This window comes from Alligator mississippiensis, chromosome 1, assembly GCF_030867095.1.
Source record: "Alligator mississippiensis isolate rAllMis1 chromosome 1, rAllMis1, whole genome shotgun sequence".
In the NCBI taxonomy this organism is placed as follows: Eukaryota; Metazoa; Chordata; order Crocodylia; family Alligatoridae; genus Alligator; species Alligator mississippiensis.
In genome coordinates, this window is record NC_081824.1 from 71,627,448 (window position 1) to 72,709,880 (window position 1,082,433).

At 43.6% G+C, this 1,082,433-nt stretch overlaps 7 protein-coding genes and 1 long non-coding RNA gene across 16 annotated transcripts; 3 read left to right on the top strand and 5 right to left on the bottom strand.

Moving 5' to 3' along the window:
• Positions 1-19,643: 19,643 nt before the first annotated feature.
• Positions 19,644-29,663, bottom strand: LOC132251609 (uncharacterized). The gene is made up of 2 exons (XR_009463612.1): positions 24,984-29,663; positions 19,644-23,550 (listed from the first exon to the last, which is right to left on the bottom strand). It is a non-coding gene; the product is annotated as an uncharacterized LOC132251609 (long non-coding RNA).
• A 61,306-nt stretch (positions 29,664-90,969) lies between these two features.
• UBE3D (ubiquitin protein ligase E3D) lies at positions 90,970-270,128 on the bottom strand. 3 transcript variants are annotated; one of them, XM_014600577.3, is made up of 10 exons: positions 270,026-270,127; positions 267,606-267,802; positions 264,504-264,594; positions 259,105-259,333; positions 241,007-241,076; positions 233,505-233,574; positions 231,738-231,846; positions 220,311-220,480; positions 163,590-163,728; positions 90,970-93,606 (listed from the first exon to the last, which is right to left on the bottom strand). In XM_014600577.3, the coding sequence occupies exons 1-10, from the start codon at positions 270,085-270,087 to the stop codon at positions 93,586-93,588; spliced, it is 1,158 nt and encodes a 385-aa protein (XP_014456063.2). In that variant the 5' UTR covers positions 270,088-270,127; the 3' UTR covers positions 90,970-93,585. The 3 variants fall into 3 exon arrangements, with proteins under 3 accessions (XP_014456063.2, XP_059587582.1, XP_019352371.1); XM_059731599.1 differs by lacking the exon at positions 90,970-93,606 and adding an exon at positions 154,198-157,284; XM_019496826.2 differs by lacking the exons at positions 90,970-93,606; positions 163,590-163,728 and adding an exon at positions 179,226-179,914 and having other exon boundaries at positions 270,026-270,128.
• A 5,309-nt stretch (positions 270,129-275,437) lies between these two features.
• Positions 275,438-383,129, top strand: DOP1A (DOP1 leucine zipper like protein A). 6 transcript variants are annotated; one of them, XM_019496821.2, is made up of 39 exons: positions 275,438-275,516; positions 294,118-294,309; positions 296,547-296,728; positions 302,481-302,651; positions 304,577-304,766; positions 305,971-306,069; positions 307,634-307,733; positions 310,457-310,566; positions 313,492-313,600; positions 315,623-315,743; positions 316,644-316,763; positions 318,846-318,960; positions 319,729-319,758; positions 320,161-320,394; positions 324,914-325,538; positions 328,913-329,187; positions 330,007-330,159; positions 332,840-332,940; positions 334,888-335,147; positions 337,420-339,415; positions 339,521-339,632; positions 343,241-343,423; positions 346,399-346,524; positions 347,889-348,023; positions 349,126-349,181; positions 351,734-351,838; positions 352,742-352,808; positions 354,251-354,395; positions 354,665-354,744; positions 356,334-356,443; positions 361,263-361,412; positions 361,828-361,889; positions 363,613-363,765; positions 365,060-365,196; positions 370,389-370,444; positions 371,286-371,450; positions 377,187-377,316; positions 380,770-380,829; positions 382,532-383,129. In XM_019496821.2, exons 2-39 carry the CDS (start codon positions 294,172-294,174, stop codon positions 382,835-382,837), a joined length of 7,467 nt encoding a protein of 2,488 aa, XP_019352366.1. In that variant the 5' UTR covers positions 275,438-275,516; positions 294,118-294,171; the 3' UTR covers positions 382,838-383,129. The 6 variants fall into 6 exon arrangements, with proteins under 6 accessions (XP_019352366.1, XP_059587562.1, XP_019352369.1 ...); XM_059731579.1 differs by having other exon boundaries at positions 349,129-349,181; XM_019496822.2 differs by lacking the exon at positions 275,438-275,516 and adding an exon at positions 275,545-276,208.
• Positions 383,130-387,237: 4,108 nt separating this feature from the next.
• PGM3 (phosphoglucomutase 3) lies at positions 387,238-398,722 on the bottom strand. The gene is made up of 13 exons (XM_059731597.1): positions 398,619-398,722; positions 397,330-397,535; positions 396,468-396,652; positions 395,908-395,975; positions 395,478-395,611; positions 395,073-395,268; positions 393,057-393,214; positions 391,910-391,997; positions 390,753-390,847; positions 390,350-390,466; positions 389,264-389,386; positions 388,446-388,619; positions 387,238-387,708 (listed from the first exon to the last, which is right to left on the bottom strand). The coding sequence occupies exons 2-13, from the start codon at positions 397,531-397,533 to the stop codon at positions 387,619-387,621; spliced, it is 1,632 nt and encodes a 543-aa protein (XP_059587580.1). The 5' UTR covers positions 397,534-397,535; positions 398,619-398,722; the 3' UTR covers positions 387,238-387,618.
• A 3,892-nt stretch (positions 398,723-402,614) lies between these two features.
• RWDD2A (RWD domain containing 2A) lies at positions 402,615-418,258 on the top strand. Its single transcript, XM_059731607.1, has 4 exons — positions 402,615-403,048; positions 407,325-409,186; positions 410,996-411,222; positions 417,285-418,258. The coding sequence occupies exons 3-4, from the start codon at positions 411,022-411,024 to the stop codon at positions 417,897-417,899; spliced, it is 816 nt and encodes a 271-aa protein (XP_059587590.1). The 5' UTR covers positions 402,615-403,048; positions 407,325-409,186; positions 410,996-411,021; the 3' UTR covers positions 417,900-418,258.
• A 3,416-nt stretch (positions 418,259-421,674) lies between these two features.
• On the bottom strand, positions 421,675-730,713 carry ME1 (malic enzyme 1). The gene is made up of 14 exons (XM_006258408.4): positions 730,589-730,713; positions 672,000-672,133; positions 661,942-662,091; positions 608,555-608,630; positions 604,293-604,454; positions 544,663-544,766; positions 480,889-480,998; positions 468,136-468,233; positions 465,913-466,026; positions 445,887-445,992; positions 442,788-442,930; positions 439,473-439,646; positions 424,858-424,956; positions 421,675-422,031 (listed from the first exon to the last, which is right to left on the bottom strand). The coding sequence occupies exons 1-14, from the start codon at positions 730,682-730,684 to the stop codon at positions 421,873-421,875; spliced, it is 1,725 nt and encodes a 574-aa protein (XP_006258470.2). The 5' UTR covers positions 730,685-730,713; the 3' UTR covers positions 421,675-421,872.
• A 47,181-nt stretch (positions 730,714-777,894) lies between these two features.
• On the top strand, positions 777,895-789,451 carry PRSS35 (serine protease 35). 2 transcript variants are annotated; one of them, XM_006258407.3, is made up of 2 exons: positions 777,895-777,996; positions 783,481-789,451. In XM_006258407.3, the coding sequence occupies exon 2, from the start codon at positions 783,491-783,493 to the stop codon at positions 784,739-784,741; it is 1,251 nt and encodes a 416-aa protein (XP_006258469.1). In that variant the 5' UTR covers positions 777,895-777,996; positions 783,481-783,490; the 3' UTR covers positions 784,742-789,451. The 2 variants fall into 2 exon arrangements, with proteins under 2 accessions (XP_006258469.1, XP_059587608.1); XM_059731625.1 differs by lacking the exon at positions 777,895-777,996 and adding an exon at positions 778,079-778,787.
• Positions 789,452-808,782: 19,331 nt separating this feature from the next.
• On the bottom strand, positions 808,783-951,484 carry SNAP91 (synaptosome associated protein 91). Its single transcript, XM_019496851.2, has 30 exons — positions 951,346-951,484; positions 950,435-950,594; positions 913,154-913,296; positions 911,863-911,938; positions 903,505-903,607; positions 898,856-898,949; positions 896,140-896,251; positions 891,941-892,047; positions 888,447-888,488; positions 881,006-881,076; positions 879,611-879,616; positions 874,221-874,248; positions 872,723-872,832; positions 871,497-871,597; positions 866,728-866,742; positions 866,415-866,582; positions 856,589-856,696; positions 855,654-855,902; positions 855,357-855,434; positions 855,151-855,222; positions 853,309-853,392; positions 852,253-852,336; positions 847,337-847,480; positions 845,561-845,710; positions 844,004-844,034; positions 837,261-837,372; positions 826,916-826,999; positions 825,462-825,566; positions 811,812-811,914; positions 808,783-810,231 (listed from the first exon to the last, which is right to left on the bottom strand). The coding sequence occupies exons 2-29, from the start codon at positions 950,562-950,564 to the stop codon at positions 811,822-811,824; spliced, it is 2,700 nt and encodes an 899-aa protein (XP_019352396.1). The 5' UTR covers positions 950,565-950,594; positions 951,346-951,484; the 3' UTR covers positions 808,783-810,231; positions 811,812-811,821.
• Between the last annotated feature and the right edge of the window lie 130,949 nt (positions 951,485-1,082,433).

The following is a 1,082,433-nucleotide window of genomic DNA, read 5'->3' on the forward strand; positions in this document are numbered from 1 at the left end:
ATCCCAGCTGCCAACTGGTGCCTCTCCCCTGCAGGCAGCTACAGATCCTATGTAGCCAGGAGAAAGAACATGTTTGTGAGAGTTTGCAACATTTCTCAGATAAGATGCTCTGTACCAGAGGGCTGTGTGCTGCCTAGCCTCAGATCAGGGGTTGTGCATGCACAGACACCCAGGAACCATGGTAAGTTGGTCAGGCAGGTCCTAGCCCCGGTGGCTTCTGGCAGAGCCCCCCATCTGCTCTTGCTTGGCAGGGGCCAGTGGGTTGCTGGGTGCTGGCTGCAAGCAGCCTGCCTCTTCTGCCCTGTTCCAAGGCTAGGACAGACCTGGATCCTAGCAGCATCTCCAAGTGTGGCTGCAGAGCCACTCCCCCTGCTTCTCCTCCTGCAGGGCAGCCTGTCTCCTATGCTGTCTCGAAGCCCACGGCACCTGGGCATGGCAACAAGGGGCTTCCAGCCAACTGGGATGCAGAGCTGCTGGTGCCCTCACAATCCCCTCAGGGTGCTTCTCCAAGAAGGTGAACTGAGGCTAGACCACCCCCACACTGGCTCTGCACTGCAAATATTCCCCTGCTGTGAGTATCCCAGGCACCAGGAGGAATTATTTGTGTGGACCAAGAAGTGCCTGACCCACTGCACCCTGCTGCTTCTGATAGCCATGGTGCCCCAGGTGCACCTACAAACCTGGCATGGGACCCTGATGTGGAGGGCAATCCCACTCTGCCCTGCAACCTCCACCTTTACCTGGAGGGGTAGCTGTGCTACATGTCACTGCTCCCTGCACCTGAAGAGAACATTGCCAATAGAATTGACACATTCCTTGGCATATAAGAGACTCATGCTTACCTTGCTGTGGGGGCACCAGTTGCTCAATAAAGTTTTGCACTATCTCCTGCATTGATCATAGAATTAAAATATGCATCATAATATTTATGGACAAAGTGTGGCATAAAAGTTGTACAAGCATCCCTAATTATGGACTTTCCTAACTTCTGAGTATTTGACTTTCCAAATTAAATAACTTAATTTTAATGTACCTTTTATAAAGGAAAAAGATTGAGACAACCTACCATATTTTCTGGCACAACTACCATATTTTCTTTACCATTTCCCATAACTGGCTGCAGGAAATAGGAGTGTGTATTATATGCAAGGAAATATGGGAAAAGCAGTGTGTGTGCCTTACTCAGAAAAAGTAAAAATGAAATATACATGTGATCTATAGGGTACAGAACAACAAGCAGTCTCGGCTCCTGAGCTCCTGCAACTTGGCTCCGCTACATGGAAGAATCTTCTTTTATTTTATTCTTCCCTTCAAAAGCAAAGTATGTATCTTATTCCAGGATGTGAGAATATGGCTAAGTACAGACAGTCAAAAAGCCCGAGGTAGAATCGATTCAATATAAGCAGCTTCCTCTAAGCTTTATAGGTTGAACTGATAAGCAACTGAACTGACATTCAGTTTTCAATTGGGAAAGGCAGAGGCAGGCCTGCGCTGACCCAGGCCAGTAGGCAGGAGGCACTATAGCATGTCTCCCAGCCTGCTGGCCATTGCCAGCCCAGCCTGCTGGCCATTGCCAGGCAAGTGTCTGCTGTCCCTCCACAGCAGACACCTCTGCTGTCCCTCCACAGGGGGTTAAGCCCCCTGTCTGGATACTGGCCCATCTTGGGAGAGCCTGCCCCTCAGGAGGTTTCCCCCAGCCTGGGTTCCCCAAACCAGGCAGCCCTGGGAAATTCTTCTGGGAAACCCCAGGGAAATTCTTCTGCTCCCCTGCGCTAGTTTTGCCATAGACTCACAGCAGCTGAGGCAAAACCTGGCTGCAGAGGAGCAAGAGAATTTCCCTCCACTTCCTAAGGCTGCCTGAGACTCGCAGGGGCTATGGCAAGCAGCTCTGGGGTTTGGGAGAAGAATTCCCCTCAGCTTCCTATAGCTGGCCCAGACTGGGGGCCCCTGGGATGGGATGGAATGGGATGCAGAGAAGCCCCCATGCTGGACTGCATGGGCAGGCACCCATCCAGGAGGATTTCTACTCCCTCCTTCCTGTGGCAGCCACTGAAGGAACAAGCATCTGTGAAGGGGGAACAGGGAGGGCTGCCGAGGGTGGAAGAGCCCCACCACAGGGGTTTTTCTCCCCCCCACCTCACATGCTGTGCAGACCCTGGCTAGTCAGTCTGGGGTCTGTTCCTTTGCCCTCTACACCCCACCCCAGTGCCTATGGGCTGACAGGCACAGACAGAAAGAACTTCTGTTCTGTTACACGTTTAAACCAGTTTCCAATTATTTAAACCGGTTTGTGTGTAACTTCTGTCCCTCGTGTATATGGCTACTATCTGCACTTGAAATTAACTCTCCTCCATGTGCATCATCATCAGATTTGACCCCTGAATCTAGAGAACACATAACCTCTTCAAACTAGGGGACTAATATGAGCTAGCAGGAAGACTTATTACAAAAAGAAAATGGACGCACATCCAGGAATTTTACTATGAAAGAACTCAGCCTGGTTTTCTTTTTCTCGCCCTATTGGCAACTGCCAATAATGGTGCCTCTGTGGGATGGGATGAAAATTTGGGGAAATGGTTGAAGGATGAAATCAGGAAGGCCAAAGTGCAACTAGAGTTGCCGCTAGCAAAGGATGTGAAGGGTAACAAGAAGGGTTTCTACAAGTATGTCAGCAACAAGAAGAGGATCAGGGAAAGTGTGGGTCCTTTACTAAATGGGGGAGGCAACCTAATGACAGAGGATGCAGAAAATGCTGAAGTACTTGATGCCTTATTCACCTCAGTCTTCACAGGTGAGGTCAGGCCCTAGACTACTGCATCTGGCAGCGCATGTTGGGGAGGAGGGGAGCAGCCAACATTGGCAAAAAACAGGTTAGGGACTATTTAGAAAAAAGAACAGGTATGGGACTGTTTTAAAAAGCTAGACAAGTAAAAGTCCATGGGGCTGGACAGGATCTGCCCAAAGGTGCTGAAGGAGTTAGCTGATGTCACTACAGAGCCACTGGCCATCATTTTTGAAAATTCATGGTGATAGGGAAGGTCCTGGATGACTGGAAAAGGGCAAATATAGTGCCCATCTTTAAGAAAGAGAAGAATGAGGATCCAGGAACTACAGAGTGATCGGCCTCACCTCAGTCCCTGAAAAAATCATGGAGCAGGTCTTCAAGGAATCCATCTCAAAGCCCTTGGAGCAGATGAAGGTGATTAAGAACAGGCAGCATGGATTCGTCAAGGGCAAGTAATTCCCGACACACCTTATTGCCTTCTAGCATGAGTTGACTGGCTCTGTGGATGAGAAGAGACCAGTGGATGTGGTGTACCTTGACTTTAGCAAGGCTTTTGATAGTTTTCCATAGCATTCTTGCAAGCAAGTGAAGGAAGTATGAGTTGGATGAATGGACTGTAAGGTGGATAGAAAACTGATTGGATTGTCAGGCTCAGAGGGTAGTAATCAATGTTTCTCTATCTAGTTGGTAGCTGGTCTCAAGTGGTGTGCCTTGGGGTCAGAGCTGAGGCCAGTTTTGTTCAATATCTTCATCAGTGACCTGGAAGATGAGATGGAGTGCACCTTCAGCAGGTCTGCAGATGACACCAAGCTGGGGGGAGTAGTAGATACACAGGAGGATAGGGATAGGATTCAGAGTGACCTAGACAAATTGGATGATTAAACCTAAAGAAAGCTCATGAGGTTTCATTAAGAAGTGCAATGCCCTGCACTTCGGTTGGAAAAATCCCATTCACTGCTACAGCCTGGGGACTGTTAGGCTAGGCAGCAGCTGTGCAGAAAAGACCAGTGGACAATAAGCTGAATATAAGCCAACGTGTGCCCTTGTTGCCAAGAAGGCTGATGGCATCCTGGGCTGCATTGGTAGAAGTGTTGCCAGCGGATCAATAGAAGTGATTATTCCCCTCTATTCAGCACTGCTGAGGCCACATCTGGAGTAGTGTCCAGTTTTGGGCCTCCCACTACAGAAAGCATGTAGACAAATTGGAGAGAGACCAGCAGAGGGAAAGAAATAATTAGGGAGCTGGGGTACATGACTTCTGAAATGAGGCTAAGGGAACTGGTTTTATTTAGTCTGGCGAAGAGAAGACTGAGAGGGAATTTAAAAGCAGCCTTCAGCTACCTGAAGGGGGGTTCCAAAGAGGATGCAGCCAAACTGTTCTTACTGGTGACAGATAACAGAACAAGGAGCAACAGTGAAGTAGCAGCAAGGGAAGTTTAAGTTAGATATTAGGATAAATTTTCTCACTAGGAGGGTAGTAAAACACTGGAACAAGTTACCTAGAGAGGTTGTGGAATTTCCATCCCTGGAGGTTTTTAAGACCCAGCTAGACAGAGCCTTTGAGCACAGGCTGGGACTAGCTGACCTCTTGAGGTCCCTTCCAACCCTAATTTTCCATGTTTCTATGATGGTGTTTATACCTGTTAGATGTTCTGGAAGTTCCTAGTTGTTCCTACTGCAAGGGCTGTTGCTACTGCAGCACTGACCTACTGCCTGAATTTTCCAGAGGTATATAAGCAAAAGAAGGGGAATAGTGATATTCAGTAATTTATCTTAGCTAAACCTACATGGTAGGAGATGGGAAAAGGCATTTCTATAGAACAAGGACTGAATTTCCTCTTGAATTTCAAACTGCTGCTGAAAACAATGAAGTTGTTAGAATTTCTCAAAAAAACAGTGTGAGAATATTTTATACTGGAAAGTATTATTTATCATAATATAGGGGTTGTTACCAGCTCCCCCAGTATAATGCAAGTATAACCAATTGTTATTTCATTTAGGAATGGAAATGTCTAAAGGGTTCATTCAAGAAAATTTTCTAGGTAGGTAATGCAGGAAAGCCATGCTGAATAGAAAGCAGACTATCAGTGGAAACTGGGGAGCAGGATTTTTATATTGACCTAAACAGCTTCAGTGAGGTTTTTTTCTTTCCATTCCTAACCAACACATGACTCTCCCCTGCCTCCCCAAAATTCAGTGCAAGTGCAAGTCTTGAAAAAGTACAGAGAGAACCAAAAAAAGAGCATTAAAAGATTAAAAGAAATGAGTTATGAGAACAAGTTAGAAAGCTTTATTAGTAACTAGAGACTTAATAGAAGTGAATACAATCATAAATAACACAGATAACAGGAAAGGCTCCTTTTAATGGCAGTACAGAAGATTGGACAAGAAGAACATAAATAGAAGTTAAAGAAAAATAAATTCAGAGAAAGCATTAAAAAAATCACTTTTCATCTCAGATAGCAGTAAGCAGGTTGAATGACCTACTGATCAGAGTTGTGAGGTGACAAATGGGATTATTCAGGAAGGAACAAGAAGCTAGTCTGCTTCAAGTGCTATACACAAGCTGCAGGGACTAAAATACATCTTACTGGGTGCATCTACATGAGATGCTTAACTGCACAGTAGCTTAGTTTACTGTGCAGTAAGTATGCATGTTTACATGTGCTCATACTTACTGCACAGTAAAAACCCCTAATCATGAGTAAGATATCAAATTTACACGTAAATAGTAATGCACATACAGGCAGAACCTGGGAGCAAGTTTGCTCCAGGGCCAGCCCTGCCACTAGGGGGACGACCTAAGGCTAGCCCCAGGGCTCCAGGTTGGGAGCCTCTCCTACCCCAGGGCAGGGCTGCCTCTATGGCAGCACCTGCCCCAGGCCTTTAAAAGCCTACATGCATTTTGACCCCTGGGACACACATGACAGTGCCCCTATGTTTCCCTGGACAGGCCGCAGGCCAGCTGTGCCCGCCGGCCTGCCTGCACCCCGGCACCACTGCCTAGCACTGCAATGCTGTGCACCTGCCAGGCCCACATTGTCCAGGTCTGCAGGGTGCTCCAGGCTGCTGCAGGCTCCAACCAGGCCTACAGCCCCCAGGCCCAGCTGCAGGCAGCTTCTGGCTGCTGGAGTCAGTTTCACCTGCCTGCAGCCCATCCTCAGCAACCTACCCTGAGCTTGCAGGTGCTGTGGGGCATTACCTCAGCTGCACATCTGTCAGTCTCATGCTATGACCCTGCACTAGGTGCTACAGGCAGCTACCCAGGCCCAGCAGCACAGGGACAGCAGAGGCCCAGAGAGCCAGTGCGGGATCCACAATGTTAACATCCTCACCAGTGCCCATGTCTGCACCTGTGCCTACCACCTGGGGCCCCAACTAGTCACAGAAGGAGACTGGTGACCTCATGGCACTGTGGGGTAAGGCAGAAGTGCAGCACCAATTCAGCATTTATAAAGGGCTGTCAGGCTGGATATGGGAACATGGGCACAACTGATTGGTGTGGCAGTGTTATATAAAGGTCAAGACCTTGCAGGCACAGTGTGCAGCCATCACCAACCACAATCATTCATTGGAGAGTGCCTGTAAGTTCATACCCTTTATATGGCAACTGACAGACATCCTAGTACCTCAGGAACCAGGTTGCAGCCATGCTGTCTACAGCAACAGAGGTTGTTTGCCTGAGCTCCCACCCCAGGCTGGCACCTGTGGTGGCACATCACTGGTAGAGGGCCCCTTGGGTGTGCAGCAGGCCACCCCACCAAATTCCCCAGCTGCACCATCAACCGACAACTCAGTGAGCCTGGGCCAGCACCTGTCACGCCAGCTCTACAGTCCCAGCCCCACCACAAGGTGTGGCCGGACATGACACCATCATCCCCCAGAAGCCCTCTGGCGGTGCCCTGACTCAGCACCTGTCCACCATGCCCTGCCATCTGAGGACACCACCCAGTGCCATCTGAGGACACCACCTGGAGCCGCATGTCATCACTGACAGCTGGGACTGAGCAGAATCACCAGCCACACCAGCCCCAGCCATGTAGTAAGGCCCACACTGGGGGGAGGGCCCTCCCAGCCCCTGCCCCCAACCCTCACCCCTGCCCCAGCCTCTGCCCCACCCCCACCCAGCCTGCCCACACTTCCCTGGCCCTGTATTCCTCCCCGCCTCCCCAGCATGCAGGGAGGTGGTAGACAGTGCAAAACTTTATTGAGCAGCCTGTGCCCCCAACAACTAAGTGGGTACAGGCCTCTCACATGCTGAGAAATGTGTTGATGCCAGCGACAATGTCCTCCTCAGATGCAGGGGGCTGGGATGTGTAATGCAGCCACAGGTAGCCCTCCAGGTAGCAGCAGCAAAGGTTGTAGGGCAGTCTGGGCTTGCCCCCCGTGCTGCCAAAGCTCAGAGTCCTGTGCCAGGTGTGCAGATGCACCCGGGGCACCATGGCCATCAGCTACAGCAGGGCATAGTGGATCAGGCACTTCTTGGTTTGCACAAATAGCTTCTCATGCACCAGCCACAAAATGCACAGCAGAGGAATGCTTGGAGTTCAGCAGCAGCATGGAACGGAGGCTGGCCCCAGGGTGCCTCCTTGGAGTAGCCCTCTGTGGGGAGGGTGGGGGCACCAGCAGCACCTCATCCCAGTTATCTGGGAGCCCCACATCCCCAGAGGCCAGGCATTGTGGGCTGGGGTGCAAGAGGATTGAGGGGGTAGGGGGGCAGTCAGCACAGTTTAGACCCATGGTAGCAAGTACTGCCAGCAGTCTGGCAGGTCCTGCCCTGGGACTAGGGTGGTGGAGGCAGGCTGCTTGTGGCCAGCCAGCCCCAGGGGAACAAGTGGGAATGTGGGGCTCGGTCAGCAGCTGCCTGGGCCCAGGCCTGCCCACCCAACTTACCATGGTCCCTGGGCACCTGTGCACAGCCGATCCCCAATCTGAAGCTGGTCAGTGTATGGCCCCTAGTACAGAGCATCTTATCACTATGTCACAAACTCTCACAAACAAATTCTTGCTCATGGCTCTACAGGGTCTGCAGCTGCACATGGGAGAGAGGCTGCACTTAGCAGCTGGAATGCAGCCTCAGGGTCACCACCACCCACAGCCAGGGCCCTGTGGATGCACTGGCTCCACCAAAGGAGGACCCTGGACAGGATCCTCCTCCTAGACTAGCTTGTGATAGCATCAGAGGACCAGCTGGAGGGCATATGGGCCTGGTGGGCAAAGGAAGTCACCCACAAGGGTGCTCAGAGTGCACAAGGATGTGCAGGACCAGACAGATAGGGAGTTCTGGGCACAGTTCCTGAACCTGGAGTGTGAGCGGGTGGAGGCACTGCAGGAGCAAAATGCCATCCTGGACCAAGCAGTGCAGGCCATGGACAATGATTGCCAGGTACTGGACACTGTTCTGGCCCTGTAGGTTGCCTTTGTGCCACCCACTGCCTGGTCCCTGACCCTAGCCCCATCTGCCCCCTGGAAGCCACCTGCCACCCAGCAGCAGGCCCCCTCCTGGGCCTGGGAAAAGGTTCTCTGCTGCATCCAACAGCCAGAAGCACCTAACCTGACCCCCACCCCAGGTCCAGCACCACCCAGGCCCCCCACCCTGGGTCTAGGCCTGGCACGGAGCCAGAGCTACCTGCAGTGGGTCCAGGACTGCACACCAGCTCTGCTGATCATGGACACCACCTACTGGAGGGGGAGCCACCTGCCCTGGGAGAGCACCAGCCATCATCGCCCCTGGGTGAGGCCCCCATCTCCTGCACTTGCTACAACATGTGCACCCACAGGGGAACAGTCAGAAGCCTGGGTGCTGGCTGCCTGTCCCTGAGCCCTGCCCCTTGGTACCCACAGCCCCCCACCCTGGGACAGCCCACAAAGGACTTTGTACATAGTTTTCACGGGGAAGATGAGTTTTTATTGTTGTTGGGAGGGGTGGTGGTGAAGGGGCTTTGTTGAGGTGGGAGGGGGAGAAAGAGGCTCTGTTTGTTGGGGAGGAAAGTGGGATGGAGGGCTTTGCTTGTTGGAGAGGGATTGGGGAAGGAGGCTTTGGTTGATGTGAGGGAATAACTTGTTCTTGTGAGACATGTCTGCAGTGAGCATGCTGCTGGGGTTGGGCAGGGTGGGGTGGGGGGTCCATGGGTGGAGATGCAGGTGGGATAGAGTGGAGAGTGCTGGAGGGGGTGGTCAGTCCTGCCTCCTGTAACAGGTGCCATGGTCCCTGCTGGTGGGTGCACAGCTCTCCAGGGGCCTCAGCAGCATGGAGCCACTGCCGCTACTGCCACCACAGGTGGTGCTCCCACTGCCAGGCATCCTCTGGACACTGTGCCTCTACCACCCAGGCCACACAGAAGAGCTCCCTGCAGGACTCACAGATGTTATTCAGCGCACAGGCTGTGATGATGACCCGGGGGAAGTTGTCCTCAGCGAACTTGACGCAGGCAGTGAGGGTGCACCAGCAGCCCTTCAAACAGCCAAATGCACACTTCACCAAGGTGCACATCTGGCCCAGGCAGCAGTTAGAGTGGGCATGGCGGGTGTCCAGGTGGCTGGTGTAGGGCCACATGAGCCAGGGCAGGAGCAGGTAGGTGGAGTCCCCAGTGAGAGGGGTGGGACAGACACAGTACCCAGCTGCAGGTTCAGTACCATCAACACAAAGAGCCCACTCTCCACGGGTGTGTCCAGACGAGCCCGCATGTACCTCTTGCAGCATCTCAAACCCCTTTGAGATGCTGCAAGAGGCATGTGTGGGAATGGGAAAAGGTTCCCCCCACTGCAAGTTTGCAGTGCAGGGACAAAATTAGACCCCTGGATGTCCAGGGGTCAAAAAAAATGGAGCAAAAAAAAAGCAGGGCAGGGCATGGTCCCAGACCTGAGGCAACCAGAGACTGGGTCCTCCACTGAGATGTTCTGGTTGCCAGAGCATTGCTGTGGTTTGTCCTCACCCTGGTGCTAAGCACGCTGCCTGCCCATGCTGCCTTACTCCAGTGCCAGTAAGTAAGGGATTGGGAGGGCTGGAGGGGGGGAGGGAGAGGACCATGGGGGGGACCCCTGCTGGCTCTGCCCACTCCCCCAGCCCTTCCCCACCTGGTCCCCTCCCCCGCCTGCCCCCCCAAGCACTCCCAATCCCTTCCCTGCCTGGCCCGATCCCCTGCCTGCCCCCCAAGTCCCCGTGATCCCTTCCCTACCCAGCCCCAGCCCCCGCCTGCCTCCCAAGCCTCCCTGATCCCTGCCTTGCCCAGCCCCATCCCCCCAGTCCCCTGAGGCCCCCAATCCCTGCCCCCCTACTCCAGCACCCCCACAATTATAAAACAAAAACAAACAAAAAAACCTTGGGGGGTGGGGCTGGGTGGGGCAGCCAACAGGGGGGGCTGCAGAAGCTGGCAGGGGATGGGGCCAGGTGTGGCAGCAACTGGGGGGATGGCGTGGGGCACATGGGCCCTGCAGGGGGGTAGCCTACAGGGGAGTAGCCCCTGCAGGGGCAATTTGACCCCTGTTGAGGGGGCTGTAGCCCCTGTGGGGGGCAGCAAAACATATAGGTATTTAGAATTCATTTTATTATGATGATAGAGACACTGCTAGACATCCAAATTGCGTTAGCACTGTAGATATATCAATAAAGCATGCCCAACTGATTGCTGTCTCCCTGTCTCTCACTCTCCTTATAAATATAGTGGTCTTTTGTTTTAATCGTCGAGGAACATGGACTTAGGGGTATTTTATATAGTGACTTTGGGATATTTTTATCAGGGATTTCTCAGTTTTTCAATAGGGAACAGCAAAATTCCTGCTAGGGAGGCAAGTGGCAAGACCCTGCCTGCTCAGAGCTGGCATCTTGGACCCAGCTGAAGGTGGCTGACCTCCTGGCCAGTTGGGGCCAGGAGGACATGCTTTGACAGTTCAAAGCAGGCCACCACACTGGGAACATCTTCCAGGTGATAGCTGCCCAGATGGCTGGGCAGGAGCACACCTGGCAGTAGTGCCACACAAAGGCCAACCCTGCAGCCACAGCCCACTGGCCCAGAGGGGAAGCCTCTACTGGCTGTGCAGTCTGCATCCAGGTCTGGCAGGTGCACAGAAGGTTACAGCCAGGCAGCAGCCCCCACTGCCAGACTGCTGCAGTGGGTAAAGGGTTCAGAGACCTCTCAGGGCTGCTTCAGCAGTCCAACTGGCACAAGGGGTAGTGTCCCCAGGTACCAATTGGCTGGGTTATTTTGCCCCAAGTGGCACAATTTGCTCCATAACAAAATGCATTTCCGAGCATGTGCGCTAAGGCAAAAAGCCCTGACTCAAATTTGCACCACTTCTATTTGAGATGCTGCAAGCGAACGTGGTTGCATGTGTGGACGTGCCCCAGCAGGCCAGAATTCTTGAAGATGCCGGCATTGTGGGTGCTGCCTGCCCAGCCAGCACTCACATGCATGAAGGCCCCGTGGTCATCCACCACAGCCTGGAGCACCACAGAGTGAAAGCCCCTCCATCTGTAATAGGGGTGGTCTCCATGGGGTGGTCAGGTGACAGGGATGTGGGTCCTGTCCAAGGTCCCAAAGCACTGAAGGAATACCAGGGCATGGAACCCAGCCAGGGGGTTGTGCATGCAGAGCACAGTGTCCCCCAGCATGTCCTGAAGGGCACCGCACATCTCCAAAATGGTCTCACCGGTGGTGGCCTTGCCCACACCAAACAGGTGGCCAACTTACCACAGGCTGGTGGGCATGGCCAGCCTGAGCAGGGCAAGGGCCAGCTGGATGTCCATCACAAGAGGCAGCCAAATGCCAATGTCCTGCTACTCTAGGTGTGGCTGGAACTGCTCCAAGAGATCCCAGAAGGTGGGATGGGTCATGTGGAAGGCCTCCAGCCACTGTTCATCATCCCAGGTGTGGCTGGATGAAGTGCCGCCACCAGTTCTGGCTGGACTGGCAGCCCCAGAGGCAGTAGGGCTGTAGGCCCAGCAGGGCAATGGCAGCCCCAGTGGTGGCATCCTGGAGCCTGTCGTCAGTGTCCCTGGCAGGGTCTGGCCAGGCAGACAGAGACAAGGTGGCAGGTGCGTGGCGGCAGCCTGGCAGGTGGTTGTTGCATGTCGGGGAGCTGGGAGGGGTAAGATGGCCGTGGGCCAGGCAGCAGTTAGTGCAACAGACCAGCAAGGCCAGTGCGGCAGCCAGCAGGAGTGTAGTGTGCTGGTCGTCGTTGCCAGGGGGCAGGGGCTGGAGCATCTATAACATGGGGAGGCATAGGTGTCAACGAGAGTGCTATCATGTGCTGCTCCTGCACTGGGCATGCTACTCCTGGCCAGGGAAGTGCCTGGCCAGAAAGCAACAAGTGGGGCTGCCTTTCAAAGAGGGCTGGTGGCAGCTGCAACCAGAGCCTGGAGGTCTCCCCAGCAGTGACCGTGGCCCATTGCAGGGTCCTGGGAAGTGAGCACAGATTGGCAGTAAATCTGCTTCCACTTCCCTGCCTGTGTAGACGCTTGCCTGGTACCATTTACTTGGGAGTAATTCACTCATGTGTAAAACTGGTGCCATAGCAAATGCAGGTCTAGATGTGCCCTCTGTGTGTGTTGCCGCATGTTCTTCTTTTATTACTGCCTTAAAAATGCTTCCACTTTAAACAAAAATCTATTCACACATAATTTAAGATTCCAGGCTACACTTAATATTTCAACAAGAATGGAAGATCATTTATTACATCAAGTGATAAGTTTCTGTGAGAAATGTAACTCTACAAGTAGCCCTTGGGATCTGGATAAAAATGTCTAGACCTATGGAATTTTGACATTTGAGTTCGAAAGAAAATGAGTGCTATTAAAAACATGAATAAACAACAGCAAATATAATTATGCTAAATAAGCAGGAACCATAGCCTAATGCAAACATTAAGAAATAACATATTTTCTTTGCTATATACCGTTTATGCATCAGATAGAGGTCCTCCATGCATGTGACAAAACTTTGTGACCATTTGGATTTGGCCAAGTGCTCTTTCCACAAGATATCTGGGTAGTTAAAGTCTCCCATGACAACCATGGACCGGGAGCTTGTGGCCTTGGCCAATTCCCTGGCAAACTCCTGGTCAAGCTCTTGATCCTGGGCAGGAGGTCTGTAATAGACTCCCACCATTGTGTCCCCTGTGCTGTGTTCCCCATGGATTTTCACCCAGAGGGTCTCCAGTCATCCACCCTGGGCGCCAATGTCTGCTTGCAGGGTCGCATAGCTTTCCTTCACGTAGAGAGCTACACCCTCACCCTCTTTTGTCCACATGATCTCTCCTGTATAAGGTATAGCTGTCTATACCTGTGGCCCAGTCATGGGTGGAGTCCCATCTAGTTCCTCCTATTTGTTCCCCAAGCTCCTGGCATTGTGTTCAGCAGGAGGACAAGATCACAATGCATTTTTCAAAAAGAGGCTTTGGTAACATGTAGACAGTAACCAAAGATTTAGTGTTTGACTTGGTTTAAAGTGAAGATATGATTTGGGTGATTGCAGAAGAGAACTAATGACAGAACTGAGGTGAATTAACATCTCTGGTATTAAAATTGAGCATAAAATACAATGAAAGAGTTATGACCCAAAGTTTGACAAAGACTGGACTCTCGTGTTTCTCTATGCTGCAGCAGCAGCTGTTTGCTGGAAGGAATGAAGTAATGGAAAATAGAAATGGAAAGCAACAGCCACACCATCAAGGAACAGCTGCTTCCAATCCTTAACTCTGCTTATGAGAGGATGAAGGACAGCTGCAGATGTCTCAGAACTGAAGCAAGACACAAATAAAGTCATGAGTATATTCTCTCCTGGCACAAACTCCCAAATGTACCAACTTCAAATAACTTCTGCAAAATGGGTTGAATAATGTGGATAATAATACTGTTCTTTGCTTGTTGTCTATGATACAATAACTTTGCTCTTCCTCAACACAGACAGCAGGACAAGTGGAAATGGGTTTAAACACAAGCAAAGCCAATCTGGGTCAAATCTCATGAAAAACTTCCTAACAATAGGACTATGGAATAAGCTGCCTAAAGCAATGGGATCTTCTTTTGTGGAGACTTTCAAAGGCTGGTAGGTTAAGAACATGGACCCTGCATCTCTGCAGAGTTTAGATTAGATGATTTCCTGTGGTCCTTTCAATCCTAAAATTTGATTACATGATTCTATGGCATAAGGAGATTATTTTTGCTATTACTGTCTTAGGTTCATGGAATGTGCCAGTGAATGGCTTCCAATGAATGGCCAAGCAACACCTGCTTGTTTACCTAGGAGCTGTGTCTCTATTCCTGGGCTTCGCCAGAAGGCACCAAGAAACAAGCCCTTCCCTCTTTTTCCTGCTCTGCATGTGCTCCAACATGGCAATTAGGCAGAGAGTCTGAGAGCAGTGCCAGGAAGCAAACTCAGGCTCCCTCTAAGCCAGAGGTAAGCATTTCTTTGGGCCTGAGGGACACTTAAGGAGTTTTGAGCTGTCATGGGCCAGGTCAACACCCCACTCAACCCTCCCCAACAGCTCACCAAAATTCCCTAAGTGGCTGTACTCCATACTGGGCCAGACAGCTGGGATGGGGCTGCAGGCAAGCAGGGAGCGGTATCCTGGAGCAGGACAGGCAGGCAGGGCCAGGGCTGGGATCACAATCATGGAGCTGGGGCCGGGCAAAGCTGTCCTGGCCCTGGCCCTGGCCCCGGCTCTGCTCCCCCACTCCACTCCTGGACACTACTCCCTACTTGCCCACAGCCCCATCCTATCAGCCTGGCCATGCACTCTGCCCACATGGGTCCTGCCCCTGATGGTGGCAGTAGGGCCAAATTGGGCACCTGCAGCAGCCAGAAGGAGCTGCTGCCACAGGAACCGCCAGAAAGCAAGTCTAGCCACTGTGCTTCCCCAGCCCGGCCGCTGCAAGCCTGGGGGCAGTGGGACCGATTGCGTGCACCGCAGCCCAGGTGGGGTCAAGGGACCCACCATGGGATGAACAAAATCCGTTGGCAGGCTGGGTCATATTTTGCCCACCCCTCCTCTAAGCTGTCTATTCTAATTGCTAGCCTTCAGCATCCACAGAATAGGAAGGAGTAGATTGGCTTTGTTTCTTTGTTGGAATCTGTGGGCTCAGCAGGGAAGTAGTACAAATATGATGAAATAACTTTCCAGGTAATTCTCACCATCCAAAGGAGCACAATTTTTTGGATAAATGGGATGGTTCATTCAGTTTCTAGACTTTTTATTATTAAACAATCCAGACATCACTTGTGCTATGCACTGCAGAAAAACAGAATTTGCAATGACATTACACAGCATTTCTACAGTTTAGAGAGACACTGTGAAAATAAAACTGTGGGTTAGTAAATGAGGACCTTTTTTTTTTATTTAAAGGAACTACCCTTTGTAACAGTTTTCCACTATTACGAACATGTCGTATTTCCAAGCCTGATGTTTAGAATCTTTTTTAAAATGAGGTTTTAGATTAGCAGCATATAGAGGATGAACCAATTCAATGATGTCATATTTTACCACCAGAAAATGTTGCAGCAGCACCAGATGGCCAGAAGACAAAACCTTTGATAGGTTTGTTTTTTTAGATCAGTTTTGTTCAAAGCTACCTTATGCACCAGCTCTTAGGAATAAAACAGTGCATGAAGAGGCTGATCTCATAAAAAACAAGCTGTTTTAGTTATAGCATACTAAAAAAAGATACACTTCTTTCATGAAAGTCACAAAATGTCACATTTTCACTGCCCTGCAACTCCAAAGAGAACTTGCTCAGTTTGCTTGGAACTGCCCAAACACTTTCACTTTTCATGGGGAATTTTCTGGCTAGAGGAAAACATTTGTATATCTCTGATAACCTGGGTTTTCAACAGTTGCTTATCCAACAAATATTCACCAGATCTTATTTCAGCTGCTTTCACCTTATTGGAGCTCTGCAGAAACTTTAGGTTAAACAGATCATCATTTCTACCAGTTTTACCAGTGGATCTTTCCAGTTAAACTTAAGAACATCTCATGATGCAAGCGAGGAAACCTTAGCCACCATCTTTTGCCACCAGGACATGCAGCAATCTCTGAGGTTAAAATATGTCAGTTGTTTGATCGTATACAGCAACCCTGCAGAGCCTTTTATGACAGGAAGTTAATAATTATTTCACTGTTAATGGTATTTGATAGACAGAATGCAATTACCCAGATGGAAATTGGATTGAGTCAGTAGGGTTAACTGTGGAAACTTAATTAAACTGTATAAACAGTTCAAGGGGTTGGGTATTTTTTTGCAAAGGTGTGAACTGGGATTATTTTTTTCTAATGTATTTGCCACTCTAATTATTTGGGTATGAGATAAATAGTTAGGAAGCTTTGGCTGTGTCTACGTGTGTAGTTACACGCACTTGAACTTAATGCACCTTTGTTTATGTAACACTAATGCACATTCAGGAACATTAAATTTAGGCTGTCAAAGGTAAGTCGCATTAGCACACTTCTGGCCACGCTAATGCGCATTAATTCAATGTGTGTCCATTGACTCACGCCACGTTAATGTGGATTAAATATCTACATGTGGGCTAATGTGACTTAACTATGCAAGCTTAAATTTGGTACTTGCTTTAAGCAGGTATCAAATTTAGGTGGGTTTAGCCTAAATTTGCTATTTTTAGGGTGAATTAAGGGCACACATGTGTGGACTTAAAAAATGTACCTTAAAATGGTGATTTTAGGCAAATCTGGCTTAAAAGAGCCACATGTAGATAAGCCCACTGAGGTCTTAATGATGAACCATGACTCTAAAATAAAGACAGCCTGAGCTCTAATTCTCTTTGCTGAAGTCTATTTTCCATTTTTTTTAAATGCAAAAATGATTATAAGCCATCAAGCTAAAAGAGAATCATAGCAGTTAAACTTGCCTTGGTATGATCAAGACCTTGGGAATTTAACTGGATACCTCCAAAGCTGAAAAAATAAAGGAAGGTGTGTGGTAGTTTTAGGCCTATTCACATGCCTTTCTAATTGCAGATCTCAAAGTGATGCCTTTCTAAACACATTTCTGTCCATGCCCTTGATTTAAATTATGTAGATAACAGATGGCTGTGCAGTGAAGCTATTTTCTTTATCCCTTGATTTACTATCAGAAGTATCTTTATTTACAGTACTTTGATCTATATGTCAAAGTAAATTTAGGCTATGTAGCTTTTAAAAAGATAGGTCTTCTATATTTTCTTGAAGCAGCCAGGATCTTATCTAGAAAAGTGTTTGCTGCCATATTTAAAAAGTTCTTAAGACCAATTTACTTGTAAGTAACTTAGATATTCGATTGTTTAGCTCTCAAAGACAAGTAAGCTTGACCTTTTCCCATTATTCCTATATACTGTTTGAATACATGTAGAAATATGGGCACTATGTTTCTCTCCATTGAGCAAGCTGGAAGAGCATAGTAATTCCAGGGGAACAGCATTACATGGACAATACATAAAAGGAGAGCAATGCAATGTTACATGCTATCACACTATATTTGCCTGCCACCAGTTCACCATGCTAAGTCTAACAATAAACAAGAAAGAAAGAGTGAAGAGAACCAAACTGCAAAGATGGGAAGGATTTGAACAGAACAACTCTATGGGTAGAAACAGTTGTCACCAAATGAAGTGGATCACTTGTGCCAGGATATGTCCTCGCAATGCTGATCTGCCTGAGTGGGTGAAATGCAGGTCATCTATTGCCCTGCATGTTGATGCTGAAGGACAGTGGGTGATGTGTGTTTCCAGGGCTAGAGAGACTCAGTTCTGTGTACCCTGGGGATTCTGATGAAGAATTGGGCCCCTCAAGGCCAGGAGCACCTGCCTGGTTTTCTCTGCTTATTGAGATGCATCCCCTGTAGGTGTGGACACCTCAACTTTCCCTTGTAAGTGAGGAAAGATGGGCAGGCACTGCCAGGGCATGGGGACCCTGATCCTCTCTAGGAATTTCCAGGGTGGCCAGGTTCAGGCCCCTCAAGCCCCTAGACCACTTGCCCAGGGTGGCTGAAGAGTATAGGCACCTTTGGGCTGCCCACACTCTCCTGCCAAAAAATAAACAGATGTCTGCACCTAACTAGCAGCATAAATTGATACCACCTTCATCATGGCCCCTTTTATGGCAGCACAAAAGTGGCAAAAGGCAACATCTGTTTCCACCCTATGTTCCATATTCCTGCTGCAATTCAGTATGCGTCCTGCCAAAGAACTCCATGGAGCTCTGATGCTGAGAAGAGCACATCAGAATAAACACTTGGATAGATCAAATTTTACATCCAAGACTGAAGTTCCATTGAATCTGAAGCACTTCGTGAAAGCCTGTCAGTTTTATCAATATTTGTTTTCCGAATGTCATAATGTTTTGTTTCAACATTTTTAGTGTGAAACACTTCAGTGTTTTCTTCAAGTTGAAATGACTTTTTGTTTAGATTATTTAAAATTGATACATGTGTGCATTATATGTAAATAGAGCCAGAACAAAATGTTTTGGACCATCCAAAACATTTTTTTCTGGAATTCTTTTTTGTAGAGAATATAAATATTTTTTTAATTTTGTTCCACCTGGAATGAAGCCACATTTTATGAAAATCTTTGTAAAATGGAATTTCCATCCTCTGAATCTTTAGTATTGACTTATCTCCTTGCTAATAACAAGCACTTTGGCCTTATTCTTTTATTCAGTCCCAGACAAATTCTAATGTCAGTCTTCTGCCTCTGTCACCTTGATTGCCAATTTTTCTAACAGTCTTTTTATTGTTTTGTCGAAAGCTTTTTGAATGTCCAATTCAATTATATTGAATTTTCCCTTGTTTAATCCATTGTTATACTTGCACATTAAAATTCAATTTGGACAGGAAATGTCCCCTTAAAGGAATCATGCAATATGGCCATATAATTTTATGTCCGTCTATATGTCTTTACACTAGCCAATTATTGTTTCAACCAATTTTCCTGATTTACTGGGATATCATGTATGAGTAATTCCCAAGAATCCTATCACTATTCACCTTTTTTTAAAGATTACCAGAACATTTGCTACCAGTTTCCAGGGCAGTAGCTGACCTTACTGATATACTGCATACTTTCATCATTTGTTCAGAACCTTTATTTTTAATTCTCTCCTGAAGTCTCTCACGAATGCCATCTGGAGACTGGTGATTTTCACTGTCAGATTCAGGAGTGTGATGGGAACCTTTTCTCCTGACACTTTTGTCTCCAAGACTGTCTTCATTTCTCCCCTCTCCCCACCCCCAGGCTTAGTTGGCTAACATTGTATCTCCTGTAACCTAGTTGCATTACCCTCCTCACCCCCATCCTTCTATTGTTAGTCCCTCACTCGGGCAATCTGTTTTTCCCTACCAGCTTTGTCATCTTTTTTGGATTCACAATCCTAAACATCTCCTAATAAAAGTCAATCTTCATGGCACAGGGCTGGCCTAGGTCTCTCTCCTGGATCCTTTGTGGTGAAGATGAATGCAAAGAAATCATTTAGCTTCCCAGCAATATCCCCCTTCATTGTTCCATTTGCTCCTAGAGGCTAAGTGCAGATAGTCAAAAAGCACAAGGCTGAATCCATTCAATCTTCACAGGTTAATCTAAGCTGTATAGATCGAACTGATAAGCAAGCGAACAGATATTCACTTTTGATTCCAGAAATGCAGCCATATGCCTGCGGTGGCCCAGGCCAGAAGCTGGGGGGACACTAGAGCAGGCCTCCTTGCTGGGCTGGAGCAGACAGCTTGGACCAAGGCTAGCCCGCTCACCTTGCAATGTGGGGTTTGTGGAGGAAGTGCAAAGCATCCGGTGATGCTGGGGGACTGTGAGTTAACTTGAATCTGGAGTGGATCTGGAACAGAAGTTCAGTAAACTCATTCAACCCATATCAGTTAAAACTGATACTGCATCCATATAGGTTTATTTTAAATTGGTTTCAGCCATTCTGAAAGCAGTTTATGTGCATAGAATTCTTCATTCATGGAATATGCTATTAACATACAATAAAATAAATGAATTTACCATATGCCACATTACTCAAGAGAAAAAGTACAGGACACTTAACTGTATGCTGTATTTCCATATATTGGGTGTTCAAATCATGCTCATGTTAACACTTTCTTGGAATAGCCCTTCTGGATACTTTATTCTAATTGAAGTTCCTATTGAAAGTTTCGATTCATAAATGGAAACTTATATCCTTTTAGAAGTGCAATGTATATGTGAAGGAGTGAGAGAAAGTAAACAAAAGCCCTGAGGTGCCTTACATGCTGGGCAGGTGAGATCAGGAGAAGAAAAGCAGCTGGCAGCAACAGACAGGGAAAGTGAAAGCAAGCAACACTTATTGCGTGGAAGGCCGGCAGGGCCGCAGCTGGAGACCAGAAGGGAAGAGAAGCAATCACGACACTTCCAGAGCAGCATCTCACTCCGGATTGGAAGAGGGAGGCTACTCAGAGGTATTTCCGGCCCCAGAGACAGGCAGAGTGGGGTTGATTCCCTGTGAACCACAGAGAGAGGAGTGGCTGAGCACCTGGCAGGCAAGTGTTGCGAAACCTGCCAGAGAAACACTGTGGGTATGACCCTGAGAAGGAGGCAGGCAGAGGCCTGCACACACAAGGCTTCTGATAATCACTGGAGCAGAGTGACAGCTGAGGATCTGGGGGAGAGGCCACAAGAATTGCTCGTTTCAGGTTAGAGCCTCACTGCACGTGGGAGAGATCCCACTGGGGCTGTGAATGCTCATGAGAATCATAGAATCATAGAAGTAGGGTCAGAACGGACCTTGTAGATCTTCAGGTCTGACCCCCTGCCTGTTCAGCAAGAAAACTGGGCTCAAATGACCCCAGCCAGGTAGGCATCAAGCCTCTTCTTAAAGACCCCCCAGGGTAGGAGCCAGCACCACTTCCCTTGGAAGTTGGTTCCAGATCCTAGCCGCCCTAACTGGAAGTAGTTCTTACGGATGTCTAATCTGAACCTACTCTCCAACACTTGTGGCCGTTATTCCTTGTTATCCTGGGGGGCGCTAGGGGAAACAAGGTCTCCCCCAAACCCATCTGGTCCCCCCTAGTGAGTTTATAGACGATCACCAGGTCCCCCCTCAGCCTTCTCTGGTGAAGGCTGAACAGGTTCAGGTCCCGTAGCCTCTCATTGTAGGGTCTGCCCTGCTGTCCCAAGATCATGTGGGTGGCCCTCCTCTGGACCCTCTCAATGTTGTCCACATCCCTCTTGAAGTGGGGTGCCCAGAACTGGACACAGTACTCCAGCTGTGGCCTGACCAGTGTCATGTAGAAAGGGGAGGATCACCTCCTTGGACCTACTTGAGATGCACCTGTGGATACATGATAAGGTCCCGTTAGCCCTGCCGACTGTGACCTCGCATTGTCGGCCCATGTTCATCTTGGAGTCAAGGATGACTCCAAGATCCCTTTCTGCCTCCGTGCTCTCAAGAAGGGTTTCCCATCTTATAAGCGTGCTGCCGGTTACTACTGCCTAAGTGCAGCATCCTGTACTTGTCAGTATTGAAACGCATCGTGTTTTTGTTAGCCCACCCCTGCAACCTATCCAGGTCTTTCTGCAGTCTTTCCCTCCCTGCTAACGTGCCCACCTCACCCCAAATTTTGGTATCATCAGCAAATTTAAACAGGTTGCTTTTCACCCCATCGTCCAAATCGCTGATAAAGAAATTGAACAGTGCAGGCCCAAGGAGCGAGCCCTGGGGGACTCTGCTGCCCACTTCCCCCCAGGTCGAATATGACCCGTCCACCACCACCCTCTGAGTACGACCCTTCAGCCAATTCACAATCCATCTGACTGTGTAGGCATTGATGCCACAGTCACCTAGTTTTTTAATGAGGATGGGGTGGTCAACAGTGTCAAAGGCCTTGCTGAAGTTCAGAAAGACTACATCCATGGCGACACCTGCATCCAATGCTTTTGTGACCTGATCATAAAAGGCAATCAGGTTGGTCTGACATGACCTGCCCCTAATGAAACCGTGCTGGTTGCCCTTGAGCATCATCCCTGATGCCGGCCCACCACAGAGGAATCCGGGGCAGGCTTGTGCAGAGCAGTGACTGGATTAACTGATTTTTTTGTTATGATTTGGACATGACAGCCTGACCCCAGGTGAAAGGGACATGGACTGAGTCTGATAAAGAGACTAAGAACAGTCAGGTTTTGCTTTCTTTTTTTTTGGATATTTGAGTGCAGGCCAAGGCCAGCCCTGGAAGGATGTGTGCCTAACTAAAACCAACCGTCACCCTGGTGGCTGAGGGTGGAAGAATAGACCAGTGGGCAGTTTTAAGATCTGGCTGCAGAGAACTACAAGTGTTATCTGGAGAGGCTAGGGTAGGGTAAAGGGGAGTTTTGGAGCCCCACAGAAAAAAACAGGGATTGAGATCAGGTAGGATCACCTTGGGCACTGCCTCCTAGAAACATAATATCATCAAAGTCATGGCAGGCGAGAAACATAAGACCAGCTTCCTGGCAGAGCAGGTGGTTCGAAGCTTAGGTCCACCCTGTCACCGCTTGTAGGAAAACGAGCTCAGGGCAGTGTCAGCAAACACTATAACACCTACAGTTGTCACAGTATAAAACAGCCCAAAAGTAAGGGGGAGGACATTATTAGCAGTAGAAAACAGTGGAAGGAATGGGTTCAGGTTTCCTGATACACTGTGCCAGGTTAGCAATGTATACAAGGGCAAGACAGACATATGAAAGATAATGCTGGGCAGGTGCACATTAGCATTTTCTCTAGTGCTCTGCATGAAAAGCAATTGAATACTTAACAATTTATACTATCCCACTGAGAGAGATAGCTTATTACTCCCTTAGCACTGACTTTGAAAAAAAACAGTCTCTTTTATCCCTTTAATCCTATTGGCTGCCAGTTGACACTTAAGGCATCTTTACACATGCTCCAGAGTGGGGGTGGGGGGAGTGAAATTTAATTAGAGAACCACTCTAAATAAAGTGCCTGAAGCATCTCATGTACTCAACGTCCCACACTTCAAAATGGTGGCAGGGGCTCTTTACCTAAAGCTCATTTGACAAGCTTTAGTTAAAGCACCCCTGCCACCATTTTGAAACACAGGGATGCTGAATACATGCGACATCGAGGCTGCTGCTTAATTAATTGAGTCTGCTTGTTCGTATACTAATTAGCACACATCAGAGCAGGCTTTGGGCATATGTATAGGTGCCCTTAATGTCTAGCCTAACTAGGCCCTTCCACCACCTAACCAGATTCACACGCTTTTATTTAGCTTTTCCATTCCTCCTAATTTCTCTAATGCTAGAAAAACTATGAGAACCATAATTCTGCGGTATGTTAAGTGCATCTGTTTCTGATCAAATCCAGCAAATACAGACACCTTTTTTTCCCTCCCCACTCCCATTTACTAAACTTGTTATGATATTCAAACCATTTTGTACTGGTTCTGACTGACATTTGGATGAACATCTTGCTCTTGTATTACCTGAACTGGTCTGACACAAAAAGGTTCACTCATTGTGGGCTGGATCCTGGTTTTCTTATTCAGGAAGAACATCCACTGACCAAAATGGAAGATTTGCTCTAGCACAAGATGAGGGACTGACATGTGCTCTGGATTTTCTTGATTTGCTAGATTTGTCTCAAGCATTCCATATGAAATGGACCTTCCATTTATAGCTATTCTGGCTTCACTCATATAAGTTCATCATTCAAGTAGGTGGCATTGTGGCCACTCCCCTGTTCCACATGCTGCCAGTTTCTTTTCTTGACTCTTTTCTAGTGAAGCCTCTCTCTATGTAGAAAGCCTATAATGAGAAAGATATGGGATCAGAAACTTCATTTTTTTAGCAGATCTTGGTCAGTATGGAGAGCTCAGGGCCTGCTGGAAATGAATTCAGAACAGCCCCATCTATCAGGAAACAGCAAGAGATCAGAGAGAGGAGATATGCATCAAGAAATAAGAACTTGGGAGTGAGGAGGAGAGGGTGTTCCAGCACCCACCATCCTATACCCAAGCTATCCTGGGTTTGATTAGGACCTCTCCCCAGAATGAGCCAAGTAATATAACTTCATACCTGAGGGAGGAATGCATGTGGATTATATTTCAAAATCAGGATCCAGTATCCAAAATAACATTTATATCCTTAAATATCAGCCATGCCTCTTAGTATTCAAGGGCAAGAGACTTGAAAGATACTGCTGGGCAGGCATTTTCTCTAGTGCTCTGTATGAAACGCAATTGAAATGCTATTCTACTGACTGGCTTTGTTTAAAAAGATAAGCAGGGAAGTTCTGTATGCATTTACAGAAATGAATAGATTAAACAATATATGTAATTATTCCTTATTCCCATAAAGGAAAATAAGCCTATTATGCAATTTGGTCTATTTCATTACACAGTGGCTGTTTAAGTTGACATATTTAAATATATAGTTTAATCGATTCATACTATTTTCCTTTTTAAAAGTATATTTGTCACTTTTCAACACGTACATAATTAATATAATTGTATATAATTACATAGAGTAGATATATGTAATAAAATATGGACAATGTGTTTCTATTTCCCTAATGTGTAATTACAGCATAGTATGCTACTATATACATGCTAATTGAAATGATAACCAAATAAAATTTAATTTCCCATTGATTTTTGTCTCAGTTTATACAGCAAACTTTGATCTGCTGTATCTAATGGAGACTTAATTTTGTTTGTATTTTTCTACATTTACATTCAAATCATAGTATCAGCTGGCATCTTGGTATACTTTCCACTATTAACAGTTACCATCTCTTTAAAAGTAACATGACATGTCAAAAAGATTTGAATGAATCTTTCTAACCTTTCATTTATTTTCAGTGCAAGACTTCCAAAGGCCACATGTGATTGTTGTTGATTTATTTCATTTCCCAATACCTTCCATTAACTTTCCAACCAGCACTTTAGGCTCCATTCAGCATGGCTCATGTATAGGTATTATACGGCTTATTGTGTTTTTGGTTGCAGTCCAGAGAAGTACAAAGGTACATGCTTAATGTTGAAGCCACTCTGTATTTAATTTTTTTAAAATGCTTTATTTTAACCTGCCCCAAACCAAGATTTCCTTCAAGATGCTGGAATGTCTTGACTGCTTACGTGCCTTGTTGAATAGTAATATACAGTAGAACTGAGGCCCTGAAAATTAAAAATTTTATTGAGCAAAAAGTTAGATTAAAAAACCAGCTCATCCTCTCTCACCTCAAAATTGTGCAGAATTCAACTACACTCCTCCAGCCAAGACTACTTGGCTTCTCTTGGCATCCTTTTCATGTTTACATCCAGGTGTTTTGATCAGAATTTCATAAAATCATTAGTAGCTCCTTCCCATGGTACAAAGTTGCACATTTCAAATAGTGGAGTCACAATCCTAAAATAAATTACAGCCAAAATTAATGCATGACAAATTTATCTGTATATTATTTTATATCTAATGAACACAGTTTTTCATGCTGCAAAAAAAATTAAGGGATATCCTCAGCCCCAAGGAACTTAAAATCAATTGATTGTTCCCACAGATGAATATGGTCCTAAATGCCCAGACACCTGAGCTATTATATGTTCTGCTTCTTCACTAACTTAGCTCGTTTAGTTTGGGTGTACATAGGAATAGAAGTAGGAAAGGTACTTTGCATCCTAATTAAGCATGTCAAGGGACACATGCAGGTAAAAGCACAATGCACAAGGAGGATGTTGCTATCTGTCATACTGTCCTCCCAGATGTTCTAATGATATCTTTGCTATGAGATGTGAGAGAGAAGAGCACACACAAAGAAACAGTAAAATCTTCTGTGAGACATAATTAACCAGTGAACAGTTGCTAATGGGACATATTTATTGAAAAATTTAAGGCTTGTTTTTATGAGCAAGAGATTCTATTGATGAGCATTTAGTGAATACTAATCCTCCAAGGGATCTATACTGACAAATCACTAATTTGGGATCTTTATTTCTAAATAATAATAATAACAATATAATACTTTTCTTGAAAATGGTGTTCTTAGATTATGATGGACCTTATTAGAGAATACAATATGTTGTTATATGTTAAAAAAATCCTCCTGAGCTCACTTTTGTGACTTAGCATTCACTTCTGAAAGGAATATTGATTATCTGTGCTCTTAAATCCAGTAGGATGCTCTTTTTAAACCCCTAGAACATGTTGAAATGATTTCACCTGACATTTCTTTGTATATTCTATGGTGGCTAACATTGTACCTACTTGTTTTTACAGAAAAAAATGTTTGCATGTTTTTACACCTTTCCCAATAATTTGAATAACTTTAATTTATTACTTCTGTGACAAGGAGTTATGTTGCATTATATAATGAATATAAGCTATAAAAATCTGTGGGGATACTGCGACTAGTTTGCATTACGCGCATTTTAGTTACATACCATATTTACTCGAATACAAGATGAGATTTTTCTCCCCCCAACATCTTATGCAAAGAAAACTCAATAAATATTGTCTATCATTAAATTGCTGTCAAAAGCAGCATGTGCACAGTAATAAGAACCAGCTATGAAGTTGACTAAGAGTCGACAAACACTAAGCATGACCATTAAACAACTGGACCATATTGGGTGAATGTGCCAAAAGAAATTTATCACAGGAACAGGTTAGTGTAGCCCATTTGAATGATATATATAGTAGTCCCCATGGAGCACATCTCTCTTCAGCACCAACTCTTTTTCAAGTCATGGTGAGCCACTATATTGAATACTTTTTTACTTCCTCTTCATTCCTGTCAATGGATCTGAACCAGGTACCCCCGCATCCTGCTATTCTCTCCTGCCACGACTTCAATCTTTAAACAAATTTGGGGGAGGGAAGAGATGTTATTAATGCGGGTACCCATGGGAAGGACCATGCTGGCTCGATGTCTGATTCATGTGCTTTATTATTCTTAATCGGATCTAACCCACTCTCTCTAGGAACACCAGGGAAAAAGGAGCAGTTCGCCAGACCGACCACCGAGGGCTCTCCAGTGTTCCGGGGATCCTTATCATCTGGTTCAGATGGTAAGTATTAGAAGTAGTTTCAGTGATCAGCCACTAATTGCCTCATTAGCAGCTGATTAACGCTGATACCAGGCTTTCCCAGCAGCGTTCTGTGCCAGCATACAGAGCGCAGCTCTTTCCCAGTTCCCCCTTCTTTTTTCTTTCTTACTCACCCTTTCTCTTTCTCCAGGTGAGTGATTGGGGTCCCGTTTCTCCTGGGCAGGGTCAGGCATTTCCTCCCCACGCCCCCTTTCTCCCGGGCAGCCCCACCGCATCTTGACTCGGAGCCGCGGCTTTTCATCACGCTGTCACTCCATTCCCCGGGACTCACCGCAGCAGTTGAATTCTTCAGGAAGATAGCAAACTCGAGGTACGGGTCGATCCACCAGTCCTGTTGTTGTCTGTGTGGTGAGTCCCTGCCTCTGGACCTTCCTTCAAATCCTTTGCCACTGGGCTCCTCGCCTGCTTCTCTCAATATGGAGGTGCCTGAAGGCAACTTCTCTCCAGCTTTCTCCCCTTCTTATTCCTCCTTCCAGAGCCGCATTGGCTCTTGAGGGTGTGGTGTGCCTTTTCCCTGCCATGGCAACTATCCTCAGCTGTCGACCTTTCTTAGTAACAAAGTTGCAGACGTGACTCTGTTACAATTCCCATAACTGCACTGTGCCTTTCATTCCCATTTCCAATTATTTCTTTTTCTGGCAAATGTCATAAAATATGGCCCCAAACAGTTCACTCAGAATCCCTCTGTCATCCCCCTCCCCCTCAGCCCGTCACATGAGATTAGTGTGGCCTAACCCTCCATGATGTGGAGCCAGACTATGTTGTCCTGTACCTCATCTGCATACAAATTTTGTAGGACCCTGGGACTCAAGACAAGAACACCTGGTTCCAGTCATGAGTGTGTGTGTGTGTGTGTGTGTGTGGGAGGGGTGGTAATTAGCACATGGATCTTTTGTTGAGGGGTATCTGGAGTCCACACACCTACTGAGCAATGCTGAGCTATGGGGTCACCATGCCTTGAAATTATCAAACTGCTTTGAGGTGCTGCAAACTGTCACAGAGATACCACTCTTTCACAAAACAAATGCCAGAAAGACCATTTCCTATTCATACAATCTTTTCAATCAAAAGAAGTAAATCCCTGAATGATAATTAAATGAAATACTATCCCCATAAAGACTAAATGTCTTGGAAACAGGATGCTCTGTTGGATGACTCTAAAACATGATCCAAAGAATGTTTACTATTATGAAGAGGCATATAACACCAAAGCCCTAATAATTTCTAATTAGTTTTGAGTGATATTTGTGGATATTTAATGTATCCACCATCAAGGTACTTATGAACCATGTATATAAACTAGGCAAAGTGGCTGTGTTATTACTATAAGGCAGAATAAAAGAATCAGTAAGAATCTATATGAACATTTCTTTGATATGTTATTGAACCAAAAACAAGCTTTAGCGCCTAATCCTACAAAAGACATATACTTAACTCTAAACGTACGAGAAAGCCCTATACACATGCTTAACATTATGTGTGTATCCAAGTCTTTGCAAGGTCAAGGCCTAAGAATTGTATTAGTTATTGGGAACCTGGGTATACACCTTATCCTTAAAGATCTAACGGTCAGTAAATAACTAAAAAGTTCTCCTCACTACTTTAAATCTAAATTAGCATAAGTAAGGAAAGAAAACTGTCTTTTTACCTTGCCAAACATTTCTTTGCTCAGGAAAAGGGCCTGGGAGTGCAAAAAGTGAAGCTACCACTTCACATTGAGAAGAAGTCTGCATTTTTAATGACGTTTTGCTTGGTATTAGCAGGGCTGTTATGAGTAAAATAAACCTGTTATTAATGAACCAAGCTTCATGTGATGTTACCATTCTAGTGCTTCATAAGCATCAGAGGTAGATAATAGACGCTCTCCCCCTGCCAGATCTAAAACAGGAGTTATGTAAAAGTGCTGGTATCTCTCCTGCTGGAGACACCTACAGTAGAAAACACATTAACAAAAGAAGTACTATGATGTCTCTTAAAACAATAGGTTAAGACACATCATTAAATTTCTGAAAAGTAGCATCTTCCTGTCTAGTGACACCATGGTAGAGGCAAACAGTACTCTCTTCATTCGCAATTCTCAACCAGGAGACTGTGATACTCTGGAGTGCTGCAAGATCTTGTAGAGTGTGCTGTGGGTAATATGCAATATTAGAACTGTTATGTTCACAGATACCTACTCATGATTAACTCAGAGATTTCAAATAAGATTCCACAGTGTCAAAAACATTTCTGACCTTTCTGGGTTCTTTGCAACAGAACTGTTCTATCACCAGATTTTTCTCAAATACAACACACACTCTTTTTCCAAAAAAAAGCTGCTGGAAATTGGGGTGCACATGATAATCAAGAAAATATGGTAACAGCAGCTTCTTCAGTGTAAGTTTCTGCCAGGCTAAAGCAACAGTAACTGCATGTGATCCATAGGGAACAGAACAAGGAGCAGACTCAGCTCCCTACCTGCTGCTACTTAGTTACTTACTACAAGGAAAGATCTTTTATATTTCATTCTGCCTTCAAAAAGAAGGGGCATAACTTATTTCACGGTGTGCTATATGTGAGAAAATATGGTACTTTTCATAGTCAAAAAGCAAGTGAAAACCAAGAGCTGCCATTTTCCAGTGGGTGCCTTGAGCCTAACAAGATTGAGAAATACTGCTGTATATCATGGGTTCCCAACTCCTGGGCTGTGGCCTAGTGCCAGGCTGAGAAGGGTTGTCTGCCATTCCACAAGAGGGCTGGCTGCTGGATCGGAAGTGGCCACATACCAGCAAACCACAGACCAGCAAATCACAGACTGGAAGTGACCAGCATACTGCAGACCTGCAGCCAGCCCTTTTTTATACTGAGTATAAAAAGGGTTGGCTACCTACCTGCAGTATGCCAGTCACTGCTGGTCCATGGCTTCCCAGTCTGCAGTCACTTTTAGTCCACGGCTTGCCAGTACGTAGTTTTCCAGTCCTCAGCAAAAATAGGTTGGGAACCCCTGCTCTATATCCTCACACGGTAGTAAAAGACCCCCAAAGCCATGTGCATGGACTTGCGTGGTCTACTTTGAGGTGTCTCCAATAAATTCTTTATTTTTTCATAATTGCTTTGTCTTCTGATAGCTCTAGATATAAACAGCAATGTCACCCATGTGTTGGGGCCTACCACAATGAGCCATCATATCTTGGCTACAGTGCTTGGGAACCACTGCAATAGCAATTATTTAGCAGTTACAATTAATGCCAAATTCCAATGTTTTAGGTAAATCTTACTTCTGCTTTGAGTGGCCTTTTTGCGACTTTTGCCTTGCACTCAGCGGCACATATTTTTGCAGTTTTTCTTTCACAAAGGATATTTTACCTCCCCATCATATGAGTTTCATTTTCTTGAGATCTTATTCACATGCAGAATGATATTAGGTTCCTACAGAGCAGCAGCCTGTCCCCTGAGCACTAAGTTTAATTTGCCTACTTTATACCTGTTCTGAGCGCTAAAATTGAACTTAAGTTGCATATAAGGGCACAGAAGGGAATTGGTGAGTATTTATTCACCAAGGCGCCCCCAGGGGTTACAAGAAACAATGGCCACAAGCTAGCAGAGAGCAGATTTAGATTGGACATTAGGAAGAACTTCTACACAGTTAGAGTGGCCAAGGTCTGGAATGGGCTCCCAAGGGAGGTGGTGCTCTCCCCTACCCTGGGGGTCTTCAAGAGGAGGTTAGATGAGTATCTAGCTGGGGTCATCTAGACCCAGCACTCTTTCCTGCTTATGCAGGGGGTCGGACTTGATGATCTATTGAGGTCCCTTCTGACCCTAACATCTATGAATCTATGAATAAGTCTTATACTAGCTCTTTCTGATCAGGAGTAATTTCACTTTTATTTAATTGTTGATCTAAACAGTGCTAGTAACTATTTCATAATGCTGCTTAGCAATGAACAAAACCTATTTCTCTTGAACTCTGTCAGGGTTGGCTTCTTTGGAGAGTATTGTCTAGCTCCAGGGAGAAGAGTAGATCTATAATACAAAGCTAATATTAGACATTTCTTCAAAACAGTTCAGTAAAACTCAAGGAACCTCTTCACATGGAGTGCTCTCTAGCCCTGCAGTAGCTGCATGCAGAAACAGCCAAGCAATTCCTATATCCTGGAGAAAGCTTCAGATAAGGTGATGTATAAGAACTTAGCAGTGACTCTTTCCCATATTTTTTGCAAATAACAGCTTAGTTTTTAAAAGTTTTGTCCATGAGTTTCATCAACAGAATTGGTCACTATGCTTAAACCTCTCGGCAAGGGCCTATCTAGGTATAATTGAAAATACAATTTGGCAAACTTTCTAGATGCATGACAAAAAAAGGGTCATCTTTGCTCTCAGGACGCATGTTCAGTTTTTAGGACTTTTTGGAAAAGTGGTTTTTGTGCTTGTAAATATCTAGAACAGTGGCTCTCAGCCTTTTAGAGCAGGGGTGGGCAAAATACAGCCCATGGGCCAGATGCGGCGCACCAGGCCATTCTATTTGTCCTGCGGGGCACCTAAAAAATTTAGAAAATTAATATTTGAAGCCTGTCAATGGTGACAGGAGCCAGAGGCAGTAGGACCCAGGGGGACCCTCATCAGGACTGAATAGCCCAGCCCCACCCACCCCCAGCCATTTCACTCTCTTTCTGTTTCTGCCCTGCTCCAGTGCTACATGGCTGCCAGCTGCATCGCTGGACAGGGAGTACAGGGCCGTACCAATACGGGGCGTGTGTGTGTATGTGTATGTGTAAGTGTATGTGCAGGCAGGGATTTTGTGTGTGTGTGTATGCAAGCAGGGACAGTGTGTGTGTGTGTTCATAGGCTGAGTCCCACAAGCACACCCCACCATACACATGCACCCATACACATGCATCCACACCCCTCTTGCACTGCCATACACGCAGACCCCCACACCCCCTCACATGTCCTAGTCACCTCCCCCACAAACCCCATACCCATCCACACCCCACGTATCCACACACACACACACCCACATGCTCCCTCAACCCACATACCCACACACCTACAGCCCCCAACAAACCTATACCCACCCCCCACAATATACAAGATTAAGACTTCATTTTAGCTATTGTGCATTGCCTCTATGTACAAACACATGTAAATTAGGACAAAAAAATTTTTTGAAACCAAATTAATGAATGCTGTAGAAGTTCACTTTTTAGAATATCATTTGTATTTTTCTGGTTCTGAGATGGCAAAACCTCTTACTGAAAGTACTTCCGGGGACAAGGGGAGGGACTTCTGGTGGCAAAGGTCAGGGGTTAGGGGGTGGGCCTTCCAGTCACAAGATGGTGACCGGGGATGGGGCATCTATCAAGGGGTGGGGCTACAAATGCAGCCCATGACAGCTTGCCAAAACTTGGTAAGTGGTCCTCCACCCAAAATAATTGCCCGCCCCTGTTTTAAGGTGCAGGTGTTTCAGGGAAACTGCACCTCAAGATGCTTACAAGCAAAACTCGTGACATGGATGACACTGTGTGTGTTAAGGCAAAACAGGGTGAAAACTGCAGGCCTGCTGGGCCCTGCTGCAGCCATGAAGCCTGCCAGCTGTCAAGGAGATAGGTGCAGGGGCTTCTGGGTTCTGGGGCTCTGCACCTCTAGCTGCTGACAGGCAAAATTCATGACATGGGTGGGTGACACTGTGTGTGAGTTAAGGTGCGCTCTCACTCAACTGACACCAAGGCAGAAAGCGGGGCAATTCAAAAAATCCTGCCTTTTATGCAGTTTTTCCATCCCTCCCCCAGAGCCCTGGGATTGGAAGAGACCTCAGGGAAGGATGACAGTCACTGGCCAGCTACGCAGTCAAGAATTAGAGCACTCCTTCCCCCCCCTGCTTCCTCCTCCCTCTGTTTACTTTAGCTTCTGTTTCCCTGCAGGCAAGCCCAGCTTGAGCTTCAAAACTTGAAACGTTTTGAAAATTTCTAAATGTTTCAACTTGCCTTGTTTCGTTTCGAGGATGTTTCAAAGCTCTCTGTTTTACTTTGATTTTGCTGTTTTGAGCTCGAAACAAGTCGAAACAGCATTGAAACAAAACTGCCAGCGAAATTTCACACAGCCCTAGCTCTTAGCTGTCACTTGGTTTTTGATTACAGAGAAATGATAAAGTCTTCTGTTGCAAAGAACTCAGAAAGACCATAGTAGGTGAGAATGTTCTTGAAACTAAAGATTCCTATTTGAAACCTCTTGAGTTTATCTTTCTGAATCACATGTAGGTGTTTGCACACCTAACATTGTTAATATTGCGCGGCACCTTTAAAAGGTTCTCATGGCACCCCATGACACCCTAGTTAACAATCACTGATCTACAGTCACTGACGGACAATAAACCTGGAACTTGACGATGTTCTACATTTACTGAGACACTTTTCTGAGTAAAATAACACTCCGATAACCTGAAGTATGACTTAGACATGTGTTCTAATTTTTCCCCAAGAGCAAAGATAGTTACAAAACTGTATGTCATCTAGATAGGACCAATGTCCAGATATTACAAGACATTAATTTCAAACACCTTTGGCTTTCAGCATTATCTATACTCATAGGCCACATCCACACATATGTGGATGTTTGGTTCCCAGGAGACAACTAGCAGTGACGCGCCTTGAGCTACAGCTACTTGTCCCTGGGGAATGTCTGTGCCACGAACCCTCTGGTGTGTGGCAAGTTACCCCAAATGGAGTAGGAGAGGTTAGGGCCAGCACTGGGCTGGCCCAGTGGTCCTGAGGGCCTCCCAGGCCTTCAGCAGGGGTGATCCTGCTGAGTGGAGCCTGACTGGCAGCTGGAATGCAGCTCCGGTCAACTAGGCTCTGGTTTTGAGCAATGCATGTTGTCCCCAAGTGCACCGCTCCACTTTTTTTTCATGGGTTTTTTTTACCCCTCTGCACGGCTCCCTTGCAGCGCAGAGAACAGCTGAACATGCAGTATCTGAACATACTGCACAGCCATGCTTGTCTGGATGAAGCCATAAGGTTTTCAGAAACATAAGTCTCTGTTTGCAATTCATTAGTTTTCACTCCTAACTCTGGAACAAGATAATCAGCTAATAAGGCAACTGGTTTAAGAAGCGCAACATCTAAATTAGGTGAATCAAAGTATGATTCTAAGGCAGATAACATTCTAACAAGCGACTGTTGAGTGTGAATAAGCTGAGGAGAGAACAACCTCTCAGTGAGATGGGCTGCTTCAAATGCCGTCTGTGTCAGAGGAGATTGAGCCAAAGATAGAAACTTGCATACCAGCAAAAATCACTTCTAAATGAAAATTACTTCCTGCCATTTCCAAAATAAAGAGATTTAATCTGGGCCCTAAAGTTCAGCAGTGCCTTAAGGTACTGGGAGTCTATTTTCTGCAAACCTCTAGGGTGCCCTACAACAGCTGGTAGCCATCTCCATTTACTATATTCTTATATCCAACACACAGAGGGTAGGAAGAACGATGCCTTAGTGCAACCAGTGCCTCTGAGATGTTGCAATTTACGATATACTGTAAGAAGGGGAAGTGGCAATATCTGCAATGCAGACGGATACCTAACAAAATTAAAGTATTTTTAATGTTGATAAAATGTAGAACCCTAAGCCCCCACCTAAATTTATAATTATGACAGAGATATGTCAGTGTTTGCTCAGTGCATTAGTTTCATTTGCATATTCTTTGTTTCCAGTACAATCTCATTAAACAAATACTGTGGTAACATTTCCAAAGTGTATTCATCACGGTATGAGGAACTACTTTACTCATGACTGCCCTTATACTGTGATCTCTAATCTCAAGAGGCATGTATGCTCATTCCAGTCTCTTATCATGACTTTTACAAAGACTGAAAGACACCATGCTCACACAAGTGATTGCTGTATATTGTAACCCTTTATTTTTCTTAGCACACAAACATAGATTCTAACACATAACAGCAGTGAATTTTATCTGATAAAAAGTCAGCAGCCACAGCACACATGAGATAATGCTTCTGCACATATCAACTTTATTGGGGAATGCCTGCATAATTAGTGGTCCCTGACCCCATGCTTTGAGGAAAGGTAGATACCAGCTCCTACAAGCCAAGGAGAGAACTTTGGGAGCTGCAGTGAAAGTCCTGATTTAGTTTCGAAGTGCACAAATAACCTACAGCTTGTCAGTTCAAGTGCCTCGGTTGATTTTAACTGTCAGGTTTAAACTTGAAATGAAAGGTAGGCTCTAAAATCACAGAAACCTGACGGCAAATTGATTTTATAGGTTTAAACCAGCACCCTTACGTCATTTCTGAGTGCAGTTCAAAGTCAGTGCAGCACAGTTTCGTTATGCTCTGAGAGTCTCCTCTAATAAAGCGGTGACATTCTGGACTATCTAAATTCCAGTAAAGTCTTCAAGTATATTTAATAAAGCACCCTGGCTTAGTCCAATTGGATGGTGATAAAGGCAAGGGGAGCTGCAGTAAGGAAAGCTTGTAGCCTACAACATGTGTGCAGGGAGGCAATATCTTGATATATGGCCCCATAAGATCCCCAAGTTTAGTAACATTAGTATCTCAGATGAAGGGGAGTAACAGTGATGATAAAGATGTTTCATCCCAGCCTAAGCTGGTACATAATTGCCTTTCTACAACTGCATAGTTATTAGAGATAGGATATCTCTGGAGGCTGGCTCAGAAAGGTAGCATTTCATACCCACTTTGCACTGATATTCATGACTATACAATTTGTATGTTCAGTGGGGTAGAGATCAGCATTTTTGAACTGTTGGCATAGCACCAAGCACAGTGGGAATGATTGGATCTCCTATTATAGTACAAATAATAAATAAATAACACTGAGCTATTAAATTATACATTTCATCCATTGATCCCAAAACATTTCACAAAGGACCTATGAATCATAGTCCTCACTTTTCAGATAAGTAAACAAAAGCACAGAAAAGTAAAGAGTCTTGCCAAAGGCCACCCAGTATATCAGTGGCAGAGCTAAATATAAGACACAATTCTCCTGGCCCAATTGTGTATCTGCAATAAATCAGGCTCGCAGTCAGTGCAGTCCAGAATCATATATATGCAACAGCAATACTTTTGAGGCAGAAATTCTGTCATATGGACACAACTCCAACAATACCCATGTCAGATGAGTTTGTCAAATCTGCTAAGATTGCAGCTGTATTTTTGCTGTGAAGAATTCACTTAATTCAGTTTATTTTTCCTGAAGAACCTCTTTCTAGCAGTCATTTTAAAAGTATTGTACCCAAGAGATTGGAAACTTCTTCATTAAAGTTGAATTAGAAAGGTTTCACTGAAGATATTTTATGACCTGACTTTGCAGTGTACACAATATTAAGAGTCTGAGGAAAACACAAAAATGCAGTTGAATCCCAAATAATTATGTTAACTGGTTGTATACAAACATGTTAAATAGCTACCTACATTATTTACACTGCTGCTGTCAAAAGATTCGGTGGCTTCTGTGGACAAAAGACATGGAGGCCAACCAAGGGGCTATAAGCTATTTTAAGGGGATACCTATTGGAGTTGGGCAAAACTCAGGATTTAGGATTTGTGGGAAACTTTAATATTTTAAATTTGACTTTGTTCAGACTTCTATCTGAAACTTTAGGTGAACTGGAAAATGCTCTAGGTACTTCTGATTTGGATATATAATGCTACATGACAATAAGGGATGTGGCAGAGTAGCCTCATTTTGTATTTTCACAACATTATTTCATTAAACTCCAGAAACTTTTTTGCTGCTAGCCAGTGACATCATAAAAGTGACAAAAAGAATGGGAAAACAAGGGTTTCAACTCAGAGGCTCTTCCAATCTCTTTTGTATAGTGTTTGCTGTAGCGCTTCAGCCTCATGTCTCATGAATTGATTTCCAAGAGGTCAAAACTGATTTAATGCCTTCTGTTGACTTTTTACTAAAAGTCAACAGAATCACTGTTAATTAGAACCCTCAGTCATGTGTTTAACTTCAGTAATATAATCAGTCCAATGGAAATCTGTGGAACTTTTTATCGTCTTAAATCTTAGAAAAGATTCTTTGGCTATAAACAGATAACTAGTTTTTGCTGCCATAAACATTTTTATGGATTCACAAAGCCCAAACAGATATCTGTGCCCCTTTTCACACCACAAATGTCCAAAACTGGGTCCCAAAATGGGCAGTAAAAAAGTTATGCTGTTTTTTTTCAAAAGACATTGGTTTACTTTATAGAAGGAAAGCACAGGCAGCCCAAAGCTGTCCACACTCTCCAGCTGCCTCAGGCAGGCACTAACACAGCTTCAGAGGCCTTATGCTGTGCACCAAAGGAATTCACCTGTAGGTTCCCCTGTTTGCAGATGCATGCATCTAGTCAGGGCATGGTAGTGCAATACACATGCCTGGGGGATCCCCTTCTGGGGGAATCCCAGCCTGTGCAAACAGAGGAACTCGGGGATTCCCCATTTGCAGTTATCCTGCAAGATCAGGCCCCAAAGCCCTGGGAGTGGCAGGGACCCAACCTTGTATGACAACAGGCATCGGTGTCACCCAGGGAAGCATGTCAGCTGTGCTTGGACATATCCCAATCCAATGCCATGGGATTGGATCATCTGATAATTTATGTTTTCAGTCCTTTGCAGTTTACTTTATATTATATCTGATGATTCTGTATTGTAACCATTTTGTCTGCTTTCTAAGAAAATAATATTATTTGGCCAATTAAGAACTATAACGTCATTGGTATTCTTTAATGAGAATGAAAGAGAAAAAGTTTTTCTTCCTCATATTTTAAGTGCATATTACAAACTCACTTCAACCTACTGTTCAAACTGAAGTTCCAAAACAATTATAAAGTTCTTCTTCCCTAACAGACTTACAAGTCTAACATCAATGATTTCTATAAAACAACTCTCAGTGGAACAGCTTTATATAATCCCTGGGCTTCCAAGAGATATCTTGCAATTACTCTGAACTGTTTGTAAGAAACTTAGGAAGTTTTAGTGCATCACTGAGCAGTTAACATCTGTGGTTTCCTACTGAGTTCTGAGGTTTAAATCAATTAGTGGTAACTGGGACTGTTTGCAATAGTCTTTCATGCAGAACAAGCATATGTTGGAATTTTAAATTAAGTATTTAATCTCCTGTGGAAAATGACCATACTGCCTTCTGTCTCTCTCTCTTGCTCTCTCTCTCTCTTTTTTGGTGTCTCAGTCATTTTGACTCCATTTCATACTGCTAATCTGATTACTGATTCATTGATGTATCATTCTTGGTAGATTCCATGTCTCTTCTTAAAAAAAACCCAAAACCTGAAATAATCACATTTGAAGAAGGAAGTGATTTCTCTATTTTATTTTTATGTTTGACATTTCTCAACATCTTGCCATTTATGTGCCACTGAAACAACTGAACCTGAATGAATTAATGTAAAACAATCACATTATATATGGACCAGTCTGTAACATTTTGTCATCCATATTAAGGAAATAAATCACCCATATCAAATCACACACAGCATCAGCTTTCCAATCTTTCAATAAAGCAATAATACTACTGAGAACCTGCAGTCTTCAGATGGATTTATTGGTGCTCAGAGTTTCTGAAAATTAGACTCACAATATTTTGTAATGATAAAGCACTTCACAATCAAGTAATGAGGTTCACAGCACACAAGAGAGGTAAGTAGATATTATCTCTCCTTATTTTACAGAATGGAAAGAAGCAGAGAGAGGTTGAGACTTACTCAAGTTCAGATGAGTCTTGAGTACCACTGTGCTGCCACGTATGATAATATAGATGCAATCTTAGCAAGCCAGAGTATATTCAGGAGCTGAAGACCTATTTTCAGTCCCCTTCTGTACCTTTTATATCATGTGCAGTTAGATGGGTAGACAGCGAGCAAGCAAAAACATCTATAAAAACTAAATATGGAAATTTCGTTCCTTTCCTAATAATTCCTAGCATTCTATTTACCTTTTTAATGGCAGACGAGCTCTCAGAGAACTAGCCTCAGTAATTCCTAGATCTCTTTCTTGAGTACTAATAGTTAATGGGGAGTCCACATGCATCACTTCAAATTCGTCAACACTGAACTTTATCCACCATTGTGCTGCCCATTCACTCAAGTTCATGAGATCCTTCTGTAGTTTTTCCACAGTCAGTTTTGTTTTGTTTTTTTACCACGCAAATAATTTGGCATTATCTGCAAACTTGGCCACCTCACTATTCCCCCTCACACACACTTGGGAACCCTACTGCTTAGCCCCTTCCATTGTGAGTGTCAGGGCCATCCCTAGGACAGTGTGAATCAGGGCAACTGCCTCAGACTCTGCACTTTAGCAGCTTCCCCAGAGCTGGGCTGGCTTCACGTCCAGCCGCTCGCCACCCTTCCCCTCTCACCGCCGCTACATCCAGACCCCGCACAGGCTGATTTGCCCCAGGCCCCACACCCTGCTACAATCATCTCTGGTGAGAGTTGATATTTTTTTTCCCCTTCTCTTTATTTCCTGTCCTTCAGTCATTTGCGGATCCCTGAGTCAACCTTGCCTACAATGCCAGGATAGCCTGATTTCTTTAAGAACCTTTGGTGCGAGTTTTTGTGAAAAGCTATGTCAGCTGGTTCACCCTGATCAACATGCTTGCTGATGTCCCCATAAAACTCCAGAATGTAACTGATGGCTAGGAAATGGTATTTAGAGGTTTGCTTTTGGGAACTGACTTATAGGTAATATATATATATGTATTAGAACAATAGTCCAAGGCAGCAGCTAGGGTTAATTGATTTCTAAAAGTCTGGTCACACAGTTCTCGGAGCCTTTAAGGCAGACAGGATGTATAACACAACAAGGCCAATGGATATACACATAGCCTGGGAAATTGTGGGCATGTACCACATTGTTCCATAACATGAGATAAGGTGGCACCAGATCACAAGGCCCCAAAGTTGGGACCCGAGTTCTGGTTTTGGGGAACAGACCAAATTAAGAGGACACTAGCAAAGGCCAAATTAAGATGTGTGCATGTGACAGGCTTGTGAAACAAAGGAATATTCTGATAGAACAGAAAGTGGACAATATGACAACCACAGAAAAACCAATCAGTGATAACCACAGACAAAGAGTCATCAGAAGGGGAAAAGAATACAAAAGCAGAGACTTTAGAGCAACAAAGGAATCCCCATACCTGAGCAGGATCCTTGGAAAGGGGTCCCTGAGAGGGGAATCCAAAGCACCATGAACAGAGGGCATACCACCAATCTGTCTCATCCACCGCACTGGGGGGAGGGGTGAAAGGCTGGTCCTCAGCCTCCAACCTCTAGGCTGCTTACATCTGACATTCAAGAAAGAACCTCAGAGTGAAGCTCGCATCCTAGCCAAACCTGCCTTAACTTTGCTGACACCTCTAGGATTGGTAGATATATAGAATTGTATGTATTATTCTGATCTGCTATCACTGTGTATCAATAAATTTGCCTATTATCAAATGGAAAGGTCGTGGTTGGTATGAGGGTTTTGGGTCCCCCCAGAACAAGGCATCTGGGTCCTAAATCCAGTACCAATAGTAACCAAATACTATAAGTAGCAGCCCTCACTCCAAACACAGGTTCATGTCACCACCCAAAACAAAGGTGTATGTGAGGCACATACAGATGGAAGAGTTTTGGTGGCCATTGTTTTCTATTTGTGAGAAAAGTGGCAAAAGGACCAAATAAACTAATGTTTAGTCTATGCTATGAAACCTCTGATGCATAACTATGGATGCAGCACTGTGATAACCAGGATTATTTGGTATAAACACAGCTCTGCCCACTGAATGAGTCTCGCTACTGCCAGAGTTATACCAACACGCCCAGATAGCAGAAACTCTGCTGGCAAAAGCCACCTTCTACCAATAAAGCTGTATCTGCACCCTAGGTTTTGCTGGCAGAAATATATCAACTAACAGGTTATTTTCACACCCCTAAGAACAGAACTGTGTAGTATAAACAAGGCATGAGAAAGAAGGCAAAAGGGGCATCACCAGACACCTCCTACATATGCAGCAACTCATAGTGGTCAAGCATTTTTCCAACTCCATGATGGGGCTGGAAACACCCTCAAACAACTTATGCCTCATATCATATACCACTCCAAGGACCCCCCTCCCACCAGTCTGTCATACTGTCCCTTCCATAAACTTATCAACCTCCATCTTGAAGCCATTCAGGTTCCTTGCCAGCAATACTTTGTTCAGATAACCATCTCAGAACTTCCCTCTAGGAAGTGGAGAACCTTTTTCGAATTTCCAGTCTAAATTTATTTATCACCAGTTTGTACCAATATTGTTCCTTAACTTAAATAACTCTTCTCTTTCCCTGATATTTACCTCTGAATATATTTATAAAGAATAATCTTATCCTCTCTAAAGTTTCATTTTACTAAGCTAAACAAGCCAAGTTCTTTTAATCTCCTATTAATAGACAGGTTCTCCATTCCTCTACTCATCCTAAAACCCTTCTTTGCACCTGTTCCAGTGTAAATTCATTTTTCAATATTGAAATTAAATGATGTTTTACCAGTACCTTATACTAATACGTCCTTTTCATTACTAAAACATAACCTTCTTAAAATATGTGAGACTTCAATTAGACTTTTTCATGGCTGCATCACACTAATAGATCAGTCATTCTACAGTGGACCAAGACCACAAGGGCTCTTTCTTCCTCTGCTGCTTGCAATCTGTGTTTCCCCATCTTATCATAAAATGTATTCATATTAATGCATACCTGAAGTTTGTAATATTATATATAAAAGCATTTCTATTATTCCAATCCACAGGGTTATTCTTCCTGAATGATTCATAGATTCATAGATGTTAGGGTCAGAAGGGACCTCAATAGATCATCGAGTCCGACCCCCTGCATAAGCAGGAAAGAGTGCTGGGTCTAGATGACCCCAGCTAGATACTCATCTAACCTCCTCTTGAAGACCCCCAGGGTAGGGGAGAGCACCACCTCCCTTGGGAGCCCGTTCCAGACCCTGGCCACTCTAACAGTGAAAAAGTTCCTCCTAATGTCCAATCTAAATCTGCTCTCTGCTAGCTTGTGGCCATTATTTCTTGTAACCCCCGGGGGTGCCTTGGTGAATAAATACTCACCAATTCCCTTCTGTGCCCCCGTGATGAACTTATAGGCAGCCACAAGGTCGCCTCTCAACCTTCTCTTGCGGAGGCTGAAAAGGTCCAGTTTCTCTAGTCTCTCCTCGTAGGGCTTGGTCTGCAGGCCCTTAACCATACGAGTGGCCCTTCTCTGGACCCTCTCCAGGTTATCCGCATCCCTCTTGAATTGCGGCGCCCAGAATTGCACGCAGTACTCCAACTGCGGTCCGACCAGCGCCCAATAGAGGGGAAGTATCACCTCCTTGGACCTATTCGTCATGCATCTGCTGATGCACGATACAGTGCCATTGGCTTTTTTGATGGCTTCGTCACATTGCCGACTCATGTTCATCTTGGAGTCTACTAGGACTCCAAGATCCCTTTCCACTTCCGTGCCACCCAGCAGGTCATTCCCTAGGCTGTAGGTGTGCTGGACATTCTTCCTCCCTAGGTGCAGCACTTTGCATTTCTCCTTGTTGAACTGCATTCTGTTGTTTTCTGCCCACTTGTCCAACCTGTCCAGATCTGCTTGCAGCTGTTCCCTGCCCTCCAGCGTGTCCACATTTCCCCATAGCTTTGTGTCATCTGCAAACTTGGACAGAGTACATTTCACTCCCTCGTCCAAGTCACTGATGAAGACATTAAAGAGTATCGGTCCAAGGACCGAGCCCTGCTGGACCCCACTGCCCACACCCTTCCAGGTCGAAACCGACCCATCCACCAGGACTCTCTGGGTGCGACCCTCCAGCCAATTCGCCACCCACTGGACTGTGTAGTCATCCAAGTCACAGCCTCTTAACTTGTTCACCAGTATGGGGTGGGATACCATATCGAAGGCCTTCCTGAAGTCTAAGTATACGACATCCACTCCTCCTCCTCTGTCCAGGTGTTTCATAACCTGGTCATAAAAAGAAACTAGATTGGTCAGGCACGATCTGCCTGCCACGAACCCGTGCTGATTTCCCCTCAGCATAATTTGTCCTGCCGGGCTCTCACAAATGTGAGCCTTGATAATTTTTTCAAAGACTTTGCCAAGGATGGAGGTGAGACTGACAGGTCTATAGTTGCCCGGGTCCTCCTTCCTCCCCTTTTTGAAAATGGGGACCATGTTGGCCCGTTTCCAGTCCTCCGGGACTTGGCCCATGCGCCACGAGCTTTCAAATATTCCCGCCAGTGCCTTCAGCACCCTGTCACAACTAAATTAAGTAGTGCCCATGTCACAAACAAGTCAAAACAGTTTTTTTCTGCGCTAGGTTAACTAAGGGTTAACAATAATGATAGTAACCGCTTTTTTTTTTTGCTGCGCATGTCAAAAAGAAATTTATAACTGCGACACTAACTAGAAATGAAACTTAGTCTTCTGTGCTGTACATAAATCATTGTAATTGGTCGGAATGACAGGGGAGTGTCCGGGAGTGTCCCTATGATAACACCCTAGCGAAGACCGCTAGATAATTGGCGATTCTAATTAAATTTATGTCGTGGCAAAAAGCAATTGGCTATTACACAAATAAAACCCGTCTTCACTTCCGTGAAGAACGGGAGACCTCCGCACACACACCTGAAAAAAACTCTGAACGTAGGCGTGAGAATAACTGACAAATTGGTCGCTTGTCAGTCTCCCCCGTCTCGACCTTATCAGATGTAAATCAACAACCTGCCGGCCCAACTTTTTTCTCCGTTTATCTGCCCGACCAAAGAACTCTTATGCAGACCAACATATGACCTACGAACCTTAAGCTGTAACTAACCAAGTATCTCTGACCTCCGCTATTCACTACCTTGACGGCGTGAGTAAATTATCTTGCTTTGCAACCGATAAGCGTCCGCCTAATTAATTCCACTCCAAGCGTCACAAGTGCCCACCTGATGGCCTTCTAAGGCCCCGGACCTTTATCTGCCTGGGTGGGAGTCAGGGAGAGCTGCTGGCCGGCTGCCCTGGGTCCCAACATGGCATCACGAACAGGATCAAGGGGAAATGTGATGGAGTGGAAATTAATTAAGAACTGCCCCTGGTGTAGTGGGGGGCGCCGTGTAGATAACGTGGATGAATTATGGGCCCACATCGCTTATCACCAAGCGAGCAGAGCGGAGTCAGGATGCGTCAGCGGCGACTTCTCGCTGAAAGGAGAGGAGGAAGTTGGAAAGGAGTGGGGAAGCTCCGAGTGGGACAAAGAAAAGATGATTAATGTAGTGTCACTCCTACTGCGTGAAAATGCAAACTTAAAAACCCAGTTAGCTACAGTCAGCAAAGCTGCTGTGGAGATGGCAGCGTGCCAAAACCCTCCGTTGCCACCAGAAAATAGCACTGAGAAAAATATGAGCTGCCTGGAGGACCTGAAAAAGAAGGGCGGAGCCACAGAAGAACAGGTGGGACTCCACCCAGCAAGCCCGCCCCCTGAGATGACGTTGCTCCCAACGGCCCCACCTCCGTACCACAGGGAGGGAGCAACAAGCGAGAATCCGATCCTCCCACCAGATACAGTAACAACTACAGCTGCCGCTCACCCTGTAACAATAACCAAGGAAGTAACCAACCCAGAGGGTGCAACCACCACCACCACCCTTGATATCATCGAAGCATGCATGGAGATTTATGGAGAAGAGGACATCATCACCCTTCGCCTTCTCCTCAACCTGCTCGTTACTGAGCCAGCAGAGAATCTTTTAAGTCAAATTCCACGACTGCAAGCCCTTGTAAAGTCAGCAACCACAAACTCAGCCGTGGCCGTAAGCTATCTTACTGCATATCCAGTCAAACATCAAAAGCCATGACATTCCCAATTCAACTCACGAAAGGAATCAAGACTGCCATCCCAGACGACACCGGAGGAAAGAGCCATGTTTGGGTTCCTCCTAAACTACTTCACGCTTACCAAGCAACGGCTACACGTCCTAGGAGATGCAAGACAATGACAACTGGCACATATACTAGGCTACCAACCTCGACCGATACCGCCAACCGGTCTGGGCCCTGGAGGCACCCACGCCTAACAGCGCACTCCGAATAACACCGCAGCCTGCCCCAACAAACAACTACTCGAAGGGGGCATCGATGAACTATTCCAACCACTACGACATTATGCTCGTAGATATACAAAAGACAATTTTATTGTTTTTACTTTTGTTTGTTTGTTTGTCTGTTCATTTATTTTGTCCCCTTACAGGCCCAGCGGTGATGAAGAAGCAATCTGTGACTGCCCGATCGCAAAAATCACCGAGCACCAACCTGCAGCACACCCGGGTCAATGCCACAATGGCCGCCTGCTCATACGTTGCAAGTAGGGTCGTCGCTCTATTCCTGCTGTTACCAACAGGTTCCTCGGCGAACGGAGCTGACTTCGAAACCTCCAACTCGATCGTGAACCTTTTGTCATTTTAGGCCAAAGACATAACTAACGACTCATTTTATGGCTTTTCTTTTCCTGTTAATGATCTTGTACATACTTGTTTTGTTTTGTTTTAAAACCTGTTCGAGACTTTACGCAGTGAAGCCAAGTCATAATGTTTTGAGTGGAAAGCTCTAAATTATTGAGAGAAAACAGCATTGGTAGTCTGAAGGTTTGGGGGATGTCGCAGAAAGGTCAGGTGTGAACAGAAGTATTAATTGAGGGAACGTGAGAAAAGAGATGAGGGAGATGATGATGGAAGGGGGCAAGTAGTCAAGGTTCTAAAGGAACCTATACATTCAAAGAAGAGGAAAAGGAACGATTTGAGAAGAGAGATAACAGTAGAAGAAATGAAGAAAGGCCGCTAATGACAGTACGAAAAATTGGTGTTTTCAGAGCTACGATTTAACTCAAATATAATAAGCCACAATTTTAGAAACCCTCCGTATAGGGGGCATTAATCTGATACCTCACTCTCAGTTACCTTAGAAAATCAAATTAAAGAAAGATTGCATACAATCAAGAATAACAGTTTACTGCGTTTATGTTAATTCAAGTGTCGGCATCTTTGATTATCTTGTGTTTACCATGGATCATAATAGCCATTGTTGTATTTGTGTGTTTTGGTTGTTGAATTTTACAGTATCTCAAAACGAAGTTAACCATGCTTTTTGCTTTTGTATACACCCGCTTGCCAAACACTAACAATGATGAACAAAATGGTCTGTATGTAAACATGATGTGACTTGCTGTGCCATGGGCAAGGGGGCGTGTCACAACCAAATTAAGTAGTGCCCATGTCACAAACAAGTCAAAACAGTTTTTTTCTGCACTAGGTTAACTAAGGGTTAACAATAATGATAGTAACCACTTTTTTTTTTGCTGCGCATGTCAAAAAGAAATTTATAACTGCGACACTAACTAGAAATGAAACTTAGCCTTCTGTGCTGTACATAAATCATTGTAATTGGTCGGAATGACAGGGGAGTGTCCAGGAGTGTCCCTATGATAACACCCTAGCGAAGACCGCTAGATAATTGGCGATTCTAATTAAATTTATGTCGTGGCGAAAAGCAATTGGCTATTACACAAATAAAACCCGTCTTCACTTCCGTGAAGAACGGGAGACCTCCACACACACACCTGAAAAAACCTCTGAATGTATGCATGAGAATAACTGACAAATTGATCGCTTGTCAGTCTCCCCCGTCTTGACCTTATCAGACGTAAATCAACGACCTGCCGGCCCAACTTTTTTCTCCGTTTATCTGCCCGACCAAAGAACTCTTATGCAGACCGACATATGACCTACGAACCTTAAGCTGTAACTAACCAAGTATCTCTGACCTCCGCTATTCACCACCTTGACGGCGTGAGTAAATAATCTTGCTTTGCAACCGATAAGCGTCCGCCTAATTAATTCCACTCCAAGCATCACAAGTACCCACCTGACGGCCTTCTAAGGCCCTGGACCCTTATCTGCCCGGGTGGGAGTCAGGGAGAGCTGCTGGCCGGCTGCCCTGGGTCCCGACACACCCTTGGATGGAGCTCATCCGGGCCTGCCAACTTAAAGGCATCCAGTTCTTCCAAATGACTCTGCACCATTTCAGGGTCTACGCATGGAAGACTGGCGCCTTGCTGCTGCCTCTCTACAACCCCAGTGAGAGACTTGTCGTGCCCCTCACTTAGGAACACCGAGGCAAAGAACTCATTGAGGAGTTCAGCCTTGTCCCCCCTGTCTGTCACCAATTGTTTCTGCCCATTTAGCAGGGGTCCTATTCCTCCCTGGGCCTTCTTTTTACTCCCTATATATCTAAAAAACAATTTCTTGTTGTCTTTTACTTGGGTTGCCATCTCCATGGTAGCTTTGGCCCATCTAACTGCCTCCCTACAAGCACGAGCAGAGGAGGTATATTCATCTTTGGTGATCTCTCCCTGTTTCCACTTTTTATGTGCTCCCCTTTTGTCCCTTAGGCTGCTCTGGATTTCTCTGGTCAGCCAGGGAAGGCTCCTGGCCCCTTTCCCTCTTTTGCCTCGCTCGGGGATCGTCTTGCTTTGTGCCCGAAGGATCATTTCCTTAAGGCACAGCCACCCTTCTTGGGCTTCCATCTCTTCAAATCTCCTACTCTGCAGTGCGTCCTTGACTAATCGCCTGAGTTAATTGAAATCAGCTTTCCTAAAGTCTAGCACTTTCACCCTACTAGTTACCTTACCCACTCACCGTCTTATGGTGAATTCTATTATTAGGTGATCACTGTCCCCCAGATGGCTACCGATCTGGAGGTCCCCTACCATGTCATAAATTGATATTCAATTTATGACATGGTTGAAGATGACTGGATTATCAGATGATAATCCAGTCACCTTCCCTATCAGCAATACCTCTCAAATTCATGCCAACCACATACTTCAAAAATACTACACCTAGTTTTATGAGCAAAGAAACTGTCTCCTTGTCTTTGATTACTTCTGTATGCAGGAAAAAAAAACAGTATTTTGTACATGTTTTCTAAAACCAAGGTTGGCAACCTATTGGCCGCCTTTGTCACCTGGGTTCCCATAAATATCCATTCCCTCCTCCCCCAAAGTGACTGGCTCCACCACTGATGTCCATTCCTTTTGCAGTAAGGTAGAATGCAGATACAGTGGAGTGTCAGGCTCTGTGGTGAAGGGCAGCACTGTGGAGGGATGGGCAGCATGTTACAGCTCCATGCCACTGAACCCAGGTGCTGGATCAGGCCTTTGCAGGCTTGATGAGACCTCTTTGCAGGCCAGATTTAGCCCGCTGATCCCTTTTCTAAATAAAACAGGAATGCATCAAAGCTACCTGACTCCAGATCTCTGAAGAAATTGTTGATGAACTTCCCCATTTTCAAAGTAAAATGTATTACCTGAAAGAAAAATGATATAAAACTTAGTGAAAACAAAGCTAGAAAGATACATTTGACATAAAAACATCTATTACACATTCGAGCTAAAATGAGTAGAAATGTGTGATTTCCATAGTTTCATGTTGTCAGAGAACTGGAAGATAAATACAACCATGACTGGAAAGGCCAGCAACAGTTCAACAGCAAAAATACTTTTAAAAATAAGGGTTGAAGTGAGGCAGGCTTATCTTTTGTTCAGGTCAATAAGCACTTTAGTCTAGTAAGACAGCCATTTCTTCATAACAAATGAGGTGATAGTATCGCATCCTCTCATAATGAACAGCGCTTGGAGTAGGTTTAGTGACTGTTGCCTGCTTGAGAGCCATCAAACTGACAGCTTCAAGGTGAGAGCAATAAGTGAACAGTGAGGAAAAATTGTGAACTTTCTCTTGATTTTCTTTAAAATGTGCATTTCACTCTTTCCAGACTTGGGGGTATTCATTTGCCAAGACAGAGCAGTTACTGGAAAGTCCCAGATCCAGGGGGCTCCTAAAGCAGATAGTACTTGTCAAAAGCACAGGCATTTTCCTCCCACTTTTATCAGAACCAAGGGCACTTTCACAGCTTTCTGGCACCATCATACTTATTAGGGCTGTGTGAAGCTTCGGTCGCTGATTCAATTCGGAAGAGATTCAGCCTGATTCGGCGGCTGAATCTCCAAATCCGAATCAAATCAGGAGACCCATTAATCTCTCCGAATCAAATCGGAAGCCTCTGATTTAATTCAGAGAGATTCAACAAATCAGATATAGCCACAGCTTTATATGTTTTTTCTACATACCTCAAGGTACCAGGAGGCTCGTGAATTGGCTCTGAGGTCAGACCCAGAGAGTAGTGGCCGATGGCAGCAAGTCATTATGGTGCACTAGTGGCATCCCCCAGGGCTCTGTCCTTGGACTGGTTCTCTTCCACATCTTTATCAATGATGTGGACATTGGTGTCAGAAGCGCAATGTCTAAGTTCGCTGATGTCACTAAACTTTGGGGCATAGCGTCCAAACCTGAGGACAGGCTACTGATCTAAGCTGCATTGGATAAGCTTAGTAAGTGGGCGGACACAAACCTGATGATGTTCAATACTGATAAGTGCAAGGTACTCCACCTCAGGGAAAAAAAAAACCTCAGCATACTTATAGGCTCAGCAGTGCTATGCTTGCTAGCACCATGGCTGAAAGAGACGTGGGAGTCATGATTGACCACAAGATGAACATGAGCCACCAATGCGATGTTGCAGCTGGTAAAGCAAACAAAACCCTAGCTTGCATCTATAGATGCTTCTCAAATAAATCTCAGAACGTCATCCTCCCGCTGTACTCAGCCTTGGTGAGGCTGCAGCTGGAGTACTGCATCCAATTCTGGGCTCCGCAATTCAAGAAGGATGTCAAGAAGTTTGAAAGAGTCCAGAGAAAACCCAAGCACATGATCCAAGGGCAATAGAATAGGCCTTATGATGAGAGGCTGAGAGCCATGGGACTCTTCAGTCTGGAAAAGCTCAGGCTCAGGGGAGACCTGGTGGCCACCTGTAAGTGCACAAGAGGTGTTTATCAGGAACTGGGAGAATGTCTGTTCACCAGAGCGCCCCAAGGAAAAACAAGGACCAACAGTCATAAACTCCTACAAGACCATTTTAGGCTGGACATAAGAAAAAATTTCTTTACTGTCCAAGCCCCCAAGACCTGGAATAAACTTCCTCCAAATGTGGTGCAGACACCTACTCCGGACTTATTCAAGAAATGCTTGGAAGCTTATCTTGCTGGGGTCCTTTGACCCTAGCTGACTTCCTGCCCCTGGGGCAGGGGGCTGGACTTGATGATCTTCGAGGCCCCTTTTAGCCCTAGCGTCTATGTAATCTATGAAATCTATGAATGCTGAGATGGTGGGGCAGATGGAGCATCTCACAGGAGTGTGGGGAGGTCCCCAGTGTGCTTGGTGGTGGACCCTAAAGTGGACCAGAAGCACTTCCAATTCACTTCTGGGCCAACTGCGGAGCACACAGGGCCCCCCCCCCCCCCCATCCTCCTATGGGACACTCCATCTGCCCCACAATCTCAGCATTCATGAGCCGCGCCCGTTACCTCAAAGTATGTAAAAAAAAAAACATATAAAGCTGTGTCTATGGCAAAATCACTGATTCTTTGAATCAGAATAGAATCTTCAGATTTGGCCAAATCGAATTGGGACAGTGATCCAAATCGTCAAATCGAATCACTGTGCCCTGAATCAGGATGAATCTGAATCCAAATTGAATATGGCTCGCTTCACACCCCCCCACTACTTAGTCAGTTTGAAATGTGGGCCCCACATGTTTTGTTCCCTTTTTACTATTCCCAAAAAATTTTGGCCCATTATTCATCCCACGCTTCCCTTACAACTGCAGCCACTAAGTACCCAAACTCACTGCCCTTACTAATTGATCCCCTTCTTCTTCTTTCCCTCTTTCTGCTTAGCTTTCCTCTTTACCTACTTTTCTCTGCCTCTAGCAAATTCCTTCCTTTCTATCATTTCTTTTCCTACAAGTCGGACTTGCCATGATAACAAATCTAAACAAAAATAAATTTCTTAACCCCTTAAAAATAAATCCTTTAAATTGAAGTTTTACAATCAAAATATATAAAGGAATAGCTTGCTCATCTACCACCAAAAGAGCTGATATCCAGGGACATCAAGTACCAGCAACAAATCACCCAAAATGCAAATGCTTCCCATCATGTCTCCTCCATGGGTTGGCAGCAGTGGCCTGAGCACTATCAGCATTGTCAGACTCTGTCTCTCCATCCCCAGTGATGGCAGGACACCAGATATCTCAAGATACTTCAGCTTGCATTAGCAGCAGCCAATACATTTTTCCCGGCTCCTCCACCTCATATCTGCTTCACTTCATTATGTTCCCACCCTCATCAGTTGAGCATACCCCTCCCAACATGTCCTTTTTCATCCTCAGGCCTTCCTCTCCATCTCACTACTGTTCCAAGCTCATCTTAGTTTCATATATCTTTCTTCACGTGATTTCCATTCCCTTCAGAAACTCACTAATTAGTTTAATTGTTTTCTTTTTAGGCATGGTATCTATACATCGTGGTCATTTTATGGGATGTCTGTAGCACACAACTCACTGCATGATGTAATACTTTTCACGCTTGTACTTCTGTACGCTTGCCCAGGTTCTTTGTTTTAGCTTGTTTTTTCTTATCTTTTATTAGATTAGAAACTCTTCAAAATAGGAAATGTTTTCCTCTTGACTGTCTATGAGGCATCTAGCATACTTTGAAGTTCTCATAAATAAAAAACTCAAGAGAGGTAGTTTCTTCACCAGGGTAATAAGACTGGCTCCTGAGAAAATTAGATGACAATTAAATGAAAATTAGATGATTAGGTGAGTCCCAGTCTAATCCAGGGAAGGAAAGGGATTTTCATAGCCAGCATAACCAACCCCTGTAGAGTATTCTGGGATGTCTCTAAGACCTAGAAAGGGCTAAAGTACACTTCACTCCAGGAATCTAATAGATGGCTTCTTTGCTTGGTAGCTGGTCTGAAGTACCGTTACTTATTGTGGATCAGGTCTGCTATCCAACACACACTACTCATTTTAAGCCTTGCTTGCACTCTGTAGTATATGCATGAATGGTATTCACATGACTTACCCACAGTAGTGTAATTTAGTTCCCTAAAACCAGATTCTCATTTACACTACAGCTCCTTTACACCTCTCTGGCAGTATACATCAGAATAAATAGTAGGAGGATATAAGTTACAATCAAACCCACTTTAATGACACTGCACCGGCAAAATACAGCAGCCTTAGTAGACATGAATAACAGGTTTACAATCTTCTAATTGTATGTAGATTTTCTGTAGATGTAGTACAAGTGGGAGTTCCTGGCATCTATTTCCTATTTTGCCATGTCATGCTTATGGCTTATTTCCTAAATTCTGTCACAGCCAACAATTATGTATTTCTCACTATAATGTTTCTGGGGGAGGGGGGGGAGTGTAATCTGTAATTATCTGGATTCATCTAAATTTGTATCTTCCTTTCATATCATCCACATCAGCTCTGATTTAATATAGACAAACCATCCTTAAAGATATACATTAATATGTATTTTTCACCATATTAATGTTTACACTACTATGTACCCATTGCTGTTCAAAAGAAAAAAAGGATTCTTTTCTGCTATTCCTTTCTGTTGGACATCAGTAGGTAGATATTAAATAGTTTCAAGTATATTTGAGATACTAAAGGTGACATAGCTGGTAATTACCTTATTTCTCATTAAATATGGTTTAGTACTTCATGAACCCACATTAGGACAGGTATTGCATCTCCTGTTTACTAATCTCTCCTGTATGCAGTTCTTTGAAGTGGTGACTGAGTGCTGATAAGGCTGTCATCATTACTGCTGGCTCGGGAACAGATGATGTTTCCATAGCTCTTAATATGATTTGGAGTCACCTTACCCAAAATAAACATAGTTATATTGCGTGCACTGTCTGTTCTTTCTAAAAATAAAATAAAATATGCAGGATAAATTGATTGATGTCTCACCTGACCTCTCAGTAGGTGCATCTACACGTACAATTAATGTGAAGTAATATCCAGAATTTATTGCTCCCAGGCAGGCCATCTGAACATGTGCCTGGGACTTCAGCATGTTGAGCTGCGTTGGAGTAGCCCCGGCTGGCAAGGGGCTCTGAGAGTCACAGCCCAACATGCTGCGGAGGGACTGGCTGGGGCATGAAGGGGGTCTAGTGCAGAGCTAGTTGGCAGACAGCCCCCACTATGAAGCACCCTCATGCCCCAGCCAGCCAGACCAGTGTCTACATGTGCACTGCTGGCAAGTAAAAAACTTGACAGCAGGATAGTACTTGTATTTATGCAACATTTACTGCAGAGCTAATCAATCTACTCTTCAGTAAACATCTCATGTAAATATGCCCAGTATGAGTAATATGTGGTATATCATTCTTGGGGTATTTGCTATATTGTGGTTTCTCTGTTGGGCTACACGGCAATTCTAGTGAAGATAATCAAGAAGCTAGTAATGAAGCAATACAGCAATATATGGGTTCCTCAGAGTTCCCTGGCCAAAGTCAATTGGCTTTAGGCTAGGTATAGCACAGACTATACTGTCAGAACTGAAGAGGTATCTCCTTCTTGTAAAGGATGAAAACAAAAATTGTGTTAGACCAGCGAATCACCTTGTGTAGTAGCTTATATCCATCATTGGTGAGCATGAGCTGCTTGAAAAGCAAGAGGCAGGAAAATCCTGCAATAAGCAGGTATAGAATAACTCATGAACTCTTAACCCTAAAATTAAAATTTGGTTTTGCCCTGAAGCATCCTTCCCTTTCTTAGATCAGTGCTTCCCAGTGATAGCTTTAGATGCAGCAGCTCCTCTTAAAACCAGTTGCAATGAAGTATTGTTAATTTGACTGCAGATCCCAGCTGATATGGGACCTCAATGAAGACAAAACCAAGGAAGGAGGAAACATTATGGGAACTCAGTTAAGAGAAAAAGGTTTCCCTCTCCAAACTTGAAGGTAGTGAGGAAGTAGAACAGGCAAATGTGGTCAAGGAACAAGGCAAAACAACTGAGGGGAAACTGCCTAACTATACAGGTACCCCAGAGCCCATTCTTACAATTTCTAAAGGTACTTTGGAGATTCCCTTCTGATCCTATGATTATAAAGGCTTGAAACACCATTACAGTAGTTATGCTAATAAGGTGCACAATGCATCCTGGAAGGCACCAACTGTTAATGGATTTGAAGTGTCTGATACATACTTAGCTGTGTCAGCAGAAGTCTTGTGCCATTGGAAGGGCAGATCTTGCTCAGCTGGCAGAATAAATAGGTGGAGCTGACCATGCATAGCTGGGTATGTGTACACACCAAGTTTTGCTGGCAGAACCTGAGCTCTTCTGGCAAATTGATGTTATGAGGACTAAGCCTAAGTTTTTCTTTAATAAAGTTACTTTGGAACAGGCAGGCGTGGAGAATGATTCTGATTTGGCACTGGCAAGTGCAGTCAAAAAATTATTTTTTGTGACAAAAGTCATGTAGTCAATGACTCAGTCTTCTCAACATGTGGAGCTAAGGTGTTTATACCAAATTCGTTCACTAACATTTATTACCACTGTAATATTTTTATTCACTGTGAAACCTGGAGAGAATACATATCAATGCTTAATTCTGGTCTGTAGCTGAATAAAAGTGGTAAGTTGATTAGGTTTTTTTTCCACGTGACACAGCACTACTTAAAAGTAAAGACTGATTTATGTTTTGTTTTATTTTGTTTTTCATCAGCAAACAGTGTCCTTAGTGTACCAGAAACTGGCATTACTAACAAGCAAAGAAAGAAAGATAAATATTCACTTCTAACTACAATAACACCCATTAGTTTTCAGCAACTGTAGCAAGTGCTCATGCTGTCTACCCCTGAGGTTGCCTTCCCTTTTACGTTAATCAATACAGAGCTGAAAATCTACCTCATATATTTACCCTGTGACCTGATGTCCTAATGGGTTCTCATGACAAGTTTCACTAAAATGAACCAAACCACAGGAGGAGCATATAGAAGACAAAATAACCCAAGAAGTGTGTCAAATATCTAGCCAAGGAGATTTTACTAGTGATCCCCATTAAATAAGTGTCAAGCCTGTCAGTGGGCAGTAAGGTGGAGAGCTAAGATGACTGCAATGCAATTGGTGCCCCTGATTTTCTGGCACACTCCCCAATTCTCCATAAAAAACATGAGGCATCATTCACAGGGCACTTTGCATCAAAATAAAAGTAATTTATCTTCCAGAAGGGCATTAAATCAACCAGGTGGAAAAGAAAATTAGTCTGAGAAATGTTTTTATGGATATTTTCAATGTGATCTAGAGCATTTGGATACCCAGTTTCCACTAATATTAGTGAGAATTTAACATTTACCAGTTCCTTTACAAATCTTTCATACAGCTTCAAATGTCTTACATTTATATTTTATTGAGAAGTTAAGATTCATATCTATGCCGCAAAAGTGAGAAAGTTTTGCATTGGTCTATAGCTCTAGAAAGCTGCTTCTAAGACAGGGAAAAAGGAACTTTCACAACTTGATTATATTTAGCAATAAATCATTTTAAATTTACCTGATTATACAGATGCTTTGAAACTGGCATGAACAACTGGCCAAACCTCACATGAAGGGGGGCATCAATCAGTTATGTTGTAAATCCAGATAATCACACCTCCAATAATGATCTTCAGTACACTGATTTTCATATATTTTCATAGATTTCATAGACATTAGGGCTGGAAGAGACCTCGGAAAATCATCGAGTCCAGCCCCTTGCCCCAGGGCCAGTAAGTTAGCTGGGGCCACAGGATCCCAGCAAAATAAATGTCCAATTAACTCTTAAAGGAGTCCAGAGTAGGTGCTTGCACCACCTCTGGCAGCAGTCTGTTCCAGGCCTTGGGGGCTTGGACAGTAAAGAAGTTCTTCCTGATGTCCAGCCTGAAACAGTCTTGGAGGAGTTTGTGACCGTTGGACCTTGTCATCCCATGGGGAACTCTGGTGAACAGGCGCTCCCTCAGATTCTGATATACTTATAGGCAGCTACCAGGTCCCCCCCCCCCCCCCAACAAGCCTCCTTTTTTTCCAGGCTGAAGAGTCCCATAGCTCTCAGCCTCTCATCATAAGGCCTGTTTTCTTGCCCTCTGATCATGCATGTGGCTCTCCTATGGATGATTGTGTTGTATCTGCCCACTTAACTGAAGAGTTCCAGGTCACTCTGGATTGCTTCTATGAAGCATACAAAAAGCTTGAACTGTCAGCCTCACAAAAAACAAAATCCTTTACCAACCCACCCTAAGCCAAACAGTTATTCAGCTCTAAGCCAACCAGTTGCTTCTCCATGTTACAATTAGAGGGCAGTCCTTGGAAAATGCTGAGCATTTCCCTTACCTTGAAAGCAACCTTTCCGAAAACATAAATATAGACAATGATATTCAACATTGGACAAAATCTACCAGTGCTGCCTTTGGACATCTGTGAAATCGTGTTTGCAATGATCATGACATTAGGACCCAAACAAAACTTTTAATCTACCAGGCTGTTGTTATTCCTACTTTGCTGATGGGTATGAACATGTCAGAAACATCTAAAAGTTTTGAAATGTTACCATCAGTGATGGTTTCCAAAAATCCTCCATATCATTGGAAGAATGGAAGAATGAATACCAAGATTCTGACTCAAACAAACCCTATCAGCATTGAAGCCATGTTTATATAACACTAACTTCATTGGACAGAGCATGTCATAAGGATGGCTGGCAACCAGTTCCTGAAACAGATCCTACACTCCCAATTCACTAATGGTCGCTACTCCAGAGGTAGACAAAAGCAGAGATTGAAGGACACTTTGAAGGCAAATCTGAAGAAAAGTGATATTAAGATCAATACTTGGGAGACTCAAGTACCGAATCGCCCCCAATTGTGCCATGATGTTTGACAAGATATCAGTCACTTTGAGCAAACTCACCTCACTATGGAGGCAAATAGACAAGAAAGACAAAGTGAAAGAGCTGTGACTGAACATTACCTAACCCAGGACCCGCTCCTTCCTCTAAGAACTATTTGCCATTTCTGCAGATCTTGGACTGGCCTCCACAGCATCTCTAGACTCATTGATGACTCCTCTGTTTACTGGAAGACTATCATCCTCGTATTGAGGGACTGCTGGCAATAAATATCTCTGCATCCTGATTACCTTCTTTAACGGATGGACAGGGACATGAGTGACTTAATCTAAAACCTTGCAAGTACAATGATAACAGAAGTTCTGAAGCCATTGCTGGTGCACTAGATGTACACTTCCCTCAACCAGGACAAATCAACAGCTACTCATGTGCGAAGATGTGTCCAAAACAAATGGAGTGTAACTACATGTTCACTTTTCAAACTGAAGCTTCATTGTTTTAGATATAAAAGAAACAACAAAGCTCAAATATCCCTTAAGACAATGACAAAGGAACACATTTAGACATTTGTGACAAGTATCTTTTTTAAAGATTTTCAAATGTTCCACTTTTGGTCTCAATAGAACGAGACGCAAACACAATAAAGATGCTATACAAGGTGAATTGCTGGTGCGATACAGGTAGAAAAGTAAATGACCAATTCACTTTGTGCGTGAATCTAAAACAAGGATCACTTGTCTTTTAAGAGGGCTGTGAGCTTGAGATGATTTGCTTCCTTTAAGGGTTTTAACATGTTTCTGGATAGATGATGAGTTAGTGACAGGAAACCTGACAGTTCTATTAGCTGCAGAAACAGGACAGATCTATCAGGAGAGATCTCACTTCTGGATAATGAGCTGGGTTTCAGAATACAACCTAGATTCTTGCAGATAAGCTACAAAGTGACAGGTTAGTGGTAGATGCAGCAACACATTCTAAAGAATGTCTATGCATTTTACAAACCGGCTTGCTATGTACTGTACCAAGAGGAAAGAAAGAGGCACTCTTGAAATCTGAGTTCAGTTCTTAGCTCCGCCATAGATTTCCCATCAACCTGTGCAATCTCTCTGTTCCCTTAATCCCTATATAAAAACAGACAATCTGCACTTTACTGCAGTGTTGTCAGAATAAATCAGTAATTTGTGAGCTGCTTAGAAGTTCTAGTGGTAGAAGTCATTGGCAGATAGATTATTGTGCTGATGTAGACTCATCTATGTATAAAGCACTGTTGGGTTTCTTATGGTTTTAGTCCAGTGGTGCTCAACCTTCCAGCCCCACAGACTGAATAAGTGACACACGGGCCAGATCCCATACAGTGAATTTCATCATTTACCAGCCCAATCCCATCCATCAGATCTGGCTGCATGCCAGCCTGATCCTGCACACTGGATCCGGCTGTGGAATAACCCTGCAGGAGATCTTATAGTTTCATAGTTGGTAGGGTCAGAAGGGACCTGAGCAAATCATCAAGTCCAACCCCCTGCCATGCCAGGAAAAAGTACTGGGGTCAAACGACCCCAGTGAAGTGTTCATCTAACCTCCTCTTAAAGACCCCCAGGGTAGAAGCCAGCACCACTTCACTTGGAAGTTGGTTCCAGATTGTACCAGCCCTGACTGTGAAGTAGCACCTCCTGATGTCTAGTCCGAATCTACCCTCTGCCAGCTTGTGACCATTATTTCTAGTCACTCCTGGTAGTGCTCGGGGGAACAGGGACTCCCCCAATGCCTGCTGGTCCCCTAGTTTGTAACAGGCCACTAGATCCCCCCTCAGCCTTCTCTTGTGGAGGCTGAACAGGTTCAGGTCCCTCAGCCTCTCCTCGTAAGGCCTGCCCTGCTGCCCTCTGATCATGCGAGTGGCCCTCCTCTGAACCCTCTCAGTGCTGTCCACATCCCTCCTGAAGTGTGGCGCCCAGAACTGGACACAGTACTCCAACTGCAGCCTGACCAATGCTGCATAGAGGGGGAGGATCACCTCCTTGGACCTGCTTGAGATGCATCTGTGGATGTATGACAAGGTGTGGTTGGCCTTCCTGACCGCATCCCCACACTGTCAGCCCATGTTCATTTTGGCATCAATAATGACTCCAAGATCCTTTTCTGCCTCTGCTCTGACAAGAAGGGAGTTCCCCAGCCTGGCTACACTGGCCAGATCTAGTTTGTGGACTAGAGGTTTAGCACCACTGTTTTAGTCCACTGTAGTCAACTAGCAGTCTAAAAGATCTATACTCTTTGTATTCTTCCTATTGATGCAGAATTCAGTTTACTGGTAGACATTAAATGCAATAAAAGTCTTTAATAAATTTGTTTCTGGATGTTTTCTTATTATCTACTCTACAATATTTATTTCATGGATGAAGATGATTAGAAAGCCAAACACTTTCCTAGCTCTAGTTACACACAATATGCCTGACATAGCCATTTGGAAATTACTGGTATTTTGTATATTGAACTTGTTGTTGGCATGCTAGTTAGACATGTGCACTGTTTCTGGGGTTGACTAGAAAAAAAAAATCTGCCTGTTGTTCTTTGGCTTTAGCTTCAGTTTATTTTTCAGGAAATTTCAAACGATAAAATTATTTCTTCTACATTTCCCCACCCAAAAAATTTTTTTCCTTTCTTGTTATCCTTACCATTTTCTAAAGGCAAAACTCAAAAAGGAAGAAAAATCAGGGCAAAAGAAGATAAAAAGGAGAGAATGAAGGTAACAGTTAAAAACTAAAATAGTTTGTTTTTCTTTTTTGAAGGGTTCCATAATTTATTGAAAAGCTGAAAATTTCAAAAGAAATTAAAAATTGTCATTACATAAAAGAGCAGCTTCCTCTAGCTGATTCTTTAAAATTGCAGTGCACATCAGAAAGAAGAAAGCTCTAATCAGATGCCTTTTGGTATAGTTAAACAGAAAAGGAGAGAAATGCAGATTCAAATAACAGCTTTAGGGTCCACACTGTTTTGCATATTCCTAATAAACTTATTAAGTGGTGTTAAAAGGCAGTGTTACACTTTATAAGATTTTTAGAATATTTTTTCATGTACACCTTTCATTTGTCTGTATTAAAAGAACAGGAAAAGTGGTGCTATTGAAAAGCATTTTTCAGTTTATATCTTCAGTCTGCAAAAATCACAGAAAGGGTCTCAGTTTATGAGACCCAGATATAATGGGTGAATGGGATGAGCAGTTGGCTACCACCTCAGCTATTCTCTTACTAGATTCATTAATTTAACTTCTTAAAAATACTTTCAGGTCAAGATTATGGGAATTACTGCAACTAAGCTTAAGAGGAAAAAAGTATACATTGCTCAGAGAACAATGTATATGAAAGATGATCCATGGACCACAGAGTAAAAAGAATTTTAGGAACTGTAAGACATTAAGGAGATGTATTGATTTAATTAGCCAGTGTAACATCATTTATCATGCTAAACCGTAAGAGACATTCTCAGAAAAACTAGCGTTTGAAGGTCACAGTCATATGTAACATAGCTACTAAACTGTATAAGTGACCAGCTGCTTAGAATTAGGTCCTTTTTGCATGCAGTAGGAAATAAGTCACTTGTTTTTGTGACTTCCAAGCAGCAGTTTTTGAAAGCTGATTGTCAGAAACTTCTATATAAATAAGAAAGGGCTATACATTGTAATTGGATCAATTCATCTTGTTAACAATCTACAGCTTCTGGATTTCTTCTTGAACAGAATTCAGTGGATGTAAATGTCAGAGGCAAATAACAAAGACTCCTTCAAACCATGGTATCTCTAATAAGGCTGGAATCCTTAATATCACAGAATATTGTGTTGTTTTATAATGGTAGGCTCATTGCATGTCAGTCATTTTTCTCTATTCTTTGGATCTTTTCATTATTCAAAAAAGAATTACATAATGGAAAGGCTCTGAAAAAGAATCCTCCACAGGAAAGAACACCTACATTTTGGGCTAGTTTATGTTCTCAGCCTCACTTGGCTAAAATCTTAAGTAACCTGATGGAAGTGAATAGAATTATTAGTGATAGAAGCTGCTAGAAATGAGAGCATAATTTGGTCCTGATCAGAAGCTGTCTATTAGCAAGGAATTTAGCTATCATCCAGATAAAGGGATGCCCCTTTGACAGTAGGTATATTTTTCTTAGCCGGAGATTTCTTTGATGTTTAATGTGAAATTATATGATTTTTAAAAAAACCTTTAACACAACTTTCATTTTAATATATTTAACATTCTGTTGTACAAAGCGTTTCTGAAACATGCCTTCAAAATGCTTACCTTAGCTCCTGCTCTAAGTAGCATATTGGGCCCCACTATGTATTTCTAAACAAACAAAATGTAATAGGCAGTTCTACAAAAATGACACATGGGGGCCATATTTATGCCCTCTGCTCAACTTGTCTCATTAGTTATCACCTCTGCACACTTTGCCTGGACCTCGAAAGTCAAGCAAGGCATAGATCACTAAGAAGAGATTCTATATCCATTCCCAGTTAACAAGACAACTGATAACATGTAACCTTACTGAAGCTAGGAATATAGATCATACTACATTGTATCATCCAGACTAACCATACATCAACCCCTCTAGGGAATCCACAGAGAGTCAATACTTAGAAAATACTGAGTTAGCCAGAGTGCTTACCATACCATCAATGCCCTCTGGAGGGCGGAGGGAGTACTCCAAGGGAAACCTTTGCAAAACAGTGTAAAATGAGCCACAGGGAACTGGACGCATATTTGTCAAGACAGGACCTTTTTGGAATTGGAGTTGTGCCTCCAGTGGAGAGGTACACTGTGAATACTTGAACCCCTGCTCACTTTGCAGGGGGCAAAGCCTATGCCACTCTGATACAATAATCTAAGAATCTTTTCATAGAGACTCTTAAAATAGATTGTAACAGCACAAAAATTGATCTACAAGCCAAAAGCATTTGTGAGTTTAAGGAGGCGGGATGTTTTGAGGCTGACGCCTACACAAGTGACAATCATAGTGACTTTGCGCAACCAGGGTATTACTTGGCTGTAATGACTTATGTTTATGAACATTTTGGATTCTTCAGCGTTGAGAACGTGATGCTGAAAATTTAAAACAGCTCCCAAGCTTGTTTAGTAAAGCTGTTTCCCTCTACTATATTTAAACTCTCATTGCAATTGCTATACAGGAACTTCAGTTTGAAGGACATTTTCTGCTAAAGAGAAAGGAAGAGTTTTTATGTTGTTTCTACTTTTGTATGGGTAGAACACAAAGTTCTGATGTCTTGATATTATCCTCATACTTTTTCCCCCACAATTGCTCCTTTGAGTTTTTCCATGGTAAGTTTTGGGGGTTTTTTTTTAACATTACTACAGTGTACAGTGACGATTTCTAACACTAAATGCCCAAAGTAATTATACAGTGAAACTGGTGCTGCTTTCTGAGGTTTCAGGGGATTTTTTCAGATATGATACTAATTCTTAATGGTATAGGTGATAGATCTGACTGGCTTATACAAACATAAGATTATCACATAGTGCATTAATAATGCAAAAGAAAAAGTGGGTATGTAGCAGTCAAATAGTGGCACCTGTAGAGCTTCTCTCCTCTCCCCTCTGCCCCTTTTCCCCACTTACTGTCAAGTACAGCTCTGCTCTGGCTCAGGCTGGGTTCCCTCCCAGGCATGAAATGCATGGAAAATCGGTCCCTTGCCCAGGCAATCAGCATTGCCAACACTGTTGCTTGGCCCAGCAAGGGCTGAGCTTCCACATGCTGTGCTCCAGGATGGAACAGTGCCTAAGCAGCATCTGACAGTAAGGGTATGGGGGGGAGAGGCAGAAACTTCAGGGAGCAGGATGGGAAGAGCTAGAGATTATGGGATGTGGGGAGGAGCAGACGCTTCACAGAGCTGGGAATAGGGGGTGCCAGTGGCAAGAGCAACAGGAAGGCTGCAGGAATTCGATTCTATACTTGGAAAAGTATTCGCAAAATTATAAATTTTCCATATACAGAATATAATTATTGCAGGCTCATCTTAAATTCAGGGTCTACTTAGATTTGAGTAAATATGGTACTACTAGCACTCTTACACTGTATATGCCACCTTTCATCTTACCCACAGTGTGCCCCAATAGTTTCATAGTTGTTTTGGTCAGAAGGGACCTGAGCACATCATCAAGTCTGACCCCCTGCCATGGGCAGGAAAGAATGCTGGGGTCAAACGACCCCGGCTAGGTGATTGTCTAGCCTCCTTTTGAAGACCCCAAGGGTAGGAGCGAGCACCACTTCCCTTGGAAATTGGTTCCAGATCCCAGTCACCCTGACTGTGAAGTAGTGCTTCCTGATGTCTAGCCTGAATCTACTCTCAGTCAACTTGTGGCCGTTATTCCTAGTTACTCCTGGTAGTGCTCGGGGGAACAGGGACTCTCCCATTCCCGGCTGGTCCCCCCTGGTAAGTTTGCAGATGGCCACCAGATCTCCTCTCAGCCTTCTCTTGTAGAGGCTGAACAGGTTCAGGTCCTGTAGCCTCTCCTCGTAAGGCCTGCCCTGCTGCCCCCGACCATGCAAGTGGCCCTCCTCTGGACCCTCTCAATGCTGTCCACATACCTCCTGAAGTGCGGTACCCAGAACTGGACGCAGTACTCCAACTGCAGCCTGACCAATGTCCCATAGAGGGGGAGGATCACCTCCTTGGACCTGCTCGTGATGCATCTGTGGATCTATGACAAAGTGCGGTTAGCCTTACTGAACAGCCTAGAATGCTGAACTCCCCAAGTATTTGCTCCCTTGATCCCAGAGTGGTTATTACAAAAGGAACACAAGGCTCTTACCAGTACACCAAGGGGAAAGGAGAGAGGGAGGGGAAGATGCATCAAGGAAGCAGAATGAAGGCTTCCCCAGCTGAATATGATGCCACTTTCTATTAGCTGTCCTCACAGGATACTATGACTTAAAGAGTTGTAGTTATTCTCTATTGATAGCAGCACTGACTATTATTGTGCCTGTTGTGATCAATACTGGCTGATCTTCCCTAGTGGAGCGCTAGACAGAAGGTTATGTCCCTCCAACACCTGAAGAGATTCAATAGAGCCCCTGCACATTCTCCCCTGGTAACCCATTACACAGGGCATGAGAACTACAGCTTTCTGGTAATCTGCGCTTCTTTATTTAAAATAGGATGGTCATATGCTGCACAACACACTTTTAGAGACTTTATAATTTGTTTATTTTCATGAATTGAATGGAAATAAGTTATCTCAAAATATTAATACTAAAACACTAAGCATAAAGTACCGTTGAAGTTTAACAAAAAGCAGAATTTTCCAGACAATTATAAAGATCATGGCTTATTAGCAAATAAACCCAGATAAGTCTGCAGTTGCTATGTGCTGTGGAAACCTACTATTTCCCTAACTCTAACAACAGCAAAACCTGTGGCTGGTCCTATCTAATATCTTGGGACATTATGAAAGATGTGGGAAGACATCAGCTGTTGTTAAGTAATTCAGAAATTAGACCAGTGAAAATTCAAAAATAAATAAATAAATAAATGCCTTACAGGTTTACAACACTTAAAAAACATTTGCACTATGGATTAGAGCTCTGAAGATTTAGCTTTAGTCTAATAGTTTTGGCATACAAGCAATTGTCTCCTCCCATGTGGAGTGCTTCAGCTCTTATTTGTTGTTACATAAATCACAGGCAGTATAAATGTATTACAAGTTAAAGGAAGGAAATAATATTATGTCCTAGCAGACACTTGGAACAGCAGCATTTCAAATACGTGCCAAAATGCCCAGCCATTGTTAGTGGAGGATAAAATGCTTAGAACTTTTTTTAAACAGTGTACGGTGGATTACTGATCTATCTATGACCCCCATCATCATAGGACCTAAACAACTCACCGTCTTTAATATGTTTATCCTCAGAACAGCTCTCTGAGGCAAGGAAGTATTATGGTGACCATTTTATGACAGAGACTGAGGCAGAGAGGGACTTAAGAGATTTGCTCATAGTTACAAAGGGAGGCCTTGGTGGAACAGAAAATCATTTCTCCCAGATCCCAACCACTGAAATCTTTCTCACTCATCATGAGAGACACTAGATGGATAGCTTTGCAAGCTGATATGTTCCTGTCCACCAAAGAGCTATAGCACAGGCCAAAGCAGGGAAGCTTCTTCCCATTTACCCACTAATGAGCAACATCATGTTTATGGAAAAAATGTGTATAGAGATAAAAAGTTGGCTGAAGTCATTGTGCCCATTCTATCCTTGGCCATCTGCTGAGACTGCCAATAAGAATAAACAGACCTTTTTAAAGGGACTACAAGTTCTTCTTCTGATTTAGTTTACCTAAACCACATATTTGTCTAATCTTGCCAAAATGTCCTGATTTGAAGGATTACAATACTGCCCCTTTCCAGCCCAGATTTTAAAAAACGAGAAACAGAGGATACTACATAGCTGATAACATTCCCAAAGACTCTTTGTGACAGATAAATAGCAATGTTAGATTCATGTTGTAACCCTGATGATCTAGGAATTAAGTGAGAGGCAAAAAAATTGGGGGAAGAGGTGATATCTTTTACTGGACACTCTTTGGAATCCAAACCAGTCCAAAGAAGATGGTTAGTCAGTTTTTCCAAAGTTCTCCTGCATACCTGTGTTGCATATATGGAGTTGTTTGTGTTAGCTAGAGGGTTGCAGATGATGCTATGTTTCTTACACAGGCTTAGGAAGAAAATATTGCTGTGTAGTCTGGCTTCATTTTCTTGAAGTTGTAGATTTTCCATTGTAAGCAGCTAATTTCACTTAGATGAACTTTTGAATACAAAGTGTTCTTCAGGTCACCAGGTCTGAACTTCTGCCCAGAGAAAAAAACTGACAAGACACTAATGCATGGAGAATTAGAAAAATTCTTCCTCAGATTTCTCCTGAAAGAATACTTCTATAGCCCAGATACAACTACCTCTGGATACCTGAACAAGAATGCTTTGCATTCAAAAGTTTGTCTAACATCATCCCAACTATACACGTAGTCTAATAAAAGTTCCTTACCTCTCATATAATAGATAAAAAAGGTATTGTGTAAGATACTATGCCATATCATACACACAAAAAACATGGGAGCCAGTACCTCCTGACTGAAATCAACTGGAATCAACTATTATGATAATCATGCCTAGCTTAGAGCTAAAGCCCGACTCTAAGTTGGAGACAGCGGGTGTCTAGTCACCATCTAGTTTCGACTAATAAATGTCAGAGGGTGACAGATTTGCTTTGATACTCAAACTGTTTGTTCACTATCTGGTATGCTCCAGTGCAATAACTGGGGAGTTTTTAAATGAAATAATCTATAGCAAAGGCCTTTAAAAGCAACCAACAGTATTTTCATTGTAATCATGAGAAGAGAAGAGTAGAAGATTGCAAAAGCTTAGATAAGCTTATTTTCAAGTTGCCCTGGGCTAAGGGGATTGATATCTTGGGGAAAGAGATGAAGAAGAGTATGCTGTGATGCAAATTAATATTGAACAAGCATTGCCAAATTAGAGTGCACTGATATTTCCAATATGTAACAAGTCCATCAGGTGGTGGATACAACTGTAGGTGGGTGACCAATGACTTGTACAATGTTGACTACCTTATCCATATTTTATTATTATAAATCAGCTGTTGCTCATTTTTCACAGCGGCATTTTCATCTCCAAGCCTCTGCCAAACAGTTATAACCTCATTAGTGCATTCAGGAATACACATTACAAAGCTGCCTTTCACTGAAGTGAGATAGTAACTAAGAAATGTAATTCTGCAAAACAAAAACAAAAAAAAGGAAAGAGAGAAGTCGTTGGAAGAAACTAGAGCAGATGGCCTTCAATTTCCTAATAAAAACTCCCAGTGTGTGTGTCATGCCTATTATTTTCCTTATGAATTACAGTAGAATTAAATTACCAAAGAATTTTGCAGTGTCTGCAATATTAGTGTATTAGCAGAATAAGGAAAGAAGTGAAGCCTGTACTTCATGAGCAGCAAATAATTTCATTAAGATTACTCCTAGACTATTTTTCTCTTAAATCCTTCAAGAAACCAAAAGCATAACAATACTATTATTCAAATCTGCAACGTTGGCCTCTGCAGTTATATTACACACACACACTCTTCTATATAGTGGCTGGCAAACTGGAAGAAAACAATAAGGAATCATCACAATGAACAAAAAGCCTTTTTACCCAAGCTAGCAAAAAAGCTAAACCATATTTAGTATATTTGTGTTAAAAGCATTTCCCTTTAGCTTTAAAGCAGAGATGACCAACTAGCAAGCACAAGTGCCACGAGGGGTACAGACCTTCTTTGTGTGTGGAACATGGAAGACTGGGGAGGGGACAGGCAGCACAGTGGCAGATGGGACAGGAAGCAGAAAGCAGATCATCAGATCAGGCAGGGAGCACAGGGCAAGAAGTAGAAAGCAGAAAAACAGCTTGGTCAGAGAGCACAGGAGAGGAAGCAGAAAGCAGAGCAGGAGATCAGGTAAGGAAAAAGGATCAGAGTGGCATATGGGGAGCATTTGCAGAGTTAGTTTGCTGCATGCTGTGGGTGACCGAGCTTCGGATCCGGGAAGGGGTCGGCTGGGTTGTAGCCACAAACCCGGCACGTACAGATGGGTACTTGTGACCACTGGAGTAGAATTAGGCACAAACGCGTACTGGTTCAAACAAAGATGGCTTTACTTACACTGCCGAGATGTACAGCGTAGGAAGAAAGTTACAGACTTCAAACTTCTGTTCCAATCAAACCGAGGAGCTCTTATAAGACGAGATATCTTTAAACTGGGTCTGAACTCGAGCATGCAGGACACGGGGGTATGTCGGGGGTCGTCGACGGGGAGTCGTAGCGGGTGATCAGACCACCAGGTTCCACTCCAAGATGAGCACGGAGTTCTCCAACCTGGGCGGAAACGACTCCAACCCTTTATACGGCTAGTGAGCCAATTGCCAGCCGCCACGTAGGAATAATTTGAAACCGGCCAATTAGAGTATGCATATTTGCATAGAATTGGCGGGAACTTTTCCACACCGGGGCTCTCCACCGTGCCGAGAATTCCCCTGTCTCACCGTGCCTTGTGCTAGAAAGTTCCACTGTACCGAGGCACTCAACTAATCTGTTCTGACATGCCCCCTTGCCGACGGTGCAGCTGGAATCTGAAGCACATGCAAGCCGTCTAACTCGTCACTCCTCTCGAGAGGTAACCGGCTATATACAAAGACATACAATGAAAAAAGTTCGTCCTCAATGGATCGAATCAAATAGTAACCAATACAAACACAAACACACATAAGTACCTTGGTCACAAAAAGTTCAATCACGAGGAGTTCAATAGGTGTCATGGCGAAGTCACACGTCAGACGGCTGCGTCTTCTCTTCCTTTCTCTGGGTCCGCCTCTGACACATATCTCGAACCTCGGACAAAAAAACTGCAAAGAAAGAATTCTTTGAACAATTAATTAACTTATATTACACTTTTTATATGGAGTTGCGCGCGTAACGGGACAGCTAATCAAATCCCCTTCGTGGCTTCCCACTCTCTCCCAAGCACACGACACAAGTGCTAGGACATGATTCAGCTCTGGATGATTCTCGCACACCCGCAGATGCACCGTCACGAATGATGATCCACACGCGGACGCTGCGTGATCTTGTCCATGCTCAGTGAGATGAGGACGTTCCAGACTCGTCATCTGGTTCCCCCGGACACTGGAAACCTAGTTCATAGGCCAGTTGCCATTGGCCCTCGTCTCCCAGGATCCGTAGTTGTCGCTTCAAGAGCCTAGAACGTTGCAGAAGGAATCCAAACATGATCCTTTCCTCTGGCGTTCTTTGTGGCGGTTGCCATACTCACTCTGAGTCGCTTGAAGTCCCTGTGTCTGACTTCATGAGTGCCTGTAACTGCGGAAGCTGTCGTAGAAGATTACATGCAGGTTGACCAGCTAGCGGGTTGAGGAGGATTCGAAGGATGGTGGCGTTCCTTCCTCCATAAACCTCAACACAGGCTTCTACGTTATTGAAAGTTACTGGAACAGTCCTGGGGTTTCACAGATGACGGTGAGGCCACGGTCCTCGCTGCTGGGGCGGTGTTAGTCCCAGTGCGTGCGCTCGGGAGTTCCAGGAACCGTATGAGCTTCCTATTATCGCCAGTAGAATCTGTTCTGCGTTGACTCTTGACGGGCGACCGTCGTGCCATACGTGGGATTTATAATCGACCTGACCCACGACAAGCGCTGGAAGAGGAATGGGCCAGTGAACATTGCACGTCACTAGGTCCACATCAGTGGCGTGTCCTCCACTCCACGAGGGTTGTCGGATTAGGAAACTAGCCTCTTCTAAGTCTAGCAGGTCGGATCTGAACTCCACGATCAGACGTCCTAGCCATATAGCCAAGGTCTCATCAGGCTTTATCTTCAACCCTCTACACAATTCCTGTAGTTCAGTCCAAGTATGGGTACGATAGGTGGTGCGGACTGCATCCTGCACATTAATCACTTGGCTGCTTGCTGCTGCAGGACAAGCTGCTGTCAGAGCCGTTGCTGCATCTGGTAGGAGGGGCGGATGTAACCCTCCACTCGATGCCCCCTCCCCGTGGTAAGGAGGCGGGGCTGCCAGGAGCGACGTCATTTTGGTGGGCGGGGTTGGTGGGCGGATTCCCGCTGATTCTCCCGAAGCTCCGCCCTTCTCTTCCGGTTTCTCCGGGCAGCTCGCTCCTTCCTCGGCGCCATCTTGGAGTGGCGTCGACTTGGGGCTTTTCTCTACTGCCACTTCTTTACCCTCCTTCACAGCCGCGAGCAGTCGGGCTTCCAAATCTGCATTCTCCCGCAGCAGAGTTGTTACGGCATGGAACAGCACATTCAACATTTTCCCCTTGTCTCTTGGGCCTGTCTCAGTGCGGCCCCTCAACCCAAACACCAGTGGGGGACTGAACCGGCCGGTCGTCTTTGGTTCTCCACCCTCCCGCGCAAGTCGCATACAGCGGGCAAACTCCTGGCTGAGGGTTGGGCTCACTTCGCTCGACTCGAATCTGGTGAAGGGTATGGTGCTCCCTTCCTCCCGGGGCCTGAACAAGACCCGCTCGCTGCCCATCACACACCCGAACGCTTCGGGGTGCAGATGCACTTCCCATTCCTCCGAGTCTTCTTCTTCCCCTTTCAGCAAAAGATAGCCGCTGACAAACCTTCCACCTATTCTGCCCGCCTGGTGATAGGCGATGTGGGCGCCTAGCTCCACGGCGTTTGACATGTGGCATCTCCCACTATGCCAGGGATAGCTTCTAACTAACTCTAACTCCATCGGGTCTTCCCCAAATCCCGATTCCGATCCCGATCCTGTTAATCCTGATCCTGTTCCTTGGGATCCTGTTCGTGACGCCACGTGGGTGACCGAGCTTGGGATCCGGGAAGGGGTCGGCTAGGTTGTAGCCACAAACCCGGCATGTACAGATGGGTACTTGTGACCACTGGAGTAGAATTTGGCACAAACACGTACTGGTTCAAACAAAGATGGCTTTACTTACACTGCCGAGATGTACAGCGTAGGAAGAAAGTTACAGACTTCAAACTTCTGTTCCAATCAAACCGAGGAGCTCTTATAAGACGAGATATCTTTAAACTGGGTCTGAACTCGAGCATGCAGGACACGGGGGTATGTCGGGGGTCGTCGACGGGGAGTCGTAGCGGGTGATCAGACCACCAGGTTCCACTCCGAGACAAGCACGGAGTTCTCCAACCTGGGCGGAAACGACTCCAACCCTTTATACGGCTAGTGAGCCAATTGCCAGCTGCCACGTAGGAATAATTTGAAACCGGCCAATTAGAGTATGCGCATTTGCATAGAATCGGCGGGAACTTTTCCACGCCGGGGCTCTCCACCGTGCCGAGAATTCCCGTCTCACCGTGCCTTGTGCTAGAAAGTTCCACTGTACCAAGGCACTCAACTAATCAGTTCTGACACATGCCTACCAAAAAAGGTTGGCCCCCACTGCTTTATGGTCCTAAATTACATGATTATACAATATTTCCTAAAATGCTACTAGCATATTAGCAGGTTATTATTTCTTAAATTCCTGTAGAATTGCTGCACATCATTTTGCCCATACCACACTAAAAATGTGCAAAATGTGTTTATATATTAAATACACTCTTAATAAGGCAAAGGTTTCTTCAAGAAGTCTGCTATTCCCTTTATCCTTCATCCCAATCATACTATTACCATTAAGTGACCAGACAATACCTGCTCATGAAGGGGCAGCTGATTGAAAAGACAGTGTTAGACCCCGACTCCATGAGGTGCCCAATGCTTAGGGAGACGCCGATCCAATCGCTCATGGATCCTGCTACTCATTAGCCAGAGCAGACAGGGAGCAAACACTACTTGCACACATTGCTCGCAACAACTTTATTTAGAATGGAGACAGCTTCAGACAAAAGTCCCTCACAGACACACAGCCTGTGAACTAGGGGACCTGCACTGAACAATCATTTTTTTCTACATTTATACACTTTGGTTTATACTCATTAACATTCATTCCACCTTTGTCCCTCTTCCTATTCCACCCATTTCTCCTCCTATCTCAAGCTCTGCCTTTGTTTACTGTTTGCTTCATGAGCATGGAATTGCCTATACATTATACTCATTTACATGTCTTTTTGCTATGAGCACATGTCTAAAACCTTGACTCCTGCTCTTCGGTAAATGGGCGGACTTTGAGCAAAACCTGGGAGCTTCTGGAGGCTTCTTCACCAATCACCATTCACCTTTTCGCATATGTTCATCTCGGATTCTGTTACCAATTACGTGTTGTTTTTCACATTCCAGTCTGTTTTTCTGTCTCAGGTTGTACCATCTTCCACATTCCTGAAATATCACCTCATTCACAGCGCGCAGACTCACACAGATTCACTTGCTGCTTTTTCCTCAGAAAATGGTTGACACAGTTAAGATGGTTACTTAGCATAAGCAAAAGGCTGGCTTAGATATCATTCTGCCTTGTGGTCAGCAGCTCTCCTAGGCCACAGGTCATGCCTTTATTCAGCTGCAAATCCAATGGTCCCCAAGATCTAAATATTGTCACCCTAACAGACAGAACCAAAATGGAGCTTACAAAGTTTCTTCTACTGGGCAAAGGAAAGTGCTCTAAGACACTTGCAACCATTGTGAAATTTTCTTTGGTTGAAGATTTGCCTGGAAGTGGTGGATGGCATCTGTAGTTCAGGAGTACTCCTGGATTTATCACTGAGGCTGAATTTGCACAAAACAGCATCCAACAATAACATTTTATATCATCTTGAATTGATAAGAATTCTCCAACCTCCTCTGCCCCCAGCAGAGAATGACCTGGCAGCAGAAATGCACACTGGCAATATCTTCTGTCTGAGCTACAGCAAAACAATATTCATGGCATGAAACCAATCAGCCTTTAAGAAACTCCAAGTAATGCAAATGCTGCGTCATCAGCCAGAAAAGCTACACAAGCACATTAGACATATTCTCTCTTTTCCACAATGGCTTGTTAAAGTATTTTGAATCAAGCTCATAGTTTTGGTTTTTATCTTCAAAGCACTCAGGGCATGTCTATGCTGCCACAGTGGTGTCCCCCAACTGGGCTGCTCCCATTTGCTCCCTACCCATCTGCTCCTGCATGCATGATTCAAACCTGGAAATATAAAGGGTCATCCCAATATAGCTGCTCTCAAGCATGCTGGAAACTGCTTTCTCCCTGTCACCTTCATCAGTGCATTTCTGAGTGTGGGAGCCCCCACTCCTCCAAAAATTCCTGCCTAGACATATGCATCAAAGATCTGGGTGCTTCTTGTGCATACACCATGACTGAAGGTTCCCACTCACACTAAAGTGTATGGGACATACACTGCGTGAAGGGACATGTGATAAACATAGGGCCACTGCCATGATTTTGGATGGAGGTTGGGCCCACTATATCTAAAGTCCAGAGCACCAGAATGAAGACTGTGGTTGGCAACTCCATAATGGAACTTTATACCATAGATATAGAGCTCACCTGTGCAAGAGAAGGTGCTTTCACAGTGACCACAGACTAAAGGAGGAACTCCCACAGGAACTTAATACCATCACCAACCTGATCACCTTCTGGTCCAACTGTAAGACCCTTTCTGTGGTCTATCTTTTCTCATATAAACAGGGAACAGTTTGGACATTTAAAAAAAATACAACTGCACCAAATCAAAACACTCTACTAGACTGAATGTATGATGCTTTCCCCCGGGGAGAAAAAGAGAAATAAATTGACAGATGTTAGTTGTGTCACCTGTATCAAGGTGCTCAGTAATAAGGAGATCCAAGATCCCATATAGAATTGAATATTTCTGAAAAATGTAAGGAAATGTGTATTGCATTGCATTGCATCATAACTACGCTGCAATATGTGGCTTATCTTCATTTTACAGATGGAGGCAAAGAGATGTAGCATTTATTGTGAAACTAAATGTCACAGGGTTTGACCTGGATCAGAACAACAGAATTAGAAACTGACAAATATGCAGCTTCCAAGAGTTACTAAGCAATCAGGAGCATGGGGTGCTGCATCCCTGCTACCAGGTGGAGTAATTGCTTGAAGACATGGAAAGGGAAGCCCCTGACTATTTCCAGGTCTTTCTCTCTACTAACACTTTCCTGTCCAAAGGGGTGGAGGCTGTACAGTAATGCAAGGTGTCCAGGTTACTATGGGAGAAACTCCAAATCAGAGTTCTGGTCCAGAGAGATGAGCAGCAACTGGTAGGACATCATCCTGGCCACCTGGGACAATGAGCAGTGGTGGATGAACTTTGTGTGTTCTGAGCCTCCTGCATTGAGATCTTCACTGAGCTGGCCCCCAGCCTTGAATTGCAATCCACTAAGATTAGAACACCCCTGACTATACAGAAAGGTATCACTATTTCTGTATGAAAGCTCAGTCTCTTATAGCCTCTAGTTAATCAGCAAGTACACAGCAGAACTGGCATGGCAGGAGGCACGTCAAGTGGGTACTGTCACTGATTCACGTACCTCACCAACTTGTGGGGAGTCATGGCTAGTTTTGTCCATGTAGGACTCCCAAGCTGCATTGGGGCCATTGATGGTACTGACATCACCAACCTGCCCCCTGAACACCATGCCTGGGATTTCATCAACTGTGGGGGGTTTCTCCTCAGTCATGCTGCAGGATGTTGCGAACTACATCTGGGCTAAGGACAGACATTCAAAAACCCTGAATGTGAATTGATTCAATCTTTGCAGGTTAGTCTAACCTGCAAAGCTTGAACCAATTTAGAGATGGACAGACATTCCCTTTTCATTCCAGAAATGCAGGCACATGCTGGGGGGCACTAGAGCAGCCGTCCCTTCCCTTCCACAGTACTGAGCTGAGGGGAGGGAGGGTGGCCAGGCCCTAGCAGGATGCTCTGATTAGCCCAGCAGGGAATTGGTAACAGTTTTTATCACCCCTAGTTCAGTGTTTATCACCCCATTAAGAAAACAACAGAGATACATTACCAGCTACCTATTGATTCTGCCTTTGGCACAACCCAGACTGGAGCCAGCATGTGGTCTGCTAGCTAATACACAGATACCTCTCAGCAAGGCAGAGGGGAGGGGGGAATTCCTGCTTAGCAGGGAGTGGTGAGGGGGAGGGAGGGAACAGCCTGAAAGTCTCTGCCAGAGCTGCAGCCAGGGAGCAGAGAGGAGGGGCCAGCACTGCTGTGGAACAGAGAGCCCCACCCAGCCCAGAGAGCATGCCAGGATGCTGGGGAGTCTGGTTTATCTTAAACAAGCAAGGGGTCTGTGACAGACATTGCATAAACCAGTTTGAGCCAAATCAGTTAAGTCTGATACTACATTCAATCAGGTTTATCTCAAACCAGTTTCAGCCATTTTCAAACTGGTTTATGTGCACTGAACATCTGTTCTGTTATAGGTTTAAACCAGTTTCTTGACACTTAAGCCAGTTTACATGTAATGTCTGTCCCTTGCCCTGATTTTTTATTTACATCAGCGCTGGCTGGTCAGGCATGGTCCATTATCCCAGGATATTCAGGAACCTTGGGCTCCCAGAACTGATGAAGCAGGAAAGAGTTTGCCCATTGACTTCCTATTATCGACATGTAGGCAGTGACTTCGTAGATTTAATAGATTTTAGGGTCAGAAGGGACCTATTAGATCATCGAGTCTGATCCCCTGCCTTGGGCAGGAAAGAGTGCTGGGGTCAGATGACCCTAGTCAGGTGTTTGTTCAATCTTCTCTTAAATACCTTCAAGAAAGGGGACAGTACCATCTCCCTTGGAAGCATATTCCATATATTGGCAAACCTCACTGTAAAGAATTTTTTCCTGATGTCCAGTCTGAATTTGCTCTCCTTCAGTTTGTGGCCATTGTTTCGTTACCCCAGTGGGTGCCTTGGTAAACACTGTATCCCCTATTTCCTGCTCCCCCCACACCCCCGCCATGAGTTTGTAGATGGCCACAACATTACCTCTCAGCCTCCTCTTGTAGAGGCTGAAGAGGTTCAGGTCCCTCAATTGGTCCTTGTAGGGTTTTTTCTGTAAGCCTTTAACCGGACAGGTGGCCCTCCTCTTAACCCTTTCCAGGTTATCTACATCCCCACTGATGATATCCCCACTGCTACTCAGCCTACCTGCTGCAACTCTAGCTGAAGCTCTTCATAGACTACTTGGATGCCTGAAACCTTTTAACAACTGCCTCAGCAGTTGCAGGGGTGTGCACATTTGAGAGCCTTGAGGCACAAAGCAGATCCTAGGGGTTTCCTTTGGACATTACTGACTGCTACACATTCCACTTTGTTTTCTATGTCTACATCCCATATAACATCTGCAAGACCAAGGGGTAGTCTGTTCCTGAGGCCTGAATAGGGGAAGCAGAGCAACAGGTGGGATAGTCCTGTGCCTTGGAAGTCAAACAGGACATCAACTATGACTCAATGTGTAGGATAGATGCCTAGCAGACCACTTCCAGGAACCTGAAGCTAGAAGGTAAGCCAAGAGTGTATATGGTAGGGGAGGCCATGAGGGCAGGCAACTTGTGTGTTCATTTGCTCTTTGCACATATCTCCTATTAAACATTGCCAACCAAAATTCAACTGAGCTGTGGTCAACAGGGATACAAGTGTGGGAAGGAAATGGAGTAGGGCCTACAATATAGAGGAATCATACATGGAATATGATCTTTGGAGGGTGGGGAAGGAGAGGGCTCATAGGCAGACTGTGGGGGGTTTACCTTCTTCTGTAGTGGGGGGTGTGGTCCTTTTCCTTGGATTTCTTGGGCATATTTTAATGACTATTGCAGCAGCAGGATGCTGGTCACCGCAGTCCCCCCACTTTACCTGTGGCAAGTTAGGGTGTTATGTCTTATGTCAGACTTGACTCTATAGTTAGTTATGCTAAGAAGTTAGATAATGGATTTGTATAGGATGCTTTGGATAGGGATGATCCTCCCTTAGGCAGGGGGTTGGACTAGATCAGCCCTGCAACCTCAATTTGGAAGATGTTGGCATGCCAGAGGCAGATGGTGGGGGAGCTATGAGGGGCCCAATATTTGTTGTGGCAGTGCAGCCCCAGCCCCTTCCTCACTGTGCTCCCTAAGGCACATGTGCAGCCTCCGGCAGCAACAAGCTGGCCTGAGGGCTTTGGATCCCAGGACAGTGCTACTCACAGCAGACGGCAGGCAGACTGCAAACAACTGCACCAGGGTCTGGAGCCCCGGCCCAGCTATATGGCAGTGGTTACACATATGCCTCAGGGCACAGAGTGGGGAAGGGGCCAAAGTTGCACTGCTGCACCCCACCATGCGCCTCGATGTGCATGTGCAGCCGCCACTGCCACAGAGCTGGGCTGGGGCTCCAGATTCAGGTGCACCAGCTGCATCCTCCTCGTTGCCTGCCACAGCAGGTTTGGGCTCTGAGCAGCTGCTGCCAGCTGTTGAGCTCAGGCTGCATGCAGCAAGGCTTGCAACCACTCTGCTGTCTGCTGTGAGCAGTTCAGACTCTGTGCTTAGTGGCAACTGCCCAGAGCCTGGGCCACCTGTGGTGTGCTAAGCAAAATGGTCTTATGTGCCATGCTCTGGTATGTGTGCCGGGGGTTGCCAAACCCTGGACTAGATGATCTCTGGAGGTCCCTTCCAGCCTTACATTTCTACAATTCTCTGGTAGGTTCCCTCCTCAAACCAAAGCTTGGCAGCTGCTACGTGCAAGTGCACCTCCCACTGAAGGACCTTTATGCTTCCCCTTATGCTTGTGCAAAGCTCCCTGGGAAGAGTGGGCTCCCTGCTCCTCACATTTTGCTGCTCCATAAATGGGCTGCGTTGCCCACATCTTTCCTATTCCAGCAACAGAAATGGCACTTTTCCTTAACAAGAACAGGCTTTATTGACCAAAATAGGCAGAACAAAAAGGGAATTTCTTGCCAATTCCCAACATGCCGCAGAAGAAGAAAAATAATTGTACATGCTCATGCACGAGTTTGCAGGTATGGTGAATACCTGTCCCTGCAGACCTCAATGCCTCCCATTCACATGTCATCCAAGGATGGTGTGGTGATCCTTGATGTTGAGTGCCTTGGGTTGTAGACCCCTTATCACCTGGTGAGCTTAAATGAGCTCACTTCATCCTGCCTGGAATCGTCTACAGAAGGGCTGGGAAGACCAAGGACCTAGATTTAGGGGCTGCTCCCCCATACCCAACTGCCTGAGTCCTCTGTGCAGGAGGGGCTCTGGGCAGCCTTGTTTGTCTGAGCATTGTGCTTGTGCAGGTGATGGTGGTGCTGGTTTGATGGGTTCACAGGGTGTGGGCATGGTGGGCTCTGAGCCAGTGCTGGGGCCTGCAACTGTGGGTGAGGGTCACCAACTGCTAGCCATTACCTGACTTCCCTGCGGGGGGACGGAGGGCTCCTGCTATTCTGCGGTGGTGCCAACTATCACAGTGAGGTGAGCTGTGCCATGTGCACTTGCCACTGCTTACTATAAAAACTCAGTCTTTCCTAATGCCTCAGTTACATTCAACAGAAATCCATAGCAGGAGCATTCTCACAGAGGGGAGGGGAAGTGAGGGAAGGGGGTGGTCAAGTCCTGGGAACATGGGCTTCAATTGGTGAATGCAGTGGTGAAGTGGGTGGTCAAGTTTGGGCAGTGTCCCATCTGCCTCCTACTGGGCATTATGCCCAGGCCTTATCTGAAGTTCCAGGCATGTGGCCAAGCCAAGGGAGGGGCTTGGTGGCTGGGCTTCATCTATCCCAGGGCTCTCCAACTTCTTAGTAGCTGGGGACACATACCCAAGGGCAGATCCAGAGGGGGTGCAGTGACCGCACACACCCTCTTCCCAACCATGCTGCCAGAGCAGCAGCCAGGGACTTATGTCTCAAAGGTTATCCTCCCCCCACTCCCTTCCCCTCCATGCTCAAAAGCACATCCCTCCTCTCATCCTCCCCTTCTATTTCCTCCTCCCCTCCCTAATGCTGGGATAGCACCTGAGGGGAAGGGGAGCTCCTACCTGCTGCAGATGGGTTGCATAGGGGCGGTACTCAGCTTGGGACTGTGGCTACGATGGCAGCAGGCAAAAACATTCCCTTTCCCTGCCTGCTCCCCCAGAGTGTTGGGGAACACCCCCCTAGCCACTGCCCCTGCAGTGGCCAATGAGTGAACCCCATACAGCTGGAGCAGGAAGGAGCTCCTCTCATCCCCAGGACAGTACTTGGCAGTGGCAGGCAGGGTAGGATGGAGAATGGGAGGGGAAGGGATGGAGAAGGGATATGTTGCCTCTGAGCATAAAGGGGAAGGGAGGAGAAATGCTTACCTTCCTTGGGACTTGAGTATTCAGCTGCTGTTCCTGCAATGCCATCTGCCTGCCTCAGTGTGGGGGAACAGGAGGAGGAGGCTGGGAGCAGGGGAAGCAGCCACCCCTACAGCACCAGTACCTGAAACTGCCCCCCCCCCCATCTTGTAAAACCTTGAAATGCATTTCCCCTGTGGGTGACCCCCCCACCAGACAGGCAGCCTGGCTTCACCCTGTCATGAGCACAGTCTCACCCTGCTCCCTGCTGAGTGTGCTGATGGGCAGCTCCTCCCTCGTTCATGCAACACAGGCAGCCTGGCTCCTCTGCCATACGCACTGTATGGAGAGCTCCCCGCTACCACACACACAGCAGGGGCAGCCCAGGTTCCTCTCCAGCCCCTACCCCCCCCAACCACACCATACCACCCCAAGAAATAGGGAGCAGGAAGTTGAAGCTGGGGAGGGGGAGTGGGAGCTTGGAGCCCACAGGTGCTGCTGCCTCAAAAACACTGATGGGAACAACAGCTGGGAGCTCAAGGACCAGGCCACATGTGGCCTGTGGGCCACCAGTTGGACAGCCCTCTCTATTAGCCCATTAACTCAGTGCCTGAATGAGGTGTGAAGAGGGCAATTACTATAATCACTCCACAATCAAATGGGAATTGAGAAGGATGCACAGTATAACAGTGACATGATCTGTTATAGATGTCCCTCCATAAAACAATCGAGTAGCTTTATTTCCCAGATCAGCTGGACAGATCCTTAACCTATACATCCACAATGAAAGGTGGGGATGGTTAATGGACCTTAGGGAATAAGTTGCTGTGTTAGTGCTGGAACTGTGACACAGCTTAGAAGTCTTCTCTGAGAGGGTCCCACAGCTCCCACTATAGACGTGGGATGGTATGGTCATACTTATCATGGATAGGCAGGGCAGGACATCTGCTAGTCAAGTCTTGCTTGTTGGGTCCTTCAGCTAGTGAAAAGAACAGCTTCACTGGCACCACAGTGGGCAGCAATGGGGAAATCATGCAGATAGGCATTGGCTGGGATTCTGAGGGCATGTTGATGACGGCTTGTGGCATGGTGAGCTGGTGGGACAGCAAGGGCACGGGCTGCACTGAACCCTTGGAAGGGTCACTGTCCACTTCCATATCTGTCTTGTCCATCTCATTATCTGGAGGTGGACAAAAGGGCTCCACTTCCTCACAGTCTATGAGAAGCAGAATCCTCAGCTTTCTCTCTCATACAAGTTATTTCCTGGGTTGGTGTGGGAGTTAGATGTATATGGGCTTTCACCACCACAGTAGCATCCAAATCCTCATCAGTGTGTTGTAAGAGGTGGTTGGTGTCTGCAGTATAGGGGGGCTGGAGTGTTGTCAGCTGTGGAGATGCAGAAGAGCTTCTCATAGTTAGAGCACATGACCGTTTGGGTGCTAGACACACAACTGGTATTTTGGACCTTCTTGAACTGGAATTGCAAACAATTGATCCTGGAGTGGCAGTGCTGCCAGTCCTGCTGTGAATCTCGGTTGTTATTTCTATTGCAATCTGCTCAAAGACCACTTGGTTCTAGTGGCTGGCCCTGAGCACCTGTTGGTTCTCATATTTGCCCAGATGGCATGTGTGGCAAAATGCCATCTCAGTCTCGTCCCAGACTCTGCTATTAGGCTTTTCCCTGCCATTGTTTTATCACCCATCTGTCAATTTGGTTGCCACGCTTACTGCGGACATGAGAAACTGCAGGTAACCAGGCTGTGGTTTTAACCTCTATATTGTTCTAAGCAGTGACTTCATGGCAGAGGGGTAGTGGCTTAAGAGATGTCAATCTTTGAGTTGAAGGGTGATGCTTTTTAAATTGGGTGGTTAGCCTTAAACAACACCTGTCCTTATTGGACCTGGAAGGTGTGGTCAGAAAAGTTTATGTAAGAGCCCCTTCTTCCTGGAAAGAGCCATAGTGGGGAAAATGTGAATAACTGACCAGGCAGAGAGATGGGGATCTCTCTTGAAACTCACTGATACACCATGAACTGCCTGCCTCCAGAGAAAAGCTCAATCAGCCTCTGGATGATACTTGTGAGTAACTTACCTGAACCTTATCTAATAATATAGCTTGCTGTAAGATGATGTGTGTTCAAAGGCTATCTAGCCACACTGTTTGCTCTATGGTTATTTTGTGATACATCTCCATCTTGTACCCCTCCCCAAGCCTTCCCTCTATAACCAATAAAGCCCCCCCACCCCACCATACCAAGCATGGTGGACTGGCTGGGAGAGGGATAGGGGCATGCCTAGGACTCCTTGGTCCAGCTGACTAAGGGAGGCTACTTTCTGTGCTCCAGGTAAAGGAAGCACCCCCAGTTCTTGCAGTAGATCAAGCACACTCTAGGACTACAAGGCCTGTGTACCTCAGGGGCGCAAGGCCGCAGCCAGTTCAGACCCCTGGGTGGTGGTGGCGGTACCCCCAGACGTGTGGGTGTGTTCCAGGAAGAGGGTTGGCCGGATGCGAGGTGCCCCAGGGAGGCATTTGGAGCTTGGTAGGTAGTCGGGCACAGTGAGGTGGGTGGCTCAGCATTGGAGCACCCCCTGCTAGCCTGCCACAACATGTAGGTCCACCACCATCTCAAAGTTCAGTTGTTGGGACACCTGAAGGATGTTCTGGAAATGGTGGGGAGCATGGCCAATGAAAGTTGGGGATGTTTGCCACAGATTGAACACTGGCTTGCATTCACAAACCTGGATGCTGACCTTGAGTGAGTGTCTGAAGAATACAGAATGGCTAGTCAGCAACAACAAAAAAAGAGGTGAGTAAGGCCACCTTTGACCTGTCACCTCTGAACAGTAGAGGTCTGCCTTGAATACAAAAGCACCCCCATCTAAGTATCACGGCAACTGGAGGGAAAGTAGAAATGCTGCATTTTGGACACTTGGAGGACTGCCTAACCCAATTGTTGTGGGACACTGTGGTGTGACAAATGCACAGACATCCTTTGAGATGTTCTGGAATAAACCAATAAATACTACCTTCTTCCTGAGATGCTTTCAGCTGGTTTTGTTGCAGGGGCTGTGCATGTCTCTGCACTTGCATTTTGTTGTGGGATAAAAACATTTGTCCTGTGACAAAAGTGTGACAAATGCAACATCATTCCCTATCCAGGGTACTTAAATAATCTGCCAAAGGTCACACAATAAGTTTTTAAGCAGAATATGAAATAGCATCAAGGGACTAATTCCTCTGTTTATAGAACTACAAGGCTATCAAACTAACACTTCCAGCATCTAAGTCGGGGGAAGCCGTGCTTTCCATTAAACCAAGGGAACTTTGCAGGTGTGTTCTCATATTGTCTTATAAGCACATCCTAAATAACTCCAGGACCAGAAGTTATCTTATCTTAAATAACTTATTTTATTTAAGAAGTACTAAATACAAAGGAAATGATCTGTAATCTTCATTGATGTACAAGTCTTAAATGGGAAAATGGATTTCTGCAGGGGATGGAGGAGTCCTGCTAGGGCAGGACTCTCTTCCTCAGCCTCACTCCCCTTTCCCCTGCTGAGCAACCAACAGCTATTAGTTTAACCCTCTCAGAGCTGGTGCCGAATTAATGCATTTACAGTGTTGTCTGCATAACCCTGAGGCTGTGAAAAGGTTAACCCTGCAGCTGTTGCAGTAGCAACAACGTTCATGGGGGAGTGAGGCTGATGAGAGGAATATACCACAGTTCTGCATGGTCCGAGCCTGTGGCCCCTGCAGAGACAGGTAAGACTGCCGCTCCCTCATCCTTTTTTTCCAAGGGAAAAACTCTTCTTTCTGCCTTCCCAGAACAACATGCATTTTTTTGGAGGGGGTGTGGTATGCAAATAAGGATGGTAAATGGCAGAATAATATAATGCATCAATATAATACCTTCAACTGCTCTGAAGATCCTATTCACCTAAGCATACGCATGCCCCTACCTTAAGCATGGGCTGAAGTGCTTTGCTGAGGTGGGACTTCAGTCCTGGAATGTATGCTTATCATTTCTTGCCTTATAAACTGAATACTGGAAGACTCAGAATTAATCTCTCTCAGAGGATGTTTCAAGAGAATCTCTAAGGCTGCAGGAGAGAGATTACCAGTGGAGGTCATCAAGGATCTTCTGTCAGATCAGTCTTGTTTAATACTTTCATTAATGACCTTGGCACAATAAGTAGGAGCGTACCAATAAAATCAGCTGATATCAAAGCTGTAAGGCAGCTAATGCAGAGAATGATTGGAATATCATAGAGGAAGAATAAGATGATCACCAAGTAATAGGTGTGGAATGGAACTTTATACTACTACAAAATGCAAGGACAAGTGATACTGTATAAGAAAGCCCCTCACATTTTCACATTCCTCAACACACCAGGACAAAAAATGGTGATCAATAGCAGATAATCAAAGGTTCCATCTGCATGAAATAGGAGACTAAAATTTCTTTTAAAACATATAACAAAAGGCACAACAAAACAAACAACTCATTGAGTTCTGATATTTCAAGGATATTTCACTCACTATCACAATAAAGTTATGAAAGAAACAAATAGAGATATATACTATTGACCATTGGCTTGAAATGGAAACCAGCTCTCACTCTTAATAAACATCACTGAGAATAAATATCCCAGTTTAGCAAGACTTTAAGGAACTGTGTGTCTCAAGTTAGGCAAATGGTTAAATATCTTGTTGTACTCAGGCCAAACCCTAGGGAGACAGATAAAGAAGTTATGAAGTATGTCAGAGTAGAACAGTGTTATTTTTCAAATACTTGTAAAATAAATCAGCAATATAGTTTAAAAGAATGCTCTTGTTCTCTTGTTGGCACTGAGAAAATTGTTGTATAGCTCAAGGAATATATGTCTATTCACAAACAAAAAAGAAAAAAAAAATTCAGCAAAGATGTTTCTTCGTAGCACCTGCAGCTATCAAGAAAGCATTTGTAAGAACAGGAAATAAATTCCCTTCAAACAAGTGGTTAATTTATTTTGCCTTTATGCATATTATGGAGCCCTCTTCTGCATCACTCTCACAGGTATACTACAGGGTTGTTTCATACCCTGTTTACCTAGCTAAGTGGAGAACTGTATAAATGCCAGATCTGTCACAGCTGTGTTTGCTGGATTGGAAGAGACATTGTTCTTTGTATGCTGAAGATAAGAGGTTGCAACAGTCAAATTGTGTTTCTACATCACAAGCTCAAAATATGATTTTAATAATTATCATCAGTCAACTGTAATAATAGTCCAAACCTCTTCCTTAGCAGCCATTTAGTTAAGGAAACTTTTAATTTAGTGCACTTTCAGTCTGCTTCATCTATTTCAAAATATTTGTTTGAGCAATTTGATGAAAACCATTTTTCTTCTTCAGCAACAAAGCACAAGCTGTAAATTGTCCCATACTCAGTTTCCTTTCAAAGCTCAGACAAAGAACTGTGCTTGCTCTGCTCTTATTAGGTCCACGTAAATCAAAGCCTAGTAAAGGGCAAGTCTGGTAATCTGAGAAAACAGCCTACACTAACTATACAATTGGATCATTGTGCATGTTATCCTTCAAGTAACCCACAGCGAAAGTGCAACTTCTTACAAAGTTTCCCAACGTTCAGGGAACAGCTATGATGCAGCATGAATGTGTAAACTTAGCAACTCTATTCATCTAGGACTAAAGTATCCAGTGTTGATAGAACATTCATTGGCTTTTGATCTCTTTTTTTCTTTTCTTTAGCAGTCTGCAGGCAGGAACTGTGCTGGACCTTCAAGTCAATAGCACAATGAAGATCAAACACTTAGGACTATGTCCATCTGCTCATTCTTAGATCCAACACCTCTCTCCCTCTTCCCCTTTTTATTCTGCACTGTTGAGGGCAAGTGAGAGGACAGGTAAACAGGATAGGTCCCAGATGATTGGAGAAGGGCAAACATAATTTCCATATTTAAGAAATGGAAAAAGGAAGATCCAGGAAACTACACACCAAATAGCCTCACCTCAGTCCCTGGAAAAATCATGGAGCAGATCATCAAGTAATCCATTTCTAAGCACTTGGAGGAGGCGGTAGTTAGGAACAGTCAGCATGGATTCAAAGGCAAGTCATGTCTGATCAAACTGATTGACTTCTTTGATGAGGTGACTGGCTCTGTGGATGCTAGGAGACCAATGGATGTGGTATACTTTGATTTTAGCAAGACTTTTGATATGGTTTCCAAAAAAGTTCTTGCAGGTAAGGTAAGGAAGTATGGGCTAGCTGAACAAACTGTAAGGTGGATAGAGAACTGGCTGGAGCATCAGGCTCAGAAGGTAGTCATCAATGGCTCAATTTATAGTTGGCAACTGGTATCAAGTGGAGTGTCCCAGGCATAGGTCCTGGGCCCAGTTTTGTTCCATGTCTTCATAAACCAGGGGTGGGCAAAATGTTGCCTGGAGGCCAGATGCAGCCCACCAGGCCATTCTATCCAGCTTGCAGGGCCCCTAAAAATTTTTAGAAAATTAATATTTATCTGACCTTTTCTGCCTGTCATGCAGCCCTCAATGGCTTGCCAAAACTCAGTAAGCGGACCTCTTCCCAAAATAATTGCCTGCCCCTAGCATAAACAACCTGAAATATGGCATAGAGTGCACCCTCAGCAAGTTTGCAGGTGACATCAAGCTGGGGAGTGGTGGAAATGCTGGAGGGTAGGGCTAGGTTTCAGAGTGACCTAGACAAATTGGAGGATTAGGCCAAAAGAAATCTCATGACAGGGACAAGTGCAAAGTCCTGCACTTGGGATGGAATAATCTCATGCATCAGTACAGGATGGGGGCTGACTGGCTGGGCAGCAGCTCTGCAGAAAAGGACCTGGGGGGTTACAGTAGACAGTAAGCTGAATATGAGCCAACAGTGGGCCCTTGTTGCCAAGAAGGCTAACAGCATACTGGGCTGCATCAGTAGGAGTGTTGCCAGCAGGTCAAGGAAAGTGATTATTCCCCTCTATTCAACACTGGTGAGGCCACATCTGGAGAACTGAGTTCAGTTTTGGGGCCCCCATTACAGAAAGGATGTGGGCAAATTGGAGAGTCCAGCAGACGGCAACAAAAATGGTGAGGGGGCTCAGGGACATGACTTATGAGGAAAGACTGAGGGAACTTGGCTTATTTAGCCTAGAGAAGAGGAAACTAAGAGGGGATTTAATAGCAGCCTTTGACTACCTGAAGTGGGGTTCAAAAGAGGATGAAGCTAGACTGTTTTCAGTGGTCACAGATGACAGAACAAGGAGCAATGGTCTCAAGTTGCAGCAAGGGAAGTTTAGGTTACAAGTAAGAATTTTCTCACTAGGAGGGTAGTAAAACACTGGAACAGGTTACACAGAGAGGTGGTGGAATCTCCATCCTTGCAGGTTTTTAAGACCTGACTAGACAAAGCCTTGGCTGGGATGATCTAGTTGGAGATGGTCTTGTTTTGAACAGGGGGTTGGACTAGATGACCTCCCGGAGGTCCCTTCCAACCCTAATTTTCTATGATTCTTTTACACTGAAAATTTGAGGCTTATGTCTGCTCAGTTTAGCAGTGGTAGACCTTCATTTTGTAAACTGTCATATAACTTTTCTGAAGTCAGAATTACAGCAAATTCGCATTAGTAGAGAATCTGCTAAGAATTCCCCCCACCCCCGATGCTTAGTCTTCTATCTGTATGCCATCTCCAAGCATAGTAATGCTAGCATGAGATAACTTTGTCTAGACTCCTGTGTCCTCCAGGATCAGGTTTTAAAGGGAACCATAGTTTCAAATGATGAGTGCAACTTGACATACTTTAATGTACAGATGGTGTATTCAGCAGATTTGGATGCTATTTCTAGCTCTAACAAATAATGTATGCAAGACCCTAGGCAAACCCACTTAGCCCTTCTGTGTCTCAGTTTCCCCAGCTGCACAATGGAGATAAGAGTTATCTAGCTAACAGGACGGTTGTCAGGTTTAATGCCTATAAAATGTTTGTAAGCAGAAATGCAGTTTTACATATGCAAAATAAACTGGTTTTTTACATTTATACTAAAATCCAATCTTAGATGAGCTGACCCTTCACTGTTTGCATCAAGATTTAATCCAGGTAAGGAGTCAAGCAGATACGACTGAATATACAAAGCTGAACATGGCTGATTGTGTGAGCATACATTCTAAATTGATCTCAATTAACTACTGAACACAAGTTAGTGTCAGGGCAGAGAAGCACAACAATGTCATCTATTGTAGCAAATCTTAATGCTAAATATCTTATCCTTGACTGTCAGTAAATGCATATTTCACTGTAATGCAATTTCCTAGTGCAGATAAGGGGCTCCCTGTGTTTCTAGGATTTGTCACAGCTACAAAATCTTTCATGTTTATATAATTGTGATGCAATAATTGCAAGACAGCCTGTGAGAGACGGACAAAAAACACCAGGCAGCAGGGCTACGTGAAACAGCACTGTTCCACTTCGACTTCTGTTTCGACAGAACAGTGTTTCGTTCCGAGTTTTGTTTCATTTCGAAAGCACAGTTCTGTTTCGTTTTGTTGAAATTGTTTTGCTGTTCAATGCTGTTTCGACATTTCGCCCACCCAGCGCCAGGAAGATCAGTGCTGCTGCTGGCCCCAGGTGGCAGCACCAGCCTCCTGTCATCTGTCAGGCAGATAGGGGGTCTGCATCCCCAAGAGGAGTCCGGCATAGCCCCCGCAGCCCTCCTAGGGATGCAGGCGAGCTTCCAATCTGCCTGCCGGATGACGGGAGGCTGGTGCTGCCGGCTGGGGCCAGCGGCAGCACCGATCTTCCCAGCATGGACTGTGCCCAGTGCTGGACCCAGCAGGCAGCACCAGCTTCCTGTGATCCAGCAGGCAGATCGGGGCCTCTCACACCTCCAGGAGGGCTGCGGGGGCTGTGCCGGACTGCTCGCAGAGGTGCAGGCCCCCAATCTGCCTCCTGGATCACAGGAGGCTGGTGCTGCTGCCTGAGGCCAGCAGCAGGTGGGCCTGGGGTAAATCAGCTCATGTGGGGACCCTGCAAAAAATTTTAAATAAACATGCACTCTTTAATCAGATTTGAAAAGCTGCTTTCTATCGTGTAACTAAAGATGTGTCAATAAGGGAACGTTATCACTTAAAAGAAAGATACAAGCTAAGATGTGAATTTAAATAGATATAGTTGTGCTTATCTGGATGGTTAATTTGGTCTGAATGACTTCTTTTTAGCTTAAACTTCTTCCAAAGTGGCAAATTATAAGATAAAACTGTAAGACGCCACTTCCAGTTTGGAATAAGAGCTCCTACAGGAGGGTTAAACTGTTATAACTATATTAGCTTAAGTATCCTAATTAATTAAATCAAACTAACAGGGAAAAACTTTCCCAGACAGATAAGCCCTACAATAGAGTAATAAACCTATGACCTATTAATGATGAAGACAGTATTATTGGCTGCCTTTGTTTATTCAGAGGATATTGCTGGTCTGCTTGACATACATGTTTTATGCACTACACTAATCACCTTTTATAAAGCTGGATGGCACATAAGAATTAAAGCTGACATTTTGAATATCTTCTTGCTACTTTTCAGTACTTGGGAAGTTATTATAGAGCCATTAGGATAGGAGGCACACATCCATCGCACTTCCTGTGAGCTGGGGATTTTTTTAACAGCACTGTCAACTTATTACTTTAGGACAAACACTGCACTGGCATTAACAAAAACACAGAAATTAAGACAGTTTTTGCCAAGAATACAGTCTGAAGGACGGATGCACAAAAAGCAGAAGTAATTATTTTACATGAACATTATACCAACCATTTCTTGTTGGAGAGAAAACGTTTTTGTTAGATGTTTTTCATTTATCCATATGCAAATAGTTTAATGGATGCTATGTAAGCTTGAAGAATAAGCAACATTTCTGTTATGGAGTAGGCTAAATGTAATATTAAAAATGAAGCACAACTTACCAGTAATGAATGATAGTGTGACAATTATTTACAAGTACACACTTCTGGCTTTATGTACTATGATTCATTTGTAGCTCTCAAATTGCTGTATAAAAGAATTTCATACTACCTCATTCAACACTTAGGGAGACATGGAGAAGTGAACTGAATGCCCCAAGATCACCATCAGATCCGTTTTAAAACTAGAAATAGAAACAGGTTGCTTTTATACCACCATGGACACTGTCTCGCAAAGATAGCGCCCATTCCCCCTTTCATAAGGTCTTAACAAGAAAAGATTGCTGTATAGTGACAATTAAAGTAATCAGGATTCAAATACACAAACAAATCGCATAAAAACGCTGAAAGTTTTAAAAGACAAAAAAACCCAGGGAATGTGTCTATAGAAACAGAAGTTATTGGCTGAATAATGCATTGACTGTTGTCATTCCAAATCCTTCTCAGGGAACTTTACTGACTTTTCCCCCTTTCTGCTGCTCACAGGAAAGGAAACCTGTTTTCAGATAAGAACATTTCTGAAGCTTACCAAGTGCTGCAGTGAAGCACAGCAATGACCCCATGTGTGCTATACCCCAAAACAGATATAAATAATCTTAATCATGGGCTCATGCTAATCAACATGTCCAAAATACAAGCTTATAGGTGTGTGCCCAGCACTTCCTTGTCATGCTCCCTAGTCTGGTGGTTATATAAATGTAGTCTACAGGAATGATTCTCAACCAGAGTGCCAGAGCACCCTGGGGTGCCTTGAGGTTCCTTCAAGGGTGCCACACAATGTTAGCACTGTTAGGTGTTCAAATATGATTCACAAGATAAACCCAGAGTTTTCAAATTGCAATTCCTACCGTTAAAACATTATGACCTGTGGTGATCTTTCTGAGTTCTCTGCAACAGAAGAGTTTCTCTATTATTTTTCTGGTGTCAAAATAGAGTGAAAACTAAGAGCTGCCATTTTCTGAGGGATGCCTCAAATCTATCTATTCAGGGGTGCCTCAAGCTGAGATACACTAGTGTAAGGTGTAGCAAGGGAGCTGTCTATAAGTGGGCTAAATTAGGCTGTTTAATCTTTGACAGCTCACAACCCTTATTTTTAAGATCTGGGATCAAAGAGGAGGAAGAGAAGATTTTAAAAGAATCTACATTTGTGAGTCTGTACGTTTGGCTTGGCATTACCTGTGCTTTCTCCTCCTCCCTACATCTCCCCTAGAGTGCTGCAGAGCTGAACATCAAAAGTCCAGTATTCTCTCATCTTCTACATGTTTATCACTCACAGAAAACCAAGTCAGAAGGGGTTAAATTTCTATTAAATGTATCGCTTTCCCAATGCCTCACCCTAAAAAGATTTTTTAAATATTTTATTTCTGATGAATAAAATTAAGGATATGCTTACACTTCGTCATCTCAGAACCAGACCTCCAATCAGAGTTAATATTGTATAATAGGCATAAAAAGTTAATTTATGTGGGAAAAATTGACAAAGCAACAGAATTTGAACAAGCAAAGCATAAATGCTGGCTGAAGTAGAAGATTGTGCAATTCACTCAAAACCACAACAGTCATTGGAAGAGGTTTTGAGGTTGCAATCAAACTGCGTGATTAAAATGCTATGTCTTCCATGACTGGTTTAATCATATTCTGGAAGACAGAGACCACTGTACAACATAGATTCATAGATGTTAGGGTCGGAAGGGACCTCAATAGATCATCGAGTCCGACCCCCTGCATAAGCAGGAAAGAGTGCTGGGTCTAGATGATCCCAGCTAGATACTCATCTAACCTCCTCTTGAAGACCCCCAGGGTAGAGGAGAGCACCACCTCCCTTGGGAGCCCGTTCCAGACCCTGGCCACTCGAACTGTGAAGAAGTTCTTCCTAATGTCCAATCTAAATCTGCTCTCTGCTAGCTTGTGGCCATTATTTCTTGTAACCCCCGGGGGCGCCTTGGTGAATAAATACTCACCAATTCCCTTCTGTGCCCCCGTGATGAACTTATAGGCAGCTACAAGATCGCCTCTCAACCTTCTCTTGCGGAGGCTGAAAAGATCCAGTTTCTCTAGTCTCTCCTCGTAGGGCTTGGTCTGCAGGCCCTTAACCATACGAGCGGCCCTTCTCTGGACCCTCTCCAGGTTATCCGCATCCTTCTTGAAGTGTGGCGCCCAGAATTGCATGCAGTACTCCACCTGCGGTCTGACCAGCGCCCGAAAGAGGGGAAGTATCACCTCCTTGGACCTATTCATCATGCATCTGCTGATGCACGATAAAGTGCCATTGGCTTTTTTGATGGCTTTGTCACACTGCCGGCTCATGTTCATCTTGGAGTCCACTAGGACTCCAAGATCCCTTTCTACCTCTGTGCCACCCAGCAGGTCATTCCCTAGGCTGTAGGTGTGCTGGACATTTTTCCTCCCTATTCAGAGAAAGAATAAAAAGACAAACTGATTTGGAAAATATATTTTATTCATAAGTATTAAAAAATGACTATTGTATAGACAAAATGTCATGGAACTAGACAATCTAGTTGTTTAGTACATACTTGCAAAATTCCCATACTTTTGATCCTATAGGAATACTGTGAGCCAAATAATTATAGTTAAAAAAAAAGAGAGAAAGACCCAGACTGGCTGCTGGGTGCGCTCAACTCCCATTGATGTCCTGTGACTCGCAAGGGATGCCCAGTGCCTTCCAGGATCAGTCCCTGGGTTAAAAGAACTTTACTGATAAATACGTAAAGGAAGCACTGGTTTTTTGTGAAATCTAAGAGATTTCAAGAGAACTACACATAATCAGAATGTGACCTTCCACCCAGTTCAAATGAAAGGACTGCCTCTGGAAAATGAGCAGATTTCTTAATTTAAAGATAGATATTGAAAAAAGGTGGCCCATATAAACAGCTTTTTTTTTTTTTTTTTTTGCACACAAACATCCCTAAGCCCATATGCACACTTTCTCTCCAAGAGTCTTAGGAATTGTCAGACTGAGCCAGACCCATGGTCCAGCTAGTTTATCGTATCTCTGATGGAATTCATGGAGACAGATAAGTGTCTCCTGAGGGAGGACTCCTCTCACACCCAAAGAACAAAGACTGATTTAAACCCAGAAACATGGAGTTTGATAACTCTTCCAAAATGCATGCTAATATTAACTATAACCCTGGGTAGTCTCATCAGCCTTTGTGAGTCTTGCTAAGGTTTTGGCTTGATGAGGGTGATCTTGAGGGTGTAGCATAGCAAAATAGATTGCCTCTGAATGTTACAAAATGCAGGGTTTCAAATATGTATAAAACCGAGGCTGAGGTTTGCAGTAGGAAAGGGAGCTGAAATATGAATTCCCTCATGAAGCTCAAGCTATTTCCTTAGTTTAGACAGAGCAGAGAGCAGCTGCTGAACAAAAGTAATAGTATTACTTGTATAGAGATAAATAGATCATCTCTCTCTGTCCATTGCCCACCCACACATACAAATCCTTTCTGGTACTTTTCTGAGCAGCGGAGGCAAAAGTGATTACTGACAACTGGAGAGGGAGCAGTGCACTCTGCATCTGAAAACAAGAAAAAGTCTTTTTTTTCTGTAGATAGTGTATTTGGAAATATCAGTCCAGTGACAAGTAAATACGTGTCCGCAACACAGAAATCATACCAACTCCAATTAGCATTAAGTGGCACCCTCACTGACAGACTCATAAGAAGCAGAAGAACTGAATGGCATTGAACTACACTCCCACCCAGATATGAAAGATAGTTAGCCAAGCTTTTCCAAAGTCAAGCAGAGGGTAGATCAGGGTGTCACCTTACAGACTAACAGATACAGGGAAGCATGATCTTTCACAGGTGACAGCTTGCTATCATCTGATGAAGTAGGCTGTCACTTGCAAAAGCTTATACCTCTCTGAAGCAGTTAGTCTGTAAGGGCATTTTTGCAACGCTGGGTGCTTTGAAAAGCACCCAGCACTGCGACACATATAGTTGTATAAGTGGCAAAATGCATGTCAGCTCTGAGAAAATGGTGGCAGCATGCTTTTGAACTATAACATCTTGGAGATGCTTTAGTTCAGAAGTGCAGCACCGCCCTTTTCTGCATACTGACGCGCACTTTGCAGCTTATACAACTGCACGGGGCGCAGTGCAGTTCGCCTCAGCTCATGTGTGAAGCAGTTGAGTCTGCTCTGAAGTAGTAGATCACTGGCGTGTAGCTGGAAAAAAAGTCTGTGTATAAATGCCCTAATATGGCAGCTTGCCCAACTTTCTGCCACCCAAACATGTGGTCTCTCCAAAGAAGGGATGAGGTACCTCAGAAGGACAATGTATGCAAGGATGTATTGCCCTGGAGACAGATGAATTCTGTCAAAAGAACTCCTAACAGCCCCTACAAAGCCTACATTAGCATGCATGCTTCTTTTTAAAGTTGCAGGGTTATTTCTTTCAAGTAATCACAAAATCTTTTTGTTGTAAATTTTAATGGAAGCAGTGTCAATCTCATTTAGTTTTACACAGAGTACAGGCACTGAAATACCAGTTTCTCTCTTGAAAAAGAATGTGTGTGATGCAGGCCCAAGGTTGCTGGAAAACATCATTTTGTATTTTCGAATTCTATTTATCTGGTGACCTTTTAGGTTTACCAACCGAAACAAAGTAGAAAAAAGTACTGCATGCATGTCTTAGAATTCACTACATTTAATACTTTATACCTTCTATTGGCTGCCCGTTCTTCATTTTCCATGCAAGACAAATCGGTTTATGAAGCACTGTGCCATAGAGAGGTTGGTACATAATTTCTTCACCCTTGGCAATGAAGGGGTCATCATTACAGAAATACCAGTTTCCTGACATGGGAGGTAAGTCACTCTCAGAACTCCAGGCATGTAGCATATGCCTCCCTGAGTTAGTTATTTCTCTCTGTTACTGGCTTTGTATTTTCATAATCAAATAGCAAGCTAGAAAAAGGATGAAATAAAATGTCTTTCTTTTTATCCTCAATGGCTCTGAAATTATCCTTAAATTTGTGTGTCCCATTTGAAAGTTAACTTGAGAAGAATTTTCAACTAATGTGTCTGGATTCTTCATATCTTTAAAAAGGCAACCTATAAAAGGAAAACAAAAACACACAAACAAAATGTTAGTCTTAACGTTGTAGAAAAGGCACAAAGAACTTTTCTTGACTCCGTTTAAAGAAATATGGACTACAATCTACTTATCACCTAAAGAAGAAAGAAAAAGTATATTAATCCAAAGATGTTTGGTATGTTCACAAAGCAGTGGGTGTTAAATGAGAAAATGATTCTACTTAGTTTATTTTATTTCCTATTTTTAAATGCATCCCTTTCATGTCCCTAAGCTCAATATGCTTGCTGCTGAACTGAATCAGCTGCAGGAGTTTTCAGACTGCAGCAAGGATTAGCAAAATGATCTGTTCTGTATTACTGTAAACGAAAGCCAAATACGTCATTTTTCTCCTTGCATGTTAAATGCTGTTTCTTTCTAAGTGATAAAGTACAGGGCATTCATCTTGTCCACCTTAGGAGGACAGCTGACAGCACTCTGAAACTGGCTTAGATTTAAATCCCTGATACACTACTCATTTTGCCCAAAATACTCACTTGTTTAAAAGATGTTGTCTCTCGTTGCTATGAGCAAAATCCTGATCTCATCAATGTCAGTGGAAAAAAAACAACTCCTTTGCATTTCCAGGGGACTAGGAATCATTCCAAAGACTACACCTTTATAAAGAAAAACCCTGAAAGGGGGTAAACTGCATGGAAAACTCTGCATGGTTCAGGACATGGAAAAAGTCTTTTCTCCCTTCAGTGGGGGGGACAAAAGACAGTACAGAAGGAAAAAGGGATGTGACCTGTTGACCAGAGGTCCCAACCCATCAGCTGTTGGATCACTGGAATATTCTAGCTGTCCCTCCATGACCCATCATGCCGCACATAGCATATGACACTGACCAACTGTATCAACAGAGCAGCTCTCCCTCAATAAACAAACTCATAGCACATAAGCTGTACGTAGGATAAAAAGTAAACAAAACTGATGCCCCATAAAAACAAAGAAGGAAAAAATATCATGAGAGATATACATCTGAAATGAAATCTTCATAATTTTACAAGGAGCAGGCAAGTTTTACCACCTGAAACCTGACACTCTGCTCCTGCCTTTGTTCAAGGTAATTTGCATCATCACAGAGCCCACAGATACCTCACCACATAAGAAATTCCTGCCCAGAAGGGCATTCCATCTTTTTACTCTTCTGTGAAATATGAAACATCATAACCAGAAGGAAATATGACTCTACATCCTGCTTGCCACCAAACAACTTGGAGGTAAACAGATTATTCCAACTTTTCTCTGAGCCTAATCTGCATAAAATGAACTGTTCCAAACAGGAGATCTTACCACACCTTCAACTCTCCTATGATATGTGAACTTTCATTTCTACCTAGGAGAACTTTTACAATCTTTTTTCCTATGCCTGAAGAAGGGTGCCTGTGCCCGAAAGCTTGCAAATACACTTTTTTTTGCAAACATCTAGTTGGTCTAATAAACAATATTATTTCTACCATGAGTTCCAATTCCTTTTGCCTCTAAACCAATATGGCTATAACCTGGATATCTGAGACACATGCTACATTTTCTCCCTGTGATCTTTGCATGTGTAATGGATGCAATACATAAGCAATTAGAAACTGGATATATCTCAATAACACCATGGATTTCTCTAGTGGGTTGTGTATTTGTGAATGCTGTGCTGCTCGTTAGACACTAGACTATATAATATTGAAAGCAGTGCTGTTCAACTTTGATATGGCCAGGGGTTGCATACAGTGCCAGCATGTAGTCCCTGGGGTGCACAATGATGCCAGCATGCTGTGGGGGTAGCCTCCGCCCTTGCTGTGTCAGCAGCGCGCAGCCCTCTGTCCCCATTCAGGCAGCTCTGGAAGTCCATGAAGGCCTCTCTCGTACTATACAAGCTACACAGGTGACATGCAGAGCCTTGCTGTGCACCAGTGAGACTGGCAGCCCCCGGGGTCTTCAGGTCAAAAGCTGGCCCCTCAGTTGAACAGCCTTGATTTAAAGAATGGATTCAGTATGATGTAGCTGTAGGGACTGAACTGCAGATAAACCAGAAATTATACAGTTCTCCATTTTTAATACTGAACTTCCCAATCTCGTGGCCAAGAATATAGTCAAGGGAGAGTTAAATATCTGGAAGAGATGATATAGGTAACTAACTGGCTTCACATACATCTAGGAGGATGTCTCTGAAAACTGGTCGATGAAGGGATTTCATCAATAAAAACACCAGTAATGAATGAGATGTAATCAGGGGCAGATCCAGAGGGGGGTGCAGTGATATGCTGCATCCACCTTCTGGATTGAATCACACCTCAGAAGCCTCTGGGTACATTTTTAAAGCCCCCAAAGCAGGTAAGAATCTAGCTTTTTCCCTCTCCTGCTCAGAAGCAAATCCCCTCCCTTCCCACCCACCTGCTACTACTACTTTCCACACTGTCCACGGGCCAGGGAAGCTTCAAAGCTGTTCCTGCCCACTGCAGCTGGGCTGTACAGGGTGGGCTCACTGGAAACACTGACAACATCAGAGATGATGGACAGGAGGGGTTCCCTCTTTCCGCACCTGCTCCTGGGGGGACAAGGCAAGGTGAGGGAACCCTTCCCCAACCCATCTCCACTGCTGCTGTTGTTACTGTCCCATCTGAGCCCACCTGTCTCATAGCCCAGCTGGAGTGGGCAAGATGCTTTGAAGCTTCCCTCACCCCAGGACAGCAGGGAAAGCAGTAGCAGCAAGTAGGGGAGGGGATGAAGGGGAGGGAAGGGGAAATGCCGCTAAGCACAAAGGGGAAGAGAGGATTCTTACCTGCTTTAGGGACTTTAAAAAGTACCCAGAGGTTCTAGGCACAGTTGGCCTAAACTGGTGGTTGGGGGAGGAGAGAGAAAAGGAGGAGAAAAGAAGAAGTGGCAGTGCAGGGTCCCCTGCAGTGCGGGGAGTTGCTCCCACACCCCACTTTGCCAAATCTTGGATCTGAAGGTGGATACAAATCAACAGTTAAAAAAAAAAATTTTTTTTTTTATCAGATTTTTTTTTACTTACATCAGATTTCTTTGATTTAATGGTATTTTTAAGATGCTTTTTAAAAAAACCTTATATAATTTTAATTTAAGATATGTTAGAGCTCAAAGATACCATCATGGAATAAGACTTATAACTTCTAATTATATACTAGTTGAGACAATATATTCATGCAACCTTTTTAGAAATGTTTTATAAATAGGTCACAACAGGCCATGGACTATATTAGGGGCCCAATCTTATGGGGTCAGCCTAGAAGATCCCATTAAGCATCTCTGTGATGCTTAGTTTTATTTCTCAAACTGTGAATTTGTGTCTTCAGAGATAACATCCTTATTAACAGAAGTATATGAAGATGAGAGATAACAGACCTGATTACCTACCCTTCGGCCTTATTGTCTCTCTACAAGTCTGTGTACACAGAGTCAAGTCCTTACCTCTCTCTAAAAGTGCAAAGTTATAAATATTACCAAAGTTAAATGAATAAAGGATTGTGGGGGGTGGAATAGATCTGGGCAAGGAGGAGGAGGGGCAGTAGAAACAGAAGAAAAACATTTTGAGCAGACTATTGCAGAAGTCTTGAGGGATAAGTTTCTGGGTACAGCCAGTCCATTGATTTGAGATCTAGTGAGGGAATGGTATGGTAGAAGGGAAAACCTATTATGGCAAGAGGCTTGTCAGGCCATTAAAGAGGCTCTGTTTGGGAATATTTTAATGAAGTTATCTGAAACAACAATACACTTTTTGTAGAAAACAATGATTAAATGTAGGCTTCCTGACCAGTCATTTAAATCAAATCCACCCTGCTGGATCTGCTCCTGGATATGATTCTGGACTCCAAATCATTTCAATTGTTCCAAATCCACTTGCATTTCTAAGAAATTTTGGGCAGAGCTGGACAGAGAGTCAAGGTGGCCAGAAAAATGGGCAGCCCAATGAACCAGCTTTCTAGAATGCTAGAAGCTCACCTCCTTTCTTGGTTTGCCTTCAAAGTTTTTCCGAGTTGTGTTGGTACTGCAGAATGGTTTCATACTACAGAATCCCCATTTTCCAAGAGAAATTGCTTTGTTGAAAATTTTCCCACCAACTCTTTAACGGTGTTCCACAAAGCCAGGAAAGTTCTTGCAATGAAGGAAATTACTCCAATAAACTAATGACTCCCACTCTCAAAAGACATAAAATGCCAGAAAAAAGACAATATGTCTGTCACTTTTTCTGCACATGTATCTACCTAATGAATAGAGACAGCCACATAATCAGTAACGATTATAAAGCCTTACCTAGCCAGAAAATGTGCAAGTAGCACAGACAATGGACATAATCTTGGTTCTACTAAAGTCAAAGACAAAACTCTCATTGACTTCAGTAGGGCCAAAATTTCATCCTAAAAAGGCAGCAAATTAAAAAGGAAGAGAAGTAACAACTGTTCCAATAAATCAAGTTCAATGCTTTAGATAATCTTTTCTAATGTAACAGTACAGGATCCTTCAAACACTATCAAGATATTATTACAGTTTATCAAGTCATTTGATTTGACCGTTTGTTCTATAGCATATGCACGAGATATGCTTTAGCACTTCTTTAAAGGGGGTTATTTGCATTAAGTTCCCCCACAGGAAGTTATTCTTATAGTTATGTTTCCCTACCATCTGATAACCATAAAAAGGCTTAACAAAGAACCCTTTGTAAGTTATTTCATTCTCATGTATTACCAAAGTGAATTAAAAAAGTATAAGGAGAATCATTCCAATGTTTGACATACATATTAGAAAAAAACAATCATTATTTACAATATTTAAATACATTAAATAAAATACATGTAAATTAAATCTCCCGTTTATTAAGTTTGAGATTTCCCTTGTTAAATTCAATGGAAAGCCTAAAAAACGCAATGACAAAGCTGGTAAAAACTAATAAAAGACATCCTATGTTTGTTCAGTAATAAGAGAAAGTGGTTCTTCAAATATTTCTGCATAACAATCATTATTTTAAATGTATTCAGTCATTGTAGCAACATCAAGATATCAACATACATATACATATATTCAGCACCTGAGAAAGGCTGAAAAATTAGATAGACTTTTCAGGCTTCCTCAGGTGCTCAATATATGTATATTGGTATCTTGATGTTGCTACAATGACTGAATACATTTAAAATAATGATTGTGAGGGACAGATCTCTAGATAGGTAGAGACAGATAGGCAGATTTTTCAGCCTTCCTCAGGTGCTGAACTAGAGGTCCGTGGGGTTGGGGTCTTTTTTTTTTTTTTTTGTGTGTGTATGTGGCTCATCTGTCATTTTATTTTTTTCTCGAAGATATAGAAAACTTGCTTTTCAAGGATCATTCCTGACTGTTTCAGTAAAGCCTAAAAACATAGCACTTGAATGCTTTTGGCACACTTTGAAAGAGAAATACAGTACAAATAACTTTTCGATCCATAGACTAGGCTTTGGCAATCAGTTCTCTGATCAGGTGTTCCAAGAATTTTTTTCATTTTGCACAGCCTGGTACACTGCATCCTTTTAAAAATATTCAAGAGAGCTTATATAATCAATATAAGGACTTATTTTTGTACTTTAGGTGCCCTCACTTATGACAGAAAATATTACTTTCATCTACTGCCATTTGTTTCAAATGATGTTAATCTTAACCTTTTCCAGTCCTGAATAAAAGTTTCAACTTTCCATCTTGCTAGCTTTCACAATAAAATCAGTTTCTAAGAACTTCACATAATAAATGATTACAAACTCCACATTTTTAAGGATTTTAAAGATATATATAGTGTAATACAGCACTAGATATATGCTGAAGATAAGTTATACAAGCTTATTTTTTAATCATAAATGATAAAAATCAGCAAAAAATGTCACTGCAAATTCTCAGAGCAAGGGAAAATAAGGACATGTAGTTTATTCTCTATGTAGCAAGGATCTTTTTCTTTCATTTGAGGGGTTATGGTAAATTCTGGAAGATCAGAAACTCAACATGAGGTAACTATGCAATGCATTCATATGAAAAACAAGTGCTGTTTTGGGCTGTTTTAAGAAATGCACCATATATAAGGCATATGATGTGTATAATGGTGGCAGTCTGCCAGCTCAAGGCGCCTGGGGGCAGTCTGCAGGATGACAAGGGTTACAGCCCAGCCAGAGGCAATATGAGGAGATTGCAGGCTGCCTAGGCAACGGGGCCAGCTGGGGGAAATAATTAGCTAGAAGGGAGATAAAAGGCTCCCAGGAGGGGGAACCAGAGGAGGGGGATTCCAGAAAGATCAGAGGGGGAGAATTAGGCTCCTTGGGAAAGACAAGCAGATGGCTAGGAGCTGAGAGATGGAAGTTGAGAATCCGAGAACCACTAGCTGAGAGCTGAAGGGAGAGAACCAGTGGGTCAGCAGAGCTGCTGGCTGCTGAACGGCCACAGCTGGGGGAGGGGATGGAGTCCCCTAGCTTCACCTGACTCCCTGCAATACTCCAGCCAGGGTAGCTGCAGAGGCTGCAAGGTGAGGAGGCCCCATTCCTTGCCCACTTCCCTTCAGCTCTACCATTCAGCAGGCAGCAGCTCTGTGCTGGCTTTTCCCAGCTGCTGAATGGTCAGAGCTGGGTGGAGGGAGAAAACGGAGCCCCCTTGCCTTAGAGGCCTGACCCACCTCCCCCCTCTCCCCCCCAGTACTCGAGCCGGGGTAACTGGGGTTGGTTCACAAGGTGAGGGGGTGCCTCCTGCCCCAGCTCTGGGCCTTCAGCAGCTGGGAGTTCCCTTGCTGACAGCCTGGGAGCTGCAGGAGGGGGGGGTCTGGCCTAGCTGGCCTGGGCTAGTGCAGGCTGTCTCCAGGCCCCCCTCCACAGCTGGTGAACATCTGTTGGGTTGCGGGGTAGAGGGGAGCTCTAGCTCATGGCGCTTTACATAATGCACCATGAGTTAGTGGGTCCCTAACATCTGTCTGTGCCCTTTGAGTAACAAGGAAGTGTCCTACTGGGAACTTTAAAAGGTCCCAGAAAAGAAAGCAAGAGATAGGAAGAAGCAAGCTGTGAAGGGAACAGCTTGCTGCAAGGAACCAGGCTGCTGTGCTGGGGCTGGAAGAGAAAGGGGTTTCCCCTCTCAGTGCGGGAGAGGACAGAGGGATTTTGTTTTGTTTATTTACTTAAAGGCTGACCTTTGCTTTAGAAAACTGACTGAGAATCTCATTAGGTTGCAAATTCTCCTTCAAAAGCCAGCAGGCCAAGTGATCCACTTACTTGCACACAGGGATCAGACCATTTAGGGCCTTTTAGGTCAGAACAGCACCTTGTTTTGCATTGGGAGCCAGTGCAGACTCTGGAACATGTGAATAACTAGCAACCCACCCCTGCCAGAAGTCAGGGTGCTGCATGCTGTACCAAATGCAACTTTCAGACAGTCATCAAGGGAAGCCTCACCTAGCAATTACAACCATTTCTTTCTAATGAAGTCTCTTCCACAGTGCTCAACGACTTTGAGCATTTTTATGCTGCAGTACCTCAATTTTCTTATTTTGAGTACTGCAATGAAAAAGTCCAACATTTCTCTCTTTCAGGGGTACGTACAAATACAAGCTCAGAATAACAGTGGTCTGTAATCTGCTTGACAATCCAACAATCTTTTTTCTGAGCATAATTGAGTCATGATGTTCAAAATTGTACTTATGTTCCTTTACTATAGTTCTGAGACATTGGTCTGATCTTACCATGGATCACTCAAGCTGTGCAAAAGGTTTTATATATCAGGAAACTGATTTTTCTAGTGGGCTGGTAAAGCATTCAGAAAAATAATGCAAGACTGAAATTATCTGATCACTTTTGTATGCCTTTGACTTAATTTGTACATGGGTCTAGGGTTCTCACTTGGGGTTAGAAAGGCAAATCATTGGCCCTTTTAATACTGACAAAGTTAAAAAAACTGACAGTTAAAAAAAAATTATGGACACTTGGTACCAACATCTAGTTATGGTACAAAAGGTAGAGCCTATCAATAATTGCTTGCATAGCTTGAAAGAAATGTCTATGGCTTTTAATTCCCTAACAACATTTTGTTTTGTGTAGAATTTTTTATATAAATCTTCCCCAAAGTGTTACACAGAGTTAAATAATTCAAGAGCATTTTCAGTAAGAATCAGAGAAGAGTGTTGTAAAGACATTCCATAGTGAATAAATTAAGCATTCAGTCATAGGGCCAACAAAAACTAAAGTGGGATAGGTGAGGGGAAAAAGCTGTATTTTTAGAAAAGAATTGAAAAGCAAATGGAGACCTGATGAACCAGAGAGATAAAAGAAGGCTGTTCCAGATGGCAGAAGCTGCTGCAGAGAAATCTCTTCTACCCAAAATGGTAATACTGGGTGAACAGACAGAGTGGATGTCTGGCATTACATGAGCAGAGGCAAAGCTTGAGTTCGATGAGTGGTGTGTTTTAAAGAAACAAGATCTGTGAGTTCAAACTACACAGGCAATTTTGCGGAGCTGACAATAGATACAGGAGATGCCAGAGCAGGAGAACAGAAAAGGACAAAGCTGTTCAGTCTTTGAGACAATCAGCTGTAGGAAGTTGAGAGTGAGCCAGAGGCTTATTTCATCAAAACACGGAAGCACTGAAGAGGCTGAAAGTAGAGTTGAATACACCAACACAAGTTTTTAAATTGCTTCTACATTTTACTGACTCCAAAGTGAGAGAAAAGAATACTGAATAAATAGTGAGGTATGAGTGTGCTCTTAAAAAGACAGGACACACAACTTCTAATATGTACACGTCTCATACTACTTAAAATCACAGGTATAAACAACACATACACAGAACCATTATGTGATATCACTAAGCAGATGGAAATGTACCTCTACATTTTTTCCTATTTAATCAAAAGGGATAGAGTGACTTAGAAGTAGTCATGACAATTCAATTTCTAGATATAAAATATGATAGGGCGATTCTGTTATAAATTCCAGGAAGCAATCATGGATTTAACTGCTTTGGTTTTACTTTTCTTACATATCCCAAAGAACCCTTGCCTCTGTGACTAACATACAAAATGTCAAAAGTATCTCTCAAATGTCCAAGTGACATTTTGAAATCTTCCAGTACTTGGAATTGTTAGAACAAATTGGAGAAGTCTACCCTGATCAATTTTTAATGCTACATTTTATTTTAAATTGAAGTAGGAAAAGACACTGACACACTGTTCATGGGTTTCAGAAATCATTTACACAATGAACAAACAATGTCAACATAAAGTGGAAACTTGTACTTTAATTCCAAGTGTGTGAAACTGTCTAAGTCAGGCCTGACATAATCACTCACTGACCAGTCCTTTTTAAGGAAATCTTTGAGGAACGACAGCATATCATCAATACCAAAAAATTCTTAACTATTTGAATATAGCCACCCGTCAAGAAATGAATATTCAAATGTACCTATCTATATGTAAACTGATTTTAACTGGTAGTATAAAAGTGAATTGAAAGAGACTAAGGCCTGCTGTACATCTAGTTTTATACTGAAGTAACTATTTTGGTTAAACGTGCAATTTTACAATTCATAGATTCATAGATGTTAGGGTCGGAAAGGACCTCAATAGATCATCAAGTCCGACCCCCTGCATAAGCAGGAAAGAGTGCTGGGTCTAGATGACCCCAGCTAGATACTCGTCTAACCTCCTCTTGAAGACCCCCAGGGTAGGGGAGAGCACCACCTCCCTTGGGAGCCCGTTCCAGACCTTAGCCACTTGAACTGTGAAGAAGTTCTTCCTAATGTCCAGTCTAAATCTGCTCTCTACTAGCTTGTGGCCATTGTTTCTTGTAACCCCCGGGGGCGCCTTGGTGAATAAATCCTCACCAATTCCCTTCTGTGCCCCCGTGATGAACTTATAGGCAGCCACAAGGTCGTCTCTCAACCTTCTCTTGCGGAGGCTGAAAAGGTCCAGTTTCTCTAGTCTCTCCTCGTAGGGCTTGGTCTGCAGGCCCTTGACCATACGAGTTGCCCTTCTCTGTACCCTCTCCAGGTTATCCGCATCCTTCTTGAAGTGTGGCGCCCAGAATTGCACGCAGTACTCCAACTGCGGTCTGACCAACGCCCTATAGAGGGGAAGTATCACCTCCCTGGACCTATTCGTCATGCATCTGCTGATGCACGATAAAGTGCCGTTGGCTTTTCTGATGGCTTCGTCACACTGCCGGCTCATGTTCATCTTGGAGTCCACTAGGACTCCAAGATCCCACTAGGACTCCAAGATCCCGATGTACATGTACACAATGTACATGTGTAACTGTGTAACCGATGTACATGTACAACATGTACACAATGTACATGTGTAACTGTGCATTCACATGTGTGTAGATAAGGCCTTCAGTCTAGTTGACACATGCACTCAGTTTGCACTAATGTAAGGTTCAGGTGATTCAGGAAGGGAGAGGAGCAGCATTTCTGTACCACATCTAGGCCAGATCTCCACAAACATCTGGCTCTTGATACACTAATGTCACCAACAACTGCAGGTTCCAAGCCCTACCTTTTCAAACAAACTAAGAAAGGAATGAAGGGACTGAATGAAGGGACTGAACACTTATGCATATATACTTGTACAATTAATTCACTAAAGCGCAACCAGAAGCAGAAATCCACCAAGGTGCAGAACACAGTGCATAAATCACCACAAAGTAAGATTTTGAATGCATTGTCTTGAATTGCTAAACCTAGGTGTCTCCTCTGCATTCTGTCTCTCTCCATGGAATGCCAAGACCCATAAAAAAGCAGCTGTCTTAAACAGACTAAGTGCTGTCAGGCAGTTATTCATTTCTATCTATGAAACTGCTGCTTGGGAGTACACAGCCATTTTGAGATTTGAATGCTGAAAGGAGTAGTAGTCAAATGTATCCCTATGCTAACAATGGGATTTACCAAAGGGGGATATTACTTCTTCAGGACAGCCTCATGACAGTGTGCAGACTCACTGGCAGTGCTCTAGTGTTACGCTACCTGCAGGCTGCTCTAAACTGTAGTGATGTTTTAGTCTCATTTTCCACTTTCTAGGGTCAGGGACACCAGTAACTTACATTTTGCCTTACTCTGCCCTTATTTGCCCAGTGCCAGACAGGAGACAAGTAGATGGTGTAAGCATCCTGAAGTCCACTTTGCACACCTGATTAATCACAGCCACAAATTACAACTGTCCAAGGAGAATTATCCAAGGTTGATTCTCAGATTGGGCACATTTCATGGCATCCACTGAACATAATGTCCTGACAAGTCAGGTATGAAGCATGTATGGAGCTGACTGTGAAAAGAGCTTTTTATACAATTAATTTCCTCTTGGCACTTCTGGCCTAAGCAAACCATAGAAGGCTCAGCTGGCATTAAATGGGGTTGACCTTCTGAGGCCATCAGGATTTGGCAAAGCTGAACTCACTGCCGTACTACTAAAAACAAGCAGAATTTCAAACACAATAGTGCTGCCAAAGGCACAATGTACCAAGCAAAACATGAAGACAGTCTTGCAAATTCACTGAAAGGTTGGGGGATAGAAGGACGGAGTGTGGTCAAATGAGTCCTGAGTATTAGATCTGGTAAAAAGGAGTTTTTATGAAACCCAGGATGAATAAAAAGATAAAGTGTTTGAACAATTATTATTATGCCTTAATTTTAAAGGGAGATGGACCCTTTAAGAAACTAAAATATTTCCCTGAAGTGTCTGTAAATCAAACATTATAATGTTGTATTACTGCAGGAAACCATGGACCAGAAAGGAACACAAAAGAATTGGAAACAGAAGTGATGGATTAAATTGTCTTGATGCATTACAATTGGAAGGGAAGAAATCCTAGACAATATGGGGTTGAAAACCAGGGGAATAAGGAACAAGGCTTTAAAGCAGGCGTCAACAACCTACCTAGGGGGCATTGGCAGAGTTCCAGTGGCAGGGGGTTTAAGCAGCACCACACTGCAGCCAGCATGCTGTGGCTGGGGGGCAGTGGAGGCAGGGTCCTAGTGTTAGCCTTTTTTTGGATCTGGAGCTGGGTCATTCCAGACCGCCATCACAAAAAGGTTGCCAACTACTGCTTTAAAGCAACAGCTATCATTTCCTGCCCAAGGGATCAGCAAGGTCTCCACAGTTTTGGAACTCTGAGGTATTCTACCCACATGAACCCCATGGGAGATAAATAAATTGATGCTGACCCCTATCTTACTACACCTTCAGCTCTCCTGTGAAATATGAAATTTCATTTCCACCTAGGAGCAATTTAAAATCTTTGCATTCTCTTATTCCTGATGAAGGGTGATTGTGCCCAAAACCTTGCAAATAAAGATTTTTTTTTTGCAAATATCTACTTGGTCTAATAAAAGATATTACCTCTGCCATAAGTTCTGATTCTTTTGCCTGTAGACCAATATGGCTACAAACCCCTGCTGACCCTATCAGTATTCCTTTACAAGGGTCTCTCTTCCCTGCAAGGTAGGCAGTTTACCAGTGGCACTGGAGACCCATGGAAAGGCCTGGCATCATTGGTTGCTTTGCCCAAATAGCCAACCCTCCCACCCCCCCACACTACTTCTGGGCACATACACGTGTGCAGGCAGCCTATCGAGGAAGCACTCTAACTCAGTGCTTTACACAAAGCAGCATGAGTTAGAGTGCTATTGAACCCAACAGGTGTTCACCCATTGTGTGGGGGGGCTCAAAGTCTGCCTACACTGCCACTGGCAGACAGGCAGGGCTGTCCCAGGAGGCTGCCAGATTACCCCCATCATTAGTCCCACTCCCCATCAGCTGGCAACTGTCAGCAGTGCCTGCGAGGGGGAAGAGATGGCGCCCCCCCCCCCACACTTTGCTGCTGCACATCTGTTCCCCTCCTCTGCAGCTACCCCTGCTGGGGTTTTGAGAGGAGCCACCCCAGGCCTACATGGTGGGGATGAGACTCCTTTCCTCCCTCCACCCCGTGTACAAGTGCCTTGACAGCAGCAGAGGCTTCCTGCCTTGAGCTGGGGGAGAAATGGAGCCCCCCACTTCACAGGCCCAGCTAGGCTCCCCCCTAAACCCCAGTAGGGATAGCTGGGCTGGGTCTATGAAGTAGGGGGGCTCTGTTACCTCTTCCCCACACCAGCTCTAGGTAAAGCAGTCATGAGTCTGCTGTTGTCAGAAGCCTCAGGTGGGGCAGGAACAGAGCCTCCTCCCCGCACCGCCACATGGACTTGGCCTGGCTACCCCTGCTGGAGTCTTGTGGGGAGCCCAACTGGGCCTGCACAACAGTGGGGGGCCTCATTGCCTCCCCCCCACATGAGCAACTTGACAGTGGCAAAGGCTGCTGCACCCACAGCCGAGGTGGGAGAGGAGGGGAAATGGAGCCCCCAGTCTCATGGGCCTGGCCTACTCCTCACCAAGACCCCAGCAGGGGTAGCCAAGCTGGGCCCACTTGGCAGGGGTACTCCATTTTCCCTCTGCCCCAGCTCTGGGTGCGGCAGCTTCTGCCACAGTCAAGACACTCATGCAGGGGGTGGAGCAGGTAGGGGAAGAGTTCCCCACATCACAGGCCCAGTGACCCCTCAGACTCCAGCAGGGGTAGCTTGGGGGGGGGGGTATGTGTGGCAGGAGAGGCTTCCTTTTCCCATGCCTCTCTCCCCCCCTTGATGTGCAGAGAAGAGACTCTGTCTTCTTTCCGTGACAGCCCCAGGGGAGGAGCTGGGCTGGTTCTCGTGTACAAAAGCACCAGTCCAGACTTGCAGAGCCACACAGAATGTAAACGGAATCGCCCCAAATTAACCCTCGCAGGGAACCTATACACAAGTTCCCTAAGGCGCTCTATGTTACAGTGTCCCTGTCTGATGCTTTATCAAATGAGGGTTAAATTTTTGTTCAATAAGCCATTTTAAAAGTGCCCTCCAGCCATGAATGTTTGTTATGTTATGGCTGCAGAGCACTTTCAGGAGCCTCAGTACATGAAAGATATAACTCCTGTAAGTGCCCTCTGTATGAAAGGTGGGGAAGGAAAATGCTTCATCACTAGGCTGACATAAAGGAATTTCCACAAATGCAAACTTGCAGTGTTTTCCAATCTCCTGTGTACGGTAGCATGACCCAGACAGATTACGTATTTCCCATGTTCAAACTGGGCAAAAAAATTAAATGTAAATAAGCAACCATGTTAATGACATTCTTTTAGCTTGAATTGCTTGCAGCACTGTTTGCAATTTAGGCAAGGAATTTTCTTTTAAAATATTATTTTCAATCTGATGGTATCTCTTTCAAATTGCATGAAATAAAACAGCCTACAAACCAGCATGCATTCTTTCCTCCAATTCCTCTTAACAGTACTAACATCTCAAAAGAGCAGTTATACTAGACTGCTCGGACTGACATGTAATAGAGGTAAACATGAGATAGAGAGCAACCTCTAGGTTAGGGACAGAAATTACACATAAACCAATACAAGTAATCAGAAACTGGTTCAAATCTGTAACACAACAGAAGTTCAATGCAGATAAACTGATTTTGAAACTGCAGAAACCAGTTTAAGATAAACCTCGAGAAATATAGTATCAGTTTTAACTGATTTAAGTTAAATCAGTTTACTGAACTTCTGTTCCAGATCCCTTCCAGATTCAAGTTAACTCACAGTCTCCCAGCATCCCAAGATGCTTTGCACCTCCTCTGCAAACCCCCCATCACAGGGTGGGTGGGTGGGCTAGCCTTGGCCCAAGCTGTCTGCTCCAGCCCAGCAGGGAGGCCTGCTCTAGAGCCCCCCAGCTTCTGGCCTGGGCCACCGTAGGCATATGCTTACATTTCCAGAATCAAAAGTGAGTGAGTATCTGTTCACTTGCTTATCAGTTCAATCTATTCATCTTAAATTAAACAGATTGAATCAATTCAGCCTCAGGCTTTTTTGACTGTCTATACTTAGACTTAAAGTACCAGCCTGTGCAGGTTCACTTTAAGGTGCCATTTCGCTAACCTGACCGTAGCATGCCAGCACATGACCAATCTTCTAAGAAAATTTAAAAGGGACCAAAGGGACAGATAAGATAAATCTCTACTGGCTTCTATTCTACATCAAGACAACATTGGGGCAAGAACTCCCTGTGTAGGAAATGCTGCTTTACAAGAAAATAAAATGTTTAAAGGGAAAGAGAAAGGTGACTTTTTAACTCCAAATTTAAACGGATCAAAAACCTCACCATTTTATTTTGCCTCTTTACCAGCCCCCATCATTAGCCTGTTCCCTTTTTCTTTCTACAGCAGCCATTATTCTGGGTAGCATGTGATGAAGAAAAGCACAGAGACAGCAATGTTATTTACCTTTGTTAGACTTAAATACAAACCAAGGATATAGATGGAACTTGGTGCTAATGCTGTATTGTAATTACTGATCTAAATCCAACCAGAGACAAAAAAACAAACTTTAGGATTTTCCTACTCAACAGCAGATGCTGTTTGCTTTACACTGTGGCAATTACTGTTATGAACTTCAAACCTCAACTAATCAAACAAACTTAGCAGCACATATTTTCTACATCAAATGATTTAAACTGCAAGAGGAATACATTTCTGCCAGAGGGCATATACATTCAGGCAGTTTGGAAAGACACATTTAACTATACTCTGACATGTCCCAGCAGTTCCAAGCCAAGTAGTCCACTTGCATTTTTGTGGGACAATTTTAGTTGTCCCAAAAGGTCCATACAAAGATACCAGTCCCCCCTACAAAAAATTATCTCAGGCCTATGTTTCAGAAAGGGAAAAGATGGCAGTTTTGTTCGTAGGTGGCAACTCTGGTCTTCATACAATGGAAAAAGAATGGAAGCTCTGAACAAGGAACAAAAGAAGCAAAAAGAGGAAGGAGTTTGCAAATCCAATTTATGGGTTTACTGTGGGACCCACAAGCCATATAAAAATACTGATAACTATTTACAGAAGGGTTACATTTGGGGAAGGAGGGAGAGAGAGTTTCATAATTTCATAGTTGGTAGGGTCGGAAGGGACCTGAGCAGATCATCAAGTCTGACCCCCTGCCATGGGCAGGAAAGAGTGCTAGGGTCAAACGACGCTGGCAAGGTGTTTATCTAGCCTCCTTTAAAGACCCCCAGGGTAGGAGCAAGCATCACCTCCCTTGGAAGTTGCTTCCAGATCCTAACCGTCCTGGACTGTGAAGTAGCGCTTCCTGATACCTAGCCTGAATCTACTCTCCATCAACTTATGACCATTATTCCTTGTTACTCCCAGTAGCGCTCGGGGGAACAGGGACTCTCCCATTGCTGCTGGTCTCCCTTGGCCAGTTTATAGACAGTCACCAGGTCCCCTCACAGCCTTCTTTTGTGGAGGCTGAACAGGGTTCAGGTCCCGTAGCCTCTCCTCGTAGGATCTGCCCTGCTGACCCCTGATCATGCGAGTGGCCCTCCTCTGGACCCTCTCGATGTTGTCCACATCCCTCCTGAAGTGCGGCGCCCAGAACTGGATGCAGTACTCCAACTGCGGCCTGACCAGGGTCGCATAGAGGGGGAGATGTGATAAGAGTTGGAATCTAATAAGCTTATTCTTTCTTGAAGGCAAACATTTAAAGTATCACCAGCAAAATGAAGTCCAAACTGGTGATTTATGAAACACTAAATATATATTATTGTTTTCTTAAAATCCTAAGGATTAAGAACAAAGTATTCTAGCTAGCTTCTCACTGGTATACTAGAACTGATATTTAATGGCCTAAACACCCCATGTGGAAATCAGTTTAAATCCCAGAACAGGAAACTCAGCTCTCTCTCCCTCTGAGGTAAACTGAATAGGTATAATGATTCTAACATGTAGGGGTTAAAGACCTTGAAAATCAATGTGCTATAAATCCTATACAGGCAGAGATCCCCACTCACCTTTTGTATAAAATGACGATTTATCCAAATGTCCTGGGTACACTCACAAGATCCTCTCCATTCTAGTCTCACACAAGCTCAATAAATTAATGCTGACCTGATCAATACTTATCAACATGGATAACACTGTACTGCAGTTGAACAGCAGCACTGGGAAACCCATGGAAAGGGCTGTGTGTATAAGAGCTACTACTCTCTAAGCTGGATGCAGTTTCTATTCTATAGTACCATATAAAAGGTAGGTTATGAAATATTCTAGGATCCTCTGGATATAAACTGGTATCTACATGAAAGGTGTTCTTACTATATTCTTCCCCTTCATGCCTTAAGAAAGCAAGTCTTCATCTGTATGAAATCTTTCCCAGATCCTGAACACCAGCTGAAATTAGCCAATCATCTGCAAAGCATTCCTCCCATTCCTTTGAGTGATGAACCCCTATGTTCAGCAAGTGCTTAAACTGATCTTTGAGAAAGTGAGGTTAGGATAGAACAAGCCAACACTGACCCACAAAAAAGGTGAAGCACCACTAGAAAGCTAATTTACAAAAAAGGTGTATAAGATTCATACTGACAGTCACATAAAAGGGGCACATTTGCTTCTTACCACACATTCTTTCCCTCTACACTTTCACTCCCTGAGCACATTTCCTCTCCTGCTTCTGAAGCAAATGCTTTGGTGTGGCCCTTGGAAGAAAGGGAAGATAATCTGCAAATACTTTGCTATATACCAGCTCCCCAAATATTACTTCTCAATTTCTGCCACCAAAAATATCTGGGTCACGTTTAAGAGAACAATTGCAGACAGATTTAATTATGTTCATAAATAACATTTATTTATATATATATTTATATATATATTATATTAATAATATATTTTATATATTAATATAATATATTATTTTATATTAATTAATATATTTATATATTAATAATATATTTATATATATATAAATTCCAGCAAAAATGTTTATAAACTTACATCATCTGCCAGCTTCCATCTTTCATTACCTCTCTTTCTCTTTAATGAGCACATTTAGAACTTTCTGCTTTGTCACACGCACCTTCTCAAGCTGTCAATAACAGCTCTAGTAACAGTTAATAATAAAGTGTTATAGGGGGAAAAAAGTCCAAAAAACTACTGTTTGGTTGGTAGTCACCTTGCTGATGGCCTGGTGAAAGAAAATAGAGTTTATTACTACTTTACTTCCCAGAAAATATTTATATATTAAATACAATAGTCTGTTGAAGACTAATGGTTGAATAACACCTGTAAAAGTGATAAATACAGTTCTTAATAGACTCCCTACTACATTAAAATATTTGACTATAACTAGGGTTTATAAAATGGAGCTATTGTAAGCCACCTGTAATATTTATAATACAGCCAAATATTCAAAAGCAGCCACTAGCTAGGTCTCAGTTTCTGAACATTCAACTTGGAGCAAAGACAGGGACACGAGAGAGGAAGCAGGATAAAAAAGAAGCGGGGGGAGAGGGGGAAGATACTGGCTCAGAGAAGTGGAGAAGAACAGGAGAGCAGACACAAATCAAACATAAAAATAACTTCCACAAGTAACAGGGCTGAACATGGTAGAAAAAAAATCACCCTGTCTGTACTGTAAATGTAACATGCCGGAAATAAGCCTATTTAAAATGAAAAGGTGTCTGAAAGACAAGCTGCTACTGACTGTACTTTCAGATGCTTTAGTACTGTATCTGTTCAGTGCTCTCCCATGTGACAGCCTGAAGTTTTGTATCTATCTCATTTTATATTGCCACCCATTGCTGGAGTCTCTGAGCATCTTCCCTGTGAAATCAATAGCAAAAGTGAAGTCCCTGGCAGACTTCAGAACACTTCTCATCTTGTGGTGGATGGAAATCATTTTATGAAAGGTAAATTTCTGTTTTTAAATGTTTGCAATTTATTCACTTCTCTTGTTTTCTTGTTGTTGGTTGGAATTTATTATCTAGAGAAGGAGTCAGCACAAGAAGAGTCAGAGTCATTCTCGGGTTGGAAAAACTCCAAGAAGCTTTTCCATCATTCCCTCTAAAGGACTGCAAACTCTGTATTTGCTCACTCTCCTAAGGCCACGTACTTGCATTATGTTTCTACCAAGAGAACTGCCATTCTCCTGGTAGAAATTAGCAGCATACAAGCATTCATTCAATTTCTCCTGGACAAAATATGCCCCCTCTGGCAAAAAGATCTTTCAAGCTGATAACACTGAGCCTCGGATTTCCTGTGGCTGGCAGCCTGGACAGAGTTGCCAAGTATGGAGTTTAAAGTCTCTAGTGGGGAAAGCCCCTCAGCTTGAACCTGGGGGTGTCTGGGGCCAACAAACAGATGATTATCTGCCCTGACAGCCTAGGGTGAACCAGACCCAGTACCATCCAAGACTGTGGACAACAATTAGCTGACCCTGGTTCCCAGACAGCCCTGGGTCTCAAACAAGACCCAGGACTGTCTGGTCAGGGCCCAGAATCAGCTGAAACACCCAGCTTTGAACCTGTCAGTGCAGGGGGAGTCCCAAATTATTATCCCAGGCTCCCCTTGCACTAGAAAGTAACAACAGCCTGATTGGGATCTGATCCCCGATCCCAAAACGGCACATGACATAGCAGAAGACGCAATTGTTGGAATCAGATCAGATCCCATTGCACCATTAAATGAACATGAGCCACCGGCCTTAATGTCAAACTGAAGACATACACCACTGGGTCAAACTTTAACAATGTACATCTCAGAAGTAAAACAGCATTGCCTATATCACACTGAACAGCTTACTACAGTATCTCCTGCTACAGAACAGCATGGATTTACAGTTTTCTGGTGCCCATCACACTAAGAAGTCTAAAACAATTTACAAATTTAGATCCAAATCTCTAAAGAATTCACTGTCTGAGCGTGAGAGTAATTTTACTCACATGGGCAATTCTAGTGAGTTAATTGAGGCCATTCTTAAACAAGGGGTCAGCATGGGATCCAGCCCATGGACATTCTGGGTGGAAGACTTCAGCAGTCATTTACCATGCTGCCGTGGGTAAAAGCAGTGGCTTTGGGCACTCTCTCCATGCTGCACAGGGAAAAGCAGCTGCAGTAAGTGTTTCCCCATGTTTCCACTGAGGAAAGCAACCGTAGCAGTTGGGTACTAGCACCTGCCTTTGACCCAAACTGGGTCAATCTGACCCACAGCCTTAAAAGGTTGATGACTGCAGTCTTAAAGAAAAGTGGCATGTATGCTAAAGTGTTTGCAGAATCAGCACCTCGGAGCCAAATTCTGCTTTTGATATAAATACATTATGTTTGCTACTATACATTATATAACCCTATTTAACAGGATATAAGGGACATTCAAAGTCGCATGATTGAAGAATCTTCTCAGTTTGCTTTGCAACGAGACTTTACAGTTTTAAGACTTTCCTCTTTGCTGTGCTAATGGAGTCATCACATATCTGAATGGAATAGGCCAGACATCCCACGGGTAACAGACTTTCAACAGATACACTAAAAGGAGGCACCCTTAAACATAATGAAGTAAAAAATTGTATTTAAATGGCTTAAAATGCAAAAATAACATACCAGCATGCAAGACAACATAAATAAAAATCTAATATCTAGAAACCTCATCACTAAACTGCCTAATGATATGTTCGTCATACTACTGGAAAGCTTTTTAATAGAGAATAATAAAACTGATAAAAAAAGCCTGACGAAGGGTTTTTGAACCCGAAAGCTTGCTTAATAACTATTCTCAAAGCATTTGGGTTGGTCTAATAAAAGATATCAAATTCACCCAAGGAACCTTGTCTGCCTATATCCTTAGACCAACACGGCTACAACCTAAACCCCTAAACAATATTCCACACTTTATGCCTCCTCCCAATCTGACACTGAACCACTAATGACTAACTATTGTTTGAGCACTATTATCCAACCATTCCCAATACCAGTATTGGAGTAAATTCATCCTGACCACACTTTTTTTTGCTTACTTGTAAATATGAGAAGACAGTGTCAAAATATGTCCCATCTACTATTCCCCCTAATTTCCAATGCTCATCACTTTGTCTAAAAAAGAAAAGAGGCTAGTTAAGCATAGCTTAGTCTTTGTCTATTCCATCTATTCTTTATCACCACGTTATCCTCTAATGCTTAGGAACTGATTGTTAAATGATAGGTTCTATTTTTTATTTTTTTTTTTACAAGTATCAAAGTTAAATTGACTTGTCTGTAAATCCTTGCTTCTTCCTTTATCTCTCTCCTCCCACCCCCCATTTTTTTTTTTAAAGATGGCATTATATTTGCCCTTTCCCCAACTTCTGGTGGCTCACCCGACTTACATGAACTCGCATACATAATAGGCAATTGCTTTGCATTTGCTTTAGTACTTAAGTGCTCCAAGATGAATTTCATTGGGTCCTGAAGATGTGAAAACATCCATGTTATCCAAGTAATGTCTAACTTGTTATTTCCCTCCTCTGGGTTAACTTTCTTTTCTGTACTGATACTAACTCTGCTCATCACCTGACATTTGAAAGTCTGAAGAAAGGACTGAAGTAGCTTGGACTTCCCATTATTCCTAATATATTTTTAATTTTTTTTGCTGCCTTTTGTCTTTGGTAGCTTTAACTAAGCTTGACCTTCCTGATTTGTCCCTATATGCCCATACTATGTTCTTACACATTGTCGCAGAGCACCAAGGTGCCCTGCTCCTAGAGAGGAAAAACTGCTAGAGAAAAGCTCTGGCAGTGCATAAGGAGCCCAGCTGGTGGTTGCCAGGGCAACGGGAGTCAGCAAACAACCCACACCTGCCAGTGGTCAGCCGGCTGTAAGGGGCAAGGCCTGGCTCTTATAGAGCCCAGAGCAGTTCCCTGCCAGCAGCCAGAGAAAGAGGAGCTCCGGGAGCAATGATATGAGGAGAAGCCTGACTGGAGGTACTGCTAGCCGAGTAAAGGGGAGCAGCTCCAAGATGTCTGAGCAATGTTGTTATAGCCAGGTGGCTTAGGTTTAAGTTGTAGCCAAGAGGCTTGAGTTTGTGTTCTGCTTTGTTGTTACACCGGTGGTTTGGGTGAGGCTATAGGGGTTGGAGGCCTCATAGGGGACCCACAGTAGCGTGGGGATCCCAGCGCCAGTAGGGGCGCAGCTTACAGGGTGCTTAGACCCCAGCCCCAGAGAGGGGCATTTGAGAAGTCCCAGGGAGGGTGTGGCGAGCCCCAGAGAGGGGGCACTATTGGGAAGCCCCAGGGAGGGCATGGCGAGCCCCAGAGAAGGGGACAGCTTACCAGCGAGCCCCAGAGAAGGGGACAGCTTACTGGCGAGCCCCAGAGAAGGGCTGTTAGACTGAGAAGCCAAGTGCAGGCGTGGCGAGCCCCAGAGAGGAGGTGTTATTGAGAAGCCCAGTGCAGATGTGGCGAACCCCAGGAGGGGGCACTACTGAGAAGCCCCAGGGCAGGCGCAGCAAGCCCCAGAAAGGGGGCGTTATTGAGAAGCCCTAGCGTGGGCGTGACAAGCCCCAGAGAGGGGGCAGCACTTAAGAAGGCCCCAGAGAGAGGGCGACGGTATAGAGAAGGCCCTGAGTGGGCACGGAGAGCCCCAGGAGGGGGAGGCATACCCGAGAAGGCCCGAGAGATGGGTGTGTGTGTGTGTAGAGAGAGAGACCGAACAACATCTATTTCAACTGCGAGGCTTGGGGCGTGGTATAAGGGGTGGCTGGAGCCATGCATAGCCCATAACTCGGAAACCAGCAGCGGGAAGGAGAGGAGGCAGCACACGTGTGTCCCGCACGCACGTGTGCCCTTCTTACCAACCAACTGACCGGAGGCGGCGGCAGCAGCAGCAACAACAGAGGAATCAGCAGCGGGGGCAGCAGCAGCTGATCCCCCGAAGGTAAATGGGGTGGAGGGACCCGGCGCAGCTGAGCCGGATCCGGAGGGGAAGCCCCCCAGGTCCCATATAGCTGAGCCGGTAGGGAGCCGCGCTCCCGAGCCGCACGGCGCGAACAGAGCGCGCAAACAGGCGCGCTCTGTAAGAGCACGCCGGCGTTTGCGTGGGCGTTCGCGCCGGAGGGCGGGCCAGGAGGGCCAGGAGTGGGACTCCTGTAGGTGTAGGGCGTAGACACCGCGCAGGTCTACAAACAGCAGCTTGTAGAATGGTGTCTACGAGGAGTGCTGCTAGGGCCTCTGCCCAGGGGGACAAGGCTACCAGGGGCAGGTCTGAGGCCTCCACCCAGACCGAGCCCATGGGGGAGCTGGTGTCCCCCTACCTCCTGGCCTGTGGGGTATCCCCAGCAGGGCCGGGGGGAGCAGAGTTTGGGGGCCCCCACACCTGTCCAGCAGGTGCCCGTCTTAGGGCTCTGGAGGCGCAGGTGAGGGAGCTCCGGGAGGAGGTTAGCAGGCTGAGGGGGATCAGGGAGGCGGAGGATGAAATTGATAGTTATTTCCTTTCCCTGCAGGCCCAGGCACCAAAGGAAGAAGCACCCCGGGGAATACCCTCCACAGCAGAGTGGCAGACGGTCACAGCCAGGACCGGAGCGGCACGCAGCAAACCGGTACCAGCTTCTCCAGTCCGACTGGTGAACAGGTACGAGGCCCTGGCGACCCTGCAGGAGTTGGAAGGAGAGGAGGACACCCTTGGGCAAGAAGAAACACCACGTTCTTCACACTCCAAACAGATCAAGAGATCCACGATGACCCAGAGGAGGAGGCGACGAGTGCTCGTCATAGGAGACTCCATCCTGAGAGGTACGGAAGGACCCATCTGTCGCCAGGACCCCTCGGCACGAGAGGTATGCTGCCTCCCTGGAGCAAAGATTCGGGATGTGATGGAGGTAATCCAGGCCAGGATCAAGCCCACCGATTACTACCCCATGGTCCTAGTCCATGTGGGTACTAATGATGCGGCCAGGAGAACCCCCGATCACTTGATGGCGGACTACTGTGCTCTGGGCAGTGTGCTGAAGGAGTTCGGTGCCCAGGTGGTTTTCTCTTCCATCCTACCAGTGACCGGACACGGAAGACGGCAGGAGAACTGCATCAGAGAGACCAACTGGCGGCTTCGGCAGTGGTGTCTCGAGGCAGGCTTCGGCTTCCTGGACAATGACCCGCACATCACGACAAGGGACATGCTCAGCTGGGATGGGCTTCACCTGTCCCCCAAAGGTAAGCGTGTGTTTTCTTCTAGGTTGGCAGATCTCCTCCGGCGAGCTTTAAACTAGGCTCGTCGGGGGGAGGGGAGTACGAGGGCAGGGGAAGCTGTGGACCACCAAACCATGTGGCACCCACAAGGACAGCCCAGCCTGAAGAAGGAGAACATTGGGAACCTGAAAGCCATGGGCAGGCCAGCACTACAGAATAGGTAAGGAACAAGAAGGTAAGAAACAATGGGCCCCATGAGACTGGGAGCGGGGGGGCAGCAAAGGCACCAGTCGCAGGGCTCAAGTGCCTATATACTAATGCTAGGAGCATGGGGAACAAGCAGGATGAACTAGCGCTCCTGCTTGCACTAAACACCTATGACTTAGTGGGGCTAACAGAGACCTGGTGGGATTCATCCCATGACTGGGCGGTACATATTGAGGGCTATAGATTGTATAGAAAGGACAGGTCGGGGAAGAAAGGAGGGGGGGGTTGCACTTTATGTCAGTGAGCAATACACATCAACCCTCATCAAGACAGAATCCGAGGTTGAGAAAGTAGAAGGATTGTGGGTTAGGCTACATGGGGGGCAAGGAGAAAGGGATTTGGTGGTAGGGGTCTGTTACAGACCCCCACACCAAGGGGAAGAAATAGATGCGGGGCTCCTGAGGCAACTCTCGGAGACCATAAAAGCTAAAGAGGCGGTAGTCATGGGGGACCTAAGCTACCCGGACATCTGCTGGGAGACGCAGACAGCAAGGTCCCATCGCTCACGCAGGTTTCTAACTTGTGTACAGGACCTCCACCTGACACAGGAGCTGCATGGTCCCACTAGGGGGAATGCCATACTGGATCTGGTATTGGCAACGGGAGATGACATGATAGGGGACCTCCAGATCGGTAGCTATCTGGGAGACAGTGATCACCTTATAATAGAATTCAACATAAGACGGCGAGTGGGTAAGGTAAATAGTAGGGTGAAAGTGCTAGACTTTAGGAAAGCTGATCTCATTGCACTCAGGCGATTAGTCAAGGAAGCACTGCAGAGTAGGAGTTTTGATGGGATGGGTGCCCAAGAAGGGTAGCTGTGCCTAAAGGAAACGATCCTTTGGGCACAAAGCAAGACAATCCCCGAGCGAGGCAAAAGAGGGAAAGGGGCCAGGAGGCTTCCATGGCTGACCAGAGAAATCCAGGGCAGCCTAAGGGCCAAAAGGGGAGCACATAAAAAGTGGAAACAGGGTGAGATCACTAAAGATGAATATACCTCCTCTGCTCGTGCTTGTAGGGAGGCAGTTAGGTGGACCAAAGCTACCATGGAGCTGAGGATGGCAACCCAAGTAAAGGACAACAAGAAATTGTTTTTTAGATATATTGGGTGTAAAAGGAAGGCCCAGGGAGGAATAGGACCGCTGCTAAATGGGCAGAAACAATTGGTGACAGACAGGGGGGACAAGGCTGAACTCCTCAACGAGTTCTTTGCCTCAGTGTTCCTAAGCGAGGGGCACGACAAGTCTCTCACTGGGATTGTAGAGAGGCAGCAGCAAGGCACCAGACTTCCATGCGTAGACCCTGAGATGGTGCAGAGTCACTTGGAAGAACTGGATGCCTTTAAGTCGACAGGCCCGGATGGGCTCCATCCGAGGGTGCTGAAGGCACTGGCCGACGTCATTGCAGAGCCACTGGCGGGAATATTCGAATGCTCGTGGCGCACGGGCCAAGTCCCGGAGGACTGGAAAAGGGGCTAATGTGGTCCCCATTTTCAAAAAGGGGAGGAAGGAGGACCCGGGCAACTATAGGCCGGTCAGTCTCACCTCCATCCTTGGTAAAGTATTTGAAAAAATTATCAAGGCTCACATTTGTGAGAGCCCGGCAGGACAAATTATGCTGAGGGGAAACCAGCATGGGTTTGTGGCGGGCAGATCGTGCCTGACCAACCTAGTCTCTTTCTATGACCAGGTTACGAAACGCCTGGACACAGGAGGAGGGGTGGATGTCGTATACTTAGACTTCAGGAAGGCCTTCGATACGGTATCCCACCCCATACTGGTGAACAAGTTAAGAGGCTGTGATGTGGATGACTGCACGGTCCGGTGGGTGGCGAATTGGCTAGAGGGTCGCACCCAAAGAGTCGTGGTAGATGGGTCGGTCTCGACCTGGAAGGGTGTGGGCAGTGGGGTCCCGCAGGGTTCGGTCCTTGGACCGATACTCTTTAATGTCTTCATCAGCGACTTGGACGTGGGAGTGAAATGTACTCTGTCCAAGTTTGTAGATGACACAAAGCTATGGGGAGAAGTGGACACGCCGGAGGGCAGGGAACAGCTGCAGGCAGACCTGGATAGGTTGCACAAGTGGGCAGAAAACAACAGGATGCAGTTCAACAAGGAGAAATGCAAAGTGCTGCACCTAGGGAGGAAAAATGTCCAGCACACCTACAGCCTAGGGAATGACCTGCTGGGTGGCACAGAGGTGGAAAGGGATCTTGGAGTCCTAGTGGACTCCAAGATGAACATGAGCCGGCAGTGTGACGAAGCCATCAGAAAAGCCAATGGCACTTTATCGTGCATCAGCAGATGCATGACAAATAGGTCCAGGGAGGTGATACTTCCCCTCTATAGGGCATTGGTCAGACCGCAGTTGGAGTACTGCGTGCAATTCTGGGCGCCACACTTCAAGAAGGATGCGGATAACCTGGAGAGGGTACAGAGAAGGGCAACTCGTATGGTCAAGGGCCTGCAGACCAAGCCCTATGAGGAGAGACTAGAGAAACTGGACCTTTTCAGCCTCCGCAAGAGAAGGTTGAGAGGCGACCTTGTAGCTGCCTATAAGTTCATCACGGGGGCACAGAAGGGAATTGGTGAGGATTTATTCACCAAGGCGCCCCCGGGGGTTACAAGAAACAATGGCCACAAGCTAGTAGAGAGCAGATTTAGACTGGACATAAGGAAGAACTTCTTCACAGTTCGAGTGGCCAAGGTCTGGAACGGGCTCCCAAGGGAGGTGGTGCTCTCCCCCACCCTGGGGGTCTTCAAGAGGAGGTTAGACGAGTATCTAGCTGGGGTCATCTAGACCCAGCACTCTTTCCTGCTTATGCAGGGGATCGGACTTGATGATCTATTGAGGTCCCTTCCGACCCTAACATCTATGAATCTATGAATAAGGCTAGGGTGCCCCGAAGCAGCTGTTTGCAGGACAAGACCCACAAGGGTTCCGGGAGTCTTTAGGACCAGAGATTACAACGGACCGTGTGCAAGAAGACGTGAGGCAGCCTCCCAACCTTAGGTGAACATCAAAGATGTGGCGGGCGAGAATCAGAGGGTGCCCTTGGGCCGACTTGGCACGGAGGAAGAGGGCCTTAAGGAGATCATGGCCCTCCTACAGGACCCTGCCATGACACGCATCTTTAGTAATATAGCCAAGTTTCTGCTTATTGAAGTTTCTGGTCATTGAAGGTCAAGTAGCTGTTACTGAACTCCTGTTCTTCCTCTGCATCAGGATAGCATGCTTTTGTGCCCTTATTCTTCTCCTTAAGGAACCTTCAGTTCTTCTGGACAACTTGTTACCATGGTCTTGACTCCTGTGAGATTCTTCTAAACAATTCTCTGAGTCTGGTAAAGTGCTTTACTGAAGTTCAATATCTTCATTTTCCAGCTTTCCCTTCTTTCTTCCACTAGAATTATGAACTCTATCATTTCAGAATTACTGTCATCCAAGTTGCCTTTCACATTCAGATGTTCCATCAATTCCTCCCTATTAGTAAGAAGCACTGTAGTGGGGACAAGGGCTTAGGGCCCTCTGCTGGCAGAGGTATTACTGATGGCCCTGATCTCTGTTCCTATCACCCGTGGATTTCCTGCCACACCTTGGTCTTAAGTGGTAGAATGAGGTGTACAGTAGCCTCTGGCCTCTGCAGTAGCAGGGGTTAAGAAGAGTCCTGTTGAATGTCTTTGTGAGGCTCCACCTCCCTTTATACACTGCCCTGAAGAAGTGTGCCTGTGAAGAGATGAAGTTCCTCTTTCAAAGTGGTCTCTCTGGTCCTTCTTCTTCCCCTTTAAGATGCTGAGCCCCACTCCAAGGAAGTGCCCCTTTTTAGAATCACCAGTCCAAACAATATACACAACTTGGACTTGCCTTGTCCACTCTGAGTCTGTTCCACTGGGGGAATAGCCCTGGGACTCCCAGACACTGCTGGTCCCATATTCAGCCCCTCTCCGGGCTCCTAGACCCATGGATCCCAGTCTCAGCCCCTCTCTGGGCTCCTGAGTGCTGTCCAGCTGGCCTAGCCTGGCTACTCATGTGCCTCACTCCTGCGCCTGCAGCTTCTTGCTGTCTACCAGCTGCTGTGTCTCATGTCTGATGAGGGTGAGTGGGTTCTAGCATAGCTCCACTCCTCTGGGCTTCCCCAGTTCTTCCCCATGTGCTACCATCAGTTGCTTCAAAAGGGCTGCACATGGCTCCGTCAGCCAATCCAGGAGCCCCACCTGTCCCCCATGACTGCCTCAGGACTACTGCGTGCTGCATTCTGCAGCTGCTCCTCTTTCCCACCGAACCCAGCCATCTTCTCTGTCTGCAGCCCCAAGTAGACAGCTTGGGAGGGCTTTTCCAGATGTTGCGCTGCCCAGTAAATATCCTGTGCTGGTTATGGGAGAAGAGTGTAACTGCTCTGTAGAGGCATTCCAGCAAGTTCTTAGTGTACGTTTGCTGCAGCTTTTTGGTACAGATGAAGTAAAACCAAGTATGGAGAGACTACTCTACATGCTTGTAGTTTGTGTCTCTCCATACTTGGTTTTACTTCATCTGTACCAAAAAGCTGCAGCAAACGTACAATAAGAACTTGCTGGAATGCCTCTACAGAGCAGTTACACTCGTCTCCCCTGCCCCTGCAGCATGAAACATGGTGATTTGAAGTGACCCATAACCACCAGCTTCATTCATGTCCACCCTCCTCCTCTAGTGGCCTGTAGCAGACATTCACCACAATACCATTTTTTGGTGTTTTCCCCTTTTACCCTAACCCAGAGATTTTTTTCAATAGGTCTATCCATCTCCCACTTCGTTGGGAACCTAGAACAAGTATACACCCCTTTAACATACCAAACAAAACCACCTCCTTTTTACCTGCCCATGTTACATGAAGAAGTGATAGCCGCTCATCTCAATATTCCAGTGATGTGAACTGTCCCACAAAGTCTAGGTTATCCTAATTAGATCAATTTTGTGTCCATATCAGAACTCCTAATTCTTCCTGCCTATTTCCCTATATTTCTTGCACTAGTACATAATGTTTTAGATCACTAGCTGGTTGCTCCTCTAATTTTCCTCTTACGCTGTTTAAAATTAAAACTGATAATACAGTTTTAAAAGAATCTCTGCTACATTAAAATATTTTAACACACTAGTTTCATTGTGAACACTGGTTAGTCACCTGCAGTATTTACAGTGAAGCCAAAAACTCAAAGAAGCCACTGAGTAGGTCTCAGCTTCTGGATATTCAAAACTTTGGGCAAAGGCACAGCAGAGCAGTTGAGTTATTCCCAGGGAAGACAATTATGCTAACTTTTAGGAAGTCGGTACTTATGTGCTAATAATGAAATCTAGTAAAATTCACTTCTGTGCTAATAATATAGTACAGTTAACTCTAATAGGAATGCTTGGTACTACTACTTTTCAATATTATTCTCATGATCTTGCCCCTGTGTGGTAACTTGAGTCATTCTGGTATTTGCAAACTTTAAGCATAATAACTCTCCCTGGCTCAAACCAAAAACAAACCACCAAGAAATAAGAAATGGAAGGTCCTAGATTTTTAAAAATTGTTTCCCCATAATTTCATTTAGAAAGGTGAAAATATTCCATGGGTCAGCATAAAGGAATGGAATGTTTCTTTAAAAAAATCAGGCCAATATGTTAATAATTATTACTATAATAAATCTTTTACAACAATAATCCTAAAAACTGTTTTAAGTGAAATCTACTTAGACTGTGGATTTTGATACAACTGTTGTACAATGGATATATATATATATATATTCCTAAGTATTCCTTCATCATTCGACAAGTGATTTTTAGATCATTTATGTATTTCAGAAGGGAACAATGAGTATTGTCCCAAAGACCTCCCTGTAATTCTCTTTCTATTTATCCATCTTCTTGTTTACTTTTTTATTGCTACTACATCGATCTCAAGAACACCTGCTCCTACCTAAATTCAATCCTAATCTCTTCCCAACAGCTGATGTTCAGGATAGGAATTCAGCAGTCCCAGTATGACATAAAAAATAATACTTATAGCACTTCACACACACTTTAATTAATCCTCACAATCCTACTGGTAAGTATTAACCCAGTTTTAACAGACATAAAAATAAGGAGGGAATTTAAGCTATTTATTCTTTTACAAAAATTCTCAAAGATGACTCATTAAAGAAATTTGCTTAAATTATATATCAGTAAACATTTATATTTGCAGCATCACTTCCTCTTTGAATCTCCCTTCTGCTTTCCTGTTCTGATCTACATCAGCTTCAAATGTTGCATTTCCCTCCACAGGTACATTCATAATTCTGTCTTCCCTCTACCTGCATTTTATCACATACTCTCCCCATCTGGATTCATGGACCATGCAATCTGCAGGAGATGTGATTACAACACTCACATCTCCTCTTCAACTCTCCATAGTTTCTTTCAAGTAGCATTTGTTGTAATGAATGGCCTCCTCAAACTAACCCATAAAAACGTTCTTCAAAAACTATTTTTATTACGACAATCAGGTAAGAAATCAGGCAGCTTGGATGCAACTGGTTTGTATTTATTTATTAATTTAATCTAATGCCCAGATACTTAGAAACCATTGTCCTTTCCCCCTCAACCACCATTTGCTATACTCACCTGTTGCCTCTTGTTTCAAGCTTGGAAACAGACACTCTGTCTATCGCCAAACAATGGCTTCTTTTGGATGTCAGTTAGTAATAATAATCCAGCTCCATCTTCAGACCAATTATACTGCTTATCAGTAGGAATCTGGGTTTTTCATTTGCCATGAAAATGACAATTTTCTCCTTTAAAGGAGAAAAATGCAGGAAACTACAGGTTTCCCCTTGCAGGATGGCAGAGTTCCAGGCTACAAGGGGCTGGGGGAGTGGAACGCAGAGGGTGCCATATGCGTGTGGATGTGGACATACAGCAGCCAGACAGTGTGATGGAGAACAGCTCCCTCAGTTCCCTCCAGGTAAGTCTAAGGGGGCAGGAGAGGGGACCCAGGCAATGCATCAGAGGGCGGGGGAGCACAGGCAACAGGGCAAGGGGGCCCAGGTGATGCAGCAAGGGGGGCAGATGCCCCCTAAGATTTCTATACCCACAGTGGGGTGCAGGGCTGCAGCCGAGCTGAACCAGCTCTGGGCAGAAGCTACCTCCACGGCCCAGGGGGTGTGACTCAGCGAGAGAGGGAGCACCGTACTGCCATGGCCACTAAGGTGAGGCACCCCTTGTCCACCTGGCAGCAGCGGGAGGCACAACTCTACGCTGCCATGCCTCACCTTGGCATCTGTTGCAGCATGGCACTCCTTGCCACACCAGGTCCTGCCCACTTGGCCACACAGACAGCTCTTGATCAGAACTGGTTCAGCCTGGCTTTAGCCCCACACACTGCTGTGGACACAGAATACTAGGGAGGGCACATGCCTACACCTCCCCTTCCCAAAATGTCACTAGCGCCCCTCTTCCTCCCCCTGCATCATCTGTGCCTACACCTCCCTTCCCCATGTACCTGTGTCCCCTGCCCCCCATGCATTGCTTGTGCTCATACCCTCCCTTCCCCACACACTCACACCCTTCCTCTCACTGGGGGGAGCTCTGAATTTTCATGGGGAAAAAAACCCAAAATCAAATGCCAAAATACACAGGTATTTTGAATGTATTTTATTATAATGCTTGAGGCACTGCTAGGCTTTCAAAATGTCTTAAAATTGTAAATATATCAGTAAAACATTGTGTTTAAATGATATCTATCTATCTGTATAGATGTATATAGTGTTGTTTCATTTTAATAGTGGAAAAACATGGATTTGGGATTTTTTAATCAGAGAATTTTGGATTTTTAAAAGGAGAAAACGAGCATCCCTGCTCATCAGCAATAGTCCCTTCCTAAAAATCATCTTCCTCATCCTCTCCTTCCTCTGTTGGCATGACATGTACTTTTGTTAAGCTTTAATTTGAATATAAACTCCTTGGAACTTTATTTTTTTCAGCAAGGGGCCATGTAAAACTTTGCCTATAACAATAATAGCTGACTGCCCAAGGCCACGCAATAAGTCATGGAAAGAGTCAGGATTTCCTGGCACTCAATCCTATGCTCAGACTATGCCTCTCATGTTACAATTTTTAAAGATTTTCAGATAAGCGAATTCCAGATGGGGGACAACCAAAAGAAAAGCAAGAATTCATTCTTTCTTGGGTATCAGATGACTTATGCTGCATGACAACTTAATCTGTACAAGAATTAAAAGCTATTTTTAAACAGTGCAATGTATGGGACAATGACAGAGTTAGAGATGCAGAGAGGCAACAGTTTACTCACCCCTCACTTCTCATTTTTACAAGATAATGAAAGTTCTTTGGATTTTCTTACAGGGAAAACTGATTTAAATCAATCAGTTTATTTTACAATGTGGGATAAGAAGGAGAGGGATATTTTCATTTTTCAGAATGAGGTAATCAGGGATATTTCCATTTTCAAGGGGCAGTGACACTTACCACCCCCATAACTGTACAACAATCAGAAAACTTAACAAACAAGTCAAATCCAGTCAACTGTTTCAGTAACTTACCCAAGTACACTTCAAAAATATCCTGTTACACTAGTCTGTTTAACTTGGAAAGTCAGTTCCCTCAAGACCACCTATAATTAGAGAGGGATGATGCACACTTGGTAGACAAATATAGACCCTGCAGAGGTGATGCATCAGCAGCCTGAAAATAATTAATACTCATCCTAGTAATGCCACCTACACGAAGAGACTTTGGAATAGTTTACAAGGCCCATAATGTCACAAAGGAAAGGGAAAATAATTTTTCATACCCAGAGAAATAGGTCACCAAACACATTCTGAAAAAGAATCCAAGAAAACAAATGGTTTTTGTGACAAGTTGTACTCATTTATCCCAGCAAAGTCAGACTTGCATGTGGGCTTTCGCAGTGTTCCGGTCACCCTGCTTGAAACATGAAATACACTTCAAAACAAAATAAATGCCTAAAGTAATAAAAGTGCTTTTGCAGTTAAAACAGTCTATATACTATTTAGAGACTAAACAGTTCACAGGAACAGATAAAGGAACATGAAGTGACTGTCACCTCTAGGAATATCCAAGTAACTATAGACCGGTTAGTCTCACTCACCTCTATCCTTGGGAAAACCCTTGAAAAAAATTATCAAGGATCAGATTTCTAAGAGTCCAGAGGGTAATATAATGATGAAAGGCAACCAGCACAGGTTCACTGCAGGTAGAGCCTGCCTGACTAACCTTGTTTCTTTCCAAGGCCAGGTCACTAAAACCTTAGATGCAGGTGTCAAAGTAGATGTCATCTACTTGGACTTTAAGAAGGCCTTCGACACAGTTTCCCATCCTATTCTTATAAGCAAATTGAATGGCTGTGCCAGAAATTATTAAAACAATCGTGTGGGTGGCAAATTGACTTAAGGGTCATACCCAGAGAGTGGTGGTGGACGGATATCAGTATCAACCTCGAAAGATGTGGGCAGTGGGGTCCCCCAAGGCTCGGCCCTTGGGCCGGTGCTGTTCAATATCATCATCAGCAACCTGGATGAGGGCATGGACAGCACTCTGTCCAAGTTTGCAGATGACACCAAACTATAGGACAAAGCAAACACACTGAAGGGAAGTAACCAAATCCAGGCAGACCAGGATAGGTTAGAAAAGTGGGCAGAGAACAACAGGATGCAGTTCAACAAGGACAAATGCAAGATGCAGCACCTAGGCCGAGGAAATCACCAGCACACCTATAGGTTGGGGGATGCCCTTCTCAGCAGCACAGTAGCGGAGATCTCAGAGTTGTTGTCAACTCCAAAATGAATATTAGTCATTGTGACGAAAGCAATTAGCAAAGCTAAACATACTTGGTTATGCATTAGTAGGTGCATCACAAACAGGTCTAGGGCGGTGATGCTCCCCCTCTATGCAGCACTGGTCAGGCCACAGCTAGAGTACTGCAACTCCCGCCCCTGCTCTCCCCAAGACAAAACGTAAGGTGTTTGTTGTGGGAGACTCCCTCCTGAGGGGGACGGAGGGGCCAATCTGCCACCCTGACCCCTTAGCCCGGCAAGTCTGCTGCTTCCCGGGGGCCCGCATCCGGGACATTGCAGAGAGGATCCCCAAGCTCCTCAAACTCACAGACCACTATCCCATGCTCCTTATTCATGTGGGCACCAATGACACGGCTCGGAGCACTCCCAGCCAGGTCATGAGGCGCTACAGGGATTTGGGAGCGGGGCTTAAGGGTCTGGGGGCACAGGTGGTGTTCTCGTCGATCCTCCCAGTCTCAAGCTATGGGCTGAGAAGGGACAGGAGGATCTATGTGGTCAACCAAAGACTGCGGCGCTGGTGTCGTCGGGAAGGCTTTGGCTTTCATGACCACAGCCCGCTCTTTGGCGAGAGAGGCAGAGAGCTGCTGGGAAGAGATGGTCTTCACCTCTCTCCCCTAGGGAGGAGGCTCTTCTCAGCCAGACTGGCTGACCTGCTCCACCGGGCTTTAAACTAAGCCCGCTGGGGGACGGGGGGACTACCGCCACTGCTGGCCCGCTGAGCAATCCTTGCAAAGCCAGCGGATCACGGCACTCAAGGGAGCCCACCCCAGCCCTGGTAAAATCTGTGGGCAAGGAAGGAGCCCCCCAGGGGGCACTTGCCTGCCTGTACACAAATGCCAGGAGCTTGGGGAATAAGCAGGAGGAGCTCATCCTCCTGCTCAGTGCAAACAATTACGATGTCATAGGGATCACAGAGACCTGGTGGGACTCCACCCATGACTGGACCACGGGGATAGATGGCTATACCCTGTACAGGAGGGATCGTGTAGAGAAAAGGGGCGGGGGTGTAGCTCTCTATGTTAAGGAAAGCTACGCGTCCCTGCAAGCCGATATTGGCGACCAGGGTGGACGGCTGGAGACCCTCTGGGTTAAAATCCGTGGGGAACACGGCACAGGGGACACAATGGTGGGAGTCTATTACAGACCTCCCACCCAAAGTCCTGAGCTAGACCAAGAGTTTGCCCAGGAACTGGCTGAGGCAGCTTGCTCCAGGACCATGGTTGTCATGGGTGACTTCAATTACCCAGACATCTCGTGGGAGGATCGCTCAGCAAAATCTGAGCGGTCGCAGAACTTCCTCTCGTGCGTGGATGACCTCTACCTGACTCAAGAAGTCTATGGGCCAACGAGAGACAAAGCGCTGCTCGACCTGGTGCCGGCTACTGGGGAGGACCTAGTCGGCGACCTAGTGATCGATGGGAAGCTGGGTGACAGCGACCACGAGCTGATCACCTTCAACATCCGCCAAAAAGCTGGCAAGTCAGTCAGCAACACGGAAGTCCTTGACTTCAGGAAAGCCGACTTTGACAAGCTCAGGAGGCTTGTCAGTGAGGCCCTAAGGGACTGTGACCACAGGGAGAGGGGAGTTCAAGAAGAGTGGTTGCTCCTCAAGGGAGCGATCCTCAATGCACAAACTAAGTCTATTCCATCTCGGAGGAAAGGCAGCAAGAGGGCACAGCAGCCCCCCTGGCTCTCCAGGGACCTAGCAGACCTCCTGAGGCTAAAAAGAAAGGCCTACAAAGGATGGAGGATGGGAGTCACCTCCAAGGAGGATTATTCTGCACTGGTCCGGTCCTGTAGGGAGCAGACCAGGAAAGCCAAGGCTGCAACTGAACTCCAGCTAGCTTTGAGCATCAAGGACAATAAAAAGTCCTTTTTCAGATATGTGGGGAGCCGGAGGAAAAGCAGGGGCAACGTTGGACCCCTGCTGAACCAGATGGGGCAACTGACAACTGACACCCAGCAAAAAGCCAACCTTTTAAATAGGTACTTTGCGTCGGTCTTTCATCAGCCCCATGGGACGCCCGTGTCTGCTACAGGGCCGGGAAGTCCGGGTGAGGGTGATCCTCTGCCCTCCATTAATGCTGACTTTGTGAAGGAACATCTTGAGAAGCTGGATACCTTCAAGTCAGCCAGCCCTGACAATCTTCACCCCAGGATACTCAAGGAGCTGGCGAGCATCATAGCCCAGCCTCTAGCGCAGATCTTTGAAAACTCTTGGCGCTCTGGTGTAGTGCCCGAAGACTGGAAGAAGGCCAACGTGGTGCCTATCTTCAAGAAAGGGAGGAAAGTGGATCCGGCTAACTATAGGCCCATCAGCCTGACTTCTATCCCGGGGAAGATCTTAGAAAAGTTTATTAAGGAGGCCATCCTTAATGGACTGGCTGACGCCAACATCTTAAGGGATAGCCAGCACGGGTTTGTTGTGGGTAGGTCTTGCTTGACCAATCTCTTTTCCTTCTACGACCAGGTGACCTATCACCTGGACAAGGGAGATGAGATTGATGTCATATATCTTGACTTCAAAAAAGCCTTCGATCTGGTGTCCCATGATCGTCTCTTGGAGAAACTGGCCAATTGTCGCCTTGGGTCCTCCACGATCCACTGGCTGGAAAATTGGCTCCGGGGTCAGACCCAGAGGGTAGTAATTGATGGAAGTCACTCATCGTGGTGTCCTGTGACCAGTGGGGTCCCCCAGGGCTCTGTCCTTGGACCCATACTGTTCAACATCTTCATTAATGATGTGGACACTGGAGTCAGAAGCGGACTGGCCAAGTTCGCCGATGACACCAAACTTTGGGGCAAAGCATCCACATCAGAAGACAGGCGGATGATCCAGGCTGACCTGGACAGGCTCAGCAAGTGGGCGGATGAGAATCTGATGGTGTTCAATGCCGATAAATGCAAGGTTCTCCACCTTGGGAAAAAAAACCCACAGCATCCTTATAGGCTCGGCAGTGCTATGTTGGTTAGCACTATGGAAGAAAGAGACTTGGGGGTCATCATTGACCACAAGATGAACATGAGCCTGCAATGCAATGCTGCGGCTAGTAAAGCGACCAAAATGCTGGCTTGCATCCATAGATGCTTCTCAAGCAAATCCCGGGACGTCATTCTCCCCTTGTACTCGGCCTTGGTGAGGCCGCAGCTGGAGTACTGCGTCCAGTTTTGGGCTCCACAATTCAAAAAGGATGTGGAGAAGCTTGAGAGAGTCCAGAGAAGAGCCACGCGCATGATCAGAGGTCAGGGAAGCAGACCCTACGATGACAGGCTGAGAGCCCTGCGGCTCTTTAGCCTGGAAAAGCGCAGGCTCAGGGGTGATCTGATGGCCACCTACAAGTTTATCAGGGGTGACCACCAGTATCTAGGGGAACGTTTGCTCACCAGAGCGCCCCAAGGGATGACGAGGACGAATGGTCACAAACTACTACAAGATCGTTTCAGGCTGGACATAAGGAAGAATTTCTTTACTGTCCGAGCCCCCAAGGTCTGGAACAGCCTGCCGCTGGAGGTTGTTCAAGCGCCTTCATTGAACACCTTCAAGATGAAACTGGATGCTTATCTTGCTGGGATCCTATGACCCAGCTGACGTCCTGCCCTTTGGGCGGGGGGCTGGACTCAATGATCTTCCGAGGTCCCTTCCAGCCCTAATGTCTATGAAATCTATGAAAATCCAATTCTGGGCACTGCAATTCAAGAAGGATGTTGACATCCTTGAGAGGGTCCAGAGGAGGGCCACTCATATGGTTAGAGGCCTGCAGGGAAGGCCTTGAAGGCTGAGGGGGGATCTTGTGGCAGTATACAAATTCATTGGGGGGTGGGAGGGCAGCAGGGAATACGGGACGCTCTGTTTATCAGAGCACCCCTTGAAATAACCAGAAACAATGACCACAAGCTGATGGAGAGTGGGTTTATGTTGGACATCAGAAGGAACTTCATCACGGTTAGGGTTGCCAGAATCTGGAACAGGCTTCCAAGGGAGGTGGCACTCTCCCTTACCTTGGGGGTCTTCAACAAGAGACTAGACAAGCACCTGGCTGGGGTCACATGACCCCAGAACTTTTTCCTGCCACTGGCATGGGGTTGGACTCAATGATCCTTTGAGGTCCCCTCCAACCCTAGCATCTATGAATCTATGAACCGGGAGCTAGATGTCAATATCAGAGCAGTCCTTCTCCCTCTCTTTTCCCTCCCCCTTCTTAGTTTTTGTTTCCCTGCAAGCCCGGCTCCGAAACTCTGAAATTCTCCGAAACATTTCGGAGCCTTCTAATTCATTGTGGAGCCTTCTGTTTCGATTTGGATTCGGTGTTTCGGGCGTCGAAACGGCCCGAAACACCTCCGAAACAAAACAGCTGCCAACATTTCACACAGCCCTAATGTTCAGCAGTTTATTGTTTGTGTTACAGTAGTACCCAGAAGCCTTGCCCTTCATGGGAGCACTTCTAGTCTCAGCCCAATTCTTACTAGATAGATATCCAAATCACAGCAGCTCCCACCCCAGACAGCAGGGTTGTTGGTAGTCTCAGGTGAGACCAAGAATTAAAGGAGCCAGGATGTACTGAGTCACCTCACTGGAAGGGACCCTTCCAGGTGAGAACAGAGGCACAACTGGTGGGTCAAGGAGGTCAATGCCTTGTTTGGTGGAATACATGTTTTTCTGTATTGTAGATAAATGTTTTTAAAAAAATGAATCGGCACATTTGAAAAAATTTCCCCCTGGAACAAGAACTTCTGGAGATCTTATGGACACCAAACCGTGGTGTCAAAGAATTTACATAACTCTACAAATCCTAAGGTGCTCCTCTCCTTAGTTTAATTGTCCAGCTCCCTTTCTAGATCAGGTTCTTTTCCCCTTTTAAACAAGCAGAATTTTGTAACAAAGAAAGAAAATACAGTTCCTCTGGCAAACCACTTTTCTGCTGTTTATGCACCTTGTCTTGCTTTCTCCCCCTCTCCCCAACACAAACTTTGCTTTTTCACTCTAGTATATTCATGAATCTATTTTTCATCTTCCACCTCACTATCCCGTCTCTCATTTCTAAACTATTTGGAATTTCACCTTTTGCTGACTTGAGTTTAATTCTTAAAAGCTCTGAATGAGCACAACAATTTTATGATACAGTTTTGTAACTTCTAACAGAGCAGTGGCTGGTCCCAGAGCAGGGGCAGGGGGTAGCGGCAGACAATCCTGGAGAAGCAGCTGCACACACAGCGGCGGCACAGGGTGGTGGATGGCAGTGGCAACCACCGCGTGCAAGCTTCCCCCTCTGCTGCTCCCAGACCGGCCACCGCTACTCACCACTGTAGTGTATTTTTTAAAAGTGCTGGATTTTTCAGACTTCTGGATTTCTGATATCCATATTTATGAGGTTATACTATAATATGCTCTCCAACAATGGGACTCACAGAATAATGAAAGATGTTAGAATATGGTCTCAGTATTTCTATGGTCCTTGGTGTCTAGATACCAATTATACTTTTTAAAGGGTACATGTCAACTAGCAAATAAATATTTTAAATAATCTATCCATATTAGGTACTAAAATGGTCCTTGTTCCCATAGCAATCTTTAACATATTTATCCATAAAATACCCCTGGAAACTAGAGTGCTATTATATTCCTGGGAAATCGAGGTACAGGAAGCTAAGTGATTTGTCAGGGTTACATTGGCAGACCAGGGACTTGAAACCAAGTATATCAGTTCTATAGTACCTTTCTGTTAGAACCTCCTTCCTCTCTTCCACTTGTTTTATTGCACAACTTGCACTAAAGAGAGGACCAAGTTTGATACTCTAACAACATCATCATCCCAGTTATGGACTGTTTATGGAGTAAATTATTAGTCAGCGTGACTAAGGACATCAGAATCTGGACAAAGGGTAGATTTCTATACTATATAGCTAACAATGTACCTAACAACGTACCTTAAAAAAAAAAAAAAAAAATCACGAAAAGCTTTGAATATTTGGGCAGAAATTAACTGCTCATCTTGAATGTTTGCCAGCTTTTAGTTGGATGCATCCTAAGTTTGCTGTTCGCATCATAAGAAAATGCATGGTATTGTATATACACATGCCAAGAGCCACAAATCTATGGATTGATCCTATGAACACTTATACTCTTGAGCAGTTCCTTGAAGCCAGTGGGATAGCCTGTGTTCATGAAGATTACCTTATGCAGCTAAAAATACATATGACACATCAGATGCAATTTAAAAAAATTTTTAATTAAACTTTTTACTGGTTTTCCATTCCTTAAACCTCAAAAGATATCATTCCAAATGCCACTTGATAATTTTTTTACACTTTGTTTTAATACCATATTTACTTGAATCCAAGACAAGATTCTCTCTCTTATACAACATGGAGAAAAAAAAAACAACTTAAATTTGATAAGTTTAAGTCAGAGCCACTGCCTCCCGTGGGCTGGGTTTGGGGTTAGCTCATGCAGCAGGGTTAGGGTTGTACATTGGGTCAGGGAGTGTGGGGAGGGGGAGCATGAGGTAAGGGATGCACTGGGCAGCAGCAATACCCCTGCCACTTTGCACTCCTCCTCACTCCATGCACCCACCCTTCCCCCATATTCCCCTTTGTGTTGCATGTCTCTTTCCCATGCTCTCTATGGCATTACACTCCCCTTACACAAGGCACCTCTTTTCCTGCACTCCCCCCACACCATCTGCTCCCTCTTCACTCCCCCCATTCTCTGGCATTGCTTGCCCTGGGGAGGGGCCAGGCCAGATGCACTGTACCCTGGAGGGGAAACAGAACCAGAGCAGCTGCACAGGGTAAACTGGGGGGAGATTTGGGGAAGAAGGGGTGGCAGACAGAAGAGGGAGGGAAAGTGGGGGGGGGGGAACCAGAGAGAGGTAAGTGATGGAGGAACAGATGGCAGGGAGGCAGGCACAAGGTGGGGTAGGCATGGAGGGGGGGCAACTGCTGGGGAGGAGAAGCAATGAGTAGGCAGGCACCAGAAAAGGGCTGGGGGAATGGGGAAGGTGGTTGGGGAGCAAAGGGCAGGAGGCAGGACCCCTAGCCCCCAGCTTGTGCTTTCCCTGCCACTTGCCCCCTGCTTCTTTTCTCCACTGCAATGGTAGGGGGGACAACCCTCCAGTAATTAGTCTACATATGGAAAATTATAACAAGTCTATAATTTTCCATGTCTATAACCTAATAACTGGGGGGGGGGGGTCATCTTAAATTCAAAGTCCTAGACTTGGGTAAATACAGTATTTCTCTAGAAATTAACAACCCCCCCCCCTCCAATTTATACACATACATGTTCATTGTGGTTTGTAAAGAAGTTACTATCCCTTGTTTTAATGCACTAGTGCAGTGGTTTTCAACCTGTGGTCCACAGACTCTTGAGGGTCTGCAGACTATGTCTACAGGGTCCGCAAAACATGACTATGATCAATCAAAAGTCTGTGAATACCCACACTTACAATACAAAGGGATCTGCACCTCCATTTGAAATGTTTTAGGGGACTGCAAATGGAAAAAGCTTGAAAAACCACCGCACTAGCTGACCTACCACTTTCCAATAATAATACAAAATTATTTATTTATTTATTTTTAAATGAAGAGCACCCTGAACTCCAGGAGTGAAATTAAATTAGTTAGCAGTTAGGAGCATGAAGTATTAATGAAATGGAACAACAGAATGTCCTTCTTATGAGGAACATTTATTCAGCATTAATTAAATTCGTTTATTCAAAAATCTATAGTTAGTCGAGCATAAAATACTGCATCCTAGCAATAACTGGAGAATGTAAGCAAGCACTGAACTCTGAGCATCCTTTTTCCCTCCCTTGCAGACTGACATTAAATCACTTACCCTGTTTGAAGTGTTCAAAGGAATGATAAAAAAAAACAACTTTCATTAACCAGCTACTGCAGTTCCTAATTCATTTTCCTAAAGAACAGCTATCAGAGACTAGCTCCAAGCATTTGTTCTCAAAGTTCATATCCAGTAGTGTTAATGAGAAACTCTCAAAGAGCCTGAAATAATTATTTCTCCACAATATACCCAGCTGGTTGGTTTGCTCATTTGCAACTCAGCTCTGCACTGCTGAAGTCAATAGGAGTTTTGACATTAACCTCAATAGGATGAAGTTCATGGCTAAAATGTTGGGCCAGCATCACAAAAAACATTTGGCTATGTTCCAACAATGTTTCACATAAAGCAAAGCTACCTTGGCTAGGATTTTTAGACTTAGATGTCTAAAAATAAGCTTGTAAATATGCCGGCTGATTTTCAAAACTACTGGCTATTACTGACCACATTGGCACTTGCACGAAGTCTGAAACAGGGGTAATTTAATTCAGGAGACCAAATATGGATTTGGCCATTTACTATTGAAATTTTTATGCAATAGACCAGATTTGGGAACTCCAGGCAACAGTCCAGTGGCTGCGCTCCATTAGGGATGCGGAGCAGGAGGTGGACTCTTACTTTCAGGCTCTCCACCCGATGACTCACGATGGAGTGGCGGTTGTCTCTGGCCCAAAGGAGTGCAGCACCAGGGGTACCACTCCCCTGAAGCTGCTCAACCACTTTGCACGGGTCATGCATGAGTACAGGGCTCTGGGAGCTTGGTTCTAGGACCTGGGGGCACAGATACTTTTCTCTTCAATCCTCCCTGTCACAGGACATGGGCTCCAGAGGGACATGTACAATGGCAAGGTGAATAGAAGACTCCGGCAATGGTGCCATCACGAGGGGTTTGGCTTCCTTGACCACAGTCCACACTTCAGAGAGAGTGGACTGTTGGGAAGGGATGGCCTTCACCTCACCTGGAAAAAAAAAAAAGCTTTTCTCAGCCAGAATGGCCTACTTTCTTGACAGGGCTTTAAACTGAGACCACTGCAGGATGGGCAGTCTATTAACAGTTTTAGCCCAGGTCACATCAACTGCATTACCAATACTTTGTGCAGCCTAAGGGATCCCACTCTGGTGACAGTCCGAGGAAAGGCCCCTCTTAACCCCTCAAGGGAAGCATTGGGCTTCACATGCCAGACTTAACTGCTATACACAAACGCCAGGAGCTTGGGAAACAAGCATGAGGAACTGGCCCTTCTCTTATGTGACGACTACGACCTCGTTGGAATTACAGAAGATCTGGTGGGACTCCACCTATGATTGGTTGTTGGCCATAGAGGGTTACACTGTGTATAGGAGAGACCGTGTGGGAAAGAGGGGTGGGGGTGTTGCTCTCTCCGTCAAAGATCAGCTCACCTCATTGCAGATTGAGTTTCCAAACCAGGAAGGGTGTCTTGAGACCCTCTGGGTCAAGATACAAGGAAAACATGGGGAGGGTGACTTACTTGTAGGAGTCTACTATAGACCCCCACCAAGAGGAAGACCTAGATCGGGAATTCATTAAGGAACTGGTCGAAGCCTCACGCTCCCAATGCTTGATCGTCATGGGAGACTTCAACTTCCCTGACATCTCTTGGGATGATCGCACGGCCAAATCTGACAGGTTGCGTAGTTTTCTCACGTGCATCGTTGGCCTCTACCTAACCCAGAAGGTCTATGGGCTAACTAGGGGAGAGGCATTGCTGGATCTGGTCCTGGCCAAAGGGGAGGACCTGTTGAGCAATCTGTGGATCGAGGGGAAGCTTGGTGACAGCGACCATGAATTGGTCACCTTCTTAGTTCACCAAAGAGCAGACAAGCCCCTCAGTAAAACAGAAGTCTTTAACTTTGGAAAGGCTGATTTCTGCAAACTGAGAGAACTGGTCAGTCAGGCAATCAGAGGCCATACCCCACCAGAAGAGGGAGTACATGAGGAATGGTCATTGCTCAAAAACATAATCCTTGAGGCACAGGGCAAAGCCATCCCTTCTCGCAAGAAATGCAGTCAACGAGCAAGAAAGCCCCTACGGCTGAATAAGGAACTGTTAGACCTCATTAAGCTCAAAAGACTAGCCTACACCAGCTGGAAAACAGGAAGCATTACCGAAGAGGATTACTCTGCACTCGCCTGCACCTACAAAGAGCAGTTGAGAAAAGCCAAGGCACAAACTGAACTTAGGCTTGCTACAGGGATCAAGGACAACAAAAAGTCCTTTTTTAGATATGTGGGAAGTAGGAAAAAGAACAAGGACAGTAGTGGGCCCCTGAGAGATCCAACGGGGCAACTGACATCAGATGCCCAAGGAAGGGTTAATCTCCTAAATGACTTTTTTGCATCGGTTTTTCACCCTCCCATGAGGATCACACTACCAGGAATGGCACAAACCAATTTGGGAGCAGGTGATGGGCCCAAAATTGATGTGGACCAGGTGAGGGAACACCTCAATAAACTGAACATTCCAAATCCACAGGTCCAGACGGAATGCACCCAAGGGTCTTGAAAGAGCTAACAGGCATCATTGTATCCCCCTTGGCAGGGATAGTTGAAAAAATCGGGGTGCTCGGGCGAGGTCCTGGATGACTGAAAAAGAGCCAACATGGTCCCTATCTACTGGAAAGGGAGGAGGGATGAGCTGGAGAACTATAAACCAATCAGTTTGATGTCTGTCCCTGGAAAAATTCTGGAGAAAATTGTCAAGGGATCCTTTAACGCCAGACTAATGGAAAGCAAGCTTCTCAATGCCAGCCAACATGGCTTTGTGACTGGCAGGTCTTGCCTGACCAAACTCATCTCCTTCTATGACCAGATAACATATGCCCTGGACAAGGGAGATGATGTGGATGTCATTAATCTGGACTTCAAGAAGGCCTTTGAGCTAGTTCCCCATGATGTCCTCATGGTTAAGCTGGGGAACTGTGACCTAGATCATCATATGGTCCGATGGCTAGGCAACTGGCTACGGGGTTGGACCCAAAGAGCACTAGTTGAAGGGAGCAAATCACCGTAGTGTAGTGTTACCAGTGGAGTCCCTCAGGGCTCAGTACTCGGGCCAGTACTCTTTAACATTTTCATCAATGATCTAGATTTGGGAATCAGACCTGAAGTGGCCAAGTTCACAGACTATCAAATTATGGGGGAGGGCCGTCACATCGCAGGACAGGCTGGGGATACAGGCCGACTTGGACACACTCTCAAGGTGGGCCGACCAAAACCAGATGGCCTTTAATAGAGGGAAGTGAAAGGTGCTTCACCTTGGTAGGAAGAACCATCAGGATACTTACAGGCTCGGAAGTGCTATGCTTGCTAGCACCATGACTGAAAGGGACTTGGGGGTCTTGACTGACCACAAGATGAATATGAGTCACCAATGTGATGCAGTGGCCGGCAAAGCTAGCCAAACTCTGGTGTGCATCCACTGATGCATTGAAGCAAAACCAGGGAAGTCATCCTCCCGTTTTACTCGGCCCTGGTGAGACCGCAGCTGGAGTACTGCGTCCAGTATTGGGCCCCTCACTTCAGGAAGGATGTGGAGAAGCTTGAGAGAGCCCAGAGGAGAGCCACTCATATGATCCAAGGCCTGGAGGGAAGGCCGTATGAGGAGAGGCTGAGGGACTTGGGACTCTTCAGTCTGGAGAAGAGAAGGCTCAGGGGGGACTTGGTGGCAGCCTACAACTTCATAAGAGGAGTACATCAGGATGTGGGAGAACATCTGTTCACCAGACCCCCCCAAGAGATAACAAGGTCTAACAGCCATAAACTCCAGGAAGGCCGATTTAGACTGGATATTAGAAAAAAGTTCTTTACAGTGCATGGGTCCAGGGTCTGGAACAAACTCCCCCCAGAGGCGGTTCAAGCACCTACTCCAGATTCCTTCAAAAAAAACAACTCAATTTATTTCTTGCTGGGGTCACTTGATCCCAGTTGAATTCCCACCTATGGTGGAGAGGCTGGACACGATGATCTCTTGAGGTCCCTTCCAGCCCCTAACGTCTATGAAATCTATCAAATATAAGGCACTTTTAAATGCACTGCCTCTTTCTTTGTCACTTACAACTTATTTAACACTATGACCTTTGGAACTGAACATTTTCAGTAAACTGGTCTCAATAAAAAGGGAAGGATTCTGGAAATTTTCTTTAAAAATGCATTCAACCATTACTCAAATAGGTAAAAAAGCTCCATTTTCTGCTGTTTTATTCTGCAATTTAATAAATGCTAAATATCAAAATTATACAACAGTAAACTTGATTTCTACATGCTCCTGTATTAATAATGTCAGCTATCCTTATTGAGTAGTCAGTTGTAAAATAATGAGGTTAGAAATGCTGGAAAAACAATACATTCTCACTAAGCCTCAGCTGCAGAAACATGGGTCAGGATATGTAAACTAAAATATACCATTTAATTCATAGATGTTAGGGTCGAAAGAGACCTCAATAGATCATTGAGTCCAACCCCCTGCGTAGGCAGGAAAGAGTGCTGGGTCTAGATGACCCCAGCTAGATGCATATCCAACCTCCTCTTGAAGACCCCCAGGGTAGGGGAGAGCACCACCTCCCTTGAGCCCACTCCAGACCTTAGCCACTCTAACTGTGAAGTTCTTCCTAATGTCCAATCTAAATCTGCTCTCTGCTAGCTTGTGGCCATTATTTCTTGTAACCCCCAGGGGCGCCTTGGTGAATAAAACTTCACCAATTCCCTTTTGTGCCCCCGTGATGAACTTATAGGCAGCCACAAGGTCGCCTCTCAACCTTCTCTTGTGGAGGCTGAAAAGGTCCAGGTTCTCTAGTTTCTCCTCATAGGGCTTGGTCTGCAAGCCCTTAACCATACGAGTGGCCCTTCTCTGGACCCTCTCCAGGTTATCTGCATCCCTCTTGAAGTGCGGTGCCCAGAATTGCACACAGTACTCCAGCTGCAGTCTGACCAGCGCCCGATAGAGGGGAAGTATCACCTCCTTGGATCTATTCGTCATGCATCCGCTGATGCATGATAAAGTGCCATTAGCTTTTCTGATGGCTTCGTCACACTGCCAACTCATGTCCATCTTGGAGTCCACTAGGACTCCAAGATCCCTTTCCACTTCTGTGCTGCCCAGGTCATTTCCTAGGCAGTAGGTGTGCTGGACATTTTTCCTCCCTAGGTGCAGCACTTTGCATTTCTCCTTGTTGAACTGCATTCTGTTGTTTTCTGCCCACTTGTCCAACTTGTCCAGGTCTGCTTGCAGCTGTTCCCTGCCCTCCGGCATGTCCACTTCTCCCCATATCTTTGTGTCATCCGCAAACTTGGACAGAGTACACTTCACTCCCTCGTCCAAGTCACTGATGAAGACATTAAAGAGTATCGGTCCAAGGACCGAGCCCTGCGGGACCCCACTGCCCACACTCTTCCAGGTCAAAACCAACCCATCCACCACGACTCTCTGGGTGCGACCCTCTAGCCAATTCGCCACCCACCGGACTGTGTAGTCACCCAAGTCACAGCCTCTTAACTTGTTCACCAGTATGGGGTGGGATACCGTATCGAAGGCCTTCCTGAAGTCTGAGTATACAACTTCCACCCCTACTCCTGTGTCCAGGCGTTTCGTAAGCTGGTCATAAAAAAAGACTAGATTAGTCAGGCATGATCTGCCTGCTACGAACCCATGCTGGTTTCCCCTCAGCATAATTTGTCCTGCCAGGCTCTCACAAATGTGAGCCTTGATAATTTTTTCAAAGACTTTGCCAAGGATGGAGGTGAGACTGACTGGCCTATAGTTGCCCAGGTCCTCCTTCCTCCCTTTCTTGAAAATGGGGACCACAATGGCCCTTTTCCAGTCCTCCGGGACTTGGTCCGTGCGCCACGAGCGTTCAAATATTCCTGCCAGTGGCTCTGCAATGATGTCGGCCAGTGCCTTCAGTACCCTCAGATGGAGCTTATCTGGGCCTGCTGACTTAAAGGCATCCAGTTCTTCCAAGTGACTCTGCACCATCTCAGGGTCTACGCATGGGTAGTCTGGCGCCTTGCTGCTGCCTCTCTACAACCCCAGTGAGAGACTTGTCTTGCTCCTCGAGACTTGTCAAAAGGCTCATGAGAGGCCTCTAACCCTTTTCTTCACCCTGCATGAACCCCCTCCAGTTCCATAGTATCCTTTTTGAGATGAGGTGATCAATATTACAACCAGTATTCTACAGGAGGCTGCACTGCTGATCACTTGCACCTAATAAACTCTTTTTAAGGTCTTAAAAAGAGTTTGAGAGGCTCAAAAGGTTGAGGCTTCATTAGCCATTTGGCATGCAATATGGACTGAATTGTATTTACTGCTAAATAACTATATTAAAATATCCAAGGTCAAGTCCTAAAAACTGATTAACCCCACCTAATTCAAACAGGATAGGTATAGCCCATACTTTAAAAAATGGTAAAAACGTACAATACGGTTTGAAGGAGAGAGACAGAAGAGAAGAATCCAGGCTGGTTAAAAACTACTGAGCAGAAATATTTGCAACACAGCAAGTTCTACAGGTAATATTAAGTCATATTATAAGTATCACCTTAAAATAGGAAAAACAGCTACTAATGGAATATATCCCCAGGATACCCATAAGAATTAGACACTTGTGATTAATTTAACTAGTCAGTAGATACTGGTCTATAAAAATACAGCTGAAAATGCATTTATTCTGGGTAGCAGAGAATGCAACTTGAAGTGGGAAGTTTCTTTTTGTGTGTTCAGCAGGTCTCCTACACTAACTTTTTTTTAACAACATTGATTTCACATTGTCACACAGAAGAAAAAAATCCTATTTGTTTTCCCTTCTCAGTTCTTCTGCCTCACTTGAGAAGCAAAACACAAACACAACTAGATGCCACAAGCATTAAAAGCCAGTTTCAAATTATTGAAAGAGGAGAACTGAGTTCCCAGGATGTCTGTTCAAAAGATGTGCTGAGGCTGATTCAGCAGGCATAGATCTCAGAGGACACATCCGAAATCTCTTCTCCACAAGCCCATTAAGTTCACACCAAGAAAGAGAGTAAAATGGTGTATAACAGAAATGAAAATTCAAGTGGACACTCATCATTGCTGAAAACCTGAGAGTGCAACAAGATAACAATAAGTGTGTGTGTGTGGGGAGGGGCAGTAAATAAACTACAGTAAGAGATTTATCTAGCAGTTTTTCCAAGTTTCATAACAAAGAGCATGGATATTAAGCAGAAAAAAGAAACATAAATAAGCTGAAGACTCTTTGGAAAGTTATTTAGGAAAAACCAAGAAATTTGTTGAGTTATTGCACCTTATACAATACTGGACTTCATGAGTGTATGGGAAATTTTTAACAGAGAAACAGGGAAAGACAGTACTAGTGCAGAACACTAACAATCAAAGAGCATTACATTTAACACTAAGTTAAACAGATAAGCAATTAACAATCTATAAAGCAAGACTAGGAACCATAGTGAACCACTATGACCAAATAAATGTGAGATTATCGACTGGAACTCAAAACTGTAGCAGCAGCATCTCCAGCATCCCATGTCATAGATTAAATGCAACAGGTCCTGACACTGTTCTCAGTAGCTAGCCTACAACCCACCTAAAACAACTGTAAGCAGTTGTCATCAGCAGGATTTAACACGGAGGGAAAAAGCCCCTCCTCTTAGAATCGAGAATGGGGGGAAAGGGGGTAGCTGCTGTGCCTTGGGCTCAAGCCACTATGCAGGCTGGTGCCATAGCCACAGCTGCTGCCTGTCCTTTCCCCTGGTCACATATCCCTCCCACATCCCTCTTCTCCCCATCTCTCCCCCACTTCTTTTCTCCTGCCTGCCCCCCTTCCCTCCCAACACTCTTCTTGCTCTACACCAGCAGGTACTGCACATGCTGCAATCTGGGACACTGAGCATGGCCCCATAGCAGCAGTGCAGAGCCCACAGAGCTGCTACAGGGATTGGGCCAGGGCCATGCTCAGTGCCCCAGGCTAGAACAAGGATGGAGCCTGCCAGCATGGAGCAGAGGCTGGGGGGGCCAGGCACAAGCTGCTTGACCTCCCCACATCACCTGCCTCCCCATTGTTTGCCCCGCTGTAGTGCTGGTGGGTGGGTGGGATTGAATTAAACAGGACCTTCTGGTAATTAGATCCTATACATGGAAAAGTATAACAAATTTATAAATTTTACCTGTGTACAATCTAAGTAGTAGGGCAGCATCTTAGATTCAAGTAAATATGATAATATTCGTAGTTGCTTGAGTCAGCAGGGCAGAGCCTTCTTCAAGGGAGTCAGGCTGTTTACAGAAAAAACTTGAAGAGAATTTCCTTTTTGCCGTACTTCTCCAGGCCTTAGTTCTGAATTGCGTTTCTCCAGAAAGAGTTGAACAGCACAACTATTTGAAAAAGCAGGATAAGGAGCCCACCTCCTTGATCTATTTTACAGTTCGCTATCCCTACAAGCATCATAGAGACCTAGAATTGTATCTGATTACAGGCAGTCCTCAACTTATATTTCGAGTTACAACGTTTCACACTTACAACATTTATAAATAGATACTGTTTCAACTTTCTGATGTCAGTTTTGACTTTACAACACTTGATCCGATGCCAGGTCACACCAGTCAACACGTTTGCTGCATTGCCCATCTCCCTGGAGAACATCTGTCCAAACTTCCTTGGACATTTTCTTTAAGAAAGCAGACAAACCTCAGCCAAGACTCCTGAGAAGACTCCATCCAGGAACCCTTCAAGAAGTCCAACCAAGAGCCCTTCAAAAAGTCCAGCAAAGTTACCTCAAAGAAGTCCTTCCAAAGCAATATGATTGCTATTTACAATATAAATACATTAATGTAGCTATATTACTCATCCATAATTGATTGAGTACAAAATTTTGCATTAATTTTTAGTGAAAACAGGGTATTGGACCTTGGTTAAGCAACCAATTCCCCATTTATAATATTGTTTCCTATGGGAAAATTGGTTCCAAGTTAACAATGTTTTGACTTAAGACATGGTTTTCAGGAACCAATTGTGTCATAAGTCTGAGGACTGCCTGTCCATGAAAATATATTGTAATTTTTTACTCTCTGCAAATGTGAGTTAATAAGTTAAAATACAAAAAAAATCAAGGGCTTTTTTTTTGTTTGTTCCCAGAAAACAAAATCAGTAGCCCTTTAAAATGCTAGACTGGTGGTAAACAGAGCCAGAGAATGGAGTGTTACCCAGAGTGCCCTGACAAAATCCCAGATGGGCAAATTCATTGTGCCTACCCAACATTCTCCTTACAACTTCAATTGTCTATAGAGTTCTGAAACTGCTTGCTGCTTCTATAGTTCATGTGCACTATTAAATGGTTGCTAGGTTTCCCCTACAGCTTATTTCCACTGAGATTGAAGTGATCCTTGCAATGTGACTATTAAATTGCACCCGTATCCTCTCCTGCACCTGGGGAGAAACATAGGGAAAAAAACCAAGCATACCAAGTGCTCAGTCAACAGTATTATAAAAAATGAATCACTGAGATACCTCCATGCCTCTCTCTCATCCCAAGTGCAAGCTCCTCTGAATTAAAAAAAAAAAAAGTTATTCTATCCTCTTTTTGGAGACACTGCCCCACTGCATTAGTAATGCTCCATTACTGATCATGTCAGCTCAGTTTAGAGAGGAGGAAATTAGTGCCCAGAAATCTGGTTCTTACTGCAGTCCTTGGGAGTTTTGTCATTGACTTCAGTGAGAACAAGAATGGGCCCACTGGTGAATAAGCTACAGTCTCTTTTCAATTTTTCTTCAAATTTTTCCCCTTCTCTTGATGGATGGTTATTTGATCTCCCTCGCATTTCTTCATAGGCTATCTTTTGAACTTTATTTTTGCTTCTATAGCAAAAGAGATTTTATGCACTGCCCACTTCCTTCATCATCATCTATCAACTGTAGCTCTAAAGCCAATGATTTACATGAGGATGACGTGATTGGAACATAATGCTGTCTTTACTAAAGCTGCAACAGAATGATGGATTCTGACTTCTGAAGATTGTGTTATATGTACCTCATTGGAGGCATTATTTCAAAGTCTTGACAAAGACAGTCACTCATCATCAACTGACACAGAAAGAAAGAAAAGGACTTTTAATAACTCCATCTTTCTTCCACAGCACGCTTTGTCATTGCCAAACTGCTGTTCCATTTTGTACCTACTACATATGATATTATACTCTATGGCTCAATAAGTTGTGCACTCCTCCATTTGGCTCTCTGTAAAAGGTATCGTTACAACATTTTTCTTTTTAAGATGTAGCTCTCTTTAATTCTTCTGGAGTCAAATTGCCCTGTCTGTGAATACAATACTGGAGTTGAGTACCAGTTGCTCTTCACCAAAATTCCAGCCAAGTGCTTCTCAAAATCCTTGTAATCTGACCTAATATTGGACTGGTTATGAACTACAGCCCCAAGCTGATAATGTGGAAAACATGCATTTTTGAAACATCTTTAAATCCAGTCAGAAATACAGTAACAAATTAATAAATTCTAGATCTTCTCTGGATTTCATAGGTAGCATGAAGACTTCCATACAGATCTTTACTTTAAGTCAGGCTTGTCCAACATATGGCCCACGGGCCTCCATCCGGCCTGCCAAGGCATTTTCTGTGGCCCGCGGTGCTGCGATGGGAAATAAAAAGTAAACACGGTTTACTTTCGTTCCCGCCCCTTGTCCCTCCCCCAGGCCCTCAGCAGCTTCCTAATGGCTGCTGAAGGGCTGGGGAAGGGACAAGGTTCCCACACACACTGCGTCAGCTTGACATTGCCGACGCGGTGCGTGTGGGAAGAGGAGTAGCCATGTGCTGCTTGGGACAGGATGAGCCCAGCTGGAGCAGCAAGGGGCTCAGCTGCACTTTCCCCCTACCTGTGCCAGTTAGCCCCGAGCGGCACATGGCTCTGCCACTGCTTCTGCTGGCTCGTGCCGACCCGGGCGAGTCAGTCCCATCTGGAGCAGCATGCGGCTGAAGCCAGATTCTCACGTGCTGCTGGGGACAGGAGGCCGGCCAGGTTGGCACCAGCCAGCAGAAGCGGCGGTGGAGCTGTGTGCCACTCAGGACTGACCAGTGCAGGTAGGGGGAAAATACAGCTGAGCCCCTGCTGCTCCGGCTGGGCTCGTCTCTTCCTGAGCAGTACACGGCTCCGCTGCCACTTCTGCTGGCCGGTGCCAACCTGGCCAGCCTCCTCCCATCCCCAGCAGCATGTGGGAAGCCGGCTTCAGCCACATGCTGCTCCGGATGGGACGGATCCAGCCGGGTCAGCACCAGCCAGGAAAAGCGGCATGCAGCTGAAGCCACCCTTCTGCTGTTCTCATCACATCTCCCGCCGCACTGCCCCTGCTGGGCTCCGGGATCCCCCAGAGGATCGGGGTCCTCCCCGCCAAGGTTTCTCGCAGATCCATGCCCAGTGCGGGGCAGCTGTGGGGCCAGGCCGCGGAAGAGTCTGGCATGATCAGGTGCGGAGCGGAAGCCCGCGGCCCCGGGGATGTGCTGCTCACCGAGAGTCAGTTCAGCGCCAAGAGGCACCCTAACCCCTCAGGCCAAATCCTGCTCCGTTTACAGGCGCAGGGCCCGAGCGCCTCTGCGGGCCCTTGCACGGACTCTAGGCTCCACGTGCACAGCTGTGCTTCCCTTCTGTGCCGGCCCTGGCAGCTCCTCCTTGACTCCTTGAGCCGGAATGCCCAGGCATTTGCGTGGTGTCAGGTGCGGCCCCGAAACTTTAGCTAAAGGAAAACTATGGCTAGCTGTGGTTTTGCTGGGGGGTAGGGCAGCCTCCCCAATAGTCTCTAGCAGTGAGAAAGCTCCTTCAGGGGGCAGAGACTCACCAGACCCCATGGCCTCTCCTTGACGTTGGAGGTGCGTAGCAAAGGGGAGAAGAGTTCCTGGCAGGAAAGGTGGTGGAGTGAAATAGATGTTTCCCTTGAAGGATTTGGTATATGTTGTTGGGTAAAATGAATTAATTGTAGTGGGATGGCTTCCCTCCACTGGGGATGCTCAGACATTGCAGAGTCAGAAATAATGTTAATGTCTTCACTGGGACTCTAAAGCACAGGGCAACTGGACTGATGGACTGTGATATTAATGGCTCTGTGACGCTTGCATATTATCTGAGAACTCCAGCTTACTTGCTGAGATCCAGGAAATGAGTCATTTAGAGGGAGAGTTTTGAACTGGTTAGACCCATTTCATTGTCACTTCCTGCAACTTCATTGGTGTCAAAGCTCACATAACATCACTTCCTGATGTGATACCATTTCCTGTGAGGTCTTTGAATATGGCTCGCCAGCCCACTGGGTGATAAAAAGTTCATGATCCGGCCCCAAATTCAAAGAGGTTGGACATCCCTGATTTAAGTGAACAACCACATACTGTAGGCTTCTGCAACAATGTTTATCCATGATGCACACATCATGAAATATTAAGGTGAAGCCTCCACAATGGAATCATTACTTTACAATGTAAGAATGATTCTATATTCCCTATTGTTAAATTTATCATTGAGTATCCTGTTATATATGGATCTACTGTCAGATACTTTGGAAGTGTTGGCTGGTATAATGTAACATACCCCTCACACAAACCATTCTATTAATTGTAAGCAGTAAGGTGCTAAGACTAGCTTAGAAGAGACAGAAACAGATATCTTGTTTCTACTAGTTAATTTGTCCAACCTGAAGTTTCTTTGCAATAAATGACCAAATTCTGCTACATATTAGAAATGCTGATAATAGTTATGAAAAAACTCTAATATCTAAGGCAGAAATTCTCATACTATTTGTACAGATATCTCTTTGTAGTAAGGCCCCTTTCTTGCAGTCAAAAATGGGAAAATGATTAATTAGACACAATGGCAACACAGTCTGTTGGAGTGACTTCTACTATGGAGTTCAATATTTAAATTAGAATACAATATGGCGACTTAAATGTACCCTTTCCAACTAAGGCCACACATATGCACACTCACACACATTGGTACATCATAATCACTGAAGTTATGGTGAAGAATGAAAGAAAACTAGGAAGTACCTATAACATTGTGGGCACTACCACAGTACAAATGATAAATGAAACACGATCAACAACTATCTTCTCGGCATTGGAGGTGACCTAGTAAAAATGACAACATTCACAATGAAGGTAAAATATGACCAGGAGCAGATCAGGCATTTTCTAGTTCTCTTCAGCTCTGATTTTGTCATGTATCATATAATAAGGACTCTAACCAGACTAAACCAACCTTGTTTTTTTCATAAATAAACCTGTATTGTTTGGTTCTTTAAAGCATGTATGCTTTTTAAATGTATTCTCAGATTTTTCCTAAAGGAAGTATCAGCAAGTGACATATTTACATATACTCTTCCAAACTATTCTTCCTTGTGAGCAAACAAATATTTATTCTTACGGAGAGATGCCATGTTAGTTTTCTTACATGAGGGTCTGGTGAGAACTGTGTGAGCAGCAGACTTAGCACTCTGTTTTGGTCTCAGATTGGATTCAGTTCTTGGGGAAGAGTTGCTCTCTGGGAAGTAAGCATTTGTTCTCGCTGAGATTTCTGAAAGGCAGAACTGTATGTGTGTTTCATTGTGACCAGGCTCCTGTCAAGGGATGGTGTGTTTTTCAGTCCCCACACTACATCTGCAGTGTGTCTGCCAGGAACATTGAATCATGATCTGCCCACATGCCAAATACAGTACAGAAATGTGACAAAGCCCCTCTGGGATCATCTCCCAACAGTTGTTTCATAGTCGAAGTCGCAAGAGAAGGTTGAGAGGCGACCTTGTGGCTGCCTATAAGTTCATCACGGGGGCACAGAAGGGAATTGGTGAGTATTTATTCACCAAGGCACCCCCGGGGGTTACAAGAAATAATGGCCACAAGCTAGCAGAGAGCAGATTTAGATTGGACATTAGGAAGAACTTCTTCACAGTTCGAGTGGCCAGGGTCTGGAACGGGCTCCCACGGGAGGTGGTGCTCTCCCCTACCCTGGGGGTCTTCAAGAGGAGGTTAGATAGGCATCTAGCTAGGGTCATCTAGACCCAGCACTCTTTCCTGCTTATGCAGGGGGGTCGGACTTGATGATCTATTGAGGTCCCTTCCGACCCCAACATCTATTAATCTATGAATCATAGTAGCTAGGGTCAGGAGGGACCTGAACAGATCATCTAGCCTGATGCCCTGCCACAGGCAGGAATGAATGCTGGGTTCACAACACCCCAGACAGGTGATCATCCAACCTCCTCTTGAATTTGCCCAAGGTAGGGGCGAGGACCACTGCCCTGGGAAGTTGGTTCCAGATTTTGGTCACCCTAAGTGTAAAATATTGCCTTCTCATCTCCAACCTAAACCTATTCTCCATCAGCTTATGACCACTGTTCCTCATCACCCCAGGTGGTTCTGGGGAGAAAAGAGCTCTGCCAATTTGCTGTTGATCCCCCCGATGAGCTTGTAGGCAGCCACCAGGTCCCCTCTCAGCCTCCTCTTGCTGAGGCTGAACAAGTTCAGGTCCCTCAGTCTCTCCTCATAGGGCCTGTCCTGCTGCCCTCTCACCAAGCGGATGGCCCTCCTCTGAACCCTCTCCAGGCTGGCCACATCCCTTTTGAAGTGCGGTGCCCAGTACTGGATACAGTACTCCAACTGTGGCCTGACCAAAGTCGCACAGAGGGGGAGTATCACCTCTCTGGACCGGCTTGAGATGCATCTTTGGATGCATGACAAGGTATGGCTGGCCTTGCTGGCTGCGGTCTGGCATTGGCAGCTCATGTTCATCTTGGAGTCGATAATGACTCCAATATCCCGTTCCGCCTCTGTGCTTTCAAGAAGGGAACTCCCCAGCACAGGCTGTGGATTCCTTCTCCCAAGGTGCAGCACCCTGCACTTGTCTGTGTTGAACACCATCCTATTCTCATCTGCCCACTTTTGTAGTCTGTCTAAATCTAGTTGCAGTCTCCCTCTCCCTTCAAGTGTGTCCACCTTGCCCCACATCTTAGTGTCACCAGCAAACTTGGACAGCGTGCTTTCCACCCCCTCATCCAAGTCTCTGATGAAGACGTTAAACAGTGCAGGCCCGAGGACCGAGCCCTGGGGTACCTCACTGCTCACATCTCGCCAGGCTGAGTACAACCCGTCCACCACTACTCTCTGGGTGCGCCCCATCAGCCAATTTTTTACCCATCCAGCTGTGCAGACATCAGTGCCGCAGTCACTTAATTTATTGATGAGGATGGGGCGAGAGACAGTGTCAAAGACCTTAAAGTCTAGAAAGACTATGTCCACAGCGACACCATCACCCAAGGATTTAGTTACTTGGTCATAAAAGGCAATCAGGTTGGTCTGGCTGGACCTGCCTTTGGTGAACCCATGCTGATTGCCCCTGAGCATGATCTCCCCTGCAGGCCCCCCACAGATATGCTCCTTGATGATCCTCTCCAAGAGCTTCCCAAGCACCAAGGTGAGGCTTACAGGGCTATAATTACTTGGGTCCTCCTTCCTTCCCTTCTTAAAAATGGAGACCACATTAGCCAGTTTCCAATCCCCTGGCACCTGGCCAGATGACGACGAATGCTCATACAGCTGGGCCAAAGGCTCCACGATGACCCCTGCCAGCTCCCTCAACACCGTTGGGTGGAGGGCATCTGGACCTGCAGATTTAAAAATGTCTAGCCCTTCCAGAAGATCCCCAACTACATCTGCACTGACTGAAGGCTTGATAGAGCTATCCCCAAGATTGTCCCTACCTCTGGTAGGTGGGATATCCTGGTCCCTGTTCAGGAAAACAGAGGCAAAGAAACTGTTAAAAACATCTATGAATCAGCTTTCTTGTCTGGCGTGGCCACCAGATTACCATTTGTGTCTTGCAGGGACCCTACATTTCCTGGTGCCCTCTTCTTGCTCCCAATGTACTTGAAAAAGGACTTTTTGTTGTCCTTAATCCTGGACGCTAGCCTGAGTTCCATCTCTGCCTTGGCCTTCCTAATACCCCACCTACACTACTGGGCCGAGGAGGAGTACTCCTCCTTGGTGATAGCTCCTCCCTTCCACTGGTTGTATGCCTCCTTTTTAGTCCTCAGGCATTGTTGAATGCCCTTGCTGAGCCAAGGGGGTTTCTGAGCACTCTTACCCCACTTGCTTTTCTCAGGGACTGTTATCCTTTGAGACTGGAGGATCGCCCCCTTAAGGTATGACCATCCCTCGTGAAATCCCATCTTCTCTACCTTCTGGGCCCTTAGTGCCTCCCCCACTAGTCTCCTAAGCTCATTGAAGTTGGCCCTTCTGAAGTCAAGGGCTTTAGCCTTGGTGTGAGCCCTAGACACCCCACGTTGGATAATGAAATCCAGCAGGTGATGATTGCTATTACCCAGGTGGTCAAGGACCTGCAGTCCCCTCACCAGGTCATCCCCCATGGCCAGGACCAGGTCCAGCAAGGCATTACCCCTAGTGGGGCTGTGCACTTTCTGGATAAGGTGAAGGTCCTGTAATACAGCCAGGAACCTATGCGAGCGGTCAGACCTGGCTGTCTGCTCCTCCCAGCAAATGTCTGGGTAAGTTTAGGTCACCCATGACAATAACATCCCTTGACCTAACCGCCTCCATAAGCTGACTGGAGAAGTCCTGGTCTAGCTCTTCCCCCTGGTTGGGTGGTCTGTAGTAGACACCCGCTGTAAGGTCCTTTCGCCATGCCCCCCCTTGTAGTTTGACCCATGGTGTGTCTGCCCGACCCTCCTCTAACCCGAAGCAAATCCGTGATGATGTGAGGTGCTCTTTGACATAGAGTGCAACCCCCCACCTTTCCTCTCTGTCCTGTCTCTTCTATATAGGGTGTACCCCTGAATGCCCACCACCCAGTCATAGGTAGGGTCCCACCAGGTTTCTGTGAACCCTACTAAGTCTGGGTTCTTACTTGCCATCAGGAGGCACAGTTCCTCCTGTTTACATCCCATACTATGAGCATTAGTGTAGAGGCACCTGAGGCCTCCTGAGGGTGCTCATGCCTTCCTCCCACTCCCAGGACAGTTGTGGCCCCCTGCTCCTTGGACGCTGATACTTACCCGTGCTTCCCTTCCTCTCGTCACCCTGAGTGCTGGTGAAACATCCTCTCCACTCGAAGCGGCCCCTTCCCCCGGCGAAGCTAGTTTAAAGCCCGCCGTTGTTGCGACCTCACTCTTTAGTATGCTTAAGAAAGAGCATTGCAAACACCCCCCATGGTGGCCTAACTACTGTATTTCTGTGTTTGGTGTGTGCATGAGCAGGGCATGTTCAGGGATGTCCTTGCCAAGACACACTAGGGAGGTAGTGTAGATATGTCCATTGTAAATTAAACAAATTACACTTAATAGATGTCCTAACTATGAAATTGACTTCTCCTCCATTGGAAAACTGACTTGTAAAACCATAGGCATCTAAGTGGTAGTTGGTAAAAGGATTATATTGTAAATTGTTTCTGGATTTTGGATCCTAGTCTAGGATTATACTATGTCTTGGACCATGGCTCACTGTTATCTTCTAAACCAGAGATTTCAAACACATATGGCCCTGTGGGTCAGATTCAGACCCACCTCAGGGGGGCGGGAGGGCGGGAAAGAAGTGGGGGGAAGGTTGGCAGAGGTAAATAGTGGAAGTGTTAGCACCCAGAACTGCCCGAGTCACTGTGTTGGCTCAGGCAGCTGCATGACATAGCATCACCGTTGCTTGCTCTGCCACTGTCAAAACAAGTCCCCAGTGGGGAGACTCCATAAATTCAAGCCCCTTCAGGGACCCTGAGAGCTTAACGACACAACTCCACAGACTGAATCCAGTCTGTAGGAGAAATGCTAGACACTCCTGTTCTAGGTTAATTACAAAAATGTGTTTCACCTGCAAGTACAGCTACAAATTAAAAATTTAATAGACAGCTTCTCAGAGTTGTTCAACAAAAAGTTATAGTAAACTATCATGCCAAAGTTCTTCGGCAGATTCCTGACTATGATTGATTTAATAAAATCAACTTAATAAAGTATGATGCAGAGGTAGCACTATGAAAAATGAATCTAGAAACCTCTATCATTCTTTAAATAAATATTTCAAGTAGCATAATTTTACCAGGATTGCCTACTCCTGTTGAAGATATTCTCTGACCATTTTACCATTTCTGCCCTATTTATTCCAAAATGTTTGTATGCAATTATATTAGGAAATACCAGCCCTATTTTTCTCCCACTTTTGATAATGCAAATACAGATGTCTTATCTAAGAAGTGCAAGACTCCAGATACTTGCAAGGACAATAAAGCTGGCCTAATGATGTCAAATCATCATTAATAGCAACTAATTAAATTTCAAATAATGTCCACAAGTGTTATTAAACCCTTCCTGCCCCTGCCATTAAAGAATGTATTTGTATGTATAATGTAAGTACTAACAACACCTGGGGAGAAGATTAGAATTTTTGTTTTAGCTCATCTGCTGAAGGAAATAGGATTTTTAAAGGGACTATTAATATGGTTTTAGACAAGATTAAGACTTAACGTTAGACTCTGTAAGAGTGGTGTGTTGGCAAGATTAGCAGAAGCTAACCCATTCATTACAGTGGTGACTTCCAATCCACATTGCCTGAGCTTAAATAATCTTCCCTTAGGGAACTGAGACCAGAAGAGACTGACACTAACATCAGTGTAATTTCTCATTTTAATTTATATTTGAGAAAAAATAAAGTCCATAGGAAACAAAATTAATGCATGCACCTCCGTGAAGCTGTGTTCTGCGTTTTAACACCAGTGTCTTCACCTTCCAATTACTACTGTGTAAGAATTTCAAAAGTAGCTTTAACAATCTAGATTTAGAAATGGAAATGATTAAAATGAGTCTTTTAATCCCTTGGATATTTTTTTTTTTAAATCCCAGCATTTTTCTGTAAGAGAATCCAACAAGATACAGCCAGATGTGTGCAAAATACAAACATGCACACGTATATACATAAATCCCCATTCTATCTTACAGCAAAATCTCATGCCTCTGTAATGAGTTTACCTGATGTGAACTACCAATTTTTAAATTAAAAAAAACCCAAAAAGTTTAATAGTTGTATAGATCTACTCAAATTTCCTTTCTGAGATTGGTACGTGAAGAACATATATTTAAGTCCATTTCTCTCCCTTTCCTTCTTACATTCCTATGTCACTTTCCATCAGTCTCGCTGAACAGCAGTAGCTTCTTTCTCCACCTCTACTGTTTCCCCAAATACTCTAAGGGAGCAGCAGAGTCAGACTGATAAGAATCTGGCTCAGTTTCACTTCTGCTGTTCAAAATACTCAAAGGAACAGAAGGAATGAAATTGATTAGATTTTTATAATTTTAGAAAATCGTTGGTCCCAAAATTACCAAATATCTTTGCCTTCTCACAGAAATTTTGTTTTCAGGAAATGCTTTTTTTTTTTTTTTTTTTTTTTTTTTTTTTTTTTTTTTTTTTTACACATTCTTCAATGCTGAAAAGCCTCTAAGACATTAAGGCACATAACTGAATTCAGCTCCTGCATATCTGTTACAGAACACTAAAGTTTTCTGGGATTCTTTACAATGATTTTGAATTGAAAAATGAACAATTGTGCAAAATAGATAAATGGATCCATTTTGGATCTGATGGATTAAAGAACTCTGATCTTCCCTATGTCACTTTATTGTGTAACAATTATTGTAGCAATTAAAAAGCAATAATAAATACTTCTTTATCATCTGAAAACTCAAAATAGTTGTACTGTTATAGTAATGGATAGATAATTACTAGGGGTGTGCGAAGTGGGCCATAGTCGATTTGGATTCCGCCCAATTTGGGGGACAGTGATGCGATTCACTGATTCAGATCACTGTCCTCATTCAATTTGGCTGAATCTGAAGATTCAATTCCAATTCGGAGAATCAGTGATTCGGCCATAGACACAGCTTTATACATTTTTTCCACATACCTCAAGGTACCAGGTGCAGCTCATGAACACCGAGATGATGGGGTGGATGGAGAGTTCCACAGGAGCACGGGCCCCCCCCCCCCCCACCCCGTGTGCTCAGCAGTGGATCCGGAAGTGGACCAGAACTACTTCTGGTCCACTTCTGGGTCCACCACCAAGCATGCAGGGGACCCCCTCGTGCCTTTCTGGCTCAGCAATCGACTACAGGGGGACCCTGAGACCCAGGAGGCACCAGTCACTGAGTGGGAGGTTGGGGGGGGGGGTCCCCCGTGTGCTCCATGGCAGACCTGGAAGTGGACTGGAAGTGCTTCTGATACACTTCCCAGTCTGCCGCCAAGCATGCTGGGGACCCCCCACCCCCATGCTCTCATGGGATGCTCCATCTGCCCCACCACAGAATCGGGCCAAATCTCCTCCAAATCGAATTAGTGACCGAAGCTTCACACCGCCCTAATAATTACCTTTAAGGCTAGATGGAATAACTGTAATCAGCCAGTCTGATCTGCATGTATTAGCCAGAAATTTACTGCAGGAGTTGCTGAATAATACCCAGCTCATATCATGGGGTTGAGTTTATGCACAGCTCTTTTTAGAAATTCATCTAATCTTAATTTAAAATCTTCAAAAAGTAATGGAGATTTTAGTATATCGTTTGGTAAGTTGTTCTATCACGAAAACATTAGTGACTGAAACTAAAACTGATCATCATGCCCCTTTATATATCTGTGGTGTATCCACACCTTGAATACTGTGCCTAATTCTGGTCTCCACACCTCAAAAAGAATATAGAAAAACTAGAGAAGATACAAAAAAAGGGCAACAATGATGGTTGGCAGTGTGGCAGGGCTTCCATATGAGGGACTAGAGGCTAGGCCTATTCAGTTTAGAAAATAGATGCTCGAGGGGTCATGGTAAGGGTTTACAAAATACTAAGAGGTGAAGAGAGAGTAAATAGGATTTACCAGTATTATTTAATCTCTCTCACAAAGCAAGAACTAGGGATCACAACATGAAACTAGCAGATAGTACGTTTAAAACTAACATCGGGAAGTTTTTTTTCCCCACCACACAGAGTGTAATTCAAGTATAGAACTGATTGCCACTAGACGTGGTGGAAGCTGACAGTTTAGCCAAATGCAAAAATGGAATGGACTAATTCTTGGACGAAAGTAGCTATTGAGCATGGGACTTAGGGATGGATAAAGCCTCCGAATTAGAACTTCCTAGACCTTAAATGCTGGAGACTGCAAGTGAGAGAGAAACAGTGAGAGAAAAATCCTGATAATACCCAGTTCACTCTCCCTTATAGCAGCTGCATTTCTGCTACTGGGAGAGACAGACTACAGGGCAAGATGGACCTATGGTCTGCCCCACTAAATGGCAATTTTTATGTTCTAATGAACCTTTTCCTATATGGAGGCATTATTATAATAAATACTCCTGCAACAAATTCAGCTTCTGTTTTGATAAAAAATTATTAATATGCCTTCAAATTCCCAGTGACATTGGGTTAAAACAAGAAATGAAATTCTAGGATTATTTCAATGTTATATTGAAATTGCTCTACCATCCTTACAACACGATATTCTTTCAATTTCATGCAACTGTAAAAGTAAAACCAAAACTATCATCTAGTTAACACCAAGGACCATAGTCTATGGCCTTAAGAACAGAGGCTTGATAGTGAAGTCAAGTGCCTGGTTTTCCACAATAACACCACCATGAGAAATGTACTTAACAATCCCATATATCATGATAAGAATTCAATATCCAGGACATTTTCTGTTCAGTCTCCCTGAATTCAAAGAAAGACAAGATGAGGTTAGCAAAACATAACAGAGATTACTTGTCACTTTAAAGCATTTCCCTGCATTAACTGTTTTGTGCTGTAAGCACAAAAGTGACAACATGTTTGACCAACCTTTACACTGAAGAGAAACAGCCGAACAGTTCAGTGACAAAGTAGATAATGCCTCATGTAGGTGCTGGCTATGAGTATTTACAAGTTTTACAAATGATATATACATAGTGAAGTCCAAGCAGATCCTAAAACAATGAACTATCAGCTCTTGCAGGAACAGCCAAAAGGATTAGAACTATAACAAGCTAAATAATTTTTTTGTACAAATAAATGAGTCTAACCACTAAGAGCAAAATACAGCTCAGTGCAAACATAGGATAGGCTATGTTTAAACCTTTTGAGTTTCTCACCAAGAGCCAGATGCCCAGTCTTCCCCAAGTTCCCTCTCTCTTGCTCAAGGGAAAACTTCCAACGGTCTCAGCCAGCCCTAAATTCCCTTCATGTGGTGGATCATCCATGGACATGTAAGTGGTAGGAGAGGTGAGGGCTGGAAATCCATGTTCAGCTGCACTCCTAGTTGATTCGGTGGGATATGTTATCTGCCAGTGGCCCCCAAACAGCCACCTAAATTGACTGTGCCCAGCTATGACTTTTCCTGGCATACCTTGATCTGCTAGGAGGAGCTAACAGACCACACCAAAGAACTGCAGTGTGACCATAGAGGAGGGAGGAAGAGAGGACCCACAGAAACTGCCAGAAATCAGCCTTTGTCATTCAAACTGTTGTGTGTACGTCATCAGAAAGCTCTGCTGTGCCCCCAAATCACATACCACCTCAGTGATATAAACCATATGGAACAATTTTAGTGCATCATGCCAGAATGAAAAATGATTTCAAATACTAAGCCATAGCTGCAGCACATCGCTAGAAAGTAAAATGCCATTTATGTCACGCCACAGACAGAGACTACAATGCTGGTCCCAAGGGGCATTTTTACAGTTGCTATTACTAAGTTGATTAGCAACTAAAAATGTTTCTTTCTGTGCTTTGTACATACCAAACATAATCCAATTCATATTTATGCCAATTAATGGATTTAGACAGTCTTAAACCACAGATAATGGGGAAAGTATTGTCCTAAGGATTCACACTGCTTATACACAATACAGTCTCAAATGGCATAGGGACATAAGTATGGACATGAAAGGTTAAACAACTAATTGCTTAACCGGTAAGTGCAGTTATAACTGGTTATCCTTTAGCTGGGGGGGGGGCAGCCTGGCAGAAGAGTGGGGAGGGAAGCTGTGCAGTGCCCCAGCAGGAATCAGAAGGCAGCACAGTGGCCAGGAGGGAAGGAGGGAGAAGTGTGAAGGAGGGGAGAGGGGAGGAGAGAAGGGGACTAGTACCCGTATGTCGCAGGGCACTAAGGTGCCTGCTCCTTTAAGAGCAGAAACTGCCTGGGGAGAGAGCCCAAAAACCCAGATAGAAGCCCACAGGTGCAGGTTACCATAACAACAGGCTAACAAGCAAATTAGCCTGCACCTGCACAGCTGACCAGAAGAGGCAGGGCCCTGGCCCCCGCCCCATATAAACCCTAGGGCTGGGACTACAGAGGTATTTCCCTGCCAGCAACCAAAGGGGAAGGAGCCTCCAGGAAGGAATTGCTTAGAGACTCTGCAGCTGCCTGATATGCTGCACTTAGGGCTAATGGGGCTCCAGGAGCTCATCAGGTACCCTTGCAGAGCACACCCTGAACTTTTGTGTTATGTTATAGCCCAGGGGCTCATGTTTTGGTTGCTGTTTTATAAGACCAGTGGATTGGGCTGAGGTTATTGGGGAAGGAAGAGGCCTCATTGGGGGCCCACTACAGTGTGGGAACCCCAGCGCCAGGGTGGGCACAGTGTTCAGGGGTGAGCGGAGAGCCCAGTGCCAGGGAGCACCGGAGAGAGAGACAGGGTTGCGGAGAGCCCAGTGCCAGGGAGCACCGGAGAGAGAGAGACAGGGTTGCGGAGAGCCCAGTGCCAGGGGACACCGAGAGAGAGAGAAAGGGCTGTGGAGAGCCCAGCGATGACCAGAGGCCAAGGTGAACTAAGGCCTTGGAAGGACAACGTGTGAACGCCATCTGCGAGGCTTGGGCTGTGGTAAAGGGATGGTTTGGAGCCACGCATCTAGGCCATAAGGCTGAGGGTGTCCCAAGAGGCATCCATTTTGGAGTGGGACCCAAAAGGGGTCCAGGAACCCACAGGGTTCAGTGGGGTCCATCAGGACCATGCCCAAAAATACAAACTAGAGGGCAGCCTCCCTAATTTAATACAACGAGACAGGGCAGGAGAGAAAGAGGGTGCCAGTTGGGCAGGATTGGCACGGTCAGGAGCCCTAGGGGTATCACGGCCAACCCTGGGGACCCCATCCCGTGACACCATAGCTTAAGACAGGGGCAGGAAATTATTTCAGCTGGAGGACTGCTTACCAAGTTCGGGCAAGCTGTCAAGGACCACAAGGGTAGCCCTGCCCCTTGACAGGTGGCCTGCCCCTGGTCGCCATCTTGGGACCAGAAGACCCACCCCCCCCTAACCTTTGCCCTTGACCTTTGCCACCAAAAGTCTCTCCCCTTGTCCCTGGGACCTGTGCCAGCAGGGACCCAAAGCAGGGTGGCAGGAGAACAGGGTCTGGGCAGGCAGGGGATCCAGCCCATGGGCTGTATTTTGCCCACCCCGGCCTAAGAGGAAGATAGGGAGCAGCTTAATGACTCGTCAATTAAACGATTTGCTGCTTGTTCACAGGTGCTCCCTCCTTCCCAGCCACAGGGCTTCAAGTCGGCTGGGCTTGCCTCTCCCACCTCTCCCCCCCACTTCGAGACAAAGGGCAATGGGAGTGGCTCCCAGCAGGATTTGTGTCTTAGCTGCTGTGTTGTTGGTTAGTCATTTAACTGATATAATTAGAGGATGTTAAATGAATATTTTTATATGATATTTACACATCCCTAGATGTGAGAAGAATCACCTTTTGCCTACTACCTACCAAAGGCTCAATATGTCAGTTCTTCCTATGCTACATTATGCTTTCCTTGGTCACCAGCTAAGGATTTAGGCAGCACCTAAAGAACATTTTTTTAACTTGGGGGTTGCTGGCTAGACGGTCTTGTGCCCTTCCACTCATGGTTAGACTAATCATTGTATTTGGGATTTGGAAGGAATTTTACCGCAAGATCAGATTGGTCCAAATGGGAGGTGGGGAGAGAAGAGGGTTGCTTTTCCCTGTAACAGGAGGCATGGTCCTGTTCCTTGGATCTTTAACATTTTAACAGTCTTTGCAGCAGCAGGACACTGGTTATCATAGTCTCCCTGCTTTACCTGTGGCAGATTAGGGTGTTATGTCTTGTGTTCAGTCAGTGCTGACTGCATGGTTTTGCTAATGGGCTTGACAATGGATTTGTATAGGATGGTTTAGATAGGGTTGCTTCTGCCTCAGACAGGGGGTTGGATTAGATGACCTCTGGAGGTTCATTCCAGCCCTACTTTTCTGTGATCCTATGAAAAAGTGCATTGCATAGGAACAGTCCTTTTGCTATACAAAACATAGGCTTCTTACCAGAGAAGGCTATCAGTCATAATACCAATACTGTAGACAACAGGTAACCATCCCAGGTTTTCCTGGGCACAATTTCACCACCATTTAATATATCCATTATTAAAATACTTTTCTAGACAACTGAGAACTATATATTAAAGGTGTGCTGCTAAATCCCAGAAGTTGTTCTTCCCTTTACTTCTTTAGAAATATAAAGATAGTAAAACATTAAAAAACAAAATTTTCATCCTGTACTTAACTCAGCATCCTTTGACCCCCCCCCCCCCGCCAAGGAGGTTGCAACTTGAAGCGCTCAGGTTATCAAGAGTTTGCTTTTTTTTTTTTTAATTCCCACCCACCTGACAAAATAAAATGCTACCTCTACTGAAGTTGATTAAAATGTTGGCTTTTTCGTTATGAAATTTCCAGTCTGTTACTAGAGACAGAGACATTTTTCCATGTCAGTTTAAGAACAATAAATGGTATCTTTAGCCTGAAAGGATACCCTTAAAACTATCATTAGAAGAGCTGATTTAATCTGCATTTTCATTAGAGGCACAATTTAAGTTTTGAACAATTTATTAACAGAAAGCATTATCTTCCCATTGCTCAAATCTAGCAAAACAATTGCAAAGCACTTCAGCACAGGGCTCATATTAAGCACAAGTGATGCCAATGAAGCTAAGATGCTCAAGCGCTTTGCTAGATCAGAGCCTTGTCTGGGGTCCCCCCCACTTACCTGAGCTTCTTGTGCCGGGGCTTTTTGTCAGGAACCAAGGGCATAGAAAAATTAATTTTCTACATTTTTTTAGGGGCCCTGCGGGCCAGAGAGAATGGCCTCGCGGGCCGGATCTAGCCTGTGGGCTGTATTTTGCCCACCCCTGCTCTAAATGAACTAGCCCGGGTGCCAGATGGAGCATGATGTTCTGCTTAGACTAAACTTTTAACATAGCATCCAAGGTACTGAGCAGATATACCCCATTAAAATGCATTAAAAATTAAACCAAAATGATCTAAAACTTTGACATCCTATAGGACCTTAAGAAAGAACCTACTCACACAAAGAAAAGTGCTCACATGTAGCAGTTTTCAAGTGTCAGCACTAAGACTTCTGTTTAGGAAAGGAGCTATAGTATTCCCTGACTTTTTGAGGCAAGAAATTTTGTGAACTTACTCTTTCATCTGTCTCTAGTTCAATGAATCACTTGTCTGTTCCTATTTATATCCGGATAAAAATCAAAAGAAATATCCCACTCCAGAATCTCACGCTTTATACGCACAGATAAAAATGCAAGATATACTGCATCAGCATACAGTAAGATAGTTTAATCATACAATTTCTTAAATCACAAGTAAAACTAAGACTATTTCACCACATACTACAGGCAGTAGTATGAGGACTAGCTCCACTATTTTTATAATATGCAATTTTGTAATTTCATTCCACTAACATACAAAATATTCCTCAAATTTTATGATCCAGAGAAGTACAATCCAGTAACAGTTCTAACCTTAGGTATAAAAACATCATTTTGAAATATACAGCAATGGCCATTTCTTACTTCAGTGTTCATAGTATACAGGTTCCTACTTTCCAAGCCTAGAGGATATATGAAATACAGCCTAAACTACTGTATATTTAGTTATTTTTTAACTTTATGGATGCGATTCTCAACTGTTTACCTTCAATGTAGCTCTCAAAATAAATTAAGCTACCTATTTTTCATCAACTGGGTTTCTAATCCAATATTTCTATTATAGGGATTTCTTTTAATTAAAATAATTTACTAATTCTTAAGTTAATCATAGTACACACAATTAGAAATAAAGCACTAAAACAGGTTTGTTTGTTTTCTAACTGTCGCATCAATTATAAATGTAGATACATTACCTGAGCTAAACTAATTAACTGCCTATTTATATAAACTATATGACTGTTGGATTAAGTACAAGGAAAGACTTGAAAACATAAAAAAGGTTAAGTTCATATATTCTATTATCAAGCATTACAGATGACTAGACGGATGACTCTAGAGAGTGTCTAAAATAATTCTTTCAATTCAATGGTTCTATAATAATTGGTTCATTAGAAATTTTAGAAGCACAAACTCCTGGACAGGGAAGGATTTGTAGCATGTTGACAGTAATCTGCAACAGAATATTCTAGGCCACATGAAATGCTTTATTCAGAATGCCATCATTAGGACAGATGGTTTCATTTACATTTTCATTAGGTGGACAATTTAAGTTTTGAAGAATTTATTAATGGAATCATTTATTAATAGAATTTTAGCTTACTCTTACCATTTAAGAGAGCATTTACACCATGGCAGTAAAGGTTTACATTCTAGGCCTTTGTTATCAGTAAAACTTGAAGCAATTATTTTAACTTGATTGGCAAAGCTTTTACATAATATTTTATTTTAATGGAGTTACACATTAACTGTTCCAGCTGCTCAACTTTAAAAAATGGGGACATTTAAGCTTATTATTTAACTTGGAGAGTGAACTTCCTTTTCAAAAAAATCTGTTATAGCTTCCCAACTTTGTCTATATAAAGTAATTGTCAAAAACTGCACAGTAGAGGTAATTCTTCCTTGCTGTACTTAGTAGTTGAGCTAGCAGTGCAGCCCCAACTGAAAAGACCACATGGATGATTCTATGCATCTCCAGGGTGCTCTTTTTCCTAGAAATAATACCTTTATATTGGATAAATGGCATTTCATTACCTGGAAGGAGTTCATGCAGCGAAGTGAAGGTGGCAGAGAAGCATTACTCAAACTCAGTATCAGCAGCAATTCCAAACATGTTTTTGATGGAAATATTAGGGAGTGAACTCCAATATCATTTCCCCATGAATCAGCAAGGCTGGAAAGTAATAAAAAAAAATATTAATTAACCAGCCTAAAATATATATTTCACGCAAGGCTCAAATGAAGCCTTGAAAGTACTAGACTGTTCTTGTGTATATGCCAGTAGTTCCATTTCACATACATTTTCTCTGTAGGAGCCACAGGCCACCGCACTGTATTTTTCTTACAATACTGGTAAGTGCTGAAGGCTTTTTAAGTACTGTGTTATTACCACCAATTTTACAAAAGGGCACATATGAGTTGAGACAACTTTGCCATCTAAGACAACTAACCCATCAGAACAATCCATTTTTACATTTGCAATTCTTAGTTTTAACAGCAAGTCTGAACCAGGCTTCATCTGTCACTAGCAATTTCATACCATATAAAACTTGCATGTAAAGTACTTAATAATGCACTACCTGTGCTTTTTAAGGAATACCTTTATTTTTCTTTCAGTAGTAAAAATGTCTTATCACTGCTGAAAAGCTAGGAGGCCAAGGGCTATGATGTAAATTGATGTTTATGATGCTACCACTGGGATCTTGCTGTCTACACACCAAGCAAAAATCAATCCTCATTTCTTTTAAATAGCTTTGGTTTAAAAATATAAAATGCACTGAATTTCTCAGAGCTAATCACTTTAAGACACAGGGACAACCCTACAAAATAATGTTTTTGTAAACATTTGTGTTCATTTATACCAGTGATTCTCAGTCAGGGTGCTGCAGCACACAGAGATGCCTTCATACCTTTGAAGGGTGGTTTGAGGTATGAAGTGATAAAGGAGGTGCGAGGAGATACGTTTGTCCCTGCCTGGCAAAACTCTGCCCCCACTACCAGCTCCCCCTGCAAGGAGGTAAGTACCGTAATATATACATTAGTTTTTAAAATTGCATGCCACAGTTCACAAAAGTTATGGAATGGTGCCATGAGTTGAATAAACATTGCTTGAATCTAAAAAAGTTGAGAACCATTGACTTATACTAAGTAATAACAAAGATTATTGCAGAGAAATCAACTCGGAATGCTAGCATGGTCAGCTTTCTAATGCTGTTCAAGTCTGGTTCTTCCTTCCTCCACATAAAAGACTGTCAGAGCAGATCAATGATCCATCTCATTCAGTAATCGGTCTCTGACAGCAGACAGTACACGGTGCTCTAGAGCAAGGTGCAGGTCAGTAATTCTCAGGAGTACCCAGTGTGCTTTTACAGGTAGGCACAATATTTGTTCCTCTCCAGATAGCAGTAGCTAAGGATTTTAATTAATATTGTAACTGGAGGGCGGTCAGGGTCGCCGTGCTCTCCCCTGCTGCCTCCTTTACCGTGTCATGTAGCCGACTGGCACCCTCTAATCCTCGCCCGCCACGACTTTGATCTTCTTTATATTATAGGGTGGCTGCCTTTCGTCCTCTGTTCCACGGTTATCCTGTATTCTCTATTTCCATTACGATTGTGAGTGTTCCTGTATACTCGCCTTATGGGCTATACGTAGCTCCAACCACCCCCATACCACACCCCAAGCCTCGCCGATGTAACGGACGTTGTTCTGTCCTTTACTGTCCCCACGCCCTCTCTGGCCCTTGGGCTCTCCGCAGCCCTGTCTGTCTTTCTCTCCATGTCCTCTCTGGCGCTCGGGCTCTCCACAGTCCCGTCTCTCTCTCTCTTTCCGCACCCTCTCTCCGGGGCCTTCTCCATAACGCTGCCCTCTCTCCGGGGTCTTCTCCATAACGCCGCCCCTCTCTCTGGGGCTTGTCAGCAATGCCCCCTTCTCTGGGGCTTCTCAGCAATGCCCCCTTCTCTGGGGCTGGGGTCTGTGCACCCCGACGGCTGCGCCCTCACTGGCACTGGGGCCCCCATACCTCTGTGAGTCCCCTATGAGGCCTCCTCCAACCCCTAATAGCCTCACCCAAACCACCGGTGTAACAAATAGCAAACACAAACACAAGCCTCTTGGCTACAACATAAACAGAAGCCACCCGGCCATAACAACGTTCAATCCTACCAAGGATCCTTTCTCTCTCTCTGCAGTATCAGATGCAGCTCCTCCATCAGGCCTCTCCTTTGTAACATGGCTGAGAGCTCCCTCCTCCTTGGCTGCTGGTAGGGAACTGCCGCCTGGCCTCCTGCCTGGGGTTTATATAGGAGCCAGGCCCTGCCCCTGCTTGTCAGATGGCTAGGCAGGTGCAAATCATTAGCTCCCTCTAGTTGCCTCAGCAACCGGCACCTGAGGAGTCTTCCCGGCTCTCTCAGAAGCAGGCACCTTAGTGCCCTGCTACAAATATTAATATTTTTTGTTAGTTCCTTCAGCTTTCTTGAAGCATATTATCAAAAGCTGATAAATTATTGTTCCAATATCTTCTCTTTCAACAGCTGAATCTTTTACAGTACCCACAAAGAGCACCTGAGGGGGGGAAAACTGAGGCAATCACCCGATATGGAATATCTTTATCCTCTTAATCGTTCCCTTCTCCCAGCTGTCTAGCAGAGTCAATGATCCTGTGGCAGACGTCCTGGTTCTTAGATGGTTAAATAATTTCTTACTGGTTTCTAACACTCTTTACACTCTTCCTTACTTGCTTTCTTTACATATATGTGAAGACTGAGGTGAAAAAGGCATTGAGTACTTCAGCCTTTTCTTTATTGTCTGTCACTAAGCTGCCTCCCCCATTTAGTAAGGGGCCCACACTTTCCCTAATCTTCCTCTTGTTGCTGACATACTTTTAGAAACCCTTATAATTACCATTTGCCTCCCATGCTAGCTACAACTCCAATTGCACTTTGGTCTTCTGATTTTTATCCCAGCATGCCTGAGCAATACTCTTATATGTCTCCCTAGTTGTTTGTCCAAGTTTCCACTTCTTGTAAGCTTCCTTTTTGTGTGATAGCTCACTGAAAAGTTCCCTGCCAAGCCAAGCTGGTCATCTGCTGTACTAGCTAGTCTTCCTGCAGATCAGGATGGTTCATTCCTGTGCCCTCATTAAGGTTTCTGTAAAATACAACCAACTGTCCTGGACGTTTTCCTCCTCAGACTGGCCTCCCAGGGGATCCTGCCCATCAGTTCCCTGAGTGAGTCAAAGTGCTTCTCTGAAGTCCAGGATCCTTGCAGCAGAGATTCAGGTGATGATATAGATCTTACTGGCAAAATGGACCAAAGATACAAAGCCAGGGAGCTAATGTTGATATAGCATACAAGGAGATTAAAATATTCAGGACAGCTGTGTACCTATCTCTGAAGAAAATAAACATTAGATAAGTATTTGAATGTCCTAGATCAGGGCTGCCAACCTGCAGAACGATTGCCTCAAGTGGTATTTGGCAGACTAGGGAGGGGACAGCAGCACAGAAGCAGATAAGGCAGGAAACAGAAAGCAAAGCAGGAGAGCAGACAGGGAACACAGGACAAGAAGCAGAAAACAGGAGACTAGGCAAGGAGCACAGAATAGGAAGCAGAAAGCGAAACAGCAGACTAGGCAAAGAAACAGAATCCAAATGGCACCCAGGGAGGGTGCTGGGCTATTGATGAAACTGTCAGATTTTCAACAAAAATCGTTGGTCAAAATCTTTAGATAAGTACTAACACAACATGCTCCAGATAGCCAGCAAAGCCTATGAGCAATGATTGTGGGATTGACCCTGTGCCATACTGGGTACCCTCAATTCAGTTATGTTATCATAAAACTCAGAAGAAACACTCATCCCCTTGCAGAAGTAAGACTTTAGAAGCCAACACTGTAGAATAAATTCATGATTCACAAATGACTGATTCTAAATGAGAGACTATATCTTTCTTTAATGCTTCTTATCAACACCAGGAAAACATGAGCAATACAACTAGCCATAATGAATAATATCTGCTTGTGACCCTGCCCATCCATATGATACCAAATTTTTTTATAGTTCAAGGCCAGAAAAAGTGGCATCTATTATAACAAGACATTTGAAACATTACTCTGGTCCTTGACTCACTGCGTTCTCTCTCCTTCAGGAAATGTCACATACCCTGGGTATGCTCCCTTCCCCTTAAACCAGGGTCCCCATGTCAGTGGCCACAATCTTGCAACTGAATAAAAACTCTTTGGAATTATTCAACCAAAGTAATAGACCAGAAAGACTGCTTTTGAACTATGACAAAAAAACCCTTTTCTTCCCAGTCCAACCTTCCATCCATCACCATCCTAAACCAAGCAGAAAGCAGGGCAGGGAAAGGTGGCACCTTAGAGACTAACTCATTCAGAACAGCACAGGTTTTTCATATGCTTTGGAAATATTATAGCCTATGTTTGAGCAGAAGATCAAGACTGGAAAATAAAAAACAAGTTATACACAAGGCACTAATGAAAGAAACCACCAAGTCACTGGCTTTGCTTGCCTTTGGTTTTACCTCTGTGAACATGTTGCAATTTTAGACCTGAATGCAGCAGAACATTTCAGTGGGTCTTCTTATGTACTGAAAGTCAAGAATGTTCTTGGGTGCTTGGCTGAACTGAGGCCTTACAGAGAAACCCAAAGTAAAGAGCTGGAAAAAGCTTACCCCTTAATTCTCAGAATTACTCTTTCCATCTACTACAGTGCTTTTAAATGTAAATGCTAGGTAGCTACTGAGTTAAAGGACATATTTGCTAAATTAAATAGATTTAATATGCCAGGAGGCGATGTTGTTTATATTTTTAAAATGCAATTATCCTCATAATGATCTGAAAATTCCAAAATAAATAAATAGATCACTGTAAACTTGTTAGTCACCAAGCTCTTGCCAACATTTAAATAGTATGGAATGCCAATGTGTGTAATACTTGTATAATCTGTAACCAAATTCCTTTGCAAATGTTTCAAGAACAGACACACTACTTGTCTCCTAAACTAAACATTTTCACTCCTGTACCAATAAAGTTCATCCTTTATTTTTCATATCAGGGAAAACTTATCTTATTTTCAAGCATGTGAACTTTCATTATATTCTGGTTCAGAGAAATTAACCTGCCTTTAAAATTCCATGGGTGTTGAAATGCCAAAGCATAACAGTTATGTAACAAGCTTACTTCAAAAGCATGGGGATGAGCGTGATGGAATACAAATACAATACAAGGAAGGTGGGCGGATGAAAACCTGATGGCATTCAATCCGGAGAAATGCAAGGTGCTCCACCTCAGGGGAAAAAAAAACCACATCACACTTATAGGCTCGGTAATGCTACACTCACCAGCACCATAACCAAAAGAGACTTGGGGGTCATGATAGACCACAGGATGAACATGAGCCACCAATACAATACCGCAGCCAGGAAAGCAAACAAAACTCTGGCTTGCTTCTACCGATACATCTCAAGTAAGACCCAGGATGTCATCCTCCCGCTGTACTTGGCCTTGGTGAGGCTGCAGCTGGAGTACTGCATCCAATTCTGGGATCCACAATTCAGAAAGGACATGGAGAAGTTTGAAATAGTCAAGAGGAGAATCACATGCATGATCAGAGGGCAAGAGAATAGGCCTTATGAAGAGAGGCTGCGAGCTACAGCACTCTTCAGCCTGGACAAGCGCAGGCTTAGGGGCAACTTGTTGGCAGCCTATAAGTACATAAGGGGTGTGCATCAGGATCTGGGGAAATGCCTGTTTACCAGAGCACCCCAAGGGATGACAAGGTCCAACAGTCACAAACTCCTGCAACACCGTTTTTGACTGGTCATAAAGAAAAACTGCAAGCACCTGCTCTGGACACTTTTCAGGAACATTTAGATGCTTATCTTGCTGGGATCCTTTGACCCTAGCTGACTTCCTGCCCTTTGGGCAGTGGGCTGGACCCAATGATCGTACGAGGTCCCTTCTAGTTCTAAAGTCTATTAAGCACAATCTATGACTCTATGAAGAAAGAAAAGCAGATGGAGGCTAAAAGAGGAAAATACAGTAATCCTCCGAAAACAATTAAAAACTTGGCAATCTACTTAAATTAAACAGAGATAGAAGAGACAGACAGATTTTAAGGGTACATCTAAAGATACGTTTTGGGGTAGTTTCATAGATTTCATAGACATTAGGGCTGGAAGGGACCTCGGAAGATCATCGAGTCCAGCCCCCCGCCCAAAGGGCAGGAAGTCAGCTGGGGTCATAGGAGCCCAGCAAGATAAGCATCCAGTTTCATCTTGAAGGTGTTCAGTGAAGGTGCTTGAACAACCTCCGGTGGCAGGCTGTTCCAGCCCTTGGGGGCTCGGACAGTAAAGAAATTCTTCCTTATGTCCAGCCTGAAACGATCTTGTAGTAGTTTGTGACCATTCAACCTTGTTATCCCTTGGGGCGCTCTGGTGAACAAACGTTCCCCCAGATACTGGTGGTCACCCCTGATAACCTTATAGGTGGCCATCAGATCACCCCTGAGCCTGCGCTTTTCCAGGCTAAAGAGCCGCAGGGCTCTCAGCCTGTCATCGTAGGGTCTGCTTCCCTGACCTCTGATCATGAGCGTGGCTCTTCTCTGGACTCTCTCAAGCTTCTCCACATCCTTTTTGAATTGTGGAGCCCAAAACTGGATGCAGTACTCCAGCTGCAGCCTCGCTAAGGCCGAGTACAGGGGGAGAAAGACGTCCCGGGATTTGCTTGAGAAGCATCTATGGATGCAAGCCAGCGTTTTGGTCGCTTTACTAGCCGTAGCATCGCATTGCAGGCTCATGTTCATCTTGTGGTCAATGATGACCCCCAAGTCTCTTTCTTCCATAGTGCTAGCCAACATAGCACTGCCGAGCCTATAAGGATGCTGCGGGTTTTTCTTCCCAAGGTGGAGAACCTTGCATTTATCGGCGTTGAACACCATCAGATTCTTGTCCGCCCACTTGCTGAGCCTGTCCAAGTCAGCCTGCATCATCCACCTGTCTTCTGGTGTGGATGCTTTGCCCCAAAGTTTGGTGTCATCTGCGAACTTGGCTAGTCCGCTTCTGACTCCAGTGTCCACATCATTAATGAAGATGTTGAACAGTATGGGTCCAAGGACAGAGCCCTGGGGGACCCCACTGGTCACAGGACACCACGATGAGTGACTTCCATCAATTACTACCCTCTGGGTCCGACCCCGGAGCCAATTTTCCAGCCAGTGGATCGTGGAGGACCCAAGGCGACAATTGGCCAGTTTCTCCAAGAGACGATCATGGGACACCAGATCGAAGGCTTTTCTGAAGTCAAGATATATGACATCAATCTCATCTCCCTTGTCCAGGTGATAGGTCACCTGGTCGTAGAAGGAAATGAGATTGGTCAAGCAAGACCTACCCGCAACAAACCCATGCTGGCTATCCCTTAAGATGTTGGCGTCAGCCAGTCCATTAAGGATGGCCTCCTTAATAAACTTTTCTAAGATCTTCCCCGGGATAGAAGTCAGGCTGATGGGCCTATAGTTAGCCGGATCCACTTTCCTCCCTTTCTTGAAGATAGGCACCACGTTGGCCTTCTTCCAGTCTTCGGGCACTACACCAGAGCGCCAAGAGTTTTCAAAGATCTGCGCTAGAGGCTGGGCTATGATGCTCGCCAGCTCCTTGAGTACCCTGGGGTGAAGATTGTCAGGGCCGGCTGACTTGAAGGTATCCAGCTTCTCAAGATGTTCCTTCACAAAGTCAGCATTAATGGAGGGCAGGGGATCACCCTCACCCGGACTTCCCGGCCCTGTAGCGGGCATGGGCGTCCCATGGGGCTGATGAAAGACTGACGCAAAGTACCTATTTAATAGGATGGCTTTTTCCTGGGTGTTAGTTGCCCCATCTGGTTCAGCAGGGGTCCAACGTTGCCCCTGCTTTTCCTCCGGCTCCCCACATATCTGAAAAAGGACTTTTTATTGTCCTTGATGCTCAAAGCTAGCTGGAGTTCAGTTGCAGCCTTGGCTTTCCTGGTCAGCTCCCTACAGGACTGGACCAGTGCAGAATAATCCTCCTTGGAGGTGACTCCCATCCTCCATCCTTTGTAGGCCTTTCTTTTTAGCCTCAGGAGGTCTGCTAGGTCCCAGGAGAGCCAGGGGGGCTGCTGTGCCCTCTTGCTGCCTTTCCTCCGAGATGGAATAGACTTAGTTTGTGCATTGAGGATCGCTCCCTTGAGGAGCAACCACTCTTCTTGAACTCCCCTCTCCCTGTGGTCACAGTCCCTTAGGGCCTCACTGACAAGCCTCCTGAGCTTGTCAAAGTCGGCTTTCCTCAAGTCAAGGACTTCCGCGTTGCTGACTGACTTGCCAGCTTTTCGGCGGATGGTGAAGGTGATCAGCTCGTGGTCGCTGTCACCCAGCTTCCCATCGATCACTAGGTCGCCGACTAGGTCATCCCCAGTAGCCAGTACCAGGTCGAGCAGCGCTTTGCCTCTCGTTGGCCCATAGACTTCTTGAGTCAGGTAGAGGTCATCCACGCATGAGAGGAAGCTCTGCGACCGCTCAGATTTTGCTGAGCGATCCTCCCATGAGATGTCTGGGTAATTGAAGTCACCCATGACAACCATGGTCCTGGAGCAAGCTGCCTCAGCCAGTTCCTGGGAAAACTCCTGGTCAAGCTCAGGACTTTGGGTGGGAGGTCTGTAATAGACTCTCACCAGTGTGTCCCCTGTGCCGTGTTCCCCACGAATTGTAACCCAGAGGGTCTCCAGCCGTCCACCCTGGTCGCCAATATTGGCTTGCAGGGACGCGTAGCTTTCCTTAACATAGAGAGCTACACCCCCGCCCCTTTTCTCTACACGATCCCTCCTGTACAGGGTATAGCCATCTATCCCCGTGGTCCAGTCATGGGTGGAGTCCCACCAGGTCTCTGTGATCCCTATGACATCGTAATTGTTTGCACTGAGCAGGAGGATGAGTTCCTCCTGCTTATTCCCCAGGCTCCTGGTATTAGTGTACAGGCAGGCAAGTGCCCCCTGGGGGGCTCCTTCCTTGCTCACAGATTTTACCAGGGCTGGGGTGGGCTCCCTTGAGTGCCGTGATCCGCTGGCTTTGCAAGGATTGCTCAGCGGGCCAGCAGTGGTGGTAGTCCCCCCGTCCCCCAACGGGCTTAGTTTAAAGCCCGGTGGAGCAGGTCAGCCAGTCTGGCTGAGAAGAGCCTCCTCCCTAGGGGAGAAGGTGGAGACCATCTCTTCCCAGCAGCTCGCTGCCTCTCTCGCCAAAGAGCGGGCTGTGGTCATGAAAGCCAAAGCCTTCCTGACGACACCAGCACTGCAGTCTTTGGTTGACCACATAGATCCTCCTGTCCCTTCTCAGCCCATAGCCTGAGACTGGGAGGATCGATGAGAACACCACCTGTGCCCCCAGACCCTTTAGCCCCGCTCCCAAATCCCTGTAGCGCCTCATGACCTGGCTGGGAGTGCTCCGAGCCGTGTCATTGGTGCCCACATGAATAAGGAGCATGGGATAGTGTTCTGTGGGTTTGAGGAGCTTGGGGATCCTCTCCGCAATGTCCCGGATGCGGTCCCCTGGGAAGCAGCAGACTTGCTGGGCTAAGGGGTCGGGGTGGCAGATTGGCCCCTCCGTCCCCCTCAGGAGGGAGTCTCCCACAACAAACACCTTAAGTTTTGTCTTGGGGAGAGCAGGGGCAGTAGGTGCAGTTAGGCCCATGTTGCCTGTGGGGGCCAGCAACTCAGCAGGTTCTGCTGGGGCAGCAAGAGGTGCGTACCTGTTGCTCAGCTCTGGCGGGGCAGGGGCCTTGGTGCAGAGGGCCTTAGGGCCCTTGACCACCTTGGTCCATGCCCCTGGCTGGACACAGCAGGAGGTCCCAGAGTCCTCCTTTGGCATGGAGGGAGACTGTGATCTACCCTCTGCCTCCCGGGGGAGAAGGGCCTGGCAGTAGGAGTCTATCTCCTGCTCGCAGTCCCTGATGGCACGCAGTCTCTGGACTGTGGCCTGGAGCTCCTCCAGCTGGCGCACCAGAGACCCCAAAATGGAGCAGACCCCGCACTGTTTCTACCACCTTTCCCTTTCAACCACTGCTACTTCACTGCTGAACAACCTGACCCCACAACTTAAGCTCTGTGCCAAGCTTCCTCTCACACTGCTTGCCAAGTCAGCTGTTGGGGCGTCAAGAAAAATTTCACAATGTAGATATGTATTTATTAAGCCTTGTACAGTTATGCAATATGCACACACTGCAGTTTGACTATACAAGGTACTAAGACAGAAAATCAGTTCAAGTGTGTATGGCTTTTCACTTGCATCTTATATCAAGATGCTATAAATTTTATAAAAAATATAAAAATGGCTTTAACAAACAATTTGCAGAGGTTTTTATCTGCAAATCCCTTATTAATGTTGTTTACAAATTCGGAATAAACCACCTACCTGCATTATCCACCACAAATTCAAATGCACTAAACATCACCACCTGCTACAAATGCCTCAAAGCTCATTACAAATTAAAAAAGGGTAGTGTTGATACCAGGAATGTTTAGCTGGTCCACAAAGGCTAAAATATGCAACTTCCAGTGTAGAAAGTGTTCAGATGAGGGCACAAATATTACAAGGCACAGCTATATTTTCCTTGGTTTCTGAATAAGTATCTGTTCCCTTCCAGTATGCTGAATCTCTGGTAGTTCCATTCCTGGCACTGCAAACAGGCATCATCTGAGAAGCTTTGCCACACAGATTAGAGATGTATTTTCCAACTGAAAGCAGAAGTGTATTCATGGAATAGTATAATTCCCAAGATTTCACCCTCAACACAGGGCACCTAATGCCCTGCTAAAATTATTAAACAGGTACTCCCCTCCTCCCCCGCCCCACAACCATACTCCAAGAGTGTAAAATGAAGCATAATACAGCAGCCAATCCACATACTACTTGCTAACCAACTCCCTATAATTCTGCTCGGTTAGTCAGAGGTTTAACCCATCAATCACATCAATACTCTGACACCTTGTGGGAAAATTTCAAGAACAAGACACTGGCTACTGCCAAGGATGTCTTTGGAACAACAAGGAAAAAACAACCTGACTGGTTCTCAGCATGTGAATGTCTGCTGGTCCCACTCACAAAAAAGAAAAGGCAAGCTCTCTTAACTCTACTTCAACAACCAACTAAGTCTAGAAATCTCAAGTTCAAAGAAGCTAAGGCTGTGATCCAAAAAGCCACCTGAGAATGTGCCCAGAAGTATTGGCAAGACCCATGCAAAAAGATTCAGAACTGCTTTGAACCTTTATGGTACCTATGATGGAATCAAAGAGATACTTGGGTCCAACTTGTAAAAAGACTGCAAACTTGAATGCAAGAGATGGTACCATCCTGATTGGCAAGCAAAAAGAACTTGACTTATGGGCTGAGTATTAACAAAGGATACCATTATCTGCGATACTGCCTTAAGTGCCCATTCCCCAGATTCCAACAATGCAGAAGCAGGACCAAACACCAACTCTTGAAGATGTAGAGAAAACTATCAAAGAGACTGCACCTGGGAAAGCAACATGCACTGATCAGATATCTCTGGAACTCCTAAGGGCAGGGGGAGAAAGCTAACATGTTGCACTTCTCTGTGCTTGCTGGGAAGAAAGCCACATAACCCCAGAATTTGAAAGAGGCAAAGATAATTACTCTATACAAAAATAAAGGGTATGGAGCAGACTGCAGCAGCTACCAAAGGCTATCTCTGCTCAACATGATCAGCAACGTGCTTGCAAGGGTCCTGCTGAAAAGACTCCAAACTCTAGCTGAGATCATCTACTCTGAGAGCCCCTGTAGGTTCAGAACTGGACACTCCACAACTGCCATGTCCTTCACTCTGCCTCTGTTGCAAGAAAAAAGCTGTGAAAAACAGGCACCCATCTATGTAGCAATCACTGACCTACAAAAATCCTTCAACACTTAGCAGGAATGGCATACCCATGACTGTGGTGGGGACGCTGCCACAAACCAAGATCTACCTCTCAACCGAGAGCGAGAGGGATGCAGAGATGGCAGGACATCACCGAAGATCAAAAGGCGAGGCAGGAGAGAGGCCGCTGAAGGAACACAAGCCACGCCAAGACCGGAGGGAAGAGAGCAGAAGCAGCCACAGAAAAGCCGGCATGTTCAGCCGCACCAGCATGGGCACGCTTTATGGCTGTATGGCGACGCCGGTTTTTCAGCCAGCCCTCGGAGGGGGGAATAAAAACCCCTCCAGCCAGCATCTGAGGAGGACCAGAAGCGAGTCCTCCGGAAGGCCTGAAGCAGCTGGTAGTGAATGACAGTCCCAACAGGGGCAAGTGGTAGCAACCCCAGGAGGGGGAATGCCCTGATAAAGCTGGCTTGGCAGAGCCTGAATCCTTACCTTTGACGAGACCATAGATCAAGGATGCAGCTGGTGTAGACTGGGGCAGCGGTGAACCTGGGAGGAGAGTCTGAAGCTATAAGTAGCCATTGGGAGGAGAGTTGCCTGGGAGTAAGGCATCCCAGGGCGAATAGGAAAGCAAACTAGGCTGATGCGAGGCCTGAACCAGGATGGTACGCCGTCCAGACAGGACTGTGACTAGATAAGGGCTAAGGCCACTACCATGGCAGGCAGACTTTGTCTCAGCCTCAGTCAAAGAGAAACATCTTTGCTAGACATAAGGCAGGCGGAGCCCCAAAACGGAAGTCCAGGCAAGAGAGACGAAGGAAGGAACGAAGAGAGGCAGGATTCAAAAATATCCTCCCAGCAATAACCGGTAACAACAAGACATGGCAGGTGAGAATCCCAGAGGACCCTTCAAACCGTCTTACTGGAAGGCAAAATGTCGACTCAAAAGGAGACAGCTGAGTCCAAATGGCCGAAAGCACGAAGCGCTCAAGTGAACGTCACCGGTGGTTACAAAGATCCTGTCAAAAACTGGCTGTCCACAAAAGGTGCTCTCCCTATTCAAGGAGTTCTATGATGGAATGAAGGTAGCCATCGTGCTTAAAAATGAAAATCATCTGAGTTTAACATTTATCCTGGCATGAAACAAGGCTGCATACCAGCTCTGGCAACCTCTTTTCTATCCTTCTCAAATATACTTTTGGAAATGATCAATCTGGCATACTAACCAAATCAGCTTGTTCAACATGAAACAATTCCAGAACAAAAGACATGTCACCCAGCTCTCTATTTGGGATCTGCTCTTCATAGATGATGTTGCATTTGTCTCTAACTCACCTGATGAATTGCAGATCACGATGAACAAGTCCTCTGATGTATACAGCAAGTTTGGCATGGCAATCAGGAAAACATCTGTCACGTTGCAGGGCACCAACATCCCACCCAAAATCTATGTCAATAACAAAGCTCCAGTGTAGATCACTTGTGCTTTCTCAACTCAGCTCTTACCAGCTCACTTAGCCTTGATAGAGATCTTGATGTGAGAATCAGCAACACCTCTGTCACCTTTGACAAGTTTACCTCATGTCTGGAACAAGCTGCTAACCCTGAACACAAAGGTGTTCGTCTGTCAGTCTTGTGTCCTCAGTACCCTCCTTTATGGCTGTGAAAGTTGGGTCACGTCCTCCAAGCAGAAGTGGAGACTGAAAAGCTTCCACCTTCAGTCTCAGAAAAATCCTTGAAGTCACTTGAGACCAACAGATCACCAATGAGATTCTTGAGAGGACCAGTCTACAGTTTATGAAGCCTATCCTGGATGCTCACAGGCTTTGTTGGCTGGGACATGTGGAGCGCATGCCTCAAGATGGCCATAGAGCAAAGCCTTCAGCAGATGAACTCAAGAACTGCTCATGATGAAGAGAAAGGCCAAAGCTCCAATACAGCAACAAGCAAGGTCTCAAAAAATTCAGCATTCCCACTGACAACTGAGAGAACCCTGCCCACAACCGCTCAGTCTGGAGAACCTAGATCAAGGCTGCTGCAGTTACTGCAGAGAACCATCAGAGAGCCCAGGCAGAGGCCCACAGGCAATCCAGGAAGCAGAGTATGCTTCAACCTCCATATGATGAATGGACCTGTATTCACTGTGGGAAGGTTTGCCACTCTCCCACACCACTGTCAAGCACCACTGACCGACTGACTTTGTCACATCTCCTTTCATCTGTCAAGATTTTGGATGGCTATATCAATAATCACAGGAGGAAGGGACTTATCTCCAAGGTCTCTGCTAGCCTGGGAACATGCTCACGATATGATCTCTCAGAAACAGTGAAATAAAATAGGGGCCTCTTTGAAACAATGGAAATGGAACAACAAATCACAACTGCTTGTTACTTTTGTAGCTAAACTGGTTTGGCAACACCAGACTGTCCAGGAAGTCACCATTAATCACTGAACAGTGTTTGGCAAAATTGAGAGTCCTAGAGAAAAAGACTAAAGTTCTAGAAAAAAAGACTAAAGAAAGCAGTTTCCTGAAAATTCTAGGATTATGAAGAACTTTTTCCAGACCAGACCACATCAAAATCCCTGAATCTAATGCAGTGGTTAACCAGACCAGGGAGTACAAGAGAAGTATACCCCTTTCTATTTATGAATACCAAGGCACACTGTAGAAGACAGAATATGTGAGTAGTTTCTATACAACTGGGGAACCCACATGCAAACTCATCAATAAACTCCTTATCTTATACAACACATGCACACACAGAGGACCTTTTCAGTTGTGATGCAGATTTCCATCACTACAGACTAAACAATTAATCCTCACAAAATTGTTTAACCAAGCGGTAGCAGGTAGGAGATGACAAGCATCCAGATAGTACTGGCCATTCATTTGTATGAGATAAGGGTGCTCTCGTATCGGTGTGCTGCCTCTTGTGACTCTGGGCCACACTTCAGAAATAACAAATATAATTTATTCTCATGTTTGGAAACCACAGTCAGTCATCGAAGCTCTGCAAAACAATCCTCTTCCAGCATTGTTTCTTGAACTCAGAAATGGTGCTGCACAGAGCAAAGCTGTTGCAAGAAAAATCTCTCCAAAGGGACCATCTTCATCTCATAGCTTCCCCCCATATCTGTTTTTCATTACCATCTAGGTCCAGATGCAGGCAGGGAAGGGGATACTGGAGCTGGACCTGCTTCACCAAAAACTGCTTTAACAGAACACTTGGCTTACAAGACTGCAGAAGTTCAGGGGCAGCAGGCCACACAGATTTGTGTGGATATATTTCCCCAGCTACCAACCGTGGTAGGAAGAACTACATCCTCCATAATCATCTTAGGTGTTTTGGAAATAGGGCTTGCTATTTAAAATGAGGTCTTTCATAAGATGGAAAGAGAGAGGACTTAGGATTTTGACAGAATAAACCCTACCCCCCTTCCCACCAAGCAATCCAAAATGTTCCAGGTGTGGCAACAGTATAAAAGACTGTGGGTTGTCTATTCACAATAATGAATTTGTATTTCAGGGGAATTCTCTTCCCATCTTTCCCACTCTGTGGAAGCAGTGATACAGTAAAAGCTGGCTGTTCATTTGGGTACATTTCCAATGTTGTTAAATCCTCTGCTTTGAAGCTTCTCACTTGGAATAAAATCTGTTCATGGGTATAAGCATGGAGGGAGGTCAGGAATGTTGTACAGAAGCATATGGGCAAACAAGAGGAAACCCTGAAACAGAACTGAAGAGACCTTCCTTTTCATATTTTATTTCCTTGTATTTATGTTTTAAATTTACAGAATCATTTTTGCCAGGTTCAGGTACAAGAGCAGAACTTACACTGTTTTTATTCAGAAGCTATGGTACTCAGATTCTACAACAGAACAGAAGCACAGAAGCTGAGCTCCTGCATTGGCTAACGCCTGTTGCAACTGTTCATTAATATCTACACCATGCAAAATTACTGGCATAGTTCCAGGGTACAATGTAATTACAGAATGCCCAGCAGTGAAACAACGTGCCTCCTGCTAAAAGGCGAGCTAAATTACTCTCATAAATGTTGTATGGATAGTGCTTGAGAACATGCTGTCTTTCATTTAAAGGCTTTTTTCTGTGTGGGGCTGTTATGCTTTAAAGCTACAACTTTGAATATTGTAGCTCAGTCCCAAGTAGAAAGAATTCCAATAGCTCTGGCTGCAGGTGGTACAAACAAGGAACTGCAGTAGCCACATCTTTGCCAAGGAGGATTGGGTGGAGGCTCTTTACAATGGAAAATAAAACTTTTTACGGCCATCATCAATCTGAGTATCTGGATTAACATAACTCAAGGCCTCATTTTTCTTGGCTACAGTAAGATGGATGCCTTCAGCTCAGGAGGGAATCATGACATTTGCCAGTTCCTTGAAATGTTTTCTGTTTTCATTTAGAATGACTTCATTTTTCCTGGATACACCTTAACCTAAACGAGAACAGATGGTTCATTATTTCTTAAATGCAAGGCAATAATTGTAGATGGTGCTGTCTAGATGAGTGAAAGGGACACAGAGCATCATGTCATTGGTATTCTACTAATGTTACAACCTGTTATGTTACAACTGCTCTTAACAGTTACACAAGAACATCAAATATTCAGTGGACATAGTCTTTCTAGACTTTAAGAAGGCCTTTGATACTCATTAGGCGACTCTCACCCTTCTCATCAATAAATTAGGCGACTCTCACCCTTCTCATCAATAAATTAGGCGACTGTGGCATTGATGCCTCCACAGTTGGATGGGTAAAAAACTTGTTGATGGGGTGCACCCAGAGTGTAGTGGTGGACGAGTCGTACACAACCTAGTGAGATGTGAGCAGTGGGGTCCCCCAGGGCTCAGTCCTCGGGCCTTCACTGTTTAACATCTTCATCTGCAACTTGGACGAGGGGGTTGAAAGCACGTTGTCCAAGTTTGCTGATGACACTAAGATGTGGGGCGAGGTGGACACACTTGAAGGAAGAGAGAAGCTGCAACTAGATTTAGACAGACTACAAAAGTGGGCAGATGAGACTAGGATGGGGTTCAACATAGACAAATGCAGGGTGCTGCACCTTGGGAGAAGGAATCCACAGAATACATACAGGCTGGGGAATTCCCCTCTTGAAAGCACAGAGGCGGAACGGGATCTTGGAGTCATTATTGACTCCAAGATGAACATGAGCCACCAATGCCAGACCGCAGCCAGCAAGACCAGCCATAACTTGTCATGCATCCAAAGGTGCATCTCAAGCTGGTCTAGAGAGGTTATACCCCCGCTCTATGCGACTTTGGTCAGGCCGCAGTTGGAGTACTGCATCCAGTACTGGGCGCCGCACTTCAAAAGGGATGTGGCCAGCCTGGAGAGGGTTCAGAGGAGGGCTATATGCTTGATGCGAGGGCAGCAGAACATGCCCTATGAGGAGAGACTGAGGGACCTGAACCTGTTCAGCCTCAGCAAGAGAAGGCTGAGGGGGGACCTGGTGGCTGCCTACAAACTCATCGGGGGAGATCAACAGCAAATAGGTAGAGCCCTTTTCTCCCCAGCACCACCTGGGGTGACGAGGAACAATGGTAATGAGCTGATGGAGAATAGGTTTAGGTTAGAGATCAGAAGGCAATATTTTACAGTTAGAGTGGCCAGAATCTGGAACCAACTTCCTAGGGAAGTGGTCCTCGCCCCTACCTTGGGCAAATTCAAAAAGAGGTTAGATGATCACCTATCCGGGGTCTTGTGAACCCAGCATTCATTCCTGCCTGTGGCAGGGGGTCAGGCTAGATGATCTGATTAGGTCCCTCCTGGTCCTAGCTACTATGAAACTATGAAATACGATCAGTAACAACACAGTAATACAGACCCCAACATGCGTTAGAGAGGACTATGAGTAGCTGGCTTTGTGCAGTCCCATCACTTCCTGCTAGAACATAGCCACAAATAAGCAGTCTCATGTAACTGATTTTGTCAAAGGAAGCCAAGAAGTACAGTAGTATGAGCTTGGCTGTGTCACTTGAGTCCAACTCAGTGAGGGGCTTTCCAGTCAATAACAATTCTTTATTATGACCAGGCCCCCTTCTTGAGTTAATAATTATCAGTAGTTCAGGCATCAAGCCTGCTTTTCCTCAGGGAGGTGTTGTCAAGTAATTGGCTTTTTTTTAGCACTCCCAGATAAAGTGCTGATAAACAACAGCCCCAGAAGAAAACAAAAGGAAGGTCTTCCACACCTCCTGAGCTGACCTGCCACTCTGCTGTCTTGAACTGAGCTTACCCTCCACACTTTCTTACCAGAGCCCTCTCAGTCAGGTCTTTTACAGGTTGAATCCTTACTCCAAGTCTGTCTAGATTTGGCCCTTTTCTCTTCCTCCCCTCTGCTCCTGCTAACTTCTCTCTTCAGAACAAGTCACAGAAAATCACTTCTTTCCTGCAGCTTGCGTCCCAACTCTGATAACTGAACACCAGCCACCTCATCCTCAGCCAGTCAGTATCAGCTGAGAACGAGAATACAGTTATTCTCTCAAGCTGAATCCAACTCTCATTGAAGTGTCTGCATACCTGTGACAAAAAGGTACCTATAGAGACCAGATCTTGCTAGAGCAGGTTTGCTACCATCTTCTCGACTGCAGCCATTTGAGACTAGAGAGAAGTCAGTGAGCTACCTGGCACTGAGAAACTACATTTTTAAGCAAACATCCAGACCAACATGCTTTCAGCATGGCAGGATGCATGCCCATCTCCCTCACAGAATTCACTTTTTCAGCAATCATCTGAGACAATGGTACTCAAACTTGACTGGATGGTACTGAATGGTACGCAAACCCATGGGCTGGATGAGTAGCACAGGGCCGCTCTGTGGGCTGGATCCCTTGTGGCGTCACCACATAGGGTTCAGTACTGCGCACCCATATCAGCTGTATGCTGCATGCTGCCCAGATCCAGCCCCACCCCACCCTGGCCCTGCAAGCCACCTGGATTCAGCCCCATGCTGCCCCACTTTATGCATGCCTAGATCCAGTTGCACATGCCTGATCCGGCCTATGCAGCTCTCCATGGGTCTAGAAATTCAGCAGCAGGGGAGCAGCTATTAATGCTGCCATCACTCCCCCTACCATCACATTTTCAGCCTTGTGGGGAACCCAGCAGACTGGATGACACAGCTTTGTGGGCTGGATCTGAATGACCAGGGGGTGAGTATCCCTGTTCCGAGGTATTCCTAGCTAGTTTTGATGAGCCAAGAGAGAGATGGGTCTTAGCCTGTGACAGCACTGACAACTGTCAATACTTCTACTGCTTCATCTCCCTCTGATGGACCACCATCACGTCACAGAGACCAGAAGGGAGATGCTTATGTCAGAGAGAGCACATGGTTCAGGGAGTTAGCTACAGCTGCTGAGCTTAGCTGAGGATAGCCCATGGGGTGAAGCTACAGTCATCCAGGACCTGGTGACGTTATGTGGACCTACATCCCCCATGTTCAAGAACAGAAAAAGATGCCAGGAGAAGATAGCAGTACAAGACAAATAATGAAAAAGGACAGTTAAGAATATAACATGCCAGCTGGACTGAGAATTTGAAGTAGGATGATCATATAAGACTGCGGGAACATCATGGGATCTGTCATTGAATTCTGGAGGAATAAGGATTAACATCTTTAAGTAGACCCCTCATACTGTATGAAGGACCAGACAGGACATAAAGCATTACCCAACAGGATGTAGCACTGTTGTAAGTGGAGTAAGGAAGTCACTGTGAAATGGATAAGGAGAGTGCGATGAAGTATAGAAAGTGAAGAGGGTTTATTTCAACCAATGTAGAGACATAACTAAGAGTGGCATATCTGGAATTGCACAGACCTGTCCAATGAAGCATCGAAGAGGAGGCTAGTCATCCAGCAGTAAAAACTTCTAGAAAGTGGCATACAATGATAGCTGAGATGGAAATAGATTTTTCCAACAAAATTTAAGTGATTTATACCTGAAGTATATGGATGAGGACATGAATATTTACACAGCCTCTATACAGCAGAGACAATTCTTATGTAATAAAGGACTTAGTCCGTCTGTCTGTCTGTCCATAATGCTCTTGGAGCACTCTGATCGGCTAGTGAAACAACCAATTAGAGTCCGAAGCACTGCTGTGATGGTGGGGATGAAGCAGGGGGGTGAAGCCAGTACTGCTGGCCTTGCCCCCCACCCCCGGCCCTGGTCCTTGGAGGTGGTGGAGAGCCACCATGACAGCGGGGATGGACTGTGGGGGCAAGGCCAGCAGTGATGGCCTGCCCCCTGCTCCATCCCCACGGTCATGATACTCCGCCGCCTCCAAGGACCAGGGGGGTGGGGGGAAGACACAACAACGACGACTGGGGACAAGGCCAGCAGCACTGGAGGCAGCAGTGGCGCAGGGTGCTGGCAGATGGGGGCAGAGGGGATGGCAGGGCAAGCTTCCTCCCCCACCCCCCTGCCACTTCTGGGAGGTGGCGGCGGCAAGGGGTGGTGGGGCTCCGTCCCCACTTGGCACCCTCCCCTGTCAGTCTTGACAGGCAATTGGCTACTTATACCTATAATGAAAGACATTGTCACGGTGGGGTCCTACAGGAGGGCCGTGATCTCCTCAAGGCTCCCTTCCCGTGCTAAGTTGGCCCAAGGGCACCCTCAGATTCTCGCCCGCCATGTCTTTGATGTTCCAATATATTAGGGAGGCTGCCTTATGTCTTCTTGGACACAGTTTACTGTAACCTCTGGCCCCGTGGACTCCCAGAACCCTCATGGGTCCTGGTCTGCAAGTGGGTGCTTCGGGGCACCCTAGCCTTATGGGCTATGTGTGGCTCCAACCACCCCTTTACCACGCCCCAAGCCTCGCACCTGGAATAACGTTGTTCAGTCTGGGTCTACACCCTCCCTCTGGCGCTCGGGCTCTCCACAGCCCTGGGTCTCCCTGCATCTTCTCTCTGTCACGTGGGTTCTTCGTGACCCTGTCTCTCTCTGCGCCTTCTCTTTGGTGCTTCTCCACAATGCTGCCCCCTTTCCTGGGGCTTCTCAAGTGCTGCCTCCTTCTCCTGGGGCTCTTCACTGCCCCTCTCCTCCGGGGCTCGTCTACAATGCCGCCCCCTTCTCTGGGGCTCATCTACAATGCCGCCCCCTTCTCCGGGGCTCATCTACAATGCCGCCCCCTTCTCCGGGGCTCACCATGCCCACGCTGGGGCTTCTTAGCAACACCCCCCTCTCTGGAGCTCACCACGCCCGCTCTGGGGCTTCTCAGCAATGCCCCCTCTCTGGGGCTTCTCAACTGCCCCTCTCTAGGGCTGGGGTCTGTGCACCCCCAATGCTGCGCCTTTGCTGGCGCTGGGGTCCCCACACCACTGTGAGTCCCCTATGAGGCCTCCTCCAACCCCTAATAGCCTCACCCAAATCACTGGTAACAAACAACAACACAAACGCAAGCCCTTTGGCTATAACTTAAACTGAAGCCGCCCGGCTATAACCACGGTCAAGCCTACCAGAGATTCTTCATCTCGCAGCCGAGTCAGATGCTGCTCCTTCATCAGGCTTCTCTTCTCTTCCACAGCAGAGAACTCCTTCCTCCTGGGCTGCTGGCAGGGAACTGCCTCTGGCCTCTGCTCCTAAGGTTTATAAGGGAACCAGGCCCTGCCCCTTTCAGTCAGCTGACTGCTGGCAGGTGTGGGTCACTTGCTAGCTCCAGTTGCCCTGGTAACCAACAGCTGGGCTCCTTACTCACTGCTAGGGCTCTTTCCCTAGCTGTTTCCCGTTTTTAGGAGCAGGGCACCTAAGTGCTCTGTGACAGACATATTACTGCATCTAAATCTGAGGGCCTACTACTGTAGTGGAAAAACCTGTAATGCACTAATACAGGAGTTGTCAACTAGGGGTACATGTATCCCTGGGGGTACTTTGAAAGATCCAAGGGGGTACACAGGGGCAGGCAGGGACAGAGCATTGCCACTGCTGCCTCAGAAGCAGGGCCAGGGTGGGGCAAGAGTAGAGTCATACAGATGCTGCGCTGTCGCCACCCACCAAACCCGCGCTTCACGTTCAGCCACTTGCCACCCCCCACCTCTCAAGCTCCCACTCCACATCTGGCCACATGCCACCCTCCTGGAGGTACACTTATTAAAAAAGGTTGAAAACCCCTGCACTAATAAGTCAGATTCAGTGTGGTGTAGAATTCAGAATGCAACAGAAGTCATGAGCTACATACATTTTTTTCCATGGGCATGCCTTGAATTTGGCATGTATATTATTACTAAGCAAGATATACCGTTTAGACTTCTTATGAATCATTAAATTAATTTTAATTATCCTTCAAATGAGATATTGAATTTTACAGTGTAAACCACAATTATTAAAGTTCATCACTGAGCACACATATGCGGCACCTCTACCAAACAAGACGGACTGCCTATGAAAAAGCACTGGCATCAAATTCAGGGCCACCTGTTACCGGTTGCAATTTGAGAGTCTGCAAATGATGCAGTGCAAAATCCTGAAACAAGATCTTAAATTGGTGGCAAGGTGACTCATAGAGAAGCTGAACTTCCTTGTTGGTACTGAACTAGGTTAAAAAGTCCTAAATATGGTAGACAGACTGTCCAAAATTCTGTGCAATTCAGATGGCTCATGAAAATTACATTTAAATTTACTTTGGTTAAAGTGACTAAATAAGAGCTACTAATTCTAGGAATAGATCCAACATAAAAATTTAGAGCTGGAGATACTCAGGTATTCAGATTCACATAAAAAAGCTCCAATGAAAATGGGCAAACCAAGGTCAGCAAGCCCAAACTCAGAAAAGAAATTATCCACTTCAAAGTTACAGTACTTTATTTCTACAACATCCAGTTTTCATTAAGTTTTGAACAGAAAGTCTATAAAATTACTCAAAAACTTGAAACTCTCATAGCAACCCCAAACATCCAAGAAATGCAAAGACAAGACATCCTTCAGGTGTGCAGATTCAGTTTCAGTCTTGACTGATTGATTACTCAGCTTCATTGCTTGCAAGCCAACTGTCAGCTTACAGAGTTTCAGTTGCTGAAATCAGTTAAATATTTCAGACTGTTCAGCCAAACCAAAAGATTGCCCATATTCCAAACAGTGAATTAGTCTGGTGGCACCAAAACCAAGTGAGCATGGTTTCAATGGTCTATATCAGGGGTGGGCAATTATTTTGTCTGGTGGGCCACTTAACCAGTTTTGTTGAGCTGTCAAGGGCAGCAAGGGTAGCCTTGCCCCCTACCCCCAGCCCTGGTCCTTGGAAGCGGTGAAGAGCTGCCATGACAGAGGGGATGGAGTATGGGGGTGACGCCAACAGCGAGCAGGGTTACCGCTCCATCCAGGTAACCCTCCACCTGGTCTCCATCTTGAGACCATAAGTCCTGCCCCTAACCTCTGACCTCTGCCACGTGAATTCCCTCCCCTTGCCCCAGAAGTATTCCTGGGGGAGCGGCGGGCATTGCCACCTTGAAATAAAAAAAACCCCAAATATACTAAAAAAATTTAACATCTACTATAACATATTTTAATTTTATTTTAAAATATTTTTGTCCCGATGTATGTGCATTTGCATAGTGTACATAGAGGCTGTATATTTTGTGTGGGGGGTACGGGAGTGTATGTGCAGATGTATGGGGTGTGTGGTTGGGGGGGTTGTGGGTGTGAGGGTATGGTAGCTAGAGTGTGTAGGTGTGTGTGTGGAGAAGGGTGGGAGGTTGCAGGATGCATGTGTAGAGGTGTGGGTCTAGGGTGTGTTGTCGGGGGTGTGTGGGAGTGTGCGAGTGTCTGGGGTTGCGGGGGGTGGGATGTGTAGGTGCTGCGGGGGGTGGAGGATGGGGTTTGTAGAAGGGTATGGGGATGTGTGTGTGGGGTGTATGTGTGTTGGGGGGATCTCCACAGTCCCCAGAGTGTGTGAGACCCTGAAGAGGAACGTGGTAGCAGCAAACGGGGTCAGCCCCGTCCAGCCCCACAACGTGCATTTCCACACTCCTGCCCAACTCTGGCTGCATATTGTGGCAGTGTGTGAGGCCAGCTCCACCTGGCCCTATAGCGCTCCCACCCAAGTCCCTTGCCACATGTGGAAGCAGCGAGTGGGACCAGCCTTCCTGGCCCCATAGCGCATAGCTCCTGCACTCCTACCCAAGTCCCCAGAGCCACATGTGGTGGCAGGGTACAGGGCCAGCCCAACCGGCCCCATAGCATGCAACTCCTGCCTAAGTCTTCAGCTGAAAGTAGTGGCAGCATGCAGGGCCAGCCTGACCCAGCCCCATAGTACTGGCTCCTGTGCTCCTACAGCATGCAGGGCCAGTTTAGCCAGGCCCCACTGCATGTAACTCCCCATGCTCCTGGCCCCCCTCCCCCAATGTAAGGAGTGACCTAGAAACCTCTACTCAAAGACGAAGCAGAAGAGAATGCTATGTGAAGAATGCCCATCTGCAATGATAAGGAGGAGACAGTCCTAGATAAAGGGGGCTTGAAAACAAAAGAAGAAACAGAGTACTGGGTTAAAGGGCTCATTAAAATACTAAAAGTCACACCCCTAGGTGGGGAAGAAGTATGCTAATGAAACACATATGTATGTAAATGAAATACATGGCTAAAACACAGGTATAGAGACATGCTCAGTAAAGAACTTCTTGCGTCACTCACTTATAACCAATCATTAAACAAGCACGCTTGCGAAGGTATTGAAAACTCCTGTATAAAAGATGCTTAGAAATAGTGATCTGGTGTGCTTGTTACGTGAATTATTCCGCTTGCACCTTTTATTGCTAGCAATAAACCTTCTTTGTACTTTCACCCCTGGTATCTTTATTGGCCTTTGCATACCGGGCACGATCCCAGAGTTGAGCTGGGGCACAACACCAATGGGAGTCTCTGACCCTTGGCCCAGTGGGGCCCTTACCTAAATTTCTACTCTGGCAGTGATGGAGGGCTGGAAACAGCCATCGAGTGGCCAAGCAAAAGCCTCTGCCAGAAGGTTCTCGTCTTCAGCACACCCTACCTTGGGGCTTGGGGCAGGTCAAGCCAGGCTGGGGTAGGGGTTGGTTGCTTAGCAAACAGAGCCACACATCCTGTATGGAGGCACTGGCTTCCAGAGGGTCAGCGATCCCATGATAATTCTTTCGATACACAGACAGGTCCCATAGGCCAGATGGAATTGCCTGCCAGGCTGGATCCAGCCCATGGGCTGTATTTTGCCCACCTGCGGTCTATATGGTATGAAAACAGCTGCAGTCCACAATGGTATAATTAGTTTAGGTGGTTTTCATATGGGTTTTCTTGTTATATGGACATAAGAAAGACATTTTGCAGGTATTCAAAGGTCCACCCAAGCCTAACAGCCCACTGGAGCTAGTATGGTTACCATACTCCACTTCTGTAGCCAACAGCTCACAAGGGAGTGATGGTGCTACATCACGTCCAGCCACCATTGACCAGGTATCTATTTAGAGCTGGGTCAACCAGGAGTGGCTTTTGGCTTGAGTCCAGAGCAGGGCTTAAACCCTTAACTCCAAGGTCAGCAAGATTCCTTAACACTGGACACTCTGACATCACACCTCTAAAGAAAGACAAAAATTTAAAATGTTGAAGCTTAGAGTTGCAGCAGAAGGATTTGATTCAGGAAACAAAGGAAAAAAGATTGTTTGGAATGGTTTCTGATTTGTATATATATTTTAAACACATATTTTAAAAAGCAATGAGTATTAGGATTAGATTTCTTTAAAAACTGAGATAAACAAGGTTTTGTTCAAAACACACTGAGTCCTGTACTTATTTATGCAAACTGTACATTTTTTATTGGCGCTAACGCCCCTCACTGTCCCAGTTAAGAACCTGTACACATGCTGCTAAACTACAAGTGGTGAAAACCAATGACGCTGGTACTCTTAAGATCTACCATTTCTTCAAAAATCTTCAAAGCCACGGGTCTATAAATTGGAATGGTTGGCCTAACTCTGCCTCCTTACCCCTTCTTATTGGATCACCACACCTGCTGTTACACAGCCAGACCTAGTGCACATATCCTTTTTGTTGGGGAAAATTTACACCATTGCCATGACCTTTTTCAGCAGGAACACAATATAAAGTCTTTCAGAGCCAGTTACCTGAAAAACGTAATGATTGGGGCTCCTTCAAAGATATGGTGTACTTTATTTGGCAAGGACACAAATAAGGTTTTTGATATTAACTTTAAGAAATTCAGCTTTCCTTGAGCTGCTTATACCCTTAAGGTGTTCCAGCAACTTTGCAGCATCATGTATTTTTCTTCTGCTAAACAGGAATTTCAAGTCTGAGAAACAATTCACTATAGAATGTCCTATACAATAAAACCTGGGCATACTTTGCAGAAGAGGTAATTTCATGAAACTGAGTTTGTAATATCAATTTCCCTGATGCTGAAGGACAATCTACAGAACGGAAGGTATAAACTTGGAAATATTAGCAAAGAAGAGGAATCACACAATCTTCGATAGTAAGGAATATGTTGGAGCCAACACGTATTTTGTACCAGCAGGCTGCAAGGATTCCCATCTCCAGGGGTGGTCATGAAACCCCTGGAGTTCCTTCAACCCTCACTCACTCTGCTCTCTTTGGGCAGCGACCCCTTCATCTCGCTTTCCACGCCTTCTTGTAATGTTTTATATAAAGGAGACTGCTCCAGGGCTTCTTAATCTAATCTGTCATGACAATCAGGTGTCTGTGGTTCTTGTCGTAAGGGACCACATGGCTCCACTCCACCCCAGGCCTGGCTGGTGTTATCATTTGATGTCACCTGCTCTCATTCCAACTAACTGGGCCCTTCCTCTGGGCCCTCAGACCCCCCTGAACCCATTCTCAGCCCCTCTCTGGGCTTGGATCCTCTGGTCCAACATTCTGCCCTTCTGTGGGCTACCGGACCCCTTGGTCCCCCACTCTCCAACTTCTTTCTTTTTCACTGACAGCCTGTTTTCCACCTTGTATCTATCACTGTAATGTCTCCCTTTAGCCTTTTTTTCTCCTGCTCTCCTCCCCCTCGCTTCTGCTTTACCTTTTGTCTTTCTAATTTCTACCTATTTACATTTTCACTGACGTCCTGCCACACTTCCAGCTTCTCTCATTTCCTGGAGTTTCAGAACAGCAGAGACTACCTATGCCTGAAGAAGGGTGACAGAGCCCAAAAGCTTGCTACGAACTTTTTTCCAACTACTCAGTTGGTCTAATAAAAGTTATCACATCTACTCAAAGAACTTTGCCTGCCTATGTCTTTAGACCAACATAGCTACAGACAAAAACCCAACTGGTAGTCTCTTTTTATCATATGGTTCCTGCTGCTGGTGTCTCAAGCCTCCAATCCTGCTCCTAACAAGGAAAGCAGTGTTCATCTTCACCAGTTCCTCCAACCCAGCCCCAAGTGAGGCCTTAACATTCAGGATGCACCATTATTATTGTAATACTTTTACAGTAATTGTTAGTACTTACCTGGACCAAGTACACTTACCAGGGAAATGGGGGGGGGGGGAGACTGGCACACTTTTCTCCTTGATTTCTGCTATGCTCTGCCAAATCCTATTCACTCCTAAATCACACTGCATTGTCTAAGGAGGAACTTTACTTTGCATGCTAAACATAGAACAGTTTTTATCTGTAATAGGGTGTTAGATAAATAATCCCAAATCCCAACGGGCCTCGTTAAGGCAACATCATAACATTTTTACACCAGTTTATGAGCTTGGGAAGGAACAAAAAAGTGTCTACGTAGCAGTTTGAGCTCATGCTGACTAATGTAGCCTAAGGGAAGTGATTGTTGAAATTCATGTGTCTGTCTATTAGAAATGCATTTAAAGGAGCCATTAGGATAAATCATTGCAGAAATTTATTAACTATGGATTACTTTTTTAAAAAAACAGGAACTATTTTTCTAAAAATGTTCCAGTTTTAGAGAGAGAGAAAAACAAAAGCAAAATTCAACCTATCACCCCTTAATAATGGACACTCTGTATAGTGGGCTAGAACCACAAAGGGACAATGGTAATGCTGATTACATTTCCATGACTAAAAGTTAGGTGCACCCTGCAAGAGTACAATTCACAAACCTAAGCTAGGCATTTATACTCCTTATACTTTAAATGGGGATACCTGGGCACATCAATACTGCCTCTTTGCTGCACCCAGGAGTGCTGCTGTGAAGTGTGCCCTTCCCACTGACAAATAAGCATGGCTGAGTCAAAGAGCTTAAGCATGCTTCTGGGGTGTATACTCAACACCCCTGAAGGCTCTCTGTTGCTTCATTTCTGGGATTTGGGAGGGACAGAGCAGGACCATGAGGTAGCAGGTGCTTTGCCAGCAACTCCAGGATATTGCATGCTGTAGGTGCAGCCATGCCCTTAGCCACTTCAGATTGAAATTCACAACACTCACAGGGCAGCATTCGATTCGGATTCAGCCCAATTTGGGGGACAGTGATTCAATTCACTGATTTGGATCGCTGTCCCAATTCAATTCAGCTGAATCTGAAGATTCGATTCTGATTCAGAGAATCAGCGATTTGGTCATAGACACAGCTATATATGTTTTTTCTACATACCTTGAGGTACCAGGCATGGCTTGTGAATGCTGAGATGGTGGGGGGGATGGAGCATCCCAGAGGAGCGCTGCGCGTCCCCCCCAACATGATCAGCGGCACACCCAGAAGTGAACTGGAAGTTTTTTCAGTCCACTTCCAGGTCCACTGCCATTTGCATCGGGGGGGCCCCCCCACATGACCCCTGGCTTAGCAATCAGCCGCAGGAGGACCCCAGGTGCTCCCCAGACCCAGGAGGTACCAGTTGCCAAGCTGGGGGCAGGGGTTTCCTGCGCACTCCATGCCAGACCCAGAAGTGGACTGGAAGTACTTCTGGTCCACTTCTGAGTGTGCAGGAGACCCCCCCCATGCTCCCATGGGATGCTCCACCCACCCCACCATCTCAACGTTCATGAGCCGTGACTGGTACCTTGAGGTATGTAGAAAAAACATATAAAGTTTCTTGTATGGCGGAATTGTCGAATCTCTCTGAATTAATTCAGAGGCTTCCAATTTGATTCAGAGAGATTAATGGGTCTCCTGATTCAATGTGGATTCAGAGATTCAGCTGCTGAATCAAGCCAAATCTCCTCCAAATCGACCAAAGCTTCACACAGCCCTAGAAAACAGCCACTTGAGCCTGAAATAGTGCCTCCGTCCCACACTTAAACAGCAGAAGTACAGGAGTGGGATTTATACCATAAGACCCCCCAGGAAGATTGAAATAGTTAAGTCATCCTTTTGTGTCCTGGTCCATAGCTTATACTTGTCAGGAGTGGTGCTAGTGCCACACACCTTCTACATAATAGAAGTCAGAATATCTGCCCAGGAACAGAGAGCTAAGTTTTAGGCCACCTCCTTATTCTGAAAGGACTGAAACTCTACACTTCTCACCTCCCAGGAGACTGCCCTTATGACCAGGCTACGGGATAAGGGCATCTTCCTCCCCACCTGTTAAAGCTGAGTCACCATGCAGAAAGGAAAACAGGATTCATGGAGCCAGAAATGCACAGGGACCAGTTATTCTGCCCACAACTATTGACAAAGCTACAGAAGCAGTCCATGAAAAAAGGTAACTGAACCTGCTGCTTTTTATGCAATTACCTTCTTTCCTGATATAGTTACTTCTATGCAGTAGGAAATTCATAATGTTCAATAAGTATAGAAAATGGCAAGGAAGTAAGAAATAACACAAATTACAAAATCAGCTGATTCTGAGACTTCACTAACAGAAAAAAAAAATCTATTTGCATTCATCCAATCCAGAGCATTGCCTAGAAAAAGACTGCTTACTAATCTGAACTGATGCCATGTTCTTTCTTTTGTCACTCCAGAATCTAACCGTTTAAGTTTATTTTTATCATCTATTAACAAGAGCATTACAGAACACTAATATTAAAACATCAGGCACGGTTACAAGCTGATTTACCAAGCAATTACATCCTAAAAAAGTCAGCCAAACACACAGAAATAAAGAACACAATGTGAACCCTAGAAAATATCTTAAACAATTTCAGGAAGAATAGTAGTTTAAAACATGAAAACGGCAAACACTACACTTCTAGATACCACTCACAGATGACCTGGTGATGGTAGCAGTTACAGTATAGGGCCAGTTAGAGTGGGAGCACCTTCTACCATCCAGAATCACTGTACAGTCAAGAATAGAAGACCCAAACGACCAGGCAGAACGCAAGGAACTAGAAGCCTGCCTCTCTACCTTGTCTAACCTAATGGTTATGGCCAGAGGCGACCTGAGCAGGGTGCGGGGCCTGGGGACAAATCAGCCCCTGTGGTGCCCTGCCCCCACTCCGATCCTGGACCCAAAGAAGCTGATGCTGGCATCGGCACTAGCAGTGGCGGCAGGGGGGGTAGCAAGTGGCTGGATGCAGAGCCGCCGCTCCATGCCGCTGCTGTTCTGCCCAGCTCCGTGAGGCCCCCCCCCAAAGTGCAGGGCCCAGGACAGTCACCCCCCGCCTCGCCCAGGGACAGCCCTGGTTATGGCAGCCAGCTGGGGAAGAACCAGGGTTTCAAACCCACTCTTAGTGTTATTTCTATTTTCATTTTCAGTAAAACTTGTGCAAGGAATAGAATCTAGGGTTCCTGTCTCTCTAGAAATGCTGTAATCACTAAGCTATAGTCAGATTACTTCTTCTGGCACTGACTCTTGCATTTGTTTCCCCCAGAAGCCCATCTTCAGCAGGAGGGGAGGTAATTCCATTAAATGTTTTCACAATGTAGGAGTTGCAAGTTGTTCATTTGAATTTGCTTTGAAGGGGGTCTAGAACAAGCCTCCCACTTCCTGCATGAATTCTCTAATCACTAGGCTATTAAGTATAAGGTGAGCACCTTGTCCTCCAGCTGTATCTCTGAGTGAAAGTGATCTTGGTCACTGAGCTATGCGTTCAACTCAGTACTCAGGCATTGGGCTCTTTTGGGACTTAGACATTTATCCACCTCCTATCTCGATTGTAATGATGCCCAAATGCCTGGACTAGATTTCTTTGTGTGTACAGAAGCCCAAATGTCTATACATAAGAAACTCTGCAGTCTAAAATGTAGATGCCTAATAAGTTTTGTGGTTGCTGAAGTGGGTTTATTTTGGATTATTTTTGGAACTCAGGCTCCTAAATTCTAAGTCCCATTTAGGCACAGAGTCAACTAATCTTGATTTTGCCCAAAACCCATCTAAATTATTTGAGATTAAAATCAATTTAAAATGGAGTTTAGATCTTTAGAGAAAACACTAGAGAAAAGAAATAACATGAAAAGCAGTAGTAGTATTCTTTTCATATATCCCCAACCAAAATCAGAACCTTGCTGCAGACTGTCAGTACTCAGGCTAGGGACAGACATTACACATAAACCAGTTTAAATGATCAGAAACTGGTCTAAACCTGTAACAGAACAGATATTCAGTGCACATAAACCAGTTTCAAAGTGGCCAAAACCAGTTTGAGATAAACCTGGTTGAATGTAGTATCAGACTTAACTGATTTGGCTCAAACTGGTTTATGCAATGTCTGTCCCAGAACCCTTGCTGCTTTAAGATAAACCAGACAACCCCAGCATCCTAGCATGCTCTCTGGGCTGGGTGGGGTGCTCTGCTCCACAGCAGAGCTGGCCCCTCCCCTCTGCTCTCTAGCCAGAGCAGGAACCAGCCCTAGAGAAGACACTGGCCAGCATGGCCCCATTAAGGCAAAGTGGGCAGGAAGGGAATTAATTCTTCCCTCCTACCCCTCTTCCCTCACCACATCCAGGGTCAGCTTGTCTGCTGGGGAGCAGAGGGGAGGGGGCTGCAGCATGGCCCCTGGAGCTGGCAGAACCCAGCTGCAGGGAAGGGACAGAGGGAGGAATTAACCCTTCTCCCTGCCCCCTTCACTTTAATGGGGCCATGCTGGGTTGGCTGTCCTGTAGGGTTGGGAGGGGGGGCTGTGTTCCATGTTGGGAGGGGACTCTTATCCCTCCTCCTCCCCCAAGAGGGGCAGCAGGAGCACGGAGTTCAGCGGGGAAAGGTGTGGTTGTGTGTAGAGGACCCCCCACACATTCTCCCCATGGTGTGCAGCCCCTGCTGCCTGGCAGCAGCAGCAGGCAGGGATGTCAGGGTGCTCATACCTGATGCAGGTGTGGCTCCGGCCAGCACTGCACAGAGGTGGGAGCAGAGCTTATCTTATCCTCGAAGCTCTGTTCCCCGGTCCTGTATCTCCAGCACTCACAGTGGGGGAAGCCTGACACTGGAGCCTGCCATCTCCCCCACTCCCAGCTGCGCAGTCCCCGCACTCTGCCGGGAGTGGAGGGAGCCTTGCCCCTGCTTCCCTGAAGAGTCCAGTGCAGAGCTTCCCCACTGTGAGTGCAGAGCTGCGGGCTCGCAACATGGAGCCACAGAGATAAAAGCAGCCTGTACAGCGCTGGGAGTGAGGAGCACAGCCCCGTGCAGCCTGCCTGGCTGCCTCTATCTTCCAGGCTCTGTTCTGCGCACCTGCAGCTCCAATCTTGCAGCGGGGAAGCCCTGCGCTGGACTACACCTGGAAGCAGGGGGCGGGGCTCCCTCCACTCCTGACAGAGTGTGGGGACTGCGCAGCTGGGAGCAGGAGAGACTGCTGGCTCCAATGCAGGGCTTCCCCCACTGAGAGCAACTGGAGCTGCAGGAGTGAGGAGCAGAGCCTCAGGGATAAGGCAAGCTCCGCTCCCTCCGTCATGCAGTGCGGATCAGAGCCAAGCCTGCATCAGGCATGAGCACCCTGACGTCTCTGCCTGCTGCTGCTATGAGGCAGTGGGAGCTACACACCATGGGGGGAGTGTGTGGGGGTCCCTACACCCCCCACACCCGCACCCTGCCCAGCTGAGCTCTGCACTCCCACTATCACTCTGGGAGGAGGAAGGGGAAGAGTTCCCCCCAGCATGGAACAGAGCCTCCCCCTGCCCTGGTGGGGAGGAGTGGAGGGAAAGAGTCCCCCTCTGGGGCTAGGCAACATCCCATAGAGCCCCCCCCGCCTCACCCCACAGTGATGGGGGAGAAACAGGGGGAAAAGACCCCCTCTGGTCCAAGGCAGCCTCACAGAGGCTCCCTGCCTACCCTACGGTGGTGACAGAGGAGGAGGAAGAAGAGCCCCAGCACTGAACAGGGCCCCCTTCCTGGCCAACAAGTCCAGTGCCATATTATTGGAGGCACATCATCTATAAACAGTTCAAGCTTCATACAAAAATGGGTAAGTTGCTTGCTCTGTTGGGCAGTTGCTACAGAACCTCACTCCTCTAATGGTTAAAAACCTTTTATATTTCCAGCCTACATTTATCCATTCTTTAATGGGTAAATTTATCTACTTGTTCTTGAACCAACACTGTCCTTTATCTTATGCTGCTCTTTTCTTCCCTTGGTACTCACTTATCCAATATGTTTGTGGATGCTGTAGCATAAGACTTGGTGCTCCTGCTACTTTAAGAGAAGGTGTAAGAAGCAGACCACAGGTGTTGCAGGGGGCAATTAGGAGCCACATCACCAAAGGGGACCCTATTACAGAAGCCAATTATATCCCACCTTGTTCTGCTACATTAAAGCAGCCAAGCAGTTTTTAATTTCCTTTCACAAAACAGGCTCTCTTGCCCCAATCATTCTAACTGCCCTTCTCCCCACATTGCAATTCATCTTTTTTGAACACGAATGATTAGCAGTATTCCAGACAAGATCTCACCAATGGTACCATGTCTTTTATATGGAATCCAACTTGTCTGAATTCAAATCTGAAGCACACGTTTCCCAAGCAAAAGGTATGGCACAGATCTACCACAAAGTCCTGGCTGTCAGTGCATAAAATTTAACTTGTCAAATCATACTGAAGAGATACACCTGTAGGTCAAACTTCCAGAATGTGCATTTCAGTAGGGATAGATAATTGTTTATATTAAATATATCAGCTCTCTTCAATTTCTTCTGATAGACTGTAAATCTCTACTGGTCTCTAACTTGTGCTCATTACACATAAGGATGCTGAGACAATATAGAAATTGATACCCAAATCCTGTAAACAATTCCCCATATGACTTATTTTACTCACATGAGCAATTCTGTAGATTTAACTGCTGGTACTTCGAAAAGAAAGCTATGTGCAGGCTGACTTGCAGAATCATAACCTTGGAGGCAAATTCTATTTTTGAATAACTGCATTATTCTTATTCACACCAATAGGAGCTTCATGCTTTTACACAAAAGCAGAACTAGGATTCTAGTAAATTAATTTATAAACCATATTAAAACTGTTCTCTTTAAGCACAGAGTTAGTGTTTGTTAATATCTTCCCAGTTCTTGGCTATGAAACATTATGTGAGTCATTTAATAATATTAATGATATACAGTCACCTTTGGGTAAAACAGAGCAGCCATACAACAGCTCACAACAATACTACAAAAACAACTTATAATAAGGAGCAAAAAATACCCTCTCCAAATGAAATCAATAGACAGCTAGCAAAATGAAGTTTGGTTTGGATACTGATACCTTACTCTTCACAAAAAAATTAGAGAACCTTAAATTATTCACTATATTTTTAATTGCTATTAAAGGGATGGCATTTCAAATATCACTAGCTACTCACTAAAACAAGCCAAAAATTGGGATTTGTTTCCACAGAAAGTTTCAATTTTAGAGCAAATTTGAAACCCCCAAATGTTCAGCAAAACACTGTGCTGACACCCAGCTTTTAGTTTAGATGCTTCATGCTCCCATCTTTCTTCAAAGGCTGGCTTCCCTTGTCAGGCTACAACATCCCATTCTTCTTCTGAGAAATGAAGAGACCATATATAATGGTAGTTCTAGCCATAGTGCATCATAGGAGATATAAGCCAACTTGGGAAGCTTGGCTCAGAAATTAAAAAAAAAGAATGGTGACACAAGACAACCCAACTACAATTCCCACAAAGCACCGTGGTGGTATATTCTTACTGAAAAACTGCAATTTTGTAGAGTACAATGACATTAACATCTTCTGTAAAAAGCAAATAACTTCTGTTGAAAAAGTTAGTTTAGTCAAAACCCAATTTTTGATCAGTGCTACTACTAGTGCTAAGCTGAAGCCTTGTTTCATATTGACTTGGATCAAAGAACAGGAGCACACACTTCCTGGCTTGCAAATTAAGTTAAATCCTATAGTATTCTGAATTCCTTTAAACTTCACTTCCTGCAGTCACTGCGTTTTCACTTCCATCTTAGGTGACAACTCTTCCTTCTTCAGGAAATGTGTTAACAGTGCAGAGAAGTGTGGCTGCCGACTATAATCAACCTGGCAGGAATATCAAAGTGATTTATATCCTCAATAGGAAACACTGTCCCTGTCTCCATGGGTGTGGAGAGCCCTCTGATATTAAAACTAGTGCAGTTTCCCTGGGAAGGAAAGTAAGGTTTGAGGGAGCATATGCGTGAGCACCATGCAAGGCAAAGAGCTCAACTTAGCAATGCTCTCTGCTTAGCTATACAGAGAGAAAAAGTTTGGAGATTGGCATGTTCAAACAAGTATACTGGCCATCCTATTTTTGGCTACTGTGTTGAAACCAGTTGACAGCAATAGCCTCTGGAGTTGCTCCACAGAAATCTGATGGCCTAGGTGGATTCCCTCCTTTTCCAGAGCATCTCTCCCCATATGCAGCCACAACGACAGAATGATTGTTGTACCTACTAGTGTTGGGCTTTGGCTGTGAACTATAAACTAAACTTGTAGGAAACATTGGTTCACTAACTGAATAGACTCCCTTGGAACAGAAGTGCCCCAGGTCCTGATCTTCTTCATTAAGGTATTCTTTGCCTTTTAGTTCCTAAGGTACAGCATTCCAAATAAGCAAATGACATTGAAATATAGCATTCCTGCAAAATAGCTAATGAAGAAATTGAACCATCTCAGAACAACTTTGGAAATTAGCTTTGATTTGGCTGCTCTCCCCCTCAAAATTTTCCCTTTTGCTGCCTTGATATAAAAATGAAATGTAAAGTAAAATTAGTAACCCAAGTCATTTTGCCAGTAAAAGTTTATTAGTTGTGTTAGTTTATGCATATAAAAGAACGACCAAATGCCAGTCAATTAAGAACCATGCAGTATTTTGGAGTTTGGTAAAGACTGGATATTTCAGTCAGCAACCTGCCTGGCAAAGGTTTACATAAGACATAATAAAATTAAATGCAAGTTTTATATTTTATTCTACACTCCTAGGATTAAACTCGCTGAAACAGACACTGTCATTTCCAAAGCATTATGGGAGTTCTTTATTTACAATTGTTTTATGAAACAAAGAGTCCTTAAAATTCTGTCTGCAAGCACCCACCAAACCTAAACTTATGAGTACAAAGCTAACAAAGCTTGGTTTAGAACAACACACACACAATTATAATATTACCCTCTAAATAGAGACATCATTATTTTGCGTTATGGAGTCACTAGATAAAATACATAAGTGCATAAGTAGTCCTGGGAGCAGGAATCAGAATGCTGGAGTCCATTTTTCCTAATGGAGTTACCTGTTCCTTGGGGTAAAGAACCAGGCTCCATTTTACCCTCACCCATGAATCTTGAATGCCTTTTTTCTAGTAGCCCCTACTTAAATGCAAGAATTAAAGAGTGCCCATCCAACCTAGCTTCTAGGTGGGAGATGTAGGTTTGAATCACCTCTGGCAAAGAAGGGCCTAAAACCAGTTCATGCATTTCCTGGGCAAGTGCTCTAACCATTATGTTATTATAAGAAAAAGTGACCAGCACCTCACCCAACAAACATGTATTAAAAGAAAAGAGCGAGCCACTTGCCTATATATGAAGAATGACTTATACACCTGAGTCTGAAATGTAGGTTTCCAGCTGTGAAACCCAGCTTCATTTTAGGCACCTAGTTTTGGGAGAAGGGAATGCATTTTAGATGTATCCCTGTCTTTTAAATTTCCTATTAGCTGGTTTAAGCATTCCCTTAATCAGCATGATGAATATTGTGAATTCCATTCCTAGCTGCCTAACTCTCTTTGGTTACTGCATAGGGAACCTAATTTTGTGACTTCCACACTCTGAAAGGGGTACCTAACTTTTAGGGATGGAAATGTTTATGCCACACCCAAGTCCCCTGAGAATCTCATCCTTAAGAGGTTAAGAATCAAAGTCAACTTTAAAACCAGATGTGGAATTAGCTCCTAATATTGTGAAATTGTGTAACAAGGAAATAGCTGCTAATATTGCAGCTGCCTCAGACCCTAGACTTTAAATGAGCTAGTAACATAATCACAAAGAAAAAGATACATTTCTTCCACCCCCATATCAGTTCTCCCCCTTCCTTTCATCCAACTTCTACTGATGCTCCGAAAACAGACATAAACAATATTAAACAGTGACAAAAGAAGAGACAAAATGTTTTAGTTAGAAATTCATCACTTCTAAATGATACAGAAAAGTAGATATGAACAACAAGGGAAATGATAAATAAGTCTGAAATGCATAAAGGTAAAATCTTGCTTTGATAAATCTTGATATCAGTTTAATACTCTTTCATATTTTCCTGTCATTTTTTAGTAAAATTAGCATATAATAAGCTAATATTATTCAAAGCAGCACTCACATTATTTTTAGAACAGTAATTAAAACTAACATAGCATTTGATACTTTCAAAGCACAGTACAAATCCTCCCAGTGCCCTCCACAATGAGTAATACCGTATTTACCAGAACCCATGATGAATTTGAATTTAAGACAATCCCCCAATTACTAGATTCTAGACATAAAAAAATTATTAATTAGCTTAATTTTCCATGTCTAGAATCTAGTTATTGGAGGGCCATCCTAAATTCATCCCACCTCCTACCCCACTGCAACAGGGAAAGCAGTGGCAGGGAAAGCAGTAGCATGGGACGTGCCCCAGCACTATGCCCCATGCCCCACCTCTGTGCAAGGTTCTCCACCTTGGGAAGAAAAACCCGCAGCATCCTTATAGGCTCGGCAGTGCTATGTTGGTTAGCACTATGGAAGAAAGAGACTTGGGGGTCATCATTGACCACAAGATGAACATGAGCCTGCAATGCGATGCTGCGGCTAGTAAAGCGACCAAAACGCTGGCTTGCATCCATAGATGCTTCTCAAGCAAATCCCGGGACGTCATTCTCCCCCTGTACTCGGCCTTAGTGAGGCCGCAGCTGGAGTACTGCGTCCAGTTTTGGGCTCCACAATTCAAAAAGGATGTGGAGAAGCTTGAGAGAGTCCAGAGAAGAGCCACGCACATGATCAGAGGTCAGGGAAGCAGACCCTACAATGACAGGCTGAGAGCCCTGGGGCTCTTTAGCCTGGAAAAGCACAGGCTAAGGGGTGATTTGATGGCCACCTACAAGTTTATCTGGGGTGACCACCAGTATCTGGGGGAACGTTTGTTCACCAGAGCGCCCCAAGGGATGACGAGGTCAAATGGTCACAAACTACTACAAGATCGTTTCAGGCTGGACATAAGGAAGAATTTCTTTACTGTCCGAGCCCCCAAGGTCTGGAACAGCCTGCCACCGGAGGTTGTTCAAGCGCCTTCATTGAACACCTTCAAGATGAAACTGGATGCTTATCTTGCTGGGATCCTATGACCCCAGCTGACTTCCTGCCCTTTGGGCGGGGGGCTGGACTCGATGATCTTCCGAGGTTCCTTCCAGCCCTAATGTCTATGAAATCTATGAATATAGGTTACATTTTCAAAAGTGACTCAGTTGCCCAAAAGCTTCACAGACTGCAGTGAGCCACAGGCTCCTCTCTAAGCCATTTGGGACTGAAGGACACTTGGGAAATGGGACTTGGGGTAAAATTTCAAAGGTTAAGTGACTAACCTAAGTCCACACAGCAATACAATAGCATAACTGGGATAACAATGCACAGTTCCTAAATAAAAAGTTGTATTCATTTTTCCTCCCAGGGTTGGGGAAAGACAGTAACCATATATTCTGAACAAAAAACCTGAAAGTTAAAATTCAGGATGTCCAACTGAGATTTTCAGCTTGCATCTCCAACATTTAGTCCCTTTATAGAAAGCTTCACTGGCCAGCATCTGGGTTCATGTAGGTGATGTTTTCCAGTGTTTAGTTTGCCCATCTCAAAACTCATGCAACTGTTTTTATCTGACTCTTCTCTTGCTCAGGCTGGCCCTAGACCAGTGGTTCTCAACTTTTTTTTTAGTTTCAAGACACGTCTTGTTAAATCAAGGCACCCTTCTATAACTCTTGTCAATTGAGTGGTACCCCCTTTCAAAAACTAATTTATTACAGTGCTTACCTTTTTGCAGAAGGGCCAGGCAATGGGGGCAGGGGAACGTCAGGCAAGGCAGCCTGAGTCTGGTTATCTTTCCACAACTGAGCCTGAACCTGCTTTTATTTACTTATCTCCTCTCACTTTCTAAGGCACCCTTCAAAGGATCTCACATTCATTACCCTGGTTGAGAATCACTGCCCTAGACCCTGCTTTCCTCAACAAGCCTCTCCACACCTTTTCTATTAAATGCTCTTAAAGCAACTGGACCAATTCCCAGGGTTAGAGTCAGGCTCCTATTTACTCCCTCTGTTTCATTCCCTTTTCTAGTAGCCACTGCTTAAATGCAAGAGGTCAGCATTCTCTGATCCTCATTTGATCCTTCAAAGGAACGCAACACAAACTACAACAGACAGACACATGCTGCAGCATTGATAGTGATCAAGCAAAAGGAAGAAGGATAGGGGAAAAGGCAGCAAGATGAACTTTACCAATCCATCTGTATTATATCACTCACAAACAATCATCCTTTACACAACATAAAGACTTTTACCAACTACTAAAACCTCCCCTAAGCTATATGTCCACACAACACCACCAATCACATTTGGCAAGTCAGCCAAGAGTAAGTGTCTCGCCCTTCCCTTACTTTATTCAGGCATAGCCACTGAAGCAAAGGAGATGCACTTTCTGTTCCAGGTACACAGGGGACAAAATTAGTGACCTTATAGTTTAAACAGCCCTCAGACTGAATTTAGAACTTTACAAAAAAATGAGTTACCATTTAATGAGGTATAAAAGCCATCCTCCGGGCGAACAACCTTTAACCTTCTGAAACTCATCAGTTACAGTGCTTTCTTTTTTTAAATGGAGGCAGTACTCCATGCACCGTGTTGTCAACATGACATTGTAGTGATGGCACTGGAATTCTGCTGAGTATTCTGATTCTTATACACAAGCTCAATCTTCTAGTTCAGGGGGTGTCAAACTCACCTCAGGCTCCCAGCCAGATCCAGACCTCAGGGCTCCTCCCAGGCTGGATCTATAAAGTCAGCACCAGCCTTTGGCCCCCTGTTTCCAATAGCCATGCCCATGGAGGGCCAGGGATGCCGAATTCTGAGGCAGACAATGTTCCCTGGCCCTGCCTCCCAACTTCCGGTAGGCTGGCTGGCTGGATGGGCTCCGCAAGCCAGATCCCGCACCATGGGCCATATGCTTGAAGTTCCTATTCTAGTTTATTCAGGGTATGAACAACTGTACACTTGAAGTGGCTACAAAAGGGAAGGGGGAGCTGCTGATGCTTGGGAGTGCACAGCAGCTGTTACACTGTAACAGTTTATATGCATGAGCCTGCAGCAATATAAGCATAGCAAAAATGCTCCAATATTCACCTTGATTCAGCCTTCTGAAGCTGTTCCAAGTGTACATTTGCCCATGCCCTCAGCCTTTCCAAAACTAGTAAAACCATATGTACTCACACAATTTTGCTACATTGCTTTTCAAATCTCGTATGGCAGACATGTAATGTTTAAAGAACGCAATTAAAAAAGGGAATACGGCATCAGTACAAGAGCTATAAACAATTCAAAGAGGCTTTAAATACATGCTCAAACTAGAAAAAAAAGTTATCATGACTTTTTTATCACAAAACTTTTTCTATTACACATTTCTCTGTAGAGGGAAATGTGTAATTTTCCTTAATTCTACCTTTTCATTCACAAATCACTTTCTGAAACTGGGTAATGACCAAACCACCATTGCAGCTTTGCTTTAAATTGGCTCAGTATATTTTTTTCCTAGTGCTTCTACCTTGGTAATACTCTCAGCAGTCAGGCTGTTTGCATAGTGTTATTTGCTAACAACCTATTATTCCAAAGGAAAAATCTCTCATCTTCCCACCATACTTTTTTTTGGAGGAGGGGGGGAGGGGGGACAGGAGGGGAAGAAGAATCTTCCTGTTAAGAAAGTGGAGGACACCCACAGAATGGTGTCCTTGACCAATCATCAATAAATGCATAAAAAATGATCAAAGTGAATATACAGAGTCCTTCGCAAATAAGATTCAATGATATTCATGACTATATTTTTCCATGGGCAACAGAAAAAATAGCAGCACATGTTTTCTGTAAAAGTAATTTCAACCAACATGTTATTTGCACTGGAACAGCTCATAAAGACCCCACCTTATATTAGCATTCATTTGTGCTATTCTATAAACATACAGTAAGGTATGTGCTATAAATATATAGTAAGACAGTCTGCACCCAGAAGAATTCACAGTCTAAACTAATAAAACAAATAAGTACGGGCCTAACTAAATCATGGTGGAAGTTCGCAGCATAGCAGCACCTTTAATCTTGCTCTTTTTGCTGCCTGCCTTCCCCCACCCCCACCCTGCTGAGTGGCCAAGAAGCAATTAATGCCATGGTTCTTGCCTCTCAGCCACTCAGGGGCCGGAGGCAGGGGGACCATGGCGAAAAAAGCTAAATTAAAGGTGAACTTTCACAATTTAAGTAAGTCCCTACATATGAGAGGTCAGGAGATGGGTGCTCCTCCCTATGCATTGGTCAGGCTACCCTTACAGTCCCTGGCTTGGACATGAACACTTCGATTAATCTCTTGTGGTACACAATCCAAATATCCACTGCTCTTTACACTTATGGCTGTCACTGGTGCCTTTTTCTCTAGGTGGGGTTGAGATAGAACTCGGACCCATTCTGCCCCACTGAATTCTAATCCAGGACTCTGGACAGCTGTGCAACCAGTCTAATAAGTCACACTTGTGTCTCAGCTCAACATAACCCCTATACCATTTTCTATCTCAGCCCTGAGTCATCTTTGCAGTTTCTGGTCTTTGCTGCTAGGAACTGTTCAGTGTCACTCTCCCAAGCCTGGGGGTTCCTGATTCTTAGGCTGCCCTTTTTAAATGACCTACCTCACCTGGTTCACAGCCTTTCATAAAACGAATGAGGGCAAAGCCAAAACTGAACTGTTCCAAAGCTTCCTATGCACAGCTCCAAGGCTCCCTACATACCTTCATTATGAACTGACACAGCTCATTATATAGAATATACTATTGTTTTGGTCAAGTTTCACTGGCACAGCATTTTGCCAATGCTACTGCAAAAAAGTTCATTCTTAAATCTCATAATATCGTTTCTATACTCATTAGGGCTATATGAACTTCAGTCCCTGATTTGATTTGGTGGAGATTCGGCCTGATTCGGTAGCTGAATCTCTGAATCCAAATAGAATCAGGAGGCCCTTTAATCTCTCTGAATCAAATCAGAACCCCCCAAATTGATTTGGAGAGATTCAGAAAGATTTGGTGATTCAGGCATAGACACAGCTTTAAATGTTTTTTCTATGTACTTCAAGGTACCAGGTGGCTCACAAATGCTGTGATGGTGGGGCAGATGGAGCATCCCACAGGAGCACAGGGGGCATCCCAGTGCACTCGGCAGCAGACCCAGAAGTGGACCAGAAGCACTTCCAGTCCACTTCCAGGTCTGCTGGGTAGCGTGTGTGTAGGGAACTCCCGTGGCCCCCTGGTTCGGCGACTGGTACCTCCGGGGTCTCAAGGGCACCTGGGGTCCCCCTGCGGCCGATCGCTGAGCCAGGAGGCCGCAGGGAGGCCACCAGCATGCTCCCCGCAGAACCCAGAAGTACTTCTGGTCCACTTCTGGGTTCATCTCCTGTGGGACACTCCATTTACATTGTAGCATTCACAAGCTGTGCCTGGTACCTCGAGGTACGTAGAAAAAACATTTAGAGCAGTGTCTATGGCCGAATCGCTGATTCTCTGACATCAGCATTGAATCTTCAGATTTGGATCTGAATCAAATCGAATTGGGGACAGTGATCCAAATCAACTAATCCAATCACTGTCCCCAATTCGGGCCAAATCCAAATCTGAATCGAATACGACTCGTTTCACACACCCCTAAAACTCACTCTGGTACACAATTACCTGCCACTAATGACAGAAAACAAAATTTGGGATTTGGATACTCCCTAGTTCTGTTGTTGGAACAAGCAGATCCTTAAATAAATTAATATTTGAAATACTAAATTCAAACTTACCCTATTAAACAACAAAACAAACTCAGCTGAGCTCTTCAGGACAGTGACTACATCTATGTGTAAGCCGTCCAACTGCCTGACACAATGGGTTATCAAAAGTTCTGTTAGAGATCTCTAAGCCAGTAGATATCAACCAGGGTGCCACAGCAGGCTCTTCCCTTCCAGCTGCTCCTCCCCCTACTCACTTCAGTACAGGCTCTTCCCTGCTGACTACTACTCCTCCTTCCCAACCCTTCTTCAAACAGGTAAACACTGTAATTAATACATTAGTTTTTGAAATGATGTGCTGCTCAATTTCACAAAAGTTATGGTAGGGGGCCTTGAGTCTCAAAAAAGGTTTAGAACCACTGTTCTAGGGACTACCACAATACAAATTAAAAATATTTAGTGGTGACGGGGGGAAGATGCCAATGTGCTTTTTGATATATAGTGGGTAGACAAAGAAAAAGGGAAAGAACATTCTAAAGCAACACAGAAACTATCTTCTTTAGAGGACTTGGGTGATAGCAATAATTTTAACTTCTAAACCTTAATAGGAAAGGTTATGAGTTCACAAATCAACCAGGAACAAACCAAAAACTCAATGCTCCTTTGATCCCTGAGGGCATCCATGCATAAATATTTCTGCTTAGAAAGGATTTCTGCATAAGACAGTTGACTAAAATGGATTAAAAATATAGCAATAAAGTCACTCAAACTACAAGAAGAAACCAGTCTATTTATATTTGGATTATTTTGTGCCAAGGGCTCTTATCCTCTCCCAATTTACAGAATTGGCCCCCAGGATTACAACAACAAAAATAGTAATTGAATTGCCAGAAAAGAAAAATATTTCTAGTTACTGAATAGCAGTTATAATTCAAGAATTCCTCTTTTGAAGATACTAACATCAGCCAATGAGCTTTTATTTTTTATTTGATAGCGGTATTCTCCTTCTTATGACTAACAAATCTAAACTTACTCAACAACCCACTTCCATTATGTATTCTACATTATTATTTATTTTCAGAATCTAGCTTTAATTGCTACCACAACTGCTTGCAGGATTACAGTCCAGATTTGTTCTTTGGCACGTTGAGTGCAACACATCAGGAACAGTTTTAAGCAGACCTGTAGAAAGCAAAAATACTGCTGAGCAAATAAAATATACTGCTGCTCATATCCACTGATGGTGCTGAATTCCTTATTCATTTTCATCTGCTCCTGCAGTAATTTCATTTGAAATCAACATTCAAATTCATTTCATGTAAACATTTTAAAGCAAACCATGAGTTAACCACAAGTGATTACAATGGTTTATAAGTTTATGCTCTGTTCTTAAAACTTAAAAGCTATAGCTGTAACAAAAGCTGTGGGGGAAGGGAGGAGAAGACAAAAATTTGTCCAGTTTCAACAAGATTTGTTGCAACATTTTTAAAAGCAAGTAACAAAAAATGTCGTTAAAAGTACTCTGATCACAACTTATTCAAGAGCTATTTTCTCTCTCTCTTTGTCACTTACTAAATTACTCTGAAGAAAAGAGGTTTATGTGGTACGAGGTTAGAATGGAAGAGGTTCACAGAAGATGCACTGAACTTTCAGTGAGGTATTAACCTGCCAGCTGTAGATAAACAGTACAGATCTCCAGACCAACAACCATAAGTTAAAAGCCAAACTGGTAGTAACTGAAAAAATGGCACCAAGTCTCATACCAACAGACAGGAGAGGATCCAAGAGGGGTGCACTAGTGGAGTCATGCCCCCTCCGGTCTGATTAACAGTCTACCCAAAGTTTAAAATTAACTGTCTGGTAACAGCGTTTCTATTCAGGCAGCACTGAGAGTCACTTAACTTCATGCCTCTACCTGATTTCTTCTAAACTATTCATGCCACAGGTATTAACGACCCTCTCTCCTTGTTAATGATCTTGATGTTCCACTAATCAAGCTATCCTTTCTTTTGCAATTCTGCAGTTTGTTAGCTGTTCCTGATAATGTGGCTCCTATTCCACAGCCCTGCAGACTGATTTAACTCTAAGTAAAAACATTTACACAGGTGAACATCAACTCAGGTGTGGAAATAACTTTCAGTGAATCATTACACTGTCAACATGGTCAAGATGGCTAGATTTTGTTTTATGAATCTGAAAGTTGCAGATTTGATTCCAATGAAAAAGGACTGAAGAAACAACATATTTTGATTATTTCTGCCTAGTTTGTTATAGTTTGTAATACCTAATATATATCAAATTAATGCAAACTCCAATAAAGCTATATTTGTTTTTGCTTTGATCTTAAACCAAATATTTCATAAGATTTTATAGACATTAGGGCTGGAAGGGACCTCGGAAGATCATCAAGTCTAGCCCCCTGCCCCAGAGGCAGGAAGTCAGCAAAGGTCAAAGGATCCCAGCAAGATAAGCATCCAAAGGTTTCTTAAGAGAGTCCAGAGTAGGTCTCTGGACTCTTTCAAGCTCCTCCACATCCTTCTTGAATTGTGGAGCTCAGAACTGGATGCAGTACTCCAGCTGCAGCCTCACCAAAGTTGAGTACAGCGGGAGGATGACATCCTGAGATTTGCTTGAGAAGCACCTATGGATACAAGCCAGAGTTTAGCTCACTTTACCAGCTGCAACATCGCATTGGTGGCTCATGTTCATCTTGTGGTCCCCAAGTCCCTTTTGGCCATGGTGCTAGTGAGCGTAGCACTGCCAAGCCTATAAGCATGATGTGAGGATTTTTTCCCTGAGGTGGAGTACCTTGCATTTTTCCGTATTGAATGTCATCAGGTTTTTATCTGCCCATTTTCTGAGCCTGTCAGTCTGGATCACCAGCCTATCCTCAGGTGTGCACACTTTACCTCAAAATTTGGTGTTATCAGTGAACTAGGCCAGTCTGTTTCTGACACCAACGTCCACATTGTTAATAAAGATGTTAAAAAGTATAGGTCCAAGGATGGAGCCTTGGGGGAGGCCACTGGTCACGGAGCACCATGATGATTTGCTTCCATCAATTACCACTCTGTGGGTCCGACCTCGGAGCCAATTCCCCAGCCATCGAACTGTGATGTAGCCAAAGCTACAGTTGGTCAATTTTTCCATGAGGAGATCATGAGACACCAGATCAAAGGCTTTTTTAAAGTCCACATACATGATGTCAATCTCTTCTCCCTTGTCCAGGTGATATGTCACCTGGTCATAGGAGGAGATGAAATTGGTCAGGCAAGACTTACCCACAACAAACCCGCGCTGGTTGTCCCTCAGGATGTTGCCATCAGGCAGCTTGTCAAGAATGGTCTCTTTGATAATTTTTTCCAAAATCTTCCCAGGGACTGAGGTCAAGCTGATTGGACTGTAGTTCCCCGGATCTATTTTCCTCCCTTTCTTGAAGATAGGCACTACATTGGCCTGTAGTTCCCCAGATCTATTTTCCTCCCTTTCTTGAAGATAGGCACTACATTGGCCTGCAGTTCCCCAGATCTATTTTCCTCCCTTTCTTGAAGATAGGCACTACATTGACCTTCTTCCAATCTTCAGATTGGAATCTGGATCTTCAGATACTGGAGCGCCACAAGTTCTTGAATATCTTTGCCAGTGGCTGGACTATGATGCCAACCAGCACCTTAAGTACTCTGGGGTGCAATCTGCCAGGACCAGCTGACTTGAAGGTGTCCAGTCTCTCAAGATGTTCCTTTACAAGGTCTACACCAATGGTGGGTATAAATTCACCCTCACCCTGGCCATCCCACATCATGTTAGACAGGGAGCTCCCACTGGGCTGGTGAAAAACTGATACAGACTACCCATTAAGCAGACTGGCTTTTTCCTGGATGTCAGTTGTCCCATTTGGGTCCAATGTTGGCTTTGCTTTTCTTCCAACTCTCCACATATCTGGAAAAGGACTTTTTATTGTCCTTGATACATGTAGCCAGTTGGGAGTTTGGTTTGTAGCCAAAAGGCTGCAGCCTTGGCTTTCCTGGTTTACTCCGTACAGGTACGGACCAGTGCAGAATACTCCTCCCTAGTGGCGATTCCCATCTTTCATCCTTTATAAGCCTCTCTTTTTAGACGTAGGAGGTCCATGAGTTCCCTGCTGAGCCAAGGGGGCTGCTGTGCCATTTTGCTACCTTTCCTCTGAGATGGGATGGACATCCTTTCTGCTTTCACGATGACTCCCTTAAGGAGCAACCACTCATCTTGGACTCCCCTCCCTGTCGAGTCATGACCCCTTAGGTCCTCAACAACAAGCCTCCTGAGCTTATCAAAGTCAGAGTTCCTAAAGTTTAGGACTTCTGCATTGCTGACTGATTTACCAGCTTTGCAATGGATAGTAAAATTGATCCGCTCATGGTCACCGTCTCCCAGCTTTCTTTTGATTCTTAGGTCACTGACTAAACCATCCCCTTTGGCCAGTACCAGGTCCAGCAGTGCTTTACCTCTTGTTGGTTCATAGACTTCTTAAGTCAGGCAGAGCTCATCCACGCATGTGAGGAAGCTTGGTGACCATTCGGATTTGGCCAAGTGCTCTTCTCAGATGTCCAGGTAGTTGAAGTCTCCCATGACAACCATGCACTGAGAGTGTGCAGCCTCAGCCAGTTCCCTGGCGAATTCCTGGTCAAGCTCTTGTTCCTGATTAGGAGGTCTTTAGTAGACCCCTGCCATTGTGTCCCCTGTGCCATGTTCCCCACATATTTTAACCCAGAAGGTCTCCAGTTGTCCTCCATGCGTGCCAATGTCAGCTTGCAGGGATGTGTAGCTTTTCTTGACATAAACAGCTACACCTCCACCCCTTTTCCTCCCACACAATCTCTTCTGTACAGGGTATAGCCATCTATACCTGTGGACCAGTCATAGATGGAGTCCCACCAGGTCTCCATTACCCCTATGAGATAATAGTCATTCTTGTTTAGCAGGAAGACCACTTCCTCCTGTTTGTTCGCAAGGCTCCTGGCATTGGTGTACAGACACACAAGTGTCCCATTTGAAGCCCTAGGCTTTCTTGTACTCCCAGGAGTACACCATTCCAGAGCTGGGGTAGGAGTGGATTCCCTTGAGCGCCCTAATAATACAGCCCTAGGCCAGTACCATATTAGTATAGCTTCTAGCTCAGGGGTGGACAAAATGTGGCCTGGGGGCCAGATGAGGCCTGCCAGTTATTAATCAACTGACCTGCAATTAACTGTTCTGTAAAATACTTGGGACACCAAGTGTACGTAAGGGGCTGCAGCAGGGGCAGGCAATTATTTTGGGTCGAGGGCCACTTCTTGAGTTTTGGCAAGACATCAAGGGTCTCGAGGGTAGCCCCGCCCCTTGACAGGTGGCCTGCCTCCTGGTCACCATCTTCGGACCAGAATTCCTACCCCCTAACCAGAAGTCCCCCCACTTACCACCAGAAGTACTGCTTTCAGCAAGGATTTTTGCCAACTTGGAACAAGAAAAACAATAACTTATAATCTAAAAATCAAACATGTACTACAACATTCATTAATTTCATTTAAAAAAATATTTTTTGTCCTGATTTAAATCCATTTATGTAGCGTACATAGAAGTGATAATATAATAGCTTAAAATGAAGTTTTACTCTTGTATATTGTGGGAGGGTGTGGGTGGGGGGTTTCTGGGGAGTAGATAGGCATGGGGGTGTGTGGATGTGGGTGGAGGAGCATGTGTATGGCTGGGGGGGTGGGCATGGGGTTTGTGGGGGGCTGCGAGTGTGGGGGGGAAAGAGTGGCTGCGGAGGGTTGTGGCATGCATGGAGGGGGAGGGTTTGCCTGCAGCCTGCCCCCGCCACAGCGGGCAGAGCCCCCACCAGCACTCCTCCAAGCCTGGGCTCTGCACTCTTGCTGTTCCTGGCCCCGGACACTCATGTAGGCCCCGTGCTCCCGCCCACTGCCACTTCCCCCTCTGTTTACCAATGCTGCCCTTCTTCTGCCACTTCCTCCCCTCCCCACCACCACTCTGGCACCATGTCCCATCTGCACGGCTGAGATTGCAGGACGCAGCAGAAACTGGACTGGCCTGGCCGGCACTGCACAAAGCCAGCCAAGAATCACGGGGACCAGGCCAGCTCCTGCTGAGTCCTGCAGCCTAGCACTGCAGCCAGAAACATGTGGTGCCAGAGAGGTGGCAGCTGTGGGTAGGAAAGCAGGGAAATGGCTGAAGCAGGCTGCAGGGGAGTGGCAGTGAGCAGGCGTGCAGAGTGAGCAACAGCTAGTCAGGAGCACAGGGCCTGTACTGGTGCACCAGGGCCAGCGCTGGCAGGGGCTCCATGGAGCCGGGCTGGACTGCACCAGCAGGGAGAGGGAGGAGCCAGCTGGGCTCCATGGAGCCCCTGCCAGCCTGCCCCTGCTGGTACTGGCCCCAGTGCACTGACACAGGCCCTGCACTTCCACCCAATTATTGCTGCATGCAGCACCTGCTCACTACCCATCCCCCTGCCTTCCGCAGCCATTTCCCCGCTTCCTCCTCACTCACCTGCTTGCCACTCTGGCACCACATGGTTCCTGGCTACAGCGCCAGGACCACAGGAGCTGGCCCAGCCCGGATCCGAGGATTCGGATGATCGCCCAGAGTCTTCCCCTACCTCCCTCCTTCTTATCTGAATTTCCCTCTCCGGCGCAGTGCAGCAGGAACAGCACCAGGGTCCCAGGCCAGAAGCCCCTGCTAGGCAGAGGCTTCTGGCTAGGGGTGGGGCCAGGCCAGCCTTGCTGCTGTGGCTGCTTAGTCCTGCCACCAGCTCCTGGGTCCTGCTGCCGCTGGCTCCTGTCATCCTTGACAGGCAGCCAGGGGCAGATAAATATTAATTTTCTAAATTTTTTAGGGGCCCCACATGCCAGATAGAATAGGATTTGGCCCAAGGGCATTTTTTGCCCACCCCTGGGCTGCAGTGTAGAAGCACAATTCTTTTCTGCATCATGCAAGAGGCCTCTTGCCACACTGAGATGCTGGGTATGAGAATGAAACAAGAAATATTTGATACTGTCTGATTTGTGGAGGACTTCTGACCACAGCCATGATTTTCTTTGCTTTTGCTTTTTTATTTTTTTAATATTTTGACTGTAGTGGTTAGCACAAAAGATGACATTAAGTACAAGGAATATGAAATCCTTAGACTAGGTTAAGAGCCAAACAATAAGGGTATAGCAATACACAGCAAGAAGTTTAATAAGAGGCATTATTAGGAAATTAATTAGATCTATGCAAGTTTTGTTTTTCCTGTTTGTTTTCAGAAGGATGATTAATCACAGTCAGATGATAAGATCTCTTCTGATTTCAAACACATGGTAACAGGACAAAAATGATGACTTTTCATAGATGCTAGGGTCAGAAGGGACCTCAACAGTTCATCGAGTCCAACCCCCTGCCTAAGCAGGAAAGAGTGCTGGGGTCAGATGACCCCAGCCAGATGCCTATCCAGCCTTCTCTTAAAGAACCCCAAGGTAGGGAAGAGCACCACCTCCCTTGGAAGCCCATTCCAAATTTTGGCCACCCTTACCGTGAAGAAGTTTTTCCTGATATCTAGCCTAAATCTCCTCTTTGTCAGTTTGTGACCATTGTTCCTTGTTACCCCAAGAGGCGCCCTGGTGAACAGAGCATCTCCAATCCCTTGCTCCGCCCCCATATGAATTTGTAGGCGGCCACCAGATCACCTCTCAGCCTTCTCTTGCAGAGGCTGAAAAGGTCTAGGTCCCTCAGTCTCTCCTCATAGGGCTTGTCCTGTAAGCCCCTAACCATACAAGTGGCCCTCCTCTGGGCCCTCTTGAGTCTATCAACATCCTTCTTGAAGTACAGTGCCCAAAACTGGACACAGTACTCCAACTGTGGTCTAACCAATGCTGCATAGACCACAGTTGGAGTACCACCTCCTTGGATCTATTTGTCATGCATCTACTGATGCATGATAAAGTGTGGTTAGCTATGCTGATGATTTAGTCAGACTGACGACTCATGTTCATCTTGGAGTCCACTGTGACTCCGAGATCCCTTTCCGCTTCTGTGCTGCTGAGAGGTGTGCCAGAGATTTTTGCGCCCTAGGTGCAGCACTCTGCACTTGTCTTTTTTTTACTGCATCCTATCGTGTACTGCCCACTTTTCAAACCTGTCCAGGTCTGCCTGCAATCGTTCCCTACGCTCTGGAGTGTGCACTTCACCCCACAATTTAGTAACATCAGCAAACTTGGACAGAGTACACTTCACACCCACATCCTAAGTCACTGATGAAGATATTGAAGAGTACAGGTCCAAGGACGAAACCCTGCAGGACCCCACTACCCACATTCTTCCAGTTCGATACCAACCCGTCTACTATCACTCTCTGGGTGTGACCTCTAAGCCAATTTGCCACCCACCAGACCATGTAAACACCTATGTCTCAGCCTCTTTATTTATTTATGAGAATGGGATGAGATACTGTATCGAAGGCCTTGCTAAAATCCAAGAAAAAGACATCCACCTCTACTCCTGCATCTAAGCATTTTATGACCCTGTCATAAAACAAAACCAGATTGGTCAGGTGTGATCTACCTGCTACAAATCCATGCTGGTTTCCCTGCTGCATTATTTTTTCTGCTGGGCTCCCACAAATATGATCCTTCATAATCTTTTCAAAGACCTTTCCAAAGATGGAGGTGAGACTGACTGGCCTATAATTACTCGGATCCTCCTTCCTCCCTTTCTTGAAAATAGGGACCCCACTGATCCTTTTCTAGTCCTCCGGAACCTGACCCAAGCGCCACAAGTACTCAAACAGCCATGCTAGTGGTTCTGCTATGACACCGGCCAATTCCTTCAGTACCCCATGGTAAAAAAATAAGAGCAAAACAACATTCTTAGCTATGGAGCAGCTAAAAAAAATACTAAGATACTGTCAGATATTTAACCCCTAAATGGACTGGCATGTTTAAAGCTATTTACATCCCATCCATTACAAAAAACTACCAATACAAACATTCAAGCAGGCAAGATAAATAAGCACTGTAACTATGTCCCTCCTGCCCTTGATGTTAAGCCATGAACCAGAGCAAAATGGGTTTTAGCTGTTTCTGCCAGCTGAATACCAACATCACAACTGTACCTCTTGGGCAGCCAATGGCACAGTCCCCAAGGCAAATGAAAATTACATTTTTAGAAACAAAGTATCTATAGAAAGTCCAGTATAGGAGAAGAGAGACCTGCATCATTCCTTAATAAAGACCTGGGAAGAAGCCTTTGACAAAAGACTATTCCTTTCTCGTTTCTGACGTTTCTCTTTACCTTCACTTCACCAAAATGATGCGTTACTGATTTTGTAAACAACTCATAAAATAGGATTGGGATGGCAACATCAATGACTAAGTAAATATGGCTGTTATCTGTAAATTATGCCAAGGTGGTTAAATCTTCCTTCTGACCGAATCAAACATGAAAATCTGCTGAAAAGCAAATCTACAAGCAATTCTGCACTAATACCTGTAAATAATCATCACATCACACTATCAGAAATTTCCTCCACCAATAAGAACACAATACAGACAGAGTCTGAGCATTCTTCGTAGAATTTAGGCAGAAGAATGTTTAAAACATTCAGTCCTTGAACCACATCCTGTTCATACGTGGTACAATCTTCATACGTGGTACAATCACTATGCAAACATCACTGGGAAGAGCATATAAACAACACCTCAAGTCTTCGCAAGATTTATATTTACCTTCTATAGATTATTATTAAAATAAATTATATTTTCTGGTAAATTCTATAAGACCTTGGGTTACAATACTGTTTAGTATCAACACAGCACCTCAGGGAAATATATTTAAAATTTTAAATGTGAAATCTGCACACATCTACTTAAAAACACCACTTACCAGGAGTTAAGGAAAAACAACAAACCCAAAACAATTTCTGCATCTGATTTATCATTATAGAAACAACTTTGGTGAAAAATTCTTGCATCAGCTGTGCAAACACTGAAGTCATTGATGAATATAATTTAGCATCTTTGTTCACCACCAGTTAAATATAAAGTAAGGCTATTATAAACCTATTATAAAAAGCTATTATAAACCATAACTAAACATTACACTGGCAGCATCTTTTATCCATATCTACACTTAAAAGCCTGCTAAAATCAAATATTTTCTTTATTAAACCTCCAATAGGTTTACACATATCCAAAACAAACAAGTCTACATCATTCACTATAAAGGCTTTCCCCACCCCTAAAGTAGACTGACTGTAGCTGAAAGAATGCCACTATTGGGTTAAAAGCAAGTTACAATTACCCCACACACAGACACTGACTAATTTTGTAATATATCAAAACTATAGTCATATCTTAGGGTGAAAACAGATATAACACTTGAACTGTTCCACAAATGTCACTGACTGGGAACTGGTTCATAATTGTCCTTTGACAGAAGTTCTACGTAGAACCCTCACCTTTTAGCTCATTGGTGACAAAACACCAACAGGGGGTAGGCAGAGTACCCAGATCATCATGCCTTCCAGAGATCAGTACCTAGGAGTTTCCCCAGGATTCCCCTAGAGGGGGAGTGTTGCTGCGTGACATGGCTTGTGAGCCATATTCCCTGAGGAAGGGGTGATCCCCACCCAAAACAGCATCAGCCCGTGAAGGAAACTGGCCTGGGAAGGGCTGGTGATATGTGGAACTCACCTGCAGGTACCGGAGCTGAAACGCCAGAGAGGTGCACAGCACCATCACAGCATTTTAAAACTACACACTTCCTGTGCATAGGAGGACATGCAGGGAGTGATGTATGAAAAATGCACACCTGGAAGCACAGAGAAGCTGGGTGCCAGAGATGAAGAAAGGCAGCCAGGTGCCAGAGTAGGACGAAAGCAGCAGAAGGAGCCCCCTTGCTCTGGCATGGCCAAAAGCCCAAGCTGCTGAACCAAACAAAAGCAGCAGGGAGAGACCCCTGAGTCCAGCGAGCCTTGAAGTAAGGAAGTAAGGAGCCCTAGGGTCTGACAGGGGAACTGGCCAAGACAGAACTCGAAGGAGTTCGCATCCACGAGGCTGGTAAGCCTGAAGAACTGAGGTGACAGTAGAGTCTCAGACCAATGAGGAGCATCCTAAGGAGGATATGCAAGTGTGAACCCCACCTAGTGATGGACAGAGGGCGCTGTGGAACGATGATTATTTTGATTTTTGTTACTTGTTTTCTACATAATGTTTAAAGGTACTTGAAGCATGTATACCTACACCAAGGCTGAGTTATAATTGAGTTGAATTTATGTTAAGATTGGACTCTTAAACACTGTCAATACTGTTAACGATACAAGACTGGACAGACAGACGTGGCCCTGACAGGGACCATCCAGGACTCTGATGCTTTAAGATTAATTTTGATAGTACCATTTGTATCCTATGACTGGCGGCCACAGGGAATGCAACTAATCCCATGTTGAAAAGCACCACCCACCTAACGTCACGGCTGGCATATGGAAGAGGTGTAGGGGAGGTGGAGCCCCAAGAAATATACCTAGGAGAATCTCTAGAAGGAAAGAAAATCCCCCATTATTGAAGCCTCTCTTTTCAGGTATGCCTTTTTTTTTTTGATCAAATCGTGTCAGACAAAAAAAGAGGGACTTTGTTTCCTCCCTTTTAGGGAAAACATTTTTAAACCGCAGGAAGAAAATATAAGCAAAGGACACTTCACATAGTGAGGTGACGCAGGTAGACATGTGGGTCATCACACTCCTTTCCCCAACAGGGTCACAAGGAGGAAGATCCAGATTGGGGAAGGGGGTAGGAGTGGAGAGATTGCCAAGTGTTATATATCCCCCTGCTTGTGGTTTCCTGAAAGCTAGGTGCTCTATTCCCCTGCACCTCTGCTAAAACTCTCCTGCTTTTCCAACCCCTGCCTTGGAAAGCCACCTTGAAATTTCACCTCTCTGCTACAGTTCCTAGGTGGTGGGGTTCCTTGCTCATTTGGGGTGGGGTAGGGATCGAAGGGCTTGCCAACTGTTTGACCCCTGCTTCTGGGCTGCCTGCCACCACCACTCTTTACCCACCCCATTGCTCAAGCTGCAGTTTCCCTGCAAGACTCACCTGCACCGCCCAGGCCTGTACTTGCTTGCACACTATCAAACTCTGTGTGATGGTATCTGGGCAGAGGATGACCAGGTGAGTTGTGGGGAGTGGGGGGGAAGGGTGGTGGAAGTGGGTGGTTAGGGGTCCCTTCTTCATTTCAGAGGCTGGCTGCTTGGGGTCTTCCCACAATCTCTGCGCCTCATGCTGCAGGTTTAAGAGGATTTTCCATAGTAATCCATTTATCTTTGTATTGTCAGCAATTGCATAGAGATGTGTGTGCAGGGTGGAACCTGCAAGGCAGGACTAGCTGCATGAATGCAGCACAGAAGAGAAGAAATAATTAACAGTTAATGAGCTAATTCACTTCACACTGAGCATGGAAATGACAGCCATTCTGTTCCATTAAGTGCCCATTGTGCAATGGTTGTTTCCCTCCACATCAATCAACAACTGAAAGGTGTTTACTGTTATAGGGGGCCACAAAGCCCGTCTCCTCCATCCCCATAGAACCTGGCAACCCCCCTCCCCCCCCCCCCCCCCAAAAAAAACTAAATTAAGCCCAGACCCCTACTCAAGGTTCCTAAAAGGGAAGTGAAACTGACAGAGACTTTCTGCTTTCCCGCCCATGCAGACTGCTCTCTCTTTAGGTAATTAGTCTTTGGAAAGTAGAGTTTTGGTTGCATCCCAAAGCAGCCCCATTACCCTGGAAGGGTTTGGGATGCCTGGAGGGCCAGACACATGACACTGAGGACTGTTTCAAAATAGCATTTGATTTTCCCAATGTGCTTTTGAAATGGTCCAGGAAGTTTAAATCAATCTAAAGTGGTGTGACACATATGTCTAGACTTTAGGGGCATTTATACACATACCTTTTCATCCCGTGATGCACCAGAGATCTAGTGGGTTGAAGCAGACTCAGTTAATCAAGTCTGCTCTGCATGCGAGCTGACACATACTGTGCTGCTTTGCATGCAGTTGTATAAGTGGCAAAATGCATGTCAGCACGCAGAAAATGGCGGCAGTGCGCTTTTGAACTAAAACACCTCTTATGCGTTAGTGTGTGTGTGTGTGTGTGTGTGTGTGTGTGTGTAGTGTTGATAGGGGATGTGTGTGACTGTGTGTATGTTTTGAGGGATTGAGTGCATCTTTGGATGTTGAATCTCATTTGATGGGTTGGATTCAATAAAAAAAATTAAAAAGAAAAGGGAAAGTGTTATATCCAAAAGCATTAAAACATTTTGTAACCTTAATGTAACTTAGCTATTATAGCTGTAAGGGTAATGTAACTCTGGACCTTAACTTTTCAATAAGTTGGGCAGCAGCTTAGCTCCCAGGTTCTAACTGGCTTTAAAAGAGACAAATTACTGAAAACAAACACTATGCTGTGAAAATTCACTCCATTGGATTTAAAATTTGCCTGGAGGGCCCAAAGGAATAGAACTTAAAATACAAAGAGAAGATACTTACTCTTTATTCCTGTTTTTAATGCAGGGATGGTAAAGAACTTTGACAGCATTCCAAGTGCCTGATGATTTGGCATGAGACCTCAAACTATCTTCAAACAATGTAAAAACATTGCTAGGAGCTGAATTTCCCAGAGACTCCACCAATAACGTGTCAACATTTAAAAGCCACATCTGAAGATAAAGAAATATTTTAAATTACAGAATACAACATCAGTTCAGACTTGTTCTGTTACTCCAGCCTTTGGTGTGATACATTATGAGGAGATGACATTAAGACCATATATTTATATTGCTTTGTTTTTTACTAGCATGTGATAAAACTAGTTTTTAACAAACTGTTAATGGATGCAAACTAATATAGTTTATGTTAATTTTTTTCAGTGTAGACAAGTTTCCAGTGAAGATCAAACAGATTTTGGAGTTTTTTTTAACTAAATGCTGGAGGATTTATTACTGGTATTAAGAGTATTGTAATTGTGTACCTGTGTTTCTTTGTGATAGAACCTCAAGAATGATCATTGCTAGAAAAAAAAGGAAACACTCCCAAATCTTCTGTTCCAGTAACAAATAGCTGATTGTTCTTTTTACTTTTCAGTGATGTATCGTGTACATGTGTTGAATACTCAGGTCTTGAGGAAATGAATGGAAGTGAGAGACTGCCTATCAGAAGAAGCAAGCAATGGGAGTTTTGGAACAGAGAAAGATATAATGGTAGCTTAGACTGGATGAAGCTGAGGCACAGAAAGAATGGCCATCAATCACTGTTTATTAAAGCTAATAGGGGCCCAATTACAAAGAGTAACATGGTCTCTAGCCAAAGTTAATATGGATTAATAATACTAATTCATGGCTGATAATGGGAATCAGTGTTCTCTAACACTAACTTGGCACAAAAATGCTGACAGTCTCTACTAATGAAGAGTTTTGAGAAATCTGATTTTTGTACTATATTATTAATGATCCTCATATTTCATTTAATCCCAGGTCCTTATCAGGATAAAGGTTCTTTTGTACTGGAAGCTATACAAAACCATTCAGGTCTTTCTCCCTTTTTTTTATTTGCTGGCCATGGCAGTAGGATGACTTCAGTTACCAAAAGACAATTAATTTTCATAAGTTTTCCTAATAGATTTTTTCCTCTTTTTAAAGATATTATTTCTGTTTTCTTTGTATGTTACTCATTAAACATATTACTTTGCACTGACCTTTAAGGATTTTCAATTGTTTTTCCTCAAAGACTTCAATTGCTGTTTGAATTGACAACTAATTTTAATAGGATTCTTTTTGTACATGATTTAATATTCACCTTGATGGTCTTGATGATCTTTTGATTGTTAAACAACATTTCTTCTATAGAAAACCATGAGTTTGATGGTGCATTTAGTTGAGGTAGTCAGTCATTCTCAAACTTTTTAGAATCAAGGCACTGCTCCTTAGATTTAAGGCACTGCTAGGAAAACGCCAGCTCTTAGCTTTCATCTGTTTCTTAACTATGAAAAGATACAGTAATTCTTTTGTTGCAAGAAACTCAAAAAGATCACAACAGATCAGTACTTTTTAGAATGGATTCCTATCTGAAATCTCAGAGTATATCTTGTGAGTCACATGTAGATGTTGGCACACCTAACAGTGGTAATGTTGCATAGAACCCAATGGCACCCTTATAAGGATCTTACAGCATCCTGGCTGAGAATTACTGAATTAAGGAGTAGTTTTTTGCTTCTGAAAACCTGGATAACGTCAGATTATGACAACAAATATTATGTTTGGTGATTTGTTCATTCTGAATAGCACTTACTATTCAATACAGCTTAGTACAATTGTCACAATTTGTCAGAGGCTCAGAAAGTACTGCAGCATGGCTGCAAAGGAGGAATGACTTACAGTCAGAGCTGTCTCCGGAGGAGATAAGAAAAGATGAGACATACTTTATATATAAATTAATTGTACTGAGCCTAGCTCTCACTAATTCGAGTATTTTACTTGCAAAAGGATTATCCGTCAAAAAGATTCTTTTCCAAGAATCTGTTCAGAAAGTGAATAGCAGCTCTAGGATATGCAGTCAACTTCAGCCTATTCCTTTCACTTTTGCAAATAACTTTTAGAAATAACTAATCCATTTAATTCAACAGTTGGATTAATTTGATAAGTGATTCTATTACAAACTGACAGTTTGTAGATCCTGTCTACACAATTCTATCACTTGGTCAAGGTACATCTCATCTTACAGCAATCCCAACCAACAGGTTTATATTGATCTTTGAGTATGCAAGATATAATCAACAGGATGAGGACCTAGCAAAAAAGATGCTATTAACTGTAAGGAATTTTTGCATATTTTAGACCTGCACTATTTACTTGTCAAAATTTCATTTTTTTCCAGCATTAGTTATTTTATTTCTTCCACTGTTGCTGGTCTAGGAGAAATTAATGCAACTCTCTTCACATATATTATGCACTTAGATATCAAGGTATCATACTTACTTAACTATCTAGTCTATCAGTGTCCTGGCTCTGATGTGAGACACGTGGGTTTAAGCCCGCTGTACCCCCATAAGCCTAGGGACCCCAGCAGAGACCCCAGGACCCCCAACGAGCCCCGGCCTGTCCGCAGATAAGTAGGGGCCCATGGAGGGACCTAGTCAGCTGGGAGCAGGCTAAGAGGGCCAAGGGGGGTCACGCTCCCCCCCCCCTTCCCGGCTCCTACTTGGCCCAGCCCCACAGGGAGCTGCATGACCCAGCTGCAGGCGTGCAAGCCAGGTTAGTGGGGAGGTACCCACCTGTTCCTTCTCCCCTTAGCTCGCCAAAAACAGCGGGGCACTGGCCAGCCCTTCTGCACATGTGTGCAGTTTAAAAAGGGCCAGCAACGGCAGAAGCCTCATTAGTGTCCCGGCTCCGGTGCGAGACGCACGGGTGTAAGCCTGCTGTGCTCCGTGAGCCGAGGGACCCTAGCAGAGACTTCAGGACCCCGACGAGCCCCGGCCTGCCCACAGGTAAGCAAGTTATTTTATTTCTTCCACTGTTGCTGGTCTAGGAGAAATTAATGCAACTCTCTTCACATATATTATGCACTTAGATATAAAGGTACCATATTTACTTAAATATCTAGTCTATCAGTGTCCCGGCTCTGGTGTGAGACATGTGGGTTTAAGCCCGCTGTACCCCCATAAGCCTAGGGACCCCAGCAGAGACCCCAGGACCCCCAATGAGCCCCGGCCTGTCCGCAGGTAAGTAGGGGCCCATGGAGGGACCTAGTCAGCTGGGAGCGGGCTAAGAGGGCCGAAGAGGGTCACGCCCCCACGCCCCCCGCCAGCTCCTCCTTCGCCCAGCCCCCAAGGGAGCCGCGCAACTGGAGCCTCGTGAATAGGCTATGCAAACAGGCGCGCTCCTGGGTCTGGCGTGGGAGTTAATGCGGGAGTTTGCACAGGAGGGTGTGAGGGAGGGCCCAAGGCCCTGCCTGTGAGCCCCCCAGAGTAGACAGTCCCAGCCATAGCCACCCCACCAGTGGCATGACACGGATGGGCACACGCCACACCCCGAGGGTCCCCTCGGGGCCTGCGGCCCCCCTCTGGCGCCTCAGAGGTCTCCACCCAGACAGAGCCCATGGTTCCAGGCTCCACACAGACAGAGCCTCTGGCTCTCGGCTGCGGGGGCTGCCTGTCACTTTTTCAGGCTCTGAGGCCCGGGAGCATGGCCACCTCCCCTTGTGGGGTCTGCTCCCTACTGGGGTCTCTGCCGCGCCAGCTGGAGGAGCTCCAGGCTGCAGTCCAGAGACTGCATGCCATTAGGGACTATGAGCAGGAGATTGACTCCTACTGCCAGGACCTTCTCCCCCAGGAGGCGGAGGGTAGACCACGGTCTCCCTCCAGGACAAGGGAGGACTCAGGAACCTCCCATTCTGTCCAGCCCAGGGGATGGACCAAGGTGGTCAAGGGCCCCAAGGCCTGCTGCACCAAGGCCCCTGCCCCGCTGGAGCTTTGCAACAGGTATGAACCTCTTGCAGCCCCAGCAGAGCCTGTTGAGTTGCCAGCTCCCGCAAGCAACTCAGGCTCTACTATAGCTACCGCCCCCGCTCTCCCCAAGACAAAAAGCAAAGTGTTTGTTGTGGGAGACTCCATCCTGAGGGGGACTGAGGGAGTCTGCTGTCCTGACCCCTTAGCCCGGGAAGTTTGCTACTTCCCAGGAGCCCATGTTCGGGACATTGCAGAGAAGATCCCTAAGCTCCTCCAGCCCACTGACCACTATCCCATGCTCCTCATCCATCTGGGCACCAATGACACTGCTCGGAGCGCTCCCAGCCGGGTCATGAGGCACTACAGGGATTTGGGAGCAGGTCTAAAGGGTCTGGGGGCACAGGTGATGTTCTCATCAATCCTCCCAGTCTCAGGCTACAAGCTGCAGACGGAGAGGAGGATCCAGGTAGTTAACCAAAGATTGCGGCAGTGGTGTCATCAGGAAGGCTTTTGCTTCCATGACCACAGCCCGCTCTTTGGTGAGAGAGGCAGTGAGCTGCTGGGAAGGGACGGCCTCCACCTCTGTCTGCTGGTGAGGAGGCTCTTCTCAGCCAGATTGGCTGACCTGCTCCACCGGACTTTAAACTAAGCTCGCCGGGGGATGGGAGGACTACTGCCACTGCTGGCCCGCTGAGCAACCCTTGCAAAGCCAGCAGACCAAGGCACTTAAGGGAGCCCACCTCTGCCCCAGGCCTGGAACAAACTGTAGGCAAGGCAAGGGCCCCCAAGGGGACACTTGCATGCCTATACACAAATGCCAGGAGCTTGGGGAACAAACAGGAGGAACTAGGTGGGACTCCACCCATGACTGAGCCAAAGGTATAGACGGCTATACCCTGTACAGGAGGGATCGAGTGGACTAAAGGGATGGGGGCGTAGCTCTCTATGTCAAGGAAAGCTACACATCCCTGCAAGCCAACATTGGCACCCACGGTGGACTTGAGACCCTTTGGGTTAAAATCCGTGAAGAACAGGGCACTGGAGATACTATGGTGGGAGTCTACTACAGACCCCCCACCCAGGGTCAAGACCTCGACCAGAAGTTTGCCAAGGAATTGGCTGAGGCCACGCGCTCCCAATGTATGGTTGACATGGGAGACTTTAACTACCCAGACATCTCGTGGGAGGAGCACTCAGCCAAATCAAAGTGGGCACAAAGCTTTCTCTCGTTCATGGATGACCTCTATCTGATGCAGGAAATCTACGGGCCAATGAGAGGTAAAGCGCTGCTCAACCTGGTACTAGAAACTGGGGATGACCTAATCAGTGACCTAATGATTGAAGGGAAACTGGGTGACAGTGACCACGAGCTGATCACCTTCACCATCCATCATAAAGCTGGCAACTTAGTCAGCAATACGAAAGTTCTCGACTTCAGGAAAGCTGACTTTGACAAGCTCAGGAGGCTTGTCAGTGAGGCCCTAAAGGGCCACAAGGGGAGGGGAGTTCAGGATGAGTGGTTGTTCCTCAAGGGAGAAATCCTGGATGCGCAAGCAAAGTCTATCCCGTCTCAGAGGAAAGGCAGCAAAAGGGCACAGCAGCCCCCTTGGCTCTCCAGGGAACTACCAGACCTCATGCGTCTTAAAAGGAAGACCTACAAAGGATGGAGGACTGGAACCACCACCAAGGAGGAATACTCTGCTCTGGTCTGGACCTGCAGAGAGCAAACCAGGAAAGCCAAGGCCACGATGGAACTCCAGCTAGCTCCAAATATCAAGGATAATAAAAAGTCCTTTTTTAGATATGTGGGGAGCCGGAGGAAAAGCAAGGGCAACATTGGACCCCTGCTAAACCAGATGGGACAACTGACAACAGATGCCCAGGAAAAAGCAAACTTGTTAAATGGGTACTTTGCATCAGTTTTTCACCAGTGCCATGGGACAACCCTGCCCATTGCAGGACAGGGAGGCCCGGGTGAGGGAGATTCCTTACCAACCATCAAAGCTGACCCTGTGAAGGAACACCTTGACAGGCTGGATACCTTCAAGTCAGCCAGCCCTGACGGTTTACACCCAAGGGTACTCAAAGAGCTGGCAGACATCATAGCTCAGCCCCTGGCATGGATCTTTGAGAACTCCTGGTGTTCTGGTGAAGTGCCTGACAACTGGAAGAAGGCCAATGTGGTGCCTATCTTCAAAAAAGTGAAGAAAGTGGATCCAGCAAACTATAGACCCATCAGTCTGACCTCTATCCTGGGAAAGGTCTTGGAAAAAATTATCAAAGAGGCCATCCTATACAGGCTAGCTGACAGCAATATTCTGAGGGATACCCAGCACGGGTTTGTTGCAGGTAGGTCTTGCTTGACCAATCTCATTTCCTTTTACGACCAGGTGACCTATCACCTGGACAAGGGGAAAGAGATTGATGTTGTATATCTTGACTTCAAAAAGGCCTTTGATCTGGTATCCCATGATCACCTCTTGGCAAAACTAGCTAACTACGGCCTTGACCTCACCACAATCTGCTGGCTGGGGAATTGGCTCTGTGGCAGGACCCAGAGGGTGGTGGTTGACAGAAGTCAATGGTCATGGTACCCTATGACCAGTGGGGTCCCTCAGGGCTCTGTCTTAGGTCCTTTACTTTTTAACATTTTCATCAATGATGTAGACATTAGTGTCAGAAGTGGGTTGGCCAAGTTCATGACGACACCAAACGCTGGGGTAAAGCATCCATACCTGAGGACAGGAGGGTGATCCAGGCAGATCTTGACAGGCTCATGAAATGGGCGGATGAGAACCTGATGGTGTTCAACACCAAAAAATGCAAGGTTCTCCACCTTGGGAGGAAAAACCTGCAGCATGATTATAGGCTTGGCACTGCTATGCTGGTTAGCACTACAGATGAAAGGGACTTGGGGGTTATGATTGACCACAAGATGAACATAAGCCTTCAATGTGATGCTGCAGCTAGTAAAGCGAGCAAAACGCTGGCTTGCAACCATAGACGCTTCTCAAGCAAATCCCAGGACGTTATTCTCCCATTTTACTCGGCCTTGGTGAGGCCGCAGCTGGAATACTGAGTCCAGTTTTGGGCTCCACAATTCAAAGAGGATGTGGAGAAGCTTGAGAGAGTGCAGAGGAGACCCATGCGCATGATCAGAGGTCAGGATAACAGACCTTATGACGAGAGGCTGAGAGCCATGGGACTCTTCAGCCTGGAAAAGCACAGGCTCAGGGGTGATCTGGTGGCCACCTGTAAGTTTATTAGGGGTGTTCACCAGGATCTGGGGGAACATCTGTTCACCAGAGCACTCCAAGGGATGACAAGATCTAATGGTCACAAACTCCTCTGCGACCGTTTCAGGCTGGACATAAGGAAGAACTTCTTTACTGTCTGAGCCGCCAAGGTTTGGAATAGACTGCCACCAGAGGTGGTTCAAGCACCCACTTTGAATGCCTTCAAGACACTTGGATGTTTATCTTGCTGGGATCCTATGATCCCTGCTGATTTCCTGCCCCTGGACAGGGGGTTGGACTCGATGATCCTCCAGGGTCCCTTCCAGCCCGAATGTCTATGAAATCAAGAATGACCTTGAATATAAGATGACCCCACAAAAACTAGATTCTACATATGGAAAATTTATAAATTTACTCTAATTTTCCAGGTACAATCTCTAATGATTAGAGCATTTGTCCCCCTTCCACTGCTACAGCAGGCAAAATAGATCGGCGGGGGGTGTCAAGTAGCCCCTTTATACTCTATCCCCCAACTTCTTGCCCCTGAGACCCCTCCTCCCCCCTCAGGGACTTTTGCACCTTACACTGACAGCCAATATTGATAGGTGTTAGTGCTAGTTCAAGTTTGAAGAAGTCACACTGCAGGCCAGCAGAGACTTGAAAGACTTAGAGGTAAGATCCCCTGCCTCCCATTCCCAGCTTCCCTCCTGCCTCTCATGACTCCCTGCCCTCTGCCTCACCCTGCCCGTGGGGCATTACTTGTGGCTGCCTCTGTTGTCTTTCCCGAGGGACCAAGCAGGGAAGAGTTAAACTGCCTCCCACCCACACTGCTCCTGGGCTGCTGCTCTTCTGACTTAACAGGCAGTTTAACTCTTCCCCTGCCTGCTCCCTGGACAGAGTGAGGGCAGCTACAAGTCAGCATGGCCACACTTTACTGTAACAGGAGCTGGGTGGCATGGATAACTCTGAGCTGCATAACGTATGCTTGAAACCAGTTTCAGGTGTTAATGTGAGAGCAATCCAGGGGTTAAGAATTGCAGGAGCCACTCAAAATTACCATGTAACAAGGCCCTTAGACCCTGCTCTCCCTGACCAGCACACATGAAAGTAAGGGGCAAGTTTGAAAATGCTGACTTTGAAATAAACAGGCCTGTCGTAATTTAGTTAATCCAGAATTGATGCATTTCATCTCTTTTGAAACTGCTGCAACTCTTAGCGTAGGTACTTCACAAATACATCTTTAAGAGCACTTTTGTACCGACTAGGGTTACCATATTTCCAGATCCAAAAAAGAAACTTGTCATGCGGGGGGGGAGGGGAAATATGTCTGTGGGGGCACCATGACATGCCGGTGTCCTGCCTCTGCCCATTCTGTTGTCCCTCACTGACAAGCCACAGTGCCCCCCAGCCCTGCTGCTGCCCCTCACTCCCACCCCACATCCTAGCCCTGCCAGTGCCAAACTCACTCCCAAACTGCAGTACCCTGCCCACCTGGGCCATGATGGTTGGCCACTCACTCCTGACCAACAGCCCCCTGACACTGCCAGTGCCCCCTGCACTCCCAACCTACAGTCCCCCATCCTCCCTGCCCCTCACTCCCGACCCACAGCCCTGTGCCCTCCCCAGCCCTGCCAAGGGGGCCCCAGCTGTCCCTGTCCTGACAGGCCAAAGCGCCATGGCTCCAATTCATGCAGGAGGTGGGAGAGTGTGTCGGGCCCCATCGAGGGCTAGAGGGAAGAGGAAGGGAGGCTTGTGGCACCTCCAACCCTGGGGTGAGGCTGCTGCACTGGGCCAGGCAGCCTGACCATGGCCCCCCTCCTTCCTCCTCTCCCCTCGGGCAGCGTCTCCTGGCCGCTCAGCCCCTGTGAGCACATAGCACAAGTCCTTGTGCTGCCTGCCAGCCACAGTTTCCTGCTGCCCTCAGAGGGCCCTCTCCTTCCCCCTGCTAGAGGAGCACACAGCCCTCCCACCCTACTCCATTTTCCCCTGCCCTATTGCAGCCCAATCCCCCGACTCCTCTACCCTGACCAAATGTCCAGGATTTAGCTCGGAAGCAGGGGGAGCACAATCAGAGGCAGAGTATCACTTGGGTCTGCGCACACCTCCAATCGTCTGCTATGATAAACTATATCACCTGTGCTTCCTGCTGCCTCCAATCACCCTCCCCCTGCTCCCACCAGAGGAGGAAAGCAAAATCCCGGACATTTGGGCAGATTTAAAAAAAAACCCGCTGGAACAGAGATCAAAGGGCTCAAAAAGAGGACATATCCAGGAAAACCCAGACATACGGTAATCCTACTACTGACACATAGTACAAACTATGGAGAATATTAAACTAAAACCAAAAGGCTCATGATTTACCATGTAGTAAACTGGGCTGGGTCTCAGCAGAGTCAACAGCATTTCAATCCATGCTGACCCCATAGCTCACCACTGTCCAGATACCTCCCCCCGCCAAAGATCCATGTGTTTGTACTCCATATACCGCCCACAAAGGATCCATGTGCTAATTAGCCCCCAATCATGACAGGAACAGAGTGTTCTTCTCATAAGTCCTGAGATCCTCCACAAATTTATATGCAAATGAGGCACAGGGCAACCTTATCTGGCTCTATCTTATGAAGTGTGGAGACATAGTGACCATATGCAACAGGCTGAGAGAGGGGGCGACAGAGGGATTCTGGGTGAATTTAGTGCCTGATACTGGTCAATACAATCAAAGGCTTTGAAACTCACTTTCACTTTAGGCATGACAGAGACTAGACTAATCTCAACTTTAAAAACAGTTACTCCCCTTGCTGAGTTAGCCTTTTATAGTTAGTTAGAATTTGGGCCTGTTAACTGCTGTTCTACTACTGTTAACTGGCAATTTGTTATTATTTGTAATCTTCTTTGCAATGCAACATATGTATCAATACTGTACTGGTAGCCTTTGGTGCAGAGAACAATCCCCATGAAAGAATCTGCAAAGGGTTGAACCTTTCCCAAGTGATCTTAACCCAAAAGCATCTTTAGCACTTAAAGGTGAGATATTACACATCAACCAAAAACTTAACTGCTTGATATTTTCTTGGTAGAATCTGTGCTCATGTGTGGCATTTTTACTACAATTAAGATGAAAGAGTAACTTTGTGTGTTTAATAATAATTGTGTCAACAAGGGGGAAAAAGTTACCCAGTAATTTCATGCCTGTGATTTTGAGCTCTTCCCTTGTCCCAGATGTGGGCCTTCCTTCTTGCAAATACTGGAGACAGTTCAGACATATCCACAAGACTTCAAGGTTTGACTGTGCATCATGCACAAAATTAATACTTACAAAACCATCTTGAGACACTGAATTATTGCTACTTAAATTGACAAGAGCACTACACTATTCAACCATGACGATGTAAATGGAACTTGATGAGTTGTACTGAGAAAGAGATCAGTCCAAGATTTTAGTTACCATATTTTTGTACTTATCAGAGTGAAAGAATTGGGTAAATATAGAGGGTAGTGGTCTATTAACTGGGAATATATGCAGCACTGCCTCCTCTCCTGCTGTTCACTCTATAAATGGAGCATTTCTTGATTTTCTTCCTACTGTTAGTTTGACTGCTTCATCATGAGGGAAATGGGGTTGATGGAAATAGGATGCTAAAGCACTTGGCTCTGTGCAAAAGGGACAGCACAGAGTTGTTGGTCCTCTCTAGAGGAAATAGAGAAGGAAAAAAATGTTTGCTGATGGTTTAAATCAAGTTTAAAAAAAAAACAATACTAATAAGGTGGGGCACTGAACATCTGTCTTTCTGCAAAAGACAAGATTACCTGGAAGGCGGATAAGTAGCCATGTCCCAGAAACTGCAGAAAAAATCTAAGCTACTTTTGATATTTCCAGGAAGAGAAGTGTACCTAAATCTACCAGATTGGTAAATCTGGTACTAAGGAATATTTTCAATGCCCTCAAGCTTGTACACTCAAAGATAACACATGGTTTATTTGGTGCTTTAGACTACTTGACATTCTTATGAGGTTTGGTTTTGTTTTTATTTTGAGTAAAAAGATTTAAGACATTGCACTGTAGCAAGCTCAAAATCAAACAAAAACAGCATTGCGTGAGATGCATAGAAGCATAATCTGAAAAATTCTCTGAATTATCTGATTCCCTTTAGTCACATAAAAAGGATAATATAAACAATAAATAAACATGATGAATAAAAACACATGAAACACTTTTCTATAAAATTAAAAATGTCTTACCAAGATGTAGACCTTTCCATCATGCCCTTGTATGCTGAACCTAAATGTGCTTCTACAAGAGGACAGTTCCACAAGACACTGAGCTATAATGCTCTGTACAAACTGAGACCTGTTTTAGAATAAAGCAATCTTTATAATTTGTTTTTATAATAACAATGATTTGCAAAATAAGCTAATGCCCAGTAAGTGAAGCTAAACCTTAAATATCTGATGTCTGAATTTTCCTTAGTGTCAATTTTACTTGGAAATGTGATCACTATACCCATATTGACTCTATGAAGAGAAAAATGCTGAATCCACAACCTTCCCCCAAAGAGATGGAGTATTTTCCCTTTCTTGCTTAGCAAGAATTGTCATGCTTGAACAGGTCCATGGTTCACTAATCTAATATTTTGCATTTAACACAATCCAATACCTACTGTTCCAAGGAAAGACCTATAGCCCTGGCAATACACGTTATCCTGCAAAATTACTTTTATATAAAAGCAAAACAGTAGAAGGGCATATCAGTGGTTCTCAACCTTTTTAGATTCAGTGAACCCCTCAGAAAATGCCAACTCAGCTTTAACTTTTTTCTTGACTATAGAAAAATAACAAAGCAATTTCTGTGTTGCAAAGAACTCAGAAAGACTACAAAAGATCATAATGTTTTTAACACTAAGGAGTCCTATTTGAAATCACTCAGTCTACTTAGCAAATCATGGAGCCTGGTGCTTCACTACGCAGCTGTAGAGGCAGCAAACCAAAACTCCTCGAAGGAGTTTTGGTTTGCTGTGCCCCAAGTCATTTACGGCGCATTGCGCCGCCGAACTTCCTACAGTGGCTGGAATTAATGCGCAATATGCTGCCAAGGCATGAAAACACCAACACCATTAAAGCGGTGCAAAAGCATTTAGCCTGCTTTAAAGTGTTGTGCATACACGCCTCTCATTTCATCTACACAGGGCCTAAATGCTCAACAGATCCCAGGTAGAAGGCATGCCCCCTGCTATAGAGGAAGGCAAAAATCAACATGGTTCATATCGATCTGCCCCCAAATATGGCACTCTGTCTAACCGTGAGTGGAGGGGCAAGACCCTCCACTAGCTTGGCTGTAGCCAATACCCAATGCCTCTGAGGTAGACTTGAAAACCATTCCAACACATATAGCAGCAGAGGGGGGGCAGAGGCAATCAGCAAAGCCCAGAAGCATAACAGAACATAAGCATAGCTATGCCTAGATCATCTCCAACCAGGGGCTGTCCAATCTCTTCTTGAACACCTCCAGTGATGGAGAGTGCACAACTTCCCTCGGCAGTCTATTCCACTGTCTCATTATTGTAACAATAAAGAATTTTTTCCAGATATGCAATTTAAACTTATTTGCTGCAACTTCAAGCCATTGGTCTGTGTCCTCTTCTCTACAGCAAGAGAGAAAAGGTGCTTTTCCTCTTTTTTATGGCAGCCCTTCAAGTATTTGAGGATTGCCATCATGTCCCCTCTTAAGTACCTTTTCTGCAATCTGAACATGCCTAGCTCCTTCAGCCTCTCCTCATATGACTTGCTTTCGAAGTCCTTGATCAAATTGGTTGTCCACCTCTGGCCCAATATCAGTGAATTAATATTGCTTTACTATTTCCTGAGTTTGTGATTATAACTGTGCAAATATTTTATCAGCATAATATTTATTAATAAAATATAATAAAATTACTATTCAAAAGTTACATTTTTATCAGTTGACAGTATTCTTCAAGTAATAAGACTGAGTGCATAATTAAAATTTAATACCGTGGTATCATGACAAATCTTTTCTCCGATGGCTGAATAATCATCTCTGTGATATAGTATTTTATAATCCCTAAGAAACAAAAAGACAAAAGAAACTTAATACACAGTAAGAATACGTATATTTTAACTATAAGATGCTGTGTCATCTCGTAGTCCAGCATTCAGTTAAGTGGTAGAATCAGTCTGCCAAATTCCTGTTTCAGCAGGGACTAACTCTTCTTTGTTCAAAGAGTGAAGCAAAACTTCTTTGTAGGAGCAACCAGTGGCCTGATACCTGAAGAACCCCATATATTAAAAAGACACACTGAAAGAGCAGCAGAGACCAACTGATTCATCTTTACTAGCAGCTGCTTCCATGGGTTAGCATTCAGCAACTTTTCAGACCCATAGGCCAAAAGAACCCAGCACGGGCACAGCTTCCAGCCAATCAGCCCCAACACCCAAATGTGGGTGCAGGCAAAGTCCCCCCACCATCAAAATGCTACAAACATACCTGTATGTTGCTGACCCCTAATCTAGGTCATTTTTTTTTCTTTTTAGACTTTTTTGCAAGTATAAAATAATGATTTATTTTATATCTTATGCATTATTCATATAGACCTTATTTGTATTTTAGAAGCTATTAACATATTGGCACATTGTTAAGTGTGCATAGCAAGCATAAGTACAGAATTCAAGAAACAAACGAAGATAAATAACTTACATAGGTAAGAACTTTTTTCTGGTTTTATGGCAACACTATATGCAGCTTTGTATACACACAGCTAGAACCAGGCTTTACAGCAGGGGCGGGCAATTATTTTGGGCAGAGGGCCACTTACTGAGTTTTGGCAAGCCATCAAGGGCCGCATGACAGGCAGTCAGGGGCAGATAAATATTAACTTACTAAATTTTTTAGGGGCCCCGCAGGCCAGATAGAATGGCCTGGTGGGCCACATCTGGCCCGCAGGCCACAGTTTGCCCACCCCTGCTTTACAGCAATAGGAGTTGAAGTTGCAGAGATCGTCTTTCTAGCAGGCAGGTGATTAGATAACTGGGCCAGAGTCGTTCTTTAGAAGCATCCAGGTTCAGGGCCTTTAGTTGAACTTATATATTACAGACTTAAAAATCTAAAATGTTGAAACTGGTCTTAGGACTTCTGTATTAGGGCAGCAATTTGTTTCTTCTGTTGCCTGGAGCCACATAATACAACTGTAGGATTTTCATTTCTGAGTTATAATCTAGTAATATGCTTCCTTGTTCTGGATGGCTTGCAGATAGTCCCTCAGAACATAATAGACTGCACACAGAAGCATGCGTGTGTCAGAGGATCTAGGCAAACTTTAATGTTTGTGGGACAAGACTCTAGATTTGTCAGCAGCCACAGAAAGAAAGTGAGCACATGTGATAAATTGCTTGCTTGTATCTTCTCTAGCATTTTGGGGCTGAGCTCTTTTTGCTAGAGAATTCCAAAATGAAGTAGAGCTTTATTAGTTCAGTGCAACATCCTTCAGGGTGGTTCAGTATTTGATGATCAGCAACGTAGATCTGACTATTTAGATCTGACTGTCCATTCTCAGACACTAACCTCAAGTCAAATATTGAAATAAACAGAGATATTCATCCCCGTGTCTAAATAGTTTATGGACATATATATACTCTTCATCTTACAGTCTGTTCTTGCAAACTTGTATACAAGTTTAATAGTTTTATTCCCATGTGCATTACAATATTGTCTACAAGATTAATAACCTAACAATCATTTACCCCACATTTTAAAAAGACTAAGATCAAATACTATGGTAACTGAATGTTAATACCTTATTGATCAGCAATTACAGTGATTAACTAGGCAGGCAAAGTTCTTTGAATAGATGTGATATCTTTTATTAGACCAACTGAGTAGCTGGAAAAAAGTTCTTGGCAAGCTTTCAGGCGCAGTCACCCTTCTTCAGGCATGGGGAGTCTCTGCTGTCCCATTTTAAGATTCTACCCAATGCTGAGTTCACCACCTCCTCGCACAACCTTGGTAAGTTGTCGCAGTTTTTAATTATTCTCGCTTCTAAGAAACTGAGTTTTATTTCAAGGTTGAATGTGTCTAACTTCCAACTTCCAGCCACTGGATGTTGCTATGCCTTTACCAACACGACTAAAATGCTCTCTATTACATAGCAATCAGATCAGTTTCCATAATTTTCCTTGATAAGATCAACAGACAGAACTTCTTAATTCTTATATCATAAGGCTTGTTTTGAATCTTGGCATAATGTTGGTGGCCTTCCTTGAAATCTCTCTAGTGTTCCCACATTCTGTGCAACCAAACTGACAAAAAACCTTAACAATATAGGCATGATAACTTCACTATTTCTACTCAATGTTCCCACTTTTGATACATCAAAGGACTGCACTCTCTCTCTCTCTACCACAGACTGTACTCAAGAGTTCAAACTAAAGCAGTTATCTCTTAGGATCCTACCTCCTCTCCTGAGCTGCTGCTTCCCAAGACATAGTCTCCCATCCCATAGGGATAGTTTGCATTCTTTGCTCCCAGGGGTATTAACTTGAATTTGGATCTATTAAAACACATTTTGTTTTATGGTTATATAAACCACTTTGTAACATTATTTTTAGGGCTGTCAATTAATCACAGCTAACGTGCAAGATTAACGTGTTAATTGGTTCTTGCATTAATTTTTTTAACAAGTTAATTGTACACATGGCTTTGGAGCCCACACCCGGGCTCCACTCCACCACCGTCACCACCACCTCTGGGCTGCTCAGCGAGGTAGCAATGGCAGAGCAGAGGAGAGACAGGGCAGCCTGGGCATCTGCAGCAGGGGAGAGTGGGTGCACACACAGACACAGACGAGCAGCCACATGGCCAGGAATGCAGCCTGGCGACGTGTAGAGCAATGCTTTGCAGGTAAGTCTGTGGAGGGGAAGGAGTATGGGGTAGGGAAGCAGTTGGGAAGCCAGATCAAGGCCCCCATGGTAAGGGAGAGAGTGGGGCAGGGACAGGCGTGGGGGTAAATGAAACCTCTGGGAGACATGGGGGCATGTGCCCCCCAGATTTCTGCATGGGGCGAAGGCAGGCTGCCCATTGTGGGCTGGTGCTCTGCGCCCTGTTGCTTTTGCCCGGGAAGCCACATGATGCCAAGATGTGCCTCCTGCAGCCGGGCAGGCAGGGGATGTGCGGTGCAGCCAGCGCGCAGCTCCCAGGGCAAAGACAGCAGGGCAGAGAGCCCCAGCCAGCAGCCCACCTCTGCCCTGCGCACAAATCCGGGGGGTTTGTGCCCCCCCATGCATCCCTGGGGAGCCGTGCCCCACCCCCCGTATCCCTGGACATCAGCCCACAGCTCTGTCCCACAACCTAACCCAGCCCTGGGGCCCCATTCACCCCCGGCCTCTGTTCCTGCCCCACTCCTTCCCTCACCACTGGGGCCTCAATCTGCCCCTCCACCCCCTTCCCTCCACAAACTTATATGCTAGGCACTGTGTCTGTGTACATCTGTGTCTGCCCCTCATTCTCAAGCCATAGCCCCCCAGCCATGCTGCTGCCCCTCACTCATGATTCTAAGTATCCCGCATCCTGCCAGGGCATGCAGGGACCCCCTCCAACCCCCAACTCCGAACCCCACATACACGCCCACAGCCTCCACACGTTCACAAATTCCCACCCCCCCACACACACACCCCACACCACCCCCAACCATACAAAGTACCTATATAATTTTGCATCATTTTGAGTTCTTCTGCACATAATTTTGAGGTTTTAGCTGTACAATTAAAATTGCAATAATCATGACTATTTTTTTTAATTGTACAACTAATTGTGATCAAATTTTATAATCGTTTGACAGCCCTAATTATTTTGTTTCACTGCTTACTACCCTACAAATCTTTTATCGCCTGAAACCTTTACTGGAAAAGATTCTGTCTCACCTAGATCACTGAAAAATATATTGGCAGATACGGATAAAAATAATGGAATAAGAACTGTTTGTCCTGTTAATTCCATATAATAAAAGTTTTATCAATATGTGTAATCTTACAGCTAGTTGGTTTTGTGTAGGCTGGTAAACAATCTTGATTTTTTGTGAATTTGACAGAGAGATCAAGCATTTTATGTACTTTGCAGAAGCAACCAAGAACAACCTGGAGGTATTCAATTGAGTGGACACACACAACACAATCTTCAGCATACTGAAGACCACTAATGGAGGTGTTGTTTACCTTGGATTTGGAACATAATTAATTGATGTTAAAGATATTCCCTTCCATGCGACACTGGATGCTGACTCCAGATGAAGGTCTATCTGTAATGAGATTCAGAATAGCTGCAATATAGATGGAAAAGAGAGTTGGTGCAATCAGGCATCCTTGCTTGATTTAAGTATTAGTAGTGAAGGAGTTCATTTCTGAGCCACTGCTTAGGACAGTTTCTGTTGTGTCGTCATGAAGTCTGATGATAGTAATAATTTCAATGGGCATCCAAATAGCATCAGGATCTGTCATGGCCTCTCTGCTGACTGAATCCAAGACTTCAGTCAGGTCAACAAAGGTCATGCAAAGATCTCGGTGTTGCTCAAGTCACTTTTCCTTCAGCTGTCTAGGAACAAAGACTGCATCTATTCTACCACTGGGTGGTCTCGGAACTCAAGTAGAAGAATCTCTTCTGCAAAGAAGGTGAATCTTGAGGAGAATGCAGGTGAGGACCTACATGGACAGGAATGTTGTCCGATAATAGAATTGCAGAAATTATCTCCTTTCTTGATTATGGTAACAACTCTGGCATCTCTCAAGCCACTGGGAATCTGTTCATGTCTCCAGATTTTCATAATAAAAATGTGTTATTGGTGAGAGGGGAGTTTTTTTTCCACCTTGCTTATAGAATTTCAGCTAGCATTCCATCAGGACTACATGGCTTGTTGTTCTTCATTGGCTCAATCGTTTTCAAGGCCTCTTGGTAAGTTTGTGGATCTGCAAAGTTGTCCTCAAGGTTGTGGAATGGCTTTGTCTTCAGGAGCTCCTAAACCGAGATTCTAACATTGAGGTACTCTTTCCACTGGGTATTGATCATGGAACTATCTTTAGAGAGTGCTGTTTCATCATTGCACTTCAGAGGGACAATTCCATGTGTGCTCAGCTCATAGATAGTTTTGTTGTGCTGAACACACTAACAGAAACTACAATAAAGTGTTTCATTTCTGGTTTGAGGTTGATGTCATTCTGCCAAGCTTTGCCAAGCTTTTTTCTTTTTTATGTCAATGAGCACTTGAATTTCCCTATCATTCTTACAGAACCAGCCCTAATGTTTCTTTGTGGAGAAGCCTAGAGATTCTTCACATGCCTCATGGATGCCTTTCTTCATAGAATCATAGAAGTAGGGTCGGAATGGACCTTGTAGATCTTCAAGTCTGACCCCCTGCCTGGGCAGGAGGAAAACTGGGCTCAAATGACCCCAGCCAGGTAGGCATCAAGCCTCTTCTTAAAGACACGCCCCCCTTCTTCTTGAGGCTCTCAGTGCTATCAGCATAAAGGTCATCAAGGAGGTTGGAGAGTTTCTCACTGAGGCATTGCTGGAGAGGATCACTTGTAGCAGGGTCTTTTAAGCACTCAATATTGAGCCTCTTCCTTGGTTTCTTCTTTTGTTTACATCGCTTTGGAACAATATGCATAGACATGACAGAATGCATCAAACAATGATCCATTTAGCAGTCCTCTGCACTTTCCATAGCTCTGGTAATACAGGCATCACTATGGTCCAGACATGCACTATGATGTAGTCAATCAGATGCCAGTGTTTTTAGGGGGTGTACTTCAATTTGTTGATTTGGCAGAATAAGGAGTTTGTGGTGATGAGATCATGTTCTAAACACCTGTTCAGGAGAAGAATTCTATCTCCATTGACTATTCCCACCCCTTCCTTTCCAAGTGCTCCTTTCCATAGATCAGAGTCCCTACCACACTAGCACTGAAATCACCAAGAACAATTACCTTATTTTCTCTGGGGACAGATAACAGCCTTTGGTTACATTTAGAGGAGAATTCTTTTGTTTTGTCATCTGTATGAAGGGTCAGGGCATATGCACTGCTTCTTGTATGCTGTCTGTTGGTCAGGTGAATACAAAGGGTCTTGAAATGCTCATTGATGCCAACTGTAAATTCCAGTATCTGAGTAACAAATCTTGGTCTTGATAGCAAAACCAATGTCATGGATGTGTCTATATTTTTTGGTTTTTCCTTTTCAAAAGAAAGATGTAGCCACCACCATGCCCTGTAGGTCACCACCATGCCCTGTGAGTTGCCCCTTTCTTGTGTGTCTGGTCTCACAAAGCGTAGTTCTCTGGCCGTGTGTTCTGTTCTTTGTTGGTCACTGTTAGGGCTGTCCCTGAGGATGCAAACATTCCAGGTTGCAAACTTTATCACTTGATTTGGACCCCAGATAGAGGGACCCACGGGACACAGTTGTCCAGCCAGGTGAAATAAGACAGCATTGAGGGCACCTTTTCTAGCCTCCTCTCTGTACGGGGCAAGCAGAGTGGATCTTAAATAGGCCTGTTCATCAAGAATGCAGCTGCTGAACTGCACAATTGTCTCAGTTCCAAGTACAAAATGATCATCATGCAAACATCACCTCACTGTAGGTCTGTGACTACAGGCTTCTGGTAATCACTAGCACTTGTCCCCATCACCACTTGTCCATCACTGCAGGACTTCCTATTGAAGAAAGATGCCCATGAACACCTTTTACTATGGAGATGCTCTTGCACATCAGAAACCACACAATACTTTGAGGGAAGAAACCTTAATCTGATGGGAAGGAAAATCAAGATAACCAGAGGTTTCTATTCTCCTGCAGCCTTCATCCGCTTTTACAGACACTGTGACGTATTGTTTCTTGATCTGCCTGCTCTGCTGTTGAGGACTTATTTTTATTTCTGGGTTACTGTTAGTCTGGAAACCTCACTCTTGACTTGGCTGCCATGGGCATTTATGGACTCACTGATGATTTCCCTATTTACTGGAAGACTGTCATTTTTTAATCAAGAGACTACCAACGAGTAATCTTACAGAAAACAGGCAACAGTATTGTTTTATCAAGACCTGCTTTCCATGAAGCGATGCTGGCAGGTATTCATTTATATTTTATAGCCTCTAATATTTTGTTGATCAAGTGGCAAATTAACTATTCCATTATTTTACTCAGGCTAACACAGCTACAGTTCCTAGGTCACAGCTTGCATCCTTTTTAAATATTGGAATTATACTGGCAGGCCTCCAAACCCTTTAGAATTCACCAGAAGTGTTAGAGAAACAAGGATCAAAGTAAGTTCCTGGGTCAGTCACTTTACAGTTTTGACAGTGGAAACAATACTCTCACCCTTTACAAAAGTGAGTGAGAAGAATTGCAGGAATTAACTCAGAAACCTGTTGATAAATTATTTTTGCCCAGAACTTTTTAACTTCAAATGTTTAGTAACTGAGACAACTAAGTACAATTTAGTTTGTACAATCCATACCTGATGATACTGCCTCTCCCAGCATTGTCTTGCAGCGCTTACAAATTACTCTGGTATTTTCCTTTGATTTCTGTAGGACAGAGAAATGTCATTTAAATGTCGTTCAACTACTTTGAAAAGGAATGTATAATTTTAACATACTCTCCAGAGTGCACCATGAACTTTATACTTCATTCTGCATCTCCTCATTCTTACATACACACTGATTTGTCTTGGCTATTTTACTCATTTCAGTCTTCTAAGATTTCTGAGCTATTTATAAATGGTGCATTTAATTTAAATCTTATAGTGATTATGATGCACATATGAAACCCAGTTTACAGACTTAAACTGAATATAAAAGACAATCGCTAAACATTAAACCTACCCTAATTCACGCTATTCCAAAAGAAGAGTTTTTGCATCCAGTACCTTCACATACATATGCACCAGGTCTTTTGGTGTATTTGCACAATATGTGAGTTACACAAGTTTAATTTTACATACTTACTGAAATTTTAAAAGCTGTTACCAACTTAAAAAGTCATATTAAAGCATCTACACTGAAAATTATTATAAACAAACAGAATAATTAACCTATTATAAACAAATATATATCCTCATGGAGGACACGGCATGGGAGGAGCCCCAATCCATCCCCAAGCAAGCTGAGGGACAGATAAGCTACCGAAGGAAGAGGAGACGGGTCATCGTAGTGGGGGACTCCCTACTGAGAGGAGCAGAGGGAAACATCTGCTGCCTAGATCCCATGGCGTGTGAGGTGTGTTGCCTGCCAGTGGCCAAGAACCGGGATGTCACGACAAGGATTCCTGACCTGATCCGGCCCTTGGACTACTATCCCATGGTCCTCATCCATGTGGGAACCAATGACGTGGCCAGGAGTAGTCCTGACCGTGTCATGGGTGACTACAGGGCTCTGGGGGCCAGGTTTAGGGAGATGGGGGCGCAGGTGGTCTTCTCGTCCATCCTCCTGGTCATAGGTCGCAGTAGGCATCACAGCGCCTGCATCAGAGACGTCAACCTGCAGCTCAGGAGTTGGTGCCACAGTGCAGGATTTGGCCTCCTGGACCATGACCCACACTTCCTGGCAAGGGACTTCCTGGGGCGCAATGGACTTCACCTCTCAGCGAAAGGTAAAAGTCGTTTCTTCAGCAGGTTGGCTGATCTCCTACATGGGGCTTTAAACTAGCTCAGACGGGGGATGGGGAGGCAGAAGAAGGAAAACATCAGGAACCTGCAATCCATGGGACATCCAGCAGTACAACACAGGTAAGCAATAAGCAGGTAACAATAAGGGGCCCATTGGGCATCTGAGCCAGGGGGCAACAAAGGCACCAGTTACAGGGCACAAGTGCCTATACACTAATGCTAGGAGCATGGGGAACAAGCAGGATGAACTAGCACTCCTGCTTGCAGAAAACTTACAACTTAGTGGGGTTAACAGAAACCTGGTGGAACTCTACCCACGACTGGGCGGTACACATTGAGGGCTATAAGTTGTACAGAAAGGATAGAGTGGGAAGGAGAGGGGGAGGAGTTGCGCTCAATGTCAAGGAGTGTTATACATCAACCCTTATCAAAATAGAGTCGGAGGAGGAAAAAGTAGAAGGACTGTGGGTTAGGATACATGGAGGCCAAGGGGAAAGGGATTTGGTGGTAGGGGTCTGCTACAGACCCCCACACCAAGGGGAAGAATTAGATTTGGAACTCCTGAGGCAGCTCTCGGAGACCACAAAGACTAGGGAAGCAGTAGTCATGGGGGACCTAAACTACCCTGCCATCTGCTGGGAGACGCAGACAGCAAATTCCCACCATTCACGCAGGTTCCTATCCTGTGTACATGACCTCCACCTGACGCAGGAGGTACATGGCCCCACTGGGGGAAGGCCTTACTGGACCTGGTATTGGCAACAGGGAATGACATGGTAGGGAACCTACAGATCAGTGGTCACCTGGGGGACAGTGACCACCAAGTAATAGAATTCACTATAAGGCGTAGAGAGGGAAAGGTAACTAGTAGGGCGGAAGTGCTAGACTCTAGGAAGGCTGACTTCAGCGAGCTCAGGTGTTTAGTCAACAACACACTGCAGAGTAAGAGATTTGGCAAAATGGGAGCCCAGGAAGGGTGGCTGTGCCTTAAGGAAGCGATCCTTTGGGCACAGAGGGAGATGATCCCGGTGGTGCGGGGGAAAAGGAGGAAAGGGGCCAAGAGGCTTCCTTGGATGACTAGAGAAATCCAGAGCAGCCTAAGGGCAAACAGGGAGAGATTACTAAAGAGGAGTATACCTCCTCAGCTCACAGTTGTAGGGAGGCAGTTAGAAAGGCCAAAGCTACCATGGAGCTGAGGATGGCTTCCCAAGTTAAGGATAACAAAAAATTGTTTTTCAGATACATATGGAGTAAAAGGAAGGCCCAGGGTGGTATAGGACCACTACTGAATGGGCAAAAGCAATTGGTAGCAGACAGGGAGGACAAGGCTGAACTGCTCAATGAGTTCTTTGCCTCAGTTTCAGCGTTGACCCTGAGATGTTGCAGAGTCACTTAGAAGGACTGGAAGCGTTTAAGTCAGCAGGCCCGGATGAGCTCCATCCAAGGGTACTGAAGGCACTGGCTGATGTCATTGCACAGCCACTGGCAAGAATATTTGAGCACTCGTGGCGCACAGGCCAGGTCCCGGAGGACTGGAAAAGGGCCAATGTGGTCCCTATTTTCAAGAAGGGGAGGAAGGAGGATCCAGGCAACTATAAGCCAGTCTTACCTCCATCCTTGGCAAAGTCTTTGAAAAGATTATTAAGGCTCATATATGTGAGAGCCCAGCAGGAAAATTATGCTGAGGGGAAACCAGCACGAGTTCATAGCAGGTAGATCATGCCTGACTAATCTAGTCTCTTTTTATGACCAGGTTACAAAACACTTGGATGCAGGAGTAGGGGTAGACATCATTTACTTAGACTTCAGGTAGGCCTTCGATACGGTATCCTACCCCATACTGGTGAACAAATTAAGAGGCTGTGACTTGGATGATTACACAGTCCAGTGGGTGGTAAATTGGCTAGAGGGTTGTACCCAGAGAGTGGTGGTGGATGGGTCAGTATTGACCTGGAAGGCATGGGCAGTGGGGTCCCACAGGGCTCAGTCCTTGGACCAATACTCTTCAATGTCTTCATCAGTGACTTGGGTGAGGGAGTGAAGTGTACTCTGTCCAAGTTTGCGGCTGATACAAAACTGTAGGGAGAAGTAGACACACTGGAGGGCAGGGAATAACTACAGGCAGACCTGGACAGATTGGACAAATGGGCAGAAAACAATAGAATGCAATTTAACAAGGAGAAATGCAAAGTGCTGCACCTAGGGAGGAAAAATGTACAGCACACCTACTGTCTAGGAAATGACCTGCTCGGCAGCACAGAAGCGGAAAGGGATCTCGGAGTCCTAGTGGACTCCAAGATGAACATGAGTCGTCAGTGTGACGAAGTCATCAGCAAAGCTAACTGCGCTTTATCGTGCATCAGCAGATGCATGACGAACAGAACCAAGGAGGTGATACTTCCCCTCTATCGGGAGCTGGTCAGACCGCAGTTGGAATACTGCATGAAGTTTTGGGTGCCACATTTTAAGAGGGATGTGGATAACCTGGAGAGGGTCCAGAGAAGGGCCACTCATACGGTTAAGGGCTTGCAGACCAAGCCCTATGAGGAGAGACTAAGGTACCTGGACCTCTTCAGCCTCCGCAAGAGAAGGTTGAGAGGCGACCTTGGTTGCCTATAAAATCATCATGGGGGCGCAGAAGGGAATTGGTGAGGCTCTATCACCAAGGCGCCCCTGGGGGTCACAAGAAATGGCTATAAGCTAGCAGACAGCAGATTTAGACTAGATATTAGGAAGAACTTCTTCACAGTTAGAGTGGCCAAAATCTGGAATGAGCTCCCAAGGGAGGCAGTACTCTCTCCTACCCTAGAGGTCTTCGAGAGGAGGTTAGATGGGCATCTGGCTAGTCATCTGAAACCAGCACTCTTTCCTGCCTATGCAGGAGGTCAGACTCGATGATCTATTGAGGTCCCTTCCGACCCTAACATCTAAGAATCATCTATGAAAAAACAAATGAAAAAAATATTCCAGAACTTCCTGTATGTCCGATACCAGATGACTGCCAATTTCCATCGATTCTTAAGGGAAGGAAGCCACAAGCTGTCTTCAGTGGAAAGAGTAACCATTTCACTGAAGTCACTGCTACCGCTGAGCTTCCAAACCTTTGCATGCATGAGGTATGTGACAGAATGCCATCTCTGTCTCTCCCCAAACTCTGCTATCAGGTGGATGCCTAATCTGACAATTTGGTTACCATGGTCACCGCAGAAAGCAGACACGCCTGGCCCCATCGGCTTCAGGTAACCCTGAGTTGTAACGTGAGCTGGATACGCTCCTGAGGGAGGGGGAAACCTGCTCCCTCTGCCTACATGACTGGCCTCACACACCTCGGTGGGGGCTTAAACTCCCTAATGTTCTAAGAAATTTCATCATGACTGGGAGGGGGCTAGAGACCCTGCCAGTCTACCCAGCAACCAGTAATGCATTTCAAATTGGTTTGAATTGGCAGCCAACAATTGCTGGCCTTCATTGAATCCGGTAAATGAGGCCATAAGTTAAGGACTGCCCAGGAGGTAGGGCAGCAGCCACGATGAGAACGCTCAGAGAAGCTGGACCATCTGAAACTTGCTCTCTCTCTTGAAACTCATGGTCAATGAACTGCTTGCCTCCAGAGGAAATCTCTACCTGCCTCTGGATGATACTTGTGAGTAAGCTACTTGAAATCTAACTAGATAACTCACATGCGTGATCAAAGACTACCATGCCACAGTTTGCTCTAAGGGATTTCTCTGATATTGCTGTACCCTATTCCAAACCCACTGCTTGTAGCCAACAAAGTTCTCCTTTGTACCTAGCATGGGAGATTCATTGGGAGAGGGTTTAGATTATGCTTTGGGGTCCCCTTGGGGTCTCGTTGGTATGGCTGACTATGGGAGACCACTGTTTGTGCTTCAGACTGAAGGAGGCAGACAAGGTTCCTTGGGTGAATTTGATATCTTTTATTAGACCAACCCAAATGGTTGGAGAATAGTTATTAAGCAAGCTTTCGGGTTCAAAAACCCTTCGTCAGGCTAAGGAAGCTTCAGCAGTTGGTGTGTGCTCTTCCTGGATGGAATGAAAAGTAAACAAGCCAGGGGCTGGGCTGGGCTGGGCTGGGCTGGGGAGTCAGTTGCCAGGCAGATTATAATGTATCAAAAATCCAATGTTTATGTTTAGTCCCTGATCTCTAGTATCCAGCAGGTTGATGAAATGGAGCTCATAGGCTCATCTCTGGGAAGTGTTGTGTAAGCTTCCCTTGAGGATCAGGACTGAGAGATTGGAGAGAGAGTGGCCCTCCTGTGAGAAATGTGCCCTCACCAGTAATTGAGTGTTTCTGTCTTTGATGGATTTCCGGTGTGCGATCATTCTGGAGCACAGTTGTTGTTTGGTCTCTCCTACATATCTTCCATCAGGGCATTTGGTGCATTGGATAAGGTATATCACATTTCTGGAGGTGCAGCTGTAAGATCCTGGGATGCTGATGGCTCTGTTGTGGGGTGTAGTAATAGTGGGGGTGGTGGAGATGTGTTCGCAGGTTTTGCATTTCTTGTCCTGGCACGGTCTGGATCCTTTTGGTGTGTTCTGGGCTTGAGGAAGTTTGCTTCTGGTGATGAGGTTGGTGAGGTTCGGTGCTTGTTTGAAGGCTAGGATGGGTGGCTCTGGGAAGATCTTTTTTAAGAATAGGGTCTCTTTCTAATATGGGTTACAATTTTTTAAGGATTTTCCATACAGGTTCAAGGGAGGGGTGATACGTCAAAACCAGCGGTGTGCAATTTGTGGGTGTTTTTCTTCTGTACTGCAGCAGTTCTTCACGTGGTATCCAGGTGACTCTTTCAAATGTGCGATCTACCTCTCTGGAGGAGTGTCCTTGCTGGGTGAAAGCCTTTTTAAGATTGGTGAGGTGGCGATCCCAGGTGTTCTCTTCAGTACAAATGCGGTGGTATCTGAGGGCTTGGCTGTATATCACAGCTTTTTTGGTGTGTTTCGGGTGATTGCTGGTTCTGTGCAGATATGTATGTTGGTCTGTGGGTTTCTTGTATACTGTGGTCTGTATTTTACCCTTCTGGATACTGATCTTTGTGTCTAAAAAGGAGATGTTGGTGCTGGAGTATTCTAAAGAAAGCCAGATGGAGGGATGGTGACTGTTGAATTTCTGGTGGAACTCAATCAGAGATTGCAGGTTCTCAGTCCAAATGATCAGACTGAAGGAAGCACCCCAAGTTCTTGCAGTGGGTCAAGTACTCTCAAGGACTACTAGACCTGTGCTTCCCAGAGGGTGCAGGTCCAAGATCAGTCCAGACTTTGGGTGGTGGCAGCGTTACCCCCAGGCTTGTGGGTGTGCTCCAGGAAGGGGGTCGGCCAGACATAAGGCGCCCCCAGGGAGGGACTCAGAGCCTGGAAGGTGGTCAGGCTCAGTGGGGCAGGTGGCTTACCCTACTGTCCCGCCACAACATAAACTATGGAAATATCTGATAAATAACTAAAATATGGAACTGTGTTATATTGCATATACCTAAAATGATAAATGACATGATTCCTTTTTCAGAATAAAACCTATTTCAAGGATGCTCTCTTGCAGTATGAATTAAGTAAAATAATATTAATCTTATTAGTTACTTGTAACTATAGGATCATAAAAATATAGGGCTGGAAGGGACCTAAGAAGGTCGTCTATTCCAGCCCCCTGATCAAGGCAGGATCATCCCTGACTAACCATCATAGTTAAGTGTCTATCTAAACTGCTCTTGAAAGTTTCCATGCATAGATTCCGCAACTTCACTAGGTAGTCTATTCCAATAGCTTAACCATCTTTATGGTCAGAAACTTCTTCCCCATCTCCAACCTAAATTTCCTCTGACACAGTTTGAAGCTATTGCTCTTAAACATGCCCCTACAGCCAGGGACACAAATCTACCTCCATCCTCTTTAAAAACACCCATCAGATATTTGAAGGCTTATTAAATTCTTTCCCAGTCTTCTTCTCTCCAGACTAAATATCCCTAGTTTCTTTCAGCCTTTCCTCATAAGCCATGCATTTCAATCAGCAGAGTAACAAGAATGGACTCTTTTCAACAACCATATTCATATTTTGAAAAATTATTTAAGTAACAGGGTGAAGACAACTAAGGTCTGTCACAACAATCCAAAGGTAAGAAACAGTAACATTCAAGGTGTATATAGTAACCTATATCACCAAGTAAGTTGTAAAACAGCACACTTTTTCATACAGCTATATGCAAGGTCATACATTAAGGAACAGAAAATATTGGTCATACTAATAACAATTCTACTGGAAAGAATTTAAGCATAATAATTCAACTGGTTACTGTCATGAGTTTCTAGTGCAATGCTGTAGCTAATGGGAAAAACATGCCCCTTGAACATTTAAGCAGGGGAATATCAAGGAAAAGTAGGGAATTATCGCCTTTGTATTCAGCATTAGTGAGATCATTACTGGAATACTGTGTTCTATTCTAGTATCCATATTTCATCAAGGATGTTGAAAATTTGGAAACAGTTCAGAAAAGAATTACAAGGAAAAAAATTATTTGAGATCTGAAAACAAGCCTTTAGGCCTTATAGTGAGAGGTGTAGAAAGTTTGACACTTTTAAGTAGAGGTGCACCGGTATATCAGTACATATCAGACTGGCACTAATAAAAGGAAAACTGACATTATCAGCAGTTGGCTTTTTTGGTTGGTGTGGCCAATAATGTCACCAATAAATGCTGTGTACATGCACGTAGTTGCAGCATGCACATGGTCAGGAATGCAGCCTGGAAGCGTGGAGAGCAGTGTCTGGCCACTAGGTTTGTGGGGGGGAGGGCATGGGGGGACAATTAAGGCCCCTCATGGTGAAGGAAGGAATGGGGTTGAGGCAGGGGCAGGTGCTCCCCAGCCAGGGTGGGGTGGGGGGGAGTCGTGGGCGAGTCATCCGGAGAGCACAGGGGGGCGGGGAAGGGGGGCAGCTCCCCATCGCTGAGTGCACCTCTATGAGAGGCATGAGGGGCACGTGCACCCTGGATTTGTGCATGGGGCAAGGGCAGGCTTCTCACTGCAGGCTCAGGGCCAGGGGTGGCACAGGCTTCTTCCCTGCCCCAGCCCCATTCCCTTGCTCACTGTGCTCACTTGCTCAATCTGCCTCCCCCACAGACTTAACGGCCAGATGCTGCTCTCCACGCTGCCAGGCTACATATTAGCTATCGGATCAGTATTATCCAATATGGCTGGTTAATAATCAGCCAACAGTATCACCCAAAAAATTCTTAAATCAGTGCATGCCTACTGTTAACTTATCCAACAAAATATTGAGAGGTGATGTGATCAGATATGGAGCCCTAACAACAAAGAGGAGGAGCACATTCCATTGGTGGAAGAGGACAGGCCAGGCCTCCTCAAAGTGGGAAAGATCAAGCCCACCGCCACCAAAAAGTGATAGGTGTTGGTGGTTGGAGACTCCCTTCTGCAGGGGACAGAAGCACCCACCTGCCGGCCTGATCTGTTGTCTTGGGGGGAGAGGAGGTCTGCTGCTTGCCTGAAGCCCAGATCCAAGATGTCATAGAGGGATTACCGAGATTCATCCAGCCCTCTGACTACTGCCCCATGCTGCTCATCCATGTGGGCACCAAAGATACTGCCAAGGGAGAGCCTGAGCAGATTAAAAGCAACTACAGGGCTCTGGGTAAAAGGGAGAAGGGGATGGGGGCTCAGGTGGTATTCTTCTTGATCCTTTCAGTTAAGGGAAAGGGCCCAGGCAGAAGCAGATGAATCCTGCAGATCAATGCATGGTTGTACAGGTGGTGTCACCAGCAGGGCTTTGGCTTCTTTAACCATGAAATGATGTTCCAAGAAGGATTGCTAGGAAGAGACAGGATCCACCTGATGAAGAAAGGGAAGAGCATCTTTGCAGACAGACTTGTTAACCTAGCGAGGAGGACTTTAAACCAGGTTTGACAGAGGATGGAGACCAAAGCTCTGAGGTAAGTGGGCGAGTGGGTGACCTAGAGGAAGCACAAGCAGGAGTGGGTAAGAGGGGAGGCATTCTCATTCTTCCTGAGAAATCAGGGCAATCAGCTAGTTACCTTAGGTGCCTATACAGGAATGTGCAAAGCCTGAGAAAAAAGCAGGAAGAATTGAAGTCCTTGCACAGTCACAGAACTATGATGTGATTGAAATAACAGAGACTTAGTAGGTTAGCTTGCATGACTAGAGCACTGTCATGGATGGGTACAAACTCTTCAGGAAGGACAGGCAGTAGAGAAGAGGTGGAGGAGTTGCACTGTATGTAAGAGAGCTGTATGATTATTCAGCGCTCCAGTATGAAACTGGAGATAAGCCTGTTGAAAGTCTCTGGGTTAGGGTCAGAGGGGAAAGCAACAAGGGTGATGTTGTGGTGGGGCTCTGTTATAGATCACCAGACCAGGAGGAAGTGGTAGATGAGGCTTTCTTCAAACACCTAACAGAAGTTTCATGATCACAGGCCCTGGTTCTCATGGGGGACTTCAATTACTCTGACATCTACTGGGAGAGCAATACAGCAGTGTGCAGGCAATCCAGGAAGTTTTTGAAGAGTGTTGGGGACAACTTCCTAGTGCAAGCACTGGAGTGGCCAGCTGGGGGCCATGCTCTTCTTGACCTGCTGCTCACAAACAGGGAAGAATTAGTGGGGAATGTCGTAGTGGATGGCAACTTGGGCAACAGTGACCATGAGATGATTGAGTTCAGGATCCTGAGGAAATAAAGGAAAGAAGGAGACCAGCAGAGTTAAGACCCAGGACTTCAGAAAAGCAGACTTTGACTCACTTTGGGAACTCATGGGCAGGATCCCCTGGGAAGCCAGACTGAGTGGGAGAGGAATCCAGGAGACCTGGCTGTACTTTAAACAAACCTTACTGAGAGTGCAGGAACAAACCACCCCAGTGTGCAGGAAGACTAGCAAGTATGGCAGAAGACCAGCTTGGCTTAGCAGAGAACTCTTCAGTAAACTAAATCACCAAAAGGAAGCTTATAAGAAGTGGAAACTTGGACAAAGAACTAAGGAGGAGTATAGGAGTATTGCTCAGGCATACAGGGATGAAGTCAGGAAGGCCAAAAGCGCAAATGGAGTTGCAGCTCACAAAGGATGTGAAAGGTAACAAGAAGGATTTCAACAAGTCAGTAACAAGAGGAGGATCAGGCAAAGTGTGGTTCCCTTACTGTATGGGGGAGGCAACCTTGTGATAGAGGATGCAGAAAAGGCTGAAGTACTCTATACCTTTTCCACCTCAGTCTTCACAGACAAGGGCAGCTCCCAGACCACTGCACCTGGCAGCGCAGTTTAGGGAGGAGGTGAGCAGCCAACTGTGGCAAAAGAACAGGTTAGGGACTATTTAGGAAAGCTGGAGATACACAAGTCCACGGGGCCACACAGGATGCACCCAAGGGTGCTGAGGGAGTTGGCTAATGTGATTGCAGAGCCACTGGCCATCATCTTTGAAAGCTCATGGTGATTGGGAGAGGTCCCAGATGATTGGAAAAGGGCAAATATAGTGCCCATATTTAAGAAAGGGAAAAAGGGAACAACAGACCAGTCGGCCTCACCTCAGTCACTAGAAAGATCATGAAGCAGGTCCTCAAGGAATCAATTTCTAAGCACTTGGAGGAGGAGAAGGTGATTAGGAACAATGAGCATGGATTCACCAGGGGAAAGTCATGCCTGACCAATCTGATTACCTTCTATGATGAGGTGACTGGCTCTGTGGATGCGGGGAGACCAGTGGATGTGGTATACCTTGATTTTAGCAAGGCTTTTGATACGGCTTCTCATAAGATTCTCACAGGCAAGCTAAGGAAGTGTGGGCTGGATGAATGGACTGTAAGGTGGATAGAAAACTGGCTGAAGCATCGGGCTCAGAAGGTAGTAATCAATGGCTCCATGTCTAGTTGGCAAATGGAGTGCCCCAGGGGTTGGTCCTGGGGCCAGTTTTGTTCAGTATCTTTATCAATGACTTGGAAGATGGCATAGAGTGCACTCTTAGCAAGTCTGCAGATGACACCAAGCTGGTGGGAGTAGCAGACACGCTGGAGGGTAGGGTCAGAATTCACAGAGACCCGGACAAATTGGAGGATTGGACCAAAAGAAATTTCATAAGGTTCAATAAGGACAAATGCAAAGTCCTGTACTTAGGACAAAACAATCCCATGTACCAGTACAGACTGGGGGCTGACTGGCTGGGCAGCAGCTCTGCAGAAAAGGACCCAGGGGTTACATTGGACAATAAGTTGATTATGGGCCAACAGTGCACACTTGTTGCCAAGAAGGCTAACAGCATACTGGTCTGCACTGGTAGAAGTGTTGCCAGTAGGTCAAGGGAAGTGATTATTCCCCTCTGTTCAGCACTGGTGAGGCCACATCTGGAGTACTGCGTTCAGTTTTGGGCCCCACCACTACAGAAAGGATGTGGACAATTTGGAGAGAGTCCAGTAGAGGGCAACAAAAATGGTGATGGGGCTGGGGGACATGACTTACAGGGAGAAGCTGAGGAAACTGGGTTTATTTAGTATGGAGAAGAGAAGACTGAGAGGGGATTTAATAGCAGTCTTCAACTACTTGAAGGGGTATTCCAAAGAAGGTGGAGCCTAACTGTTCTCAATTGTGGCAGATGACAGAACAAGGAGCAATGGTTTCACCTTGCAGCAAAAGAAGTTTAGGTTAGATACAAGGAAAAAGTTTCTCACTAGAAGGGTAGTAAAACACTGGAACAAGTTACCAGGAAAGGTTGTGGAATCTCTATCTTTGGAGGTTTTTAAGACCTGACTCGACACAGCCTTGGCTGGGATGGAGATGGTCCTGCTTTGAGCAGGGTGTTGAACTAGATGACTTCCTGAGGTCCCTTCCAACCCTCATTTTCCATGTTTCTATGATCACTGCCTACAAATATTACCCTGAGAAGATATTTCTAATAACAGTTCTTTAACTTAGATGAATAACACAAGTTTTGAAACTCTGAATTTCATATTAAATTAAACAAATTAAGACCAGGCATATTGTATTTACCCATACATGCACCCATTCCCCCAAAACCAGCCCTGCAAAACTGGGATGAGTATTTTAAGCAGGGAGGCAGATTTTTCTTTGCTGGAATAAAAGCAAGGTAGAAGAGAGCAAGCTGATGCTCTCAGCTGCCAGAATGCCTGACACTTTTCCCAGGGGGCTACAAAGAGCAGGGATAGAGTCCAATGTTAACCCTTTCACAGCAGCTAGTGACGAAGTAACTTTTGGCTGAAGAGCCACTGCACGAGTGAGCTGCTTCATGCAGTTTGTAGTATCTTGATGAGACTTGTGGCATGGAAACAACACTTTACTATTTACAATACTGAATATAAAGAACTATTTAAATCAGTGTTTCCCAAACTTCTTATACCTAGAGCATTCTTTTCTTCTCAATTAAAACTGGGAGCACACTTCACTCTTGCATCCAAAACAATAGATGTACATTTTTTTTCAAAACATATAACATATTCTAATCATTTGCCAGGGGAAATCGTACCAGCGCTAGATGTACCATTAAAAAATGACACACAACACATCTTTCTTTAAGCAAAGTATTCATCTCTATACCAGTGGTTCCCAACCCTTTTAGCCTCAAGGTCCCCCTCCAGATCTAACTTCAGAAAAAATATATCTCAAGCTATTTTCAACTGGGGCGCCAAAAACTTCAGAGAAATTATAACAGGGTGCCTTGAGACTAAAACAGCTGAGAATCACTGACCTAACTGATGCCACTTAAGGTTGGTGGAGCAGTACCTCACCACGCTCTGCCTTGCTCTTTCCACTGTCTGCCTCCTTCCATCCCATGGTCTATACCTCAGGGGGCAAAGGCAGCCCCCACTTGAGGCTGTTCCTGCAAGGTCGAATGCCAGTGACCATCCCTGCAACCTCTTCTGTAGACCCCAGGAGCGTGGGAGAAAGCAGAGAGGATGAGACAAGTTGCAAAGTGCAGCTGTCCATACACTGACCTGCCCACTAGTAGTAAAACATGCTGCTGGGAGCATGGGGGATCTGGCATTGGGGCTGCTGGGGATTGTGGAAGGGCAGTAGAAGGCAGCAGGAGTAGTGGCAGTCCCCAGAGAGGCAGCCACAGGCGTAGCTGCAATAGCTGAGGCAGGCACAGGGTGCTGGTTGGGGGAAGAGAGAATTTATCTCCTCACACAGGGAGATTTTGCATCATACTTCCATCGCTCTTGGAGCACACAGTGTACCACGGCACAGCCTTTGGGAATCACTGAATTAAAGTAAAGCAACAGTCTTACCACTTCACTTGCAAGGTTCTGGGGCCTAGTGTTGTTGCTGTCCTGACACACCCAGAATTCCCTGCTGCCTCACCCAGATTGTCTCCTGGAATGCAACACTTCCTAGACACTCTCACTTCCAGGACACACTGTCAAACAGCCAACCATGACTCTGAAAAAATATGTTTCTCTGTGTTCTGCCTTCCAAAAACAAGGTGAGTGTTTTATTTGGGAGACTGTGGTATGAAAAAAGATGTGGTAAGACATGGTGATTGACTTTTTGAACAAAGGGATTTAATAGATTTTTCACCACTTTACATTCTCAAGTCCAAACTGAATAGTTTTCTAAAAGATATTCTCTAAAGCAGACAGAAGTTATGAATTTGATGCAGGAACTACATGAAGTTATTTGGCATGCGTTATGCAAGATGCTAGGCAAAATGCTCATAGTGGTGCATTCTCTCTTTACTATTGTATAATTCTAGGAGTATGAGGAACTTGGTCTCTATTCCTATAAGTGATCTTGTGCAATCTCTCAATTTGCTAGTCAAATGTTGTGACTGATATATTTGTCTGACTACAAAGTTAAGAGCACACAGAAATAAGAAAATAAGTGAGTGGTAAAAATGAAACCTGAACCTGCAACTTCCTGGTTTCCAGCTCTATGCAGTGTCACAGGCTAGATAACAGGGCTGTAGGTTGTAGCCATGTTGGTCTAAGGACATAGGCAGACAAGGTTCTTTGTGTGAATCCGATATCTTTTATTAGACCAACCTAAATACTTGGAAAACAATTATAAAGCAAGCTTTTGGGTTCAAAAACCCTTCGTCAGGCTAAGGAAGGTTCTGCAGTTAGTGTGTGCTATTCCTGGATGGCATGAAAAGTAAAGAAGCCAGAGGCTGGGCTGGTATGCATACAAGACAGGTAGTCAGTGAAAATGTAGACTGAGGAGTCAATGGGTGAGAGACAGGCGCGGGGGGGGGGGGGGGGGCGCGGGGAGAGAGAAGGGGGTTGAATGGTGGAGAGATACCTGGGGAGTCAGATGTCAGGCAGGTTATAATGTATCATAAATTCAATGTCTATATTTATGGCAAACTTAACAAACTCTCCTATCTCAGAAATGCATGTTGCATGGTTTTGGAATTAGAGGGTATGCAAAAAGGTGCGCACAGTTGCACTATATATCCAATTAGTCCCCCTTTCAAACTCTAAAAATATATGGTAGAACTGCTCATTTTGGGGCAATAAGATTTGGAGAATGCAGAGTATTTGAGGAGACAGAGGAAGTGCAGGTACAGTGTTCCTCTGACATCTCCTCAAGTGCTTTATCTGATTACAGTTCAATGTGCTGGCAAAAAGTTCTGCAGTATGGTACCTAAAAACACTAGGAACTTAGTGGCATCACCATTTGAACAGAAAGGATGATAGTGTTAGCCAGACTAATTAAATCGATATATCTATGTGACAACTCACAGCTGCCAGCAACCTGCAGATGGAGGTGGATCACCATCCTAATACTTTGTGTTTCTATACCTAAATATCCTTGATATTGTCTCGGGGAAAATATTTTCCCCAAGAGATACTATTAGGATGCTGTGTGACCATGTGACATTTAAAAACGTTGTTACACTGTAAGACCAAGAGATGTGAGAAATATGTTTTCAATGGAAGAACATTGTTTTGGTCCCACAGGAGGTTTGAAAGGATTGTTTAAGTATCTCTTCTACATTTCTGCTACTATTTTAGTCATAGGCAAACACTTTCCAATGAACTGCTATGCAATTAAAGAGGAACTTTCATACTAGGGTAAACTACAAAAATATACTATAAAATGAGAATGTGTGCGCCAATAGTAATCTGTCTTGCCTGTTACTTTCTATTAGTCTCCATATTAAGGAAGAATTTTGTTTCAATGAGCCTTCTTCTTATTAGTCCAATTCCTGCTTCATTTTAAAGTTTTGCTCGTTTGTTTGGCAACTGACTAATGCTGGAAATAACCAAGAGTAGAAATTAGATTTTCAACAGCCAGTATGAAATAAGCACAAAATGAGTTTCAGACCATCAAGTAATCTCAGCATCCTGACAATTTTAAGGAAGTGAATCCAGATTCATCATCTCTGGAAATGAGTTGGGTACCTTTTTGCTACAGACCTGTATTTCAGCTAACAGAGGCAGTGGGACTTCACTGGTTTAATAATGAGCAATGGAACAGCACATAGAAAATGAGCCACCTTGTTACAGGTGCAGCTCTGCCCAATATTCAAAGGTGCAGCTGAACTCTCCCATGGGTACCTATCCCAGAGTTCTTAGTAGTATTTGCAAAAGACAATTTTGGTTCTGGAGCTAATTTTGCAGCCCAAAAGAACTCTGAAAGCAAAGATCAAGCCACACTTATTCCATCTGATCTGTGGGGCTCTGCACAAGTCACAAAATCTGGTGACAGGGAAGCGGTGACCTAAACCCAAGCCCTGCATGGCCAGTGGGCCTGGGCCAGTGTGCAACCCCTTCCACAGTTGGCCTGGCCACACTCCCTTCTCCTGTGGGCTGGGTTGGGACCTGGCCAGGCTCCCTCTCCCCACCAGGACTCGGCCACACCTCCTTCCTTCTCTGCAGTGCCAAGCTGGAGTCCTTCCCTTGCAGGGCTTGGCCACACCCCTTTCCCTCCTGTTGGGGCTGGGCCATACTCCCTTCCCCACTCATGAGGCTGGGTTGGGGCCGGGCCGAGCCATGCCCCCCAGGGGTCTGGGCCATGACCACTTCCATCCCTGCGGGGCCATGCTCCCTCTTCCCCTCCACCACCACCACGCTTTTCTTTCCCATTTCCAGTGACTCCTGTTTGCAGTGACTCCTGTTTCTTCACTCAACTGTCTGGCAAACATCACCGAAAAGGGTCCCAAATAGTTTAGTTAAAATCCCTCTGTTGCCCCCTCTCTCAGCCTGTCACATATTATTAGTGTGTACCTGCTCTCCATGAGGTGAAGCCAGATCAGTTTGTCCTGCCCTTCATTTGCATATAAAATTTTTGGAGGATCCCAGGACTCATGATAAGAATACCCGTTTCCTGTCATGAGTGGAGGGCTAATTAGCACATGGATCCTTTCTGCAGGGGCATCTGGAGTACATACACATAATGAGAAGCGCTGAGCTTGAAATCCTGTTGACTCTGGTGGGACCTGGCCCAATGAACTACGTGATAAGTGCTCCGGACTGATGTCACGCATAGTTGTACTACATATAAGTAGGTGCCAAAGTGCTGCTCAGAAGTGTTCATGGAATATCTGTGCTAAAACTTGCAGCAGTTTCAAAAATAGCTAACATACAACAATTCTGGATGCATTAAGTTTACGGGTACAATATGCACATTGTTACAGCTATGTTTAATTTCAAGGCTACTATTTTCAAAGTTGCTCCTCACTTCCATGTGCTCAGGAAGAACAGGGTCTGACAGTAAGGAGTGGAGGAAGGGGTTGCCAGAGAATAAAGCTGGGGGGAACCAGAAAACAAAGGGGTTACCAGACCCCCCAGATTTATTTTTTCTGTTGTAGCAATGGGAAGGGGACAAATTCAAGGCAAGCCTCCAAGAATTAGATTCTATACCTGGAAAATTATAAGAAATTTATAATTTTTCCAAATATAGAATCTAATTTTTTTTGGAGGGGTAATCTTATATCTGAGTAAATACAACACCACCAGCTATATTTTCTGGATTTGATACAGGCTCCTGGACTTTTCCCTACAATGGGAAGGCAAAGTAAATGATAGCAGAACTTTTTAAAAATGAAGAGATTTTCCAAAAGTGGACAAAGAGTGAACACTGATATCACACCAATATTCATCCTCTTCACGATTCTCAGAGCTCCTCAAACATTCCTGTTCAGCTACAGATGCGGCTGGTCAAAATTTGAAGTAAAATTCACAAAAACACTGAAACAAATCTCACATTTTGGGATTACCAATATCAAAAGGGGGAAGTAGAGGCATTTACCCATTCTTCCCCAACCCTCACTTCTATTTTGGAAGAATAAATAAAAAATATTCTTGGACCCAAACATCAGCCTGTCAAAATCACTTATTTTGCCCTTATTTACCATTAAGATTCTGGCATACATGCCATGTGTTCAAACTAAAGTGCAATACAAGCCACCCACAAACATTTTCCACATTAAATCACATTTAATGTGGAATATCTTTGTACCTGGTTTGCCATTTTCTCACATGATAAACTTTTTGCAAATGTGGCATGCTGCAATTTTATTGCCCAATTAACATGTTAATAATGTGATAAATGTAACATCTGCTAGGGCCCAGACTATCATAAAAGATTCCATTTTTCTTGACACTTGATTTGCTGCCTTTTAATTGATACCTCTTTATCACATCACAAGTACATTTTAAGTTAACTACCTGATTATATAAAGCCTGTAGCAAATTACAACTGTTTCTACTGTAGTAAAAAAAATGTCTGACAAATTTTGTTTCTCCTGGTTTACTCAGGCTTCTTGGCAAATATTATGTTTTAGCAAAACATTTTTACAATGATTTTCTTGTGTGGGGAATTTCTTGTGTGGCTAAATTTATACAGCGTCGCACTTGTATTGAAAGCATAAGCCATAGTTTAGAACTTCCTCTGGCTCCTACAAAGCTGAAGTCAGGGGAGGCCAAACACTGTTACAACCTTGTGAATTAAAAAAAATACTTTACCAAAGCAGAGCCACTTTGAGAAGCAGAGTGTTCAGTCTCCCAGTTGACTTTTTCAGCTCCTGGCACATGCGCCTCGTATCCTGAATTCACAAGAAAATATGTCTCTCCAAGAAAACAGTCATTACTCTGAGGGTGAAGAACGGTGGCAAAGGGATTAGCATGGCAACACCACTCTTCAACCAAAGCACTCCAGTTTTCACTTGGCAAAGGAAGAACTCGGAGAAACGTCCTAAGAGAAGAGAAAACCCCAAACTATTTCAATTTATTACAGACATTCCTATGACACCTATCTTCATAAGTCTATAACTTGTGAGATTCTCTCTAAAGGAAAAGCCTGTCTCTGCACTCTCAGTAAAAGGCACATTTTATAGCTGCTGAAGACCACTGGATAAATTCCAAGGCAGCAATTGCAATGCAACGCACAGTGGCTAGGGACAGACATTACACATAAACTGGTTTAAAAAGATTATCTGGGAAATAACCGAGTCACAATCTAGTAGTGGGAAGACTCAGGCTCAACTTCATTGCCAGCAATTATACTGCAGAATTTGGCTTTGTCCCCTAGGAAAGTGAATCATGAGATAAAGTAATTTGAGTCAGTCATGAAAACATAATTGAAAAAAAAATCTAAAATGCTCTTTCTTTGTTTTATTTCATGTTAAATTTCTGTTCTCTCTCTTTCAAACAAAATGTTTGTGCAACATCAGTAGATGTCTCGCCACACCGCACCTTTAGCTAGGGAAGTTATACAGAGCTGTTCCAAGTTCATACGGAGGGAGGCAATCAGACTTTGCAATAAACAAAATTAGGTCTTAACAAAAATGTGAGACTGAATGTCCATTTCTTTTTAAAAGACTGGAAAATACAACCTGAAATTAGATTGGGATGTAACATTTAAGTCACACATGCCTCACAATTCTAAATTAGGAAATAACGTCTTAAAGCTAGAACACACACATTGCTATTCAAGAACAATCCTGTCTGTTTGAATTCATTTTTTTCTCGCAAATGGTTCTTGCTTTGAAATTAACAAAACCAGAACTTCATTAAACAGTAACTTTTATTTTATTCCTATCCCTCTCAGTGCAATCTTTTATGCCTATTTTAATATAAAAAATTGGAAATTAAACAAGATTTATTTTTACACAAATATAAACGATACATAGATTAAAAAATTTCTTTTTATTTTAACTCAACTTATTTCCTACAGCTCCATCAGCTGAAACAAGAATTCCCCATTCTATAGTCCCACAATTTGCTGCTCATACTAACAGCTCAGAGCTATCAACTGACTCCATCACCATATTTACCATTTGCTGTGTGTGCATTTTCTGACAAAACTGTAGCCAATTTTGCCTGCTTGGTTTTCTTCTATGTTTTCCTCTTGTGCTCACCTTCCTTATTCTGCTGATCAATAACTGTATGTACAGTTTCTGGATTCTGCTCCTTATTTAAGCCTACACCTGCAATTTTGTTGGTTCTGCTGTTCTGTACATTTGTGAGGGTTTTTCTAAATTCAGTTCACAACCCCAGAGCACGTGCTTACATACCTTCTCATGGCTCCAGTCCACTACCAGCTTGATTCTTAACAGGTAATCTCAAGAGGCTATTACTTTCTTACATACTTTCTTGTGAGGAAGTGAAATTTTTTATAAGTTTCTTTCGTTCTAAGCACACAATATATTTCAAGCTGTGCTAACACCCTACCAGAATCACCACTGTTTGCAAATGAGAGCTGGAAGCTGTTAAAAATAGCTAAGTTTTCTGAACCAGCTACAGCTAATAAGATAACTTTCTTGGCACCACCCATTCTGTCATCATCCAATGAGGTCACATAATAATTTCTGTCTGAAACATTTTGATTTCTCCACACTGCCCTAAAATCTTAATACTGGTGATGGGTCTTAGGCCAGCCATCTATACCAGCAGTTCCAACACCTGAATTAGGAATCAAAAGCTTCTTCATTGCTCTAAAATCCATTCAACCCCATTAGGACATAGCAGTAATATAAAGAACAGCACAAGAGCTTAGTTACATGGAACAATTACATTATTGCCTATTAAAGTGTTACATAATGCAAAATGAAACTAAACTGAAGCCTTGTCCCTGCTTAATCTGGTCCCCATAGCACAAACTGTTGGTCTCCACAGCAAAACTCCGTATCTTTGTCTGATTACTAAAGCTATCCACACAACTGAATTCTCTCTCAGGAGACTACAGGGTTCTTATAAACAAGCCTGCAACAGCCTCACATGCCAAAGAAGTGTATTTACATTTTGGATCTTGGGCATCTCAGTAAAAAGCCAAAATCCAAACCCTTCCCTGTCTCTGGAACTGTATTATTATCAATAGATTATTTTGTTCTCAGAATTTTGAACTGCATTGAGCAAGGATGTGCTCAAGTCCGTGCAATGATCTGACCTCACTAAGGGTCTAACCCTTCTGTGAGTCCATGCTAATGTAAGAGTCTGCCAACAGAAATCTCTTTAGAGCAAGGACCAGCAACCTTTATAAGCCATGGGCTGGAACAATACAGCTCTGGTCTGATGCAGACCAGGTAACTTCAGTGGCAGGAACACTTTTATAGAGACAGCCATGTAGGAGCTATGCCCCTGTTGCCACCACTTCTCCCAGCCCCGCTTCCCAGATGGAGAGCAAGAACAGGTTTTGGCCAGTGAGGAGCTGTGCTGGGCCTAGGAAGTGGGAAACTGCATCCACACTGCTGCTACTTCTCCCTCCCCATGCAACAGCACAGGCTCAGCACAAGCCCAGCCCCAGAGCAGCTCCCTACTGGCTAGAAGCTGCATCCACACTGCAGTCTCGGGCAGCGGGGGAAAAAGTAGCAACAGCTCAGGTACAGATGCAAGTCCTCTCTACTCAGCCCTGGTACGAGCATGGGGCCAAGCATAGCCCGCTAGTTCCATGAATGGGATCAGTGACTCCACAGGCCAGATCTGGCCCAAGGGAAATATGCTGCCAACCCCTGCTTTAGAAGGATGGACTCAATAGTCAGAAAAGCATGAACTTCAGGTTTTGTCAATGCATTTATTTGCACTCATATTGTTGGACTGTAGGTTTGAATTTCTAGGAAGTTCTCATTAAAAATCAAAAAGCCCAAAATAAAAGTGGGCGCACTTGTAATTATACAGGTCCTTCAACACAGAAAGGGGTGAAGTGGTTTCCTGCTTAGTGCTCCTCAGTGTGGCTCCACAGACCTGGTTTGAGCCTTGATCCAGACACACTCTGAAAGCTGTCTCCGGTCAACCTTGCTGTAAATGGGTACTGAGTAATTTGGCATGCCCAGTAAAAGGTGACTGATGTGATACTAATTATATCACTCACTTGTGTGCCATTGATTATGGAACCTAGTATACCTTAATCATGCCAGGCCAATGGCTTGAGCAAACCTCTGACCTCTTTTTTAAAATATTAAGAGACCATGCTGAATTTACTTTCCTTTTCACAAATTAAATAGTCTTATATTGGCTCTGAACAAACTTGGGCATTCAAGTTTGATAGCAACTGTAATGATTTGTGTCTACTTCTATACCAAAACATAATTAGAAGATACTTTTCTACATCAGATTTTTCGAAGTATTTTTGTCTTAGTAGAAAGAACCGTTTTCATAAAAGATAAGTAAAAAAAAAAATTTAAACTGCATTCTTCTCAGTCCTCTCAGATCTACTGAATGACAGAAACAACGCTTCAAAAGACGCATCTTTTTGTCTATATGCTCCTCTTCTAGATAACAGATAGGAATTTAATCCATAGAAAGAGAAGAAATAAAGGGAATAAAGCAGCACTGGAAGACTGTTGAATACTGACAGCTACCTTGCTCCATCCTTTCCATATCCCTCCAGACCCCGCTGTGCCCCATTTCTTGCAAATGTTACTTGGAGAGGACTTGAAAGGATTCCTAGAAGGAGAAATGTATGGTACAAAGCTATGCTAACATACTCCTGTCTATCATTTTACTCCACTGACACCCTCCGCACTACAAAGCAGGAAAACAGAACCAAGAGGCAGTAAACCCCCATGTGCATTTATCAGATTAATTTGGATTTGGAAAAAAAATGTTTATGTTTGTGGACAGATAGGTAAAAGCATAATAGTCTTCAATGGGAAAACATCACAAAGAATTTAAAAGTTTACTAGAATTTACCATTCACTAGATTTTAAGTTTGGTTTATTCTCTTAAATAGATAAAAATAAAACAAATTTAGCTGATAAAATACTTCACAAATCCAACATTCAGTTGCATTCAAGTCAGCCATAAATCGGCAAAAACGATGGCAATGGAACAGAAGTTTACAGACTGTATTACATCTGAATTATCATTCTGAATATCAGGAGTGACATGGATCATAAAAGACTGCAAGTGTGTCTGTAAGAATTTGTACTTATCCAATTGAAGCTGTCAAAACTGCTCATCACAACAGGTAGGAAACCAAGTAACTTTGCATTAAAATTCTCATGCCATCTGCAAACTTTGTAAGAAACAGAGATAAGGCTGAGTCATAAAGTTCAGGTATAGTTCGCATACATCCCAAGGCTGAGAGCTGCTCAAATCTGAAGGAGCTAACTTACACTAAAGATGGATAGCAACTTCCCACAAACAGCTACTCAACCTGAGCACATTTCAAGTACAATCTGCTGACTGGGCAAAAATATGTAGGAGGGAATGAACATAAACAAGTAGGATGCCTAAAATGCAGAAAGATACAAAACATGTAGGCTAGGCCCAAGTTTTGATTTTGTGTGCGCATGTGTGTGTATGTGTGTGCAAACCTACTAATCATCATAAATATTTCTCTACAAAATTCAGTGAGAATAACAACCTCTCTAACTTCCAAACTTTCTTCTAACATACTGACAACTCAAATATTGCACCATTCTGTTAGTGCACAAGAATCAGAATTAAACTATTAAAAACAGCATGACAATAAGCCTCGAAGTATGGAGATATTTCTGGTTGGAAGTGGAAAATCTTTCTCCTGCAGAAGACATTTTCCTGTACACTTCTAGGTTCAATTGGGAAAGTGAAGATTCTCCCAAAAGAAATGTAACACCTGTATGTGCCCACAAAGGGAAGAGTGGCTTGTCCAAGGTGCTGTGCAGAGGCTAGAAAAAAATCAGGTCTGGTAACTTCCAAATATGAGCCCTATCCACTGAACCGTGCAGTCTCCCTGGTTTATTTGTGTTTTCCATGTAGAGCAAAATGCAAGAAACGAAGGAAAAAGACTTGTCACATGACTTCAATTTTAATAAATTCCACTGTGTGAGAATAAGAGTTGAAGAAGCTTCTAAAAATAAATATTATCCATGTTCCTTTAAGTTTGTGTGTGACAGATCATTACCTCATTTATTAATATAAGCATATAGCCTTGCAATGCTTACCGGTCTTTTATTATCATCTCCCCACACGTCTGACAGTAAAAGATGCAACTCTCATTGGCTTTTAGGATTTCACACAAAGTTGAAACCAATTCTAAAAAGATGAAAGACAGAGTAAATTTCAAGTTCCTATTAAGCGTAAATTTGAACATAAAAACAAACTATGTATACCAATACAGTGGCTTCAAAAAGGTAGGAATTTAATTACTGCAAATAAGAACAAAATGCTGACATTTTATACCAAGCAGTTTTGCACTGCCTTCTTATAACACAACAGGCAGGCCTAGGGAAAAGTATAATATATATTCACAGCACCTTATTTTTATTATCATTACCTGGCACACAGCATATGTAAATAACTATTTCGACAATTTGGAAGCCTAATTTTGGAAGGGCTAAAGTTTAAAAAAATCCTTGATCTTTAGAAAAGTTAAAATTAAATCTTAAGCCTGAAAATATTAAAGTTTACTTATCTCAGCAGTATGACAGCTCCTCCTTTAGTAACTTATACCATAAGATAGTTGAAAAATGAATAGCATTTCTAAATATTGTACAAACTCGGTACAAACTCAAACAGGTACAAATATTGTACAAACTCGACCAACAATAAAACTATGCTCTCTCTCAAGGAAAAGAAATGAGTCTCTGGTGTAACAATACCCTCTGCTGGCCAGCAAAGGGAAAAAAAAAAGCTGACAAAAAGACATGCTTGGGCAACATTTCTTTCCACAATTAAATGGAAACTAGCAAAACAAATTAATACAAGTAAATAATACAAAAACAACATACTGATCTGTTTGAACAGGAAAACTTGAACAGCACAAATTTTAGAGTATAAAAAAAAAAGAGTGTATTCATAGCTGTAATTTTTCAAAACTGAAACTCTAAACTGAACTCACAAAAGAAAAGTAAAAGTCAATTGCAAATTGCAAGTTAAATGATTCTCCAGAAACACCAGACACATATGTGCATACCTATGTGACTTATACCTACAAAGCAGGTTTCCCACTTTAACTTGCTGCAACTTAGGACCTCAATTTTGAAAAGCTAGCAAACGGTGTTTACTTCTGCATCATGTTACATGAAGGAAGCCCAGGGTCATGACTACTACTGTAATTCATGAGTTTTAGTACTAGGAAACATATTAAATCGTTTTCATACAATTCACTTGGCAACTCGCATGCATAATCCCAGAGTAAGAGAAGCACAACAAAATTGAGTAATAGACTATTTTTTCTTGTGTAAAAGATTCAGTCGTTATCTATATGCATCTATGTACAGATTATAGCAGTGGTTGTCAACCGGGGGTACACGTACCCTTAGGGGTACTTAAAAAGGTCATAGGGGTACACAGAATTAATGTGGCCAATAAATGCTACATGTGTGCATGCAGCTGCAGCACAGTATGCAAGCGGCCAAGAGCGCAGCCCAGCAGCGTAGAGAGCAGCCAGGTCAGGCTGGTAAGTCTGTTGTGAGGGACGGAGCTTTGGGGGGGCAGATCGAAGCCCCAGTGGTGGTGGAAGGAGTGGGGCAGGGGCAAGGACTACCCAGCTAGGGCAGGGCAGCTCCCACTGCTGTATGCACACCAGGAAGGTGGGGGGGGGGGGGGGGTGCCCCCGGATCTGCGCATGGGGCGAAGGCGGGCTGCTGCTGAAGGCTGGGGCCGGAGTGGCAGCAGGCTGTTCCTGGTAGGGGCTGGACCAGGTGTGCTTGGGGCAGGGGGCAGCACTGCTGGGAGGCAGGCTATGGCAGGGCTACAGCAAATCCTGGAGTGGCTGCAGCCCACCTCATAGCCCCCTTCCGGCACCGCCACTGCCTGCCCTAAGTGCAGCCAGGAAGAGCCTGGTGCAGCCCCAGCCCCAACCCACAGTGGCAGTCCGCCCAGCCCCACATGCAGATCTGGGGGCACATGTCCCCATGCCCTTCCGGGGTGCATGCAGCAGCAGGAGTTGCCCCCCCTCCCCCCCAACATGCCCCACATGAGCCGTTCACGGTTCTGTCACACTCTCTACCCCGGCTGTACAGCACCTGCCCCTGCCCCAGCCCCAGCCCCACTCCCTCTCACATCATGGGGGTTTCAATCTGCCCCTTAAAAACAAGAAAAAAATATAAAGAGGTACATGAGCTGAAACTTTGAGACAAGAGTTAAAAGTTTAACACTTGTTAAAAAAGGTTGAAAACCCATGAATTATAGGATAGTAGTAATCTTGATAGTAGTACAAGATATAGCAGATGCTACTAGTTTCTAGCTTAAAATCATATAATGATATATATCTAGTGTAGTCACATCATTCTATTTTGGTTTCTAACAAATATATCTCATGTTTCAAAGTTCAATGTTTTAAGCTATCAAATAAAGACTTAAATAGGCTCTTATTAAGTAGAAAGGGATGGAAACAAGCAGCCAGTCTAGCATCCCTAACCTTCCAAGGTTTGCAACATTTGGAATCCTCTTCCACACTGTTAGAAAACAAATACAGGGATCTGCTTTACTGTCATGAAAGTGTCAGAGGTAAGTAACACTTAAAACTTGCAGAATTAACCGTGAGGACACTGAATTCTGCAAATCAGTACAGCAAAGGACAGCAATACAACTCTTCCTTAAGGATGGTTCTGATCATCCCATCCTTCATCCAATAACCTGGACTGCATGAAATTTTGATACTAAATTTTTAACTACAGACCACTAAGTGGGAACAACTCCCAAACTGCCAAATCAGCCTAAGTGTCACGGCTCTTCCCTAAGCCTAGGGAAGAGCCGTGAATATAGCAAAACAATTCTCAAACTCTTTAAATAAAATATTTTCCTGAAATGACATGCTTTCTCTTTTATTACATGGATTTTGTACTTTGCCTAGCAAAGTTGGAGACATTTGTTTTAAAAGCACTTTAGAAGGGCATTTTAATCCCAAGTTCAAGACTAATAGAGAACATAAAATATGGTTCTGTGTAAGATGAAGTTCAATTAACTTTCTTATTGCAGAGAGTAAACCTTCAACACATTTCTTTCATGTAACATGTAGAGTTTCAGCTTATCTGTTTACCAGAGCAGCTCTCTCTTCACAAGTGCCAAAGCAAAGCAATAAATAAATAAGTTACACTTACTTGCATTTGAATCTGATTCGACCTGCAGTCTTACATGTAAGCCATCCCCAGCTACATATTGTATTCCTCGGCAATAGGAAGGAACAATCCTGACCTCTGCAGGCAGGTTGATAGTTGTGCAGGCTTGACAGCTTTTTATCTTTAAGGATGATGGAGTCACTGAAATATCCAAAGGCAAGCTTCCTGAATTGGGCTCACTAGAAATGTAAAATATTTATATATATAAAATTAGGAAAGAAGTTTTATAATGAGGCATATATAATGTCTATTTGCTCATATAAACTCTCTCAAAGTTGGAATGCTTCTGACTTTTATTCAAATGTAGTTTAGACTCAGGTAAGGTTTGTTGAACTCCAAATTAAGAAGTATACGTGGCTGTAAAACAAGCTGCAAACTACTCTACAATAAGTTTATTTATTACAAAAGATGACAGTAATTTACCAAGTTTCCTTTAACTCAAAGTCAGTGTGTAAAAGAAAACCTAAAGAAAAACAAACTTTCCATTTCTGCTAAAAAAAAAAACACTCAGATAATAATCAAAAGTACATACAGGTGAGAATATAGCACCCAAGTGTTAAAAAGAGAGCAAATGACAAATGTCAGGCCAGTTTGGAGATTTTTAAAATTTATTTAAATGTCATGCCCATTTAAAATGTCACCTAATTCCCAACAAATCAAATAGATACAGAATTGGGGCCAGAGTGCCTGACATTAAATTCCTTATGCACATAACATGACTGCTGAGGTCTCAAATTAAATTAGAAGTGGGAGGGGCAGCAGAGCAGTTCTTAAAATGAACACCTACTTGCTCTTAGGCGGGGGGGGGGAGCCAAAGGTACAGCCTGAGGCCTGGAACCAGCCCCTGGAGCCCTGTCATCTGGCTCCTGGTGATGACCTTAGGTGTCAAAATAGACCCAAAGACCACATACAGTGCCACCCCAGCTGGTCCCACGCTGCACACAGCACCTGTTCCAGGACCTGTGTTACACATGGTGCCTGACGGTGGGCATCAGGTGAGGTACATGTCCTGAAGCAGGTGAGGTGGGCACTGTCATGCACACAGCATGTCCCAAAGCAGGCAGAGTGGATGGCAGATCCAGCATGCAAGGTGCAGAGGGGCACAGGCCCAATTCAACCTGTAGACAGGCTCCATACCACTCATCTGCGGCACAGGGGCCAGATGAGTTCAACAGCCCTGTCTTTGGGCAGTCCACCAGAATGCTGGTGAATGAGATGGAAACAACACATTTACACATGGAAACAAAGGCTTGGCAAAGATCGCCAATAAAGTACTAATCCTTCCACACTTAGGTTTGCCGTGCCTTTGAAATACAGAAGGGGATGGATTATTAAACCTTTGCAACAAGCATGGGAGTATTGGGTCTTTTTCCAACCATGTTTCATGCTCACTACATTAGCAGCAGGCTCTGCCAACTCCTGCAGTCAAAGCGCTGATGTTCACAGGCCCTCAGAGAAGAGGCTGAAGCCGTGGGCATTCCCTAGCCGCCCTTTCCCCTCCACGCTGCAAGGCTAGCCGAAGGATGTCCCCCACTGCTACACCTATTTACCTTCACCAGGACTAACCCATGCCTGCTCTCTGATAGCTCTCAAGGGCACCTGCTCTCAGGTCTACAAGATCAGAGCCTGAGTGTTGCAGGTGGATTAGGGACTCCTATTTGGGTTTAAGTTACAGTTGTATGGGATTACAGAATCATAGAAAATGAGAGTTGGAAAAGACCTCAGGAGGTCATCTAATCCAGCCCCCTGCTCAAAGCAGGGCCATCCCCAACTAGATCATCCCAGCCAAGGCTTTGTCAAGCTGTGCATTAAAAACCCCCAAGGATGGAGAGATTCCACCACCTCTCCAGGTCACCGATTCCAGTGCTGTCACCCTCCCAGTGAGAAAGTTTTTCCTAATATCCAAGTGAACCCTCCCCGGCTGCAACCGGAGCCCATTGCTTCTTGTTCTGTCACCTTCACCACTGAGAACAGTCCAGCTACATCCTCTTCCTAACCCCCTTCAGGTAGTTAAAGGCTGCTACCAATCCCCCTCCCCGCTTCTCTTCTCCAGACTAAATGAACCCGGTTCCCTATGGTGTATTTATGGGCTGGTTTGGATAGGGCTGATCCTGCCTCGGGCAGGGGCTGGACCAGATGCCTCCGGAGGTCCCAGCCAGCCCCGCTTCTCCGTGACGCGGGAGGCGCGGCGAGCAGCAGCCCGGGAAGCGCTGCCCCAGCGGGGAGCAGACGGCGGGGACCGCGGGGCCAAGCCCCCGCCGCGAGGGGAGCAGCCGGAGCCCGGCGTGAAGCCGCGGGGCGCTCCCACAGCCGGCAAACCCGCCCCTAGGGGGAGGTGACAAGCCGGGCGGCGGCTGCCCGGCAAAGCTGCAGCCGCCCCTGCCCGCCTGCGCCCGCCATACCGCACGATCAGCAGCCCGCGCTGCAGCCGCCGCCGGGCCTCCAGGAACATCCCTCCCTCCATGCGGCGCAGCCCGACCCCCCGCGCCCACGTGGGGAGCGGCCCGCCCAGGAAGGCCCTGCAGGCGCTCGCGCCCGGCCTCCCTCTGCAGCGCCTCTGCAGTTGCAATGCCCCTGACACTGGGTGCCTGGTGCGGCTTCTGCTCCAACCCAGAGACCAGAGCCGCTCACCCCGGGAAGCAAATGCATGTGCAGCCCCGGTCCTCCACAGCGGCCTCACTCGGGAAGAGGCGCTGCTCCCTGCAGCCACCTCCCCGCGTTGCGAAGAGTAGGGATCTGGTGGCCTAACCCGGAGTGAGCCAGTTCCTGCTGCCAGCCAGCTCGGCTGGCACCGGCGACGGCTGTTACGCGTCTTCTGATTTTGCAGCCTTAAAATGTCTAATTTGAAGGGGTTGTTAAAAGCAGTTCGGTGCCCCCTCGCTGCGGAAGGAAAAGGACACTTTGTTATTGGTAGAAATAGTGCAGGCAGCTCCCATGGTTTTGCTCGAGTCTTTGCAGTACAAGGTGGGTTTATTAAGATGCTCCACTCCTGAATGAGCCAGGGAGAATAAAGAGAGAAGTTACTACCTCTCTTGGTTGCAGAGTGGCTTGAAAACACAAACCACATGGTTCAAAAGATAGAAAACAATTCTAGGCTTAAAAAAACCCAAAGCTGCCATGATTTTTTGAGGCCCTGTGACTCATGGCTTTTGGATCCCTGCAGCTGAAAATCCTGCTTTTTGGGTTGGCATAAAATGCACCTTTTAAAGTCAAAAGTGTAGGCTAGAATGTGGCAGGTAGGAGTTTAGTTGAGTTGGATCAGCAAAAAAGACTTTGTGCTTTTGTAGCAGATACAATAATTTGATGATATTGACCAGTAGTGATCCACTTGTTTCCCTGGTTGGTCTGTGGGCCAGATCCAGCCAGTAGTCCCAATGCAGCACCAAAGGCAGGTGCAGTGGGCACCATTCAGCTGTGCAGATGGGGAGGGGGACCCAACCTGCCAGGGGACAGGATCTTGACCTGGCACCACAGGAGAAAGAAAAGGGGCATAGCTTCACCTTGTGGGGGGAAAAGGGCCCTGCCTGTGATCTGGCCCCACAGGCAGGGAGGAAGTGTGGCCCAGCCCAGATAGGTTGCAGGAGAGGAGACATGGCCCAACCCCTCAGTGGAGAGGGTCACAGCCTGGCCCAGCCTCCATCACCCATATAGGGCTTGAGATTTTGGAATTTGGCAGGGATAATACCACTTTCCTGCCCGCAAATTTCCTCCGCAGGCTAAATGAGATGGCTCTGTGGGCCAGAGATCAAGTACCTCTCAAACAGACTATATTTTTAAAACATTCCTATTACACCGTTATTCTTAATCATTTTTATACAAATAATGGAAATTACTAAAGTTTATACAGTGTCTTTCAGTCCTGGCAGTTTTACAAACAAATGTACAAGCTTGAACTACCACTCAGCAAAATGGTCCATACAAGCAGATTGTCATAGCCATGTAGAATCTCCTAGGAGGGTAGGGGATCTGCTCTGTGGTTCACAGTGCTGCATAGAAACTTTAGCCTCTGATCTCACAGCTTCATCCATGAGTGCTCAAAGTTGTGAATGATCAAACACAGGATTGCATTCTTATACATTTAGAAATAATGTAATCTGTCACTGAATCCTGCCATTTCTGGGGAAATATGTTTAACAACACACACAGACACTGCAGAATATTTCCAGAATACTACAAAGAACTTCACATACAGGATGACTTGAATTAAAGTAGTTCCTTACCTAGAAAGAAATTAAGCCTTCATACGTATGTCTGTAAGGATTTAACTGGTCTACCTGGAGCTATATGCAAGCCAGGGCCCAAGGATTTGTTAGGCCCCATCTACACATTACACTTAAGATGTGATTAACCAGTTAATTATGTCTTAAGTTGTGACCCAGCTTCAGGTTCAGTCAATTAACAGCATGATAAAACTAGCAATAAGCCACAAAGCTGTTACACTATAAAATGTGTAAAAACTTTGTGCCTTGTTCTTATCATGCCATTAATTGAACATATGTCCAGTTGCTCTCCTCTGGCTGGAAGCCTCAGAGATACTTAAAGAGTTAAATAGATTCAACTCTAAGTATCTCACTGCAAGCCATTTTCTTCAGCCCTAGAATTATTCTTACAGTTCTTTTCAGCTCCATCTAGTTCTTCTGTATTGTTTTTTAAAACACTGACACCAGAACTATATGCAACATTCATATTAATGTGCAGCATCAATAATTCTTCATTTAAGGTAAAAGCATTATCCTATATTAGTGGGAACAAGTCTTACGGGTAGGTGAGCCATAAATTAAATCCCACACCCTCTCCAAGTGTCAGTCCTGCCTGAGTGCTGCTCTTCTTTTTGAACTCTGTCCCCTCTGGTGTGTACCACATGAAGAAGCTGCTCATGCTACTCGTGGCATTCTTGTTGCAGGTTGGCCACCCCTGTCCTACATATTGCTAAATGTGGACAATAGAGGGTGAGTCAGTCATACACAGACCTTCCTATTGAGAAATAGTCTTACATATGTAGTCACAAATACATAATGCATGTGTGTACATGCCTATAAAGACATTCACACTTGTAAATAAAGGCATATACATTTCACCTACACATAAACAGTTTCACACAGTTCATACACACATCCACATGTATGCATTTTCCCAAACACATGCTCACACACAAAGTGAATTTAAGCATCAAGTGCAAGAGAGTTGACTGATAGTAAGACCGTAGCTTATAAAACAAAAAGAGGGGTCTATTTTTCTTTATTAGGGTACATATAATAGACAATCCAAATGTGAAAATGAAAATCTTCACCACTTTTAATATTGGAAGGAGAGAATCTCACATAATCAAATGGATTCCTGGTGCAGAAGCTTTAAGAAAAACACCAAACACTGTGATAAAACAGCAAAAGACAACCACACAGAATGCAATAAAATCAACTTCTTATATGTTGTGGGGGTGGAGAAGAGAAAACCACCCCTCCCCACCAACAAATAATTAGAAACGTTCTTGAGTTTTGGTATATATCAGGGAGCCAGAAGCTCCTGTAACTTTAAGGAGAGAAATGTCAACAGCTGAGACCCACTGATAGAAGCAGGCAACTGAACTGGGGCCAGCTACAAAAGAAGAGATATGTGGGGAGCTAAAGGGCTGCAAATAACTACCTAGTAGCTAGCTGTACAGCAATAGGCTAGGGCTCCAGATAGGAAGAGAATAACAACTCTAGCAGCCAGGAGAATGCTACTAAACTCATCATTAAGTCTAAGAGCACACCTTTCACTTGTCAGGGAAACACCTGACCAGAAGAGCTCATGGAATATAAGCTTGAGTCTCTGATACAGGACTAGTAATGCTTTGAACTCCATAAAGGGAAGAGCCACTGCTAGCCTAAGGTGGTAAGGAGCAGAAACTACAAACTAGGTCTAATATGCCCAGGGACTAAGAGAGCTTGCATGTGGGGGAGTTAGCTTTGATAGTAGTATGATAGCTCAGAGGGGACTTAGCATGTTTAATTTTGAAGCAGTTTGCCTACCTTTGTTCTCCAGTTCAAACTGGAGTGGTTGTAGGGTTGGTTAGGCCATATAGTTTCCCAAGAGGTACTTCAGCTCTACTGAGGCCATGAAGGCCCGAATCTGTGTCTAAGAGGGAGACTGGGGCAGGCTGAGGCCGAGAGGGCTGATGTCCTATGCTAGGAGTCAACAGCTAGAGCAATCAGTGAGCTAAAGCCAAGATGGCTGAAGCCTGTAGAGCAGGGTGGGCAATTATTTTGGGCAGAGGGCTGCTTACTGAGTTTTGGCAAGCCACTGAGGGCCACATGACAGGCAGCCAGGAGCAGAAGAGTATTAATTTTCTAAATTTTTTTAGGGGCCCTGTGGACTAAATAGAATGGCCTAGTATGCTGTATTCTACCTGCAGGCCGCGTTTTGCCCACCCCTGCTGTGGGTCTTGCTCTTCACCAGCCTCCACAAGACACGGGAGTGGCTATGGGGAGGCCGGAGGCCCTGGCTAACGTTCTTAAGGTAGTTCAGTGCCTGCAGGCAAGATTGGTCAGAGAAGGGAAGGAAGAGGGTGGAGGAAGCTGAAGGCGCTGCAACTAATGTCAAGCACTAAAGCACCTTGAGGACAAGACTGCTGAGAGGAAGAGAGGTAAATTGAGGCTTGCCTTCAGGGCCCTGGGCAGACTCCTAAAGAACTAAAACATCCATCAAGTTGTGGCAGGTGAGACCAAGGGTACCCTGTGGGGCCAAGGTGAGGAAGGGGTTGCTTGGCCACCAGAGTGTGTGATGGCCTCCCTTGGGTGAAAGATAAAGAGTCCTGTAAACTGGATTCCATGTCTCAACACCAGTTACAAATGTGGTGAAAAGCACCTTGAAAATGACATGATTGAGAGAAACACTATAGTCTCCTGCAGTGCAAAAGTTTGGGACTGTCCCATGGGGTCCAGCACCCCCTCTGCAGAGTGATAAGACTGCCAGTGCTGTTTAACAGACCCATGTACGTGGTCTAGATTATATTCTACTCATGGCACTTGCTCTAGTCATCAGGCATGTGAATGCTGCAGGGCTGTGCCTACCCATGGGTTCATTAAGCATCCTAAACTCTCTTCTACAACGACAGCTCAGTGCCGGCTTCCCTTCAGGGTCTTACTGCCTAGGGTTGCTGAGGGACTATGAGTCTGAAAATAATTTACAAATAAGTTTATTGCAGCGTATTAGCTACAAGAAGTGAAGCTTAACACTGATAAGACTTGCCAAGATGTGTAGTCCCCATTCTTTGAAATGGCTTAATATACGCAGCAAGTGACAAAGCAAAGCCAAACAAAATAACAACCCTGCGCTTTAACAAAAAACAATTCGCTGTCAGGTGGCTGCTGTAAGTAAAGCGTCTTGCTTCAGAGCCCTGCTGCCTGGCTTGGAGTTTCCCGATGCCTAGGCGGAGCCTCCCTATGCCTGAAAAAGGGCGTTTGTGCCTGAAAGCTTGCAAAAAATTCCCCTCACCCCGCAACTATTCAGTCGGTCTCATAAAAGATATCCCGTCTCCCTAAAGACCCTTGCTTGGCTTTGAAGAATCACAGAGAGGAGGAGGAGCTTTTAAAGGCCCGGCTACACAAAGCCTATGCTGGGATGAGGATGAGGTGGCTCCTACTGCCCCCTGCGAGGGTCTCGGGCCGCAGACACCTGTGAGAGGATACGTGCCGGCAGAACGGGCGCCTGCAGTCGCATTTCCTCCCAAGACTCGCCCAGGAGTCGAGGAGAGACCTGGTGCCCGGCGGGGCCGGCAGGGGTCGCTGTGGCGCAGGTGCGCGGCTTGAGGCGGGGAGGAGGAAGGACTGCCGGGCGCGCTGTATGCCGGGACCTGTCAGCGGCCGCTCCGGTGCGCTGCACTCGCGGGCTCTTCCGGCTCGAGCCGCGCAGGTAACCGCCGCCGCCGCCGCCGCCCGGGGGTTCATTCCCCTCCCCCCAGCTAAGCGGCCTCCGCAGCGGACTGTGGTGGCCGGCGCTGTCCACTGGGGCGGCCTTCAAAGCTGCTGTCCTGCCCCGGTGTGCGCCCCCCTCCCGGGAAGGGGCCGTGCGGGGACGAGAGAGACGGGAGGAGATGCGCAGAGAGGCTCAGGCTCGTGCCAGCCGGGAGGACCCCCAGGCCATGTGCAGAGAGGCGGGTGCTGCCCTGTAGCCGGCTCGTCTGAGCTGTGGTACCCCACAAAGTCAGGGTGGGCTGCGTCCAGCCCAGGCCTGTTTGTTGTGCTGCTGGGCGTGGGTACAGTAAAACTGTAACCCCGCTTAAGAAGGCCATTGAAGACGTAGCGATTGATTGCTTGGGACAAATAAGAGGAAAATGGGGGAAGGAGTGAGAATCTGGGGCTTATAGTGAGTGCACCCCCTACCCCTCAGCCCTCAATGTTTCCAGGGCAGGGGGAGTGCCCTGAGTCCTGCCAGGTTAAGAACCGCTGCCTTAAAATGTGGCGTTGGGCTCCTTGAAGCCGCCCCTACCATGTACTAGGGTTTTGTGGATGATCCAGTATCAGGAGCTGACTGCGCAGTGTTATTTTACTGTGGATTGAGAATGCACTTCATCGGGGCCCCTGGAAAATGAGACTTGAGGGAAGGTTTGTAGCCTTCATTTGCTGACTATCCTGGGTATTTGATGTACTTGTATTTTGTTTCGTTTTTATTTCTGTTGAGTCGGCAGATGCATAAAAACCCTACAAGTGTGTGTCTAGTCCGTGTCTTTTCTCTGGGCCTGTCGGGTTACAAATTTAATCTGTGATACTGTTATAATAGGAGTTGGCTCCAGCTTCCCTTGTCCATATTTATTCTGGAAGTGCTTTATCAGCATATGAATACTTGTATATTGAACACCTATGTTAGGCACTCCTAGTAACATTACTAACTATGTGTGTAAAAAGCTACACTGTTAAGAGCAGTTTTGCAGGTATAACTACATCAGAACTAGGGTTTCTTCTGGGGTGCTTGTGTCTGTCCGTGATCACATCTCTTTACGTGGTCACAAATATTTTTTGGCTTAAGTCATTAGTGTAGGTCTGGCTTTATTTTCAAGCTGTTCTTGTGTAGCTGAAAGATTCTGAGTATTGAGCAAAACTGATGATTAGTCTTCTGTCATCTTCCCTCTGATAGGGCAGTCTGGGTCTTAGAAGGGCAGGGAGAAGATAAGACTCCAGCAGGGATGAGGAAGAAGAGGAATGCCAGAAAACAAATTCCAAAAATGGCTGTGCTGTGTCAGACAAAGAAGAAACAGGGGTAGAAATACCAGTTGAAGGGAACATAGAAGGGAAGAATAGAAGTAAATTGCTTTAATATTCAAGTTGAGAGTCTGTTTGAGTTCATTGGCTTACCAAATAAATACCGTCAATCAGACTAGCAATTGAAAGAAACTCAGAAATAAAACCTTCCTGAATTTTTTTTAATTTTCTTCCATTTGAGAATTTACTGGGTCAAGAAGGGGTGTGAGATCAATTGTATTATCTAGTTTCTGAAAACAGAAATGAAAAATTAACGCACTGAACCATTTAAAAATATTGTGACGTAATTATAGTGTAGTTTTTTTTTCTATTCCAAGCTGCTAAAATGATAGGGTCTTCTGGGTACAGCTATCATCTTTCAGAGAGGGCTGAACAGTTGTAGAACTATCAGAATGCAAATGTGCAAGCCAGAAACTTCTGCCTCTTTAAACAGGGAAGACACATTGGAAACATACCTGCTGTTTTCAGCAGTATGTGGTAGCTAAACATATAGACCAGTCAGTGATGTTCAACCTTGTCCCTGTGCACCAGATGAGTCATGCAGGGTCAGTCTGTGCCCCAGACACAGTATGGGGTCGCCACGCAGGGTCTGTCTGTGGGTGTGATCTGGCATTGCCCAAGCCTGCTACAGTGACCAGGCACATCAACATGATCTGGCATTCGGGTCTCCCAGTGTTTCCAGAAATTTGGCCTTGGGGGAACTGAGGTAATTAATGTTGCCACCTTTCCCCTGCTGTCTGCAGAGACCCGCAGGCAACATGATGTGGCTCTATGGCTCTGATTTGACCCATGGGCCGGATGTTGAACCCCACTAGTAAGGACCGATTCAGCCGAACAGCTAAACACATGCTTGACTTCAAACATGTGAATTAATCCCGTTGATGTCAGTGGGACACCTCAGATACTTAAATGTTTTACTGGATTGGGGTCATAGTACCAAATGTAAAACTGCAATGAATTTAATTCTCTTCATGTTATTTTCCTTTTTTGTAGACCTCCGTATTTGAGAGAGGGTATAAAGGAGTGGAACACTTGTTTGCCCAACTTCTAGTCTCAGAAGAGATCACTAAAATAGTTATGCCCTATGACTCTCTTGAAAATAATTTGTGAAATATATGAAATGAAATATACTTCAAAATATTCACAATCTAGAAGATGTTTGGAATATGTATGGTATATGATGGGAGCGGAAAGCCTTCCTAACCTTTTTACCACAATCCAGAATTTTGACACAGCTGAGAGCTGCAAGACCAGAGGTCTGTGCACTGTACCTTAGCTCAGATAATGATGTTACATGACTTTCATGACCTGCATTTAAACCGTCCAGAAGCCACTCATGTCCCATGTGCTATGATTTGGCTGTTCTTCGGATGATGCACTATCCTAATACAGAAAAGTCAGAAGAGAAAATACGTTTGCTCTCTCAGCTTTGTTTCTTTGTTTTCTACTTTGTGTACTGTTAGATATCATAAAAAATAGACCACTGCACAAAAAGTTTTCTCATCTTTTTCCAACAATAAAGTATGTGAACACATACTTTTTTCTTATTTTAAAAACTATAGTAAATGTAGTCATACAAGAATAGTAAATATAGGACAGTGAAATTAAGAAGCATCTTGTTGCAGAGTCCAAGTTCTCAGGAGAAATAGAGAAGTCCTATAAAGTGTGGTGCACTACAGGCTTTAAGCATAGTACTTGTGATGTAATGGATTTGGAGGTTTTTTGGAATAACTATGTAGAACAAAGCTATGTCAGGATAAAGGAAGAACTCAAGTTGGTTTAGAAAGGAGCAGTCATGGGAGATGGGTGGGGAGAGGATGGACACTGAGCTGAGACCTGAGCATTTGCTGTGGGTATCTAAAAAAATAATAATAATGCCTGTTTAGGTTAACACCAGCAGATGGAAATCCTTTAAATATGAGAGATGCATGTAGCCTGTTTTGTTTTTTGAAATCTTTTTCTCTCTAAATATGTTGTCCCTTCTGATTGGGGGGAGAAAACAAACAGAAATACCACAGGGCTGTCTCATGCTTGCACATAGACTCCTGAAGTGAAGATCTACAGGTGCATGCAGTTTTTCAGGCCTTGTGGATAAGAACAGTTCATACAGCAGAGCTGCCCATCTACAAATGGGAAAATTGTGGGATTCTACTATGTGATAGATAAGGCCTTAACACAGAGGGTTTCGCTCAGATTATTAGGAAGAGGTCAGGGTGCACCTCATTTGTACCCATGACACTTCTGCCTGTGAATGTTTTGTCATGTTTGTGTCATGTTTTGTCACTGCAAGGCTTGTTTGTCACTTGGCACCAGAGTATCTAGCTATGGCACATGTTCTAGTCTCATTTCTGTACCAGCTAGCCTGCCTTGTGAACTGCTGAATAAAAAAAAAAAAAAAAAAAGCTTGTTTTCTAATACACAAATGATCACTCTACAGACAACCTCCACCTTTTTTATCTGTGGATCCAATTGTTAACAGTTATTCAGTATAGAAGAGCAGGTCCCCATCCATCTAAGGATATATGTAAACTAAAGGCAAGATATTTCAGCCTCACAGGACAAGCTATAAACCAATTATTAGTTGTTGTTCTGGGAGCCAGTGACGTGTAAGCAATACATTACAAAATAATACATCTCAAGAAACTTCTAGGTAAGAAAGCAATGTTTCTGTTCTTTTAACAATATTGATGTAACTTTGGAGAGCTTTCAGAAACTAGCAAACAATATCTGTAAGAGAATCTCTTTAATGTTAGAATTTGCTTGTGACATTATTAGGACTGTAGTTTGAAGATTTAATTAGAGATATGTAAAGGATTACATGTTTTAGGAAGCTTTGGAAAATACATTTACAAATAAAGGGTCCACATCAAAGAAGAAATTTAAACTAATATAGAAATTTAAGTTTTAGCAGGACAATACAAGCTCTATGAACTGGCATGAAGGGAGCTGTAGTAAAAAAGAGACATTGAAATATGAAAGAAGCATAGGTCAAATATTCTTTTTTTTCTCAAATATGTAATTGAACGAAAGGGAAAAAGCAGTTCTGAAACTGATGGGTTTGGTGTATTTGTTTAGGGGGGCTGCTGTTTTAAATACAATTGTAGGTTATGTAGTGATTAAGAGAATAACAAAGAAAATAATGACCATTGGGGCAGATAAGGAAAGCAACTTCCAACAAATATTTCCCATTTGGGTATACATTTTGTTACTAAAATCTGACTGGAATTTCTAAACAGAGTCTGAAGAATCTGTAATATTTTTCTGGAATGATCAAGATGTCACCTGAAATGATGAATTTGAGTATTTGCTGGAGTTCCTTTTGTTTTGTACCTGAAATAGATGTTGTTTGTTTTATTTTGAGGAAAATACCTTTAATTATTTTTATTAGTTAGTAACCAGAAATAATTAGGATTTCCAGGTTTTATTATAGTGATACCTTAAATATAGAATTTTAGATACTTGCAGAGTAGTTCAGTTTTTTGATATAGTAAGACTCATGTTTTCCATAAGTTATGAATCCAGGAGATGGGGACCATAGTGAACATCTAGTACAGGGGTAGGCAGTTTCTTCCAGCTGTGGGCCGGAATAACCAACCCCATGTCAGAGATGGGTAGTCAGACAGGTGCTTTGCACCCTGCAACCACATCTGTTTATCTTCCTGGTGTCATGGAGAGAGTGCCTTGCAAAAGAGTGCCCCCTGTCACCGAATGCTACAGGCTTGAATGGTGACGGCTCTGGTCTGTGGGCTGTAGGTTGGCAACCCCTGATCTTGTCTAATCTGTACAAGCTTCCTCAATGAATTCTTGTTTAGACTAGAGCAGATCTCTTAGGAATACATCTAATAATGATTAAAAATGTGTGGTTGGTGGATAATCCACTGACTTTTACAGTAAATTAAATTGTTATCCATTAACTGGGGGTAGAAATGAAATTTGGCTGTACACGTTGGTGGCTTCCCAAGGGAAAAGTATAACAGAACATTATTTCAGAATGAATTCAAAGTGTGTGTGTAATGGGAGGAAGGGGAGTTAGTGCACTTAGTAGTAGTAGTAATAATAATAATAATAATAGCACTGCAGTTATGCAGTGTCGTAATATTTGAAACCATCTGAGAAAGAAAGATAATGTTTGTAATGCTACAGGGAAGTGACAAGTTTAGGTCCAGTAGCATAGGTATGATACAGCTTTTGAAATGTGAGGGTTATTCTCAGTGTGATGTGTTGCTTTGAATAATAATTGGAAGAAAGTAGTAACTTCAAACAGTTCCTAATATTAGAGATTTCTATCAAAATATCACAAATTGTGAATAAAAGAAAGACTTCTTGGAGAGGAAGAACTGTAATTAATTAGCTTTGATTGGAAAAACTATAACTTTGTTGATAAGGGAGTAAACATGCTTCCAACTTCTGATTGGTGTCTTAAATATAAATATTTTTAGGACAATTTTAACTTATTCATGCGTTTTTTATTTCGTTTCATTGGACACAGCAGTGTAATTGTTTATAGACTGGCTTCTTCAGTTACTGAAAATTCCTTTGTCCTAATATGTATTGACTTGCCATTGTTCCTCTGAATTCATTAGTGACATGAAGTATCAACTATTTTCTTTAAGGCTGCAAATTACAATTATACATGTGGCAGTCATCTTGTCTTCCAGTTGGTCAAACACTTGTATGTATATTTTAATAAAAAAAATATTTGTCAGTTACCAGCTTGGTATCTGGGTTATATATTACAACCAAACAGATCAGTGTTAAAACATTGCTCTTATCCATAGTAAGTACTTTAATGGGCTATTAAAATATCTTCCAAATGTTTCTTATTATATTACAATTAGGGGTGCACCAATAAAAAAATTTTTTGGCCGATATTAATAGCTGATTATTAACCAACCATATCAGCCGGTGCTGATCTGGTACTGACATAAAAAAAATTTTTGGCGTGCTACAGCTGTCCAGGTGCTTAAAACTTGTAGTGGGGGTGCTTGAACTAAAGCTTATCAAATGAGCTTTAGTTCAAGTGCCGCCACTACCATTTTTAAGCACTGCCCCACAGCTGCCAGGACCCAGAATCCATAGCTGCAGGACTTTTGGTTCTGGCAGCCATGGGGCCTTGCCATGAGGGAGTGTCCCATCAGCTGTGGGACCCTCAGACCTGGCAGCATGGGGTGACACCACAATGGAGAATCCTGTTAGCTTCAGGACTCCCAATTCCAGCTGTTCATGGTGCATCCCTGCGGCTGGGTCTTCAGTGCAGGCAACCCTGCTACACATGCAAATTAAAGCTGGATAAAAACCAGCTATACAAGTTTTGCATATTCTCCATATCTAACTTATATTAGATTAGGTGCTGTTTGCACGTTTTTATGGTGCAATAGTTAATTTGCACTTGTAGCTGGTCTAAATTAATTGAGCAGTTAACCTGGTAACTTCATGATGCGTGTAACATGTAGAGGGGGCCTGATAGTAAGTCTAACAATGCTGGTGTTGGAAAGCACTTTCACACCTTTAAGCTTTTTCTCCCTTCCAGTAAGCATCACCTGAGCATATTTTAGACAGGCACCTGAAGAAAGATGCCTATCTTGAAAACAAGGAGACCATGTACTGAAAGAGTCAGAAATCTCACTGTTGTCAATTTACTGATATTTGGCAGCAGTAAACTCCTCCAAATCTCCTAAATAGCATAATAGTGACAGGCACTGAAGCTTTGTATCTCAGCCTCCTTTGGGGGAAAATGAATGCAGCTGATGGGACTTTCCCTCAGGACAGTGCCCCATGGCTGCCAGGACCAATAAATGAACACCTGACAGTATTTTTAATTCCTTTCTTTAAGAAAGGAAAATTGGGGTGTTGCTGACTATGTTAAGGAACAATATACATCCTCTATAATCAAGATAGGATCAGAGGAGGGCCAAACTGAGGTACTGTGGGTCAGGATACAAAGTCGCGGGGGGTAGGAGGGGAAGGGACTTGGTAGTGGGGGTCTACTATAGACTGCCACACCAGGAGGATGAGCTACACCTGGAATTCTCCAGACAGCTCGCAGAGGTCCTATGGTGGAGAGCTATGGTTGTCATGGGTGACCTAAACTGCCCTGACATCTGCTGGGAAGAGAAGCCAGCCAAATCTAACTGCCCACGTAGGTTCTTAACCTGCATACAGGACCTCCACCTAGTGCAAGAGGTATATGATCCCACTAGGGGAAACTCCTTACTGAACTTGGTGTTAGCTATAGGGGATGACCTGGTGGGGAATCTGCAGGTACAAGGTAACCTGGGGGATAGTGACCATCAACTGATTGAATTTGCAATCTGGTGAAGGGTGGGTAAACTAATCAGCAGGGCTGAAGTTCTAGACTTCAGAAAGGCTAACTTCAGTGTGCTCAGGAGATTAGTTAGTGAGGCATTAAAGCTCAAGAGCATTGGTGAAATAGGGGTCCAGGAAGAGCGGTTGTTCCTCAAGGGAGTGATCCCATGGGTGCAGGAGACAATCCCATTGTGCATAAAAGGGGGCAAAGGGGCCAAGAAGCCCTTTCGGCTGAACACGGAAGTCCAGGAAAGCCTAAGGACAAAGAAAGAGGTATACAGGCTGTGGAAACGGGGTAGCTACCAAGGAGTATATCTCTCTGGCTCGCATAGTTGACTCCAATATGAGCATGAGTCATCAATGTGATGAAGTGATCAACAAGACTAACTGTGCTTTATCATGCATTAACAGATGCATGATGAAAAGGTCCAGGGAGGTGATGCTTCCCCTCTATGCAGCACTGGTCAGGCCACAGCTGGAGTACTGCGTCCAGTTTTGGGTGCCGCACTTCGAGAGGGATGCGGAGAATATTGCGAGGTTTCGGAAGGGGGCTACTCACATGGTCAGAGGCCTGCAGGCAAGGCCCTACAAAGAGAGACTGAGGGACCTAGATCTCTTCAACCTTTGCAAGAGAAGGCTAAGAGGTGATCTTGTGGCTGCCTATAAATTAATCAGGGGAGGGCAGCAAGGAATAGGCGATGCTCTATTTACTAGGGCAGTCTTCAAGAGGAGACTGGACAAGCATCTAGCTAGGGTTGTCTGACCCCAGTACTCTTTACTGCCCAGGGCAGGGGGTCAGACTCAATGACCTACTGAGGTCCCTTCCGACCCTAATGTCTATGAATCTATGAATAAAGACGGTGATAATGATTGATCACTTGCATTAGTGCCATCACTACATTGATGGGACTGGTTCACATCTCTTATTTTGCAGGACTGTTACTTTCACATGCCCACAAAGCAGTCAAAGAAAGTACTGTAGCTTCACTGTGGTCCAGGACCACTTGATACAGTGTGTCCTACCCTTCAGCCTGTCCATAGCCCTGAGAGTTTAACCACAGTATATTTGGTAGTGGTAACACACTTAAGGAAAGGGGATTGTGTCTCAGTAGCTGGTTACTAAAAGGTATCAGAAAAATATTCAGAGAACCGTGAGCCTTTCCCAGTCTCTGGGGCTTCTTTGCAGCCACCAAACATCACATTTGGCTTTGGCACAGACAGTTTGAGCTCATCAAAGCTTACCTTTCATTGGAGTTTTTAAAGATGCATTGAGTACATATACATTCATATACCACCCTCCTTCTCTTCTTTCTCAGTCAACACTGTGGTTGATAGGAAACTGAGGTGCAGGAAGCATGTGTTGCCCCTCATCCTCTCATTGTGAAGGCATGAGAAGGAGCAGAGCTAAGGGGTACAATCTGGGTATTGCTAAGACAAAGAAAAAAATCTAATCAGAGCAGAGGTGGTCAGAGAAACACATTCTCACTTGTGGGTTTGTGGACAATATGTTTCAAAGTGTTCTAGTTACTGGTAAATAATTTTGTTTTAATTTTGTAGAAAATTGAAGGTAATTTAAAATTAAATTTTATGGGGAAGCTATAGTCTATTAAAAACTATGAAATAACATTCTGAAGTCAAAACTGCCCTATGCTAGGAGTTTGTTTCTATGATATAAAAAACTGGAAATTATTAAGATGATGTACTGTATCAAAATATCCCTGGGTCACAACAGTTCTTTCAGATAAATTTGCTTGTATATATTTAATAGCAAGTTCCATGTATGTGTATTCTGAGGCAAGGGGAGAGAAAACTGGAAAAGTACACTGAAATATAATTAATTTTTAGTAGGTATTTGGGTGTGCTTTATGCTGCACTGACGTTTTAAATAATAATGATATATAGACAAACCAATTGTATATAAATCACATTTTAAATGTTTTGTGAGTTGAAGTATTTATTATTTTTCATACTCTTCGTTTTCTTTGGAAGAAATAAAAAGAATCAACATTGTTCCAGTTGGTCAAGTATATGATGGATGGAAATAATGGTCATTTTTTATGAAATATATTCTGGTAAGGTAATAATGTAAAATTAAATATTTCAAGGAGAGGATAAATAAGGAGCATTAAGGGAAGGTGATAACTTTTCTTTTCCCTTCTGCACTCCTTAGAACTCATTATTTTCTTTTTAAAATTGTGAGTAAATATTGTGCTTGCAAAAGGCAGTGGATGTATAGCTTTGAAGTCTGTAGGTTTCTATTGTCCACAGAACAGGTGTACCAGATAGTGACTAGTAAAAGCAAGTTTGTGAAGAAAGGCGGGAGAGTGGGTCTTTGGCAACACTGGGCTGGATAACGGCTAAGCAGCTGAATAAGTATAATCATTATCTGTATGTCAGAAGAATTATTATGCAATAAACACAAGGCAACTACTAGCAATTAAAAGAATACTGTCATGTAATTAATGTTAATTATTGATTACTGGGCTAGATTAATGACTAAAAGCTGAGTTCATTTGATTACAGCTATTAATTTTCATATTTGAGCTGGGGGGAAAAAAGCCAAGAAAGCTACACTGAGCGATTAATATTTAAATGGAAAGGACATCCTGCCAAAAGTAAATGTGTTGCTAAGTAAGCAGTATTTAGTAATTTTGAATAAGAATCCAGGTTCTTGGCTCTTTAGTATGCATACACACATTTTGAAGGGAGGCTAATCTCCTCTCCACCAAATTATAGGTAGCTTTCTGCACATAATATTTAGCTGGATAAGGAAAAGATGTCCATATTTTTCACCTCAAAATATTTGTTCACTGTTAGTTCCATTCTTATATGAATGTCTTTGGAAAAATGAATTCTGTTGCTTCTGTATGTTTTTCCTTTTTTTTTTCTTTTACTGTTAGCAGTTATTTAATTCCTGGAGGTCAGACATTGACAGTTATCATACTCCTATTATTTTTAATACATTTGTTGGCATTCTATAAATTAGTGTTAATGGGATCTTCTTCCGTATTTAGATTGAGGCAAAGATAGTTAAACATAAATACATAAATGTAATAAGATTATAGTCCTGTACTTCTGTGGGAAGTCCCAAATTGCATCTGTTTGGGACTTTTATTTATCATTTTTGTTTGTTTAAACATTTTTATCTATTTCCTTCTACCCGCCTCACATAGTAATATAGTCAATATTGCTTATCTACTTGTAGCTGAGAATACAAATGATTTGTGAATTCAGTTTTTGTGAATTCAGACCCATCATTCTGAATCTTTTGAGTTATATCTAGAAACATTTTTTTCCTTCTTCCTTCAGTTTGTAGGGATGAAAAAGAAGAGAAAAGTGGGGGAAGGGGGAAGGGGACATCAAGTGAGACACAGAAATAAGTGACCAAGTCCTTGACAATCCTGGAGAAGAGAAGATAGCCATTGGGGTGGTTGAAAGCCCAATAAAGAGTGCAAGATATTGTGACAGTCCTAGCAACATAGTATCAAAGTTCAGTACTGGAGTCTTATATCTTTCAATGGATGTCTTGGAGGAAGTAGCAAAGATTCAAAGATTCCTCATTGCCACCCATTTTATATTTTTCCTGGGGAGATTCTAAGTGGATTTTTTCTTTTTTTTCATTGACCTGTAACAGCAGTGAAGGAGGAAGTCCTGGGGAGAGTGTAGCTAAGCGTGAATCAGGTGACCATGACAACATGAAGCGTAATTCCCTCAATTTTCAGGAACCTTTGCCAGAAGATGGAACTTGCCAAAATTGGTTAGTTCAGCATTTCCATAGTTCAGGTCCATCAAGATATCTGGCTGAGCTGGTGAAACCAGGGTTTTTAGTTAGACTGAACACTACTTCTGTTTTTCAAGCTTAGCAAGCATAGTGAGGATTCACCTTAGCTGTATCCTAAGATATTAGTTGATCTGTCCAAGGGTCTTGTGAGCTTTGGTCAGCCATAGCATCTCAGATTGATTGGATGGAAATTGAGTAGAGTCACTGAATAGAACAGATTTTTCTCTCTGATACAGCTAAGGATAAGATATTTTAAAGATACCTGCATACCCAATTCCCTTTGAAATGACATTTTAAAGATATTTAGGTTGTTAACTCCCACTAAAATTAATAGGTAGTTGTTAAATACCGAAATACTGCAGCAGCAAGCCTTAACTGCTTAGTTTGAGGTTGCATACATATATTCAAATAATCAGGGAGAATTCTAAGTTTGTTCTTCTGGTAGAGAAACTTACGCAGAGCTACATGTACAGACATTCAAATGCTAAGGCCCTGAAGAATGGAGAGTTTACAGTGCTGACGCTGTGCCACCAGAAGGTTGGGTTGGAGAGGAGGTGGTGTACACATCTCAGCATGCTCTGCAGGCTCCCTTAATCAGGCTTCCATGGTCAATCTGTGTTTTCTTCAGCGCAATGTAAGGATTGTGAAGGGGGCATGTTCTGTCTCTGCTACAGCAGGAGAATCCAGGGAGTAACACACTGACTCCCCAGGAATCCTTGGGGGAGAGGTGCTGGAGTACTGTGTCCTCATCTGATAGAGGCCATAGCATGTACAGATATTTGTTCTCCCAGGAGCAACTCTGCTTGGAGTGATTTAAACCTGGTTGTTTCCAGGTTATTTTTCTCCTTTAGCAGCCATTTTTACTCTAGGAGGACAAGTGTGAACATCTGTGCACTCATGGTTTCTCCTAAGAGAGCAGCAGCTCTCCCAGGAGAAATTGAAAGTCTGTGCGAGTTCTTAGTGAATGGCAGAATATTGTCCCCATTTTGTATGATGCATCTTGAACAATAAGTAGATTCTTATTAGATGACATGATGAAAGGTAAATTGCTGTCCTTTGCTTATTCCTTCAGTGTCTTGGAATTCTTTTCTAAGAGTATTTAAAGGTCAGTGCTTTCACAGTTTTCATATTCTAAGATGAAATCTCTAAGATGAGATTTCACCACTAAGATTGTGATATTACCCTCTATCTGAACATTAACTTTGCTCCTTATGTTGGCTACAAATGTCCAACTCGGGATCCTTAAAATTCTAGTTTATTAGGTGGATTGAAACACTGTAATGAGTTAAATCATAAACCTTGAGGCTGGTCCCCACACACACACACACACACACACACGTGCACACACACACACAGTAGCAGGCTACAGAGTCAGGTATACCTATCCTACAAGCGCTGGAGTCTGTCGTTGAGGCATCTTTCAGCTTGGTGTTATCTTCCAGAAGGGGGTCGCCGGCTGGTCCTTCTGGCTGGACAGGTCTGGTCAAGTTGGAGATCAAGAGGGCGCCACTGAGGGTCACTTTTCACTGCCTTGTATCTGTGCCTGGCAGACTTTGGTGACTCCCCAGTTTTCAGGTTTGCCCAATCCAGGGGTCATTGACCCTCGTGGGACTTCCCCTCCTCCCCTCCCCCCCCCCCCCGGTGGCTACTGGACGGCATCTGTCAGCCCCAGGGGTCGTCCGCATGTACGTGCAGGTTTGGGAGTCCGTTGATGAATTTAGAATGGGGCTCTGGGAGCAGTTGATCTGGAGATACTCAGCCCAAAAGTTGGTCCCCGGCTCAGGCCAGGGCTTCTAGCCCTTGATCAGTGACGTTTAGAGATTTCCCGGTTGTTACATTGTCTTCTATTGAGTTCTTCCGTTGGCTGATCTGCAGCTTCCAGGTGTTAATTGCTGTGTGCTACCTTGTTACACATTCAATCACTGTTTCACTTGCTCTTTCAGGGGCCAGCCTGATACAGGGAAGGGCAGTTTGATTCCTGCCCTTGTTAACATTGTTACAATGTATAACTTACTTATGAAACTAAACACATTTAGTTGAAAGGTGAGGAGTATAAAATATAAGTTACAAATGCCATGGCACACAAATAGATAAAAATACCAAACTACAAGGGGAGATACAAAATGCGCACACACAAATTTTAAAACACAATTCCTTATCTTAAAGTGAAAGAGAGAGGAAGGAAGAAAAGGTAGAAAAAGAGAAACGTATCCAAAGAGGGGAGAGCAAATGCAGGCAAGAGGAAAAGGGGGCTTTCTGCTACACTTATTACACTTCAGAGATCTTTAGTACAATGATCGCTTTAACTACTTACACTTTTACTTCTCATTGGCAAACATCAGGAGCAGATGGGATTAGTTTTTGAACCAGTGTGGGAGAGCCTGTTTAAGTTGATGTCTTTCGAAGTGACTTTTTTTTTGGTTGTGATGATGTGTGCTAGACAGTCTCACTTCTCATCTTCAGTATTTTCTCTGGTTGGATTTTTTTTTTTTTATTTGGATCAAGTTTCAACCCAGAGTTGAATATGGAGTTATATGTAAACCCAACTCATTTTCCTTCCTATTCTCTGGTCTTAATCAACGTAGAAAACTGCACTTTTTCTGTATGAAATTTGTTCTGCAGTTTCATTTTTCTCATTCATGGGAATTTATTAACTTTAAATCTTTGCAGGGCTTTTTTGTCACAGCCGTAGCCATAAAAGCTACCACTGTCAATGAGATATGTTATTGTTGTCACTGCCTTTATGACATCATCCTGATACCTTGTTCCAGGTGGGCACAACCTTTTAAAATTTGTCTGATTACAGCCCCTTTCATTCGATAATAGGCAAGTTTTATTGATACACAATGATGGCAAATATGATTAATGCAAGCAAAATGACGAGACAGAGTGGGACTGTCTCGTCATTTTGCTTGCATTAATCATATTTGCCATCATTGTGTATCAATAAAACTTGCCTATTATCGAATGAACCAATGTATCAACCAGTCCTAGGGTTTCACAAGGAGATGGTACATGCAGTCAGTGTGCGAGCACCACCTCATGGTTCTTGCTTGAAGGATATCATCAGCCTTGGAGGTTGATGTCCAGCCCCCTGACAGGGCAGGCAAGATGGGTTGGTGGTGCACCCTCTACCCACAGTGGCCTCGGGATCCCACCTTTTCTGTTCTCTTACTCCTGATGACTCTTCATCATTGATTGGTTTCCCTGTGGTTGTCATACTGTTCATGTTCTGCCCTGTCAGCATAATACCTTGTTTCTCAAAAACATCGCATGTACACATCTTAATTTGGTCATTTGCCAGTGTCTTATTTGGGGCATTCCTGGTCTCCAAATGTGGTCATGCCACCAAAACCAGGATCCCAGGGGCTGTTCAACAAGTTACAGCTGTTCACTGTGACCTGATCTTAATTCTGTATATTCCTATTTTGTTATCAGTTCTAAGGGAACAAAGTGTTTATTTTGGTGTTGCATATTTCCATTTTCCCAGGATGTATGTATGTGTCTGTCTGTCTGCTAACTTTGGACCCTTGGATGCAAAAATGCTGAGAATGTAAATCTCCGCCACAAACAAACTATTGGATCCAATTAACCCTTGCCATTCTCCTGGACCACTGTTCTAATGGCGAATTCCAATTTCTAAAGGCAAATTTAGCAAATATCATTCTGTAGCTACTAGTTATAGTTGGATTTCTTACCTTTGGATTGTAATTCTCAAACAGTTTTTAGAAGGGATTCTATGGTCAAAGTTCTATAAGAAATGATGGAGAAAAAAAATCAGTAAAATTAAAATAAAAAATAGGTAAGTGGTGTAAGCCCTGGAATGGTGTATCACTGTGGTGTTGTAACCAGAGAATCTCATCTAGTTTAGTGTAGGCCAGCCCAAGGTGTAAGTATGTTCAGCAGAGTGTTGACTGTTCTGGTTACAAAGAAAACTGTAAAAGTTGTACCTGTATGTACATGGATTCACTTTCTTCAGAACACTGCAAGACCTTATGAAAGCATAATGTACAAATGTGATTTATAACAATGTGTGTTGCTAACTTGGAACAGTGAGCACTTTGTAAGGGAAGGCCCAAGTGCCTAACAAGCACTTTGCAATTATATTGCCAAATCACAAGAAATGAAATGCAGGAAAATGAATCACTTTTTCAAAAGAGTTATGGCAAGTTGTTCCAATGCAAACTCGGAAAGAAAAAAGAAAATGCAAGGATACAGGGCAACATTACACGTGTTTGGGGTGTGTGTGTGTGGGGGGGGGGGCTTTAATTAGAGTGGCTCTCAGGCACCGCTTTAACTAAAGCACCTATGGCATCTCATGTATTCAGCATCCTGCACTTCAAAATGCCAGCAGGGGCCCTTTAACTAAAGTTTTATTTGTCGAGCTTTAGTTAACATGCCCCCATCACCATTTTGAAGTACAGGGGTGCTGAGTACATGAGACACTGAGGCTGCTGGAGCATGCGAATTAGCACACTCCAGCAGACTTAATTAATCAAGTCTACTCTTATGTGCTGCAATTACAGTGCATCGGAGAAGGCATTGCACACATCTGTAGGCACCCACGGTGATAAATACAGTATTCACTCAAATATAAGATGAGCTTTTTCCCCCTAGTCAGCATGCAGGGGAAACCCCTTGTCTTGTATTCACATATAAGGAAACTTCATTAAATATATTGTCTAACAGTACGCTGCTGCCAAAAATAGTATGAACTCAGTAATGGAAAGCAATAGTGAAGATGATTAAGTACAAGGCTAGTGTAGTGCAGACCATCTGAATAAGATACATGGTAGTGCTCACAGCATGTAGTCCCCCTCAGTGCTGATTATTTCAATTCATGGTGAGCCACTTCACTGAATACATTTTAATTTCCTCTTCACTCTCACCCACAGCTGAGCTGTACCTTTCTTTCCCATTTCCAATTATTCCTATTTCTTTACCAGCTTTAAATGTTTAGTAAATATCACCAAAGGGGGCCACAAACAGTTCCCAGGATCCCTCTGTCACCTCCTCTCTTACCCTGTTACATATGATTAGTATGGCTTCACCCTTCATGAGGTGTAGCCAGACCAGGTTGCCCTAGATCTCATCTGTATATAAATGTTTGGATCTTCCCAAGACTCATGACAAGAACACTTGGGCTAGGAACAGACATTCAAAAAGCCTGAGCCTGAATTGATTCAATCTTTGCAGGTTAGTCAACCTGGCTAGGCTGACCTGGTTTGTAACCGTACAGACATCCTCTTTGGACTGAAGAAATGCAGGCACATGTCTTCAGTGGCTCAGGCTAGAAGCCTGAGTGCAGTGGCTCAGGCTAGAACCCTCTCTTCCCTTCCACAGTGCTGAGATGGGGGGGGCGTGGCTAGGTCTCGGTAGGATGCTTTGATTAGGGAGGGCCCCCCTCCCCAGCTGCTCCTAACCAGCAAGGGAGCCAGCAGAGAGTTATATAGCATTTAGTTACACAGCAAGGAGTTACAAAGGGAGTAACACAGCATTTAGCACCCCATCAAGAAAACAAAAGCCTCTCGCATTAGTTCAAACTCTTCTTAAACAACTTTTTTCAAGGAAGGAATGAAGGAACATTACCAGTTGACCTGCTGATTAGCTCCAAAAAGTGCTAAGCAGACACTGTCCTATCTGCCTTTGTCCTGTCTGCCTTACACAGACACCACTCAGCATTAGCTAGCATACCACATGTTGGCTACTGTCCGTGATGTGGGAGAGGGGAGGAGGGAATCCCTATTTGAGCAGGGAGTTGTAAGGGGGGAGGGTTGGGCATGGGGAAGCCAGGCAGACATTGCTGTGCCTGCAAGTCTCTGCCAGGGAGCAGAGGGGTGGGGCCAGCCCTGCTGTGGAACAGAGATCCCTGCTCCGGGCTGCAAAGCATCTGGGATGCTGAGGTACTCCGGTTTAAGTTAAACTAAGAAGGGGTCTAGGACAGATATTGCATAAACCAATTTGACCCAAATCAGTTAAGCCTGATGCTACATTCAACCAGGTTTATCGCAAACTGGTTTCAGCCATTTTCAAACTGGTTTATGTGTACTGAACAACTGTTCTGTTACAGGTTTAAACCAGTTTCTGATCATTTAAACCAGTTTATGTGTAATGTCTTTCCCTAGCCCAGTCATGAGCAGTGGGTTAATTAACACGTGGATCCTTTGTGGCAGCTATCTGGAGTACACACACATACTGAGCAATGTTGAGCTGTCGGATCACCATGGCTTGAAACACTTGATTCTGCTGGGGCCTAGGCCAGTGAACTATATGGTAAATAATGAGCCTTTCAGCTTTGGACTAATATGCATAGTTTGTACAAGTAGGTAGGTACATATAAGTAGGTACAAAAGTGCTGCTTAAAAGTTTGTTTATAGCGCACCTGTGCTAAAACTTGCAGCAGTTTCAAAAAAGGTAAACTGTATCAATTTTGGATGAACTACCTGCATATATATATTTCAAAGTCAGTGTCTTCATATTTGCCTCTCACGTCCATGTGCTCAGGGAAAACAGGATCTGATAATAAAGAGGGGGAGGTGGGGAGATGACAAGGGAACCACCTGATCCCCCACCAGATTTATTTTCCCTGTTGTAGTAGTAGGAGGGGGACAAATTCAAGGCAAACCTCCAATAATTAGATTCTATACATGGAAAATTATAACTAAGTTATAAATGTTCCAGATATATAATTTAATTATTGGGGGTTGTCATATATTCAGGGTTGTCTTCTATTAAAGTAAATATGGTGTATAAGTGTTTTTTATGTCCACTGACTTAAAATTATGGTGTGTAGTTCAGAAGCAGTACTTGTTGATAATATGAATCTGTCATACATGTCAGAAAAAGAAGGGTTGGAAGGTCTTTAGTTACTATCTAAGTCATACCTCCATATTTGTATTGTTTAGAATTATAAACCTGACTGTTTTGTCAGAATTTCTTTAAATGGAACAAAACGTGACCATTTACCTGTTTGGAAATGCATTTAATATCCATACAGAATACATAGATTTGTCATAATTTGTTCAGCCTGATTATTCTTGTTTTTGTAAAATCTTCTGCAAGGAAAAGCTCTTGATTTTTAGATCATTGCAAGCTCTTTTTATGAAATTATATATCTACAATTATTTTAACATAGTGACTGAAAAAGAATTATTCCCTTTTTTTACAGGTAATGATTTTTCATGAATTGCAAGCTAGTCTCTAGTGGGGACTCTGTAGGAGGATGAACACAGAGGAGCTTGAGCTACTGAGTGACTCCAAATATAGAAACTATGTAGCAGCAGTTGACAAAGCACTAAAGAACTTTGAATACTCCAGTGAATGGGCAGATTTGATATCAGCACTTGGAAAGCTAAACAAGGTATGACTGCAACACACTCTAAAAGAAGCAGCAGGTATTGGGGAGTGTTCATAAGTTTTGAGGCATAGTTCTTAATATAAAAAAATAAGATTCTGATGATATAAAATTTTATTATGTTTTGCAAAAGTTACTTAGGTGGTCAACTTCTACATCAAATGAGCTGTTCAGCTAATAGCACTTTCTGAGGCTAGTTTCTAAGGGCGTAATCCTTGGTGAAGCCAACAAGTTAGTGTTTCTACTACAGGTATTTTTGAAGCATAGTTATCTAGAACAATTAAGGACTATCTTCCAGAATTAAAAATTCTCTTCAGTTACTAAACAATAATATTTCACAAAAAGAAAGCATGATTCGAAATAGGATTTATTATAGGAAGCTAGCTTCAGTCCAGCTGGAGCAGTGATTCTCAGCCAGAGTACCACAAGATCCTTAGAGAGGTACTGTGGGAGGTGAGAGGAGATAAGTGAGACCTGAAAAGATAAGCAGATAAGGCTCAGCTTCCCTGTATGAGTAGCTAAGCAGATAAAGGCTAGCTCAGGCTCCCCTACTCTTTCTTCTGAACCCTCTATAGTGAGGTAAGCACTGTAATAAATAAGTTTTTGAAATAGCGTGCTTTTCAGTTCACAAAAGTTAGAGAGATGTCTTTAGTTTCATGAAGGGTACCTTGAGTCCTCTAAAAGGGTTGACAATCACTAAGCCAGAGGTTAACTTTTTCTGTAGGCAATACATGTAACTGAGATCCTCTGGAGGAAAAATTTTAGTATGGAGTGAGTAGAAATAATTCACAATTTTGAATTGATGTATGAGTTTTTTCTGTGCAAAATTGAAATGCACATATAGAATGTTTATAGAAAAACCTTTCCCTTATCAATTGGGTTGGGAAGGGAAGGGAAGGGAGAAAAGGGCTTACAGGCAAAAGACATATTTGCCCTTTACTGCTAGGGCACTATTGGAAAAGAAAGCTGGGTAAGGATGTATTATCTATGTATTTAATCATTTCCAGTAGAACCAATGTTCATAAGGAAAAAATGAAGGACCATCATATTTTTCATAGAAATAAACTGCAAATCCATTATTCATTGCCTTTATCTCTTTTAAACTGGTAACGCTGTCTTTATTTTGAATGCTGTTACTTCTAAATGTTTTTACAAAATTAATAATTTTAATTACAATATTGGTCCAGTCCTATGGTTCTGGTGCTTCCAAAATTAACAGAGAGTTTTGATTGAGTCTGGGACATAGGGTAAGGCTCGAAACATTGTAACCACCTTAACTATCAGTTGGTATGATAAAATTATATAATAATGTAAATTTAGGTGGCACTCAAGCATCAGCTCTGATCCTATAAGAAGTTCTGTATAGTGGTGGTAATTTGGGAGCACTGATTTAGTTGCTGAGGATCGTAGAGTAGCTATTACTTATTAAAATTTGTTTTTTAATTTGTTTATGGTGATTCTCAGTATATTCACGCACAAAATAAAAACTAATTATTACCAAAAACATAAATGCCATTTTATGTTCCAGGCTTAAAAGTGAAGGTCCAAGGCAGGGGTAGATAAACCAGTACCCTGCTGCAGGTCTCTACCTCGTGGGGTGCCAAAGCCATTTGCACTTACTCTCACTGTTAATTCATGGCCCCTCTACAGTGAAGATAAGCACAGGGTGGGCTGTGTAGGTGACTGCTGCAGAGGGGATGGGTGGCACAGCACAGCTATGTCCTGTGCAAACTCCATGCTACCCTGGGCTAGGTTGGTCCTTTGCAGGCTGGATTCAGCCTGTGGGCTGTAAAGTTACTAGCCCCTGTCCTAAGGTTTTCTGTTTTGCACATTGTGTTGTGGCTTCATAAACTAAAGTTGATGTGTTTGGAATATCTTTGAAAGAGGTTATCAATAGTCCTCTTGCTTTTGCTTGCTTGGCATCCTACAGTGACAGCTAGAATTTTTTTCCTGTGATTTCATGGATGAGAGATGTTCTTTACATGTGGGGCTTGCTCTGAGTAAAATTGTACCTATTTAAGTACTCATACTTGCATCATTTTGCTTATGGCAGGTGTTCAATTGACGTATCTCATGCTGTAAACTCAACTTGGCAAGATAGATATTGAAAACTCATAAATGGTGGTGTTTAAAATGGATTGTTTGCCGTATGACCCCGTTCCACCCTGTACAGGAACTAATTGTAAAATGAGCAATTGACACAAACTAATTGTTGGGTTTTTAATGGAAATGTCTCTTTCCAGGTTTTACAAAACAATGCAAAGTACCAAGTAGTACCAAAAAAGCTGACCATAGGCAAGCGTCTAGCACAATGCCTTCATCCAGCCTTGCCAGGTGGGGTTCATCGGAAGGCACTTGAAACATATGAAATTATCTTCAAAATCATTGGGCCCAAGCGTCTGGCCAAAGATCTTTTCCTATACAGGTAAAACATAGTTGTCATTAATTTTCAGTTTTTTAGTTAATCTAAACTACTTTTTGGTGTCTGTTATTTTACATGAACAATTGGTTTGTGTAGCTTATAAAAAGAAACAAAACCCATCTTTTCTCTCATGTCAGTAGCTCTTGTTTAGTATGCTGCTTCTGAATATTTCAGTCTCTGCTTCTCTATTCAGAGAAATAGTGTGTCTTGGTGCTTACAAGTTTTGATATCCGTTATTCTTTTACTAAAGTAAGTGGAAGTTTGTGCAGCTGCCTATGCAATAATTACACTTGTGATGGTTAATTCAATATATTGAAACCAACATTTTCTGTCTCTGCAGTTGAAATATTTTAGGAAAGAGTTTCCATATAGTTTATCAGAGGTACATTCTGTCTTCTAAGCTCCTGGGGCAGCAGAATATAAAATGTAATTTTGTGCATATGGCCAGGACATGGACATGATGTGCTGAAGAAAAGAAAGGTTTTCTAGATAAAAGAAAAATACTTTCACTTAGGGTTACCACCTTTACAAATTGGAAAGCAGGACACATGCCTGCCACTTTCCTTCCCCCCCCCCCCCCCCCCCGGCATAGCCAGAACAGAGCCGAGCACAGCCCATGAGGGGTGGGGGTGGATACAGGCTGCCTGCTGCAGGCTCAGGGCTCCCTGCCCTGCTGTCCTGCACCCAGGAGCCTTGTGCTGGCTGCGCTGCCATGACAATGAATCCCCTACCTGCTCAGCAGCAATGAGGGGCACAACCCTGCACTGCTGCTGCTGGGCAGATTCGGGGCCCCTCACCATGTTGATGTGGCCAGCACGAAGCTCCCAGGGGCAGGACAGCAGGGCGGGAGCCCCAAGCCTGCATCCTCCTCTGCCCCATGCACAAATTCTGGGGGGGAGGTAATGCGCACAAACCCCCTTCCCTGGGAGTGCTTGTAGCAGTGGGGAGCTGCCCCTCCCCCCACCCCCAGACAAGGTGCCCTTGGCTCCATCCCACTCCTGGCTAGGCTCTGCAGCCACACAGTCCTGCTCCAGGTCCCATGCACTTCCCTGACTGGTTAGTACCCCCCAGGCCAAGCCCCTGCCCCATTCCCTTCCTCACCATAGGGGCCTCAGCCTGCCCCCGACAGAATTACCTGCAAGCAGCTGGGGGAGCTTCTCTTCACCACTGCCTGGAGCTGTATCCCAGGACACGTGCACATGTGCAAGTGCACATGCACGTAGCTCTCCCTGCAGCCCCATTTCCCGTGTTTTTCTGCAGTGAACAGAAAACCCAGATCCCTGCATAATACTGTAAATCTAGCACAAATGCTGTCCTGGAGTCATGCAGCCCTGGACTGGGATATGACATTCCCATTTTGGGACTGCCCCACCCAGTTAGGGACAGGTGGTCTCCCTACTGTCGCTGCTTCTGCCAAATTAAAATATTTTTTATAAAAAAAAAATTTCTGCTGCTAAAGGAGCTTGACAGGAAAAATCTTTCTCTGATTAAACTGTATTGGAACTCTTTCCTACAACATTTCAACGAAGGGAAAGAAATATTTTGTTTAGGTATATTGGACTAACCATCATGAGTCTAATTATTGCATAGGTGGCTGCAGAAACTTCCATTTATTTCAGCTGATTTGTGCTTTCCAGTAATTAGTACGGAATTGCATTTCTACACAACAAATGCAGAAAATAATTTAAAGACACTACATAATTCAACACGGGGCACTTTTTTCCACAAAACAGTCAATCCAGTGAAAACGTTAAATTATGTATATGTAATCCCAATTTTTTATTGTTTGGTATCAGTCACAATCCAGAACTGAATTATAGTCTTGGTATTTTATCAGTCATTGGACTCTATTTTTTTTTATAGTTTTTTATTTTGGGGGGGGGGGGGTATGGCTGGAGAGAGGAGGGGGATTAGAGAAAAAGTGCTTTAGGTTATAAAGATTTTTATTTTTATCATGAGACTAATAAACTATCATTCATTAACATTGAGTTTATGATTCCTTTTTTTATGTACATACATTTAAACTTTAACCCTTTTTGACATTTGGACACAAGCAGTAGGGTCATTGCTAGTTTGAGGACCCATAAGCAAGTGAATTGCTGCAGTCTGTATGTGCTCTGTTATTTAAAAAAAAATGTATGGTAGTCATATACTTACTTTGTTGGCCCTGAAGTTTATTTTTGTAAAGAATAAGTTCATGGATTTTTGTAGGGAAAGTTGAGTATTAATTTTTACAAATGAAAAGCATGAGTGCCACACATGCCAATTTCCACTTTTATCTTGTCTTTAAAGAAACAAATATGTTGTACTTAAGGAGTGAATTCATTTGATCGTTTAGCCTGTTATCTTGCTTTTACTAAGATTGGATTTTCCAGGGGTAGAAATACCATAAAAAACAATTTTAAAATGATTTTCTCCATATTTGTTTTACTAAAGAAGCTGAAACATAAGCATCTATATATTTGTTGTAAGCAATATCCAATAGTATACCTCCCTGACTTGTTATGAAAATAATTAAGTGCATCCATAAAATCAATTAGAAGCTTCATCTACTAACATGGCAGATACTCAAATATGTTTCCATTTATTTTTGCATACATCACATACTTTTCAAAAAATAAGCTGCTGAAAATTTGGGTGCATGTTTTAAACAGAGAAATACAGCAATAGCAGGTTCTGCAGCAGGAGTTTTTATCAGGAAAAAGGAAAAGTAATGCTGCACTGTGGGGGGACAGTGAGCATGCAGGGCTTCCTAGCTCCTGGATGTGGACTACAGGAATCCTATGTTCTCACTGTGTTGACCCTGTGCAGCATTACTTTCCCTTTCTCCTGGCAGAAGCTCATATTGCACAAGCTGCTACTGACTTAGCAGGAACTTTTGCCCTGGCACCCAGGGCTCAGCTTTTGCTGCAATTCTAAATTGGAGCTGAGCCCTGGGTGCTAGGAAAAAAAACTACTGAATCAGCTGGTTGTATTCTCAGCTGACTCTAGAGGTGATACTGGCTACGATGATCTTATCCTCTGCTAAACTGGCAGGTGCTGCTGGCTGCCCACACAATTCAGCTTGAGAAGAGGGGTTGGGCAGTTTTGCTTAGCCAGTAGCATATAGAGCATTCTGCAGCTAGGGGTTAACAGAGTTTAGCTTCCCATCACACACACAGACACGCACACACTGCAGCTGCTTGTGTTTTCCCTGGGAAAATACCATACTTACCATTATTTTCAAGGAAAGATCTTTTTTCCTGCCATCAGAAACAAGGTGTATATCTTATCTGGGAATATGTTGTATATTAGGCCTGTGCAAAGCAGCAAGTATTTGCTTCAGATTTGGTTGATTCGGAGGACAGTGATTCAATTTGGAGATTCAAATCACTGCCCCGGTTCGATTCAGCCAAATCGGACCGGAAAGATTTGGCACCGCTTTGAAGATTCGGCCATAGACTAAACAGCAGCCTTGTGCAGAATAGAAACTATTTGCTTCGGATTCAGCGATTCAGAGGGACAGTGATTTGATTCAGTGATTCAAATCACTGTCCCGATTCGATTCAGCCGAACATGAATCCGAAGATATTCAGCCATAGACTATACAAGCAGTCAGTGCTGGCGGGAGCACCTGGGGAAGCAGCTGGACAAGCCCCAGCTTGAGCTGGAAGCCCCGAGAGAAGCTGTGGCTTGTCTCCCTCAGCTGCCCCGCTGCCAGGATGAGGCAGGCAGTGCTGGCAGCCCCAGGAGAAGCTGTGGGGAGTGATCAGGGAGCTGGGGGAATGATTGGGAGCAGGGGGAACAGGCTTCCCCCCAGCTCTCGGTTCGATCCCCCAGTTCCCAGCGGGGGACTGCTAGACAAGCAGCCGTACAAGCCGCAGCTTCTCCTGGGGCTGCTGGCTCAAGCTGGGGCTCGTCTGGCTGCTCCCCCAGCTGCTCCCGCCGGCACTGCCTACTGCCTGTCTGTTCAGTCTATAGCCAAATCTCTGAATCTCTCCGATTCGATTCAGAGAGATTAGTGGGTCCCCCGATTCACTTCAGATTTGGCCACTGAATCGGGCCAAATCTCCTAATTGAATCAGCTACTCCAAATCGAATCGCACAGCCCTACTAAACAGGCAGCTGCCTCCAGCTGGTAAGTCTGTTGGGGTTGGAGGAGGGAGGAGGGAAGGGGCATGGGGGAGGAAGAGATTGGGGCTGGGGGAGGGAGAGATTGGGGCTGGGACAAGCTGACCAGCCAGGGGGGCACAGGACTCGGGGAGGGGGCTAGGGGGGCACAGGATGCAGGTGCAGCAGCACTCTGAGCTGGGGCTCTGCTCTGCTGCCACTTGTCTAGCTGGTGCAGAGGGGTAGGGTGTGATGCAGGCATAGCTCACTCCGGGTGGAAGAGGGCAAGCATCAGCAGGGCATAGCCTTTGCTCCCAATGCTGGTGCGCCCACACCTGCACCCCCTGCACCTGCACCCCCCGTGCCTCCTGGCAAGCAGCGGCAAGGCAGTGTCCTCACTCAGCACTGATGGGGGTGCGGCAGTGCTGAGAGTGAAAACTTTGTACTGTCGCCCCTTGCCAGCCAGCGTGGAAAGGTATGGGATGCAGGCCTGGCAGCACTGGGAGCGGGGGCTCTACCCTGCCGCTTGCCTCCTTCTGCCCAGAGTGAGCTGTGCCTGCATCGTGTCCCCCCAACCCACGCTGAGTGGGTAAATGGCAGCAGGGCAGAGCCCCTGCTCCGAGCACAGCCATGCCTGCATTCCGTGCGTGTCCTCCCCGAGTAACATACCCCCTACCCTGGCTGAGCACCTTGTCCCAGCCCCAGTCCCTCCCTCCCTCCACTACTCCCCTTCCTTCCCCCTCCCCTAACCCCAACAGACTTACCAGCTGGAGGCAGCTGTGTCAGTTGTCTGTTTAGTCTATGGCTGAATCTTTTTCCAAATTGATTTGGATGCTTCGAATCGATTCAGAGCTTTTAATTGCTCTCCCAATTCGATTCGGATTTGGAGATTCAGTTACTGAATCGGGCTGAATCTCCTCCAAATCAAATTAGCTACCAAATCTTCACACAGCCCTATCGTATATGCCAGTATATGTAAATTAATATATATTAGTAGGCAACTGTCAATCCCCTGAATCATGGTGTATGTCTAAGATGTCTTGGACCAGGACCTTAGATGTGTATGCCTAGGCAAGAGTATGGAGGAGTGGAGGCTGCCCAAGACCTACCATTCTCCCTTTAGATCATTGAGACAGAATCCAAAGGCCAGACCAAGTCCAGACTTTCAGTGCCTTGATGGTTGTAACTTCTGTCAGAGAGCAATAGATAAGAACTACTGCTCATTGCCTAACACTTCAGCAAGGATGTGTTTCTGTCAGAGTTATGTCCCTTAGCTTTTTTCCAACCAAGGAGTACCCACAGGGCAGTGCAGCTAAGGTTTTGATGTAGCCTATACTCACTTACTCTGGAAGTTGGAACATTGTGATATTTTATAGGAGCTACCCTGCCAGGAGTAGCCCACCACATTGCCACCAGGCCCTCTAGTCCGATGCAGTTTATGGTCACAACCAAGACTTAATTACATATAGCATTGCTTTACACACACACACACACACACACACACACACACACACACACACACACACACACACACACACACACACACACTGTATTTTCATAAAGCATGTTATATTCTACTATAACACAGGCTTGTTAAACTATTGACTTCAGATGTTTTGCATAAATTGCTTCCCAAAACAGTTAATTTTCAATGTATTGTTTACAGTTCTGGGCTATTTCCTCTCCTTGCCAATGCTGCTATGTCTGTCAAACCAACTTTACTCAGTCTGTATGAGATTTATTATCTCCCTTTGGGGAAAACATTAAAACCAGGCCTGCAGGGGTTGTTAACTGGAATTCTGCCTGGCTTAGAAGAAGGATCCGAGTACTATGAGAGGTAAAAATATGCTAATGAAATAATTGTACCACAATATTGTTTTAACTTCATGAATGTTGTTTTCTAAGCATATTATACATTAGATATATAGGCATTTGTTTTTGTACAGTAAATGTTGCTAATTGCATATGAATATTACAGGTGTTTTTGAGAATATTCCTAACATTACACTAAAAGAAAATGGAACTATTTTGTTAGTACTGTATGTTAAAAAGAAATTCAAATCATATGGGACCCAGTTTGAACTCATTTTACAAGTGTAACTCGCTAGATAATGCTTTCTTTATTTCATTTTAGTAAGTGTCTTCCAAAACGACGTTCATGCTATTTGAAAACAGCTATTCATGCTATTTTCTATAAGAAACAAATATAAATATGAAGTAAGATAAGTGTAAGATAATGATGAAGAGCAATACATTGATAACTTCCCTTCTATATATTTAAATTGACCCATTTAAAATACCTAAAATAACATTTGTGTTTCAGGGGTATAGGTTGTAGCCATGTTGGTCTAAGGCCATAGGCAGACAAGGTTCTTTGGGTCTAATAAAATATATTGGATTTACCCAAAGAACCTTGTGTGCCTAAAATAACACTGACACATCTATATGAGAGCAGTGTATCTGTCAATACAATGTTTATAGCAGTATGGCCACTTTGTGTCCCTTTCTGTCTGGGGAGTCCAAGCCACAAACAAAATGGGAGAGCTGCAATAGTGCTGATAAACTTCCCTGCTCTATGGCAGCATAGCATACTTGTAGGGAGTCTGGACCCTTGGAAGGTAGTGAGAGCACCCTTAGTGTTTGTGAAAGTTTTTTTTAATTTTTATTTTTTTTAAATTAATGTAACATCAAGGCGAATATTACTGTTTGACCATCTATGAATCTGTTCATGGGGCACACAGGCGACTAATAGGGGGGACACGGGACCCCCTTGAGATTAGCTTCCAACTCAGCACTGCTTAGGACAGGGCAGTTTTTTTGCTGCGCAGTCTAGTGGTTTGTGGGGGGGATACTAAGCTGCAGTGCAGGAGTATAGGACTGGATATGGGGCATTTGGCCCGTCCCCGGGCCCACCACAAATTGTGCCCGCCCCCCCTTCCCCCCCGACTCGGGAGGCACCAGTCACCGCTGATGGGGCATATACAAGTTTTTAATACTTTGGACTTCTCAAGTGTCATACTCACAATTTTCATACTTGGTTAAGTCCAGGAAGAGCATTGGTCTCACTCTGCATTCATATGTATATGAATGGGTAGAAAGAACTGGCACAAAAATATAACTTGTAGCGTAAGAAGCATGGCACATAGCTTGAGAAAAAATAAAGAAAATTAAAACAACTTTTTCATTGTGGTTGTGATTTTTACAAATAAGGCATAGCAGTGCAGTACTTGATTCATTTTTCACTGATTCAAGAGTTGTGCTGATATTCAAATGCTATATTCTGGAAACAAGTAACTTTTGCCCTGAATATTTGGGGCTGGCCAGCTTTTAAGGATGGTCAAACTGAATCAAGCCAATTTAAAACCATGTACACAAAAAATATACTCTTTTCCCTTATAGAAACAGTGAAGGTATGTCTTTATTTTGCATTTTTTAATTTTTGTTTTAAAAATAATTAATGCTAGGCATATCCATATTTTGTATGTATATGTCTCTTGTTTATATCATAGGTCATTCTGAAATTTCATTTAAGTTGTGAATTTCTTTGTGATCCATTGTAAATCTATATTTTCCTAAAAGATTGCTTCTTGTGGAACAGAATCTCTGACTTTCTGTCTTGTTTTGCCAAGTATTGATCTTTATAGTTGCGTCTATGTACATAGAGCTTGAGTTCTTGTTTTGATTTTGAACATGAGTGTTTCTGAACATGCACGCTAATTGACTTTCCTGTTCTGTGAGCCGGTCTTGTCATTTGTGTTGCAGAACAAACACACTGTTGGAGAAGGTTGCTGCTGCAGTGGACCAGTCGGCATTCTACAGTGCCCTATGGGGTAGTCTTCTTACCAGTCCTGCAGTTCGCTTACCTGGAATCACTTATGTCCTTTGCCATCTGAACAGGAAGCTTTCAATGGAAGATCAGCTCTATATAATTGGCAGTGACATTGAGTTAATGGTAATTTGTTATCAATACAGTTCATTCTTTTCTTCATAAGACTTGTTTATGCAATTATACAGTTTCTGTATGTCTTCAAAATATTTTTAAATAGTTCTTATGGGAACAAGGTAAATACACTTTGTTTATAGCATGTGTTAAACTAAGGCAGTTTATAACAATTTAGATATTACGTACTTTTTAAAAAATGCATCTTGAAAAATCTGTACTGAATTACTTTACTGATCAAGCTAAGGGGTAGGCAAAATGGTGGATCCGGCTGGTAGCCAGACTCCATTTCCCAGCAGCCCCTGCCCTCATTGCTGTAGCCAGTTTCCATGGAGACCCCAAGAGCAGCAGGGCATGACAGCGTGGGGCCAGGGTTTCCATGGAGACTGACCCAAGCAGCACTAGCAGGGTGCATGGCTGGACAGGGAGCTGCTGTGGGGATGAGGCCAGAATTTTGTGGCAGTCACAGCATAGTCTGGAGGGGCATGCTAGCAGTGGATTGCAGCTCTGCCCTGGCTCCAGACCACACTGTCACCACCACAAAATCCTGGCCTTGGAGCAGCTCCCTGCTCAGCCACATGTTTTGCCAGCATTGCTTGGACTGGTCTCCATGGAAATCCTGGCCCTGTGGCCCTGCCACTCCTGAGGTCTCCATGGAAACTGGCCACAGTGATGCAGTGCTGCTGGGAAATGGAGTCTGCCATGGTCTGGGCTTTGCCCACCCATGGAGTAGACAGCTGTAGCAGTTGGATATCAAAGGGTACCAATGCAACTGCTAGTTTTGCATGATTCTATAGTGATACCAGAGTAACAACTTTAAACCTGCTTCATTACAGCTTGTATTGCTACAGGTTTGTGTAGACGTTAGTTTGATTGTAACGGCTAATGTGCACTTCTGAGCAGCAGCTTCCCCTCCCTTTTTAAAATGGAAATTTTTTTCATACTCTAAGTGAAACCAGGCATGCTTTAAGCAAAACCTATTGCTTTACACTGAATAGTGTAACAATTATATTCATCTTTCATGTATAACTTCTTTTTTTTCCCTGGTTACATTGTTTTATTACTTCTGGTTCTAAAACAGATTCTCTTGATTTCTTAAAAACCCAGTGTATTTAATGGGAGGACAGTAATTGAGTTGTTTTTCTTTTGAAGGTGTGTGTTTTGCAATTAAAATAACATAACAGATTACAAGTCTTTTTGATGGTGATAATTTCAGGTGGAAGCAGTAAGTACGTCAGTGCAAGATTCAAGTGTGTTAGTACAAAGAAGTACGTTGGACCTTATACTCTTCTGTTTTCCATTCCATATGAGTCAGGTAAAAATTTAACATAAAATATCACGTTTCAGATCACCTCATGTACACATTGGGTGTGGACATGTATAACACTTGCACTGTTGTAAAATGTCATTGATTGGAAATTGGTTCACAATTGTATAAAGTTCTGTGGCTCTGATACCACGGAGCAGGAGTGAGCACCTCACCCAGCATGCCTCCCAGTGGGCAAGTTGGGAGGGAGTGCTTATATCCATGCTTTGGGATTCCCAGTGAATCTGTGGCTGGGGGTATTTTCACTTTTCTGCTTTCCCTTCTTCCATAAACATGAGTTCAGTATACTTCTGTAGCCCATAGGTAACCCAGGTCTGTAGTGTATTTGCCTGACTTGTAGGAGAGGGAGAGTACTTGGACCCACACATTTTAGCTCTGAAGGGTATGAGAGTCATTATGATGAACAGTGGTTGAGTGGGAAATCAGGAAGAAGCTGACTGTTAGAAAAACAGGTTTTCTGAAACAACCAATGCAAAGGAGCTCATTGATCAAAAAGTGGCAACAAAAGTTAAAAAAAAAGAAAGAGGCAGGAGGGCAGCCCTAGCCCCTTCCCTACCGTGCTTCCCGAGGCATGCATGTAGCCGCTGCCAGCAATGAGCCAATTCCGGACTCCAGACCCCAGTGCAGCTGGTTTCAGGCTTGTGGCTGCCTTCTGTGAGTAGCCCAGGCTCCCTGGCAGGCAGCAGGGGCCTGTCCAGAGCCTGAGCTGCTTGTAGCAGGCAGTTGCAAGACTGCAAGCAACTGCACTGGGGTCTGGAGCCCTGGCCCAGCTCATTGTCATCAGAGGCTACACATGTGCCTTGGGGAGCACGGTGGGGAAGGGGCTGGGGCTGTGCTACCATGACAAGGATCAGACCCCTTGCAGCCCTCCCTGCCACCTGCCCTGGCATGCCAACATCTTCTGAATCCAGGTTGTGGGGGGTTTTTTGGTACTTGGGCTGAAAACATTGCCAACCTGTGATCTAGAGTATAATGTGCAAGTTTTGGTCTTTACAGTTTTTAAAATGAGATATTGGAGAGGTCCAGAAGTGGTGACAAAATAATAAAGAGCTTGGAAGGCTAGCCATACAAGAAAAGGTTGATTCAGCTTGCAGAAAATGGCATATCGGGTTTATAGGGTTGCCATATAAAGAGGGAGAACACCTTTTCTCTATTGCCACAGGGAGCAGGACACTTGCCAATGGCTTTAAGTTGCAGGGAAGAGGACTGCCTAGGGAAGCTGTGAAATTTCTTTCACGGGAGGTTTTCAAGATTTTGAATAAGCATTGGTCAAGGATGATCCAGGACTAGCTATACTTGGAGTACAACATTTTCCAAATTTTTCTGAAAAAAAATTCCAATTTTTTTTGCAGACCCTCAAATCTATACATGCATCACTTTAATACACAGTTGTCCCAAATAGTAAACTCACCTTTTAATTTCCTAAGGTTTTAGAACAGTATGTATCTCACTACTACCAATTCAGAAATGGTAAGAGATATAATAGAATAATTTCCAGTGCATACTAAGATGTAACTTCTTAAGGTTAAATAAATATCCCTAATTTCTTCAGGCAACGCGTCCAGATATGATCAGAATTTTGTCAGCAGCCCTTCATGTCGTACTGCGCAGAGATATGTCACTTAACCGAAGGCTTTATGCATGGCTTCTAGGTAGGTTTTGTTGCATTTGATAATCATCTGTTTAATGAGGGAGGAAGAAATGTATTCAGTGAAAATAATGTGCAGGTAATGTTTTCCCATAACTATTATGTTGTGACTTGATAAATGAAAAGTTGGTGTTGATTCTGTTCATACTTTTATTTACCAGTACCAGCCAGTTGCCAACCACGCATTACACCCTACAGAGACCCTGGGAAAAGTTAAATGAAGCAAATTTCTTATTTTCTCAAATGATAAATAAGAAAATTATTACCTATTTGGTCAGAATAACTATATGAAGAGTTCATGGTGACAATATTCCTTATCAAATATGTTTATTAACTTTTCTTACCGTAATAACCATAATCTTCAGTCAGGAGTGAAGTCCACTTGCTTAAGAGCTTTACAAACACATGGTAAAAGACAATCCCTGGCCCCAAAAGCTTACAGTCTAAATAAAGACAAGACATTAATGGGTATAATAGACAATTAAAACAGGAAGGGGTACCAAAAATGAAGATAAAAGTGGTTGAAATATATTTGAAAATAAAATTTACCCTGATTTAAGGCCTCATTCTGAAAACACTGATAGACATTCCTCATTTTATGCACTTTGATCTGTAAGCCCTATTACTACAAATATTAAATCTCAGACTGTTATAAGGCTAAAATGTCACTATTTTTAAAAATAGTGATACAGAATGGAACCCCAGGCTGCCTCTAGATGTGTTTGTTCTCATTCTAATTAGAACGCATCAGAGCAGACTTGATTGAATTGCTCCACATTCTGATTAGACTGCTCCAGCATCACCTAACCCTCACATGTATTAAGTCCCTGCACGTTTCAGAAAGGCCATGGGGGCACTTTAATTCTGATCAAAAGAGGTTTAGAGAAAGTGTCCTGTGGTCATTTTGAAATGCATAGGGGCTTAATACATGTCATGGTGAATCGTTTTAATTAGAGCAGGCGTTCAGGAACCACTCTAATTAAAATGCACCTACACGTGCATTAAATGCACATGCATTAAATTAAATTCCTCTATTAAAATGGTGCGTTTAAAAGAGGAACCAGTCTAATTAAAATACACCATCCCCAAGCGTGTGTATAGAGAACCTCATTGTCATATTTTAGAGTAATTTTCATCTTGATGTGCTGCCAGAAAAAGCATTAATATCTATGGAAAATGTTTAAATTGTAATCCTTAAAATAAAAACAACAGTAGCATGTATTTAGGAGACAAATTGTGTTTTGTTCTGCTTGTTTTTTTAGTATGGTTGATTTTAACTCACGCCATTTTTCTAAGTGGGCAATGTTAGGAGGATGATCAAAAAAAAAAATTCTTACTTTTTCAAACCACTTCATGTTTTCTAGGAGAGGATAGTCACGGTCAGACACATTTGCACAGTTAGATCATTTTTCTATTTTTTTTCTTAATAAATGTTTAATTTCAATCATCTAATAAAAATAGAACTTTAAACTTTTAAAGAAAAACATTGTGGAACACATCTTTCTAGTGTAAATTCATGCCATTTTCTAAATAGAATGCTAATTCTTCACCTATTCTATGTATTCAGTTTCCCAGAATAGGATCTTAGGAGGGAAAATATCTGCAATAAAGTGGCTGCAATAATAATAATATAGGCAGATATTGCAGAATAAAGTGCATAAAGGTTAGACATGTCCTTGATTTTGTACAAATATATAAGTTCTATTTTCCAATTGATTAAGAGTTATGTCTTAAATAATATAATACTTTCCTCTCCTTAAAGTTAATCTTTGTGCTATTTTTATTTTACTAATAAAGAGTCTATTTTAACTATGAACTGTTGAGGCCCCTTTAAGTCTGAGTTCTCATGTGACTATTTTGGCTTTAGATATTCTTCATCTTTTTTATGTTGTATTGCAGAGTTATTAAGCATCTGCAGTCTTAAAAGTCACATTAAAGCTTTTTAATCTAAGATTACCATCAGTATTCTCCCATATTAAAACGTGATTTCTAATTTAAAATAGATGGCACACATTTTCTCAACTTCTTCCATGTCTCTATCATTCTCTGGGAAAACTATAAAAACATTCTGAAGAATTATTGTATGTTGTGACAAGCTGATAGGATTAATGTTGAAATGCTTCTAGGAAGCGTGCATCCTTTCTGAGATAAAACTAAGTAGATTTCTTTCACATAAATTGGACTCCTTAGAGCACTAGTCTCTTTGAAATGATTCAATTACAAAAAATGTATATTCTGTTTAAATTTTAAAGTAATATAGAATAACAATAATATGGCAATACATTTAGTGTCTTGGTTCATACAGCTGTAATGCATATATCTAAAAATATTTTGTCCTCTATTATAAAAAAAATCAGTAACACTAAGGTTCTTAATAGTTATTTCACTAGCTATAGACCATACTATTATTTCAGTAGCAGAGAATGCATTCTATGGAACATGCTGTATTTCTGAAGCCTCATTTTGTTTGTGAAAATAATGTTTCTGGTAGTACAACTTATAACTAAAACATTAGATTGCACTTTTGTGATTGGCTCATTAGTTTGTTCCTTGCTATTAGTTTTTTGTATTAAACTCTTTAAAATGGTCTTTCTCTTGCCCACATAACTTGGATTAAAAATTGGTAAGTTATCAGCGCTAGTGTTTTGATTTCCTGTTTCAAGAAATTGACAAATAATTCATAGAAAGATAAATATTAATTTGTTTTCTTTTTTTGTATGCTTCAAGGTTTTGATAACAATGGGGCTATTATAGGACCTAGAAGCACAAGACATAGCAATCCTGAGGAGCATGCCACTTACTATTTCAATACCTTTTCTAAGGAAATGTTGGTTCAGGTAGCTATAACATTTTTTTATTACGTGGGACTTACTCATTGTGAAATTATTCTCTTAACATCTTTTAACATCTTCATTCTTAAAGCAGCCTTTCTATATTTACCAAAAATTCTGTTTCCACATCCCTTAATAGTCATTTCGATATAACCATCTAGTTTGTGTTGTCTTTCAACTTGGGAACTTTTTTTTTTTTGGTTCTGCCTTTTGGACAATCATGTCCTGTTCTGGTACCGTTCTTTCAAAACTTTTAGATTACTCAAAGAACCACTTAGCCTGAGGTATTAGTTAGCATACCCTTCTTCATAGCAGTAATAGCGTAAGGAAGAATTTTAAATTGTCTTCCATTTCCATCTTTCTTTCCCCTTATGTAAATGTAGCATTTGATGGGACAGCTCAATAGACTGTGCATCCACCGAATAGATTTGGAGCAGTGCTCTTCCACTTGTATTGATGATGAACAGCCCCCCCCTCCCCCCCCCCCCCCAAAAAAAATCTCGAGGGACAGGGATATTTTGTCAGCCTAGCAGGGGCTGACTACCTCCCTGATTCAAGTGAAGAGAAAAAGGAAGAGCTCTTCTTTTGATGCCTGATGCACTGGGCAATATTTAGGGAAAGGAAAAGATTTCTCTGTGACCTTTTAGATTTCCAGTGGTGGAGTAGATTTCCTCCTATTCAATCCTCCCCAGTCTAAAGTCTTCCCAGATGTCCAGGGACTATCTTGCCTTTAAAAATGCCTTACCTTTTACTCCAGTAGTTAAGGTGCACGGAACTGTTCTTCAGGTTTCATCGTTCAGATCAGTCTGAGTGGTCTATGCATCTTGATCTGTGGCTGTGACCATTTAACCATTTGCCTTTCCAATACCGCTAAGCTGAATGCCACTTTGAAGCAAGGCATTCTGTTTTTGGTTTAGTAGTAGAGGGTACCTGTTTTCTGCAATAAGGGGGAGGCCCTATTTCATATTCCTTCATGCACTTATGACGAGTGCTGATACACTGTTTTAGTATTACATACAAGATGTTGTCATCAAACACTGCTTAATACAGGGGCGGGCAATTATTTTGGGTGGAGAGCCGCTTACCGAGTTTTGGCAAGCTGTCAAGGTCTGCATGGATAGCCCAGCCCCTTGACAGGTGCCCTGCCCCCTGGCTGCCATCTTGGGACCAGAAGTGCTGCCCTCTAGCCCCTGACCTTTGCCATCAGAAGTCCCTCCCCTTGATGCCAGAAGTACTCCTTTCAGCAAGGGGTTTTGCCATCTCAGAACCAGAAAAGTACCAAATCATATTCTAAAAAATGAACACCTAAAGCATTTATTAATTTGATTTCAAAAGATATTTTTGCCCTGGTTTGTGTGCGTTTGTGTAGTGTACATAGAGGTGATTGCACAATAGCTTAAAATGAAGTCTTACTCGTGTATATTGTGGGGGGTGGGTATAGGTTTGTGGGGGGCTATGGGTGTGTGGGTATGTGAGGTGAGGGAGCATGTGGGAGTGTGTGTGTGGATATGTGGGGTGTGGATGGGTATGGGATTTGTGGGGGATTGTGTGTGGGGGAGGTGACTAGGGTGTGTGAGGGGGTGTGGGTGTGGGGTCTGTGTATGGCAGTGTGAGGGGGGTGTGGGTACATGTGTATGGTGGGGTGTGCATGTGGGACTTGCCCTACGAACACTCACTCACTCTCTGCCCCTGCCTAGACGCGCACTCTCCCCCTGCTTACACACACGCTCTCTTTGTCCCTGCCTATGCACGCGCACACCCACTATACCAGCACAGCCTTGTGCTTCCTAGTCTAGTCATGCAGCCAAGAGCCATGTGGCACTGGAGCAGGGCCGGGGCAGAAAGTGGAGAAATGGCTGCGGGTGGGCAGGACTGGGCTCCTGCTGCCGGCTCCCCCTGGGTCCTACTGCCCCTGTCTCCTGTCATCTATGACAGGCAGCTAGGAGCAGATAAATATTTTCTAATTTTTGCAGGTTGGATAGAATGGCCTGGCAGGCCAGATTTTACCTGCCCCTGGTTTAATACCATGAGAAGAAGGCCTTTCAAAAAATATTTTTTTCTCCTTTTCTCTGTCTTTCAGTCTTTTTTTTTTTCCTCTCCTTTTGTATTTTCCTCAAATTTGAGGACTCTCTTGTTGTTTGTATGATGGAAAATCTACTCATTTAAAAGCATGCTCAGATAGAGAAGATTTTCCAAGATAGTAAGTGATTATCACCTTTTAGCAGATCAGATCAAGCCTTTTTTCTGTGTCATTCCTCCTCCTCCTCTTTCTCCTTGTCCTTCTTCTTCTCTCTTTCCTTTTCCTTTTTCTCTTTTTTAGAACCTGTAGAAGAAATGGAATAGCTCCTACTCATACAGCTGTGTCAGCTGCAGAGAGAAACTAAGAAGACTTTGTGAGAATCTAGCTAGGTTTTTTTTTTCTGCAGTCGATATCATAGAATAAAGAACTTCAAGATAGGGTCTCAGTGTTTTTTCCATTGTTCCTTTTTTGAAGCTCTCACTGTTAGCAAGGTCTTCCACCCTGGCAAGGTTCATCCTGGATAGGTAGATTACTATTTTATTCAGCAGTGTTTTTTAAAAGTTCTTATCTTCTCAAGAAGTTTCTTGATCACTTGTCTCCCTTACCTATATTACTCTCAAGAATTTTTAAATAAGCAGCTATTAATACCACTTTGTTGTATATTCCTCAACCTCCACAAATATTAGAACAAGCAAACTGTGGAATAGAATATGACTTCGGGGAGGGGGGGGGGACAGGGTGAGGGGGGCGACACTGCTGAATAAGTATGAAGAGAGAGCTGCATGAGTTCAGAAAACAATTCCCTCCACTATAAATAATTTCCCTTTTATATGATTTGCGCTGAACCGTTTGACAGAATCAGTTTCCTTCTTGATTTTTTTTTTTCTCTCATCTGTTTCTGCTTTTCATAGGCAATGGTGGGAATCTTGCAAGTTAACGGACATGGAGAGGAAAGTACACTAATGCAAGACCTAAAGCCTTTTCGGATTCTTATCAGTTTACTGGATAAGCCTGAACTAGGTACTTCTCCCAAAAACTTTTTGAGCGTTTACTGAATTTTTCATTTTGCTTTGCTAATAGGTTAAAGAAAAAGAAGCCTCCAGTAAATCATTAGTAGAATTGAACCATAGCATTTCTTAAGATAATTGTTTATTTCTTTCTCACCTTCCAGGAAATCTTAACAGTTTTGCTATTGTTGCAGAAAATCTGAAGTAAAAGTATCATTGGCAAGTAGCTTAGATGCCAAATTGGAGCTATGCAAAGGTGTTAAAAGTACTGCAAGGAATATTATTTTAGATTTTAAATATCTATGAAAAACAAGTCAAAGCTGGTAGTACTCCATTTGAAAAAAATAAATGTCTCAGTAATTGCTGTTTTATGGATTCCTAGGTTTATTCTTATTTCTCCTGATATATGCAAATGTATGTATAAGACCTGTTTAAAAACACGATGCATCCCAATTGTTCTAATACACAAGAAAATCTCATAAATAAAGGTCACGTGGCTTTGAAAATCTGTAGCCTTTTTAACAAAAAGGAGTAATTAAATTTTGCTTAATATTTGCAAACATTACTATTGATGAGATGCAAGTGAAAATGGAGGGGATCTGGATAAAAGATGCATGTGGATGGAATGATGATGCCTCTTATCAACACTGTTCATTACTAATTTTTTTCTTTTTCTTTTTTTTTTTTTGGATGATGTGGTTTTGCGTACAACTTTAAAATCAATAAAACCATACATTCCATTTTAAATCTGTTCACCACCCCTAAACCATTGTTTTGAGATATGAAAAATGATAGCATATGTTTACTTTGTCCTCATTTTTTAAACGGAAGACAGAAGTAAAGCAACCATATAAAATGTAGGGGGAGGGTGGGGAGAACAGCAAAAATGCTGATTACAGAGACCAATACACAAGGCTATGTTTTTGATTGTATAGTTTGACTTTTTCTCAATTGCTCATGATTTCTGGGCCAGGCAGTTTAAATCATTAATGACACTGCCCACACTGAGATTTCATGGAGTATGCAACATTAAATGGATCATGTTTGCAGATTGCTTCAACAGGGCCAACAGAGGGCTTTGTTACGCAGTAATTTGAGGCAGCTCCTGGAGCTCTTAACCCACACATTAATACCTGAAACTGGTTCTGAGCGTGGGCGTCTGGTGCCTCTTGAGTCAGGGGGGCACATGCCCCCCTGACACCAGTCAGCAACTGGCGGGGGGGTCCCCCAGTGGCCAATCCCACTGACCGGGGTGGGGTGGGCCCCCAGGAGCCCCGGCCAGCACTCGCAGAGAGGGCACTGGTACTCCCACCTGCCCCCTTGCCTGCTGGCTAAACAGTATGGCCTGCACTGGCACTCTCAGGGGGTGCACACGCACCCGCTACACATTGCCTCTGGTTCTGAGCATTCGTTCTGCAGCTCAAAGTTAACACCTCTCCAGGGCAGAGTTATATCTGATCTGTGTTACTCAGCTTGTGTTACACCAAGGTGCAGCCCCCCTTTCCTGCTGGCCTAGATTGGGCCAATTGCTGCCCCCCACCGTTAAATATTAGACTGGGTTCTGACATTTTTAAACCAGTCTGTGTGTGCTGAACTTCTGTTCTTTAATGGCTATAGACTGGCTTTGTGTGCCAAACTTCTGTTCTGTTACGGGTATCGACTGGTTTCCAGTCACTTATACCAGTAAAAGTGTAATGTCTGTACCTGGCCATAATGTTTACATTATACACTTAGATGAATTTTCATCATGATATGTCAGGATTTTACCCATAACTAATTAGGGATCACAGATAATTATCCTGCATATTCCATTGTATAAAACATGTACAGTATTAAATTCTACTGTGCATAGGAGTGTAAAACAAAAGTTCTGGCATTGTTCTGCTTTTTAAAATAACTGAATAAAATTATTCTGTGGTTTTAATAAACGGAGTTGTGATAGCGGCTAATGATTTGATTAGGATTCAGATACTCATTATTGCAGTATCATTAAATGCAAGATTATCATTGCAGTTATTTCTTGTATTTATTTTAGGGCCTGCAATCTTAGAAGATGTACTGATTGAAGTATTTAGAACGTTGTATACACAGTGCAAAGCAGAGCTGGATCTACAGGTGGAACCTTCCTTCAATAAAGACCACACACAGCTAAGCAGGTGGATTGCAAGAAGAGAGAGTTTAACATATACTAATTCCTTAGCAGAAAACACTCTGAGGTTTAAATCTAAACTTATAAAATAATAGATATCAAATATTGTTTGTGGCTGGAAGGCATGCTAAACTTGTAGCAATGAGTAGGAGCCTGCCTCTGCTTCTTTTAGAGTTAAAGCCAGAGCTCCCAATGATCTTAAAGATTTGCTTTAAGGCCCAAAAGCATGTTGACCTATGGTCACTAGTTATAATTTTTAATTTTTACTGTGAGAAAATAGTTCCAGTATCAATTACATTATTTTGGAATATTTAGTGTACATGTCCTGTTAATACTGGAATATGAAGAACATTATTTGTCTTCAGAAATGTGACGAAAAAGCTTTTTCAGTTGCCAATAGATGAGAGGTGGCACAGGCAGGCACTAGCTTGAGGAGCTTCTTGTCTTGCACATAGGGAGACACTAAGAGATGGGAAATTCTTAGGAAGCAAAGTTATAAAGAAAAGAACAAAACTACAGGATGGGAGAGAGCATCAGGTAGAGAAGAAAATTTAAAGCAAAGAAGGAAATTGGATGCTGGAAGATTTGGAGGAAAGGATAAGTGAGAAAACAACAGGGGGTGAGGAATAAAGAAATATTAGAATGAAAATTAGAAACCAAATCCAGGAAAAGTACATCAAGAAGGAAAGGAAATACAGACAGAGAATGATGAGCAGCAGGACAGTCATGCCAGGTCATGATGGGAAAGGTAACTGTGCACACTCAGCTGATGAGCTGCCAAAGTAACTACTGTATTAATATCAGCATATATTATATCAATATGTAGTATCAGTATTATGCAATAACTTTTAAAATGAAGTGTAGCAATACACCTTAAATGACATTATTTCTCTTTATTTATTTTTAGCAAACTGAGGGAAAACAAGAAAACAGCAGAGCTAATTAAAACTGCCAATCTTCTCTTTAATTCCTTTGAGCCTTATTATATGTGGGATTACGTTGCTCGTTGGTTTGAAGAATGTTGTAGGTAAGTTACACTGTTTAATTCTTGTAAGTGTAAAATTGGATCTGGCTCTCTCCTGTTTGTGCATTGGCAGGGGAATGGGTAAGGCACCCTACTAGACATTTTCAAGTGTTAAGTTCTATACTAGATCATTGTACCATTTAAGCATTATTTGTGTTGTTAAGGTGGTGTAGTTCTTTCAGTATGGATGCTGTTATATTGGTGCAAAGGTACTTTATATAAGGATGTCTGTTCCCCATGGGAAGAGGATTTAGTATAATAATTTAAGAAGGTGAACAGATGTAATTTTTATTACTTGTTAAGGAGCTTAAATTTTAGCAATTAAATATGAATGGGCGGATAACAGTTTAGCCTTCCTACTAACAGTGAATGAACAGGTATAACTTGGACACACTTTACAGATTGTTTCTGTCTACTTAGCAAGCACACAATAGGTTTGTTGGTCAGACAAACGGGGTTCTGGGATCACTACCCTTCCTGTCCCCCAACCTCTGCAAACTAAGAACAGGTTTGGTAGAAGGCTACTGTACCTCTCTATGCTATTGATCCACCGAAAAAGCACTTGGAGTGCTTTTACTATGTGTCTTGCCATACCCTGTGTCTCCTTTATATTTATAGAACAGTATCTACATTTGCAGTGTTCTCAAAACAGTGTCTTGGGGTGCAGAGGGGGGAGCTGACCATTTCAGTGTAAATGAGAATGTCACATCCCTAATTGGAAAAAATTATGATGGCCCAACTTTAAAATGTAGAACAAGTCTACTTCCTGAGATTGTGATTTTTCTTAGTATCTTAAGGTTTTTTTCATTGGTGTATACTAATATTCTTCAAATTGCTTTTTCAGTGTGAATTGGAAAATTCCTTTGGAAAAAAAGGCAAAGAAAGGTTTTAGCTAGATTGCTTCACACTGAATCAGAATTATGGCCATGGGACACTTGAGCGATGCTCAAGGATAATGTATGGACACATGTTACTATTAAATGTGCACTAATTAAACTTCCTCCAAATGAGAATTTGCATGAAACCTGTCTTCCCCTCTACAGGGATTTTTAATTAAATGAAATTTAGGGATTTACAAGAGGACTTTTTGAATGGTTTAGATAAATACAACTGCATTGGGTAAAGAATTATAATGCATTCCTCAAAGATAGGAATTTTCTAAAAGCTATGATGAATCTGTTTAGCAATATATATACTCTGGGATTTTTTCTTCTAGTTTTAGAATATTAAACTAATTCAAAATGCCTGATGAGTGAAACCAGCCTTCTGCCAAGCGAGGAGTATATTGGGATTTTAGTATAAAGAGTTGCTTGTTACGCTAATGTCTGAATGTCTCAACTGTGTGTAGAGGAGAAGTCAGGGTTTTTTTTAAATCTGTAAATAGTATTTCCACCCTGGACAAGATCTGTCTTTACTTAGATGAGTTTTTTTTCATACATTATTCATAAGTTCCTAGTGGTTATTGTCAGACTGGATCATCTCTTCTCACCGTCTGTTTCATAGGCCATTGAATTTCGACCAGTTACTTAATTTCTGCAGCTAAAATATCTTCTGGAAAGACTGAATTTTGATTTGAAGACACCAAGTGATAAAGAATCCATCACCCCCATGGTTAATCGATCCAATGATTAATCCCCGTCATTGTCAAAAATTTGCCTAGCTTCAGCCAGTAGTTCTTGTTATATTTTTCTTTATTAAATTAAAATCCCCTTGGTACTTAGAATTTCCTCCTTGTGGAGGTACTTGCATATAGTATTCAAGTCATCTCTCACTATTTGTTTTGATAAACCGAAATGACTGAGCTCTTAAATCTCCTACTGTAAAAAAAAATAAAAATGCTTGATTAGATAATGACTGGAATAGCAGATTTTTGATCATCAACACAAGTTGTAGTGTGAAATGCAACTACTGCTGAAAGGACATGGTCAATCTGGATTTACTAAAATAGATTTAATTTAAATTAAAACATAGTTTTAATAAAACATCATTCCATTCTTTGATGTGTACAGCTGTGCCTTACCTTGTTATGTAACTAAGCCTATAAATGAAACAAAAAGACTGCACAAATTTATTTTAATTTCACAGGAGGACACTGCATGCTAGACTTCACACTGGGCCTGGACGTGGTAGCGAGCCATCTGAGCTACCCCTGACCAATTTCTGTCTACTAGTGGACTTTTTGTTGGATATTGTTTCTTTGGTAAGACTGTTACTCATTATGTGTAGGTATATGAGGACAGTACTTTTGAGAATTAACCTTGAGCAAAACCAGGAATATTTTGTATGAAATAGTTCATTACTTTAGAACAGTGGTATCAAACTCACCCAGTAACCCCCTGGGCTGGATCTGGCCTGCAGGGCTCCTCGTGGGCTAAATCTGGACCATGAGCCTCCTTGCAGGCTGGATCTGGACATGGTGAAGGAACAGAGCAAAAGGGAGCCATGGAGGTTTAAAAAAAGGCTCCTTTTTGGCAGCGGGCCCCACCCCCACTTTCCCTGCTTCCAAATTCCTGGCCCCTCCAGGAGCCTTGCAGGGCAGATGACATGGCTCCGTGGTTTGGATCTGGCCCACAGGCCACGTATTTGACACCCCTGCTTTAGAAGTTCAAAAAAATTGGGGGGTACATTGACTGGATCCTATTACATACAATAAATCAGTTTTTGTTCTTCTGATGCATAAGCCTACAAGTTCTTTGTTTAACTGACTTTATTTTGAGTTTAGCCCTTCTCTTTTTCTTCTTTAAAGTTTGCTCTATATTAGTTACAAATGTACCCATTTACTTTGCAATACTTTATATGTATTTTACATAATAGTTTAGAAGGCACATTTTGTTTTGATATTAGTTCTCTTGAATATCAGAATAAGATATTTATCGTTTCTTTATTAGCATTGCTTAATTTAGTGAAGACTTTTGGAACTGTTTTTTGTATATCTGTCTTCTCAATTCTTTGCTTTCTCATTTCAAAGCCTACTAGAAGTATGAGAGTGCTGTGTCAGGTATGACATTCAGCCTGTTTTCTCTTTAGTTTTTACTGATTTGTTACATTTCATTCTTAATTCCGTACTTTAAAGAAAATAAAATACAAAGAAAAACAGAACTTTTCAGTCCTAGCATTGTTATAAGAAATGTTGTAATGTCTTTGTATTGTTAATTAAAAGGACTAGAATGGTAATAATGCATGAATATTTTCAAGACATTACAAGCTATCCTACACTATCCTTCTTTCTGTCCCATAAAGTTAGTGTAAAATATAGTTGACATTTTGGACTGCTAGATTCTATTTGCCTTCTCTATTTTTAAGAAGCTTAAAATAAAATTACTTGAATAATAATGGAACTATAAGTAAGTTTGGGATGGGGTTTAAAAACATATTCTTAATTTCATTATCTTTTTGTTAGGAAACCTATATTGAAATACAGACGGAGCACTTGCCTCAATTGTTGCTTAGAATGATTTCTGCATTGACAAGCCATCTTCATACTTTGCACTTGTCTGAACTAACTGATTCCCTCAGACTCTGCTCAAAGATCCTTAGTAAGGTTCAACCTCCACTGTTGTCCGCAGGCACAGATGGTATTTTGCAGCTTCCAAGTGGACAAAACAGCTCCGTTAAAGAATGGGAAGATAAAAAGGTAATAGACTTATTTCTAGGGGTCTTACTAACTCGAGGAGGCAACTGGCTGATTTTCATGGGTAGATCTCAGGACCGGCAGGCATTTTCATGGGCTGAGTGCAGCCCCCCTCACTTCCCTGCCTCTGGCCGAGGAGCCCCAGTGGCCACGCCCTATGTTGCTGATTGGCTGCAAGGACTGCCTGTCATGCAGCCCCACCCTGTCCCACCGATTGGTTGCAAAGGCTGTCCATGTGGCCCCACCTCTTGCTGTTGATTGGTGGAGAGGGGTGGGGCCACATAATGGGCAGCCCTCTCAGCCAGTCAGCGGTGAGGGGCAGGGCAGCTGCCATCTTGCTGGCTTCCCTTCGAGCCAGCTGTTCTTCTCACAATGTATTGCACAGCCAGGCCACAATGGCCACAAGGACTGCTGGCTCCACAGAAGAAGATAGCATTTTATTTTCAGTAAGGTGTTTTTTTTTTCAGCAGGCCCGCCAAAATCATGGAGCCTGCCCAATTTTATGGAGCCCACCATTTTTCACAGAGCACACCTGAATGCAAGTTTCCATAAAAATTGGCCAACCATGAATTTGGTAGGTCCCTACCCATATCCTCTGTGAGTTATACAATATGTTCTTTTCTGAAAAAGGTAAAAAAAGGAATTTTCAAGATAAGATAAGCTGAACTCTGCTTATAGTGTAGTCCTTAGAACTTTTACCACTGATTTCAAGAAGTACCAGATCTGGCTTATAGCAAGCACTCCTGAAAAATCTAACTTCGTTTCTTTTGGAGTCCTTCCAGAGGATTTTTTGCCTATATACAATGGTAGTGTTGCTATACTGTATATCTCTAAGTTCCTCATGTTTTTTTCTCTTCTATTTCCCAGGGACAGGGAATATCAAGAAGTATCAGTTGCAGACTGATACCTGTAGTTTGTGAAGATTTGAATTACTGGTATAGAGTTCTGCCAGTTGGTTTCTGTGTGGCTTCTGAAGCCTTTTACTAATATCCTGGCAAACATCCATTCTGTTAGGCACTAAAACATCTTTGGAACTGGGGTGATGCTCTAACACATTACTTCAGTGACTGCCTGCTTTTCTCTTCCTTTGAGATACTCTACTGGCATAACTCATCAGGAATTTTCCATAGAATTGTAAATGGTCTGTTTTTTCCACATCTTCCACAGGTGGGAGTTTACCATCACAGTGGCAAGTGCTAGATGTTTCCCTCCAGAGGGAGGGGATCATGAACACAGTTCTGACACAGTTTTCTTGTTCAGTGGCCACTGGGGCAGTTTGTCTTCCCTCCTTTTCTGCTGAGGCTCTTGGTTATCAGAAAAGTGAAACAGGATTCAGGCTGTGAGATTATAATAGCCTTAGCACGATTAAGAGATTTTTGATTCTTTGACCTGATGTCACTGATCTCTTTGCCAGTTTTTCCAGACTTAATTTCTCAGACCCAGGACCTGCAACTGACAGCCTGGGTGCTCGTTGGCAAGAAGCAGCCTATTTGAAAAGTGCCTTCAGAAAAGTAGGAAACCTTCCATCTACACATGTAAATGGAAGAGGTTTTCTGTCTCGCTGTTTGAGTGATAGATCTTTGTTACTAACATCAATTCTTGTCAACCTGAGTTATCTGCTTACCCAAATGTAATGGAGACTCTCTTGTATGGCAAATTTAGTAGCAATTTCTGCTAACCACCCTCTGGGTTCCAGGCTCATCCTGTTGAAATTCCTTGGAAGATCCTACCCATGGCTATGAAGGAGCCTTCTCTTTCTGGGATCTCAGCTTAACCCTCATTAACATAATAAAGCTTTTCTTGAACCTATGGCAACTGCTCTTTCTAGCAAGTTGTGGATACCACTTCAAGTAGAAGAATAGAAGAAATGAAATCCCCATGTCTATTCCTCTGTATGGCATATTTTTTAAGGACAGGATCATCTTTAGGCCTCGCCCCAGTTTTCTGCCTCAGGCAGCTTCAGATTTTTGCCTCAATCAATTTATCCAGTTACTAATTTTCTTTGTGAAGCTTTATTCCATCCCGTGTGAAGCAAGATTTCACACATTAAATATGGTAAATACATTGTCTTTTAATGGCACAGTGAAGTCATTCATACCTTCCTCTGGCCTGTCCATGGCTTTTACAAAGAACCAGAGCTGGGGTCAGCAAGCTTTTATCAACAGTAGGCCCACATTAACACAACTCAGCCCTAACACAGGCTGCAGCTACTCTCAAACTGGGCACTGCTACTTCCCTAAATAGACTGGATTAAATCTTGCCAGGGACAATTTCTGGCTTGTGGACTGTAGGTTTCTGATCCCTGAATTAGAGAATAACTTTTCCCATCCAAAACTTATCTGAGTATGTTTTGGATAATGGTATTTGAAACATGTGGGGCCACTACCTGGGTTGCTGTTCATACGTTTACCCCTGCAACTCCTTTGTTTAATGTTTAATGCTTATGCAGGGGGTCGGACTCGATGATCTATTGAGGTCCCTTCCGACCCTAACATCTATGAATCTATAATTGAAAGCTCTGTTGATTCTTATTGTCAAAGGAACTAAGTGGAGGTGGAGGCCAACTCCGTCACTTTTGCTCACCACCGTAGTGCTTATGGGGGCACACAGGGCATGAGGGTTGTCACAGTGGACACTGATATCCAACTGGCAGCCTATGGGACCATGAGGGATTAGCATGTGGCCCCCAGGCTCCCACCCACCTGCAGCTGCTCCTATTGCTCTGGCTGCTGCAAGAGCAGCCTGGTTGTCTCAGGACTTTCTCTCCCTCCCCCAGTTTTTGCGTGGTACCAGGGGAGCCTCCTGGAGTGAATGTATGACCTGGTGCCACAGAGGAGCCCTCAGGGAGCTGAAGGTGAGGTGAGATGCTGCATTGCACTGGGGTGTACCTGCCAATGCCTTTGGTACGGCAGGGTGAGGGGCGCTTGTCCATGCCAGCTTGCACAGGGCATGCAGCCTTAGGGCCCGTGATCCCTGTGGTGTGGTGCGCCTATGGTATGCAGCCCCCACTGTTGCGACCTGTGGGGCATGTGGTCCCTAGGCACTTCAAAATTGGACAACCCTGCAATATTGCATACCTATAGTGTACACCTACAATATGCACACCCACAGTGTAGGTAACACATCTCAAAAACCTCTTTTATTGTAACATAAGTAATTGTTCTTCTCTATTCCTAAAAATGTACATTTCTGTCTGATCTCATCAGCAGTTGGCTATTTTCAATCAAACTGTGCATTTCTCCTTTCACAACTACAGGAAGGAAATTCCCCTCTTCAGTTTTTTATTTATTTCATATCTTGGGTAAGGGTGGAAAGATTCTAGGTGATACACTTAAGTTATACATTTAAAAATAATGGTGTGCTCTGTATTGAGATACTCTAGACTTGTTTATAGATTAGGTTTTCATTTCATGAAAAAGATATTGGAATTTAAATTTTACATTTGATAGAGAAGGTGTAATAACTCGATAATTAATAGTATTTTTGTTTAAAAAAAGTTGGAAAAATTCTGGTTTTTTTTATACTTTTAGTAGCAAAATCTTTAAAGCTCCAAAATTAAGCTGTTTTTGTGTGTTAGGGGTGTTTTTTTTGCTTTTTGTTTTGCAAGAAATTTGCGTACTTAATACTTTATATTGCATAAAACTGGTTCATCCTACAGAAGTAAACAGTTATAACTGGGAAGCCCATGTCAGCAGTGCACCTACAGAACTTAATCAAAATTTATTAATAATCTTTAATGTAATTATTTACTTGTACAATGACATTATGTAAAACTATCTGTGATTATAGATAAATCTGTATCTCTTCCCACCTTCTCCCATCTTCTGAAGCCTCTGTTTTGACATCTTTTAAATGCCTCCGCACACTTGCATCGTTTATAGTGTACTTAATTGGAAAACTGCTGCACTCATAAATGGATAATTATTTTGGTCTTCTAAAAGCAAATCTTAAAACTCAATATATCCTCCTAGAAGCCAAAATAACCATAAATTAAGCTGTATTTTAGTGCCTTGCTTCCTGTTATAGAGAAGAAATTATATTAGTTTGGCATGTTGGCACTTTGGCATAAAGTGCTTTATAAATTAATAATAATATCATATGTATACATATTTCAAATGCTTTTTCAAATTATTATATTTACCATGTTGATCCCTTCTCCTTCTGCCACATGAGCATATTAATTATATATCTTAAAACTTTTTAAATGACTTTTTTCACTTGATGAGTAATGTTTGCTTCTTTTATAGTTGATATAATTTATTATAAATACATTTTTGAGAGTTCTAAGTTTGATTTTTAACATGAACAACAATGCTGCAAGGCATCAAAAATAGATGAGCAAGTGCACTAGAATACAGTGGTAAAAGTATACAATAGGCATAATTTAAAACTTTATAATGCGCTGAAACTTCTAGAGTGCCATAGTTTCCAAAATGGGAACTAAGTTAATTTCTTATTACTAATTATTGACATTCATTATTACTTTGTAATGTGTGGCTATACATACTTTTGTCTCAATTAGGTGCCATCAGTTTCACTTGAAAATCCTAATGATGTATTTGAAGATAGTGAAAATCCTCCAAGTAGTCGATCATCAGAAAGTGGATTCACTGAGTTTGTGCAGTACCAAGCAGACACAGCTGATGATATTGATAGAGCAGTGAGTGAATGTCATGGAGTTGCTGGTATCCCTATTATAGGTAGCACATCCTCAGAGACTGAAACGGCATCAACTGTGGGATCTGAAGAAACCATTGTACAGCCCCCTTCCATAACAACACAGGGAGCAGCCACTCGAAATGGGAAGACGATCCAAAAGACTGCAATGCAGTGCTGCTTGGAGTATGTCCAACAGTTTTTAACCAGATTTATCAACCTGTATATCATTCAGAATAATTCCTTGTCTCAGTCTTTGGCAGCAGACCTTCAACAGGACCATACTAAAGAGCAAGGACAACCAGCAAAATGGGAGAGAGAATCACAAGGAGATGCTAAAGGGAAAAAAATAAACAAAAAATTACCATCAAAAGAATACCTTTCTGCCTTTATTGCTGCATGTCAGCTATACCTTGAATGTTCAAGTTTTCCAGTTTACATTGCAGAGGGAAACCGTACTTCAGAATTACATGCTGGGAAATCAGATGTTGGTAAGTAGTATTTCTTCACGCTGCCCCCTCCCCCCCCCCCCCCCCCCCCCCCGGTTTTTCCATTCTTAGTTTAAACTATTTATTTTAAGAAAAAAAATAATTATTAAGGGTTTGTACTATGTTTGGGGTTTTTTCCTTATTGCTCTTTTTAGGATCGTATATTTTCCTCTTACGGTGTAGAATTTTTTTTTGGAAAGTTACGTACTTTTTAGCAATATTATGTTTAAAAAAGGTTTTTCCTATAAGATACGTTTTGTTGTGAGAATTTGTACAGGCCAATTTTAGCCAATATAGACAAATGGAGAAAGAGACTTGAGAATGAAACCCAGCCTCCAAATTGTGCACTCAAAATATGAAACACACAACTGGTGCTTCTATCAGGGTTCTCTATTAATAGTGCTTTTCATATGCCTTGAACAGTGATTGTATGCAAGTTATAGTCAGAAGCCTATAGCTAGTCTGTATTTGACCCCATTTCAAGACATTAGTGTGATATCTACATTCATAAAATAAATAATCATGATAACATCAATGATAATAGCAGTGGTAATAATAATATTTTATATATCACAATAATTTTAATAATTAATAATAACATCCACATTAATAACACTGTAAAACAAATATGCCAGTTTAAATTATACATTTCAGGTTAGTAAAATATATACCTCTATCTGGAGTTTCTCTAAATTTATTTTGCTGTTGAAAAGATTAAAGCTATAATTTCCTTACAGTAAAGCTAGACTGGTTACAGATATAGCGGAAGAAATTAATCAAATACAGTGGAGCTGAGTAAAATGTAGGTGAGGATTATATAGTACTGTATGCACACAAACTCATAGGAATAATTAATCTTGATCAATTTATTAATAAAATAACATTTTTAAAGTTATAGTAATAAATGCTATCTGACAAAATTCAAGACATTTGTAGTTACAAGTTCTTACACAGTATGAGACAGGAGTATAAGGTATAAACTGTGTTACCTTTAAAGCACGGGTGTCAGAAATATGGCCCATGCATCCACATCATCTGGCCCCAAGTGTTGGTCCCATACAGCGCCAGTCCAGGACTGCTTCTTTCCTGCACATATCAGATCCAGCGACCATGGTGCCTCCAGGACTGCTGTACACAGCACTAACTCTGACCGGTCTGGGGTTGGCACTATCTGCAGTGCCAATCCTGGATTAGGCACTGATCTAGCAAGTGCAAAAGGGGGTGGAGATGGCTCTGTGGGTCTCCCGCTTGCTAGATCCAGTGCACAATCTGGCCAATCTAGGACTACACTATATACAGCACCCATTCCAGACAGTCTGGGACCTGCCCTACACAGGACATACACCCCAAACCAGCTGAAGCAAACGTTGCACGCCAGTCCCATCTTAGTTTGGCCAGAGCAGGTACCACGTATGGTGTAGTCCTGGACTGGCTAAAGCAAATGCTGCATCCATCAGGCATGTGTGGGAGTATTGTTCATGGACCTGAGCCAGCGCGAGGGGCCAGCTCCACACCATTCATCTGTTCTGTTGACTGGTCCCAGGCAACTCATCTGGCTCAGAGGGCCAGATGAGTTTGACACCCCTGATTTAAAATAAAGCCTTGTCTCTGATGTCTTGGCTCTTGTTTATTTATGTTTGAAACTTTACATTGTAGGTTTGGGGGTTTTACTTTGTTTTACAGATTTTGAAAATGAAGGTTTTTAAATGCATGTAATTTACCAAGTTTAATGGCAATAGCTTATGTTTTGACACATCATTCAGACTGAATTTTGAGTGTATATGTCCTCATTATTTTCCCTAGGGGTATGGCATATATATAGTTTAATTAGATCCAGAATACCTGAGATATATCTTTTATAAAAGAGTAGATTAACATACGTTCAATTATAAAATAACGTGGTTGTGCCCCTTAAAAATTAAGTTCCTAGCTATGTAAAATTCTGAGAGTCTTCTGTGGATCTACTGCTTACTCTGCCTTTGCTGCTTGTCGGATTTTCAGCATGTCACAACCTCTTTGAGCCATTTGTAAGATACAAATAGTAATGCTTTCCTAGCTTCAATGATGTGCAAGTTAAGGGTTACTTACATACTTTTTCTATGGCATGACAGTAGAAAATGCTGCAATTCTGACCAGTGACTGCATTAATATAAATCCGTTACGTACGGAATATTTCCCTTTTCATGATAAAGTGAGCACAAATTCTTCATTAAATAGAGTCTACATTTAAAAGTTGTGCTATCCTAACTCTTCCAGTTATGGGTGTGACATTTTTATCAGGCTTACAACCAGGATGCAAGTGGTCACTTAATTAAGCCGGGAGCCAGCTAGGCAATCTGAAACAGAGGGGTCAATAGGTAGGACCCAGGAACAAGGATGAAGCCAGAAATTCAGAAAGCAGGACCCAGGGAATAGGAAACCAGGAACAACTAGCATGGGCTAGAACAATTGAACTAGAGTCTGGGGTTTACCAAAACCTAAATAACCATGGTCAAAGCCAGGTATCTGTTTAGTTGCCAGAGTGTTAAGTCAAGTGTCAAGACATAGTTGTGGTCAGGGGAACAGTTGATGAGAAGGCCAAGATGTCAAAGACAGGAATCCAAGTGTAAGTGGGAAAGTTCAAGACAACAACACCTTACAGTGCTGTTGCTCAGACAAGATTCTGTAGGAAGTGGGAGGGATTTATACCCCTCCAGTCAGGCACTTTATAATCACACTGGTCTCTGCCTCCTCTCCCCTGCCCAAGTTACTGAGTCCCCCATTAGGTTGAGTGGCGTTTTCCCAATTGTGCAGTGGCATTGCATCCTGGGCTTCTGACTACAGATGCCAGTCTCAGGTTTGAATCCCAGGGGTTCTCATACGTTGAATAAAATGCATATATCAAATGTCATACACAAAGCTGTTGAAACTAACATAATGATACTAGGATTGGCTTGGTGATATTCACACATTTTATAGATATGGTGGTCTAATCTAGCATCTAGCTGAGAACAAGAGAATTTGTGTTCACTTTATCTTGAAAAGGGAAAATATTTTATCTAACAGATTTTTGTATTCATTCTTAAGAAAATGACCTTTCATCTTCTGTCTGTTTTCACATATTAATTTTGCATATTTTAAAGAAAGTGATGCATTATTACATAATTAATTATTTTATTGTTTGCTTTCAACGTTATTCAAAATAGGGTTGTTTATTGTCTGCATCCATCATTTTCTGCATAGGATAAAAAACAGTTACAAATACAAAAGAGAGAGGACTGTAGTGAAGCTTAAGTAACCAGGAGTTATTATGTGTGACATGTATGCAGAATGGAATAAAATATAATTGCAGTTTCAGTTGTTGTGATAAAAAATATTTCCTTTGATTTTTATTTCAGACTGTGAACAGGTGCATCCTCCATTGTGGCTCCAGACCCTTATGAATGCTTGCAGGCAAGCAAGTGATTTTAGTGTTCAAGGTGTAACTATTTCTTTGATAATGGACTTGGTTGGAATGACTCAATCTGTTGCTCTTGTCACTGGAGAAAATCTGAACAGTGTGGATACTGAACAGCCTCTTAGTCCAAACCAAGGAAGAGTGGCTGTCGTTATCAGGCCACCTCTGACTCAAGGCAACCTGAGATATATGGCAGAAAAGACAGATTTTTTCAAGGTACAAGAAGCTACCTTGCAGTTCATGCAATATTTTTGTCTTATTTTCTTTAGACTACATTTCCAGCAACAAGGCTTATTTCTTTATAAGTGAAGATCAGCAACCTTACCTATCTAACTATTCTTAGAATAATAAATATAGCTTAAGGATAAGATATATGTTATATTTTGTTCTTGTAGTTTAAATGAAATATTTAGGTACTATGACTAAAAGTGTTTTATCTACAGTTCAGGTTAGATACTTAATTTGAATCAGTATTTTGAAAATGTAAATGAAAGAACTAAGTAACTGAGCTTCCAGAGACGATGATGGAGGCAGCGAAGACATGAAACTGGTAGATGTTTAGGGTAGATATTAATTTAAAGAATAACAATTTTAAAGAGTGATCCTAGTGACTGTAGAATGAGAACTCTCTTTTAAAAGTTTATTTATAAAATAAATATTTTAATTTTTAAATTATAATTACAGTATTAAATATAACATTCTGGAGATGAGTTATGCAAGGACATTAGAAATTCTTAACACAAGAATGAATATATCAGGTAGTTAAATATTCTGCCATTACTGAAATTAAGTAAAAAGCATTGGATCTTTACAATGAAATTTTCGGCAACTTTGTACAATAGGTTAGCACTCTGTTTCAGGGCTGTTTTTCTTTAGGCGTAAGCAATTTATAATCCCATAATTTGTCCCAATTAGTCATATTTTTCAACTGCTGACACTAAAGGGCTCCCTTCAGAGTGTAAAGCTAGTAATTCTTAAGCAGAATGCAAGATATTCATTCATTCTGTTTCTTACAACTTATTTTTGTTTACAAAGCATATAGCTTTAACTCTCTGGGACCAGTTGGGTGATACAACCCCTCAACATCATCAGAAGAGTGTGGAGCTCTTCTACCAGTTACACAACTTGGTTCCATCTTCTAGCATTTGTGAGGATGTTATAAGTCAACAGCTGACTCATAGAGACAAGGTAAACTTTCTCAGCTATTTATTAGGTGTTAAAAAGTCAGTTATGAGAAGTATTTGGATATGCAGCAACAGAGCTGCATGTGTAAATGAAGGATTTGATGGTTCACTAGTGAATGTGAGCAGTTTCAATAGTGGGTGGAGGAGGTGTGGGGGGGGGCATGTACGCACACACGTGTAAAATTTATATATACAGGCAATCCTTGGATTTACGACACAGTTGGTTCCTGAAAATGGCGTCTTAAGTCGAAACGTTGTAACTTGGAACCAATTTTCCCATAGGAAACAATGTTATTAATGGGGGCTTGGTTCTTGAACCAAGGCCCGATACCCTGTTTCCACCAACAATAACCCAGAATTTTGTACTCAGTCAATTATAGATGAGTAATATAGCTACATTCATGTATTTATATTGTAAATAGCAATCATCTTGATTTGGAAGGACTTATTTGAGGTGACTTTGCTGGACTTTTTGAAGGGTTCTTGGTTGGATTCTTCTCGGGAGTCTTGGCTGCAGGTTTTTCTGGAGTGTCATCTGCTTTCTTAAAGCAAGCGACTAAGGAAGTTTGAACAGATGTTCTCCAGGGAGATGGGCGACGCAGCGAACTTGTTCGCTGTCATGGCGTTGCATCAGATCAAGTGTTGTAAAGTCGAAACTGATGTCAGAAAGTTGAAACAGGGTGTCAATTTAGAAACATTGTAAGTGCGACATTGCAACTCAAAGCGTTGTAAGTCGAGGACTGCCTGTATTAATTCGAGCATGTGCCAAAAACTGCAGATACCAGATATTTAGGACCAAACTTTATACATACGGAACTTTATATTTGTTCAGTCATGGGTAGAGATAGAATTTTGAAAAGGGCAAGGTGCAGATAGTGAGATGCATCATCATGTATAAAACAACACATATTTTTCTCCAGTTAAAAATAAACTAAAAGCTTTGCTGGTCCTGGGTATGACCTTAAACTGCATCTGATTGAAGTGCCTGGTGGCAGTGTGGCAGGTCTACTTGTGGTAGGGTAGCTCCTATAAAATACTACAATGTTGTAACCTGAGTAAGGTAAGTATAGGGTGCCTGAAAACCCTAGGCCCCACTGCCTGGTGGGTACTCCTTGGTTGGAGAAGGGTAAGGGACATCACCCTGACAGAAATACGCCCTCTCTGATGTGTTAGGCAGTCAGCAGCAGTTCTTATCTGTTGCTCTCAGGCAGAAGCTACAACCATCACAGCATTGAATGTCTGGGCTGTGGATTCTGTCTCAGTGGTCTAAAGCAGGGTATGGTAGGTCTTGGGCAGCCCCCATTCCTCCATACTCTTCCCTAGGCATACATGTTGAAGATATTGAAGTGATGGTCATAGGACTCCATACAAGCAAATTCATCAGGTACCTGGCTAGACCTCTTATGGATACACCATGATCCAGAGGATTGACAGTTGCCTACTACAAGCTTTGATAATACACTAGGGGCCTACTTAGGTCTGTATTATTCAGTTTAAGATTGAAGTAAAAACAAATACAACCTAATTGAAAGGGGTTAAAAACAATCTGCAGGGCTGTGAAATAGGAGCTTCATTACCAGAAGCAGCTAACAGCAGCATTGCAGAACAAAGGATAGTTTGACTGGTGAAACATCAAGACCATTAAAAAGAAGAAAACTAAGTTGCTAACACCTAAGGATGAAGAATTTAGAAGAGATCTGGTAGACTAGAATGGTCTTTGAAGTCATTCGACTCTCTCAGCACTACCTGACCAGAAATGCTGCTGCTATGGCCAGGCAGTTGGTTTTAAACTCTGGATGGAACAGGAATCAGTGGGGTGCAAGTGCACCAGTGCACCTTCCCCAGTTCTGACCCTGTGTTCAGGTGGCATCATCAGCTTCTTCTCTGTTCACACTCTCACATCTTCACAACTTTTTGTCTGTCTTTTTACTGTCTAATTACTTTCTGATCGCCTCTTGACAATATCTAGGCACGTTGGCACTACTATTTAATTTTATCCTCACAAGTCTTGCTGAGGAAGAGAGTGTATCATTGTCCCTGTTTTACAGATGGAGGCAGAAAGTAACAGAAAAGTAATGACTTAACTAAAGTTCTACAGGAAATTCGTGCTAGAGCTGAATCGAAATTGAGCCCATATTTCCTGAGTTTCAGTATGATATATTAACCATAGAACTATCTTCCTGCTTACCTCATTTTCTGCCTCTTCTTTCTTTTCTTTGTAGCAGTGTCTCACAGTCTAGTCTTGCTTTCTTTTTCTTTCTTCTTTTGCACTGTACAGTATTATACCAGACCCACGCTATGCCTGTATCTCACCCTCAATCGTAATACAATGAAAACAAAGCTTGGTGAGCGATAGAAATAAATGTTTTTCTCCTAAAAATATTTCCTTATTGCTCGAATTTTTGTTTACACTGAACTTGGGGAAAGAAGAAGCTAAGCTTAATATAAAAATATTATGTTTTAAGATTACAGATCACTTTAGGGTTCTAGCAAGGAAACAAATCTGTTATTGTCTTTAAGAATTCAATAAATATTTTTAACCTCATAGTAAATTTTAATTAGCAGTTGATGTTAATTTATTTTTAATATGTTGATATTATCTTTAGGTTATTGTCTATATTTTTTTCACTTCTTCTCAGAGGCAATGATATTTACTTAAATTTAACCTATGTTTTGTTCCACAGAAAGTAAGGATGGAAGCTCATGCTAAGTTTGCAGTTCTTTGGCATCTGACCAGAGACCTTCATATTAACAAGTCGTCTTCCTTTGGACGTTCTTTTGACAGGTTGGTGATCATGTCTATAGTTGGTGATAATCTCCATTTCCATTACATTTAACTGTGCAAAATAAGTTGACCATTCAATTTTAAAAAAACACATTAATTAATGTCTTTTATTAAGCACTGTTATAAAATACTGGTGTAATTGAAGTTAAAAGTAACAGTCAATAAAGTTAGTATTTAATGTATAGGTTACACACTTAACTGGTGGTATTGTGAAGAATAGGGCAGGAACAGTAATCTGGGACCATGTTCAGCCCAGCAATTTTAACTAAATATGTGAGCACTGTATTTAAAAAAAACAACATTGCTCCTATTTGTTCTCATCCTTGCTATGAGTTAATAAAGGTGCAGGATGGAAAAAGGATCCACCCAGAACAGAATAGAAATACAGTGTTTTATCCAAAAACAGAATATGGATTGACAGAAGGACTGAAAGAATTAAAAAATGCTCAAGTTGTTGCTTGAATTTAAAGGTAAATTTGCCTCATCTATATTTGATCTCCTATATTTTTGATGAGATATTTCTTACTAACACAGAAGAGGAGACTGTGTTCCCAAATTTCTGCACTAAATGACCAGAAGCAATCTATTCTCATTCTCTTCAGCTAGAACTACACACACACAAATAAAAACTTTGTGTGAAGGTGTCAGGAGAAAATCAGTCTATATTTGGTACCCTTTATTACAGCTGTAGGGAGAGTACAGTAACGTATTGATTAGTTTCCAGTTTCTTTTTGAACTATTGCTTTTGTTCTCTGCTCAAGTGGAGATGGTAAATTCTCTAAAGAGTAGAAGGGCTTATGAAATGTATCACATAATAGTATTAAAAATATTTTTTTAAGGATTAAAGGCCAGTGCATATATTATTTAAAAGATGTTACAGTTATTAATTTTTCCTTTCTGCAAAGGACTCACAAGACTAAAATATAAAAAGGAGAAAATGATAAAAAGTAGGAAGCACAGTATTGCTAAGTAAACCATATTTCCTTTCCAAATCCTTGAGGGTAATGCTCTCAGCTAATGAAAAATATTTATTTTCATAAATTTGTAAATAGATTTTAAAACTGTTTGATCATTTATATTGCCATCACAGTTTCAGGGTGTTAGATACCATACAGACATAGTAAGTAACAGTTCTGTTATGATCACTTTGCTTTTTAAATTTTTCTAGCCCCCTTTATTTTCTTAGGTTATATAACTCATTTTTAAATGGAGGATTTCTCAGTGCAAGTTCTACTTGATTTCTGAATAAATTGTCTGTATACAAAGCCAACTATGGGATATATTTCTTACAATGATTATTTGAATAAAGCTAAAGTAAGACTGTTCCTTAATAGACAATTCATTAAAAACTGGTAAATGCATTCTTGTAACAAATAGAGCAATACAATTTTGTGAAAATTTGAGGCAGGTTTACTGATTAGGGCATCTTGGCATTCTTTGTTACGTTTATATGCAAGGATGAGATATGAGAACTAGGCCTTCTCTGCTTAATTATTTTGGGTGTGAAAAGTAAACATTTGCGCATGAAAGTTGTAAAAACATAGGAAGTTTCTAGACCAGTGGTTCTGAAACCCCTTGGAAAATGCCAGATCTTAGCTTTCATCTTTTCTTGACTAAGTAAAAACAATAGAGTATTTTTTATTTTGTTACAATGTACTCAGAAAGCCATAGCTCATAATATTTTTTAAACTAGTGGATTCCTATTTGCAATCTCTGGGTTTATCTTGTGAATCATGTGTAGGTGTTTGCATGTTAAAAATTCAAATACTACATGACACCCTGCAGTACCCTTAAAAGGATGTCACAGCACTCCAGGGTACCACAGGACCTTGGTCAAGAATCACTGTTCTAGTCATTGGGAAAATGTTGATATTTATAATAGTTTACATTAAATAAATAGGCTACACTGTAGTGTAGCAACACAGATTTATTCCAGTTTGTTTCCAGGTCTTTGTTTATCATGCTGGACAGCCTTAACAGCCTAGATGGTTCTACCTGGTCAGTGGGACAAGCCTGGTTAAACCAAGTGCTCCAAAGACACGACATTGCAAGGGTTCTTGAACCTTTGCTTTTGCTGCTGCTTCATCCAAAAACTCAGAGAGTGTCTGTGCAAAGAGTACAGGCTGAGCGCTATTGGAATAAGTCTCCGTGTTACCCTGAAGAAGAAAACGAAAAGCACTTTATGAAAAAATTTAACTGCGGTGATGGTAAGTATACTACAACCTACCTCCCCACCCATGATATAAGGTAATTAATACATGTATTAATTTATGAAATATTGTAACAGTTTTTTTATTGATAAACTATGAATAGGGGTCTACTGAACACAAGGAGGCAGCTAGCCAATTACATGGGCAGATCTTGGGGCTGGCTGCTGTTCTCATGCACTGAAAGCAGCAGCCCCGTGTCGTCGTGTCCCCCCCCTTCCCCCCCCCCACACACATCTCTGATTGGCTGAGGGGCCCGAGCAGTCCCACTCCTCCCTGCAGACTGCCACATGGCTTGAAACCCCATCTTAATTACCCTGATTAAGCCCTCGAAAACCCTTAATCCAGGCATTTAGGCATGGATTAAGGGCTTCCCTGGGCTTAGAGTAATTAAGCTAGTTTTGGGCCATCCTCAAGTAGTGGGCTCTGTGATTTTGGCAGACTCTCTGAACCAAAAACAAACTTAGCAGCAAGCAGACAAAAAGTCAGGAAACCCTTCAGTCTTGGAACATGGTGGGAAGAGAAGCAGGGTGGGGGGTGGGGCAGGGCTTCTGACAGCAGGAGGTGCAGAGGCTGCAGGCAGCTGCACTGTGGTCCTAGGCCAACTGTAGCAGGCAGCTGGGAGGCTGCACCTCTGTCCACAGAATCCACAGCCCAGCTGAGGAGCAAATTTGAAAAAACTGACTTTGAAATAAACATGGCTATATCAGTTTATAGATGGTACCCATAGACTTAGTTCATCCAAAATTGATGCATGTTACCTTTTTTGAAACTGCTGCAAGTTTTAACACAGGTACTCTATAAGTATGCTTTTTAGTAGCATATTGGCACTACTACATATAGTACAAACTATGCTTTATATGAGTCCAACACTAGAAGGCTCCTGAGTTACCATGGAGTTTATCATGTTGGGCCCCAGCAAAGTCAACAGCATTTCAAGCCGTGGTGACCCCACAGCTCAGCACTGCTCAGCGTGTGTGTGTGTACTCCAGATACCTGCTACAAAGGAGCCATGTGCTAAGTAGCCCTCTGCTCATGAATGGAACTGAATATTCTTGTCATGAGTCGTGGGATTCTCCAGTAATTTATATGCAGATGAGGCGCAGAGCAACCTGGTCTGGCCTCACATCATGGAGGGCAGGACTACACTAATCATATGCAGCAGGGTGAGCGAGGGGGTGACAGGGATTGTGGGTGAACCGTTTGGGGCCCCGTTTGGCGATGTTTGCCACACATTTAAGTCTGATGAAGAAACAGGAATCATTGGAAATGGGAAAGAAAAGCGCAGCTCAGCTGTAGGGATGAAGAGGCAGTTGAAATGTGTGCAGTGTACACCATGACTTGAAGAAGAGTTAGAGCTGAGGGAGACTGTACTCGATGGGCAATACCACATATCTTCTTCAGATGGGTTGCAGTAATCTGTTCTTATGGTAGGTTTCCATTAGCATTTTGATCTTTTTGGCTAAGATCAAATGGAACCAAGGGGAGGATATCAGGTCTGGCTCTGGCTCTCCATGTGCTGGCCTGGTATTCTAGTACTTCTACGCCTGGTGACAGTTCCCTGCAGAGTAAGCACCCACATACACCCAAATGCTCCCACCCCCACACCTACACAGTTCCCATTAGTATGGTTGCCTAATATGGTCCGTGTACTTTATACTTGTGCTTAGTGTTAGCTGCATTTAATCAACTTCATCGTTAGTTTCCATTACTGAGCACATGCTGCTTTTAGCAGCAGTTCAAAGATAGATTATGTATTTAATGTATTTTCCTTATATGCAAGTGGCTTTCTTCCTCATGCTGATTTGCGTGGGGAACCCTCATCTTATATTCAAGTAAATATGATAATAATGGACACTTTTTTTAACATTTGTTTATGCTGTACAACATTAACAGAAAGAAGAACTGTGATTTATTTGGTATAACAGAAAAGTGGTTAAGAATATACTAACAAAGAGCCATAAGTAACAAACTGCTTTCACAGTTTACAATACCAGGACTTGGGTGTTTAACTAAAGTCTCCCAGTAGTTTTGGTTGGGCAGTCTTGTTTTTTATTGTTAAAAAGTTTTTCCTACACATCTTACAAGTGTTGTCATATAGGAGTAGGTGAGGAGTGTGCTGGGTCTAATTAGTGATTTGTCATTTAAATTGCTCTCTGAGCTAGGGTGAAAGGTGCTAACTATTTTATATAAAATTAAGGTTTTATTATTTATACAGATAATATCTCAAGTTCAAAATGTATCTAACTTTGTTGTAATACCTTTTTTAAAGCATTTTTCCACATGCCTGTAACCCAAGGACAACTCATTACACCCAAAGAGAACAATGACAAACAGCTGATTTTGGATGAAATGGAGAACTTCAGTCTTACTGTCAACCCACTGAGTGACAGACTTTCCTTGTTAAGTACCAGTAGCGAGACTATTCCAATGGTTGTGTCTGATTTTGACCTTCCTGACCATCAGGTAGAAATACTCCAGAGTTCTGACTCTGGCTGTTCCCATTCATCTGTTGGGGACAGCCTGAGTTATGAGGTGGAAGCAGAGAGCCTGAGTGCTCAGGATAGTTCTCAGACATTGAGAGAAGACTCGCCTGATGAAATTGTGCAGCAAGTAGTTACTGACTTGATATGCAAGGTTGTAAGTGGTCTTGGGGAAGAGACTGATTCAGTTAAGCATCATCTGCATCCTGAAGATACATCATCTAAAATCAGAACTTTGGATCATCCTGAGGAGGTAACAAAATGTGAAGAACAAAATATTCAAAGCAGCCAGAGTAGTTTGCTTAGTAATGACAGTTCACAGTTGTTATCTGCTTCGACTGAGACAGGACTTGAAAGCTCAAGGGATGAAATCTCTAGAAACAACTCTTCACCTTGTATTGCAGTAAGCCAGCAGTCCCTCTCTGACCTCACTTTCACTGTAACAGAAGCTAAGTCAAGACAGAGAAGTCACAGTAGTATTCAGTTTAGCTTCAAAGGAAAGCTATCAGAAAAAGAAACTATAGTTAAAGAAGCTGGTAAGCAACCAGGAGCAAAGCCCAAGGTGAAAATAGCAAAAAAGAAAGATGAAGAGAAGAAAAAAATACAAACAGAAAAGCTTAAACAAACCAGTATTTTCTTTAGTGATGTGCTTGATTTAGAGAATTGGTACAGTTGTGGAGAAGGAGAAATTTCAGAAATAGAGAGTGATGTGGGATCTCCAGGAATGCGAAAATCTCCCAATTTTAACATCCATCCTTTATATCAACATGTGTTGCTTTATCTCCAGTTGTATGACTCTTCAAGGACATTGTATGCTTTTTCTGCTATCAAAGCAATCTTGAAAACAAATCCTTCAGCTTTTGTAAGTGCTATCTCAACCACCAGCGTCAACAATGCATACACTCCTCAACTGTCCTTGCTTCAGAATCTTTTGGCCAGGCATCGAATATCTGTAATGGGCAAAGACTTCTATAGCCACATCCCGGTAGACTCTAACCACAACTTTCGGAGTTCTATGTATATAGAAATTCTTATCTCCTTGTGTTTATACTACATGCGGAGCCACTATCCAACTCACGTAAAGGTAACCCCACAAGACTTAATAGGAAACCGCAATATGCAGATGATGAGCATTGAAATTTTAACACTCCTCTTTGCTGAATTGGCAAAAGTAATAGAAAGTTCTGCAAAGGGCTTTCCTAGTTTTATTTCAGACATGTTATCAAAGTGCAAGGTTCAGAAAGTGGTCCTGCACTGTTTATTATCTTCTATCTTCAGCGCACAGAAATGGCATAGTGAAAAGGTGGCTGGAAAAAATATAGTGGCTATTGAAGAAGGTTTCTCTGAAGATAGCCTTATTAACTTTTCTGAGGATGAAGTCGACAATGGCAGTACTTTACAGTCACAGCTCTTAAAAGTGCTGCAGCGATTAATTGTTCTAGAGCATAAAGTAATTACTGTACCAGAGGAGAATGAAACAGGCTTTGAATTTGTCATAACAGACTTGGAGCACATCAGTGCGCAGCAGCCAATGACTTCTCTTCAGTATTTGCACTCCCAGCCTATAACCTCTCAAGGGATGTTTCTTTGTGCTGTGATAAGAGCTTTACACCAACACTGTGCCTGTAAAATGCATCCTCAGTGGATTGGCCTAATCACTTCTACTCTGCCTTATATGGGAAAAGTTCTACAGAAGGTGGTGGTATTTGTGACCCTCCAGCTTTGCAAGAATTTAGATAATTTAATACAGCAGTATAAGTATGAAACAGGACTATCTGATAGCAGGTATGTATATCCATATTTTTTTGTTTCAGCAAATTTGATCATATATTTCAATGTTTAATTAGTAGTGCCTAGCAAATTCACTACAAACGTATTGTTGCATTTTAGGCCTATTTGGATGGCATCAGTTACCCCACCAGATATGATTCTAACTGTATTAGAAGGTATCACAACAATAATTCATTACTGCCTACTAGATCCATCTACACAATATCATCAGGTAAGCTTATTTAAGGATCTAAGAAGCTTCTTATGCACTATTTATCAAATTAGGGTGAACTAACTTATTAATGATGCTTGCAGTGTTGCATTTACTTAAGTCTTAAGTTCTTAATGGTAAAAATACACATGCATATATATATATATAAAATACACTTTGGGGGAATAACACTTGGGTTTAGAGCAGCGTTTTAAAACCTGTAGGTCATGACTCAAAAGTGGGTTGCAAGAATATATGAAAGGGTCATGAACCAACTTTAAAAATGGATGAACAAACTTCAAAAATGGATTCTGCTTTAAAGGAGAAAAATGTGAGATACCATGGGTAATTAAGCCATGGTTTCAAGCCATGTTCAAGTGGTGGGCTCTGTGTGGCAAAAAAACAAACAAACAAACCAAAAAAAACCCCAACTTACCGGCAAGCAGTGTAAAGAGTGGGAAGCCATGCAGTCTTGGAGCAGAGGTGGGGAGCGACCAGGGAGGAGTGGGTGGCAGGGCTGCTCACAGCAGGAAGTTCAGAGGCTGTAGGCAGCTGCACCATGGTTCCTGGCCAGCTATAGCAGGTATCTGGGAGGTTCTTTCCTTGTCTGTGGAGCCCCAGACTGGCTATACATGCACAACAAGCCAGGCCAGGGCTTTGCAGACCCCGATGCAGCCTCCTAGCTATCTGCCACAGCTGTCCTGGGACCACAGTGCAGCTGCCTGCAGCCTCGGAGCCTTCTGTTGTCAGCAGCCCTGCCCCCCACCCCCCCTCATGACTACATGGCTTCCTGCCCTTTTTGTTGCTTGCTGGTAAGGTTGGGTTTGGGGGTTTTTTTGCGGTGGGGGGGAAGGGGTTCCCCTGTGAGCCTGCTGTTTTTCACGGAGCTTGCCCCAGTTCACATTTTCCACAAAAATTGCACAACCATGAATTCAGTAGGTCCCTACTAATATGCCTCTTAAATACACAAAGCAGCGCAAAATCAGGATGGAAATTCCTAGACTTCTAAATTGTTAACTATAGTAGTCAGCTATAGCTCTGGCCTCCATATAGATATTCCTGCACATAATCAAATTATGTGTTCACCTATCTAGCTAGTTTTGTTACGTGATCTAACATTACCGTTTTTAATCCATTTTTGTGCTAGCCTGTAGTTCTCTTATATATTAGGACCCTTCTGGTTTTGGCCAGAGAATATTTTGTAGCAATTACTGTATATATAATCTATGTTGAGAATTTGACCCCGAACCTATTGAATCATTTTGTTGTTGTTTGCTTTTTAGGTTTTTTTTAATATATATTTTCCCTTCTATTTCTCCAATCCTTTTAAGTAGTCATTTAAACACTAATTGTTTTGTAAGTAGAGAAAGGTGTTATGTACATTATATTACAACTCTAAAATCACCCTAATCAATTGCAAAGGATTTTAAAGATGATCACTTGCAGACATAGACAGTTCTTCAAAATGCATCTCAGAGAGATAATGAGTTATTTTAACTCACTTGGAAGGGAGGGGCCATCACCAGAGAGGACTATACCTTGTTGCTCGGGACTATAGGGGGGTGGTCAGGAAGGCCAAGGCAGAGATGGAACTGGGACTAGCTACCTGGATCAAGGACAAGAAGAAGTCCTTTTTTAAATACATAGCGGGTAAAGAGAAGGTACCAGGTAATGTGAGGCCTCTGAGGACAAGCTAGGGAATCTGATCATCACACCAGACAGCAAAGCTAACCTATTTAACAATTTCTTTGCCTCCATTTTTCTGAGTAGGGATCTGGTCATCCCCTCCACCGGGACCCCCGTAGGCCCCGTGGGAGGCACACCCAGGCCTAGGGTCAGCGAGGACCTGGTCAGGGAACTTCTGGAGGGACTGGACATATTTAAATCAGCAGGTCCTGATGATCTCCACCCCAGAGTGCTGAGGGAACTAGCAGGGGTTATTGCGGGATCTCTGGCATGGCTTTACAAGCACTCATGGTGCTCTGGTGATGTGCCAGAGGACTGGAAAAGGGTCAATGTGGTTCCCATTTTCTAAAAAGGGAGGAAGGAGGACACAGAAAACTATAGGCCTGTGAGTCTTTCCTCGGTCCTGGGGAAGCTTTTGGAGAAAATTATCCTGGCGCATGTCCATGACGGGCCAGCAGAGGAGACTGTGCTTAGGGGCAACCAACATGGGTTCATTAGAGGCAGGTCCTGTCAGTCCAACCTGGTGGCCTTCTATGACCAGGTCACCAAATCCCTGGATGCAGGTGTCACGGTGGATAGTCTTTCTGGACTTTAGGAAGATCTTTGACATGGTCTCTCACCCCATTCTCATTAAAAAACTAGGAGACTGTGGTGTCGATGCCTACACGTCAGATGGGTCACTAACTGGCTGGAGAGCCACACCCAGAGAGTGATGGTGGATGGGTCTTATTCGACCTGGAGGGATATGGGCAGTGGGGTTCCCCAAGGCTTGGTCCTCGGGCCCGCACTGTTCAACATCTTCATCAGCAACTTGGACAAAGGGATAAAATGCACCCTGTTCAAATTCACAGATGACCCTAAAATGTGGGGAGAAGTGGGTACGCTAGTAGGAAGGAATAGGCTGCAATTGGACCTAGACAGGTTACAGGGGTGGGCGGATGAGAACAGGTTGGGTTTCAACACTGACAAGTACAAGGTACTGCACCTGGGAGGGAAGAACCAGCAGCATACCTACAGGCTGGGGAACTCCCTTCTCATCAGTGCCGAGGCAGAAAAGGACCTTGGAGTCATTGATGCCAAAATGAACATGGGCCAACAGTGTGGGGATGCTGTCAGGAAGGCTAATCGTACCTTGTTGTGCATCCACAGATGCATCTCAAGCAGGTCCAAGGAGCTGATCCTCCCCCTCTTTGTGACACTGGTCAGGCCACAGTTGGAGTACTGTGTCCAGTTCTGGGCGCCACACTTCAGGAGGGATGTGTAGAGCATGGAGAGGGTCCAGAGGAGGGCCACTTGCATGATCGGGGTCAGCAGGGTAGACCCTATGAGGAGAGGCTAAGGGACCTGAACCTGTTCAGCCTCCACAAGAGAAGGCTGAGGGGGGATCTAGTGGCCCTTTACAAACTAACCAGGGGGGGACCAACAGGCACTGGGGGAGTCCCTGTTCCCCCGAGCACTCCCAGGAGTGATGAGAAATAACGGTCATAAGCTAGCAGAGGGTAGATTCAGACCAGACATCAGGAGGCACTACTTCGCAGTCAGGGTAGCTAGGATCTGGAACCAACTTCCAAGGGAAGTGGTGCTGGCTCCTACCCTGGGGGTCTTTGAAAGGAGGCTGGATGAACACCTTGCCAGGGTCATTTAACCCCGTACTCTTTCCTGCCATGGCAGGGGGTTGGACTTGATGATCTGCTCAGGTCTGTTCCAACCCTACCAACTATGAAATTATGAAACTTATTTTTTTATTGAGAAGAAGCAGTTCTAAATAAAGTAGTTCTTGACAATCTAATAAAATCCACACAGATTATATTAATTGTAAAATCAGAGTGAAAAGGTATTAAGATTGAAGAGTTACAGATGTAAATTGTTCATTCATAATTTACGCTATTTTGATCAAGCTGGTCTGTCAAAATTTAATGATTTCTTTCCTTTATATCTGCTAGCTCTTGGTTAATGTAGACCAGAAGCACTTATTTGAAGCACGCAATGGAATCTTATCCATCCTTCATATGATCATGTCTTCTGTGACTCTGCTGTGGAGCATTCTGCATCAGGCAGATTCTTCTGAGAAGACAACTGTTGCAGCAGCTGCTTCTGTTACTACTATTAATCTTGGATCAACCAAGGTTTGAATACCAGGGGTAGCATGGTTTAAACTGTGCATTAATATCTTTGTCAAACTAAGTCTAATTGTATTCCTTGCAAGTTGTTGTTTTTTGGGTTTTTTTAGTAAATTCTCTTAACAGTTGCAACACCTAAACTGTTTCCCAAAAAGGCTAGAGTAAATGTTCAAGCTTTACTTCAGTAAAATGTATCCAGTTTGACATAATATGATTCCTTCGCTCTCTCAGGGTAACATAGAAGAATTAAGGCATACAGCTGGAAACATTTTCACAGCACATTTATTAAGAATAATGTTTTGTCTCTAAGAATATAAGATGCATATTAAAAACATTTGAAAAATCTTATGATGTGCTTAAAATAATGATAAATATAACACAATCAGATATCTGTGGTCAGGGCAGATCCAGAGGGGGTGCAGTGGCACAGACGCATTCCCTTTTCAGTCCATTTTGTGGGAGCAGCAGCCAGAGACTTTTAAGTCCCTGAAATCGATAAGAATTTGAATAAGAATATATTCTCCCTTCCCCTCAGTGGCATTTCCCTTCCCCTCCTATTCTCCCCTTCCCCTTTCTACCATTGCTGCTGTTTCTCCTGCCTCTAGCTGCACCAGGGGTAGGGGAGCTCCACAGTGCATATGCCCATATCCAACTGGGTTGCACTGCCTGAGATAGTATTGGCAGTGGTGGTGGTGGGTGGGTCTTCCTCCCTGCCTGATTCCCACCCTCCAGCTGCTCCCTGCCAGCCCAGGAGTAGGCACAGAGAGGGAGAACCCACCTACTACCACCACTGTCCCTAGCTGAGCTGTGCTTCTGGCACAACCTAGCTAGAAAGGGGTAGGAGTGGCTCTGGAGCTCCTCCAAACCCCAGGGCAGCCAAGGATACATATCATCAGTGGCAAGCGGGGGAGGTGGCAGGGGGGGAATGAGCAAGGAGGGGACCAGATGTGCCACTAAGCATGGAGGGGAAAGAAGGGAGGTGCTGAGTGTGGGGATTGTGAGGAAATTTTTACCTGATTCAGTGACTTGAAGTGCCCAGCTCTGCTCCCATGGCAAGGTTTGCCTGTCCAAAAGGGGGGGGGGGGAGGGGGGAAGGGAGGGAGAGTGGAGGCTGGGAGCAGGATGCAGCCACTCCTGTAATGTAGGTTGTTGCTTCTGCACCCCATTTTGCCAAATCCTGAATCTGCTCGTGTCCCTGCGTCATCCATCTCCTGTAGGTGATATAATTTACATGTAGAGGTGTCATGTAAAATCAGGGCTGTCCATCTTCTGGGCAGCCAAATGCTGCATGTCCCCATTGCATTGCAGCACAGGCAGCCCATCCCATCTCCCCACCTCCCAACCCCTGGGTGTAGCTTCCCCTCCACAGCAGAGGCAGTCTAGTTCCCTCCTGTTGCGTGAATAATACTCTTCCCTCATAACTGAGCATGCATCTCTCTTCCCCTCCCACAGCAGCCCAGACAACCTGGCTCCCCCCTGCTGCACTTGCAGCACGTTCCCCTGCAACCCCATGTGCCATGCAAGCAACCCCCACCCCAACAGCACAGATGGCCCAATTCCCTCCACTACTTAAGCCCTCCACCCGCCATGGCTGTGCACATCACTCACAGTGCAGGCAGCCCAGCTCCTTTTTTTGCCACCCATGCAGCTTGGGCACTCCAGTTGCCAACAGGTTACAGCAATCTTTGGGTCACCTGTATCAGATCATTGGCAAATGTAAAGAAGAAATTGGGGAAGAACTAGACAATATGTTATCCAAAGACCTTTTCAAAAGATATTAAATCAGGGGTGTCTGGCCTGTGGCACGGGTGTCAAAAATGGCATGGGTAGCCTCTGTGTGTGGTACATGGCCAATCTGGGAGGGGGGCAGGAAGATAGGACAGGAAGCAGAAAATAGAGCAACAGAACAGACAGGAAGTACAGGGCAGGGAGCAGAAAACAGAGCAGAAGATAAGGCAGAGAACATAGGGCAGGGAGCATAAAGCCAAGCAGCAGATTGAGCAGCAGAGGGGAATTGGAATGGCTCTCAGGAGGGGCACAGAGCTAAGTGGTGGCACCCCTGGCAAAAAGATTGTCCCCTACTGTATTAAAGTAATGAGCTGCTGGAAATCCTGCATATCCACTTGTCAGAAGTGATTCAAATTCTCCTACTATTGAAAGTTTTTTGTTGTTTTTTTTTAAGAACAAAATTAGCCTGACTTTCACTTAGGTTTATCGTTATCTTGTCTATACATACCACATAGCTGTTCACCTTAATAATATATCAAATATCATTTTTATGATCCATGTGTATAAAAGATGGCACATCAACAGGTTTTCATACCTGTCTACTTAAGCTGTTGGCATCTAATTCCATGTATTGTCTTTCCATAAAAGTCAGGCTTCCCAGTCATTCATTGACAGGAACATTCCATTAAATCAGTCCCTGCTAATACAAGAGATGATCCATAGCACTTTTTCCAGAAATGCAAAATCGTCCTTTATACACCAGAATAACTGGTTACCAAACATTAGCTCTTCCATACATCACAAATTATTTTCTTTGTTTGAACTTTCAGTACTTGAGAAAGCACTTGGCCTGTGCTCATTTAGAGCTGTTACACTGTAATTTGTTAAGAAACCAACTAGTGCAGGGTAATATTTGGATGATCATTTGCCCTATCACAGCACATTCAAAATAAATGGCAGTAATGTAAAGAAATCTATGTAATTTATTGTTAAGATTTTAATGCTTCATTGTACCATTGGAAGCACTTGTGTGAGCAAATGTAAAAGGTATCTGGCTAATTTCCATGTATCTCTCTATGATGCCTTTGGGATTTAGCAGAAGAGAGGCACTGCCTTAAATGTCTCAGATTAAGATGTTCATTCTCAGAAAATGAATGGTGAGGAGACATTTTCCAGTATAGTCTGCCAGTCAGCTAGAATTCCCCATTTGGTTGCCTGTTTTAATATACACAAGTTCTGGTTTTGTGTTTCAGAATTTGAGGCAGCAGATTCTTGAATTGTTGGGTCCCATCTCAATGAATCATGGTGTTCACTTCATGGCTGCTATTGCATTTGTCTGGAATGAAAGGAGACAAAACAAAAACACTTCTAGGACAAAGGTGTGTGTATATTGTCAAGTGACCAAGTTACTTAAATGAACTAATTTCCTAGATTTCTGCTACTTTTCTTGAAAACTTAAAACTTCAGGCAAGGATTTTGCGAGGTGGTATCTTTTATTGGACTAGTTGTATCATTGGGATAAAATTACACAAGCTTTCAAATTCAAAACATTCTTCTTCTGGTTTGAGGAAGAGAGCAAGCATAGACATTTTTAAGAATAATGGGTAAAGCTGTGAAATTTAAGGGAGGAGAAATTTTCAGGGGTACCAAACAAACAATTAGCAGAAGAAAAGAAGCTTGCTTACTGTGAGATCAAGACCTATCAAAAGGGAGGCTTTAGATTAAATGAAAAATATATTTTACCACACGGAAAGGAATTATGTGATGGGAATTTATAAATAAATAACTGCATGGTCAAATGCATCTTAGATTTGATCAGCCAGTTCTTTTAAAACAGTGTTGCGTGCAACTGGTTTTTAAGCAGAGGCTTGGAATAAAAGTAACACGTTAGATTAAACATCAGACCTCCTACTATGACTCAAAGCTTAAAACCAAAAATTTAAATTTATAATTTTACTTATTCTGGAAAGTTATTAGTCCATGAGTCATAACAGTAATCTGCAGTGCACAACTGCTTAGTGCAATATATTCAAACTTGGGTGTCTGAATTAAGCCACCAATATTCATATTAGGCCCCAAATTTTCAGAAGTCCTGACCACCTGCATCTCTTGTTAACTTTAAGGCTAAGCATGTACCTTTGTCTCCTCTGCATGTGCACTAATCTCAGTGAACCATATTATCCTACGTTTTTTCTACAACCATCACCGTACCTCCTTCTAGGTGTACAGTAAATAGAGCAATATGCAGGAATGCTTGGCTCATTTATATCATAACTGTGATATATAAATGACTTAGGTGAACCCTGCTAATGTGATGTACATTTCTAATCTATACTTTTAGAAGATCTTGTGAATGTGCATCTAAAGTAGAAAAGAGATATATCATACAGCATGTGCTTATGTAATTAAAGCTTTGTATGACACAGGTTATGTACTAAAGTTTGAGGTAAGCTTGTGGCTGTAACCATCACTATCACATATCCTGACTTGAATGCTTACCTGTTTGAAGGTGGGTTTTTGGTTGCAATATCTCAGTCTAGGGATTATAACTAAAACCTGACAGATTGACATCCATTGTAAGTAGTTTATATCTGGAGGTAACTTTCATGATTTTTTGTGCTCTGGGGTTGTCATGCATTTTCAATGACCCTTCTTCGCTTAGAAAGTTTTCACTTGGGAAACCTGTTACAGCAGGCAGTTTTACTAATTGTATGACAATCTGTGGCATGTTTGGGTTTTCCAGGTAATTCCTACAGCCAGTGAAGAACAACTTCTACTGGTAGAGCTAGTCCGCTCTATTAGTGTTATGAGAACTGAGACAGTTATACAAACAGTGAAAGAGGTTTTAAAGCAGCCTCCAGCCATAGCCAAGGACAAGGTATGAGAATAGTAATGCTGCTGCTGGTTTCTTTGATGCTATTTTAGAAGTTTATATTAGATGCTATAGGTATTTAATTCTTTGTGTGAAGGAACTTGCTTCTACTGTACTGTGGTTGTTCTCTAGAAGAGTCTGTCCTGGTAATACTAGTTTAACCTTCTGTGTGGAAACTCATTTCTCTCATTTTTAACGTATATTTAGTGAAAGGTCCTGAATATAGAGTGAAGTTATAAAATTAATTAAGCTTGCAAAAATAAATGCTTTCAGGTTAACAAGTCAGTTTTGCATCCATTCAGGGTCAGATACTAATTTTAAAATTCACTCTCCTACATATCCACTAGATTAGAAGTATCAACCAATACGATCCATGGGTTGCATCTGGTCTTTGCAACTGTTTCCTCAAGCATGCAGGGCTCCTGGTGGGCCTGGGAATTCAGTGGTGGGGCCTGTTACAGAATTTGAAACTACAGAGCTCTGTTGGGAACGGCCTTCGGTGGCAAGGGATGTGCAATAATTGTGCTGATACAGCACCACTTATACTGCCACTTGTCCCAACCACTGCTAGGTTCATGTTCAACCTGCAAGAAACCCCTTAGGTCTAGATCCAGCCTGCGTGAGATGAATTTGACACTCCTGCACTGGATAGATGAATTAAACAGAGCTGACTCTTCCCCCCCCATGGGTTCTAATTTTTTTTTTAGGTATTGGATGCCTTTATGCTCCCCATTCATTTCTCCTTTATTCTTCTATTTAAAAGGTTTGGCATTATGTTGATAATATAGCAGGTTGAGGAGAAACCAGATGTGGTAACTGGAGCCAGTGGATGGCATGCCATACTTCAGTCACAATGGCTGTACATAGGAGGGAGGGTATGGAATAGGTCTAGAAGCATAAAGAGTATCTTTATATAGGTATCAAAGTTTGGTGCCCAGGCTCCCATCTTAGTGCAAATTATTTAATTTGACCTCAAGTTATTCTAATAAATGTTGTTTACCATTAGAAAGTTGGGAATAGGTTCAGTATCCACCATTTTCATTGACATAGACAAAAATAACAAATTAATTTCTGTTTCTTGATGACACTGATTTTCATATCTTTCTAGAAGCATCTCTCACTGGAAGTCTGTATGCTGCAGTTTTTCTATGCCTATATTCAAAGGTAAGACAAAGAGGCCAAGGATAAATCATGGCTTTCTTCTGTGTCATCAAGCAGTAAACAAACAGACACATGCAAGATAAGGCTCATGGGGAGCATGCCAGGAATGGCAGCCTCCCCACTGTGGATGCTGAGTGAGTGCAATACCAACTAGAAAAGCTAGACATTTCTAAGTCAGTGGGACCGGATGGACTTCATCCGAGAGTGCTGAAGGAGCTGGCTGAGGTCATTGTGGAACCCCTGGCAAAGCTCTTTCAGAATTTGTGGCGCACAAGGAAAATCTCTGAGGATTGGAAGAGGGCCAACGTTGTGCCCATCTTCAAGAAGGGGAAGAGGGAGGACCCAGGCAACTATAGGCCAGTCAGCCTAATCTCTATCCCAGGGAAAATCCTGGAAAAGCTCATTAAAGAATCTGTGCGCGATACGCTTGTGGAAGGTAAGATTCTGAATGACAGCCAGCATGGCTTTGTCACGGATAGATCTTGTTTTACCAATCTCATCTCCTACGACCAGGTCTCTCGCCACCTGGACATGGGAGACAAGGTAGACATTATATACCTAAGCTTCCAAAAGGCTTTCAATCTAGTATCCCACAATATCCTTAGAAAAAACTGGAAGATTGTGGGCTCACCTACTTGATAATTCAGTGAGTGGGAAACAGGCTAAAGGGTAGGACCTAGAGAGTTCTCATGAATGGATCTGTGTTGTCCTGGTGCAAAGTGGCCAGGGGTGTCCCTCAGGGGTCTCTGCTTGGACCGGGGCTTTTCAACATCTTTATCAATGATTTGGATGGAGGAGTGAAAAGCTCGCTGGCCAAGTTCGTGGACAGCACAAAGTTATGGGGCAGTGTGGTCACGTCAGAAGATAGGTTGCAGAGACAGGTAGACCTGGACAGGGTAGAGAGTTGGGCAGACCAGAACCAGATGAAGTTTAGCACTTCCAAGTGTAAGGTGCTCCATCTGGGGGCAAACAACCCTCAACATACATACAGACTCGGTGGTGACTGCTTGACTTGCACCACAGCTGAAAGGGACCTAGGGGTTAATGATGGACCATCACATGAATATGAGCCATCAGTGCAAGGCAGTGGTCAGCAAGACAGATAACACGCATGCATCAACCGATGCATCTCGTGTAAAACTAAGGAAGTGATACTCCTGCTGTACTTGGCACTGGTGAGACCGCAGTTAAAGTACTGCATCCAGTTCCGGGCACCGCACTTCAATAAGGATGTGGAAAAACTTGAGAGGGTCCAGAAAAAAGCTAACCATATGATCAAGGACTTGCAAGGCAAGCCATACGAGGAAAGGCTGAAGAACCTGGGCCTCTTTAGTCTAAAGAAGAGAAGGTTGAGAGGGGACTTGATATAGCGGCTTACTGCTATATCAGAGGAGTGCATCAGGAGCTCAGGGAAGAACCGTTCACTAGGGCACCCCTGGGGAAGACCAGGACCAATGGATACAAGCTCTGGGAAAGCCACTTCAGGCTTAATACCAGGAAAAACTCCTTTACAGTCAGGGTGTCCAGACTGTGGAATAAACTCACTCCAGAGGTGGTGCAGTCATTCACCCTGGTGGTTTTGAAGAGACTGGGCATTCACCTCGCTGGGGTCACTTGACCCCAGTTGTCTTCCTGCCTAGAGCAGGACGCTGGACCCAATGATCTGTGAGGTACCTTCCAGCCCCTAAGAATCTATGAAAAGAGAATCTGGACATTATAAATCCTTCAAATAAATTTGCATCCTTTTGGTATAACACTATAAACTGAAAATTGTATATGTTGAGCCTGTGAATAATTATTAAAAAAAATTTTTTTTTAATTATATTAATTGTTGGAGAGAAGAGTATTTTCTCCATTCCCCAGTTGTGCCTTTACCATGTTCCTTCATCTAACTTGAGAGGCCCTACAGCTGACCACCATCCAGTTGAGGAAGGATGAATTCAGTTACTGCAAATGTCGTAGGTATTCCTCCAGTTATAGGCCAGGCAGAATATTTTTTGAATGCACTGTTCTTTTCCTTCCTTCCAGAGTCCAGTGCATTATGTCCATGGTGTACCACTTCCTCTTGGTCTGTAAATCAAGTGAGAAAAATGAGAACTAAATTTTGATCCTCTGCACAAACAGTAATTTAATTGACACATTTAGACAGGAAAGACATAATACTAAAAAGAGAACTTAGGAAATAAGGGTGTCTTTACATGTACTTTGGGGTTGCAGGGGGCCTTTTTAATTGGAGCAGCTCTAAGATCCACTCTAATTAAAGTGCCCACTGTGTCTCGTGTATTGTGTCCTATGCTTCAAAATGACAGTGGAGGAGTTTTAAAGCTTGTTCAAGCTTTAGTTAAAGCACCCCGACCATATTTTGAAGTGTGGGGTCACTGAATACATGAGCTGCAGGGGCTGCTGAAGTGCACTAGTTGGCACACTCCAGCAGACTCAGTTAATTGAGTCTGGCATGCTGTAATTACAGCACGTCAGAGCAACATCCCAGCAAGTCTACAGGCACCCTGAGAGCCTTAATGTGATTTTTTTTTCACTTTAATTTCATCTTGCAGGATACCAGTGTCCAATTTAGTGGATAGCTGGGCATCACTATTACTTCTTCTGAAGGACTCTATACAGCTTGGTCTTCCAGCACCGGGGCAGTTTCTCATACTTGGGTGAGCAGTTAATTTCATTAGAAACTATACATATAAATCATTGTAAAATAAAGTATTCGAAACTTTTGATTTAATCAATCACACAACCTAAATACTGCTTTAATCTTCTAAATGTACTAAGGGTATGGACAAATAAACAAATTATATACCAAAGGAAGGGGTTAAGATTTACCACAAGTGAGCAGTGGTAACTGGAAACAGTAATTGCTCAGTATTGTCTTCTGTCCTGAAGTAAATGAAAGCTAAACTGGGTCAACATAAATAAAATAGGGCAAAGTTTTCATAGTTAACTTCCACTTACTACACGTTCAGAGTGGACAAACAAACAGTTTCCATGAAGCAGCTGACTCAGGGTAATGATCTCCCCACCTTTTTACTCTGTATAATTTGTTCTTCTATTCGTGCCTTTTGTAAATCACGCTTATGTTGTTTTTTTGTATATATTATGTCTTTGTTTCCCATAAAATAGGAATTATAATTATCGGCATACAAATAGTTTGCTGAACATCAGAAATAAAATGTAAAATTCAGGCGTGTGTTTTCAACATCAAACCTCAGTCTTTGGAAATTGTAGTAATACTAATGTGGGATATTAAACCAGATTTGTAGTCGCTAATAAATTTGTTTTAAAAATATTGTAATTATTATGTTTTGGATATATGATAGTGTTAACAGGTACTCCATAAAATATTAAGTAAACAAGGTATAGTGCTACAAATAAAATACATATCAGACATGGAAATATGTTTTCTGGAATTTTAGCAAACTAAAGGAAACAGCTAAAATGTCACTAAATTTGTACTGTGCATATGAATCTTTCATGGATTTTGGCCTAATATTTTTAAACTGATGTTATTTTATTTTAAGATTATTGCCAGTATTTTTTCATATATTTTCTTTTAGTGTTCTAAATGAGTTTATTATGAAAAACCCCAGTCTGGAGAATAAGAAAGATCAAAGAGACCTTCAGGTGAGAAAATGTTCTTGTATAAAATTAGCATTGAAAATATAGTTCAGCAACTGGCTGTTTTAAGAGTGTAGTATAGTCTAAATGGTTCTTCCTGTTCAGCAATAAAATAGCTTTAGGCAACTGATTTTATTGTTAATGCCTTCTATTTACTTTTGCAGTTTTTTCTATTGTTTACCGTTAACTTACAAAAAAAGTGAGTGAAATAATTATTTGTTCTGTTCTCACTGTTGATATTCCTTCCTGTAAACATTTCAGATGACAGCAGATTTTTGTAACACTTTTATTTGCTACCTCATTAATAATATACAAATATACAGTGCTGTCCCACCAAATACATCTCAGAGTTTGCTAGATTCTGTGGTACCATCCCATTGCAAGGGGTTGGAGATCAGAGATTCTAGCATTTTTCAGCCACATTTTCTGCAGTCTTCCAGCCTGGAAACTGCAGAACCTTACTGGCAGAAGGAGAAGCTTAAGCACAGGATGCTTTTCAGCTGGCCAGCTTTTTTCTATGCATGGGTGGATAGGACAGGCATAATCTGAAGTATTTCACTTTGAAGTGTGTCAGTTACCCTTATTTCATCAGCTCCAGTCATTTTTTATGCAAGTTGCATTGAGTTGCAGCATAATTGTGCTGTGCATTGTCTGTCTGTTCATTTTTATTGACCTTTTAAGCTACATGCTGCAAGATAAATGTTATGACTGTCCACAGCTTCTCTCTGGCATCTCTTCTCCAGATAGAACCTTGCCCATTCCTCTTAATTTTACAGAGGAATTTTTTATTTTCCAAATTCTTATAATTTCTATTCCTGTCCTCTGGCCTTTCTGATCATCTGTCTACTTTTAAGAGTTTTAGAATCCAGTATAGAGTATTCCAAATAAAGCCAAACAATCCTATGTACAGAACGTACCTTACATGTCTTGCTTGAGGTACTCATATATAAAACACTAATCCAAGTTTGTATTTATAACAGCATTGAATCCAAAATTTATATTCAACTTACATTTTTCTCTAACTTCTGTACACTTTTGTATGACACTAATACTAATCAGCTTTCCATTCTGTGTGCAGTCAGATGTGCATATTCTTGCTGTACTTCTTAAAAGTATCTTAAGTGAATTTATTGTATATTTAAAGCTCTAGCCTACTTTCCTTAAGGTTTTTCCTATCCTTCTAACTCTGCTTAACTCCTTAAGTAGTCCATTGTTTTGATGCAAAGAACTGCACCTTGTCCTTCAAGAAATATTTGTAATTGGTAAAATATAAGGGAAGTACATAGAAAAGGCATTATGCAACTCCATTTAATATCTTTTCTTTCTTGCTACTGAACTAATGGATCTCTGTCTAGAAAACATAAATGTCTCAGAAAAGTAGAAACACCATTTTACACAAGGGTTTTTTGGAGGATTTTTTTAAGCTTTGTTTTTTTGTTTTCCTCCAGGATGTAACTCACAAAATAGTGGATGCCATTGGTGCAATTGCTGGTTCTTCCTTAGAACAGACTACTTGGCTAAGACGAAACCTAGAGGTTAAACCTTCCCCCAAGATTATGGTTGATGGAAGCAACTTGGAATCTGACGTTGAAGGTGGTTTATACGGAATTTATTCAAATAATGGATTTAATTAGTTCAATTGCCTTTATGTTACTGAAAATTATAGCTTTGCAGTGTGTGAATTTACTAAATACATTTGAACTTGTGTGGTATATTGAACTCTGTTATATGTAATGTACAGGGAAAAAGTAAATAGTCCACTTTTATGTCGTTGAAAATATTTGCTTTAAAATGCTTTTCATAGATGCTGATAGAAATAGTTTCCAAAATTAATTATTTCTTGCTGTCCCTTTTTAATTTAGATATGTTATCACCAGTTCTGGAAACTTCAAACATAACTCCATCTGTATATAGCGTCCACGCATTAACCTTACTTTCTGAGGTAAATGTTTTCCAGTGTACTAAATCCTGAAATATTGGTACTGTATTACAAAAGGACCTATAGCATTTAGAAACATGCACCTAAATGTGAAACTTACCTTGCAGAAATGCTAATTAATACATCTGGTGGAAAAAAATGTGAAATGTACATATAATGTGAGAGGTGAACCTCGTTTATTTATTAAGTGGGTTGTTATAATGCCCAAAAACCTGAACCAATCTCACTGTTCTGAAAAAATACAGGGGCCAGGTGATCAGAAAGCTCTTTGGTTCAGGGATGGTGCCTACTGACAGATGCCTAAAGGAGACCTGATTACCTGCCATGATCTTCACTTGCATGCTTGTGTTAATTTGTAGCAGTTTGTGATGGGCATTTTAGCTGATTTTTTTTTTTTTTCCCCTTCCACAAATGCAAGTAAAATAAAGTAAGATGACTGTAGCCATTGCCTGGGTGTCATGTGCTTCAGTGTTGATCTTTGTAGCTCCTGACATGTTATAAGGTTCGGTGTCTTGGATCAGGGTTTTTTGGAGTATATGAGGTAAGGGACATGGGTGTTTGGTATGTAGACATATCATTCATGAGTTTCTAGCAATATTTTGCTGTTTTGTAAGACGTATAATATAATATAGGGAAGTACAATTTCTAAGTGGACAGAGGCTGCAACAGTGAGGGCCATTCAGATGTCCCTGCCACCCCCCGCCCCTGCTACTTCTCCCCTTGCTGCGGCACTGCACATCTGTGCAGACCTCTTTCCTCACCATTGCACCATGTGCCCTCATGCTCCCTGCTTCCCTGCTGTTGCACCACAAGCCTGTGCAGGCTCCTTCCCCCCTCTCTGCCGTGCTGCACTGCACACCTACACAGGCACCCCTCTCCCCAGCTGCTGCACCACATGCCCCAAACTCAGCCTCCACTTCCCTGCCACCCCCCACACTTCCCCATCTCCTGGGGCAGGAGCAAGAAACAGCAGCTGGAGAAGGGAGGGGGACCCCAGAGGCCTTGATTGCTATCACAACCCAAGGGATTGGGGGAACAGTGGCCATAATATAACCCCTTGTGAGCTGCATATGACCCTCAGGCAACCAGCTGGACAGCCCTGGAGTAATATGTAGTCTTGGCTAAGAGTTCATGGGTTTTATTAATTTATTTTTAAATATGTAATAAATATTTATCATTTGGGTTTTTGAACCTGTATATTTTATGGGATATAATCACCTCAGTTTTAAATATGAATGAATGCTTGTATAGTTCATGCTATTTTTATCTGTTTGGGCAAACATGCTACTGAACGTGGAGACTTGCCCTATAAACTGCTCTTCTTTGGCAAGAAACTATACAAAAGCTTTCTGTGCTGCACTGTATGCATAGATTAAGTTGTAGGATGAACACACACCAAATTCACTTTATTAAAGAGAATGTACAAAGAGATTATTTCTTATTTCCTATGGTAATTATTCATCATAGATGGGATTTGGAGCACTATTTTATTGATAGACATATTACATGAAAGCTGCTGTATAAATAAATCTTGTGTTGGGAGTCACACTTTGGTAAAACTAAGTGTTCTTTCTTTTTTTTTTCCTTCCTAGGTTCTGGCTCATCTTTTGGATATGGTTTTCTACAGTGATGAGAAAGAGAGAGTTATTCCTTTACTTGTAAATATAATGCATTATGTGGTACCCTACCTCCGCAATCACAGGTATCATTACAATTTTGAAGAACCGGGTCTCTAAAGCCTACTGGAATTTGCTGGATGTGTGACATTTCAGTCACATCAGGCTCCCTATGCCATTGCACTTTGCAGACAGAAATTTCCCAGCAGAAAAAGGAGTGTGCCTGACTGTCTGACTCCTGTAGACTATAAGCCTTGAGCTCTTTAAGGATATGATAGTACAGGGTTATTTGTATTTGCTTGACAGTTATCAGACTAAGAGAAGAACAGGCAAAGTAATGCTCAGGCTAGAGAATGTCACAAGGTGTGAACCAGTTTAGAAAAATCAAGCAAGCTGGATTGAAAAACCTAGGGTAGAAGTTACAAGGTACGTGTAGTGGTTTGATGTCGGATAAGGCTAACTTTTGACGAGATAAAGAATATATATAAGAATTGGCATATGAATGATAGCTATAGTAGTACCCATTAAGAATGCATTTACCTTATTTACTCAAGTAGGTTACCCTGAATATAAGACAACACCACATAATTAGATTCTATAAATGGAAAATGTATAAATTTGTTATAGTTCTCCAGGTATAGAATTTACTCCCACTGCTACAGCAGAGAAAATAAAACTGGAAGGTCAGGTGGCCCCCTTCCTCTCCCCCACAACTTATTCGCCTTGCAGCCGCTCCCCTCTCCCCCTCCGCCCCCCTTAGTGTCAGATCCTGCTCTCCATGAGCGCATGGAACTGAGGGGCAAGTTTTGAAAACGCTGACTTTGAAATAAACAGACCTGTTATAATTTGCATATAGGTGAATTATTACAGGTACCCATAGACTTTGTTCATTCAGAATTGAAGCATTTTATCTTTTTTGAAACTGGTGCAAGCTTTAGCCCAGGTGCTCCATAAACACACTTTCAAGTAGCACTTTGGTTTGTACTTAGTATGTACTTCTATGTTGTACATACTATGCATAATATTAGTTCAAAGCTACAAGGCTCATGATTTTCCATTGGGCTGGATCCCAGACAGTCAACAGCATTTCAAGCCATGGTGACTGCATAGCTCAGCACTGCTCAGTGTGTGTGTACTCCAAATACCCTCCACAAGAGACCAATGTGCTAATTAGCCCCCCACTCATGACACTGGAACCAGGTGTTCTTGTCATTAATCCTGGGACCCTCCAGAAATCTATATGCAGACAAGGCAACCTGGTTTGACTCCATCTTCTGGAGGGCAGAGCCACACTAATCATTTGCAACAAGCTGAGAGAGGGGATGGCAGAGGGATTCATGGTGAACTGTTTGGGGCCCCATTTGGCAATGTTTGCCAGACATGGCCTGTAAAGAAACAGGAATGATTGGAACTGGAAAAGAAAGCCACAGCTCAGTTGTGGGAGTGAAGAGGAAGTCAAAACGTATGCAGTGTAGTGGCTCACTATGACTTAAAAAAGAGTCAGGGCCTGGGGGGGACGGGACTGTGCTCAATGGGCACTACTACAGAATTTATTCACGTGGGCTGTGCTGTTCTGTCCTTGTTGTAGGAAGGTCCATAGGTATGTTTGTGCAATATGGGCTATGTGTTTTGTAGTCGTGTTCAATGCTGGCTACATTTAATCAACTTAAAGTTGGTTTCCGTTACTGAGCACATGCTGGTTTTGACAGCAGTTTTATGATACAGGTACTCCTCATTTAATGACCGCGCGGACTTACGACCAGCTCTCCGAGCAGGAGGTCATTAAGTGAGGAGTACCTGTATTGTGGAAACAGCGCACCGCAGGTTCAGCACCACGGGGCAGACAGCTCCCGCGCTCACGGCCCGGCTCCTCGCTTATCGACCAATTCGCTTAACGACTGAGTCGCAGGAACGGAACTCGGTCATTAAGTGAGGAGTACCTGTATACTAGCCAAATGCCTGTCAAAAATGATGGTGGGGAGGGCAGCTGGGGACAGCAGCCTGCATCTGGCCCTGCCCCTGCAATGTTTGAGGCCAGGCCCACTCTCCCTCTCCCACCCCACTGCTTTAGGGCTGTGCTGCCTCCCCGACCTTCATCTGCTGGCACCGCCCTCTAGTCCACTTCGCCACAGCCTGCAATACCAGGGGTCCTGGCCAGTGGCGCTGGAATTCCCCCCCCATCCTCTCCATTATTGCAGCCTGTTGGGAGCAGGGGGGACGGGGCCAGCACTGCTGGCCTTGCATCCGCTTCATCGCTGCCTGCAGGGTCAGGGGGCTAGTGCCAGCGGTGCTGGTAACAGTGGGGGGCAGGGCCAGTGCCACTGGCCCATCTGCTCTGTTGCCTGCTGGGAGAGGTGGGGGTAGAGGCCTGGGGCCAGGCTCACTCCCTCCACCTTCGCCCCCACCGCTTCAGGGCTGGGGCCCACTCCCCCCACCCCTACCCGGGGGGCCGGCAGGAACAGAGCCCAGTGTCCGGCCCTGCACCCCGCTCTCCTTGTCTGCCCCCCACCCCCCAATGTGGGCCCGACCCTGTTTCCCCCCAGCAGTTTGGGTTCAGGGCTGCTTCCCTGTCCCACATCTCGCCATGGCGGCCCCAACCCCCCGTTCCTGTCCCTTGTACCACCACCACCACCGCCTCCTCCAGAGCAGAGGAGGGGTGCTCCCTTTTCCCCCACTGTGTGGCAGGCCGGGCCTGGCCCCCAACGCTCCCTGTCATCATTGCAGGGCCCAGTGCACCCCCCCCATACCCTCCATTTTGGGACCAGACTGGGCCCAGCACCCTCCCCGCCACCACTGTGGGGCCAGCGCCAGACAAGCCCCCCCCCCCCCCCCCCCCACTATCCCCGCCACCATTTCGGAGCCAAACCAAGTCGCTCCCCACCACCTCCATTTCGGAGCTGGGCTGAGCCTGGTGCGCCCCCCTCATCATCCCTGCATTGGGAGGGAGCAGCGCAGAGAGCAGAGGGGGGTGCTGTCCTCGCCTTCTCCCCACGGTGTCTCAACCCTGCTCCCTCCCTCCCCCCCCGACACCGCCACTGCCACCTCCAAGGAGCAAGGGCCTGTCTGCTCCATTACCACTGCCTCTAGGGAGTAGGAGAGTAGGGCAGCGGAGATGAGGGGCCCCCCACTCTGTCCACTGTGTCCCCACTGTCATGGCGGTGCTACACCACACCACCACCTCCTGTCCTAACTCTGTACTCGCACTCTTATTGGTTGGTTGTTTCTGTCAGCCAGTCAGAGTGCAAATAAAGTGTGGTGGGCAGACAGACAGGTGGGAGCAGGTGTGCCGCGGCAGTGGGGGAAGGGGAGTAGCGGGCCCAGGCCTGACGTGGGAGAGGGGAGCAGGCCCAACGCAGCGGTTGGGGGGATGCAGCAGTGGTTGGGGGAGGGGAGGAGCAGGCCTCCTCCCTGCCTTCGGCCTGGGCCCACCTCTCCCCCAGCCCCCGCATCAGCCCTGAGCCCACTCCTCCTGTCCCCCCACCGCCACTGGGTTGGACTAGGCCTGCTGCTCCCCCACCCTCTCCTCCGCTGCCACGGCCCGGCTTCTCCACACCCTCGGGCCCAGTCCACCCCTGCATTGGGCCCAGGCCCACTCCTCTCCCTGCAGCTGCAGCAGGGAGGTGGGGAAAGGGCCCAGATCCCGAACAGCAGGAGGGAAGGGGGGAGCCAGCCTGAATGGGGCGGAAGGGGGGCGTGGGGACAGGGAGCATGGGACTCCAACCCCACCCCCCCCGACATTTTTGACGGGCAGTTGGCTAGTACTGTATATAATGAAATTTCCTTGTATGTGACTATGTGAATGTAAGCCAAGGAGGTTTTTTTCCCCATGCTGATTGGGGAAAAATTTTTTGTCTTATATTCAAGCAAATATATGGTATATATATTTTTACTTTATTTATTAAGCTTTTTAGTAAGCAATAGAGTGAAAAAAAACAGGTCTACTTTGGGATTTTTGCTGTTTAACCTAGAATTGCAGTTCTTGCTGAACTGCCTACTTTAAATGCACTTTGTTAGCACTTTTGAAACCTAGGTAAGAAGGACCTTTCCCTAACAAGTTAGCCAACTGTTAGAGGTTTTTCAGACTTTAAGCCTGAAATTTAAGATTAAATGGCTTTCAGACATTGATAAGATTGTCATGCCCTTAGATAAATATATATTTTATAAATTTTAATAATTTGCTTTATATGCCTTATCTCTACTGTTTAGTGTTGATGTCTTTTCTGTATTGTGTTATGGAATTTGATATTAAAAAAATGGATATTCTTATGCTGTGAGTATTCAGTTTTGATAGAACCAGCTCTTCAACCTTGGTTGGTTCCCAGAATCCATCTGAGGGAGAACAGTCCCTTCAACAAATCATTTGAAATAAATAGGTTGAGCTGTGAGCCAGCAGGTCAGATCTCATCTTTCTGGCTGCTGTTTTTATGTCCATGCATTTCACAGCCCTTCTTGATCAGGGCCTCATACCCCAGCTTCCAAAGATACTGAAGTATTAGCTGCCATCCTTGACAAATACTTTATAGGCACTTCAGACATAGTTTGGAATAGAATCCAAGTCTCAGATAAGGCAGCCCCAAGTCTTCTTCACTTAACCATATTGTGCTCTGAAGCAAATCTGATGTGTGCTTTGGGTCTGTCTAACCACAATCCTGCATTCCCATCTCAGAGACATGAATAAAATTCAGGATCCTAGCACAAATCTTTCACAGTTTTTCAAACTCTGGTTGCTAAAGAGTATGGTTAACCAGTATGGTTAAACAAAAGGTAGGTAGTGGTTCTGTAGCATGTCTGACAGTGATTTTTATTTGATATTTTAAAACTTTAGCAGCAGTTTGCACAAGTGTTCATAACTTCTGTTAAGCAGTGATTTAAATGATTTCATGTTGAATTGCTTTCTCCTTCCAGTGCTCATAATGCATCTAGCTATCGAGCTTGTGTTCAGTTGCTGAGCAGTCTTAGTGGGTATCAGTATACAAGGAGAGCATGGAAAAAAGAAGCATTTGATCTTTTCATGGATTCCAGCTTCTTCCAAATGGATGCTTCTTGTGTTAATCAGTAAGAGTTTTTCTAGCTTGTATGTCATGATATGTTTGGCTTGTAGTTTTACATGTAGTATGCCCGCTTTTCCAAAAAAATTATGCTGTTCACGGGGGCATACAAATTATGATGTAACAACTTGCATGGTCACATGAAAAAAATCATATACTCGAGCTTTATCTATATGCATAAATTGAGTACATGTTAATGTATTTATCATTGGCATGAATAAGAGAGAATACTGAAAATTGCATATTGCAGTTAGTTTACACATGCAAATTTGTGTGTATATATGTATAGATGTAGGTCAGGTTGGGGCCATTAGGAAACTTGGCGCTGTATATATTTTGCAATTTACTTAAGAGAAGAAAACTCTTCTGATAAAAATTAAAATGGCATCCTTTTCTAATGACCTACAATCATTGCCTTTTAGTTGGAGAGCAATTATGGATAATTTGATGACCCATGACAAAACCACATTCAGAGATTTGATGAGTGAGTATTGGCTCCTGCTGTAGATATATGTTTTGTTACTCTTCAAAGCACTCTGCAGGATAACTTATTAATATAATGGATGGTAGGATTTACCTGAGAGACTGAAAAATCCTAACATTGTTAGTTCACTTCAGAAATCCCAGAAAAGAGATATTTGTAAATTGTTCGACTTAAATGTATTTAACTGTTTTAATTTAATTTTTATTAAGCTACTGGTATCTGGGAGAATAGGCAACATGTACATCTCTACATACTAGAACATAGCTCCTACTAAATAAATGTGCTTATACCTACCTACACCACCAGTGAATTTCACACTCTACATGAAAATGTTTAACAAGAAAATACTTTTTCAAATCTTAAAATGTCTTTAGTTGTGCTCTGCCATAAGGAGAAAGAGGATTCTAGATTAATTGCAGAATCATTTTTTTTATAAACAATGTATTTAAACAATGCATAATAACACTGCTACACCTAGATGTGCTCCAGTAAACCGAGAGCAGACTTTGGCCCAACGTGTAAAAGAAAAAGAGAAAAAAAGTAAAGGCCATTGGAAGTTTTCATTTAATACATGTTTGTTACAAATATACGTAGTTAAGCTGTATCTCAGGGGTGGACAAAATACAGCCTGCAGGCCAGATGCGGCCTGCCAGGCCATTCTGTCTGGCCTGCGGGGCCCCTAAAAAAATTAGAAAATTAATATTAATCTGCTCGTGGCTGCCTGTCAAAGATGACATGAGTCAGGGGCAGTAGGAGCCAGGGGGAGCTACCAGGAGCCAACAAAAGGCCAGCTGGGCCCCAGCCCCCAACTGGAAGCCTCTGCCTGCCCCGACTTTCACTGCTTCCCTGCACGCCTGCTCCAGCACCATGTGGCCCCAGGCTGCATCGCTGGACTATGGGAGCACAGGGCCACACCAGTATTCCAGGGCCAGTAGTGGGAGGGTATATGTGTGTGTGTGCGCATAGGGCGAGTCCCACAAGCACACCTTGCCATACACGCAGATCCCTACCCCAACATACCCTCACACACCCCAGTCACCCCCACACACAGGCCCCCACAAACCCCATACCTACCCACACTACATATCCACACACACTCGCATGCTCCCTCACCCCACACCTTTCCCCCCACAAAACCCTCACACACACCCACAGCCCCCCGCAAACCTATACCCACCCACCCAAACCCCCCCACAGTATACAAGAGTAAGACTTCATTTTAAGCTATTGTGCAGTCATCTCTCTGTACACTACACAAATGCACATAAATCAGGACAAAAATATTTTTTAAAATCAAATTAATGAATATTGTAGCTGTTTGATTTTTAGCATATAATTTGGTATTTTTCTGGTTCTGGCAAAACCCCTTGCTGAAAGGACTACTCCTGGGGGGCAAGGAGAGGGACTTCTGGTGGCAAAGGTTGGGGGTTAAGGGGAGGGGCTTCCAGTCCTAAGATGGTGACCAGGGGACAGGGCACCTGTCAGGGGGTGGGGCTACCCATGTGGTCCTCGACAGCTTGCCAAAACTCGGTAAGCAGCCCTCCACCCAAAATAATTATCTGTCCCTGCTGTATCTGATAGAGAGGTATCAATTACAGCAGAGACCCATAGAAACTGTTGTCCTAACTTCAGATTACATTCCTGCAATAAAATATCAGTTAGTCATACTTTAATGTTACTATTAAGTAGCTTGTCCCAAGACACTATTTGTTTTCTCTTTTAGCACGAGTGGCTGTGGCTCAGAGCAGTTCACTCAATCTGTTTGCTAATCGGGATGCAGAGCTGGAACAGCGAGCAATGCTCCTAAAGAGATTGGCCTTCGCCATTTTTAGCAGCGAAGTAGACCAGTACCAGAAGTACCTTCCAGATATACAAGGTAAGTAGAAATTCATTGTTCACTATTCTTTTTAAATAAAATGGATTGTTGTTGAGAAATTTTCTTATAAAATTTGTGGTCTCTGTGGTGATGTAACGTCAGCCATCTGGCTTTGGAATCTGTGGGCCAGATTTTATTGAAATCAGCGACAAAATTCTATGAATTTCAGTGGGAGCAGTGTTAGGTCTTTAAATTATATTAACACACATGAGCTTTCTCGTTGCCAGCTGACTTCAAGCTGGATCATGTCACAAATCTATCATCCTACCATTTTGTCAGTGTCCATGGACAGGCTGGTTTGCATAGGGGATTTATATGCACACGTTTTATCTTACTCTACTTCAGGAAGGGAGGTATGCTAGGTTTAGAGAGAAATATTTTAGGTTCTAAAAATTCCTGTAGTTGTTTATTTTGCACTTCTGTCAGTCTGACTAATACCGCATGTTCTGACATATAGCATGCCCCAAAATAAAATACACACCTCTGTTTTTAAAAGCAGAATGAAGAGAAAAAATATTTTTCCAGAGTTACGGCTGCAGAGCTGATGCATGCTTCCTTTTCTACTTAACTAAAAGTTAAAACTTTAACTGCTCCTAAAGACTGTACTCCATAAGTGGATCTATGATTTTGAAAAGAGGTAGAGTCTCCAGGGCTGTCAAATAGGAGGAGAGAGACCAGGAGCAGCTAGCAGACAACAAAATTACCCTAAAAAAGGTTACCTTGATTAATTGAAAATCAAGACTATTATAAAGGGAAATTATAGTTAACATTTTTTGCCACAGTGAATGACGAGAAGTCATTAAGTCAATTGGCACCCTCAATTGACACAAGGCTAGTACTGCTGCACTGAGGAGTAGAAATCAAAGCAAAGTGTTTCTCTTTTGGGCAGAAAACAACCTCCCCGCTTCAAACATGCACCCAATTTGGGGGTGCTGACTTCTGGGGAAAATGTGTGTGAAGTATGCAAGTAAATGTAATTGTTATCTCTTCCTGCTGACTTATTGGTAGGAATGGGACGTTCTTGATTTTGCTCTAACATAGTTCAAACTGCTAGGACAAACTGCTATTTTGTTCATAGGCATGATGTCTTGGTTCTTCCTTCAGTTCTGTAGTTCGGTGATTATAATTTTCTTGGTCTGATTGTTCCATGATTTGTTTTGTTTTCCGGGTTTTTTTGGAAGGTCCCTTCTCTATTCAAATACATTTAAAGCTAATGAGAAGAAACTGAAGAAAAGATTAAACAATAACCAGAAGTATTCTGAATTGAGCAATCTCTGTTGACTTTGTGTTTCAGAAAGGCTGGTGGAAAGTCTCCGTTTGCCACAGGTGCCCACTCTTCATTCCCAAGTATTCCTGTTTTTCAGAGTATTGCTTTTAAGAATGTCTCCGCAGCACCTTACCTCACTTTGGCCTACTATGATCACTGAGCTGGTGAGTTGCAGTTAGCATTCATGATTTGGAAAATTTGTGTTGTAAAGTTTAAAAAATATCAAACAAGTCCTGAACATCTTAGCTGGTCTCATTGAAGGCAACTATAGTCACATTATGTATATTGGATGTACAGTGGACATGACCTGAACTGAATGCTGACTTGTTTGCACACGCTAGATTATAATTTGTGTTCCTGAATCAAATGAAATGTCTGTATGGTTTATGCCAGTGGGAGCTAACTTTTTTGGCAGGCATGCCACAGATTAGCCCTGTGCCTTCCCTGAGTGCTACTCTGATCCCCTTCTTCTGCCTGATCAGCTGCTCTCCTGGGGGCTGGCATGGTACAGGTGCTAAGGTGAGTGATTCAAGGCCATAGCAGAAGCCTTCACTGTGCAGCCCTGTCAGATTCTGACGAATATGCGAATTCTGCTAAATACCTTGTCACAAGGACACGGTAAGGAAGGAGGTGCTCTCTCTTCTACCTCTTGCTCCCTGCCCTATCTGCTGCTCTACTTTCTATTTCCTGCCCCATCTGTCACTATGCTGCCTGGTCTGCCATGCATATAGATAGTCTGTGCCAGTGGGGGCACATATGCTGCAGATTGACGATCCTTGGTTTATGCTATCAGTTAAGTTATACAGAAAATATTTTTTTCCTAGAAAATTGCAGTCTCTGTCCCTTCCCATCTGTCTCCTGGAGGAAGTTTCGTCATTCCTTCCCTGCTCCTAATTACCAGTTCAATTCCTGCCAAAGAAGCTTGCTTCCCCCTCCCAGCATGTCTGCTCCTCACTACTCTCACTTGTTTCTTTCCTGCTGTTACTGATTAAGCCCTTTTCCTCCTGTGATGATGACATCAAGATCCAAGTCTTGTTATTTTGGTGATCAGTGGTGATTCACAGCACTTTACAGGTGAAGTTTTGTAATTAGATAAATGCAAGGTGTAAGGAATGGCCTTGGTCTTTACCCTTTGTGTCACTCTAGTAGGCTAGAAGGCTGCTTTTAAGCTGCTGTCCACAGTTTCTTATACAGGAAATCCCCAGACACACTGGCTCCCATAAAGAAAGTATTATGGGATTGGAAGTGGGAGATGGCCAGAACACTTTATTCTATACTTATCTAAGGTCAGCATTGGTGATCCTTAGAGAAGCCATTACCAGCTGGCTTAAGTTACAAAAACACAGAGTTGTTGAAATAAATTCTGAATTTTGCTGAAGGTTAACCTACTTCTTGATTATCCCAGGGGGAGTAAAGAAGGCATAATGCCCTTCCTGCTCTAAGAAGTAAATGGTGGTAAGCTAGAGAAAAAAAGCATTCTAAAAATTATGGGAATATTGTTTTGCAATATATATGTTTAAAGTGACTTCAAAACATAGGAACATTTAAGAAGCATTCTCTCCTATGTAAGACATGATCACATCATGAGTGAAGGTTTGCCAGTCTAAGTAGCTACATTTCCCTGATTTTTCCACCTGTCCGCAGCCCTGAGAGAAATTGTAGCCACCTAGGGTGAACGTACACATGTGTCTTGCAGCATCTAAAAGTCCTTTGAGATGCTGCAAGAGGCATGTGCAGGAATGAAAAAACATTCCCCATGGCACTGGGGCAAAATTAGACCCCTGGATATCCAGGGGTCAAAAAAAACCATAGGGGAAAAAAGTAGGGCAGGGCACGGTCCCGGACCATGCCCTGAGGCAACCAGAGGCTTGGTCCTCCACAGAAACACTTCGGTAGCTAATCAGAGCATCTCTACGGCTGGCCCTTGCCCTGGTGCTGAAGCACACTGCCTGCCTGTGAAGGGCAGGCAGCATGCGAGCCACAGGGAGTTGGATCTGTGCTTCTGCCAGTAAGTAGGGGGTGGGGGGGGTTGAAGGAGGGGGCAGGGGACTATGGGGGGGCCTGCCTGCTCCCCCAACCCCTTGGATTGCTTCTACAGAAGTAGTCGGCCCCATCTCCTGCCCGCTCCCCCAGTTGCTGCCCTGCCCGGCCCCAAGCCCCACCTGCCCCCCGAACCCCCCCCCCATTGCTGCCCAACCGGCCCCCATCCCCCGCCCACTCCCCGAGTCCTCCCAATTGCTGCCCTACCAGGCTCCCTCGAATGCTGCCCTACCCGGCCCCATCCCCTGCCTGCCCTCGAGCCTCCCACCTGGCCCCAGCATCCCAGCAAATTAAAAAAGAAAAGAAAAAAAGCCCCACACTCACCAGCAGTAGTAGCAGCAACGGGGGCCTCATGGCAGAGCCCCCTGTGCAGCGTGGAGCCAGGTGATAGCCGCAGGGGCCCCAGCTGTCCAACAGCGTGTGGAGCTGCGCAGTGCCCTGCTGATCCCGGCCAGACCCGCACAATGGGGCAGTAGGGGTGCGGGTGCCAGGTGACCAGGGCCAGTCCCCGCTGCCCCCTGTTGCCCTGTGCTGTGGGGGGAGGAGCTCTGCTACGTGGCCCCACAGCCCCTGCTACTGCCGGTGAATAAGAGGCTTTTTTTTTTTAAGAGGCTGGGGGTGCAAGCAGGGGGGGTGATAGCCCCTGTTGGGGGGGGGGGCACGCTATGGCCCCTGTGAGGGGGCTGTGGCCCTATTGGGGGAAGTCTGTGAGCTGTGTAGGGAGGCTGCACTCTGTGGGGGGCAGGGGACCCACCCCTCCTGAGCAGACCCCCTGCACAGTCCCCCCACAATTCACCCACACCCCCCCCTTTCCCACCCCCTTCCTGCAAACCCCACATCCCCCCCAGCATGCCCAGCTGCCAGACAAGAGCAGACCTGCTGGCAGGAGCTGTGGCTGATAGGGAAGCTGTCCCTCATCTTGGTTAGTGAAGGGGTCACAGAGCTCTAACTGCTCTCTGGTAAGGAAACCAAAGCCAAAGAGCAAAACATAGAGGTATTTAGAATTCATTTTATTATGATGGTAGAGAGACAGGTAGGCTTCCATATTGCTTTAACACTGTAGCTATATCAATAAAACATTGCCCAACTGATCATTCTCTCTCTCTCTCTCTTCCCACCCCCCCCCCCCGATAGTAGCCTTTTATTTTAATTGTGGTGGAACATGGATTTCTAAGTATTTTACAGAGTCACTTTGGGATTTTTCTATCAAGGATGTTTCAGTTTTCAAATGGGGAACAGTATTCCCATTAGGGAGAAAAGTGGCAGGACCAAGGAAGAGGAGTCTGCTCAGAGCTGGCACCTTGGACCCGGTTGGAGGTGGCTGACCTCCTGGCTAGTTGGGGCCAGGAAGACATGCTTTCACAATTCAAAGCAGGCCACCACACTGGGAACATCTTCCAGGCAATAGCTGCCCTGATGGCCAGGCAGGGAGCACACATGGCAGTAGTGCTGCACAAAGGCCAACCCTGCAGCCACAGCCCACTGGCAGCTGGCCCAGAGGAACAGATGCCTCTGCTGGCTGTGCAGTCCTCATCTGAGTCTGGCAAGTGCACAGCAAGTCACAGCCAGGCAGCAGCCCCCATTGCCAGACTGCTGCAGTGGGTAAAGGGTGCAGGGAACTCTCAGGGCTGCTTCAGCAGTCCAGCTGGCACAAGGGGTACTGTCCCCAGGTACCAATTGGCTGGGCCTCAGAAACTCCTGAGTGAGTACCCTTGAGCTACTTGACAGGGAAGCTTTTTGTAGTGATGAGGACAGCACAGGTGCTGGCCCCAGGCTCTAGCTCCCCCTGACTGCAAATTCAGGAGGGGCCAGTCAGGGTTATTTTGCCCCAAGTGGCACAATTTGCCCCACACAGGTGCAAGTTCAGGCACGTGCACTGAGGCAAAAAGCCCCAGCTCAAATTTGCACCGCTTCTATTTGAGCTGCTGCAAGTGCATGTGCTTGTATGTGTGGACGTGCCCCTAGAGGCTGTCTGTCTTTATTTGAGCTGACTATGGTCTCCTGAAGACCGCACTCCAGCTGACAATTGCCATAGGGACTGGAACTATATTCTCATGCTTCCTCTCACCTGATTATGTCCTGCCTTCCACTATAGCAGAGGGTGAAGAAGATTGTCCTAAGAACTGGCTCTGCAGGCTTTATATTAGCTGAGGATTGTTTTCTTGTAGGAGAATTGTCAGATGGAGAGCTGCACCCAAATTATTTGCCTGTTGTAGTATTAATTGCAGAATTAATACATTATAGCAGTGGTGCACAAAATACAGCCTGTAGTCTGGTTCCAGCCCACCAACTGATTGGATCTGGCCTGCCTCCCCAACATTCTGCATGGGGCTGAACCCTGTCTGTTCCTCACCAAGGCAGCCCATTTGTGCCCACACCTGCTGGCTCCAGCCCTAGTCCCAGCCCTGGCCAGCGGGCATAACTTTCCAGCGGGGCTGCTCCAGGTGCAGCTGCAGCCACCTAGGTAATGCTCAGCTCCCCAGTCTCCAGCAACTCCTCCTCCTCCTGCCCCTGCTGCACTGCTCCAGGTGGGAGGAAAGCTGCACCTGCACCATACCACCCCAGCAAGCTCTGCTGCATGCGGCCCCTGCCCCTCCCCTTCCTTCTCCCCACCTCTGGCTGGCTCCTGGGACCTAGTGTGCGGGCAGCCCTGCACACACGTGCACACCTCCCCACACAATATGCAAAAATAAGATTTTATTTTGAGCTATTATTCAATTGCCTTTATATACACTACTCAAAAAGCATAAATCAGGACAAAATAATGTTTTGAAATAAAATTAAAATATGTGATAGTAGACGTTTGATTTTTAGTATACAAATTGTTTTTATCTATATTTGTTAAAATGATATCTTCTAAAAGATTTGTGTGTGTAGTCCTCGACAGCTTGCTGAAACTTAAGTGGCTTTCCAGCCAAAATAATTGCCCACCTCTGATTTATAGGGAATCTGGTTCTGTAAACCCATTTTTGGTTGTATAAGCTGGTGAGTGATTTCTTCAGCCAGAGAATGGAAATAAAGCTCAAAACCTTTAGGCACCTTGAAGCTTGCCTCCGGTCTTGATCCTCCAAACATACACAAAAACAGAAATCAGTAATTCTCTGGAGGCTTTTCCCCTGTTTTAACCAGCCAGCTTAGAAGGGAGTTCAATGTTCTCCTTCTCTTCTAGGTTCCCCTTTCTTTATATACTTTCCCTAAGAAGCTGTGTTCCAGGCCTCTAAACCCAGTTACTTCTTGCCTTTAAAAGCTGCAGAAGCTTTAACTTGTTACTGTCCCTTAAAAAGGATTTTTTTTAAGTGTACCCTTTGACCTTCAGGTACAAGTGTTTTTACTGATGGAACAAGAACTCACTGCTGACGAAGATATTTCAAGGTAAAATTAAATTAACTTCTAGGTATTCATTCGCTTTTATAATATTTTGTCATCTTCTGAAATGCTAATAATCAATAGAATCAATATTTAGAAAGTTATTCATGTTCAAAAGAAAAAGAACAAATGAAGACTACCTAATTCAAACTGCAGTAACAGAACATTGACGCTCTCGGTTTAAAAAAAATACACAACCACCAGTTATTGAATCTTGCAACTCTCTCTCACATGGGTAATGTTAACTCCTATAAATAGTCCCATATTAGTCAGTAGGGCTACTCTAATGATTTACCAAGATAGGACCTTGTAATATAGCTTGTGTTTCAAAGGGTGTGTGCGCTAGAAAATATAATGGAAATATTTGTTTTGATGAAATGCTTAAAAGGCATAAAGAATTTAAAATCTCTTTTACTTTTTTCAGTTTTGTTGTCTGCTCATCATCCCCACATCTTCTGAAAAGAATATGGTCTAGTTTGTACAGTTATAGCTTTAAAGGCAGATTTTTCAAAGGCACAGGGGAAATTATGTTCCAACTCCTGCTTATTTTTTTTCTTAGCTCCTTTCTGTACTTTTGAAAATCTCTCCCGAAAGTAAAATCCTTACAACTGGCAAGTTAACAAATGCCTGCTTAACTTGGATGATTGGCAGGAATCTGATACATTTTAAGCATAGTCTATCATCTCCAAACATAACAGAGACTATGCTACTGTGTGATCTGTGGAGTTGCAGTAAAGTTAACAAGTTAGATATGCCTATTTGTAAAACAAAATGCTAAAAAAGAACATACGTGGCTGAAGGTCATTATAACTAACCTGTGCAGCTATTCATTATAATTTAATTTTAGAACTTCAGGCCCATCTGTTGCTGGTCTGGAGACAACATACACAGGAGGCAATGGCTTTTCCACATCATACAATAGTCAACGGTGGTTAAATCTTTACTTGTCTGCTTGTAAATTTCTGGATTTGGCTCTTGCATTACCATCTGAAAACCTTCCACAGTTCCAGATGTAAGTAAAAGGAGATTAAATATTTTACATTTTTCAAATATTAACTATTGCCTTGTAAAATTCTAAGATTTAAAAACTTTGTTTAATTTCTTTTCACATAGTCTTCCTGTCTCTAGTTCAGAGTAGCTGATTGCCTTCTTTTTGCCTAGAGACTTTGTCAGTAACAAGGGTACACCATCAGGAAGGCTTAGATCAGGGCTGTCCAACTTCCGAGCCAGGAGCCACGTACCCTGCAGGCTGCACCAGTGAGGGCTGCATATCCCATGGGACTCATGAGGGCAAGCCATGGGCCCCTCAGGCCATGTGGATGTCCCTGCTACTGTAGTGCATGCCCATGTGGCTCCCTGTCATGTCGTTGCAGTGCACGCCCGTGTAGCTCCCCAACACACAAGACTGCTACATCACACATCCACATAGGTGCATACAAACCTCCACTGTTGCTGCACCATGTGTCCACACAGCCCCAGACTCACTCTCTGCACTGTGCATGACACCGCCTTGCCCCCTAGAGCAGCTGGAGCAACAGGGGGAGCAGTAGCCAGGAACTTAACTCCTCACAGGCTACATGTGGCCTGCGGTCCCTATCACGCAGCCCTGGTTTAGATTACCATTCTGTCCTAAACCCCTGTATTTTCAGTCTCTCAGAAGTCATAGATTTCATTTTGTCTGGAATTCTGATGCTTTATCTTGGTCAAAAGGTAAATCTTAAGGGAAATTTGAAGATATGAAGTACATTGCATTCTGAGCTCCTCTTAAAAACTAATAGCCTGTATGGCAGTTAAGGGTTAGTAGAGAAGACTGGAGCTCTGCTCTATCCCGTCTGCTCTCAACATTGATGGAATTCTCAACTCGCCAGCCAGGGAATGAGTCTCCCCCTCGTGCTACATTGGTAGCCCAAAGGGATGGAACTGGGATAGGACTCAGGCCTGATGTATTTTTCCAATCTTAGTATAATGTTGTGTGTGTATTGAGGGCCATATCTATCCCCTGTTTAATTCCATTCACTTGAATAGAGTTAACATGGGGTATAATTTGATCTGTAGTGCTTTAATGCCTTCCAATGAAGGTACTAATACAGTACACCTTTTAGAGGACACTGCCTATTGAACAAGACTACCTAGAATCTTTAGCAAAAATGTGTGTGTGTCTGTTTGGAACAATGGTGGAATACTTAAAACATTTCTGGTTTTGCCCAATTAAGCCATATATAGTACACCACTACATCAGGGGAATACATCAAGGGCTTGGCGAACAAATGTTCACCAGGGCACCCTTGGGGAAAACCAGGAGTAATGGCCACAAACTCCTGGACAACTATTTCAGGCTTAACACTAAGAAAAACTTTTTCACAGTTAGGGTGTCCCGACTGTGGAATAAACTCCCTCCAGAGGTGGTGTAATCATCTACCCTGGAGATCTTCAAGAAGAGATTGGACAGTTACCTGACCCCAGGTGTCTTTCCTGCCTAGCGCAGGGGGGCTGGACCCGATGATCTTGCGTGGTCCCTTCCAGCCCCTTACAATCTATGCATAATCTATGAATCTACACCTTTTAAAGGTGAACTGAAATGTTGTATTGACATAGAATTCTGAAATTACAGATAGAATGCATATGGATCCTTCAAATTAAAAATATATTTAAAACGTAAACAGAAAGAGATTCTTTTACCATCTCTAAACCAAAAACTAGGTTTTCCTCTTTTTCCTAAAGTATCTGAAGGCATTTCAGATGTTCTGATCAGAGTACGACTTTTATGCTTCCTTGAAGTGTTTGAAATAGCTACAGCATTTGTAAGTGAAACAGTGAGCTCAGAATTCATAATTCTATAGATAATCAAAATAAGCGATTTGGTCAAGTACCTATTTTTAAATTACTTATTTGTAATAATTTTCAATTGTCCAAAATATATGCCTGCTTGCCTCAGCAAGACTACTACAGACACCGTATTTGATCAGAAGACCTAACAATCTCACCTGGACATCACCTGAATGGATCCTGTGGAGGAAGTTGCAACATACTGATGTCTGCTGGTTAAGAACTAATAACCTCCTCTTGACTCCGATAATTCATGAGTGCAAAACTGTTTCCTTATGCCTCCTTAGCCTCTCCAGAATGGGAGCTATAAAATATGGAGCCCAAAAGAGCTACGTTTTCCAACCCAATCATCTTTGGATAAATCAACTGCCAGTGATTAATTGCCACTGCCCTTGGACAACTTCGGCAGAATTCAGTCAACTTTACCCCTCTCTACCTTTTTTTTTTTAGAAGAATGAGGGTGAGGAAGGGGCTACATGTCACTCTAGGTTTAGGTCCTTCAAGTTTCATAAGCCTGGGGTGATGATTTAAGTTTGATTAGAATTTTGGATCTACCCTAAATTATGGGTAGGTTTACGTTTCCAACAAAATTGTTTACAGAGTCCTACTATTCGTTGTTGTTGTTATGACTTTATTAAACAAGTCCTTTCTAGTAAGATATTTCTCTTTATTCATTACTGTATGTTCCTCGAAACAACATCTTCTGCATAACGGATCAGACCATTAATCTGACTTTCCTGGTTTCCTGAACAATCTTACCTGATTTTTCAGAGAGGACAGCTTCATCTTCTACTGTAGTGCACAGTGCACCTAGCCAGTTCTTACAATGGTATGTGATACTCAGGGGGACATTTTTTCATGCTTTAAAGACAGCAGTGGAAGGAGCACTTTTAAGAGTTCCTGAACTGAGATTCTAACATCAAAGACAATGCCATCAAAGCCATTCCACAACATCCCATTAAGTTCCACATTGCTGATCCACTAATTTACCAAGAGGCCTTGAAAGTCATTAAGTAGATGAAAAACCAACAAAGCACATAGTCCTAGCTGAAATTTATAAGCAAAGTAGAAAGAAGGTCTCACCAGCTGCAAATGGTTATTCTAAAAATCTGGAAACACAAAACAGGTTCCCAGTGATCTATGAGATGCCAAAATCATTGCCATATTCAAGAAAGGAGGTAAAATGGTTTGCAACAGTTATTTTTGATATTGCCTTCCTGTCCATTGCTGGGAAGATCCACACCCACATTCTCCCCAGTAGAGTCACATTCCTGGCTGAGGAGATTCTGTTTGACTTTCAGTATAGTTTCAGACTCCTCAGAGATGCAGTTGATCTGATTTTTGCTGCTAGACAGTTTCAGAAGTGCCAGAAGCAACACCAAGATTTTTGCATAGCCTTTCTTGACCTAACACCTTTGCTTCAACCAACAATTTTCTATATGGAAAAACCTGATGAGATTTAGGTGCCATTAAGCAACAGCTTGGAAATAGCCCCCCTCACTATTAGAACTAGAGACGAGCAAAGACGTGTGATTGTACCACCACTCTTTTCTTTCTATATTGCAGCTATTCCACATCTTATTGGTGAGAGACTTGTCCAGAGTCAGAATCCAGTATCACATGAATGGATGGAAATGTCTTTAACATCAATTAGTACACTCCAAATCAAAGATAACTAATACCTTCATTACTTATCTTCAATACACTGATGATTATGTTGTGTGTGCTCACTGAATTGAACAGCTCCAGGTTGCCCTTGATTGCTTTTGTGAAGAACATGAAATGCCTGGACTATCTGTCAACTTCACAAAAACCATGGTGCTTTACCAGCTCAGCCCAAGCCAAGCCACAGATCCTCCACATATTACAGTTGTAGGACAATCCTTGGAGAGCGTTAAGCATTACCCCTTTCCCAAAAAGTAAATATAGATGACAATATTCAACATTGGATAAAGTCTGCCCGTGCTGCTTCTGGACATTTCCGAAATTGTGTCTTTGATCATGACATCATGACTCAAACCAAGCTTCTTGTCTATTAGGCTATCGTCATTCTTATCCTGCTGTATGGGTGTGAGACTTGGACAACGTATTGGAAACATCTGAAAGTTTTGGAACGTTACCATCAGTGATGCCTTTTAAAAAACCTCCATAACAATTGGAAGGACAGAAGAACAAATGCTAGTGTTCTGGCTCAAGCAAACTACCATCACTGAAGGAGTGTTTATACGACACCAGCTCCATTGGACAAAACATGTTATTAAGATGCTTGGTAACTGGCTCCCAAAACAGGTCCTCTACTCCCAATTCATTGATGGCCATTGCTCTGCAGGTGGGCAAAAGAAAAAATTCAAAAATAGGCCAATGTGAAGGAATGCATCATTAACACTGGTACTTTGGGAGACTCAATCACCAAATTGCCCCCAGTGCTGTTGTGATATTTGACAAGGCATTGATCAATTCAAGCAAATTCACCTCACTATAGAGGTTGATAGGCAAGAGAGACACGTGACATGCAATTACCAGGACTCACTCCTTCCTTCCAGAACCAGTTGCTAGTTAAACACACACATCTGCGACTGACCTCCTGAATCATCCCTGGATTCACTGATGACTCCCCTATTATTGGAAGATCATCCTCCTCATTTTGAAGGAGCAGGAGGACAGTGGCCAGGGATAGACAGGGGAAACTGGTTAATAGCTAGACGCATTTAGTATGTCATGGTTTTACCTTTCATAAAAATTTCTACAGGCCAAGGAAGGTATAGCAGTAATTTGCAAGTATAAAAAGCTACCTCTAGCATTTTGTTACATACCTCAAAATCACTCTAAATTTTCTTTTGGCTACAGTAGTAATAAAGGTATCAGGTTTTTTTAAATCTTCCTTTACTTTTTCCTCTTTCTTGGGTAGCCTAAATAAGTCATACAAATGTTTAGTGAAGAAACTTTAGAGAGGTAAAGAAAACTTGTTTCTGTTCAGTGTTATTACACTCCTCTTTGCTTGTCCTGAACAGTGGTGGATCAAGGGGGATGCAGTGGTGCAGTTGCATCCCCACCTTTTGATTCCTGTTCAACCTAAACTTGACTGCTTGGGAGGGGCAGTAGCATTTCTATTCAGGCAGTGCTGAAGGGGTCAACTGATTTGATGGTTCATTATAATGTACCTGACTCCTGTGTATCTCAGGTGCTAATGACATCTCTCCTTTTAATGGTCTTGATGTTCCATTAATTAAGTTATGGTTGTTTCTGCAGTTTTTGCATCTATAGCCATCCCTGTTAATATCACTTCTTTTTCACAGCCCTGAAGACTGTTTTTAGTCCTAGCTAAAAACCTTAACTCAGGTGTAGTAACATTAACTCAAGTGTACAAATGATTGATAGTTGTGTTGGATGCACTGTCAAGATGCTCAAGCAGGGTAAATCTTGTTTTATGAATCTGAATAAGAGATGTACATTTAACTATAATGGCTACAGGACTAATAAACAGTATCTTTTGACTATTTTTCCCTAATTTATTGTGTTTTTTACTTAATATGTAATCTAGAAAATTAGTTCACACTCCAATAAAGTTACATTCATTTTTGTTTTGACCGTATACTGAATAAAAAAGCCCTAGGCCCCTCACATATTAGTAAAGCTTCTAGTTTCTTTTTACCTGGATAAAAATATGTTGTGTTTATATGTGATATTGCACCACACCATCTGCACCCCACCTCCCTTCCACACCTTTTCAAAATTCTAAATCTGCCCAAAGTCCTGAATATGGTTTTTCCTCCTCTATTGGAAGAATCCATTTTTTCTTCATTTACAAAAATATTAGATGTACTATGATTTCATAGATTCCCTTGTTTTATAGTAATGATATTGGGATAGAGTCAACTTTGAAAAGCTATGAACAACTTCTAACTATGTCACCTCTTGATAGGTATCGCTGGGCTTTTATTCCAGAAGCATCAGATGATTCAGGTTTGGAGGTGCGAAGACAGGGAACACATCAAAGGGAATTTAAACCATATGTGGTACGACTAGCAAAACTGCTGCGGAAGAAAGCAAAGGTATGTAATTTTCTCCATTTTCCATTATGTTGTAAAGTTACATGTGCAGTGAACAGCACTTCTTAATGGAGAATCAAAAGGATGCTAGATCCTCATATAGAAATGAGTCTCAGATCAGCATAATGTAAAATAAATGTATTTTGTTTATTGGCTATGGGGTATCTAATTATACCTTTGTCATTTACAGTACTTTCCAAATTCTAAATATATTGCATATAAAAATCTCTATATAGATGAGAACATGATATATATACATTAAAGAAGAAAGATATGTCTTTTCCCATTAGATTCTTACAAATATTTAAAAGGCAAAAAGTTAAGTGATTGTGTATTAACAGATATAAGAAATTATTTCATAGCAGAGTTGAGTAGGATGAACATATGAACCACTGGTACTTGGACTACTAAAGCTGGATTGTAGAATGGGATAGAATGGGCAAGGAACAGGCTTAGAACAGCAGTTCTGAAAAGCAAGAGTTGAGGAAATCAGTGAGATGGCTGAATGTTGGTTCTGATACTGTGTGGAGTGGGAGTAGAGCTGAGAAAGGGAGGAGTTCTCATAGATGGAGGAAGGCAGGTACTACCAGTAAAAGGGGAAAATTTGGTAGGGACTTCTTTTTCATCTCCCAGGGGTTGCACGAAGGCCCTTCCACTGAGTTTCTTTTAGCTGACATTTATCCAGTGCAAGCAACAATAAATGCTAGAGACCTGCACATGTAGTTAAATCTGGAATAGGGAATGAAGGACTGAACAGAGTACCAGCCAGCTTTTTCCACAGCTGCCAAAACCCTACCTTTATTTTAAGAAGCTCCCCTTACTGCCAAGGAATGGGAAGAAGTCAGTGGGCATAGTTTCATAGTTGGTAGGGTCAGAAGGGACCTGAGCAGATCATCAAGTCCGACCCCCTGCCATGGGCAGGAAAGAGTACTGGGGTTAGACGACCCCAGCAAGGTGTTCATCCACCCTTCTCTTAAAGACCCCCAGGGTAGGAGCCAGCACCACTTCTCTTGGAAGTTGGTTCCAGATCCTAGCTGCCATGACAGTGAAGTAGCGCCTCCTGATCTGAATCTACCCTCTGCCAGCTTATAACCATTATTACTTGTCACTCCTGGTAGTGCTCAGGGGAACAGGGACTCCCCCAATGCCTGTTGGTCCCCCCCTGACTAGTTTGTAAATGGCCACTAGTTCCCCCCTCAGCCTTCTCTTGTGGAAGGTGAACAGGTTCAGGTCCCTTAGCTTCTCCTCGTAGGGCCTGCCCTGCTGACCCCTGATCATGTGGATGGCCCTCCTTTGGACCCTCTCCATGTTGTCCACATCCCTCCTGAAGTGCGGCGCCCAGAACTGGATGCAGTACTCCAACTGCGGCCTGACCAGTGTCGCATAGAGGGGGAGGATCACCTCCTTGGACCTGCTTGAGATGCATCTGTGATTGCACGACAAGGTACAGTTGGCCTTCCTGACCGCGTCCCCACATTGTCGGCCCATGTTCATTTTGGCATCAATAATGACTCCAAGATCCTTTTCTGCCTCTGCACTGATGAGAAGGGAGTTCCCCAGCCTGTAGGTATGCTGCTGGTTCTTCCTCCCCAGGTGCAGTACCTTGCACTTATCAGTGTTGAAACCCATCCTGTTCTCATCCGCTCACCCCTGTAACCTGTTTAGGTCCAATTGCAGCCTATTTCTCCCTTCTAGCATGCCCACTTCTCCCCACATCTTAGTGTCATCTGCGAATTTGAACAGGGTGCTTTTTACCCCCTCCTCCAAGTTGTTGATGAAGATGTTGAACAGTGTAGGCCTGAGGACCGAGCCCTGGGGGACCCCACTGCCCATATCCCTCCAGGTCAAATAAGACCCACCCACCACCACTCTCTGGGCGCAGCCCTCCAGCCAACTAGTGACTCATTTGATTGTGTAGGTGTCGACAAAAGTCTCCTAGTTTTTTAATGAGATTGGGATGAGAGACAATGTCGAAGGCCTTCCTAGAGTCCAGAAAGACTACATCCACTGCTACACCTGCGTCTAGGGATTTTGTGACCTGGTCATAGAAGGCCACCAGGTTGTCTACATGCATGTCTATATGTGTGTTTTACTGCACAGTAAGGCGTCACTGTCTACACATGCACAGCAGTTGGGTGGTGTAGACTAATTTACAGTGCCATCAGAAAGTCCCATCAAGACACTGGTACCATCTGATGGTGGAGTTAAATTCCTGTGCTTAAATGCATGTGTAGATGGTAACATCAGGATTAGTTTACTCTTGCTCAAATTGCACCAGAGTTTATTCAGTTGTATTAATTGCATGTGTAGCCGTGCCCAGCCAGTATTTTCTAGTGCTGGGGCTTGAACTGAGGGGAGCAGTAGAGGCTCAGGTGGAACAGTGGCTGGGCAGAGCAAGGAAAGAAGGGACATAAGGTACTTAAAACTTGCACAGGGAAACCAACCTTGAGATTGTTCTGGGGCTTCATTTGAATATCGTTGGTGATGGTCTCTTCTGACTTACCGTACTTAACCCCTCTGTGTAAAAAAGTTTCCACTGGGTTATCTCTTTTGGAGTGGAAATCTGTTGAATATAGCTATCTGCTATGTAAAAATGTTCAAGGGTGACATGTCAATATATATCTACTGCCGAAACAAACACAACTACAGAAATTTTGCACAGTATATTTGGAGCCTGTCCGGATTCTTGTTTGTCTTTCAGAAGCCAGGAGTAAGGACCCTATATGCTCTTTTCCCAACCATGCAAAAGAGTTAATGGGTCTGCTGATAAAATGCTATTCAGGGATAGTGTACATGATTATCTGAGTTGTTAAATGCTGCACATTCCTCACTTGGAGTTTAAAGATACAGTATTTTGCATCACTCGTGTGTTGCATGCATTCCAAAATAGACTGTTCATGTGCTTTTTACAATATTATCTGCTGGTAAAAACATACATGAAGATCCACATTTGTTAAACTTGTAGCTTCTGTAGTTTGCTTCAAGAGCTTGCAAAGCTTCCAGAAATATCTGGAACCCTCTAGTCAAGGCAGCAACTAATACTAGGTCTCAGTTCATTATGTCTTTGTGGTTGCAGTGGAAGAACACTAATGAAGACAGCCCTGTGTTTCTTATGAAGAAGAAAATTTAGCAGCAAGAAGCCTTGTTTGATCTTAGCTTTGTTTCAATTTGATTCATGTCAGATTTCAGCATTTCTGTCAGCTGTAGGCAATGAATTCTGCACTGTGACAATAAACAACAAAAATGGAAATACTTTCTATATTAGCCTCCTCTGACCACTGCTAATTCCATAGTCTGCCCCCCTCCCCCACGCTATGATACCAGATTTGGGCTCTTTGGAACATAACTTTTTTGCTAACTCATAACACCCAAATTGCCAGCTGCAAGGCCTTCATGGCTAAGTATTGTTTTGATTCACAAAGCATAGTCTGAAAGTTCTCCTCTTTCCTTCCACAGGACAAACAGGAGGACTTTAAGATGATGATTTTGGAGGGATTGGAGATGGCCAAGCATCAGGTGAGGGAGGCCTTTGATGCTTGAGTTGTATAACAAAAATTGGTTTTTCACCATCAGATGCTCACAGTCTTATGTGGTATCTGTACTATAATGAAGGAGGCAAAAGGTAATGAATCTTTCCTAAGGACAAAAATAAGTCTATTTTGATGAAGGCAGAGAAGAATAGTGATAAGTGCCTCTCTTTCATAAGTGGTGAATGAGAAGAAGTGTATTGTTTTAAACCAGCTTATCTAAGTACGTAAAAGGTTACAAATAGTTCGTTCATTTCTGAAAGAAATATAGCCCAATGCCATCACAGAATTTAAACAACAAAATTACTTCTACCGCACAACATAAACCAAAATACATGTCTAGTATTCTAGTCTCCGTGCCAAATTACTTTTCATTTCCTATCCAAGAAATTAGTGAGGTGTGTGTTTCTTCACCTTGCAGTCTAAGCAGTAGAAATGGTATGGGGTAGATTAGCACTTCATTGACCACTTCCAAGGAGACCAGTGGCATTCGCAGTGGTGCATGTTCGTTGAGCTCTTCCACCAGCTAAATCTCTTGCATTTTTTGCTTATGCGCAGAATTTTAGAATGTATGTAACTGCTCACCATGAGGCAATATCATGAAAATCAAACATTGAAAAGTCTCTCTTCTCTGAATGCCGTGCCTTTTCCACAATGGTGGGAAAGAAAATTTAAAAAATATATATATCAAGAACATAAGTTTATATTCCATTTCTCCAGGTCCTCTGCTTGAGGCAAGGCTAGTTTTGATTTGGGCAACATGTAATTTTTAAAAAATAACACAAGTACCAGGGTATTGCTTGTAAAATGGCCAGGTACATCTAGTTTGTGGTAGAAACTACCACAAAATCTGGACTTTTGTACTGGTTCACTTAAAGTAGTGCAGCCATAGGCTCTCAAGTGTTGGTGTTGTCTTGGTATTTCTTAAGTTTAGATATAATGTTGCTGATACTATCATCCAGAAAGGGAACTGATGGTTAAAGGCTACACTATACAGTACAGGATATCAGTGCTTAGATTTTGGTAACACTATAGCAAACTCCAAAGTAGGGATTAATGCAAACACAGTAGAACCTGGATTTATCATGTAGGTAAGGGTGCTTCACCCATCTTTTGCTTCGTTGCATCACCCATCAGGTGGAGCACAAACATAATCCCATGTAGCTTATTGGACGAGCAGTGCCCTTTCAAATAAAACCTGCGGCAAACAGCACCGTTCCATGGTCCCACACAGGCGTTTGCTGCAGCTGTGTATACTCCTGGATACATTGCAAACCCTCTTCTTCTTTGCAGGGGAGGAACCTAGCCCTATGAAAAACCCAAGTTCCAGTGTACGTTCTCTCACACCCTTTAAACAAGTTGTTTAGGACTGCTGCCTTAAGTGCGTGGGTTCCAGAAATTTCTCCCTTCAAATTCTATATGAAACCCAAGGTGGAGAGCATATAACTGTTATTTATGTATATTAATATTGCTAATAGGAGGCAAAGCTGTGACTATGACTGGTGTTTAGTTGCTGCCTTATTGAATCTCCAGGATACAATGGTTCCAAAGAAAGGATAGCATTTAATATGTGTTTTGCTGTAGCAATGCCCTGAAATTATTTAATGGGGTAGCCCTGTCTTTTCTTTCTGCACAAAGTATTTTGTTGTTGGATTTTGTTCTATGCTACTTAATACTTCCTGTATTTACAGAAAAACCCCGAGGAGGACAGCTCAGGGAAAACATTAAGTTGGGAACCAGGCCACTTGCTATTAACCATATATACAGTCCGCAGCATCGAACAACTTCTGCCTTTCTTCAATGTACTCAGCCAAGTTTTTAATAGCAAAGTCACAAGCAAGTGTGTTGGACACTCAGGGAGCCCTGTACTTTACCCAAACTCTTTTCCCAATAAGGACATAAAAATGGAAAACCAGAAGACATTCTCTAGCAAAGCAAGGCAAAAAATAGAAGAGATGGTTGAGAAGGATTTTCTGGAAGGAGTCATCAAAACATGAGCCCTAATTGGCACTATTCAGCTTAAATGTAATGTAATTGTTTAAATGAAACACTGTACCTTTTCAAGTTGTATAGTATTCTTTTCTTACTTCGTATGTAACAAATACTTCATGTTGTATTTAATTTAAATATTTGTAAATAAGAAAAGAATTCTGGATGTGGCCTGAATCAAGTTTAAATATTGTTGGCTCATATTGATTATGGTGCCTACTATTTACAGTACACTTGTTTAATTGTCTTGAGTTCTGTCTTAAAAAAAGCCCTGTGAAATACAAGTTGCACATTTTTTAAGTTGTTTCCAGTTTATCTTTGTGTTCTCCATTTCTCTAACCCATTGAAGCTTATAGACATCCTTTTCCTCAGAAGTCACTAAGTTTGCAATCTGGGAAATTCCTCTGGGTACTGGAGCATTAAATCAAGGAGGTGCTTTGACCTCACACAAGTACTCTGAACTGCAGGTAAGTATTAGCCAATCAGAGTATTATCCTTCAATTTAGTGCATAGATGACTGGGCTAATGCATAAAATGCATGCCAGGGCTAAAGCCCATTGTTCACTAGTGGAGGTTATTCAGTATTTTTGTTGCTACCACAGTATTCCAGATGTGGCCTCACCAGTGCTGAATAGAGGGGAATGATCACTCCTGATGCAGCCCAGTATGCCGTTCGCCTTCTTTGCAACAAACGCACACTGTTGGCTCATATTCAGCTTTTTTGTCTACTGTAACCCCCAGGTCCTTTTCTGCAGAGCTGCTGCCCAGCCAGTCAGGACAGAAGAATTCCATGCACTGGTACAGGCTGGGAGTTAAGTGCAGGACTTTGCACTTGTCCTTAATGAGCCTCGTGAGATTCCTTTTGGCCCAATCCTCCAATCTGTCTAGATCATTCTAGATCCTGTCACTACCCTCCAGCATATCTACTACTCCCCACACCTTGATGTCATCTGCAAACTTGCTGAGGGTGCACTCTATACCATCTTCCAGGTTGTTGGAGACGTTGAACAAACCCAGTCCCAGGACCAACCTCCACTTGATACTGGCTGTCACCTAGACATTGAGCCATTGATTACTGTTTTCTGTGCCTGATGCTCCAGCCAGTTTTCTATCCACCTTACAGTACCTTCACTCAGCCCACACTTCCTTAGGTTGCCTGTAAGAATGTTGTGAGAGACTATATCAAAAACCTTGCTAAAATCGAGGTATACTACCATCCACTGGTCTCCTCACATCCACAGATCCAGTCACCTCATCATAAAAGGCAATCAGGTTGGCCAAGCATGACTTGTCCTTGGTGAATCCATGCGGACTGTTTCTAATCACCTTTTTCTCCTCCAAGTACTTAAAAATGGATTCCTTGATGATCTGCTCCATGATTTTTCCAGGAACTAAGGTGAGGCTGACTGATTTGTAATTCCCCAGATCCTCCTTTTTCCCCGTTCTTAAATGTGGGCACCATTTTTCCCTTTTCCAGTCACCTGGGACCTCTCCTGATAGCCACGGGTTTTCAAAGATAATGGCCATTGGCACTACAATTTAATCTGCACCCTTGGGTGCATCCTGTTGGGCCCCATGGATTTGTATATGTCCAGCTTTTCTAAATAGTCCCTAACCTCTTCTTTCACCACTGTTGGCTGCTCACGTCCCCCCCAAGCTATGCTGCCAGGTGCAGTAGTCTGGGAACTGACCTTGCCTGTGAATAAGGCAAAGAAAACATTGAGCACTTCAGCTTTTTCTGCACCCTCTGTCACAAGATTGCCTCCCCCATTCAGTAAGGGACCCATACTTTCCAGATCCTCCTCTTGCTAATGATAGCTGAAAATTGAAAAGCAGCAGATGGTGTAAAGACTGAATTCTCACCACCTCATCATACTGAGGCATAAATGTGAGAATCTCACAAAGAAGGACAACAAATGGAGCAAGGAATTAATTTACTTCCTCTGTATCAGTTCAACAGCAGTGATGTCATCAATTTCCAGGTTTAAGGAGTGAAATGATATTATGGTGGGTATGACGGTGAAATTGGGATCTAAAACTTAAAGCTGTCTTAACACCTCATCTTTGCATCAAGCCATCCTATAAGCTGTCACTTGCAATGTGGATGCACAGATTTATAGAAATTAGTATACTACGTCTTGCAAGTTTCCTGAAGGATCACCACCACCACCACCCCCACCCCCTCCGATGACAAATGCCACAACTAAAAGCTACCAGGTTCCTAAAAATTTACACCCTACCACTGGCCTGCATAACAACTTACAATAACACACGGTCCAGTTAAAATAGAAGATTTGGTTAGTGGCAGAATCCTGGCAAAATAATCCCTTAAGTGAGAGCAAGACTTTGTTCAACTGAAATCCTCAAAAAATAGACCAAATCCAGCAAAGAGCTGGGACAGTTACAAATCAAAACAAGGGACCTAAATATTAGTATCATGCCATTAAATATTACAGCTAACAGAAAGTTTGGACAGGCTGAGAAAACACCTTAGAGACAGGGTGGAGACGAAGAAAGAGTTTACACCGGTATAATCAGCAAAGGTAACAGATAGATGAAGCAAACCCTTACCTGGATGTTACAGTAAGGAAATACCCCTGAAAGAATGAGGAGTAAACATCTTCCAGTACAAGTTATATTCATGTCATTGGGTATGTTTGCATCACAAGACTGACTTGCTAAATACAAATAGTCTATTACTTTCCCTCCTGCTACCTTTTTCCAGGGCACCATAACAGTACAAGTACTCTGGAACATGTCTGTCCTTTCCTGATCCCATTGTGATTTATATGTGTGTACAAATCCAGAGTCACCTCTTTGTAAGATACTAAATTAATTTTTATCCTTTATGTCACTTTATTCAACTATTGAACACAGTATGTAAGCTTCAGACTTTGTGCTTTTTTGAGAACTGCAGACTATTTACTTTTCTCCAAGCTCATTGAAAATATTTACTTATCACTACAAAAAGCTTAAATTTTCTCTGGGTTATACATATTGTCTCCTGGAAAAAAGTGGCTCTGTATTATGCATCCAGCCATTTATTCTGAGACTTCTGTGCAGACTTACATACTAGCAATAATTAGCAAAAATCGCACCTCAGATTAACCTCATTGGCTACGATACTGCCACTGCGCAGACTTACATACTAAGAGCCTTCTCAAACCATCCTGTTGTAGAGCATAAAAATACTGGAATTAGAGAATAGTGGTGAGACACCATAGGCCACTGAATAATACTTGGTATTACAAGGGCAGCATTCTGTTCCCCAGTATAAAGCACATTATTTAACTTGTCTGTCCCCATCTGTAAACTAAGCATATTTGCCTCTCTTTCTACAGCAGTTTGCAAGAAGAACTAAACAATTTCTCTTACTGAAGTATATGGTACCAAATGGTTTGTTTTCCCATTGCACAAAAAATATGAAATAATGCAGTCAATTTATTTTAAAAATGCAGTAAAATGTATAGGCTTAATTGAGCAAAATGCTTAAATACATTATTGAACTAGGGCTTAAATTGTGGAGGCTGCTGTATTTATACTGAATGGTCATAATCTGCTGCCTTTGGAGGACTGCTTGTTTTAGTAGCATGGAAGAAGACTTTACATAACTAACTTAGCATGAAGAAATTTTTCCAGTGTTGTATAGCAATATTATAGCTTTGGGAATAGAAATGAGCAAAGTCACATATAGGTGGCCAGGCCATGAGGTCCCTTGAAAGGTGCCATGAAGTGTGAGCAGGTAAGGCAGGCTCAGGCTTGTCCCTACCTGGAGGAATCCCGACCCCTACTGCTCAGCCCATGTTGGAAGGTAAGCGCTGCAATAAGTAAATTAGTTTTTAAAATTGAATACCACTCAATTCACAAAAGTGATAGAAGGTGCCTTGAGTCCAGTAATGGGCGCCTCAGGTACAGAAAAGTTTAGAACTGCTGGCCTAGATTCTGAATAACAGGATCCACAATTTTACACAGTAAGATAAAAACGTTAACCAGTTTAAAATAAATGTAATGGAAGTGTTTCCACAATGCATTCATCACTCTACCATGAAAGCATTAGTCTCTCATATTAATGAAAGAGCTTTGTTAACAGCTGAAACCTAAGCATAGAGCTGAGTGTCATGTCAATGTGTTTTTAACATGGAAAATACATTCAGTGATACTCAGTTGCATGAGACGTGAATTTTTGTCTTGGATCAAGCTTTTACTTATGAAGGTTTATATCTCAGGACAGTTGGCTAAGAAGTGAGATTAAGTAGTTAACTGAGAATTTGGTCCTGCTTGCTTAGAAGAGCAGAGGGAGGTTTGCCCTGGAGCAGTAACAGTTGAATGGCCAGTGCTGTGTATTGCTGCAAGCAAGCAATGTTCTTAACATGCTTCAGGAGGTAGAAGAAGCAACCAGACTTCCACAGAACAGAAAAATCTCATTTTAATATTCTGACACTAATACTCTCTTCCTCTAGAAAAAAACTTCTTTCACACAGAACCACTGTGCAGGAAATCAGCTCCAAGTTAGATAAAGTAACTAGAAAGAGAACATTGACTACTTGCTTCCAGTTCTGTTGTACTTGAATAGAAGTAAAAAGTTAAAATAAGGCTAAGAAAAACAATTTGCTTGGCAGCAGGAGAATCCCATTACAGAGAATTCCAAAGAGGTAGGACATCATGTTGAAGAATATTCCAATCAGTCTTCATTATTTTACAACTGAAATGGCTTTACGGGAGTGGGGGGAGAAAGCAAAAAGAAAAATCTATGCTGTCAAGTGATGTAGTACTACTTCAGCTGCCTCCTTCAGGATACAGGCTGGGGTGGTTCTCCTACTCCACCAGCCAGTTGATAAACAGCCAGGCTCACTTCATGTGCAAGAGCATCTGCATTCTCCTATGGACAATTAAAAAGAGTATTTTACACTGTGCTGTAAATATTGCTCATTTAATCTAGACTCTGTCTAATACTGATAGTTTGGAGTCCATTCTTTTTTACATGAATGAAGTACTAAAGGCACCACATTTTAGCCTTTCTATTTTTTAGCCACATTTACTCATAGAAAAGATAGTAATTTGGAATTGCCAAAGAAAATTGGCATCATTTGGTCTGAAAAAAGTCATATATAAGTCTAGTTTCAAGACCCACCTGTACCCTTACTACTTATTACAGCAAGTCAGTTGTATGGATTTAGCAGGGTTGATTTATGTTGTCATGGAGGACAAGACCAAGGTTTATTTCAAATATACCCCCACGCAGTCAGATGAGAACGTTCAGTCATTGATGGCTTGATCCTAAATAAAACCATAGTGGCCTTGTCAAAGCGATAGGTGTAGAGATGATTTTCTTACTAACATTACATGAAGTAACTTCCCAAGTACTTTTAACCTACTGTAAAGAAAGTGGTCAACACCAAGCCAGCACTTGATGAACTAGTGTTAAAACCACTATGGAAATACTTAAAAGGAAAAAGGTTCCAACTCACCTACACTCCTTCTCATCACATATTCCTAACTCTCTGTCACCAATATAAATACACTTCTCCCATCACACTGGGCCTGACAAGAGTTCTCAGAGAACTGCAGTGCTTGAACAAAAGGTTTGCTGCATGTAGAAATGGTTTCTGCTCTGACCTGTGTGTCTGCTTCAGCATAGACTCTAACCACATCTTCAGTTCCAGATGGGCGGACAAAAGCTCGTGATAATCTATACTTCTTTACAAGGTCATCAATTTTTTCTTGTAGTCCTGGAGGTGAGATTGCACATCTTTCAGCATCTGCTGTGTCAATAACTCGTCTGTCTGCAACCTGTGATAAGGGGACAACATACCAATGTGAGCCTTGATATGAAATTCTAATTTGTGATATTAGTACATCAGTTATCCAAGTTTCAGGAAGTGGAGGTCCATCCTCCACTTCCAAACCTGTCCTCAATACATCCTAGCCAACTAACAGTATTTATATTGTATTGTCATACAAGTCTCATTTCCAGGCAGAAAGACTTCTATGTAGGGTGACCATATGTCCTTGAATTTCAGAGGCTGTATCAACATCCCAGCCATTGGAGAAAACTGAAGTAAAAGTCTGAGATTGGCATGACCCCCAACCCACATATGCCTGGCTCCTGACTCAGGAGCCAGACTTGTGCAGGCAGGTTTGTGCCAATCCGGGACTTTCGGTTCAACTTTCTCCATGGAGCCCAGTCAATGGGCTGCTCTGCTCCCTGGTCAGACTGCTGGGCTGCAAGCTGAGTTGCCTGTGCAGTAGAACTGGTGTGGGGGGAGGGGAAGAAGAGGAGGAGCTGCCCCACTCCTGGAAGCAGCTGCTGGAAGGGTTGGGCAGGCTGCCCTCTGGTATCTCCCATCCCAGATTTCCCTCAAATTATTATGGTCACCCTACTTCTATGTAGAGGATGAAGCCTCTTCAGCCAGCAATGCTAAAGTATCACTAACCTTAACTTTGAGCTGCCGGTTTGGAAGGTCTGTGTAGATATCATCCCACTCTTGCACTGTAAGACCTTTCAGAGCCAAGATTGCTTCAATCACTAACATGTCTGATATAGCATCACCAACTGTCTAGGCATGTGAAGAAAACAAAGGAGACCTCAGTGACAGTGAGAAAAATCCAGGGTATTTTGTTGAACAGCCGAACATCAACCTTAAAGAATGAAAAATAAACATACAACCCCAAAACCTAGGGAGCAATTAAAATGTAGGCTTACTGATTCACTGTCACAAATGTGCTCTATTACTACTTTTTACCATAAGCAACAGCCAGAGGAGCACCCAGTATGCTTTGCCAGAATGTTAGCAGCCTCCTTGCAGTAGAACCCCAATAGCTGTCACAAGAGGCCAGACTGAACAAAAACAGGTTTCAGTTCCCTCCCCACCCTGGCTATGGCATCAGGGTTCCAATGAAAGGATAATTGGGACTTTGATCTCTAAAGAGGAAGCATTACCTCCAGTTGAGCAAGATACTCATGCTCCATCCCATTCAGACCTTACCCTCTGGGCTAAGACTGCCAACAAGGATTCCCATGATGATCTAGCTACAAGAACTAGTGCATTCCATTTCCTCCCCTCACCAAAGCTAGTGAATAGCCATCAAATGAAAATTACTTTTGGCCGAATCTGAGCAAGCTAGTAACAAAAAGGTGAATGAAACACAAGATTCCACATCCCATTACCTGTCTACCAAGCCATCCAAACCTCTTCCTTTTTCTTAGTTTCAAACTAGGAAGGACATGACAAAATAAAAACATTTTGCCTTTGTACATCTGACATAATTCAAAATGGAACAATTACAAATATGCCTCCTTCCTGGTGCAAACTTGGGAAAATGGCATGTAAAGGATAATGTTGTGTCACCATTGCTGCCTGCTCAGCAAAAGGTTTAAAATAGGCCATCCATTTTCCAATTTTGCCGCCGTGGGCTGCCTTCTTGTTCAAGATGATCTATAAACTCCAACCTACAACTTATCAAGTACTCGACACAAGACTGCTGTTATCCCCTTCACAATCTACATCTCCAAGTTTTACCTGATTAATCAAGTCAATGGTGTTTTCAAACATCTTTGCAGCTTCCCTTTTTTGATTATCTTTTCCCTCTTTTGCCAAATGTCTTATTTTCTCTTCAGCAGCTTTGCTAAATAAGACCTAGAATAAGAGATATGGTGATAAGATATGTAAATGATTGATAGGACATCTCAAGAACAACACGGTATTGCAACAGTAGAGGGAGAAAAAGGATCTTGTGTTATGTTGTCTAAACCAAGTAAATGTTATGAGTTTCAATTCCATGACCTCTCATATTTATAACACTCAACAGTTAGTGGCAAAGAGAAAAAGGGCATGCAAGGAAGCTACCTCCTCTCAAGCTAAGTTGGTAGTTATGTTTTCATACAGGCTAACATCTTACGATGATCCATGTTGGAGTACTCACTGTGCCATGCCCATTTGCTTCGAAGTAAACACCAATGTCAAACTCCTGGGCCTTGTGATGCAAATGCTTAACTCCTGTTTTGACACAATGAACAGGTACCTGCAAGCACAGAGCAGAAAGCATACACAGAGTAGTTTATTCATTTGTCCTTAATTAAAGTGTGATCCTATTGCCCCCTGCTTAAGGACCTGAAAAAATTGTTCATAAAAACGGTATTCCTTCATGCTGGTTTTTTTATGATTTAGTCTTAAAATTAGGTGATGGCACATTACAGAAATAGATGTGTTCCTGGATTTTCAGGTGACCCTAATCTGATTTGTTTCCCTTTTCTGGCTACGAGCAATATCCCACCTCCCAGATCTGTGCCTGATCCACTGAATACACCAGAACTTTGTTGTTCAGAAAAAGATTAAGATTCACTATTGAACAGGACGTTACAGAGTGGTAGCCCAAAGTTCTGCCAAAAAGTTCTGTTCAGGAAGGAAACAAAAGACTGGGTTATCTGGAGAGCTTGCCCAACAAGTGACTAAGTTAAAATCAGAACCATAAATATTCCTTTTCAGGCACAAACAAAACTGTCTCCAAGGTAATTAGGCCTTTGCTATTCCCCTTTGCTGCTGCAGTATATTGAGCTCTTTCAATACTGCAGAACTCTAGGCTCCCAACCAACCTAGATAGATGTACAATGAGACTGTTTTCATTTTAAGAAGTAAAGGGATGTACTGCTTGCAAGCATGTATTGAGCAATCTGTTGTAACTGCTTCTTGTATTCACTCCTATTCCTCAACAAATGAAGCTAAACCATGGTATCTTAACAATGGAGGTCATCTACTCTGGCTAAATTTCCACTTACCACAGGAAGGGAACAGATATTCAGAAGAGTGGATTCAGCTAAAGCTCAGTATATCCCACCAACTTTAAAACAATATACAGTGTTCATACCCTAAATATGGTCAGAACTGTTACAGGATTTCTGTTCTCACTTGCAATTCTTCCTTTTAAAAAAAAGCCAAAAAATATTGGCTTGACCTGACATTTTCTTGTATTTCATTTATTACTACAACTTTAAGAGTTAGTGATATTTACACATTTACCTGATGTCCAACATGTAAAAGTACAGAGCAATTATGGAGGATACAGTGAGAAAAGATGACTAGGTACCTTCATAGTTTCTTCAAGATAACGTGTAGAATTCCCATTAGCATACGCTGTTTGCACCACTCCCATCATTAATTTTTGTCCTACCTGGGCAAACCAAAAATAAAATTCTTATGGCCAGACAAGTAAGTTCTCACAAAATCACAGAACAGATGAGAAAGCTAAAGCAAGCTTTAAGGTGGGAAGAAGAAAGAAACACTTGCTTTTCTGGAAGTTTTTCTACATAGATTATTCTTTCCTTTTCCAGAGCATTTCCACATTTGGAAATCAGATGATACTGGCTCAGAAGATGTAGGGCTTTTGAATAGTTTTCTTCACCTTTATGAATCTGGTAGGGGCGAGCTGTAATTGCAAGCACTTGTCACTAGATAATATTTCTGTGGTACTGGGAAAAATGAGTTGACATCTCAGCTCAGCTCAGCTTGAAGAAACAGAAACTAATTGGTTTCCATCACAGCAGGGCAGTCTCAGAGACACAAAAGGCAGGGTTGGGATTCCAAAAAAGCTGCTCTTTCTACCTCAGGCAAATAGGCTTTGAAATAGTTACACTGACAGACCCACAGCACAATGTTCAATGGGAATACTAGAAAGCTTTGTGAACACAGGTTCAGACACATTAAATGGTCTGAGTTTCCGCAGAGGGAGTTGCAGGGTAGACATGCAGAGTTCATCGGAAAGAGAAATGAAGGATTGGGCCCTAAAATTTAACTTTAGTCAAACCAAAGCTACGGGGGTTGGAAGCTCCACTGATTACCAACTGAGGCATTCACTTTTTCAATTCCTAGCAAATGCTTCCAGGTCAGGATATCAGTGCTATGTTTTCTAGTTTCCAATTTAAAGCCAGCCCCTTTGTCTTGTAAAAATTAAGTTGCTTCCTTTTGCTACATCAACTGATGCAGAGGTCATCTTTGTTTAAACTTGATTTCATCTTTATGCAGATTTAGTAAATACTTGCATGTACTAAACCAAGTATTTACTAGATTTAGTAAATACTTGCTGCGCACATGCATGTACAAACGTGCATGCACGCACGCGCGCGCACACACACACACACACACACACCCCCCCCCCCCTCACTGGGAGAGATATAGATTTGATGATCTGGCAAATCAAAACAACCTAATTTTCTTTACAGGTGAAAGTTACCTTGACAAGACTTTCTTTAAGGAAAATGCTGATTAATGTTGCTATTTTATCTCCATCAATAAGATGAAAATGACCAGCAGCATCAGTATAGTAATAGACAATTCTGTCTGCATCTCCATCAAATGAGCAGCATCTTTCATTAGGTTTCATTTCTAGTCCTAATGCAAACATGGTTACAAATGTATGTATTAGATGTGGAATGGGATGCAAAGCCTTAATTAATCCTAACTTATGTGTACTTAAAGTATTGAGGAGATTAGTTCTATAAAGACATATTAAAACAGTGATTCTTAGTCTGCATGCTATGGCATTCTGGGGTGCCTTGAGATCCTTTCACAAGTGCTGCAGGGTGCTATACAATATTAGCACCATTAGGTGTGCAAACATGATTCACTAGCTAAATCCAGAGATTTGAAATAGAAATCCACAATGTCAAAAGCAGTTTGCTCTGTTGAGGTCTTTCTGAGTTCTTTGCAGCAGCAAAAATTGCTCTGTTGTTCTTCTGTAGTCAAAAAAAGAATGAAAACTAAGAGTTGGCATTTTTGAGGGGTGCCCCAAGTCTAAAAAAGTTGAGAACCACTGCATTACACCATGAAAAAGTAACTAGTCTCAGAGACATATTACCAAAGCAGGAAGTTGCTTATTCTACAGAATCCCATTCTGAAGTCTTCCAGTACAGGAAGCTACTTTGATGGCAATTGTGAAGAAAAGCATGTGTTAATTTCAAACTGAACAACAAATTGAAACTTTGGCCTTATAAAGATTTACAGTGCTATGTCTCCTTAAAGTTGCTAACTTACTAACAATATATGGTGTGTGATTTGAGAGCTACTCCTAATGGACAGGTCACAGTATATCATGTTGGTAATGCACATCAATTATAGCACCAAAAATAAAACCCTGTCTTATTAAATGCCCGCTTCCTCAAAACATGCTTAGTCACCAGAGCGTACTTGCAAAGCTGCATGACCTATTGATACAAGTCAGAGACATCTAATTCTCCCTCAGCGATTCACAGAAGTGAGTTAATGTCTGCAAAAATGAGAAAAATAAGCCCTACCTATGGGTGGAAGTTCAAAAGCAGAAAAAACTAGGAAGCAGCTAAGTGACTTCAGTCAAAGCCATGCTGCACTAGAAACAACCTCTCTCTCATCACGTCTGATTTTAAAACCTGAGTGGAACAAACACACAGTACTGCATTTGTATCCATGGACCTTCATGTGTTTCACTTCCAAATACAACCCCCCTCTACCTGAACAGTTTAACTCACCAGCATTTGCTCACAGAGCTTATATTATTACACATACACACACACACACACACACACACACACACAGCAGAAGCCTTGGCCTTGCCAAGACCAACATGGCCTTGATACATCACTGTCTCAAGGGTGGATGGATCTTTACTTTCTAATGTCTTCCTTCTTTTCTCCTTGAGGCCTACTTGAGCCCTGTTCTTATTTCTCCCTGCTTCTGCCTTGCCCCGCCCCAAGCATGCCCCATGTCCTTTCCTTTACACACAGATCTCTCTCTCCTAATGTATCAAACACTTGAAACCTTTGACCCTTAATTCCACCAACAGTGCTGTTATGTAAGCCCTTAGATACAGTGTTTTCTCTAACATTCCCCACACTACTGACTAGATGGCCTTATCCCGATCATCCTTTAAAAGCCCACCTTTAAAAGCCCACAGAAAGACTCTACCAACTATCCCAGTTCTGGTGTTCTCAACATGCATCCAGACAACTAAAAATAATGAAAATAATTTGCTTTGTTTGGGGCTTCAGGCAATAACTATTCTAGGGCTCAAACCAGGTTGTGAGACAAATGTACTTTGTTCATGCTGTAAATTGTTAAAGTAGCAATGTAATAAAGAGCTCACAAAGTAATCTCACCTATTTCTAGGGAAGTCATACACTGCTGTGTTTTCACATCAAGTCCTAGGTTGTCAAAGATATGGCTGAGGAAGCTGCTTCACCCTCTAGAATACAGACTGTTATGGCTGACTACATACCCAGGGGAGGTTTCTGATGCACTTTCACAAAGTCTGCACCACACAGATGATTGAGTTTCTCTTTGCTTCCATCATTGTATATGTGAATTGACAGTTGCTGTGGGAGGTTATGTTCCATTTCTTTTAGTTTCAGGGCTCCTATGCCATTTGCACAGTCTACCTTCAGACACCTTTGACTATCTCCAGAGTTGGAAGCCTTCAGATATAAGAGGAAAGGAAGATGGCAGTAACATAAATTATAATATTCTGGATAATAAACTGAACTTCCTGCATATTCCCTGCAAAAAGACAAGCAGGTTTGTTCTAAGTGCTCCATTTTTGGACCAGTAAACAAAAGATAGCCAGGTTGTACATTTAAATTAATGCAAGTAAAAATCACTTTGGGAGAAATCTAACTGCCTTTACCTGTTTGATCAGCTCTACAAAAGCTTTGGACAGTTTGTTATAATAACCTTCCAGGGTTGCCTTTCCATAGCGCCCTTGAGTGTTTTGACAGCAAACCATATAATGCAGCTGTGGTGTTGTTAGCAGGCCATAATCTGACAGAGAATAAGTCACAATATTCAAGCAATAAAGTAGAAAATCCATTCCTCTTAAGAGACAAACAGTATTTACTACTATATATTACAGAAAAATACCCTGTAAGAAACCCATTTAAAACTTTCTTTATGTAGAGAAGAATCCACTTACATTAAAGTGACACACTTGTTCCAAACAAAAACCACTATAAGCAGAAATAGAAATGGTATCTGGGCTACAACAATGGGTCTATACTAGAGTCTCACACTCATGTAAGAGTTTCAAATATAAAACTTAAATTCATAGACTAGCATACCATGATATTGGCCTTGTAGAGCACAGATGCCATCTATCACTGATTGTGATAGTTTCTCACTGCTGGGCCTGAAAAACAGTAAATGATAGTCAGCATCATGTTATAAACTACTATGCATACTAATCATGTTATAAAATACTATGCATAAATACCAACATAGGCTCTGCTTCTATAAGAATTTCTACAGGTAGAGGATTTCACCCTCTTAACAAATCTCACTGAAGGGTCATCCCTCCCTATGACATGAAAGGAGAGACTTAGATATTGTGCAGCCAGCATAGCGTTATGAATACCAATGGACTCAGTAATGCTTACTGATGTCAAAAGGAGTCCTTCAGTTGTCTTCAATGGGCACTAGGTTAGGTCTAAAAAGCACATTTGTGAGTATGAAGGGACAATTTTTTCAGTATGTTTTAGCAACCTTGAAATGAAAAATTCATAAAAAGTGTTTAAAGAATCTTGAGCTCTGAACGTAGAAGTTCCAGCAAAAATAAGTGCCCAGGAATGGAATTTTAGAAGTTCAATAAAAGCAGTGTATGGCTACGGCATTTTACAATTACCTGGTGTCTCTCCCAATAAACACTGAGGCCTGTTGGTGCAGGTTTACTGCTTCTTTTTGGCAAATCTCAGCCAGCACACTCTGTACTTCATGCTCTTCTGCATTTGCCAGGTGCGTAGCATACTCCTCCCAGGAAGGGTTCAACATTTCTCCAAGAGGATCCACCAACTTAACACCATTGTCTTCCTTAGAAGAAAATAAATGCACAATGTTGAAGAAGAAAAGTGAAATAAAATGTCTTTAAAGATGACTGATGACAGATGACTGACACAGTTACATGGCTTTATTTACATCTTTCATTTATCTTTCATACAGGTTTAATTTAGTGTCCAAATAAAGCTACATCAAGCCCAAATAAGTAATATAATCAGAATATTAATCAACACCAAATAAGTAATATAATCAGAATATAAATCATCCATTTTTTCAGGCAGCTTTATAAAATGTTCAATTGCTATCAAAGTGATACACTTGGTGACTCCTTAACCCAGCTGAGTTGCAAGGGCTCCAATACCATGCTTATAATTTTTTTTAAAGCAAATATTGACAGGGTTTGCTATTCCTCCAGGATGTTCCCAGTCTTCATAAGGCCCTGCTCTGTTGTACCAGTTCTTCTTCCAGATCGAAAGGGGAAAAAATCCACTATGTACACAGGCAGCACAAGAGTTTGTGTGGGGAAGTAATGTGAAGTATACAAGTAGCCCCACTTCCTTCAGTGGGACTAATCATGTTTAAATTAAGCGTTTTGTTTGCAGAATCTGAGTGGAACTGCTACCTATCCCAATCAGATGCAGGAGTTTGATTCTCATTTAGCTGACTCTCCTTTTTAAATCACGCTTATCCTCAGAAACATTTATGCTTACTTCAGGGTTGTGAGATGCTGTCACCATGACTCCAATAGTAGATTTGGTCTGCTTGGATCTCAGCACTGCCAGCAAGCCCATGCGATACATGACATGATCGAGCTGTTCCGCCTTGGTACGAAAGCCAGCAGTTCCATACTGAAGGGAGAGTCCAGCAGGTTTCAGGTGTAATGCAGAGCACTTTCCAACGGCCTCAAAATCCATTTCTACAAAAAGGAAACAGGCCAGACCCGAGGAGCAGCAGCTAAAGCACCAGCACAAATTTTGCATATTACAGTTGACTCCTAGGCCCACCATTACTTTGAGCTGACTGGTCCAAAGCGAGCAATGAAAATGGCTTGGGGGGTGGGAGACATGACTTATGAGAAGCGGTTGAGGGAACTGGGTTTATTCAGTCTGCAGAAAAGAAGACTGAGGGGGGATTTTATACCAGACTTTAACTACCTGAAGGGGGATTCCAAAGAGGATGGAGCTAGGCTGTTCTCAGCGGTGGCAGATGACAGAACAAGGAACAATGGTCTCAAGTTGCAGCAAGGGAGGTTTAAGCTGGATATCAGAAAAACTTTTGCACAAGGAGGCTAGTGAAACACTGGAACAGGTTACCATAAAGGTGGTGGTAGAATCTCCATCCCTGCAGGTTTTCAAAACCTGGCTTGACAAAGCTTTTGTTGGAATGATCTAGTTGGGGCTGGTCCTGCTTTGGGCAGGGGGTTGGATTAGATAACTTCCTGAGGTCCCTTCCTGCCCTCATTTTCTATGATTCTATGAATTCCTAGAGATAACAGAGACAGAAACACATGAAACTGAACATGCAGCATTTGTATGGGAAAGCTGCACTTTGTAGCCAAATTTGCTTCCTTGAGGAAGGATTTTTCAATAGCTACTCAAAGCCTTGAGCATTTCCCCTGTTGTGGGGCATCTAATTTGGGTTAGGGCAGGTGGGTGCAAGGCATCCGGGTGTCTTTCCCTCTCTTTGCTGAACTGTGCAGCTTTCTGAAGAGGTCAGACAGAGCTCTGATAGAGATGAGCTGTGGTAGCCCGAGGGACTACCCGGGGGGGGAGGGGGGACACAACTCTGACCCCTTGAATCTGAGACTCATGCTACAGTGGGGGGCACCCCCCGCCAACACACCCAGGCGAGCGCCCCCGGGCTGCCTGGCGACCCGTGGGGCAGCGCAGGCGGGGAGGAGGGAGGGCCCCCGGAGCCTCCAGCAGGTCCCCGGCCCGCCCGAGCACCGGGCCCCCCCACGGCAGCCGGCGCCATCGCCCCCAGGCCCGCCCCTGCGCACCTGCCCGCGCCCTCCAACACCAGCCGACGTGGCCCCCAGCGCCGCTGCCTGAACCAACACCTTCCTTCCGGGGTCCGCCTCTTCCCGCCTCAGCCAATCACAGCGCGTCTTCCCCCCACCACAGCCTGTCAGGGTTTCAGCTCTTCTGTGACGTCACTTGCCCGTGGCTCCCTCCAGGCCGGGCTGAGCGGGAGGTGGGGCCGGGAGCACGGGCAGGGGTGGGAGGGGCGATTGGCGTCGCTCCCGGCACCCCAGAGGGGAGTCGTCGTGGAAGGGCTGGCCCAAGAGTTGCCCTTTGCCGCTGGGGAGGCCTCTCAGCCGCTTGATTTGGAAAGCCAAAAACAGTTTGAGGACACTTCCCTGAGCTCCTGGGGTGTTCTGCACACCTGGCATTGGCAAGTGTGTTGAACAGCCTTGGCTCTATCTTCTCTGAGGACAGTGGAAAAACTAGCTTAGCTGGCAGCTCGGAGCTGATCCCAGCCCCCTCTCCCCACTGCTGCCTGTACTGGGTGTGGTTCAGCGTGGCCAGCCTATCATGATTCAGACATGGAAAGAAATCTAGTCACCCAGCAGAGCACAAGCCCCAGATCGATTGTGGGCGCTCACGAGTTGTGCTCACATAGGCTTCACTGTCCTGAATCCTGAGCCTGTTAGTCGTGGCTGTGTTTGCAAAAGTCTGAGTGTTGTTACTCATTTATGTATAAGCCTACTGTTTCCAAAAGCCAAATAAAGCCTTGAAGGTTTAAAATAAAACCTTGAAGAGCTATTGCTGTTACAGGGCTGTAACAGGTTGTAGCAAGGTTGTACAACAGGGTTGTAGCCGCGCTGGTCTAAGGACATAGGCAGGGCAAGGTTCTTTGAGTAGATGTGATATATTTTATTAGACCAATTGAGTAGTTGGAAAAGATCTTGGCAAGCTTTCAGGTGCAGTCACCCTTCTTCAGGCCTAGGGAGCCTCTGCTGATCTCTCTGTGTAGACCGGATGTACATTATGTGGGGTCTTATGGGGTCACATAAGACCCCCGTCAGTCTTATGTGGGGCTCAGCTGCTGCGTCGTCTGAAGCATCCGTCAGGAGACTTGCTCAGTCTTGGTTTGCAGACGAGGTGCAGGATCCCTGGTTCCTGTTCCAATGGTAGCAATTTCTTTGCATTCAGATAAAGACTCCAAGTGCCATTGCTGTTACAGTGCGCACACTTGCTGTCTAACAGTGCCATCTAGTGAATATCTTGGCTGATCCAGCAACTCTGAAGTTGTAGTGTTTAGGCTTGTGGTTCTCAACCTATTTGCCATAGCGGGCCTCACTTGCAACTCTCAATGTTACATGGGCCGAACCCATGCTTACTTCCTATATATCCATTTAACAGGATGTCATACGGGCTGCAGCACTATGCTGACTGGGCTGCATCCAGCCCATGGGCCACAGCTTGAGCACCAGTACTTTGCGTATTAGCAGAGCGCTAAGCACACAAAATGCTAGTTTATTTAACGTTCTGACAACAGCCTCTAGTAGACAGAGTTCTTCTTAAACTCATCATGCTTACTGAACCTCCCCTTGCAATCATTTCCTTGGTTTTGCCCAAACTTGGGTCAGTTAAAAAAAAAAAATCTCTTTTGGGCGTTGCAGTTCAGTGGACTGTAAATATGTATTTTTCCTGCTAAGTTTAACAAAAAAACCAAGGTTTAAACATGGGTAATTCAAAACTTTGAATTTTCCAAGGAAGGTCCATTTCAGTGACAGAATTTTTGTATTATGCTTTAGTTTTCAGCCGATCACTTACATTAGCAGTAGCGTTCAAAAAATCACGTGGTACCACACAATGATCTGTTACATACAGGGTACTTAACTAAGGAACCAGGGTTTAACTAAATATGAATCTATTTCAGGGCACCTCAAACAACACCCAGGGTTCAAATTATGGCTGAACCCCCCCATAAGAGACGAGAGCCTCCCTTTCCCTCCCCCCCCCATAAGATTTGAAAATCATAACCTGGTATTAGCACCACTGTCCAGCAGATAGTGCTTAGGGATCATTAAAGTACAATTAACCCTTAAATGGAACATGAAATACGAACACAGACAACTCAGTGTCCTAAAATCAAAGTTTAACTTTATTAGTACGAGTTTCTTAGCAGTTTCTATATTCAGAGACAAAAAAGTTAGTAGAAAAATCTCACCCAACCCCAGATGTTACTTTGCTCAACAGAAAAGACAGCCACTCGGTTCCTGAAGCAAAGTGTATGTCGTTGGTTGGGATGGTCCAGACAGGTGTTGAAGGCTGGATTTATGATGACAATGATGACAACAACGACACAGACTTAACTTTCTTGCTGCACCTTTTATGCTTTTCCTTAACTTCACTCCTTTGATGGCGCCTGCCTTTCAGCTTGGTCTCTTTGCAGTCAACATATTGTTCATATTTTATCCTGTCAGCATACTCCTTTGTTCAACAGACCCATCATGAGCATGCCTCTTAATTTGGGCTTTTTCCTATGTCTTACTTTGGGCATTGTCCATTGGTCTTCCTTATCACCTTTTATTAACATATCCAATCATTTCATCCCTCTGATTCATCCAGTTAGTGCTAAATTCAGTTAATTTGAGCTGGTAACAAAACTATCACTATGTTGTGTTAGAAAAGCTTCTCATAGCGATAGAAAAGGTAAGAAACATTCATGTGAGCAAACTCAAGGCCATAACCTCCTTGCAAGAGGCAAGGCCAGCTGATATTGCAGAAAAGTTCAGATAACAAAGAGGCTATACAGAACTTAAGCAATGATTAAATAAGCCTAAATGTAAAAAAAACAACTTTAAACAATACTGTAATTCACCACTCTGTAAACAGGTGCAACTTTAAAGCATAAAATATGACAAGCTATGCCCTAACACTGGGGGGGGCTCCAATTTTATTAGGGCAACATGATGGACAGCCCAATTTTTTTTGCAGACCCTGAGTCAGTGTAATGTGAACCCTGATAACACCTGATCTTGATTAGTGGATTCTCCTGGAGAAGCCTCCTGGAAACCCTCGATTTCTTTTTGCATACAGCTTCTGGAAGAAGGACCAGATCTTGCCTGTGTTGGTGATCAGTGTGATTTCGGCTCTCTCCCATGACCTCCCTGGAACAATCCCGCTCTTCTAACTTAGCTGGAACATGCCACTTTCTTTGGAAATAAAAAATCTCTCTTTTATACACTTTTTTTGAGCTTGACCTTTTCTGAAACCATGACACAGCATTAACCCACGTGTGCAGCCGAATTCTGGTGCCGTTCATGCAGCTCCTATGGCTGCAAAGAGACAGTCAATTCACCCGGCTGCACATCTCAGGCTCTACTTCTCCGAGGAACGTGCAACGCAGGGGGCGGGGCTTGTTAGCAAGCCCCGCCCCTGGCGAAGCGCAGGAGGGGTGTTCTGTGGAGCTTGTGACGTAGCGGGGGGGGTCCAAGCCCTACCCCCAGGCGCGCGGTGAGATGGTGAGTCAGCCGCTGGGGCGTTGTGGGGGGGGGGCAGCTGCGCGAGCCAAGCGGTGCCCAGCGCGTCCCCCGCCGAGAGGGGACACCACGGGCAAGCAACGTCTGCGCATGCGCAGTGTTGAAGCCGCCAGGTCAGGCCAATTCGCTCTCTCTCGCCCCTGCGCTCAGAGCCGCTGCAGCGAACAGCCCAGTCAATGGCGTGGCCTGCCTGGGCAGCGCATGTGCGGCCTTACACCCAGCGGCCCCGCCCCCTCGCAGGAGCGTGGGTCTGCGTTGTGGCAGCGTGAGTGATGGGTACCCCTGAACTTTCACTATGCATTTTCTACTTCGGGAACAGCTTTGTATGTTTTGAAAAGTATTTTATCTAACCAAGGGCATAGAGTAGGTTGTTTAGGCTGGGGGAGATCGCTTGTTGCTTAGTTGCTTAATTGCTGGCCTCGCTAGAAGGAAAGCTGTATCAACAAAGTCCGGAGCTAGAAGGGGGGTTACTTGGGGGGGAGCTGGAAGGGGGGTTACTTGATGGGCTTGCTATACATTTCATCACATCAGCAAGTTTAACCTGTTACGTAGCTATATTAGGCAGACGCCCACTGAGGTGTGGGTGCTTGCTTTGCGAATGATTGCCAAGCACCACTTTCTGCGCAGAAATAAAGATTAAGTTGGATCATTCAACCCTGTGTGTTTATTGGCACAAGCGCACCGGGCACGAACTCGCCATTGTTTGGGGACAACAATTTCTGGCGACCCAGATGGGACCCTAGCTGACTGCCTTGCCCGGTCCACCTCTTCGGCTCCGGCAACAACTGTGGATGGCGCGAGGGCCAGGCGCCACCGACCTTATTCGTCGGAGGTCTGACCGTCTCCTGGTTGCCTGACGGAGTCGGGGAGGGGCACAACGGCGCAACGCTCGAAGGACCAACTTAATCAGGTGGGGCGAGGGAGGTTTCAACGGACTGGTGAGTACTTCTTTCCATATTTTGGGCAGGTTGGGAAAGAGACGGCTTTGAAAGTTCCGACCGTGTAGATGCCCTAGGTGAGTGAGATCGGGTGGCAGCCCCGTGAACTCCCTTTAATCAGTTTGGTTCTGAGGCTGAGCAGCGGTCGCCGTCCGGTAGTTGGACAATGGGAAGTAACCAGTCTAAGATTCCACCCTGCAGTCCCTTAGGATGCATTTTTGAAAAATTGGCCAAAGTTTGGAAGTGACCCTATGACAAAACAACAGATGATTCGGTATTGCAATACATGTTGGCCACAGTACCAACTTGCGGATGCTGCAGCCTGGCCGGAGAATGGGTCTTTGGATTATAACACAATCTTGCAGTTACAGTTGTTTTGTAGGCGCCAAGGGAAGTGGGATGAGATGCTTTATGTAGAGGCATATATGACTTTGTATGGGGATGGGGTTACGCAGAAGCTGTGTGGGATATTTAGGGGAAGTGGGGTAATGGCTTTGCAGGGGGTCACCACAGTATGTCCGGAGGAGCCGGAGGAGGGAGACGTTGCTAATTGCTCCCACGGCTCCCCCATCTCATCCTGTGAGCCATGCGTCACCACAGGGGACTTTCACTGAACCTGTAACGGCTTGTCAGGGATTCCCGGCTGGCTTGTCCAGTCCGTCGTCCCTTACCTCCCCTGACAGCCTTGGGTTGCCGTCCCCGGGTCCGGCGGATGTGGATGGTAGCAATCTGGTGGTAGAGGGGACTGTAGGAGATGGGGTGTTTAGCCCTGTGGCGAGTTGCTTACGATCAGGGGCCCAACCAGTAGTTCAGGCCCCTTTACGACAAGCGATGGGTCCTGAGGGTGAACCAGTTTTTGTCCATGTGCCATTCAGCATGGCAGACTTGATAAATTGAAAACAGTCCGTGGGCCAATATCACCAGAATCCGGAGGCAATGGCACAGTTGTTCTCTACTATTTTCCTCACCCACCAACCAAACTGGATAGATATTCAGGCCTTACTGGCCGCTCTTCTGACTCCAGAAGAAAAAGGTTGGTCTTAGAGAAAGCACGCACAATAACACAGCAGCGTCACCCAGCCGGTGAGGTAGATGAACTTTGCCCTAAGAAAATCAAGACTGGGATCCCAACACCCGAGGGGGCCGGAGGGAGTTAGAGCTGTATCAGGAGTTTGTGCTGGCTGCTCTCCGGGAGGCTATCCCCAAGCAGAAAAATTTGTCTAAATTGTACGAAGTGCAGCAGGGTCCGGAGGAGGATCCATCCAGTTTTTATAAGAGGTTATGCGAGGCAGCCAGACAGTGGACGGATTTAGATCCAGAGCTGCCAGAAAATGCCAAGATGTTTAACACACTGTTTATAGGACAGTCAGCCCCAGATATTAGAAGAAAACTACAGAAGACTGAGGGAGCAGCTGGAATGAGCATCAGCCAAATGATTGAGATTGCTTATAAAGTATAGTCCAACAGAGATCAGGTTAAGGAGAAAAGGGAAGATAAGAGAATAAAGGCACAGGCATCGTTATAAGCATCGTTGTTGGCAGTGGCAATTGTAGATCAGAGGAGTCGGGGACGAGGCAGGGGAAGTAGAGGGCATAGAGGAGGCGTGGGCTATGCTCCGGGAGGCTATGGCCAGGGTCCCAGGTTGGGACCTAATCAGTGTGCTATTTGCAAGCAGGAAGGGCATTGAAAAAATGAGTGCCCCAAGAGGGAGAAGAAGAGACGAGAGGAGGAAGAAAGATTGTTGATGTTGGATGGTTCTGACCAGGAGTGACGGGGACCGGGGGCTAACACTGAAGTAATCTCTGTCTCCCCCGACGAGCCCCTGGTTAAAATGCAAGTAGGGGGAGAACTTATTGACTTTCTAGTAGATAGTGGAGCCACGCATTCAGTTGTAACCAATTTTAAAGGACCCTTATCAAAAACCAAGATCCCCATAATTGGAGCCACCGGCCAGCAGACGTATCGTCCTTTTGTGCCACCCATGGAATGCAAATTGGGAGGAAAGAAAGTGTCTCCTCAGTTCCTGTTATGCCTGAGTGCCCCATACCTTTGTTTGGGAGGGATTTGCTGTGCAAATTGCAGGCCCAATTGACCTTTTCAGAGGGGAAAATTACTATGAAGATACCAACTGAGGAAGCCTGGAAAGCTCAGGTGTGTCTCCTATTGCAGGAGGGGGAGGAAGGGAGAATTCCCCCAGAAGTAGAAGACGCTGTAGTACCATGGGTATGGGCAGGAGAGAAGCCAGGAAGAGCCAAACTGGCCACCCCTGTAAGCATTGATTTAAAGCCGGGAATTACCCCGCCCAGGGTGCCACAGTATCGATTGAAAATAGAAGCTTGGAAAGGCCTGGAACCATTGATAAAGAGATTCCTTAAATATGGTTTACTTCAGGAGTGTCAATCATCTTTCAATTCCTCCATTTTGCCTGTAAAGAAACCCCACAGTAATGAGTATCGTTTCGTGCAGGACCTCAGAGCCGTGAACAAGGTCACGGTGACCCTTCATCCGGTGGTGAAGGACCCTTATACTTTGCTGACTACTTTGTCTGCAGAGGAACAGTGGTTTACAGTCCTGGACCTGAAAGATGCTTTCTTTTGCATCCCACTTGAAAGAGACAGCCAAGAGATTTTTGCATTCGAGTGGGAAGACCCGAATACTAGGAGAAAAACCCAATTGTGCTGGACAGTTTTGCCTCAGGGTTTTAAGAACAGTCCCACTATTTTCAGCACTGCCTTAAGTACCAACCTTCAGAAGTGGGACAAAGGGACATCACGAACCCTGTTACAGTATGTGGATGATTTGTTAATTGCAGCAAAAACAAAGGATGACAGCATGATTGCATTGAAACTATTGAGAGTGTGTATGCTAGCCGGCCGGATCTTAAAGATGCCCCACTACCTAATGCAGACCTTGAATTCTACACAGATGGAAGCAGCTTCATGGATAATGGAACCCGAAAGGCGGGATACGCTGTGATTACATCATGGGATACCGTGGAAGCAAACGCCTTGCCTCCAAATACCTCTGCACAGAGAGCTGAGCTTATTGCGCTGACCCGAGCTCTCCATTTGGCAAAAGGAAAGAGAGCCACTATATACACGGATTCGAAGTACGCCTTTGGAGTCTTACACGCCCACGGAGCTATATGGAAAGAGAGAGGACTCTTAACGGCAAGTAAAAGCCCAGTAAAGCATGGAACAGAGATCCTGAAATTACTTGAAGCCGTGATGGAACCACTAGAGGTAGCTGTGGTGCACTGTAAGGCCCATCAAAAGAGAGATGCTGACGTTATTAAAGGAAATCGACGAGCAGATGCTGTGGCGAAAAAGGCAGCTAGAGGACAAGTTCAAGAGACTCAAATGTTGGCATTGATGCCTCAGGTAATGTTACCTGAGGAACCTCCCAAATATACTGAAAAAGAGAATCAAGTCGCAGAGAAATTGGGAAGCAAAGAACAAGATGGATGGTGGGTTTTGCCTGAGGGGCAAGTCCTGATGCCAAAACTGATTCTTAGTAAAGTGCTCCAAGAGTACCACCAGAGCACCCATATGGGAGCTGAGACCCAAGGTCTCCAAAGAATTGTAGTGGGACCTAAGATGAGAAAACCAGCAGAACAAATAGTGCGTAGATGCCCTGTCTGTTGTGCCAACAATCCTAAGATTTCCCCCAAACCTCTGCCAGGAGCAGGAAGGCAAGGACTATTAGCAGGAGAATCTTGGCAGATAGATTTCTCTGAAGTTCCCAGGAAGGGACACTACAAATACCTGTTAGTGCTCGTGGACACTCTTACTGGATGGACTGAGGCCTTCCCATGCCGAACCAACCAAGCAAAAGAAGTGGTCCGGGTGATGCTAAAAGAAATGATTCCACGATTCAGAATCCCAGAGGGATTAGCCTCGGACCGAGGGCCACACTTTGTGTCAGAAGTGACCCAGGCAGTTTCCCGGGCTCTGGGGATACAATGGGACCTTCACACAGCATGGAGACCGCAGTCAAGTGGACAGGTGGAATGAATGAATCAGACTCTAAAAAGACAGCTGGCTAAACTTTGCCAGGATACTCAGTTGAAATGGCCCAAAGCTCTGCCTCTTGCCTTGCTTAGAGTGCGCATAGCCCCTAGAGCTAAATTGGGAGTTAGTCCATTCGAATTAATGTATGGCAAGCCATATCCTAAGAATCCAGTGGTGACGCATGGGAATCAAATACATGTAAAAGGGGAAGGGTGGGTAAAAGATTATTTGTATTCTTTGTCTGCTGTATTGTCTTCTCTCCACAGGTATGTCCAGGAACGACTTCCACTCCCTCTAGATACACCAGTCCACAAGTTCCAGATCGGAGACAAGGTACTGGTCCGGACGTGGAAAGACGAGCCGCTTCAGCCCAGGTGGAAGGGACCGTATCCTGTGATTCTTACTACTCACGCTGCAGTGAAGGTTCAGGGGGTAAAACCGTGAATACACTACACCCAGGTGAAGGCCACACCAGAAGTACCACCTGCAGGAGAAGTTGCTGAGAGTGTCGCACCGGAAGCCGACACAAACGGACACCGTTGGACAGCAGAACTAGTAGAAGGACTCAAATTTCACTCATTTTTGTTTGGCAGGTGGAATATCGGTTGATGATATTTTCACGTCATGCCTTATAGGGGTGCCCACTCCAATGGAAGCACTCCAGAATACATAAGTGTTACATGGTGTTACCTCCCCTGGTAACACCAGCTGTGCCAATTTTGTGAACTGTACCCAAGCTTGCAAAAGCCTAACCAAAGAAACGAAAATTTTCAATTGCTCAGACACGACTAATGTATCTTGCAACTATGTTCATGTTATATTACCCCGGGGGTGGTTCCTCCTTTGTGGGAAGACTGCCTATTCATATATCCCATCCAATGCCACAGGAGGCCCTTGTGCTCTAGGCCGGTTGACTGTCTGGCTACCAGGTATGCCTAAGATCTCTAGTAAGCGTCACCAGAGAGGTTTGAAGGTGCTAGATAAATCCTGTGATAGTGACATAAACCTCCTGAGTGAGGCCGAGGTAGTGTCCTTAGCAGTTTTCCTAGTAGGGGTGCCAGGCCTAGTAGTGGATGCTGAGAGGCAGCTTGGTAAGGTGGCCTGTGCCCTGGCAAAGGGCCTAAATACAACTTCACAGGCTCTAGCTGCCCTCAATATTGAAATGAAAGAACTAAGAGGAGCTACTCTGCAAAATAGAGCAGCCATAGATTAACTGTCGCTGAGGCATAACCACGGATGAAGAGTTCGAGGGAATGTGTTGTTTTAATTTTGACAGATAGCTCCGAGTTGATAGAGTCAAAAGTGCAGAAGTTAAAAAAAAAAAAAAAAATTCTGTCCCACATTAAGCAAGGGGAAGGGTTCAACTTCTCATGACTTACTTCTTGGCTTCCTAATTTTTCATGGCTTAAGCAAATTTTCCTATTAATTGTGGCAAGTATGTGTATTTTCTTGATGATCTGTTGTGGGATACAGTGTGCGCCAATGTGTTGTGAGATACTCAAGAAATCAATTTCTTCCCCAGTTCACCGCGTGATGTTTGTAAAATCATCAGTTACAAACCCGATCCAAAACAATCGGGAGGAAGCAAAAAGATTTCTGGAGATGAGACAGATAGTCGAGAACTATGGGCCTTTTCCATAAGGGCCATAGTCTCGAAGTGGGGATTTGATGGGTACCCCTGAAATTTCACTATGCATTTTCTACTTCGGGAACAGCTTTGTATGTTTTGAAAAGTATTTTATCTAACCAAGGGCATAGAGTAGGTTGTTTAGGCTGGGGGAGATCGCTTGTTGCTTAGTTGCTTAATTGCTGGCCTCGCTAGAAGGAAAGCTGTATCAACAAAGTCCGGAGCTAGAAGGGGGGTTACTTGGGGGGGAGCTGGAAGGGGGGTTACTTGCTGGGCTTGCTATACATTTTGTCACATCAGCAAGTTTAACCTGTTACGTAGCTATATAAGGCAGACGCCCACTGAGGTGTGGGTGCTTGCTTTGCGAATGATTGCCAAGCACCACTTTCTGCGCAGAAATAAAGATTAAGTTGGATCCTTCAACCCTGTGTGTTTATTGGCACAAGCGCACCAGGCACGAACTCACCATTGTTTGGGGACAACATGAGGGCGCGGCGAGCCGTAAGTATCCGCCTTCGCGGCCGTTACCGTGACGCGGTTTGAACGTGTGGCGAAGTGACGTCATCGGCTCGAAGGGTCGAGTCACGTCTCGGGGCGGGGGCTGCCCCGCCGTGACCGCCTGGCACCCCACCGGACTCAAAGTCCAAGGGCAGAAAAACAATTGGGCTTTCATGTTCTTTTTTCAATCTAATTGGAGCTGGGATATGAAAATGCCTTCATTAGGATCAAATAATCGCATCATGGCACCCTGGGTGCAGTTGCTGCATTGCCATATCACGTGGCACTTGCAGGTGAACAACCTGAACTTCAGTGTGTTCACTTTGTGAGAGATTTCAAGCAAGGCCTTTTGATGTGCCAGCAAGGATCATGGGCCAGTGCCCTGCCAAGTAAAAGTATAAGCCGCTCTTTAATAAGGGAGGCAACTAAGAGGACATCACTGACTGCTTGGGATAACTGAAAAAGAAAATGAGGACTGGAGCGAGGGGCAAAGGTTGATACCAAGTGCCCCATTTAAAAGAGCATGGGCCCAGCCCACCAAGTCACTCACTGGCCTCCTGTAGGTGGGGAGGTCACAGGAAAAGAGGACAACAGAATTTGCGGGACAAAATGAAAAAAACAGGGATGGGCGTGCAGGTCAGAGGGTCAAAACAAGCGTGCCAAGTAGGGCCAATGAGCAAAGCACACCGGACAGTGCCCGCTGGCCCTCAAACGAGCTCAAGGAGCCAGTGGACCAGGGGTGGGCAAAACGCGGCCTAGGGGCTGGATGCAGCCCACCAGGCCATTCTATCCAGCCCATGGGGCCCCTAAAAAATTTAGAAAATTAATATTAATCTGCCCTGGGCTGCCTGCCATGCGGCCCTCGATGGCTTGCCAAAACTCAGTAAGCGGCCCTCTGCTCAAAATAATTGCCCGCCCCTGCAGTGGACACTGCCCAGTGATACCCTCCTCAGAGACATGAACAGATGAGGGACAGGAAAATGGCCCCACAGTTCACCAGGTGTTCTGTTACAGTTTCCTTTTTGCTGGTTAAGTAGACTGCTAGCTTGGCTAGGGCCAGGAAGAGGTTGACCAGGAGGTCCTGGGACTTGGTTAGTGCATGGATGGGGAGTGGTTTAGCGAGAACCCAAGCAAGAGGTTCTGGAGGAGGCAGTGAAAGGGCAGCAGCCGGCACATGCCAGGTAGGCATGCGCCAGGGTATCCCTCTGCTCACAGAAGGAGCAGGTATCAGGGGTGTCCGAGATTCATGTCAGAAACACACCCATGACAGTGGCTTCAAGATCACTGGTGGCTTGCAGCATCAGGGAGGAATACAGGTTCATATACCTGGGACCCTTGCCAAGGGTGTTCCACCACTTGGTGTCTGGGTGGGATGCAAGGATGGTTTGGAGGATGCAGACCATGAGTGTGTAGAGCTGGCGGCAGTGAACTGTACAAAAGTGGACAGGCTTGGTATTCACCAGGCCACTGAGATAGTGTGGTAGGGAGTGCTCTGGGGCCTGCCTAGGCAGAGACTCTACAATGAGCTCCAGGTGGCTGAGGCTACTTGGTGAGCAGAGACTGACCTTGCACATAACCTGGTTGATGTAGGTGAGAGCAGTGGGTGACAGAGAGGCCTTGACCTCCTGGATTAAGTGGCAGGGCACACAGTTTTGTGGTGATGGGTTTTTTGGGTCTTATGGCAATGGTGGTGGTAGTTGTGTAATTTGTTTTACTTTAAGACACAACTCCCAGTTTTATGTTTCCTTCACTGACAGAGGAATATTGCTGGGTATTAAACTCTTCTGCTAATTTGATCTCTTCTATTTTTAGGTGTCTAGGTTTATAGTTGCAACATAATGGCTGTCTCCATAAAAGAATGCCTTGAGCTTCAGCTGTTGGAGATGGAAATGCTTTTTTCAATGTTTCCTAATAAAGGAGAAATAAACCTTCGGGACCAAAATGCTCTTACCTGCATACAGCTCTATTTGAAGAAGACAAAGGAAGAGCTACCACCTCAAATTGACTATTCGGTTTCTGTTAACATAGACGAGCCAAAGGTGAGAATTTCCACTTACCTTTTGTGTTAGTTAACCATACATATTTCTTAAATTTTCACTTAAGTAGTTTAAAAAAGGATGTTTCATACATTTTGGTATAGCCAAATGCACTATTAAAAGTATGCTCAGGGGTCTTGTTTCAGCCGGAATTTATCAAAAAAACATGGCTTTACTGTTTGCACAAAGGTAGTGATTATAGGGTGAAGGTAAACATTACACTTAGATGATAATAACTCTTTGGACTATTAAGCAGTGTTAAAGTTGGAAAATGCTGTGAGCAGTCACAGGTTAAGGGTTAGTACTATTTCTTGCTTGCACAGCTCTGAGTTGTCACTAGAGGGCTGGTGAGCAGGGGCATGGCTATGAGCCTGGACACCTGGGTTGTATCTATGTTCGGGGGGAGGAACAAATACATTTGGCAAAATAACCCACTGGGGTGGTGAGCAATAAGGGCAAGTTAGTGTCAGGCTCACTCTTAGCATGGGTTTACTGTATACTGAGAGGTGGACATGCCAGCCTTGAGTTTTGTTGAGGTAATTATTGATATACACAAAGAATCAGATTTAAAAGTTAAAAATATGAACAGAGATTTATTGAGAAGACAGTAGGGAATATTAACACAGGTTAGGGACAATAACAGCTAAATAGATGTAAATACAGAGAACAGACAGGTACAATTTATACTTTACCAATATCGGAGTATTAAATAGAAAGCAAAGTCGAGATCAATCTGATAACAGTCTGGACTGAAGCTGAGAGGAAGCCAATCCACGTCAGGTTGAAACCAGATAATCTGAGGAGACAAATGCGTGAGATTGGGCTCTAGTGCACTGTATCTCATTCCCTCCACGGGGTAAGCTACCATTTGCACTATGGCTCACAAGCTATCACAAGACTGAATCAAAATACCCGAATGGAACCAAACTCATTCAAGAACCACAAACCACACACACAACCTCTCTTTCATTCAAATATTCACAGCAATACCACACAAAGACAGGCCCTCCCATACACCACCGCACCTCTCAGAATCCTCACTTACGCACCATGCATTTCCGTACACTCGCACTTCCTTACCAAAGTTCCAGATTTTTATATGCCACAATCGCCCTTTTCTTAACAGCCAATCCTCCGAGGCAAAGGTCCTATCACTCATTGTCAATCATGTCAAATCCGATCATATTCTCTCACAAGATACATTCCCCTGTCAATCATACCCTGTTCACAGGCATTCCCTCAGTTGTGCATGTCCAGCTAGTAAATTGTAGGTCAGGAGTTCATTCATTCTGGAGGCTCCCAGGGAATGGCAGTTCCATAAACCATCCTTACAACATAGATTAACCCTATAAACATTGGAAAAAACTTTCTTCTCCAACACTAGGATGCTGGAGGATTGCAGATTGCTTTTTTCATGTCTGTGAAGCAGACCGCAGTTATCCTAACATAAGTTAGGTGGCCTGTTAACCCTTGCCTGAAAGGGTGCAACTTTGAGACAGTCAGAGAGCATTAAGCAGATCCCAAACTGTGGGTCACAACCCCAAGTGGGGTTGCAACATCAGCAGATGGGATTGCAAAAACGTGTCCCCTGAGATTTCTCCACCCACAGTGACATGTGGGACTGCAGCCGGGTCGGACCAGCTCCAGGCAGGAGCCACCTCTACAGCCCAGAGGGTGGGACCCATTGTGGGAGAGTGCTGTACCACTACAGCTGCCAAGATGGGGGGTGGCAGCGGTGTGGAGATGTGCCCATGCTGCTGCTGGGTGAACAGAGGGCGCCTCAGGTTGGCAGCCATGGTGGTGCAGTGCTCCTTCCCTCCTGCACCAGGTCCTGCCCACTGGGCCGTGAAGCCCCTGGGGGGAGGGTAGCTGGGTGGGGAGCCCCAAGCCTGCATCCTCCCCACCACCCTCGCCTCCCATGGGCTTTGTTCTAGCAGTGCTCCTCGCAGAGGAGGGAACAGCATGGGGTTGGGGGGAAAGCCAGGCTCTGCACTACACTGGTCGCCACCTCCCACGGGTGGCAGCCAGGGCTCAGGAACTGCTGTGGGGGCCAAGGGGCTATGGGCGGAGAGTGGGGGGCTATGCTGAGGAAATGGGGTCATAAATGGGGTCACACTGAAGCAAAGTTTGGGAAGCAGTGGCTTAGCACAAATTAACGAGTTTTAATGTGTAGATACATTTCAAATGCCCTTAGTATGGTATAAATGTAACATACAACTTCACCTGTGAACTATAGGTTTCTTGAGCTTTTCTAAGCTTTGGGCTTTCTGATTCTGCTGGTTGGCATGGAGAGCAACAGACATCTTCAGAGGTCCTTTCAATTTTTAATTCTCATTTTGCTACATCTATTGGCTTGTGGCAGGCTAGAGCTTAGGGGAACTTTTGGTATCATGGCTATTTGGTCAGTTCTATCCTCCATACGGAGGAAATAGACTAGTGCATGAAGGGCTTGGGGATGCATTTGAAATCGTTCCTTCTATAATTTTTTGCATGCAAGGCCCTTGAAATGCATAAACGTATTTTGACAGCCCTCAGCCTGTTTTTAATATTATAGCTGAGGATGAGGCAATGCCATTCCAGCATTTTTAAGCATCATCAGTGAAAATAGTGCTTAAAACCTAATGGTATATTTGTATTCTGAAAGATTTTGAACATTCACAACTGTTGCTAATTAATGACATAAAGGTGGCTGTCACTTTTCAATAATTTTCTTTCCTGGAACCCCTCCTCCCCTGCCTTTTTTTTTTTGGTTGTGGGGGTGGGGAGGAGGTTACATCTGTAAGTAGCCAGTTTTATTTTCTTGTCACTTCTGTCCTGTGCCACCACTGCTGAGCCTGGATGGGCAAACCCAGAGCAGGCATGGGGCACGCGGGATCAGGGCTGTGCATCTGGGTCCCTGCCAGTACTATGGGGCTGAGGCCTATGGTGGCAGGAGCCGGAAGGAGTCACCGCCACCTGGGCTGCCTAGAAAGGCAGGCCAGCTATGAAGCTGGCCCAGCCCAGGGGGTGGCAGGATGTGCCACAGGTCAACTGTGCCTGGGTCAGGCGGGACCAAGGGACTTGCAGCGGGCTAAACAAAGATCTGCTTTGGGCCCAATTTGGCCCACAGGCTGTATTTTGCCCACCCCTGCTATAAAGCAAGCATCCTTTTGTGCTAGCCACTGCACAAAGTTGATCCCTACTGTGAGAACTTATAATTTAAGCATAAAACAAGAGACAAGAGATTCATACAGATATTGTGTCAATACAAGGAAATGACACAGCATTAGTTTTGCATACACACCACATAACCATTTTCAAGATTTGTATAGACATCATGGCAAAGAGGAGTTCTAAGGAACAGCTGGGTTGCATATCAGAAAGCCAGGGGGGTGCAATGTCTGTAAAGTGAATCTGATACCAGAATTCAGACATCCACTCAATAAATTAAACATATTTAAGACACTTGACAGAAATTTATTCAAATGGTTTTGTGTCCCTGAAAAATGATGTAACGCTAAAAAAAAGAATGGTTATGCCATCCTATTATTACAGATGCAGAAATGTTTTGATACTGCGCCAGTTTAAGTTAAACTGTAACCTTAGCTAGTCATTTAAACTCAAAGTGTGATTGAGAAATTTCTGTGTTTTAAGGTAATGCCTTTTTAACACATTTTTTGTCACTCTGGTACAGACTACTTTAGGAAAATTGAGTCACAATTCTGAGGTTTAAAGAGAATTCACTAATTGTCATAAAAGCAAGTGATTATTTACTACTGATGTCTAAAAAGTAATCTGAAAGGATGCGAGTTGCAAATGTTTTGGTCCCTTAGCCCATATACTCAGAAGAACACTGCTTTTGGTAGTAAAGTGGAAATAGCCTGGTAACAAATCAGAATAACTGCAAACGCCTATATTACTGTATTCAAATACTAAATACACTCCCAAAATTTCATGTTTGGGGATGTTGTTCTGCATTTTTGTCTGTCGGGTTCTTTTGAGAATTGACTTAGGAGTATCTCACTCATTTATACAATACATAGTTCAAAGATGTCCATTGTAATAATCGGTCAGCCTAAAATATTCTCACCTGTATGTCTTAAGAGGAGCCTGCTCTTTAATCACAGGTGGCACCCAAATTGTATATGGAGAACAAGAGGGTTTCAGATACCTGACATTTTCTTTTTGCCAGAAATCAGGAGTCACACCGATTAGCAATGGCATTAAACCGCTACAATCCTTTTTGCAGCATATGTTACTTGTCTTCTTTCCCAGTTATTCATGTGCAACTCACAAAATCTCTCTCTCACATAGCATGAGGGAATGATTAGGAAAAATAGCTGAGAGTACTGAAAACTGTCATGCTTAGAGCTTGCCATCCTGTTACCGCAGAAACACAGCAATAGTAGGATTCTTGAAAGTCACTAAACCTTGACTTCTTAATGCAGTTGTAGCTTACATTGACTTCACGAGCTAGTAACACAGCCCAGAAATAGAAGAACGTGGCAGGGATATCTTCTCTTCAAAAGTAGCCATTTGAGGCAGGAAGGATCAACCCTATAAAGAAGACCTCAGAGTTGCGGGTACAGGGAAAGAGTTTGGGAACAATGATATAGGGACAAAAAGGAAGACAACAGGCAAAAAAAAAAAAAAAAAAAGGGTAAAAGAAACTATGGAAAAGAAAAAATATGCCATGTTTCCTAACCTGGTAATTTTATGTCAATACATCCCCACAAAATTTTTCCTGGGCAGAAGGAGAAGAATGAAAGGAGGGCACGTTTGCTTGAGGTGGATGAGAGGAGTAACAGAGTCTTTGCAGAGTAAGAACAGAGACATAGAACACACCAGCACCAGCAAGTACTCACCTGAGGCAGAGAGCTCCATTAGTGACTTTCTAAACCAGGGTGGCCAACACGTGGCATGGACAGCCAGTGTGCAACACCTGGAGGATCAGTAAGGAAACAGGTAGCGCAGCAGTAAGTAGGGCAGAAAGCAGAAAACAAAACAGCAAATCAGGCAGGTGTTGGGACCCAGGGCAGCCGGCCAGCAGCTCTCCCCGACTCCCACCCGGGCAGATAAGGGTCCGGGGCCTTAGAAGGCCGTCAGGCAGGTACTTGTGACGCTTGGAGTGGAATTAATTAGGCGGACGCTTATCGGTTGCAAAGCAAGATTATTTACTCACACCGTCAAGGTGGTGAATAGCAGAGGTCAGAGATATTTGGTTAGTTACAGTTTAAGGTTCGTAGGTCATAGGTCGGTCTGCATAAGAGTTCGTTGGTCGGGCAGATAAACGGAGAAAAAAGTCAGGCCAGCAGGTCGTTGATTTACATCTGATAAGGTCGAGACAGGGGAGATTGACAAGCGATCAATTTGTCAGTTATTTTTACGCATATGTTCAGAGGTTTTTCAGGTGTGTGCGCGGAGGTCTCCCGTTCTTCATGGAAGTGAAGACGGGTTTTATTTGTGTAATAGCCAATTGCTTTTCGCCACGTCATAAATTTAATTAGAATCGCCAATTATCTAGCGGTCTTCGCTAGGGTGTTATCATAGGGTTACTCCCTGTTTTTTCTGACCAGTTTTAATGATTTATGTACAGCACAGAAGGTTAAGTTCTATCTCTGTTAGTGTCGCAGTTATAAATTTCTTTTTGACATGCGCAGCAAAAAAAGCGGTTACTATCATTATTGTTAACCCTTAGTTAACCTAGTGTAGAAAAAAACTGTTTTGAATGGTTTTACTTGTTTGTGACATGGGCACTACTTAATTTGGTTGTGACAGCAGGGAGCACAAGAAGGAAACACCAGAGCAACAGACAAACCAGGAGCACAAGACTGAGTGGCGAGAACAGAGCAGCAGATCAGGGAGGAAAAGGGGAGAAGAGTGGTATATGGAGGGTGTGAAGCTAAATGGTGGCATGCCTGCCAAAAACCTTGGCCCTCGCTACTGAAACTATCACAGCTATTACTGTTCATAACTATCATGGTAGAGTCATTCTTTTGTAGAGCCTAATTTGTGGTTCTGAAAAATCCTGTAATTAACATGCACTTCAGTCGTAAATCTGATTGTTTTTTCTTTCCTTCTTTAAGGTAAAAGTAGATTTGCAGGTAATCTTGCCTCACACGTACCCTTATTCTGCACCACAGCTGTTTGCAAGATCAAATGCACTAGACAGAAAGCAACAACTGCAGCTTAACAAGCATCTCACTTCTCATGTCAGTTCTTTGAATACAGGAGAATTGTGCATATGTACAGCTCTGCAGTGGATTCAAGACAATACCACACCTTACTTCCAAAAAAGAAAGGTCTCTTCTGAAGCAGCTCCAAAAGAAAAGGCACTTAGAAGAACATTTCATAGAATGTGGATCTATAGCCTTCATATATATAGGCAGGAACTGAGAAAGAAGATTTTTGATTGTGCAAAGCAGTTAAATCTGACTGGTTTTTGCCTGACAGGAAAACCTGGTATCATCTGTGTGGAGGGGATAAAAGAAAACTGTGAGGAGTTCTGGCATGTTATTAGATATCCCAACTGGAAACACATTTCATGCAAGCATGTCGAGAACATAGAAACTCAGGGTAATGGGGATAACCTTAGACTCTTCACTACTTTTGAAGATTTACAGTTTCAAGCACATGGTGATTATGGACTGAGGAATGACTATCACATGGATCTTGGCCAATTCCTAGAATTCCTGAAATGACATCAAAGTGAACATGTTTTTCAGATACTATTTGGTGTTGAAGGCAAACAGACAACTAAATCTAGTTCCATGAACAGTTTTAATGTTGTGCAGCTTAATATAAAAATAATTGTTAATGTCCTCCATAGATATACTGTAATAAAAGTCAATACACTGTGTTTTGCAACCATTAACAATAAAGGACCTGTGTAACATAGGGAAAGCACAGTGTATTTTTCCATCTGTTCTAAACACCTCATAACACTTCTGAAGTGCACAAGCTAGCGTATCTAATGCTATATGTCATCATTTCCCACCTTTTCCATCCCATGGCACACTTACATGAATAAAAAAACATTGCAGCACACTGGATGCAGAGCGGGGGGGGGGGGGGGGAGGGGGGGAGCATGGCCAGACACAGAGTGTGGGGGGGGGGGGGGGGGAGCGGGGCACAGCACCTGAATCACTGGCTGGAGCCACCCCCTCCTCCCCAACAGTACACCAGTGTGCCACGACACACCCGTTGGGAAATGCTGCTTATACGTGATAGCAAATAATCAACATTTGTAATTCCCACATAGTCTGATCACACACTTTGTTATTCTGAATTATAAAGTCCATTTTGTCACTTCTGTGTCACATGGTAGTTTTTTCAGGTCTAAGCTTGTAATAATTGTGTGTATAAAACTGAGGAAATGGACTATGAATGGAAACTATCGTCAAGAGTAGGTAGAATACCATATAAGTATTCACAAATATCTGCTTTAAATTTATTTGAAGTAAAATAAACCTTTAAATGGAGGTTTTTTTGGTTTTGAAAATAGCAAATATATTGGCAATAAAAATTACAGCAGTATTTCAAGATTTTCAATATGGAAATTAAGATGACTTTTCTTTGCTTCAGGACCATTTCAGGAAAATGGTCACTGTTGTTTGTATAAATGTATTTTCAGCCAGTACTCTGAAAGGTATGGTAAAATGAAAAATGCTGTCACTGTCTAATACTTTGTAATGAAAGGAAGAGAAAAAAAGTAAATGGCCCTAATCTTTCTAGACTTACCATCTGGTAAAATAGGCTCTAGCCTATAGAAGCTTGTGCTTCTCTGAACCAATTAATTTCTAACCATGATGTCCAAACTTCCAGCCTTATGGGTTGCACGAGTAGTACAGGATTAGTCTACAAACTTGATCCCCTGCAGGGTCATTGTGTGAGGTTAGTCCATGGGTGCAATCCAGCACATCAGCCTGACCCTGTGTGCGGATCTGGCTGCAGAACAACCCTGGATGCCAGTGCGATTTAGCACATGCAGCCATGGTATCTGGCCCACGGGTCTAGAAATTTGGCAGCAGGGGAATGGCAATTAGTGTTACCTCCGCTTCCTCATCACCAAATTACCTGTAGGGAGCCTGCATACCAGAGGTCAAGCAGCCCTGGTCTGTAAACACACTACAGTGCCCTGCCTTTTGCTTGGCTTCAGACTAACAAGCCTACCAATAATTGTGATAATTCTGTAGCAGCTTACTTCAGGCTATCAGGTGTAATGTGATTGTATTGATGCATGTGCTTTGCATATAAAACGTAAACCCTGACTGGCATATTGACAAAATTAGAGGTGCACCAATACGCAGGTCCATATTGTATCGGCAGCTTGGAGAGCAGCATCCAGCCAGTAAGTCTGTAGTGGAAAAGGGGCATGGGGGGGGGCGCAGATCAAGGCCTCCATGGTGAGGGAGGGAGGGAGTGGGGCTGGGACAGGGGCAGGTGCTGCACAGCGAGGGTGGGGTGGGGCAGGGCGCAGGATGGAGCTGCAGCTCATCTGGGGACCAGGGGCGGCTGCCACTGGCGTGTGCATGGAGGCACATGCCTTCCAGATCCGCGCATGGGGCAAGGGCAGGCTGCCACTGCACTCAGAGCCAGGGGCTGTTTTGGCCTCTTCTCGGCAGGGGGAGCTGGACTGGGGCTGCACTTGGGGTGGGCGGTGGCAGTGCAGGGAGGGTGGGGGGGGGTTACAGAGGGCTACAGCCACCCTAAAATATTGTAGCCTCCCCACTCAGCACCACTGCCACCTGCCCCTGTCTGCTCTGAGCGCAACCCAGGCCCAGCCTCCACCCCACACTGGGAGAGGCTGGCACCACCTCTGGCCCCAAGCGCGCAGTGGCATCCTGCCCTCGCCCTGTGTATAGATCGGGGGGGCATGCCCCCCATGACTCCCCCAGGGGTGCATGTACCCCCCATAACCTCCCTGCTCCCTCCAGACAAGACACTGCTCTGCCATGTGCCCCTCCCCAACCTGGTTGTGCAGCACCTGCCCCAGCCCCACTCCCTCCCTCACTATGGGGGCCTCAATCTGCACCCCCCATGCTCCTTCCCCTTCCTCCCCCCCCCCCCCCCAGACTTAGCAGCTGGACTCTTCTCTCCAAGCTGCCGGGCTGAATATCAGCAATTGGATTGATATCCGCCATCAGTATTGGCCCAAAAAATCTTTATCAGTGCACCCCTAGAGATAGTGTCTTCTTACTACTGTTACGATGTTGTCAGTAGACACTTTTAAAATAAATTATCATGAACGGGCTCTGAAATAAATCCTGTTCATAAGAACTCAAGCAGTGGTAGGGAACTTAAAAGTAATGGACGTGGCAGTGATGCCCAGAAATCTTCATTGAGATGGGTATGGAACCAGTTTTGCATTCAGGATAGTTGAAGTTTTAAGCCGATATATTAAAGGAAAAGGATATATGTGATGTAGATGTTATTTACATCCTGACTTATAAATGCCATTTTTATATTAGTTAATTCAGAATAATGTAGGTGATAATAGGAACCTCAGTGTCCACAGGAGGCAGAAATATGTCATTGCTAGGTATGAACTTTCATGACAGGTTGACAGCTCAAAAATGAAGATTACAAAACAAATTATGAAAACAGCTGAGAGTGTGCGTGTGTGCATGCATACCCAGCATTGTCACTGAATGCTTAAAGACTCCTATAGAAACAATGTCAAAGAATTTAAAATGACCAGTTATTGAATTGACAACCAGACAGTAGAAAGGAGCTTGATGTTTAAATTAATGTCAAAGAACAAACATAACAATTTGTTTCCCTTTTTTTTTTTTTAAGATGGGGGCTTTTGTCTTTAATCATTTTTCCTTTTGGCAGGCTGGAAATTGTTTACAAAGATGAAAATTTTATCTTCTGTAGTATGTGTTGAACACATCCTAGCCTAAAATATTCATACACTGCATGTGAAATAGTTCATATTTCAAATGCATACGGTGCATATGATGTAGTACACAGATTCATAGGTAGCCTGGTAGGCAGCTGGAGAATGTCAGTGAGCCTGTCTTTATTTAAAAAGAGCCCTATTCAAAACAGTGTACCGTGTTTTATCAGCTACTGCAGTTGAAGGATTTTCATGAGTTGAATCGAGAGCTAATATTTCATACATTATTTTTACTGAAATGAATGAGCATTAACTTCTGCTCTCATAAAAAAAAAAAAAAACAGAACAAAAATGATCTTGGGCAGCTGCATAAAGGGGCTAAATACATATTCTTTGAAGAGTTCAATAGCTTTAAATCTAAATTTTAAAAAAATCACCTAATTTAATTTGGCTTTTATGGATATTAGTACCAAGCTGTCAATGATTTAAGTGAAAAAGATGGCGTCCTTTACTATAATTTATGATAACATACTTCAGTGCACTGTATCACATACTTCTTTATACCATGTGTAAACAACAGAGTAACATATTACAGCGGAAAGCCATAAATAAAGAAATGAAACAGTTGCCCCACATTTGTTGCCCATCAATTTTTATTCTTACATGTATAGTTACCTTATCTGCTCAATTAATTTGAAATACAATTTCTAAGCAAAAATTCCAGTTTTTAAAAGTTCTGCATCTTAAAAAACTAGTAATTCTTAGATTGAACAAGCAGGGAAAATACTAAGTCTTTGAATTATTTTAATTTCTAATACATTGCTCATTTTCTATTAAGTTTGTATTTTCATGGCTTCCTCAGGCCAGGCATAAGATTCAGCCATGAAGTCTTCATAATCAGTGCTGTAGACCTGAGAGCGAATCAATGCTTCCTTGTCTTTGGGCTCAGGGTAGAAAGAGGCTGTGTTATTGCTGTAGGCTTGTTCTGCAATCTGAAACAGACACAGAAGTTCACAATTACTTTTGATACAGCATTTCAATGAACATAGGCTGTAAGAGCAGAAATAATGACAGCTTAGACATCAGCACAAGACTCCAGATTCTTTGCAGGTGTAAAATGGACAGACTGATATCGCTGACAGACTGTGGCATCTGGTCCAATATATCTGTGCCCATTTTCTGCATAGTGAATGCTTATATCCATTGCCAGGATTCATAGCCATACTGTTTTTGCTCTCTTGAAGAATTATCCATCTGCCGTTGTACTCTGTAATCGTTCTCCCTAATCCAATAACATCCTAGCTTTTAAAGTGCAGCAATGGGTAAAATATACCCTACTACCATAAGCAAAGTTAAATGTAAAATCTTTGCTTTTTTGATGGAACTAGCTTCTTCTCCATGGAGATGCTGTCTTTGTTACTTTTGGTGACTGTTAGCAGGGCTTATATTTTCTTCACCCATCACAAGAAATTTTTTGCTTTGTTTTGCCCAGTAGCAACTGCAGGGGGGAAGAGGGATGGGGGGCAGGAGAGACCAAGGCAGCAGCCTCAGGCACTACCTTTGGGGTGGTGGGAATACAAAAATAGCCACCACTCCTCTGGTGGCTGGCTACACAGCCGATGCCAAGAGCAGAGCCGTCCTGTTACACCTCCAGTTTTGTTCAAAGCCTTAACACTCACTGCACATGAGAACTGCTACTAAGATTTATCACAGTCAGTAATTCTCTCAAAAAAGCTGAATTACTAAGAAAGGCAAATGTAAAAGCAGCTTGCTGCTTTTATTTTAGGAATGTTTAAGGAAAGCATCCCTTCACAATTTTTGTTTCTTTTCACCCTGTAAATACCTGGGCCTGAAAGTTTCCAAACCCTCCATAGCAAGTTGAATGAACTGCACCATTAACAAAGTATGCACTGCTGCTGAAAAAACTGAGTTTAGAAGGAACTGCAGCCCCAAGCATTTCACAGCAGGCTCAGAGAGGAGATCATTGGCCCAAAGAAATCTACAGAGTTCCACCTGGTAATCCATCTGCACCTTTATTAAATACAGGCTTGACTCCCCAGTCATAGGCAGCAGCCTTTTTTGGCAGGAAGCTTTTGCTTCAAGCTTTATTCTCAGTTCAGATGAAGCCTACTACTTTTGGAGGAAGGAAAGCAATCCTTTTATTTTTGACCTGGCTTCTTCTATATGCTAATTAATGTTTTAACTTTGGGGAGAGTTTTAGGTCCCAAGTGCAAAAGTTGTTTCTTTGCTTCCTCTGACCTTGATCGTATTCTGCCCTATGTAACAAATTTGGGGCATATTTCTAGGACAGTTGCTCTTAAGATCTATGCATTTTAGCACCTTTAAATAAATCCCTCTTAAACTGTAAATCCCTAACAAGAATTTTGTATCTCAGCACATCTACAAAAAGATTCAATTAGCATAAGGGCAGAAAGCTAGAGCTAAGCCCCAGAGGCTGTGTACAAACCTGAACTCTTTAGGAAGAAACTTACGCCCAATTTCTCTACATTTTATTTGACAGAGAAATGAAGTCACCAGGTAACAAACTGTCCATTTTAAATCAAATTGGGTTATCTATATTAAAAAGATAATTATGTCACAGTCAGAGGAGAAGAGTTACCAGCACTGTTTTGGAAAGGATTTGCCAACATAAAGGCAATTTGATTTTAGCTTGAGAAGTCTGCATGGAAATGTTTTGACAGCTCTGGAAATACAGCTATTATCACCCTGAAAAGAGGTGAACTACAATGAGTTTTATTACATATAGTTGGGATCCTGTTACCAAATGAGTCAAAGGGAACTATTCCATAGCAGACTATACTGTTTTTTCTGAAAAGATATTTAGTAAGTGACATTGTCTATAACAAGATGACCCACTCAAGTGATAATACTGAGAACTGAAACAATAGGCATATGACAGACAAAAAATAATATATCCCACACAAAGAGACTGGAACTGGGGTAAGTTTGTTCTTTTCCAAGGTTTTTTGCAGGGTTGTCAAACATGGGCTATTCAGTTACTTTGGGACTCATCAACTGCAGCTACAGTGCAGCCATTTTGGCAAAGCACATGCATGAAAAACCCACACTTGCTTTTACAAAAACTGTTTGTTCTGATAGATAGGGAAGACCATAATAAAACAGAGCTATGACAGGACAAAGAAAGGAGAAAACTAGTATACATAAAGGCATCCATTGTCCCAAAAGGCAACTTACTGAATTGTGAAGAACAGAGAACAACTGACAGTGCATTTCATGGCTCTTAAATCTATGGACCAAGTCCCATGAAGAGCATGTGAAATTTGCTGGTAGGTGATGTCTGTAGACTCTAGACATCATTCTGCTTTAATCACCAGCAGTTAAACATTAAGCATATCATACTTCCATCTTCTTCCCTTGGAGTATATATACAAATATATATACACAATGTGTGCGTCTCCATGTCACCCTACATCACCATAATGTGTTACTGCAGCAATGTAGGGCGACATGGGTCTACATGTGACCAGCAGCTACTTCACCATAGCAGTGCACTACCCTATTTTAGCATGCTGCTACAGTGAATAGTGGTGAAAATTAACAGTGTGCCTGTTGGAAATACTAAAGCACGGTGCAGTAACAAATTTGCCATAGGGTGACATCTAGACACTCCCCATAATATACAAATTTGAAAGGGGTTTTAGAAAAACCTCTCTCTACCTGTTCAGTTTCAACTGAATGATTAAAACAAGTTTAACTTGTAACAACAGTCTAAAATATTTTATTTCTTGCAAAAAGTATGGGAAAAAGAGATGGCAGAAAGGATTTAAATGCTTTACCTTCACAGCAATTTTCAGTGACACATCTTGAATAGTCATTAATGGAGGGTACAGACGGCCTTCCTGTAAGTGTTTCTCTGAAACCTGTTGAGCTATCACCTAGAAATTAAACAGAAGTTAGATTTAAAATTAAACCCACAAACCTATTTTACATTACCCAGTTAGAAACTACTGTAGGAGGAACACTTTCTCATCTTGTACAAATGAACATTCAAGTTAGAACCAGAGCTCCTCGAGAGGAACATTGCAGATCCATGCCCATTTGGCTGGCTTGTGCAACTTAAGCACTGAAACCTCAGCATCATTGCCTGGTAGTGCTCATGTACCCCATGCAACTCTCTTATTGTACCCAAATATTCTGAGGATAAGGCTGCAAAAAGTGTGTGGGTACCTGTTCCTCACCCTGGTCTTTCTAAATGGAGCAGCAGCCGATTCTGAGGAAGAGATGAAAGTGAACAGGAAGCAGTACTTTCTTGATGGTAGTAAGGTTGGATTCAATATCCTACATAAAGACACATCTACCAAATTGAGTGCCTAATCTGGGTGCAACTTTATGTACAAGTAGATAACTAAAATTCCAAGTGGCATATCTAATACTATCTGGCATTAGAATTTGCCTGAGGCATGCCACAGACAATTGCTCTGATAGAATGGGATCTAGTCCCAAACAGGGAGAAGGGAAAGGAGCAGCTGGTTATGTAGAACCATACAGTAATTGTTTTCTAACTCACTTTGACCCCCATTTAAGCGAGAAAAAAAACCCCTCAAGCACTTGGAAAATTCCGTAGTCTTATTCAGATAGTACTCTAGGGCCCTTGGTGCTCAATATACTGAATACTTATGGCTGAGGGGTGTAGGGAAGTAGACTTGTAGATTTATTAATAAATATGAAAGTTTGATAATACTTTAGGTAAGAGTTGCCAGCTGGGACAGAATACCACCTTTTCTTTTTTGTAATGCTGAATTAGGTGGGTCAGTCAGGGAAGCATGTAGCTCACTTAGCCATCTAACCATTAAGGCTAGGGAATTACACAAACTGGTATAAGTGATTGGAAACTGGTTCAAATATGTAACACAACAGAAGGTCAGTACACATAAACTGCTTTCAAAAGAGCCAAAAACATTTTTTAAGATAAACCTGGATAGATGGATGATCAGACTTAATTGATTTAGGTTTAAATAGGTTTATTGAACTTCTGTGCCAGATCCCCTCCAGATTCAAGTTAACTCAGTCCCCAAGCTTCCCACAATGCTTTGGCCTCCCCTGCAACCTCCTCCCCACCTTGCAGGGTGGGTAGGCTAGCCTCAGCCCAAGCTGTCTGCTCCAGCTGAGCAGGGAGGCATTCTCTAGCACTCCCCAGCTTCTGGCCTAGGCCACTGCAGGCATGTGGCTCCATTTCCAGAATCAAAAGTGAATGTTTACTTGCTTACTGATTCAATCTACACAGCTTAGATTAACCTGCAAAGATTTAATCAAATCAGTCTTGGGCTTTTTGATTGTCTGTACTTAGCCTAAAAAACAGCTTTAATCAACAAATGTAATAATGAGCATTCTCTTGGTGGCTTAAAAGGGTACTTCATGAGTTGTGTCAGGTGCAAACTGAGGTCCCAGATGAAACCACTTCTTTTAAACAGTAAATCTAAACTGATAAACTCTTTCAAGAAATCTGTTGTGTACAAAACCAGATGTTATGCAACAGGCACAAGGTATGCCAATACAGCTGCCTTGGGGTCCTCAACAAAAGATAATCAGAACACCCCAAACACTTGCATGATGTAAATAACCTGTTCAGGTGTTACAATGACTGTGTTGGTTTTTCACGCATCCCTTCCCAAACACAGCCCAAGATTGTAATGCTTTCTGGTCACTATTTTCTAGAGTTTAGTAATACCTGTTGCTTCTTTAAAAGGGAAAGATCTTTAAAGCCTAGTCAGAAGCAGAAAACAGAAGGTCCAAATGATGAATTCTGCCTTGCTGAGGCAGCAATTCCAGCAATTTTAGATGGCTGTACTTCTTTTGAAAGATGCAAAAATCCTGTGTACTGTTACTGCCTTAGCCATACTGGCACTACTGAAATAATTTTGACCCTAACCTGACCTGTCTTTCAACCACTTTCTGTATTAAAGCAAACTAAGGAAAACAGAAAGCAGACTTCTGCAATCCAGGATAAAAGGATCCAATGTGGACTCTGTCCCTACCTGCTCTTAAATAAGAATGGTGCTTGTCTGGTGTCAGACAGATCTATAGCTGAAATCCCCACAGGCTGATGATATTACTTATTATCACTGCTTTTCTTGTTGACTATTTGAGAAGTTCATAACTGTTTAATTGATCCAATAAGCTGCTGCTCTTTCCTACTGCTACTATGCATTCATTCACAGATTCAATTATTCTCTTCTACTGTGTCTAAGAGGAAAGCTACTGTTGATGAATGAATGCAGGACAAAGGCAGTGGTGCATACAACTAACTGTCTGTGGTTTCTGAAGGACCAGGAGGTTTTATCTAATAAAGTGCAGAACATTTTATGAGTGACCTCTGAACCTTGTCTCTATCTTTTTTAATATCTCATCATTAAATAACTCAGGGCCATCCTCATGGGCCATATGGCCCATGAGGCTGCATCTCCATGAGTGGGAACGTGCGCTTTGTGGCACCTCAAAGCCTCTTGATGCACTGCAAAACGCAGATGGCACATATGAATTGGTTTGCTGCGCTGCATATCTGCAGCTTGGTGGTAAAATTAGATACGTGGAACTCTTGGTATCTAAACAAAATAAAAATGGGGGGACAAAAAAGTGGCACAGCGCATGTGGCAGCAGCATGCACTGCCTGAAAAACAGAGCCTGGCCAGACAGCTGTCACCACCACTGCAGCCCCGGGAGGCCCCATGTAAGGCTGCTGGGGCCAGCCCAAGTACTGGCCCCAGCCTCCCCTACCCCACCCAGGGCAATTTGCTGCATGCCAGAGAACGTGTGCAGGGGCATTCCCTGGGGAAAACTACCAACAGCACAAATGTGTGACAAATATGTGCTGCTGGTAGTTGTTCTTGGGAAAGTGCACGTTCCCACTTGAGGAATGCGCCCTGAAGGGCTAATTTGCACATCTCTGCCCGCAAGCTACCACCCACAACTCCTGCTATTAATTCAGCTGTAGCAGCAGCCAGGATTTCTGGGCTCCCCCTCCTTCCCCTGGGTTCTGCTTCCTGCATTTGCCCCTGGGGCACTTCATGATACAGTGAGGGAGTCTGCAGCTGGGGAGCCAAGGGTAGGGGCTGGGGTACCCACATGGTGCTGTGCAGCAGGAGAGCATTTGTGGTCTCCAATGGTGCAGTCCACATGGCATGCAACCCCTGATTGCTTATACATTGGACAGCCCTGAAATAACCCATCTTCTTTAAATATGTATCTTTCCCATTAGATTTAGTTTCTGGAATCAGAGCAGAAGATCTCAACCAGACATGTCTTCAGATTGTAACAGCTGATGCAACTATCCTGGCTGTTCAGTTTGAAATATCAAGAGGCTCAAAAGGGCTTTTCTTCAAAATAATTTGCAATTATCAATACATTAGCTAATTTGCATGGATCTTCAGAAAACACAGAAATGCTGTTCAATAAGTATTACTGATACCGCTTGATACTGCACAATCACTACCTAAAAATTAGCTTTCCTAATTATGAGAGAAGATGAGAAGACTGTCTGTTAATATAATATCTCCTTTCACCATATTTATCAGAGAATGTGAAATGTAAATGATTCCTTCTAAGTCTACTCATGAGCCTACCACTCAATGGGTGCATCTACACATGCAATTAATTTGAAACAAACTCTGACACGTATTGCTCTGGAGTTTATTGCTCCCAGGTGCTGCATTTGAACATAGAGCTGGGACCGCAGCACATTGAGCTGGGTTGGAACAACCTTGGATGGCAGAGGGCCTGGGAGGTCAGCCACCAGCCCACGGCTGCTCCAATCTGGCTCAATGTGCTTGCTGCAGAGGGGCTGACTGGGGCACAAGGGTGTTCCAGTGCTGGTCTAGGTGACAGGCAGCCACCACACTGGAGGACTCTCACACCCCAGCCAGCCCCATCAGCATCTATACATGAGTTGCTGCACACTAAAAAACTCTGCCACAGGATAGTACTTGTATTTACAAGTATTAATTTGCAGTGGAGTTTTAATTTCCTGTACCCCTATAGGGGTGCACATCTAGATGCTGAGACATTTACTGCAGACCTAATTAGGCAGCTCTGCAGGAACTGTCTTGTGTAGATGCACCTAATTAAATTTAGCTTAAGATGAATATGAAAGAAGGAGAACTTTTTAGGTGGCAAATTGGTCTGCTTTTTTGGAGAGAGGCTCAAAAGATGTGGTGACAGACCATGTTGCTTTTCATAGGCTGTATCAGTCCACCTAAAATAAACAAAGAGATCTTATTCTTTAAAACATCACAAGTACTGAACAGGAGGGATTTTTTAATATTAGTCAGGTGTTTTTAAGACATGACTATCATCTTCACAAACTTCCACAGCCTTTTCTAATCTGATTATCTGTAGTTGAATTAAAATGGCTCTGATTTCATCTGAACCACAGGCTTTTTTTCTTCTTACAGACTACTGGGATAAATAATGGGAGAAGGCTTTTTAAGAATAGAAGTGGCTGAATCAGGGAAGCTTCAAAATGATGGATATATTTCTCCTAGATCCTCTAGGCATATAAAAGTTTCCATGCCAATGAGGCAGAGTTTCCTTGAAATGTTAAAATGTCTGTCAAGTACATCATACCTGATCTGGAACTCTGGAGTGGCACCATTGGGATGGAAGGAGCAGGGAAAGCCAACTCCAATAGCATCCTTTTGAGCAAATGCATGAAGCAGAGTCCTGTCATTACAAAAACCATCTTCAGATACAGTGACAAATACAAGACCACTTGGAGACACCTTTGCTCTAAGCCCTGGCACCTCCTTGACTATGTTACTCTTATCAAATGGATGTCCGCATCACGTGAGCTGAGTGAGGAACTGATGACTACTCGGCAGATCACCATTTTATCAGGTCCATTACGAACATCCAGCTGGATCCAAAACACCGAAGGACAGCCAAAAGCAATGTGTGGGACTCTCAACACCAAATCTCTTCAAAATCTGAAGGTCAGTAAGGATCTCCAACAGCGTCTCCATGTCTCCATGAACAGCTCTCTGACCTGCCCACAAATGAAAGTAACATTGAAGAATTCTGGAAGGGGTGTAAAACTGCCACCCATATGGCCTAAGCTGAATCCATTGGTTATACCACCTGTCAACACCAAGACTGGTTAAAGTAGAGGGAGGCTGAAATCCAAGCCTTTCTTGACCAAAAGAAAAGGGCTTATTCTGCTTGGGAAGATGACACCTCATAAGGAGACATATCAGCTCCTCAAAGCTGAAGCTCAGAAGAGGATCTGGGAAATCAAAAATCAGTGGTGGCAAGGTACAGTCAAGGAGATCCAGTTCTATGCTGACAAATGAATAGTTTTTTCCAGGCAACAAAAGCAATCTATGGCACAGTGTCCCACGGTCCTACTTCCCTGCAATCACAGAATGGCTTAACACTTCTTAAAGATAATGACTCTATATCCAAGCTAGATGGAAAGTGCACTTTGAGGCACTTCTGAACCATGAATCAACTGTAATGGATGCCACCGTTCAGTATATCCCTCAGCACCCTGAAAGGAGATCCCTTGCCAACTCTTCCATCCTAGAAGTCTGGCAAACCATCAAAGAATCCAAGAACAACAAAGCCACTGGACCTGATGGCATATCTGTGGAAATCTACAAAGCTGGCAGCAAAGAACTGGTACTGAGACTCTACAGATTTATTCTTCAAATCTGGAGCAAAGAAGAGATCCCTGGGGATCTGAGGAATGCCAACATTGTGACTGTCTTCAACAAAGCAGATAAGTCTATATGTGGGAACTATCGTGATATTGCCCTCCTTTCCATAGCAGGGAAAATTCTTGCTCACATTCTCTGAACTACTTTTTATACCTCTTGCTGAGTGTGTTCTTATCTCAGAGTGGCTTCAGGCTATTCCATTGGGCAATTGACATGATCTCTGTTGCCCACCAGGGCCAAGTAAAGTGTCAGGAACAACATGAGGACCGGTATATGGCCTTCACTGACATCACTAAGGCCTTTGATTCCATCAATTGAGAAGCCTTGTGGAAAGTACTAGCCAGGTTTGGATGTCCTGAAAAATATATTAAGGTCCTGAGGTTTTTCCACAACTAGACGACTATAACTGTTCTTTGTAGTGGATCGGAGACGGATCCATTTGTCATCTGAACTGGGGTCAAGCAAGGATGTGTCATCGCCCCAACTCAGTTCTTTATTTTTCTGACAGTCATCCTGCTTCTCATTAAGGACTACCTTCCTTCCAGAATTAACACTGAATACTGAATGGATGAAGGTATTTTTAACTTGGGACGTTATCATTAGAAGACCAAAGTACTCAAAACAACCATCTTTGACCTTCAGTACGCTGATGACTGCCCCATCCTTGTGAATGCTGAGGAAAACCTCCAGATCACTCTGGATCTTTTCAGAGAAGCCCACTGAACATTGGGCCTCTCAACATCAAGAAAACTGAAGTGCTCTATCAGCCTGCCCTGGGCCATTATGTGACCACCCCCCTCCTCCTGAAATTGCCATTGAGGGAAAGATGCTGGAAGTTGTTGAGCACTTCCCCTACCTCAGTAGCTACTGCTCTCAGACAGTGAACAGGGGTGGGGAAGGGGGAGAGAAAAAGGACTCCTTCAACCATCTCTTGTGGGGGAACAGAGATTTGAGAAGCCCAGGTTACAACAGCTTTCCTTTTTCTCCTTTAGTTTAGGAGCTGCTTGGTTCTGATTTATGACCCACCTGATGCAGTTCAGCTATTAAAGCCTTGCCACATGTTCAAATTATAGCTGGATAGAAAGCAGCTATAAAAAGTGGTTACACATTTTCAAGCATTAATTTTGTAGCTGGTTGGCTTTTTATATTATAGCTGGATGGAAATTTGTATGGCATGATAATTACAATGCACATGTGGCTGGCCTAAATTTATTGTGCGGTTAACCAGTGAATTGTGTAATAGATGTAACGTGTGGCAGGGGCCTAAGAATAATGGATACCATTCAAGATTCTACTGTTGGTTGTGAAGCTGCCTTTGGATCTCATCCAGTTCTTGAAACTGTTGACTAAGGCGTATGATTAAGCATGCTTCAGTTTAGGATTCCAAAATGATGAATGTGGATCTGATGAGTCTTCTGAATGTGATCTCATCCTGCTAACAGGATCGTTTGTATCTTTCATCCTCTCATCTGGAGCCACCCCAGACGAAGCTCTTTGCTTAGATCTTACCCCAGAGACTGATGCCAGTGGTTCTTTGAGGCAGCAACTGTCAGATCTATAAACTAAGCAATCAAACATATGAATACAGTTACCAGGAAACTTCATCCCTGTGACAAGTTTGGAATCTTCCTATTGGGCTCCTCTTGTGCGAAGAGACTATAGTCTTTTCATCTCATATTTAGACCCTTTGACTGATCCAGGTCTTTTTTGAGGTAAGAGAGTCCGAAGTCACCATTTAAGTTATATGGTCCTCCTTACATGCTCTCAGGATAGTGTTCTTCACAGAGCTTCAAGCATAATACGTATGATCCTAGAAAGACCACTGGATACAAACCACAATTTCTAAAATCCTGACTTTTAAATCTACCCTACAGCAGATAACAGGTCTAACTATTCTCTAAATAAACTAAGTCCAAAATACTTATTTTGACAAACTGAACATAAAATCTAGCAACATTAGAACCATATTCAGAGATGTTATATATCAGCAAGATCCAGAAAAAAAATCAATGTTCATCTGCTGTGGTTATAAAGAACTGGCAGAGCAAAGCCAGACTTTGAGGTGAGGCGAGATGCATGGCCACTTCAATCAAAACTCATGGAAGAGGTGATCTCTTTTATTAGACCAACTAGATATTTGCAAACAAATTATTTTATTTGTTTGCAAGCTTTCGGGGACATGCACTTCATCAGGCATAGGAAAGAGCGGAGATTGTAAAAGTTCGCCTAGGTAGAAATGAAAATTCACAGGAGAGCTGAAGCTGTGGTAAAGTCTCCTGTTTGGAATAGTTCATTTTGTCCAGGCTAGACAGAGAGAAAGGTTGAAAAAGTCTTTTTACCTTGAAGTTGTCTGGTGGCAAGCAGGATGTAGAAGTATATTTCTTCCAGGTTATGATGTTTCATATTTCACAGAAAAGGGGGAAGATGGAAAGCTCTTTTGGGCAGGAATTTCTTTTGTGGTGAGGTATCTGTGTCTCTGTGCTCTGCGATGCAAATTTACCCCAACAATGGCAAGAGCCTGGTGTTAGAATTTTACCACCTGATATGCTTTCTTCTCCTAAAAATCAGCATTTCTGGTGGCAAAATGCTTCCTTCTTGTAAAATTACGAATTTTTCATTTTCAAAAAAGGAATTCTCCCTCTTTATATACACTGAGCTTTATATATATCATAGATAAACAGAAATACATCAAAGATATACCTGAGTATCAAGCATTTCTCCTCCTACCAGGACAAGGCTGAATGTTAGCTAAATGGCTGAGCTAAAAAGAGAAATCACTAATACTCTCAGCTGTCATTTGTCACACACTGTTTGCTGGAACAAGTTCTAATGCAAGAGACCATGACAAAGAGAGGTTATACCTAATACCTTCACATACAGACAAACTTGTCTGCATAATATCAACATTGTAAACTGATGCTGAAAAATATATCCACCAGAGGGAGGTATAATCATAAGGAATAAAAAAAAGTCAATCCCAGTTTTTGCTCTTGCAGTTTTGGTGGTGGCAATTTTCTTATCCTTAGGACAGAACAGAACATGAAGTTATATTTGTTAGATGAATATATCTGAGATGATCTTTGCAATTTGTTAGGGAACTGAGGCCTGAAGAAATTAGGCTGCATATAAACCAGAAAATAACATTTTTCAAAGGAAATGTCAGATACTGCATATACATTATAATTAAGTAAAAACAACTGCTGTTAATTTATGTTTTTAATAGAAAGGGGAATCAGTTATGCCTTACTCCAGCTTTTAAAAGGATACCATCCAAAGACGGAGTATACAGTGTATCTAGCAACTATGAATACCTTGGCTGTTTGAGATTTTATGTTCTTTAATAAAACATTTTAATGGGACTACCTCAGGAATTATTTAATTGTAGACTTTCCAGTGCCAAGAGTATTTCATTCATTTATAATTCTGACATCTCTGTTGTGCTTGGTTGGGCTAGGAAGAAAAGGCAACACCCCTTGTAAACCAACAGAAATTGCTTGCAATTAGGAGGCATTCTAGCTCACAAATTTATCAGCCAAAGTCACATTATCTTTTACTTAGGATAAAGGGGAGAACACCTAAAAAAAACAGCTGTTCCATTTATCGGAATTAACTGGGGAGGTGGCAAAACACGAGGACAGTAGTTGTAGGCATGCAACTGGGTTTCTTGTTTTCTACAGTTCTCTTTTACAGGTAAGTCTCTATTACATGATTAAGAGGTCTGTCCATAAAGCAGTTACATATTGGGGGTCTCTTAAAATCTGGAGCATACTTGGTACATCTCTTCATGACTTTGTAATTCATCTTTTAATATGATTCTTTCAAAACCTACATGAGACTCTCTTGATTTTAATTCTCCATGGAAGAATTATGTCCGTTTTTCTGATCCTTGGGACCAGGATTTTAGTGGAGACTTATTTTTTTTTTTTTTTTTTTTTTTTTTTTTTTTTAAGTATTCAGTGCTTTTCTTTATGAAAGGGCAAAGACTTCTTATGATGATATCTTTTATTGGGCCAACTGAACTGCTTACTTGGAACAGAGTTAGACAAACTTTAGAGTGTAAGATATTCTTCAGAGGCTTCCTTTGGAACCCATCAATCCTTGCTTGGCTACAGAGTTCAACACATTCAAAATTAAAACATGTTATTGTGCTTCTAGTACATTTACTGTTTTCAATGCAAGTATTATAAATACCAGGTGCAAGTATCATCTATTCCCATGAGTATCCTGTCCATTTACATCTCAACTGCAAAAGCTTTCTATGTAGAGCAAAGATGTTTGCTCACATGAAACAATGAGAAGCTGACTTAATGACAATTTATGCCACAAAACATGCACTAATACACAGCCATTCAGGAGGCAACTTGTCTTAAGTCATCATTTACAAGTTTCCCAAACTTAACAGTAATGCTTTACTTAACTTTTTGTTAAATGGTGCCTCTGTGAGGCAACTGGTTTTTGCTAGTCCCTTGGCTTGCTACTGAAGACATTTCAGTCTATGTATACAGTACCTTTCATCCAAAAGGATTCCAAAGCATTTGCTTACTATATAGGAATTACTTCACCCAAACTAAAATGAAGATGCTTCTAGAATAAAATGAGGGAACCATTTAACAATACACAGTGGTTTAGGCTAGTAAATGAAGATCACCACATCCAACTGAAATTACAGGGGAAGGTTTAAGAAAGCAGGATGTAATTTTTCAAAGTTTTGTGAGATGGATCATTGCCCTTCTAGGATGGTTAAAGTAGTGGAGACAGTGGGCCTTTTGCTAAATTTACTGGTGGAAACTGTGAATGCACCCCTTTGAAAGGGCCCTCTGTTGATGGCTTTATAAAGATGCCATAATACATCCCTTACTTAAAATCAGCATGGAAAACTTCTATGGGAACAGCATGCAGTTTCTACCTTTTAAGTAGGATAGTTTAAGACAGCAGTATGTTACTGTTGCTGCTGGATCTCTTAAAGCATACACAATCTAAAGGAAATGTAATGCGCAAGTCAAATAATAAAAATAAAGGACAGAAAATATACTAATCAGACTTGCAGTTGACACAAAATTAGGAGAAGAGGTAACCACTTTGGAGGATAGGATTAAAATTCACAGGGATCTTACTACATTGGAGAACTGGGCTACAATCAACAGGATTAAATTCAAGAAAAACAAATACAGAATGGAAGATAACTGGCTTGACAACAGCACTGCCAAGAAGTTAGGCTAGACCACAAACTAAACATGAATCAGCATTGTGATGCAGTCCCAAGAAAAGCAAAGGACATTTTGGGTTGCATTAACAGAAACCTTGTATGGAAAACATGGGAAGTGACAGTAGCACTTTATTTGGTACTCATTAGGCCTGAACTGGATTACTGTGTCCAGCTTTGGGTACTGCATTTTAAGGATGTAGACAAACTAGGAAGGATCTAAAACCTAGTGACAATGATGACAAAGGTGTTGGAATGCAGGTCATAGGAAGAAAAGCTGAAGGAACTAGATATATTCAGTATTACCAATAGGATTCTTTTTGACAGAGACCCCCCAAGGATTGACATAGCCCTTTGTCCGATATGGTATCAGATAATCTTTAATAGTAACCCCTAGACAATATTACCAGTTTCTTCCCTGACAAGCAGCTCTATAGTTTTCTCAGCAGTGACCATTGCGGGTACCAGGCCCCAGGTCTTTCACTGGGCACGTGATGTTTTGCATCCTCCATAGTACAGTGGAGGATACAGCAGCTGTGTCTGTCTTCCCAGAACCACTACATGCTCGCACACGTTGTCCTTTGTGTTAACTAATTTTATGTTTTTTCCCTAAAAAATTGTCCAATCCCTTGGCACTAAGCCACACATTCCTCACATAGTACACCAATCCTATCCTACTTTTGTTATCTTTCCTTATAGGGAAAGTGCTATATATTGCTCACCTACAGATTCATAGATGTTAGGGTCAGAAGGGACCTCAATAGATTATCGAGTCCGACCCCCTGCATAAGCAGGAAAGAGTGCTGGGTCTAGATGACCCCGGCTAGATGCTTATCTAACCTCCTCTTGAAGACCCCCAGGGTAGGGGAGAGCACCACCTCCCTTGGGAGCCCGTTCCAGACCTTGGCCACTCGAACTGTGAAGAAGTGCTTCCTAATGTCCAATCTAAATCTGCTCTCTGCTAGCTTGTGGCCATTATTTCTTGTAACCCCCGGGGGCGCCTTGGTGAATAAATACTCACCAATTCCCTTCTGTGCCCCCGTGATGAACTTATAGGCAGCCACAAGGTTGCCTCTCAACCTTCTCTTGCGGAGGCTGAAAAGATCCAGTTTCTCTAGTCTCTCCTCGTAGGGCTTGGTCTGCAGGCCCTTAACCATACGAGTGGCCCTTCTCTGGACCCTCTCCAGGTTATCTGCATCCCTCTTGAATTGCGGCACCCAGAATTGCACACAGTACTCCAACTGCAGTCTGACCAGCGCCCGATAGAGGGGAAGTATCACCTCCTTGGACCTATTCGTCATGCATCTGCTGATGCACAATAAAGTGCCATTGGCTTTTTTGATGGCTTCGTCACGCTGCCGACTCATGTTCATCTTGGAGTCCACTAGGACTCCAAGATCCCTTTCCACTTCCGTGCCACCCAGCAGGTCATTCCCTAGGCTGTAGGTGTGCTGGACATTTTTCCTCCCTAGGTGCAGCACTTTGCATTTCTCCTTGTTGAACTCCATTCTGTTGTTTTCTGCCCACTTGTCCAACCTGTCCAGATCTGCTTGCAGCTGTTCCCTGCCCTCCGGCATGTCCACATCTCCCCATAGCTTTGTGTCATCTGCAAACTTGGACAGAGTACATTTGACTCCCTCGTCCAAGTCACTGATGAAGACATTAAAGAGTATCAGTCCAAGGACCAAGCCCTGCGGGACCCCACTGCCCACACCCTTCCAGGTTGAAACCGACCCATCCACCACAACTCTCTGGGTGCGACCCTCCAGCCTATTCGCCACCCACCGGACTGTGTAGTCATCCAAGTCACAGCCTCTTAACTTGTTCACCAGTATGGGGTGGGATACCATATCGAAGGCCTTCCTGAAGTCTAAGTATACGACATCCACCCCTTCTCCTGTGTCCAGGCGTTTCGTAACCTGGTCATAAAAAGAAACTAGATTGGTCAGGCGCGATCTGCCTGCCACGAACCCATGCTGATTTCCCCACAGCATAATTTGTCCTGCCGGGCTCTCACAAATGTGAGCCTTGATAATTTTTTCAAAGACTTTGCCAAGGATGGAGGTGAGACTGACTGGCCTATAGTGGCCCGGGTCCTCCTTCCTCCCCTTTTTGAAAATGGGGACCACGTTGGCCCTTTTCCAGTCCTCCGGGACTTGGCTCGTGCGCCATGAGCTATCAAATATTCCCTCCAGTGGCTCTGCTATGATGTCAGCCAGTGCCTTCAGCACCCTCGGATGGAGCTCATCCGGGCCTGCCAACTTAAAGGCATCCAGTTCTTCCAAGTGACTCTGCACCATCTCAGGGTCTACGCATGGAAGTCTGGTGCCTTGCTGCTGCCTCTCTACAACCCCAGTGAGAGAATTGTCGTGCCCCTCACTTAGGAACACTGAGGCAAAGAACTCGTTGAGGAGTTCAGCCTTGTCCCCCCTGTCTGTCACCAATTGTTTCTGCCCATTTAGCAGGGGTCCTATTCCTCCCTGGGCCTTCCTTTTACTCCCTATATATCTAAAAAACAATTTCTTGTTGTCTTTTACTTGGGTTGCCATCCTCAGCTCCATGGTAGCTTTGGCCTGTCTAACTGCCTCCCTACAAGCACGAGCAGAGGAGGTATATTCATCTTTGGTGATCTCTCCCTGTTTCCACTTTTTATGTGCTCCCCTTTTGTCCCTTAGGCTGCCCTGGATTTCTCTGGTCAGCCAGGGAAGCCTCCTGGCCCCTTTCCCTCTTTTGCCTCGCTCGGGGATCGTCTTGCTTTGTGCCCGAAGGATCATTTCCTTAAGGCACAGCCACCCTTCTTGGGCTTCCATCTCTTCAAATCTCCTACTCTGCAGTGCGTCCTTGACTAATTGCCTGAGTTCATTGAAATCAGCTTTCCTAAAGTCTAGCACTTTCACCCTACTAGTTACCTTACCCACTCGCCGTCTTATGGTGAATTCTATTATTAGGTGATCACTGTCCCCCAGATGGCTACCGATCTGGAGGTCCGCTACCATGTCATCTCCCGCTGCCAACACCAGATCCAGTATGGCATTCCCCCTAGTGGGACCGTGTACCTCCTGAGTCAGGTGGAGGTCCTGTACACAGGTTAGAAACCTGCATGAACGGTGGGACTTTGCTGTCTGTGACTCCCAGCAGATGTCTGGGTAGTTTAGGTCCCCCCTCCCCCAAAAGATAATATATTTGGTGGAGTTTCCCATACTCTTGAATTATATTGTATCTAAGTATGCATCCATATAGCACACACAGATGCATGCTTGAGGACATGCACAAAAGCTTACACACTGGACTTGCATATAGGCCCAAAAATACAGAGATGTTACGATGAGAAGTCTTTTCTCTCTCCTTTTAAAAATGCCTTAATGCATCTAAAGAAATTTAAAAATGCATCAATAGTTGAATGATAGAACAAAGTATACAGCAATATTAACTTCGCTATAGAAATAAGATAGCTTTGGATATTTATATATTTATTTATTTTTCTGTATCACATAATCATTTAAAAATAAAAAATAAAAAAATGTAATCCTTAATATCTTACCTCAGCAGTAGTGAGGAAAATTTCATCAGTTATATGCCTCACTCCACAGGAAACAATGCCAAGGGCAACTCCAGGAAACACATAGGCATTGTTACCTTGTCCAGGATAGAGAGTGCACCCATCTGGAAGTGTGACAGGGTCAAAAGGACTTCCACTTGCAAAAATACCACGTCCCTAAAAGAAAATATGCTTTGAAATAATGGTTATTTTGAAAGGAAACTTTCTTTAAGGCCATATATAACCATTTATCACATGGAAGTTGGGTTGAATCTACATTTAGTTAAATCTTCTTCAAGCTCTTAGGGGATACTAGATATATTTCACAAGAAAAGTTATGCTTACAGGCTTACATACTTTTAGGTACAAGCCATGATGGGGAATATAGGTGCATACAGAAAAGATATGGGGAGATGTTTAGATCTGTACATTAAAAAATAAAAATAAAAAAAAAAAAATCTAATTTTGCCTTTTGTACACTTCAGATCATCTCAGTTAAGCTTTCAGGTCTTACATTTTTCAGTCAACCTGAAATCTATCCTGTGCAGAAGGATCTGCAAAATCTATGCACCACGTAAATCCTTGTAATAGGCCTTACAAAGGATTTAAGTAGTCCATAAGCCTCGTGCTGGCCCTTTGTGCAGGAATTAATTCCACTGTTAGCGAAGGCCTCTCTTAGAGATCATTTAGGGCTAGCTAAAGAACTATCCTGGGAGTAACTGAAGCTTTATGTGCTACAGGATTGCATTAATACTTTCCCCATATAGCTTCTGATACACAGTAAGGAAAAAAAAAAGTAATTTCAAAACAGAAAAAGGCTGGTCCCAATGCTCTGCTCAAACCACCCAAGAGGCTGAACTTTCTGAGAAGAGAGAACCCTAGAAATTAAATGTTAAGTTCAACTAGGGTTAGATGATGTATATGGTGATGCTCAGTCTTATGGAACTTTCCATTTTCATCCATTTGCTAACATTTTAATTTTTATACTGTTAAATAGTTTCAAGACCCTGCTTGTAGCAGAACTACCTAAGTTTATCTTGGGGATTTTTTAAGTACCGATGTTCCTTTTCAGCTCCTCAAAGGATATTTTGTTTAGCTTGGTGTTGTACAGTGTTATCATGGCCTGTTTATTATATATATTATGGTGACGAAGCAGATCTTTTACTGCATCTTTAGCTCTGGTTACCAGACGTAACTGCCCATTATATTATATGCCTTCCTGTTTGAGTCTTGCATCGCACTGTAATGTGTACTTTTCAGTAGGGAAACAACATGGTAAGTTTCTGTTTGTATGTCAGTTTTACAGTATTTAAAAAAGCTTCTCTTTGTTTTGGGATAACTCCAATAAAGAACAAGTAATATTCTACAGACTGTATAAAGTCAGATATTCATATGACATTTTTTTACATTAATTTTAGGAAGATATGCCCTTTCATAACATCTGATGAAGTGGCTCTTGCTCATAAAAGCTGATGTATTTCTGATTTGGTTAGTCTGTAAGGTGCTTACCTACCCTGCCTTCTGCCTGACTTCAGACTAACATGGTTAGCTACCTCTACCATATCCCACCTCAGCCTTCTCTCTTCCAAACTGAAGAGTCCTAGCTTCCTTAGTCTCCCCTGGTATGGCAGCTGGCTCCATACCCGTGATCATCTTTGTCGCCCTTCTCTGTACTTTTCCCAGTTCTATTGAATCCTTTTTTATATGTGGAAACCAGAACTGAACAAAGTATTCAAAATGTGGGTACACCAGAGATTTACATAATAGCATTTCTTTTCTTTTCTCCCAATTTCTATTTAATGATGCCCAACATCTTACTGACTTTTTTGGTCATTGCTGCACATTATGCTAATGTTTTTATGAGAACTATCTATGACGACTCCAAGGTCTCTTTCTTGCATCACAACAGCTACTTCAGAACCCAGCATGATGTACCTATAATTGAGGTTATTTTTCCCTGTGTGCATAATTTTGTACTAGTCAACACTAAAATTCATTTGCCACTATCTTGCCCATTCACTCAGGTTTGCAAGATGGTTTTGGCAGCTTCTCACCATCAGCTTGGGGTTTAAATACTTGAAATAACTTAGTACATACTACAGATGTAGATATAATTTAAAAATATAAATTAAAAAATTATTGGTTTAATCTCCTCTAATTATATTGGTTAAACAGTTAACCTATAACATAGTCCCAGTGCCTGTCCCACCTCGCTATGGGGGAGGAGCTGCAGCCACCTGCCAGGAGCAGCACAGGGAGACAGGGGCCATGCACAGACCCACTCAGACACGGATGCTGCTGGAAGCTTCTCCCCGGGGCCGCCAACAGGAGGCGACGGTGGTGGCAATAAGCCCCACCAGACAACAGAGGCCACATGAAGCCATGAGTGACAGCAGCAGGAGAGGGGCTTTCCCAGTCCACTGGAGCCACCAGCACACTGGGAGGGAGGGAGCAGACTAGCTATTGGTAGTAGTACCCCTTCCCCCTCCCTCCCTCTCTCCTCCTCCTCCTTCCCTCCCTCCCTCCTGCCCTGCCACCTTCCTGTTCCTGAAGCACTGCGCTGCTTCCGTTCCCTGCTAGATTCAGCCGCATGCTAAACATTAACAGGTTGGTAATGCAGTACTGGTATAAAATATACTTATTGTTTAAAAGTTTAAACATTTAACCTTTCACATCCTTAGTATGTATATTCAAATACTGGTAATGTCAAAAAGAGGTCAATAAGTAGACTCCATTTGCAATACAGAAGAATCCTTAACACTCTGTTTCCTAAATGTTTACGAAGATAAAATACATCTATAGGGAAAACAGGTCAAGTTAAGTTACATACTGAAGGGTCAAGTCAAGCATCCTCTAATATGAAGACCCAAATCCAATCCCACTCCTACCCTCCTAACTCTGAGAGGACACTCTTTCTTACACAGAATACAGCATGGGGTTAGCAGCACACAGCAACAATTAGGAAGTACTGAACACTTTCAGTAAAGGTTCATCTCTCATTTCTTTGCACCTCCTAACACCAAAAATACAGCTTATTTATCCATAAAATGGGTTAATAAAAATATTGAAAATATTTTTTCAACATTCCTGAATTATAACTTAAACCAAACTAAGGGTTTTTTGTTTGATTGGCTTTGATAAAATTACCTCTTGCCATGTTGCATACATAATATATTTCCAGAGAAAATTAAATAAGTGTTTCTAATTTTGACCTTCTAATTTCCTGTACAACAAATTTGTTTTAAAATAAATATAACAATCAATTATTATCCTCTAATACACTTATTGATTATATATTGATTGACCTTCTCCCATTACCTGTGTTACTTGGTAGCACTGTTCAGCAGAGCACTCTGCTTTGCTAGTTGGATTGCTGAGAGCAAAAATGATAGGCCGTTTGTTGAAAGATGCCATATCTTTGAGAATTTCTTTTGTAAAAGCACCACCAATTGCAGCAACTCCTGAACAAGATAAGGTAAGATAAATGTTGGGAATTAATTTGTTCAAGATACCGATAAATATATGGAATAACATTTCTTTTACTGTAACTTCTCAGTTAAAAAGTAAACATTTTGTGTTCTTCTGTGTTAGTAGTAAAAAACCAAAAGGACAATTTTTACATGAGGATAACCTCAAAATCCTATATCTATTAGTGCAGAAGATTCAAATATTAGTTAATATTTGAAAACCTCTTTGGATAAATTTGAACAATGCAATACCATGTAAAATAATCTGAAAGGCTTTTCTATCCCTGTCACAACTACAGACAACAGCTAAATATGTTTAAATGCCTTGTACTTAATTTAGTGCAAAGGCTATTGTGCTAACCAACCCACTGATGAGCAGGAATTGCTGAGGAAAAGGCCTCACTCTCTACAGTAGCCAGTAAGACTTCTGCAGACAATAATGTATTTGCATCCTTTTCAAAAGGGATGCAGGATCAGAATTCTTTTGTATGTCAGGGAACTCAAGTAGCTTGTGGTGAATTGGTTCAAGAAGTGCCATCCACATCATCATCATGAGGTTCAATCATCATCCCCAATACAAGGCAGATCTTGTAAAGCAGGGTTGTCTGGTTGGTGACCTGCAGACCACATGCTGCCGTAAGAAATTAACATGCAACCTATGGACCCCAGTGGATGGCTCTCCTGCTGCCACCCAGTGGTGGAGGGCTGGGGGTGTGGAGGGAGGGGGGCATGTACTACTGGCACAGCCTGTACAACAAGGGGCAGAGAAGCCACTTGGGTGACAAGGGGATTCCAGGGATCTGTGCAGCCCGGGTATGGTGGGCTGCATGTTGCTGGTGCAGCCTGCACAGCAGAGGGAGATCCTGGGGGGAGGAGCACCCCTGCAGCATACCACACACTGGCACCATGGGTGGCCCCCAGCCATGCTAAAGTTGGATAGCATTATTATAAATCACAATCCAGTCAAATTTCTCCTTCCACTTTTGTCAGATCCTTTTATATAAAATAGAATAGAGTTGGCATACACGATCTGACACATTAGTGCAGTGCCAGAGAACAGGATGCACTCAATGTTCTACTGCCATGTACAAAAGACTGGAAGGTTTCTAAGAGATATTTATCTATTCATGTAGAGATTGTTCTATTTTCTGAACAGCAAATGAGCCAATTCCTTAGCTGGAGCATATCACTGTAGCCCCATTTAGGTCAAAGTTGATTATATCTGACTCATTACTTGTTCTCAGATTTTAACTTTCAAGCCTTTACCTTTCATGCAAGGACCAGGACTGTTGGATGTAGAAGTTCCTTTAGGCAACCTATTCTATACATAGTTACAGTGAGCAGTTTGGAGACTTGGCACATTCATACTTTTGAGTCAAACTAAATGATGGCCTGTTCTGTCTCAAATTTTTAATCTCTTTTTAAAAATATCTTTCTAGATAACTAATGCTAGGAATGCAGATTCCAATCCACAAAGTTAAAAAAAGAATGGGAAAGATAATTTTATTGATGCTTATTGACTACTTTTTTCCCCTCTTACAAAACTCTTAATTTCTTGTATTTCATTGGTAAGAGCAAGGCATTTTTTTTCCTAAGTAGTGTCCAGCAAAACTCCATATACGGCATTTGTTGAGACTGTATTAAGTGAAACCTTAGAAAAAAATATTAGTCAATGTACTGACCTCACGACCCCACTTATCCAGGGAAGGGTTTTGAGCTATTAGTCATCCAAACAAAAAAAAAAAAAAGTGTCATTTTGACCTATGTTTCCATTAAGAATGCCTTACCCATATACAGTATAGAGAGATGAAAATGGCCTCTGAATAAAAGCCATGTACATACAAATACTAACATGTCATACCATCTATAGTAGCTTAATCTGGAGATCTCGCTCTTGCTCTCTAGTATATAGCTATCCAGGTACTTTCATTTGGATGCTTTTACTCTTCAGTTTACCTAGGTATTTAATCAAATTTCTCTAAAGAGATTTTCAACCACTTGGCATTTGAATTGAAGTCCTGCATGTAAATATGGAATGTCTCTTTGGCAGGCACTTGGTTTGTTGGAAAAAACTGTAATTTTGAACACACAAATGTTATCTGAAAAATTGAACAATATTTTGCCATAGGCCTCCACCTGACTCTGTGAGCAAAGATAAGCAAATTATTCAGACAACTAAGTCACATCTATCTGATTCATAATCAGTGCTAAGATAAATTGTGAAAAGGATTTCAAATAGTCAGTATTCATTATGAAAAGCTTACATTATGTAGGTTGGTACAATAGTCAAATAGGTAGCTCTTTTTAAAATTCAAAATCTTTTTTCATGATAGATGGCAGTCATACATGTTTAAATTTTCCAACATTTAAGATTTAGCAATTAGTTTTAATGGATGGATTGATGAATCTTGTTATGCATTTATTCCGTGAAAATTCAAGAACATGTTTTTTTATTCTTGAAATGGCCAATAGAAAACTCACTAAGCTGTATGAAGAACTGCAGTGATATATGACAACTATACTGTACAGAGAACTTTACTGACATCAAAATCCTTATAAAGGCAACATTTCTACAAAAGTCAGAGTTTTATCTGCATAAGAGCATACAGCTGGGACCCAAACATTTCAGTTCCTCATTCCAATGTCTAGGGTTAAATATATTACAAAGTCTTTAACTCTGGCAGAAATATTAGAATGAAAATGCATTTTCTTCACAGAAGTTCAAGAAAAAAAGATAATTTAACCTGTAAAATGTGAGCTTTAGAATTAACACATTATTATATGATTTTATTACATTTTAATATTTTCTAAATGTCCATTATGTGCTAGGAGCTTTCCAAAAATTAAGGGAAGCTGATCCCTGTTCAGAGGGGTTCATAATCTTCCCTTTAGACAAAATCAAAATTAAAATATCATTGCTTAAAAGTGTATAATATAAATAAGAAATCACCTATAAGTACAGATGGTTTTATATCTTTGACAACATCTTCTAGATTTTTCATTTCATCATGTTTATGGGCAAAACGTTTTTTCTCAGCCGTTAGTGAGGAACGTTCCTAAGTGAACAAAAAAAATTTATTTTTATTAACTGGGATCATAAGATTCTGTAGGCAAACTTCTGAGCATTCCTATTGGCAATTCATTCTTATACTCTTTGCTTGGAATTTGGCTGTATTAGCAAACAATGAAGGTTAAAAATGTTTCTAAATTAGGACCCATATCATGCACTTAAAAGGATAACAGTCAATGGCTGTGGCCAGATGAGTGCGCACATGCGTTTCCCAAGGGAACATATTTGTGCTATTGCTAGTTGTCTTCGGGGAACACCCCTGCATGCTTGCTCTGCTGCACAGCAAAGTGTCCCGTGTTGGGTAGAGAAGGCTAGGGACAGCACGTGGGCTGGCTCCAATAGCCTTACCTGGGGTTCTGGGGACATCCCAGAGCTGCAGCAGTGGCAATCCAGGCATGCAGAGCCTGGCTGACAGCCAGAGTGTGGCTCTGGCTGGCCAGGCTCTGGTTTTGAGTGGCACATGCTGCTGCCATATGCGCTGCGCCACTATTTTGGCACTTTATTTTTATATATCAGGATTTCCTGGTATCTAAATTTGGCTTTGTGCTACAAATACACAGCACAGAGAACCAAATCACGTGCACAAGGTGCATTTTGTGGAGCCTCAAAAGCCTTTGAGGCACCGCAAAGCACATGTATATGCTCATGTGGACACACCTCATTTGTCCAAATAAATGCCTCCTTGACTATTCAGTTTTATTTAAAACACAAATATTGGTGCACAGAGGTATTAACTACTCAAAAATTGCAATACATCATACATAAGTCATATGTATAAGTCATCATAATTATATTAAATGTTCCAGCTTGCACACTTTGAGAGAAAAAAAGTGAGGCAAAACTCATGCCTTCTTGCAGAGGAATTACTAGCTGTATTTTCATCCCTTTAAAACTGGATTAATAGAAAGCTTGCCCAAGTCAGATAGAATGTATGTCTCTTAAACCTATTATATATGTGACAGTTGTGGTCTTCAAGTATTATTATACACACGCACGCACATACACGTTTCTTTTAAACCAAGATAAAATATATTTCTCAACAAGCACAAATAGTATAATTTTGCTAGTTATAGAAATGACTGTTCTGTGTCAGTTAAGTTTTCACATGAGGCCTCATCTATACTGGGGATTTCAGGAGTTGCTGGTCTATCACCAGTGTAACTGCATCAGGTAAAAACTCCAGTGCAGACATGGAAATAAGTGCTACATGCTGTGATTTTACAAGTACAGTTTACCCTGCCTTTAACTAAGTCTGAAATTATTTGGGAACTACTGGGTACTCTGACTTCCAAAAATTATAGCACATTTTTAGGTGCTTAAATAAAGAAAAATTAGCCAAGCCAAGCCAAGCCATTTAAAATGAGAATGCTTTTTATTGTTTTTATCAAAATGCCTAGGAGTCCTCATCATGGACCAGGATAAAACTGTATTAGACATTATAAAACCAATAAAAAAAGGAAGACAGTTCTTTCCTCGAAAGGCTTACAAGTAGGGGTGCACCGATAAAGATTTTTTGGGATCATACTGATGGCCAATTATTGACCAGCCATCTTGGCCAATACCAATCTAAATGCCAATATGCCACCTAGCAGCTTGGAGAGCAGCATCCAGTTGGTAAGTCTGTTGGGAGGGAAGGGGAGTAGAAGGGGCAGATCAAGGCCCCCACAGCGAGGAAGGGAGTGACGCGGGGGCAGGTGCCACCCAGCCGGGGCAGGGCGGGGTACGTGACAGAGCCGGAGCTCAACTGGATACAGCATTTATCAGCAACATTATCAGCCATATCAGCCAAAAAAAGCCAACTGCCAATAACGTCAATTTTCCTTTTACTGGTGCCGATACAATATGAACTGATGCATCAGTGCACCTCTAATTACAAGCCAATTCTAAGGCAAGAGCTAAGAGACAGATGCAAACAGATGGGGAAATTGTGGAGATAACATCATAAAATGCTTGCAAGAACCTTGACTGCATGGCTAGATTGGATACCGTACTTCACCAACATCTTCCTGACTATAGCTTGGAAGTCTCACTAAAGGAAAATTAACATTGTTTCTCTAAGTTCACACAATTATCAATATCCTTCCTAATATAATTCCATTAAAATTCTAGAAGTTTTACTTTAAGTAAGTTTGGTTCATGTATTTTAAATCCTAGTAATGGGTTTTCTTTGTCAAGAACTTAATTTTTGTTTAGCACAAATTAAAAATCTAATTTAAACAAAAAATCTTTGGTGTGGTAATGTGATGCAGTGCAAATTACATCACTGCATTTGCTCTGCTCCTCTTCTTCTCTGGACAATAACCACAAGACTTGGCATTTTTTTTCCTGAAGCAGCAAGAAATGTTTCCAACGGGGACCACAAGAAATTGTGTAGGTCTGTTATGTGGTTAGTACTGCCTGAGCTGCTTTGGCTTACACAACACCAGTTTATCTCGACTCATCTTTGAACATGAGGATTTTCCAGAGATCTGTTCACTTCTACAGATTTCTTAAGTGTCTGAAATACAACAACTTAAGTAGTTGAGTGATATCCTCATGTGCCTATATGGGTATTAGGCAGACAAGGTTCTTTGGGTGAATCTGATATATTTTATTAGATCAACTTAAATAGTTGGAAAACAATTATTAAGCAAGCTTTCGGGTTCAAAAACCCTTCGTCAGGCTAAGAAAGCTTCAGCAGTTGGTGTGTGCTCTTCCTGGATGGCATGAAAAGTAAAGAAGCCAGAGGCTGGGCTGGTATGCATACAAGACAGGTAGTCAGTGAAAACGTAGACTGACGAGTCAATGGGTGAGAGAGAGGCTGGAGGGGCAGGGAAAGAGAGAGAGAAGGGGGATGAAAGTGGAGAGATACCTGAGGAGTCGGATGTCAGGCAGGTTATAATGTGTCATAAATCCAATGCCTATATTTAGTCCATGATTTTTAGTATCCAGGAGGCTGATGAAATGGAGTTCATAGGCTCGTCTCTGGGAAGTGTTTTGTAAGTTTCCTTTGAGGATCAGGACTGAGAGATTGGAGAGAGAGTGGTTTTCTTGTGAGAAATGTGCCCCCACAGGTAATTGAGTATTCCTGTCTTTGATAGATTTCCAGTGTGCATTCATTCTGGTGTGCAGTTGTTTGGTCTCTCCTATGTATTTTCCATCAGGGCATTTGGTGCATTGGATGAGATGTATTACATTTCTGGAGGTGCAGCTGTAAGATCCAGGAGTGCTGATGGCTCTGTTGTGGGGTGTGGTGATTGGGGGGGGTGGGGGGGTGGAGATGTGTTGGCAGGTTTTGCATTTCTCATCATGGTATGGTCTGGATCCTTTTGGTGTGTTCTGGGCTTGAGGAAGTTTGCTTCTGGTGATGAGGTTGGCAAGGTTCAGTGCTTGTTTGAAGGCTAGGATGGGTGGCTCTGGGAAGATCTTTTTAAGAATAGGGTCTCCTTCTATTATAGGTTGCAATTGTTTGAGGATTTTCCATACAGGTTCAAGGGAGGGGTGATATGTCATAACTAGCGGTGCGCTACACTGACTGCTTCAGGGCAAGAAAGAACAATGAAATAATCACCAACACACGCCATCACAACAACCTCTCTCTACCAGAGAAAAACACCACAGAATCTCTAAGAACTAACCACCAAATAGTAATAAAACCAGCAGATAAAGGAGGAGCCATAGTCATCCTAAACAGTGAAGACTACATAAAGGAAGCCAACAGACAGCTCTCTGACACCACCTACTACAAAGAACTACAAGAAGATCTTACTCCCCTTTTCACCAAGAAACTCAACAATACCATCAAATCATTTCCATCAAAACTACAAGAAAAACTACAGACCTTGATCCCCCCACTACCTAACCCAGGGACTTTTTATGTAGTCCCTAAAATCCACAAATAAGGGAACCCTGGCAGACCTATCATATCTAACCATGGGACACTAACTGAGGAAATATCAGGTTTCATTGAATCAATCCTAAAACCGCTCATCACCCACAGAGCAAGTTTTGTACAAGACACTACAGACTTTCTACAGAAACTTAAAAACAGAGACCACCTTCCCAGCAACACACTCCTAGCCACCATGGATGTTACCAGCCTATATACCAACATGCCACACCAGGATGGCATTCAAGCCTGCCTTGCCTATCTCCAGGAACAAGATTACAACTCAGAGTACAGACCCAAAAATATTACTGACCTTGTACACTTCATCCTCACACACAACAATTTCACTTTTAATAACCAACACTTCCTCCAGATGATGGGAACAGCTATGGGCACCAAAATGGCCCCACAGTATGCCAACTTTTTTGAGCCACCTGGAAGAAGACTTCCTCAAGAACTGCACCATCAAACCCTTGTTACACTTAAGATATATCAATGACATCTTCATCATTTGGATTGAAAACCTACAATCTCTGATTGAGTTCCATCAGAAATTCAACAATCACCATCCCTCCATCCAACTTCTCTAGAATACTCCAGCACCAGCATCTCCTTTGTAGACACGATGATCAGTATCCAGAATGATAAAATACAGACCACGTTATACAAGAAAACCACAGACCAACATACATATCTGCACAGAGCCAGCAATCACCCTAAACACACCAAAAAAGCTCCAATATACAGCCAAGCCCTCAGATACCACCAAATTTGCACTGAAAGAACACCCGGGATTGCCACCTCACCAATCTTAAAAAGGCTTTCACCCAGCAAGGACACTCCTCCAGAGAGAGAGATCACACATTTGAAAGAGTCACCCGGATACCATGTGAAGAACTGCTGCAGTACAGAAAGGCCCCCCCCCAAATCACACACCGCTGGTTATGACATATCACCCCTCCCTCGAACCTGTATGGAAAATCCTCAAACAATTGCAACCCATAATAGAAAGAGACCCTATTCTTAAAAAGATCTTCCCAGAGCCACCCATCCTAGCCTTCAAACAAGTACTGAACCTTGCTAACCACATCACCAGAAGCAAACTTCCTCAAGCCCGGAACACACCAAAAGGATCCAGACCGTGGCAGGACAAGAAATGCAAAACCTGCCAACACATCTCCACCCCCCCGCCCCCCCAATCACTACACCCCACAACAGAGCCATCAGAATTCCTGGATCTTACAGCTGCACCTCCAGAAATGTAATATACCTCATCCAATGCACCAAATGCCCTGATGGAAAATACATAAGAGGGACCAAACAACTGCGCACCAGAATGAACGCACACTGGAAATCTATCAAAGACAGAAATACCCAATTACCGGTGGGGGCACATTTCTCACAAGAAAACCACTCTCTCTCCAATCTCTCAGTCCTGATCCTCAAAGGAAACTTACAAAACACTTCCCAGAGACGAGCCTATGAACTCCGCTTCATCAACCTCCTGGATACTAAAAATCATGGACTAAATATAGGCATTGGATTTATGACACATTATAACCTGCCTGACATCTGACTCCCCAGGTACCTCTCCACTTTCATCCCCCTTCTCTCTCTCTTCTCCCCTCCTCCTCCCCAGCCTGCCTCTCACCCATTGACTCCTCAGTCTACGTTTTCACTGACTACCTGTCTTGTATGCACACCAGCCCAGCCGCTGGCTTCTTTACTTTTCTTTCCATCCAGGAAGAGCACACACCAACTGCTCAAACTTCCTTAGCCTGATGAAGGGTTTTTGAACCCAAAAGCTTGCTTAATAATTGTTTTCCAACTATTTAAGTTGATCTAATAAAAGATACCAGATTCACCCAAAGACCCTTGTCTGCCTATGTCCTTAGACCAACACAGCTACAACCTACATCCCTGTATATGGGTATTAAGTATTCTCTTAGAATTAGCGCCACAGAAATTCAGTGAAACATGCACCTGGTTTTCTTTGTGGGTAAAATGCAAAAGCCTCTTGAGAGTGCAGTAAAATTAGCCACTTAGGCATGTTCAGAATGCAGATGCTGCACTGCTAATGAAGCTTTGAAACCTCTTCTTTTTAAACACTCCAGCAGATGTCACTGTAGTCTAAAAATGCATTTTTTGAGGTTAATCTTTTTACTTACCTACTTCACACACAAAAAAACCAAACTTTGCAAGCTTGCTTTGATTAATCTAAGACAAAGGATTATAATAATGAGGTTTTTGGAAAAATATTAAACACTTTTCTTGAGATTTTTATGACATAAATAAAAAACAGACAGACATGTTCCAGGGAAAGAGAGAGACTGACTGACTGATTGATTGCTGGCAAATAGCTAGGGATCCAACAAAATCTGACTGATTGCCTACCAAATCATCCACCTGACTTTCAATAGCTCATCTGGTGAGACATTAAATAAACCAAGAATGACAGACCCCTCCAGGATTGGCAACTCAGTCCATTACACAAACTTGTTTAGTGAGGGGATCCAGGATCTGATAAAATTGTAAAAAATTTAAATGAGCTTAAAAGATCTAAAAGGGGGCTGAACAGTAGGGCTGTGCAAAGCTTCAGGTGCTGATTCGATTTGGAGGAGATTCAGCCCGATGCAGCGCCTGAATCTCCAAATCGAATTGGGAGACCAATAAAAAGGTCCAAATCGATTTGAAGCTCTCCAAACTGCTTTGGAAAAGATTCGGAGAGCTTTGGGCAGTCCCCACTCGCTGCCAGAGGGAGCTGGACCCGGACTTCATGCCAGTAAGTAGGGGGCTGGGTGCGGGGGGGACGGGGGGGGACACCATGGGGGACCCCCCACCAGGCCCCATCCCCTGCTTGCTCCCTCAGTTTCACTGAGCACCCCCTGCCTGCTCTCCCAGCCCTGTCAATGGCTGCCCTGCCTGGCCCCAGCATCCTGGCTCTTCTAAAAACCCCAAAACCCCCCACAAAAAACAAACAAACAAACAAAAAAAACCTCACTCACTGGCTCCTGCCAGGCACTGGGGCAATCCCTGCTTCCTCCCACTGCCCCACGTTGTGTGGGGGGCTCTGCCACAAGCCCCCATCCACCACCCACTCTTCTAGTCCCGTCAATGGCTGCCTCACCCAGCCCCAGCATCCCAGCACTTAAAAAAGCCCCGCACTCACCAGCTGCTGCAGCAGCTGTTGGGGCTTCTGGCAGAGCACCCCTGATGCAGCGTGGGGCTGCGGGGTGCAGCAGGGATCACCCCTCTGCCTGGCAGGGACCAGTGAGTACGGTGCTGAGCTTTTTTTTTGTTTGTTTGTTTTCCATCCCCCTGCCTGGCTGGGGCCAGGCAGACAGCCATTGAAGGGGCTGGGACAGCAGATGGGGATGAGGCCTGTTTGATTCGTGGTGGCCAAATCTCCAAATCAGATTCAGCTGAATCGATTCAGGACAGCGGTTCGAATCACTGAATCGAATCACTGCCCCTCGAATTGGCCGAATCTGAATCCAAAGCAAATACTAGCGGCTTCCCATTGGCCTACTGAACAGATAGACCTAAAAAAATGGGGTTGAGTTTTTCAAAGTTAGTTTGAGAAGAATTTAAAAGAGAGTTGGGTGAATGAGTCTTCTAATCAGCTTTGAAAAAAATCTCAATTTAAAAGTTCTGATATCCACAGAACAGGAAAGACAGAGGCAATAGCTTTGCCTCTGCCCTCCTCTCACTGCCTTACCAGCATGAAGAGGGGATAGTTGCAAAGGGGAGGAGATAGTGCAGTCCCCATGTCTACTTAACCCTGAACTGGGAACCACCTACTCATTCAGTGTGCAAAGTCATCACAGAGTGATCCACTGTGGTCTTTCCCTGTTTGACCAGATATAGTCAAGAAAAATGAAATAACTGAAATTTTTGGTGATCAGAATCATCTGTCAGGTAGCTGAGAGTGAGAAAGAGCTACAACCCAAAGTTTAGCATCTTAACTCCAGGATTCCAGCAGCCCTCAGCTACCAATTCACCTGGCAGCAAAGGCAGCAAAACTAGTGGACTTTTTCACTGTGTTCCACCAGCTACTGCCACTGCTCTGCCAGCCTAAAGAAGGATTCTCTAGCAAAGGGAAGGAGAAAGTTTAGTCCTCATGTCTTCTTGGAATGAGAACCATAATCCTAAAACAAAGACAGACATGAGGAAGATTACTGAATTGAGCAGAGTTAGCACAACAGCCTGATGACACATCCTATCACAGCTGTTACTGCTGCCTTCCTGTATTCAAGTTTTTCTGTAGTACTGTCATGGGCCAGGAAGAACAAGGGAGCCTACACCAAGGGACTACTTTGATCTTCATCCGATTGCAAAATTCTGAGGTGCCAGTATAGTGTGTTGCCAGAGTATCCAACACACACTCTCTGAGTAGAGCATCTGTACCTAATGTCAGAGACTGCTACAAACTTCATGAGAACAGAAAAATTAAAAAACTGTGAACAAAATCTTGGCACTGTTATAAGAACGAGCAATAGAACTTGAATAAAATTGTTGTTCTCTCCAGTACAGATAGGAAGATGGATGCATTTTCCTTGCAGGAGATGGAACTGCATTGTAGTCCTGTTGGTAATATGCTGTCTTCCTCCTTCAGCATCATTATATATTAATTAAATTAAAGCACTTGGAATAATACTCAGCGTATTTGAACCAGTGACCCAAAAATGCATCCTATTACTAATCCTTTTAGCCATCCAGTTCACGTATGTCACTTTAGGAAGAAATTTCACACTAGAAACTTAAGAAAAAGTACCTTTCAGAAGACATATTACCATGCTGCTGCTGTTTACCATTTATATAGAAGTAGCAACTTGAGGCCTCAATCAAGTCAGGGCTTACTGTCCTAGGCACTATACAATGAAGAATAATTGACAGGTCTTGCTCAAAAGAGCTTACAATCTAAAAAGACAAGTGTTTTCACACTGAAACCAATAGACCAGTCAGGGGGCTCCCAATTTGAGGCAGTTACAATGGAGAGGGAAGAGAATAAAACTCAGCTGGCTCCAGGACAAAAACATCCAATAGGAGAACAAGAAAGCTTGAAAGATGAAGGAGATTGTATAGATTCAAACAAACTCTGCTCTTCTGTGCTTGGCAGGCCTGTCATGGCACAGAAAGGTACTTTTCAGAGGCATTAACACTTAATAAGTAGACTACTGGATTAATTACAAAACTGGGTTATGTTAAAGTTGAAACAACAGAAATAAACTTCTAGCTAAGGCTACCACAGTGCCCATGACCCACACAGTGTAGCTAGATAACATTTATCAACTAGAATTTTAAGCTTTCTGAGGGTCAAACATGCAGTAATACTTCAAAACAGTAACGCCTAATTGAAGATGTCAGCTACAACTTAGCATGTTGTTTTTTGTTTCAGTCTTGAATTACTTAGTGCCCAACAACCTCTCAGATAATCTGGTTTAAAGTCACAAAAATGAATGAGGCAACTTGAAAATAAAGACATTGCTAGATTAGCAGCCAGTGCAGTATCTTGGAGACAAGGTAACGTGAACTAAATGTTTTATGTAGTGCAAACTCTGTGTTAATCATCAGATGACAAGAACAGATTAACAAACAACAGCAGGTTTCTCCAAAGATGACATGCATGTATGAAGGACTATATTAACAAACCTTGATGATATTTTAGAGAAAAAACAAGTATCATAAATATTGCAGATCCTTATGATCCTTCTCCTGCCCGATCTGCTGCTTTGTTTCCTGCCCCATCTGTCACTGCACTGCCTGTCCCTGCCCCAATCTGCCACGTGCCACACAGAGGTTGTCCATACTACTTATGGCACCTGTGCTGCAGGTTGGCCAGCCCTGCTGTAAGGGATGCTAAATAACAGAAAGAAAAAGAACACAGACACTCCCGCTCTGAGGTACGTTACTTGGGCCTATGAACGTTGATCTGGTCACCTAGAAGTTACCTCTGTGTATCATCCCTAAGGCTGGTGTGGGTGTGGAGGACACACAATATCCCACAGTCCTCTGTTCTCCCTCCCTCCAAGGGAATAGGCTGGAGGGAGGGAGAGCACTGGACCTGTGATAAGTCTGCCCAAAGGCAAGCTGTCAGGGAGCCCTGTGCAGACCTTGCTATGAAAAATTCCACCCCCCATCCAGCCAACCGACTGACTCACTTCCCCCTGTGGGGGAATGGTCCCTCTCTCCTGGCAATCAATTTATTGGCTTCCTCCTGTGGGAGAATGGCCCATCCCTTCTGCCAATCAGCACCCTGACAATGTCCCTTCCTCACCCCCGCTGCTCCAGGCTGACCTGGAGCAGTGTGGCCTGAGGCAGGCTGATGTGCTGCCATAGCAAAATACCCCCATCTTTCCTCACACCACTCTGTCTGCCCAGAGGAGTGCAAGGAACAGTGGCTATTCTGCAGTAGTAATCTGGGGGTTCCCACATGGGAGAATTTCCCCTCCATCAATCAGCTGATCATTGGGATGGAGACAGGGCACTCTCCCAAGGCTGGAGCCCTTCTGGGGCTGTATGTGGCAGCTGCTGCTTTTCAGGACCAGTATAGTGTATTGCCAGTATACTGGCCAATTGCCATTTGACAGTCTGCCTCCTTCCAAGCAGGGAAAGGCAGGCTGTCAAATAACCGGCTCTTTTAGGGGCAGGGTGGCCCAGGAAGCAGCTCTTCAGTTACCTCTGGCTGGAAAGTCTGCCTGGACTTCCAGGATGCTGGAATGCATGTAGACTCCTACTCCCAGGCTGTTTTTCTACCAGTAATAATTTCTGTAGCTGTATGTAAAGAAAAAAGGGGGGAAAGAAGCACGAATGGTGCATTTTCAAACTATAGTTTTTCCCATCACATGGCACAGCTCGTAATAAGTTGGAGTAGTCATCAGAATGCTCTAACTTGGGGCCTTGTAACATGCAACACTTAGGATGAGTTAACCAGAGGTGCTAAGTACTTGGGGGACCAAGGGCTTTGGCCCCACTTGGGAAGAGGGCTGTTACCTGAAATGTATAAAACTTTCCACATGCTCATCATTTTAGCCCTCCCTTCCACCGAAAATAAAAGTTGGCATCTGTTGTGTTAACTGCACTTAAAATGCTAGAAACCAAGTGTTCAAGGAGTAAAATGCATGCTAAGTGGCATCGCAGCATAACAAAGTTAGGACCTTTCCAGTGTGAAGTAACTCCAGATCGTGTTACCTACCGCATGTTGAGCTAATGTCTGACAGATCCACAGAGGTAATATGATCAGGAGACTGGTGCAGTAAGGGGGCTGGGACTGACAAACAGCGGTCTGTCAATCCTAGCCCCACCCCCCAGAACATAACTGTAGAGGCAGTCCTTGACTACGACATTCAAGTTACGACAAATGGCACTAACGACATTTATAAATTGACACCCAGTTTCAACTTTCTGATGTCAGTTTTGACTATGATGCTCGATCTGATGCAAGGCCATGCCAGCAAACAAGTTCGCTGCACCATCCATCTCCCTGCACTGATCCACCATGCAAAAGCCCCGCAAGAAGTCCAGCAAAGTCACCTCAAAGAGGTCCTTCCTAATCAATATGATTGCTATTTACAATATAAATACATTAATGTAGCTATATTCCTCGTCTACAATTGATTGAGTACAAAATTCTGGGTTATTTTTGGTGAAAATAGGGTATCAGGCCTTGGTTCAGGAACCAATCCCCCATTTATAACATTGTTCCTTTGGGAAAATTGGTCCCAAGTTACAACTTTTGGACTTGGGACACGGTGTTCAGGAACCAATTGTGCCATAAGACTGAGGACCACCTATACACCAGTATTCAACAGCTCCAGCACTTAGAATCATAGAAAGTTAGGGTTGGAAGGGGCCTCATTTAGTCCAACCCCCTGCTCAAAGCAGGACCATCCCCAACTAGATCATCCCAGCCAAAGCTAGCTGTTCCCATGTTTTACTACCCTCCTAGTGAGAAAAAGTCTTCCCAATATCTAACCTAAACTTCTCTTGCTGCAATTTGAGACCATTGCTCCTTGTTCTGTCACCTGCCATCACTGAGAACAGTCTAGCTCCATCCTCTTTAACCCTCCCCCCTTCAGGTAGTTGAAGGCTACTATTAAATACCCTCTCAGTCTCCTCTTCTCTAGACTAAGTAAGCCCAGTTCCCTCAGAAGTCACACCCCACTCTGGCTGCAGCAGCTGCTGCCTCCCACACATAGTAGCTGGGGCTTCGGTGCTACTAGCTGGCTGCAGCTGGGTCCTGCCAGGAGGGAGCAGGCAGAATGCAGCCACTGGGTCCCATAGCCCTGGCAGCTGGGAGCCCCCTCCGACAGGGCTGGGGGGAGCAGGGGGCTGCAGATCAGGATTAAGGGGTCCTGGCAGGGAGTGGGGGTCAGGAGTGAGGACTGGCAGAGCCAGGGGGCTGCAGGTCAGAAGTGAAGGACATCAGTAGGAACAAGAGGGTGTTCGGGTTGGGAGTGGAGGGCAAATACAATAAAAAACTAATGTCAGTTAGGAGGGCCCTCAGGAAGAAAAACGTTGAGAACCCCGATCTAGAGTAGTGTGTGAAGTGTTGGCCTCCATATTTTAAGAAGGATGTGGAGAAGTTAGAGAGGGTCCAGCAGGTGGCAAAAATGATAAAGGGCTTGGAAGGAAAGTTATATGAGAAGAGGTTGAATAACAAGCATGTTCAGTTTGTAGAAAGGGGAGTTAAGAAGGGACATGATAGCAGTCTTCAAATACCTGAAGAGCTGCCATAAAGAAGAAAGAAAACACCTTTTCTCTCTTGCTGCAGAGAATAGGACATGGACCAATGGCTTGAAGTTGCAGTAAAGTAAGTTTAGAAAAAAAAAATCTTCACTGGTAGAATAGTGAGGCAATGGAATCGACTGCCTAGGAAGCTGTGAACTCTCCATCACTGGAGGCATTCAAAAAGAGGCTCGACAGCCACTGGCCAGGGATGATCTAGGCATAGCTATGCCCGTCTTCTTTTACAGCTATTCCCAATGCTTCTGGGCTTTGCTGATTGCTGCATGGGGCCAGAAGGAAATTCCTCATATGCCCCCTGCCCTGCTACATGTAAATCCAGAGGTTCTTGGCTACAGGGTCTTACCCCTCCACCCAGGGTCAGACTGATCACAGTATTTGGGGTCAGGAAGGAGTTTTATTCCATGGTCAGACTGGTATGGACTATGGGGTGTTTTGCCTTCCTCTGTTAGGAAGGTAGGTTGGGGGTGAGGGGGAGGCTCTTCTTGGGATCTCTTGAGTGCATATTAACAACCCCTGTAGCAGCAGGACATTGGCCACTGTGGCAGGTTAGGGTGTTATGTCTTGCATTTTGTGTCAGGGTTGACTGTGTAGTTTTGCTAACAGGTTAAAAAATTGATTTGTATATAATGGTTTGGATAGGGATGATCCTGCCTTAGGCAGTGGGTCAGACTTAGACTCTAAGCCCCTCCCAGTCCTACTTCGCTAAGATTTTATGAATATAAACAACTAAGACAATTATTATAATCAAATCTGATGCTTCAGGGCTTCAGCTGATCTCCTCTGAGGTCAGAAAGAACTTGTTTCTCCTAATGCTGCCCCCCAACCCGCATTCCTGTGAAGCATCAGAGATTGGCCAAAGTTGTAGACCATAACTGAGTGGGTTATATTCCAAGTGGTTTCACCTTGCTCCTATAATTAGGAACCCGCTGAATTTTTATCTCTCTCACCCCCACACACTCCCATATCAGATTGATAGGAACTTCTGTGGCTACAGCATGGAGTATGGTTCACCTGCTTAAATCTTCTGAACAGTAGCATAACAAGGGATGGGCAATTGGGGCACCAGCCTCAGACATCTACTCAGAGGGTGTGCAAGAAAGGAAGACACTGCCCCTGCCACAGTCAGCCTGGTCCCTGCTGCTGCTCACGGCACAAACCCTGGTTGTTAATCTGCTACCTACAGGCATATCTTAATTAACTTCACGCTATTGTGAGGTCTGAGGCACTGGTGACATGTTCGTGGCATACAGTTTAGTTTTCTGAAAGCCAAACTATTTGGCCTTAGTAAAATCTTTGGTCTTGATACAGACTATTTTAGGCAAAACAATGGCCTGCAATGTAAAGGATATACAGACTAGACATCCTCATGGTCCATTCTGGCCTTAATTTCTATGGGTATATTATTGGAAGCATTCAAAGCTTCTAATTTAAATCAATATAAAGTATTTAATGAGATCTTAACACAGTCTTTTATTGGCCCAGGAAACCTGAACTTTCAGAAAAGCTAAGATCTTAGAAATTAAAGGTGAAGTTTATTTCTGAGCAGAGAGCCAGTATAAGTTTGAGATGCTATGAAGTTCAGTAGGACCGATGTGGTTGATAGGCCTTGGGCTGACTGTCAGCTTGGGGATGAATTTCCTATGAACAGACAAAACAATTTGGCAGCCACAGGGCTTCCTACAGAATTGATCACTTTAACTTCAAAATACTGCATTGATAAATTAGATTTGTTTAGTGTCCCTGGTGGGCTTCTTGGAGTTTTTTGAGCTTTATTCTTGCCAAGCTCTATATGGATTACAGCCAAATGTATGGTGGGGCATACTACAAATTGCAGCATACTTTAAAACTGATCAGATGCTGGTTTAGTCTAATCTCTGACAAGTAATTCTACAGCCAACCTTTCTTAAATGTTTTATCTCTAGTTCTCACTTGCTACCTCCTAAATTCTGTTATTGGTCTTGTCACAGAGAAACCCAACTATCTTGGCTGGTCATTTGATGGAGGTGTGACCATTGATGTAGCTAGGGATTATGTCCTAGTGGCAGCTTCCAAAAACCACCATCTTGAATAGAAACTGGTTGGGAGCAAGTGTGGAGTTGGAATACAAAACCAAAGTGTTCACAAAAGCTATACACAACAACAACAACAACATGAAAAATAAGTTATGGTAAGTTGGTATGTGATGACAAGAGAAATATGAGAGCATTGGAGGGGGGAAAATATGGGACACTTCACTTGCTAGCACATGCATATATTCAAATCTATTCCGCCCAAGGATAGCTTCTATAATAAAATTTTGAATTAAATAGACTTTTTACTATTTAGCACAATCCCCAGCTATCCCAAATGGAAAAGTAATAAATAGCTACAACTGTCAGAAAATCTTAAAAACATCCTTGCAAATGCATCAAGATACTCAAGACAGGTTTTTTAAACTCCTGCCAAGAAAGGCTATTTAAATAAATTCAGGTGACATACGTCACTTGAATTTATGGTCCTCTTCCATTTCTCACTTCCTCTGGAAAAAAAAAATCATTTCAAAATGCATATAAAGCTTAACAACAGATTCTACAAAACTTTCAACTATGAACAATTTTATAAGGTCTTCATAGTGAAAATAGCAATGGCCAATATTCCAATGAATGTAGTCACCAGTTCTTTTACCACAACATAGCAGAAAAGCTGCTTACCAAATACAGCATAATGAAGATGATTCCAAAGAAAAAAAGAAAATGAAGACACAACTGCAAGACAAATGAGAAAACCACAAGGGGTGGGGGGAAATCAGCCACAAAATCTAAGAAGTCACTATGCAGAAGCTGTATGTAAAATTGTACATGTTCAGGTTAGCAAATCCTAGATATCATTTGTGGCAAGGGCTAATCATTGGTGGAAATATTACATTTGTCCAAAGTAGATGAAAGGTTACACAGCTCTCTTTTTAAACCAATAAACATTTTTATTAAAGATACTGTTAAAAGCACAGACAGACTAGAGGTTAAACTGATTTCACAAAATTTCTTTTTTTGGACAAAGTTACTGCTGGTTAGAAGCTCCCAAGGTTTGATGTAACATTTCCAAATTGCTACAGCAGAAGACCAGAATCATCTTAGAAAAAGAAGTGTCCATGTATGGGCTATTATTGACAAGTAGTTTTGACTGACCACTTTTAATATGACAAACTAAAACTAGGGATCTACTGAACTCGAGGAGGTGGCCAGCCAGTTTTGCAGGCAGATTGTTTGGCTAGTCACAATTTTTGCAGGCTTACGATGGTGGGGCCCCCCCCATGCCTCTGATTGCCTGAGGGGCCCCAGTGGCTCCGCTCCTCCCCAGATTGCCAGATGGCCCAAAACTACAGCTTAATTACCCTGATTGAACCCAGGGAAGCCATTAATCCATGTGTTACTACGTGTGAATTAATGGCTACCTTCCCCAGGGTAATTAAGCTGCAGTTTCAGATCACCCTCACGCAAGTGGCTACACCAGACTCTACAGAGCCCTGGCCTGGTTCCTTGCCAGCAGTGGGTGCATATGTACCTTGGAGCCGATGGTGGAAAAGGAGCTGGAGCTGTGCTGCCCTCAGCTCCTTCTCTGCCATTAGCTACAAGGCACACGTGCACCCACCACCAGCAAGGAGTGAGCCAGAGCTCCATGAAACCCAATGTAGCCACTTTCAGCCTCCTGGCTGCCTGCCACAGGTGTCCTGGGCCTGGGCAAACCTCTGTCAGAGGCTGCTGGGCCTGGGCTGCTTGCAGCAGGTAGTGGGGAGCCTGCAAGCAGCTGCCTGCTGTAGCCAGCCTGGGCCCAGGCAAGCCCCTACCGCCAGCCATGGAGCCCAGGCTGCTTGCGGCCTTCCTGCCTCCTGCTGTGAGCAATCTTTCCCCTTCCCTCCCCTCTCCCAATATTGCAGGGCTTCCCTCTGCTTGCTAATAAGGATTTTTTTTTTTGTTTTTGTTTGTTTGTTTGTTTTTTATCAAGCCCACCATTTTTCACGGGAAACACTTGATTTTGTGTTTTCTGAGAAAAATCACAGTCATACTTTCAGTAGGTCCCTAATTATAACAAACTACCCTTGTGTACATTTCTTTTCTGGGATGCATTTGGCAACCATACATTATAATAATAAACTTAAGAAACGCAATCTATTTAATCAATCTAAGAAATGTTAACAGGTGACCTGCTTAAGATCTATAACATACATGAGGAAGAGATTTTGGCAGCAAAGTTGTCTTTAATTTACCAGAAAAGCCATGAACCAGATGATGAACAGGTGAAGTTAGATCAACTGGACTCAAAATAAGATGCATTAGAAAAAACAAGGAAAGATACTTAATTATGGGAAAAATATAGCTATGGACACAATGTATTCTCTCCATTAATTGAAATCTTTAGATCAAAATGTGATACCTTCTGAAAGGTGCATTATTGCTCAATGGATATTATGAGCTTGATTCAGAATTACTGGGTAAGGTTCTATTGGTTGTTTAAAGGAGGTTGGGCTACATTATCATAATAGTCTGTTTTAGCCTTAAAATTGAGAAACTTACTCAGATACTGAGGACTATCTTCCTCCCTCCTCAGTCATTCCTATCACTTTGAGAAACACATTTACCATCATACTGCTGACCTTTTACCTCAGACTGAATGCTGTTTTGACCAGTCCAAATATGGAAGCATTTCCATCTCTTCAGGAACTCCTAAAATATGAATCAAGGACTTCTCTTACCTCAGTCTCCAATTTCAGCTTCCACCTTATGCCCCCACCCCTCTTTTCTGATTGTGCTTTTAAGAAACTTGCAAAACTTCAGACAAATTAAACCCTGTAATGCTCTATTTTGATTAATCAAAGCCAAACAATGTCCGAGCCTATCTCAATAAAAAGTACTGCTTCTCTATTACTGGTCAGAGAAAATAAAACCAACACAGTGAGCCAGGGAACACAGACTGCTGGAGTGGTCTGCTTGGCCATGTTCTGCGACTACAGCTTTCCAGCAACTGACATACAAGTATTAAGAGATGGAAGCCCTACTTTTTTATCTTTTGTTATTCGTTTCTCCCTTCTTTGCGTACATTCATCTAACAAAGGGGGTGAGGGGGGGTAGAAGATTTTAATGGAATCCCAAAGCTGAAGCGTATCTCCCCCAAGGTTACTTCAAGAACATGCACTGAAATATTATCACATGCTGCTCCAACTGGGTGTGACCAAGGCCTAGCCAGACAGATTTGTACTGAAGTGGGTAGTCCTAAAATATTCTAAGTGTCCACAGTTGGGTCTCTAAACTCTGACTCACTTAATGACTTGTGCTTTGAGACCTTCCAGAACAGCTTGGGGAGGTCAGAAAATTTGACTGCTTGCAGCAACATCTAGGCACAAATCCCACAACAAACTAAACAGTGATCAACCCTAATCCATCTCAGACAGCAGCTCTGTCTAGCCATCATGAACATGTTATGAACATACTCAGGGCAGTCCCTGAATCTACTGGGCTCCTTCTCAGACTCCAAAAAGAGATTCAGTGCAACAATAGAAGGACAAAAGGAACTGTGCAAGGCACCTTCTTTTGTCCTACACAACAAAAAATTTGTTTGACTTCAAAAAATATTAGCAAGGAGAGAGGAAAGGATATAATCGAGTCATGGAAAACACTGACAACAGACAAAACCATTGTCACAACAGTTCAGCTGTTTAGCAGATCAGCAACAATTGCAGGAAGTATAAGGGAGCAATCAAAGGAGATGGTTAAGAAATAGTAGAGGCTGCTGTTCTACTTTAGCTGGGGTAAATATGCACAAACAGCTGCTAAGTAATTTAACTTTCACACTTTTGAAGTTATGACAGTTCTCATCAATGTCACCATTTTTCTTTGAGACCAGTTGACTGATTTTGGTCAAATCATTGTTGTTCTATTGATCAGCTTCTTGTCCATAAAATGCAGAAAATACAGTGAATATTTTTAAGGGGTCAGTCTTATGAAACAGCCTCTATTTTTTGTCAGCCACTGAAGACACACAAGGCTCCAATAATTAACCTCTGTAAAATACTTTGAGCTTCTTAAAGAAAGGCAAAAGAGGGAGAAAGTATGACCCCATTACTTGAACATGGTAATTCTAAAACAAAATAAAAAAATTCACTGTAGTGGATAGATAGCATTAGGTATTATGATGGTTTTGTGCTCCATCAAGTCCTCTGTGTATATTATAGATAACCTTTAAATATTTACACTTCTACTTCTGTGATGCTAATATCATTACTGAAGCAGAGTGAACAATGCTGTAGCAGTTCAGTTTAATATAATGGATCACAGTTGGCTGTGTATGTTTTACAAGTTCAACACAGAACAGATGCAGTTGATGTGAGTGTAACCCATTACAAAATAAACAGAAGAATTCAGAAAAGCAAAGCAAAAGCTATTGCATGGAACAATTAATTAAAATTCAAAAAGCATCATGAACGTTCACATGAAAAAGGTGAAAAGTGAAGTTAATTGAGCTCTTGAACATTTCTTTTAAGTAGCTCACAAGCTATTAAATACATAACCACCTTTTAAAACATGCAAGCTTCTTTGTTTTGGCTCGTGGAATGTATATGTTTCTTTATTTTGGCACGTGGAAGAAATGAGGTAAGAGTGACTGATGAAGTCTCTCAGCAACTTCAAATTCTTGACCACTGTTGATAGCACTGCAAACCGCAACATCTGTGACATGAGCTTTATCACTATGCATAAAAGCTATTTGAGACAGAATTGCTAAGTTCATACAAACTTCTAAGATATGAACAACAATATTTTCCTGATGTTGTTGCAGATATCATGTCAGCATTTTTTCACTTTAAAAAGTATTTCTCCGTGAGTATCCTGCCAGAAGCAAAGAGTGTGCACTCACAAACACGAATGCTTCTGCTATTCAAAACATACAGATAATCACGTTTACATGAGAAACATTAAAAACCACAAGCTGAACATTTCTCTCCCTTTTCAATTTAAGTGAACTGCTTTAAAATCCACAGAATACAAAACGTGCCAGAAGCAGTCATCTCTGCTGGATATTACATGAGGATTATGGACCCAATCAGATTCCTATCAAAGTCACCTGGGAGTTCTGTGCCTGATTTTAATACAAGCAGGACAAGCCACATATTCATTTCTTTCTCTCAGTATATAAAAGTCCTTTGTTCTAGATAAAGAAAGAGAGAGCATACACACTAAATAGTTTAATCATATCCATAACAAAGTTTCTGCCTCTAAAACAGACCAATGAGAGTTTATAGTAATGAGAAAGCTGCATTACCTTAACTATTAATCCTTTTGAGTCAACCATCCATATCTTTTTGATAGCTTCATCTTCAGCTGTCCCTTCTTTTTGCATAGCCATAATAATAAGATTTGCTATCCCCAAGGCAGCCTTAAAAAGGAAGGAAAGAGCATTAATACAAGACACTGGAAGAGAAACAAAAACATACTAATTTTTCATTGATTACTTTAACTAAACCTATTAATATCACTGACAGTTAAATTGAACAATGATGTTTTCATAAAGTAAGCCAACAGAAAATGCATTCTTTTCAGTGCTTCCATACTGTGGGTGTAGGCACTATATAGAACTTTGTTTACCTTGTCATTATTAGATCATTTAAAATTTGTTACAACATTTATTCCACAATCAGTAGGGACCTACTCAATTCACAATTTCATGGATTTCACAGAAATCATGAAATTGGGCACTGTCTGTGAAATCTGCAAAAAACAACCCCAAACTTACTAAAAATAAATGCTGGGGAGCCAGCAGTTCTCATGGCTGGTGCAAAGGGGAGCAGCTAAGATAGTGGCTGGCCAAGAGGGCTGCTAGCCACAAGGCCGCCTCCTCCTTCTCCTACCACTCAGCATTGAGGGGCAGGGCCATATGACAGACAGCCCTCTTGACCAACCAGTGAAAAGAGGCAGGGGCTGCATGATGGACAGGGCTCTCAACCAAATCAGCAGCAAGGAATGGAGCCATCAGGGCCCTTCAGCCAATATAGGCATGGGGGGGTGGGCCTGCCATGATAAGCCCATGAAAATGGTAGCCAGCCCTGTGATCAACCTGCAAAATTGTCCACCTGTGTCCTTGATTTCAGTTGGTCCCTAACAATCACATCAGGGTGCAAGAGGACATTTTCATATTGACAGATTTTAATTTTGGGGTATATATTATATTTCAAAAAACTAACACAAACACTGAATCCTAGAAAATAAAATACAGTCTCAAGGGTTTTAGATTGTAAATCTCTTTAAAATACCCATAAAGAAGGAACAGTTTCTCTTACCCACTAATAATGTATTCAGTAATTGTTGACTAAACTTGGCTACTCCCTGCCCCCCCACCCCGCCTCACCATCCACTTTTTAATTATTTTTCCAAATGCATATTATTTGTACTGGATTCTAGTATCTTTCTTTTCACTAATCATATATAAAAAAGACCACCAAACAATTGGCTATCAACCCAATATAAACAGTTTAATTCTTGTTCTTCATTATGAAGTTTTACTGAGAATCAAGTGAGGCCCCACTTTTCCTGTCTAGCAGCAATTTATATTATTTTTCTCTTTATAAATGTACAAATGTAGTCCAAATGGACTCTGGAGGGCACAGAATGTACCTTTCATTGTGTTTGTACAGCACCATACACACTGGTAATAATAAACAAATACTAATGAATATTTAACAGATGTTTCAGTCTGCTGAATATGGAGCAAAATGGAGGGCAGGTATTTTGCATATCAAGGCTGTCAGAAATGTTTCATGCATCACTGATGCAGATCTTCCTGCAAACTGTGAGCCAAATTTGGGGGAGTACTGATCAGTTTTTATTAAATCAATTTTCATTCATTTACATTAAAATTAGCAATCTACATTGAATTATAGAATTTACAAAGCACATGACTGCATTAGTGTACTGAATCTATAACTTACTTGAGTGCTCATCAAAAAGATGGCAGTTAACAATACAGGAAAGTGACCATTATATTCACACAGTGCACAATGTAGAGCTTCAATTCCAAATAGAGTGTAAGGCTTACTGTAACTCAGAAAAGCTTATGATGAAGGCTTGGGTCAGGAGCCTATATGTACCAAAAAGAACTTGAAAATCTGATGATTTTAAGACTACTGAAAAATCTGTCATGCTATAGGGAAATATAGAGGTTTCTGTCCTAAACAAAACTGATAGCAATGAAAACAGTGTTTTTCTGTTAGCCTCACTCCCCCCTTTTTGACAAACTTCCTCAACATTGAGATAATGAGCAAATTAATAGTAGCTAAAACCTGAAGTTTTAATATAGGATTATGATTTCCCTGAATCATCCTATGAAAAGCATCCTGTGATGCGACCGTGGGGAGGTCCAATGAAGCAAACTCGGCAAGCTGTACTTGCAGGCTGTGGACCTCCATAGAAATTTACCATTTACTCTGGAACAGACATGTAACAACAACAAAAAAACTACACAGAAGGTTTCTTCATGTCTAACAGATACCTCTCCAGCTCCTTGGAATAGTATTGTGTGATCTGACAGCTTGTTCTCAGTGATACGTAGAGCTGCAAGGAGACCTGCAACAGCCACAGCTGCGGTTCCTAAAATACAAAATGAATTTCCTTGACTACTTATGATATGGTACAGCATTAGGTAGAAGTTCTCAAAGCTTCAACATACTCATTTAGCAAAGAAGATCGATGGGATGAAAGCTGGTTTGCTTTGTTTTTATTCATTCAAAGACATGTAAAGTTAGTAAGAAAAGCTTCAGAATCAAATCAAATAAAAAGGTTGCTAGTCTTGATTCTGCCTTAAGCCACATTTACATACACTCTGTTTTGTCAACACACATCATCCAGGCAGTTCTCATCAGGCCTAATCCGTAATGGATAATGGAAATGAAAAATGGTAAATGGAAAATTTCCATTGACAGGATGCATACTAAATAGGGTGAAGGGTCCATAGATCCTTTGGCTGCAATGAATATGCAACATGAAAGAAATATTTTTATACCACATGTGCAAGCCTAGAATCTTTTAGCCAGTGTATGAGCAGCCCCAACTTCGTGATATAGGATAGCAGAGTAAAGGTATCTGCATCACAGGAAATGAGGTGAGACCATGTGGGAAAAACCTTCTTGAAGAAACCCAGTTACTTTAAACTAAGGATCTCATGCTCTTTCAAACATCTAACCATATAGCTCCTACCACAGGTGACTGATTACTAAAGGAGAAGTGCTAAGCTTCAATAGTGCAATCCCATGTGGCTGTCACATAAACCTCTCAGGTCATATAATGAAAGGTGGCCCTGTGTGCCCATGTAAGGTCCCTCACTGGTTAATGGGTCCATCCTAACTGAATCTATTGCAGGATTGGGGCCTAATCTTTTTTGTCCTTGTACTAACTAATGCAGAATTCAAAATTAATAGGACTTAAGGGAATACTATAGCTCCAAGGACTGAACCCCTTATATCAGGAACGTCAAAGATATGGCCTGCAGGCCAGATCCAACCCATAAAGCTGTGCTATCTGGCCTGTGGGACTAGGAATTCAGGGGCAGAGTCTGCCACTGAATTCCAGCATGTGGAGTCATATTGGGGATGTGTGTTGGTGTTGGAGAGATGAGCAATGGCTGCATTAACCCCTGCCATCAGAGACTGGTCTGGATCCAGCCTACAAGGGCACCATGGTTCAGATCTGGCCTGGGGAGGCCAAGGGAGTTTGACACACCTGCCTTATATGTTATACTTTAACACGGAGACTTTGTCTTTTATTTGTTTTTTAAGCATAACGTACACCTACAGCATTGTAAAACCAAGTAGGCACTAGCAAAAATAAGAAAATGTACATTTTTCAGGAATTCATCCATGTTCTTTCTTGTCTCAAAGATAATGGTAATATCTAGCATGCTATCATTTACCCTATTGCAGTTGAAGTCATTGCTGTTGAATGTTTTGGGTTTGTTTTTTGTGGGGGGTGGGGTTCAGAAATGCTTAGAATAAAGAACACATCAGTATTATCATCTCTTATGAATCAGAGCTTATTAAGCCAAACTATTCAGGAACTGAGGATTTCAAACTCCTAAGATCTGGACACTGATTTAGAGTTTCTATAGCTTAACCCACAAAGTAAAACACCGTAAAATCCAGCATGTATGACGGAGCCCAATCCTGTCATGTATATCCTGTGAGGTGGTATCAGTGAGAGTTGAGCCCTCAAAGATCTTCACAATGTACTATCAACACCTGGCAGGCTAACACACCAAACAAGATATCAAGACATACTGAACAGATATGGAGATTTGTTGCCTGAAATAAATGGGGTGAGCAGGAATCATCAATATGCTATTGTTGCAAAAAGAGCAAATAGCATATTGGGATGTATTATCAGGAGTATTGCATGCAACTCACGAGAAGTGATTCTTATACTCTATTCAGCACTGTTGAGGGCTTGCCTGGAGCTCTTTGTCCAGTTTTGGGCACCATACTTTATTTAAAAAAAGACAGACAAATTGGCATGAGTCCAAAGGACAGAAAAAATGTGATTAGTGGTCTAGAAATATAACAAGAAGAAAAAAAGCTGGAAGAACTGGAATTATTCAGTCTGCAAAGGAGAAAACAGGGATTTAATTAGTCTTCAGACACAAAAAGAGTTGTTATTAAAAGGATGCTGTTTAGTTGTTTTGTGTTCAAAGGAGATCAGAAAAAAGTCAGTCTTGAATTGCAAAAGTGAAATTTAGATGAGATAACAGGAAGAACTTTCTAGCTGTGAGGGTGGGTAAGCACTGGAACAGATTTCCCAGAGAGATTGTGGAATCTCCACCATTGGAAATGTTTTAGTGTGGTTTAGACAAACATTTGTCTGAGATTATTTAGACAGAGATGATCCTGCCCTGAACAAGGGTTAGACTAGATGACCTCCTGAGATCCCATTTCTGAGAGCCCTATTTTTCTGTGGTTCTATTTGAAAACATGTGTGCCTTCATTCTCTTTACATTCTATTACATTTCATAAATCTAACAGCCATTTTAAATCATTTTTATTTTTTCAAGGAAAAGTACTACATTCTAATAGGAACCAGAAAATTGGGAGAGAAGCAATATGCTTTTAAATGCGGCTTAAAATGGAGCCAACAATAATGTTGTTAAAAAGGGTTTCTCATTTCTCAGTCTCTATAAATACTCTAAGGCATTTAAAGGGGCATTAGACAAATCTCTATATAAACTTACAGCTCAGCAAAACTCCAAATAACCCCCACCCTACACACCAAAACAGTTGCTTAAAATTAGCTATTTGGACACTTAAAACTGTATACAAACTAAGGTGGAGTGATTGGATATGGCTTTTCTATTGCCTGCCTCTCGTCCAAAGCAAAAATAAAACCAAGCCTTCTTGCCTGGCAAGTACCAGGCTGGGAGAAACCAAAAAACAGAAAGAAATCAAAGAAAGCAAAATCCTTTCCAAGTTTCTTCTACCACTCTATTAAGTGGGTACCCGACAGCTCTCAGTGCTAGGTTTTTTGGATACCAAACATTTCTTTCCTCTTCTTTTTTCGGCAGTAGGGGCCACCAGATTCTGAGGACTAACTTGGCTGTACTAAAGCTTTGTTGTGTATGGTGGGTTTGGGGAACACGTTGCCTTATGCCTGGGACTGCTGACCTGGTCACCAGAAAAAAGAGAAAAAAAAAAAAGCAGTCCCAGGGCTGTACTAGCTGAGGCCCAGCTTCTTAGAGCTGCCAGAGGTCATTATAACAGCCTGGGATTGGCTAAAAGTTGTGATAATGATGGCCCTATGCCACCAAGAGGAAGCCAGTCAAGCCATTCTTCATGCTTCTTTCCAACATCAGAAATACACAGAAGCATCTGAGCAAGAGCTGGCTCAAGCAGCTGTGAGAAGAACAGGGTAATAATGTTACTGCATTTTGGAATGCTGGAGAATATTTATCAGCAAGACGGACACACTGCTGCCAACTCCCTTAGAGATGCACAAAGTTTCAAAACAATAATATGTACTACAGCTGTGCCAATTCCATTTATTAACTTATAGTACATGGCCTGTGGGCCAGATATGGCCTGCAGAGCTGCTCTGTCCAGCCAAGTAGACCACTAGCATGGCCAGGGGAAGGAGCCTGCCAGAGAATCTGGGGCCTTCAGGCATCAGTGGACATAGCCATCATGGACCCAGTTTCCCCGCCTCCCCCAGCCATTTTAGCAGTCTGTACTGCCATGGCTTTACCTTCCCAGATGCCAGCCCCACCATATGCCCCAGGCTGGAGCCAGAGCTGCCACCACAACCCAGGGTATACAGCCACAATGGCAGCAGCAGCTCCAGCTCCAACATGAGGCACACAGCAGGGGCTGGAGCTGCTGCTGCCACATGCTCTGGGCACAGAGCTGCTGTGACTGCCACAGCTTCCTTGTATCCTAGGTTTAATCTGGCCTGCAGGGAGCTCCATAATCTGGATCTGGCCCACAGCACAAGGTGTTTGCCACCCCTGTTCTAATGTAACTCATTTTTGCCATATCCCATCTTTTAAATGAAAAAGGAGGCTTTTTTAAAAACCATATTATTATAATAAAGATCAGTCATATTTCATTCTATGCACTGGGTATTTACATATATTTGGACAGTACAATTAATTATCTTCAGATTTTCAGTTAATATGGCACAAAAATAAGTGCAACTGCAGTAATGTCTTTTGATCTGAGCTGCTTTGTTTCTCATGAATTAATTAACTTTATAAAATGATGCAAAAGGTATTTCACGTCTGTTTTTGGCAGTCATTTTTCTCCAAATGATAATGGCCCAGTTTCATTAGGGTAACCCTGCTCATTATCACTGTTTATTGATGGCAGTAACTGTCATCACCCCTTTTCAGTAGTCTGCTTTAGTTTTTCTTCAGGAAAGGGGGAAAAATGTCAGTGTGAATAGCAGATCTGTTTAACCGGAACTGCTCTGACCTATGGCACGACCTTAAATTTCACCCTGATTATTGACTGCAGTTTATGAAAAGACCATCAAAATAGAAACTGTACTGCGAAGTGCCAAAGCATAACCAGACCTTGTGACCACTACAAAATATAACCTGAATCGTGCTGCAGTTGTGTATCATCACAGATCTATCAAAAAGTTAAGAACATGGGTCAAAGGTACACTGGAAAAGCAAACTGGACATTCTCCAATAATATTCATTTGACAACTGAGTCCACTACCCACAATATTCTAAAAGCATAATCTCTGAAAATTTAACAGACAATAACATCTTGTCATATTTCATGTAAGCAGCTGTGAAAGTTAACATGCTAAAACATTTTTCTAATCAGGAAGAGGATCCCTTTGCTAAAATGCTAACGCCCTTGAACAATATGGGTGTGAAATTTGAAAGGGAATCTTATTTAACATTTATTTTCTGTACAACTTTCTGCCATTCTTATTATCACCAATGCAGACCTTGGCCAGCAGTGTGTTAGCGTATAATTGTTTATTTTACAATGAAGTCTAGACAGTGAAGTACTACTGAGTTAGGGTCTTATAAACACAATGAAAAATGCCTCCCTTAAACAGCTTAAATTTCAGGCTACAACGAAACACAATATATAGGTGAAAAAAATAAACAAACAGATTTATTGTTATTGGTTTCATTTTGATTTAGAAGAAATTAAAAAGCCTTCTGGTTTTGATATCCATCAATTATTCATATTGCACAAATAAAGTACATACGTGGCAGCACAGTATTTCTGTATGTTGGATTATGTGGCTAACATCTCAACATAAAACATGTTATATCTAACTCTCCAATTATTGCCAACTATAGGATGAAAAAGATTAAAGGAACAGAAGAGAGGCCCGTCACTTCTCTTAGTCCTACTGAAGAGGAGAAAAAGGAGAAAAGACCCTATCCTATCTTTGGGTAGGAAGAAAAAATTCAACGCCTGAGTGTTTAAGTGATTTCTTATGAGAATATCATATCAAAAGGCCGTCCCTGAATTCTTAGAATGCCCAAAACAAAAAAACCAAGACTCCCAATCTAGGTCCTGACTACAACACAGGCAGATTGGTCAGTGAAGAAGCTGAAATGGGAAGGAGGAGATAAAAGTACCAATCTGCTCCCCCATGCTGGTAGTTGCTGCTTCCTTCCCCCAGTCAGTAGGTAATAGAAATTCTCAGGGAGTGTGCCACCCATTCGTACTCCTTCTGCAGCAGTAGTTGAATGAACTATCACAGCATAGCCACTAATAGTCTTAAAACATTAAAATTGTTTTTAAATTCAAATTTTATTTCCAATGGGAAACAGTACGCTTCAGATGGTTTCTTTTGTACAGAACTGTGTGTATCTGGGGTCTGAAACATGCTCCTGTCTCACAACACAGCTAAAGCCCTGAAAAGTGGCAGATGCACATTACCTTACGAGTACTCTTGCCTATTGGGATTTGAGATGCTTTCTCTTCTTGCCCCTGGCAAAAGAGAGATTGTTAGAAGGTTTATGGCACAGAACTCCAGATTTGCTACCCCACTGCTGTACTTCATTAGTTCAAAAGAGTGGAAAATTTCTGCTCTAAAGCCTTTTAAAAAAAATCAGCTATTTGTCATGAACTTTAGTTCCTTTAACATCTAATTTTATAGATGTGAACTTGACTACGGGATGGGATTTTCTAAAATGAGTTAATTAAACATAGTTTCCTTTATGAAGCTTCCTAAGTCAAGGGCTGGCAAACTTTTACAAGTTGAGGGCTAGAACAACCTGGCTCCAGTCCAGCATGGGCCAGGTGGCTTCCACAGCACATCAGCAGTGGGGGACTGTCCTTGTGTCCACACTGCAGCCCTGCAACTGGGACATGTACCTGTAACACCACTGCTTCTCCCAGGCCCAGCTGTGGCACAGGTGCAGGTTCCATCTAGTATGGAGCTATGCCAGGACTAGGCATCTGCAAACAAAGTATGTGCTGCTGCTGTTTCTCCCATCTTCCCCTCTCTCCTCCAGCTGTACTGTGGGCACAGCTGAAAGCTGCCTGGCCCCAGCAAAGCTCCCCACTAGCTAGAATTTGCACCTGCACCACAGCTTTAGGGAGTGGAAAAAGTGGTAGTAGCATGGATGCAATTTGCAGATACCTGGTCCCAATATAGCTCCCCACCAGCTGGAAGCTGCACCTGTGCTGCAGCCAGAAGCAGGGTGCTGGGAGAAGTGGGGGTGACAGGCAAAGCATCCCAGCCCCAGTACAGGTGTTGGCAAAGCCCCTTGCTGCTAATGTGCTCCCAGAAACACTTGGCCCATGTCAGATGAGCTGGGAGGGCAGGGAAAAGCACAGGCACTGCTAGGAGCTGTCCAGACCCAGCACAGCTCCTCAGTGCCTGGCCCTGGTGTAGTCACAGGCATGAACACAGGCAAAGCCCTGTTGCTGACCCCTGCTTTAAGTGGGTTCATTCTGATTAAAGATCTAGTCCGCAGCTTTCTTGCTTCAGCCTGCGTTACACAATAATACAGAGACGTGTTCTGAAACAACATAATATAACATCTAATATGATTATTGATGGTACTGAGTGTCCTTTTCAAAATGGTGTTCTCACAGCTGGTATCTTGTTTATACTAAGAGCATGGACACATGTAACACTTAGACCAGTTAAAGCAGTTTAAAACTGAACATAGAAGCCGGTTAAATTGGCTTAAAGCTTCCTTGAATGGTTCAAAAGTGTACCTGGAAAATTAAGTGCTCTTTTAAACTGATTCACTGTGAACCAGTTCAGTGTTATATGTAGGCTAGGGACAGACATTCAAAAAAGCCTGAGCCTGAAATCATTCAATCTTTGCAGGTTAGTCTAACCTGGCTAGGCTAAACCAGTTCGTAACCAAACAGACATTCTCTCTGGACTGAAGAAATTCAGGCACATGCCTGCAGTGGCTCAGGCTAGAAGCCAGGGGGCACTAGAACAACCCTCCCTTCCTTCCACAATGCTGAGCTGAGGGGGACATGGCCAGGCCCTAGCAGGACCTCTGATTAGGGAGGTCTGCCTGCACCATCCAAGGCTTTTCCCTTCTGGCTGCTCAAACGGTGGGAGTGTTAGCAGCCCCCAGCTAGCACTCTGATGCAAGGGGTGGGGGTGCAGTGCATGCATCTGTTGACGATACGGAAACCCTGGCCCTGTGCTGTCAGGGCCCCACTGCTGCTGGGGTCCCCATGGAAACCAGCTGCAGCAACGCAGGCAGGGGCTGCTGCAAAACGGAGTCTGCTGCGGGCCCAATCCGATCTGTGGGCCAACCTTTGCCTGGCCCTGTTATAGAATAACCTGTTCAGAGAGGCATGAGCTTTCATGAGTGAGAATAAGGAAATAGAATAACTTATAAAAAAAAAAAGGATAAAACTTATCAAATGAGAGAACAGAACAGCTTAAAAGGCAACTAGAATATCAACATAAAACAGAACACCCCTGAACAATATCCCCACCTAGCTTTGTTTGCCAAATGCCTGCCCAAATGGGAAGGTGCTATGGCACTTCTGAAAGATGTCGAGGCTTGGCTTCTGGTGGGCTGCAGGAAGGATGGAGTGCCAGAGCTGAGGAGTAACTTCCAAGAATGACCTCCTATATATGTTTGCACCAAGCTAAATTGGTGCACTGATAGTATTTTAGGACCTTGCTCTCGGCTGACCTTAAAGATTGCAGTGGGGCATAAAGGAAAAGACAATCCCTTAGGGCCCAGACCCAAGGCATTATAGGTCAAAACCAGCACCTTGAATTGTCCCCAGAAAGCTACTGGGACTCAATGCAAACTCTGTACCATTGGAATTATGATCCTGGCAATCCACTCTCATCAGAAAGTGGGCTACTACATTCTGCACCCGCTGCAACTTCCAGATGGTCTTCAAGGGCAGCTCCACATTGAGCACATTACAATAGTCTAGTCTTAAGGTTACGAAGGCGTGGATGATGGCAACCAGATCCAAATTTAAAAGAAAGGGTCACAGCCGTCTCATGAGATGGAGCTGGTGAAAAGCCACTGCTACCACCTGAAAATCCAGATGCAATGGAGGATCAGGACCACCTCCAAGGCTGTGAACATAACTGACAACAGAGGATGAACCCCAACAATAACAGGTCTCTCAATTACCCCTAAGTCAAGTGGTCTGCCTACCACCATCACCTTTGTTTTTATTGCTTCCACATTTCAAACATTAAAAGAATCAATATGAGAAAAAGAAAACAATTTATTATGACAAAACAAGGATTTCTTATTTGAGAACTAGACTGATTTAGATCTGACATGATCTTAAGAGAGAATACTTTTTTAGCCAAATAATACAGTTTTCAAACATTTTTAAACCAAAACGTAACTTCATCGAGAGATGAATATTTGTTGAAATTGACTTTAATTATATCATTTAATAACCTTGTATCATATGCCCCAAATTACTTTTAAATCTATTTTCTTCAATAAACCTTTTTAATAATGAATTCAAATGGCACATCTGTTAAAAACAAATCATTTCCTGAGGACATATAAATTTTGCAATTATTTACAGAGGTAGGTTATGGAATTATTTTTGCTGGCATTGAAATGAAGGAAAGTATTACATCTGTTGGCATAATAGAGTTACAGTGGTAAAACCGAAGAATACAGAAATACACCATATGCAGGGATCAAATACTGCATCTGTGCATACCTATAAGTTTATCATTTTCAGTGAGGCAGTAACTTATTCAAAAATGTTTTTTAAAAGTGGTTTAAATGGCAGCAAGATGCAGATTTTTTTCACCACCACTTGAAATCTTGGGTTAGTTCTGATCCAGAGTAGCTGCCATATGATGACTGTTAGAAGATGTAAATAATGGTTTTCAATCAGTTCTTATTAAACAGTTCCCACAATCAAAAATCAAAACTGTAAGTAGCACTAATTAGTACTCCTGTTAACATTTTTAGCAGGCATGCCAAAGAGAAGAGTGTAGTAGGGTTAAAAGAAGCTAAGCACATAGACTGAACTGCCTTCTGAACCTCATCAGTAGTTCTTCTAGGTCAATATTGATATGGGCAGCATCAGGAAATTTGCACTGACTCTCCATACTGCAACTATTCTGTGGGAAAATAAAATTACTTTCCCAGATTCATCAACACTGGTCATTTCATGAGGAAAAAGTGGAGGAGGTGGGGGAGAAGAAGAGGTCTTTGTCTTAAACACGGGCTCAGACACCTTTCAAAAAAAGAGGGAAAAAGGTGAAATTGTTATAAATTAATTAGAATGATTACATACAAAAAAAAAAAGTTATCAGTGGTTAAGGCTGCAAACTCAATCAATATTTCGGAAATGCCAGACTAGCTTAGCCTGTGTTATCTTAATTTATCTCCTTTATGCAGATGCATGGTAATACTATCTTTAAAACACGTCACTGCACATTAGTTTTTATCCACAGAACTCCTGCCTCATTCAAGGCACAGGATGGATAATGCTCACTGACAGCATGAGCTAATGCCCACTGACATCAGTAAAATGATTCGGACTATTTCAGTGAGCACTGGATAAGAGTATCTACTCAAAGTTTCTTTTGATCCTTATCATTCTGCATGGCTCTGTCCTTACTGTACACCATACAAACCTTGCATTGAAAAAGAACCATAAATGACCTCAAGGTTGCTTTTATGTTAGGGGTTGGTTGGGCAGCAAGGGGCATTCCCAGGATCCTACCTCTTGCCTCATTGAACACATCCCCATGAGCTGGAACATGCGTTACCCTGGGGACAACTAGCAGCGGTACATATTTGTTGCCCTGGGTGAGGTAGGGGAGGCTGGGGCCAGCACCTGGACTGGCCCCAGCAGTCTTACCCAGGGTCCTGGGGGCCTTCTGGGGCAGCAGCGGCAGCGATCTGGGTGTGCAGAACCTGGCCAGCAGCTGGAGCGTGGCTCTGGCTGGCCAGTCTCTAGTTTCAGCCAGTGCATGCTGCACCCGCTTTTTTCTGCTGTGACTTTTTTAGATACCAGTATTTCCTGGTATCTAAAAATTTTGCTGCCACACTGTAAATATGCAGCATGGCAAATGGAATCATGAGTGCTACATGCATTTCATGGGCTTTCAGGCACCGCAAACCATACATTCCCACTCACTGAGAGACAGCCATTCTGTCTGTTCCCTCCATGGTGTCTGCTGGCCTCCCAGCCCTCCCTGTTCAGTTGCTGTGGTGCTGCCAAATATAATGCTTTCTGTTTCTCATGGCCACTTGAATTAGTGGTGAGGGTAAGCACAGGTGGTGTGGGTGCTCCAGGAGTGGTGATTATTAGTTTGCAGCAGGGTTTCAGGTTGTAAGCAGCAGTAAAAAGGTGTCAATCCTTGTTCCATGGCACTTATCACACATGATTTTAGTTTTCCATCTGTCTGATGTTCATAGATTCAGGTAAGAGTGTGTTATCGCCTTCATTTTACAGTTGGAGAACAGAGAGAGAGAAAGAATAAGGCCAAAGCTACCAGAAATGTACACTAATTTTGGGGTGCTTAACTTGAAACAACCATGGCTTAGTTTCATAACAAACCAATCAATCTCCATAACACTCCAGTGAGTAGGGGGTGTACCTAGTTAACACATCAAGAACTGTGGTAAGTGTAAGGTAAAAACATTTCCACTCATTCCAAAGTTCTCAATTTGCAATACCTGCAAATTTTCAGAGTACTTAGCACTTTATAAATTCAAAATATAATGCCCAGCAGCTTCAACTGTAAGTGCTCAGCACTTTAGCAAATCAGACCCTAGGATATCAAGTCAGACACCCAGAAAGTTAAGAACACACAATTAATGACTATCTGTGAAATGTCTCAATTGAGCAGCTTGTCCAACATCCCAGAGAATTTCTGCAGCTGAGGAAAAAACCAGATACATTTCACCAGGGGGGCATCTAACTGCCTAGACCTCTCCCTGAAGTCCTCTGCTTCATTCACTGAGAACTTTTTAATTTATGCAATAATTAAGGCAGGCAGGGGAGGATCTGGGGTGCATGGGATCAGATCGCCTTTGACTGGGCAGCACATGTGCAGTAAGCTTTCTGCCAGAGAGCTCTGGTCTTGGCTACCAGTGGAGGATTCTATGTTGTAATCTTAACATTCTTCTTCTGGACATCTTTTAGATTTTAGTTTTTATATTTATAAATAAAGCAAACTAAAAATATTTGGGAAGTTTGAACAGGTCGAGACATGCTAACATTTATGTTGGTCATCAGCAGGGTACACAGCATGAACATCTATTACTTGACATAACACAGTACCTGATAGAAGGCTTTTAATATCTATCTGAACCTGCCACCATAAGCCAAGAGACATTTTTTGCTAGTAAGTTTCACAGCTACCTCGAAAACAACCGAAAATCATTGGGAGTTACTCTATTGTTCTGATATTAAGGCTACCATTTTTACCTCCAAAAGAATCATCGTAAAAATTGCACTAAACACATATATGGGGTTAACCTATAATTGGGCCCCTTCTATTCTTGACTTTTGTACTACTTTTGTCCATGCAATAAAAATTCCAAGTTATAATTTTCTTTAGCAGTTTTTATTTTAGTATTTTTAGTCCATTCAGTTATATGGGTCTTTTCCCTGGTTACTTGATTCTTCTGTGGGATTTTGAAAGGGCAAAGGTAGTTCAACATCTTTATTTATTTTTATCAACTTACAACTTAAACTCAAGGAAAATACTATTTACCTAAAATTGACCCTAAAAATGTAGGGTCAACTTATAATCAGAACAATACTGTAGAGACAGAATTGAACCACATTTCTGGTCTGAAACTTTGAAACAGAATTTATTATTTCTGTCAGGACAGCTCCACAATGGGAAGGGATAGTAGAGCCACCAACTATTCTGGAGGCAGAAAGAACTAGTGAGAAACTTTGAAGGGGGTAGGGGATTAACTGTCTTTGACCTCAAGTCTGGTTTGCCCCTAATGTACAAGCAGGCTGAAAGTCTGTGCTTAGGTCATAGATCTCAGCACAAATAACTCAAGTTAGTAAACTGAAACACTTGGAACTTTAAAAAATACTTTAAATTGCAGGCATCTAGATGGAGTATGGAACATAAATTAAAGGAGGAAAGGGTAAGAGGAGAAATAATGGGTTTACATATCCCAAGACAGCATAATCCTCCAGCAGGTGTCTTCAGGTACCATTTCAAATCCAATTACATGGTTTTTTTTAGCTTCAGTACAGTAACTATGAACTAACTAAGACTCAGTTTTCCGGTTCTGTAAGAACACACAGAGCAAGAGGGGAAAAAGGTGTCTCGTTACCTTGAATGTCATCGTTGAAAGTGCAATATATGTTGCGGTACTTATGCAAGAGGCGGAATGCATTAGCATTAGCAAAATCTTCAAACTGAATGAGGCAATTCATCCCATACCTAGAAAGACAAATGGATTGTAAATTTACAATAGAAACATAGCATATCTTATCCAAACTTCTAGTATCTTCTATTTGATTCCAGAAGATGATAGAAATTCTTTTAGAAGATTTCTGAAAATGATAAAATACATTATAACTTATAACTCTACCCTGTACTGGCATCAGGAGAGGAAAATATAAACAGTTTAGTTTAATCTCAGATTATATAAACCAAAGTACCTTATCTATTATCATTTGGCAATTTGAAGATGTCACCACCATGCCACTCTCTACACTGATCACAGTTAGGCAATCATATGCCCCATGGTTTGAATTAAAGGCCCACATTGAGCAAACATGTTCATGGGAACCTACCACAGGAATAGAATAGTGCAATCCAGCTGAGTAAAATATGTGGTAGTGCCCACTGAGCGCAGCCCCCCTTAGCACCTATGCTTATCCAAGTCATGGTGAGCCACTACATGGACCACATTTTGACAACTTCTTCACTAGTATAGCTGAGCTGCACCTCTCTTTTGCATTTCAATGATTCTTGTTTCTTCACCACCCTTAAATGTCTGGCAAGCCACCAAATGGGGCCTCAAAGATTTCACCCAGAATTTCTCTGTTGCTCCCTCTCTTGGCCTGTTGCACATGATTATTGTGGCCTCACCTTCCCTGAAGTGAAGCCAGACCAGGTTCTCCTGTGCCTTACCTGCTTATCAATTTTTGGAGGATCCCAGGACTTGTGACAAAAACACCTGATTCCAGTCACAAGTGGGGGGGGGGGGGGAAGTGTAATTAGCACATGGATCCTTTGTGGGGGATATCTGGAATACATATACATACTGAGCAGTGATGGGATGTGGGGTCACCATGGCTTGAAATGCTGTTGACTATTGGGGGCCTAACCCAATACATTAGATGGTAAATCATGAGCCTTTGTCTTTGGCCTAATATCATGCATAGTTTATACTACATATAAATAGGTGCCAAAATGCTACTTAAGTGTTTCCATGGAGTACCTGTGCCAAAACTTGCAGCAGTTTAAAAAAAAAAAAAAAAAGGTAAAATGCATCCATTCTGGATGAACTAAGGCTATTGGTACTGTATGCAAATTCCTATAGCTGTGTTTACTTCCAGTTTTTTTTTTTTTTTTTCAAATTTGCTCCTTTCTTCCATGTGCTCAGGGAGACCAGGGTCTGACAGTAAGAAGAGGGGCTGCAGAAGGAAAAAGCTGGGAGTGGGGGCAGAGGGCAAGAGGACTATCTGATCTCCAGGATGTATTTTCCTTGCTGTAGCAGTGGGAAGGGGAAAAATTCAAGGCAAACCTCCAATAATTAGATTCTATACCTTGAAAATTATATCAAATTTATGAATTTTCCATATGTAGAATCTAATTATTGGGAGGTTGTCTTGTATTCAGGAACATCTTATATTCAAGTAAATACTTGAACGTCGTTTTGTATTTGAACTTATAGATTACTTCTACAGTATTCTAGCTATTCATGGTGTTTTACAGGATAAAAAAAGTGAGTTCCTATCCCAAATTGCTTACAGTCAAGGGTAGTCTGCAGTACTGGAAGGTCAGATAAGGGAAAGCACCAAAATGGAAATCATGGATGAAAGCAGACACAACTGACCTGATAATAATTTTACTAGATAAGGCAGGATTTAATATACTACAAGGCATGCCTTGTCATTGCTGAAAATAAAGGCAACATATTTCCCCAGCTAGCAAGTCGTCCTGACTGCAAAATATTTAGCAGCTGCCTGGGGAAATGATGCACACTCTAGCCAGCAAGCTATGTTTATTGAGAAGTGGTACAAACAAATCAACGTGCAAATGAGAAACTGCCTGGTAGATTGCAAATAGGGAAGATTTCTTACTCAGAAAGATGAGAAAAAATGCATGATCTAGCTTAGACAAACTTATAGAAAATAAACATCACTGTGAAGTCCAGGTAGGCATTTCCTCTCTCTTCCCCAATCTCTTTGTAGCCATTATTATAACATCACTTTTCTTGCCCTGGAACCCCATGCATAAAACTTCTGAAGAGTAGTAGCTTACTTTTAAATAAGGGGCTACGGCTGAATGACTTTAGTAGAGAATAAAGAACCTTTAGCAGGACTTTATTTTTTTGTTATCTGTTCTACCCTCCTCTCTCTGCACCACACACACCTACTACTGTACTTGATCAAAATGCATTAGTCTTTGGAACCCCTCTCTCAGTTGACTGCCAAAAGAGGCATATTTTCCTTCTCTGGCCCAAAGAATCCTAATATTTTTCTGTTTGCAAAGCTGTAATTATAACAAGTGAAATAGAGATTCCCCAGTCCCAGCCAAGCCAAAAGCTCTTTTGGGAGGTTGGCAGAGTAGTGCCTAAAACTTACTTCTCCCACACTGGGTGAATGCTGTAACTGCTGAGCTACTGGATAACAAGTGGCACTGCCCATTGCAACATGCTCCTCCATTTTTGAATGAAAGTGGCTGTGGCTGCTTTGTTTTGCACAGAGTTCAAATCTGTCAATGTCTGTTGGCATGCTCTGAGCACGCCTAGTGAATTAGACCCTTAAAGTAAGACAAGTGGAGACTTAAAGATTCCAATCTGGCTTAGGTTTAAGTACACGTGACAATCTACTCAGCCTGGTCAAAGTAGTGGCACCCGTAGTCACATGCAAAAACATTACTTTAGGTGTATAAGAAGCTTTACAGGTGAGAACTTGGTAAGTACAGACTTTTATATCTACAAGATTATAAGAGGCAGGGTCATGGTGGTGATGAGGATTGTAGTCTTAAACCAAGTTCCTAAATTCTGCCTAAAATTTAGTACCACTCAGGTACTAAAAATTTGGGTTTTGGTAGACATGAGCCTAATTAGCAACTTGCCCAAAGTTGCACAGAAGGTCTGCATCTGAGGTATTGTTGCGCTCAAATTTCTGGTGTCCATATTCAATATTTCTGATACCAAGTCATCCTTCCTTTACTGCGTCAGGACTAAAGGAAGCAGATGCAGTTCTGACTTCACACCAAAAATGGGACCTGACCAGGAGTCTGACTTAGAACCCATCTGGATCCACTAGAAAAAACTGGCTGACAAAAGGCTCAATTCATAATGCTACTTGTCTTTTGAAACAATGGTCTGATATCAATTTTATTCAGCTTGTCTAATTTAAAACCCAGTCTCTATCCTATACTTTGGTGTCAAAGGATTAGACAGATGTTATTTCTGGCGCACTACGGAGACATAGAAGGTGACAAAGTTGATATAAAAGCATGCTCTCCAGCCAGAGGACTACATGGGACTGCTCCTTAGCTCCCCCTCCCTCAGGAGCCTATCAGTGATCCAGGAAAGCTTGATGATAGGCCTGCTTGATCAGCTGTTCCCACCATGTAACAATTGACGGGACGGCCTGAAACACCCACAGGAGTAAGGGCTCATTGGTCAGTCTCCACCTCCCAATCAGACCTGACCAATGAGCCCTTGCTCCTGTGGGTGGGTTTTTTGGCCTTAAGAAGCTAAAAAAAAAAACCCTGTAAAAAAATAAGAGTAATCAAAAACCCTATAGGGAGTACAGTGGGACCTGTGACAATCTAGGTGTCATTCTCACTAACAAGTAAAACCCTGGGGGGTTGCTTTTACACCTTAGCAAAAACATTTTCATCAGCATATTTGTGTCTTTTAGTCTTGCTGCCAGCCATTGTTTTGGATTCTTTCCTGAAGGAACAAGTGGTTGCTTTTTAGGATCTAGAGCTTCATGTTCAATTCCAAAATCTTATCTGTCCGTTTCCTTTGTTCACATGGGTTTTGGAACTATAAATGCTTTAAAAACATCAGAAGTGGTTGCTGACACTCAGTCCAAGAAAGAAGCAAAACCAAAATAACAGCCACAAAGGAATTCCCTCCTTCTCTTGCATCAGTCAACAGCCCTGTCATCTAAAACTGTTTATAATGTGCCAGGACACAATGTGGAAAGCATCCCATTGCACTTTCCACTGTTTTTTTTTTTTTTTTTTTAATTAGTTCGTTTCCACATCATCTAATTCCTCAAAACAGTTTTAACCAAATTTGGCATTCTCCCCCATTCATGCTGCACATGTACCTTTTCAACATGCTGGTTTGTGCAGAGTCCAGGATTATGGAATGGTTCCCTGATCCCAAGCTACCCACATGCCTGGACCTTTACAAGGTGTGTATAGCCTGGCTGCATGTGTGCCCCTTAAAATGTACTGGTGTGCAGAGGGCCCCACAACTCCTTGTGTGCCATATTCCCTGTGTGCATGGGCAACTCAGCAGTCTCTGATGTGGGCTTCCTCATGCACTGGCAAGTTGAAAGGGCAGCCCAGCATCAGAGAGCAACTCTCAAGTCCAGGCTCCCTGTACACCCTTTTAAACTAAAGTGCCATATGGTCAAATTAAAGTGCAAGACAAACTAGCCACAAAGATGTTCCACATTTAGTGAATGGCTGGTTCACCAATTTTATTGCATGATAAATTGCTTGAACACACTGCTTAAACATTTTGCAATTTTTGCATGATTAACTTGTTACATTTATCACATCATTAACATCTGGAGGGGGTTGTGTGAACTTTTCTTTCTTCCTATAGCCAACAGTGAATTGACAAGAGCCATTTCAGTGGGTCCCCTTCATTTTGTTTTCTCTAGGAAAAGTTCTCACAAAACAAGTTTTCTAAGAAAAAAGGGGATCTTCCCCTAAACAATATTCTGACAGAAATTCCAACCAGTTCTGAAATTCAAATCCTTCAGAAAAGAACAAGAGAAAGACAGATTCAGGTGTTCACATAGCATTGTGATGAGAGCCTTTAGTATCTGTCCTTATATCCACCACAGGGAGCCTCCACTCTTTGTTCAAATTCTTTCTTTACACCCACAGACAGCTCCCACTGTCTTCATTCAAATCCCTCCTTAATGCACCCATGTATGTGTGTGCGTGCACATGCGCGCGTGCGCACACACACACACACACACACACACTTCTCTAAAGTCCTTTAGCAGTCGTCCAAACAACCAACCAGCCAGCCCAGAAGAACATTCCGCCCTGTTCCCAGACTGAACTTCCATCTTGAACTTTAGAACTAGTTGCGATTCAGAATATGGTCTTACACGCAGCTGCACGCACGCAGAAACTAATGTCTGTGTGGCGCTCTACTGAAGTCAATGGGCTTCATACTGGTGGAAGAATTCACTGTGGGAAAACAGCTTGTAAAAAATCAAGGGCTTAAATCATAGGTTTCTAATGCAAGAAAATATCTTAATTTACCTTTGAAAATATCAATTACAACAACAGTGCTTAATATATAAATTATTCCAGTTATATTTTCAGCTTCCACAAGCTCGGGAACACAGTTACCATAGCAGTACTTGGTAGAGTGAGCAACTGGATTTACAGAATTCTGGACCACAAAAAATGATAAATAGGAAACACTTTTCAATATAAACAGGAAAACATTTCCAAAATACCTTACCTCCTAAAGCTTTTGTATTAAAATTGCACAGTTTTACCACAGGGCAAGTTTATGAAGTCCTCTTCAAGAGAAGAGTCATGGTAAAAGATTGAATATAATCTTTATGCTACCTCAAAATAAAGTTCTCACTATTTACTGATTTATGATTATGATTGATTCCATTTTCATCTTTTTCAGTTTTTTCCCATAATTGTCAATGGGGAATGTAATCTATCATTCAGGATTTCAACTTGAATGGAATATCTTTACTCTAATTAGTGATATAATTAATTAAAAGACTTGAAATGCAATATACCTCTATCTGGGAGATATGCCTGAAATTGTAAAATAATATAGATATCAATGGTAATAATTTATTTTCCAAAACACTTTCATTTTGTTTTCCCTCCTTCTATTCAAATATTTGTTCTTAATTTTTTTTATGCAACAATGGTCTTGAGCCAACCTTGTGTGACCTCAGGCAAGTTACTTCATTCCCTGCTGTAAAAAGTTTGTGAGGTATTTGGCTAGCAAGGCAATTTAGGTTACTGAATAGCCTGCAAATGATTAACTAATACTTTATTAAAATTAGAGAGGGATCAAAGCTGCATAATTCAGACAAATATATTCTAGTATCAGCTTACTCAGTCTTGGGTTTTTTATTTTGGCCCTTTATAAAGTTGTGAAATAGACATGAAATTCAGTTCTAGGTATACCCTTCCCCAAAAGTAGAAGCGTTTAGACTTGAGGGTTAGTTTTGAGTTAAACTCTGGAAAAATCAAATATATTGTAAATTTTGGCATATCTTAGCATGTCCCCACAACTTTTAAATAAATAATATTGCTATAAGAATCTTATATAAAAATATTTTTTTATTGGCACATCCACTACTGTCCCCACTACAGTCAAAAGTAAAACTCTGTGAACCTGAAACATAACCTTAGCTCTCCTATTTATTCAACTGTTTTTTAACTGTGGCTGCTTCAGCTGTCTACTAAACAGTAATCTCAGGTTACTTTTAGGCTTATTCTCATTTAACAGATGAGCCTCAATTTTAGACAGAGATGATCTAATTGAAATTCTTTTTTTCTTTTCAAAGTCTTTAGGTCTTGTTTAGAGATGCCTCTTTTGGGGTTACTGAACAGATAGACAGGTGAAGTGCCTATTAGACTGTATCCAAAATAAAAACCAGAAATCCTGTCTTTATCTACAAATGGCATCATTCTTTATGATTCTTTTTCTGCTTCTAAGATTGTGTTGGGCATGGTCCTCTGCAAATAAAGTAAGTCCCCAAAAATGATTCTGTATTTTTCATGTAAAAAGGTGGTCTCTTGTATGCTTTATTAAATGGTTTCAGCTTTAAAAAATAAAAACCTTTGTCAATAAAGAACAATAATTACAACATATAGAATGATTTACTATCTATTGAACAAGGACAGATCTTAACTGCTTATTATCAGTGATTCTAAATCAGGATGCTTGCAATCCTTTTCAAGGGTGATGTGGGGTGCTACACAATGTAGAACCCTTAGGTGTGGAAACATGATGATTTGCAAGATAAACTCACACAGCATCAAAAACATTCTGACCTGATGTGGGCTTTCCGAGTTCTTGGGAACAGACTTGCTCTATTTTTTTCCTGTAGTTAAAAATGAGTGAAAACTAAGAGCTTCCATGTTCTGAGATGTACCCTGAGTCTAAAGACTGCATTGGGTCTAACAAAGTTGAGAATCACTGGGCTTATAGCAGGGGTGGGCAATTATGTGGGCCCACAGGCAATTTTGGGGAGCTGCCATGGTCACCCCCCACCCCACAACAGCCCAGAGCCCACGCACCCTGTGGCTCCTCCCTGCCACCACCACCAACGCACAGCCCCAGCCCCAACCACAGCTCACTCTGCCTTTCTAAGCAGACCTTGCTGCAGGCTGGACAAAGTCCCTCCAAGAGTCAAATCCAGACTGTGGCCCATATTTTGCCCACCCCTGGCTTATAGGCATGTGGTTGCTCAAAAGGTAAGATTTGGACATTTAAAAAAAAGTGACAAATGAAAAATAATGATTGTTATCCCCCATATCTTTTATTCCCAAGAACTTTATTCTGAATGTTTAAAAAGGAACAAAGATTTAAAATCTGCACTTCATATGTATATAAATCTTTGCAAATAACATTTAGAAATACTGAACTGTCTACTGGAAATAAAAGATATGACTTGACTTCAGGAGCAAACTGGTAATAGAAAGAGACAGAAAAAGCACTTTATAGATCTATCAGAAAGAAGGGTGCTATGTTGCAAGTATGATTATTAATGATTGCTATTACTGATGGACTCAAATTTTCCAAAAAGCTTTAAATAGATTTCTAAATTTGTGCATGAAATATTTTTTGTCGGCAGATCCTTAGATTTACACATGAAAATGGAAACTGCATGTGGAAAGTAGGTAAAGGTTTCCATTTACTTGTAAATCAGTCTTTGCACTTACTTTATAAATTTCAAAGCAGTGTTTTGAAATCTGGTACATAAGAATTAGGTTTTGTTTAAATAAGAAGTTTTACCTTATAGCAAAGTTCAGCCCAAATCATATGTTCACGGCTAAGTTACTAACTCACTTACCCTTCCTCTTAAAAGGGTAAATAATGAAAATAGTCAAGTCTGTTAGCTATGAAGGTAATAAGAGGCTCCCATTTGATAATTTCATGCCAGTTTTCAATTTTATTATTATTTCTGGGCCTAACAATGTTTCTTAATACTTCCATAACAATCAGTGAATTCAAAAAGGGTAGTTAAGCATAGAAACATTCCCACAGAAGTCAAGAGAACAATTAATGTGTTTAAATTTAGGCATCACTTAGGCATCTTACTGATGCAGGTTCCCAAGGAATTTAGAATGATTAAAAAATGTTTTTCTGAAAAGCATTTTATAGTGCCCTTTGTCAGATCCTAAAATTGCCAGGTAGCTTCAGGAATTCAGAACCACAAACCTTAATTTATATATATATTTGATTATACTTGTGTGCATTTTGAAATCTTCTCTCCCAAATGGAGTGATTGGATAGTGCAGTTTGTCAAAGCCTGGAGCACCACATCTGCTCTTTCAAGCAGTTATTTACAGTATAATGAGCAGATGGAAATAACTACTACTCCTGATAGCTTTTACCTTGACTATTAAAATACAGAAATAATGATTTGTTGAAAGTATAAGGAAGAGCTTGGGAAAGAAATTCTTCAGATATTTTCAGCAGATTAAACACAGCCTATAATTTTTACAATGCTTGATGTTCTTAGGGAGCACTTCACCTTTAATAAGAGTAACTTTGTGGTGGGTTTACTATTAAAAAAATGTCAAAATATCTTATTTGCATGCAACACAAATTACCTTTTAAAATAAAAAAGGAATATGTCTATTGGGTAGACCAGACAAATAGAAGAAGTAAATGTTACTATTTCCATCAGCATCCTAATCTTTTTTTGTCACACTCACTGACACTTATTTAAAATGTCATGATTAGATGTACTCATTTTTGGTACATCAACTGCTACATGCTGAAATTCTTCAGGAAAAGATAAAGTGAAAAGTATGAGCTTTTAATACCTTTCTAGTCTAAATTAACCTAAAGATAGCTATTTGACTAGAGCCAAAAGCTCTTCAAAAAACCTGTCTTTTTTACAAATTAAGTTCTAATTTGAACAGACTCACTTTTCTAAATGTCACTGCCAGAAGACATTCACATTCATGTCTTTTAAACTAAATCTAGAAATCCATACTATACTTATTATGAAAGTGCTAAATGAATAAAGCTCAATGATAGATGAGCATCAAATCTAGCAATTAAATCTAGGACTGCTTAAAAGAAAAAAAGTAACTAAATGGATTTGTGTTAATAATATTATATACAATTACAATAAACTTTTGTCTCAGAAGAGACAGGGTCAACTTGATTTGCAAAATCCTTATCTTTCACTCTCCCTTTATCCTGGGTTTCTGTGATCTTGCTGGTTCTAATCCGCACACCAAGCCCTACTCCAATGAGATGCTTAGTGCCTTCAGATCTCACTGAGACAAAGCAAAGTGAGAGTGAAGGTGTTTAAGACTCAGTAGTTAGGCTTGCGCCCCAACAGTAGATTGCTGTTCTGGTAAGTATTTCCACAGCAGTCCCATAATGATCTTTAATGTATCATGCTGTATTTTATCTGTCACCTCAACTGAGCATGAAACTTCATCACTCCACAACAAAATGCCTATGACTGCCTGCTGTAGAAATACTTAACACCATCACGTTTATTGCAAGAAGGATTTACTTCAGTGGAGAACTGTTAAATGAGACATACACCTGGGGCCGGGGAAAGAAGGAATGTTGTTTTAAGACTTTCACATGGAGGCAAATTCTAAGCAACATGGTCATGAAATGGAGTATATAACATGGCTGCCCACAAGAGCAGGGAACTAGACTTAAGGGCCTTTCAACACTCCTCTTTTCCCAAGGAAAATGAGACTAAAACAAAGCATGCTGTTCTACACAGGCTCTTACACCAAGCTCATCACCATCCTACTGCATCAGAGAGCCTCAGGACTAGTGCCCATCATATGCAATTTGTTTACTCACTCCCTCCAGAAGAGAAAAAAGTGAAATGGAATGTCATATGTAACAAATTTTAATTTTATTGGATCAAAATTATGCACTGGTTGAGATCTATGTGGAACTATAATAAAGACAAAAGTTGAAAAAAGTTATATTACATCATTTGTCTCTACATGGTCTGAAAAGTGTCTAGCACAGCTTTATTCCACATGTAAAAAAAATACTTTAACAGCCCATCATACCACACACAGGATGATACAGCAATAAGTACGTAAATCAAATATGGGTAAAACTTTTATAATTTGGACTAAAATGAATGGGCTTTTATTATTTATATTATTACAGTTTATACAGTAAGCTGTGCAAAAAACTAATTTGGAGAAAATGAGGCATCAGTGAAATCCTGGTTTCTTTGAAGTCAAAGCAAAAACTGCCATTGGCTTCAACACAACCAGAATTATATCCAAAGACCCCAGCTGAGGAAGCCTTCTATGCAGATTGGACATAATATACAAAAACGACAGGAAAAAGAGGCAGTAAAATTACTTGGTTGGGTTTCTGTCACATAGTTTATTTTTCCATGTTTTAAAATGTTTATTTTATCATAGAGCTGGACAGGAAACCATTTTTTCCACCTCCATAACATTTTTCTGTAGCTTGCATTTAATATTCATGGGATAAAATGGAAAGACAGTTTCTGCCCCACTGGGGGCAGGAGCTAGGGCCAGAATAAAACCCCTCCCTTTCAGGGCCTTGCCTTTCTCAGGAAGTCACACTCTTACTCACCTCTTGGCCTCACATCCCCATCTTGCTTCCCTAGCTGGTCAGTTCCAGGGGAGGGCTGCAGATGCTCAGGGAAGTGCCCAATCCAGGGCCTGGTGGTTGGACTACTTTGCAAGGAAATGAGAGAAGTAGATTCAATCCCCTCTGGATTTATGGGGTCTAGAACCCAAGTTGCTTCACTCCCTGGGCAAATGCCCTAATGCAGTGAGAGCCAACCGCTTTGGCAACTGTGTCACAAATTTGCCTTGCACCCTCCCCAAGTCCTGTTCTAATCCCCTTGCCTTGCCCAATCTTCTGCTCTGCTTTCTGCTCCCTGCCCTATCTGTCTTATCTGTCACTGTGCTGCCTGTCCCCTCTCCAGTCTGCTATGTGCCACAAATAGAGGCTGTCCATGCCATTTGTGGTATGCATACCAGGAGTTGGCCATTCCTGTCCTAATGACTAGGTTAGTGGGTTAAAAGGTGGCAAGGCATTCCCTCCCCCTCAGTCCACCCTCCCCAGAATCACTGGTCATGATTTCTCTCTGACCCCATGTCAAACTTGCATGTGTATCTATGAGATCCTATTCTACTCCAAAGGCTACCCAGCTACAGTGGAGCCTTCTACACAAGCCCACGAGGCAGGAACAGCTACATAAGTAAAAACAGAATCTAAAATCTGTGTAAATGCCAACAACAGCATTTGTGTTGCTATGAAAGTAGCATTTAGGTACATAAAGGAGAAATAAGAGTTGGTTTTATATGTACATGGAGAATGGAAAGTTGCTAATAGAGAGAAGTAATGAGAAACAACGGCTGTAAGCTGAATGCAAACAAATTTAAACAAGACACTGAAACAAAAGTAATTAATTGCTGAGGCATCTTATCAAGAGTAGTTACCGTGTTAATTTAAAATGGGTTGTTTTCTAAAATATATGCTCTATCGCTGTATAGCTATTGAACTCAGAGTAGGAATAAATGCAGGATAGACCAACTGCCTGTACTATATAGACAGGTCAGAAGAGATGATACCAATAGGCTTTTTGGCTTTATAACTGTAATGTCTGCAGATGTTTCAGCCGTACTAAAGTGATCTTGAATTTAATTTGTAGGAATTTCATATCTACATGAAATAATCGTTTAAAGGCAATGTTTAGAGGATTATTTTTTGTAGAATGAGATTGCTTTTGAGACGAGATTTGAAACAAAAAAAGGAGAAAGAAAAAAGCAGTTGCATCACAGACAGGCATCTACTTAACTCACAGTCAAACAAAGCGATTTTCACGGCTTGGTCTCAGCAGGAAGAGCTGATTTTGTGTGCATTTCCAGTGGCCCTTCCCCTCACTCTTGATTGGCAGAGGCATATACTATATAATAGCAAATTCCGCATAAAGTAAATTATATCATAATTAAATATTAAATTTTAAAATTTAATGTATTATAAATATAAATTTATATACAGTGTGAATTGTAACTTTCATCATCATAAATTTACTATTATATATAGCATTCTACAAAAAGTTTAGAAATACTAATTAATGCTAACCTTCATAGCACTGACCTTCACCCATTTTTCCCCTCTCGTTCCCCCTGCCCTTCCCCCTCCTCTACCCATTATTTCCCTAATTTCCACTTACTTACATTCTCACCGACCTCCTGTCACACTTTCAGCCTTTTCATTGCTGCTGTTCTGAGATCTCCAAGGAGTCTCCCTATGCCTGGAGAAGGGTACTTGTGTCCGAAAGCTTGCAAAGAACTTTGCTCAACTACTCAGTTGGTCTAATAAAAGATATCACATCTACTCAAAGAACTCTCCCAATCTTAACAGAAACATTTTCACTTCACTGACTGGCACCTTCACTCAATCTATGTCACTAGCAGACAGTAACTCTCAGTCATGTGATCTATGGCTGGCTCTGTACTGCAGTAAGCACTGGGACAAAATCAGGAAAGATTTGTGTATTACATGAATAATACACTGGGATTTTTTTAGGTTGCCTTCATAGGAAATTGCAGCCAACACAGTATTTCCTGGCAATCGTGGACAATGCCATTTTTCATGGTTTCCGCAAACAGTGAATTAAGTAGACCCCTAGTCAGAGAGGACTGAAGAAGTACAGGAAAAGACAATGAGTTTAGCAGCAGATTTGGATATACTGAAAGGAAATTGGGTGCGTGTCAGAAAGGACATACATTACGGGGATCCAGACAGGATATTATCAAATACGAACACATTTTGAAACCTCGGTCTACCCAAGGGTCTGCAACTTTGTTCAGGGAAGTGCTGTCTAAGATAGGTCTGATGTAGACAAAGAAAGATTCTATTATTTCCCTTCCAGAAGTAGATTGGACGTTCATTACTCTTTCTAATTTAACGTGTTTTCAGGACCTTATTCCATAGGTGAAGTGACTCAGCAATCATAAAAGAGTAATAAACATATATACATCTTATTAGCATGTGTCACAAGCTCACCCCCAAAGTAGATTGTTTTGGGGCATTACACACAGTTTCCTGTGTTAAGTTTATGGATATAGTGCATGGTTTCTGTTTGTAGCCAATATTAAGCTGTGTTTAATTTTATCATTTTTATGTTTATATGAACTACATTTTTATATTTGTATGGTCGGGATTGGTCAATATGGCAAGGACTAGGTTAAGTGTTACTCTCTGAACAAAAATGTTTGCACCTAGCTGACTTAGGAAAAGTAAACCCTGATAATTCATATCTGTGAATGCTCTGCCAATTAGCCTGCCAAACTGTTGGTGCTTACATGACGCCCCACCCCTGCCATCTACAAGGGTAGGTCTCAGACTAAAAACATTAGATTTCTCCCACAACCAAGCCATTTATTCTGGGATCCTACAGACCTACAAAGCTCACTGTCCCAATTTAAGGACCTGTGAAAGACCTAAATAACATTTCTCCTCTGACAGGCTAATTTAATTACTATTCAAGCTGTGTGTAAACTGTCCCATATCTATTTTGATGAAAGTCAAAGCTTGACCAGTCAGACGCAGGACAAACCGGACTTCTGTTTTTAAAGGGGAAGAAAAGGTGTTAGTGGAGAAAAGAAGTCCCATTTAAATAGCCTTGAATTAGAAATGAGACAGTCTTACTCTGATAATTAATACCCAAGGATGTGGGTTTGGTAGTCTGTATGGCTAAAAGGATATAATTTTTTCCATGAACAATGTGTGCTCCCAGAGGCTGGAGGGGGCACAAAGACCACCAACAGGTGGTGGTGGCGTGGCAGTGGCAAACTCCCGCAGGCGGCTACAGCAGTGTCTGGTGGGGGAGGGGTGGGGGGCGAGCACCGACCAGAAGTCGGCAACCACCTGCAGACACCACTGGCAGCAGCGGCCAGTGGTGATCAGTGACCGCCCACAGACGCCACCAGTCGTAAGGAGGGGGTGGCAAATGGCAACCACACACAGGCGCCACTGGTGGCATTGGCAGCAAGGTGGGGGTAGGGTGGCAAGCGGCGACTGCCCATGGGTGTCACCAGCCAATCTACATGTTGCCAGTGATTTTTCCCTAGTTATAATTGGATCAGGAAAGATGCCTGACCTGTCAAACAGATGAACATCCAGGGCAGGAAATTATATGCATAGTATATGCTCCCCAGGAATTCAATAGAAATCGCCAGGTGACCAGACAAGAATAAATACTTAAGTGTGGCTTTTGGGATTAAGCTTTGCTTAAAGATCCCCAGCAGGGGTTCCTTTACACATGCAGGTAGCTTATTCGCCTTTTTATCATGCTGTTAATTTAATTGAGGACCCTTCTACATATGCAGGTAACTTAATCTTTTTATTATGCCATTAATTGAATAAATGTGGCCAGGTGACCATTTAAGATGTCATTAACTGGTTAATCACACCTTAAGTGTAATGAGTAGATGGGGTCTAAGTCTCCCAGTGGGAAAACTGGCCAGTGCAAGCTGACAGGAACTATCTGATCAGAAACTAACAGCTGTATTCTAATCAGCAGGGAAAGCTAGGGTAAGACAAAATCATAGTGCTTATAGTTTCTTCTACAGCACAGGTTCCCAAACTGTGGTATATGTACCCCTTGAGATATGCAAGACATCTCTGGGGGGTAACATGGGAGAAACTGTGTAATGGCAGATTTAATTTTTATTATAATAACTGGCATTTAAGAAGTTAAAGTATAAGACATATCCTGGTAGGGGTATGTGGACAGCTGGTAAATCTGGAAGGGGGTAAGCAATAAGAAAAAGTTTGAGAACCTCTGTTCTATTGTTTTTCATATCTCTAACTCAATATATGTTGCTAATTTTATGATTTCTTTTGTTTGTATAATCAATCTTTTTGCTGATTCTTATGCCTTTCCCCTGATTTGACTCCTAAATTTCAAGAACTGTAATTCTGTGTTAAGTGTGACTTCAGATAACCTAATAAAATTCAGGGTGGTCTCTCCTATTGGAGATAGGACCTATAATTTTTCACAGCAGCTGGAGAAAGAGTATGATTCTGTAAGCTGGCAAAATTTCCTCTGCTACAGCTGGCACAGCCTGAGTAAGACAGGTGGAGCTGAGGCACCAACAACAAAGGAGTTGGCCCCCTTGGCACATCTCAGCTTGTTCTCAGTAGTCAAGCTGGTCCAGAGAGGTGATACTCTCCCTCTATGCGACACTGGTCAGGCCGCAATTGGAGTGCTGTGTCCAGTACTGGGCACCGCACTTTAAAAAGGATGTGGCCAGCCTGGAGAGAGTCAGAGGAGGGCCACCCGCTTGGTGAGAGGGCAGCAGGACAGGCCCTACGAGGAGAGACTGAGGGACCTGAACCTGTTCAGCCTCGGCAAGAGGAGGCTGAGGAGGGACCTGGTGGCTGCCTACAAACTCATCAGGGGAGATCAACAGCAAATAGGAAGAGCCCTTTTCTCCCTAGCACCATCTGGGGTGACAAGGAACAATGGTAATAAGCTGATGGAGAATAGGTTTAGGTTAGAGATCAGGAGACACTATTTTACAGTTAGGGTGGTCAGAATCTGGGACCACTTCCCTAGGAAGTTGGTTCTCATCCCTACCTTGGTCAAATTCAAGAGGAGGTTAGATGATCCCCTGTCTGGGGTCTTGTGAACCCAGGATTCATTCCTGCCTGTAGCAAGGGGTGAGGCTAGATGATCTGATCAGGTCCCTCCTGACCCTAGCTACTATAAAACTATGACTGTGGAGAAAAGTTTGGGGCTGAAGAGAACCCATGCACCAAGCCCTGCCTTTCCATAAGCAATGTCCTCCCCTTCCTTCTCTCAAGGAGCCGTTGTCACATGCTCCTCCTTGAACATTTATGCAAGGGAAAAGGGATAAGGAGTGTGTAGCACAACATTGCATACCACTCTGTTACTAAACTCTGGAGACAAGTATGTCAGCAGTGCCAGAGAAGTCTCACAAAACTATGCAACATTCTCCAGACATACAAGGAGAGAATGTGGCAGCAATTTCAATTAATACCACTTTCCTGAGGTCCGCTCTTGCAAGCTAAGCAGTTACACAAGCAGCAAAACATATTTAGTCAAGGACATTGATGGACTCCCATAGCTAAAACGCATCAAAATCTTTTCCCAGTTACACTGTAACTCAAAATTTTGGAACAGAAAGATAATTAGCCATGTTGTTCTAAAAGCCAACAGAAGGTAGGACAGGGTGGCACCTTAAAGACCAACTGGTTCAGCAAGGCATAAGTTTTCATAGGAACCAGACTACTTCATCAGATTATTTCATAGCTCATGAATTAGTTACTCTCTGTGGATAGGTACAGCCATACTTTTAATAGTACAGGAAACCCTTGCTATTCGAGGGTTTGGCATTAGCGGTTTCAAATATTTGCTAATGCTGAACCCACATTGTAATATATTTAAAGGAGCTCGTCAGGAGCTTCGTGCTTGCCACCGCTGCACTCCCCCCACTGCCAGAGCAGCCATGCCCCTCCCCCCCCAGCCGCCAGGGGCACTGCATTCATGAACACAGTGCCTTATTTGCAGATTTCACCATTCACGAGGGATACGAGAACGTATCCCTCGTGAATGGCAAGGGTCTCCTGTATAAGTGCTTGGAAACTGGTCTATACCCATAAAAGAAGTTCAGCACACAGACTGGTTTAAAATGGCAGAACCTGGTCTAAGATTTACACCCCCACCAAAGGGAAAACACGTGTTCTGTTCGCTACTGATCTAAACTATGCTGCTTACAGAAAACCACATCACTTAGATTGATTCTGCCTCAGGCTTTTTGAATTTCCATACCCACCCTGCCCTATCTTTTGCCAGTTCTGGAGCCGTGACCCACTGGTGATTCCCACATAACTTTTGCATATGTTTTTGGAAGTTTCTTTTGAGCCCTATACTGTTTGTTGCTGGTCTGAAGCTTGAGGGTTTATATCCTTTCAAACACAACATCCTGTGGTTTTTCATTAATGTACAGTGCATAAAGATGCAGCAAGTATACCACAGAATCTCAGGATACCAGGATGCAAGGCTTGGTGGAAATCCAGGAATTCAGGTTGATGGCAGTGTCTCTTCAGCTGGTACAGGCCAAAAAAATAAGTAGTCTAGAGAACAAATATTCTCTGGACCAATAAATGTCAATAAACAAGTTTAGTTGAATTTCTTTTGTAAAAATCAGTCAACCAACCTAAGATATTTTAGAGTAAGGCAAAGAATTTTTGTTAATCCTTTTTTTATATTACACTGAAAATAAAAGCATCTAAAGCACATAACTCACAAGGCATGTGCAGGAATTTTAGCCAGAATTTTCAAGGCAAGTTACATTACCTCTGAAGAAACTAAATTAATGTTTCTATAACTTCATAACATGATTCTTCATGTACACCACAGAATAGCAAAAACTTCTTTAAGAAGATCAAATGAAGCATAAACTTTGAGATAAATATTTTGTGAAGCATTGTGATATTATATAAAACTGAAATTACTGCTGATTTTTAAATGAAAATGAAATCTCACATTCGGAATTGATTTAATTTTTTTCTTAATTGTTATCCCTGAGAAAAAGTTGACCAACTTTTTTTTTTAATAAACTTTGTTATAAAAAAAGTGAGATACTAAAGTTCAATACAATGGTTTAAATTTAACAGTAATGTTTTTTCCAGAAGTCAGAAAAACAGCAACTTCTCTTGCTCTCATTACAGAAATAGGATCTTTCTGAAATCCCTAGGGAAAAAGTGAAGGAATGGAATAATGTATTTTACACTGACAACCAGCAACATATCCCTTTGACCTGCAATGGACACATAGCTGCAGTCTGTCTATGGCTATAGTTAGATTTTAGCATCATATATCTAACCTTCTTAAAAAATGACTTGTATTGGGTTCAAAATAGTTAATCCACAATGTGGCATTGATAAAAATTGGAAAAAGCCTGTGAACTTGAAGGGACTTAAAACTAAGTTTCCATAAACCTCCCGGCTCTTCTGAATATTTGGAAAAGGTGGTTCAAACTTTAGAAGGGTCCCCAGTATTCTCTCCTGACACCTTCACATGCCCTAACTGTAAACTGATGACTTAGTACCTATACATTCAAAATTACAGCTCTTGAAATTTAGGAATCAAATGAGGGTGGAAAAGGGTTTTGCGCATTCCCAAACTCAGCCCACAATTCAAGTACTAGCTCATCAAGGTAATATAGAACTTACTTAAAACTATGCCAGTCTTCACTATGTATGCCCTCCTTCATTCTTTGACATAGTACTGACATTTAAATAAAAAGATCTCTGCACACTTCCAGAGCTCTTATCTCAATCTGTTTGCAGTCTTACAGTATGAGAATACCAGAATTCAGAGATATAACTGCAGTTCATGTAGACATACCTGAGCTAACTACATTAGCTAACCTGAGTAGTAATAACAACATAACCAACAGAAGCAAAAGGTCTAAAGCCTACCAAGGACACTGAGTAAATACTTGGGACCTAGGCTGCGGGAAGAGAAGTGAGCAGGACAGCAGGTAAGGGGGCCAGCTGGCCCTCCTCCCCTACAAAGCTGCTGCTTTCCCAACTGTAGCAGTGTGGAGGGGTGAGATTCAAGACTTAGATGCTAAGATTCCAATGCTTAGATTACATACCTGGAAAATTATAACAAATTTATAAATTTTCCACACACAAAATCAAATTATTGGGAGTTGTCTTATATTCTATTAAATATGGTATATCATAAGCCCTTCTAGCCCTGAAATACTACTAAACCAGAGTCTGTTACTTTAACTAGTGACAAAAATGCTGTTTTACTAGACTTTATTCCATATGATTTGGGGGGGGGGGGGGGTTGCATCTCCTTCCTTACCTTTAAGATTTCTGGAAGGATAAAAATATACTTATCTTCGATTAGTTTGGTTGATTTAATAGTCCTGATTTTCAAAGTTGAGCTGGAATTCCCATTGAATTCAACTAAACTCTACAGGGCTGGCAGACCAGGCTACATATTTGGGGGAAAAAAACCCAAAAATACTGTCTCCAGCATCCCTGTTTTGGATTTGGGGCAAAATATCTGTACTAGTTATCAATCTTTGAAAGCTGTTTCCTCAGTCCTCATTCTAATTTTCTAATCTAGATCATTTTCTGCTGTCTTCAGTGGATTATATTGGTTTTAGCAAGCAGATACAGGAACTATTTAAATACTTCTCTAATTTTTTGGCAAATTTTCCACATCTTGATGGTCACTTTTACACAGACCCATACATTTTCTGGAGATAACTATGCCAAATATTCATGCCTTTTGTACTTTGTGCCAGACTATTAAAAAAAAAACATACCTACAAAATTAGAACTGATTGATCACTATGTTATGTTTCTTAAAATAATTCTGACATTATTTTAGGCAACATATCTGTTAATAACCTATTTAGATCAGACCTCTCCTCCTAAAAACAATTTATAAACATTAAATACTGTATCAAGTTGCTTACAAGATACAATGGGACCAGATTCTTTGCTGGTCTGCAAAGTCTGCTTTCTGTAGGAAAGCCATATGAAGTGGGAAGCAGAAGAAAAAACCAGTAAGAGAAGAGAGAAGGGGGAGAATGGAACTTTTTGCTATTAGGAAGATGACAGAGGCATTTCTGGTGCCTCTTATTCCAGAGGAAACTCAAACTTCTGGCATAAAGGGCAAGAGAAAACAGACATTTAGGGAGATGGTGTGGCAAAGCAGCATCAGGCTGGCAGCCAGCAGCTAGATTCCCCTCCTGTCTGGAACCAACAGTGAACTTCTGTTTGGTCCAGGAGATCGGTGCAACTCAGAATGCTTCCTGCAAGGTGTTCTCAGTTACAGCAGGGAGCTGGACTTGTCTGCACCCTCAGTTTCTCTCAGATGAAGCATGCTTTGTCTCGGTGAAAGATCTTTCAGGCTAAAGATCTCCCCTGCAAGAAAGTCTAACTACCTCGCAATCAGGAGGATGTGCCTTCCCCAGACCAGGGGACTCCAGTCTGGGGAGCTTGATTCCAACCATGTCTAGGGGACTCTGTTCTGGGGAATATGCAGGGAGCATTGTACTGCTTCTCCCTCTCCTCCCACAATCAGGGAGGGGAAGAATAGCTCTACCTGCTGCTCCCTCCTCATTCTCCACACTGGGGACACCAGTCTCCAGCAGCAGAGGACATCCCGGTCTGGGGAATGGGAATGGGTGGGAAGCATTGCCCCACTGCCCCTTCTCCTCCTGGAGACCTTGGGGGAGCAGCTGCCCACTGCTCTCTGCCCATTCCCTGCACTGTCCTGCTGCTCCCTCTCTTCACAGGTCAGGTGGGGAGGAACAGCTGCTGCTCCCCATACTTTCCCTGACCAGAGTGACCCTCATCTGGGGAAGGTGTGGAGAGCCTTTCCTTACCAGAATACTCTCCCCTCCCTCCCCCAGGACAGGGAGAAGTGGAGCAGATACTGCCGATGCCTTCCCCACCCTGGGATGACCTTATCCTGGGCTGGAGCCGAAGTGAACTCCAGCCTGGGGAAGTCATAGGGAAAAGGGGCAGCTGCAGCCTGGAAAGCCTGTATGCTCCCTCTCCTGGAAAGATTTCCCAGAAATTTCCATTGCTGGAAATGAATGCCTGTTCATGCCCTAACACTGCATCTGAATATTTCCACCAAACAAAAGTGCCCGTGTGTGAAAGAAATTAGCTACCTCACGCACTGATCACTGAGTGTCCAAATGGAGTTAGAATAGCTAGTACATTGCAGATTCACAGTAACTGCCAGGCAAATAAGCAGCAATAGTTTTTCTTTCCTCGTGAAACCCTCAGCATTAGATCACTTATGTTTTTTGGCTAAAGAATTAAAAATGTAGCTTTCTTTGCTTGCAAACTTTTAGTGTGACAGTCACTATGTGGCACAAAATAGGGCACCTGATCTAACCATCATGTGTCTATAGTAGTGCTCAAACTTTTGGTGCCATAGTCTGGGTGAGTGGCACAGGGCTGGTCCACTGGCCCAATCAGACCTGCCACTTCTCTTGGTTCCAAGCTGCCAGCTGGATCAGGCCTTGAGCCACCTCCCACAGGCCTGCACTACCTCACTGGGGTCCTGCACTGCAGTGTAAGGGCCCCACACTGCCTCCTTTCACCCTGTGCTGCAGGATTAGGACCTGCACTAGTCAGTGCAGGTCACTACGTGAGAATCTAGCATACCTTCCAGTCCCTGGGTCTTTCCCCAGGTCCAGAAACATGGCAGTAGAGCAGCAGTAACTGTCGGCACAGCTCCCTTGCCACCAATGGGGACCCTTGTGGGCTGGATCTGGGCTAGGGGCTGAGATCCCTGGACTATGATATTACCTATTACTCTGAGTATTAGGTTTGTGCCCATCCTCTCACAGCATTTGATGAAGTGAGCTCCAGCACAAAAGCTTGTGCTCTCTCTACACACACACACACACACACACACACACACACACACACACACACACTTTGGTTAGGCCAGTGGTTCTCAATCCTGTTAGGCTCCAGGTGGCCCTGGTTAGACACAAAGCACCTACCCCTCCTTAGACCTGAGGGAGAAAAATGCCAACTCTTAGTTTTCACTCATTTTTTGACCATGGAAAAGTAATTCAGTATTTTTTCTGTAGCAAAGAACTCAGAAAGACTACAACAGGTCAGAATTATTTTAATACTATAAATGATTTGAAATCACTGGGCTTATCTTGTGAACCATATTTGCATACTTAACAGTGTTAACATTGTGTGGCATCCTGCAGCCACTCCTGAGAGGATTTCTAGGCACTCCAAGGGGGTGCAGCATGCTGGTGAGAATCACTGGGTTAGTCAAAAGATGCAAATCTACCCTGACTTCTACTTGACTTCAGACTAACATGGCTAATAACATCTGTCAAACTTCTTTTCAAGAAACCTCCTCATAGCATGAACTACTTTTTTAAAGCAACTAATGCATAATTAATTTGTTCCATAACAAGAATTTATTATATTATTCTTCAGCGTGAAAGTTTTCCCCACCTCTAACACAGCTGAAGCATACCATTTTAAAAGATTGCAAGGTAGTTACATGCTGGATCCTGACTATAGCTGGCATAGTATTCTTGCCTGTGCACTGATATAGCCCCATAGCTGCTAGTAAGAGATATGATCAGTCCTACTTTGCACATGCATGTGTACATATACAACTCTACATTTAGTTACAACTCTTTAATTACATACCACTAAAGAGCATGGGGTTTGGATGATCATGCAATTCCTTTCTTCTCTGGCATATGCAGAGGCAATTAGACATGCAAATACATACAGAAAAACTCCTTCCCCAGACTCTAACTAGACCACAAACAAAGATCTAAAAATCAGCTCTACCAGGATACTGTAAAACCCCTCAAGCTAGCATGCAAGACCTCTTATCCTTGGCACTCACAAAGGCAGTTGGCAGTCTGCTCTGCTCTGTTCATATGATCTGCAGAATTTATGAAGCACATCTGGAAAATGAGAGAGTAGGAATATGAAAACCATGAGAGGACTGGATTAACAGCATTAACAGGGCTTCCAGGCTGTGTGCAGATGAGTGAATATCTAAATAATTTTGAGAAGTAGTTAAATGTGTTTGTCTGACATCAGGCATAAGGCAGGATACATTTGTACTTTATAGACTAACTAAATCAGAGATGTATGGGAAGCCTTAAATCCTACACTTTGGGGCATTAATTGTCTATCACTTTCTTGGTGCGATTCCGGATTTGTATCAATGATCTATGAAGCCCTAAAATGACATACCTCCATATCAATATATTTTGTATCAGAAGATGCCTGAGCTGGAGGCTCCCTTGTTATAAAGGGGGAGAGAATTATCAGCAAAGTGCTTTCCATGATTGGCTTTCTCCATGAATGGTTTTTGAATTTGTTCCTTTCTTTGATCTATACCTTTGAGAAGTGAAACGAGGCCCAAAATTTATCTTTATGAATACTTCTGTTTGCAAGCAGATTTAGCCAACTTCAATTATAAATAAAAATGGAGCAGTTTATCATACAATGATGCTGCTATATTAAGTAATTTCTTTAATACAAGAGTGCCATGGTCATTAGATGCATGGACTGGAGACAAGATAGCTGACAAATTAAAATAAATTTGAATACAATTAGTTTGTGTCTGTAAGTAAACATGTATGAAGATTAAAGGTACAAAATAGTCTGGGTTGAAGTCTCTTCTGAAATGTTAAGCTTTGGGTTTTACCCCACAATCCTCTCAAATGAAAAAAATAAAATTAACATCTTGATTAACAGTTCTTATGAGTTTTACCTGGCACTTTTTACCTCTATAGTCAGTTTCCCTTTTTTAAAGGTAAAACTAGAAAAAATAACTTGGATATCTGTTAATGTTCATTCCATACATTCATTGTTTCTCTGATATCGTGAACAGTTCTTTGAAATGACTAGAGGCAGTCAATATAGAAATGTTACAGTGATCATATACATGATATAAGGTTGTAGAATAATTTGTAAGTCAATTATGTGCTCAGCATGTACAAGATGCAAAAGGAAAATACTGCTCCTAGTGCAAAAAGGTACCATATATAGAGAAAGATCATCAGGAATCCAGATTTTCCTTTTCCTGCTGAAAAAGGAAAAAAAAATACAGATGTCCCCTTTTAACAGAGAAAAATGGGGATTTTTCATTTTAATGGAAAAATGCACAGATTTTCCACTTTTGCAAAAAGCTTTCTGTGCAGGCTGGCAGAGTTCCAGCTTGCAAGGGGCTGGGGAAGAGTGGAAGAAGGTTGGTCAGGCAGGGTGCACCAGGTGCATGTGTGTGTTCACACATGCAGACTGGAAAGCAGCTTCAGCAGGTAAGTCTGATGGGTGGAAGAGGGGTTTGAAGTCCCCATAGGGAGAGAGGGAGTGAGTTGGGCAGGGCCGGGGCTGCTGCTGAGCCAGGGCGATGCATGGCTTGGGTTCTGGAATGCATAACTGCAGGGCCTGGTGGGGCCACGGGCAACTTGTCCAGGGGGGCAGGAGGAGGCCGGCTCCATGCCACTGCGTGCACTCCTGAGGGGCAGGGGGGCATGAGACCCCCAGATTTGTGCTTGGGCCAAGGGCTAGCTGCCTGCTGTGGGATAGGACTCCCCACACTACTGCTCTCCCCATAAAGCCTCTGCAGCCCAGTGGGTGGGACCTGGCACAGCAGGGCAGACTGGGGCCAGGCAGGAAAGCCCCTTGCCACTGCAAGCCCCATGCTGCCCTGGTGAGGTGCCCCCTGCCTGCCCAGCAGCAGCAAAGGCAGAGGCGAGGCGTCGTGCCCCTCACTGGTGCTGGGTGGGCAGGGGGCACCTTGCTATGGCGGCACAGAGCTCCCAGGAGCAGAAACAAGCTTCCTCACCTGGCCCCGCTCTGTCCTGCTGCACCGGGTCCCACCCACTGGGCTGTGGAGGCCCCAAGGGAAAAGCAGCAGGACAGGGAGCCCAAGCCTGTAACAGCTGTGCTGCTCGTGGGGGAGGAGGAGCTGTGTTCGGCTCTCCGCTCCACCGCAGCCTCCCACAGGCAGCAGCTGAAGCTCAGGTGCTGCTGTGGGGGGCTGCAGACCCGGGTCCCTGGCCCTGTAACCCTGGAAGCTGGGGGGCCCCCTCCAAAAGGGTGGGGGGTTGTGGGTGGGGAGTGAGGGGCCTGGACCTGCATCCTAGTGAGTAAAGGGGGCAGGGGGAGCTCTGATTTTCCATGATAAAAAGACCAAAATCAAATTCCAAAATTTATAGGTATTTAGAAGATACTTTATTATAGTGATTGAGGTACTGGTAGGCTTCTTAACTGCTTTAAAATTGTAAGTATATCAATAAAACATTGTGTTCAACTGATACATACATACATTTATTTATTTATTTTAGTGGAGTTTCATTTTAATCACAAATTTTGGTTGTTGGTTTTTTTGTTGTTTTTTTTTTTTTTTTAAATCAGAGAATTTGTGGGTTTTAAACAAAGAAAGCCAGATCCCTGGAGATAATATAGGGAATATAACAAGCTATCACTTTGTTGGTATTATACCAATAAATCATGTAAGTATTTAAATAATTAATTATTAGTCTTTCCTGGAGAATAGGAAATGAGTATGTCTCTTTTTTTGGTTTGTTTTTTTTTGCTAAGTTATTAAAAAAAAAAAAAAGTTAACAGAGACCGTACATTGAGAATGTGTCAGTGTGTCATCTTTTCTGCTGCAAAAATACATGAGACTTTAGTAATGATACATTTTCATTAAGTGTGACAGTTTTTGATGATACTGATTTACTTTGTACTACCTTTATAAGATGGTGGTGGATGGGTTGGTATCAACCTGGAAGGACGTGGGCAGTGGGGTCCCACAGGGCTCGGTCCTTGGACCAATACTCTTTAATGTCTTCATCAGTGACTTGGACGAGGGAGTGAAGTGTACTCTGTCCAAGTTTGCAGATGATACAAAACTGTGGGGAGAAGTGGACACACCAGAGGGCAGGGAACAACTACAAGCAGACCTGGACAGGTTGAACATATGGGCAGAAAACAATAGAATGCAATTTAACAAGGAGAAATACAAAGCGCTGCACCTAGGGAGGAAAAATGTCCAGCACACCTACTGCCTAGAAAATGACCTGCTCGGTAGCATGGAAATGGAAAGGGATCTAGGAGTCCTAGTGGACTCCAAGATGAACGTGAGTTGTCAGTGTGATGAAGTAATCTGAAAAGCTAACTGCACTTTATCATGCCTCAGCAGATGCATGACAAATCGAGCCAAGGAGTTGATACTTCCCCTCTATCGGGAGCTGGTCAGACCGCAGTTGGAATACTGTGTGCAATTTTGGGTGCTGCACTTCAAGAAGGATTGTGGATAACCTGGAGAGGGTCCAGAGAAGGTCCACTCGTATGGTTAAGGGCTTGCAGGCCAAGCCCTATGAGGAGAGACTAGGGCACCAGGACCTCTTCAGCCTCCGCAAGAGTAGGTTGAGAAGCAACCTTGTGGCTGCCTATAAATTCATCGTGGGGGCGCAGAAGGGAATTGGTGAGGCTCTACTCACCAAGGCGCCCCTGGGGGTCACAAGAAATAATGGCCATAAGCTAGCAGAGAACAGATTTAGACTGGACGTTAGGAAGAACTTCTTCACAGTTCAAGTAGCCAAAGTCTGGAATGGGCTCCCAAGGGAGGTGGTGCTCTCCACTACCCTGGGGGTCTTCAAGAGGAGGTTAGATGAGCATCTGGCTGGGATCATCTGAAACCAGCACTCTTTCCTGCCTATGCAGGGGGTTGGACTCAATGATCTATTGAGGTCCCTTCTGACCCTAACATCTATGAATCTATGATATTCTGGAAAATGCACTTTGTAAAATATACTGGGAAAGGCTACGCAGCATATGTATGATCAGCAATTTCTTAACCCAGGGATCGGCAACCCCCAGCATGCATGCCAGAGCATGGAGCTGCTCCCAGCAGGCAGCTGGGAGGCTGCAAGCAGCCCAAGCTTCAGGACTGCCAGCAGCCACCAAAAGCCTGGGCTGGCTGCAGGGGTGGAGCCAGCCTTTTCCCGGTGGCGGGGGCTTAGGGAAGGCTGTGCTGTGGGCAGAAGCAAGGTAAGTTCAGCTACACAAGATGGGCGGCAGTGACTCAGGTCAAACTTGAGGGATGGTTACAGGGGACGCCAAGGCAAATTTTGGGGGTCACTGTAGCCCCCCCCCACTACTCCTAGTGCCACCCATGTGTACTTGAGCCCCAGCTGGGCTTTGTGCAAGTAGCAGCTGCATGCACCCCCTAGGAGGAAGGGGGGGAGGGGAGGGCTGAGGCAGCGGAATCCCACCCCCTCCCCACCAGGGCTCTGAGGCACGCATGCAGTCACTGCCAGCGTGGAGCTACAGCACTAGGGGAGGTTTGGGGGGGGGGCTACAGCCACCCCAAAGTTTGCCTTAGTCCCCTCACAACCATCCCTCCAGCACCGCCTGGGCTGCCACCACCTGCCCTACCCCAAGTCCAGCCCCAGTTCCCCCCCCAACCCAGGAGCACTGCACCTTTGTGGGCTCAGCTGCATAGGATGGGTGGGGGCAATGGGAGGGATGGTACTGGGGGGCTAAGGTGAATTTTGGCATGGTTAGAGCCCCCCAAACCCTACCTAGCACCAGCCCCTGCAGCTGGCTATGGGGCTCTGGGCCAGGGCTTCTGCAGGCCTGGGTTCCAGCTCCCTAGGGAAGCACAGGGGCTGTGGCTGGCCCCGGGCATCATCAGGTTGGACTTTGTACTGCGGCCCAGCAGCCTGGTCATGCATGCGTGTGCATGTGTTTACATGCGCTTGTGTGTGCACATGTGTATGTCTGGTTCTGTGCGCACACGTCTGCGTGTGCGCACACGTCTGTGGTCCTGTGCATTTCTGCGTGCGTTTCTCTCTCTCCTCCCTTTTTTCCCCCCCTCTTCTCTTTTTCTCTTCTTTCTCTATCTCTCTCATCACATGCTTATGAAAAAAAGAATACACAACAACTAAGACAGTATATGAAGTTGTATTTAATGTCACCAGGTTTAGAACTTTTTGAAAACTGCCATTTACGGTAAAAAAAAAGAAAAGCATCATTTATGTTTATTAACTATATTAAATATGCAGTACATGCTGCCATGTACCCACCTTCCCGGTTTTGTTCTTCTAGCACTCCAGCACCTTGTAAGGTAGACATTACAGTTTTTTCAGCATTCCGGTCAAAAACATTGCCTACCCGTCTTAACCCTGATAATGTAATTTTTCTTTAGTGGTGAAATATCATTAGGATTCTGCAAGAGGGCAAGTTCAACTGAAGTTCAGAAATATCCCACTGTGCAGTTCAGTTTAAACACTTACTACACAGCACTTTTTCTAATTTGTCTCTAACCAAATATATCATATATACCTGAGACTGGTTATTCTTGAGATGTCATTCAGGAAGTCCCTGGAGTGGCTTCCCTATACAGTATTCCTGGAGTTGGTGCATGACAATAGGCACAGATCAGTGAGGAATGTCCCTGCTGGGACATGCCAGGAAAACTGTAGATCAGTGTTTCTCAACTTTTCAAAACTCAAGACACCACTGGGAAAATGCCAGCACTTTGATTTTGCTCATTTTTTACTACAGAAAATAATACAGCAAATACTCTGTTACAAAAAACTCAGAAAGACCACATGTCAGAATGGTTTTGACACTAAGGAGTAATATTTGAACTCTCTGAGCTTCCCTTGTGAATCATGATTGCACTCCTAATCCTGCTAGCTGTGCCACCCTGGTTGAGAATCACTGGCAGATATACCCTTAATAAGCAACAATGTAAGTTTATCTAGTTAAACACCAGATGGCTCACTGGGATTAGCATTATGAACTTCTCATTTTAACCATACTAGCAAAAATAAATAGAATCAAATCAAAGAGTTTGCACCTTAATCTACATTTATTCTCTTCCCTATATTGTTTAGAGGACCAAATGAAATGGTCTACTTTTACTGTCGTCATTTTTTGCGAAAACCGCTTAATAATCAAATATTCACAAGGCATTCCCACTAGGATGGAATTTCTTCAGGCTATATCTCCATATGCACCCATTCCTTGAGGAGGTCAGAAAAGATCTACAATAACTGTAGCTCTCTACAAAGTCTTGTCCCTAGAGACCGAATTAATGAGCTCTTGAAAGTGCTTTAACTCCACTAAATAAGAAAAGTAAAGCAATCTCATAGAACAGTTTTACTACCATGAGACTCCAACTCAATATCTCCAGTTTTATTATTTTTAACTCAAAAAGTAGGCACAGAGCCAAATTTACACTTCTGAGGCCATTGCACTTTTATAAAAAAAAAAAAAACAAAAAAAAAAAACAAAAAAAAAACAAAAAAAAAAACACACACATTTTTAAAACCCCTGCATTCCCTGGCATTCAATTTAGCCAGCCAGATTTTCAAATCTCAGATAAGTTGAACTAAACAACTAGTTTCCACTCTATAGTTTAAAGCAGTCACATTCAAAAGTTTTTCAGCTCCGCTTCCTTTCATATTTGTCCATGCAATAATAAAGCTCGTTGATTTTGATATTTCTTTAATTCATATCTATCCTGTAACATAGTAGGACAGGATTTTAGAAAGAAGAAACTGCCCTTACAGAATCCTTCAAACAGATACTGGATAAGAACTTGGGAGCTGAGGCACTGCTGTATGTGTACTTGTGCAATGCAAACAAAACACACAAAACTTAATTAATACATTTCCAATCAAGGACAGTGATCTTTGACTTTTTAAATCAGTGAAATGCCACCATATTAGCTAGCAGTGTCCATTTTGGATCCAAGGAAGCATCTATTACTTTTTGTTTTGTTTTGGGTTTTTTGGGTCTTAACATTTTGTCTAAGGAGTGCAAATTAAGTTTCATCTGATAACGTTTCATGGTTCTCAACCCTAAAAGGGTCCACAATTATTCAAATTATGGCACTGAAGGAAGTCTAAGACATAAATATTTACCTTGACCACGAGGTCAGCTCATCACCATACTACATTGTACAGACAGGAAAAATATACATTTCTCATGACAAAAGCAAAATGGAACAATGTATTTTCAGTGGTGTTAAACACTGGATAGGGAAGGATAAAGATGCTCTTAATGAAGGAAAAAATAAGACCCTCATAAAATTCTAAGTTTAATCTGGACCCCTTTAAATAACTTGACTCTAAATTTCATGATGACCAAAATTAACTTGTCTGTGGGGACCTAGCAACCTTTGAAGACAAGACTACACTGCAGAAATTAAGACCAGATGGTAGTTGTGTGGAGTGGGTGAGACCAGGCACTGGAAAGGGACAAGAAGTAGGGAGAAAAAAGGGACCATGTGGAACAATCTTGACATAACGAATATATTCATAGCTATTTACAGGATACACTGATGAAAGAGAAATCTTTTTGCCCAAATGTTATGGAAGCACAAACATGAATGTGTAATTGTAAATCATCTACATACACATTCTTCCAAAGTTTTTATAGGACTTTTCATTAGCAGTTTATGTGAACACACTCACTTATGTACTAAACAGAAAAGATTTGGTACTGTACTGGCAAAATGAATATGCGTAGGAGTTGTCTTTGGGACAGCAGGATACGTGGCTAAGTCCTAAGACAGAACTCACCACACAATCTTTTTTGGATATTTTGCAGTGTTTAAATTATAAGCAGATGTTTGTGGGAAGGAGCTGTCTCCTCTTTCTAACATATGATGTATTAATCACTGTACTCTAAAATAAGACTGCAAAGATTATATTTTGCTGAGTTCTTGGTGTTGAGCAAAGGTACTACATTTTTGCATTCCTTTTGGAATAAAACCTGAGAAGATTTGATGACCCATTATTATTATTATGAAATATTTATAATATGGTGATTGCCAAAGTCCCAAATGGGATTGGAGCCCCATTGCGCTGAGTACTATACAAAAAAAAGAACATCCCTGTCCTTTGTCTAAAGAGACAAAAGGAAGTAAATGATAGTACATTAGCAAATGAATCTCATTAAAAGCCAACCAACAGAACTTCTAGTTTTGTGCATTATACTGTAAGGTCTAATGATATTTTATATATTTTTGTTTAAAGAAATCAGCAAGATCAATCAAAAAGGAAGTGGAACAGGAGAGGAGAGATCTTGAAAAGGAAGCTGATCATAAGGAAGAGGTAGTGTTGATGGACTGTTATAAAAAGGAAAGGGAAAGTAGAAAATGAGCAAAACTGAAAGAGATATGGTAGTCAGAGAAGAAGAAGAAACAGAGGGAGCCTGGCTTGGTTGACACAAAATCAAGCAAACAAACATTGATACCTTAACCTACAATTACATATCAAATGAAGAAATGAAGACTAGGGGAACAGATGGGATCTCAGTTAAAGTAATCAAAAATCTGAATGAATATGAAGAAGACACCAAGCAATAAGTTAAAGCCAGACAAGGAAGCAGAGCATGGGAAGAACCAGGTACTTCATAGATAATAACAACAGAGTGGGAGAGAACAGAAGGAGGAAATGTTGTTCAGGGGAGAAGAATGAGTGAGAAGGAGAAAGGAAAAGATGTAGCAGGATCAGAGAAGGAGTTCAATCCATCTGGATCATTAGGGGTGGTAGAAGTGGCTGTACAAGAGATTAGCAGCACTGAGCAGTCTCAGCAAGAGCAAGATTGAAAGAACAGAAGATAAAGACATCTGGGACTGTTTTGGAAAAAAGATGAAAGGAAAGAAAAATGCTTCAGAATGAACTTTTGCATAGAAGCAGAAGAGAAGATAAGAACAAATGACAGTTACAAGGTGTAACATGGACCTTTTATTATCCTAATTCCAATTATTTGAGTGAAGTACGAACAGTGTTGCAGAAGGTAGATTGCTAATGAAGAGAGAAAGGTCCCCTGTTATTTACAGGCAGAGTAAATGCATCTTGCAGGAAGGCTAGCTGCAAAGGGCCACAGGTGCAAGTAGCACAGTTAAAAGAGCTACAGGACTCAGACTGTGGGCAGCAAATGCTGGGCAGCTGAAATGGGAGTTAGCGGTGCCCAGTCCCCATTACAAGTGAGTCAGGTGACCAGATGGATGAAGAGTAGGGGACCATCTAGTCCTAAATCCAGGGCTAGAGGCTTAGTCTGGCCCAAAAAGGAAGGAGCTAAGCTAAGAGTTACACAGACAGCTAAGTCACTTCTGTTTATCATAAATAGTTTATGTTTACTGTTTTACCCACAAAACATGAGAAAAGCTATATAGGAGGCTGGAGGCCAGGATTAGTCCCAGTGATGCTCAAAGCACTGAGACTAGGGAGAGTGCCTAGAGAACAGCATATAGGGGTAGATGCCCTGAGACACCACCTTTCAGGGACAGGTAGGAACGAGTGCCTGGAGAACTGCACAGAAGGATGAAGACTGCAGGCCAGAGAAACAGAGGGCGTTTATAGGCATGCTCCAGGAGGTGGAGGCAGGGGGAGGGGGCAGGCCTTAATTAGCGCAGCTCCAAGACCCGTGATAATTAAAAGTGCCTGGAGTGTTTTGTGTATTAGCATCCCCATGCTGAAAAATGGCAGGAGGGTGCTTTAAACTAAAGTTCATTTGACGAGCCATTTTTCAGTGCGGGGACACTAACACACAAAACGCTGGAGGCTTTATTCAACGCTGGATTAATAGAGTCTGCTCCAATGTGCTGTAATTATAGTGCATCAGAGCAGTCTCCCTGCACGTGTATAGGAGCCCAGAGAGACCTGATAATCATGCCAGAGAAAGAAGAGACAGCCCTTCTCAGGTTAGGGAAACTGGCTCCGAGGTTGGACCCAGAGAGTAGTGGTCAATGGCAGCGAAACATTATGGCGCTCTGTGACCAGTGGTGCCCCCAAGGCTCTGTCCTTGGGCTGGTTCTCTTTAACATCTGCATCAACGATGTGAACATTGGTGTCAGAAGTGCACTAGCTAAGTTTGCCAATGACACTAAACTTTTGGGCATTGCAACCACACCCGAGAACAGGCTAGTGATCCAGGCTGACTTGGATAAGCTTAGTAATGGGCAGACACAACACACAACCCTGATGACATCAATACCGATAAATGTAAGGTACTCCACCTTGCGGAATAAAACCTACATCCTACTTATAGGCTCAGCAGTGCCACGCTTGCTAGCACCACTGCTGAAAGAGACTTGGGGGTCATGACTGATCACAAGATGAACATGAGCCACCAATGCAATGTTGTAGAAGCAAACAAAACCCTGGCTTGCAAGTGTAGATGCCTCTCAAGTAAATCTCAGGATGTCATCCTCCTGCTATACTCGGCCTTGGTGAGGCTGGAGTACTGCATCCAATACTGGGCTCCACAATTCAAGAAGCATGTCGAGAAGCTTGAGAGAGTCTGTAGGAGAGCCACACAGTTTGATCAAAGGGAGAATAGGCCTTACGAAGAGAGGCCGAGAGCCATGGGACTCTTCAGTCTGGAAAACCGCAGGCTCAGTGGGGACCTGGTGGCTGCTTATAAGTACACAAGGGGTGTTCATCAGGATCTGGGAGAACGTCTGTTCACCGAAGCGCCCCAAGCAAAAACTAGGACCAACGATCATAAACTTCTACAAAACCATTTTAGACTGGACATAAGAAAAAATTTCTTTACTGTCCGAGCCTCCAGGACCTGGAATAGACTCCCTCCAGAAGTGGTGCAGGCACCTACTCTGGACTTATTCAAGAAACGCTTGGATGCTTATCTTGCTGGGGTCCTTTGAGCCTACCTGACTTCCTGCCCCTCAGGCAGGGGGCTGGACTTGATAATCTTTGAAGTCCCTTCCAGCCCCAGTGTCTATGAAATCTAGGGTGTGAGTATTGGGCAAACTGGCAACCTGATGATAAGTAGGGCAGAGCAAAGCATCAAATTCCAAACTCTGGATCTCTGAGGACAACCTCCTAAATATATTAGCTTTTCCATCAAGGCATGGCAGGTAAGAGGGCAAGACCAGGCATGGAGGGACTGAATAGGAGAACAAACACAGTGCACCCACCAGTGGCACCATGGCCCTGTTACACCAGGACAGGGATTAAGTCAGGGGTAGGCAAAATACAGCCCACAGGCCAGATCTGGCCCACCAAAGGATTCTATCCAGATGCGTGGGGAGTAGATCATGGCTCTGCCCTGGGTTCCAGCCCCATGTTGTTACTGTCCCATGATCCCAGCCCTACCTATCCATCCTGCTCCTAGACACCGTTCTCTGCCTGCATGCAGACCCATCCTTTCTGCCTTTCTAAGTATGCCCTGTCCATGGGGATCCCAGCCAGTCTCCATGGAAATCCCACCTGCCTGCCCACTCCATCTGGCACCCCTGGTGGTGGATGTGGGGCACAGGCCTGGTACAGTTAGGATCAATTGCCCTCCCCTCTGCCCACCACACTAGGAATTCCAGTGCCCCCTGCCCCAGTGGGTCAGTACCACCCCCTACCCAGCCTGCAACAGCTCACCAAAACTCCCTGAGTGGCCTTCCAGCCCAACTAATTGCACACCCTTGGACTAAGTGAAAACAATCAATCAAAAGGGCAGTGGTCTTTCAACTCAGTATGGTCCCAAATTCTATACCAGCTTGCACCCATGCAGTCTGGGCAGTTTCACACATACTGTATGGAATGTAAGTAGGCCCCAAGAAGCTACTTACAGGCTTAGGGCATAGCTATTCAGTATCATGGCTCAGTTCTTGTTCAAAGGATAAGGTAGGCACTGTTTTTATGATGAGCAGAAAACATCCAGACCACAACATACCAGACAAGGTTACTGTACTTAAAAGCCTCGATCCCTTAGGGAAAGAAAGCTTCAAACAGAGACCACAAAAATACATCTGCAGTGAAATTTTAAGCTTTAGCTAAGGATCAAGCTTGTACCATTATTAGGGTGAAAATGTGCAATGGTATGTCATTACTATCAGCTGCTACATCAGAACTGCTTAAATCAGTAATTTCTGGCTATTCACTCATTTGGAGCTGTTTTGGTCAACCCTTTCTTTCAGGCCTCAGTCATTCCACCATTGTAAGTGAAGCTGCAGCCATTTGGTTCTATCACAGTTCACTCACCACAAAGAAATCCCTTCAGTCAGGGATCACAGTCAACACTCACAGGGGCATTAATATTTAAACTAGACTCGCACAGAATCATAGAAAATTAGGGCTGGAAAGAACTTTAGAAGGTCATTTAGTCCAACCTCCAGCTCAAAGCAGGGACATCCCAGTCAAGGTAACATTTCTGAACTTAAAAAAGTTTGAGTTAAGATACCTGGAATGAGCAAGTCGAATAAGTTTGCTACAAATAAGAGTCTGCTTTTTGTATGGAATACCTGTACTAATGCAGGGGCAGGCAATTATTTCAGGCAGAGAGCCACTTACTGAGTTTTGGCAAGCTATTGCGGGCTTTATGGGTAGCCCTGCCCCTTGATAGGTACCCCACCCCCTGGGTCACCATCTTTTGACCAGAAGTCCTGCCCCCTAATCCCGACCTTTGCCACCAGAAGTCCCTCCCCTTGCCCCGCAGAAGTACCCCTTTCAGCAAGGGGTTTTAACACCTTGGAACCAGAAAAATACCAAATTATATTCTAAAAAGTGAAAATCTACAAAATTAATTAATTGAATTTGATTTAAAAAATATTTTGTCCTGATTTACATTTCTGTGTAGTGTGCATAGAGGTGATTGCACAATAGCTTAAAATGAAGTCAGACTCTTGTATATCATGTGGGGGGTGGGTATAAGTTTGTGACGGACTGTGAGTGTGTAGGTATGCAAGGTGTGGGTGTGTGTGGGTGTGAGGGAGCATGCGTGTGTGGATATGTGGGGTGTAGGTGTGTATGGAGTTTGTGGGGGGTGGGGGCTGCGTGTTGGGGAGAGGATGCATGTATATGGTGCACTGTGCGTGTGGGACACACACACACACACACACACACACACACCCCCCCCCCCCCCCAGGGTACCAGCATGGCCCTGTGCTCCCGCGGTCCAGTGATGTAGCAGGGAAACACGTGGTGCCGGAGTAGTGCAGGGGCAGGGAAATGGATGGGGGCAGGGCTCGGTTCCTGGGTTCTGCTGCTGGGTCCTACTGCCTCTGGCTCCTGTCATCCTTGGCAAGTAGCAAGGAGCAGATGAATATTAAAATTTAATACATTTTTGGGGGTCCCGCACGCCAGGGAAGAAAGGCGGAGGCATTGCTCTCTATGTGAAAGAGCAGTACCCTTCCTTGGAGGCCGACATCAGCTCCAAAAATGGACAGCTTGAAACCCTCTGGGTCAAGTTGTGGGGAGGCGGGGCATGGTAAGAGAGACCTAACTGTAAGTATATACTACATGCCACCAAACCAGGGGGAGGAACTCCATCTGGAGTTCACCCAAAACTGACTGAGGCTGCATGTGCACATGACATGGTTGTCATGGACAACTTTAATTATCCTGACATCTCCTGGGAAGAACACTTGCAATCCTTCCTGACCTGTGTTGAGGAGCGATTCCCGATTCAGGAGGTGCATGGGCCAACCAGAGGTGATGCTCTGCTAGACCCAGTCCTTGCCAAAGGAGATGACCTGGTGACTGACTTAAATATAGAGGGAAGTCTAGGCGACAGCAACCATGGGAACATCATGTTCACTGTCCAACGTAACGCAGACAAATGGGATAGCATGAATGAAGTCTTGAACTTCAAAAAAAACACAAATTTCTACAAGCTTAGGTTAATAGTAGGTCTAGTGCTGTGGGACCAGGGACTAAAGGCAAAAGGTGTGCACAAAGAGTAGTTGTTCCTTAACACAATCCTTGAAGCACAAAGGAAGTCCATACTCATGTGGAAAAAAGTTAACAGAAGGACTGGGAAGCCCTCTTGGCTAAACAGGGAAATCACAGTCCTTTTAAGAAAGAGGCTTATAAACAGTGGAAGCTCAGGGCAGGCAGAAAGGAGGACTATTCCATGATGGCTCGCACTTGCAGGGAATAGATAAGACAAGCTAAAGCAGCAACTGAACTTAGATTAGCAACGGGAATCAAGGACAAGAAGTCCTTCTTTAGGTACATAGGGAACAGAAGGAAAACAAATGGGAGTGTGGGGCCATTGCTCAACAACTCAGGAGAGCTCATTAACAGCACCCAGGAGAAAGCTGAACTCCTGAATGATTACTTCACCTCGGTCTTTCAACAGACCAAGGAGAAAACCATGCCAGGTAGAGTAAAGGACGAACACAGGAATAATCACCTTCCTATTATTGCCATAGAATTGGTATATGACCAATTAATAAAACTAGACTTATACAAGAGTCAGCAGGACTGGATGATCTTCATCCAAACGTGCTGAAGGAGCTGGCCGAAGTCATTGCGGAACCCCAGGCAAAACTCTTCCACAACTCGTGGCACTCTAGAGAAGTCCCTGAGGACTGGAAGAGGGCCAGTGTTATGCCCATTGAAAGAAGGGCAGGAGGGAGGACCCAGGTAATTACAGGCCGATCAGCCTAACTTCCATCCTAGAGAAAATCCTAGAAAAGTTCATCAAGGAGTCTATCTATCTGTGATAAGCTTGCAGAAGGTAAGATTTTGAATGACAGCCAGCATAGCTTCATCGTGGGCAGGTCTTGCCTTACCAGCTTCATCTCCTTCTGTGACCAGGTAACTCGCCACCAGACATGAGTAAGCAGGTTGACATTGTATACCTAGGCTTCCAAAAGGCCTTTGATCTAGTATCCCACAATGTCCTCCCGAGAAAATTGGAGGATTGTGGGCTTAACTCTGAGACAGTCAGGTGGGTAAGAAACTGGTTGCAGGATACAAGCCAGAGTCATAGCGAATGGATCAGTGTCATCCTGGCGAGAAGTGGGCAGCGGTGGCCCGCAGGGGTTGGTGCTCGGTCCAGTACTTTTCAACGTCTTTATGAATTATTTGAATGTGGGAGTGAAGAGCTCACTGGCCAAGTTCGCAGACCAAGTTATGGGGAAGCATGGTCACGCTTGAAGATAGGCTACAGTCACAGGCTGACAGACAGGCGAGGAAGTTGGGCAGATCAGAACCTCATGAAGTTCAATGTTGAGATATGTAAAGTGCCCCACCTTGGGATGAGCAACCCCCAACACACGGGCTTGGTGGCACCAAACTGACTAGCACCACAAATGAAAGGGACCTGGGGGTAATAACAGACCACAGTATGAACAACAGCCGGCAGTGTGATGCTGTAACCCAGGGGTCAGCAACCCCTGGCACGCGTGCCGAGCACGGCATGCAAGGCCATTTTGCTCAGCACACCTCTGCCAACCCGGGCTCTAAGCAGCTGCTGCCAGCCACGGAACCCAGGCTGCTACCAGCAGGAGGCTGAGAGGCTGCAAGCCCTGCTGCAAGCAGACTGGGTTCCGTGGGCTGGCTGCAGCTAGGAGGCTGCAAACAGCTGCTCTGGGCTCTGGCATGTTGGCACTCCAGCACCTTCCAAGGTAGATATTGTGGGTTTTTTGGCACTCCGGCCAAAAAACATTGCCTACCCCTGCTGTAGCCAGCAGGGCAAATAATATCTGGCATTCATCAATCAATGCATCTCCAGCAAAAACAGGGAGGTGATTATTCTGCTCTACACAGCACTGGTGAGGCTGCAGCTGGAGTACTGTGTCCAGTTCTGGGCACCACACTTTAACAAGGATGTGGACAAGCTTGAGAGAGTCCAAAGAAGAGCCACCCGTATGATCAGAATCTTAAAAGGCAAGCCATAAAAGGAAAGGCTGAGGGATCTGGGACTCTTCAGCCTGAAGGAAAGAAGGCTGAGAAGAGACCTAGTAGCACCTTACCACTGCACTAGGGGAGTACATCAAGGGCTTGGTGAGCAGCTGCTCACCAGGGCACCCAAGGGGAAAACCAGGAGTAATGGCCACAAACTCCTGGAAGATTGATTCAGGCTCAATATTAGGAAAAACTTCTTCACAGTCCACACTGTGGAATAAGCTCCCTCCAGAGGTGGTGCAATCACCTACCCTGGAAATCTTCAAGAGGAGACTAGACAGTCAGCTTGCTGGGGTCACTTAACCCCCAGTTATCTTTCCTGCTTTGTGCAGGGGGCTGGACCCGAAGACCTTCCAAGGTCCCTTCTGGCCTTACAGTCTATGAATAGAATGGCCTGGTGGGCCACATCTGACCCGTGGGCTGTATTTTGCCCACCCCTGTACTAATGTATCCTAGTATCTTCCAAACCTCTCCTCTCTTCCCACAGTTGCAGGCATAATCTGAATTTAAACATCATCTTATTTACCCATCATAAATAAAGAGCACAATTATTACTATGCTGACATTGTTTTAAGTGTGTGCCTAGTGTGCATCCTTATCAAGAGTAGTAACAACAACTAACAAGTGAACTACTGTCCATTTCTGTAACATACATCACTGCCTCTACTGTCTTATAGATTCATAGATGTTAGGGTCGGAAGGGACCTCAGTAGATCATCGAGTCCGACCCCCTGCATAAGCAGGAAAGAGTGCTGGGTCTAGATGACCCCAGCTAGATACTCATCTAACCTCCTCTTGAAGACCCCCAGGGTAGGCACCACCTCCCTTGGGAGCCCATTCCAGACCTTGGCCACTCGAACTGTGAAGAAGTTCTTCCTAATGTCTAGTCTAAATCTGCTCTCTGCTAGCTTGTGGCCATTATTTCTTGTAACCCCCGGGGGGCGCCTTGGTGAATAAATACTCACCAATTCCCTTCTGTGCCCCTGTGATGAACTTATAGGCAGCCACAAGGTCACCTCTCAACCTTCTCTTACGGAGGCTGAAGAGGTCCAGTTTCTCTAGTCTCTCCTCATAGGGCTTGGTCTGTAGGCCCTTAACCATACGAGTGGCCCTTCTCTGGACCCTCTCCAGGTTATCTGCATCCTTCTTGAAGTGCGGCGCCCAGAATTGCACACAGTACTCCAACTGCGGTCTGACCAGCGCCCGATAGAGGGGAAGTATCACCTCCTTGGACCTATTCATCATGCATCTGCTGATGCACGATGAAGTGCCATTGGCTTTTTTGATGGCTTCGTCACACTGCCGACTCATGTTCATCTTGGAGCCCACTAGGACTCCAAGATCCCTTTCCACTTCCGTGCCACCCAGCAGGTCATTCCCTAGGCTGTAGGTGTGCTGGACATTCTTCCTTCCTCCCTAGGTGCAGCACTTTGCATTTCTCCTTGTTGAACTGCATTCTGTTGTTTTCGGCCCACTGGTCCAACCTGTCCAGGTCTGCTTGCAGCTGTTCCCTGCCCTCCGGCGTGTCCACTTCTCCCCATAGCTTTGTGTCATCTGCAAACTTGGACAGAGTACATTTCACTCCCTTGTCCAAGTCACTGATGAAGACATTAAAGAGTATCGGTCCAAGGACCGAGCCCTGCGGGACCCCACTGCCCACACCCTTTCAGGTCGAAGCCGACCCATCTACCACGACTCTGGGTGCAACCCTCCAGCCAATTCGCCACCCACCGGACTGTGTAGTCATCCAAGTCACAGCCTCTTAACTTGTTCACCAGTATGGGGTGGGATACCGTATCGAAGGCCTTCCTGAAGTCTAAGTATACGACATCCACCCCTCCTCCTGTGTCCAGGCGTTTCGTAACCTAGTCATAAAAAAAGACTAGATTGGTCAGGCACGATCTGCCTGCCACGAGCCCGTGCTGGTCTTTCTCCGAGTTAAATATAAAAAATGAGATAAAATGGAAATGCTTTAATTCCAACTGTATTTATTAATCAAAGGAGATATTTATTAATGTTTTTTGTAGGCCATGACCAGTTTAGTTGCCTGGGTCATTAGTCAGCTATAAATCATAATATGAGCGTTAAGCTAGATGTAGCAAAAAGGGCTCGACTTCCCGTGTAATAAATATTGTTCCCTTGGTAGAAGACCAAAAGCTAGAGGTGGCAATTTGTATAGTTATAAAATGATTCAAGTTTTCAAAGTTACTTCTATTAACTAACAACAGAAATGAAACCGAAACATTCACTAACATACAATCAATACTTTTGAGTCCTGATAGGTAAAAATTATAGTTGTAAATTTAAAAGGTCTAATATATGTTCATCTACTGGCAATGCATAGCGGGTACACACGGGTGCACGTGTACTCCCTTCAAAAAGGTGCTGCTGACACTGCCAGCAGCACCTGTGGGTGGTCACTGCTCTCCACACCCCATTTTGCTGCTGATGTCTGCGAGCGGTCCACAAACACTGCTGCTGTCGGCAGCATCTATGGGTGGTTGCCGATTGCTGGTCAGTGCTCACCCTACCAGTGCTGTGGCCACCTGTGGGAGCTCCCCATTTGCCAAATGCTAGGAATGCTTGCCACTGTCAAGCTCCTGCCACCAACAGCGCTGCCACTGCCTGAGGGAGCTCACCGTGCCCCCCAGCCTCCTGGGACACATGGCATTCATATTTAACTGCTTTAAATCTAGGTGTTATCCTGCACACTTGAGCTGTTTAAAAATAATCTTGCCACATTTTGACTGTCCTTAGTTTACAATAGCTACATTAAATTCAATTCTAGTAGCTCTATAAAACCAGAGTTGAACATCTAAAAGTAAGCACAATATTTTCATCACTAGCAACATTAAAGCACAGCACATTTAACAGATTATTCACAAACAGTATTGCAATATTTAACAACCAGAAAACTATTCAGGGTTTTTATTTTTATTTTTTCTGTTTTCTACCGAGGAATATTTCTTTTACTGAACAAATACGTTCAATGATAGAAATACAAGACTGTATGTAATGTTAAAAATCTTTTAAGGAATATTTATATACTGCAGTTACCTAATATTAGTGCTAAAGTTCAAACTATTTAGTAGTTCTCTTTGGATCAAAGATTATGTTCGTTATCACAAACCTATTTCATGTCATGTGTTCAATAAAATATGGTGGATATTTGACAGAGCCTTGGTTACTGAAGTTAAATCTTCTGCCATCAAGCTTCAACCAAACAAACATTTCAGCCATAGTAACCTTTTCAAGTACTTAAGTACTCATTAACCCCTTAGTGCCAAGAGGTAGATCTTGTAGCACCAAATGCATGTGGAATACAAACTCTTGACTCTTTGTGCTGTGGAAAAGATTTCCTCCCCCCCCTCCCCCCCCAACTTCAGAGAGAAGTGAGAACAAGCAGAAGTGAGCACAAGGTGGAGGTGGAGAGGGAGAAAGGGAGAGAGATTCTTTTCAAACCTGTTTGAAACCCCACAATACACTTATAAAACTTCAGATAAAGTTAATAATGCCTCGCGGTCACAACAAGAGCACCTGTATAGGTATACGAATATATTAGGTTACTCTCTGCCCAGCAAATACAAAATAATTGTTTGACAAGTCTTCGGATTAGCTGAAACACCCAGTGAAGTTAAATGAGAGTTGGTTGCACTATTGAATTATGTTCTGCTTATAAAAATATTCATTTTCTTCAAAAGTTCTAGATATTCCCAAGATCCTACACATAAAGGGAGATGCACTGTAACTGAAAGAGCTCTTCTTTTTTATAGGAAAATAGGTTATCTCAAAAGTTAATTTAGAAAGTTGCTGTAACAGAAAATTTGTTAATAATAATTCAGTTCAAGACATAGGATGAATTAACTTATGCTTCTTTAAACTGGGGCAAATCTTCCTTCTTGTGGAAAGAAAATTGCTATTAAAGCCAAAATAAAGTTCACTATTGATCCTAGAATTCCACAGACAACAATTTTGCTATTATTTCAAATAAAATGTGAATTTTGTTCACCATATCCCATGAATATGTTTATGAACATAAAAGATGAATGGCAAAAAATGAAGTGGTGTCAGGTATATTTAGGGTTCTGGTAAAATCTAACTTTAAAATAATTCAAATTTATTAAAACATATAGGTCTAATCTAGAGGAAATATTTGAGGGTATTCTCCTCAGTCCTGCCAGGATCTTATGGCACTTGCTAAACCCCAAAAGACAACTCAGTGGAGACTCAAAGGGGGTGCATGTGCACCCCCTGAGAGGCCACACTCCCCATTTAGACAATGGGAAGAAGGGGCAGGCGGGAGCACCAGTGCACTCCCTGCAAGTGCTGGCCAGGGAGCAGGAGTGCCGGATGAAGCTCCTGAGGCCACTCCCTGGTCAGCATGTTCAGCCGCAGGGACCTGCCCCCCAGTCAGTGAGATTGCCTGCGGGCGGACCCCCCTCCCCTGGTCACTGACTGGTCACTGGGGGGGCATATGCCCCCTTTGCCTAAGGTGGCACCAGTCGCCCATGCGAAGACTGTCTTTTTGAACTAGGCCTCAATTGCAGGTATGTACAAATTTTTCCCTGACATGAATGTTCGACTTATGTAAAGTAACCCCAGACTCATTTCTTATTAATTCATAAACACTTTTAATCTATAGCAAGGCAATTCTGGACTAGTCTTCTGCAATGCATCATCATATCAGGAAAGATCAAGTCTGTGAACTCAGTCTCACAGGAGGAGGTAATGGATGAATAGAGACAGAGTATTTTGTCTCCCACCAGTGCTCTTTCTTATGTGCCAAAGAATGGTTCCAAAAAGTATACCTGCCTGGTCAAGCAAGAAAGCATCTAACATATGCTTTCAGTGGTCATCGGAGTCCTGTGCTGCAAAGCCAATGAACAGGAACCATTTTTTAATGAAGCAATGAATCCCCTGGCAGAATGATGCATCAGGCTTGGAAATAACTTGATTAGCACAATTAGCTGAGGTACAAAACCTGTTCAAATAAACGATGGATTCTACAGTATGAGATTCCTTTTATTTAGGGACCTATGCATCAAACCACCCAAATGAACCTCCTTAGGAATACGGAATTTCAACTTCTGGGCTTTAGTGTTATATGGAAGTTAGTATAATTTATAACTGGATTCAACATCAAGCTAAAGTCTATTGTCCCTAATGAATATAATTTCAAAAATGGCAAGTTCAGGGTATCTGACATCTGCTGGTATTTCAACTAAAAGCAAAATATGAGCAGCTGGTTCCCATTTTAAAATCTGATTTGGAAAATACACCAAACCAGCTGCACTCAGTGCTCTTAGCCTCAAAATACTGCCTTTAAAATATTTTCCATATATAATTTACAGCTTCTGTGGTCTTCTGGCAAACCAACAAAAAAAATCTAATGCTGAGTAGTCCGACTTAAAAACAAAAAGCACTAAACTTCAACAAGTGTAGCATAATCAACACTTTTAATAAATAACATTATATACTTAACATTAACAGTTAAAATGCCTTAAATTAGATAGTATAGATTTCATGATGACTGAACTAGTTCAGCATTTGTGCAGCATAACTTGACTGTAGTCAACAGAGTTACACTGGGAGCAAAATAGCTGCTTAGGCCTTAAATCATATTTTATACAGAAAATCCTAACCCTGTATCAAGAACAAAGCTGCCTCAGTGGATTGGGCTTAATGGTCTATCCACACATAGTTCACTGTGAGATTGAGACTTAAGGACACAATTCTTCTCTCACTGGGAGAAGGAATCCACAGCATACATACAGGCTGGGGAGTTCCCCTCTTGAAAGCATAGAGGCGGAAAGGGATCTTGGAGTCATCACTGACTCCAAGATGAACATGAGCTGTCAATGCCAGACCACAGCCAACAAGGCCAGCCATAACTTGTCATGCATCCAAAGGTGCATCTCAAGCCAGTCTAGAGAGGTGACACTCCCCCTCTATGCAACTTTGGTCAGGCCGCAGTTGGAGTACTGCGTCCAGTACTGGGCGCCGCACTTCAAAAGGGATGTGGTCAGCCTGGAGACGGTTCAGAGGAGGGACACCCACTTGGTGAGAGGGCAGGCCCTATGAGGAGAGACTGAGGGATCTGAACCTGTTCAGCCTTGGCAAGAGGAGGCTGAGGGGGGACCTGGTGGTTGCCTACAAACTCACCAGGGGAGATCAACAGCAAATAGGTAGAGCCCTTTTCTCCCTAGCACCACCTGGGGTGATGAGGAACAATGGTCATAAGCTGATGGAGAATAGGTTTAGGTTAGAGATCAGAAAGCAATTTTTTACAGTTAGAGTGGCCAAAATCTGGAACCAACTTCCCAGGGAAGTGGTCCTCGCCCCTACCTTGGTCAAATTCAAGAGGAGGTGGGATGATCACCTGCCTAGGGTCTTGTAAACCCAGCATTCATTCCTGCCTATGGCACGGCATCAGGCTACATTATCTGTTCAGGTCCCTCCTGACCCTAGCTATTATGAAACTTTAATTAAACAGCAAAACCTGCATTGTTGCAAAAGCTGCAGAATCAAACCGTATATGAATATTATGTTTACCCGGATCAAAGAGAACTCTTAATTTAAGATGAGCCCCTCCCCAACAAAAATTAGATTCTATACAAGGAAAGTTATAAATTTGTTATAATTTTCCATGTATAGAAACCAATTAAATGGAAGGTCATCTTAAATCCATTCCCCCTCACTGCGGTGATAGGGAAAGCAACAACAGGGGCAAGGGGCCAGTACCCTACCCTCCCTTTCTCCCCTGTCTCTTCTCCCCATATGCCAGTGCCTGGCCCCCCTGCTACCTGCCCCTATCCACGAGTCCCCCTCTACTATGTGTTCCCCTATTGCCTGCCTCTCCATGTCTGCACCTCCCCTTTGCCCCCCCACTCCCTGCTTCCCCAACCCCCACTCCCAATGCAGCCTGTCCCCCATCCCTTGCCCTCTGTGCCCATACCTACCACCACTCCATGCCTCTCCACCGCATTTCACCTTGCATCCTGCCCCACATCTCTCGTCTCCTCTGTGCCTATGCTCAACCCCCGCTGCCCATCTCCCTGTGCCTGCCCCATTCCCACCCCATGCCCATACCTCCCCCCTTATCTTTTGCTGCACATCTGCTTCAGTTCTGGGGCACTCAGAAGCAGCGTGGCCCCAAGTTGGCCCCATCCCAGCCTGGTCAGTGAGAAGTGGCAGCAGCTCCCAGCTGAGCTAGGTCTGGGATAGAAGGACTGGAGTATGAAGTAAGGAGGGAAGGAAAAAGGGGAGGGGGGGCAGGCACAGACAGGAGGGCAAGGGGAAGGGAAGCCTGCAGGTCCCTTTTTCCCCCTGACACTGCCCCACAGCAGCAAGCCCCCTTCCCCATCAAACAAGCCACTCTAACCCAGGGCAGACAGTGGCTTGGCTCTGGCTTCAGCCAAAGCCAGAGCTAAGCCACCACCTGTCCTGGGCAGCTACCTGAATCTAAGATGAGGCCTTCTTCTCCCCATGCCCCGATGCTGATTGGGGGGAAAAAACTTCATCTTGGATTAAAGTAAATACAGCAAGTTATTCAAGCTAAATATAGATTTCATAGACATTAGGCCTGGAAGGGACCTCAGAAGATCATCAAGTCCAGTCCCCTGCCCGAAGGCAGGAAGTCAGCTGGGGTCATAGGGTCCCAGCAAGATAAGCATCCAATTTTGTCTTGAAGGTGTTCAACGTAGGTACTTGAACCACCTCTGATAGCAGGCTATTCCAGACCTTGGGGGCTCAGACAGTAAAGAAATTCTTCCTTGTGTCCAGCCTGAAACAGTCTTGCAATAGTTTATAACCATTAGTCCTCATCGTCCCTTGGGGATTTATAAGTTAAGTTATAACTGCAAGTTAGATTCAAGCTATTCAAGTTGTATTCAAGTTTATATTCAAGTTAAAAAGAAATGCAATTTATGCAAACCCTGAGAGAGTCTGAAATAGTAAGAGATACCACAGAAGATTTCCATCCCCAGGTATGCAAATACAAACATACATGAGGCAACCAGACTTAGCACTCACATAAATTCAGATTAATCATCTAAGAAAATATTTCCTTCAAAGAGACAAAACTACATAAGATAGAGTACAAAAAACGTATACAAAAATTACTCTATCACTTGTGCTTAATTACATGTGGCAATAACGATATTTAGTAGAACAAAAGCTAAACCAATATTCTCTCCTTAGGTAATTCTGTCGATAAACTAGACCTTCAGCTGCTCTTCCTCATATTAAAATATCAACTCTAAATTTTTATACAACATTTCCATTTCTAAAATAGCCAGAGTTTCATAGAAATATAGGGCTGGAAAGGAGCTCAGAAAGTCATCTAGTCCAACACTCCCCATCAGAAAGCTCCCTACCTAAACCATATTTGGTAAGTGTTGTCTAACCTGCACCAAAACTTCCAGTGGCAAAGATCCAAAACCTTCCCAAGACTAGAAAGACGTTGTATTTGTCTTGAGACAAGTTGTGCCTGTGTTTGTCGCAGAACAAAAATATCTTAGAATTGATGTGTATACATGTCACCCGTCAGGGTTTAATGATGAGCTGAAAGTGCTGCTCATCATAACCATAAAATGGTTTATCCTGAGGCAAATGCGATGTCTGTTCGTAACCTAAGTAATCTGCTCAGTACTTCACCACTTTTTCATAGTTAGAATGTTTTTCCTGTTATATAATCTAAATCACCCTTGTTGCAATTTAAGACTTATTTCTTGTCCTATTCACTGAGGACTCAGGGAGCAGTTGATGATCACCATCCTCTTTATAAACAACTATTTTTGTATTTGAAGGACTTTTCAAATCTATACCCCCACCCACTCCAATCCAATCTTCTCTTTTCCAGACTAAAATAACTTCAGTTCTTCCAACCATTCCTTCTATGTCATGGTTTTTAGGTGTCTAATCTTTTGTTCTCCAGTAAATTCTTTCCAACTTTTACACACTGTTTTTGAATTGTAGTGCCCCAAACTGAGAAGTCCTTTGCTAAATACATCCTAGCATTCTATCGGCTTTATATATTTTTTTCCTTTGGCAGTATCAGAATACTCTTGGCTCATGTTCAGCTTGTGGCCTGCTATAACCCAGGTCCTTTTCTGTAGTACTGTGCCCTAGCCAGTCATTCCCCAATTTATATTTGGTCATCTGATTGTTCCATTCTTAGTGCAGTACTTTGTGCCCATCCTTATTGAATTTCATCCAATTCATTCCGGATCATTTCTCCAATTTCTCAAATTCATTCTGAATTCTAATCCTATTCCCAAACCCTGTTGCCACCCTCAGGTTGGTGCCACTTGCAAAAGCTACTAACTGTGAATTCTCAATTCCAGCCTCCAAGTAATTAATATAGATATTAAAACAGTAGCAGTTCCTAGCAATTCACCTGGGGAATCTCAACTTCATGCCTTTTCCCAGTTAGACATCAAAACCATTGATGACCAGTCCCTGAGCACAATGATCAGTTATGCACTCACAAACAGTTATGCGCCCACCTTAAGTGGCTTCAGGTAGCCCACTTGTAGACAAACTACACTGTATGTTCTTACCTTATTTACAAGAAGGTCATAACAGACGGTACTAAAAGTCTTATTAGAGAGTCAAGCTATACCACATCCACTGCTCTCCCCTCATCCTATCAATGATTAATACTGGACCCAATCTTATAAAACTATGTGCATGAGTAAACACACTAATCAAGGCATGTCTTCTGTATCAGGTCTTGGTGTTTAATAATGTTCTGTGGTAATTCACTTCACAGAAGAAAAATTTTTCTAAATATCCACAGCTCATTTCTCTGTAGAACAGTGTTAATTAATAAAGTATGTTTTACTTCCGTCAACAATAATTAACCATCCAGTAATGATTATAATAAAAAACTACTTGATTGTCGTGTTGTTTGATTAACTTTTTAGAAAGAGATACCTGGGTTTTTCAAATAGCTATTTCTTTCCTCTGAGTAATGCTCTGTTCGCTGGTGTATTTACATTTACCATATGTTCATATTGAACTTGGCATTGTTCACTTTCAATAGAGTCAGGCAGTAATCTTTTCCAGTAGTCACTTAGGCCGGTGACAAACTGGCAAAGGAGAAGAGAGATTTACTTTGAAGTTACAACCAACCCACCAGCTCTGCAATTAAGTTAGACAATTATTATGCCCAAGGATAAACTATGAAACTGATAAGTGTCTGGTTTTCTACTGAGCTGAATCCCAGTTTTTGCACAGAAAATAGCAGGATAGCACTGGGGAAGTCGTAAAGGAATTTCCCTCTGCAAGAGCCAGTATAACAATGGAAATAGAAATTATTCCTCTAATTATTCAGAACTTTCTCTCTTCCTAGAGATTTTATAAGGACCAAGAGAAAATAAAGCTCTCTCAATCATTAGAGCCTCATACTGATTTTAACGTATATTATACAGATCACTTTGTATCCAGTTCTCACTCTGACACAATTATGTTACAATGACTTACTGGTTAGCTCTTACCCATTTTTGGAAACACAGTGACTTTGGAATTCAAATAATCCAGGCACTCAAATAAACTAGTATTAAAAACACAAAGGGCTTGATTAAACAAAGCACATTATACTGTGTGATGTTTTCAAACTTTATCATCACTAGTACCACTGTAAGCATCAAATGGTGTCAGTTAACTGCACTTGCATGCTATAGTATGTCATATTTCATTTTTCAGCCATTGCTAATCTAATTTTCTTTAGAGTTGCGCGCAGAAAAAATTGTCTGGATTTTTCTAGAACTGTCAAAACTATTATACATATCAAATCAGCTCCTCATTTCTTCTCTATAAAAGGAATAAATCAGTCAAATAAATTCTACTATTTTGCAATTCAGAAGAATAGTTTAATTTCTGTCAGCTGAATAAATCTTCAGCTATCCCATAGACACTGTATCCGACGCACAAAAAGGTAGCAGAATCAGATGGAAAGATTTCTTTTTCCTTAATCAAAAAAAAAAAAATCAAAAAAAAATCTATGCTTTAAGTGAAGTGGGGTGAAAAGTTAAGAAGAAACACAGCCTCAGGTAAAACTAAATTCATATTTTCTACACTTGTCAGTGCTGGCACTGGATTTATGACCCAGATACCTTGTTCCAGGTAGACCCAAAACCCTTTCAGACCAACCATGATCTTTCTATTCGATAATAGGTGAATTTTATTCAGATGGGATAGCAGATAAAAATAATGCAAACAATTCTATATCTACCAGTTCTAGAGTTATCATCAGAGTCTAGATATGTTTGGCAAGAACACAAGCTTCACTCTGAGGGTCTCTCTTGAATGTCAGATGTCAGCGGCCTGAAGGTTGGAGGCCGAGGCCCACCCTCCCCCAGCAGGGTGGGTGAGACTGGCTGGTGGTATAGCCTCTGTGCATAGTGGCCTCAAGACACTGTGCTGCTATGAAATCCCTCCTTTTATATTCTTTGCCCCTCCTGGTACCTCATTTCTGGGCATCACCGACTGGCCTTCCTGTGGTCATCATAGTGTCCACATTCTGTTCTGTCATCATATTCCTTTGTTTCACAAGCCCATCACATGCACACATCCTAATTCGATGCTTTCTAGTTTCTCCTAATTTCGTCCATCTACTAAAGCCAGAAATCCCAAGGGCCCTGCACTTGGGCACTGTGACCTAATGCCACCTTATCTTGTTATGGAACTCTGTGGAATGTCTTCCATTTCCCAGCCTGGGTGTCTGCTTGCCTGTCAGACACAGTGGGCCTTGAAGGCACAAACAGGCTTTTTAGAAACCTATTAACCCTTGAAGTTGCCCTGGACCATTGTTTTAAGGCATATCTACTTTACCTACAAGCCAATTCCCAAAAGAAAACCTCTAAATACCTTTTTCTAGCCATCAGTTAGCTGTGGCTGAGTATTTAGGAAGCTAGCTAGCTCCTGTTCCTAACTCCACCACTGGCTCAAAAGACATTGTTAAGTTGCTTAGAGCCAGTTTTAAATTAAATTTGGCATCAGAGACACAAATAAGCACACAGGAGGATTTTCAAAGCAAATCTTGGCACCTAACATCTTTTCAGCTGCAAGCCACCTAAAAAATAAGTATGTTAAATATACAGATTGTGAGGTACTCAAATGCTATGGACTACTGTTAACCTCTCTTTCACTACTTCAGTCAATATTTATTACATTTACACAAAGGGGATCAATTCCAACAGGATTTAGAAACCTCCATCCCAGAATAAGCCTAGGGGTCATTATAAAATTCAAAACATCTGAAATGCATCCTAAAACAACAAGAACAGGAACAAAAAAAAGTGCTGAGTTGAGACAGTTTTTAATCTCAGATCTTGTCTTATTAACATAATATTTCTAGTTGTGGTGTGTAAGGCAAGCAGGCTTTAACACAGTGAACTTAGTTGAAACTAAAATCAGAAAATGGTTTGTTTGTTTTTTAAACTTAATAAACACCATTTACAGGGCACAGTTGGGAGTGGATATTGCATAGCATTTGGGATGATTTTAGTGATAGAAAGCAGGTGAAGGAAGGAGAGAGCAGGGACTGGATAATAGAGGGTGAAACTACAAGACACCTACCCCTATTAGTCATGTTAAAAATGAGTTAGACCTTGCCTGGGGTTGACATTTCATAGATTTTATGGTCGGAATGGACCTATTAGATCATCGAGTCCGACCCCCTGCCCTGGGCAGGAAAGAGTGCTGGGGTTAGAAGACCCCAGCCAGGTGTTTGTCCAATCTCCTCTTAAATACCTCCAAGGAAGGGGACAGCACCACCTCCCTTGGAAACGCATTCCGTATTTTGACAACCCTCACTGTTAAGAGTTGTTTCCTGGTGTCCAGTCTGAATTTGCTCTCCTTCAGTTTGTGGCCATTGTTCCTAGTTACCCTGATGGGTGCCCTGGTAAACATTGTATCCCCTACTTCCTGCTGTCCCTCCCTGATGAGTTTGTAGGCAGCCACAAGATCACCTCTCAGCCTTCTCTTGCAGAGGCTGAGATTCAGGAAGAGATTCAGGTCCCTCAATCCTCATAGGGTTTTTTCCGTAGGCCTCTAACCAGACACATGGCCCTCCTCTGAACCCTGTCCAGGTTATCTACATCTGTCCTGAAATGCGGCACCCAAAACTGGACACAGTACTCCAGCTACGGCCTAATCGGTGCTGCATAGAGGGAAAGCATCCCCTCCCTAGACCTGTTTGTGATGCACCTACTTATGCAAGAAAGAGTGCAGTTAGCTTTACTTATTACTTCATCACATTGGTGACTCATGTTCATTTTGGAGTCAACTACGACTTTGAGATCCCTTTCCGCAGTTGTGCAACTTAGAATGGTACCTCCTAGGATATAGGAGTGTTGATGATTCTTCCTCCCTAGATGCAACACATGGCACTTATCTTTGTTAAGCTGCATCCTATTCTGTTCCACCCACTTCCCCAGCCTGTCTAAATCTGCCTGATTCACTCCCTGCCCTCTAGTTTGTTTACCTCCCCCCATAGTTTGGTGTCATTTGCAATTCGGATGGAAATACTTCTTAATTATTTTTGGAAATATGACATAAGGCGTATTTCAGCCAGAATATTTCTTTCAAGGATTTATGACCAATTTCAGACAAGATATCCATGTAAATAAATAAAATGTTTATTCCTGCTGACAATTAATATAACTATACTTAATATAAACCTACAACTCTAATGCACCTCCTAGATACTGGGGTATATCGACATAACTCCAATAAGCGCACATTACCACAAGCATGTACTGGTGCAAGGATTAGGTGCTTTGTATTATAAAATTATTTTAATGCAGCATGTTTTTATAATTCATCACTAAAAATCACTGCCACTGGACTTATAGTAGCTTTAGGAGTTTTAGAATAGTCTAAATACTTTACCAATACTTACTATGAGCTTTTTTCTAGCAAAAAGTCCCCTCTAATGCAGCTGCAGAAAGACAGGCTTGAAAACAGTATGACATTTGTGAGAGGGACATCCAGAGGTCATCTTGTCCAACCCCATCTGAGGCAGGATCCTCCCTATCCAAGCCATCCCATATGAACCATAATCTGCACTCTACATAAGACTACCATCAACTCTGATACAACACAGACCCAACACCCTAATCTACCGCAGTTAAAGCAGGGAAACCATGGGGACCACGTGGTCAATATGGGCACTTGTACATGTGATGAAAATTGCTCCTTTTTGAGGTTTAATTGCGGCACGCTTTACATGTATGGGGTTATTGAGATTTAAGTGAGTTTGTTACATGCAAACTAAACCACATCTGCATGTAGTTTAGTTTGCAATGTAGCTACTTGGAATATTGCAGCCTTTAATATGACAGCATGCCCCCTCAGCCACGGGAGATGTGGGCTGAACACAGAAGCAGCGTGGGGCCCAATCCTTCCCCTCCCCCCCACCCAAGCCAGCCTGCCTTTTCTGTGGCCGGGAACGAGCTGCAACTTCAAGCCACTAGTCCGTGTTCTCCTCTCTGCAGCAATTACTAGACACTGAATAAATGTAAAATAAGACTTAGAGACTTACTACATGCTATTATAGACAGACCCAGAGATTCCACTTTTATAATTTATAATTCTGAGACCAAAGTAAAACTTCAGGTTTCAGATTCTGAACCCTCCAAAAACATTCCCTACCTACTATTAAAAAAAAAAAAAGAGAAGAGGAGGTGGTCACTCCCCTGTATCCCAACCCACAACCATTCACTCATTCATGCACATGGAGTCCCTAGGCATTCATTGTTTTCCATTATCCATGGAGGATGACGGAGCACTTGTTTTTCAACACTTCATTGTTGACATTAGTTAAGAATTTTTGCACACTTATAGTTCTGTAGTAATACTAGAATGCCTTTTAGAAATAAACTTGAGGTGATTAGATTTTCCTGCTTATGTTTTAATTTTGTCTGTTTTAACTGTCCAAAATAATTTTCATTGTCATTTACTGTATCCAAAAAGTTCATAAGCCATGCTTTTGCTTTCATTGTTATCAGATCTTACAAATTTGGCCCTGAAGCAGCAATATAATATAATTTCCTTTTCTTAGCTACAATCAACTTGAACAAAATTATCCTATTCCTTACAATATTTTGTTAGCTGTTGTCTCTTTAGTTCAGGTATTATTTTCTGTATGCACAGTGTCTACAACAAAGGAACCTAATATTCATGAGGATTTATTTATACTTCACCTGTTTGTTTTTTTTAAATGAGTTATTTAGCTTGTAGCATAAAGCACACAAAATTTATGAACCATGAGGTAGCTGATTACCTACGTAATCTTAATTCAGTCCCTTTCATTCTGTTCATAAGATGAGGTCTCATGGAAAAAATATATAATTAAAGAATGAATCATAATACATATATGTATACAAGACAGAACTAATGTTGAATATATAACCATAAATTTAATGCTTCTTAACTTTCAAGTGCTTGATTTTACAAATTGAATCACATTCTTTTAATAGTTTTTGGAACCCTGATCATTCAGTACTACAGCACAGACTTGTACAGTTTGAGCTACATGAGCTGGAAAAAGTAGAAAAATGCTGTTAAACTGGAGGGTGGACCCAAGTGCTGAGTTCTTGGGTTGAATGGAAAGATGTAGAGGGAAGTTTAACACAACCTAGCTCTCCTCTCCTCTCCCTTCTTTGGGAAACTAGAAGAGCTCTCCTCTGCCATACACTAATCCTCACAGGGGTAAGAAATTGGCTACTGGGCTCATGGGGCAGATCAGAAGATTACAGTCCAACCCACTACTTCCCTTTTCACAAGTATTCTTAGTGTAGAGTTACAGCTGTTTTGGCAGTTGCATAAAAACAAGTTTAAAGTTAATATGTTAAATTATTCTGGCCAGATGCCAACATTTTTCTGAGAAATGAGAAGGGAAATTACAAATTTGAAAAGTTTATCTTTCAGCAAGATAGCATGCAGACAGAAGTGCAGCTCCCCACTACAACTGAGAACACCTTGCAGGAAGCGTTCTGAGTTACAATGATCCTCCAGACCAAACAGAAGTTCACTGTTGGTTTTATGGGGGAGAAGAATCTAGCTGCTGGCTGCAAGCCTGCAGCCAGTTTCCTCTAGCAATAGCCCCTCCTCCCTCCCAGTCCGTTTTCAAAATGGGAGGGGGCAAAGGGAGCAGAGGGAGCTCGTTCTAGGGGTTCCCCAGCTGGTGCTGGACAGTGGTGAGTGAATTGGGTAAGTTGTGGGTAAATTGGAGCCCTCCCACCTTGGCGGGGGAGGGGGGCAAAGTTAGGAAGATTTAGTTAATTTGTCTCGCTACAGGTGTAACAGCATAAACTCCCCTTCCCCTTTGACAGATAAAATATATAAGGAACTATATAACCCAGGATTCCTACCTAGCATCAATTTATAGTTCACAAATCTTAGGAATTATAAACTTGGATGAATCTGTATGAGGCAAAGCTACAGGCATTCAATTCAGAAAAGAGGTTACAGCAGTTTGGATAAGATTTTATTAGGATTTAAACAACAGTACTGGCAGCATGCACAAGAGAGTCAGATTTTGGAGATACTATATAGAAAGCAATGACAATAATTAAGCCTTAATTTGCAAGATCAAAAAGGAAGAGCCCCCCACGCAGCATGGGGCAGTGGGGGGGGGGGGGGTACCAAAGATCACCCCCCCGCCTGGCAGCTCCCAGTGAGTGAGGGTTTTTGGTTTTTTTTTTTTAAATCACTGGGAGCTGGGGAAGTGGGGCAGCAGGCAGGGGATGGGGCCTGGCTAGAGTCCCCCCATGGTCCTCTCCCCACTCCTCCAGTCCCCCCTTCCCCACCCCGTACTTACCAGCATGGAGTCTGGCTCCATCTCCCTGCTGCAGCAGGCAGGGACTGCCCAAATCAAAGTTCTCCAAATCTTTTCCAAAGGTTCAGAGAGATTTGAATCGATTTGGACCTTTTTATTGGTCCCCTGATTTGATTCAGATTTGGAGATTTGGCCACCGAATCAGGGTGAATCTCCTTCAGATCGAATCAACACCCAAAGCTTCGCACAGCCCTACTGCACAATAGGTAATACACAATAAATCTACAACCTGTATTTACAGGTAGTAGAAAGCCACACATTAGCCAAATTTACTGTGCACTATCTGCTGTACACAGTTAAATGGTGACAGCTGACAGTATAGTAGATTAGTCTACTGCACAGTAAAATGTCTCATGTAGACACAGCTCCTAAGGATGCAGGCTGAGTTTAAGCCATACTTTCCGTACTTCTGGCATCTATATTGCTATTTACTCAAAAACAACAAGGCAACAAGCTTTCTTCCTCAACTTGACTGTCGCTTTGGTTTCCCTTCAGGGCAAACTGCCCTAAACTAAGAGCCATTCTAGCCTTCCTTATAACTACAATGGAGTTAATAAGCAGCACTTACCATATTCCCTCCCCCTAATGCAGGGTAAGCTCAATATTTGTTTTCTCCTATGCAGTCCAGTCAGGACCACACTTGGGACTTGGTTCTTCTGGCAACTTGAAACTTTCTCCTCACTACACACTGCATCTACTAGGTTATGACCTTAAATATCATACATTCTACATATTTCCCCAGGCAAAGAAAATACTTATGTATACTGGCTAGCAGAAATCCTGATTTTTCTGTGTCCCAATTTCTTCCACAAAATAAAAACAAACAAAACAAAAATAGCAACACTAGTAATATATGGGTAGATAACATAATATGAACTAATGCATGGTCTGAAAAAAAAATCAAAGTTACTTGTGAACAATACTGCCAAGGAATCAAGCCAGTTGTAATTAATTTTAGATTGTGACTAATGTAATGCAAAGCATACTGTATTATACTTGTCAGCAGTTTACAGATGTAAAAAAGTACCTTTCATCTTTTTAAAAAAGCATAGATTACAATGATAACTGATGTTATTTTTCAAGGACTCATAACAATAATCATCTTTCTTGAAATAATTAGAAAGCTATTGTTGTCAAAATTGTAGATTAAGATTGTATATCACTGGCATAGAAGGGCAATATATAGGTTTATGCTATACCAGAATTATAATTCTCTCTGCTATGGGCAAAGTAACCTGCCACTAGACCAAAAGTAAACCACTTCCCTCTCTACACTGGTTTGCCACAACACTGATTGATAAGAAGGGAAGGATGGAGCAGGTGGAGGCACTACACTTTTGGAACCACCATCAGACCACTCATGTACAGATGCTTTGTCAGCCACTGCAGTGACCTGCAATATAGGTGGCCAGCATAATGCAATAAGGTGGGATGCACCTCCATCCACAGTCTTCGCCTTAAACTAGGAGGATGTTCCAGAACTGGATGTGGGCAGAGGCACCTCTGTCAAGTTTATCTGGGGGACACACCCCCTTCAGAGGGGAACTTTCCCAATACAGGTTTCTAGCCTCTTTAAATTCACTTAGCATCAAATAACTAGGACTAAACTTTGCTTACTAAAAAGAAGACACCTTTCTTTCATCGAAAATGTTTACCACTTTCCACTCCAATTCCATTTTCTTATCAAATCCCCAAACTCATAGATCTACCTCAAGTATCTGCTTGGCCTCATTACTGTAGTATCAAAGTATCTCTAAATCTTAAATCCATTTATCTTCTCATCACTTTTGTGACAGGGGTGAATGGAGGCACAAAGAGATCACTCTTTTTTCTAAATCATTTAACTATCCTCTCTCTCTAAAACTTCCTCTGTGAACATTACTATTTAAGTACAATTTGTCATTTGGAAAAAAAAAAAAAAAAAAAATGTTTCTTGCTATGAAACGTGTTATATGACCAAATAACTCCATGGGACTAATAAGATAAACAATTATGAAACAATTTTCCAGGTTGACTCATGTTCTTCAGTGGTGAAGGTATTGGCCCATTTTTCTCATGTTATAAAGTGTTCCTTCCATCCAAAATATTTTTTCCCATATGATTCACTTTTACCATATTGGCACCAAAGAACGAAACAGCTGGTGATATCCAGGGAAATTACAACACACGCCCACGGGAAGGGCAGATGTTGGCAGCAGTAAGCAAAAATAAAGCTGCTCACTAGATATGCGTCAGCAAACATCCAGATAGTCTCCATATGCCTTTACCCTCACACATCTGGGAAATAGCTGCATTGTGCTAGTTTTATCCTAAAAGGATAGCAAACTGGATACCACACCAGAAGTCTGTGTGGTAGACTCTAACAGGCACTGGGTGTGCCTGTTACTTTAAGGGAGAAGGCTCTGGAAGGAGCAGAGTCAGCACATAGGGAAGCACCTGACCAGAAACGGGCAGGGCTAAATTGGGATGTAAGCCTGGGGCCAGAGCTGGGGCAGGCTGCTGACATGTAAGAAGCTCCTCAGTAAGCAGCAGACAGAGGGAGATCGCACTCTCAGGGTCTAAGAGAAAGCAGCCTTAGAGCTGAGCTAGGGTCTGGTGGTTTAGGGATGGAGTCAAGGGGCAGTTGGAACCGCACAGTAAGTGCTTAAGACCCCAAGTAGTAATATTTGAGCAGCTGCATGGGACTGGGGATCCCTGGGACAGCCTCCTTTCCCAAGAATTTAATAACAACAAGATGTGGCAGGACAGGTGAAGGGGAGCAAGAAGGCTGAGAAATGGTGGCAAAGCCTGAGCCAAGTAGCCACCAGGGGGTGTTGTGGCTGTCAGTGCAGGGTCCCCAGGGATGGCCATGGTACCCCTAGGGCTCTGTGACCATGCCAGCTCTACCCCGAAGCGGCCTTTTAATCTCTCCTGCCACAATTTGTTGGAAAAAATAATAAGTAGGGAGGCTGCCCACGAGTTTGTGTAGCCACCATCCTGTTGAACCTTACTACACCCTATGGGTCCTTGAGCCCCTTGCCAGGTCCTGTTCCAACTTGGTGCCTCATGGGACATCTTAAGCCTTATGAGATTGTGTAGCTCCAAACCTCCCCTATACCACACCCCATGCTATCACAGGTATTATATGACTGTAGTCCCCTCTGTTGGGGCCTCAGCCTACTCAGTCACTACCCCTTTAATGTGGCTCAGCCTTCTAACCTAAGTACGCTGTGTTGGATCTGGCTTTGAGGTGCTAGCTCCGCTCCCTCCTTTCCCGTCACAGGAACTCTGGCCCCATACACTGCGCACCTGTGGCACCATGCTCTCTGCCCCGTGTCTCAGCCCAACGCCAGAGGGACGCAGTCTGGCCTGTCTGTTGCACCCGCCCTGGTGCCAGGACCTCTGGCCCCTTCTGTGCTCTGTGTTTTGCACACACACCACCCTTTACAGGTTCTGTAACTACCTGAGCTCCAAGCTAACTGCTGACATGGCCCAAAGCAATTGCATGCCTCTTCTGGGCACTAATGAAGCCTCTGTACTTCCCCTCATCCCAAACCACCGGTTCAAACAACAACACAAACATCAACCCCTGGACTATAACAACAATAGTGATGGAATCACTCTCTGCCCATATAAGGCAAACTTTTCCCCTAGTCTAGCATGCTACTCAGTCCACGGTACCTTATGAGCTCCGGGAACCTTATGGCTCTTTCATGCAGGAGCTCCTTTCCCTGGCAGTTGCCAGAGAACTAACCCCTGCCAGCCCCAGCCCTGGGGCATATAGGGAATAATTCAGAAATACTACTTTTCAAATACAGAAGTTGCATAGCATACAGTATCTATACAAAACAAAGTTAATTAGTTTCTTGGGGTTTTAGTAGTTTCACTCCCAAAATTAAGCATCATGCTTGCCAGTTCTCATATTTGTGTCACATGCTTTTCATAGATACAGGTTATAGCCGTCACATCTTTTCATAACATTTTTACCATTGGATCTCTGGGAAAACAGTCTCATATATGGCATACCCATGCCCTTTCTATTTTAACTGTTCTATTTCTTTCATACTTACCCTTAGACCTAGGGGAGGCAGATCAGTCTTTCAGTTGTCCATGAACAAGAAAAGAAAAGCAAAACTAGACAACTGAAAATGCAAAACACACTTATCACTGATCAAACTGTTTGTGAAGGTACCCCTTGATTATTAAGGGCTCCTCATGTGCCAGGGGCAGGGGGTCGGACACAATGATCCATTGGGTCCCTTCTGACTTTATAATCTATGAAAATAATAGTGTCACCATCTTGAAAATCCGCACATTCAGTAGGATTAATTTTTTTTCCTCTAAGTTTTGATATTGGTGCCCCATTTCCCAAAGATGGCTTATGTTGGAGCTTTCAAGTTGGTTTCTCCTCTACTATTCAGTGATACAGAATTAGTATCATTAGAAGTTACTTTCTTACTCAAACATCAACCCTGGAACAGGAAAGCAGACAATCTCTTATTTCAAAAATCTTGGCTCAGCACTAACATCAGGCTCCCTGGCAATCACTCAAGAACTGACTAACAAAAAATTAAGGCAGACAAACTCAACTGCAGCTTTTGCATGGTGTGTGTGTGTGTGTGTGCGCGCGCGCGCGCGCGCACACACGCGCGCGTTCAGGCCCTGCCCTGGCTGTGCAGTATCAGCACTGCAAGCTCTCTCTGCTCTTCAAGGGCTCTTCAAGAGTATTCAAATGTCTGTCCAAGCATCTCTGGCTAAGTTTTTCTAACAGGAGAACAAACCTTAGAAAATCCTCCCAGAACATTTGAACGTTTGTACACAGTCTAAGGCTTCTCTAAGGTCAGGATGTTTATACCATAACAAAGCTGTAAATATGCAGGACAAGAACCTGAAAACGTCTGACTAATTTCTACTGACGGGGCTCATCACATCTCAGGATCAGGTCCAGACTATACGTTGTTAGTAACCAAATGATTAAACGCTCCCTTTATTAATTTAGATTATAGTCCTTCATTCTATCTATTAATGACCAGAGTAAAGAAATTGGCAAGATGACCTGGGAACCAATTTTTTCTCCCCTTTTCCCAGTTCCCATTTGCTAGTTCTGTTAAAGAAAAATATAAGAGGGTTGCACCCAGAGAGTCGTAGTGGATTGGTCAGTATCAACCTGGAAGGGTGTGGGCAGTGGGGTCCCGCAGGGCTCGGTCCTTGGACCAATACTCTTCAATATCTTCATCAGCAACTTGGATGAGGGAGTGAACTGTACTCTGTCCAAGTTTGTGGATGACACAAAACTGTGGGGAGAAGTGGACATGCCGGGGGGCAGGGAACAACTACAAGCAGACCTGGACAGGTTGGACATATGGGCAGAAGACAACAGAATGCAATTCAACAAGGAGAAATGCAAAGTGCTGCACCTAGGGAGGAAAAAGGTCTAGAACACCTACTGCCTAGGGAATGACCTGCTTGGTGGAACAGAAGCGGAAAGGGATCTTGGAGTCCTAGTGGACTCCAAGATGAACATGAGTCGGCAGTGTGACGAAGCCATCAGAAAAGCTAATGGCACTTTATCGTGCATCAGCAGATGCATGACAAACAGATCCAAGGAGGTGATACTTCCCCTCTATCGGGCGCTGGTCAGACCGCAGTTGGAATACTGCGTGCAGTTTTGGGTGCCACACTTCAAGAGGGATGTGGATAACCTGGGGAGGGTCCAGAGAAGGGCCACTCGTATTGTTAAGGGCTTGCAGGCCAAGCCCTATGAGGAGAGACTAGGGCACCTGGACCTCTTCAGCCTCCACAAGAGAAGGTTGAGAGGCGACTTTGTGGCTGCCTATAAGTCCAACCCCCTACATAGGCAGGAAAGAGTGCTGGGTTCAGATGACCCCAGCTAGATGCTTATCCAACCTCCTCTTGAAGACCCCCAGGGTAGGGGAGAGCACCACCTCCCTTGGAAGCCCATTCCAGACCTTGGCCACTCGAACTGTGAAGAAGTTCTTCCTAATGTCTAGTCTAAATCTGCTCTCTGCTAGCTTGCGGCCATTATTTCCTGTAACCCCCGGGGGCACCTTGGTGAATAAATCCTCACCAATTCCCTTCTGTGCCCCCGTGATGAACTTATAGGCAGCCACAAGGTCAGCCTCCGCAAGAGAAGGTTGAGAGGTGAAGAGGTCCAGGTACCTTAGTCTCTCCTCATAGGGCTTGGCCTGCAATCCCTTAACCATACGAGTGGCCCTTCTCTGGACCCTCCCCAGGTTATCCACATCCCTCTTGAAGTGTGGCACCCAAAACTGCACGCAGTATTCCAACTGCGGTCTGACCAGTGCCCGATAGAGGGGAAGTACCACCTCCTTGGATCTGTTTGTCATGCATCTGCTGATGCACGATAAAGTGCCATTAGCTTTTCTGATGGCTTCGTCACACTGCCGACTCATGTTCATCTTGGAGTCCACTAGGACTCCAAGATCCCTTTCCGCTTCTGTTCCACCAAGCAGGTCATTCCCTAGGCAGTAGGTGTTCTGGACATTTTTCCTCCCTAGGTGCAGCACTTTGCATTTCTCCTTGTTGAATTGCATTCTGTTGTTTTCCGCCCACATGTCCAACCTGTCCAGCTCTGCTTGTAGTTGTTCCCTGCCCCCCGGCGTGTCCACTTCTCCCCACAGTTGTGTCATCCGCAAACTTGTTAATATACCTCATTCTAAAACTGTTTATAATTAGGGTGTTTCTCAAACTGCCTATTGTAATCTGACTCCCAAACCCATTAGAATAGAATAAATATTGTTTAAAAAGGAAAAATGCTTAACAGATATTTGCTGTAGTTCCTTCTATTGCATCTCCTTTACTTGAAAATATCTGAGTCTGAATAGGTGGAGTGCTCTCCCTTAAAACCCTGGTTTTCATTTGCCTTATTTAAGAATAAATATTTCTGATGTCCATTTACTAGAACAGAGATAAATTTAAATAAATGTCAGACTCAAATGTTATGGACAGGTATACATTTCACCTACTTTAAAAGGTGACTGGGTACAGGGTGGCCTTTTGGGAGCTGCCTCCCACCCAGTTCTGCCAATCAGCTGATCAGGAGACCAGGCAGGGGCCAGCCGTGTTCAGGACCAGAGGCTGCCCCCCTGCCTGGTCCCATTGATCTGGGTGGACCAAAGCAGGGGAGCTGTGTGCCAGCCATGTGACCAGCAGCACTCCAGCTCTGCTGGCTGGTGTGGCTGTCCCCTGCCTACTGTTCTGACCGGGGATGGGATCCCCCTTGTGGCTGCTGCAGCACAGGCGCTGGTCCATTCTCTCAGAGCCATGGGAAGAGTTGCCCCTAAAGCCAGAACACTGGCAAGCACCAGTGGCCCCAGCAATAGTCAGTTTCCTGCAACGAGAAGAGCAACAACCAGACCTCTCCCACAGCACTGAAGAAACCCTGGGGACAGCTCCACTTCCTGCTGCCCTTTGAATAGCACCAGGTTGGAGCCAGGACTGAAAGCACAGCCCCAGTTTGCCCACAGAGGGGCAGGGGCAGGGAGCACACCTCCTGCTCCAGGAGGCAAGAGGCTGCCTCTTTCCTGCAGCTACCTCCAGCTGATGCTCATGTAGTATCAGATGGAAACAACCTCTCTGCCATAGGGACTAGGGGAGCAACCTCCTTATCACCCCCTGGCTAGAAAGCTCACTCTTGAGGCAACTATGTTGCTCTCCAACCATGGGGCTGAAATGCCTGTATGCCCTGCTCTCACCTCCTCCCCTCCCCCACGCCTACCACTCCCCACCATGTTTCCTATAAATTTATTGCACTGGAGTTGAATGCCTGTCCCTAGCCAAATGTAACTGTTAAAACTGCATACCCCTGTAATGGTATAAGTTAGCTAAATCATGACAAAAAGGAACAGAAAAGTTTACCATATGCTGTGGAGCTTAAACATAATAAAAAGTGACCAGAAAGATGGCATACACTGCTGTAGCACAGAAGCTAGACCATTCCTTTATAAAAGTAACCATGGATGAAACAGGAATAATCTGACATGATTTAGAATAAATCACTTGAAAGTCAAAACGGTCCGCTGCACCACATTTTAACTCTGAATTAAACAGCATTCAAGTTGCAATGATTTTGCTCCACATTTACCATCACAGGAGCATGCAGACTCAGTTATATTCCAACTGCCTATACCAATATTACCTAATACAGATATAAATGATCTCTGTCCACTCCTTGGAGTTGAAAATTCACCAGTCATGGATACACCCAAATGTATATAGTTTCATACATGGATAATTACCCTGACTTTAATTTACTAATTTACTATGTGGTGCACTCTGAGGCATAAGAAACAGACAAGACTCAGAACACTATAGCAGTTGAGCCCAATGAATAGCAAATGTATTGTGTACCTTGAAGTCACAGCTTGCATGAATTCATCAAGAAGATCATCATAGGCTTGACCTCTCACTCTTTTGTGTCTCAGTCCAATATACAAAGGATCTTTTAGTAACTCCTGTTAAAAAAAAAAAAAAGTTCAACTCAAATAAAGAAGCTACACTGCTACATCCTAAAATCATCATCATCAAAAGAATAATAAAGAAGAGACAGTGATACAGTATTTGACGATTAACCTAGCATGTGGGGTACTTATCCATTTATCCATCTGTACATACAGATTGAGGAATTGTAACGAAGACAACAGAAACACCCCACTGTATCATGGGGAACAGAATTCATCTGTGTCATTATCTAGCAAAGTAGTAAAGGTTTAAATGATAAAAGTTGGTTACACAGGTATTAAATGGTTTTCTAGTGGAAACAGAAATATATATTTGTTTATCCTCATTCTAGTCTTTAAAGAGGGGTTGTTTTTTTTAAACTCCCTCTTTATACATAAATGGAAATATTACTTTCCCTCATATAAAACCGTTTCACTGTTCATGTCAAGTTCTCATACATCATAATATACCTTAAAATATTAATATTCAAAATGCCTGTTCCACAGAACACATTCAGGTACAGCCATACCGACTTCTACATTAAACTAAAGCTCTCTGGTTTGGGTTTTTTCTAGTTCAGTGATCAGTGTATTTCAGAAGCAGCACATCACATTTTATGTTTTAGTAGCTATGTTTTCATTAAAAAAGCCCAAACTGCCAGTAAAACAGACTTTTATTTTCATATTATAGAGCTGTCCCAGACTTCTGGCTCTTCAGTTTCTATAAGAGCTTTGATTTATCTTCCTCTGGCACCACTCCATTTAAACATCATTTCAAAATGCTCAGCCCCTTCATTTGGATTCCTGTTATAAATTGAATTGAAATGCTTAGCCAGACTGTGGCTGTGCCATCTGACAATAATTGATTCTTCTCAATGTCTATTTTGCTTTGGTTTTTAGAAGAGCCATCATAACGGCTTTGTGAATTCACTGCTTTAGAATATTCATTTTTAGGCAAAAGGTACAAGGTCCCGAGTAAAATTTTATACATAGCAAAAACATAGAAGTTCTTACTCAGTTTCAGTAAAGAAGGCAGGGCAGGGTAGCACCTTAAAGACTAATGTGTTCAGAAGCACAAGCTTTCATAAAAGTGATAATGTACTTAATAAGAGTCACAGATGTGGCCTGCAGAACCCTACCATCTGGCCCACAGTGCTGCCCGTGGGTCTCAGACCAGCATATCACATGCAGTGTAAACTGGCCCCAGCCATACACACTACATGTGGTATGTGGAGCCTGTCCGGCACAGGCGGCACAGGGGCTGGAGCCAGCATAGGCATTGCATGCAGAGTTTAGAAACACTCTGTGGTGTCCATACTGGACCGGTCCTGCACACTGGATTTGGAGACAGTCTGGATCAGGCCCACTGAATGACTGTGCCAGATCCAGCGTTCAGGGCTCATCTGGCAGAGATACACATGCAGCATGCACTTCAGACTAGTCCTATGCACCATATGCCACGAAGAGCTCGTGCTGGCATGTGCTGCACATAGTGCATAGGGCCGGTCAGGGGATCCAGTCTGTGGGCACAGTCCAGACTGGCCCTGGATCCAGCATGTAGGGCCAGCCCAGTGTCACACATGAAGCACTTGCCACAGACTGCCCCATATACTGGATGTATCATGCACTGACTGGCCCCAGTTTTTGCTGCATGCAAGGTCAGGGCCAGCACAGACTACACAGGGTGTGCAGGACCAGACCCGACATGTACTGCAAGCAACACGCCGGGCTGGTCCAAGGCATGCACCGCATGGAGCATCTGCACTGGATTATGCTGCATCCAGTCCACAGACCAGCCCTGCATCTACTTCATCAGTTGGAAGAATTGACTTTGCAGAGAACAATGGAACTAAATAAGAAGGAATGCAATAAATTTAAATATAAATGATAAGAAAAGGGGGAGGGAAATGGGAGAGGGGCACTGCTAAGAGGCAACTCTGAGTTGAAAAGATTAAAAAGGATGTGTGTAGCAAAGCTGTATATTCTTTCCCCTCTTTTTTTTTTTTCTTTTTTTTTTTGTATATACCCCATTTCCCTGCCCTCTCAGTTTTGTTCCTTCCAATTGCAAAATACCTCCTTCTTCCCTCCCCTCTCCCCCTACCCTGAGCAAAAGTGAGCCCCAATCTTCAGTGGAATCTTCAGGCACTAACATAAAGAAGTATTTACTACAACTACTATTAACAATATGTGCAAAAGCCTTCCAACATTAACTGAGTTCTAAAACTTCAAAGCCAAACAAGAGAAATGATGGCAGGCCACCAGAAAAGAAAAAAAAAAATAAAAAAAATCAGGTCCCATTGCCAGTATGTTAAATGACAACTTAAATTTAAGTAACTGATGAAATTCTTCAAGTAACAAATCTCCAGGAAACATATGACCATGACGGCTCAAATACAAGAAACTGAACGATAAGTCTGTGTAAGGACATAATTTATATACATTAGCAGAACATAAAAAATGAACTCATCATGTGTAGATTAAAGGCAATAGGCTCCTGTTAGCAATTAGGTTTGTAAAAATTGATAGAGAAAATAATTTCTCTATATGACATCTAACAGTAACACACAATGTCCCATTAGTCAGCACAGTTTAGAGTACCCAAAGATGTTAGTTAGTTTATAATTTCAGTTGCTTCCAGAGTAGAACTGGTCAGGATTTTTTGAGAAAACATTTTTCATCAAAAATGTTGATTCGTCAAAACCAAAACTACAGCAGGAATGTACATACCAACTTCAATAAGGATGACATTTCTCATAAAAGAAAGAGAAACAGACCATAACTATACTGCCTCTCTGCACGACACTGTGGCTGCTGCCAACAAAATCAGTTCCACCCATTTGCTCCTCCTCCAGCAAAGCAAAGTCCAGTAACTAGACAGCACAGAGGGCTCACAAATGGCCCTGAGCACCACCCTCAGCATGACCAAAAAACAGGGAACTTGAGAGCAGTATTATGGTGCATACCCAAGGCCAACTGCAAGCCACCCTGGGCCAATCCCAAACCACCTCTGCTGTCTGAGTAAACAAGGGGAAAGTGGGAAGGGCTTATTTTCTCTATGATGGTCCCAGTGTCAGCATAGGCTTGGTAAATTAGATCCTTCCCAACTCACGATAGTCAATCGTTTAGTGGTGATATAAAAGACCAAAGTGCAAATGCATGCTCTGCCAAATTCAAACCAAGGTCTTGATTCTCAGTTTCCCACTTCAGGTAAGTGTCTTGACCACCCACCAGTCTACCAGCTATTTTAGGGCAGGGATCTCCCAATTTCTCTTCTTAGAGCTGTTCTACTTTGTATAAAGAAATATTAATTGGACCAGAGTTCTTTTCATTTTCTCTCATACTAAGGTCTCTGTTACACTAATCAATCCATTCCAGTTTCAATGTTTTAAACCTATTTAAATTACACTGAGGATGTGCATCTAGTTCAACAGTTTGTAAATATGTTAATTAATTACTGCTTAGTCATGGAGTTTAATTTAATACTGCATTATCATTTCAGATAAATTATTTTCCTAAGTACCAAAAGTTATCATAATTACAAAAATTCATTTAGAGCAAATAAACTCATTATCTGTGTATTTCAAGTATTCCCAACAGTTAGTCAGAAGAACAGTAATACTGGAACACTGATATATACCTTCCGGTTACTGCCATAAATACTGGCAGGTTTTAAGAGAGTGACCACTGCAATACATATATTTAGCATACTAAGACCTATGCATTAGAAGATTATGGTCCCAATCCAGCAAAGAACTTATTCAACTTTAAACTCATATTCAGTTGCTTGGCTGAACTGAAGTTTATGTAAGTTTGCTGCAAGTATGCTTGAAGTTTTGCTAGGAAGCTTGCCCTGCCACTGCTCATGCTGTTAATAAAACACAGGGCTTAATTTCCCAGTACCGCTAGATTTCAAACTCACTTCTCCCTTTATTTTTTTTAAATACTCACTGGGTGCGCATCTACACATGCTATTAATTCAAAATAGGCTTACTGAGCAGTAAAAATACTGCACAGTAAGCCTACCCAGGAGCATGCCTTGGGAGCAGATATGCTCCCACTCTGCTGTCCCAATGCAGCAGCTAGAGGGAGCTACAGGCTCCCCCTGGGTGCTAGCTTAGGGGCTGGCAGGGAACACAGGGCAAGGCCCACCGCACATAGGACTGGAAGAGCTCTGCAAGCTGCTGCAGCAGCTGTCTCTTGGCCTCATACGCATCAGGAGGGGTCCTGATGTGCATGGGCTGGGAAACAGTTGCTGCTGCAGAGCTCTCCCACCCGCAGAGGGGCTTCCCTAGGCAGCCTGGCACTGGCCAGGAACTGTTCTGCTTCTGGGGCATTTTTTCTCTGTGGAGGACTCTTCTCATTGCCCAGGGTTGGCTGGGACCTGCCTCAGAATGGGACAGTTCCCAGCCAGCCCTGGGCTGTGCGGTGAATTCTTTGCACGACCAGGAGCTGACTGGGACCTGCCCCAGAATGTGACAGTTCCTGGCCAGCTTTGGGCTGTGCAGGGAAGCAAGCAGCTCATGAGTCCTGGCGCTGCTCAGCTCCTAGCTACTGTGGGGAGCTGAGCAGTGCTGGGGCAGGGGGCGGGGTGCAGAGAGCTACACCATCTCAGTTTAAATAAATTAATATTCTTGTAATAAATATTGAACAAAGTAATCAGGTTTTGTTCCAGATTTTTGAAAAAACAATCCATGAAATGTGCAAGGTTTATTTCCATGTGTCATTATTTGTCAAACGTAGTTAAATAAAATGTTCATAGGCAGACTGAAACAATACACCAAGTGTTCAGCCAGAAGCCAACTTTGGCTGAATTATAAATCCAGAAAAATCAAGTTATTTCTTGACTACCACACATTCTATTTCTTGCTAAACAAAAACTCATTCCTAAGTGCATAATTAAAGCTTCGGCGCTATTTATAGGCTCCCTTATCTCTGGTCCCACCTCTGTATTTAGTACTAGATGCTCAATTTCATAGTCCAGTATTTAAAATTAAGGCATTTATACGAAGTGTCAACCAACCACACTTATAGAAGCACCACACCCACCCACCCAACCCCTTTGATACAGAACCTTAATGAGGCACCCTTAAAAAGTACCTGAATGCATATGGGGCTCTTTATTAAGGTTTCCAGTTTAGGCGGAGTATAATAAGCCTAGACAACTAATTTGGCAATACATCTCTGTTAAAATTCTGTACAGCTTTACCAAAACTCAAAACTTGAGTACCAGGGTACTCAAGGAGCTGGCGAGCATCATAGCCCAGCCTCTAGCACAGATCTTTGAAAACTCGTGGCGCTCTGGTGTAGTACCCGAAGACTGGAAGAAGGCCAATGTGGTGCCTATCTTCAAGAAAGGGAGGAAAGTGGATCCGGCTAACTATAGGCCCATCAGCCTGACTTCTATCCCGGGGAAGATCTTAGAAAAGTTTATTAAGGAGGCCATCCTTAATGGACTGGCCAACGCCAACATCTTAAAGGGATAGCCAGCACGGGTTTGTTGCGGGTAGGTCTTGCTTGACCAATCTCATTTCCCTCTATGACCAGGTGACCTATCACCTGGACAAGGGAGAAGAGATTGATGTCATATATCTTGACTTCAAAAAAGCCTTCATTCTGGTATCCCATGATCACCTCTTGGTGAAACTGGCCAATTGTCACCTTGGGTCCTCCACAAACCACTGGCTGGAAAATTGGCTCCGGGGTCGGACCCAGAGGGTAGTAATTGATGGAAGTCACTCATCGTGGTGTCCTGTGACTAGTGGGGTCCCGCAAGGCTCTGTCCTTGGACCCATACTGTTCAACATCTTCATTAATGATGTGGACACTGGAGTCAGAAGCGGACTGGCCAAGTTCGCCGATGACACCAAACTTTGGGGCAAAGCATCCACACCAGAAGACAGACGGGTGATCCAGGCTGACCTGGACAGGCTCAGCAAGTGGGCGGACGAGAATCTGGTGGTGTTCAACGCCGATAAATGCAAGGTTCTCCACCTTGGGAAGAAAAACCCGCAGCATCCTTATAGGCTCCTTAGTGCTATGTTGGCTAGCACTAAGGAAGAAAGAGACTTGGGGGTCATCATTGACCACAAGATGAACATGAGCCTGCAATGCAATGCTGCAGCTAGTAAAGCGACCAAAACGCTGGCTTGCATCCATAGATGCTTCTCAAGCAAATCCTGGGACGTCGTTCTCCCCTTGTACTCGGCCTTAGTGAGGCCGCAGCTGGAGTATTCCGTCCAGTTTTGGGCTCCACAATTCAAAAAGGATGTGGAGAAGCTTGAGAGAGTCCAGAGAAGAGCCACGTGCATGATCAGAGGTCAGGGAAGCAGACCCTACGATGACAGGCTGAGAGCCCTGGGGCTCTTTAGCCTGGAAAAGCGCAGGCTCAGGGGTGATCTGATGGCCACCTATAAGGTTATCAGGGGTGACCACCAGTATCTGGGGGAACGTTTGTTCACCAGAGCGCCCCAAGGGATGACGACTAGGTCAAACGGTCATAAACTACTACAAGACCGTTTTAGGCTGGACATAAGGAAGAATTTCTTTACTGTCCGAGCCCCCAAGGTCTGGAACAGCCTGCCATCGGAGGTGGTTCAAGCGCCTACATTGAACACCTTCAAGAGCAAACTGGATGCTTATCTTACTGGGATCCTATGACCCCAGCTGACTTCCTGCCCTTTGGGCAGGGGGCTGGACTCGATCTTCCGAGGTCCCTTCCAGCCCTAATGTCTATGAAAATTCTTTTACAGCTCAGTGAATGCTCTTTTACCAGTGTTACAGTTCAACAGGAAATAAGCAAAAAAAATCCTATGCAGTTGCTTGGAATGATATATAGTTAGGCATGGCAGGATTTGATTTTTTTTTAAATTGGTAAACGCTGATATATGTCGAATCTACCTAGACTGACAAAAAAATATTTCCATCATTAATAACCAAAATTTATAGAAAGGAGATGCAAGAAAAATGATAGTTGGTGGAGTGTGTGATGACAGGGGGAGCAGTCCTACAAAACCAAGCTGACTATAGTTTGGACTGCAACTCTTATGAAACTCAGGGGACTGGGAACAAAAGAAGAGGAAGTGACAAAGCAGATGAGGGAGCTAAGGGCTCTGTCACTCAGCTGGTGGCAGTCCTATAGTAGTTACATTTATCATTAATAGTCTGTCCCCACACTTGTAATTTTGTGCAATCCTGAAAATTTAAATTGATAAAAATTGAAAGAAATGCTTTAAAATAAACATTGACATTATCCACCAAAATTATGAAAAAATAAAAACTGAATTCTGCCAAGCCCATGTACAGTGAAACCCAGATAGGGAACAAAAAAATGCAACATTCAACTTAAAAGAACAGTGGTCATTTTTAAACCATGAGCAGCAAACCATTGGGTAACTTCTTTCTTAAAAAGGCACTGAAAAATGAATAAAGCTGCTTGTGCACATTATGCTGTTATTCAGGTCACAACAATGAAAATGAAGAGCTGAGGTTTTCTCCTTTAAATGGTTCACATATCTTGAGAAATAACATATTTACTACTAACTATTTTATCATCCTCGAACTGAATTACTGTAAAGAAAGTTGGATACTATAGTCAAATGTGTCAACCTGGTGTGCAAGGTCCTTTTCCTCAAGTCAAAGAAAGAAACTTGAATCACAAGCTTGTTGTTTTAGAACTATTTTTTTCTTTTGGAGATTTATCTCCTTCACAACAGCTCTCTCCTTTCTCTGATTAATGGGTTGCATTAAATATCATTTAACACACACAACAGAAGGTGAATAAAGACTTTTTATACACTTATGCTTGAATGCAAACAAGGATGTAAGACATATTCATGCTTAGAAATACAACTTCAAACTTGAGCATCAATCATTTTTCCACAAAAGGAGCTTGACTGAGGTTCTGGTACTGGAAAGGTAATATAGATGTACTTAGAATTTGCTGTGTAAAATAACAAAGAGTTCTTTGAAGCACCACCTGAACATATTAAAACTGTAATGACCTCAGGGGCTGTAAGAAAAAAAAAAAGCAACTCATTTATAGTATCTTACTTGTACACATTTCTTGTTAAGAAATCAGCAAACCATCAAAGTTCAAGCAAGACCTGAACTGTGCACCTGGCTCTAATTTAGGTCCAGGAGTCAACCCAGTGAAAAACAGAAGATTGCACAAGTGGTAGAATTCAGCAACAGGGAATGAACATGCTGAAATGCCATATACTCTGAAATTTGGCACTGGAATATTTCCTTGGAACAGATTTTTCTTTTCAGAGAACAGGTTTACAGGAAAATTGGAGGTACAGAACCGGATCCTGTAAACACACTGAACAACTCCAGTCACAGTAAACTCAGGGTAGAATGCTCAGAACCTTTCAGGTGGTGCTGACACTCTTAGAAAAGTCAGAAAACTATCTGGCATGCTGAATGCCAAAGGACTATAGTACTATGGACTATGTGAAAACCCTGCATCTGTCTCTCATCTTTATTTCTATTGCAAATTATTTTCAAGGGTAAAAAGCTGAATAACTAATCATGAGCAGCGTGTGCCCCCGGCAGCTGGAGAGGCATGGCTGCGTTGGCGGGAGCTCCTGCAGATGCCGCTGGCACTGTTGGCAGTGGGGGCCGCAGGCACCACCTGCAGCGTTGGCAGTGGGGTGGTCAGCTGTGACTGCCTGCGGGCACTGCTGACACTGTTGGCAGCGCCTTTTTGCAGGGGGTACACCTCCACGCTCAGGGAGTGCACATGCACCCACTACACATTGCCCTTGTAACCAATTTGGGTGGAAGGTACGTAATTTTAGGGTAAAATAAGTCATAGCATCCTTTGAAATAAAAGTTGTTGGAAATTATGATGGTATTTCAAATCTTTATATTTTCAGTGATGAACTGTACAAAATAAACTTGTTTTGCACTCTTAAATAAACTTACCATACTTTACAAAATTAAGCTTTAAACTAAACTTTATTGAATTTACAAAATTAAAAGGGGCATTTTGAAATTTTCAAATTCTCATTTAGAAGAGAGAAGAAGGGTAGAAATTAGAACTGATCAGAAATAAAATTTGTGGAAAATTCAGACATTTCAAAATCTGTTTTTACCCAAGTCAAAATGAAATGCCAAAAATTCCCATAACAAAAGTTTAAAAAATAATTCAGAATCAAGACTACTTTGATCATGTTGAAACCATACAAAATATGTATTCAACATAACATTTAAATGAAGTTTAAATTAAAATGAAAAATTAAAATCATATTAACTATTTTTACTTCATTTAAACAAAATTACAACTTTGAAATATTGCTCTTTTCATTTTACCCATAAACATTAGTCGAAATGGATTCCTGTGAAAAGACTAGAGGGATTTGGTGGGAGGTTTCATTTGGGGAAGGGACTGGAGGGTAGGGAAAGCACAGCCTCATGGCCAGGGCCGGCAAGTGGGCTATCCCAGCCCTGGGGCTGCACTGGAAAATGTACAGTTCAATTAGATAGATCTTGCTGGACATGATCAAAGTTAAACTACCTCTGAGGTCCAGGGTGTGTACAGAAATTACACTTTTCACATAATGAGGCCACCAAAAGTGCTCTGTAATCATAACATAAACACACATTTAGGGCTGCAGAGCACTTTAAAAATGGCGATTCTCACAAAAAATTAACCCTTGGACACAGTATCAGTTGAAGGTACTCTAGGGCAGTTAACCTGTGTACGGGTTCCCATTGAGGGTTAATTACAGGAAATTCTGCCTGCATCCCAGGCGTCTTTGTGGGGCTGGGCCTGTGAGCACTGGCCCAACCCTGCCCCTGGGCTGCCACAAAGAAGAGACAGAAAAAACTCTGCCTCTTTTCTACGCATCCAGGCAGAGGGAGAAAGCCCCCCCCCCCCCCACCATGTGCTCCCTCAGCTACCCCTGCTCATGGATGGGGGGTAGCCAAGGCAGGCCTGCACAGCTGAGGGGAGCGCCATTTCTCCCCTGCCTCAGCTCCAGTCAGCAGAAGTGAGCTGGCAGCTGCATGCTTCCACTGTCAAGAGGCTTCGATGGGGGGATTGGGGAATGGAGCCCCCTGCCTTGCCTTGCAGCCCCTCTAGCTACACACGCTGGGGTACTGGAAGGAGCAGGACCCGGGGTTGTACAATGCGGGGGGCGGGCTCTTCCTTCCCCCACCCCTCCCATCCCAGCCGGCAGCAGCGGTACACAGCTGCTGGCTCAGCTTTGCCACAGCCAGAGCTGGGGCAAGGAGGGTGGGGGGGGAAGGAGACAGAGCCCCCCCTTCCTTCACAGGCCTGGCCTAGCCTCCCCCCAAGAGAACAGCAGCTGGGAGTGGTACGTGAGGCAGAGTCTCCTCTCCACTCCACCCCAGCTGTGGCAAAGCTGAGTCAGCAGCTGCATGCTGCCATTGTGAAGAGGCTAGAACAAGGAGTTGGGGAATGGAGCCCCCCACCACATGAACCCAGCCCATATACTCCTGCTAGGGTCTTGGGAGGGGTAAGGGGGGGGAGTTAAGTTGGGCCTATGAGGTGAGGGGACTCCATTTCCCTCTTGCCCAAGCTCCAGGCACAGCAGCCAACACTGCCACTGTCAGTGCAGGGTGGGGGGGGAAGGTAGCCCCCCTGCCATGCGGGCCCAGCCCAGCTCCCCAAGACCCCAGCAGGGGTAGTGGGGGGAGCTGTGTGGCAAGGGGGGTCCCTTCCCCACTTCACTCCAGCCACTGCTGACAGTTGCCAGTTGGTGGATGGGGGCAGGGCTGGGGAGAAAGGCTTCTTGGGAGGCTGTTGAAGCACCCCCTCCTGCTGGCCAGGGCCACTGCAGGCAGGATCCCAAAGCTTGTTAGGTTCAATGGCACCCTATGGCGCTTTTGTGTGAAGTGCTATAGGAAGAACATGCTGCCTAAAAGTTTGTACACACCCAAAGTTAACTTAGATCAGTCTAAAAATGGCAGATGCAGTCTAACTGTTCTGAACTTCTGTACAGATCACACTTAGAAACCTAGTTAGGTGGATCTAAGTGCAAGGTCCATATCCAAGTGAACCAAATTAGATCAAGTGGCCCTTTTTAAGATTATCTAACCTCCGCAAGTGTCTGTATGTACCCTAGACAATGAAGTTTACATTTCTATCTACATTCATTTTACCTTCTGACTCATCTCAGAAGGCTCAGCAAGTGGGTGGATGAGAACCTGATGGTGTTCAACACCAAAAAATGCAAGGTTCTTCTTGGGAAGAAAAACCCGCAGCATACTTATAGCCTCAGCAGTGCTACACTGGCTAGCACTATGGATGAAAGGGACTTGGGGGTCATAACTGACCACAAGATGAACATGAGCCTTCAATGCAGTGCTGCAGCTAGTAAAGTAAGCAAAACACTAGGTTGCATCCATAGATGCTTCTCAAGCAAATCCTGGGACGTCATTCTCCCGTTGTATTCAGCCTTGGTGAGGCTGAAGCTGGAGTACTGCATCCTTTTTTGGCCTCCACAATTCAAAAATGTTATGGAGAACCTTGAGAGAGTGCATAGGAGAGCCACGCACATGATCAGAGGTCAGGAAAACAAACCTTATGATGAGAGGCTGAGAGCTATGGGACTCTTCAGCCTTGAAAAGAGCAGGCTCAGGGGTGATCTCATAGAATCATAGAAGTAGGGTCGGAAGGGACCTTGTAGATCTTCAGGTATGACCCCCTGCCTGGGAAGGAAGAAAACTGGGCTCAAGTGACCCCAGCCAGGTATGCATCAAGTCGCTTCTTAAAGACCCCCAGGGTAAGAGCCAGCACCACTTCCTTTGGAAGTCGGTTCCAGATCCCAGTCGCCCTAATTGTGAAGTAGTCCCTACGGATGTCTAATCTAAACAGACTCTCCAACAACTTGTGGCTGTTATTCCTTGTTATCCCGGGGGCGATAGGGAAACAAGGTCTCCCCCAAACCCTTCTCATCCCCCCTAGTGAGTTTATAGACGGTCACCAGGTCCTCCCTAGATTCATAGATGTTAGGGCCGGAAGGAACCTCAATAGATCATCGAGTCCGACCCCCTGCATAGGCAGGAAAGAGTGCTGGGTCTAGATGACCCCAGCTAGATGCCTATCTAACCTCCTCTTGAAGACCCCCAGGGTAGGGGAGAGCACCACCTCCCTTGGGAGCCTGTTCCAGACCTTGGCCACTCGAACTGTGAAGAAGTTCTTCCTAATGTCCAATCTAAATATGCTCTCTGCTAGCTTGTGGCCATTGTTTCTTGTAACCCCCAGGGACGCTTTGGTGAATAAATACTCACCAATTCCCTTCTGTGCCCCTGTGATGAACTTATAGGAAGCCACAAGGTCGCCTCTCAACCTTCTCTTGCGGAGGCTGAAAAGGTCCAGTTTCTCTAGTCTCTCCTCGTAGGGCTTGGTCTGCAGGCCCTTGATCATTCGAGTGGCCCTTCTCTGGACCCTCTCCAGGTTATCCGCATCCCTCTTGAATTGCGGTGCCCAGAATTGCACGCAGTACTCCAACTACGGTCTGACCAGCGCCCGATAGAGGGGAAGTATCACCTCCTTGGACCTATTCGTCATGCATCTGCTTCTCTTGTGAAGGCTGACCAGGTTCAGGTCCCGTAGCCTCTCATTGTTGGGTGTGCCCTGCTGTCCCTGGATCATGCGGGTGGCCCTCCTCTGGACCCTCTCAATGTTGTCCACATCCCTCTTGAAGTGGGGTGCCCAGAACTGGACACAGTACTCCAGCTGTGGCCTGACTAGTGTCGCATAGAGGGGGAGGATCACCTCCATGCCCCTACTTGAGATGCACCTGTGGATGCACGATAGGGTCCAGTTAGCCCTGCCGACTGTGACCTCGCATTGTCGGCCCATGTTCATCTTGGAGTCAGTGATGACTCCAAGATCCCTTTCTGCCTCTGTGCTCTCAAGAAGGGAGTTTCCCATCTTATAAGCATGCTGCTGGTTACTACTGCCCAAGTGCAGCACCCTGCACTTGTCAGTATTGAAACGGATCCTGTTTTTGTTAGCCCACCCCTGCAACCTATCCAGGTCTTGTTGCAGTCTTCCCTCCCTGCTAACGTGCCCACCTCACCCCAAATTTTGGCATCATCAGCAAATATAGATAGGTTGATTTTCACCCCATCATCCAAATTGCTGATAAAGAAATTTGACATCGCGGCCCCAAGGACCAAGCCCTGGGGGACCCCACTGCCCACTTCCACCCCAGGTTGAATATGACCCATCCACCACCACCCTCTGAGTATGACCCTTCAGCCAATTCGCAATCCATCTGACTGTGTAGGCATCGATGCCAGAGTCGCCTAGTTTTTTAATGAGGATGGGGTGGTTGACAGTGTCAAAGGCCTTGCAGAAGTCCAGAAAGACTACATCCACGGCGACACCTGCATCCAATGCTTTTGTGACCTGATCATAAAAGGCAATCAGGTTGGTCTGACATGACCTGCCCTAATGAAACCGTGCTGGTTGCCCTTGAGCATCATCCCCGATGCCGGCCCATCACAGATGTGCTCCTTGATGATCTTCTCAAAGAGTTTCCCCAGGACTGAGGTAAGACTGATGGGCCTATAGTTGCCTGGGTTCTCCCTTTTTTAAAGATGGGGATCTAATGGCTACCTATAAGTTTATAAGGGGTATTCACCAGGATCTGGGGGAACGTCTGTTCACCAGAGCGCCCCAAGGGATGATAAGGTCAAACGGTCACAAACTCCTCCAGGACCATTTCAGGATGGACATAAGAAAGAATTTCTTTACTGTCTGAGCCCCCAAGGTTTGGAATAGACTGCTGCCGGAGGTGGTTCAAGCACCTACTTTGAACACCTTCAAGAGAAATTTGGATGTTTATCTTGCTGGGATCCTATGACCCCAGCTGACTTCCTGCCCCTGGGGCAAGGGGCTGGACTCAAAGATCTTCCGAGGTCCCTTCCAGCCCTAACGTCTGTGAAATTTATGAAAATCTGGAGAAAATAATGTCAATCACCAACAATTTGATAGTTTTATCAAGTTGTTTTTTGCTCAAGAGTTTCTCTTTCAACCATACACTTGGCAAATTTCCTGCCTGGAATCACCACATTTCATCGGCGGGCTCACCACCAGAAGTAGTGACATTTCATTGCCCCTCTCCACTTTGGAAACACTAGACAACTCTTCATTTGGTTCCGTCCAACCTAAAGTATCCCTTCTGACTTTAAAAGCAGCACTGAAACCTGAAACTGTATCAATATGCAAAATTCTAAATCTGCATTATGCAGGAGGTCAAATGCATAATGGACCATTCTGGCCTGGTAATCTACCAAAATATGTTTCAAATGAAGTGAGATTCCACAGAAAGAAAATGATGATAGAATACAGTTTCAATGTTAGCATAGTTAAAATGGCGTTTTAAAGCAAACCTGCAATAATATTCTGATATGTTTAATATAATATAACATACATAATACAATACAGAAGTAGAGAGAAATAATTATATAATTCAAACAATTTTTCTTCCAGGTCTAATATAAGACCACCTCTAGTAACATTGGACACCTATACATGTGCCCAACACCTGCTCCAATGCATTCTAATAATAATGCATCAGAGTAAACTCAATTAATCGACTTTGCTGGAATGTGATAATTAGCATGCTCCAGCAGCCTCGGTGTCACACGTACTCAGCATCCCCACACTTCAAAATAGTGGCAGGGGTGCTTTAATTAATAAGCTTTAGTTGAAGTGCCCCACTGCCATTTTGAAGCACGGGACACTGAATACCCGGGACACTGAGGGAGCTTTAATTAGAGCCGCTCAAATTAAAAAGTCACCCCCCCACCCCACCCCACCCCAATCCCAGAGCACACAAAGACACCCATAGCTCTTATTCTTGTCCATATGTATTATCATTCAAAATTAGCATTTAGTGCAGGTAAGCCAGGCTCATCTTGTACAGAGTTCGAAATGCCTTTGCAATGTTTCAACTATTACATTTGTCAGCACCTATACACACACCCACACGCACGTAAAAATTTAACACAATGAAACAGTTGATCACCTATGGATGCAGACACACGTAACATTTGAAACGTTTTCAAGTATAACAGGAAAAAGTTACAAAACATTGCATTGCAGCTGCCAAAAATACAGACTTTGTTGCACCCGCTAGTACTCAGCAACTAGAGTGTCAGGAGCAATGGGGGCATACAGCAGTTGCCAGGGTGTGAGGAGACCATGGGGGAGGGAACGGTGATAGAGTGCTGCATTGTGGGATGCTGGAAGACTGACATACTGCACAGACATGCAATGGAACAAAACAGTACCAAATGGTACCTGCTCCCTCCTGGGATATCTCTGTCACCCTGTGGCACCTATCTATACAATAGCCTTTTGAAACATTTCAAAAGTATTTCTATGAAATACCAGTTACATGCCCTAGGTTTCTCTGAGCCAAGAAAGGCTGCAAAGTATGTACAATAAAGAACACTATACCACTCTTCTGCATCCTTTGATAACAGAGTGTCAGGCTCTATAATATGGAGAAATAATAAATGGACACTGAAAAAAGACATCTGGAATAAAAATGTGACAGTTGTTATTGGCTGTGCATGACAAAACCCTTGCAAGTGTCCATATTTCTACAGAATCCTGCAAAGTTTTGTGGGGATTATACAGAACCATTCAGAAAACCTTGACTCCTCTGAAAAAAAATAATGTGGCTAAAACAGTTTAAGTTTCAAGCAACATGTATACCAAATGTCCTGAAGCATCCTATTCCAAAAATTCATCTACTATACTCATGTATTGTTTAAAATTGTAATTATATAAAACTGCACAAGTAGCCATATTAGTGGCCACTATATCTATCAGTACACCATACATTTCTGATTGTGTTACTTATATCCAAAAAATGTTTATGTTCCAATTCTTCAGCTTAACCACCCTCACAGGAGAATAGGGGAGCAGAAGCAGCAGGTAGCAGGCCAAGAGAAGCTAAAGCATGGTGCAAGATCCTCCCAGGAACATCTCACTGGTCTGAAAGTTTCAGAAGGCATACAGATGTATAGAGATCATATGTGACTTAAAAAAAAAATAAAATAAAATAAATCAGTGCTACCAGAGGAAGTTCATCTTCCAGTACAATTGGCAGCTAGCTCCTTCTGAAAGCTTCCCCTTGCTTCCTCCAACCTCTCCTGCCTCTCATATTAGTGCATACACTCCAGTTTTCAGATCCGCTGAAGAAGAGCCTTTTAAGATTGCAAACCCACAGAGTGCATCTCTCCACAGGCAGTGATTAGAAGTTAGCCTGTTCCTCTTCCTTTATGTTTTTTCTTCTCTACCTTAACAACAACACTTCTAACACTTTTACATTGCCTCCACTGTATAAAGCCATGAAAGTTAAAGTAATTTTATAACAGAATTAATTAATCAATCACAGAATTTAGGGCCTCTATACTGCATAAATCAGAATGTAAGGAATATTTTCCTCCATGTATTAATCTCAACATATAGTCTAGTACATGGCTCCAAAATAATGTCAAAGGAGCAAGGAGAGAGATAAATAAAAAACAAAAACTACTTTCATCCTGCATTTTGAACAAATAAAATGAATACGTTGTGTGCTGCTTGACAGGCTCAGAGAACTCTCAAAGTTAACATCTGTCTAAAGAATAGGGATGATGCCAGTTCTACAAATGCCTGCAATTTGAGTTGGAACTTGGAGCACATACAAAACCATGATCTCGGAGCAACATTTCATCAGGCACAAATTTAGGATGTATGACTCCTTTATATAGTTAAACTGAAAACAAATGGTTGTCTACATGCCAGTGGTTTTTCATGTAAAATTTAATCATGAATCTATTGAGCAAACAAAGGACATGAAGAATTTCACACTGTGTAGGACTTCATACACAGGAATGATTTTGTAATGTGAAATTATATTTTAGCATACATGAAACAGACAAAGAGAAGAGTAGCCTGACAGCTTTGTGAGTCGAAAACAAGGCACTTATCATGCCACCCAACACAACAGCACACTCCATGAAGAAATTGGAAGGTCACTAATCATTAAACTCTCTACACCAGCAGTGCTCAGCTTCTGGCCCGTGGGCCAAATGCAGTCTAGCAAACCTTGGGATCTACCCTGTGGCGTTTCCCAAGGGTTAGAAAATTTGGCGCCGGGGGGGGGGGGGGGGGGGGGGGGGAAGCAGTGGCAATTAGTCCCACCATCCTCCCCACTGCCAAAATCACAAGCCCCACACAGTGGTTTGGAGCCGCCCACTTCTCCCCATGGGGTTGGGCTATGCACCCTTCCCCTGCACAATTGGTTTGCTGCTAAGCCATCGCCCCCTCCCCTCCACCCAGCCAGGTTGGGGCCAAGCTATGTCCTTTCCTTCTGTGGGGTCAGGTCATGCCCCTCCCCGCCCCACAGGGAAAAGGAGCACACCTCCTACTCCCCCGGCCTACCAGGTTGGGGCTGAACCAGGCTCCCTTCCCCCACTCCACTGAGCGGAGTTGGGGCAGGGCCAAGCCCCTTTCCCCATGTGGCTGGGCTCCTCCTCCAAGCCCCTCCATTATGGCCAGATAGGGCCCTGCTGCTCATGGCCCAGGCACCAGATTGGGCCTACCCGTCAGATCTGGCCCAGGGAAGGACTGGGCACTGCCCATCTGGCCCCACAGGCAAAAAGGTTGAGCACCACTGCTTTATACAAACTGGCAACGAAGAGCAGTGTACAGAGTTAGTGACTGTCATCCCTCTGAGCTCAGCAGTGTACTGAAAGAATTAATCTTGGCCACATACAGATATTCAGTTTCTCCTGTGAGAGTCACTGCTCTACCAGGAAAAACAATAAGTACACAGATGTTCAAGATTTTTCTTCCAAAGCAAAAATTGCCACTCTGGAAGAAAAATAATCTGATAACAACTAGGGTTAAATCACTCCCAGAAGAGTTTCTCCTGTGAGAATGAATGTCTGTACATGTTCTCTTCTGGGAGAAGCCACAGCACAGTCATTCAGCATCCCAGGGTGCTCTACTCCTACCCCGCATGTGAAGCTGTGTTGCTCAGGCTAGACTTCCGCTCCAGCCAAGAAGGGAGCAGAACACACCTCACATTGTGCTCCAGGGAGACACAGGCCGACCCTAACTAGCCTGGGTCAGCCAATCAGGGCTGCTCTGTGCACTGCTGCCGTTGGGCATACTGAAAAAGCCTCCAAAGCACACTGAGATAATGTACTGGGGCTGCACAGCACCAGCACAACAAGCTCTCTGCTCTTCAAGGGCTCAGCATTCAAATGTATGTTCAGGTATCTCCTGGTAAGTTTTTCTACCAGAAGAACAAACCTGGGTGGATTCTTCCAGATCATTTGAACATGTGTACACAGCCCTTATGTTAAACATGAGCAACTCATGACACATTATGAAACTTACAAAGTCTGAGTGCTAACCTTTAAAAGGCTTCATCAGTAAATTTGGATTTGGAAAAGAAGGCCTTTATATTAATACAACGATCTGTTTCTCTACAAGACTGCTACTCCCTTAGCAACAGCCACTTTAAACAATCTATTAACAAACTTTGAACAGCTACGGGTGATGCAGCCAGTGCACTTCAAGCTTCTGCCAGTACTTAGATTCTAAAACTAAATTATAGTAGCAAAACAAAATGGAAATTATAAAGATTTCCCCTTTCTATTGCCACATAAGAAATAAAATACTTCAAACAACAGCTGTTTCAAATTGCCAGTGACTTCTAATTTCTGCATAATTTAAATACATTTATGCAATAAGCCAAGTTGAAAATATCACTATCCTTTTACTGTTAAAAAAAGTGTAGAAAGTCTTTGCTCCCTAATACAGGGGCTCTTGAATCTCTCTACTTATAAATTAAGCTCCCACTTATTTTAGACAGACATCTGACCTATCATTGGCTAGGCTGGCTCATTTCTCTATAGAACTTGCTCCTCCTTGTTGGGGCACAGATCCGAACCAATCTGTCCTCAATACAGCCCAGTTTCCCCACTGACTGTCGATATTGCAATACAGTCTTGAGACTAGAACCCCACTGATCTATACATTGGAAAACATATAACAATGAGATCTCTTCCTGATTTCCCCATGATTGGGCTTGGATGTCTTTTGCAAAGCAAAGGGGTGATGCTCAAATTCAGAGCTGTCCAAGTTGCATCCTGTCCCTCCTGCCCAGCCACCCTCCCCCTGTTGCTGCTAGGGGACAGGGTAGAGCAGCAGGGACTGTGGTGCCTAGAGGGTGCCTGCTGAATGGTGTGCCATCAGGGGCAAGGTAGAGAGACAGCAGGGGAGGAAGGGACCAGCAGCAAAGCATGTGACATGGGGGAAGGGGGGCAGCAGTCCACACAGTGTGTGAACCTCAGGTCCTTAAAAGTTGGACAGCCCAACTTCTGTCAAGGAGCGAAAGAAAAACACGAGAGAGAGAGAGGTTAACATCCAGTCAGTTTCATCTCATCTTGATCCACAAATATTAATATACATACATCATAAATTCAGAGTCACTGCAGAAATTTCTTCAGGAGATAATTGTTTTTGGAATAATTAATTAAATATACATTTCCATCTTTTGACAACTTATTCTGAGGTGATTACAAATCCATGTGTCACGGCACGGGGTCCTGCAGGAGGGCCGTGATCTCCTCTAGGCCCCCTTCCCGTGCCAAGTTGGCCTAAGGGCACCCTCAAATTCTCACTCACCACGTCTTTGATGACACCATATATTTGGGAGGCTGCCTTTTACGCCCTGTCGGTCACATCTTGATGGACACTAAGACCCCATGGTTTCCCGGACCCTTCGTGGGTCCCGCTCTGCAATGGGTGCTTCAGGGGCACCCTAGCCTTATGGGCTATGCGTGGCTATAACCACCCCTTTACCACGCCCCAAGTCTTGCAGATGGAATAGACGTTGTTCTGTCCTGGCCTTATTATAATCTCACCCCTTGTCCTCTCTGGGCCCTACCTCTTCCGATCTGCACCCTCTCCGGGGCTAGGGCTCTCCACGGCCTTCTCCATGCGCTGCCCCCTCCTCCGGGCCTTCTCCACACCCACACTGGGGCTTCTCATCCATGCCCCTCTCTGGGGCCTCTCAACTGCCCTCTTTCTGGGTCTGGGGGTCAGTGCACCCCAACTGCTGCACCCTCACTGGTGCTGGGGTCCCCATACTGCTGTGGGTCCCCTATGAGGCCTCCTCCAACCCCTAATAGCCTCACCCAAACCACCAGTCTTTAAACAGCAACACAAACACAAGCCCCCTCAACTATAACAGAACTTAAAGCCACCCGGCTAAAACCACGTTACTCAAACACCCCAGGGACGCGCCATCCTTTACCCAGCTTGGGCTGTACCTGTGGTCAAGCCCCTCATTGCAGCTTTGCCCAGGGAGAGCTCCTTCCTCCCTGACTGCTGGCAAGGAACTCCCTCTGGCCTCAGTCCCTGGGGTTTATAAGGGAGCCAGGCCCTGCCCCTTTCAGTCAGCTGACCACTGGCAGGTGTGGGCACTAACTACTCTGGCTGCCCTGGTGATCAACAGCTGGGCTCCTTACTCACTGCTAGGGCTCTTTCTCTAGCAGTTTCCCCAGTTTAGGAGCAGGGCACCCAAGTGCTCTGCGACACCATGAAATGTCTTTTTATCCTCAAGTAACAGATAAGCGCTCTTACCCATAACTCCAACTTAGAGTGTTTTTGGTTTGGAAATGAAGATAAGTGCATCATATCATATCAATGATTAAACTTAATTTGATTAGGTCATCTGAATACATTTTACATTTCAGAATCAATATGCAAGTGCTCTTAGTCAAAACTGGAAGTCTAAAAATAGGCATACTAATACATGGCTTCCTGAGTTCCTTTTGATGTCCAGATTATACAACTGGTAGAGGCTGTTAAAACCACTTTAAAATTTAAAAAAAAAATCAGAAGTAAGTGAAAAAAGGTCCCTGGTCTCAGACTGGACTACATAGGGATAACCAGTTCAGGTTGGTTTTAGAATATTTATTAAATATTTAAGGTTTATTCTTTTAAAAATAATGCAAGTCTCTGAATTTTTACCCACTTTTCTTAATTATTCCATATTTTTAAATGCTGTATTTTTTAAACTACAGAATTCTTTGGTTATGCAATATTAGCAGTAATCTTATGTTAGCATTTACTAAGCTTTTTGTCAGTTTATTACTAAGTAAAAAATGCAAAAAGGAAAGATTCTCACGAGGTCCCTGCCAGCCCTAAGCTTCTGTGAATCTGTGTGTAAATCAAGGCATCTTATTTCAAGTTTAAAAAGGGGACAAATATTCAAATAACTAATAGCAATTCTGTAAACACTGCATGCCTTTCCCCCATTTTAAAGAAAAGCAGAACTTAGAAGTGACTTTAAAAAAGCAAATAAAAGTGCAAAGTAATTTGCTGAAGTACATTAGCAAAAAATCTTTAAATGCAAAACTGGTTAAACATCTGAACTTCTGATATATGACCTGCTTACTTAATAACATTGATAACATGCATTTACTTAGTGAGCTCTGTTTAATGAAACATGGGAAAACATGCCAAATAATACATTCTTCCCAGAATGCCATAGAAAAGAACAGCAAATATTCTTCCACATTTACAAGCAAGTTAAAACTAAACATGGTGAAAAAATCCAGTTCTATTTTGTATACTATCTTCAGAGAAAATGCAGTGGTGACTGTTTCATTTTAAGACTATTGTTTTAACAGGATAAAATGCTTAAGAGTTGTACACCACTCAGATTACTAGCCTTTCTAATAACTGTCTCTTTTATTCTATAAAGGTTGAAGACTACTAAAAATGTAGAATGAGACAAAATACAACAAGCTTCAATGAGGTTTAAACAACACTTAATAGAATACATATGCACATGTCTGGAAAGCAGTAGTGTGCTGGAGTGTTTCTGAATATTTCAGGCAAAATGAAAGTGAATCCAGGTTGTCAGAAGGCAGAAATTTCCAGCTTTCTAAACAGTGTTTAGACCTTCAAACAGTTTCTAATTTTTAATTTCAACTCCTTCCTCAGCCTTCCTAGAATAGCACAAATTTGCCACACTTGCTAAAGAGATGAAAAATTTAAATCTATCCCATAAGAAATTATCTTATTTAAACAATGTTTTGCAGAGTTTTGAGGAGGTATTTAGGGAGTTTGCTATTTTAATAATTTAAAAATATTAGTACCTTATTGATTTTAGATTTTTAGCTAAGGAAATGATGAAAAGGTAAAATCACTTTCAGACTTTTAAAAGACACCAAAAATAATTCTAGTATTATAAAAGCCTACGTCCATCTGTCCATAATGCTTTATTCTGATGGAGTGCTCCAAGTGTAGGAGAGCATTGCCATGATTCCGAAGCTGCGCCGAGGACCAGACAGAGGGTGGGGGACCTGAGGCCAGCACTGCTGGCCTCAGCTCCCCCACCCCGCTCCCTGCAAAAGGCAGAACAGTGGCAGCATGGAGCATTAGGTGGCAGCACTCCATCCCAGCCCACTCCACCCCATGCCCCCCATCATTCTTGACAGGCAATTGGCTAGTTCTATATAATCGTCTCAAACCAGTGGTGTTCAACTTTCCAGTATGTGGCTGATACGTGGGGTTGGTCTGCAGCTGCAACCTCATGTGCCAGTCCAGGCCTGCGTGCCAAATTTGGCAGATACTGGGACATGTTACCCGGTCCACAGAGATCCCCACTGGTGCAGAACAGTGGCATTTGTTTATTGCCATAGCTCTGGAAGCCACAGCAATTAACACTGCCACTGCTTGTCCACCACCAAATTTCCACACCCATGGGGGAACTCTGCAGGCCCTATTCAGCCTCAAACCTGGAGATTGAGATGGGTTTGGTGGTGCTCAAACTGTTTTTTGGTACTTTGCGAGAAAAGTTTTATGGCACAAGGTTTCTTTGGACCCACTAAAATATACCATCAACACTGGAAAAATAGATAAACGTTGGCTGACATGCTAATCCCACTTTACTCACCCTTTCTTAGCTTTGGGTTCCACCTCACTATGATTACCATTTCCCACTTGCTTAGGTAGAAACAAACTAAGTTTGAGTAGGGAGCCATATTCCTTTCATGGCACCAAAAAGACCTACTATTAAGCCAGCCAGTATACTATTCTTAATGATAACACTTTTGCATTTAATACCCGTTACTCTGAATGAACATACATATAGCATGACTGTACTTAGTACTGTACATACTTGAAAAGACTGCTAGGGAAAAATCAGATGCAGTTGAGAGAGAAATTTGAATAGAAAATAAAGAAACATATGGAGAAATAAAACAGCCAAAAGTCTGATGGAAGCTGACACAGGCTGACACACACAGAGTAAGATTAAACAGGAAGTGTGGTTTCCAAATAAAACATAGTATTCCAAAACCTGTGCAACAAAGAGCTCTGTGTTAAAAATTTTGTTGTTAACAGGAGATCTTTCCTGCGTAGATATGGTCTGTTTTAACACCCAGAATCCATTAAATCATATAAAAATTTAATATATGCATCTGTCATAAGCCTGAAAACCTTCCACACAAGAGTTCAAAGTACTCATCCATAATGATGGATAAAGTGCAGAACAAATGGGGATAGCTAGCATTTGCTATAACTAGTCACCAGAGTAAAAAATGCACAGATGTACAGGAATGTATATATCATCAGATATATGGGGCTCACCCCAATACTTGGTAGAGAGTAGTACTAAGACTATGACTTTGTGATTAACTACCCCCATGGGGTCCATGGGAAAACAAGGGCTTGGCTTATTGGTTTTGGGGGATTATAATTATGTAAAAATAAGGAATTACAATAATCATTCTAAACCGTTCAAGTGGCCAGACCAAAATCTGAAAACAAAATTGCCAAAAGTCAGAAAAGCAGATATATAGAATAAATTACTATCCTATTGCAATTCTAGCAAAGCATTGCTAAGAGAGGCGTCAACACCTAGAAGAAACATGGCAAGAATTATACTAGCAACTAATCCTTTTTCAACTTCTGTAATCAGGAAAAAAGAAAAAAATATACACTCATACAGCTCTACCCTTTAATGAAAAGGATGTTGGCAGATATAGTAGGCTGTTATTAAGGCTGAGTAAAAGTTCTTCCATTTAAATTGTTTAACTGGACAACTGGGTTTTCAATTAAACACAAAGGGTTTTTTTGTAGAAATTAATGCTTTCTGTTGAATATTTTGTCTGTCAAACTACAAAACCTAAAAAATAAAGTTTGGAAATGTCACCACACTGCCGTATTCTTATGCTGTTCTCCTGAATCAGATGGGCTCCCTGATCAGATTCCATCTGCAAAGACGCACCTCATTAACTCAGCAAGAAAATGGCTTGGGTGTTTTATGAGAGATGTTGTCTGTTCAATCCACAAAAAAGAATGGAGGATGTAAGGCACCCAAAGGTACTGGGTTAGTATGTCTGAATCAAAATATTTATTTTGACCCTAAATTTAGTTTTAGATTTTTTTTAAAGAACAAATCACTACAGAAAAAAATTAAATTTCTGAATAGTTTCAGTTGCCATATTTACACAAATATAAGATGACCCTGAAAATAAGATGGCCTCCCAATAATTAGATTCTATATGGAAAAATTTAAAATTAATTATAATTCTCCAGGTATAGAATGTAATTATTGGAAGTTTGCCTTGAATTTGTCCTCTTCCTACTGCTACAGCAAGAAAAATAAATCTGGGAGGTCAGGTGGCTCCTTTGCCTTCTGCTGCCCCAACTTCTTCCCCCAGCTTTTCTGGATGCCTACCTGATCAGATTTGGCTGTCAAAGTCCCACAAAAGACACTTACACACAGGTTGGTACTCTATTCCTGCACACATACCACTATATATGAGAATGGCTATATAATTAAATTAGAAATTAGAACTCTGTTAGAAATATATTAGATTACCAGTCCGTATATAAAATGGCATTTGGGGGACTTAGATGGCCATGCAGACAGCTAAACCTGGTCATCCAGGTATAGAGAAGAGAACACAATGCTTCTCTGGAGTTTCTTCTTTGTTGTAAGTATGCTATTAGAGAGTTGCATTTAAATTTAGGGTGACCATACATCCTGGATTGACTGGGACAGTCCCAGATTTAATAGGCCTTCCCAGCATCCCAGCCAGTTTGTGTAAATTAAAGCAAAAGTCCTGGATTCAGCTGCTGCAGGCAGAGGCTGCTGCCACACACAGTGCACTACCCAACTCCTGCTAGGCAGCAGCTGGAAGTGGGGGGTGGGAGAGATGAGCTGGGCTAGGCACCGCTCTCCCTGCTTAGGGTAGGGATCAGCTGGGGTGGGGCAGGCCAGGAGAGGGGGCTGGGGCAGGGCTCAGGTATGGTGCTTACCAGTGGTACTGCTCCACAGACTTGAAAAACCGAGCCCTGCTCAGTCAATCAAATTCAGAGATGATTTGTCCCGAGACATGCACACAAAAAACAGGGAGTAACTATGCTAAAACTTGCAGCAGTTAAACTGCCGGGTAAACTGCATCAACTGTGGATGAACAAAGTCTATAGGTACCTGTAGTAATTTCTCTATATACAAATTTCGACAAGCATGTTTATTTTTAGGTCAGTGTTTTCAGATTTCCTTCTCATTTCATGTGCTCACAGAAAGCAGGGTCTGACAGCAAGGAAGAGGGAACGGGCCACAAGCGAAAAGAAGTTGTGGGGTGGGGGGAGAGTAGAGGGCAAGGGAACTACCTGACCCTCCAAATTTATTTTCCTTGTTCTAGCAGTGGGAAGGACAAATTCAAGGCAAACCTCCAATAATTACATTCTTTAGTTGGAAAATTATAACAAATTTATAAATTTTCCATAGATAGAACCTAATTATTTGGGAGGGGGGGGGAGGGGTCTTCTTTTATTTAGGATCATCTTAGATTCGAGTAAATACAGTACTTTAGCCAATAGTATAGGACTATCACATTTTTGTACTGGTATTATAAAATAACTTTGTCTCAGATAGCACGTGTAAAATCCCTGAAAATACTTGCTCCTTAAAACTGGTAATATTTTAAAATATGGATGGATATCTTGCCTTGTTTAAAGTACAGTAGCCAATTCATGCTATTGATTTGGTTCCATAAATTAAAATTACAACCATCAATCTTTAGTCTTGATTTGGTTCCAATTCCACTATGCAGTAAGGACATATGACATTACTGCTTGTCTGTCACCTCAAGGGCTCTGCAATTTCATTTATTTTTCCCCTCTTCCAGTTTTTTTATTTTCCATGTGCTTTCTACGCAGTTCAGGTTACAAGTTACAGTAGTTGAGAATCTGAAAACTATGAATTCATTGAGCAGTCTTTGATGTAAAAAAACCCTCTTGGACAAAAGAATAAACTATAATTTGCTCAAAGATTGCTTTCAGTTATACACTTGCTTTAATAAAACACTAGTTATGGGTGGGTTGAGACTCAAATGCTCACATTGATTAATCTAGATTTATCACTAAGCTTCTATATTTCTGATACCACTGAGCCAGAAATCAAGGCAAAAGATAACCTGTTTTTATCATTACATTTGTGAACGTTACACACACAGCTTCATAAAAAAAGACCCATAACAGACATCAGAAAATAGTTTGAGACAATCTCTCTATAAATTTACTAAAAAATGACCAACTGCCAAATAGTTAAGAGAAACTCAAATCGTTCAAAAGGTCCCTGTGACTATAATAAATAACAGCCTCTTGCTAGATCCCTTTGAAATTGTGCAAAAATAAGAAAAATGCCTGGTACGTACAATAATTGTATATTAATTGTGATCATGTCACAGGAGTCCTAAATATGGAGATCTTGTTAAATATGTTGGTACTGAAGCAGCTGCTGAATCCTTATTCTAGTCAGCTATATTTTTGTTCTTTTCATAGTTTTCATATTACTTACCAAGCAAAAATTCTTAAGCAATAATGGGGTTTTCTAATTTTATTTTAAGTTTGGGTGGCCATGTTCAGAATAGACTTTAACCCCTTCTGTCCTTTTCTGCACTTTGAGGAAGCCAATAACAGGCAAAAAAGAGCAAGTTAGTGGTGTCCTAGAAATCACTTATTTTATATCATTTCTTTTGTTATATCTACATACACACTGTTTGAACAGCCTGGTCTCTACTGTAAGTGTGTATTATTCAATATATTATGGATATTAAAATAGTTGTAGACTTCAGAATTGTTATAAGAAGGCAGTTAATGCAAACAATTCTTTATCATTTAATTTTGGAAAGGAATAAAAAACACTTTTCACTGCTAAAACAGAATTCAGAAATTTTTAATTAAATTTTTAAATCAAATTACTAATTACCGTATTTTCATACATATATCCCGCGGGGTATACACGATTTTACCACCAAAAAAAAAAAAAATAGATGGGTGCGGGCTATCAGCAGATTTTTTTCCCCCCCATGGTGGGCCGGGGTGGGCCACGCCGCCTCCCCACTGGGCCCGGGCAGGCCAGGCCGCACCACAGCTGCTGCAGGGGCCAGGGCCGGGGCTGGCTGGGCTGCACCGCCTCCCCACTGGGCCTGGGCAAGCCAGACTGTGCCACCACTGCCGCAGGAGCCGGGGCGGGCTGCGCCAGGCCGCGCTGCCACTGCCGCAGGGGCCGCGGCGGGCTGCGCCACCTCCCTGCTGGGCCCGGGCGGGCTGGGCTGCGCTGCCGCTACCGGGGTGAGCCGGGCTGCTCTGCCTCCCCGTGTATACGCCGCCGTGGGGAATACACTAGTCCAGCATATACATGGACCTATTTACAAAAATACAATTTTCTGCGGGTTATACGTGGGTGCGGCTTATACCCCTGGGTGGGCTATATGCATGAAAATAAATAACTCTAATAAACTCAACCCTAATAAAACATATCAGATTTACCCAAATAACTTGTCTGCCTATGTCCTTACACCAACACAGCTACAACCTATACCCCTAAATTCAGAAGTAGACTTCCATTGCATTATATAGAGCAGAGGTTTTCAACCTTTTTGGATCAGTATATTGCCGGTGGCCGGACACGGAGTGGGGGACAGGATTTAATAGATTTCTTAGACATTAGGGCTGGAAAGGACTTTGGAATGAGGGGTGGCACGGGTGCTGTGTGCGACCTTCCCCTGTCCCCCATGTCTGGCCAGGCATGCAGCACCTGTGCGGCAGCATGGGCTGGTGCATGGCAGTGCTCCATCCCCACCTGCCCATGCCCCCTAGGACCTCAAGTACCCCCAGGGGTACATGTACCCCGGGTTGACAACCCTGATATAGAGGAATAGAAATGAAAAATTCCCAACATAACTTTCAAGTTATTGTATTCTACCTGAACTTCGTTTTTTTCTTAGTCCAATTATGATAAAAAATTTCACTCCTCTAAAAAAGTACCAGAACTGTCAGTGAAATGATGTTTGAAGTTTGATTTATTCCAAGCAACTCTGACCACTGCTACACATTTTTTAAACAATTTTAAAAGTCCAAAAAGGAAAACTGATATTGTAGTGAAGCTGTTGAAGGTACAGTGTAGAATGCTAATCCATGATTCCTCAGTCTCCAAATCACTGCAAATAAAGGCCACTGTTTTCCTGACAGCTGCATAATGTGAATCCTTCTTCTTTGCTCGGTTTAATATTTACAAGTAAAGGAATCTGACAGCTGCTAAATAAAGAAATAGCTTCAAATTTATGGTAAGAAATGGAGAGCTTTCCAGTGATGAGTCACAGAGAATTATTCTTTAGTAAATTTTTTTGACTGGATACTGATGAAAACCCTGAATGTATTGAGGCAATCCTGCACATGGAAAGGTTGACACATTTTCATAATCTGTCTCTAACTGCTTACTGGAATCCTAGATTATTCAAGTCAGAAAGGACCGTTCTGATTACTGATTTTGACTTCTGGAAAACACTTCCCTGAATTAATTCTTGCTTCAGGTCCAACAGCTGTACTTCAGCTAGAAAATGTGTTTCAAAAACACTTCTATTCTTGGTTTAAAGTTTTCACTGATGAAGAATACACCAAAATCTTTTAGATGTTGTTCTCAATTTTACATTTTTTACATCTTATTATTTGACTGTGTTTATGCAGCTTTTGCTTCCAGCCCCAAAATCTCACCACACATTTGTTTACTTAATTGAAGAGTTTATCTATACTTTTTGTTCCCTGTGTGTGGGGAAAATTAAGTTCTCCTGTAATTAAGTTCTCTTAGTCTCAAACCATATTCATCACATTTTTCCAATTCCTTAATTATTTTTTGTGGTTCTTTACAAAACCTGTATAAGCATTCATTATTTTTCATTTAACTATAGATATCAGAACTGAATGTAGTCTCTTGGTAATGACTGCAACTGGACCATATATACAGGAAACAGCTTCCCTCGATATTCCCATTAATATATCCTAGAACCTTACTAGTCTTTTTAGACACAGTATTGCACCAAGAGCTCACCTTCAGCTGATTATCTACCAAGACCATGAGGTCTTTCAACATGGGTCTGCTTCCCAGAAAGGTCCTCCATCCTGTGAGCATGTCCTACATTCTACATTCCTAGATAGATTACCTTATTTTCAGCTATACTGGGCATGTCTACACCTGCAATTAATGTGCTCAAATAATCTCCAGAGTATATTGCTCCAGAGCTCTGCTTGCTTGTACCCACTCACCCCAGCCCCTGCTGCAGTGGTCCCAGGAGCAGCCAACGGCAGCTGTGCCTGCACCACAGCATGGTGCAGCACAGAGGCTGGGGCAAGTAGGGACAAGCGGAGCCTCAGGGGAGGGGTTCAGGGCACGGTGCAGCCCAGCAGCTGCAGGCAGCTGGGGTCAGCCTCTCCCGGGGTCACTGCAGCAGGGGCTGGGGTGAGCGGGAACAAGCTGCGCCATAGCCCATGCCCCCCGTGGCTCCACTTGTTCCCACTCACCCCAGCCCCTGCTCCAGTGGCCCTGGGAGTGGCCAATGCCAGCTGCGGAGGGAACTGTAAGTCAGTGGGCGTGGGGCATGAGGTGGGACTCCTGCTGCTACGTGCACCCCAGGAGGGCTGTGGGCTGAGAGGCTGTCAGGCTCTTCCTGGGGGGCATGTGCCTCCAGATCTGCACACCAAACGAGCAGGCTGTCACTCGCCCTAAGCACTGGGAAAAGCCCGGTGCTGCTGCAGGCCCCAGACTGCAATGGCAGCCTGCTCTCGTCCTGTGCATAGATCTGGGGGCACACGTCTCCTGGGAATAGCCTGGCACAGTCCCCCAGCCCACAGCCCTCCCGGGGTGCGTGTAGCCATGAGAACCACGCCCCTCACCCTGCACCCACTGACAGTTCCCTCTGCTTTGCTCCCTGCTGCAGTTTCAGGAATGGCTGACTGGCTGCGCCATGCCCCTCCCCCACCCCTTCCGTAGTCCCAGCCTTACTCCCTCCCTCCCTCACCGCCACAGGAACTTATTATTATTTTCCCTGATTTAAACTGATTTTTTTTCTTTTCTTCCTTTTATCCCAATTTCAACCCGTTTTTTATATTTGGAAAATAAACCCTGAAAAACTCCCAATTTTTTATTTTTTTTTTTAATAAAAATTGAAAATGCGGAACAATCGTTCTCAGTTAACCAACTGTCAAGAAGGGATAGTGGGAAAATAGGATTTTTTAGAGTGTATTTGGGAAATGCTACACTCACTTTGAACTCCATAGGGCTTCAAATCTGAGCATCATTAACCTGGTTTTAGACAGAAGATACAAGTATATGAAATATTTAAGAAAAGGAGCTATTCATGAACAGTGAAACATTTTTGGGGAGCTGAAACAGACCTACACTAAGAGATTAAGGGCTTGGGGTAACAGACATATTTTGTTATTTTAAAAATTCATTTTTATTATGTCCAGCTGCTACTGTTAAAATTAAAATTTTAAAACTTCATTTTAAGGAAGCTGTCTGTCTGATTACCGTACTTTCAGGTTCCTAGAGGAAAGTACAAGAGGAACCCAAATCCAGTCAAATCTGTACTTTTGGGTAAATACAGTTTATTCTGTAGCATCCAGTCTAAGAGTAGAAAAAAAATTAAAAATGACCCTCTAAATGAAGTGAATACAAGTAGTTGTGACTTCATAAGGTATACTTTGAGATGGTAGAGAAAGGGCCAAAGGTGTGATTAGCCTTATGCTTATAATAGTTACTACTCCCTTGATCTGTATCATCTGCAAAATTTAACAGCGATGATTTAATATTTTCATGCAAGTCATTAATAAAATAATGTAGAACAAATGAACAAGCACCAGTTCTTGCAGAATCCTACTAGAACAAGCCCATTTGATTATTCTCTATTGACAACTATATTTTAGTCAGCTGGCTTTTGACCTCTTTAATATATACACATTTCACTTTGCTTCAGTTCCTTAACTAAAATGTTTTGGATTTCTAACTGAAATTATTTAAATACATCACATCTGTCCATTCTTTTTAATCAAGCAAAACTTGCATCTCATTTCAAAATATTCAGTGGAGTTATCTTAAGATGTGTTTTTCATAAACCAATTATATTAATGCCATCCTCTTGATTAACCAATCCGTTATTTCACCCAGAATTTTTCACACGATAGGTATATGGTTACTAGGTCACCCCATTTTCCTATTTTAATATTTGTACACTAGCTTTCTTCCATGCATTTCACAATTTCTCTCATGTTCTAAAGCTTGTTAAGAAAAACAAAAAAAGAACCTCCCCCCTGGAAAATTAATGGTCCAGATTAATGGTGCTGAATATTTTGGATCTGCACAGCCTGTTTGCAGGCCAGATTGTGGCCTAGGGCCACCCCCTCCATGACAGAATTAGGTCCTGGGGGGTCTGGCACCACCCCTTACAAGACAGGATTGAATCTCAAGGGAAACAGCACCACCCTCACCCACTGGGATTGGGTCCCAAGGGCTGGGCACCACCCCCTCCTGCTGGGATTGGGTTGAGGGCCCAGCGCCGCTCCTTTCCATCCCCTCGCACCTGGATTGGGCCCAGCACCACCCCTGCCCAGTAGGGTTGCCAACCCTTCTGCACTGGCCAGGAGTCTACTGGAATCAGTATCAATCTCCTGGTGACTATTGAAAGCAACCCGGGAGACTGATATTGTGAACGGGTTGAACATTACAATTAATGACTAGAGGTACACTGATACATCGGTCCCATATTGGATCGGCACTGATATAAGGAAAATTGACAGCATCAGCAATCAGCTTTTTTGGCTGATGTGGCCGATAATGTCGCTGATAAATGCCCCATGCATGTGCGCAGCCAGGCAGCATGGAGAGTAGCCAGGTCCAGCTGGTAAGTCTGTTGTGAGGGAAGGGGCGTGGGGGGGGTGGCAAATCAAGGCCTCAGTGGTGAGGAAGGGAGTGAGGCTGGGGCAGGGACAGGCACTGCATAGCTGGGGCGGGGCAGAGCTGAGCAGCTTGTCCAGGGGACTGCAGGGAGAGGGTGGTGGCTCCCGCCACTGCACACACCCTGAGAAGGCATGGGGGGGGTGTGCCCCCAGATCTGCGCACAGGACGAGGGCAGGCTACTACTTTGAGCTGGAGCTGCGGGGGTGCTAGGCAGTGGCACTGGGAGTGGGGTTATGGTGAATTTTGGGGTGTCTGCAGCCCACCCTGTAGCCCCCCCTCCCAGCACTGCCACTGCCCACCCCAAGCACAGATCAGACCAGCCCCCTGCTAGGAAGAGCTCAGTACTGCCCCCAGCCCCAGCCTGCAGCAGCAGCAGCCCACCCTTGCCCTGCATGCCAATCTGGGGGCACATGCCCCCCATGGCCTCCTGGGCTATGCATAGTGGTGGGTGCAGTCCCACCCCACCATGCCTCAAACAAGCCATTCACGGCTCCATACTGCACTCTGTCCCAGCTGTGCAGCCTCAGCCCCAGCTTTACTCCTTCCCTCACCATGGGACCGTGATCTGTGCCTACTACACCCCTTCAGCCATCAGCATCGGCCCAAAAAAATCTCTATCGGTGCACATTAGTGACATTACGTCATGTTGAGGGAAAAAATCTCCCTGAATAGCTTCAGTTAGAGTTGGCAACCCTACTGCCCAGCCCTGCTGGATCTGGCACTTGGGGCCTGGGGCTCCCCATGGGTCTGGAGATTTGATGGCAGGGGAGCAGTGCCACCGCTCCTGCAGGTTAGATGATATAGGGCCACAGGTTGCATCTGGTCTGAGGACCAGAAGTTGTGCACCCATGGTCAAGATAGTTCTCAGCCTTTTAAAACTCCTAAATGTAAGTTGTCTAGATCTGCCGATTTAAAAGTTTGTAGCTTTAGTAGTTCTTGTTTAGCATCATCTTTAGTTACTACAGGACACTACTACCTAGATTTTTACCCAGTACAGAGGAAACATTTAAACACTTCTGGTATTTTGGATTATTGGCAATTCTATCATCACCACCTAATAACAGATCAATGTCATTGTTAAGGGTTTCTTTGCTTGTGATGTCTTGAAAAAAAACAACAACTCATTCTTACTCTTCTTAATTCTACTGGCCAAAGATTTTGTCCTTGCATCCTATTGTTTTTCTTATTTGTTTTCTATGAGTCCTAAAAATGTATAAGAAATGCAAACTATCAACTTCCCCTTTTAGCCACTTGTTGTTAATAACAGATACTTAAGGAGCCATAATTCTTGTTCACTAGTGTATTTCCTTGATCTGTATTAGATGCTTGCTTCTACAGATCTAGTGCTTTAAACATTAGAAGTCTGATCCATTAAGTATTCAAGATCGTTGTGAATGGTCAGTGACTGTGTACACACATTCACATCATCCAGGAAAACTCTCCCAGGGTTGCTCTCCTGAGAGAAAAACTGACCTGTACAGAATTTCAGATAGCGAAGCAAAGAGCCTGCAGCGTGGATGCTAGGTAGCCCCTAAAGCATGCAGCCCAGCAGAGAGTTCTGCAGGCTTTTTTATGTTTTGTTTTGTTTTTGGGGGTTGTTTAAAGTGAATATAGGCAGGGATCATCAGGGTCAGGCAAGATGGGGATGGGGTCTGTGCCATGCAAAGAAGAGTCCTTCTGCCTTTTCCCTCCCCCCTATGCTGTGTTGGAGCCCAGGTAAGACTAGTCAGGGTATTACAGAAGAACTCAGAAATACCAATCCTGAATGGGGCTCCATTGTGCTAGATACTGTAAAAATAGGGACAGAGTCCCCACTTCAGACAGGCTACAGCCCAATGGTTACATTATGCACAATTCTGAATGAGGAACAGTCATGCTCCCTGATGAGCAGACCAGGAATGCGCTTTTAACTTAGTTAAGTGGTTTCTGTTTCTCACTTACTAGAGGGCAGAAGGTAGAGCAGAGTGGCACCTTAGGGTGGCTTGTTCAGAGGGGCATAAACTTTCATAGGAATAACCTATTTCATCACCTGACTAACATGGCTAACCATCTTTCTCCCTTGACAGAGGAGGAGAAGATAATCTGTCTGGCATTTATGTGCTATTTTCTCACATATATCCTGCATCTTTTCCTGCCCAACCAGCTGAGGAAAATTGGGATATGCATTATGTGAGAGGAAAAGATGCAAGAGGGTCCAAACATTTAGCAGCAGGGATGGGGGGTGGAGGGGTGACAGCATTAACTGTGGTGGATATGAGCCATGATAATTAATGCTGCCACCTCTCCCTTCCCCACTCCACCTCCTCCCACCACCCCACCAATTATCTGGAACCATAAGGAACCCTCCTCCCCAAAATCATACCAGACTGCTCTAGAGGCACATGCCAGGTTGGACTCGGTGCACCAGTCTGGGAATGTACTGGTTTGGCCTCTGCATGTGACTGCAGAGCCAGCGTGCAGGGTTAATTATGCAGGGTCCAGCCACAGCAGCGCTGGGCCTATTTTAGCTATGGAGGCACTAGGGCCACTCAAGATCCAGCTGTGGTGGGCCCAAAGCTACCATGGCCAGCCCACCCACCCTGTGTACTGGCTCCAGAGCCACCGTGGTCAGACTGCTTGGCCCTCACTTGCAGCCCCAGTGCCTCCACAGCCAGATCAGGCCCAGCACCATCATGCTGCCCCTGACTCCCATGCCCCTGGCCCTAGCATGCAGCCTTTGGCCCCCAAGTCTCCAGCCCCACAGTAGCTCCCAGGCATCCAGCCCGGATGCACAGCACCTGGCCTCCAAGCCTTCAGCCCTGACACGTGGCCCCAGTCCCAGAGCACTGGTACTTATCTGCATCTGGACTTAATGGAAAAAAACATTTTCTTCTCTGAGCCTTGGAAAAAAGTAGGGGACACACTACATAGGGGCATGACATATGCAAAAAAAAATTTTAATAGTGCAGCTGACTTCTACTCCACCAGTTCAGGGGCGCTCTCCATGCCAGGTTCGCCCATTTCCATGGGAATGAAGCAGCAGTCTCACAAGGTCTGTTCTTTCCCAAATTGATACCCTGCATCCCTACTATACAGGTTGCTACTAAGATGGACTACATGGACACTCTGCATCTTTTTCCACTGATTCAGTAATTTAAGGAGGTTACAATCTGGATTTAAGATGAGGTACTTTATTTCTCTCTCCCACCTTTCATACAATTGAATATTACACACATATATGGTAATGATAAAAAAATGTAATTTAGAAACACCTTAATTTAGGAAAGTTGATGATTGAGATATGGTCCCTCAGTGAGGGAACAGTCAGACAGACTAAAGGAGTACAGAAGAAGCTTGCCTCCTGCTTTACAATAAAACTTACTGTTTAGTTTTTCTCATTCATGCTTCTGTCTTCATTGATCCCAGCGATCACTACATGGTATCAGAAGTGGCAAATGAGATTGGTCCAAACTGAATAAGCCAGTAACTGAGAGTAAGTGGAGCAATGCAGTCACATGGAAGGACAAGGACTGTTATGGTCTAAGTAAAAGGACAGTTATGGAAGCTTTGCATGTTGGGTCATATAGCAGAGAAAGGGACTGTATTTAGATAAAGGTTCAAGAGGTACCTAGCAGCCACAGAGGCAAAAGGGGGAAAAATGATAAAGTCAGTGACATATCTTCTTACATATTGTAGGGGAGAAGGCCCTAGCTGTTTATAACAGCTTTATCTTCACAGAAGGCCAAAATATGAAGTGTAATACCATCCAAATTTGAGTACTGCACACCAAAAACAGAATGAGATCCTTGAAAGACATTTTTTTTTTTTTTTATATGGAAACAAATGACAGGAGAAAGTATAGATCAGTATGTTACTGATCTACAGCAACTGAGCAAGAATCGAGTTTTTAGGAACTTGAAAGAATCTGTTTAGAGACGGGATGATTTGTGGCATTCCAGACACTGCATTACAAGAAAGGCTAGTGCACAAAAGACATCATTCCTAGAAAAAAAGACTTGTCAAAATGCCCTGCCCACATGGCAGCAGAAGCCATGAGAGCCCAGACTGCAGAGATGAATATACTAAAAGGGGCTGCCCATGAAGTAGGCATGAAAGAATATGGCTGAAGAAGTCTCCTCACAGGGAGGAATTTTCTGTTGGTACAGAGACTGCTAAAGGAGGGAGAGTTTACAGGCAGGCATGCAGCTATCATGGGTGGCCATCATACAGGACATTCTGGTTTTCTGCTACTCTTTCCTCTGTCCTCTATTGATATAAAACCTGATGCCTTTATGTCCTCTATTTTTCTCTTGAAGACATAAAGGCATCCGGTTTTGTATCAATAGAGGACAGAGGACAACTGGACAGTCCTCTGTGATGGCCACCCTACATGCAGCAGGTGTGAAGGGAAACTGCATTTGAAAAGCTCTGTTATAACTGTGACAAAAGAAGCACTTCGCTAAGTGCTGCAGATCCCAAAACACAAAAACCTCAAGTACATGCAGTTTAGTACACCAGAACAATTTTATATCAATACGGTGGAATTGAGCAATACCAATGAGAGGGACTGGATTATGCCACTGAAGGTAAACAAAACCATTATTCCTTCCAAATTGGACACCGAACTCAAGTTAATATTTTACCACTATAAATATAGAAAATTATAATCGAGACCAAAAATTAATCCAAAAACTTCCAAATAACTAGCTATTTAGAAACAAATGTTCCAGTAAGCATTGGTAGCATCCAATATAAAAGCAGAATATATCAACTTCCATTCACTGACATACCAATTTTTGGGCTGACAGCTTATAAGAAACAGAAGCTAGTTGAGGGTGTGCTTGCAGTACAAGGTGACAAAATTTATTCCCCCTGATGATCCCCTTGGCTGTCACGGCCCAAATCTGGACAATTTCTTAGGAAGAAACCTTTGTTCCAGAACACAAGAAACAACTATCTCCATGTGGGAAAAAATAATGAAAATACCACATTTACTCAAATACAATATGACCTTGATTATAACGTAAACCTCCAGTAATTAGATTCTATATAAGGGAAAGTTATAAATGCTATAATTTTCTAGGTATGGAATCTAATGGAGGTTTGCTTTGAATTTGTCTCCCTCCCATTGCTACATCAGGGAAAATAAATCAGATGGCCCACTTGCCCTCTGTCTCCAAACTTCTTTCCCCTGCAGCCCCTTTCTCCCCCTTTTACTATCAGACCCAACTCCCCCTAAGCACATCGAAGTGAGGGGCAAATCTGAAGATACCAACTTTGAAATAAACCCACCTGTAGAAATTTGCATATAAAACCCATACACTTAGTTCATCCAGAATTGATGCATTTTACCTTTTTTGAAACTGCTGCATTTTAGCACTCCATACATACACTTTTAAACAGACTTTTGTACCTCCTTATATACAGTACAAACTATGCATGATAATAGTCCAAAGCCAGAAGGTTCACAATTTACCTTATAGTTCATTGGGCTTGGTCCCTGCAGAGTCAACAGCATTTCAAGCCATGATGACTCCACAGTTCAGCATGTGTGTGGACTCCAGTTATGCCCCTACAAAGGATCCATGTACTAATGAGCCTGGCATTCATGATTGGAACCAGGTGTTCCTGTCATGAGTCTTGGGATGCTCCAAAAATTTGTATGCAAATAAGGTGCAAGGCAACCTAGTCCAGCTTTACCTCATGGAGGGCATTGCCACAATAATCATATGCGACAGGCTGACAGAGGGATTCTGGTCGAACTGTTTGTGGATCCATTTGGTGATCATTTGGTGATGTTTGCCAGACATTTAAGGCTGGTGAAGACACAGGAATCATTGGAAATGGAGAAAGAAAACTGAGGGAAGAGGAAATCTAAATGTATGCCATGTAGTGGTTCACCATGACTTTAAAAAGAGTTGCGGGTTGGGTCAGACCCTGGCTCCAAGCAACAGCACACCAAAATTCCTTAAGTGGCCCTCTAGCTCAAATAACTGCCTACCCCTGGGTTAGGGGAACATAAGCTTTGTTCCCCTCTTCTCCCCATACCCCGTCCCCAACCCTGAGTCCCTAGCACATGGCCAGGCTGGTGTTATGCTATGTTTGTGTGCTGCTTTGGGCCTGTGGGTGCAGCTGGCTCAGCTCCTGCCTGACCCAGCTGTGTACTGGGGCCTTGGGGTCAGGCAGGACTTGCACCAGCCACTCCAACTGCTTTAAGGTGGCACAGCCCAAACTGATGCACAGGAATATAGTGCGGTTCCTGCACCCTCAACCAGGCCCTGGCCCGACAGAGCCCAGATAACCTGAGGCTTCTGGCCCTATCTCCCTACACACCCTCCCCTGCCAGCAGGGAGAACCTTACCTGGGCTTCACTAGGGGCCAGGTTGTCTGATTTGCAAAGGGCCACAGGGTCAGAGGGGCCTGCAGACAGTCTCGTCAGGCAGAAACCTGGCCAGGAGCTCAATGTCCCCTACCCTGGAGTGTACACTTGTGGCTGGGGGGTGGGCTGGCTGCTGCAGCCAGCAGTGGCTAGGGAAGAGAGAAGGACTAGAGGTGCCAAAAGCCAGGGTAGTCATGGACAAGATACAATTCTCCTTTGTGTCGGGGCCGAGGGGCTGTGGCCAGCAGCCCGGGCACGTGGGCCAGGGAAAAGGGTCGGCACGGCGAACTAGAATTAGGCACTGACGCATAGAGGTTGATTAAAGATTATTTTACTTACACCGTAGATGGTCGCGGTGCAGGCAGGAAAACTTTCTTGAGTTGCAGTTACAAAAAAACAAAAAACAAAAAAACACACACGTGGAGTTTGCTAGGCTTCACCGAAGACACACGAGTGGAGTTTGCTAGGCTCCACTAAACGAACACGAACAGAGCTCTGGATACCACTCACGGAGTTTGCTAGGCTCCGTGGACCGTCCGAAATGAGAGTCCGAAAGGTGACTCTCCACGAGCGCGCAGGGTAGGGTACGTCGAGGGATCGTGCGGTGACGGGGAGAGGCTAGAGGTTGATCAGGCCCCTGTATCCTCCTCTAAGGCACACGCGGAGTTTGTTAGGCTCCACAGCACGCTTAGGGTTCTTCACAAGATGGATGTGAAGTCCTCCTCCTCCAACTTGGGCGGAAACTGCTCAAGCCTCTTATACAGCTAGCAAGACAATCGCTAGCCGCCACGTGGGAATAATTTAGAAACAGCCAATAGTGGGAAACAAATTTACATATGGGTGGCGGGAACTCCTTTGCACCAGGGTTTTCTCTATGCAACTGAAAATTGCACCATGCAAAGAAAGCTCCACGTGGCGGGAAATAATTCTGCAGTGCCGAAGCACACACAAAATCATACCCTTTGGGTCATGACACTTCAGAGGAGCAGTGGCAAGCCAGATAAAACCATTTGGCACACCAGATCTAACCCTCAGGCCACCTTTTGCCCACCCCTGATTTAACCTACTTCATAGTTGGTTTCCATTACTGAGCACATGCTGCTTTTGGCAGAAGTTTAACAACAGACAGTGTATTTAATGGAGTTTCCTTGTATGCAAATAAAATGAGGGGCTTTTTTCCCTCTATGCTGACTGAGGGAAAAAACCTTGTCTTGCATTTGAGTAAATATGGTACACAAATTCAAATATTATCATCCAGAAAGAGAAAACCAGCAGCACTGGTCTGTAGCCAATGAACTTTGTGCCTTGTCCAGCAGCAAAGCTGCCAAAAATGGTAAGTGAAGGAATATGTCAGAACTAAACTCCTGACCTCAGCCCTGAAGTCACAGGCACCAGCACTGGCCACAGCTCATGGACAAAGGCAAAATGGCAAGAAAGGGGCCCTGCCATGGAAAGACCTCCTACTACTAGCCCAATTGGTCTGGGGCTCCTGGACCCTGATTGAATCCTCCTCTCTATATAAGGCTTCCTGTTTCCTGGGAAAGCTGTCTGGACAACAAGACTCCTGCTGCCCTTGGACTGTCCTGCTTCTAGATCTGATCATCTACTTTTAATCCTGCTCATGATCCTCTGCCTCTGCCTCATGTCTTCTACTTTTTAAAAACTTAGCTCTCACAGGTCCTTGACTCAGTTTGTTTCCTGGTCTTTCTCTGTTTAGCATTTTGGCTCAGACTCCAACTCTTTTGTGCTGCTGCATCGCACCACAGCCTCCTCCTGAGTCTGTCTGCCAAGACTCCCAGGATCTGGAACGGGCTCCAAGGGAGGTGGTGCTCTCCCCTACCTGGGGGGTCTTCAAGAGGAGCCTGGACAAGCACCTGGCTGGGTCGCCTGACCTCAGCGCTCTTTCCTGCCTATGCAGGGGGGCGGACTCGATGACCTGCTGAGGTCCCATCCAACCCTAACATCTATGAATCTATGAATTTCTGGTTTGGAGCCAACAAGCCCTTGTACCTTTGGCCAACTGCTTGTGCATTCACCAGTCAGACTTCAGTGCATGACAGATGAAACGCAAAAATATTCCATGTAGCATTGCATAAAGCAAGGGCACTTCTGATCTAATATGGACAGCTCTAAGGAGGCAACTGGATCCCAGGTAAGGACTCAAGTGTATCAAGACTTGGAGAAAAAGCTTCCTACCAAAAACAAACTTCTGGATATTACCAATTTCCTTGGTAAATTTCTGGATATTCTTTTTAGATTAGTTGATACTTAAAAACCAACTTGCAGTTATCTATAACTTGGTGGTTTCTTTGAGATTTTGCAGAAAGTTTATAGTATAGTTGCAGCAGGGATAGGGTCCCGGCCCCTGCCACACTCCCACAGAAACAGCCCTACTGGCAGGGGAACTCACCCATCCAGGTCCAGCCACGTGGCACGGCTTCAGCGGCCAGAGGAACACAGCTGCTGACAATTCCAGGAGCATGGGAATCTACCTTCTGGAGAACTGGCCCTGATTGGCCCACAGCAAGTGGTGAGCCATTTAAAGAGAACAGCGAGAGAAGCTTGGTGTTCCCAGATGAAAAACACCAAAGCCTGCAGGAGGGGAGACTTCCAAAGAAAAACGTCCACACGCTGGACCTGCCTGAGCTGCTGGGACCAGGACAACCCCTGTGTGAGAGCTGTCCCTTTGGGAGAAATAAGTAAACTGGGACAGGAGGGAGTGATGTGGAGAGGTGTCCCCAAAGGAACCCAAGCTGGGATTCTTGGGAAGGAGAACCCCATGAGAAACAGTTGCCATACCCCCAAGCAAGTGAAGGAGAAGAGAGAAAGCTAGCTGACCTACCAGGAAGAGAGGAAAGCAAGAGAGAAACTGAGGCAGACAGCCTAAAGATAAGGGTTAACCTGAACTACTGGAGAGGGGAATCAAGCAGAGAAATGGAGTCTATGGTAGAGCATACCAGGGAAGACAGGGAAGGACTCCAAGGGATTTACTTGTGAATGTTGGCCTCTAACATAAGAACTGGGTTGAGTGCCAGCTAAGAGGTTTCTTTTTTGTGGATTTAATTCTGTCCTACTGGAGATGAATCCTAAGAAGGGAGCATGAAAAGGAGAAAATACTTCGCTGGAGATCTGAATTATATTTTAGAAAGAAGCAGGATTAGATTCCCAAGGAGGAGACAAGTTGGAAAGCTAAGGTCAAAGGAGGTGACCAGCATGGGAATATCTCCAGGGGACCTTGGAGAAAGGACAAGTGTTTGATTCAAGGAATGTATTCCTAGACTGACTGAACTGCCAAAGAGATAGAACCAACTACTGGGAGCAAAAGACAGAGAGAGAGAGAGACCAGGACAGGCTATGCTCACTATTCATGGAGCACAGTGACCATCCATCTGAAAGGAAAGGGGCAGGGTAAAGAGGAGGTTGCAGCCCTGCAGAAGATTTACAATGGGATCAGACAGACTGCCAAGCCAGAACATCCATCCTCCCAAACATATCTATCATCAAGACATGGCAGGAAAAAGTGAAGTATATACTGTGGTTTCAGTAAGCTGGCACAGTTTTGAAGCAAGAGAATGACTCGCTCACAATAGTATATGAGCATATCCAGTTATTAACATATTTAATGTTCCTGCTTTACTTCAGCACTACTATATAAAAATAGTTGGAATGCATTTAGCTTTGTTTTTACTGTCCAATTGAACACACTCATGTATTTGTAAACACACTATTTTAAGAAATCTGGTTGAGCCATCTTTCCTGTTGCCCTCATATGGAAGTAGCAGTAGTGGCAGGATGAAGTTGAAGAAAATTTATATTTGAATTAGAGAGAAGGAGCTGTTTTTCTGACTTTCAAATGTTTGAGATTTTTGAAAATAAGAGAGGGAGAGACATGTCCTTGGATACCTTACAATAGCCATGCTATTAGGGCACTGACCTGAAAGCTGAGAAACTTGTTCCAATATAAAGAAGCAACTTTAAACTGACTCACTTTTATATACAAAATGCAACATTTCAGAGAGGCAGAGAATGACTGAATAATGACAGTTTGGTGGTTACGGCACATGTTTGGGACATAGAATATTGGGGTTCAAGTCTTTGTTCCAATTCAGGGGTGCTCGAACTCCAGGCAGCAGGTCAAATGTAGCCCATGGAGCCATTACATCTGGTCTACAGGGCTCTCTAGGGGTTTGGAAATTAAGCAGTGGGAGTGTCTCTCCCCCCTGCCAACAAATTCCCAGACCCTAAGCCCCACACAACTGGATGAGACTGGGCCACGCTGCAAACGCTTCACATGCAGGCCCAGGCCATTCCCTCTTCCTCACTCAGCTGCACTGGGGCTGGGCCATGTCCCCTACCCACACAATGGCGCTGGGCCATGCCATCTCCCTGAGGGCACCCGCCCACTCCCCCCCGCAAGAAGGCCAGGCCACACCTTTGCCCCCCCACACCATGACTGGGCCATGCTCACTCCCCCCGTAGGGCTGGGCCACAGCTATTCCCCCCCACAGGACTTGTCTGTGGCTGAACTACATCTCTTTTCCCCTGCCAGGGCCAGATAGAGCCATACCACCTTCCTCCGCCTGCAGGGCAGGTCAAGCCCCATCCCTTAGAAGGCCAGGTTTCCCCCTGCCCTCCTCCATACGGCTACATGGAACCTGCTGCACCTGCCCTGGGCACCAGATTGGGAGCACTGGCTGGATCTGGCCTGTAGACCAACTAGGCACTGCCCATCCGGCTCTATGGGAAAAAAGGTTGAGCCCCACCACTATTCTAATTAATATGGAACCTCACTGTATTAAAGGTGTAAATGTGGCCTTCACCAAATGATTTTTTAATGTTTGTTTTGGTTTTGTTATCTTTAATACTGTAATTACAAGTTTCACTGCCAATTCAACTGTCTCCTCTGGTGCCTGACCGAATTGTAAATCTTTCTTAAAATATGGTCAGACTGGTGTACCACTGGGATGACTGAGGCTCTCTTGTCTTCCTTTTTTCTGTATTTCTTTCACATAAAGAATCTCATTTCTGTTCAGACTCCACATTTTCATGCAACAAGGTAGCTCTGGATAATGTCAGCTATATACACAAAACATGTACTCAAGATGCAGTTTTAGTCTTATGTACAAAATGCATTTTGGGGCAACTACCAGTGGCTTTTTAAAATGATCTCTATCGATTTATGGTTTAAATGGTTTCCCTTACTTGAACATATCATTTGATTGTTGCACATGCAAAGAGCATTGCAAAATATTCCTTTGCAATTTAGGCATACTTTTTCCCTCATAGCAATAGTGACCTTGACCCAATAGCTATTGACTCTCTCCATCTGCCCTACACCCCATCTCATTGTCATTACATTGTATGGTTGCCTCATCTTTTCCACCCATATTATATTATTTCCAGCCTTACAGCATTTCAGGATATCACTCTGCCTACATCATGTTCAACTAACCAGATGCAGCTGATGCTGCAGCTGTGTCCATTAGTCACTTTGTAGGTTTGCACATATCCAAGAGACTTGGAAGAAGTTTTGTGAGAGTTTACAAATACAAATAGTCCTCAAATGTATTTAATACTTTTAGGTGTGGTCATCTGCTGTACTACTTTACCTTTTTTTAAGGACAAAGCCTTTGCAAAGTTAATGCACTTCCTAACAACAGTGTTGCAGCCAATCAATTTCTTACTTGTTTTATTTAGTTTTAGATTTACTTCCCCAGCTTTTCTCTAGAAGACAAATTAGGTTGTGGTCACGATCTGGCAGAACTTTATCTATGCTGTCTCCACATCTGCACCCCAGAATATCACCAGCTGCAACACAAATTCTGCAGAGGCATGTAAGTATGTCTTGTGGAAGGCAATGGAATTCTTTTTCTGTGATTTTGGTCTTAAACAGCACTCTCATTCCCACCGGTTTCCAAAATATGGTGAGGAAGCTATTTTCCTTATCCAGCAGTACTTGCTAGTATCAGCCATGAGCACAAGTACTAAGAATATTTTTAAAGCTGCTCGTTGCTAGAGCACAAAAAAACCCTTTATGGTACCATTAGTACCATGTCTACCATGAAATGCCAACGCAAATGCTGAAAATGTTTCAGGTGTTAAGATCTGTAGGCAGTGCTGTCAGTAAGTCCCATTTGGATGTTTGGCTGAAGTGAAAGTGCTTTTTATAGTAAGGGTGGAAAAGAAAGTGAAAGACTGTACATGTTCAAGGTACAACTATTAAGACCTAATGCTTGGGATATTCATTTACTTTCAGTCTTTTATTATAAACAACTAGGAGCATGAGTGTTTCCATTCCAGGGTAAGGGATTGGTCCAGCAAAGCCCTTCTGCACCAGCTTTACCCAGTCTCTGCTGCTTTCCCACAAGTTTTATGCAGGCAGGAACTTTGCTGTAATATCCAACCACCACACTATTTTTCCATAAGCAGTTCTCCAGCTCCTGCTGCACCCCATCTTATGCAAAAAACCTTGGGAGTTCCTCTATATAAATTTTATCTTCTGTTACAGGTGTCAGGTATGCTCCTTGCACAGACTCTGAGTTTCTGACTCCTGCTACTTGGCCAGGTAAAGGGAAATGCCAATACGATACTGGAGGTCATACATTATTGAAGGAGTCGTCCATGGGAATGGTAGCTTACAATGGAATCTACTGATTGGATTGTTTAAATTGCTTGTGTCTATGGAAGTGCATAGTGTTTCTGACTTCTCCATGGTTACCATTCTGCCTTTCCAACCTTGCAGACTTCAAGCATTAACACCTTTTTTAAAACTATTTCATGTATTCCTCTAATTAATGTCATGCACACTTTTCAACAAAGGTACTCTGGTGATTGCACTGTTTTATCCACTTTCAGGTATAACATACCTGGAAGATGATCCTACAAAAATACTCAGCAACTTTTTGGTGGTTTCACCCCTGTCTGTTCTGGACCTGTTTTCATTTTGCTTGTGTCTCGATTGTATGAGTTAATACGTCTCAGGTTTCATGTCACTAAGTTTATGCATTACTTCTTTCAGCTGGAAACAAAGGTTTCCAGTTTGTTTATACAACCCGAAATATCAACTTGAATACTTCACATTGGTATTCCCCTTATAATTTACATTTTCCTATGGGTATTATCATTGTGCTATCATTGTAAATTTAATTAGTCTTAGTTTGGTAACCATTTTCCTTTCTTCTTTGCACAATAAAAAGAAAAACTTTGTAATCTTGCACATTTGCTTATGCCCTGCTGTTTTTACTTTTGACTGTATGTTTCCTGTTCATGTACTGCCACCACTTTGTATTTGCATCTACTTCTAGTTGGAACTTAACAAAAACATTCATTCCTGCTGTTGCACGCTGCACTGGTCACTTAGGTGCAAAAATAACCAAATAAAAATTCAGTAAGAACAAGTGTAAAATCCTTCACTAAGGACAGAACAAGTGCATGAACAAATACAGATTAGGGAACAACTGACTAAGCTGCACGACCTGGTGGTTGTTTCATAGTTTCATAGTTGGTAGGGTTGGAAGGGACCCAAGTAGATCATCAAGTCTTACCCCCTACCATGGGCAGGAATGTTGTAGAGGACCATAAGCTGAATACGAGCCAAAACTGTACGTTTGTTGGAAAAAAAAAAAAAGCCAATAGCATCCTGGGCTATATTAATAGGAGTATTGTTTGTTAGTCAAAGGGAAGTGATCCCTTTGCTCTATTTGGCACTAGTAAGGCGTCTCCTGAAGTACTACATCCACTTTTGGGCACGGTACTTTAAGAAAGACGTGAACAAATTAGAAAGCATCTAAAAATAAAGTGTGGGGAATATGATTTATGAGGAGAGTTTGGAAGAACTGGGATTATTTAGTCTGGAGAAGAGAAGACTGAAGAGGAATTTGATAACAGTCTTCATATACAGGAATGGTTATAAGAGAATGGTGACACTATTTTCTGTGGCTGTAGAGGAAAGGATCGAGGAGCAACTGTCTCAAATTGCAGCAAGACAAATTTAGGCTGGATATTAAACCTCTCATTAAATTGGCTAAACACTGGAGCAGGGTACCTAGGGAGGTAGTGAACTCTCCATCCTTGGAAGTTTTTAAGGCAGGTTAGAAAAACACTTGCATTATATGGTTTAGACAGGAATGATCCTGCCTCGAGCAAGGGTTTTAGACTAAAGGACTTGAGTTCCCTTCCAGCTCTGCTTTTCTCTGATTTTGCTTCAACATGGTATTGTTTTCTTTGCTTTCCTCATCTACCACAAGTTGCATTCCCACAACTCTTATATATTGTACTAGGCAATTCCCCATCATGAATGACCGGGGGGGGGGGGGGCAAGCAGGGATGGAGTGCTGCCACCCACCACCCCATGCTGCCACCGTTCTGCCTCCATCCCTGTGCACACCCCCTGCCCGCCCGCCACGGCACTGCCGCCTCCCAGATGTAAGGAAGGGGGAAAGCTTGCACGCGGCAGCCACAACCGCCACCCAGCACCCCACACTGCCGCCACTATGCATCCAGCTGCGTGCAGCCCTCTCCACCTCTTCCTCCCTCCTGGCTGTTCTCAGGGCCTGGCTGCTGCAGGGTGCCACCACTGCGTCCCCCCTACTCTTCTCACTTCCCTCCCCCTGCTCTCCTCCCCGTTGCCTCCCTCTCCCTGCCAGCTTTGGTCAGGGCCCAGCAGCAGTGAGGCCAGAGCAGGTGGGGTGAGGCCAGCACTGCGCCACCAGCACCTCATGCTGCCACCTCCAAAGAGCAGTGCTCCTGGCCTTGCCTCGTACTCCATCCCCTTCGTTCCACTGTCATAGCAGTGCTCTGCCATCCCAGTCTGTCCCCGCCAACCCCCTCTGCCTCCAAGAAGCAGGGCAGGGGAGGGGGGACCAGGCCAGCAGTGCTGGCCTCACTCCCCCTCTCCTCACTCCAGCCCCTCAGTCCCCGCTGTCAAAGCAGCACTCTCACATGTGTGTTGGCCTGTGCAGAGCACTCCGATTGATTGTTTCAGTCAGCATTGTGACTGGCTGCTGAGACAACCAATCAGAGTTCAAATAAAGTGTTACGGACAGGGAGACATACCAAAAGCCTTTGTCTATTAGAATATTTTCCTTTATTGTGTTTCTCCACAAATACCTACATTACAGATGTAATTTTTTAAACAATATTTACCCATTTAACCTCCTCTAATTGTATCGGTCAAACGATCCCACAGGGGCAGGATGGCACAGGAAGCCAGGCCCAAGGGTGGGATTGTGGCAAGTTCCACCACCAGCCGGGACTGAAGTCCATGGTTGCAGCAGACTCAACATACTGAATGTGGGCGAGGGCAGGCAACAGCACCAGCAGCAGCAGCGTTGCTGGGAAGCAGAGTCCCTGGCTCAGTGCTGCCCACTGCTGGGGGAATGGTGCCAGCAGTGGCTGCCCAGAAGACAGCGTGGATCTGGTGTGCAGTATCACGCAGCTGCTGCAGCAGGTAGGAAAGTAATTATTACTTGAGGGAGTGGAGCCAGGAAAAAGTTGTGTGGCGGAGCTGGCAGGGCTTAAATAGCAGCAAACACAACAGTGAGGTTGCCATTAGGTGCCACAGGGGCGGTCTGCACAGAGCCAGATGCCCTCCCTCCTTACTGCCCCCACCCCCCACCACCACAGCATCCACAACGACATCTGCCTGCTGGGAAAGCAATGTTGCACCCGGGTGACACCTACAGCTGATGGGTACCTGAAGTCCCAGGCAGCACCTTCCTCCCCGCACCACCTCCAGCAGCTGCTGCTCGGCAAGGACCTGAAATTGCTCTCCCAGCCCAGGGGAGTGGTGGATGGATGTGCCATGCAGGATCATGCCGAAGGCATCCACCTGTAGGCTAATCACTGTCTGCTGGGAACCACAGCTCCAAGGTAAGCCCCCAGCTAAGTGGGAGGAGTGCGGCACTGGCCCAGCTGCTGACTGAATCTGGATGGGGAAGGGAGCAACACAGTTCTTTCCCCAAGCAGACGCAGCCAGTCACTGGGCTGGCACCACGCTTCTCCTGCTCAGCTGAGAACTTGCTCTGGTGTTCTGACTCTACGCAAACGGCACTCAGCCCACAGGAGGATACTTTGGGCATGATCGTGCACACCACATTCATCTCCCAGAAGCCCCTGGGCTGAGAGCTGCTGCGGATCCTTACTGAGCAGCAGCTGCTGGAGCTTGGGGGAAGTATGGGAAACACTGCCCAGGACTCCCAGCAGCCATGGGCTGGAGACACTGCCTGGGTACAGCACAGCTGTCTTGGCAAGGAGGAGCCCCTGTGGATGCTATGGGAAAGGGAGCACCTCACTCTATGCAGCCTGCCCCTGTGGCAACCAATGGCAGCTCTACTGCTGTACCTGCTACTGTTTAAGCCCTGCCAGCTCTGCCACACAACTTTGCCCAGCTCCACTCCCCCAGGTAACCACTACTTCCCTGATGCACCAGCCACATGATGCAACAGCCAGGCAGCTTCTGCCACAGTCACTCCCCTAGCAGTGGGTAGTATCAAGCTGGCAGGTAAACGGTAAGCAGTAAATATTAAACGGTATAAATATAATAATCATTTAACCTTCTAAATCCTTAACCTACATAGCATCCTTTACATTTTGTTTCCTCTGCTTTGTATTTGTATATTTACTTTCCCACTAATTTCAGTGTATTTTTACTTCTGCTTATTATGCAAGCTTGTTCACTAGCATTGTACATCTGTAGGTATTGGTACAGATAACATGACCTCCCTGAATATTTTCAGATTCTGGCATCTTTCATCCCTATTACCTATATACTACAAATTAGTTCATCATTTAAGATTAGGTAGTTGCACAAATCAAATATTTTGTGCAGGTTGGCAACATGCAGGTGTACTATTACACTAGATTCTTGACCATAGTTTTTGAAAAGATCTCTTTGGTACAGGATTATTTATGGGTTAAACATGTTTTCAGAACATTTCTCAGACCGTGTCTGGTCTGCTGCTAACATAACGCACTGTTTTTGGAGCATTCCATGGTATATCCTATCCAGTTAGGGACAAGACTGGCATACAACTACAACTGGTGCCTTCTCTTTAGGTTATATGTTTTTGTGCTGCAATATGCTTAGTTTCTGAGATCACACACTTGCAGAAGCAGCTAACATGACTTCAAGTTTTAGTATAATACAAAAGTTACAAGCCCAGAACACACCAAAAGGATCCAGACCATGCCATGACAAGAAATGCAAAACCTGCCAACACGTCTCCACCACCCCCATTATTACTACACCCCACAACAGAGCCATCAGCATTCCTGGATCTTACAGCTGCACCTCCAGAAATGTAATTTATCTCATCCAATGCACCAAATGCCCCGATGGAAAATACGTAGGAGAGACCAAACAACAACTGCGCATGAGAATGAATGCACACCTGAAATCTATCAAAGACAGGAATACCCAATTAACTGTGGGGGCACATTTCTCACAAGAAAACCACTCTCTCCAATCTCTCAGTCCTGATCCTCAAAGGAAACTTACAAAACACTTCCCAGAGATGAGCCTATGAACTCCACTTCATCAACCTCCTAGATACTAAAAATCATGGACTAAATATAGACATTGGATTTATGACACATTATAACCTGCCTGACATCTGACTCCCCAGGTACCTCTCCACTATTCATCCCCCTTCTCTCTCTCTTCCCCCGCACCCTCCCCCCCAGCCTGTCTCTCACCCATTGACTCCTCAATCTACATTTTCACTGACTACCTGTCTTGTATGCATACCAGCCCAGCCGCTGGCTTCTTTACTTTTCATTCCATCCAGGAAGAGCACACACCAACTGCTCAAACTTCCTTAGCCTGACGAAGGGTTTTTGAACCCCAAAGCTTGCTTAACAATTATTTTCCAACTATTTGGGTTGGTCTAATAAAAGAGATCAGATTCACCCAAGGAACCTTGTCTACCAAAGTTACAGTGGGACATTTAAGATTGATATCCTAGCTGTATATACACTCTCTTCTCTTTTCAAGCATTTCCTCAAAGTGGAGTATAAGCCCTAATCCCTAATACAGAGTATTATCACTGTAACAATCGGAGTATAACTAGGTATCACCTATGCCTTCTAATGCTAACGTAGCTAACAGAAGCTGAATGTACATATTTGGTTGCGCTCTGCTTTCCACTGCTTATAAGGTTTGTGCATGAGATGAGGTAGATATGCACCTTACAGACACATTAAATAAGACATATAGAGAGCATAAAACTTCATGAACTCAAGATAACTTCATTAGACACTCTCAGGGAAGACTACATCTTCTGGAATTGTAGCTGCTAATCTCTAATTAGCGTCTTCCCTGAGAATGAGTGAACTGTGATTTTTCAAGAGCTTATCACTTGGCTAAATTTAGAGATTTATGGAAAGAGAACAAAAAGGTTTATCACTGGCACAAAAGCCACTGACCTCTGTCAAATTCAAGTCTCTCTGTTCCAAAACTTAGGGAACCCAGATCATTTCAAAGAACAAGTATTAAGGCTTTTTTAAGTTGGTAGAACAACAACTTTTTCTTAGCCCCTTTCTCAGAACAAATAAGTTTTTGCCTGGAACTTATCAATAATTTTCTTAAAGTGGCCCTTCCCTTCCCTTGAGAATTGCCACTCCGTCACCAGTCTTCTCTGGCATGAAGAGCAAACAACAAGACATGCCATGAAGAATTACAGCCCAGTTACACTTTGATAAAATTAATACCAACTGAACACAGTGTCTTATAATAGGAATTTCCTGACAAATGTACTAAATAGTACTACCAGCCACATCTATAACTATAGCAGCTATCAACTTGTTCACCTCTTCAAAAATGACAATTATGATTTGCATATAATTCAAAGCAGAAGTTTGTTTCAACATTTTTAATTAAATTATATTTCAAACTTTTTCAAAAAATTTAATTAGGAAAAATACTCTCACTTTACTTCTTCCCACTGCTGCCCCTTTTTTTAAAAATGTAAATAAAGCGAAGGAATCTGTCCTCCTCATCACCAAAATGCCATTTTTCATGGAATTTTTCATTTTGATTAAAAGTCCGTTTTCACTGAAAAAAGCATCAAACTCTAATACTAAAGCTAGTAATGCAGAATATAAAGACTTAGGTGGGATTCTAATCCCAAAGTCAACAGCCATTTTTCTACTGTCAGTGCAGCCAGGACTTCAAGTCATGAATAACGAGCAACCTACAAGCAACCAAGGTCTCTTTCACAGGATAGGTTAGAAAGTTGAAAGGGAACTCAGGCAGTCATCCCTGATCAAAGCAGACTAAGAGCAGGTTAGACATCCATCCAAGATTAAAAACTGCTTTTAAAGACTTCCAAGAATGGGGACTTCACAACGTTTTTTGGTAGCCTGTTCCAGTGCTTCAAACTCACACTGGCAAAGTTCTTCCTAAAACCAACCTACATTTTCCCTGATTCAATATGAGATCATTGCTCTTAGCCCTGTCCCCTGCAACCACAGAGAATAATCCATCTCCATTTATAACCACCCTTCAACTATTTGAAGACTGTTATCAGATCCCCCCTGACCAGTCTTCTCTTCTCCCAACCAAATAATCAAAGTTCCTGCAGTCTTTCCTCATAGTCACATTTCCCAGACATCTAAAAATTTTCCCTCTCCACTGGCTTCTTTATAATTTGTCCACATCTTTTTAAAGTGAGGGAACCAAAACTGGACAGATTACACCAAAGGAGGCCTCACTAGGGCTGAATAGAGTGGGAAAATCACTTCCATTGATGTGCAAGTGATATTCCAAATGTCCTCTCAAGCTCACTTCACTATTGGCCTTTCCTTTCCAACAAAAGCACACTTCTGACTCGTATTCACCTTATAGTCCACTACAATCCCCAGGTCCTTCTCTGAAGTACTTCAACCGAGCTAAACATCCCTCAGTTTGTATTGGCAACTGTTCTGTTCCAAGTGCAAGACTTGGCATTTGTCTTCACTGAATTTTATTTGATTTTGGACCATTTCTCCGGTTTAAAATGAAGACCATTCTGAATTCTAGCTCTATACTCCAATGTCTGTAAGCCCACTCAACTTGGTGCCATCTCTGAATCTGCCAACTGGGCAATCTATCCCATTCCCTAAATCTTTTTTAAAGTTATTAAACAATACCAGATTCAGAACAGAACTCTCGGGAATCCCAAATGATACCTCCTCCTAACTAGACATCAAGCCATTGATGACTACTCATTAAGCATAGTGATCCAACCATTTATGTACCCACCTTATAGTAATTTCATTTAGTCTATTTCCTGAGCTTACTAATAAGAAAGTAATGAACGACAGGGTCAAAAGCCTTGCCAAAGTCAAGGTATATCAATTGCTCTCCCCTTGCCCACATAGCCTACAACTTTGTCATAGAAAGAGAGCCTACAACTTTATCATAGAAAGAAATCAAATTGGTCCAGCATGACTTCTTGATGAATCCATGCTGGCTCTTCCTGATCACTGGGGATCCGGGTTTTCCATTTGCTGCAGAAAAATATGGATTTTCTCCTTTAAAGGACAAGAATGCAGATTTTCTTCTTTAAATGGAAAAAACCGTGGGAAACCCTGGGTTACCCCTTGCAGGCTGGCAGCATTCCAGCCTGCAAGGAGCTGTTTGGGGTTGCAGGGGGGGGAGAGCAGGAAGACGGTGATTGGAGGCAGGAGGAAGCACATGCATCTGCACATGCACATGGCTAACATACAGCCAGGCAGGGTGGTAGAAGCAGCCCTGGCAGCTGGACACAGGCAAGTCTATGGGGGGAAGGGGTTTGAAGATCAGGGCTTGGGGACTGTATGGGGGTGTATATTTGTGTGCAAGTGTGGAGAGGATGGGTGGCTGAGTGGGGCAGGTGCCTGCTGGCACTGGGAGAAAGTGTCCAGGTGCTAGGGCTATGGCGGGGCAAGGGGGTCTGAGGCAGTGCTGGTTGCTGCCACTGCCAACAGGACCCACTTGATGGCAACTGCCCTGCCAGCAGCGGAAAAGGGCAGGGGGTCCCTTCTGGGGCAGCAGGGAGCTGCTTGGCCAGGCTGGCAGCACTGGGGCTGATACCATTGCTTTCAAGGGCTGGGCATGGCATCCGGGAGATACTGCCTGGGGAGGGGTGGGGGCCACAGCTAAGCCACCTGGCACAGTGCGGGAGCCAGCCTGGGACAGGGGATGCCACAGACCATCCCTCCTTCTCCCTTCAGCCCACACCAGGGCTGGACTTGCTCCTCTGCCATCCACACAAGTTGGAGCCTCTGTAGCTGCTGCACTCCGGCCCTGGTAGGATGAGGCCTAGAGCTCCTTGCCCATCTCCTACTGCCCTCAGTGTGGCTGGGCCAGAGCTGCACTCTGCTTCATGCTGCTGCGGAGTGTGGTGTGGAGCACGAATGGGGGATTATAAGTTGGGAGGAAGGGACACCGGGGGGTGGGGACTGTGTGCCAGGAGTAAGGGGCACCGCAGAGGGTGGGGGACTGTGGGTTGGGTGTGAGGGGCACTGGCAGGGTCAGAGGGCTGCGCACCAGGAGTGAGGGGCACTAGTATTGAGGTGAGACTGACCTCCAAATCGATCTGGAAAAGATTCGGAAAAAGATTCGGCAATTTTGAAGGCAGTCTTCCAGGGGAAGGGGGAGTAGGAAGTAGGACAAAACAGAAACAGAAGTGGGTGACCTGAACTTTCCAGACATCTACTGGGAAGAGCAGTCAGCCAGGTCTGACCGCTCACATAGTTTCCTAGCCGAGATACAGGACCTCCATCTAACCCAGGAGGTGCACAGCCCCACCTGGGGAGACACCTTGTTGGATCTGGTCATGGCCACAGGTGATGACCTGGTGAGGAGTCTGTGGGTGCTCAACTGCCTGGGCGACAGTGATCATCGCCTGCTGGAATTCAAAATCTAGTGCAAGGTGGCAAAGGCCTGCAGCAAGGCAGAAGCCCTGGACTTCAGGAGGGCGGATTTCAATGAGGTAAGGGGAATAGTCGGGGAGGCACCAAGGTCCCAGAGGGGAGGGGAGTTGGGTGTCCAGGAAGAGTGGTCGTTCCTTAAGGAGATGATCCTCCAAGCCCAAAGGGAGGTAATCCCAACGCGGATCAAAAGGGGGCAAGAGGGCACAAAAGCCTCTATGGCTCACCAAAAACATACGGGAATGTCTCCTAGCTAAAAAGGAGGTGTACACCCAAAGGAAGGGAGGGGCCATTACCAGAGGAATATACCTCGGTTGCTTGGGTCTGTAGGGGGGCAGTCAGGATGGCCAAGGTGGAGATTGAACTGGGACTAGCTACCCAGATCAAGGACAAGAACTTTTTTAAATACACAGAGGGTAAAAAGAAGGTACCAAGTAACGTGGGGCCTCTGCAGGACACGCTAGGAAATCTGGTTGTCGCGCCAAACAGCAAAGCTAACCTATTTAACAGTTTCTTTGCCTCCATTTTTCTGAGCAGGGACTGGGTCACCCCCCCCCCACCACTGGGACCCCCATAGGTCCCAGGGGAGGTGCACCCAGGCCTAGGGTCAGTGAGGACATAGTCAGGGAACTTCTGGACGGACTGGACGTATTTAAAATCAGCAGGTCCTGACGATCTCCACCCCAGAGTGCTGAGGGAATTAGCAAAGGTCATTGCGGGACCCCTGGCATAGCTTTACGAGCACTCATGGTGCTCTGGCGAGGTGCCAAAGGATTGGAAAAGGGCCAATGTGGTTCCCATTTTCAAAAAAGGGAGGAAGGAGGACCCAGGATACTATAGGCCACTTAGTCTTACATCTATCCTGGGTAAGCTTTTTGAGATAATTATCCTGGCACATGTCCGCGAGGGGCCAGCAGGGGAGGTCATGCTTAGGGGAAACCAACACGAGTTAATTTGAGGCAGGTCCTGCCAGACCAACCTGGTGGCCTTCTATGACCAGGTCACAAAATCGTTAGACGCAGGGGTAGCAGTGGACGTAGTCTTTCTGGACTTTAGGAAGGCCTTCGACACTGTCTCTCACCCCATTCTCATTAAAAAACTAGGGGGCTGTGGCGTCAACACCTACACAGTCAAATGGGTCACTAGTTGGCTGGAGGGCCGCACCCAGAGAGTGGTGGTGGATGGGTCATTTTCAACCTGGAGGGATGTGGGCAGTGGGGTTCCGCAGGGCTTGGTCCTTGGACCCTCACTGTTCAACATCTCCATCAGAGACTTGGATGGGGTTGTAAAAAGTACCCTGTTCAAATTCACAGATGACACTAAGATATGGGGAGAAGTGGGCACGCTAGAAGGGAGCAATAGGCTGCAATCGGACCTAGACAGGTTACAGGGGTAGGCGGATGAGAACAGGATGGGTTTCAACACGGACAAGTGCAAGGTACTGCACCTGGGGAGGAAGAACCAGCAGCAGACCTACAGGCTGGGGAACTCCTTTCTTGTCAGTGCAGAGGCAGAAAAGGATCTTGCAGTCATTACTGAGGCCAAAATGAACATGGGCCAACAGTGTGGGGAAGCGGTCAGGAAGGCCAACCGTACCTTGTCATGCATCCATAGATGCATCTCAAGCAGGTCCAAAGAGGTGATCCTCCCCCTCTATGCAACACTGGTTAGGCCGCAGTTCGAGTACTGCATCCAGTTCTGGGCGCTGCACTTCAGGAGGGATGTGGACAACATGGAGAGGGTCCAGAGGAGGACCACCCGTATGATCAGGAGTCAGCAGGGCAGCCCCTACAAGGAGAGGTTAAGGGACCTGAACCTGTTCAGCCTCCGCAAGAGAAGGCTGAGGGGGATATAGTGACCATTTACAAACTAGTCAGGGGGGGGACCAGCAGGCACTGGGGGAGTCCCTGTTCCCCTGAGCACTACCAGGAGTGACTAGAAATAACGGTCACAAGCTGGCAGAGGGTAGACTTAGGCTAGATATCAGGAGGTACTACTTCACTGTCAGGGCGGCTAGGATCTGGAACCAACTTCTAAGAGAAGTGGTGCTGGCTCCTATTCTGGGGGGTCTTTAAGTGGAGGCTGGATGAACACCTTGCCGGGGTTGTTTGACCCTAGCACTCTTTCCTGCCATAGCAGGGGATCGGACTTGATGATCTGCTCAGGTCCCAACTATGAAACTGAGAAAAGGAAGGGGGAGCAAGGGGTGGTGGGAGGGGGGAGACCGACATCTGTAGCTAGCCAGTGACTGTGATCTTGTCCCCTTCCAATCACAGTGCTCTGGGGGAGGAACACAGAAACAGCACATAAGCATCTGTCTGCAGCCTCTCTGTCCCTTTTGTGAGCTGTCTGCCTGAGCAAAAGAGGGGCAGGCAGCTAGCCCAGAAACAGGTGGGTGGGCAGAGATCTAACTGGCACCGGGAAGGCCCCCTGTTACAAGCTACCATCCCTGCTGTTTTCATCCAGATCTGCCTTAAAAACACACAAGTGACACGAGTTTTGCTTTCAGCAGTTTGAGGTATAGTTTCCTAGAAACCCCTCCACCTATCTCCTTGAAACTTGGCAGGCTTCATGCCCTCAGAGAAGACTACCATCCCTGCTGTTTTCATCCAAATCTGCCCCAAAATGACAAAGTTATAGGTATTCAGTGATTCCCCATTATAGTCTATGGCCTAATCTCTGAATCGCCACTGAATCTTCTGAAGCCGATTCAGCCGAATCGATTTGGGACAGCAATACAAATCTCCAAATTGAATCACTGTCCTCTAAATTGGCCGAATCTGAATTGAATACTTCCCTATTCACACAGGCCTAATAGTTTGCTCCCATTCCCTTAATAAGGTCTTAATAACCAGCTTTTCTGGATACCTTTTCCTCTCAGACGTGCCTCACAAGGAATCCTGCCCACCAGTTTGAATCTGCTGGTTTAGGAAAAAAAAAAAGAAAGGAAGAGATTGGAGGTTACAATGAACTATTTCCATGTACTGGCTACCTAGAAGGGTTGTAGAGTCCTTTACATTTTTAAAAATAAGTTTAAAGAAAACTCTCTCATGGATGGCCTAGGTAGAGCCTACCTAGATTAAACTATTTATTTATTAATTTTATCTGCTGTCCTTCCCAAAGGCTCAGGGCAGCTTACAGTAAGAGCAAAATAATTAAAAAACCAAGAGAACAAGCACAAAAACAAGAGATCAAACCAACTTATAAAAAACAAATAGAACATTAAAATAAAATATAAAACACCCCTACATAATATCCCAGCTTAGCCTTGCTTGCTAAACACCTGCCCCAAAAGGGGTGTTACAGCGTTTCCAGAAGATGTCCAGGATCATGTTCGGGTGGGGCTAACGGGGGGCAGGCAGGAGGGGAGAAGTTCCAGAACTTAGAAGAGACTGCCGAGAACAACCTCCCATGTGTTTTTGTTAAGGGAGCTTGACTTATTAATGGTATTTGCAGAAGACTCAGGGATCACAGTAGGACAAAAGAGAGAAGGCAGTTCTTTAGGCACATAGGGCTTAGATCACTTAGGGCAGGGGTAAATCAATTCCTGGCCTGTAAGTCATATCCAGCCCAGAAAGCCGTGTCATCCAGCCTGCAGGGCTCCTCACAGGTGCAGAAATTTGGTGGGGAGAGGCGTCAATTAAAACTGCCACTACCTTCCCTACTATGCAATTTCCAAGCTGCACATAGCTGGATTGGGCCCTGGCCTGGGCCATTGCTGTATGTGCCCAGATAGGACCCCATCTACACCTACCTTGTATGCCTGAACCCAGCCTGCAGAGAGCTCTGGCACCACTCATCTGATCAGTGAGGCAAAAAGGTCAGGCACCACGAGTAGTCAAGAACACCTTGAATTGCACCAGAAAAGCTAATGAAAACCAGTGCAGACTGTGGAGCCCCGGGAGTAATATGTTCCTGGCAACCCACCTCTATCAGAAGATGGGCCACTGGTTCTGCACCAGCTACAGTTTTCAACAGTCAAAGGCAGCCCCACATATAAAGCATACTGCAATAGCCTAGCCCTGAGGTTACTAAAGCATGAATGATAATGGCCAGATACAAGCCTGAAACAAAGCACTGTAGACTTCTCACCAGATGAAGTTAGCAAAAAGCACTGTTAGCCACCAGCACCACCAGATCCAGATGCAGCAGAGCAACCTGGAACACCCCAAGGCTGAAAACCTGAGTGAAAAGGGAAGGCTGAAGCCTATTGATGATAGGTGTCCCAATGTTTCCCCAAGTCAAAGTCTCCCCACCTCAACTAGGTTAGACAACCTCTTAAAAAGCTACAATTTTTATTCTATGAAATAGGACCTTTGCTCATGAAGACAGTGTAGTAAATTTGGGCATCATTAGAGGGTAGTCATAGTGGGCCAAATTTATTTCTAGTTAGCACAAAAAGTTGAAAAGAGCATTCTTCTGTGCCAACAAGAGCTACTTTCCCCATAGCTATGTACACTATTTGAAGAAGAAAGTGGTAGTTCTTAGAGGGCCCACTTGCATTCCTAAGGAGCATAACACTGTCATGAAGGGGAGGTTATAAAGTGAATAGACATTCTCTTCAAAGGCAGAGCAATATTTTGGGGGGCTCCACTGACCACCTGGGCCCTCCTATGAAGGGAAGGCTCAGTTGCCTGATGAAATTTCCCCACTAAGGGTCCTGTATCAGCCTTCCTGTCAGCTGAGCTGAACTGAGCACTCTCAGTGTAATGAACCATCAGAAGAAAGATTCCATTACGCATGATCTATTTCACGTGTTGGAAAACTGATTAAGGAAAACTACAAAAACAATTAAACTGTCCAGTTTATTTGCTGTGCATATAGTTGTTTACAGAGGGAAAAATAAAGAGGGAGTAAGACCTGCTTCCTAAACTCTTTGTGTGTACCTTGTAAAAAAATTCCAGGGTAAATTCAATTCTTCAGTTTAGTCAATTACTTAAAACATCAATATACTAAATGGCACCTCTAGAAAGTATTTACCTCATTATCTGTTCCCACATCCAGCATTACAGGCAGACACTCCTGAGGTTTCATTCCTCCACATGCAGTGTAAAGTGCCAGTTTGCCAACTGGGATGCCCATTCCATAACTGCCAAGGTCCCCAAGGCCAAGAATGCGTTCTCCATCAGTCACCACAATAGCCTTGAAAGGAAAAATTAAAATACTGTCAAGTGACTTCTTTTCTGAAACACTAAGTACACACAAGCACTATTTTTTTTAGAAGCTGAGGTTTGTTTGTTTTTTAATGAAAAAGGCATTATATCTATAAATTAAAACAGAGCAGAGTAAAAGTCCTGATTTTTTTTATTACATTTAGTTATATTTTCAATTCTCAGATTTAAACGTTTTTTCCTTCAAACAGGAGTTTCTGTGCTAATCCTCTAAGAATGAAGCAAGTATCACCTATCATATAGGGGGGTTCAATGCTGCATTCCCAGGACTGTTTTTTTTCTCCTGTACATCTTTGACTTAGCAAGGGAAAAGTGAACCATCCTTTTCTGCTGGGTCATGTTGCAATTTCTGGCCAGAACAGTGAAAGTGTAAACAGACATAACTGGTCTAAGAACATCACGAATTGGGAAGTGGCTCACAGTTGTCTCTGTTTAGGGGTGTCCACACTATGCTACCAAAGACGTAGAACAGTCACCATTTGGTCATTAGCATGCCTCCCAATAGCAAGCATCCCAGTTTCCCCATGTGTGTGCATCAGACAAACTGTGCATCTATGCAATTCAACAATTTCTGATTAAAGCTTAAGTTTTTGAGGATTTTAAAGTATATTAACTAATTTCAAAGTTTTAATAAACTAAATTGGACAAAACCAAAAGTTACACAGCAAATCTAATTTTCTGGCCATACTAGTACAAAATGCAGAAAATAAAAAAAAGGTGATAGTTTGGCTCATCATGTCTTTTAATTAAAAAAGCAAAAATAAGAGAACAAAACTGAATATTATGCAGTCAAAAGAACAAATATCCAATCTAAACCTCCACTACTTGTTGCTGCCTTTCTTAGGTTTAGGAGAGGGATTCTTCAACTTCTAATAAAGTTTAATAATGCCTCAAGTAATAAAGCCTACAGAATTGTAAGTTAAATATGTCCCACTGGGACTGGATTTGATTTTCAAGTCATACTGGTGTTGAATTAGAAAAAGAAAATCAAAATACTGGTATAATATCAAAGACTCGATATCATATTTACCCAAATCCAAGATGTCTTTGTATTCAAGACAACCCCCTAATAATTAGATTCCATATGTAAACAATTTATAAATACATTTCTTATAAGTTTCCATGTATTGAATCTAATTATTGGAAAGTCAACTTACTAATTTGTCCTCCCTGCACTGTGGCTGCAGGGAAAACAGTGTCAGGGAGGACAGGCAGTAGGGAGAGTCAAGTGGCCTCACCCCTGCCCCTTGCTGTTAGCTTTCCCCCCCCACACCCATCCCAGTGCCTGCACGCTCCAGTGCTTGCCTCCCCGAAGGTACCTGTTCCTGCCCCCTTGCCACTTGTCCCACTGTGCCTGCACCCCCTGTCACCAGGTCCACCTTGTGCCTGCACTGCAACACCCTGCCTGGCCCCCACCCTCACTGCCTCTGCCCCACAACCACCACTTACCCTCTGGCTTTGGCACAGCTCTGGCTCCTCTCCAGCCCAGGGCATGGAACACATGGTTGCTCCAGTCCCAGCCCAGCCAAGCAGCATCTCTTGTAGCAATGGCAGTTCCAGCCTAGCACCAGAAACAGAGCCTGGACCAGAGCTGCTGCCACCACCACTGTTGCTACCAGGCCAGACTACAGCAACTGCATGCTCCATGCTGGACAGGGGCCAATGCTGTCAGAGGTGGAGGGTAAGTGGCAGCTGGTGGGGGAGGTAGGGAAGGGGCAGACTCAGTGGGAGGGAGCAGGCAGGGGCACAGGCAGCAGCTGTAACTCTGACTCCAATCCTGGGTCAGGGCTAAAGTAAGAGCCAAAACAGCTGCCTCCCTCCCTGCTGCCTTATACTCAAATCCCAAACATGGGGCTTTTCCCCACCTGCCATGTTAAAAGGCAGGGAACCTTGTCCTGGATTGAAGTAAATATGGTAAATATTTTCTCCAGGGAATTGTTCAGTGAGTTCAAGAGCTTCAAAAATAGGAAGGTGTGCTATTGTGCCAAACTATGCAGAAAAGATAAGGGGGACAAAGAAAAAAAGTTTGCAGTTGGATACAGTGTCATGGGAAATAAAATGTTAAACCTGCTTCTGGGTAAGCAATTAGATAATTATTTTAAAATGGTAGCTGTAGAAAGCTGAACAAGACTCTCGTAACGCTTGAATATTCATGATGAGGTATGACTAACATTAACAGAACCTTCAGCTCACAAATGTTTTTTTAAAAAGCTTCTTTTAGCATTTATAGGGTGATATACATGCTCTGCAGAACAAAGAGAGTACAGGGAAATAAATCAGAGCTATACAGAACTCTTAGGAAAAAGATCACTATGGATGATAGCTGATACATCCCACCTACCTACATACAGTTTTGAATAACTCATCATTACTCGGTTCTGTTCTAGATCACCTTTGTTTAAAATTATAAGGGAATTCCTTAACATTTTCTTTAATAAAGCTGATTTAATTTAGATTACAAATTAGCTATGAACCAGATCTTTCATCTAACATCCTTCTATTAATAGTGACAATGCTCCATGACAGTTGGACAGTTTAAGGAACAAGGTAATGGATGCCAGATATTTCTGCTGAGACAATTTGAATTATGATGAAATTAATGCATTATACTCAAAAAGGACAACTTGGACATTTGTAAATATAATTTATTACAGTAAAGCAAACTTCATAAAAATTATATACTGGGCATTCTGTTACCTTGTAAATACATTGTTTACATAGACATTTGGTCTACTATCTTTCCTCATTAAACTATTTCAGTGTTTGTTTTTAAAACAGCAGCTGTTCAAGTTGTTCTAAGTGGCTTTAAACAGTATAAAAAGTATCTATACATGTTTTCCATGTTATACAAGCACTGCTTAACCTTGACTATATGGCCACCAGATAAAAAAAGTAACAAAAAGCAAATTCTCAACAAGAAAGAGGATTTTAACTTTTTCAAATCAACAAGTATTTTAAAAATTAGACTAAAATGGAAGCAACTTCAAAATACATATCAATTGAATAAAACAGTAAATGCTACTACTGCATATACAGGAGCTTCAATAATGTAGGTCTTGCAGACATTAAAAAACCCGAAAGAACAGCATTTTAATCTAAAGCACTTTAAACACGGCATTCCCGTGCCGAGCCCAGCACATGCCCAGAAGAGGCAGTGTGTTAGCTGGACCCAGTTGGCCAACATCTGTATAGACTGGGCACTTTAGTAGGGGTTTTTTGGTGCTTTCACCTAAAATGTATTCAGTTTTAGATAAAAGCACCAAAAAGCCCTGCTGAAGTGCCTATGCATATATAGATGATGCAGAGTTGGGTTAAAATAACATGCTGCTTCTTTCGGTAAAATGGGGGGGGGGGGGGGGGGTTGTTTTGGTTTTTTAAATGTCTGCAAGCTGTGCTTTACCAAGACAGATAAGCACCAGACTCCCTAGTCTACAGAAGAAGTAATACAAACAGAGCAAAAAGGATAAAAAAGCAAAGAGAAACCCAATTTGTAATGATAATTTGAATCAAACTCAATTTTTCAATAGCCACTTATCATTGGTATTGATGGTACTGCATTTACCCCTTGTTACTATTAATTGGTGGACATTCAACATTAAAGCTCAAAATGGAAATTATTTCTTAGATGTTTTAAGATAAAAAGAGACTTTTTCACACTTCTTAAATCCAAACAGCAGCAGTAGATAGAGCTTATACCTTACAGGAGGTTTCATTAGAATGTATTATAACAAATTGCCTCACCTGTAAAATGTAAGTATATTTTCTCTGTCCTAAAATATATAGATATTACACTTAGATTTTTATTGATCCATGCATAGCAACTATTCTGATGCAAATAATGAAATTAAACCTTAAAAGTTCTATATCTAAACAATTTTAAAAGCCTCATGAGTCTGAAGCCGCAACTGAAAAACTGCCTTCTATCAAAGAATGAGTTAAGAACCCAAAATACTCTAATTCATATTGCTATACCACTTAATCCAGTTTAAATGAAAAATAATAAGTCAAAATGATTTTAGTCAGTTACAGACAGCAAAGCCAGCTATACCACATAAATAGAACTGAACCTACCTTGATGACATTTTCAGGCCAGGATTTAAGTATTGTAGCGATGTGCCCACGGTCATGGATGGTGATAAAAAGACCTCTGCAAGCAATAAATAAAATACCTTGAATTTCTAAATTATACTAGAATTCACCAGTGGTAGAATTCCTACTGACTTCAAAAGGGGCAGTTTAGCCAGCAGCTTTAAGTGTCATAAAAAAAAAAAAGGCAAAAGGAGATAACTTAAATTACACAAGAACACATACTTGAATGTGCTTTCTTTTAAGTAAACTTTGCACAAATAAATAGACACAAATTGGAGCTCTTGTTGAAGTTACTTCAAACTATTTATTACATTTGTAGATGAAACTTATGAAGTAAAAACTTATTTAAAAGACTCAAAGAGAAAAAAAAATTCCAACTACAAGGTCTCAGTCTAGCCATCACATCTGTGCAAGTGGACCAGCGCCCATATGCAACTTTAATGAAATTCCAATGGGCCCAGCTACATGGATCATGTGCATGGCTCAGCATTCAGGTGAGCTCATATATGAACCTGTGTGAGACTATATTAAACAGGATTTAAAAAATTCTTAAAAAAACAAACAAACAAACAAGACTATTTTTGAGTTTTTGAAGAGTATAGTCAAAAAAGGGATCCTGGTTATAAATGCATGATGTAAGAATTTAAAAATCATTTTTCTTCCTCTTCTCCCTGTAATAATGCTCCAAAACATACTACTGAAACCTATTCCATGCAAAAGATAAGTAAACAGGATAACTATTAGACATAGTTTTCACTTAAGTTTAAAAAAAAATTAAATTATAAGCAACAGTATGGTTAACATTATTTAGATATGGGAGCAAGTATATTAGGTTATCAAATAGTGCTGGTTTCACTATGACTAATGCATAACTTCTTTATTCTACTGTAAAGCAGACTGTATGGACACTTCTTCATGTGACAAGGGTTTAGTCCCCTAAATTGAAATGGCGGGTTTTTAATTGTGATGATTAAAAATGCACCATTTCAAGTTAGGGGCTATCGTCACTGTCACAGCAAGGGGCATGATCAAAAAACCTACGTGTGTAAAGTGTGATGCAATTAAACTACAAGAACAGGCAATTTTCATCATGAGTACAAGCACCCTGCCCTATAAAACTAAAACAAAGCCCTACATTGCTTGGTGCAAAAATAAGTTTAATATACAATTTAATATAACAGATTTTAAGGTCAAGTTAAATTTTGTGTTCTCATGAAAATTTCTGTTATAGCATTTCCACCACAGATCTCCAATCGTAGCTAAAAGTATTTTTCTTTAAATAGAATGTTCAGGTTAAGGTATTTTTTCATTATCTTTCAATATTCATGTATTATAGCATTTAATAGATAAAGTAGAGATTGGAATGACATGACAACATAGTAAAACAATGAAAAAAAGTGTGGTATATAGTGCATTTTGTTTTTTTATAATAATATGGAAAGGGGAGAATGGATGCATTCATACATAAAGCAGGCAGCAAAAGTACAGATAATACAAGGATAATAACTAGAAGCTCTGAAAATGAGATGTGGGATATAGAAATGTATATATATAAAATAGTAAGATTTTTTTTGCACTGAAGTACCTAAGCTTAAACTACTGTTAGTTGTATAAGTCAAAGATGGTTTGCATTGCTGAAATTATAGAATTGAAATTCCTCTTTAGGAACAAGCACACCAAAGCAAATAATGAACAGTGCAAAAGAATAGCTATCTAGAAAGCCTTTTCAGACTTCCTCTGACCCAATATGCTTGTGTTAAATGAAGCAAAAAGCTTCACTTGTAATGATTTTCTGAAGAGCTGAGTCCAGTACAGAGTGGTCAAGTGGCCTTTCTAAATCTAATATATGGAACAAAGCCTTACTGGTAGATTCTTTGACAGAGAAAAATAAAAAATAGCAGCTAAAGAGGGAACTTGTAAAACATTCATAAGGAACCCAGCATAAGTATGCTGGGCTTGTTTTAAAAATCTGTCCAAGTAGGACAGTATCCATACAATGAAAATTATGGATCAGAACCATGAATGTAAAACATTATGCCCATTTTTTTCTCTTTATTCCCTCTATCTCCTTCCCATGTATATTTGACACCTTTCCAAAGGCACCATTAAGAAATTTCACTGATTTCATAGATATTATGGCTGGAAGGGACCTTGCAAGATCATCAGGTCCAGCCCCCTGCCCAAGGGGCAGGAAGTCAGCTAGGGTCAAAGCAGCCCAGAAAGATAAGCATCCAAACGTTTTGTAAAAGAGTCCAGAGTAGGTGCTTGCACAAACCCTGGATGGAGTCTCTTCCAGGCCTTGGGGGCTTGGACAGTAAAGAAGTTTTTCCTTATGTCCAGTCTAAAACGGCCTTGGAGGAGTTTGCAACCATTGGACCTTGTCATCCCTTGGGGTGCTCTGGTGAACAGGAGTTCCCCCAAGTCCTGATGCACACCCCTTAAGTACTTATAGGCCGCCACCAAGTCACCCCCTGAGCTTTCACTTCTCCAGGCTGAAGAGTCCCATGGCTAACAGGCCCTACGAGGAGAGGCTGTGCTCTTGCTCTCTGATCATGCACATGGCTCTCCTCTGGACTCTTTCAAGCATCTTCATGTCCTTTTTAAATTGTGGAGTCCAGAATTGGATGCACTACTCCAGCTGCGGCCTCACCAAAGCCAAGTACAATAGGAGGATGACATCCTGGGACTTGTTTGAGAAGCATCGATGGAAGCAAGCCAGAGTTCTGTTCACTTTACTGGCTGCAGTATCACACCGGATGGTCAATCATGACTCCCAAATCTCTTTCGACTATGGTGCTAGCGAGTGTAGCACTACTGAGCCTATAAGCGTGATGCTCCCCTCCTCCCCCCTCAGTCTTCTCTTCTGCAGACTAAATAAGCCCAGTGCCCTGTTGGACTCTTTTCAACTTGTCCACATCCTCTCTGTAGTGGGGGCCCAAAACGGGACATGGTACTCCAGATGTAGCCTCCCGAGTGCCGAATAGAAGGGAAGAATAATTTCTTTCAACCTGTTGGCAACACTCCTACTAATGCAGCCCAGCGTGTTCTTAGCCTTCCTCTCAACAAGGGCACACTGTGGGCTCTCATTCAACTTAAGGTCCACTGTACCCACTAGGCCCTTTTCTGCAGAGCTGATCCTGATCAAGGGATCTTCCCCAGTAATCCCTCTGACAGCGTTGATCGGGGATGCCTGACTTTGCTGGAATCACGTGACGTGCACCTGGCATCAAGGGACTATCGATAAGTTGCCAACCCATGTCTGTCTATCTGTTGTTTTGAACAGCCCAGTGGCTGATACCCTCACAGTGCCCAGTTGGCCTGCGACAGAATAGATCCATTTATCTGTTGTTATTATCTGTTATTATTTACTATTAGCTCTTTAATACTGCATTATCTGCTTATCGCATTTATCTTTCCGTTAACTGTCGTGTGTGTAAGCTATAATAAATTTGCCTTTGCTTCACTCCCAACTTTGCCTCCTCGATCCAAAACTGAATCGAACAGCCCAGTGGTATACTCTCGCAGCACCCAGTTGGCCTGCAATAGAATCGATACACTCACCAGTGCCCAGCTGGCCTGTGACATCATCCGTCCAAGTTTCCACTTCTGTAAGCTTCCTTTTTATGTTTAAATTCACTGAAGGGTTCTCTGCTAAGCCAAGCTGATCGCCTGCCATATTTGCTATTCTTCCTGAACACCAAGATGGTTTGTTCCTGCACCCTCAATAAGGTTTCTTGAGCAATTCTTACGTTGCAAAGACCCCAGAAAGATCACAACAGGTCAGAACACTGTGGATTCCTCTGTGAAAAATCTGGGTTTATCCTGTCCATCATGTTTGTACACCTAACAGGGCTAACATTGTGCAGCACCCTATGGCACATTTGAGAGAATGTCAAGCCAACTTGCGCAGTCAAAACTTTGACCATTAAGATTAAATTCTAATACTATTTGAACAACATACTGTAACAAGATTCTTATCCTGTGGGTACAATCCTCCTTGTACTGTAAAAGGGAACTTTTTAGAGGGTATTCATCTTGAGAAGATCAGTGAGAACTGGTGTATTGCCCTCCCAGCAGATGCCATGGTAATTGAAATCCCTCATGAAAACCAGGGCCTGTAACCAGGAAGCTTCCTCTAATTGTTTGAAGAAAACCTCATCCTCCTCATTGCCCTAGTCTGGTGGTCTACAGAAAATACCCACCATGACATCACCCTTGTTGCTCTCTCCTCTGACCCTAACCCACAGACCTTCAACAGGTCTATCTCCAGTTTCATACTGGAGCTCTGTGCTATCGTACAGCTCTTTTACATGGAGTGCAACTCCTCCTCCTCTTCTCCCCTGCCTGTCACTTCACAGAAGTGCAGCTTCAACTACCTGAAGGGGGCTTTGTCAGGCAAAGGAAGCATCTGCAGATGGTCTGTGCTCTTCCTACTCCATCCAGGTAAAGCACAGACCATCTGCAGATGCTTCCTCTGCCTGACAAAGGGTAATTGTACCCGAAAGCTTGCAAAGAAGAGTTCTTCCAACAATTTGAGTTGGTCTAATAAAAGATATTGGATTTACCCAAAAAGCCTTGTACGTCTAATTACGAGAGCAGTTAAATACTTGAACATGTTACAAAAAATAATGGCCACAAGCTAGCAGAGAGCTGATTTAGATTGGACATTAGGAAGAACTTCTTCACAGTTCGAGTGGCCAAGGTCTGGAACGGGCTCCCAAGGGAGGTGGTGCTCTCCCCTACCCTGGGGTTCTTCAAGAGGAGGTTAGATAACCATCTAGCTGGGGTCATCTAGACCCAGCACTCTTTCCTGCCTATGCAGGGGGTTGGACTTGATGATCTATTGAGGTCCCTTCCAACCCTAACATCTATGAATTTATGTTACCAGAGGAGTTACAGAATCTTCTTCTCTTGAGGTTTTTAAAAGCAGGTTAGATAAACATTTGTATGAAATGGTTTAGACTGGGATGGTCCTTCTCTGAGCAGGGAATGGTTGAGATGACCTCCTAATAGCCTTTCCAGCCCTAGGGTTTGTTGTTTTGTTTCTTATGAATCTCCCCAAGACCGGCTCTGCATTATTCACTGGGGCTAAGTACAGACATTTGGGAGCATTAGGCAGAGATTAAATCGATTCAAAACAGCTGCCCAATATCAGGTAAGTCAGGATGTGGGGGCTAGCTGAGTGGTTGGGAATGGCAAACTCAAGGGGATTGGGGATCTGCCAGGGGATGGGGCAGGGAGGGACAAGAAATACTTTCCAAGTGGGGGCAGGGGGGCAGGCGCAACCTGTGAGGGATGGGGGGCATGACCTGCAGGTGGTGTTGGGTTCCCCACAGTGAATCTACACCTCCCCCCCATCCCTCCTACCCCTCTCTCCACTGGGACTTACTTGTTTGGCTTTGGTAGCAGTGAACACTGATAAAAGCGGCTGCACTCAGAGCAGCTTGTGGGATAGGGGTTGAGAGGCCTGGCTGGCTGATGGGGGGGCGGAGGGGAAGGGGAAGAGGCAAGGGAGGGGGACAAAGAATAGAGTAGTGCAGGGGGAGCAGAGAGTGAAAAGACAAGCGCTGGGGCTGGTGGCTGGGTTTTCCCAGCCCTAGGACTGCGCAGGAGAATCAGACGGAAGTTCCATGCACTAGTCTGACCTAAAATCGAGCAAGTCTGATACTACATGTATCCAGGTTTATCTTAAACTGGGTTCTGCAATTTTTTGACTGATTTGTGTACATGGAACTTCCATAGTTACAGGTTTAGACTGACTGCAGGTCACTGAGACCAGGTCTGTAAATGTAAGGCTGACACCAGGATGAGCCAAGTTTAAGTCAGGGAGCCATTCTGAATCAGATTTAACCTTCCCAAATGTCTGTACTTAGCCCTAAAGAGCAAATGCAGATCTCTTTCAAGCCAGTTTGTGGTTTATTGTGTCAGGTAATACAATTCTTAAAAGACACTGCAGTTGACAACTCAGATATTACCACCAAGATAACATGCACTGAGGAAAAACCCAGTTTAAAATATTCTCTACTTTCAAGAAAGGCAGATGACAAAATACTGCAAGCTCATCATAAAATGATGTACTACCTACTGCCTAAATGTTTTATTGGCAGGCTATTTCTATATCTAAAAAAGATGTAAGGTACAAAATTGTCCATTAATAGTAGTACGAAGGGAAAATGAAAGAAAGGAAAAGAGGGGGATACATAGAATGAGGCTCAAATAAAGAGGGTGTGCACACGCACATACACGCACTCACTTTAGTACGCTAAACAGTTTATATAAGTAGAAAATTCTCACACTGAGCTACTCTGCTGTGTCCCATTACCACTGGGTGCAACTCAAACTGTATATACAGGTAACAGATCCCAGCTCCTACAACCAGCACTGTGCTAGTCAGCCACACCCCAACAGTACTATTAAGCAGCCCACCAGCTTAGACTTCTAAAGGGTCATCCAGGTCAGCCTGGTATTGTCAAAGAAAAGCTGGGCTTTTGCAATACCCCCTGTACTGCAAGAGTCCCCATTTTTTTTTTTATTATCTCAGCTGAGAACTTCTCACAATGCAAGAGAAAATATAGCTTTGTTTTCTGGCCCAGCTAAGCTACCAAAGCAGCCAAAAAAGGCCAGAGCAGGGGAAGAATCTGGTTTAAATACTTTCTCAGTCATACAAGCACACACATCAGTTAGTTTGGAATGTCAGATAAAGATGACTTATATGACTTATTAGCAGCATAAGATACATACCATAGTTGCCTAAAGCATGGTATCTCTGATAGCTATACGACACAGAACAATGCTTTACATGGGTCAGCCACAGCAATATACACAGTAGATATAAAAATAAGTATATATCCTCACAAGTAGAGGCAAGAATTAAGTACTGACAACAATATGTTAAAATATGGAAGAAGAAAATCATAAAAACATTTTTATATTAGGGTGGAGGGAAGTAAGTTCTACTGTATGCAATGTTTTCTTTCAGCCTGCAGGGATATACAAGGTTTCTTATGAGCAGGGTTCCTGTTTTTTCTGGTTAAAAAAAATCCAAAATTCTTTGATAAACCCCCCCCAAAATTCTCTACCCCTAAATCTGCATTTTTCCATAATTAAAATGAAGCACCACTATACATACACACATGTACGTACACACACACACACACACACAAGATATAGAAGAAAATCTGTGTTTTTTCCAAAGGGAACGGGAAACTGAGATCCCTGCTTATGAGGTCTTTTGTTCAAACAAAAAGGGCAAACTTGATCTTGTCCTATACACATGTTGAAGCCAGCATACATATGCCCAGACTGGGACCACTGAGACTTCCAAAGATGAATAATCATTGCAGTAACTAACACTGGCCAACTAAGTCTGTTGTGGAAAATTAACATTTTGACTAAAGTTTTTGACTAACCTTTTGGATCAGGAACCTGATCCAATAGTGAAAGTTAGAGTTTACACACACAGTGATGGATTAATACTATCTTTGTACTCCTTTGACTCTGGTGCAACCTCTGTGCCAAGTTAAACTAGCCAGAAAGAGGAACTCCAATTTACATCAGATGGAACCAATCAAAAAAGGGATGAAACTACAGCTAAGGACCACTATGGGAAAGGAGTAACCGTGCCTCTTTTGAGTCACTGCAGGAGCAAAAAGTGTGTCACTGGCTCTTCAGTACTGAAGGATTGTCCTACTGGGATGTTTAGTTCAGTATATAGGCCAAATTCTCCAGGCAGCGTGGCACAAGAATGTCACACTACACAAATAAAAAGTTTTCTTATAAAAAAGTAAATAAGCTAAAGTATGTTATTTTTTATGACCTTTTAAACTAAAGATTATTCCACTGACAGTAAGTTAGCCTATTTTCCATTAAACTACTTCATAAAAAGCACATGTGAAACATCAATAAAAATAATCCTTTTCTCCTCCCATTATCATAATGGGAGGTACTCTTAAGTCTTCTTTAAGAATGCCAAATATTTTCCAGTGGAACAAAGTTCAAACTTTTCTCATAACCCTAAATATTTACACCAATATATTCATTATATACAGGTTAGAGGGTAATAGAGGTGACTAATTATCTTCTCCACACAGGCTCAAAGCTCATACAAGCTCAAAAAGAAATACACATTTCCCTTGCTTTATGCAATACATGTGTTCCCGGAAAACTGCGCACAACTCAAATTCGCTTTAAGGGAACCCACTTTACAAGGTAACAAATAGGGATATGTTCCAAGACCTCGACTGCATCGGCAGCAGGTAAGTCTGCTGGGGCTGGGGTGGTGCCGGGCTCTTTCCAGCAGGGGGCTGGGCCGGGCTGCACTCGGGGTGGGCAGTGGTGGCATTGGGAAGGGAGTTACAGGGGAAGGAGGCAAGGGGCTGCAGCCTCCTCAAAATTCACCGTAGCCCCCACCCCGCCTGACCCCTGTCCCAGCACTGCTAAAACCTATCCCAAACGCAGAGTGGACCAACCCCCCTGCCAGGAAGAACCCAGCCTTAGGGGCTGGGGTGAGTGGGGCCTCAATCTGCCCCACCACTGATGGTGAGGGAGGGAGTGGAGCTGCAGCTGGGGCAGAGGCAGGCTCTGCATAGCTGGGGCGGGCATGGGATGGGGGGGAGGGGACAGGTCCTGCTGCTACGGGCTGCCGCTGTGGGCTGGGGCCAGGGGCCATACTGGGTTCTTCCCAGCTGGTGGGGAGGAGGGGGGAGGAAGTGTGTTGGGCCACGCTGTGCTCAAAGCAGGTGGAGGCAGCGCTGGAAGGTGGGTTGGGTGGGCTATGGAGAATTTTGGGGTGGCTACAGCCCGCCCCTATAATCCCCCTCCCAGGGGTGCCACTGCCTGCCCCGAGCGCAGGGCAGCCCAGCCCCCTGCCGGAAGAGGCCACCAAGGCCCCTGCCCCCAGCCCACAGTGGCAACCCATAGCAGCAGGAGCCACTCCCCCCCCCGTCCCATGCCCCACCCATGCAGCACCTCCCTCTTCCACAGCCCCACTCCCTCCCTCACCACCGGCAGGGGGGGAAGATCAAGGCCCCCACTCACCCCGGGCCCCACTCCTGCCTGTGCCCCACTCCTCCTCTCACCGCTGGAGCCTCAATCTGCCCCCCAGAGACATACCTGCTGCTGATCGTGTAAGAGTGAATTTACCTCACATATAACAAATTTGGGGTAAAAAAATGGTCATCTCATAAGAGCAAGTTCTCATATACAGATCCCACAAAAAGCAAGGGGAACCTGTATTCACAAATCAACTTCAGTTCAGTTTACCAGGATTTCTTCGCCAACACTTAATTCAAATTCCTGTACAGGCAGTCCTCGATTTACAACGTTTCAAGTTATAACATTTCACACTTACAACGTTTATAAATTGACAGCCTGTTTCAACTTTATAATGTCAGTTTCGACTTACAACGCTTGATCTGATGTGATGCGATGCCACGCCAGCAAACAAGTCGCTCATCTCTCTGGAGAACATCTGTCTAAACTTCCTTGGACACTTTCTTTAAGAAACCAGACAAGACTGCAGAAAAACCTGCAGCTAAGACTCCTGAGAAGACTCCAGGAAAGAGACCGTCAAGAAGTCCAACCAAAAGCCCTTCAAAAAATCCAGCAAAGTCACCTCAAAGAAGCCCTTCCAAATAAATGTGATTGCTATTTACAATATAAATACATTAATGTAGCTATATTACTCATCTATAATTGATCAAGTACAAAATTCTGGGGTATTTTGGTAAAAATAGGGTATTGGGCCTTGGTTCAGGAACCAATCCCCCATTTATAACATTGTTTCTTATGAGAAAATTGGTTCCAAGTTACGATGTTTCAACTTAAGATGTGGTTTTCAGGAACCAGTTATGTTGCAAATCCAAGGACTGCCTGTATTGCAATCCACTACATATTGGTGCTCAGAAAGTATATAGAGCAGGGGTATAGAAAGTATATAAAGTTTAATCTCTCATCTCCATGAGCTAAATTCAGTCTCTGAGGCTCATCACCACAACTAATGGAACCTTTGCAGTGGCAGCATAAAATCTTGCCATTTCAAAATGGCTCCATAACTCAGGAAGTTAATGCTGCTCTCTTCCTTCTTGCTTAACCATAGCTGAAATCAGAGTTCTTAGTCATTCCTAGCATACAAGATAGGTGGCAGGTTGAAAAGGTGGAGGGGGAATAAACTGCAGCAATGTTAACTCCCTGGATTATGGGGCCATATTGAAATAGCAGCAGCTGCTGCTGGCCCATGGTCTGGATCCATGTCATGGAATCCAGCAAGTTTTATACACTGATATAGAAAGGAAATGGATCAGTTGTCTAAGTGCAAATATTGTACTGTGACAACAACCCAGGTCCTTCAGAGGAATTAGAAATTTTATTTTTGGTGTAAATGACTACTATACAAAATAACAGAGCAGTCTCTGATTCAAGGCCTATTAAATTCTTTAAAATCGGAATCAAGTTTGCAGACCTCAGCTTAGCTCTCTACACAATAGTAAATCTTGCCATTTGAATTCTGAATTTCTTATTATAGAAAGGCCTGATGCTGCAACTAATAAATATTGCTGATTCATACCCTCTTTTCAACAATATGAAAGACCATAAAACTGGAAGAACCATGGCTTTTAACTGTACCAAACTGACTGACTGCTCCTATCACTTCCAATTCATATTCAGAGAAAAACAACAAAACAGAAAAAACACCAAAAAAGAGTTAGCAAGAAGCAACTGGAAATGAAAGAAAACAGAAAACACCATAATCATGACAGCAAAAGTGCACAGAGAATAGATTGCAAATCTTTGATAACTGAAAACATTACTTATTCTGTTCTGTGGAGATGATAAATGCGTTATAGGAAGGCAAAAGGCCAGAAAAAGTGTGAAAAATATGGAAGCTACTTGTTAGCAGTTCATGAATACCATCTGTTCTGACTGTTACATTGCTTGCCAGGGATAAATTTGAGCAGAAGCTGACTGTAGATATGCAGGAAAACAGTAACTGCAGATACCTCCAATTACTAATACTTAAAATAACAAACGTAAGTGTGCGCGCCAGGTCTGACCCTGGGTCGCTTTCGTCGCTCTGCACGCGGGCTGTGGCCAGCAGCCCGGGCAGGCCGGGTCGGAGAGGGCGGGCGCCGAGCTAGAATTAGGCACAGACACGTAACGGTTGATTTTAAGATTATTTTACTTACACCGAGATGGTCATGGTATAGGCTGAGAACTTGCTTGAGTTGCGGTTACAACAAAAAACACGAACACACGTGGAGGTTGCAAGGCTCCATGCAGACAGAACACGAACAATCACGTGGAGGTTGCTAGGCTCCACGCAGACAAACTCCGGATGTCCAGGACAAGCGCGCATTAAACTTGTTGTTACGTCTTATAGTAGGCTCCGTTCGAAGACAGGAAGAGGTGGGCTGTGGATCAGGCCGCCAAACCCCTCTGAGCGACACACAGGGTTTCTATGACCTTGCCGCGCACACCCAGAGTCCCCACGAGATGGATGCGGAGTCCTCTTTGGCTTGGGCAGAAACTGCTCAAGCCTCTTATACGGCTAGCAGGCCAATCGCTAGCCGCCACGTGTGAATAATTTAGAACTAGCCAATTGTGGGGCGTGAATTTGCATACGACGAGCGGGAAACCTTTGCAACGTGAATTTCTGTGCTGCAAAGGAAATGCAACCTGCAAAGATCGCTGCAAAGTGGCAGGAACACTTCCCTGCACGCGGGTTCTCTGCGCAGCAGAACTCCTCCGTGCAACGAAGCTGTATACCCACGGGGATAATTCTTAGTGCCGAAGCACACACAAAAAAATCAGACCTTTGGGTCATGACAGTAAGTATCAATGGCTGGGAAGTTTTAGCTCCAACCATGGCAAGTTCAGCAACCAGACTTGACCTGGGAATGCAGGAAAAAAAGCTAGTTAGGAAAAACAAAATGAAACAACGCCCTCCCCTCCCCCCAACAAACCAACAACAGTCCCTACAATCCTTGTAGGACAGAATAAAATGGAAAGCAGAGAGACTGCTGGGAGCAGTCTGCCAAAACCCCCATAGGTCCGAATGTAGACATGCTGATTAACACTGTTTTAAAAACAAAACAAAAATCCAGAAAAAAAACAAAACACTTTTGTACCACCGCATTCACAATCTTTCCAGCAGGGAAGTATAAAAACTAACCAACCACGGACCTGCTGTGCAATCACAATTCATACAGAATGTGCTGTAAACCTGGAAACCAAAAGGTATGTCTGCATTGCAAAAAGTACTGTAGGACAGAAACACCCAAACTACCTATAAATAAGATCAATGTATCAACAAATTTATTCTGTCTTTCCATGATCCATGCTGCTTTGGATATCTGAAGTCAGGCATCTCAACAGTACAATACAGTCTGCAATGTCGATGCAGCCTAAAAATGGAAGAAGCAAAAGATTACACCCTAAAAGATGACAATGGCACAAGACCTGTTACTAGAAGAGTGCACTCAGAGGGCCCCTCTACATGCTCAAATAAAGGCATAATAGGATCTGATGTACAATCCACACTATCGCACCTCCCGCCACACTTAAATGGCAGGAGGCATGATTGTGGGATCCAGCATTGGATCCTATCAAGCCTTATTGCCAGTGCAGAGGGAGCTCAGGGTGTGATCCCAGGCTCCCCCTGTACAGGAATACGAGTAACAAACTCCTGTGGTGCAAGTACTCACGGAGCTGGCTAGCATCATACCCCAGCCCCTGGCACGGATCTTTGAGAACTCCTGGTGCTCTGGTGAAGTGCCCAAACATTGGAAGAAGGCCAATGTGGTGCCTATCTTCAAGAAAGGGATGAAAGTAGATCCAGCAAACTACAAGCCCATCAGCCTGACCTCTATTCTGGGCAAGGTCTTGGAAAAGATTATCAGAGGCCATCCTTAACGGACTAGCTGACAGAAATATAGTGAGGGATACCCAGCACGGGTTTGTTGTGGGTAGGTCTTGCTTGACCAAACTTATTTCCTTTTACGACCAGGTGACCTATCACCTGGACAAGGGAGAAGAGATTGATGTCGCAGATCTTGACTTAAAAAAGCCTTTGATCTGGTATCCCATGATTACCTCTTGGCAAAACTGGCTAACTGTGGCCTTGACTTCACCATGATCCATTGGCTGGGGAATTGGCTCTGCAGCAGGACCCAGAGGATGGTGGTTGACAGAAGTAAATCGTCGTGGTGTGTGGTGACCAGTGGGGTTACTCAAGGCTCTGTCCTAGGGTCGATACTTTTTAACATCTTCATCAATGATGTAGACATTGTTGTCAGAAGCGAGCTGGCCAAGTTTGCTGATGAAACCAAACTCTGGGGTAAAGCATCCATACCTGAGGACAGGAGAGTGATCCAGGCAGATCTTGAAAGGCTCATGAAATGGGCAGATGAGAACCTGATGGTGTTCAACACCAAAAAAATGCAAGGTTCTACACCTTGGGAAGAAAAACCTGTAGCATCCTTATAGGCTTGGCAGTGCTATGATGGCTAACACTACAGATGAAAGGGACTTGGGGGTCATGACTGACCACAAGATGAGCATGAGCCTTCAATGCGATACTGCAGCTAGTAAAGCAAGCAAAATTCTGGCTTGCATCCATAGATGCTTCTCAAACAAATCCCGGGATGTCATTCTCCCATTGTACTTGGCCTTGGTGAGGCTGCAGCTGGAGTACTGTGTCCAGTTTTGGGCTCCACAATTCAAAAAGGATGTGAAGAAGCTTGAGAGAGTCCAGAGGAGAGCCACACGCATGATCAGAGATCAGGAAAACAGACCTTATGATGAGAAGCTGAGAGCCATGGGACAGCCTGGAAAAGCGCAACCTCAGGGGCGATGTGGGGGCCACCTACAAATTTACCAGGGGTGTTCACCAGGATCTGGGGGAACATCTGTTCACCAGAGCGTCCCAAGGGATGACAAGATCGAACGGTCACAAATTCCACCACGACCGATTCAGACTGGACATACGGAAGAACTTCTTTACTGTCCGAGCCCCCAAGGTGTGGAATAGACTGCTGCCAGAGGTGGTTCAAGCACCCACTTTGAACACCTTCAAGACACATTTGGATGTTTATCTTGCTGGGATCCTATGATCCCTGCTGAGTTCCTGCCCCTGGGGCAGGGGGCTGGACTCGATGATCCTTCACGGTCCTTTCCAGCCCGAATGTCTATGAATCTATGAAAAAAAATAAAAGTCCCACAGCTGATGAGACTCTCAGCTGCAACATTCCACGAGCTGCCATGGCTGTCAGTCCCGTCAAGTGCATCCCACAGGCTGCCATTGCTGGGAGTCCTACCAAGCGTGTCCCACAGGCTGCCATGGCTGGGAGTCCCATTAGCTGATGAAACTCCCAGCTGCGGCAGCATCCCGTGGGCTGCCGTGGTTGGGAGTCTCGTCAGCTGACGAGACTCACAGCTGTAGCAACCCATGGGACACACTTGATGCGACTCCCAGTCATCACAGCCAGTAGCTATGCTACACATTCAAATTAAAGCTTGATAGCAACCAGCTATAAAAGTTGTTATATATGTTTTCCAGCCTTAACTTTATAGCTGGTTAGACCTTTTTAAGGTGTAATAGTTAATTTGCACATGTAACTGGTCTAAATTAATTACACAATTACCTGGTTTATTTGTGCAAGACGTGTAGTATGTAGATGATGCCAGAGAGACTAGGGAGAGACAAGAGATGCAGCTAAGTGGATATCAATGGATGTGGGACACTGATGTGGACTTAACATAGTAAGGTTAAAGTAGGCCACATCTTTGTTTAGAAGTATTATCTAGCGGCATTAACTAACCCTAACTATCCTCTGTAAAAGTGCAAACTCCGATTGTCACTGGTGGCCCAGCTACTATACAAGCCTGAGGGTGACTATGAAGGCAATGCCTGCTTTACATCCTCAGATCTGCCACAAGACCCTGACTGAAGCCAAAATCTTGCCTTACTACTGTCCTTCACACTGGAAATAGCAGGGATAAGATAAGAGGAGTCTTATGTAATATGAGACAGAGGTATAGCCCCTTATGGGGCAATCATCATCCACCGATAATTCCAGCATTAGAAGCAGCGTGTGGAAAAGGCTTCAGAGCATAGAAATGTCCTTACTGTGAAAAAAGCAAGGGGGAGAGGAAAAGGGGAAAAGGTGGGGTGGGAAGAGAAAAAAAAAAGGAAGGTGTCCTTCATGCAAATACTGAACAAAAAGGTAGAAAGAGAGGAGAGAAGCAGAAGGAGCACTTAAAAGCATCGCCCTGGCTGCTCCTGCATGCAGTCTCTTCAATTAGCCCTCCCTCTAGCTTGTCTCCACTGCACTTGGCACATTAAAGCCAAATTCTAGCTACCACCATAAGCAATTTTTTAATTACTAGTTTAAAAAGATACATGTGTGAAGGAAGAATAAAAGATACCATTTCAACTGAAAATATATAATTTAATTGGATAGTACTTCTACATTACACACCTAGCATGTCAGCTAGGTGAATTATATTCATGGGATTTTACCAAAGCTAGATAAAACATGATAAAAAATGGACAAGGGAACTACTCTTCAAGCAAATGGTAAGTCAAATTTAAATTCTAATCAATATACTACTCTCAAATATAAAATGAGAGGCATTCAGCAGGTATTTTGAAAATAACCTGAGAAAAATTTTGTAAAAGCCACATCATGAAAGCAATTTCTGTTTTTAAAATTATAACTACCGCATATTTTGGTCTTAGTAGTTCTATGAACTAAAATACACTGCAATTCATTAAATGCTTAGAGGTCAACTAGAATACAACTAAAAATGAGTATTTCACATACAAACTTTTTCTTCATGTATAAAAATGTGATATTTTGATATCAATTACAAGGTTTCACCTTTCAATATATATTCAGAGACCTAACATAATAGAAACCTAGACAAACCTGAGTTACTCTATGATCACCTCCTTTGTTTACAGAAACAAACCTCACATTGTTGGCTTGCATATTTCAGACAGCTAATACATTCCTTTTTATTACCAAGAGGTCAGACAGAAAAAAAGGATGAAGACATGCAAGCTTTTTTATTTGTTGCTTGAAAAATGGATTCCTGACTTAATTATATTCCCCTGTTATTGTAGAGACACAATCCATTTTCGTGCAACTGTTTCTCAACCATAGTAACATACGTCAATTAGAAGGCATCCTTATTTGTTTGAAAAGTAAAAGCAGACCTTGGGAAACATTTTACTTTAAAAAAACTGAGCTCCTCTGCCCTTGCAGCCACTAAACTCTTTTGAGAGATGCTTAATAAATAACTTCATTACTTACACACAAACAGGCACAAATAGAGCTACTTACGGATTGTGAATGAACAAACAGTTCAGAGCAGAGCACATTCATTACTGAGAGGTAAATTAGCTATTGAAGCAGTACACTATCACTAGAACAGTTTTATTTTATTGCTATGTCTGCTTGGTAGAGATGCTACTAACAAATAACATCATCACATAATTTGGGTAAAGGTACCATCTTTTATTAGACCAGCTGAAGAGTTAGAAAAATTGTTTTTTTACAAGCTTTCAGGCACAAGCAGAAGGGTTGAAGAAGGGTGCTTGTGTCTGAAAGCTTGTAAAGAAGAATTTTTCCAACTCTTCAGTTGGTCTAATATCTCACATTTACACAAATAGCCTTGGCTGCCTATGACCTCAGACCAACAATATGGCTATAACCAACACCCCCATTATCACATTATCACTTCCGTACTATGAATCTTGCTACATTAAGAAGACAGGATCATAAAACATGGAAAAAGAATAAAGCGATCTTCATTATCATGCATCTGCTTTTTTAATGTTACTCTTTGATGATTTTTTCTGACTCATTAGATAAACAGTTGCCTGGCATGGCTTAGATGGGGATGATATTATTTTGAGTATGAAGATAGACTAGATGACTTTCTTCAGGCCTTTCTAACCCAATTTTTCTATGATCAGAATACCAATATTTCCAATAATAAATACTTTAACTGATTGTTAGTTTGAGTAGCACTGCTGTAGAGTGTTTTTATTGTTAGAGCTAAGCAGAAACTATCTGATGTGGCGGACCGGCAATTTTTTTTTCCAGTGGGCCAGGGACCAGTGCCCGGTTCAGCCGGTGGCAGCAACTGCATGTAACAGCGCTACACAAATGCGCGACCAGGTGTTGCTTTCTCTTTACTCGCCTCGCACAACGTGACTTCACCTGGAGTGTTGGAACATATGAACTGTGGTGCTATGACATATCAATGTTATGCTTCTGAAAATATATTTCTTTCTTTCCTGGCAACTCACTGCAGACTGGCGACTGGTGGCTCACGGACTGGCACCGGTCCATGGACCACCACTTTGAGAAGCACTGCTCTACAGTGCATCAGAGTAATATCACAATGGAAGAGGCATAAACAAATTTAAAAAAGAAAAGCTTGTATTTTGCTTTCACTAAAAAGGAGCCTACACTCTAAAAAAAATAAATAAATAAATTAAAAAAAAAGAAAAGAGAAAAAAAAAAGCAGAATCAGAGGAACGTAGGGCTGGAAAGGATCTCACAAGATTATCTAGTCATCTAGAAGGTGAAACAACTGACAACCAGAATCTCAGCCTACACACTGGAGAGAGAACAGAGGACTTCTAAAGCTAAACCACAGGATGTACAAGGATCTGTCATAAGGTCATCTAGTCCAGCCTGCTGCTCATGTCAGGAGCATCTCTGACTAAACCATCCCAGCCAAGTGTCTGTTCAACCTGCTTTTGAATGTTTTCAAGAATGGAGATTCAGCTTCTCTACAAAGCTTGTTCTAATGCCTGATCACTGTCACAGTCAGAAAGTTCATCCTGATCTCCAGTTTAAATTTCCTCTGCTGCAGCTTGATGCTGAAACCAACGTACAGTAAAATCCCCAATATCCAGCAGAAGTGGGGAATGGCAGGTGGCAGTAATGTAAAAATGCCAGTTACCTGAGGGAACAGGGTTTCCACCCGGATGCAGAGTGAGTGAGGGGGCTGCACGCAGAGCAAAGGGGTGGGAGTGGGTGGTGGCGGCCACACGCGGAACAGCACCAGCACAGCGTGGTGGGTGGTGGCAGCTGCCGCTGTGTGCAAGCTTCCCCCCACCTCCCCATTCAGCCAGCTGGCCGGAAATTCCAGTTACTAGAGGTACTCTACCTACAAATTGTCTGATGAGATACAGTCATACTACTTTATAAGCATTACTTTGCAATGTTTCTTACAATATGTATCATTCTCCCCAAACAACGCTGTCTTTCAAACTGGCCTATTTCAGAATATATTCTTAACTAGTCATGAAATATTTTCCAAAAACAAAATAAATTAAATAATAGTAAAACATTACTAATTCTAGTGGTAACCATACCATTTTACCCAATTCAAATGGAACTGAAACCACTTCTAGGGTGCAGACAGAGTGACAATTTTTGTTTGACCTGGCCCCAGAAAGTGTTCTATAGCCATGAACAAAGAGAAGTGCACAGCTGCAAAGTGCTTTAAAAGGGCCCAGTCCCACAAAAATCTGAACCCCATATGAAGACATTTCAAAACAGATCTTCTGTTACTTTGTGGGTTGAAGATATTAGAAGTCCTAGAGTAGTAAAAGAAAAGAGTCAAATACGCAGAGTCCCTGAATCTAAAGCAAGTAACTAAGGGCATTTTTACATGCATTTCCAAATGCAGTGCCGGGCACTTTAATTAGTGAGGTACACTAATTAAAAGCTCCCGTGCATGATGTACAGTGTCACCACGCATCCCCACACTGAAAAAATGGTGGCGGGGTGCTTTGAACTAAAGCTCATTGGATATGTTTTATTTCAAAGTGCCCCATCGCCATTTTGTCAGTGTGGAAATGCATAACACCGATGTGCATAACGTGTGAGGCTGCCAGAGTACGTCAATTTTCATGCTCCAGCAGACTCGATTAATTGAGCTTTCCCTGATGCGCTGGATTTCCAGCGCATTACAGCAGGCTCCCCACATGCGTGTAGGAACCCTGATAGAAGAGTTGCAAATCTGTTTAGGTGTTGGGTAAGAATACAATCCCTGAGGCTTTTGACCGAGATAATTAAAGTAAAATTTTCTATTTCATTTCCTATTTGAGGACTGCTTGCACCTGTTCAGCTTGGCAGATTCAGGAAGTTTTAGACCTATATTTCTGAACCTAGTCTGCAATTCTGATGCATTGAAGACTGAATTTTCAAACCTTAGAAGATTCCAGATGAATTTAAGAGCGGATCAGTGACTTTAATAACCTCAGATATTAACACCATGCACACAAAAGCAAGACAGCTGCACCAAACAAACTAACCATCCAAATACAATAACTCGTTCCCATCCCATCCTAGTACTGAAAGAAGGTGAAACACCTGGCAACCAGCACCTGTGTTAACACATTTGGGAGCGAACAGAAGACTTGTAGAGCTAAATCACAGGAAACTAGGGCTGGAAGGGACCTCATAAGGTCACCTAAAATCCAGGCTCCATGCTCAAATCCCACCTTGGTCTTCTCTCCTCCAGACTATTTAATCCTTGCTCCAGGTACAGCTTGGTGGTCAGGCCTTGATAAATCCAGGGAGAGGAGTTCTTCAGAGACAGAGCCACAGAAACTGGACTTAAGACTGCTAACTATAAGCAGAAACAGGAAGAGCAGATCTGGTGGAAGCCCAGTGAGTGCCTGGGGAGAGGGCACCCAGGAGTCCATTAAAATTTGGTTGCGTTTGGAAAGAGGACTCCAAACTCAGAAGCATATACTACAAGTCAACGGACAGTTGTGGGAGGAGCTGAGAAGTTGCTGAGGACAACAGCATAACTGAGGGGGAGAGGGGAACACAACTGCCTCATGCATCGTGACTGACCAAGGCATGAAGCTGCCCTGCTACACCTCTAGTTGAGGACACCTGGGGAGAGTGCACTGGCTTACTGTTTGCTCGATATTTCCAACTGACAAGCCAAGTAAACTGCTTAGGGGCATGCCTGACCAGGGCAGTCCTGTGACAAAGAGACAGAGAGGCACCCGAGGTTGAACTCAGGGCTTACTCCTTAATAAGTACCATCAAAGGCACAGCAAGCAAGAAACTATTAGGTCACCAGGATGTCAGAAGGACAGGCAGGTGAAGACTGATCACCGAGGGAGGACCACTCCAGAACATGCTGGGCCTGCTACACTAAGTTAACTAACTTCTCAGTAAGTTGACAGTGCCTATCACATTTATCAAGAGGCAAAATGCTAGTGAGAATAACATGCAAGTAAATGTATAAGAATGTATTTATGTAAAGAAGTTATTTGTTGTATGGTAAGGTATTATTATCAACAGTCAGACTTCCTGTGTGACCTCAAATGAACCACTATGGTCTAATTTTCACATGTACCAAATAAAAGATTCAACTTCATGCCTGGGTGTTTGTCCTTCTGAAAGTCAAGCCCATAATGTTTTTGTGCCACATCTTCCTATCTGTAAAAGAAAGAAAAATGATACTTACCTACTTCACAGAACTGTAACAAGAATATATTTCATTAATCTGTGTGAGGGACTCCAATAATACAGTGGCACACAAAATGAAAAACCTATAGCTAAATGTGAACATAATCAAATGACCAAATTCTTTAGATTATGGAGGCACAATTTAAAATAAAGATTTTTGATTACTCTGGAGGAGCTAAAATAGCAGTTTCTATACATTTTACCTACAATTTTGCAATCAGGTTTCTGGGATTATTTGATCAAGTAATAATAGAACTACCATATATATTTTATTTTCAAGGCATTTTTTCATCTTAATTGACAACATAAATATCAAAGTGCATTCATTCTTATACAAAAATGGATCTACTGAAAAGCATTCTTTTGGCATATTCTATTCCATTCTAATATAAAGATTTTATTTTGTTGTTCTGGCCTCGTGACCAACAAAACAGATTTTGGCAGCTCCTGGGAAATACAAGAATCCCTAAGGGCAGACCAAAAGTTTTAGATTGTGGTTAGTGCTTTAAAGCAATGTGAAGTTTCTCTGCTAACAAGTAATCCTATCCTAAAAAGGCTCTTTCAGACTGGGGAGTTTGTATTTTTCACATGAGAAGATTAGGTAATTTTTATGACTTCACAAGCAGGATTTTTTAAAAACTTGAGTCTTGTATGCCTGTGTTTGCATGTTATAGGTATCAACAATTTAAAAATACAAATAAATTCAATCACTTTAGAAGCAAGTAGATTCATGAAGGAACTGGCCCAAATGAAGGAACTTTGAAATCCTCAAATTTAAGTTGCTCATATGTAACACTACTACATGTGAATGTAAACTTTTATTCAGTACTGTAGCTATTCATGATTCTTTACAGATATTTAAGCAAGGTTTAATTCATCCCCCAACTTTCAAAACTAACTATAACAGACAAAAAACAAAAGGTAAAGAAAAAAGGAGGTAGGGCAGGATGGATTTACAAAAAGGTATACGGGTAGAAATTAAACAATGGAAAGAGGAAAATATGGAGATGAGGACACCTAGGTCACAAATAAGCAACACTAAATAAAGCCATATCAACTATGGAAATAATATATTTGTATATAATTTCCCAAATGGCAGCATGCAGACAATTTTTCCCTATCAACCCTAGGTTTAAAAATCTAGTTGGGCCATTTTTTAAAAACAACCAGTTGCTAAAACTATTGTTGAACATATCCTTCTGGCCTGATCTTTTGATATAGTTGTCAACAACTTGTAAAAGATCCAGGGACAGATCAGTAATAAGCTGGGGGTGCTGCTGGAATTTTAGACATTTGTGCGATTTTCATGTTTTATTACCACATGTCTTTATTCAAGCCTCCAAGAAATTTGGGACTTGAACAACAATTAGAAGTATGAATTATTAACTAAAAAGAAGGAAAGGTAATGTTCTCCTTTTTAGCAGTGACTCAACCAATCCAAAAAGCATAATTAAAAATACTTTACATCAAAATGGATGAATAATTGTGTGTACAAAGTAGTATCAGATAATGTAATTAAAGCATGAGTCAATGTACAGGAAAAAATTTGGGGCTCACTGAAGTCTATGGGAAATTTGTCATCAATTTAAAAAGGCCAGCATTTCACCCATACTATAGAGAACTGCTTAAAGAAGTAGTCTGGTTAACATTCATAAGCATCAAGTTTGTCTATCATGAGTTCATGCTTTTATTACATTTTCCAACATACTAAGGGATATCTTGAAGTCCATTGTCAGAGAGGGAAAAATGATCCATTCAGGTTACAGCAGCTATAACATTACTTTTGTGTAAAAAAAAAAAAAATATTTCCTTAAATTGCATTTATTCTACACAGGATGTAAAATAAAGCACAGCAATTATTAAGAACAGTGATTACAGCTGTGAAATTGCAGGGGAGGAGAAATTTTCATGGGTAACAGACAAGCCATCAACTAAAGAAAAGAAACCTGAATACTAGGAAATCAAAACCTATCAAAAGGGAGAAGGGTCATTATCACCTATAGTGTGTAGGAAGAATTTCAGGAACTAGGTAGATTATAGTATGTGATGAAATTAATATCAGTGTATAGTCCTTGGTTTCTAACATCTAGCCAACTTACGAATTTTTGTTCCCAAACTTGCCTTTGAAAGGTGTTTCATAGATTTCCCTTAATCACAAGGATAGTGAGGTCAGAAAGGGAGTAGCTATTCTGTGAAAAAAGTGTGTCCTAATGGTGTTGTATGCACTTCTGTCCTTTCTGTGAGACTTCATTCTGGTCTACAGCTGCTGTTTAGTTTCACCCACATCGTTACCATGAGGGTATTTGGTGCACTGTATCAGATATATTACATTTTGGGTTAGAAGGCATCTGTATAATCCATGGCTTCAGATGGGTCCATTGGGAAGGGTATTGATTATAGTAGCACTGGAGATGTGGTGACAGGTTAGGCATCTATAGTTAAGGCATGGCTGTATCTCATTTGGTATCTGTTGATCAGTGGGGAGTTTGCTTCTGATGATAGTTGGGCAAGGGTAGGAGGTTGCTTGAAAGCCAGGAGAGAAGGGGCTGGGAATATTTCTCTCAAGGTCTGATCTTTGTTGAGTATAGCATATAGTTGTTTGATGAGTCTTCTGATTGGTTCCAGTGAGGTAGCAGGTGACCACCAGGGGTGTGCAGTCAGAGATTTCTTTTTGTATTGTAACAGGTTACGGCAGGGTATTTGTTTGGCACTTTCAAAGATGAAGTCTATTTCTCTACTGGAGTGTCCTTGCTGTCCAAAGGAAGAATTTAGGCTGGCCAGGTGGGCATCACAAGTGTTCTCCTCAAAACAGACGTTGTGTTATCTGATATCCTGACTGTAGATTACAGCTTTTTTGGTGTGCTTGGGGTGTTTGCTGCTCTTGTGGACATATGATGGTCCATGTGGTTTTTGTATATGGTTGTTTGTAGGGTGCCATCCTGCATGTGTATCATGGTATCTAGAAAACTGATGTTGTTAACATAGGATTATTCCAGAGAAAGTATGATCAAGGGGTGATAGTTGTTAAACCTGTGCAAGTCAATAAGTGAGTCTAGGTATCTAGTCCAGATGACAAAAATATCCTCCATATAAACACACGTATGATGCAGTTTTCTAGGAATTTCTCCTCCAGGTCGCTCATGAAGAGGTTGGCATATTATGGGAACATGTTTGTGCCCATAGCTGCGCCCATAATATGGGCAAAGTGTTGGCTGTCCAAAGTGAAGTTGTGAGGATGAAGTGGATGATTTTTGCAACACATTTTTGCAAATCTGAGCGTACTACAGGTCTTATAGGTAGTTCAGGCAGGCATCTTCAAAGGTGGAATGCTGGTATACAAGCTGGTGACATCTGTGGTTGCAAATATGGGATAATTAAAAATAGTTTTCCTGAAGCTGGTGTGGAAGAAGCTCCCACTAAAAATCAAGCTTCCTTTCTTCTGCTCATTGTTTGTCTGCTATCCATGAAAATTTCTCCCCCCTCCAATTTCACAGCTCTACCTTGTCATCTTAACAATTGCTGTGCTTGCTTTCCTCCTATGACCTGAAGAATGCTTGTTTGAGAGCTTGTTTAACTTTATCCGAATAAAATCCTTCCATTTCACACAATTCCTGGACCATCACAGCTACAACCTCATTCTAATACTAGGTCTGGACTAAACTGAAAAGAAGAAATGGCTGATGGATCACCCCACTGTCTAGTGAAGCAGTGAGGACTGAGATACCTCAAAATTTAATGGAGAAACTATAGATACAGGGGAAGCTAAAAAGTTTGCTTCATCTTGCATGGAATTCTAGAGATTAACGTTATGCCAGTGATCCCCTACATGCTCACTGTATCATACGTAGACTTTCAGAAAGCAACAGGAATTAACCCTCATCCGTTCTCATGAAACCATAACCGTTGTTGTTCTCATGGGGGAACTTGTTACCCTGTAATTCAACATTGTTGGTCTCATGGGGTAACTGGTTACCCAACCCACATGCACAAAATAGAACCAGTGACAACAGTATAAATGTACCAAAAACTATTTATTAGACATACAGATTGTTTGAAAGAATATTTTGGGTTGAAATCATCATAAATACTACTTAAGACTATGAACAAAATTTTAACTGTTTTTAGAGTTTCAAAATGTGAATGAACAATTTGCTAAGTCTGCAGTTCACACTGTTTTCAAACTAACAATTACTTCCAAAAACATTTCCTGTTTTAACTAAATACTGCATTGCTCACAAAGCAGCAGTGATGTACTGTGGTGCACACAAGCAAATCACTTACAATCTTCGCACTGTTTCTGAGTTTTGTCGTTATCTGTCTTTGGACGAAAAGCACATTGTTCACTCATGCTTACAGAAGGTTCTACTGGGGTGCATTGTGGCAATTTGTAATTTAGAGCAGTCATACCAGACTTGACTGATTATGTGTATCCACCATTCTTTGTTTTATTCGTCCATTGATCAATTGTTCTCCGAGCTCCTGCAAAAAAAAGTGCCATCTTCTTAAATGTGATCTTTGCTTCCAGTTTGTGTTGTGGCCTAGCCAAATGACGAGGCTGACAATGGCAGCCACATACAGCATATTGAAAAATAGTGTCATTGCCCACTTGTTGATTTTCCATCTGCAGGTGGTAATACAGACTAAGCGGTCGAGGTTATCCACACCACCCTTTTTTTTTTTTATTGTAGTCATGGATTATGTCTGGCTTTCTTTGCTCTCCACACATTGACAGGTCATGGCGCTTGCTTGATAGCAATAGCACAATTTTGGACCTCTTTGTAAAACAGGAAACTAGAGTGGTATTCCCCACCAAAAGCAAAAAGGGATGAAGAAGTTTCCCCTCTTCTATTTGCTTGCATTTTGTTTAGGATATCAGCCTTGTTTTTCTGAACAGTATCCACATAGGTCAAGTCCTGCTATAGCAGTCTTTCTGCCAGGTCAGTACTTGTGAAGAAATTGTCACCTACAATATTCCTTCCCATTGTTTTTCAACAACCTTGGTACCAAGATTACCTTGGCATGGAGCTTCTGGTTGCTTGCCCAGGTAGGTGTCTCCAGACAGGGGAAATGATGTTGCTGCATCACAGCACCACCAATTTTTCAAGCCATATTTGGCAGGCTTGCTGGGAATATACTGTCTGAAAGGACAGTGACCCCTGAACACAATGAACTGCTCATCAACCATCAGGTGTATTCCTGGAATATACCATTTCCTGAGCTGCTCCACAAATTGTGTCCAAATATCTCTGAAGGCAGCAAGCTTGTCCACAGCTCTCCTTTCCTCGCGTGTCAGTTCGCTCTCAAAGCTCAGGTAGTTGGTGATTTGATGGAATTGTTTTAACTCATGGTGGCACAGCAGCAAGAACACCCAGTGCACTGCTCCCACTACTCCTCCAGTGCCTACTGACCACCATGGTATAGACCACTCAGCAGTAGGAGGCCAGTGTAGGCTTTCAGCTCCATTTCATCCAGATTTTTCCACTCCTTTCTATTTTCAGGATGGCTGTCATTCCACTCCCTGAATCTTCTTTCTGCCTCTGTCTGTTTCTCTTATGATAACAGTCAGGGTATCTTGAGAGAGAAACAGGTGGAACATTTCCACCACCATGTCTTTATTACTTTCTCTTGTTGGCCCAGCACTTTCATGGACTACGTCCTTGGCTGTTCTCCGATGATGTATTAGCTGTGGATTTTTTTCCACTCTCTGCCATTCCTTCCTTTAAAGGTGTCATCATCTGCAATGTTTTCTGGGGGTGGTGGTAATGGTTCTGCTCCATATCCTGCTGTAGCTCTCCTCGGTCTTCCACAGCAGCCTCTTCCCTTTTCCACTGGAAGTGTTGGCATCACTTCTGCTTGTGTCACCAACTCCTCTTCATCTGAGCTGGATGAAGCTTCTATAGACACATGGTCTGCTTTCTCTGAACAATCTTCCATGTCTGGAACAAAGTCAGCATCCTCACTGACTTGGGATAAGATTTCATCAGTGGATGTGTCGCTGTCATCCCCGGTTACCTGTGCAAGATGGGCTCCAGCACTGAATATGAGCTACCTTCTCATCCTGGACTGCAGAAAAAAAAAGAAAAAATTGATTACTGCTGATTGCATATAAATAACAATCAAAGACAAGCCTGTCCACATATGCCAGAGAAGCAATTCCCCTGCCTTATGGCAGCACAAGTAGCACCCTCTCCTCCTGGGCACAGAAGCCAGAGACCAGCATTCACCTTTTGCAGGCAAGCCAAACATGGGTGAATGCTGTTTGGAAACTCCACATGCAGGGGCTTATTCAGAGCAGGTAAAAGGGGCATAGGGGGTGTCAAGCCCTTACCGTTGAAGGGGACTCCATAGCATACACTGTATTGCAGTATGATGTTGTTCTATTTCTTCTCTGCTGTCCCTTTGCTCCTTGTCCTCATTTCCAACAAAGGCAGGGCAAACTAGTTTGTATGTTATGAAAGGGGCAAGTGAGGCGGAGTTTTGCCATGAGAAAAAAAACAGAGGTGGATTTGGGTGTGACAAAGGGTTTCGGGGGTTTTTTTGGCAAAGGGCAGGGTATTTTGATGACCTTGCAGCCTGCAAACAAAGTGGTTAGCAAAAGGCATTACCACATCTTCTGCAAAAGCTGAGTGGAGGATGGCCATCCATTACTTACCATGGATACCTGAAGTGGGCATGAATGAGGTGTGAATGAATAGTGAGCTTTCAGATGCATCCATCCAAAGTGGCCAAACAAATCTAGGCCTGTCATTTATACAGAAATTGCACTGGAGTAACCCCAATGTTACCCCAATGTGTTAACATGGGCTTGGGTGATTTGATATCCCATATGGAAAAAAAACAAACACATTCATACCTGGGGCAACGTGTTACCCTGGGCAGTTTTCATCCACAGAGAGCAAACCATTCATGCACACTGGCTGTTCTTTGGGGATATTGAGCACTGCGGTGCCAGTGACAATGTCCTAAAAAGACATTTTTTTAGAATTAATTAATTTTAAGATACTGCACACAATATCCATCTGGGGTAGGAAATTACCCCATGGGAACATACGAAGGTTAAGATTAACTAGCAACTGTTAAATCAGTCACTAACATACAATGGAGGTCAGGATCATAGGAGAAGGAAGTGTAATCGCAGCCCATTGCTTACCCCAGTACCTCTGAGTGATTAAGTGTTACCCATCCACCACATTTGTGTTTGACCCAGAACATCTGATCACTAGGCTTTACTCATATTGAAACTAAGGAAGGTTCCATAACCTAAGACAGCATAGTACTAGTTCTAGAAACAAGAGTTAAAGTGTGTGTTACCACATTCTTTAAGGGCCCCACCTGTACCCCTGGAAGCAGAGTCTCAAATTTAGTGGGCTGGGGAAATGGATCTCTTTTTAGAGTAGGATTATAAGGACAATGCGTCTTTTCCCTTCCTAGTTAGTTCAGATTTTTCCTTATTATATTTCTTATGAGACCTGAACTCCTCTGGTCAAGTTTTGAGGAGCCAACTAAAGCAAGTTTGATAGGAGATCACTGAATTTCTGAGACTGCTGCAAAGCTCTGATTCTGCCCTCATCACCAGGTCCATCAAAAACATCTGAACTCAAATTTGCCTCAACAATTTTCTCTGGGATGACGACCAATCATTTTAAAGCAGGGATGTCAAAGACACAGGGCTCCTAGAGTGGCCAGAAATTTGGAAGGGCTCACCACTGACTTCCCAGCTTCAGAGTCCCATTGTGGATAAGTGCCATCAGTGGGGTGCGAGCAATGGCTGTGTTTACCCCCGTGTTGCCACTTGCATCACCACTACCACATCTGGGTCCAGTCCATCAGGTTCCTTGCAGTCTGAATTTGGCCCAACTGAGTTGGCGTTCCTGCTTTAAAGGGATGCACATCTCCCAAAACAAGTGTCATGTTAATCACTGGAAAAAAATGGAATCATGACTGACCACACCATTCTTAAAATCTTGCAATTTACCTGTTAAAGAAGCAAGGAATTAAGGAGATGGAGGGTGCAGGGGGAGAGGGTGAAAGAATTAAGGATGAACTCCTTCTCCCACCAATAAAAACAACTGAAACTACTTAGAAATTCTTAAAACAAAACAAAAAACCCCCACACACACTGCCCTACTTTTGCCCCTTATTTTCATGGTGCAAAACACCAAAGAGTTGCATCACAATAAGCTGAAAATGCAACATATACAAAGCTATAAGCCAGTAGTTTTCCTTCATAATCTGTGACCTTAACGTAATGTTCAATGAAAAATGCACCATACTATATTCCTTCCATTCTGTTACATCATCAAACCACACTCACCACAGGTGCCCTCTACTTCTGGGACCAGTGCCTGCAAACCTTGCATTGGAAGTCTTCCTCTTCTCATGTGACCCATGTGTCCCACAAACTTGAACTTGCTTTATTAGACCATCTTGCTGATATTGAGTATTGCTCTCACTATGTTGTAAAGTCTGGTAATTGTTCAATCACATGCAAGTCAGACCTAATATGTAGTAATCTGCAGCATTTTGATTTGAAAACAGAAAGCTTTAATGTCCTGTCTTAATAGCCAATGATGCAAATATACAATAAGATAAAGACACGGGAACGCAGCATTTTCATATTATATAGTTTTGCCTCTCCTATAGTGAAATTGACCATTTGAAAGCAGCTGATAAAGCAGCACAAGTGCACTTGATCCCTTGACAACAGCCATATGAAAACCAAGAAAACCCAACAATGTACAAGTAGAAAGATATTAAAAAGCTTAGCCAAACTGTACACGGTGGTATGGTTTTAGACCAAGAACGGAGTGGCTTTTGGTCATACAACACCTCCAAAGACCAACACGGTGACCGAGGACTACCAGAGGCATATGTATGGACAGGCACTGACAAAAATTCACACTGTGCAAACGGACCTACAGGGGAATACATCGGAGGAAAAGCATTTTAATATCCAGAAGTATTAGCTACACCAAGTCACATCAGTAGTGTTGCATTTTTTAAATAAGTTTACAAAAGGAGAATGCTGTTCAAAACATTAAACATGTTTTACTAACATCTGTTGCATAAAATATTTCATGATAAAGTCACTTTTTGTTCCATTTCCTGATATTTGTTATAAGGTCACTTCATATAAATTACCTGTTAAGTCTATTCTTACCGATTTTAGTTAATAAGAAAACAGAATTCTCTATTAGGAGTCACTGCTTGTGCATTGGGTGAATTACTTTACAGTGATCAAAACTTTAATCGTGGCCTACATAAATCAAGAAACAGCTTTCCTAAGCAAGACAAAACAATGTGGACTAAATAGAATCTACACAGTCTGCTTTGTTTTCATACAAGCCAACAGTCCAGTGGTAAAGTAAATTCGCTTGGATTCCAGCCCCTCTTTTGAATCAGACAAAGGTAACTTGAAAATTGTGTCTTCACGTTCCCAGATGAATGACCATAATTACTGGACTACTGACTAAACTCATCTCCCCATCACCCAACATTACCCAATATTCTCTTGTTAACCCAAGAGACCTTTCTGATGTTAGTTTAATCAAAGGCAATACATTTCCATAAAAAGTTTAGGTTTCACCACACTTGGCGTTTTCCAATAAAACACGTTTTGTATAAAAATTCTTGATTAGCTCCCATCAGTAGTTCTCAGAACCCAATGGAAAAAAAAACAACAACTTTGTTTTGTACTTAGCCAGTTGAATTTGGGTTTAAGTTACTACTGCCAATTTCATATGAAAATCATACTTTACATTTTCTACACAAAGCAGTGTTACTGATACCACTAAAATTTTAATTCCACAATTATAACAAATGTGGTAGCTATTGGTCCAAACATGATACTAATTATCACATAACTGCATTAATAGCAAACTTGGCAGAAGCAGATGGATACTATACACTATGTTCAATTAAATCCACGCACTGCTTATCCTCAGTGGTAAGCAGAAATTAAGTTAGGACAATCCACAACTTTGTACACATCCTGCACTTACAAATTTCTGTCAATGCAGTTTTTCTATATGGATAAGTTTTGGTCTTTAGGGTAATACTGAAGCCAAAAGTTGACCCAAAATTCAGACACTGTAAAAACAGCTAAAACCAATACTAGAACAACTGCATGGTTGGGATAGATTTAGATTCCACTGTAAATAGGGAATTTCAATATCCTCCATGTTGTGATATTGTTGGAGTGATGCTGCACCAGGAAATGAAAGAGGCAAAGATTTTTGTGGGTGACATTTTTAAATTAGACCAAATGCAATAAAATATCACCCACAAAAATCCCTACCTCTTGCATATGAGCTGGACTATCACAGCTATCTCATTCCAACACTTCTATGAATCTGTGATTCTATTAATTTTAGAAGTGCAGGACTTCACACTTGTCTTTATTTAGCTTCATGAGATTTCTTTTGGTCCAATCCTCCAAATTTGTCTAGGTTTCTCTGAATCCTATGCTTATACAATGTTTCCACAAACTATTTTAACCTCCAAAAGGAGTTTTCAATAACTTCCTGAACAGTGTACAATTTAACTTTGCATTTTGTGAGGAGATGAGAATCTTAGACTTGAAACTCGCCAATCTATGCTCAAGCAGAACTGAATTTGGTACATGGACTGCCCAAAAGGAATAAAGCACAAAGAACAATTTCAGAAATAGTGAAAATTAAAATTTGAATTTTAAAAATCTTTCAGCAAATAAGTATGTTATTTACCTTGATGCACTTTAATACAAGTCCTTGAGGTTTACTAAAGTCATTCACACATTTCCTTTACTTTCATCACATGGATAAGTCTTTACAGGATCAATTACCATTTTACAACCCTGTTATCCAAAGGATCATTAGCACAGATCCCATGAATACAACCCACATAACATCAAATAAAACTTTAAAGGAGTATTAACTGTAACCCTATTTTATTTTAATACTAAAAAAAAATTGTTTTAAAGGTGAAAGCATCTCTTTTATATTAACAGTATTCACACATTAAGATTCAATCCTGCATTCCTGGCATACCCAAACTCCCATTGTTTACTTTGGGAGTTCACTCTCCATTGGCATAATGCTACAGTTACTAAGGCAATTTCAACTCTTATTCAAAAATCTTTCAGAAATGAAAAATGCAACCCTAACAAAGTAGTAAACCAACTTGACAAATCAAGCAGAACAATCTGATTCTCAGGTCAATTTCCTGTTAAATTATATTATGCATGATTATATTAGCCAGACAACATGTTTAAGAGAATGACCACCAGCTTTTAACGTGGTAAAGGTACCTCATTTCTAGTCTTATCATGCACAGAGCAACGATAAAATATATATTATTCAGTTTGTCTCTCATTCAAACATATTTTTTAAAAAAATATATATTACAAATTTTATTTCCTTGCCTTTTTGTTGGCTACAGTAGCAGTATGTTTTAATAAAATGGGATTGAAACTAACTGAGACAGAAAGAGTCAGACTTGTTGACCTAACAGGGCACTATAAACAGCTTCCACATAAATTTCAGTTAAAAAAAAAAAAAAAAGAAAAAGATAATACTGGATGAAATCCTAAAGTAATATTTAAAAGCATTAAGCATCTGGAATTTGTCTGGCCCACTGTTAATAAAAATTAGTCTCATCCATTAGAGAAAAATATTCCTGTACTTTTTTCTCTTTTTCAAATAAATGACCTCATGGTTGTATATATTTTTTTTGTTTCATAAACTAAGAATCAACATTTTGGCAAAGATACAGCAATTAATTATGTCAAAAATACAAATAATTGATAGTATACTGTTCTTTATTGTTTGTACCACTCCATTTGTATTAAACATGCAACAAAACAGCACAAGATAAGGAGTCAGTTAAATAGGGAAAAAATGTTTTTCCTAACTTAAGACATACCATAAGGTAGTAAGTACCCTCTAAATAATTGCTCCAGGGCAGTTATATATCATTCTGCAAAACTGGGAGGTATTTTTTAAAAAGAATACCTGACTTAAAAGACAAAATTTAATTTAATTTTTAAAGACCTAAATTTAGCCTAGTATCCACTGAAAGTCAAAAGAACTTAAGGTCCCAGCAACAGGATTTGGGCACTTATTAACACTATAATAAAAAAGGTAACACTTTATAGTAAAAAGATAACAATTTATCATCTATTATTTAGACTGCGGCAGCGCTCAGATCCAGAAAAATGGATTTTGTACTAGGCCCTGTGCATGTAATTTAGTATTTTCACATTTGTTCTCAAGGCACAAACTAGATAGAAAAATACAGAAACAACTTATACAAAGGCTTATTACAAAACTGCTCTCCAACATTAACATTCTAGAAAGGGTCCACAGACAGGCAACAAAATAAAGAGCTGGGATGGCAAGCTGAAGGAGCTTGGCATGTTCAGCTTAAAGTCTTCAAATATCTGAAGGGCTGTGTAATAGGGAGTCAAATCCCCGTTATAGAGAAAGGAAGGAAAAGGCCAGAAAGTTGGCCTTTTAGTCCAGCAGAGGCCTGAGACCAGAAAAGACTAACAAGAGACCAGGAAAATAAAGCAGGAAACTCCCCCTAACTCAGCTTCTGCAGAGACAGCAAGAGACTCCTGCTAGATGGAGCAGAATAGGTCATGTGAGCAGAAAGGGGAAGAGGCTAGGGCAGGGGCAGGCCCATGCTGGGCTGCCTTGTGCTGTCACCACCACCTCTGGGCTGCCATGGGAAGGGAAGGCCATGATGGCCTGAGCAAGTACTCCTGGAAGGGGAACAAGTTTCAATTAGGATTTTTTTTTCGTGTTTGTTTGAGCAGCAGACCTCAGGGGTAAAACCCGGCGTGTGTACTGCATCCGTTTGCCTGGAGGAAGGAAGGAACTTTAAGTTGAGATATTTGTTCAGACACGTGGTGGACAAGGAGCGGCTATAAGGGAGATGAGGAAGCTGCATAACAGGGTGCCTTGGTGTCTTGTGCAATATCCTCCCTTCGGAGGAGGTCAGAGGCACAGGCACAGAAGCCCTAGGACAGTAACCTGAGCTGGGCATCAGGACTTAAGGACATGCCACCATGGGCTAAAGGGCACGCAATAAATACATTGCCAAGCCCAACATTCATGGTTCTAGACCCAAGACAGGAAAAAGCCCAGAAGTGATTCCAGGACAAAGAGAGAGCCTGGAGTAATTGGAGTTAAGAACAGGCCAGGCTCCAGTGGAGAGCTAGAGAAGCTGCATTTGAGATAAGAAATCCAGGGAACCAGCAAACATCAACAATTCTGCTGCGTGATGAAACTTGGTCATCAGATTCCTCCCCCCACTCTGCTTTAGGCAGAAGCAGGACACCCCCCAAATCAAATTTTTCTAGGAAGGCATGTTGCGACCAGGGAGATTTAAAAGTAGACCAGGGGACAACAGGACTGCCTATACTGAGATGGAGAGCCCCTCTATTCAAGTCCTGTCACAGACTACCATAAAGAGGGGAAAATCCTTTTTTTCTCTTGCTGCAGAGTAGGGCAAGGACCAATGACTTGAAGTTGCCGCAAAGTAGATTTAGATTGAACATCAGGAAAAACCTTCACTGGTAGAACAGTGAAGCAGGTGAATAGACTGCTTAAGGAAGTTGTGGAGTCTCCATAACAGGAGCTGTTCAGGAGACTGGTCAGGCATGGGTCCAGGATGGATTTAAGAGTAGCTATGCCTATTCTTTACTGTTAAGAGTCTATGATTTTCCAGACTTCGCTGGCTGCTACACGGAGCTGAGAAGGAATGTTCTTCCCCTTCTACTGCTACATGTGTGAGGTATGGAGGAGGTGGTTTTTAATTCGGGGGTGGGAGGGGAGTGGGTTAAGCCTTCCACAGAGACATTGGGTGTTGGCTGTAGCCAAACCTAGGAAGTGCGACTGGGGTTTGCCAGTGCTCTTGCTGGAACTTAAACCTGGAGGTTTCCTAGCTACAGTGTCTTACCCCTCCACTTAGGGTCAAAATAATCACAGTATTTGGGGTCAGGAAGGAATTCCCATAGTCAGATTGTTATAGACTGTGGGGATTATTGCCTTCCTTTATAGTGGGAGGTGACCCTCTTCCTTGGATCTCTTGGGCATTTTTTTTAATTTTTTACCAACTGCAACAGCAGAGTGTTAGCTGCAGGAGGATGGTGGCTGCCTTTGTCCCTCTGCTTCACTTGCGGCAGGTTAGGATGTTATGTCTTGTGGTTTTGTCCGACTGTGTAGTTTTGCTAATAGGTTAGACAATGGATGACCCTACCTCAAGCAGGGGGTTGGACTAACCTTAAATTTTCTAGGATTATCTGGACTGAACACCTGGACTCGCTTATTGACTTCTACCACAGGTTCAACTACCACCATCCTTCAATCAAAATCTCCATGGAATGTTCTTATACTAACGTGAACTGGATACCACAACCTACATCTGGGATGGCATCCTATAAACCACTACACACACAAAACACAAAATCTACAGACTACCACACTTGCATCCACATTAAAAAAAAATTAATCAGTAAATCCCAAACACACCAAAAAGCTGCAATCTACATTGAGGCCCTCATACTACCGCAACTGCCCTAAGAATATTTGTGGCATCTACCTGACTAAACTGAAAACCAGCAAGGATACTTCAGCACAGAAATAGATGATATCTTTGAAAGAACTATGCAAACACCCTGCAACAACCTACTACAACACAAGAAAGGTAAACTCCAGTGATTGATTGCACACCCCTGGTTCACCTACCATCCTATACTTGAACCATTAAGAAGAGTCATGACAAATTTCCAGTTTATACTGGGAAATGCCAAATCTTAAAATAAATATTCCCAATCCCACTCCCTCCACCCCCAGTCCTCGCTTTCAGACATCCCCCAAAACCTTATCTATCCAATCATCAGAAGCAAACGCCCTGCTGACCAACAGCTACCTATGGCAAGCAACTGTGCCTTAACAACAGGTGCAAAACCTGTAAACTCCTCTCTGTGTGGGCAAAACCAGATAAAAACCACAACCAGAATGAACAACAACAGAACAAACAAACAAACAAACAGAGACAAGACATGGAATGCTTTTCACAAAACCACCACTCAGTTTCTGACCTCACAGCTCTGCTCAAGACAAATTTACAAAACACTTTCAAAAGACAGGCCTGTACAATAATTAATTACTTTACTGAACACTAAGCACCAGGGACTTAACGCAGACATTGACTTTGCCACACACATTTACTGAATATCCTCACCAACCTCTCTGCACTTCACAGGTGATAACAATCCTCTTGAATGGTCTTGTTTTTCTATTTATCAGATTACTCTTTTTACTACATTTCTCTGGTCTATTATCTATGGTCTATTATCTACCTGACAATATTTCTTATATCCTGCTTTTACTAACATGGAGTTTTGCACAGGCAATCTGTACAAAACTATTTAGCATGTTTCTCAAAGGCTTAAGGAGGGGTACTTTTTACCCAAAAGCTCATCTATATCCCTAACTATACAATCTGTCCAATAAAATCCTTTTGTATCACAAAGATTGAGCCATTTTTTTTCAAATGACTGCTTTGCTACATGATAAAGATATGGTTTATTTAGAAAACAAAACAGTAAGATATTATAATTGCTGCTAAAATTTTACTTTTCCTGAAAACGATCATTTTTGAAACAAGGTTACAAATGATTTGATGCCTCTGAAGAGTTGAAGTTAATCAAGTTGAGAAGGAATCTGGCCAAAATGGACAAAAAACTTCTGGGATCTGGGCTGTAGCCAGAAAAGCAATATCAACCCATGTGTTAAAACAGTTCATGGAGGGACATAAGCAGCCAAAGACATTTTTTGGCCTTGATTCAACAGAAGCACTTAATGAATTCCTGGACCCTTGATAACAGGCCTAGTTAGAGATATAATAGTAGGCAAAAAAAAAAAAAAAAGGGTTTAAAAAGCAAGCCAGGCATACATTTTATTTTCAGATACAGAAGGAAATTCTAATTATGCTTTAATGTACGGGAGCTCAATATTACTCTGCTTTTTTAAATGGCGCTTATCAGTGCAACAGCACATGACACCAACAGTAAGAAGTTTCAGAGGTAATTTGATGAGTTAGAATGTGAAACTGTTTAATAATGAGGATTTTCTTTCTGACATTCTATTCACAATCACTTTTCTTTCCAAGGATGGAAGCATACAAAGAGTTATCCAACATTTAAACAGTTTCTAAAGTCTTAACCATAGCAATATTTGGCAGGTTTTCACCATTCTCCACATGCTGAACTTACACATAAACCTGAAACACCTGGGTGTCCCATATACTGCATATGAGGTTATTTTTGGATTCTTAACAGGAATTTCCATCAAACTCTCCCATATTTATACATGTTAGATGAATAAAGTAACTGAAAGAACTGTTCTGGATTTTTTTTTTAATCCATTTATTGCAAAAGATAATGTGACATTTAGAGAAAAAGATAACTGATAACTGCTTGTTGACAAGCTAACAAATGTACACGCATGTTTTATGCAAATAAGCAATTTTCTTTTAAAATTCTAGGAAACTTTTCATCAAAATACATATTCCTAGCAGAGATTCTTAAGTACTGAATCTTAGAAGACATGCCAATTGCTGCAACTAAATTCATGTGCTCTGTTATATTTGCAGAACAAGTTTCTATAAATTGTATCTATAGCTTACTTAGGGTACCTGAACATTTGTCTAGATCACTATCTGTGTATCAGGACAGTATGTTTCAAAATCTGTTTCATATTTCAATATTAGTTAGCAGTTGGTACAAAATGTAATGGAGCCTTTGGAGCAATTTTACGAAGATTAAAGTTTTGAATTAAAGATTCTAACAATAGCAGTTGTCAAAATGAACACCAAACCAAAATGAAAATTTATTTTCTAGTTGATTCACCAAAAATTAACTTTGTTTTATTGATAGCTAATCTACCAGGAACCTCCATCATGTATTACTCAGACTGCTTTAGAAGCTGTCACTGTTCATTAGGTTTTTAATTAGCATCTGGCTAAGTACTGGAAAACATTGTTAGAATAGACAGGTCAGTATGTGAGCTCTGTTAAATCAACACTAGCCTGTATGGGTTTATCTACTTTCTGACAGCAGCAAGTCTTGGTATCCAGGGGCCTGAGCACACAGGCATACTCCAAATCTAAATTTGCTATGTTTATATCTAAAGATCAAGTCATTTCAATATGAAGGGCAAAACTATGGTGCATATCACACTTTCCTGGTTTATTAGTGTCACATTTCTGATTTTTTCCCATAATTTTCTCTATAACAAATTCTATGTGGTCTTGAATTCATTTCTGTTATTTCACTTCTCCCAGTAAATGTGTAACATTTATTTAAATTAGTTGAATTTCATAACAAATAGAGGTTGTGATTAAAATGGCTACTTTGACTTTTCTTTAATCCTTCCTCCACCCCAAATTCATCAGTTCAGAAGTCATTGCAATTTGTATCAGAGTAGCATATACAAACTCCAACTTAGATTAAAATCCAATGTGGCAGGCCCTATAAAACGCATTTGAAGCAGGAATTGTATCCAACTATTTTACAGTTTACATTGGTAAGGCAGAAGGTAAGAGGAGGAAAGGTGCTCTAGAGACATGGCAAAAAATAGTTTAGTCACCTGCCTTTTAGCTCAGGGCACTGTCCATCGTTCATTAAACCTTCCTAGAGATAAGGTTACTCCATTCTGCAAAAAAGGATATCATACTAAACATTCATACCAACACAACACTAAACTCCATTAGCCTCTTACCATCATGTTACCTAATGAATACCAACAAAGTAACACTTTCCTAACATGCTCACTTTTAGTTCAATACTATCTGTAATGTATACCTCAAAAGGACTGATACTTCAAAAGGACTGATACTTGTACTGAAGCTAAAATTCTAAATTAATAACGCTTTGTGTGTGCAAATTTCTTAGTTAAAAAAACCTGAAGACAAAAAAATACTGCATGACAGGTAGGAATAAAGATAATAAGCAGGAATTAAACACAGTACAGTTTACTGGAACAGGCTGAGCTTATTTGGAAATCAATCATTAGATACCAAAAATTTTTTAATTATTTTTTGGAGAGATCTAAAGAATTTTAGGGCATAAATACATTTTAAAGACATTCAACACACTAATTAACCATCATTTATATACTTTCATCAGTCAGCTGTGAATCAGGAGAGAATATGAACAGGTTTAATACTTCATTAAATGTAAATATCAACCCAATATTAACTTGGGAGTTGGTTTAATGCCTCCCCAATGTTCTCCCCGATAGAGAATGTCTTGCATTTAAAAGCGTGTCTAACTCTATTCCAACAATATAGTTAGTTCAATAGAAGATATCACCCTAAGAAATCCTTGCTTCTCCCTAATGTTAACTCATTTACCTCTATTTCAGAGATACTGGTTGCCTACAAATATCTTTTTTCATTTCTGTAAATGTAATCCTCTCTTAACAACAACACTTAAAAACTTTTGCTAGAATTTTGTCCTGCCTATCTGGACAATAGGTTACAGCTGGTAACCTATATCTTTTTAGTCAGCAAAATGACTGGTGGACCAGAAAAGCACACAGAAAAACTGACACAGAAGAAAAAATGTGAATCAAGGATACTGATAGGACCAAAGTGTTTTCCTCTTACACTGTGGCATATCATCAGGACATGTAGAACCTTAAATAGAAGGTCTTGAAGAAAATGAGGAATAACAATAACTGCTATAAACACAGTTTTATAAAATAATCTAGAATTATTTATTCCTTGATTTTGATTTTGGGCAACTTAAAGTAAACTTACCTGAAACACTATTTTCAACCTGCATCTTACAAAGAAGACTTCTGTGCTATTTGCTGGGGAACAGCAGTTGGATTTATACTTAAAATTCTCATAAATTCTCTCAGAAACCATGGGCAATCAGCTGTACCTACCATAGGAGCTGTTACAGCATGTCACCATTAGGTGGCAGGTAAGCCAATAATATAGATCATCTGACCTCAGACTATCCTGAGACGAAACAGAGAAGAACTGAAGGTGCATAGCCTATACACTGGCATATACTTACACCTGACTTTCTGAAAGGCACCTCTGTTCCATAACAGGGTGACCTGTACCCATATACAAGGCAGGTTTAAACCTGTGCAAGTGTCAGGTGCATCACCCAGAATTTAACATTTTTTTTTCAGGACAAAAGTAAGGAAGTAGGGACTGGCTACTATTAGCCCAATCCTTTGTGCTTAAAAGTTAACGATATCTTGTTTGACAGGTACTTTGTTAGTTTAACAATCTAATCTCATCACATAACTCTTGTACAACTTCAATTTGTAGCAAGATAGTTATTTTCTTTTGAGAAACAACCCTATTGCTTCATGGAATAAGATCATTTTCATGGACAGAAAAGTTGGTGATATTTATGGCCTCATGTGGTAGGTTGAAACTAGAGATGTGTTTTTATCATTATATTACTGACAATCAAGAAACTGAAAAAGTCGGCAGCTGAAGTAAGTCTGTATGGCAGGCCACACACAGTGCCTTATAAGTTGAAAAGCAGTTTTTACAGGGGTGGGAGGAAAGGTTTTGTTTCGTTTTTTTCAGTCAGTCCCCCTACCTTCGCTTCTGTGGGTGGTCACATCTAGTTCTCTTCATATTGATGATGGCCAGTGATGTGTTCAACCTAAATTTCTTGGGACCATCTGGTGGTGTCAGATACCAAGATCTGCCTTACTCAGACTTAGAGCAGTGCTAGGGTATTGTACAGGCTCTCAGGACACTCTTGCTACACATGTGCTATGCCCCTAGAGCTCCAGTGATCAGACCCTGCACTATTATGTTGTAATATAAGGTGTATCCTTGTCCTCCCCAATTGGCAGTACTTGGTCAGCTTTCACTCCTTGGCTTTGATGAAACCAAAGCCTGTCACCAGTTCTCGAAGAAGATAATCATGTCAATAATCAAGATCTTTTTACCATCCTCATCGGTTACCACAATTTCTGGACGTAACAGGCTATCCAACACTGTGGCAGAGCCTTCATGCTCTTGCACAGGACTTGCAGACACAGAGTATATGGGGCAGAGTCTGGGTCTTAAAGCTGGATTTGGCATCTTTTATCCTGGCGACAGTGGCAGACGGTGCTGTTGAAAAGGAGGCAGCTGAGGTGGACCCAGCGAAGCACTAGTCTGTAAAACATCTGAAGTTACCTTGAGGCAGGTGTCACAACCCAGTGATTTTGGTGCCTCGGCACGGTGAATTTTCCTGCCACATGAGAGCCTCTTGCAAAGTAAAGGTTTTCTGTTGCTGCAGAAAACCCCCGGTGCAAGACAGTTCCCGCCATTCGAATGTAAATTTGTGTCCCACTATTGGCCAGTTCTAAATTACGCATACGTGGCGGCTGGTAATTGGCTTGCTAGCCGTTTAAAAATTAGCGCGACTTCCGCCCAAGTCGGAGAACTTTGAGCACGCTGCAGAGTGCTTCTGAAGAGATCTGACTCGTGGCTGAGCTGATCGACAGACTGATCACCTATCGATTCTTCTCCCCGTCGCCGAGCGCAATCCCAGACGTATCCTTTTCCCTGCCGGCCTGATTTGTAGACGGACGTGCTGGCCTGAGCCCTGCCAGCTGGAACAACTAACGTAGTTGTTCAGACGACCGGACCGTTTTCGTCGCAACAGCAAGCGACGTAAGTAAAGTTTTACAACCATAAAGCTTTCTCGGCCTCTCTATTCACCAGCCCGCCCCGACGAACGAGTAATTATTGAATCACCTCGAGTCGGCTTTGGCCGTCCGAGACATGGCGACGAGGATGGGATCTAAGGGCACGGTGATAGAGAAGAACCTAATCGGGTGCTGCCCCTGGCGCACCGGGACCTGCCACGTAGAGAATGCCAACGATCTATGGGCGCATATCGCTTACCACCAGGCGGTACAAGGGGATGAAAGAAATATTGATGGTTACTTCTCCGTAAAGAGAGAAGAAGCCGTAGTGAAGGAATGGAGAACTAAGCTATCCCTTGGGGAGTTCGGATACATAATGGGGAGCGACCGGGTCTATTATTGACCCCTGGAGGAAACCTCGACCATATGCTTAGCCAGGGTGAAAGCGCGGAAGGCAGAGAAACTGACCCCCGCTCAAGAGTTCGCTCAATGCATTCGATACTTAAGGGAAGGAGGGAAATCCACCCCCATGGACTGGTTTAACTGTCCGGATTTGGTGCAGGAATCACGGGGTCATGAGCTCCTCATTCAGCTCCGGGAGGATTTGGAAACTAAGGGCCGCCACGTGCCGAGATGGGGTCTAACCAAATGGAAGAAGGGAAAAATGATAAATGTGCTGTTCCGTACAGTAGCGGGTCTACTAAGGGAATACGCAAATTTAGAGGCACAGATGCATACGGCGGGGAAGGAGTCGCTGGAGCGAACAGCAGAAAGCTCTGGAGCGGCGCTTGTCAGAAGCACCGGCTGCATGATACCGCTAGCAGAAAATGGCACCAAAAGAAGCGCGAGCCATCCAGGAAACCCGGAAAGGAGGGGCGGAGTTTCAGAAGAACCGGCATGGATCCGCCTAGCGCCTCCGCCCCCTGAGGTGATGTTGTTCCCAACGACCCCGCCTCCTTGCCAAGGGGAGGGGGCAATGGGAGGAGGGAGGTACCCAATGCTCCCAGACGAAGAATTTAACTCTTTCTCTACCGCTCACCCGATAGCTGTGACGAAGCATGTTGCAGATGAAGATGGTGCTACACGTACCACTGTTATCTCACGCACATGCACTCGACCAGAAATTCAAGAGCTTTGCAAGGAATCTAAAATAAGATCAGGAGAGACCTTGGCAATGTGGTTAGGACGGTTAATAGTGGAATTCGGATCTGACACCTTGGATAAAGAAGAAGCGAGTGCCTTGACCCAACAGGCGGCATGGAGTGGTGGGCGTGCTACCAACTTGAATGTGGTCGCGGACAGTGCCCACTGGCCCATCCCACTCCCAGTGCTCGTAGTGGGACAGGTAAACCACAAATTTCACACCTGGCACGAAGGTCGCCCACAGAAGGCTACTGCGGAGCAACTCCTCCTGGCTATAGTTGGGGTGTCATATCTCTCATGGAGTCCGAGAACAAATCCAATGGGACTAACTGCCGTGCAATGAAAAGAGAGATGGGCTCATCGCCACCTATCGGACCCTGGGGCAATCCCAACGCCCTTGGAAGCTATAGATGCCTGCGTGGAGGTATATGGAGGAGCAAATGCCGTTACACTCCAACTCTTCTTGAACCCAATGGCAGGTCAACCGGTGGGAAATCTCTTAGGCCATCTCCCACGTCTACAAGCACTTATGCAACAAGGTGAAGAAGCTTCTGATACTATAAGGGACCAATCTTCGGTATACCCAGCCGGAACACTGAGACCCAGACGGCAAGAATTTATCCCTCAACGAGAGCAAGGGTGGTCACCTCCAGGAACCCCGAAGGAAAGAACCCTGAAGGAAAGAACCATGTTTGGTTTTCTTCTCTCCCACACCGGACTTACAAAGGCGCAGCTACGAATTTTGGGAGAAAGGGGCCAGTCTCATCTGGCTGAAGCATTAGGATTCAAATTCGAGGACTCATCAAAAAACGAGTGATGGCTGTCGGCTCGGCCAGCGGCCTTCTCCAGTTCAAACCTGACCCTATGGATTCTCGACCATACGCCGAACTCACTGTTTGCAACCCTACTGATCAGGATGACCAACAACAAGCATTCTTCCTTCTCGATACTGGAGCTCAGACCAATGTGATTACCTCAATGATACCTCATCAAAAGACCACCAAAATGATTAAGGTACAAGGGCTTAACACTATCGCTGTTACAACGAAGGTCAAATTTTGGGTCCAAAGCTACTGATATCCCCTAGAGGCTGTCCTAGGGGGCATCAACATTTTAGGGATCCCGGGGATAAAAGCGCTTGACCTTAAAGAACAAGTGCTACAGGCATTAGCCATCATTATCCCAGAACAGGATTGGCATCAACCAACACTTCGTAACAACTCCACCTGGCGATATCGACCAATCCCGACTAAGGGTTCACTAAAGCAGTCCCTTACTGACCTCCTGAGGCGACTCGAGTGACGAGGCTGTATTAAGACTGTAGCAGCCAGCACCTACCTGTCATCAGGAAGGGGGGTAGCGAAACCTGGAAAGCCTAATGAAGCCCGGTTGGTTGTAGACTATCGAGAAGTCAACAGAAGGTGTCAAGTACTTCAACAACCTAATCCATCTACTCTGCCACAATGTATGTTTGAGATGGCACAGTTCCAACAAAGTAAGTGGGTTGGAGTCACATTGGATCTTAAAAATATGTTCTTTTCCATCCCGATAAACAATCCGGAAGGAATACTAAACATGTGTATTGATGGCATCATGTATAGGTGGACGGTCTGTCTGCAAGGATATCGTAACGCTCCATCACTAGCCACTGGTGCCATGAATAACACCCTAAAGAATTTTTGAGCTTCATACTCTCTTCCCCCAGAGAAGGAACTAAAGATTTGGAGTTATGTTGATGATATCGCCATCATGGGTCGTGATAGTTCCGTAGTTACTAGTATAGTCAGTCAACTAGTCACTCACCTTCAGAGTGAGGGATGGACAATTAATGAGGAAACGTCGTGTTTACAACCTGTAGATGACATTACGTTCCTTGGTACTCGATACATTGGTTCCATCCGCCACGGAATTTCTCATGAGGGTCCTAACATCGATCCATTGAAAACATTCTTCCCTACAACTAAGAGGCACTTTCAACAGCTGTTGGGTCATTTGAATTGGTATCGACATTATATTGGACCTAGTGATTTGGCAACTCCTCACCAAATTGCAGCGACAGATCCGTAATAAATCCCGAAAGTCCACGCCCTGGACAAAAGGAGATCAGCAGAACCTGCTTCGCCTGCTAGCTATGGTTAAAGATACACAACTCCATGCCATCGATCTGGGTGAGTCACTAACCGTAACCCTCGGGTTCACCACCAACCATGTGTGGGCTGTCGCACATAATCCTCACAATGAGCTAGTATATACAGCCCATAAAACGTTTCAAGCGGCTCAACATCGATATGGAGCTGTAGGAAAAATTCTCCAAGCCGAACAATTGGTGGAGCCTTTAGCAAGGGGGCATGGGACGTTACGCGCTCCCGGTGCCACATTGTTACCCTTGCTGGATGCAGACAGAGTTGACCCACATTTTCAGGGAGAATCTAAGACCTGGAATACGCTAGTGCTTACCCACTATTACAACTGGCATTGTTGGAGGTTGGAAGACACGGTACCTGATCCAAGCCCAGAAGATGAGGAGAAGGTCCCCACATTGTATGGAACTTCTGCCCCGGCATGGATGGCCTCAGATGGAAACTTCCGACATGGTGGAGGCTATGGGTATTATTGCAAAGCTTGTAACGATAAGGAAATCTTTCAAGCCGACCCAGATGATAATTCGGCCCAAAAATGTGAATTATTAGGATTTCTCAAGGTACTAGAACATTGTCTGACACATCATAACGATACACTCCCAGTCCTGATCATCGCAATTGATTCGCAATACATTTATAAAATTCTTATGGGCACAGCTTTTCCCTCTGAGAATTTGAATGATTGGCAAGATATTTGAGAAACGTTAACTAAATTTGTGCGCCTCCCATTGATTAGGCACGCACAGTCCCATCGTCCAGATACCGATCCAGTGCATGAGGTCATTGATAAGCTCTTAGAAGATCCACTCCGAACCGACATAGTCTTGCCTATCACATCTACCTCCGGTCCTGAAGTAAATCCGTTCCTCGCGTGGCTTCATGAGAATTGGGGTCACCCGGGACCACGAGCTTGCCATCAACGTTGGTGCCGAACCCTTACGGAGCCGGCCTCATACGAAGCTCAGCGTGATTGGGAAAAGGTAGCTCAGGCCTGTGAGATATGTGCTAAAGAAAAGTGCCATAGAACCAAGCACCAACTAGGAGCTTTCGATTTTTCACAGTTTCAAGCAGGAAAAAGTTTGGCAGGTAGATTTGCTGGGACCCCTCCCAGGGTCTAAGCCACCAAATAAAGGACTAGTTGTTGTTGACTTGGGAACAAGACAGTTACAGGATATCCCCCTACGAAAAAGTAATGCCACTGCTGTCATTTCTGCTTTGACTGCTTTATTTGCTACTTGGCAACCTCCTCATGAGATTCAGTCTGATGGAGGACCTCCGTTTAATTCAAACGCTTTGGACAAATTTGCTCGTCTTCATAATGTAGCCTGGCATCTTCATTTGCCGTACCACCCGCAGTCCAACGGTGTTGTGGAAAGACACATAGGTCTGTACAAAGAGCAACTTCGCCTTAGAGGAGGAGGGACATTTAAGAACTGGACTAAATTTAATCACGATGTCCTTATTTCACTAAACACTGCTAAACCATTATAGGACGAAGCTAATGTCCAGAAACCTCCACCTTGGGAGCCCAAGTTCCAACCAGACGAGTTAGTGTGGATTTCAATACCGCACCCCCATCAGTCTCATCCACAAGTTCACAAAGGGACCGTTCAGTGGTCGGGACAATATCCCAATACCTATTCTGTCCAATTGGAAGAGAAGCCCAATCGTCCTCCTATTATCGTTCATCACAACTGGATGACACGCTGTTCCAACATTTCCCCAGTATCCTTACAGTAAATCCAATTATGAGTCTTTTGTCTTGTGTTGTTGTTTTCTTTGTTCACAGGACTGACCCTAGAAAAGTAGTAATCCACAACCGCCCGATTGTGAGATTCATCGAGCACCAGACTGCAGTTCGTTCGAGTCAATAGAGTGATGATTATAAAGGAGACACTGAGACGGCGAACGTTCATTAGGTCAGGACTTGCTATAACACTATTTACTCTCATTTTGTTAAGTATTTTATTGACATTGTCTGTTAGTAGGAGAGGACGGACTGACTACCAGACGAGGAGTCCCAAGCAGATGTTCTCCAATCAGACGGTGATCAACAGTTGTTGTTATATGTTCAAAGTTATTGTATTTTATAACTTGTTAAAAAGACCGGTCTATCAAGTTGTTTGTTTATGTATATATATAACTGGTTGTTAAAGCTTTGCCAGGTCAGTGAGTCCCGAAACAAAGATGCCGTATGATAAGCTCATGTGTCTAAAATTCCAGTTGTGCCGTCAGCAAGGGGGCATGTCACAACCCAGTGATTCTGGTGCCTCGGCACAGTGGAATTTTCCCACCACATGAGAGCCTCTTGCAAAGTAGAGGTTTTCTGTTGCTGCAGAAAACCCCCGGTGCAAGAGAGTTCCCGCCATTCGAATGTAAATTTGTGTCCCACTATTGGCCAGTTCTAAATTACGCACACGTGGCGGCTGGTAATTGGCTTGCTAGCCATTTAAAAATTAGTGCGACTTCCGCCCAAGTCGGAGAACTTTGAGCACACTGCAGAGTGCTTCTGAAGAGATCTGACTCATGGCTGAGCTGATCGATAGACTGATCACCTATCGATTCTTCTCCCCGTCGCCGAGCGCAATCGCAGACGTATCCTTTTCCCTGCCGGCCTGATTTGTAGACGGACGTGCTGGCCTGAGCCCTGCCAGCTGGAACAACTAACGTAGTTGTTCAGACGACCGGACCGTTTTCGTCGCAACAGCAAGCGACGTAAGTAAAATTTTACAACCATAAAGCTTTCTCGGCCTCTCTATTCACCAGCCCGCCCCGACGAACGAGTAATTATTGAATCACCTCGAGTCGGCTTTGGCTGTCCGAGACAGCAGGAAGTGGTTGCTGGCATCTCACTTCGAGATGACCTCAAAGACTTTGCACTGATTGAGTTTTGCTCTCACATCACTGATGAGCTTTGTCTGAATGGCCTCCATTGGAAGGTCCTCATTTGGGAGTAACAGAGATCAGACTGTCAGTTGGTGGGCTCTCTGCTCTTGGGCCCCAACTGGCTCATTGCACCACAACCAGCAGCAGCCAATGAGCTTCCAAGGACACCATGTGGCATCGTGGGCACAGATCCAGAGAGACACAAAGTCCATGTCATTTTGCCCAAACTCTCCCTCCAGCAACCCACTCACAAGTGTGGCAGGTCCTTGTTGGATGGCAGCCCTCAATCCTCCCCTTGGTGCAATCCTCCCCTTGGTGGTCTCACAGACAGCAATGCTGCCCACCATTTCATCACGGCAGGTTAGGGGACAGAAGGCATGGGTCACTACTGCGGTATCACAGAGGTCTCCCATGCAAAAGGTGTTGGCACCTTCTTGCAGTAGGGAGGGTGCAGGAGTTCACTATAGCAGCAGGTTTCAACAGGAGCCACTTAAATTTCACTGTTCACTTTCTTGAGAGGTATCTTGGGGACAGCTAAGCCTCTCAGGACAAATGAGATGTTGGGGATGAAGAAAGCACTTAAAGCATCAATCGTGTCAGGGGGATAGCAGAGAAAAGTTGAGTTTGTAGGCATCTTGCATGGTTTCCAGTATGGTGTTGTCTGGCATCTACCTGGACCTGTGTCCCATGGATGTGTCCAGGTGGAGGTAGGTCTCATCCTCTTTTAGCTGCCTCATGGTCTCACCCTGGATCTTGACCGTGGTAGCAGGACAGAGTTTCATTTTCTGCAGACAATATTCAGTGAAGCACATTTGAAATGGATTCCCATCTACCTAACTGTCTTGGAGCTTATTTCCAGCATTCTCTAGAGTTTGTTGGGCTTGCTTGTGAGAATGACCAGGTCATCTCCATAGATCAGGATGTTCAGCTTTCACCCATAGAGAATGTATTCTCCTGGGTTCTCTGCAAATGGTCTGATGAGGGGCTCTATGGCCAAGTTGAAAATAACAGGGCTTAGTAGGCAGCCTTGCTCCACTCCAGTCCACATTGATCTGGCCCATGTTTCACACTCTGATGATCAGATGGTGGTACAGCCATTGTAGAACTCATGGACTAGCTAAAGGGACTAGTCTAGCACAGTGTTTCCCAACCAGTGTGCCATGGCACAGAAGTGTGCCATCAAAAATTAACAGGTGTGCCACGGAATTTTGCCATGGCAATGAGCTACAATAGGTACAAGGATGGGGAATGCCTTAACAGGTGTGCCATGGAAAATTTTTATTAATCTAAGTGTGCCTTGGGCTGGAAAAGGTTGGGAACACTAGTCTAGTATCTCAAGCTCTTGTAAACTGCTGAAGACATGCTGGTGGGGCATTGAACCAAAAGCACTGGATAGGTCAAGTCATGCCACTGTTTATGGTTGTCTCACTCTGGGCATCTGCAATACAAAGTTATTTTCAAAGCAGCTTTTGTTGGACACACAGCCTTTCTGGACGTGAAGCTGATGGCTCCTAATTTCATTGCCCAGGCTGTAGTCATACAGTTTGTCCATGATAAAGCAATGAGCTTTCAGTTACTAAGGTCATCAGGTTCACTTGTCTTACATGCGAGTATGGTCATGATGTGCAGAACTCCTTGAACTGGTTGAAGAGGAATGTCAGCACAACACAGCCTAGGTAGGTCCAAGTTCTTCAGCAGCCTGTACCTGATGCGGTTGTTGCCTGACACTATCCCCCTTGCCCTATTCAGTTTAGCTTCCTGATGTAAAGTTAGGCTTAAGCCTCACTACAACGCGCTCCTCTACTACAAGCTGGTTTTTGGCAGATCTTCTGGTGGGGGATGGGAGGTTCTCTGTTTCAGCACTGGGAAGCATGCATAGAAGAAAGCACAGAGAAATGCCAGGGACTTCTTGCAGTCAAGAGTAACATAGGTGCTTCCGAAGGTTCTTGCAGAAGATATAGTTTTGGTGAAGGATGCAGACATGGCAGACTAGTTTGTTAGGGAAAAGAGAAGGCAGGTAGACCAGCTGGAGGCCTGGCTCCTTGTTTGCAGCTGGTGTCTCAGCAGAAGTCTCCTAGGTGGTAGAGCAGGTTGGTATACCCAAGGGTCTGTATGTCAGGCCTTTATCACCTGCCTTCACCATCATGGCCCTGCAGTTTTGTGGCTATTGACACTAGAGAATTTGTCCTCACTGATGAGGCAATTGCCAGGAGGTCTCTCTCTCTGTTTTGCCACTACTGAAGGGACCTCCTGCTCCAGTACCACTGCCCATTTATCCCCTAAACATGACCAAGTGCTAATTCACTTGATCTGAGACTACCATGTTTAAATCCAAAGAGATTCAGCTGTTATATTATTCAATATGATAAATTTAAAAAACCAAAACCTCTATGACAGCTGTTTTATTGAGAGCTGGATAAAAGATAAGAAGCAAATGGTGAAACTAAGCGAACATTTTTCAGTAATCACTGTGGATATACCCTGTTTATATGCTCTTCTCTAAAGCATCCACTGTTGTCACCGTCAGCGACAGGATACTAGGCTTGATGGACCACTGGTCTGACTCAGCATGGCACTTCTTAGGTTCTTACATTCTCTACTGCAAGAAACTTTCTTTCACTATCCTGCTTTCTGTATTATAGTTGTATCAGCCCTGATTAAGCATAACACATTAAATGAAAAGCCCTACTATCCAGGTTTCAATAAATTCAACCGTAAACCCAGACAGGTAATATGAGTTTGTAAAATAATGGAAATTTAGCATGATTTTATACCCATAGTTCAGTTTTTTATTGCTGTCATTTCTGGGTCTAGAAAATTCAGCTCATTTATCTCATTCATTTTGCTTTGTTCTTTTAAAAAGCCTTTGATGTCTGGCATAATGTTTTATGTATTTTTTAAACTAAACAAAAGGAAAACAAGAATTCAACTGCATATGATATATTACCAATGCAAAGATCCATAAAGCTTTATGATCCGATTGATTTACTATTGCTAGACATGATTAAGATTGGAAAAATTTTCATTTTACAACATGTTACTCTAGAAAAATAGAATTTACTGCTTATAGAACAGATTTAAGTGAGGCTAAGGAGTTGTGTTAAACTAAAGTTAGGCTAGGCCTGAACATGCAAATATTAAAGGCAAGAACATTCATTACGCAGTGTTGTGCAAAACAAAAGTAAAAAGTTCTAAGACACCAAGAGTTCAAAACTTTTACTGAGGATCCCTCTGCATATTACAGGTATTGCACAATTAACTGGTTAACTGCACAATTATCTTGAAACCAGCTACATGTGCAAAGTACCTATCATGCCATCAAAAACTCCAACTGGCTATAAGGTTAGACCTTGACAATGTGCACTAACTTTCTAACCGGTTGCTATCGAGCTTTAATTTGAACACATAACAGGGAGCCCTGTAAGCTGAGGGTACTCCCAGCCGCAGGGGTGTACCATGCCCAGCGTGAAACCCCCAAGCCCCAAGGACTGCAGTAGCCACAATCCCCAGGGTATGGGGGTTTTCCATACCCCTGAGCCCTAGGGACAGTGACAACTGCAATCCCCAGGGGTTCAGGGGTTTCCCACAACTTAGGGTTTGGGGGGGGAGGGGAGGGAGGGAATTGCCCCTATGGCAATCCTCCAGCCCCCAGGGTTTCCCTGCACCCTGGGGCCAGCTAGCTTAAGTATCTGAAATGAAACAGTAGAAAATAAAGTGTTATTTTGTAACCTGATTTTTCAACTTTAAATGCATCCCAACACACAACTGGTCTCCACTCTAATCAGTGCTGGAAATGCCAGATTAAGTGTATTTTGTTCAGATGATGTAATGCTTTTTATGATTTGTTATTCTTTGATTTCACCAGAAGCAAACAGAAATTCTAACTTAGCACTAAAAGATATTAAACAAAGATTTTCTGAAAGTTCTTTAAATGAGCAGTATTGCTACACTTTCAGGGTCTGAAAAAAATAAAATTTTACTTCTAGCCAAACCCAGTAAGATAACAGTAGTGTAAATAATTACAAAAAGGTAAAACAATTAAATTGACATTTGAGTATTTCTGACAAAATAAATTCTGCTAATGAATACACATATGCATCTATTAGTGTAAGCTAATTATAAAAGTTAAAATAGTCTTAATGCTATTTAGGCCAGCATTTCTCAGCCTGTCATTCACGACCCAAAAGTTGGTTGCAAGAATTTATGGAAGGGTTGTGAACAAACTTTAAAAATGGATTCTCCTTTAAAAGGAGAAAAATGTGGGCAACTGTGGATTTCCTCTTGCAGGCTGGCAGAGTTCCATGGCCTGGCCATGCCACAGCTGCTGCTGCCACTGCCTTCAGGCCACAGGTCTACCCTGGAGGGTAGATGGGCAGTGCGGGCAGCCTGAGTGGCGCGGCAGCACCAGCTGGGCCATAGAGGTGGGGGGCTGTTTTCTACTTAAACGATTTACTGGGTCGGGACTAGCCAAAGTTTACAAATGGGTCCTGGTACAAAATAAGGTTGAGAACCACTGATTTAGGCCATGTTTGTCAGTGATACAATGCCCAAACTTTACAACAAAGTAAAACTCAGAAACATTCTACTCTCATGTAAAACCGTTTTGTTCCATCTTCTCTCATACTTCTCTCAATTCTATGCATGTACCACGAATGGTAGAGTAGTATCACACTGGGGAAAGGGGCTTCTGGCTATCAAATCTAGAGTGGAACTGAGTGGGCAGATACCTACTTGTTAGAGATGTAGCTAGAAGCAGCAGCAAACCTCTTTCCCCATTAAAGTTGCATAGTTTTACCTCTTTTCCTCAAAATAGCAGAGGATTATCCAATATGCAATTTACAGGAGATCTCTTTTAACCCCCACTGCCTCTGTACCCCCTACCTCTCTCTGATGCAGCCTCAGGGCCCCACCCTCCCTCATTCTTTCTCCCTGCCCCACTTCAGTACCCCCTACAGCCTCAGCTCTTGCTCACTTCCCACCCCTCCCAGTTCCCTCTGCTCAACCCTCCTGGATTACCTTTGCTCTGGCACCAGAAGGGTTCATCCCTACTGCACCCTGGGGCACACATGGTCCTGGCCCAGGCAGGAGGGAAGCAGAGGCTTCGGGGGGGGGGGGGGGCAGGAGGCAAGCTGCCTGCCCCTTTACCACCTCCATACCACCTGCCCCCCTAACTGCTTTCCCTGCTGGTGGTGGTGACAAATTTAAGATGACCTTCCAATAATTAGATACTATACCTGAAAAATAATGAATTTATAATTATTGGGGAGTCATGTTATATTCAGGGTCATCTTGGATTCAGATCAATATGGCATACCTGCTGAGAATTTGGTCCTTCAAATTAAGACGATTACTTTAATATTTCAACTCAGTAATATTTTAATTATGTAGTTTCAATCCTCCATGAAAACTATTTATAATGTCAGAAAGCAAAACAGGACAGTCCTTGTTAATAACAATATTGCATACACAGTCATGTACTCAGACAACCTAAAACAACCAACTTAAAAAAAAAACCCCAACACAATTCTAAGGGTTACTTGGTAAGACTAATAGGAGAGATGTTACTTCTAAACGGTACAGGTGCTGTACCATTACAAATTTGTGGTCCAAATTAAACTAGTTTTAAAAAAGAGAGAAAAATTGCTATAAAAAAGGTCTGAATACAATCCTTCTTCTCCAACTGGTTTCTTCTTCTCCACCTGGTTAATTTTAATTTGGTTTGGGGTCAGTTCATCTTTCTGTGGGCATATGAAAAACAGCTGGGCTGGTAAGACAACCGTATTCGGCTTAGTAAGATTGTAACATTCATCTGTCTTAATATATTAAAACAACAGTTTAGTAGTGCAAAGCAATACAAATTACAATTTGATGTAAAGTAAAAATGTAGTTAATGAAGTCTGAATTAAATCTAAAATATTCCAGTTTTGAATTACATTCAACTATGTCAAGGGGAAAAAACCCTGCAGAAACCTGCCAAGAGAAGAAAGAGATACAATTACTTTTATTTGAAGTATAAACTTACATACCTTGGCCTCCGAAATGCTAAACCATACAGTTGGCAAGCCAGACCCACAGTGGGAGTATAAACAATAGGCATGAACTTTTCAATGTCAGAAGTCAGCACTTTATAGAAAAGCTTTTCATTTCGATCCTGAAGGCCCATTAAGAGAATGTATCTGTGGAAATTAAATATAATTAGACAGGCATCCAAGTGATCATCTAAGAGGTCATTTAAAAATAAAATAGATGCTCAGATGATTAATTAAAAGTTTGATTGTTGAATAGTCTTTTTCTGGTGTAACTCACTGAAACTCTACGAAACATTAGTAGCTTAAACACTTCAGACTTGAAAGATAACAAATTTAAGCCAGACGGACAGAAGCTGAAACCATTGCAGAGGTGACATATTCAGCACACTCAGGAAGAGAACTAATCCCCATTAGATATTACATTGCTTTAAAATAGCAGGCCAGTCAAACCTTAACCCACACTAGTCCATTTTGAGTGGGATACTTTGGTGTCTTAAAAAAGGGAGGTTTCTCTACTTTGGTTTTCTATGAAATTTCTCCCAATCCAAGGTAAAGGGTGCATCTGTGCATGCATGTGTGTCTGGATGCGTCTCATTCTTCTAACAGATTTCAAATACTTAAATACTGGAACACAAGCAATTCTGCCATTTCTGCAATTTTCAGTAGTTCCTAATGAAGCCCACAGTGTTTAATCAATTACAATTATGCATTTGAAACAGTTACATAATCATTCTAAGTGAGGGCAGTGAAAATAAAGAATGGGAGTTGGTCTGCTTTCCTCCACCTAATGCAACACTGATGTTGGGTAAAGTTACACAACTCTTCTGTGGTACCAACAGGGAAGTTTATTGACAGATAGGAGAAAAAAAAGTTCATTTAAAAGCTGGTGGTCAGATCCTCAAGCTATACTAACTTTACAACAGCTGAGATTCTGCCCCCAAACTGTCAGTTTTAACAATTGTTGGAAATGTTACGGGGACCTTAACCTGACAGATATACAGGCAGTCCTCAGACTTACGACACAATTGGTTCCTGAAAACCGTATCTTAAGTCAAAACGCTGTAACTTGGAATCAATTTTCTCATAAGAAACAAGGTTATAAATGGGGGATTGGTTCCTGAACCAAGGCCCGATACCCTATTTTCACCAAAAATACCCCAGAATTTGGTACTCAATCAATTATAGTGAGTAATATAGCTTTCTTAAAGCAAGTATCCAAGGCAATATGGACAGATGGTTTCCAGGGAGATAAGCGACGCAGTGAACTTGTTCGTTGGCATGGCGTTGCATAGGATCAAGCATTGTAAAGTCAAAACTGACATCATAAAAGTTGAAACGGGGTTTCCCCCCAATTTACCTCTGTAAATTAAACAAAATCTACTTGGGACCATTTCAATGCAATTTAAATGTCAACAATTCTTTCGCATTACCTTCCCCATGCCTTTGGGAACAATAATTTATTTTAGAGAAAAAAAATACATCAGTAAATGGGGAAAAAAATCACTTTAATAACATACCAGTTAAAAGACAGCATAGCAGGCCCTTGCCCCAAGAGTGGCTCTGATGCCCCCTGGTAGCCAAGCTACTCCTGCCTCCCCTCAGCTCCTTGGGATACCTTCCCTTATTGGTCTCACCTGCAAGGCACCTTAATGGATATTTTAGTCAGGAGACCTGGAATCAACAAAGTGGCCTATAGGGCAGTCATCATGGGGGCTGAGGCAGGTGGGGTTTGATGTTGGGTGGGTGGGTCTTCTTATGTCATGGACTGTGTGACAGGGTGGGACGTCCACTTCCAAGACTACAAATTCCCCTCTCAAAAGGAGTACTTCTAGGGCAAGGGGAAGGGGTTAAAGGTGGGACTTCTGATCCCAAAATGGCAGCCAGGGGGTAGGGCACCTCTCAGGGGGTGGGGCTTAATAGTTTGACGAAAGGTATACCCTTGTGGCCCTTGGCAGCTGAGCAAAAAACCCATTAAGTGGCCCTAGAGCTAAAATAACTGCTCACCCCTGATCTAGTCCAACCCCCTGCTCAAAGCAAGACTATACCAAACTATGTCATCCCAGCCAAGGCTTCATCTAGGCAGGTCTCAAAAACCTCCAAAGATGGAGATTCCACCACCTCTCTGGATAACCTGTTCCAGTGCTTTACTACCCTCCTGGTGAGAAAAGTATTTCTCACTTTTTGAAAAAAAAATATTCAAAAACATTTTCCATATACAGACTAGGAAGCATCCATATACGTCATCCCACCAATCTCTAGGTCTAAGCAACATGTATCTTTAGATGCTCTTGAATTAAAAAAAAAAAAAAAAAAAAAAAAAATCTTTACTCAAAAAAAAAAAATCATCCATAACTGAAATTATCACCATCCTAGCATTTACTCTCAAACTGTCTCATTCATAATTAATTATGATCAATACCTTAGTTTATAAAAAAAATGAGTCTTGAAGAATTGTGGAAATGAATTGCATATCTTCACAGAGTGACGGATGGAGAATTTATTACGCATGAACTGTGCTGGTTTATGCTGGAGTACTCAGGCATGCAAGGAATGCAGGTTAATGAAATAGTATCTATGTTTCCAAACACTAACTCTTTTTATTATTATGTTTTTCTTTTAAATCAACTGTTGCTGTTTAAAACCTCCAAATGATCTTTTCATTCTGCTATCCTACTATTTAGGCCAATCCTGTTTTCTTGTGAGATTTTCTGGAGAAGGAATTTTTAAAAAACAATTCCTGGAAGACTCCAAGCTGGAAGTCAAACTGAATTTGTAATCTGTATTTAATCACAAAAAGGTGTTTCAACTCCGGTTTTTGGTTTTCATTAAATACTGTTGGTACTAGATTAAGATGTTTTTAGCGTAGCCATTTTTATATGCAAGCTATATACTAAAGTGCTTTCAAAAGGTGACTATAGCGTAATTATATCTGTAGTCAAATGTGACAGATATTATGTACTCAATAGCAGCTCACCTACAGCCTTGGATATAAACATTTGTGCCTGCAGAAAAAAAAATGTATGCTTATAAAAACATAATTATAAACTCATTATAAACATAACATGAAATTAAAAACATAGGGTAACACACCTCTACGGTATATTGTACTATTAAGTTTGTTTTTTTTCTCTAGAAATATCAAACTTCATTAATATGGAATAGCTTATTTTTGACAGGTAAAAACTAGGTAATTCAGGCCTGAAAAGACATTTGGAAGAGGCAGCACCATTTCCTTCAAATGTGTTTGGAATACAATATACTATACTGTTTGTAACATATGAAGAATGGTTTGCCAACATCCAACTGATCTACAAAGCACAGCCATACAATAAATTTCAGGATTATGTCTTCTGAGACAGGTACATATAAAGTGGTATTACATAAAACATTATCACAATTTAAATCACATTTTAAGTTAAAATATGGTCAAAATTATATTTTATAAAGTGCTATCCTGAACAGAATGTGCTTGACTGCAATAAAATACCAGCCAAAAGAAGCATATTTTTATCCACAAATAAGAGCGGATTTAATTATTTACTAGATAATTCATGTAAAAAATTCAATAAAAACAATGGCTGGCATAATCTCGCAAATCCAGTGGCTAGATTATATCTTCAAACTGTGGAGAGAAACCCTAGCTCTGTTGAAATCTATAACAAACTCCCATTAACTTCAATAGAGACATGATGCCCCTATGGAGTAGTACAGTAGGTCTACTCCACTAAATATCCTGATTTTTTGCTGGAGCTGATGTTGTCATGGAAGGAGCAAAAATATAGAATATCAAAAGCTATCTACCCCAAGAGATATCAGAGGTAACAAAACATGTTCCATTCCTTCAGACTTCAAGAAAATGAGACACTTGTCTATGTGGAAATGGGTGGCATAAGATACAGGTATCTGCATGAAGACACCATTCCCAATGCACACTCAGTAATGCCCAAGTGTGCCTGCCCTTTCAGAGAAAATTTCTGTCCTCAGTTCTGACTGAACTACAGTTAATGTTTTTCTGAAGCGCTTGTTTCAGGTTCTAAAACTGAGTGAATCACTTCTTTATCCTGCATACAGGACTCCCAAGAAATCAAGCACTAAAATTTGTTTGCAACTAGGAATTTGATCTACACGCTTACTGGGCATAATACATAATGTGGCACAGTGCAGCCGAAGCTTAGTGGCTATATTCATACCTATCATTGTTACTATAAGGCATGACCTCTCTTTTTGCAACATTGCTATACATTTCTTAGATTAGAATAAAGCAATATAGGCTGAGTCATCTTTTACATTCACATAAATAACCTTAAAAATAATCCACTCCCCTACACCAGGGAAATATTACTGACATTAAATATATGTTATTATTTCCACAGTATTTTTATGTACTGTGTTGAATACATGTTTAGAAAAGAATATTAGTTTTTATAATAATACTCAAGGTAAGAGATAACAAAAAATCCGCACAAAGTGGCCGTATTTTCCTGGGAGGTTTTTCCCCTCATATTCCTATGTTCTTGTAAGTAAAAGCAACATGACCCTTCAGAGGAAGAAAACCCAGAAAAGATGCAACCAAATCAAGCAGAGGGGCAGATACATTAACAATCTTCTTCTCATTTCACTTATCAACATGAAATAAATTAAAAATAATATGAATCTATTCAAGTTAGATATTATGTGCCAGCCTATTCAAAGAATCCAGTACTCGTTAGTTTGAGATAAAACTGACACATGAAATCACTAACAAAAATCATAGAAAAAGATTTTCCAAATTAAATATTTAAAAGAGAATTATATTTCATTAACTCTTATCTATTCACAAATCTAGTATATGAGAAATACAAACATATACTTAATACTGGTTTGTTCCTAGTGCATGAACTATTGACATATCAAACCACAGCACACTGGAATACAGCAGCAAAAACCAATATTCACCTAATACGGCAATCATACCAGATAACTGCACCAGGTTGCAGGCACAGTTGGTGATTGTCACCGATTTGAGATGCAACAGGCAAGGGATGCAATAAGCTCTAAAAAGCAACATAAGAGTCAGAAGTAAGATCCCTTACTGAATGCAGAAGACTATCTAATTATGTATAATCCAGAGAAATCTTACAAAGTCATCTACCAGATACTGAATACAGTTGACAGCAAAGATTGGCTCTCTGCTCCTTCTCTAGAGGAACAGAAAAACAAGTTAGGGATTACTTAGAAAACCTAGATGGTTTCAAGTTGGCAAGGCTGGATGGAATTCACCTTCAGGTACTGACAGAATTAGCTGAGGAAATTGCACAGCCATTGGCTACCCTCTGACAACTTGCAGAGACTGGGTGAGGTCCTGGATGATTAGAAAAGAGCAAATATGGAAGAGAGAACTATGCCACAGCTTCAATTTCTTCCCTTTAAGGAGGATCAAAGAAATTATAGATCAGTCAGCCTGACTGTCATACCTGGAAAGATCATAGAGCAGGTCCTCAAGGAATCTAATGCGAAACATCTAAAGGAGAACTTGATCAGGAACAGCTAGCATGGATTCAAAGAGCAAAGAATGCCTGACCAACTTGATTTCTTTCTAAGACAAGGTGACAAACTCTGTATGGACGGAGACCTTTCCTTTCCTTTTTCATGTCCTTTTGCAAAGGTATTTAGCAGAATTCGCAGATTTGTTAGAATCTGACAGGCTGAGCTGTCAGCGCTTTTGCTACGGCCTTAAGCTTGCAACCTCTGGGCTGTCAACTGCGTGCCTAAGAGCCTGTGCCACCCCCATCCCCCTTGACTTTAGCAAGGTTTTTGACATGGTCTCCCACAATACTCTCATTAACAAACTAAGGAAATACACTGGATAAGCAAACTGTATTTGACGTGAATATATAATTGACTGGATCACTGTGCTCGATGAGGGTGGTCAAGCATGGAAATGGGCTACTTAGAGAAACTGGAATTTCCTCTTGGGAAAATGTGATAAACAGCCTTCAACCATTCACATATTTGTTATAAAATGGATGGGGAGACTATCCTCTATGGCTGCAGGGGACAAAACAAGGAGCAATGGTCCCAAATTGCATCAAGAGAAATTTAGGCTAGATATCAGAATAATTTTCTCATTAAATTGGCTAAGCATTGGAACAGGCTATCTAGAAACATTTTCAAAAGCAGGTTAGATGGACACTTGGCTGGAAGGGATAGTTTAGTCAAGATGATCTTGACTTTAGCAATGGGCCAGCTAGAATGTCTTCATATGAGGTCCTTTCCAGCCCTACTTTCCTATGATTCTGTGATCTCTGCCCAGGTCACTAAATTTGCTAGGTATAAGTCTGCCCTTGAAAAACATTTTACAGGAAGTGTTCTTGGCCAAGGAGCACAACTCATAGAGGAGAACTTGGACATAAGGGATAGAAGCATTTCCAAACTGAAACAATCGTTTTCACTTCAAGTATTTCAGTTTGAGGATATTTATTTGTTCCAATGAAAATTCAATGCTTTCCACAAATGCAAAATTATTATAGTTTCCCTGCCACCATCCAGTTTTCTATCCAAGCAGATTTGACAAACAATTTACCACATTAAATTTTATAAACTGTCTTTAGGTCCTTTGCTGGACACTCTGCAAACATCTTTCAGGCTCTAAGATCTGTATGTCCTGAAAGCTGGAGACATTAACTAGGCTAAAAACACTAATATCATCTGCTATTACCCATAGACAATGCAGAGATAAAAAAATACTAAAAACATTTGACAACACTATCTCTGTCTTTGGAACTAAATCATAGCTTAGCAATGTACAACACCATCCAGTCCAATCTGGTCCACAGAGGTACAGGGGCTGAGACACGGTCTCAGCTGCCCATTCAAGCCCTACCACCACTGTAGCCTTGTCACCATGGCTGTTCCACAGCAACAGTGACAGAGCTGTGTGCCAGCAGCCTCAAGTGGCAGGGGCTGATCAAGGAGGAAAGGAGAGATTCCCCAAGCAGCCCCCGCCACTACCCCCGGCAGCAAGGGTGACAAAGCTGTCTGTCAGCAGAGAACTTCAAAAGGGCTGCTAGTACCAGGAGACCTTCAAAAGGCAGCAGGGGCGAGAGGGCTCTTTGCAAATCCCGTGGGACAGCAAGGACACATTGGGAGGGGGAGGGGGAAGGAGGAAGAGGGTCTATAGCCCTCTATCAGACCCTGATAACATGCTTACAGATGTGTTCTGGCAGACGCCAGTTCTTATGCAGCCAAATTCATTAATGGATTTCAGTGGAAGTTCTGTCCAATGAAACTACAGAACTGTGTTTCACATAGCCTTCTAAAAAAAAGTTATGATAAAAGAAAGAAGCATTCATTTTAATATATTCATTCATATCACAGAGTCTAGGCAAAGTAGCAGGCCCATACATAGGGGAAAACGCAAAAGCAGCAGGGATTAACAGACATAGCGTAGCCTATGCAGGAGGCATCTTCCCTCTTTTGACCACTCTTTTACTTGCTATAGAAGTCAAGGAAGTGCTCTCCTTGGATGCTCCCAGTTATTCCAGGCTATTTGTATCGCATTCTTTTCTACATCTGGCCACAAGCAATGATATAGAGCAGGTCACTAGGCAGTAGCTGAAGCTCCACTCTTGAAAAGAATCAATCCATACAGCTGCACATAGATCATTCATGCAGGAAAATGGAACAGCTCCCAAAAGGGCAGGTTTGGGGTTCCTTAGGAAAACTGCACTACAAGTTTCCCTTGATTTATGCAAATCCTATATATGCGAATTCGCTCTTATGTGATCACCCTTTTTCTATCCAAAATTCCTCATATGCAAGGTAAAAATCACTCTTATGTGACTGGGGTTCCACTTCTCCCCACTCACCCCAGCCCCTGGGCGGCACTGTGCTGGGGTGCAGGCAGGTGGTTATCAGCTGCTCCGAGGTCTGCTGCAGCAGCTGGGGTGAGTGGGAAGAAGCAGAGCCCCAGGAGATTCAGAGCTTGGTGCAGCCCAGCAGCTACAGGCAGTTGGCATTGGCTGCTCCTGCAGGGACTGGGGTGAGCAGGGAGAAGCAGAGACCCTGGGCTGCAGCAGGCAGCAGGAACTGTGAGTGGGTGCAGGGGTGCAGCCCTTGCTGGTACATGTCCCCTGGGAGGGCTGTGGGCTGGGGGGCTGCCCCGGGGTCATGTGCCCCCAGATCTGTGCGTGGAACAACAACAGGCTGCTGCTGCAGGCTGGGGTCAGCAGTGCCACCAGACCACCGTTGGACAGGTTGTGGGGAGCTACAGCAAATTTTGGGGTGGTAGCAGGCCCCCTCCCAGCGCCACTGCCTGCCTTGAGCACCAGGAAGAGTCCAATGCTGCCGCCAGCCCCAGCCTTGCTGCAAGAATGAGGTGGTGGCACTGGGAGGGGGGTTAGTGCCACCCCAAAATTTACCACAGCCCCCCCCCCTCCCCCCCAATTTGCCCACCAAGCACCAGGGAGAGCCCAGTGGCGCTGCCGGACCCACCTTGAAGTGACAGCCTGCTGTTGGCCTGCACCCCCCCAGGAAGAGCCTGTTCTCTGGGAGAACATGAAATCTAAAAGGCAGGTTCCCTTGATTTTTATGTGGTAGATTTCATGTAGTTCTAAATTACAGATACTTTATTTGATCCAGGAGAACAATTAATAATTGTCTAATCTTGCACAGTTCAGTGGGATCATTAGTAAGATAGTTTCTAAGTTTAGTCTCTCCCTGATGAGTTTGTAGACAACCACAAGATCACCTCTCAGCCTTCTCTTGTGGAGGCTGAAGAGGTTCATGTCCCACAAAATCAGTCCTTATAGGTTTTTTTCTGTAGGCCTTTAACCAGATGGGTGGCCCTCCTCTGAACCCATTCCAGGTTATCTACATCCCTCCTGAATTGTGGAACCCAAAACTGGACACAGTACTCCAGCTGTGGCCTGACCAATGCCGCACAGAGGGGAAGCATCCCCTCCCTAGACCTGTTTGTGATGCACCTACTTATGCAAGAAAGAGTGCAGTTAGCTTTACTTATTACCTCATCAGACTGGTGACTCATGTTCATTTTGGAGTCTACTGCAACTCTGAGATACCTTTCCGCAGTTGTGCTACTTAGAATGGTACCTCCCAGGCTATAGGAATGTTGATGATTCTTCCTTCCTAGGTGCAACACGTAGCACTTACCTTTGTTAAACTGCATCCTATTCTGTTCTGCCTACTTCCCCAGCCTCTCCAAACCCACCTGGATTCGCTCCCTGCCCTCTAGTTTGCTTACCAACCCCCATAGTTTGGTATCATCTGCAAACTTGGACAGGGTGATTTCTACTCCCTTGTCCGAGTCACTAATGAAGATATTGAGCAGTACTGGTCCCAGGACAGAGCCTTAGGGGACTCCACTGCCCACATTTCTCCAAGTAGAAACTGACTCCTCCACCACCATGCTCTGGGTGCGTCCCATAGGCCAATTTTCCACCCACTGGACTATGTAATAATCTGAATTGCAACTGTTTAGTTTATTTATAAGAATTCGGTGCGACACTGTGTCAAAGGCCTTTTTAAAATCTAAGTAAATAACATCTACCACTACTCCTTCATCCAAGCAATCAAATCATCCAAATCATCAGGGGGTTAGAAAAAGTAACTTGAGGTCACTTCCAGCCCAGGTTTTTTAGGATTGGGAAATTTAAAAGGTTCCCTTCTAACATAGTAATTTAAAACAAAACAAAAAACAAAACACTTGTGTGCGATATGTTCTACATTTCTCTTCACTTATACTTAATATTAAAGATGTTATTCTTAAAGCAGAACTTTGTTTCAGGGAAGTTTATTTGCTCCTGCTGCTTATTTCCTGTATCAATTTTTTGACAGAAGAAATTGATTTCAGTTAAGAAAAGCAGTTTCAGCTGAATATTAGTAAACAGATATTACTAGTAAACAGATTAGAATAATTAATCTGTAAAACACGGAAAAATATGCATCAGCCCATAACCATCTAGGATATTCCTTTCCTCTGAAATACCAAGACAAAGAAATAAAACAACAGAACTATTACTTGGGAAAGAGGATACGGTTAGTTAGCAGTACTTTACCTGTCTAGGTCAGATGCCTGTCTTTCAAAATTTGTGAGAATCCTTAAAACCTGGACTTCTTGACTAAGAAAGCAAGGTGGCAGTAGTCCATGAATATTCAACTGCTGTCTCTCTTCCAAAGTAAAAGCCATGCCCTATGTAAAAATCACATGATGTTACTTGTAAGATATCTAAAGAATGAAAAGAAATCTAATATCAAAACATTCAAGTAATTGGGGGGAAAAATACCCCTCTATCCTAGGAGTTAAGGCACCATCATTTCTTCTTTAGACATTAATGCATTACGTAATAGCAAACCTGAGCCAAAGTTTTAAAAATGTATTTTCATATTTCGAGATTTTTGGAACGCATTTCCATAATGCAGCAGCTCTCTCTCAGAATAAATCAGGGTGGGCAAAATACAGCCTGCAGGCCACATCTGGCCCACCAGGTACTTCCATCTGGCCTGCAGTGCCCACCAATGAATTGTACCCTGCCCACCCCTTCCACCCACAAGGGTGGGAGCGAGGTGCCCATATATACACCCCCTCAACATACCCTATTGTTCCTCACTCCCACCTTCATGAGCAAAAGGGCCTGGCCTGACCAACATGAGGCTTCGGCCAGGGCTGCTGGTGCCGCTACAGCAGTCACCAGGGGACCTCCTCGGCTCCCCTGGTATCCCGCTCACTCCAGCAGCAGCAGGCAGGGGCACTTAGGTCACCTGTTCCCGTCTCCAGCCAGTGATGTGCATCACGGCAAGAAGGGCAGCCCACACCAAGCTGTCTGTATCGCCAGTGCTCCTCCACTGTGCATGCACAGCCTCCACACACACATAGCATGGGAGGGAAGCCCCACACGCTGGAGCTGGCTGGGATGGGGAAGTCAGCAGGCTCCAGCTTTCCTCCTGTGCCCAGAGGCGACCCAAGCAGGGTGCGGGGTCCTGGGCAAGTTAGCCCATGCAGGGCCCTGCCCCGGCCCCAGAGAAGCTGTTGCTGTCATCGGTATCAGCGCAGGGGGGTAGCAAGCGCAGAGCCACCGCTCCACCCGGCTCTGAGGGGGCCCCTGAAGTGTGGGGTCTGGGGCAGTCCTGGGTGCACGTGGAAATAAAGCACTTGGAGCAATAAATTCTGGCATAATGTGTCACAGTTTATAATTCCGCATTAATATGCGCATGTAGATGTGCCCTCTGGATAGATACAGGCAACCCCTGCTTAACGCTGTTTCACTTAGCGCTACTTTGCTATAACGCTCATTTGAAATTGATACCTGATTTCACTTAGCTCTCAGCAAGTTTCATTATAAAGCTCATGGTCGCCATTTTGGGTCATTAAAAACAACTGCGTCACCAACTTGGGTCATCAAATACTTTCAGTTTTGCTTAATGCTCGTTTTACTTAATGCTCAGTTTCTCAGCAACCAATTAAGAGCATGTCGCAGGGCACTAAGGTGTCTGCTCCTATTAGAGTAGAGGTTGCCAAGGGAGGGAACACAAAGGGCCAGATACAAGCCCAGATGCAGGTTGCCATGACAACTGGCTAATGAGGGTTTTGGCCACACCTGCAGCTGGTTAGCTGGCTGGAAGAGACAGGGCCCTAGGCCCATATAAACCCTAGGGCTGGGACCAGACAGTTCAGTTCCCTACTGGCAGCCAGAGAGGAAGGAGCCTCCAGGGAGGAAGTGCCCAGTGACACAGCAACAACCTAATATGCTGCATCCAGGGCAAATGGGGATCTATGAGCTCCCGCAGGTACACTTGCTCACTAGATACTTAGTACTGGGGATGAAGTTCAATGCTTTTAAAAGGGGCAGAGCACACCCTTGTCTTTTGTATTACATTATAACCCAGGGCCTTATGTTTTGTTTGCTGTGTCATAACAACTGGTGGTTTGGGTGAGGCTATCTGGGGAAGAAGGCAGCCTCATTGGGGGCCCACTGCAGAGTGGGGACCCCGGAGATGGGGCTGCGGAGAGCCTGGTGCAGAGACAGGGCTACAGAGACCCCAGTGAGGACAAGGGGCCAAATTATAATGAGGCCTAGGCAAGACAACGCCAGTACCATCTGCGTGGCTTGGGGCGTGGTAAAGGGGTGGTTGGAGCGACGCATATAGCCCATAAGGCTGGGTTGTCCAGGGACATCTATTATGAAACAGGACTTACGGGGCCCAGGGAAATCCACAGGACCATGCTCAGATAGGCTTAAAAGCAGCCTTCCTATATCAATTATTTCAATGAGACATGGCAGGTGAGAATAGAGGGTGCCCATCGGGCCAAAATGGCACGGTTGAGGGGCCTTGGGGGTAACACAGCCATTCTTAAGGACCCCATCCCATGACAGAGTGCTAAGCAAGGGTTTCCTGTAAAGTGAGCTTAAGGGCTATTAAATGAAGAGTTCTGTTTACTTTATAAATCAGAGTTGTAATGAACCTCAGTGGCCATCCAACCCAATCTCTGCAAAAATACATGATTTGCTATTCCTTAATCATTGCACAAATCTGTACCCAAGCTATTTTTGAAACCCACCAATGAAAATTTCAGAGGTTCCATAAGCAGCTTTTTCCATTGTCAAGCTGATCTTACAGTTTTGAAGATATTTTTCTCAGATTTAATTGCTTTGCTACAGTTTACATACAAGCAAATTAATTTCTTGTTTTTTGTATTATATTTTAAAACCATAACAATTAAGAATCAGAAAAAAACATGCACATTAACTGTACACGTAAAACTGAATTAACATCACAAACAATAAAAGAAAAAAGTGGGGGGAGGGAAGAGGAAGGGATAGAAGAAAAGAAAAAAAAGTGTGCAGTGAGCAATGATCTAGCTACCAAAATATTCTGAGAATTTCTTCCAAATTGCATGAAATGTTTTGAAGCAGTTAAGCCTAATAAACATGACTCTCAAGATACGCCAGCTGTGCCATGTCCTTCTACTAGATTTCAGCCTTCGGAGATGTACTACTTCTCCAGTGCAGCAATATAAATTTTGCGCACTGTTAACAAGGCCCACTATAAGAATGCAATTTAGAAAGGATTCCATTTGAATTCCTTGGAGATATACCGAAGAGAAGACATTTACCACAGGTATCCGGTGCTGTGTTCAAAGCCATGTTAACTCTATACCTTACTATGAATTATTTTTGGAAAGAAATTATAACTAATCGAAACGTGATGCCTTGCAGGCAGGCAGTGCTTGGTCACATCTCCAACATGTATCTACTGGCAATATAACTGAAGTTTCAAGTTTAGTGGGAGCCCAATGCAGACCAAAAAAAAAATTTCATGAGCTGAAGTTCAAGATCAATTGTTAAAAGTTCAAATATCATGAATTACTAATTTCCACTGTGATTCTGTCATCTAGTTATCTAGGTCTCCATTCCATTTCAGTCCTAAATAGTCTGTATCTGATCAGTTATATGACATCATATATTCATAGAGTGATGGCTCAGAATGAGGGAGAGAAGCAGATTCCAAGGCAACACGCACACACCGCGCGCGCCAGGGGTGTCTGCTATACGATAACAAGAAATATTCACCTGAAGCTTAATACGATTCTTTAAAAACTTATTTTAAAACCCACAACACAATCTGTCAATTGCTTTTAAAAAGCTTTAATCTCAGAAACAGCAATTCTTCCATGTGTTTTACATTTCTTAAGGTACATATTATTTCTTTTGGACAGTACTACAAATAAATAAATATAAAAGCTCACACAGTACATGGATAAGAAGCAGGGAAAACACGGTAGTTCTTAAACATTAACTTCCATATGCTCTTTTTCTTTGCCACAGATAGTTTTAGAAAATGGAATTTCTTATCGTGAATATTTAGTTCCTTTTCTCTAAGGAGAAACAAGAGGAATTCATACAAAAAAGCCAAACCCCTATGCAATGACTTAATGGATGAGAGAAGTCTTTTTTTCTAGGTCAAATATATATGCTGTATCCTGTGTATGGTATATGGCAAGTTTGAACCCTGTTTGCTGCCCTGTCTCTTGGCTTAGCTCTACTTTTTCCAACTTCCCCCTGTTAATATTAATAGTGCTGTTTCATGGATCATCCAGCAGAGAGTGCTCCAAGTCTAGTTTGGCTTGCATGCTTCATTATCTCCTAGACTTTATGATGATGCATCTCTGTCCCTTCAACTGAAAAAAAACCCACATGACACAAACATGCTTTCTTTATACATAACCCTATAAGCATCATGTGCCACATATCAGTCCATTTTGTAGCTGTTATACTAAAAAATGGAACTGGATAGGAGAATAACTGAATAAAAATCTGAGGTGTAGACATGATAATATAACTCTAATACCTTTATTCTAATTTTTCTTTAGTCAATACTGTTAATAAATTAAGGTCTTCTATTAATTTATTACTTACAAAATAATGCCTGTATGGTAGTGACACAGTATGTGGAATTTGAGTTCCTTTGATTAGCCAGTTAGTCTGTAATTTTTATTTAAATTATTTTCTCCATTAATACTTATTTAAAAACTTGAAAATTTCTTGAGCACCAGTGCTTTGGTTAACATGACATTTGAATCACAGCTGCCCAAATTTATCTTATTCAGTCCACGTTCCTAATTCTTACTTTACTGTTTCATTCCCTTCATATGTTGTGGCTTTTGAGAACTAATGAAAGCCTGCTCCAGGATCCTCTATGTTCTCTGTTCCAGCTTTCTGGGAAGCAAAAGATATTTCCCATACATCTAACTATTAAAAAATGATTTTTCTTTTTCTTGTAGTAGACCCGTCAGTTGTTGCCAACTCATGGCAAATGAACATTTACTTATTTCTGGATTCTGTTCTCCACTACTTGCTAATAGCCTCCTCTTTAGTAATGACTTGCATTACCACATACTGTATGAGAAATCTTGGAGGTAGACATTTCTGCTACATATAAACATTTGGGCAGGTTAAATCGGATTCAAAATGACCATCTGATTTAAACTTAGCTTGTCCTGGTGCCGACTCTACACTTGCAAATCTGGTCTCAGTGACTGGCAGTCAGTTTAAACCTGTACAGAAGTTTCATGCACACAAACCAGCCTAAAAATTGCAGAACCCGGTTAAGATAAACCTAGATACATGTAGTATCAAACTTATTTAATTTAAGTCGAATTTTTGTCCACTTTCCCTGTGCAGCCCCAAGGCTGAGAACCCAGTAACTGGTCCTAGCCCCAGGGTTGCTCTTTTCATACCTTCCTCCCCCTCAAACTGAGCTATTTTTTGCCCCACTGAACCAGGCAGCCCTCTCAACTCCCGTTCTAACAAGTTGTTCCAGGTGCAGCCACTTATCAGTGTTCACTAATGCTAGAGCTGAGCAAGGAAGTCCCACATGGGGGAAGGGGCGGGAGGGGTGGGGATGTAGGTTCGCTGGGGAGAGTTGGGGGCTAAAAGTAGCCCCTAATCCCTCAAAGTCCCCATGAACCCTGCAAGCCTCCCGATCCTGCCAGACACTCCTAGACCCCAGCAAAAACATGGCAAACTGTGCCTGCACTCCCCACCCCTTCCAGATAGTGTCTGCCTATCCCACTCCACACACAGGTCGCACCTGCCCCCTATCCCCTCCAGCCTCTACATCCTGACTTACCCAATATCAGGCAGCCATTTTGAACTGATTTAACCTCCCCCAACAGCCCCAAATGTCTGTACTTACCTTTCTTCACCATCTTTAAACCCTGTGACACTTCACACGGAAGCTAATGTTAAGAATTCATCTTGTAAATTGTTAAATTTCTATGTATTTTTTTTTAAAGCTACATGACAGTTTCATTAAATAGCTGTCAGCTCCCTTGTTTAACATGCTTAAAAATATTTCAGTAACAAACTACAAAAATGTACATCAGTACTTTGAAATTAGATGCTTGAAATGTAATTCTCAAAAAGGTACCCAAAGGACTGTACAAAACACATTTAAAGATACCTTAAAAGACAGCTTAGTACTCTTGGTCAGCCGCAAAGAACTTAGTGAACAAGAAGCTAAAGAAGTAAAACTAGCAAAGTTATCAATGGTTTAAAGAAAAAAAAAAAGTGAGCAAACTTTGAATCAAGTTTTAGAAAGCTTTTTAATCCAATATAAACTGATTTTTCTGGTGTGCATAAATGAGCTCATAGAATCATAGAAGTAGGGTCAGAAGGGACCTTGTAGATCTTCAAGTCCGACCCCCTGCCTGGGCAGGAGGAAAACTGGGCTCAAATGACCCCAGCCAGGTAGGCATCAAGCCGCTTCTTAGAGACTCCCAGGGTAGGAGCTAGCACCACTTCCCTTGGAAGTTGGTTCCAGATCCCAGCCGCCCTAACTGTGAAGCAGTTCCTACGGATGTCTAATCTAAACCTATTCTCCAACAACTTGTGGCCGTTATTCCTTATTATCCCTGGGGGTGCTATGGAAAACAAGGTCTCCCCCAAACCCTTCTGGTCCTCCCTAGTGAGTTTATAGACTGTCACCAGGTCCCCCCTCAGCCTTCTCTTGTGAAGGCTGAACAGGTTCAGGTCCTGTAGCCTCTCATTGTAGGGTCTGCCCTGCTGTCCCCAGATCATGCGGGTGGCCCTCCTCTGGACCCTCTCAATGTTGTCCACATCCCTCTTGAAGTGGGGTGCCCAGAACTGGACACCGTACTCCAGCTGTGGCCTGACCAGTGTCGCATAGAGGAGGAGGATCACCTCCTTGGCCCTACTTGAGATGTACCCGTGGATGCACAATAGGTTCCGGCTGGCCCTGCCGACTGTGACCTCGCATTGTTGGCCCATGTTCATCTTGGAGTCAATGATGACTCCGAGATCCCTTTCTGCCTCCGTGCTCTCAAGAAGGGAGTTTCCCATCTTATAAGTGTGCTGCTGGTTACTACTGCCCAAGTGCAGCACCCTGCACTTGTCAGTATTGAAACGGAACCTGTTTTTGTTAGCCCACCCCTGCAACCTATCCAGGTCTTGCTACAGTCTTCCCCTCCCTACTAGCATGCCCACCTCACCCCAAATTTTGGTATCATCAGCAAATTTGAACTGGTTGCTTTTCACCCCATCGTCCAAATCGCTGATAAAGAAATTGAACAGTGCGGGCCCAAGGACCAAGCCCTGGGGGACTCCGCTGCCCACTTCCCCCCAGGTCGAATATGACCCGTCCACCACCACCCTCTGAGTATGACCCTTTAGCCAATTTGCAATCCATCTGACTGTGTAGGCATCAATGCCAGTGTCGCCTAGTTTTTTTAATGAGGATGGGGTGGTCGACAGTGTCACAGGCCTTGCTGAAGTCCAGAAAGACTACATCCACGGCGACACCTGCATCCAGTGCTTTTGTGACCTGATCGTAAAAGGCAATCAGGCTGGTCTGACATGACCTGCCCCTAATGAAACTCTGCTGGTTGCCCTTGAGCATCATCCCAGATGCCGGCCCACCACAGATGTGCTCCTTGATGATCTTCTCAAAGAGTTTCCCCAGGATTGAGGTAAGACTGAGCTACCATTATTTTTGTTACAAAGCAAAAAGTGACTGGAAAATGTATGTAATTTTCTTTTCATTAAATGAGAACACTTAAGATACTATGTTGTATACATGCTAACTGGATGCATCCTCACAGGAAAACCAGGATTCACTCCCATTGCATTTTCAAAGTTGCTCCTTTTATAATAAAAAGTATTAAGTTTTTCCCATGTATAGCAGCAATGCCATCACAAAAACAAGCATGCAGAATAATAGATCATCCTCAAAGGGAGAAGTCAAAACCACCCCAACATCTGAGAAAGTGAGTATAAGTACTTTCTTTTCCATTTTAACTAGCAACTCTTATGGGACCTGTAAATTATCAGAATACAAATGCACATGGTAGACTTCTAAAAACGTGATAACCAATAAAGCTATAGAGACAGGTAGTGCTGTGTTGATTTCTAAGGTACCACCCTGCCTTCCCCTTCTGCCTGATTTCAGACCAACTCAATAGGCATATGCTATATGACAAAGGCAGCTTGGCATAAGCTATAGAAAGGCAGAAGATGAGAGGGGAGGCAACAGCCCCCCCAACATGTCCCAGGACCCTGCCCGAGGAGCCCCGGTACTCGCTGCAGGGACGAAGACAAGCAGCAGCTGCAGGAAAACACCAGTGCAGGCTCAGCAGTTCCGGAGCTGCCCAAGCCCGCAAAATCAATGAGCTGCAGGGGCAGGGCTGTGAAGAAGCACAGGCTGCTCAAAGAGCAGTTAGAGAGACAGCCAGTTGGCCAGGAGACGCTGGAGGTGGAGCTAGGTGGCATCGGCCCCAAACACAGGCAAGGGAAGCCGAGTGTCTGCCGTGGAAGCCCGGCAGAAGGAACAAGGAGTCTAGGCTCTGGGAGCAGAGAATCGCCAGGGAGCCCCAGCGGGGAGAAGCAATTCCCCACCACAATTCCAAGCGAAGCCACAGCCTCATTGGAGAGCTCAGGTACCACAGCTGGGAGGGGCAATAAGGGATGGTTAAAGCCCTCGGGCAGCCTGGTGAAGAGGGAGAAGCAGGAGGCAGCTGCACTGGAGCCCTACAGGGAAGTGGCAAGTACCACCAGGTGATGGGACCAGGAGTGATTAACTCTGAGTCACCTGGGCCCTGGGTAAATTGCACAGGGAGGCGGCGTACCTCTGACCCCACTAGGAAGGGAGAGACAGATGGATTCCCTCCCCCATCGGCAGATGTCGAACACTTTTTCAGTTAAAATTGTCCTAAGTTAGTCACCCTGGGCCAGGGCAGGTTTAGTTGCCCAGAAGCTGATCTGAAGACAAGGGATCGACTCAAGAGAGACTGACGGCCAGAAAAACCCAACCCAGGTCAGGGCGAGTAACATGGATGATACAAGATCATCCCGGGAAAGACTACAGGGAGCAGTGTTTTCCCAGGCTGCGGATGTGGTAAGGGTGGGATAAAGGGGAGGTTTGGAGCCCCATGAAGAAAAGTCCAGGGTTAAGACCCCCTTGGGACCACCGACAGGGAACTGCCTCCCCATCAAATAACAAAGACGTGGCAGGTGAGTGGGAGCAGCACCCAAACCATCTAAGTGGCCCCAGAGTGCGGTCTCACCCTGACGTCGCTAGGGAACAAGGCACCGACCAGAAAGGGGCCGAAGCCTTACAACACCTACCAGCGACACTTTCCAAATGAATTAATCTCTAAGGGCACTTTTACATGTGCTTCAAGGGCGGGGGGAGGCCGTGCTCCAATTAAAGCAGCTTCAAGAGCTGCTCTAATTAAAGTGTAGCGGCATCTCACGTATCAATGTCCCCACACTTCAAAATGGTAGCAGGAGCACTTAAACTAAAACTTTTTGGATGAGCTTTAGTTCAAGCGCCCCTGCTGCCATTTTAAGATGCAGGAATGCTGATACACAAGACAGTAATTACCGTTCTCCAGCAGACTCAACTGAGTCTGCTCCGACATACTTATGTACAGGCACCCTGTGGTTCCATGCTGCTCTGCCTTCTGCCAATAAAGCTGTCCAAACAAGCAGTAGAAATTCTACTACCACTTAGCTCATACACAATGTTTGATCTAGTGCAGTCCTTGGAATGGTTATATTACTGAATGTACTGAAATCCAAGACAAATGTTTTTCTTCCCCAGTCAGCTCAGGGGGGAAAAGCCTCATCTAGGATTACATCCTTAATGGACTGGCCGACATCAACATCTTAAGGGATAGCCAGCATGGGTTTGTTGTGGGTAGGTCTTGCTTGACCAATTTCATTTCCTTCTATGACCAGGTGACCTATCACCTGGACAAGGGAGAAGAGGTTGATGTCATATATCTTGACTTCAAAAAAGCCTTCGATCTGGTGTCCCATGATCGCCTCTTGGAGAAACTGGCCAATTGTTGCCTTGGGTCCTCCATGATCCACTGGCTGGAAAATTGGCTCCGGGGTCGGACCCAGAGGGTAGTAATTGATGGAAGTCACTCATCGTGGTGTCCTGTGACCAGTGGGGTCCCCCAAGGCTCTGTCCTTGGACCCATACTGTTCAACATCTTCATTAATGATGTGGACACTGGAGTCAGAAACGGACTGGCCAAGTTCGCCGATGACACCAAACTTTGGGGCAAAGCATCCACACCAGAAGACAGGCGGGTGATCCAGGCTGACCTGGACAGGCTCAGCAAGTGGGCGGACGAGAATCTGATGGTATTCAATGCCGATAAATGCAAGGTTCTCCACCTTGGGGAAAAAAACCCCGCAGCATCCTTATAGGCTCGGCAGTGCTATGTTGGCTAGCACTATGGAAGAAAGAGACTTGGGGGTCATCATTGACCACAAGATGAACATGAGCCTGCAGTGCGATGCGGCGGCTAGTAAAGAGACCAAAACACTGGTTTGCATCCATAGATGCTTCTCAAGCAAATCCCGGGATGTCATTCTCCCCCTGTACTCGGCCTTAGTGAGGCCATAGCTGGAGTACTGTGTCCAGTTTTGGGCTCCACAATTCAAAAAGGATATGGAGAAGCTTGAGAGAGTCCAGAGAAGAGCCACGTGCATGATCAGAGGTCAGGGAAGCAGACCCTACAATGACGGGCTGAGAGCCCTGGGGCTCTTTAGCCTGGAAAAGCGCAGGCTCAGGGGTGATCTGATGGCCACCTATAAGTTTATCAGGGGTGACCACCAGTATCTGGGGGAACGTTTGTTCACCAGAGCACCCCAAGGGATGATGAGGTTGAATGGTCACAAACTACTTCAAGATCGTTTCAGGCTGGACATAAGGAAGAATTTCTTTACTGTCTGAGCCCCCAAGGTCTGGAACAGCCTGCCACCGGAGGTGGTTCAGGCGCCTTCATTGAACACCTTCAAGATGAAACTGGATGCTTATCTTGCTGGGATCCTATGACCCCAGCTGACTTCCTGCCCTTTGGGCAGGGGGCTGGACTCGATGATCTTCCGAGGTCCCTTCCAGCCCTAATGTCTATGAAATCTATGATTAGAGTAGTGGCCTGGGACAGGCAGCGGGCTCAGCTCCAACTTTGGCTCCAGGCTCGGGGCTGAAGCCAGAGCTCAGCCACCACCTACCCTGGGCTGGAATCGCTCATTTGGTGGGAAATAAAGTACTTGCCATTAGGGAGTGCAAGAGAGACAATGGGGTGTGTGAGAGGAAAACCTGCATCCTGTTCTCCATGCCTGTGCCTGCACTCCCTACTTCTTCATCCCAGCTGCCCACAACCCACTTAACTTCTGATCTGGCTCCCATCCTTCCAGCCCCAACCTTGTCCAGCCAGAAGATGCTGCCACTTCTCCTTGGCTGGGCTGGCCCAAGGCGGGGCAGGGGCCACACTGCTGCAGACTGTCCCAAAGGAGCACAGCTGCAGCAGAAGTTAAGAGTAGGGCACAGAGTGAGGGTAACGAGCAAGGAGAGGGAAGGGTGAAGGCTGGGGAAAGAGGCTGCAGACAGGGTGGGGGAAGGCAAGATGCGGGGAGGGGGAAAACAGGGCATGCAAAGACATGGAGGGCAAGGGGCAGGCATTTGGCCCTCTGCCTTCAGCTTTCTTATTGCAGCAATAAGAGGGAACAAACTTAAAATGACCTTCCACTAATTAGAGTCTACATATGGAAAGTTATACCAAAATTTAAAAATTCTACATGTATAGAATCTAATTGGGGGGGGGGGGCACCTGCAATTTGAAATTATGTTGGAGTCAGGTAAATATGGTAGTTTTAGGCCAGGATTTACCTTGATCTACACTCCAAGATTTTGGCTAAGTACATATAGTCAAAAAGCCCTAGGGTGAATTGATTCAGTCTTTGTAGGTTGGTTCAATCTCTGCAGTTTAAACTAATAAGCAAATGAAGAAACATTCACTTTTGATTCAGGAAATGCAGCCACATGCCTACAGTTGCTCAAGCCAGATGCAGGGGGGTACTAGAGGACACCTGCTACCCACTCTCAAAGGGGATGGAAGAAAGAAGCCCTCCAAGCCCTCCTGATGGAGGGGGGGGGGGAAGGGGTGTGGCCAAGCCCCAGCCCGTGGCTGCCTGGGCAGGGGGTGAGGGGGAAGGTAGTGTCACTGAATTTCTAAAAGCTTGAGCAAGAATAGTCCTCTCTGAAAAACGATTAACTGAAGAATTATAAACACAGCATGGGCTGCGTGTTTGCTTACTCTTCCTGCTGTCCCCCAGGTCTCTGGGATTTGCAGTCCACAATCATAGGATCAGGACTCTTCACGGTTGCTCGTCACTTCTTTCTCCTTCCAGGTGCCTCTGGGATTTGTAGTCTACAGTCACAGTCATCACTAAGGAAGCCGGCAGGGCAGCTCTGTGCTCGGGGGAAGGTGAGTCTGGGGTCCCCTTCCTGGCCCCAGATGGGGTTTGCCTGGGTGGGGGCCATTGAGCCAGCTCTCACTGCTCTGGCTAGGGAGAAGAGAGTGGAGCCAGCCCTACTCTCTGGAGCAGACAGCACAGTCCAGCTCAGGGCTGCAAACCATGCTGGCATGCTGGGGGACTGTGATTTAACTTAAACCAGGAAGGGGTCTGGGACAGAAGTTTCTGGCTGGGTGTGGTCCTCAGGTGGTGCTTGTCTTATGAGCTCAGTTGTCCTTAGGGATCTCGAGACAGGATCCTCTGTTCTCTCCTCCTCTGCTCCCTCTTCTACCCACCCCCAATCATATTGTGATCTTAGTATACTGGCTGTGGAGTACTGGCAGTACATGTACTCTCAATACTTTGCAGGGGCTGCTCTTTGAATGACTTGCCATTTGACTAGCTGCACACATACGTCACTCCATATTTTTCTGTGGCACTGCAAGTTTCCTGTAAATTCTTAATGTTTCAGATTAATACCTGTCTATATCATTAGAGCAACAGCAGTTAAAAACACTTGTAAGAGAAATGTTACATATAGGGTTAGAATGCGAATGAGACATCAGAGAATCGGGTCCCAGAACAAGTGAGGTACAATGTCGACCATAATACATATAGCTAATGCCTCTGTACATTTTGGACACAAAAACAGAAAAGATCTGAGTAGAGTTCAACTGAGGCAACATGCAACTTGATCCCTATATTTCCTGAAATATACACAATAGGAGACTAGACTTTTTTTTAATTTTACTTTGTTCTTGGGTTATACTCTTGAATGGTTTTCAACACAGACTTCTAGTGCAGAAGAAAATACTAGGGCCTGATAAAAGACTGGGTTTTAGCAAGATGCATGAAGTTGAAGAAGCAGTTACAAAAAACAAACAAACAAACAAACAAACAAACAAAAAAAGCCTAGACCGTTCTGCTTCAGAAATGCAGTGCAAATAACAATCCAAAATTTCCGTTTCCAAAATCCTTGTTAAAGAACAACCTTCCTTGGTATCACTTCACAAGCAAAATATTGTAGTGAAGATGGCTGGTTGACCAAGTACCAGTGATGCTAGGAAAAGGATTGAAGGAAAAAAAGCTACCAGAGCTAGGGAAAGCTTAAGTCAGGGGTCGGCAACCCCTGGCACACAAGGCCATTTTGCTTGGCACACCGCAGTCATCCCCGGCTCCAGGTAGCTGCTGCCAGCGACAGAGCCCAGGCTGCTCCCAGCAGGGCTTGCAGCATCCCAGCTGCCTGTTGGGAGCAGCCCAGGATCCCAGCTGGCAGCAGCTCCCCAGAGGCAGGGCTGGCTGCAGCCAGGAGGCCCCAAACAGCTGTGCCGGGCTTCAGCATCAGCTCCGCACTGACGCGTGCAGGCACACTTCAGAGAGGGCGGTGGGGGAGGGGCCTGAGGCAGCACAGCCCTGGTCTCTCCCTGGCTCCCAGCACAGAGGTAATGAGCCCAGTGCAGCTGTTTTTAGCCAGCCCGGGGCTCTGGGCAGCTGCAGCAAGCACTGGGCAGAGTAGAAACAGCCGCGCTGGGCTCATCACCTCCGTGCCAGGAGCAGGGGAGAGACCAGGGCTGCACTGCCTCAGGCCCCACCCCCACCACCCGCTCCGAGGCGCACCTGCACGTACCAGCAAGGAGCTGATGCCGGAGCCCAGCACAGCTGTTTGGAGCCTCCCGGCCGCAGCCGGCCCCAGCTCTGGGCAGCTGCTGCCAGCCAGGATCCTGGGCTGCTCCCAGCAGGCAGCTAGGATGCTGCAACCCCTGCTGGGAGCAGCCTGGGCTCCAGCAGCTACCCAGAGCCAGGGTAGCTGCTGGCAGCCACAGAGCCCAGGTTGTGGGGCAAGGGCCACAAGCAGGGCATCCTGCCATGTACCCCTTGCCCTCACTTTGTTTTTCTGCCATGCCGGCACTCCGGCACCTTCCGAGGTAGGCATTGTGGTGTTTTTTGGCTTAAGTGAATATGAACTACATTATTAAAAAAAATAAAATAAGTGAGAGGCAAGGAGTAGGAGACTGCATCTCTCCACCAAAACTTTGGACTCCTCATTTAGCTAACTATCCATAACACTGGATGATATTGGTAATACAGGTTCTGTAGTTTGCAGAGGTCAGGTGGCCCATCCTTCAGTGATTTCATGACTGAAAGACCCAAATATTACTACAGTAAACTCTAGTTAAATTATGTATTGGATAATTCAGCACTATGGTTTAATTCACTATTGTTTCTATTCCCTGCCAGCACCACTGCCTCCCCAACTGAATGATAAATTCCTGATACTACTGGATAATTTGCCATTATTTGGATTCCGTTTTGAGAGAAAAAAAGATTAACCACTTTTCTGTACTAAACTGCTACACTAACAAACTTTATTCTAACAAATATATTTAAAATATTTAGTAAAAATACATAATTATTTGTATAAAAAGCAATAGCTAAAATCTTAAATACAGTACTAGTACTGACTATTTTCTTTTTGACCTGGGGCCCCCCTTGGTGAATTTCTAGAGTACACTATGAAATTAATTCTACTCAAGAAATGAAGCGATTGCACTGCAGATACCTTGTAAGTAATGCTACTAATTACAAGTAGGCAATTCAGTTATAATCAAGAATGCTTTGCTTGTCATGTTCTCAGATGCTTTTCTCCCCTTCCTTTATGAAAGAGGCTAAGAATAGCACTAGGTCTGCCAAAAAGAAAATGAAAGAAACAAGTCTGAAAATAGCTTTTTATATTATTTTTTTTAAAAATGCAATCTTTTGTGACTACTGTTACCAGATTATAATTACTACTCCAAATGGGATACTTTCCAATGAAAATGGTGACAAGATACTGCAAAATATAGATACACTCCCTACTGCAATACTTACATGTGAGCACACACTAATACTTCTATTAGAAACACTAGCAGAACATTTCACACAAGTAGAAAAGGCTTTGCTGAAAGAGGGAAAATATGCCTGTTGTTATATGTTCTAATTTCTCCCAATGCAGTATAAACCCTGCAAATTTAAGATTTGATAAACTCAGTGTACTTAGCAGTCCTTACTGTTAGCTTTCACAGACTAAAATGAGATTAAACAGACTACATAAATCTGTCAATTCACAATTACTATAGTCTATTCTATTGACCAAATTAAGAAACAACATCTTTCTTTTCATCTGGTTTGCATCATCTGAACATAAAAGAAAATCTATAATGTAAACAGTAATATTTTAAACACTGTGATGTGCAATTGCTCATAGAGCTAATGCTCATATGCATGACCACAATCATCCAGACAAAGTGGTCTAGTATTACCCCAATGCTGACAATGGCAGGGACTAAAGAAGAGTCTACTACATACAACAACCAAGAAACTGGAGTAAAATTATAGACTGCACTTCAGTTTTGTTTTAACTGGTACCTCAGAGAAAATATATTCGCAACATTACAACAGACTTTCCAGAGTCAAGTGAACAATTATTACTAAAAAGAAAAAATTTAAATATTCACCTGACTCTGGAAAGGCTGCTTCAGGGTTGTCTTTTTGTTGTTGAGCCAAGAACTAAAATTCCTAGTTATTTTACAACTGCTAACAGATCCAAGCGTGCAACTCTTCATAGCTGACTCCTTGCATATACTAGATATTTTCTTTGAGAATTCCGACTAGTGTAACAATAGGTTTAAAAGCAGTTATAAAACACAATAGTCATCCATAACTGTTCTTAGCACTTACACATAAGAGTATTTAAACTAGTGGCTGCTGGCATGCCCAGCATTATGCTGATGGAGCTGCAGTGACAGCAGCAAGACTGACAGTTTGGTCTGTGAGCCTTGGGGTCCAGCCTAGAGTATAGCCAAATGGATTCCCCTTTCCCCTACGTTGATTTTAAGAGCAAGATTTGCAAGCTCTATGTTGCAAAAACTCCTGCATGTTTTAACTTTGGGACACATGCTCTGGTCTTTTTTAAAACCAAGAGGGCCTAATAGATCAACAAAATCAAGACAATCTGTTTCTATAAATAATGCAGTCCGTGAGGACTAGGAAGGTCCTGGAAGAACAAAGATACAATAACAGTACAGGTACTCCTCACTTAACTGGGACAGTGTTAACATTGTTTCATTATTACATCACTAATCTATCGGATAACATACTCATTTAAAGTTGCACAACGTTCGGTTATAACATAGTTTGCCCACCACCTGCTAGTATGTAACCACTGTTACCCAATTGGATTCACTTAACATCATTTAGCTTAAAGTCTCATTTTTTCAAGAACGTAACTACAACTTTAAGCGAGAAGCAGCTGTAATTATAACAAACTTAACTCTGTCCCACAAATGGAAAAGTCATTTTATACAATCTACATTTTCAATAAAATTCAAATCAAACTATAACACCACTGATGAAAAGCCATATAGTCTTATTGCTGAAGTCTCAGTTTTCATTCTAATACTACACTGGTCATTACTATATTCATTCCAAAAGAAAAAAAATGGAACAATAGTATTATCTGATCCTTCCTTAAAATATTTTTCTTTCCATATGCATAAAATATTATTTCTGACATATTTCCAATACAGCTCAGGTTTAGAGTGAATTGTGTTCAAATCTGAAAAGCATTTTTAAAGTTTAGATGACTGTCAAAAGTTAATCTAAATCCAGTTAGGATAAACTGTAGTTACTTGGAAGTATATAATAAAAAGTAACAGAGAGAATAGTAAGAGAGAACATAAAACAGATAGCAATGACCAAGATATTCAGCCACAATCCCCGAGTATGGACTATTCTAGATATCTCAGGACATTTTATTTAAGTACAAGACATGACTCAACTGATTGTTAATACTTTATAACTAATTTTTTTTTAAACCAGGGTTTTTCAGTAAAGCTTCTTCTACAGCAACTGGAAAGAGTGCTCAATAATGACTCAAGCCTAAAAAAAGACTACAAACTTTAATCAGGCAAAAAAGCTATCATTTTCTAACAGGAATTATAAATGGGTATTCTAAAAAGGACTGCAGTTGAAGAAGAGTACTTCAGGCTTTAAAGTTAAAAAATATATATATGGAAAAGCATTAGAGTCAGCAAAGACCTTAAGCAAGACCCTAAAATGTAGCACTTGGATAGCTTTCACTAGAGGCCTAACTGGCAGAGTTTGTGTTTTGGGCAGAGACATACCTGACAGCATCTGCAACTTAAGGTGCCAGAATGGAGGCAGGAGGTTAGAGGCTCTGGCTGTATGGGACACAACAAGGGCAGGATGCTGCTGCAAGGGGAGATGTTACCACCAGCAGCAAGGTTAACCCTTCCCTGGCCCAACAGATGGATTCATATGGCAAGTGACCATGCAAAGCCCCTAGTTGGCAATGACTGAAGGGCCAGGAAAGGGTTCACTGGCTGTTGGCTCCAACATCTCTCCTTGCATCATTATCACGAGCATCTCCCATAGGAAGGGAGGGTGTGGCTGACAAGGAGACTCCTGACAACTTTGCTCTTCATTCGGCTAGAGCCTCAAACTCTCTGCCTTCATTCCAACACACTCCCTTTACCAAATGCCAGAGGGGTTCTTGCCCTGATCACCCACCCTTACATTACTGGCTTTCATGCATTTGAATCAAAAGGGTCCAATTAATTAAATTTAACCTGACTCCTTGCATTATGCAGGACAAGGATCCCACCCGCACCCCCCACAGTTAAATCAAGCCATAATGTCTGATAGAGTGAGAGCAAATTTTTCAGACAGAGGTGAGATGCTCCAAAGGTTAACTGATTCATTTCAATGAACGAGCTGTTTCTGGTTGGAACTTCTTTTGCTTTAGTTTCTGTTGTGTCTTTGTCTGCTAGATCAAAAGCATTATACTGTTAGAAATGTTCTCCTCATGTAAGAGATACTAATCTACTCATCACTCAGCTTTATTTTAGACAAACTAAATAAATTGAGCTTCTTCAGTCTTCTCTCCATAAAACAGATGTTGCAAATCTCAAATCATTCTTTTATAAACCCTTTCCAATCTATTCATATCCTTTTCAGTGTGGATATCAAAACTTGCCACGGTATTCTAGTAAATAGCTTCATTAATCCTATACACAAACGGTAATTCCATCTCCCTATCATTATTTGATACTCCTTTATCACTATGTTCAAGGATCATACTTGTTACTTTTGCCATTATGGCTAGGGACAGAAGTTACACATAAGTGATCAGAAACTGGTTTAAATCTGTAACAGAACAGAAGTTCTGAGCACATAAACCAGTTTCCAAATGGCCAAAACCGGTTTGAGATAAACCTGGTTGAATGTTGAGTCTGTTAAGTCTGATGCTACTCGAACCAGTTTATGCAACTTCCGTCCCAGACCCCTTCCTGGTTTAACTTAAAGCAGAGTCGCTCAGTATCCTGGCATGCTGTGCAGCCCTGGGCTGTGCTCTCTGCTCCAGTGGAGCAGGGGTGGCCCTGCCCCTCAGCTCCCTAGCCAGAACAGGGGCAGGGGCATGGCTAGATGCCAGCCCCACTAAGGCAAAGGAGGCAGGGAAGAGGCTTATTTCCCCCTCCTTCCTTTGTCCCACCAGCACAGACCCGCCTCGGGGTCTGCCTGGTGCTCCCCCCCTCGCTGCCGCAGCAGCAGGAACACTAGTGTGGCCTGACACTGGCTGGCACGGCCCCCCGAGGCAGAGGAGGCAGGAAGGGGGTTTATTCCCTACCACCCCCTCTGCCCCCAGGGAACTGCAGCTGGGGTCTGCCCGTCCTGACTGCTGCTGCCACGAATTCCTTCCTGTGTGGGCTGAGCAGTGGAATAAGCCCCTTCCCTGCCCCCTTCACCAGATGCCAGAGGGAAGGGAGTGACAGGGGAAATAACCCCCCTCCCTACCCCTTTGCCTAAGGGGGCCATGCCAGCCAGCCTCTGGCCGTGCCCCTGCCTATGTCACTGGAGCAGCAATGGGGCAGGGACCATGATTGGACCCACAGCCCCTCTCATGGTTTCCTGGGGAGTTCAAGCCTCTTCCTGGCCGGGAGGCTACACTGTAGGGTGGTCAGAGTTGCCACAGACTGCACGGGGTGAGCAACAGCAGCACTACGGAGGGCCTCAGGGGGCTATACCAGATGGCATCTGGCCACCCCCCACCCCTGCTGCTGCAGTGGTGAGGGGGGAACACCAGGTGGACACTGGCTCATGTCTGTGCTACTGGGACAGGGAGGAAAGAATTAAACCCACCCCCCCGGCCAGTTCACTGGAGGCTACTGCTGGAGCTGGCTACCCCCTCACCAGCACAGCTTCCCTGCAGCTGAGGGCTGCTATAATGCCCCCCCAGCTTCTGGCCTGAACCACTGCAGGCTTGTGCCTACATTTCCTGAACATTTATTCACTTGCAAATTGGTTCTACCTAGGCAGGTTGGACTAATTGAATTAATTCAGGCTCTGGCTTTTTGAATGTCTGTCCCCAACCTATGTCATACTGCAAAGCTCATGGTTATTATTTCTTACCCATCGTGACCCCATCTCTCTTTTTAAGTTGCTGCTTTCCAAAACAGTTCTCTTCCGATCACTGATAGAGGTAATAAGAAGCTTCAGGCCAAAAATATACGCCTTCAAGTCTGTACAAGAAATATTCCCATTGGATATTGAATCTCCATTTACACGTACCTCGAGACCTAATCAATTTTTCAGTCTTAAACCTATTTTAAAGATTGATTTTGCACAGTGTTCATTTTAATAGAAATCTTGTATAGTAGTACAAGTCTGTTGTTTTCTGTTTAAAGTATCCAATGTCAGCTACTTTCATCAGACACGCCACATACATATTCACATCCAAACTGGTATCAAGTATAGAAAAGCAATAGTTTCCAACTTTTTTTAGACCCAAGGCATCCCTCAAATAATGTCAGCTCTTACTCCTTTCTTGACTACAGAAAAAAAAAAAATTATAGAACAATTATTCTGTTGACAAGAACTCAGATCACAATAGGACAGAATGCTTTTGATACAATAAATTCTTATTTGGAATCTCTGGACAAATCTCCTGAATTATACGTAGGTGCATGCATACCTAAAAGTGCTAATATTAACTGGCTACCCATGGTACCCTTAAAAGAATCTTACAGCACCCTGGTTGACCATCACTGCTCTAAAGTCAGGATGATTCACCTTAATATAGTCAGTCCATTTAACTATTGGCCCAATATAAAGCTCCCCACCCCAGTCCTCTAGGACTTCCCTCCTATTAAAAGATATATTTAATAGCAGTATCTGTGGTTTTAAGTTCCTCAGCCTCTGCAGGACTTGGTAACTTCAGCAGTAGCAGTTTAATATCCCTAGTTACTATTGGAAGAGAGAGTGTTTCCATTATCACTGGATGATGTAAATATATCATCCAACCTTTCTAAATAAAATAAATATTTACTGAACATTTCTGTTTTTTCTTCATAGATTATTGACCTAAACTACTAACTAAAACCCGTTTATTCATAGTATACTCTAATTTTTCATTATTGGTCTTTTTTGTCCCTGTTCACCCTAACCATTTTTTGTTGATACCTTTGGCTAATTTATGATAACTGCCACCACCTACCCCTGCCCCCAACCCCCTTTGTTTCTTCCTAGTTACTACTACAGTCAAATTCCTTTTTCTTAACTGTATAGATTTTTCCTCCACTGAAAGAGTTTTCTTTTCTGACTGTGGAGAAAGAAACTAGCAGTTAGTCTGAAAGCTAACAGTGAAATACTATTGTTACTAAATAAACAGCATACACACAAAAAAAATACTGAAAACTGCTGGAGTGAGCATGACAGAAGAAAAAGTCAAATGATTTAAAAAGAAAAGAGAGGTTATCTAGAACCAGCCAGCCAGAAGAAAGGAACGCAGAACAATTCTGCTGAAGTAATTAACTGCCTAAACTAAAAACCCATACAAATTCAGCCACCAGAATCTCTCCAGTGGTAGAATGCAGCTCCAGTTTTAGCAACACATTAGCACTTATTTATGGATAAGCTGAAAAGCACAGCTCCCTAAAAAAAATAAATAAATAAAAAATAAATCCTTAAATATTATAACACAGTATCATTAACAGCAAGCACATGTTTGGGAATTTAAGGAAACTTAAAGAATTAAAGTGCCTTAAATTCTTAATTGGGGTACACAGAAAAATGACTAAGAACATGTGTGCATATGAAGTGCAGAGTCTACTGCACATTGCTAAATAGCTAGACTTTAATCTTTATTTGTCTAGCATGATTTACATTTATTCGTCCAAATTTCCACTACAAACAAGGGAAATTAAAAGCCTCAAACAGTTGATTTAAAGAATTTTTAAAAAAAAATGTACTAGAGGTCTTCATTATGAAACTGTTTGTTAATGTTTATACTAAAATTCAATTTTAAAAACAAATGAACAAAAACTCCCTGCCTCTCCCTCTACCCCCCTAAAATGCAAACCCTCCAGCTTTCCAGCTTTAAAAAATGATTGGGGCCATGCTCCCAGCCTTTTTCCCCCTCTAGAAAGTGAAAGTTATTAGCAACTACCTGCCTCACTATTTATACTCAATTACTGTACTTTACAAAAAAAAAAAGGAAAAAATGTTCTTCTCTAGGTAAAAGCAACTGCCCCCAATGGTTCTTCAAAAGAATGTAAAAAAGTTCCTTAAAAAGATGCTTAGTAATAAATTATAAAGAGGATTGAAACCATTACTTTTTACCATTCAGCAAAAAGTTTTTATATTAATGCATGTAAAATTCTAAGAAAAAAATCCAAATATGCAATCTTTGTGATCATTTCTATGAAATTTACCACATAAGTGTTTCAGAAAACTTACTTGCCTCTGTGTGTATAAGCACTCTGTTTCATAATCCCAAGTTTTGTAAAATAAAAGGTTCTCCCCTTTGTATGCATTTGTGATAGTTTTTATTGAAGTTTTTTTCTATATATAGTTTTATGTACTACAAAAATGTATTGCATCTCACACTAATGGCAGTTTTAAAGGTCAGGAACAAAGTTCAGGTGCAAGGGAATCATCATTTGTGATGCTAGGCAGAAGGAGGACCACCACAAAACAGCAGTTTAATGGTATAACTGCACAGAAATGTTTTTTTTAATCACATAGACCAGTGGTTTACAACTTGTGGTCCATGGACCTCTGGTGGTCTGCAGCAATCCCTCACAGTCAAGACAGATAACAACATGATCATGGAAGACAATCAGTGTCTCTGAAGATGGCTGATGAGGCCTATCCTGGATCAACAGACTACTGCAGCTTGGACATACGTTTCTGTGTGGGGTGGGTGGTGCTGGATTTTTTTTATTTGGTCCACGACAATGTTTCTGCCACTTCCTCTTTTCCATCTCCTGTTGTGGTCATGAGGTTTCAAAGTACTGAGATCCCTGCAGCAGATTCTTCCTCCACTTGGGGAGGTCCTGGGTGATAGTCTCTCATGAGTTGACATCGATGTTGCATTTTTTTAAGTTGGTCTTGAGGATGTCCCTGAAGTATTTCCTCTGCCCTGCTCCTGAGCATACACCTTGGCTGAGCTGAGAGAATAAAACTTGCTTTCGGAGTCTGGAGTCAGACAACTGGATAACATAGAACTTGATACTGGATGATCATTGCTTCAATACTCATGGTGTCTGCTTGCAGGAGGACACTTATATTGATACCTCTCTCTTCCCACTGGATTTGGAGCAACTCCCTTAGGCAGTGTTCATGGTACTTCTTCAGCAACTTTAGATGTCTCCTGCATGTCATCCATCTCTCAGCTCTGTATAGCAAGGTGGGGCTCATAACTGTTTGATAAACCATTAGCTTAGTTTCAGATCGGATGTCGCAATCTTCGAACACCCATTTCCCCAGGCATCCAACGGATGCACTTGCACGTTTGAGGTGAAGTTGGATTTCAGCTATGTCAGCCTTCTGTGGAGATATGGCTTCCAAGGTACAGGAAATACTCGACAATTCTCCAGAGTCTCACCATGGATCTGGATCACCAGAGCTAAGAGCTGTTCATCAGGAGCTTGGTGGTAGAGGACCAGAATCTTCCAAATATTAAGCATCAGTCCCATTTTTTTTATTTATTTTTTTGTATCTCTTGGTAAAGATGTTGACAATTACTTAAAAGGTCCACTTTCAAATGAGCGCACAGTACAACATCATCAGCGTACTAGAGATCAATGATTGGGGTCAGGGTAGTCTTGGTTTTGACTTTGAGTCAGCTGAGGCTAAACAGGTTATCATCCATTTGATAGTTCAGCTCCACTTCAGCTGAAAGCTTGTTGGTGGTCAGATGTAACATCACAGCAAGGAATACTGAGAAGAGGTACTAAAGCGATGATGCAGCCTTGCTTAATTCCCATTTTTACTTCAAAAGGGTTCTGTGATAGATCCATTACTGAGAACCACTGTTTGCATACCAGCATGGAGCAGGCAGAGAATGCTGACAAAATTTTGGTGGGCATCCGATTCTCCACAACACTTCTCAGCTGACAGTTGCAAGCTTGTGTGAGGTCAAAGAAGGCCATGTAGATAGGCTTATGTTGTTCCTGGCATTTCTCCTGCAGCTGGTGAGCTGTGAAGATCATGTCAGTTGTGCCTCTTGATGCCCAAAACCTACACTGAGATTCCAGGAGGAGCTCTTCAGCAAGTAAAATGAGACCATTCAGAAGGGTTCTTCCAATGATCTTTCCTGTCGTGGACAGCTAGGCAATCTCTCTCTGTAGTTTCCACAGTTGGACTGGTCTCCTTTCTTGAAGACTGTCATAATCATGGTATCCCTGAGGCCATCTGGGATTTTGTCATCATTCCAGATCCTTAAGATGAGGGCATAAAGCTGTAAAGTGAGCTCCTCTTCTCCCTGTTTTAAGATTTCAGTGGAGATTCCATCCACTCCAGATGCCATGTTGTTCATCTGCTTGATGGCTTTCCTCACCTCATTGTCAAGGGTTAGAGGGATTTAGAGATCATCTCTGACTGGGTGTTGTGGGATGGAATTGAGAACACTCTCATCAACAGCAAAGTCTCAAAAGAGAAGCTCTTCAAAATGCTCCTTCCAACAGGCACTGATGGCTCCCCTTTCCTTGATCAGGTCTCCTCCATCCTTATGCCTCAAAGGAGGTTCAGCCCCAAGTGCTCAGACCGTAGATGGCTTTGGTGGCACTGAAGAAGCTGTGCATATCGTGGATGTCAGCCAGATGTTGAATCTTCTTAGCCATGCCTTTCCCCACTTGTTCCTTATAAATCGTATATCCGTCTTTAGACCTCCGCCTTGGCTTGTTGGAGATTCAATTTATTTTGCTTGGAGTTGGTGTCATTTTGCCAAACACAAAAGGCTTGTGATCAATCAAGTCTTGGATCTCCTGGTCATTCTCATCAAACCAGTCTTGATGTTTCCTGGTAGAGAAACCAAGAGTCTCTTCACAGGCACTGATGATGGCAACCTTGAGATCACCTCACATGCTGCTGACATTCTCCCATTGTTGTTGACTAGAATCAACCAGTTTTTTGTTGAGGCACTGATGGAAATGGTCTCACTTGCTTGGGTCCTCGAGTCCTTCAATGTCAATCTTTCATCAGCATTGCTTCTTCTGCAGCCATTGTTTAGGAGCCAGTTTGTGTGACATAACCGAGCAGATGAGTCAGTTATCAGTCCAGCAATCATAAGCTACTACTATAGCTTGGGTGATCCTGGGCACAAACAGTGACATAGTCAATCAGGTGCCACTGCTTAGATCGCGGGTGTTGCCATGTCTTATGCCTGTTTTTCTGGCAGAATAGGGTGTTGGTGATGGTGAAACCATGTTCCGAACATTTGATCAAGAGGCGGATGCCACTGGAGTTGACCTTTCCTACATCTTCTTTGCCATTGATTTCATGCAAGAGGTTCGAGTCTCTTCTGACTGGCACTGAAATCACAGACAGAAGAATAAGTATGTCTCCCTCCAGAATGTCAGAAAGGACTTGGTAAAGGTTGGCACAGAATTCCTCCATGATTTAATTGGTGGCGTCAAGAGTTGGGGCATACGTGCTGATGACAGTGGCATGTTGGCTCCCTGCCAGTTTGAGATGGAGTCATGAGGCACTTATTAATTGCAACAGGGAACTTACTGAGTTGGTTTATGAGTTCATTCTAAATAGCAAAACCAACTCTGTGAAGTTGACATCCTGATTCCTGTTTATACTTCCAGAAGAATGTATAGCCACCTCCATGTTCTGTGAGCGGCCCATCTACTACTCGCTGGGTCTCACTCAGGGCAGCTATTTAGATGTTGTGTCGCCTGAGTTCTCAGAACACGACTGCAGTGTGGCGCTCTGGGCGTTCACTATTAGGGTTGCCCATGAGGATCCCGATGTTCCAGTTCCCAAAAATAATGGTCCATGGACCCCTGGGGGTCTGCAGACTGTCTATGGGGTCTGTGAAAGATGACTATGATCAAAAGTATGTGACTACCCACACTTAATTCAAAGGGGTTCATACCACCATTCAAAATTTCCAGAGGGGTCTTCACCTCCATTCTAAGTTTTTTAGGGGGTCCGCAAATGAAAAAAAGGTTGAAAATCACTAATTTAGACACAATATGTTCATATAATGAAATATCAATGGTTGCAACTGTTACACCAAAATTTATTCCAGGAGTTAAATACAGGATCAAACCACAGTTTGGGCAAAAGAAAGAATTAGGGACTAGACTTGAGATATTACAGGTTTTGGTAAATTGGAAAAAAAAAAAAATCAATAGGAGCTTAAAACTTTGGAAGAGATGAGACAGTCCATAATTTAAAGCTTCATTTCAGTTTTAGTGCCTGAAATATTATTTAAATCTCAGTTACAGATATAAAGCAAAACACCAAAACATGTTTCTGGAATGTACTGTGACTATTATATGGAAACTTAAGAGAGATCAATTACATAAATCCACTTGTCTACATGGCTTTAATATCCATGACTAATCGTCTCATTCAGTTGTGCCAAAATACAACTGACATACTGATGATGCCTATTTAGTCCAATTTAGGTAGGTAATTGAGATTGCACTTAAGAAAAATAATGTCCATAAAACTTAAACTGAGGTTCAGTAGGTTACTTTTTGGGTTTTATTTATATTTGACTCCTTTTCAAGTGCGCAGAGCTCATGAAAAGTGAAGAGTAGATTAAAGAAAAGTGAATATTTATGTAGAGATAAAAAATCAGAACTCAGGCTTAAGTCCAGCTAATACAGAACTGACTGATTTGGCAGAGGCAGAACACTTAATGAAAGAAAATTAAGGTAAGTTGCAAATGTAGGCAATGCCAAGAATTTTCTCCCAAAGGCCTTATTCACTTCATTTCACTACAGATTTGAGCAAAGGCCAAGTTCATCACTGCTAAATTTCTGCTAGTAGAACAAAGAGATAACAATTGAATTAACTTTAAAAAGAAACAGTATTAGTCTAGATACACATTTTTAAAAAATTGTCCAGTTATTATACCCTATTAACACAATTTTATTAAACTGGATTTGGCATTGAAGGGGCAGAGGAAAGCAAATAAACAATACAGTTTTGCATTTAATTTTTATAAAATGTATTATTTTCTTTGTTATACAATATACTTTAAATATTTTTTTTTCCCCGACAGGAATGCTATTGTGTGCTGAAAAGATCACACTGTCCCAAATTTACTACTGCCATAAGCAGACACAAGTGATTTGGATCACCAATTAAACAAGAGCAAACATTTACCTTTGACCTAAAGTGAATTAAGACCCACTGGAGAAGTAGAATTTGAAGGTCTGAAAGGCAAAGTATATACTGGGACATACAGTAATAATTGCACTGTAAAAACTTAAACAATTCTCACTGAGAAAGGACTAGGAGGCAATAAAAAATTAAACATTTACTTTCTTAAATGGTATAATAAAGCTAAAATAAGAATAAGATAGGATTGTTTTCAGGTATATACATAATGTACACAAGTCCTACTCAAAATCCCAACGCTGACTGCTCCTCCATCTCCACGTTTGTCCCAGCGCATGCCACTTTGGCATACTTTGCACTGCTTCCCCCCCCCAGAGTTTTTTTGGATTTTGGGGGGTAGGGGGGGAAATCCAAATGGCAACCAGGAAATTGCTACCAGGAAATCCAAATGGCAAATTTTGCCCCAGTGCTGCAAATTAGCAGTGCTGTACAGTTTAAATGTGCAAATGTGTGTGGTTTGCAGTATTGCAAAGAGGACTGTGATGCCAGAAACCACACATGCCTGCACATCTGGATCCGACTATGAAGTTTCAGAAACCATTTGTGCTCTGGCAAGATCCAAAACCAGTAACATAGAAAAGTTTCACCTACTGGCCATCTACTGTTACTGCAGGCATCTCCACATACAACCAGCAAAAGGCTTAAAGAGTTGGTTGGCTGCCTACCCAGCCAACTGCATTTTTACAAACTGACTTTTAATCTTTTTATAGTTGCTTTGTGTGTTTTATTTTGTAACTGTTCAGGCTGATCCTGGGGTTTTGGGATAAAAAACAAAAGAGAACTGTTCAGTATTGAAGACCTTTTTAGACTGGATATAAGGAAAAATTGCTTTGCCATCCAAGTCTCCGAAGTCTGGAATAGACTCCCCCAGAAGTGATGCAAGCACCTACTTTGATACCTTCAAGAAATGCCTGGATGCTTATCTTGCTGGGGTCATGTGACCCCAACTGACTTCCTGCCCTTTGGGAAGAGGGCTGGACCTGATGATCTTGCAAGGTCCCTTCCAGCCCTAATGTCTATAAGATTCACAGTTACATTGGTATTGATAAATTTTAAAACAAATGTAACAGAATTATTTAATTTCATTGTTCAGGAATATAATTTTTAATTAGCATCTGAGCTACTGAAGATTGAAGTCCCCCTCTTCCCTGTTCTTCTAAATTAATGCTTAAAATATTTAAACATTTTTTGACAATATATGTCCATTTTTGACCAGTCAAATACCCAACCCCAAAGCTGGATGGAACCTCTTGGGTACAAAACATTTAACCCTAGACCTACAAGCAATAAACAGTGGAAGTAGCAAGAAAATTGAGACCAAAAGTTCCACAGCTGTTGTCTAAAGGCGGGAGTCAGCAACCTGTGTCTTTTGATTTCTGTCATCTCAGGCAACGGCTCTGTTCAAAGTAAACCAAGCTTGTTAGTTGAGGTGGAAAATCTGCAGCAAAAGCTCTCTCCTGATGCCATACAGAGAAGCAACAGCTGAGAAACAGAACTCATCCAGCTCAAACTGGCTTGTGCATTAACACTGCACAAACATGAATCAGAATTATGTCAGAAACTAACATAGGTAGAGCAAGAACAGCATGTCTCAACACAACACCACCTTGCACTACACCAATCTGTTCCAACTCATTACCACTTGCATCGAGAAGAAACTGAGTAGCATTTAGAGTTGCTACACCTCTTTTTATATCCTTAAAGCAGGAGATGTAAAAGTTAAGATGTGAGAGCCGACACAACGATTCTGAACAGAGTACTCACACTTATAGTAGTATCCATGCAAAACAACTGCTTATATAGCTAGACAGAGAGGTGTTTAGTTTATGGTAGAAAGCAAGTTTAAGTTTATTCCTAATGTTATAATATAAAAATTGCAATTAAAAAAAAAAAAATCACAACAGACTCCCCTCAGCTCTTGCTTGGATGAGATTGTGCTGCAAGTTTCCCAAACAAGCCCTTGAGGGTCCTCTGACATAACGCTGCCCAGCTATCACAGAGATGTCTTGAAAGTGAAAGAAACAGCAGAGACACTTATTAGCCTTCTTTTTATTATTTTGATATCATTGGGAGTCTTCCTTAACTTTTAGGTATTATTAAGAAATAGAAGGCATTTCAATTAAGTTTGCATTTTTCTACTATGATACTACTGGGGCTTGCAGGAGGTCCACAATCTTTAGAGAAAAAGAACTGGCCAGCATAGGGAGGCATTCATTTGTTTCAAATGGAAGTTAAGTGAAACTTGTAGTTCTGGCAAAACTGGAGCCATGTTCAAACTCAATAAAGCAAAATGCATAGCAACTCGCTAAGAACTAGAACTTTGTTTTACACAGCTCAGACAAAAGAATGGAATAGTTTTTTATTCTATGAAGTTGGACACCACAGCTGCATCCAGATGAGCGCAGCTGTGCAGTTTGTGGCACTGCAGACCTGTCTGCGGCACCACATGCTGCACATTCAGGCATTTCCTGCACTGCTACCTTGCAGTGCAGGGGGATATTTTGACCCCAGGAGATCCAAAAAAAGGGCAGGGTGGCACACATGAAGGCAGCATGCACTGCTCAAAATCAGAGCCTAGCTGGCCAAAGACAAACTCCGACTTCCAGGCAGACTCCAAGCTGCAGGAACACCATAGCTGCAATTTTCCCAGCCCCCAGAACCTCAGGCACGACACATGAGCTGTTCCTGGGCAACCAAATGTCTGCACTCATCTGGACATAGCTTACTTGGTTTAAAAAAAAATAAATAAAAATACAAAGAATGTTGATTTTAGGTTTGAGAATATACCTTATTTATTCACATACCGCCTTTACCTTTTCCCCCAAAACTTAGCAATTGAAAATTAGGATGCTTGTCTTAATGGGAAAAGATTCTGAACAATTTGGTTAAAATGAAAAATTCCCCCACCCCTGTTCTCCCCTTCAATCTATCTTCCCAAAACAAGGTGCATGTCTTATTTACGGATGTGGTATATGCAAGAAAATGCAGTATAATTTCTCTCTTTTTTTAAACACACTCATGTCACTACCAACTGGTCAACATACACAGGAAATATTTCTGACTGTAGTTGCTCCTTTGTCTAGTAGGACATGTGCATCTAGGTTCACAAATTTTTTCCTAAAACCTCCATTTCTCTTATAGTCTAATGGCTATCTTTTGAGATTAAAAACAAGACCAGTTTTTTAAGCAGCAACCTTTCAAAACGTTATAGGTTAGAAATTAATACCAGAGGAGATTGTCATCTGCCTTGAAGATTAGGGGCCAATTACCAAATAATTGTCACTAAGTAAGAATGGGGCCTGGGTTCGTTAATAGAAAAATAAGTGGATGTTATCCATAATAAATCCCTGTTTTTTTCCATACTTGTGTGCCAAGTCCATCTGCCAAAATAAACATTTTTTAAAAATCTGTTAAAGTAGTTCATAAACCTCTCTCAGGGATTAAGTCCTGCATTTATAAGTGTACATTATTACTTTAAATCTCTCTGCAAGCCATTTTCCCCTCCTTGAAAAGAGTGTTTTAAAATATTCATGCCCTTACCAAAACGTTAGTCGCCAAGAATTTCGGCACATGTTTAACACAAACTCTAGATCCCCAATATCAGAAAAGACTATTTTCATGTTTGTTACAAAAACATTTGAAAACTTGCAGTGTAAAGCTATGGATAATAAGCACACTCTTAAGCTACTCCTTCCCCCCCCAACCCCAACAAGAGGAAACTTTCTAGAAATTTGCAAGTAAATACAATTGGAAATGTTTCCCTGTCACTGCTCCTTAAAATTTTAGAAAAAAAGGCATTACATTAATTTTTGACTGGAAGTTAAAGCTAGATAAAATCTAATTAGAAATAAAGATTCATAGGACAATATTGAAGAAAAATATCCATTAAAACTAACTGACCTCAGACAGTCCTGAACAGTAGAAATTTATTTAAACTCAACCGCAGTAGAAATTTAATCTGAAAACTCTCCTTTACAAAAGATCCCATCAATCTAGTTAAGAACAAGAGAACACCACCAAATCAAGGGAAAACTAGGCTTGGCATGCTGGCTGGGGGCTTAATTCTTCTCACCCACAGGTTCAATCAGCAGCAGATTAAAAGGTAAATTTTCTCAAACTGATATTCATTTGTATAATCCTGAATTAGATTCTCTAGGCAGACAAGCTTCTTTGGGAAAATTAGACCAACTAAGTAATTGGAAAAACAAAATATTCTTTGCAAGCTTTCAGGCACAAACACCCTTCTTCAGGTGTAGGGAGAGTCTGTTGTTGTTTTGTGTTTTCCTGGATGGAATAGAAGCCAATATGCAAAATGGAGGTCTGAAAATTGAAGTGTGCAGCAGTGAAGATCAAAGGCCATGGGAGATGATAGGTGAGAGACAGGTGGGGGAGGGAAAATGTTGACCTGATTATAGAGTGTAGCTGGTAAAATGTAGAGAGGTTACCTGGGGTCAATCAGATGGCAGGCAGGTTATAATATGCCATAAATCCAATATCTATATTTATTCCATGATTTTTCATATCCAGTAGATTTATGAAGCAAAGTTCATAGGAACATCTGCGAAAGACGTTTTGTAAATTCCCTTTGAGGATCAGAACTGCAAGATGGGAGACAGAGTGATTGCCCTGTAAAAAAAGTGTGCACCCACAGGTAACTGGGTATTTTGGTTTTGGATAGCTTTTCAGTGTGCATTCATTCTGGTACACAGTTTCATAGATGTTAGGGTCGGAATGGACCTCAATAGATCGAGTCCGACCCCCTGCATAGGCAGGAAAGAGTGCTGGGTCTAGATGACCCCAGCTAGATGCATATCCAGCCTCCTCTTGAAGACCCACAGGGTAGGGGAGAGCTCCACCTCCCTTGGGAGCCCGTTCTAGACCTTGGCCACTCGAACTGTGAAGAAGTTCTTCCTAATGTCCAATCTAAATCTGCTCTCTGCTAGCTTGTGGCCATTATTTCTTGTAACCCCCGGGGGTGCCTTGGTGAATAAAACCTCACCAGTTCCCTTCTGTGCCCCCAATTCCCTTCTGTGCCCCCGAGTGGTTGTTTGGTTTCTCCTACATATTTTCCATCGATACATTTAGCCTTCAGGGCATTACATTTCTGGAGGTGCAGGTGTAAGATTCAGAAATGCCAACTGTTCTGTTGTGGGGTGTAGTTACTGCAGGAGTACTGAAGAGTGGCAGGTCTTACATTTCTTGGCCCAGCATGGTCTGGATCCATGTGGTGTGTTTTGGGCTATACGAAGTTTGTTTCTGGTGATGAGACTGGCAAAGTTTGGTGCTTACTTAAAGGCTGGGATGGGTGGTTCTGGGATTCTCTAGGGCACTTGGCAAACCTTATTTTTCAATTGATACTCCCATGGGATTGCTTGTATACTAACATGGCTAGAAGGTAAAATATTGTCAACTATGCTCTGTCCAAAAAAGAGAGTTTTGAAATGAGTTGTACTGCTATTAGTAAAAAGCCAAATTTGTATTAAAACACAGGTTCAGAATGTAATTCTTCGATCTTGGTCCTTTCCTTCTATAATTTGTCGTCATGTCTCAACCAGGTCCTCCTCCATATTTTTCTTGCTTATTGTTTCTCCTTAAAAATTGTTCACTTTTTTTTGCCCTTTTACCCTGTATTTCTTTTCTCCAGCCTTCCATTCCAATCTCCTTGGTTCTCTAAGAATGGGTACTGCTATCCCCACTGCCCTCCCATGTAAAATTTGGAAAAATTAAGTAAGAGGAAATGTGCTGTGTTATATTCCACATGCTGATTAGTCATGAACTTGCAGAAATAATTTTTACAAGTTTCAAGAATTGTTAAGACAAGGTTCTTTGTGTGAATCTGATATCTTTTATTAGACCAATTTAATTAGTTGGAAAACAATTATTAAGCAAGCTTTCAGGTTCAAAAACCCTTTGTCAGGCTAAGGAAGTTTCTGCAGTTGGTGTGTGCTCTTCCTGGATGGAATGAAAAGTAAAGAAGCCAGAGGCTGGTCTGGTATGCATATAAGACAGGCAGTCAGTGAAAATGTAGATTGAGGAGTCAATGGGTGAGAGACAGGCTGGGGGGCAGGGGGGGGGGGGGGAAGAGGGGATGAATAGTGGAGAGATACCTGGGGAGTCAGATGTCAGGCAGGTTATAAAAGTGTGTCATAAATCCAATGTCTATATTTAGTCCATGACTTTTAGTATCCAGGAGGTTGATGAAGCGGAGTTCATAGGCTTGTCTCTGGGAAGTATTTTGTAAGATTCCTTTGAGGATTAGGACTGAGAGATTGGAGAGAGAGTGGTTTTCTTGTGATAAATGTGCCCCCACAGGTAATTGAGTATTCCTGTCTTTGATAGATTTCCGGTGTGCAGTTGTTTGGTCTCTCCTACGTATTTTCCATCAGAGCATTTGGTGTATTGGATGAGATATATTACATTTCTGGAGGTGCATCTGGAAGATCCAAGGATGCTGATGGCTCTGTTGTGGAGTGTAGTGATTTGGGGGGGGGGGGGGGGTGGAGATGTGTTGGCAGGTTTTGCATTTCTTGTCATGGCACGGTCTGGATACTTTTGGTATGTTCTGGGCTTGAGGAAGTTTGCTTCTGGTGATGAGGTTAGCGAGGTTTGGTGCTTGTTCGAAGGCTAGGATGGGTGGCTCTGGGAAGATCTTTTTAAGAATAGGGTCTCTGTCTAGTATGGGTTGCAATTGTTTGAGAATTTTCCGTACAGGTTCAAGGGAGGGGTGATATGTCATAACCAGCGGTGTGCGATTTTTTTTTTTTGGGGGGGGGGGGGGTGTCCTGTACTGCAGCAGTTCTTCACGTGGTATCCAGATGGCTCTTTCAAAACAGGTGCTCTCTCTCTCTGGAGGAGTGTCCTTGTTGAGTGAAAGCCTTTTTGAGATTGGTGAGGTGGCAATCCCAGGTGTTCTCTTCAGCACAAATTTGGTGGTATCTGAGAGCTTGGCTGTATTTCACTCAAAATCCTCAAACAATTGCAACCCATAATAGAAAGAGACCCTATTCTTAAAAAGATCTTCCCAGAGCCACCCATCCTAGCCTTCAAACAGGCACCAAACCTCGCTAACCTCATCACCAGAAGCAAACTTCCTACAGCCCAGAACATACCAAAAGGATCCAGACCGTGCCATGACAAGAAATGCAAAACCTGCCAGCACATCTCCACCCCCCCACCCAATCACTACACCCCACAACAGAGCCATCAGCATTCCTGGATCTTACAGGTGCACCTCCAGAAATGTAATATATCTCATCCAATGCACCAAATGCCCTGATGGAAAATACGTAGGAGACCAAACAACAACTGCGCACCAGAATGAATGCACACCAGAAATCTATCAAAGATAGGAATACCCAATTACCGGTGGGGGCACATTTCTCACAAGAAAACCACTCTCTCTCCAATCTCTCAGTCCTGATCCTCAAAGGAATCTTACAAAAGACTTCCCAGAGACAAGCCTATAAACTCCGCTTCATCAACCTCCTGGATACTAAAAGTCATGGACTAAATATAGACATTGGATTTATGACACATTATAACCCGCCTAACATCTGACTCCCCAGGTATCTCTCCACTATTCATCCCCCTTCTCTCTCTTTCCCCACCCCTCCAGCCCATCTCTCACCCATTGACTCCTCAATCTACATCTTCACTAACTGCCTGTCTTGTATGCATACCAGACCAGCCTTTGGCTTCTTTACTTTTCATTCCATCTAGGAAGAGCACACACCAACTGCAGAAACTTCCTTAGCCTGACGAAGGGTTTTTGAACCTGAAAGCTTGCTTAATAATTGTTTTCCAACTATTTAAGGTGGTCTAATAAAAGATATCAGATTCACCTAAAGAACCTTGTCTGCCTATGTCCTTTAGACCAACACAGCTACAACCTACACCCCTGTAAGAATTGTTAAGGTTCACATTTGTGTCTCAATTTGGGCCCCCTGTTCATTAACAAAGTGTCTCCTCTTCTAATTATGTCCTCATTTGCATAGAATGAACAGTGCATTTACCTCTCCATTCAAGGAAATACTAGGTTTGTAACAAAAGAAACATGACAACTCTCTCTTCTATTACAGCATCAATAGTTTTACTACGTTTTTCACCATTGAACTGAACTGTAAATTTAATTTTAAGTTAATTTCATTTCAGTGAAATCTATTAGTGTTTCATGCAAAAAACTTTCAGTTAAAATTATTGTAAAGGATGGGGAAAATAATTAAAATGAGTGAACTTTAACCGTCCATGGTGTAGCTTCACTCAAAGGAATCAATATACTCCAATGGGAGGTAGGATGAATGTTGTATAATTCAACATATTCAATAGTTTCTAACATCATAAAAGAAATAATATAGTATCTATGTCACTAACATTTTGTTACATTATAAAAAAGGTTACTAGAAGCAGACTGATTTTTTAATTATTATTTCCTATGCATTTACTCATCTGTACTACTTGCATTCTAAATATAAATGTGAAAGTTAGAATTCTGTTCGGTCAGTATATTGCTCTGTGTATTCTGTAGGTGAACCTTCATTGTTGGATAGTTATTATTATGAAAGGCACATAGGACAGATAATAAAAATGCAGCATTTTTTACAATATTCATATATTAATTTCTATAAAGTTTGGCAAAAATCTGAACTCTAATAAAGCTAGCAGCAGGCTGTCATTTCCCTCACCCCTCCAAAAGGCTGCCTGCAATGTTAGTCATTTGATTATTTTAAGGCTAAACTACATTCATACTAGCACACCTACATTCTGTCAACATAATGCTGAAGACATCTGGATATATACCAGTAATACTTTAAGTAACAAGCTATACTTATTATACAAGAACAGAAATAAAGCTGTTAAGGATTTATTTGCTCTGAAATTAAAAAAAAAAAAAATCACATTCTTTTATAGCACATTTGAGCTAGGGCTATTTTGATTCTTTTTATATCTGGATATGTATGAATGCTTAAAAAAAAAAAAAGAGGTGAGCAGATTTGAAGCAAATGCTTCACTGATCTATAGACTAAAACACCCAAGTGATTTATTGTCTAACATAAGCTAGATCTACATTAAAGTTCTGCTGACATAAGCCATGTCATTAGGGAGTGTGGAGGAAAACAAAATTACAACCCCTAGTTATATCAGTAGAACCCTTGGTATAGTGGCACAGTTATGCCAACACAAGAAATGTTTTATCATCTTAGTTTATGCTGTCTGAGAAAATAGCGTCGTTAAAATGATGAAAAGAATTCTACCAGCATGTGCTGCAAGAAGGAAGGAGTAGGGTCCAACTGGCAAAGCTACCAGAAGAGAGGCTGTATAGTGCAGATGATCCCATAATTCTAAGGAAAATCATTTCTAAGGTATTTCAAAACCAGGAATCTTATCCCAGACTCCTAATATAAAATAATTTCCAATTTAAATGGGATTTAAGTGTACACTTAGCCAGGCATCATCAGTAATTTAGTATTATTTATAATACAAGCTTGCCTCTTTACCAAAGTGCCAACAGATTTCAGGGTCTTGCATATCCATTTCAAATTGGAGAAGGAGGAAATTAGTGAGGTAACTCCAGAGTACTTTGTAAATATAATATCTGTTTATTTACCAAACATATACTTGTCTTGATTCCTTGAATAAAGGCAATGTTTGTATACAGTTTGCCAACTCTCATGAAGAAATGCCTAACCCACCACCACTACTGACTTATCAACTCAAGACAGCTATCTTGGATCTGTCTTGCATTCCTGAAGAAGTTGGCATTCTTCACCTAGTAACCATATAGACACAATTAGGAATTCAAATAAAAATCCAAAAAACAAAAACTTTGCTTTATAGATAACAGTCCAATTCTCACAGAGAAGGATACTAAGACGTAAGGAAGTTCTTCAAAGTGCTTCCACTTTGTATCCAGGTAAGATGTAGTCACTTGCTAGGTCTCAGCTAAGCATTGTGAAAGTTTATAGCATGATTTATGTCCAAGAAAGGAAAATCTTGGCATAATCTGGATGGCTATCGTTCCCACTAAGATCATACAGTCACGTCCTACAGTAGTTTTTCTGAAAATACTTCAGCATTGCAGATTGCTGCAAGTGAGACTCTGCTGCACTTAGAAAGTGGGGTTTTAAACCTAGTACTAGGACCTATTAGTCCTTAGTATTATCTTAGCTGCACAGAGATCTTTACCCAATGCAGGCAGGAAGTAGTTCTTGTACAGCGTCAAAGCTTGGGTCCTTCACTTTTTGGCTGGGTGTGCAGTCCAGACCAAGCCATCCTGCCACATCTTGCTGGCAAGTTTGCTTAGTTTTTGTACTGTTTAATTGTATAGCTTCAAAGCATTTTTCCTTGATGGCTGGCCGATTTGAGTACAAACAAACAGAGAGGAAAAGGTTGATCATCGTAACACAACTGTTCATTGCCTGGCTCCTGTTCTTGATTAGTTGAAATGTGAAGACTGTTTTTTCTGAAGCCCCTGCAATTATAGGTCAATTTACAGGAGATAGATCTGAGTGGTCCAACAGTATCCTTAGAGGAGTCACCAAACCTGTCTTCAGGTATTTGTTTATCAATGGGGTAAATTTGCAATAGCTTGCACTGGTATTGTCTGTTTACCAAACTCCAGACATACATTACACCTTAGATATTGTGTCGGTTAATGTGAGCAGAGTGCATTTGTCACCTATAGGGCATCCCTTCCTGTATCTTTTACAAGTTTCTCTTGAAATGTATATTTAGTCTTTTGTTTTCTTTTGCTGCTAGGTCAATTGACATGCATATGTAGTTACCTTGCCTTCACTGGCTCAGCCTTTTCTTGCTCTCTTAAGTACACAAGTGATGAGTGGGTCAGGTCTCTGCCAATTTTAATCACTTTTATTATTTTATGGCATAGGTCTAGTATTGGGTACTGTAAAGCACTCCACTGTCTCGATGCCTAATGGGTTGCAAGCCATTCACAGAGTTTGATTTTCTTGTGGCAGTCTTGTTCCCACAATCCAGTCTTGCCCCAGCCATTGTCTTGTACACTGTCCAAGCTTTCAGTTTTCATATGCAGCAACTTAAATCAGGAAGACAAACAGTTATCCATCCACATTGCTTAAGTCACAAGGACCTTTTGAATAAACAGGATGAGCTGCTCAAAACATCCAGGATAAAGCGTTATTTTTCACTTGCTCTGGCACCAGAAGGGAGTTGCCAGAGTAACAGGTTCTGCCTGTTACACCCTAGTCTTAACCCCGACTAAAAAAGATTTAGGATATTGGTAACATTCCAAGAGGTTTTTGTGAGTTTGGTTTACAATGAAATAGGAAGTCCTTTACCGAACAGGTATTTGAGGTCCCCAACTTTATCCTTGGTGATGGTGGAGTTGCATGTTTGAAGGAAGCGCTGGCAATTACTGTTTGTAATGGCAATTGCTGTTAGTAACAGCTACAAATGTTTTCTACTCTTGTATGAGAAAGAAAAGGACTGGGCTCAGAACCACAGCAGTAAGCATTAAATAGCAATTGAAGCCATGACTACTACTTTTGCAAATATGACAAAGCTCTGGATTCAGGCACTATTTTTGATGTACTGCAATTCCATGCCTCTTGAGACAAAGAACAAGACCAAATACAAGTTCCAAATTCCAAGTGCAAGTTCTTGGAATATTTCTGCTAGGTGTACTGTGGAATTACCCAAGTGCGTCGTTCTCCGTTGCCTTTATGTTAAAATCAACATTGGTGCATCACCATGAAAAGAAACAGGTGTGCGTGTGTGTGCGTGCGTGTATGCATGTGCATGCATGCACGCACTGGGGGAGGGCGGGAAGGCAGGAAGAGAGACTGCAAATGCATTTGTGCTTTGAGTCGAAATGTTGAAATGTATTAATTCCCTGGCTAATGCCAGAGGACTGCAGCCAGATGCAACATGAAATAATGGCTGCATGGACAGAGCACTCAAAAGAAACTTTATTTTTAAATCTGTTCTATATTGGCATTAAATAAATACTGCCTTATGCAAGTGGAAAGTCCATAACTCAATGACTAACAGTACTGTACTTAGTCAAACTATTTTTGGAAACTGAAGCAGCTATTAGTTTTCCACAGCATTGACTGTACAAATCCAAAGTAATCTGAGAACGGTTTGTGTAAATTATTACACTTACTCTACTTCTTTGGAAACATACATTAATGAGTTGTGTTATTGGTTTTATAAGTGCAAGCTGCAGTCTCATGTTACTTTACCACTCCAGAATTTAAATTTGTTTGAAGATTCAGAAACTTTAAACCAATATCTCTAAAATAAAGAACGTAAAACTCCCTTATACTACTCAGGTTTCATCCAATAAACTGTCAATCCAGCCCAGAGTGAGAGACGGCTGCATGTGCAGACGTGTCTTGGGAACTCTGTATGGAACTCTTTCAGCCTCCTCCTAGTAGTAAATCTTTTATGGTTTAAGTTCAGCTAAGAAGTCTTAGGTTCTAATCACAATGACATATGGCCTTATTTTTATGTTGAAGTCAGACCAAATAAAAAGTTCCAGTTAGGACTTAATCAGCTACTGCAGATTGTCTAGGAGACTGCATGAAATTTTTTTTTTACCTTAATAATACTGTGGTGATCTTTTCCCTGATCAGAAAAGACTGAAGTTTTCCAAACCAAATTCTATTGCAAGTGGTGAAACTGTATGCTAGAAGTAGAAAAACATTTATCTGCCCAAGTATAAAATGATGCAAGAGCAAACTTGTGTCAGTATTCATAACAGTAGTACAGTTTATTGGACAGAGAAGGAAACTAACTGAAAAGTAAGCAAACAGCAGACAGAATACAATACAGAAGAAGTGTTTTGTTGCTGTTAATCTAATTTTCAATATAACTGCATAAAAAGGAAATTTATTGCAGTTTTTCTGGCTCTTAAAATAGCTCTATTGATCAAGAAAAGTTATGAGCTAAGTTTAGTCAGGCATTCTTTATCCTATTAACAATAAAGAATAAAAACTTCTAGTGTTTTAAGTCAAAGTGAATTGGAAGACCCATTACTTGGTTCAATCAAATAAATGTTTTCCAATTCATGACTTTAAAACCAGTTTACTTAAACCAGTGAACAACACTTCATGGACTAACTTGTGTTTAAAAGTGACTTTATTTTAGATTAAATCAAGTAGGCAAGGGGGTAATTTATACCAAAAGTCACTCAAACTGAACTATTCAGGTGTCCACAAAGGAGCTGACAATAGTTTAATTGAACTCAATTTAGACACGTTCTTCTCCATAGCTTTGGATTGAATCCAAGACTCACGCGTAGAGATAAAGATTTTTTGTGCCAATACTGACAGCAGATTATTAGTGAGCCGTATCAGCCAATACCAATCCAACAGGTATGCAAGCCAAGCTTGGAAAGCAGTGTCAGGTTGATAAGGCTGCTGGGGTTGATAAGTCTGCTGGGGGGGCTGGGGAGATCGAGGTCCCAGCAGTGAGGGAGGGAGTGGGGCTGGAGCGGAGGCAGGTGCTGCCCAACCGCGGTGGGGTGTGGGATGGAGCTCTGAGCAGTTCATTCAGGGGACGCAGCACCTGCTGGTGTGCATGCCCCCAGGGGAGTCATGGGGGAGGAAGGCATGTGCCCCTGGATCTGTGCAGAGCAAGAGCAGGCTTTCACTACAGACTGGGGCTAGGGACAGCACCGGGCTCTTCCCAACGGGGGGGTGTTAGGCCAGGGCTGTACTCAGTGCAAGTGGCAGTAGCACTGGCACTAGGAGAGGGCAATTCACCATAGCCCCTTCCCCCCCACCAGCACCATCGCTGCCTGCCCCAAGCACAGTCCGGACCCAACCTCCCCCGCCGGGAAAAGCCCCCAGCACCATCCCTGGCCCCAGCCCACAGCAGCAGCCCATCTTCACCCCGTGCACAGATCCAGGGGACACAAAACCCACGTGCTTCTCCCAAGGGTGCATGCAGTAGCAGGAGCTTCCCCCCCCCACCCTCCGGACAAGCCGCTCGCTCACAGCTCCACCCTGCCCCTCCCTGGCTGGGCAGCGCCTGCCCCTGCCCCATTCCCTCCTTCACCATGGGGCCTTGATCTGCACCACCCCCTTCCCCGCGGCTGACTTACCAGTCAGACACTGCACTCCTGGCCCCATGCACATTGCATCTGTGCCTACATGAGGCACTTACCGGCGATGTCAGCAGCCATATCAGTCAAAAAAGCCAATTGCCGATGCTAACTTGCCTTTTATCAGTGCCGATACTATACAGACTGATGCATCAGTGTGTGTCTACTCTTAAGTCATGCTATATCCCTTTTTTCCTCAAGAAATACATCTGTGAAATATATTGGCATCGACCTCTAGGTGCTAGTCTGCAAAGAAGCTGACAACTTACATGGGAGAATATTAGAAACTGGTCCTCTGAAAACAACGTGTGGAATAGCTTTAGAGCAGTGGTCAGCAACATACAGTTCTCAGAGATCCAAACATTGGGCTTCAATGGCATTCAGTGGCAGAGGCAGGGGACAAGTTGGGGGGGGGAGGGGGGCGGGCGTGGAATTCAGCTGTAGTCATTCTGCAAAAACCACTGCAGATGCTCACCAATTCAGGTAACTAGTTCCCAGAGAAGATTCATATCCTAAGTTTGCTTCTCATTTTTTTTTAAATCTTGTTTGAGAAAAAGAACAAAAATTCCAGGCAGTTCCTCCTACTCATCTTTAATACACTTTTCAATGCAGCTACCACTAATTTTATAGAATCAAAAGTTAGGCCCTTTACTAGAGGTGTAGTGATACATTGGTCCCATAGCGAATATGGGCACCAATATATATATCGGCACCAATATGAAGGAAAATTGACAGCATCAATCAGGTTTTTTTTGGCTGATGTGGCCAATAATGTCACCGATAAATGCCCCTGTGCATGCATACAGACGTAGCCACAGCACAGCATACAGGCAGCCAAGACCACAGCCTGGCAGCATCCAGCTGGTAAGTCTTTTCTGGGGGGAAGGGGTGGGGGGCTGATCAAGCCCTCACTGCACAGACAGGGTGGGGTGTGGGATGGATGCAGCCCAGAAGAGCACAGGGGGCATGTGCCCCTGGATCTGCACATGGGGCGAGGGCAAGCTGCTACTGCAGGCTGGGGCCAGGGTGGTGTCAAATTCTTCCTGGTGCAGGGACTGGGCCAGGCTGCACTTGGGGCAGGTGCCAATTGTGCTGGAGGGGGCTACAGCCACCCCAAAATTCATCATAGCTCCCCTCCGAGCCCCGCTACCAGAGCCACCACCACCCGCCATGAGCGCAGACCCCTGCCGGGAAAAGCTCAGCACCACCCCAGCCCCAGCCCGCAGTGGCAACTCACCCTCCTCCCCCCCCACGTGCAGATCTGGGGGCACACGCCCCCATGCACTTCAGCTGTACATGCAGCAGTGAGAGCTGCCAGCCACCCCCCTGGGGTGAGCCACTCACAGCTCCATCCTGCACCCCGCCCAAACTGTGCAGTGTCTACCTCAGCTCCTGTCCCAGCCCCACTCTCTCCCTCATGGCTGGGGCCTTGATCTGCCCCCCACATGCCCCTTCCCCCACAACAGACTTACCAGCTGGATGCCCCTATCCAAGCTGCCCAGCTGCATATCAGCAATTGGATTGGTATCGGACGATATGGCTTGTTTAAAAAACAAAAACAAAACCAACCAACCATCAGCTCCCCCCCCCATATCTATTGGTGCACCCCTACTAGTTACTTATTTTAAGTTCATAACAGTCTGTTTCTGTTTTTTGTTTCTCCTGTTCAAAAGACTCTCTTTTCTCTGTAGAAAAAAGCATGAATGAACACAGATCAACAGCACATGAAATGGAAGTTGGACTCTGGATTCTTTCCAAGACAGACTAGTGAATAAAAGTCATCCATGTGGTGCTGGAAAAAAAACCCAAAAAACCATGGAGCCTGAGGCCATGGACACTGTGGAAAGCCTTAACTTTCCCTGCGCTTTCAACTCCAAGAGGTTACTGGCTGCATTTTGCGCTGACAAGAGGAATCTGAGTCCTAATAAACAATTAAACAAATAATACTAATAACTCCTGCTGATTCAAATCAGGTCTAGAAAGCTTAACTGCCACTGACATCCAGGCTTGCAGGCAGACTGCAAATCACTAGGAAGGCCAGATCCACCTATGGGTCATAGGTTGCCAACCCCAGCCCTAGAGAGTAATGAGGTGATCAAGGACAGCCAACAGAGCTGTCAAGATGAAGTCACACTTGACCAACCCGATTTCCTGATGGATTTTGTAGACTGGGGTAGGGCAGAAAGCAATGCTTATGATAGACCACTGTTTCATCAAACCTCCAACGCTGTCTCCCATAAGGCTAAATTAGTAAGCTAAGGAAATACAGACTAGTTGAAACTGCTGTATGTCCACCCCGCTTGATGTCTTCTGCATACAAATGACCATCTTAATTTATATGCTAATAGCGATTACTTACGACTCCTAGAAAGTTTGATCAAAATCCAAAAAGAGCAGCGAGGAAACTGAGGCAGAAATCTGAATATATGTTTTTGTTCCTTTCCATATATTTGCATGTCTCTGTGCTTTGTAAATCAAGTGCAATTAATTCACAAATTCCTTTTCAAAGGCTATGGATAATGTTTTCCCTGTCACATTAGTCCCCAAAAGGTATTAAACAGTTACCCAGAAGATCTGCAGCTTTGGAGGAACTCCAGCATTATGCAAGTTCTCTTTTGGGAGGCTTGAGAAAACCAGCACTAGCCAGCAAGACCTAGCAAGATGTACAATGGAGTCCCATCTCTCAGAAGTGGTACAGAACAGAGGATTTGCACCTCCTCATTATGAATCAACAAGCAGTCACTAAATGCTGCCCCACCCAGCAAGCTCAAGTGTATGCAATGCAGAGGTTGAATCCAAACACAGTCTGGTGAGCATCCACCAAGCAGAGCACATTCCACTTCATAACAAAAGGAAAATAGAATATATTAGAGAAAGCACAAGAGAGAACATTTAAGATATTCAAAGACAGGTTAGTATAAAAAAATGTAATATGTAAGTTATTGCAAATCTACAGTGAGAACTAGGTGGGTCTGTAAATGAGCACAAGATATATATTCCAAAAGAAAAACTTCTTATCACAGGTATAACAACTGTGACAAGCTAAAATACTAGATCAGCCCAGCCAGGTTGAAGCGGCCAGACGACTTATTTAAGTTTCTTGCCTATACAACAAATCCAGGGCCACTGAAGGGAGCGCGTTTCCCACCTCTTTCCCTCTCATCTGTACAGCAACTATTTAATAACATGAATCTCTTTCATATTTTCAAATTTAAGTAGTGTCTGTCCACAAAGTAAGTGCAGAAAGGTGAATTTAGGAACATCAATGAGAAGATGCAGTTCCACATGGTCCCAGACTAGTCACAACATGGTAGTCCTAACATTGCAGGTTACTCTTTTCTTTGACTCTCACATTATCTGTAACTGTAATGTGTAATAGCCTCATCCTGGGTATGACCGTAAACTTCATCCAACTGGAAGGTCTGTTGGGACCATGGTGGGGCTACTCGTGGCGAGGTAGCTCCTATAAAAATACCACAACATTGCAGTCTCCAAAGCAATGCAAGTATAGGATGCCTCAAAACCCTACCCCCACTGCTTTGTGCGTATTCCTTGGTTAGAGACTGATGAGACCACAGTTGGAGTACTGCATCCAGTTCTGGGCACTGCACTTCAATAAGGATGTGGAAAAGCTTGACAGGGTCCAGAAAAGAGCCACCCATATAATCAGGGACTTGCAATGCAAGCCCTATGAGGAAAGGCTGAGGGGCCTGGGCCTCTTTAGCCTAAAGAAGAAAAGGTTGAGAGGGGACTTGATAGTGGCTTACCGCTATATCAGGGGAGTGCATCAGGAGTTCAGTGAACAACTATTCACTAGGATACCCCCAGGGGAGACCAGGGCCAATGGGGACAAACTCCTGGAAGGCCACTTCAGGCTTAATACCAGGAAAAGCTCCTTCACAGTCAGGGTGCCCAGACTATGGAATAAACTCCCTCCAGAGGTGGTGCAAGTCACCAACTCTGGAGGTTTTCAAGAGGAGACTAGATAGTCACCTCGCTGAGGTCACTTGACCCCAGCTGACTTCCTGCCTAGAGTGGGGGAGCTGGATCTGATGATCTGCAAGGTCCCTTCCAGCCTCTAACAATCTATGACGAAACCATGTGTAGATTTCCTATATCATCTCTTGTGTCACTATTTACATCATAACAGCTACCAGCACAAGCCAGAAGTAATTACTTAGCATTTTTATACAGTGTCCTAGCACCAGGTTATGGGGGTTCAAAGAAACCCTGCTTTACTATAGGAGGTTTTATAACCTTAATGTTTGAGCTTATCATATACTGATAGCAAGCAGCTTCAGAATAGATCTGATACACAAAACACCCAATTCCAGTTTACAGGCACTCATAAACCACGTACTCAAAAGTACTTCTTTGTGTGCTAGCATTCCATTTTCACTTAGATACTTCATCACAAAAGAATACATTTAATCAACTATTTAGTAAGAGAAAACGAAATGTTGGAGATAGTGGCCTTCATATTTTAAATACAGTAATATTTCCATAGTATTACAGTACTAGCAGTAAAAAGAGCTTCATGCTGAGAAATGTTGAGCTCTCCCAGCTGCAATTGTCCTTGATAACTTTCTTAGTATCTCTCAGACTCAGGCACAAAATGATTAAAATATTTGTAAAGAGTAAATATACATTAAGTTAGTTTCAGAGGGTTTTTAAGCTAGCTGAATTTTGGCAAAAACATTTTTTAGGCCATATGCCAAATGCAGTATGATTAACACATAGACAAGGCTTGTTCTCAGCAGTAAAGCTACCATGCTGCGATTGAACCTAGTAGACATGTAAAAATAACCGGAGGAAAAAAAAAAAAAAAAAAAAAACCCAACGTAAAGGAGTGAAAGGGGGCATTAAAATTCCAAGAAATTCTAAGGCAGACAAGGTTCCTTGGGTGGATTTGATATCTTTTATTAGACCAACGCAAATGGTTGGAGAATAGTTATTAAACAGTTCAAAAACCCGAAAGCTTGCTTAATAACTATTCTCCAACCATTTGCATTGGTCTAATAAAAGATATCAAATTCACCCAAGGAACCTTGTCTGCCTATGTCCTTAGACCAACACGGCTACAACCCAAACCCCTGCAAGAAATTCTAACACATTTCATAGTAACAGAATTTAAAAACAGCTTAAACTAAATTCTTATTTTTATTGAAGTCTGCAATCCCACAGATTGAAGCAAATCAGTGAATGAAACATCTTTTGAAACGCTTCAGTCCTGATCTGCACTGGTTCACAGAGAGATCCAAATTCAAATAGCAAGGACTGCAGCAAGGAGCTATGCCGAGTAGAAGAGAGGCTGAAGGCTTTGCCACTGTGCCTAACTCTTAGTCCATGGACACAAAACATTTTTATATCCATGCAATTTTAAATTCACACCAGTTTCTACAAACAAATATAATTACATGGGTGTCCAAAGCAGACAGATGACCAGCTCTCTTGGGGTAACTACATCTAATGGACATTATTACAATACTTTGTCACTAAGTGTCAGGGAACCCAGTAAAAAGCTGTATTCATTGATCTGCTGTATCCATTTGATCAAACTGGCTAAAGCTGCAAACATATGACCTGTATACTAGTAGAACCTGAACTAGCTTACTGGTTATTCCTTCCTTTGAGAAGTATCTTTATCCTAGAGGGCCATGATAAAAGTGTAGGGTTCTATTTCCTGTGTCTGCCACACATTCACACTACCATAAAGACAGATTACACTTTGTAGAACAGCTACAACTGTCTCAGTTCATCCAAATCAGTGCATCTTTAGTGCTGCAAGCGGAAAATCCTCTGTCTGCAGCAACAAATGGATTTTGTAGACAGCTTAGGCCTGCCTCTGCAAACATTTCTGCAATGCTTAGCATTATATGTGAATAATTTCTTTTGATCCCTCACAGACAATTACATTTATCATGTAATTAACATGCTAATCATGCAATAAATTGTGACATAACATACATTCAAGTTATCACCCAATAAAATAGCAAACGAGCCTCAAAGCCATTATTTATTAGTGCAGAACAGGACCATCCAACTTAACAGTGGCCAGGGGTCACATACTGCATGAGCGACACTAGTGGGGACCATAGGTCCCTGGGCTCCACACCATATGGGCACTCCCATGCTGTACCATGCACATGCATTCCACCACCACGACTGCACTGTGTGCCAGCATACACACCCCCTGCTCCCACTGCTCCATCTGCAGAGCCCCAGGATCACTCTCCACACATTGTGCTGCACTGCACTTCCCTGTCCCCTTGGACAGAGACAGAAAGTGGAAGCCAGAGAAAAAGATAGGGAACTCAGAGATTCCAGCTGCTACATATCAAGTGATAGGGCTTCCCCGAGGTCTCCAGAATCCCTGGGTGCATTGTTTCCTACTGCCACCTCTCACCAGGACTGTCAAACACACCCTGAACTGTGCTCTCCAATCCCTCACCCCTACTGGCAAACTGTGCTTGCAGCCCTAGCTACTGTTAGCCAGGGACTGGTGAGTCATGGGACCCTGGCCCTGTGCAAGAGGAATGCCCCTTTGCTTCTACAGAGAATTAGGGTTGGCCAGCTGATCAGCACTGTAGGGTTAAATACAGATGGTCAAAAAGCCTGAGGCTGAATCAGTTCAGTCTTTGCAGATTCAGGCTCAGGCCAGAAGCTGGAAGGCGCTGGAGCACAGCTCTCTGGAATATAGGATGGCCATCACAGAGGACATTCTGGTTCTCTGCTATTCTGCCTCTGTCCTCGATTGATATGAAATCCGATGCCTTTATGTCCTCTGTTTTTCTCTTGAAGAGAAAAATAAAGGACAGGACATAAAGGTGTTGGGTTTTGTATCAATAAAAAGGACAGAGGACAACTGGACTGTCCTCTAGGATGGCCACCCTACTGGCACACAGACAGTGTGTGCACCAGTAGGGCTGTGTGTTCACTTCCTCTTCCTGCTGCCCCCGAAGGTCTCTGGGATTTGCAGTCCAGAACCACAACAGTAGGACTCTGCAGGGTTGCTCATCACTTCTTCCTGCTTCTAGGTGCTCCTGGGATTTGTAGTCCACAGCTGCAGCCAGCAAGCAGTAAGTGAGAGTGAGGGAAAGGGTGTTTAAACCACCTCCCTGGCCCCAGACCCCAGCCTGGGTTTGCTCGGGGGGGGGGGGGCAGGCGGGGAGGCAGCCCCCCTCCCCCCACAGCATTTTTTTTTGTTGTGCTATGAACTCCGTGGTTCAGTGATTCTCAATCTTCCAGTCCTAGCCCTAACATGCAGTGTCACATCATGCAGCCTGTGGGGCTCCCCAGGTGACAGCATGGAAGGAACAACTAATGCTACCACTGCTCCCCCACTGCCAAATTTCTGGACATGTGAGGAGACCCATGGGCTAGATGACATAGCGTCATGGACCAGGTCTGTTTCAAGGGCCAGAAGTTGAGCACCACTGTTGTAGCTCATACATAGCTCCCAGAGACATTGGTGACAGTTAAAAGCAGAAGCACATGCCAATATTACTGACTTTACTATAAGTCCTTTGAGTTCAAATGTACAGAATTAGGTTTAAAAATGAATCTTCATGCAGCTAATTGTTAAGTTAACAATTTTGGATATTATGTGCAACTGGTATTTTAACAAGCAAAAGATCAAAACCAAACCCAAATCTTCACAAAATACAATAGCATATTTACTTACACTATTATTAAAAGGGTAATATTTTGTCAGTAATGCCATACTAGTTATGGCCCTGATCCTATAAAGACTTATTTGTGGACCTGACTTCCCTTTATAAGATACCATGTCTACTACAAACAGCTGAAGTGAGCATATTTAAAGGTCAGCGATTCCTTCTGAGCTTTAAGGTCAGCTCAGACAAGATGCATATCAATTTTTGACCGAAACAATTGTGTGAGATATCAGTGTACTTGCTGTTTTTTCCTTATAAGAGTGAATTTTGTTTCCTCAAATAAGACTGTTTTTTGTTAGCTATGCGTCAAAAGTTATTTTACTTAAACATGTTGCTGTTTCCAAGAATGTCAAGTGTATTAGTTATTTACCCTACAGGAAAAAAACCTGATAAAAAGCAGCTTCCTCCATATAAAGATAACAAAGAGCGCTCAAACTGTTGCTTTTGGTAAAATCATCAGCAAAACAGCTTTCATTAGACAAAAATACAGCAAAAAAACCCTTCATTTAATATTTTGAAATGACACATTATACAGTTTTTACATGGGAAACACACACTACTAAAACTATGTGATTTTGAAAGCTTTAAATAGATTAGGCCTATTAAAATTTCTATAATGGCCAAACATTCCAAAATTGAGTGCACCTAACTAGGTACAGGCATCTAAATAAAGATCACACCATTTTCATTACCACTTAACTGAGGCTAATATGAATCTGAGACTTGTAGTTCTAGTAAATCCAGCTCCTTGGAGAAATTTATGTTAAGTTTAAAGAAAAAAAAAGCAGTAAGAGTCAGATGCGGGGGAGGAAAAACAAAAGAATCAGGAGAGCAGTTGGTTAATATATGTTCAGAAGATTCTTTAAAAAAGAACCACATTCTATGCTAAAAAGGAAGGCAAACAAGCTATCATCCATATCACATCTGACCTAGGGAAAAAATTTCCTTCCTGACCCCATATTTAGGGATCAGTAGGACTTTGAATGGAAGAGTAAGACCCGCACCCAAAAAACCTCCAAGTTGTTTAAGGACCAGCTCCTTTACTTGTTAATGCAAAAATAAGGACAGAATATTTAAAATGTGTTGTTTTGCCAATTTTAATTCTGAGACGGTATTACCAGCCTCAGGGTTCAGCAACATTTTTGGGTAGAGCACCAAAAAAACCCCACAAGGTCTACTTGTAAGATGTTGGCATGCCAAGCAAACAACACCGGGGGGGGGGGGGGGGGGAGGGGGAGAAGGGGAGGGGTACTTACTGGTTATCCTTTGGCACAGGATGGGAACCAGTCCAGCAGGTAAGGAGGGGAGGGGAGGGGAGGGGAGCAGTGAGGTGCCTCTGAAAGCAGGCAGGGCAGGCAGCAGGGAGAGGGGGATTGGGCTAGTACAGCAGGGAAGAGGCAGGGGACCCACGAGGGGCCTGATCCCTCATGGCAGCACAGCCTTAGCCCCTTTCCTGACATCCAGCTCAAGGTGCATATGAACCCACCGCCAGTAATGAGCCAGGGCAGGGCTCTAAAGATCCCAGTGCAGCCACATGCAGCCTCCCTGCTGCAAGTATCCCAGACTCCGTGAGGAGTGGCAGAGACTTGCTCAGAGCAAAGCCCAGCTGTGGCAGGCAGCCAGGAGACTGAAAGTGGCTGCATTGGGGTCTGAAGGGCCCTGGCCCAGCTTGTTGCCAGCAGCAGGTGCATAAACACCTTGTGGTAGAGGAAAAGAAAGAGGCTGGGGCTGCACTGCCACAAGAAGGATCAGGCCCCTTATGGCTCCCCCACCATCTGCCCCGAGACATGTGCTGGTATGCCAAGCAAAATATCTTCACGTGTCATGCTCTGGCACACGTGCTGGGGTTTGCCAACTCCTCCCCTACCTTCTTACAGTAATTCCAAACCTTCCCTTTCAAGTTTACAGGGAATTTTAAAATCCAATCTGAAATGAGTTTTAAATGATAAAAGAACTCACATCCTACATATATCTTACAGAGATGTGCTTTACTATGGATTTAGATATCAATTCTGATCCTACACCAGGTTTGCACTAATAATTTACACTACTGGAAGTAATACCAGTAATACCAGGTCTTTACATTGCTTTTAAATATTACCCCATGCTGATTTATATATTAGCACAGCAGTATTTGTGATAGTGAGCTAACCCAGAGTCTAGGTGGTCTGGGCTGTTGGGGGTCTCCATGTTGTATGGAACAGTGACAACTGTTTTAGGTATTGTTTATATTTTCACTAGCTTCTACATATAACTGTTATTTAAAGATGAATACAGGGCTGTCCTAAAGGGGTGGGGGTTTGAATTGGGGCAACCACCACCACCCCCTACTCCACTGGCTCCAGCTGCTCACTACCACCCCCACCACCCAGGCCCCGCACAGGCTGATATGCCCCGGACCCCACACACCCCTAGGGAAAACTCTGCATGAGACTGTCACAAATTTTTCAGAAAATAAATTGCAGTAATACCATATTTTATTACCCATTGGGCACTTTACACGAGATGCTTTACTCAAGATTAGAACTAATTACTAAGCAACGTGTCATTGTCTACACATACAGATGCTTACTGCACAGTAATTTACTCTAATCATGAGTAAATTTGCTATCTGAAAATGCAAGTAGCAAAATTTACTCTCAATTACTTACTGTGCAGTAGCACACATGTAGATGCCTGACCACGAGCAAATGTACTTAATATATAAATTACTACTATTAAATAATAAATTACTACTATTGCACCTATTCCACCACCTCCCTCTCCAGTAAGGAAGGGGGAAAGGAGAAAGTGAACTGTGCATCCTAAAAGCACAATTTCTTCCTTATACTGTATATACATATAGCTAGCCCAGAAGGGCTACTCAGCAATGACAGAAATGACTATTGACGCAATCAGCATTAGTTACACAAAGCTATAGCTATAACTAATGCTGATTGCGTCAATAGTCATTCCCATCAGTGCTGAGTAGCCCTTCTGGGCTAGCTATGCATAGCTATATATACAAGCATTATATATATAAGCTTAAGTGAATATATATCATAAGATATGCTTACATAGTGTAAGATATGCTTTAAGTAGAATCCATTATTCATTAAATGACTATACCTTGGCATGTAACTTATTAGCAAACTAATTCTTTCCTGGCTGTCAAAATTGTCAAGATTCTCCATTCAGATAGTCCTCATCAGCAGCCCCTGCTTGCTACAGTTTTATGTACCTTATTTGTCCCTCATACATGCATTCTGGTATGGGAATAAGGAATCTAGTCCTACTAAGTTCTATTGTATCAATGTTATTGTTTCCAAGAGTGGATCTGAAGGGCTGAGAAGAATGAAAACACTTATTATTCAGGTGTAAGCAAGGATTCAGGAAAAAGTTTTAGAAAGAGGAACAGAGTTGTGAAGAATTATATTTAAGAGCACTTCACTAAAGAAAGCTTTGGAATCAAGAGAAACTTATTTGTTATGGAGACATACTTGCTCAACATACCCTCCATTTCCTTTGAAAAAATCTGTTGCCTTCCACAATCAGCCTTATCACTCTAACTTCCTAAGCATGATCTCATCACTGGTTCTCTCAAGTGAAACCTGTAAATTCACTGCAGACTGCTGTACCATGCAACAGAGTCACAAGATTACTGAATTCCAGTCAGAGGTATCAAAGGATTTAGAATACTGAAGACTTCAGAGTTTATAACTATTCATTGTACAGTATTAAAGTTCCACGCACATGCATATTATTAATCTTAAGCAGGTGGCAAAAACTGATAAAGGAGGAGATTATAGGAAGGGTGCGGGAGAGGAAGGAAGTAAGAATACAGAAGTATACAGACCCAAGAAAAACACATCAAAATGCATTCTGAGGCACTTTAAAAATATATATATATATACTCCACAGGACAAAAGTCTACATTTATAAAGAGCAACAGTCCCTAATCTCTTAAATGACTTGGGGGGGGAGGGGTTTCAATGTAGTTATGTCATACAACCATAAGAGCATATGCAAGCATTTATGATCAGTACAGAATATAGTGATGGAATAGTGAGGCCCTAACATTTTTAAATAAACAAATCTCAAAATCATCAGCTAAAAATATCAACTCCATAATGCTTCATAAAAAGGAATAAATTTACCTCTTCCAAATCCTGAAGTTATACATTTTGGACATTGTTAGAAACCCTACTTGTTTCCACCCAAGACCCAAGTAAAGATGTCACAAAATGTTCCTTGGTCTCCTTCACCAAGTCTTATTTTTATAACATATAGGCTTGTTTGAGTATCAGCTAACTAGGCACTAAAGTCTTATGGCCTTTTACTTATGTCCCCCACCTAATAAAGAGATGCATTTTATTTTCTCCAGGTCAAGAGTCTAATAAGGCAATATAGTACATGAAAAACAAAATGATAGGTGGGATACGTGGGTTTGGATCCTTGCAGCCAAAGAGGGCCTAAAACCAAGTTTTCCACTTCCTGAATAACTGCTCTAATCACTAGGCCATTAAATAAAAAGTGGGCACTATTCCTATTAACTCCTCCTCTGGCCATATTTTAAAAATAAAAAAGCTACAACTGTATCTAATAATGGGACAAATCTTGTTAGAGATGGTCTCACCACACCCAACAGATCAGACCCGTTGGAGAACTTGGGCATTGCTCCACCTAGTTTTTGCACCCCAGCAAGGTTCAGGCAAGAAGCTGTTCAGGCCAGGGCAGTGAGTGCTAGGCACATGCATATGCAGAAAAGCAGGTGCCTATGTACTTCTCAGCTAAAAAAAGAAAAAAATTAAACTTGCTAGATGCCTCATTTATCCTCAGGGTTCAGCAGCAGGAATTTTTGTGGATTGCAATTTTGGACTTTGGTGAACAAAGTCCTGGATAGACTCCCAAGCCCTTTTCTTGATCTGGCCCAGAGTCTGGTGCTTAGCATCCCCTTGTCAATATACATGACAATAGAACTGCAATTGCATCTGCTACATTGATAGCTAAAGTACCAGTGGCTAACCTGAGAAAAAGTTACCATATTTACCCAAATCCAAGATTACTCTAAATTTAAAGATGACCTTCCATAATTATATTATAGACATAGAAAATGTATACATTTTTTATAAATTTCTATTTCTAGAATCTAATTTTTGGAGGATCATTAACTTCATACCCCCCCCCCACCCACATATACCCCAGCAGTAGGGAAAGTAGCAACAGGGAAACAGGTGATGCTGCAGCAGGCAGTAAAGGGGCCCAAGTGGCCTGACCCCTGGCCCCTTGCTGCCTATTCTCCCCCCGCTTGCCCCCATAGCTGCCTGCTGCCCCTAGTACCTGCTCCCAAGGTGCCTGTACTTCCTGAGGCCTGCCCCCTCCCACTTGAACCCCTCTCATCTGCAAAGCGGGGCAGGGAGGTAAAACAGAGGCTGTAGGGGGCAGTGGCTGCAGGGTGCAGCAGCTGCAATCAAGCTCTGACCCTGGGCTTGGAGTCAGAGCTGTAGCTGCTGCCTCCCCAACCTATACTCAAATCTAAGACAAGGGGCTTCCTCCCCATGGTGAATGGGAGGGGGGAACCTCATCTTAAATTCAAGTAAATATGGTATTCAGAAGCCAGTAGCTAATGCTGACACTGTGCCATTTGATCTATTCCTCAAAATCTAGCATCATTTGTTCTCTTTAGCAATTAAAATAGCCAATTTTACCTGATAAGCTCCTGGTTTAACAGACAAGAGAGAAAAAAAAAAAAGCTATTAAGAATAAAAAATTGTTTCATTATTGGAATAAACTTCTTTAAATGTTAAGTTAATAAAACTTAAATCAAAGCATTAAGAGTCACATCAGAAGCAAAACAGAATGTTCCACAACACCTCACACTACACATAAGAAAATGGCACCAAGAATCAAACACAAATGATCATGCAACACATAAACCCACCCTGCCTTCTCCTCCAGTGCAGTAGATATACCAACTGAAAAATACCAGTTTCATGATTATTAAGGAACCCTGGGGAAACAGATATATTTCTGGGAAGTCAGATGTATTTACAAATTTTAACACATTCTGTATTATTGAAAGATTTTCTCCGCCTGAAGTGAATCATTACTCTGAGATGTTGCCTCATTCATATCCAGCATTTCTTCCTTCATATCACAGATAATTACATTTCACCAAGTTATCTTTTCTTTGGAGGCCCAAACCCATTAGCGACAGAAACTGGAAAAACAGTTTCTCTCCTTTGCAACATCTTTTCAAGAAGCTGAAGGTGTGCATTTTGCCACATCCCCATTTACCATTTATGGATGAGGGGCAAAAATCTTGAGCTTCTGGTTACAATTAAAGACACACCAGAGCAGTTCTCAACCTTTTTAGACTCAGGGCACCCCTTGTTAGACTCAACCCATCCCTTGGACAAATGCCATCTCAATCAGTTTTCAATCATTTTTCTGATTATGGAAAAATTACAGGACAATTCTTCTATTGCAAAGAACTAAAAAAAAGCATAACAGGTCAGAATGTTTTTGACACTAGAGTCCTATTTGAAACATCTGAGTTTATCTTGTGAATCAGTTCTGCACACCTAACAGTGCTAATACTGAGTGACACCCAATTCCCCACAAACCGTAACCTGGGATTTCCAGCTTTGTCTGCATCACAAGGCCATGATTTTGCCATGAGTTTCCCCCAAAAAGGAAATGCAACTGTATTAATGCTCATAGTGGGTAACATAAATGAACTAAGTCCAATGTCAGACAGCCCACTCCTGCTAGGTATTACTGTAATGCGATTGAAAATAAGCTAAAACAAAGAGGGAGATTAGCAAACATTCTTTAAAACAAGTCAATTTTACATTATTTTACCAGAAGTCACCCAATAGATAAGATTATTTGGTCCTGACCTACTCCCACTGTCATATTGAATGAAATAGTTTGAATGTTTGTAAAGGTTGCCCATTAGCCAGTTTCAGGAAGAAGATAAGATTTATCTCCTTATCTAGTTCTTTGTTTTGGGGACTACGTGCAAAAGGTCCTGACTTCGCTTAAAGTCTTAATTTAAATTTTATCTTTTAGAAATCTTTTACAAAGAGAGCAAATATCCTGAATTCCAAGAGATCAAACCCTGAGGCCTTTTGACCAGGTTGGTAAGAAAAGGGCATTTGCAGTGATATGGAAGTTTCCCAAAGGTAATTTAAAATGCTCAACAAAAGTAAAAGAATCTGTTGAGTAAGATCCGAGCCCAAATTTGGGAGCAACCATATATTGAGTAGGAGGAGCCCGCTGACGGCAACTCGCTCAATAAAAATGGTAACTTGCTGTCCCAATTTGGAGGTGACTATACTTGTAGAACAACGAGGGAAAAATCGCAAGTATAGCCCGGTTCAGACTGATAACCTGAAACTACCCTCTCCGTGAACATGAATCTCTTAGTTCACGCTGAAGCCGCAGAGCACCTGAAAAGGACTGAAGGAAGGGGACTTAGTCCTATCGCTGCTGAGGCCAGCCTATTGAATTGTATTGCTGAGCCCATTTCATTGAACCGTACTACTGAGGCCAACCCATTAAATCGTACTACTGAGGAATGAAACCATATTTTGGTATTTGGCTTCTTGGAATTCTAGGATTGTAAGTATAATATGAAAATAATAGTATTGATTCAAATTTAACTTTTAGTTGTAATTGTAGTTGTTTTTGTAACACTAATTCTTATAGTATTGTTTGGGAAGGAAGTGCATTCGGAGCATTGTTTCTAATATATGTAATTATTGTGTTTTTAATGTTTGTGGTGTTTCTTAAAGCTAAGCAGTGTTATATACGTAGCAAAGAGTTTTAAAATAAAATTGTGTTGTATAAATTAAGTGTGTAATCATTGTGAAATCGTGCAATCAGTTAACTACTCCCCCAGCCAGTGCATCAAAACGAATCAGTAAATTGTGTGGGATTTTCTCTATTCCATAACCCACTAGAGACACCCACAACACAAATTTCTGTCTCAAAAATAAAAGCCAGTTAAGATGTGGCACAACAAACTAAATGAAAGTGCTGACACTTGTTAAATCTCAGAGACCTTACACAAGACCTCTTAGTTTGCAGAATCATTTCCTTTTTCTTAAAATCAAGAACTGCAAATGCTCCCCTGTACTTTAGAATCATTAAGTTAATCTCTCTCTCAAGTTAATTCTGATTTCTGCTAAATAGTGCTTTTGATAAGAAATGGACTAAGCACTCTCACCTGCCACTTACTACCTATACAGCCACATCCAAACAAAACTTTTGCTGTGGTTGTTTGAGAAGTGACTTCCAAATTCCTCATTTTCTTCCCAGCCCTCCTCTCTAAGCCATCCATTTTGCTACATCACTGGAAATGCCCCTCTTCTCTCTCTCTTTCTCAGTCTTGGTAGTCTGAAAAAGTGATCTCTAATGTTCTTTTACCAAAACCAAGAAAGAAAGTACGAGCAGCTCTGTCTCACTAATGTAAAGGGAAGAGATTGCATCTATAATGTAAAGGGACAGTGGCAGCTCAAGCACCCTGTAAAAACACAACAGGTATCAAATCACAGCATTTTACAAGTCATCTGAAATGCATTTGATGAATAGGCAATCAGGACTCATAGCAGAGAGATGATATCTTTTATTAGACCAACAAGATTTTTGCAAAAAAAATAAAAAAAATAATTTTAAAAAAATCTTTAATTGCAAGCTTTCGGGCACAAACACCCTTCATCAGGTATTGGAGAAAATTGTGAAAGTTGTCCTGGATAGAAATGAGATGAACAGAAAAGAAGTGAAATGTCAGGTAGGCAACCCAATAGCAATCTTTTCTACCCAAGAGTGGCATTTGAGGGAAAGGTGGATGGATAATAACGAGGGCTGAGAGGGTCTCATAAGGTCTGGAAGTGACCTTTATTAGATGCATTTTTGAGTGTGTGCTCAGACTAATGTTCTCCTTCTTAAAGGAAAGGCTGCTGCTTGTCACCAGCTGAATGTTTCTATTTTACAGACACATGCCTCCTCCTTTAAATGAAACAGAAATGGATGGAAAAGTGGCTTTCCATGGCTTTCAGTCAGTTTTCATTCCCCCTGACCCCAACAGACCTTACTTGGGCCTCTGCAGGCAGAGGCGCACACAGACACCACAGGAGAACCACTGAGGAATCCTCGTGCCCAAGGGCAGCCAGCAGGAACAAGAGGGCTATTCATCTCCCTAATATACCCAGGTTTGTTTGGTTTTTTCCACCACACCCCACTTACGAATCAACCATTGCAGGGAGCTAGAGAAACGCAGGTTTCTGGCAGTTGGCATCTGCTTGACCAGAGTGAACAGCGCACAGGACAACGTCCACCTCATCTTCTGCAATGAGCTGGGCAGTGTTGCCAAGCGTATGCTAATCATCATGTATTTCAACCCTTGTACCACGTACGAGCTATAAAAAAGTGGTCAAACTGTCCGATAATGTTTGAGGCAGCTCATTGCTGCACCATGTTCAACACCCAAGCCACTCTCAGAAAGCCTGACCAGATTTGTGGGCGTGCTGTCAGCACTTTCTTAGAATTAAATAAAAAATGCTTCCACTTGGATGGCCCCGCTCTCACTCCCTCACCACCCCCCAAGTTATAGCCCCCGACGTAAAGACCACCACGACTTATTCGCATAAGGCTTCAGCCCACAACAGTTTGTGAGCAAACACGATCGTTTCCAGCTTCCAACCCCATCATTTCGTATTGAAGCCCCGGCCAGGCTCAGGGGCAGGTCCGCACGTCCAGCCCCGGGCGGCCCGTCCCGTCCCGGCCCGGCCCGGCCCCTCACACGGCTCCCGCACAGGTCGGGAAGGCCCCGCCGCCCAGCCCGGCCCGGTCCCAGCAGGTGCCGCCGGTACCTTGTTGAGGCGCGGGTCGCGGGTGAGGGCGTAGCCGCGCTGCGGGGCGAGCAGCTGGGGCCTGCGGGGCCCGGCCGGGCGCCGAACGCGCTCCATGTCGCCGGCTTCGAGCTGCAGCCGCGGCGACGCCGGGGTGATTCCGCGGGGCCGGGGGCGGGGCGGGGCGGGGCGCCCGCTGAGTCACGCAGCCGGGCGGGGCTGCAGGTGTGCGGGGCGGGGTGGTTCACACGCGTGGCCCGGACAAGGCACTGAGCTGAAGCGGGGGGCACGGGGCATAGGCTTCCTCCCCCCACCCCCGCGCGTCTCCAAGGCTGCGGGACACTTGTGAATAAGTGGGAATATGCGACAGAGACCACCGTAGCAGGGTGCGGGGCCCAGGCGCGGGGGCGGGTGGCGAGCAGCCACGCACAAAGCCGGCCCGGCTCCGGCTTTTAAAACTGTAGGTACCCTAAGGTTACGGGAACGACTGTTGAAACACCTCAGTCTGCTCTCAGTGTTAGTAAAAGTTAAGAAAACTCATGTGACATCCCACAAACCCCATCATAAGTTTGTGACAGTCTTCATGCAGAGGGTCTGTCCACAGCTGCACAAGAGCTAGTTTTGGGAGCTCCGAAGGAAGAGAGGCCTTCTGTAGGAAACACTGGAATAGGGACAGTAACAAACCTTGTGCATGTGTTGCAGTGCTTCAAGTGGAGTTTTCTATCATTTGACTAATTTCTCTGACATTTAAAACATTATCATCAGCACTTCAAATTTTCTGAGGCTGAAGGATGGATGTTCCACCCTGCATTTCATTTCAGTTCCATTTCAGTCCCATAGGGATTGAGTTAAAAACTAACAAAAGGAAAGTCTTTTTTCACACAGCATGTAATGAAGGTGTGCCATTGGTTACTGTTGCAGAAGCTGACACTTTAGCCCCATTCAGAAAAGGGCTGGACAAACTCTTGGAGGAAATGGGCATCAGTAGCTATTGAGCATGGGAGTTAGGGGTATAGCCTCTGAATCAGAACTTCCTAGAACTTAAATGCTGGAGGCTGCAAGGGAGAGATGAATGGTGGAAGAAAACCCTGACCATACCCTGTTTAATCTCTCTTTCCTCATCCACTCTCTGCTACTATGTATGACACAGGAGACTGGGCAAGATGGCCTGACCAAGTAGATGTAAGTTCTTTCATTCATTCCTGGTAGTGCAGTGATCACCAAGCAGTGGATCTCGATCCACCGGTAGATCTCAGAGCATCTTGTGGTAGATCTTGGAGCTTCTTGGAGTCAATCCGGGGCTGGAGTGAGGGGCCTGAGTGCCCGCGTGCATGCACACAGGTGCCCCAGCCCATCAGGTCAGTCCATGGGGGAGGGTAGAGGCGGGGGCTAGATGGAGGCACCCCATGGTGAGGGACAGTGCTGCAGAGGCAGGAGCAAGGGTAAGTTGAATGGGGGCCAGGTGGGACTTACCTGCTGGGGAGGTGAGCCCCCCAAATACTTTTTTCTCCCTCTGCTTTGATCCGACCCCCCCCCCCTTTCCTCTCCACAGACTTACCTGCTGGGTGGGGGTGAAGGGAGATGGCAGCAGCACACAGTATATCCTGGGTTGGTTTTAAATGCCAAAGGTGATCTCCTACTTAAAAGGGTTGGAGACCACTGTGGTAGTGGCTTTCCTCTGTTTCACAGCCCTGCAGACTGTTTTTAGCTCTGGCTAATTTAGCTGTAGCTCTAGCTAATTAATATTAACTCAAGTGTAGAAATGGCTGACAAGTGAAGTACTGGATGCACTGTTAAGGTACTCAAGAAGGCCAGATTTTGTTTTATTAATGTGAATAAGAGATGCATGTTTAACAGTAAGAGGTACAGGATCTATCTTCTATTTTGACTATTTTTGCCTAGTTTGTTGTGGTTCTTTTAACTTGTATATATAATCCAGTAATAGTACACATCCCAATAATTGGGGGGGGGGGGTTTGCTTTGATTTTAAATGAATTAATATAGTGTTATCCCCCTAGCATATTGGTAAAGCATCTAGTTTCTCTTTAACAGGAGAAAAATATGTTGTGCCAAGGGTGACTAGTGCCTCTTGAGTCTGGGGGGGGGGGGGGGGGGGCACCTGCAGAAGCTGCTGGTGGAGTCAACGGCAGGGACAGGGCTGGCAAGCACCCACAGAAGATGCTGGCAGCAGGGATGGCCCTGTCAGTTGGGGCATGTGCCTTTCCGTGCCACCCCTACCAGTCACCTATGTCTTGTATTATATCTGTTGATGTGCCACACCATCTGAAACCCCCTTTTCAAAATCATAGATCTGCCAATGTCTGAGGCAACTGACATGCCTCAGAATTTCTTAGCTGTTTTTAAGTGAAATGTTAAGAAATTCTCTCTAAGGTCTGTGTCCATTTCTGAGTTTTTATAACTACCTCCATAAGGCCTCAGCAGTCTATTTCCTTTTGTTTTATTTGCTTTGAATGCTGAGTCTGCCCTTGAATGAGCTCCATACTCATTAGATTGGGCTTGTGAAATGTGTATCAGGCACTTTCTCAGTCTTTAATTGAGGGGGTGGAGATGCTGAACTGTTAACTGTCCACTTCCAGCTCCCTAATGTATTAGCTAAATAGCTATCAGGGAAGAGCTTTAAACAATATCTTGACTTTCAGTCAATCACATTTTGTTTCCTACTGTTGTAAGTCTCTTGCTGTCTTTAGTTTTCTAGACTACAACAGATCCAAACATCTGGAAAAAAAAATATATATATGGGCTTTTTAGACATGACAAAAAAAAAAAAAAAAAAAATGTAAAAAGCACTTCTTTTTCCTCTGTGGGTCACCATCAACATATTGTTTAATAACATCATGATTTCATTTGCTTTCATCACAGGTAGAATAGTTTAAATTGATGTCGCAACACTAGAATGCAACCATAATCTTAAACGCCCTTAACACCATAATCTTAAATGCACTTAACTGAATTTAGGGCAGAAGTCACTGAAAGCAGTTCCCTTGTGCAGGCCTGAGGGTACTTTAGCAAAATGCGTGGAGTCTCACCCTGGCTAGCTATTTGTATTGTCCCTACCTGTTCATGTTAAAATGGCACAATACAGGTAGAATCACTTTTGAAAACATCTGTCACGGCGGGGTCTTTCGGGAGGGCCATGATCTCCTCGAGGTCCCTCGCTCCGTGTCAAGGCCGGCCCAAGACACCCTCTTATTCTCGCCCGCCACGTCTTGCTGGAAAATGATTGGGAGGCTACCTTACTCCTCCTTGGGCACAGCTACTCGGGACCTCTGTCCCCGCTGTTCTCCTGGACTCCTGTGGTCTCCCGGTATGATGGGTGCTTCCCACGCACCCTAGCCTTATGGGCTGCGCATGGCTCCTACCACCCCTAATACCACACCCCAAGCCTCGCTGATGGGATAGATGTTGTCCGGTCAGAATACACACCCATTTCCTCGGGTCCTCTCCTGTAATCTAGCCCACTCTTGGGCCTTCTCCGTATGTCTCTCTACTAGTGCCACTTCCTGGGCTCTCCCTAATACAGTGCCCCTCACCGGGACTCTTGAGACCCACTCTGGGCCTTCTCTAAAAGTGTGGTCCTGCTCAGGGACCCTCTAGCGGGTCTCCGGTTCTTAAGACCAACCGCACAGCTACCCTCTCTGATCCTGGCTCACTGCACTGCTATCCCCTTTCTCCGGAGACAACTGCAGCACCCTGCCTCTGCTTGAGGGCTGTTGCCGCACTAGCCTACAGCCGTGCTCACTACGCCCGTCTTGGGCTTCTCAATATGGCGCTCCCCCTCTTCGGGGCTCGCCGTGCCCACCTTGGGCTTCTCAATAGTCCCCCTCCTTTCTCGGGGACTCGTTGGGCCCACGCTGGGCTCCTCTAAAGAGCGCTCCCCCTTCCTGGGGCTCGGCACATCTACGCTAGGGCTTCTTAGCAGTGCCCCCTTCTGGGGCTCGTCATGCCCACACTGGGGCCTCACAAAGCCACCCTTCTCCGGGGCTGGGGTCTACGTACCCCGCACACAACCTGGGGTCTCTGTTCCCCGCCCGCAACCCACTGGTTGCGCTCCTCGCCGCCAGTTACATCTTCACTGGCGCGCAGGCTGCACCTTCACTGGCGCTGGGATCCCCATACCACTGGGGTTCCCCCTTAGAGTACTGTGCCCTCACTCAGGTGCTGGGGCCCCACCCCTCTGGGGTCCCTATGAGGACATTGCACCCTCTTGGTGCTAGGGCACTCCACACTCTCTGGGGTCCCTATGAGGCCTCCTCCAACCCCTACAGCCTCACCCAAACCTCCGGTATAATAACAGAGCCAAACATAAACTTGAGCCTCCTGGCTAAACCATAGTGCTCAATCCTCTCAGAGCTATCGTGAGCTGTACTTGCAAATCAGGCTTCTTCCCATATCTCAGCTGAGGGAGCTCCTGCCTCTCCAGCTGCCAGCAGGGAACTGCCAGCCTGTCCTCAGCCCAGGGCTTTATGAGGGCCAGGCCCTGCCCCCTTCTGGCCAGCTGATTCTTATTAGTTGCCCCGGCAACTCGCAGCTCTGCTCATTAGGCTCTGCCAGGGCTCTCTCCCTGGCAGTTTCTCCTCTCTAGGAGCAGGCACTGAGGTGCCCTGCGACAACATCTTTTTTGCCTTTTTACTAGATTTGAGAAAGTGTTACCAATAACCTTCACACAGAAAAATGTCAAAATCACTACTCTTCAATCTTGCCAAAAATGTAATTTCTTTTTGTCCATCATGTTTTCATCCTGTAATAAACAATAAAGTATCAATTATTTCTGAATAAACATATCCCAGTAGCTTGTGTATGGCTCTGCTTTGGGGGCCAGTCTTGAAACTTACTTTTCTTTTTTTAACAAAAAGTGTTATGATGTGTTCTTGTAAGCTTCAGCAGACTTGCCCCCCAAAGAAGTCACGAACCTGCCAAGTTGGTGAAGTGTACTAGATGGGCACATGAGTATCTCCAGGACTATTTGCATGTCTGTTTATTTAATCATTGTATAACCCAGCCTGCTGTGGGGCCTCACACAAAGCACTCTCCACTCAAGCCAGCCTTACCTGAGATGCAAATTTGTCTTAACTCAAAAAGGTCAAGTTTTAGCCAAACTTAGCAAATACACGTTAGATAAGCCTGACCTAATTCAAATACTGTTCCTAAGCAAGACAAAAACCTGGATCCCTGTGGTGTCTAAGATTCTGGACAGAGCAAGAGGGAGGGAAACCTCTCTAAATTCCCTGTAAATGTATTGAAATCTCTAAGGATCTCATGATACTCATGAAAGATAAGAGCATCCCTATAGAGACCCAAGGGGCTTTCACTCTTCTGCTTCTGGTCAAACTACTGGTAGTTCCCATATCTCCTCTTTGAACTGTGAAAAAGAGGTTTTCTATCTTGTTTCCCCTAACCCTTCACCCCTTCATTGCAACATTTTAGCCCCAAAGACATTAAATTAAATCCCAAATTTAGATGTTAATCCTCCAATTGTTAGGATTACGTAAGGTACCAGTGATAAATCTGTTGGCAAAAAACACAATGAAATTACTGCTGAAACAGTGGCTGACAACCTGCAGTACTATCACCTTTAGTACTCTCTTAATGGGACTGGACATTCTGAAATAGCATGAGAGGAGGTCTACCTAGCTGTTGCTCCCAACCCCATCCCATCATCCAGGCCCTTCCCAACACTTTTATGAAGTCAGAAAGCAGTATTATCCTAACTTTACAGGGGAGAAATGAGCCAAAGAAACACTTATGATAAATTAGATCCCTAAACCATTTTTGAGGATCTAGGCCCTAGTGAGTTTGTCAGATGTTTATGATAAAGCAGGAATTAAATCCAGGTCTCTTTCAGCCCATCTTTCTGCTCTAACAAGGCCGTTTATTTATTTCTTATGCTCACAGTAGCTCTAGCACTGGGGGAAAGAAAAAGTACAAAAAATTCAAGAGACTGTGTTCTTTGTGAGGTTTTTCTGCCTAGTTTGAAGGCTTAAAGGGACCAGTATTATCTGGTCCAGATAATTCTCAGAGAATTATTCAAGGCTTTGCTTATTCAAATGGTACCTTGCCTAATATGTTACATAGCCACAAGACGCATCTACACAAGACATTTACTGTGGTGCTGCCTAATTAGCTCCGCAGTAAAGTCTCCACTTCTACACATGTGGTCCTATCAGTAAATTAATAAAGTCCACTGTAGGATGTATTTATTGTGCAGCAACACATGCATAGATGTTTATGACCCCCCACACTGAAGCACCCTTGTGCCCCAGCCAGACCTTCCATAGCACATTGAACCAGGTCAGAGCAGCCCGAGGTTGACAGGGTGTATGTTTGTGTGTATGCGGTATGGATGTGGGTGGAGGGGGGGGGTGGGTATAGGGAGTTTGTGGGGAGGGGGAAGGTGTTTGCAGGAATGAGGGAGCATGTGGGTGTGAGCCAGCGGCAATGGTGGCCCACAAACCCAATAACCCTCCCCAAATACACCCCCCTACACACACACCCGTGAGCCTCTGTAGGGAGCCCCACTCACTCCTACACGCACACATATCATCACACATACGCCCCCACACCTCCTCTCACACCCTTTCACCCACATTTACACACACCCTATACTCACACACACACACAGCCCCCCACAAAGCCCTTAAACACTCACCCATACCCTCTCCCCACCACACAATATACAAGAATAAGACCTCATTACACACAAGACACAAACACACACAAAACAGGACAAAAATATATTTTGAATACAATTAAAATATGTTATTGTCAGTGTTTGATTTTTAGTTCATGATTTGATTTTTTTTCCAGTTCCAAGATGGCAACCCCCCTTCCCAAAAGGAGTACTTCTGAGGGCAAGGGGAGGGACTTCCAGTGGCAAAGGTCAAGGGTTAGGGGCAGGACTTCCGGTCCCAAGATGGCAACCAGGGACACCTGTCAAGGGGTAGGTCTACCCTTGTGACCCTCAACAGCTCACCAAAGCTTGTTAAGTGGCCCTCCACCTGAAATAATTGCCCACCCCTGGTTTCAATTCATAAGGGGTCATGTACAGCCATGTAAGTACGTCAAATTGCTTCGCTTACAGTTGATGAGGGAGCAAAAAAATAATTTCTTTGAGGGCAGCTGTGGCTTCATGCTTCAACCTGATTTCACTGAATGCGCATTTATTCTCTTCCCACTCAGCACAGCTAGCTGGGGAGTCAGTGCCTAATGCTGGGTCTACTGACCTTATCTTCAAAGAGCTGGTGTCTTCGGCTGCACAGGTGCTCAAGGTTTGGACTCCAGACATTGTGTGTGTTGAGGGGAGGAAGGGGGCTCACTGAAAAAAGACCACTAAAATGGCGCTGGGCACAAGCGGCCTGTGTTTTTTACTTTGCATGCTTTAAATAGATCCATAGTCTTAGGCATATAGGACTGAAAGGGACCTTTTAGGTCATCAACTGCAGGCAACAATTTGTCCAAACAAGTCCACAAAATCATCTCACCCTTCTCACATCACAACTGCAAAACACCCTATGAAAAATATGGGGATACCAAATACCTATCATTTGCACTGTTTATTGCTCCAAAACCATCCCTATCCTATACAATCTTTTCTATAGATTATTGAGTTTCATCAGGTTCCTTGTTCCCACTGCTTTATTGGCGGACCATTATAAAACTCCACACTTAGGAACCTTCTAATTTCCAGTCTAAATTTGTTTGTCACCAGGTTGAATCCATCTGGTCTTGTACCACTATTTTTCTTTTACTTAAAACTCTTTTTCCACCACTAGAACAGCAGGGGTATACAGTACCCCTGCATTTACAGTACTCTAAATGAATTCTTACCAGTAGTCTGTGCATGGTACTAATGCTTTCCTGCTTCTACACTGCCTAATACATCCTGGTATTAATCTTTTTCATGGCTGAGTCACAGAGATTGTTATGGTCATTCTGTGATTTAATAATGTACCAGATCTCTCTCTTTCTTCATTACCTCCAGTCTATGGACACCCATCTTATAGCAAAAGTTCTTGGTATTCATCCCATTTTTTTGCAATTTCTTAGTTGGTCTTATGAAAGGTATCATCTCTGAACCAAGAGTTCTAGAGTTTTTCATTTCTTTTTGTCGCAGACCAACACAGCTACCAAATATATCCCTGAAACATAGAAGATGCCAAATTTTAGCCAATTTTGGATTTAAACTTAATTGCTGAACAACAAGAAAGATTTCTACACCTCCGTGCCTGTCTGCCATCTGACACTATCAGGGAAGGAATCCTGCCTTATCTGTATATCAAAGAGCAACTCACAAAGACACTCTCATGGACCCAGAGGAACAGACTTCAACCTTCAGCTTCCTCTGTGCAAAAATGAAGTTTATTTCCTACCTATGGGGAGACTGTACCAACTTTAATTTTTCCTGAGCCTGAGGAAGGGTGCATGTGCCCGAAACCTTGCAGAAAAAGATTTTTTTTTTGCAATTTCTTAGTTGGTCCAGTAAAAGGTATCATCTCTGAACTGCATTGGTATTAAACCTTAAATTCATGACTTCACACTTACATATTATTAAGCTTATTACCATTTCGATTGTTCTAGTGCACAAGATTATTTCATTCTTTCTGTAAAATAATCTGATCCTCCTCCACATTGGCACTACTTCCCAGCTTCCCACCTGAAAAATTAATAAGCTTAGATCTAGTTCTTGGATCAAAGTCAACAGTGAAAATGTTAAATAGGATGGTGTCGCAGGGCACCTCGGTGCCCCTGCTCCTAGAAAGGAGAAACTACCAGGGAGCGAGTGAGCGTGCCCTGGCCTGACATAACAAGCCCAGCTGAGGCTTGCTCAGGTAATGAGCGCAGCTGCGGGTTGCCGGAGCAACCAAGGGGAACCAGCTGCCTGTAGGAGGCAGGGCCTGGCCCTTATAAAGCTCAGGGCTGAGGCCAGGCTGGCAGTTCTCTGCCAGCTGCCAGAGAGGCAGGAGCTCCCTCAGCCGAGATATGGGGAGAAGCCCAACGAGCGAGTACAGCTCATAATAGCCCTGAGAGGATTGGGCACTAAAGGTTTAGCCAGGGGGCTTTATGTTTGTGTTACAGCTAGGAGGCTTGTGTTTGTTTGGCTCTGTTATTACACCCGGAGGCTTGGGTGAAGCTGTAGGGGTTGGAGGAGGCCTCAATCACAGGGACCCCAGAGAGTGTGGGGTGCCCTAGCGCCAAGAGGGCGCATTATTTTCATAGTGCCAGGGAAGGCACAGCTCGCACGCCAGTGCGTGAGCAACTGGCGGCGAGGAGCGCGGCCATTGGGTCACGGGCGCAACCCGTAGGTTGCGGACGGGGACCTAGACCCCAGATTGCGTGTGGGGGAACATAGACCCCGGCCCCAGGAAAGGGGTGGTATTATTGAGTAGCCCAGAGTGGGCACGGCGAGCCCCAAAGAGGGGGAGCGCCATACTGAGGAGCCCTAGAGAGAGGGGCAATTACTGAGAAGCCCGAGACGGGCATAGCGAGCCCGGCCGCAGGCTAGTGCGGTAACACCCCTCAGACTGAGACAGGGCGCTGCGGTTGCCCCGAGAAGCCAGGGAGTAGCAGCGCGGTGAGCCAGGGTCAGAGAGGGTGCCCGTGCGGTTGGCCCATAGGACCGGAGGCCCGCTAGAGAGTCCCTGAGCGGAACCACACCGGCAGGGGAGGCCCAGAGTGGGCCACATTAGAGAGGAGGCCCGGGAAGCGGGCGTACAGACCAGACAACATCCATTACATCTGCGAGGCTTGGGGCGTGGTATCAGGGGAGGTAGGAGCCACGCATAGCCCATAAGGCTAGGGCGCTTGGGTAGCGCCCATTGTACGGGGAGACCCACGAGGGGTCCAGGAGCTTACGTGCCCGAGGAAACACAAGGCAGCCTCCCTATTACATATTCCATCAAGACGTGGCGGGCGAGAATGGAGGGTGCCCTCGGGCCGAAGTAGCACGGTGAGAGGGCCTCAAGGAGATCACGGCCCTCCGTGAGGACCCCGCCGTGACAGATGGGTCCCAAGGTGGATCCCTGAGGAGCTCCTCTTTCAGCACAATCTATTGTAATCTCCCTTTTAGCTGACTCATTCATCTGATGATTATAGTATTAATCCTCATTTTTTCCAATGTGGCTAATTATTTTGTGTGAGGCACAGTGGCAAATATTTTGCTTAAATCTAGTGTTACTTTCTGAAATCCCAAAGAAATAACAGAATTTAAGTACCAAACTTTAAGTTCAGTAGTATAACTAGGGTAGGGCAAGGGGGCACCAGCCCCATATATTATCTTAGAGGAGGCACTGTTATGGGTCTGATCCCACCCAGGAGTCTTTTCTACAACAGGGGCAACCCTGTGTAGCCCAGCTACAGGGAATGAGGGAGGCACAGTCCTATGCCCCACAGTTTATTTTTGAGGGGATTAGGTTGAGAAAAGAGGGTCAAACATGCAGGCTTTGCCGTGGGAGTGCAGCCCTGTACCCAGAAGCATATCAGGGGCAGGGGGAACAAACAGGGCACCAGGAGTTGCCCTGGGGAGACCATGCCAGCTGGGCTGTTGCACCAGTAGCAGCTGCCACCTGAGTGCAAAGAACACTCCCCATTCTCCACTGGTCAGCATAATTCCACCCCTGCCCCACTTTTGCCCTGGGACTAAAATATCTTGCCACATCTCTCTAGAATTTAGATTAGTTATGTTCACAAACATTTCCCATCAACAGGGACCTTGTGGATCACAGAACAATGATGAGAACTTCAGAAATTATGCAGCTCTATTGCTTGCGCATAGCAATTAGTTAATGGCCTAGTTCAGGCAACAATTTCAGTGTTTATAAATTATCAGGAGAATAGATGTCCTAGTTAACATAATTAATTCAAAGGAACAGCTGAAGGTCACTTTCAGAAGAGATTACTGAAAAATTAAATGGAATTAACTATAAACACACTGTAGGGTAAAAATATGAATACTTGAAATATTATAGCTGAAGCAAACTGAATAAATTGAGAAAATTCTTTTTCAAAATCCCTAATAGAATCCTTACCACTTTCCAACTAGTAAAGCAGTTGTTTCTTTGACTATCAAGAAATACACAGGTCAGTTATCTTTGGGATTTCCCCCCCTGAAAAATACTAGCAACAAGATTTTGAATCTTCAGCTTCCTATATATGACAGGGGGCAGTCCTGGGGCCAGTCACAGCATTGGCTAGCTCGCCTGTTTAGGGCAGTCCACCCACCTGCCCCACCTTTATTGTATTTAAAAAGTTTTTTCTAGGTGGGAAGCTGTCCATTTAATGCCCTGATGCCAAGGGCATAATATACAGCTTCAACCTTCCCTTTACCATGTCCCATGCCTTGCAGATGGCATCTGTCACGGGATGGGGTCCCCAGGGATGGCCGTGACGCCCCTAGGACTTTGTGACCGTGCCAATCTTTCCCAACATGCACCCTTTTCCTCATCTGCCACGTCTTGATGGTAATTATAATAAATAGGGAGGCTGCCCTCAAGTTTCTGCTTGGACATGGTCCTGATGGACCCCACTGAGCCCTGTGGGTTCTTGGACCCTTTTTTGGGTCCCGCTCAAAATGGATGCCTCATGGGACACCCTCAGCCTTATGAACTAAATGTGTGGCTCCAAAACTGCCCTTTTACCATGCCCCAAGCCTCTCAGATGGTATTTACACATTGTCCCTCTGAGGCCTTAGTCTAGTTTGGCCTCCTGTCATCACTGGGCTCTCCGCAACCCTGTCTCGGCGCCCACACTGGTGCTGGGCTCTCTGCGGCCCTGTCTTGGCACCCACACTGGCACTGGGGTCTGCTCTCCCCCGTCACAGTGCCCTCTCTGGCGCTGGGGTCTGCTCTCACCCTTTGTCACTGCGCCCCCTGGTGCTGGGGTCCCCACACTGGGCCCCCAATGAGGCCTCCTACTTCCCCAATAGCTTCAGCCCGATCCACTGGTTTATAAACAGCAACCGAAAGATGAGCCCCTAGGCTATAACATAACACAAGCATTTCAGGGTGCGCTCTGTCCCTTTAAAAGAGTCAAACTTCCCCCCCAACACTAAGTGTTGTGTAGGCCAGGGTACCTGGTGAACTCGGGGAGCCCCATTATGCAGCATATGAGGCAGCCACAACATCTCTGGGCAATTCTTCCCTAGAGGCTCCTTCTCCTGGCTGCTGCCAGAGAACTAACTCCTGCTCATCTCAGCCCTGGGGTTTATATGTGCCCAGGGCCCTGCCTTCTTTCGGTCAGCTGACCAAGTGCAGACGCAGGCTAATTCCCTTGTTAGCCTGCTGCCATAGCAACTTGCACCTCTGGGGTTTCTGTCTGGCTCTTAGGGCCCTCTCCCTAGGAAGTTTCTGCTCTAAAAGGAGCAGGCATCTTAGTGCCCTGAAACAGCATCCAAAGACCACTTCCAACTCCCCCGGCCCCATTGCTGGGCTGCACTTGGCCTCTGGCCCGATTTGCCTGCAGATGTCCGCAGGCTTACCTTGGCTACAGGCCCCTCACTGGGGCCTCTACTCTGCCCCACATGGTCCTGTTGCACAAACTGCTAGTTTCGTGCCCCTGGAGGCTTGTCCAATTTTACCTCTAGGAGAGAGTCACACACACTCAGGCTGGGTCCACGTCAAGTTTATTGTTTGCAAACAGATCGACAATGGAGCTGAGTCGCTCAAAGCAGAGTCGACTTCGAACAGTGTCTGGAGGTTTCTTTTTATAGCTAACATAAACAATGGATTTCCACATGTTGCCTGATTATTGGCAGCCTAAGCATTACGTCTTGCATCGTATATCTAGCAGTTACATGTTCTATGACGGTTTACATACATGTCTTATTTATATCTTAGATCCCCTCCCTGGGGCAGTCCCTAATCCCCTCTCGGTCATCCTTCGGTCAGGGTGTAATTTCTTTACATCAACGTTTTTCCCTGTCCATCTTCCGCTTATCTCTCATAAGGAGTTATTTATTGCAACCGTTCTTTGTCCTGTCTTCAAAATTTAGTGCAACTCGTAAATCAATTAGTAGCCTACGTGCCTTAGTGTTAAGTGTGGAAGCGATTACGAAAGCAGGATGTCTGCTGAGTGCAGAAACAATTACAAAAAGCAGGATGTATAGATTATGCTATATTTTTACCACAGTCCTGACCACTCGCAGACCTTGAGGCCACCCAGCTGAGGCCCTGTTCAACAATGGGCATCAGACCTACCACCGCACACTGTGGGCTGCCTCCAGCCCCTGGCCCTCTCTGGCCTCGGATGCCTCGCGTTCGGCCTATGCACCACTCACCTCAAGCACCTGCCAAGATGCCAGGACCCCTAACTGGGCCTCCCATTAGGCCTCACTCATACTCAGGCTTTGGGCCTTGGGCCCTTCTTACCCCTATGCTGTTGCCCAAGCCTGTTGCTTTTCTCTCAGGGTGTGCTCCCCTAGCCTTTCCCCTCCACAAGGCAGTGGGGGGCTGAGGCTTTCTAGTGTCCCATACTCACCTTTCACTAGGGCGACACAGGTGTGGCATTTTCAGGAGCCTTCACCACCACAGGCAGCCCCACCACACCATCCAACCCGGCAGGGTGTAGTTTTAGGTCATGTCCCAGGACCACTGCAGGCTTACCTGCCTATGTCTTCTTCCTCCTTCACTGGGCTCCTTGTTGTTTTTCTTGGGCTGGTCAATCCTGGGCGCTCTGTTCCAGCCTCCATCTCATAACCTAACTCTCAGCCACTGGCCCCATCTCTCTCAGGCCCCTTATAAGATACCTCCAAACAGGTGGCTGAGTTTCAGCCTGCTTCATTCCAGCCTGCTTGCTGGCTGACTTCCTATCCTCTCTAAAGGACCTTCGGCCTCTCTTAGGCCCTGGCCCCACCTCTAAGCCAGTCAAGGTGCCAGAGCTCTCCACCACCCTGGCCTGCCCCTTGCAGTGGGCTTACTTGCTCTTCAGCCTGCCAGGCCTGGCCCCATTGCATTGACCAGTTGAGATGCTGGAGTCTACCCCAGACCCCTTCATTAATCATTCATCTTACCACAGGCTTACCTAGAGCTCCAGAGATCTAGCACAAAGCACTCTTTACTATACTGGGCTCATCTGAGCCCCGCCATAGACCCCTCCAGGGTCAGCTCCACCTCAGACACCCATCTACTCACTGTTATGGTCAGGGCTTACCTAGCCCCTCAGCAGGCCCACAACTCTAAGCCCCATTTTCCCAGGCTGGCCTGTGCCTTTTCTAGGCCTACGTGTACATGGCTACTCATTAAGCCATCTTGGCCTCTCCCTTGGGCCTCTGTATACACAGCCCCTTACTATACATGGGCATCTCCACAGCCCCAGGCTTACAGCCACTTCCTCAGGGCTTTGTCCCCCACCACCCCAAGGAGGTTCCCTAGGAACCTCCTCCTTCCCTATAGTTCCTACCCTAACCTCTTATGTCATCTTATCTGCCATCACCCATTGTTTTAATGATTCGTGCATCTAAGAAACAGTTATAGTCTCTCTCAAAATAATTGCTTAGACAATATTTTGTTGAGTTACAACAATACTCAGAACACTAGAGTCATAAAAGAATATTTTCTGAAGGTCAGAAAATATTCAGTTAAGGTGCTCTAAAGTTAGCACCGTTTCAACTTGACACCTGCCCTTACTTCATTTTCCCCATCCTGGTGGGACAGGCCTGGTAACCACTTATATTATGTCTGTACTGCAGACTCTCCCTGTGTTGTAGTGCACAAAGTTGTCCAAATCTCTCTATCATCCATTCTCAAAGCCCTTAAATGCCCTAAAACTCTAAGGCAGTGTTTCTCAACCCATGGTACGCATACCCCCAGGGGTACATGAGACATGGGCAGGGGGTACACGGGTGCTGCATTTTGGTCTTTGCCTGCTTGGGCCAGAAGTTCCAGCCGCCACCCTTCCCGCTGTGCCCGGAGTGCCGGGACTTTCACTCCCCAGCGTCAGTGCACCAGGGTATAGGGAGGGAGGCCACACGCAGGCTGCTTTGCCCTGGGCCATGGTGGAAAAAGTGGGGCTCGGCTCACAGCGGTGAAACCGAAAGTGCCATGATGGGATTTCTGGTTTTGCTTTTGCCATATCGATTGGCAGGCGGTACGTAAGGTACCAAAGGCTGAGAACCACTGCTCCAAGGCAAAGCTGAACTCAAGCAAGCAAGCTAGTTTGGGAGTAGGAATCAGTGCATCTAAAGACCTGTGACTGTCACTTTGCAGTATGGAGATAGCAAGGTCATGGCTAGGCTCACACCTACATAGTCCTCCACGGCCTTTCGCAGAGTTCCCTATATCTGTATCTTCTGGCTTTCTTACTTACTAATTTTCCACTCACACTCCACATACTGGAAGCGACCTGCTATTTTATATATATGGACCTACCTAAATCATGGCGAGACAGAAGGACTTTTGATTTTCCAGTCTGTTTGCAGCTAGCACTCCTTGCCGCTGATTGGCCTAGGGGCCCCAGCATTCCTGCCCCTCACTGCTGATTGGCTGAAAGGCAAAAACTGCACAGTAATTAAATAGCAAAGTCCACAGAAATATCAAATAAATTACTGCATTATTATAAATATGTGTTCAATTAAAATCTAAATTGAAATATATTATTAATATAAATTTATACACAGTATGCATTGTAACTAATATAATCATAATTCATTATTAGTATTCTACAAAAAGTTTAGTAATACTAAGTAATGCTAACCTTGGTAGAAACAGTTCATGTTAGTTGTTAAATGCTAGCATGCAGCATCCACTGTCAGTTGCAGCTGACATCCTTGGTCTGTGTGGTGTGAACAAAGTTGTCTATATGCTAAGATTGCATGTTCTGTATCCACTGAATTGGTTGGAATGGCAAGGCAGCTGTCGCAGGGCACCTTAGTGCCTGTTCCTAAGAGAGGAGAAAGTGCCAGGGAGAGAGCCCTGGCAGAACCAAGTGAGCACAGCTGTGGGTTGCCGGAGCAACTAAGCGGAGCCAGCTGCCTGTAGGGGGCAGGGCCTGGCCCTTATAAAGCCCAGTTCTCTGCCTGCAGCCGGAGAGGCAGGAGCTCATTCAGCCAAGCTATGGGGAGAAGTCTGAGTTGCAAGTACAGCTCATGATAGCCTTGGAGGCTTGAGCTATGATACTGAGTTATGGCCATGCGGCTTGCATTTGTGTTACAGCCTAGGGGTTTGTGGTTTTGCTTTGTGTTTGTGTTATTACACCCGGAGGCTTGGGTGAGGCTGTAGGGGTTGGAGGAGGCCTCAATCACAGGGACCCCAGAGAGTGTGGGGTGCCCTAGCGCCACAAGGGCGCATGATTGTCATAGCGCCAGGGAAGGCGCAGCTCGCACGCCAGTGTATGAGCAACTGGCGGCGAGGAGCGCGGCCAGTGGGTCGCGGGCGCAACCCGTAGGTTGCGGACGGGGACTGAGACCCCGGATTGCGTGTGGGGGAACATAGCCCCCGGCCCCAGGAAAGGGGCAGTATTACTGAGGAGCCCAGTGTGGGCGCGGTGAGCCCCAGAGAGGGGGAACGCCATTGTATGTTATTGAGTAGCCCAGTGTGGGCGCGGCGAGCCCCAGAGAGGGGTAACGCCCTGGTACAGTATTGAGTAGCCCAGTGTGGGCGCGGCGAGCCCCCAGAGAGGAGGAACGCCCTTGTACGTTATTGAGTAGCCCAGTGTGGGCGCGGCGAGCCCCCAGAGAGGAGGAACGCCCTTGTACGTTATTGAGTAGCCCAGTGTGGGCGCACGGGCATAGCGAGCCTGGCCGCAGGCTAGTGCAGCAATCCCCCTCAGACCAAGGCAGGGTGCTGCGGTTGCCCCTGAGAAGACAGGGAGTAGCAGCGCGGGGAGCCAGAGTCAGGGAGGGTATCCGTGCGGTTGGCCCATAGGACCGAGGCCCGCTAGAGAGTCCCGAAGTGGAACCACACTGGCAGGGGAGGCCCAGAGTGGGCTAGATGAGAGTCCCAGCAAGAGGCTGGGCATGAGAGAGGGCCCAGCAAGAGGCTGGGCATGAGAGAGGGAGCCCAGGGTGGGCCACATTAGAGAGACAGACCGGACAACGTCCTTTACATCTGCGAGGCTTGAGGCGTGGTATCAGGGGAGGTAGGAGCCACGCATAGCCCATAAGGCTAGGGCGCTTGGGTAGCGCCCATTGTACGGGGAGACCCACGAGGGGTCCAGGAGCTGACAGGCCCGAGGAAACACAAGGCAGCCTCCCTATTACATATTCGATCAAGGCGTGGCGGGCGAGAATGGAGGGTGCCCTCGGGCCGGAGTAGCGCGGCGAGAGGGCCTCAAGGAGATCACGGCCCTCCGCGAGGACCCCGCCGTGACAGCAGCATTTTGCCAAGTTGTAGAGATGTGGAAACCAATCAGAAACAGATTCCCAAAACAGTCACAGTCAAAGACATCTGGTATTCTTTGACAAAGTTCATGTCATGTTTGACAAGAAACATGTTAGCAAGTTCCTTGTCATGCTCTTTCCGCCATCCAGAGACTGGTTTCAGTAGCTGAGGGTCAAAACTCAGAAAATATACCTTATTGGGGTAAACAATATGAACAGCACTGAAAAAAGGTGTCAGCCACTTGTTTAAATAATAGTGGTAGAAATTGACTGTACTTGTAGTACTGATTTAACTTCACAGCTATTGCCCGGAACAGTTCTCTTCTCCATTGCTTTTCACATTGACAGTTTGAAAGTTGTTGTGATGCCATATCTTTGGCCCAACTTATCAAATCCATCAACTGGCTGTGTACTTGTTTGATCAAAGCCTGATGAGTTTCAAACCATATTGGAAGCTCCATGAACCACACTGCATTTTCAACCACAAACTTAACTTGATTTTCAGTGTTGTCCTGTCTTAAGCGATTGTGTAGTTTAAACATGTGCTGTATGCTGGGTGTGATATCAAGCTTCTCACGCACAAATTGCTGGTAGTACTTCATATTCTTTGCATGGTAACAAATTGTATTAAAGCATGAATTCCATTTTGTAAGCACTGGCTCTGGGGAAGTGACACAGTTGAATGTAGATGTCCACTTTGACTGATGATGGACTCCCTGTATTGAAGCTTATGGCCTGGAAAATGTTTGAACACTTTTTTAAAAAAGGAAACCAGGCTATCAACATTAGGAAAAAGTATGCACCAAATGTCACTTACTAAAGAAAGGATGTGTGCATTGCAGGTGACATGAATTGCATTGGGGATCATTCCATGGAGCACGTCAGAGAGACCTTTGCACATATACACTATGTTATCAGACAGAAGTGTTGAGATCTTGTTAAATTCTAAGCTATAGTTAACAACAGCCTTCACTACAGCTTGTGCCGTGGTAGAAAAATTGGCAGACACAAGGTGAACCAGCTTTGTTTGACAGACAGGCAGGTTGCAGCCTGTCTAGCTCCCAGGTACAAATGAAATGTGCAGAACATAGTTATCTTGGGCATCTATTGCTTTGTCTGCTACAATCAAGATGGATTCATATGCCATTTTACATAGTAAGTGCAGAAACCACTGTTTTTTGTGGTTTCTGCAAAATTATGAAACCTCAGTTTAAGTAGATCTCTATACATCTTGCTTGGCATTTTCAGTCTGTTGAGTCTTTGAATGGCTCAATCCAATGTCAACATGCTCACAACTCAACATGCTGATAGCTGGGAGAGGCGCACATGAGGATTCTAATTAATCTGTAGCATGGGCTTTCCCGGAATTATGATTTTAGCAAGAATTTCTTAAAAATCTACCTCTACAGCACTGTTTCAGTGGAAGAAGTGAATAATACATGTGCAGTGCAGAGAGTGGATCAAGCACCTGAAGCAGCTATACTACAACAAAGACATGCAAACCACAAATCCAATGGCATGCTGTCTAGGTACCTTTGCTTCAGGGAACTCAACAATGCATTTATCACTACTCCAAGAATAAATTCCAGAATCTTGACAGAACCTTCTTATTTTCATCCAAAAGAAATGGGGATTGGGGAAAAGTCAGTAAAAGATGCTACAGAATCCCATAAATAAGACCTAATAGCCATATTAGCCATATCACATACTTGATAGCCCTTGATCAGCCTGCTCACTCTAATGCACTAGCTTGAGTCCTGGATAAATTTTCCAAAGACCTTTTCAGGGATGGGCCTGGGTGATAGCCTATATCAGAAGCAGTACGTGGTCAAGAATCAGATCTTCAACCTGGTAGCGCTGCCCAGGAAGGGCACTGTGGTTTTACTAGGCTGAGATTTCCAGGTTATGGCTGATAACATTATTATTATGGATATTTTACACAATAGGATGTGTTTAGTTTTGTTTCATGGCATAACCCATGACATTTGTATAGCCTGCTTTTTTTCCTTCTTCTCCACTGAAAAGTGTGATCCAAAATGGAAGGAAAAAAATAATATAACCAGCGACTCTTTATAATTATGTTTGCCACTTATAAGAAATGTGAAACAACTACAGAAGTATAGGTCTAGCTAGCATCAGTGCTTATCTTGCCAATAATGCCCTTCAAGTTACGTCTACAATGTAGTTACAGTTTACCTTTCTGATAGGGTAAATTAGCTCACACTGAACTCTCTGCAGCTGTGATTAAAGTACTGCTGCTGCTGTCTGAACTATTGGTAGCTTGTTTAAAGCTAGATTAGGTATCTCTACAATATACTGCAGTCACACATTCCCTGAGATCAAAACTAGCATAGAAGCCAAAGGACTGTATGAAATGATAAAGTCCTTACTGACCTCAGACCTCAGCATTTGTCTTTCTTGTTTCTACTAATTTTCCTCTATTCCTGGCCAGGTGTTGCTTGCCAATTTTTCATACAACAGGAATTTTAGTCAGTCAGTTACAGAAAACTTGCTAAGATCATGCTGGTGATTTACTAAACTAAACTTGCTCACTGATGTAATTTCATGGATTGGCTAATCAGTCTGGTAGTCAATAGGGTGCGTCTGCCAGCACCACAGCCATATTGCCTGACAGCTCCAGTACCTGTGCCAAGCACAACGCCCAGAGACTCTCTTCATCATTGCTATGTCCTGCAGCCAGTGCAGAAGTTCAGATACTCTAGTGTCCTCCATGCACTCCACTTATGTATGCTCCACACTCCCTATGTAATAACATAATGCAAGGAAGACTTTCTGCCAGGGATAAGAGAACAGGAGGGAATACTATTAGATGACAGCACTGAGATAGGCTTGCGCAGTTTTCAGTTTGGAGCTCATGTAATTGCACTGTTTTTATGGCTTTATGGCATTTAATGTTTTGCCCTTAAGACTACCACACACATTCACACTTGCACTTTAATTCACAAGGCACACTAAACTACCAGGTTATTAACAGGAAGATAAAATGCCTGTGATGTGTTTGTTATTCTTTCTTTTCTTTTGGTTTAGCAGGTTAATAAATGTGTTGTGTTGTAAAATAGGTTGCTGTATGGGTACTTGCAAAGGAGGAAAGGGTCAGGAGGTACTGTAAAAAGTTTTTAACAAAGTTGAAATTAACACAATTGTATAAAACCTAAAATCACATTAAGCTTATAAAAAACTCACCACTTAGAATCAATCACACTAAGCCCATAATCACATACAGATTATAACAGATTGACATCTGTATAATAAAAAAACTGCTTAAAACAGTTCAAAGTATTCCAAGGCCCCCCACTACAGCATTGCACATCACCTTGTGTTGCCAGGTGCACAGTATTCACATCACCTTGTGTTGCCAGCTTGTCAGAAAACAAGGCATGCCTTTCCCATTTTTCCCTAGTTAGGAGATGTGGTCAATTTTTGGTTTCCTGTAGTAGTAATAGGCATCTGTCTATCATGTGAGATGACAGAATTGTGCCAAGTGAGGTTGCCTGTATAAGGTCTACAAACCAGCAGGGTTCTGAGACTACTTCTTTCAATAATCCTTGTTTTTAGCCTCACACAGGTAATGCAGGCCTCAGTTACGCTGGTCACAGTTCTGTAGGCAATGAAATTTGACCTTCAGTCTGCTAAAGATGTACTCTACTACTAACATGCAACTGCTAAGCATTCAAGCAAACTTTCTTTTGCCAAACTATCGTTTCATGAACTCTGAACAAAGTAGGTAGGCAGGTTCTCCAGTATAACTCAGCACAGCTACCTTATGAATCAAAATATAATTAAGAAAAAAAATAAGAATCTTGCTTCTTCCAACAAGCAAAGAGCAGATTCCAGCAACCTGGTATCATGCATCTTTCCTCTACTGTCCCACATTGTTGGCTACAAATGTCCAACTCAGGATCCTTAAAATTCTAGTTTATTAGGCGGATTGAAACACTGTAATCATAAACCTTGGGGCTGGTCCCCACACACACACACATGCACACATGCATACACATACACACACGCAGTAGCAGGCTACAGAGTCAGGTATACCTATCCTACAAGCGCTGGAGTCTGTCGTTGAGGCTTCTTTCAGCGTGGTGTTATCTTCCAGAAGGGGGTCGCCAGCTGGTCCTTCTGGCTGGACAGGTCTGGTCGAGTTGGAGTTCTAGAGGGCGCCACTGAGGGTCACTTTTCACTGCCTTTTATCTGTCCTTGGCAGACTTTGGTGACTCCCCAGTTTTCAGGTTTGCCCAATCCAGGGGTCATTGACCCTCGTGGGACTTCCCCCCCCCTCGGTGGCTACTGGACGGCATCTGTCAGCCCCAGGGGTCGTCCGCATGTACGTGCAGGTTTGGGAGTCCATTGATGAATTTAGAATAGGGCTCTGGGAGTGGTCGATCTGGAGATATTCAGCCCAAAAGTTGGTCTCTGGTGTTGATTAACTCAGGCCAGGGCTTCTAGCCCTGGATCAGTGACCTTTAGAGATTTCCCGGTTGTTACATTGTCTTCTATTGAGTTCTTCCCTTGGTTGATCTGCAGCTTCCAGGTGATAATTGCTGTCTGCTGCTACTGTGTCACACATTCAATCACGTTACACATTCGATCACTGATTCACTCGCTCTTTCAGGGGCCAGCCTGATACAAGGAAGGGCAGTTTGATTCCTGCCCTTGTTAACATTGTTACAATGTATAACTTACTTATGAAACTAAATACATTCAATTGAAAGTTGAAAGGTGAGGAGTATAAAATATAAGCTACAAATGCCATGGCGACAAATAGATAAAAACACCAAACTACAAGGGGAGATACAAAATGCACACATACAAATTTTAAAACACAATTCCTTATCTTAAAGTGAAAGAGAGAGGAAGGAAGAAAAGGTAGAAAAAGAGAAACAGATCCAAAGAGGGGAGAGCAAATGCAGGCAAGAGGAAAAGGGGGCTTTCTGCTACAACATTAGTATTTGTAAATGTGCTCAGTGATCAAACAAAGGCTGCAAGACTAGAAAATAACCACCTTTGCAGCTGACAAATTTGCTTATTCTTGATGAGCAAACTGAGTACCAAGTGAACACAAGAGCATCATCAACACCTCTAGTGTAATGAGAAGTCTATTCTCTGGAAGGTAGCTGGTTTTTCAGGCATATTTCTTATGTCCACCTACAGGTAAACTGCAGTATTAACTGACTAACAAGCCTCTACTAGTACTGTATTACCAACAGTTGACCAGCCAACATGAATCTGCACTGTAATGGACCTGAGTCAGTCATCAGCTTTCAGATTGCAATAGCAACCCACTTCTGCTCCTTGGCTGAGAGCCCCTCAGCCAACTATTCTGAGCAATGGGGGTGTCAAGACGAGCTTTTCATATGACTCCATTAAGGTCTGCTTCTTCATGCAAAAAGTTCTAGAGACATCACCAGTCATCCTACGTCTGCCTGACAATATGGTCCCATCATGTTGTGCTAATTCTGCACCAGAAGCTCTCTTCTCAACATGAAAAATCCATGCCAATTACAACATTCATCATACCTATCCAGTCTGTTGTATATAAAGCAATCTTCACCTCAAGTCTGGTTGCTTTCCAGGATCCAGAAAATGCCAGCTAACATTTCACAAAATGCTTGTCCACTGTATGAACAATTAACCTGAAAGCATGAACAACCATTCAACAGATTCATGGCTTACATCTACCTGAAATGGACAGAGTGGAAGAGTCTTAAACATGGGTGGATCCAGGATTTTCTAAAGGAGGACGTGGGAACAGCAATCAGCACTGTAGAAGTAGCTGCACCCCCTCCGAGCTCACCCACCCTTCGGGATGGGCAGATCACACCACGGGAGCAGTTGCTGGAGACTTTCATAAGTTCCTGAATTAGTTAAAAACTTGCCACCACCTTGGCACCCTTCCCTTCCCCTCTATGCTTAGTGGCATGTTCCCTCCCCTCTTATTTGCTGCCCACCCTCCCCACCTATCTCTGCCCCTGGCTGCCCAGGGAGTAGGAAATTTCCAGAGACACTCCTGTCCCATTCTAGCCAGGCTGTGCAAGGAGCTGGGCTCAGCCAGGGACAGCATCAGTGGCAGTAAGTGAACTCTCCCTCCCTGAGCCTGCTCTTTGGCTGGCAGGGAACATCCAAGGGGACAGGGCAGGGAGGAAGAATCCAATTGCCACTGCTGCTGCTGCCATTGTCCCCAACTATGAAGCCTGGCTGAAGTGAGCCAGGAGCAGCTTTCCAGCTCCTTCGGCCCTGGGTCATCTGCAGACAGCAGAGACAAAGGCAGAGGCAGTGGTGGCAGGGGGAGCAGAAGTGCTGCTGAGTACAAAAAGGAATTGAGGGGGGAATTCTTACCTGATTTGGGAACCTAAAGAAGTCCCCATGTGCTGCTCCCACAGCATGGTCCAAAAGGGGGATATGACCACACCACCATACCTCCTCTGCCCTAGGCCTTAACTAGCTGTCTAAAATCAATTCAGCACAGGGTGGGAGGAAAGACAAGCAAGTTCTCTTAATATACTCCACATAATAATTCCTAGGGCAATTCCAGAATTTTTCCCAGAAATCCTAATGCCTAACACACATTGTTAGAGCACTGCTATGGAAATGGTGTACAAGGTTTGGCATGTGTCCAGCACTACAGTACAGTTACACAGACTTGCATGTGCACATATCAAGTTATGGGTACACAGTCTGACAGGCAAATTGTTAAAAGAAAATGAAATGTTCCTTCCTTTACATGTGATATATGAGTGTATAGTCTTTGTTATATGAGCATGGAACTTACATTACAGTTCCAGTTCATAGGCAGAACAGATACATGTAGAAGCTGAGGACCATTTTTTTCTCTCATATCGATGATTGTTAAAATAAATGTAATTATTTTTACTACAAAGTTTACTAAATTCACTATATAGAATAGGGATTAACAAAGTCTAAAGTGGATTGCCAAGGAGTTATGTAGAAGGGAGGAGATTAACTTCTACCCATGGCCCAGAACAATAGGTGTCTGAGATGTCATGTTCTTTTTCTATAACTGCTATTGTCTCTCTTAAATGCATGCATTTCCTCATAATAGTCATATATTGCACTTGTGCTTTGTTTCCTGGAACATTTGGAATGTGATTTAGTAAGCACCTTAAAATTCAGATTAGTTTTCTTTAGTGATGGCAATGTAATCGGTGGTATAGTAAGATATTTCAGCGCCTGTAACAGAGGTGGAGGGGTGGGAATAGGGGGGAATTATGCTGATCACTGGAGAGTAGTAGTGGGGGTGGAGTGGAATCTTACCTGCATCTGCTTTCTGCGCTCAAGTGGCAGCAGCTCCAGCTGCAGCAGTGTGAGCTTAGGCTGCTGTAGCTGTGGGATGGGCTCGCTGCACCCTACTGCACCATCCCAGCCAGGGCTGACACCCTAGGTACCCTGCTTGCTCTGCTTCCTCACTTCAGATATACTTCTAGGTGCAGAGCTATGCCTCTCATGGCAAAGCCTGGGAGGTGGGAGAGGGTATTCAACTTCCCTCACTCACTCCCTTTCCCTGCAAATACACTACGTGGCACAGGGCTGTGCCTGCTCACCTCTATGACTAGGCTGCATAGGGCCATCCCTGCCATGGAAGACTTGTGAGGGGTGAGATTCATAGTGGTGTCCCCTCTAAGTTGGTGGCTGGGACTGGTTCCCCACTTGCCCTGCCCTTCTTATACTAGTGATAATCACTTTTCATACCTTCAGCACCCAAGATTCTGCCTGAACCAAAGAGAACATTGGATCCATAAATGAATTCAAGAATTATATATAAAATAAAACCTGTTTGCCCTGAATATTACCTCTCTGAGGTATATTACAAGTACATTACAAAAGTAATAATGATTCCATTTTTAAAGAGAATTTTGAGAGTCATAGTAGATGGGCAAAGAATTGAAATAAAATGTTTATTTCTCATTTCTCTTAAAAAGTCAATCTTTCTCAGTTTGTTTAAGCATTTGCTCATGGGTTGAACATGTATATGCCAAATATTAGCATTAGGCATATTTTTATGGCTGGGTTATAAACATACAAAATGAAATATTTACAGTAAAGAAGATGGCACATGCTTAATCAGTGGCACAAAAGGTCCCACTGTAAATAATGCAATAAATGGGATAATGTAGAGGATTAATGAGAGCTGATGTTATAATAGTACTTAGGCTTTGCATAACATTTTCATATTTAAAGCATTTCACAAACATCTACTAATTAATCTTCACAACACCAGAGGCAGATGGCTCTGAACTAGTACTTTAATTTTATAAATAGCAAACTGTAAAAAAGAAGGAAAAGGCTGGTCCTGTAAAGTGCTAAAATCCTCCATTCCCTTCGATTTGGGAAATGAGAGCGTTCAGGCCCTTCCAAGATAAAAGTCTTATGTGATTTTTCAAAGCTGCAGTGGGAAGTCAGTGTCAGATTTATAATAATAAAAGGAAAAGTGATGATTCTTTATTCTTTATTTTATAGAGGCACCTACAAGCCTCAACAGAGGTCAGGCCTCACAAGATTGGTACTGTGCACTCACAAGACAGTATGTGCCTAAAAGTGTTTTCAACTAATACCCCATTCCTGGAAACCTTTAGACATGTGAATAACATTAGAGGTATGAATATTTTCATTTACAATTTAAAAGGCAACAGTTGCAGAAAGACCACACTTGTGGAACCTCTTTAGAATTCTGACAAATGCAGCAGATAGGATAAATGGGGATTGATAGTGAATACACAGCAGGTTTGCCAGAAAGGGTGTGGAGCTCTCCAGAGCTATGCAAGAGTGTATCTGGATAATCAGTTACATTCAATATGCATGCAAATTGGCAGGGAGAGTAACTACTAATGGTCTATGTGCATGATAATACTTTTGTTCCTCTGAAACTATTTTTGTGTTTCAACCAATATTTTTCACACACAGCAAAGCACACATTCCTCCCTGAGAAATATATGCAGGATAAGCCAAGGTTAAAAGTCAAATTGCTTGAGTCATTTTAAGGCAAAAAGCACTTAGCTTGCTTTTTTAAAATGTCTGGAAAGCATTTTCATTCTCAGTTATGGTTTTCCACAACATTTTTCTTTTTAATTAAAAAAGGATTTTCTGACACAACTATCACGAGAAATTTCACCTTAGAAGGTAATGCTGAAGAGCATTATAAAACATGTATCATGCAAGTGCCATCCAAGTCATGACTAAAATCCCTAAAGGGATTACCTTGACTGATTTTTTTCATGTGACATTCTATATTTTGAACAGCCATGTGCAAGCGATAAAGCATGTGCTGTACATGCATATCACTATCAACTAACCCAATTATCCTTTATCTTGCCTGATGGATTCCGCCCAATGGCTGTAAATCTCACATCTTTTTTCTTTTCCACTATCTCTTTTTCATACTTGCTTCTTTATGTGGTATTACCTTCGTATTACTGGCATCCCTAGCAGATGTCTTAACCAGACTTGAATGTTCTTCAACATGTGCCAGCTTTCTCACAGCTTTTAGTTTAAGTGATCTCCCCCAAATCACCTTAATGTTTTGTGTCAGCAAAGAGTGGCAGAAGGATTTTTACCATCCTACACAAATGAAATTTTGCCTACCTCCCCTGGGACCTGCCAAGGATGGGCACCAGACAGACCACCAGAGCAGTGACTCAGGAGAACCAGAACTGCCCTGCTCACTTCTGCATGTGCCTAGACTCCCAAGAGAGCCCCCAATGAGCATGTGCAAGGTGTGTGCACAGCGCCTTTGCCACCCACTTCAATTTGCCGCCCAAATTAGCCACCTATGCTGCCTGGCTGGCCCGGGTGTCATCTCTATGACTCCTCTGTATTTAAGTGAAGCACATTACTTCTACTGATTTCAGCTTTCAGATGTTCTGCCTTATACCCACTTATAAGATTCAAACTAATATTTACCACAGCCATAGGATCCTCCTCAGCACTTCCTAGTAGCACAAAGTAAGCAAATGAGAATAAATTACTGGTCACAAGATACTTGATTCCCATTGACTGACAGTTCTTTGGATCACGCCCCAAGTTAATCTCTTATCAATGAAGTCTGCCTATGCATATAACAGTTATCACATCACCTTCTCAGTGTGATTGCAGTTCTGCAAGGTGATGAGCATTCTATTCCTAGTCGAGCGTCTCAGTCCTTAAACACCTGCTTAGTTGTTTTTCTAGGTCGGGGCAGTGTTCAGCACCTGGCAAACTGATCAGCCAGTTAGAGCTTACTTCACTCTACAATACAACTATCCATTATCTCTGAGATACTGGTAGGGTCAGCAGAAATGAGATACATAATAATAAATAGTTAAAGTAATCCAACACTCAGGTCCATCCTGGGGCGGTAGGGAGTGGAGCAAATCGGAGCAACTGCCCCAGGCCCTGCGCTTTGGGGGCCCCCGTGGTCAGTGCAGTATGGCCCCGCTGTGGCCGCCATGCACCACTGCCGCTGAGAGGCGCTGGCTATCCACTCCCTCCCTCCCACTGCTCTGCTGGCTCCGGCTACTTGCCACCCTCCCAGGGCCCTGCACAGGCTGATGTGCCCTGGGCCCCGCACACCCCTAGGGATGGCTTTGCCAACATCATATAGCCCACTGTAACCAGGGCCCTATCCAGGAATGGCCATGATGACCCTGGTGCCCCCTTAGCCCTTATCAACTTCACTCTCTCTGGGCAATCTCCCCTTCCCCTCACTTTCTATGCCTTGATATATTTATCTTTTAGAAAAAGGGAGGTTGCTTCAGGCCTCTCCAAGCCTGGTCTCATACTCATGAACACAAGTGTCTACTATGCTGATTGCCTTAATGGCTAATTACATAGGCTCCATCCTCCCTAGTACCCACACCAATGCCTTGCAGATGTCACACGTACTAATCAAATCATAACCCACTCTATGGACTATGGGCTTCTGGCTCTGTTCAGAAGCCTGAACAGAGCTTCTGAATCCAGCCCCTCTCTGGGCTATGGGCACTCTTAGCCCCCTTGGTTTTGGACTGTCACCCCCCTGGCCTACAGTCCTCCTTCTTAGGCCCTGGTCCTGCACCTAGGCCAATTGAGACCCATGAGCTCTCCAGCCCTGCCAGCCTCTGACTGTGGTCCTCTTTGCCATCACCATTTCTTGAGCCCTGGCCCCACTCCTAGGCCAGTGAGACCTACGGGCACCCTGGCCCTACCTGTTTCCCAGACCCCACAGCCCTCCACTATCTCTCAGCCCTCTAGCCCCTGTTCTCTCTCTCTAGCTGGTCTGGCCACTCACTCCCTGGGGGACCTGGGACCTCCTTACCTCCCTTAGTCCTTTCCACAAACCACAGACACTCCCCAGCCCTATGTGTGCATGCTGCCTGTTCCATCAACCTGAAGGCTATACTCCCAGCCCTAAGGCTGCGCACCCATAGTCATGTTTGGTGTGAGCCGTCACTCTCTCAGCAGCCTACTCAGGAGCTCCTTCTCTGTCAGCTACCAGGATAAAACTGCCTCCCTATTTCAGGCCCTGGGCTTATATATATACCTCAAGCCCAGCCCCCTTCCAGTCAGATGCCTTCCCTGATTGCAGCCTAAGCTGTTTCTTGAGCCTTCTCTCCTTTTACAGTGACAGGCATGCTGCACACCCTGTCACACCCACAAGGAACATTTCAGTTTCATTCCTATTGTTAGGGACCACGGTAATTTGGGCTTCAGGGGATTTCAGGTGAAAGCCTGACATTTGGTGTTTCCCCCAAAGCCCTGGAAAACTGATTTGGCTGGAAATGGCCTGAAAGTGTTGGGGGACAGGGAGGGTGGGGAAAAAGTTAAAAAAAAAAATTACCTGAAGTTCAGAGAAGAAAGGTAGCAGAGCCCTGGAAACAAGGTTGTTTGATTCCCTGCTTTGGTGGAGAATTTAAAAGCCCTGCCCAGAGTAGAGCAGGTAAGTACCCCCTGCCATTGGGGCTGCAAGCATAGGCAAGCCGGGTACTTGCCCCACAACCAGGCATGGAATGCAGGGTGCCCCCGCCGCAGGGGCTTTCCCCTGTCCAGCACGGCTCTCCTGAGTCCCACTTTGTCTGCTGCCATGTAGGAGCAGAGAGGAATTCCCTTCCCTTCCTCCCCATCCTTCCCTCCCAGCTTCACCCGACTCACCCCACATCCAACCAGTTAAGCAAAGCCTTGGCTGGGATGATATAGTTGTGGTTTGTCCATCTATGTTCACTCCACAAAGACAGGCTATGTCACCAGGAAACATCAGTGGATGCTCCATGCTTGCTTTCAATCATTAGAATGGATTTTGCAGCAGTGGACTTTGCCTGGAGGTCAGCATTCCATAAAAGTTAGCATTCAATAAAAAATGTTATTTCATAAAGTTTATTTCATACGTTTTCATTAAAAATTCTAAGTGGCAAGCTTTACTCAAAAGTTGTTGTTTAATAAGTAGTGAGTTTTACTTTCTTAAAACAGCTGAAGAACAGTTTGTGTGCTGCTGTTCAATAGTAATCAGCTCCATGGCAGGATCTCTCAGCCAGAGGCTTGGGAGAGCTTGCCCTGAAAAATGCCTGCAACTGGCCCTGGCAAGCCTGCAGGGAGTCTGTTTTTCCCCCTACCAGAGCCTGAATTACAGTGATCCCTACCTGTTATATCAAGCAAGACCAGCCAAATTCACTGGTGATGTGACAGTAGCTCCCAAATTTTACTGGCTTACACCATCACTGAATTTGGCCCAGCACACTGAAAATACCACATCTAAAATATTTCTGAAATAAAAGTATGTAAAACAGAGAGAAATAATGTAAAAAAAACAAAGGTCTGATTGTAAGTATTTGTGTAGACATCATTTATAGGAAATCCAGTCCTAGTCACAGTGTGTGCCTGTGCAACAACTTAATCAGTGAACTATGAAAAGAACAGAAAGTCAAACATTGTCAATTTTGCAGTCTTTAGCTGCAATACATTCCAATGCTTAGCAGTATAAACTTTTATACAAAGGCACGCTATAAAAGTTTTATGGCCAAGTTCTGCTTTTGAATGCACACATGCGACTCCCATTGAAATCAATGGAATGACACACACTTATGTCGCACGGTCTGAAATTGGCCCTGACTTAATGTGTTTTCCTAAACTATGCTCTGTTACATTTGAAACACAAAGCATATGCTGATTTGTTCCAATTAATATAAAGAGGACTTTACCAGTCATCCAAGGCTGTGTGATGATAAATGCGATATGCTTTTCAGAAAGGGAAAGAACTTTAAATGACTAAGTGCAGTTTAAACAACTTTGTAACGTATTTTACCATAATATAGAAAAATAAATGCAAGGAATGGCCTGCCCCTTTAACAGACAAGTACAACTATAATTGGTCTTTCTTTAGTTAATATGTAAGGCACGTCTCCCTTCAGCCAAGACTCAAAGCAAAGGTTTAAAGTCTGCATCTCTTCAGCCAAGTTTCAGAGAAAAAGAGGAACACCTACTTGTGTTCTCTCTGCTCTAACTCTCCCTAGAGAGCCCAATTCTTACCCTTCTATATCTAGTTTCACAGAGCACATCACTGTAATAACTGCACTAGAGGGAATTAATTCATTCTCTACAGGTGGCTCAACCTTGCTGCCTGCAAATCATTGCACATAGAGGAGGCCTCTGTGGTCCTTTCCTGAAACAAAGGAGAGAGAGAAAGAGAGAGAGAGAGAGAGAGAGTGCGTGCATGTTAATCCCTTCCCACTGACATCTAGAAGAGATCTATAATATACGGCCATTTACCACAGAGACAGGAGAAGAGGAGAGTTGATATTTTTCCTGTGTAAGTAGAAAATGGGTGTACTAAAAAGTATGTCTGTGTAGAAGAATGTTGTGATTAAGGCATTGAACTGAGATTCAGAAAGTTAAATTTGTCTCCCTGCCACAGATTTCCATTGTTACATGAGAAAAAAATCACTTCTTTTCTTTTTGCCATAGTGTGTATCTGTAAAATGGGGATAATAATATTGCCCTACCAGTCTGTGCTGTTGTGACATAAAATAATTCCTATAGTGATGCAGCCCTTAGGGATACAGATAATTAGGAAGCAGCTGGGCTACTGCAGAAAAGCTTATAGAGTGCTCATATTGGTTAAAGTGTAGTAGAACTTTGTAGGAAATGGTTTCAAAGAAAATAATTTATAATTGCACTCACTCTTACAAAAGTTATTTTTTTAAAAGATGGTCTGTGAAGAAAGAATATGTGTGTACTTTCTCATTAATTGATTTCTAGTTCTGTTTTCTTGCTAATGACTTAGATTATCCTTTCCCATTCACTGCCTGGATACACACATACTATGAAAGTCATATTGGTGCCATTTTTCTGTATAAGGCTCCTAATCCTGCAATCAGATCCCACACTCCTATATATTAAGTATGGTTAATGAAGACAGTACTCCAGAAAGGACCTGTGAGGATGGGATCCTGAACCAAAAAAGATACCATTATCAAAATGGGGGAAGTAGGTTGTTATTTCCTGCCAAGTTATCCTCTGAGATGCATGACCTTTTTAATAATGGAACCAAAGCCCTGATTCCTTTTAGTTGTTTGAAATAAGGTAGCTTCTATAGTTTCAGTTATAATGGTCTAAATCCAGTAGAACCTTGAGAATTTTTATTGACTGAAAGATCTATTATGAATGACTAAATTTGCACTTTAGCAAAAAAGCAATAAAATATGAAAGGCAATTCACCAAAAATTGTCCTCTGTTGACCTATATCACAATTGTAGTTTGATATTGTAATATCTATTGTAAAAGCAATAAAGTTTTGATAATGTATTTAATGCTTGTTAAAGCAATACTATGAGAATCACAAAGAAAAGGTAGCATGGAAGAGCAAATATTCATTTTGATGTGATATCTCTAGATCAGGGGTTTTCAACCTTTTTGAGGCAGTGTACCCCTGGCGGCCAGATGCCAAATGGGGGAGGGGGGAGATGGCACGCAGCCGGATGTGGTGCAGGGGGCAGGGTGGCACATGCCCGAATGTGGAGCAGAGGCAGCTGCTGCATGTGACCTTTCCCCACCCTCCACATCTGGTGGGACGGTGTGTGGTGGTGCTCTGTCCCCTCCCCACCCCAGTGCATACCCCCAGGGCCTTCCCAAGTACCCCTGACAACCCCTGCTCTAGATCACCCTGTGCTGAAGGGTGGGGAATGATCGCTAATTTGACTTATCCATTGGGTTATGAACCCCAAATCCTTTGAAGAGTATCATATATGCACATGACAAATTCTGATGAACAAGCTTTTTCGGTATTTAAAGGTAATCTAAAAATTCAAGGCACTATTTCTACAGTCATGAGAGGCAGACCAGGTACCATGTTTTCTCTGTTGTGAAGCCTTAGCAACTGATTGATGGACAGGTCAGATCCTTGTTAGCAGTGGAAAGTTAAGAGGGTTGTCATCTAGTTGGAGAAAAAAAATGTGCTGTGTACTTGCATCTGGAAGCAGGGTTTGACAGCTGAGAAAGTGGCTGAGGTTGAACACACTTGTATTTCTATAGTGTTTGAAGGGGTTTATTTTTTTAAATTCAGACGTGACTGAGCATTTATTTCTTTCCAGGGAGATATAATAGCTTATAGTTAGGCATGATGGCATAGCTGATTGTTACTCAAATTGGGGATTAGAAAGAATTCTGTGAGAAAATTAATATTCCTTATTGGTATTATTTATGTTAAAATAGCAGCTAAACTCCATAACCAAGACTGAAGCCTCATTGTGCTGGATACCATACAAATACATATTAAAGACAGTGCCTACTTTGAAGAGCTTACAATCTAAGGCTTTCATTCAGCAATTAGGCATATGCTTATCTTTATGACTTCAGTGGAGTGGGACTTAAACACTGGCTAAATATTAAGTTCATGCTTAAGTCCATTGCTGACTCACAGTCTAAATAAATAACTTACACTTTAACTACCTTGGCTCGTCAGTTTTTCTTTGAATTTTAATAACAACATTTAGCTCTAGAATGACAACAGAAAACATAAATAGCTTTCTAAAGGACTTTTTTTGAGAAAGTTAAAAAGACTTAAAAATAGAGGCTTAGAATGCAATGAAAAAGAGAGGAGATAGGCACTTTAATTCCAGCAGACATCTCTGAAAATCCTACCCTTAAACATTAATCTTAGAAGTACTATTGCAGTACTAATGCATATTATATATGGGTTTAGTTAAGATAGTAACTAACCAATGGTTTTAAAGCCAACAGTTGAAAATACCAAACTTTGGTATTTTCTCATTCAATTCACTTATAATTCAGGAATTCTGGTATATATCTCATTAAGACTACTACAGCTCTTAATTTGTTTATATTGGCAATGTTTGTAGTTTTGCAGTTCTCTAGGAAACACCTGTTTAACAGTTCAATTTGCTAATGATAAAGTTATAAGGCATAACATAGCAACTGTAGAGGTACAAACTATTCCTGCAGTTAACTGCAGTGTTTCATTTAATTACATTGAGCTATGTCTAGCTATTTGAGCCTTGTAGAGATTAGTTACCCTTGATTGTTGAGTTTGAATATTTTGGCATATTCACATATTCCATATCATTAAACATTTCACATAGGCATAAAAATGTTGAAGTTCTTACATTTTTGGGATATTGAGGTAATTTAATCAAATATCTAGATTTGATGTGCTTGGCTGCAGGATACAGGAAAGTGAGAAGACAAAAAAACAATTCCTCTGTAGTGAATATCAGGTTCAATGAAGATAGTCAGACTAACCTCTGCAGAGCCTTTGTCTCTAACTAACTAGCTAATCCCTAACTGAGGGACCATGTTCCAATTCCCAACTCCTCTAAATTAGGAAGTGTCTCTAAATTTGAACTATTATAACTCTACACATGAGCCCACAAGGCTGGATCTATTGCTGCTTCCACTAAAAAAAAAAAAGAGTAAGTTTTATCATTGGCTGCATTAGGAAAAGGATTGGAAAAGGCTAATACACAATACAACTATATAGAATACTGAATATATATATATATATAATATATATATATTTTTTTAAGGTATATTTTAATAGATGGGAGAAACAGATTGACGGAAAGGATATGCTAAGGTAGAAGACTCCCATTATGTTATTTACCTCACAAATATACAGACTGAAGCTCTCAACCTACAAGGAGAAGCATGCAGACTGAACCTTTATCTATTTGCAAACAGTTCAGTGGAGTTTTGTGCCCCACCATGTTTTAGAAGTAAAGAGTAAGCCCTTTTTCATTCTTTCAAAAGATAAATGTAGGCGCCCATACTCGGAAGTGGATTGTGGGTTTTGAATCCCAAGTCAATGGATATGCCCACCTAGATCCTAGGTCAGAGGCAACAAACTCAGGAGAAGAATGGATATCAGAAACATCCCTGTGTGCATTGGTTAGTATTCAATGTGCAGGCTTTTTTTTGAATACCCATCCTGGAGTACTGTATTCTCCCATTGTACTGTATAAGGACTAGTGCTTAACTCACAGTTCCGGAGTTCCTTCCATGCGCCAAATACTGAAATGTAGCTATTGAGGTGGCTAACATGTTGGCCCTTATGCGCTTTATTCCATCTAGCCTTCAGGGTAAGTAAGGAAAAACAAAAGACAGATCTCTGATTGAGAGGAAAACTTCTTTCCTGATCCCACTTTCCTTATATGAAGACCTTTATGAAGACTGATATGAAGACTTCTTTAGAAGAAGTTCACCCAATGCCATTCCCTAGAGCCAAACTGCTATGTAAACTTGTGAGTCAATTTCAGAGAATTCAATTAAAGAAGCATTAATTATTTATTCTCCAGGATGACAACTGATTCAGAAGGCAGCATTCTGGGTGAACTAGTGAAAAGGTTAATACAATTTAGTAATAGACTCAGAGGGCGTGGCTACATGAGACGCTATGTCGCTGTAGTGTCTGCAGGCCCTGTGACGCCACTCATTGCTACTATGCAGTAGGGTCGAAAACAACCCATGCACTGCCAGGACTGCACAGTTAGGCAGGGGCAAGTTTGAGACTGCATTTATTTATTTAGCTTATCTGCTTATCTCCTCACACCTAGATGTATCCTTCCAAGGATCTGGTAGCACTCTAGGGTGCCCCAACACCTTAGCTGAGAATCACTGACTGAGAAAGAGAACTGTACCAATGAGAAGGAAAAAATCAGAAAAATAAACCTCCCGGGGAAACTGATTATGTGTGGTCTCTAGATATGGTCTCAGAGCTTTACCCTACTCTTTGAACAAGACAAAGCCTAATTTTGCCTTCCTAGAAAAGCAAAGCTCCTTCTGAAACTAGAGGGCCAGATTCTAATTTACACTAAAATCGGGAGACAAATTATATTTACACTGCCAGAATGGTATAAAGTTGCTCTAGTACAAATGATAATCAGACTCAGAAGTACAGAGCTTCATGCCTCACATATACACAGACATATGCAGTCTGAGATAACTGTCAGTGTTTCCTTTGTTTTGCTCTTCAATCTGGCCCTTGTTTTTCTCTTTCTTCTTCTTAGTTAAGTTTTTAATTCTAAACAAATGATATGATCTTAAGAAAAGGATAACTACGAACTCATTTAGTTAACTGACTTTCACAGACCTCAATCTAGCAAAACATGTGTCCTTCATTTCAAGCAATGGAACTATTTGCATATTTAAACTAAAGACAAACTTAAATATTTTGCTGAATTGAAGACAAACCTAGTGCCTCATACAGTTAAAACAGGGGTGTCAAGAATACAGCCCACAGGTCAGAGCTGGCTTGTGAAACTGCATGACCTGGCCCCTGACCAACCCTGAGCAGGTGGGGAAAGCACCAGACCAGACCTTCCAGCACTGGATCCCAATCTGACAGCACCCCCCTGCAGCTGGACTAGCTTGCCTTCACCCCCACTTTTCCCTGAGCCCCAGACCCCATGCCATCCCTGGAGCCCCAATTAGGCATCCCCACTATGGATGTGGATCCTGCAGACCCCAGAACCTGCACGTCCCCCAAGCCCCCTGACCCATCCCCCAAGGGACAGGTACCCTGCATACCTGATCCCTGATCTCCCCGAAATACCTCCAACATGGACATGCAGCCCATAGGCCCCAACCCCATCATTTCCTGAGCCCCCCAACCCACCACGCCAGGGACCCAGACCCCACTGACCCCAGTTGCATCATTTCCCAGGCCTCCAGATCTCACCTCTCATAGACCCAGACCTTATCTGGAAGGCTGATTCAGGTCTGCAGGGTCTGGCAGTTCTGTGTAGTTTGGGTTCAGGAGGGTGCAGGATCTGCTTGATCTGGGTCCAGTCATGGAAGACCCAAAGTGCATAAATCCCAGCCCCTGTACTCAGACCTGGCATCACCCAACCTTGACCTGACAGTGCCTAAGTGGGAGTCACCTGACCCTGACCAGACTCATGTAACCCAGGCAGTACTCCAAGAAGTACCCCCCCCCTCCAATTGAAAGGATCAAAGCAGGTGCACAAGCACTGTGGGAGGTGTAGGGACTCTCCTCCCCCTATAGAGCACAGCCAGACCACCAATGGGGACTTAACCATATACCTTTTAATGAGGGAACAATACTGGGAACATAACCAGTATAAACAAGGGGGGGTATAGGGGACACTACAATGCCCTGAAGGGGCAGGATTCAACAAAGGTTAGACACTTATAATCATAGACATATTCATCCAGTTGACAAAAGACAGGGTTAACCAAAATGTAAAACACAAAACAGCAGAACAAACAATACTGGTTGGTATTACTGGAAATACAAAAGGCACAAAATACAAAATGTCAAATTACAAGGAATATAGGGCCTAGGTTCCTGGAGGAGGAGAAAGGGGGAAAGTACAATGGCCCCTTTCCACTGCAAGAGGAACTTCTCCTTGTTAGCTCATTCACCCCAAGTCACAAAAGTTAGGACTTGAACTCAGATCTCCCACATGGTAGGCAAAAAACTCTACCACACAGCCACCAGTGCAGTTACAACTTAAAGCTGCTAGAGGTCTTGACCTTTCTGGAGCCCCAGGCTCATGTCAAACTGCCTAGCCTCTGATTGGAGGAGCTGGAAGCCGAGCTGGGAGACTCTCAGGTCGCTGCTCAGATATTGCTGGAGCGGGGGAGCCTCTCCTGCTGGCCACAGCCTCTCATAGAGGATCCTGGATCCCAGCGGGGAGCCTCGCCTGCCAGCCACACGCAGTGCTGCTGAGGGTCCAACTGCTGCCTGCAGGTCCCACTCCTTCAGGCTCTTCTGGGGCAACTGCTCCCGCCCCACTGGCTCAGCTCTTGCCAGCTCCTTGAAGCTCCTTCCTTGTGGTCCCTCGCTGGTTTCCCCCAGAGTCAGCCATGCTGCCCCTTTTATCCCCCTCCAGGTGACCCACAGGGCCAATCAGGGGACATGGAGGGTGAATCTCTGGGGCCTGATTGGTGAGGAATGGGAATCCCAAGTCCTCCAATCATCTTTTGCCCTTTCAAAACCCCTGGGCTAAGTCAATGCCAACCAGCCTGTTACACTCACTTGACCTGAGCTGTGATTGTATCTGTCTGCTGGTGCCCAGGGGAGGGATCCCTTGTGGGGTGCTGGAGGGGAAATGGACAAGCTTGAAAAGATAGCAGACATACACTGTGTCTCCTTTCTGAAAGCCTGACATCTGGGAGAGACAAAGCGAGATAAGGAGCTGGTGTTGTGGGGAGGCCTGCCTCAAGCCAGATATGGGATCCTGCAAAAGAGGCTCAAATGTGTGTGCTGGGGCCCCCTGGCAGGCTGCTGTTGGCAGTGCAGGCTGTCTGCAGAGCACCCAGGGGTCTCTGAAATACTTGTACAGTGCTCGACCAGTAAGTTTTTCTACCAGTAAAACAAAACTGGTAGAATTCTCCTGGATGTTTTAATCACTTGTATGCACCCTTAGTTTTTACATCTACATATTTTTTTTAATAATATGTTTATTATTTCACATTGAAATGTAGGCTTGAACTACCATGGATATTGTATATCATCTCTGGTAAAAATGTGTTACTTTCAGCCTCTTCCTATACTTACATAAGTTAATTAAAGTGAAAAATGATTAGTTCACCAGCAGTTCATTATTACTGGAGACATTTAAAATGGACCATATCCCTGGAATCAGTAAACCAGGAACTAATAGGATATAATACCTAGCTGCAATATTCCTAATACGGCTAACTTTATTTTATTGAAAGATACTGAGTGAATCAAGCCTACATGGGCAGATCTAGGATTCTGAAACAGGAGATGCAGGTGGTATGGTCATCATCACATAACATAATGCATGATGATGGCTTCATCACATAAGATAATACATATTGTTACCCAATTAAAAAGAAACTAGAAGCTTTGCTATTATGCTAGAGACGTAGGGCTATATTGTTCAGTTTGTGATCCAAGCGAAAGCAAATGTAACAGCATTTGTATGGGGCTGACTCCAGCTCCAGGGTGAAGCTGGTCCCAAGTAACAAAATAGTACAGTAGTGTCAGGGCAAATTTATCTGCGCCTCAAAAAGACTCTGTTGTCTAGCAATCTCAAGTTAGAAGCAAAGTGTGAATGTGCTACCCAGCCTTCCAGGAGCTAACACCAGAAATCTGCATCCCCTCGTCATCTCTCTCAGCTAAACTCTCTTTCTTTGTAACTGCTTAATGCCTGTCTGATAGCCCTTTTGTGATGTGGGCAAGGTGCAACAAGGCCACAGCAGCTAAATTCACTCCTTTTTGCCCATGCTTTGTATGCTTTCTAATGTCTACAGTTTATTACATGCCATAATAAATGTCCACAGACTGTGTAGTTCCTCTGGGATTGAGGAGAAAAGAATAGTTTTGGTAATCAGGAGCTGTGGCATGTAGGGGACAAGGTGCTCATTTATGAAACCCTCTGGCTTCTAAAATAACTTTGCATTATCATAACATTTGCTTGTTTTGCCTTTAAGCAGATAGCAGACTTTTCTTCTGGCTAAGGGCTTGTGTAACTTGGAAGGCTTCAAGCATTTAGTTCTGCATCAGAAGCAAGCATTAGTCTGCAGCATATATTTGCCAAAATAAATCAAGGAATTGGGCACTTTCAGATCTTTTTTGGCAATTCATTGCGTTTCCTTCAAGCTGCCCAACTGCAAGCAGTGGCTCCTGCTGCTCTCCAGTGCCTAAATGACAAGAGGAAGGAAATGTGTGAATTCACCTGTGTGTGTGAATTTTAAAGAAGGATAACTTTAAAATAGTGTTAAACTGAAAAGATTTTAAATCAAAGCTGGTTTTGATAACATAAAAATGTATAAAATTCTTGGAAACACAAAGGTTTCCTTTTTCTTCTGAAAGTTTAAAAAACATCCCAACTAATTGAAACCAGATATGGTTCAATAGGAATTGTTCCTAGACAGCAACTTGAATATCAGTTTGCACCTGAAGATTATTTTGTATAGCCTGTCTTTAAATTGCTAAAATATACAGTTTTAAATGGAAATGTAAATAGTTCTTCAGTTTCAGCAATATCTTATTAGTCTGCTCTATAAAAATCAAAGTTGCTGTTGGCTTCAAGAGAGAGCAACAACATTAGTTCAAATCTCTCTAACATGTCAGTCACAAGAGAAAGACCAGGGTGAGTGTGGGTCCCTTACTAAATGAGGGAGGCAACCAAGTGCCAGATGATGCGGAAAAGGTTGAAGTGCTCAGTGCCTTTTTTACCTCAGCCTTTACGTGCAAAGTCAGCTCCCAAACTACTGCACTAGGCAGCACAGTTTGAAGAGGTAAGCAGCCAACAGTGGTGAAAGAACAGGGTAGGGGCTAGTCAGAAAAACTGGATATATACAAGTCCACAGGGCCAGATGCAATGCAACTGTGGGTGCTGAGGGAGTTGACTGATGTGACTGCAGAGTTGCTGGCCATTATCTTTGAAAACCCATGGTGATTGGGAGAAGTATTGGATAATTGGAAAAGGACATATATAGTTCCCATCCTTAAGAAAGGGAAGAAGGAGAACTACAGATTGGTTAATCTCACCTCAGTCCCTGGAAAAATCATGGAGCAGATCCTTAAGGAATCCATTTCTAAGCACTTGGAGGAGAAAAAGGTAATTAGGTACAGTCAGCATGGATTCACCAAGGGCAAGTCATGTGGAGGACGGGGCTAACTGAACACACCTACAGGCTTGGTGGCACCACACTGACTAGCACCACAAATGAAAGGGACCTGGAGGTAATAATAGACCACAGTATAAATATGAGCTGGCATTGCAATGCTGTAGGCGGTAGGGCAAATAATACTGTGACATGCATCAATCGATGCATCTCCAGCAAAACCAAGGAGGTGATTCTTCCACTCTGCTCAAGACTGGTGAGACAGCAGCTGGAGTACTGCATCCAGTTCTGGGCACCACACTTTAACAAGGATGTGGACAAGCTTGATAGAGTCCAAAGAAGAGCCACCTGTATGATCAGAGTCTTAAAATGCAAGCCATATGAGGAAAGGGTGAAGGATCTGGGACTCTTCAGCCTGAGGAAAAGAAGGCTGAGAGGGGACCTGGTAGCAGCTTACCACTACACTAGAGGAGTACATCAAGGGCTTGTTAAGCAACTGTTCACCAGGGCACCTGAAGGGAAAACCAGGAGTAATAGTCACAAACTCCTGGAAAATGGATTTAGGCTCAACATTAGGAAAAACTTCTTCATAGTCAGGGTGTCCAGACCATGGAATAAGCTCCCTCCAGAGGTGGTGCAATTGCCTACCCTGGAAATCTTCAAGAGAAGATAAGACAGTCACCTTGTTGGGGTCACTGGACCCCCAGTTATCTTTCCTGCTTGGTGCAGAGGGCTGGACCCGATGATCTTCCAAAGTCCCTGCCAGCCTTACAATCTATGAATGTATGAATCTATGAATAAGATTGATACAGCTATGTGAAGAAGACTGCCAGCTCTCTTTGTTTGGGGGAGGGAGGGGGGCACCTCTCAGCACTTCTTCCCAGAAGGATAGCAGGTTAAAAAGCCTGGCTTGGAAAAGCTCTGGCTGGGATAATCTAGTTGGGGATGGTCCTGCTTTGAGCAGGGGGTTGGACTAGATGACTTCCTGAGGCCCCTTCCAACTCTAATTTTCTATGCTATGATTCTATTCTATGCTGGGATAGCATGTGCGTGACACGGCCCAATGTAATTGTGCATGAGCTGCATGGGGTACCTCTACCTGAAAGCAGTGCTAGCAACACCCATGGTAATTTGAGGCAGCACAACACTGGTTCTCAACTAGGAGTGATGCCAAATTCAAAAGTTAGGGAGAACACCCTGACTATGAAAAAGTTGAGAACTACTGCCCTGGGCTATGAATAGACAAGAGTTTTAGGGTTAGAGATGTGTTATGAAGGGACTTTTTAATGAGTTGACAAGCTGGCTAAGAGGAATTTCTCTGGGAGCAAAAGAAGTAAGAAAAAAGTGAAACATCTGTGATGCCAGCTGAGCTGGAAAACTAGTAGTTCCTTTTTTTAAATTAGCATGGGAATGAAAAGAAGAAAAGAAAAGGGAGTTACCTGAATCATCTTAAAAGGATTTGGAAATAATCACTAGTTTGGGGGGGAAAAGATCTATTTATGGAAGATCAGAAGTTGAATGAAAGGCAGGAGCTGAAACTTTGGCTTAATTACCACTCATGGATTGTGGCAAAGGACTGAATATTAAATTTTTTACATGGACTTTTAACTCATGAATTGCTATACATAGTTACAAGGGTGTAGGTTGTAGCTGTGTTGGTCTAAGGGCATAGGCTGACAAAGTTCTTTGGGTGAAACTGATATCTTTTATTAGACCAACTTAAATAGTTGGAAAAACATTTCCTTACAAGCTTTTGGGTTTAAAAACTCTTTGTCAGGCTGAGGAAGCCTCTGCAGTTGGTGAAGAGTTGCTGTAGTACAGAAGAAAACCCCCCACGAATCGCACACCGCTGGTTATGACACATCATCCCTCCCTCAAACCCATATGGAAAATCCTCAAACAACTGCAACCCATACTAGAAGGAGACCCTATTCTTAAAGAGATCTTCCCAGAACCACCCATCTTAGCCTTCAAACAAGCACTGAACCTCGCTAACCTCATCATTAGAAGCAAACTTCCTACAGCCCAGAACACATCAAATGGATCCAGACCACGCCATGACAAGAAATGCAAAACCTGCCAACACATCTCCACTACCCCCACAATTACTACACCCCATAACAGAACCATCAGTATTCCTGGATCTTACAGCTGCACCTCCAGAAATGTAATATATCTCATCCAATGCACCAAATGCCCTAATGGAAAATACGTAGGAGAGACCAAACAACTGCGCACCAGAATGAACACACACCGGAAATCTATCAAAGACAGGAATACCCAAGTACCTGTGGGGGCACATTTCTCACAAGACAACCACTCTCTCTCCAATCTCTCAGTCCTGATCCTGAAAGGAAACTTACAAAACACTTCCCAGAGACCAGCCTATGAACTCCACTTCATCAACCTCCTGGATAGAATCATGGACTAAATATAGACATTGGATTTATGACACGTTATAACCTGCCTGCCATCTGACTTCCCAGGTACCGCTCCACTATTTACCTACTACAGCTACCCCCCATGCCCCAGCCTGTCTCACCCACTGACTCCTCAATTTACATCTTCACTACCTACCTGTTTTGTATGCATACCAGCCCAGCCTCTGGCTTCTTTACTATTCATTCTATCCAGGAAGAACATACACCAACTGCAGAGGCTTCCTCAGCTTGAGGAAGGGTTTTTAAACTCGAAAGCTTGCTAAGAAATTTTTTTCCAACTATTTAAATTGGTCTAATAAAAGATATCAGATTCACCCAAAGAACCTTGTCTGCCTATACACAGCTATGAATTTTTCCTTTTAGTTTTCTTTAATTGCAAGGCACCTGCCTATTTCCTATTCCTATATTTATCTATAAAGAAACTTCTTGTGCAAAAGTCTATCTGTGATGAACTTCTAAATAATACTGCTGTGTTTTTTTCTTAGTAAAATAAAAAATATTTTGTATGAATGCAAAAGCCACATGAGCGCTGCATCAGTTCACCAGACTTTAAACAGACAGACCAATTTCCAAATGTGGCTGCCTATGTTATCCTGCATATATTGCCCCAGTGAAAAATGGAAGCTACCCAATTTAAATAGTCAAGGTGAAAATATCTAATATACTTCATGTAGAAAAGGTATAAGATGTCCTGTAAAATATTATTGGAAAAAAACTGTGGATCGCCAGCTACCAATTTTAGCCTGAAGATACTTAAATAAAATAACTTCTGTGAGATCCAGCCTGCAACTCTGATGGCAGAAAACCACCTGGGAAACCAAAAATATACTGAAAGTTTAGGAGAAGAGTTTTAATGATAAGCACAAAAAACACTGACAGAAAGCTAATGGATTTTAGAGCTAGTTCTGACTTTTTTATTCTAACATGGAAAATTTCAAAAAGCAACGGTCTTTTTAAGCTCACTCCCATGTGAATGTCTATTAGTACAGACTATCAAACTTATTTTGGGGGCATGTAAAAATACCAGAGGTTCACTAAAGGTCTAAAGATATAATATTGCTTCTAAAAGATAAAATTAGGATATCGCAAGGATTTAAATAGCAATTATCTACAGCAGTATTCTATGTCTGATACAGTACAGTAATCTGGGGTAAATTCATTTTCACAGTCCAAGGGGTGGGCAATTATTTGGGCCTAAGGGCCACATAGGGAGTCTTGATGAGTTATGGGCTGGATCAGCCCTGCCCCCCATCTCTACAACAACTCACCAAAATTCCTTATAGGGCTTTGGGCAGGTGGGGAATAGTGTTTGGGAGTGGGACAGATGCAATCCACTCCCTGCATGCCCTGTCCTCTGGGGACAGGGGAGGGGTATGTCAGGGACTGCCTGGGCACTAGGTTCCAGGAGCCAGCCAGGGTGAGGAGAGGGAAGTGGAGGTGGGGATGCATGCAGCACAGCTTGTCTGGTCTGTGACTGCCCCTGCAACACTCCACATGGGGCTGAGCCCTGCCCACACTGAGCTGCCATTTGAGCCCACTGGCCTGGCCCCAGCCAGCATGTAGCTTCTGACACGGTTGCAGCAGTTCCTGGTGCAGCTGCAGCCAGTTGGCTGCCGCTCTGCTCCTGTTGCCTCCAGCAGGAGCCACCCAGCAGAAGCTTCCCCCCTGCCCACCTGGAGCAGAGGCAGAAGCAGGGGGAGGAGCTGCTGGAGGTGAGGAGAGCAGAGCAGCACCTGTCCAGCTGCAGCTGCACTAGGAACAGCCCCACTGGAAACTGTGCACTCTGGCCAGGGCCCAAGCTGGTGGGACCACAGCATGGGCTGTTCTGCTGGGAGTGGGGGGAGCTCAGTCCCATGCAGAATGCTGCAGGAGCAACCCTGGGTCAGATCCAGTCAGTTGGCGGGCCATATTTTGCCCACCCCTGGTCCATACACTATAATTAGTCTTAGGCTAATTTTGTTTTTATAGAACGAGGACATTTTTTGCTTACAATAATTTAATTGTATTTCCACATAATAAAGTAGCTACATTACAGCTAATAAATGTAGTAAAGTAGCAAATGTAGCTAATAGCCAGGGACATTTAAATCCATTAAAAGAAATGAAATTCCTTATAGTTCACTTAAAAGTCCATGTTAGTAAAGATACTAAAACAAAATTAAAGATATCTAGTTATGCTCGAGTTAGGAAAGTATAGGCGTAGATGTGCCTACATTTTTGGTAAAGACTTATTTTTCTGCAATGTTTTACAAAGAGTATTTTTTAGTTACTATGGGACTGGTGGGAGTCCTTCAAACAACTGCAGATTTTAGATCAGACCTTTATATCTCATGAATTCAAAAAGGGTGAGCATGCAGATGAACTAAAATAATTAAAAATCACTAAAATCAGTAAAAGTTTGAGTAAATTTACAGAAATTAAGTAAATTTATTAAAAACAATTCTAAAATTTTTTAGCTTTCTAGACCAGCCTGAGAAACACAAATATTAGACCCCAGGGGCATAACTAGCCATTTTGATGCCCTGGGCAGAGATGTTCTTAAGTGCTGGAGTGTGTGTGGGGGAGGGGAGAGGGTGCAGTGGGGTGGAAGTGGGTGTTCATCACCAGTATGTGTGTGTGTAGGGTTCAGAGTGCTGTAGGATGCTGCTGGTGCCCCCTCCAAATCAGTGCCCAAGGCTAGTGTCCCACCTGCCCAGCTACTGGTCACACCTCTGCCTTTTGGCTCAAAAAAGGCTATTATTTAACTACTGAAAAGGTTGTGTCCAATATGCTTTTCATAAATCCAAGCTCTGAAAGAATAATAGCTGTGAATACTTGAAATATGTGTGAAGATTGAAGTGTCCTAATCAGTGGCTCAACATTTTTTTATATGTTCACAATATACATGGTATGCAATATAGATAACATCTGGTACCTGTACTGTTTTTGGGATGGAGGGGGGTGCAAACCTGAGGTGGGTTGCCTGTTCACATTAAGTAACTCCAAATCAGTTCATCAGTTACTGATGGAAGCATTTTGGTGATGTTTCTAAGGCTCCTGCTACACGTTATATATATTGTACAATTCATTGGTGAATTGTGCCATAAATTTAGACCTGCCACTTATACAAAGTAATTATCACACAACTGGTGAAGCATGCAAATAAATGTAGACCTGCTGCACGTGCAAAATACAAGTGCCACAAGTGCAAAATTATCACACAATGAACTGAAGTGTGCAATAAATTTACACCTGCTGTGCATGAAAAGTAACTACCACAATAAAAATGACTATTCTGCTGTAAAAAGAGCTAACTAGCTATAAAGTTAGGGCTTGAAAATGTATAACAACTCTATAGCTGGTTTGTGGCCAGCTTTAATTTGAATGTGTAGCGGGGCTCTGACACCGTTTTACCTACAGAATTAAGTGACAACCAGAGGAAACAAACTGCAGGACCTAAAGGTCCACCTGGACTGCTGTGCAACCAAATTCAGTTAGGCCTTTCCTATGGGTTTCTATACATTTTTTTTTTATTATTAATATATTTTGTGTTCCAGGTCAAATCAGCCAAATCAGGTCCAAATCATATCAACTGAGCAGAACTCAGTTGTTCCAGAAACCATATTGATTGAGCAGGCAGAACTCAATCGTTCAAACACCATGGATGATGCTACAACTGGGGAGCGTCCTCTGTCCCTGGCTTGCACCCTGGCACTTCAGATACTCCCAAATCCATTGGCAGGCATCCTATGTGCAGACCCAAGCCCGGAGGTCTTGGGATTCAGATGCCCCCAGACACTACAGCAGGGTTGGGCAAAATGCAACCTGCGGGCTGAATGCGCCCTGCCAGGCTGTTCTATCCGACCGGTGGGGCCCCTAAAAAATTTAGAAAATGAATATTTATCTGCTCTGGGCTGTCTGTCATACGGCCCTTGATGGCTTGTCAAAACTCAGTAAGTGGCCTTCTGCCCGAAATAATCGCCCGCCCCTGCACTACAGCAAGCACCCTCCATCCCAGACTCCATAGATGACTGGTGTGTGTGTGTGTGGGGGGGGGGCACATGCCCCCCCTGACATGGCCTTCCCTGCTGTCCATGCTGCCAGCGGCATCTGCCGGCGCTCCCCAGACTCAGGAGGCACCAGCACCCACGCCAGACTCTCGGCCTCTTGTGGGCTAGGATGGGGTGTAGGAAGTATCTTAATTCCCGGACTAGAGAGTCTGAGTTTCTCTACATTTGCCTCAGGCTCTTCTTTCTCTCTAGCCTCTCCAAAGTGCCCGTTCTCCCGAGGCAGGAGCTGGGGAGCGCCCCGCAGGGGAGCGCTAGCCCAAGGCCGGGCTCCTCAGCGAAAGCAGCGGCGCAGGCGGGCCGGGCCGCCGGTGTTACTGCCCCGCTTGGCGCCCGCCCGCCGGAGCTGGTGTGTGGGCGCGGGCGGGCAGCGCAGGTGCGGCGGGGCCGGGCGGGGCCGGGGCATCCCCCGGGGGCAGCGGCGCCGCCCCCTCGCCCCTCCCCGCCGGGAAAGACCTGCCCGCTGCCCCGCCCGCACTCGCCACAGCGCTGAGTGGCGCCGCTGCCAGTGGAGGTGCCGGAGCGCGGATCGCCGCCCTCCCGCCCGCAGGCGCAGGTAGGAGCCGCCGCGCCCGGGGCAGCCCAGCTGGAGGATGGCGGAGAGCGGGGAGACGCGGGCCGGGGGGCAGGAGCCGGGCTTGCTCGCGTGGAGCCTCCCTCTGCCTCCGGCTCCATCAGTGCCGCGCGCGGCCCCGTCGCTGGAGGCGGCCGCCTCTGGGACCCGGGCCCGCTGCCGGGACGTGCAGCCTCCGGAGTCCAGACGAGCTCGTTTGGGGGAGGACGGCGGGGAAGGGACCATGCAAAGCTTGGCTTGAAATGTCGAAGCGGGGATTGATTTGTCTTGGGCAGAGGAGGGATCCCGCGGCCCCCCCCTTCCAGACAGCTGTCGGGCTGGAGGAGCTATCTAGCGCTTACAAATACTCCCCAAGAAGGGAGCCAGCAGAAAGCAGAACAGGTGACAAGAGTGACAACAATCTGCCTTGTGCGCAGTTAGCCTGAAACGACTACCGCTTACCTATGGGCCCTGCTCCACCGCCAGATTAAAGCTGGCTAGAAACCAGCTGTAGAGTTATTGCCCATTTGCCAGACCATAGAGCAGGTTGGCTTTTCCTAGCTGACCTTTTTATGGTGGGATGCGTGGCTGGCCAATGTTCATGGCAGAATTCACCAGTCACTTGCATCATGTATGTAAAGTGTCACAGGGGCCAAGCGGGGTTAGGTGATGCAGGCACTAAGGTGATACTGCTTGTTATTAACCACCGCCTGGGAGCACTGAGGACAGAGAGAATTCAGTGGAGCCCTGAGAATAACATCCCTCATCCTGTGGCAGGGGAGGAATGAAACGAAGTAAGTGGATATGAAAGTGACTTTCACAGTAAGGGCTAAAGGGAGTTCCTTGAACTCTGGGGACTCATTTGCATAGGAAGTGAAAGAGGCTTAGTAGTGACAGCTCCTTAGGAGCTGTTCAAGCCACCACCTGAAACAGCACCAGCAGCAGAGCTGTTTGATAAACATTTTTTCTCCTCCCTCATGAAATCTTATGAGAGAATGCAATACAGATGTTACAGATGTAAGAAAAAGCTGGGCTTTTGTGTAGTTGCCCAAGTATGCCAGGGGCCTCCAACACAAGCAGTAATGAGAGAGGTAGTTACCGAAATGTATTTGGGAAAAGTCGAAACTTAACTGTAATTACTGGTGGCAAAATTATTTGAAGTATTGAGGGGGGTGTCTGGGATGGGGAGAAACTGCAAGAAATGTTTCATTCTCTCAGGGAACAGATGCATTGGGTGGACTGGAGAAACATACGCCTGGAATGAGGAAGGGTGTAGGTCACTACTGAAATGTATTGGCAGTTGGTGGTGGGAGACACCTGGCAGAAAAGTGCCTGCCTACATATGGCTATATCCAGTCAGATTCTCCTAATGCAGGCTCATATGGCAAAAGTTTTTCTACACCTGAAAAGCCTTGGAGATATGACCATTTGTAGATCAGAGCTGTAACACTCCGTTGTTTCTAAGGATCCAGATCATATCTCAACCTAATCTTGAATTTGAGAATAAACTGAAAGTGTGTTTCCCTGCCAACAAACATGCAGTGTTTTTTTTTATAATGCATTATGATATACTGCTGATCCAGAAAGAGGAAGAGTGTAAAGATCCTAGGAACAATTGATCTATCTAGTTCTGCCATCTAGTGGCTATATTAGAGACAGACAGGTACACAATTTAATAAAATTGAAGTTAAAAGGCAATCCTCTACCTTTTGCAGGTGAAGGTTAGTTTTGTTATTTGGGAAATCTCTGATGCCTGTTTTGTAAGTTCAGGTAATGATAGATATGTCCAAGCACAGTAGCTGATTTTATAAGATTCAGGTGGAAAGCAGATGTCTCAGTTTTTCTTAAACCATGAAAATCAGCACAAGTTCAGGATAAAGACTTATAATTGTCATTAGAGCAACATTTTCTTCTATGGAGTCTCAAGGAGTCAGTGCCATTACCACTAAGTCTTGATGATTAATCTTGACACTTTATCAGAAGTTTTCTTCCTAGCACAACTTAAGTGTTCCCTCTAGCTTGTCTTCCCTTTCAAAAATAAGTGACAGACAGAAAAGCTTATTTGGAGAATGAGTAGCAGTTCCTTATTTTCAATCTAAAACAATGCTTAAAAAAGATGTTTGGTTACTACAGACTAGAACTTTTACTAAAAAACTCTACAATGCTGAGCAGCTTCAAGAATCCCAGAGCACAGACTGTACCAAACATAGCGAAGAGATAAAGCCCTGCCAGGAATCTGAGCTTTTCTTTTCTTCATGTCAAAGCTACACTTTCAAGTAAATCCCACCCAAGGGTGCTTTAATGGGAAATTTGACCCACTTCCATAAGATATAGGGACTTAAATCTGCTCACAAGTATTGAAAGTGTAGTTGGATCACATTCTAAAAACTCCCTCTAAAGTATTCAAAAACATTCTTTTTCTTCACTAAAAAAGTAATAGTGTTTGTAACTGAAAGAGTGGGATTTAGGAGGAGATGCAGAAGGGCTTCTGGTACTGAGTATCTGAAGTGGGGAGACACCTATGTCTATATAAAAGGGTGGAAAGCTCACAAGCCACAAACCTGAGATGCCAGTGTTTCAGTAGTAAAAGTTAGAAGCTTCCAGAGGGGAAGAGATCATCTTTATCCACTTGTTTCCAGCCTCTTCTCTGAAGATGCAGTTCTGTACCTTAAAAGGATCATGCTTAAAGTATCTGTGGGTACTAACTGTAACACATTTGGCAGTTAATGAGTTTAGAAAGATTACTGGTGCAATCTGGTATAGCAACTCCTATGTTTATTATTTTCATAGTATGGGCTTCTTTCAACTCCTTTAAAGGTACTTTATTTCAATTAACTTGCAGCAAACCATAAATGACTCATCATAATAGACAAAATCCTTGGCATCAAGGGCTGCTGTTACAGGGAATAAGCAGTTCATTATGGTCTTTCAAACAGGAGGAGTTCCTGAGGTCCTTGTGGCTGTGATGAGGATGGCTACAGTGAGCCACAAGACCCCACCCATTTTGTTGTAGGTTTCTATACTGGGAAGAGTTGGTTATAGCTCAGATTGGGAAGACTTCAATCATTTTATTTTAAAGACATCAGCAATGGCCTGTCCAAATTTTTTTTTTTTTGCCTGAAACTAGACTAACACAACTAACTGCCTCTCTCTCAGCATTAATAAATTGATGTCTACAGCAAGCCATTATAGGAAAACATTAAAGCATCTGGACGCTGGATTGGGAGTCCCTTTTTGATAAAATAGGGTAGGGCAATCCAGGAATGGCTTTTGTCTTGCATCTTGACAACATTCACAAGCCCTTCAATAGAGTTATGTCTGGGAACAGCTCCTCATTTGTTCAACAAATATATTGGAACACTGGTGAAATACAGCTGAAATGCACTCTCTCTCCAATATGTTTAATGTCATAGAAGATTAGTTGAATTCTGAGAAGGAAAGCACTAGGATGCCTTCATCGTTTGTGCTATTTCAACTTTAATCACATGCTGTTTTGTGCTGTGTCCTTTTATCTAGCATGTAATCAGTCATTTCCCCATTAACTGTAATGATCAATTCATATTTTGCAAACTAAAGTATAACAAGCATAAAGGAGATTTATTTTATCATTTATACTGTCAGGAGAGCACTGGTTTTTTCTCAGCCTTTTTTGACTCAAGGCACCTCCCTGAAAATGCCTGCTCTGCTTTCGCTCATTCTTTTGACTACAGAAAAATACAGCAATTCTTCTGTTGCAAAGAACTCAGACCACAACAGGTTTGAATGTATTTGACATGGTGGATTCCTATTTGAAATCTGTGGGTTTATCTTCAGAATCCTGCGTAGGTGTTTCCACACCTACCTTTGATAATGTTGTGCAGAATCCCATGATTAAGAATAATCACATTAGAGGGAACACCAGGGAATTTAACAAAACACTTGTTCTTAAATTACTTGGTTTTTAAGCTTTACATACCTACAGGCATTGCATGCATTAGGACTTATGTACTGCTGTACAAAAGGGTACACAAATAAAGCAGAACTCTCCAAGTGGCAAGAGCCAGTGTTTCACATATTTTAGGGATCAAATACAGCCACAGAATAAGGTTGATGTTATAATAAAGGTATCATACATAATTCAGGAGGATCTGAGTCCAAATTGCTGGTTGTGCCAAAGACTTTCTGTGTGTTCTTGGGAAGGTAACTCAGTCTCTCAGTGCCTCAGTTCTTCATGTTTAACTGGGGGACAATATTGCATTTTTATCTTTTCTGCTTAGAACAGTGGTTCTTAACCAGGGTGTTATAGCACCCTGGGGTGCCTTGATCTTTTCAAGGGTGCCACAGGTTGTGTCACAATGTTAGTACAGTTAGGTGTGCAAAAATGATTCACAAGATAAAACCAAAGATTTCAAATAGGAATCCATAGAGTTAAACGCATCCCGACCTTTCTGTGTGCTTTGCAGCAGAATTGCTCTATTTTTGCGCATGCAAGAAAAAAAACCAACTATGAACTGGTAGTTTGCAAGGGATGTCTTTAGTTTAAAAAGGGTGAAAAGGACTGATTTAAAAATGTATGCTCTTTATGTACCTAGTTATCTATGTAGTTTAATGGAAAGTCCATCTTAATCAAGCCATCTTGGTATAACTGGAAAACAAATATATATTAACTGTAGCTAAAGGAAGTTTAATTTAGGGCCTCATTTATGGACGGGCTACCCTACTGTGTATCCCATAATATACCTTGCAAACTCTCTATTTTCTCCCTTCTTGATATGACCCCCAGTTGTGTCTGAAGCTTCACTGCATCTTGTGACTCTTACTCAGACAAGAAAAGCCAAAGAGCAGAACAGAAACAAATCATTTCCACCAAAAAAAGAGAGAGAGGAGGGCAGTCAGGGAATTTTTCTCTGCCATTGCATACTGGCATCAGAACTGGGATGGCTTATGTGTCTAGATAGGTTGCTTAGACTCAAGATGGTCTCATTGGACATGATACTACTGTAAAAGCATTTTTAGCTTGAAATTAGCTAGACTTAAGTTAGGCTCTTTACTTTTCCAAGTGGTCTTTTTAAAAGGCATTTGGCAAAGATTTTGCATTCATTTAGATATTTTCTGAATTTCTGCAGTTACACTGAATTGTCATGAGCCATGCGTGCAAGTAGTAGTTAGATAGAGGCACTTTTTAGTAGATTTCAAATGTGTCAAATCTATCTCGACTACCTATACCATGGCTTCATGCTTAACAGACAACACACATCAAGGAAAGGGGATTAGGTCCTTAAAATGCCACTTCTAAGATTACTGTTGCTGTACAGGCATAACTGTTTACTGTTTAATGAAGATGAAAAATAGAATTACACAAGAAAATCAAAATAAGGTGAAAGTGGATAAAGATTTGAGAGTTCATGTTTATATCATAACCACAAAGTTAATGTTTTGCCCCGGTGAGCTAGATGTAAATATTGTGCAGTTTATATTCCTAAAATATTCTCTGTTTTCCCATTGTAGAGCAAAACATATGGATACAATGGAACATATATTACTGCTACTCATGTTTTCCATTCCTATTATCAGTCTCACCAATGGAGCAGAAACGGAACAAGATTTCACTTGGCACTTAAAGAAGGTACCTCAGATTGTGAGCGAGAGAACTTTGTCCCTTGATAGTCCTAAATTCGAAGCAACAACCAAATTAGAGCTGAAGAGAGTGTGTGGAATTGAGTGCCAAAGGAAACTTCCAGTGCCGAGTCTGTCTGACTTGAAGGATTTCCTCTCCTATGAGACTGTTTTTGAGAATGGCACACGGACCCTGACTCAAGTAAATGTCTTGGGCCTAACATCTGATCAAGCTCAAAACACCAACACAAGAATGTCCTTAAGAAGAAAGAGGCAGATATATGGAACAGACAGTAGATTCAGCATCTCTGACAAGAAGTTTATGACTAACTTCCCATTCAGCACAGCTGTGAAGATCTCCACCGGCTGCAGCGGAATTCTCATTTCCCCCAACCATGTTCTAACAGCTGCTCACTGTGTGCACAATGGCAAAGATTATGTCAAGGGCAGCAAAAAGCTGAGGGTAGGATTGCTAAAGGAGGGTTCCAAAGGCAGTGGCAAGAAACGCAAAGGTGCTAATAGGAGTAAGAGAGAAATTTCTGAGGTCAGAGATGACGGGGTGGATGGCACAGAACAAAAGCCAGGTTCCAAAGGTGGTGGTAGAAAACAAAAGTCAACTGGGAGGGGTCAGAGAACCTCAAAGGGTAAATCTTCCTTCCAGTGGACCAGGGTAAAGAGTACCCAGATCCCCAAAGGCTGGTTAAAAGGCAAAAATGGTGATGTTTCCCTCGATTACGATTATGCTGTTCTTGAGCTCAAGCGCCCACACAAAAGGAAATATATGGAGCTGGGAATCAGCCCAACAATCAAAATGATGCCTGGTAGTATGATCCATTTCTCAGGTTTTGATAATGATCGATCTGGGCAGCTAGTCTATAGATTTTGTAGTATATCTGATGAATCCAGTGATCTTTTCTACCAGTACTGTGATGCTGAGCCTGGTTCTACTGGATCTGGAATCTATCTTCGCCTTAAAGAGCCAGACAAAAAGAAATGGAAGCGCAAGATTATTGCAATTTACTCAGGTCATCAGTGGGTAGATGTCAATGGCGCACAGCAGGATTATAACGTAGCAGTACGAATTACTCCTCTCAAATATGCCCAGATTTGCTTCTGGATACATGGGAACGATGACAATTGCACACAAGGTTGATAAAAACTGAAACTGTTCTCTGGCACTGACAGTGTAAATCTGCCCTAAATGTTATTAGAAGAGCATCAGAGCATCACCCTATACCAGGACGTATTTGAACTTGAAGCATGCAAGTAATATTTTCATATATTGAGTACTGCTACCCTTCAATTGGTAGAATTATTTTTAATTGTCTAGTAAATCAACTTTAAATATGCACTTGAAATTCAAAACTGTACTTTGTTTAAATTTGTGATACATTCACATAGTTCAAATTAAAAGACAACAAGTTGGTGGGGTCAATTTTTCTAATATACTTAAAATTTCTCAAACTGGTACTATTAAACGTGTATTTTTTCAATTGACTTGCTTTACTCAGGGTTCCATTCCAACAAGTTCCATGTACTTATTGTACTGTATGTGCAGAATTATCTTAATTGTGAAACATTGAAGTAAGACCAAACTAATGATGGTTAGTTTTCACTGAAGATCGTACTTCTACACTGAGATGCAGCAGTCTAGTTCATGTTGGATGCCATGGATGGTATGACCGGTGATAGAGCACTCTAGAATATACCCTGTTCATATGCTCTCCTTCTAAAGCATTCACTCCTGCCACTGTTGCAGGCAGGATACTGGGCTAGACGGACTATTGGTCTGACCCAGCATGGCACTTGTTTTTGACTTGGGAAATTCTTTTTCAAGGTTGCCTTGCAAAGACTTTTGTGGGAATTCTGAATTTCTGTGGGGGATACTCAGACCTAACACCAGAAAGTTCATTCCATTGTTTGCTAAAATAACAAAAAGAGGTTAGTGAATGTAGGAGTTCCCCTGCTAAGGATAAAGAGAAACCATCAGGGTATAATCTAATGCCTGGAAGTCTAGTTTAAGAAACTATACACATCTGGGAAATATTAAGCATGCATCTTTTCATTTTAGTTGGTTAGCTCCACATTTGCAGGCCAGATGCAGTCCATAGGTGTAGGTTGCCAACTCTCATGCAATTGCCTTTATTAAAAAATGGCTGTTGACAACAATTTGAAAGAAAGAGCAAATATGGCTGCAAACGATAGCTTTTGGGTGGTCAGCATTTTAATAGGTTCTGTAATTACTTCTGTAAGTGTTCAGACTTTATAAATAAGCTTCACAGTGTATCAGCCTGGGAGCTGGAAAGCAATATTTTGGTTTGTCATCATACAGTTTAATCAGATCCTACTCTGATCTTATAAAAAAAAAAAATAGAGATAAACAAAAATAATCCTTCCATGCCAAATCATGTCAAAATCACCTACTGAAATGGAAGCGACCAGTCCTGTAAATAGAATAGATTTATTGTTAGGTAGCAACCATGCTAATAAAATAATGCGTGTGTTTGCTGTTACTAAACTACACAGTTAAAAGAAAAGGTACCTCTATCAAGTGATTTTGATGGTTTAAAGTTTGTATATAAGCATCACTAACATTTTTTGCTATCGAGTATGCTTAATTGCTACACATGCAACCTTATTTTATTTGTTACACAGAGACTTTGAAAAACCCAAAGTTTCAGGATGCTAGTTTAACATAATAATGTAAAATGAAAATGCCTATATCAGGCCATTTGCATTTGGTTTTATTACTGCTATTCAATATTTCCGTATTTAATGTGCTGTGATATTTTGCTTGTATTGACCAAACTTCGATTTCTCTCAGTTGAATTTCTCTCAAGTTGAAGAATGTGTAATGAGATTTTTTAAAGATATTTTGATTTGCTGTATCTTTAAAACATACTTATAATGTGTTTTCATGAAGTAAGTTTTTTTAAATCCATTAGTTTATCATTTTCAACTATACATAAAATCTGGCACGTTTTGTTTGCAAGGTGACGTTTTTGCCTCTATAGTAGCAAAGTATGAACCTTTAATGTCTGGTTCTCTATAATAATCAAAACCTGTTTGACATTTTGTGGTATTTTATTAAACTGAAAGCACTGCACTTTAATATGCATATTTAAAATTTAGGCCATTTCTGCAAGACACTTAAATTTAACTTCATTTACATGTCTGTTGCCTGTTTCTGTAAATATTTAATCAATAAGTTGAAAAAAAGATACTGCAGGCACAGTTAAACATTAATGACATCATACTTTGTTTTACTATCTCTAATGATCATTATTTCTTGATTAAAAATAATATAAAATCACCTCTGGCCAGTATTTGCCTCTTGTACCCTAAAATGACTGGGCTACACTATCTTTTAGAAAGCTCTATAATGCCTCTGGAATACATTTTAAAATAAATATTCTAACAATAATACCAAAACCTTTGCTGCTGTAAATCAACATAGCAACGATGACCAACTAGGAGTTCTACTAGCTGCTGATCTGATTTCCCCCCCCAAAAAATAAAACAAACCAGTCTATCGAAAATTAATGTTGACAACTTGATTCCTTGTTTTGGTCAGGCTGAAAGTCAGGAAAAAGATAAGAACAGCAAAAAAAGAGATGCTAACAGACATATATTGATTTTGTTATTATAAACATCTGCCATGCTACCATTTGCATGTTCCAAGCATCTGCCGCCTCAATGTAATATTCCCTTACCTAGCATAAATGCACACACATCTTTATAGGACAAATAGTAGAATGAGTATTTTCAAATGACTATACAGTAATACATCAGAACCATCTTCATATATGTCCACATTTGGTGTAAGCAGGTACCATTTCATTGGACCAGGAGTCACACCAGGATCAAATTATAATAATAGCTCTAGAGTCGATCAGTAGCACAGATAGGAAAGATGTGGATGGCCAAAATATTGCTTTCTGCTGTGCCCTAATACCATAAAATATTAAAAGCCATCATTGAACATTACAGACTGAAACAAGGTCAAGTGGGTTTTCACATTAATCTGCATAAACCAAAAAGATCGATGGAGTGTGGAGTTGGCAATGATGGTAAATAAAACAAGTATCCCTCAGCTTGTAAGAGCTTTTTTAGTACAAAGCTGGCACCTGTTAAAATTGTTTCTAATTCAAATTCAGATGCTCTTTAAATGGAGGCAACAGATCTGAATTTGACTTGTAAACTGTATGTTTCAGAACTCATGAGCACCTGGCCCAAATTTTGGCAGAACATCAACCATGACCTGCTAAGAGGCTTCTATCCCTCTGAAGAAGTGGGCTACTCATTACTTGTATTTATTTAGTACTAATGCTTTCTTTTTAGGAGCTGCTCAGTCTGCTCTAATGGACCTATTACAGCAACTTTCTGCCTGGCTTTAGGGAGAAGAAGAATCCTTCTCAACTTGCCTTTCTGTGAGGGGTGACAGGCGCTTTATAAAGATGAAACAATAACTTTTGGTGATAACAATGAACATTCTGGAACAAATGCAAACAAGCTAATGACTGCAGACTTTTGAATGTGCAACATGTTTTCCACTTTGAGAAGTCCCATTGAAGTCAAACTGACTACTTGGTGTGTAAAGTTTAGCATGTGCTTAAGGCTTTGCAGGACTGCAGCCCAAGCGTATATAGACTTAAAGCAGTGGTATTCAACTTTTTGGTTCCGTGGGCCAGATAAGTGACATGGGGCCAGTCCACAGGTCAGACTGGACTCCACACTGCCTATGCCCAGCCCTACACCACACTGCTCAGCTTTAACTGGCCCTGCACAGCCCTCACTGACTCCACAAACTCATGCTATCTGGTCTCTGGGGTTCCCACTGGGACCAGAAATTTGACAGCAGGGGAGAGGCAATTAGCTGCCACCAAATTTTTTGGATACGTGGGGAGCCCCAGGGACAGATAACATGGCCCTGACAAACACACTCTAAGTTAGCAGCATTATTGTTTTTTACATAATTTTACCAATGCTTAAAATGAATCCCATCTCAAAGAGTCTGTTATTTAAGATTAACAGGATATAAATCCGCTGATATGACTCTACTATGACAAAAATCACTGAATAGAAAATGAATTTCTTTATAAGAAAACATGGAAATATTGCTGAGAAAGAGAGAAGCTTTTTTGCTTTTAAGAAATCAATGCTCAATTTAATAGAAACAAATAATAAATTCAGCAATTAATAAGGGAAGAGCAAGAAGAGCAAGCTGGTGTTATAGAGGGATTCAAGGAAGGACACTTGATACACAGATGTTCCAAGCAAACTGGCTGGCATGAAGAGCAACAGCTGTAGTTAAGATAGAGAGGGTAGAGAGAAGTGTGAGGATCAAGAAATCCTGGAGGAAGCAGGTAAAAAACATAGGGCTATAAATTAATATTGCATAGAATTATGTAAAATTGCATAGAAATCTTACTTTACTGTTAAATAATTGTCAGTTCCTGCTGGCCTCAAGCAAAAACATGGGGTGCAAGTGCAAGTTCTAGGAGTCAGCAGGGACCACTAAGAAATTCTAGACCCCAATCTCAGTCCTTACATGCAGTTTCATGGAAGTCAACACAACTACTTTTCTTCATAAATTGTACTTGTATTATAGTGTCAGGCCACATAGGAAACATCTGATCTGAGAGACTGACAGAAAGCATGGGGAATACAAACCCTTCAACCATAGGATGCATAATAAATGGAGGGAATTTCTGTCAGTTGGTAATTTTTTCAACATGGCATATTGTTACAGTTCTGATAAAGCTTGTTCTCTGTCAAATGACGAACCTGAAGTTTTCAGTTATTATTGCCTTTTATTGCCTGTACCTTGAATTCTAGCTAATAAACACTTTCAAATACTTCAGATTTCGGTTGGATGTATGTGTTGAAATGTAACTGGATACTTTTTATTTAAAAATACTGCATGTCACTTTAATAATACATGTCTGCTGGTTTTTAACATATGTTTTACATAATATATTTTATCCAGAGATGCCAGTTATTTTTATCTAGAAATGCCAGGATTAAAGGCTGACTGCAACATAAATTTTAAGAGTATTGTTCAACTGAAAGCCTGAAATTACACATTAAGCTCTAAGGATGTGGAAGTCAATCTGAGTTGTGTTGAGCTATTTTTATTTCCCACAGCTGTTTTCTCCCAATGTTAAATTACACTCTGGTTAAAAACAAAAAGAATCACTAGCCTTGTGCTGTAGCTTTTTATCTTCTGCAAAATGCAGATTTGAGTCAGGATTCATTTTTCTTTTCTAAAGAGTAGGAGCAAAAAACCCTAGAGAAGCTGTGTTTTGTACATATTCAAAGTGACAGGTGAATATACAAACTCATGTGAATGCACACGTATTTCTTATAAATCAAGACCTTACACACACACAAGGCAATATGCATGTTGTATTAGAAATATGGTCTACATTTTTCCCTCTTTGTTTTCTATGTTGATGCAACAAAATTTTATGAATGTAATAGTTTGGTAGTAAGCAGCCCTTTGGAATTCTTTAAAAAGTAAAAATTTCTGGAAGTATTTAGATGCAAATATTAGCTTTAGCATGCTCTTCAGTTACATACAAGAACAGTGATACACCTTTTGTTTGTAATACTAAATTCATGGCATAAAAGTGCAAGTATTTACAATTATCCATCTTTCTTTGTAAACTGAAATGATCAGTAAATGGAACAGAAGAACCCACAGGATAACCAACAGCTTATTTATTCACCAGCAAAAGATTCACTTAATTCCCTCTTTCTGGTATCATTAGCTTGTTTTTATCTCAAAAGACTCTAGGTAATGTGTGAGGTGTTCACAATATATAGCATTTGCCTCACTCAGCTCAAATCAGACAATTTTGTCACTTTTATCACCAGGAGTGAGTTAAAGTTGAGAAGAGACTGCACCACTGTAATTAACACCTATACTTTGTCTAAACAGCAGTCTCTCGAACAGGTTTAATCTTTTTCATGTTTACTAATTTTTAAGCTTGTGTCATGATAGTGACTAATAACAGCCACTGACCTGGGAACATTGCTTTCCTGATATTTAGGATGCAGTACAATGATATGGTTTATTGGTCACATACAATTATATGATTTACTGTCAAGGGCCTCTAATTTTAGAAGATACTGAGAGCTTTATAACAATCATTAAAATATTATTAAAGTACAAGAAGTGACTACTAGATGCCTTGTTTCTCATTTGCAGATCACATTTTCTGCTACGGTAGTAATTTTCCATGTAACATTCTCAGAAAACATTGAACAAGAATCTAAGCTAGACTTTCTTTCAGGCAGCCTATTTAGCCTTCTTTGCCTGCTTTTCCATTCCCTTTCTCTATTGTCCATCCCCAAATTCATGGAGTACATTCTAACTTCAGATCTTCTTAATCAAATACAAGGCAAAAAGAAGCAGAAAAATGTGGTCAGTGTTTAGCACATTAAAGCAATACACACTCCAAAGGTGATAAAGAACAGTCACCGGCAGGAAGGGAAACCAGGATTGCTAAACAGCAAAATACACAGTACCTTATTTTCAAAGTGTTGTACTTCAGGAGACAAAGCTGTTTTTCCACGGAGATACAAGAGAGCTAATACAAGCTTTTATATCCCCAGCATCTATGCTGAGAAAAAATTCTAGAAAAAAAGTTTTGTCTCCCAGCATGAAGCTTCCTAGCTTGTAAAGACAAGTCAACTCAGCTGTCTAGACTGCTCATAATTTAAACAGTGATGCATGTGGCAAAAAACCCTTTATCTTTGATTAAATGAATCATAAAAGATATGAAGAAAACCCCACATATTGATATATGTTGTGCTCCATTTATAGCAGTGCAATTCTTTTTTATATGGGTTCTTCTGCCACTCTATGGCTCCATCTACACATTACGCTTAAGATGTGATTAACCAGTTAATCACCTCAAGTTGTGACCCAGCCACACATTCAATCAATGAATAGCGTGATAAAAAAAAACAAAACAAGGAATAAGCCACAAAGTTCTTTCACAAAAACGTGGAATAACTTTGTGGCTTCTTCTTAGCATTAATTGAATATATGGCCAGGTGTTCCCTATGGCTGGGAGCCCCATCAGGTGACAGGACTCCCAGCCACAGGGGTCCACCACCCACAGGGACTCCCAACCACAGGGATGCACCACACGCTGCCACAGCTGCAAGTCAGCTGTGAGACTTGCTGCCATGGCAGTGCATGGGGCACTCTCCTGGCTGTGGGCCCCAAGCAGCTGGAGCTTGCTACTTGCCAGCTCAGGGGCAGCCTGGGATCATGATCCCAGGCTCCCCCTGCACCAGCAATAAGGCATGATTGGATCTGATGCTGGATCCTACAGTCATGCCTCCTCCCATACACATGTGGCATGGCAGGAGGCACAATTGTGTCGATTGTGCATCAGATTCTATCACCCATTTATTGAACGTCTGGCAGGGGCGTAATCAATGCAGAATCTGAGCTCTTTTCAGCAATGTAATAAGCTACAGGTTTCCCTTGCTTTATGCTGTATGTGTGTTCCTGGAAAATGGTGCATAACTTAAATTTGCATAAAGGGAGCCCACTGTACAATGTAACAAATAGGGGTATGTGCCAAGACCTCAACTGTACTGACCCCCAGACCCATTTCTACCACTTTTACAAGACAATTTTGGTACTCACCAACAGCAGACAGTACACACAAGCACAAGGTGATGGTGAATGTTTAGTTGGTGTGAAGAGAGGGTGGTGAAGGGTCTTCAGTGTCAGACTCCACATCACTGGTGGACCAGGGAGATGGGTAGGAGATAAGCTAGCGGGATGCTTAGAAGCCATAATGGGGATGGCAACTACAGCAACATGTGTTGCAGACAGCGAGCGAGGAGCACAGATCCACACAGGAGAAAATATTTTGGTGCGTATCACTCCCACAATTCACTGCACAAAGCAGCTGACTACAGGCTTCCACCACACTGATCACATAAAAGTGAATTTACCTCACATATAACAAATTTCTGGTATAAAAAGGGTGTTTGCATAAGAGTGAATTTGCACATACAGAACCTGCATAAAGTGAGGGAAACCTGTACATGTCTACATGTCACGTATGGTTTGTTCTCCTTCATCTTCTCCATAGAGAGGCGATTATATATGGTGCTATTGCATGTGTTGCTATAAACATTTGCAACAACCATGTTCTTCACAAACAGCTGACAGTATGCAGGCACTTCCAAATACAGGGTCAAAGTTTTAAAGCAACACAGATTTTGTTTTTGACTGTTGTTTATTCTTTCTTTTAGGGTTATTTCTACTTTCTCTCTTTTTGTAATAAATTTCTTTCTATAAAAACAATGTTGTCATATATATGGGTGGAGGTTAAGATATCCTTTTAGATGTAGTGGCATGAAGTTTAGGTCAGGTTTAGAAAAATATTGGAGTTGTCAGACATGAGCAAATATTGAATAAATACTTAGCTAAAACCCCATCTTTTTTCTGAGTGAAGCTTATAGTGATTTTTTTCCATTATATAACTGTTAATACATTTACAATATGTATACATTTACCACACATCAGAGGCACAGAAACAGTTGTTTAAAAGAAGAAAAATGAAAAGGAAGGAATATTTTTATCAAGTAAGAAGGCAACACAAAAAGCGCTGCTTTATACTGCATCCAAAAAATCCCATCTTGTAATCATTGCTTAGGCAAAAGTTCTAAGTCATATGCAACGGGCCATCCGAAGGCCATGCAGGGGCTCTCTGTACATTGGCAATTTTCGCCCCAACAACTAAACATAGTCTGAGCAAATTAAAAAAAAAAAATGAATATAACGTTTAAGCATTCTGAGTGAAGGCCATCTCCTATTAAGTGCTTAACCCCCTCATCTCCCTGCAACTCTAGTAGTGGTTACCAGGCCCAAGTCTTTGTGGATCTGGGCATCAGTTACTTTCTACTTATGTCTTCACTTCCAATACTCTCAGTCCATGGTTCCTTCTCTGCCCAACTGTATAATCCTGCCTCAGTCTGCAGACTGCTGTATGGAATAACTTTAATTTGTTTCTCTACCTCATCAACTCATCTGTGTTTCATTTCCTAGGTGAAGACATCCATCATGCCTGCTTGCTTGTACTTCTTGGATTCTCTTTTGCTCTGTTAATTAATAGAACTATAAATCAATTTGCTAAATTGTTACTTCTGTAATACTATTTCATGTGAAATTAGATTTTACTTTCCTGTTCCTACAAAATATTTATCTTGCATCTAAAATAAATAAAACAAACAAGTAGGAGAGATGCAGGGGAATTGAATTTCACTTTTCTAGAAGAGACCATTTAAACACCATGAAACATACATACATATAAATACACACACACACACAAATTATATAATATATATATATAAGCACTGACTTAAATAATATATATAACCCACCAAGGGGAAAAGCAGCAAATAACAACATTTATATTTTAAAAAACAATTTTTTGCAATAAAATGGGAGAATTTTTTCAGAGACTGAGTAAATGTAAACAGGCTGTTGGGCCAGAGATCCATCATGTATTATATGCTACAAAAAAACAGAAGGCAGCAGCTGTTCAGAGCATGTCAAGTCAAAAAAGCATCCTGACAATTCATCAGAAGTTGTTCTTTCTTTAAATCATGACCAAACCTAAGACTTCCTCAGAGAACTTAACTCCCATGCAGGGCCCTTTGGCCACCTCTAGGCAATTGGGTTGTGCTTAGATAAGTTTACCTGGATTAATTATCTTGCTGCTTAAAAAAAAAGTTCATACACTGGAAGGCAGAGCAGTAATGGAGCCTAAAACTAGCTTGTGGTCTTCCAGAGACAGGGAGTGCAATGGTGAATTTACTTTGTTGATGATTCACTAATCCCACAACCCACTGTAATAGGAGGAAGAGTATTTTATGTGCTTGTCTCTCCTGCTCATTCCAGCAGTAAGAAAGCACTACTTAAAACAGTGGTTCCCAAACTGTGGGTCACTACCCCAAAGGGGGTTGCAAGAGCAGCGGATGTGGTCATGGTGCAGTGCTCTCTCCTGCGCCAGGTCCTGCCCACTGGGCTGCAGAGGCCCGGGGGAAGGGCAGCAGGGTGGGGAGCCCCAAGCCCGTAGTGGGCAGCCTGCATCCTCCCCCCAATGGGCTCTACTCTGACTGTGCTGCCTGCAGGGGGGCAGGGAGGGACAGGGGTGTGGTGGGCAGGGAGCCAGGCTCTGTGCTCCAGCCTTGGCAGCTGCTGCTTCCTGCAGGTGGCATCTGGGGATCAGGCATTGCTGGGGTGGGGGGCAGGGAGCCCTGGGCCCCGGCCCTGGGGCACCTGGGGAGAGTAGGGGGCTGAGGATTTGGAATGAGGGGCACCAGCAGGGCCAGAGGATTGTGTGGCTACGAGTTGGGAGTGAGGGGCCATGCTGAGGAAATGGGGTCATAAATGGGGCCATGGTGAGGAAAAGTTTGAGAAGCATTGACTTAAAACATCAAAACAGCTCCAGTGATACAAGAGTTTCACAAATTCCATTAAGAAACTTAATCCTGGAACAGCTATCCACCCATATCAGCTTCACTAGTATATATTCAACATATCAGATAATTACTTCTGAACTTAATTGATCTGTTCAATAAACCACAAAGTTCTGTTTTTTTAAAAAGAAATCATTTGGCAGTTGAAGATGCACTGGTCTACAGGCACCTTGATGCCAGAGCAGCGTTGGTCACTGCAGTAGGATAGAGAACCCGGTAGGCCTGAGCATAGTTATAGCTAGTGGCTTATGTTTATGTGGTAGCCAAGAGGCTGGTGTTTATGTTACTGTTTGTGTTTGCTATTGGTTACACCGGTGGTTTGGGAGAGGCTATTAGGGGATGGAGGAGGCCTCATAGGGGACTTACAATAGTGTGGGGACCCCAGCGTCAGTGAGGGCGCTGCATACGGGGTACATAGACCCCAGCCCCAGAGAGGGGCAGTTGAGAAGACCCTGGAGCGAAGGGCACAGAAAGAGAGAAATGGGACTGGAGAGCCTGAGCGCTAGAGAGGGTGCAAACAGAGAGGCCTAACAACGGCTATTACATCTGCGAGGCTTGGGGCGTGGTATTGGGGAAGTAGGAGCCACGCATAGCCCATAAGGCTGAGGAGTACAGAAAACACACTACAGTAGAAGAAATAGAGGTGACAGGACAACCGTGGCCAAGAAGAAGGAAGGCAGCCTCCCTATAAAAATAAATACAATCAAAGTCGTGGCGGGTGAGAATACGAGGGTGCGAGCCGACTGCTTGGCACGGTAAAGGAGGCGGCAGGGGAGAGCACAGCGACCCTGACGTCCCTCCTATTGCACAGAGCATTTGACCATATGGAAAGACTACTTCTCTGGAACGGAGAATCCATCTTTTCTGAGTGCATGCCTGTAAAAGGGAATGTTTCCTTTAAGTGGCAAATCCTTTCTGTTAAGAGCTGGCAAGACCTAGGTGAGGCAGATAAAACTGTCATAAGTAAGGGAGATAACTTTTGGAGCATCTCAGTCTGTTCCTCAGTGGTCAAACAGCAGATAGCAGCAAGGACTATAAGACACCTCTGAACACTGGCGATGCGTAGGGGGTGCACATGCACCTGCTCAACTTGGCGGTGCATCCCCTGAGAGAAGCACCACCGACACTGCCGGCAGTGTCTGCGGGTAGTCACTGACCACCGGTCAGTGCTTGCCACCCCCCACCCCCAATGCTGACACCACTGGGGCCACCTGCGGGAGCTCCCTGCTTGCTGCTGCCATGTCCCCACCACTGCCCCTGTTGCCGCCCCCTGTGAGCAGCTGCCGTGCCCCCCCCCCCCCCCCCCCCCCAGCCTCCACGGGCACATGCTGTTCATGCCTCTGAACATCTGAGAGCACCCTGGAAGTGCATCTCAAAGGCACCCCAGCCACATGAGGGCTGGGGTGTATCACAGAGACCATGACAACTGCAATTTGCAACAACCAGAGCTGCAATAGGCGCATTGGCACAAGTTAATTCCTCGACACAGACCCCCCTCACATGGCACAGTACTGTACTATTCAGTACACCAGCCCTGGCAAAACTGAACACACCAAAACCAACAGCCTTTAATTTTTGTTTGTGAGGTGGAGGGAATGTTTAAATGCACATAGACAGTTTTCCAAGTCTAAATAGGTTCTTGTGCATTTCCCTCTAACCCCAGTCACATGGTGCTGCTCTGAATTAAAATTACACGGCTCTCAAATAGCTGGGTGTAGCAATGTACTATGCTTGTAAAGACCACAATGAAATGTTCTTGTCTGGCAGATGCTAAGCTTTAAGGCAACTATAAAAAACACTGACATCCAGAACCAGTGGCCTACTCATCCATCTTCCTTTTAAAGTAAACTTCTAATAAATTTCTCAGTTTGCCTGGCAACAAGGTTTTGGAAGCTAGCACATCCTGATAGAAACATTATAAACATATCTGCAGACAAAGCCATGCAAAAAGTCTTCTATAAAATAAAATCTTGCTAGACTTATAATCGCTTGTAAGAGTAAGTACTCATAAGAACTGTTATAAGTATAGCAAAATTGTATATTTACATGATTATTTTTGAGCATATTAGATATGCATAAGCAAGAAACTTGCTCATGCAATTAGCTTTCTTCCCCCACCGCCCAACTGCGAGATCGATATAATTTTTCTCTGAACAAAGAGAGCTTTTTAGGCAAAAGGCACACCATCACAGTATTTGCAATTCACTACATTATATTATGCCCTGCAGTAACACTAAGGCCATATTTCATCTTGGCAAAGAAGATCCACAGTTTTTATCAGGTAGTTTTTCTGGCTAAGACATAAACAAACATATCCCTGACTACTACAGCTACTAAACATCAGGGCTAAGTATGGACAGTCAAAAAGCCTGAGGTCGAATCAATTCCATCTTTGCAGGTTAGTCTAAGCTGCGTAGATTGAACCGATAAGCAAGTAAACAGACATTTGCTTTTGATTCTGGAAATGCAGTCACATGCCTGCGGTGGCCCAGGCCAGAAGGGTGGGGGTGGCACTGGAGCACACCTCCCTGCTCAGCCAGAGGAGACAGCTTGGACCAAGGCTAGTCCACCCACCCTGTGAGGGGGGTAGGTTTGTGGGGGAGTTGCAAAGCATGCTGGGAGACTAAATTAACTTGAATCAGGAGGGACAGAAGTTCAATAAACTGATTTAGTCTAAATCAGTTAAGTCTGATACTACATCCATTCAGGTTTATCTTAAATCAGTTTTGGCCATTTTGAAAGTGGTTTATGTGCATTGAACTCCTGTTGTGTTACTGTTTGCACTAGTTTCTGGTCCGTTATACTGGTTTATGTGTAAGTTCTGTTCCTAGACAAAAAGACTCTTCAGGAGAGTAGAGTCCTAGTCAAATAATGTCTTGGTAATATATTTTAACTACTTACATTGCACCCTACATTTTCAGATGGATTTACTGGATTATTCTAAGTTCTTTTCTGACTGCCTTAAGTTCAGGATGTACAATTTTTCAGCTTTGTACTTCAGATCAATTTGCTCCTTTTAGCAAGCATTTGTAACTTTTGCCACCTGCTCTCTCGTGTTTCTTCTTAACTTACTTCAGCAGTGAATATTCAACACAAATTTTTTTCCATGCGTATGTGCATTTATTACCTTGCCAATTATGGATTTCCTGATTAACTTACTCCTGACAGACAACATACTGCTCCTCTCACAAGGCTATATGCACGTTTGTACATGGAGACAACATCAAGTTTTACTTAAATTGCCCAATATTTTTCAGCTCCACCTCTTGAAAAGCAGTAATTGCTAGCAATTTCTATGCCTTGTTCTACATCAGTGGTTCTTAACCTTTTTTTACACTCAAAGCATCTGTTGGAAAATGCCAGGTCTTAAATTTAAGTTTTTACTTTTCTGTTCAAAGAAAAATAAAGCAATTTTTCAGTTGCAAAACTCTGAAAGAATATTTTTCACACTATGAATTCCTATTTGAAATCTGTAGGTTTTCTGGTGACTCATGCACACCTAGCAGTGCCAAAATTGCATGGTACCTTATGGCACCCTTGAAAGGGTTTCAGGGCACTCCAGGGTGCTGCAGCACTCTAGCTGAGGGTCACTGTTCTTCCATGGTTTCATTCTACTTGCTCCCCTCCCCCAATCCTCCAACTATTTCAAGTGTGGGCAAAAATGAGATATTTAATCTTTAATTTTATTAAAACTAATACAAAGAGAAGCTACATGCTGTCCCATACTTCCCATGCTGGTTTGAATCAGTTTACTCTACCCTGGTAGCTCCAAGGAAAAAGTGTCCTATTCTAAAATTCTGTGCGTTAGTTTATGGGGCAAAGCCACTAATTTCAGAAGCAGCAGCAAAACCTGGCATACAGAAGACCATTGATTTATCAACAAATTAACTGATGTTCTTACAATCCTGTCTCTGTCAAACCTTCCTTAGACTTTATTGCTTAGGTAAGGACTGAAGGATTTGATCGTATTTTCTTGGAAAGAAAAAGAAAACTGCAGTATGTTTGCATGGAGAATTGGTTAAAATGCCAGAGAGTAAGTGCTGAATGAATCTGCAAGGTCCATTGCATGCTGCTAGAGATGCATAACATAAGGAAAATGAGAAGCACAAGAGAAATGGGTGCATGTAGCAGCCACTTGTTAGCTTGTTCATATGCAATAGGTCTGTTCAGCACTTCTAGCTATAGGAACATTCACACACTTTCCTGAATTTGATGGCATTTATAGTGAAGCTGCAGGAAATATGTATATTTGTTTAGACATAGTGGAGAACCAGCTATTAAGTAAAATAAGTTCAGAATCATTTAGGAGATTTTTCAGAAAGTTTCAGAATTTTTCACAAGTTTTCCCTGCCATGAGCGTGATGCTCCAGAAGCCATAGATATAAAATACTATAGCCAACACTGTCCAATTGGCAGCCCATGGGCCACATACAGCTCTCAAGGGGTTAACTTGCAGCTCCCAATCAGGGCACTACTTTCCCCATTACTCTTTTACTGATGCCATCAGTGTCTCTGAGCTCCCCCTCCCTCCTCCATCTCTTGTTGCCTGACCCCACCCTGGCACGGTACAACAAGGCAGCTTGGCCTGTGGGGTTGAGGACCCAAGGCCAGGGGGGACCCCGTGCAGTGTGGCCATGTGTATGCATGGGGGAGGGGCAAGCGGGGTGATGCAATGTAGTGGGGACAAGGCTATATAATGAGGCATGAAATGTGGCCTGTGCAACATGCACGTGGCTGCTCAGATGTTGGACAGGCCCACTATGGGCTATTCATTGCTTTACTCTGCTTTCTATGTAACATGCAGCCTGCAATCAAGAGAAATAGCCATGTTAGATGTAGTCATCTCTCTCAGAGACTACTCATCTAAAACAGAGAGAACAACAAAGCTGTTAAGTGACATGTTAGAAAAATTCTGTATTAACAGCTTTTAAAAATACCTCAAGTAAACCAAATCCCACCCTCGACAGTTGCTGGCAAAAAACTAAAGCAAATGAAAATTGTAAACCGGACTAAATTACATAGTGGGCAAAAATAAATCTTAACGTTCAACCATGAAGCAGAATCTCCACAGATACAAAATATTTATTCTTAGTAGTACACAAATTGCTAAATTATATGAAGGCTTGCCATGATCGTAACACACTTGGCAAGTCTTGGTTACACAATAGGAGTAATGGTTTAATGGCATCCATTTTGGCTACTTCTTTTGATTACTATAAAGCAGAGGTGCTCAACCTTTTGGCCTGGGGGCCAGGTGAGTGGTGTAGGCCAGTCTGCAGACCAGATTGGGCCAGAGCACAGCAGCACCCCCTCCTGAGCCATATTGGACTCGGCAGCCTGACACTTCCTCTGCGATCAAGCACCCAACGCAGCAGCAGAGCACTGCTCCCCCACTCCAAATTTCCTGTGGGGAGTTCTGCAGGCCAGATGATGACACCATGGGCTGCAGGGCAGGGGTTGAGCACCTCTGTTATGAGTTGACTTCTCCCACAAGCAAACAAACCCACTATTGTTTTCAGCCATAAAATCAAACCAAAAAACTGGAACGATGCACTTAAAATTCTATAAGATGATTAGCCCTCTATGATCCAAGACACTTCTTTGTACAGACAACAGAATATTTTCAGTTCTGAGGGAAAAATCAGGATACTTAAAAAGCAAACAAGGAGATGAGAAATCACTCATTCTTCAATATGGTTATACAGATGCTAAAGGGAAAAGGCTTTAATTAGCATTACAAACTAAATACAATCTGAGCATTAAACCACCTATGCAGTTTGTTACTTCAATCTGTTTAGGATTAGAAGAACTAATTATAGCACAGTATTTAAACAGACAGCACATGCCAAAGCAAAACATTGTCAAAGGTTGACTCGTTCACATAACATTTTCCACGAACAGTATTTTTCTTTACAATGCTACCCTCCTTGTTCACAGATCAGAGAATATTTACTACTATATATAAGTCTTGTACTTTTAGTGATGTAAGAAAAAAAATAAGGTTCTACACATATAGGTTTGATTTTATAGAAGAAGTTGAATTGTAGAAAAGTATACGTACTTAGGTGAAGTAACAATTAATTTGCATCAGTTTAAAAACAGTTTCACAGAAGGATGTAAAAATTTGAAAGTGTACATGAACACTCCCACCCACCTGGTTGGATATAATTCTAATGAGTAGATTTCATGTTTCTAGGAATTAAAGACTGACCAAAACACTCAACAACCCCTGAGAGTCGTGAGGTTTTGGCAGGACCCACTGAGTAGAGCATTTAAGTCCATTTCCAGGCACTGTGAAGTCAAGCATTAAAAGTGAGGGAAGTCTGCAGTAGGACTTTCCTTAGAAGTAAGAGATCCATTATGCACTCACATAAAACATTCAATACCAACCCATTATACCTTACTAGATACTTCATTGACAATTGCTTTCCAGCTATATTTCAATCCAGAAACCAATTCAGTCCGAAATCAAACCAGTGTAATGAAATCAGTCTGAACACAAACCCTCAAATAAGCTTCCGTGGCAAATTCCCAAATTGTTTAGTACATTTATGGGCTTGCTAAATTAGTATTTGTGCAGTATTATGGAAAATAAACTGTTTATTTGTTGTTGTTGTTATGCTGTTTAAATTTTCCTCTTCAACGTTGTTCTTCACTTATACACTCCTCAGGAGCAGAATTACCTTTCTGTTTTATTAGGTGATGTCCTTCCACCTTGCAGATGAAGTAAACTATTCCATTCTGGGTGGCTTTTTTTTCCCCCCCAATAAATCAAGCAAATGTATTGAACAACTCCATTTGGAGAGGGTATTTGGCTATGCAGTGAACTAATATGAAGACCTACTGGAAATATCAAAAAAAGGCTATTGTGAAGAGATTTATAGACTTTTGTTCAGTTTAGAAACCTAATAGCTCATTTACCTTAACAATCACTGCTTCTTCTGAAGCCCAGTATCTATTTGCACACACAGCTGACAATAGATACAGAAAAGACTAACGGTGTTTGTGCCTGAAAGTTTGCTAAGAAGAATTTTTCCAACTATTTGATTTGATCTAATAAAAGATACCGGATTTACCCTAAGAGCCTTGTCTGACAAGGTATTCAATGCTTTTTTCACCTCATTCTTCACAGGCCAAGTCAGCTCCTAGGCTATTGTACCTGGCAGCACGGTTTGGGGAGGAGTTGAGCGGTCAGTGCTGAAAGAACAGGATAGGGACTATTAAAAAAAAACTGGATGTGTACAAGTCCATGGGACTGTATGCGATACAACTGAGGGTGCTGAGAGAGTTTGAAGAAGAGACAGGGGATTTAAGAGCAGCCTTCAACTATCTGAAGGGTGGCTCCAAAGAGAAAGGAGCTGGACTGTTCTTAGTGGTGGTGGATGACAGAACAAGGAGCAATTGGCTCAAGTGCAGCAAGGGAAGTTTGGGTTAGATATTAGGAAAACCTCTCTCAGTAAAGTACTGGAACAGATTATCCAGAGAGGTTGTATCATGAATGACGTGTGCTCCCGGTAGCTGGGGGGGCATGGCAGTGGTAAGCAGGAGCTCCCGCAGATGCCGCCGGCACTGTCAGCAGTTGGGGGGGTGGGAGGTGGTGGCGAGCGCTGACCAGGGGTCGGCGACCACCCACAGATGCCGCCGCCAGTGTCATAGCAGGGGAGGAGTGTGGGCCCTTCCAGGTACCGTTTTTATCTCAAACAAAAAAAAATAAATAAAAGTTAATACTTTATGGTGTCTGCCTCCACACCACTAAGTTCTGCAGCATTAACTCTCATTTGTCCAGTTCATACCAATTCTATGTATCCTTATTTCTCAATCTCCCACAAAAATTCCACGCCCATCTAGGTCCCATATCTGCCCCTTTTGTCTAGCAGTAAATTTAGCACATCACACAGCACATCCCATCTACTCCTCCTTCAGATCCCTTTCTTGCTGCAGGTGATTTTGGATTTGATCTCATTAAACAAAGAAACCACCAAACAACTGCTAAATTTAAGCATTTTTGTATTTAATGGGATTACACTGACATGTTGTCTCTCTCTTTAAGGGCAGCATTTTCAGTTATGCTGCAAATGGCACCACTCTCTTTTTATGGACGTTCACAATAAAATGACTGTTGCCTTGCACAGGAGCAGAATAAGATCAATGAGAAAGCTCTTAAAAAATTTCACTGAATTTGTATTATGCAGCAAGTGAACACTTACATTATGGTAGCAACTAATCTCACCCGTGGTCTTGCTATGTCTATACACCGCCTAGCAGCAACACAACATACTACCACAAAGAGCTTAACCCTTTCCTTTAAGTTCTTTAACTCTATACCATGAAGCTCAGGTTAAACAAGCTTAATAGATTTTTTGGAGTATTGCAGTTAAGTGAAACTGGCCTAAAATACCTAGAATCTTGAGATAATCCCAGACATCCAGGGACAGATAGTTTTATAAAGGGGACATGAACAAGAAACAACACAAATCAGACAATCCCTCCCTCAGAAAACACATCAAGTACACCTGCACCTGCTTAAAAGGGATTATAGACCCCAGCTCCTGAGCTGAGGAAGGGCGGTCTTTCTGGGTGACTATCAAACAGATCTGATGCAACCTGATCTGCCGAAACAGGCCAAAAAGATAACCAGGGATCTGCGTTTTCTATTCCCCCACAGAAAAAAAGTTGATTTTCCCTTTTAACCAGGAAAATTGTGGAATTTTCATTTTAATGCAGGCTTTCCTCTTTTGCAAAGAGCTCTTTGCAGGCTGGCAGAGTTCCTGCCTGCAAGGGGCTGGGGGGGAGCAGAAGGGCAACCAAGTAGGGAGTGCCATGTGCGTATGTGTACTCACACTTGCACAAGACCACCAGGCAGCCTGGAGAGCAGCTCCCACAGGTATGTCTGGAGGGGGAGCAGGGAGTATTGAGGCCCCCATAGGGAGGGAGGGAGTTGGGCAGGGCTGGGGTTGGGGCTGCTACCCAGCTGGGGCAGTGCGTGAGGCTTGGGGCCTGGAGTTGGATGTGCAGCTGCAGGGCCTGGGTAGGGAGGGGAGGGGACCGCGGGTGGCTTGTCTGGGGTGGGACTGGATTCCTGCTGCTGTGCGCACTCCTGGGGGGGGGGGGCATATGCCTCCTAAATCTGTGTGTGTAAGGCAGAGGTGGGTGTGGGCTCCCCCCACTCTGCTGCTCTCCCTCTGGGGCCTCTGCAGCCTGGTGGCTGGGACCTGGAACAGCAGGGCAGAGCAGGGCTGGGTGAAGAAGCTCCTTGCCGCTAAGCCCCACGCCACCCTGCCGAGGTGCCCCCTGCCCACCTCACAGCTGTGGGGGCAGCAGCTTGGAGCTATGCCCCTTGCTGTTACCAGGCATCTCACCATGGGGGCGCAGAGTTCCCAGCAGCGGCAAGGAGATTCCCCACCTGGCCCTGCTCTGCCCCACCGGGCCATAGAGGCCCTGGAGAAGGGCAGCAGGGTGAGGGGCCCGAGTCCACAGCAGGCAGCCTGTCCCCACCAGACTGCCTGTGGGAAGGAGGAACCGGTTCTGCTCTGCCACAGTAGCCACTGCTTCCTGTGGGTGGCAGCTAGGGCTTGGGTGCTGCTGGGGAAGCAGGGGGCTGTCAACCTGGGTCCCTGGCCCTGTAGCCCTTGTAGCTGGAGGCCCCCTCCAGCAGGGTTGGGCAGGCAGGGGGTGAGGGTCAGCAGCAGGGCCAGGGGGCTGGGGCTGTGTCTTGGGAGTGAGGGACCTGGACCTGCATCCTGGCAAGTGAAGTGGGCAGGGGAAGCTATGATTTTCCATGATAAACTCAAAATCAAATATCAAATGTATACGTACTTGATTTTATTTTAGTGATTGAGGCCCTGGTAGGCTTCCAAATTGCTTTAAAATAGTAAATATATTAATAAAACGTTGTTTTCAATTGATTACACACACACACACACACACACACACACACATACACACACACACGTGTGCACGCCATATCTACATCTCTATCTATGGCGTTTCATTTTAAGTGTGGATTTGGGGTTTTTAAAAGTCAGAGAATTTGTGATTTTTAAACAGAGAAAACCAGGGTCCCTGGAGAGAACTAAGGCTTCTACCATAAAAAACTGGTTCTACCATGTTCAGGTGGAAGAACACCTGTGCTTCAATATCTCTGATAGGCAAATAATGATTGGGAACATGGGGGCAAGCTGGGGGAAGGGTGCTTCTCCCCCGCCCTCCAAAGATGAGGTAACATTCATTCATTTCTCTCTTCCTGTTCACATGCAGCTTCCCTGCCCCACCTTGCAGTCACCGTCTTTGTTTTTACCAGACCTCCCCTAAAATTTCGTTGTGATCCTACCTTGTATCTTAATGATCTTTCAGCCCTCCCAAGTAGGACAGGTCCAGATGGCTTCCTCCATTCCCAAGCCATAAGGCAGTAGGGTAAAAGAGGGAGTCACCCAGGAGAAAGTGGACAGAGGAGATGAGCCAAAAGAATACAGCAACTCCTTGTTGGATAAGCTCACTTCATCTCCACTGCACTGAAGAATGGGTGAATTCGGGAGGGAAAGCAGGCCCCCACATTTTTTTTTTTCCACAATCCTTAGAGTTCATGCCCCTAGATGTACCAAGTCTCTCAGGCACAGACAAAAGCAATGAAAGAGGGAAAAAGGATGAAAGGGGGGAAATCAGAATATGATGGGCTGAAGAAAAATTATTCTGATCAGCACATCTAGTATCTGAAGAGATGTTAGCCTGTGGACAGGGTTGTAGGTTGTAGCTGTGTTGGTCTAAAGACAGACAGACAAAGTTCTTTGGGTAAATCTGATATCTTTTATTAGACCAACTCAAATAGTTGGAAAAATTATTTTTGGTAAACTTTTGGGAACAAACACCCTTTGTCAGGCTGAAGAAGCATCTGCAGATGGTCTGTGCTCTTCCTGGATGGAGTGGTAAAGCAGCCAGAGACCAGTACATATGCAAGAAAGCCAGTCAGTTAAAATGTAAATTGAAGTGGTCACTAGGTGAGAGACAGGTGGGGGAAGGGGAATGAATGTAGCTATAGTCAAAGAACGGGAGACAGGAGGGTGGGGGGAAGGGAATGAGAATAGCTGGTAAAAAGTGGAGGGCTTACCTGGGACAGCGCCTGCAAGTTATTCACCCAATCTTGCACATCCCTTATGGCCACTATAAAAGCAGGTGTAAATGTTACATTCAGAGTCAGAATAAGGCAAGATCTTCAAAACAGCCTCCATAACAGTCAGGCCTTCACTTTCTAAACAGGATAAGTACAATTTGCAGGTAGTAAGACCACTTCTTGACGTATACTGCAAGTGTTCTGGCCTGCAATTCATAGATTGTAAGGGTGGGAAGGGACCTCGCAAGATCATTGGATGCAGCCCCCTGCACTAGGCAGGAAAGACAACTGGGGTCAGGTGACCCCAGAAAGGTGACCGTCTACTCTCCTCTATTTCCTTCCGTAAGGAAAAAGATTAAATTAATTATATTACAGTTACTATTGCTCAGTAGGAAAACACTTTTCCCCCCTCACCTAAAGCTTAGTTTGATCACTTGGAAGGGATTCTTTTGTGACAGACCATCTTTTGCTCCAAAAAAGCTGGGTCAGGATGTAGTTTAACTATTACTGAAAAAAGTGTTATAGTATCATATAAGGACACCAGCACACTTAGGTAGCAGGTTTCTAATCCAGAGATATTAATATATACATTGACACTAATTCTCTGTGAAGCAGAATTTGTATATTTTGAGATCTTTTGGGTACCTTTTTCAGGCATTTAACAATTTTGCAATACATTTTTTCTTCCTCTTTGTAGGGTAGTGAGGAATTAATACCTATTTTATTGACTGCCAGGGTTGCCACTGCAAGAAATGGTTTTTTTTTACTGCTTTTTAATGACAGCCAAAATTTTTACTGGTATGTTTTTATTGCTATACGTAATGTTCATATATCATAAATTAGACTAAATCCAACTCTTTTGCCAGGCCCTGCCCCGCTGCCAGACCCCAGTTAGAAGGACTGGGTTCAAATTAAGGGGTTTAACATCAACTGTAGTAAAAAAGATTGGTTGTCAGTAAAAAAAAATCGTGGGTTGGCAACCTTGTGGACTGCAGCAATGGTTTGACATTGTGCTGGCCCTGCCACCAGGGACCTGTTACTCATCTCCACACCCCAAAGTCCTTGACTGCACCCCAGCCCACCCTCCAGCCTTACTCTTGCTGGTGCTGCTGCACCTGTTCAGGCATGAACCCTCAAAAGTCTACCTCCAACCCAGCAGTATTACGCAGACAAATGCAGCAGACAACCTGGCAGACAAGCGCGGCAGAAGCAGCAGCACAGCAAGAATGTGGACAGAATGTGCAGCTCCACACTGGTTAGAAACTGTACTCACACAATAGCCAGGGACCAGGTGTGGCAGAAGAAACTCTGCTCTGTGACAATTTGGTTAACATGGGCCCTGCAGAGGGCAGACATCCCATCTCTCTAGGTAACCTGAGTTGGATACATTCCTGAAGGAAGGGGGAAACCTGCTCCTTGTGCCTATGTGACTGGCATCACATACCTGGGTGAGGGGCCTCCCTATTGTTCAAAGCAATACTGACCTGACTAGGAAGGAGCTAGATACCCTACCAGTCTGCCCAGTGATGCATTTCAAATTGGTTGGCTGACAGCCAACAGGTGCTGGTCTCCACTGGACCAGGCAAATGAGGTCATAAGGGCTACTAGGCCTGTTTCCCAGGAGGCAGTGTGCCGGGATCACTCCAGACCCTGGGTAATGGCAGCACCACCCCCAGGCTAGTGGGTGTGCTCCAGAAAGGAAGTTGGGTAGACGTGAGGCGCTCCCAGGGAGCCGCTCGGAGCCTGGAAAGTGGCTGGACACAGTGAGGTGGGTGGCTTAGCGCAGGAGCACCCCCTACTGGCCCGCCACACCAGGGTGGTTGGGGAATGCAGGAGCAGCAGCACAGGCACAGCTTCAGGCTCCACAGGAGGGATTCAGTGGTTCTGTGTATTGGATGTGGCCCATGGGCTGGGGTTGTCAACTCCTGGTCTAAGACAAATCAAGTGCGTTGCATTTGTGTATTAATCCTCCTCTTCAAAGAGGAATCTACATGTACAGCAAGATGCCTAGTTAAACCATCTAAAATGATGAAAACTATTGAGTTAAACCTTCAGGCAGCAAATTCAAGAACCATTAAAATCTAAGTGATTAGCTGATCACACTGTTTTGTGGCAGGGGAGAAGGAAGGGAACTCTGAACCAAAGTTGAAATATTAAAGTTTCCTTCATTACCTCATTATCCAGTATTTCAGTTGAATGGACAATCAAGTTTACAAACAAATGCTGCGTTAAATCAAACATCTGTACATTATATAGACTAGTGAGAGGCTGCAAAAGGTACAAAATGTGTTTTTCAGAAGTTAGACGTTTTTTCCTTGTTTGGGTGGATCTTCAAGGAACAAATAAGGTAAATAGTTTTAAAAAAGGAAAGAAAGGGACAAAGAAAAAAGAAATAGGAGATATTAAGAAGACGGACAGGAAATTTAAGTGACACTGAACATTTTTAGAAACTAGCCACCCCCAAATGCCTGCCCTTAAAACAAGTAGTATATTGAGAACGTAGCAAAAGCCTTAACTAGTGGCTGTAACCTTGGATCGTTTATTAAAATTAGAGACAACTGATGATCATATTTACTTTGATCAAGGTGTTTATTGCATCATCTCAGAGGGCATACATGCACTGGGTTTTTAAACCAAAATACAAAGAGCCATTTTGAAATTAGCTTTATATAACTCTCCCCCCTTATGGTGTATGTTATCCCCACAGTAAATTCAGATACAACCACTTTTAATGGTACCATACATTGATTAAATAGTAATTTGAAAGACTTAAGTGAACATCTTTCCAACCCAATATGCTTTTACAGAGAGCTGCCAAGCCACTTGTAACACTGATCAACAGTGACTTCATTTAGAGTTAAATTCTTAAGCCAAGCCATCAGCACAAAACAGTATGAGAACAAACAAAACAAAACAAAACAAAACAAATCAAAGAAACACAATACGTACAGTAAAGGGTGTAGTTCTCTGGATCAGTATTAGACCTAAATCACAAATAGTACAAAAGCTACTCACAGCATGGTTGGGGAATGGAGAAAAATGCTAGTCTAAGGAGTACACATGTAAGCACTAAATTAACAGATGTACATACAAGATAAATAAAAATGAAAAAAACACCACTTGTGATAATGTTGACTACAGATATACCAAAGAGTGCTTCTGTATTTAAAAAAAAAAAAATCTCTTAATGCCAGAACAACTATGGTTGCCTTTTTTTTTTTTTTTTTAAGCTATTTGGAGAGAAACTGACCCTTTACTTATTTTCAGTGCATTTAGCAAGAACTGATAAATAGGCCAATTTAAATGCAAAAACTCAGTTAAAATACATTTTAAATAAAAAACAAATGATAAATAAGGTATTTTCAGATATGATTTTTCATACTTTGTAAATAACTTGAAAGAAGTCATGGAATGTTACCTTTATATTACTTTAAATTATATCTTAACATATATAGTGTCACAAAAATAAAACTTCTCACAACAATTGAGATGCTTGTGATTGGAAAAATGTATTCCACACAAAACTATCATAGTTAAGTGCTTTTTTACTATTGGGTGTCATCACGCTAGGGTTTTGTTTGTTTTTTTTTTAAACAGATACAGGAGAAACTGAACTCTTAGGGAAATTTCAGGTGTTTGTCAAAAAGTTATATACATTGAAACCTTCAAAAAACACAGACACATCGCTCCAAATGGCTCACCACACAACAGCTGCATAATCTGCCCCCACTGAATAGGTGCAGAAAAGCACTAGAAGGCATCGGAAACATACATCCATTGTTTAAGTCGTAAAACACAAATAACCCAAGTACACAAATTTAGAGAGAGTAGGGGGTAACAGCTAAGGTAGTACACATTCCTAATGTTCACTTTCACAGCTGTGCTACACGTTTTGGAAGTAAGAGTCTGAATAAGCACTGGGTTTGGTACTGGTGGCTCACTTTGAAACTCTGAGCATCAAACTATTATTTGTAGACTCCAAACTCACATTTTTTAGTATCCAGTCAGAAAAAATGCAGCTGTAAAGACAAAAAAAAGAAAGAGTTAAAGGGAAGTGTTACACAAGAATTTGAAGTACATTAAAAGTTGTTTGCAGAGCACCCCTAAAAGATAAACTCAGTATAGGAGAAATAACATTCCAGTCATTTCTATAAAACCATACACAAAGCGTGCCCTTTTACCAAAAGAAGTGACAAATCTTTAGCTTCAGAGTAAACATGTTGTGTCTAAAGTAACTTACAGCATTTTTGTACACTTACCCACATTAGATTAGGATTATGAGTGGACAGGTGCATAAGGGTAGCCGCACCTTTCAATGACATGTTTGGGAAAGCAAACAACTTGCTGACCTTAAGCAAGCAGCTACCTTGGGATAAATTATTGGCAGACAACCCCAATATAACTTAAAACAGTATGATTTTTCCCTGTGATTTTTGGCAGGGTCATTCATATCAGATTCAGGGAATACCAGTCCTTCACGTCAAATGAAGTCAGCTTCACAATGCAGTAAGACGTTAACATTTAAAAACTGAACATTTCCATGATAGTTATTTGAATGAATAAAGAAAAACTGAGAAGTTAGTTACAGGTTTTTACAAATTTCACTGCTACAAATTCAAAATCTTAAAGATATTTACATTTTTAACAAGAATATAGCAAATTTCCTAACGAAATCTCAGGTCATGATGGGACTACTTTTCTATAATTTTGCCTGTTAATTTTAACAAATAGCCAGTTTGACCCTTTGCTGCAAATTAAAGAGCTTTACATTTGTACCTCCTATTTCTAGAAAAATAAAATTGCAACTGGTAAATAATACATATTCCCAATCAACATTAAAAAAACCCAAACAAACAGGATGCTTATAGTAGCATTTTGTACTGCACTAGCCAACTGTTGCAAACCAGATACATAGTAGGGCTGTGCGAACTTTTGGTTGCCGATTCGATTTGGCAGGGATTTGGCCCGATTTGGTGGCCGAATCTCTGAATCTGAATCCAGTCAGGAGACTCCTTAATCTCTCTGAATCGAATCAGAACCCTCCAAAATCAATTTGGAGAGTTTTGGAAAGGTTCAGCGATTTGGCCATAGACACAGCTTTAAGTATTTTTTCTACATACCTCAAAGTACTAGGTGGCTTGTGAATGCTGCAGTGCTGGGGTGGATGGAGCATCCCACAGGAGTGGGGGGGGGGTGTTCCCAGCATGCTTGGCAGCAGACCCAGAAGCAGGCCAGAAGAACTTCCAGTCCACTTCTGGGTTCACTGCTGAGCAGGCGGGGGGGGAGGGGGGGGGCCTCTGCGCTCCTGTGAGACACTCCATCCTCTACAGCATTGCAGCGTTCATGAGCCATGCCTGGTACCTTGAGGTATGTAGAAAAAACATTTAAAAGCTGTGTCTGGCCAAATCGCCAATTCTCTGAGTCAGCATCGAATCTTCTAATCTGGATTCAGCTGAATTGAATTGGGGACAGTGATCTGAATCAATGAATCGAAATCACTGTCCCCGATTTGGGCTGAATCCAATCCAATAGGGCCTGTTTCGCGCACCCCTAATACATAGCACAGGAAACTTCAAAGTCAGACATAGCTACAGAATACCTTTAATTGTTTACAAGAAATCCTTGATGTTAAGATCTGCTAACGGGTCCTTTGTTGGAGGTTTCTTGGGACTCTGAGTGGCGGGAGTAGGACTTGGAGAGAGCTAAACCACACAGCAGCCAAGGAAAGCAGTAAAGGAAAACAGACAAGGATACACTAGCATTAGGTTGGTTTAGTCAACACAGAGAAGCACAAAATTGGATTTCACAATTAAGAAAGTGCATTCAAATTTGGTTACACCTTACTCAAATACTGTTTGAATTCTACTACATATGTCACACTGTTGTGCAGATATTTTAATGAAATACTAGTTTTTGGTTTATACAAGCACCTGAAAAGGTTAGTTTATACCTATAGTCAACAGTACCTTATATGTCTATTGAACAAAGCAATTTCTTCAACTAAAACATAGAATGTTTTTTAGGATTACTAACCCAATCAAAAAAGCAACTAATATTAACTAATATTTTGTAGCAAGCTTATCAATTCACAGATTATACAAGGTGTTTAACAAAGTGTTGCTTTAGAGAATATCGTAGTTAGCATTTACTGACACAAAGCAAAACTGCAGTCAACTGAGCATCAGACCAAGATGGATTGTTATGCACATTACCCACAAAGAAATAAATCAAAAAAAAAATCCACCGTGTAGAAAGAACAAAGGTTGGAAAAAAAAAAATTAATGACCAAGGATTCAGAAACAGCAATATTTACATTTGTGCAACCTTAATATATATCCTCTTCATACACATGTATTATGATAGCCCCATTACACAGTCACGTGATGTTTTCTAAGCCTGTGCAAAAGCGGCTACTATTCGCTTTGGATTTAGACAATTCAGGGGACAGTGATTCGATGAATCCAATCACCTGTCCTGAATAGATTGGGCTGAATCTGATTTGGAGATTCAGTCGCTGCCCAATTGAACAGGCTCCATCCCCCGCCCGCTTTCCCAGACCCATCTGGCCCCAGCATCCCAGTGTTTTAGAACGAATAAAAATAAAAATAAAGCCCCGCACCAGCTCCTGCCAGGTTGGGGGGACGGACACACTCACATGACTGCCCCCTGCTGCATGGGGGCTCTGCCACAAGTCCCCAGATGCCCCTACAGGCGCTGCAGCACATGGTGAGTACAGGACTTTTTTTTTTTTTTTTTTTTTTTTTTTAAGTGCCAGGACACTAGGGCTGGGCAGGGCAGCCATTGATGGGGATGGGAGAGTGGGTGGGGGTTGGAACATGCTCAGGGGGACTGGGGGAGCAGGCTAGGGATGGGGCCTGGTGGGGGTCTCCCCATGGTTTTATCTACTACATTGCTTCTACCACTCCCATTTTTTCCATCTCCTGTTGTCATTGTAAGGTTTCAAAGTACTAAGAACCTTGCAGCAAACTGCCTCCATTTGTGGTGATGCTGGGCTATGGTCTCCCATGAGTTTATATCACTGACCCAGCAAAGTTGATGTTGGATGATCATCACCTCTATGCTCATGGTGTTTGGTTGCAAGAGGACACCAACATAGGTGTTTGTCTACTCGCTGGATTCAAAGGCTCTTCTGCAGGCAGTGTTGATGGTAGTTTTCCAGCAACTTGAGGTTTCTCCTGTACACTGTCCACATGTCAACTCTGTGCAATAAGGCGGGGATCACAACTGCTTGATAAGCCATGAACTTGGTTTCGGATCTGTTGTCATGATCTTCGAACACTTGTGTTTCCTCAGGTGTCTGAAGGTGGCACCTGTGCCTTTGAGGCAATGGTGGATTTCTTCATCGATGTCAGCCTTCTGCAAGACATGGCTTCTGAGGTACAGGAAATAATGTTCTCCAGAGTCTCACTTTGTTTTTTAAAAATTGTTTTTTAAAAATTGTTTTTTAGATATATTGGGAGTAAAAGGAAGGCCCAGGTGTAAGGTTTGACCTAGAAACTACTATGCAAAGCCTAAGCAAAAGTGAATGTTGTGTGTCGAATGCCCATCTGCAATGATAAGGGGCAGACAGTCTTAGATAGAGGAAGCTTGAAAACAAAAAACAGAATCAGAGGTACTGGAGCAAAGAGCTCATTAAAATACTAAAAATCACACCCCGAGGGGGGGAAGATATATGCTAATGGAACATACATGTACGTTAATGAGATACATAGCTAAAACACAGGTATAGAGACATGCTCAGTAAAGAACTCCTTGCGTCACTCCTTTATAACCAATTAGCAAACAAGGATGCTTATGAAGATTCAACCTCTGGTATATAAGGGGCTCAGTATTGAATGTGCTGGTGCTTGTCTTGGGAGATTATCCGCTTGCACCTTTTATTGCTAGCAATAAATCATTTTTATACTTTCACCCCTGGTATCTTTATTGGCCTTTGCATACCGGGCACGAACCCAGACTTGGGCTGGGGCCGAACACAGGGAGGAATAGGACCGCTGCTAAATGGGCAGAAACAATTGGTGACAGACAGGGGGGAAAGGCTGAACTCCTCAATGAGTTCTTTGCCTCAGTGTTCCTAAGCGAGGGACACGACAAGTCTCTCACTGGGGTTGTAGAGAGGCAGCAGCAAGGTGCCAGACTTCCATGCGTAGACCCTGAGATGGTGCAGAGTCACTTGGAAGAACTGGATGCCTTTAAGTCAGCAGGCCCGGATGGGCTCCATCCGAGGGTGCTGAAGGCACTGGCCGACATCATTGCAGAGCCACTGGCGGGAATATTTGAACGCTCGTGGCGCACAGGCCAAATCCCAGAAGACTGGAAAACGGCTAACGTGGTCCCCATTTTCAAAAAGGGGAGGAAGGAGGACCTGGGCAATTATAGGCCGGTCAGTCTCACCTCCATCCTTGGTAAAGTCTTTGAAAAAATTATCAAGGCTCACATTTGTGAGAGCCCGGCAGGGCAAATTATGCTGAGGGAAAACCAGCATGGGTCTGTGGCGGGCAGATCGTGCCTGACCAACCTAGTCTCTTTCTATGACCAGGTTACGAAACGCCTGGACACAGGAGGAGGGGTGGATGTCGTATACTTAGACTTCAGGAAGGCCTTCGATACGGTATCCCACCCCATACTGGTGAACAAGTTAAGAGGCTGTGATGTGGATGACTGCACGGTCCGGTGGGTGGCAAATTGGCTAGAGGGTCGCACCCAAAGAGTCGTGGTGGATGGGTCGGTCTCGACCTGGAAGGGTGTGGGCAGTGGGGTCCTGCAGGGCTTGGTCCTTGGACCGATACTCTTTAATGTCTTCATCAGCGACTTGGACGAGGGAGTCAAATGTACTCTGTCCAAGTTTGCAGACGACACAAAGCTATGGGGAGAAGTGGACACGCCGGAGGGCAGGGAACAGCTGCAGGCAGACCTGGATAGGTTGCACAAGTGGGCAGAAAACAACAGGATGCAGTTCAACAAGGAGAAATGCAAAGTGCTGCACCTAGGGAGGAAAAATGTCCAGCACACCTACAGCCTAGGGAATGACCTGCTGGGTGGCACAGAGGTGGAAAGGGATCTTGGAGTCCTAGTGGACTCCAAGATGAACATGAGCCGGCAGTGTGACGAAGCCATCAGAAAAGCCAATGGCACTTTATCGTGCATCAGCAGATGCATGACAAATAGGTCCAGGGAGGTGATACTTCCCCTCTATAGGGCGTTGGTCAGACCGCAGTTGGAGTATTGCGTGCAATTCTGGGCGCCACACTTCAAGAAGGATGCGGATAACCTGGAGAGGGTCCAGAGAAGGGCCACTCATATGGTCAAGGGCCTGCAGACCAAGCCCTACAAGGAGAGACTAGAGAAACTGGACCTTTTCAGCCTCCGCAAGAGAAGGTTGAGAGGCGACCTTGTGGCTGCCTTTAAGTTCATCACGGGGGCACAGAAGGGAATTGGTGAGGATTTATTCACCAAGGCGCCCCCAGGGGTTACAAGAAACAATGGCCACAAGCTAGCAGAGAGCAGATTTAGATTGGACATTAGGAAGAACTTCTTCACAGTTCGAGTGGCCAAGGTCTGGAACGGGCTCCCAAGGGAGGTGGTGCTCTCCCCTACCCTGGGGGTCTTCAAGAGGAGGTTAGACGAGTATCTAGCTGGGGTCATCTAGACCCAGCACTCTTTCCTGCTTATGCAGGGGGTCGGACTTGATGATCTATTGAGGTCCCTTCCGACCCTAACATCTATGAAACTATGAAACACTGTGCATCTGAATTACTGGGGCTGGGGCTGCTCATTAAAAGCTTGTTGACAGAGGACCTTAGTCTTCTGAATGTTAAGTGTCAGTCCCATTTTCTTGTAAGCCTCGGTAAAGACATTGGTGACTGCATGAAGGTCTGCTTCCGAGTGAGTACACACTACAGCATCATCAACATGATGGATGGAGTTCAATGACTGAGGTTGGGGAGGTCTTGGTTTTGGCCTGGAACCAGCTGAGATTAAACAACTTACTCTCCATCCATTCGGTAATTTAGCTCTACTGCAACTGGAATCTTGTTGCTGGTCAGATGTAGTGTGATGTTAAAGAACAGAGAAGAGTGTTCAGCGATGATGCAGCTTTGCTTAACTTCTGTCTTAACCTCAAAGGGATCTGTGATGGATCATTTTTCAGAACCACTGCTTGCATAGTGTCATGAAGCAGCAAAGAATAGTGTCTAATTTCGGTGGACATCCATACTTCAGAAGGATCCTCCACAGTGCTTCTCAGCTGACAGGGTTGAAGGCTTTTGTGAGGTCAAAGAAGGCCATGTAGAGAGGTTAATGTTGTTCCCAGCATTTACCTGCAGCTGTGAAGATCATGTCAGTTCTGCTTTTTGATGCCTTAAACCTACACTGAGATTCTCAACAAGTGGAAGGAAATGGTTCAGAAGGGTTCTCACAATGATCTTTTATGTGGTGGTCAGCAGGGTGATCCCTCCGTATTTTCCACAGTCAGACTTGTCTCCCTTTTTGAAAATTATCATGATCATGGAGCCCGTGAGGTCATCTACAATTTCCTCACCATTCCAGATCCTTAAGATGAAGGCCAAGGAGCTGTGATGTGAACTCCTTTCCCACCTCCTTTAAGATTTTGGCAGGGAATTCATCAGCTCCAGATGCCTTGTCATTCTTTATCTATTTGATGACTTTTTTCACCTTCTCAAGGGTTGGAGGGATTCCAAGATAGTCTCTGACTGGGTGTTATGGGATGGAATTGAAAACGCTCTCATCAACAACGGAGTCTCATAGATTCATGGCTGTTAGGGTTGGAAGGGACCTCGGTAGGTCATTGAGTCTGACACCCTGCCCTGGGCAGGAAAGAGCACTGGAGTCAGACAATCCCAGCTAGGTGTTTGTCCAGTCTCCTCTTGAAGACCCCCAAGGTAGGGGAGAGCACCATCTCACTATCTGGAAGCCCATTCCAGATTCTGGTAACCCTTACTGTGAAGTTCTTTCTAATGTCCAACCACAATTTGCTCTCCGTCAATTTGTGGCCATTGTTCCTAGTTAACTCCAGGGGTTGCCCTAGTAAACAGAGCATCTCCTATTCCCTGCTGCCCTCCCCCGATGAATTTATAGGCAGCCACAAGATCACCTCTCAGCCTTCTTTTGTGAAGGCTTAAGAGATCTAGGTCCCTCCATCTCTCCTCATAGGGCCTTGCCTGCAGGCCTCCGAGTATACGAGCAGCCCTCCTCCGAAACCTCTCAATATTCTCCGCATCCCTCCTGAAGTACGGCACCCAAAACTGGACGCAGTACTCCAACTGTGGCCTGACCACGGCTGCATAGAGGGGAAGCATCACCTCCCTGGACCTTTTCGCCATGTGTCTGCTAATGCATGATAAAGTGCGGTTAGCCTTGTTGATCACTTTGTCACATTGATGACTCATGTTCATCTTGGAGTGAGTTATGACTCCAAGATGCCTTTCTGCTGCTGTGCTGCTGAGAAGGTCATCCCCCAGCCTGTAAGGTGTTGGTGGTTCTTTTTGCCTAGGTGCAGCACTTCACACTTGTTTTTGTTGAACTGCATCCTATTTCATTCTGCCCATTTTTCCAAACTGTTCAGATCCTCCCGAATAATTTCCCTACCCTCTGGTGTATTAACTTTGCCCCATAATTTGGTATCATCTGTGAACTTGGACAGGGTGCTCTGTACGCCCTTGTCCAAGTCACTGATGAAGACACTGAATAGCACCGGTCCAAGGACTGAGCCTTGTGGGACTCCACTGCCCACATCTTGCCAGGTCGATATCAACCCATCCACCACCACTCTCTGGGTGCAACCCCTAAAAGTCAATTTGCCACCCACCTGACCATGTACTTATCTATATCACAGTCTATCAGTTTATTTATGAGAACAGAATGCGATACCGTATTGAAGGCCTTCTTAAAAGTCTAGGTAGATGATATCTACCTTGACTCCTGTGTCTAAGCATTTTGTGACCTGTTCTCAGGTTTTGTGACTCAGTCCCTGAGTGCTTTGATAGCACTGAAAAAACAGCACATGTGGATGTCAGCAAGATGTTGAATCTCCTTCACCTTGTCTTCCCACCATCTGTTCTTCACATTACAGGTCCTCCTTTGGATCTCTGCCTTGGCTTGCTGGCAATTCAATTTCTATTGCTGGGAGTTGATACTGTTCTGCCAAGCACAGAAGGCCTTACACTTGCAGTTGATCAACTCGTGGATCTCTGGTCACTCTCATCAAACCAGGTCTTCATGTTTCCTGGTAGAGAATCCAGGCATCTCCACATGCACTGATGACAGTGGCCTTGAGGGCCCATTGTTGTCAATTGGAATTCACTGGTTTTTGTTGAGGTGCTGGTGGAAGATGTCTCGCTTGATTGGGTCCTTGTGTCCTCTGACCTTCAATTGGCATTGTTTCTGCTGCAACCATTGTTTAGGAGCCAGTTTGACTGACATAAGTAAGCAGATGAGTCTGTGACTGGTCCAGCAATTGTCAGCTCCTAGCATAGCTCAAGTGATGCAGACACCTTAGCACTTGTGGACATGAACAATGATGTAGCCAATCATGTGTCAATACTTGGATCATGGGTGTTGCCATGTTTTGTGCCCATTTTTCTGGTGGAACAGGGTGCTGGTGATGGTGAGTCACTGTTCCATGCATTTGGTCAAGAGAAGTATGCTGCTGGAGCTGACCTTTCCAGAACACCAGAAAAGATTAATTGAAGGTTGGCATAGAACAGGCATATGCAACTCTCAGCATGCATACCAGAGTGTGGCACACAAAAGCATTTTGCTTGGCATGCCTGCCTTGGGGAAGGGGTGGGGCTGCACTGCCACAAGGATTGGGAGGCTCCCCTGTCATTTGCCCCTGGCATACCAACATCTTACAAGTCAAGGTTGTGGCCGTTTCTGACACTGCCCAAAAAGTTGCCAAACCATGCCATTCAACTAAGGATGAATTCTTTGACAGCATCAAGAGTCAGAGCATTTGTGCTGATGACAGTGGTGTATTGGCTCCCTGGCAGTTTAAGACGTGATATTACTTAGCACTTGAAACGTTCAAACAGCAGCTCCCTTTGACTTCAGTTGCAGACACGAGTGCTCATCAAGTCAGACCCCAGGATCTGAAGCAAGGCACTCAAAGAGAAAAGATGAGATAGCTAGTATTCCTCCTATTAGAAGTTTAAAGTGACTTGCCTAGAATCACATAGAAACACAGGTGAAATGCAGTTGTCTTAGGAAGTGAAGGGGTATTATGGTTAACATAGTGGAAGACTACATGTCTCATTTGAACTTCTCTGCTTCTGAACAAGTGAGAATGAGAATGGTTTAGTGGTGTGGGGGAAGATGAATTCCTTATTAGGAAACTGATTAATTCCTATAGCTAGGCCACCAGGTGCTTATGTTGGAGTCAAAAAGGTTCCGAGTCTGCGGTGTCATCACCTAGCCTCTATAAAGCAGGTCAGAAGATGAACCTTCCCTCACCTCTAGACTAAGAGCATGCGCAACAATACCTGGAAGCCACTGGAAAATGGTACACAGTGCAAACCTCAGGGCCAAAGATATGCTTGGGTTTGCTTGCTGGTGGTATGGATAGGGTGTGAGTATATGTGGCATATGTGAGAGGCAAAGGTAGTGTTTGTGTATGGAAGTAGCAGAGGTGGCTTTGTGGATGACTGGTATGATGTCATGTCTGTTGATTGCCTGGTGTTGTTGCCTGGCCTACATTGTGTTCTATGTGACCAGGCCAGCAATGGAGATCACATCAACAGAGGCCATTGATTTGGAGAGCCTTGCAAAGGTCCTCACCAGAATCTAACTCCAGTATACTTCCATCTCCTACCTCCGGTGATTTGCAACTGAGGGTTGCTTGAGTCAGCTCTCCAGGCTTTCTACCCTGGGTGTGTCTTGCACATAAGTAGCGGCTCAAAATGCTCCTGTGCGAATATTGCCCCTCTCCTCAGTGTGTAAAGGAATAGGGATCCAATTCCTTTGGTCACAGGTGAAAGTCACTTGAGTCACTCTGTCCACACATCTGTGTGCTTAGTAGGATTGTTAAGGGTTTCATTATAATAGGATAAGATCTGTTTACTTGTGCTATCTTTCTTCTTTCCTCTCCCCTGCCATTGCTGTTGATACTTACCTGTGTTTTAATAAACTGTTTATTTGTTTCAACTCGCTTTCCCTTGTCTGTAAGTTTATTAATTAGCCATAATGCAGGCCAAGTCACCGGGCTAGTAAGGCAGTGATAGATAAGTCTGGCTATTTTGCCAAACACGGGAGGGGACAAAAATCACCCCCATTGGACCAGGCTATTAGGTCAGCCATGGATTAATCCATTTTGATCATATTGACTTTTATTAGTAGATGTTTAGGCTTGTGAATTCAAAAAAGATGACAAAGCCAGTAGGGAAATATGGATTGCCCGAGCGAGGGACTAACAATAGAAGGATGGGGGTGAGGAGGGGAATGCAACTAGGTTACAGGAGATACAATGTTAGCCAACTAAGCCGGGGGGGGGGAAGGGGAGGGAGGGGGTTTGCGACGCTGAGAGAAAGAAGATAGATACACACAAACCCATTACAAATGGTCCACAATGGTGGAAGAAGTGGTTCGAAGAGAAGTGTCTCAGTCCATATAGGGTCTCATCGCAGAGAGACCAATTTCAAAACTTAGGTGGAGAGAGGTCCTAAAGAAAACCAGCATGCAACGTGTAATTAAACCCTGCTTTGTAAAAGAAGTACATAATAGGGCCAAATTAGGGTTGAGCAGGCAGGTTGTGTTCCCTGCTTTGTGATCTTCAAGTTGTCTCTGTATGATTTCCTAGGTTTATTTCATTGATTCATAGAAGTTAGGAGCTGGAAGGGACCTCAGAGATCATCAGGCCCAGCCCTGCTGCTCAAGGCAGGAAAGACTGCTGAGGTCAGAGAACCCTGATGAGGTGCATATCCAGTTGGCTTTTGAAGATCCTACTTGGGAGACATTGCCACAGTGAGCACCAAAAACTCCTGGCTCTCTCACATGGAATCTCCAGCTCCTCGGACCCCAGGGCCATGTCTCTCCCTTTGGGGACCATGCATGTGTGGCTCTCACCAATGCTTGGGGGTCATGTCAGGCAGCTGACCCAAGCCAGGGGACTGCCTATCTCTGTCAAGGCTATGCCACTCCCCCACAGTGGGACCTGGGCCAGGAATGGTGCCATGGGGAGCAGAAGAGCTCCCCCTCAGGCCTCCCAGCCAGTGGATGAACAAGCTGAGGCTGCCAGGTCCTGCTGTCAGAAATTGCCCCAGTGACTGCCTGGCCTGGAAGGCTGGTGGGCCATGCTCTCCCTGCTTTGAGTGCTCTTTTAAATAAGGCAACCAAGTAAAACAAAACTGTTTCATCATGTGATCACATATCAATACCAATGTGCATCATCAGCAGTGCTGGAATTGTTGAATGTACTGTGTCTCGGACGGCCGGAGTCGACTCGAGGTGATATACAAATTGCTTGGTCATTTGGGCGGGCTGGTGAATGGAGAGGCAGACAAAGTGTATTGGTTGCGAAAAGCTTTACTTACGCCGCTAGTAGCCGCGACGCAGGTGGTCCGGTTGCTTAAACAACTCCACGAGTTGCTCCAGCTGGCAATGCTCAGGCCAGCTAATCCATCCACAAATTAAGCCGGCAGGGAACGGGTACGTCGAAGGATTGCGCTCAGCGACGAGGAGAAGAATCGATAGGTGATCAGGCTATCGATCAGCTCAGCCGCAAGTCAGATATCTTTAGAGGCACTCTGCAGCGTGCTCAAAGTTCTCCGACTTGGGCGGAAGTCGCACAAAATTTTATACAGCCACCAAGCCAATTACTAGCCGCCACGTAGGAATAATTTAGAACTGGCCAATAGCGGGACACAAATTTGCATGGGAATGGCGGGAACTCTCTTGCACCGGGGTTTTCTGTTGCAGCAGAAAACTTTTGCTGTGCAAGAGACTCTCATGTGGCGGGAAAATTCCATCGTGCCGAGGCACTAAAATCATTGGGTTGTGACATACTGCAGATTTCACTGAAGTAGAACAGGAGAGTAACTGATAGCACTAACAACTTACAGCCATACAAGGATAAAGCACCCTCTGCTAGTGTTGCTCTGCAGCACTGCAATAATTTGCTTATCATTCATTAGTCTACTATGACATGACCTAGTTGATTAAATGAAATTTTATCTCCACACATTGTTTCTGAAGATTAGGCTAAACTGCTTTAATCCATCTAGTACAACTGTCCTTAAAATTAGCTATTGTAAATCTTGCTAGACTTCACAGTTTGGGGCAGATGAGAATGAAAGCATGCAACATGCCTACTGTGACCATTTTCTGTAGCCTTTAGCTTGGCTGTAGCAGAATAGTAAACACTTAGGCTGTTCATATTTTGCACAGTTCAGATTTAAACGTGGTCTCAAACTTGCCCATGATTCTGTATACGAGTGTTTTTACAAGTATTACCATCCATGTAATGCTTATACAACAGCATGATTCACTGTACAGATTAGGTCAGAAAGCGACTCAAATTATCTCCAATTTCTCTATTCCTTGAAATGACAATATTCTCTTCAGACTGGCTGCTGTTCACAGTGTAGCTAAATGCAAATATGCAGAATACTTAAATATCCACACACAGCATTCACATAGCTTAACGTGAGCATGACTGGCATAATTACAACAGGATCGATTTACTTTATTAAGCATTCTATTCAGTTTCACTACTAAAACACAGTGTTACAAATTAGCCGTAATAATTTTTGAAAACTGTATATACAGAATTTCTTCAATAATTTACTCTCACCAAATAAGCTATTTATAGGATTGCATTTGAATAAAATGTGCTATAATGTTAGCATCCAAGAGAGAGTTTCTATAAACACTACAATGAAATGACTGTTCTAAGAGAATGTACCATCCTTTTCTGAAAGTAATTATTAGCTTGGCATCAGGAAAAAAAACCTATACATTTTTTGGAAATTCAACATAAAAAAAGTTACACTATTCATCTACTCGTTTCAGAAAACAGTGAAAGTGATGACAAATGAACATTATTTTTTCAAAATACAGATCAAAAGGAAAATCCTATTAAACTTCAAACTGCACACTGCAATAAAAATGTAGAAAAACAAATCTCATCATATTAGAATGCACAGACTATGTTGAGTGTGTTCCAGCATTCACTGCTATGTACTACCATATGAAAAGTAATGTTTGTAGGCTACTAAATAATATTACACCTGGATGTTCACTGGGAAAAGTAAAGTAATGTACTGTCAGATAATCTATAACCTGGCTTGGTCATCTCATGGGCCAAGTACAGAGGTTCAAAAAGCCCAAGGCAGAACCGATTCAATCTTCACAGGTTAGTCTACGTTGCATAGCTTGAACTGATAAACTGAACGGATGTTTAATGTTTGGGTAGCTGAGATAGGCAGAAGTCTGCACTGGCCCAGGACAGGAGACTAGGGGCGCTCACATGCACTATCTTAAACCTAAGGCTGCTAAACCAAGCTCAGTGGCAGCCCAGGCCTAATTGGCTGCTGGATAGCCCGCCCTCCCCCCCCCCCCCGCTGTCAGCCACAGGGAGGGGAGACCCAGCAGAAAGTCTCTCCCCAGCATCTACCTCTAAGAGAGGGAATGCATCACTTGGCCCTGGCCCTGTAGCTGAGATCTGCCTGGCATGGGAAAAGCCTCCACCAGGGGACTTTTTACCCCCCTCCCTCTCACCCTGCAGCCTGGCTAGGAGGGTTCCAATTGGCTCAGCCATGCCCCCTCCCCAGCCCCATGCCTGTGGGTGGGCAGGGGAGGGGCGGGAAAATGCATACACCTGGCCCGGCCCTAGTCCCTCCATCCAGGGTCTGCCCAGCATGGAGAAAAGACCTCACCTGGAGTTTTTTGGTTCTCTACAGCCCAGTTCGCCAGGCTGGGATCTGCACAACCCTGCCCCCTTCCGAACCTACTGTGAGAGGCGGTGGGCAGAAGGGTCTGAACACACTAGCTCAGCCAGGCACTGATCCTCTCAACTGGGGTATGCGCAGTGTGGGGTGGGGGCTCCCACTGGTGGCTTTCCACTCTCCTGCAGCCCAGTTTGCCAGGCTGGCATCAGCTCAGTCCCACCCCCACCCTGAGACATGGCTAAGCTAATCCTTGCCTGGATCACTCTGGTATGCATGTTGGGGGTTTCACTGTGGGGGAGTGAAAACCTGACATGGGTTTTCAGTTGGAGTGAAACAGGTTTTCACTCCAATCTTCAGCTGGGGTCTGCTTGGCATGGGGGTGCTGGTACCAGGCCAGTGTCTTCTCCTCCCCACACCTCTCACATGTGGGGGCTGCAGAGGAGGCAGGACTGAGCTGACCCCAACCCAGTGGACTAGGCTTTGGGGGAAATGAAAAGCCCCCAGCAGGGGCTTCCTCCTCCCACACTGGGCAGACCCTGGCTGGGGGGTGGGGGTGCCAAGCCAGGCTGGTGCATTCCCTCCATTCTGGGATGTCGGGGGACTGTGAGTTAACTTGAGATCAGGAAGGAATGTGGGACAGCAGTTCCATAAACTGGTTTGACCTAAATCAGTTAAGTCTGATACTGCATCCATCCACATTTATCTTAAACTGGTTTTGGTCAATTTTGAAAGTGGTTTATGTGCACTGAACTTGTGTTCCATTATAGGTTTAAAGCAGTTTCGCATCACTTAAACCAGTTTGTGTGTAATTTCTGTCCTGGAGGCAAAGGCTGGGACTGGTGCAGACTCTCTTGGAGGAAATCACTCTCTCAAGCTGATCTCAAGTCAATGCTTGCACTTCCTCCAGAACATGCCAATGCTACTGTGCCTGGAAGCAACCTATGAATGCTCACTCTGAGCAGGAGACATCTTTTCAAAAGTGAAAGATTTCACAGCATGGGCATGGCAAGCTTTTCAATTCTATCCTTTTTCCATTGTGGTCATATATGACAATTAAAAAAAATAAGGAAATGGTGTTTGAAATGGATGGGGTGGACAGAGACAGGAACATCAAGCATTCAGAAAGTTCTCATTAGATTAACTCTCAAAGCTCTATCCCATTGAGACAAGTGACAACCCAGTGCAAAAAGGTTCTCTTTCATCATATTTAGTAGAGGTGAGGAGACTTTACCTTAAATCTTACACAGCTACTTCCTTGTGAAATTGCTCTCTGTACACTTAACACCAATTCTACGGTTGAAGCATTTACATTTAATTTTATTACTTACCTGTACACCAGGTCCAGAAGCAGCTCCAAATGGTGGCCGCATCATAGGCTGCCCATATATAACTGGCTGCTGTGGCATCATGGGTACACCTGCTCCAGCAGGAGGCTGGAAAATTAAATAGTTAAGAATGAGGTTTTTGTTTTTTTTTAAATGAAGGAAACAATAAGTGTCACAAATCTGTCCATGAAGGGCACCCAGAGCCCCACACATCTCCCCACTGTGCTGGCACTTGCCCCAAGAAACAGACCAAGGTTGCCCTAGAACAGCTCCCTAACCCCAGCTCCATTGCCCTTATACCGAACCTTGCAGATACAGCAAGCTCCCTGTTGGGTTATGAGAGAAATGATAGGCTCCCCTCTGTGTGGAGAAAACTAGCCTGGGGCATTACTTGCCCAAAAATCATTGCCTGAGGAAAGAATCTGTAAGGATTCATTATGGAGGCAAAAATAATTATAGAAGCAAACTGAACTAGCGGTTTGGAAGAAAGAAAAGCAAAACAAGAAAAAGTTTCTTACCCTCTCATCTGGGTACCTCCTATCCCTACTGAGATACCTGCCAGTGTCCCCAGTATTGAGTTTTCCTGCCAATTCTGCCAGGACTGGCTGCCGAGGTCACTGAAAACCCAAAGCCTGAGATTCAAAGATCCTGATTCTATCTTAGCTAGGTCTCTAAAAAGCCTCCCCTTACTACAAGTAATCTAACGTTCACGAGCTCCCAGAAAGTTCTGCTCTCCCTGAGATACCTGGAGCCCCTCTGGCTAACAGGCCATTACTTTCAGATACCTTTGCTATAGAGGAGTTGATTTACCCACTGCAGGCAGACTATGCCTTGGGGAGGCTGCTCTGACATGCTGTAATTACAGTGCGTTGGAGCAGATTTGATTAAATCAAGTCTACTGGAGTGTGCTAATTGGTACACTTCCAGCAGCCTCTATGTCTTGTGTATCAGTGCCCCCATGCTTCAAAATGGTGGCAGGGCTGCTTTAACTATAGCTTGTCAAATGAGCTTTAGTTAACGTGCCCCTATTGCCATTTTGAAGCATGGGAACACTGATACACAAGACGCTGAGGGCACTTCAACTAGAGTGGTTCTTGGAGCCGCTCTAATTAAGCCCTCCCCTCCCCCACATTCCTGGAGCATGTATAAAAAAAAGTCTCTTCTGTCTGCCATTGGGAATGGCAGTTGTTCTTGCCCTAGACCATAATGGCAAGGGATAATTAGCAGGTCCGCCTACTCCAAGTTCCTTGGCTAAACCATAAAGATCTATATAGACAGTGTAACAATCTATACAGTGATGGCAGTCATGGAAATGGGAACTTAAACAGACTTTCCAATGAGAACACACGTGCCATATTAGTACAATAAAACACAGGAAAATATCCGTGACATGCTGTGACCCCCCCCACCGAAATATAAATAGGGGGGGAAATCACAGCATGTCATGAATCACTTACCATTCCAAATCCTGATCCTGGCTGCGCAGCAGGGGGGGCACCTGCTGTCGGGGGAACAGCACTTGCTGGAGGCACAGTTCCTGTCTAAAAAGAGGATTCAGGGGAAAAAAAGATAAAGTAAACATTTGTATAAAAAAAATCAACTGTAACTTAGAATCAAATAGGAGGAGGGGACTCTTATTTCATAGCTATTCTTCAGCATAAAATTCTTCAACTCCCAAATGTGCATCTACCAGCATGTGGGGGGAGGAGTTGCAGGTGGGGAGTGGGAAGCTCCCTAGTCCCCAGCTGCACTCTCATGCACATGGAAATAAAAGCTGAGGAGCCAGGAATTTCCTACTGCCCAGGTGCTACTTCACAGCCACCCAGGAAGAAAGAAGATGGGTGTACAGCTGCACACCAGCTTTTTAAAAGGTCTTTCCCTGATGCTGGGCTCAGAGTGCTCCAGCCTTTAGAAGGCAGGAGTGTAGCTGGGAGTCCTGGCTCAATACAGCCCACTTTATTTGCCCAAGCACCAAAAGCCTGACACTGGGGAGAGGGTCCTCAATGTCAGACTCACAGTGCCCCCCCACAGCACAGCTGGGGCAGACCCCCATCCCCTGCTGCATAGCAGCACCAGTTTAAAGAGGCACCCAGACAAGCAGCAGATTGGAAAAGCTCCCTCATCTCCAGCTGCCAGCACCGGGCATCTCTTGGGCACAGGTAGCCGAGGATGAGGGATCTTTCCGCATCCCCTGTTGCACATGTAGGACACTCCTTGAAACAGCACAAGCAACAGGGAGAAGACTATCCCTAGCTGCTAGCACTGGGTAGTGTTTTAAAATGGGAAAATGCAGCTAGGGATGAGGGAGCTTTTTCCCATCCCCTGCTGTACTTGCCCATTTAAACAGCCACCCAATACTGGCAGCTGTGGATAAAGAAGCTTTCCCCATCCTCCGCTGCTTGCTTAGGTGCTTCTTTAAACTGGTGCATGCAGTGAGGGACAGAAGAAGCTCCTTTATCCCCAGCTGCTCTTGCCCTTTCAATGAACTGTCCAGTGCTGGGCAGGCACATACAGATGGGGATGGAAGAAGCCTCCTCCAACCCAGCATCCTCCAGGGATAAAGCAAGGCACACCGGGGATTGGGTCTGAGCTGTCCTCACTCCTATCTCACCAATTGGGCACGGGCTATGTCCCTACCCCAGGAGCTGTCTCAGGATGGACCCTGATGCTCAGCTGAGATTCAGTAGAAGGCAGCTCCATTCTGATTTGGACCCAGTTCATCTCCCATCTGATACTCAGGATCAGGCAGGGGATGGCTGTGTCCCAATACCCCACAGCCACCTCATGGCCCTGAGGCTCACTGGGACCCTGCACCTAAAAAGCCTTTCCAGAGCTGCATGGCAAGGTTCTAAGGTGCAGGATCTGGAAAATCTACATCCCAATACTGACAATTGGCTCACTAGCAGCACTGGGACCAGGGTATCTCCCCAGCCAGGTTCTAGACCTGGGGTTGCCCAGGTCCCAATATTAACAATCAGCTGCCTGTCAACATCAGGGTGATGGCATGCCATGTGTTCAATTTATGGCATCATACAAACCAGCCACAGATATTACACATTGGTATTTTATGACATCAAAAATTCTATGAACATGACCCCAGTTGCTGTTTCTGGAGTGCTTAACACCCAAACTGTACCAGAAACAATGTGTGGCAGGGGTCCTAGTCCTGGTTTATGGTCAGGTCTTTTGTTCAAAGTAGCTTCATTAACCATGCCTTAGTCTGAGACAGTCTTTTGTTAAGTTTGTAACAAACCTCTCTTTTGCTCACCTCTGAAAACCTTAATATGGAGACTACCATATTGACAGCATGTTATTCTCTATTAAAACAACATGTTACAGTGAGTGGTATCATTTTAGCAATTTGTTCTACACTGTATAAATATAGATGAAGTAAAATTTTCACAGCAACTACTGCAATTGCTACCCTTCATGATTACAGTGAATACTAAAAGTTTGATTTAAAAGAAACTATTTAATCTAAATGCAAAAAAAAAAAAAAAAATAGAAGTTATACTTCTTATTTTTATATTTATATAAGTTTTATATATATATATATATATATATATATATATATAATTCTATCTTCCAGGCTTCAGATTTTTGTTCAGTTGCTTCACACATTAAAATGTGAGCAATTTCCTCCATCAACTCCTTCCATACATGGACTAAAACTGATTTGCAACAGGCCCTTTTGATGTTATACCATGACGTTTTCAAGACTGTTATTTAAAGCTGGCTGTCACTGCAGTGTTGAAATGTGCTCTGTTTATAGAAGGCTTCTTGTTCCTTTTCACAGAATCATATATAAATATTCAAACAGGCACCTTTGAAAGCTTTACAGGCAGAAGGCACTCACTCAAGAGGAAGTCCCACTGCCAGTTCTAAAGTTCCAAGAAATTTATTACTGTTAAATACTGATCACTGAGGGACACCTGAAACCCCTCTGGCTAAAGGGCCATTACCAAATTTTACAGTTACTAAAATTATTTGCTAAAAGTTTATTCAACAATTTTAAAATTGTAGTAGAGACTGCTAAAAATAAGACAGTAGCTTAAAAAAAGAAAGTATTACAGCAAAACTATTTTTTAGATTTTCTCAAGAAGTTAGATGAATTAGGAGGTTCTGTGGGAGTCAGTTCAAGACTACTGTCTTGTGGGCAAACTATTTGCTGAGTGCATGCAGCAGCCTAACAGTGTGAGCAAGTGCCAAGGACAGCTGCTACCCACAGGGGCAGAAGCAGCTTTCAGTTGGTGCCAGGGCAATTGTGGTGGCAGCCTCTCTCTCAGCCTCAAGTCAGCTGCCCTAGTTGCCCTGCTCTTGTTAGTTATACCACTGAGTGCAGGCACATGTTTAAATGTTGAGTTTCAGTATTCCTTCAGGCAGAGAGCCAGAGCATAGGAAAGCTTTCAACGGTGCCTGTATCTACCAACAATTACTATCTAGTTGTGACAGGCACAAACGCAGGCAAACGTTGTAGAAACAGGGGAAACTAAACTTTCTCTCACCATAACTCCAGGAGCCGGAGAAGGGGAGCAGTTACAGTCAATCTGTTGTGACATACAGCTCTGAATTGTTCAAAATTTCTATTCTTAATCCATGGCTGCAAAGGCATAGTCTTGAGTGGTCATTTCATATAGAAATATGATGTCATGTCTAATTTGAATATTAATTTACATATCACTGGCTACATTAAAACCAGGTCTATTCTAGGTCTGATTCTGTCGATTTAAGTCATAATTTTGGTAAGAGCAGTCTCAGATCCATCTATTTCAATTCCCCCCACTCAAACCCAATACTGACTTAAAACATGTGTCACCTTTGATTCAAGATGCATGTTGGACTACTTGACAAGACTGATGCCTCAGTATGTTACTAATGCTAATCAGCATTAAAAACTTTTCAAGTCCAGTTTGGGTTCTCTATATGCTACCCGAGGTATAAAAGAACTGGGGCAAATGATTGAAATTTAATACACACACACACACACACACACACACACACACCTGATTTATCAGAATATTTACCATTAATGAGAGAGACTAACAACTGATCTGTAAAATGAAAATTAGTTGGCCATTTATCTACATAAGCATGCCCTTGTGGTATTTGTTGCTGTTCCTAGCACGTGATTTCCTCTCTAGGACCTACTGTATTCTACCTCACTTCTGCATAAATAAGTTCTAGGTTCCCCAATACTATTATTACAAAGAAAAATGTAATGTGCCATTCAAGCTATGAGGCCAGTTATAAGCTGATGCAGAACAAATATGTACTTCAAACTGTACAAAACGAATAGCGTCCGTCTTGGAAGTGTGAATACATCATTTGATTTTCCAGTTTCGCCACCTGACCCTCCACTTCAGCTGAAATCTATTGTGTTAATCTGCTGTTAGTGACAGCCAAGACACTTTCCAGAACAGCGACACAGCATTCATTTGTAGAACAACATTGTTTCAGACTTCACTCCTTTGAAGTTCCAAACAAGATTCTGTCCGCATGTCTACAGATTCAGGTTTTTGATTGAGCATCCATTGAATTGCAAGATATTCTGCAACAGATGGGTTTAATTCCCCCCATGCCCCCCCCCCAGGCACCATGAGATTAGGTTCTAGATAGTATTTCATGCATGTTCACAAAAACCTGCAGGAGTTGTCCCTTAGCGAGGGCAGAGTCTTCATTGCCCAGCCACTTCAGAGGACCGTGTGGGCAGTGGCATTATTCATTGCCGCCTGCTGCCACTCAAAGTTATCTGCTTATACACATGGAAAAAAAAAAAAATGGTGCTTTACTTTCAGCTTGCCATGTCCCCACGCTGAGCCCAACACGAAGCCAAGAGACAGTGAGTTAGATGGGCCCGGCTTGTCCAGCATCTGTATAGACTGAACGCTTTAGCAGGGCTTTTATGTAATAGTTGATTGAATCAACTTTAGATAAAAGCACTAAAAAGCCCTGCTGAAGCTCCCAATCTCTACAGACACTGTGGAGCTGGGTCCAATGAATGCACTGCTTCTGGGAAAGCACCATCCCAAGAGGAGGTTAGATGAGTATTCAAGAGGAGGTTAGATGATTATCTAGCTGGGGTCATCTAGACCCAGCACTCTTTCCTGCTTATGCAGGGGGTCGGACTCGATGATCTATTAAGGTCCCTTCCGACCCTAACATCTATGAATCCCCCGCCCCCCAATATCAGGCAGCAGCGCAATCAGAAAAAACGAGTGGAGGGGGGCAGTGCAAAGCAGGCTGGCAGGGATGGGGGTGAGCCTGATGACTGGGAAAAGCAGGGCGAGTGCTTGTTGCGCACACGTGTGTGCACAGCAGTGGGGAAGGGGGAGCATACCAAAGTTGAACCCAAGACCCTGGTTTGGGGGCAGGGGGAACAGGTGTGGTACCTTGGAAGAAGATGACCTGTCGCTATCCCCACCTGCTGAGGAGCTGTGCCTGGCACCTTTCACAACCCAATGCCTCCTCCTAGGCACTCTTAGCCCGTATCCCCCTCCCTCCCACTGCCTCTCTGCACATACCTGCCAGCAGGCACAGGAGGCAGCACAAGGCGCCAAGGCAGTGGGCAGGCTCCATGGCACAGGGCAGCTCAGTGTATAGCCCCTGGCCACCAAGAGGAAGAGCTCCATACCATTGCACTGTCCCACTCCCACCACTTGTGCACATGCACAGGCATGTGGTGTCCCCTGCCTCCAAAATTCACCCTCCCCCGCTCCCTTCAGCCTCGAGCAGCCCCTTGCAGCCTGAAAGGCTGCCACCCTGCAAGGAGACACCCGCAGGTTTCCCACATTTTTCCCCCGTTAATGAGAAAATCCAGATTTTTTCCATGGCAAACAGAAAATCCAGATCCCTAATTATAATAATTCGTTGATACTAATTGATAATAGTTAAGTTTGAGTTAGCAGCCAGAACTGAAAGCTTCCACATCTCATTAGGATGCACCAGGGACATCGATTCCCACACTTCCCTTTTTTAAAATATCTGACAGCAGCGAGTCATATTCTGAAACTGCTCAACCTGACTGATGTTAAGAGTACTTATCACTAAGCCATTTCTTATGCAACTAGTACAATAGCTTGTGGATCAAGTATCTGTTCATAATAATGTTCTGAGATATGAGAACAGGCACAGTTATACAATCACCAGGGATCTGGGTTTTCCATTTGCCATAGGAAAATGCAGATTTTCTCCTTTAAAAGGAGAAAAAGCATGGGAAATAGCAGGTTTCCCCCTGCAGGCTGGCTGGCAGAGCTCCAGCCTGTAAGAGGCTGCTTGGGGCTGGGGGAAGTAGGCAGTCAGAGGAAGGTGGTACACACATGCAAGTGACAGCCAGGTAGCGCGGTGGAGAGCAGCTTCTCCCAAGTATGTCTATGGGGGGAGAGGGGGCATAGGTAATCTGTTGGGGGCAGAGGGCACAGGCCCCCTCAGATTTGTACACCACACAGCAGGCACAGGGCTGCAGCCTTGCCAGACCAATATGGGTAGTACCCCTGTGCCAGTCACATTGCCAACAGCATGAGGAGTAATGGACCAGTGGGAGGGAAGGGCAAAAGCATGCTGCCCTCACCTCCTCGCACCACCCGTTGCTTATGTGCTGGGCTGCAGCTTTAGCCCACTGCCGTGGCTCGACTGCTGCCACTCCCCTGAGGTTGTGGCTTTACCCTGGAGGGGAAGTGGGGTGGGGAGCAGTGCAGGTGGCTTGAGGGAAGTGGTGGTGGTGGCAGCCAGGGCTGGGCCATGGTGGTGGGATAGAGCTGTGGCTTGGGGTGCAAGCAATTGGTAGCAGGAGAAGGCAGTACAGCTCCCACACCAGTCTGTTACTCCTTACATTACTGGCAGTGCAGCTGGTGCAGGGATCCTGCAATGAGTCTCACTGCCCAGCTCCGCCCTCCTGCGCCACTATGCTCCTTATGGTGTCATCTATGGTTAGGTACTCTCCCTGGCCCACACACGGGGTGGCAGGGGCACTGTGGGGTCAGGAGTGAGGGACACCAGCAGGGCTGGGGGGGGTGGGAGCAGCGTTCCCTCTAAGCTGTACAGTGTGTGCAGACACGCTCATGCTGCGCTGCCAGGCACGCTGTGCAGCTTAGAGGGAATGCTGTGTGGGAGGCTGTGGGTCAGGAGTGAGGGGCACCAGGAGTGGCGGGCCTGCAGATCAGGAGTGAGGGGCACCAGAATATCAGGGCTGTTCAGCACCAAAAAGGAGGACTGGTGGGGCAGGAGGGATGGAGCCGCAGCTGGACCTGCATTCTGGTGAGTGAAGGGGGCAGGGGGAGCTCTGATTTTCTGTGATACAGAAACCAAAATCCAGTGCAAAAATATATAGGTAGTTGGAATTTATTTTATTATAATGATTGAGGCACTGGGTAGGCTTCCAAATTGCTTTAAAATTGTAAGTATAAAATCAGTAAAACATTGCGTGTATTCAGTTGTTACACACACACACGTACGTACGTACACACGGCAGTTCATCATAGAAAAATGCAGAGGTCTTTTAAAATCAGATAATTTTGGATTTTTAAACAGAGAAAGCCAGGATCCCTGTATATCACTAAATTTCTATTAAATCTTAAGCCAGCTGCAGGACTGTTAACTGCAGTATATGTGAGATGCAGTTAGTATTTTCAAATTTATTTCAAGGAGCTTCATAAGCATAATTAATATATTTTTTAAATAAAAAATTCACCTATATAATGAAATATTGCCAACCTTTCTGGTAAGAAACATTAAAGTTAATACATTCTTCAAAAAACCATATCTTGTATTGATGCTGAAATACTCTCTGCAAAAAGATTAGCAGTGAAACATTTGGTACAAATGTTTTTTAAAGAGACAATGGTTGTCACGGGAGACTACCTGGACATCTTTTGGGAAGAGCGCTCGGCCAAATCTGAACGTCACAAAGTTCTCTCACATGTGTGGATGACCTCTATCTGGCGCAAGAAATCTATGGGCCAATGAGGGTGCTGGACTTGATCATCTGCTCAGGTCCCTTCTGACCCTACCACCTGTGAAACTATGAAGTAAAGCACTTCTTGACCTGGTACTGGCAATGAGGGATGACCTTATCAGCAACCTAACAATAGAAGGGAAGCTGAACGACAGTGACAGCGAGCTGATCACCTTCACCATCCGCCGTAAAGTTGGCAAGTCAGTCAGCAATATAGATGTCCTTGACTTCAGGAAAGCCAACTGGCAAGCTCAGGAGGCTTGTCAGTGAGGTCCTAAAGCAGGGGAGGGCAAAATGTGGCCCAGATGTGGCCCACCAAGCCATTCCATCTGGTCTGCGGGGCCCCTAAATATTTATTTTCTAAATTTTTTTTATCTGCCCTGGGCTGCCTGTCATGTGGCCCTCGATGGCTTGCCAAAACTCAGTAAGCGGCCCTCTGCCCAAAATAACTGCCCGCCCCTGCCCTAAAGGGCCTCAGCCCTAAGGGGAGGGGAGTTCAGGATGAGTGGTTGCTGCTCAAAGGAGCAATCCTCAATGCACAAGCAAAGTCTGTCCCATCTCAGAGGACAGGAAGCAAAAGGACACAGCAGCCCCCTTGGCTCTCCAGGGAACTAGTGGACCTCTTGCGTCTAAAAAGAAAGGCCTACAAAGGATGGAGGATGGGATCCACCTCCAAGGAGCAATATTCTGCACTGGTTTGGACTTGCAGAGACCAAACCAGGAAAGCCAAGACTGCAACTGAACTCCAACTGGCTACAAGTATCAAGGACAATAAAAAGCCCTTTTTTAGATATGTGGGGAGCCGGAGGAAAAGCAAGGGCAACACTGGACCCCTGCTAAACCAGATGGGACATCTGACAACCGACACCCACAAAAATCCAACTTGCTAAATGGGTACTTTGCATCAGTCTTTCACCAGTCCCAAGGGATGCCCTTGCCCATTACAGGACAGGAAAGTCTGGGTGAGGGAGATTCCTTACCCTCCATCAATGCTGGGCCTTGAGAAGGAACACCTTGAGAAGCTGGATACCTTCAAGTCAGCTGGCCCTTAAAGTTTACACCCCAGGGTACTCAAGGAGCTGGAGAGAGTCCCTGGCACAGATCTTTGAGAACTCCTGGTCCTCTGGTGAAGTGCCCGAAGATTGGAAGAAGGCCAATGTGGTGCCTGTCTTCAAGAAAGGGAGGGAAGTGGATCTGGCAAACTACAGGCCCATCAGCCTGACCTCTATCCCAGGGAAGGTCCTAGAAAAGATTATCAAAGAGACCATTCTCAACAGTCTGGCCAATGGCAAAATCCTGAGGGATAGCCAGCATGGGTTTGTTGCAGGTAGGTCTTGCTTGACGAATCGTATTTCCTTTCATGACCAGGTGACCTATCACCTGGACAAGGGGGAAGAGATTGATGTCATATAACTTGATTTCAAAAAAAGCTTTTGATTTGGTATCCCATGATCACCTCTTGGCAAAACTGGCCAACTGCAGCCTCGGCTTCTCCATGATCCACTGGCTGGGGAATTGGCTACGTGGTCGGACCCAGAGAGTGGTGGTTGATTGAAGTTGTGGTGCCCTGTGACCAGTGGGGTCCTTCAAGGCTCTGTCTTTGGGCCTATATTGTTCAACATCTTCATTAATGATGGGGACACTGGTGTCAGAAGTGGACTCGCCAAGTTCATTGATTACACCAAACTTTGGGGTAAAACCTCCACACCTGAGGACAGGAGGGCAATCCAGGTTGACCTCAGGAGGCTCAAGAAATGGGCAGATGAGAACCTGATGGCATTTAGCACCAAAAAAAATGCAAGGTTCTCCACCTTGGGAGGAAAAACCCGCAGCATGCTTATAGGCTCAGCAGGGCTACACTGGCTAGCACTTTGGATGAAAGGGACTTGGGGGTCATGATGAACATGAGCCACAAGATGAACATGAGCCGTCAATGTGATACTGTAGCCAGTAAAGCAAGCAAAATGCTGGCTTGCATCCATAGATGCTTCTTGAGCAAAATCCAGGACATCATTCTCCCATTGTACTCAGCCCTGGTGAGGCCGCAGCTGGAGTACTGTGCCCAGTTTTGGGCTCCACTATTTAAAAAGGACGTGGAGAAGCTTGAGAGAGTTCAGAGGAGACCCACGTGCATGATCAAAGGTCAGGAAAACAGACCTTAGGATAACAGGCTGAGAGCTATGCAACTCTTCAGCTTGGAAAAGCGCAGGCTCAGGGGTGATCTGGTGGCCACCTACAAGTTTATCAGGGGTACTCACCAGAATCTGGGGGAACGTTTGTTCACCAGAGAGCCCCAAGGGATGATGAGATCAAACGGTCACAAATTCCTCCGTGACCGTTTCAGGCTGGACATACGGAAGAACTTCTTTACTGTTCGAGCCCCCAAGGTTTGGAATAGACTGCCGCCGGAGGTAGCTCAAGCACCTACTTTGAAAGCCTTCAAGAGACATTTAGATGTCTATCTTGCTGGGATCCTATGACCCCTGCTGACTTCCTGCCCTTTGGGCAGGAGGCTGGACTCGATCTTCCGAGGTCCCTTCCAGCCCTAATGTCTATGAAATCTATGAATTGTTTTTTTAAAAGAGAGAATTCTTTTTAATAGATCTCCTACATCAAAGTCTCATCCCTTGCTATTCTATTCCTGATAAAAATGGATATACATTCCCTCACCTGGTACATCCTTGAACCTTCAAGTACTGCACCCAATTTTCTTAAATAGCTGGCTAATGTTACTTTATGTCATGTACACATGTACTTACAAAAATGTAACAGAATATCAGTTGAATGACATACACCAGTAATGTTCTTATTTCATCATTCCTTGAGTGCGATTGCGAAAATAAGCTACATACCAACGAACCACTTTGGACACCACCAGTTGACCACGTTGCAGGTGCTACTTTTGGTTGCCAATTAGCTCCTCCTGTTAACTTCTTTTCTCCAGCATTCCACTGAAGGTCTCCCCTAATTAAAAATCCAATGCAGAAATGATTATACATGAAGTAATACTGAACACAGAGTGAAAACCCGTAACCACATGCAGGCCGACTACGGTGGCCATCATAGAGGACAGTCGGGTTGTCCTCTGTCCTCTATTGATATGAAACTGGATGCCTTTATATCTATAAAGGCATCTGATTTTGTATCAGTAAAGGACAGAGGACAGAGTAGCAGAAAACTGGAATATCCTCTATGATGGCCATCCTAATGCCAACACAAAGTTAGTAGATGTATTAATTCATGGCATAAGTGCATATTAAATGGCCATTTAAAAAGACACTTTGTACTGTCATAGTAGTTTATTTACAGCTTTCACTAAAAGTGATACAGCAGAATTAACAAAATTCCATAAAATGACATAATTTATAGTTATTGATAAAAGCGTACAAAAAACTACACACCACATTAATTTAGAGAACAGTAAAATTGAACATAGCATATGATGATATACAAGAATAAAATGAATACAAAATAGTAGAAAAAAATTAAAAATAGGGAATTCTGTTTAATTCTGTCCCTTATTCTTTGTGTAAGTAGTGCAAATATACCTTCAGAGTAAAAGGACAGGCTACAAGTCATTAAAGAGGAGTCAGATTGTTTTTTCTTCATTAGCCCAGTACTTAAAATTTTCCACTAATACAGAGATCCATTTCTCTGTTATTTCTTCAAAGAACGAAGAAGAGCACAAATAGTAAATTTAGGTAATTTATCTCATTCTTCCCATAAGAGCATGTCCTATACAAATATGGGGTTCAACACCACCTGCCCATGACAACTGCAGATCTGAGAGTTGATTTGCTGTCTCATAATATATCGTTGGTAGATTTTTTTTTTCCAGAGAGTTTTCTAGGCCAAGAGTTTTTCTTTTTTCTTAGTAAAGCAAAGAAAAGAAAAACTGGGGGAAGTTCAAGAAAATCTCACTGCCTGCATATATGTCTGCAGGCTGGAGTCTTGAATTCTTAAAATTTATACCTTGTTTTAAATATGGGGGAAATGTTGGGTCAATAACTGTCAGCATATTTCCCAGAACACTTGTCTGGAGAACAGTACAAACATTATTTAATTATTCAAATAAACCTTTTTTCAGGGGAGATGAAGTTTCTAAAATGCATTTTTTGGGATATCTGACAGGGATATAAGCTCTCATATTTATCCAGTAATTCCTAATTACACTGAAGTGTTCACATTAAATAGTAGTCACACTTCAGATCACATGAGTCTCCCTGTCATAGAATGAACCATGGGTTCAGCATCCCACAGTTCTACTCCATAAACCTTTAGTGCTGCCATTACTACTCTTTTGACAGTTTTATTGTAAAAGGATTAAATTCCAGCCAAGTCTTGTTTCACTTCAATGCTTACATTTTTGTGCATTTACTCCAGCTCAGTTTTTAAGTAAAAAAATACATTCAAAAGGTAATTAAATGAAGATACTACCTCCAACTTCTTTTTCTGTGAAAAAAATATGTTTCTTCTTTTTGTTCCCAAAAATCAATACTTTGAAGTTGATTAGCAATGTTGATTTTGAGCTGAGCCATAACATTGTTAAAAAGCATCTACTAGATCTATCCAAATTCGAGATGATTCTGAATTTAAGATGACTCCCAATGAGATTCTAGACATGGAAAATGTATTAATTTGTTATAATTTTTCAAATTTAGAATATATTTTTGGAGTTCTTAAATGACTTCAAAGCAACGAAAATTGTTCAGGGGCTGGGTCACGCCACTTATGAGGAGAGGCTGAGGGAACTGGGTTTATTTAAAATCTAAAGAAGAAAAGACTGAGGGGATTTGATAGTAGCCTTTAACTACCTGAAAGGTGGTTCCAAAGAGGATGGAGCTAGACTGTTCTCAGTGGTGAAGGAGCAATGGTCTCAAGTTGCAGCAAGGGAACTTTAGGTTGGATATTAGGAAAAACTCTCTCGCTAAGATGGTGGTGATGCACTAGAATAGGTTACCTAGAGCAGTGGAGGAATCTCCATCTTTGCAGATTTTTAAGGTCTGTCTTGACAAAGCCCAGGGTGGAATGATTTAGTTGGGGATGATCCTGCTTTAAGCAGGGGGTTGGACTAGATGACCTCCTGAGCTAGGGACAGACATTACACATAAACTAGTTTAAGCGCTCAGAAACTGGGTTAAACCTGTAACAGAATAGATGTTCAGCCATTTTCCAACTGGTTTATGTGTACTGAAACTGGTTTAACATAGGCCTGGTTGAATGTAGCATCACACTCAACTGATTTGCATCAAACCGGTTTATGCAATGTCTGTCCCAGACCCATTGCTAGTTTAAAGATAAACCAGACTCTCAGCATCCTGGCATGCTCTCTGGGCTAGGTGGAGCTCTCTGGTCCAGAGAGCTGGGCTAGCTCCTCCCCTCTGCTCCCTGGCCAGAGCTCTAGCAGAGACTTTTAGGCACAGAGCATCTGCCTGGCTTCTCCCTGCTAAGCAGGGATTATTCCCCCCACCCCTCTGCCTTACGCAGACACCTCAGCATTATGTAGCAGACCACATGTTGGCTACAGTCCGTGCTGTGGGAGATGACAAAGGCAGACAGGCTTTTTGGAGATAACCAACAGGTAACTTAAAGACCTTCCTTGGAAAAGCTCTTTAAGAAGAGCTTGAACTAATGGAGAGAGGCTTTGTTTTCTTAATGGGTTGATAAACATTCCCTGCTGGGCTGCTCGGGATGGGGGGCATAGTAAGGACATAATAAGAACGTCCTGCCCAGCCTGGCCACACCCCAGTCAGCTCAGCATTAAGGAAGGGAAGGGAGGGCTGCTCTAGCACCCGCCAGCTTCTAGCCTGAGCCACTGCAGGCATGTGCCTGAATTTTTTCAGTCCAGAGGGGATGTCTGCGCAGTTTCATACTGGTTTATCCTAGCCAGGTTAGACTAACCTGCAAAGATTGAATCAATTTAGGCTCAGGCTTTTTTAATATCTGTCCCTAGCCCTGATGTCCCCTTCCAACCCTAGTTTTCTATAAGTTCATTGCCCCCCCCCACCAGAGTGGGGCAAGAAACAGCAGCAGGGGAGTTAAGTGGCCCAACCCCTGCCCCTTACTGCCAGTTATCTCTCAACAGCTTAACAGTTGTCCCACTACCTGTCTGCATGCCCCACCTGCCCCCTGCACTTGCCCTGCTAGTGCCTGCTACTAGCAATGGTGCTTGCACCCCTGTGTACCCCCCCAACACTTTACCCCTGCTGCCTCTACCTCCTCACTTGGTTCCCCCTGCTGTCTGCTTCTTCTCACCACTGTTTACCTTTCCCTTGCAGCTCCAGCTCCGAAGTCAGGGCTGAAGCTACCACTGTTACAGCAGCTGCTTCATGGCTGGACTGGAGATGGAGCTGCGAGGGGAAGGTAAGTGGTTGCAGTACACAAACGGTGGAGAGAGCAGAGGCTGTGGCTCCACCTCTGATCCTGAGCTTGGGGTCAGAGTCTGAGCCAGTGCCCATCCCCCCATATTTTAATCTAAAATGAGGGGTTTTGCAAACCCCACCCCCCCAGTGATGAATGGGGGGTTGGGAGGAAAAAATCTCATCTTAGATTTGAGTAAATATGGTAATAAACCTTTGGAAACCTATATAGGATTGAGACATTAATAATCCACCATCTGAGTAAAGCAAGAATGGAATAGAATTCTTTATTATGGATGCATGGAATGGACTCCCTGTTAGCATGTTTTGGATCAAACGTAGTTGAGTGAGCAAGTAAACAGTCTTGTCATAGTTGGGAAACTACTAGACAGGGCACCACCAATCCCATAACATATCCTAGATGCTGTATTTGAGTAATAAACAATGATTAATTGTAGGAGAGGTTTGTCAATTGAGGTTTCTGCCAGTTTCTTCCATAATTTTAAACTGGTCCAAGAAATCAAGAAACTCCCTTTAGATCTATGAAAGCTACAAATGATTTTGTCTTTTCACATATGTTAATACCAGATAAGACAACACTAAGCAATGGTCCAGACTAGAACAGCCTTCTTTTCTTCCACAACATTGTTTTCAGAGATGAAAAAAAAAGTCTCCCAAATATTTTGACTGGGATACACATAAGACTAATGGGGCAATAAGTTACAGAATCTCTCATCACCTTTTTAAAAAAAATAAATTAAGACTCTTGTATTTTCACTCCAATGCTTAGGATAGACACGTTCTAAACATTTTGTACTTCTGGATCTATAATGCAAAATACTGAAGATCAATCAGTCTCAAGTGATTTGTTTAGCTATGGCAGCAACTTTAGTGTCAAACTGCTTAGAGCTCTATTCATGTTGAATTACAAATCAAGATAAAAGCCAATTTTTTTAAGCTCATTCTAACAATATAAGTGTGGTGCTGCTTATCGTAGATATAGGCAGTACACAGTCTCTCAGCTATGGTACAAAGCTTCCACTGCTGGAAATTTCTTCAGAAAGGTGAAACAAAAACGAGAGACTGGTCTGTTTTTCCTGATAACTGAAAATGAGAAATGTTAGACCTATAAAAATATATTTGTATAAAAAAAGGAATATTGTCCATTCCCTTGGTTACTGTTACTAGCAGCTTTCCCGCATCGAGAAGACGCTTTCTTTAGCAAAAAAAACCAAAAAACGGAGTGAAATAGTGTTAAGGTTCAAGGAAAACAACCAAAACACAAACTACTAGTTTGTACTCATTTTTTACTCTACCATTCCAGAGAATAGATACAGCTCAAAAGGCAACAATTATATTACTTCCTCTTCAAATCTAAGCCTTATTTGATGGTACGAGGGAGACAGAATCCCTTGGAAACTTTGGGTGAAACCCTAACTCTTCTATACGAGTTTGAGCTTTGACTCAAAGGGCCAGGATGTTTACCCCTTTGTCAGTAAAATTAGGACAGACTTTGTTTTGAAACATAAATCTGAAAAAATGCAAAGCATCCAAGATGGACATTCAAGAAGAAAAAGGCAAACAGTGAATTAATGGTCAGGCTGATTAGTTTTGTTCTTCCTCCTCAAAAAAGGAAAATGCCTGGAACAGGAGTCAGCAACGTTTTTGGGCCAAGGGCTAAACACTCACAACCTCTATTTGGAAGATGCTGGCATACCAGGGGGGAATGGCAGGGGAGCATTAAGGGCCTGATCGTTGTTGTTGAAGCACAGGCCAGGCCCCTTCCCCACCATCTAACCGGAGGCTCATGTGCACCTGCCACTAGCAACGGGTCGGGCTGGGGCTCTGTGGACCCGAGTGCTGTTGCTTGCAGCATCCCTGCCACCTGCTGCAAGAAGCCCCAGTTCCATGGTGGCCAGCAGGGGACTGCTCAGAGCTTGGTCTGCTTGTGGCCCACAAAGCCCCATCTCAGCTCTTTACCAGTGGCAGGTGCACAAGTGCCTCAGGGCAGACAATGGGGAAGGGGCTGGAGCTGCGGCTGCACTGCCACAACAAGGATCAGGCCCCAACCATCCATCCTGAGGCACGTGTGCACCACCAATGAGCCAGAAAAGGACTCAGTGGATCCTGAGGCAGCCACTTGTAGCCTGCCAGCTGCCTGCCACAGCTGGCGCAGGCTCTGGGCAGGCCCCTGCACCCGTCATGGAGCCCAGGCTGCTTACGGCAGATACCAGGGGGTGGAACTTCTGGTCCTAATATGGCGACTAGAGAGCAGGGCAAAAGTCAAAGGCCAGGACTACCCCTGTGGCCCTTGACAGCTCACTGAAACTTGTTAAGCAACCTTCCAACCAAAATAATTGCCTGCCCCTGACCTAACTTATTTCCAAATACCTTGTCAGTGTCATGGTTTTATCATTGACCCGATGAAGAATGCCTTGCATTAGAAAGCTTGTCTAATTCTAAACCAGCTACACAGCTGGTCCAGTGAAAGATATCATCCTATGAACATTTTGCCTTTTGCATGGTTTTATAAAGTTAATTTTCTTGTTTCTTCAAGGGATGCCTCTTACATGGCAGGGATAGATCCAGGGAGGTTACAGTGGTACAGTGTCCCTCCCCCCACTTCTGATTCCTGCTCCATCCAAACTTCAAAATTAAATACTTGGGAGGGGCAGTGGCATTTCTATTCTGACAGCACTAAAGGAAGTCGACTGACTTCGTGGCTGAATATCATCATCTCTGCTTCCTGTCAATCTCTTTCCACTCCACAAGTGTTAAAAACCCCAGGTCCTTTTTAAGGGTCTGCAGGTTCCATTATTCAAACTTTCCTTTTTTCCTGCAATTTTACTGTTTATAAGCCATTCCTGGTAATGTGTCTTGTCTGTTTCACAGCCCTACACAATGTTTTCAATCATTCCATTTGGTTTTGCTTTGCTCAAACTCAAACTGAATAATATAGCCTTAGCCCCCTAACACATTAGTAAATAAAGCTTGGAAACAAACGTGTTATAGAGTATTCAATGTGCCACATAATATGCACCCCCTTTTCAAATCTTAGGCCTATGTGAATGTGCGAGACAACTGATTTACTGTGCAAGAGAAAATAACTCAAGTTTGACTACACAAAATGCAAAATGGACCAAACAAAGCAATTCTCTTATCTTCCAGATTTGAAGCCTTTGGTGTTATTTGAAAGAGTAGAAAGAGAAAAGCAAGCTAACTCATTAAAAACTTACTTTTTTGAAGTTGTACCAGAAATTCCAAGATCTAAAAATTAAGAAGGAAATAGAAAGTCACTTGTTTGTAATATTAAGTAAAAGCGATCTCCAAATGCTGCTAACAACATAAATCTGTGCAACAGTAAAATTGGTCCAACAGCACAGTCTTAGGAATAGTTTTCTTTGATATGCCATCTCAGTGAGAAAAAAAAAGGTGAGCTTGACTACAGAAATATCAAACCATTATGCAAATATGTTTCTCAATTAACTTAGAACGTGATACACACATGCACACACACAGATGACTAAAGTGCGAGTACCTCATGGTTTCCTCAGAAAAGTAGAATAAAATGTTACAACAAGGAAGGTAAGGAGAATTACTTTTTATGTATGTTATAAACTACGACTTAAAAACCAGAACATAAGTTTCAAAAATAAGGCGTGGGTTAACAAAGCAAGTAGGTTAACAGTACTATTTTTTCAAGTAAAAATCTTTTCAGTTTGTTTGTATTCTAGACCATTACTTATGGGCACTCAAAAGGCTCTAGTCTTTCAGCAATGAAAATAAAAGAGTTTAGAAAAATCACAATCATCTCAACAATTTGAGTTCTAAAGAGTAGATTTTTTCTTACACGTCAAAGTTAGCGTGACTCAAATTCTGCACTTCACTTGGATGCCTTGAATTGGACTACCAGGGATGTTTTCAATTTTACATATAGAAAAATTCCAGCTCATCTCAGTCAGGATATTGTTTTCAAAGTTGACAGAAACAAAAGGTGGCTACTTGTAATAGGATTATGTTTTATGTGATGCCAGCTGCATATACAGTACAGTGATATGCTATAGTCATTCTTCAGACCAGAAAAATGGCTGGGTGGTTTGATGGTTGATGCCAGAGAGGGTATGATGGGATGGATCACCATAGATATGCCCTATTCATATACTCTCCCTCTAAAGCATACTACTAATAAAAGACAGGATACTGGACCAAATGGACCACTGATATGATCCAGTATGGCGTTTATATTCTCAGAACACTATAATGATATTGTCTTACCATTGATTTTTAAGTAACTGTTTTGCCAAGCTCTCATCTTACTCCCTGCTGTTCTTCTCCCCAGTATCTGTCCTAACATACGCCCTGCAAACCAAATAATGCCCCAGATTTTGCAATAAGCAGCCAGGTGAACTTGCAAAAAACATGTGCTGGAGTAGGTGTGTATGTGGAGAAGGAAAGCCATGTTTTTCAGCTTTCAATGAAAAAGGCAGAATTTAATTGTTTCCTCACTAAACCTGAATAAAGGGCTCTTATTATATCTATCCACATAACAGGTCTGCTATTGTGGCCATCATTTATACCATCCTACACATCTCTAGAACTGCAAGTTACATTTTTACACATTTATGAATCAGTCCTTTAAGAACTAAAGGAAGTTACCTTTTGTTTCAAGATGCACATTTTTGTTGCCCTCTCTCCCGAAAAATATGGCTAAAAACAAACAGCTTAATCCTACAGGAGTTTAATATGAAGGATAATCAACACTGCAAGAAATCAAAAACAACTGCACTACTTACTGCCTACTAAACTTGCAAGAGATGAATCAAGATCACTTCCAAGGCCTTTGGTTGCTGCTGAAGAGGGGGAAGGTGCTGCAGCAGTAGCTGCTATGGACTGACCAGAGGGAACCATAGTTGGCATAAGAAGATCACCTAAACCATCGAACACTGGAATTTAAAGAGGCAGTATTTTACTGCATTGATCTTTAAAAATAGTCAGAAAAATTAAAAACCATTACCTTGAGTGGTCATCATAGCACAGACAGTCATTACACACGTATTGCCAATGCATAATTTGGCATTAAAGTAATGCCAACAAAGGCATGCATGTTATTTTTTAAAACAGTGAAATATAAAAGTAATCCTGAATTAGAAATATACCAAATAGAACTAGGACAAGGAAATCCATGCCCACCTGGTCAAATAGATGCATTAACTGAAAAGCTGAATCTAAAGAGACATTAAAAAATAAAGCCAAAACATTCCCTCCCTCTCTCCCCCCACAAAAGAAAACTAAACAAAAAAACCCCACATTGTTCCCAAAGAAAGTCTTCTTAGAAAAAAAGATGTTACCAAAAAGTTAGATTCAAATAATAAGTTTGGGAAGACACTAGGTTTTTTGTAATCCTTAAAACTAACTATCTTACAGTAAAGTTAGAATTGCTGTTGCAAAGTTATCAGGTAACTAAGATTTGAAATTATTTTGGTTCTGAGATTTCCCCCACCAGATGTAAATGCTAGGTGTGTACTTCTAAGGAAGCCTGCTGCTGTTCATTGAACAAACTACATTAAGCACTAGTTACTAGCTGCCCAACAAACCTTTTTCTCCTGGCCCATCATTCACCCTTACTAGGACTCTTATTTGAAAGAGGTGCAACCCTGAGGCCATCTGCCATGGTATCATAGACTGTGTTTGGAACAACTAGCTTAAAAAAAAAATCAGAAGAATCTATCACTGGAACTCCATATCCACATTTATAGGTCCAGCCTCTCCTGCTCTGCTGTTCTCTCCCAGAATCAGTTTTACAGATCACAATTCAAATTGCTTCATTTGTCTCATCCCTAGTTCTTTTAGCCTGCAGTGGTAAAATCAATCCAATATTCTGATCTATATTTGATAAGTGCCAACATTAATTCAAAACGGGTAAGGATGGCATATGCGCATTGGCAAGCAACCAAATAATCAAGCAGCAGTACTACTTAGTTTTATCTTTTACTTATTTAGTTGCAAAACTCACCAATTGTAAATGTGTAGCAAGGACCCAGCATGGAAAGTATAGAAGAATGAAAAAGATACAAACAAAATGATAGCAGTGATGAAAGGTTAAAGCTTTGTTAAGCAAAGAACACTCCTTGGACTCAATTTTGCATAATTTCAGGTGCCATGCAAGCTTAAGAACAGCTTCAGCAACAGCAGCAAGACCACAGATCTAAATATAGGCTATTATTTACAAAGTGTGCATTTTCCTTTTGATAATGCCTAACAATCATGCAGAAAAAGCACATGAAAAGAGATGATGTGCACAGTTAAATTTGCCAATCTATTTCTGATCTGAAAACAGAAAATAATGGATACAGAGAGTTCCTAGAGCTATCACTGCTGGTAAGTGCCCACTGTACTAATCCTTGTAATTATCTTTCAATGGAAGGTAAGGGTATCAATCTTTCTTGATATTTTTGTATAAACTTCACATGAAGCAGAACTGTCATTTACTTTGGATGGCAAGTATACACGTTTATTATGAATATGTATAAGTAAAAAACTAACCCACCCCACAACACACACAACTTTACCTGATGCATCAAATGAGCTGCCAGCAGTTGAAGTTGAAGATGATGTTCCAAAAGCTGCATCAAAGTTGGGCTGTAATAAGTTGCTTTGAGCTGGAGTAACTGGAGATGGTGATGGAGAGGAAGCAATGAAAGAACCTCCAAAACCTTGAGAGAAAGACACAGAAAGGTAAAAAATATACAATAGGTACAAAATAAAAGCCTTGACAAGATGAGGCTTTAAAAACCAAGTGTAATATTTACCTTATACTTTGATATTAGATCATTATTAACTCAGTTTAAATTTCATACGTTCAGTTGTTAAAGTTGTTGCAGAAGTCATAATGTATGCTATACACTGAAAACCATTTTTTAAAATCATTTTACCTACAGAGTTAAAAATTAGGTCACTTCTGGGTGAGGCATAGCAATTTAACACACTGAACGCTTTCAGCATACCATGTACAGCAGGAAGTTCATTATACCAATACCTCAGAAGAGAAGTTTGTAGGTAGGCAGAAAACAATTACTGGAATTTGTTCAGGGCACAAAGACCACCTCTAAATGAAACAATTGTTCAAAGACTACAAGCAGTCAGGAGCTCCATAAGCAGTCTTATCTTCCAGTGGGTCGTAAGAACAATCTGAACTATCTACCAACTGAACAACTATCCCAAAGCAATACTTGCAAGAGCAGCTGCGTTTCTTTTGGAAGTCTTCCAAATTCTCACCTGAACTGACCCTCTGTTTTAGGATGCTATTTGCAATGCACTTACCTTTAAGTTTCTAGGCTTTAAAACAGTCTCACTTGTTTTAGATTTTGAAGTGGTCTACGAAATTAATATGGATTTGTCAGTCCAGAACTCAGATCTTGATTGTGTCAGCTGAGCATACCTCTTCTGACATTCAAGACTGTCAATTCTGTAAGATTATCCAATTCCATATACTGTTCATGTTTCTCTCATGTGCATGCATGTACACAACAATGGGTAAACTAGACAGAGGAAACAAAATTCAATAAAGCCTACCCTCTTCCTGAGCTTAGAATTTTTCATGAGTAAAGAGAACAATCCTTTATTGCTATGTCAAGAGTACAGCCAAATGGAGCATGACCTATATAACATTTAGTGTACATAATTATCCTAAATGTGTCTAAAATTATTTGCAGAGAAATAACTAGACCTTGCTTTACTCATGAAGGGCAAGTCTTCTAACACTATAATGCCATGAGAATTGGAAAGTTTAGAATTAGATTATGCATACATCTGTCACTATTTGAGGGAAACAAATGCTTTAATAATGTCATGGTGTATAGATTCTTTGCATCCGCCACATTCATTCAAGGTTACTGGTAGCCATTTTGGATTAATAATGTATAAGCACTGGAAGCAGGAAAAGAAAAAACCCACTCAGTTAACTCACTAAAAAAGAACATCAGAATTATGTTCCTTAAGCTTAGACACAAACCCAGAACAAATTGAAGCCTTAAAAGGCAAATTCACATGGCTTGATGTCAGCAGGCATCTTAAATTGGATGAATTCATTAACTGAGCCTCACACCTAAACTGGACTTGTTTTCTCCTCCTCCTCTAGGCATTGGGGTATTGATTCAATATAAATGGTCACACCAAGTAACTATTACCTATCCTCCCTCACATTAACAGTCACGGGTCACACTGGCAGGGCTGTGGCTTGGGAGGGGCAACAGCACAGGGCTGCTCAGTGCCACAAAGCAGGGAGGGGTGGGGGATGGGACACAGCTGCAGATGGACCGGTGTCCTGGTGAGCTAAGGGGGCAGTGGGAGCTCTGATTTTCCATGATAAAACCAAAAATCAAACACCAAACTATATAGATGTTTAGAATTTACTTTATTATAATGATTAAAGCACTGGTAGGCTTCCAAATTGCTTAAAAAATTGTAAATATGACAATAAAACATTGTGTTCAACTGATAATTATAAAGTGAAAAGCCACTATATATAATAATGAAAAAAAATGCAGATTTTGGGGGCTTTTTAAATCAGAGAATATTGGATTTTTTAAACCAGAGAAAACCAGGATTCCAGCTAATGATGTTGAGAGCCATTAGGGTACAGCCCCCCTCAGTTCATAAATCCTTATCTTTTCAGGGGTCTAGGAGACATCACTCTGAAAGGTATTTGGGTTCTACTATATAAATCATATTTACAGTGCTTTACACATGTCCTAAATTTTATCCAATTACAAAAATGTGACAAATGTTTGGTACCCACTGGTAAGCAATCTCTTTCTATGGCTACATACAGGTGTTCAGTTTCTACTAGAAGAATTGCCATTCTCCTACTAGAAAACAAAAGTATGCAGATATTCAAAGTTTCTCTCCCAGAGGAAAAAAACAAAACTGACTGCCCCAGGAGAAAAATAAACCAGGAACAACTAGGGTAAAATCACTCCTGGGATATCTTCTCTTGAGAAACCTAATCTCTGTGTACTTTCCCCTGCCTTAACTCCTCCTGGGGGCACCTCTGGAAAAATAGGATTGAGGGGCAGCTGGTCCCAAGGCAATAGACAGAGTGGAAGGTGGGACGACAGCAGCAGCAACTAGCTACGCCCCACCTGCTTCTCACACAGAGCAGTGCTGCCCCAAGGCTTTCCTCAAACCTGGCTGCCAACTCTGTCAGCTTCCCACTGCCCTCCCCCTGCCCCCTCCACTCTCTATCTGCTGCTTAGTTGAGCAACAAGGTGGCGATTTAAAAGCTGGAAGGGCTGAGATCCAGGCATGTGGAGGCTTTTCCCAAAATTGCTCCCAAGCTCCCTGGTTTCCCCTTCACCTTGCTCGTCAACTGGGTGGCAAGGAGCTGGGCTATGGGGGGCTCTCCTTAGATAATGGAGCAAAGCCCCTGCCCACTCCTCACATCAGAGGCCCAGCTGTGTGGAGCAGGTGAGAGCTTTGCCATGGGGCCCAATCCACCTGGTTCTCAGTGTCCCAAGCCCAGCCAAGGGAGCAGAGATGAGCCCCCCGCTTTGCCCCACAGTTCCAGTCCCCCAGATATGGGAGGATTAGAGCAGTCCACCCCCTCCCCACAAGACTGAAATGATCCTGGTCTAGAAGGTGTAAAAGAGCAGTGGAAAGGAGGCGGTTGCAGACTGAATGCCTGTACTGCTCCCTCTTATAGAATTATTTCTGAGGATGGAAACGAACTATGGCTAGAAATTAAGGTTTCTACACACCTATAACTACAAGGTCAAAGTTGCACCATTTAAAATGAAGGGGTTAAATCTAGCATGCAGAGGCAAACAGGTATGAAAAACAAAACAACCAGAACTAGCATCCTTTTCCCCTAAAAGTTCCAGCAAATGGGTTTATTATCCTCATTTCACAGTTTAATGACAGATATTACAATCATAAAAATCTTGCCTGACCTCGTAATAAGCCATTCAATTCAACTCATACATTTTTATAATCAAAGCTAGTGAGCTGAACTAAAGCACTGCCATCCTCAGAAGACTCAGCCGTTGGCTGCCAGAAAACATTTATGATGGGATACTTGAGCCAAGAATTGATTATGCCCAGATTATGGTAATTATGACCAGATTATCTTGCTTCTCACCAGCCTGGGTAGCTAGCGGCATAATTAGGGCAAAGAAACCAGGACAACCATTCCAGGCACCAACTTGTGGGGAGGGAAAAAAAGTGCAAAAAAATGCTATTGCAGCAGTGGCACTGCAAAAACCAGAGGTCACCACTGCCCCTGAGCGCCTGGCCACATTGCTACACTGCTGTGGATAGCTAGCCTCATCAGACCCCTTGGGCCTTTGCCAATCTGACTCTTGGGAAACTCTGGCCAAAGCTGACCATATAAAAAAACAAACAAACAAACAAAAAACCCCCAAAAAACAAAACAGCAACTGGCAGCACACCAAATAATATCCAGACTATTTTTGTACCACTCCTTCTAGAGTGGCATCTCCACTGATGGCCGTTTGTGGGAGGTGTAACTGCCAGTATAAGCCTGGGCAATTGTGCATCAGGGTTGGTGGAAGATTCCCTCCGGAACACCATTGAATTTCTCCCAGAAACTGAATTAAGCTATTCCTTTCAGAAAGGCATCCAATCTTGCCTTAAAGACCTCAAGTGATAGTGAATACACACCTCCACTTGCAAGCTGTTCCCATACTCTATTACTTTAGCTGCTAGAAATAGGATGTTATTTCTAAGGCTGAAAGTGTTTAAACTTTATCTTCCAGCCATTGGATCTTTTATGCCTTTACCAGACTGACAAGCACTCGCATACTATCAAACCTCTACGTGGAAGTAGCTGCACACAGTGATCAAAATCTTTTCAGACAACTGACTTGATTGAACTCCTTAAGTCTCCCGTTCTAAGGCTTCTTTTCTGAGCAACCAGATCATTTTTGCACCATCCTTTGAGCTCTCTATTAACACATCATTCCTGAAGTGTCGACAATGGCACTGGATGCTGCATTCTGAACAGTGTTGCACCATTGTTAAATACCACTTACCTACAATGTTGCACTAAGGTCATAGCAAGGTTATTTGTATATTACCATGCAGCTCATTTAGGAGTTAATAAATTATGTATAGCACCTTATACTTCATGGCAGTAAACCTGTATTGCAATCTACACTAAGACAAGAGATCCATATTTTTATTCCTTCATATAAAAAGGAAAGGGAAGAGAAACAGGATGAAAACAAATATGCATTCATTTTAGAAGTTAATGCATGCATCTTGGAGATAGTGTACAATTTAAGCTAATGAGAGTCTTTGCTATTGTCCATCTTAGACAGTCATTCTAATGCTACAAGTCCATCATGAACTGTATAGGAAAAAGGTTCTGATGTTCATGGTACAGAAGAAAACATAGACAATCCTGCACAGATTTTAAAATACTCATCACAATACTTTCCAGAATGAAAAGTTTTAATTTTAAGATTACCAGCCAGTAGGTCTGCAGAAGCTGAAGAACTAGAAGCAGCCTGGGTTGCAGGTTGGGGTTCAGAAGCACTGCTTCCAAAAGCATCTATGGGTGTCCACAGTGCAGCACAAAAGGCAAAAAGTTGTCAAAAATACATTCATTCATCATCACGTAAGGAAGAGTAGCAGTATCACAGCAACTTTACTCTTCTAATAAAGGAATGATAGAGACATGAGCAAAAACTGGTGGCATTTGGCAATACCAGTTATAAGTATAGGAACAGCAGTTTTGATTGCATATAGTCCAGGTGGAGAACGGAAGAGGCAGTGAGCCAAAACTTTAGAAGAAGCCTTGTATTTTTCTTATTGAAAATACTGAGAAACATGTGCCAAAATTGCACCATTGAGGCTTACTAGTCTAGTTGATTAAACTGGAAGGCCCAACTGTGCATTACTGTAGGCTGAGAGAAGTTAAGTGGCAATGATAACTCGAGCTAGAGCTGACAATGCTCCTCAGCAGGCTGTAAAAGCCAGTTGTTTGGGCTGGACCGAAAGAAATAATTTCTATAAATTTAGAAATGCTCCATCATTCATGAAAGGCAACTCATACAGTATTTATGCAAAGTAATCTTAAAGGCTAGTAGCTGGCTATACTTCTCTGAATTTTTATTATTTCAGATATGACTATTAAACTGAATTCAAAAGTCTTTGAAATTTACACACACCTCTAACTGCTTATCAAAATTAAGCTGCTAAAGAGAAACAAATGTGGACAAAGGAGAATGAAGAGAAACGTACATGATTACTTTGAATAAAACAAATACTTGATCAGGAAAATAACTCATGCATGGAATACAGAAGACAGAATAACAAATACAAGGAAGAGGGATGGCAGAGAGCATCAAACATTACAATTTATTTGTATTTTAGCATATATTGATTAGATACTAAACAAACACAATCACAGTAGCTCATGAGGGGTTGCAGCTTGGATGGAGGAAATTACAACTACTGGAAAGAAATAAATTGAAATGATGTAATTTAACTGTGCAAGTAGTAAGGAAAAAAGAATACCCACCACCAAATAGGTCAATCACACCTGAAGAATCCACCTTTGCTGGAGATGTAGTGGGTAGAGGAGATGCTGCTGCAAATGTATCCACTGCAGTAAGCATGACAGAGTGTTTAGTATCAGAGAGACAGCAATACTTATTTGGAAAGCCACAGACTTTACCAGTTAGTATCATAAGACTCGTACACCACTTCAGGTGTCAGAATATGATATTGTCAAAGGACAGTTGGGGGGGGGGGGGAGTTGCTGTGTGTGGGTTTTTTTTTTTTTTTAAAACACAAGACTACCAGAGCATATTAGAAGAAAGGATTTTTGGTGATAGCTTTTATTGCACCAACTGTATAGTTGGGAAAGATGTTAGACTGGCTTTAGGGCACAAAGTGCACTTCCTCAGGTGTGAAAAGTAAACAGACACAGCTTGTACTAAGTAACACAACAATTGCTTGCCTACTCAATAAGAATAAGATAAATTGCTCTCCCCCAGTCTTCTGCCCCCTCCAAAAAATCCATACTTCTGGTATATTTCTTGGACCATCATGACTACCATAACACTTAAACCTTATCAAAGCATAGTGCATTATGCCAGCCTATCAACATAGGAAGACAACCTTCCTTGTGCTCACTCTGAAAAAAGTAAAGCTAGGCATGTCACTTACTGGCTTGACTCTTCTAGGACAGTTACAATGAAAGCTGACACTAGATAAACTGAACTCCCTTGGGCTAGGGACAGACATTCAAAAAGCCTGAGCCTGAATTGATTCAATCTTTGCAGGTTAGTTTAACCTGGCTAGGCTGAACTGGTTTGTAACCATAAAGACATCCCCTCTGGACAGAAGAAATGCCAGCACATGCCTGCAGTGGCTCAGGCTAGAAGGTGGGGGTCTCTAGAGCAGCCCTCCCTTCCTTTCCACACTGCTTAGCTGAGGGGGGGGGGTGTGGCCAGGCCCCGGCATGTCACTCTGATTAGGGAGGGGTTCTCCCCCTCCTGAGCAGCCCAGCACAGAGTTGATAACACAGTGTTTATTACCCCTAACTATTTATTAGCCCTTTAAGAAAACAACAGCCTCTCTCCATTAGTTCAAGCTCTTCTTAAACAGCATTTCCAAGGAAGGAACACACGGATATTACCAGCTACCTGTCGATTAGCTCCAAAAAGCCCTAAGCTGACGTAGTCCTGTCTGCCTTTGTCCCATCTCCCACAGCACGGATTGTAGTCAGCATGTGGTATGCTACCTAATGCTGAGAGTTGTCTGTGTAAGGCAGAGGGGAGGAGGGATCCCTGCTTGAGCAGGGAGCGAGGAAGGAGGGGGAGCCGGAGGAAGCCAGGCAGACCCCGCAGTACGTGCAACCTCTACAGGAGCTGCAGCCAGGGAGCAGAAGGGAGGGGCCAGCCCAGCTCTCTGGAGCAGAGAGCCCTGCCCAGCCCAGGGAGCATGCCAGGATGCTGGGGGACTCTGATTTAACTTAAACCAGGAAAGGGTCTGGGACAGACATTGCAGAAACTGGTTTGACCCAAGTCAGTTATGTCTGATACTACATTCAAACAGATTTATCTCAAACCAGTTTCAAACTGGTTTATATGCACTGAACTTCTGTTCTGTTACAGGTTGAAACCAGTTCGTGTGTAATATCTGTCCCTAGAATTAATGAGGTTTTGAACTACAATGCACTTTCAAGATGAAATCCACAACTTAGTGTCTGAAAAAGAACTCTGATTATTAGAGACTTGAAAAACTTGAAAGGGGATTCTTAAGCTAGGCCTACATTTATTTTTAGGAAATGTGTTGGGGGAAAAAGAACTATGGGGAACACAAGGTCCATAGCATGTCCTGTGAAACAAGCACTCACCAGATAACAGATCAGCAGTAAGAGAACTTTCAGGCACAGGAGAAGCTCCATGTGGTGGAGATGAAAAAGCATCTTCCAGAGAAGTAAAAAGAAAGAAAAAACCAGTCGAGGTAAGTACAGTGTTTAACTCAAAGTCAGCTTACACTGTAAAAAAAGAGAGTATCAAATGAGTAGGGTAATAAAGGAAAGGATCTTTTAATCTTTACCTGTACCAAACAGGTCTATGCTAGGAGTAGCATCTGGTTTAGGTGGTGCAGGAACATCAGGAACAGACTCAAATAAATCTAAGACCAAGAATATACATGTCTTTAACTCATTTTGGAAGATAGTACTGAAAGCAGTAACTTCTCAGTTTTGCACATCAGCATGTTTGGAAGTGTATGAAGAGAGGTTTCTCACCATGTAGAGAACCTTCTAACATACGGTATGCATGCACAAATGGACTGCATATTTGACAAACCAAATATAAATCTACCAGAATCAAAGAGTTAAAAACAATTTACCACCAAAGATATCTAGAGCAGGAGGAGCAGAAGTGGTGGCAGATGTGGTAGTGGTAGTGGCAGTGGCAGTGGCAGTGGCAGTAGCAGTAGCAGTAGCAGCAGCAGCTGGAGAAGGAGTAGTTGCAGGAACTGGAGTGGCTGCACTAGTTGTAGGGGTAACTACAGGAACACTGGTCTCTGTTGGCTTCATAGCAAAGAGGTCCAGCTCAGGAGCAGCCTCTGCACTACCTTCAGATGGGGCAAAAGGGTCTTGTAAAAGGAAAGTGGAAGATATATATATATATAGGATCAGTAAGTAAGGAAGTTGGAGATAACAAAACAGTTATGGGTAATATACACACAGTAAGTACACACTAAATAGCTAGTTTTCTGTTATGTCTATCTTATTTATCTGGATAGGTTCCACTTTTGTTTTTAAGCAAACAAATGGCAGAAAGCATGGGGACTTAAAAAACAAAGCTTTCTGGAAGCTTGGCTTGACAAGACCTAAATGCAACAGATGAAAGAATGGGCGGGCAGGGGGGGGGGGGGGGGGTGGTCATCTTAGGAAACAGAAGAAGTCCATTTAACATGTTAACAGAACATTAGTTTGGTACTATTTACATTCTGCAAACATGGTTAAAATAACTGACCACAGGGGTCGGACTTGATGATCTGTTCAAGTCCCTTCTGACCCTAGAAACTATGAACTAATTCAGTAATATTACTGAATAAATACACTGGGATGAGGAAAGAAAAAATGTGCAGTTTTGAGAAGCATTCTGTTTAAGTGCTTTGTTTTGATCAATAACAGCAATTACTCTGTACCGAGAGGAAAGTGATCAAACATTTTAGAAGAGGGGGGGAAAAAGGAAGAAAGAAAACTGAAACACACTGCCATGTAGTTTAATGCTGCAACACAAGAACAAGACACTATCTAATGACATCAAACCCACCATTTCCTGAACATGCATCAAGAGCTGCTGCTACAGGGGTTGGGGTAGCTGGTGCTGCTGCCCCTTCAGGTGCTGCAGGGGCTTCACCAGGAGAAGCTGCAAAGGCATCTTGAATGCAGTTTAAAAAAAAAAAAAAAAAATTAAAAAGGATAAAGAGAGAAGAAAATATAGTAAAAGAACCAAGTTAAATTGCATAGGTAGATTCCCTTATACAACATGAATTTATTTTACTTCTGCAAGACAAGTCACACACTAGGAATACTCTTTTGCCAACCCCACTCAATACTAAACTGTAATTCCATCAAAAGTGTATTTAGATTTTGTAAGTATGAGCTATAAAAGGTAAATTTGATTCTTATTGTATAAGGGTTCTGAGCAGCATGTTCATGTAACATCAGAAATTAATGCATGTAAAAGTATTGCAGTAAACAAATGAAATAGAAAACTTTCATGTTCAGTCAAATACAAAATGCCTTAAAAAAAAAAAAATGAATAAAACTACTCCTCTAACCTGGTACTATTGTTATTTTTCAAAATAGCGAGAAGCTAAAAGACAAAATGACGACTGAAAATTCTGATATAAACATCACCACTGGACAGACTGGAATTTCTGTACTCTCCTCCCCTAAATCCTAACTTCATTTGAAGAACTGATATCATCAACAACATGAAAACTGAGACTTCCTTTAATTCATGCGCTTTCTGAAGTTTAAAAGGTTGCCAATTCCTGGAATAGGCAGTTTTACAGCATTAAAAAAAGTTATGTAACATTAACTACCGGTAGAAATTTTTATATTATACCATATCAATTATATCTCACACACTGCAAAATATATGTATGCGTGTGCATGCATATTTATATATAAAACATGCATGCCACACGTACACTGTAAAAATATATACATGTGAGTGAGAGAGATAACCGATATGATATATATGGGAGCTTCAAATTAAAAAAATTCCCGAGACTCCCCATTGGAAAATGTTCCTTTCACTTTTCTATAATCATCTCTTCTCTATATTGCAGCTCAGTGGTTCAAGTCAGGACTATTAAATAGAAACATAAAAAAAGTAGTTTTAAGTTTTTTGTGGTATATACCAATAATTTCAGAGAGAAAAAAAAATGTTGGTAGATATTAATAGGTCTGGAGGACTTACAAGAGGATTCACTAGAATACGGGCATTTTTACACATGCAAGTACTGCAGCACTGGGCACTGAGAAAATGACGGCAGAGCACTTTTGAACTAAAACATGTAAAAGATGCTTTAGTTCAAAAGCGCACAACCACCATTTTCTGAGTGCTGACGTGTATTTAACCACTTATAAAACTGCATGCAATGCAGCTCAATGCATGTCAGCACTTGATTAATCTAGCCTGCTCTGAAGCAGTAAATCAGACCAAAAAGTTGTGAGACCAAGAACTATGTGTATAAATGCCCTGAGATTCTGCAGACTGGTTAGACAAGCAAGTCATTATTCTGAAGAAGAAACGCTCTGTTATACATACTCATCTTGCTTTGGACAGAGCAAGAAAGTTCATCCCAATTTAGTGTAGGAAATTCTAAGTTGATGACAGCATTGCTCTGAAGCCAAACGTAAAAAAAAGGGTCTACACAGAGAGAATACTAGATTTTGCATTTTTGAAGTGTTGACATTTTAAAATAGTTTCAGTCTTTGAAACCATTAAAGTAAAACTTCACAAAAATGATGTCTGGTATATAAAAAGTTACCTCCCAATATCATTTTTATAAATGCCTGATCCAGTTGACTCTTACACTCATGTGTAGTGTTAAATCATCAGGAAGTACTCCTAACAATAGTTCACTGCGACTACTATAAGCAAATTCTACTGGCAATACTTGTGTACCAAAGCCCCACATAAAAGCTGCAGCAGCACACAACAAGCTCAGAGATTAAGACATTTCTAAAAAGCCTAAACATATTGAAAGCTACCTATTAAAAATGGCATACTGCAATCACATTGTTACGTTAGCATGGGAAAGCTTTACATGCTGTTGCAAGTCTAGATTTTAAAACGAAGATGCCCATTTTAAAAACAAATTTATGCCAACTACTCTAAAAAGCTCAAGACATGCATTTGAACTTCAGCAAAAACAGAAAGCTGATTAATTCTCAGACTGAGTATATAATGAAAGCTAAGGGCAAAAGGAAAAAAAGATCTGCCAATAAGCAGTTTCTCAAACACTTAAATTTTCTAATTTAAAAACTAAGACAATTTACAATGGCAAAACTGAATGGCAGTTGTACAAATGGTAAGAGGTGTAAATCAGTCAAAATCTCTGCATTAACACAGGCATAACAGACACTAGTACATCAATTGGAATATAAATACAAAATGGGAGAATGCAAAAATTGGACTGAGAAAACTCTTTGAATATGGGTATTCCCAAATAAAACTGCATTTTTATGTTAGTCACCATTTGGTCTATAAAAGTTTTTCAAACAGTGGAAAAATTCCACTTTGGAATACAGTCATTTGTACTATTGTTCCTGAAAAGCTTACTTTCAATAAAGAGTGTCTCAGTGGAATTGTAGTGTGGAGATGTTTTAAAATACACACCAATTTTAGATGCATTTATTCCAGGAATAAGGGAGTAATGCAACAGACACTGACAGATTTCTGGAAAGCACGTCAGGGCAGCCAGTATGTCTATGTTGAGATCACTTGGGCACAGTCCTAAAAGGCACTTACACACATGCAGGAGGCTGCTCCAACGCACTGTAATTCCAGCGCATTGGAGCAGACTTGATTAATTGAGTCTGCCAGAGCATGGAAATTACCATGCTCCAACAGACTCCAGTGTTGTGTGCATCAGCGTCCTTGTGCTGAAAAATGGTGGTGGGGTGCTTTAAAACTAAAGCTCGATCTATAAATGCCCAGAAAAATTAATCCTGTTTAGATGTAAATACAAATACCTGTTACTCCAAAATAGCAGCTATAGAATTTCCACACACATGAAGACCTCTATCTAAATATGCAGAAATGGGTAGGTAGCTTTATATGACAATGTATAAAATAAGTACTGGAAGATGCAGGCTATACAATTTTTCAATTTGTGAATAGGGCTCTAGACAAATACCATAGTTTTCATAACTTCCTCAAGTATAATACTTCAGACCAACCTCTTACAAAGCTATATAATAGTAAACTTTAATGACAGAATTAAAAATTATTTTTTTTTAGTTCAGAACAAACAGTCAATCTTATGAGAATTAGTTTTAGGAATTTAACAGAACTTCTTCAAAAGCGTTACTCTAAAATAGACTTACCTTATCAGGAACTGCAACAGTGTGATTTACCTTAAGGATTTCGGCAAATATTTAAAATTTAGGAGTTAATTTTGTATTTAAAGTGTAGCAAAACTTGAAAGGTACAGGAAAAAAAAAAAAACGAAACTAAAAAGCCTGTATAGCAAAGCATTTAAATTATAGTTGGAATGTTTAATTCATGCTTATTTTTCTCAGTACACTGAAAATGGGAAATGCTTTTCTAATTTTATTTATCCTGAGCCCAAATTTAAAGCAGCTTATATTTTTCTAGTTTCAGAGAACTGGTATAAGACTAGTATATATTTTCTTTTTTTAACATTGCCTAAAGGTTCAGTTAAAGTTATTTCCTGTATTTAAAAATCTGGTTTCTACTAAATTATGTCCCACACTTCAATCATCATAAACTGTTTGGTTCTAGAGACATCTGTAAAAATGGTGCATAAGGCTCCTCACAGGGTTGCCACACAGCAGTGACTACATCTGTGCAAAACAGTTTAATGTTGCATAATGGGACCACTGTCAAGGTCTTCAACATCTGCATAAACAGGATTAAGGTAATAGTAGTAGCAGTTTGTGTTTTCCAATATTATATCTTACCCCATTTAATTCTGCAGGTAGACAGCTATAGTTTCTTACCTTAAAACTGAGCGTAGTTTCTAGTTTTATCTACAGATTCATAAATCCAAATTGTGAATGTCACAGTATGAGGCCCAGACATAAATCGTAACATTTCACATGTGCATCATGAAAGCATAGTTGATTGTTATGCATTATGTGCTGGCGTGAAAAAACTATGCTCTTAAGAGGTGTGGGGGGGGGGGTGGAAATAGCTGAACATTTCATAGTTTCATAGTTGGTAGGGTAGGAAGGGACCTGAGCAGATCAAGTCCGACCCCCTGCCATGGCAGGAAAGAGTACTGGGGTCAAACAACCCCGGCAAGGTGTTCATCCAGCCTCCTTTTAAAGACCCCCAGGGTAGGAGCCAGCACCACTTCTCTTGGAAGTTGGTTCCAGATCCTAGCCGCCCTGACTGAAGTAGCGCCTCCTGATGTCTAGTCTGAATGTCTAGTCTGAATTCAGTCTAGTCTGAATGCGGCACCCAGAACTGTACACGCTACTCCCTCTGCCAGCTTGTGACCGTTATTTGTTGTTGCTCCTGGTAGTGCTCGAGGGAACAGGGACTCCCCCAATGCCTGCTGGTCCCCTCTGACTAGTTTGTAACAGGCCACTAGATCCCCCTTCAGCCTTCTCTTGCGGAGGCTGAACAGGTTTAGGTCACTTAACCTCTCCTCATAGGGCCTGCCCTGCTGACCCCTTATCATGAGGGTGGCCCTCCTCTGGACCCTCTCCGTGTTGTCCACATCGCTCCTGAAGTGTGGCGCCCAGAACTGGACACAGTACACCAACTGCGGCCTGACTAGCATTGCATAGAGGGGGAGGATCACCTCCTTGGACCTGCTTGAGATGCATCTGTGGATGCATGACAAGGTACAGTTGGCCTTCCTGACTGCGTCCCCACACTGTTGGCCCATGTTCATTTTGGCATCAATAATGACTCCAAGATCCTTTTCTGCCTCTGCACTGACAAGAAGGGAGTTCCCCACCCTGTATGTCTGCTGCTGGTTCTTCCTCCCCAGGTTCAGTACTCTGCATTCGTCAGTGTTGAAACCCATCCTGTTCTCATCCACCCACCCCGTAACCTGTCTAGGTCTGATTGCAGCCCACTTCTCCCTACATCTTAGTGTTGTCTGCGAATTTGAACAGGGTGCTTTTTACCCCTTTGTCCAAGTCGCTGATGAAGATGTTGAACAGTGCGGGCCCGAGGACCGAGCCCTACAGAACCCCACTGCCCATATCCCTCCAGGTTGAAAATGACCCATCCACCACCACTCTCTGGGTGTGCCCCTCCAGCCATTTAGTGACCCATTTGACTGTGTAGGTGTCAACGCCACAGTCCCCTAGCTTTTTAATGAGAATGGGGTGAGAGACAGTGTCGAAGGCCTTTCTAAAGTCCAGAAAGACTACGTCCACTGCTACCCCTGCATCTAAGGATTTTGTGACCTGGTCATAGAAGGCCACCAGGTTGGTCTGACAGGACCTGCCTCTAATGAACCCATGTTGGTTGCCCCTAAGCATAACCTCTCCTGCTGGCCCCTCATGGACATGCTTTTTGAGAGAATTATTCTGGTGCTTACCCAGGAGAGATGTAAAACTAAGTGGCCTACAGTTTCCTGGGTCCCCTTTCCTCCCTTGTTTGAAAATGGGAACCACATTAGCCCTTTTCCAGTCCTCTGGCACCACACCAGAGCACCACGAGTGCTCGTAAAGCCATGCCAGGGGTCCTGCAATGACCTCTGCTAATTCCCTCAGCACTCTGGGGTGGAGATCATCAGGACCAGCTGATTTAAATATGTCCAGTCCCTCCAGAAGTTCCCTGACTAGGTCCTCACTGACCTTAGGCCTGGGTATGCCTGCCCTGGGGCCTACAGGGGTCCTGGGGGGGGGGGGGGGAGGGTGACCCAGTCCCTGCTCAGAAAAATGGAGGCTAGAGTAGAAAATCCTTCACTACAATTTTGCCAGTGGAAAGGTGGGTTGGGGAAAAACCACTGAAGAGAAATAACCATTATGAAAGTTGATACAGCAAGGTATTGAGTAACTACAGGTAAATTTATTTTGTAATGAAGCACATTTTTGCATCTGGTAAATATTAAGGAGTCATCCTTTTGCATTTAGTGGGTCAGGAGATAATTGGGGGAGGAATGAGAAGACTAACTGGAAGTCATCAAATCAAATAACAGTAAAGCTTGCATAGAAAAGCTAACCCTAACAAAGACCCTACAAGACATCCCACAAGGACAAGGGGAACAGAAGTCCGTAGGTAGCACAAGTGCAAGATTAATATCTTCAAAGGGCATTAAGCTAGTGTGTTTATATCACACCTGATTTCCATGGTCAAGTACAGATATTCAAAAAGCCCAAGCCTGAATTGTTTCAATCTTTGCAGGTTAGTCTAACCTGTGTAGATTGAACTGGCAAGCAAGTGAATAAATATTCACTTTTGATTCTGGAAATGCAGCACATGCCTGCAGTGTCAGGCCAGAAGTCAGGGGCTCTAGAGCAGAGGCAGGCAATTATTTTGGGCAGAGGGCCGCTTACTCAGTTTTGGCAGGCTGTTGAGGGCCACGTGGGTAGCCCTGCCCCTTGACAGGTGTCCCGCTGCCTGATCACTATCTTGGGACCAATGTCCCAATGTCTTGGGACCAATGTCCCAGGGCCAGCACTGGTGAGACCCAAAGCTGGGTACAGGCTGGCAGGGGTCTGTGGAGCCAGGCTGGGCTGCACCAGCAGGAAGAGGGGGGAGCTGGCCTGGCTCCATAGAGCCCCTGCTGGCCAGGACCCCGTGCTCCTGCCACCCTGCTCTGGGCCCTGCCAGCACTGGCCCCGGGACACCAGTGCGGGCCCCATGCTCTCCCTGGCTCCCTGCCCACTCACTCCCAGTGTCCCTCAGCCCCATGGTACAGGCGGGGGGCAGTACACGGCCCCGACCCCCTGCTCACCAGCAGGGAAGAAACTGGTGCTGAGCATGGGGAAAAGTGGCCCCTGACCCGCTCTGTGCCCGGCGCTCCCTGCTGCAGCTACTCACAGCCCACGCGAGGCTATCTGGAGCAGACACAGCCAGCCCCATGTGGGCTGCAAGTGGCTACAGCGTGGAGCGCCAGCCACGGGGTGAGTGAGGGGCTGATTTTCCCCACGCTCAGCACCAACTTGTAACCCGCCCCTGCAGCTAGCCTGGGCCCCACGCCAGCTCCAAGCTTGCCCATCAGGGCTGCACACAGCAACAGCAGCTGCAGCACCCCCCACTTGCCAGACCAGGCAGTGTTGGCTGCTGCTGCCTGCCCAGAGCTTGTGTGCTGGGCAGCCCAGAGGTGGCAGTGGCAAACACTGCCTGGCATGGCAAGCAGGGGGGCCGGGGCTGCTGTCGCCATGCGCAGCCCCAGTGGATGAATTCAGAGCCGGTGCGGGGCCCAGCCTGGCTGTGGGGCCGGGTTAGAAGCTGGTGCTGAGTGCGGGGGGAGGGGCGGGGGGGTGACGCGGCCCCTCGCCTGGCGCCTTGCACTGCAGCCACGAGCGCTGACCATGGGGCGGGTGAGGGGCTGCTTTTCGTCCCCTGCACTCAGCTTTTCCCCGGGCCATTTTTCCCTGGTCTCCTTCCCTGCCCCCTTACCTGCGGTTCCGGTGCAGGGCAGCCATGCGGTCTCAGGCCAGAAACCCCTGCTGGGGGTGGGGCCGGGCAGGCCCTGCTGTTGTGGGAGCCCACCGGGCTTCCCCTGGGTCTTACTGCCCTTGGTCCGGCCCGTGGGTCATATTTTGCCCACCCCTGCTCTACAGCGAGCCCTCCCTTCCCTTCTGCAGTGGCTGAGGGAAGCTGAGCTGAGGGTGGGGCATGGCCAGGCCACAGCAGGCCCAAGTATGATTGGGAAGGGGTTTAAACCCCCACCCTGGCCTGCAAGTACTCCAGCCAGGGTGTGCCTAGAAGGGAAGGGGGGAAACAGCCCTTGCCAGGCTTTTGGAGGGGTTGGGGGCAGGGTGAGGAGTATGGCTAGACTCTGGCCAGGCAAGGTTCCCTAAATGTGAAGTGGGGTAGGGAGCTGGGTTATTCCCTGATCCCTCCCATTCCTCCCGTGACGCCAGCCAGGGTCTGCCTGGCCAGGGCACAGCAGCACCTGTCATGGTCCTTTCCTCCCCACCACCGCTCCAGGGTTATTCCCCACTCCATCCCCTCTCCCACCCAGGGACCACAGCTGGGCTCTGTCAGTTCTGGTTGCTGCCTCTGCCACTTGCCCCTGGCCAGGCAGACCCCACCTGGGATCTTTCAGGGGGACAGGGAATGGAAGAGGGGGAAATCAACTCCCTCCCTGCCCCCTTCACCTCAGGGGGCCATACCAGGCCACACCCCCACCCCTGCTCTGGCTAGACAGCAGAGGGGCAGCCCTATTCTCTGAAGCAGAGAGTATAGCCCAGCCTAGACTAGGGCTAAAAAGCATGCTGGGGGACTCTGATTCACTTAAACCAGGAAGGGATCTAGAGCCGAAGTCCCATAAACTGGTTTGACCTTAGTCAGTTAAGTCTGATACTACGTTCAACCAGGTTTATCTTAAACCAGTTTCAGCCATTTTGAAACTGGTTTATGTGCACTGAACTTTTCTTCCATTACATGTTTAAATCAGTTTCTGATCACTTAAACTTCTTTATGTGCAACTTCTGTTCCTAGCCCATGGGTGCAGGTAGAGAAAAAAAGAGGAGAAGAAAGAAAAGAAAAAGAGGTCCAACTCTGCATCACTCCCTTCAGTTTTACAGGACCCTTAAAATGGAAAGAGTTATTAACTTGCAAAGTAAGAAGAAAGCAAGCCTCCCCACCATGGATCTAGTTATTTGATATGTTACCTCACCTTCTTCAATAGACTGTAAGGGGATCATTCACTTCACACAGCTTTCTTCTCCCAGCCAATCCTGTGTGTGACACAGACCTTCTCAAGGCCAGTCAGCTGCATGTTTTCAGCTTCTAACTAGTTTATTTTTTCCAAGAAGCAAGCTTGTCTCCACAGAAACACCACAAATAATACAGCAAAAAGAGATAGCAAAACAGACACAGTCTTTTCTTAGACCCTAACAGAGCAATCCAAGCCCTGTGCTTCTTCCTTAGTACCACTGCCTTCCCTCTCTTTTGCACTTGGCTTCTGGAGTTTTTAAGCCTCTTTTTAGCTTCACTCCAGTTCAATAATCAGCTGCCGCTGCTGCCAACCTTGCAGCCCAGCAAACTCTTAACTGGTGACTGCCTTATAAAGACCCTGGACATAGACCCTAATGCTGGACAAATAAGGATTCTACACAAAGAAGCAAGAAAAAGGTACTAGTTACTTAAGTCAATTACAATGCATACATTTCCTGTCGATATGAAGTAAAAGCTACCAGATACAGAAAGAGAAACTTTGAATGCCTGTATTATTTGATTTTAAAAGGTAGGCGCAAAAGTAAATGCATGATTTGGTGCTTCTGCATTCCATTTAGATAGAATGGCAAACAGCTGTGATGCACAGCCATTTTTGTACAATGGGCCTCTACCTGTATTTACAACCCACATTTACAATTCCAGCATAAAAGTTCACTCACTATGTAGATCTGCCTACATTCATATAACAACATTTCATATTCATTCATAATAGTTCAATTCCATGCTTTGATAGAAAGGAGGTCAAAGAACAGTTTTCAGCCACAGAATGGATGCAACAGGGGATATCCCAAACAGGGAACACCCACATATTAAGAAGGAAAGCCATGAAAGGAGAAATGTATGACAGAATTTAACAATTCCACTAAAATATTTTTCTGAGTTATCAGATTCAACAGAATTTACAGATGCTAGAAAAGCCATCAGATTTACCAAATTTGGAGTCAAACTATGATATTTTAAATACTGCTTGTTCTCCATTTGAACTACAGAATTGGAACATTCTTAGAGCAGCCAAACTAACCTCCAAAGAGATCCACTTCAGCAGTGGCAGCAGTAATAGTTGTAGTTGTAGCAGAAGCTGAAGCAGTTGCAGCATCAGTAGTTGCAGCAGTACTTGGGCTAGGTTCTGGTGCAAAGGGATCTGAAATCTGTGGCTCAGAAGTAACACTGGAAAGTGCAGCCAGATTATCTATATGCAACCATGTATGAAGATCAAAAACAGAAACAGTAAGGAGAAAGAGAGGGAAAAAACCCACTAAACTCCAAAAAAGGTAAGACACTTGCTAGAATTATAGTCATACTCAGGAGTTATTAGAAGTTAGAGTGTTACTCACCCTCTCCTAAGAGATCTGCCAACATTGTCCATTACAACGATAGCAATGTAAAGAAACAGGAGAATTAACAAGAAGTGCCAGATGAAAATTTAGGCATACATTTCATAAACCAATCGTTAGTAAAAGGTCTTAAGCCAGAACTCACAAAAGGTAACTTAAATATATTTAATATACTTAGAAGTCTTCTAGTGCCTTGAAAAGAACATCATGGATTTCAAGTACAGAACCTGATGTGAAACAAAACTATTTGGAGAGTTTTACTCAAAACATCCATTCATTGGTGCATAGGAGTTTGAACTGATTCTAATTCCTTGGAGATAGTATACAACTGATAAAATGCTAGCAGCACAGGGTTTGAAGAGACTGCTGCTAATTTTTGGTTTAAACAACTTTTTTTTGAGTGAGAGCACAAGAGAAAAGAGTGCAAAAGGAAAAAAAGAGCATGAGAGAAAAAAAATCATCATTTTAAATTCATCTTAGTGGTGAAGGACTAACACACACACAATTGGCTGTTTTGTTGCATGGGTTACACTAGTTCCCACTTCACACATTGCTTTGATAAACTATGAATGACTTGTGAGGTTCTTAAATGGTCCCTTGAAGTGATTGCCTTTAATCCAAAAATTACAAAAAACTCTGTAAAATGCAATGTCTAAAATACTAGCGACTCCAAGCCGTCAATACTGTAGCTATTGACAATCATTCTTCTACTTATTTTGGTGCAAATACTTTAAGCCAAAAAGAAATCTAAATTTGAGACGTAGGGACTATTTGTCTAGTGGGCAATATAGAACATTTATACTCAGCAGGTTTCTTAGAAGCTAGGAATCAGCTTCAAGGACAATGTACATTGCACGTCTGACTCCCAGCAACATTATACACACAAATCACATTGGATTGACAGGATTACAGTGATTTGATTCACATCAAGAATTCACCAAGCTAAACTGTATTAAAAGTATTAAACAATATAAAAGTATTTTAGCCAGCCAAATGAGAAATATTGGTCCAACACAATCTCTCAACCTTCCTTGGAAAAGGAGGTCACAGTAATTATGTTCTATTTTATCTAAATAAATCTCACTCATCCACAACCCCACAAACTTCTCCATGTGTTTTATGCCAATTATTTCAACTAAATTCCTCAAAAACAATTTAAAGTTATTTACCAAAAATATATTGGTTTCAGAACTTATTGTATCATATTTAAGAACTTTTGCATAGCAAACTCCAAAAAAAAATCCCCCCACAAAAAAGCCCAAACACACCCCTAAGCAGAAAAGAACCCACTCATTCATCTTAATATCCTTCCACCCTGCACAATACCTCTCCTAGAATAGTTAATACTTGGGTAACATGCACCAAGAAGAAGGGTAACCAAATCAATCATTATTCAAAGACTTAGAAAAGTAACTTTCTAATGTCTTAAGTTTTAAGAATGAGGAAGTTGTAGGAATCCTGCATGTCTAGTCAGAAGATACCACAACACTTAAATCATACACCTTAACTTCAAAAATCAGCCCTCCAAAATTGGAGCTTGTGTTTTAAGTGAGGAAGTAGATTTCTGCAATGGAATGGAGGTACCAGGATGCTGGAGTGGCTGCTAGGGGCTCTACTCCCTTCCTGGCCACATACAGGAGGGGCAGAGTCCACTCCTTAGCATCACTTACTTTTCTTGTAGTACTATAGCAACAGATTTAACCCCGTCACAGGTGCTGCCAAACTGGAAAACTTACTGCCAATTGGGAAGCAGCTATAATAAAGTTAAACCTATAACTGTGGAGATGGTGAGCAATGCCGAGTGGATTCCACCCATTTATCTAGCCATGGTGAGCCCATGCTGTGGTCATTAAGATTCTGAGAAGTAGGGAGGGTAAAATTAATTAATCCTCTCAAAATTAGGTGTATCCTTTATTTGGGACATATGTTTTATGGGTAAATATGGTAGTTTTCATAAACATGCAGTGGGGGGGGCTGATGTGATGTTCCTTTTGGAAAGGACTTTATAAACACAATATTAATATGCTAACAACTGAATTGAATGGCTCAAGTTTACAGTAAAATGAAATGTCACTTTCAGTTCATTAGATAATTAGCATCAAATTTTCAAAAAAGGCAATGTCTGGTGCTTTTGGGGGGTAGGAAGTGAGGGAATGGGACTCAAATACTAAGTCTGCATGAAGTATGAGCTATTCCTAGAAAGGGAAAAAGGAAAGGAGCTCAACTAAGAGTCTGGTGAAAGGGTGCCTGTAGACTTGTGCTTATTTCATGACCAAACTGTTCTAGGTAATTGAATTAGAAATTAACAGGTCACAAAATAGTGAAAATTTAGAGATTTTCAAAACTTTTTTCTTTGCATAAAAGTTAACTTACCATACATACTAAAACAATTTTAATACAAAAAAAATTTCACACACACACAAAAAGTACATCCAAAATGACAAACATCCCTTATCCAGAGAAAAGCAAGCAGGAACACAGAAAAGCCACTAACTTAAAAAGAGAGGAAGGAACAACTACTAGTACATAGTTTTAGCTCACTTTAAGAAGAATGACTTTTGCTGTTGCTTGGACTACATGTACTAGCCCGCTAAGTACTAGAGGTACACCGATATATCAGTCTGATATTGGATTGACATGGATATAAAGAAAGTTGTCTGTATTGGAAAAAAAACCCCCAAAATCAGCCTGTTGTGACCAATAAATGGCCTGTCCATGTGTGCAGCCATGGCACAGCACATAAGCAATGAGGAGTACAGTCCAGCAGCTTGGAGAGCTGCATGCAGCTGGTAGGTCTATTGCAGTAGAAGGGGAGTGGGGAGGGAAGGGGAGTAGGTGGGGCAGATCAACGCCCCCATGCTGAGGGAAAGTGCAGGGCTGGGGCAAGCACTGCCCAGCCAGGAAGGGTCAGGGTGCGGGACAGAGCTGCAGCTCATCCAGGGGCCAGAGTGGGGGTGGCTCCTGCCACAGCAAGCTGGGGCAGGCTACACTTGGGGCAGGGCAGGCAGCAGTAGTGCTGAGAGGGGGGGGGTTGCAGGGGGCTGTGGAGAATTTTGGGGTGGCTGCAGCCCTGCCCCCCGTAGCCCCTCCCAGTGCCACCGTTCACCCCAAGCACAGCCTGGCCCAGCCCCGACCTCAGCCTGCAGCTGCAGCCCACCCAACCCCATGTAGATCCGGGGGGGGGGGGGGGCACCCCCCCATGCGAGAGCTGCCTCCTCCCTCTGCACCCCCTGGACGAGCTGCAGCTCTGTCCCGCACCCTTCCTTGCCCCAGCTGGGAAGCACCTGCCCCAGCTCCACACCCCCTCTCACTGTAGGGGCCTCGATCTGCCTCTCACCTTCCACCACAACAGACTCATCAGCTGCACATAGCTCTTCAAGCTGCTGAGCTGTGTAACAGAAACTGGATCAGTATCAGCCGACATACCTCCTTAAAAAAAAAAATTAGCTATCATATTGGCCCCACAAAATCTCTATTGGTGCATCCCTACTTAGTACCGCAGCTAGACTTAGCTGAGGACAAATGAGAATAGCATTAATTTGAGGCACACCAGGCACAAAAAGCACACTGAACAAAGAAAAGTCACCCAAGCAGAGGTCTAGCTCATTTGGCCACTTTTAAACCCGAGCCTGCTCCTCTCCAAACCTTTCACAAGCCTTAAGAATGAGGTGGCCATTGCATTAGGAAGAGATTTCCAAAAGCAGATGGCTGTTTTTTTTTATTTTAGTAGAGAAAGTATAACACGATGCAGTGGTTGAAACCTTAAGCACAAACAAAATTATATGCTTTGTCTTAATTTACAGGTTAATCATTGGAACAACTTATAAGAATCTGGGATACTTAACATGATGGAAAGTCTTTAAATCAAGGTATCAATAAGGTACTGAACTTCCACGAAAGTGGTTTTGTACAGAAATAACTAGTAAAAATTCCATGACCCATTTGTGCAAAAAGGTTCTACTAGATTCTACTAGTTGGTTGATGTCACATCCTTTCTGGTCTTAATATCTTTGAAAATAGTAGTTACCAATGGTGACTTTTTATGTTGCCATACCAGAATTGCTGCTGATGGCAAAAGCAGAACAAATGAATAAATTCCTTTGCTTGATCTTCCGAACTCAGGAATTCAAGAGAAGTGGAGTAACTGTATGTGTTTGGGCTAGGGTACAAGTCATTATATAATGAAACCTGAAGACCCAAAACCCACTACAGTTTCATAGCTCAAGATCCATCTGTGGTCAGTACTTGACTGTGTTGAAACTCACTGTCCAGGAAACTTTTTCTTTCTTGGAAACTTCAGTTGGGATCAGAGTCCATTAAACAACATCTATGAAAATCCAGTTTGCCCAAAGCAAAATTGAGTTATTTTTTCGTGGTACTTATAGATTACAAGAACAGAAGCATTTTATGGAAGTGTTTAACATTTAAGATATCCCCAAAAATGTTGGTTTGAACAGTCAGTGTTGGCATTTACAGGAAAAGATATCACCACTTGCAAGCATAGATGGACAAGCACAAATTAAGAAATGCAAGAAGTAATAGTGAATCTATTTGGCAATTTTATGGTGCCTCCCTTCTAGAGATTTTTCTTGTTTACTTTTGTGAGGTAGTACATCCTCCTCCTCATTTTACACAACGCAAAGTCCCTTTGTCCAGTCACACAGCACTTAGTTCTAGTACATCAGGGACAGAACTACTTTCTAGTCTGGATTGGCAGGTAAAGTGAAACCCAAGACAGAGATCTAGACAAAAAGAAATGGCTACATTACCTCCCCATGAAGTTGCTCCTCCAGGAGCTGCTGAAGCCGCTTGCACAGTTGATGTGAAGTCTGGCTGAAGATCCAGAAGATCACTGGATGGTTTGGAAGTGCTACTGGGAGGAGGGGTGGAGAGGGAGTAGCAGGTTTAGGTTAGACTTGCAAATTTCAGGTCAAAAAGAAAAAAAAATAAATAAAAGAGTGGCAACATGATGAGGTTTTCTTTTGACTTTTTCAAAAGGTGACTTACTTTTCTTTCAGAACAGGGAATTATTTTAAAAAACAATCCAACATAAAAATTTAAAAACACTAGACAAGACTGCTCAGACCAGAGGAAACACAAGATACTGTTTTGTGTCAAATGAAACATTTCAGGCTGGACCAAAGCAACTTTGTTTCACACTTACTTCTAATCAAGAGCTTTGTTCAAAGCTTAGGAGCATTCCTATATCACCATTCAAAAACAGCAGAGTAAACAGGACAGGCAATTTGGGTTTACAACGTTAATCAGTTGTACTAGCTCACTTTCTGCTTGTTAAGATTATGAACTATCCCTATTAAAATACATATTTTAGTCAATTAGATCTGGGTCTGTATATTATATAGCTATGTTTAACTGCAGATACAGACATGATGGAGCCATAAAACAGTTTTAGTGTCAATTTTGTGGAAGCTGATATATATCTAACATTTTATATAAATGTTATAATTTGCATTAGTCACAGCAAACTATATAGTGCATCAAGATATGTTCATAAGTCTTGCAATACTGTGAATATTTTACCAATATCACATCTACTGACCTGGCGTCTCAGTGCTACAAATAACCTGAGCTCCTCAAATAGACGAAGTGAAATTGGGAAATGTCTATGGCAGTGGTTCTGAAGCTTTTCAGACTCAAGGCACCCCCTTGCTAGAGTCAAATACACCTTGGAAAAAGGGCTAGCACTTAGCTTCCACTTGTTTCTTGATTACAGAAAAAGAGAGCCATTTTTCTGTTGCAATGAACTCAGGAAGACCACAACAGGTTAGAATGGTTTTGACACTATGGATTCCTATTTGAAACCTCGGGGTTCAACTTGTGTAGGTATCTGGACAATGACAATATTGAGCAGTCCTGCAGAGTCTCTGTAAAAAGATCTCACAGCACCCCAGACTGTCACAGTACCCTGGCTGAGAACCACTTGTCCATGGTCTTGCTTAAAAACAGAGCATGATTAAAATATGGCAAAACTAACCTGACTGGAGCTGCTGTTGAAGAAGTTGCAAAGAGATCAACTGGTGGAGATGTATCAATAGTTTTTGCTGGAGTAGAACTAGGAGATGTAACAGTTGTGGCTGGAGAAGACTGGACATAAGGATACAAAATATACATCACTCAAATACAGAATTCCAAGTTTACTGAGAAAGTATTTACTCAGGATTCTCCTTAATTTTTTTATATTGGAGTAAAACCTAGGAATGATACAAGGAAGTCAAATCTGCTACACATTAGCCATTTCTTTTTTAAAGTACTTAAGGATATATTTGCTTTGCACTATTTTCACTTGACTAGCATGGACATCTCAGTACAAAAATAACTCCTTCTACTCTATGAATGCATGTAAATTACTATGGATAAATCACCCCCCTACCCCCCTTTCACAGGGCTGCAAAGAGTCCCTTCACAATAAACACCAAAGTGAAGCTTTCTGGGAAGAGTGTTCCTTTAAGAAGCAGAACTTCAATAAAAAAAATGATATGTACTTGGAGCTTTTCAGAAGTGGGTTAGATGCGTCTGTAATATATATATATATTACAGAATCTGGAATCTAAAGCATGAATATTGGCTTCCAAATAAATTGGAAGTTATTTGGTGTCTATTAAGAAGGAATCTGTTTAAACCCAATTCCAGCTTTGTTAGTGCAGCTCTACTAAGTAAGAGAAGTGGAGTAACCATGGGAGGGATGAATGCTGGATGCCACAAACAACTTTGCAGGATTTTATGGGCAATTTAAAGGAAACTGCTGCTAATATTAACTCTTTCAACTATTTTATTTCCTGCAGACAAAATAAAGGCTTTCTAGAATATTCATTTAATTTACAGCACATTTAGCCATGGAAAATGAACAACACCAGCCAATGACAAGCTGCAAATATCTGGCATCCAGACCATGTACTCTAAGCTGACATGACCAAGGTAGAAAGAAAAAAAGGGATCACATTCATCAACAGAATAAGATACTTAATGCTGAAAGTTACTAGAATAATTTGGCTGGATATTAAGTTTTTTGTTCTCATGAGAGTGTGGAGATATGCAAAAACAGTTCTGAAAAATACAGCCAAATAGATATACAAGATGAACAAACACCACTGAAACAGCTAGAAGTTAGGAAACTGAGAAAAAAAAACAACAACCAGGCTCTGCATTGTAGACCTGGAAACAATCCAGGTGAGAGAATGGTTGCCTATTAAACCTCTACAGAACATGACTGCCATCTTCTGGCAAAGACGTTCACTGTCAAGAGTTAAAAGAGCATTTTCAGTTATGCTAAAAGAACAATTCAGGATCCAAGGTTAGGGACTCAACTTTATGGCAATTTTATTGCTTAAAACAAATTGACAGATAAATTGAGCTTTGCTTAAAATAAAAACAAAAATATGTAACATCCAGGTCCAAATAACTAAAGAATACATCTTACATGCTAGTCACTAGAAAGGATAGAGAGACTAATTAATATAAGCTTAAATATTTACCTTGCTTAAAGGAGAAGGAGCCCCAGATCTAAAGAAAATTATTGCAAAGATTTTCAAGTAAGTACAGTTTAGGAAAAAGTCACAAACATTTAATATTAAATACAAGTATTGATAGGTTTAGTTATTCAATTTACCATTAAAACCCTCATGTGAAGAAAATAAAAAAAAAGAGATTGACGCAAATGTGCCAACTATGCATAGAAACTAAAATTTAAAGTAAAGCATACTTTTCCTTTTTGGTAAAGACTTAAGCCTCCTGATTTTCATATAATACGGTTCTAAAGTTTAGAATCTAAACCTACACTGGTATTTCACAGAATGAAACCGAATGTTATGGCATCTGACATAATAAAGCCAAGTCTTTGAATACAAACAAGCTGTACTTGATACAGTAATAAGGCAACTTGTATGTCTGCCTATAGTCTTATTGAAACAATATGAAAGCCAGGAACTGCTGGGTTATGTGGCTGTCAGACCATGTCCTTCCATCTGCCTGTCCTCCATGCTGATAGCTGGAAAGGACTGGAATAAGAAGACTACAGGTTTGGCTCAGGGGACTACAACAGCTAATTTTGGGGGTGTTAAAGGATGCACATCCAAGATCATGTATTGCTTTTGTTTCTGGCAGTTGCACCATTTCAAGAAAATAAATATTTACAGCTTTCTTTTCAAGATAGCTAGGGCTGTGAAAAACAGCACAGTTTCATTTTGATGGGACAGTGTTTCGTTTAGAGTTGTTTAGTTTCAAAAGCACTGTTCCATTTAGTCTTGTTGAAATTCTTTCGCTGTTTCAAGGCTGTTTCGACGTTTCACCCATAGGCTATAATGGGGAAGCACGAAACTGTCTATAATTTTGTCATTTCTTGTCTGATTCAGATAAGACTTGTGGACATGGTAGCCCCTGCTGAGGCCATGAAGCCTGCCAAGTTTCAAGGAGATAGGCGCAGGGGTGCCTTGTAAACTGCATCTCAAACTGTTCAGAGCAAAACTTGTGTCACTTTTAAGTGTGAAAGCAGAGAAAGCTCAGTTCAAACAATGCTTTTTATGCTGTTTTTCCATCCCTCCCCCAGAGCACTGGGATTGGAAGGGACCTCAGAGAAGAATCAGAGTCACTGGCCAGCTACACAGTCAATATCAGAGCAGTACTTCCTCCTCCCTCTCAGTTTCTCTTTAGCTGCAAACGAGCCCAGCTTCGAAACTCGAAATGTTTTGAAACTTTTGAAACGTTCTGACTGCCCTCGTTTCATTTTGAGGCTGTTTCAAAGCCTTTCGTTTTGTTTTGATGTTGTTGTTTCGAGCTCAAACGAGTTGAAACAGCATCAAAACAAAACAGCCGGTAAAATTTCACACAGCCCTAATAGCTATGTAGTGTACATATCAGTGAGTTAAGCGTAAAATCTTTACAAGATCTTTCTATCATCTTAAAACAACCATAAACAAGTCATAGAAAATTCAGTTAAAGTTTGGATAGGCAAAAGGTAAGGAAATTCATACTTCAGACTCCTAGCCTTAAGCTAGTGAAGGTACCATGCAAACACTTAAGGCATATCACAAAAGTAGCGTTTTTTAGCAGTTCAAAACTAAAACAAAACTAAAAATCTACAGACGCAACAACACTTGTTGAGACATTAAGGCTCTCTCAATATTCCTCTCCCTGTTGTATCACTAAATGCAGGAGTTATCATTTAGTGCTCTAACTTCACATTTGCTTAAACCATAGGAATGTAGTTATTTCTTAAAAACTTAAACAAGAGTTTGGTTCATATTTTTTAACTTTCAGGTCCTAGTGGACTAGCTTTCAACCCAACTCAACTCCTAGGATCAGAGATGTGGGGCGGAACATTTTCGGGAAGTTTTCCAGTGCTTCATTTTCCCATTTCTAAAAATTTATTATTTCATAAAATTTATTAGTAACAATGAATACAATAAATGAATATTGTATTGCCAATACAATATTAGGCAAGCTTAGCAGTTTCAAAGTTGTAATTAATGTTTTTCAGGTAATTATCCCTAGGAAGTGTGTGAAAGAGTACATATAAGTTTTAGATTTGTGACCACAAGGGTAAATACACTCATATAATAATCCAAACCAAAAATCAAGTTATGAATTCACCTAATTGGCTGTGAAGGTCAAATCAAAACCAAAGCTAAAATTCTCATTTCATCTCAGACTGCAAGTGAAAGCAAAACCAAAACTAAAAAACTGTGATTAATTTTCGTTTCACTTTTAGTTTAGCAAACACACAGAGCAGCGTTGCATTTCTTTTCTTGAGTTGGGGAAGTTGGAAATATTTGCATAAGATCTGTTAGTTTTTTTAGTGCTTTTGCTTTGAATTAGTCGTAATCATGCCTAATCAGAAAAAAACCAAAAACCTAATGTGGGGCATCATTATAGTGAAATTCAAGGCACTTGAAGGCTCATGCTGGGAACTGAAATTGGGGTGGAGAATGTCATGATGCTGCTGCTGCTTAGTGGTGGTGCAGACACTGCTCCCACTAGCAGCAGCAGACTCATTGCTGCCAGGGAAGAAGGTTGGGGGTGGGGAGGAAAGGAACTCTCAGTTCTCCCTCTGCCCCCCCCCCAGTCTCCCCTCTGCCAGAAGACCTGGCACCTGCCTTTCCAGCATGCTTCATAACGTTTGCTGAGCTGCAAAATGTGTATATGTCTGTAATGTATTGTGTTTTCCTGCACACTGATGACCCACTGTCAGGGAAAACACAGAAGAGAGACTAGCTAGCTACCAAGAGCACTAAAAAAACTAAAGACAGCAAGCCAGAGCCTTTCAGATGCTGCTGGCCCAAGAGAAGAAGCTCATAAAAGGCACAGATCACTTCACACATGGCCTTATATGTTGTTTTTATGTCCCTCCCCCAGAGCACTGTGATTGGAAGGGAACTCAGGGAAAAATCACAGTCACTGGCCAGCTACAGATATCAATATCAGAGCAGTCTTCCCCCCCTCCTTCTCAGTTTCTGTTTTCTGAGAGTCTGCCTTCCAAATTGATTCAGACCTTTTAATGGGTCTCCTGATTCGAAGACTTGGCTGCTGAATCAGGCTGAATCTCCTTCAAATCAAATTAGCTACTGAAGCTTCACACAGCCCCACCTGAACCAATATTCCTGAAAGCAATTGCTACCAAATCTTGTCATACAGATGAATACATAGCCAAATTATTGAAGTGAAGGGATTGAAAGTGCAGGTGCCTCCAGGGTACAAGCTCTTGTAGTTGAGAATGTGAGTAACATGAAAGCTGCATGGCAAATATTAAAGGAAAAGTATCCTCATATAATAGTATTTGGCTGTCTTGCTCATTGGTTGAATCTGGTGGCAAAGCAATTGCGAAGGTATTCGACAATCATAATGTTGCTAAATCAGACTTTAAAGAAATTACAGAAAGAGAAGCAGGGGAAGGAAAGCGCACTTTTATTGCAAGGAAAAACTAGATGGAACTTGGCTACAAAGTGTTTACATAGTTTGCTGCACACAAAGAACTGTTTATAGTGTGCTTCCATAGATGACACAGTATCCCAGACTATTCCCATGAACGTTCAGAAGCAGATTCTCAGCAACGATGTATTCTGGGTTTGAGTTCAAGGAGCATTCAATTTGCTACTACCAGTTTCAGTGGCTATCAAGAAACTTGAAGGAGATACACCAAGCCTTTCAAATATTCCAGAGATATTGAGACAACTGTATGAAAATCTAATTGAGCTTTTGCCTTCTTTACCTCTATCCAAAAAAGAAGTAGTAGTAAAACAAATGTTTACTAAGAGATCTGAGTTTTGCTCTCATCCAGTTCATCTGGCAGCAAACTTTTTGGATCCTCGACACAAAAGACAACATTTATCAGAAGATGAATTATCTACTGCTCTTGATGCAAGTAGCTAAAAACGTCCCCAGCATCAACGAAATAGCCAAGTACCACACAAAAGAAAAACTTTAGAGCAAAGACATCATTTGGCGGGCAGCAGAGAATGTGTCTCCTCTCACATGGTGGAAGGGATACCGTAACACTCAACTGTTGTCCAGGATTACTCTAAAGCAGGGGTTCTCAATCCCTGGGCTGCAGTAGGTCGGCTGCGGATCTGCAGCACAATTGGCTGCCTGATCGGAAGCAGCTGTGGACCGGCAAACCACGGCCCCCAGAGCCAGGTGGAGAGGCTGCAGCTCCTTCTGTAGGGCCCGTGGCAACGCAGGGTTTGGCCCAACCCCCTGCCTGGGGTATGGGGGTATCCTTACTTGTCTTCCGGCTGGAAGGAAATTCTGGCTGTGGTCAGCTGTGATCGCTGGGCTGCAGTTTGCTGAGCCATAGCCACTTCCAGGCTGTGGCATAAAAACCTTTGAAAACCCCTGCTCTAAGGATCCTAAGCATTCCACCAACAGCAGCTTCTTGTGAACAGAACTGGAAGGCATTCAGCTCAAGCAAGACAAAAAAAAAGGAACAGACTAACAAATGAACGAACCGCTAAGCTTGTTTCTATTTCTCAAAATCTCTTGCTTCTGGAGAATCAGTCAGAAGCACAATTAGTGAAGAAGATGCAATGTGATAAGTTGCCCTTGCCCATAGACTCATTGGTAAAAATCATACTCGAGGCAAAGAGAATGTGGTTCAAGTAGTTCTGAATCAGATTTGCCTCAATCTGATTCCAAAATGGAACTAATTAGTAGTGCAAGTGATTCTACAGCTAGTGACAGTGTGGCACTTCCAGTTTCAATGACCTCAGAGGAAGAGAGTTAAACTGTTGAAGCAGATGAGTGGACAAGCACCGCATATCACACACAGTTCTTTGGGTGTGCTAAAATTAGTGTGTCAGTGGTTTTCAGTACCTTCATATTTTTCTTAAATTTAAACAAACAATACAAGGGAAGTACATGCTATTGTGTATTGTCTTTACATTTTTACAAGTATTCCAATAAAAATAATTTCTTTCCACAAAGCTTTGAATATAACAAACATTTAAACCACATTAAGTGTGCTGTATTTAATTTTTTCCCCCAATCAAATATTTCACTTCAAATACTTGTGGCTATTGGGATATGAAATTAACATAGGGTACTTTTTTTTTTTTTTAGTTTCATTTACTAAATAAGTCAAATAAACATGCAAGTCAGATCACACTCTACTTAGGGCACTGGAAAATTTTCCAACTCAAAATTTTCCAGAAAACCCACATTTCTGCCTAGGATTCAGTTTTGAAACTGATCAACAAAGTATTGGGGGAAGAGGAGGGGAGAATGTTAAAAAACTGCAACTATAAGGTGTTAGGTAGAAGTGGGAAAAAAAGATGAATTAGAAATAGACATGACTTGATTGCTGTTTCTACCTCCTCAATAAGGACTTCATATATGTATGCAAAACAATATGCAAGAGATGTATGTATACACTTACCCTTCACTAAAATTGCAAAGCAAGCCACAGACATACAAAGAGAGAGACAAAGCATGTTAACTGGAGTTCAATTTTAAATCTCAAAAAATAAACAGACAAAGTAAACATCTAGTTAGGGGCAATAAAACCATTATAACTTATTCTTCCCTGAAATAAGTCCCTCCTCCCAACAGCAAAGCAAAAACAGTTAATTTAATTCTACTACCTTTTGGTGTGTGTGTATAAGTGGTTTCATTTTTTTTACCCCTCTCCCCCAAAAACCAAAACAACAGCATTTAAGCTGATCCTGTAAACAAAGAGATGTTAAGAGAACTATGGTGCTGGCTAAATAGGACTTCATCATGGATGCTACTTCTATGCTGAAAATGTAAATAAAATAATGACAAGGTAATGTCTCCAATTATATTTGATTGGTCAATGTCAAAGCAGAATTATATTTGCAAGCATTAGTCACAGGATCTTAAAAACAAAGAGTGAAAGTTATTGTTTTCGTGGTCAGCAAAGTGTAAAGGAAAATAAACCAAGGCCCCTGGCAGACATTGCACTTAGTAACCCAGCCACATGTTCAAGCAATTAATGATGTGACAAAACACAGAATAAGCCACAAAGTTATTACACAAAAGTATGTATAGTAATTTTGTGGCTGAATGCCATCATACTTTACACACTGAAGGTGTAGCAAGGTTGATCGGCTAATTGGGTTCCTAGCCTCAGAATCATATCAGAGCCCTTGACTCCAATGCATCCTGGAGGCTAGGAGCCCCAATCAGCTAACTGCTTTGCTATCTCCTGATGCAGGGGGAGCCTGGGATCACGATCTTGGGCTCCCTCTGCAGCAGCAATATGGCATGATTGGGATCTGATCCCCGATTCCACAGTTGTGCCTCCTGCCATGCATGTATAAGCATGGCAAAAGGCATGATTGTTGGGATCACAGGTCAGATCCCATCACACCCTTAACTGATTGTTTGCCAGGGGCCTAAGTACTATATGCTGTAGAACCTCAGCACTGTTTCTTCAATTTATGCCATGTCTATCTTAATCCAACAATGATAAAACGTACAGAGATAAGCAGAAAGAAATCCTGCCATTCTCCCCAAGGTCCAATTTAGAGATTACCCACCCTATCCTCATAAAAACACAGACCATTACCCTTTTTAGTAATCTTCCAGAGCTACCGCATTTAAATTCTCTCTAGCACCTAGGGGAATTAAAGAAAACCAATGTTCCAGTGGTGCCCTTGAAGATATGAGGCAATGTTAGCTCTATCCCACTGCTCTTGCATGGAGTGGCAAAAAGAGGAAAGAACTAGATGCTGGCTGGGTTTGTGATGAGTCTACCTTTGGCTTGGTGAACTGTGTTGTGTGTAAAGACCACACTGTTTTTTGTGCATACCTATTGCCAGGTTTTTTTCCTTCCAAGGAGTTTAGATGTTGCTCAAGAGTCTCCATGAGACTGCTGGGAGCCTTGAAATAGAAAGAGAAACCATGGTGTACATTTTCTTTTTAGATGCATGACATGATTGGATCCTTAAGGTTATCAGATCAATTTAATTTCTTTCCTGAACTATTATTAACCAATTATCTGCATGCTTATGAATCCACACCTTGTGTAAAAGAAAGTGCATTTCCATGCTAGAAATAAATCAATGCAAGAAAGCAATTTTGTTTGAATTACTGAAGTACATATTCACAAAAATTATAGTGATCTTTTTTCTTTACTAGGTAGCACTCTAAACACATGGTCTCAAAGCATGATGAGCTTATTACACAAAAGTATGTATAGTAATTTTGTGGCTGAATGCCATCATACTTTACACACTGAAGGTGTAGCAAGGTTGATCGGCTAATTGGGTTCCTAGCCTCAGAATCATATCAGAGCCCTTGACTCCAATGCATCCTGGAGGCTAGGAGCCCCAATCAGCTAACTGCTTTGCTATCTCCTGATGCAGGGGGAGCCTGGGATCACGATCTTGGGCTCCCTCTGCAGCAGCAATATGGCATGATTGGGATCTGATCCCCGATTCCACAGTTGTGCCTCCTGCCATGCATGTATGCTCATCATGCTTTGAGACCATGTGTTTTTTACATTAAACAGCAGCACAGGCATCCAGAGGTTACATTTAAAAAACTAAAACAAAACAAACTAAAAACCTCTCACAGTGCAAACTCTTATTCATTTGAGTTCCTGGTCACATTAGCTTTTAGCTAAATCATTCCCAGTCTTCATTTGTGACTAATTGCTCAAGTTGCAATATTAAATTAATAAACAAAAAGAAAGAGTATAAATTGAGAAACACTCTGGCTTCATTATATTTTTAAAATACACTTTTTAAAATCTGACCACTTTCATGTAAAATCATTAAGTTTTACAGTTCTTGACTGCTCCTAAATTAGTAAAAAGTAAATAAAATAAGTCTAATTTAAATTAGCTGAAGTTAGGCAGCTACACATCTTTGGAAACAAAATTATGCTTTTTGTTTGGTAAACTATTTGATTGGGGGAAGGGTAGGAAAGTAAAAATAATTTTGTAGCCAGGTAAAATCCCTAGGTATGCACTTGCTGTTGTTACAATGGTGATTAAAAGGAGAGAAAGAAAGAAAAAACAAACAAGTGACACCATCCTTAGGTACACTAGTATTAAAAAGATGGTGCCCAGATAAGTAGATTTTCATAAGATCAACAAACAAAGAGGAAACCCTTTAAAGCTACAATAGTAAAGAACAACAGTATTTTATTAGAGTTACCGGTTCATCAATGGTACAGTCTTTAAAAGGGGAATTTTCATTATCAGTGTCTTTCAGATCAACCAGAACTCTTGACAGCAATACCTAAGGTGTTTTTCATAAATAATGTCTTTAATCTTACTAGAAGTACACACATTAAATATCAAAGTCAATTTGTCATGCTTTACACCAATATTGAATGGCTATTGCCAACATATGCACATTTACTGAGTAATTCTGGAGTGTCCAACTAAAAAAAAAAATTCAGGACACGTTTACAGTGTATTACCAACTTAAAGTGGGAAATTTAGTAGGTAACTTAAGCTACATGAATTATTACAAGATCTACATAATAAATTCCTGTTATAACAATCTAGCTAGCATATAACAGTTGGTATTTAGAGTTCTTTAAAAATTACGTAACATAACTCCAACATAGAATACAAAACATGAAGCATTTGGCCTTACATCACTTTCCCATTAAAATCAGTCATTGAGTTTAATATTCAAACAACAAGTAAGCTGAGTGATACTTTAGAGGTATTCAAACATTTAGTGTTGCATGTATATTTTCCCATACTCACCCATGCTCTCATACATAACCTCATTAAAGGAATAAAGTTCCTAGAACTTACCAGTAGTGAGATTACAGGACCCCAAAAATTTAAGGCTTGCCTCCTTCCTGCTCATGTCTTTGTTACAAGGTATTTAGCAGAATTCACGATTCACTAGAATCTGATAGGGATGCACCATGAGCGCTTCTGCTATGGGCTTGAACTGGCAACTTCTGGACTTCAATGACACACTTTATTACTTACACCAACCCCAACCTTCTCCCCCTCTCCATAAAGGTTTACCAAAAAAGCAAAAAGGACTTAAACTTTACATATTTGTTTTTGTCTAAGCCATTCATTGGTGGTACATAGCAATACATTTTATGGCCATGGAGAACAATGAGGGAGCATTTTAGATTTTGTGGCACAGTGGGTGTATCTACATGAGCGAGTAACATGATGAAAAGCTATGGTACAGTTTGCACTGGAGTCAGCTTCTCCTGGATGCAGTGTTTACATATCTGCCCAGGACTGCAGCAGTTAGAGCCAAGGCAGAGCAGCCCTGGGCTGGCAGGGGACCTGGGGAATCATCCCTAGGCTCCAGGTGGTGGCATTTGGTGGTGCTGGGGCATGAGGGTACTACAGTGCAGAGTTAGCTGGCAAGCAGCCCCCGCACTTTAGCGCCCTCATTCCCCAGCCAGTCCCTGCCATAGTCTACACATCTAAGGACTCCACCATAAGATCGTACTGCCCCCAATAGTATTATCTTACAGTGGAGTTAATTAATGTGCCTCACCCTAATACCGGCACACATGTAGACTACGACACTTTACTGCAGAGCTAATTAGTCTATTCCACAGTAAAGCATGTGTGTGGCTACACCCAGTGTTTACTTATCAATGCTTCCCAGTAACATTTCCATTTTCTATCTACAGACATTTTCTATTTCTAGTTTCTATCTATTAGATTATCTTTGAGAATAATTTAAACTTGCCAATTTACAATCCACAGTATATGTACTGCCCTAGCTTTTTAAAGGTAAAACAAGAAAGTATTTATCTAGCCAAAGCAGACTATTTTAGTCCTGAACCTACTTGTGTAGGAGTTCCAAGATTTCGGAAAGGTTTCTCTCTCACATTGAAAATGTGTTGACAATAAAGGTCTAGCAGCATCCTACCAGCCCTCACTATTTAGGAATTTTTGAGACTTTTAAAAGTATATCCAAAGCTACCTTGGTTACTGAATAGTGAGCATAATAAACCTCACCAAATCTTGGGGATCGGGGGATGTTCATGGAGTGTCAGGTAGATTTTCTTGTGTTTGCTGTACTGATATGGCGTGTTTGGTCTCAGTAAAAAGCCAATGTCATACTGTATCTATTTCTGTCACTTATCACTGCATAGATTACATTATGCTGTCCTTTTGACATTGTTTTGGACATGGTTTAGTAAAAGGAGCCAAGGAAAGCACACTTAAGGAAAAGGTAATAGGCAAAACTGTTAAGTATCTCTTGCCATTGTGCTCTGGGACAAGGGCAATTACCACTCCCAATCACAGACAGAAGGGGTCACCAGTGGGATGGGCATGCAAATTATGCTTGTAATGGGGAAAAAAATTGCACAATAGCAGAAAGGTGCTCTACATACCATGAAGAGGCAAGAAAAATCTGGAGAATCATATGACCTGTGAGTAATTAGGACCATGATGAATAGGGAGGGTGGGGGCTGGATTGAAGGTATTTTAAGGGCTATCTGTGAGATGTCTTCAGGCTACCCACAGGCTTTAGAGGAGTCCAGGTCCCCAGCAGTCAGGGCTGGTAGGATCAGCAGGAAGGCCGACCTCTGAAAGTAATGGCAGGTCTCTCTGAAGAACTAGGTAGTAGTCAGATGCTAAATTTGTCAGAGGCTAAATTTGTCTTTTTGTTTTGTTTTCAAACTTATGGAACAGTTGCTTTTGTATAATTATTTTCTCCTATATAAAAAGCCTTCTGCTGTTTTAACTCTTTACTACAGGCAATCAAAAAGGAGACATCTCTGGGCAAATGGTATTTCAAGCTCACCAGGGGACCTATTTTTTTCTTCACACCCCAAAGGGAAGCCACTTGTAACTTGCAGAAATTCCCCTGCTCCAGCCATGAGGCCAAGTAAAAGGGAGTGGAGTACAGGTTTGTGGGGATAAGGAGGTATCCCAGGGTAAACCTCAATCTGTTCCTTGGTATAAACAATGGGACAGTGAAGAGAAACTCAAAGCTCAGAGGGTACCCCGCAGACAAGTTTGTCATAGTGAGACTCATCTTTGGTGGGACCTTGGTAATAGGGTTCCTTCCCTCCCCCACTGCCACTCAAATCTTCCTTAGCCGTCCCCCTCCAGACAAGAAGCACTGCATTATCAGTTGTCCAGTAAGTAACACTCAAATTCCCTAGCAACTAAAGACACCCATTTCAATTTCTAGTGACTTCTTTCTGAACCTAAGTAATTAAAAAGCCAAAACCAAGCTACAGAAAGAGTACTCAGGTTTGATGCTTTCCAATTCTAGAAACAGATACCAAGTTGAACGGTGGTTAGTAGTGTGAGCATACAAGTGACAATGAATGAGTCAGAGTGACTTCATTAATCCCAGGGTGCTAAAAAAACAGCAAAACTCACCAAGTATTTATTCCCAGTGTCCCTAAATCCTCAAGTAAGAAGTCCCAAAGGATTGTAAAGAGTTAGTAAGGCCCTTATTTTAAGCAGGAAAAAGAGGAGGGCCTACAAAGTTTAGACCAGTCAGCCTACCTTTGATAATGGTGAAGAGTTATTACAGAAAACTAAGATTTATTTGTAAATATCTGAAGTGATCATCAGCAGCCAACATGGAGATCAAAATAATTGGTTTATCATGAGCTGTTAATGAATCTAATTAGGTAGCTGATTTGGTGGATAAGGAGATACAGTAGACATAAAAATAAACCTAGTCTTTAGTAAGCGTTCTGATAGTCCTACATTATTATATCTTAAGAGAACTACCATTATAGGAGGGGCCGTTCCAGGGAGGTGGGGTGCAATTAGGGAGACCGCCCTGGGCCCCGCTCTTTGGGGGACCCAATGAAGCAGCGGTGGCATGGAGCTGGGCGGAGCAATGGCTCTGCATCCAGCCACTTGCTACTCGCCCCCCTCCTGCTACTACCACTGCTGCCAATGGTGGTGGCAGCTTCTTCAGGTCCAGGGTCCTGCATGGGCTGACTTGGTCCAGGCCCCGCACCCTGCTCAGGTCACCTCTGATTATAGGAATATATGAAGCAGTTGAATAATCACAAGCAAACTATTAAATGGACTGATGTCAGACTTGTAAGCAGGGTTCTATAAGGTCTATTCTGGATCCAGTTCTTTTTAACACTTCATTAATGACTTAGATGCAGGGATAGAAAGCATACTGACTAGACATGGAACTAGGAGGGATTGTGAAGATTTTGGAGGGCAAGATTAAATTCTGAAGGCATCCTGATAAAAATCAGAGAACTATCTATGAATAAAAATAATGAAATTTAAACACACAGGAAAGAAAAAAGGCAAATGCACTAATCCATAATGGGGGAATAGCTGGCTTTGCAGTAGTGCTTCTGAGAAGAATCAACAGGTACAATGGATCACAAATTCCACATAACCTTGCTGCTTCAAGCACTTGCTTATCTCATGACAACTTGGGGTAACATTAATAGAAGTACTGTATGCGAGTCATGGGAAGCAATAGTACTACTACTTGGCTCCAACGTGTCTGCAGCTATCCAGTTAAAGCCATATTTTAAGAAGGATTATAGAAACTGGTGCGACTCCAGAGGCAAAACAGAGATAAGGGGTTGTAATGTAAGCTATGATAGACTGCAGGAGGGAGGGGGCAGAATAAAAAGAAACAGAGAGATAGTTTGCTTTATAGAAAAGGAGATGGAAAGGGATGGGGAGAGAAAACTGTTCTCATTCTCCCATGGGAAACAGGGAAAAAGTGTGCAATAATGAGAGTTTGTATTACAGCAAAAAGTATTTCAGGCTAGTTTAAAAAAATATATATATACTTCCCAACTAGAATAACAGAACAATGAAACAAGTTTTAGAATCTTTTTCACTGAAGGTTTGCAAGAAGAGAGGCTGGCCAGGAATCTGGCTGGGATTGTTTAGGAATAGCAAATTCTGCGGTCTGTGCAAGGGGTTGATAAAGGTTTCTGTTTTCATAGGGAGGGACATTGGGCAGGTGCTCTCTCAAGAGTTTCTTCCTCCTATGCTAGTCCAACTGGTAGTCTCTGTGCCCATATACTCAACTTGAACATCTTTGGAACCAGATGTCAGGCAAAAGGTGAATGGGTAACCCTGACTTACAGCCTGCACTTTGTTAGAGATGGTTGAGATCTGGCATGCTGCCTTTTTACAACTTTGGCTCTGCATGTTCAGTGCTGCTGGACAAGGCGTTCACATAGTCTTGGCTTTCTAGAAGGCTTCAGAAGCTTAACGACACTGAGGAACATATTCAAAACGAGTGCTCTTCAATGCTGGGGCTTCCAATGAACTCTAGAAGCCATAGCTTAGCTTAGGCTCCTGCCATAAAAAAGGCTAATTCAAGAGCAAGACATCTAAAACAGTATGAATCTAAATGGAGTTTTAACTAGTAGACTAACTGGAATAAATAATAAAAAAAACCCAAACAAACTCTATATTCTACCGAAGACCCAATTATAAATACTTGCTTGCAGACGATAGGAATATGTTGTTCCTCACAATCTATTAGCAAGCCTTTTTGTATCCATATAAATATTTAATTACTGCCGAGTTTGGTTGAACTTTGTGCCATTGGCAAGGGGCAATATTAAATTGGAAATCTAAAAGATGGTATTAAACTGTTCTATTTTCAATAATGAAAGTTGCATGTAAAGCTCAACATATAAAAGGCAGTCAAAAAAAAAAAATCAAGCTGAAAATATTTAATGATACTATTAAATATCTTTAACATGTCACAATAATGTTTTCTGTTATGGTAAGGTGGTTAGCCCCACCAAAAGCATTTGGGCCACCTAACCATCAGTATTAAAGAAAAGAAGGAAAAAAAAAATAAAGCAACTTACTGATTTTAGTCAGACTAGAGATATGATAAGTTACTTTTAATATACCCTTATTTAGCAGCCCTAATCTTTTCTGCATCTCTGGACCAAACTGTTGGAGGTGATATTTTGTAATAGACAGAAAGCAAAAGCTGTTTAGTGCTAAATGTACATACTGTAATTATGATCTCAGCTTCTGGACTCTATTTGCATTTGCAAAAGAAAGACAAATGGGGAGCACTTTTTTGTTATCTAGTGACTAATTTTAAGTCCATGAATCGAGATGAAATTGGTCTACTGGGATCAAGTGACAGGCTAAGATCAGTCTACCCAAGAGGTTGATAGACTGTAAGTTCCTTCTTTTTGCATTTGAAAAACATTTCAAAGGTTTACACTACAAGGTTCCCTGTGAACTATCAGACTTCTGTATGGTGCTGTTTTAGTTTAGCCCTCACTATAGGAGTTTAAAAGCAACGTGCAAGAAAACTTACTTGTGTGAGATCAGGAATATCGCCTTTGTCGATTCCAATTTGCTGTGGATAAAAAAAAAAAAAAATAATAATAATAATAATTAAAAATAGATCAGAGAAGCCAGTATTCATACATCTCAACAGACATCTAGATGTTATTAAAATCACGATAGTTTCTTTTTCAGCTATATTGCCCATGAGAAATTTTATTTTTAAAAATGAAGAGTTTAGTACATTTACAGAAATCATCCCACCATCCTCAAAATACTGCAGCACTCCTTTCACAAAGAAAGGAGTCCAAGGGAGTTGCATTAGTTAGCTAGAGTAGGAGCCACACAAGGGCTACCTGAAGTAGTGAAGGAGGTCCTGAATAGGTTAAGCCTCTTTAGCTTATCAGACATCTTCCTATTTTCCTACTTCCCAGCTTTTTGGCATGTGCATGGGGCAGGACATGCAATTCTTGGATTGAGGATTAGGTTCCTATCACACCTTGCTTATCAGCACAGGGGAAGCCTGAGATCATGATTATGGGCTCTCCCTGTACCAGCAAGTTAAAATCCAAGTGCTGACAATTAACTTTGTTTGTTGGGACTAGGGTTCAAACCAGAATCTGAAAAATCATCAAAATCCCAACTGAAGGTTCAGCTCTGACTTGTGGGGCACGGAAACCCTGGCATCAGGTTGCTGCAGTCCAATCCTGGGGATGCCACAGCCCCTGGGGCCAAGTTAAAACCCTGTGTGCCACTTATCTGGGTAGCAAACTGAGTTCTAAAGATCCTGGTGCACAGGAACCCTGGGATAGCTGTGTCCCTGGCCCTTGGGCGGTCTCATGCTGGATCCTGACAGGAAGCTGAGCATCATGATCTGTCATGGGCTAGCCTCAATTGGCCACACATTCAACTTAAGGTGCAAGGTAACATGCCACAAAGTTGTTGTACATTTTGTGTATCAACTTTATTCACTAACTGTATTATCACATCCTAAAATTGACTTTAAAATGTGGCTGGGTTACTATTTATGATGTGATTAACGTGCTCACTGAGTCTTAAATGTAGCACACGAGTGAGAGCGTGAGTGAATATTCAATAACTGCTAGCATCTTATTCCTGTGATCTTGTTGCCAACAACCTTTGGCTTGTTTTAAAAACATCTGCTCATTGTTTTGAGGGTGAGGTCTTTCAAGATACTTGAAGATACTTGCTTGGTCTGACAAATATCATCTCCCTTCCTAAACCCACTACTTAAAAGAAAGATTACAAGAGCTTTTAAAAAAAACAAGTGCATGTAGCAGGAGGTTTTTATTACGGACTGTCATGCTTACTTGTCTGCTCCTAAACACCCCTGCACTACATGCTTATCTGTAGGTATCATAAAATCATAGAAAATCAGGGTTGGAAGGGACTTCTGGCAGTCATCTAGTCCAACCTCCTGCTCAAAGTAGGACCATCCCCAACTAGATGATTCCAGCCAGGGCTGTCGAGCCAAGCCTTAAAAGCCTCCAAAGATGGAGATTCCACCACTTCTCTAGGTAACCCGTTCCACTGCTTCACCACCTTCTGACTGAAAAAGATTTTGCTAATATCCAACATAAACTTCCCGTGTTGTAACTTGAGACCATTGCTCCTTGTTCTGTCATCTGCCACCACAGAGAACTGCATTGTATCTGTATAAACAGTATTTTCCAGTTCTCAGTTCTACACCCTCTCCAGGCTTCCATTCAAAGTCACATTAACTAGCAGCATGTATTTGAGTGGCTATACCATAAGCAGCAGGATAACTACGGTGGGTGACTGGGGTAGCTGTCCTGGGTGCTGACTTGGTGGGGCAGAAAGAAGGCTGCAACTACAGCTGCACAATTGTGCCACTGGTGTGCAGGCAACTGCAAGTTGCTGCTGTCCGAGGAACATAGCCATATTGTTACACATCTGATCAAAGTCAAGTCACCATGGAAAAATGGACTACTAGCTCACATCAACCCATTAGTGCTTCCATTAGTGCACAAGAGCAGTGGAACCTGGGAGCTACCAGCTTTTTGGTGCTAGGGAAGACAACTGTAATGAGAACCAAATGGAATTCCACTTATAGCCATCACAAGGCAAGTCATTACCCATTGATAGCAGCCTTGCTTTTGTGATCATCCTGTGTATGTACGAATTATCCAAAGCCTATTTTAGTTTTAGACTTTAAATCAATTACACACAGAGATATTAGAATGTAATGTTAAAAGAAATACCTCTTGTCAGTAGTATTTCTGAATACTGAAACTGCCTTATGAGGAGGTAAAAAGTTAAATAATTGCACCTCAGCTCTTGCCCACAATTTACTGCGTCTTATACTCAGGTGATTTTTTTTGTTCCACTTTTGTACATGGCATAGTAATTAATATTGGGGACACTTCATAACTAGATTCTGAGGATTCATTTTGGATGGGAAAAGTTAATGTAGCATTGATAGAAGTCTAAAAAATTATCCCAGACTTCTACCTAACCACTTACTCAGTTTATCCAGGACTAATGGTTCTAGACATATGCAGTAGAACTGTCAATAGCTCAGGTGTGTATCTCAGCACCTCAGGCTCAAGTCTCTTTGAATTCACAGACTAGCTGTCCCTGTACCCAAGAGGTCCAGTTTGGCTGGCTGGTTCTGAGCACACCTAACACAGTACAATACTGCTTCTATCAAAATTAATCAACCACGGCTGTTTTGACTCGGAAACATTGCCTAGGTGATTAAAGTACTCATGCAGAAAATGTGAGATCCTTTAAAACACTCCTCAGCATAAGCACTCAAATCAACTTCTCTTATGCTGCCTGGAGAAAATGTCCTAACCACCTGGAGATGGGATGGAGAATGCCTGCCTATCTGTTAAGCGAAACCAATATGCAGAGAGAAATGTAACAGTCTACACGCAGTTAAAAGGTAACCCAACTAGTACCCTTAGGGGGTGAGGTAAGCAGAGTCCTCAGTTCTGGTCCCCGTTAGAGACTGCTTATTCATTGTCATTTAAAAACAAGTGGAATTAGGTAAAAAAATGCATTAACACTACTGGATCGGACTGGAACCCAGATCTCCCCTCCATCAGTAACTGTCCTCATCTCTTGTCTACAGGCTCAGGCTTCCTTGTGCTTGTATCCATCTAGCTTCAAAGGTCTTATTCCTTTCTGTACAATGATCCAGCTTTCAATGGGGGGTGGATAATCGCCTTCTAACCCTGATTTACTTCCCCCTCATTCATCATACTGGTGTTTGAGGCTCACTATAGAGAAATTCAGGTGCTTAAAATCAGTCCATTACAATTCAACTCCTGGAGTTTGGCCTCTAAAATGTTAGATGCAAAGATATGAAGTTCCTTCGTGGATGTAGATAATCAAGGTTTGGTTTTTTTTGGTTTTTTTTTTTTAATAAAATTAAGGTTTTTAATGCAACTATTAGTTTGATATGGAGAAAAAGTTACCTCACACTCCTATGCCCTCCCCTCTTCAGATGTTTAGCACTTAGGACTAAAAATTACTTACCTCTGCAACTTTAAGAAATTCAGATACTCTCGTCATTCTAGTCAGAAATCGTTTGTAAATTTCAAGAGCATCTTTACATTGTCCTTTTTTCATTTCAAAGAATTTCTCTAGAGGAAATATCAAATAAGCAATTAGGACTACAGCTACAATAATACCGTATATGAACTGACTTAATTAGCTGAAAGCATCATTTAAAAATACACACACACACACACACACACACACACACACAAATAGCCACATTATAGTGATTGTGCACACTATCAAGGCTTTTCTCCAATCTCATTCATTTAGGTATGCAGCAATTTAAAAAACTATAGATGACATAATTAAGTTAAATTAGTGCATTTTGTATAAATATTTGCTTCTCTACTTAATCTTTTGTAAGATTTTTACAGTACATTTCTTAGCCACTTGAACATGTTAGGAAGCTTTTTATGATCGGAGCAATAGGATTTCAGTTGCTGATACAGTATTCTTAAGTTTCTCATAAAAGCCATTGTGAAAGATTTAATTTTGCAGGTGGTTTAAAAGCCCTTGGTTCACCACAATACTAAGTGTTTTAAATTTACCCTTTTAACCAACAACACCCAACAAAAGAAAAGCTTTTAGAGAAGTGGTATAAGTACAGGTACAAAGTGTTTCAAGCACACTATAGACAACTCTGTAAAAGTTGATCTCTAGCAATAAAGTGCATTCTTTGGATTTAGTAATTTTCTGTTTCCTTTGCATTTTCACCTAGTTCTTTTTGGATGGGGTTCTTGTAGGTTTCTTTAGCCTGAAGAGACATTATTGGAAAAAACCTAATGAATAGCTCACGAAGGCTTATTAAGAGTGCATACAGAGACATTAAATACAATGTCTCAAAAAAGAGAAAGTTACCTGAAGCTAACAATTCTGCAATACTTTTATTCAAGTGAAGGAGTTTAAAAAAAAAAAAAGGGGGTGTACAAAGCGGGCAGTATTTGATTTGGATTTGGCCTGATGATTCGGGAGACAGTGATTCAATTAGCTGATTTGGATCACTGTCCTAATTCAGATTCAGCTGAATTGAAGTTTCAATTCTTATTCTGAAAAATCAGCAATTCAGCCACAGACACAGCTTTATATGTTTTTTTCTATATACCTTGAGGTACCAGGCGCAACTCGTGAACACTGAAATGTGGGGCAGATGGAGTCCCACAGGAGCACGGGCAGGGGTCCCCCATGTGCTCGACAGCAGATCTAGAAGTAGACCAGAAGTACTTCTGGGTCTGCTGCCAAGCACGTGGGGGACCACCCCCCCGCCACGCTCCCATGGGATGCTCCATCTGCCCCACCCTCTCAGCGTTTGCAAGCTGTGCCTGGTACCTCAAGGTACACAGAAAAAAACAAACAAACAAACAAACAAACAAACAAACAAACAAACAAACAAACAAACAAAGCTGCGTCTAAGGCCGAATCATCAAATCTCTCCAAATCAATTCGATTTGGAGAGATTAATGGGTCTCCTGATTAGATTTGGCTGCCGAATCTCCTCCAAATCAAATCAGCAACCAAAGCTTCACACAGCCCTATTAAAAAATACCCACCCAACTGTTTTAGTACAGCTTGTTAAGCCTTCTGCATTTTGTATCTGCTCAATAAGTTGGTAAAAGTAAGTACCAATTAAGTCATTCTGTCAGTTTCAGCCAAATCATCATAAAAAGGCCTGTCTTTTGAGAGGCCACCTGTCACGCATGATTTTACTTCCATACAATTCCATTCAACACAATGAACTTTATTTTGCAAGCTTGGAAAAATATGAATATACTGTTTTAAGGAGGTAAAAAAACTCAGCACTATTATACTCTACTAACAATATTTCAACTACTTGCTGCTTTAATTGCAGCCAAGTTTTGCTTTGGGTTCATTGTACAGAACAAGTAACTGCCAAGTTCCAGTATCTCAGTAATTTATCCAATAACTTTATCCTTTGAAAGGAAACGCCCGATTTCCACCAAGACTCCAACAGTAGCATCACAAACCTTTAGTCTGTGAAGCCTCAGACATTTTATTTTATTGCTTTTAGAAGTCAAGTAGTTTCTTTAGAAACCTGTGTCAAGACTCAGGTGCTTCTAGTTTAACCTTAATTAATATCCAATGAACATATGACAAGTCTTCTTAGAATCCAGTGATTTCCAAGTTCCTAATTCATTCTTTTACAATCCAGCCAAAAGTGAGAGATCAATAGCTTTTCCATGAAGTGCTTTGGAACTATAAGCCTAGGGAAGAACAATGTGCACCTAGCACCAGACAATTCCCCCCAAATTTCCATATTTTCCAAATATTTACTCAAATATGAGACAAGGTTTTTTTCCCCACAAAATTGGCACATAGAAAACAGCCCCATATCATATAATCACATACGAGGAACCTCACTAAATGGTGTCTATCATTAAACTGCTGCCAAAAGCAGCACGTACTCAACAATGGAAACCAGCTATGAAACTGATTAAATACAGCCAACACTAAATTTGACTATAAAACACACAGCCCACATTGGGCAAGCATGCTGATGGGAACCTACCACAAGGCTACATTAGTGCATCCCATCTGAATAAGATATATAGTGAGCATGTTTACACATGAGGTTTAATGCACAATAACCTAATTAACTGCATATTAAAGAGTCATGTAAAAAAACTGAACATATTAAAGCATCATGCAATTATGATAATGCACATTAAAATAGGCTACTGTGCATTAAGCATCACTTAAAAGCTGTGCACATTCATTACTGTGCATTGAGTCAGCCAGTTACTGCATAGTTCTTTAGTACCTCACACTGGAAATACTAAGTTTAATGTGCATTAGAAAAAGTGCCTTAATGCACGTGTAGATGCAGTGACCAGTGAGCACAGTCCTCCTCAGTAATGACTTTTTTCTAGTCATGGTAAGCCACTACACTGCATAATTTCAACTTCCCCTTCACTCCCACAGCTGAGCTGTACCTTTCTTTCCTCATTTCTAATGATTCCCGTTTCTTCACCAGCCTTAAATTTCTGACAAACATCATCAAATGGAACCACAAACAGTTCACCCAGAATCCTTTTGTTACCCCTCAGCAAAGAATTCACGTGCTAATTAGCCCCTCCCCCCACAACTCATGACTGGAACCAAGTATTCTTGTCCTTGAATCCTCAAAAAATTAATATGCAGATTAAGTGCAGGACAACCTGGTTTGATTTTACCTCGTGGAGAGTGGGGCCACACTAAATCATATGCGGCAGGCTGAGAAAGGGGGATGGGGAAAACATCTGGAATACACATGCACACACAGTTGGTTCTGAGCTGTGGAGTCACCACAGCACGAAATGCTGTTGACTGTGATGGAGGCCAGCTCAATGAACTATATGGTAAATGACAAGTCCTTGACTTCAGACTAATAACCTATAACTGGGTACCAAAGTGCTGCCTAAAAGTGTGTTTATGGAGTACCTGTACTAAATCTGCAGTAGTTCCCTACAAACGTAACATGTATCAATTTTGGATGTACTAATTGTATGGGTTCTATATGCAAATTGCTACAGCCATATTTAATTTTAAGGTCATTGTTTTCAAACTTCCCCTCACTTCCATGGATTTAGGGAGAGCAGGGTCCTACAGTAAGGAGATGGGGAAGGGACTGCTGGGGAGGGGGAGCAGAGAGGAAAGGGGCTACTTGACCCCACCCAGATTCTCCCCACCTTTCTGTAGCAGCAGAAAAGGGACAAATTTAAGGCAAACCTCCAATAATTAGATTTTATATCTGAAATACTATAGCAAGTTTATAAATTTTCCATATATAGAATCTAATTATTGGAGGGCCACCTTATAATCATGATTGTTTTCTCTTTCAACAAATACCAGGTGTGTATATAAGTTTCTTGTGTGATCAAATGGCAGACTGCTCTGTCAAGCATGTATGTTCTTGAAGAACAACCCAAAATTGATGGAGCATTCTACACATTTTGAGAAGTGTCAGTAGTCTTAGTCTTCTGTACATTATTTTAATTAATACAAGTCACTTGTCCAGTCATTAAGTTTCTTTAATTTTATTTCCCTCATTAAGTTTCTATCTCATACATGCTAGATAAGTCTTCCTGATTAGAGGCTGTTGTAAGACTTCTTTACTTCTTCAGGAGAAGAAAGGATTCTGCTTAAAGTTTAAACTTTAAATTAGATCTTAAACAACTTACCTAGTAAGTTAATGACTCCATCGTTGTAGCAAGCAAAAAGCTTAATAAGATCTTTAAAGAGAAGCATAAATGCAGCATTTATGACACCATTTGTCAGTTCATTTGGATGAACCTACACACAAATAAAACTCCAGTTATTTCAACTGATCTGTGCACCTTCTCCCCAATATGCTTTAATTTGATTTGCTGAAACATTTTGCTAAGAAACAATAAGTTCTAGGTATCTTTGAATTCTTAGAAAGTTCTTACTTTTATTTTATTTAATGGAATTAAATTCACATCTGTTTCATCATTTTAGTAGTTAAGTTATATGCTTCTCATCTTTCCCTTGTCTGTTAGGGAAATGTTAGTTGCCACTGCCTCAAGCTAACCTGGTTAGCCTGAGGTCTTCAGGGAAGCATCTCAGAGATTAACTCATTCAGAAATGGATAACCTTTTGTAGGCAACAGCCTACTTCATTAGATACTATGAATGGACTGACATCTGCTAAAATAAGTTGCTGCTTATAAAAAGTTGCTCCTTACAGAAGTCTGAACAAGTTAGTCTGCCACCCCGCCCTATTTCTTGTCTTGTGGCCAAACCCGATAACATGTTTGTTCTGTTTACAACTCTACTCCATTCCAAGAGCTCATAAAACTTTTCTCCCAGCTGCGGAGTTGGTCCAGCAATAGGTATGAAAAAAATTTCCTCAAAACCCCACCTCATCTCTTATACATACTCGATATCATTTAAAGACGTGCGACTGGAAAAAGACATTACATATTAGCTCCAACTTTCCAAAAGCATTATGTCTACAGAGCTAAAATGTAAGACCCCTTGTTTAGTTATATACCACAAATCCTCAGGATTGCAAATCCTGATAGCTAACACAGCTCCTCCCTTCCAAAAGCAACAACAAACACACACCAAAAAACAGCCGGCACAGAATCTGCACACCCAACATCCACTTTGAGCCTAGTAACAGAACATGGCTTGTGGAGTTAGAAGGGATGGGGCACTTAAACACTTTGTTTATTGAATGTAGGAATGGGGCACTTGCATGTTCACTAGCTACTACTTACAACTTAAAAGCAATTCCATAGCTACAGAGCAATGTACTCAGCTGTTACAATGATGAAACTATTGGTTACTCACTAAGGAGTCTCATAGGCACATGTTCATTTAAGGACCATGACGGAACATGCAAAAGTCTAGTATCCATAGGCAAATTATGCTTTCAGAGATTTCGATACATGTATTAGAAGCTAATGCCCAAGAACAGACTCTCTCTTCAGAATTCTAGAAATAAGTGATTCATGAATATGCTGAATAGAGCTAGTATACTAAAAGACATAAAAAAGCTGAAATACTTCTGTAGTAAGGCCCAGGTAGTTGATTGTTTTTAAGGGGAATGTCTGAAAAAGCATCCCCAGTTGAGCACCTTGCTGAAAAGCATGCATCTTGTTGAAAACAAGCAAGTATGCACTGCTGCTTGCCACACATTGGAATCTCAGGAATCAAGGGGCACCAATAGATAAGTAATGCAGCTGCTCCAAGGTGCTGGAATGCCAACGTGTCAGAGCAGACTCAGTTAATTGAGACAGCTGGAGTGTGGCAATTACCATACTCCAGCAGCCTCCTGCGTCTTGTGCATCACAGGGGTGCTTGAACTGAAGTTCATTGAATGAGCTTTAGTTCAAGCAGGCCCACCACCATTTGTAAGTGTGAGGACACTGATACAGGAGATGTGGTGGCACTTTAATTAAAGCAGCTCTCAGAATGCCCAAAGGTTTGGGCTTCCTAGCCAGAGTTAGGGAGGAAGTGGGCAGGAAGGGGACTTCAACTTTTTTTTTTTTTTTTTTTTTTTTTTTTTAAGACAATCTTCTTCTTGTACTGCTCTACCCCAGCCATGCCCTCTCTCCTTGTTTAAAAAGCAGCAGAGAATTAGTAGAAAAACTAAAACATTACATTTATTTTTCTACAGTGAAAGAACAGTTCAGAGAATCTTAACCTTACTGTGATACCAAACACAAACCTGGTAAGCACCCCATCGTATATTTGCAAACTCTTCCTTACATACTGAACTGCTACTGCCATGAGAACCAAAAATGTGAGGCATCTTGACTTCAAACGGCAGATGCAAAAATGAGATGCATGCTTTTTAATCACTATAAGACTTAAAATCCTACCTCAAAGTGCTTAGGAGTGGAATTTTAGATTTTTTTTTTAATTTTAGCCCATAAATACTATGATTGTGAACTCTTAGGCTGCTTGCTTGCAGACATTAAAAAGGTGCTTTACCAGAAGCAGCAGCATGGTGTTACTTTGACCTGTCTCCACAGCATCTGCATAGACTGGGCACTTCAGCAAGGCTTTTCGGCATCTCTCTCTAAAGCTGAGTAAATCAGCTATTAGATAAAAATGCCAAAAAAGCCACACTAAAGCACCCAATCTATACAGACGTTGGGCAAGCTGGGTCCGACACAATGATTCTTCTGGGCATGTGCTGGGATTGGCGCGGAAGCACATATTTAAAAAAAAAAATTTTTTTTAAAGTGCTTTATTTTAACTGTTTTCAAACAGTCAATGTCTTGAAAGTAGAAACAGGCTTTAGCAAGATTTTTTTCAAAATACTTTTATGTTGACAGTCTTCAATAAAAGCAACAAATTTTACACCCCTCATGTTACAGATACATATGCTTATGTCCAAGGGTGAACAAGTAGTCTAAATACTTACATCAAATTCAAGTAGTGCATCAATTTGTCCCTGCAATATTGGCATACTTTTTAGCAGCTTTTCTGGAGCCATTGTTCTCATTACACCATCAGCTCTGAAAGAACATACCTTAAATTAGCAAGCAATTTCCATCAGATGCCCAAAATATTAAGTAGTTCAGATATATGTGGAAGGAAAAGTTATTGTTGACTAGTGCAAGAGGAATGAGCACTTCGTAAAAAGTTAGAATAAAAAGCATGCACATTTGATGTACAATTAAGTAGCTTAGTCACTACAACCTTGAAGCACTGGGAGCCATAAGCAAGCAATTATCAAGATGCATCAAGACTAGTTTGGATGTTTCTACCCTCAGAGCTTGTTCCTAGGGATAAAGATTCCATGGGGGGGACTGGAATCCAGAAGTCTGTCTGGGAGACAGAGCAGTACAAGCATCCTTGCAGCCACCCACTTCTTGTTCTCCATGCCTTTGCCAGACCAGGAGAGGACCAGATCAGAAAAAAGAGGGCTAGGCAGCAGAGCAAGCTGCCAACCCATTCCACAGACCTGGCAGTCACTAGGCTAGAGAAGAGGCAGGGAGCACAGGGGGATGGACCAGGAAGGGAATGGAGCAAGGATGAATGAATGCCTGTAAACTGCAGGAAACTCACAAGGGAGATATTCCAAGTGTTAACCTGGACAATTTCTCCTCAGTGGGGCATGTTTACTCCAGAACACTTGAATATTTGTATGACCCTAGTTTCTACTGAGGTGCAAAACAATGCCTTAAAGAATACCATTTCAAGCTAGGACCATTTAAAAATCAGGCCATTCTGCACAATTAATGCCACTAGAAAACAAAGCAAAGCATCAAGGCTACTGAAGGAGAGAACACAGAAAAAACATTTTAATGGTCTAAGAGGCAATCAAGCTAGACACACAGGTCTAGCCAATGAATACACCCTGGGGAATTATGCAATTATGTGCCCATGCAATTTTGCACATCAAACCTATGGCACTGCATAATTTAACCTGGGTGGGCTCTGTGCCTCAACTTCTGTGGGGCTTCTGGCACTCCAGCTGGGAGCCCCATATGGAAGTACCGAGCACAGTGGCACTTAATTGAACAGCTGGTGAGTGGGGATGGGAGCTCATACCTTCAGGAAGAGGGGTGGGTGTGGGGTTTCTGGGAGGGTGTAGGCCCCTGCCACACTTCTTAGTAGCGGCAGCAGTAGGCAGGCCCTTAAGGTGCTTATGGCTGCAATAGGCAGAACCCTCCGTGCATAAGTCCCAGGAACAGTATGGAGCCTGCCTGGCTCAGCCTGCTGACACATGCCTTCAAGCAGACCGGGTAGGCTCCATGCCAGCACCTGGGGCTCATGGCACTGCAGGTGGGAGCCATGTGTCATTGGGCCAGGCCAGGCCAGCTCTATGCCTCTATGTGGGGCTTCCAGCACTCCAGTGGGAAGCTGCACGTGAAGGCACAGAGCCCACCCAGCTCCATGGTGTGTGACTCTGTCTCCATGTGTGGCTTTCTGCTGGAGTTCTGGCAGCCATGTGGAATACTGGAGCTTGCCTGGCCCACTGGTGCACAGCTCCCACCTGCAGTGCCACTAGTCACACTGGCTGGCATGCAGACAGCCCAGTTTGGTTTGAAGGCAGATGCTAGTAGTCTGGGTTGGGCCAGCTTTGTGTTGCCACGTGCAGCCCCTGGGACTCAGCTGAAGCTGCATAGCAGGGGATCTCTGCCTGCCACAGGCTTGAGTGCCTCAAGGGCTTGTTGCCAGCTGCTGCTGCAAGCGAGGGCTGTGCACCATGGGGGGGGGATGAACATGTGGCAGGGGGCCCACACCCACCCAGATAGAGTTTTTGCACAGTTAAAGAATAAAAGATGAAATGTAAATCAATCAATCAAACTAATTTGCATAATTTTGAATTTCTGTGCATGGTTCCCTGAGGTGTAAATAAAAAATGTGTTCAATGAGCTTTAGTTCAAGCACTCCTGCTGCCATCTTGAAGTGTGAGGATGCTAATACATGAGACAGAAGCTGGCTGAACCACAATAATTATCACATTCCAGCACACTCAATTAAAATCGAGCCTGCTCTGATGTGCTACAATTCTAGCACACTGGAGCAGCCCTGCCCTTGTAATTACCAGACGTCAGAGCAGCCCTGCAGTACGTCTACAGGCACCCCGGTCAACCTCCTCATCAGAACATGCGGGGGGAAAAACTAAAACAAACTCTCCCCGCTCAACCCCACATACACACCCTGGCTAAAAAAAAGTTTCCTTCCTAGTTTTTGTCTCCAGTCATCTAGCAACAAGTGCTTAAGTGTCTCTTTCTCTCCATGAGCTTCTTTACTATACAAGGTTAAGATGTAAACAGGCATTTAATTTGAGTGTCAAAAATAATATTCAGTGTCATGATGTGACAAGAAGGGGATCTTCAAGCATTCCTACAGTTGCAGGCTCTCCAAACAGGGTTTTTTTTTCCCCTTGGTTCTCCTCACCCCATGGGAGCCCAAATCATTGACAGGCTACCCTTTCCCTTGTTAGGAAGGGAGGCAGCTGTTAATGTTCAGCAGGGATCCTGGTTTTCTGTTTAAAAAAATCCAGATCTCTCCGATAAAAAAAAAACAAACCCAAACCATGTTTCCCCCCCCCCACAATTAAAATGAAATGCCACTTGGACACAAATCTGGGGGAGGTGTGTGCCCCCCCATAGCTCCCTGATGCATCACCTATAAGGCCAGTGGGTGGGACCCAGCATAGGAAGGAGCACTTTGCTGCCATGGCCACCAAGATGAGGTACCCCATGCCCACGCAGGAGCAGCAGCAGCAAGGGGGCACAACTCCATGCTGCTGGGAGCCCCACACCAGGCATGCCACCATATCCACCAAGGTGAGGTGCCATACCTTGGCAGCCATGGCAGCGCAGCACTCCTGGTGATGGTGGTGGCAGCACCAAGCCTCACCCCTCCTCACCCCAGCTCTGCCCTCCTGTGCCAGGTCCCACCCCCTGGGCCATGAAGACAGCTCCTGCCCGGTGCTAGTCCAGCCAGACCACAACCCCATGCCCCACTGTGGGTGCAGAAAACTGAGGGTGGGGCCCTCCATGCCCCCCTGATGTGTTGCCTATAGGCCTGACCCCTCCCCACAAGTGTGCACAGTGGAGGGGAGCCCTACCCCCCTCCAGGATGAGCCACCCATGGCTCTGCCCTACTTCCTGCACTGGGGCTTGGCTCCTCCCCCAGAGCTGGGAACCAGGAGCCATGCCCCCTTTTCAGCCTCTGGGGGAGCTGCCACGATTGGGGGGAAGCCTGCACCAAGGTTTGGGTCCCCCCCTCCCCCCCCCCCCCCAGCCAGGAGTGTGGTTAGATTCCCCTAGCCACACCCCTTTCTCAGCCTCTAGGCTGGCTGAGGGGTGGGGACATGGCTTCTGGCAGGAGGGAAGGGGTGGTGGCAGAACCAAGGCTCTGCTGCAGGTTTCTCCACTGCCCCTCCTCTCAAGTGGCCTGGAGACTGAGAAGGAGCATGGCTCCCAGCTCTAGGGCAGCGTGGGCTTCTCCCCAACTTCCCTCAGCTGACCCAGAGGCTGAGAAGGGGCATAGCTCCTGGGTCCAGGGGCAGAGCCAAGCCCCCGTACTGGCTTTGCTCCCTGCCCCCAACCCCAGCCAGCCCAGAGGCTAAGAAGTAAGAGTGGCTTCTGGCTCCCGGCTCTGGGGACAGAGCCAAGCCCAGGTGCAGGCTTCCCTCCCCTGGTACCTCAGCTTGCTGGGAGGATGAGACACAGGTGTGGCTGGGAGACTCCAGCCCTGCTCCCAGTTCCAGGCAGGCAGAGTAAAGTCCCCAGTTCAGGCTTCTGCCCACCCCCACCCCTTGCTCAGTCAGCACGGAAGCTGAGGAGGGGACAGGGCTCAGAAAATCCGCCAGCTCCCGGCTCTCTACAATGACCAGCAGGCGGGGAGGTGTGCTCTAGAGTCCCCTGACTAATGGCATGGGCCACTGCAGGGGTCTGACTACCTTTGCTGTTTGAAAAGTGGATGTCAATTCACTTGCTTATCAGTTCAATCTATGCAGTTTAGAGAAACCTGCAAAGATTGAATTGATTCAGCCTCAGCATGAACAATGTGTGCCCCTGGCGGCTGTGGGGAGCACAGCAGCAATGACAAGCAGGGAGGGGGAGCTGGCGAGTGCCAACCAGGGGTCAGCAACCACCAACAGACACCACCGGCAGCATCAGCTTTCTGTAAGGGGTGCACCGCCACACTGAGGGGGTGCACGTGCACCCACATGCACCCCCTACACATCGCTAGTGAGCCTCAGGCTTTTTGACTGTCTGTACTTAGCCCATGAGACATGTCCAGGTATTACTGGGGGTGTTAGAGTGGCTCCCTGAAGTAGCTTTTTGTTGTAAGACTTAAGTTTCATCAAGAGCTCCCATGCACCAGTTTTCATCTCCAGCTGTTATACTTGTTGTCATTACTTAAGGAGTACAATCTTTAATTGAAGACAGACACTGGAAAACTTTAGACTATTTTGATATGCAACTCAGGTTCATTTTCAGTTCAAGCATGAAGACATTAAATTATGATTAGTTACAGCACCACAGACAAGTTGTATTTAAGACAGACAACTATCATAAGTAAGTTTGCATATGAACAGCTTACCCTTTCTTCACTCTTGCAAAATCAAATGCCATTTGTCTGTAGGAGAATGCTTTTTCATTCAAGTATCTACTATAACGCCTTATAAAGCTAGACATATCATATCCTGTAAGAAACAAACAAACATCCATCCATATTTTAGTAAGTTATCTGTGTGCCATGTACAAAGATGCTTTATAAAAATGGACAAACTGAGAACCACACATAGCATCTTATTTAAAAGTTTGAAATAAGACGCTGTTAATAAAAGCTAAAGATCTGTATACAAAAGGTAAAAGGAGAAAGTGTTTTGCATTTTAATTAAGCTTCCAGTACTCTGACCTACTGAAGGCACAAAAGTATGTCCAATTTACTTTTGCTCAAATACTCATTTTAGGATTATTCTAATGCACACATGCTTGTCCTGTGGGGACCCTTCTGTCAGGTGCACAGACAGGGCCAAGACCGGTCAATGCTTACACATAATGTTTTCTGCAATTAATGTCAGTCTATGATTAAGATAGCAATCAGAGCATAAAAGAACTAAATATGCCCAAAGTAATGAGCTTGTCTTGTTTTAAAAACTTGAATTTCACACTTTATACCAATAACCACAAGTAGAATATTAAACTCCAGTAACAAGTTAAGCAAAATAATGCAGAAAACTAGTGAAGAAATTGAGGCCTATATGAAATGATCCTTTAGTTAAAGCTGTGTACAACTGATACCTAGTATAAATTAAAGCAAACAATTAGATTTAAAAAAAAAAACAACAACAGAAACTCTCCCCGCCACCCAATCACACGCTTCTGTTTATTTCTCTTATTAAGACAAAAACTAGGGCTGTGTGAAATGGTACTATTCTGTTTTGACTTGCGTTTCGATGGAACAGCACTTCATTTTGATTTGAAACTGCTGTTCTGTTTCGTTGAAACAGTTCCACTGTTTCAATGTTTCGCACATCAGCCTATAACTTCGTCATTTCTGGCCTGATTTGGATGAAGCTTACAGAAATGGTAGCCCCTTCCGACGGAATGAACCCTGCCTAGATCAAGGAGAGAGGTGCAGGGGTTTCAGGGAAACTGCACCTCAAAGTCTTGAAAGGAAAAAACTCATGTCACGTGTATGTGTTAAGCCACAGTGAGGTCAAAACTGCAGACATGCTAGTCCCTGCTGAGGCCATGAAGCCTGCCAAATTTCAGGGAGATAGGTGCAGGAGTTTGGGGGAAAACTGCACCTCAAGCTGCAGACAAGCAAAGCTTGTGATATGGGTGACACTGTGTGTGTGTTAAAGGCGCAGCAGGGTGAAAGCTGCAGGCTTGCTAGCCCCTACTGAGGCCACAAAGCCTGCCAGCTTTCAAACAGGTCTAGGGAGGTGATACTTCCCCTTTATGTGGCACTGGTTAGGCTGCAGCTGGAGTACTGCGTCCAGTTTTGGGTGCCGCACTTCAGGAGGGATGTGGATGGCTTGGAGAGGGTTCAGAGGAGGGCCACTTGTCTGGTTAAAGGCCTACAGAAAAAACCCTATGTGGACCAATTGGGAGACCTGAACCTCTTCAGCCTCTGCAAAAGGAGGCTGAGAGGTGATATCGTGGCAGCCTACAAATTCATCGGGGGAGGGGGGAAGGGGCAGCAAGAAATAGGGGATATAATGTTTACCAGGGCACCTGTTGGGGTAACAAGAAACAGCGGCCACAAACTAGAAGAGAGCAAATTCAGATTGGACATCAGGAAAAAATTCTTTACAGTGAGAGTTGCCAAAATATGGAATAAACTTCCAAGGGAGGTGGTGCTGCCCCCTTCCTTGGAGGTGTTTAAAAGGAGATTGGACAGACACCAGGCTGGGGTCATCTGACCCCAGTACTCATTCCTGCCCAGGGCAGGGGGTCGGACTCAATGATCTAATAGGTCTCTTCCAACCCTAACATCTACGAAACTGAGATAGGTGCAGGGGCTTCTGGGTTCTGGGGCCCTGCACCTCTGGCTGCTGACAGGCAACACTTGTGACATGGGTGCTTGTGGGGCCGTGTCTGTCTTGGGGCCCAGGGGGGTGAAAACTGCAGGCCTGCTAGGCCCTGCTGGGGCCATGAAGCCTGCCAGTTGTCAAGGGGATAGGTGCAGGGGGAGTCTGGGTTCTGGGGCCCTGCACCTCTAGCTGCTGACAAGCAACATTCATGATATGGGTGGGTGACACCACGCGTGTGGCAAGGTGTACCCTCACTCATTTGACACCAAGGCAGAAAGCAGAGCAGTTCAAATAATGCTGCTTTTTATGCAGTTTTTCCATGCCTCCCCCAGAGCACTGAGATTGGAAGGGACCTCAGGAAAGGATGACAGTCACTGGCCAGCTACACAGTGAATAATGAGAACACTCTTCCCCCCCCCGCCTTATTTTAGTTTCCGTTTCCCTGCAAGCAAGCCTGGCTTGAGTTTCGAAACTCAAAACATTTTGTTTTGAGGCTGGTTTCAAAGCTCTCTGTTTCATTTCAATTTCGCTGCTTCGAGCTCAAAACGAGTCGAAATCAAATTGCCAGTGAAATTTCGCAAAGCCCTAATAAAAACACAAGCAGCTTTGCTTTGAGAGCTGCAATTCAACAGGAAAAGACACAATTTCTCCTCCCCCCCACCCCCCCACTTGTATTCAAACATTCTAAATTACAATTGCCATTAAATACTCCCATGGTAACTGATTGAAATTTAAACTTATATTAGTTGTTCTATTATATAAATCTTCAAGTTAAGAACAGTTACTAAGCTAACTGGCATGCAGACGGATGCCAAGTGGGAGGAGAGAAGGGGCAGGTGGTGTGAAACGTGGCCGGATGCAGAGCAGTGGCAGCTGCTGTATGCGAGCTTCCCCCGCCCTACCATGTCTGGTTGGGTGGGCACTGCCTGCACAGCAGTGCAGGATAGTGTGTGGTGGTGCTCCATCCCCACGTACCCACACAGGCCTTCTCAAGTACCCCCCAGTTGACAACCCCTGAATTAGAGGATTGGACCACAAGAAAATATCATGAAGTTCAATACAAAATCCTGCACTTAGGACGGAACAGTCCCATGTACCCATACAGGCTAAGGACTGACTGGCTAAGCAGCAGCTCTGCAGAAAAGGACCTGGGGGGTTACAGAAGACAAAATGCAGTTAGCCTTCTTGACAACAAAGGTATGCTGTTAGCCTATATTCATCTTACTGGGCTGCATTGGTAGGAATATTGCCAGCAGATTGAGGGAAGTGATGATTCCTCTCTATTTGGTACTGGTAAGGCCACATTTGGAATACTGTATCCAATTTTGCGCCCCCCACTACAGAAAGCATGTAGACAAGCTGGAGAGAGTCCAGTCAGAAAAGGGTAATGAAAACAGTTAGAGGGCTGAGTTACATGGCCTATGAGGAGAGGCCGAGGGAAATGGGCTTATTTAGTCTGGAGAAAAGACCGAGTGGGGTTTTAACAGCAGCCTTCAACTGCCTGAAGGGTGGTTCCATAAAGGATGGTTCTCAATGGTGGCAGATGTCAGAACAAGGAACAACGGTCTCAAGTTGCAGCAACAGAAGTTTAGGTTACATACAAGGAAAATCTCTCTCATCAGGAGGGTAGTAAAGCACTGGTACATGCCACCCAGAGAGGTTATGCAAATCTCAATCCTTAGAGGTTTAAGGCCCAGGTAGACAAAGCTATGGCTGGGATGATATAATTGAGATGGTCCTGCTCTGAGCAGGGGATTGGACTACATGACCTCTTGAATTCCCTTCCAACCGTAATTTTCTATGCTTTTCTGTAGTTATGTAATAGTGTCTAGGCCATAGCATTCTAGCTCTCAAAGGGCTATTTTCCCCCTCGTAAGCAAAACCACTGTATTTTGGACCAGCTGGACCACCAAAATCCATGTATTTAGTTCCAAGTTGCAATAATCCAGCCAGCAATAGTGGAAGGCCCTTGTATACTGACTGAACAATTTTATATGGCTTTAGAGAGCTTGTTAAAAAGGCAAAATGTGTCAGGAAGGTACTCGGGAACTTCCAAACTATAAGGGGAACAGTACTTGCTCCTATTTTCTGTACAGCTTTAAATATGTACCAACTAGTCATTTTACTAGAGACAAATTTAAAGAAAAAAAAATATGGAATTCCAAAATTAAATAAAGGCTTTTTGTCATTTGCAGGGGATATATACAGATGTTCTCCTTCTTTTAAAATACTTTAATTGAATAGTTAGCCTCCAAACACCAGTATCAAGAAAGTTGTTCATAGTGTTCCTTTGGACAAACAGTTACAAATCAAGTCAAATATGTAGTCTTATAGCAGGCAATATCACTGTCAGACAGGATGTTTTGACCTGGGGATCCAGTTGAAGACTAAAAGTGGAATCCCACTATTCACCCCACCAGCTCGGTCTGTGCTTCTGTCATTTGGAAGTGGAGGAGAAAGAAAAGCAAAACATAAAAAGAAGACCACCAAAACAGTACAACTAAGCCTGAATGGCTATTACACTGATTTTTTTCATATAAACTTAAATCTTTTTGTTAAGGGGTAGTCAACTAAAGAGGGTCCAGTTTTTAACCACAGTGGCAAAATCCAGTAATTCTAACCAAATAAGATTACCTAGGCTATCAACCAAGTATAACAGTAGTGAAAAAGTTAGAAAGATATACAGAAAATGAGACTTAAATAGCTTGAACAGAATATTCTGAAAGCTGGAAGTGCACATATGATGCAAAGCAAGGTAAGGCCAGGATGCAGAAAAGAATATTGAAACACTTGTTATGGATGAGGAGAATGCTCTACTAGAAACACTAGAAAAGACAGGTGAGATTCAAGACAATATTATAGTTAAGGAAGAATTGCAAGCTTCAGATGTATGATCAGATTTTTTTTTCTTAACAGTTTGATAAGTAGTTAAGGTCAAATGAAGATCCTAAAAGACTCAAAGGACTAAATCTGCAACATTTGAAAAGGCTAGGAACAAGTCAGCAATGATTTGGTTTCATTCTCTGAAATCTAGTCTGACATGTTACATGGAGTACAATTAATTAGACATCAAAGCCTTTGTTGCACCCTTCTTTTCTAGGGCCTCCCAGTCTCCCTCCCGTCCCTATCCCCTCACCAGAAAGCCAGCAGCAATTGTTACTGCACAATTACTATAGTGAATGAGTCCTAGCCACACCAGGATTCTATGCAAGACCAGGGGACATATGGGGTTGCTAAATTGGCATGTAGTCTCTGGCAGTGCCAAGATCATTACTGAAAAATCTAAGTAATGAAACCTATACTGCTATAACTTTGAAGTACATGGCACTGCCCTTTAATTCAGTATTATCTAGTAGGTGCCAAACTTAAACAATACAATACAGCATAGGGACTCCCATTAGACAAACCTATCTAAGCCCAAGGATAAGACTTTCAGGAAACAAGTTGAAAATCCTCAAAGAATGCCTGAGAAGTATTATTCCATGGGAAGAGAAGAATTACCAATCCTTCACTTTAAAACATATATGTAAAAGAATGAGCAAAATACTGCTTCAAAGTCTGTATATATGCCTGCAACAACCAGATAAATTAAATGCAAGTGGAACTTATTAAACTACCTATATGGCAATTTTGTTTCCTTTCAGGTTTTGGCAACATTATCATCACTGCAATATTTAACAACATCTATTCATGGTGTCCTCAACAGATTACAAACTCTAATGAAACATGCTCTTAGAGCATCAATAAATTGCTATTAAAAGCATTACTGCCACCCCAAAACTACACAAGTGACATGTATATATCTTTTCTATCAGGAAGATAAGCCTGAAGTTGTTTCTCTAGTCATGCTAGAAGCAACTGAAAAAAAAAGAACAGCAGACTGCCAAAAGCATGAAGAGTAGTCACCCCATGTCCATTTTTTCGCTCTAACTTGTTGAGAGTATTGCTGAGAATGCCACTAATACTGCTCTAGTGTTTGTCCTAAAGGCAAAAGTGGGCATAGCTACTGGCAGCTCAAACAGTAGAGAGGTCTGGGTACTACATCCAAACAGCTTCAACTAGATCTTTTAATGCATCTAAAGAAATGGTCTGCTTCCTCTTCCCCCTGGCTTCTCCCAATCAACACCAACAGAAAAAAATAAACAAACAAATAAAAAAAAAAATCAACCCACCTAAACACATTCAGATCACCCAGGTTCTCAGAGGTCCAGGCTGCTCCTATACTATCCTTCATTATAGATGGGGAGCAAAGACAGGAAGGTTAAAGGCTAAGTTTTCAGTAATTTTTGTATGCCCAATTTGAAAAGCTCTAGTCTATTTTGGTTAGCAAGCTTAGCATTAATACAGCACTTCATATGCCACAAAATACAGCTCCTGTTCACTTCATTTGAAATTTTAAGTGCTCAAAGCTTGGGTAAATCAGATCTCTGGGTCTCAGAAGGAGCATCCAGAAAATTAGAACATCCCATTAACTCTCTCTCTTTTGTGGCTAGGTGTGTATTCTATTATCCATTTAGCTGGACAAGTCACATGCATACGTGACATACTGCTACTACGTACAGACCCTCACATCCCGCCAAGAGAGGTGGGGGATGAGATGACGACTTATGCATGAAGTCCTGGATGTTGCCAAATACAGCCACCACATGAAACAACTGTGCATTTCCACAATCAGCTGTTTCGAGCCATGAAAAGGCTTTGTGCAGCTAAAGTCTTCGCTAAAGGCTAGTAGGTGCCTATAGCTGTCTAGAATCCTATGTGGCTTAAAAAAAAAAAAATTAAAAAAAAAAAAATGTAGTTTTGCTCAGAGTATGACTACAGCAACTCTGCCTCCACAGCAGGCCAGGCTACCAAGTCCCTCCTTGCACTTAGGACCAGCTGGCCAAAGCCACCTAAAAGGAAGAGACAGGTAGGTACAGCTATAGTTAGATTTAGGACACTTAGGCTTTCTGCAAGAATTGAAGAGAAGGTAAATGCTAGGGATAGACTGGGAGGCAGAAACAGGATCCACCTAGCCAGGGTGGGGAGGCACCCTGAAGTCTAGGGAGGAAGGTGAGAGTCTTGAGAGAGGAGTTGAGGAGGGGAAAGGAGGGGATGGAGAGGGAAGAGAAGTGGGAATATGTAACCCCTGAGGCCAAAAGGGAAGGCACTGTCCCTCTCCATCATCCCTGTGGTTGACAGGTATAGATCCCAGCACATCCATGCAAAGCATTCTGTGCCCTGTGGATACCCAGACAGGCTCCAAGACGTAAAGTACTCCCCCACTGTCTGTCCTCCCACTGCCTACACCATTACTGCTTCCATCTCTGCCCCCACCATCTGCCCTATTACTGCCCCCTTCATCACCTTTCCCCCCCCCCACTGCTTGCAGTAGTGGTAGGAGGAATGAATTTAAGATGGCCCTGCAATAATTGCATTCTATGCATGGAAAATTATAATAAATATATAAGTTTTCCATGTATAAAATCTAATTTATTGGGAGGGGTGTGGGAGAAGCATCTTAAATTCTGGTAAATACAGTAACAGCATATTAATAAAGCATGTAGTTTCTCTAACTGGAGCAAAATGTGTTCTGTTATACGTGATGATGTACCATACCATCTAAACCAGCTTTTCAAAAATCCTAGATCTACCTATGCTACAGCACTATATTTAAATGAGGGGGGAAAAGTTGTTAGAAGTTGTTAGTAATGCCAAAAGAAAGTAGAACACAGTGAAACTCATGCCCACTTCCTAATTCTTCTCTAGTTAGATCTTCTGTCCCCATATCCAGCCTCCTCTCCTGTTCCCCTTCCCTGATTTCCTATGAGAAAGTAAAAATATGCAAAACATCTACCAGCAACCTTCATTGCCCTTAGGAAAGCCTTATGGTTATGAACATTTTAGGGAAGATATTAGGGAAGAGTTCATTTATAGTTAATCCTGAGATGAATAAAACTATTTAGATATTGCCTATTTTCTCTCCAACTTCCTTGATATAGCCAACTAATGCATTTCTATTATGACTAAGCTATCCTGCCTCAACTCCATTTTAGAAGTTGCATTTGAAGCCATGGATTTTTGGGAGTTTCAATATTCCCTCCCTCCCCTAAAATTAAAACAAGCCAGAGAATGCTGTGGAAGCTACAACCAGTCATCTCATCTGAGGCCTCATGACTTCATAATACTGAAACAGTAGTATTTAAGTGGACATGTACAAACTGGGTACCAACTTAAAAATATTTTTTAATTCACAGTAAAATCTTCTAACGCAAGGCAGTTAAGTGCCTATAAAACACATGTATTTTATTGCTAGAGAAGTATTTTTTTTTATATATATATATATATATATATATATATATATATATATGAGAGAGAGAGAGAGAGAGAGAGAGAGAGAGAGAGAGAGAGAGAGAGAGAGATGAATGTGTCCTTACCATGTGACCCACTTTTATCCAAAAAGTTGCTGAGATTGAATAGTGTATTTCTAGATGCCAAATACTGAATAAATCTCTGCAAGACAGAAAAACAGTGAAAGTCCTACCCCTTTCCAATAGCTTCCTTATACTTCACATCTGGCTCTGCATGAAACAGGTGGAACAAGCCTCACCCAAGTTACGCTCAAAACTGTACGTACACATTGGAAGATTCAATCCAATAAAGACGGGTGCAAGGCATGACTCTGGATCCAGAATAGTTTTTTTTTTTGTTTTTTTTTTTTTTTAAAGGGAGTTTAAAATGTAGGGGGTTGACTTAAACCTCAGATTTGTGCCTTTATCACAAATTTCTATTAGGGATGCACCGACAGATTATTTGGGCTGATACTGATGGCTGATTTTTAACTAGCCATATTGGCCAATACTGATCCTGTGGGGCACTGGCATAGCCCAGGGGTGTGAAAGACTGTGGGTTGGGAATGGGCTGTCTCCCTGACATGTGTCCTCTTTTTTGGAACTGGAAATATGGTAACCCTAACAAGGCTATATAGGTAGGGGTCTACCCAAAAATAATCAAGGAGGCAGGCTGCTGCTTTTGCAGGCAGATTGTGGGGCCAGCCACCATTTTCATGGATTTATGGCATCCCCCTCACACCTCTGATTGACTGAAGGGCCCCAGTGACCACACCCCCTCACTGCTGATTGGTTAAGGGGGCTGTCCATCATGTGGCCCTGCTTTTTGCCGCTGATAGGCTGAAAAGGGTTGTCTGTCATGTGGCCCTGCCCCTCACTACTGATAGGTGGAGCCACATGACAGGCAGCCTTCTTAGGCAATCAGCAGCAAGGTGCGGGAGCCCAGCCATCTCACTTGCTCTTCTTTGTGCTGAAAGCACCCTCCCTACTGCGGAGCAGAGCCAGCAATTTTTTCCCCCTGAAGATTTCAGAGATTACTTGATTTTGTAATTTCCACAAAAATCGTGATTAGAATAGGTCCCTGTATATAGGATTAGATAAGAGTATAAGTTAGTGACTACCTATCCCAGTAGGTTATTTACCAGACTATTAAAACTTAAGTGATTAAGCCCTCCTACAAAAAAACTGTACTAGTCCCTCTCAAGCTGCAAATTTGGTATAAAACCTTGGAGTGAGGACTACAGATGAAAACATTTTTCCTCATGAATTAGTGAGAAATCAAGCAATTCAGAGGAGTATCATTAAGTTTTAAAGAGTCAAGCTGTCTATGAATCTTTGGTGTAAAAATGATTTAATCGAAAAGATTCGATACGCTTACCTCATTGCCATGGACCATTAAATGGTGTGTTGTGACTAAGGCTTTGAACACAACCACCCAGCTACTATTTGTTGCTCTCTCAAAGAGGGTATCAGCCATTTGGGGAATATTAACATTGGTCTCATTGGTAGCTTGGATCAAATCTATTAAAAAGAAAAAAGAGAAAGCATTAGCATAACTACAGATGAAAAAAGCAAACCTTAAAGCATTCAGCCGTCTTCCACTGATCAAGCAATAACTGCTATTTACCATACAGTCAATTCAAGTTATATTTGGATATTATCATTAGGCTACAGTACTAGTTCCTGATAAGAGTCTAATAGCATATACTACACTAGAGACAGCCTGTAGGAATTCCGCCCAATCTAACTTTAAACTGTTTAAGGAGTTGCACATTTATTTCACTTTGGAGTTAAGCAGAAGTTAGCAGCCTTAAAACAGAAGACAAGAATAAAAGATATAGGACCAGCTGATTTTTCTCTTCCCCAAAATCTGCTGTTAGAGATCAGTTTGAAGAATAGAAAATGCATAAGAATGTGTCTTCACGTCCCATTAGAACATGTCCCCACTGCTGCCCCCCACTCCCATTTTATTTACACATCTAAAAAAAGAAAGCTAAAACACCAGTTACGGATTTACTTGATCTTCCATTTAGGCACAGAAATTTCTAGTTTAAAGAACCTGAGCACTCATGTGGCTCAGAAGACAGGTTGTGCTCGCTCTCTCTTTGGGCAATGCCCTTTGGACTTATCCTTTTCATATCTACTGGAAGGATCAGCTTCTACTAGATATTAGCTAGAAATTATTAAGTCTGAACTCCAACAATCAAATCTCAGAAACATGTTTCATCACAGTATGGAATCCATTTTATCAAAATGGGCCCCAAAAATGCACTAAAAAGAGCATGGTCAGGAGAACCCTGCCTTGGATACTACTGCTAGCTGAAGACTGCTGTTGCAGCCAGTTGAGGCAGCAGGTCAAAGGAGTTCCTGAAAGACAAGAAAGATATGTACTTAAGATATGTAAACAACTACCATATTTACTTGAATCTAAGACCTTGAATTTAAGACAACCTCCCCCCCTCCCCCCAATAATTAGATTCTATACCTGGAAAGTTTATACATTTGTTAATGTCCCATGTATAGAATCTAATTATTAGAGGGTCAACTTCAATTCATCACCCCCCCAAACTGAGGCAGGAGAGCAGGCGGGGGGAGAGGGGGGGGTGGATAATGTAGAGAGGTCAAGCAGTTTTCACCCTACTTGTACCTGACCCCTGCCACCTTTGCCCTCTGCCTGCCCTCCTGCAATCTTATCCTTCCCATTCCCCTTCCTCCCCCCATCCCCCTTATCCTTGCTCTGTGCCAGCTGGCTTCATCCCTATTCTAAACTGGGCTGGTGCTATGCACTATGCCCCAGCCCCTATAGCAGTGGCACGCAACCTGCATGGCTGCTACAAGGCAAGGCTGGGGCCATGCTCAGTGCCCCAGGTTACAGCAGGAATCAAGGATAAGGGGTTGGGGTGAGGAGGTAGGAAGCAAAAAAAGAGAAGGGCAAGTAGGGTAACAGAGCCAGGCAGCAGCTGTGGCTACAGCCCCAACCCCTGGTAGTGGGTAGAGCTCAAGTCACAGTAGTCGGCTGCCCCCCCACTGCCCTTGTACTCAGTTCTAACATGAGGGGCTCCCCCCACCATGTTAAATGGGGGGACTTGATCTTAGAATCAAGTATATGCTGTATTCAGGATACTCAGAAGCAAGACTATTTGAGCCATCTGCAAGATGGGGGCCTAAGTCTTGGCATAACAGCACTTATTTGCATTCGAGTGGAATATTTAAATGGGAAACCATGGCAACTCAGATAGCCGTGTACATATGCTAGTTACATTTAATATTGGAAGGCACTGGAATGACAGATTACACAGAAGACACGGTGTTGCTGGGACCGTTTTTGTACATCTTCCTCCTGCAAAAGCATACCCAAGTATCCCACTAAGTTTTAACTCATAGACCTTACCAGAAAGTGTTGGGCAAACAGTCCTAGAACCAAATGTCCAGGGTAATACAATATGGAGCGGCTACAACTCTAGTTACTTCTATCACTGGGTACATGTATCTGATGTTGATGTACATTGTCCTATGCTATGAACTGGCCTGCACAGGAATTTGATGCACCAACAGCCTGCATCAGCAACACAATTGAGTTTAGTCTTCATGCCTACTGAAAGGTACAGTTATGTTTGAGTTGAATTGGTACTTCAGAAAACAAGCAGGAGGAACTAGAACTCTTGCTTGCGAGCAATAACTTTGACTTACTGGGACTAACTGAAACCTTGTGGGACTCTATTCCTACCACCCAGTCATGAGTAGAGGGCTATAGGTTGTACAGGAGAGATAGAGGAGGGAAAAAAGGAGGGGGTGTTGCTCTCTCTGTCAAAGAACAGTACACATCTTCCCTAATCAAATTGGGATCAGAAGAAGTACAAGGAGAGACTATCTGGGTTAGGATCCATGGGGGTTGGGGGGGAAAGGGACCTGGTGGTGGGGGTCTACTACAGGCCTCCGCACCAGGAGAATGAGGTAGACGGGGAATTTTCCAGGCAGCTCTCAGAGGCTGTGCAGTCTAGAGACATGGTAGTTGTGGGGAACCTTAACTACCCAGACATATGCTGGGAAGAACAGTCAGCCAGATCTAACCACTCACATAGGTTCTTAACCTGTATCCAGGACCTCCACCTAACACAGGAGGTAAGGAGTCCTGTCAGGGGTAATGCCTTGCTCGACTTGGTGTTGGCCACAGGGAATGACCTGGTGGGGGACCTGCAGATTCAAAGCAATTTAGGGAACAGCGATCACCAAATGATAAAATTCACTATCCAGAAAAGGGCGGGTATTATACCCAGCAGGACACAGGTGTTAAAAACTTTAAAAAGGCTGACTTTAATAGGCTCAGGAACTGGTTAGCAGGGTACTAGGAATCAAGAGGTCTACTGGGTGCGTCTACAGAAACATGGCGGGATTCATCCCGCGACTGGGCAGTTAGCATTAGCGGCTATAGGCTCTACAGGTGGGACAGAGAAGGAAGGAAGGGAGGGGGTGTGGCGCTCTATGTCAAAGAGCAATACACATCCTCTGCCAGCAAAATGGGGTTGGAGGAGGGGTAAGCTGAAGTGCTCTGCGTCAAGATACAAGGGGGACGTGGGGAGAGGGATTTAATGGTGGGGGTCTACTACAGACCCCCCAACCAAGGGGAGGAGCTGGACCGGGAATTTTTGGGCCAGCTTGCAGAGGCACTTAAGGCAAGGGATGTAGTTATCATGGGCGATCTAAATTACCCAAACATCTGCTGGGAAGAGTGGTCGGCCAGGTTGGACCATTCCAGGAGGTTCCTGGCCGAGATACACAACTTCCACTTAACCCAGGAGGTGCACAGTCCCACCAGAGTAAATGCCTTGTTGGACCTGGTCCTGGCTACAGGCGACAATCTGGTAAGGGGGCTCCAGGTCCTTGACCACCTGGGTGATAGCGATCATCACTTGCTGGAATTCATCATCCAGCACAGGGTGACAAGGGCCTGCAGCAAGGCGGTAGCCCTAGGCTTCAAGAGGGCCAGCTTCAATGAGTTGAGGAGATTGGTGGGTGAGGTGCTGGGGTTCTCGAGGGCAGGGGAACTCAGTGCCCAAGATGAGTGGTCGTTTCTTAAGGAGACGATACTCAGGGCCCAAGGGGTGACGATCCCAACAAGAAGCAAAGGGGGGCAAGAGTGCCCAAAAGCCCCCCTGGTTCACCAAGGATGTCCGGGATTGCCTGGTTACCAAAAAGGTGGTGTACACCCGGTGGAAGGGGGGGGGGGGCGGGCTGGCTCCGAAGAAGAGTATACCTCCCCTGCTCAGACCTTTAGGGAGTCTGTTAGGAAAGCTAAGGCGGACATAGAGCTGGGACTAGCGTCCAAGATCAAAGATAATAAAAAAAGTCCTTTTTCAAATATATAGGGAGGATGAAGAAGGCACTGGGAAATGTGGGGCCCCTGCAAGATATGCTGGGCAATCTGGTGGTTGCGCCAGAGGAGAAGGCAGACATCTTTAACAAATTCTTCACCTCCGTTTTCTTGTGCAAGGACCGGGACTCCCCCACCATGATTCAAAACGGGCTCGAGGGGAACGCCTCCAGACCCAAGGTTGAGGAGGACCGGGTTAGAGTGCTTCTGGAGGGGCTAGACGTGTTCAAATCAGCAGGTCCAGATGCTGTCCACCCCAGGGTGTTGAGGGAGCTAGCAGGGGTTATTGCAGGGCCCTTGGCATGGCTTTACGAGCGCTTGTGGTGCTTGGGCCAGGTGCCAGATGATTGGAAGATAGCCAATGTGGTCCCCATCTTTAAGAAAGGGAGGAGGGAGGACCCGGGCAACTAAAGGCCTGTCAGTCTTACCTCAATTCTGGGGAAATTCTTTGCGAAGATCATCAAGGAGCACATCTGTGATGGGCCGGCATCAGGGATGATGCTCAAGGGCAACCAGCACGGTTTCATTAGGGGCAGGTCATGTCAAACCAACCTGATTGCCTTTTACGATAAGGTCACAAAAGCATCGGATGCAGGTGTCACCGTGGATGTAGTCTTTCTGGACTTCAGCAAGTCCTTTGACTCTGTTGACCACCCCATCCTCATTAAAAAACTAGGTGACTGTGGCATTGATGCCTACACAGTCAGATGGATTGCAAATTGGCTGAAGGGTCGTACTCAGAGGGTGGTGGTGGTGGATGGGTCATATTCAACCTGGGGGGAAGTGGGCAGCAGAGTCCCCCAGGGCTTGGTCCTTGGGCCTGCACTGTTCAATTTCTTTATCAGCAATTTGGACAATGGGGTGAAAAGCAACCTGTTTAAATTTGCTGATGATACCAAAATTTGGGGTGAGGTGGGCATGCTAGTAGGGACAGAAAGACTGCAGCAAGACCTGAATAGGTTGCAGGGGTGGGCTAACAAAGAACAGGATGCGTTTCAATACTGGCAAGTGCAGGGTGCTGCACTTGGGCAGTAGTAACCAGCAGCACGCTTATAAGATGTGAAACTCCCTTCTTGAGAGCACGGAGGCAGAAAGGGATCTTGGAGTCATCACTGACTCCAAGATGAACATGGGCCGACAATGCGAGGTCACGGTTGGCAAGGCCAACTGGACCCTAATCGTGCATCCACGGGTGCATCTCAAGTAGGGCCAAGGAGGTGATCCTCCCCCTCTACGTGACACCGGTCAGGCCACAGCTGGAGTACTGTGTCCAGTTCTGGGCACCCCACTTCAAGAGGGATGTGGACAACATTGAGAGGGTCCAGAGGAGGGCCACCCGCATGATCTGGGGACAGCAGGGCAGACCCTACAATGAGAGGCTACAGGACCTGAACCTGTTCAGCCTTCACAAGAGAAGGCTGAGGGGGCGGGACCTGGTGACCGTCTATAAACTCACTAGCGGGGACCAGAAGGGTTTGGGGGAAACCTTGTTTCCCCTAGCGCCCCCTGGGATAACAAGGAATAACGGCCACAAGTTATTGGAGAGTAGGTTTAGATTAGACATCCGGAAGAACTACTTCCAGTTAGGGCAGCTAGGATCTGGAACCAACTTCAAAGGGAAGTGGTGTTGGCTCCTACCCTGGGGGTCTTTAAGAAGCAGCTTGATGCCTACCTGGCTGGGGTCATTTGAGCCGTTTTCCTCCTGCCCAGGCAGGGGGTTGGACTTGAAGATCTACAAGGTCCCTTCTGACCCTACTTCTGTGATTCTATGAAGAGCCTAGATGATCTGGGGGTCCAGGATGTGTGGTCATTCCTCAAGGAAACCATTCTTTGGGCTCAGAACAAGACAATCCCATGGCAGAGGAAAGGCAGCAAAGGGGCCAGGAAACCCCTTTGGCTAACCAGAGTCATCCAGGATACCTTAAAGGCAAAGAAAGAAGCACACAGAAAGTGGAGGCAGGGGGTAGCTAGCAAGGAGGAGTACACTTCTTAGGCCCATGCCTGCAGGGTGTCAGTCAGGAAAGCCAAGGCAGCTCTAGAACTCAGGCTAGCATCAGGGATTAAGGAAAATAAGAAGTCCTTCTTTAGGTACGTTGGGAGCAAAAAGAGGGTGCAGGGTAGCATAGGACCCCTACAGGATGGGCAGGGGGGCTTAGTGACAGATAGCAGGTGCAAGGAAGAGCTCTTCAATAAGTTTTTTGCCTTTGTCTTCTTAAATAGGAACCTGGACAAACCCTTATTATGCACCACGGACACCAACAAGGGGAACATCAGCCGACCAACCGTCAGTGCTGACATGGTAAAAAGACACTGGGAGGGGCTGGATGTGTTCAAATCACTGGGACCGGGGGGACTCCACCCATGGATATTGAGCGAATTGGCAAGTGTCATAGATGAACCACTGGCAAAGATATACGAGCACTCATGGTGCTCAGGTCGGGTCCCAGAAGATTGGAAGAGGGCCAAGATCATCCCAACCTTTAAGAAGTGGAGGAAGGAGGATCCAGGGAACTATAGACCAGTCAGCCTTACCTCTACCCCTGGTAAAATCCTAGAAAAAATTATCAACGAACACATCTGTGGGAGCCTGCTGGCTAATGTGATGCGGAGGAGCAACCCACATGGGTTTATAGCAGGCAGGTCCTGCCTGACTAAACTAGTTTCTTCTTATGACAAGGCCACCAAATGTTTAGATACAAGAGTTGAGGTGAATGTTATCTATCTGGACTTCAAGAAGGCCTTTGATACAGTATCCCATACCATCCTTATAAATAAACTGAGGGGATCTGCCTTGGATGATTACATAGTAGACTGGGTAGCAAACTGGCTCAAGGGTCGCAATCAGAGACTGGTGGTGGATGGGTCAGTGGCAACCTGGAAAGACGTGTGCAGCGGAGTCCCTCACAGCTCAGTTCTCGGACTGATGCTGTTTAACATCTTCATCAGAATTCGTGGATGACACCAAAATATGGGGTGAAGCTAACACCCTGGAGAGGAGGAACTGGATCTAGTCTGACCTAGACAGGATGGGGAAGTGGGCAGAGAGCAACAGGATGCAATTCAATGACAACAAGCTGCTGCACCTAGGGAGAAAGAACTGCCATCATACTTATAGGCTGGGGGGGCGACCTTCTTGGCACCACTGAGGCAGAAAGAGATCTTGGAGTCACTGTTGACCCCAGGATGAACATGAGTCGTCAATGTGATGAAGTAGTTGGCAGAGCCAAATCGCACCTTGTTGTGCATCTGTAGCTGCTTCACAAATAGGTCCAGGGAGGGGATTCTCCCTCTCTATGTGGCACTGGTCAGGCTGCAGCTGGAGTATCGTGTCCAGTTCTGGATGCCACAATTCAAGCAGGATGCGGACAACCTGGAGAGGGTCCAAAGACAAGCCACTCATGTGATTAGAGGCCTGCAGGGGAGCCCCTACGAGGAAAGGCTAAGGAACCTTAACCTCTTCAGCCTCTCCAAGAGAAGGCTGAGAAGGGACCAAGTGGCGTCATACAAATTCATAAGGGGAGAGCAAAAAGAAGCAGGAGACGATCTGTTTACCAGGGCACCCCCCTGGATTAACAAGGAACAATGGCTATAAGCTACTGGAGAAGATTTAGACTGGACATTAGAAAAAAAAAAAAAAAAAAAGTTCTTCATGGTCAGGGTTGCCAGGATCTGGAATGGGCTTCCAAGGGATGCTTGCCCCATCCTTGGGGGTCTTCAAGAGGAGATGACTGGACAGGCACCTGGCTGGGATCACATGATCCTAGGTTTGGTGACCCTTTTCTTGCCTGCCAGGGGTAGGGGGTTGGACTAGATGGCCCACTGAGGTCCCTTCTGACCCTGGAATCTATGAATTAGGACATTTTACACACTTGCCCATGCTCAAGGTCATTAGTACCATTAGAAAATACTGTATGCCAAGATCTAGATTGCTCTTGAATCCATTTTTGCAGGTCATGCAGTTTTAAAGTGTCCAGAAGGGTGTTCTGCCAGAACAGAGTGATGAGTCAGCCCAGCCACTTAAAGCTCTCTTACATATTCAAATACCCATGCCACTATACCAAAAGTAAACAGAGAACTAAGTTTAACAGTGTGGAGAACCTTTTCTTACCTATTACTCAAGTATGAATGTGGGTCCTCATTTTTGCTTTTCCATGGTCATTAGAGATACCTGAATTCAAGTTCAGGCTAATTTATTCAGCTAGCCAGAAGCAAATCTGCCACCTTCTAAGGCATATGGTACACAAAGATTACACTTACGTGCCCACACAAGTCACACAGAGAGAAACTGTCGACAGCCTAAAAGATTGGTGTTTGCAACTGCTTTAACTGCAAAATGAGAAAAACTGGGACTGCTGAACTAGACATTTCCTGAAGTGTAGTATTGTTAGTATAAGCAAACATTTAAAGGAGCAAGAGGTTTTAAGAAGCCAATAATGGTTTGTAGATCCTTTAAACTCTGTGAAATGTAGTTTTATCACAACTCTTGCAATGGCAACATTTTACTTAGCAAAGAGGAATTTGATTGGCAAAATATACTGCAGTGTTAACAATGCATGATTATAGCCCCACTGGTTTGAGTGAGACTACAGTTTCACTTTTCCAACCTCTTCTATGCATTATCTAAAGGTAGAGCAACAGCAGTGTGCTCAGAAAGCTCTAAATTATACTTTCTACTTGATGAAATCTTGTTGTTCAGTCAGGCTGACATTTGCCTATTCATAACATTAAGAAGGTATGCCAAGGTGAAATTTATGCACTTAGTAAAACTCTAAAAGAAACCACCACTCATCTTAGTTCACAATCAACACAATTCAGCTAATTTGTTTCAGGTTAAACACTTATGGCTTTGCTTACTATGCTTTTGTACAGAAGTAAACACTTGGGAATGTGTCTCATATACAAAGCTCTGCAAATTCCAAGCCACCCCTAACAACTCCTCTGGCATTGTACTGGGAAAGAAAGGAGCGCAAGAGGAGGAAAGATAACCCGTTTCATCCCCTTTGGGCCAACAAATTAAAAAGGTAGACCTAATAGAGACTATTCCAAGACACACTGGCAGGATAGAGAACAGAGGAATCGCATAAAATATTGAGAACAGGTCTCACAAAAGGGAGGTGGTTATTTGAGTAGACTGATTAAATTTAGTGTGACCTGCTTACTCTTTGAAGAGTAAAGAAACAGAAGGAATGAACCCCTTCTCTCCTCCCCGCATAGAGCTCCCTCCCTCCTCTCCTTCCCACAAAAAAACAAAACAAAAGATTCTCCGAGACATTTCAAGCAAGTCAAAACCAGTATCACAAAAGTGTTAAATGAATGCCAACCATACTTCTGAACAAATCCATGAGGAGAGTTGAGGAGCTGCCACGCTTGTACCTTGCAGTCTGAACTTATACTAGTCAGTTTGCTGGATAACCCACCACTTTATCCTGTCCCCGAGGCTTGGTCACTGTGGCTGCTGGAGTTGCTGTGTTGGCATTGAACAGCATCACTTCCTCTCAACCTGCCTCTTTACCCACTGCCGAATTTATGGGTTATGGCTGCCATTAGCAAAGGTGAAAAAAACTGCAAAAAAACCCCAAAACCAAGCAACAACAGGAAGTAGGGGGTGGGTACCTACTGCCATGGCTACTGACCATGCCAACACATCAGCTCTAGCAGCCATGGCAAATGGTCCCAAAGCCCAGATGCAGAAGTTGATCATCCAGCCTGTGGGAACCCCTGCTGCCTAGAAGACCCACTCCCTGGCTGCTAGCAGGCAATATGGCCTACCATTTAAATTTGAGTTTGATAGACCTTTCTTGAACAATATAACCTCAGAAGATTGATTAGCAGACTGTAAACACCGACAAAAATAAGGTCCCAATGGTCAACTTACAACCAAATAGTTTTCTAGCATTTCCTATGCCAAGTGAAATTATCTGCAAAAAATGAAATTCTATATTCCTTAATTCCATGTTTTTTGCAGGACTAGTCTCACGCTAAGGTACTAGATTTCCTCTAGTCACTTCCCAGTAGCTACTAACTTCATAAGAAAAAAAAAAATCTTTACAGTAATTCATATTAATACAGTTTAAGCTTCCCTACATCTGGGGGAGGAGCAGGAGGATGGGGGAAGAAATCAAAACAATTCAACTGACATTAGTACTGCACATTTTTGCAATTTGTAGGCTGTAACCTTGTTTAGCTCTCAAAAAAGGAAAAATTAAGGCTAATTTTCAGGTTAAACTTAAAAAAAAAAAAAACCTCACTGGATAGAACAAAAAAAAAAAACAAAAACAAAAAACCCAAATGAAAACTAAACCCTCCAAAACACCACACAGATGTGCATGTAAATCAGGAATTAAGTCTGCAAAAAAACTTGGGGAGCCTGAAAACAGAGCTCTTAAAGAAAGACGAGCATGAGGGAACCATGCACCAAGAACCAGATGACAGGATAAGTCAGGTCACTTGGTATTTGAGTTTCAGAGGGTTAAAAAGTAAAATCAAGGCAGGAAAAGGACAAGGGGTCATTTTTTTGCTTTTAGAGCAAAATCATTCTTAGTGGCCAGATCTTGTGTCAACATTTCAAAAGAGATCATGCACAAAATGGAAAGGATTCAGAAGACTTTTTTAAAAAGCGAACAAATAAAACATCATTTGAGGTATGAAACCAATAAAAGAGTATGAGTATACTTAAACTTATTCAAGGGAAACTTATTGCCTGAATTACCTACCTGAGTAAAGAGGGTAGTGATAGGAGGACACTCTCACTCTTCCTCCCCCTCAAAAAGGAGAGAAAAATTCAGTGGCTGGAAGGTGAACCTGGACAGATCCAAACGGCAAGTGGTGTGCTTTTGTGTATAAAAACAAAGGTGAGGATGGGAATTGCTTATGCAAGAATATCATGGAAGTTCCCAAATGACAGAGAATCAAAAAAAAGTTGGACATTTAAGATCTGGCTCAACCAGAAATTATGGGTGGGGAAGGCGGGGGGACCACTGGGATAAGGTTGTTGTAAACGTTTGTGGGAATATAAAAGCCATAAGGATGATGATAGTCTTTTCAAGTCTTCAGAAGTAGCTGGAAAGAATTTTTCAACTGAACTGAAGCCAGAAATGAAAGTGAAATTCTATCCTATGCTTAACATATTCCTTCTTTCAGGAATATGTTGTGCCACCGATGTCTTGCATTGGAAGCTAAAAGGTGAAGGGATTGCATTAACTATTTTAAGATATATTCAGGTAGCCATTTGAAATAGCACTTTTCTTGAGTACACAGAACACCTTACCGAACTAAGAGGATACATATCAAGTTACGAACAGCAGGGCTCTGGTTTCAGCTTGTACACCAGCATTTACATTTAAAATTAAGTAACAGGAATTCTCACCACATAACAGTATTAATGTCATACTGTTGTTTATTAGTCTTATTCTGGAAATAGAAAGAATCCATTATGAAAGAAAGATATGCTAGCTCTTTTTGCTTTTATCAAGAGTTTAGAAAAGCAAACACATCCTTAGCATAACTATTAAGGCTAAGTACAGACAGTCAAAAAGCCGGAGGCTGAATTGATTCAGTCTTTGCAGGTTAGTCTAAGCTGCAAAGATTGAACCAATAAGCAAATGAGCAGACATTCACTTGTGATTCAGGAAATTGAGCCACATGCCTGCACTGGCTCAATCCAGAAACTGGGGGGCAGTAGAGCACAGCTCTGTGGCACAATCAGCATAGGCTGTGCGTTCACTTCCTCTTCCTGTTGCCTCTGAGGTCTCTGGGATTTGCAGTCCACAATCACATCAGCAGGACTCTACAGGTGCTCATCACTTCTTCCTGCTTCCAGGTGCCTCTGGGATTTGTAGTACACCATCACAGCCAAGGAAGCTAGCTGTGCGCTTGCGGGAAAGCGAGTTTAACCACCCCCTCCCTGGCACCAGATCCCAGCCAGAGTTTGTTGGGGGGGGGGGGGGGGGGAAAAACACACAGCAAGCCAACCAGTGAGTCAACCCTCACTGCTCCAGCTAGGGACCAGAGGGGCGAGGCCAGCCCTGCTCTCTGGAGCAGACAGCATAGCCCAGCTCAGGGCTGGAAAGCATACTAGGATGTTGGGGGACTCCGATTCAACTTGAACCAGGAAGGGGTCTGGGACCAAAGTTTCTTGAACTGGTTTGACATAAATCAGTTAAGTCTGATACTACATTCAGCCAGGTTTATTGCAAACCAGTTTCAGCCATTTTGAAACTGGCTTATGTGCATTGAACTTATGTTCTGTTACAGGTTTAAACCAGCTTCTGATCACTTAAACCAGGTTGTGTAACTTCTGTCCCTAGCCTAAGTCTTTCCCTGCAAGCAGGAGATTCTAGCAGCAACTTCATTAAAAGTTCGCTCTACAAACTTGAGGATGGAAAAGGGGGAGGGGGGGGGAGAGCAGAAAGAGTCTTTGCCATTTCAAATGTTTCCCTGCTCCAGGAAAGAGCTTCTGGAGTTGATCTCTTTCAAGTAGTCAAAAGGCCAGTGAGAGACCCAGTGACTGCTCCAACAACAGGCCTTCTGGCTATTCTATCCACAACCTGAGGAGTCCTGCCTAAAGAAAGTTTTGTTTGAAATGGTATAGTCCCATAACAGGTTAAAAGTGTTAGTAATATGCTACAAGAAAGATTTGAGCCCTTGCCAGTGCTGAAATCCTCAAAAAGGGGAGGGGGGGAAATAGTCTGACTATATAAGACTATTTAGTCAGAATGGGTGCTGACAGACATGAAAAACAGCAAAACAGCAAACAAACAAAAAACCCAGAACAGTGCTTTACTAGAAGAGGCATCGCATTAGTTTGACTTGGCCGACTGAATCAGCTATTAGATAAAAGCACCAAGATTCCCCACTGAAGCACCGAATCTATACAAATATTGTGTGAGCCAGGTTCAACTAATGCAATGCCTCTTCTGGGCACTTGCTGTGCTTGGTGCAGGCATGCACTGAACTTAAGGTAAAGTGCCATTTGTTTCCCACCCCCATGTCTGTAAGCAGCCCATATTTCCAACAAACTCTACATGCAACAAGATACGTCTCCACTTAGATGTTTTACACTTGAGAAATCAATGTGACTTGAGGCAGAGCTGACCATAATCAGTGGTCTAATCTACAGAGATCAGAACTAGTCTGCATACACTTTCATATCTAGTCTATTTAAGATTTGTCCTTTATAGCAATCTAAAGACAGCAACATGCCATTTGCATACTTTACCACAGACTCTGCCACAGCCATTTAAATAGTTCTGCCAGAGACATATAGCAAGACTTGTCTCTGCAGAGACCCACCCTATAGGAAAAGAAAAAAAAGTTAGAAGTAATGCTTCTTGCTTTCATCTGAAGGGGTTGGAAGCTAGACCAGTCACATGTGGCATCTCTGCAAGTTTCTAAAGATTAAAGAGGTAATGAGACTGCTATCCAATCCTAACTGTATTTTGTGTACTTCATACTTGTAAAGTTCAAAAGCTATACAGATTCAAGATTTAAGGCCTTAGAATCTTTGAAAGTTAAAAAGTTATGAAATGGGATTAGGCAAGCAAAAGGGGTGCTTACAAATGGGGGAGGGGAGAAGGGAACAAACACCCCTCTCCCCCCAAGAAAATACGACATGCTTTACTGAGAAAAGCAGACATAGTTCGACCCAGCTCTACAGTGTCTGCTGCATAGATCAGGCATTTCAGTGGGAGTTTTGGCATTTTTATCTAAAGCAGAGTCAATCAGCTATTAGATAAAAACACCGTAAAAGCCCTGAAGCCCCTGATCTATACAGATGTTGGGTGAGCCGGGTCTAACCAACACAATACCTCTTTTGAGCATGTGCTGGGCTTGCCACACAGGCATGTGGAGTTTAAAAGTAAAGCACCCTTTTTTTTTTTTTTTTTTTTTTTCTCCAGGGGTGTAGCTTGTAGCCGTGTTGGTCTAAGGACATAGGCCGACAAGGTTCTTTGGGTGAATCTGATATCTTTTATTAGACCAACTTAAATACTTGGAAAACAATTATTAAAGCAAGCTTTCAGGTTCAAAAACCCTTCGTCAGGCTAAGGAAGTTTCTGCAGTTGGTGTGTGCTCTTCCTGGATGGAATGAAAAGTAAAGAAGCCAGAGGCTGGGCTGGTATGCATACAAGACAGGTAGTCAGTGAAAACGTAGACTGAGGAGTCAATGGGTGAGAGACAGGCTGCGGGGGGGATGAATAGTGGAGAGATACCTGGGGAGTCAGATGTCAGGCAGATTATGATGCGTCATAAATCCAATGTCTATAATTTGGTCCATAATTTTTAGTATCCAGGAGGTTGATGAAGTGGAGTTCATAGGCTTGTCTCTGGAAAGTGTTTTGTAAGTTTCCTTTGAGGATCAGGACTGAGAGATTGGAGAGAAAGTGGTTTTCTTGTGAGAAATGTGCCCCCACAGGTAATTGGGTATTCCTGTCTTTGATAGATTTCCAGTGTGCATTCATTCTCGTGCGCAGTTGTTGTTTGGTCTCTCCTACGTATTTTCCATCAGAGCATTTGGTATTTTTTTGGTTTGTTTTTTTTTTTAATATCTGTAAGCAGCCAAGACTCCTAGTCCCTAGTCAAATATTCACGTGTTATTGGTTACAAAGAAAAAGAAAAAGATGCAAATGAAGTGCTGAAAGCAGACTACATAAAGAATGAATTTTCAAGGATACAGAGGGACTTTTTGTACTTGCATGCAGTAGTTAACAAGATCTTTTAGAGAAATGCTACAAGATACTAAAAAATAAATAGACAAAGCTAAAAAGGTTAACTTTCCCAGTGTTGAAATAAACACTTTCAAAATTGTTTAAGAAAATAATACATAATAGGATATTGAGAGTAGTAAAAGGTGCAGGACTTATTCTGCACCTGTGATTTGACATTAATGGAATTGGAACAAAGTTGAGATGTCTCAGCTAAAGAAAAGAGAGAAAGTAAATTGAATATTTCACAGACATCTTGATGTTAAGCTTCTGATACAACATGTAAATTTTTTTTTTTCTGAAAAAGCAACACTGCATTAAGCTGTCACTGAAGGAGTTGCAGTTCATGTTCTATAAAAATGAAACGTGAAAGCCTTAGACCAAGACCATCAAACTTCTGAGTGGTTGGAAGCCAAATGTCACTCATGTTCCATGCCACAGCATAGTACTGCATGGGCACCCCACACCACCCCCTGACCACTAGGGCTGTGCAAACCTTCAGACCCCGATTTGATTCAGTGGAGATTTGGCTCAATTTGGTGGCCAAATCTCTGAACCCAAATAGAATCAGAGGACCCTTTAACCTCTCTGAATTGAACTGGAACCCTCCGAAGCAATTCAGAGAGATTTGGAAAGATTCGACGATTTGGACATAGACACAGCTTTAGAAGGTTTTTTCTACATACCTGTAGGTAGTAGGAATGCTCATGAATGCTGCAATGGTAGGGCCCATGGAGTGTCCCACAGAAGCACAGGGGGCTCCCCAGCGTGCTCAGCAGCTGACCTGAAAGTGGACCAGAAGAACTTCTGGTCCACTTCCAGGAGCTCCCCCCCCCCCCCCCCCCCCACACACACACCCCCGGTGGTTGACAGCAGGGGAGGGAGGGAGGAAGGGAAAGGGGGAGGGCGCAGCACCCAACTGCTGGCTAGGCTTTGCCTAGCCAGAGCTGAGGTAGAAGCCAGGTAGAATAGAGCATCCTTGCCTCATGTCCTCCCTCTCCTCCCACCCCAGCTACCCCATTAAGGCTTGTGAAGCAAGGGAGTTCCATTTTACCCCCTGCCCCCCCCCCCCCAGCTCTGACCAGGTGAAGTGTAGAGGCCTGGTCAGGTGGTGGGGGAAGGGAGCCCCCTTGCCTTGTGGGCCCAGCCCAGCTTCCACTGGGGTAGCTGGCCAGGGGGGGTTCTGTGAGGCAAGAGGGCTCTGTTTCATATACCTGCTGCCCTCCCCTCCAGCTCCAACCAGGTAAAGCCCATCTAGCTCCCTCCCCTGCTGACAGTCCCAGGGGTAGCCAGGGTTGGAGGACAGGGCTGGGGAGAAGGGCAGTTCAGCAGCCTCCAAGGAAGCTGCTGGAGCACCCCCACTTGCTGGTCAGAGCCACTGCAGACAGGCTTGTGCCCAACGACCCAACCCAAGTGGCAAACATCTGTTTGACTGGGGGGGGGGGCTTTAATTCATGGTGCTTTGTGTAAAGAATCATGAGCGCAGCCCCTAAACATCTGTAGGCACCCTAGGTGAAAGTTAAACCCAGAGTTCATACAGCACCACAGCCATGAAGAGACATTTTTCTTTTATATATAAACTGGTAATAGAATTGCCTCTTCTACTCGGCACTAGTTAGAACTCTGCTCTATGGAAATTTGAATTCGTGATCATCAACCAACCATTCTTAATGAAATAAAGCCAGGAAATCCACTTTAACCAGAGCAATATTAAGAAAATTAAGTTAGTTTCCAGTTCATTTGGACATTAAGGCTGCCTTCCCTTCAAGGAAAAAAAGCACCATTAAGCCTAAATATAGGTTATAAACAAAAGTCTTCCCCCACAAATTCAGTGATCTGCAAAGACTGAATGTGTGCTCATTAGTTATTTGAAGTATATTGTATAGCATAAGACTAAGGATTAAAACAAAAAAATTACACATCCCACACCACATGCGTTTTGAGTCTCTAGTCTCAAAACACTTGAGAAGTGAATCTGGTCTGCCTTGATATTTTAAGTCTATTGATGGGGGGAGTTGCCTTTTTCAGCTCACATTTGAGTCTCTTCCCCTGTGAGGGCTTAACAAAAGAATGTAAAGCTAACAGAACCACAGAATTTAAGGAGCCTCTGGTTTGAGGACAACAGACATACACAAAACACCAGCTATTCCAAGTCTTATGGCAAATACTAAAAAGTGAGCTGGTAATCATGAACAGTGTGGTTTGTTTATACACCAATGACTAATGCATGTTTGTTACACTTTGACTTTGATGAAGCCTCCATGAAGCTAGTGGGTGTAATGGCTGAAACAATAAAAAGCTTTAGTTTCTTCTCGTATTTATCCTGAAAGAAAAAGGCACCTTACTCCAAGAGGAGCTGCCACCCAAAACACAGGGCACATGCCAGAAGAGTCAGGAACTTGTATAAAATTAGTGGAACCATCACTGAAAACAAGAAGTAAGTGCACAATACTCAGTACTATGCAACTGTGTGCCCAACCAGAAAGCCACAGAAGGAAAGAAAGTAGCAGTCAGCCATATGCAACCAGAACAACATGGAGAAAGCTACTAGTCACACTCAGAGGGGAAACTTTTGGGGTAGAGTGCTTGATGGAAAGAGGGGGTTAGAATATTTTTTAAAAATGAACACAGTAAGAATTTTAAATGAGTTAAGTTTAAATTTGTTATTAAGAGATATAGGATGTGATGTACATGAAGGAAATACATAAACATTTCCCTTAAGCTACTTTTTCTTCTAATAGGGCATGGGGGGGGGGGGGGAACCAAAACACGCCCCAGTCACAGGAGCTCTAGTCTCCTGGATTTCAGTTATTAGCCAATATTTTTAAAAGTGCAAAATAGTATTACATAGCAAATACATGAACAAAATACAAATCCACAGATGGCAAGGTTTTTCTTATTTTTGGGTGTTTACAGTTCCAGAATGTTTGACCTCCCATTTCAAACTATACCTCAGATTGAGTTTTTGTACATCTGAAACCTATAGATATAGATGTTATAAATACTTTTATTTTGTAGGGGTATTTGTGATAACCTGATCCATCCCAAGACAGACAGATTTACACTTTAATGTTTTATGGGCCCCAGTCATATAATATTTCTGTTTGCAAAGATTACACCTATGTATGTTCTATGCACCTCCCAGAAAGCCAAAACAGGAATGATTCAACAATTAGTTTGGTGAGAAAATATGCCACGATCCTGGAATCCCTATCCCAGGCTTGTCCAACATGCGGCCTGCCGTTTTCTGAGGCCCGCGGTGCTGCGAAGGGAAACGAAAGTAAACACTATTTACTTTTGTTCCCACCCCTTGTCCTTCCCCCAGGCCCTCAGCAGATTCCTAATGGCTACTGAAGGGCTGGGGAAGGGACAAGGTTCCCACACACACCGCGTCAGCTTGACGTTGCCAACGCGGCGCATGTGGGAAGAGGAGTAGCCATGTGCCGCTCGGGACAGGATGAGCCCAGCCAGAGCAGCAGGGGCTCAGCTGCACTTTCCCCCTACCTGCGCTGGTCAGTCCTGTGCAGCACACGGCTCTGCCGCCGCTTCTGCTGGCTGGTGATGACCCAGGCGGGTCTGCCCCATCCGGAGCAGCACGCAGTTGAAGCTGGATTCCCACATGCTGCTGGGGATGGGAGGAACCCAGCCGAGTCAGCACTGGCCAGCAGAAGCAGCAGTGGAGCCATGTGCTGCTCAGGGCTCACCGGCGCAGGCAGGGGGAAAATGCAGCTGAGCCCCTGCCGCTCCAGCCGGGCTCATCCTGTCCCAAGCGGCACATGGCTCCGCCGCCGCTTCTCCTGGCTGGTGCTGACCCGGCCAGGCTCCTCCCATCCTCAGTAGCTCATGGGAAGCCGGCTTCAACTGCATACTGCTCCAGATGGGACAGACCCAGCTGGGTCAGCACTGGCCAGAAATAGTGGCATGCAGTTGAAGTTGGCTTCCCATGTGCTGCTGGGGATGGGAGGAGCCCAGCTGGGTCTGCACCGGCCAGCAGATTGGTATAACGTGACAAGCCTATGGCTGGGGAGGGGTCAGGCTCCCTAGATCTCAGACCTGATGTAGGCTATGGCACAGAGACTCACTCTGGAACAACATGCTAATAAACTTGTGTATATACCTGCCAGGAACCTAAGTAGCAGGTGGTTGATACCAGGTAAGCTCATGTGAGTAAAGACTGCTTATTGCTTTCTGCGTGGCCTTCAAAATGTTTTTATCCTATTAAAATATGCCATACTTTGTAAGAGTCATTGCCTCTGTATGAGAAAGCAGAATCATAGCCACTGAACTAAATTCATGCCCCGTGGGAATAATCAGAATTCAGTAAAATGGGAGGGAAGGAAAAGCCAGAGTTCTAAGTGTGCACCCTGAAAGAGGCCATGAAAGAGTCAGAAGCGCAACCTTAGAACCAGGACAGCTATCTGGTGACGGCAGTCCAGGAGGCATGATGGGAATCCTCTACTCTCATGAGATTTAGGAAAGCAAGAGGACATGAGAACAACATGTAGGCAGAGACAGTATAGGGCCTTGGAGCCATGTTAATAAGTGAGGACAACTGTGTTCCCGCTCTGGTTAGTGGCTAATTGTGGGTACATCTTCACTAGCTCCAAGCCACTCAAACCTGCTGCCAAAAAATAAGCCCTTCCTACCCACTTATATTTTATCTGCTCTGAACTGGAAATGAGGCAGTAGGGGCCCTTCTAGGGTGGTCCAAAGACAGTAGAAGCAGACCACATACAGAGAGTGAGAGATGTTCCCAGAATGTCCTCACCACATTTCTTCTGAAAAGCAGGGATACCCCAAGGTTCATTTAATGTTTGTAAAATGCTTGGAGAGCCCCACATAAATGCACTGCATAGAAATTCAAAATATTTTTTTTTTTTTTTTTTTTTTTTTTTTTACTTCTTTGGCTGGCACCTTGGGCTGAGATTTTCAAAGCCGAGTCAACTTCCATTAAAATGAATGGGATTTAGAGGGCTCCAAATCTTTTATGACAACTTTGTAACATGCCTATCTACCTGTTTTGCAAATCTCAGCCATAGTTTATAGCCTATCTACCCCTTTTTGCAAATCTCAGCCATAGCTCAGCCAAAGAACATACGAGCATAAAAAGTGCCATGCTTGGTCAGCCCAATGGTCCAGCTAGCTCAGTATCCTGTCGCAAACAGTGGCAGAAGTGGATGCTATCGAGGGAGAGTTTTGAACTGGTTAGACCCATTTCATTGTCACTTCCTGCAACTTCATTGGTGTCAAAGGTCATGTGACATCACTTCCTGATGTGATACCGCTTCCTGTGAGGTCTTTGAATATAGCTCGCCGGCCCACTGGGTGATAAAAAGTTCATGATCCGGCCCCACATTCAAAAAGGTTGGACACCCCTGCCCTACCTCTATCGCTCCAAATGTTCCCTTGTCTTGTCAGGAACTTATTGTTTTACTTAGCACCGTAACTAGGGTTGGGTGAGAAGGGCACTAAGTTAGGAAAGGCAACGGAATCACCTCCCCCTAACCCCATCTCCTGCAGAGTCCATGTCTCAGCAGCATCCTGGGAGCTTTAAAAAAAAAAAGCAGCCACAGCTGGGAACTGAAGAGCAACAACTGGTGCAGGTAGAGCATGCAGGGTGTCAGCAGCTCAGCTCAACTGTTTAGAATGGGGGTGTTGATCTCACCTGACCTCAGGGGCAAAATAAGCATCCCTGAGCTGGTCCATGGGTCAGAACAGGACTGATCCCCTGTAAAGAGGCCAAGGCATCAGATCTAGCCCACATACTGCATGCAGCATGCGACAGCCTCCTGGGGGTGCCATACAGTATGCGCTGCCCCTGGGCCCAACCTGGTACTACCAAAAAAACAGGTGGTCAGTCCTGGACTCCCTGTGCACAGCAAGTCCCAGACTGGCACATGCTGCCCATGACACAAGGGACAACCAGCTGCATATGCTACGTGCAGCACAGGGCTAGCAGGGTACACATGCTCTATTTAGTAACTTACTTTCAATTGATTGATCCTGCGTACTGGCTCTGGGTCCAGCATGTTCTGCTTGCAGTGCGCGTGGGTCCAGCAATGTGTGCAGCACACACTAACCCCAGGACTTGCTATGCATGCAGTCCAAGGCCAGCATAGAGCATGTGCAGAACCTGGCATTGCATATGGCACAGGAGATTCAAGGCATGGACTGCATACAATGCTCCAGACCAACTGCCTATGCGGTTTGGTAGGACTGTGCAAAGCTTCGGTCCCCAATTTGATTCGGTGGAGATTTGGCCCAATTTGGTGGCTGAATCTCTGAATCAAATCAGGAGACCCTTTAATCTCTCCGAATCAAATTGGAACCATCCGAATTATTTTGGAGAGATTCAGCGATTCAGCCATAGACACAGCTTTAAAATGTTTTTTCTACATACCTCCAGGTACCAGGCAGCTCGTGAATGCTGTGATTGTGGGGTGGATGAAGCATCCCATAGGAGTGCAGGAGGCTCCCCAGCATGCTCGGTAGCAGACCCAGAAGTGGACCAGAAGCACTTCCAATTCACTTCCGGGTCCACCAGGAAGCGCATGGCCCACCCACCCCCACCCCAGCTTGGCGACTGGTGCCTCCTTGATCTGGGGGGCAGGCACTTGGGGACCCCCACGGCCAATTGCTGAGCCGACAGGGCACAGGGGGCCCCCCCCAGTGCGCTCCCCAGCAGACCCAGAAGTGAACTGGAAGTACTTCCGGTCCACTTCCAGGTTCACCATTGAGCACACAGGGGGACCCCGCAGTGCTCCTGTGGGACACTCCATCCTTCCCAGCATTGCAGCCTTCACGAGCTGTGCCTGCTACCTCAAGGTATGTAGAAAAAACATTTAAAGCTGTGTCTATGGCCAAATCACTGATTCTCTGAATAAGCATCAAATCTTCAGATTTGGATTTGGCTGAATTGAAATTGGGACAGCGATCCAAATCAACAAATTGAATCACTGTCCCCGATTCAGGCTGAATCCAAATGGAATATGGCCTGTTTCACACATCCCTACTGCTTGCAACCCATGTACTGCATGCTGTGCACAAGACTAGGGCTACGGCCAGCACATAGGGTTGGTGCAGCAACCCGCAGGCTGGATCATAGGTCTCCACGAGCCAGATCCAGCCTGCAAGCTGTACGTTTGGCACCACTGGTTTAGAAGCATTTCCAGCATGGGTAACTGCTCAGAATTCCATGCCCTCCCCAGGGTTTGCTGTGGACACCAACTCCATTTGTTGTGCTGCTGGTTTTACTCTATACATCCCTTTAAGTTATTCATTATTATCCCCCATCAGCATGGTTAGAGAACAATCCGTTAGATAGCTATGGTTTCAACCGCTCTGTATTGAATCACTCTGCTCAAATACATGCACATTTGCCAAGATGGTGGCTGTCAAGGGCTTGAACCAGCCTCCAAAGCTGAGAATTAATGTCTACAGCTTGAATTGAGAAAGCCAGATTTTGTAAGATGTGAATACTCTGAAAACCTCACCACGTGGTGACATTTTCACAACAAGATGGGCACCATTACTTAGTTGTAGTCAAGTTTGTTCAGAGGTTACTTAACAGAGGCCTGTTGTACCTTTCAGTAAAAGAAAAATACAAATTAAATTAGATTAGTTCCTTTACTATTAGTAAAATAGAGTTCTGGATTAAAACAAACTAGTTTGTTTTGTTTTTTTAAAATGGAAAATCTTGTTTACTATTTAGACTATAAATATTAGGGCTGTTCTGAAAGATGGACCCAAATCCTCAAAAGATTGCCATTAAAAACTAAAAGTTTAAGGTTTGAGTAAAATTCAAAAGATCTAGTGCAAGAATGTTGTTAACTATGCAGGTATGCTTTCAAATTTCCTTAAAGGTACCCATCTGATTTTCTTTATCTAGACAGCTATTCTGAGACCCTCCAAGACCATTCAAAAAGATTCAGCATCCCCATTTCTTTCAGGTTTGGGAACTTTCCCCTGCTCCTCCCTCTGCATTTGGGCTACAGATACAACTCCAACCTGTTCCAGCATTGCCTAGCAACACACAGTAAAGACCATTTAGACACCAGAAGTTATGTTTTAGAGAATTCTTTTATTAGGTCTCTAACCAACTATTTTCACGCTGAAGATCCATTTTCGGTTGGTTTTTGTTTGTTTTGGGGAGTGAGGAGGAAGGCCACAAGAGGGAAACGGGAAGAGTAACCATGACTACAGGAGATGACTACTCTTAAGCTTCTAGGCATTGCTTACTCAAATATAAAACTCTTCCTGATTTCATTTATGCTCTTGAACAGTTTTGGTGTTTCCATGATGAAGTGGGTGGGACAGGGACAAGGGGTGGGGAAGAGACAGTTATGACATCAAAAGTTTGTGTGTGAAAAGGCTGTCACATAAGGCTACAGTCAGTCATTCTACTGGCAGTCTATGGGGAGTCAATGTTAAAACTGCAGGGTTAATCTAGTATGGCAAATTTAAGACTGTTCCACAGATTAGTCCCTTAAATTATTTTCTCTCAAAAAATCCAAACCACAATTCATAGGTCTTAAGGGCTGGATCTATTTGTTAGGTACAATATGGCCTCATTTTGACTGCTCTGTTGAATTACCTGCAGCTGATATAGTTCCTTAAACTCCTCAAAATATTGCTTATATCCAAAGTTAGCATGAGTATAGCAAAGTTTTCTTCCATCTCCATATCCTCCCCAGCAGCAAAATTTGAATGAGAAGAAATATGCTTTCTCTCTGAACTACACTCTAGGGAATCCCATTTATTGACAGAGCAAAAAGGAGAGGATGCCTTACTCTTGTTTACTGATTTAAGTTGGTTTAAAATGAGCTACAATATGGCTAGGGACAGACATTCAAAAAGCCTGAGCCTGAATTGATTCAATCTTTGCAGGTTAGTCTAACCTGGCTAGACTGAACCAGTTTGTAACTGTACAGACATCCCTTCTGGACTGAGGAAATGCAGCCACGTGCCTGCAGTGGCTCCAGCTAGGAATCAAGGGGCACTAGAGCTGTCCTCCCTTCCCTTCCACAATGCTGAGCTGAGGGGCGGGGGGTGGGGCATGGCCAGGCTCCCCAGGAGCTCTGATTAGGGAGGGGTTCCCCCCACACCCAGCAGGGAGTTGGTAACAGTGTTTATCACCCCTAACTCAGTGTTTATCAACCCATTAAAAACAAGAGCCTCTCTCCATTAGTTCAAGCTCTTCTTAAACAGCTTTTCCAATGCAGGAACAGAGGGACATTACGAGCTACTTGATGTTAGCTCCAAAAAGCCCTAAGCTGGCACTGTGCTGCATGCCTTTGCCCCATCTCCCACAGCACGGACCATAGCTACCATGTGGTACACCAGCTAATGCTGAGAGGTGTCCATGTAAGGCAGAGAGGAAGGTGGAATCCCTGCTTTAGCAGGGAGTGGTGATGGGGAAGGCAGGGAACAGGAGGAAGCCAGGCAGATGCCCTGTACCTGCAGTCTCTGCCAGAGCTCCAGCTAGGGAATAGAGGGGTGGGGCCAGCCCTGCTGGGCTGGAGCAGAGAACACAGCCCCACCCAGGGCTGCAAAGTATTTGGGATGCTGGGGATCAACTTAAAACAAACAAGGGGTCTGGGACAGACATTGCAGAAACTGGTTTGACCCACATCAGTTAAGTCTGATACTACATTCAACCAGATTTATCGCAAACCAGTTTCAGCCAGCCATTTTCAAACTGGTTTATGTGCACTGAATATTCATTGTTACAGGTTTAAACCAGTTTATGATCACTTAAACTGGTTTGTGTGCAACGTCTGTCCCTAGTGTTGAAGAAAGACAGCATATAGACATGTCACAGTAGACCATGTATTATAACCTGGCTTTAGGCTGCAACCATCTTCCCCAGCCCTGCCCCACAGCCCCACTTACCTCCATGCTCCGGGGTGAAGGAAAAGTCTGAGCCTGAGCCCAAGCCCAGCCTTGGCTGCTTCAGAGGCTCAGGCCCCGCCCTCTCCCTCTGCCTCTGGCTGGAGCTGTGCCAGTCTGCAAGAGCTCTTTGTAAAAGTGAAGAATCCTCAGATTTCTCTGCTAAAAAGAGAAATCCGCATTTTCTCCAATAAAAACCAGGAATCCGTGGCTTTCTCTGTTTTCCCGTGGGAAATGGAAAACCCGGATCCCTGCTGGCCACCAACTCCAGTTTATATGCAGTTCAGAAAACACTGCACTAGTTTCTGTTTCATAAAATATGACAATTTTCTTCTCAGAATGACTGAAAGATGTATGTCTAGAATCAGCAATGCTGCCAGTTACAATATGGTTTGTAAAAGTTTATTATAATCATCTTGCATGTGCCTTTAAAATTCCAAAATATTGGAAATTTAAAAAGTAAAGGAATTGTGAAAAAAGCTGGTCTCAAAAGGAGTGGCTGCTAGCACAAGCTAGCTGAAGTGCATGGAATACTGTAAGCCACCATAAGGGTGAGAAATTGAGGTACTTTCTTTCCTCCCTTGTCAGTCAGTGTTATCACTGATGCCTAGGTTGTTATAAAACTCCTATGTTGCCTTGCTATGATAATGGATACAGGGTTCTATCATTTTCATCCAGTGCCTATTCTTATATGTACAATGCCACAATTAATATTGTTAAAAGAACCACTCTATTTCTTACAGAATCAGATGCATATTGAAATATTAAGTTTCAGTCAGCAGTTATTGGTCTAAGCCACTTCTGTTTTATTTATCTGACTGCCATAATAGAACATCAAGGTTGGAGCTGCTCACTGTTTCAATGTCATGCCTTGAAGGTAGGCCCTTAACTAGACCAGCAATTCTCCACCATGGTACTGCAGTACACAGAGTTGTCCTGAGATTCTTTCCAAGGGTGTTACAAAGTTTGCACACCTAACAGTGCTAACACGATTTGCAAGACAAACCCAGAAATTTCAAATAAAAATCCAGAAGGTTAAAAACATTTCTTCCCTGCTGTGGTCTCTAGGTTTTGGCAACCAAATTGCTCTATTTTTCCGTAGTCAACAAATGAGTGAAAATAAAGAGCTAGCATTTTGAGTGCCTGGAGTCTAAGAAGTTTGAGAACCAATGGACTACATCATCAGCTGCAGCACATTCTGTCCTCAGTGCATTTATCTATCCAACACACCTTGGGATGTGACTTACTCTTTAGAGAGCTTTCCCCTCCCCCCCTTACAAAATAAATCTGAAACTTATTTTAGTTACCTCAACTCCCAAACAAACTAAGATTGGATCCAGCTGCAAGACATTACGGATATTTAAGCACTCTAAAGTTTTGTAATGTGTCTACTTTGAGATGCACTACTATGGTTTAATCTTAAATAGGTATAGTAGCTTGCATTATAAACATTTCGATCAAAAAGTCTTCCATATGCTGGGATTTTTTACTGTTTTTTGCACCACAACACAGAAATGCACTGTTCATTACTGTTATTTTGGGGAAACTTGACATTTGGGAAGATGGCTCTTAGGGAGTAGGCCTAAACCTAGGCCCCTTCAGCTTTGTTCTGTTGAATACAGTCAGCAATGCATTAGAGAAATTTTCTAAGCTGTTATTTAGTTTGAGAGGTGTGAACTAACTTATTCCTCTCAACTACTGATTCCAAAATCTAAACCTTATATTGAGCGCAAACAGATACTGGATTCAGCAGGACATAACATTAAGGTACATGCCCTTAATGTATTCCCTCCTTCCTCTGCTTAGGACCTATTAGAATTTTGGCAAGACTAAGAAAATTGGATGCAACATCATGCTTAAACAACCTTTGAAGTGTATGTACTCGTCATTTTCATCTTGTTTTCCATTGGTAAAATATAGATGCAGGTATATGAGCATGAACTACAAAGCCACCCTTTTACCTTAAAGAAGTTTGTAATAGTTTCCGATTATTGTTCAGAAAAGAAAGCTTGTGACAGTTTCTTTATCCCTGCCCTCAACAGAAGAATTGTTTTAAGTTAGTGAAGAAACTGACAAGCCTTACAGAAGCAACTTAGATTTGGCATGAGGGGAAGCATAATTTTTTCCCATATGGAAATCCCACCCAAGGCTGTTCCAATCTGAACTCTGTGTTCTACTTCAGATGTACAAAGGAGTCATATTTATAGATTGCACCAGTACTCAAAATGTGTTCATACTTAATATGGCAACCTCTTTGGTCTTGATCACACCAAAACAGAGTTAGTTATCCTTTAGTGGACACAGAGTAAGAAACAGACAACCACATCTTTGTGAGCTAAAGTCCTACATTCATATAAAAGTCAACACATCAGCTAAAAGAAAAGCTTTTAGCCTTCCCACTTCTAAAAGAAAGATTCCAGCTGTGTTAGAAATTTGATACAATGATGTTGTTTCTCCAGAAGGAGAAGCAACAGCTGCTGGAGTAAGGTAAACAGGCCACCTGGCTACACCAAAATAGTGGAGGGCCTGTTCATTTTAAAGGGAAAGAGAACAATCCATTGCAGGTTTAACAGAAGCACTTACACTGGATTTTACACTGACAGGGTAGAACGAACGCAGTTTTCTCAAACTGACAAAACTTTGAATTCTGTCAGCCCAGAAGGCAAGAAACAGATCCTAGCTGAATGTCTACCACCAAGAACCATTTCCTCAGACACATGAATTAAGGAACTTTTAATGAGAGAATCCCAAATGAAATCCAGGTGTTAGAGCATGAACAAAGACCATTACAAGATCTCAATCATGAAAGACTGCTTTAGATTAAATCCCTGACCTTGTGGTTATTCTACACTTGTTCTACAACCTGTCTTGCTGTTTTCCCTCTTCTCCTCACCCCCACCATGTGATAGAACTGAAATTACGTGCTGACACCTTCACTTTATCCCCCTTCAAAGATCCCCTTTTGGCTTGCCTGTCAGCAGAGAAAGGCAAACCTGCTGTTCTATCTGGGACTCCCATCAGAATTTAAAGCAAATTTGAAAGTTTTGCTTTCATCCTCTTGCCCTGCCTTACGTTTACCACTATGCATTCTTACTCTAGCTTCTCCAAGACAAGTGTCATAACTGCTTTCCTCAATAAATACGGAGTGCCATGAAGTTGTAGTGTTTTGCAAAGGGTTTACTGACTGTTATAATTCTCCACAAGCTCTAGAGGGCAAGAATGGAACAATACCGGGCACAGTTTGCCAGAATCTGCAGGCCAACAGTTGACCATCTGGTGTCAAAGCATTCATTGTTACTGTGTCAGCTACAGGATAACAGCACTGACTGCAGTGCCAGATTTTTATTGGGACCCTGGGCAAACAAAGTTAGAAGCCCCCCACCAGACAAGGGCAGGTTCCCTTTGCGCCTGTCAGGGGGCTGCAGCTGGGCCTGCCTGGCCTCCCTGACACATCTGAGGCGAGCCAGGGGGTGCAAGTGTTGCTGAAGTGAAGGTGGGCCCAGCCCCAAACCAGCCTGGCCCATCTGCCCAGCCAGGTGTCACACATCATATTTACCATCATTGCCTCAGCATAACTTTTCTGTCCCTTCTTCCCCATCCTGATGAAATAGGCCCCTTATTAGCTCTAGATTGTTAAACCACTTGCACCACTACTGTGGATCCAAATATAAGACTCTGGGAAGGAAGAACGGAAGGTGGCCTTGACCTCTAGCACAATGTCAGTTCAAACTTAAACTGTGCAATTGAAATGCACATCTTTCTTTCCCCTATGCATCTACATAAAGCCATGAAGAAGATACCTGCAGAAAAAAGTGCAAGTGTCAGCAAGAGATGGACAATGTATCCTTTACCTGCTTTATAGCGGTAGGTACAGATGTTTGCCCCATGATCTAGGTCAGAAGCAGCTTGTACATATGTGCACTAGTGCTGGGAGCTATGCCGGGAACCTGGTGTAACTAAGTCAGGATATCGGGAGGGGTAGGCCTTCCCAGCCCCACGGCTGCAATCTGAACACGTACAGGTGTTCACTAGATCAAACTAACCAGTTCCCAAACTAACTTGGTTCATCTCCTCAAGTGAGCTAAACTTAGAATAAACCCACCATTTTTTGCCCAATTTAACCTCCCTGAACATCTGCACACATCAGCACTTAGCTCAACCTAACCCTGGTTAAGTAGATCTAAAATGTAACATCTGTACGTACCCTAAGTGGAGAAGTAGCTGCTGCTGCTGCTCAGGAGTGTGCACCCACTACTATATCTGCATGAACCTTTACTGATGCAAATTTACCCTTTGGCTAACTTACAGCAGTTTTATTGGTAGAAGGGGCAACCATGTATAGCAGTTAGTTAAACAAATGCAGAAATTTTACTGTATCAAATGATGATGCATAAACTGTTTTGAGCTGTTTCCTAGCAAAAGCAGATGTCACTGACTAGTTATTTCCAAGATATTAAAAGTCCCTGGTGGAATAATGTCTAGTGTGATAAGTAGGGATCCTGTATTTTTCTGTTTAAAAACCTTCATCCTTGGAGACCCAGGTAGAAAACTAAGATGTGGCTGGGCTGATCCAGATGGAGATGGTCCTGCTTTAAGCAGGGGGGTTGGACTACATGACCTCCTGTGGTCCCTTCCAACCCTAATTTTATATGATTTTATTATTCTGTGATTCAAGTATCCCGAGTCTAAAAAGAACCTGAATACCCAGTTTAGCACACAGCTTTAACTACAATGGAGTAGCTGCAGTTAGCCAAAAGACTTCACTCCCACTCTGTGGAATTTGGACTTGGCCGTAAGTGATCAACAATAACTTCTAGACTTTATTGCAAGCCACTGTACTGTACCTATCCATGGGAGCATGAATGTAACAAGCCTCCAATAGGTTTTATATATTTTAAAAACACCACAAGCCATCTGGAATGCATATATTTGCTACCAGTTGAATGCTGGACTTGCCTAGCTATTTCAGACCTAAACTTCAAGTGTAATTTATTGTATTAGCTCAAGTCACCTTGATTACCCGTCCCCATCCTTTACTTGGGTCTCACACAGCAACTACCTTCCTCTAAAAGCAGGAGTGTAACAGTCTTCAGAACAAGTCTTATATCTTGCCAACTGGCCCACAGTTAAACTCACTTCTAAGGAGTCAAGAATGACCACAGAATCCATCACCTTCAAAAGTGAAATTAAAGAAAAGCCATTTAAAAACAAAAAACAAACAGTCTCAAGATGGCTATTTTCCACTCAAGTGCAGAATTGATGCTGTCAACATGCAGAATTTGAAGTTCCAGAAGCAGCTTCAGCTTTCAGAAATCCATACTGAATTGATGATCCCTTACAGGTCTGAATGCACCTATACTAGAATCTTATTTTTTTATAGTCTGCCTTCCCCTCCCTGCCCCCCCATCCTTTGAGGAGTTTACCATGATTTGTAGCTGTGGATGAGTACAATCCTAAAAAAAGAAAAGGGAAGAACCAAGAAAGAGGTTGAATTAAAACACAAGGTAGTGAGTGAAATGAAGGAGAAGGAGAAGCCAGTTTCTGGGGCTACACTGCATACTGGAGACTGGACAGAAGAGATTTCAGTTTGCTTCCAAAATACTTCTCTTCAACATTCAGAAGATAAGAAAGGATAGCTAAAAAGGGGATGGGAGAGGGGCAGAGGGAAACACACTTGGCATCCACATGTTCAGATACATTTCCTTTGTCCAGGATAATCACATTTGAGAGACCTTACAATAGATCGAATGCCCTTCAGTTATTTATTTCTATTCTAAAGAAAATATTTCTTCAGTGCAAGTCTTCCAATGCCTCGCTCAAGAAGCCAGATTTCACCAGGAACAAAGAGCAATTCCACCTGTCTAACAAAAAAGATCAGTATCAGTGTAGGACACAGAAGTATCAATGCTTGATGCTGCATGCTGTTCAGGCAGCTACAATCACTACTTTTTACATATAGTCTTTCAAATGGGGAAAATACATAACAATAAGGCTGACCTATTACTTTAAGCAGGTACTTTCCACCAGTAAATGCTTTTGCAGGGGCCAAACGAAGTACACCACACTATTACAGACTGTGGCTAATGAACAACTTTTTTCAAGAAACAAGGTCAATGTCTTAGCATTAAGTTGAAACATGCAAAAGTTGCCATTACGTTTGATCCAAAAATATAGTAAAAAATTATTGTCATGAAGTAGATTTAGTCCTCTGGTAAAAGGAACAATCCCAGTGTCCATCAATTCCAAAAGCTAAATTTCTTCAGTCAGGCAACATCATTTCTCAGTTCCTTTCTGCCCAGACCTTCAGCAAACTAGTTCTAGGCTAGATACTAGAAAAAACAATTCAACTACCCCATTTGGATCTGGTATAAAGAAAAGTCAAGCCAAATGCCATCTATTCGCTAATCAAACTAGAGACCTAAATGGCTTAGTTTCCTTACTGAAGCAAGACAGATTGAGCAAGGTAAACAGAAGGGAATCCTTTTGGGCCTCACAAGGGAAAGAGAAGCTCCAAGACATCCCAAAGAAAAGAGATCCTAAATTTCACACATTAGCAATATGTCATATTCAATGATAGCTATAGAAGAGACACATTAACTTGAATAGTCTCTGAATTTCAGTACTTGTTGCTACTGACAAAGCATTCTCTGGAGGAATCTCAACATACTGCTTCCCCAGTAAAAACAGAACGATTCTGCAGACTAGTGGTTTATGTTTCTTTAAAGTGGAACTAGTCCTTTATAAATCTTTATGAAGTGTACATAGTTGACATCCGACCTTTGGCCACCATCAGCTTAGGGGGATTCAAAGAAGCCAACACATTGTTCTAAAAACAAAATGACAAGTATGTAGTGCAGTAAGTCTCCAGGTTATCTTGCTATGATCATCAGAACAAACACCACACCCTTGAAACTGGGCAAAAGCTGTTAGTTATTAGTTTAGCATCACCTAGTCAAGGCCTTGTTTTAGAAAGTTTACTGGCAGCCTGCTGCCTACCCATAATGAAATAGAAATTAATCTACCTTGGACAACTCAAATGCTGGACTCCCAGTATAATACCTGGGAGAATCTGGGCCCCAAACCCTTCTCAGTGGCTCCCATTACCTGAGAAACATGCAAAACATATCAGTCTGCAGAACACCCCTTCCCTCTCCTTCAGCCAACCCATAATTAAAATACAAGTCCATGAAGTAAACCAGAAGTTTGTCATCTTCATTTTGTTACTGCTCACACAGGAGTCCAACTCAAAAAGAGAGCAGTTCAGTAAACAAGCTGTGCGGAAAACCTAACTGCAACACACTCAAATGTATTACAAAAGGAGAACCATGTCAGACTGTACATGTGCAGTAGTTCTTGGTTTACATATAGACTGAAAGAGCATGGGGTGGAGGGATACAGCAGAACTTCCCTATATGGAGGGGAAAAAGACAGAAAAATGCTCCAGTTGGTCTCCATTCTGGATTTCTTTCCCTCTTCCCAAATTAGGTCACTTGTATGTCAAAGTGACCTGTGAAGATGTAGAAAATGATATGCCCAAAAAGGAAGGTGTAGCTATGGGTTTTCCAAGAGTATAAGGTTTCCTTGGCAAGATATATACGAGGTTAGCCATCAGTATCTCCCAAGTTTAGTCTACCTTCATAAGAAGTTTAGTTCTTATAAATGTAAAAATGGTCTTTCAAATATAAAGCAGAGTGCAAATCAATGATCTTGCCTTCCTTGGCCTGCAGGGACATGTTCTAGTATGTTTGGAAGAACTGAAAGAACTAGCAAAGAATATAAAAAGCCTAACAGAACATGTTTTGTTAAGGAAATAGAGATTTATAAAAAAAAAAAAATGAAGCTTATGCAACTTTCAAAGCCATTAATAAACAGATTTGAGTCATGCTTCTGACTTGGGAATAAGAAAGCAACTGGTATCAGAGTACATTCCATTTTTCCAGCAGCCAGACACAGGGTGGCAAGATGAAATTGAAATATAATTATTATCCAGCCATGCATTAGAAGCTTATCAAGCTAGACACTATGAACATACAACAAGTAACAACATCTTTCCACATGCTGAAGCCCAGGAGCAGCATTACTTTGTCTATTGTGACTGGATGCTTGCATAGTTCAAAACTGGAAGCCAGAGTGTCATTGATAGATACTATGACCCAAGTCAGTATAAACTAAACAAAAATTCTATAAGAGTAGTGTAAGAAATGTGTCTTCCTGAGCTAGCATACCCCCACTCACCCAAAACCCCACTGCCTTTGCGCATCTTGGTGGCAAACATGGATTAAGTTGAACTGTTTGCTTCATTTGCTTTTTATATACTCCATTTACTAGCCACCCTTCAAATGAGTGTTAAAAATTACAATTAGGTCCAAGAAACAGATTTTTCTATATAAACACATACAAGACTATAATAAAGACTTCCATATCTACAAAAAGTTGCCTTATACAGACCCACACACCCCACAGATTTATTCACTGGCATCCAACTTTCCACTCCTCACTTTCTAGGCTTAATTCAAGCCTCACAATTTTAACTAGGACTTTATCAAAGTGTTTACACTTGGCTAAATATCCATGAAATGTAAAATACACAGATCACCAGTTCCTTTTAGAACCTGATGTTCAAAACTTCATATTTTCCAGCTACAAGTTATTGCCCCATCACTCATCTTGTCAGCTAAGGAAAGACTAGATGAAATACAGCAGCTCCATCATTTGGACATTCTTTCAATTTCTTTCTATAGTTTGTTCTGGCGTTCCTTCCCTTCCTCTACCACCCTGAATGTTCTCTGGATGATCTCTCTTTACAGATCTTTAGAAGTACCATTTATATTATACTTATATGCACTTAATATTTAACTTTCAGCTCCTTGCCCATCAACTAAGATGAAGTTGAAAATTCTTCAGCCTGCCTTCTCTGCTTTTGAAAAGAATTATCCCAGCTGACATTATCACTTGCCTGCAATCCCATACTGTAAAATAATGGTTCTGAAATTTCAGACTTGTTAGATGCAACCCCCCAAGATTTGACCTTCTCTGCCTAAGACTGAGCTCTCATTCTGATGAGATAAGCCACCTCCTCTGGCTTCTCTCCACCTCCTCAGTATATACTCCACCCACTGAGCCTATTCAAGAACCCAGCTGTACTCCACTGAATTCCAGAATCCTTCCACTAGCCCTACCTCTTCACTACCTTGATCAAGTTTCCATGTACTTTTAAAGCATTTCCCCAACTCGCCTACTCTTGCGCATTACACTGCTACTCTGGACTCCCTGAGCCTGTTTGTTCATAACAGCCTTCACTGTTTCTTCCTTATCCCCAAGCACTGCATGTACCATGCATAAACTACAGCATTAAGCCATTATTCTCTCTTTAAGAACCATATCCTACCATTTAATCAAAAAACAAAACAACACACCCAAACCTGGATTGAGAGACAACCCCTGGCTACTAACTGAAGAAAGGACCACAATAAAGATTGTTCCACACAGGACGTAGGACAATCATGTTGAAAGCTGTTCCTGTCATGTGGCTACCCACACGTCACCTGTGTCCCCCCCGAGACTGGCTGCCACTGAAGCCGCCGCCATCTTCTGCAGGCGGTCACTGCTTGCCACCCACCCTCCCGCTGCAAAGGCAGCTGCCGGTATCTTTGGACAGTTTCTGCTCCACCGCAGACTACAAGGGGTGCCCACCCAGTCTTGGGAGGCACCAGTCTTACATGGTTCCTGTCAATACCAAACTGGGCCAGATTCAAAACAGTGACCTAGAAATTCAACACTCCACATCTCATTACCATTCCCACTCTGACAAAACCTTAAGGTGTTGGGGCACCCCCAGAGATGCACCCTAGGTTTGTGCAAGCCTACTGGTTCCCCACTCTGTGGAATGGGAATACCCAGGTTAATCATTTGCTCAGAAATCACAATTCACCCTGGGCAGCTTGGGAAAAGAACAGAAAGAAAAGGGGTTTGTTATCAGGAAGAACAAATTATATAAACAAAGTGATCAAATGAGTTGACAGTGATGTACGGTAAAACAAAATGGACAAAATCCTCATCTTATGCTCAGACTATAGCCTAGCCCTCCAAAAAGTTCCTGTGAAAAATCTCCCAGGGTCAACCTCCTCAGTCAAAGCTAGGTCCCTCAACCAGGCACCTCCATCCCCCTCCCCTCCTTACAAGGAGCCCCTGCCCAATGGTCACTGCCTCCAGAACACTTCATACAGCCTTCCCCCACTAGCCAGAGAATCCCCTTAGAGTGTTTCTGCCTGTGGATCCATGGCACCCACCATGCCCTTTTACTGTTTTTCTGTTTCTTTCTAATTTCTACTACTAGGTCCACCAGCCTCAAGTCTCCCTTCCCACTTCTGCTGTTTTAAGATAGGAAGTATTGCTCTAGCCATCTGAAATGCTTCTCTATCTGTTGGGCACCGGATTCTTCAAATCTCATAGTTCCCTGCACTTACCATTAGTTTCCATCATTGAAAGTCTTAAGACAAGCATGAAGAGCTGTCATTTGAAACCTTTACTCTTTTATTCCTCATTCCACGTCTACAGCTGTTCGCTGAACTTTAAGATCTAGTTATACAACTAAACATGCATCTTCATATTCAATGACCCACTTCTTGAATGTTGTCATATCTGCTTTATGAACAAGTTTAAGTTTTATACGTTTTACTATCATTAACCCTTCAGTGGCAAAATTGATTCAAGTCTTGATTCCTGTTCACAAGCAACACTATTTTGAGTAACTGTGTTAACAAGTCTTTAAAGATGGGCCTGTTTAGGGTATCCCACCCTGAACATCTACAGCTAGATTAGATAAATAGTTTGAGTTTATTTATAGCACAGGGATGCTCAACATAAAAGGATAATTCATCCATCAAATTTTGGTCAAAAGACAACTCGCTGCTATGCAGATCTCTCAGAGCGATTAAAGGCATCGTTACATCTTTAAGAACTTAAATGTTATGGCTAAATTTAAGAAGTTACCATTAGCTGGGACGTGGTGCACTTTCCCATTTTCTTGTCTCTTGCCACTGTATTTCACCTACATACAGAAACTCAGTCATTCCATAGATGACTCTATGCTTTTGTTTTCTTCCCCATAACCTCTCTGCTGCAGTGATAAGTTGTTAAATAGTTAATACTGTTACTTAAGCACATTGAGTATACCATAAGAGGTGTTAATGAGGTACAAGGGAAGAAGGAAGAGTTCACAACCCCCAGAGGCATGGTTTTAAGCCTGCAGATTCAAGACAGCACTGCTAGCTTTAACCATAACTAGAAACTTAAAAGAAAAGATGGACTCTGCTGAAATGAGGTGTGACATGTGGGCCACATTACAATCAAGTGGCCCAGATATGGCCTATAACTGTTTGATGAGAGCATTGTAACAGGGGATGACACTAGTCTGTGCTGACTAGAAAGCTTATTAGGTATGCAGAGACAGGCAAAACTATGTTCGGTAACATATTTGTACATAGTAGCTTCAGATAAAGATGTTGACACCTCACCCACCATGCCCCATTCAGATATCAGGAATATCTAGAGCACACTGACATGCAAGTCTCATCAAGTGCTCAAATATACTTAGAAAATGACTATATGCTGCATGTACCCAAACAGCACACAAAACAGAAAAGATTAATATTTACAGTAAATTCCAAAATAAGTTAAAACTACAAGAATATTTACATACACATAGGCTAATATTTACCCTATATTACAAACACTGGTTAAGAGAGAGAGTTATAAGATAGTATTTCCTAACCCGCATTAGGATGTTTCTTATTGTAATCAATTTCCAAAACTAAAAGAAAACCTCTTACTGTTTGGGTACATAACATGTGCCCTGTTGACAGGTTTCAAATTATTTGAAGATCACAACTGATATACAAAATCTAGTTCAACACCACAAAATTTAAGTCTTTAGTCACTCTACCCATCACTCTCCAGAGGTCCAAACTGAAGCCACACTGGATCAGAGAGAACACTAATGTTTCAATTGCTTTGATAATTTCACTTGACTCATGTTATTTTCAGTGATACAGTGACCTCATTCGCTACCCTCCATTTCATGCTTAAACTGCTGTATGTCCACTAAATTATAAACCTCAGCGTGCAACAGCAAAACCACCAGCTCAATAAGACACTGTGGGAACCACCATCAGAGGAGGAGATCAGACAGTGCCCTCTTGCAGGCAAATGGGTCCCTTAGAATCAGAGCCTTTGTAACTCACTAAAATAGTCAATCTGCAGCCCCTTATTCAAGAAAGATCTGGTCTTAACATGGTCATTGGAGATCAACCCCTCTGCGAGTTTATCTACACACATGGACATACACCTATGGGTCATCTGGCTAAATTCAACTCAATTCCTACTGCAGCAGTGGAGAGGCATATTTAGTTCACCTCACTGCCTCTCAATTTTCGTTGGCTCTACCATTTAGGATACACTAACCGGTCAAAACTGGAAGACAGAGGTCAAAACGAGGAAAAACCAGTGGCTGGGAAATCAACATTATGCAATCACGGGAGATACTCAGGAATAAAACCATCCTTCTTTTAGAATCTCATAAGCCCTGTGATCATAATGCTCCGGCTAAAGGCCGCACTGCTAAAGCCATGTTGAAGAGCAGGGGGTAGGCCACCTCCTTGGTGCGGAGAGCTTATATAAAAGCAAAGAGAGAGATGCTTACAGTCCAGGTGCTTTTTCTTGGGCCCCATCACTTCATGCGTGGTTGCTTTGCAGACGGCTCTGGCCACAGCCGATCCCGTAACGCTGTACTGAGCAGCTGCGATGCGATCTGTCAGCGTCTGACCCGACATCTTCGGCTAATGTTAACGCTGCTGCCTCTTCTGCAAAGGCAGGGCGGGCGGGCGGGCGGGCGGGGCAGGGGGTTAGGGAGCAGAAACACAAGGAAGGAAGGGGATTTTCCCGGTTTAATGCCAGGGCCAGGGCAAGCTGCACTCCTGCCAGCAGCCTGGCCCTTTCCAACAAGCAATGATGAGAAGAAGAAAAAAAATCCCTGCCCCCCACCTGCCTTTGCATTACCACACCGTGTTGTGGGATCCACAGGGGGGGGGTTTAGACACTGCGAGGGGATTAAGAGAGAGATGGTGCAAACATAATGCACCAGACCCTGGGGAAGGTGGGGGCAGGGAAGAAAAAAAAAAAAATCCTTCCTCCCCTCCCCCGCTCCTCCATCCCTCGGGCGGCCGCCTCCCCGCCACTGGGGGACGAGGGGTGGGATGGGGAGGTTACCCCCGGGACAAGGCTCAGCCACTGCAGCTCGCCGCCCGCAGGGGGAGGGGGATTATCTTCGCCTTGCGCCATGTTGTGCCCTTCCCCCCCGCCCCGCCCCGCCCCGCAGCCGCCCGCACCCACGCGCCGCCGAGCCCCCGGCCGCGGCCTGCACCCCCCGCCCCGCCGGCCGGGCGCGGGCCGCATCCCCGCAGCGCGGATGGCGCGGGCCGGAGGCTGCCATGGGACCTGTCAGCGCCTGCTCGCCGCCGCCGCCGCCGCTGCTCGCAGGGACGCACCGCCTCCTCCCGCAGCCCCGGCCCCGCCCCGCCGCAGCCCCCCGAGCCCAGGTGCGCGGGCATGTACCGGCCCCGCCGCCGCCCTGCGCCCGCTCCGGCTCCGGCTGCCCGCCCGGTGGCTGCTCAGCGCAGTCAGGTGACCCGGCGCGGCCGTGAGGCGAGGCGAGGCAGCCCCCGCGCCGCGCTCTTCAAGGCGACGCCCAGCCAGGATGCCCGGGACCCGCCTCCCGCGCGGCCTCCCCACCTGCCCCTGCCCTTGCCCTTGCCCCTGCCCCTGCCCCGCCTCGCGCCCCGGCCGGCCGCAGGGGGCGGGAGCCGCTGGGAGGTGCCATCCCCGGGTCCTCCCCGCCACGCGCGCCCCGGACCGGCCGTGGCCAGGCACGGCAGCGCCCTTCTGCCCCCGGTCCAGCTGGGAGCAGTGCTTCTTAACCTGGGCATCGCAGACGTGTCCAAAGATGACTGGGATCAAGCACAAGGGTGGAAGTGCGAAGGGGTGTGCACCTCGGTTTGAAGGTTTTTAGGCATGGAAAAATAAAAAAGGTTGATGAGGATTGTACTGTGGGCAGAGAGAGAGGAAGGTGTGTCCAGTTTTGGGGCCCCCACTACAGAAGGGGTATGGATAAATTGGAGAGTCTGGCAGAGGACAGTGAAAATGGTGAGGGGGCCCTGTGGGGAACAGGATTTATTTAGTTTGGAGAAGAGAAGACGGAGCTGGGATTTAATAGCAGCCTTCAGCTACCTGAAGCGGGGTTAGGGAGAGGATGGAGCTGGACTGCTCTCAGTGGTGGCAGATGACAGAACTGAGGTCCCTTCCAACCCTGATTTTCTGTGATTCTAGTGTATGTATATATATACATTGGGAGCTAAGCTGCGTAGTGAAAAGCATATACATATATATATGTATATGTACACACACACATACGTATATATACATTGCATGCTAAGCTGTGTAGCGAAAAGCAGAAGGATTCAAGCAATTCATCCCACGACTCGCCCTTCCCTCCCCCAACTTTACGGCTGAGCTTTTTTTTAAAAGCCTTTTTTAAGACAGTTGCGTTCAGTCAATTTATTTACCTTTGAATTTTCTCTAATTAACCTCTCTCACTCTCTGCTCCTACAGCAGAGCAAGACATGGATTTAGAGCTGAATGTAACACTGGTTGAAGAAATAAGTCTCGTGTCAGGCTAAGGTGCAATTGGAATTGTCCTTAAGACATCTTTTCTAAACCAGGGTGAGATGAGGAAGGATAGGATCAAAAGCAGCTGGAGAATCATTGGCAAACTGAATAACATTGTGAGTTCCCCATGGGATGACAAGGTCCAACGGTCACAAACTCCTCCAAGACTGTTTCAGGCTGGACATAAGGAAGAATTTCTTTACTGTCTGAGCCCCCAAGACCTGGAACAGACTGTTGCCAGAGGTGGTGTAATCACCTACTCTGGACTCCTTTAAGAGTCAATTGGACTTTTATCTTGCTGGGATCCTGTGGCCCCAGCTAACTTACTGGCCCTGGGGCAAGGGGTTGGACTCGATGATCTTCCAAGGTTCCTTCCAGCCCTAACGTCTATGAAATTTCAGTGCAGTCCAAAAAAGGTAAGTCCAGAAAGGTAAGGCCCTGGACTCAAGAACAGAACAGCCCCAGAAAGTCATAGATACCCCAGGAAGAAAAATTTCAACAAACATCACAGCCCCTTAAACTCATGTGGCAAACATCACATGGCAAATTATACACCAGTCTCCATTTAGGGTAATTTCTATCCAGAATAAGGGAGTTTCTTCTTTGGACAGATGTTCATTTGCATGTAGTTATCCTAATATACTTACCTTCTTGCTTTTGCCTCAAGGTTCTCTGTCTCCAGGTAACTCCATTCATGTAGCCATAGTGTAAAGCATGTGTTGTAAAGATGTGGTAACAAACGAGATAATACTTCTGCATCTCTGACAAAGTAAAGACAAATCAATCTTTAAGGCAAATGATGAAGGCCAACAATAATTACTAGAGATGGATATGGAGAGGCAAAGTAGTCTTTGCAAAATTTAGGTGGTGGTATTTGGTTGAAAACCTGATTTAATTACAGTAAACTTTCATTATGAAGTGGATTGAATAAACCTACAAAAACTATTAGGGTCAGACATAATCTTGAAGTGAATCAAATGAACCTATAAAGAGATTATTAGGTTTATATTGATGCTGTAGATGTATTATTTGAAAAGCCTTTATGCTTAAATTCATTTGTGTGAAATCAAAGTATTTTTTAAAGTATCAAGTATCTCAAAGCCATGGCTAATGCACAGATGTTCACTGACTTAGAAGGAAGTGAAATTACATTGTTTGGGCAAGGACAGTGAAAGTAGGGTTTATGGTTTTAAATCAGTTTTAAGTGGCACATATATATCTCCATGCATACTGAACTATGTGGGTTGATTAAAAAATATGAACAAAATTGTCTCATCTGAAGGACTGGATGAATCAGGAGAATTGTCAAAGGGCCGAGTCTTTTATGTTTAAGTCACTGACTCAAATCTAGAGGAGTTAAGTGGTGACTGATAGTTTTAAAAATGTTTGATAGCTGATGCTTAATATGTTGATTGAGTCTGCCTTGGAAAAATGTCACCAAGTCCATCACCCCAATTGCCAGAGTTATCACATATCCTGACAGTCTCAAGATGATAGAGGACCAAAATTAAATAGGTATAGTGTCAGACTTGTCTATCAAGCTGGTGGCAGGCATCCATTGCAATGGCATTGAGGCCCAACTCCCCTTTCACTATTGGGTATTTCTTCTAAGTCAACGTTTAATTCTAATGGCAAAACACCACGAACAAGGATCCTGGTTTTCTCTGATTTAAAAAAATCCCCAATTTTCAGTTAAAAAAAGGAACCCCAAATCCACATTTTTCCATGATTAAAATGAAACATCACTATATATATATATATATATATATATATTTTTTTTTTTTTAAATCAGAGAAAACCAGGATCCCTGCTCATGAGGAATCTTACTTTGTCACTTTCCATACTGTTCCTCCTCCATGGTTAAATAGTACGATAACCCTGTAGCATTGCACTAAAGTCATGTCACTGATATTGTTTCAGATCTAAAGTATCTCCTGTCAGTTGAAGGTTTAAAATAATTTGTTATAGATGCTAAAACTACACATAAGATTTAATGATCATGAAGTGCTATCATTAAAAAAACTGAAGTTCAGGAATTCTTAAGATCCTGGCTAGAATATGTTACCATAAGTAACATGCAAACTTCAAGTGGAAAAGATCACTACATAATTGAATTATGGTGAGGAATGTTGTGGGGTCTCCAAATAGCTGGAATACACATTTCTTCATCTACTTTTGAAGTAAAATAAATTAATTGGGTGAGTTTTGACTGATGTGGTACTGCATACATTATAATATGCTGCTTTTAGAATGAACTTAAAAATACAATCTGTTCTTTTGAGGATATGCTATTAATCAGTTAAGGAAACCCATATGAATGATAAGGATTGAATATTTTGCACATAAAGAGACAGTTCATTGAACTGTCAGAAGTATACCACAACACGAGCTTTTCATCTGTTATACACAGTTCTCAGTGGACAGTTGTTACCCACTATGAGAATACACAACAAGATCTCAAACACAAAACTTTTTTTAAAAGAGCCCATAAATTAAGTCACAGCTAAACAGCTATGAAATGTTTTATTAACATTGCTCAAACTAGCCGGGTTATTGATTGGTATCATAATCTGTTGTAAATAAAATTTCCAAACTGGAATTAAATCCTTCTGAGGAAGATGGTAGGATTTTCAGAGTTTCAGTGTTTGGGTAAATCTGCCCTTTTTTTCCCTACAAAAGCAAAGAACATAACGATTGCAGGATCTTAATATTTTCATAGTTTCTGAATGTAACATTCACAAAATTATATCATTTCAAAGAAGAGATAATGATGCCTGGGCAGCACGAATGAAAGGACTCTGAGAATTTTCTGAGATGGAAAGACTGAAAAGAAGAGCTAAACTTGGATACTTCTGATGGGGGAGAGTCTAAATAAACATTAGGCTGCTCCATGCACGTTTATAATATAGTTTTATAATAAGAATATCTGCAGTATTTGTCATAGTATTTATCAACTATTTCACTAGTGTCTCAGCTATATGAAAAAAGATCTATTTCCCACAAATGTGTAACAGTCATCTTTAACTGTTGAGTTGTTTAAAATAAAAATACTAATGTTTTTAAAGAACCTTAACCTACCTTGTATTTTAGTGTGAGTATCAATATTTATGGTAGTGTAGTATGTGAGAAATGATCTTTCTGAGGTGCTAAAAGGACACACTAAAGGACACACATGTTCTCTGTATCATTATAAAATAATTAAGTTCATGTTTATTTTGTTTTAGTACCAGGTGATTTCAATAGACTAGACAAGACAGGCAATTAACATTCATAGTTATGTCATGTTCTAGTCTTTGGCAGTAAGTGTGTCTCTGAATTCCCGTCGGGTAAGGAATGGTTTGACAAGGGTTTGGAATGTCCTGAACTTCAAAAGGTAGGAAGCTATTTTTTAACTGAAAAATTATAGTGGGGGGGAAACCCCACAAAGTGTTAAAGGGCTAATTTTATATTTTGTAATTTGGATCATTCCAATTCCTTGCCAATTTTTCCCTAACTTGGATTCTGCAGCTCAAACTACTAAGGAAAATAGCCTTTAAAGAAAGTGTAAGCACTTAAACAATAACACTGTTCTCTACTAATATCTGGGCTTAGGTAACCAATATCTACCGCAGCATGAAACTCTAGCTACAGGTGGTCCTTGGACTTACGTCACAATTGGTTTCTGAAAACTGCATCTTAAGTTGAATCGTCATAACTCGGAACCTGTTTTCCCATAGGAACAATGTTATAAGTGGGGGATGGGTTCCTGAACCAAGGCCCAATACCCTATTTTCACCAAAAATAACCCAGAATTTTGTACTCAATCAATAATAGATGAGTAATATAGCTACATTAATGTATTTATATTGTAAATAACAATCATATTGATTTGGAAGAACTTCTTTGAGGTGACTGCTGGAAAGTCAAAACAGGGTCTCAATTTATAAACGTTGTAAGTGCCATTAGTCATAACTCGAACGTCGTAAAGTTGAGGACTACCTGTATTTCATGAAGACAGTCTGTGTTGGTATCAGAAATTTCTGCCAGTGTAGTGTTCAGTTATATCACTAACAACCACATCAGGAGCTGTTCAGTACTTAACAGAATGAGGGTTTATGTAAAAAAAAAAGCTAGTGGTCCAGAAGAATTTAGTAGCATCTGCTCTTATCCAAAAAAAAAAAAAGAAGAAAATATGTTAGAAAACTTATTATTACATTCAATTTCTTTGTCAAAGATCGGGATTTGACAAAAACAGTATCAAGGGAACCTCTTCTGTTTTCTGTTATAATTCATTTACTTATTATCTATACTCTGAGCTAATATTGGCATCTAAACAATCCAGGAGGCTTTTGAAGTCATGAATGTGGTTACCCTGAGTTAAATAGAAGGAACAAATTAAAACATGTTTTAGATGTGGAAACAAGAAGACACTGTTAAAAAGTATCAAAACTTGTAGCAGAGGTGATATCTTTTATTAGACCAACTAGATATTTGCAAAAAAAAATCTTTATTTGCAAGTTTTTGGGCACAGGCACCCTTCATCAGGCATAGGAAATTAAAAAGTAAGTCTTTTAAAAATATTCACTGTTTGCCTGTTCAGAAACAAATAACTACTGTAGTGAAAATAAAGAATGAAAGCCATCACATATGTTATACCATATTTGGTAGTAACGGGCCCATATGAATACACCCATTACCTATTAAAATCAATGGACACTCCATGATCCCCACTGATATGGCCTCAGCAGCATGTGGGTTACATCCTTTTACAGTTGTTTCCCCAGATCTTGTTGGGATGAGATGAGAGCTTCGCTATGGATTGCTTGCTTTCCAGTCTCTCTATTATCAACAATATGTTGACTAGCTCTTCAATAATATATCTCTGAGATGTGTTCTTAGAGTATATACCTATAAATACAGAACAGTCAAAGACAAGTTCAACATTTGATATATGACACAATGTTATCTTATAGCAGAGAATTACAACTATATTGTTTAGAATTTCATATGTAGAGTTGTCTGCTTCCTGAACATTTGATTACAGCTAAATAAAAAGTAGAGACTGAAGAGGGTGCCTAGATCACCCAGTCTTTCTCTCTGTCAAATCAAGAATAGCTTTCTGTTGTAAATTTAATAATTTTAAACACTCATTTTTTAAGTATACCAATTTTATGTCACTGTCCTGGCAGACATTTTTGTCCATGTAAAAAATGGTGTTGCAGGCTTGAGCCAACATCCCACAGTAACTCTGAGGATCCAGACTCATCTTATCCTGGTGGCCTCTGTTGTTTTTTTTTTGTATGGAGATGAGTTTGTTTCCCTTTAAAAATCACCCCCATAACAAACAAATATTATACTTCTGTCAGATCTAGTCTGACCTTATGTTAGCTGTTGCCTAAAGGCTCATTGCCTTGTTCTCATCTTTCTTCTCTGCACAGTATGACCATAACTGGAGAGTGACATCCATTGGACATGGCTGATGGGACTTTGGTGGCTGATAGGGGTATATGAGGTAGTATGTTGGTAGCTCACTTATTCCTGGCACCATAACTTCTTTCTTGTTCTATATATCTCTGTCCTCTCCTTTCATTCTGCCCCTTTTTTCCATACATATTTTTCTAAAGATTTTAAGATTCTGGATTATTACTTTTTTATATTTGCTTAAGTCCGGTGCTCACTTTCCTTTTATGCTATTTTCTTTTCCTTCCTTCTTCTTTTTTTTGGGGGGGGGTTGTTTCCATTTATATTTAACTGTTTTTAATTCTTTGATTGTTCTTTTGTCCCGTGCTTGCTCCCTTTTTTCTTTCCCCTCCCTCCCCCATACTTCTATTTCCTGTCTGTTCTTTTTATTTTTTCTCCCTCCTTCACCAAAGGCACAATTAGATTAGATAGCGGGCCCCCAGATCAGTAAGACAAAGAGCCACAATTTGGGACTGTGCTGGGAAGCAAGGGAAAATGCTCAGGGACCAGAAGCAGCTGGAGTTCATTAACCTCCAAAGTTATCAGTACAGAGTACATAAAAAGAGAGGAGGGAAGAGGCAGTATTGCTAATGAGCCATGCTGAAGGACTTGTGCTAATTTTTTTTGTATTTTTGGTTTTAAACATTGTGAAAAAGGATTTGGAGCTCCCTTCTTTTTCCTCCAGAAAGGACTAATTGCATCATTCTAAAATAAGAGGTGCTTTTTTATGCCTTATCCAAAGACAGGGCAGTCAAGGACTAGTCCAGTTTAAGCCCTAAAGAGTGCTCTGGTTTTGGTTTGTTTCAGTTCCTCTTATATCATGGACTATGTTGATGCTTTGCCTGTTTTCCCATTACTATGATCTCACATCTCCAAGTCTAATTTTTCTTTTCCTAATCTTTCCTGACAAATGTCTCTGCTCCCTTTTGGTCTTTGATTCTTCTCCTTCATCTTCTCTTTGTAGCTCAATCCCAATTTCCCCTCCCATGTCATTATTCGTCTAGTTTAGCTTCAAATTTCTGGCACACCCAGTGTTACCCTATGTTCCCTGCTCCTAGACCAGTAGTGTATATACAGCCTTTCTGGCAGAGCTGGCTGTAACCATGGTGACAGCAGCTGCCTTGAAGAGAATTGCATAGTGCCAGCAACCAATGTTTGGTGCAACAGGTTGTATGTGTATGTCTTGGGCAGATGGAGGCAGCCAAACATCACTGTTGTTGTATATTATATAACTGTAGCAAAAGAATGCATGAGAGAACACCAAAAATTCTTGAGGCTGTCTCAAGGACATGGAAGATCCAGGAGTTTCTCAGCTTCCACTGTCCATGCTCAAACATCACCTCAATGAACTCCCCGTGTTGTCTCCAACTTAAGAAGGCATACAAAAAACTAGAACTCTTGGTTCCAAAATGATACCTTTTATTAGACCAACTGGGAAATTACAAGAAATCATTTTGGAACCAAAAGTTCTAGTTTTTTGTACGTCTTCTTGTCTCAGACCAACACAGCTACCAAGTACATCTCCAACTTAATACCTTTAAGTTATTAAGTCATTTTCCCCTTCTACTACTTTCAGCCCCTTTCTGACTTTGTATGTGCTCTTTTAGCTTTCCTCCTTCCTCCCTTTAAAGATTGGGTGCAAGATTTTCCTTCTCACCTGCTCCTGAAATTCCTGCAGGTTCTAACCTCCCTCTTCTCTGTTGACTCCATTATCTTGATTTTTTTTTTTTTGTTAGCAGCTAGGGAATGGGACAGATCCAGGTTATTTTCTTTTCTCTCCCCATCCCATCCCCCTCCTCCTTCAAAGGGATGATAAAATAATTAAAAAATTGATGATTAGAAAGGACTGTGTATTGAATTAAACACCAGACTGAGAATCTAGGGATGTGCGATTTTTTTTCCAGCTCTTCACTAGTTGTGTCAAGAAAATCACTTTTAATGCTCTCATTCATTTTCCCTCTTTTTCAAGTGAAAAAAGGAATATGGGCTACCTTAGAGGGACGTTATAAAACATAAGTCACTTGTGAAATGTAGTTTTAAAAATACTGTACAGGTTGTATGTATACACAGTGTTATTATATTGATCATGGAATATTATATTGATCATGGAATCTTTTAAAAATATGTACATAGTGAAATCCTACAGAGGAAGTACTGTACTCATTGAACTGTGAATTCAATTTAAGTAATTTATCATGAAACTTAGATTACCATCATATTCTCTAGTTCAAAAATAAATTTCCCAAAAGCTGTATTTAATTATTTCAGAATTATAGCTATAGTTCTAACATTGCAAAGAAAAAATAACAATTTTATGATACATTTGTTTACATGATAGATACTTATTAAATGTCTGATCTAGAGAAAGATAATGGACAGTTAAAAAAGGAACTTGATAGTTTTTGATGACTCTGATGTGACTACTTTGTTGGTCAGATGAATACAATAAAATGGTAAACAAATCTAGACCAAATTATAACTACTATGTATTTTCAAAATATTCAATTTGCTTTGAGCTGCATCTGTGTATAATTTAAAAAAAATACCCTACTCAAATTATTTCTTTTACCTAACAAGGCATGTTTTATTATTACCAAAACTAATTCTAGAGAAATTTGTCTTTAATTTCATACATAGCAACACAGAAGTTTTCCCCAAAGACAGGTGCTTTAGAAGAGGAGAGAGAAGGCATATGGCCCCTTAAGCTTCATTATCTTTGGCACTTTAATCCATGTTATTTGATATGAACATTTATTTTCTCCTAATAAGCCAGCTAGGACCTATGCTCAAGTAAAAAAAGACAAACAAATTCCCAGCTTGTGTCTTTCATTGGGATAGTGCCACTTGTAACTAGACTGTGACTATCTTGTCACAGTTAACAAAGTAACTCATTCCATTATATCTGAGTCTGAACTTATCTGGGAATCAATGGTAAATTTGTTGATTTTCATGTTATGTATGTGTCCCAATGATTTTCTTCCCTGGAAGAGTTTAAGCAACAATGAAAAAATAAGTGAAGGAACACTAACCATCATTTGGGCTAGTTAAGATTATATGTCAAAAGCAAATTGACATAAACTTTGTTAAAATACTTGCTTATATGTATAGATAATTAAGCAGTTAATAGAATACACTGTACTAATGATATAGCTAAGAGGTGTGAACATGTATCTGTATGTCATAGGAAACACCACTCTGATGTGTCTCGGACGGCCGGAGCCAACTCGAGGTGATATACAAACTGCTTGGTCGTTTGGGTGGGCTGGTGAATGGAGAGGCAGGCAAAGCGTATTGGTTGCAAAAACTTTACTTACGCCGCTAGTAGCCGCGATGCAGGTGGTCCGGTCGCTTAAACGACTCCACGAGTTGCTCCAGCTGGCAAGGCTCAGGCCAGCTAATCCGTCCACAAATTAAGCCGGCAGGGAAAGGGTACATCGAGGATTGCGCTTGGCGACGGGGAGAAGAATCGATAGGTGATCAGTCTATCGATCAGCTTAGCTGCAAGTCAGATATCTTTAGAGGCACTCTGCAGCGTGCTCAAAGTTCTCTGACTTGGGCGGAAGTCGCACAAAATTTTATATGGCCAGCAAGCCAATTACTAGCTGCCATGTAGGAATAATTTAGAACTGGCCAATAGTGGGACACAAATTTGCATGCAAAATGGCGGGAACTCTCTTGCTCCGGGGTTTTCTTTTGCAGCAGAAAACTTTTGCTGTGCAAGAGACTCTCATGTGGCGGGAAAATTCCATCATGCTGAGGCACTAAAATCATTGGGTTGTGACATGCCCCCTTGCCGATGGCACAACTGGAATTTTAGACACATGAGCACGTTATAGAGAATTTTTGTTTCAGGATTCACTGGCCTGACGGAACTTAAGCAACCAACATATATATAAACAAACAATTTTACAGACCGGTCTGTTTAACAAACTATAAAATACAATAACTTAAACATATAACAACAACTATTAGTTATCGTCTGATTGGAGAACATCTGTTTGGGACTCCCCTCGTTTATTAGTCAGTGCACAGTGAAACAATCACCGCGGGACATCCATCTTCTCCCATAACAGACAATGCCAATTAAAATACTTAGCAAAATGAGAGAGGAGCAGCGCCATAGCAAGTTCTGGGCCGATGGACATTCGCTGCCTCGGCGCCCCCTCCATAGCCGTTATTACATTGACTTAAGGGAACCGCAGTTGGGTGCTCGACGGATCTCACAATCGAGCGGCTGTGGATTACTGCTTTGTTGAAGTTAGACCTGTAAAGAAAGAAACAACAACAGAACAAAACAAAAGAGAATCATAGTTGAATTTACTATAAGGATACTAGGCGAACGTCGGAACGACGAGTCATCTAGTTGTGATGAACGATAATACGGGGACAATCGGGCTTTTCCTCTAATAGGACAAAATAGGTATTAGGATACTGTCCCGACCGTTGAACTGTTCCCTTGTGAACTTGCGGATGAGACTGGTGGGGGTGCGGTATCGAGATCCACACTCACTCATCTGGTTGGAACTTAGGTTCCCATGGTAGGGGTTTCTGGACATTAGCTTCGTCCCATAACGGTTTTGCGGTGTTCAGTGAGATAAGAACATCATGATTGAATTTAGTCCAGTTTTTAAACGTCCCTCCTCCTCTGAGACAAAGTTTTTTTTTGTACAGGCCTATATGTCTTTCTACAATGCCGTTGGACTGCGGGTGGTATGGCAGATGGAGATGCCACGTTACGTTGTGAAGACGAGTAAATCTGTCTAGAGCGTTAGAGTTAAAAGGGGGTCCCCCATCAGACTGAATCTCATGAGGAGGTTGCCAGGTGGCAAATACAGCAGTTAAGGCAGAAATAACAGCAGTGGCATTGCTTTTCTGTAAGGGAATAACTTGTAACTGTCTTGTTCCCAAGTCATCAACAACTAATCCTTTATTTGGCAGCTTAGACCCTGGGAGGGGTCCTAGCAGATCTACCTGCCAGACTTTTCCTGCCTGGAACTGTGAAGAGTCAAAAGCTCCGAGCTGATGTTTGGTTCTATGACACTTCTCCTTAGCACATATCTCACAGGCCTGAGCTACGTTTTCCCAATCGCGCTGAACTCCGTATGAGGCCGGCTCCGTAATGGTTCGGCACCAACGTTGATGGCAAGCTCGCGGTCCCAGGTGACCCCAATTTTCATGAAGCCATGTGAGGAACAGATTTACTTCAGGACCGGAGGTAGATGTGATAGGCAAGACTATGTCGGTCCGGAGTGGGTCTTCTAAGAGCTTATCAATGACCTCACGTACTGTATCAGTATCCGGACAGTGGGACTTAGTGTGCCTAACCAACGGGAGTCGTGCAAATTTGGTTAATGTTTTCCAGATGTCTTGCCAATCATTCAAATTTTCGGTGGGAAAGGCTGTACCCATAAGAATTTTATAAATGTACTGCGAATCGATTGCGATGATTGGAACAGAGAGCGAGTCGTTATGATGTGTCAGACAATGTTCCAGTACCTTGAGGAATCCTAACAATTCACATTTTTGGGCTGAATTGTCATCTGGGTAGGCTTGAAATATTTTCTTATCATGACAAGCCTTGCAATAGTACCTATAGCCTCCGCCATGTTGGGAGGTTCCATCTGAGGCCATCCATGCCGGGGCAGAAGTTCCATACAGTGTAGGGACCTTTTCCTCATCTTCTGGGCTGGGATTAGGCGTTGTATCTTCTAACTTCCAGCAGTGCCAGTTGTAATGGTGGGTAAGCACCAGCGTATTCCATGTTTTAGGTTCTCCCTGAAAATGCGGGTCGACTTTTTCCGCATTCAGCAAGGGTAACAATGTGGCACCGGGAGTGCGTAGTGTTCCATGCCCCCTTGCTAATGGCTCCACTAATTGTTCAGCTAGGAGGATTTTTCCTACAGCTCCATATCGATGTTGTGCCGCTTGAAGTGTTTTATGGGCAGTGTATACTAGCTCATCGCAAGGGTTGTGCACAACAGCCCATACGTGGTTTGTGGTGAACCCAAGGGTTACGGTTAATGACTCACCCAGATCGATGGCATGGAGCTGTGTGTTTTTAACCGTGGCTAGAAGGCGAAGCAGGTTTTGTTGATCTCCTTTTGTCCAGGGCATGGATTTTCGGGATTTGTCACGGATCTGTCACTGCAACTTAGTGAGGAGCGCCAAATCACTGGGTTCAACATAATGCTGGTACCAATTTAAATGGCCCAAAAGCTGTTGAAAATGTCTCTTAGTAACAGGGAGGAATGTTTTTAATGGATCGATGTTAGGGCTATCATGCGAGATTCTGTGGCGGATGGAACCGATGTATCGGGTGCCAAGGAACGTGATGTCATCTACAGGATGTAGGCATGACTTTTCCTCGTTGATCGTCCATCTCTCACTCTGAAGGTGAGCGACTAGTTGGTTGACTATACTAGTAACTACGGAACTATCACGACCCATGATAGCAATATCATCAACATAACTCCAGATTCTTAATTCCTCCTCTGGAGGAAGAGAATGTGAGGCTTGAAAATTCTTCAGGGTATTATTCATGGCACCAGTAGCCAACAACGGAGCGTTGTGATATCCCTGCGGACAAACCGTCCACCTGTACATAGTGCCATCAATGCACATATTTAGTATTCCTTCGGGGTCAGTTATCGGGATGGAAAAGAACATATTTTTTAAGCCCAATGTGACTCCGATCCACTTACTTTGCTGGAATTGTGCCATCTCGAACATGCATTGTGGCAGAGTAGAAGGATTAGGTTGTTGAAGTACTTGACATCTTTTGTTGACCTCTCTATAGTCTACGACTAGCCTATAGTCTACAACTTTGTTGGGCTTTCCAGGTTTTGCAACTCCCCATCCTGGTGACAAGTAGGTGCTAGCAGTTACGGTTTTGATACAACCTCGTTGCTCGAGTCGCCGCAGGAGGTTAGTAAGGGACTTTTTTAGGGGACCCTTGGTTGGAATTGGCCGATATCGCCAGGTGGAGGTGTTACGAAGCATTGGTCGATACCAATCCTGCTCTGGGATAATAATGGGTAAGGCTTGTAGCACTTGTTCTTTAAGGTCAAGTGCTCTTATCCCCGGGATTCCTAGAATGTTGATGCCCCCTAGGACAGCCTCTAGGGGGTATCGGTGTCCTTGGACTGAGAATTTGACCTTTGTGGTGACTGCAATAGCGTTAAGCCCTTGTACCTTGATCGTTTTGGTGGTCTTCTGGTGAGGTATTGTTGAGGTAATCACATTGACTTGAGCTCCAGTATCGAGAAGGAAGAATACTTGTTGTTGGTCATCTGGATCAGTAGGGTTGTAAACAGTGAGTTTGGCATAAGGACGAGGGTCAGTGGGGTCAGGTTTGAGTTGGAGAAGGCCGCCGGCAGAGCCAACGGCCATTATTTGTTTTTTGGTGGGTCTTCGAATTTGAATCCTAATGCGTCGGCTAGACGCTGTTGGGTCCTTTCTCCCAAAATGCGCAACTGATACTTTATAAGTCCGGAGCGGGCGAGAAGAAACCCGAACATATTTTTTTCCTTCAGGGTTCTTGGAGGTGACCACCATGACTCTCGCTGAAGGGGTAAACTCTTGACTTCTTGGTCTCGGTGTTTCGACTGGGTATGCTGAAGATCGGTCTCTTATATCATCAGAAGTTTCTTCACTTTGTTTCATGAGCGCCTGCAGTCGTGGGAGATGGCCTAAGAGATTTCCCACTGGCTGACCCGCCATTGGGTTCAAAACGAGTCGGAGCTTAACAGCATTTGCTCCTCCTTATACCTCTACACAGGCGTCTATAGCTTCTAGGGGCGTTGGAATTGCCCTGGGGTCCGATAGGTGGCGATGAGCCCACCTCTCTTTGCGTTGGGCTGGTGTTAACCCCATTGGATTCGCTCTCGGGCTCCATGAAAGGTATGATACTCCGATTATGGCTAGGAGGAGTTGCTCCACAGTGGCCTTCTGCGGGCGACCCATATGCCAGGTGTGAAATTTGTTGGTTACCTGTCCCACTACAAGCGCCGGGAGCGGGATGGGCCAGTGTGCACTGTCCGTTACCACGTTCAAATCAGTAGCGCGCCCTCCGCTCCGCGCTGCTTGTCGGGTCAGGGCACTCGCTTCTTCCCTGTCTAAGATGTCAGATCCAAACTCCACTATTAATCGTCCCAACCACATGGCCAAAGTTTCTTCTGGTTTTATTTTAGATTCTCTGCAAAGTTCCTGAATTTCTGGTCGGGTGCGTGTGCGAGAGGTAACAGTGGTACGCGTAGTACCTTCTTCATCTGCAACATGCTTCATCATAGCTATCGGGTGAGCTGCGGCAGAGAGAGAGTTAAATTCTTCATCTGGGAGCGTTGGGTACATCCCTCCTCCCATTGCCCCCTCCCCGTGGCAAGGAGGCGGGGCCGTTGGGAACGGCGTCACCTCAAGGGGCGGGGTCACTAGGCAGGTCCCTGCCAGTTCTCCCGAAACTCCGCCCCTTTTTTCTGGGTTCTCCGGATGGCTCTCGCTTCTCTCGGCGCCATTTTCTATCAGCGGCATCATGCGGCCAGCACTATCCACAAACGCCGCTCTGGAGTTCTCTGCTGTTCGCTCCAGCGATTCCTTGCCCGCCGTATGCATTTGAACCTCTAAATTTGAGTATTCCCTTAGTAGACCCGCTTCTGTACGGAACAACACGTTCATCATTTTTCCCTTCTTCCATTTAGTTAAACCCCATTTGGGCATGTGACGGCCCTTGGTTTCCCGGAGCTGAATGAGAAGCTCATGACTCCGCGACCCAGGCACCAAATCCGGACAGTTGAACCAGTCTGTGGGGGTGGGTTCCCCTCCTTCCCTTAAGTATCAGGTGCATTGAGCGAACTCCTGAGCAGGGGTCAGCTTTTCTGCCTTCCGCGCCTTTACCCAGCTAGGGATATGGTTGCTGTTTCCTCCGGGGGTCGATAATAGACCTGTTCGCTCCCCATTATGCATCCGAACTCCGCAAGGGATAGTTTAGTTCTCCACTCTTTTATGACCACTTCTTCTTTCTTTACGGAGAAGTAGCCATCAATATTTCTTTCATCCCCTTCTACTGCCTGGTGGTAAGCGATATGCGCCCATAGATCGTTTGCATTCTCTACGCGGCGGATCCCGGTGCGCCAAGGGCAGCACCCAATTAGACTCATCTCCATCACCGTGCCCTTGTATCCCATCCTCGTCACCATGTCTCGGCCGGCCGGAGCCGACTCGAGGTGATATACAAACTGCTCGGTCATTTGGGCGGGCTGGTGAATGGAGAGGCAGACAAAGCGTATTGGTGGCAAAAACTTTACTTACACCGCTAGTAGCCGCGACACAGGTGGTCCGGTCGCTTAAACAACTCCACGAGTTGCTCCAGCTGGCAAGGCTCAGGCCAGCTAATCCGTCCACAAATTAAGCCAGTAGGGAAAGGGTACGTCGAAGGATTGCGCTCGGCGACGGGGAGAAGAATCGATAGGTGATCAGTCTATCGATCAGCTTAGCCACAAGTCAGATCTCTTTAGAGGCACTCTGCAGCGTGCTCAAAGTTCTCCGACTTGGGCGGAAGTCGCACAAAATTTTATATGGCCAGCAAGCCAATTACTAGCTGCCATGTAGGAATAATTTAGAACTGGCCAATAGCGGGACACAAATTTGCATGCGAAATGGCGGGAACTCTCTTGCACCGGGGTTTTCTGTTGCAGCAGAAAACTTTTGCTGTGCAAGAGACTCTCATGTGGCAGGAAAATTCCATCGTGCCGAGGCACTAAAATCATTGGGTTGTGACATGATGGATATGAAGAACTTAGAAAATTAAAAGGAGAGCACATATAAGGAAGATAAATTGATATGAGGAAGTATGTGAAATCAAAGAGAGTCAATAGACTCTATATTAGTAAAATGAACCACATCAAACCTAAAGCAGATTTTATAATACTATCAGGGCTCAGTCTAGACTCTATCACATACTGGGTGTAAAAATGGTAATTACATTAGAGAGAAGAATATTTAAATTCTAGTTGACATATAGTTCTGTACTGAGTGAACAGATATGTTCTACTGTCATACCCAGTATACTGGCTTTCTCAAAGGCAATCTTTTAAAATATCTTTAATTCTAAAAGGAAATTAAGCTTCTGATTGTTGCTGTCATGACTTTAGCTTTCCTTAGTTTTGGGGATATCCTTGCACCTAGTAATATAGAGCCCGAAAGTTGAGAGGTAACACCTAGAATTCAAGTAAAAATTTATGGTAAGTCCTTTTAGAATACACCATACCATAGCATCTGAGGAATTATGTCAGCTCACAATTAAATTAAATTATATTTTCTGTAGGTATTTTCAGAAGAATTGCTTAGTACTTCCTTAGAAAATGTGATGGATGTGGTGCTGTTCTGTCATATTTAAGGACTGCTTTGTTACTGAGATGACTTCGGCCTGACTCGGCTGCTTTAACCTAATAAGAGAGTGTCTGTAAAACCAGAGAAGCAACGTGTTGTTGTTGATGTCTTTTATTAGACCAGCTGCATAATTGGGAGAAATGTTAGACATGCTGTTGATCATCAACTGTCATTTTTCAGGCCTAGGAAAGAAGTAGGCCTAGCTTAATAAGCTAAATAACAGCTAAAACAATGGATTGTGTTTAACTTCATATACAAAAGCCCTTGCTTATGTCAATGAAAATAGTCACTTAAAACAATAGAGAAGAACTTAAACTAGGAGCAAAGAGAAGTTATCAGAAGTAGCTTCATAACCAGAGATGTGCAGTTGAATAGATAATCTAATTAGGTAGAAGAATTTGTAGGCAACCGTCGATCCTCTGGATCATCATGTGCATGGAAGAAATCTAGTCAGATGTCTGATGAACCTGTTTGTGGCTGAGAAGCCCAATTCAAAAGTGACACAGCTTGTTATGTTTCACAGATCCATATATTTGAACTGGAGTGCAAGTTTACAGCATGTTGCTGTCTTCCTTTTTGCTTTGCTTCCATCTTCTGAATCAAAACCACTTCATGTTGAGCTGCATCCAGTGCTAGATGTTCCCTTGAGATTGAATAGGATTCTGTGTGCTCCTCCCACCTTTCTACGTTGATGTTGAAGAGCTTCATATAATTTTTGCATACATCCTGGTACTGCCGTAGAGGGCGACTGCAGTTTCTATAGCTATCTCAAATCTTGTTATACAAAATATTATTGGAGATATGGTCTCCTCTCATTCACCTGACATGGCCAATCTAAAAAACAGAACCACTGAAAAGGGCAACAAGATATTATATGTGGAGGACAAAGAAGATACCAAAGATAACAGGTAGATTGTAATGAGTCATAAAGCTATTTTCTGCTGCATTATTATCTCTCTCTGCTGCATTAAGTCCATAGCTGTTAGTGTCCAGTAAGAATATGAGGCTTTTACCCCAGGCTCATCTTATGTCTTATGAAGGTGTTTTGTACAAGGATTGTGAGGTCAGAAAGGGAATGGTTGTAAAACATCATAAAAACAGTAAACACAGGCAGACAGGGAAAAAATGACTGAGGATAAGCCACAAACACTTAAGCATAGTTTTGTTATTGAAAATCCTCCTCCTCAATAATCTACAAAACTGCTTTGAATCTAGGCAGAAAAGATTGGAAAACAAAGATCAGAAAAATTCTGGCAAGTCTAAAAATGGACTGATGTTTGAAAGAACCAGACCTTTTGAGGGTAAGAGACTACACACCGTTCTTAAAATCCTCTGATCTCTAAAATCTTAGTTCCTACTGATAATATGTTTGATTTGAGAAGGATAACTGGTCACCAGGGATCCTGGTTTTCTTGATTTAAAAAAATCACAAATTCTCTGATTTAAAAACCCCAAATCCGCGATTAAAATGAAATGCCACTGTATATATAGGTATCAATTGAACACAATGTTTTATTGATATAGTTACAATTTTAAAGCAATTTGGAAGCCTACCAGTGGCTCAATCACAGTAAAATATTAATTCCAAGTAAGTATAAATTTTGGAATTAGATTTTTGGGTTTTTTATCATGGAAAATCAGAGCTCCCCTTTGCTCACCAGGAGGCAGGTCCTGGCTCCTCAATTCCCACCCACAGCCCCCCACCTCTGCTGGTACACCTCACTCCCCACCCAAAGCCCCCTGCCCTGCTGGAGGGAGCCCCTAGCTGCCAGGACTATGGGGCCAGGGACCCGGGTCCGCAGCCTCTTGCTCCCTGCATCAGTGTCTGATCCCTGGCTGCTGCATTTGGGAGGCAGCAGCTGCTGCAGGCCCCTCAGGGTCTGGAGCCTAGAGCCTGGCTCTCCCTCCCCTGCAGGCAGCACAGCCAGAGCGAAGCCCATGTGGGGAACCCATGGGGATGCAGGCTACCCACTGTGGGCTCAGGGCTCCCCACCCTGCTCCCCTTCCCCAAACCCTCTGCGGTCCAGTGGGTGGGACCTGGCACAGCAGGGCAGAGCGGGGCTGGGCAGGGAAGCTCCTTGCTGCTGCAAGCCCCATGCCACCATGGCGACACACTCCTTGCCTGCCCAGCAGCAGCGAGGGGCACAACTCTGCACTGCCACCCCTGTTACTACTTGGTGGGCAGAGGGTGCTTCACCATGGTGGTGTAGGGCTTGTAGCAGCAAGGAGCTTCTCACCCAGCCCTGTTCTGTCCTGCCATGCTGGGTCCTGCCTGCTGGGCTACAGAGACCCTGGGGAAGGACAGCAGGGCAGGTCGCCCAAGCTGGCAATGGGCAGCCTGCACCTGCCCCCTACCTGTGCACAAATCTGGGGGGCACATACCCCCTTTGCTGCCCCCCCCCAGGAGTGCGCACAGCAATGAGGAGCCAGACCTCCCCAACCTGGATGAGCCACTCACAGCTCCATCCCACTCCCTGCCCAGGCCCTGCAGCTGTGCATTCCAGACCCCATGCACTGCCCCAGCTGAGCAGCACCAGCCCCAGCCCTGCCCAACTCATTCCCTCCCTGTGGGGGCCTCAATCCCCACCCACTCCCACCCAATTTACCTGTGGGATTTGCTCTTCCAGCTGGCTGGTGGCCTTGGGCATGCATATGTGTGAACATGCACATGGCACCCCCAGCTTAACTGCACTCCTCCCAGCCCCTTGCAGGCTGGAACTCTGCCAGCCTGTGGAGAGCTCTTTGCAAAAGTGGAAAATCTGTGCATTTCTCCTTTAAAATGAAAAATCTGTGTTTCTTGATTAAAAGGGAAAAGCTATGTTTTTTTTCCATTTTAACATGGGAAATAGAAAACCCAGATCCCTACTGATCATTTACAGAAGGGATTCATAGATTCATAGATTGTTAGGGACTGGAAGGGACCTTGTAGATCATCGGGTCCAGTCCCCCTGCACTAGGCAGCAGAAGACAACTGGGGTCAAGTGACCACAGCGAGGTGACTGTCCATCCTCCTTTTGAAGATTTCCAGGGTAGGTGACTGTACCACCACTGGCGGGAGTTTATTCCACAATCTGGACACCCTGACTGTGAAGGAGTTTTTCCCAGAATTGAGTCTGAAGCGGTCTTCCAGGAGTTTGTATCCATTGCTCCTGGTCTTCCCCGTGGGTGCCCTGGTGAACAGCTGGTCACTGAGTTCTTGATGTACTCCCCTGATGTAGTGGTAAGCTGCTACCAAGTCCCATCTCAGACTTCTCTTCTGTAGGCTGAAGAGGCCCAAGTCCCTCAGCCTCTCCTCATATGGCTTATCTTGCAAGTCCCTGATCATACAGGTAGCTCTTCTCTGGACCCTCTCAAGTTTTTCCATGTCCTTGTTGAAGTGCGGCACCCAGAACTGGATGCAGTAGTCCAGCTGCGATCTCACCAGTGCAGAGTACGGTGGGAGTATCACTTCCTTAGTTTTGCATGAGATGCAATTGTTAATGCATGCCAGCATGTTGTTTGCCCTGCTGGCCACAGCATTGCACTGTCGCTCATTTTCATGCAATGGTCAATCACTATCTCTGGGACCCTTTCGGCCATGGTGCAAGTCAAATTGTTGCCACCAAGCCTGTAGGTATGTTGGGGATTGTTTACCCCCAGATGTAGCCTTTACACTTCTGAGTGTTGAGCTTCATCTGGTTCCGGTCCGCCCAACTCTCCAGTCTGTCTAGGTCTGCCTGTATCTGCAACCTATCTTCTGCATGGCCATACTCCCCCATAACTTTGTGTCATCCACAAACATGGCTAGTGAGCTTTTCACCCCTGCATCCAAATCATTCATAAAGATGTAGAAAAGCACTGATCCAAGCACAGACCCCTGAGGGACACCACTGGCCACTTCTCACCAGGACGACACAGATCCATTTATGAGAACTCTCTCTGAGCCCTACCATACAGCCAGTTTTCCATCCATTGAACTGTTGAACAGTTAAGCCCACAATCTTCCAATTTTTCTACAAGGATATTATGGGATACTAGATCAAAAGCCTTTTGAAAGTCTAAGTATATAATGTTGACCTGCTCTCCCGTGTCCAAGTGCAAAGAGACATGTTCATAGAAGGAGATGAGAATGGCAAGACAAGACCTACCCACGACAAAGCCATACTGGCTGTTGTTCAGAATTTTACCCTCAATGTGTGTATCGCACATAGATTCTTTAATGAGTTTTTCCAGGATTTTTCCTGGGATGGAGGTTAGGCTGATTGGCCCAGGTCCTCCCTCTTCCCCTTCTTGAAGATGGGCAAGATGTTGGCCTCCTTCCAGTCCTCAGGGATCTTCCCTGTGTGCCATGATTTCTGAAAGAGTTTTGCCAGGGGTTCTGCAATGACCTCCCAGCTCCTTCAGTGCACTCTCGAGTGAAGTCCATCTGTTTGACTTCTAAATGTCTAGCTTTCCTAGTTGGTTTTGCACCAGATCAGCATCCACAGTGGGAAGGCAATCATTCCCACCACGCTCCCTGTGATCCTTATCTTGCTTGTCTTTTCCCCATGTCCGGTGAAATACTGAACAAAGTGGGCATTCAGGAGTTCAGTTTTTTTCCTGAGTGTCGTTACCAACTGTCCCAAGGTGCTAAGCAGGGGCTCCATGCTTCCACTTGTTTTCCTTCTGCTCCCTGCATACCTAAAGAAGGACTTCTTATTGTCCTTGACTCCCTTGGCTAACTTAAACTCAGTTGCCACCTTATCTTTCCTAATCATTTCCCTACAAGTCCAGACTGCTGTTGTATAGTCCTCCTTGAGGACTGTCCCTAGCTTCCACTGCGTGTACATCTTTTTTTTTCTTTTTCAAGAGGATCGCGATGTCCCTATTGAGCCAGGAGGGCTTGCTAGCCCTTCTGCTAACTTTCCTGTCCATGGGAAAGAATATTTCTTGTGTGCTTCAAGGATCATGTCCTTGAGGAATGACCACTCTTTGTGCACCCCATTTGCCTTCTGTCCCTGGTCCCACATCACCTCCCCTACTAATGCCCTGAGCTTGACACAGAGGTTTTCGAGCTGCTTATTTTTGGAGCCACTGTCAGCCTCCAGAGAGGTGTACTGCTCCCTCACATAGAGAGCTACTCCTTTGCCTTTTCTCCCTGCTTAGTCCCTTCTGTGCAAGGTGTAGCCCTCTACGGCTATGCTCCAATCATGTGAGGAGTCCTACCAGGTCTCCATGATCCCTACCAGGTCATATTGCCCACCAGAGAGCAGGAGGACTAGCTTCTCTTGCTTGTCCCCCAATCAGCAACCTCCAGCCCACGGGTCTGGTCAAGGGACTTCAGTGGCAGGAGGTTTGGCTTTGGGTGCTCTCCTTGTGTTGCCATGGAGACAAGTGGCAGCTGTGTACTTTTTCCCCATGCCATAGTAGGGACAAGAGGCAGTGGCAAACAGGTCCTAGTGCCTGCCCACCTCTGACCTGGGGTGGGTCATTCCAGCCCACAACTGGAAAAGGTTGCCTGTCCCTAGCTTACACCATTGGCGACAGACTCCCAAAGGAAACAACCATGGATACTGAAATGTAATCAGTTTTGGCAGGGGTAAGAACAGCTGATAAACTAGATGCTGTTGATGAACCTTTTGAATAGGGCAGGATATAAATCTAAAAAATAAATGTTAAGAATAGGAGAACCTGTCAGAAGATAGATAAGGACCTGAGCCTGAAGTCCCAGGGACTGGCAGAAATGGGGCACAGAAGCAGGTAGCCTTTTAACCACAATAATGTGTGTTAGCATTTTGCAGAAGAAAACCATTAAAAAAAAAAAGTGCACATAAAAAGAAAACATATACTGTTTTGGCACTTATTTGATTTGCAAGGTAAGATTTAAATGAAATTTAAATTTAGACAGAGGAATATAGGAAACAGGAAATTTAAAAACAGGAAACAGCTTGTGTTTGAATTAATTTTAAGGTTTTTAAAATTAGATGTAAAATTTTGCTGCAAGATGGTGTGGTTAGTGTGCATACTTAAGTTCTGATCTTGACAAGACTTGTGCACATATTTAACTATAATCATGGTGAATAGTCCTAATGAAGTAGGAATCTAGAGTTTTAACTCAGTTACAAATTGATTTGTACTTCCAAAGGTTGAGTTGAAACAGGCAAAGCCAGACACAACTACTCCTTACTCTTTCCTACATAAAATGTAGTATAACACTGATCTTAACCTTTATTTTGATTTAAGCAGGCTCCCCTGGGCCGGTATGTTTACATGTTTTGCTTGTACAGATACCTTTGATTGTTATGGAACTTAGAATTCTAGGTTTTCCATTCTTCCACTTGATGACACATGGTAAAAATTAACTTTTTCAAATGTAGAAATTCAGTAAATGGTATCCTGATATGGGGAGACTTCAGAATTAATAAAAGCAAAGGATGGGTCAGACAAATTCTTAATATTCACCTAGAAGGTGGGAGTGAAAAATGACTATCAAACACTTGGATGCAGACTTACAGGGCTGCACAGGACCTAGCAAAATGGAGATCTGGAACATCATATACTGGTAATTCATTACTAATTGAGTTCATGACAATCTGCATTCATTTTAGAATTAAAAACCCTTAAGCAAAATAAAAATATAAAATAAAATGCTCTATGTTATATATTATTCAAAGGAAGGAGTTTTGTTGCAGTATATGTCATATTTAATAAGAGCTATGAGCGGCAGTAACAGGGTTTTTTTTATATGTGCATGGTTTTATCACTGGTCAGCTTACTGTTAAAAGGAAGACTTGTTCTGCTCTTCTGACAAAGATTCATTACTTTGTCATTCAAACATTATACAGGCTTAGACTTGACAAACTACTAGTTGTGTTTCAGTTAATGGTCAAGTGCTTTGTTTGGCAGATATAGAAGCATCCACCTTAAATTTACACAAACTCTTCTCACATTGGGCTAGACTTTTGGCTATGGCTGCAATGAAAAGAGCTCAGACTGGAGTGTTGTGCCCCCTCCTGCACTGCTCTGAACTCTGCTATGTTAGTGCAAGCTTCAGGTGGGAAAAATTTATGCCAGGCTAAAGTAGCCAAAGAAGACTGGAAACTCAGCTTAGTATGAGAGTGGCATAGGGATATGCCAGCTAGTACCCCCTTTTGCTTTGCCTACGCTCCTTCTCCTCAGTCACAATGCAATAAGGGTCAAATCCAGTCTTGTAAATAATAAGAGAAATGGAAATTCTCCAATTCATTTTCATGAACAGGACTATAACACATGGAGCTTTGGTGTTAATTTAACAATAAAAAAATTGAGGGAGGAAACTCCTCTCTGCTGATGTAAAACGGTTTTCCTGCCAACAGAAAATAGTTTGGCTTTATTGAGTGTTTAAGCTGGTAAATACAAAAGCAGAGAATCTTGAGTGTAAAACCCAGCTCTTCCACTTACTCACCCAAGTCTTAAAAATAAAGTGATCTTCTGTCTGCAAAAGGGGGATTATCAACAGTTATCTCAACATACCAAATACTTATCTATGAGTACACAATGCACATAAAGGCCACGTCCACACAAGCACAAGCATACGTTTGCAGCAGCCCCAATAGCAGTAGCACACATCTGTGCTGCTACTTTGTGCCGCAGTGCATGCCCCTGCCTGTGCGCTTTGTAGTGGGACACATGTCCCACTGCTACATGTGCTGCGGGGTGGGGCTGGCTGGGGCACAGGGTGCTTCAGTATGGGGCTAGCTGTCAGGCAGGCAGCCAGCCAGCCAGAGAGTGGCATGTAGAGTCCCCACACTGAAGCACCTTGCCCCCCAGCCAGTTGCTCCCCAGCTGGCTGGAGTGCAGTGTGCCTCAAGATTGGGGAGCAGGCAGCCCTGGGCTCAAGGCACACTGTGCCCCAGTGTGGGGCTCCATGTGCCTCAGAGCAGGGGCTCCTCGTGCTGAGGCATACGGAGACAGGGGAGCAGCCAGCGCAGGACTGCCTGAACCCCCGTCTTGATCCTGGCAAATTTCTTCTCAGCACTGCAAATTAGTAGTGCCACAAACTGCACGTGCTTGCATGTCTGGATCTGGCCAAAGTGTCTCATTTTTTATATATATTGTTTTTATTTGTTTTCCATGATTAGTAATACCACAGACTGGCAGAGAGTGAGTCAAGTAGAAGGCAGGGTAGATTTGCACCTTATAACAAAAGTACCTAGATGTAGCACAAGCTTTAATGAGCTGAAGCTTACTTCATCAGGTGCTGTGAAAGGACGTGCAAAAGTAGAGTTAGCTAGAAATCAGTTAAATAGTGGGCCATCAGATCAGGCTGAGGAGGATAAAACCATTACTATGCAAGATGTAAATCTCTGCCAAAGAAAGAGAACTATTAATTTAAATTTTTCTGTGTCCTGTTAGTAGTTTTTAACCAAATAAGAACTGACACAGTGCAGAAATGAGCCTGTTTACAGGGAAAAGATTCCTGAGGTGCAAAACAGCATAGATCAAGAGTGAGGTCACATCTGCAGCATTATAGTCTTTATTTTAGAGCTTACTTTTAATGAGTCAATTTCCTCATAGTGAGTCCAGGAGAAGTGCAGAAGTGGCACCCAAATCATGAAGGCTAATGGTTTTTATGTATCCTATCTCCTGGTGCTCAAAAAGTAAATGTGGTAGTAAAAGGAAATCTTCATCAGTGATCTGAATGATGGGGTGGGGAGCACCCTGTCCAAATTCACGGATGAAAAATATGGGATGAAGCTAACACCCTGGAGAGGAGGAACCAGATCCAGGCTGGCCTCGATAGGTTGGGGAAATGGGCAGAGAGTAACAGGATGCAATTCAATAAGGACAAGTACAAGGTGCTACATCTAGGGAGAAAAACCTGCCATCATACCTATTGGCTGACCTTCTTGGCACCAGAGGCAGAAAGAGATCTTGGAGTCACTGTCGACTCCAGGATGAACATGAGTCATCAGTGTGATGAAGTAAATCGGCAGAGCCAATCGCACCTTGTTGTGCATCTGTAGGTGCTTCACAAATAGGTCCAGGGAGGCGATTCTCCCTCTCTATGCGACACTGGTCAGGCCGCAGCTGGAGTACTGTGTCCAGTTCTAGACGCCACAGTTCAAGCGGGATGCAGACAACCTGGAGAGGGTCCAAAGAAGAGCCACTCATCTGACCGGAGGCCTGCAGGGAAGGCCGTACAAGGAAAGGTTAAGGGACCGTAACCTCTTCAGCCTCTCCAAGAGAAGGCTGAGAGGAAACCTTTTGGCAGCATACAGATTCATAAGGGGAGAGCAACACGAAGTAGGTGATGTTCTGTTTATCAGGGCACCCCCTGCAACAACAAGAAACAATAAGCTATTGGAGAGTAGGTTTAGGCTGGACATTAGAAAAAAGTTCTTCATGGTCAGGGTTGCCAGGATCTGGAATGGGCTTCCAAGCGAGGTGGTGCTTGTCCTGTCCTTGGGGGTCTTCAAGAGGAGACTGGACAGGCACCTGACTGGGATCACATGATCCCAGGTTTGGTGACCCTTTTCTTGCCTGCCAGAGGCAGGGCATCAGACTAGATGGCCCACTGAGGTCCCTTCCGACCCTAGAATCTATGAAATGACCACAAATATTGTCAGAATCTGTTAATACGTTTCTGAGGGTGTAATTTCAGTGGCAAATCTGTTGTTCAGCAGAGGTTCAACAAATGTCAGATGCATGTCAAGAATAAAGTCAAATTTTCAACCAAAAATTATCAAGTAAGAAAAATCAACACATACTTAAAGAGAAGAAAAATGATTATTTCTAATAACTTATGTCCATTTATTGCCCCTATTCACTTAATAGAAAACAGGATTGGGCTTAGATAATTGATATGCATATTACAGTGAATTTGTCATGAGTTCTTTTTTGCAAATATTTAATATAATAGCTAGATCTTTCAGTAGCTCTGATGTCTTTAATCTCATCTTACTGTTATTTCGGAGCAAAAAGTCCAGTTGGCTGGTGTAGTGCCAGATTCTCAGCTGTTCCTCACAAATTTTTGGTGCAAGATGCAAACTTGGGTTTCAAGTCATATTTCCAGACTTCCAATCCTGGGATCACTATTTTCCAGATCAGTTCAGCAAAAAATAGAACAGTTTAATGGCTGCTTTCAAATGTGCTTGCTACTTATAGCCCCCAAGGGCAGCTGATACTTAGACATCCCAGCCATACTCCCTTTATTCCTGCCTCCTCGAACTTCAAGATCAACTGGTCTTGAGAAATCTTGACCACATCCCAACTGCCCCAGGACTTAATCTGATCTTGGATCACCAGAACTGCCATGATAGGTTCAGGTCCACAGATTCAACTTTAAACTTTCCTCCCTCAAAATCCATGACCCAAGATTTTGGTTTTGTTCCTCCACAAATCTGAACCCTTGAAAATCCCCATTGAGCTTTTGCAAGCAAAGTTTTAAATTATATTACACATGACTTGCTACATTTTGGGTTTGTTGTGCCTCAGTGCCTATAACCTATCACCAGATGAGCCCAAGGGCACCTTTACACAAGCAGAGAGGCTTCTCTGATGCACTGTAATTCCAGCATGTTGGGAGCAGACTTGATTAATTGAGTCTGCTGGAGTGGGGCAGTGACTGCGCTCCAGCAGCCTCCCACATCTCATGAATCAGTGTCCCTGCCCCATTTGATGAGCTTTAGATAAAGCACCCTGCTGCCATTTTGAAATGCTCTGGGTGCTTTAATTAGAGTGGCTCTTGGAGCCACTCTAATTAAAGTGCTCCCCCACCCTGTCCCAAAGCACATATATAAATGTCCCAAGTGGCTAAAGATGAGGATGGTACAGTCAGAGTGAACTGGATTGATGATAAATTAGGCCTACTTAATACAGTCAAGTGCAAGGTCATATGTTTAGAAATAAAAATACGGGGCATAGCTACATAATGGAAAAATGTATCCCAGAAAGCTGCAAGTGTAAAAAAATTAGTGGACATATTGGGCAAACAATATGAACTCCCAGTTCAATGCTGTGAGATAAGGACCAGTCTAAACCTTGGGTGTTAAAAAAAAAAAGGTAAGAGTAGGAAGATGATTTTTCACTTCTGGGTACAGCATTGGTGACCCCAGTAATGGAATACTGCTTACAGTTCTGGTATCCATGTGTAGCTCAGGTATACTCAGGTAAGTACTCCCTCCTCTGATTGAAGGGGATTGTTAATTGACAGGTGTGCTGTAGGCAAAACTGCAGACCACTTACAGTTCCCCTCTGTCTCTATAGATCCAGGCCAGGACAGCTATAAAATATAACTATGTACAAATTTATTAATATAAGTATAACTTATAAAAAGAAAGAATAAGATTAATAACGCTCTATATATACATATATTAAACACTCTATTTCATAGATATTAGGGCTGGAAGGGACCTCGGAAGATCATCGAGTCCAGCCCCCTGCCCAAAATTTATATTTAGACAAATATAAAATTACTATACATCTATAATGGACTTCTAAAGGATTGTTCTGAAGGGCCTTGAACTCACATAAGTAAATTAGAGATCTAGAACAGGTAAATACAGGTGAATTCAGATAATCAACAAACACACTTAGACATACCCAGATAAATACTGGCGATCAAAGGGAGGTGTTGGGGGGGGGCAGGGGGTCAACAAGGTATATACATATACTCATCTAGATATATAAAACGAATAAGCAACAAATAGTTATTAATGACAAAATATGAGGCGCTGAATACAACATATAAGGCGTACATCCTCCTTCACGGTATCAATATCACTGTGATTACTAGAATCTCCTCTAGGGGAAAAGAACCCAGGACTAGTTCGTGAAAAGGGAAAAGGGGTCGGCTCCCAGGGTGTGACCAGGACCCGTATCCTTCAGGAGGTCCTTTCACAGTTCCTCACTGCCCCCTTCCAAGGGGTCTCCTTCCCTGTGTGAAACCCTTGCCTGATAATTCATGATTCCGGGGCCATGAAGGGGGATCAGCGCTCTTGCACCTGAACTTCTTGCTGCTGAGCCTCTCAGGCTCCGCCTCCGTCCCAGCCGCCTGTCTGCTAGTGGCTCTGAGGAGCCATGTGCTCCTGGAGGCTACTGTACTCTCGCTGGGGTTGGAGGCTCAGACTGCCTCATGCGATGCCAGGGCTCAGTTCACTCTGGGACCCTTCCTGCAAGCAAGGTCATACCCATGCCCTGGCCCTGTGCCAGGAGTTAGAGACCCAAGCTACCGTTATCGGCTCCTAGGGTCAAGGTTCCACTGTGCACCAAGGCCCTGGCCACTTGCCAGGGGTTGCAAAGCCTTACCACCTTACCTCTCACAGCTCCCAGGATCCAGCTCTGTGCAGCGGCGCCTGCACTCCCCCCTGGCCGCACGCCTGGGGTTGCAAACCTGAGCCCCTTGCTTCCAAGGTCTGGCTCTGTGCACCACTGAATCCTCGTGTGCTGCTCTGCACACCATGTACTGGAGCCAGAGCTGACCTCTACTCCTCCGCCACCATGGGCAGTCTTCTGGATCTCTTCAGAGCCACAGGAACTGTCCTGCTGGGCAGCTCTTCCCAGCTCTTCCTAGCTCTGCTCCTTTTTGTCCCTCAGCGTGTCTCTCCTTGAGCTGGGCATGCGGCTCTTTATATATTCTTCAGGGCTCCACCCCTGAAGTCTTCTGGATCTGACAGTGTTGCAGTTTACAGTCAGGTCTGGGAAGCTCCAATCCCACTCCCCTCAGGAAAGGGGCGTGACTTCACTCTTCTTGCTGCCTCCTGATTAGTGGATGGGCTCAACCAATCAAAACAGTAGAATCTCAAGCCTGGGACTCAACCCAAGCTCTGAAAGGTAAGCCTGCTACCCATGTTTTAAGAGATGCTGAAAAAACGGGTATAGAAGAGAGCCACAAATATGATTCAAGGGCAGTGGGAAAAGGTCTTGCAGTAAAACATTTTACAATCTCTGTTTACTTTCCCCAAAAGAAGAGGTGATTTGAATATGATGTTTCAGTACCTTAATGGGCAGGAAAGAGATTGGGTAGTTCTAGGTTTCTACTCTAGCAAAGAAAAGCATAACAGGAAGTGATGACTGGATGCTGAAGCCAGACAAATTTTAAATTGGAAATAAGGCACATTTTTAACAGCAAGGATGATTAACTATTGAAATAAATTAGCAAGGAAAATAATGAATTCTTCATCTTGTAACATCTTGAGATCAAAATGTCATATTTCTCTTGAAGGAAGCATCTTAGTCAAATAGAAGTTATGAAGCTCTATATAGGGATTGCTGAAATAAATGCTATGACCTGTGAGATGGGTTAGATAACCTCCTGGTCCCTTCTGGTTTTAAAATCTACAGTATTGAATCTTTAGGAAGCAGAATTTTTACTGGCTTAAGAGAAAACTTGAAGGCAATAGGACAATAATATATTAGACTTGGAGACAGGGGATGGCTACTGTAGCTTGGATTATGACACAGTTAAAAGAACCCCTATTTCAATGTACACCAAATTACTCCAGAACTGGGGGCTCAGACAGAAGTGCAGCTCCGTACTGTAAATAAGAACACTTTGCAGGAAGCGGTCTGAGTTACAATCCCCCAGAACAAACAGAAGCTCACTGTTGGTTCCAGGGGAGAAGGCAATCTAGCTGTTGGCTGTGATTCTTCACCTCGATTCTCCTAGCAATGGCTGCTCCTCCCTGCCAGCTCCAGCTGTTTTCAGAATGGGAGGGGAGAAAGAGGGGTTTTTGTTTGTTGGGTGTTTTTTGGGGGGGGGGGTTGCACCTCAGGGCAGGGGGTGGGCAGGGGCTCCAATACACCCTACCCACCCTTTGGCAGGGGCTGAAGAAAACACAGACTGAACTCCCTCCACTCCCTTTCTCCTCTTCCTATTCTGAAAACAGCAACAGACTGGGAGGCATCGCCAACACAAGTTACAGAACATGCTATGTTTCTGTAACCTGGGCGGTACTCCAAAAGGTACCCCCCCTCCAATTGAAGGGATCAAAGCAGGTGTACAAGCACTGTGGGAGGTGTAGGGACTCTCCTCCCCCTATAGAGCAGAACCAGACCACCACTGGGGACTTAACCATATACTTTTTAATGAGGGAACAATACTGGGAACATAACAGGCATAATCAGGGGGTATAGTGGACACCACAATGCCCCAAGGGGGCAGGATTCAACAAAGGTTAGACACTTACAATCATTGGCAAAAGACAGGGTTAACAAAATATAAAACAAAAAGCTGGGACTTGAACTTAGATCTCTCACATGGTAAGCAGGAGCACTGCCACATAGCCACCAATATTGATGCTGCTCCATGCTGCTAGGGGTCTAGACCTTCCTGGAACCCCAGCCTCAAGTCAAGCTGCCTGGTCTCTGATTGGAGGAGCTGGACACCGACCTGGGAACCCTTCAGGTCATTGCTCAGATCCTTCTGCTGGCCACAGCCTCTCTTAGGGGATCCTGGAGCTCAGAAGGAAGCCTCTCCTGCCTGCCACACGCTTTGCTGCTGAGGGTCCAACTGCTGCCTGCAGGTCCCACTCCTTCAGGCTCTTCTGGGGCAACTGCTCCTACCCCACTGGCTCAGCTCTTGCCAGCTCCTTCCTGGTAGTCCCTCACTGGTCTCTCCCGAGTCAGCCATGCTGCCCCTTTTATCCCCCTCCAGGTGACCCAAGGGGCCAATCAGGGGACATGAGGGGTGAATCTCTGGGGCCTGATTGGTGAGGAAAGGGAATCCCAAGTCCTCCAATCATCTTTTACCCCTTCAAAACCCCTGGGCCAAATCATTACCAGATTGGTGAGGAAAGGGAATCCCAAGTCATAGATTCATAGATGTTAGGGTCGGAAGGGACCTCAATAGATCATGGAGTCTGACCCCCTGCATAAGCAGGAAAGAGCGCTGGGTCTAGATGACCCCAACTAGATACTTATCTAACCTCCTCTTGAAAACCCCCAGGGTAGGGGAGAGCACCACCTCCCTTGGGAGCCCGTTCCAAACCTTGGCCACTCGAACTGTGAAGAAGTTCTTCCTAATGTCCAATCTAAATCTGCTCTCTGCTAGCTTGTGGCCATTGTTTCTTGTAACCCCCGGGGGCGCCTTGGTGAATAAAACCTCACCAATTCCCTTCTGTGCCCCCGTGATGAACTTATAGGCAGCCACAAGGTCGCCTCTCAACCTTCTCTTGCGGAGGCTGAAAAGGTCCAGTTTCTCTAGTCTCTCCTTGTAGGGCTTGGTCTGCAGGCCCTTAACCATACGAGTGGCCCTTCTCTGGACCCTCTCCAGGTTATCTGCATCCTTCTTGAAGTGTGGCGCCCAGAATTGCACACAGTACTCCAACTGCGGTCTGACCAGCGCCCGATAGAGGGGAAGTATCACCTCTTTGGATCTATTCGTCATGCATCTGCTGATGCACGATAAAGTGCCATTGGCTTTTTTGATGGCTTCGTCACACTGCCTACTCATGTTCATCTTGGAGTCCACTAGGACTCCAAGATCCCTTTCCACTTCCGTGCCACCCAGCAGGTCATTCCCTAGGCTGTAGGTGTGCTGGACATTTTTCCTCCCTAGGTGCAGCACTTTGCATTTCTCCTTGTTGAACTGCATTCTGTTGTTTTCTGCCCACTTGTCTAACCTATCCAGGTCTGCCTGCAGCTGTTCCCTGCCCTTTGGCGTGTCCACTTCTCCCCATAGCTTTGTGTCATCTGCAAACTTGGACAGAGTACATTTCACTCCCTTGTCCAAGTCACTGATGAAGACATTAAAGAGTATCGGTCCAAGGACCGAGCCCTGCGGGACCCCACTGCCCACACCCTTCAGGTCGAGACTGAACCATCCACCACGACTCTCTGGGTGCGACCCTCCAGCCAATTCGCCACCCACCGGACTGTGTAGTCATCCACGTCACAGCCTCTTAACTTATCCTCCAATCATCTTTTGCCCTTTCAAAACCCCTGGGCTAGGTCACTGCCAGCTAGCCCATCACATCTTGAAACATCTTCACCTGAACCCTCATGCAATTGGCCATTTTTTAAACAGTCTGCAGCCATGCACTTGTGTTTGGTCATGGCTATAGACCTCTTTCTGTTGTCAAATGGGGCAAAAATTGTTACTTCTGTTCATGCCCTGAGTGAAAACTGCTGTAGTAGAGAAGAGTCTGTTGCTGAAAAAAAGGGCACAGTAAGGTTTGGATTCTTTATGGACTCATACAGTGGACTCATACACCATGCCCCACTCCATAGAGGCAGGATTTCACCCTTGCTGTTTGTTTGCAAACCAAATAACCAATACAAGGAGCATAACCAAAAGTAATACCAGCAAGCTCACTCACATAGGGCTCCTACAGCCATACGGGGAACCTGCTCTGATGCACTGGAAATCCAGCGCACTGGAGCAGATTCAATTAAATTGAGTCTGTTGGAGCACAGAAATTGACACATTCTGGCAGCTTTCTGTGTCATGTGTATCAGTGTCCTTGTGCATCCCCCCACTGAAAAAATGGTGATGGGGCACTTTGGAATAAAACGCATTCAATGAGCTTTAGTTCAAAGTACCCCACCACCATTTTATCAGTGTGGGGACACTGCTACATGTAACGCATGGGCACTTTTAATTAGTGGGGCTCACTAATTAAAGCATCTGGTGCCATGTCCCAGAGCACATATAAAAATGCCCACAGCTCCTAGGCAACTGTGTGGTATAGCAGGACTCACTTATAAAAGTTCTGTGTCCTTCTCCCAGTTGGGAAGGTATGAGACTTGTGATTCCAGGGAAGAGAATTGCTCAAGAGGAAATGTGACATGTTTGCTGGCTCTTGAAGAGCTGGTGCTGTCTGAAGACAAACCCTGAACTATTTATCCAAATTGCAAAGAAGGCATCATAGTTGCAGATCTTTGCGACTTCTTCCATTTCTCCTTCCATTTCATTATGGCTATGACACAATACTTTCTCTAGCTAGAGGTGGCAAAGGTAGTTGCTACCTCATCAAACATCGGGAAAAGCAAATGAAACCTTCAAGCCTGAGTAAAAACAATTAATATTAGACTGATGGATCTAGCAAAGAATCACAGAAAAGTAGGGCTGGAAGGGACCTCCACAAGTCAAGTTCACCTCCCCGCCTGAGACAGGATTATCCCAGTCTAACCTATTACTGAAACTACAGTTACCCCTGTCATACAACCTAACCTGCCTCAGCTAAAGCAGGGGGACCATTACAGCCAAGGTCCTGCTTCTGTAAAAGTTGTTATTTATGCACAATGGGTACCAGGTAGAGGACCATGCCCTCACTACAGAAGAAGGCAAACCCCCCCAGTATCTATACCAATCTAACCATGGGGTAAAATTATTTTCTGACCTCAAATGTGGGGATGGGTCTGACTGAACAGAGAGGCAAAACCCTCTAGCAGGAACCTCCAGGTTTTAGCTCCAGCAGGAGCACTGGCACACCCAAGTCAAAATCCCCAGCTTTGATTAAAGCCATCAGAGCCGGCCTTAGGGCACCCTGGGCGAATATGTATTTTGCTCCCCTCCCAAGTCAGTGACACTGCTGCAGGCAGAGGCAAACGGGCAGGGGGACAGGGTGCAGTCTGGCTGGGAAACAGAGCAGCATGGTGTGCCAGGCTGGTGTGTGGGCAGGTACCACTCCTGCTGTGCAGAAACAAGGCAGGTGGACTGAAGCAGCTGCCATCCCATCCACAAGTGCCTGGCCCAGCTCCTCCTGAGCAGCATCTGGAGGTTGGGGACAAGCTGGGCTGGGCACTGCTCTTCCTGCCTAGGCTAGGGATCAGCTGGGGCAGGGCAGGGTTGGGGGAGAGTGCTGCTGTGAATGCCTGATGCTCAAACATATGAGTGTGTTTGGCACCCACCCTGACCATGGCACCCTGGGCAGTCACCCACGTCACCCACCCCTAGAACCAGCCAATACCAAATGGTTCTGAGGAAAGTAAGAAAAAAACCCATGGAGTGTGAAAACAAATTAATTGTGCTCTTCTCAAGTAGCTAGCTCTTAATTGTACTCTTCTCAAGGTAAGCACAAGAGGTCTTGAAGATGAATACTAAGGATGATCCATTACATATGCTTCTTTACACTATCACAGTATGAATCACAGTTTTCTTGGTGAGGTGAAGGGCCTGGTTGGTGTCAGAAAACTGAAATTGTGTTTAAAATAAACATATAAAATTATATTTTATTGTTAGCTTAGTCCCAGTAGTTAGGCAAAGTGCTATGAATTGATTGCTATCAAAATATGGTTTAACATGAAGTGTACTAGGCCAATATATATATAGTTATTATACTGATACAGAATACCTATTGTGGGATGAAAAAAGCAATGCTAATTCTTATGTACTGATAGAAAGAAAAACTTGGTGCCCTATTGAACTCGGATTGCATTAAACTTTGTTAAGCCAAAGACCAGCATTTTTAGTTTGACCACTGGCACAGAGATTAGAGTCATAGGACGTTTGTAGATGACACTTTAAAGCAGGTTTAAAGAGGGTAAAATGCCTTTTGCACCACTTTAATGGCATTGCTCTTTTCACATTCAGCAGCATATTGCGTGTTAATTCCAGCCACTGTAGCACTTTCGGCAGTAATGTGCCTTAAATGACTTTGGGACACAGCAAATGACTTTGGGACACTGCAAAGTAAAACACCTCTGAGGAGTTTTAGTTTCTAAACCCTACAGCTGTGGAGGGAACCACTGGGCCCCGTGCAATTCAGAGCCCGTGCAGGCAGCCCACCAGCAGCCTAGGAAGGCAGGCTCCACGGAAGGAAAAATGTAAAGTAGCGAGCCTGATCTTTTTTTATTTTTCCCTAGAGCCTGCCTGAGCTGTGTGGGGGCCTGGCACTTCCCTTCACAGTTGTGGTGCCCTCTGGGACTGCCCAAGCCGGGTGCCTGCAGGCAGGTGCCACCTGGGAGGAGACCGTTGCTGGCACAGAGGGAAGCGCCAGCCCCCTCCCTGCAGCTCAGGGACTACTCTGCCTGCCAGCAGCTTGCTCTCCCCTCCCTGCCATTGGAGAGGCAGATAAGGAACGGGCTTCAACATGAATGTACACAACACAGGGGTTTACTTCACCCTAAATTGAAGCAGTGTTTTTAAAAAACTACCACTTCAATTTAGGGAGAATTAGTGAGAAAGTTCTTCCTTATATCTAACCTAAACTTCCCTTGCTGCAAATTGAGACCATTGCTCCTTGTTCTGTTATTTGCCACTATTGAGATCAGTTTAGCTCCATCCTCTTTAGAAGCACTCTTCAGGTATGTAACCCTGGGCATGACACTACATGCGCCCTCACCTGAATAATGGGATCCTGGGGTACCCGGTAGCCAGTAGCCCTGCCCAGCCCCCCTGGGAAGCTGCTGCAGTGCCCCCGAGTGGAGAGCCTCCCCGTACAATCAAGCACCCTTGCAGACAGTTCTCAAACTATTTACAAGATTTAATTATTTACATCATAATAAATAATCATTAAATAAGCACATGGATATACTGTCTAATAAATCCTCAAGAACTTATGTACACAGTCTCTCACTTGCACACGTGTACTGGGGATCCCGTGTGCACTGCCCCTGGCGGGGTATCTCAGGGAGCGGGACTGTCTGTGTCCCTGCACGTGGTCTGTGGATGCTCCCTGGCACTGGTGTCCATCTTCAGGCTCCTGGGGTCTCTGGGCAGCAAGCAGCGGCTCCTCTGCAGTTCCTGCAAGACAGCCTTCCCCTGCCTTTGCCCCCCTCCCCTGGTTCTGCTGGGAGCAGTGTCTGGGCTGCAGGCTATAGCAACCCTCCTGCCCCACACAGCCTCACAGCCCCAGCAAATGCAGCCCCTCCCTGGGCTTTGCCTGCCCCTGGGCCCCTCACCCACCAGGGAAACTAGGGCAGACTCCGGCAGTCCCCCGTTCCCCCGGCTCTGCTGCGCTCACCCAGCCACACCGGCTGCAGTCAGGTCTCTCCAGGCTTGGATTCTCCACACCAGCAGTCCCTGCCTGCTCCTGCCGCGCAGCTTCTCCACTCTGCTCCTGCAGGCCTCTCTCAGGGGCTCTCTGAGGGACCGCTGCGCTGAGACTCTCAATCCAGTCTCCAGCCTGTCCCTCAGCCCCCTCTCTCTCTCTTGTTCCCCCCCCCCACCGTGGGAAAAACTTCTCCCCCTTTTATCTAAGCCTCTCAGCCAATCCCAGCTCAGGGCCCTTCCCAGGCTTTTGCTAATGGCTCTCTTTCAAACTGTGCTGGGGTTACATCACCCCTCCCGCTTCCAACAGGGCTGCTCCCAAACAGCTTCACTTGCCCTCAGAGCCTACAGTGTCCCCACTGGGACAAATTGTCTCTCTGCTAGGCTGCCCTTCCCATTCTGTTCAGGTGGGTCCATTTTTTAAAGGCTCCTACAGGTAGTTTAAGGTTGTTATTAAATGCCCACTCAGTCTTCTCCTCTCCAGACTAAATAAGCCCAGTTCCCTCAGCCTCTCCTAGAAGTCATGTCCCCCAGCCCCATCACCATTTTTGTTGCCCTCTGCTAGACTCTCCAATTTGTCCACATCCTTTCTGTGGTGGGGGCCCAAAACTGGACACAATACTCCAGATGTGGCCTCACCAGTGCTGAACAGAGGGGAATAATCACTTCCCTGAATCTTCTGGCAACACTCCTCCTGAGTTTTTAGGGGGGATTTGAGTATGGTAATGGAAATGGCCTGGCAAGCAGGCTGGGGACAGCAATCCCCACATGCAAAGCAGCATGGAAGTACCTGCAGAAAAAGGAGACTAAGGTTGGTGTTATTAGGAAAGAAAAACATGAAACAAAACCAAAGCCATGTGCACCCATTCCTTTTGTAGTGCTATTTACAACCTTATAGCGCTACAAAAAGCAAACATCCATATGATCATGCTGTTTGGAGCACTAGAAAGATGGTGGATCCACCAGAATCAGCTGTTGACACTGCAGGTTTCAGGCAACCCAATCAGCTGTTGCAGCAGTAGGTTCACTGGCAGGTTGAGGTAGGAGTGGGGGAACTAAGGAGCAGAGTGCCTTTGTGAGGATTTTAGTGCTCCAGCCAGGGAGCTCTGAATGTACATACACCCCTATAGTGCTCCATGTTTGTAGTGCTGAGGCATTTTGTAGTATTACAAATAATCATAGCCCAAGGTATGTATAGGGGCTTCTTAAATGCCCCAAGAGAGATATCAACTTCCAGATCTATGAGCCACTGTCTGGTATTATCACTCAGTGTGTGGATTCCATCTACCCAGTCTGGTCTTTTGTAAAGATTGCAGCTTTCACTTAAGTGCTGTGCTATTTGTTGGACACCACATTCACACAGGGGGGGCTGTCCAAGATGTTCATCTTGTGAAGTATTGTACTGAAGTGTCTGTATCCAGATCTGTCTGTTCAGCTTGACCCACACTTCTCTGTCAAGGTTGTACCTGATGGGGGACTCATTTGGTGTTGATATAAAATGCTGTAGGACTAGATCTGACCTTTCCCAGTGGTCAGCCCACTCCATTGCTACGAACAGATTTGGTTCAGTATCCCCAATCTCTTCCAGGTCTTCAGTTAACAGTTGATGGAGCAGATAATTTTCATCATCTCTTGCCTCTATTGCCAGTAATGATGTTAGGGTCTGCCTTCTTATATTACTTGGTCTAATGTCTGAAAGTACAAGGAGTACATCTGTGTGTGTGTACATTGTTTCTGAGTGTTAGCAGACTGTTAAGTACAGCGTCATGCTTCTTATTTTGATAACTTCTGGACCATATAGGAGCACAATATTCTGCTGGGGCATATACCGTTGCAAGTGTCACGGTTTTGAGCACTTTGAACTTGGCATACCATGTCATGCTGGCTAACCTTAAAGCAGCTACCCATGCAAAGACTTTATGCTGACTTCTGAATATGATGTTTATAGGTGAGGGAATCGTTTAAAGTAACCCCTAGGTTGTAGTATGCTCATGGGGAAGAATATGGGTGCCTACTCTGATATTTAGTGCACTCTTAACTCAGTGATTGTCCAGGTGGAAGAGTGTGATACCAATTTATTGATGCTCAACTTTAAACATCTTTAAATCAGTGATGAGTTCCATCTCAGTACTCAGTGTCCTTTCCAGTTCTGTCATGTCTATTCCTTGAGCTACTATGGCAACATTGTCAGCATACATGTATTGCTTAGAAGTTGTATGTAAGAAGTCTGGGGTATATATGTTGAAAAGTATTGGTGTTAGCACTGACTCTTGAGGGACCCCTGGCATGTCAACACCTTACAAGTTAAGGTTGTGTGTGTGTAACAGGGAGCCTTTCCACAGCTGGTTTGATGTTGGCCCACCCAGCTGTCTCTGGGCTAATCATCTGCCTCTCTTTCCTGACATGCCTTAATGATAAATGATTAGGAAGTTACTCAGGTGAGATGCTGCCCATTTTGAACCCCAATGTTAAGGGGAATTAACCCGTTCCACACCTACACTGTGGTCCACGCCTCGCAGATGGCATCCCAGTACAGCTGAGTTTAGCTGTACTCTTCACTCCTTTAGCTGTGGTCCCCTCTCTGTGACCTTTGGTGCCCCATTAGGCCCTGGCCCCGTCTCAGGCCAGTTGGGATCCCGAGCCTCTTGTTCTGTGTGCATCGCTTGCGGTGGGCCTCTGGCCCTTCAACCCCGCCTTTGGGTCCTGGCCCCAGCATGGACCGGTTGAGGTACCTCAGGTCAGGTCTAAGCTGCATGCGTGTCTTCACCCTCACAACTCTGCTGGAACAACTGAGTCGCAGGCCTCTCCAAGTTCTTACAGGTCTGGGCTTTCTCCAGCTAGGACTGTGCAGGGGCTGAGGTTATCAGGCACCCCAACATGCCTTTCACCAAGGAAGTTCATAGTCCTGGCATTTTCTGGGGCTGCCATGTCACCGGCAGTACCACCAGGCCTCCTTACCCTGGCAGGGTGCAGTTTTAGGTCATGCCCAGTACTTGGGGTCTCCTCCATCCCCATAGCCCCAGCCCATACCTCCAAGCTGTTCCTGCCAGAGCCCAGCAGAAAGCTGTTTCCCTTCTGCTAACTGATCACAAACTGGCCCTCAGCTCAGGGAGCTGGGCCTTAAAATGACTGTCCTAATCAGGCACCTGTCCCTCCCTGGTCCAGTCCTTAAAGTGGTAGGCACTACCAGTGCCCTGCTATAAGATGTTTTTGGCACTTTGCCAAAAAATGTTGCTTGCCCATATTCTAGACATTTTTACATGAATTTCTGAAGCCATCTTTTCATTGTGGTTCTGAGCTTGGTAATGAATTCTGGAAATATTTTAGCTGGTCCAGAAAGCTTGCTAGCCTTGATTACTTCAATAGCTATATTAAACTCATTGTCAGAGATGAGGGCAGTTAAATTAAGGTTTCTGTAGGGTGATTTAAGTTGTTCACGAGTCAGATACCTAATCATTTCTGTGAATTGCTTGCTTGCATAGGTAATACATAAGTGCTGACAGTGGGGGGACAGCGATGGGGGGGACGGGGATTCAACACCGTTGCTGCAGTTGGGGGTGGGGAACAACTCAGCACTTCCACTGCTGCTCCCACCACTGCTGGGCATTTGGTCTAGCCAGGCTGCAGCCCTATGCCTTGCCATTGGCACAGAAATCACACTGCCACCACCCCACCCCTCCCTGCTTCAAGGTGGTCCACAGCCCATGCCTGCTTGGGCCAGGACTTAAGTGCTGGTCCCAATGGTGCCTGGGAGTTCAGTAGGGCAAAGTGACCAGTGCTGATGACCCATGCTCTGGCCCTGTAGATGGCATGGCTTGCAGAGGCCCAATTATGAACACTTTTGGGTCACAATTATGAACTACTTTTGGGTTCACAATTATGAACCGGCATATGCCATGCCAGCCCCTCTCCCACACCCCCATGCTCAGGACCTCCTAGATGTGGCCATGTACTGTGATAACCTGAGTCCATATCTGCAGAGCCCACACTCCCATCCACTGTGCCTGGCTGCACCTCCTGCAGGCTACAGGTTGAGTGAGTACTAGTTCTCCCTGGCCAACCCCTACCTCTGGATCAATGAAGTTCAGTTTAGGCCATCAGTTCCTCTCCTTAGCTCTCTGGGACCATGGGGGATTTCTGCCTGCCCACAGGGCATGGGTCCAGCCCCAGCAGTGAGTCTTGCACTTCCTCCATGGCCCTGGACAGGGGTCTCTGTTTCTTTCGCTTCTTGTCCAACATGAGTGCTGCAACCCATGGGTTCACCAGGCCTCTTCAGGCAGTGCTCACCTGTGGGAGTCAAAGTGCCTCTGGCTCCTGCTCTATGGCTGCAGAAGCCAGCCCCCAGGGCCCCACCAGAGTCACCTGCTACAAGCTGAGACAGTCTGTGCTGGGTGGCTTCAGTGTCAGTGACCTAATTTACAGCAGGGAAGGGATGGAGGTTTAACGTGGCTGGGAAGCAGCCACAGGCTGGACTGGCCAAACAGTCACTGAGGGACAGGTTGTGATGGATGGAGTTCTGCCAACCCGTTTTGGTCTTCCTGTAGAAGGGGAAGTTGTTGGCCACTCCCACTGCTGCCAGGCCCTGGCTCTGGCCAGGCTGCAGCTCTATTCCCCACACCCCCTGTCAGCATAAAAATCTGGGGCAGCGGGCACATGTCCCCTCATGATCCCCTGATGCATTGCCAATGCTTGCTTGGATTACTGTACTTGCTCTTGGTGCACAGTATTTTTTCAATGAAGTTCGCTGACACAGGGCAATATAATTTTTTGATGCCTTTGCCTGTAAGGCAGTTAATGGTGTGCCATGCTTGTCTGCTCAAGTCGGTCATGTCCAATTTTTCTATGGCGGTAAGCCACCTTTCCTTTCTGATGTTGTTCAGTGTGGTAGCCAGCTCTTCTGTTGTTCTTTTTTACAACTGCAAGGTCATTGCATTGCTTGATGATGTCAGAGAGCTGTTCGCACTGATCATCTAAGCATGGCACATATTGGTTTCTATAGCCTCCAGGTACACAGAGTTTGGCTGTTTCAATTAGGCAGTTTGTAAATATATTGTAGCCTTGATCAATGGGTCCTCTAATTGATTTGTTCTCTTGGTGGTCAGACTTTGATATTTCTGCATATCTGCCTTCCAAAAGTTCCATCTTGGAGCTGGTCTGGATGGTGTGGGCTGAAAAGTCATTGTTGTCAATGCTAATGAGAAAAGATCTGTCCTGAGATGATGGAAACATGTCAAGTACTTGTCCTCTCATAGATAGGAAAGGTTGCCTTGGCTCATCCTGTATTAGTATATCCAAATTAGAAAGTATAGTGTTTCAAAACTGGAAAAAAATCCAAAGTCCTATTGCCTTGGTCATGACTTTTAGTTTCACTTGACAGCTATTTACAGGACGCACCATGAGAAGGTAGTCACTGTCATCCCCAAATATTTGCCTAATACAAATTAAGGGGCCTGTTTTCAAGGACCAAAGAGCTGACTCCAATCTAACCTTTCTGCCTTATTTGCATATACTGCTAATAACAAAATTATTATTGTCAAGTGGTATTTATGGTTGATACTATTGCCATACAAAATGTTCTCCTTTATCCTGTACTTCTATAGTGTCTTCTATTCAAAGAACTCAAGAGTGCATTAAAACTGTTAATTTAGCCTCACAATACTACTGTGAGGAAGGTAAGTATTAGTATCCCTAGGAACTTGCTTTCTTTTATGTTTGGGAAGTGCCTGCTACATTGAAGGCACTTCTGTTAACAGTATATAATAGATTGTTTGTGGAACTAAACACTTCTCTCAAGGAACAAACCCAGTACAGTTCTAGCTTCACACAGTGTAAATAACCTACTAATTAAGCTCCAGATGGTAAGCCAGAAAATGTGAGGGGAAAAACATCTTGCTCCATGATTAACATAAACCAAAAAAAAAAGGTGCTACTTACAACAATAAATGTATGCAGAAAAAATGTAGTTAATAAATGAGTTCCTGGATTTTTCTTATTTAACTCACACATCAGTTATCTTTTTAAGTACATTCTTTGTAGTAATAATACTGATAATAAAGATTGTAAAATATAGAAGTTTGCGTGTTTACAAATAAACAGGTTTTGTGTTACAAATAAACAGGTTTGTAAGAGGTAGCTAAGTGAAGTATATTCAGTACTTGTAGTTGTTTTCTTCTGCCTTGCCTGAAGTAGGCAAAGTATACCACCTTGCATAAGGAATGGCCTAAGATTACATTAAATCTAGAATTCTGGATTATATGTACATTAATATTACTAACACCAGTAAAGCATTTAATTTCATGGCAAGGATAAGCTGTTCATTCTATGCACTGTAAGTCTGACATGGAAGAGTTCATTGAATCCGTTATCAACACATAATGACTAAAACACTGGATTTTTATTCTTCTTTGTAGTAAGGACAGTAGGCTAGCAGAGCTGCAGCAACAGAGTATTGCTGGAAACAAAGTGCCATATTCTTTTGTCAGCTGTGGCCCTCTCATGTCACTCTGGTGGAAACATCACCGACTAATGTAAAATGATTTTCTGAACAGTAGCTTATCTTATTGGTGTCCTTGGTTATTTTCCTCTGTGGGGGGCCGTTGGAGCCAAGGATAAGTTAGAGTAGCTTCAGATTTACTTCAACTTTTATCAGGGGCAAAAAAACTCAGCTAACACCAGAATACATTGAACAGGACACAACTCAACTAGAATGGTGAATATAGTGCTAAATCGTCTGACAACCTTTATTAAAAATATGTTAGAGCAGTCTACATTATCTGTTCAAAACATTTCAGTATACAATAATATGATCCAGCCATAGAGCCAGTGGAGTACTATAGATTTATTTTACTGATAAAGGGCAGCCCATAGGTGGAACAATAGACTGTGTTGGTGCTTGTATTCTGTTAGTTTACTGGTACCTCAGTGTCTCAGTTGTCCCAGTAGATAGGAACATCATTAAATTGCCTCAAAAAGATTTTGAAAACAATAAAAGCCTTTTGCTGTCTGCTCCCTGAAGAATTTTTATCTATTTGCCTTAGATTGTGGGAAAAGAATTAGAAACCAAGGATTAGTGTGTCTCAGGGGCAAAGGGAGCACAAGGAGTGAGTAGGACCTCTGAGGCAGCCAAGCTCTGAAGAGGAAGGTATAATACCTGTGGGTATATCTACACGAGACGTTTACTATGGAATACACTAATTGGCTCCACAGTAAATGTCCTAGCATCTACAAATGCATGGCTATTAGGTTGAAGTAAGGGTATTTACAAGTACTACCCTGCTGTGGAGATTTTTACTCCACAGCAGTGTGCATGTAGACACTGACGCAGCTGGCTGCGGCATGAGGGTGCTTCAGTGAGGGGGCTGCCTGCTGGCTAGCTCTGCACTGAAACACCCTTGTGCCCCAGCCAGCCCCTCTGCAGTACACTGAGCTAGGCAACAGCAGTCCCAGGCTAGCAGGCTGACCCCTTGGCTCCCCTGCCAGCCAGGACTGCTCCAACCTGGCTCAACATGCTGCAGTCCCAAGGGCATATTCAAACAGTGTGCCTGGGAACAATAAACTCTGGTGCAATAAGTGCCAGAGTATATTGCTTCACATTAATTACACTTGTAGATACAGCCTGTGTAAAATAAAATACTTTCTCAGGCTAGGAAATTTGTTCAGGAGCAGCACTTTCCGTATTTTTAAAACTATCCCCAGAACTCCCCCAGGATACTTTGCCAATACATATGGGGCAGAAATTAATCAACATTTTACCTGACCAACCTTACCCAGTGCATTTCCCAGACAATTTATGCATAGTCTTCTGCATTGGCTCATTTAGGAGAAGGTTATCCCTTTGCCTTGTCTCATCTTATCTCTGCTTCACAAACCAGGCATAGTCAGGCCTTAATGCAGGGGTCTGCAATTATTTGGGCCTGAGGGCCATATGGGGAGTTTTGATGAGCCGGTGTGCGCTGGGTCATCACCTCCCCACCCCCGCCATCCCCCTCAGCAACTCACCAAAACTCCCTATAGGGCTCCAGGCAGGTGGGGAACATTGTTCAGGAATGGGAGGGGTGGGCAAAGCTGGGATCACAAAATCAGATCATCAGGTAATGACAACTCTGGGTTGGGGCCGAGGGCCTGCTCCCTATATGCCCCTGCTCTCTAGGGTGGGGTGGGGTGTGGGGGGCCGTGTGTGTGTTTGGGGGGCTGCCTGAGCACTAGGTCTTAGGAGCCTGCTGTAGGGGAGGGATGAGGGGTGTGTGCAGCAGAGTTCACCCAGGTAGTGTGCCTTCAGTGGTGGCTCCTGCTCCTATCCTTGCCACACCATGTGGCTCCCGGCAGGTGGGTGAGCAGGCAGCGTCAGCTGGGTGGTTCCTGTTCCAGCATGTGGGGCTCTGGCTTCAGCTCTGCCTTCCCCTGGAAGGTGGCCAGGACCTGGAGTCAGAGCTCTGTGTGCTGGGGCGAGAGCTGCCTGGCTGAAGCTGCCCACCTGCTCACCCAGAGCAGTAGAGTGGCAGGGGCAAGATCAGGAGCAGGACCTGCTGCTGGAAGCAGGGGAAGGAGAGCAGCACCTGGCTGTAGCTGCGCCAGAAGCTCCACACGCTGGCCATGGCCAGGCTGTGGGCACTGGCAGGAGTGCAGTGTAGGCTGCTCCAGTGTGAGCAGGCAGCTTGGCCCCATGCTGAGGACTGTGGGGGCAGCCACAGGCCTAATCCAGTCACCTGGTAGGCCAGATTCAGCCTGTGGGCCATATTTTGCCCGCCCCTGCCTTAATGTCTCTCTAGGGAAAGTTGGTATAGAAGGTCACTGAGGAGCAGAGCCAAAATATTAAAATTTCACAGGTTTTCTACATGTTTATTTCATACTAAGTGGTCAAAAGAAAAACACAAGGAGTTGTACCCTGCATCCTTTACATAAGATGAAAGCTTTGGATGGATAATGAGCAATTCTTTATTTTTAATTGGTTGATTCCTCTGAGACAGCCATTGGGTTAACTAAGACAGCAATACACACGAAAGCCAAGAACACTTTATAAAGACAAACCCCATACAAATGCAGGAATGTGAGGAATTCCAAGACAAGAACTTTTTCATTACAGTTGTGTTATTCATGTTGTTATAAAGTTGTGTCAAAACTTCCATAACAACTTTCTTTTTGCAAAGCTCTGCACGTCAGGTGTGATTATGTACTAATACACAAGGGCTTAGACAGCAATTCTTTCTGAAGTTCACTGAGCTACTTTAAGTTTCATTTGTAAGTTTGCTGATACTGAACAATTGTGACTAGGTGGGGTGTGTTCTCCAGGGGCAAACTAGCTTGGATTCATAAACTGTAACTTGGCTTCTGATCAGTTCACAGTGTGAAGTAATTTCTTTTGGTATTTTAACATTTAAATGGCTAAGCCCTAGTTTTCAGGTGCATGTACAGCAGCGGTGCTTTAAATTAAATTAATTTAAACAGGCCTTTCTTCTGTGACTAACACATAGTACAAGCAAAATTAGACAATATCTTTGAGCATATTTAGATTAGTCATTTTGCAGCCAAACAGTTATATATCAGTATGAATGTCCCCAAAGCATACAACTTTAAATTATAAAAATTCAAAACTAAGCAAATAAAGCATGTAGCATTCATAAACAAAAATGGCCTAAATCTATATCAAGTAAGCACTAAGATGGGTAAAAAGAGAAATTGATTAACAATGACTTAATAAAAACGGAGTACCATTGTATTAAGTTCAAAATTTGTTTTGGGGATACTTTGGACATGATTTCTTGGAAGAGGTATGCTTATAAGGGAGGACTTTTACACTGGTTTTTACATTTAGCTTTGACTTGAACAAGGGAAGGAAGAAAATACAAAATTTGCTTAGAAAAATATGTTGAAAAAAGATGTCAAGAATGTAAACAACTCCTTGGCTAGGAACAGAAATTGCACATAAACTGGTAAGAGTGATCAGAAACCAGCTCAAATCTAACACAACAGGGGCAGGGACAGATGTTACACATAAACTGGCTTAAGTGATCAGAAATTGGTTTATTACTGTAACAGAACAGACATTCAGTGCACATAAACCAGTTTGAAAATGACTGAAACCAGTTTGAGATAAACCTTGTTGAATGTATCAGACTTAACTGATTTAGCTCAAACTGGTTTATGCAATGTCTGTCCTGGAACTTTTGCCGGTTTGAGTTAAATCAGAGACCCCCAGCATCCCGGCATGCTCTCTGCCTGGGAGGGGCTCTCTGCTCCAACCCAGCCAGGCTGGCCCTGCCCCTCTGCTCCCCAGCCCAAGCAGGGACAGGCAGGGATGGGGGTCTGGTCAGAGAGGGGTTTAATTCCCTCTTCCCTGTGCCACCGGCAGGGACCCAAGCTGGGTCTGCCCACACTCCCCCCTTGCTGCTGAAGCAGGGGGGCATCATGACCCCTGAGGCACAGGGGGACAGGTAGGAGAGTTAGTTTCCCCTGTACCGCACTGGCAGCCAGGACACTCCCTGCCTGGAATAGGCCTCCGGCTGTCCTGTCTTCTAGAGGCCAGAGGGAGGAGGAATAACTCCATCCTTGCTCCCCATCTCCAGGGGCCCTGCCTGGCCATGCTCCCTCCCCACCACTGCAGCAGGAGGAGGCAGGACCTTTATGAGGGGAGCAGCCCATGTCACAGTGTTGGGGAGAGAGAGCCCCTTCTCGGCAGCGAGGGGCTGCACTGTGGGCTTGGGCTGCGCAGCAGCATCAGGGTCCAGGGCCAGAGCTCTGCAAGCCCCCGCAGCACCTCTGCACTCCACAGCCGCTCTGTCAGCCCTGCAGTGCAGCCCCACCAGGAAGGGGCTCATGTTCCAGGAAGCCGTGACAGGCTGCTATCCATGGGTCACTCACTTCTTGCTGTTCCAGCTGCTGGGCGGGGGCAGGACTCGGCCCCCGCTGCTGTTCTGTGCCAGAGCAAGCCACTGAGGGGGCTTATTCAGCCCCCTATTATTCTGTCCTCCGAGCTTCAGCTGCAGCCTGGCCAGCAGGAAGGGGCTTATTCAGCCACTGGCACTGCAGTGGGGTCTGCGCAGCCCTGCCACCGCTGCCCTGTGCTTGGTGCCAGCAGCCAAATAAGGGGGCTTGCTCCAAGCACAGAGAGAGGCCGCTTGTACCTCAATGAGGTCAGATTGGCCAGTCACCAGTGCCACCACTCTGTGCTCCGGGCATGCAGAAAGTGAATAGAGAGACAACTTCTGACTCCTCTAAATTAGCAATATATCTACCCGCAAATAATTTTTAGGTTAAGGGCTTTAGGAGCTGCGGTAGGGAGAGAAATGAAAATCATATATTAATTCAACTGTTGACTCTTGCAATCATGGACAGACAGTTCAGATCATTGAACAGCTTAGACAGAGTATTAAGTGGGGAAAATAAGAGGAAGGAGAGTCATATTACCCACTCTTTTCATACTCCTCAACTTAAAAAAGGTATTTTGCTTAGGAGGCTCAGGATCAGTTGTTTATATTGCAGCTAAGTAAAACCATATTCCAAAAGAACCTTGTAACTTCATTATTGAAAAAAAAAATCAATATCTGAGATTCCTGCTACTTAATGAATCACTGCACAAGCATTATGATTTCACTAGGTTTCTACATAGTTCTAAAAAAGCCTTGCTTTGAAAGAATATAGTTTTAATTTGTTTGTCATGGATGGCCAACCTGTAGCACATGCCACAGGTGGCCTGGGCAGCCTCTGTGTGTAGCATGTGGCAGACCAGGAAGGGGAAAGGCAACATAGTGGCAGATAGGGCAGAGGAGAGGGAAGAAAATGGAACAGCCAATTGGGCAGGGACAGGAGATCAGACTGGCACTTGGGAAGGTGTGGGGCTAATTTGCAGCATGCCTGCCAAAAAGATTGCCTCTCACTGGTTTATGCCAGTGGTGCTCAATCTTTTTGCCCCACAGGCTGGATGGGCAGTGTCTGACCCCTCCATGGGCTAAATTTTGTTGGTGAGTATGATCTAGTGCACAGGGGACGTGGTAGGGCCCAATCTGGCCACATGGAGCGGGCAGGGAGCAGCCCAGCCCCAATTGACCTGCGAGGGATGAGGGCTCAGATGTGAGGGGTGAGGGGGCATGGCCTATCCCCAATCCAGCTGTGAGGGGGTGTGGCCCAAGCCCATCCAGCCACTTGGAGAAGGGGAATAGCCCAGTCAGGATTTGGCTGGGGGGGAGGGGGGGGGGCTGGGACTTAATTGCTATTGCTTCTCCACAGCCAAATTTCCCAACCCATGGGGAGTGCCATGGGAAAGAAGCCTTGGCTTTGGGGGCCAGATTTGGCCCATGGGTCAGAGGTTGAACACCTGTAGTTTATGTGATAGGGAACAGAAAAATAACTAAGGAGGGAGATGGTGATGCCATTATATTCACTTTGTCTCATTTGCAGGCAGCCCTATTGTTTTCAAAGGACAGCTTATGGAATAAGATACTCTATGCTGTGAATATAAATATCAACATCAGCCATAAAAAAATATCCTTAGTGTTGTCTTGCTTCCACAATCCCTGATTATGGGAAACAGTAAATGCCACCTGATGCATGACCAGAGTTTCAATTATACACACTCTAACCATGAATTAAAATAAAAAATGTTTAGCATTCAGATAATCTGTTTTTGTACTGAAATATTTTTCTCTTTTCTGACTTCTAAGTGTCCTTGACTGGTGATAAATATCAATATTTAATTTTATTTACTTCCTTCAGTTTAAAGATGATAACATTTTCAACTACTTTACTTAATTATATTTAATTAATATTATTCTGTCTGTGATGCAGATGACTACTGCAGTACATATTTCACTTGAGGCTTATTGGGTTATGCCTCTCTTTTGCAATAAAATAATATTTGATCAGAAACTACAACATTCTCATCAAAATGTGTACATTTTATAATGTTAACTGTATTACTAAAAATCATGAGCCAAATTCTGCACTGAAGACCTGAAATTGGCCCAACATGGACATCCATGAGCTAAGTGACTACTTGTTAGAAATGGTTAGAAGCTGTTGGTCAGTGAGCAGCAAGTGAACAGAATTAAATATGACAGTTGATTTTACACAATATTTTCATGGCTTACCTACTTAGCAATGCTTATGACATGCTGAATGATGTTAGACTAACATGATTTATATTTAAATATTTTTTCCTAAAGCCCAACATGTAAATCATACTCCCTTAAGATATAAGTAATCATACTCATCCTATATATAGGAATGGGCGGATAGACAGACAGAATGGATCATAGTGTAAAAATCACAATCACTGCAGCTGGTGTGGTAAATGATCAAGTAAATATATACTAGAAAAAATAATAAGCGGTTAATTTAAAAATAAATTCAGACAGGGAAACTTATAACTGACATAACACAGGACTTATGATCAATATAAACCTCATGCCTTGCCTGCCTTACTCATGTGAATTGTTCCGCTGAAGTTAGTGTCCCACTCATCAATGGAACTAGTCACTTAAGGCAAACAGGTTTGGTTTTCATGGGGAATTCTACACTGAAACTGGAAGTTAACACAGAAATTCCATATTTAGAATGTACCTATTACGCCTCCCTAACCCTGTAATGTAGAGGCATCCTAATAATGATGGCTTTAACCTTGCATCCTTTGCTTCTTGAAAGATAAAAGTCAGACCTTTATCTGAATGGGATTTTCTGTGGTTTCATACTCTAGCCAGTTGTGTTCAGAATTATCCTGAATCCATATGAGACAAGAATAATAAGTTTAATGATGGCTAGTTAGTGAAAGCTGTGCTTTGCTTTTGAATTGTCCCCAGCTATCTTAATTGAACAAAGGGAAGGTTTTCCAATACACCTTTAATATTGGCTGACTGCCTGAAAACTTTTCTCTGAAGCTAGAAAAAATGTTATTCTGCCTCCAACTCAAGACATATATTGTAAGAAACCACTTAAATATGAGTTTTATAAGATTAGATTGGAAACTGTACATAATAAGGTTATTTGTTGCAAGTTGATGTTTTAATTAAACAACGTGATGAGCCTACCTTGGCATTGGAACAGACTTTTGTCATTGCAATCTATTTAAAAGATTTGAAAAACAGCCAAATCTGCTCCCATTTCAATTTTTGTAAATGCAGAATAGTTTTACTAAAGTCCACTCATAAACATGGAATAAATCTCTAGTAGCTTAAAGGAAAATCTGGTTCAAGATTTAACCCAATATTAATATGTAGCCTGTTTATAATTGGAATCAATTGTATGGGGTTAGCTGGTAGCACCGGAGAAGCAGCCAAAGCTTGTAGTATTTTAACAGCTAGATAGGCAAACTAACTTAACAATTTAAAGGCAATATTACATCCAGCTAAATTGTCACATGAAAATGTTGTACCATTGATTTGTTACAGGTCCACATACCCTTAGATGCCAGATCAATGGTAAGCAATGAACTGATGAACGACGATAGAAAAAGATCCAGCCCTGTGTTTCTCCTTTATCTGATCTTACTCTCTCCTTGGCTTTGCTTTGTCATGCAGTTTTGGTGACAGCTGCTGTGAGAGCCAAGAGCTGGAATAGTGACAATTTATTCCATGGCTACATGGTACTATGCTTTTACGTGTGTCAGCACTTGGTTGAGTGTTCAAATAATTTTGCTATTCCTAGTTTAAAGATGTCCATTTAAACAGTCACTGTTGATAAATAAGTTTACAATGGTTTATGTATTGGAGAATAGGGCTTGTTTGACGTTTTTAAAATTATATTTCTGAATATTGGAATCAAATGATCTTGGGTAGAAGACAGACAAATAGTACATACATAGCAAAAGAAAGACTTTTGGGGGTTTTAAATGACTTTGCATCATGCAATTTACAATGATGCAGCCACCAGCTTGCACCCCAGCTGCAGGAGAGGCAGGCAGACTCACAGGATTGGGACCGTTGCCAATTTCGCCTTCAGCAGGCGCCTGCTGAAGGCAGAAGCAGCAAGGGGCCCCAACCTTTTTTTTTTCCTGATGAAGCCTGCCTGCTTCTCCTGTGGCTGGGGGGGAATGGTTAGCAGGCCGAGTGGCCCCTGAGCTGCGGGGTCCCTGGTCCTTCCCTCCACAGCACCCCGCCAGGGCAACCTGGGCAGGCTGCTAATGGGCCAGGCACCTACTTTAGGCAGAAGCAGTGATGGGTCCAATCCATTTTTTTTTTTTTTTTGGCAGAGCCTGCCCACAGCTGGGAGACAAACTGCCAGCAGGCTGACCAGCCCCTGAGCTGTGGAGGACTCCAGTCCTTACCTCTCTGGTGCCCCCCAGGGCTGCCTGGGTGGGCTGCTAGTGGGCTGGGTGCTGCCCGAGGTCAGAGGCAGCACCCAGCTCAATCCAACTATTCCCCAGGCCCACCCACTGGAAGCCTTCCACGTGATGCTCCCTGGCTGGGCTCAGGGACAGTTGGACCAGGCTGGGTACTGCCTCTGAGCTAGGGCAGAACCCAGCCCACTAGCAGCCCACCTGGGTGGCCCCAGGAAGTGCTTTTGCTGTAGAGGGAAGGACCAGAGCCCCCACAACTCAGGGGGCGCTTGGCCCACCAGCAGCTCGCCCCCAGCCGCAGGCAGGCTCCGGCTCCAACAACAACAAGAAAAGATCAGGCCCCTTGCTATATTGTGATGGAAAAATTGAAATGGTTTAGTCCTCAGGGTTTTATTCTATGCCCCACCGTTTCAATTTAGGGAGCGCAGAATAAAACCTTGGGGATTAATTAAATCCCTCTCATGTGTACAAGCACCCCTAAATACTGATCACTTGAGACTGCCTAGGAACTGATTTAAGCTTGATAGAGTAGCTCAGATTGTTCCTTAATGAACACTGTAACGTCACTGGAATGATGATGATTTATACCAGTTGAGGATCTAGTCTATGATTTTTTTTTTGGTGTTACCTTTATAATGGTTTCCACTGCTCACCTCTATATGAACATTTTTCTGTTCTTTCTAGCTGTGAAAGAGAATTGCTTCATTTATCTTTTTCATTGGCTGCTTGCACATAAGGGACAGGAAATGTCACACATTTATGCTCACAAATGTTCCTTTGAGCCTGCTATGGTAGGGATTCTGTTTCTTCATTGCAAAGATAACAGGGGTGTCAGCACTCAAAACAAGCTGATCCATTGAGATTCATACAGGCAGAGGGCCACCCAAATGGCTTTGTCTCTGTCTTCCAACTGCCTCCTAAGAACCCATAGCTGCATCTGCTGAGGGACTCCCCTCCTGGCTACTGCTTCCATGACCATTTCAAGAGGGAAATGGGTAAATTAATGATAACATTATCTTTGTGTCTTTTTTCCTGTTACAGCTTCCCATCAGCCTTACCTGCTTTTCATTTCCTGTATAAATAGAGGTTATTTTGGCCAATTGAAAACATGAGTACCATAAAAATATGATAGTACAGAATCTCAAATCAGGTTTAATATGCATAACAGTTCTTCTATTGAACATCTTTTGAGAGACTCCATCTGTGTATCAATCTGTAAGAATCTCTTTTGGATCTCTTAAACAATGTATTAATGAATATATCCAAAGGCTTAGGAAACCTGGATATGAAACAGACACAAAAACCACCAGAATGACCTATTTTTTTTGCATTTTGCATAGATAGAGGCCCCTGATGTGGATCTCGAAAGGTTCATAATTTAGATGGCATAGAGTTCTTGCAAATTGTTTTTTAATGTTCACAATGCAGGGCTTCTGTAATAAACAGCAATATTTTTATGTCTTATGTAATGCTATGTGCTCTCATAGTTAGACCAAAGATGTCCCATATGGAAAATATCCCAGCTTCTCAGGAGCAGAAATTGAGAGCAACTTCCCTAGTAAATGGCCTTGAGAGAGAGCCAACAGAAAACATTTAAAACAAAGGAGAACTGTTGCTTATTATCCATCCTTTATGTTTCATCCTGTTTATAACAGCATTCTATCATAATTTATTTATTTAACATACCAAATTCATTGGAGTCCATTACATATTAATTACAAGTCTAGGGAAACAGTTTGTCACTGACAGTTTTGCCACTCAACTGTATATATATTAAATGGAAACCTACAATGAAAGAATGGCAAAGTTTCCAAACCAAGCACTCAAAAGCTAGGAAATGCCATGTAATCTTAATTCAGACCTTTTTGGTGTATGCATAAAAAGATGGTCTTTTATCATAATTATATACTATTTTTCCATGCCCCATTTAGTGCACAGAATAGAGAAAACTCTTATCCTTGAGTGTATAGCCTTAGTTACTAGAAACTATTTAAATCTTGCAAAATACAAAACTATTAATCTCCTCAGAAGCTTTTATAAGATGCTCATTTTTTTTGTAATTTCTGTTACTTGCACATATCACTGAATGGATTTGCACAACACATCTCTGTGAAATGACATGGTACTATTATCCATATTGTAGGTATAGGGAACTGAGGCACGGCTATTAAAATTGGAATTGCCAAGCATCAGTTTATTTTAGGTGCTCATTTTAAGATGTTTAGGGCCTCTATTTTCACAGTACTTGGCATTTCATCTTTTTGAAGAGTAGCTCCCATTCCTCAGTTGCTGCTGCAAGTGTTGGCATTCCTTTAAATCAGCTCCCAGGTATCTTACATTGTGCACTCAGAAAATGAGGAACAAACCATAGTGACCAGCTATCGAAAGTTCAGTGAAAGTGACTTGTTTAGCATCACTAGGAATTCTGTGACAAAGGCAGAGAGAAAAATTCAATTCTTCAGGGTAGCCTTCAACTGTAAAAAAATCCTTTGCCTCAACCATCATATACATACCAGCTTCTGCAACATCTGAAGCAGAGTTATTACCGATAATGGCTCATTGACTATGTGACCTTGGTAGGCTGCTTACTGAATGAAGCACAAAAACTGTAAACAAAATGTAATCATGTAATTAGAGATTGCAGCATAAGGCATATGCACTGGGGGCCAAATTAAGGTTGCATGAGAAATCCTAATTTTACCATATCCTATCACTGCGTGTTATTTTATAATCTTAATGTTCCTTTAATGTATGCAACCAGCACTGGCATCGTATACATGTATATGTTCACATCTGAGTATCTGAAGGTACTTCCTGAAAAAAAATAATTAATTATTTTTAAATGTGTCAAACTGTAAGAGTGAATTTTTTTTAACAAGAGTGGTGTTGTGGTTGAGGCCACAAGTGTCACAAGGTCATGAGATCTGGATAGTCTCCATCCCTGAATCTTGAAAGAATTAGCAACTCTCAAATGAAATGTGCTACAGATATACAAAGTTTTATTCCATTACAATTGCACATAGTACTATAAAATGAAAACTTATAAAATACTTTGATTTACATTACATATATTCTAATATTATAAAAGCCGTAGTCTGTCTGTCTGTAATGCTTTATTCGCACTCTGATTGGTATGACCAATCAGAAACAACCAATCAGACTGCTCCAAGAGCATTCCGGACAGGAGGCGGTGGCAGAGCACTGCCATGACAGTGGGCACAGAGTGGGGGGCCTTGGAGGCAGCAGTGGTGGGTGGAGTGGGTCCAGACCACAAGCGGCATGGAGGGGGAAGGGAGGAGTGGGCCTGGGCCTGTCCTGGTGGGAGGGAGGAGAGGAGTGGGCCCAGGCCCGACCCTGACCTGGCCGGGGGGGAGAGGGAGGAGGGAGAAGGGGGCCTGGGCCTGACATGGTGGTGGGGGAGAGGGGCAAGGCCAAACCCCAAATGGTGGGGGTGGAGGGGGGATAGCAGGGGCAGACAGGGGCTCTGCCCCCATCTGCCCCCCACCCCCCATCATTCTTGATGGGCAATTTGGTGGTACCTTCATAAATATTCTTAGTATTTTATTAAATGTTTTCAACTTTACTGTTTCTCCTGAAACTCTCCATAATATTTAGGTTATTAAGGTTTATGTCATATATGTAAAATAGTTCATGCACCCATTGTGGTTTGAGAACCCTGGGCACTGTGTAATCAAGAACAGATCACTGGGCCCAAATTTAATGTTTAGTTCTATTTCTATATATTTAACATACAGTTTCTAGTGAATACTTTTACTTTTCCCTTTTGTACTAAAGGGGTGAAACTCTAGGTTCACTGATTTCATTTTTTGAGTCAATTCTAAATTTGGTTTATAAAAGTAGCTGCATAGATGTCATACATACATACTTTGATAGGAACTTGACTCACCATTTTTGTTGCCCTCTGCTGAACTCTTTTCATTTTGTCCACATCCTTTTTGTAGCGGTGGGCCCAAAACTGAACACAGTACTCCAGATGTGGCCTCACCAGTGTTGAATAGCAGGGAATTATTACTTCCCTTGACCTACTGGCAACACTCGTACCAAAGCAGCTCAGTATGCTGTTAGCCTTATTGGCAACGAGGGCACACTGCTGATTCATATTCAGCTTATTTGTTCACTGCAACCCCCCAGTCCTTTTCTGCAGAGCTGCTGCCCAGCCAGTCAGCCCCCAACCTGTACTGGTGCATGGGATTGTTCTGTCTTAAGCGCAGAGCTTTACACTTGTCCTTGTTGAACTTCATGAGATTCCTTTTAGCCCAATCCTCCAATTTGTCTAGGTCACTCTGAATCCTAGTCCTACCCTCCAGCATATCTAGTACTCCCCACCAGCTTGGTGTTATCTGCAGACTTGCTGAGGGTGCACGATATACCATCTTCCAGGTCGTTGATGAAGACATTGAACAAAACCGGCCCCAGAACCGACCCCTGGGACACTCCACTTGCTACCAGCTGCCAACTAGACATCGAACCATTGATTACTACACTCTGAGCCCGATGCTCCAGCCAGTTTTCTATCCCCCTTACAGTCCATTCATCCACCCCATATTTCCTTAGCTTGTCTGCAAAAATGTTGTGGGGGACTATATCAAAAGCCTTGCTAAAATCAAGGTACACTACATCCACTGGTCTCTGTGCATCCACAGAGCCAGTCACTTTGTCATAGAAGGCAAACAGGTTAGTCAGGCATAACTTGTCCCTGGTGAATCCATGCTGACTGTTCCTAATCACCCATTTTTTCCTCTAAGAGCTTAGAAATGGATTCCTTGAGGATCTGCTCCATGATTTTTCCAGGGACAGAAGTGAGGCTGGTCTGTAGTTCCTTGGTTCCTCCTTTTTCCCTTTCTTAAATATGGGCACTATGTTTGTCCTTTTTCAATCATCCAGGACCTCTCCTGATTCTCAGGAGTTTTCAAAGATGATGGCCAATGGCTTTGCAATCATATCAGCCAACTCCCTCAACACCCTTGGGTGCATCCCATCCAGCCCCATGGTCTTGTATATGTCCAGCTTTTCTAAGTAGTCTCTAACCTGTTCTTTCACCACTGTTGGCTGCTCACCTCTTCAAACTGTGCTGCTAGGTGCAGTAGTTTTGGGAGCTGACCTTGCCTGTGAAGACTGACGTAAAAAAGGCACTGAGCACTTCAACCTTTTCCACATCATCTGGCACTTGGTTGCCTCCCTCATTTAGTAAGGGACCCACATTTTCCCTAGTCTCTCTCTCTCTTCTTCCCTAGTTATTTCTTCAAGTTTCCACTTCTTATAAGCTGCATTTTTGTGATTTAGTTTACTGAAGAATGCAATTCAACAAGGAGAAATGCAAAGTGCTGCACCTAGGGAGGAAAAATGTCCAGCATACCTACTGCCTAGGAAATGACCTGCTGGGTGACCCCGAAGCGGAAGGGTTTCTTGGAGTCCTAGTGGACTCCAAGATGAACATGAGTCGGCAGTGTGACGAAGCCATCAGAAAAGCTAATGGCACTTTATCATGCATCAGCAGGTGCATGACAATAGATCCAAAGAGGTGATACTTCCCCTCTATCGGGCGCTGGTCAGACTGCAGTTGGAGTACTGCGTGCAATTCTGGGCACCGCACTTCAAGAGGGATGCAGATAACCTGGAGAGGGTCCAGAGAAGGACCACTCGTATGGTTAAGGGCTTGCAGGCCAAGCCCTACGAGGAGAGACTAGAGAAACTGGACCTTTTCAGCCTCCACAAGAGAAGGTTGAGAGGTGACCTTGTGGTTGCCTATAAGTTCATCACGGGGGCATAGAAGGGAATTGGTGAGGTTTTATTCACCAAGGCGCCCCCGGGGGTTACAAGAAATAATGGCTACAAGCTAGCAGAGAGCAGATTTAGACTGGACATTAGGAAGAACTTCTTCACAGTTACAGTGGCCAAGGTCTGGAATGGGCTCCCAAGGGAGGTGGTGCTCTCCCCTACCCTGTGGGTCTTCAAGAGGAGGTTGGATATGCATCTAGCTGGGGTCATCTAGACCCAGCACTCTTTCCTGCCTATGCAGGGGGTTGGACTCGATGATCTATTGAGGTCCCTTCCAACCCTAACATCTATGAATCTATGAATCTATAAGAGTTCCCTGCTAAGCCAAGCTGGTTTTCTGCCATACTTGCTAGTTTTCCTGGACATAAGGATGGCTTATTCCTGCACTCTCAAATTTATCATTCAAATGTATCATTATCAATTATCAGTAAGGTAGGTGTTAAATAGATTAAAAACTGGCTAATTGACCCAGTTTAAGAGTATTTATTACTGGGAATTATCATCAAGTAGGGATGTTTCTAATGAGATATCACAGGCCTCATTAGTAATCCTGATACTATCAACACGCTTGCCAATGATCTTCAACTAAACAGAAAATAATTGCAGATAAAAATGCAGCTGACTTAAAGATTGCTAGAATTAAAAATAATGATGAGGACAGGACCATCATACAGAGTAGTCTGGATCATTTGGGAAGTTCTACCCATTTAGTCAAAATATGTTGTACTACATCCAAATACAAGGCCTTACAGCTAGAAACAGGGAATTCTTACTTACAAAGTGAGGAGATGTATCCTGGAAAGTAGCAACCATAAAAAGGAATCTGCAGTCATAATGTACAAGCATGTCACCATCAGTGCCTGTGTTGCCATAGCAAAAAAAGGGCAGATAAGATCCTTGGATGTATAAATGGGATAGTAGTGAGCGGGAGTAGGAAGATGATCTTATCTCTGTATACAGCATTGGGTGTATACAGAACCATTTGAATAAAGTGACCAGTTCTGGTGTTCTTGTTTTAAAAAGGATGTTAAAAGAGTGCAGTAACAAGCTACAAAAAATTACTGAAGAGTAGCACAGAATACTTTAGAAAGATTTCATAGATTCATAGATGCTAGGGTTGGAAGGGACCTAAATAGATCATCGAGTCTGACTCCCTGCCCTGGGCAATAAAGAGCACTGGGGTCATATGACCCCAGTCAGGTGCTTGTCCAGTCTTCTTTTAAAAACCCTCGAAGTAGGGGAGAGCACCACCTCCCTTGGAAGCCCATTCCAGATTTAAAGAGCTTGTTGCATTTAGTGTTTTTTAAAAATACGATTAAGAAATGACTTGATTATAAGGTACGTGTACCTTCTTAGGGAGGAAATGCTGGTTAGTCAAATGTTCTTTATTCTCTCAAAGAAAGGCATAACAAAAACAAATGGCTGCAAGTTAAGACTAGATACAGTCAAATTGGAAAAAAGACACAGATTTTTAACAGTGAAGGGAATTAACTACTACAGCAGACTATCAAGGGAAATGATATATTCTGCATATCCTGTTGTTTTTTGGCTTGGATGATATTCTGTCAGATATACATTAAGCCAAGTGTGAGCTTAGTACAAGGATATCTGTCTAAAACATAACATGACCATATCATATACAGGAGGTCAGATAAGATTATGTAATGTACCCTTCTAGTCTTAAACTTTAATTAACTAAAAGTTAATTTTTGCCACTGACTTCAGTGGAAGCAGGATTTCATCCTCTGTTCCTAAAGCTGCTGCATTCCTGAGCTTTTAATAATGGAAAAGAAATGTATTACTTGTACTCAAATTAAGGATGGTGGCCATGCTAGAGAAAAGTGGAAGATCATGGAATAAAATTGGTAGCAGAAAGGTATCTCAATGCAACATAAATCCATATTTTATATTTCTCTTTTTTTTCAACTGTCTAATCTTATTGAAGCAGATCTAGCGATCAGTTCTAATTATAGCACATTCCTGACATGTAACCCCAGAGTACAGTAATGGAATCTCGGCAGTATTAGGGGAATGTAGAAATCAGCAGATGATAGAAAAGATCCTAGTGTTCCACATTTCATAAAAGAATAGGCGTAATATTAATAGGAAATTTGCAGAACTTTAAAAGGTGGGGCAAACTGAAGGTCATCTGTGATCTCAGGGAAGAGAAGGAGGACTAATAACAGTGGAGAATTCTAGACTTCAGATATGACTTCATTGCTGTCAAAGAGCCAAGTGAAATGATAGATTCTTCTGCTTCAGCAGAGTTGACTATTGCTTCAACTCCAGAAACTGGCATGTTTGTAAAGCTGCATTTAGAAGCCTCGCCAGAAGTGAAGCTGCTGGCTATGTACTAATAAAGTCATGTTCAAATGTTGCAAATCTGCAGATGGGCTTTTGCTTCTATCTGGACTGCATGCCCTGTACATGAGAACCTGCATAGTTATTTAACTCCTTCTATGGCAAGAGTTTGTAATACTTACCACTGCAGGGATATTATAACTTTAAGGTACATCAAGACTCAGTAGTGGTATGGTATATTTGGGATACTCAGGCAGACTTTATTTTGATTTTTTTCTCTGCATGTGTTGTATTTTTTTTTTTACTAATATTCAGGGCTTGGAGTGTTTGGGATGGGGTGGCAGAAAGGCTAAGGTGTGTTGGTATGGTTCCATGAGTTCAGCCCTTGCTCTGGACTTGTGCTGAAAGCTGGCCCCAGTTAACCCAGTAGCAAACAGACACCCTGTCGTTTCAACCAGGGAGTCAAAAGTGGCTGGATGCCAACTGTTATCTACCTTACTCTCTTGTATGCTGCTGGTAACAGATTGGCAAACTATTTATCACCATGTCCCAGTGGGTCATAAGGTTTAGGTAAATCTTTGACTTGGTGAAATCTGAAGGAAGTTTAAATAAAAAATAATAAAACAGAAAAACAAAGGAAACTGTGGGCTTCCCTTTGTAGGCTGGCAGAGTTCCAGCCTGCAAGGGACTGCTTGGAGGGGGGGGGGGGGGGCGGGGGAAGGCAGTTGGAGGCAGGGGGCCCTATGTGCACATACATGCATGTGGCAGCCAAGCAGAGGTGGAGAATAGCTCCTGCAGTTCCTTCCAGGGTGCAGGGGGGAGGGGGTACAGGCGACACGGCAGAGGGGTGGAAGGGGACATAGGCAACATGGCAGAGGGGGGCAGGGGGAGTACAGATGATGTGGCACAGAGGTATGGGGGGCCAAGGAGACACGGCAGTGGGGCACATGCCCCCCCCCCCCCATTTCTACGCCCATAGTGGGGCGTAGGGCTTCAGCTGGGCTGGACCAGGTCCGGGAGGCAGGAGCTGCCTCTGTGGCCCAGTGGGTGGGACCCAGCATGGGAGGAAGCACTGTGCTGCCATGGCTACTGAGTGGCAGGGGTGGTGGCACAGAGTTGTGCCCCCCGGTGCTGCTGGGCAGGTAGGGGGAACCTCAACTTGGCAGCCATAGCAGCACAGTGCTCTCGCTTGCTGGGCCACAGAGGCAGCTCGTGCCTGGAGCTGATCTGACCTGGCTGCAGCCCTGTGCTTCACTGTGAGGGCAGAAATCTTGGGGAGCATGTGGCCCCCCACCCCCCACCATGTTGCCTGTGTCCCCTCCTACCCCCTGACACATCACTTTTACCCACACCTCATTTCCCATACACCCACACCATTCCCCACACACCCACTCCCTTCCTCTCACACTCGGAGGCTGGAATTGGGGGGCAGTGGGTTGAGAGTGAGGGGCACCAGCACGGGCAGGGGCAGGGCACCAGCATATCAGGGCTGCTCAGCACCACAAAGCAGTTGGAGGACAGCCACAGCTGGACTCACATCCTGGTGAATGAAGGGGGCCAGGGGAGCTTTGATTTTTTATGATAAAAAGGCAAAACAAAAATCGAACACCTAAATATATAGGTGTTTAGAATTTATTGTATTATGATCGAGGCACTGGTAGGCTTCCAAATTGCTTTACAATTGTAAATATAGCAATGAAACATTGTGTTCAACTGATACTTATATATATATATATATATATATATATATATAGTGAGATTTCATTTTAATTGCAGAAAAACATGGATTTGGGGGTTTTTAAATCAGATAATTTGGGATTTTTAAACAGTTATAACAGGGATCCTAGTTTTCTAGTACCTTCGAATTGGATTACTATTTTAATCCATCCATGTTCAGTCTATGCAAATTTATGCCATGAAACAGTTCAAGAACCACAGTTCAAAACTGAACTGACATCTCCTTTGTATTTTACATCCAGCAGAAAGAAGGGCTCTAGGTTTGTACAAACTGTTTCTAGAGGCTACAGCTTTAGGGGCTAGATCCAGCTGAAATATATGGGCATAGCTCTATTGAAGTTAATGGGTGATCTGGTCTGGTGAGTTAAGAGATCTACCTGGGAATGAGGATGAATGTGTTATAACTTTTAGCCATCCCTACAGTCACTACACTATTTCTTTCATCTTCATTATTTCCAAGACTTTTTCTGTCTGCAGTCTGAACTGAAAAATAAGAGGGCACCGTACAAAGAGATTTCATAAGCAATTGCTATGGTTGTCAGACAGTTATGGAATTGTATGCTTTCACTAATTTTTATATTCATTTGCCAAACCCAACCATTCTTGGCAGGACCATATTCAATCTTATTTCTTGGACTTTTAATATAAAAAAGTCATTAAAAATCTTCATAAGCACTGGAATAATGTATATAATCTGCTTGCCACAAAATAAAAATGCTGGAGCTATAGTGTTTCTCTCTTCTGACAGCTTAAGCACCCCAAACCCTCTTCATATACTTAAATTCTGTGTTCTTTCACTCACTCTCCATTATTTTCCTCATTGTCAGGAATTTTTCTTCATTATTGAAAAGGAAATGCATCTGCCTTTTGTTACTCTTAAGGTTTTCATATTATTGAATTCCTTGGATAATTTTCCTTGATCTACAATACATTGGCTACAGTTGATGTTGGAGTGCTTGATAGCAACATCTTGTATATATCACTATCTTCCAGAATTTAACAGTAAAATTTACACATGTGTGACTAATTTGCCAAGTGAGGATTCCAAACTACAGGTAAGCTGTGTGCAGCGGGCTTGCAATAGTCTTTGGTTTTTTTAATGTTATCTGAAGATATAGGATAAAATTATAGCCCTGCTGAACTGAATGGCACTGGGGACCCTTGGCCAGTCAGAGGCATGGGGGCACTGCCACACTCCATCTGCAAAATGGCTGTTGGACCCCATGTTCTGCCCACAAAATCAGGGGACAGCTGCCTCAAATTCAATAGATCCCTACTTATAAGCCTAGAGCAGGCAGTAGCAATCTGTGTGGGTAACAGACTGCCTTGCTGTGCCCCTGCTCTGGTTGGAACACCTAACTGTAGAGGCAGCCCTGGCCAAGCGGCCACACTGGGATAGGGCCCGTGTGCTGCATGCTCAGCAGGAGTCTCACTCTCCCGCTCTCAAATCTCACCCACCATGATTTGATATAGTTGAAGGGAGGTAATACCTGCCTAGCACGAGAGTCTGCTGAGGTCAAGGCCACGGTCTTCTGTGGGGCTCCTTCCTTCCCTTCACCCCACCCCTTTCCACTTATGGTGTTAGTTGATGCTGGGTAAGCCTTTCCAGTCGCTGTGTGCGACTGACTACTGCCTTGCCAGTAGTCAGAAAATGAAGCTGCTGAGCTGTCTGGAGTTGGTGTGGTTCTAGCCTTGATTGCTAGATCCAGTCATCAGTTCTGAGGTCCATCAGGCATGGTCCACATAAAGAGGCAAATAAATTAATAATAACTGAAATGGCCAGGCCACAGGCTCTTCTCTGGCCCTATGGGCATGCCACCTGCCTTGCTTCAAGCAGTGCCAATCTCACAGGGGTTGCCCTGTGCTCATTCAGTCTATATGGGCCTGCCAGTCCCCAGCAAACTCCTGGGGTAATGTGGGGCCAGGGTGTCACAAACCTTGGCTTAGCCCCTCGTAGTACCTGCTCACTCTGCATTGTACAGTGATCCAGGATCAGTTCAGAGGGTTTTGGAGTTCCAGGTTTCACGCTCCTGATTTCCTTCCTCTGGGGGAAAACACGGCGAGTACTCTAATCCATCTGTGTTTTCCCCCAGCCCTGGAATTGCTGCAACGTTATGTGGGAGTTTCCGGGTTGGCCTGGGTCAGTCAGGCTCCTTGTTTGCCTCCAGTGGCTGCCGACTGCCGGCAGGTGCCAAGAGCCCCAAAGGGGCTCATTATTCTCCACAGCTGTTGCCTCTGACTCTCAGGCAGCACTCTGTGCACTGGTTGCTGACTCCCTCTTGGGGCTGCTGCCTGAACCCGCATGGGGCTGGGCTTCTCGTCCCTGCCCCAGTCCAGGTGTGGAGCATGCCACATGCTGGCTGCCTGTCTGGCAGCCCAGAGGCGCTGCCCTGAGGACACAGGCTTGTTGCTTTGCTGCACACCCAGCCAGGAATGTGCCATCTGCAGCACGTGCTGGCTGCCTCCATCCTGTACAATATATATTGGTACCCTGCACTACTCTTAGCTGGGGTCTGACAATATCCAGGGCTATGCACTCAAAGGGTTTCCCAATGATAGGTATCACCATCAGGGGTGCCACAGGAGGCTTTTTGGCTGAAGCCTTCTCAAAAAAGTTAAAACACAAAATATTGAGGACAATTGCATAGTGCAAGAGAATGTGAGTTTGTGGCTGAACCCTCTGAAAAGAAATAATGAGGCATTACTTCCAGCTTATTTTACTATATTTATGATGATTTTAAGCAGGCTCCTATTTGTCTGGTATACAACTGTGTGAAATGTCTATCCTTGATTAATTTGTATAGTAAATATCTCTTTGCAATTAACTCATGTTTATGTGTAGGAAGAGACATTCTCCATATGGGCTTTGATGGGTGTTTCCTCCTGATTTACTCTTGTTTTGCCTCAGTGGTTCAATTGATCTTCCAAGGATGACGCCTCAGAAACCTCATGTTTTTCTTGGTTATTAATCAATTTCTTGATATGTTCCAACTTGGTAGAAATTGATAACCTCCTGTTATTGAGGAAGGTAATTCAATCAAAATTGGGACTTTCTGATAACCTATAATGAACAGTTTGATTAACTGGATTTTCCTGTTAATTACTGCTTGGGGTTCTTTCTTGATTTACACAACCACAAGCATGCTTTGAAGATGCTAAGCTAAAGAGTATAAGAGAGGAATGAAACAGCTAACAGGGCATGCTTCAGCTACTGCGCCCAGCTGATCTTTGGGTGAATGGATCCATACCTTGAGAAACTGACAAGATTGAGACTTTTTGCATGTAATTGGTGAGATACTATCACTTTTACTTCTAAATACTGGACTTTGATTTGTTTTAGGCTCATTTAACAGTGAATATTTGTAGTAAATAAAGCCTTTCTGTCACTTATTGAATGAGCTGTCATGTCAATCCTTTATACACTAGTTCTAACCCCATTTCATGACTTAACATGACTTGAAGTGATTTTTTAGCTAGACACCCAGTTCTCTGGACATGTTCTCCAGGCTGTCTTATTTTCTAGGCAGCTGGCTGCTTTTCTTGTCTAATTATTTGCAGGGCTCTCCGATTCCCCTAGTAGTTGGGTTCCTGGGCAGACACCTGTTCATGAAGTAGTACTGTTTTATGAAATGAGTAGCCCGGGGCCAGCTGCCACTGAGTCAGGTAACCTGGGAAGGAGACCAAGAGTTCCATTTGGTTTCTCCTGAAACAGAGTGGTACAGGGTTTTCGTCTCTTATTGACAAACATAAAATATTTTAATTTTTTAAAGTTTAAGGTGGAAGCTCACCTTATTTTTTCCTTCACAGAAATTAAGACATTTTGGACAGCTCTACTATTTATCCAGAATTCCAGATGGACAAGAACTTGGGAGGGGAAGGATCTCTCTCATCTCCTTCCTCCTCCCCCTCTCCTGCTTTCCCGTCTAGTCATGAAGAGAGGAAATACAACTTATAAAGAATGTTTTGTATAACTTTTACTCAGATTACCTCCTGTTACACTTAGGCAGTCATCATAATATATGTAAACTAAAGACTGAAAAGTGGAATTGAAATAAGAAAGGAAATAGAATGGTCAAAATGGATTCTACATTGTGACAAGAAGGATAGCAGTTTATGCTGGCATGTGCTTAATTCAAGGGTCCCATATCCTTTCAATAGAAATCCTTTTCATAGGAAGAATTTTCCATGATTGGGGTTCATCTACAGAGGATAGCCACAGAGATGAACTGCACAGAAGTTCCTTCTACCCGTGTAACTAAATAAAATTGAAATTACTATTGCCAGTTGGGCAGGGGTACCTCAAGCCAAGACCAGATAGCACTTCTCAACAGATTGGAGATCCCTGTCAGAGTGGTCCTCAGGGATCTGGGACTGCTGTATCCACTGACCAAACCACATGTGAGGCTTAATAGGTGGGGCTGTAGTGTGGTGAAGGGGCATTTGCCTGTTGGACACAACACACCCCAGAGGTGGGGAACCAAGTGAATAAACTCCTACATTAAGGAAATATTTTATATATTGTTCACCCATGCAGCCTACTGCTGTATTTTCCCAAATACATGCTGTATTCCCTTTACCTTGCTGCATAAATAGAATCAGTATCTGTGACTATCAAAGGCACTCATGGCAAATATTTAATAATCCCAGAAATTCTGGGTGGAGACTCAAGCTAGTAATTTTTAGGCAGACTCCTAGCTATTTAAACTTGGCCTTCATTGCTGGTAACAACACCTGGCTGGAGGGTTATATATGAAACATATTGATCTCACAATTCAGATCTCATCTTCACATTTTAACTTTCTAAAATGAAAGATGTTATACTTAGACAGAAGTCATAGGAAAAAGAGATTGTTTTAATATCCAGGCATAGATAGCACCAAGTACCCATTAAGCAAGACTCGTTCATGTGTTTGCTTAGAGGTGGAGAGCTGAGAGCAGATTTTTGGCAATCTGCTATATCACATTTTAGCTCTAGTATGAGTACATCTGTCAAACTGCTAGAGATTTTCACAAAATTATCTTTGGGGTCCCTGATAAGGTTCACATTTCAGCATGTAATAAATGATGAAATCCCTTCTTTGTCTCATTTTTATGTATTGTGTATTTGAGCCATGGAAATTACAGTTAATATTACTTGCTTTTATTATAATGTCACCTAGAGACCCCTACAAGGTCAAGACCACATTATACAGGTATTGTACAAATCTGTAACATAAGACAGTCCCTTCCCTGAAGATCTTATAATGTAAACATGCAAAGAGAGCTTGAGGAACGTAACACTGAAAGGGACCTCCTTGGTTTTAAATCCAGTCTGCTGCTACCACATAAAAGCACAAACAAAACACTTTAAATTCCATCTTAATAGTAGGTAAGGGTTTTTTATTCCTTTGTCTATTAGAAAGCTGTTTCAGAACCTTACTACTTTCATAATTAGAAACTTAATCGTGGATGACCTCTACCTGACTCAAGAAGTCTATGGGCCAACGAGAGGCAAAGCGCTGCTCGACCTGGTGCTGGCTACTGGGGAGGACCTAGTCGGCGACCTAGTGATCGATGGGAAGCTGGGTGACAGCGACCACGAGCTGATCACCTTCACCATCCGCCAAAAAGCTGGCAAGTCGGTCAGCAACATGCAAGTCCTTGACTTCAGGAAAGCCGACTTTGACAAGCTCAGGAGGCTTGTCAGTGAGGCCCTAAGGGACCATGACCACAGGGAGAGGGGAGTTCAAGAAGAGTGGTTGCTCCTCAAGGGAGCGATCCTCAATGCACAAACTAAGTCTATTCCATCTCGGAGGAAAGGCAGCAAGAGGGCACAGCAGCCCCCCTGGCTCTCCAGGGACCTAGCAGACCTCCTGAGGCTAAAAGGAAAGGCCTACAAAGGATGGAGGATGGGAGTCACCTCCAAGGAGGATTATTCTGCACTGGTCCGGTCCTGTAGGGAGCAGACCAGGAAAGCCAAGGCTGCAACTGAACTCCAGCTAGCTTTGAGCATCAAGGACAATAAAAAGTCCTTTTTCAGATATGTGGGGAGCCGGAGGAAAAGCAGGGGCAACGTTGGACCCCTGCTGAACCAGATGGGGCAACTGACAACTGACGCCCAGGAAAAAGCCAACCTATTAAATAGGTACTTTACGTCGGTCTTTCATCAGCCCCATGGGACGCCCGTGCCCGCTACAGGGCCGGGAAGTCCGGGTGAGGGTGATCCCCTGCCCTCCATTAATGCTGACTTTGTGAAGGAACATCTTGAGAAGCTGGATACCTTCAAGTCAGCTGGCCCTGACAATCTTCACCCCAGGGTACTCAAGGAGCTGGCGAGCATCATAGCCCAGCCTCTAGCGCGGATCTTTGAAAACTCTTGGCGCAGGCTCAGGGGTGATCTGATGGCCACCTACAAGTTTATCAGGGGTGATCACCAGTATCTAGGGGAACGTTTGTTCACCAGAGCGCCCCAAGGGATGACGAGGACGAATGGTCACAAACTACTACAAGATCGTTTCAGGCTGGACATAAGGAAGAATTTCTTTACTGTCCGAGCCCCCAAGGTCTGGAACAGCCTGCCACCGGAGGTCGTTCAAGCGCCTTCATTGAACACCTTCAAGATGAAACTGGATGCTTATCTTGCTGGGATCCTATGACCCCAGCTGACGTCCTGCCCTTTGGGCGGGGGGCTGGACTCGATGATCTTCCGAGGTCCCTTCCAGCCCTAATGTCTATGAAATCTATGAAATCTAATTTCAGCCAAAATTTATTCATGGGCTGTTCATATCTATTTACTTTTGTACCAGCACTGTCCTTTGGCTTAAACTGCTTTTCTTCCTCCTTGAGGTTTAACCCCCACTCCCACCCCCCTATCCTCTCTAAGCCTTCTTTTTGCTAGGGAAAACAAGCTATGCTCTTAGGCTTAATTTGTACTGTGGGAGCAAAGCGTTTAGTTACAGCACCAAGGAAATAAGTTCTGTGTCCAGAAATGGGTGGTGAGGGGCACATCTAGCCCTCTATTCAAGACCTGGGCCTCTTGTGGTCCACTTCTCGGTCTGCTGCTGAGTGCACGGGGGACCCCCCCTGCATTCCCCTGGCTTGGTGATTGGCCATGGGGAAACCCTGGGTGCCCCCCCAGACCCAGGAGGCACCAGTTGCCGAGTTGGGGGGTGGGGTCCCCCATGCGCTCCGTGGTGGACCCGGAAGTGGAATGGAAGTGCTTCTGGTCCACTTCCAGGTCCACCGCTGAGCATGCTGAGGACCTGCCATGAGCTCCTGTGGGACAATCCATCCGCCCCACCATCTCAGCATTCATGAGCCGCTTGGTACCTTGAAGTACATAGAAAAAACATATAAAGCTGAGTCTATGTCTGAATCGTCAAATCTCTCTGAATCAATTCAGAGGCTTCTGATTCGATTCGAAGAGATTAAAGGGTCTCCTGATTTGATTCAGATTTGGAGATTTGGCTTCTGAATCAGGCCAAATCTCTGCCAAATCAAATCAGCGACTGAAACTTCACACAGCCCTACAAGTAAGCCCTGTAGATAGGGATGCTGGGAGAGCCACTTTTGTGGGAGCTGAGGGAATAGTTCTCCATCAGCAGGACAGGAAGATGAGGGCCTCAGTAGGAGAACTCAGGTACCTATATACTTATGCCAGGAGCATGGGGAACAAGCTATCCCTCCCACTCTCCAGTGTGCATTATGATCTAGTAGGGATTACAGAGACCTAGTGGGACTCCTCACATGACTGGAACATAGCTATAAAGGGCTACACCCTGCATAGAAAGGACTGGATGGGGAAGAAATTGGAGGCATTGCTCTCTGTGAAAGGGCAGTACACCTCCTTGGAGGCCAACACCAGCTCCAAAAATGGACAGCTTGAAACTCTTTGGGTCAAGTTTCAGGTGGGGGGAGGAGAGGGTGCAGAGAGAAAGACCTAACTGGAGGTGTATACTACAGACCACCAAACCAGGGGGAAGAATTCGATCTGAAGTTTACCCAAGAATTGCCTGAGGCTGCACATGCACTTGACATGGTTGTCCTGGGCAATTTTAATTATCCAGACATCTCCTGGGAGAAAGAGTCAGCCAAGTTGGATTGGTCACGATCCTTCCTGACCCGTGTTGAGGATCTCTTCCTGACTCAGGAGGTACATGGGCCAACCAGAAGTGACACTCTGCTAGACTTGGTCCTGGCCAAAGGAGACAACCTGGTGACTGACTTAAATATAGAGGGAAGTCTGGGTGACAGCGACCATGAAACCATCATGTTCACTGTCCAATGTAAGGCAAACAAATCGGACAGTAGGATTGAAGTCATTGGACTTCAAAAATGCAAACTTCAACAAGCTTAGGTCACTAGTAGGGCAAGTGCTGCGGGATCAGGGACAGAAGGCAAAAGGTGTGCATGAAGAGTGGTTGTTCCTTAAGGACACAATCCTTTAAGCACAAAGGAAGTCCATTCCCATGCAGAAAAAAGGTAACAGTGGGTCTGGGAAGCCCTCTTGGCTAAACAGGGAAATCACGGTCCTCTTAAGAAAGAAGAAAGAGGCTGATAAACAATGGAAGCTCAGGGCAGGCCCCAAGGAAGACTATTCCACAACGTTCCATATTTGCAGGGAACAGATAAGACAGGCTAAAGCGGCAACTGAACTTAGATTAGCAATGGGAATCAAGGAAAACAAAAAGTCCTTCTTTAGGTACATAGGGAACAGGAGGAAAACAAATGGAAGTGTGGGGCCATTGCTTAACAACTCAGGAGAGCTGGTTACCGGCACCCAGGAGAAAGCTGAACTCCTGAACAACTACTTCACCTTGGTCTTTCACCGGACCAAGTGGAAAATCACGCTGGGTAGAGTAGAGTATGAGCACAGTAGGAATAATCACTTCCCTACTGTTGCCATAGAATTGGTGTATGATCAATTAAAAAGATTAGACGTATACAAGTTAGCAGCACCGAATGATCTTCATCCAAGAGTGCTGAAGGAGCTGGCCGAAGTCATTGCGGAACCCCTAGCAAAGCTCTTCCACAACTACTGGAGCTCTGGAGAAGTCCCTGAGGACTGGAAGAGGGCCAATGTTGTGCCCATCCTCAAGAAGGGCAGGAGGGAGGACCCAGGTAACTATAGGCCAATCAGCCTAACTTCCATCCTAGGGAAAATTCTAGAAAATTTCATCAAGGAGTCTATCTGCGATAAGCTTGTAGAAAGTAAAATTCTGAATGACAGCCAGCATGGCTTTGTTGCAGGCAGGTCTTGCCTTACCGGCCTCATCTCCCTTTGTGACCAGGTAACACACCACCTGGACACGAGAGAGCAGGTTGACATTGTATACCTAGATTTGCAAAAGGCCTTTGATTTAGTCCTCATGAGAAAATCGGAGGATTGTGGGCTTAACTCCAAGACAGTCAGGTGGGTGAGAAAATGGTTGCAGGATAGGACCCAGAGTTGTAGTGAATGGATCAGTGTCATCCTGGTGAGAAGTGGGCAGCAGTGAACCGAAGGGGTCAGTGCTCAGTCTAGTACTTTTCAACATCTTTATTAACGATTTGGATGTGGGGGTGAAGAGCTCCCTGGCCAAGTTCATGGACAACACCAAGTAACGGGGGAGCGTGGTCATGCTTGAAGATAGGCTACAGATACATGCGGACCTAGACAGGCTAGCAAGTTGGGCAGATCAGAACCTAATGAAGTTCAACATTGAGAAATGTAAAGTGCTCCACGTCAGGACGAGCAGCCCCCAAAACATCTACTGGCTTGGTGGTACCAAACTGACTAGCACCGCGAATGAAAGGGACCTGGGGGTAATAATAGACCACAGTATGAATATGAGCTGGCAGTGTGATGCTGTAGCCAGTAGGGCAAATAATACTCTGGCATGCATCAACTGATGCATCTCCAGCAAAACCAAGGAGGTGATTCTTCCACTCAGCACTGGTGAGACCGCAGCTGGAGTACTGTGTCCAGTTCTGGGCACCACATTTTAACAAGGACTTGGACAAGCTTGAGATAGTCTAAAGAAGAGCACCTGTATGATCAGAGTCTTAAAAGGCAAGCCATAGAAGGAAAGGCGGAGGGATCTTGGACTCTTCAGCCTGAAGAAAAGGTGGCTGAGAGGGGACCTGGTAGCAGCTTACCACTACACGAGAGGAGTACATCAAGGGCTAGGTGAACAACTGTTTACCAGGACACTCAAGGGAAAAACCAGGAGTAACGGCCACAGACTCTTGGAAGATTGATTCAGGTTTAACATTAGGAAAAACTTCTTCACAGTCAGGGTGTCCAGACCATGGAATAAGCTCCCTCCAGAGGTGGTGCAAATCACCTACACTGGAAATCTTCAAGAGGAGACTAGACAGTCACCTTGCTGGGGTCACCTGACCCCAGTTGTCTTTCCTGCTTGGTGCAGGGGGCTGGACCTGATGATCTTCCGAGGTCCCTTCTAGCCTTACAATCTATGAATCTATGAAACATATCCTTAATCTCCTAGGACAGGATCCCCCCCACACATTCCCCTCATGGTGCAGCAGCAGGGGGCACTTTGGGTGCTTATGCCTGGAGCAGGCGCTGACGCTCAGCAGCATGTGGCTCTGGCCAGTGCTGTATATCGCAGTGAGGAGTGTAGCCCCACCAGGCCACCTCTATTGCCGGCGCTCCCTGTCATACACACACAGCCCCTGAAATTGCATGCCACTAGAGGGAAGCTCCACACACTGAAGCTGGCTGCCTTCATCTCTCCCTGCCACACAGGTCCCAGGACTCTGTGGGGAAGCAGGGGCTGGGGCTCCCCTTCCCCAAGCATCCCTGCCTGCTGCTGCTGCTACCTGTGCAATGGAGGGGCGGGGGAGTGTGGGGAGAGAGGAGGGTGGACAAAAGGAACGTGTGTAGCTCAGGAATTTTTCATCTTTACACAATGTCCATAGGCAGGGTGGGAGCAGTGTTCAGCAGAAGGAAGTATTGACCCACTCTGAGCTCCAGGGAATAGCAGGCACTTGGCAGCAGGCAGCAGGCACAATTCCTGCACTTATGCTAAGCCATTCACTGGAGATCTAAGGGCTGGGACAAGTCAGCTGCCATGGTCTCCCAGCCTTGGGGCTGCACCAGGCTGGGAGACCACAGCTGCCAGATTTCCCAGCCTTGGACTGCATAAAACCCCCAAGCTGGAAGATCACAGCTGCTGTGGTCTCCCAACCTGGTGCAGCCCTGAGGTTGGGAGATCATGGCAGCTGCCATGGGGCCGCTCAGCTCTGCATGACAGTCTCAGGAGCCCATGGGGAATGTCGGAGGTGTGGGAGATTGCATCCTACCTGCTGGTCTGGCTAGCACAGGTGGCATGATTGCCTCCCCACCACCCAGCAAAGCTGAACTTCTGTTATGTTCAATCCTGGTTTAGCCTATACTGCTTACAGAAGCCCATGTAGGTTTGTGTGACTTTTTCTTGGGGTTTTTGAATGTTTGTACTTGCCTAAGTGGTAAACCTAGCTCCTCATACCCTGCATGTGTATATAAGGTATATAATATATCTATGCAGTGCACATATATTATAATATGCTAGTTAAAACTAGCCCACAGAATACCAGTGGCATAGCATTTGGGGTGGGAGATGATGTTCTTGTATTTGCTTCCGTAGGTTTTGTTTTGTTTTTATTTTGAGGCAGAAATTGATAAGGATTTCTCTGTGCATAGCTGTGAATTTAGTCCTATTCTTGTGACCAGGCTAATCTTCTGTCCAGGATGAACCCAGATTAGATAATCATAATAGTACGTTCTGGGCTTTAAATCTATAATTATGACTAGGAAGTGCTGTAATGTTTTAATTTATGCTCTTTTGAGTTTCTGGCTTGCTTTGATTGTACGATCACATGCTTGTCAGTGTAGGCTGAGATTTGCTGTCAGAGAGGTTTTACACTGAAAGTCTGTCACAGAATTTTTATATTACCATTTATGAAATATCAATAGTAATTTCCAATGTGTTCATTATTTCATATTAAGTTACAAAAGAATCCCATAGTACTTTGTTTCCAGACAGACACAGCATAACTGGATCAGTTAAGAGCAAAGGAAGCGACAGTGATCCGACACTAGTATAGAAACTATATTTTTCTGCTTAATCCACCAAAACAAAATTCTTACCTTTTTGATAATATAAGCTTTGTCATTCCAGGACTGTAAAATTTGAATACAAATATATTCAGCCTCATTTTAAATACCACAGGACTCAAAGGTATATATTTCTATAACTTAACTACAACTACTTTGGCCATTGCTAATATTTTGTTCAGAAATTTATTTTCAGTCTCTAGAGATACAAGTCAGCAGGTAAGTTGGGTGATCTCACTCCAGAATCTAGCTACTATCAACTATTATCCTCAGTGCTATCTCTGAGAGCAGTTCCTGGAATTATATTACTTGACTACCCAATCAATAGCAACAGATGCAGTGGCATTGCTTCTGTAACAATTGCCTTAAAAATGTTACTAAGAGAAACTGAAGAGAGGTACAATTATTATTTTTAAATCTAGGGCTGAAACTTTGTGTACCTGTTCATTTCTTATTTACATTCCCATCAGATTATGAACTCCTCAGGGCAGGGATTATCTTGCACACCATGGAACATTTTGTTGTCAATTAACAAATAAATAAAACAATAACTTTTACAGGACTTTTACCCAAGTAAAGGTCTACAGGATTTGGTCCAATTCAGTGCATCAGGGGTGTGATTGGGGCATGAGCAGCTGGGGCTCAGTGCTAGGAAGTTAGGAACCCGGGAGTCAGGAACAGGCAAGGTCAGGAAGCAAGGGGTCACAGACTGGGACCTGGGATCTAGCAAAAACTAAGGGACTGGAACAAGACCAAGAAGCATATAGCCTACTGAACACTGAAACAGCTGCTGTTTATTCACCAGCAGCCACACTCAAGCAACTGGGGCCAGCCCAGGGCAATCAGGGAACCAGAAGCCACTGTCATGCAGTATCAAGGGCAGCTGAGGGTTGGTCAGTCTGCCTGCTGCCCTGATCCCTACACTGTACTCAGAAGTCACCTGGAAATTGGTAAAATATACTTCTGGGCATTGAGGTATAATTAGATCATTAAATATTAGTCTCTCTTATGATTTAGATGTTGACATCTAAATCTTCTATTTCTTTTAATAGAACTTCAAGACTTCTAATTAATGCCACCTTTATTTTAGCAGATGTGCAAGTTATATGGAGGGTACAGAAACTAATGCCAAGCACAGGTTTCACAGCTTCTTCTCTCAGCACAAAGGAAGGAAAATACTCTGGAAGTTCTTTAGTCTCAGACTTCCTCTATTGGATGTTTAAATACAGTGCTCCATTTTAAATACCCACAGTAAGCCCTCCTGTGACATACAGAGGACACATGATTTTTCTCTGTGTGTTATACATCACTAATAGCCAGAGGAGTTCCATAAGTAAATGTCAGCCCACTAGAGTGTACAGCAAGGAGAAAGAAAACCAAAATGGCTGCTATTTTTATTATTATCTGAGCTTCCTGGGGTAAATAATTCTCTCTGTCCTTCCTTCTGCTTCATTTAATCATGTAATAACAATTTGTTCTATGCCTGGCTCTGAATTTGGCTAGTAGTAATAGAAAGATCAATTTCCCCCCTTTCTTTTGTTGCATATTTGGCATGTTTTTTGCCTACACTGCCCTCTATGAATTAAAATCCACTTAAAAAACTAGAAAACTGAGCTTCCATATGGGATTGACTACTTAATTTCTGTGGAATAAAAAGTCCCAGAGAGACTACTAGACTGGACTATAATATACAGACAACAAGCTTTGCCCAAGCACCCTTTATCTCACCCAAAGACTTGTTAGGTCTAACATTAGAGACCAGGACATAAGTAGTCAGGAAAATTTACCTGATAATCTAGCAAAGTCCTGGAACTGGGTTTATGGAGAACCAAGTAAGCAAGTCAAGGAACTTTTGCAAAATTAGAAGCAAACACAAAAGTCTACTAAAACAGTGCTTTCTGGGGCCAGTATTTAAAAGTCGGAGCAGGTGGGGGATGTTTCCTGTAGCCTCAGCAGATGGGTTGCCCTGATTGCTCAGTTAGGACCAGCTGGACCTAGAGCACTGCTCTGAGCTTATTGTAGGCAAGGCCTGTTTCCCTGGAGCCTCAAATGATTGATTGCTGAGGATCATTCAGTTGGGATTGACTGGGTCCTGATCTGAGCTCAGTACTGGGCAGCTATCGCCTGGAAGATGTTCCCAGTGAACTGTCAAAGCATGTCCTCCTGGCCCCATTTGGCCAGGAGGTCAGCCACCTTCAGCTGGGTCCAAGGTGCCAGCTCAGAGCAGGCAGGGTCCTGCTGCTGGCCTCCCTCGCAGGAATTCTGGTGTTCTCTATTGGAAAACTGAAAAATCCCTGATAAAAAAAATCCCAAAGTCACTCTGTAAAATACCCCCAAATCCATGTTCCTCCATAAGTAAAATAAAAGACCGCTATAATGAGAAAGAGAGAGCAAGACAAAGACAGTGATCAGTTGGACAATGTTTTATTGATATATCTACAGTGGTAAAGCAAGTCTCTTATAATAATAATAAAGTGAACTCTAAATACATGTTCATGAATTCATGAATACATGTTTTGCTGCACTCCCACAAGGAGATGGCCCCCACACAAGGGGTTTGGCTCCCCAACAGGGGGTCTGGCCCCTAAACAAGGGTTACAGCCCCCCAACAGGGGATTCAGCCCCCACACAAGGGGTTTGGCCCCCCAACAGGGGGTCTGGCCCCCCAACATGGGGTTCAACCCCCAAAGAAGTGGTACAGCCCCCCAAAAAGGAGGTTCAACCCCCAAAGAAGGGGTACAGCCCCCAAACAAGGGGTTTGCCCCCCAACAGGGTTTGCCCCCCCAAACAAGTGGTACGGCCCCCAAACAAGGGATTTGCCCCCCCAACAGGGGCTTTAGCCCCAAACAAAAGGTTTGGCCCCCTAATGGGGGTTCAGCCCCCCCACAAAGGGTATGCCCCCCCAATGGGGGCCAAATGCAAGGCACCCCCCTGCAAGGCCCACATGCCCCCCCAACTGCTGCCTCCTGGCCCCATCCCCCACCAGTTGCTGCAGCCCCCCAATGGCTGCCCCCCAGCCCCACCCCCCGCAACAGCTTCCCCACCCAGATTCACCCCCCAACTTGCACCCCCAGGCCTCCATGGGAAACCCCACAACCTCAGGCACCATCACAAAACCCAGAAAAAAAAAAGGGAAAAAAAGCCCCTGCTTACCTGAGAAGCAGGGGTGGGGTGATGCTCCAGGGCCTCCTGGCAGAGTCCCCCAGGCAGCATAAGGCAGTGGGGGGGCAGCAGGGCCTGGGCTGGGGCCGCTGGGGCTGACAGCCTGCCCCGCACTATGCGGGCAGGGCCCCAGTCAGCCACAGGGCAGCTGAACTGCTGATAAGTGCTGGGGGGGGTGGGTTGTTTTTTTAAGCTATAGGGTGGGGGGGCTTGAGGTGATGGGGCCAGCCAGGGCAGGAGTTGGGGGCCTTGGGGGGGCTGACAGGGGGAGGGGCTGGCCCCAGCAGGGGTTGGGGGTCTTGGGGGGGGGCTGGCAGGGGTTGGGGGAGCTGGGGGAGTGGGCAGAGCTGCCAGGGATTCCCCCCCATGGTCCTCTCCCCCCTATTCCAGCCCCACCGATCCCTTATTCACCAGCACTGGAGCTCTGGTGCTGAAACACGCAGCCTGGCTGGCCGTGTGTTTTAGCACCAGGGCGAGGGCCAACCATAGAGATGCTCTGGCAGCCAGACCATCTCCATGGAGGACCCAACCTCCAGTTGCCTCAGGGCTTCGCTTTTTTAAACTTCAATTTTTTTAGACCCCTGGATATCCAGGGGTCTAATTTTCATTCCCACACGTTTTTTCGTTCCCACACATGCCTGTTGCCCTGCCTCAAAGGGGTTTGAGGTGGGGCAAGAGGTATGTGTGTGCTCATCTGGACACGCCCATAAAGGAAGGAACTAATCCTTCCAGCCACATACTTCTTTGCAAGGCATATCAAAGAAAATCTTTTAAAAGATTTGCCTTAAAGACTCCAAGCAACAGCAAATCTACTTCCTTCCCTGGTAAGATGCTGCAGTATTTAATAACCCTCGCTGCTTCCAAATCATGGATTACTTCAAGGTTGAGTTTGTCCACTTTCAACTTCCAGCTATTGAACCTCATTATGCCTCTGTCTGCAAGGATGTAAAGGCCCAGATATGAAGCATCTTTTCTATGTGAGTACTTGTATAAAGTGATGGATCATCTTTCAACTTTCTCTTTGATAAATTGAGCTCCACAGTTTAAGGCCTTTCACCTATATATGCATACATACTTCAAATCCTGGATTACTTATTTGGGCCTTCCTTGAACTATTTCTACTATTTCCATGTCCTTCTAAAGTGTGGACCCTATCACTGGACATAATATTCTAGTTGCAATCTTGGCAATGCTGTATACAGAAGCAATAGCAATTTACCCAGTTTTACTTGATACTACCTTTTTTCATAAAGTGAGGGACCATATTGATCCTTTTTGCTACAGCACTGCACTGGGAAAGCATGATGAGAAATTTATACCTGATGACACCTACGACCTATTCTGCGTGACAGCTTTCCAAGATGAAGTCTCAAATTCTGCAAGTATTACTTATATTTGTGGTTTCCAGATATACTTCCTTGCATTTAGTTGTATTAAAACATATCCTGTTGGACTGTGACCATCTAGCCCAAGGTATGCCTACAAAGCATAGCGTATATGATGTAGAGATTCCTGACCTGGCACTGAATGGAAGTTAGCACTGTTAGAAATGCAAACATGGTGCACAAGATAAACCCAGAGATTTCAAAGAGGACTCCACGTGTCAAAAACATTCGGACCTGTTGCGTTTTGAGTTCTTTGCAACAGAAGAATTTACTCTATTATTTTTTTCTGTAGTCAAAAAAATGAGTGAAAGCTAAGAGCATGCATTTTCCAAAAGGTGACTTTCATCTAAAAAGGCTGAGAATCACTAGTGTAAATTGTTCTTTAAAGCCTTCAATGTAAGAGATTCCTTCTCATTCTACCAGTCGTGTGTCATCTGCAAACTTTAACAGCACAGATTGTGCATGTGTGTCTTGATCATTGATTCAGATATTAAATACCATATTTACCCAAATCCAAGGCACTTCAAATTAAGACAACCCCCTCCAATAATTAGATGCTAGAAATAGAAAAAAATATAAATTTGTTGTAAATTTCCATGTCTAGAATCTAATTTTGGAGGGTCATCTTAAATTAGTCCCTCCCACCACTTCAGCAGGGCAAGCAGTGAGAAAGGCCCAGGCAGCAGGAAAGGCAAGCAGTTTGTCCCCTGCCTTCTCCCTAGTTCCTACATGCCCTGTACCTGCCCTCCTCAATGGTGGCTGTATTCCTGCCTCCAGCCCCCTCTGCTGCCTCCCCGGCAATGCTACCTGCATTCCCCACTGCCTGCTCCCCCCATCACTACTACTTACCTTCCCATTGAGAGTGAGCTCCAGCTGGGGCCTCACTCCAACCTGGGGGAAGAGGCAGGGGGGAGGGGTGGTGGCAGCAAGGAGCATAGGGGGTGAGAGGCAGCAGCTGTGGTTCTGACTCTAACCTTGGACTTGGAGTTGGAGTCACAGTTGCTGGTCCACCCCCCTGTTTGAACTTAAATCCAAGAGATGGGGTCTTTCCCCCCTTGTATTAAATGTGGGAAGCCCCTTATCTTGGAATTGTGTAAATATGGTAACACTGGATCAAGAACTGAATCTTTGGAGGCCTCAGTAGAAACAGTCATACTCAACGATATCTCACCATTATTGATTTCATGTTGGGCTCTGTCAGCAAGATGGATTTTTAAACTATCCATTGTGTACTCTGTTAGTTCCATATAATACCATGGAGAAATCCAAGTATGCTTATCACTGAATCCACCTGGGGTCAAGGGAGGCTCTTTCTTGTGACCTCTTTGGCCTTGTCTAGTCTCTCTGAATGTCTCCTTAAGTCAGCCCAGGTTTCTAGAGTAGAGGGGGGAGCCCTGACTCCTTACATTCCTGAGACTCTGGCCTTTTGGTCCCTTGCCCTCCCTAGTTTTCCCTGACCCTGATCTGGGGACTTTCCTTCCAGTTCAGCTTCTGAGAGTGGGGCTTTACCTTGATTGGGGAAGTATATCCCAACACTCCAAGCAGCCAGAAATGGACAGCTCCTCTTCAGTAAAGGCACTTATAGGGGCAAAAGCCACTGAGCCAGAACCTCCCTTCTCTGCCCTCCTTCAAAGAGGTGAACAGTCCCTGTGTCCCTAGTCCAGCCTACACAGCTTTGAGCATCCCAAAGATAGCTCAGCTGATCTCCTGTTCACGCCGCCATGAGCAGCAAAACTGCTCTGCCATCTGCCCTCTTCAGACTTGCCTAGCTCACAGCTGACTCTCTTGGCTGGTCAGTCCATTGTCGAGTTTAATTTCACTCTCACCTCCTCACCTTCAATTCCACTTTGGTTCAACTGTCAACAAAGCTATTAAAGTCTCTGTTGATGCTGTATGTCTATCTTGCCCTGTACTAGGCAGCTCTGGGTCTAGGCAGATTTATTAACCCTTCATGTCCTTTGCACAGGGCTAGTCAGGTTAAATGAGGTCTACAATATTATTTCAACTTGAACATATTTAAAATAGAAATACTCCAACAGTCACAATCAATCACAATACTATATATATATATTATCTATTAAACTCAATAAAAAAGACAAGAGGCTTGTTTGACCAGACCTACCTCCACTTTTACTGGCATTAGTCATATATTAAGCTTCCTGTTCTTTATCAATAAAATTCCAAGGTAACCATGCCATTATTTTCTCTGAGACTGACATTAAGCTAACTTGTCCATTGTTCCCTTTTATGCTTTTTAAATGTTGGAACAACATCTGCAGTTATCTTCTTTGGCATTTGCTCAGCTTTCTAAGATTTATTAAATATGAACATTAATGATTTAGTTACCTCCTTACCTGGTTCTTTTAAGGATCTTGGGAGTTGATTTTCCAGGCCTGTTGCTTTGCAAAAGTTTATTTTTTTAAGTAGATGCTACCTTGCTTCCTCCTCTGCTACAGATAGTAAATTTTTGTTCCAGTTACAATATTGTTACACAGAATTGTATAGCTTTATCCCTCCCAGATAGGAGACAGAGGTCTCAGTCTTTGATGTGCATGTATAAACTGGAATCCAGAGGTACTTCAACATGTCTGGCCAGGGCTTTTGGAGGGAGGCTTCTGCATCCCAGCACTTTCCCAATAGCAGCAAGCTTCAAGAGCCATCTAGTAAGTTTATACCAGATAGATGCACTTGCTGTTACGATTCTCATAGCCTTTTGATTTGCATCCCAATCGGAATCTGTGTGACTCATCAGATGAACTGTCTAAACATTAAGAGCATTGCAGAGAAAGCTCTTCTGCTTTCTAACAGTCTAATCACTGTTTGTTTAAATGATATACTATCTTTATACCTCCCCTTGTCTACAGTCTTTCCTTTCTCTAACCTTTAGTTCTGAGCTTAGGGAATACTTAAGCCTTACACACTTTACAAGGGTGCAATGCAGTATATCTGAACATTAGCATCATTACCAGTCCTGGTTTTGAGCCATAGCCATTACTCATCTTCTCTGTGGTGTCAGCCAAAATAAGCCTTTCATTTTCTCTCCCCTTCCTGGACAGCTATAGCATTCATCTTCTCATTTAATATGGCCCTGGGAACTCAGCTTTTGGGCTGTGGCCTGAGGATCTTGCTTTCAATACATACCAGTCATTAATTGTAATTTCCTTATATATGACATATTAAACTATGTAAACAGGGATGGCTTATTTAAATGGTTAGCTTTGGCATAAACTTGTAAGCTAACTCTAGGCAGCATATATATCACTGGAGTGTGTTCCTAGAAAAGATTATCTTTGGATGATTAAAGCTGTCATAGTATTCCTGGGATATAGAAAGCAGATTAGATTCTGAGTCATTCAGTGCACTCTAGTGGTTTCTATTTGAGCTACAAGCCTGTATCTTGGTTTTCTTCCCATATTGAAGAACTGGGGCTGTTGACAGGCATAACAGTTAAGCCATTTTAAATGTGGTTTAAATCTCAAGCTCCCAGACAAACAAGACAATTTAGAATGGTTTAAACCTCCTGAAATGTTTAAAAAGAATACGTGGATAATCAAGTATTATTTTGAGACAGTCCTCCTTGAACCAATTCAGTGTTAAGTGCAGACACCAAGCTTTCCATAACTAATGTCTGGCCAGTCCTCCACGCATCCCACACTGCATTGCTCCTCACTCCCTCTCAACTCCTGCACAGGTCTTAGATAATTTGGTGCACCGCCAGAACTCTACTGTGACAACTTATATTGCTTGCACTTGACCCAGTCTGCAGCATCCTAGGCTGATTTGGATGTGAGGACAGTGGGTAGTCAGGTACATAGGGTCAAACCAGGTCATGAGCAGCCAGGTCCAGGGCCAGGCAAAGCAAGCAAAATCCAAGTATGGGCCATGTCAAGAAGCCAAATGGTCAGTGTGAGAGCTGGGTCTGGGTACAAGCCAAGTCAAGAAGCCGGAGGGTCAGGCAGAGCATGAAGCCAGAGGGCAATTGAGGTGAGGTAGCCAGGAGGATCAACAGAGGGGGGATCTAGGAGTAAACTGAGTTGAAGAGCTGAAAGTCCAGGCAGAGAACACAATTGGAGGGCAAACCATATCAAGTAGCCAGACATGATGTGCTTCTGCATTTGGCTAGTAAAGACAAATTAGATTTGTTTCTTGTCGGGATCAATGTGTGTTTCCCATCTGCCATGCAAGTCTGTAATTTTTGTTGCAAATGCTTCAAAGGAAAATCTTCAGCCAAACAAAAACTGTTTTACCTGAAATTTTAAAATACATATGAAAATATATTTCTGCATGTTTGTGTTTTACAAAGCCAAATAGTAGGTTTTCTAAAACACTCACTAAGTAGTAGTAGTAGTAGTAGTAGTATGACTGGGCCATATAGGGGACAAGGCTACTGAAAAGGAGACATTGTCAGATACACTTTGCAATTGCATTACTTTAAAGTACCTGCCAGTGTCCTTTTAAGTTAATATACATTCAGCTACATAACTGGGGGATTAACTCATTTTACTGTATGGGGCATTCACACATAGACTTTCATCTTCCATTATGTAATCTTACATTTTAAAGGGAATATAATACTAATGGGAAATACTAAACATGAACCTATTTTGCATTATTAATAGCTATGTCCCCAATACAGATGAGTACTACTTCTGAATCATTTTAATTAAATGCTGACCTAACTATATATACAGTTTAAGAATAGGGGAGACTTAATTACTGTCTTAACATCAAAGTGATTATTCATCAGAAATGAACTAACTCAGAACTTTTCAATGAACTCTGAGGACTTATAAGGCATTTTGAACATTCACAGGAGTTTCTTAGCTTATTGTCACGGACAGACATTATCCAGCAGTTCATGATTCTTTTTATCTGCTGAACTGTTATTTTGTTAGTGTCAAAGATGCATAAAATCAAAACAACACAGCATACAGAGCCTTCTTAGATCATTCCCCTTTATACATGACAATTACAGGCTCTCTAGACAAGCAGTGACTAGCTGAAGACAACATTCATACAAGCAGTATGTCTCATTAACCGAATAAAATTCTAACTGTAGAGAAGGGAAATGTCTGCATTTATAAGGAAATGTATTAATAGATGTGTGCTCCACATTAGAGTTTTATTGCTCTTCTGTGTAAAAGACAAGAAAACTTTTGAATGTATATATTTTTCAATGGATTAATGTGTGCGCTGCATTAGAACTTTATTGCATGTACATATTTTTCCTGGTTTATGATAGTAAATACGATTTGCTTTCTAAATACAATTTATTTCTTTTTACCAGTAGCTTGGAGAAGGCCCTAGTTGTGCCACATATGATGCAAGAAAGTACAGGAGCCATATACAAATATGAGACAGGGTAGACACAGCATTTTCTAGTGAATGCTCCTTGGCACATCCCCCAGTTGTTTAAATAATGCATGTGAATACTATATGCAGTGTGTATCTCAACCTGAAATGACAGGAATGCCCAAGAATACTTTAAAGGGTCAGTGAAATTTGAGATTAAAGACAATTGCTCTCCATAAACTGATCTGAACAAGGAAAGATGAGGCTTTTCCAGATGAGGCTTCTCCCAGTAGATTACCACACAGTAGTTGCAGGTAAACTATAGCAGATTTTATTTGAACAAAAGCTCCATATATATGGAAATAGCTCAGGAACTGCTTTTTATTTGTAATCTTTAACTATTGAGTTTATTGTATTTCATTAAAACAACATACATATCTGTCTCAGTCTGAGACCTCCATCACAAAAATGTCCAGACTAGCAACATTGGTTACGGGAGAGAGGCAGACACTAAAATACAAAGATTACAACCTATATTGCATTACTTATAGCTGTGTCCTCAATACAAATAATAAATATTTATCTGTTAAAAATGTGTTAAATAAGTGTTAAAATTAAAATCTAAAAGTCTTTAAAATTAAAATTTTACTATTAATACATCTGTTTTGGACTGTGGACTTAGTGGCTCACCAAGTGGTGGAGTATTCCTACTTGGTGGAGTATTCCTAAAGTACACAGCCTGGACCCTATCCTCAGGAAAGGAAGGAAGGAAGCAAGAGCTACATTCAGAGGGCAGTAATCTTTAAAAGGTCAAATCCTGACCCCATTGCATTGAACAGCATCATGGCCAGAAATGACTCAAGTGAAATAGGAAAGTGATATTTTTTATTTTTACAAATGTTCTGTTTTCCACTTTTTCCATAAAAATAAATTAAAATTAAAGAAGGACACACTTCTGATTAAACTTTTTGAGATTTTTTTTGGATTGGAAAACCCACAAATGAACTGTAGCTTGCATAGACAGGCATTGAGTAGTAGGTTTACGGTAACATTATATCCCTTGCCTTTTAAGGCTACATGTAAACAATTTGAAATAGCTACATATTTAAGATAAAATGCAGAAGTCAACTCCTTTTTGAACGTAATGAAAAGGTGCACAAAATTTGTCAAAAGAGGTTTTTCCAGGGCCCTCTCATGATGTGTATATCAACCCACACCAGGAAATGCTGAAGAAAAGGTTTCACATCACCATAGGTGTTTCTTTCTTTATCCCTGAAGCTTTGCTTTCAGCTAAATCCTGCTCATTTTACTCATATGAGTTCTTGCTTGAGATACCATAAAGGTGCCATCAAAATTACCTGCTGTGAAGATCAAATCAAAAACTTTTCAGCATGCTAGTAGTTCTGTTTCTAACTAGGGAGTTGCTGGTCTCCAGGGAGATGCTGGGCCTTAGCTGATCTAAGCCAGTGCCTATTACTGAGGTGTCTTTTGGAAATTAAAGGAGATAAAAGGATGCCTCGTGGTTAAGGCACAAAAGTGGAGCTCTATAGCACAGCAAGCCACTCATTCATAACTCATTGTATTATCAGCTCTTGAGAACTGACAGAGGCCACACAGGACAGGTGCACAGGACATGGCCATCATGAGCAACTTCAATTATCCAGACATCGGTTAGGAGGAACACTCAGCTGAGTCAGACTGGTCACGTTGCTTCCTGACCTGCTTTGAAGAGCTCTTCCTGACCCAGGAGGTGCACGGGCCAACCAGAGGTACCACTCTCCTGGACTTGGTCTTGGCCAAAGGAGACAATCTGGCGAGCAACTTGAACATAGAGGGTAACCTGGATGACAGTGACCACAAAACCATCACATTCACCATCCATCACTAGGCAGGCAAATTAGATACCAGGGTTGAAGTTTTGGATTTCAAAAATGCAAATTTCAACAAGCTCAGGACAATAGTAGGGGAAGTGCTGCGGGACCAGGGACCTAAGGTAAAAGGAGTGCATGAAGAGTGGTCATTTCTTAGACACTATCCTTGAAGCACAAAAGGGGCACATTCAGACAAGACGGCACGTGCCTCTTGCAGCATCTCAAATCCCTTTGAGATGCTGCAGGAGGCATGTACAGGAACAGGAAAAGGTTCCCTGAGCTGCAAGTTTGCAGTGAGGGGACAAAATTAGAGCCCTGGATATCCAGGGGCCAAAAAAAACTGAAGTGAAAAAAGCAGGGCAGGGCATGGTCCTGGACCGTGCCCTGAGGAACCAGAGGCTGGGTCCTCAACAGAGATGCTTTGGCTGCCAGAGCATCTCTGTGGTTGGCCCTTACCCTGGTGCTGAAGCATGCTGCCTGCCCATGCAGGGCAGACAGTGTGCCAGCAGGGAGCTGGACCCAGGCTCCAATGCCAGTAAGTAGGGGGTCATAGGGGTTGGAGGAGGAGAGAGGGGACCATGGGGGGGACCCCCACCAGCCCCGTCCACTCCCCCAGCCCCCCTGATCCCTTCCCCACCTATCCTCAGCCCTGTCAACAGCCCTGCCCCCCCCCGCCAGCCCCCACAAACCCACCCAATCCCTTCCACACCCGGCTCCCTCAGCCTCCCAAGCCCCCCGATCCATGCCCCCCCAGCCCAGCATAGCCCACAAACAAACAAACAAACAAACAAACAAACAAACAAACAAACAAACAAACCCATCCCCCCCAGCACTCACTGCAGTTCCAGCTGCTGTCGGGATCACTGGGGTCCTGCCCGCACAGCAGGGCAGGGTGACAGCCCCAGAGGCCCCAGTCCAGGCCCTGCTGCCCCCACTGCCCTGTGCTGCTGGGGGGGGGGGGGGGGGGGCTCTGCCAGGAGGCCCCAGAGGCCCCACAGCCCCTGCTCCTGGGGTGAGTAGAGGCTTTTTTTTTTAAGTGCTGGAGGCTTGAGGGGCAGCCATCAGGGGGCTGGGGGTGCAAGCGGGGGATGAGGCTGGGTGGGGCAGACACTGGGGAGTCTGGGGGAGCAGGGGGAGCTGGGGGGCCAGCCATCGAGGGGCTGCAGGAGCCGGCGGGGGATGGGGCCAGGCAGGGCAGCAATCTGGGGGACTGGGGGAGCGAGAGGGGGTGGGGCACATGGGCCCTGTGGGGGTGTGGTGGGCCCTGTGGGGGGTGTGGTAGCCCCTGAGGGGGCCATTTGGCCCATGTTGGGGGGGTTGTAACCCCTGGGGGGGGGAGCAAAACATAGGTATTTAGAATTCATTTCATTATGATGATAAGAGACACTGCTAGGCTTCCAAATTTCTTTAACACTGTAGATATATTAATAAAACATTGCCCAACTAATCACTTTCTCTCTCTATATATATACATACAGGTTTCCCTTGATTTATGCAGGTTCTTTATATGTGAATTCACTCTTATGCGATGAGCATATTTAGACCCATAATTAATTATATGCAAGGTAAATTCACTCTTATGTGATCAGCATAGATGCCCCCTGACCCAAGCAGGTAAGTCTGTGGTGGGGAGGGGAAAGGGCTGTGGCCTCACTCACCCCAGTCACAGCTGCAGCGGCCCCAGGAGCAGCCAACACCAACTGCCTGAACCAGGGCACAGCACAGTCCAGGAGCAGAGGTGAGTGGGGACAGGCAGAGCACGGTGCAGCCCAGTGGCTGTAGGCAGCTGGTGCTGGTGACTTCTGGGGCTGCTGCAGCTGGTGCTTGAGTGAGTGCTGCTCTGTTCCCTCTTCTTTGCTGCCTTGTGCAGCCCCAGGAGCAGCTCCCCTCCCCTCACACCTTCCCTAGTCCCAGCCTCCCTCCCTCCCCACCATGGGAACCTATCCCCATTTGTTACATTGTAAAGTGGGTTCGCTTTATCTGAATTTGATTTATGCGCCATTCTCCAGGAATGCATGTACAGCATAAATCAAGGGAAACCTGTAGTGCTCTTTTGTTTGAATTGTGGAGGAACCTGGATTTGGGGGTATTTTACAGACTGACTTTGGGATTGTTTTATCAGGGATTTTTCAGTTTTCAAATAGGGAACACCAGAATTCCTGCTAGGAAGGCCAGTGGCAGGACCCAGCCTGCTTAGAGCTGGCATCTTGGACCCAGCTGAAGGTGGCTGGCCTCCTGACCAGTTGGGGCCAGGAGGACATGCTTTGACAACTCAAAGCAGGCCACCACACTGGGAACATCTTCCGCGGAATAGCTGCCCAGATGGCCGAGCAGGGGACACACATGGCAATAGTGCTGCACAAAGGCCATCCCTGCTGCCACAGCCCACTGGCAGCTGGCCCAGAGGAGCAGATGCCTCTACTGGCTGTGCAGTCTCTATCTGGGTCTGGCAGGTGCATAGCAGGTCACAGCCAGGCAGCAGCCCCCACTGCCAGACCCCTGAAGTGGGTAGAGGGTGCAGGGAACTCTCAGGGCTGCTTCAGCTGTCCAGCTGGCACAAGGGGTAGTGTCCACAGGTACCACTTAGCTGGGGCCCAGAAGCTCCTGAGAGTTAGTAGCCCTGAGCTACTTGCCAGGGTGGCTTTTTGTACTGTAGCAGGCTTACCTTTCAGAGCTTGGGTTGAATCCTGCTGTTTTGATTGGTGGAGCCCGTCCACCAATCAGGAGGCAGCAAGAGAAATAACATCATGCCCCTTTTCTGAGGGGAGGGGAAGAGGAGCTCCCTCAGACCTGACTGAAGACTGCAAACTGTCAGGTCCAGAAAATTTCAGGGGTGGAGCCCTGGAGCGTATAAAAGGAGCTGCATGCCCAGCATAAGGGGCAGATGCGTCAGGGACAGAGAAAAGAGAAGAGCGGGGCTTAGAATAGCTGAGGAGAGCTGCTCAGCTAGTGAAACAGTAGCCCAGGAAGAGACCCTGAAGACTTCTATCAGCAGGGAGCATGGCACGGCTCCAGCAGTTAGGCTTTCGGTGTGCAGCACAGTGCATGGCATCCAGACCCTGGGAGCTGTGTGAGGCAGCTCGGGTCTGCAACCTCTGGTGTGTGGCCAGAGACACGGTGCACAGACCGGTGCATGGAGCAGGATCTTTGGAGCTTCTGGGGTGGCTCAGGTCCTCAACCCCCAGAACAAAGCTGGGAGGTCGGTGCAGGAGATGCTGCATGGAGGTTGAGAGACCCTGGGAACCGCTTGAGGTGGCTCGGGTCTACAGCTGCTGACACAGGACAGCAGCTCAGTGCAAACGATGCTGCTCAGAGGGTCCAGGAACAGACCAAGCCCCGGTGCTGCACAAGGCTGCCCAGGCCTCCAACCCCTAGCATATAAGGCAAAGCACCCACTACACACAGTGGTGCATGTGGTCCTAAGCCAGGACAGCGGCAGCAGAGTCAGGTGGCAGGAAAACCCAGCAGGAAACACAGCTTGACCTGGAAAACAAGAGGCAACCCTCTAGGACTGTGGAGTAGTAAGTTACCCTGGAGAGAGGGTCCCCACAGGGGAGGGACTCCCTGAGGCTTGCAAAGGGGCACCACATGGGCCACTCCTGGGTGATACCAGGGGAGCTTAGGAGTCTCTTCCCCCTCCCTTCCCCCCCCCGGCGCATCTCCTTTTCTGTAGTGTTACCTTGGGAGTGGCGCCCCTGCCCGGGAGGGCACCCCGGTAGTCTAAGGACTGCTGATTATATTTGTGGACTGTGCCTTACAGTGTATGTGAATAATCTGAAGTAATAGTTTGTATATGAAAAGAGTTATAAGGTTGCCCAGTCAATATCCTTTGGTCTGGTTTGTTTTATTGTTCATCTGTATTTTAAACGATAACTGGGTGTATATATATATATACACACACACACACAATCTATGTCCTTATCCTTTAATGGTTTTGTTGTAATAATAAATCTGTATATAATTAAGTAATTGATTGACTGGACCTGACTCTACAGGGGATGGAGGCGGCCACTGGGCTGTTGTGTCCCTCCACAGCACACTGCCCTGCTAATAGTTCCCTCACTTGGAGGGGGAAGTACAGACACATGTACACCTGGGCTACATTACTGATGGGGCCAGGACAGGGAAGCTTTTTATACTGCTGGGGACAACACAGGTGCTGGCCACAGGTTCTAACTCCCCCTGGCTGCACATTTGGGAGGAGCCAGGCAGGGTTATTTTGCCCCAAGTGGCACAATTTGCTCCACAACAAAGTGCATGTCCAAGCACATGCACTGAAGCAAAAAGCCCTGGCTCAAATTAGTACCGCTTCTATTTGAGCTGCTGAAAGTGCACATGCTTGCATATTGTGGCGGTCGAGTGGCAGGCCGGGCTGTGGCCAGTAGCCCGAAATGGCAGGCGGGTACTTTTGACCGATGGAGCGGAATTAGGCACGGATGCGTATTGGTTGCAACAAGGTTGTTTACTTACGCTACTGATGTGCGCAGCACAGGAAGAACTGGCTTAATTGCAGTTACAAACGAGTTACAAACATAGCAAGAGAAACATAGCAAGAGCCCTTGAAGCGAGAGGAGACGTTCCATAAACGAATTACCGAGTGCACAAGGAAGGGGATACGTCGGGCAGGTCGGTGACGGGGAGTCACTGGTGGGTGATCAGTCCGCCAGGTTTACTCCAAGAAATGTGCGGAGTTCTCCAACTTGGGCGGAAACTGCTCTAACTTTTATATGGCTAGCGAGCCAATTACTAGTCACCAAGTATGAATAATTTATAACCGGCCAATGATGGTGTGCGTGTCTGCATAAAGTTGGCGGGAACTTTTTCTAAGCTGTAATTTTCCGCTGTGATGTAGCATTTAGTTACTGGGCTCTGACATAGCGGAATTTTCCACTGAGGCACATGTATGAAAACAATGGAATTTTTCACTGTACCGGGACTTTTATTGTGTCAATTACGAGGGCTTGGGGATTTTCCACTGTGGCGGGAAATTCCACTGTGGCGGGAAATTCCACTGTGCCATAGGCATTCAATTAATGGGTTCTGACACATATGTGGATGAGCCCAAGAAATCCATTCCCATATAGAGGAAAGGTAGAAGAAGGGCTGGGAAGTCCTCTTGGCTAAGTAGGGAAATCATGGTCCTCTTGAAAAAGAAGAAAGAGGCATACAAACAGTGGAAGATTGGGACAGTCCCCAAGGAGGACTATACAACAACGGCCCACACTTGTAGGCAGCAGATTAGGAAGGTTAAGGCGGTCACTAAAGTTAAATTAGCAACTGAAATCAAGGACAATAAGAAATCCTTCTTTAGGTATGCAGGAAACAGGAGGAAAGCAAATGGGAGTGTGGGGCCATTGCTCAACACCTCAGGACAGATGGTTACCAACACTCAGGAGAAAACTGAACTTCTGAATGACTACTTTGCTTTAGTATTTCACCAGACCAAGAGTAAAATCATGCAGATAGGGTGCAGAATGGGCATGGTGGGAATGACCGCCTTCCTACTACTGATGTTGAAATGGTGCATGATCAATTTTAAAAGTTGGACATTTATTAAAAGTCAGCAGGACCAAATGAACTTCATCCAAGTGTGCTGAAGTAGCTGACTGAAGTCATCACAGAACCCCTGGCGAAACGCTTCCAAAACTCGTGGCACTTCAGGAAGGTCCCTGAGGACTGGAAGAAGGCCAATGTTGTTCCCATCTCCAAGAAGGGGAGCAGAGAGGACCCGGGCAACTATAGGCCAGTTAGCCTCACTTCTGTACCAGGGAAAATCCTGGAATAATTCATTAAGGAGCCTATGTGCGATAGGCTTGCAGAAGGTGGGATTGTGAACACTAGCCATCATGGCTTCGTCACGGGCAGGTCTTGTTTTACCAATCTCATCTCCTACGACCAGGTGATTCACAACCTGGATAAGAGAAAGGAGGCCAACACAGTGTACCTAGACTTCCAAAAGGCCTTTGATCTGGTATTCCATGGTGTTCTCACGGGAAAATTGGAGGATTGCAGGCTTAACTGCTTGACAGGTGGGGAGGAAGCTAACTGTGGGGTAGGTCCCAGAGATTTCTAATGAACAGATCTTTGTCATCTTGGTGAGAAGTGGCCAGTGGTGTCCCTCAGGAGACAGTGCTTGGTTTAGTTCTTTTCAACATCTTTATCAATGATGTGCATGTGGGGTGAGAGCTCACTGGCCAAGATCACGGACACACCAAGTTATGGGGGAGCATGATCATGCTTGAAGATAGGCTGCAGATATAGGTGGACCTAGACAGGCTGGCAAATTGGGTGGATCAGAACCAGATGAAATTCAACATTAAGAAGTGTAAAGTGCTCCATCCGGGGACAAACAATCCCCACCATACTTACAGGCTCGGTGGTGTCAAACTGGCTAGCACCATGTCTGAAAGGGATCTAGAGGTGATAATAGACCATAGTATGAGTATGAGCCATCAGTGCAATGCTGTAACCAGCAGGGCAAACAATACTCTGGCATGCATCAACCAATGCGTCTCAAGCAAAACCAAGGAAGTGACTTCCGCTTTACTCAGCAGTGGTGAGACTGCAGCTGGAGTACTGCACCCAGTTCTGGCAGCTGCACTTCAACATGGATGTGGAAAAGCTTGAGAGTCCAGACAAGAGCCACCCGTATGATCAAAGACTTGCAAGACAAGCCATACAAGGAAAGGATGACCTGGATCTCTTCAGACTAAAAAAAGGAAGGCTTAGAGGGGACTTGGTAGTAGCTTACTGCTACATCAGAGGAATACATCAAGGGCTCGGCAAACAACTGTTCACCAGGGCACCCTTGGGGTAAACCAGGAGTAATGGCCACAAACTCCTAGAAGATGGTTTCAGGCTTAACACTAGGAAAAACTTCTTCACAGTTAGGGTGTCCAGCCTGTGGAATAAGCTCCCTCTAGAGGTGGTGCAATCACCTACCCTGGAAATCTTCAAGAGGAGACTGGACAGTCACCTTGCTGGGGTTGTCTTTCGTGCCTAGTGCAGGGAGGGCTGAACCTGATTATTTTGTGAGGTCCCCTCCATCCCTTACAATCTATGAATCAATCTATGAATTGTAGGATCAGGACCAGGCTGAAATATGAAGATTAATGGTCTCCATAATGATTTACAAAGATTCCATTAGTGCAGATGAATAGATTGACCTCAGGGTCCATACAGAGGCCTGCTGCAGTGAGTGAGTGAGGATCCACTTATTGGACAAGGGCCTCTGTCGTCTTCTACCCTAAACTCAGTTTAGAGGTCTCCGTGATGCCAGAATTCCATTATTTTTCCTGTATCATCAAACATAGCACATCATTACTTTTAAGTTAATTGCAGGAAAAATGAAACTGTTGTTTCAATTTGTGTGATGTTGGCCTTGTCTACAGTGACCGTGTCAAGCTGCCTCAAGTGAAACAGGATAGCCACTGTGCAGCTAGGAAGTTAATTGGCACTGTCACTCAGGCAGCCTTGGGCAGACAGCTTCCTAGCATGGTAAGTTTGTCATGTACGGAAGGGCATAACGAGACAATGAAAAACCTTGTGTGAAATACTTGGCAAGTAACCTCAGCACCTGTTTGTTGATGATGGATCTGTGGGAAACATCTCTATCCTTTGGCTCAGTTAGGGTTCAGGACTTTGTTTTTCATAGTATTTACCTTTTTTGGATTTCTACAGCTGTTTGTATGAAAACAGGATATTGTGTTTCTCAAGAGTCATTTCCTTCTGCTGCTTCTTCACAGATCATGTTCCTGTTTGTCATCACAAGCTGTTGCACAAGTTGTGGGTTGATATTGCTGAAATCAATGGCAAAAAGTTCCTTTGACTTAAGAGCACATTGAATCCACTCCTGTGCTACCACAGGCTATTATGTCACATAATCCCTTTTGTAAAATGGAAAGACAGTATGAAGAAAAATCCTGTCTTCTGATAAGGAAAGAGAGAAAAGAATAGAAAAAACCCCCATAGCCTATGCTATAGAAGTATAGCTATCTGAAACATCACAGGTTTTTCAAAGTTTGGAAAAAAAAAGTGTCAGAGTCCCTTACTTACCGAATGATAGTTTATTTACTAGGACCAAAACTGTCAGGTGTGCTATGTAAGACAATCCAAAATTGAGGCACATAAAAATCAATGGCTGATTATGAAAATGCTGGCTCAGGTCCTTAAGTTTGTTGTAAGATTATAAGGATCATATACCTTCCCAAAGAACCTTGCTGCTCTGAACCAGACACCCCAAAGCAGCAAAATCTTGTGCTCTACAGGACAAGGATTAGACAAAGGAGCTTTGCCGTTATAGAGTAAGGCTCTATCTGCAGCAATGTAAAGAGGCATTTTGGGAGCTGTCTAGTCAGATCAAAGAGCGATCAATTCCACACAATACAAATGTCTGACTTGGATGGGGTCACAGCTATAATTATTTATGACACATTCCAGCTAGAGAAGAGGAAAGATGAGAGTGTCTGACTTTACTGAGTCCCATCCATGTGTATCACTAGCCATTTAATTTACTATTGGCACAAGATAAAAGATTCAGCCTTAAGTGTCTATAGATACATTTGCTCTTGATGCAATATTAGACTATATGGAAATCACAAAATATATCTAGTAACTGTAAGAACATGTTTTGTGAGAAATTATTCAGTGCAGTGGTTTGTGATACAAAGGTTTTCCATTTTGTTTTACACGTACAAAGAGCAAAGCACATACTTTCATTCTACATTATTTTTATTTTAGAGTAAGAAAAACTGCAACCAAAAAATAAGAAATGTAAAATCTCCACAAAAGAGGGAGAGAAAGCAGTTCTTTCCTTCACTCTGAACATTCCTTCGCTCTGAAGCAGCTCATTGTCATGTTCCCTTGGCAAATAGAAAGGCAGGCCCCACATTTATAAGGCATCACACTTGCATAAACTGCCATTTCCTCATCAATTTTTGAATGCTATGACAGAAAAAGATACAACAGGATCTGCTCGTGAAATCAGAGAGGTTTTAAAATGTGTTTCTGTCCCCTTGTGTAAGAGAGAGAAAAGATTAAAGGTTTGTCCCAAAGGCAGCAAGCAGGAGAAAAATGATACATGTGGCATACGTACAATTTCTAGTCTAGGTTGATCTTTGGAAAAAAGACAGGTCAGTCTGCTAACACTGGAGAAATATCAAAAATGTACTTATTAAAACATAACTCAAAAATTCTGCAGGAAGAAATGAACAGATAGGAAGTGTATGAGTAGGGAGAATGACTTAATATAAACAATCAAGAGGCATTTTATTAATGATACTGGCGTATGCAAAGGAAACAACATATCCATCCTATACCAGTGGAAAACTTCTGAAGCATGAGGATAAACAAACTTGCTATTTAATTTATATATATTTTATTATATATAATAATGTTTAATTATTTATATATATATTACAAGGTACATAATTCTAAATATCTTAATTGACAGCATTGGTATCTATCTATAGAAATATATTTATATATATGCCATTGCCGCCACCTCCTGCTTGCCTGCCTATCTATCTATAGATATATATTTATAGGATCAGTGAAAATGGCATATGTAGTTACCAATGCTGTCATTTAAGATAGTTAGAATTATGTACCTTTTTATTAGAAAGATAAGAATGCAGATAGATATACGGTGCATTTACAAACAGGATATGAGTGGAATGAATTGAAACTGCTTGCAGATTACAGTTGGGTCACTTTATATTCATTTCTATTTAAATTGATTAAGCCCTAACAATTTATGTCAATAATGGAAATAGTAATGGGAAACTGGACGATTTTGTCATGGTCTCTTCCTGAGAATGCAACAGATAGTGGTAATGAGGCAAAGAATGTACACAATATCAAAAAAGAAAGAAAGAAACAAATGATAGACTAATGAGCAAATACACCAGTTTTGAACTAAAGAAATCACATTCATTTGAGAAAGAGCAGCCTCTTGGATCCTTCAGGGGTGAGACTTTTTATGGTATTATTAATAAAAAGACAGCCTTCACACATTGACTATATTTTTCTGGGTTCCATTCCATTTTTATATACCATGTTTCATGGTGTATAAGTTGGGTTTTGAAGCCCAATTTTGTCCTCTGAAAATGCAACCTTGACTTATATATTGTGTCACACAAAAAAATTGCTGCCTACAGACCACAAGTTTAGTAAATGCATGAGGCACGGTTTCACTCACTGTACTAATTGCAGGAGGAGTGGTCCCAATAATTACAGAAGGGGAGTGTCCCAGAGAGAAAAACAAACACACAGGAAGAGAAAAATAAGAAAAGATTACTTACCTTTAACAGGAGCCGCAGTGCAACAGGAACCAAAGGAAAAACCCGTGCAGCTCATTAGCCGTGCCTTTATTCAGCTGAGGCTGGCCAGTGATGTCATGAGGGAGCCCCACACAACAGGGATAAAAGAAATGGACGGACAAGGGAATGGGAGAGAGAGGAAGGACCCAGGAAGTGCAGGGACACCTGGCCCCTTCCAGGATTATCTCCAGGAAGAAGGAGCGGTGAACGAGAAGCCACAGGAGGCTCCTGATGCTTTCCGAACCTTGAGAGGGTGGAAACCAGCTACTAATGCTGAAAGCAGCTCTGCCTGCCGGCAGAGGTCCCAGTGGCAGGGAGAACACCGGATGCCACACGGGAGTTGCCTTCACAGGTGGGAGTGGTGTGGGTCAGAGGGAGGAGGAGAAACCTTGCCCAGAGAACAAGCCACAGTGGAGGCAGCCAGAGAGAGCACAGCACTCCGGGATCCCTCCTGAGGGAGAGGGAGATCCGGCCACCTACAGGGGAGCAGAACAGGCTCCAAATAAGAATGCTGTAGGGAGCAGAGAAACAAGATAGCCCAGGGCTGTAGAGGCAAGGGAAAAAGGAGAAAATAGAAAAGAAAACCTGGGTAGGGGTTCACTCCTAGCCAAGGGGTAGAGAGAGCTTGGCACCTAGGGTCTCTGAGATAAGAGGCCTGGGAAGGGAGTTGGTTTTTTTTTGAACGGTTAATTTTAGTTTCCCCGAGTGAAGGGGTTGAGAAAGAGAAAAGGGGTCGAGAAGGGGGAGAGGTGGTGAATAATTCAGTACATAACCCATTGTGTTGAGGGTAGGACTAAGTTTCTCCCAGGTTAGCACAGGCCCCACGAGTAGGGCGGACAAAAACGACATAAGACAGAGGAAGACCGTTGGACCCAGGAGGCGGTATCCAAAGAGAAGCGTTGACCATGAGGCTCTGCGGGGACAACTCATTGAGGTGGCATGAGGACGGGGTGTAGGGGTGGCGAAGCCCTGCTAGTGACCGCCAGGACCCCGCGCCGTGGAAGACCCTGGGGTAGCCACTTTCCTGCCACTAGGAAACATTCAAGTCATGGCAGGTGGGATAGGGGAAGGCTTCCTGCTGAGGGAACACCAGCATGGCATTTTCCGGGGAGGCTGCAGGGAGAACATCTTTCCATGCACGAGCCAAGGTAGCACGTGACCGGTTATTCGAGACCCAGCAGTCACAGGGAGGTTGCACTAATTAAATCAGCACTATTTTAGCAAGACCGAATTAACTTAATTACTGGTATAAGAAACACCACACAGTATTCAGCATGCTACCAAAACGAATGAAACACAGTGCCAAATTCAAGACTAGAGTCATCAACTTTACTTTCGATACTAACAACAGTTCTGCAGCCTGTCAGTTTGGTGAGAATGAGAAATTGGTTTGTGACTGGTGGAAAAAAACTGACAACATAAAGAAGATACCTTATGAGAAGTGTATAGACCACAGAAAGCAATGCAGGTCGCCAGGTTTAGAAAGAGACCTTGCCAAATGGGTCAACGATCAATGACAATCTGGCAGAATCATAACAATCCAACTGCAAGGCAAGATGCGGGCTATGGAGAAAGGATTGAAAGACATTACCGGCAATCCAACCTGGTGTTCCCAGTAAATGAAAAATAATTTTCTTCCTCTGGGCCACAGAACAAAGATATCACAGAGATTACCAGCCAACCTTGAAGACAAAATAACCCAGTTCAAGACCTACGTGTTGAAACTCTGAAAAAAAAATTATTACAATCTCAGCCAAATTGGGAATACAGATGAAACAGCGTGTGCTTCAATATGCCAACAAGCCGAATTGTGGATGTCACCAGTGCTAAAACTGTACTGACTACGGGCCACAAGAAAACCAACTTTACTGTAATTCTTGCCTGCATAGCTGATGGGACAAAACTAAAACCAATGGTCATCTTCAAAAGGAAATCATTCCTCAAAAAAGAACAATGCCCTGCTGGTGTTATTGTTCATATTCACCCAAAAGACTGGATGGACGAGGAAGGTGTTCGTATTTGGATACATTGAATGTGGAATACATGGTCCAAAATGCTGTTACAACCAAAATCAGTGCTTTTGTGGGACATATTTAAAGCTCACCTCTGCAACAGTGTGAAAAAGAGTCTGTGGCAAAGTAAAACTGACTTAGTGGTCACTCCCGGAGGGCTAACGTCCATTGTACAGCCTTTGGATGTGTGCTTAAACAAACTGTTCAAAGACCGCATTCTCATCGAGTGGCAGAGTTGGATGATAAGTGGACAACATTCATTTACAAAAGCTGGAAACATGTGAGCAGCCTCCTTAGCAATTGTATGCCAGTGGATGCTTACAGCGTGGAAGTACATTAAACCCAAAACCATTTCACATTTGTTCAAAAAATGTGGGATCAGTAACTATGAATGGCGAGGAGGAGGATATTCTGCGGTGTGACGAAGATCAAACAGAGGATGAAGACACTAAAGCATCTGATGCTGAGGATCCATACAATGATCAGATTGCTAATCATTTAGATTGTTAGGAACTGTTTGGGGCTGACAGTTCTGATGATGGAAGCGAATGAGGGATTTTGACATTGCTAATTTTTAGTATTCTTAAAATGTTTAAATTAATTAAATGAGGGATTTTTAAATGTTATTATTATGAGGGATTATTTAAAGGGGTATTTTAAAATGTTGTTTGAGTGCAAGCCATGGTGACCGGTGCTAATCGCTGCTGATGGTGCTAATCATGGCAGTGACTGTTAGATTGATCACCCCTGATTTGTGCTGATTGCTAATTGTGTACAATCTGCGATGATTGGTACTGTTTGTACTAATTATGCTGGCAACTGTTTGTTCTTGTCTCTGAATGAAATGCAGGTCAACATACAATGCCTATGAAAATCCTAATTTTTCATGTAAAAAACCCTAGGTCGGCATATACACTGTGTTGGCCTATACACTGGGAAATACAGTAGTTTGTTATATTCTGAATTACATTTTACTGTATTACAGAAGTTTGTTGCTTGCAACTTTTTCTGAAATGAGTAAAGTGTTGATTGACTTAGGGTTACACTGGAGATAAACTTATTTCCAAATGGATGTTTCTTTCTATTCCTTCTAATGTTCTTTTAAGTACATTACCCTAAAATATTACTGGAGAAGGAAGTAACTGATAACATGTTTGTAAGTGAATATTTGTAAGCAAGGATCATAAACTGACCAATCTTCATGAGACACTGTAGTATTAAACAGAAAATGTTAGCTCTCAAATTTGGATGTAAGAAACATAAGGCTCTTGGTAGGGACTAAAATTAATTGATATTACAAGAACAGGAAAGGTCTCTTAGGATGACATGGTGCTACAGGGCTTAATGAAGACTGCATTTTTGTAATATAATAAAAAAAGCTCTTAATATAATGGAAAAGTTTCAAAGACAGTGAGATGCCTTCCACTGAATTTCAATGCGAATTGAAAGCCTATGATTTGTGTGTTTCAGAACTTTCCCACAAAACTTTACTCTTCATATATTAGCAACAGTTTTCCACTGTCCTTTAACTTAGAAGGATTTATATTTGACCTACTTTTGTGCTAACAGAAGAATCTGGTCCATATTTGTAACTGAAATAATTTTTTACCATTCAGCAGCACACTCTGCTTGTTTTATGCAAAGTGTTTGAGCCAGGGGTCAACATTCTTTTCCGGGCTCCATTCAGAGCTTGTAAACCAGCTGTGGCTGCAGTCTGAAAGTTGGTGATAGCCCATCTCCTGGTCCCTTATAGCTATAGCCACCTGCTGTAAAACCCCTGACTGGTGACTCTAGTCTGGATCCTTGCTTCTGACCACCTGGGTGACTACCTGCATCTTGCAGACAAGGTTCTTTGGGTAGATGTCATATATTTTATTAGACCAACTAAATAGTTGGAAAATTTGTCCTTTGCAAGCTTTCAGGCACAAACACTGTTCTTCAGGCATAGGAAGACAGTTTGCTGGTGTTTTGTGTGATCTCCTGGGTAGAGCAGAAGCCAATATGTGAAATGTGGTTGTGTGAAAATGCATTTGAATACATGAAACCAACTACCCTACAGTCAGAGTGCCTGTAGATAGACAGAATGTGGTTTCTACAATGGGAATTTTAAATCAGGACAAAATCCCAATTTTTACAATTCCTTTAGGACACCATCACCACTTTTTTTTAATTGGTTTATATGAGACTTTTGGTGGCTTTATACAAACCACCCTGTTCTACATGCTCACTCTTCCCCTCCCTTCCCCCAGCCCCACAGATTCATGTACCAAGGTATGATTTACTTGACTTTATGAATCACCTGTGAATTGGGTCACTAGTGATGCATTTTTTAAATGTGGTCTGGGATCACTAGTGTCACTTGGAATAGTGGTCCCTCTGTACATTACTTGTACCGGACTTGCAATCATAGTTTGCTTTTTTTTATTTTTTAACTTCTTGGGCAGGCCAGTCAGATGTGGAAAACTAAAACACTTATGGTCTCTGAAGCACTGACCCAGATAATAAGGATATGGCCTATTGACCAATGGAGGAATCTTCAGTAGACAGACAACGAATTGACAAAGAATACAGTCAGAAACTGTAAAAGGGCAAGTAAACTGAATAAGAGCAGAAGTCTTAAGAGGCTGAAAGAGACAAGTGTGGCTAAGAAGGCAAAACACAGCTGCAAAGACAGGTGATGAAGTGATAATGATGTGTGTCCTATTCCCAGTTAGTGCATCCTTATAGAGCGAGAAGGCACAGGGCATACATTTAAATTTGTTGCATTGTAAATACTAAATTTACAATGCTACCCGCTATACTTATTAACAAGTGAGTGTTAACTGGGTCAGGAAAAGTGTAGGATTACAATGACTAACTGATTTAACTCAATCTAAGCTTGTATGTAAAGTTTACAAAATTTAAGATTAGCATAGAAATATACGTCAGTAAATATTTTTCCTGAAATTATTTTAAAATGTAAACAGTCTCATAGTGTTTGCAACCCAGTCTTGGCAGCTTCATATTTGTGCATGAAACTACCTATGTACAAAAATGAAATAAATTAATTGCTTTTTTTCTCTGTGTAACTATTTGCATTTAGTTTCAGTCAAAGCAAAAAATAAACAACATTAATGGTAAAATTAAAGCAGGGGCTACATTTTCTGCTAGTGCAAATTGATATTGTTCCATTGGTTTGCACTTTTCAAAAAATTGACCCTAGATTTTCAAGTCCTTTCAGGTTAATACTCTACACAAGGGTAGAGTGTTAACATACAGCTCTGCTTGCCCACCAGTGTGCCATCAAAAGTTAGGAGGTGCATCCTGCCACAGAATTTGGGACCCTTAGCCCTGCTGGCTATGACCACTGGCTGTGAGCTTGGCTCCAAGCCCTCTCCCCTGCATCCCCTGTAACCACCATTCTCTTGCCACTGCGATCCTTGCCACCGTTGCCAGATCTGCTGCTGCTGCAGTGGCCACAGTGGCTGCCCCCATGTCTCAGGCTGGATCTGGTCCATAAGGAGCTCCTCAGTCTGAATCCAGCCTGAGGCCCCAGGTGAGTTTGGCATCCCTACTCTACACTGTAATCAATAGAAAGAAAAAGTATGGGTCTTTTGTTTGACCTGTAACATTTCTTACCTGATACTAATGTTTTGTTACTGACTTTGGATCTGGCTCAGGAAGAACAGTTTCAGCCTCAGTAATAGGTCTACTCATAGCACTTTTTCTGCATCTTCATTACTTTGCCACCCAGTATATAAGAATTGATTGTGTGTGTTTACTCAGGCAGCTCTCAGCATGGGAAGAATTGTGTTGCAGTTGAACATTCAAATACCCAGGCACAGTTGGTCTGTACAGTATGTTCTCACTAGTTGTAGATGATATGATTGAATCTCTACCATAGGTCCCCTCTATATGTGAAGCTATGGGATCCAATATGTAATTCACACAATTACCCTGAGGCTAGGGATTTTTATGCTGGGCATGGTGCACCCCTGCAGCTGACGGCTCCCAGCCGCAGGGGAGACCCTGCTACACATACAAATTAAAGCTCGATACCAACCAGCTATAAACCTAGTATACATTTTGAGGTCTAACTTTATAGCTAGTTGATTGAAGCTTTTTATTGTGTGATAACTACTTTGCACGTGTAGCTGGTCTCCAGGTAATTGTGCAATTAATCAATTAATTGTGCAATACCTGCAATGTGTAGAGGGGACTATAGGCATTTAAAATTTTAAACATTTAAATGACAACTGTATCATGCTGCTTTACAGAAAAGCCACCAGATGGACTGATTTAAGAGGGGGTTTTGAAGCATCTTGTGGTCATACAGTGAAGTTTCCATGGCCACATGGGAGCATAACTCTCAAATGTTTGGCTGTCCCTGAATCCATAGGAAAATGTCATGGACCTTAGCACCAGTACATCTGTTGAAAATGTCACTATGTCCTACCTTTTCTGTTTTTTCGGGGTATAGAGCATAGGTTTCACTTCATCAACCTACTGGATACAAAAAATCATGGACTAAATATAGACTTTGGATTTATGACACATTATAACCTGGCTAACATCTGACTCCCCAGGTGACTTCTCTTCTATTTACCAGCTATTCATCCCTCTTCTGTGCCCCCCACCCCATCTCTCACCCATTCACCACCTCAATGTACATGGGCACTGACTGGCTTTCTCACAAGCATATTGGCTTTGGGCTTTTTTACTCTGTTCCATCCAGAAAGAGCACAGACAAACTACAGACACTTCCTCAATCTGACAAAAGGTGTTTGTACCTGAAAGCTTGCAAAGAATAATTTTTCCAACTATTTGAGTTGGTCCAATAAAAGATATAAGATTTACCCAAAGAACCTTGTCTTACTATGTCCTATCAACACAGTTCTGGTCATTCTACCATATCTGGTCCCCAAATACTCTTTCTAAAAATAAATTTGAAAATGCAGGCAATCAATGCCAATAGCATTATTTCTCTGAAGGTTTGTTGAAATATGCTGCCATGTAAAGCTCTCCTTAGCTTATGATTCTTTCACCCTATAAATCATGAAGCCCTGAATATAGGATGTTCATGTTAAGCTTTCATGGTTATGGAATGAATGATGCAATTTCCCTCTAAGCAATCATTACCTGACAGTTTTGAATGGTATTCATATGCCTTTGATCCATATCTCACCACAAAGGATTGGAGGTCTTTATACATACATACATACATATATATATACATATATATATATATGGCCAAATATACCAAATATATATATATATATATATATATATATATATATATATATATATTTGGCCAAAAAAAGACCTCTATTCAAAATTGTAAAAAGTGTGTGTGTGTGTGTGTACACACATACACATATACATACATATACACAGGGGCAATGCGTAGAGGAGTGCACGTGGGTGCACGTGCACCCCCAAACTGTGGTGGTGCACCCCCTGCAAAAAGGTGCTACCAACAGTTTTGGTGGTGCCTGTGGGCAGCCACCGCTTGCCACCTGCCCCCTGCCACTGACAGTGCTGGCGGAATCTGCGGGAGCTCTCGCTTACCATTGACGTTCTCCTGCCACACTGCCACCACTGCCGGTACGCTCCCACCACTGCTGGGGCCCCCCAGCCACCAGGGGCATGCATTGTTCATGCACATATATATATATATATATATATATATATATATATATATAGCCATAGCCAAAAAAGACCTCCAATCCATATATATATGATTCAAACATGCAAGTGTATGCGCATACAGCCACACACAGAAATATAAAAGTATATGAAAAATTACTACTAAGCTGTTTACCACTATTAGTTCTTCATTCCGTGAATTGGAGAATGTTTCATATATTTGATTTATGCTTATATGATTTTTATTTAAAAAGAAGGAAGATTTTTTTGGTTCTTTAATGTAGCATTGTACTTTGTATTTTCCCTGAATAGAATAAAAATTGTTCAAACAATAAGGATTGTAATAATGAAATTCAGTGCAACAGGGCAAAATTACTTTCCCAGGTAAGAAGTGTAATTAGCACCATCTTGTTAAAAACCTGTTAAGGACCATTTGCAAAAAAAGTTTTAGGGATGTTGTTTGTATTAGCACTCCGAAACTTGTTTCTGAGCTGAAACCAGATCTTTATGTTTACTCAGACATAAGGAAGAAGTGTTAATGTTTACTCAATTGGGATGCTGCTGCTTAAGAAGGTTAATTAACTTTATCATTCTGGGCTCACACTCTCTCTAATGGTGATGGTTCACAGAAAGGATTGAGCCATTGTAATAAGGTAAACGTAACACCAAGTTTCCTGGTAGTAAGCCACTACAGAGGATGAAAGGCAAGTATTCGTTTAAAAGTAATTCAGTTACACTGATCAGATTTTTCTTACCAAATATGCAAAACAGTAAGGCAGTATGAAAATAGGAAGGTTTGAATTGTGCTTTGAAAAGGATACATTTTCTGTGAATTAAAAATGAAATAATTGCTGTCTGAGAGATTTTTTTTTTTTATTTTATGCTTCAAAGAGACTCTTCACGCTCATGTTTCAGGGGTGTACTTGGTAGCCGTGTTGGTCTGAGACCAAAAGACGTACAAAAAACTAGAACCCAAACAAAATTTGGATTTTAAACTTCATTGCAGAACAACAAGGAAGTTCTTTTTACCTCCCTGCCTGCCATCTGACACCTCCAGGGAAGGAATTCTACCTGATTAACACATCAAAGATCTACTCAACACAGCTCACAAAGACACTCTCATGGACCCAGAGGAACAGCCTTCCATCTTCAGCTCCCTCTGTGCAAAAATGAAGTTTATTTCCTACCGATGGGGACATTTTACCATCTGGTACCATCTATGCTTTTCCCAGAGCCTGACAAAGGAACTTTGATCCCGAAAGCTTGCAGAAAACGACAATTTTCTTGCCATTTTCCAGTTGGTCTAATAGAAGGTATCATTTTGGAACCAAGAGTTCTAGTTTTTTGTGTCTTCACATTCACGATTTTTTCCATTGTCAAATGAAATGGTAGATGCCTCAGGGGAGAGTAACATAATGCAAAACTGTTCATCTTTAGCTTATCACTTTGAATCCAGCTCAGTTTGATAAGTATTATACAATGAATGTAAGGCTGAACTGGGCAAGAGTTGATTTTAAAAATCCAGTATGTCATGGAATTTTAAAATAATTCAGCACTATTCTCCATTTACTCTCTTGTAATGTTCTGGCAAAAATATTTATCTTCATGATGATTAATGCAAGGAATTCATTTGAAATAAATGCTTGCGAATATTCATCAATATTAATTTTTAATATATATATGTGACTAGTTTTTACTGTCAACCTGGCTATAAAAGAAACATTCATTCAGAGGGGAACAGTGTTAACATATCTATACAGAACTAACTACATATCTTATATTTCAGTTACAATGGAATGCTTGGTTATGAGCTACTGACCAAGAATTAATGAAAATACTGGACAATCATTTCAAATAGGAAATAAATTCCAATAATTTTACAACCTGTTCATGGATGATTGTCAAAAGAAGAAAGAGGTAAAATTCTCTAATAAGCTATTTGTTGGAAATTATTTTCTTTGCTCTTGTGTTCATTGGGCTGTACAATTTGATCTACTTCCTAATGTCTGCATCAGAGTGGCATTATCGCAAATGCTACTGTTGTTTGTAACCAGCTTTCTCTGCTGTATTTTTTCTATCTGTTCTATTAATGGAATAAAAGATAGTAGGCCACTGCAATGTAAACTGACACTGCACTAATGCTAATGAAAGTAGGGATGGTTCTTTTCCTTGCCTCAGCATCTTACCCATGCCATGTGAGGGTCAGTTGTATGAAAAATGGAGGACAAGAGTTAGGCTGTGGCTCTTGTCTGGAGCAGCATTCCATTACACCCATCCACCATGGTGGATAAACTAAAGCAGCCATTGGATTTCTCTAAATAATGCTGGGGCAGCATGCCTACTTGCCTATTCCCTTGCAACAAATGCATCCTGCATGCAGGGGAAAATTGAGCTCTTATCAATCCTATAATATTCATGAGCATTATATTAAAAAAAAATTGAAACTATGCTGTTAATTTGCACTATTAGTACTTAGGAAAATAATACCTAGGAGCAGGGAACTGAAAGTGCTGTGTACGAATTCCCATGTGTGTCAAGCATCCGAAAGCCTCTGGGTGCTTCACAAATAGATGTTGATTATAATTATAACTAGAGCAGCTTCATTTGCCAAAGGGTCTGCCTTGCACCTGCTCTTCTACCAGGGAGATGGAGTGATGAGGGAGAGAAGCTTCAGAGAGAAAGGAAAATGAAGAAACTATTCAGGGAAGATGGCAATAGAAATCTTTTTCTTTTGATGATCTCTGTTGGCCAGACAATGCAATCCTTCTGTGTACAAAATCCCCATTGACCTCTATATAAGGGGTCATGCATAACTCCTCCATTGTTCTGTGTCTCTTGTATGTAACCCCAGCCAACCTTCTGGAACGCCAGCTAAACCTTAAACTTCTGTTTAGAATGTAAGCAAGAGGATTGAGCCTGATATTTTCTGTTTGTCCGTGAAGCAGACAGAAACCTTGTAGTGCTAATGCAAGCCTCCCTGAAGCACTGATCAAAGGAGATGTCATTTACTAGCATGGTGGTAGTTTCAAACTGCTGTGGCTTCCCTGAAATCAAAGGAAAAACTCACTGGGCATGTCTACATATGCACTTTACTGTGGGGTAGACTAATTTGCTCCACAGTGAAGTGTCACTGTATACATGTGCACCGCTATTAGGCTGGAGTAGACTAATTTACTGTGCCATAGGATAGTCCTGTCAGACACGAGTACTATCCAATGGTAGAGTAAATTAATATGATTAAACACACATGTATATAGTAATGTCCGGTTTAGTTTACTTAGGTGCAAATTGCGCCAGAGTTTATTCAGTTGCATTAATTGCATGTGTAGACACACCCACTGGGAGTTGTCTCTGGCTCTAAAAATGCATTCATATTCATCTTCTGAACTCCCTTATGTATTGCCAACATGGTACCAATTATGATGATATTTTTCTACTAAAAAATGGACGGAAGCCTCCATTTCATCTGAACCACTCTGCAGTTCTTAAAAAATAAGTTTCTAGCATTACTGATATGGGCACAAAACAATGAGTTAGCAAACCTTGACAGGGAGGTCCCATTTCAGCAAAATGCTAAAGCCAATGCTTAACTTGGAGCCTGAAAGTAGTCTCTTGAAAACAATGGGCTTGCTCACTTATTTCAAAATAGACACTTGCTTAAATACCTTCCTGAATTAAGGCCAAGTGTCTACATTCTCTACCCAAGTCCTTTGAATCTTAACTTTCAAAATACTGCATGTAACAAGTCAACAAACAAATCAAGGAATGATTAAGGCAGAGCTTAAATACATATGCAAGTTTATTTTTATTTACATCACTTGCTTTAGGTCTTCTTTGGCAGTCCCTTGCAGTGGTGGATGATTGCTTTCCATGATTATCTTATCTATGTATCTGAAGATGGCTGATGAGTGATGAGGCCTATTGGGGATCAACAGACTACTGTAGCCCAGACATGTGTTTCCATGTGGGATGGGCAGTGCTTGGATTCTTGATTTGGTCCATACCATGCTGTTTCTGCCACTCCTGCTTTTCCATCTCGTGTTGTTGCCATGAGCTTTCAAAGTACTGAGATCTGTGCAGCAGACACTTCCTCCATGTGGGATGGTCCTGGGCAATAGTCTTCCATGAGTTGACATCAATGTTGCATTTTTTTAAAGTTGGCCTTGAAGATGTCCCTGAAGCACTTTCTCTGCCCTCCTCTTGAGAGTATGCTTTGGCTAAGCTGGGAAAATAAAACTTGCTTTGGGAGTCTGGAGTCAGACATCCAGATGACAGCCAGCCCAACAAAGTTGATGTTGGGTGATCACTGCCTCAATATTTGTGGTGCTTGCTTGCAGGAGGATGCTAACGTTGGTGCATCTGTCTTCCCATCAGATTCAGAGGATCTTCCACAGGCAGCATTGATGGTTCTTCTTCAACAACTTTATATGTCTCCTGCATGCTGTCCACATGTCAGCTCTGTACAGCAACATGGGGATAGACTGCTTGATAAACCATGAGCTTGGTTTTGGATCTGATGTCACGATCTTCGACCACTTGTTTCTTCAGGTGTCCAAAGGCTGCACTTGTACATTTGGGGCAATTTTGGATTCCTTTGTTGATGTCAGCCTTCTGTGAGAGATGGCTTCCAAGGTATAGGAAATACTCAATGTTCTCCAGAGTCTCACCATGGATCTGGATTACTGGACCTGGGTACTGTTCATTAGGACCTTGTTGGTGGAGGACCTTAGTTTTCTGAATGTTAAGCAACAGTCCTATTTTCTTGTATACCTCAGTAAAGACGCTGACAATTGCCTGAAGGTCTACTTCTGAATGAGCACATGCTACAGCATCATCGGTATACTGGAGATTGATGACTGAGGTCAGGGTGATCTTGATATTAACTCAGAGTCAGCTGAGGTTAAACAGTTTATCATCCATTCATTAGTTTAGCTCCACTCTGGAGGGAAGCTTGTTGGTGGTCAGAAGCAGCATCATGGCAAGAAATATTGAGAATAGTGTTGGAGCAATGATGTAGCCTTGCTCAACTCCCATTTTAACCTCAAAGGGATCTGTAATAGATCCATTACTGAGAACTACCACTCGCATACCATCATAGAGCAGACAGAGAACTGAGACAAATGTGCGCGGGCATCAGTACTTCAGAAGGATCCTCCACCTCACTTCTCAACTGACCGAGTCAAAAGCTTCCATGAGGTCAAAGAAGGCCGTGTAGAGAGGCTTATTTTGTTCCTAGCATTTCTTCTGCAGTTGGTGAGCTGTGAAGATCATGTCAGTTGTGCCTCTTGATGCCCTAAACCCACACTGAGATTCCAAGAGGACCTTTAGCAAGTGGATATGGTTCAGGAAGGTTCTCGCAATGATCTTTCCTGTAGTGGACAGCAAGGTGATCCCTTTGTAGCTTCCACAGTTGGACTTGTCTCCTTTCTTGAAGATTGTCACAATCATGGCATCCCTGAGGTTGTCTGGGATTTCTTCACCATGTCGGATTCTTAAGATGAGGGCATGAAGCTGTAATGTGAGCTACTCTCCCTCCTGCTGGAAGATTTCTGCAGAGATTCTATCTGCCCCTGATGCCTACTGATATCTTGTTTAGGTAAACAGCTGTTAAGAAGCTGAGGCAGTTTAAATCAATACCTTATTTTCTAGCACCAGGTTAATACTGATGACATGTACAATAAAAGTGATCTTTTGCAGTGCTGAGTTAATTATTACCTCAAATAATCACTTCTGTGTCACCATCTACATTTCAGTGGAAATTCCTTGTGCTTGAATTCCTTGTGCTTAATAATTTATTTCTCCATAATAGAAACAGACTTTTTTTAAATATACATTTCAAAAACTCATATACTTATAAGGTTTTGCATTTGCTATATACAAGACTGAAAATAGTTAGCTTTTACTTTTGTAAAGGAGGTCACATACCTAATAGCTCTGGTACATTGTTGGGAAGGTAAGGAGAAGAATTAAACTGTATACAGTAGGTATAGTTTTCCTTAAAAATCTTTCTACAAAGAAAATTACAAAAGGTCTGTAGTTCTACTGTATTGTTTTCATTGTTTGTTGAACCTGCATATAAGCTGATCCTTCATTTTTAGGTTTAATTTTAGGAATAAATAGATTTTTTACCTAAATATAATTTGATAGCTAAAAACCGTGATCTGCTACTGTCCTTACAAATTCCTAAAGGAGAATCAACTAACTGACAAAAGGACCCAAAGGGTCAAGTGCACTAAAAATACTAAAATAAAAACTGCAGTGAAAAAAATTCTGGTTTAATATTTGTATTGCATACAGAAAAGTCAAGATTGTAAGTGGCCCAAATATAGATTGACCCCACATGTATGTCAAGTGCCATTGTTATAGTTCTTTGGGAGAAAAAAAAAGATAGCCATAATCAAAAAATAGAGTAAATGAAACTAATTGTCATCTCAAAGAACTGCCTAAAGAAAGCTAAAGGTACGTGATGAAAAATAATCTCAAATTTACTGTTATTTATTTTTAATATTTATTTTGTTGTGTTGTAAAAATGATTGAATGGTGAAAAAAATTCTAATTACTTAGAACACTTTTGCTCTATTATCCCATCAATAATTTGGAAAGAGGAATCTGTAGGGAAATGATGACATGTACTGGTGATGAAATCTGAAGCAGAAAAATTGAAGGAACAGAGAAAGAAAATTTGAAATACCTTAAGTATGTATAGCAGCATGAGCTGATAGTTTGTACCATGTAGTTTAAGATGCTGAGACAGCAGACGTGATTTGGAAAGGAAAGAGCTTTTAATAAAACACTTATCACAGAAGATGCAACTTTAATGTCTCTATGGTGGTGCTCATCAAGTAAAAAAATGATATTGTATATAGTTTATGTCTACCAAAGGAAATTTTCTTGGCAAGATATTATCAGTCTAATATCTGCCTTGGCATATATATGGCACTTGTCACAGTGATAACCTGAACACATACATTAAAACTGAGCCCAAAAATTATTTATCATACTGAAACACATTTCTCATTGCCTTATATAATGGCTATTGTGAGTGTGGAGATCCAGTGAAGGACAACAATAATAAAGAGATTTAGTTGTATTTAATCAAATCGAAGCTGAGGTTTTTCTCCCCCTGTCAGTATGGGGGAAAAAAGCCTACTCTTATATCTGAGTACTGGCCTGGAAAAGGAGGTGGTTCCACTCTGGCTTTGGCCCTGGACTTAAGGCTGAAGCTGGAACTGAGCCACTGAATGCCCAGGACTGGCATGGCTCGTGTGGTAGGGTTGGTGTTGGGGAGACTGCATGGTGGGGGTTGGGGGTACATGGGAGAAACTGCGTTCCTCCCCCACTACTTACTTTGGTCTCCAGCCCCAACTTAGGCTAGCCTAAAGCTGCTGCCACTCTTTCTCCCTGGCCAGACTGGGCTGGGGCTGCTGCTGCAGTCTTCTCCAGAGCTGTCCCAAAGGTAAGCAGAATGGGGAACATGCGCTGGGGGGTCTGGCAGCAGGGGTCAGGCACAGGCTTGGTAGGGTGGGCAGAGACAGATAGGCAGGAGGGACAAGAAGCATGAGGGGCTGCGATAGAGGGATAGGGGTCAGATGGCAGAAGGGCAGAGGGTAAGGGGTAGTGGGGACTGGCAGCAGGAGGGCAGGCACAGGCATGGGAAGGCAGGCAGAGGGAAAAGGCGGGGGTCTGCCCCTCATTCCCTGCCATTGCTTTCCCTGCCACAGCTGTGGGAGAGAAGAATTTAAGATGACCCTACACTAATTAGATCCTATACATAGACAATTCTAACTAATTAATACATTTCCATGTATAGAAACTAGCTATTGGGGGTGGGGGTTATCTTCAATTTAAAGTAGTCTTGGATTCAGGTAAATATAGTAGACTTATTTGAGTTAGAAATAAAATGGAGGTACTAGAAGCTTATGCACACTGTTGAGAAGGATAAAAATGGGGGAATTTTAAAATGGACAAAGTGCAGAGTAGATTAAAATATAAACACAGTACATACGTATACGTGCACACATACACGCGTGTGTATCCTTATGGGCATGTAGGGATCAAAAGATAATTAAGAGTGCAGAGTCAAATACTTTAAGAAATGCCATAACTAAGGCTGCTTGTGCAACTTTGATTCACTCTGCCCTTGTGTACATGCTATGTAATTAAATCTTTCATTACATGATCGCATACTCTTTCAGAAAACCCCTGAATTTTCACAGGAACAGCACAAGGGCTATCCTTCACTCTAGTGATCTTCCTGACACATTTCAAGTCCCAGCTACAAAACTTCAAGAAAAGCTCACCAGAATTCTCAACATGGCCAAAACAATGGGGTTTTGGGGCAGAGCTATTAAAAAATATCAGCTTAAACAAATACTCAGTTTAGGGAATTTCAACAAAACAGTTAAAGTTTGACAAACTTATAAGCAAATGAAGACATGGTATTAAGGGAAGTGTCAGGCAACCCTAATAACAGGTGATGCTGCCAGCCCTGTTTATATTCTAAAGCAGAATATTCTAGCCCTGTATTTATTTGGAATCTGAACCCGCAGAAGTCTTGAAATCCTGCTATGATTGGATTTAGAACCTGAGGACTGATGCAGCGGTCTGAATCAAAGCTTGCTCTGTGGGAAAATACACAGAAAGGGGTGGAGGGGATAGGGAGCACTGCCAGATTTCAGCTTATAAGACATACAAAAAACTAGAACTCTTGGTTCCAAAATAATATCTTTTATTAAACCAACTGGAAAATGAAGTTTATTTCCTTCCTATAGGGACTTTTTACCACCTTGTACCATCTACACTTTTCCCAGAGCCTGACGAAGGGACTTTAATCCTGAAAGCTTGCAGAAAAGGACAGTTTTCTTCCCATTTTCCAGTTGGTTTAATAAAAGGTATCATTTTGGAACCAAGAGTTCTAGTTTTTTGTACACCTTTTTGTCTCAAACCAACACAGCTACCAAGTACACCCCTGAGATTTCAGCTTAAGCCTTCTGCAGCAAAAACTCTATCACCTTTGAAATGGTATGCCCTGTACACCCAAAAGGTGGCCCAGCAACTCTCCCACCCTACATCAAACCCTTCCAAGGTGCACCAAATCCTTATTGACCACAGCTGAGAATTGGGGTATATTTGTTACTGGTTCATGTCTTCCATCAAAGGTTAAAAACCCCATCACAGACCTCAGGGATTCATAGATTTCATAGACATTGGGGCTGGACGGGACCTTGCAAGATCATCAGGTCCAGCCCCCTGCCCAAAGGGCAGGAAGTCAGGTGGGGTCAGATCAACCCAGCAAAATAAGCATTCAAGCATTTCTTAGAGGTAGGTGCTTGCACCACTTCTGTGGGGAGTCTATTCCAGACTCTGGACACTCGGACGGTAAAGAAGTTTTTCCTTATGTCCAGTCTAAAATGGTCTTCCAACAGATGTGAGAGTTTGACCTTGTCTTTCCTTGGAGTGCCCTGGTGAACAGACTTTCACCAAGTTCCTGATGTACATTAGGCTCGGGAGTGGTGAGAGATGTGCAGGTGAAAGCCCGCTGTGCCCCCACTCCCCCGAAGTCCCCCAGAAACCCTGCAGCAGCTGCGGAGCCCCCCGCCAACCCCCAGCACAGCTGGAGGTAAGTGGGGCCCGTGGAGAGAGGGGGCTAACCCCTTAGTGAGTGGGAGGAGGCGGCTGAGTGGAGCCGGGTCGGGTCAAGCCCCGCCCAGGTCCCTACTTGGCCCAGCCCCCCAGGGAGAGAGAGAGGTGGGGGGGGTACTCACCTGTCCCCCTCCAGTAGGGCAGGGTCCCCCAAATCCCGGGCAGGGCCCCCTTTTTGCCCAAAGAGCAGCTTCCTCGACGGCAGGCCCACTGCGCATGTGCGCAATTTAAAAGGGCCCGCTGACAGGGAAAAAGCCCCAGTTAGGCTCGGGAGCAGTGAGAGACACACAGGTGAAAGCCTGCTGCGCCCCCGCTCCCCCGAAGCCCCCCAGAAACCATCCAGCAGCTGCGGAGCCCCCCGCCGACCCCCAGCACAGCCAGAGGTAAGTGGGGCCCGGGGAGAGAGGGGGCTAACCCCTTAGTGTGTGGGAGCAGGCAGCTGAGTGGAGCCGGGCCAGGTCAAGCCCTGCCCAGGCCCCTACTTCGCCCAGCCCCCCAGGGAGCCACACGACCGGAGCCACACGAACAGGCTGCGCAAACAGGTGCACATCTCTGCCGGCGCGTGAGTTAGCGCGGAGTTCGCACAGGAGGGCCCAAGACCCTGCCTGCGCCCCCCCCCCAGGGTAGACAGTCCCAGCCGTAGCCAGCCTCCCAAAGGCATGACACGGATGGGCACGCACCGCACCCCGAGGGTTCCCTCGGGCTCCGCGGCCCCCCCCCCCCGGCACCTCAGAGACGGCCACCCAGACGGAGCCCCTGGTTCCGGGCTCCACGCAGACGGAGCCCCTGGCTCTCGGCTGCGGGGCTGCCTGTCCCTTTTTCAGGCTCTGGGGCCTGGGAGCATGGTTACCTCCCCTTGTGGGTTCTGCTCCCTTTTGGGGTCTCTGGTGCGCCAACTGGAGGAGCTCCAGGCCACAGTCCAGAAACTGCGTGCCATCAGGGACTGTGAGCAGGAGATAGGCTCCTACTGCCAGGCCCTTCTCCCCCTGGAAGGAGAGGGTAGACCACAGTGTCCCTCCAGGCCAAAGGAGGACTCCGGGACCTCCCGCTCTGTCCAGCCAGGGGCATGGACCAAGGTGGTCAAGGAGCCTAAGGCCCTCTGCACCAAGGCCCCTGCCCCGCCAGAGCTGAGCAACAGGTACGCACCTCTTGCCGCTCCAGCAGAGCCTGCTGAGTTGCCGGCTCCCACAGGCAACATGGGCCCAACTGCAGCTACCGCCTCTGCTCTCCCCAAGACAAAACGTAAGGTGTTTGTTGTGGGAGACTCCCTCCTGAGGGGGAATGAGGGGGCAATCTGCCGCCCCGACCCCTTAGCCTGGGAAGTCTGCTGCTTCCCAGAGGCCTGCATCCGGGACATTGCGGAGAGGATCCCAAAGATCCTCCAACCCACAGACCACTATCCCATGCTCCTTATTCATGTGGGCATCAATGACACGGCTCGGAGTGCTGCCAGCTGGGTCATGAGGCACTTCAGGGATTTGGGAGCAGGGTTAAAGGGTCTGGGGGCACAGGCGGTGTTCTCATCGATCCTCCCAGTCTCAAGCTATGGGCTGAGGAGGGAGAGGAGGATCCACGTGGTCAACTAAAGACTGCAGCGCTGGTGTTGTCGGGAAGGCTTTGGCTTTCATGACCACAGCCCACTCTTTGGCGAGAGAGGCAGCGAGCTGCTGGGAAGAGACGGCCTCCACCTCTCTCCCCTAGGGAGGAGGCTCTTCTCAGCCAGACTGGCTGACCTGCTCCACCGGGCTTTAAACTAAGACCGCTGGGGGACGGGGGGACTGCTGCCACTGCTGGCCCACTGAGCAATCCTTGCAAAGCCAACAGTTCAAGGCACTTATGGGAGCCCACCCCTGCCCCAACCCTGGTAAAATCTGTGGGCAGGGAAGGAGCCCCCCAGGGGACACTTGCCTGCCTGTACACAAATGCCAGGAGCTTGGGGAATAAGCAGGAGGAGCTCATCCTCCTGCTCAATGCAAATAATTATGATGTCATAGGGATAACAGAGACCTGGTGGGACTCCACCCATGACTGGACCACGGGTATAGATGGCTATACCCTGTACAGGAAGGATCGTGTAGATAAAAGGGGCGGGGGTGTAGCTCTCTATGTTAAGGAAAGCTACACGTCCCTGCAAGCCGATATTGGCGACCAGGGTGGACGACTGGAGGCCCTCTGGGTTAAAATCCGTGGGGAACACGGCACAGGGGACACAATGGTGGGAGTCTACTACAGACCTCCCACCCAAAGTCCTGAGCTTGACCAGGAGTTTTGCCTGGGAACTGGCTGAGGCAGCATGCTCCAGGACCATGGTTGTCATGGGTGACTTCAATTACCTGGACATCTTGTGGGAGGATCGCTCAGCAAAATCTGAGCGGTCGCAAAGCTTCCTCTCATACGTGGATGACCTCTACCTGACTCATGAAGTCTATGGGCCAATGAGAGGCAAAGCACTGCTCGACCTGGTACTGGCTACTGGGGATGACCTAGTCGGCGACCTAGTGATTGATGGGAAGCTGGGTGACAGCGACCACGAGCTGATCACCTTCACCATCCACCAAAAAGCTGGCAAGTCAGTCAGCAACACAGAAGTCCTTGACTTCAGGAAAGCCGACTTTGACAAGCTCAGGAGGCTTGTCAGCAAGGCCCTAAGGGACCATGACCCCAGGGAGAGGGGAGTTCAAGAAGAGTGGTTGCTCCTCAAGGGAGCGATCCTCAATGCACAAACTAAGTCTATTCCATCTCAGAGGAAAGGCAGCAAGAGGGAACAGCAGCCCCCCTGGCTCTCCAGGGACCTAGCAGACCTCCTGAGGCTAAAAAGAAAGGCCTACAAAGGATGGAGGATGGGAGTCACCTCCAAGAAGGATTATTCTGCACTGGTCTGGTCCTGCAGGGAGCATACCAGGAAAGCCAAGGCTGCAACTGAACTCCAGCTAGCTTTGAGCATCAAGGACAATAAAAAGTCCTTTTTCAGATATGTGGGGAGCCAGAGGAAAAGCAGGGGCAACACTGAACCCCTGCTGAACCAGATGGGGCAACTGACAACTGACGCCCAGGAAAAAGCCAACCTATTAAATAGGTACTTTGCGTCAGTCTTTCATCAGTCCCATGGGATGCCCATGCCCGCTATGGGACAGGGAAGTCCAGGTGAGGGTGATCCCTTGCCCTCCATTAATGCTGACTTCGTGAAGGAACATCTTGAGAAGCTGGATACCTTCAAGTCAGCTGGCCCTGACAATCTTCACCCCAGGGTACTCAAGAAGCTGGCGAGCATCATAGCCCAGCCTCTAGCGCGGATCTTTGAAAACTCTTGGCGCTCTGGTGTAGTGCCTGAAGACTGGAAGAAGGCCAATGTGGTGCCTATCTTCAAGAAAGGGAGGAAAGTGGATCCGGCTAACTATAGGCCCATTAGCCTGACTTCTATCCCAGGGAAGATCTTAGAAAAGTTTATTAAAGAGGCCATCCTTAATGGACTGGCCGATGCCAACATCTTAAGGGATAGCCAGCACGGGTTTGTTGCGGGTAGGTGTTGCTTGACCAATCTCATTTCCTTCTACGACCAGGTGACCTATCACCTGGACAAGGGAGAAGAGATTGATGTCATATATCTTGACTTCAAAAAAGCCTTCGATCTGGTTTCCCATGATCACCTCTTGGAGAAACTGGCCAATTGTCACCTTGGGTCCTCCACGATCCACTGGCTGGAAAATTGGCTCCGGGGTCGGACCCAGAGGGTAGTAATTGATGGAAGTCACTCATCATGGTGCCCTGTGACCAGTGGGGTCCCCCAAGGCTCTGTCCTTGGACCCATATTGTTCAACATCTTCATTAATGATGTGGACACTGGAGTCAGAAGCGGACTGGCCAAGTTCGCCGATGACACCAAACTTTGGGGCAAAGTATCTACACCAGAAGACAGGCGGGTGATCCAGGCTGACCTGGACAGGCTCAGCAAGTGGGCAGACGAGAATCTGATGGTGTTCAATGCCGATAAATGCAAGGTTCTCCACCTTGGGAAGAAAAACCCGCAGCATCCTTATCGGCTCGACAGTGCTACATTGGCTAGCAGTAAGGAAGAAAGAGACTTGGGGGTCATCATTGACCACAAGATGAACATGAGCCTGCAGTGCAATGCTGTGGCTAGTAAAGCGACCAAAACGCTGACTTGCATCCATAGATGCTTCTCAAGCAAATCCCGGGACGTCGTTCTCCCCTTGTACTCGGCCGTAGTGAGGCCGCAGTTGGAGTATTGCGTCCAGTTTTGGGCTCCACAATTCAAAAAGGATGTGGAGAAGCTTGAGAGAGTCCAGAGAAGAGCCATGTGCATGATCAGAGGTCAGGGAAGCAGACCCTACGATGACAGGCTGAGAGCCCTGGGGCTCTTTAGCCTGGAAAAGCACAGGCTCAGGGGTGATCTGATGGCCACCTATAAGCTTATCAGGGGTGACCACCAGTATCTGGGGGAACGTTTGTTCACCAGAGCGCCCCAAGGGATGACGACTAGGTCGAATGGTCATAAACTACTACAAGACCATTTCAGGCTGGACATAAGGAAGAATTTCTTTACTGTCCAAGCCCCCAAGGTCTGGAACAGCCTGCCACCGGAGGTGGTTCAAGCGCCTACATTGAACACCTTCAAGAGCAAACTGGATGCTTATCTTGCTGGGATCCTATGACCCCAGCTGACTTCCTGCCCTTTGGGCAGGGGGCTGGACTCGATGATCTTCCGAGGTCCCTTCCAGCCCTAATGTCTATGAAATCTATGAAATCCCTTATATACTTATAGGCTGCCAAGTCACCCCTGAGCCTTTGCTTCTCCAGGCTGAAGAGTCCCATGCCTCTCAACCTCTCCTCGTAAGGCTTGTTTTCTTGACCTCTAATCATTCATGTGGCTGTCCTCTGGACTCTCTCAAACTTTCCACATCTTTTCTAAATTGTGGAGCCCAGAACTGGATGGAGCACTCTGTTACGTCTCAGCTCTGTATTCTTGGGCCACCCTGGCACAGGATGCAGTCTGTCTGACTCACAAAGGACTCACCCCCCCCCACCTAAACGAAACTGATTAAGATGCAGTGAGAGATGCACCTAAAACTCTCCAGATAAGGGTGATAAGAGTGAAACAACTGCCCTAGGTCTCATTTACATCCAAGATGGAACCAGATGACCATTCATTTACATGAGAGATGGAAAACAGAAAGCCTGAAGCAGAGACTGCAGTGAATTCTGGGACCAGAGAAGCAGGAGAGCACTGCATGATGGGGAATCTGTGCTTCCAATGTTAATCAACCCATGTTCACACACACCCAGCTCAGCATTTATCAGACCAGTTCTAATCTGGATTTGCTAAGGACTTCCCCCCCCCCAGACACACACACACAGCTCTAAGTTTAATAGGCATCTCGGGCCGTACATTCCCTGGTCCCACTATGGGAGGCCTATTTATACTTGATTGACTAAAACTCGGTTGCCGGGTTAGGGAATGCTGAGGCAACAGACCGAGTCCGAGGGGGTATGGGCAACATTTGAACAATGGTTAAGGGTTCGTCACAGCATCCAGCCTGCTGGAACCCTAATTACAGGTGTTGTCATATCTTTCCCAAGACGACTGGTGGGAGTCCTCTCCACAAAAGGTTATGAGCACCCCAATAATTGCTTTAAATCTGGAAAAGTCATGCTAAGCTGAGGCTTGTGCACAACAAGTAAAAATCCAAAATCCTGATGCTGCAAGCTATTTATTGTTCCTGAAGAAACCATGAGATATCCCATCAGTATATCTGCCATCCATAGGAATTTCAAGCTGGCTCCCAAGTATTTGGGTTACTCCCTAATCTTAAGTGTTTCCTGATTATCAATCAGTTTCCTGAGATGGTCCAAACCAGATAACCCCTTGTCAATAGAAAAGACAATGATTTACACTACTGAGGGTGCTTCAAAGCAGCTGAACTGAGGGTATAAAAATCTGTAAGTGTCTGTGCTGAAGAGAAAGAAAGAAAAAGAAGAAGCAGGAGGAAAGGAGAAGAAGAGGAAAAGAAAAGAAGAAGAAAACTCCTGTGCTGACACCATCCCCTGTCATTCTTGGGATGCTGGAAGAACAGATCGTCTCTCTCTTCAAGGATTGTGCTACGGACTGTGCCTGTCAGCTTTGCAGCCTGAGTACCGTGGACTAGGTGAGACCCCAGCGTTCTCTCTCTTCTGTCTAGGCATAAACTTCTGAACCTGAACTGTATTAGTTAAGCTTGAGCTAAGTTTCCCCAAATACTTAGTGAAACCAGGGTAGTATTGTCATTGTTTGTGTTTGTTTTTCTTTTGCATGTCTATTACTACTAGTACTATTATATATATTTCATATGCTTAGCAATAAATAACTTTTATAGTCAAACTGGTAGTAATTGGGTATATTTTTCCTTCTCTGCTTCTTTTTCCTCCCATGCTCTGCAGCAACACTTCTTTTACCTATGCTAAAGATCCCTGTGAAGCCTAAATTATTATGGGGTCTGCTCATCAAGAGGCCAAAGATTGGGACGTGCTGAGTTTGAAACACATAAGGGGATCAGCTTGTACAGGCTGATTGACCCAGTTTGACTCAGACGTGCCTTATGAACTGAATGCTGGCCCATGAGGGTGTCAGCTGGACACCCAGCCGGATTCAGAGGGATTCTGTTTACCTGTGTGCTTGCGTCTGACTGCATTTTATTGTTGCTCTTATGAACTGATTCTTGGCATATGAGGGTGTCAGCCTGTCCATGCTGATCAGCCCGGCCAGGTCAGGCGTGTCACGTTAACTTGTGTGTGTTTGTGTGTATGACTGATTTGGTGACTGGAGGAACCCAGTCCCATTGAGATTGAGTCCTGCAAGATAGCTCCACTGGGGGTGAGGGCTTGCAGAAGGGAGAGATACAGCTCCGTATAGTAACACAAGCAGCACATTGACAGAATTACCAAGACCCTAGAAACTATCCCTAATAAATGAGTACACCCCAAAGTAATGGGCAAATTTGGTAACAACTCCAGCTGTGGACTCACCAAGGCCAAGTAAAGTGGGAGGATGACTTCTTGGGTCTTTCTTCTTGAGTCAATGCCACATTGTGAATATTCCATTTGGTGCTCAATGCTATGGTAAGGACACAGAGCAATCAGGGAAAGTGAAAAAAGTCCATTATTTCTGTGCCAGGTTTTCTAGCCAGGGAGGTTATAAAACTGAAAAAACACTTAATAGCACACTGGTGCGTGAAAGTTTTCTTGAGTATTGCCAGAGAGCATTGCCAGAGGAGTCATAATGGGACAATCCTGCTGTCTAATTTCTTAACCTCTTCTGACAATATTTCTTGTGTTAGAATTAAATGTATCCCAGCTTCACTTAAATTGACTGTTTCCCCACTATTTTTAGACATTGTGGGACAAATCATGCTCATACCATGCTATAGGCACTGGGGACCCCGACTGCATCAAATGCAATATGATTATGCTGTATAGGGATGGGTGAGTCAGACACTTTTGTTCCAGCATTAATGATGCATCATTTTTCACCAATTCTCATTATATTTAAAGGTGAGATGTTAGCAGCAGTGCTTCTGTTCATCTTTTGTATGTTATTTAAAACAACACCAATCCCGCAGCAAATAACATCCCCACTTGAAAAAAGACAAGAAAAATGAGTCACATTACACATTCTTAGTTCCATCATGTGCCGCTCATTCATCTGGAAGCTTTATCTCTTACCATTTGCCATCATGTGGCTGGAGGAACACAGTCTGGTGATTGTAGTCACACCCTACCACATGTGCACTAGGAGGTCTGGAATGGGTGTTCACTCACACACATTCTCACACACACACATGCACACGAACACCCATATGCATACACATGCTTTAGGGCTTACCCAGTTACTCAATAATAGCCTCTTCATTTTTATGTGACCAACTGGTTTAACCACTGTTGAGCAAAAAGTCGTAAGGTGCAGATGAGAGTTTGTTATCTCCAACCACTGGAAATCTCCACATGAGCAAACTGGAAAACAAATCCTGCTAACAGGTCAGGGAACAGAAGACAAAGCACATTGTAGCTGCTACCTTGTTGCTGGAGTGGACTCCAAAGTCTAGAGAATGGGAGCTAGTGATGTAGTGAATCTAAAACTCCCATCCACCCTGTGTAATAGCAGTCAGGAAGGCCCCTGGAGTTAGACTCTGAATAATATGGAAGGGTGCAAAGGATGTCTTTCACCTTGAATATCTGCCCTTCCCCTCCTCTCCAAACACCCTGGTTCTGTGATATCTGGGACCTTCAGAACATCCAGACAAGAGGCCATAAAACAAAATGACATACATTAAATATTATTGCAGTCTAATTCAAAGCCTGGGTGGGACTATTTTTTAAGGGAAGTATTACACGGGAGTAAGGAGGTGCAGGATCAGGCCCATTGCTATCCAAATACTAATACCAGCTAGTCTCTAAAATGCCACTCTGTTCTACCTTCTGACTATGCAGACAATTGCAAACCAATATGGACATAATATGAACTCCTTAGGGGAAGACACTGGAGCACAGGGACAATAATCATAATCATAATCACAATCATAATCATAATAATAGACTACATTTATATTTTTATTCATGCTGTACCAAAATCTTTTTTTAAAACATCATACTAAAACATTGAGTTTTATAACTGTGAGCGCTCTTTTCTGACTTAAGATAGTAGTTGTAGTATTTTGCTCTTCACAGTTCATAAGCCAGCTGTATGCTTGTATCTTGTCCTGTTATCAAAAACTACACGTTACTTTCTTTACAGTTTTTTGTTTGTTGAATTAATGGTCTAATCCTGCCACCCCACTCACATAAGTTGGCTTTATACTCACTAATAATCTAATTGAATCCAATGGCTCCTTATGGCCTAATACAAAGTCCAGATCAGCCCTTCACATGTTCTCGCAGGTGCAAAACATGGACCACTGTATTTAGTATCATATCTTCAATTTTGTGCTGATTTATAGTAGGAATTTATATGGCCCCAATTAATGTAGCATTTAAGATTCTCCGTTAACTTTCTTCTCACACTACCCCTTTGATTTAGGGAGCTGGTATATTGATGGCCTGGGGTACAGAGGCCCAGATCCTCAAAATCAAATAACACTCCAACTGTACTACAAATCCTCAAAAGCATGTAGGTGCTTAACTTTTGTTTTGATATCAAAATCCCATTGAAATTAATGAAAGCTTGACTTTTAAATACCTTTGTGTAACTTACCCTAACTGACCTGCTCCTAGACCATTGACAGAGGGTATATGCAAACATTATACTTAAGTCAATCTAAGTGCCGATATGTACAGATGTTTGGGGAGGTTAGGGTAAGAAATGGCTGGCTGAATCTAACTTAGTTCACCGGAGAAGATGATCTATGTTAGATTAGACATGGTTTAACCCAAACTATTGAATGCTTATACATGTTTGGAGCACAGCCCTAAGACTGAGAAAGCCCAGCCGCTCGCCCCAGCCCTGAGACTATATTTTTCCTCCCCCACTCTCTTCAACTAGGTTATTTTTAGCCCCTGACCCTTCCACCTCCAGACAACATCCCCCCACAGACCTACCAAAACCCCCGAAGACCTGTTAGCCCCCTTGATCCCATCAACCCCTCCCCCCTGCCAAACCCTCCTGTGGACCCACTAGGCCCCCCAGTCTCTCCCATCCTGCATCCTACCCTGAATTACTTAGATTGCATTCCCAGCATGACTCCCAGCACCAGTGAATGTCTGCACTAGTGAGGGACCTGATGTATGATCACACAATTTAAAGTAATCCAGGTGATTGTAGATCAGGTCCTGGGAATATCTGCATCTTCCCAGAGTTTAACTTTTTACGTGAGGGGGGCAATAGCTAGTGTTAGCTGCTACCAGAAACACAACGTACGGTCACATTTAAGCCAGCTGGAAAATCAGACAAAGGGGTGCTAGGAGATTATGGCTTCCTCTCTGGAGCAGGGCGTGACTTTTGATTCCATGTTGTATAGTTCCTAGAGTAGTGGTTCTCAACCCTTGTAGACTCAAGGCACCCTTGGAAAATTCCAGTTCTTAGTTTTCACTTGTTTTTTGACTACAGAAAATAGTAGAACAATTTTCTGTTGCAAAGAACTCTGAAGGGCCACAACGGGAGAGCATGGTTTTGATAGGATATAGATACCTATTTGAAAACTCTGGTTTTATCTTGTGATTCATGTGTAGGTTTTGCAACCCTACCAGTGCTAATATAGAGCAGCACCCTTCAGGACCCTTGACATGATCTCATGGCACCCTGGTTGAGAATCACTGGACTAGAGCAGGGGTTTCAAAAGGGTCAGGTCCAACCTGTGGTGCTGTCCATCTCGCCTTCTGGGCTACTGATAAGACAGGAAATTTGGGGCTATGCCTAGTGGTGGGCATAGCCTGCCACAGAATCTGGGGCCCCGGGAACCTGATGGACCTGGCCATCAGCAGCAGTGGGTAAGTGAGGGCTATGTGATACAGCGCTTGGTAACCATGCATCTGCCTGGTCTGCAGCCACTTGTCCCACTGCCACCACGGTGGCTACTGCTGTTGCCACTGCCCTGTGCCTCAGGCCATATCTGGACCTCAAGGCCTGTGGTCTGCCCCCGGCCTAGGGCACAAGGTGTGTTTGACACCCCTGGTCCAGAGTAACAAGGACCTAATCCATGACTACAGCTTTGAGGTGCTCTAATATACAGACAACAAATGTAATAATGTGTTATATTCTATAGCAAATGCTTAAGGCAGATATATTTCAATCAGGTGCATATCTTGCTTCATTGAGACAAACTGTCAAATTAATAAATTAAGACAGGGGTTTTCAACCTTTTTTAAGATGTGTACCCCTTCTGGTGGCAGTGGCTTGATGCAAAGCAGGGCGAGGGCTGGTGGGGCTTGGATGCAGAACGGGAAGGGGGCTTGCATGTGGCAGCCTCCGCTGCCACTCACTGAGTGCGGCTCTGCAGGCTGCTGACGGGCCTCACCTGCCCAATCACGCACTGCCCGTCAGCAGCCTGCAGAGCCACATGTGCAACTGGTCATGGGAAAGTGGCACACAGTGGTGCTGCGGGGCAGTGGGCAGTGGCAGTGCGAGGTGGTGGGTGGCAGCAGCAGTCACCATGTGCAAGCTCCACCCCCCCCCCCCGCATCTGGCTGGCTGGGTTGCACCTGTGCAGCCCGCAGAGGGGCGCCACTGCCCCTGTCTCCCACGACCCTGCTCCTGGGAGGCAGTGGCACAGGGTGGTGGGTGGTGGCACTGCATCCCCGCCTGCCCACACATACCCCCTAGGACCTTTCCAAGTACCCCTATAGGTATATGTACCCCCAGTTGACAACCCCTGAATTAAGAGACAGAGAAAACATGACATCAGCAATAGTGCAAACAAGCCCTTTTCAGAAGGGCTGCCATCAGTTGCTTGAGTGGATTGATTTGGTGATTAAGTCATCTTCTTTAAAAACAGCGATTTCCTTATATTTATTTCAGTCCCTAATCTGCCTACAACCAAATCTTGACAAGAATTCCACTTGACAGGAAACACTGAGCATCTCTTATGACCTAGCCCTGCTTTTGATGGTTTAAGGGGTCACCTGACCCCGGTTGTCTTTCCTGCCTGGTGCAGGGTGCTGGACCCGATGATCTTCCGAGGTGCCTTCCAGCCTTATGACTCCATCAATAACATCTCAAAAAGTCATAACCATAACAAATGATGGCAATAAGTTTGGAAACTCCATCTGGGTTGTTTTTTGTTCTTTATAAACTAATAGATTACTTTCAAAGTATATAGGAAGTCTAAACATTTTACATCATGTCCACAAATAAAAAATGCCTCATACTATGTACATAAAAGAAAATTAAAGCCAGATTTCCAGTTAGGTATATGTGATTACAAATACATTTACATACACTCAATTTTTGCAGGCACGTTGCAGATATGCATATATAAATCAAGTTTTTACATGTACAAAGCCAACTGATTGGCCACATGTACAAAGTAATGTTATTTATTCACCCATCAGGTATCCACAGTGCATTAATTAGGCATTAATTTAACTTAAAATCTGGCACTAAAGTTATATCAACATCACCAATGAGAAGATGGAACTCAGCTGTAAACTGTCAATTACTTAGACTGTTTTTTTTTTGTTAATTAGTGATTCCATAGCCCAGTACAAAATATGAGTCAGTAAAAGAATGACAACCTAGTTACAATAGAGTCCTTGCTGAAGCAAAACTCAGAATATATAAATAACATCAGGAGGACTGGACCCAGGCCCTTTTTTACACAAACCGATTCAGTAAGACTTTAAATCGTGTGCCACATTTTATCAATAATGAAGAGGTATCCACTGCTTTCAAAAAGGGGCTCTTACAAAGCCAGGAGAATGTTTTCAATCCAGATATTCCCATGCCCAAGTGTGATTAGCACTGTCTTGTCAAATTTAGCTCTGAGCCATTTGTGAACACACTCTTTGTTTATAATAGCACAAAATCTACCCAGACCTCTGTTTGCTCTTCTGTGGCTTCTATTAAGAGTACATTACATTACGAGATGTTGAACTGCAGAATAGGTATAAATTTTCCTTCTAGTAATTTTAAATTGTAATGAAAAACAAATTGGTATATATTTAATGGGCGGAATTGTATCTCATATTTGCGTGAATCCAGAGTTATACAACTGACTCTTATTGTCCTTTCACTCATTAAAAAAAATAATTCTAAAATACTTTATGATACGGTTTAGCCTGGTTAAAAAAAAAAAAAAGATTGAATTTGTCCTCTAAATTTGGGTGTGATAGCTGTTTGAATACAATAGCCATTGATCAAAAATGGATCCATAGAACTGAAATAATCTGTATATCACAGACTTTTAGAAGATCTGGTATTTGATATAAATTCTAAATGTTTCAGTATCAAGAGAATAAATGAAAAAAAATGTCATTTTTCAGTTTCTGTTCCTTTATAGTTTTAAAACAATATATTATATCCTAACCTTAGAGTGCCCCTATAAAATTTACTCTGGGAGTTACATATGTGTAACTGAGATTTACATTTGGCTAAGTATTCATATTGCATATTTTTAAAAGCTGAACTATGATACTTAAGGCTTGTAGAGAAGGAACATTTTCTGTTAATTTGATTAGAGCAAATAAGGAAATTGCCTCAATTATAAAGGCTTTTCACACCAAGATCAGAATTATGCGTGCTACAACAACATTCGGAAAAAGTTATTAACCATTATTTTGTCAGTCATGCTTGATCACCTTATCATTCAATGACTGTGTAGCCATTATTGCATGATTTTGGCATGATAAGTGAAGAAGACATTAATCCATGGATTTAGTTTGCTTCCTTCTATGTTGTACAAATTAAGGAAAGAGATCCATAAGTTTTTTTTCACACTAAAATAATTCTCAGCCCTTACTCCATTTTGACTAGAATGTGGAAAAATGCTAGGTACTCTTCTTTCCATTATGTCAGTCAACAATTAAGCATTACTGCAAAAAAACTTTTTGTTTACATGGGACAGGCTATGAATAGTCACGTAGCATGTAAGCACACAGTGACAACAGCAGCTGTTAGTCATTATTTTCTCCTCATTTCTTCAACACCTCTGTATTTCAGTTTACTTTTTAAGTGGTAAGCCACACTTTCCTTAGGACATTTTCTCATACAGAGCAGATACAAAGAACAGCTCTGAACTCTTGAGCAATTAAGGGTCACCACCTAAAGTTGCAAACTAATTTTTTAATTCTAACTGTGCTTTCTTCAGCTTCACTTTGTGTGTGGACAACATAGTTCACCTTTGTGACTGAGGAAACAAATAATACTGTTGTCAGTGCTCTTCAACCTACTATTATGATGGAAATAGTTCTGGTTTTATTCTACAGGTAATAAGGTGTCCATCTCTTTTACTCTGTTGCCTGTGCTATTTATTTTCTTGGAAAGATGAGTTAGAAAACATGACGCTCACATTTCAGTAATTCAAAAAAATATTCTGTCATCTATTCATCTACACATATAATTGTATGCACTACTTCTATTGAAGTTGTTCCACACAGGTGATTTGGAAATAGAAAGGATAAGGCTTTAACTTGATTTATAAATCTCATAATAGCACACACTATTTTACTCCTCATATTGTCCCCTCTCATGCTATTACAGGATTGCTACCCATTACCACTGAGCATTTGGCCCAGGCTCTTTCTAACTTCTTCAACTTTTGCATACCATGAACTCCAAAAGATCCACTCAGCGCTACCTACCCATTGGGCTTGTATGATTAAGGCACACCAATTTATGTAGATAACAGCATACAAAGGAGTGAAGTCATTAGTGTGCACTACATGGGTGTGTCCAGACAAGCGTGCATGTGCGGTTTGTGGTGCTGTAGACCTGTCTGCAGCACCGCAAACTGCACACTCCTCACATGCAGGCATTCACCATGCTGCTAATTTGCATGGATTGCACCAGAGATCCTGGTGTCAAAAAAACCTGCAGCAGAAAAAAACAGGGTGGTGCACTTGGGGCAGCATGCTCCACCTGAAACCAGCGCCTGGCTGGCCGGAGCCGCACTCTGGCTGCTGGCAGGCTCTGCAAGCCCAGATCCCCACTGCTGGGGATGATGTTAATCTCATGCCTCTGGAGCTAGACATTATGCCTTAACTGCCGTGCTACCACACCCCTATGATAAAAATAAGAAGGGAAAATGAATTAGATTGGTGTGTGTCTTACAGTAAGAGACATACATCTACTCTAGGAATCTTACCCTTTAAATTGTTGATTTGTCTTTGCCATTGCAGTGTGTCATTTTCCACACTGAAAGCATATTTTTTTAAAAATTTCTTTGACTCATAACCCCTCTTTAAAAGGCAGTCAGCACTTCTGGTGAACAGATGACACAAACCCTGAAGTAACTGAATACACTCAATGATCCAATGCTGGATGATGACTTGGGCAGAACCCATCACAAATAAGCCAAAAGTCAAAAGTGTGGTTATGTAACATTTATTTTTCACTATATAAGCCTTCTTTCTTCAGTTCCTGGTTAAATAGCAGCTTTATATTTTATATTTTATACTCCTCACCTTTCAACTAAATGTGTTTAGTTTCATACATTGTAACAATGTTAACAAGGGCAGGAATCAAACTGCCCTTCCCTGTATCAGGCTGGCCCCTGAAAGAGTGAGTGAATCAATGATTGAATGTGTAACAAGGTAGCAGGCAGCAATTAACACCTAAGGAAACTGCAGATTAACCAATGGAAGAACTCAATAGAAGACAATGTAACAACTGGGAAATCTCTAAACCTCACTGATCAAGGGCTAGAAGCCCTGGCCTGAGTTAATCAACACCAGAGACCAACTTTTGGGCTGAATATCTCCAGATCGACCGCTCCCAGAGCCCTATTCAAAATTCATGGGGATAGGTATACCTGACTCCTGTAGTTTGCTACTGTGTGTGTGTGTGTGTGTGTGTGTGTGTGGGGACCAGACCCAAGGTTTATGATTTAACTTCATTACAGTGCTTCAATCCGCCTAATAAACCAGAATTTTAAGAATCCTGAGTTGGACATTTGTAGCCAATAGTCCCACTGGTCAGAGCCTGATCAGCAGCACTGCAGATGTATAGCACCAAAAAAAGGCTAGCTCCTCCACAAAAGGAGCAGGGCTTCAGATAGGTACACGATGCCCAGCCAGTTAACTGGTATACAGTTGGCAGGGTAGCACTCTTTCAACGTATGGTATTGCTGCTTATAATAACAGGATCTTCATTCCTCCTGCTTGACTAATCTCTTCCCACAAAATTTACAGAACACCTTTCTCAGACGAGCCTACAAACTTCACTTCATCAACCTACCGGATACAAAAAATCATGAACTAAATATAGATATTGGATTTATAGCACATTATAACCTGCCTAGCATCTGATACCCCAGATAACCTCTCCACTATTCACCAGCTACATCTTATCACCAGGGCTAAAGACAGACATTCAAATAGCCTGAGCCTGAATTGATTCAATCTTTGAAGGTCAGTCTAAACTGCACAGATTGATCTGCGAAGCAAGTGAACAGACATTCACTTTTGATTCCGAAAATGCAGCCACATGCCTGCAGTGGCCCAGGCTAGAAGCTGGGGGGTGCTAGAGCAAGCCCTACGTTCCCTTCAGCAGTGGCCAGAAGACTGAAGGGAAGCTGAGCTGAGGGGGCTGTGGCCAGGCAGGCTGCCGAGTATGACTGAGAGAAGTTTAAAACTCCACCCTAACCTGCATGGTCCCCAGCCAAGGTGTGCCTGGAGGTAGAAGGGGGAAGCAGCCCTTGCCAGGCTTATTCCTGAGTGGCGGAGCATGGCCAGATGCTGCCCCTGGGTAGCAGCAAAAGGCAATGGTGGGGAGGGGAATTGTACCCCCCCTCCCCTCTCCCACTGGCACTGGACCCCAACCAGGGTCTGCCTAGCATTTTTTTGCCACTCGAGTGGAAGGGGTGTGGCCAGATGCTAGCCTCAGGCTGCTGCCCGGGGCTGGCATCTGGCGATGCCCCTGCCACTCGAGTGGCAAGCAGGTGGGGGGGGGGGCGGGGAGCCAGGCAGACCCTGCTGGAGTCTCATGCCAGTGGGAGAATGGAGGAAGTGGGGATTAAACCCCACTTCCCTGCCTCACCCTGCAGGCCCTGACCTGGGTGTGACCGTGTCCCCTGCTCTCTGCTGGAGCAAGGAGTGGGGTAGGGGGGCAGAAGTGTGGCAGTTCCCCTCCATGCAGACCTGGGCTGGGGGTCTTGTGGGCCATAGAGGGGATTTAAACCCCGCTTCCTCCCCTCCACCTAAACCTGCTGGCCCATGCCACTGCCCCTTCCGCTCCAGCGGAAGAAAAGTCTGGCAGGGGCTGCTCCACCCCCACCACGCAGACTGGGCTGTGTCTCCAGCCCATTTTCCCACCCCCACCCTCTTGTCAACCAGCCCTTACTGCTTGAGCTAGGGAGCAGAGGGGCGGGGTCAACCCTGCTGTGCTCTAGCAGACAGCATAACCCAGCCCAGGGCTGCAAAGCATTTTGGGATGCTGGGATTTAACTTGAACCAGGAAGGGGTCTGGAACGTTTCCCTAAACCAGTTTGGCCTAAATCAGTTAAGTCTGATACTCCATTCAACCAGGTGTATCTTAAAGCAGTTTTGGCCATTTTGAAACTGGTTTATGTGCAGTGAATTTCTGTTCTGTTACAGGTTTAAACCAGTTTCTGGTCACTTAAACTGTTTTATGTGTAACTTCTGCCCCTAACCCAGGTCTGCATTCCCCTTCCCACTTTCCTGCCCCCCATCTCTGTTTCTCACACATTGACTGCCTCAGTTTGCATTTTCACTGACTGGCTTTCTTGATTACTGGCCTCTGGCTTCTATTCTATTCTATCCCATCAAGGAAGAGCACAGAACAACTGCAGATGCTTCCTTGGATTGAAGGACCCAAAAGCTTGCAAAGAAAAATTTTTCCAACTATTTTAGTTGGTCTAATATCTAATCCAGGATAATAAAAAATATTGGATTTACCCAAATAATCTTGTCTGCCCTTCCCACAAATAACATATTGCTATCGACTGGCTTTTTTATTCTCCTCATTGTTGCAGGATCTGCACATTAATAAACACATCCCCGTGAAGCAGAAACTAACCTCATTGTATACCATGCACTTTTCAAGTCACTGGTAGCTGTACACTGCAATAAAGCTGCATCGCTGCCTCAACCAGATTGAATTAATGTATAGATATACCCATTTCCTTGGGGAAAAAAATCA

Bases quoted from the DNA above. Each gene is read 5' to 3' on its own strand.
- UBE3D (XM_014600577.3), bottom strand. From the start codon at position 270,087: ATGGAGGGAGGGATGTTCCTGGAGGCCCGGCGGCGGCTGCAGCGCGGG. The intron at 264,595-267,605 runs GTAAGTGTAACT...TCATCTTTTTAG, and splicing joins CGAATCAGATTCAAATGCAA to AATTGGTTTCAACTTTGTGT. The intron at 93,607-163,589 runs GTAATGAAATGC...TTCCTTTTATAG, and splicing joins GCTGCATGAACTCCTTCCAG to GTTGCCTTTTTAAAGATATG.
- DOP1A (XM_019496821.2), top strand. From the start codon at position 294,172: ATGAACACAGAGGAGCTTGAGCTACTGAGTGACTCCAAATATAGAAAC. The intron at 307,734-310,456 runs GTAGGTTTTGTT...GTATGCTTCAAG, and splicing joins GCTTTATGCATGGCTTCTAG to GTTTTGATAACAATGGGGCT. The intron at 332,941-334,887 runs GTTGGTGATCAT...GTTTGTTTCCAG, and splicing joins TTTGGACGTTCTTTTGACAG to GTCTTTGTTTATCATGCTGG.
- PGM3 (XM_059731597.1), bottom strand. From the start codon at position 397,533: ATGGATTTTGAGGCCGTTGGAAAGTGCTCTGCATTACACCTGAAACCT. The intron at 396,653-397,329 runs GTAAGCATAAAT...TTTTCTTCTAAG, and splicing joins CAGCATCTCACAACCCTGAA to GAAGACAATGGTGTTAAGTT. The intron at 390,467-390,752 runs GTGAGTACTCCA...CTCTTATTCTAG, and splicing joins AAGCAAATGGGCATGGCACA to GTCTTATTTAGCAAAGCTGC.
- RWDD2A (XM_059731607.1), top strand. From the start codon at position 411,022: ATGGCTGTCTCCATAAAAGAATGCCTTGAGCTTCAGCTGTTGGAGATG. The intron at 411,223-417,284 runs GTGAGAATTTCC...TCCTTCTTTAAG, and splicing joins TTAACATAGACGAGCCAAAG to GTAAAAGTAGATTTGCAGGT.
- ME1 (XM_006258408.4), bottom strand. From the start codon at position 730,684: ATGGAGCGCGTTCGGCGCCCGGCCGGGCCCCGCAGGCCCCAGCTGCTC. The intron at 442,931-445,886 runs GTGATTTCTTAT...TATCTTGTTCAG, and splicing joins AAAACCATCTGTACTTATAG to GAGTTGCTGCAATTGGTGGT. The intron at 424,957-439,472 runs GTAAGATATTAA...TTTAATTTCTAG, and splicing joins TTTTCCTCACTACTGCTGAG to GTGATAGCTCAACAGGTTTC.
- PRSS35 (XM_006258407.3), top strand. From the start codon at position 783,491: ATGGATACAATGGAACATATATTACTGCTACTCATGTTTTCCATTCCT.
- SNAP91 (XM_019496851.2), bottom strand. From the start codon at position 950,564: ATGTCGGGTCAGACGCTGACAGATCGCATCGCAGCTGCTCAGTACAGC. The intron at 852,337-853,308 runs GTGGGTATTCTT...GGACACCCATAG, and splicing joins TGTGATTGACCTATTTGGTG to ATGCTTTTGGAAGCAGTGCT. The intron at 844,035-845,560 runs GTAAGTAGTGCA...CTTAATTTTTAG, and splicing joins TCTTGCAAGTTTAGTAGGCA to ATCTTGGAATTTCTGGTACA.